The sequence below is a fragment of the Diabrotica virgifera genome, chromosome 4 (genome assembly GCF_917563875.1).
Source record: "Diabrotica virgifera virgifera chromosome 4, PGI_DIABVI_V3a".
NCBI classification, from domain to species: domain Eukaryota; kingdom Metazoa; phylum Arthropoda; class Insecta; order Coleoptera; family Chrysomelidae; genus Diabrotica; species Diabrotica virgifera.
Genome location: NC_065446.1, coordinates 139,887,358 through 140,955,489, shown reverse-complemented (window position 1 = coordinate 140,955,489; position 1,068,132 = coordinate 139,887,358). Strand labels below are relative to the sequence as shown.

At 33.2% G+C, this 1,068,132-nt stretch overlaps 6 protein-coding genes and 1 long non-coding RNA gene across 10 annotated transcripts; 4 read left to right on the top strand and 3 right to left on the bottom strand.

The window, feature by feature from the left end:
- Positions 1-117,928: 117,928 nt before the first annotated feature.
- Positions 117,929-173,196, bottom strand: LOC114344638 (actin-binding Rho-activating protein). Its single transcript, XM_028295465.2, has 5 exons — positions 172,978-173,196; positions 131,482-131,624; positions 130,808-130,979; positions 121,769-121,861; positions 117,929-119,491 (listed from the first exon to the last, which is right to left on the bottom strand). The coding sequence occupies exons 1-5, from the start codon at positions 173,008-173,010 to the stop codon at positions 119,375-119,377; spliced, it is 558 nt and encodes a 185-aa protein (XP_028151266.1). The 5' UTR covers positions 173,011-173,196; the 3' UTR covers positions 117,929-119,374.
- On the top strand, positions 121,596-632,605 carry LOC114335268 (uncharacterized). 3 transcript variants are annotated; one of them, XM_050648408.1, is made up of 3 exons: positions 121,596-121,728; positions 566,568-567,138; positions 629,797-632,605. In XM_050648408.1, the coding sequence occupies exons 1-3, from the start codon at positions 121,664-121,666 to the stop codon at positions 630,316-630,318; spliced, it is 1,158 nt and encodes a 385-aa protein (XP_050504365.1). In that variant the 5' UTR covers positions 121,596-121,663; the 3' UTR covers positions 630,319-632,605. The 3 variants fall into 3 exon arrangements, with proteins under 3 accessions (XP_050504365.1, XP_028141287.1, XP_050504366.1); XM_028285486.2 differs by lacking the exon at positions 121,596-121,728 and adding an exon at positions 558,691-558,892; XM_050648409.1 differs by lacking the exon at positions 121,596-121,728 and adding an exon at positions 561,730-562,370.
- On the top strand, positions 596,492-603,505 carry LOC126883161 (uncharacterized). Its single transcript, XM_050648410.1, has 2 exons — positions 596,492-596,763; positions 602,949-603,505. The coding sequence occupies exons 1-2, from the start codon at positions 596,732-596,734 to the stop codon at positions 603,367-603,369; spliced, it is 453 nt and encodes a 150-aa protein (XP_050504367.1). The 5' UTR covers positions 596,492-596,731; the 3' UTR covers positions 603,370-603,505.
- Positions 596,770-598,763, top strand: LOC126883160 (uncharacterized). The gene has a single exon (XM_050648407.1). It carries the CDS (start codon positions 596,839-596,841, stop codon positions 598,312-598,314), a length of 1,476 nt encoding a protein of 491 aa, XP_050504364.1. The 5' UTR covers positions 596,770-596,838; the 3' UTR covers positions 598,315-598,763.
- A 37,935-nt stretch (positions 632,606-670,540) lies between the features above and the next one.
- LOC114335267 (transmembrane protein 26) lies at positions 670,541-932,411 on the bottom strand. 2 transcript variants are annotated; one of them, XM_050648406.1, is made up of 7 exons: positions 932,336-932,411; positions 784,683-784,845; positions 765,668-765,824; positions 759,493-759,676; positions 738,898-739,108; positions 720,092-720,321; positions 670,541-672,401 (listed from the first exon to the last, which is right to left on the bottom strand). In XM_050648406.1, exons 2-7 carry the CDS (start codon positions 784,737-784,739, stop codon positions 672,080-672,082), a joined length of 1,161 nt encoding a protein of 386 aa, XP_050504363.1. In that variant the 5' UTR covers positions 784,740-784,845; positions 932,336-932,411; the 3' UTR covers positions 670,541-672,079. The 2 variants fall into 2 exon arrangements, with proteins under 2 accessions (XP_050504363.1, XP_028141285.1); XM_028285484.2 differs by lacking the exon at positions 932,336-932,411 and adding an exon at positions 902,089-902,407.
- On the top strand, positions 924,811-928,008 carry LOC126883159 (uncharacterized). The gene is made up of 3 exons (XR_007697533.1): positions 924,811-925,814; positions 925,873-926,067; positions 927,827-928,008. It is a non-coding gene; the product is annotated as an uncharacterized LOC126883159 (long non-coding RNA).
- Positions 932,412-1,000,270: 67,859 nt separating the features above from the next.
- LOC126883158 (ankyrin repeat and MYND domain-containing protein 2) lies at positions 1,000,271-1,059,529 on the bottom strand. The gene is made up of 2 exons (XM_050648404.1): positions 1,059,217-1,059,529; positions 1,000,271-1,001,350 (listed from the first exon to the last, which is right to left on the bottom strand). The coding sequence occupies exons 1-2, from the start codon at positions 1,059,415-1,059,417 to the stop codon at positions 1,000,367-1,000,369; spliced, it is 1,185 nt and encodes a 394-aa protein (XP_050504361.1). The 5' UTR covers positions 1,059,418-1,059,529; the 3' UTR covers positions 1,000,271-1,000,366.
- Between the last annotated feature and the right edge of the window lie 8,603 nt (positions 1,059,530-1,068,132).

Genomic DNA, 1,068,132 nt, shown 5'->3' with positions numbered 1-1,068,132 from the left:
AGCAGGCCTGACATGGAACTAAATGGACAATGGTATGTAGATGGAACATCGTGGGACAATGGACAATGCCAGGGAACGTGGATCGAGAACTTTTGGTGATACGAACACAAACGTTTAAAAGTGGTGAGTCTATATTTTGTTCTTATGGTATTTCCACGATATTTCATAACAAATGAATAGTATAGCAGTAATGTAAGGTATATTTCTAGTATTTTTATCTATTTATTTTTAATTATCTTTATGGGTATTATTGGAATTTTTTTTAACACATTAAAGTTATTCACATGGCATATTACCATTATTATTTGAGGTATATATTATTTATTACGAGGGTACATTTTTGCAATTTTTTTTATGATTTTAATATTTGCTATCGTAAATATACACTATCAATATAAATATACGATATAAATATATAACAAATATACGCTATATGCATAATACATTTACATTATTATTCTAACTACTTATTTACAAGGGTTAATATAACGTTATTTATTTTTGAACTATTATTTATTATTATTGCAATTTTTTTTTACATATTTTTACCATATATTGACGTATTATTTTATCTCGTTATTTTTTACTATATATCTATATACTACATATCTATATACACCGTAAGACTATCGAATTTATATTTTCGCTAAGAAGTGCAGGAACTGAGGATAGAAAATTATGTATAAATGAGTAGCAACAAAGTTACTTGGGAAGATTTTGTCAAAATAGTTGAGGAACTTGCACAAGAAGTAGGAAGACAGAGCAGAAGGGTCTTAAAGAAAAAAGTACCGAAATCTAAGGACATACAGGAAGAAGTAACGACACAGCTAATTAAATCCTATAACAAGTTCACGCACTTAACTAAGAAAAACTGGGAAGCACTTTCGGACAAACAGAGGGAAGCGTGCAACAAATATTTTGGAAAAATCAGAGACAAAGTTATACGCTCATTTCAAGCAGTAAATGTAAGAACAGTGGTTCCAAATTCAATACATCAACCAATCGACGAGGAAGTTGAAGAGGAACAAAGCGACGAGGAAGTAGAAGAAGGAAAAAGCGACGAGGAGGTAGAAGAAGAAATAATTAACGACGAAATAAAAGAGGAAAAAGGTGACATAAAACAAGATATAACAATATTAAACATGGCTCTGACAATCAATGAATTTTTGAATATCGCAAGCAAGATATTGCCCAACGAGTTCGATGGAAGCGCAGGGAAATTACAACCATTTTTGGACGCATTAGAACTACTTGGAAAATTGGCAGAAGGTCATGAAGACACAGCTGTAACGCTAATAAAAACACGACTTACCAATAAGGCTAGGAACTTAATAACCACGGAAGATACGATTCCACGGATAGCTGAAGCACTGAAGAAAGACTAAGAGGTGATAATCCGAAGAATTTAATAGCCAAATTAGCCAAGAAAAGGCAAGGGCATAGAGATGCAGCAGTGTACGCATCTGAAGTGGAAGAGTTAGCAGAACAATTAAAAGTAGCATACATAGCGGAAGGAATGCCACTGGAGTTAGCGAAGAAATATACGACGGAAACAGTAGTAACAACAATGAAACGAAACGTTAATGCAGAGAAAGCTAAGCTAATACTGGAAGCAGGTAACTTTACATCACCGCAGGAAGTAGTATCTAAATTTTTATCGATCGATACGACTGAAGAAAATGCACAAGGAAGAGTCTTAAATTATAGGACAAACTACGAGAATAGGAGAGGACAGCAGCAATACAGAAGAGGATACCATAACAAATATGACAGAAGAAGACGGAATCATTGGGAGAGACTTTATTTCTAACTTTCAATGTATACTGGACTACGCAAACCTTAAAATGCACATTAAAGAGGACAACGATTGTTACATTAGTACGAAAATTCTGGATAATATAGATAATGACACCATAATAATACCACCCCGATGTGAAATTTACAGAATAGTCAAAATTTTTCAAACGCTAAGAAACGACAGGATAGTGGAGCAACAAGAAATACAACCAGGAATATTCATAGCAAGAGCAATTATTTCAAGTAATAATCCATACATCAAAATTTTGAACACAACATACGAAACAGTAAATGTAGAGGCAAGCACAATCAGGACGTTGGACATTAAACTATTCAATATATATAGACTAGTCAACGACAGCAAGGATAGGAAAAAATAATTACGAGAATCACTGAAATTAGACATACCAGAATATATACGAGATAACTTAGTATCGTTATGCGAAGAATATGCAGACATATTCGCCCTAAGGCATGATATGTTAAACTGTAACAATTTCTACGAACAGAAACTAAGAGTTAAAGACCAAACTCCGGTATATATCAAGAATTATAGGACACCTCATGCGCAAACAGAGGAATTAAATCGACAAGTACAAAAACTAAGAGACCAAGGAATCATAGAACCATCTACATCCGAGTACAACAGCCCAGTAGTACTGGTACCGAAAAAAGCTATAGATGGAGGAAAAGCATGGAGATTATGCATAGATTTTAGACAATTGAACAAGAAGATAGTTACAGACAAATTCCCATTACCAAGAATATATTCGATATTAGATCAACTAGGAAGAGCAAAATGGTTTTCAGTTATAGACTTAATGTCAGGTTTTCATCAAATACCATTAGAAAAGTCATCGAGAAAATACACATCGTTTAGCACGGAAAACGGAGCATTTCAATTTACCAGATTACCTTTTGGATTAAATGTAAGCCCGAATAGCTTTTCAAGAATGATGTCAATAGCATTTTCAGGATTAACACCAGACAAAGCATTTCTTTACATGGACGATATCGTAGTAATTGGAATATCCGAAAAACATCACCTAGACAACCTGAAAAAGACATTTGAGACATGTCGAAAATTCAATTTGAAACTTAACCCAGGAAAATGTCAATTTTTTAGAAGGGAAGTAACATATTTAGGACATGATCTTTCTCAAGAGGGAGTATCACCCGACAATGCGAAGTATGCAGCAATTGAACAATATCCGACACCTAAGACAGCGGAAGAAACAAAGAGATTTGTAGCATTTTGTAACTATTATAGACGTTTTATTAAAAATTTTGCGGAAATATGCAGACCACTCAACAGATTATCGAGGAAAGGAGTAGAATTTTTTTGGTCTGAGGAGTGTGAAAAAGCATTCAAAAAGCTTAAAGCATCTCTGACGAAACCACCAATTTTAAAATATCCTGATTTCAACAAACAGTTTATCCTAACAACAGACGCATCCAATGAGAGTTGTTCAGCAATCCTAAGTCAAGATTACAACGGAATAGACCTACCTATAGCATATGCATCAAGAAGTTTTAGTAAAGGAGAATGTAATAAACCTATAATCGTTAAGGAATTACTAGCGATTCATTGGGGAATTAATTATTTTAAATGTTATCTATATGGAGCACCAACATTCAAAGTAAAAACAGACCATAAACCTTTGACACACCTATTTGCAATGAAAGAACCAACCTCAAAACTCACGAGGATCAGATTAGACCTAGAAGAATATGACTTCGAAATAGAGTATATAACAGGGAAAAGTAACTACGCAGACAGCCTTTCAAGAATAACATTGCATCAACTAAAGAACCTATACATAGACAACACCCATATACTAGCTATAACAAGAGCTCAAGCAAGAGAAAAGGAGAAGGAAGCAGGACAAACAAAGGCTGAAAGTGAACTCGCACTACAGCCAGAAGACACCAAACGGACAGTAAGGAAGGTACTAAATAATTTAGAGGCGCATAGACTACCAATTTTGTCCTTTGGAGCAGAACTAATCTCACCAAGACTGAGCATTAGGGCCAAAAACAAAATAAAATGCAGCAAAAGCATAGCCACAGGATTGGATCATTTCGATTTAAACCAAGCGTTGGCACAGCTTGATAAGCTGGCGGTAGAGAATGCAGTACGTAAAGTAAAGATATACGTAAATGATATTATTTTTAAATTGTGCACAATTGATGAATTTATTAAAGAAGGAAATAAAAAATTGAAGAATATAGAAATATACATATGTGAAGTACCAGAAACAATAAAAGATGACAAAGAAAAACACAGATTAATAGAAGAATACCATAATCACCCGATGTTCGGAGGACACGTAGGGAATAATAGACTAATAAAGAAGCTAAAGGCAAGATTCCGATGGAAAAATTTGGAAAAAGACGTAAGAAAATACGTTAAACAATGCCACAAATGTCAAATTAACAAACCGAAAAGAACACATGTCGAAGAGTTCGTGATATCGGACACATCTTCCAAACCATGGGACATAGTATACATAGATACAATAGGTCCATTCACTAGAAGTAATGAAGGTAATAGATACTGTATCACAATGTTGTGTGAACTGACAAAATACGCGGTCAGCATACCAGTGTGCAATAAAGAATCAGAGACAATAGCAAGAGGAATCTTTGATCATTTCATACCAACATACGGACTCATGAAGCAAATAAGAACAGACCAAGGCACAGAGTATAAGAACGAAGTAATGCAGGAATTAACAAAACTATTAAAAATAGAGCACAACTTTTCAACGGCATACCACCCACAGTCCATTGGAAGTTGCGAAAAACTACACAGAACGTTTACGAGTACGTAAGAGCATTCATAGACGAAGACAGAGAAAATTGGGATGTGTGTTGCAGAATGTTCACATACTGCTACAATACAACCCCTAACGCGTATCATGGATACACACCGTTCGAACTGCTATATGGCAGGAAGGTTAACCTACCGGAAGACCTTACACAGGAGATTCAACCATGTTACAATATAGATGCCTACTACAATGAGTTACGATACAAACTACAAAGCGCACACGAGAGAGCCAGAACCTTCTTATTAAAACACAAAAAAGAGCGGCAAGAAAAGAATAAGCTCAAAGCAACACCTCAAAACTTTAAAATAGGAGACCTAGTCCTGGTAAAAAGGGAAGAGAATGGTAAGTTTGATAGTCTTTATGTAGGTCCTTTCACAATAACAGAAGTAAATAACGTTAATTGTAAAATCAGAATAGAAAACAATAAAATCAAGGAAATACATAAGAATAGATTATATGCTTACAATCCGAAAACACAGTGAGTGACAAGTGTGATGAAACAATGTTGTTAAACGAACATTTTTATTTTTATTTATGTATTTACGTAGTTTTAGGAAGTTTGTATATAAAATAAATTTTTTGTATTGATTACAACACAGTATGGGTTGGTAGCACTACTTGCAAAATTTTCTGCCCGTAGTCAGAAAATTCTTAGGAGGGAAAGGTGTACAAGAATTCATCTGTACTCATTAGATATCTTTTAAAAACACCCTTTAATTATCTACGCTAATTTCTTTCGGTTATTTAAATGTTATCATAAACAATTCCAACCTTCTTTCGTTACATAAACATTGTTGACCTAGATCGTGAGGTGTAATTATACATACAGCCACTATAAACACTTTTCAGGGTCGACGCTGACTTTGCACTTTTAAATATATTTATACAACCAAAACATAATAAGGGAATCCTCATTACACATTCCACATTCGTCATTCTATTTTATTAGATGTAAGATTATTCACATTAAAAGATAGTGTCATCTACACTCCGCGAGACGACGTTACGTAGGTTGCTACCAGCTTGTACTCATGCGAGTATAATAAAACAACTTCAACAGTGAAACGACTATTAATCATTCCACCCCTCGTATAAGGGTTAACCACCCTTACCGGGAGAAGATAGCCCTAGTAATCCTGGACTAAGATTCCCCCAGTCATAAGTTCCCCCAGTCCGTCATAAGATTGCCCCAGTTTGCCCTACCAATTTATTTTTGATATCAAAAAATTTTAAAAAATTCTTTAACACATCAAAAATATATTCTGCCTTATTGCTTTTACTCACGTTTCTAAAACCTAAAAACCTCTCATAAATATTACCACGTAACGACGTAACGCGTATCGAACAACAATAATTGATAATTGTGAATGACATGATAATCAGAAGTTTCATCTACTTCCAGCGAAAAGCAAATGGTTTTCTAAATCTCAGATTCAATAACGTTATTCAAAATGTAACTATTTGATTATATGTATTAGTTCATTCTGTATTACGAATACACTTCGAATCAGAAAGTAAATATTTCTAAAACAATTTTATTGTTTTCTCTATAATTACTTTGATTTTTAACAAATGCTTCGATCCATCATGTCCACTAAATGATAATTCCTGACAACTTAAAAAAATTACAATATCAATTAAACGACGTAAAACGGTGTGATTTTTGACAATTTCTGCCGATGCGATCTGGCGATGCACTACCGACCGGCAGATTTAAATATGCCGTACCTGCCCACGGAGAGAATGTATGTTCGCTTGCTCATCGATTTGTTATTTCGTTGAGTTTTACGTGTAAATCGTCAGCTACGGATGCGTTGGGTACGGCTAGCCGAAAAGTCAGATGAATGGCTCGGATCTTTCATTTTTTGAGAAGTCTGTTATGCGCAGGGATCACTTAACGCTCGGATTGATCAAATCCTTTTAAAAACCATGAATAAAATTTAGTCTGTATTATCTGACAGTTTTTTTTTACTTCACAGATACAAATATTAATAAATCTATCTATATAAATGTGTGGGTCGGCACTGCCGACCCTGCCGACCCTGACCGCCCGCCACTGCGCAGACGTTCGGATACAATTAGCGTCTCTTTGCAAAGACAATGACGTCGACTTTGCAAAGTAACAAGACACTTACTCAACATACACCACAAGGTACTAGTTCTAAACCAAGGCCAGAATCAGAGAAAAAAAAAACTTTTTTTATAAAAACAGAAATAAAGCTCTTTTAAAACACTTTAAAAAGGTTCTAATGAGTATTCCCCAAAAAGTGCTTAGTTATTTTGATATTTCACATTGAAATATTCCATTTGGCGAACATGAACCTATTTTTCATTACATATCTATAACTCTGGTTCTACTAGGTGTAGAGACCTCATGCGTACACCATTTTTTGTACTTTTTTACAGGCTATATTTTTGCTAAGAATGTTTTTTTTTCGATAAAGTACTCACTTTTTGAATTATTTGCGAAAATCTGTCTAAAAACGTGGTTGTGTGGGTGTGTGTGTGCGTGTACGTGTGCGTGTGCGAGTGCGTGTGCGTGTGCGTGTGCGTGTGCGTGTGCGTGTGCGTGTGCGTGTGCGGGTTTGTGCGTTTGTGCGTTTGTGCGTTTGTGCGTTTGTGCGTTTGTGCGTTTGTGCGTTTGTGCGTTTGTGCGTTTGTGCGTGTGTGCGTTTGTGCGTTTGTGCGTGTGTGCGTTTGTGCGTTTGTGCGTTTGTGCGTTTGTGCGTGTGTGCGTGTGTGCGTGTGTGCGTGTGTGCGTGTGTGCGTGTGTGCGTTTGTGCGTGTGTGCGTGTGTGCCTGTGTGCGTGAGTGCGTGTGTGCGTGTGTGCGTGTGTGCGTGTGTGCGTTTGTGCGTGTGTGCGTGTGTGCGTGTGTGTGTGTGTGGGTGTGCGGGTGTGCGTGTGTGCGTGTGTGTGTGGGTGTGGGTGTGGGTGTGGGTGTGTGAGTGTGTGGGTGTGGGTGTGAATACACCCTGTGGGTGTGGGTGTATGGTGGTAACGTGTTTTTGCTACCCTAACGATGGGGTGATTAACTGGAAGACACTATATTTCCCATTAATACTTTATTATTATAGGTACATTTACTACTCGTTAATAGTACCCAGTTGACGATGGAATGAACGTCCCTAGTCGAGGTGGCACTCTCTACAGTAACCCCAATATTAGACTGCTAGACTGCCCTAAATATTTCTGTGTATGAATACTTATTGATTACCTATGTTTGTAATACTTTCGTATATGTATGTCAAGATTATTATTTCAATAATAATATACAGAAATGCAATCTTGCACTAATACCTACATGTGTAAGTTTTGTTTACAAGACTACTTAAACATTCGGCATGCTTGATTGTTTACTAATATATTTAAATATATTACAGTGGAATAATTTTAAGATATTTGAAATTATCTGAAATATTGTTAAAATCTAAGACACCACCGTTCCTAAAGAAAAAAAATTACTCTGCAATTTACTGTGCCTTTTCTCTCTCCCTTTTGAAAGAGAGGAATTTTTTTCGTGTCATCATCATCAACTGAATTTACAGAAAAATACAAATTTATACAAAATATACAAATATACAACTTATTACACAATTAAAAAAATAGTCATCAAACATCGTCTATTCTTATTTATTACTTCCTTATATCTCGCGAAAGTACACTGAGAAATTATATTTTATATTTTACTTTAACTCAAAGGTTTAAAAAGAAATTTACAACTTAAACTCTTAAAATTTAAATTACTCTGTTACTAGACATTTACAAGACAAATATTTTGCTGTTCTCAAATTTTTACATATTCTTCTATTAGAAATTCTCTCTTTTTTTTTATTCTTCTTGTCTGGTACTTCACAATAATTACATATTTCTTCATTTTCTTTATACTTAGTACTTTCTTCATAGTGTACTATTAAACATAAATCTTCTTCTTCTTCATATTTCTTCATTATTTCATTTTTCATTTACTTTATATTTCATATACATCTTTTTTCATATATATTCATAATTTTTCATAATTCTTCATTTATATATCATTTACTTCATAAATTCTTCTTCTCTTACCCTTACCTACTCGGTGGGTAGTTTTTCCGCAGCTTTAAACCCTTGAATTTGCTTCCGGTCCTTTTGCACGTCCTTAGTCGTGAGAAGGTTTGTTCCAAAAAGACAAAATGGATAGTTGTGCGCTTAAAAATCTTCTTCTACGTCTCGCATCCCTAAATTCCTATTTGAACCTACTGCTCACCCTTAGTTGAGAATAGGATTACTTCAAAACAAAAATTGGGTATGCTAAAATCTTCTGATCTTCATTTTGTACCAGTTTTCTTGACAAGAGTGTGTTTTTTTTTGTTTTGCCTAGATTGTCTCATATTAATTATGCTTTTGATATATTAAAAAAATCAGTTATCTCATTAATTAATCATCATAAAACATTTAAAAATCATATTTATATTAGAATTCGACCGATATTAAAAAAAAGTTAAAATCAACGATCTTAATCGTATCAAACGATCTTTATCGGTATCAAAAAACTTCAAGCATTCAATTATGAGAAAAAAAAATCCGAAAGAAAGTGTTAGTAAAAATAGACTATATTCTGTTAAAAAAAAATCGATTAAAATCTCCTGACCATAAGGAAAAATTTAAATCCTAATTCTAAATCTGTTTCTGGGCACGGGTACCCACAAAATATTTACATAAAAATTACGAACGAGAAAAACTTACAATAGCTAAAAATAGTTTATCTTTTTTTTGACACTAATTAAATATAAGTTCAGTTTCTTCGCACGAATAGTCACTTTTACGTCATAAAAAATAGTCTCTATTTCTCTAATTGAGATACAGTCTTACATGACTTGTCTTATGTTTTCAATCAAAATATATTTATATTTTAAGAATTTAAAGTTATATTATATTATATTATAGAAATTTAAAAGTATATTTATATCATACTCAATATATACTGTTTGTAGCAGTATAAAATATTCTCTTTAAATATTCTATTTTTCAGATAACTTATTCTTCATTGTCACTTCATTTTCATTATGACTTGTTTTGTCTTTATTCTTGTATCAGATTAGTTTCCAGGACATATTTCCTTAGCCTGTATCCTCTTTTCGTATAAAAAAATTCTTCATCGTTAGTCCCTATATATGGGATAGTCCTTGTATATAAAAAAAATCAGACTTCTCTTCCATATTCATTTTTTATTTTCCCTTTTTAGGATTCATTTCTTTGTAATTATCATATTTATCATAAAAGTTCTTTAAAAATGTTGAGTGCATTATTTTCAACAAAAATTTCCATATTAATTATTTAGACATTTCCGTCTCGTAAGTCCTGTATTTTGTTCCAACGTCTCAAAGTATTTCTTTTCTTATCTTATATTATATAATTCAAATAATAATATTTCTTCCATTATATTCTCAAAAATATTCTAATTCATCGTAATTCCATAAAATCTTCCTATTACATAATTTCTTAGTGTACATATAGTACTATAAATAGTCCATTTAAATCGTATATTATGACGTCTCAGCACATTCTTTTGTTTCTGTTCACGGTCAATATCAACATTTGAGAATAGGTAAATATACCTTACCTTACGCAAAATAAAAGTGTTTAAATAGCAAAAAATTGATAATCATAGTTAAAAATATAATCTATTAAGAATTGCAAAAATTCCTATCTTTCCTTAAAAATAAAACTTAATATCGATACTATAGTCAAAAATAGATATCAACTAACTTATTGAATATATTAGATTCTTTATATTATATACTTAAAAATTAATAAAAATTATGAAAACTTCACCTAGTAGTTTGATAATATTATTGTATTCAATTAAAAAGTTAATACCTCTCAAAAAGATTACCTATATTTTTACGTTTTATTTACTTAATCAAAAAAAAAATTATTCTTATCTGTGAGATTAATCTGTGAGACTGTATGCAATATAAAAAATAGCTTATTAAAAGTTACTCACGAATTCACACACAATTATTGTCCACTATGGTCCATTTTCCTTGACGCTGGGCGTGGTCCCATGTCTCCAAAGCTGTTCCTGCCGACGTCTACCATTTCTCGTATGGTTGGCCTCTCCAACTCCATATTGCAGCTAATAATGCTATTTTATAAGAGGATTTGTACTTTACCCCAAATTTTCTGTCTTTTCTTCCAGTTTTTTGTTGCCATCTTTCTTGTTGCTGTTGCTGGTTCAGAAGTCCAGTTCGTCTCTCAGGTCGCCATATGGTGGTAACGCGTTTTTGCTACCCTAACGATGGGGTGATTAACTGGAAGACACTATATTTCCCATTAATACTTTATTATTATAGGTACATTTACTACTCGTTAATAGTACCCAGTTGACGATGGAATGAACGTCCCTAGTCGAGGTGGCACTCTTTACAGTAACCCCAATATTAGCTAATTATAGAGGATGTAGCACTGCAAAAGCTCTGCAAACACTAAGAAATAAAAATATAAATAACAAGGCTCCTGAGAGCAGATTAAATATAGAAAATATGGAAGATAGACACCAAACTTTAAGAAGAGCTGGAGTATCTTATGCTCAAGTAGCACAACCAGAAACTGAAAATAATACAGACACAGTAACTGAAATGCTGCAAAAAATAATGGAGAAAATGAGCAAACAAGAAGAATTTAACAAAAAAGTACTTGAAAGGCTGGACAGACTTGAAAATATCAGAAGCCGATCATAATAAGACTATAATGCCCCCGGACCTTAGGATACTCCAATGGAATACAAATGGACTCTTACAACACCAGCAAGAGTTATTAGTAACCCTACAAACACAAAAAATAGACATATGCCTAATTGCAGAAACACATCTAACTAGACAATCATTTATTAAGCTGCAAGGTTATCAAATCTATCATGCCATACATCCACAAAATTCAGCCAGAGGCGGAGCTGCTGTCGCTGTTAAAAATAGTATTCTCCACTGGGAACGTGAAAAAATTGAAACCGAAGAAATACAATGTGCCTCTATCAGTGTTAAAACTAAGAAATACACACTTAACATTGCAGCTGCATATTTCCCTCCTAGACATAACCTCAAAAGAGAAGACTATGCTAACTTCTTGTCAACCTTGGGTGAAAAATACATAATTGGCGCAGACTTTAATGCAAAAAATACCTGTTGGGGCTCCAGACTCTCAACCCCTAAAACTCTCAACCCCTAAAGGTAAAGAATTGCAGCATGTTGTGACCGGACACAATTGTAGATGGCACTCTACTGGGAAACCCACTTACTGGCCAAGTGATGCAAACAGAATCCCAGACCTCCTAGATTTTTTCATATCCAGAGGTGTAGCAACAAATTTTATAAAAGTAGAGGATGTAGAGGAGCTTATATCTGACCACTCTCCAATTCTACTAACAATTAGTGAGCAAATTGTTACCACTGAAATGAAACCCGCGTTGACCAATAAGTTTACGGACTGGGTAAACTTCCAATCAGAAATTAATGAGAAAATTGAGTTCAGTGGATTTATTCAAACGACAGAACAATTGGAACAAGAAACCGATCTATTTATGATAAACATCCAGCAGGCAGCGTGGAACAACACACCTATAATCCAAAGAAAAACAGTAGGAAACAATTACCCCAAAGAAATTAGAGACTTGATACAGGAAAAAAGAAAGGCTCGGAAGATATGGCAAAGAACTCGAATTAAAGAAAATAAAAATAAGCTTAATAGGCTCACACAACAGCTGCAAAGGGAAATCTCGAAAATTAAAAACGAATCAATCAATAAGTACCTGAGAGAACTAACTGATGATGAATGCACCGATTACTCCCTTTGGAAGGCAGCCAAAAAGATAAATAAGCCAGTTCAGCATGTACCTCCTCTACGAAAAGAAAACAGAACATGGGCAAGAAATCCCAAAGAGAAAGTGGATGCGTTCGCTGATTATTTAGAAAACATATTTCAGCCAAACCCTGGGGAAACTCATGTAGACGATGAACCAGTAGCTTTTGATTCTGTTAACATACAACTGACTACTACAAAAGAAGTTCAAAAATTAATCAAAAACATCAATACAAAAAAAGCGCCTGGGTTTGACCTGATCAATGGTGAGATACTAAAAAAATTACCTAGAAAAGCCATAGTAAAGCTTACTACACTAATAAATGCATCCTTTAGGCTTAGATATGTTCCCATCCTTTGGAAAACTGCAGAGGTTATAATGATACCAAAAGTAGGACAAGATAACCATGAATTAACATCATACAGGCCAATCTCCTTACTATCCATAATCTCAAAGGTGTTTGAAAAATTACTACTACGAAGAATGAACCATATAATTGAACAAAAAAATATTATTCCAACTCATCAATTTGGATTTCGTGATAAACACTCCACAATTGACCAGATCCATCGAATAGTAACTGAAATAGAAAAAGCACTGGAAGGGGACAAAATTTGTTCGGCAGTATTCCTGGATATCGCAAAAGCATTTGACAAAGTATGGCACGACGGTCTGTTAATGAAGCTAAAGAAAATATTTCCTATGCAACTCGTTGAAATATTGAAGTCATACCTACACCAGCGAACATTTAGAGTTAAAATGGAAAACGAGTACTCTGAGTTAAAGCAAATAAATGCAGGGGTTCCACAAGGTAGCGTTCTTGGACCAATACTATACCTTTTGTACACATCTGACATTCCGGAGAGGGAAAACATCCAACTGGCCACATTTGCTGATGATACAGCAGTCATGACAATAGGAACAACTATAGAGGAATCTACGATTAACTTACAAAATGCAATTAATGGTATAGAAGGCTGGTCCAAAAAATGGCGTATAAAGTTTAATGAACAGAAGTCAGTTCATATTAACTTCACTAACAAGAAAATCAATAATCTTCCAATTATCCTAAACAACAACGTTGTTCCTAATAAAAAAACAGCGAAATACCTGGGTTTAAATCTCGACGTCAAACTAAAATGGAAGGAGCACGTTAAAAAGAAAACTGAACAGATGAAGATAAAGTACAAAAATATGTATTGGCTAATAGGTAGGTACTCTCAACTTTCCATCCAGAACAAGGTACTAATTTACAAACAGATATTGAAACCGGTGTGGACCTATGGCCTACAATTATGGGGCTGTACCAAAAAAAGTAATTACCGAAATTTAGAAACGCTCCAGAACCGAATATTAAGGAATATTGTATGTGCTCCTTGGTATGTTCGGAACGACGATTTGCGTAGAGATCTTAAAATCGAATCTATTCCAAATGAAATCAAGAAAGTCGCCAGGAGACATGAAGACAGGCTCCATAAGCATCCCAATCATGAAGCACTTCAGCTTCTTGTCAACGAACCCCAGATGCGAAGGCTCAAGAGGACTAAACCGTTCGAGCTCGTGTAATGTGTGAAGTTGTGCCGGGCTTAGTTAGTGTTGTGCATTGTATTGTAGCCACCACAAATACGTGAGCAATTAGTGAAAAGCAGAGTCAGTGCTGTGCTGTGTAGCCACAACAAAGAAGTGGACATTTCATGTAAAAAAAGCTAGGATGGACCAGGTGACATCTAGTTTACAAACATTTTTTAGGGAAATTAGGTTAAAGAAAAAATACTGATTAATCTTGTAGATTAGGTGTATTTATATTGTTTAAATAAAAAAAAAAAAAAATTAGACTGCTAGACTGCCCTAAATATTTCTGTGTATGAATACTTATTGATTACCTATGTTTGTAATACTTTCGTATATGTATGTCAAGATTATTATTTCAATAATAATATACAGAAATGCAATCTTGCACTAATACCTACATGTGTAAGTTTTGTTTACAAGACTACTTAAACATTCGGCATGCTTGATTGTTTACTAATATATTTAAATATATTACAGTGGAATAATTTTAAGATATTTGAAATTATCTGAAATATTGTTAAAATCTAAGACACCACCGTTCCTAAAGAAAAAAAATTACTCTGCAATTTACTGTGCCTTTTCTCTCTCCCTTTTGAAAGAGAGGAATTTTTTTCGTGTCATCATCATCAACTGAATTTACAGAAAAATACAAATTTATACAAAATATACAAATATACAACTTATTACACAATTAAAAAAATAGTCATCAAACATCGTCTATTCTTATTTATTACTTCCTTATATCTCGCGAAAGTACACTGAGAAATTATATTTTATATTTTACTTTAACTCAAAGGTTTAAAAAGAAATTTACAACTTAAACTCTTAAAATTTAAATTACTCTGTTACTAGACATTTACAAGACAAATATTTTGCTGTTCTCAAATTTTTACATATTCTTCTATTAGAAATTCTCTCTTTTTTTTTATTCTTCTTGTCTGGTACTTCACAATAATTACATATTTCTTCATTTTCTTTATACTTAGTACTTTCTTCATAGTGTACTATTAAACATAAATCTTCTTCTTCTTCATATTTCTTCATTATTTCATTTTTCATTTACTTTATATTTCATATACATCTTTTTTCATATATATTCATAATTTTTCATAATTCTTCATTTATATATCATTTACTTCATAAATTCTTCTTCTCTTACCCTTACCTACTCGGTGGGTAGTTTTTCCGCAGCTTTAAACCCTTGAATTTGCTTCCGGTCCTTTTGCACGTCCTTAGTCGTGAGAAGGTTTGTTCCAAAAAGACAAAATGGATAGTTGTGCGCTTAAAAATCTTCTTCTACGTCTCGCATCCCTAAATTCCTATTTGAACCTACTGCTCACCCTTAGTTGAGAATAGGATTACTTCAAAACAAAAATTGGGTATGCTAAAATCTTCTGATCTTCATTTTGTACCAGTTTTCTTGACAAGAGTGTGTTTTTTTTTGTTTTGCCTAGATTGTCTCATATTAATTATGCTTTTGATATATTAAAAAAATCAGTTATCTCATTAATTAATCATCATAAAACATTTAAAAATCATATTTATATTAGAATTCGACCGATATTAAAAAAAAGTTAAAATCAACGATCTTAATCGTATCAAACGATCTTTATCGGTATCAAAAAACTTCAAGCATTCAATTATGAGAAAAAAAAATCCGAAAGAAAGTGTTAGTAAAAATAGACTATATTCTGTTAAAAAAAAATCGATTAAAATCTCCTGACCATAAGGAAAAATTTAAATCCTAATTCTAAATCTGTTTCTGGGCACGGGTACCCACAAAATATTTACATAAAAATTACGAACGAGAAAAACTTACAATAGCTAAAAATAGTTTATCTTTTTTTTGACACTAATTAAATATAAGTTCAGTTTCTTCGCACGAATAGTCACTTTTACGTCATAAAAAATAGTCTCTATTTCTCTAATTGAGATACAGTCTTACATGACTTGTCTTATGTTTTCAATCAAAATATATTTATATTTTAAGAATTTAAAGTTATATTATATTATATTATAGAAATTTAAAAGTATATTTATATCATACTCAATATATACTGTTTGTAGCAGTATAAAATATTCTCTTTAAATATTCTATTTTTCAGATAACTTATTCTTCATTGTCACTTCATTTTCATTATGACTTGTTTTGTCTTTATTCTTGTATCAGATTAGTTTCCAGGACATATTTCCTTAGCCTGTATCCTCTTTTCGTATAAAAAAATTCTTCATCGTTAGTCCCTATATATGGGATAGTCCTTGTATATAAAAAAAATCAGACTTCTCTTCCATATTCATTTTTTATTTTCCCTTTTTAGGATTCATTTCTTTGTAATTATCATATTTATCATAAAAGTTCTTTAAAAATGTTGAGTGCATTATTTTCAACAAAAATTTCCATATTAATTATTTAGACATTTCCGTCTCGTAAGTCCTGTATTTTGTTCCAACGTCTCAAAGTATTTCTTTTCTTATCTTATATTATATAATTCAAATAATAATATTTCTTCCATTATATTCTCAAAAATATTCTAATTCATCGTAATTCCATAAAATCTTCCTATTACATAATTTCTTAGTGTACATATAGTACTATAAATAGTCCATTTAAATCGTATATTATGACGTCTCAGCACATTCTTTTGTTTCTGTTCACGGTCAATATCAACATTTGAGAATAGGTAAATATACCTTACCTTACGCAAAATAAAAGTGTTTAAATAGCAAAAAATTGATAATCATAGTTAAAAATATAATCTATTAAGAATTGCAAAAATTCCTATCTTTCCTTAAAAATAAAACTTAATATCGATACTATAGTCAAAAATAGATATCAACTAACTTATTGAATATATTAGATTCTTTATATTATATACTTAAAAATTAATAAAAATTATGAAAACTTCACCTAGTAGTTTGATAATATTATTGTATTCAATTAAAAAGTTAATACCTCTCAAAAAGATTACCTATATTTTTACGTTTTATTTACTTAATCAAAAAAAAAATTATTCTTATCTGTGAGATTAATCTGTGAGACTGTATGCAATATAAAAAATAGCTTATTAAAAGTTACTCACGAATTCACACACAATTATTGTCCACTATGGTCCATTTTCCTTGACGCTGGGCGTGGTCCCATGTCTCCAAAGCTGTTCCTGCCGACGTCTACCATTTCTCGTATGGTTGGCCTCTCCAACTCCATATTGCAGCTAATAATGCTATTTTATAAGAGGATTTGTACTTTACCCCAAATTTTCTGTCTTTTCTTCCAGTTTTTTGTTGCCATCTTTCTTGTTGCTGTTGCTGGTTCAGAAGTCCAGTTCGTCTCTCAGGTCGCCATATGGTGGTAACGCGTTTTTGCTACCCTAACGATGGGGTGATTAACTGGAAGACACTATATTTCCCATTAATACTTTATTATTATAGGTACATTTACTACTCGTTAATAGTACCCAGTTGACGATGGAATGAACGTCCCTAGTCGAGGTGGCACTCTTTACAGTAACCCCAATATTAGCTAATTATAGAGGATGTAGCACTGCAAAAGCTCTGCAAACACTAAGAAATAAAAATATAAATAACAAGGCTCCTGAGAGCAGATTAAATATAGAAAATATGGAAGATAGACACCAAACTTTAAGAAGAGCTGGAGTATCTTATGCTCAAGTAGCACAACCAGAAACTGAAAATAATACAGACACAGTAACTGAAATGCTGCAAAAAATAATGGAGAAAATGAGCAAACAAGAAGAATTTAACAAAAAAGTACTTGAAAGGCTGGACAGACTTGAAAATATCAGAAGCCGATCATAATAAGACTATAATGCCCCCGGACCTTAGGATACTCCAATGGAATACAAATGGACTCTTACAACACCAGCAAGAGTTATTAGTAACCCTACAAACACAAAAAATAGACATATGCCTAATTGCAGAAACACATCTAACTAGACAATCATTTATTAAGCTGCAAGGTTATCAAATCTATCATGCCATACATCCACAAAATTCAGCCAGAGGCGGAGCTGCTGTCGCTGTTAAAAATAGTATTCTCCACTGGGAACGTGAAAAAATTGAAACCGAAGAAATACAATGTGCCTCTATCAGTGTTAAAACTAAGAAATACACACTTAACATTGCAGCTGCATATTTCCCTCCTAGACATAACCTCAAAAGAGAAGACTATGCTAACTTCTTGTCAACCTTGGGTGAAAAATACATAATTGGCGCAGACTTTAATGCAAAAAATACCTGTTGGGGCTCCAGACTCTCAACCCCTAAAGGTAAAGAATTGCAGCATGTTGTGACCGGACACAATTGTAGATGGCACTCTACTGGGAAACCCACTTACTGGCCAAGTGATGCAAACAGAATCCCAGACCTCCTAGATTTTTTCATATCCAGAGGTGTAGCAACAAATTTTATAAAAGTAGAGGATGTAGAGGAGCTTATATCTGACCACTCTCCAATTCTACTAACAATTAGTGAGCAAATTGTTACCACTGAAATGAAACCCGCGTTGACCAATAAGTTTACGGACTGGGTAAACTTCCAATCAGAAATTAATGAGAAAATTGAGTTCAGTGGATTTATTCAAACGACAGAACAATTGGAACAAGAAACCGATCTATTTATGATAAACATCCAGCAGGCAGCGTGGAACAACACACCTATAATCCAAAGAAAAACAGTAGGAAACAATTACCCCAAAGAAATTAGAGACTTGATACAGGAAAAAAGAAAGGCTCGGAAGATATGGCAAAGAACTCGAATTAAAGAAAATAAAAATAAGCTTAATAGGCTCACACAACAGCTGCAAAGGGAAATCTCGAAAATTAAAAACGAATCAATCAATAAGTACCTGAGAGAACTAACTGATGATGAATGCACCGATTACTCCCTTTGGAAGGCAGCCAAAAAGATAAATAAGCCAGTTCAGCATGTACCTCCTCTACGAAAAGAAAACAGAACATGGGCAAGAAATCCCAAAGAGAAAGTGGATGCGTTCGCTGATTATTTAGAAAACATATTTCAGCCAAACCCTGGGGAAACTCATGTAGACGATGAACCAGTAGCTTTTGATTCTGTTAACATACAACTGACTACTACAAAAGAAGTTCAAAAATTAATCAAAAACATCAATACAAAAAAAGCGCCTGGGTTTGACCTGATCAATGGTGAGATACTAAAAAAATTACCTAGAAAAGCCATAGTAAAGCTTACTACACTAATAAATGCATCCTTTAGGCTTAGATATGTTCCCATCCTTTGGAAAACTGCAGAGGTTATAATGATACCAAAAGTAGGACAAGATAACCATGAATTAACATCATACAGGCCAATCTCCTTACTATCCATAATCTCAAAGGTGTTTGAAAAATTACTACTACGAAGAATGAACCATATAATTGAACAAAAAAATATTATTCCAACTCATCAATTTGGATTTCGTGATAAACACTCCACAATTGACCAGATCCATCGAATAGTAACTGAAATAGAAAAAGCACTGGAAGGGGACAAAATTTGTTCGGCAGTATTCCTGGATATCGCAAAAGCATTTGACAAAGTATGGCACGACGGTCTGTTAATGAAGCTAAAGAAAATATTTCCTATGCAACTCGTTGAAATATTGAAGTCATACCTACACCAGCGAACATTTAGAGTTAAAATGGAAAACGAGTACTCTGAGTTAAAGCAAATAAATGCAGGGGTTCCACAAGGTAGCGTTCTTGGACCAATACTATACCTTTTGTACACATCTGACATTCCGGAGAGGGAAAACATCCAACTGGCCACATTTGCTGATGATACAGCAGTCATGACAATAGGAACAACTATAGAGGAATCTACGATTAACTTACAAAATGCAATTAATGGTATAGAAGGCTGGTCCAAAAAATGGCGTATAAAGTTTAATGAACAGAAGTCAGTTCATATTAACTTCACTAACAAGAAAATCAATAATCTTCCAATTATCCTAAACAACAACGTTGTTCCTAATAAAAAAACAGCGAAATACCTGGGTTTAAATCTCGACGTCAAACTAAAATGGAAGGAGCACGTTAAAAAGAAAACTGAACAGATGAAGATAAAGTACAAAAATATGTATTGGCTAATAGGTAGGTACTCTCAACTTTCCATCCAGAACAAGGTACTAATTTACAAACAGATATTGAAACCGGTGTGGACCTATGGCCTACAATTATGGGGCTGTACCAAAAAAAGTAATTACCGAAATTTAGAAACGCTCCAGAACCGAATATTAAGGAATATTGTATGTGCTCCTTGGTATGTTCGGAACGACGATTTGCGTAGAGATCTTAAAATCGAATCTATTCCAAATGAAATCAAGAAAGTCGCCAGGAGACATGAAGACAGGCTCCATAAGCATCCCAATCATGAAGCACTTCAGCTTCTTGTCAACGAACCCCAGATGCGAAGGCTCAAGAGGACTAAACCGTTCGAGCTCGTGTAATGTGTGAAGTTGTGCCGGGCTTAGTTAGTGTTGTGCATTGTATTGTAGCCACCACAAATACGTGAGCAATTAGTGAAAAGCAGAGTCAGTGCTGTGCTGTGTAGCCACAACAAAGAAGTGGACATTTCATGTAAAAAAAGCTAGGATGGACCAGGTGACATCTAGTTTACAAACATTTTTTAGGGAAATTAGGTTAAAGAAAAAATACTGATTAATCTTGTAGATTAGGTGTATTTATATTGTTTAAATAAAAAAAAAAAAAAAATTAGACTGCTAGACTGCCCTAAATATTTCTGTGTATGAATACTTATTGATTACCTATGTTTGTAATACTTTCGTATATGTATGTCAAGATTATTATTTCAATAATAATATACAGAAATGCAATCTTGCACTAATACCTACATGTGTAAGTTTTGTTTACAAGACTACTTAAACATTCGGCATGCTTGATTGTTTACTATTAATTATTTTTGTGTATGTGTGTGTGTGTGTGTGTGTGTGTGTGTGTGTGTGTGTGTGTGTGTGTGTGTGTGTGTGTGTGTGTGTGTGTGTGTGTGTGTGTGTGTGTGTGTGTGTGTGTGTGTGTGTGTGTGTGTGTGTGTGTGTGTGTGTGTGTGTGTGTGTGTGTGTGTGTGTGTGTGTGTGTGTGTGTGTGTGTGTGTGTGTGTGTGTGTGTGTGTGTGTGTGTGTGTGTGTGTGTGTGTGTGTGTGTGTGTGTGTGTGTGTGTGTGTGTGTGTGTGTGTGTGTGTGTGTGTGTGTGTGTGTGTGTGTGTGTGTGTGTGTGTGTGTGTGTGTGTGTGTGTGTGTGTGTGTGTGTGTGTGTGTGTGTGTGTGTGTGTGTGTGTGTGTGTGTGTGTGTGTGTGTGTGTGTGTGTGTGTGTGTGTGTGTGTGTGTGTGTGTGTGTGTGTGTGTGTGTGTGTGTGTGTGTGTGTGTGTGTGTGTGTGTGTGTGTGTGTGTGTGTGTGTGTGTGTGTGTGTGTGTGTGTGTGTGTGTGTGTGTGTGTGTGTGTGTGTGTGTGTGTGTGTGTGTGTGTGTGTGTGTGTGTGTGTGTGTGTGTGTGTGTGTGTGTGTGTGTGTGTGTGTGTGTGTGTGTGTGTGTGTGTGTGTGTGTGTGTGTGTGTGTGTGTGTGTGTGTGTGTGTGTGTGTGTGTGTGTGTGTGTGTGTGTGTGTGTGTGTGTGTGTGTGTGTGTGTGTGTGTGTGTGTGTGTGTGTGTGTGTGTGTGTGTGTGTGTGTGTGTGTGTGTGTGTGTGTGTGTGTGTGTGTGTGTGTGTGTGTGTGTGTGTGTGTGTGTGTGTGTGTGTGTGTGTGTGTGTGTGTGTGTGTGTGTGTGTGTGTGTGTGTGTGTGTGTGTGTGTGTGTGTGTGTGTGTGTGTGTGTGTGTGTGTGTGTGTGTGTGTGTGTGTGTGTGTGTGTGTGTGTGTGTGTGTGTGTGTGTGTGTGTGTGTGTGTGTGTGTGTGTGTGTGTGTGTGTGTGTGTGTGTGTGTGTGTGTGTGTGTGTGTGTGTGTGTGTGTGTGTGTGTGTGTGTGTGTGTGTGTGTGTGTGTGTGTGTGTGTGTGTGTGTGTGTGTGTGTGTGTGTGTGTGTGTGTGTGTGTGTGTGTGTGTGTGTGTGTGTGTGTGTGTGTGTGTGTGTGTGTGTGTGTGTGTGTGTGTGTGTGTGTGTGTGTGTGTGTGTGTGTGTGTGTGTGTGTGTGTGTGTGTGTGTGTGTGTGTGTGTGTGTGTGTGTGTGTGTGTGTGTGTGTGTGTGTGTGTGTGTGTGTGTGTGTGTGTGTGTGTGTGTGTGTGTGTGTGTGTGTGTGTGTGTGTGTGTGTGTGTGTGTGTGTGTGTGTGTGTGTGTGTGTGTGTGTGTGTGTGTGTGTGTGTGTGTGTGTGTGTGTGTGTGTGTGTGTGTGTGTGTGTGTGTGTGTGTGTGTGTGTGTGTGTGTGTGTGTGTGTGTGTGTGTGTGTGTGTGTGTGTGTGTGTGTGTGTGTGTGTGTGTGTGTGTGTGTGTGTGTGTGTGTGTGTGTGTGTGTGTGTGTGTGTGTGTGTGTGTGTGTGTGTGTGTGTGTGTGTGTGTGTGTGTGTGTGTGTGTGTGTGTGTGTGTTAAATTTACTATTTCATTTAAAGTTGCTGAATTCTTTACCATTTCATCCACTATCTCATTTTCTTTGATTCCGGCATGCCCTTTTACCCAGATAAAGACCAAATCACTGCTATTATTTTTAAATCGAGCTATTGTTTTTTAATATGGCATAACAACTCATTGTTGTGTTTCTTTTGGTTATTGGTTGTGATATTGCTATAAGAGCAGATAAAGAATCTGATAGTATAACTGTGTCTCCAAAGTTCTGTTCAACCACGTAAGTTAGAGCTCTTTCAATAGCATAAAGTTCGGCAGTGAAGATAGATGTAAATTTAGGTATTCTAAAAGAATTACCACTATATTAGAAACATAATAAGCGCTACCTACACTATTACATGTTTTTGAACCATCTGTATAGATGTATTTATAATTAGAAAATTCAGATAAAATTAATTTTATCATTTTATTGTTTTGGCATGGTAAGTTTCTGTATGTAGGTTTTATGTTCTTTGGAAAGATTGCGATTTCCTCAATAGAAAGGTTCTATATGGGTAATATTTGTATAGTGTTAATGCTAAAGTTGTTAGTTTCTAGATAAGCATCTGTAAGTGGGGGAGAACTTTTAATTCTCCAATAAGAATTTGTTAAGTTATATTCAGTGTGACTGTTAATTTTACTTAATAATTTATGTGAGTCGAAAGTCCTGGTCTTTAATAGAAACTTATTAGACAAGAATTCTCTTCTAAGGTTTAGAGGAGGTTCCTGCACTTCTGCTAGAATTGCAGCACATGGTGTTGACTCAAACGCACTAATACATATACGTATTGCATTACACTGAATATGATCGATTTTTGATAAATTAGATTTTGACGATGAACCATATAAAATGCATCCATAATCAATGATTGACCAGATATGCGATTTATAGAACATTAATGCTATCTTAGGCGGTAGCGGGTAGGAACTCTTTAAATTCTTGAAGATAGTCCTATCAGGGAAATTGAATCAATCCTTGCCCTCCGCAGATTCCGGGGGTTTCCTGACCCGGGAAACTAGTACCTGTTTAAGGTCCCTTGTCCAGGGTTACGGATGAAGTCCACAACGGCAGCCACGGCGGAGAAGCAGAGCTTCGGTACGGTACGGATGGCGGAAGTGGCAACCCTCGATTTTAGGCTTACTATAGAATCAAACCAAACCTGCAGCGTCTGATCCAGAATGGGCGGCTGCAAACAGCGTCTGACCCAGAGTGGGCGGCTGATTTAGAAACTCACCAACACGCAAGGCAAGCGTGGTGTTTTAATTGCCAAATTTACCCCCGTCATGGCGAATTTCAAACAGGTCGTGAATAGTGAACCCCAGGTGGGTAGATCAGTAATGGTTAATCCCACACCTCATAAGGTCTGCCTCAAGGATTCTGGGGGAGGCAAAAATTCGCAAACGACAAAATCCAAAAAACACATATTGATGCATATTGCTACCTACAATGCGAGAAGTCTGTTGTCAGAAGAAAGACTTACAGAGGTGGAAAGAGAAATGTCAAATATCAAATGGGACATAATAGGAGTCAGCGAAGTGAGAAGGAAAGGAGAAAGTTCTGAAAACCCGAAGTACAGGGCATCTCTTCTACAGTATGGGTAATGAAGAAACATCAGAGGGAGGCATTGGGTTTTTTATACATAGAAAGCATAGCGATAAAATTACATCTATTAAAGGAATATCGAACAGAGTTGCCTACTTAACATTACAACTCAATAAAAGATACAGTATTAAAATAATTCAAGTCTATACACCAACAACCACCCATTCAGATGAAGAAGTCGAAGAGTTATACGACGATATCTCAATAGCCCTAAACGACGTACCCACACAATACGTGATAATATGTGGTGATTTCAATGCGAAAATAGGAATCAAAACATGTCCAGAAAAAACATCACTTGGACAATTTGGACTAAATGGAAGGAATGAAAGAGGAGAGACCTTAATTGGTTTTCTCCTTCAGAATAATCTAGTCCACATAGAAGATGGACCTGGGCAAGCCCAGATAATAAAACAAAAAACGAAATTGACTTCATAATTACAAACAAAAAAGAAATCATCCGAGACGTAACGGTCCTAAATGCATTCAACACTGGTGGTGACCATAGAATGGTAGGAGCAGAAGTTAAAATAAGCACAAAACAAGAGAGACGCAAATTAGTAAATACGAAACCAATACCAATATGGACCCAACCCGAGAGACATTAAAGAATATCAAAACGACATCGAAACCAAACTGAGAAACAACACAGACATAACTCTCAACGAAAACATAGATGCACTAAACCAACATTTTACGCAAGCTATTGGAGAAAGCATGAGAAAACACTGTCCAAGAAGTAAGAATGAAGAAAAACTTAGTACTGACACCAGGAATTTAATGAAACAAAGAAATCTTATTACAGAAAGAAATGATCCAAATGGAGAGAAAAAGAGAGAGATAAACAGAGAAGTCAAGAAAGCAATAAGAAAAGACTTAAGAAAGTATAATATACTTAAAATTGAACAAGCCATAGAAAATAATAAAGGCCTAAAAAGTCTGCGAAGAAAACTAAATAATGGAAAAAGTCAGATCATTAAATTAAAAAACAAAAAGGGCGAAATAACAACAAATAGATAGGAGCTTTTAACAATAGTAGAAGACTTCTATGGAGAACTTAATAAAAGCAGACGGATGAACCAAACACAGCTAAAAGATGCAATAAGCAAAACAATATTAAATCAAGGCTCTGAACTCATGCCAGAAATAACTCTCAGTGAAATTAGACAAGCGATGAATAAAATGAAATCCAATAAATCACCAGGAGATGATGGAATAGTGATCGAGGCTGTTAAGAATAGCGGTGAACCTCTAATGAGAAAAATAAAAGATCTCTTTAATCTATGTTTGACAAAGAAATCCATACCATCTGAATGGAATAGAGCCAAAACAATTCTTCTGCACAAAAAGGAGAAAAAACTGATCTGGAAAATTACCGACCAATCAGTCTGTTAAACCATCTTTATAAACTTTTCACGAGAGTAATCACCACAAGATTAGACAAGAAATTAGACCTGTATCAAAGTAGAGAACAAGCTGGATTCAGAGCAAACTTTGGAGCCAACAATCACCTCCAAACAATAAAACAACTCATCGAAAAATCCATAGAATATAACAAGCCTTTAGTTTTAGCATTCGTAGGTTTCCACAAAGCACTCGACTCAGTAGAACTCGACAGTGTTATAGAAGCACTAAACGAGAGCCGCATTGATAGCCGATATTCGAGGCTAATATGTAATATATATATAAAAATGCGACAAGCTCGATACAACTACACGCTAACAGCAAACAAATAAAAATCCAAAGAGGTATCCGTCAAGGGGATACGTTGTCACCTAAACTTTTCATATCGGCTCTAGAAAAAGCGATCAAAACCCTCGAATGGGGTGATAAAGGAATAAATGTGGACGGAGAGATGCTACACCACCTAAGCTACGCAGACGATATAGTCCTGATTGCAGACGATTTGGGACAAATAAAGAAAATGTTGGAAGAACTTGGTACGGCATGTCATAAAATATGCTTAAAAATGAATATAACAAAAACAAAATATATGACGAACTTAGTACCAAGTAAACACCTTGAAATACAAAATGAACAAATAGAACTGGTAGACAAATCGCCATCCGGCAACAATACCGGGACAACTCAAAATTGGTCGTTTTTGAGATGTCTACACTAAAATATAGAGGATTTTAAGCTCTATAATCCACGATGACTGGGACATTTTTAAGTGCAATACTCTCCGAGTGAGGGCGCTAGATCCACTATTACATTCAGACTGGTAGGAGGTAAACGCGGCGCGAGTAGTGGGCTAACGCTAAAATCTGTAGTAAACCTTTTGAATTTTCTCAGTGTGCATGCCACAATGATCACAAAAATATTCATAATAATGAAATGATTCTTCCAACAATACTGGGACAACTCAATTTTTTTTCAATTAATTGCTAATTATTAAATCGAGTGATAGCACAAGATTTCTAAAATGAACTGAAAAGCAATCTTTGACATCAACGGAAACAAAGAACATAGTTTTAGTCAAAAACGGATATAACTCAAAGCATAAAATGGCTGTGCAAAATTCCAAAAACTTTAAACTCGATTTTCTCGAAACACGTTTTTTTGAGTTGTCCCGGAATCGTTGCCGGAAGGCGAAATATATATATCTGGGTCACGAAATTAAGATAGGTAAGGACAATCAAACAACAGAAGTATCCAGAAGAATAATACAAGGATGGGCAGCATACGGAGCTCTTAGGGACATTTTTAAGAGTGACATTCCAACTAACATGAAGAAAAAAGTTTTCGACCAATGCGTGCTACCGGTGATGACCTATGGTACAGAAACATTATCGCTCACAAAGAAAAACGCACGAAAACTAAGAGTAGCGCAGAGAAGGATGGATAGCGATCAATGATAGGGGCCACTCTGCGAGACAGGATTAGAAACGAAGATCTACGAATCTTAAAGTCATAGACGTCATTGAAAGAAGCTGTAATTTAAAATGGAAATGGGCTAGACACGTTGCCAGAATGAAGGACGGAAGATGGACTCGCAAACTAGTTGAATGGAGACCAAAGGCCGATAAACGTAGCAGAGAAAGACCACCAATACGATGGCAAGACGACTTACGAATTACAACAAAAAACTGGATACAGAAAGCACAAGGTAGAACACTTTGGAGACAAACAGGGGAGGCCTATGTCCAGCAGTGGATTGAGAGAGGCTGATGATGATGAATGCTATCTTTGGGTCGGCACCCCATCTAGCTTTACATATGCAACGAAGCATGTTTAAACCTTTTTCGCATTTGTTGATAATGTGATTCACATGGAGTGTCCATGTTAGTTTTTATGTTCAAAACCACGCCCAGATACTTATGGTGAGAGGATACATTAATATAAACATAACCTAAATTTATACTGGTAGGGGAACTTAACCTATGTCTAGTGAAAAAGGTGATACTAGATTTCTCAGGGAATAAGGTGAAATTCATAGACCATCTTTTTACACATTGCATTATCACTCATTATATAATTTACGGCTGCTATATATACAGAAATCGCCTGCATATTGAATGATTTTAATTGTATTATTTGTTTCATTTAACATGCCACATGCCATGCAATTCTGCCGTGTAGATATTAAAAAGTACTGGACTTCGGACTGAACCTTGCGGAATTCCGACTGATAATAATCGAGGGCCGTAAATGTGATTTTCTGAATCTCGAATGAAAACTTCTCTGTCCCTATACAAATCTGTGATTCTTTGTGCGAATTTATAATTTAGACCGTATTTTATGAGCTGTACAGTTAGAATATCAATATCCAGAGTATCATAAGCCCCTTTAATATCTAAAAACAAGCATGCCGTTATAATATTAACGGAAAGTGCATTCTGAATGTCGGAAACTAATTGAGCTAACGCTTCAGAGGTGGCTTTGCCCTCTGCGATATCCAAACTGATTAATAGGTAATAAACAATTACTTTCAAAATGCAATTCCATTCTTAATTTGATAATTCTCTCAAATGTTTTTGTAATGCATGATATTAATGAAATGGGTCTGTAAGAGTTAGGTAGACTTAAATTTTTGTTGGGTTTAGCAAGTAAGCAAATTACAGTTTTTTTTAAACTTTGGTCATATAAACCTTGCAACCACCAACTATTAAAAATATTTAAAAGAATTTCTTTAGCAATTGCAGGCAAGTATTCAATCATTTTATATGTAATGCTATCAAAACCCGGTGCTGTACTTTTAGATTGTTTGATTGCTAATCGTAATTCCTCCAAACTGATAGGCATATAAAATGATTCATTGCATGCTACATTATTATTGAATTTACTGAAGTCGATTTTATTTGATGCAAATTTGGGAATAAAAAACTCAAAAAAATCGTCCACCATATCAGCTGATATACTGCCCGATCCCGTTGAGTCTTTGTTTGATATTTTTTTTATAAATTGCCAAATTTTAGTAGGATGTGTGTTTTTATTAATACTGCTTATGAAAGATATCCAGCTATCTCGAGCTTTTTTAGAAAATAGTATTTAGTTTGACTAGCTACATTTTGGTATTGACAATAGTTTGTATAGTTTGAGACACGTTTATACTGGTTCAGGGCTTCTTTTCTGCGACGAAACATATCATAGCATTCGGTATCCCACCATATTGGACTTTGAGTTACTTGTTGTCTTGCTCTTTTTAGGGGAATAGTTGCGGATGCTGCCTCTGAGACCTTTTCCATAAAAATAGAGAAGCTTAGTAGATTGGAGTTTAGATTTTGGTTTGTACTAATTAACGAATTTTCCAGTATAGTGGAGTATGCAGACCAATCAGCTAATTTATCATTCCATTTAGATGCTGGATTTTTATTTATTATAACTCTATCCCTAATAATTTCAAATTTGATTAAAATGATCTGAACCTAACGCATCTGGTACGACATCCCATACACAACAATCACTAGCCAAACTAGCAGAGCAAAATGTAATGTCTACGGCCGAAGGTAGCTCTTCTGGACGAGAAATTCTAGTTGGTTTACCATTATTGAGAACAACATAGTTATTATCATCTAAGGCTTCTACTAATTGATTACCACAAGCTTTATTAATATGAGATCCCCAAAGTGTATGATGGCTGTTAAAATCGCCACAGAAAATAACAGGAGAATTAAATTGCCGAAAGATATTTGACCAATCTGATTTAGAAACATTTAATTTAGGTGGTTTATACACCGATAATAGTATGATATTTAAGGACGGAAATTTAACTGCGCAAAGTTCTAAATCTTTTTTATGTGCAAAAGTAATAGGAAAATTTATAAATTTAATGTCTTGGCGAACTGCAATGGCAACACCGCCAAAGCCATTTGCACGATCCTGTCGGATAATCTTATACTCTTTTAGTTTAAAAGAATGGTTTGGTTTTTTGAAGGTTTCTGATAAAGCTATAATATCTACAGGATTATTGTGTAAAAAATTTAATAAACTTGGATGGTTTTTAGAGAAAGAACGAATATTCCATTGGATAACTTTAATGTTTTTACTATTGAGTGTACTTATCTTATTAGTGCATTGAATCATCAGAACAAGATTCAATATCGATTTCTGGAATTAGATTTGAAGGACTTAATATAGAGGAGATCATATTTCTAATATTTTCTTCTAAATTGTAATTTGTTTCGGATGAATCTGAATTAACTACTTGTTTAACTACGGTTATTATCTGACTTGTTAGTTTTTCCTTATATTGGAGAAAGTCATATCTGTGAGGATTTGGTATGATGGGATTACGTGAAGATTTGGTTTTTTTTTTTATTGAAAATGGGAAGAAGTAGGCAGAGACTGAGAAATAGGTGGAGACTCCGGAGCAGATGGTTTACGTTTTTTCACTTGTCTTTTGGGTGAAGTATTTCGAACAATGGGTTTACGTAGCAAAAAGCTAGAATTTGGAGTTTGGGACGTACTAGGGAGTGGCAGAGAGGGAAAATTAGTGGAATTATTAAGAACTGAAAATCTATTATTTGTAGAAATCTTGGCATAAGATGGATTATCATGCAATCTTTCAGCTTCTTCAAATGTAATATTTTCCCTGGCCATGAGTTGTTTGATATTTTTTTGTTTCTTATATACTGGACAATCTCTGGATGTAGAGCAGTGTTCATTATTTTGGCAATAAATGCAGAATTTTTCGCAAGAAGAGTCTGACGTATGATTTAGGCTAGAACAGTTTCGACAGTGAGAAGATTTGGTTTTACATTGCTTGGCAGAATGTCCATATCTCAAGCAATTAAAACATTGAGCAACGGGGAATATATATGGTTCTACAGAGAAATTGCATAAATTAATTTGTATATTTTGAGGAAGTTCATTTCCTACAAATTGAACAATAACTATTTGTCTGTTTACATATGAAATATTACCGTCTTTATCTGCTACCTTTCGTTTCATGCGTTGAACTTGAACCACCTCTTTATTCGATATTATGGCATTTTTTAAATATTCATCAGAAAAGTATGTGTCAATATTCCTCAACACACCCTTCTTGTGTGTAAAAATTTGGGATATACGCTACTAAGTTATTATTAGACATAATTTTATTATTAACTAGATAATTAGCTTTTTCATACGACTTAAAAATAACTTTAACGAGATTAAGACCAACCGATTTGATATCAAGGACATCGGATTTTATATAATTGTCAGTCAACAAAACGTGACCAATCCGGATTGGGAAAATTCTTTCCAAATGCTTATCAGTACTCTCAATATATACAAAATATGGACCTTTATCCTCATTTCTATATCTATTATTTAAATCTATAAAATTATTTACATACCTATCCTCCTCTGCGTCCTTATTTTCGGGTGGCGAAGTACCACCCGAGGTCTCATCCATTATATATTTTTTTAATCACTTACCTAACCTACCTATTATAAACAATAAAGAAAATTAACAAAAGGAACACTAATTAACACAATAACACACAAGACACGGAGAACTGCTCGTTTGTATAGTTAAAATCAAACTATTAAAATGCGGAGAATAAAAATTCGTGTCCACACTTTGACAGTTATTTGCATAATGTGAAATGTCTTGTGTAGTATCTAAAATGAGAGAAAAAAAATGGAGACTGTTGAACATCGGTCAATATTTCACTCAAAATCTGATGAGATGTCAATTGAATAAGTTCGTTTTGAATTGAAGGGCTTTAAGGGGATGGGTAGGTATTTTCGGCTGCAATGCTATTCAAATGGGGATTTATTTTTTTTGAATCCTGAAAAAACTAGTAAGTATTTTTGAAAAATTTAAACGCAAAATGAAAGATTACGTTCTTACCGAGGACCAAAAGTCCCTGAAAACTGCTATACTGTTTATTTTAATAAATTACAGGGGTGAAAAACTAAGAGAAAATGTAGTGTGATTTTTAATTTCAAATATCTCATTCAAAAGAAACTTTTTATTCATTCTAAGGGACTTTCGGCCCTCGGTAATAAAGTAATCTTTCATTCTGCGTTTAAATTTTTCAAAAATACTTATTAGTTTTCTCTAGTCTATAGGATTCCCATACACAACAATCATTAGCCAAACTGGCAGAGCAAACTTTAATGTCTACCGCCGAAGGTAGCTCTTCTGGACGAGAAATTCTAGTTAGTTTACTATTATTGAGAACAACATAGATATTATAATCTAAGGCTTCTACTAATTGATTACCACAAGCTTTATTAATATGAGATCCCCAAAGTGTATGATGGCTGTTAAAATCGCCACAGAAAATAACTGGAGAATTAAATTGCCGAAAGATATTTGACCAATCTGATTTAGAAACATTTAATTTAGGTGGTTTATACACCGATGCTAGTATGATATTTAAGGATGGAAATTTAACTGCGCAAAGTTCTAAATCTTTTTTTTTTGCAAAAGTAATAGGAAAATTTATAAATTTAATGTCTTGGTGAACTGCAATGGCAACTCCGCCAAATCCATTTGAACGATCCTGTCGGATAATCTTATACCCTTTAAGTTTAAAAGAATGGTTTGGTTTTTTAAAGGTTTCTGATAAAGCTAGAATATCTACAGGATTATTGTGTAAAAAAATTAGTAAACTTGGATGGTTTTTAGAGAAAGAACGAATTATCCATTGGATAACTTTAATGTTTTTACTATTAAGTGTATTTATTTTATTAGTGGTCTGAATCATCAGAACAAGTTTTAATATCGATTTCTGGAATTAGATTTCTTCTTCTTCTTCCTCTTTATAAGCAATTCTGCTTGTTCATTGGCGGATTGATACCTCTATGGAAGGTTGTCGCTCCATCTTTTGCGCGGTCGGCCGATACTTCTTCTGCCGATTGGTGATTTATCTCGTGCTATTTTGACCACACGTGTCTCCCCCATTCTGATTATATGGTTGTTCCATTCTTTTTTTCTATTTAGTGTCCATTCGTTTATACACTGTACGTTACATTGTCTTCTAATATCTTCGTTCCTCTTTCGATCTCTCAGTGTATTTCCTGTAATTCTTCTCAGTACTCTCATCTCTGCCGTTTCCAGTAGTCTTTGTGTTGTGGCTGTATCGGGTCTTGTTTCTGATGCATATGTCATTATTGGTCTTACACTGGCTTTATAAATTCTTGACTTCATCTCAGTGTTAATATGTCGGTTTCGCCATATAGTGTTATTAAGGCATCCTGCCAATCTATTTGCTTTTTGTACTTGATTTCTCACTTCTTTGTCTAGGTCTCCGTAACTTGACAATGTAATTCCAAGGTATTTTACTTCCATTACTTGTTCAATACTGATACCATCAATTTCTATTTTGCATCTGATTGGTTCTTTACTGATTACTAAAGTTTTAGTTTTTTGAGATGAAATTGTCATATTGAATTCTTTTGCTCTTATGTTAAATCTGTGGACTAATCTTTGCAGACTATCTTCATCTTGGGCTATCAATATTGCGTCGTCTGCGTAGCAGAGTATTTTTACTTCTTTGTTTCCCATTCTATATCCTCTTCCTTTGTTGACGTTTTTGATGATTTCATCCATGATTAAATTGAAAAGCAGAGGACTCAATGAGTCTCCCTGTCTTATTCCGCTGCCTATATCTACAGGTTCTGTAAGTTGTCCATCTATTCTGACTTCCATCTTGTTATTTTGGTAGATGTTCTCAATAGTTTTTATGATATCTAGAGGGATTTCTCTATTATACAGAAGGTGGATTACATCCCTGAGTCTTACTCTGTCAAATGCTTTCTTTTAGTCAATCAGACATAGAAATGCTGGTCTATTATACTCTAGTGATTTCTCAGTAATTTGCTTTATGACTAATATTGCATCTGTACACGACCTTCCAGTACGAAAACCCTGTTGTTCATCTGCTAAACTTATCCTCTGATTCATTACGTCTTGTAAGATTTTAGTTGTAAGTTTTAGGGTAGTATTTAACAAGTTGATACCTCTGTAGTTCTCTGGCTGCTTTTTATCTCCTTTTTTGAATAGTAGGATTAGTTCGCTCGTTCTCCATTCTTCCGGTATTTTACCGTGTTTTATGATTTTGTTAATTAATGTTGTTAATTGTTCTGTCATTGCTGCTCCACAATATTTCAGTAGTTCGTTTGGTATTCCATCCTTACCTGCAGCTTTTCTGTTCTTCAGCTTTTCGAGTGTTTTTCGTACTTCCTGTGCACTTATATTAACATCTTCATCTGTGGTAATTTCTGGTGTTTCCGGTTCTAGCATTATTTGTTCTTCCTCTGCATGAAGCTTTTTTAGATAGTCAATCCATGTATCCTTTTCTATGTGTTTTGGTTCTATTAGTTCCTTTACCTCCATTCTTTGACCTCTTATAAAGCGCCATATTTCCTTTTGGAGACCATAAAAATCATGTTCCATTTCTTTCGAAAAACGTTCCCAGTGATCGTTTTTTATTCTTCTTACTACTGAATGTGTTTCGTTTCTTATGGTCTTATAATTATCGTATGCCTCTTGTGTTTTAGTTGACATGTATTTTAGGTAGGCTTTTATCTTCTCTTTACATTTTTCCTTCACTTCTGTACAAATCCTTGGAGTTCTTCGTCTTGGAAGCGATTTATTTTTATTAATGTTTCTTTCACCAAGAACTTCCTTGGCTGAGGCTAAGATATTAGACTTAATTTTTGCCCAGCTTTCTTCGACTCCGTCACTTTCTGTGATATACATGTTGCTGCTTTTTTCCGTTAGTCTTTTTTGGAATTAGATTTGAAGGACTTAATAGAGAGGAGATCATATTTCTAATATTTTCTTCTATATTGTAATGTGATTCGTATTATTCTGAATTAACTACTTGTTTAACTACGGATATTACCTGACTTGTAAGTGTTTCCTTATATTGGATAAAGTAATATCTGTGAGAATGATGGGATTATGTGTAGATTTCGTTTCTTTTTATTGAAAATGAGAAGAAGTAGGCAAAGACTGAGAAATAGGTGGAGAATCCGGAGCAGACGGTTTACGTTTTTTCACTTGTCTTTTGGGTGAAGCATTTCGAACAATGGGTTAACGTAGCAAAAAGTTAGAATTTGGAGTTTGGGACGTACTAGGGAGAGATGTAAAATTAGTGGAATTATTAAGAACTGAAAATCTATTATATGTAGAAATGTACAAGAATTCATCTGTACTCAGTAGATATATCTTAAAAACACCCTATAATTATCTACGATAATTACTTTCAGTTATTTATGTCATCAAAACAACATTACAACCTTCATTCGATTATATAAATATTGTTAGCCAAGATCACGATTCACTAATAATTGCAGAGTCAATTATAAACACTTTTCATGGTCGATGCTGAATAGGCATTTCTAAATATATAAACAGTTAAACTATAACAAGGGAATTCTTTATTATTATATTAGACATTCGTCATTCTATTTTGGTGATCAGACGTAATATTTCCACATTAAAGATAGTGTCTCTTTCTACACGAGATGTTCTTTGGGTGCGGTGCTACCAGCTTATACTAATGCGAGTGTAAATAAAACAACTCAACAAGTAAAAGCGTATCAATTATTCCACCCCTCGGATAAGGGATAACCACCCTCACCGGGAGAAGATAGCCTTAGTGCCCAGGGCTGTCATATGGCGATCCAGAACCAGGGAAGAACGCAGGACTGGTGAACAGGACAGGTATGGAGAAACACGTCAATGTTCAGGCACCTAGACCACCTTAGACAACAGTGTGGTATGTAAAATGGATGGAGACATCAGGCCGACGCGGAGCTGAGAATGGAATAGTATGGAGATGGAACATCGTGGGACAATGGACAATGCTATGGAACGTGCAGCGAGGACTTGTGATACGAACAAAGACGCGTAAAAGTGGTAAGTCCATATTAGCTATTTTTATGGTATTTCCTGATTAATATAAAGTATAAAGTATAAACATTATGTGCTACCTTAATTACATTAATATATGTTTCAAGTTTACCTATTCTTACTTAATTATTCTATTCTATTACCAATATTTATCAATATAAAAAGATTTTTTTACCCTCATATTAAGTTATTATAGGACGCAATGATACAATTTTATATGATTTTTTACATATTTATCAACGTATACCTTATCTTTGCTGACTTTTATTCATTTATTATTTGACTACTGATTTTCAGTACATTTTTGCAATTTTATGATCTTAATATTTGCTATCGTAAATATACCTATCAAAATAAATATACGATATAACAAATATACGCTATATGCATAATACATTTAAATTATTATTCTAACTACTTATTTACAAGGGTTAATATAACGTTATTTATTTTTGAATTTTTATTACTACTGCAATTTTTACATATTTTTACCATATATTGACGTATTATTTTATCTCTATATTTTTTACTATATATCTATATACTACATATCTATATACACCGTAAGACTATCGAATTTATATTTTCGCTAAGAAGTGCAGAAGCTGGAAAAAAGAAAAAAAATTATGTATAAATGAGTAGCAACAAAGTTACTTGGGAAGATTTTGTCAAAATAGTTGAGGAAATTGCACAAGAAATAGACAGGCAAAGCAGAAGAGTTTTAAAGAAAAAAGTTCCGAAATCTAAGGACATAAAGGAAGAAGTAACGACACAGCTAATTAAAGCTTATAACAAGTTCACACAATTGACTAGGAAAAACTGGGAAGCACTTTCGGACAAACAAAGGGAATCGTGCAACAAATATTTTGGAAAAATCAGAGACAAAGTTATACGCTCATTTCAAGCAGTAAATGTAAGAACAGTGGTTCCAAATTCAATACATCAACCAATCGACGAGGAAGTTGAAGAGGAACAAAGCGACGAGGAGGCAGAAGAAGGAAAAAGCGACGAGGAAGTAGAAGAAGAAATAATTAACGACGAAATAAAAGAGGAAAAAGGTGACATAAAACAAGATATAACAATATTAAACATGGCTTTGACAATCAATGAATTTTTGAATATCGCAAGCAAGATATTGCCCAACGAGTTCGATGGAAGCGCAGGGAAATTACAACCATTTTTAGACGCATTAGAACTACTTGGAAAACTGGCAGAAGGTCATGAAGACACAGCTGTAACGCTAATAAAAACGCGACTCACCAATAAGGCTAGGAACCTAATAACCACAGAAGATACAATTCCACGGATAGCTGAAGCACTAAAGAAAGAATTAAAAGGTGATAATCCGAAGAATTTAATAGCCAAATTAGCCAAAAAAAGGCAAGGGCATAGAGATGCAGCAGTGTACGCATCTGAAGTGGAAGAGTTAGCAGAACAATTAAAAGTAGCATACATAGCGGAAGGAATGCCACTTGACTTAGCAAAGAAATATACGACCGAAGCTGTAGTAACAACAATGAAACGAAACGCTAATGCAGAGAAAGCTAAGATAATACTGGAAGCAGGTAACTTTACATCACCGCAGGAAGTAGTATCTAAATTTTTGTCGATCGATACGACTGAAGAAAATGCACAAGGAAGAGTCTTAAATTATAGGACAAACTACGAGAATAGGAGAGGACAGCAGCAATACAGAAGAGGATACCATAACAAATATGACAGAGGAAGAAGAAATAACTTCGGACAACGGAACGAAGGAGAAGCAACGGACAATCAACGAAATTATTCGAACAGAGGATACAGACAATTTAACAATCAAACATACAGAGGAAACCAGAGAGTCGGACGTAACAGGAACGTAAGGTTACTAGAAATAGAGGACAGTCAAGAAGAGCAAGAAAACCAGCAGTTGGGGTTTTGAATGAACAAGAAGTTGGAAGCACACAGGCAGACATAAAATATAACATTTACAACTTCGACCTAAACCTAACGAACTTTGTACGAATGAAAACAGGAATTCTTGAAAACACAAGCACTTTTATCATAGACACAGGAGCTGACATTTCAATACTAAAATGTTCACAAGATTTTATGAAGGAACAGGTGAAACCAAACACAAAGGCGAAAATAAAAGGAGTCACTAAAGGAGAGTTGCAAACAATGGGAGAAGTTGAGACAACACTCGAAGTAAAAGGAACTCGATTCGAACACATCTTTCAATTGGTAGAACCTAACTTTCCAATTCCAACAGACGGAATCATTGGGAGAGACTTTATTTCTAACTTTCAATGTATACTAGATTACGAAAACCTTAAAATGCACATTAAAGAGGACAACGATTGTTACATTAGTACGAAAATTCTGGATAATATAGACAATGACACCATAATAATACCGCCTAGATGTGAAATTTACAGAATCGTAAAAATTTTTCAAACGTTAAAGAAAGACAGGATAGTGGAACAGCAAGAAATACAACCAGGAATATTCATAGCAAGAGCAATTATTTCAAGTAATAATCCATACATCAAAATTTTGAACACAACGTACGAAACAGTAAATGTAGACGCAAGCACAATCAGGACGTTGGATATTAAACTATTCAATATATATAGGCTAGTCAACGACAGCAAAGACAGAAAAAAAGAATTACGAGAATCACTGAAACTAGACATACCAGAATACATACGAGACAACTTAGTATCGTTATGCGAGGAATATTCGGACATATTCGCCCTAAGGCATGATATGTTAACCTGTAACAATTTCTACGAACAAAAACTAAGAGTTAAAGACCAAACTCCGGTATATATCAAGAATTATAGGACACCTCATGCGCAAACAGAGGAATTAAATCGACAAGTACAAAACCTAAGAGACCAAGGAATCATAGAACCATCTACATCCGAGTACAACAGTCCAGTAGTACTGGTACCGAAAAAAGCTATAGATGGAGGAAAAGCATGGAGATTATGCATAGATTTTAGACAACTGAACAAGAAGATAGTTACAGACAAATTTCCATTACCAAGAATAGATTCGATATTAGATCAACTAGGAAGAGCAAAATGGTTTTCAGTTATAGACTTAATGTCAGGCTTTCACCAGATACCATTAGAAAAATCATCGAGAAAATACACATCGTTCAGCACAGAAAATGGAGCATTTCAATTTACCAGATTACCTTTTGGATTAAATGTAAGCCCAAATAGCTTTTCAAGAATGATGTCAATAGCATTTTCAGGATTAACACCAGACAAAGCATTTCTTTACATGGACGATATCGTAGTAATTGGAATATCCGAAAAACATCACTTAGACAACCTGAAAAAGACATTTGAGACATGTCGAAAATTCAATTTGAAACTTAACCCAGGAAAATGTCAATTCTTTAGAAGGGAAGTAACATATTTAGGACATGATCTTTCTCAAGAGGGAGTATCACCAGACAAAGCGAAGTATGCAGTAATTGAACAATATCCGACACCTCAGACAGCGGAAGAAACAAAGAGATTTGTAGCATTTTGCAACTATTACATACGTTTTATTAAAAATTTTGCGGAAATATGCATACCACTCAACAAATTATCGAGGAAAGGAGTAGAATTTTCGTGGACCGAGGAGTGTGAAAAAGCATTCAAAAAGCTTAAAGCATCTCTGACGAAACCACCAATTTTAAAATATCCTGATTTCAACAAACAGTTTATCTTAACAACAGACGCATCCAATGAGAGTTGTTCAGCAATCCTAAGTCAAGATTACAACGGAATTGACCTACCTATAGCATATGCATCAAGAAGTTTTAGTAAAGGAGAATGTAATAAACCTATAATCGTTAAGGAATTACTAGCGATTCATTGGGGAATTAATTATTTTAAATGTTATCTATATGGAGCACCAACATTCAAAGTAAAAACAGACCATAAACCTTTGACACACCTATTTGCAATGAAAGAACCAACCTCAAAACTCACGAGGATCAGATTAGACCTAGAAGAATATGACTTCGAAATAGAGTATATAACAGGGAAAAGTAACTACGCAGACAGTCTTTCAAGAATAACATTGCATCAACTAAAAAACCTATACATAGACAACGCCCATATACTAGCTATAACAAGAGCTCAAGCAAAAGAAAAGGAGAAAGAAGCAAGACAAACAAAGGCTGAAAGTGAACTCGCACTACAGCCAGAAGCCACCAAACAGACAGTAAGGAAGGTACTAAATAATTTAGAGGCGCATAGACTACCAATTTTGTCCTTTGGAGCAGAACTAATCTCACCAAGACTGAGCATTAGGGCCAAAAACAAAATAAAATGCAGCAAAAGCATAGCCACAGGATTGAATCATTTCGATTTAAACCAAGCGTTGGTACAGCTTGATAAGCTGGCGGTAGAGAATGCAGTACGTAAAGTAAAAATATACGTAAATGATATTATTTTTAAAATGTGCACAATTGATGAATTTATTAAAGAAGGAAATAAAAAATTGAAGAATATAGAAATATACATATGTGAAGTACCAGAAACAATAAAAGATGACAAAGAAAAACACAGATTAATAGAAGAATACCATAATCACCCGATGTTCGGAGGACACTTAAAGAAAAATAGACTAATAAAGAAGCTAAAAGCAAGATTTAGATGGAAAAATTTAGAAAAAGACGTAAGAAAATACGTTAAACAATGCCATGAATGTCACATTAACAAACCGAATAGAACACTTGTCAAAGAAGACGTGATATCGGACACTTCTTCGAAACCAGAGGACACAGAATACATAGACACGATAGGTCAATTCACTAGAAGCAATGGAAGCAAGGAAGACAAAAAAGAGCGGCAAGAAGAAAATAAGCCCAAAGCTACACCACAACACTTTAAAAGAGGAGACCTAGTCCTTGTAAAAAGGGAAGAGAATGGTAAGTTTGATAGTCTTTATGTAGGTCCTTTCACAATAACAGAAGTAAATAACGTTAATTGTAAAATCAGAATAGAAAACAATAAAATCAAGGAAATACATAAGAATAGATTATATGCTTACAATCCGAAAACACAGTGAGTGACAAGTGTTACGAAACAATGTTGTTAAACGAACATTTTATATTATTTATGTATTTGCGTAGGCTTAGGAAGTTGTATATAAAATAAATTTTTTTGTATTGATTACAACACAGTATGGGTTGGTAGCACGACTTGCATATTTCCCTCCCCGTAGTCGGAAAATTCCTAAAAAGGGAAGGTGTACAAGAATTCATCTGTACTCAGTAGATATATCTTAAAAACACCCTGTAATTATCTACGATAATTACTTTCAGTTATTTATGTCATCAAAACAACATTACAACCTTCATTCGATTATATAAATATTGTTAGCCAAGATCACGATTCACTAATAATTGCAGAGTCAATTATAAACACTTTTCATGGTCGATGCTGAATAGGCATTTCTAAATATATAAACAGTTAAACTATAACAACGGAATTCTTTATTATTATATTAGACATTCGTCATTCTATTTTGGTGATCAGACGTAATATTTCCACATTAAAGATAGTGTCTCTTTCTACACGAGATGTTCTTTGGGTGCGGTGCTACCAGCTTATACTAATGCGAGTGTAAATAAAACAACTCAACAAGTAAAAGCGTATCAATTATTCCACCCCTCGGATAAGGGATAACCACCCTCACCGGGAGAAGATAGCCTTAGTGCCCAGGGCTGTCATAGAAATCTTGGCATAAGATGCATTATATGCAATCTTTCAGCTTCTTTAAATGTAATATTTTCCCTGGTCATGAGTTGTTTGATATTTTTTTGTTTCTTATATATTGGACAATCACTGAATGTAGAGCAGTGTTCATTATTTTGGCAATAAATGCAGAATTTTTCGCAAGAAGAGTCTGACGTACCTATGATTTAGGCTAGAACAGTTTCGACAATGAGAAGATTTGGTTTTACATTGCTTGGCAGAATGTCCATATCGCAAGCAATTAAAACATTGAACAACGGGAAATATACAGGTTGTTTGGTAAAGAATGGGCCATAGCTTAACCTCAGGTTCCTGAGGTTAAAATAGGCCGATTTAAGCTAACTTACCTTATACAAAGTTTATAATAACAGAGATACAGGGTGTCAAAGTTAAACTTTTTTTAATATATTATTGAATATTTCCTGACAAGTATGAGATAACAATAGGAAATTTGGTATGTGGGGGTTTTTTGGGTCGAAAAAACTAAATTCCCTACCAAAAATAATGTATTTCCCAGAGGGCGCCACATACGCCTTTCAGCACTCATTTATTACGTTCAATTTTTTTTATCCGTCACTCAGTATAATTTTGTAATTAAAATTTTTATTCTCCTATTAGTTTTACTTGGTGTGTGGCCGCCTGTTACAAGCAAGTCGGTTTGAAAGTGCTCTCTCGGAAAAATTGTGAATTTGGGTATGTACACTTTATATTTAAACTGAAGAACTGTCAACCATATACCAATAGATGCAAAGAAGAGTTTGAGAAGAAAGATTTCAAAAATATCATTCTATTCTTCTAATAAAAGGAAAAGTTCAAAATTAGTAAATTATTCCTTAAAATTAAAGTAAAAGTTTTTAGTATAACCAATTTTAATACATTAACTTTTTGCATTTTAAGTAACGTTTTTGTTCAAAACAGTAATTACGGTCTGCTAAAATAAAGGTGACCATACACTAAAATCCACCGAAGAAAAAATATGGAACAGAAAATTGATGCGATCCTTGAAAAACTACTAAAGTTAGACCTACTGGAAAAACAAAACATGAGAATGGAAGACAAAATCGACACAATCACTAAAGAATTGGCAGAACTAACAGAAGAAACAAAAGAATCAAGAACTTCAAACAATATTGCAAATTCAAGAAAGAAGGGTAGAAGTATTAGAAAGAGAAGTAAGAAAAAAGAATCTGATCATCCAAGGAATAGAAGAGATCGAAAATGAAGACGAAACGCAAATCAAGCATAAGATTTCAGAAATTTCAAGAAAATTGCAAGTAGAACTAAATACAGATCAGGATATTATAGAGATACGAAGACTTGGTATCAAAACTGTTAATAAGAAAAGACCGATCCTCATAGAATTCAAAAATTGGAGTAAAAAAAACGAGGTCCTTAAAGAAACAAAGAAATTAAAAGGTACAGACATATTCATAAATGAAGACTATCCAAAACACATACAAATTCAAAGAAATGAACTTCGCAAATATCAAAAAGAAGCAAGAGAGAAAGGTCAAAATGCAGGTATCCGTTATAACAAATTGCTTCTAAATGGCGAATTATTCACTTTGAGTCAATTGCAAACCTTATCACAAGAAAATGAAGCTATAGTAATAGAAGATCAGAAGAAGAATAGAGCTAGAAAATATGGTGATAGATCCCTCTCGGAGGAAGAGTTATCAATGGGCTCTACTACAGAAAGATCAACGAAAATAACGAAAACAGCGTACTCAAAAAACAAGTAACTAAAGCAAGTTGGACGGAGACAAAGAAAAAAGAAAATAGTACGAAAACAGCAATGGAAGAAGACACTACCGAAAACCGAAGAGAGAAAGAAATACTCACTGTCGGTGCGGACGCCTGCAGCGTACTTAATAGTAACAGTAATGTTAAGGTGATTAATTATTATTATGGCGACGGCGTCCGCATTGAGGGTGAAAATAGTAATAGTTATAGGTACAATAAGAGAAATGATGATTTTTTTATGAGAACATTTGATAATTTTGATTTTGTTTTTAATAGTGAAATAGACTTTAATTTTAATAATATGGGTAAAGATAACAGAATTGTAAAGGTAGGTCAGAAAAACGAGCAAACTGCAATAATAAACCAAGACATAACTCCTCATACTTGTAATGTTAGGGAAAGTCAGGGCAATAATAGAGCAAAGAGTATTGGAAAGGACCGTCATCATAGGTTGACCGCTGAGGGCACATCGGGGGATTTTCCCAGCTCTAGTCAAATTAACGCAAAAAATCAAAATACAAGTAATGCTGAAATAAAAAGTGGCCTCGATGGCGACATAGAGACTGAATGTACGGAAGAGACTAGAAAACAGGATAAAACAAACAAAAAGGTGAGTAAGTACAACAGGAAAAAGAAAAATAAGAAAAGTGGAAAAGTTTTAATTGGAACTTGGAATATAAGAACATTAGGAGAAATAGGAGAACTACAAAATCTTATTGAACAAATAAAAATCTACAAAATAGATATTTTAGCGTTGCAGGAAATGAGATGGAAGAACGAAGATATCTGGGAATATGGAAAATATCTAATATGTCATGGTAATTCAAAAGGTGGACAAGGTGGGATGGGCTTCATAATAAGTGAAAGATACAAACATGCGGTAAAAAGCTTTACTAATATAAACGAAAGGATAGCTATTCTGAAAATGAAAGGCAAGGTCTTTGATATTAATTTCATTAATGTGCACGCACCTACAGAGGACAAAGAAGCAGAAGAAAAAGAAAATTTCTATGCCAGATTAGACCAAGAAGTGTCAAATATAAACAATTATAGCGTTAAAATACTTTTAGGAGATTTAAACGCAAAAATAGGAAGAGAGGAATTATATCAGGGAACAATAGGTGCACATAGCCTGCACGAAATAAGTAATGACAACGGGCAAAGAATCATAGATTTTGCAACAGACAAAAAAATGGTGATAAGCAGTACAAAATTTCCACATAAAAATATCCACAAAGAAACATGGGTTTCTCCCGATATGAAAACAAGAAACCAGATCGACCACGTCTTAATAGGAGCAAGACATGCTTCAGACATTTCAGATGTGAGAAGTCATAGAGGGGCAAATAGCAGCTCCGATCACCACCTTGTGCTAATTAAATATAAACAAAAAATTACCGCCAAAGAAACAGAAGAAGGTGAAAAAAAGATCAAATACGCTTCAGATATATTGGCCTCCAATGAGGAAAACAGAGCAAGATATGAAACGAAAATAGAGAACATAATTGAACAGTATGATCAAGTAAATGAAAATCAGGTCAGAAATATCGAAGATAAATGGAGGGTCTTAAAAGAAGCAGTGATAACAGCTGCAAAAGAAGTAGTGGGGGAAAGCAAAGAACCTAGCCAAAAAAGATGGTATGACAAAGACTGCCAGAGACTAATGGAACAAAAAAACCAAGCTAGGCTTAAAATGCTGAACAACAGTACGGAAGAAACCAAAGAGGAATATACTACAAGAAGACGACAATTAAAAAAACATCTAAGATTTAAAAAGAGGAAACACAATAAAGATAAGATTGAAAGGCTAGAAGAACATGAACAAAAACGTGAAATAAAACTATTTTATAAGGAAATAAATCTTGAAAAAAAAGGTTTCCAACCAAGAACAAAATTATGCAAAAATAAAAATGGGGACTTAATAGCAGACGAAAAAGGAGTGCTAAAACGGTGGAGAGAACATTTTAATGAACTGTTGAATAAACCAAATCAACGTTACGAAACAGAAGAGCTCAGATTAGTAGGAGAGATTGAAGTAGACCAATATGCACCAACAGAAGCAGAAATAAAAGAGGTAATAAAAAAAATGAAAAATAACAAAGCCCCAGGATGCGACACAATAACTGTAGAAATGTTAAAATATGGAGGACATAGAATACAGAGTGAAATATCAAAGTTAATACTAGAAATATGGTCCACAGAAATAATGCCGGAACAATGGAAAATTGCAGTGATATGCCCTATACATAAGAAGGGAGATAAGTTAGATTGCAATAATCACCGAGGAATATCACTACTAAATGTTGAATACAAAATATTTAGCAAAATATTGGAATTAAGACTAAATAATATAATGGAACAAACAACAGGGGATTATCAAGGAGGTTTCAGGAAAGGCAGGTCAACTATAGACCAAATATTTACAGTAAGGCAAACGCTGGAAAAATTCTACGAGCAGAATACCGAACTACATCATCTATTTGTAGATTTCAAACAAGCGTATGACTCAATAATTAGAAAGGAATTATATAGCGCAATGCAAGAGTTAAATGTACCAAAAAAACTAATCAGATTAGTAAAACTATGCCTAACCAACACCAAAGCAAAAGTAAGGATCCAAAATCAACTGTCCGATGAATTTAACATTAATGAAGGTCTAACACAAGGGGATGCACTGTCAACAACACTTTTTAATCTTGCGTTGGAACAAGTAATCAGGAAAACTCCTATAGATAGGGATGGTACAATATTTACAAAGCTCAATCAGATCGTTGCCTACGCAGATGATATAGACATAATCAGCTGGACATTAAAAGACCTAGAAAAAATTTATACATATTTTAAAGAAGCGGCACAGACTATGGGTCTAGAAGTTAATGTCTCAAAGACAAAGTACATGATAACAACTCGGGAAAAAGTACAAACAAAAGGCAACATATCTCTGAGCGGGCAAATATTTGAAAGAGTGGACCGTTTCAAATATTTAGGATCAACAATAACAGAAGGAAATAAAAACAGTGATGAGGTAACAGCAAGAATTTCGCTTGGAAACAAATGCTTCTACAGCCTACAAAATATCATAAAGTCAAAATCAGTATCTATTAATTCAAAAGTAAAAATATGCACAACAATAATGAGACCTGTAGTAATGTATGCATCAGAAACATGGGCCTTGACTAGTGAACAAGAGGAACAACTTCTTAGATGGGAAAGAAAAATCTTAAGGAAAATATATGGACCTATACAGGAGAATGGAGAATGGCGTATAAGAATGAACCACGAAATAAACAGAGTGTTTAACAGACCGACTATCACAAAAGAAATACGAAGTAAACGACTGAGCTGGTTAGGACACGTAGAAAGGATGGATGATAAGAGAAATACAAAAAAAGTACTTAGAAAAGAATTAAGTGGGAAAAGACCGAGAGGTAGGCCTAGAAAGAGATGGATTGATGGTATTAACCAGGATTTGAAAGACCTAGGAATACGAGAATGGGAAAAACAAGCAAAGGAAAGAAAAACATGGGCAGCTATAGTCAAACAAGCAAAGCACACATAACGCCGAAAAGACCTCCTCAAAAAAAGAAACAAGAAAGTAATATTTTAGATAAATATCGTTTAGAACTTTTGAGGAGTTATGCGTGTGGCTGGCCTCCACACCATGTAAAACTTTAGAGCCTAGAAACCCCAACGGGCGACCATGGCCCTCCATGGGCTGTCAGCGGTCACCGATGATGATGATTAGTTTTACTTAAAAAAGGTATACTTCTCTCATATCCCTAAACTCAACTGTTTTCGAAACAAACGCATTTTAAATCTGCGATACACCATCATTTTTAGCATAATATCATTGTACTTTCACCCGAAAAATAACTTAAAACCATAATAATTGTGCCAGTTCTCAAATTTATGCCATTGTATCTCAAATTCCATTTGAATAAATTTGAGATACATTTTTGGATAGTTTTATGGTTTTAAGTTATTTTTCGGGTAGAACTACAATGATATTATGCTAAAAATGATGGTGTATCGCAGATTTAAAATGCGTTTATCTCGAAAACGGTTGAGTTTAGGGAGATGAAAGAAGTACACCTTTTTTAAGTAAACTAATAGGAGAATAAAAATTTTAATGTCAAAATTATACAGAGTGCGGGATAACAAAATTGAACGTAATAAATGAGTGTTGAAAGGCGTATGTGGCGCCCTCTTGGCAATACATAATTTTTGGTAAGGAATTTAGTTTTCTCGACCCAAAAACCCCCACATATCAAATTTCATGTTGTTATATCATACCAGTCAGGAAATATTCAATAATAAATAAAAAAAAGTTTAACTTTGACACCCTGTATCTCGGTTATTATAAACTTTGTACTAAGGTAAGTTAGCTTAAATCGGACTATTTTAACCTCAGGAACCTGAGGTTAAGCTATGGCCCATTCTTTACCAAACACCCTGTATATGGTTCTACAGAGAAATTGCATAAATTAATTTGTATGTTTTGAGGAAGTTTATTTCGTACAAATTGAACAATAACCATTTGCCTGTTTACATATTATGAAATATTACCGCCTTTATCTGTTATCTTTCGTTTCATACGTTGTACTTGAACCACCTCTTTATTAGATATTATGGCATTTTTTAAATATTCCTCAGAAAAGTATGTATCAATATTCCTCAACACACACTTCTTGTGTGTGAAAAATTTGGGTATATACCTACTCTACTAAGTTATTATTAGAAATAATTTTATTATTAACTAGATAATTAGCTTTTTCATATGACTTAAAAATAACTTTAACGAGATTTAGACCAACTGATTTGATATCAATGACATCGGATTTTATGTAATTGCCAGTCAACAAAACGTGACCAATCCGGATTACGAAAATTCTTCCCAAATGCTTATCAGTACTCTCAATATATACAAAATATGGACCTTTATCCTCAGTTCTATATCTATTATTTAAATCTATAAGATTATTTACATACCTATCCTCCCCTGCGTTCTTATTTTCGGGTGGCGAAGTGCCACCCGAGGTCTCATCCGTTATATTTGTTTTAATCACTTACCTAACCTACCTATTATAAACAATAAAGAAAATTAACAAAAGGAACACTAATTAACACAATAACGCACAATACACCGAGAACTGCTCGTTTGTATCGTTAAAATCAAACTATTAACATGCGGAGAATAAAAATTCGTGTCCACACTTTGACAGTTATTTGACAATGTAAAAACGTGGTTATTTTGTTAAAAAATTAACATATTCGCTCGCAAATAACTCGTTGCTTAAAATTTCTTAATTTATCCATTTCAGGATTTATTTTAGACATATATTTTTTCACCCTCAAGAGAGGGTGAAACTCACCCCAAGGGCAAAAGCATACATCGGCACAATATCACTTTTTTTCGTTACCATGTTAGCTATGGGTATACCAAATTTCATGTCAATCCAAACGGTTCTTTAAAATTTACAGCAAAAACCGTGAAAGAATGTACGATAGGGAAGTGTGGAAAGCACTAGAAGATACAGGAACAAGTTGGCTTACAGGTTTATTTATAGCCCAGTCGGGATAGCATTTGACCTTGCATTAGGAGCTGCCCCAAATTTTATTTTGTCAATCTTTAGAGGGGGTCAATAGTAGTGTAAATTTAAAATCTCGACTGAATTCCACCGTTGCGTTAGCCACCATCTTGATTTTAAACGAGAACCGTATTTGCTCAATATCTCCGCCATTTTCGATAAAAAGTGCATATACTGAAATTGTTGAAAATGCGATTTTCTATAATTTCGTTTATTATAATTTTTTTCGTGCGATCGATATTTTCCGAGTTATGGGTGGAAAATACTGACAGTTAGAGCATAATTATTGAATTATTGAATTATCTCGTTTATTATTAGTTTTACAACAAACATGTACCTATACAAAAACGAAGAGAATTAAATTTTGTACAATTTTGATCTCTTTAATTTTTATGATAAAATCAATATTTAAGGTAGTACGTACGCGGTAAATTGCGAGGGTAAGACCTGATTGATTTTATAGTAATTGTTTTTGTTCAATATCTCCGCCATTTTCAGCTTTTGGACAAAAAGTGTAAGGACTGAAATAGTTGCAATTACGATTTACTACAATTTTTTGAGAAAACCAGTGGCGGGTCTACGAGGGGGGGGGGAATGGGGAAATTCTCCCCAACCGGGTCCAAAATTTAAAAAAATTGTTGGAATATAAAAATATATATTAGCTGACATGAAACTTAAAATATCGACAGACAAATTCAACCAATAAAACTCGCTAGTTAATAAAATGAAGTGAATTTAATGCATAAGATAAGATATTATTTATGTCTTTTATGTACTTAGTTTGGTTGGTGTTTCATTGGAAGTTTCAAAAATTGTATAAAATATTATTCTCTTTATTTTTGTTTATGTACAATTATGTCGTAAAGGTAATAAGAAATGGGACAATTCAATAATTATGCTTCCCCTCCGCTTCCAATATTTTCCCCCTTAACTCGGAAAATATTGATCGGATAAAAAAATTGTGCAATAGAATATGTAGGAAATTTCATTTCCAAAAATTTTATTTCCTACCGTTTTAGCGGTAGGGTTCTCCTTTAAAATCAATATGGCGGCTAATGCAACCGCGGAATTCAGTCGAGACTTTAAATTTACACTACTATTGATATCCCCTAATGGATAGAATTATAAAATTTGGGGCAGCTCGGAAACAAGATTCAATTCAATAATTATGCTCCCCCCACCACTTTTTACTATTTTCCCACTTAACTCGGAAAATATCAACGGCATAAAAAAATTGTTAAAAAGAAATGGTAGGAAATCATATTTGGAACAATTTTAGTTGAAAATGGCGTAGATATTGAACACAAACAATTGCTATAAAATTAATCAGGTCTTACGCTCGCGCAATTACCGCATACGTACTACCTTAAATATTAATTTTAGCAAAAAAATGAAGGAGATCAAAATTGTGTAGAATTTAATTCTCCCTATTTTTGTATAGGAACATTTTTGTCGTAAAACTAATACTAAGCGAGATAATTTAATAAGTATGCTCCATATGTCACTATTTTTCGCCGTAACTCGGAAAATATCGACGGCTCGAAAAAATTGTAATAATAGAAATTATAGAAAATAACATTTTCAACAATTTTGGTTGGTATACTTTTTGTTGAAAAGTTGAAAATGGCGGAGATATTGAGCAAAAGTGGTTCTCGTTTAAAATCAAGATAACGGCTAACGCAACGGCGGAATTCAGTCGAGATTTTAAATTTACACTACTATTGACCCCCTCTACAGATCCGAAAAATAAAATTTGGGGCAGCTCCTAATGCAAGGTTAGGCCTGTTATTCGTCTAACCCGACTGGACTATTAATAGAATTACGGAAGTTGGACAAAAATGGAGTTGGACGTCAGATGAATGGAGAAGCAGTATGTTAGTTTCTGTTTACAAAAACAAAGGAGATAACTGCAGGGTTATACAATTTATTAGTCACACCATGAAAATATGGGAGAGAGTAATCGATAGACGGATACGTGAAGAATCAGATATAATTAAAAACCGGTTTGGTTTTATGCAAGGCAAATCAACAACAGATGCAATTTTATTTTAAAGATCATATATACAGGGTGAGTTTTTAGTGCGGGATCGGTCGATAATTCCAGTATGGTATAGAATATCGAAAAAAGTTATTTAGAAAAAATGTAGGCAATGATATTCTCTAGGCTTGGAAAATATGTCCATTTCTACAGGGTGATCAATAACTGCGTGGTATATCAAACATATAATTTTTTAAATGGGACACCCTATATATTTTTTCATATTTATATTCCTCTCATAATTCTTGTTCATATAATATGGGGTTTTGCATTACTATACAGAGTATTTAACAAGTTATGACCATTTTTATTTCGAAATCCCTATGAGATTAACACCATGTATATAAAGAAGTAATTCGTAAACAATAATTTGTTTTACATAATAAGATTAACAATATACTGTAGTTTTGAAGTTAAGTTAAATTGAAATTATTGACAACTATTTGTATACAGGGTGAACTACAACACCAAATTACGATTTTCTTAATTTTTTTAAATGGATCACCCTATATTTTATTTTTCTAAAATGTTGTATTTGTGATACTCTTTCATTTTTGTATAGCATTCCCTATACCTAAACTTATTACTTTCCGAGATATTTTAAGTTGTCTTCAAATTTCGGGAATACATTCATTTTTTCTAGTAGAAATAAGTTAGTATTGAGTGATAATTAAACAAAATTATTTTTATTTATTAAATAACTAACACAAAATATAAATCATAACAATATGCAGTGAATGTACCAATAAGTGTTGTTGTTTGTTTGGGTTTATATGACTGCGGACACTAAATCCATTCGCCAATTTTACTATTTTTTATTTTATTAGTCATTTTTTCGTATCTTATCCTAAAACTAATACTAATATAATAAACAATTTTACTAATAAATAATTATTTTTGTATTTTTTTTTTTAATAATTTTTTATATATATATATTTTTATTAATTTTTTTCCAAATGATGTTCTCAGAGTTCCACAGCAAAAACTGCAACATTCTTCTTTAGGCCTCTACTTCATTCGAAAGCTATTTTACTATGGACTGTCCAAGTTCGTCATTCATTTTTATCTACATATTTTTTTTATATTTTTTTAATTATTATATTTTTTTTTTCTATTTTTTTTATATATCTTTTTTTATATTTTTTCTTTCTTTTTTTTTATTATTTTTTTATTTTTTTTTATTTTTTTTTTATTTTTATTTTATTATTTTTTTTTATATTTCTTTTCTTTTTTTTTTCTTTTCTTTTCTTTTCTTTTTCTTTTAACATATAACAATTTACAAGAAATACTTACTCTATATTTTACAATTACAATTTAAGCTTAATATCTAAAATATGTTTATACAATAGTCGGTATACCAACTCATTATTTTCTAATGTTAATAAATAATTTAAATTAATGGGATGGTGGACATCAGTCAAAGAATACAGTGAATTTAAAAACATATTAACTTTATTAGAGATAAGAGAACAGGTCAAAATTTTGTGTTGTAGATTGCCCAACTGTCCACAAATACATTGCGGACTATCAGCTATATTAATTTTAAATAAATATGATGGAGTAAGACAGTGGTCAAATCTCATTCTGCATATGGTTCTTATCATATCTTTTGTCGACTCCATTTTAGAAAACCAAGGTTTATCCGTTATATAGTTTCTGATTGATCTGTAGTGGTTTCCTGTATTTACGTTTTCATCAATATACCTTTCTTTCCATTCTTTCTTAATCTCTTTGAATAAATTTGATTCAATATCTTTTGGCGTACAAAGATAATGGGTTAATACTCCTTGTGTCACCGCGTTTTTAGCCAATTCATCTACCATTTCATTTCCAGTTATTCCACAGTGGCTTTTAACCCATGCCAACTTAACAGACTTTCCTTGTTGCTGAAGTTCTTTAATTTTATTTATGATATATAATTCAATGTAGTTCACTTTTGATTTAGGATTTATAGCACTAATTTTACTAAGAGAACTTTTACTGTCACTAAAAATTATAAACTTTGAATGATTTATATTAGATAAATATTTTAGTGCTTCCATTATCGCTATTAATTCAGCTGTGTATATACTCATAATAGAATTTAGTTTAAACATTTTACTAATTTTATTACTGCTATCCCAATAGGCACATCCCACACCTTCAATATTTTTTGATGCATCTGTATATAGCATACAATAATCTTTGAACATTTGTGAACTGTCGGAGATAAACACTAATTTTCTTAAAGATATAGGCAACTTGCTATAGTCCCTTAAAAAGTATACCTGAACTTGTTCCATACTATTAAAGTCAATATTATAATTTGGGTTTATGTCATATTTATAAAGTTGTTTATCATATATTGTCATTTTTGAATATAAATCTACCATATTTAGAGTTTTCTTTTTTATCCAATATTTTTCTGTCAAGTCTGCTAAAAACAGTTGATGTATTTTGGAAATTAAACTTGCCTTTTTTTCATACAATCTAACTAAAAGGTTGATGCCAAGTTTTTTTCGTCTTATATCCATCGGCATTTCACAGCATTCAACTTGTAGATTATTTATCGGTGTACTTCTTAGGGCTCCTATACACAATCTAAGGGATTTATTAATGATTTTGTCTATTTTATTTAAATGACACTGTGATGCGTCACTGTATAATATTGATCCGTAGTCGAATATAGCTCTTATATTATTTTTAAATAACAACAAAGAAATATTTGGATCTGCTCCCCAACGTAAGTGTGATACGAATCGAAGAAGGTTTATTCCTTTTTCTGTTTTTTTAACTATATGGTCTATATGTTCTTTCCAGAGAAGCTGTCTATCCAGAGTAATACCCAAATATTTAACATAACTTTGTACAGGATAGGATATATTGTTTATTAAGATGTGATTGGGTATTTCTTTTCGTTTTCTTGTAAAAATACATAATTTGGTTTTGGAATCAGATATATTTAGTCCATGTAATTCACTCCATATTTTAATATGTTTGTCTCCTTCTTCAATGGATTTGACTGCATTTTCTATTTTAATGTTTTCTTGATAAATAACTATATCATCTGCAAATTGTAAAATTTTTGTTGAGTTTAAATTTTTTTCTATATCAGAAGTGTAAATTAAATATAACAAAGGGCTTAATATTCCTCCTTGAGGTAAACCACCCATCGCTAGTCTTGGACCAAATGTGTTATTATTTACCGATATATAAATTTTTCTACAGTCATACAATTTTATTATTTTTTGACAGAAGCATTCTGGCAGACCTATTTGTATCATTTTGTTATATAGTATATTTAAATTAACGTTGTCGTATGCTGCTTCAACATCTAATAAAAGAGCGATTACTGAAGAATTTTTCGTAAACGCTAAATTTATATCTGTTACCAAATGACTCACAGCTTCCACAGTAGAATGATTTTTTCGAAATCCAAATTGTGTTTGTGATAATTTATTGTTTTTTTCTAGCCAACTTTCGAGCCTAAGTTTTATCATTCTTTCCAGTGTTTTTGTTATGCAGGAGCTCAATGAAATACCTCTATAAGATTCTGCTGAATCAGGATTCCGATTTGTTTTGAGAATAGGAATCACCCGGTACTCTCTCCAGTTATCTGGAATATCTTCTGATAACCATATTTGATTAAAAAAATTTAATAGTGTTTCTTTCCCTTTTTGATGTAAATTGGCCAACATAATATAATGTACATTATCTATACCTGGAGAAGTATTTTTCTTATTCTTAAGGCTTATTTCTAATTCACAGAAACTAAATGGAATTGAAAGTGGATGCATAGAGTTTTTTCTTTCCATTACATTAATTTTTGAAAATATATTATCTGGACATAATTTTCTTAAAAACTCCTCAACCCATTCTCCTTCAGTCACTGGATTTACTTGTGGTTTAAAAATGTTTTGTAATCGTTTGGCTTGATTCCACATATCTTTAATTGGTGTATTTTTGTTTAAAGTTTTACAAAAATTTCTCCATGCATTACGCTTACTCTCTAATACAACTTTTTTGGTTTTCGCTACACATTTATTATAATTTATATAATTTTGTATATTAGACTGTAGTTTAAACTTGCGTAAAGCTAGTTTTTGTTCTTCTATTACCTTTTTACAATTGTCATTCCACCAAGTTTTTCTAAATCGTGGATTAGTCCCTGTTCTCTTCTCCGGTATACATATCTTACAATATTCGTTTAATTTATTTAAAAATTGTTAGTAATTTAAATTATTATCTATTTCCATGAAATTATCAGTGATAGAAGAGAAAAGAGACCAATCCGCTTTATTTATGTTCCATTGGAATTTTGTATTTACACATTCCGCTTTATTAACATTAATATTTGACTTAATAATAATAGCAAAATGATTTGATCCTAATGTCTCGTCCACAACATCCCAATCGAAAAAATGACTAATATTTGCTGAGCATATTGTAAGATCTATTGCAGATTTATTATTGCTATTCGGTCTACGCATCAAAGTTTCTTTACCATTATTTAAAATTACAAGATTACAGTCCTCAATAGCTTCTAACAGATTTTTTCCTATAGTATCTACAGTACTACAACCCCAAACATAATTGTGGCTATTAAAATCACCACCAATTATAAAAGGCTTCTCTAGACTATTAAAAAACTTTTTCCATTCATTTAGAGTGATTTTAAGATTTGGTTTTACGTATATTGAATAAATGTTTAACTTTTTTCCGGATTGAATTTTAATTGATATGCTATTGCACATTATGTCATTAATTTGGTGAAAAGTAGGACTGTTGTAAAATTTTATTAATTTTTTCAAAAGGATGGCTACTCCACCATATCCATCATCTCTATCATTCCTAAAGACATTATAACCAGTAAAGTTAATAAAATTACTTTTTTTTAACCAAGTTTCTGATATTAGTCCTATATCTATTTTATTGTCATACAAGAATTTTTCTAAATAACCCTTATTTGTTTTAATTGATCTCGCATTCCATTGAAGAAATGAAACGTTGGCCATCACGAGGTAATAATAATTGTGAAATATTGTTTTTTAATAATTCCAACGTTTTTTGATCTAAATTGTGATTAATTTGATTTAATGTTGCTGAAATAAAGTTTACTATTATTTCTCCTATATTATTTTGATTATCGTTTTGTGTTTGTGTTGTGTTAGAATAAATGGGATTATTAAAATTATAACAAGGCTGACTTTGTATTCTTGGTGTTTGCAAAATTTTTCTGCGTGCTTCCATTGTTTCTTTATCTACACTACTAGAATCAATACTACTTGATCTTTTTCGTTTAGATATTGTATATTTATTTGAAGTATTTTCTTGGTCTTTACTTACTGTTGAATAACATTTTTTATATTTATTATTAGCTTCATAATATGTTATATTTTCATTATTCATAACTTTTTTAATATATTCCTGTTTTTGTCTTTCTGTACAATCTGCTCCCTTGTCAGTAGCGCTGTGTTTTCCTTTGCACAATACACAAAGTAAATTATTCGGATTGGAACAATTAGATTTGTTGTGTTCTTCGCCACATCTTTCACACCTATCTTTTCCTCTACATTGGGCACTTATATGCCCAAATCTCAAACACTTTAAACATTGGATTATTCTGGGTGTATAATTTTCCACCTCGTATATCATTTTTTCTATTATTACATTTTTTGGTATAGACTGACCTTTAAAAGTGACAATTACGGTTCCTGTTTTTACATAATTAGTATTACCATTATCTTGAATCACTTTCCGCATAATTCTTTTTACATGTAATACTTCGAATTTAATTCCAAATCTAGGTTTAATTAATGATAATAAATCATTATCTTCTATCTCTTTATCTACCAATTTTATAACACCTTTCTTTTGAGTAAAAAACGTTGGAATATATGCCTCATACTCTTTGCTTTTAAGAATTTGAGAATCAATTAATTTATTAGCACTAGCAAAATTATTTAGTTCTACCTTGATTTTATTTCTACCAACTACTGTAATTTGTGTGATATTATTTTCAATTTCAGGTACTGCACTTAAAATCAAACGGGCCGTGCCGATCCTGTGTAATAGACCAATGTTACCGTTTTTATTTTCTATGTGTACTATATAAGGTGCATTATCTCCAAATTGATATCTATGTTTTAATCTTAAATTTATTACTTTATTTAAATTTTGCTTACCTGACTTATCTGTTTGATTTAAATTTGTCAAAGTTTCATCGTTATTGCAACTAAATTTGTTACTTACCTCAATAGTACTACTTGTTTGGTTTTGTTTGTTTGTTACCTTATTATTTACTCTATTGTTATTTTTATTTAATTCCTCATATTCCATCATCCCATCTCCTTCCATTTCTACATAAAATTTACCTTTATCTGGAGGTTCGGGTGGTATACCTTCCATATTATTTGTTTCCTGAAATTTAACTTCTAGGCGCTAAATTTCACACTTTCTTACAGATCACTGGTTTAGTACTTCTTTATACTACTCGTAATACTCAAAAAGTTAAGAAAAAACCTTAAAAATTAATAATTTTTAGGAGAACTTCTAAATAAACTGCCTTTCAATTTGACGTTTATTTGACATTGCCTACCAATAAGTGTGATATTAACAAATTATCATATTTCCCTAATATACAAGAATCGTAAAGTTCCTACAAAAAAAATGTGTCTTGTATAATAATATAACAAAATTATTTTTATTCAATAAATAACTCACATAAAACATAAATCAAAACAATATACAACTGATGTAACAGTTTTTAGATTGTTCATATCAACAATATTCTAGGCCAAGAAGCTTTTAATAAAACATTCAATGTTATAAGCACTTTTAAACTACAAAACAAAATTACGATTTTCTCAATGATCACCCTATATTTTATTTATTAGGAATGTTGTATTTATGATACTGTTTCATTTTTATAAAGCGTCTCCTATACCTAAACTTCTTAGTTTCTGAGATATTTTTAGTTTTCTTCATTTGCAGGAAATACATTCAATTTTTAATAAGTAGAAATAACTTAACAAATAAGTATTGTGTAATAATATAACAAATATTCGCATTCAATGAATTTCTGACAAAATATATAAACCATAACAATATTTAATGAATGTACCAATTAATGTGATGTTAAGAATATACCTACGTCTAAAGTAAATGTTGAAAACGTCCACGCTCAACGTCTATGCAATTTTGTAACCGATATTCAAATGACCGAGCCACATTTCTTAATATTTTTGTAAGTTAATATTATATTAAAAGCTCCTCTTATTCTATTTTTCATATCATTAGGCGTTGTTGGATGCTTCTGGTATACAAGGTTTTTTATATAGACCCACATGAAAAAATCAATTTTGGAAGAACTGGAGGACCGTCGTGTAAAAACCTCAACCGTCAATTATAGATCACCTAGTTTGACTACGAGTGTAAACAAAGTAGGGAATTCTTGATGCATATTAATGAAAATTAGTATGAAAATTATAGTATTAATAACTGCGCGTCACAATCTGCAATTAGGAATGTATTACTAAAAACTTCTTGGCTTAAAATACTGTTGATGTAACCTAAAAACTGTTACATCAGTTGTATATTGTTTTGATTTATGTTTTGTGTGAGTTGTTTATTACATAAAAATAATCTTGTTATATTACTACTCACAAGACATATTTTTTTAGGAATTTTACGATTCTGTATATTAGGAAAATATGATAATTCCTTAATATCATATTTATTGATACATTTATTGCATATTGTTATGATTTTTATTCTGTGTTAGTTATTTATTGAATTAAAATAATTTTGTTATATTATCACTCAATACTAACATGTAATTTTAGTAGAAAAATTGAATGTATTCCCGAAATTTGAAGTAAACTGAAAATATCTCGGAAACTGACGAGTTTAGGTATAGGAATGCTATATAAAAATGAAAGAGTATCACAAATACAAAATATTGAAAACATAAAATATAGGGTGATCCATTTAAAAAAATTAAGAAAATCGTAATTTGGTGTTGTAGTTCACCCTGTATACAAATAGTTGTCAATGATTTCAATTTAACTTAACTTAAAAACTACAGTATATTGTTAATCTTATTATGTAAAACAAGTTATTGTTTACGAATTACTTCTTTATATACATGGTGTTAATCTCATAGGGATTTCGAAATAAAAATGGTCATAACTTGTTAAATACTCTGTATAGTAATGCAAAACCCTAGATTATATGAACAAGAGTTATGAGAAGAATATAAATATGAAAAAATATATAGGGTGTTCCATTTAAAAAATTATATGTTTGATATACCACGCAGTTATTGATCACCCTGTAGAAATGGACATATTTTCCAAGCCTAGAGAATATCATTGCCTACATTTTTTCTAAATAACTTTTTTCGATATTCTATACCATAATGGAATTATCGACCGATCCCGCACTAAAAACTCACCCTGTATATACAGGGTGTCTACGTAACTTTGCACCATATGGGAAACTTTTTTAATATCAATTTTACGAAAAAAAGTCATTCTTTATAAAGTGCTCTGCATAGTCTAAAACCTAAGGTGCAATTATCAGATATCAAATTTTGTCAACAGTATACGAGGTATGTCAAAAAATATTAATTTCGCTCAAGAGCAAACTACCTTTATATTTCAAAATATCAAAAAAATTTATTATGAAAAGTTATTTGTAATTAAAAACCATATTCAAATATGCAATAACAGCCTTCTACGTGAAAAAAAAAATTCTGAGATTTTCCTAAATTACCGATTCCGAACATCATTTTTATTTATTAGACATGTAATAACTCTTTTATTAATAATTTTAGGAAAAAAACTTATTCTTCATAAAACTCTGTGCATGGTCTAAACCTCAAGATAAAACCATCAGTTTTCCAAGTTTGTTAATTTTATACGAGGTGTGTCAAATAATATGAATTTAGAAAGAATATAGAAAGAATTCTCTCTAAATTCATATTATTTGATACACCTCGTATAAAATTAACAAACTTGGATAACTGATGGTTGCATCTTGAGGTTTAGACCATGCACAGATTTTTATGAAGAATACCTTTTTTTCCTAAAATTATTAATAAAAGAGTTATTACAGGTCTAATAAATAAAAATGATGTTCGGAATCAGTACCTAATTTAGGAAAATCTCAGAAATTTTTTTTCTCGTAGATGGCTGTTATTGCATATTTGAATATGGTTTTTAATTACAAATAACTTTTCATAATAAATTTTTTTGATATTTTGAAATATAAAGGTAGTTTGCTCTTGAGAGAAATTAATATTTTTTGACATACCTCGTATACTGTTGACAAAATTTGATATCTGATGATTGCACCTTAGGTTTTAGACTATGCAGAGCACTTTATAAAGAATTACTTTTTTTCGTAAAATTGATATTAAAAAAGTTTCCCATATGGTGCAAAGTTACGCAGAGTTACAAGTCTATACAGGGTGCGCCAAACCTCTGGTCTTCTTTGATTACGGCTAAACTATGAGATATACAAAAAAATGTTTATAACAAAACTAATGTGTATCAAAGAGGTCTATAATTTAAAATTATTTTCAATTATACAGGGTGAGTCAGAACGACGGTATGAACCAAAGTTGTATTTTTTTAAATGGAACACCCTGTATAAAAAATCATTTTTGAATATACTATTTAAAAATATAAAAATTTGTATAAGGTCTTATAGGCCTAAAGTTAATAATTTTCAAAATATTTACATTTTTATTGAGAAAAATGGTAATATTTATAGGGTTGTGGATTATGTTTCCAAGGAAATAAAAATTTAGGTGATAGGTCAAAGTTTTTATAATATAGTGTTATTTTTAAATAATTTAATATTTTTTACTTTTAGCCATAAAATATACAGTGTGATCACTATTTGCAAATACAAAATTTTCTCATTTTTTTAAATGGGACATTTAAAAAAGTATATTAGTTTTGCGTTTGGTAGTAAATATTACAACCTTTCTTTTGGTATAAGGTTGTATGTACCTAGCATGTTTCGTTTTGTAGATATTTTAAAACAACTATAGATTTTACGTTTTTGCGGATTTTTTATTTAAAAATTTTTTTGCAAAAAAAAATAATTATAATCTGGTTTTAGAAACATACACTAAAATATAAAATATGAAAATAAAAACGTAATTAAAGATTAAAATAAATCGTATGCTAGCACAATTCAATTAAATTTAATAACTTTAAATTATTTTACAAAAAATATTTTACCTTATTAATGAATACATAAATTAGTTAATAAATTAAATAAACAACCAAATTTTAAATCAATCGTAGTAATTATTCTACCGCAGCAACTTTCCTGTACCAAATTAATTGTTAGTTATATTGTATTTACGAGTAAGATCAGTTAATAACTTTTTAATTTACCTACATCTTGAGAACGTATAAAGTATGCTTTGAAACAAATGAACGTTATGGAAGTATATTAAGAAGTAAATAGTATCTATGTACCTACTCGTGTCACAAAATCTGGTAATAATTTCTAATGGTTTCGCCCAAAACAAATGTCATATCCAAAAATTTTTCGGTTAAAAAATTAAAATTTAAAATATAAAAAACTATTACAAAAATTTCAACTACCAAAGTATTACCAGTTTTTATGACACCAGTAAATACTATTTATATTAATAAATAATTTGGATGATACATTTAACATTCATTTGTTTCAAAGCATACTTTATAATAATTTTTATATTCTCAAGATAATTCAAATATAAGTAAATTTAAAAGGTAAATTAAAAGTTTAACTAAATACAATTTAACTAACAATTAATTTGGCACAGGAAAGTTGCTGTAGTAGAAAAATTAATACGGTTGATTTAAAATTTTTTTGTTTATTTAATTTAGTAACTAATTTATGCATTCATTAATATGGTAAAATATTTTTTGTAAAATAATTTAAAGTTATTAAATTCAATTGAGTTGTACTAGCATACGATTTATTTTAATCTTTAATTACGTTTTTATTTTCATATTTTATATTTTAGTGTATGTTTCTAAAACCAGAATATAATTATTTTTTTTGCAAAAAAAATTTTAAATAAAAAATCCGCAAACACGTAATATCTATAGTTTTTTTAAAATATCTACAAAACGAAACATGCTAGGTACATACAACCTTATACCAAAAGAAAGGTTGTAATATTTAAAAAAAATGAGAAAATTTTGTATTTGCAAATAGTGATCACACTGTATATTTTATGGCTAAAAGTAAAAAATATTAAATTATTTAAAAATAACACTATATTTTAAAAGCTTTGACCTATCACCTAAATTTTTATTTCCTTGGAAACATAATCCACAACCCTATAAATATTACCATTTTTCTCAATAAAAATGTAAATATTTCGAAAATTATTAACTTTAGGCAGATAAGACCTTATACAAATTTTTCATATTTTTAAATAATATATTCAAAAATGATTTAATATACAGGGTGTTCCATTTAAAAAAAAATAAAACTTTGGTTCATACCGTCGTTCTGACTCACCCTGTATAATTGAAAATAATTTTAAATTATAGACCTCTTTGATACACATTAGTTTTATTATAAACATTTTTTTGTATATCTCATAGTTTAGCCGTAATCAAAGAAGACCAGAGGTTTGGCGCACCCTGTATATATATATATAATATATATATATATATATATATATATATATATATATATATATATATATATATATATATATATATATATATATATATATATATATATATATATATATATATATATATATATATATATATATACCTATATATATATGCTTTCTGTTGTTTTCCGGGTTTGACTCCGCGTTGAATAATTTTGGTTTTGAGAAAAACCATTATTTTGACGACGTTTCGGCAAGATCTCACTTGCCATTGTCAAGTCAGGTAGTTCCGCTTCTCGCTGTTGCTTGCGACTTAAGCAACAGCGAGAAGCGGAACTACCTGACTTGACAATGGCAAGTGAGATCTTGCCGAAACGTCGTCAAACTAATGGTTTTTCTCAAAACCAAAATTATTCAACGCGGAGTCAAACCCGGAAAACAACAGAAAGCACATATAGCTCCCGCGGAAACTTCAAGTGTAACATATATATATATATATAAATATATATATATATATATACATATATATATATATATATATATATATATATATATATTAATTAAACGAAAAGATTTCTCTGGTATACAGAAGAAATCTTTTCCGTAGCGGACGCGAAAATGTAAATTTCAAAGTCTTCATAAAAGACGATGAACGACAAAAGACACCTCTTTGTGTCACAGATTTGTCTACAAAGCCACCTACACATTCGTCAATAACAGAGAAGAACCGTGATATGAAAGGAAACGGCAATTGCATTTTATTTCACTTCGACCACCACCGATATTCTACACGACGTGTTTCGAGCTCATGTCAAGCTCTCGTCAGGAACATCTAGGTGGATGGTCGAGGTGTAAGAAAATGCTTTTGGCCTTTCTGGTAATAATAAAATAACCAGACTTCAGTACACTTGGTACGACATCTATATTAATTAAACGAAAAGATTTCTCTGGTATACAGAAGAAATCTTTTCCGTAGCGGACGCGAAAATGTAAATTTCAAAGTCTTCATAAAAGACGATGAACGACAAAAGACACCTCTTTGTGTCACAGATTTGTCTACAAAGCCACCTACACATTCGTCAATATTGACGAAATTGATTAAAAATTCTTTAATAAAATAATCGTTGCTGTAATCATATGCTTTAGTTAATATGTCTGTTATATAGTTTCCTAAGAATTCTGTTGGTGATCCTATACAAGATACAATCGGTCTTACTGATAAGGTAGGTTTGTGTACTTTTGGCAACGAGTAAAACTTTGGAATTACACCATTATAGCGAGTAAGAGACTTCTTTTTTGCCTCATCGATATAACCCTGTCTTTTAAGTAATTTTACTAAGTCATTACTTTTGCTTTGTATGGTTTCAGTAGGATCTCTGTTAATCTGTGAATATGATCCACTTTCAATTATAATTTTATTAGAATGTTCTAAATATTCTTGTTTATTCATAACAACTGTGACATTACCTTTGTCAGCAAAAGTAATGACTTAATAAAATTACTTAAAAGACAGGGTTATATCGATGAGGCAAAAAAGAAGTCTCTTACTCGCTATAATGGTGTAATTCCAAAGTTTTACTCGTTGCCAAAAGTACACAAACCTACCTTATAAGTAAGACCGATTGTATCTTGTATAGGATCACCAACAGAATTCTTAGGAAACTATATAACAGACATATTAACTAAAGCATATGATTACAGCAACGATTATTTTATTAAAGACTCTTTTGAATTTTCAAACTCTTTTAACAATAAACAACTACCACCAGGTTATATAATTGCAAGTCTTGATGTAGTATCTCTTTTTAGTAATTTTTATCTTGATGCAGCTATAAGGGCCATTTCAGTTAATTGGCAAAAAATTGGATCTTTTTGTGATATTGATATTGATACTTTCATTCTGATAATAACTTTTTTGTTTAACAGTACATATTTTAGTTTCAATAATAAATTTTATAAACAGACTTTTGGAACTCCAATGGGAGCTAGTATATCTCCAATTATTGCAGCGTATGTGATGGACAATATCCTTGATACAGTGATCCCAGTCCTACCTTTTAACTTATTTTTCCTTAAAAAATATGTCGACGACATATTTATTTCATTTCCATCAGAGGGGTTAGATGATATCTTATTTTATTTTAATAGTTATGATCCTTATATACAATTTACCATCGAAAAAGAGGACGGAGCTTACTCAGTCCCTTTCCTAGATACAAGAGTCATCAGAGACCCTATTAGTAATAGATTAAAGATAGATTGGTACAGAAAACCATGTACCTCTGGTAGATACATAAATTTTCACTCGTACCATAAATTTAGTATAAAAATAAACCTAATCAAACAAATGAAAATGAGAGTTTTGAAAATCTCAGATCCTATTTTCCACCAAAAAAACCTTAACATCCTTAAAGGACTTTTCGTACAAAATGGGTACCCAAAACAGTTAATTTCCAAAATCCTTTTTAATACTATGGATACTATCACAAAGTCAGCAATAAATGGAAATAATAATAACATCTTAGAGATTAGTAATGAAACATTAGAGATATCACAAAATATCCCAAACCAAATTAATTCTAACATATCAAGAGATGAATCATCTAACAACACTAGATATTTTTCATTACCTTATATAAGAGATATTACACCCAGTCTAACAAGGTTGCTTAAAATTAATGATAACATTAAAATCGCACATAGAAATGTACGGACTTTGGGCAACTTATATAATAAACAAAAAGACTTAACACCTCAATTATTAAAATCAAATGTGATCTACAGGATCTCTTGTGCAGATTGTGAGTTACAATACATTGGTGAGACAAGTAGAAAACTAAAAGATCGAATCACATCTCACAAGAGTGATAGCAGGTTACGTCCAGAGAGATGTGAACTTGCCACTCATGTCACAAACAAACAACATAATATGGATTGGGAATCAACCAAAATTTTGTCTAGTGAATGTAATTCTATAAAAAGAAAATTTCTAGAAATGACATACATTGCCCTAACTCCTTCTTGTATAAACAAAAGAACTGATATACAACACCTTAGTGTCATTTATTCCAATTTACTATCTAAAGATAAACCACCAACATAAAGAAACTAACAAATGATAGTATCCTTGTTTCCTTTAAATTGAGATTGACCGCTTAATATTAATATCATATTATATATAATTGTAGCTCAATAGGCCTTAAAGGCTCATACCTTGAATTTTCCACGGTTTTCCTCCATCTTCTCCTGTACATCGCATTTCTTCAATTATCTCGATTTTTTCCAGATTCCTTACATATTTTTCCTTCTAACCAATTTTTCTCTCTATCCTCTTTCCTTCCCTTCTTGTCAGCGTGTCGTATAGCCAACTAAGTCTCTTTGTTCTGTTTCGCTTCCATAAAGGACTGTGGGTTGGTTTACTTCGGTATAATCTCAATTTTGACTTTCTGAAATATTTTTGCTCTTTGGAGATTTTGCAGAGCTCCGACAGTCTTCCTTCCTCTCGAAATTATTTTCTCAGTTTCTTGGCTTTCTTCCCCCTTACTTGTTAGGGTTACTCCTAGATACTCAAACTCCGTCACCTTTAAAGCAATACTCTTTACTGGCGTTATCTTTGGTAATATCAATAGTGTTTTCTTCATATGCGGTCTGTCCCATTCATATACTTTGTTTTATTACTCGTTACCTCAGTCCATACTACCTAGCCTTTACTTCAAAGATTGAAAATACTAACAGTTCCCTTTCAGTCTACCATAAACATTACACGTCCTCAAAGGCTAGAATCTAACTGTTTTCTTAGATTATTTCGTTCTTATTCCACTCTCTCTCAATATTGTCTCCAACAAGAACTTGAAGAGCACTGTGGACAGCGGATCTCCTTGCTTTAATCCCCCTAACTTTAAATCCTTAGGCTTCCTTCTATCCTTACCCTATTATCGGTCTACATTAAGGTCATGTTTACTAAACTGATCATTTTTCCAAAATTCCAAGTATCCTTAGAGCCTGGTACAGATGCCTTCTTATCACAGAATCGTAAGCCCTATATCTTAATAATAAGGCTAACTATATATTAAGCTAAGAGTATATCTTAATAATAATAACTTAATACCAATCTCAAATGACTTTAATTACACCATTATAATTGTTCAAATCATATTGAAGTTGCCTCAATACTTATTAATAACAAGACCATGGCTGAATAGCTTAAAAAACTGATTTTTCATGATAAATCATTCTAATATTTCCTGCCAGTTATGCTTGTATAATCCGATCTGTCATAGTATATATTCTGTGATATTTTTGTTTTTTAAAAAAACTGTTTATAATATAAAAAACAATTGTAGTAATCAATGTAACAAAAATTATTTTAACCATCATTTTTACACTTCAAACCATTTTATGAATTTTATTAACTTTTTTACAACACCTTTTTGTGAACAACCACAACTTACTGTAAGTATATTTATTTATAAGGTCCTATACCAAAAAAACTACCATCGTTTTTTATTGCAGTATACCCTGATGATGTAAACAATTAATTAAAGTTTACGAAAGCTTGGATCAAGTAAAAAGTGTTTTCTTTTCACATAAAATTTGCTGAATTCCCCAATAATACAACCTTATTATCTAACATTGTCAGCAAAGGCTTCCCTTCTGGTCTCTTTTATATATATATATATATATATATATATATATATATATATATATAAACAAGGAGAGGTTAGCGCGAGTTAATAAATATCGGCATGGCTCGCAATAAGTATGAAAAACAAAATATGCACAAGATGGAATGCAACCATAGACACGTGTTTCTGACTTATTAGTCGTCATCAGTATGATATAGCTAAACAGGAGCAATGCAACCAATTTGTGGCTATAATGTTAGAAGACCCTCAGGATTCGAGAGCAACAACTAACAAATCCACGGAGGAAGCTACAGGTAAATCCTCAGGTAGCTGTAGCTTCCTCCGTGGATTTGTTAGTTGTTGCTCTCGAATCTTGAGGGTCTTCTAACATTACAGCCACAAATTGGTTGCATTGCTCCTGTTTAGCTATATCATACTGATGACGACTAATAAGTCAGAAACACGTGTCTATGGTTGCATTCCATCTTGTGCATATTTTGTTTATATATATATATATATATATATATATATATATATATATATATATATATATATATATATATATATATATATATATATATATATATATATATATATATATAATAAAGGATGTTAAGTAAGCGAGTACAACTATAAACATAGAAAAGACAAATCATTGGCAAATAACTCGCAATGTGAATGTGAATACAAAATTAACAATATAAAAAGATGGAATGCAACTGCAGACACGTGTTTCTGACTCATTAGTCGTCATCAGTTGATCTTTTTCCAAGTTAAACTATTATTCTTCTAACTTGGCTATACTGTACTGATGACGACTAATGAGTTAGAAACACGTGTCTGCAGTTGCATTCCATCTTTTTATATTGTTAATTTTGTATTCACATTCACATTGCGAGTTATTTGCCAATGATTTTTCTTTTCTATATATATATATATATATATATATATATATATATATATATATATATGAAAAAACAAAAGATGTAGATCTTTGAAATTTTTGGATCTTCGATTCTATTCAAAAAATTTTTCCCAGCCCGAAGTAGTGGATGTGTGAATTGTTCGTAAGGGGATTTTTCCGCATTCTCTATTTCATTTGTTTGTTTATATATATATATATATATATATATATATATATATAATCTGTTGTTTTCCGGGTTTGACTCCGCGTTGAATTATTTTGGTTTTGAGAAAAACCATTATTTTGACGACGTTTCGGCAAGATCTCACTTGCCATTGTCAAGTCAGGTAGTTCCGCTTCTTGCTGCTGCTGGAAGTAGACTTAATTTTTATTCACGATACCGTAACTTATATAGTTGATCCTGATGCTGCTGCTGCTGCTTGCCCTGCGCGAACTCTGGCTCTTGTTATTGGTCCGGTGTAGGTTGCAGTCGTCGGCGGGATGTTACGCGTGGATGTTGCGGCCTGATTTATTTTGGTCTTTTTCTTCAGTACCGTTTTCCATGTTGTAGGAACCCGTTGCGCATCATCTCTTTGGTTTAAGCCGTTGGGATTTCTTTCAATTTCTATCGATTCTCTGATTTCCCGTTTTCTTTTTACTTCGATGTTAGTTAACATCGTTGTTTGGTTCAGGTTTATTGTGTGTCCTGTATTTGCGACATGTTGAGCCAGGGATGATGTGGTTTCTCCCCTTTCGATAGCATTTCGGTGTTCTCGTTTTACCTGGATTCTTCGGTTGGTCTGTCCAATGTACGACTTTCCACAATCCCCACACGGAATCTCGTATACACCTTGGCTTTCTAACGATATTTTGGTCTTTGCTGTTGGTAAAATAGTTGAGATCTTTCTGTCCGTATTAAATATCGTTTCTATGTTGTGTTTTCTCAGCACTCTCCCTATTTTCTCTGTCGTACCCTTCACATATGGTAGAATGGTTTTGCCGATCGGTTTATTGTCTTCTGTAGGGTCCTTATCTCTTCTTCGAGCCTTTTGAGCTTTTTCGATGTTGTATGTTGAGAAGCCGTTTTTTCTTAACGCTGTTTTCACGTTATGCATTTCCTCATTTTGATGTTCTTGGTCTGTCAGTCTTTCGGATCTTGTAATCAAGGTTTTGATGACTGAATGCAATTGTGCAGGATGGTGGTGTGAAGCAGCATGTAGATATCTATCGGTATGTGTCGGTTTCCGATACACTGTATGGCCTATGTGTCCGTCTTGTTTCTTTATTATTAACACATCTAAGAATTGAATTTGATCGTTTTCTTCCAGTTCCATGGTAAACTGAATTTTATGGTGGATATTGTTGATGTGTTCTAAAAAAGCCTTTAGTTTTTATTCTCCGTGGGTCCCGATAACAAAAGTGTCATCCACGTATCTAAGCCACAGTTTGGGTTTGTATTCAGCTGTTTCTATTGCCCGCTGTTCTATTTCCTTCATAAACAAGTTCGCTATTACTGGTGACAGTGGGGAACCCATCGGTGCTCCCTCAACTTGTTTATATCTTTGTTCCTTATAGATGAAATAAGTGTTATTTAAACAGTGTTTGGTTAGGTTTAGTGTATCCGGTGATATTGGATACTTTTTGCTTATGATGTCCAGTGATTCATCTATAGGAACATTCGTGAAAAGTGAGACAACATCGAAGCTGACTAGCAAATGTCCCGGCTCAAGAGTCACACCTTTTATACGCTCGATGAAGTGGCTCGCGTTCTTGATGTAAGAATCCGCTTCTTCCGCGTATGGTTGCAGCTGTTGGGCCAGAAATTTCGCCAGCGGTTGTAAGGGAGATCCGATGGAGCTCACAATTGGTCGCAGTGGTAATCCTGCCTTGTGTACCTTGGGTAGGCCGTAAAATTTTGGTCATCTAGATGACTTCTCTCTAGGTATGAGATGGACCTGTTGTTCTTTATTGATATTTGAGGCTTTGATCTTGGCTTTTGTTATTTTCTCTAGATAGGTTGTCGGGTCTGACGAGATGCTTTGATATGTTGTATCATTTAAGATGTCGTTTATTTTTGTTTCGTAGTCTTGAATATTCATCACTACCGTAGCGTTGCCTTTGTCAGCTGGAAGCACGATGATTTCTTTATTGTTCTTCAAATTATGTAAGGCTTCTTTCTCTTCCCGTGTTAAATTTCTTTTTGGTGGTTTAGCTGTTCTTAATATTTTTGATACGTCTTGGCGTATGATCTCAGCTGTTTCTGCTGGGAGATTAGTAATTGTAGTCTCTACCTCAGTAATGCTGTTTTCTACGGGAATGTATGTAGGTGCAACAGCAAAATTGAAACCTTTTGCAAGAAGACTATTAGTGGCTTCATCCAGTGTCAGATTTGAAAAGTTATATATTAAATTGTTTGTTTCTATTTGTGGATTTTCTTTCTTTTTTGGCCGCTGTTGTAGTAACAAATTTTCAAACTTTCTAATTTGTTTGGTCTTAGTGAGATCAGCATCTGTTTCTGCTCGAAAGTTTGTCAGTTGTTCAAAGAAATTCCATAACGTTGGATGGATTGTGTTACTTAGTTTAAGATGCAGCTGTAATGATTCTGCATTCATTTTGTCGATCTCTCGTCTGGTATCATGGATTGCCTCTCTAATAAGCGCCAGGCTTGCTCTTCTTAAGATGTTTTTAGTTTTATAGTTGTTTTTGTGAAAAGTGAGCTTCATACAAGTCGGTATAATGCTTTCGTCACGGCAGCGTTCTAAAAACGTAAGGTTGCATAACAACGTCCTTCGTTTCGATCGTAGTTTTTCGTATCTTCTGATGTCTGGTAGAATTTCCTCCCCGTAGAGGACCAAAAATCATTGGCAAATAACTCGCAATGTGAATGTGAATACAAAATTAACAATATAAAAAGATGGAATGCAACTGCAGACACGTGTTTCTGACTCATTAGTCGTCATCAGTTGATCTTTTTCCAAGTTAAACTATTATTCTTCTAACTTGGCTATACTGTACTGATGACGACTAATGAGTCAGAAACACGTGTCTGCAGTTGCATTCCATCTTTTTATATTGTTAATTTTGTATTCACATTCACATTGCGAGTTATTTGCCAATGATTTTTCTTTATATATATATATGAAAAAACAAAAGATGTAGATCTTTGAAATTTTTGGATCTTCGATTCTATTCAAAAAATTTTTCCCAGCCCGAAGTAGTGGATGTGTGAATTGTTCGTAAGGGGATTTTTCCGCATTCTCTATTTCATTTGTTTGTTTATATATATATATATATATATATATATATATATATATATATATATATATATATATATATATATATATATATATATATATATATAAATATATATATATGCTATCTGTTGTTTTCCGGGTTTGACTCCGCGTTGAATTATTTTGGTTTTGAGAAAAACCATTATTTTGACGACGTTTCGGCAAGATCTCACTTGCCATTGTCAAGTCAGGTAGTTCCGCTTCTTGCTGCTGCTGGAAGTAGACTGAATTTTTATTCACGATACCGTAACTTATATAGTTGATCCTGATGCTGCTGCTGCTGCTTGCCCTGCGCGAACTCTGGCTCTTGTTATTGGTCCGGTGTAGGTTGCAGTCGTCGGCGGGATGTTACGCGTGGATGTTGCAGCACAAAGAAATCATCGTGCTTCCAGCTGACAAAGGCAACGCTACGGTAGTGATGAATATTCAAGACTACGAAACAAAAATAAACGACATCTTAAATGATACAACATATCAAAGCATCTCGTCAGACCCGACAACCTATCTAGAGAAAATAACAAAAGCCAAGATCAAAGCCTCAAATATCAATAAAGAACAACAGGTCCATCTCATACCTAGAGAGAAGTCATCTAGATGCCCAAAATTTTACGGCCTACCCAAGGTACACAAGGCAGGATTACCACTGCGACCAATTGTGAGCTCCATCGGATCTCCCTTACAACCGCTGGCGAAATTTCTGGCCCAACAGCTGCAACCATACGCGGAAGAAGCGGATTCTTACGTCAAGAACGCGAGCCACTTCATCGAGCGTATAAAAGGTGTGACTCTTGAGCCGGGACATTTGCTAGTCAGCTTCGATGTTGTCTCACTTTTCACGAATGTTCCTATAGATGAATCACTGGACATCATAAGCAAAAAGTATCCAATATCACCGGATACACTAAACCTAACCAACCACTGTTTAAATAACACTTATTTCATCTATAAGGAACAAAGATATAAACAAGTTGAGGGAGCACCGATGGGTTCCCTACTGTCACCAGTAATAGCGAACTTGTTTATGAAGGAAATAGAACAGCGGGCAATAGAAACAGCTGAATACAAACCCAAACTGTGGTTTAGATACGTGGATGACACTTTTATCATCTGGACCCACGGAGAAGAAAAACTAAAGGCTTTTTTAGAACACATCAACAATATCCACCATAAAATTGAGTTTACCATGGAACTGGAAGAAAACGATCAAACTCCATTCTTAGATGTGTTAATAATAAAGAAACAAGACGGGCACATAGGCCATACAGTGTATCGGAAACCGACACATACCGATATATATCTACATGCTGCTTCACACCACCATCCTGCACAATTGCATTCAGTCATCAAAACCTTGATTACAAGATCTGAAAGACTGACAGACCAAGAACATCAAAATGAGGAAATGCATAACGTGAAAACAGCGTTAAGAAAAAACGGCTTCTCAACATACAACATCGAAAAAGCTCAAAAGGCTCGAAGAAGAGATAAGGACCCTACAGAAGACAATAAACCGATCGGCAAAACCATTCTGCCATATGTGAAGGGTACGACAGAGAAAATAGGGAGAGTGCTGAGAAAACACAACATAGAAACGATATTTAATACGGACAGAAAGATCTCAACTATTTTACCAACAGCAAAGACCAAAATATCGTTAGAAAGCCAAGGTGTATACGAGATTCCGTGTGGGGATTGTGGAAAGTCGTACATTGGACAGACCAACCGAAGAATCCAGGTAAGACGAGAACACCGAAATGCTATCGAAAGGGAAGAAACCACGTCATCCCTGGCTCAACATGTCGCAAATACAGGACACACAATAAACCTGAACCAAACAACGATGTTAGCTAACATCGAAGTAAAAAGAAAATGGGAAATCAGAGAATCGATAGAAATTGAAAGAAATCCCAACGGCTTAAACCAAAGAGATGATGCGCAACGGCTTCCTACAACATGGAAAACGGTACTGAAGAAAAAGACCAAAATAAATCAGGCCGCAACATCCACGCGTAACATCCCGCCGATGACTGCAACCTACACCGGACCAATAACAAGAGCCAGAGTTCGCGCAGGGCAAGCAGTAGCAGCAGCATCAGGATCAACTATATAAGTTACGGTATCGTGAATAAAAATTCAGTCTACTTCCAGCAGCAGCGAGAAGCGGAACTACCTGACTTGACAATGGCAAGTGAGATCTTGCCGAAACGTCGTCAAAATAATGGTTTTTCTCAAAACCAAAATTATTCAACGCGGAGTCAAACCCGGAAAACAACAGATAGCACATATAGCTCCCGCGGAAACTTCAAGCGTAACATATATATATTGTTAAGATATGTAAAATTTGAATTAATATGGTTTCGATCTTAATATTTTAGAAAAGTTAAAACATATAATAAAAATATACCAAAATTCATTTCGAAGAAATGAAAGTCAATTATCTTTGGATGGCCGTAGGTAAACAAAATTTAAATAGGGATTAAGTATTTTCTTTGTACAGTTAGTATGATAAGAAAGTGGTTATGTGTTTGGACAATGAGACCGGGTTTCCCAAATGGACTTTTGCGGCGAGGGAATAATTGTATTTAGAAATTTAAATGAATGTAATCTTTGTTTAGATATTAAGAAAGGAAAAAAAAACCGATTGGCATGTAATTAGTTTTAGGAAATTTCTAATGGTAGGGAAAATTGGTGTTTGTTATCTGAAAGGTAGATGGGGATAAAATTGAGGAACTCGGATTGGTGAAGAAGGAAAAAGGAGGGGCTAGGTATGAAGAATGGGAGTTTAGCGAAATGTTAGAGGGTGGAAGAGGAGTCAGTTGTTAAATGATCGTTAAGTCGACTAGTGGTGATCTCTAAGAGTCTCCTGAAGTAGTAAGGCAGATAAGTGAATAGTTGTGAGTTTGTTGAAATAAGTGTCCTGACGGAAGCTCATCACGTAAAGCATTGTAAGTTATATTGTTCTACTTATATTCCAAGAGTCACCGTTGCATGCCGGAACGAGAAATAGATTCAGTTTATCGAGAGGAGAAAAGGCTAGCATTGTTTTTTGAAAGATACGTGCATCTGTAGGGGGTCATTAATGACAATAGGCTTGCAATAATTTGTTGCGAGATTGCTGACTACATAGGGGGCTGCTAAGAGTAAATTGTAGGCGACCAGAGACAAGAATTTGGACAACTCATCATCCGAGAGACAGTTTTATTTTTTTTGTAGAATTATTCATAACGCAAATTTCAATAAGTACTTTAGATAGTGGTAGGGTTATTTCAATAATCAGAATAGGAGATATTATTTTTAGAGGATATTTTGAGGGTGAATTTATTTCAATAGATGCTTTTGTACCATATATGTGTTTTATTCCGTTAATCTTTGACCTTATTTATCATATGTAAAGCGAAGGAGATATTGAAGCACGAGAATATAAAACCCTGAGATTAGAGCATTAAATAGTGTGATTAAATCATAAGTGCATCATTAAAATTAAATTTAATTAATTAGTTAATTATCTAATCAAGTGCTTTGAGCACACCGATCTTTGAATATCACATTAATATATATATATATATATATATATATATATATATATATATATATATATATATATATATATATATATATATATATATTTAAAGGTATTCAGCTAGTGAATTCAGAGGTTGAATCGGTCAATTTAGTTGGCAATTAAATAAAGAAGTCAACTACTTCATTGATATGTTGAAAACGTTTCGCTTTACAATTTCGAAAGCTTCATCAGTTCACTACAAATAAAGGATGAAGTCTATAAGTATAAATAACCTTAACAAAAGTGATATAATACTTACAAAGCAATTTGTAGTATGTTTAAGATGTTAAAACAAAAATTCTACAGATACTACTCATTCTATAACAACAACTTAACGATACACTACGGAAAAATACACTATGTATTAATGTTGGTGGATTTGGCATAGGGAAAAATAACATCTCATTTGCCGCTAATTCGTTTAACGGTGATCAACTACAAATGAAGGCTTCAGTGAGATTCAAATCACCGAATTAAATAACTAGCCAATGAACATTAATACCTGGTGTATTTTTCCGTAGTGTATCGTTAAGTTGTTGTTATAGAATGAGTAGTATCTGTAGAATTTTTGTTTTAACATCTTAAACATACTACAAATTGCTTTGTAAGTATTATATCACTTTTGTTAAGGTTATTTATACTTATAGACTTCATCCTTTATTTGTAGTGAACTGATGAAGCTTTCGAAATTGTAAAGCGAAACGTTTTCAATATATCAATGAAGTAGTTGACTTCTTTATTTAATTGCCAACTAAATTGACCGATTCAACCTCTGAATTCACTAGCTGAATACCTTTAAATTTAAATTAACGGTCGCATACCTTGCAATATATATATATATATATATATATATATATATATATATATATATACATATATATATATATATATATATATATATATATATATATATATATATATACATATATATATATATATATATATATATATATATATATATATATATATATAATATATATATATAAAATCAAACAGATGAAATAGAGAATGTGGAAAAATCTCCTTACGAACAATTCACACATCCACCATTTCGGGTTGGGAAAATTTTTTTGAATAGAATCAAAGATCCAAACACCAGTTCTTAGAAATGTGTTTCGCCCTCTTCAATATATATATATATATATATATATATATATATATATATATATATATATATATATATATATATATATATATATATATATATATATATATATATATATATATATGCTTTCTGTTGTTTTCCGGATTTGACTCCGCGTTGAATAATTTTGGTTTTGATAAAAACCATTATTTTGACGACGTTTCGGCAAGATCTCACTTGCCATTGTCAAGTCAGGTAGTAGATACAGCAAGATCTCAAGTGAGATCTTGCCGAAACGTCGTCAAAATAATGATTTTTATCAAAACCAAAATTATTCATTCATTCAATGAATGAATGAATGAACTTTATTCAAAAAAAAATTTACAGCTTTGTATACATACATAAATAAAATATTTGAGTAAAGTAGTACATATACCGATAAGTGTCTACACAGTTGTTTCGGTTACATAATAATATAAATAGGTATAATTTATAATCTATAAAACTATGTATAAAAATTTGAAATTCAAATGATATAGATTATTCAATTCGAGGGAAATATAAATTCAACAATATGTACAATATAAAATTTATAAAAATCAATTTAAGTTAAAAATATTAATGTCTAATAATATAATAAAAAGTAACAAAAACATTTAAATCTAACAATTCAATCTACCAATGGATCATTATAATATATCAAAGTAGTTGTGTATAATTGATCTGTCTGTATTCAAAAGAAATATTTTCAATTGGTGTTTAAAACTATGTAAATTAACAATGTACCTAATATAGTCCGGAATAGTATTATATAGTTTGGGAGCCATGTAAATATACGATTTTTGTGTACTAGTTTTATTCATAAGAGGAACAATAAAATGGTCTCTTTGACGAGTATTATATTGGTGTGTTGGTAGTGCATCTAAACTTTTATTTGAATAAAACCTGATGCCAGAACACAGATAGTATAACTGCCTTACATCCAAAATTTTCATTTCAGTATATAGACTATCAGATGCATACACTGTACTTCTGGACAAGATTAATTTAAGAAATTTTCTTTGCATAATTTCTAGGGAGGTGATATGTGTTTTAAAAGTTGAACCCCATGCTAAAATTCCATATCGCAGATGAGTTTCAACCAATGCAAAATATAAAGTTTTCAAGTGATTGGTAGGTACCAGTTGTTTTAGTTTTCTAAATTTGTACAGTATTACTCTTAATTTATTTATTAAATACTTTATATGTAGATCCCATTTCATGTGGGGTCTATAATAATCCCTAAATATTTCATTTATTTTTCAGGTGCAATGGACATTGATTGTGTAATACATAAGTGGTTAAATTGAGGAGCACCCGAAGAATAGCAACTAAATGGTAGATAATTGGTTTTACTTAGGTTGACTGTTAATAATTTATAGTCCAACCATTTTTTAATTTTTAGAAAGTCAATTTCAGCTGTATGTTTTAGTTCTTCCCAATTGGTAGCATTGTAGAATATTACGGTGTCATCTGCAAAGCCGATAATGCTTCCAGTAGATTCCAATGAAAATAAACCATTTATATATATGTTAAACAGGATAGGTCCAAGTATTGAACCTTGTGGTACTCCATAATCAATAATACGTGGACTACTCTCTACATCGCTTATTTTTACAGTTTGTTGTCTGTTAGTTAGATAACTATCAAACAGTTTTAGTGATTTATTTCGTATACCAATATCTTCCATAGATTGCAAAAGTAAATGATGACTAACTGTGTCAAAAGCTTTTGATAGATCTATAAATATGCACAAACACGGCTTACTTTCATTAAGAGATTTATTTATTTTTGAGGTTAGTGAAAGAATGGCATCTTGTGTGGATGTATTTTCCCTAAAACCAAATTGTTTTTCTGAAAGTATTTTGTACTTTCCTAGGTAAGATACTAATCTAGTTTTGATTACATTTTCAAATATTTTTGAAATGTGGGTAATGAGAGATATAGGTCGATAGTTATTCATATCAGTCGAGTTTCCTTTTTTATATACTGGAGTCACAATAGCATGCTTAAAAGCTGAAGGATAAATAGAACTGTCCACACATTTATTCAGTATGTATGTCAAAGGTTCAGTGATATAATCAGAAATACTTTTAATTGTTTCTGCTTTTATATTGTCAATACCGACTGCTTTACCATTTTTTAATCCGAATATTATATTTTTTATTTCATCACTTGCAATCGGTGCAAATACAAAAGAATTAGAGACAGTATGTCTGTTAGAAATGTATTCATGATCTTGATGTATTTTAGTTGCTAGTTTTTTACCGATTTCACTTATATGTTTATTGAATTCATTAGTAATATCCAACTTTTCGCTTAATAATTTGTTTGTGTTTGCTTGCTTTATACTGTCAATTCCTTCATCTCGTTTTTTCGTCTTGGTAATTTGTTGTACCACTTTCCATAGACTTTGACAGTTGCCTTCGTTGCTCTCAATTTGCTGTTGGTAATATCGAAATTTTGCTTTTTGTATTAGCGAAGTTAATTTATTTCTGTATATTTTGTATCTGTTTTTTAGAATAATGTTATTTGGGTCGTTATGAAGTTCAGTATACATTTTATTTTTTTTATTTACAGAAATTAGCAGTGCGCTTGTTATCCAAGGAGCGATTTTATCACGTTTCCTTCTTAGCTGTTTTTTCTCACTACACGCTTCCAGGTTATGTTTCAAGATTCTTATAAATGTATTCGTCGCAACTTCTGGGTCCTGTAAAGAATATATTGAATCCCATTTAGTATTTTGAAATGTATAAGTTAACTTTGTTGCATTAATAACATTTCTGAATTTTCGAGCGTTTTTTTGTATGCTTCCACCAGTTACTAATTGTAGAATTGTTATTATAATGATCAGTAACTGAAGATTTCAAGACTAGTGGCAAAACATAGTCCAAATTGTTAACTTCTGTTTTCAAAAAAATATGATCTAAACATCACTTGCTGCTGGCCTGAACTCTAGTAGGTTCATTTATTGTTGAGATATAGCCAAACTCACTTAAAATATTTAAGTACTCGGCAGTGTAGTTATCATCAGGTTGCAACAAGTCAATGTTTATATCTCCCACAAATACAGCATACTCATCTGAATCAGTCTCAGTCTTTTCTAGAAACTCATACAAACTGTGATTAAAATCATTTAAGTTAGTACTGGGTGATCTGTACAAAGCAGTCACTTTAATTAATTGACGATTTTCTAATTTTATCTGAATTTGCAACAAATTTATATTATTATAAAAAGGAAGTATTTCAAATTTGTACTTTAAAGATGTTTTTATGTATATAACAACACCATCGTTTTGATTGTAATGGCTCTCACTATATATGACATCATATCCCGGAACATTAAATACATTTATATCAATTATTTCCCATGTTTCACTTAAGATTATACAGTCAATATCAGAATTAATTTTATTTAATGTTATTAAAAATTCATCTAGATTTTTGTTTATACTGCGAATATTCATATGCAAAATTTTTAAATTTTGATTGTTTTTATTTATTTCTAAAATCTGTGAACATTCTTCTGGTGTGTCCAGAGTGTAAGTTGGTAATGAGTATATTTCAAACCCCCGAATATATTGATCCATTGTTATTAATATTATCACTAATTATGAGTACCGCAAATCGATAAGAATATTACTCCTATACTAACAAAATAAATAGTTTACAACACTATAAATTTACATCTAACAACTATCCTATTGATAGCAAGTACCCACTATTTTTTATTTGTGGATCCAAAACGTGTTCTGGATTTTGTTTCACTAGTCTTTGATGTCGGATTTGTTGGTTTTGGTACTTTTTCGATAATATGTGTGTTTTTATCGTACGATTCTATATCTGCAACTGATGATTTTTCGGTTATGCCTCTTTTGGGGGTGTTGGGAGCGCTGTTTGCCTGTATTTGATTCCTTGTCGCTTCAATTTCTTCAATTTCTAATATGTCTGGAGCAGTAAATATTGTGCTATCAACAAACAGTTTTTCACCTTTAATGTAGCACTTATTCGATGAATTTTTTAATCTTTTTAGATGTCTACTAAGTATTGCACATGTTTCTCGCTGAGCTGTTGTTTGATCATGTGATATTATAATGTTTGAACCCTTCAATTTAGAACAATTTCTGAGAATTTTTGTTTTATTGATGTTAGATATAAATTCTACTTTTATCGGTGCTTCTGGTGACTTTCCCAGACTATAAACGTTATTAATATGATCGACTTCCAATTGTAAATTCAACAAATTATTTAATTTATTACAAACACTATCCACTGATACATCTGGTATATTTTGTTTAATACCGAATATTACAATATTATTTTTTTTATTTTGTCTTTCTAATAGCTCTACTTTCTCTTTTAATATTAAGTTTTCTTTTTCTAATGTTTTAATTTCTTTATTTAACTTTTCTTCTATCTTTAATAATATTCGAACTTCACTTGCTTCTACCAAATTTCTTATTTTCTTAATTTCGTCTAATATTTCGGCATTGGTTGGCTGTGACATGTTTTCGTGCATGGACCGCTTTATAATATTTAATGAATATTTACGGTTCGATTGAAGTTTTTGCGGTTGTTGCCTTTAAATAACAACTATGTTAAGTATGTGTTTTGCTTTAGTTTTTCTAATAGTCCATTTTGTCCATGTCTTACAGTTTAGATGCTCATCCACTGATGCACTTGTATACATTTATTTTCCTGTTTTTACCATATTTTAAAACATTTCACTACGGAGCTCACAAAATACACGTCCGCATTCTATACTTATCCAAGAACAACTTATATATATATATATATATATATATATATATATATATATATATATATATATATATAATGAAATGATGTTGGATAATCGAGTACAAATATAAAAAATATACATTCACTTTACGAGTATTAGCCAATTATTTTGCTTATTTATATATATATATATATAATATGCATAAGATGGAATGCAACCACAGACACGTGTTTCTGACTTATTAGTCGTCATCAGTATGGTATAGCCGAACAGGAGCAACGCAAGCAATTTGTGGCTGTAATGTTAGAAGACCCTCAGGATTCGAGAGCAACAACTAACACACCCACGGAGGAAGCTACAGCTACCTGAGGAAAGTAATGCAAAACGTCTAAAACGTTTCAAAATCAAACAAGGAGAGGTTAACGCGAGTTAAAAGATATCGGCATGGCTCGCAACAATGAAAATACAAAATATGCATAAGATGGAATGCAACCACAGACACGTGTTTCTGACTTATTAGTCGTCATCAGTATGGTATAGCCGAACAGGAGCAACGCAACCAATTTGTGGCTGTAATGTTAGAAGACCCTCAGGATTCGAGAGCAACAACTAACACACCCACGGAGGAAGCTACAGCTACCTGAGGAAAGTAATGCCAAACGTCTAAAACGTTTCAAAATCAAACAAGGAGAGGTTAACGCGAGTTAAAAGATATCGGCATGGCTCGCAACAATGAAAATACAAAATATGCATAAGATGGAATGCAACCACAGACACGTGTTTCTGACTTATTAGTCGTCATCAGTATGGTATAGCCGAACAGGAGCAACGCAACCAATTTGTGGCTGTAATGTTAGAAGACCCTCAGGATTCGATATATATATATATATATATATATATATATATATATATATATATATATATATATATATAAAGCAGTTAGGTAATATTGACTGACACTATGTAAAATCTTGTTAATTTTGAGGTTGCAGTCATAAATTTCAGGGGGCAGGATAAGTAAAACTCTTATTTAAATCATAAATACAAGGAGAGGTTAACGCGAGTTAAAAGATATCGGCATGGCTCGCAACAATGAAAATACAAAATATGCATAAGATGGAATGCAAATGCCACAAATCTCAGTATTTACTAAAACTTTTTTAGCATATCTTGAAGAAGCAAATAAATTTTGCGAAAGCTTGATAATAACTAAGAGTTTTACTTATCCTGCCCCCTGAAATTTATGACTGCAACCTCAAAATTAACAAGATTTTATATATATATATATATATATATATATATATATATATATAAAATGATGTTGGATAATCGAGTACAAATATAAAAATAAATAAGCAAAATCATTGGCTAATACTCGTAAAGTGAATGTGAATTTAGTTGGAAATACATAAAATGATGAAGGGTCATCATTCCATACATTTCTGTGCAACTATATACACAGGATTACTACAGGAGCAAGGTTACCATTTTTGGTCAGATTGTTAGAAGACCCGCAGTCGCAAGGAATGATGATGATGACATGGAATGATGACCCTTCATCATTTTATGTATTTCCAACTAAATTCACATTCACTTTACGAGTATTAGCCAATGATTTTGCTTATTTATTTTTATATTTGTACTCGATTATCCAACATCATTTTATTTAATAATGTTATGGCTTTTCATTTCCTCAGGTAGCCTTACCTCCTTGGCAATGTTAGTTGTAGCCTTGCGACTGCGGGTCTTCTAACAATCTGACCAAAAATGGTAACCTTGCTCCTGTAGTAATCCTTTTACAAGTTAACAAACAACTTTTTTAACTTGCTACACTATACTGACGAAGCCCAAATAGGCCGAAACACCGGTGTATATAGTTGCACAGAAATGTATGGAATGATGACCCTTCATCATTTTATGTATTTCCAACTAAATTCACATTCACTTTACGAGTATTAGCCAATGATTTTGCTTATTTATATATATATATATATATATATATATATATATATATATATATATATATATATATATATATATATATATATATATATTTGTACAAATATTTTCGACCGTACTGTGTTATAGTGGTTTGAAGTTTCAGCAATTCGGTCATGTGAAATAAAAGTCTATTTGTTATTTCTCAATATTTCGTCACACTTTTGTGACTTCTTCAGGAGAAAACTGTAAATTTATTAAGATTAGAAATTAACAAAAGCTAAATATTTAATTACTTACAACTATAAGAGTATTAATTTAGATTTTTTTGAACATATCGTAAGGGACATTGACTTAATTTTGATTTTGACATTTATTATTTCGGAGTTATGGTAACTGCAATAAATTTTATTTTCATAGAATATTGTCTGATACTTAAAATTTTTTTTTAATAATGAATATAATATATATATGAATATAATATAAATACTAACCATTTGAGTAATATCTACTGTAACATTCTAAATAATAAATAACCTTTAAAATATTTTCAAAAAGTGTAAAAATTCAAACAAATTACTCAATTATTCATCTAATAATTAATCCATCTTAATTTTTATTTAATTTCTAAAAATATCAGCCTTATACTAACTTACTATGTACCATCACTTACATTTTATAGATCAATTTAATATATTCTAGTCCCTTTCTAAAAATTTTCTACTATTAATCATACTTTTCCACCTTAAAATTCCGTTAATATTTTCTTTGCTTTACTTTGACCTATTCATTATTAAAAAAAGAATTTCAAATATCAGACAATATTCTATGAAAATAAAATTTATTGCAGTTACCATAACTCCGAAATAATATATGTCAAAATCAAAATTAAGTCAATGTCCCTTACGATATGTTCAAAAAAATCTAAATTAATACTCTTATAGTTGTAAGTAATTAAATATTTAGCTTTTGTTAATTTCTAATCTTAATAAATTTACAGTTTTCTCCTGAAGAAGTCACAAAAGTGTGACGAAATATTGAGAAATAACAAATAGACTTTTATTTCACATGACCGAATTGTTGAAACTTCAAACCACTATATATATATATATATATATATATATATATATATATATATATATATATATATATATATATATATATATATATATATAAAAATATATATATATATTGATGTGATCTTGATTATTGATATGAGATAATATTCTTATTTGTCATTTAATTTAATCAATGCATTAATAATAATTTAATTAATTAACCAGATCACATATCAATATGTTTTCAATCTCAGGGCGAATTATAAAATTAATTACTTACTTACGTGGCTTCTCAGTATTTCTCAATGGTTCCTAATCGGGATAGGAAAGAAAAGAGTAAAATAATACACACATATGGGTTACAATTATAATCAAAATATTGTTTATTTTATTTAAATGGCAATCACTGCTTAATATGTGCTAGATCTTATTATTCTTAAACATAACATTTACAAATGGGAATCTTATTTCCTTTTGGTTTCCAATTGAAAGTTTTTATTAACATTTAACTATTAGGATTTATTAGCAACAATTCTATTTAAGTTTGATGAAGCTTTTCTGATATTATTGATTATGTTCTTCAATTTATAATGTGGTATTTAATACGAAAAACCCATACATTCATGTCCAAACAAATGAGACTGACCTTTTTCTGGTGAACTGAGAATGTCTTCACACAAGACCCGTTTCCTGCTATCCTTGGCTGCGATCAAAACCTCGTCCTGGCTTTCAGTAATGTTCTCCTTTGAAGATTAGCTCGTATAGCTCTCGTTCCTGCTTCTGTCGTGATGCTGTGTTCTACCTTTTTCGAAACTGCAATCAGCTACCGGGACACTCTTGGATCAAGGAGGTTCTTTACTCTCAACCTGGCCTACCTCTCGTTCCACGATAGATCTCCACACTCACGGAACTACACCGGCTTTCTCACTCTCCGTACACTACCGTCTACTACTGGACTTCACTTCTCGACAGCTCAAAACATTCTGATCTATCTTTTTCATTCATTCCCCTACTTTCTAAATATCCCTTCCAGATTCACAAATCAACCTTCCACCACCAACTCTCATTCGCAGTATTCCTCAAAACCAATTTTTAATCTTTCTAAATATGCTTAATGGATTTCAAAAAAAATAGTTAATTCCCATTCTAAAATTACTTTCTACTATTTACAAATTTTAATGACCTATTATCTACTTCAACTGAGTCTTATTTAGCATAGGCTAATGATCGAACCTTCCGCGAACAACGATAATGACCTATTATCGATTTCAACTGAGTCTATATTTAGCATAGGCTAATGATCGAACCTTCCGCGAACAACGATAATGGTACGCGCCATTCACTTTGTTTATTCTCGGCGCATTTTCCCGAGTTTCGTAAGCTTCTTCTAATCACTTCTTAAAATTACATATAACAATTTGTTGTATACAGGTTGTTCTAAATTTATATGCCCGTGGTTGAGAAAATTGAAAATATTTTATATTAAATTGAATTCTGCTTATAATTATCAAAATTTAATTTTCATATCAAATAGAAATATAACAATATATATATATATATATATATATATATATATATATATATATATATATATATATATATATATATATAAAACAGATGAAATAGAGAATGTGGAAAAATCCCCTTACGAACAATTCACACATCCACCATTTCGGGCTGGGAAAAATTTTTTGAATAGAATCAAAGATCCAAACACCAGTTCTTAGAAATGTGTTTCGCCCTCTTCAACCCCTCTGGGCTCATCGGTAAAGATGGAGGTTGAATATCTTTAGACACATTCCAATCAAAAAACAACAATTCGAAACCTAGACACAGAAGGTGCGTAAATCTACGGCAAATCCAACAATGACAGTCTCAAGTTTTAATTCACTAATTACTTAAAGTAAGTAAAATATATGTTTAAAACATAAGATGTAGATCTTTGCAACACACTCAGTGATCAAAAGATCCAAGGTTAATGGTTTAACGACCACTCGTACGAAATCAAACAGATGAAATAGAGAATGTGGAAATATATATATATATATATATATATATATATATATATATATATATATATATATATATATATATATATATAATACAGTCAAGAATACCATAATCTTATATATATATATATATATATATATATATATATATATATATATATATATATATATATATATATATAGTTATTTTTTTATTTCTTATCGACCGTTTAGTATGTAAAAAAGGTGTTTTTTATCAGATTTTTTCCAATATATCGAAAACTATTAGATATAATTATATATATTATTGTGTTTGCATTTTATCAATCAAAAGCAAAATAAAAATTAAATTGAATTTTTTTTAATAACGCGGGCACATAAATTTGATACACCCTGTATATTGAGCTGTTTTAAAATTTATTAGAATTTAGTTAGGATGTAAATAGATTTCTCTTTTAACGAGCTTTCCGAGGAACCATTAAAGACTTTTGTGAATAATTAAAGTGAAAAGAACTATGTATTTAGATTTAAAATGGAAAAAAATTGTTTACTGTATAGGTAATTATCAATTTCTCGAAATTGATAATTGAAAAGAAAGTTGGAATTTTAATATCTTCATTTCAATACGAGTATATGTGGGAGAGTTTCTCCGAAAGTAATTAGGATTGTCGGAACAAATTTGAGGGTGACTGTTGTTTGTCAAATGGAAAAGTCAATGTTCTGATTCTTGGAATGTGGAAGGGGAAAAGATGGATTGGATGTTGAGAGAGGTTGAAAAATTATTCATTATGTTGTTGGCAGCGAGAAGAAGCGGTTTTCGACGTGTTAAGTGGAGTAGATAGCATATATCAGTGGCTGGTTGATAGTGGAGAATAGTGTTGAAAAGTGGAACGAGCGACAGATCAAATCGAGACGAAATACCTCTTTGATTCTGTAGTATTGTGAGAAGGAGAGCAGAGAATATTTGGAGTTTTGTTTGAATCGAGAACGTGTCAAAGAAACACGGTTTGTTGGAGAATTAGTGCTGGTATGCTGACAGTTTTGAAGCTGGACAACGGAGAGAGGCTTTGATGAGTAGCCTTTAACATAATCAACGAGGGAGAGCTGTTTGGGGTCACGAGAAGACATCCGAGTGAGGGAAGCAAAAGGTCAGTCAATTTATGTGAAAGAGATTTTTATGTTCGGGAAATAAATTTTTGAGTAAAAAGCATATGAATTAAAGTTCCAATATTTCAAAATATAAATAGTAAATATAGGTAACCTTGCGAAGACATAAATATGTTTGGTTTAGTTTGTTTTACCAAAGTCATCGGGAACAAACCGATAAATTGTTTTTTTGTAAAGATAATAATTTTAAGTAGTTTAAATTTCATTCGGACATCTGTGTCCACAGGTTTTTTAGATTCGATAGTTTTCAGAGTATTAATTTGATAAATAAAAGACAATTCTGTATTTTTATTTATATAGTTTGCTTTATTTCTTTTCCCTATTTTATCCCGATTAGGATCAACTCAAAGATACTGAACCCACGAGAGAAGATAAATATAACGTAAGATAATTTGGTTTTTTTTTATATTAAAAGGCACCCTGAGATTTTTTATTCAATTTTGATATATGATTTGCGACAATTAAATGATTAATTAAATAAATAATAATCAATATAAAATTAATAAGAAGCAGATCACAACAACATGGCGAGCCAACGTTAGGGCCTTAAAGTATCTCTGGTTGTGAATTTGAAGGGGATAGGAAACGGAAAAACGGGTGAAGGAAAATTTATTTGCCCGTCGGAAAAAGTTGATATATTTAAAATTTTTGAAATATTTGTGTGACATAATTTTTTATCTAGGTACAATTTTTACATATTTATTTTATTTTTGATTGATTTGAGATTTGAGATATTTAAAAATTTGTGGGATAAATTGATTATATTTGGGGAGAGAAAAATTTTCGTCTCGACAGCATACAAGGTATTTTCGAATTTTATATTAGGCGGGGATAAATTTTAACTACATGTCGATAACAACCAGAAGCAAAAGCAAAGAAAACAAAAAACAAGAAGAACATTTGGAACAAGAAGAACTTATAGAACAAGAAGACATTTTCGAAACAACAATCATGGCATCAGAAAATCAGGAATTATCAGGAATAGATAAACTATTACAACTGATGCAACTCCAGTCACAAAAACTGGATGAAACAAAACAAGCAATGGATAAAAATCAGGAAGAAACATCAAAGAAAATGGATGAATCACAACAAAAAATGGAACAGAAAATGGATAAAGTGGATCAAAAAATGGATCAAACACAACAAAAAATGGATGACAATCAACAGGAAACAAAACAAGCAATAGAAGAGAACAATAAGAAAATAGAGGAACGCATAGAAAAGTATGAAAAGGAAATAAAAGGATGTTTGACAACAATGAAAAACGAGATAGAACAGCAAGAAATGAAAATTAAAGATCACATGCAAGAACAAGAAATTAGAATGAAGGACCACATGAAAGAACAAGAAATGAAAATTCAAAACAAAATGGAGGAGTTAACAAATTGCCAGAAAAAGGAACTAGAAAATTTGGAAAATAAGTTGGAAAACGCATTACAAGAGGACAGACGAGAAATAGAAAGACAAATGGAGGAAATCAAGAATCAACAAAATTCCGGAGAAAGAAGGGAAACGATTATCCATAGTACAGAGGATGTGAAAATAAGATTTGGCGGGGATGTAAAAAAATTACACCCAGTAATTTTCATAAACAATTTGAAAAAGAAAATACGCCACATCGGTAATTTTGAGACAGCCAAAGAAACGATAAGGAACCATCTTAAAGATGAGGCAAGTTTATGGTTCGATAGCAAAGAAGAAGAATTGGACAATTGGCATAAATTCGAACAAAAGTTCCTGAGTTATTTCTGGGGAAAAATACAACAGCTAGAAATAAACAAGGAATTGCAAAATGGGAGGTACCATGAAAGAATGGGTATTTCAGAGAAAACATATGCACTACAATTATATAATAATGCAAAACATCTACAGTACAATTATTCTTCCGAACAGCTAGTCGAACTGATAGCCAGACATTTTGAAGATACCTTAGAAGATCACATAACTTTACAAAACTACAAAGATATCGACAGTTTGTGCCAATTCTTACAAATACGAGAAGCAAAAATGAGAGAAAGAGAAATAAGAAGATCGCAAGATAATTATAGGCAACGCGAAAATCGAGACTATAGAGATAGAAGACAGAACTTTAGGAGAGATTATACAAGAAGAGAAAACGAAAATAGAGACAACGGAAGAGGAAACTATGAACAAAGAAATCGGCAATGGAACGAAGACAGATATCGAGAAAACCAGAATAGAAATAACACCCGCACAAATCAAGAGGACAGAAATGATAATAGAAGGAATCAACAGGAAAATCGTGGAAACCGATATGGGTCCGACAGACAAAGAGAAAACAGAAGAGCGGTAAACAACACGCAAATATATGAATATGAGGATGAGAGACAAAGCGACGGAAGAAGAAGCGAAGAAGAACAGCAAGCGTCTTTTCACGAAAGCGCTCACTAAAAACAAAAGAGCAAACAGGAATTTTTTGTCACCCGAAGGAATTTATTAAATTAGCAGGAAATAATGATAAAGGAAGTGGATCTAATTTAAAATTGGTAGATGGTTTTATAAATGAGAAACCGATTAAAATTATGATTGATACTGGTTCAGAAATTATTTTGATTAACAGGAAAGTAATAGAAGAGGTTGATTTGACGAATTTGATTTACAAAATTCCCAGGGTAAATTTAGTGGGCGCAAATAAACGGACTTTGGCAACAATAAATGAAGGAATACGAATAAGGGTTCGATTGGGGAAGAAATTTTATGCACTACAATGTGTTATAATGCCAAACATGATGCATGATATGATCGTAGGAGTGGATGAATTGTCAGAAAAACATGTGGTGATAGATTTCAAAAATAACACGATGAAAATCACAGATGGAAAAGAAGAAGAACCTAACATTCTGGAAATGGACAAGGAACATGAGAAACGGAAAAAGGATAATGCAGACAAAAAACAAACGGTGGAAATGAATTTGGCAATTAAGCAAGGACAGAAAAAGAAGAAAAGAAAGAAGGAGAAGATAAGTAAAAACAATGAAGCTCGGGATTCCTCGAAAAAAGAGATGAGCCCAGAAGAAGAAAAAGAAGAAAAAATATTGACAAATGAAAATGAAGCTTGGGATTCCTCAAAAGAAGAGATGAGCCCAACAGAAGAAAAAGAAGAAGAAAGATTGACACAAGAAAATGAAGATTGGGATTCCTCGAAAAAAGAGATGAGCCCAGAAGAAAAAGAGATCAGATTAGAAGAAGAGAGCGAAAAAGATACCATGGAAACTGTGGTATTTGACGAAGAAGTATGCAAAATGGAGGATGCAGAATACACAATAAACATGTGTAAAGAATCGGAGGAGAAAGAAATAAAATTGATATGTGGAGAAGAAAAGGAGAAGGAACTGCGTGAAATATTGAGGGAGTATGAAAATTTAATAAATGAAGAAAACAGAGTAGCCAAAAAGTATGAACATTCATTTGAGGTGAAAGACTTAGGAAATTTTCGATCGAAAACTTACCCCATCCCATATAAGTACCGACAGGAGGTGAAAGGAGAAATCAATGAAATGTTAGAAAATCAAATCATAGAGAGATGTGACTCTCCGTATATCAACCCAATCGTGATTGTTAAAAAAAGTAGTGGAGAATTGAGGCTATGTTTGGATGCCCGGAATATAAATCAACACACGGTATCTCAATATGAATCACCTCTCAACATCGAGGCTATTTTTGGGAGAATTACAGGATCACATATTTTTTCTAAAATTGACTTAAAACATAGTTTTTGGTTGATACTTTTAGCAGAAAAATGTAGAAACTACACCGCTTTTTCGATCGATGGTATTGTGTACCGATTTAAAGTAGTGCCTTTTGGGTTACAAAGTGCTTGTGCAGCACTGGTAAGAGCTCTGCATACAATACAATATTAAACAGGTATGAAGATTTTATAGTACACTACATTGACGACTTACTAATCTTTTCACCAGATAAATCGAGTCATTTAAAACACATAAAAATTATATTAGAAGAGCTGGACAAGGCCGGATTAAAATTGAATATTGAAAAATGTCAATTTTTTCAAAAAGAAGTGACATATTTGGGTTTTAAATTGGAAACAAAAACAGTTAGTTTAGCCGAGGACCGGATAAAACTCATAGATGAATACCCAAGGCCAACGAATTTAAAAACATTGAGAGGTTTTCTTGGTACGATCAACTATTTCAAAAAACTAATTCCTGATTTAAGCCAGAAGGAGATTCCATTGATAAAATTACTGAAAAAAGGTGTTAAATGGAATTGGAAAGAAGAACAAGAGAAAGCTTTCCAAATATTAAAAGAAGAATTCTCGAAAGGAACTAAAATATATCATCCCATGTACAATTTACCTTTCATATTACGAACTGATGCGTCCATCCAAAAATTCGCGGGAGTTTTGTCGCAGATACAGAACAATCAAGAAGTGCCAATTTGTTTTATTTCCCGGGTGACAAAAACACACGAAAGAAAATACAGTGTGACTGAATTAGAGTTTGCTAGCGTACTTTTTTGTGTAAATAAGTTAAGGTTTTATCTATTGGGAGCAAAATTTACAATTGAAACAGATCACGCAGCTTTAGTGCATATCATGAAAAATCGACTGGTTAACAATCGTATACATCGAGGAATTTTGTTGCTGCAGGAGTATGATTTTGAGTTTCGATACATAAAAGGAAAAGACAACATTATAGCCGACGCTCTCACACGTGATGAAGACACTGGAAAAAAGGAAGGAATTGTTTTTTAGGTGGGACTAAATATTTTGACACAAGAGGAAGGTTTATTTTCGTTAAACGAAATAAGAATAAATCAAGAAGAACTGGAGGAAAAAGAAAAAAGAAGAGCGGAGAGAGAAAATGACATATTCTTCAAAAGAATCGATGGAAAGGAACTATATTTGGTAACACAGACATTGGCAGAGAGGATCATACAAAAATTACACAATGACAATGGGCATATCGGTAGCAGGAAGGTATGGCTGGTTTTTCGAGAAAACTATATCTGTCGAAAGGATTACCGGATTGCCAAAGAAGTGACCCAAAAATGCGAAATATGTCAAAAATATAAAAGCAGAAATTTCAGAAATGAAAATATTGCTAAAAATATTGTATCCCGTCAAAAATTGGATATTGTGGCAATAGATATGTTAAGTGACCTGATAATGACCACGCAAAGGAACAAGCATATTTTGGTGATGGTTGATATTTTTTCAAAATACGTAAAGTTATACAGTTGCCGTACAACAAAGGGGGAAGAAATAATGAGAAAGATTGACAATTTTATAGCCACCGTAGGAACACCAAGAAGAATTCTTTTAGACAATGCGACGTATTTCCGGAGTGAGCGTTTCAAGGGACAGCTTCAAGATAGGGAAATAGGGACAAATTTCGTCAGTATCCGACATCCTCAAAGTAATCCTTCAGAGCGTTTTATACAGGAGACTACGAAATTCCTTCGCATTGCTGCAAATGGACAACATAGACGATGGGACAGGAAAGTGGCAGAAATAGAAAACTACTTAAACACGATTCCAAGTACGGTGACAAAAGAGACTCCGGAATATATCATGAAGGGTGTTATGCCATTACGGCCATGGGAAGAACCTGAGCAGAGGGAATACCAACAAGTCTTGGAAATTGTGCAAAGGAGGCTGCAGCGCAGTAATGAAAAATATCTCCAAAGACAAAATCATAATAGGAGACGACGCCCAGTGACTTTTCAGAAGGGAGAAAAGGTGCTGGTAAGGGCATTACGAGTATCAAATCTCACTGGGGACGTTTGCGCAAAACTAATGCCTATTTTCGAGGGTCCATACATCGTGCACAATGAAAATGGAATAAACAGTTATGTCCTGAGGCATGTGGATTCAGAAAAGATACGAGGAGTTTACAATATCCATGATGTGTACAAATACCACGAATAAAGACAAATGCATAAAATTTAAGGTAGGATAAGAGAATTAGGTTAGGATAATATGATAACAAGAGAAAAGTGTTGTTGTCGAGAGAAAATCAAATTTTTTTGTTGCACTTAATAATACTGATTTTATCTCAAAACAAGGCGGGGATGTTATTGTGTTTGCATTTTATCAATCAAAAGCAAAATAAAAATTAAATTAAATTTTTTTTTAATAACGCGGGCACATAAATTTGATACACCCTGTATATTGAGCTGTTTTAAAATTTATTAGAATTTAGTTAGGATGTAAATAGATTTCTCTTTTAACGAGCTTTCCGAGGAACCATTAAAGACTTTTGTGAATAATTAAAGTGAAAAGAACTATGTATTTAGATTTAAAATGGAAAAAAATTGTTTACTGTATAGGTAATTATCAATTTCTCGAAATTGATAATTGAAAAGAAAGTTGGAATTTTATTATCTTCATTTCAATACGAGTATATGTGGGAGAGTTTCTCCGAAAGTAATTAGGATTTTCGGAACAAATTTGAGGGTGACTGTTGTTTGTCAAATGGAAAAGTCAATGTTCTGATTCTTGGAATGTGGAAGGGGAAAAGATGGATTGGATGTTGAGAGAGGTTGAAAAAATATTCATTATGTTGTTGGCAGCGAGAAGAAGCGGTTTTCGACGTGTTAAGTGGAGTAGATAGTTAGCATATATCAGTGGCTGGTTGATAGTGGAGAATAGTGTTGAAAAGTGGAACGAGCGACAGATCAAATCGAGACGAAATACCTCTTTGATTCTGTAGTATTGTGAGAAGGAGAGCAGAGAATATTTGGAGTTTTGTTTGAATCGAGAACGTGTCAAAGAAACACGGTTTGTTGGAGAATTAGTGCTGGTATGCTGACAGTTTTGAAGCTGGACAACGGAGAGAGGCTTTGATGAGTAGCCTTTAACATAATCAACGAGGAAGAGCTGTTTGGGGTCACGAGAAGACATCCGAGTGAGGGAAGCAAAAGGTCAGTCAATTTATGTGAAAGAGATTTTTATGTTCGGGAAATAAATTTTTGAGTAAAAAGCATATGAATTAAAGTTTCAATATTTCAAAATATAAATAGTAAATATAGGTAACCTTGCGAAGACATAAATTTGTTTGGTTTAGTTTGTTTTACCAAAGTCATCGGGAACAAACCGATAAATTGTTTTTTTTGTAAAGATAATAATTTTAAGTAGTTTAAATTTCATTCGGACATCTGTGTCCACAGGTTTTTTAGATTCGATAGTTTTCAGAGTATTAATTTGATAAATAAAAGACAATTCTGTATTTTTATTTTAATAGTTTGCTTTATTTCTTTTCCCTATTTTATCCCGATTAGGATCAACTCAATGATACTGAACCCACGAGAGAAGATAAATATAACGTAAGATAATTTGGTTTTTTTTTTATATTAAAAGGCACCCTGAGATTTTTTATTCAATTTTGATATATGATTTGCGACAATTAAATGATTAATTAAATAAATAATAATCAATATAAAATTAATAAGAAGCAGATCACAACAATATATATATATATATATATATATATATATATATATATATATATATATATATATATATATATATATATAACAAGGTTGTATTCTTGGGGAATTCAGCAAATTTTATGTGAAAGAAAACACTTTTTACTTGATCCAAGCTTTCGTAAACTTTAATGAATCGTTTACATCATCAGGGTAGACTGTAATAAAAAACGATGGTAGTTTTTTTGGTATAGGACCTTATAAATTAATACACTCACAGTAAGTTGTGGTTGTTCACAAAAAGGTGTTGTAAAAAAGTTAATTAAAATCATAAAATGTCTCTTGAAGTTTAAAAAGTGATGGTTAAAATATTTTTTTATTACATTGATAACTACAATTGTTTTTTAAATTGTAAACAGTTTTTTAAAAAACAAAATATCACAGAATATATATACTATGACAGATCGGATTACACAAGTAAATAACAGGCAGGAAATATTAGAATGATTTATCATAAAAAATCGGTTTTTAAACTATTCAGCCATGGTCTTGTTATTAATAAGTATTAAGCCAACTCCAGTATGATTTGAAATTGTAATTTAATATAACAATAAAAATGTAATTCTACAAAGAGAAAGTTTCTAGAAATGACATACATTGGCCTAACTCCTTCTTGTATAAACAAAAGAACTGATATCCAACACCTTAGTGCCATTTATTCCAATTTACTATCTAAAGATAAACCACCTTGAAATTAACAAATTGTAATATCCTTGTCTCCTTTACATTGAGATTGACTACCTAATACTAATATTTTAATATTATATTAGAATACTTAAAAATAAAAAAAAACATAAAAAAAAACTATATCTTAACAATAATAACTTACTATCAATCTCAAATGACTGTGATTACAACATTATAACTTTTGTTCAAATCATACTGGAGTTGGCTTAATACTTATTAATAACAAGACCATGGCTGAATAGTTTAAAAACCGATTTTTTATGATAAATCATTCTAATATTTCCTGCCTGTTATTTACTTGTGTAATCCGATCTGTCATAGTATATATATTCTGTGATATTTTGTTTTTTAAAAAACTGTTTACAATTTAAAAAACAATTGTAGTTATCAATGTAATAAAAAAATATTTTAACCATCACTTTTTAAACTTCAAGAGACATTTTATGATTTTAATTAACTTTTTTACAACACCTTTTTGTGAACAACCACAACTTACTGTGAGTATATTAATTTATAAGGTCCTATACCAAAAAAACTACCATCGTTTTTTATTACAGTCTACCCTGATGATGTAAACGATTCATTAAAGTTTACGAAAGCTTGGATCAAGTAAAAAATGTTTTCTTTCACATAAAATTTGCTGAATTCCCCAAGAATACAACCTTGTTATATAACATTGTCAGCAAAGACTTCCCTTCTGGTCTTATATATATATATATATATATATATATATATATATATATATATATATATATATATATATATATATATATATATATATATATAGTTTTTGGTTATTGGGTTATGCAGCAATTGATAAGTGTACTCTTTTAAGTCTTTATTAATTATATGAAGTTGAACTAAATTATAAACCTTTATTTGAATAATTTTGTTATATCAAGACATTACATGACCATTTTAATAAGTACAAATCTCATTTTAATGACCACCTATTTGAAATATCCTCAATAAGTTGTAAGTACATATAATTTTATATACATATTTTCATATTGTCTCACATATATAATATAATTGTAGCACCCTGACGATGTTCATAATCATGAACGAAAGCTCGGAATAAAGACTTAAAAGAGTACACTTATCAATTGCTGCATAACCCAATAACCAAAAACTGTACATTTACTGTCAGCAAAGTCTCCTTGTCTTCTTAATTATATATATATATATATATATATATATATATATATATATATATATATATATATATATATATAAAGTAATTAGGTAATATTGACTGATACTATGTAGATTATAGTTTTGTTTTGGGGTTGCAGTCATTTATTTTTTAGGGCAGGATAAGTAAAACTCTGTGTTATTACCTAGCTTTCGCAAAATATATTTGCTTCTTCAGGGTAAGCTGAAATGAGTATATTATAAATACAATGAAGTTAAAATACATTGTATAAAAAATAACAAAAAAGACTTACAACTTGAGGTTATTCCTAAACATTTTCACAAAACATAGTATATATATAATTCTTATTCTAATGTTATCCAAATAGCAATGTTTTAATTTTCAAAAATTCGATTTAATAATTTAGTTTTTAATTTTGATTAATGCCAGAAAGACACTCGAATAATGTCAAAAAGACACAAAAATCTGTTTATTTTATTTTAAGTTGAAAAGTTAGTATTAGATTATTTAATTAGTAATCAAAATATCAAAAACTACTACATATTTTAAATTATAGAGGATATAACTAGATATTTATATGCATTAGTAGTTTATTTTATTTTAAGTTGAAAAGTTAGTATTAGATTATTTAGTGAGTAATTAAAAACTATTATATATTTTAAATTATAGAGGATATAACATATATTTAGTTTGCCAATTATGGTTTTGTTAATAAATTAAAGTGTTGCCAAATTTGAAGATTAAATTTATAAAATTTAGTCGAGGAATTTAATGTTCTTGATTTAAAACATCATTTATCATAAGATAAAATATAATTATAGATGTTGCTTAGTTTATTTATATCAGTTCTTTTATTCACACATTGATATTTATTTATGCATACCATTTCTAGGAATTCCCTTTTATTTAGTTGGTTTTCATGTTTTAATACCGTTGTTTCATTGAAATTGAAAGAATGATTTTTACTTATGGCATGATCCACTAATGCACATGTATTTTTGTTGTTTCTGAGATCGCTTTTATGTGATGTTAGTCTACCTATTAAATTCCTGGATGTGTGTCCGATGTATGATTTATCACAATTTTGGCATGGTATCTTGTATACTACATTTGAGTTTTCCATGATACCAATAGGTGTTTTAGTTTTTGTATATAATGTTGCTAATGATTTTATATTTTTAGTTGCAACTTTAATTTGTGGGTAGTTAGCAAATACTTTAGTTAATTTGGGTGTTAATATTGGTATGTATGGTAGTGATGTGTAAGTAAATTGGGATTGTGAAATTTGGTGATTAGGTTCTGTTGTTTTATTCATATCAATTATTCTATTATTAGGGTTGTTAAATAAAAATTTGTTTATTAGTTTAATTGGGTAAGAATTCTCCAATAAAATTTCTTTGAGTTCCATTAATCCTTTATTGATGTTGCTAGTGTGAGATAATCTGTTGATTCTGTTTTTTAGACCCAATATTAAATTTATTTTCATATGAGGTGGATGCTGTGAATGGTAGTTGATAAATTTGTTACTATCTATAGGTTTTCTATACCATTCGGTACTTAATACATTTTGCGGATTTCGTTTGATTCTCATGTCGAGATATGGGATGCTATTATCTATTTCTTCTTCACATGTAAATTTTAGATGTTCATTATAGTTGTTAAAAGTTTGTAATGTTTCATTTATTTGATCTGCAGGTAAAGTAAGTATTAAGTCATCCACGAAACGTTTAATAAATGGGATATGAAAAGGTAACTTATTTAAAGAATCCCTGATTAAATCATCCAATACATAATTACATAACATGCATGATATGCTAGAGCCCATGGGGGTGCCAAAGATTTGTTTGTAGAATTTATCATTAAAAATCAATACATTGGAATCAAAAATGAATTCCAAAATGTCTAAGAAAGTTTTTGTACATGTAGGGGTAGATTGGTAAATAAAGATATTACGTCAAAGCTTACTAATATATAGTTGTTAGGTAGTTGATAGTTATTAATAAAATTACTTAGTTCAAAAGAATCCTGTATAGAGAAACTATCATCTAAGCTATATGATTTTGTAAGAATATCATTCAAAAACTTTGCTAGTTTACTATTGGGTGAATTAATTGATGATACAATTGGTCTCATTGCTAAATTAGGTTTATGTATTTTTGGTAGTGCATAAAATCGTGGTGTGACTGAGTTATATATGGTGAGAGTTGAGGCTTCCTCTTTGGTGATCATTTTTTTATTTTTTAATTCAGTAACTATTTTGTTAGTTTTCTGTTGTAAGGTACTTGTCGGATTATTTTGTAATTTTTTATAATATTTAATGTCGTTTAAAAGTTCATAACTTTTTGTGTAATAGTCTTCTTTGTACATCGCAACAGTTACATTTCCTTTATCACTTCTCACAATGTATATCTCAGGGTGGTATTTGATAAATTTTTTATATTCATGATATAAATTATTTAAAAAATGATTATTATCTTTATTTTTGTGTAAATAGTTAGTTATGATGTTAGTGCATTGTGCCCTGACTAAGTTTTTTTCGTTTTCAGAAAATCTAGTTATAGTATATTCGATATCTGCTAATATATATATATTATATATATATATATATATATTCGGTTATATATTATATATTATATATATATAATATATAAATGATGTTATTCTATAGTTATATAATAAACGCTCATATGGTATTAATTGATCTTAAGAGAGCATATAATAGAGTTCCTGGAGAGATTCTGTAGTGGTTGCTTAATAATAGGGTGATTCGAAAAAAACTTTTTTTATTTCAGATCGCTATAGTGCACAAAAGTTGCCATTGGTATAGACGTGAAAAAGCACTAATTATTATTTTTTTATTAATTTGTCTTCCAAAATCAAAGACAATTTGTCTTTGAAGTTAGCAAAAAAATGTGAAAAACCTTAATTTTTCATATTTTTTTTTAAGCAGGCCAGATGGTTTTAATTGCATTCCTATACTATGAATTAACTACTAAAAGTATGTAAAATCAATAAATATATGAACTTATTATACAGGGTGTAACAAAAATACAGGTCATAAATTTAATTACATATTCTGGGACCAAAAATAATTCGATTAGACCTAACTTACCTTAGTACAAATATGTACATAAAAAAAGTTACAGCCCTTTGAAGTTACAAAATGAAAATCGATTTTTTCCAATATATCGAAAACTATTAGAGATATTGTATTAGAAATGGACATGTGGTATTCTTATGGCAGTAGTATCTTAAGAAAAAATTATAGTGAAATTTGGACACCCCATAAAAATTTTATGGGGGTTTTGTTCCTTTAAACCCCCCCAAACTTTTGTGTACGTTCCAATTAAATTATTTTTGTGGTACCATTAGTTTAATTAAATATTTTTAAAACTTTTGTGCCTCCTAGTATTTTTTCGATAAGGCGGTTTTTATCGATTTGCAGCTTCTTTTTTAATATGTTTACATAAAAATTTTATGGGGGTTTTGTTCCTTTAAACCCCCCAAATGTTTGTGTATGTTCCAATTAAACTATTGCTGCGATACCATTAGTTAAACACAGTATTTTTAAAACTTTTTTACCTCTTTGTATTTTATTGATAAAGCATCTTTTATCGAGATGTGGATCCTTTTTTAATATGGTTCAAAATATACCTAAAAATGTAAATCAAAAATAGATGTTCATATTATTACCAAGTTTCCATATAGTCTAGGCGCTAAATAGAGGTCACCGTGTCATTTTCAATTCTGATGGACAAACTCAACGGTTTCTTATGGATTTTGGGCTGCTGATTACGAATTTCGAGGGGGGATTTCGATCCGAGTGGTCAAAGAATTGTTATAAACAATTTAATTGTTTATAAATTGTTTATAAGGCTCTGGCTCATAAACTAAAAGAGATAAAAAAAATGTTTCAAATAAAATTTGTTCCTTAATAAAAAGCGAGGAAACAACCGTTTACTAAACTTAAATCCGACAATTAGAACTCAAGATATTGTAAAATTAGTGCACAATGCAAATTGCAAATTGCAAAATAAGTATTTTTCGAAGCTTTACCGATCGTAACTCTGCTTTTACGCATCCAAATGAGCCTTATAAGGTGTCCTTTTAAATCTTAATTAAGAGGCTTCCAAACAAAGTTTGTTAAATTATTTGATCTTCATGTGTTTTAAAGTTATACTCGTTTAAAGTTATAATTTTTTTTTAAAAATTGTACATTAATTTGTTTATAAATGTTTCAAGCAAACTTGAGCTATAAACATTTATACTTTAATTAAGAATAATGATAAAACAACTCAAAAGGAACAATTTGAACTTACGAAAATGTTCGTAAGTTATTTTTGGCTAAGATGTCCATATTTTAATGGCGCGCTATGAGGCGCAAGATTGGCTCACAGTCAAGTAAGTATGTATTCTTCGACGCTTTATCGATCGTAACTCGGCTTCTACGCATGAAAATGAGCCAATATGTGATATCCATATAAAAATGGATCGATTTCTTTTGCAGCATCATCATTGCATATAAAACGAGCATTTATGATGTGGCGGCATACACACAATTGACGGGACTTGATGATGCTGCAAAAGAACTAGATCCACTTTATATGGATATCATATAGATAATTAGACTCTGAAGCCTCAAAAAGTTTTAGTTTTACTGCCTACAAGAACAGACTTGTACCACCATGTAACTGTTAAAATTTCGCTAAGAACTTATGCAGATGTAAAAAAGCTGATATTCCCTGTATATCTCTACAAGAATAAAAAACCGCTAAACGCCGTAAAAATGAGTGGCGCATAAAATATTCCAGCTACAAAAAATCTGATATGAATATTACGTGGCGCGAAAATGGATTTTCATTTGATGCAAAACAAAATTCTAGTTTTATTTTAAAAGATTTTTCCATAATATTTGCTAAATTTGAAGTAAACGCGCCACAAAAGAGTAACTTTGATACAGTTTGAATTTTGAAACTCTTTTGTGGCGCGTTTACTTCAAATTTAGCAAATATTATGGAAAAATCTTTTAAAATAAAACTAGAGTTTTGTTTTGCATCAAATGAAAATCCATTTTCGCGCCACGTAATATTCATATCAGATCTTTTGTAGCTGGAATATTTTATGCGCCACTCATTTTTACGGCGTTTAGCGGTTTTTTATTCTTGTATCAGGAGTTTTTCAAAGTTATTTATAAACTAAATGTATGAAGTTGAATACAATGTTCCTCTATTACACGTCAAGCTTTATAAATGGTCACCTTTGCTGCATTATCTCCCAAATGATCTAGTATCCATCGAATGTACACTAGATTTTTTTTATTCGAAATAGATTGAAAAAAAATATTGAGATGGCCGGTAAATGAAGTCGGATTGCCCGTTGCCAGATCAAATTTAGCGTCGTAACCACTACAACTACATAAACCATTTCGGGAATAATCGTTAATTGGATTATACTTTTGTAGCTTAATAACTTCTAAACGGCTTAACCGATTTTGATTAGTAAACATGAGTTTGAAACGTATTGACCAGTAGTATCTGATGGATCTAAGGTCAAGTATGATAACTGAAGCTATTACAGGAAATATTAAGCTTGAGAAACCGTTTTTCCCACAGGAAATAGATTTTATCATACTTATGAAGCCTATAACCTAAAAAATTCAAATTTTCCGGGATATGAGGTATACACCGTTAAATTCATCTTGAGTCCTTCTTCAAACGCTAAGTTATTGGCGCAATTCGTAGGTTGAAATGTTGAGTAATTGTCGAAAAACCAAAATTTTCAAAGTTTAGTTTTTCAGTTTTTCGGCTATACTGAGCCTTGTGTATGTCTGATCCTGACGGCTTAGACACCATTTGAAAGCTTAAGTCAACACTATTAATTTGATGTATTTGCGGTTCTCCTAGCTCTTCTTGATCCGAATATATATACCCCCAAAACATATGCCGTTTTGTACCTACCAAGTCCTATAGCTGGCTTATGGGTGGTCAAAAGTCACAAACTACACCGGTTCTAAATCGGCCCTGACACCCTCTTCAAACACAGAGGAAAAATATCAAATCGGTTTAACTTTCAAACACACATACATATATATCCACAAACATTTTCCCTTTTTTAAATAAAAATTAAGTCACATTTCTAAGCTCTATAACTTTTGAATGGTATAACCGATTTTCAAAATTAGACATGCGTTGGAAAGGTAATGATCAGTTTTATTAGAAGCCGCAAAGGTTGGACTTAAATTTTTAAAGTTTTTGGGAGTTGTGGGGACGAGAACGAAAAACAGACCCTAAATAGGAAGGGCCGTAAAATCTACACTCTTGGACCAAAATCGATGGTTGACATATAAATGGGTGAGTCTTTTTCTGAACTTGAAGATGGGAGTTGGCACAATTTTCAATTCAGTCAGATTTAGAAAATTGAAAATTTCGTGTATATAATAGTGTCGCGTGTAGGGGGGTGTATTTCTGCGCCACTGGCGAGAACTGCCGTTCTCTGGTAATTTTTTCGATATAAAACTAACAGCTTCGATAACCAATAAATCGAAAACTATTAATTTTATCAAAAAAATGTATAATGAACATTTTTTGCTTATAATTAATATTTTTACCAGCATTTGCGGTCAAAATATAATAAAAAATTTCCACCCTCGAGATGAGGTGGCAACCACCCCATGGTAAAAGCGTCTTTCGGCATCATATAGATTTTGATCCTTGGACTATCCACTACTTGTTGTCAAATTTTCAAGCAAATCTATCCATTCTGTAAAAATTGCGAAGTGAAAAATTTCAGTTCCTGGACTAATTATACTTTTGGAGCTCTACAACTTTTGAACGGTTTACCTGATGTTGATCACTAAACATGAATTTGAAACGTATTGACAAGTATTATCTGACGCATCCAAGATCAAGTATGATAGCTGAACGTATTACAGGAATTATTGTGCTTGAAAAACTGTTTTTCCCATAAGAAATAGATTTGATTATACTTATGAAGCCTATAACTTAAAAATTCGAATTTTCCCAGATATGAGGTATACACCGTTAGACGCGTCCTGAGTCCTTCTACAAACGCTCAGTTATTGGCGCAATTCGTAGGTTGAAATTTTGAGTAATTGTCGGAAAGCCAAAATTTTCAAACTTTAATTTTTCAGTTTTTTGGCTCTGGTGAGCAGTGTGTATGTCTCAGCTTGATCGCTTACACGCTATTTGAAAGCTTAACTCAACCCTATTGATTTGGTGTATTTGCGGTTTTCCTGTCTTTCCTTGAACCTAAGATATATACGCCCAAAAAATATGCTATTTTGTATCTACCTAGTCCTCTAGCTGGCTTACGGGTAGTCAGAAGTCAAAAATTAGACCGGTTCTGAATCGGCCCTCACACCTTCTTGAAACACAGAAAAAAAAATTCAAATCGGTGTAACTTTTCCACACACATACATACATACATACATACAGTAGAAAAAATGAAAGAATACCCATGAACGAACATATAAAACACGCTGTATTTTCCTGTCACTGTGTCACACAAAACATTGACCAGCGCAAATACATGTAGTAATTATTATTACATGAACTTGCGCTGGTCAATTTTCTTTGTGACACGGTGACAGGAAAATAGAGCGTGTTTTATATGTTCGTTCATGGGTATTCTTTCATTTTTCCGACTGTACATACATACATACATATCCACAAACATTTTCCATTTTTTAAATAAAAATTGAGTCATATTTCTGAGCTCGATAACTTTTGAATGGTATAACCGATTTTCAAAATTAAACATGCGTTGGAAAGGTAATGATCTGTGCTATCAGAAGCCGCAAAGGTCGGGCTTAAATTTTTGAAATTTTTGGGAGTTTTGGGGACGAGAACGAAAAACAGGCTTTAAATGGGAAGGGCCGTAAAATCCACACCCTTGGACCAAAATGGAGAGGTAACATATGGATGGACGAGTCTTTTCCTAAACTTTAAGATGGGATTTGGCCCAATTTTCAATTCAGTCAGGTTTAGAAAATCGAAAATTTCGTGTATATATAGTGTCGCTTGTAGGGGTGTTGTGCGCCACTGGTGAGAACTGTCGTTCTCTGTGGATACAGATTTGCAGATGCATGAAAAAAGTATTTGTAAAAATAGTATTAATAAATAATATCAACTTACTTTTTAGTTATACTTCTGAAATATTAGTTTTCAATGTTTTTTTCTCATTTAGTGCAAAAAATAGAAGACAATGTAAATAGAATGAAAGGTGATACGAGGTACAGTATGATGATTTAATTATAAGAATTATATGATAAAATTTTATTAGGATCAAAAATGAATAACCATTTTCAATTTCGTTGCAAAACGAAAATACAGCCGAACAATATTCCAGTCCAATCAGAGAGTGCTGCAAGCACCTCTACCGGTTTCGAAACTTATTAGTCTCTCATCAGGAGGCACATATGCTGCTCTCCCTGATCCAACCAAAACAAACCCCAGCGTGTAGTCCCGAATTGCAACGAACGAAATGGCATAGATGCCCTAGCGGCAACTGCTAGCAAAAGACTAAGTTTTCACTCTAATGGCATATAACATATCCCACCAGAATGAAAACAATGGGAACCTTCTCTGGTAACACCTCCGAGGCTTCTACAATTTGCAAGCCATACGGATGCTGAGACTAAGGAAGATGAGGGAATTCCACAATTTACAATTCACGTCCCATCTGCTCAGCGCGGTAAAGTTCCAACGAGACTGGTTCCCTCATCTTCCTTAGTCTCAGCATCCGTATGGCTTGAAAATTGTAGAAGCCTCGGAGGTGTTACCAGAGAAGGTTCCCATTGTTTTCATTCTGGTGGGATATGTTATATGCCATTAGAGTGAAAACTTAGTCTTTTGCTAGCAGTTGCCGCTAGGGCATCTATGCCATTTCGTTCGTTGCAATTCGGGACTACACGCTGGGGTTTGTTTTGGTTGGATCAGGGAGAGCAGCATATGTGCCTCCTGATGAGAGACTAATAAGTTTCGAAACCGGTAGAGGTGCTTGCAGCACTCTCTGATTGGACTGGAATATTGTTCGGCTGTATTTTCGTTTTGCAACGAAATTGAAAATGGTTATTCATTTTTGATTTACATTTACTCTGTGTGGAGTATGAAGGGAACCAGTCTCGTTGGAACTTTACCGCGCTGAGCAGATGGGACGTGAATTGTAAATTGTGGAATTCCCTCATCTTCCTTAGTCTCAGCATCCGTATGGCTTGCAAATTGTAGAAGCCTCGGAGGTGTTACCAGAGAAGGTTCCCATTGTTTTCATTCTGGTGGGATATGTTATATGCCATTAGAGTGAAAACTTAGTCTTTTGCTAGCAGTTGCCGCTAGGGCATCTATGCCATTTCGTTCGTTGCAATTCGGGACTACACGCTGGGGTTTGTTTTGGTTGGATCAGGGAGAGCAGCATATGTGCCTCCTGATGAGAGACTAATAAGTTTCGAAACCGGTAGAGGTGCTTGCAGCACTCTCTGATTGGACTGGAATATTGTTCGGCTGTATTTTCGTTTTGCAACGAAATTGAAAATGGTTATTCATTTTTGATTTACATTTACTCTGTGTGGAGTATGAAGGGAACCAGTCTCGTTGGAACTTTACCGCGCTGAGCAGATGGGACGTGAATTGTAAATTGTGGAATTCCCTCATCTTCCTTAGTCTCAGCATCCGTATGGCTTGCAAATTGTAGAAGCCTCGGAGGTGTTACCAGAGAAGGTTCCCATTGTTTTCATTCTGGTGGGATATGTTATATGCCATTAGAGTGAAAACTTAGTCTTTTATTAGGATCTTCAAAAATGAAAAATGAAGATAACGTATGTATACATAGAAATTATAATTTGCATCGAGAAGTTAGCGCGTGAACCTTTACGCGGTGAGCCGATCTTGCGCCTCATAGCGCGCGCCATTAAAATATCGACATTTTGGCCAAAAATAAACTTATGAACATTTTTATAACCTCAAATTGTTCCCTTTGAGTTTTTCAATCATTATTGTTCATTAAAGTATAAATGTTTATAGCTCAAATTTGCTTGACACCCTTATAAACAAATGACTGTACAATATTTTTAAGAAAATTGTAACTTCAAACGGGTATAACTTTAAAACAAATGAAGATCAAGTGATTTAACAAACTTTGTTTGGAAGCCTGTTAATTAGGCTTTAAAACGACACCTTCTAGGACTTATTTGCATGCGTAGAAGCCAAGTTACGATCGATAAAGCTTCGAAAAATACTTATTTTGCAATTTGCATTGTGCACTAATTTTACAATATCTTGAGTTATAATTGTTACATTTAAGTTTAGTAAACGGTTTTTTCTTCGTTTTTAATTAAGGAACAAATTTTATTTGAAACATTTTTTTTATCTCTTTTAGTTTATGAGCCAGAGCCTTATAAACAATTTATAAACAATTAAATTATTTATAACAATTTTTTGACCACTCGCATCGAAATCTCCCCTCGAAATTCGTAATCAGCAGCCAAAAATCCATAAGAAACCGTTGAGTTTGTCCATCATAATTGAATATGACACGGTGACCCCTCTGGCGCCTAGACTAATAATTGTACTTAACCATATACAAATATGTGGTGGATTTGACAAATATTCAAAATATCTGTTTACTACAATTTAATTATACGACTTTTAGTGATGCTCCAGTTTAATTCTATTACAATAATACATTTAAAATACAAGCATATAAATACAGCAGACTACCGAGTCACGAGGCGAAAATGACGAATGCCAACGAAGCGTGTGCAGCCACAAATAGAGATACGTGTGGGAAGACCTCTACAATGGAGTATTTGTCTTCTCCATTACCACGAACTACCATTCCGCTACCTTTTCCAACTCTTAGATAGATAGAAATACAACAGAATAGATAGAAATACGACAGGTCCAATAGGATATTCCGGACCGATTGGAAAACCCTACCTGAATATGAAAAACTACCAGTTGTTGATTTTAATCCTATTGATTTTGAGACTCCAAAAGTTGATAAGCGTATTCTTAGCAAGGGCCAATTGTACTTGCTTGAGATATCAGAAGTGATCAAGTCAGGATATTGTTCAGAATACTTTGTAGTACGTGGTCCTGACCCAATGTCACATTCAAGGTGGCTTACTACTGCAAACCGAGTTTTGCGTTTCTACATCAGTGTGTCAAGGCCCTCCGAAAATCTGAGAGAGATTGTCACATTCATTTTCAAATGTTAAATGACTATGTGGTTGGCCATAAAAATAAACCACAAATTCGCAGATGGGCCTAGACATGTTTGCCAAATCATTGAATCTACAAGGTACTTACGAGAAGAGCTCCTTCAAGTTGTTGATCCCGTTTTTCAACGGAATGCTTACTTTACCGATCCCGAAAATTTACTTTTGGCTATGATAACTGATGAAAGAAACCATATCCGAGGGCTGGGCTTCAGGCGTATCATGAACGGAAAGCAAGCAATATCTGAAAATGACACTATCAGAATCTTTAAACGACCAAACCTAAACTTTGAAGCTAAAGAGTATTACGAGATTATCAAATGGAACACCAGTACACTGACTCCTCCTCCACTGTTAAGAAGATTGACTAATGAAGAGATAAAACACTATGTGAGCAATGACCTCAAGCCTGTTATGAGTATAGTAGCTTTCCCATGCCATACACAGGCAGTTGAAAGATGTGTTAAGCTAGTGACCGAAGCTTTAAGTAAAGTGTGTGGACACAGTTCCAGGACGGCTATATTAGAACCACATTTACATCACGTACTACAAAGTCTTCTGAACAATGGCATGACTTGACGACTTCTGATATCTCAAGCAAGTACAATTGGTCCTTGCTAAGAATACGCTTGTCAACTTTTGGAATCTCACAATAGATAGGATTAAAATCAACAACTTGTAGTCTTTGAAAATCAGGTAGCGCCTTTCCAATCAGTCCGGATATCCTATTGGGCCTGTTGTATTTCCATCGAAGTGTTGGAAAAGGTGGCGGAACGGCAGTTCGTTGTAATGGAGAAGACAAATACCCATTGTAGAGGTCTCTCACATGTATCATCTCTATTAAATAGAAATTTTGTGGCTCCGCTCGCTTTGCAGGCATTCGTCATTTTCGTCTCGCCTCTCGGTAGTGTGCTGTTTTTGACGAAGCTGCGCGACCGAATTTCACTTCAATATCAAAATTTATCTTTTATGCTTTAATTTTAAATATATTATTGTAATGGAATTAAACTATAGCATCTCTAAAAGTTGTACGATTAAAATGTACTAAACAGTAACACTTCGAAATTTTGCAAAAACTACTAATTTTACTCATTTTGTATTATGTTGCGCGTTGGAAGATATGAAACAAATGTATAATAAGTGCATACATATTGATTTTACATACTAGTCCATTGAAATGTTACATTTAGTGTGCATTTCTTAGAGGAGTCAATTTTATTTTTTTAATGTGTAGGGGGGTTCAGTAGAAGCTTAAGTTCAAGTTTTTGGGGTTGAGGCCCTTGTCCCCCGGCCGCCATCTTGGAAAAAGAGGTGCAAAGGGCTTTCGCGTTGTATCTCTTAAACTAGCTACATTACAGAAAATTTAGTTTCACATAAAATGAAGCAAATTAAATTTTCTACAATTCTATATCTATTACTTTTTATCGTAAAGTGACCAACAAAAAAGTTATAAACAAAAATAAGAGAAAATTTTGTAAGAAATTTCCTTTTGGAGGTTATAACTTTTTTTACGTTCATTTCACAATAAAATAACATCATAGCGATTTTGTAGAGAATTTTTCAGTAAACAATTTTCACTATAAAGTTGTTTAATTTAATTTATTATCTAGGTTTTACAGCGCTCCAAACTTGACCAGATTGTCGAATTCTCGTAGAAAAATAATGCTTTTCTATTATATCTATATATTAGACGAGCGTCATTAACCGTTATGCCAACCACGAAAATCAAATTTAAGGTGAATGATCAATTTTGGTCTATTTTTATGTTTTAGAGGTCGCTGAATCCGAATATGAAGTTTATTTTTATCTAGAGTTGGTGGAACATGTTAAAAAAATAAATTTTATACAAAAATGAAAAAAATCAATTTTGATGATTTTTCAAATTTACCTCGCTGTATCTTTGGTCGCTGTAAACATTTCCTTTTAAAAATGTTACTGTATCATCTTTGAAGTATGTAGATAGCAATGAAATTTTTCCAAAATGTTTAAACATATTAAAAAAGGAGTTGTTAATTTATTAACATTTTGTCATCATATTTCGTTAGTTTCATGTTTACTTAAAAAAGTTTAGTGACAAACTTTTTAGTTTATAATTTTAACCAACACAACAATAAAATATAGTTCATAAAGAAGTTTTTTGGAAAATTTTAAGTCAAAATATATAATAGGAAAAAGTTATGTTACTTCATATACAAGCGGCACACCCCAAAAAACGCTTATATCTCGAGATCCTGACCACGGTGTGGTGAATGGCTAATTTTTATCATACTTTATGATTTTGATATCAAAGATTGTTTTTTTGCTCTGCTTAAGAATTTTGCATTTTGCGGTTGCGTCATTCTTCTTCTGAAGCGGCGAATTTGTCCTCAAACAACTTCTTGGGCCTTTTCTATATATGCTTAGAGTTATAAGTTTTATAGTGGGAAGAAAGGTCAAAAACAGATTAATGATAGCATAGAAATGTTAAAATTATAATAAATTGTATGAATAAAAAATATATATAGATAGAAAAGTAAGCCTAACTTTTGTTTTTATTGTATCCCTATGAGCATTCGAGAATCTGGTCAAGTTTGGAGCGCTGTAAAACCTATATAAATAAATAGAATTAAACAACTTTATAGTGGAAATTGTTCGCTAAAAAACCCTCTACAAAATTGCTATAATGTTATTTTATTTTAAATGAACTGAAAAAAGTTATAACATTCAAAAGGAAACTTGTTAAAAAAAATTTACATATTTTTGGTTCTATCTTTTTTGTTGGTCACTTGACGATAAAAAGTAATAGAAACAAAATTGTGGAAAATTTAATTTTCTACATTTTATGTTTAATTAGATTTTCCATAGGGTTGGTAGTTTACGAGATATAGCGCGAAACACCTTTGCACCCCATTTCCAAGATGGCGACTGGGGGACAAGGATGGCGACCCCAAAAACTTGAACTTAAGCTTCTACTGATCCCCCCAACACATTAAAGAAATAAAATTGACTCCTCTAAGAAATGCAAGGTACGGCCTAAAAAATGTAACATTTTAATGGACTATACCTTTAGTAGTTAATTCATGCTATAGGAACGCAATTAAAAAAATCTAGCCCGCTTAAGAAAAATATGAAAAATTAAGGTTTTTCACAGTTTTTTGCTAACTTCGATGGCATTGCGCGACCGGAAGACAAATTAATAAAAAAATAATAATTAGTGCTTTTTTCACGTCTATACCAATGGCAACTTTTGTGCACTAAAGCGATCTGAAATAAAAAAAAAAGTTTTTTCGAATCACCCTACTCAAGAAGAAAGAACCGTAAGTATGTAAAGATTGCGGAAAATGTGAAACGACTACTTGCTGTCGCGGCAGCATTTGCCGTCGTATTGATTCCGAAGTCAGCGTCAAACAGTTGACATTGGTTATGACATAAAAAAATGTTTAAATAAAGACCAGTTTAATTTTGTGATCTCTGTAATTTATGAGGATCTTACTCCAAAAACAAGGGAAAATTCTCCATTTTCTTTTCTTGCCGATTGTTCTTGTAAATTCATTGAAGTAAAATCTGTAATTGGTCCTTATGTTGAATTGGTTCGATCCGAAAAACTACTAGTCGGTGATATAATATATTGAAAATAGTATACTGAGTGCAGGGCCGTCTTAAGCACACACGGCGCCGGGGTGCAATACTCATCTTTGCGCCCCCTTTGGTCAGAAGATTATATAGGTTATAGTTACGGTAAAATTAAAGCTAATTAAACTATATTAAAAAAAACGTGGTTTCTCTATTCAAACAAGATCAATTTTATAACACATATCAATGTCAATTTTTCTAGCTTTTAATTTGGCAAAAGTTTTTATTACTTCGGTGGTATCTATCTGCCTTGGGCCATTGTTGAGTGCAGATAAGTTTTGATCAATTTAAGTTTAGAAAAAGACCTTTTATCTTCAGGTACTGTTACTGGAAGTGTTAAAGATATCCTTAGACACCTAGAAAATTTGGTAAAATACAGAGTAAATTATTAGAATATACATATAACTGATAATATCGAGTGGGGATATGTTTTTATTTATAAAAAATATTGGTAAGAAATTCAAATTCATTCTCATTTCATGCGCTAGTTTTTCTTCAATTTAAACATTGCGTTGTTTTTAAGTTTTTTCTGAGTTTCTCCAACTCAATACATTTTCCAGGAAAGAAAAATTATAATTATGTTTGCTCAACACTTCAAATCTTTCACCTAATTTTGCAATGACAATGTCCAATAAATAATAATAAGTTAACTTTAAAATTTTGTTCAGAGTCTAAAAGAGGCTCGTCTGCAGCCTCGTAATTGAGATTGAGATGTATTTTTCGGTGATATGGACGAACAGTTTCAGAAAATTTAGTTTAGCAATCTAGTGTTCTTTAGCAATTGATACTGAGTCAATTAATATCTGCTCGAACGCAGTGTCAGTGTGGTTATTGACAGGGCTAGATTTACATATGGTCTAAATAGGCTATAGCCCAGGGCGGCAGAATTTCTTCTTCTTCTACGGTACTACAGCCCAAATTGAGCCTTGGCCTCCTTTATTTTTTGCCTCCACCCTTGCCTGTCTGTGGCTGCTCTTCTCCATACACGGACTCCTAAAAGGGCTTGTGCGTCGCTGTTTACTGTGTCTTCCCAGCGCTTTCGTGGCTTCCCAACCGGTCTCTTTCCTTGCATTCTAGCATTCAGTGCTCGTTTTGGTAGCCTATCCTCTCCCATTCTTATCACATGTCCGGCCCATTGCAATCTTTGTAATCTAATGAAGTCTGACAGGGGCGTTTCCTTATAAAGTTGATAAAGCTCGTTGTTGTATCGACTTCTGAAGATTCCGTTTTCCCTCACAGGTCCTAGTATTGTCCTAAGTACTTTCCTTTCGAATGTGTCGAGTTTGTTTTTGGATGTTTCTTTCAGCACCCAGACTTCACTGCCATAGCATGTTATTGGTCGAATTAAGGTTTTATAGATTCTCATCTTTGTATTTCGGTGGACACTTTTTGACCGAAATATATGGGAGAGGGCAAAATAAGCTCTGTTTGCCTGCGTTATTCTCTTCCTTATTTCTCCATCTTCTGATCCGTCGGCATATATTTCTACTCCCAGGTATGTAAACTTTTCAACCGTTTCAATGTCATCTTCATGTATAATGTTTTCTGGGACTATATTTCTTCTCGTCTGAGTCATTATTTTTGTTTTTTCTGTGTTAATTTCCAGACCTAGCATTTTTGTTTGTGTTTTTAACTCTGCATATGTTTCCTGTGCTCCTGTTGATGTTCTACTCATAATATTAATATCATCAGCATAAGCGGCCAGTTGAACCGTTCGGTTGGTCAGTAGATTTCCTCGTCCAGTTTGCATTTGCCTAACCGCATACTCCAGTGCCAGGTTAAACAATGTTGGGGCCAGCCCATCTCCCTGTTTTAGTCCCTGCGAAATGTTAAAAAAGTCTCTCCGGTGGTTTTGTATTCGTACACATGCCTGAGTTTCATCCATTGTGGCTCTAATGAGTCTTATTAACTTGTGTGGTATTGCCAATTCAGCCAATATATAGTATAGTTTGTTCCTTTTGACTGAGTCGTATGCCTGTTTGAAGTCTACAAACACGTTGTGAACATCAATATCGTGTTCCCATGCTTTGCTCAAGATCTGTTTTACTGTGAATATTTGATCCAGTGTCGATCTTCCCCGTCGAAAGCCCGTCTGATACTCTCCAATAATATTTTCTGCTAGTGGTTGGAGCCGCTGGTTTATAATATACGTGAGGACTTTATATGCTGTACATAGTAGAGAGATTCCACGGTAGTTTTTGCACTGGAGTTTGTCTCCTTTTTTATAGATCGGGCATACTACACTTTTCTTCCAGTCGTCGGGTATTTTCTCTTCTTGCCATACGTCTCTGATGAGCGCGTGGATGTGACTTGCTAGGTGGTCGCCACCTACCTTATATAGTTCTGCTGGTATTTCATCAACTCCCGGAGCTTTATTGTTTTTTTGGGCCTTAATGGCTTCGAAAACTTCCTCTATGGTTGGAGCTTCTACTCCATTCTCTTCTACGTAGATCATACCCATTTCATCTTCCATGTCTACTTGAGTTCCAAGTAGTGTCTGAAAATAATGCTTCCATGTTTCTGTGACTTTCTGTTGGTCACTGATTATTTGCCCACTTTCATCTTTACATAGACTTGTTTGAGGTTTATACCCACTTTTTATCTTTTTTAGTTATTCGTAAGCCCCTCTAATTTCGTTGTTTTTGAAATGTTCTTCCATTTTTTCTATTTGTCCATTTTCATAGGCTCTCTTTTTATTTCTACATGTCTTGTCTGCTTTCCGTCTTGCGACTTCAAATAATGTTCGTCTTTCCCGTGTTCTTCTTGTTATGTACATTTTGTGTGCTTCATTTCTTTCCTCGATTGCTTGTCTGCACTCGTCATCAAACCATGCTGCTCTTCTCTCCTTTTTCTTGTTTCCCAGGGTGGACGCTGCTGCTGTCAGTACTGCTGTTTTGATATTAGTCCATTTGCACTCTATGGAGTGCAGTTCTAGCGTCCTTAACTCATTTGCGACTTCTTGTTCGAACTTCTCTTTACATTCCTGAATCTTCAGTTTTTCCAGGTCCAGTTTGTTTGTTCTTTGTTGTCTTTCGTTTCTTTTGCTGTTAACTCTGCATCTAAATTTGGTTTGTACTAAAAGATGGTCTGATCCACAGCATGCTCCTCGTCGTGTTCTCACATCGGAGATACTACTGGCTGCCCTTTTGTCTATCAGCACATGGTCAATTTGATTGGTTGTGGTTCCATCTGGTGAAATCCATGTCATTTTGTGTATGCCTTTATGTGGGAAGCATGTGGAACTTATAACCATGTTTTTACTGGTGGCAAAATTTATCAAAAACTCCCCATTCTCGCTTGTTTCATTGTGCAGAGAGTGTTTTCCTATTGTGCCATAGAACTGGCGGCAGAATTTAGGGGACGCCAAATTTTGGTAAAAAAGGAAAAAATGCGGAGGGGAGGGCGGCAAATTGTGGATAGCCCAGGGACAGCAAATCTTCAAATCCTCCTCTGGTTATTGGCTAAATCTTTATTGACTTGATCAAGCATCTTGACAGCTTCGGAAATAATTATATCGCTCGTTTGCAAAGTTTTGTTGATAATAATATTAAACCTTTGCTAAAATATTGTACCATGTCACGACAGAGCCGATAAACGTAAAGTTCTTTAATTCATCAATTCATTCAGTTCTTTAAATCAGCTTGCTTCTTGTGTCACTGTCGTAGTTGTTGTCAACAATTGAGGATAATACATCGTAAATTTTTCCCATATTAAAACGAAGTATTTTTAATGAGTCAATTATACTCTCACCTCGCGTATTTAAAAGCGCTTTTAATGTAAAAGTGGGTAGATATATTATTCATTATGCATTCAACCGTAATGTTGATGAGGAAAAAACATAAATTTCTTGAACAATTGAAAAAACAAATTGTTATTTCCAATGAGCATTTAACAGCATAATTTAAGCACTAAATTAAGGCTGTGAGCTGCACAAGGAACATAAGAGCACCAGGATTAATCTAAGGCTAAATATTTTTTTTGAAGGCCCATATTTTTTCCTCTGATATTTATCCCATTATCATACCCTTGGCGTCGTAAATCATCTAAATAAATATTCATTAGTTTCAGACATTCTAACAAATAATTTGCTAATCATTGTTCGGTAGTATCAGTAACCGGTAAAAAATTAACTAACTTCGGCCATCATAAAAGATTCTACCGCCACCTTTAAAAAATAACGATTACATAGTATACATAACTCCGCAAAACCGCAATAATTATACTTTTGTCAGCAGAATCGGAACTTTGCTCCTAATCTAAATGGGTTTCATATTTCATTTTCATATCGTAGGTGTAGTAACCATTAATGCCTTTGTAAAAAATACCGAAAGTGCACTTATATATTTTGTTATTTGTAGTTTTTTTAAGGACAAGAAGCACAAGTTTGAGCCTAGCAAGAGTTCGGCTTGCGCCCCTTGGACGTGGCGCCCGGGTGCTTTGCACCCGTTGCACCCCCGGGTTAAGACGGCCCTGACTGAGTGTTATCAGATACATTTGTCGAGACGCTAGATGTAGAAGAAGCGTTGTTCTTTGCTGCCAGTATTTCGAATTTTTCCAGAACTTGAAAGATATGTTTTGCTTTTATTTAAAGCACTTTTGTTGGACATTTTCTTAGAACCTGTTCAGTATGGTTGGCAAACGAGTTAAATTAATCACAACTTTGCGATGCATTTTTTATTACCGAAAGGCGCGAATTCTCTTGTTCTCTCATATCTAGAATATCTTTACAATTTCAACGACGTTTCTTACTGCTGAGTTGCTGGTCAGCTTTGATAGAAGTATGTACATAACTTTCAGTACTCATGTTAGCAAACTAGCATTAGCTTGTTGGATATTATATTCAGAATGCGTGACACGAGCGCAGGAGCCTCTTCATGTGTACTATTTTGTGCTTAGTCTGGGGGCTATCATTCCAAACAATTTTTGCATATGTGAATTTTTATGATTCGCATTTTTGCAGTCGCATAAACAAGGATATACACTAGATGAATAAAATAATCAGTTTCTTCGTTTGTTAATACTTCCATGTTGTCCAACTTCACGACGGCACTAAGGCAGTACTGTGTTCGGTGAAGTGTGTCGTCTGCCTCAATTGACGTTCTGTCGGGCAGCAATTGCAGTCACATCTCGTAATCAGTCTCATACAAATTAATACTGCAAAGAAGTGTTGTCTTCCGCTGCGGCAACCGCAACTGCCTTCTGTAGTCGTTATCGGAATCGCACCTTAAGGGGAAACATTCCCTGGTGCCTAATATATGCTGATGATGTAGTGTTAGTATATGAAATAGTAAAAGCGGCTTAGAACAAAAACTGGAAGAGTGGAAACAAGTTAATGAGGAAAGGTTTAAAATTTAGTAGGACAAAAACAGAGTATTTTGAATATTCATTTTAAGATGGAGTTACTACAAATCAAGTGATATCTTTCGATGGTGAAATGATTAAGCAAGAATTACTGATATGTGGCTGTGGGGTAGACGCTTAGGCATGACAAGTTGGTAAAGGGGATTCATATTGATATGATCCAAGATATACCTAATCTTTTTTTTATTTAACCTCCCAATTTATTTACAATCTGTAAAACAAGTTACAATGAGTATATTTTGTGACCACTAGTGTAGGTGGCTTGGAGAAAATGAGTCTGTAACCATTTTCTTTAAAGATACATATTTTACATAACTATAAAATTGTTTGTCTCTGGGAATTAGGGCACATAATTAAAATCTTGACTGGGTGTATTACGTCTAAGCCAGCGTCTCACTAGCTGTCTCATCAGGTTTCTCGCTAGTACATTAAGATGTTGTGTCAGTCTGTTTTCGTATATCTGAACCAAGTTACCAATTTCTTCTTTTACTGATGCAATTTCTATGTCGTGTCTAATAACATTATTTGCAACGTACCATGGGGCATTTGTAATTATTAGAAGAACCTTTGATTGGAACCACTCAAAAATTTCAATGTTGGAGTTTGATGCAGTACCCCAAAGTTGGATTCCGTAACTCCATGTTTAGGATTGCTTTGTAGACAAGTAGTTTATTTTTAATTGAAAGTGATGATTTGTAACCAATCAACCAGTATATATTGTTTAATTTGAGACTAAGTTTTTTACGCTTCATAAAAATGTATGTTCTCCAGTTTAATTTTTGGTTTAGGTGCATCCCGAGGTATTTGACTGTTGCTTTCCGTTTTAATTAGTGGTTGTTGATATATACAGTCGTGTTGTATATTTCAACTGTATATCAATCGTATTTACGATTTGTAAGGGTAATATGAACCGACTTTGTTTGATATGTTTGAAAACGCCACCGCTTTAGCCAAGTTTGCATTTTGTTGAGGCTAGTTTGCAGAAGTTGAGAAGCTCTCCGTGGGTCCTGATGTACTGACATCACTGCTGTGTCATCTGCATATGTAACTGTCGTGGTTTGAAAGTTTGTTGGTTAAGTCCGCTGTGTACAATAGGCACTGGCCCCCAAGACACTACCATGTGGGACTCTGGATGCAAATATAGTGACTTGCGCTTATCTTTATGTTGTACAAAAAAGTAACGGTTATGCAGGTAGGATTTTAAAATTACAAACTGAGTGAGAGGAAACATTTTTTTTTTAAATTTGTATAGAAGACCTGTGTGCCAGACTTCATCGAATGCTTGCAAGATGTCTAGAAAGGCGGCAGTACAGTATCTACATATTGTCTTCCAATGCTCGATTCACAGTTGTTCTATAATTGCATATTGGGATCTGAATCCAAACTGGTGGACAGGGATTAGTTCTTCGATCTGATAGGAGTGGTTGAATTCTTGAGAGTATCAGTTTCTCTAGGATCTTTGACACTATCGACAGTAAACTTTTGGGTCGATATGGTTTGACACCTTCCAGAGGCTTATCTGGTTTGGGAGATATAATCTTAAAGAGAAATGTAATTATTACAGTTAACCCCGCATTACGATAAAGGCAAGTAGAATGATGATGATTTGAAATTCAGTATCCAGAGAACATATTTATAATTTGAAAACTCTTTAAATTTTTTTCCTGGAAATTTTTGAGTCTTCTCTAGCTTCAGACAAGGTCGTATTAGTCTAAACTTCAGAAAAAAAAAAGAATAGCCTGCATGTTTTTATTTTTTATTTGTAAAAAGAAATGTTAACAACTATAAACTGGAAATACTGAATTTTTCATTTACATTACTTTACATAAAAAATATTGACATTTTCTAACATTTTCAATTTTCTTTCTCATTATCCCTTAAAACTAAACATATGTACAAATTAATTTATTTTATAATAATGACTAGATATTATAGTGATAAAACGGTACTTTCTTTTTGTATCTAACTCTTTTTTAATTGGATAATTACTTACATGTGAAATGTTATCAGAAAGATAGATCAGATTGCATTAGTTGATAAAACAGAAATTCCGAATTTGGTAATACCAAAGCATAGACAACGATTTATTATTTAAAATTTTTATATCTGTTGACATTGACACTTTATTTGAGCTTCAAGTTATGTAGTATTAATTGCACCACAATTCAGATACAGTAAAACCTGTCAGTAACGGCCACAAAAAATGAAAGAACTATTGGCCGATAGAGAAAGGTGGCCGGTATTGCCAGTTTTTGTAGTCTACATATAATTGGTTTGGGGAATTTTGAAACTGGCCGTTAGTACAGGTCTCCGGTTTTGGGTTTTGGCAGGTGACCGTTAACACAGGTTTGACTGTATTTCATAAAGTGTAGCTTGCCTGGGAGCTAACAGGGTAGGCTTTTAGGACCACTTCACAGGTCCGCCTTGGATCCAGGAAGAACGAAATATTGATCAATATTTTAGAAATAGTAAAAGGCTCCAGTTGTATGATACCTCAGTTTCATTATGTATTACTAAACTTTCCTTCTACCAAATTATCCATTTTAATTCTTAATTATCAGACTCACTTTGTGATCATCATCTTGGAGTTGGTTCTCCATTAAGCCTGATGCTGGCACAGTTGATATAATACAGATTTAGTATCGGTATTATTAAATCATTCGGCATTTAAAATAGAATTTACCTCATCTTCTTCCAGTTCACTTACTCAAAAGCCTTACTATGTATGCATCAGTGAAGCACAGATAAAGCTTGTGGTGTTAACTCTACAATATGCATAATTGCTACCTGAATCCCTACTCCCTTAATGTAGGCCTCAGAACCGGCATGTGTTTCTCATCTGCTTTGCTAGGTTTGGGGTATGGTCATCTATTATAGAGTGAAAATCATTCTAATGGATAATCAAGTACCTATGTCAGATTCTTTCTCAAAAGTTGCGTGTTTTTGTTTTGGTAGATTGTCCATATTTTCCACTGTATTTTTCATCAAGAATAATAATGTCATATTTAAAAATAATACAATCTCCAAGATAAAAAGAAAGTAACTTTTATGAAATGCTACCGAATAAATAAATAGTATACTTATACAAATAAATGTAATGTGGAAAGATACTAGTTCTTAAAGAAATATGGTCCATTTTTTGGTTAAATGTTAGTGCTTAAGTAAATTAAAATTTTATTTATAATCTACTACATTTCTCCAGTCTCCTTCAGTGCCTTTGTCGCAGTCGCGATCCTCTCTTTTAAGAAGGTTCTGATTTCACTGATTGGTTTAACAAGTATGATTGGTACATGATCGTCTTGTCTCTGAAATAAAAATAATAATGAGCAAATACGTGACTTCGTTATGAAGGAATCTTTTGGAAAAATGTACTCTTTACAAGCGAGTGATGAGCCAAATCTTAAACAGTTAATGTTAAAATATACCTAAACATTAGCTTAAACATAGAATAACTAATCACAATGAATACTTCCAAGTACATATTTAGAATACAATTTCAAAAGCCATATTTATTTAAAAATATGAATTTTTAACTTGTTTGTTTTTCATATAATACATATGAATCGGGGAAAATGCAAAACAAAAAAGTAGAAAGTTGACAATAAAAGAAGAAATACATGGATTTATTGACTACAAGGTAAGAGCTAATGAGACATAAAATCAAGCAGCTTTGCATCTTGCTACTAATATACCTGCATCATTAGATCCTGCATGTGATATTGAAATATCACAAACAAAAGATTTGGTGTATGCAAGAAGATCACATATATAATTCAAAGCCATGGAGTTGAGAAAAGCTGGACAATTAGAACCCCAGACAAAAGAACCTATACACCAAATTTGATTGAAATCTGACATCTCGTTCAAAAGTTATCGTGCTGTTAGTCACATATGTATAGTCGCCATTTTGAATGCCCGCCATTTTTGTAAAAGAAACAAAAACTAAGATGGCCTCATATCTACATTTGAACCTTTATATGATTAGTATATGAGGTCCAAATTATATGCTTCTACCATTAAATGCACAATAATTCTTATAATATTTGCACGAATCTGCCGCACATAGGTACCTACATGTGAAGATACGTTGCGCATATATTAAATGGTTATTAACATAACTAAAAAGTTCAAAATATTTCCTAAAAAATATTTTTACGCTCTTTTTATGGCGGTATTAATTTTTGGAAAAATTAGTACATACAGGGTGAAAGAATTGAAAAAAAAAACAACATATTTTTACATAAAAACCAGAAGAAACACAACTTCTTGTACACCGATTCTTCCGGTTCAAGACCTCGATCTTATACATAAAAAAATAACCTCTATACCAAATTTGGTTGAAATCTGACGTCTCGTTCAAAAGTTATCGTGCTATTAGTCCCGTTTAGTCGCCATTTTGAGTGCCCGCCATTTTTGTAAAAGGCAAAATCTGAGACGGCCTCATATCTAAATTTGAACCTTTATATGTGTAGTATATGTGGTCCAAATTATATACTTCTATCATTAAATGAACAATTGTTTCACATATCGGCTTCACTAATACACCTTTTTAAGATGAGGTTGTGAAAGTAGCTTTTAGGAACATAAAAATATACAGGGGGTGATTCATTAAAACTAAAGATCTGTATAGCTAAATTTATTTTTGTAAAGAGCCAATGTGAATTTAAAAGTTGACGTGTTCCAGTATTTTTTTAAATTGTATAAATAAGGACACAAATAATTTTATTCCATAAGTGGATTCCATACTTTATAATTTCAAAATTTCACCCTGTATTATTCTTAATATACCCTACATGATGTAGTTCGTTGAAATCAGTTTGTTAAGTAGCTTTTAAAAATATAAAAACATACTATTAAAAATAAACCTTAGGTACTCTGCTGGACTTGCATGAATCACCCTGTACATTTAAATTTATGTTTAAAGAGTGAAAATTTCCATTTAAAAATCAACGGATCCCAGCGTTTTTTTATAATTTTTTGAAACATGGGCAGAAATAATTTTATTCCATACTTGCCTTCCACACTGTATACATATATGTACATAAGAAAACAAAAACAATAAAGCTGGAATATTATCACATTACAGCAGTTAACAATATGAGAAAAGGAAGAAGAGAAAAATTATCGAATCTTACAAATAATTTGTTGTGAGTAGTAATCATAGATATAATAACCTGTAGATTAGGCTAGCTATGGGCCGCTCTGTGCATCGAGGTGTAACGCCGATATCAAGGACGCATTGGTCAATATTCATTTTGAATGGTCTAGCCATCTGTATCCGTCATATGAGCGGTATCGCTTAGTAAAAAGAGATAGATAGATCTCCGATAGACTCCAGCACGTTACGCTGTTTTGCTCAGTATGCCTTGTCTACGGTTAACATATCTCTGGTAGTAATACACTTATTTCAAAGCCTTCTTGGTTTTCGTGTTCAGAGGTAGATTAAATTGTTTAACAAAAACAGTTTTTCATAAGAAATGAATATTGAATCTATTGTGATTAGTGACGATGAAGGTACCGCTTCAGGAGGCTTCACTGAGAGGTAATATTTATTATTATTATTTAATTACGTAGGTACTTACTTGAAACAAACATTCTCCTTCGAAGTCAACTAAGTTGTATTTACGTGCCCTAAGTAAAATACCAACTACTTTGTCGGAAATTGCTGTGTATATCTGAAAGTAAAAAAGAGTTTAATTTAACCTTTTAAAAAACTATAAAGAAATAAATTGACAGCTGGAGTAGTCTGCTTAAGAACTGCGTTTTTTATTAACGAATAATTAATATTAGGTACAAAATAAACAAATTGTTAATTCAATTAAAAAAAAGGCCAAAAATATCTTTTTTGTTCCACTATTCATTTTATTTGTCTAAAAATTTAATTTTAATTTTAAAGGGTTTTGTAGATATTATGGTTTAAGTGCTTCTATCTATTCAGATTAGTACATACTCAAAGAACCATAATCGTATTACCAAAAAAGTAGTTCAGTATGACGAACCCACAAAATCTATATTTGTTTTGACACGATTCAAGCTATACATATTTCATATTATAACATCTATATTTCGTTTTTGTTGTCTTCCTCTTCTGTGACCAATGGGTCTCAGTGGCAGATCTGAGGTGAGAGAAAATGGGCAAATTTACCCCCCTAACAAGGTAAAAAATTAAGAAAAAAATTGTTGAAACATAAAAATATATTAGATGACATGAAACTTAAACCATAGACAGACAAATTCAACCCCATAAACTATTAGGAAAATTAATGCACATAAGATATTATTTATATGTGTTTTATGTAGTTTGAGTTTATCTTTTTTATGTCTTTTGATTGGTGTTTCATTGGAAGTTCCCATCCTAATGAAATTTCCCCTCCCAGGGCAAATGTGTAGGTCTATCGAGGAACGTTTTTTGTTGTGTCAGTTTGTTCCATTCGCATGCTCTTCCAACCTCAGACGTCTATCTTAACGTAACGTATTTTACGATATCTGGTTCCAGGTATATCCTATAAAGTTTGAAGTTGTATGATCTCGATACGTCATTGTCAATTGCCATTCGCCGCTCTATATATGCGGCTTAGTACAAGTAGGTATTATACAAGTCGCAAAAACCGCCAAGGTCAGACCGATCGAAAACTTTGGTTATGCGACGTTGTCAGATCAATCAGGTTTCAAAGGTTCTTCGGATTTCTGTTGGTTACCTATTTCATAGTAAAATTTCCTTTTGCTTCATCCTGCGTAGATTTTAGAACATAATTTCACGAGATTATAAACTTAGTGCACTATTTTTCATGACACGTGAAATATCATGTTTATTAAAAACATATTAAAAGTAATCTAAATAAACAACTATTCGACGAATTTATCTGGCAATGTCGCAAAACTAATGATTGCGTGCACAATATGCATTTTAAATGGATGTTTACTCTTTGCACTAACGCGTTCAACTGAAGTCCCCTCTCCTTCATTTGCTATCTGAGTGACCTTCGCAGTTTCAGATATTTCTGTAGAATTAAGTATACTTTTCTTTCAAAATATTATTAACATATTTGCGCATTATTTTTTCTTATAGTCCATGTTTGTGAACCTTTATTGTTGTGAAGACATTTAATACTTTATGTTCCTCGACATACTTGAGGATTTAAAAGGAGATTATACACCTATTGGTCGTATAAAGTCTGCGGTTGATTTCTGCGGTGGTGTTAATTTCAGTGTGGACGAGTGCTCCCAGATATACAGTAAATTCGTTAACTGCATCGATGCCGTCGTTTTCTATAAAAAGTGGCCGTAGGATTTATGGTTGCGTACTTATTTCCATGTATTTTGTTTTATTGGTGTATACTAATTAGTCCAATAACACTAGTTTACAACCAATTTGCGTTTAGAATGCAAAATGCTGTGTTTTGTTCATTTTTGCTCTCTGAATATGATTATGATGGTAAAAAGTTCATAACACGTAAGATTTTTGAGTTATGATTAAAAAAAATGAGTTGTGATTTTATGTTATGATTATTTTACAATTTTTTTTAAAACAGTCATTTGTAATATATTGGGGCGTGATCTTATCAAATTAACGTTTTTCCTAAAAATTATGCATAATTTGACAACACTGGGATATCTAATGTCTACGAATAACACATTAACATTTAAATAAAGAATAAATCAAAGGTAGTCCTTAATCAGTAAACCAACCTATTTAAACTTTAAAGCCCGGTATTTTATGTCTCGATTAACAGCCGGTTAGTTAACCGGGGTTTAATCGGGTTTAATTTAATTATAAATAAGTATAATAATAAAATTGTAATTGCATTTATTACAACGCAAGAGACCCTAAAGAGGTCCCGATTAAACCTCGGTTAACTAACCCGCTGTTAACCGAGACATAAAGTACCGAGCCTTATAGTTCTAAACCATTTTAACGACTGTTACTCCTGTATGACAAAAGTGTCTGGGTTTTCACGGAAGAGCAAGCATAAAATTGAATACCCAGATATTAATTACCTCAGCAATAAAATCGGTTTTTCATGGAGAAGATTTACCAGTTCCAGGACCTCGGCAAATTGGGAGAAAGATTTGGAAATGTGTGGTGATAAAAGTGAACCTGATGATGTATCAGAAAAGACTGATTCTTATTTTCCCGAAAACGACGAAAAAGCACCTTATTGCATCCAACAAGCCGAATTACATGATTTAGTTCGAGACCTTCACTTGTAATGTACATATTATGTGACATATATGTTACTAGTCGAGGAAATGAAGCATTTTGGCTCGCAATTTTTTCGTCCAGCATGGATTTACTTGAAATTTTCACAGAATGTAGGGAATAGTCCAAGGATCATTTTCTATATCATGCTGCTGTACGCTAAAACCTTGGGGGTAGTTGACACCCCATCTCGGGGGTGGGAATTTTTTATTACATTTTAACTATGTAAATCGATGTAAACTATGATTTTAAGAAAAAAATGTTTTTTACATTTTCTTCGTAAAACTAATATTTTTCGAGTTATTCGTGGTTGAATGTAACAGTTTTTCGACGAAAAAATCGACTTTTTAGAGGGTTTTTTGAGAATAACTCGAAAAATATGCATCTAATCAAAAAAACTGTAGGTATCAAAATTGTATCTTTTAGTAACACAAACGAAACTGTTTTTCTATAATATTTTTACGACCAATACAAACTGAGATACGGCATGTTAAAGGTTAGCTTTTTCGTCAAATGCATAATTTGAAATATTCAAAGCCAGATAACGGGAAAACTTTGCATTTTTCCAGGAAAACTTACATGATGTTTTTTAAAGCATACAATAAGATCTTTCAAAAAAAATAATAAAAAGTTTCTAGCATAAAAATTGAGCAATTTATGGTAAAAAATAAAGTCGGTACCTATTTTTCTCTTCGAAAAAACAGTGAAAATAACCCCCTACCTACCCTTATAACTAAAAATTGGTCTTCGCCTTTCTGTAATTCCTTTATATTTATACTATAAATACACCCAAGAAGTTTGACCTATTTAAAAGGCCTAATTTTAGAATAATTGGAGTTTAAAGAAAAATTGATTTTTTGCAATTTTGAATTTTGTATCATTTTCTTCAAAATATCTCCGAAAATACTGGAGATACGAAAAAAATGATAAATTACTAAATTGTAGCATTTTTAATAGCTAAAATTTCCTAATGCATATATTTTCATTACAGTGAACAGTTAGCGAGATATAGCTGTTTACAACATCTATTTACGAGCAAACATCCCCTTATTCGAGCCCTTTAAACCCACCTCAATTAAAAATTAAGGGATCTTACGGAATTTAATTTACACAGTATTATTACTCTTCAAAAATCCTACAAGACTGTAATTGAAAAAACTTTTTATCGCCAAAAATGAAGGAGCTATGTTTATAAAACTAATTTTTTTTTTCGAAAAATTTGAATAGTCCCCTTATATGTAGAGCATTTTAAATGTACCTATATAATACCACAGAGCCGGTTTGTATACTGGATGACTATTTGTCTGTATATTTTTATATATTTTTAAATTCGTATTTTTGTGTAAATAAATGTTTTTGTAATTCTTTAATTCTACTTTTTTTCTGTATAGATCTATTAAATTGTCTACTTTTAAAAATTGCAATATTATTAAGGGTGGTTTTTAAGGGTTGAAATATTATGATATTATATCCTAAAGCATAAAACAATCATTATTTAACCAGTCAAAACCAAATTTTACCTATATTAAAGTTTACAATATTTTTATATAATTTTTGACAATAAGGGTAGTTTACACCCCTAAAAATAATCAACGCCCTTTAGCATGATATAGAATATGAAGTAAAGGGTAAGATGATCCTAACCCCAAATTTTTATGTAAATTGATGCAAGCCGAAATTAATCTTTTAGGATAAGCAAACTTTTCATATATAGCTCCAACAAGGGTGGTGTTAAGGGTTGAAATATTGTGATATTATATCTTAAAGCACAAAACAATCATGTAACTAATAAGAAGCAAATGTTGACAATATAAAAGTTTAAAATGTTATTTTATAATTTTTTACAATTAGGGGTGGTTTTCACTCTTAAAAAACCAAAAGCGTACAACGGCTCAATATAGAAAATGAACGAGAGGGTGAAATGAGCCTAATCCCAAATTTTTGTACAAATCGATGCTGGACGAAAAAATTGCGAGGTTTTGCCATTTTTCCAGCTTCATTTCCTCGACTATACAGATTATGTACATATGTACATATATGTTATAATATGTACATACGGTATATATACATACAAGCATACATATGTGGCATATGTACATATGTGTCATACATTCTGTGATATGCTTAACCCTAACGCTTTGGTCACACGGGCGATTTTTTACGGCGCGATAATTGGTGGAGTAGGTAGTCAAACCAATGGGCGCCGTAAATTATCGCGCCGTAAAAAATCGCCCGTGTGGCCAAAGCCTTAGGTTCTAGATTACAATAATGGATTTTTTAAATGGAGTTTACTAGCCAGTAAAACTTATAATATTTAGGAACAGTAACTAGGAACTATCGTCGTTTTTTACGTAGCAGGATAACATGTGTGTTTGTGTTAATCCAAATAGTGTTATGGGAAAATTGGGATATGCACAAAATTGTGTACAAAAGACTTACTATAGTTTTTGTTTCTAGTTCTGAACTTATGTGTATATAGTATATAAGAATTTTTATAATAAACAGCAATATTTGATGCATTCTAAACTCCAAATCTAACATTTCACCTGACAAGATAATGTACGGTGGACGCCTACGCAGAAATGCGCGGCAATTTAAGAAGAAGATAACTCAAAATATATATGTGGTGGAACATTTTGGTGTTTGAATTCGCATTCAGGACGCTTTAAACCCCTCGGTACAGCCATTTTAACATCAGTCGCAACTTTTTTTCATTTATTTGTTGACTAGTGTAATTATTGTTGTAGCTGCTTGTTTTACTTCTACAACCGTCTCTCATACAGCGTTTTCCATTTTCCCAACAATGTTGATGTCATCAGCATAAGCAAAGATTTGCACTATTTGTTATATATTGACCCGGTAGTTGTGATTTGTGACAGATTTGTGAATTTAATATTTATTTAGTTTAAAAATAAAAAAAGATACTGAACTAGGCAACAATAAAAAAGTAGAAGAATAGGTATGTACCTACATCTATCTGTGGACTTCTAAGTGAATGGTATCTTTTTTGTCCTATTCATATTATTGTTTTTATTTTGTGTTTTATGTAAATTATTTTCAATGTGGCTAATTCTTTATTCTATGATTCCTGATGTTTTTACTTTTAATCCATTCCTTGCAGTATTATAAACCGCTCGTTATCATAAGCTCTTCTGATCCGTCTTTCGCGGGGGATCACACCGTATTTTCTTTTTTCTTGTTTCCTGCATATTGCTTCAAATGTTGTGCGATTTGGCCCGATTGGTGATTTAGCTCCATGGCTTTATATTTTCTATTTTTCTTGAGTTAGGTATCTTGATTCTGTTGATATTTTCTCTGGCTGATCTTCCTATCTGCACTTTGGTCTTCCTCTAGGTCTTTTAATTTTATAAAATCAATGGAAAAATTCCAATAGTTGGCTGTATACCATAGTTTAAAAAAAACTCATACAGAAGTAAAAACCTCAAGTTGTATACTGGTATAAAATGGTTTATTAAAAAACTTCATACAAAGTCATGCAAAACGTTTTCGTTCTAATTCAGAACATCTTCAGTGCCTAGAATGAAGTATTTCCATGTTAGTTGCAGGTAAAAAAGTTAAAATTGTTACTCTTAATTAGAAAAAACATGTGGAGAATACTTACATTCTGCTGAGTAGTTGAAACTAGCACACCAATTAGAGTGGTAACATTATAATATATGGATTACATGATATATTTAAATAAAATATGGTGAATACCAGTCGATGTTGAAGGATTAAAATAGTACATGCTTAAAGGGCAACATGCTTCCCTGTACAACCAACCTCAGTTGGTTTGTGCCCATTGAACTGGCAAATACCTAGTTTTTCGAGCAGGGAAGCATGTTGCCCTTTACGAATGGACTATTTTAATCCTTCAACATCGACTGGTATTCACCATATTTTAGTTAAATCTATCATGTAAACCATATATTATAATGTTACCACTCTAATTGGTGTGCTAATTTCAACTACTCAGCAGAATGCACTGAAGATGTTCTGAATTAGAACGAAAACGTTTTGCACGACTTTTTATGAAGTTTTTTAAAAAACCATTTTATACCAGTATACAACTTGAAGTTTTTACTTCTGTATGAGTTTTTTTTTTAAATTTTATATTTCCACTTTTATATGCTCAATATTAATTTATCTTCTTGGATTTTTTTTGGTTCAATTATTAGCATGTCATATTATCATGTCGTCAGCGTATCTTGTAATTTGTGTAGAGCTCTGTTTTTTAATCGATTCTTCCAGTGCTATGTTAAAAAGTGTAGTAGACAGGTTGTCACCATGTCGAACTTCTATTTCTATACAGTCCATCTAATTTACTTACCGTTCCACGTCATTATCTACGCCAGAGATCTAAGTTGACATAGTTGCCAAAGTATAAAAATAATCCTGAATCCATTTTAAATCAAATAGATCACATAATTATTGTAAACGTGGATTATACAACAAAACAAATTATTATTCAATGTAAATAAGTAAAAACTTAAGAAATAGAGAACAAGAATTAAGTTATAATCTTTTAAGATTTGCAGTGCAAGCGTTTTTTCACTGCATTGTTAATAATTAAAAAACGGCTCCGAACTCTTGGCATGACGTCGGTAGGTTTCTTTTAGGTCTGGATCCAGCGTATAAAATAAAAGCTGATTAATAGCAAGCTGAAAATTTGTTAATAGCTTAAGAGTGTCTAGTAGGACAAACTTTGATATATGGGAACACTGGAACATGGGAAGTTTTAATTGTGAAACAGGTTAAAAATTTTGAACGGTCAGACCACGAAAACGGCACATGTATTTTGCCGACAGAACAGACTTAAACTCTCCGAACAGAGATTAAACTCTCATGCAAAAATCAGACTGCTATTTATCACCAAATGGGCGTTTTAATGAGTGGAACATGTAGATTGTGTCAAATGACAGGAATTATGACAGGTGATAAATAGCAGTCTGATTTTTGCATAAGAGTTTAATCTCTGTTCGGAGACTTTAAGTCTATTCTGTCGGACAAAATAAATGTGCCGTTTTCGTGGTCTGACCGTTCCAAATTTTTAACCTGTTCCACAATTAAAACTGCCCCTGTTTTAGTGTTCCCATATATCAAAGTTTATCCGACTAGACACCCTTAAGCTATTAACAAATTTTCAGCTTGCTATTAATCACCTTTTTTTTCATACGCGGGATCCAGACCTATTGTATTATATCTACAATAACAACTAAAAAAGTTGTCAGATACCTCGATTATTCAAAGTCTTGATAAAATTAGGTGAAATTTATATTTTTATTGTAGAGGATCTTTTTATAGTAAAGTAAATAATAAAAACAGTAAATATAATAAAACAGATACTTACAGTAAAGAATATAAACAAATATGAAGTGTCATCACCGCAACTGTCAAATAAATGTTGCCAATTTATTCTAAAATGTCACCTTCGTTCGATTACACTTACAGTGTGATCCGAGCAAATGTGCTTCATAAAAACGCTTTATAATCCTTTTATACAAATTAAATGAAACATAATATTGTGTATTTCTTTAGGTTAACATTAATAGAAATCTTCAAATATTATTTCTACGCGTATATATTAAAATATGTCTACTGGCTGTAATTCCAGTGTACTCGGCAAAGTGATTCTAAAAAAGAACAAACCTACCGCCTAAATATTTCGTGTTGGTATCATGCGACGTCACAGGCTATGACGCGGATGAAGTGCAACGGTTAGTAAATTAGACGAAGTATATATTGAGAGTTTCTGTATTATTTTTCTTGTCTGGTATAGCTTCTGCTACAGAGTTTTCCCTTGCCATTTTTGCTAATCTAATCAGTTTTGTGGTATATTCATGTTTTGAATTTAGAGTAAGAGTTGGTGTCTATTGAAAGGGTCAAATTCTTGCTGTAAGTCTATAAACAGTAGATGTAAATTTATAATAAGTTGTTTTAGTAGGAGTAGGTCAATGGCGTCTATATAATAGCTGCTACTTTTCATTTTATGAAGCCTTATTGGTATTGTCTTAATGTATTTTCGGTATATTTATCTATTCTCGATCTCAAGATAATTGTGAATATTTTGTATGTCAGTAACATGATTCCTCTATAATTACTGGTATCACCTTTTTTATAGACCGTTATTATGTAACCCTTATATTTGCCCCATATTTTCCGAATTCCATATATTTTTTTTATTAGTTTGTTAATCCCGTAGGTACGTCAGTTCTTCTCCTCCATTTTTTTATTAATTCATTGTTGATTTCATCCGATTCTACTGCTCTTCCTGATTTCAACTTTTTCAATGTTTATTATAAGTTCTTTATTAGAAATATTAACATCTAAACATATTAGAACGTCCATCTTAATAAAAATTACATTTTAGAGTAAAGGTTTAAAATTTAATACCAAGTATAAAGTATGTACCTATACATACCGCAAAGAGTTCTCCAAAACTGATGACTATTCTAGGATCGTTTGGTTTTTCTTCTGGACTAAAAAGACGTTCACCACATTGAGATATAACTTCACATAATTCTAACATTTCTCTACTAACATGGATAGTAGCTTTAAATGCTCTGATTTCTGAGAGCGATCCTTTTGGAGGCCTGGAAAAAGACAAAAATGACATTAGCATAATATTTTCTTTATTTCTGGAATTAAAGAAGCATTGATAAATAACTAATAAATAAATTAGTTTGATGACCTGAATCATTCATTGTTCTTTTTTTTATCATGTTTCTTTCGGTCCTATTATTTTCTTCATTTCGTCTTTTAATTCTAGCAGATTTTCTTCTGAGCTTATTGTACTAGTGTTCAACCTAACTATAAACCACTCGGTTATATTGTTTCGGTATATGTTTTGTGCCTTCTAATATTATGTGCTATCGAATTTATTTGGGGTAAATTTCAGTCCCATTCCCTCCAGAATCCACAATTTAAATTCAGTTTAAGTAAGAGATCCTAAGAATCCTCTTCTTATCTGGAATAATATGTTTTGGAAATTCAGTATTTTATAATAGTCATTCTAGCCCAAGTTTGCACGAACAATAAAAAAGGTTTTGAAAAAAGAAAGCGTATATTACTGATTAAAAACATAAAGGTTCTTACTTTCCATATTCCTCTTTCGATATCGTTGGTCGGTGCAAACCTCCTGCTTGTTGTCCGTTTGAGAAGGGATTTACAGCTTGTCCTTGAATGTGTTTATCAGCTACTTTGTTAAAAAGAGCTACTTTGGATTTAAGAGGTGAGTCCTGAAACAAAAAAAGGCCAATTAAAAATCTATTTTATTCCCGATTCAGATTAAATCAAATAATGAGTTGAATCGAAGAAACTGTACAAAGTCTCAGAAAGTATGATTGGAGTTTTTTAATTTCGTGTAGGATCTACGTTGCTCAATAAATAAATATTTTTGACGCATTATGAATCGGTTGGTCATTAGTGCATATGTTAAAGCGTACTGGCCAGAGTACTCCTCCTTGTAGTATTCCGTTTGTTTGGGCACGGCACCTACTTGTTTTCACACAATTTGTGTTAACAGTATAATATGCGGCCATTAAATCAATGAATACCACTCCGGATTTTAATCCCTTTTGATATCCTTCCTCGATGTTCTGGGCAAGATTAAGTATTACATAATCTTCCTGTTTCATAGCCCGTTTAATATCTTTGTTCCGTTCAGCTTGAGTGTTGCACACAGAAGAGAGATAGAGCAGTATATTTTTGGGTCCTCTGGATCCTTTGCTTGTTTTAATTAAGGTATCACTTTAGATTGTCGCCATAGTTTTGAGATCTTAACCTGTGCCCAACATTAATTTAGGAGATTTAACAGTCATGTTTTCGAAAAACTACTCGTACTTTTAAGGATGTTATTTCTGATGACATCCAGACCTGCTGTTTTACCTATCTTAAATTCTGCAGTGGCGATGTCCAGTTCGTTCATTGTATACCTATTCCCGGTCAAATTTATCAGGTTCCAAATACTGACTTTTATTTTCAAACTGATTTAGGTGTTTTTATCCTTTACCCACTCTACGTGGGCTACTGTAAAAGTTGTCTAGCTATCTGATTTGGAGTTACCTGGACCTGGATGGATTGCAATGTTTTGTCTCCGACCAGACTGTTGGTTAATTTCCATGCATGCCTGCTATTGTATGTCACATTAGTATTTTCAACTGTCTGTATCCATGCTTTGCGTTTAGTTTCTGATAGTACCGCGACTGTTTTCGCCCGATTCAATCGTCGCGTCGTTAAAGATAGGGGGTTACCATCTATTAACTGGTCTTTCATGACATTACACCAGTTTGATTACCTTCACAAGTAGAGTCTGGCTTTGTGGATGTTAGGTATTATTCTAGTCTCTCTGAAAATTGCTGCCAATTGGTTTTCTTAAACTTAAAACCTCTCCTGAATGGTATTATCTTTGAATAAACAGCTGCTCATGATGGGTGTGTGGGTTATGAGAATTTGAGATTAGGTCTTTTGACGCATATTCTTGACGTGCATATCCGTGACGAGTGTTGGCGATCATCATGGCAATCCTTATTTTATCTGCAACAGCGCGTATGTTTTGTTAAATCAGGTTCTGAGGTTCTTTAACCAGAATCTTCTTCTCTCCATATTTCTACTCTACCTCTACTCTTTCTAATAATTTCCCTTGCAGGATGGCTTCTGAAAGGGCATATCTGGATCTGAAAGGGCATAACATCTCCAAAGTATTGTAACTTTCGGGATGTGATGTGGTCAGTACCTCTCGGTTCTTCTTTATTTTTCTTAGGACCTCCTTATTTGTGACTCAGTCAATCCACGGGATTCTAAGTATTTTTGACGTTTAAGTTACTAATATAACTGAAGACATAAGTGGATAAAGGTCATATGTCACAAAATAATGTTTTTGAGTAATGAGCATTTTAGCGTCTTTTGTTCCAAGTTAATTATTTGTTTTATAAATTTTCATTGCAATACTGTTTTAAACAGGTATCTGAAGGTACTTTTTTATGCTTTAAATTAAATTTTAAAAAAGTTACCTAAAGCCAAATATTTCAAATTTTGTGGACATATTACCTTTATCCAAATAGTAAGTAGTAGAAAATTCTCCATATTTACACATTTGACGTGGATAAAGGTATGATGTCCAAACGCATTCTGGACATAATACCTTTATCCACCACAATTCGGAAATCATTGTGTGACATATTGCTTTAATACCTTCCTGTTATTTTTATTTTGCTAAAAATAGGTTATTTTAAAATTTAACAGGTTAAACAGCATATTACAAGACCAAAAAGCTAACAAAACAATTTTCTCAAAAAATGTGACATATGACCTTTATCAACTTATCTCTTCAACTAGCAAAGTATGATGTAATATGAGATCAATTAGGTACGTATTTAATTTGATTTGTATACCGCTTTTGTTTCTTTTGACGTGTTTACTTTTGACTATTAATATAGCTACATTACAGAGAGCTCTTCTATGCCACCACGGATCCTTCCAAATGCTCTTTTTCTGTAGCCGTTTTCCGTCTCTTACTACTTAGTAAATATGTTCCAGTTATTTTAGAGGTACAGGAAACTCACCTTTCAAAATCAAAATTTAATAAAACTCGTTTACAGCTAACATCTGCAGAAAAGCCCATAAATAATTCCTTGGTTCAAAAATCTACTACTTATTTGATATTGACCCCTGACAATGTTGTAAGTTGACATTGAAACTAAAATAATAATTGTAAAAAGATTTTGGTGGCTTTGGCGGATGTGGGTATGTTGCTGTTGGACCGTAGCCAAAACCATTTATTTGCGCGTTTTATTTAGACAGTGTCCTAGGTAATTTCTTTTTACCAAAATGAAAAGAATGGTTGATATTTAGAGAATATATTTCATCGCAACATTTGAAAAACATCTCATAAATTACGTGCCGATTTATTGATCGTGATAAGTAGATCAATATAAGTTAAAATACATTTATTTTGCCACTTTTTTAGCACTATTAATCATAACTAAGGTTTAGATAAACTTTTCAATATGTTTAACAATTGTTTGTCTTTTCATTTAGTTTTATTTGGCGTGCATTATCCAGTATTGCATTTCTAATTATAAGCAAAACGAAATCCGGAGATTTCCAAGAATCGGAGATCTAAAGATTTCGTACATTGGAAACAATTTTTGGTCACAACCCAAATCCGAGCTTTCTACAATTTACAAAGCAAACGGCGGTAAATGAATAGAAGGAATCTACAATATGCATTCCATGAAACGTTAATTATTTATCTAGGTAAAAATCCAACGAATTTGATTCCTATATTACTCAATTAATTTGTGAATAAATGAAGGTAAAGATAGTTAGTCCAGAGAAATAAGGATTTTCTCGGGACACTCAAAGATCCAGGTAGCTGACTACTTTTTTAGTTATTGTAGACCTATAGGATGATAACCTACCTGTTTCCTGCCTAGAGTTCGCGTCCGTTTTTTAATTATTAACAATTTAGTGCAAAATTCGCGATTTTTTTTCGATTTTTTGTACCCCATTCAAAAGCTAAATAGTTGAAATAAAAATACAAAATTTAATTTTTCAGAACATTGAAAAACCTTCAAAATGCCGGTTTTGAAAGTTAAAAAGTTAATTTGTAGCTACGCAATCTGAAAAATAAGTGAAAATCGTTATTTGTTAATAACTTTTACTAAAACTACCTTAGAACTTTAGTGCTTCAATCGAAGTTGGGTATTGGGGTACTTAACAAACCCTCAAAATTTGAGACCGATCCATTAATTAGTTTAAGAGTTATTCTATTTGTTTATCCCAGAGACCTTTATTTTGCATTAATATAAGACAGAAAATAATGAAGATGGGGCAATTCTGAGTATTCCAAATGAAAATAGAAGAGTGTAGTATTAAAGTGTAGTATCAAAATGTATTAAAAAAAGATAAAACAATTAATTAATATAGTCACAAATTCTGTATAGTCAAAAATTTGTAGTTTATAAACATTTAGAATAAATAATTGGACGAAGGGAACCATTCTCGTTGGAACTTTACCGCGCTAAGCAAATGGGACGTAAATTATAAATTGTAAAATTCCCTCATCTTCCTTAGTCTCAGCATCCGTATGGCTTGCAAATTGTAGAAGCCTCAGATGTGTAACCAGAGAAGGTTCCCTTTGTTTTCAATGTGGTGAGATGTAGAGTAACATTACGTTGTTTTATATGCCATTAGAGTGAAAACTTTTGTATTTAGAATAACTTTAAAAATGTTGTCCGCAGAAACAATACTTTTATATATTCGAAAAGCTAGTATTTTAAAACGAATTTTCAAATAAAAAAAATTAGCCTGGGTTCATTTGGGACAAAGTTAGCCATGTGTTTTTTTAATTCACAGCTAATTTGTTTATAATAATTGAGAAATCTCATTAATGCCATTTTAAAGAATAAGATTTGTATTTTTTCATAAAAATTTTTCAGAAATATTGTACCTTCATCGCACCCTCTACGATTTTTCAAAAATTTAGTTCAAACGATTACTAGGGAGAAGCTACAAATCCACTGAGTTAAAATACCGAAAAAGCAATTTCATACTAATACAATTTTCTGTATCTCCGGATCAACTCAATGGATTTTGATCTTTCTTTTTAATTTGTATGTAATTTCCACGCACATTTTCAATATGCGATTTATTTATAAATTTATTAATTAATAAACAGTCTAATTTGTTTCAACAATTCTTGAAAAAATATTTTTTTTACAAAAATCTATTTTTTTAATCATAGTATCATTAATGATCATAGAAAAAGTGAAAGTACACTGTAATAAATAAATTATTTTTTCGACGACCGTTTAATAACATGCTCATTATACGCTATTTTTTCGTAGATAATAGCACCCATTACTGTACCCGTGAGTAATAATTCATTACTCACGGGCTTAAGTTAGATTCAAATGGCGCATGCCACTTTTAATATTAATCGTATATAAACTGCAAATAAAATTACTTAAACCTGTTTATTTAATACAATAATTATTGTAATTTATACCAATAAGGCACTTCCAAAAATTTTTAAAGGAATTTTAACAGTAACAATGTCAGTATATTTTTTACGTTTATATCTTGTTTACTAAAAATTTTGACGTTTATCATTTAATTTAGTGACAGTGACATTAGCGCATTTTGTTTATGTTAATTGGAATTTATAACTAATATTGTGTTTGGTTTTCAAGTTATATTGTGTTAAATATGTTATAACATATTATGTATACCTAGTTTATATTATTATTTAATTTTATTATTATTAATATTATTATATTATATTATAGTTAAATGTAAATATACATTATACATTATAACTATACATAGGATATGAAATAAGTCCACCGACAATAGTTACTTTCCTAACTAGTGCGGAAAGTGATACTTTCACGCACGAGACTGCCGTTGACCCGAATGACGTGATAGCGGAGTTCGGGCACGACGACGATATTGGTTTCCATGACGACGATTCAAAACCATTGTAACTGTCTACTAATTTGACTTTTAAATATTATGTCAAAATAATTTTATTTCATCGACATATCGCGTTAATTTCATTAAAACATCAACACCCATGTGGTAAGACCGCTCCCGTCTGAAAAAAATTTCTGATTCGGTTTCTTTGTGGATTCCTATTCAAAAATGTCCCCATTAAACAAATCTGAAGGGTGCCGGGCGGAATTTTTGGGCAAAATTGTTTAATAGTATATTGTGCAACAAGTGCAGAAAGGTACTAATTTCTCACGAGTTTGAAAAGTTGCGGTACGAGCGCAAGCGAGTGCCGCAATTCAAACGAGTGAGAAATTACCTTTCTGCACGTGTTTCACACTATACTTTTTCTACAAGCACAGTTTTTCCTAAAAATAAAAATCACAATTTCCAAACGACGATTAATTATAATAGGTACCTATGTGATAAATTTTAATCATCATGTTTTCTTGCTCTGGAACATATATTTTTAGATTCTTTGGATCAGTCTAAACAAGAAATGTATCTTGTAATTTTTCTCAGAAATTGATAGTTTTGGAGTTATAGGCGATTTAAAATCTGAAAAATGCGAAAATACGCATTTTCGGGGCTTAAAAACTCATATTTAAATTAGGATTTTTGAGGTTACCAGATACTTAGATTGAAGACTGAACATTCAGCTTCAAGATTCTGAAGAGTCATCGCGTCTAACTTTAATTTATACCGTTTGTTTTTTAATTGTTAAATATGCATGTTTATCCGATTTTCTTGCCGGTGCGGCGCGCTCCATTTCAAAAATCTCCTATTTTCACCCGAAAAATATTTTTCTAGATTCTTTGGGACATTCTAAATAAAATAAGTTTCTTGACATTTTTCTCAAAAGTTAATAGTTTTTAAGTCATAAGCGATTAAAAATCCTAAAAATGACAAAAAACGCATTTTCGGATTTTAAATCGCTTATAACTTTAAAACTATTAACTTTTGAGAAAAATATCAAGAAACTTATTTTATTTAGAATGTCCCAAAAAATCTAGAAAAAATATTTTTCGGAGGAAAATAGGAGATTTTTGAAACGGAGCGCGCCGCACCGGCAAAAAAATTGGATAAACACGCATATTTAACAATTAAAAAACAACAGTATAAATTAAAGATAGACGCGATCACTCTTCAGAATCTGGAAGCTGAATATTGAGTCTTCAATTTAAGTATCTGGGAACCTCAAAAATACTAATTTGAATATGAGTTTTTAAGTCTCGAAAATGCGTGTTTTCGCATTATTCAGATTTGAAATCGCCTATAACTCGAAAACTATCAATTTTTGAGAAAATTTACAAGATACCTTTATTGTTCAGAATCACCGACAAAACTCAAATATATATGTTTCGGAGCAAAAAAAAGTGATCTTTTGTATTTGTTTAAAAAAATTGTTTAAACAATTTCTGCCCAAAAATTCCGCCCGGCACCCTTCAGATTTGTTTAAAGGGGACATTTTTGAATAGGAATCCACAAAGAGACCGAATCAGAAATTTTTCCATACGGGAGCGGTCTCACCTAGGGATGGGAAAAACCTACCGGTTTAAACCTAAAACCGGTTTTTTTACTTCGCAATAACTGGTTTTACCGGTTGTTTTTTGTCCCGGTTATAACCGGTTTTTTCTTTTTAAAGCAAAACCGGTTATTAGGTTTTTACGGTGTTTAGGATTAGGTTAGGTATTATTTTGGATCCCAATCATAATTATTATTCTCAAGTAATTATTCCAAACAAAACCATAATTCAAATTTTATTTTATTTTATAAAATACAGAAGCAAACTGAAAGTGCAATCTCACATCAGCCAGAAACAATTATTAAGTTTTATTATAATATTTCCTGGAAAAGGTATTTGTAATCATAATATTTACATAAGAAGTGATCTGGTTGAATTAGACGCAAACATCATCTATTTTTCACACTTAACCTTGACATTGAAAGTGGGTGAATGACTTTTTCTGATTACCAAAAATAATGCTCTGACTATGAATATCGAATTACTGATTACGAATACGAATCTCCAAGAATTTCGCTACGTTTTCAAAACGATACACTTCTACAGGAAGTATTAAATGAGTTAAAATGTACCTATTCTACAAATATACAAACGTGTTAAAAGTAATACATGTTCTTTCGATAGTACTAATTTTGATCATATTGATATCGAGTCGAATGGACTATCGCAAACTAAAGTGTATTGTAAATGTAACTTTGTAACCTATTGGATTAAAAAAACCGAAAACCGGTTTTTCCAAAAACCGTTTTTTTTGCCGGTTATAACCGCCAGGTTAAACCGTAAGCAAAAAAACCGGTATAACCGAAAATCGGTGTTTTGTCAAAAACCGCCATCCCTAAGTCTCACCACATGGACTATAAGATACATTTAAAATAAATTAGTAAAAATATCTAAATATTAGTTTATTGCATGTATTATAGTATATTAAAATGCCATATTAGAAGGTATTCTACTTTCCCGCACGCCGTGCGGGAAAATTTACTTTCACGCACTCCGTGCGGGAAAGTGCAACTTTCGGAAACGAAATGCGTGCGGGAAAGTGGCTATTTTAGCACGGCCTTAGAAAAAAGCCATTTCCTATTTATCAGATTCACTGACAGTAGGTACAAATTTAAGCTTATAATTTTTCGGAAACGAATAGAACTTATATTGACTATTTATTTGTTGTATTTTTACAATAAATAAGGATTTAGAAATAGTATTCAACCAATTATTCAGCCACTACTAGGGGTAAATAGCATTTAGGTACTTTGTAAATTATTATAGTTTAAATCTCGAGTAGTTGATAATTAAATTTTTTACTAATTAAAATAAAAAAGGTCGTAGAAAAAGTATAGTATTCTACTCGCATGTAATGGCTATTATTCACTCTGATGAATTACGACACTCGCCTACGGCACGTGTCGCAAACTTCATCATCGTGAGTAATAGTCATCATTACATGCTCGTTGAATAATATAATATTTATTAGATTATTTCATTCATAGGAGATTCTGACCAATAGCAAGCTACAGAAATCTAAATTAAATCGATAATTTTTGATAATTTCCCGTCGTCAAGTATATTACGTCAGATGCCCGTCGTTGCTACGAAAAAATACATTCAGTGACATTAATGACAATTAATGTTTTAAAAATTATAAAAGTGATGACTTTCAACCGTCAAATTAATATTTATAACAACTGTTTGTTTAATGTGCTAATTTGTACTTACATAAATAGATTACTATAAAATTTTGGTTTTGAACAGTTTTATTCATGAAATAATCGCAACAAATTGCACTGGATCTCTAAAATTAATATAGAATTTTTGCCCTCGTGACACTGACATAATTTCACTCGCCTTCGGCTCGTGAAATTTAAACTGTCAAAGTGTCACTCAGGAAAAATTCAATAATTTTAGAGCTCTTGTGCAATTACTACTGATAATTATTTATTGAAGATAATTTATTTTTTAAAGCATACCTTAACTTTTTATGTGATTAATAATGATAGTATGATTAAAATTATGGATTTTTGGGAAAAAATTATTTTTCCAAAAATTGTTTAAACAGATTAGACTGTTTATTAATTAATAAATGTCTAGACAAATTTCATATTTGTAATGTACAGAAAAATTACATAGATACAAATTAAAAAAGAACGATCAAAATATATTCAGTAGATCCCGAGATATAGAAAATATTAGTATTTTTAAGTAGCCTTTTTTAGTTTTTAAACTCTTGAATTTGTCGGCTCCCAGCCCCCCCCCCCCACTTACCACGACTAGTCACCAATTGAACTACATTTTTAAAAATTCGTATAAAATACCAGCTTTTCTAATATGTAAAAGGTTTTTTTTGTACGGACAATATTTTTAAAGTTATTCTAAATGTATATAAACTACAAAATTTCAAAAATATGGCATTAGGATTTTTGACTATATTAGATATTTTTTTATTTGTTTTTTACTACGTTTTGATAGCATCAGTTTTCTACTTTCATTTGGTATAGACAGAATTGCCCTTTCATTATTTTCTGTTTTATGTTATTGCAAAATAAAGGTCTCTGGGATAAACAAATTGAATAACTCTTAAAGGATCGGTCTTAATGGATCGGTCTCAAATTTTGAGGGTTTGTTAAGTATAGTATTTTTACTACAAAAACGTTATTACGTAGGTCAAAATTTTTGACGTAAGAGAACTGTCAAAACATTAGAATGTGACTTTACATTATTGCCATATTTTTATAAACATGACAATAACGAAAAGTCACATTCTAATGTTTTGACAGTTCTCTTACGTCAAAAATTTTGACCTACGTAATAACGTTTTTGTAGTAAAAATACTATACCCCAATACCCAACTTTGGGTGAAACACTAAAGTTTTAAAGTAGTTTCAGTAAATTTTATTAACAAATAATGATTTTCACTTATTTTGCAGTTAGCGTAGCAACACATTAACTCTTTAACTTTCAAAAATCGGCATTTTGAAGGTTTTTCAATATTCTAAAACATAAGGACCGGTTGTTCGAACGCTAATCAACATTGATCACTATCAAATATTTAATTACTGTCACAACTGTCAATGTCAACTTTGGTTGGGTTGCTGAAAACATATTTAATTATAATTATGAGATTAGTTAGTCAATTAACATAACAATTATTAACATAATTGATTAACTAATTTCACAATTGCCATCAATAATTATGTTTTCGGCAACCCAACCAAAGTTGACATTGACAGTTGTGACAGTAAATTAAGTATTTGATAGTGATTAATGTTGATTAGCGTTCGAACAACCGGCCCTGTTTAGTAATTTTATATAAACTATTTAGATTTTGAATGGGGTGCAACAAATCGAAAAAATCGCATTTTTTGCACTAAATTGGTAATAATTAAAAAACGGACGCTAACTCTAATCACGAAACAGGTATTTTTCCTACAGGTCTACAAAAACTAAAAAAGTAGTCAGCTACCTGGATCTTTGAGTGTCCCGAACATGGTCTATTTCTAGCTTATTTCCCTAGAGTAAGTTTAAATTTTAGTGTCGATACAGAGAATTCTAAATGATAATTGGTAATTATACAGTGCGTCCATAAAGTAACGCATAAATTCGTTATTTCGTAAACGTGTTACTTTAAGGAAAATTACCGAAACAGGTCGATTTTTATTTTTAAATTACGGTTTTTTGGCATACATATCATACTAGTGACGTCATCCATCTGGGCGTGATGACGTAATCGATGATTTTTTTAAATGAGAATGGGGTCATGTGATAGCTCATTTGAAAGGGTATTCAATTCTCTATCCAATAATATAAACGTTAACATAATTATTTATACAGTGTGTTCAAAAAATATGTTTTTAATTAAAATAAGTGGGATAAAAAGAAGAATATAATGTAATTATTTAATTCAAAATACATTTTCCTACTCTCAGTAAACAGAAAAAAAAATTATTTGAAAAATAAACATTGATTTTTGCTTAAACGAAATGTTCAAACTGCCAAGCGACAGGTGGGTGGCAGCTTTAACATTGAATTTAAGCAAAAAACAATATGTATTTCTCAAATAAACATTTTTTCATGTTTTCTGACAGCAGTAAAACGTATTTTGAATTAAATAAATTACGTACATTCTTCTTTTTGTCTCAATTATTTTAATTAAAAAAATGTTTTATTGAACACCTTGTATAAATAATTAGGTTAATGTTTATATTATTGAATAGAGAATTGAATACCCTTTCAAATGAGTTATCACATGACCCCTATTCTCATTTAAAAAAATCATCGTTTACGTCATCGCGCCCAGATGGATGACGTCACTAGTATGATACATATGCCAAAAAATCTGAATCTAAAAATAAAAATCGACCCGTTTCGGGCTTTTTCATTAGTGTCGCTGGTTTACGAAATAATGAATTTATGCTTTACTTTATGGACGCACTGTATATTATTCTCTCTTTGAGTTGTATTTAATTTTCTGTACTAAATTTGAAATCAGTTTCTATCTGATATTGGGACCGTGCAAGTTCGGCAAAGCGACACCTGGTTTCTACGCTCAGCAACATTATTCGGACTTTTAATTATTATATTGGCCAATTATATTAGTCCTGGTTACTGGATAATATTGTCAAGGCCATAGTCCAAAAAAATAATAAGTAGAAAAAATAAGATTCGGGTTATGTTATTAAAACGTAAACAGTTGTATGTAGTAAATAAAATTAGTTATTAAAATACAGTACTGCAAGCAAAATACAATTAATTAAATTTACCTTTAGATAATAATTGCATATCATATCAATATTGTGGAGCAATATACAATTTTTCTTCTTCATTGACAGTAGATATGAAATATATGTCAATTTGACAATTTCAATTGACAATGAATTATTTATAGTCTAGGCGCCATATAGAGGTCACCGTGTCCTTTTCAATTCTGATGGACAAACTCAACGGTTTCTTATGGATTTTTGGCTGCTGATTACGAATTTCGAGGGTGGAATCCGATCCGAGTGGTCAAAAAATTGTTATAAACAATTTAATTGTTTATAAATTGTTTATAAGGCTCTGGCTCATAAACTAAAAGAGATAAAAAAATAATGTTTTTACTAAAATTTGTTCGTTAATGAAAAACAAAGAAAAAAACGTTTACTAAACTTAAATCCAACAATTAGAACTAAAGATATTGTAAAATTAGTGCACAATGCAAATTGCAAATTGCAAAATAAGTATTTCTCGAAGCTTTATAGATCGTAACTCGGCTTCTACGCCTGAAAATGAGCCCCAGAAGGTCTCATTTTAAAGTTAAATGAATATGCTTCCAAACAAAGTTTTTTAAATTACATTGTCTTCATTTGTTTTAAAGTTCTATCCGTTTGAAGTTGAAATTTTCTTAAAAAAATTGTACATTAATTTGTTTATAAGGGTTTCAAGCAAATTTGAGCTATAAAGATTTATACTTTAATTAACAATAATTATAGAAAAACTCAAAAGGAACATTTTGAGCTTAAGAAAATGTTCGTATGTTTATTTTTGCCCAAGATATCGATATTTTAATAGCGCGCTCTGAGGCGCGAGATTGGCTCACCGCGTAAAGGTTCATGCGCTAACTTCTCGATGCAAATTATAATTTCTATGTATAATATGTTATCTTCATTTTTCAGTTTTGAAGATCCTAATAAAATTGTATCATATGATTCTTATAAGTAAATCATCATACTGTACCTCGTATCACCTTTCATTTTATTTACTTTGTCTTCTATTTTTTTAACTAAATGAGAAAAAAAACATTAAAAACTAATATTTCAGAAATATAACTAAAAAGTGAGTTGATATTATTTATTAATACTATTTTATCTACTCTATCTCATATTATGTATGAGTTTTTAGTTTGTGAAAACTGTCATTATAAATAGCAGTGCGCGAAGGATTTAAAGTGTGCGCGAAGTAAAGTATTTTAAATGGGATTTACTTTTTCACACTGTTTTTTGGCACACATTCATATAATCAAATATCCTTAACTTTCGCGTTGTCATGGTGATGACATGTGAGCAATAAACTACAACAAAAATTTTGACAATTTTGTGGTTTGAAAGAAGTTAGAATTTTGAAATATCAAAGTTCTAAAAGTTGTAGAATAGAAATGAATTCCAGTGACAAAGAGTTACAGTTTGTTTATTTGTTTATCGTAGATAAAATATTGTATGAAACTGTGCGTGAAGTACTTTTTGCGAACTTACGCGATGTATAGCACTCGTTCCGCTGTCGCTCGTGCTCTAAACATCGCGTGCGTTCGCAAAAAGCATACTTCATGAACTGTTTCATAAATAACTATTTACAAACATTATCTTTCATGCATCTGCATCGAGGTATATAGAGAATCTCAGCTTTTTTACATCTGCATAAGTTCTTAGAGCAATTTTTACAGTTACATGATGGTACTGTCTGTTTTTGTAGGCAGTAAAACTAAAATTTTCTTTGACTTCAGAGTCTAATTATCTATATAATATCCATATAAAGTGGATCTAGTTCTTTTGCAACATCATCAAGGCACGTTAATTGTGTGTATGCCGCCACAACATAAATGCTCTTTTTATATGCAATGATGATGCTGTAAAAGAACTCGATCCATTTTGATATGGATATCCCATATTGGCTCATTTGCATGCGTAGAAGCCGAGTTACGATCGATAAAGCGTCGAAAAATACTTACATACTTGACTGTAAACCGATTTTGCTCCTCATAGCGCGCCATTAAAATATCGATATCTTGACCAAAAATAAACTAACAAATATTTTAAAAAGCTCAAAATATTCCTTTTGAGTTCTTATATCATTATTGTTAATTAAAGTTTAAATGTTTACAGCTCATATTTACTTGAAACCCTTATAAACAAATTAATGTACAATTTTTTTAAGAAAATTATAACTTCAAACGGGTATGACCTTAAAACAAATAATAATAAAGTTATTTAAGAAACTTTGTTTGGAAGCCTATTAATAAAGATTTAAAATAAGGCCTTCCACGGCTCATTTGCATGCGTAGAAGCTAAGTTACGATCGATAAAGCTTCGAAAAATACTTATTTTGCAATTTGCAATTTGCATTGTGCACTAATTTTACAATATCTTGAGTTCTAACCGTTGGATTTAAGTTTAGTAAAAGTTTTTTTCTTCGTTTTTCATTAACGAACAAATTTTATTTGAAACATTCTTTTTCATCTCTTTTAGTTTATGAGACAGAGCCTTATAAACAATTTATAAACAATTAAATTGTTTATAACAATTTTTGACCACTCGGATCGAAATCCACCCTCGAAATTCGTAATCAGCAGCCAAAAATCCATAAGAAACCGTTGAGTTTGTCCATCAGAATTAAAAAGGACACGGTGACCCCTCTGGCGCCTAGACTATTAAGAAAGTTACAATATTTCTCCGCTATTCTCGCACGATAGTTTCTCGTATCCCGTCCAAGTACTTGCACACCGCGAATAGGTATATTGATTTCTCATATAATTTTCTTCATATTACATGAATTAAGCGCGCAATAGGAAAATGAACATTTCTAAAAACCTCAAGCCGATAAAATTGACCTTGCTGGCACAAAACGACCACGTTAATTATGTGTTCTATCCGATATAGTCGAGGCATTGAAGCACAAAAAAAGGCCTTACTGTCGATTTTTGGCGCAGTAAGACGGATTTTAATGCAGTTTGGTGCGTTGGATTCGTGAGAATGTCAGGAAATTTTGTGAACTAATGTAATGAATAGGAAATCTGAAATTACATTTGTGCATAAGAAAAATGCATTTCAAAAGTGCATTTTGAAATAGGCAATTATTATAAATGTGCAACTCGGTAAATTTTCTTACTCGGGGTGGTTTTGGGGTCGCTGAAAACGAATATGAGGTCGGCGAGAGTGTGCAAACTACCTGGTGCCTGCACCAAGTGTAATAAACGTCTTCCTATGGAGTATTGTGGTAATTTATCATATAATTTGCTTAAACTCATTACTCGGGGGGTTTTGGGGTCGCTGAAAATGAATATGAGGTCGGCGAGAGTGTGCAAACTACCTGGTACCTGCAGTAGGTGTAATAAACGTCTTTTTTTGGACTATTTTGGTAATTTGTTAAATAATTGGCCCAAACTTGTTACTCGGGGGTCTTTGGGGTCACTGAAAATAAATATCGCAACGACTAAATTCTAATTTCATAGAATATTATAAAAAAACATGATTATTTTGTTCAGGATCTCCTTTTTTTAATTTGGCGCTTAAAATTATGTTGGCAGTATTGATACATTCCTGACTAATTTCATATAGGATTTATTGCTTTTCTCTCTCACAAGTTTGTATACACTAATATAACGGTTACACTGTGAGCAAAACAGAACACGTTTTTTTTTCTTATTTTGTTTTCCTGTTATTTAAATAATTTATTATAAAGAAGTTTAAAAATTTTTTTATTTAAATTAACGTGTCTCAGCAACGCAGGCCATTGACACGGTTACAAAAGTAAGGTTTACAATATGTTTAAATTACAAGAATTAAGAAAATTAAGAATTTAAATTAAGAAACTACAATATCAGCAAAATGATAAAACACAACATTTATATAGCGTAGTATAACCGAGAGTCTTTAAGAAACATTATCACATTATTAAAGTTACTATTATCACTAAGAGTGGTGGTTTGGTCTTCATCCAGTTTATGTTGTCTTCGGGTGTTCGTGTATCGCTGGTACTCAACTAGTATGTGTTTGACAGTGACACGAGTGTTGCAGGTATGACACGAAGGAGGATTTCCCTGGCTCATCAGGTAACCATGTGTAAGACGGCAATGTCCAATTCTTAGTCTTCTCATTACAACTTTGTCCCTTCTACAAAGTGCTGGTATTTTTAAGACAGGTATTCTGGGATGAATATTATGGAGTTTTGAGTTTGTTCTATTCCAGAGGTTTTGCCAGACTCTCAAGCACATTTGGTTTACTGTATGTTGTACCCCTTAGTGAAATTATTGACCACGGCTGCCAACTTCTTATGGTTATGTACAATGCCCCGATAAGTTTCAGGAAACCGAATATTCCTGAGCAGTTTAAACTGAGTAATATCCAATTAGCTGAAACTTACCGATACAGAATGTACTTAATGACTATTCCCAAAAATAAAAAGATTGTCATTGGAAAAATTCTTTCATCTGTTGATGCATTTACCCAGCATTTAAAAAGGGTATATTTACAAACACAAATTTGGCTGCATGGAGAGGACAGTAACATGAACCCAACCGATTGGAGATGGGAATTACAAAATAATATATTAATTCCAGTTAGAATGACTCAGCCACCTGGTCCTCCAAACATTTTAAATTTAATATTCTGTAGTTGTAAGTCAGACTGCGGCAACTCATGCGGGTGCAGGAAGCATGGGCACAGTATAAAGAGGGACACTAGAACCAATCTCCAAAAAATTGGAAGTAAAATCTTTAGTCGCGCATGGCGACCGCGCAATGTTCCCAGTCGCTTTTGCCCCACTCTCGCATTGCTAGTCGCGTAGAAACGTACGGGTTTTAACAGGGAAAACCCGCATCCACTACTGGTGAATTACCAATTGCGTACTGCCGGTATTACTTCTTGAGATCAAAGTGCCAACATAAAAGAGCTTTTACTGTCCCTCTTTATACTGTGGCATGGGTTAGTTAGCCTGCAAAAATTGTGCAGGCTCTGATTGAACAAATATTCCATCGGACTCGAGAGAGGAAGGCAAAAATGAAAAAGAAGATGATAATAATGAAGAAAATGAATTTTACAGATAAATTACGATAAATTTTGTATAATGAACTTTTTTAACCATAAATATATTATACTAATAAAAATTTATGTTTATTTATAATAAAAATTCCACCCTTTTCGCTATAGTAACATCGAAGAAAATAGATTACCCCAAAAACCCCCCGAGTAACGAGTTTAAACTAATTATATGATAAATTACCATAATACTCCAGAGGAAGACGTTTATTATACACGCTGCAGGCATCAGGTACTTTGCACACTCTCGCCGACCTCATATTCATTTTCAGCGACCCCAAAAACCCCCCGAGTTACAAGTTTGGGTCAATTATTTAACAAATTACCATAATACTCCAGAGTAAGACGTTTATTACACCCACTGCAGGCACCAGGTAGTTTGCACACTCTCGCCGACATCATATTCGTTTTCAGCGACCCCAAAAACCCCCGAGTAAGAAAATTTACCGAGTTGCAAATTTATAATAATTGCCTATTTTAAAATGCACTTTTGAAATGAATTTTTCTTACGCACAAATGCAATTTGAGATTTCTTATTCATTACATAATTTCACAAAAGTTCCTGACATTCTCACGAATCCAACGCACCAATCCGCATTAAAATCCGTCTTACTGCAAAAAAATCGACACTTCAATCCTTCAATGCCTCGACTAATAATATCCGCCGGAATTTCTGGAAAACCTAAACAACAAATTAGTGCATTAGTTTCAGGAAAGCGACCTTTCAAATATCACATAAAAGCGAAAATAAAATTGATAGCCACCAAGGTCTTTCATCAATAAAATCTAATTTTGAATGATAGTAAACTGAATGTTGGAAGTTAACTGTTTATATTAGACTTCAGACTTCAATTTAATTTTTATTCGTTTTTAGGGTGTTTATTCTATATATTTGTGACTAGTGGCAAAATATGGATAAGGGCTTGCTTGTAATTATTGGTGTATAATATAAGAGATATGCAGATGCAGTATATATAAAGAGTTTTGATTAATTCCTTTTATTCTTCTTGTATATTGTGTTTTAAGTAGGGACTTGAAGCTTAAAATATTTTTTAATATTTAGACATTCCTCACTTCAGATTTTTGGTTTGGCGCCAAAAACTTAAACACTAGATTAGAAACGCAGAACACCAACAGCTTGTTTTTTAAAGCTTAGGCAAGTATTTAAAAACTTTTAATAGAATTTATCTGTGACCGAAATGTGGAATTGCGGAGAGACAAAAAGTTTATTTTAAATTCGTACGCGTCATTACTAGTAAACATGAACGAATGTACGAAAAAGGAGTTTAGACGGGAGGAAGTTTGTTTTTAATCAAATTAACGTGATTACTAATTTTTCAAAGTTTGACACGAAGAATAACAACTCCATTTATTATAGAAACCTATTATAATATACAGGGAAAATTATGGAATAAATTCATTTTTTCGAAAATGGGTGATTTTGGAAATAAGTCGCGAAAAAGGTCTAAATTATAAGTTTTTGACATATACATATGTAGGTATCATACAAAGTACTGATATTATCCATCAGGGCGTGATGGCGTAATTAATGATTTTTTTTTAAATGAGAATAGGCGTCGTGCGCTAGCTCATTTTAAATGTTATTCAATTATATTGTATTTAATTCAACATTAACATAATTATTTATACAGGGTGTCCAATTTTTTTTAATTATATTATATCTTAAGAAAAATGTATGCAGTTTATTTAATTCAAAATATATTTTATGACATATAAACATTAACATAATTATTTATACAGTGTGTCCAAATTTTTTTAAATTATAAGATATCTTAAGAAGAATGTATGTAGTTTATTTAATTCAAAATATATTTCACTGGTCTTAGAAAACAGAAAAAAAGTTTATTTAACAAAGTTTTCAACTTGTTCAATTAGTTTGTTATTTACTAATATGTTTATTATTGTTTATGCCTAGAGTGTTGTTATTCGTGATTACCATTGTTTTTGTTTTCTTTGCATTAATTTTAAGACCATGACCATATTTTTCACCCTTGTTCAGTAATTTGTTTAACAGATTTTGTAGTTCTTGTACGCTTCCGGCAATTAACACCATACCGTCGACATATTGGATATTATTAATAATTATTTCGTTCAGTTGCAGGCGTAACCATGCAGGGGGGTTTGGGGGTTATAATCCCCCCATTGGGATGTACTTCGAGCTCTATACGCTTAACACCCCCTTAATTCCATACCCCCCAGAGACCCTCCAGTAGTTCTAACTCCCCCTTAGGATCATCCTGGTTACACCGTTGAACTTGTAATACCTTCTTGTGCCTCATCCAGAGCTTGTGCAAATATCTCCTCTGAGTATAATCTTAGCTAACTCCACTTTGGATTTTTATGTTTCCCCGATCTTCGTTCTAATAAATGGATTTTGGTTCAAATAGGTATACTTCACGTATTATGTTTACATCATTGGGATCGAAGTTTTTTTTAATATTCTCTTAGTTTTTCGTGCTTTATTTTATCAAAGGCTTTTTCATAATCTATGTTATGTATACTAATCACAAATATTCACCTTTTTTGGACCTCGGCTTTTTACATGATCATGAGCACAATGAAACTAAACAAAGCCTCTCGAGTTTCCATACCTTTCCTGAAACCAAATTGTTCTGGCCCATATTATCTTCACACTTTTTGGAAATTCTGTTATGAATTATTTCATAACAGAACTCAGAACAGAATTTTATCAGAAAAAACTTTCAACATAAGACACACGATGATGCTGCATTAGAATCTAAAAATAGAGTAACTAATAAGATAGGAGTGTCTAGTGAACTTTGTGTAATCAGCAGGCCAAATATAATTGAAAACGGGAAAAGAAATCACAGAGACATTTATTAACCTAGGGAAAGATTAGGCCAAAGGCAGTTGAACTCTGTAGAAAACGAGTTTAAAAGGATGTGGTAAAGCATGGGACAACATGTGGAAAATGTAAAACATGTGTAAAACATGTGGAAAGGCAAATGGACCCGATGAGGTTCCTACTGAATTACTAAAGCTCTTGAATGATGAATCAATAGGTATAATATTGCACTTATTTAACACAGTATACAATACTGGTATTATACCTCGAGAGTGGCTACTGTCTACATTCGTTACACTGCAAAAGAAATCCAATGCAAAAGAATGTTCAGAACATCGAACAATATCTTTAATGAGCCATCTACTAAAGATATTTCTAAAAACAACCGAGTTTATCAAAAGTTGGAGTCAGATATTAGTAATACACAGATGGAGTTCAGAAAAGGACTAGGTACTCGAGAAGCTCTCTTCGGTTTGAATGTTCTTACACCAAGATACCTAGACGTTAATCAAGAAGTACATGCATGTTTTATCTATTTTGAAAAAGCGTTTGACAGAATACGCCACGATAGGCTAAGAGATTCTTGAAAGAAAAGACATAGATAATAAAGATCTGCGAATAATTCTCAACTTATATTGGAATCAGAAAGCTAACATCAAAATAGAAAATTAAATATCAAAAGCAATAGAAATACGTAGAGGAGTAAGACAGGGATGCATTTTGTCACCACTGCTATTTAATGTTTATAGTGAAATCATCTGTCAGAAAGCCCTTTTGCAAACAAATGAAGGAATCGTAATCAATGGAAAGGTTGTAAATAATATTCGATACGCGGACGACACTGTACTAGTTGCAAGAACAGTAGAAGAATTACAACGATTGCTTACAAACATAAATATTGCTTGACACAATTATGGCATAAACATTAATATCAAAAAAACCAAGTATATGGTCTTCAGTAAAATCATGACACAACCAGCACATATTAGTATAAACGGCATTCAAATTGAAAACGTATCAAATTACAAATACTTGGGAACTTTAATAAACGAAACTGGAAAATAAAACAACGAAATAAAAAGACGTATCGAAATTGCCAGGGCCACCTTCATAAAGATGAGAAAATTCTTCTGCAACAGAGATATAAGCATCCCTCTAGGATTAAGAATGCTAAGAGGCTACGTATTTAACACGCTATTATACGGTGTAGAGGCCTGGACTCTCAATTAGAACAACATAAAAAATATTGAAAGTTTAGAGATGTGGTGCTACCGTCGAATTCTGAAGATAAGTTGGGTTGAAAGAATCACAAATCTTGACATCTTGAAGTAATACGAAGGATAGGAAGAGACCCAGTAATTTTGTTAACGATAAAACGAAGAAAACTCGAGTATTTGGGTCACCTGATGAGAGGTCATAATTACGCATTACTTCAAAATATAATGCAAGGAAAAATAGGAGGAAAACGGAATCCAGGCCGTAGAAAAATGTCATGGTTGCGAAATTTGAGAGAGTGGTTTGGCTGCACCACTAATGAATTTTTAGGTCAGCTGTAGACAAGGTCAGGGTAGTCTTGATGATTTCCAATCTCCGATAGGAGTGGCACAACAAGAAAAAGAAGGTAAAACATCCACAAGTGTCCTCTAATAAAACATTTAGAGTAAATGCTTATGAAAATATTAAATTCATTTAAGCAGTTCGCAACAGAAGTTAAGGAATCCCCTTGAAAAGAGAAGTATGAGAGCAGAACAGGCAACCAAGGCGTACCAAATCTCGAACATAACCATTTCAGCTGCATATTATGTTATATATCATAAGTTTAGACATATTATACGAGATCTACATTTTAAGTTCTACTCCGGAAGAGACCAAACCTTTTTTATTTTTTTTAATGTTAGAAATGCCTAAATCCGGAATGAAGATGAACTATTTTTCTTTTAAGTAACCCAAACTAATAAAAAATAGCTGTTTTCTCTGTGAAGTTAGATATGTATTAGCATTAACTTAACTTCCATATCCTTCACTATTATTGTATCGTCTGCGTGGCAATTTGTTTATATTCCGAACCTTTTATTTTTATTGACCGCTATAAAAAAAACAAAAAGAAATGTCTCTCAGTTTAATATCGGTGGTGCTTTTTGTGTGATATATATACGTAATACTTTTTTGTTTTTGTCACCGATGACATAGCTTTTTATTTATGACGCGATCCCACCTGTAAATATCATGAAACAATATTGTATCGTCCGAGGCTATTTTAAATTGTCATTTGGCAGTGAATGAAATAATGAGAATGCAAAAAACCTATTCGAGTTCCGATATGTAAATATAGCGCCAAATAAAGGGATAAAAATACATTGATTGATAACTTTGTTTCAAATAATAGATACATGTATCTTATGCATTTTGTATGCAAATATGTAGCTACAGTTGAGTCCGCGAATCTTTACCCGTGCGTCATCATTTAAAGCATACGAAATAAGTCGATGATAAGTCGGAAATTGAAATTTACTAAATGCAACAGCAAGTCACCTACTGTTACTTGCTGTTGCGTTTAGTACATTTCAATTTCCGACTTATCATCGACTTATTTCGTATGCTTTAAAAAATGATGACGCACGGGTAAAGATTCCCGGACTCAACTATATATTCAGATTTCTTAAGTCCGCAACGAAGGCCAACAGTTTTCTTATTGGTAGTTTTAGTATCTCTTCTGGTTCAAGCCTCAGTTAATCAGTGAATTCTTGCCTCACATCACTTAGCCCATTGCAGTGGTATAGGGTGTTTCCTATGGTGTCACCTAATTCACCTAATTTGTATGCGTGGTTTCTTAAACGGTAACATCCAGTTACCATTTTTGTGATGAGAGTTTTTTTATCAATATTCTTGATTGTTTTTAGTCTAGATTTGCACTAGAATTGCTGTCCATTTATTTTGATGACTATCTATCAGCCAATTCTCGTATTTCGTATCATCTTTAGTAATGCCACAGAAAGGTTCTGGGCATACAAAGGTTTATCTCAAGTCTTGTTTTGCCAACAGATCTGCTCGTTCCTTCCAATTCCCCCTCCATGACCCTGCACCAATATTAAAGACACTTACTTTTCTTTTGCCAGGTTGTTGAGGACATCTTTGTAGTTCCTCACCAGTTTTGATTTGGTGAGTGGGTTTTTTAATGCGAGAATAGCCGCTTGGTTACCTGTATAAATGTTGATTATCTTTGCTTTGAGGTACATCTATGATTTCATCAACGCAAGCTGAAACACAGCTGTATGTTGACCTAGGCTGTAAGATGTTTTGTTTATCCAAAGACTCCTGATCCAGTACCATGTGCAGTTTTAGATCCATCAGTGAACTATGTTACTCTACACACTAATCTTCTTCTTCTTCTAATGGCGCAACAACCCTTTGTGATTCTTGGCCTGCTTAACAATGTTTTTCCATTCTGCCCTGTCGGATACTTTTCTTCGCCACTGCCTGATATTCATGGTTTTAAGATCCCTCTCTGCGTCGTCTATCCATCTTTTACGGGGCCTTCCTCTTGTTCTGTTTCCTTGGGCCTTCCATCTCTGGATTACTTTTACAGCTCGATTATCTGGAATTCTTTCTAGGTGACCGAGCCAGTTTAGTCTTTGTGACTTTACAAATCTAACAATATCTCGCTCTGCATTAGTTCATCCAGCTCGTGGTTCATTTTAATTCTCCACGAACCATCGCTGCATTGGGTTGGTCCAAACATCTTCCTTAGTATTTTGCGCTCAAATATTCTCAGTTGATTTTCATCATTGGTTTAGACGGTCCACGTTTCACATCCATATGTGACGACTGGCCTAATTACTGTTTTGTAGATTTTAAGCTTAGACTCACGGTTCAGTAATTTACTCTTCATTAAGTCTTTGTATGCATAAAAGCACTTATTACCGCTATGAATCCGTGCTTGTATTTCTTGACTGATGTTGTCATTTATTATTGAGCCTAGGTAGGGAAAAGTGGAGGCATATTCGTAGGTATGGTTGTCTACCTTCAGATTCTCATGTTGATTCGACTTTGTGCACTCCATATATTTTGTTTTGCTTTCATTTATATATAGACCAAACGTAGCAGCTTCCTGTTTCAGCTCTATAGCTTTTTCGCTTAATAGCATTTTGTTGCGGCTTATTATGGCAACATCATCCGCATATGCGCATATTTGCATAGATCTTGTATTAATACAGCCGTTTATATCCAATTTTCTAACAACAGCTTCTAAAGTTAGATTAAAAAGTGTTGTTGATAAGGCACAAAAGAAAAGGACCTACAAGAAAACTTACAAACGTGGAGTGAAATATTAGAAGAAAGTGGCATGAAACTAAACCTAACAAAAACAAAAGTGATGGTAATAGCAGAAACTAAAGAAAACGTGAGTATACAGATCAATGGTATACAAATACAAGTTGAATGCTTCGAATACCTAGGTGTAAAAATTGAAGATTCAGGTCAACAAGGTTTAGAAATTGATAAACGTATAGAGAAAGCAATAAATTCATATTATGCAATGAACACAACTTTATAGGAAAAAAGGAAATAGCGCAAAGTACAAAAATGAAAGTATTTAAGTCAATATATAGACCCATACTCACCTTCGGTTGTGAATCGTGGACATTAACAGAGAGGCAGAAGAGCAGACTACAAGCGACGGAAATGAAGTACCTAAGAAGAGCGAGAGGAATCACAAGACTTGACAGGGCAAGAAATGAGCAGATAAGGGAGGATCTGGAGGTGGAATCAATCTTAGAATTCATAGAAAAAAGACAAATCAGCTGGTGGGGACATTTACAAAGACTAGATGATAGAAGACCGGTAAAAATGATTTGGGAAGCGAAAGTAAATATCAAGAGGAAGAGAGGAAGACCAAGAGAAACATGGGACCAAGCTATTGGAAAAGTTCTACAAAAGAGAGGCAAATCCTGGAAAGAAGCAAAAGTATTGGCATTAAATAGAAGTCAGTGGCGTAAATTTGTACACAATATCTAAGTTATTATTGTAATCCCTACACCAATAGGTAGAAGGGAATTTGATTATATATGTTGTTGATAAGGCATCACCTTGTCTAACTCCATTTTCAATATCAAACGCCTCTGTCATATCTCCATTTATTTTCACCATAGCTTTGGAACCCTCCATAGTCATCCGTATAAATTTAAGTAACTTATTGGGTATCCCTAAAATAAATAGTTGCTTTAACATCTTTTGTCAATCTACTCCATCAAACGCCTGTTTGAAATCGATATACAAGTTGTAAATTGGTATATTATATTCAACACATCTTTCATGTATAGTTCTTAACATATGTATTTGGTCTATAGCTGACCTCTTTGGCCTGAAACCACATTGGTATTCACCAATCATTTCTTCCGAAAACGATTCCAGGCGACTGTATATAATTCATGATAATATTTTGTAGACGACATTTAAAACTGTTATGCCCCTGTTATTTTTGCAGAGCCGTTTGTCTCCCCCTTTGTAAATAGGAAGTATGATTCCTACTGTTCAATCTTCTGGGATAACTTCTAGTGTCGATTAGTTTATGGATACGCTTCCATAGCACCTGTCCACCATTCTTTATCAGTTCTGCAGTTATTCCATCTGTGCCAGGTGCTTTGTTATTTTTCAAATGATTTATGACGTTGATCGTTTCTTCCAATGTTGGTTGCTCAACTAGTTGTTCTGCTGTGTGGTGAATTATTTCTTCATCCTGGTTTTGTTCTTTTTCTGGGTAAAGGAGGTCTTGAAAATACTCCTTCCACCTTTTAATTATTTCCTCTTTCTCGCTGATAATTGCCCCATTTTTGTTCTTGCAAACTGCTCTTGTCATGTATCCTTGACTCTACACACTAATATTTAGGAATTTTTGTTCTCTATATAATATAATTGTGTTAATCTTCTAATTGTGCTAATCCTGATGTAAGGGCCTTTAAAGATCGTCCTTTTTTCTCTAATAGAAGAGTATCATCTCCATAACATAGTATATTCACTTTCACGTTGGCATTTTCCATTTTAAATCATTTTCCTTTGCGCACTTGCCTCATCCATAGTGATATTAATGGCAATGTGATTATAGGTCTGGATCCCGCATATGAAAAAAAAGTTGATTAATAGCAAGCTGAAAATTTGTTAATAGCTTAAGGGTGTCTAGTCGCACAAACTTTGATATATGGGAACACTGGAACAGGGGAAGTTTTAATTGTGGAACTGGTTACAAATTTGGATCGGTCAGACCACGAAACCGGCAAATGTATTTTGTCCGACAGAACAGACTTAAACTCTCCGAACAGAGATTAAACTCTCGTGCAAAAATCAGACTGCTATTTATCACCAAATGGTCGTTTTAATGAGTGGAACATGTAGAAAATGTCAAATGACAGGAATTATGACAGGTGATAAATAGCAGTCTGATTTTTGCATGAGAGTTTAATCTCTGTTCGGAGAGTTTAAGTCTGTTCTGTCGGACAAAATAAATGTGCCGTTTTCGTGGTCTGACCGTTCCAAATTTTTAACCTGTTCCACAATTAAAACTGCCACTGTTCCAGTGTTCCCATATATCAAAGTTTATCCGACAAGACACCCTTAAGCTATTAACAAATTTTCAGCTTGCTATTAATCAACTTTTTTTTCATACGCGGGATCCAGACCTATTAGTGAACCTGCCGGTTTATCGAACGTTGGCGATCGTTTTGGAAATAATAACCTTGTCTAGGGCAGCTCGAAACAAAGTAGCGGATGTCTCCTTGACGCCATTCTCGGAGATTTCGGAGCCAGAATATTCTTCTTCGGCCTGGGTCTCTGTCAATTATAACATGGTCAAATTGGTTTCTGGTGTTTCCATTTGGTGATATCCAAGTTGTTTTATGGATATTCTTGTAATTAAACAATTCATAAATATGATTATCACAGTTATTAGTTATATATGATCTTTCAAGGTCTTTGTGGAATTGATGTTTCATTTCTTTACTGATAGTTTAGCTACTTTTATTTCAGACACTTTTTGAGTTGCTACTAAAAATTTGTAAAATAAAAACATTGTGTAAAGCTTTTGGCACGGATTTGTGTATTTTTCATAATACCAAATTATTGGCCATAAATCTTTTTTTAACAAATCACTACATTCCTCGTCAAACATTATTACTGTACACTTGTTTTATAGACTAATAAAAAATTGGTTTTTGATACAAAGGAACAAGTTGAATTTTTTGTAATTTTAGCGGCAGTTTATCAGGCACGTTATTTATGTTATCTAAGATAATTATTATGGTTCATTGCAAACTGAAATATTAATGATATATTTACTGAAAAGGTTCTGAAACTGTTTTCTTATGGCATGCATGATGTTTAAATGTGCAAAAAAACCGTTTTGCTTCAGTCGGGTTAGACGAATAACAGACCTAACCTTGCATTAGGAGCTGCCCCAAATTTTATTTTTCTAATATTTAGGGGGTATCAATAGTAGTGTAAATTTAAAATCTCGACTGAATTCCCCTGTTGCGTTAGCCGCCATCTTAATTTTAAATCAGAACCGTTTTTGCTCAATAGCTCCGCCATTTTCAACTTTTCGACAAAAAGTATAACAACCAAAATTGTTGAAAATGTAATTTTTTATCATTTCTATTCTAACAAATTTTTCGTGCCGTCGATATTTTCCGAGTTATGGCGGAAAATAGTGACAGTTAGAGCATAATTATTGAATTATCTCGTTGATTACGACAAAAATGTTGCTATACAAAAATAGAGAGAATTAAATTTACATAATTTTGATTTCTTTCATTTTTTTGCTAAAGTTAATTTATGACCTGATTTATGACCTGATTTATTTTGTAGCAATTATTGTTTTTGTTCAATATCTACGCCATTTTCAACTAAAATTGTTCCAAATATGATTTCCTACAATTTCTTTTTTACAATTTTTTTCATGCGGTTGATATTTTCCGAGTTAAGTGGGAAAATAGTAAAAAGTGGTGGGGGAACATAATTACTGAATTGAAACTTGCCCCAAATTTTATAATTCTATCCTTTAGGGGAGATCAATAGTTGTGTAAATTTGAAATCTCAACTGAATTCCGCGGTTGCATTAGCCGCCATATTGATTTTAAAGGAGAACTGTTATTCTTTAATATCTCCGCCATTTTCAACTTTTGACAAAAACGCAACTAAAATTGTTGGAAACACAATTTCCTACAATTTATTTTCCATAATTTTTTTATGCGATCAACATTCTCCGAATTAAGGGGAAATAGTGGAAGGGAAGGGGAAGCATAATTATTTGATTGTCCCATTTATTATTAAATTTACAACATAATTGTAAATAAACAAAAATCAAGAGAATTATATTTTATACAATTTTTGAAATTTCCAATGAACCACCAATCAAACTAAGTACAAAAAAGACATAAATAATAACTTATATGCATTAAGTTCACTTAATTTTATTAAATAGCGGGTTTCATTGAATGAATTTGTCTGTCGATATTTAAGTTTCATGTCAGCTAACATATTTCAATATTTCAACAATTTTTTTAAATGTTGGACCCTTTTGGGGGGAATTTTTTCATCACACCCCCTCTTGTAGACCCGGCACTGGTTCTCTCAAAAAATTGTAGTAAATCGTAATTGCAACAATTTCAGTCCTTACACTTTTTGTCGAAAAGTTGAAAATGGCGGATATATTAACAAAAACAATTGCTATATTTTATAATCAATCAGGTTTTAGGCTCGCAGCTTTACCGCATAAGTACTACCTTAAATATTAATTTTATCAAAAAAATTAAAGAGATCCAAATTGTACAAAATTTAATTTTTATCATTTTTGTATAGGCTCAAATTTATTGTAAAACTAATAATAAACGAGATAAATCAATAAATCAATAATTATGCTCTAACTGTCACTATTTCCCCCAAACCTCGGAAAATACCGACCGCACGAAAAAATTATAATAAACGAAATTATAGAAAATCGTATTTTCAACAATTTCAGTGGCTACACTTTTTGCCGAAAAGTTGAACATTGCGGAGATATTGAGCTAAAACGGTTCTCGTTTAAAATCAAAATGGCGGCTAATACAACGGTCAAATTCAGTCGAGATTTTAAATTTATGCTACTATTGACCCCCCCAAAAATTAGAAAAATGAAATTTGGGGCAGCTCGTAATGCAAGGTCAAATGCTATCCCGACTGGGCTTCATGGGATTAAGTTACAATTAATTGTAATGGAAATTACATTTTTCTATGGATGCCAAAAAATCGACGGAAAAAGAGGAGTTGGTAGGAAAAAATATTCATGGCTCCGAGACCTTCGTCAATGGACTGGGTTATCAGCATATCAACTATTACATGCCGCACAAGATCGAGAACGATATCGCCAAATTGTCATGGAAGCTACCCACGCCTAAAATTTGGGCACGGTACTTAAAGAAGATGGATACCATACAATGTGCAACTTCTCTTACTACTTATATACATTCAAAACGAACAATTTCTCATGCAGTGAGAAAAGTCGGCCATTGCAGCGAGAATAGAATATTATTCAAAGAGCATGTAATGATGGCTATTACTCACGATGATGAAGTTTGCGACACGAGCCGTAGGCGAGTGTCGTAATTCATCAGAGTGAGTAATAGCCACTACATGCGAGTAGAATACTATACCTTTTCTACGACCTTTTTTTATTTTAATTAGTAAAAAATTTAATTACAAACTACTCCAGATTTAAATTATAATAATTTACAAGAATACCTAAATGCTATTTACCCCTAGTACGTGGCTGAATAATTGGTTGCCTACTATTACCAAATTATTAGAGGAAAGTATCCAAATATGGAATAGTGCCCTAATATGGAATTCCTTGATTTCTCCGAAAATATAAGTTGGAAGCGCACTACAAGACCATCCTCTATTTCAGTCGCTCTCTTTATTATCGTATTCACAGCTTTGTGTCTGATGCGCGAACGATACGTGTCTGACAGGCGCGTTTTGATTTATCGTCTTGCAGAAAATTTTAAAAGTAAATATATTCAACGAATATTATTGGTTAACATGCATGAATACAGACTTGTTATGCTATTGCATATATCAATAGGTAGTACCTTTACTTTGATATTTTATGACCTTCTGTAATTAAAACATTACGACTTGAAAAAATGTTGATACTAGTTTGAACTAATATACAAATCCAAATATGGACAGTCGTTGGTGCCTAATTATGGAATATTAGATTAAGTGTAAGCGGGCTCATTATGATTGTGCTGGTCCAGAATTTCATACATGGATCTGTGATGTCTGCAAGTGAATTAAGCTACTTCTTTCATTTTTCACAATTTTCTTATTTAAATTTATTTGATCTCAGATGTTTATGTCTATTTTTGTTATTGATACGTTGGTTTATGCCTATATTCCATATATGGGTACCTATTCCATATTTGGTTACTCATTTGAGATTTTGTTTTTTTTTGATCGATTTTTTTTTGTTAATTAAGATATTTAATAGAAGGCTTTTAATTAAACATAAAAATGTATGAGTGATGTGTCATAACATTAAATTGTTTTCATTTCTATAAAGGTATTATTTTATATCCCCAAAACAAAATGGTATTCCATAATTGGCGACTTTCCTCTATTTATTGTAAAAATACAACTGGAAATAGTCACTATAAGTTATATACGTTTCCGAAAAATTATAATCTTAAATTTGTACATACTGTCAATTGATCTAATAAATAGGAAAATATCTGTTGTCGGTGGACGTATTTCAATAGTTATAAGTAGAGATGCATCAACTCAAACTAGTTTGATTTTATTCAACAAACTTGACTTCACTTGAAAATCAAACTGTTATTGTAAAAAAGTTTGACTTGACTTGATTTCGATATCTTTAGGTTTGACTTGAAATCAAACTTCTTCAAACAGTTTTAACGTGTTTGTTTCCAATTCTAATTGAGAGCGTACGGATTTTGTTGTGACTTATTTGGATAGGTCTGAATCTGTACTCTGCTACTCCGCAAATTAGTTTGTAGTTCATATTTAGACGTCCATGTTTGGCTTGTTTAGTACGCTCGTTTTGAAGTGTGAGGCTTTGGAAGATAATATCTGAATTTTTATATTTTTCGGTTCAGAATCAGTACCAGAACAAATTGAGTCTGATATTGAAGGTATTCCCACTGCAAAAATTAAGAGAAACAATCTGTAGTCGAAGCAGTATTAATTAAGAAAAATAAATATACTGATTTATTTGATGTTGCGGCAGGTGATTTCAAAACAATGAAAATTGCAAAGTGCATACATACTTCTATTATGTAAAAATAAAGAACAGCGTTATAAAAACACAAGCAATGAACTAATTCTTTAAAAGGAGAGCATTATGCATAACTCGACCAAGCGCCGTTATATTCATAACTGCCATTCTTAACTACCATTCATAACTGCCATTCTTAACTCCCATCCATAACTGCCATATATTCATAACTGCCATTCATAACACTTTCGCAATTGTAGACTAAGCGCCGACTAACCGTCTTTGGTCTGTTTATGCTAAACTAAGCGTTTGGCCAAAATAACATTTTTGTCCCCATTAATGTACACATTAATTTTGAAGTTACGGTCAAAAAATGATGGAATTTTTTTAAAGTGAAAATGTTGTCTTTATATATAATTAAATTGAAAAATACAAATAATCTATATAAAATCTCACGTGCTATGTACTAAGAGTATAGTATGTCATAAAATGGACCTTTCGGGATTCTTCTATATTTTGAATTTTGAACGTTTATTAATCATTTCTGTACTAAGAGTATAAGTCAATAGCCTGTTTTTCATGTATAAATATTAATTTTATTCCAACAGTACAACTTTTAATTTCAAAAGTCTGCTTTGTATTAGGGATGGGAAAAACCTACCGGTTTTAACGTAAAACCGGTTTTTTTACTTCGCAGTAACCGGTTTTACCGGTTGTTTTTTGTTCCGGTTATAACCGGTTTTTTCTTAGAAAAAAAACGGTTATTAGGTTTTTACGGTGATTAGGATTAAGTTAGGTATTATTTTGGATCCCACTCATAATTATTATTCTCAAGTAATTATTCTAAACAAAACCATAATTCAAATTTTATTTTATAAATACAGAAGCAAACTGAAAGTGCAAACTCACATCAGCCAGAAACAATTAAATTTTATTATAATATTTCGTTGAAAAGGTATTTGTAATCATAATATTTACATAAGAAGTGATCTGGTTGAAGTAGACGCAAACACCATCTACTTTTCACACTTGACGCTTGACATTGAAAGTGAGTGAATGACTTTTTCTGATTACCAAAAATAATGTTCTGACTATGAATATCGAATTATGGATTTATGGAATCCAAGGATTTCCCTATGTTTTCAAAACGATACACCCATACAGGAAGTATTAAACGAGTTAAAATGTACCTATTATACAAATATAGAAAAATGTTAAAAGTAATACATGATAAACTTTTTTGATGGTAGTAGAAATAAAAGATAAATTGCATTATCCAATTTATTTTTAAGTAAAACATTTATGTTGATATTATTTTTTTTAAATCCCATTTGAAAGATGTATTTTGTAAATGTAACATATTAAAAAAACCGAAAACCGGTTTTTTGAAAAACCGGTTTTTTGGCCTGTTAGAACCCCCAGGTTAAACCGTAAGCAAAAACACCGGTATAACCGAAAACCGGTGTTTTGTCAAAAACCGCCATCCCTACTTTGTATTAAGAGTATGTACCAGTCAACTTATACTGTTAGTACCTTGCGCTTTCACTTACGCAGCTTGACTTATATACTTTTAGTACACACACCACATGTTATGAGATTCTGGGACGTTTGTATTGAAAAAATGTAGATAATCCAAATTTGACCATAAAATTTCAAGGAATTAACATGCTTAAAAAGGGGTTGGTACGAAAACAGATTTTTAGGTTCTTTGTTTTCTCCCTTTTTAACTTTCCTAAACCTTTTTTTATGACTTTCGTTCTGTCGTTGAAGACGGTGCCGGTGTTTATTGTTATCGGTTATAAAAGCAGAAAATTATTAAAATAGCTAGATCTCATTTAAACCAAAAACTGTTCATTTAGTATTTTTTTTATTTAATTTTGTTGTGCGTGCTTAAATAGTTTACATACTGTGAAAGTATCAGTGTTCTATTGTACATGATTTATAAAAATGAGTAGGGGGAAACAAATACTAAAATTATTGGAACTAAAGGATGATTTATATGGCAGTCAATGTATTATTAAATTTCTTATCTTAATTGGCAACTGACATGTCTACCTCAACAAAAAGGTATATCTACGAAATAAATTATTTTTCAAACTCTTTCAAACTAGTTGGACAAACAGTTTGAATTTTCAATCCTGTACGTTAACCAGTTTGAATTGACTTGAATTATTTGTTAGAGGGATTGACTTGAGTTTGACTTGAAATTAAGTCAAACTCAAGTCAAGTTCAAACATTCAAGTCAAACTTGTGCATCTCTAGTTATAAGGTATATTTACTTTTAACTATATATAATATAATAATATAACTATACATAATAATATGTTATAACATATTTAACACAATATAACTTGAAAAATAAACACAATATTAGTTATAAATTCCATTTAACATAAACAAATTGAGCTAATGTCACTGTCACTAAAATAAATAATAAACGTCAAAATTTTTAGTAAACAAGATATAAACGTAAAAAATATACTGACATTGTTACAGTTAAAATTCCTTAAAAAGTTTTCGAAGTTAATTATTGATATAAATTACAATAATTATTGTATTAAATAAACAACTTTAAGTAATTTTATTTGCAGTCTATATACGCTTAATATTAAAAGTAGCATGCGTCACTTGAATCTAACTTCAGCCCGTGAGTAATGACCCCTGAATAACTTCATCCCGTGAGTAATGAATTATTACTCACGGGTACAGTAATGGGTGCTATTATCTATGAAAAATAGCGAATAATGAGCTTGTTATTAAACGGTCGTAGAAAAATAATTTTTCTCACGGGTTCTCTGCAGTTTTCCACATCATCGCCGTTTTCATGGTAACATGCACAATACAAACACAATTAATGTTGTCAAACAAAATGTGTTGAAGAAAAACTTACCAGGAATTACCGTTCAAAACTATTCAAAAATAACTGTTAATTAGAATTTTAAATAAATAAAGTATATAAATTTTATAGTTATTAAGGTACCAAGGGTATTATAAGGATAATAACGCTTGAGGTCAATGGTGTATAGACCGAAGGCCTTCGGCCCGAGGTATATACGTTGACCGAAAGCGTTATTATTATAATACCCGTGGTGCCTTCAACGTTTAATGTCCGACTAAATTATTCTTGATATGCAAAAAATTTGAATGAATTTTGAATTAATTAGTTTTCAAATAAGTACATTTACCAGAAATAGTCGTAACGTAATTGTGGTAACCATAGTTTTACTTAGGGCCGGTTTTTCAGTGCTGGGTTAACCTATTTATTTTTCGGTCACCGAAATATTCATGGTTAATCGGCTTTTTAATACTAGGTTAGAGCTTAAACCCGTTTAAGTTAACCAAGATTTTAACCGATCCTCGTTAGATGGTTTAACTCCGAATTTTGTGGTTAAAGCTTGCGCGTGGGTGCAGTGAATGCATAAGGGTAAAATTATGTTTATTTTGGCTGACAGAATAGATTAGTTCGGTCAAATACTATTGACAGTCAATGGCATTTGGTTGGGATATGTTATTTTTATTTTGTTTATATCGCGGGAAGTATTATAATAGTATATTATTCAACGAGCATGTAATGACGGCTATTACTCACGATGATCGTAATTCATCAGAGTGAGTAATAGCCATTACATGCGAGTAGAATACTATACTTTTTCTACGACCTTTTTTTTTATTTTAATTAGTAAAAAATATACTCGAATAAACTACTCGATATTTAAATTATAATAATTTACAAAAATTCCTAAATGCTGTTTACCCCTAATACGTGGCTGAATAATTGGCTGCCTACTATTACCAAATTCTTATGTATTGTAAAAATACAACAAGAAATAGTCAATCCATGTTCTAGTCGTCTCAGAAAAATTATAAGCATAAATTTGTACCTACCGTCAATGAATCTAATAAATAGCAATTGGCTATTATCGGTGGACGTATTTCATTAAAGTTATAATGTATATTTACATTTACCTATATATAATATAGTAATATAACTATTATACAATATGTTATAACATATTTAACACAATATGGTTTAAAAAATAAACACAATATTAGTTAATTCCAATTAACACAAACAAAATGCGCTAATGTCACTGTCACTAAAATAAATTAATGATAAACGTCAAAATTTTTAGTAAACAAGATATAAACGTAAAAAATATACTGACATTGTTACAGTTAAAATTCCTTTAAAAATTTTTCGAAGATAATTATTGATATAAATTACAATAATTATTGTACTAAATAAACAAGTTTAAGTAATTTTATTTGCAGTTTATATACGATTAATATTAAAAGTGGAATGCGCCACTTGCATCTAACTTCAGCCCGTGAGTAATGACCCGGGAGTAACGTCAGCCCATGAGTAATGAAATATTACTCACGGGTAAAGTAATCGGTGCTATTATCTATGAAAAATAGCGAATAATGAGCATGTTATTAAACGGTCGTAGAAAAAATACTTTCTTATTATTATAAAGAAATTATTATGTATTATTATCGAAAGTATAAATTATTATCGTTAAGAAGGAATTATAAGGAAATATTATATTTAAATATATTATAACTGTAACAGGTACCTATTCATATGTTTACACATACAGTAACAGGATTTAATGCATGATTTCCAGTAATATTTTAAACAGATATATTATTTCTCTATACAGCAAAATCATTATTTAACAGTTTGACTTCTTATTTCCTGGTCAATATGTTCTAATAGTGATAACACCGTGGTCTTTGACAAACCAAATCGGCAAAAAAGTCTAAGTCGTCCCAGTAATTGTAATGGTATATTCTGTTATGAAACCGAGGTAAACGTTGGGAACTAAATAAAGATTCCTAACTTGATATTGAATTAATCATTTTTATAAATTTGGTTATGAAATTGTTTTTTATTTATTTTTCTGTCAAATTTAATCATTATTTCTCGAATTGCACATGCGCAAGTACAGTTACTGCTGTCAACAGAAGAAAAAAGTGGTTAGCTAACCGAGATTTTCTTAACTTGGTTTAAACCACCGAAAAACGCTAGGAGGGTTAAAATATTGGTTAAAATTTAAACTACGTTAGCTAACCAAAATTTTAACCTACCACTGAACAACTGGGCCTTAGAGTCTTATTTGTCAACTTGACAGTATTTAACTCGTTATTTTTTAATAGGCCTTAGGGAGTTACTTTTCACTAACACGCCCTTGGGCGTTACATCGTACTTAATAGACTTCGAAATAATCTCATTATTTGTCAAATAATAGACCAGTCGGACATTAAGAATATTAAATACCTACATGTACAGTTGAGTCCGCGAATCTTTACCCGTGCGTCATGATTTAAAGCATACGAAATAAGTCGATGATAAGTCGGAAATTGAAATTTACTAAACGCAACAGCAAGTCACTTACTCTCACTTGCTGTTGCGTTTAGTAAATTTCAATTTCCGACTTATCATAGACTTATTTCGTATGCTTTAAATGATGACGCACGGGTAAAGATACGCGGACTCAACTGTATAATATGTATTTTGTTTCAATTTATGCATATAATATACTTAAGAGCACAGAGCACCTAAATTATTTAATTTTGAAGTTTAAACTCTTGACAAAACCGCATCCATAGAAAAAGTACAGTGTGCAATACATGAGAAAATGACATATTTCTCCCTCGATTGATTTGCGAGATAACAATATACTTTACGAGACAACAATGTTGGATCTTGAAGGTCAATAAGGTCACAACCTGTTTGAAGTTTGGTATCTTAATATTGGACATCTTGTATTTATTGTCTTATATTTGCTCTTTTAAGATATACAGTCTAACCCACTTTTATTATAATTCTGGTTATAGGAATATCCCGCTTTAAGGAATGGAAATTTGAGGTCCCAAAACGTTTCTACTAGCCTCCATTGATCAGTTAGATATCTCGGATATAGAAATACTTTTTCTGGGCACGAAGGCTATTCCAATACTGTATGTTCCTGAAATTGATCTTGATTTCTTAAGCTTCTTAAATTGTACATTGTTCGGCATATTCACTCACACTTTTTTGTGAGATTTGAAAGAAATTGGTTTTTTTGCATATTTAATAGGAATCTGGCTACCCATTTTTGGCTTATTTTTTGTACTTATAGTGTAGGGGAGTGCAATTAGAACGAAAACATGCATTCTTTCGAAATAATTCAAACAAGCTTATATTTTTCTAAAACCTTTTTTGTTAGTTTATATACATGTTAAAGTAAAAATTTCTACTCGCAGATTTGGCCGCTAATTGTTTATTAATTGTTTAAACAATAATAATTGTTTTGTATAAATAATTTAAAAATATCGTTGAATTCATCATTTTACTTTGATCAAATATGTTTCTATTTTGTTTTTGGTTATGCTGAATACGAATATGGCATTACAATTTGAAAATTCTTATACAGAAGCTCTTATACAGTATGTTTGCGTAGCTAGGAAAAATATGGAAAACTTTTTTATTACCAATTTTACGAAAAAAAGTTATTCTTCATAAAATATTCTGGATAGTCAAAAATCTAAAACTCAACCACCAGATATCAAATTTTATCAATTTTATACGAGTTATGTCAAAAGTATGAATTTATTTAAAGAGTAAAGTACCTTTTTATTCCAGAATATCAAAAAATGCTATTATGAAAAGTTGTTTGAAATTAAAAACTATGTTTTAATATACAATAACATTATTCTAATAAAAAAAAATTAAATTGTTTATTAAATTGCGGATACCCATCATGATTTTATTACAATTATTGTAATTATTGTATTATCAATTTTACGAAAAAAAGTTATTCTTCATAAAATGCTCTACCTGGTCTAAAATCTATGATACAACCATCAGATATCAAACTTTTTCAGTTTTATACGAGGTATGTAAAAAATATGAATTTTTCTTGTCAAGTGCCTTTATTATTCACAATATTTTAATTAGAAGGATGTAGTTGAACATCGAAACATATTTTTTAACTCCAAACAACTTTTCTTTATAACAATTATTGATATTGTGAAATATAAAGGTACTTTACTCTTGAGTGAAATTCGTATTTTTTGACATACCTCGTATAAAATTAATAAAATCTTATATTTGATGGTTGCATCTTAGATCACATAGGATGCAGAGTATTTTATAAAGAACACCTTTTTTTCGTAAGACTGATAATAAAAAAGTTATCAATAGGTTCCAAGTTACGCAGACATACTGTATGAGCTAAAAAAAATTTTTTTTGGTTGAACATTTATTATTGTTGAAGCTTATTATTAAATGTATTTTAGATAAGTTTTACAGAAAAAAGTTTTGATCACGTTGTATAAACATTTTTTAGCTGGTAATTTTCGGTTTTTGGTATTACATTTTTGATATCTTTCTTAATTTTCTCAAAAAGAAATATTTTATTTCATTTCAAAAGTAAAATAATTTAGTGTATTTTAAAGACTACATCCTGAGCTTAAAAAAACACCTATAAAACTGTAATAGATCTGTTGAAAATTGCGTAATACCTTCTTAAATTGGTGTTAATTATGTAAAACTATGAAGCTTTCCAAAGTTACATTTTTTGAGACGTCGTCGTATCATTTGAATTAAATTTTTGAGATTTTTTTTGAATGAAACATCGTTTAGTAAGATGATTGAAAGGTAAGTTGCGAAAAATTGAGAGTTTTATAAGAAAAATTGTATTAGTTACACATTTTTAAATAATTTTTAAACAAAATTCATGTAAGTCTCACTTTCAGCCCACACTGTACTTATGCTCATATATTTTGTTTCTTTTTATTATAAATTTAAGATAGCTTAATTATTCTTCTTTCATGTTCAATTTGTAAAATTTCATTTGATCGATTAGTTCAAGAATTACATTAAAAAACTCAACCGTGCACTTCGCCGCAGGCTCGTTTACAGTGCGGCAATGTGTGAGAAAGGTGACTTTAGCGTTATAAATAAAAAATTATAGAAGCTACAGATTTAATTTTAGAAAAATCTTTATATAAGGTTTTTTTGTAAAATTTTCTGAATTTTTCATTGGCCAAGTCATTTTTTTCAAAAATTTATATTTTCGGAGTTATTTAAAAAATATCTATTTTCGCAGTTCATTTGTTTAATAAAAAATGAAGCACCCACTTCTCGAGTAGAACTTTTTGATATGTTGTTTATTAAACATTTCTTAATGAAATTACAAAAAATTCTATCTTGTTTGACTTTTTCCAAAGTGAAAATCTATATGCACTCCCCTAGTGTGTATTATTTTAACTCTAATGTTTGACGTTTCTATTTCCACTCCGGAAATAGTTTTAGAAAAAGGAAAAAATATATTTATTTGTGATTTTCCTGTTATTAACAAAGTATTTACTTAAAAAAATACTTATTTCTTTTTATAGATTGAAATTTTCTGGTTGATTATGAATTATTTTTTGTCGGACCATTGTCAAAGAACTTTGAAAAATTATTATATTAATAATTTCTTCTTGAGTTTCTTGGTAGTATTAGTATTCTTCAATTAAGCAAATGCTCATAATGTTACCCAGTGACTATTTGACAATATCTATCTAAATATTCAAAATGTCCTAAATGCTCATAATGGACAACATTATGAGCATTTGCTTAATTGAAATAATTAAATTCAATTATTTGATTAAGTACTTGTTATTCATAACTTTGTTATTTTTTATTAACTTTTAAATGGTAAGTTATAAAAATTTGATATTTTGCAATCATGTATAACTTTACACACCTTATCAAAATTGCTATCAAAATGACAGTGTTGCCATTTAAAAAAATCAACGATAACGTCATATCTCTAAATTGGGACACCCTGTATACATTATTATTGTATGTAAAAAATTTCGATTTGAAATACTTATCAGTATTTCAGTACACTTTAACAATTAGTATTTGAATTTATTCCAAATTACAGACATACTCTGTATTTTTTTGCTTCTATTCTACTGCTCCTTTCTTTCTAAGTTACTACATTCAGTATGCCGTACTTCTATCCATTAACACCTCAAATATTTATATAGTCTTTCGTCATTTCATATCTGCACTCGGATGTCGTTGTCAAAATACAAAATATTACTAATATAAATTAAACAAAAATGTTGTTGCTTAGTAAAAAATTCTTCCAATAATTTATTTAATCCGATTCATTTATATCGGCAATTCAGACATATATTATACATTTTAAAGTAGAAGACTTTAAAATGATATTATCAATAAATACGCAACTCATAAATATTGGCAATATCGTTTTAAATTCTTCTACTTTAAAGTGTATAATATATTGTCTGAATTACCGATATAAGTGAGTGAGATTAAATAAATTATTAGAAGAATTTTTTACTAAGCAACAACATTTTTGTTTAATATAGTAATATTTTGTATTTTATTATGGCTTATTTCCCAATCAAAATAGTTAAATATTATTATAAATTTTTTGTATTATTATATTTTTTCTACTCTTTGTGCATCCGTTATGGCTTTGTGCCACCTTCCGGAGGCTATCTTATGCAGTGACGCATAGTTTGTGACTTTATAATGCCAGCAGTACTAGCCTGCATGCTGCATGTATTCATTACGTCAGATTAAAGTTAAAATTAAAACTACCTAAAAAGTTTAGTTCCCGACCACCTAAAGCCTCACTAAAAGCTTAATATTTAAGTTTTGTCATCTATTTTAATAATTCCTTGAATTGAAATATCGCAGAATAATCAAACCGATGAGAGATAAATATCATTAACGACAACGTATGATGGCTTAGTTATTAAGCAAAAAGCGGTCCATTTTCAGGCGGTAAAAAAAAGTAAAAGGCTCAGGCCAAGAAGTCTAATAAGTAGATATTGTTGTATATTCACTTAAATTTTTAGGTAATTTGAGATTTTTAGGTGATGACAAAAAATGCGATTTTCGAAAAACTGGCTATTTTTAAACAGCTGTTTCTTCGAGTTTATTGGATGGATTTTAATTTGCAAATGCTCGTTTGAATGCATTTAAAACCATTTGATTTGTCAGTTTATACATTTTTTGTTCCTTGTTTAGTTAAATTTTGACAATTATTTGAAAATCATACAATTTTGTAAGGTTTCTTTTCGTTGTTCTTAACATATAAAACACAATGTACCTTTTGCAGTGTTGCAAATTATTTCATCACAAAGGTACCTAATATTAAAATAAGAAAAATGAGACCTTGTACTACGCTAAGGGCTTGATGGGTATATCTCAGGCCCAGGGTCACCTAGGGGGCTAAAAAATTGCTATAGTAGCTACTTTTTAAGGTAGGTACAATAATATACTAACATTTGGTTACAATCCTTGGACCCCCCACTACAAAAGTGGTCGACAAGTAAAATTATTGCTCATATATGCTTGATTGCGGAGAATATAATGTTTTATATAGACAAACCCAAACTAAAAGTTTCATCAATGCAATTCGAACAAGAAGTTATAATAAGAAGATCAACAAATTTGGTAAATTGCAAATATTAATGGAAAAGTACACGCAAATGTCACATTACTTAAAGCCATAAATTACCAAAAACAAGAATGGTAATTCTAAGCTAAAATCTTGTTCATTTTGTTTTAAACAAGATTCTAGAAAAACAAGAAACATCCAAAAGTTTTTAAAAATAATGCAACATTCAAAAATCTGGAGCATAAAGTTTTGAAATAAGTTTAAGATATTTTTGGAAAATTAAGTAAACTTACTACAAACACTCTTTCATTAACACAGGCAGACATCTTTAAGAACGCTTACGAACTTTTTTTGAACGAACAGAAAGTACAAAGTCACTTCACAGTCTCACTCGGTATCACTAAGTTTTCAGAATGAAAATTCCTGTTGTGATGTTTTTGTTCAGCCGGCGAAATAATGAATGTAACGATATTATGTCCAAACAACGTTTATATTCTGGCAGCGTGGAATGTGCAAAAATATAGCGAACTAAGACGTGAACGACGTTGAACGTCCAGTGACGTCAGGCGTTCGCACATATTTTCAAATTCTCTTTGCGCTCACTCATTCTTTCGGAATTTTCTGAAATTTTGGGAATATTAGCAAGTGTTTAAGTATTTGTTTGGACTTGAGTGCGAACGTTGGCGTTGTGTTTTTGCTAAATTAAACTATGCGTTATTCAGATGTCATTAGGTGTTTATGTAATTTTTATACATTTGTTGCCGTTGAGCATTATTGGTGACACTAGTTACTACATTGTTTAGAGTGTGCGTGCGTGCGTGCGTGCGTGCGTGTGTGCGTGCGTGCGTGCGTGCGTGCGTGCGTGCGTGCGTGCGTGCGTGCGTGCGTGCGTGCGTGCGTGCGTGTGTGTGTGTGTGTGTGTGTGTGTGTGTGTGTGTGTGTGTGTGTGTGTGTGTGTGTGTGTGTGTGTGTGTGTGTGTGTGTGTGTGTGTGTGTGTGTGTGTGTGTGTGTGTGTGTGTGTGTGTGTGTGTGTGTGTGTGTGTGTGTGTGTGTGTGTGTGTGTGTGTGTGTGTGTGTGTGTGTGTGTGTGTGTGTGTATTTGTGTGTTTGTGTGTGTGTGTGTGTGTGTGTGTGTGTGTGTGTGGGTGTGGGTGTGGGTGTGGGTGTGGGTGTGGGTGTGGGTGTGTGTGTGTGTGTGTGTATGTGTGTGTGTGTGTGTGTGTGTTTGTGTGTGTGTGGGTGGGTGTGTGTGTGTTGATAGAGAGATGCCATTAGACAAAGAAACGTTTTGCCACAGAACTTTGTTATAAAGACGTTTTATGCTAACCTTAGAATCATTTATAAACTTGATTATAAAGAGATTAGATATGTATATATATATATATATATATATATATATATATATATATATATAAACAAAAGATGTAGATCTTTGAAACACACTCAATGATCAAAAGATCCAAGGTTAATGGTTTAAAATGGTGGATGTGTGAATTGTTCGTAAGGGGATTTTTCCACATACTCTATTTCAGTCTGTTTTATATATATGTATATATATGTATATATATATATAAGTATGTTGGAAATATCGGGTATGTGGTCTATATTCAATAAAAATCTTTGTTTTTTCTAAAGCTCAATATTTCGCCATTTATTTTATAGCTTCATCGGGAGTTACTGTAAAAAACAAACATTTGAAAAAACTGACGTACACTTAGATTTACAATACTTACAGAAATTAAAAGATTTCACACATAAATAAAATTGACATTAAAATAACATTATTACTGATGTATATGTAAATATAACAAAATTCATGTTAATATTTAAATGTCTTTGAGCACCTTCGTTAACAATAAATAAGATGGAACAAGTAAAAGTTATCTGAAATGCAAAAAATAATAATGTAAGAAAACATTAGAGGAATACTATTTCTTTAACTAATCATTAAGGCTAGTTGGTATGATTAATCATTAAGGTGAGTGTAGTTTTAAATTTTGTTCAATATATTGCAATATATGTTGCTTAATTGCCCCGTGTCTGTTTTATAACTTAAAGTTTGTTTATTTTTGTTGATATGATACATCTCCAAAAATAATCTACTTTTGTAATTTTCAGTCTGTGCCAAAATACGAGCATTGTTGTAGTTTAGCAGATGACCGGTGTTTTCATAGTGCTCGACTACTGCACAAGTATTTTTTCCTAGGCGGCAATCACTTTTATGTTGTGTGATGCGTTGTTTTAACCATTGCGAAGTATGGCCAATGTAGCTTTTTTCACATCCTAGACACGGTATTTCATATACAGTCGAACCCGCTTATTGCAATTCTCTTCGTGCCAAGCAAAAGTATTCCTATAACAGGGATATTCTAATAACCGATCAAGTATGCATAGTAAAACCGTTTTGGGACCTCAAATTTTTATTCCTTAAACGAGGATATCCCTTTAACCGGTATTCTAATAAGCGGGTTCGACTGTACCACATTACTCCTATATAAGGCTGGTACTGGGTCTTTAATTTTCGAAAAAAGTTGTTTGCTATTCATGGTATTGTATTTAGCTATATTAATATTGGGAACATATTTAAATATGGATATGACAGAATGAGTTAGACCATTAATAAAGGGAAGTTTTTTGATTGACTCATTGTTAGAATCAAGGACAGGGCCATCATAGAAATTACTGCTGTAAATGAGTTTTTTAAAATATTTTTAGGATAGCCGTTGTTTCGAAAAATTTTGTATATGTCCAGATTTTTTTGTAACAAATTATCATCAACAATGGACATTACCCTGTTTTTCATACCTAATACTGTATTATATTTTTGACGAGTGGTATGGTTTGAAAAGTAATTCATATACCTGCCCGATGCTGTTGGCTTCTGGTACTAATCCAATGACATAATATTGTCATTTGTTCTTATTACCTTTGTGTCTAAAAATGGTATACTAAGATCTGTCTCGGTTTCAATTGTAAACTGAAGATGTTCATTGAATGAATTAAAAATGTTTAATGTGGTATTGATGTGACTAGATGGAACTGCACATATGATGTCATCGACATATTTATATAAAAATGGTAATTCAAAAGGTAATTGCGTGATCACATTATCTAAGAGATGATCAGTTACAATAGTAGCAAGGATTGGACTAATCGGGGAACCCATAGGTGTTCCAAAAATTTGGGAGTAAAATTTTTCATTGAAACTGAAATAAGTGTTGTTAAAAATGAACCTGAGAATTAGCAAAAAATTACCTTTGGATAATGTCGTGTAGTCTTTTATAAGGTTCCAATTTGATTCTATAATGTCCGTGACCATATTTAGTGGAATGTTTGTAAATAACGAAACCACATCCAAAGAAATCAAAACATAATATTTTGGCAACTGCATTCCCCTAACAGCATTGACAAAGGTAAATGTGTCTTTAGAATTATAATTATTGCGATATTCAAAGGCAGCATTTAATATATCAGGAGGCTGAGGCTATACAATAGGCCTGAGAGGAACGTCCAATTTATGGATTTTAGGCAAGCAATAAAGTTTAGGAGAACATGAGTCATAGATTGTCAACTTTTTTGCAACTTGTTCAGTAAGTTGATGTTGGTTTTTTAATGCATTAACAAAAAGAATTGCAGTATAATGTTACCCGAATAATTTGTAAATTGATAATTAACTAATCAGCTGTGATCATTTCTAGTTTATATATATATATATATATATATATATATATATATATATATATATATATATATATATATATATATACATAGAAAAGAAAAATCATTGGCAAATAACTTAATATCCTTTAATATATATATATATATATATATATATATATATATATATATATATATCAAACAAATGAAATAGAGAATGTGGAAAAATATATATACATAATATATATAATATATAGATATACGCTCCTGCTATGTCTGGGTCTCGAATGTTGTTTTTTGATGGAATGTGTCTAAAGATATTCAACCTCTCATCTTTATTGATAAGCCCAGAGAGGTTGAAGAGGGCGAAACACATTTCTAAGAACAGGTGTTTGGATCTTTGATTCTATTCAAGAAATTTTTCCCAACCTGAAATGGTGGATGTGTGAATTGTTCGTAAGGGGATTTTTCCACATTCTCTATTTCATTTGTTTGATTTAGTTACGTTTGGTCGGTAAACCAATAACTTAGATCTTTGATCACTGAGTGTGTTTCAAAGATTTACATCTTTTGTTTTTTTGTTTTTCATATATATATATATATATATATATATATATATATATATATATATATATATTGTTATATTTCTATTTGATATGAAAATTAAATTTTGATAATTATAAACAAAATTCAATTTAATATAAAATAATTTCAATTTTCTCAACCACGGGCATATAAATTTAAAACAACCTGTATACAACAAATTGTTATATGTAATTTTAAGAAGTGATTAGAATAAGCGTACGAAACTCGGAACAATGTGCTTAGATAAACAAAGTGAATGACGCGTACCATTATCGTTCTTCTCGGAAGGTCGATCATTAGCCTATGCTAAATAAAACTCAGTGAAATAGATGATAGTTCATTATCGTTTTTCGCGGAAGGTTTCGATCATTAGCCTATGCTAAATAAGACTCATTTGAAAGAGAGAATAGGTCATTAAAATTTGTAAATAGTTAGAAAGTATTTTAGAATGGGAATTAAATATTTTCTTTTGAAATCCATTAAGCATATTTAGAAAGATTAAAAATTGGTTTTGAGGAATATTACGAATGAGAGTTGGTGGTGGAAAATTGATTTGTGAATCTGGAAGGGATATTTAGAAAGTAGGGGAATGGATGACAAAGTGAGAGCAGAATGTTTTGAGCTGTCGAGAAGTGAAGTCGAGTAGTAGACGGTAGTGTACGGAGAGTGAGAAAGCCGGTGTAGTTCCGTGAGTGTGGAGTATCTATCGCGGAACGAGAGGTAGGCCAGGTTGAGAGTAAAAGAACCTCCTTGAGCCAAGATTTCCCGGTAGCTGATTGCAGTTTCGAAAAAGGTAGAACACAGCATCACGACAGAAGCAGGAAACGAGAGCTATACGAGCTAGTTTCAGAGGAGAACATTACTGGAAGCCAGGACGAGGTTTGATCGCAGCCAAGGATAGCAGGAAAGGGTCTTGTGTGAGGACATTTTCAGTTCACCAGGAAAAGGTCAGTCTCATTTGTTTGGACATGAATGTATGGGTTTTCGTATTAAATTCCACATAAAAAATTGAATAACATAATCAATAATATCAGAAAAGCTTCATCAAACTTAAATAGAGTTGTTCCTAATAACTCCTAATAGTTAAATGTTAATAAAAACTTTCAATTGAAAACCAAAAGGAAATAAGATTCCCATTTGTAAATGTTATGTTTAAGAATAATAAGAAATAGCAAATATTAAGCATTGATTGCCTTTTTAAATAAAATAAAAAATATTTTGATTATAATTGTAACCCATATGTGTATTTTTTTTACTCTTTTCTTTTCTATCCCGATTAGGAACCATTAAGAAATATTTAGAAGCCACGGAAGTAAGTAATTAATTTATAATTCGCCCTGAGATTGAAAACATATTGATATGTGATCTGGTTAATTAATTAGATTAGTATTAATCCATTGATTAAATTAAGTAACATATAAGAATATTATCTCATATCAATAATAAAGATCACATCAACTGTCGTCCAACGTGGAAAGCATTGTAAAGTATTTCTAGTGGCAAATTTGAAGGATAGAAAGAGTAAAGCCGGTATTTGAAAATTTATATGCCTGTGGTAAAAAGTGAGATACTTACATTTGATAACATAAAATTTTAGATCTCTTTAGGTACAAATTTTACATAACTGATTTAATATTTTATTTTTACGATATTTACATTTGATATATTTATTGACAATTTATAATATTTGGGTAAAAAAAAAGTCGTCTTGGTAACATACTAGTAAAATTTCATATTTGGCGGGGATAATACTTCTTGAAAACAAATGTCTGTGACAAGAAGCCAAAGCAAGGACAACAAAAAACAAAAAGAACATTCAGACCAAGAAGATATTTTAGACACGACAATCATGGCATCAGAACAGCAAGAATTATCAGGAATAGATAAACTATTACAACTGATGCAACTCCAGTTACAAAAACTGGATGACAATCAACGAAAAGTGGATCGAAAAATGGATGAAACACAACAAAAATTGGATCAGAAAATGGATAAAGTGGAGAAAAAAATGGATGACAATCAACAGGAAACAAAACAAGCGATAGAAGAGAACAATAAGAAAATAGAGGAACGCATAGAAAAGTATGAAATGAGAATTAAAGATCACATGCAAAAACAAGAAATGAGAATGAAGGACCACATGAAAGAACAAGAAATGAAAATTCAAAATAAAATGAAGGAGTTAACGAATTGCCAGAAAAAAGAAATGGAAAGTTTGGAAAACAAGTTGCAAAACGCTATTCAAGCAGACATAGAAGAAGTGGAAAGAAAGATTGCGGAAATCAATACGCAACAAAATGTCGGAGAAAGAAGAGAAATGGTTATACATAGCACAGATGACGTGAAGATAAGGTTTGGCGGGGATGTAAGAAGATTACACCCAGTGCCGTTCATTAATAGCATGAAAAAGAAAATACAACACATCGGAAATTTCGATACAGCAAAAGAAACTATCAGAAACCATCTCAAATATGAAGCAAGCCTATGGTTCGATAGTAAAGAAGAAGAATTCGGCAATTGGCAACAATTTGAACAAAAATTTTTGAATTATTTCTGGGGAAAGGTCCAACAATTGGAAATTAACAAGGAATTGCAAAATGGGAAATACAATGATAGGATGGGTGTATCAGAAAGGACATATGCTTTGCAAATTTACAATAAGGCAAAACATTTACAATATAATTACTCATCGGAACAATTAGTCGAACTGATTGCAAGACATTTCGAGGAAACGCTGGAAGACCATATCACATTGCAAAATTACAAAGACATAGATAGTTTATGCCAATTCCTACAAATAAGAGAATCACGTCTAAGAGAAAGAAAATCAAGAAGGTCGCGAGAAGATTACAGGCCCCGAGAAACACAAGATTACAGAGATAGAAATCAAAATAGGAGGGACTATACAAGACGAGATTTTAATCCCAGAAGGGAAAACGAAAATAGAGACAACGGAAGAGGAAATTATGAACAAAGAAATAGGCAATGGAATGAGGACAGAAATCGAGAATACCAGAATAGAAACACCACATGCTCAAATCAAGAAAACAGAAATAATGGTAGACAAAATGAACAGGGATATCGAGAAAACCGAAACAGATCCGACAGACCAAGAGAAAATAGAAGAGAAGTAAATAATACCCAGACAGATGAATATGACGGAGAGAGACATTATGACGAAAATATAAACAACGATGAGCAACCGGCGTCTTTTCACGACGGCGCTCACTAAAAACCAAAAATCAAACAGGAATCTTTTGTCACCCCAAGGAGTTTATTAAATTGGCAGGAAACAACGAAAAGAAAAATGGAGTTAATTTAAAATTTGTGGATGGATTTATCAACGAGAAACCAATTAAAATTATGATAGACACTGGATCTGAAATAACATTGGTCAACAGAAAACTAATAGAAGAAGTTAACTTAACAAATTTAATTTATAAAATACCTAGGGTAAATTTAGTGGGCGCAAACAAACGGACATTGGCAACTATAAATGAAGGCATACGAGTAATGGTACGACTGGGCAAGAATATGTATGCACTACAATGTGTAATAATGCCAAACATGTCACATGACATGATAGTAGGAGTGGACGAATTGGCAGAAAAACATGTAGTGATAGATTTTAAAAATAATACGATGAAACTAACAGAAGAAAAAGAAAAAGAACAGGACAAGGAACATGAGAAACAAAATACGGACGAATCAGGTAAAGAACAAACAGTGGAAATGAATTTGGCAGCGAAGCAAGGACAAAGAAGAAAAAGGAGAAAAGGTCAGAAAAAGATAAAAGAAAATGAAACCTGTGGCTCCTCAAAAGAAGAGTTGAGCCCAGAAGAAGAAAATTTGAGAGTATCAGAAACAAAGGAAACCTGGGATTCCTCAAAAGAAGAGACGGGCTCAGGAGAAGAAGAAATAAAGCTAAAAAATGAAAGTGAAAAGAATATGATTGAAACAGTGGTATTTGAAGAGGAGGTATATGCAAACGAGGATGCAGAATGCACGGTAAACATGTGTGAAGAATCTGAGAAAAAAGACAGAAAATTGATATGTGGAGAAGGGAAAGAAAAAGAATTGCGGTTGATGTTAAGAAACTACGAAAATTTGATCAATGAGGAAAACAGAGTGGCTAAAAAATACGAACATTCATTTGAGGTGAAAAACTTGGGAAATTTTCGATCAAAGACTTACCCGATTCCATACAAGTATCGACAAGAGGTGAAAGAAGAAATAAATAAAATGTTGGAAGATCAAATCATCGAAAGATGTGATTCACCGTATGTTAACCCGATTGTGATAGTAAAGAAAAGCAGTGGAGAATTGAGATTATGTTTAGATGCCAGGAATATCAACCAGCACACTGTATCACAATATGAATCACCTATAAACATCGAGGCCATTTTTGGAAGAATCACCGGGTCACACATATTTTCGAAAATTGACTTAAAACACAGTTTTTGGTTGATACCGTTAGCTGAAAAGTGTAGAAACTGTTTAGTAAGTTTTATAAAAATATATAAGTTTACTCAATACTATGATTGTTTGACTTATAACCCATTAAATAAAGTAGTTTAAACATGGCGCAGTCAAACAGCTAGTTGGGTTACAGTTTACAGTCGAAAAGCTAAATTTATAGCAACTTGTACACGAGGTACCATACATAACCTACAATGGCAGTGATGGGAATAAATGTAAAATTACCACCAGATTTTGACCTGCAGGATCAAAATGCTGCAAGCGAATGGAAGTTCTGGAAGACTAGTTTCGAAGATTATTTACTAGCAACGGGACAAGACCAGTCAGCAGATAAAATGAAAATGTCAATTTTAAGAAATATAATTGGGGCTGAGTCTGCCAAAATTATGTCCACATTCGAGATCCCAGAAGCCGAAAATAACAAGTATGACTTGATGATATCACTAATCGATAAGTATGTTAATCCAAGGATGAATGAATCATTTGAAAGATACAATTTTATCATGAGGGTCCAGAAAGAAGGAGAGTCGTTTGAGCAGTTTCTTACTAGTTGTAGACATTTGATTCGAACATGTAATTATAATGAAATTGATCCAGAACAAACAGCCGAAGATAAAGCTCTGAGAGACAAAATATTAATGGGCATCAGAGATCCAGTTACTAGAGAAGCTCTATTGAGAGTGGACAAACTTACCCTACAAAAAGCCATCGAATTTTGTAGAACTAGTGAACAAAGTAAGAACCAAAATTTGAAATTTCATACCGAAAGAAAAGATGTAGACATAGGAGAAGTTCGTAAAGATAGGTACCAGGGCCATAGAAATTATAATAACTCTAGAAGTAAAGCGAATACCAATGAAAAATTCAAGTGTAAAAGATGTCAATCAACTCATGGGGCCAGAGAATGTCCAGCGTATGGAAAGAAATGTAAGAAATGTGGGTTTTTAAACCATTTTGCAAAGTCGTGTAGAGTGAAGAATATTGATGTCATAGATGAAGATAGCAGTGATGGATCAGCTGATAGTTTTGTAGGAAATATCAATAAAGTATACCAAAATGTAAGTAGTCACAATATTTGGGATGAAATTATAGAAATTGAAAACAAGAGAATTAAAGTAAAACTTGACACAGGTGCAGATGTAAGTATAATTCCATTAAAAATTTTTAAGAAAATTGATAAACAATTTAAAATTAGGGATAATCATTATGTACTGAAAGGGTTTGAGGGTACTCAGGCTAAAACAATGGGTGTCGTAAATTTATTTTGTAAACATAAAAATAAGTATGTTTACGAGGATTTTACAATTATTAATGGGGCAACTCGAGTTCTTTTAAGTGGTAAATTATGTATTGATTTGGGGTTAGTTAAACGAATCAACAATATTGAGAGTTGTGGTACTTTAGAATTAGCAGAAAGGGATAAATTTATAAACCTTAACCCTGAAGTTTTTAGAGGTCATGGTAAATTTTGTGGTAAACATAGGATCACTACAGTAGACAATTTTGAGCCAGTAAGTTACCCACCTGTAAATGTACCTGTCGCAATTAGAGATAATTTAAAAAATGAATTAGATAGGTTGACAAAAAGAGGGGCAATTGTCAAAGTTAACGAAATTGACCCCAGGGCAAGCATAAACCGCATTGTTATTGTGGAAAAGCAAAATGGTAAGTTACGTTTATGCTTAGACCCATTAGATCTAAACAAACAAATAGTCCGCAAACCAAGAGTAGTACATAAATTGGAAGATGTTTGTGCACAAATGATAGGTAAAAAGATATTTTCTGTATTTGATCTCTCTGAAGGGTATCATCATTTAGAACTTGACGAGACATCATCATGGAAATGCTGTTTTGCAACTTCTTATGGAATTTTCAGATACAAAGTATTGCCATATGGATTATCAAATTCCCAAGATCTGTTTCAAGAAGTAGTAGAAGATAAATTTAAAGGTATAGAGAATTTATTGATTTGTCATGATGATATGATTGTTATGGGAACAACAAAAGAAGAACATGATACAACTGTTAAAAAAGTGTTAGAAAGGGCTAAAGAAGTAGGAGCAAAGTTTAATGGGGACAAATTTCAATATTGTCAAGAAGAGGTCAGATTTATGGGTCAAGTTTTTTCACATAAAGGGATGCAAATAGATCCTGACAGAGTGGAATCACTTTGTAAACTTGAAAAACCAAATAGTAAAGTAGAATTACAAAGAATTTTGGGCGCATTTAATTACGTTAGACGGTACATTCCGAACATGGCTGAACATATTCAACCTCTTTGTCAATTACTTAAAAATAATGTAGAATGGGTGTGGCTCCCGTCACATCAAAAATGTTTTGATAATTTAAAGAACATAATTTGTAAATCACCAGCGTTAGTCCCTTATGATCCTAATCAAAAAATTATTTTACAATGTGATGCATCTAAAAATGGTTTAGGTGTTTGTATGTTCCAGAAATATGATTCTATTTTAAAATTAGTAGCTTGTGCATCACGAAATATGAATGATAGTGAAATAAATTATAGTCAGACTGAGAAGGAACTATTGGCAATTTATTATGCTACTCAAAAATTTCACAATTTTATTTATAATTTTGATGTTGACGTTCAATCAGATCACAAACCTATAATCTCCATTATGAAGAAGCCAATTTCCAAAATTGGATCAGTTAGACTCCAACGTTTAAGGCTTAAACTTCTCAAGTACAGATTAAATGTATATTTTGTTCCTGGGAAAGACATACATTTTGCTGATATGCTATCTAGGTCCAGTTTAAATATAGAGACACATGACCCAGAAATGTTTGAAATGGTCCACTCAGTGAGTAAACATTTACCTATGAGCCAGGAAAAGCAATCTGAGTTAAGACTAGCTACTAGCCAGGATGAGGCATTAGCAGTAATTTTTGATTTTTATTATAATGGGTGGCCAAAAGAAAAAAATGTTCCTCAAGTGTGTAAAAAGTACTATGGTATAAGAGATTCACTGTATTTTGAAGCTGGCATCGCATTTATTGATGACAAAATAATTATTCCGAAAAAACTTAGGCTTGACATGATAAAATTGCTTCACAAAGGCCATATAGGAGTCAGTAAAACTATAAACAAAGCCAGGAGTATATATTATTGGCCAGGACTTAATGATGATGTGACAAACTATATAAAAAAATGCAGGATATGTGAGAAATACAGACCAAATAATTTTAAAGAACCAATGATGCCTCATGACATTCCCAGACTAAGATTCAATAAAGTTGGTACAGACATTTTAGAGTATGGTTCAAAAGCATATTTAGTAATTGTAGACTATTTTTCGCATTGGTTGGACATTTCAATATTAAAAGATAAAACCTCCAGTTCAGTAATCAACTCATTTCAAGATACTTTTAGTAGATTTGGATATCCAGAAATTTTAATTGCAGATAATCTACCATTTACTTCGGTAAAATGTAAAAATTATTATAGAGAAAAAGATATTACAATTATGACATGCACTCCACATTACCACCAGAGTAATGGACTTGCAGAAAAAGCAGTCAATATAAGCAAACAAATTTTAAGAAAGAGTAATGAGGAAAATGTTGATTTTAGAGATTTGGTGATGGAATATAATAATACCTGCATAATAAATCTTGATGCATCTCCAGCTCAAATTTTACAGAGCAGGATCCTGAGAGGACAATTACCAACTACAGCTAATAAATTAGAACCTACAATCCAGAAACAAGTATATAAGAATTTATGCAAAGAAAAAGAGAAATTACAAGTACGTTATGATAAGACAGCACGAAGAAAACCAGTAGAGTTTAGAAAGGGAGATAGGGTAGTAATAAGAAGTTCAAAAGATAATTATTGGCGTAAAGCAATTGTGTTAGAAAAGGCCAATGAACCTAGATCATATTGGGTGAAAAAAGAAGATAACAATAAAATTATTAGACGGAATTCACACCAAATGAAACATTCATACACCACAACACTTGAAAAAGAACTCATTTTAGAACCCGAGTTGTACCCTGATATTCAGTCACAAAGTGTTCATAAAGATACCACTCACATTAACGTAAATGATAGTGTTAATAAAACCATTAGTTGCCCAAGCCCAAATGTAAAATCAGTACCTACATTGAGTCATAAAGTCAACCCAAATATTGAGACTTCTAACAGTTATAAGACAAGAGTTGGTCGTAATATAAAGACCCCTTATAGATATCGATCTTAGGGGGAAGGTGTTTAATATATATAGCTGTGTAACAGCGTAGCAAGGGGCTGCGTGCTAGACATGACATGGCTAACTTCAAGCCAGTCAACATGGTTGGCACTTGTATGATTTATTGTATGTAAGATGTTTAGTAAGTTTTATAAAAATATATAAGTTTACTCAATACTATGATTGTTTGACTTATAACCCATTAAATAAAGTAGTTTAAACAGAAACTACACCGCTTTTTCTATTGATGGTATTGTCTACCGGTTTAAGGTAGTGCCGTTTGGATTGCAGAGTGCTTGTGCTGCACTCGTCCGAGCTCTACATACCATTTTGAATCGCCACGAAGATTTCATAGTTCATTATATCGATGATTTATTAATTTTTTCACAAGATACTCAGAGTCATCTGAAACACATAGAAATAATTCTGGAAGAATTGGACACAGCGGGATTGAAATTAAACATTGAAAAATGTCAATTTTTTCAAAAAGAAGTCATTTATTTGGGTTTTCAATTGGACACCAAAACAGTAAGATTATCCGAAGACAGAGTCAAGCTCATAGATGAATACCCAAGACCAACGAATTTGAAAACATTGAGAGGTTTTCTTGGCACGATTAATTATTTTAAAAAACTGATTCCCGATTTGAGCCAAAAGGAAATCCCTCTGATAAAGTTGCTTAAAAAAGGAATAAAATGGAATTGGAAAGAAGAACAGGAGGAAGCTTTCGAAACATTAAAACGAGAATTCGCAAAAGGAACGAAAATATACCACCCCATTTACAATTTACCTTTTATACTCCGAACTGATGCGTCCATACAAAAATTTGCAGGAGTTCTGTCTCAAATACAAAACGACCAAGAAGTGCCGATATGTTTTATATCGCGAGTGACTAAAACACATGAGAGAAAATATAGTGTTACAGAATTGGAGTTTGCCAGTGTACTATATTGCGTAAACAAATTGAGGTTTTACTTATTGGGAGCAAAATTCACAATCGAAACAGACCATGCAGCTTTAGTACATATCATGAAGAATAGATTAGTAAATAATAGAATACATAGAGGTATTCTATTATTACAGGAGTATGATTTTGAGTTCCGATATATAAAAGGAAAAGACAACATAATAGCCGACGCTCTAACACGGGATGAGGACACGGGAAAAAAGGAAACAATTACTCTACAGGTGGGACTAAATAGATTAATACAAGAAGAAGGGATATATTCGTTAAATGAGATAAGGACAAACCAAGAAGACCTAGAGGAAAGAGAGAAAAGAAGAGCGGAAGTAGAAAATGACATATATTTTAAGAGAATAGACGGAAAGGAACTATATTTAGTGACACAGACATTGGCCGAAAAGATAATAAAGAAATTACATGAGGACAATGGGCATATCGGTAGCAGAAAAGTTTGGCTCGTTTTTAGGGAAAATTACATCAGCCGACAGGATTACCGCATTGCAAAGGAAATTACCCAGAAGTGCGATGTATGTCAAAAATATAAGAGTCGGAATTTCAAAAACGAAAATGTTGCCAAAAATATTGAAGCCCGAAACAAACTAGACATTGTAGCAATAGATATGTTAAGCGATCTAATTATGACCACTAAAAGGAACAAACATATTCTGGTAATGGTGGATGTGTTTTCAAAATACGTAAAATTATATAGTTGCCGCACCACAAAGGGGGAGGAAATATTAAGAAAAATCGACAATTTTATAGCCATAGTAGGAACACCAAAAAAGATCCTACTGGACAATGCAACGTATTTCCGAAATGATCGTTTCAAGGGACAACTTCGAGAACGAGGAATAGAGACAAATTTTGTCAGCATCAGGCATCCACAGAGTAATCCTTCGGAACGATTCATACAGGAAGTGACGAAATTTCTTCGCATTGCAACAGATGGTCAACATCGCCACTGGGACAGGAAAATGGCGGAAATAGAAAGGTATCTAAATACAATTCCGAGCACAGTAACAAAAGAGACCCCAGAATACATCATGAAGGGTGTATTGCCGATAAGGCCATGGGAAGACCAAGAGCCAAAAGAATATCAACAGGTGATTGAAACCGTACAGAGAAGATTACGGCGAAGCAACGAAAAATATATCCAAAGACAGGAACAAAATAGAAAAAGAAGACCAGTGACTTTCCAAAAGGGTGAAAAAGTACTCGTGAGGGCATTACGAGTATCAAATCTTCCTGGAGGCATTTGCGCAAAGTTGATGCCTGTTTTCGAAGGCCCGTACATCGTGAATAATGAAAATGGGATAAATAGTTATGAGTTGAGGCACAGGAACTCGGAAAAGATCCGAGGAATTTATAATATTCACGATGTATACAAATATCACGAATAAAAGACAGAATTACATGAAGTAGATAGTAAGTTAGGATATAAGAAGTAGATTAAAGTAAGGAAATATACAGGGAGTTGGTTTTGCCTCGAGAAAATTTATTTAAAAATGCAGATAAATTTTATCGAATACAAGGCGGGGATTTGTTATATTTCTATTTGATATGAAAATTAAATTTTGATAATTATAAACAAAATTCAATTTAATATAAAATAATTTCAATTTTCTCAACCACGGGCATATAAATTTAAAACAACCTGTATACAACAAATTGTTATATGTAATTTTAAGAAGTGATTAGAATAAGCGTACGAAACTCGGAACAATGTGCTTAGATAAACAAAGTGAATGACGCGTACCATTATCGTTCTTCTCGGAAGGTCGATCATTAGCCTATGCTAAATAAAACTCAGTGAAATAGATGATAGTTCATTATCGTTTTTCGCGGAAGGTTTCGATCATTAGCCTATGCTAAATAAGACTCATTTGAAAGAGAGAATAGGTCATTAAAATTTGTAAATAGTTAGAAAGTATTTTAGAATGGGAATTAAATATTTTCTTTTGAAATCCATTAAGCATATTTAGAAAGATTAAAAATTGGTTTTGAGGAATATTACGAATGAGAGTTGGTGGTGGAAAATTGATTTGTGAATCTGGAAGGGATATTTAGAAAGTAGGGGAATGGATGACAAAGTGAGAGCAGAATGTTTTGAGCTGTCGAGAAGTGAAGTCGAGTAGTAGACGGTAGTGTACGGAGAGTGAGAAAGCCGGTGTAGTTCCGTGAGTGTGGAGTATCTATCGCGGAACGAGAAGTAGGCCAGGTTGAGAGTAAAAGAACCTCCTTGAGCCAAGATTTCCCGGTAGCTGATTGCAGTTTCGAAAAAGGTAGAACACAGCATCACGACAGAAGCAGGAAACGAGAGCTATACGAGCTAGTTTCAGAGGAGAACATTACTGGAAGCCAGGACGAGGTTTGATCGCAGCCAAGGATAGCAGGAAAGGGTCTTGTGTGAGGACATTTTCAGTTCACCAGGAAAAGGTCAGTCTCATTTGTTTGGACATGAATGTATGGGTTTTCGTATTAAATTCCACATAAAAAATTGAATAACATAATCAATAATATCAGAAAAGCTTCATCAAACTTAAATAGAGTTGTTCCTAATAACTCCTAATAGTTAAATGTTAATAAAAACTTTCAATTGAAAACCAAAAGGAAATAAGATTCCCATTTGTAAATGTTATGTTTAAGAATAATAAGAAATAGCAAATATTAAGCATTGATTGCCTTTTTAAATAAAATAAAAAATATTTTGATTATAATTGTAACCCATATGTGTATTTTTTTTACTCTTTTCTTTTCTATCCCGATTAGGAACCATTAAGAAATATTTAGAAGCCACGGAAGTAAGTAATTAATTTATAATTCGCCCTGAGATTGAAAACATATTGATATGTGATCTGGTTAATTAATTAGATTAGTATTAATACATTGATTAAATTAAGTAACATATAAGAATATTATCTCATATCAATAATAAAGATCACATCAATATATATATATATATATATATATATATATATATATATATATATATATATATATATATCGACGCTGTCAAGCCAAAACGGCATAAACGACATTAACTTGATTTTTCAGGAAACACAAAAAACTGATTATTTTTATTTTTACCAATTCTGCTTATCTGCATAGTGACTCAAAAAAATTTATGATTTTTTTTCAAATTTTAATATTTTGTGAACATGAATGTAGCTGAAAATACTGTCTGAAACAAATTAAAAACTAGAAAATGGCGTTTATGTCCAATCAAGATTGGAGAATATGCCAAACTTACCTCTGGCGTTTGTGTCTATCGCATCGTTGTAAGGTTAGCCAATAAGCGCTTAAAAGGGATATATGCCATTAATAAAAAAAAACGAAAATTAAAAATTGTCGTTTATGCCAACAAGAAAAATTATGAAATTACGAAGATTTTTGATAGGCTTTATTTTTTTAATCAAAAATACATTCTAAGGTAAAAACAATACCCTAAATTCTTTAAACATGTTTTTGATGCTAGGATGAAATAGTTAAAAGTAAATAATTCGCAAATAGAAGCGGATATCTAATAATAGCGGATTCAAATTCATAATCACTGTCAATATTTGGTTCAACATCATTATTGATTTGATTGCTTGTATTTTCCTTATTTTGATCCCTACTTATACCGGCACCCAAACCATTATCTGCTGCTAAGTTGAAACATGATGTGAGATCTTGACTAAATATTTCTTCTTCTACTGCAACGTCTGGTGGTCTCTCAAAGATGATAATGTCATTGCTAAAAGCTTCTGCAATGTTGGCATTATAAATATCATAAACCTCTAAGGGGAATATAGGGGAATTATTGTCAGTCTCTATATCATTTTTACTGCTTCGGTATGTTTTATTGTCATTTAGTAAGGCCATTATTTTTCTACTTCTGCTATTAATCTGCAACAAAAAAATGGCATAAACGCCAAAAATCGATCGCCATTTTTAGCTATATAGAATTGATTTGAACTATATGCTGTAATACAAAATGAATTGTTCATCACACAAAGTTATATTGTAACAAAGTTACAATAGAACCTTTTAAAATAAACCTTTTATTTGCGCAATTTTTAAATAAGAAACCTCCATAAGAATACCATTGAGGAATGGCACTTGTGTCAACCACGATGTAAATATTTGATTTTGGCATAAACGCCTCATAGTTTTTAAAGAATTTCAGTGTATTTACGCTTCAAAAATCAATAAAAATTGAAAATATTGCAGAGGTAAGTAATATCATGTTACTTATCCATAAAAATTTTAAAAATACATACCTTTACTATTATTACTGGACCGAACTGTACACAATGATAATCTTACGGGCACTGGTGATTATGTCAATCGGTGTTCACGTCGGTGTTCACGTGCGTGACAGGACTGGCGTTTATAAAAATTTTAAACCAATATTACCCCTATTCCATTTTGTCTGGGGTTATACCGCGTTGACTGTCTGGTGCGAAAATTAAAATCCTTTTTTTTGGTGCAGCTAACTAAAAAGTGGTCATTTTGGCGTTTATGCCGTTTTGGCTTGGCAGCGTCGATATATATGAAATACAAATGAAAAAGAGAATGTGGAGAAATCCCCTTACGAATAATTCACACATCCACCATTTTGGGTTGGGAAAATTTTTTGAATAGAATTAAAGATCCAAACACTAGTTCTTAGAAATGTGTTTCGCCCTCTTCAACCTCTCTGGGCTTATCAGTAAAGATGAGAGGTTGAATATCTTTAGACACATTCAACTCAAAAACAACATTCAAGACCTAGACATAGCAGAAGCGTAGATCTACGCCAAATCTGACAGTGACACTCTTATTACTCAATTCCCTAATTACTTAAAGTAAAATATATCTTTAATTCTATTCAAAAAATTTTCCCAACCCAAAATGGTGGATGTGTGAATTATTCGTAAGGGGATTTCTCCACATTCTCTATTTCATTTGATTGATTTCGTACGAGTGGTCGTTAAACCAATAACTTCTACATCTTGTGTTTTAAATATATATATATATATATATATATATATATATATATATATATATATATATATATATATATATATATATATATATGTATATGTGGTGGATGTGTGAATTATTCGTAAGGGGATTTTTCCACATTCTCTATTTCATTTGTTTGATTATTTATATATATATATATATATATATATATATATATATATATATATATATATATATATATATAATATATATAGTTTAGTTATTTCCTGACAGTAAATTATTAAATATAAACTTTTTAATTCCTGGGTTTTCGGTCTGATAAAAATAAAACACTTTGTTATGGCTTAAACGTTTCGGCTAATTGCCATTTTCAATAAGCACTTTAATGAATAATTATAAACATTACATAAAACAAAACAAAAGACTAAAATTTACATTGCACTTGTTGGCTTGGCGTTTTGTTGTGGAATGCGAGCTTGACTCTTGAAACCATATGGCAGAATTCAAAATTGACGTCCGTTAAGGACCGTATTTAAAATATTTGCCAAATTGTACATTTATAAAAATTAAATCAATTTATTAAATTATGATATACATTGGAGAGATCCTTGATGTCAGTTTTATTATTTATGCAATTTTGGTCTTTCTTTACATGAATCATCTCCAATATACATCTTTTGTTGTAGTTTTGTTCTTTTTCTAAAATTTGTACATTTTCAAAATCAAAAGCATGGTTATTTTCTATGGAATGCTTGGCTAATGCTTAAGCTTAAGCTTGAAAAATAAATTAATATCCCACAATGGCACATCCTCCTATATATACGGGCTTCCAAAAGTGCATAAAAACAACATTCCACTTCGCCCAATTGTTAGTAACATTGGAAGTCCAACATACAACCTCTCCAAATATTTTGCAGACATTCTGGGAAATGTAATCGGTAAGACCCAATATCATATACAAGACTCATGGGATTTTCACAATTTTATTTCAAAACAGTCCGTACCAATTAATCACAAACTTATATCTTTCGACGTAAAATCACTCTATACCAACATTCCAATCGAAATAGCTTTAAACTGTGTCAAATCCAGATGGAGTAACATCCAAACACATACTTCTCTTCCTCTTGAAGACTTTCTAGAAGGTGTAAAATTCTGCCTTAGCTCAACATTCTTCCAACATGAAAATGAATACTATTCTCAGATTTCTGGAGTAGCTATGGGCTCACCTATATCAGCACCAGTAGCAAACTTGGTCATGGAAATATTAGAGACAACAGTCATCTCTAAATTAAAATACAATATACACTTCTACAAACGATACGTAGATGACTGCCTGCTTTGCATACCGGATCATGAAATCGAGTATACCCTTCAAATTTTCAATAACTTCCATAATAAGATTCAATTTACTTATGAAATGGAAGAAAACAACAAAATTAATTTTCTCGATCTAAGTTTGGAGTATAACAGCAATAACCGACTTATAACTACCAACTGGTTTACAAAAGATGTCTGGTCTGGAAGATATTTAAACTACAATACCAACGCACCGGTAAGTCACAAAAGAAGTGTTATATTCAGTCTAACGGATAGAGCAATTAAGCTATCTAGCCCACAATTCCATTCCGAAAATCTGAAAAGAGTTAAAGATATTTTAGAAAAAAATAATTATCCGCCAGAATTTTACAACCCTCTAATTAAAAAAAGAAAATATATCATCAACAACCAATCAAATTCTAATACCACTCCAAATCAAATCCAAATTTCACCTAACAATGTCAATAGTAATATCACCAACCCAAATAAACGCTATATATCCTTACCATATATAAATGGATTTTCCGAACAAATGTCGAGAATATTTGCAAAATATGATATCAATGTTGGACATAAAGCGCCTAAAACATCGGGGCAATGTTTTTCAAAATTTAAACCCATTGTTACTAAGGACCAGCAGTCAGATGTTGTTTATAAAGTAAATTGTAAAGACTGTAATTCGACATACATTGGGCAAACACATCAATATATACATAGAAGAATGGTTGCACACGAACATGGTGTACAAACCAACAAAGTAAACACTACAGCATTAGCCAAGCATTCCATAGAAAATAACCATGCTTTTGATTTTGAAAATGTACAAATTTTAGAAAAAGAACAAAACTACAACAAAAGATGTATATTGGAGATGATTCATGTAAAGAAAGGCCAAAATTGCATAAATAATAAAACTGACATCAAGGATCTCTCCAATGTATATCATAATTTAATAAATTGATTTAATTTTTATAAATGTACAATTTGGCAAATATTTTAAATACGGTCCTTAACGGACGTCAATTTTGAATTCTGCCATATGGTTTCAAGAGTCAAGCTCGCATTCCACAACAAAACGCCAAGCCAACAAGTGCAATGTAAATTTTAGTCTTTTGTTTTGTTTTATGTAATGTTTATAATTATTCATTGTGCATCAATAAGTGCTTATTGAAAATGGCAATTAGCCGAAACGTTTAAGCCATAACAAAGTGTTTTATTTTTATCAGACCGAAAACCCAGGAATTAAAAAGTTTCTATTATATATATATATATATATATATATATATATATATATATATATATATATATATATATATATATATATATATATATATATATATATATATATATATAAATATATATGTTCGGAAAGGTTTCCGCGGTTAATACAATGAAACTTAAAGCTAAAATCAATATCAACAAAAGAATTAATATTAAAATTAAACTCACCAGGCTTCCGGGTTGAACCGCGTCGTTGGTTTCTAGGCCGAGCTTTCGACGTCCTCTCTGACGTCATCTTCAGGGCTTCCGGGGTCTCAGTCTCCTGAGGCTCCAGACACTACACTCACTACTCACTACTTCACTACTCACTGCAATACTGTTGTTGCTGACGCTGGGGCGGTCATTTATACCGTGGACTGATGTGACTGACGTGGCTGTCGATGACGTGGCGGAGTGGGAATTAGCGCGAAGACTATTTGGAGTGGCGCGAAGATTTTTGACGGCGGGAATTGTATTTGTAGATGGAGCGGACGATGTTTTCTTTAGGAGGGGTCTCCAAGTCGAAGGTAAACGGATGCCGTCATCTCTTTTATTGAGACAATTTGGCCGTTTTTCAATTTCTATCCGAGAATCCATAGAAATCGAAAAACGTATATATATATATATATATATATATATGGCAGCATTGCCACATTTATGGGGGTCACATTGACTGTTTTTCTGATTAAAGTGTATATTAGTTATTTAAACTCGACACTGATTTTACATGTTCATAAAATATGTATGTAAAAGTGGGTGCCACTAATTATCGTAATAAAAAAATATGCAATTTTATTCGAATGAAGAAAGACCTCAAACGCATTAAACTTTATTTTATTTTAAATTTGTGCGTATATAATATGTTTATCAAAAATAAACTATCAAAACTGCATAACAGAAAGACATACTTGCTCAACTAACAAATTATACACTAAAAACAAAATAAATATTAATAAACTACGGAATATCTTCTTCTTATACTTGTTGTAGATCTGTCGATTTCCTAATTCCGGCGTTGAAGTATTTCTTGAGAGGTAGACTACCAGCTATCACTCCATTTTTTTGGTGCTCTCCCCGGTGGACGCTTGCCTGCTGGCTTTCCTTCTAGTGCAATTCTTTGTAGTCTGTGCTCCTCCATTGACTGAATCTTCATTTTTGCCTACCCCATCTGACTACATCTTGCACACCACATTGTTCCCTGATGAAGTTGTTTCGTATTATATCTCTTCTTGTCTTCCCTGCTATTGCTCTTAGTGTCTTCATTTCGGCTGTCCATAGCATACTATATATATATATATATATATATATATATATATATATATATATATATATACAAATAGTATCTTAATTGACTTATTAGGAAATACGAATTTCACTATTTTTGGGTATAGAAGTCAAACTGGGGCCTTAAAGTACACTATTATCCAATATTCAAGCTTTCGGAAATGTTTATTTCCTTTCTCAAGAATTTCTACAATGCAATAAGATAAAATTTAGAAAACATGTATGAAAGAATAAAAAATATTAATGAGTAACTTACCAGAATTTAGATTATAAAAGAATGTTGATTACAATACATAATTAAAAATACTATTACTAAAACGGCTGTTAAACATTTAAAAAAAAACATAGAAACAATAAAAATTCTTCAGAAAACATTTTAGAAAAGATTAAAAAATTGATTAATTTTGAAGTTTTGATCTAATTTTGATTGACTTTTTAAAATTTATTTATAAATTCTAAATACATGGCTGACAAAGATTAAATGTAACTATGGTCATAGCATATCGGTGTCTACATTTACAAGGAATTGAAAACATTTTTTGATAATAAAAATAAGGAAATGTTTAAAGGCAAAAAAAAAATTAATTTTAAATGTTGGTGATATTAATTAATTTTGTTAACATTTAATGCCAAATTATAAAGTGTAGATAAAAAAAAAGTAATAATGATTTGATATAACTATGATTATTTTTCAAAAGAAAGGATGTAATTATAAATTTTGCTAAGATTGTCAATTTCAGATATTTTGTTCATTGTGTTCGAACCTTTGCTGATATGAACCATCTCAAGAAAAGTACGTTTATGTTTATTGTTTTCAATATCTAATATTTTTGGATCATGAAAATTCATAATGTGGTTATTTTGAATAACGTGCTCTGCTAAGGCACATGAGGGTTTAAGAATTTTACAATCACTTTTATGAGATGTTATGCGACTAGATAAATTTCTACCGGTTTGACCAATATAAACTAAATCACAGTTTGTACAAGATATGGAGTAGATAACATTGCATTTTTCTAGAGTGTTAAATTGTTGTTTAGTTTTAGTATATAGTGAATACAAAGTTTTTATATTTTTAGTTGCTATCTTTACTCTTTTAAATTCGTTAAAAATCCCTTTTAGTTTTGCAGTAAGATTGGGTATAAATGGAAAAGAGTAATAAAGAGTTGTTATGGGATTATTTGCAGTGTTATTATTGTTAGCTTGAGTAACAGATAAGGGGTCAATTGTATTCGAAATATGCAAAGAAGGAGTGTTAAATAAACTTATGAAAATTATGAAAATTATGAAAACTCATACCCATTGAAATTAGTAAATAACTTCTTATTTAACACTCCTTCTTTGCATATTTCGAATACAATTGACCCCTTATCTGTTACTCAAGCTAACAATAATAACACTGCAAATAATCCCATAACAACTCTTTATTACTCTTTTCCATTTATACCCAATCTTACTCCAAAACTAAAAGGGATTTTTAACGAATTTAAAAGAGTAAAGATAGCAACTAAAAATATAAAAACTTTGTATTCACTATATACTAAAACTAAACAACAATTTAACACTCTAGAAAAATGCAATGTTATCTACTCCATATCTTGTACAAACTGTGATTTAATTTATATTGGTCAAACCGGTAGAAATTTATCTAGTCGCATAACATCTCATAAAAGTGATTGTAAAATTCTTAAACCCTCATGTGCCTTAGCAGAGCACGTTATTCAAAATAACCACATTATGAATTTTCATGATCCAAAAATATTAGATATTGAAAACAATAAACATAAACGTACTTTTCTTGAGATGGTTCATATCAGCAAAGGTTCGAACACAATGAACAAAAAATCTGAAATTGACAATCTTAGCAAAATTTATAATTACATCCTTTCTTTTGAAAAATAATCATAGTTATATCAAATCATTATTACTTTTTTTTTATCTACACTTTATAATTTGGCATTAAATGTTAACAAAATTAATTAATATCACCAATATTTAAAATTAATTTTTTTTTTGCCTTTAAACATTTCCTTATTTTTATTATCAAAAAATGTTTTCAATTCCTTGTAAATGTAGACACCGATATGCTATGACCATAGTTACATTTAATCTTTGTCAGCCATGTATTTAGAATTTATAAATAAATTTTAAAAAGTCAATCAAAATTAGATCAAAACTTCAAAATTAATCAATTTTTTAATCTTTTATAAAATGTTTTCTGAAGAATTTTTATTGTTTCTATGTATTTTTTAAATATTTAACAGCCGTTTTAGTAATAGTATTTTTAATTATGTATTGTAATCAACATTCTTTTATAATCTAAATTCTGGTAAGTTACTCATTAATATTTTTTATTCTTTCATACATGTTTTCTAAATTTTATCTTATTGCATTGTAGAAATTCTTGAGAAAGGAAATAAACATTTCCGAAAGCTTGAATATTGGATAATAGTGTACTTTAAGGCCCCAGTTTGACTTCTATACCCAAAAATAGTAAAATTCGTATATATATATATATATATATATATATATATATATATTTAAAAACATAAGATGTAGATCTTTGAAACACACTCAGTGATCAAAAGATCCAAGGCTAATGGTTTAACGACTACTCGTACGAAATCAAACAGATGAAACAGAGAATGTGGAAAAATCCCCTTACGAACAATTCACACATCCACCATTTCGGTCTGGGAAAAATTTTTCGAATAGAATCAAAGATCCAAACACCAGTTCTTCGAAATGTGTTTCGCCCTCTTCAACCCTTTCAACCTCCCATCTTTACCGATGAGCCCAGAGAGGTTGAAGAGGGCGAAACACATTTCGAAGAACTGGTGTTTGGATCTTTGATTCTATTCGAAAAATTTTTCCCAGCCCGAATATATATATATATATATATATATATATATATATATATATATATATATATATATATATATATTGTTATATTTCTATTTGATATAAAAATTAAAATTTAATAATGATAAACAAAATTCAATTTAATATAAAATATTTTCAATTTTCTCAACCACGGGCATATAAATTTAAAACAACCTGTATACAACAAATTGTTATATGTAATTTTAAGAAGTGATTAGAATAAGCGTACGAAACTCGGAACAATGTGCTTAGATAAACAAAGTGAATGACGCGTACCATTATCGTTCTTCTCGGAAGGTCGATCATTAGCCTATGCTAAATAAAACTCAGTGAAATAGATGATAGTTCATTATCGTTTTTCGCGGAAGGTTTCGATCATTAGCCTATGCTAAATAAGACTCATTTGAAAGAGAGAATAGGTCATTAAAATTTGTAAATAGTTAGAAAGTATTTTAGAATGGGAATTAAATATTTTCTTTTGAAATCCATTAAGCATATTTAGAAAGATTAAAAATTGGTTTTGAGGAATATTACGAATGAGAGTTGGTGGTGGAAGATTGATTTGTGAATCTGGAAGGGATATTTAGAAAGTAGGGGAATGAATGACAAAGTGAGATCAGAATGTTTTGAGCTGTCGAGAAGTGAAGTCGAGTAGTAGACGGTAGTGTTCGAGGAGTGAGAAAGCCGGTGTGGTTCCGTGAGTGTGGAGTATCTATCGTGGAACGAGAAGTAGGCCAGGTCGAGAGTAAAAGAACCTCCTTGAGCCCAGAGTGTCCCGGTAGCTGATAGCAGTTTCGAAAAAGGTAGAACACAGCATCACGACAAAAGCAGGAACGAGAGCTATTCGAGCTAGTTTTTCAAAGGAGAACATCACTGGAAGCCAGGACGAGGTTTGATCGCAGCCAAGGATAGCAGGAAAGGGTCTTGTGTGAGGACATTTTCAGTTCACCAGGAAAAGGTCAGTCTCATTTGTTTGGACATGAATGTATGGGTTTTCGTATTAAATTCCACATAAAAAATTGAATAACATAATCAATAATATCAGAAAAGCTTCATCAAACTTAAATAGAGTTGTTCCTAATAACTCCTAATAGTTAAATGTTAATAAAAACTTTCAATTGAAAACCAAAAGGAAATAAGATTCCCATTTGTAAATGTTATGTTTAAGAATAATAAGAAATAGCAAATATTAAGCATTGATTGCCTTTTAAATAAAATAAAAAATATTTTGATTATAATTGTAACCCATATGTGTATTTTTTTTTACTCTTTTCTTTTCTATCCCGATTAGGAACCATTAAGAAATATTTAGAAGCCACGGAAGTAAGTAATTAATTTATAATTCGCCCTGAGATTGAAAACATATTGATATGTGATCTGGTTAATTAATTAGATTAGTATTAATACATTGATTAAATTAAGTGACATATAAGAATATTATCTCATATCAATAATCAAGATCACATCAACTGTCGTCCAACGTGGAAAGCATTGTAAAGTATTTCTAGTGGCAAATTTGAAGGATAGAAAGAGTAAAGCCGGTATTTGAAAATTTATATGCCTGTGGTAAAAAGTGAGATACTTACATTTGATAACATAAAATTTTAGATCTCTTTAGGTACAAATTTTACATAACTGATTTAATATTTTATTTTTACGATATTTACATTTGATATATTTATTGACAATTTATAATATTTGGGTAAAAAAAAGTCGTCTTGGTAACATACTAGTAAAATTTCATATTTGGCGGGGATAATACTTCTTGAAAACAAATGTCTGTGACAAGAAGCCGAAGCAAGGACAACAAAAAACAAAAAGAACATTCAGACCAAGAAGATATTTTAGCCACGACAATCATGGCATCAGAACAGCAAGAATTATCAGGAATAGATAAACTATTACAACTGATGCAACTCCAGTCACAAAAACTGGATGACAATCAACGTGAAACAAAACAAGCAATGGATGAAGCAAAAAAGACAATGGATAAAAATCAGGAAGAAACATCAAAGAAAATGGATAAAGTGGATCAAAAAATGGATGAAACACAAAAAAAATGGATGAAACACAACAGAAAATGGATGAAACAAAAAGAATAATGCAAGAAAATCAGAAGGAAACAAAACAAGCCATAGAAGAGAACAACAAGAAAATGGAGGAACGCATAGAAAAGTATGAAATGAAAATTAAGGATCACATGAAAGAACAAGAAATGAAAATTCAAAATAAAATAAAGGAGTTAATGAATTGCCAGAAAAAAGAAATAAAAAATTTGAAAAACAAGTTTGAAAACGCTATTAAAGCAGACAGAGAAGAAGTGGAAAGAAAGATTGCGGAAATCAATATTCAACAAAATGTCGGAGAAAGAAGAGAAATGGTTATACATAGCATAGATGACGTGAAGATAAGGTTTGGCGGGGATGTAAGAAGATTACACCCAGTGCCGTTCATAAATAGCCTGAAAAAGAAAATACAGCACATCGTAAATTTCGAAACAGCAAAAGAAACTATCAGAAACCATCTCAAAAATGAAGCAAGCCTATGGTTCGATTGCAAAGAAGAAGAATTTGACAGTTGGCAACAATTTGAACAAAAATTTTTGAATTATTTCTGGGGAAAAGTCCAACAATTGGAAATTAACAAGGAATTGCAAAATGGGAAATACAATGATAGGATGGGTATATCAGAAAGGACATATGCATTACAAATTTACTATAACGCAAAACATTTACAATATAATTACTCATCGGAACAATTAGTCGAACTGATTGCAAGACATTTCGAAGAAACGCTGGAAGACCATATCACATTGCAAAACTACAAAGACATAGATAGTTTATGCCAATTCCTACAAATAAGAGAATTACGTGTAAGAGAAACAAAATCAAGAAGGTCGCGAGAAGATTACAGGCCCCGAGAAACACAGGATTACAGAGATAGAAATCAAAATAGGAGGGACTATACAAGACGAGATTTTAATCCCAGAAGGGAAAACGAAAATAGAGACAACGGAAGAGGAAATTATGAACAAAGAAATAGGCAATGGAATGAGGACAGAAATCGAGAATACCAGAATAGAAACACCACACGCTCAAATCAAGAAAACAGAAATAATGGTAGACAAAATGAACAGGGATATCGAGAAAACCGAAACAGATTCGACAGACCAAGAGAAAATAGAAGAGAGGTAAATAATACCCAGACAGAAGAATATGCCGGAGAGAGACATTATGACGAAAATATAAACAACGATGAGCAACCGGCGTCTTTTCACGACGGCGCTCACTAAAAACAAAAAATCAAACAGGAATCTTTTGTAACCCCAAGGAGTTTATTAAATTGGCAGAAAACAACGAAAAGAAAAATGGAGTTAATTTAAAATTTGTGGATGGATTTATCAACGAGAAACCAATTAAAATTATGATAGACACTGGATCTGAAATAACATTGGTCAACAGAAAACTAATAGAAGAAGTTAACTTAACAAATTTAATTTACAAAATACCTAGGGTAAATTTAGTGGGCGCAAACAAACGGACATTGGCAACTATAAATGAAGGCATACGAGTAATGGTACGACTGGGTAAGAAGATGTATGCACTACAATGTGTAATAATGCCAAACATGTCACATGACATGATAGTAGGAGTTGACGAATTGGCAGAAAAACATGTAGTGATAGATTTTAAAAATAATACGATGAATCTAACAGAAGAAAAAGAAGAAGAACAGGACAAGGAACAGGAGAAACAAAATACGGACGAATCAGGTAAAGAACAAACAGTGGAAATGAATTTGGCAACGAAGCAAGGACAAAGAAGAAAAGGGAGAAAAAGTCAGAAAAAGACAAAAGAAAATGAAACCTGTGGCTCCTCAAAAGAAGAGTTGAGCCCAGAAGAAGAAAATTTGAGAGTATCAGAAACAAAGGAAACCTGGGATTCCTCAAAAGAAGAGACGAGCTCAGGAGAAGAAGAAATAAAGCAAAAAAAATGAAAGCAAAAAAGATATGATCGAAACAGTGGCATTTGAAGAGGAGGCATATGAAAACGAGGATGCAGAATACACGATAAAAGTATGTGAAAAATCTGAGGAAAAAGACAGAAAATTGATATGGGAAAAAGGGAAAGACAACATAATATCCGACACTCTAACACAGGATGAGGACACTGAAAATAAGGAAACAATTACTCTACAGGTGGGACTAATTAAAGTAGATAGTAAGTTAGGATATAAGACGTAGATTAAAGTAAGGAAATATACAGGGAGTTGGTTTTGCCTCGAGAAAATTTATTTAAAAATGCAGATAAATTTTATCGAATACAAGGCGGGGATTTGTTATATTTCTATTTGATATAAAAATTAAAATTTAATAATGATAAACAAAATTCAATTTAATATAAAATATTTTCAATTTTCTCAACCACGGGCATATAAATTTAAAACAACCTGTATACAACAAATTGTTATATGTAATTTTAAGAAGTGATTAGAATAAGCGTACGAAACTCGGAACAATGTGCTTAGATAAACAAAGTGAATGACGCGTACCATTATCGTTCTTCTCGGAAGGTCGATCATTAGCCTATGCTAAATGAAACTCAGTGAAATAGATGATAGTTTATTATCGTTTTTCGCGGAAGGTTTCGATCATTAGCCTATGCTAAATAAGACTCATTTGAAAGAGAGAATAGGTCATTAAAATTTGTAAATAGTTAGAAAGTATTTTAGAATGGGAATTAAATATTTTCTTTTGAAATCCATTAAGCATATTTAGAAAGATTAAAAATTGGTTTTGAGGAATATTACGAATGAGAGTTGGTGGTGGAAGATTGATTTGTGAATCTGGAAGGGATATTTAGAAAGTAGGGGAATGAATGACAAAGTGAGATCAGAATGTTTTGAGCTGTCGAGAAGTGAAGTCGAGTAGTAGACGGTAGTGTTCGAGGAGTGAGAAAGCCGGTGTGGTTCCGTGAGTGTGGAGTATCTATCGTGGAACGAGAAGTAGGCCAGGTCGAGAGTAAAAGAACCTCCTTGAGCCCAGAGTGTCCCGGTAGCTGATAGCAGTTTCGAAAAAGGTAGAACACAGCATCACGACAAAAGCAGGAACGAGAGCTATTCGAGCTAGTTTTTCAAAGGAGAACATCACTGGAAGCCAGGACGAGGTTTGATCGCAGCCAAGGATAGCAGGAAAGGGTCTTGTGTGAGGACATTTTCAGTTCACCAGGAAAAGGTCAGTCTCATTTGTTTGGACATGAATGTATGGGTTTTCGTATTAAATTCCACATAAAAAATTGAATAACATAATCAATAATATCAGAAAAGCTTCATCAAACTTAAATAGAGTTGTTCCTAATAACTCCTAATAGTTAAATGTTAATAAAAACTTTCAATTGAAAACCAAAAGGAAATAAGATTCCCATTTGTAAATGTTATGTTTAAGAATAATAAGAAATAGCAAATATTAAGCATTGATTGCCTTTTAAATAAAATAAAAAATATTTTGATTATAATTGTAACCCATATGTGTATTTTTTTTTACTCTTTTCTTTTCTATCCCGATTAGGAACCATTAAGAAATATTTAGAAGCCACGGAAGTAAGTAATTAATTTATAATTCGCCCTGAGATTGAAAACATATTGATATGTGATCTGGTTAATTAATTAGATTAGTATTAATACATTGATTAAATTAAGTGACATATAAGAATATTATCTCATATCAATAATCAAGATCACATCAATATATATATATATATATATATATATATATATATATATATATATATATATATATATGTCTTCATATCAAGGCGAGATCCGTTTGTATCATAAGCTATACAAGATGAGATCCGTTTTTCAAGGCGAGATCCGATTTTGGATCTCACCTTGTATTCACGTGTATATAGTGATATCTCGATGTAACAATGCTGGGGGTACAGGGAAATCGATTTTTGTCTGGACCTCATTTTGCACTCCTTTTGGTGATTTTTATATTGCAGTAGTTCCACTAAGTCTGCTCTAGAGGGCAGAGCGCGCGATCCGATGTGTATATGCTATATATACATTTTGTAGACAAATCGAGATCCGATAAATTTGGAAACATCGCAAATGAACTTTACGGTCAGTTCTCTCCCTCGGCTTATTTGTAGCTTGAATAAGAATATTTACATTGTTAAAGGGCTCTGTTAAGAAAGGCGATTCTCAAATATCTCGAGAACTAGACGTCGTATCGAAAAAACTTATAAGGGCTTTTTTAATGGTTTTTCAAAATCTATATACTTATGCAATAGCACGGTTCTTAATCTGCCTGCGAACGCGGTGGGTGTAGCAATTTTGAATTTTCAACTGGAACCCTTTATTTTTAATTAAATAGTTGAAATTTAGAGTTAAAAATACACAACTTTTGTTTGAATCGATAATAGCTTCTTTAATCTAGTCGGAAGAGCTTCAGAATCGTCGTTTTGATGACATTTGTAGGGATTAGATGATTTTAAGTAATTTTTTAGTAAAAATTACGTTGAACACGTTGTTGGTAAGTAGTCGAAGTCTAAAAAATTTCGGGAACATTGTTTATTTGTAGTATTATTTTTTCTCAATTTTTCTTCAGATTATCTTCTCCACTGTTCGTTTTACAAAAAATGTCAAAAACTTAATCGCTTTTAAAAGACCTACAAAATAAAGCTAACCGCGTTCAATTTGATTGAGAGTTATTAACACAAAACTATTTTGCATATCATTTACAGGGTGTAACGAAAATACAGGTCATAAATTTAATCACATATTCTAGGACCAAAAATAGTTTGATTGAACCTAACTTACCTTAGTACAAATGTGCATATAAAAAAAGTTACAACCCTTTGAAGTTACAAAATGAAAATCGATTTTTTTCAGTATATCGAAAACTATTAAAGATTTTTTATTGAAAATGGACATATGGCATTCTTATGACAGTAGCATCTTAAGAAAAAATTATAGTGAAATTTGGACACCCCATAAAAATTTTATGGGGGTTTAGTTCCTTTAATCACCCCCCAAACTTTTGTGTACGTTCTAATTAAATTATTATTGTAGTACCATTACTTAAACACAATATTTCTAAAACTTTTTTGGCTCTTAGTACTTTTTCGAAAAGTCAGTTTTTATCGAGATATTTTGAATATTTGTCAAATGCACGACATATTTGTATATGGTTAAGAACGATTATGGAGCCTCGGTAATAATATGAAAATTTATGTATGATTTACATTTTTACTTATATTTTGAACCGTAGTAACAAAGAAGCCATATCTCGATAAAAGGTGCCTTCTCGAAAAAATACAAAGAGGCAAAAAAGTTTTAAAAACATTTTGTTTAACTAATGGTATCGTAGTGATAGTTTAATTGGAGCGTACACAAACATTTGGGGGGTTTAAAGGAACAAAACCTCCATAAAATTTTTATGTAAACATATTAAAAAAAAAGCCGCAACTAGATAAAAACTGCCTTATCGAAAAAATACTAAGAGCCAAAAAAGTTTTAAGAATATTGAATTTAACTAATGGTATCACAATAATAATTTAATTGGAACGTACAGAAAAGTTTGGGGGGGGGGGGGGGTTAAGGGAACAAAACGCCCATAAAATTTTTATGGGGAGCACAAATTTCACTATAATTTTTCTTTAAGATTCACCTGTCACAAGAATGCCACATATCCATTTTCAATAAAAAATCTCTAATAGTTTTCGATATATTCGAAAAAATCGGTTTTCATTTTGTAACTTCAAAGGGCTATAACTTTTTTTCTGTGCATATTTCGTTGATTGGGAAGAATAGTATGATATTTCAAAAACATTAAGTTTACAGAAAAGAAAATTAAAGATTGAGATCGGTTACGAGATCGGATTACTTAAGCAATACAATATTAAATATCGTTTTCATCAGAATAATTAAAACTTACAGTATTAACTGACAATATGAGTTTTACATCCAATCCATATACCACCCCCAACTCATATTTTTCATCCCCATTTTGAGTTATAATGCTTTTCTTTATAAAAATTTTGTACTATTTCACAATTATAAGGTTATTAGGGACAATAAAACGGAACAGTTTAAATGTTTTATGAAAGTTTAAACAACAATGAATGAAAAAAATCGCAGTTATAGTACAATACCAATATAAAAAAACAAAAAATTTGGGCTCCCATTAAAAAAAATGAAAGTTTCTACAAGTTAGCGTAAAAATCCCTATAGTATTGTGTGGTATTGTGGTATAACCGCTACATTTTTTTTTCTTTTCAAAAAGAGAGAGCAGGCTTTTTTCACTTATTCCCACTTTCTTCTTGTAAGCTTGTTTTAGAGTAACGTCACGTGCTGATGGAAGTCGTCGTTTGCTTTGAAGAACGTTTATGGTTTTAAATTCCTGTTTTTTGTACGACATTTTATATAGCAGGTGACTAGGATTTTCTTTGGTAACTTTTAAGACGCATATTCCTGAGAGAGGGACTGGTCCACCTTCTTCTGTCTTAAAAGAATCCTTCATGCCCATATCACTTGATAGTTGTTTTAGATCAAAAAAATTCTCATGACCCATTTCATGTACGTTGAATGGAGTTCCATGCTTCTTTACTTGTCTAACCAATGTTACATATTTATCTGGTACGTAAACGTTCTATAATACTATAATATGTTCTATAAATTGAACGTTCTAATAACAGAATGAACGTGGTCTCCCTCGTTCTGAGTATGACCACTAATTAAAAATTTATGGGTGATGGACCTAATATTTTCCAGAATAGAAACTGCATAGATGCAATGTTAAATTATACACACTTAGTTTTGATACATAATAAAAAGAAGACGTGTCCCCTTGTGGACATGGCAATGCTGCCTGCATATCATAAACAGCGTCAATTTTATCCGGAGAATTTTTATCCATGTACTTCTCTTTTCTTGCCAGTTTTTTGTCTTCAATATGGTTATTGTACTGTTCCTGAAGTTCTTGTTTGTTACCTCGGAGGCATTAGTAAAACCCTGGCAAAAATCACACTTATCTTTTTTTGGAATAAAAAAAGATAAATTAAACTCTCCTTTGAATATATTGGAGTACATCAAGTAGTATACGTTAATTTCCCGAGTTCTTTACAACGCTACTCATAATTTCTGTGCAGGTCGGCAATAGTTTTTCCTCCTTCAATGTATTCTTTCTTTGATTGAGATCGGCAGTAGTGGCTCTCAATTCGAGGAATAGATCGAATATGACTACGCACTTCTTGTTTCAACTCTTCAGGAACACTGCTATGTTTTTCATGTCTACCTCGATTATCTGCCTGTATTATTCCATTTACTTCATTATTTTGTTTGCGTAAAATGGTCTCAATTACTTGAGAGTTAATGCAAAGAGTTGCCATAAAGAAGGATTTGCAAACACAAATTTTTTCTCCTGCGTATGTGAAAAAAAAATGGGTTATTTAGTATCTAGTAAGAAAAGATATTTTAAGGAATAGAATGATAAAACGAAATAATTTCTTGGATTTGAGTTAAATTATGTTGAAGACAATGTTAACTAAAAATATCACGCTATACTTAGCGCAAAATTATATTCAAAACTATGTTAACTCAAAATGAAATAAAGATAAAATTCCCACAGGTGTACTTATTTTATTCAAGAGTATCATATTATTTGTAATCATCATACTGACCAAAATTATAATAAAAATAAATGCTTACCTGTTAAAGAAGAGTATGCTATTTTGAAATATAATTCTCTTGCTCCAAAAATATTCACTAATAAGATGCAAGCAGTGTTAATATTTTGACTTATAATAGTATTGATTAAATAAAAATGACCTAAGCTTAGCACGAACTGTAGACAACTGAGTTACCCGAGTCTTCTCCACACCGGTTGCGTGGAAGTGGGAGATGCCATACTTGGTCACAGAGCTCTCTAGTGCTTATCGTTTAAACTCCACTTACAATACTTTTCTCCATAATAGATCCATTCATTATGAGTAGTTTGTTGATATAAACTAAAAATCAACCATTTTTGACTTATCATACTATTCTTCCCAATCAACGATTTGTACTAAGGTGAGTTAGGTTCATTCGAACTATTTTTGGTCCCAGAATATGTGATTTAATTTATGACCTGTATTTTTGTTAAACCCTGTATAATTAAGGGACCAACTATGTTGTTCACGTACTATACTATATTAAGATTCCAAGGGAATATTTTTTAATATATAGAGTGTCCAGAAACTCTCCCGACAAACGAATACCGGAGATCCTTCAGATAATTTTAACACAATTTAACCCAATTCTCCTAGTCCGAAAATGCCTATTAAGGGAGCTTCTCCAGAACACTTCTATTTAGAAAAACGAAAACTGGTACGCTTATTTATCTTCCAGAGATAAATCGATTACATCAATTACGAATTTCTAGTACGGGTCATAGGCGCCCGTTGTGGGTAGGGCGTCGGTTATTTTATCGCATAACTTTTTTGCATTTAACCTTTTAAGCATTTTTTACATTGGATTATTAAATTGTGAGGTTTTCTAGTACTAAAAGGTATTCTTATTTTAAGTCGGTAGGATGCACCATTTTCTAGAAAAATCGATTTGAAAATTTTTCGTTTGTTGAATTTGAAAATTTTTTTTGAAAAAAACACTATTTAGAAAAAAGAAACCGGTATGTTTATTTATCTTCCAGAAAAAAATCGATTTCCTCAGTTGTGAAATTCTAGTACCAGTCATATGCGTTCTTTTTGGGTAGGTCAACGATTATTTTATCTTTTTGTCTTTAATTTTTAAGCATTTTGACATTTGACGATTAAATTACGAGGTATTCTAGTATTAAAAGGTACTATTGCTTTAAATCGGCAAAATACCAAAATGGAATCACCATTTGTTGAACGAAAAATTGTCTCCAGTTGCTCAATACATAACAAGAAAGTGTCTGATGGTTTACATAAACCACACTCACTCAAATGATCAACCCACATGTACGTTGAAACATCATCATCATACATGGCTCGACAATCCGTTGTGGATCTTGGCCTGCTCGCAAAGAAGTCGCCACTCCTGCCGATTCCTGGCAACTTCCTTCCATCCTCTGACCCCTAAAATCTTTAGGTCTTCTTCTACATTATCAATCCATCTTTTTCGTGGTCTTCCTCTACTTCTTGTGCCCTCTGGTTTTGGAAAGGTTAATTTCTTAGTGTATTCGTGATCTGGCATTCTAGCAATGTGTCCAGCCCATCTAAGTCTCTGCACTTTCTTCTAACGAATTTCACAATATCTGGATCGGTGTATAACTGATATTGTTCAAAGTTGTATCTTCGACGCCATAGCCCATTTTCGTTTACGGCCCCAAAAATCTTTCTAAGAATTTTTCTCTCAAAAGTAGTCTTTCATCATTTTGAGATAAAGTCCACGTTTCAACCCCATATATCAAAACCGGTCTTATTAAGGATTTATATTATTATTTTTATTTTTTAAATATTTCTGGAGACCGTGTAGAGTTCTGTTTGCTATTGCTATGCGTCTTTTTATATCGTCGCTTGTCGTGTTTATTGAGTTTACTAGCGACCCAAGATATGTGAATTCCTTGACTTGCTCAAAGGTATGGTGGTTAATTTGAATTCTCTGTTCGATATTTCGGGAGTTTTTAGAAAACAACATATATTTGGGTTTTTCCTCGTTTATCACAAGTCCTAATTCATTTCCGCGTCCGCAAGTCTTGCAAAATAGTGCACCATGTCTCTCACACTTCTGCCCACTATAACTATATCGTCAGCGAAGGCGATAATTTGCGTCGATCTATTAAAAATAGTTCCATTCATTCTAATATTTAATTTTCTCACTGCCTTTTCCAAGGAATATTAAAGAGGAGACACGCCAGCGCGTCCCCCTGTCTTAGACCTTAGACCATTATTAATGTCAAAGAATGTCGAGTTTTCTCCTTGAATTCTAACGCACGAGCTTACATTTTGCATTGTTAGTTGGGTCAACTTAACCAAATTCGGTGGGATCCCAAAGTCAATCATTGCATTATATAATGCAGTTCTTTTAACACTGTCATAGGCTGCTTTGAAGTCGACGAAGAGATGGTGGGTATCTACGTTATATTCTATTGACTTTTCTAGAATCTGTCTATGTGCTTGAATTTGATGTATAGTTGACTTTCCAACAGTGAATCCGCATTGATATTGACCAACAATATCCTTTGTGAAAAGTTTCAGTCTTTCAAACAATACATTGCCGAAGATTTTATACGTAGATGCTAGTAGAGTAATGCCTCTATAGTTCTTACAATCCAGTTGATCACCTTTTTTATGCAACGGACATATTATTCCCTTTTCTGGAACCAGTTCATTCTGCCATATCAGTACTGTTAATTTATGGATTGCTGCAAAAATGATCACCACCTTTTTTATACAGTTCAGAAGAGATTCAGGGCTTTATTTATTGTCTTTAAGTTTTAGGATGGCAGTTGATACTTCTTCTCTTGTTGGGTCTTCAGTGTGTAGTTGATGATGTAGATTTTGTTGATTTTCTATGTTGTAACCTTCTTCAATATCGTTTATATTTAGATGTTCGCTGAAATGTTGTGTCCATCTATTAAGAACTGAGTTTTTGTCATGTAGAATTTCACCGTTAGTGTCTCTACACATTTTTACATTAAAATAACTTCTTTTATATTTACGTTGAAACATTTTCGGATTGAATAATGGAGTCCTTCAATTTATGGCAGATATTAGAGATGCATCAAGTTAAACTAGTTTGATTTTACTCAACAAACTTGACTTCACTTGAACACCAATCTTTTTTTGTAAAAAAGTTTGACTTGACTTGAATTTGATAATGTAGGTTTGACTTGAAATCAAACTTCTTCAAACAGTTTGAAGTTTGAATATCATATTGCACAATGTGTTTTTTCTACGAGTCTTTAAAAAATGACCAAATCTTAATCAATTAATTTAATTAATATGAAAATACATACACAAATTAATTCTTTGACAAGGTTGTCAAAACCAAAATTTCAGCATAATTGGTTAGCATGACGACGATCTTGGTTTCCATGACGACGATTCAAAACCACTGGTATTGTCTACTGATTTAACTTTCAAATATTATGTCAAAATTATTTTCATTTCATCGAATTCTCGCGTTAATTTCATTAAAACATGAACACAATAAGATATATTTGAAATAAATTAGTAAATAATATCTAAATCTTAGTTTATTGCATGTATTATAATTACTTTAAGGCCATATTAACATATCTAAATTTAGTGCGGAAAAGTAAAACTTTCTAAACTAAAACGCGTGCGCGAAAGTAGACATTTTTACACGCTCGTAGAAAAAATATTGTTCCTAACTCTTGCAGAAATTCTCTTTTCCGCACTCGACTGCTTGCCGAACTTCCGCTTCGCGTCGTTCGTCAAACTGCAGTCGCGTGCGGAAAAGTATGACTTTCTGCACTTGTTAGGAAAATAACTATATTTCCAATTCTAATTGAGATACCGCCTTTTGTAATGACTTATTTGGACAGGTCTGAACATAACATGTACTCTGCATCAGCACAAGGCACAAATTAGTTAAGTTATAGTTCATAATATTTAGAAGAAAGTACATATCGCGAAACAACACCAACGAATATAAATATAGCCTCACTATATATTCTTTGGCAACACTTTCAAAAAACATGTGTATAGAAGGATCACCTGATTTTTGAGCCAATTTCGATGATGCCGACTTTTTAATAAGTTTTTCAATCAAAACGGTTCATTCCTCTTGTCCCACTTTTAATTCGCTCATTAATGAGAAATCTCTGTTTTTAGACATTGACTTTTTTCGGTTAGGAGACTCCTTGTCAGATTAAAATTTTAGAAATTTCTTGGAAATTTCTCTTATGTGGAAGTTATTGACCATTATTTATATTTTATATTACCATTACATTGACAAAAATGGTTTCGAAGAAGAAGGACCTAGCAAGTGTATATTTCTGACTCCTCAAGCCAGGAGTAATAAATCGTCTAATACAGTGGTTCCCAACCTTTTATGTCTGGCGACCCACCTTCTAATGCTTTTTCATATTCGCGACCCATCCCACACCCATGATGATATATATGTGTACGTTATTCAGCTACTGTAAGAGCCACGCCGCGACCCACCTGAAATCCGCCAGCGACCCACCCGTTGGGAAACGTTGGTCTAATACAATAGTAATAGAAATTGTATGTTCGGTGCCTTTTTTAAGGCACTACTGAAAGGTTTATAATTCCTTTTGGTAAAGGCAACCTGCTTTTTTCTTTGAATACGTAAAGTATCGACCTGAGAACAGGTCAATAGTCAATTTACAGAGAACTATGTACATATTATTTAAAAATACGAAAACAATGAAAATTGCAAAGTGCACGTTATGTAAAGATATTATAGAACAACGTTATAAAATGACAAATAGTGGAACTAGTTCTTTAAAACGACAACTGATCAAAAGTCACAAGAAATTTTATGAAGAAGAATTTCCTGAAATAACAACTTGGTTCATAAAAATAGACAAATTTTGTTGTTCCTTCATAAATTTTTGTTGAAGTAGATTAAATTACATTTGGAATTATAAACAAAAACCATCCACCGGATTTTCTGTTGTAAGCAACACTCAAATAAACATGATAATCGTTGACATCACCGATAAAGCGAAACTTACTAGAAAGCTATTTTAAATTAATCGTAAATTAATCATTCTCTTGAATTTACGACTCTTTTAACCTAAATCACTTCTTTTATCAAGTTATTTTTTGTATTCGACTCATTGTGTTTTTAATTTTGTTATCATAATTTACATCTTAACTACATTTCTATCTCGAACAAAAAGTATATCTACTAAATATAGGTATTTTCCTAATGTGCGGAAAGTCATACTTTTCCGCACGCGATTGCAGTTTGCCGAACGACGCGAAGCGGAGTTCGGCAAGCAGTCGAGTGCAGAAAAGGGACTTTCCGCAAGAGTTAGGAACAACATTTTTCTACGAGCGTTTAAAAAATGACCAAATCTTAATCAATTAATTGGATTAATATGAAAATACATACACAAAATTATTCTTTGACAACGTTGTCAAAACCAAACTTTCAATATAATTGGTTAGCGTGACGACGATCTTGGTTTCCATGACGACGATTCAAAACGACTGTTATTGTCTACTGATTTGACTTTCGAATATTATGTCAAAATAATTTTATTTCATCGAATTGTTGCGTTAATTTCATTAAAACAGGAACACAATAAAATACATTTGAAATAAAATAGTAAATAATATCTGAATATTAGTTTATTGCATGTATTATAATTGCCATATTAAAATATCTAAATTCAGTGCGGAAAAGTAGTGCGGAAAAGTCATGCGGAAAAGTAAAACTTTCTAAACCAAAACGCGTGCGGAAAAGTAGACATTTTTGCAAGCTCGTAGAAAATAGTTATTTTCGTAACTATTGCGGAAAGTGATAATTTCCCGCACGCGACTGCCGTTGATCCGAACGACGCGATAGCGGAGTTTGGGCAAGCAGTCGAGTGCGGGAAAGACACTTTCCGCATGAGTTAGGAACAATATTTTTTCTACGGCCGTATGATTGGAAAAAAAATCACAACAAATAGAGTTATATCAATTTTTATTTACTAGTAAATGCAACATTTACTAGTAAATTTTTATTTACAATAGTATAAATGTTCTTCTTTCATAAACTGTCCGAAGTATTACTGTAACCTCATAATTTTCTGACTTATAGCGTTGCAAACAAAATGAATTTGGGATAAACAAATTAAATAACTTTTAAACTATTTGACCAATTGCTTTGAAATTTCAAATATAATTTAAGCACAAGAAGTCTTAGCATTCCGTGAAATAAGAAGGTTCTATGTTAATTTTTACATAAGTTATGAATATTTATAAAAACTCAAAATTTATGATTTATTTTGCAATTTTCTAAGCAACCAATAAGGATAGACATATCCAGCGAACGCCATATTGAAGTTTTTTATACGGATTATGAGTTTCTTACTCTCAAATTTGTTTAGAACGCTTAACTTTTTGGTAATAGACGAAAAAAGGGAAAATTTATCGTTTCTTGATCTTCATTTGTTTATATCATCAAAATCGGCTGCAGGAAACATATAGGTTATTAATATAGATGTCCATTCTACTCAAAAAATTTGGTTTCGGCCTGGAGGCGGATGTGTCACGAGAAAAATCTTATTTCTCTGGACTACTTGAGTTATTATATTTTTTAAATTTTAATCATTATAAAAATTTGTACTTTTTTGTAATGTATTTTTAAAACAAGCAACCATTTAAATTATTTTGTAAACATTTATATTATTTAAGAATATAATAATTACATTTTTGTTTCGTAGTAAGTGTTTTTTAAGAATAGTAATGTATAGTTTTAAAATATTTTATTGCAAATTATCATTATTAAATGGTTATTATTTGTGAAGTATTCTTCTTTTTTCACACCCTTATTAAGGGACTTTATGAAAGGTAAATCTATATAGTTAAAGAGGGTAGTAGATATACCTAGTTTATACCCAATAAATTCAAAATTTAAAGAAAACCACGGTAGACGTTGAAGACATGAAAGAAGCGATACTTAAAAATTACATAAAGAATTCGAGATAACTCTGTTGCTGCGGTCATTGTCTCCGCCCACTATGTACATTATCTAGCTTCTGTGTCTGTATATCGTGGGAAATATGCAATACAACACGAGCTCTGGTCGCTCGACTAATACTCTTTAGAGCTGGCATCAGTGTGTGATCTCGAGTTGATCGGTAAATATCTAAAATTCCGTATATAAGTCTTCCCCTTTCCTTTTCAGCTACGGATCTCGTTTCGCTGTAAATTTATCAGAAAAATTTAAGATTAAAAATATTTTCCCCTCTAAGTGTGCCATGACTAATATGTTAATTATAAAGATAGTTATGAACAATATACTCCAATAATTAATTTCCTATTGGTGGATCTCGGGTTGTCCTCGATTTAGTCGGATCTCGCCTTGAGATGAAGACGTATATATATATATATATATATATATATATATATTGATATATATATATATATATATATATATATATATATATATATATATCGATAAAAGGTACGTTGTCGCCTCGCGGTGAAAACTATGACGACCTCGCCTCACCCTTGTGTAGTTCTTTTTTTCAAAAAATATATGCATATATACAATGAGGGGAACTTTCTAATTAAGAATCTCTAAAGAGGGGAAACGATTTTAAATGTTTTTTTTATATATAAATTTACGATTAAATCCAATGCGCTCTCGCCTCACAACTATATATAACTAAGAATGAAAGCCGGTACGTTGTTGCCTCAGACGGCGTTGCCAAATATTCGAAAATGAATAAAGGATTGAGTGGGTCGAACTTTGGTGCACAGCGAGAAGTAATGTAGGTATTTGTTACGGATATAGGTAAAGAAATGGTGGGAATTTGTTCACATGTTCCATTGTTGTTTACATTAAAAATAAAGGATGGTTATTTTTGATATTTTAACCTTCGGATGACCAAGCGGGGGAAATTGTGACTCCAGCGTATGTTTTTCTTTAATAAATTCAAAAGTATTTTCAATTTTTAACTCATTATTTTTTTATTTGACTTTAATATCATTCTAGATATCCTCATATTTTGAAATAAAAAAAATTCCCTATATTTTACGAATAAAAAATATATTCTGAAGTTGATGTTTAGTAAAATGGCGTCTATTATGTGTAATTACAAGTAGTTTTACGCTAATGACGTCGACTTTGCAAAGTAACAAGACACTTACTCAACATACACACTACACATGACACTTATACTTATGTCGTGACTGGCTGAATGACATAAAGTCCATGCCAAAAAAAACTCAAGAAAAAAAACTTTATTTTTTTGTTAGTTGTCATTTTTGACATTTTTGATCTGGGGTCGTTTCCCCCCCCACCCTTGGTCTTCCATGTAACAGAAAAAGGTTGGTCATCGGAAGGTTAAATAAGCTTAAGATATGAACATGGTTTGTTTGGATTATATGTTTAAAAATTTTTTATTAGCAGATATTCCAAAGCTAGTATTTTGCAATAAATTAAGCTAAGTCAAATTATTTTGTGTGAATTATTGCTCTTATATAGTAAAATTATAAAGGCTCTTAACGATATAATTTATTATTTGCAGTAAACATATTATTACCTATCTTACAGAAAAAAGTGTCAACGGTTTATTTAAAAATTTTAATTAAGAACCAGTGAACCAGTGTACATAGCTGTAAAAATGTTCCAACAAAACGTATTCTTACAGAAAAGTGTACGAAAATAATCTATAAGGTGGTGAAGGTGGGGTGGTTTTAAGGGCGAAAATGGTTTTCTGAAATTTCTGGCTAAACATTGCATCGTTTAAAGAATTCAACGCAAAAGCTGTGGGCGATAAAAAAATCTACAATTTGTGTAGTGGTCTTTTTATCCTAATCTCAAAAAATTTTGAGAAAAACTCAAAGGGAGGTTTTGGGTACCTATTTAATTTTTTTCTTCTACAAAAATGATTTCATTATGTTTTGTTTAAATGTCAAACCCATTAATTGAGGCGTTGGTTAGATGTTTATTATATCTAAGAATAAAAAAAAATTATAAAAATAGCAACAAAAAGTAAAATAAAAGATTTCTATATTTTCACTTAAGCATCATATAAAAAACTTACATATGCCATAAATATTTTATTTTTATAAGATGTTGAATTTTTGATTTTATAATATTGGAATTCACCTTTTTATCTAGATGGATATACGCCATATTGAATATAATTTGAAAACTGTTGGCACACATGAATAAGGCACATAATTATGAATCTCATATGAATCTCCTTCGGAATCTTCCCTTGCTTGGTTTTTTGATGCTTTGAGTAGTTTTTTATTTGCATAGTACTTATCGTCACTGTCCGTTTTAAATTATTTACTTGTTTGAGCCAGAACGTTAACTTTTGCAACCAACGCTTTACTTTTTTTAACTTCTTGCATACCTGCAATACTTGGGAAATTAATATTCGTATTTTGAAGATTGCTTTTTTTTATTTTCTTCCGCATTTCTAAATCGTGGTGAAAATCTAGTTCTTCAAGCGATTTTCCTTTATATTCTAAATGAAGAGAATCCCTTTCCATTACTATTAAAAATTTTGACAATTTTACGGTTTGATAAATGTCAGCATGTAATTCATATCATTCATCATGCATTTTTTCGTCATGCCCCATAAACTTGACAAATTCTTTAGTTTAATTTTTGGACATACTTAAAATGTGTGCTACTGTTGCAATATTTTTGCGTAATTTGTTGCTTGATATAGCTTCAGGGTTTGTTAAATTCATTTTGCTTGTCAATTTACGGATCGAAACATCCCCTTTGTCCCATTTTAGCTTACTGCCTGGAACTGCAAACATATAGTTATTAACGTCGGACGACGTCAGTCATGTATTTATGTCTGTGTTTTATTAAAGTTTCTATGAAACCTTGCAACATTTTTGGAAGTAAAATAACAACAGCTCAAGAACCTTTACCAGAACACACTGGAATTTTTTCTCCTCTCGTAAGTGCCTTTTCTTCTTCTGTTTATCTTTCATTACTAGTGCTGAATTTTTAAATACTGAACTTACCTATTCGTCTTCTGTTAAAAATAATGGCTAATGCTAGAGCATAGTTAACTAAATTTTTATGTTTCAAAATTATCAATATTACTCTTAAAGGTCTTCTGACACTTCACACCAATTTTAATACTTCTCAGAATATTTTAATATCACTTACAAGTGGTACTAGCTTTGGCAATTTTTGTTCTTGAATATCTTTGTTAGCGAGAGAAGCAATTTCCAAACTCCAACGATTTGTCAGCAACGTTTTCAAATTATGTATTCATAGCCCTTGGCCAATTCCTGTATTTGTCTTTCTGTTGAACACGTAAAATCAGCTGATTCTTTTAGTATTAAATGGAGGTGTTCATAGTAACATAGTTTTAGATACGTACCCAAGTGCAACGCGATAATACGAGTAGGAGAACTGAAGGTCTTTTTAAAACTATTATATACATATAAAACTAAAGACTAAGTAGTTTCGTGTTGCAACGAAATTGAAAATGGTTATTCATTTTTGATTTACATGTTTACTCTGATTGGAGTACGAAGGAAACCATTCTCGTTGGAACTTTACCGCGCTTGGCAGATGAGACTGAATTATAAATTGTAAAATTCCCTCATCTTCCTTAGTCTCAGCATCCGTTATGGCTTGAAAATTTTAGAAGCCTCAAAGGTGTAACCAGAGAAGGTTCCCATTGTTTTCAATCTGGTAGGATGTGGAGCAACATTTTTGGTATTGTTTTATGTGCTATTAGGTTGAAAATTTAGTCTTTTGCTAGCAGTTGCCGCTAGGGCATCCCTGTCATTTCGTTCGTTGCAATTCGTGACTGCACGCCGGGGTTTGTCCTAGTTGGGTCAGAGAGAGCAGCATATGCGCCTCCTGATGAGAGACTAATAAGTTTCGAAACCTGTAGAGGCGCTTGCAGTGCTCTCTGATTGGACTAGAATATGATGCGCCTGTAGTTTCGCGTTGCAACGAAATTGAAAATGGTTATTCATTTTTGACATATAAAACTCTTGGAACACTTGAGATCGTCAACATTTTTGGGTCTTAAAATATGCTTTAAAGCAATCGTATTATTATTTACCATCGTTCTATACTTAATAAGAAATATAAAGAGGGTTCGCATTCTTCCACTACATGCATAGTTTATGCCCTTCCCTCTCTCTTATGGTTTTTTAAGTAAGAATTACCAAAATTAACGTAAATGTAAATGCTATACATCTTTCGTTTTGTCGAAGATTCTTGTTCCTTAACATTTTATTTGGGGACAACGTTTTTTGGATGTCTTGTCAATATATTTTTGTTAGTTTCTCATTTTATCGTCCTATATTTTTTTTGCTTGAAATATTACTGTTGTCATTTATATTCAAACATTTTAATGTCAGAATACGGGTTTTTCTTTCAGAGCAGAAGTAGTAAACTTCTGATGTTGGATAGTGTTTTGTTGTTTCATTTTTGAGATTTTTGAAACTGTTGCTATACTGTTCAATGATAAAATCCTATACGAAATTTACTTAGATTGACTCCCGTTTGCATGTCACTCACATAAAGATATTTATTTTGGTTTTAGTTTTTTTTATTTGAGTTAAGCCATTCAGGTTCATTTTTGTGTTTTTCAACTTTCTGTAATTTCGATAGTATATCAGTGTTTATCCTCTGTCATAACTGTTATTTTTTTCCTACTGCGGTTACAGAAAAAATCATTTATGTTCTTACTTTTGTAAAAAAGTCACATAATATAATGAATTTTTTATTTTTAGGATTAAATTAATGACTGGTTAGAATTTACCTATCCTTTCGTCTTCATGATCCTTTGGGGCATAGACTTGTTCAGTTCCATATTATAATAACTACTTAAGTATTACATACGCTCCATGATTACTAATATTCTGTTTGTAATTTTTATTAATTCCTATGCGACCAGGTAACATATTTTTATTCCGGCATGCTCTCTCTCTTATAGAATTTGTTTATACAGGGTGTCCAGAAACTCTACCTACAAACGAAGACAGGCGATTTCTCAGATATTTTCCTAAGACAATTTAACCCAATTCACCTAGTCCGAAAATGCTTCCTAAGGGAGCTAGAGCTCTTGGAAGATGGCATCTAGTAATTAGTTTTTCTTAAATACCTCCAGAACGCTTCTATTTAGAAAAACGAAATTTGGTATGCCTATTCATCTTCCAGAGATAAATCGATTCCATCCATTGTGAATTTTAAGTACCGGTCATACGCGTTCATTTTGGGTAGGGCAACGGTTATTTTATAGCATAACTTTTCTGTCTTTAGCGCTTAAGTATTTTTGACTCTGGATTCTTAAATTGTGAGGTATTCTAGAATTAAAAGGTACTCTTGCTTTAAGTCGGTAGTACAAATCGATATCTAGAAAAATTTATTTGAAAACTTTTCGTTTTTTCAATTTGAAAAGAATTTAATAAAACGGTGTATTTTACTAACTTGAAGCAAGAGTAACTTTTAGTACCAGAATACCTCATAATTTAATAATCTAGTGTCAAAATGCTTAAAAATTAAAGACAAAATGTTATGCGATAAAATAACCGTTGATCTACCCAAAACGGACGCATATGACCGATACTAAAAATTTGCAATTAATGAAACCGATTCATCTCTGGAATATAAAACGTACCAGTTTTTGTTTTCTAAATAGTTTTTTTTAATTCTTTCTTAATTCAAGAAACGAATACTTTTCAAATCGATTTTTCTAGAAAATGGTATATTTTATGCACTTAAAGCAAGATTACCTTTTAGTACTAGAATAATTCACAATTTAATAATCCATAGTCAAAAATGCTTAAAAAGTAAATAAAAAAAGGTATGGGATAAAATAACCGTTGCCGTACCCAAAACGGACGGCTATGACCGGTACTGGGAATTCACAATGAATGGAATCGATTTATATCTGGATGATAAATATGCGTAATAATTTTCGTTTTTCTAAATAGAAGCGTTCTGGCGGTATTTAAGAAAAACTAATTACAAGACGCCATCTTCAAAGAGCTCTAGCTCCCTTAGGAAGCATTTTCGGACTATGTGAATTGGGTTAAATTATCTTAAAATTATCTGAGGAATCTCCTTTTTTCGTTTGTCGGTAGAGTTTCTGGACACCCTGTATAAGGCAACAATTTTAAATCGTAAGCTGCAACTTATATCATAAACTTTTTAGCTGCCTTGTTACGGTACCGACGGCGCATTTTTTATATTTCACGACCTAATACCCAATGCAAACTGAAAGCGACGTTGCCAAAATCTGAGGCGATAAGGTACCGGTTGTTAACCAAAAAGTAGAATTTATATGCTGAGGCGATAACATACAGCCAGTCACTGCTGCATTGCCGATACTAGCGCCAGTGATATACTGCCGAACTAACGAACCAAAAAATAGTGAAAAGGGGTACGTTGTCACCTCAAAACTATTTTTTGCACATCGACTCATAAGGTGGTTGGAAAGCTGTCCTGAAATTTTCAGCCCAAAACGTTGTCGCCTCACCAAAGTGAGGCGACAGCGTCATATATGAGGCGACAACGTCTACCGATTCACCGTTTCTGAGGCGACAAGGTACCCCTTATCAATATATATATATATATATATATATATATATATATATATATATATATATATATATATATATATATATATATACAGGGTGTTTCTAAATTCATGCGACAAACTTCAGGAGGTGATTGCTCATATGAAATTAATATGGGTTCTTCCTATAACAAAATTTCCTCAGCCCAACCCTTAAGGGTGATATCACCCATAAAAGGTGGTAACTAAAATTGAGTTTTTATTTTTTTTTAAATTTCAGTAAAGCTAGAAACTTGAAATTCTGTAATTTTCGTGCACTCGCAAAGGACTAACCACGTGTATTTTTTCAATATTCCTGTTACATTATACGGGGGTGAAATTAGCAACCCTTACTTTATTTCATATCAAAACTTTTTTTTCGAGACGAAGTTGTATGAAATAAAATTTAACTTAAAATCCTTGTTTTATTTAAAACTTTTTTTTATTCTTAAATTTTTTTCCCAAAACCAATAGCTGCAGAGAAAAAAAAATAAACATCATAATTTATAATTTTTTTAATAAATTGAGTGGAAAAGAGTAAAGATGTAAAATGTGATACGATTCATAATAAATGCTGGAAATGACCACTTCTACCTTAATGTTTTTAATTACAAAGTTTTAGAATAGTAGGCTGCTGTCACTTCGACATTTACCGTGTTTACTTAATGTTTATTCAAATTTTAGTAGACTGATGTCAAACACTGTTGTTGGTAGTTACCAATCGAAGTTTACTTGTAAGTTTGTAGGTTGTTATTTTTGCATTATCTGTGTATTGTTTATTTTATAACATGTATACAAACGCTGAAATGGCCGACATGCATTTTGTGTATGGTATGGCAGTATGGCAAATGGTAATTGTCGACAAGCTAGAGGTCTTTATGCTGAAAAATATCCGCAACGAATAACGCCTCATCATTCCGTATTTGCACGTATTCACAACCGCTTATCAGAAACTGGAATGTTAAAAAGAAATTCAAACAGTACTGGTCGTTTCCGGACAGTTAAAAATGTAATGGTAGAACAAGCAATTTTAGATGAAATTGATGTACACCCGGAAACAAGCACTAGAATAATTGCCAACACCTTAAATATCAGCCATTCATCTGTGTGGCGAGTTTTAAAAGAGCAGCAGTTATATCCTTACCACATCCAACGGGTTCAAGCTCTTTTACCTAGAGATTTTCCTCAACGAGTTAGATTTTGTGAATGGTTAACATACGAAATGCGACAAAATCCTCAATTTTTAAATAATGTATTGTTTACGGACGAGGCATATTTTTCAAGAGTAGCTATCATAAATTTTCACAATAATCACGTATGGGCAGACGAGAATCCCCATGAGATTATAGAGCACCATTTTCAAAATGTTTTTTCAGTGAACGTATGGATTGGTATACTAGGGGATAACTTAATTGGGCCACATTTTCTGGCTCAGCCATTAAATGGAATTTCTTACACCAGTTTCCTACAAAATGATCTCCCTGAACTACTTGAAGACATCGCACTGAATATCAGACAAAACATGTGGTTCATGCACGATGGTGCTCCAGTACACTTCTGTCGGACTGCTAGGCAACATTTAGATGTAACATATCCCAACCGTTGTATTGGCCGAGGAGGGCCCCAACATTGGCCTCCTCGATCTCCAGAGTTAAATCCTTGTGATTTCTCTGTTTTTGGGGTTACCTTAAATCATTAGTCTACACGACACCCATAGTTGATATTAACGATTTGAAGAATCGTATTCAAATAGCGTGTGACACCATAAGAAATACACCTCAAATCTTTGAACGTGTACGGCAATCCATGACACGTAGGCTACGTTCATGTATTTTGGCTAGAGGTGGTCATTTCCAGCATTTATTATGAATCGTATTACATTTTACGTCTTTACTGTTTTCCACTCAATTTATTAAAAAAATTATAAATTATGATGTTTATTTTTTTTCTCTGCAGCTATTATGAAGTTTATTTTTTTTTCTCTGCAGCTATTGGTTTTGGGAAAAAAATTTAAGAATAAAAAAAAGTTTTAAATAAAACAAGGATTTTAAGTTAAATTTTATTTCATACAACTTCGTCTCGAAAAAAAAAGTTTTGATATGAAATAAAGTAAGGGTTGCTAATTTCACCCCCGTATAAGGTAACAGGAATATTGAAAAAATACACGTGATTAGTCCTTTGCGAGTGCACGAAAATTACAGAATTTCAAGTTTCTAGCTTTACTGAAATTAAAAAAAAAAAAAATAAAAACTCAATTTTAGTTACCACCTTTTATGGGTGATATCACCATTAAGGGTTGGGCTGAGGAAATTTTGTTATAGGAAGAACCCATATTAATTTCATACGAGCAATCACCTCCTGAAGTTTGTCGCATGAATTTAGAAACACCCTGTATATATATATATATATATATATATATATATATATATATATATATATATATATATATAGATTTGTCAGAATAAGATAAAATATTGCTGATGTTAACTGTAAAGAAGGGAGTTTTATAGATTCCATTCCTATCTATAAAGATGCACCGGAAAAAGGCCGTAGTTAAGTTTTAGGTGAGTTATCAAAGAGGACTGTACTTTATCGTAACTGTAGTTAAAATGAGGAATATTTTTTGCTAATTTTGATATTCATAAAAGCGCTTCTGGCTTTCTCCTGGTTTTCATTTACGTGTGTTCCTAGATAGTTATATTTGTCAACTCTTTCAATCTGCTCATTTTTGATTTAATTTTAATTAAATGACAATATTATACATTTTTGAAATATATGTGACATCCTTAGTTTACTGTAAGGTTACGCCACTGACTTTACTAATTTGATTTTTAGGCACTAATATTTATTTTGAGTTGACTTTATTTATTGTTAATAACTTATATCTAAACAAATGAAAAACACTGGTAAAAGTAAAAGATGGTTTTGATTATTTTCGATTCAGAGGGATGCACAATTGCTGTACAGCTGTTTCTGCCATTGCAGGCTTCCTCAACAGCGCTAGCGTGCACACCTCTAAATAGAAAAACAGCTAGCCCATCTATTTAAGGAAAATTTCAAAAATCATTGAAATCTCCATTGGGATGCAATCCAGCGACATCTCTTAAACAAACTGAAACGTCTCAAATGCAGAATTCACCATCATAATAAAATTAAAATGGTAAATAGTTATTTAAATCTGAAACTTTTCTTGTTGAAAGTTTTCTAAGTATTTACAATTTATAAGACAACAGACGACGAAAACAGAAAACAAAAAGGACTCTACTATATGCAGTCAAATTCCGTTTTCATTCGTCTAGGAAAAGGACAGAATTGTGAAAACCGCAGATTAAGGATGTACCAGAAAGAACTTTCAACAAGAAAAGTTTCAGATTTAAATAACTATTTATTATTTTCATTTTATTATGATGGTGAATTCTTCATCTGAGACTTTTCAGTTTGTTTAAGAGATGTCGCTGGATCGCGAACCAATGGGGATTTCAATGATCTTTAAAATTTCCCTTAAATAGATGGGCTAGCTGTTTTTAGATTTAGAGGTGTGCACACTAGCGCTGTTGAGGAAGCCTGCAATGGCAGAAACAGCTGTCCAGCGATTGTGCATCCCTCTGAATCGAAAACAAGCAAACCGTGTCTCCATAGCTGATTGTGTTACCCAAGACCTCGATATGACCAGAGGAATCTCATCAGTATTAACATCGAGTTTGGTCGTGTGTGTGAATAGAAAAACCCGCAGCCGAGAGTCGGTAAGGTACTGCGTTTAGAAGATAGCGGTCGTTATTGTACCTGGTGACTAAGAGATCCGCTTCCGAAAACGCAAATTATGAGAGCATTTGGCTCGCGCTATCATCATTAAGACACACTGTGTGCAACTATAACATCAGGAAGTTAGTCTTATCCAAATAGACCATAGATCGGAGAACCTTGATTGGAAGATCGTAAGAGGTATGATAGAAATGATTGTTCAAGAGGCGGGCGTACAAATTAACGTGTGTTGCTTTAATCCGATGAGATTGTGTTCTTAGAAAACAGTGGACTGTTAATTCTTCCTCCGAGGCTTAACCTGTCGTTGACACCAGGAAGAGATGCCGGAAATTTTTTGATTGGAACGGTCAGAGCTAAGAGGGGGCAGTGTAACGCAAATGCACGTTATTCCAGCTCTGCAGTTCTGGTCTATCTTCGGCGCGCTACGGGAACCAAGCGGTGCGGACTATAAGAGGAAACCCCAAACGAGGGCAGAGCAGTTATTACTAGAATTCCGTGTGATTATAACCGTTTGAAATAAATTGTATATTTGTAAATGAATTAGTAATATAATAAATAAATAAATATTGCAGTCAGTGAATAAAAATAAATATGGACTCAAATTGTATAATTACAAACAACATTGTAAGTAGAAGCAATTCATTCTACTATTCAGTTCCTAACATATTCCCATTTTCAAGATAATATCCCAGTAATAATATTCAAATTGCGCTTTTTATATCCAGCTGTAAATAGCATGTGTGCTACTGAGATCAGCTTACCCAACAGATTCGTAGATTTAGAATTGTGGTGGTTGGTTTGTATCGAAGGGATAACACTACATCTGCTATATCTCCAGGTTTCAGTTTAAATTAATATAAATATGGTAATTACAAACAATGAAGGCATGAAATAATTCTTGTCTCGTTGTTACAGACCTGGACCCCGCGTACCAAAAAAAGTTGATTAATAGCAAGCTGAAAATTTGTTAATAGCTTAACGTTGTCTAGTCGGACAAACTTTTATATACGGGAACACTGGAACAGGGGAAGTTTTAATTGGGAACAGTTTAAAAATTTGGAACGTCAGATTACGAAAACGTTCCATGTATTTTGTAGGACAGAACATCCAATTGATTTGTTACCCTTTCATTAAACTCTCATGCAAAAATCAGACTGCTATTACTAATCAACATGATTCCTGTCATTTCACATGTTCTTCGTGTTCCACTCATTAAAATGCCCAGTTAGTGATAAACGCCAGTCTGATTTTTGCATGATAGTTTAATGAAATGGTAACAAATCAATTGGAAGTTCTGTCCGACAAAATCCATGGAACGTTTTCGTAGTCTGACGTTCCAAATTTCTAACCTGTTCCACAATTAAAACTTACCCTGTTCCAGTGTTCCCATGCATCAAAGTTTGTCCGACTAGACTCCGTTCAACTATTAACAAATTTTCAGCTTGTTATTAATCAACTTTTTTTGGTACGCGGGATCCAGGTCTATTAGTCCTCTCATGTTCTTAATATTTTCTGTCAAAGAAATATTCATTTAGAGAATTGACGATTAATACTACAGTTTGAGGACCTTGTAAGTATAAGTTATACGAATCGTATAAGAGTATAAGTTATACGCGTCCCTAAAGTGTAGGATATACATATATATATATATATATATATATATATATATATATATATATATATATATATATATATATATATATATATCAATTTACAAATTATTGGGTTAACAGCTGAAATGGAAGACTCAGTGTACTCTTTTCTACGATTCCAATATTTCGTTAACAGTCGTTAACATCATCAGGGACGCTGAAATAATATTAAAGGTATAATAGTGAAACTGGGTATTAAAAAACAACTCACCAGTTTGAGATTTTAGTCAACGATGTTATAAATGTGTAAAAAAGCGGCATTAACAAAAAGAATTGCAGTGAATGATATTAAAAATTAAAAAATATGACAAATATAAAAAAATGGAACTATAATATAAATAACTATGCTAAAAAACCACTAATTATTAAAATCTTTTAAATTCGTCGCACAGAAAGGTATTAGAGACAATTATGTCAATATACTGTCAATTATGACAGAAAGAGGTAGTATATTATGAACTAGAATCTAAACTAAAATCTTTATTGACATTTAAGTTTTTATCTAGTTTTAGATTATCATTTTTTAGATTCTAGTTCATAATATACTACCTCTTTCTGTCATAATTGACAGTATATTGACATAATTGTCTCTAATACCTTTCTGTGCAACGAATTTAAAAGATTTTAATAATTAGTGGTTTTTTAGCATAGTTATTTATATTATAGTTCCATTTTTTTATATTTGTTATATTTTTTAATTTTTAATAACATTCACTGCAATTCTTTTTGTTAATGCCGCTTTTTTACACATTTATAACATCGTTGACTAAAATCTCAAACTGGTGAGTTGTTTTTTAATACCCAGTTTCACTATTATACCTTTAATATTATTTCAGCGTCCCTGATGATGTTAACGACTGTTAACGAAATATTGGAATCGTAGAAAAGAGTACACTGAGTCTTCCATTTCAGCTGTTAACCCAATAATTTGTAAATTGATAATTACTAATCAGCTGTGATCATTTCTAGTTTATATATATATATATATATATATATATATATATATATATATATATATATATATATATATATATATATATATATATATTATATATATATATATATATATATATATATATATATATATATATATGCCTGCATGCAGGGCTTCGGCAAAAGCTTTGCCAATGCTAGATTTTACATACCAAATAAATGGTGTAAGATCACATCGTTAAATCCTCCGTATATCAATGGGTACCAATAGAATAGATTAGTTTCGCGATGCCTCGCTCGTCAGTATTCGGCTAGGTACGAATCGAAACACCGACGGTTCAACGATGTGTCTTAATATTTCGCACCTCAGGTGCCGAGCTACAAAAGTGCCATCTACTCTGATGACCAAGAAGTAGAAACACGACTCGAAAAGAGAAGTTTTCCACAATCTTTTGAGCTGTATTAAAAGTTGCCTGCATGCAGGGCTTCGGCAAAAGCTTTGCCAATGCTAGATTTTACATACCAAATAAATGGTGTAAGATCACATCGTTAAATCCTCCGTATATCAATGGGTACCAATAGAATAGACTAGTTTCGCGATGCTTCGCTCGTCAGTATTCGGCTAGGTACGAATCGATACACCGACGGTTCAACGATGTGTCTTAATATTTCGCACCTCAGGTGCCGAGCTACAAAAGTGCCATCTACTCTGATGACCAAGAAGTAGAAACACGACTCGAAAAGAGAAGTTTTCCACAATCTTTTGAGCTGTATTAAAAGTTGCCTGCATGCAGGGCTTCGGCAAAAGCTTTGCCAATGCTAGATTTTACCAATGGCGGCTCGTGATTTTTACACTAGGGGAGGCTATACCTAACTGTAAAATATCTAGACAAATATGCACTAGCAAAAAAAATCCGCCAAAAAAATCTAATTTAAGGCCCCATTTTTTTGACCATTTTTATTAACATTTTATAATATCATCATAATTCATAATTTCATAATATCATATCATTTTAAAAATAGTTAGTCAAATTGTAAAAGTATATTACCAAAATTTGTGTCGTTTATTTGTTAACAATTCTATCTCTGTAAGTAGATATGCATATAGAAATGTAACCATTAGCTCCCAGACTATAAACCATTGTTCATTGAACTACATGGAATCGCAAGCTCAGCAATTGCAACACAACGGGACAATGTACTCATTTTCAATTTTATTTTAATTTCATTCGATTATCATTCTCTGATCAATTCGTTTCATTTTGTAATTAAGAATTTTATTATATAATTTTTGAAGTAGAAAACTTAATTGTAATATTTTAAAAATAAAATCTTTTTTAAAAGTCACATCGAGAGTGCGTAAATTTATCTGGCGCTGCGAACAGGATACAGATCGTACAAGAAACATAAGCAGTTTCCTTGGTCAACGAAGTTGTTAGACGAGAAATCCGAACCGGAAAAGAAAAGATTATGTGCAGGAAATCCCAACAGATCATCCTACTGTAAGTACATTTTCCTTTTCATTCCTATTTTTGATTTATGAGCACTTTCATTGATATTTCTGAAAACTCTGTTAATAATTTAAATACTTTGCTTGAAAATCTTACATTAAATACTGAAATTGATTCTAACGCCCGTATTAGCGCCGATACCGATTCTATTCAACAAATTCCTACTATTATTATCACAGAAGTTGAAATGCCGTTCTTAAATGCCGATATCACTAGCCTATGTGCTACGTTACCGGAATTCTCCACCGGAGACAATTTATCTACCTTTTTAAAATCGGTCGATAACTTAATTACATTCCTGGTAGGCCAACAGCTTACAGCTTCGCAAGAATTTATCTTAAACTCTAATATTATTGCTCGTATCAAAGGCGAACCGCGGGATTTTCTTAATTATTCAAACAAAACCGCTTGGGCTGAAGTCAGACCAGCTCTTTTAGCTAAATATGGAGACAGACGCTCCGAAGATATTTTAGTTACTCAACTTTCAACCACAGTTCAAAAAAATCACGAATCTTATGATCAATATCACCAGAGAATTACAAAAAATTTAAACGATTTATTACAGCATACAACTCTAAATGATAATGTTGAAACTGCTAATTTTAAGACTCCCTATTTTAAAAATATAGCTTTAAAAACATTTTGCACAGGTATTAATGAACCATATGCCGAATATTTGTCGCATTTTACAATAACTTCGCTTGAACAAGCGCTCCAAAAATGTATAGTTTATGACAACCACAAATCTCAACAGAAATATATGACCTATTTAAAGACGCAACAAAATAATAAACCATTTTCACCAAAACAGAAACCTGCTAATACAAATCAGACATTTTTTAATAATAACCCAAATCCTACAAGAAATGTTTTTCAACAAAACTCTAACTCTTATCCGAGACAACCAAACTTCAACTCTTATCAGAGACAACCAAACTTCTTCAACTCTAATCCGAGACAAAACTTTTCTCAAACCAATTCTAACTTAACATCAAGAAACAATGCCCATCAGAACACAAATTTTGCTACTAGGCCAAACGCCAATGCAACTCCTAATCCTAATTTTAATTCTTTTAGAAATAATCCACAAAATAATAACAATTTCAATAGACAAATCCGAAATCCCCAACCTGAAAGATATAACGCTACCCCAATGACCGAGGTACAAACTCTCGCCACAAGAAATGAACCCATGGATTTGGATGCGTCCACTATTAGACGTACGCATAATTTTAATATTAACGCAAACTCAGATGAAAATTTCGAATACACCCCTGACTATTTCGAAGTTAATGACGATGACTATCCCCAAGAATTAATTGAAGAAACTTCTCAGGATTTTCTCGAGGATCCTACAGACGAACATCCTCCACCAATATCGATCTAAGTAATCTCCAAACTAATCCCCGACTACCGTTCTTCTTCCTACCTGATTCAAACATTAAAGTACTAATCGACACTGGTGGCTCCCACACAGTCGTCTCACCAAAAGTTTTAAAATATTTTGACCCCTCACATATTTACGAAAAACCGTTCACACTGACATCCATGAAAACAACCCAAAGCTATTCACTAAACATAAAAACACCTTTACTACAAGTCTATAATATTTACGAACCCATAAATGCCCGAATCGCTGATTGGAGCGAAGATTTTGACATTCTTTTAGGAAACTCTGAGCTTGAACGTTTTAAAGCCGTAATTAATTATAAAACTAAAATACTAAACTTAACTACTCACAATGTCGAAATTAATTTCTATACTTTATACAATAAAATACCCGTTGACATACAACAAGGACAAGTCTTTATTCACGCCACAAAAATTGCAAATTTACAAATACCTAACTCAATCCACAATGTAAGTGACGGATTTTTAGAAAACATTACACTACAAAAACCTATGCAATTAGATACACTACACGTCGAAAATCTAGACAATTATGAAATTTCACCTCCCCCGACTGAATTTCACGAACCAGCAATAAGAACAGAACACCTAAACGAAGAAGAAAGAAGTAAAATCATAAAACTTTGTAAAAAATACAAAGATATTTTTTACGATGATTCAAAGAATTTAACTTTCACATCTGCTGTGAAACACGAAATAAAAACCAAGGACGAAACTCCCATTTACGTAAGAGGCTACAGACATCCAAAATCTATGCAAGAAGAGATCACTCGACAAGTAAACAAACTTTTGGACAACAAGATAATCCGCAACTCAATCTCGCCATTCTCAGCCCCAGTATGGATTGTTCCCAAGAAACCTGATGCCTCAGGAAAACGGAAATTCCGTATGGTGATCGATTATAGAAAACTTAATGAGAATACTATCGGAGATAAGTACCCCCTACCAAAAATTGATGAAATCCTTGACAATCTCGGAAAAGCTACATACTTCACTACCCTCGATCTCGCTCAAGGCTTCCACCAAATAGAAGTTCACCCAAACTCTATTCACAAAACAGCATTTTCAGTACCCCACGGCCACTTCGAATTTTTACGAATGCCTTTTGGACTAAAGAATAGTCCTGCCACTTTCGAAAGATTAATGGACAACATCCTAAGACCCTTCCTACACAAATTTTGCTTTGTTTATATGGATGACGTCATAGTCTTCTCCAAATCTCTACAAGATCACTTGGTCCACATCTCCACAATTTTTAATACATTTCGAGAAAACAATCTCAAGGTCCAACTAGATAAATCTGAATTTCTGACTAAAGAAGTTGCCTTCCTAGGTCACATAGTTACTCCCGAAGGTATAAAACCGAACCCCAGTAAGATCGAAGCTATCCAAAAATACCCTCTACCTAAGACTGTCAAAGAAATAAAATCCTTTTTAGGCCTTATTGGCTTCTACAGACGTTTTTGTAAAAACTTTGCAAAGATCACCTCTCCATTCACAAGATGCACACGAAAAAATGCAATCATTGATCCCACTAATCCAGAGTTCTTAGAGTGTTTTCAAAAATGTAAACAGTTACTAACCAACGCCCCGATTCTCCAATACCCTGACTTCTCTAAACCATTCGTATTAACTACAGATGCATCTAACATCGCTATTGGATCTGTTTTATCCCAGAATAATCAGCCAATCGCCTACTACTCTCGCACATTAAATACTGCAGAGCAGAACTACTCCACAATCGAAAAAGAATTGCTTGCCATGGTAGATTCTTGTAAACACTTCCGCCCATATCTTTATGGCCAAAATTTTATCATTGAAACCGATCACAACCCACTCGTTTGGATTAATAAAATCAAAGACCCTTGCTCAAGATTATCTCGCCAAAGAATTAAACTTGAGGAATTTCAATTTGAAGTCCGATACAAAAAAGGAAAAGAAAATCAAGTAGCCGACGCTCTCAGCCGAGTCCAAATAAACGCCTTAAGCACTAGTTCAAACTCTGCCGAACCACCGGATATTAATGACCAATTTGACGTCGATGAATTCTTAAACGACTTTGACAAAAACCAAAACCCAACAGACGAAAACACGCAACACACCTCTGCCGAAAATCCTATTACAGGAATAGAAATATCAGAAGAACCAATCAACTTGTCATCCAACCAAATTATATTTGAACCTAACTCTGACGAATACAAAATGACTTATAAGAAAATTTTTAACAAACACCGTCATACAGTAACTATTACCGATGATTGGAAAAACGAATTACCAGAAACCTTCCAACATTTACTTAGGCCCAACCAAAAATTTGCGATAAAAATACCGCACGAATTTCGACCTTTCATATGCAATTATTTCAAAGAAAAAATAAATTCCACAGTCAAAACAATATTTTGCAACAAACTATTACAAGACATCGAAGACGAAACACAACAGTTAGAATGTATCAAAAAATACCACACTGATAACCATAATGGAATAGTAGAAACTTACAAGCACCTGAGACATAAATTTTACTGGCCCTCTATGCAAACTACAATCTCAAACTTTATCAACTCTTGTGAAATATGCTTACAAAACAAGTACGAAAGACACCCTTACAAACCGCCACAATTAGGACCACTTTTGGGACAAAAACCGTTCCACATATTACACATAGACGTATTTCATTGTAACAAAAATCTTTATCTGACCATTATAGATTCATTCTCCAAGTACGCCCAATGTTATAAATTACCTGACAAAACGTCGATCTCTATTCTGAGTAAATTAAGACACTACTTCTCTCATCATAACTACCCCCAAAAAATAGTTTGCGACCCAGGCACAGAATTCAATTCTGCAGTCCTTAAAGAATTTTTAAACCTTCATAAAATAGAAATACATTTCACTACTGCCAACAACTCATCCTCTAATTCACCCGTAGAACGCTTCCACTCCACACTTATAGAAAAACTTCGCACCTTGCGTGCCCAAAACCCTAATGATTCACTAGATGACATTTTCACACATGCCGTTTTAATCTACAACCAATCTATTCACAGTGCTACCAACTATTCTCCTTTCTCAATCCTTTACGGTCCATACGCCGAAGAAATACATTTCGACTTCGACCTTCCAGTGTACGAAACGTACAACCAAAACCACAAAGACGAATTACAACCATTCATCCAGGAACTTTATAATAAACAAAAAGAAAAAAGACAAGACGCTTTAGACAAACATAACGAAAACGCCGAAGAGATACCCGAAGTCGATCTTTCACAACCTCTGTATGTATCTAAGAAAAAACACAAACCCAAATTACAAGCCCCTTACTCCATAATGCATCCCGACAAACAAGAAAAGACTAAAATAACCGGAAAAACAGATAAACAAAATAAAACTAGCACCCACCTTAAATTTGTAAAAAGAACTAGGAAACATGTAGACAAAAATATTTCAAACAAAATCTCCTTTCAGGATAACCCTGTCCCTGGGACATCCACTCAAAATACTGGAAGTTCCCAATAATGGATACTTCGCCGAAGATATTGGCAAATCTCACGAAATTTCTCACTACCACAGACACTTTCTTCACATTGACTTAGAAAAACTAGAAGAAATCCTAAACATTAGCCCAATGGACTATTTTAAAGACAAACTAAAAAGAGGACCACTTTCGACACTATACACTCAATACAAACATCTACAACAACAAGCACAAGATGACCTACACAAAATTACACGTAAAAGAACACAAAAAAGAGGACTTTTTAACTTTCTAGGTACAGCCATAAAATACATTACAGGAAACCCAGACGACTCAGATCTAGACATTCTAAAAACCCATATTACCGCTATAGAAATGAAACAAAACGAGATAATAAAAACGCTTAATAATCAGATCTCGTATGGGCAAGCCAGCGATACGAGATTCGAAAAACTCTTAATAAATTTAAATAAAAATAATGCCTTGCTTACATCCACTATTAACAAGCTGTCAGCTGACCTCGACGGATATGTCGCACTACAGAACGAAATATTAAACCTTCAAAACATTTATGAATTTTTGATGAAATTAATCAGGACCATCTCCTTATCTCATCTAGATATCTCCAATATTGAATTGTTTACATTAAAGGAACTTAAAACTCTCAAATCAGATCTCTTAAAAATTTATCCCAGAAATTCTTTATTAGTAAATGATGAACACCCATATGAATTAGTTGAACTTTCCAAAACATTAGTTTGTGTCACACAGCGAACCATGCTCATAATAATCAAAATTCCTATCCTCTACGAACAATCCCACAACACACTTAAAATTTATCCTATTCCAAATGCAGACCATATTATGATTCTTCCACCAGCACATTATCATTCCAATAATAAATGGTTCGAGATATGCACGAGACAAGCTGAAAACATCATATGCACAAAACCAGTAAGGTCCCAATGTACGATACCAAATGTCAAGAATTGCACCAAAAGTATAGCCAAAGAAAATTTCTTCCAAGAAACCAACAATGCGATACTATTGGGAATAGTAGAACCAATAAATATTAGAGAACAAACCATTAAATCCAGCAGCATCCTTACCACAAATGAATCCATTACCATAGATGGCATCAAATTCAACAAAAAGTCAAATCAAGAAATCCACGTTCCCGATATCATACCCATGGAACTTATTGCAAACCACGAAATAATAATCGAAAAATTGAGAATCCCAGAAACGCATGGACAAATTCAACCTATCGAGATGACCGCTAATTTACCGCAGCTTTCCACTGGAGTCAGCATCACTGCACTAATAATCATCTTATTTGTGTCATTGATTCTAACAATATTCCTACTGAAGAAAAGAAAACGTATTTCCAAAATCCTTTTCGGACCTAAGCTAGATACAGCCCAAATCCAAATTTTAGAAGAACTAGTAGCAGAAGTATCAAGAACTTCGAGGACGAAGCAAAATCCTCCCGAGGGAGAAGAAATGTAACCATTAGCTCCCAGACTATAAACCATTGTTCATTGAACTACATGGAATCGCAAGCTCAGCAATTGCAACACAACGGGACAATGTACTCATTTTCAATTTTATTTTAATTTCATTCGATTATCATTCTCTGATCAATTCGTTTCATTTTGTAATTAAGAATTTTATTATATAATTTTTGAAGTAGAAAACTTAATTGTAATATTTTAAAAATAAAATCTTTTTTAAAAGTCACATCGAGAGTGCGTAAATTTATCTATATAAAAAACATATTTTAACTTTTGCAGTCCATACAGGTTGAAGGTTCACATTTTTTAAGATACTCAACTGATTTTTTTTAATTCTAAAAGCGGCCTACTGCGAATTCAAAAACACGGTAAATTATCGATATTTTGCTTTGCATTACAGATATCGGAAAAAGTTATTTGAACAAGTTGTTTCAAATATTATTCTAACCCCACATACCAAATTTCATCACAAAATTCGCGCTTTTAGTTTTTTCATTCATAAAATTGCAGAGGAGGCTGCTGGCCGATCAGCCGCCCTTGCCCAATCTCCGGGCAGCGTGTGCGGTAAACTATTAATGCAGCTCTAAGGAGACCGGGCCTCCATAAACGCTGCTGGGCTGCGCGGAGCATAAGCAAGTGAGATTTTCCGGCCAGCCTCCGCTCCAGTTTTAGGAACCTGACTACAAATAATGAAAAAACTAAAAGTGCGAATTTTGTGATGAAATTTGGTATGTGGGGTTAGAACATTATTTGGAACAACTTGTTCAAATAACTTTTTCCGATACTTATCTCTAACGCGAAGCTAAATAGCAAAGTAAACAAACCAGTGTAGCATGTGTAAAAAATGTATGGGGAGGCTAAGCCTCCCTTGCCGCCTCTGACCAGCCGCCACTGGATTTTACATACCAAATAAATGGTGTAAGATCACATCGTTAAATGCTCCGTATATCAATGGGTACCAATAGAATAGACTAGTTTCGCGATGCCTCGCTCGTCACTTTTGTAGCCACGATGGCACTTTTGTAGCTCGGCACCTGCGGTGCGAAATATTAAGACACATCGTTGAACCTCGGTGTATCGATTCGTACCTAGCCGAATATTGACGAGCGAGGCATCGCGAAACTAGTCTATTCTATTGGTACCCATTGATATACGGAGGATTTAACGATGTGATCTTACACCATTTATTTGGTATGTAAAATCTAGCATTGGCAAAGCTTTTGCCGAAGCCCTGCATGCAGGCAACTTTTAATACAGCTCAAAAGATTGTGGAAAACTTCTCTTTTCGAGTCGTGTTTCTACTTCTTGGTCATCAGAGTAGATGGCACTTTTGTAGCTCGGCACCTGAGGTGCGAAATATTAAGACACATCGTTGAACCGTCGGTGTATCGATTCGTACCTAGCCGAATACTGACGAGCGAGGCATCGCGAAACTAGTCTATTCTATTGGTACCCATTGATATACGGAGGATTTAACGATGTGATCTTACACCATTTATTTGGTATGTAATATATATATATATATATATATATATATATATATATATATATATATATATATATATATATATATATATATATATATATATAGATTTGTCAGAATAAGATAAAATATTGCTGATGTTAACTGTAAAGAAGGGAGTTTTATAGATTCCATTCCTATCTATAAAGATGCACCGGAAAAAGGCCGTAGTTAAGTTTTAGGTGAGTTATCAAAGAGGACTGTACTTTATCGTAACTGTAGTTAAAATGAGGAATATTTTTTGCTAATAATGGATGAACAGAAAAGTAATGCTTTATTATGTCTTCTGAATCTCTGTATATTTTGACCACCATTTTTCCCTGCTGCCAATAATTCTGATAATAAGAAAACAGATCATTAATAATTATTATTTCTGGTATTTCAGATGTACATATGTTTTGTCATTCTATCCTCCATTTCATTTCCAATACTCCGCTGTTTCCTTTAACCCAGAGTAAATTCACTGTTTGTCTTTTTGTGAAGATATCAAGGATAATGGAGTTTTGGAAATTATCAAATGGATGACTAGAAATAGTTTGTAATATGTACCGCCTGAGAGTCTGGCACTATTACAATGTTTTTACACTAATTAGAAACACATCAAAAGAACTCCTCTGCTGTAAAAGTAGAACATAGAACAACAATCAAGAATTTGATATTTTTAAGCGTACCTAATTATTGTTTGAAACAACAAATGCAAATCCAGTACTTTCATCAGTTATTGATCCACCTGTATAAATTATTGTTAAACTTTCTCCTAATTTGCTTAGTATGGATTTAAATATCAGGTAAGTTAAAATTTGTTAAGATTTGTCCTTAACTAAGTGGTCCTTAGAATTTTTTATCCTCCAGTGAGAATTTGTTAAATTTTCTGTCAAAAGTAGACCTATTTTATAACCATTAAGTGATGCTTTCAGGATGCACGAAAAAGGATGATAGCTAGAAGAAACTACACAATGTACTAGGCAGGAGAAAGCAAACAGGGTCGTAATGGAATATCCTTTCTAGCTAGTAATATCTTAAGAGACAAGAAACTTAAAAGCGGTTAATGTTCCCGAAGAAGAGAAGAATAAATTATATGAGAAACTTGAAAAATTCTACGAAGAAATACCAAAGAATGACATACTAATCCTGTTAGAAGACTTCAACGCAAATATACGGAAAGAAGACATGAACACGAACAGAAAAATCGCAGGAAAAGAAACGATACATCAAAATACGAATAACGATGGCAAGAGAATATGTGATCTAGCAGCAGCAACTAATATTTTTATTATTAGCACTCAATTCCAGCACCAAAAAGAGCACAAAGTAACGTGGCTTATACCTGAAATAACAGACGGAAACCAAATAACCATATCCTAATCTCAAAAAAATGGAGAACAATTGAACAGAATGTGAGGTACTACAGGGGAGCCAATGCTCATTCGAATCACTTTTTAGTGATAGGCGACATGAAAGACGATCACCTTACATGGCAGAGTTTAGATGTCACAGAAACTCTGCCATGTAACGTGCTACCTTCAAATTTTCCAACCAATATGGTTGATGTCATGTGACGCCAGGGGTTAATCTGGAAATATTTTTAAGATCCTTTAAAAATCTGACAATATAATGTAACCTCAAATTTTTAAAACAATTCAAGGATATTTACCCGTATATTTTGGTGTCTTAAATCATGTAAACCTGTGATAACACTGATGATGGAATATTGATTCCGAAAACGTTTTGTTGTGATATAACCCTTTTTAGGAATTTTAAATATACTGTACCTAACTTAGAGTTAAAAAAACGAGCAGTTCGTACTTATATACGACTTTATTAATTTATTTATACAAGATTACTTTACAAACTCTAGCTTTTAACTAACTCTATTTACAAAATTCGTTCCTTTATATACGCCAGCCCTTATTTCTGGAAGGTTCCGCCCATCTCTAGATATTCTCGCGACATTTGGTTAATTGCACATTTTCCCCACGGCTGCATCGCGTCTTATCTAGAAACATCGATGTCGCTCTGTGTGTGTGGAGATGGGACCTGTTATACGAGGGTCAGTCAAAAGAAATCTTTTGTTACACTGCTCCCGTCTTAAGATCTGAGCGTCCCGATCAGTAACTCTAGATGAAGGCCCAGGATGTAGGAATCTACAGGACTCTCCAGCTCTGCATATACCCTTCAAGAAGAAATAACAGTCTGCTGTCTTTGAAGGGTACGACATCTTCAGGTTAATGCAACATACCGTAATTCGTACGCCAGTTTCTCTGAAGACCACTTCAAGCATGCTTCTCACAACCTTCCAATCCAGATTTTCTACTGCATGGCCTAGTTTTGGTAAAGCCAAATTCGTGATGTCATAATTACACGCGATTTTCTTCAAATTAGTTAAAGCACGCCATACGTTCTCGTAGCTTAGCGTGTCTGTATAAGACTTCCTAGTCACCATATACATCAAAGGTCGAGGACCATATACTAATCGCAATAATCTTCCAACTTTAGGCTGCTGACTTCTTAACTCGTCCAGGCGGCCGAACTTTCTATTGAATACGGATGAGATTCCTTTAGTCATCTCGAGGTCTTGGGCAACACAATGCAATGGGCTAGAGAGACGTTTACCGGAATACTAAACAGATATTGCTGAACTTCTGTGGTTACGCGTAATCTAGCACTCTCTCTCTCTCTCTCTCTCTCTCTCTCTCTCTCTCTCTCTCTGCGTAATTTGACATAAATTCCTTAAAAATTGGCTGTCCGGCATCTTTCATCTCATGTTGGAGGACTCGTGCTTCTTCTGTTTCATGTGAGCCAGCATAGCATATGGTGCAAGACAATTTATGTGAATAACTTTTGGTTTACCATTTGGCGACTTCTTAATTCTGTATATTACGTCATTTATTTTCTTCTTAACTTCATACGGCCCTTTCAATTGTCTTTGTAGTTTAGGATATAAGCCTCGACGACGTTGTGGATTATAAAGCCAGACAAAATCATCTACTTCGAAGCTTTCATTCTTGCATCGAGAATCATATTGATCCTTCATTCTGTCACTGGCTATCTGGATGTGTTGTCGGGCAAGTTCATAAATGCTGTTTATTCGTAACTTCAGGCGGCCGACATATTCTTCGCCTGCAACATGTTTCTCGGAAGGTCTGCAGCCAAACTCTAGGTCGCAGGGTAAACAAACTTCACGACCCAACATCAGACAGGTTGGTGTCTGACCTCTAGTTTCATTAACGGCCGAGTGGTAGGCCATCAGGAATAAATGAATGTGTTGGTCCCAATCTCGCTGATGTTCAGATACAAGTTTGGACAAGTGTTTACACATCGTTCGGTTCATCCTCTCGACCATTCCATATGATTGAGGATGCAGGGGTGTCATTCTGGTCTTATTGATACCAATCAATTTACAAACGTTTTGGAAAAGGGCTGACTCAAAATTTTGCCCTTGGCCGGAGTGGATCTCCAAGGGATCACCAAATCGGCTGAAAAATTCTTTAACAAGTACCTCTGGAACGGTAGCAGCATCTTGATTTTTTAATACATAGGCCTCGGTCCATTTCGTAAAATAATCCATGGCTACCAGGATCTATTTATTTTCAGCATCGGTTTCCGGAAATGGACCTGCAATGTCGATCGCTACTCTTTCCATAGGACTACCAACGTTGTACTGTCTCATCGGTGCTCTCTTTTTACCAACTGGACCATTACTGGATGAACACAGTTCACATTTCCGGCACCATCTTCTTACATAATCTTTACAGTTCACCCAATAGAACCGTTCTCGAACCTTCTGTAGAGTCTTCGTAATACCAAAGTGTCCACCTGATGCACCGTCATGCAACTGACGCAATACTTCTGACATTTTACTTTTAGGTACAATCAACTGAAGCTTATATAGTCCAGGGTAATAAGGTTTTTTCCATGACACTCGAGCAGCCAGGGTACTGAAGCGTTTTTTCGACAGGTAATACCTATGAGAACAAATTGTAACTATTTCCTGCGTAGGATCTGGCGGCCATTTTTATTTATAAACAATTTAATGTCGAAAAACGGCATTTTTTCTATTTTTTTTTCAAATCAATGGAAAACAGTGTACCTTGTGGTTACATTAGTACAAAAATCTTTGAGAGCATGAAAAAACCTTTAGAATGACGTATTACAAAGTTTGATACACTTATTTATTGTTAGTATAATTGAGAAAAAAGGTCTAAATTTCAAAAAAATTAATTTTGCAATAACTATTGTAAAAATTAGTGTACAACTTTGAAATTTTTGTCAAATGAGGGTTCACTAGTGCTTAATACGTGAGAAAAATTTCGAAACGATTCATTTAATTGTTTATATTTTATTTAAATTGATTATCCCAGAAAGCTTTTTTTTGCAATAACATAAGTCAAAAAAACAGATTGTTAGAACCACTTTGCAGGTGTCAAATGTAAGAGCATAAGCTAAACTTTCAAACCTGTTTAAAAAATGTTAATAAAGAGTGCATTTATTAGTAATAAATAATTATGGAAAAGTCTCGTCAATTTTTCCTTATAAACAATTTGAATAACTTTCTTGTTATGGACCCGTACAAACATTTTCTTTGCACATTCTATAATCTATAAGATGGCATTTTTATACGAACTTAGGAAAAAATAAGTTAGCCTAGGTCAATTAGGGCTAAAGTTAGCAACATTTTTTTTAAAATCCACAGCTAATTTGTTTATAATAAATAAGAATCGAAAATAGCGCTCTTCCACTTTCAAAGACACGAAGTATTCAGAAAAATTTTTGGATTTATTTGCTCTTTAAGGGAGTCGTCAATAAAGCTTCAAAAATGAAGTACAAACACGACCCGCTTGCTACCGACGAAATAGAAGCATAAAATCCGTGCGACCTAAAATTGAAATATCAACTTCAAAATCCTACAATTTTTTGTAACTTGGGAATCAACCAATGGATTTTAATGTTTTTTTTTAATTTGTATGTACTTTTAGCGTACTTTACAAATATGGAGTCTGTTGATTTATAAATTATTTAATAAACAATTTAATTTGTTAAAAAAAAATAAAAAAAAATTTACCGTATTTTAGGTGAACAACTACAATGTTATGTATGTAATAATTGATAAGAAATTGTAATACATATATTATTACTACACTCACCGGCACAAAATTCGGCCACCCAAAATTTTTGATTAAGTTTAATAGTTTATAACTTTGTTATTTGTGCTCCGATTTTTAAGATTCTTGCACCAATTTGTAGATACATGTATTGATATCGTTTCGTATTTTTCCAGTAACAAAAAAAATTTGCTTGCATGGCATTATACAGGGGTGAATGGAAGCGTTGTATTTTCTACTAACTTTAAAAAATTGTGTGGAAAAACAAAAGGGCTCATTTTGTGTCATAGTCCTGTCATATTATCCCAGAGACATCACATTTTGTTTTTTTAATTATTATCCGAATATCTCTTTTCTTGTAAGAGCTGTATCATTTTTTGTAAGTAAAACACTGATTGACTCATAAAATAGAGGTTGGATTGATAAGATTAGAATGGCCCGCATGCAGCCCAGATCTCAATCCTGTTAAGCATTTATGGGATGAATTAAAAAGAGCTATTCGCCGTTATCCCAGGCCTACAGAAAATTTGGTACAGTTATGGCCTTGGTAGAAGAATATCGGACTATTCCCCAGGCAATATTAACACACCTTTATTCGATGCCAAACAGATTGCGAGAAGTCGTTGCTGCAAGAGATGGACTTACTCACTATTGAATTGTTTCATTTTGTTGTTAATTTTGTTTCGTTTTATTTTTTAAATTTTAGTGCGCTTGATATTTTTAATTAAATAAACCTTCAAAGCAGTGTTTTTATTTACAGCTCTTACAAGAAAAGAAATATTCGGATACTTCAAAAATTAGCTTACAAATAGATGTTTACATGTACTTTTTACAAAAAAGTAAAAAATGTCTCCACTTAATAGTAGCTGTTGTACATACTTTCCAAATGAGTTCTTCTCACATGGAATGTTTTTTAATAGAAAATTCGTATAAATAGTTACTCTATAGGTACATTTTAAAAAATCTTCTTAAAGGACATCGCACACATCTTATGGAAAATATAATGTCACTCAAATTCAATAAAATTTATACGAATAGATTTATTTTAAATTAACGGTTAAATCTTATCATTGCGCCAACTCTTAATTATGATTAATTACGGCGCAAATTGCAATTAAAGTTTATCAAAATCATATTTTGGGAGTTCATAAAAATGTCAGTTACAATTACTATTACTCAGGGTGCTATTCAAAGCAGCTTAAACCCAGCGGGTCCTAAAAGCGGATTAGTCCCCTAAATGAAAAAATTAACAATCTTTCAAAAAATCAAATACCACAAGAGAATTTTGACGCCTTAATTCAAGTTACAAAAAAACTCACTGATAATTTGCCAATTTTCATCGAGACATATGATTTATTAACCAAAAATGACGGCAAATTAGACTATATTACGAAAAAAATGGACGAGATACATAAACTAAATAACCTGCTAAATCCTGAATATCTTTTAAAATCGATAAGGCAGATGGAACAAGATATCTTCAATATATCGTCAGTTTTTTTCGGCTGTTCCAATGACACGATTAAGGTGCAAGTCCAAGATTCAAATTCATCTGAGATAAAATTGGGACTAGATAGGCTCTCTTCAAACGTAAGTGAAATATCTAATCAAATAAGTAATCTTTCAAATAAACTACCTGCTATACCAACGAAGAAAGATGTATCGAAGAGAGACATTGTGTATGCCACTTCAAGTACTCAAACCGAAGACACTCAACATTTCGAAGCTAGTCCAGTCACAAAATCAAAAAGTGCAGAAGATAAATGCCACTTTGTCGTTATTAGCAACTTAACCCCAATTTACACTCCTATTCAAGTAGTTCACTACATTAAAGAGAAGCTAGGTATCAAGGAATATATAAGATGTTATGCCCTTCTTAAAGATGCCAACACAACAACAGGGTCCTCATTCAAAATAGGTATTAAGTCTAAAACATCTATTGACTTATTATTTAATAAGGAAATTTGGCCACCTGGTGTAAACATTAAATGGTCTACAGAATCCTCATGCTCCGAACCAACAACTTCATCTGAGGCAAATATGAAACCGAAGCACATCAGAAGCCCAGTTAGCTTGGAAAATCCAATTACCATTCCAAGTAAAAACAAAAATGAAGTTCAAAACACAAATATACTTACTGACAAGCAGGCCATCGAAATTTACAAATCTAAAGATCCGTTCCGTTCCCAAATTAATTTCATTAAGAAAGATACTTTGGAACCATCCATAAATTTGGATCCTTTAACACCACCAAGAGTTAGATTAACCAATAACTCAAACAGTCGATATCTTCTAGCAAGATTAAGGGAACCGGATATATTAAAAGCAATTAAGCTACATCTTGCTTTCCTACACGACCAACACGCCTCAGTATTTTGTGATGAATATACCAACACCAGTGTGAAACTATTTTTGGCTTCCGAAGGACTACCGACCAAGACTGAGGAACTAAGAAAAATTCTTCTAGAATTTAATGATGCCTATGGAATTGGTCCAGCTGAGGTGGAAGCTGATCTTGTTGCTTATAGGTCCTTTCTAAGTTCAGAAAGAATCATACATCTACAAAAATCAAGGGAATGTCACCGAAATTATTATTCTACTAGCTCTCCAAGACGAAATTTTTAAATAACACGACGTGTTCTGAGGAACTAGAAACCTCGAATAATTTTAGTGATGACAACTTTAGTATGGTTCTGATTAATATTCGTTCTATAAGAAATAAAACTGACCAATTATTTTTGTTTCTGGAAGAATTAGGATTTCCCCCGATAGTTGCGGTTACAGAGCACTGGCTTGAAGTCAACGAGCCTTTTTTTTGTAGAAAAATATACCACAATTGCTAGGTATGATCGTCCAAGTTCAGCTCATGGAGGCACCCTAATTCTTTCTAGAAATAATGATTTTTCTCTGATTACAAAATATGACTTTCTGTTAAATGAAGCCTTCTTTGAGTTTTCCCTAGTTTATAATAAAAATCTTAATCTTTACATTATTTGCATCTATAGATCACCTGACTCCCCTGTGGAACTATTTTTTCAGAAGCTGCTAAATTTGTTAGATGACTTGCCTCATAGAAGCAGAAAAATTCTATGCGGGGACTTCAACATTAATTATGATGCTGCTTGTGCTACCAAATGTCCTTGGTCAACATATTTGAATCATATGGTCTCTCAATGCACGTTAATTCTCCTACAAGGATTACAAAAACTTCATCTACCATAATTGACTATATTGTCTCAGATTTCTCACCCCTTGATGTCTGCTCTACAATTATTAATGCGGGATTATCAGATCATGAAGCAGTATTTACGAAGTTTAACATCTTCAGCAAACCCTCCTCGAAAACCCGACGTTTAAGTAGGATTTTTTCCGCTCGGAATTTTCATAAATTTCAGAATTTATGCTTAACTTCTGAGTGGCATTTTCCTTCTGCGGACGTGGACTATAATTTCAACGATTTTATAGAAAAGCTTGTCTCTATCTTCAATAAGGCATTTCCTTTAATTTCAATTAAGCCAAAACATCACAAACCCTGGGCTACCAAAGGTATCCGCATATCAGCCAAAAATATGCGCTCACTATTGTATATCAAGAAATTTGCTACCAACGTCTCTGTCACTCAATATATCACCAAGTACAGGGTAACCTATCTAAAACTCATCAAATCAGCTAAAAAAGCCTACTATCAAAATCGTATGGAAAGCTCTAAAAGTGTTGCAAAAGAAACTTGGTCCATAATAAACGATCTTCGAAATAGAACTCACGCAGTTCAAACATTTGCCCTTCCAGACCCGGAAAATCTAAACGAATATTTCGTTAATGTGAGTAAAAATATAACTTCTCCTATTTTGCCACAAAAAGATCCCATTTCCTATCTCCACAATTCAGGATTGTTCTCGAATTCATTCAAGACCAATCGATATATCTGAACTGATCCAAACTATCAATAGTATCAAAAGCAAATCATCCTGTAGTACTGATGGACTATCCATAAAAATCTTCTCAAATCTCACAGAAAATGTGTTGGAAATCCTCGTCTCACTAATTAATGATTCCTTTGAAAGAGGCAAATTCCCAGAGTGCCTAAAGATAGCCATTATTATTCCCCTTCATAAGGGTGGTGAAAAATCTAATGCTTGCAACTATAGACCTATTGCCTTACTACCGGTACTTTCAAAAATTATTGAGAGACTCATAAAAACCCGTCTTATGTCCTTTCTCATTGATAACAACATCTTATCCCAAAATTAGTTCGGCTTTTTAACTAATAAATGTACCACTGATGCCTTGCTTTCTGTGCTTCATAAGGTTTACCAAGCACTAAACAATAATCTTTATACTGCCACTGTTTTCTGTGACTATGCCAAAGCTTTTGATTGTGTAAATCACGACATTTTGATTAAAAAACTAAATTTCTATGGGATTCGAGGTATTTCTTTGAATTGGTTCCAATCTTACTTGAATAATAGGAAACAACTAGTTAGAGCAAATGATACTGACTCTAGTCTCAAAAACATTGTATGTGGAGTACCACAAGGTTCAGTATTGGGTCCTCTACTGTTCCTTATCTTTATAAATGACATAACTAACTTAAAAATCGATGGAAAAATTTTTCTTTTTGCTGATGATACCAGTATCACTTGGAGAAACTCAACTATTGCATCTCTTCATTCAACTATAACTTCTGATTTGCTTACGATAAAAACCTGGTCTGACTCTAATTTACTCTCTTTTAACGTGGATAAGACAGTAGCATTATCCTATAAAAGTGCTCTTCAACCCCTGCTTGTTAATAACAGCCAGATCTCTACCGTTGACTCTGTAAAATTTCTTGGTATTTTTTTAGACAGCAACCTCAAATGGTCCCTTCATATCGATTTGTTAAGTAAGAAACTCGCCTCAGCCTGCTATGCTATAAGATCTGTTTCGAAAGAACTCAATTTAGCATCTTCTAAACTAACATATTTTTCTTTGTTCGAGTCTCATCTTCGATATGGTCTTCCTTTTTGGGGTTCTAGTACAGCTGCCCAATTAGATGTTATTTTTAAATTACAAAAAAGAGCAATAAGGTATCTGTTTGGCCTCAGAAGAACAACACATTACAGAAGTTACTTCAAAGATCACGGCATTTTAACCCTTACATCTTTATATATTTTAGAAACTGTTTGCTTAATTCGTAAACACATGCATGTCTTTCCAGCAAGGCCTCGTCATGACTACTCCACCAGAAATTCAAATTTTGATGTCTATTTACCGATCCCGTCCTCTGAGTTAGTAAAGAAATCTATATTATATTCCGCAAAAAAACTATACAACCATCTTCCTTTACAACTCAAATCTGCAACATCTTTCCCCAAGTTCCGTAAAATGACAAAAGCTCATCTATCTAAAAGACCATATTATTCAGTAGAAGGTTTCTTAATGACTAACTAAGAAATTATAGTATATTACAGTAATGTACAAGTAACCAAACTTATCTATATTTGGGTGTCACATGCAGCAGCTTAAACTTATTAGTTCCTATGTCTATAAGTAGTTTACTGTGTTGTATATTCACTTTGCAATTTCTATAAATTGTTGCAATATATCGATTTTGTTTTTTTTTCTTTACTTTATTAACTTATATTTTGTATTTATGTATATTTTTTTTATATTGACGATTTATCAAATTTCAGAAAAATGTATTTGTTATTGTTATTGTTAGATATTATTTATTTATTTTTTCTGACTTTAATTAAGCTTTGTCCATAAAATTTGTATTTTCAGTGACAATAAAGCATATTTCTATTCTATTCTAGTGAAACTATTTATACTTTCCTACTTCTCACCAAATATTTAATTATTACATAGGCGTTCGTTAAAAATTATCAATGGTGAGTGGTTCGCCTGTTTAAATGTTGTGAAATACTAATCAATTTTTGATTATTTATGTATGGTAAGTATACGTAAAATCTGTAACTAATTTCGATTAAATAATGCATTCATTAGTGAGTGGTTCGTCTGTGTAAATGTTGTGCAATACTAATCATTTTTTATTATTTATGTATGGTAAGTATAAATAAAATCTGTAACTAATTTCGATTAAATAATGCATTCATTTCCCCACCACCATCGAGGTAAAATGCAAGGCGCGTTTTTTTGCATGGTTTCCCCATTAGGCCTAATCCATGTTGTCATTAATTATTAAAAATATATATAAAAAAATTAAAAACCAAGTTGTGGTATTCAAAAAGTCAACAATTACTGATTCAAATGCACGTCTCTATTAGGAGGGTCTAAGACAGAATGTAATAACTGTGTTGATGGATACCTTACATTTGCGTCATGCCTTGCATACCCTAGATACCATAATACACTTGCAACATGAACACAGCATCCAACAGTTCGTGCACCAGTTTTGCAAGTGCAGTAGTAGCCGTCGATTGGTATATTGTCACCGTCATTTTCTAGATGGAGTGGTTGAAAAGCTATCCATAATTGATGTTTAGTCGCCTGACGAAATCTAGAGTAAATACGAGCTCTAAGAAGACCCTGTTCTTCTAAAAGTGCTTGAAATGTAAAATGTTTAATGTTTTCTCTCTGTAATTTATCTTGAATGTAACTGGGTGCAAGTTTTACTTGGTAGATTCCAATAGTCAAATCTCTAATCTGTTGTAACGACAAAATGGGAAATTCTGGTAAAATAAGTTCATCTAAATTCACCCATGCATCGTCTTGAATACGTTGTAAGTCCAAACGGTCAACTTCAACACGAGCTTTTACGACATTTTCATATGCAGCCAATTCCTGCATTGTTTCTGCCAATTCTGCAGTTGCACATTTCATTTGAATAGGTGGAAAATATTTATTAATTAAACTGCACCCAATTTTTAAAAACATTCTAATGTTAGGCACATGATGGACCGGTATTAATCCACAAAACAATTTAAAAATACTTTTTAAATGTCCATTCCGAGCTTCAACTATCCATCTTGTTTTAGTAATTAATCGCGCTTTATTAGCATCTTCAGTAGACAACTGTCTTTGTCCTCTTGGTAGAAGTGGTGGCATATGACATTCTAGGCCTAAATAATTTAATAAATGAATATAATCACGATAGCCTCTATCTACAATTACAATATCATTTGATTGCAGCCAGTTACGCAAGTTAATTACTTCGTCTTGTTCCCCATCTTCAAGGTGATGTTGTAAAATTGCAGCATCGTTATTTCTTGAATCAGAAAAATAGGGGCCTTGTACGTCCAAAATATATCCGTCAGGTCCGACTATTAAAACAGGTTTGATTAAATGATAACCCTTATGTAGACAGTAAGTTTGGCGAAGACTTCGAAAATTAGACGATTTGAGAATTTTGAGATAGGTTCCATCTATGTAAATAATGGCTTGAGGATTGTCAGGATTCGGATTGTACAAAGAGTTAGCAAAATCTCTAACATGGGTTCTAATAAATTCTTGGCGACCAATTGCTTCTAAACCCAGATTTTCTCTAACAAATCGTTGACAAAGACTTGTACGTACTGCAGTTATTGTCAGACTAACGTTGGATCTGCTAGAATATGAGCACAAAATTTTTAATAAATCGTCACTTAAATTGTATTTTAATTTCATAAGAAATGTAATTAAATCCTTTTTAGTAATAAATCTAGTTCTATCATAAATTACGACCTCATCGCAATAAGTATAAATATCTTGAAAATTATTTTTGCTTAAGTTTGTCAATGCTTTGAAGTCGTCCTCATGAATACCCGTGTCTGTCTCGAAACGATTAGTAGTATTTTCAATTGCTGTCAGACGTAACGCTTGAAACCACTCTGAAACTTTTTTCGGACTTAAGTTAACATTACGCATATTACCACGCAAATTCTCTATTATATTATGATCTAACATACTGTCATCATTTATGTGATCACTGCAACATAAAGCACCCTTTCCTACAAAAATCTCTCGTTTCATGTAGATATCTACTCTAGCTTCTAATGACAAACGTTCAAGATTTCTAGCTCTGTCACATACAAAACATAAATTATTTCTTTGTAATACACACTTGAATCTACAAGCATTCACATTATCATCATTACCTTGTTCAATTTCTTCAATGATGTATCTGTAGCAGTTTATGTGAATTACAATCCCAATATCAAAATTGGCTTCCGGTAGATTGTTGTTCATGCGGCGACCCAATGCAATCTCCTGAAATCTTGGTGGAAGATTATCTAAGTTCTCAACTCGACGAAAACCTCTAGCACGAACTCGAACATCACAAATATAACACTGCATTTTCACTAATTAAAATAGTTAATAGTAGAACAACAGTTCGACAAAAACTAACCATTTGGCGGAACGTAACGACCCTTTATAATAATTACTAGTTTACAATAATTACCAGATAAAGTTGACTAGTGACAAAAACTTTTGATTCTTTCTAAAGCAAACGATTTGCCTAATTTTCTTTTAATTGATCGATAATGTTAAAACACAGTAGAATGCAATTTAAGTCGTAATTCAATAGTGTTAATTAAATAAAATTCTGTTAAATTCTCATTAGTGCGTTAAATACCCTTGTTTTACGGTGCGTCACTGGAAGTGCGTTGTCATTTATGATTTACAAGGTAAGAGGCTTAATAATCTTAAAATATTTATGAAGTCCCGATAATTTGGATATCTTAAAATATTTTTTCTCTCTCTAACTTATGTACCTACCCATTTGATTTCAGATTAATTAATATCAATTCCTGCTCTTATTACTGAAAATTCAGAGTTGGCGCAATAATAATAAGTGACCGTTACATTGAAACGAATCTATTCATGTAAGTTTTATTGAATTTGAGTGACATTATATTTTCCATAAGATGTGTGCGTAATTGAAAAAAACTTTATATTTTTTATTCATATAAATATAAAATCTAAGACATAAAAATGATTTGATAAACAATGAATCACAAAATTCAAATTAGGTACTGCAACTGTAAGCAAACTTATAGAGTAAAAGTCGCACTTTTATAGAAATTTTTCTTTTATTATTATACAGGGTGTCCAGAAACTCTACCGACAAACGAAGACAGGAGCTTCCTCAGATAATTTTGAGACAATTTAACCAAATTCACCTAGTCCGAAAATGCTTCCTAAGGGCGCTAGAGCTCTTTGAAGATGGCGTCATTTAACTAGTTTTTCTTAAATACCTCCAGAACGCTTCTAGTTAGAAAAACGAAAATTGGTACACATATTTATCTTCCAGAGTTAAATCTATTCCATCTATTGTGAATTTCTAGTACCAGTCATAGGCGTCCGTTTTGGGTGAGGCAACGGTTATTTTATCGCATAACTTTTTTGTCGTTAACTTTTAAGCATCTTTGACACTAGATTATTAAATTGTGAGGTATTCTAGTACTAAAAGGTACTCTTACTTTAAGTCGGTAGGACACACCGTTTTCTAGAAAAATCGATTTGAAAATTTTTCGTTTCCTGAATTTGATAATAAATGAAAAATCTTTTCAAAAAATAACGGTGTATTTTACCATCTTACAGCAAGAGTACCTTTTAGAGCTAGAATACCTCATAATTTAATAATTTAATGCCGAAAATTCTTAAAAATTAAAGACAAAAAAGTTATGCGATAAAATAACCGTTGACCTACCCAAAACGGACGCATATGAGCGGTATTAGAAATTCGCAATTAATGAAATCGATTCATCTCTGGAATATAAATAAACGTACCAATTTTCGTTTTTCTAAATAGTTTTTTTTGAATTTTTTTTTGATATTCAAAAGACTAAAAATTTTCAAATCGATTTTTCTAGAAAACGGTGTGCCCTACTGACTTAAAGCAAGAGTACCTTTTAGTACTAGAATACCTTAGAATTTAATAATCCAGTATCAAAAATGCTTAAAACTTAAAGACAAAAAAGTTATGCGATAAAGTAACCGTTGCCCCACCCAAAACGGACGCCTATGACTGGTACTAGAAATTCACAATAGATGGAATCGATTTAGATCTGGAAGATAAATACGTGTACCAATTTTCGTTTTTCTAACTGGAAGCGTTCTGGAGGTATTTAAGAAAAACTAGTTAAATGACGCCATCTTCAAAGAGTTCTAGCGCCCTTAGGAAGCATTTTCGGACTAGATAAATTGGGTTAAATTGTCTCAAAATTATCTGAGGAATCTCATGTCTTCGTTTGTCGGTAGAGTTTCTGGACACCCTGTATACAGAGAGGGGCTAAATTATGGAATAAATTCAATTTCTCTAAAATCGACGACTTTGAAGAAAAATCCGGAAACAGGTCGATTTTTAATTTTAAATTACAATTTTTTTGGCATATATTTTATACTAGTGTCGTCATCCAGCTGAGCGTGATGACGTAATCGATGATTTTTTTAAATGGGAATAGGGGTCATGTGGCACCTCATTTGAAAGGGTGTTCAATTGTCTATTCAGTAATATAAACAATAATATATTTATTTATACAGGGTTACTAAAATAATAATTTTTGAATTAAATTATTTGACGCAAAAAGAAGAATGTATGTAATTAATTTAACTCAAAATACATTGTACTGCTGTTAGTAAATAAAAAAAATATTTCACAAATAAACATTTCTTTTCGCTTAAATTAAATCACAAACAACCTCTTTGCAGTTTTAACATTTAATTTGAGCGAAAATCAATGTCTATTTGCCAAATAAACATTTTTTTCAATTTTCTGACAGCGATAGAAAGTATTTTGAGATAAATAAACTGTATACATTCTTCTTTTCTCGTCAATTAATTTAATTCAAAAAATATTTTTTTGGCCACCCTGTATAAATAATGATATTAATGTTTATATTACTGAATAGAGAATTGGACACCCTTTCAAATGGGGTGTCACACGACCTCTACTCATATTAAAAAAATCATCGATTACGTCATCACGCTCTGGTGGATGACGTCACTAATATGAAATATATGCCAAAACATTGTAATTTACAAATAAAAGTCGACCTGTTTCGGGATTTCTCCACAATTCTCCATTTTAGAGAAAATTAATTTTTTCCATAATTTAGCCCCTCCCTGTATATAATATATATATATATATATACAGTATGTCCCTGTAAGTTGTATCCATATGGAAAACTTTTTTATTATTAACTTTACGAAAAAAAGTTATTCTTCATAAAAAGCTCTGCATCGTCCAAAACCTAAGATTTAACCATCAAATATCAAATTTTTTGAATATTATACGAGGTATGTCAAAAAGTTTGAATTTCACTCAAGAGTAAAGTAGCTTTATTTTTCACAATATTGAAAATCCCTCTTATGAAAAGATGATTGGAATTAAAAATTATATTCTAGTATGCAATTACATCCTTCTAATTGAAAAAAAAATTTTTTTGAAAAATTATGGATTAACATTATTTTCAGTTATTTCAATTCAGATAACTCTTTTATAATTAATTTTACGAAAAAAAGTGATTCTTAATAAAAAGTTCTACATAATCTAAAACCTAAAATCTTATAACAAATTTTATCAATTTTATACGAGGTATGTCAAAAATATGAATTTCGCTCAAGAGTAAAATACGTTTATTTTTCACAATATCGAAAATTGTTATTATGAAAAGTTATTTAGAATTAAAAACTATGTTTCAGTATGTAATTACATCCTTCTAATTGAAATATTCTGAACTACAAAAATACTTTACTTTTGGTCTAAATTTATCTTTTTTGACATACCTCGTATAAATTGATAAAATTTGATATAAGATGGTTGTGTTTTAGATTTTAGACCATCCAGAACTTTTTATTAAGAATCACTTTTTTTCGTAAAATTAATAATAAAAGAGTTATCAAAATTGAAATAACTGAAAATAATATTAGTTACCTATCCATAATTTTTCAAAAAAAAATTTTTTTCAATTATAAAGATGTAATTGCATATTAGAATATAGTTTTTAATTCCAAACAACTTTTCATAATAGCAATTCTCAATATTGTGAAAAATAAAGCTACTTTACTCTTGAGTGAAATTCAAACTTTTTGACATACCTCGTATAATATTCAAAAATTTTTATATTTGATCGTTAAATCTTAGGTTTTGGACCATGCAGAGCTTTTTATGAAGAATAAGTTTTTTTCGTAAAGTTAATAATAAAAAAGTTTTCCATATGGATACAACTTACAGGGACATACTGTATATTATATATAACAATTTTTTATTAATTATTATATACATAACATTACTTGGTAGTTGTGCACCTAAAACACGGTAAAAAATTAAATAAATTGTTTTTTTTTGTTTAAATAAATTAAATTGGTTATTATAATTTATGAATCAACTGACTCCATACTTGTAAAGTACGCTAAAAGTACATACAAATTAAAAAAAGCATTAGAATCCATTGGTTGGTTCCCAAGATACAAAAAACTGTAGGATTTTGAAGTTAATATTTCAATTTTAGGTCGCATGAATTTACACACTTCATTTCTGAAGCTTTATTGACGACTCCCTTGAAAAGCAAATAGAGCCAACATTTTTTTATGAATACTTCGTGTCTTTAAAAGTGAAAAAGCGCTATTTTTGATCCTTATTTATTATAAACAAATTACCTGTAAATTTTTAAAAAAATGTTGCTAACTTTGGCCCTAATTGACCTAGGCTAAATTATTTTTTTTAAAGTTCGTGTAAAAATACCATCTTGTAGAATATGTAAAAAAATGTTTGTACCGGCCATAACAAAAAAGCTATTCATATTGTTTATAAGGAAAAATTGACGAGACTTTTGCATAATTATTTATTACTAATAAATGCACTTTTTATTAACTTTTTTTAAACTAGTTTGAAAGCCTAGCTTATGCTCCTTTATTTGACACCTGCAGAATGGTTCTGAAATTCTGTTTTTCTGACTTATTTTATTTAAAAAAAAGCTCTCTGGGATAAACAATTTGAATAAAATATAAACAATTGAATAAATCGTTTCGAAATTTTTGTCACATATTACGCACTACAGATCCCTCATTTGACAAAAATTTCAAAGCTGTACCCTAATTTTTACAATAGTTATTGCAAAATTAATATTTTTGTAATTTAGACCTTTTTTCTCAATTATACAATAAATAAGTATATCAATCTGTGTAATACGTCATTTTAAAGCTTTTTCCATGCTCACGAAGATGTTTGTACTAATGTAACCACAAGATACACTGTTTTCCATTGATTTGAGAAAAAACGGGAAAAATGCCGTTTTTCGACATTAAATTGTTTATAAATAAAAATGGCCGCCAGATCCTACGCACGATATAGTTACAATTTGTTCTCATAGGTATTACCTGTCGAAAAAACGCTTCAGTACCCTGGCTGCTTGAGTGTCACGAACAGGGTATATTTTTGCCTTATTACCCTGGCCTAATATTCTGTACCATCATCACCCTCAAAGGTTCTGTACAGAAGATCATCTTTTACTACCAGGCAATTTCATTGGCTCCAGTAGGCCTTGACTTCTGGACTACATGGACTAATGTTCTGCCAACTAGGTCTCTCACCTCGACGCATCCAATCCAATACTCTCTTTATACATGAATCATCTTCTTGGGCGTCTTGTATCTGTTGGGGTTGCCATTGCTCATTAACCACAGTGGTTCGTCTCACGGGACAAAATCGTTCCTCTAATTTGGCACAGTGTATACAATTTGCACTGCATGGTCGTCTCGAAAGGGCATCAGCATATGAATGAACTCTTCCGGCCCTGTGTTCTATCTCGTAATTTATTCTTGTAATCGTTCTAACCATCTTGCTATTTGTCCCTCTGGATTACGGAATTGTATGGGCCATTTTAGAGCAGCGTGATCTGTTCGGAGAATGAACTTTCTGCCATACAAGTATTTTTGGAAATGTTCGCAAGCCTTAACTATGCACAGGAGTTCTCTTCTGGTAACGCAATAGTTTCTTTCTGGTTTCGACAGGACTTTGCTGAAATAAGCGATGACTTTTTCCTGTCCATCCTGGATATGTGAGAGAACAGTTCCTATGGCACTGTTGCTAGCATCAGTATCCAAAACTGCCTGTTCCGGGTAGCTTAATATCGGTGCACTGATCAGAGCCCTTTGTAGTTATTCGAAACCTTTTTGTCACTCTTCACTCCATGTATATTCTTTGCCCTCCTCCGTCAACTTTGTTAGGGGCTTGGAGATATTGGCAAATCCTTTTACAAATCGTCGGTAATATGTGCATAGGCCAAGGAAACTTCTAATTTTATGTTTATCTTTTGGTACTGGCCAATTTTTAATTTCTTCAATCTTTTCAGGATCAGCTGTTACACCATTACTCGATACAATATGTCCCAAGTATTTGACATCTTGTAAAAACATGTGACATTTCTTCGGACTTAACTTGAAGTTCGCTGCCCTCAATCGTTGAATGACTTCTATTAGATTCTTGGCATGTTCATAAAGGACCTTCCAACCACAATTACATCATCCAAGTAAACCAGGCATGTTAGACCTCTTAAAACTGCCTCCATTAATCTTTCAAATGTGGCAGGAGCATTACATAAATTGTGCCGTTGGTCGCCTTTACTTGTGGGGGTGACAGTCACCCCTTCTCGGGGGTGAAAATACCCGTGCTTAAAATAAGCCCAGAAATGGATAAATTAATTGATTATAAGCAACTTTCGTTCCATAGAGTTTTTTTTATGTAAGTCAATACTTTCCGAGTTATTTGCGATTGAAAATGTTTATTTTTCGACAAAAAAACTACATTTTTAGACAGTTTTTCGCAAATAACTCAAAAAGTAAATATTTTATCGAAAAAAATATTCTTAGCAAAAGTGTAGCTTACACAGGGTGATTGATTAGTAGGGTAAAGCTCAATAGCTCCGCTAAAGTAATAGATAGCAATAAAAGTTAATAATAAAAATTTTAGCCACCTTTGAGCTTCACATTACAAAATTAGTTAGAATGTTACAGGGTGTTCGATAACACAGTGGCAGACCTAACTTATGTTTTTTTAAATGGAACACCCTATATTTTATTTTATATTCGAAATTATGTTAACTTCTCCATCACAAAAATATAAAGGTTTGCAATGTTATACAGGGTATTTACAAAGTTATAACCAATTTTGTATGAAAATCGTAACAAGTTCAACTCCCTATATAAATAAAAATAAGCACAACAGCAATGGTTTATTAATGCCCTATTTTTTATTAATTGTCAAAATTTTTAAGAATTATTGATATTGCTAATTTTCTTTATATCAAATACAGGGTGAGTCAAAACGCAAGTACATTATTTTCTCAGTAATGTTAAAAGGAACACCCTATATTTTATATCATTATTGAAAAGTAACATTAACGTACTTTAATTTTTATATAACATTCCCTATGCCCAAATTTATTAGTTTTCGAGATATCTTCATTTTTCAGAGCAAATTATTTTAGGTGTTTAAATTTATCTACATTTTAAGTAAGCCATGACTGAATTGACAATTGAAGATTACCGATTATCAATCCGGTAATAAATGTAACACTGTAGCAAATAAAAGAATAAAAATAATTTATTAGTAATACATTTTACAAACAAAAACACAACCACTACATGCAACATTTTTGAAACAATTAAAAACTATCTTTTTATGTAAATGCAACAGATAAACAAAGAAAATTAGTAATAAATTTTACAAAAAAACACACAAACTCAAAATACAATATTTTGTGAAGACAATTAAACACTACTTTTGTATGTAAATGTAACAATGTAACAAATAAAGAACGAAACACAATTTATCAGTAATACATTTTGCAAAAAAACATATTTGAAAAAATTAGAAGCTACTTTTAATAAAATATTTTTAATATTTAATTACATAAGGTGTTCAAAATTATCTCCTAACACATTTATGTGCGCCTAAAAACGATCATTGAATGAGCTACTTACTCTACGGAGCATTTGTAAATTAACACATCGAAATACACTTTGTATTCTATTTTCCATCTCATCCCTTGTTGTTGGACGTATTTTATAAACTTCATTATTAACGTAACCCAAAAAAAATCAGTCCAGTTTATTAAATTCTGGTGATTTGGTTGGCCACGCTACTGGTCCATTGAAAAATGAAAATATCTCGAAAACTAATAAATTTAGACATAGGGAATGTTATCTAAAAATTAAAGTACGGTAATGGTACTTTTCAATAGTGATATAAAATACAGGGTGTTCCACTTAAAATTACTGAGAAAATAATGTACTTGCATTTTGACTCACCCTGTATTTGATATAAAGAAAATTAGCAATATCGACCATTCTTGAAAATTTTGATAATACGTTAAAAAATATGGCATTAATAGACTATTGTTGTTTTGCTTATTTTTATTTATACAGGGAGTTGAACTTGTTACAACTTTCATACAAAATTGGTTATAACTTTGTAAATACCCTGTATAACATAACAAACCTTTATATTTTTGTGATGGAGAAGTTAACAGGATTTCGAATTTGAAATAAAATATAGGGTGTTCCATTTAAAAAAACATAAGTTTGGTCTGCCACTGTGTTATCGAACACCCTGTAACATTCTAATTAATTTTGTAATATGAAGCTGAAAGGTGGCTAAAATTTTTGTTATTAACTTTTATTGCTATCTATTACTATAGCGGAGCTATTTAGCTTTACCCTACTAATCAATCACCCTGTACATTGTTGTTGAATTGTTTTTTTTTAATTAAAAAAAATTATAGTTTATCATTTAAAAAGAAAATTAAATTTATATCAAAGACCATTAGATCATAGATTCTCATCCCAATCTAATTTAGCTATTAGACAGTGTTTCGGGAAAGTGAAAACGATTAGTGATAATGATTCGACGAAATGAATTGGTACACTAACAAATAATTTGGGATTAGAAGGTGGACATACCGGTTGGCGAGAACAATAATGTTTTTAAAATGTTTCCGGGAAGATTTGATGATGGAAACTTATTGTTTTAGTTTTTAGAAGTAAAAGTAGTATGTAGAAAGAATCTAATTATGATATTTCTTAAAATTTGACAAATTGGAAAGTTATATAGAAAAATATTTGGTTCTTCAGAAATGTGGTATGGAAGGTTTTGAGAGAGGCTTGTTTTTGATTGGGTGGAAAAGATCGGTAGAAGGGATAAGAAAGTTGGAGTCTGAATTTGCGAGAGAAGAGAGAGTCAGTGTAAAATGGATATCTGAGGAGAGCAGTCGAGTTTTAAAAAGTGAGAGACCAGTGGATAGTGTTGTGATCGGCCTTTGCGAGCAGAATCACGTTGAAACCGAATTGTTGACCGGTTGAAAAGTTAGTTTTCCTGGTCCGAGGGAGATTCCTTTATTTTGCCTAGAACGCGTAGCTGATTGATATCTATCTGCACAAGATATCGAGCAAGGAGAAAATTGAGTAAGAGAATTCGAGCAAGTTCCTGTGTGTGGTTTTGGAAGCAGTTTGGACGAGAGGGACCTTTTCGCAACATCCAGAGAGTACGTTGGGAGAAAAGAGGAAGTGAAGAAACAAAAAGGTTAGTCAAATCACTTGTCGGAAGGGAGAGAATTTGTTTATATCAGAACCATATTTGCTTATTTGTTTATTGAACATTACTATAATGCAGTTAGTCATTGCAAATTTAAGAATTCAATTCAAATGAATAAAAGTAAAATTTATTAAATTTAGTATGAGAAAATAATAATTTAATTAAATAATTTTTATTTGTTAAAACAAAGAGATATCAGAATTAAAGTTTGATTTATTAAGTAAGAAATTGTTGCAACAAAGTTAAATTTAGTATTTTTTAAATCATATGTACACGGCTTATATGGTAAATGAATAATATATTACATTTAGATGATATTGAATGTTTTTAATTGTCCTGTTCCATGCTGGAAGAAGTGAGTTACTAGAAATACTAGAAGCCACAAATCATAGGTATTGTATCAAATACAAAATTGGCCCTGAGAATAAAATTTATTGGAATAGTTAATTTAAATTTAGTTTTGTTTTACATAGGCAGTGATTAAATTAACTGATTAATTAATTGAATTAAAAATTTGCCAATCAATCTAAATAAATAATTAAAGTAGAGCCTAACAAAATGGCGGCCAACCTCTGGCATTAGAGAGTATTTCTTGTTGCAACTTTGAAAGGAAAGACAGAGGAAAAGCAGGTGATTGAAAATCTATTTATTGAGTGGTAGTCCAGAAAGCCACTGCGCACCCGCTAGGAAAAATATTCTAATTCGGATTTTTTGCACAATCTTACTCAAAAAGGACTCATTTTAACAAATTTGCATGTTGCCAGGACCAAAAGGTGGTCAAAAATTTTTTAAACGTTTTTTTTTTTGTTTTTTTCCTATAATTATTTTTTTTGCATGAAAAAAAGTTTTTTAGGTTTTTTGGATCATTCCAAACAGAAAAGGTCTTTAGTGACTTTTATCTAAAAATGATAGTTTTTGACATATAAGCGATTAAAAATTGAAAAATTGCGAAATCGGCCATTTTTAACCCTCAAAAAATATTTGAAAAACTGAAAATTTTAATGTTGCCAAGGTAGGTAGATATTCTTTAAACATCGATTGATGAAATTCAGAAGAGTTTTTTGCAATACAATATTCAAAACTCCTTTGTTTTTTAATTGCTAATCAAGCGTGCGCGACACTATTTTCCACCGACAGTATGGTGCAAATGAAAGGAATAAATTCGTTATTTCGTTAACCAGCGACTTTAAGGAAAAATCCCGAAACAGGTCGATTTTTATTTTTAAGTTATGATATTGTGGAATATATGGTATACTAGTGAAGTCATCCGTCTGGGCGTGATGACGTCATCGATGATTTTTTTAAATGACAATAGGGGTCGTGTGGTAGCTCATTTGAAAGGTATTTCAATTCTCTATGCAGTAATGTAAACATTTACATAATTATTTATACAGGGTGTCCTTCTACTTCTTTTTTTTGTCAAATAATTTAATTTAAGAAGAATTTTTTGGACACCCTGTATAAATAATTATGTAAATGTTTCTATTACTGAATAGAAAATTGAAGAACCTTTCAAATGAGCTACTACACGACCCCTATTCTTATTTAAAAAAATCATCGATTACGTCATCACGCCCAGATGGATGACGTCACTAGTATACCATATATGCCACAATATCATAACTTAAAAATAAAAATCGACCTGTTTCGGGATTTTTCCTTAAATTCGCCGGTTTACGAAATAACGAATTTATTCCTTTCATTTGCACCATACTGTCGGTGGAAAATAGTGTCGCGCACGCTTGTTTAGCAATTTAAAAACAAAGGAGTTTTGAATATTGTATTGCAAAAAACTCTTCGGGGTTTCATCAGTCGATGTTTAAAGAATATCTAACTACCTTGGCAACATTAAAGTTTTCAGTTTTTCATATAGTTTTTGAGGGTTAAAAATGGCCGATTTCGCAATTTTTCAATTTTTAATCGCTTATATGTCAAAAACTATCATTTTTAGAGAAAAGTCACTAAAGACCTTTTCTGTTTGGAATGATCCAAAAAACCTAAAAAAACTTTTTTCCACGCAAAAAAAATAATTTTAGGAAAAAAACAAAAAACGTTTAAAAAATTTGTGACCACCTTTTGGTCCTGGCAACATGCAAATTTGTTAAAAGGAGTCCTTTTTGAGTAAGATTGTGCAAAAAATCTGAATTAGAATATTTTTCCTAGCGGATGCGCAGTGGCTTTCTGGACTATGGTCAAAATTGATATATTTGAAGTACGACTTATAAATTTCCTTTAGGTACAGTTTCTAATAATTTATTTTATTTATTCGATATTTGCATTTGGTGATGTTTTAAAATATTTGACAATTATTACATTGTGTAAGGGAAAATTTTTCGTGTCTGCAACAGATAGGGTGTTTTAAAGTTTCCTATTTGGCGGGGATAGTATTCCTTGAAAAGAAATGCCAGAGACAAGAAACAAAAGCAAAGAAAACAAAAAACAAGGAGAACAGCCAGAAAAAGAAGAAAATTTGGAACAAGGAGAACATTCAGATCAAGAAGACATTTTAGACACAACAATCATGGAAACAGTAAAAAGGAGTTGTCAGATTTAGAAAAATTATTACAACTGATGCAAATACAATCACAAAAAATGGATGAAGCAAAAAGGACAATGGATAAAAATCAGGAAGAAACATCAAACAAGATGGATAAAATGGATGAAAATCAACGTGAAACAAAACGAGTAATGCAAGAAAATCAGAAGGAAACAAAACAAGCAATAGAAGAAAACAACAGAAATATAGAGAGTATCAAGAAGGAAATCGAAGAGATTGTAGAAAAGAGCGAGAAACAGGAGATAGAGATTAAAGAAATCAAAAGCAAAATGAAGGAGATAACAAATTGCCAGAAAAAGGAAATAGAAAATTTGGAAAACAAGTTGGAAAACGCTATTCAAGCAGACATAAAAGAAGTGGAAATAAAGATCAAAGAAAACGAAAGAAAAATTGCGGAAATTAATACTCAACAAAATGTCGGAGAAAGAAGAGAAATGGTTATAAATAGCACAGATGACGTGAAAATAAGGTTTGGCGGGGATGTAAGAAGATTACACCCAATGCCCTTTATAAATAGCCTGAAAAATAAAGTACAACACATCGGAAATTTTGAAACAGCCAAAGAAGCGATCAGAAACCATCAAAGTATGAGGCAAGTCTATGGTTTGAGAGCAAGGAGGAAGAATTTGACAGTTGGCAACAGTTTGAACAAAAATTTTTAAACTATTTCTGGGGAAAAGTCCAACAAATGGAAATCAACAAAGAATTACAAAATGGGAAATATAATGATCGGGTGGGTATCTCAGAAAAAACATACGCATTACAAATATACAATAATGCAAAACATTTACAATATAATTATTCGTCAGAACAATTAGTCGAACTGATTGCAAGACATTTCGAAGAAACGCTAGAAGATCATATCACGTTGCAAAATTACAAAGACATAGATAGTTTATGCTAATTCCTACAAATAAGAGAATCACGTCTAAGAGAAAGAAAATCAAGAAGATCGCAAGAAGGTTACAGACCCCGAGAAACACAGGATTACAGGTATAGAAGACAAAAAAATAGGCGGGACTATACAAGACGAGATTTTAATCCCAGGAGGAAAAACGAAAATAGAGACAACGGAAGAGGAAATTATGAACAAAGAAATAGGCAATGGAATGAGAACAGAAATCGAGATAACCAGAATAGAAACACCACACGCAGAAATCAAGAAAACAGAAATACTTGTAGACAAAATGAACAGGGATATCGAGAAAACCGAAACAGATCCGACAGACCAAGAGAAAATAGAAGAGAGGTAAATAATACACAGACAGAAGAATATGACGAAGAGAGACATTACGACGAAAATGTAAACAACGAAGAGGAACCGGCGTCTTTTCACGAAGGCGCTCACTAGAAACAAAAACCCAAACAGGAATTTTTTGTCACCCAAAGGAATTTATAAAGCTGACAGGAAACAATGAAAAAAGAAATGGAATCAATTTAAACTTTGTGAATGGTTTTATCAACGAGAAACCAATCAAAATTTTGATAGATACTGGCTCGGAAATAACACTGGTCAACAGAAAATTAATAGAAGAAGTTAATTTAACAAATTAATTTAATTTACAAAATACCTAGGGTGAACTTAGTGGGCGCAAATAAACGGACATTGGCAACAATAAATGAAGGCATACGAATAAAGGTACGATTGGGTAAGATATTTTATGCACTACAATGTGTAATAATGCCAAATATGTCGCATGACATGATCGTCGGAGTAGACGAATTGACAGAAAAACATGTAGTAACTGATTTCAAAAATAACAAAATGAAAATCATAGAGGAAAAAGAGAGAAAATTGATACGATATGTGGAGAAGGAAAAGAAAATGAATTGCGATTGATGTTAAGTAACTATGAAACTTTGATAAATGAGGAAAACAGAGTGGCTAAAAAGTACGAACATTCATTTGAGGTTACAAACCTGGGAAACTTTCGATCGAAGACTTACCTAATTCCATATAAATATCGACAAGAGGTGAAAGAAGAAATTAATAAAATTTTGGAAGATCAAATCATCGAAAGATGTGACTCACCGTACATTAACCCAATTGTGATAGTAAAGAAAAGCAATGGAGAATTGAGATTATGTTTAGATGCCAGGAATATCAACCAGCACACTGTATCTCAATATGAATCACCGCTAAACATCGAGGCCATTTTTGGAAGAATTACGGGGTCACACATTTTTTCTAAAATTGATTTAAAGCACAGTTTTTGGTTGATACCCTTAGCTGAAAAGTGTAGAAACTATACCGCTTTCTCAATTGATGGTATTGTCTACCGGTTTAAGGTAGTACCATTTGGATTGCAGAGCGCTTGTGCAGCACTCGTACGAGCGCTACATACCATTTGAAATCGCCATGAAGATTTCATAGTTCATTACATCGATGATTTATTAATTTTTTCACAAGATATACAGAGTCACTTGGAACACATAAAAATATTCTGGAAAAATTGGACACAGCGGGATTAAAATTAAACATTGAAAAAATCAATTTTTTCAAAAAGAAGTAATTTATTTAGGTTTTAAATTGGACACCAAAACAATAAGCTTAGCCGAAGACAGAGTCAAGCTAATAGATGAATACCCAAGGCCAACAAATTTAAAAACATTAAGAGGTTTTCTTGGCACGATCAATTATTTTAAAAACCTGATTCCCGATTTCACCCAAAAGGAAATTCCTCTAATAAAATTGTTAAAGAAAGGTAAAAAATGGAATTGGAAAGAAGAACAGGAGGACGCTTTCAAAATATTAAAACAAGAATTCGCAAAAGGAACGAAAATATATCACCCCATTTACAATCTACCTTTTATACTCCGAACTGATGCGTTCATACAAAAATTTGCAGGAGTTACAAATACAAAACGACCAAGAAGTGCCGATATGTTTTATCTCTCGGGTGACAAAAACACATGAACGAAAATATAGTGTGACAGAACTAGAGTTTGCCAGCGTACTATTTTGTGTAAACAAATTAAGATTTTATCTGCTAGGGGCCAAATTCACAATCGAGACGGATCATGCAGCGTTGGTCCACATAATGAAGAATCGATTGGTGAATAACTGAATACACCGAGGCATCTTGTTATTGCAGGAATACGATTTTGAGTTCCGATATATTAAGGGGAAAGATAATATTATCGCTGACGCTCTCATACGAGATGAAGACACAGTAAAAAAGGAAGCAATCACGTTACATGTACGATTAAACATCTTAACACAAGAAGAATGTGTGTTTTCTTTAAATGAAACATGAATGAATCAAGAAGAACTGGACGATAGAGAAAAACGAAGAGCAGAGAGGGAAAACGACCTGTTTTCAAGAGAATAGACGGGAAGGAACTTTATTTGTTGACGCAAACATTGGCAGAGAAAATTATAAAAAAATTACATGAGGACAATGGACATATCGGTAGCAGGAAAGTTTGGCTGGTTTTTCGAGAGAACTATATCTGCCGACAGGACTACCGTATTGCCAAGGAGGTTACGCAAAGATGCGAGACGTGTCAAAGATACAAAAGTCGGAACTTCAAGGATGAAAATATCACAAAAAATATTATATCCCATGGAAAATTCGAAATTGTAGCATTATATATGTTAAGTGATCTGATCATGACGATCCAAAGGAATAAACATGTTTTGGCGATGGTGGATATTTATTCAAAATATGTAAAATTATACAGTTGCCGCACCACAAAAGGAGAAGAAATAATGAGAAAGATCGACAATTTTATCGCTACAGTAGAAACACCAAGAAAAATTCTCTTGGACAATGCAACGTATTTCCGAAATGATCGTTTCAAAGGGCAGCTGCGAGAAAAAAGAATTGAGACAAATTTTGTTAGACACCCTCAGAGCAACCCTTCTGAACGTTTTATACAGGAAGTGACAAAATTTCTCCGTATTGCGACGAATGGACAAAATCAACGATGGGATAGGAAAATAGCGGAAATTGAAAAGTATCTAAACACCATCCCAAGTACAGTAACCAAAGAGACCCCGGAATACATAATGAAAGGTGTCATGCCGAGAAGACCATGGGAAGATCCAGAGCCAAGAATATACCAACAGGTGGTGGAAACGGTACAGAGGAGGCTGCGACGAAGTAATGAGAAATATGTTCAAAGACAAAATCAAAATAGAAGAAGAAGACCAGTTACGCTCCAGTTAAAAATATCCAGAAATAGTTAAGGTAGGAAATAGGAAATAAATTAGGATAATGAAATAGGTATACCGGAAATTTGTTTTGCCTCGAGAAAATCGGTTGCAGATGCAAAGAATTTTATCGAATTCAAAGGCGGGGATTTGTTGTAGAATTGTTTTTTTTTAATTAAAAAAAAATTATGGTTCATCATTTAAAAAGAAAATTAAATTTATATCAAACACCATTAGATCATAGATTCTCATCCCAATCTAATTTAGCTATTAGACAGTGTTTCGGGAAAGTGAAAACGATTAGTGATAATGATTCGACGAAATGAATTGGTACACTAACAAACAATTTGGGATTAGAAAGTGGTCATATCGGTTGGCGAGAACAATAATGTTTTTAAAATGTTTCCGGGAAGATCTGATGATGGTAAACTTATTGTTTTAGTTTTTAGAAGTAAAAGTAGTATGTAGAAAGAATATAATTATGATATTTCTTAAAATTTGACAAATTGGAAAGTTATATAGAAACATATTTGGCTCTTCAGAAATGTGGTATGGAAGGTTTTGAGAGAGGCTTGTTTTTGATTGGGTGGAAAAGATCGGTAGAAGGGATAAGAAAGTTGGAGTCTGAATTTGCGAGAGAAGAGAGAGTCAGTGTAAAATGGATATCTGAGGAGAGCAGTCGAGTTTCAAAAAGTGAGAGATCGGTTAATAGTGTTGTGATCGGCCTTTTCGCGCAGAATCAAGTTGAAACCGAATTGTCGACCGGTTGAAAAGTTAGTTTTCCTAGTCCGAGGGAGATTCCTTTGTTTTGTCTAGAACGAGTAGCTGATTGATATCTATCTGCACAAGATATCGAGCAAGGATAAAATTGAGTAAGAGAATTCGAGCAAGTTCCTGTGTGTGGTTTTGGAAGCAGTTTGGACGAGAGGGATCTTTTCGCAACATCCAGAGAGTACGTTGGGGGAAAAGAGGAAGTGAAGAAACAAAAAGGTTAGTCAAATCATTTGTCGGAAGGGAGAGAATTTGTTTATATCAGAACCATATTTGCTTATTTGTTTATTGAACGTTACTATAACGCAGTTAGTCATTGCAAATTTAAGAATTCAATTCAAATGAATAAAAGTAAAATTTATTAAATTTAGTATGAGAAAATAATAATTTATTTAAATAATTTTTATTTGTTAAAAGAAAGAGATATCAGAATTAAAGTTTGACTTATTAAGTAAGAAATTGTTGCAACAAAGTTAAATTTAGTATTTTTTAAATCATATGTACACGGCTTACTTGGTAAATGAATAATATATTACATTTAGATGATATTGAATGTTTTTAATTTCCCTGTTCCATCCTGGAAGAAGTAAGTAACTAGAAATACTAGAAGCCACAAATCATAGGTATTGTATCAAATACAAAATTGGCACTGAGAATAAAATTTATTGGATTAGTTAATTTAAATTTAGTTTTGTTTTACATAGGCAGTGATTATAGTAATTGATTAATTAATTGAATTAAAAATTTGCCAATCAATCTAAATAAATAATTAAAGTAGAGCATAACAATATATATAAAAAACAAGCTGAAAATGCGAGCATTATCATAACGAAAACTTTGTTTGTTTACGTATTTTAATTCCTAATATGGAAAATTGCTATTCTGAAAACTTGTTTAGAATTAATAATTATGTCTTAATGTGCAATTATATCATTCTAATTTAAATGTTATGAACTATAAAGGCACTTTACTCTTGATCGAAATTCATATCCTTTATATACCTCGAATAAAATTAATACAATTTTATATATGATGGTTGCATCATAAATCTTAGACCATGAATAGCTTTTTATAAAGAATAACTTTTCTTCGTCAAATTAAAAATAAAAGAGATATAAATGAAAATGCTGTTGGTATCCATAATTTGTGAAAAATCTTCAAATATTTTTTTTCCATAAGAAGGATGTAATTGCACATATCAGACCATAATTTTTTATTCCAAACAATATTATTTCATGTAGTCGGTTTGCTAATCTCAGACACAACTGGCTAGTGATTTTAGTCAGTAATTTATCCAATTTGACAAAAAATAATTACTAAATAGTTAATAAGTACTAAATAATTAGTAATTTTGGCAAAATTCGCAAAAAACAAAAATTACCTACTAAAATCACTAGCCAGTTGTGTCGAGTTTAACGAACCGACTATATCCCTATTCCACGAACATACGCCTGTTTTGAATTACTTCGACAACGAATATTTTACTGTGCAAAATAAGAAGAACGAAAGTAAATTGCAAATTACATTGTTGTTTATTGGAATAATTATTAGCGCCATTTACTTTCGTACTTCTTATGTTGCACAGTAAAATATTCGTTATCGAAGTAATCCAAAACCGGCGTATGTTCGTGGAATAGCCCATAATAACAATTTTCATTTCATAACGAATGGAACAGTCCATTTATCATTAAAGGGGAGGGCGTATACTCGTATAAACTTTTTTAAAGCGGTTAATAAATTATTGCTTTTAAAATATACTCAAACTGTATTTTTGTACAACTTATTTATTTTATATAATACCTAATTAAATTCGCTATCAAATGCCATTGATATTTTATTAATGCTTAATTTAAAATTTAGTTTGACATTCACGAAGTGTCAAACTCAAATAATGTAAATAACATGAAATAACCTACAGTTGAGTCCGCGAGTCTTTACCCGTGCGTCATTAATATCTGGCGAGATAAAACACATACTTTTTATTTAGCATCATTCTCTTCCACGCATGAAATTGATGAAAAACCAGCTGCCACCTGTTATTAATTAAAAACAAATGTTATTTTTATGAACGATTTAGACTCAGTGCATTGAAAAGAGATAGACACAAAGAAAGACGATTGGGGATGTCTTCACATATTTTAAGTACAATTTCTGACGTTTTGGATTGTTTACTTTTGTGGCTGTCAGTGTGTTGAATTTTTTGCTGTTATTTTGTCGAATTTTTGCATTTTGAATTTTTTTATAGTATACAAACAGTTGTTTTCACAACTAATTTTATATTGGAGTTAGAAATTTTGTGACAAGTTTATGTTATTTTACGATAAATTTTGACAACGTACAAAGCTAACCTCATCGTTGACACAGTTAAATGCTTGTGTTTAAGATGTGTGTGTTTAAATAACAAAAAAAAATATGTTATCGAATTTTTTTATAAATTTTTAATTATTTATTAATCAATGATGATAAAATAATTTATTAAGCTACTTCAAATGTAGCTGTAATTATTCACCAAAATTTTAAAGCAAAACTTAAATTTGACATTTTATTTATTTGATAACGTCAAATTGTATACTATAACCCGTGATCGGAATAATATCCACTTGCCGTTGCGTTTAGTGAATTTCCGACTTATTTCGTATGCTTTAAATGATGACGCACGGGTAAAGACTCGCGGACTCAACTGTATGCTTTGCCTAAAAAACTAGCCTACTTAATAGCAACTAGTTCAGCTGAGGTGCAGTGTGTCGGCAGAAGGTAAATGGATTGTGACGTCACATTTTAGAGTTTGAGGTCGATTATCTCGAAGACGGTTAGAGATATCGAAATGCAGTTTTCAGATTTGCATTCAGAAGAAAAAACTACATAAGAATACATCGACGAATCTGATCGGAGTATTGCAGGTGCGGCAACGCAATAACACACACATTTTTGCGAATTTATAAACGAAAAGTTTTCGTTGAAAATGGTGTATCAGTAAAGTCTACAAACCGAGCAAGAGTAAAGTTGTAGCTCATGAAAAATAAGTTTTCATTCGTCAAATTCCAAATCGAAAGTTTCTTCGACAAATAACCAAAAAATGAAGCATTTTCGGGAAAACCCATTTAAACTATTTTAAAGTTTTTAAAAAAATCTTTATTGCAATTGTTTATAAAAATTACTAGCATTAAAAATAAGCGAGTTACGCTCAAAATAAAGTTGGCCCGATTTTTGGTAAAAAAATCATGAAAATCTCCCCGTGTTTAGCTCCCCAAATGAAATTAATCATTACCGCTTTATAAACAATTTACTTTACTTACCTATTTTTTATATGATCTGTCAGTTTCACCGTCTTAAAGTGCTTATTTTTGAAAGGGTTATAGTTGAAAAAGCTTGAACGAGTCACTAATGATTAGTGACTCGTTCAAGCCTTTTTTTGTTTGCATACACTCGTGATTACCACGAGTGTATGCAAACTTTAAACAGCCATATCTTAACCAATTTTTGTCTTACAGAAAAACAAAATGAAACTAGTATATTTATAACAGCAAAACTTACATTTTTTTACTCTTTGAGATTTTTCGTATTAAGGTACACAAGATGCCGAGAAGATCGGAATCAGCAACTGGAAAATGCAAGCAAGGGACAGAACACAATGGCGTAGAAAGCTTGAGAAGGTCGAGGCCCTCTAAGGGCTGTAGCACCAAGATGATGATGATGATTTTTCGTACCACTAATAATTTTTAAGTTATTTTGAAAAAAAAAAGAAGAAATTCTGTTCAAACTTTTGGAATTTTTTTTTATTATAAAACCAAATTTTTTTATAAATAAGCACTTCAAACTGGTCAAACTTGGAGATCATATAAACAATACACATACATTTAAAGTAAATGTTAAATCAGTAATGATTAATTTTATTTAGGGTGCTAATGAGATTTTCACGATTTTCTTTACCAAAAAAGGCCAATTTTTGTTTTAGCGTAACTCGTTTATTTTTGATGCTAAAAACTTTTGTAAAAAAATGATAAAAAAATATGAAAAAAATATTTTTAAGAAACGCTTTTCTTTAGTTACGAGTGACTGAAATTAAACACAAAAAAAAAACAACTAAAAAGCAAAAATAAAAAAAAATTGAAAAAATCTAATACATTCGCCAAAGAAAAGCATGGCGCGTCTTCATCGAATAAACGGTTTTCGCACCACGCTTTTTTTTAACGAATGTGTTAGATTTTTTCAATTTTTTTTTTATTTTTGCTTTTTAGTTGTTTTTTTATGTTTAATTTTAGTCCCTCGTAACTAAAGAAAAGAGTTTCTTAAAAATATTTTTTTCTTTTTTTTTTATTTTTTACTTTTTAGTCTTACACTTTTCAAAAATTAAAATATATCGTCATGTTTATTAAAATATGTATAAAACATAATATGATGTACAAACATGAAAAGTAGTCTGAATCGGCAAAAAATTTGAAACCTTATTTTTTATTTATGAAGCATAACGTAAACAATTAACGTAAAAAGTAAAATTATGTATAGTTCATATAATTAGCTACAATCTGTAAAAGTTTTAAGTTTCTTCCTTGTAAAAAACAAGAGAATTTAAGCATTTTCCGTTAAGATCGTTTTTTATTAAACAATTAATAAACACAATTTTTTTATTGACTATTCGTGTAAGTATTGTTCCCGCGAATGCATATGTCTGCAAATTTTTAGTCATTTGCATTGAAAAAAAGACAGTCAAATTAACGTCCAAAGATTTGACCCAAACGATTGAACTAAAGAAAAGCGTTTAACTAATTAATGCGACAAAACGATTTCTAATGTTAATTGTAGCACCAAAAGTCTCTACCGGTGGTTTTTCTAAGACTACGATAAAAACACGAATTTTTTTAATTCGAGTTTTGGTTGAAGTTTTGTTTCGTATCGTGTCGATATTTGACACGAATAAACGCCGATTTATATATAAACAAATATGTGAGCGTTCAAAATTTGAAACTTTACTGTTTATTTATGAAGCATAACGTAAACAATTAACGTGAAAAGTGAAATTATGGATAGTTCATATCATTAGCTACAATCCGTAAAATTTCAAGTTTCTACATTGTAAAAAACAAGAGAATTTAAGCGATTTCCATTAAAATCGTTTGTTTATTTAAACAATTAATAAACATAATTTTTTTTTATTGACTACTCGTGTATTGTTCCCGCGAATGCATATATCTGCAAATTTTCATTCATTTGCATTGAAGAAAAGTCATTCAAATTAACGTCTAAAGATTTGACGCAAACTATTGAAGTAAAGAAAAGCGTTTAAAAAATAGAGCTGTTTTTAAACACATCAAAATATGTTAATAAGTTTTTCCATAAAATTGCTTATTTTTAGGTGATTTCTCGTTGAAATGTTCGATTTGGAATTAGACGAATAAGAACGCATTTTTCATGAGTTACAACTTTGCGTTTACTCGGTTTATATACTTTACTGATACACCTTTTTTTTTCGTTTTTTTCTAAGCTACACTTTTGCTAAGAATAAAATATTTACTTTTTGAGTTATCTCCGAAAAACCGTCTAAAAACGTAGTTTTTTTTTGTCGAAATATAAACATTTTCAATCGCAAATATCTTCCGTCGTGTTCCAAGGCTTTATATCGGTTCTTTGAGCCTTGTTTTCTTTTACAATTGGTAGGATGCTAACCTAACCTGGCCCATGTTCAAGAAAGGAGACAAAGAAGACCCCAACAATTATAGAGGTATAAATCTCCTAAACACCGCACTTAAGCTAACCACAAATGTCCTAACCAACAAAATCAATAAAATAACAACTTTATCAGATGAACAACAAGGATTCAGATTCGGAAGATCCTGCGTAGACGCCGTATTTGTACTGAGACAAATCACAGAAAAGACCATCGAGTACAATAAACCAGCATATCTATGTTTGATAGGGGTCTACCCCAAAATCCCGACAGCCAAAACCTAACATGTTGAGCCACCCAAAAATACAACGGTTAAAACCCTTTAAAATTTGACTAAATGTCTTACATATTTAAATAAATTATGATATCCAAAGGATGGATATCATCCCTATGGATAAGGCCCTGAAGTAACATATGACTCCCACGTGGAGTGACGTTAGAGGCCGTTCACATGCCAACGCGCGTTTTAATGACTTAAAACTCGCTTTTGCATGTGAAAAGCCTCAAATAAAATGAATGTAGTTGTAATCGCGCGTTATTAAAACGCGAATTAAGCTCTTTTTATGTGAACGGGGTCTAATAAAAATATGTACATAAAACAGTTACAGCTATTTGAAGTTACAAAATGAAAATCTATTTTTTCCAATATGTATATCGAAAACTATTAGAGACTGTTATTGAAAATGGACATGTGGGATTCTTATGACAGTAACATCTTAAAAAAGTAACAGTAAAGCCAGTGAAATTTGTGCATCACATAAAAATTTAATGGCGGTTTTATTCCCTTAACCCCCCCCTCCCCCCTCAAATGTTTGGGTACGATCCAATTCAATTATTATTGTGGTACCAATAATTAAGCACAATATTTTTAAAACTGTTTGACCTCTTAATATCTTATGTCAGTTTGTATTGAGATATTCTGAACATTTGTCAAATCCACCATATATTTGTAAATGGTTAAGTAAAGTTATAGAATATTATTTTCATAATAATATTATCAGGTCTCTATAATCTTTTCTAAACAGCTAAAATAATATGGTGGATTTTACAAATCTCAAAAAGACAAAAAAAATCTCAAAAAGGCTTATCGAAAGAGTACTAAGAGGCAAACAAGTTTTAAATACATGGGTTCATTGGTATCTCAATAATAATTTAATTGGAACGTACACAAAAATCTGGAGGGGTTTAAGGGAAAGATAAAATTTGTACGGGGTGTACAAATTGTACTGTTATTTTTTAAGCTGTTCCTGCCATAAGAATTCCACATGTGAATTTTCAATAAAAAATCCCTAATAGTTTTCAATATATTGGAAAAAATCAATTTTCATTTTAAAACGTGTTTATATACTTGGCTTGGCCTTTGTCACTATGTCCGGGAATCCTGTAATCCATTTTAAATCTAAATAATGTAATTACATTTAGATCTAACTTTTATGTCAAATGCTTTCAACCAGGAGGCTCGGGTTCGATTCCCGGCATCGGGAATTTTTTTTGTTTTTAAAAATAACATTTTGATTTGAAAAATAATTGTTTTTATTACCTATACTTTTTACACGAGCGGGACACCCTCAAAGAGCGCTTATTTTTCGAGATACTGACCACGTAGGGGTGAATGGCTAATTTTATTCATACTTTATATTTTCAAGGGTGCTGAAAACGAAAATGAAGTTTATTTTGAATTTTATATGGGGGAACATTGTCAAAATCGCAATTTTAACCAAAAAATGAAAAAAAAATGAAATCACGTTTTTTTGCGTTTACCTCGCTACAACTATGTTCGATTTTAATATTTTTTTTTTGAAATTTTTACGGTATATAACTCTAACATTTTTGAAGACATCGGTACCTGTTTCAAGCTTTTATTCTTATCCTGATAAAGGTTATGAATTTTTCAAAGGAAAAGGTGCGGATTTGTGTATTGCAAAGTTTAATCGCAAAAGTTGTGTGACGAAGTTTAAAATTTAGCTTCTTAATCACATTTATGTTAAAGTAGAGAGTACAAAGAAGTTTTCTGGCAAGCTTTAGATCAAAATGTTTTATGAAAAAAAAAAAATAGTGCAACTTTTAATGTCGATATTAGAAATCCCCAATATTACGTTTATTTTTCGAGATACTCACCATGGGTGGAGAATGGCTAATTTTGGTCTTAGATTATGTTTTAACCGCGATGAAAACGAAAATGAAATTTATTTTAAATTTTAGGTGGGGGAATATTGTCAAAATTGCAATTGTACCCTAAAAATAAAAAAAATTAAATCACGATTTTTGCGTTTAGCTCGCTACAACTCTGGTCCGTTTTAATATATTTTTCTAAAGTTTGTACGCTATGCTCACTTTTTTGAAGACAATGGTTTCTGCTTTAAGCTTTTAGTCTTATTATAGTAAAAGTTATGCGTCTTTTAAAGTACAAGGTGCAGATTCGTGAATTGGAAAGTTTAATCCCAAAATTTGACAGGCAAAATTTGAAATATAGATTTTAAATAAAATTCAAAAATAAAACATGAGTACAAAGAAGTTTTCTGGAAAGTTTTGGATCAAAATGTTTTATAGAAAAAAAATAGTGCAACTTATGGGTATTTTAAAATACAAGGTGCAGATTCGTGAATTGCAAAGTTTAATCGCAAAATTTGACTGGCAAAATTTGAAATATAGATTTTAAATCAAATTCAAAACTAAAATATTAGTACAAAGAAGTTTTCGGGAAAGATTTGGATCAAATTTTTTTATAGAAAACAAATGGTGCAACGTTTAACATCTACGTTATAAATCCCCAAAATAACGCTACTTTTTCGAGATATTGACCATTGGTGGTGAATGGCTAATTTTGGTCTTACTTTATGTTTTTGATGGTGCTGAAAACGAAAATCAAGTTTATTTTGAATTTTAGTTGGGAGAAAATTGTTAAAATCGCGATTTTGCCCTAAAAACAAAAAAAAGTTACACCACGTTTTTCTTAAAATTAAAAGTTGCACAATATTTTTTCTATAACACATCTAGACCTAAAACTCCCCATAAAACTTCTTTGAACTCTATGGTTTAAACATAAACGTAATCAAATAGATCAATTTTAAATATTGTCACTTAATTTTTGCGATTTAACTCTACAATTCACGAATCTGCACCTTTTATTTTTAAAAATTAATAACTTTTATAAAAAAAAAGACTGCAGTTACTTTCATAGTCTTCAAAAAGGTAAGAAATATATGACGTAGAAATTTTAGAAAAAAATATTAAAATGGAACAGGGTTGTAGCGAGTTAAACGTAAAAATTCGTGACTTCATTTTTTTTTCATTTTTAGATTAAAATTGCGATTTTGACAATGTTCCGTCACAAAAATTCAAAATAAACCTCTTTTCATTGTCGGCACCATCGGAAACATAAAATAAGACCAAAATTAGCCATTCACCTCCCATGGTCAGTATCTCAAAAAATAACCGTTTTATTGGGGATTTTTAATGTCGACATTAAAAGTTGCAATATTTTTTTTTCTATGAAACATTTTGATCTAAAATTTTCCAGAAAACTTCTTTGTACATACTCTCTATTTTAACATAATATTTTAACATTTTCTTTTGAAAAATTCATAACCTTTATGTTGTCTTCAGAAATGTTAGAGCTATATACTGTAAAAATTTCAGAAAAAAATATTAATATTGAACAGAGTTGTAGCGAGGTAAACGCAAAAAACGTGATTTCTTTATTTTTATTTTTAGGTTAAAATTGCGATTTTGACAATGTTCCCCCACATAAAATTCAATATAAACCTCATTTTCGCTTTCAGCACCTTCAAAAATATAAAGTATGAATAAAATTAGCCATCCACCTCTGCGTGATCAGTACCTGGTCAATTTAGGGGTATCTCCCGCTCGCCTATTTTATATTGTGTCCTATAAATAATAAAATCGTGGTACTACAAAATGTTTTTTTTTGTAAAAGTGTAATTATTATAACTTCAAAGGGCTGTAATTATGTTTATGTGCACATTTGGACTAATGTAAGTTAAGTTTAATCGAACTATTTTTGCTCCCAGAATATGTGATTTAATTTAAGACCTACCTTTTTGTTACACTCTGTATTTTTTACGGAAAACAATTTATTGAACTGTAAATATTTTGTAAATCTCCATCGAGAAAACTCAAGACCAATATATTAAATTAATACGAGCAAACCTTGAAGCTGATCTTGGCACTCTCGCATATAAAATAAACTTAATTCTAGGAATTCCATTGGCTTTTTTTGAACCGAAGCGCTAATTTTGTCACAGCAATTTCCGTTTCGTACTTTTCTGAAGCGATTTTTGTCCAGAGGCGTACAGCTCCCATACCTCTTCAATAAATAACTACATAAGACCTAGTAAAAAAATGTTAAATCGGTAACAATATTTTTAAAACTTTTTATTTAACACATTCGCTGTGACTTTTCGAGAAAGTTGTTATTCAGGAGCGGCAAAATTATACCGCCTTCAAAATCAGACATGGTTACTGTCAGGTTACTGTCTCCGATCGGAGTCAGCGCATCTAGTAAAGTATCCCACTGACTTCGATTGCGGTCGTGCGCACTGAAATAAACAAAATTTGTGAAAGTGCTTGAAAAAATTATTCGAACCCAAAATTTAAAAAAAACTAGCAAAAAATGTGAAAAGATAAACAAGATAATAAATAAACATAAATACAAACAATGTGTACGAATATAGTCTCTTCTTCTTCGTCAACCATTTTCCATCCAATCCTGAATGTAGATCTCTCCCAATTGATTTCATCTTTCTTGATCTTGCTCCAGTCTAATCCACTGTGTATCTGCCACTGCTCTTATGTCATCTACCCGTGTTTTTGAGATCTTTCCATGCTTCGTGTCAATTTGTAGTGGACAAATTTTGTCAAATGAATCTGGAATCTGTAGTACAGTCTGTAGATCGAAAGTGATTGAAACATAATTCCGTTGTTGATTAGAGCTTTTCTTATCATTTCGTTTTTCGAGATTCCATACTACTTTTTTTTTCTGATATTCTCTTTAACTGATTTCTAAATCTGATTTTTCAGTTGGATTAGCCCTAGCATATTTATTACAAACTAAACATTGATCGTTTTTAGGGACAATATAGCTTAAATTATAGTCGTTAGAAAATATTCTTCGGTATGTTATTTCGCTAACACCTTCCGGTTTCTTTTGCTGACAGTCATATATATATATACAGTTGATATATTTTTGAAGTGTGAAAACTTTTTTAGGGACGTTGTGCGATTTTTAGATAGGGGAAAAAGCATTGAATTCGCTACCGTCATCGTGACCGTCATTGCGACCGTCATCGCTTATGCTATATATTATTTGTATGTATATATATATATATATAAATTGTATAGAAGTATTTTAATTTAAAATAAATGTAAAACCTCAGTACCATTTAAACTTCTGTGGAGAGCGGATGTGTTTAAAATATTTCTTTCGCTAAATAATTACCTACCGTTATCAAAATCATATTAGAAAATAATTATTACTTAATGAGTATTTTAGGTGATACGAATAAATGTGATATTTTGGTTAAATTACTTTGAAACTTTTTAAACTCTATAAAACATAAAATAAGATAGATAGATAGATAGAATTTTATTGTTTATACAAACTTTACAGTTTCATAACAAGAAATTTAGTTCGCTACATGTACATAGATAACTTAGATATAAATAGCATTAAAAAAGTATAAAAATGCAAGTAAGTTCTAGAATACAAACTTATACATATATAGACATACCTATATTACATATTATATAAACATACACACCTATACCCACCTACCCGCATACACACACACACATATATATATATATATATATATATATATATATATATATACACATAGTAACTGTAGCTACAGGCACCCAGTAAACCGACGTCAATGTAGCTCCCAGTGTATATTGTATATAATAAATATTGATATTTCGGCACCCCGAAAATATCTGATAAAGAGGCATCCAAGTTGTATAAAATTTTGATAATAAATTACAAACAGGCACCACGCAGCGTTGCCACATTTATGGGGGTCACATTAACTGTTTTTCTGCTTAAAATGTATATTAGTTATTTAAACTTGACACTGAGTTTACATGTTCATCCTATGTATGTAAAGGTGGGTGCAAGTAATTATCGCAATAAAAAATATGCAATTTTATTCGAGTGAAGAAAGACCTCAAACGTTTTAAACTTTATTTTATTTTAAATGTGTGCTTATATTTTTATCAAAAATAAACTATCAAAACTGCATAAGAGAAAGACATACTTGCTGAACAAACAAAATGTATACTAAAAACAAAGTAAATAATAATAAACTACGGAATATGACAAATCGTAATTGATTTTATTTTTATTTATCTTTTACTTTATAATATTCTACGAAAAAATATATTTGTTTGCTTATTTAACAAATCTCTGATTAAAAGATTTAAACAAAGGTCTTATAAAATGAAAACTAATATTAAAAAATCCTCGTTGGGAGCACGAACAATAAAATTAACGAATATTTTTCAAAGCCTGTATTAAACACTTAATAATTACAAGTTAAAAATATACAGTATGTCTGCGTAACTTGGAACCATATGGGAAACTTTTTTTATATCAATTTTACAAAAAAAAGTTATTCTTTATAAAGTACTCTGCATAGTCTAAAACCTAAGAAGCAATCATCAGATATCAAATTTTATCAACAGTATACGAGGTATGTCAAAAAGTATGAATTTCGCACAAGAGTAAAGTGCTTTTATATTTCACAATATCGAAAGTTATCATTGAGGAAAGTTGTTTGTAATTAAAAATTATGTTATAATCTGCATTTACACTCTTCTAATTAAACAAAAATGTTTTTGAAAATTTTTCTCCAATCGCGGACACCCAGCATCATTTTTATTTAATATAGCTCCGTTATTATTAACTTTACGAAAAAAAGTTAATCTTTATAAAACGTTCTGCATAGTCTAGCAACTAAGATAAAATTATAAGATATTAAATTTTGTCAATTTTATACGAGGTATGTCAAAAAATATGAATTTCGTTGAAGAGTAAAGTACCTTTATTTTTCACAATATTGCAATCTGTTATTCTAAAAAGTTGTTCAGAATTAAAAACTATGTTTCAGTATGCAATTGCATCATTCTAGTTGAAATATTGTGAACTACAAAGGTATTTTACTCTTGAGCGAAATTCATATTTTTTGACATACCTCGTATAAAATTGAAAAAAATTGATATCTTATGATTGCATCTTAGTTTTTTGACTATTCAGAGATTTTTATAAAGAATAACTTTTTTTCGTTAAATTAATAATAACGGAGTTATCTTAAATGAAAATGATGTTGGGTATACGTAATTTTAGGAAAGTTTTCATTTTTTTTTTTTTTAATTGGAAGAGTGTAAATGCATATTATAACATAATTTTTAATTACAAACATATTTTCTTAATAACAATTTTCGATATTGTGAAATATAAAAGCACTTTACTCTTGAGCGAAATTCATATTTTTGGACATACCTCGTATATTATTGATAAAATTTTATATCTGATGATTGCATCTTAGGTTTTGGACTATGCAGAGCACTTTATAGAGAATAACTTTTTTTCGTAAAATTGATATTAAAAAAGTTTCCCATATTACGCGTTACCCAAGTTACGCAGACACACTGTATAAAAAATATAAAACAAAAATGTCTTTTTTAACAAAAGTCCATTTAATGTTGAATTTTAGATTAATTAAGAATCCTCCTTTCTCATTCTTGACTCATTGAAAATAAATGTCTTAACCTTTAAAAAAAGAAATATTTTCGAAATTAGGTTGATGTTTCTTAATAAAATCTTCGCATTCAACTTTTCTTAATGCTTTCTTCGATGCTATTTGGTTTGAAAAAAATCATCGCATAATACGTTTTTGGTTACAAGTCCATTTTAGTCTTTCACCTAAAAACAACAAATTCAATAACACATGAACACAATACTTTACAAAAAACTACCTTTTTTTTTGTGAAAAGTTGTCATCGGATTGTTGTATTTCTGGTACATTAACAATTTGGTGTATATCTACTTTATCTAAAAAAAAAAAACAAACAACAATTAGTTTCTAGTATATTTAAGAGATATAAATAATATACCAAAATATTTTTCTTTTTCGTCTTTTTGATACATTTTCTTTGATTGTATTTTCATTGATTCCTCTTGTCCTTTTTCTTTATTTTCTATATATTCTGTTTGCGACTCAAAGAATTCAGTTTCGGATTGCATAGATTCGTTTTATTAAATTCCATATGGCGTTTTATTAAATTCGTTTTATTAGATTCGTTTTCCCTATGGCGTGGTTCATTCCCTACATCTAGTTCATCCATATTAATATCTATCTCTTCCAGTGTTTTATTTTTAAATTCAGCTGCATTTCCCTTTTCCATTATCTGCAAAATCTTTAACACTTTTTTAGAAATAAAAAGAATAAATTTTTTTGATTAGACTCATAATTTACGCAAAAAAGCCGTGTATAACTTTGAAAACTGTAAAAACCGCTAATTTTTTTCAACTTTGAAACTGAGATAATTCAATTTTTATTTATAATTAATTACTGCTAGGCCAAAATGTTAATTGAAAACTTGTTTACTTTATTGTACCTAAATAGCTAAAGACAAAAATTTGATTATTAATATGATTTTCTAAAAAACTTTTGCTTTCCAAGTATATTATAGTCCAATCAACAGCCATTTTCTCGTGGAATTTTGAGAACCAAGGTCGATTTCCTTGAAAATTTGGATTTAGGTAGTAATTATAACCTTTGACAAAATCTACTCTATGCCGAAGTGTGCTTTTGCCCTGGGGGTGTAAACAACCCTATCTAGGGGATGAAATTTTTTTAATCAAAATGACTATGGAAATCGATAGAGTGACCAATTCTGAGTAAATTTTGTTTTATAAAATTTCTTTGCAAAATTGACACTTTCCAAGTTATTTGCGATTGGAACTATGCATTTTTCTCACGTAAAACTATGACAAAATCTCACGTTTTATAACCGTTTTTTAGGAATAACTTAAAAAAATTTAATTTTATAGAAAAAAAACATAAAAAACAAAATCGTAGCTAATAAAAAACAAAGAGATGCGAGCCTGAAAGACCTATATGTACACCCAATAACAACTGAGGTTGTTATTTAGTCTTTAAAGGATGGTTATTTTTTCGAAGAACATCGAAATGGAGAACCTTTAATCTCAAATAACTCGAATTTCGTGCAATTTTTTGGAAAAACTTAACAGAAATCTTTTAAAGTTCATTAAAATACCTTTGCAAATAAAAAGCTCTGACAAGTTTTTTTGCATAAGAACTGACTGACTTATGACGAAAATAAAGTCACTTTCCACCCATTAAACACTAATAACTGTACTTAATATGTATAGCCACTGTTGCTATATAATATGAATTATAAATCTGTACATTTACCTTAGCTATGCTATTTAATCAAATAAAAAATTTCAGTAAATAAAAAACCTCGTTTTTTTCTCTATTTCACTCCACAATAGAATGACTCAGTTCTTACAAGAAAAAAATTAATGCTTTCAGAGTATTCTCTAGTGCTAGTGACTCCAAATATAACTACTAAACGTTAAAGGGTTAATACTTTATAATTATTATTATTATAGTTAAATTAGGATACTTACCTTGTACATTGTCGTCTAATAATTTAAGTATTCTTTTCGTTCTGTCTCTCATGGTAATAGGTCTGGATCCCTCGTATGAAAAAAAAGTTGATTAATAACAAGCTGAAAATTTGTTAATAGCTTAAGGGTGTCTAGTCAGATAAACTTTGATATATGGAAACACTGGAACAGGGGCAGTTTTAATTGTGGAACAGGTTAAAAATTTGGAACGGTCACACCACGAAAACGGCACATTTATTTTGTCCGACAGAACAGACTTAAACTCTCCGAACAGAGATTAAACTCTCATGCAAAAATCAGACTGCTATTTATCACCTGTCATAATTCCTGTCATTTGACATATTCCACATGTTCCACTCATTAAAACGCCCATTTGGTGATAAATAGCAGTCTGATTTTTGCATGAGAGTTTAATCTCTGTTCGGAGAGTTAAGTCTGTTCTGTCGGACAAAATAAAAGTGCCGTTTTCGTGGTGTGACCGTTCCAAATTTTTAACCTGTTCCACAATTAAAACTGCCCCTGTTCCAGTGTTCCCATATATCAAAGTTTATCCGACTAGACACCCTTAAGCTATTAACAAATTTTCAGCTTGCTATTAATCAACTTTTTTTTCATACGCGGGATCCAGACCTATAATGTTAACACCCAATTTATTGTTTATTGCACACATTTTGACTTATTGCACACAAAGATCACCTTGAAAATATTTTATTATTATAGAACCGGAGATATAATCTGCATTGATCGCAGCTATTTTAACGGTATTACAAATCGGCGCTAAATAATACAAGTGAGGTTATATTAGGGAAAGGCGGTGTTGTCAGATTTATGGTGCCACTATGCCACTTTTTCTATTGGTGCCACATTGACTACAATTATATAGTTACATACAGTTGTATATAGTAGAGCGCCCTCTATCGAAAAATGCCTGAACATTTTGGAAAAAGTGTCAAACTGGCACCATTACGTTTTTTACATATTCTGCATTAGGAACACTCGTACTCTCCTAGGACGAAAATATACACGCTGTCGTACTGGCACCCAAAATCGGGTGCCACATCGTCAAATTGGGTGCGACATTGACATGTTTTGCTTAAAAATGGTGCCGGATTGACAGAATATATCTGTATATATATATATATATATATATATATATATATATATATATATATAAAATAGATGAAATAGAGAATGTGGAAAAATCCCCTTACGAACAATTCACACATGGATGTGTGAATTGTTCGTAAGGGGATTTTTCCACATTCTCTATTTCATCTATTTGATTTCGTACGAGTGGTCGTTAAACCAATAACCTTGGATCTTTGGTTCACTGAGTGTGTTTCAAAGATCTACATCTTATGTTTATATATATATATATATATACAGTCCTGTTTTTGTGACGGTACGCGCCGGTACGCCGTACCGGCACCTTTTGGGACAAAAAAATAAAAAAAAAACAACAAAATTATAAACAAACTCCCGAATTTTTCCCTTGCTCCCAAATAGCTTTAAAACGCCCTTATTGAGGGTAAATTTTAAAAGGTTTCCCCGGGCGGACCCCCCTTATGAACACTTCCTAGGCCCCCTGAACATTGCGTACCGGCACCTATATTGTTACATAAACAGCACTGTATATATATATATATATATATATATATATATATATATATATATATATATATATATATATATAATATGACGTTGTCGCCTCACTTTGGTGAGGCGACAACGTTTTGGGCTGAAAATTTCAGGACAGCTTCCCAACCACCTTATGAGTCGATGTGCAAAAAATAGTTTTGAGGTGACAACGTACCCCTTTTCACTATTTTTTAGTTCGTTAGTTCGGCAGTATATCACTGGCGCTAGTATCGGCATTGCAGCAGTGACTGGCTGTATGTTATCGCCTCAGCATATAAATTCTACTTTTTGGTTAACAACCGGTACCTTGTCGCCTCAGATTTTGGCAACGTCGCTTTCAGTTTGCATTGGGTATTATGTCGTGAAATATAAAAGTATGCGCCGTCGGTACCGTAACAAGGCAGCTAAAAAGTTTATGATATAAGTTGCAGCTTACGATTTAAAATTGTTGCCTTATACAGGGTGTCCAGAAACTCTACCGACAAACGAAAAAAGGAGATTCCTCAGATAATTTTAAGATAATTTAACCCAATTCACTTAGTCCGAAAATGCTTCCTAAGGGAGCTAGAGCTCTTTGAAGATGGCGTCTTGTAATTAGTTTTTCTTAAATACCGCCAGAACGCTTCTGTTTAGAAAAATGAAAATTATTACGCATATTTATCATCCAGATATAAATCGATTCCATTCATTGTGAATTCCCAGTACCGGTCATAGCCGCCAGTTTTGGGTACGGCAACGGTTATTTGTTATTTTATCCCATACCTTTTTTATATTTAATTTTTAAGCATTTTTGACTATGGATTATTAAATTGTGAATTATTCTAGTACTAAAAGGTACCCTTGCTTTAAGTCCAGAGAATATACCATTTTGTAGAAAAATCGATTTGAAAATTATTCGTTTCTTGAATTAAAAAAGAATTAAAAAAAAACTATATAGAAAACAAAAACTGGTACGTTTGTTTTTATTCCAGAGTTAAATCGGTTTCATTAATTGCAAATTTTTAGTACCGGTCATATGCGTCCGTTTTGGGTAGGTCAACGGTTATTTTATCGCATAACTTTTTGTCTTTAATTCTTAAGCATTTTTGACGCTAGATTATTAAATTATGAGGCATTCTGGTACTAAAAGTTACTCTTGCTTCAAGTTGGTAAAATACACCGTTTTTTTAAATTCTTTTCAAATTCAAAAAACGAAAAGTTTTCAAATAAATTTTTCTAGAAATCGATGTGTATTACCGACTTAAAGCAAGAGTACCTTTTAATTCTAGAATACCTCACAATTTAAAAATCCAGAGTCAAAAATACTTAAACGCTAAAGACAGAAAAGTTATGCTATAAAATAACCGTTGCCCTACCCAAAATAGCCGCCTATGACCGGTACTTAAAATTCACAATGGATGGAATCGATTTATCCCTGGAAGACGAATAGGCTTACCAAATTTCGTTTTTCTGAATAGAAGCGTTCTGGAGGTATTTAAGAAAAACTAATTACTAGATGCCACCTTCAAAGAGCTCTAGCTCCCTTAGGAAGCATTTTCGGACTAGGTGAATTGGGTTAAATTTTCTTAGGAAAATATCTGAGAAATCGCCTGTCTTCGTTTGTAGGTAGAGTTTCTGGACACCCTGTATAAACAAATTCTATAAGAGAGAGAGCATGCCGGAATAAAAATATTTTAGCTGGTCGCATAGGAATTAATAAAAATTACAAACAGAATATTAGTAATCACGGAGCGTATGTAATACTTAAGTAGTTATTATAATATGGAACTGAACAAGTCTATGCCCAAAGGATCATGAAGACGAAGGGATAGGAAAATTCTAACCAATTATTAATTTAATCCTAAAAATAAAAAAATCATTATATTATGTGACTTTATTACAAAAGTAAGAACATAAATGATTTTTTCTGTAACCGCAGTAGGAAAAAAAATAACAGTTATGACAGAGGATAAACACTGATATACTATCGAAATTACAGAAAGTTGAAAAACACAAAAATGAACCTGAAAGGCTTAACTCAAATAAAAATAAACTAAAACCAAAATAAATATCTTTATGTGAGTGACATGCAAAGTGCATGGGAGTGAACAGTTTCAAAAATATCAAAAATGAAACAACAAAACACTATCCAACATCAGAAGTTTACTACTTCTGCTCTGAAAGAAAAACCCGTATTCTGACATTAAAATGTTTGAATAGAAATGACAACAGTAATATTTCAAGCAAAAAAATATAGGACGATAAAATGAGAAACTAACAAAAATAAATTGACAAGACATCCAAAAAAACGCTGTCCCCAAATTAAATGTTAAGCGGCGTCCTCATTGAGTCGACGTTGTAGATCGACTGTGTTTATCGACACTCTCGACTGAGTGTGTACGCGGCAATCGACTTTGTCGATCGACAAAAGATGTCGATCGACGTGTCGACTGATTTTCCATGCTCTGTCGGTAAAATCAAAGGGTAGTCGAGTCGAATCCGAAGTGTGGACGTACATTGAACCTTCGACCTTCGACATTTAAAAATACAGTAAAAATAATTCAGCGTGCGGCGTAGTCTGCCTCATCTACAGTCTCGTGTTTTGTACTTGTCGGCAAAATGGAATGGGAAAAGAAAAAGTGATTGCATTTATTGAAGCTTACAAATTAAAAACAAATGTGTACACTAGAAGCAAATATTATATGGACCGAAACATGAGACACGATGCTTTGATGGAAATTGCCAGTGAATTTAATATAGAAAAGCAGGTGATAGAATCTTCTTTTACGCGATGATTTACGTTTTTAGTTGTGATAATAACAAATGCGGCACAAACAATAATGGCGTCATCTTCCTCACACATTTTCGTTTCGACTGTCGACAAATATTCTGCCTACCTGGTGTGAACATCGAAGCTTTTTCGATTTGTCGGTCGACAGTGTCGATAGACAGAGTCGATTGACAATGTCAACTCGATGAGGACGCCGCTTTAAGGAACAAGAGTCTTCGACAAAACGAAAGATGTATAGCATTTACATTTACGTTAATTTTGGTAATTCTTACTTAAAAGACCATAAGAGAGAGGGTATAAACTATGCATGTAGTGGAAGAATGCGAACCCTCTCTATATTTCTTATTAAGTATAGAACGATGGTAAATAATAATACGATTGCTTTAAAGCATATTTTAAGACCCAAAAATTTTGACGATCTCAAGTGTTCCAAGAGTTTTATATGTCAAAAATGAATAACCATTTTCAATTTCGTTGCAACGCGAAACTACAGGCGCATCATATTCTAGTCCAATCAGAGAGCGCTGCAAGCGCCTCTACAGGTTTCGAAACTTATTAGTCTCTCATCAGGAGGCGGATATACTGCTCTCTCTGACCCAACTAGGACAAACCCCGGCGTGCAGTCACGAATTGCAACGAACGAAATGGCAGGGATGCTCTAGCGGCAACTGCTAGCAAAAGACTAAGTTTTCAACCTAATAGCACATAAAACAACACCAAAAATGTTGCTCCACATCCTACCAGATTGAAAACAATGGGAACCTTCTCTGGTTACACCTTTGAGGCTTCTAAAATTTCCAAGCAGTAACGGATGCTGAGACTAAGGAAGATGAGGGAATTTTATAATTCAGTCTCATCTGCTCAGCGCGGTAAAGTTCCAACGAGAATGGTTTCCTTCGTACTCCAATCAGAGTAAACATGTAAATCAAAAATGAATAACCATTTTCAATTTCGTTGCAACACGAAACTACTTAGTCTTTAGTTTTATATGTATATAATAGTTTTAAAAAGACCTTCAGTTCTCCTACTCGTATTATCGCGTTGCACTTGGGTACGTATCTAAAACTATGTTGCTATGAACACCTCCATTTAATACTAAAAGGATCAGCTGATTTTACGTGTTCAACAGAAAGACAAATACAGGAATTGCCCAAGGGCTATAAATACATAATTTGAAAACGTTGCTGACAAATCGTTGGAGTTTGGAAATTGCTTCTCTCGCTAACAAAGATATTCAAGAACAAAAATTGCCAAAGCTAGTACCACTTGTACGTGATATTAAAATATTCTGAGAAGAAAGTATTAAAATTGGTGTGAGGTGTCAGAAGACGTTTGACAGCAATATTGATAATTTTGAAACATAAAAATTTAGTTAACTATGCTCTAGCATTAGCCATTATTTTTAACAGAAGACGAATAGGTAATGTTAAGTATTTAAAAATTCAGCACTAGTAACGAAAGATAAACGGACTTCAGTGATTTTGAAAATGTTTTAACTGAAGGAGAAAAGGCACTTACGAGAGGACAAAAAATTACAGTGTGTTCTGGTAAAGGTTCTTGAGCTGTTGTTATTTTACTTCCAAAAATGTTGCAAGGTTTCATAGAAACTTTAATAAAACATAGACATAAATAAATACATGTCTGACGTCGTCCGACGTTAATAACTATATGTTTGCAGTTCCAGGCAGTAAGCTAAAATGGGACAAAGGGGATGTTTCGATCCGTAAATTGACAAGCAAAATGAATTTAACAAACCCTGAAGCTATATCAAGCAACAAATTACGCAAAAATATTGCAACAGTAGCACAAATTTTAAGTATGTCCAAAAATTAAACTAAAGATTTTGTCAAGTTTATGGGGCATGACGAAAAAATGCATGATGAATGACATGAATTACATGCTGACATTTATCAAACCGTAAAATTGTCAAAATTTTTAATAGTAATGGAAAGGGATTCTCTTCCTTTAGAATATAAAGGAAAATCGCTTGAAGAACTAGATTTTCACCACGATTCAGAAATGCGGAAGAAAATAAAAAAAGCAATCTTCAAAATACGAATATTAATTTTCCAAATATTGTAATTCCAACATCTTATAAAAATAAAATATTTATATCATATGTAAGTTTTTTATATGATGCTTAAGTGAAAATATAGAAATATTTTATTTTACTTTTTGTTGCTATTTTTATAATTTTTTTTTATTCTTAGATATAATAAACATCTAACCAACGCCTCAATTAAAGGGTTTGACATTTAAGCAAAACATAATGAAATTATTTTTGTAGAAGAAAAAAATTAAATAGGTACCTAAAAACCTACCTTTGAGTTTTTCTCAAAATTTTTTGAGATTAGGATAAAAAGACCACTACACAAATTGTAGATTTTTTTATCGCCCACAGCTTTTGCGTTGAATTTTTTAAACGATGCAATGTTTAGCCAGAAATTTCAGAAAACCATTTTCGCCCTTAAAACCACCCCACCTTCACCACCTTATGGATTATTTTCGTACACTTTGCTGTAAGAATACGTTTTGTTGGAACATTTTTACAGCTATGTATACTAGTTCACTGGTTTTTAATTAAAATTTTTAAATAAACCGTTGACACTTTTTTCTGTGAGATAGGTAATAATATGTTTACTGCAAATAATAAATTATATCGTAAAGAGCCTTTATAATTTTACTGTATAAGAGCAATAATTCACACAAAATAATTTGGCTTAGCTTAATTTATTGCAAAATACTAGCTTTGGAATATCTACTAATAAAAAATTTGTAAACATATAATCCAAACAAGCCATGTTCATATCTTAAGCTTATTTAACCTTCCGATGACCAACCTTTTTCTGTTACACGGATGACCAAGGGGGGGGGGAATGACCCCAGGTCAAAAATGACAATTAACAAAAAAATAAAGTTTTTTTTTCTTCAGTTTTTTTTGGCATGGACTTTATGTCTTACAGCCAGTCACAACATGAGTATTAGTGTCATGTGTAGTGTGTATGTTGAGTAAGTGTCTTGTTACTTTGCAAAGTCGACGTCACTAGCCTAAAACTACTTGTAATTACACATAATAGACGCCATTTTACTAAACATCAACTTCAGAATATATTTTTTATTCGTAAAATATAGGGAATTTTTTTTATTTCAAAATATGAGGATATCTAGAATGATATTAAAGTCAAATAAAAAAATAATGAGTTAAAAATGGAAAATACTTTTGAATTTATTAAAGAAAAACATACGCTGGAGTCACAATTTCCCCTGCTTGGTCATCCGAAGGTTAAAATATCAAAAATAACCATCCTTTATTTTTAATGTAAACAACAATGGAACATGTGAACAAATTCCCACTATTTCTTTACCTATATCCGTAATAAATACCTATACTACCTCTCGCTGTGCACCAAAGTTCGACCCACTCAATCCTTTATTCATTTTCGAATATTTGGCAACGCCGTCTGAGGCAACAACGTACCGGCTTTCATTCTTAGTCATATATAGTTGTGAGGCGACAGCGCATTGGATTTAATCGTAAATTTATATATAAAAAAAACATTTAAAATCGTTTCCCCTCTTTAGAGATTCTTAATTAGAAAGTTCCCCTCATTGTATATATGCATATATTTTTTGAAAAATAGAACTACAAAAGGGTGAGGCGAGGTCGTCATAGTTTTCACCGCGAGGCGACAACGTACCTTTATATATATATATATATATATATATATATATATATATATATATATATATATATATATATATATATATATATATATATATATATATATATATATATATATATATATATATATATATATATCGATACATCAGTATCAGACTGCACCAACTCAAAATTTTTCAATATTGAGATAAGTATGAGGAAATGGTTAAAGTATGTTTATTTATCAGTTTCAAATTACGCCATCTCAAAATTCCAACCCCATTGTAAAAATTTTGACTTGTCTACATGCACAATCGAATATTTTTTTTACCATGTCGTAGTTTCATACCGCATCATTTTGAGTTAGTCCATAATGAAACTTGATCGGTAGAACTGTTGTCGGCTACTAACTCAAAATGGTCTGTGAAAGCTGCTTGCACTGACCGTTGCTAAATTAAATGTTTGATTGAAATAAAAAATTTAGTGATACAGAAAGAGAAGAACTGTTAAATAACTACTGGGGTCTTGGTGATTTAAATAGGCAGCGAAATTTTATAGTTAACAATGTAATGCCGTTTAAGCCAAAATATCAATATAAGAAACAAGGGAGTCATAGAAACGAAAATATAGCTTATTACTTTGAAATGAGACATGCAAAAATTATGTAAAGTTGTATGTAAAGTTTTCTTTATAAACACTTTAAACATTTTGAATAGGATAATAGTGAAAAAGCATGCACAGCAATTTAAAAAAACAGAGCTAGGGTTTGCGCAAAATGACAATCGAGGAGGAAAAAAAAATGCTGGGCGACCAAGGGTGCTAGATGATGAAAAAGAATTCGTGAGGTCCCACATCAAATCTTTTCCAGTAATTGACTTTCATTATTGCGGAGCAAGAAAAAACAAATCTCTAAACTTAGCCACCATGTACAGACTGTACCAAGAAAATGTAGAGGAGAACTGAAAATTCCCGTAAAACTCCATTATTACACCAAAATTTTCAACAGGGAATTTAATATTGCCTTTAAAAGCCAAAAAAGACCAGTGTTTTAATAGTTATTTTTCTACAACCACTACTCAAAGTGCACTTTTCTGCACGGTTTTATGTTAGCAAACTTGATATTTTCTCACAGTATAAGATATTTGACATTAGTGTGCAGAAAAGTGACGTTTCTGTGCCGCAAAGTGACGTTTCTGTACCGCAAAGTTCTTTTCTGCACAGTTGACTACCTCATTCTGAGTAACGTTATATTCTGTTTACATCCGTGGACTACCGCATTCTGAGTAACGTTATATTCTGTTTACATCCGTGGTTAAACTTTAGACAAATATATAACCTATAAGACAATTATTATATTTAACTATAGCATAGAAACTAAATTATGGATGTTACAACTGTTTTATTTTACAATTTTATTCTTATTAAACATTTTATAATTATCAAATAACCAATAAGGATTTAGCAACCTGTGCAAGAGACGTCGAATGAAGTAGGTTTTGTGTATATCCGTGACTGCATAAATATGATGTCAATAATGTGTAATAATTGTTTAAATTTAAACAAATTAAGGCAGTGCATTAATTTTTTAACTGATTTCTGTGCAATTTATTTAGGTATAAGGAATTTAAATTGATTAGTAGGTATTAATTAAATACAGTTTAAAATTTATCACATAGGTACTATTATAATTAATCGTCGTTTGGAAATTGTGATTTTTATTTTTAGAAAAAACTGTGCTTGTAGAAAAAGTATAGTGTGAAACACGTGCAGAAAGGTAATTTCTCACTCGTTTGAATTGCGGCACTCGCTTGCGCTCGTACCGCAACTTTTCAAACTCGTGAGAAATTAGTACCTTTCTGCACTTGTTGCACAATATACTATTTCCTAACAAGTGCAGAAAGTCATACTTTTCCGCACGCGACTGCAGTTTGCCGAACGACGCGAAGCGGGAGTTCGGCAAGCAGTCGAGTGCGGAAAAGAGACTTTCTGCAAGCGTTAGGAACAATATTTTTTCTACGAGTCTTTTTAAAAATGACCAAATCTTAATCAATTAATTTAATTAATATGAAAATACATACACAAATTAATTCTTTGACAAGGTTGTCAAAACCAAAGTTTCAGCATAATTGGTTAGCATGACGACGATTTTGGTTTCCATTACGACGATTCAAAACCACCGTTATTGTCTACTGATTTGGCTTTCGAATATTATGTCAAAATTATTTTATTTCATCGAATTCTCGCGTTAATTTCATTAAAACATGAACACAATAAGATATATTTGAAATAAATTAGTAAATAATATCTAAATATTAGTTTATTGCATGTATTATAATTACTTTAAGGCCATTTTAACATATCTAAATTAACACGCGTGCGGAAAAGTAAAACGCGTGCGGAAAAGTAAAACGCGTGCGGAAAAGTAAAACGCGTGCGGAAAAGTAACACGCGTGCGGAAAAGTAAAACTTTCTAAACTAAAATGCGTGCGCGAAAGTAGACATTTTTGCACGCTCGTAGAAAAAAAGTATTACAACAACTTAAGTATGATGCATATATCAGAGAAAAAAATCAGATTCGGTTAGAGATGGAGCTGGATATCAAGGATTCAAAGGAAGATGACAGTACTGTGGTTTGTTGCTTTCATCTCCAAGTTGTATTATCCCTACCAAATGGAGATCGGAGTGATTTTCTTATTACATGATACGCCTATCATGTGACAACTTCACTATATTTGATATTTCTCACAAACATTGCTATAGTTTTTTTGTGGCACGAACGTATCGCAAGCAGAGGTGTTAATGAAATAAGTACGTGTCTTTGACAGTATCTAAGGAACCATGGGACCTCAATATGAGCACATATTTTACTCCGATAACTGCTTGGGCCAAAACGAAAACAAGTTCATTGCTTGCTTGTTTTTATATTGCTGTCAAAACTTAGCAATAAAAAGCATAACCCACAAATTCTTAGTAGTTGGACATACTCAAAATGATGGTGATGCCCTCATAGAAAAAGAAAAAACAAGATACCTAAAAGGAAACCCGCTCTATATTTTATCGCAAATGGTACCGATAATTATTAGCCTGGCTAAGAAAACTTCCAATAAAAATATCGGAGAAGAAATGAAAGGCAGAATTTACAAAACAGTCATCAGAGCAAACGACCTGACACAGAGAGGAAAAAAGGACTGCTCAAAACAGCGGAGATGAAAACCCTTCGAAAAATTGATGGTAAGACTCTATGGGACAGAGCTAGAAGTACAGATATACGACGGAGATGGAAGGTGGATAACGATAATAACTGGGTAAGAAACAGAAGAATAGAATGGAATGACCACATAAGCCGAATGACAACAAATATAGTAGTCAGCACAGCGAGAGACGGTTCCCTAATAGGAAGACGATCAGTGGGAAGACCACGAAAACGATGGAAAACGACAACTTACTAGAGGCACATTGAAAAAACAGACAGAGTCATGTCTATACAAAACAAAGAAGAAAAATAGAAGACGAAAACTGGACGGCCTGGTACGCTACAGAAGAAATTGCCGAAGTGTCTGAAGTAAAAATTTACAAAAAATTGGGAAAATTTTTAATATAAATGAAGCCGGGGACAAAATAAAATGGAGCGAAATACAAATTCTAAGAGTTGAGAAAAACCAGCCACACAAAATAATGTAAAAGAAGTCTTATTTTGACGAAAATTATAATGTCATAAATACTCGATAAAACAGAACGAGCGTGGCTTATGAAGAACCATCTCTCATCCTCTCCAATAAATCTCCAGTTTTTCCAGAACTTACCAACTTCTGCCACAGCTGCCGCTGCTGAAGAAAGTGACAATTCAGAATTATTTTGACTTTATTATATTTTTTAATAACAAGGAAACAATAGTAATTGTCCTTCACATAACATTTCGAACATTTGTACTTATGGTAGTGGTCTTTTCGGGCCGCTGATCACAGTTTAAAGAAGCAGAAGAAGAAAAAGAAGATTATTAAGCTTCTTGACAAGTGACGTCCGCGCATCACTGTTTTTTTTCTGTGCGTGTACTGATCACAAGTGCTTTCCAAATAGTTCTATAAAAATTATTAGACAGTGTTTAAAATACCACAAAAGTCATCAGAGAATAATTGTGTATCCCGAAAGAGGCGGAAATATGAAAATTTGCAACAGAAACTGGTAGAGTTAAGGTATTTATATGATATTTTTGGGTTTTATCCCAAAAGACCAAGTTATTTATAAGATATTTTTGAATCATTTTATGTTAGATAAATTAAATTATGTGTGAATAGATCGAACTATAAATATTTAATATTTACGAAATGACAATTTTAACCACATTCAAACTTGGGGTCCTTTTTTGTTGTTATCAATATATTTTCTCTGTTGTCATAGTTACTATATCTCGCCTTCTTCCCTATTCGAAATACTCAAAACGTCAATAGTATTTGTCAAAACACACAGAGATGTAACAGGCGCTATGTTGCCACACTGCACTGGTTTTCCTATTAATGTTTATTTTGTAGCAAAATGTCCGACAGACATGATATTATGCACAAATTTATCTTGTTTGTGTCAATAAGGATACCTTAAGGTAGCCCAAAGTAATACAGACTACATTATTAGGGGTTTAAAAATAAAATTATAGCCCCAAGGTTTAAAATAGAACAAAATAAAGGGTTTACCAATTAAATTAGAGCAGGGGTGCTTTTAAGCAGCCCAAAAAATCTTTATGATTATTTGACCTGCCTCTATTTTTCAGAGGTACTCTACAGTAGTCCAGAAGTTTAGAATAGAACAAAATATATTAGTTTAACTGTTTTTGTAAATTTTACTTCGATTTCACGTTACAAGCAAGTTTACTTGCACTAAATTATTTGTTTGGTTTTGTGTTAAAACAATAAAACTAGAGCAGAGGTATTTTTTAGTAGCCTAGACAATCTTTATGATCATTTTATCTGCTTCTATTTCTCAGAGGTATTTTTACAGTAGCCCAGCAGTTTGGAATACAATAGAATTATATTTATTTCACTGCTTTTGTAAATTCTACTTCGATTTAAGATTACAAGCAAGTTTAATTACACCAAGCTTTTTGTTTGGTTTGTCTTCAAACAGTAAAATTACAGCAGAGGGTACTTTTTAGCAGCCCAGACAATCTTTATGATTATTTTATCTGCTTCTATTTCTCCGAGGTACTTTAATGTAGCCCAGAAGTTTAGAATACAATAAAATGTATTTATTCAACTACTTTGTGCACATTTTGCCTAGATTTCATATTACGAGGGTAGTAAGTTTACTGCTTACATTAAATGTTTGTTTGGTTTTTCCTCAAACAATAAAACTAGAAGAGGGTACTTTTTTTTAGTAGCCCAGAAAATCTTAATTTTGAGCTACTCCTATTTCGCAGAGTTATTATAGTAGCCCAGAAGTTTAGAATAGAATAAAATATATTTAACTACTTTTTGCACATTCTGCATTGATTTTTATCGTCTACCTTAATATTACAAAGTTAGTAAGTGTACTTACAATAATTTTTTGTTTGGTTTTGTCAAAAATATTAAACAAAGATACAAAATCAGCTTTATTAAGTCATCTCGAAGTCATTACGAAGCCACAAAAGACCACTGTTTATCCAAAGACTATACCACAAAGCCAAGCTGCTGTTTCCACTCAGCATCCATCAAGAGTTCTTTCAGAATCTAGCAACTTTAATCAGCAGCGTTTAAACTTCAATCCAACCTTGAGCAGACCAAGAATTGGACAAAGTCAGTACTCAAATCACCCTCTACTAGCATCGAGATGCAAACAATCGAACAGACAGCAGTACCAAAAGCAAATGAGAACAACCAGGATGTCATACTAAATGTCAATAAAAATTAATAGGGTAATATGGCTAACTGTATTAAAATATGGAAAGGGATTACTTCAGATAAGAAATTTTTAAGTTTGGTCTAAGGTTTTAATATTTTATTTAAAACAACGCCCTCTGAAGAGAGAGCACCAAAAGTTCTCATAGACCCAAACTGGTCGTATGACAAAAAAAAAATTACTTGAAAAGTAATTAAAAATTACTATTACTTCTTCACATACAAAAGGACAATTTATTTTTCGTAGTTTTTTGTGCCTAAAAAGACGGAAATCAGAGATTTTGTTTTGAATTTAAAACAATTGAATTGCTTTATAGAAGCCACATATTTTAAGCTGGAAGACTATAATAGGTCAGTCCTCAAGCTCATTTTCAAGGGTTATGGCAAAAATAGATTTAAAAGATGTCTATTTTGCTATTCCTGTTCATTAAAATTCTAAAAAATATTTAAAATTTAAGTACAGAAGTTTTTTATATTAATTAAACTATTTACCGTTTGGTTTGAATAATATCTCGGCTTTTATATTTACAAAAACTTTAAAACCAGCCCTAAATAATCTAATAACAGGAGGCTTTACTTTTGTCAATTTTTTAGAGGACCATTTACCAATTTCAAAATCATATTTAAAATGTAAAGAAAATATTGTTTAAACATTTTCTATGTTTTTTCTGCTTGGGATTTACTATAAATAAAAAAAAAGGAAAAGTATACTTTCACCCCCACAAAATATAACTTTTCTTGGTTTTACGTTTGATTCGAACCTGATATATTTTGCACCTGCTGACAAAAAAAAAAATCTAATAGTATTCAGAACATCAAAAATAAAAGTACATGTAAAATAAGATCATTTGCAGCCTTAATCGGTCAGTTTGTAACAGTTCGTCCATTTATGGAAGTTAAATATGGAAAATTATACTAAAAAAAAAACAATATATAAATAAATACAAAAGAAAAGTAGCCTCTTTCTTAAACTAATAGTTATAACACTAAAATGACCATACCTAAATACTTAAAAATGATTACAATTGGTGGTTAAATAACATACCAATTAGTGAGCAAAATATAAAATAACCCAATTATGTACTTGAAATATTTTGCGATGCATATATCTTTTAGCATGGCGGGTATGCTGCATTGATAACAAAACTCATGGTTTTTGGAGTCATGAACAACAACTACATATAAATGTACTTCAGTTACTAGCAGCATATAGTGGCTTGAAATCCTTTTTCAACGAATATAGGAATTGTAACATTTTGCTAGGAATAAATAACGCAACAGCTGTGTCTTGCATTAACAAGATGGGTAGTGTACAGTACTCAACATTTGCAGATAAGTTTAATAATTCTGTGAAAATAGGAATTTAAAAATTATTTTTGCATCTGTAACAGTAAAAAAAAATGCTTTTGCCTGACTCGGAATCAAGATCTTTAAAAATAGAAACAGAGTAGGTATTCTTTAAGTGATAATTGTGTTACTATAATTTTTGAGCAGCTTCTTATTCCAGAAATCGATATGTTTGCCACATATCCTAAAAAAAAAAAATGTGCAAGGTATGTAATTTTGAACCCTGACCCCGGATCAGAGAAAGCCAATGCTTTAACTCTAGATTGGCATGGATTTAAATTTTATGTTTTTCAGCCTTGGTACACAACCTTTGACCACCATACCTTACACAACCAAAAAGATAATTATGGACCTGATAAAAATTTAATCTAGAATTTTTTTTGGGGTTTTATATCCAGGACATCCTTTGGGTTTCCATATTCTTGTCAGGCAAGCTTTTTAAGAAAAGGCATTCCTGAGGATTCCATCCCATCTATTACAACAAATCACTAAATCTGTATGATACAGTTTTCAAGAGATGGTGACGGTTTAGTATAAAATAATAACCATTTTGCTTATGAATTATCAAATTTTAATTTTATTAAATCTATCGTAGAACCGGATTATAATTATAGCTCGTATTAACATTCACAGTGCTGCATTGGCGTTGATAGAAGATATCCTAGAATATTATAAAAACATTTTTAAATTTTTTTACAAATGTATATATTATAACCTCAAACCATAATTGCCCAAATATTAATTAACTTGGGACCCTCTACCAGTATTACTTTAATTAGAAACATTATTTCGTCTCACAAGCCTTTCCCTGAAAGATCTTACTTACAAACTTGTAATGTTGATTGCACTCACTTCAGTTCAGAGGTTGCAAACCCTGTACCTAATAAAAATTCAGAATATTTTCATGGATCAAGATAAAATTGACATTTTGATATAACATAGGATAAAGACTTCCCCAAATAATAATAATAATAATAATAATAATAAATAAACAAATATCAACCTATTTAAAACAAAAAACACAGTTGAGAGTGTTTAGAGATTTCTAAAACATTCGTCCTCAGTCGGAAGACAATTTGTTTATAACTAAAAACAAAAAAAAAGAGACGTATAAAGCAACATCTACCCAGGCGTTGAGTAGATAGATATAACATTTTTTTTTTAAATTAAAAATATAGACACTAATATTTTTAAAGTGTATAGTGTCAGACATGCATCTACCTCAGCGGGAGTTAGAACTGGATTATAGAAGATATTAGAGAGACGGCGGGATGGACAGAAAATTCTCAAGTATTCAATATTTTTTATAATAAACCTCTAGCAAAAGATTACGGACTCTTTGCAAAACCGTATTGTCTGGTGAGTCCATGTAATTGTATGTAATTGTAATTATATTACATGTGTAGGTTACTAATATTAGTAAGAACATTAATTTTCTTATTATGTTTATTTGTACCTGGTTGAAAGTACACATCTCATATAATTAAAATATAAACATGAATCTTAATTAATAATTGCTCTAATATATTAGTTAGGTATACATATGTATATATTTTGTGTAAAGTTTCTAAAAAAAAAAAAAATTGCTAAGTACTATTCATTTTTGGATTGCAATGTACTTTTGTTTATTTATCGCACAATATTGTTTAATCTTTCAACAGCCTACCATAAGTACAAATGTTCGAAATGTTATGTGAAGGACAATTAATTGATTGGTTGACTTACCTGTTAAGGAGGGACAATCATAATTGTCCTATCTTACATTTCGAACATTTGTACGCTCCCCCCCATTGATTCTTTTGAACCCACCCATGTCTTGTGCGATAAAAATAAAATAAAAAAAAAACAGTGATGCGCGGACGTCACTTGTCAAGAAGCTTAATAATCTTCTTTTTCTTCTTCTGCTTCTTTAAACTGTGATCAGCGGCCCGAAAAGACCACTACCATAAGTACAAATGTTCGAAATGTAAGATATGACAATTATGATTGTCCCTCCTTAACAGGTAAGTCAACCAATCAATTAATTTTATAAGAAAAAAATACTTTAATAATTTTATTTGATTTCCATACAAATACCCTATACAAAATGCACTAACTGTTAAAAAATCATGTGTCGACACTTTCATAGTGCACCAATTCAAAAAAAAATCTGAATTCTTAAAAAAAATAATTAAAAATTATTATCTAAAAGAACCATAAAATAAACATCTAATTCCAAAATTTTGTTGTATTTGAAAAACAAATGGACCATTTACACCAGATTAAAAATAATTTCTCCCAGAAAAAATAAGTTCAAGTTGATTTGTGAAGAACTATGTTTTTTGAGTTGGTGCACTCTGATACTGATGTATAGATATATAATGTTCTTGAACTCCTAAATGGAGCATAGAGCTTCAGTGAAAACGCGCCATCGGGTTCTATTTTGCGCTAGGGCCCTCATTCCAAGACTTTCCTTGACTTCTTATCTCGTCCATGATGGATCTTCTCCAAGTTTGTGCTGGGCGACCTCTTTTTCTTTTTCCTTGACCCGCATACACATACATATACATAATTACATATCTAGGAAGAACAAGATAAATATATAATGAGATTAAGGGAACACGTAACTGCAATATTACTTACATTATAAATTTTAAAATAAATAAATAAATAAAAAAGAAACAAACTTGTGAGTTATTCGGATACTTTTTTTGTAAGTGCTACTAATAATCTTTTAAGGTACGCTAATAATACATTGAGAAATTAGAGCTTGCGTTATTAATTTTTTTTTATTCGTTAATTACGAAAGCTCGTAGCTTCAGAATATTCCATATATGATTTGAAATTGTTTTCGCGGTAGAGGGTGTAATATTATTCAGGGTGTTTGCTTAATGTTCTGGATTTAACAGATTGGTAATATTCTGTGGTCTCATTGCTGTGTAAATAGGACATTCGAACAGAAGGTGACGCAGAGTTTCCAGCTCACGTTTGTTGCATATTGTACACAACTGTTTTGGATCAATCTTATATGTTAGTCCTTGAAAAGTAAACCGAATACCAGTGGCGGCTCGTCAGAGGAGGCAAGGGAGGCTCAGCCTCCCTATAAATTTTTTACACACTCTATAATGTTTTGTTTATCATGAATCGCGAAAACAACAATTACTCTCACTATTATGCAACGTGTAAATTCCATATTATCACTAATTTATCCATACGTACGGAGCATTACGCATTAGCATTAGAACGCATGATCGCGTCTCAGTTTTATTACATAATATTATTGTAGGCAGGACCCTGGGTTATCCCGAGATGCACGAACGGAGCCGAGAAGCTCAGCATTCTCCCTTGCTAATGCTCCGTGCAGCGCAGCAGGCGTGTAAGGAGGCCCGGTCTCCTAACAGTGGCATCTACGGCGCCATCACACGCTGCCCGGAGATATACCAAGGGAGGCAGAGTAGATTCTCAGCTCCGTTGGGTGGTTGGGTGCGTCTCGGGACAACGAATTTTAGGGTCCTGGCTAAAAATAATGAAAAATCTAAAAGTGCGAATTTTGTTATGAAATTTGGTATGTGGGGTTATAATAATATTTGGAACAACTTGCTCAAATAATTTTTTCCGATATCTCTAACTCTAAGCAAAATATCGGTAATTTATCGTGTTTTTGAATTCGCAGTAGGCCGCGTTTAGAATTAAAAAAATTCAGTTGAGTAGGTATCTTAAAAAATTTGAAGCTTCATTATGTATGGACTGCAAAACTTCAAATCTGTATTTATTTTGATATGCATAGGTATCTATTTACAAATAGATGGAATTGTTAACAAATAAACGACACAAACTTTGGTATTAAACTTTTACTATTAGACTAACTATTTTTAAAATGATATCATGAAATTATGAATTAGGATGATATTATGAATTAAATTACATTTTTTGGCGCATTTTTTTGCTAGTGCAAATTTGTCTAGATATTTTACAGTTAGGTATAGCCTCCCCTATTGTAAAAGTCACGAGCCGCCACTGCCGAATACAAAACTCATTCGACAGTCTAAGTTGTGCTATTGTTCTGGTGAATTGTAGAGGCATTCGAATATGAAGATACTGTTGTGGTTGATCGCTCAGGTTTAAAGCCCTATAAAAAGTGAGAAATGATGAGTCATTCAGTTGTCGCAAATCATTTTGGTTTACCTTTTGTTTAAATGTGTCTATTAAGTCATTTTTGTTTGCTTTTAGGAACGCTACATTGATATCTATCCATGATCTTTGACAATTTGCAAATTCTAACAGATTTTTAACTTGTGATGCCCAATTATATTTATTCTGTATCCTTGTGATTTCCAGTTGACGTAGAAAGCACATTTTGGGTAGTCGATTTTCTTCCATCTCATAAAGTTTAATGAGCCAGTTTAGCATGTGTTTAAATATCACAAGTGAAAATTTAGCTGTACTTGTTTCAAGTCGAACAGCAAAATCTGGCGTATTGATAGGAACCAAAAGGATACGTTTTAAAAATGTTAATTGCACCCGTTCTAGTATGTCGGCGTATCGTAACCCCAAATGGCAATGCAGTTAGTTACTATGCTAAGAATTAAGGAATTTAGTAGATGTATTCGGGATGTCCAACTATCCATCTTGGTTTTTGTCATGAGCGGTATTGTTGCTCCGATGGCATGTTTGGCCTTTTGAACGGTATCATATGCCATTTCTCTAAAAAGCGAAGAAGACGAAAAAGTAATGCCCAAATATGTAAATTTAGAGACAATATCGATAGGTTTGTTGTTATAACTGAAAGTACAGGCTTTTGGGATACCGCCTCCTCCAGAAAAAACAACTATTTTGGTTTTGCTAGTGTTAACTTCACGATAATTTTGGTCACTATATCTTTCCAATGCTCTTAGACTCTTACCTAATTCCACTTCAGACTCTGCTACGATGACTAAATCGTCAGCATAAAGTAATAATACGATGTCTCGTTTATTTCCGATGTTTATGCCAGTAACCCCGCTATCGAGAAAAAATGTTTCTATGTCTGCGAGAAATAATGAGAATAGAATCGGGCTTAATGATTCACCCTGTAGAACTCCGGCACTTATATCAAGTTGAGAGGTGAATCCATCTGAGGCAGCTACTTGCATTGATGCTTCATTGTATATATTTCTTAAAAGTAAAATTATGCGACCACTAACCCCTATATTGTACAGTTTTTGCCATAACAAGTTGTGGCTAACAGAATCGAAAGCCCTCTTGTAGTCCACAAATGCAACGAATACTTTGCGTTTTTTTAACCTTAATCGTGACTGTATGATCGAGTTAAGAACAAATACATTGTCAATGTAGCTTCGATGTTTTCGAAATCCAGATTGAATTTCAGGAATAATGTTGTTATTATCTGTCCACTCATTAAGTCTGTTGAGTAATACTTGTGTGAATATTTTTTCTAAGCAAGACATTAGAGCAATTCCTCTGTAGTTAGAAGGATTGTCGATAGGCCCCTTTTTGTGTATCATTTTTAATATTACTTCAGTCCAAGTTCTAGGTATTGTAGCTGTATTAAATATGTTATTGAACAAACAAGTCATGTACAATATCCAATTATTTGGTAGATATTTATAAAACCCATAGGATATTTTATCATTTCCTGGACTTTTGTTGTTTTTGTTGTTTTTGCAATTGTTTAAAACAGTGGCGGCTGGTCAGGGTCGGCAGGGTCGGCAGTGCCGACCCACACATTTATGGACACATTATAGATTTTTTTAAATATATAAGTTAATCAGAGTTGATGATATTCGTTTCTGTGAAATAAAAAATATCTGTGAGATAACACAGACTAAATTTTATTCATTGTTTTTAAAAGAATTCGAACGATCTGATACGTTAAGTGATCCCTGTGCGCTGTGCGTAAGAGACTTTTCAAATTAAGGATCCTAATAGCCAGCCATACATACACCCGACTGCGATTGTGTGAATTCATGGCCCGCTTCGGCTAGCCGTACCCAGTTGAGCATTTGCTTGTAATAAGACGCTATGGAATATTAGCCGATAGGTAACCAATTATACATTCCCCGTATTTATTTGAATGACAAGTACGGCAGAAAAACAATCTGCCGAGCACAGCGGTGATCTGCAAACGGCAACAAAACACGTACTTGGACGTTGAGATTTAATTTGGACGTTGAGAGGTGACTCATATTTGTTTGCAGAAATTGCTTGAAAATAACTCATATAATAATATTTGAGTTATCCTCCCACTCAAAAAGGTCCGGAACATTGTTTAAATAATCAAAATGTCAAAAAGTAAAGGAAAAATTCGATTTTTTTCTTGGTTTTTTGATTATAACTTTAAAAGTATTCATTTTCGAGAAAAGTTGCACTGACATAAAAGTTGTGTAATTAAATTTTCTACAATAAAGGATTAGCTAAAAATTTTAATAATTGTCACCCTTGTTGCAAAATAGCAATAAATGCGGAAAAATCATAAAAAACAAGTATTCGCATTTTACGTTTTTCAACTGTTTATGCTACACTTAAGACCTTCATAATTTTACCCAGAAAAACTATATCATATAATAAAAAAATACTTTGAATTTCATTAAGATCGGTTCAATAGATTTTGCAAGATAAATTTTGCAATCCAGCTTTCGCAAAAAAATTAATTTTTTCAAAATGTTGCAGAACTGAATATTAAGCAGACAGCAAGTTGAATTTATTTTTACGTATAAGAATACTGTACCTTTCTTCTATATGTAAAAATCAACTTGCTATCTGCTCTATTGTCAGTACTGCAACATTTTGAAAAAATTATTTTTTTTTGCAAATGCTAGATTGCAAAATTTATTTTGCAAAATGTTTTGAATCGATCTTAATGAAATTTACAGTATTGTTTTATTAAATCATAAAGGTTTTCTGGTTGAAATAATATGAAGCTCGTAAGTGTTAGCATAAATGGTTGAAAAACGTAAAATGCGAATAATTATTTTTTATGTTTTTTTCGCAATTATTGCTGTATTGCAACAAGGATGACACTTTTTAAAATTTTTAACCAATCCTATATTGTAGAAAATTTAGTTACCCAACTTTTATGTTAGTGTAACTTTTCTCAAAAGTGAATACTTTGAAAGTTAAAATCAAAAAACGAAGAAAAAAATCGAAGTTTTTCTTAATTTTTTGACATTTTGATTATTTAAACAATGTTCCGGACCTTTTTGAGCGGAAGGATAACTCAATTATTATTTACAAGGAATTTTCAAAATATCTATTAGACAAGTTCATTAAAAATCATTCATTATCCATTATTCTTTATTCAAATAAAATAAGAAAATGGATTAACATTTTTATATGCTGATCTAAATATTTTCGGAAGGTGGGATAAGTTACAAAATATGTTTAATTTTATGCAATTCATTAGGTACAACAAACTGTTCCCGAATTTAATAAATTATTGTGCTCAAATGTGGGCAAATTCTGCCTCAAATGAACGGGATTTTTCTTGTCTCAAAAAAGTCAAAACGTATTGTCGAAACACCATGAAACAAGAGAGAATGTCAAACTTGTCTCAAATGTCAATAGAAAAAAAATAGAAAAAAAAAATAGAAGAAGAAGAAGAAAAAAACTTTTAAAACCTCTCCAAAACAATAATAAATTTTACAATGACGTTATAACCCATTTTGCTACTTCGAAACAACATAGACTAGAGTTAATTTATAAACAGGTTTAAAAAAAAACAAAAAAAAAATAAAAAAAGATAAAAAAAAACAAAAATCAAAAATCTTCTATGAAATTGAAGCCTTTTAATTAGATGGCATACCTATCTGAGGAGACAAAACCTTGCCGACCCTGTCCCTAAAGCCACGAGCCGCCACTGGTTTAAAACTAATGCTGGGTTGACACGATCCAAGTGTACTTGGTCCAAGTCCACTTGGATGCAGCGCGCGCAATACTTGGATGTTACTTTGATAGTATGAGCGGGGTTGACACGTTCCAAGTGTTTTTCATCTTCATCCAAGTCCACCCTCCTACTCTACTTGGACGCTGCGCGCGCAACGCTTGAAGGCTCTTTTGACCGTGTCACCACCCTCGTCAAGTATATTTCCATCAACAGGTTCTATCCAAGTCGCATCAAAGTCTAGTAGGACGGTGGCCAACTTTCTTCCAAGTAGCATCAAAGTATAGTTACAATGGCGTGTCATCGGAAACTATAAAACGGGATATAAGTACAAATAGAAGAATATATATAGTTAAATACAGCACCTAGAGACTTGCAGTTTTTTGCATTATGTTCAGGATGACGTCAGGAAAAAAGTCTACTATTAAAAAATAAATGGAAATGCATAATTGCACTGTAAAGTGTATAAAATGCATCCAAAATTGCATAAATGTAAAAATAAAGTCAAAATCAGTATACTAAGGAACAAAATTTCTTATTTGGGGTTTTTTGGGGTCACTGAATACGATTACACCATCAGAACTGAACCCCGGATCACCTGGTGCCCAAGGTCACGGCAAGAGACGTCATCTTCTGGAATTTCGATGGTTTTCGGCATTAAATCGATGCAAACGGATTACTAACGGGTTTTAGGGGTCGCTAAATACATTGTCAGATATAAATAAAGTTTATATAAATTTGATATATACATAATAGACGAGGGCATTTAGCACAAAATAAATCACTTTTTAAATACAGCACCTAGAGACTTGCACTTTTTTGCTTTACGTTCAGGGTGACGTCAGAAAAAAAGTCTACTAATAAAAAATGGATGGAAATGCATAATTGCACTTTAAAGTGCATAAAATGGTATACTAAGGACCAAATTTTGTTATTCGGGGGTTTTTTGGGCCAGTGAACACGGGTACGCCTCAAAACCGACCCATGGATCATCTGGTGCCCAAGGTCACTGCAAGGGCGTCGTCTTCTGAAATTTCTAGGATTTTTGGCACTAAATTGATGTGAGCGGATTACTCATGGGTTTTTGAGGTCGCTAGACACGAATATGCGATCAGAATTGATCTCCGGAGTACTTGGTGCCCAGGGTCGCTACTAAGGCACGTCGCGCGTCGTCTTCTGGGGTTTCGAGAGTTTTCAGCATTTAATTGATGCTAATGGATTACTGGAAAGTTTTTGAGGTCTCTAAATACGAACATGTCATCTGAACCGACCCCCTCTGCACCTGGAGCCCAAGGTCACTGCAGGAGACGTCCTATTCTGGAGTTTTGAGGAATTTCGGCATTAAATTAGTAAAAATGAATTACTCGAGGGTTTTTGAGGTCGATAAACACGAATATGCCATCAGAACAGACCACCAGATCACCTGGTGCCCAAGGTCACTACAAGGGACATCATATTTTGGAGCTTCTAGGGCATTCGACAAATTGATGCAAACGGATTGCTTACGGGTTTTTGGGGTCGCTAAACATAAATATGCCATAAGAATTGAATTCCGAGGTACCTGGTGCCCAGGATCGCTACTAAGGCACGTCATATTCTGGATTTTTGAGTGTCTTCGGCATTCAATTGATGCAAATGGATTACTCAAGGGGTTTGAAGTCGCTAAACCTGAATATTCAATCAGAATCGACCTTCAGAGCACCTAGTGCCTAATATCATAGCAAGGGACGTCATTTTCTGGAGTTTCAAAGGTATTCGGCATTTAATTGATACAAATGAATTACTGAAAGGTTTTTGAGGTCTCTAAAGACGAATATTCTATCAGAACCGACCCCTGGTGCCAAGGATCACAACAAGGGGCGTCATCTTCTGGAGTTTCGAGTGCCTTTGGTACTACATTGATGCAAATGGACTACTCATACGTTTTTGGGGTTGCTGAATATGAATACGCCATCAAAACATACACCGGTGTACCTGGTGCCTAAGACACGTCATCTTCTGGAGCTTCTAGAGTTTTCAGTATGTACTAAATTGATGCAAACAGATACTCTTATGTTTTCTGAGTGAATACGAATATGACTTAGATGAAATACTTTGGAGTATCTAGTGACCACGAAGGATCACACTATCAAAATAAAACATAATAAATCGATTTTGAAATAAATGAAGGAAAAACGCTGTCAGATATAAATTGAGTTTATATTAATAAAGAATTAAAAAAAATGTATAGCACAACATAGTTATTTTAATAAACAGTCCAAGTAAAATAGCAAAAATGTTACCAATTTGAACGTTTTCTTTAAACAACAACTCAAAAAACTTCGGTGTACTCGGTGTGTACCAATTTAGTGTCGGAATGCCTCAAAATTCTAAAAAATGATGTGCATAGCAGCCACTCTAGCCACTAGGAACGCGGGGGGTCGGTTCTGATTTAATATTCGTGTTCAGCAAACCCAAAAACCTATGAGCAATTTGTTTGCATCAATTTAGCACCGAAATTTATCGAAATTCTATAAGATGATATACTTTAGCCACCAGGTGCTCTGGTGTCTGTTCTGATGGTGTATTTGTATTCGAAATGTGTTTTCGATCGAAAACTCTCGAAAATCCAGATGATAACGTGCCTTAGGCTTATAGGTACTCCGATGTCTCTTCTGATGGCGTACTTGTGTTCAGCAATCCCAAGAACCCATGAGTAATCCGTTTGCATCAATTTAATGCCGAAACCCTCCGAAACTCCAGAAGATGAGCTGCCTTAGGCACCAGGTGCTCCGTGGGTCAGATCTGATGGCGTATTCGCGTTCAGCCATTCCAAAAACCTTCCAGTAATCCATTTGCATCAATTTAATGCCGATGAAATCCCTCGAAACTCCAGAAGATGACGTCCCTTGCAGTGGCCATGGTCACCAGGTGCTCCGTGGGTCTGTTTTAATGGCATATTTATGTTTGGCGACCTCAAAAACCCCCGACTAATCTATTTGCATCCATTTTATGCCGAAAACCCTCGAAAATCCAGAAGATGACGTGCCTTAGTAGCGATCCTGGACAACGGGTGCTCCGAAATTAAATTCTGATGACATATTCGTGATTAGCGACCCCAAAAACCCAAGTAATCCATTTGTATCAATTTAATACCGAAAGCCCTCCAGAAGATGACGTCCCTTACAGTGACCTTGGCCACCAGGTGATCCTAAGGTCTGTCCTGATGGCATGTTCGTATTTAACCACCTCAAAAACCCCCCGAGTAATCCAGTTACATCAATTTAGTGCCGAAATCCATCAAAACTCCAGATGATGACGTGCCTTTGTAGCTACCCTGGGCACCAGGTACCCTGAGGACAATTCTGATGGCATATTCGTGTTTAGCGACCTCAAAAATCCGTAAGTAATCCGCTTGCATCAATTTTATATCGAAAGTCTTCGAAACTCCCGAAGATGACGTCCCTTGCTGTAACCTTGAGCACCAGGTGATCCAGATGTGTGTTCTGATCGCATATTCGTGTTTAACCACGTCAAAAACCCCCCGAATAGTCCAGTTAGGTCAATTTAGTGCCGAAATCCATCGAAACTCCAGACGATGACGTGCCTTTGTCGCGACCCTTGGCACCAGGTACTCCGGTGGTAAATTTTGATGGCGTAATCGTATTCAGTGACCCCAAAATCCCCCAAATAATAAATTGTGTTCCTTAGTGTACTGATTTTGACTTTATTTTTATATTTATGCAATTTTTGATGCATTTTATGCACTTTACAGTGCAATTATGCATTTCCACCCATTTTTGAATAGTAGACATTTTTTCTGAAGTGATCCTGAACATAATGCAAAAAACTGCAAGTCTCTAGGTGCTGTATTTAAAAATCTATTTATTCGGGTGTTTTTAGTGCTAAATGGCCTGGTCTATTTACACTTTGTGTATTGTTATGTATGTACAAATATCCGTTACTTGACGTTAGATTACGTGAGTTACACTACATGATAATTGAATGATTTATGCACATGTTCATACAATTTTTTTTATCTCATATTTGTATCAACTTTTTAAATTTTTGGATTGACCATTTGCAATAGTTGTTCAAATTATTCGGTAGTTATTTTTAAATAGTTTTTAAATGTATTTTAATCTTCATTTTTACTACTTCACTTAGAAAATTAGACTAAGCTCCAAACGCCTCACGTATCCAATTAAGAATCCAAATTTTCCTTTTTTTCTTTTTAATTTCTTTTTTCTGGATCTGAAGCTTATGTATTAACATATCAGCAGTACTTAACCACTTGAGTACCCTCCATAATCACTTTCCCCATCTTTGCAATGGTTATTTGTGATTTTATTTGACATCCAAGTAATTTACACGATCAAAGTAGCTTCCAAGTAGCGCGCGCAGCGTCCAAGTTGACTTGGACCAAGTACACTTGGATGCAACTTGGATCGTGTCAACCCGCCTTAAATAAATCTCATCAGGTGTTATGGATTTGTCCAGAAATTGATGTCTAACATCGTAATATGTAATAAACAAATTATTTTAGGGGTGTATATATCTCTGTAAAAAGTTTGCCATACATTCATGGGTAAATTTGATGAAGGCGAATAACTACGAAATTTTTTTAAGGTTGACCAAAAAGTTTTAGGGTTTCGGCTGTTACTTAAATCAGTTATTATGTTATTAAAATAGATTTGTTTTTTGAATTTTAGTGTTGTCTTGTATTCTTTTTTTATCTGTACATATTTTAGTTTGGTGCTTTCTGAGAAATTATTTACTTTACATATTTTTAATTTATGTTTAACCTGCTTTTTTAAACAAAGACATTCATAATCGAACCAAGGGGATGAGAATATATTGGTATGAAATGATCCTGTTTTTTTGATCATATTTAACTTTGTGGCTGTTTCTGTTATTGCAGTATATAGATTATTGTATGAATTGTGCAACTGAGAATTATATTGAATTCGGGGAGAGTTTGCCATTAATATCTTGTAGGTTAATGTTAGTTCTTCATTCCATTTATATATAGTGTGTGAAGTATTACTGGGGGAACCATTAGTACAGTTATTTCCGTCAAATATATTTAAGTTTAAAGAGAGAGCTATGGCAAAGTGATCAGATGAGCTATATTCATTTAAAACATAAAAGTCCTGAACAAGTGATAGCGATGAGTTGGATATCCAAGCAAAGTCAATTACACTTTTACCTATAGAACTAACATACGTAAACTGAGCCGGTGAGTCTGAAATTGTACGACCGTTTAATAAACAAAAAGAGTTTTCTGACATAAAATCGATAATATTACGCCCTCTGGTGTTAAGTACTTTATCATTAGATGTTCTCTGGTCAAAGACATTTGTATCCTCTAAAATCTCAGGTGGTACTAAATTAAGTTCAGCTACTCTACAGTTAAAGTCGCCCCCTATAACTACAGGCGTGTTTTGAAGATTATCTATAATATCTAATAAACATGTTTGAAAAATATCCAACACGTGTGAAAGATCTAATGAGGGTTTAAAATACACTGAGCATAGTATGATTTTTTCATGGAGAGAAAGAGTCAACTCGCAGATTATCCACCAAGGGGAGGCATCTAATAGCTTTAGTTTAAATGAATTTTTATAGAGTACATAGATACCGCCACTGGCTCTGCCGGTCGACTTTTCCTTTATAGCAGGTGAGCTTAGAATATTATAATTTTTTAAAAAAGCAGGAGTAATTTGAATTTTATCTGATAACCACGTTTCACATACACATAAAATAGAAAAATCTTTATTTTCTTCGACAAAGTCTTTTAGATGAGTGAACCCTTGACAGTTCCAAAACAACAAAAATGGTTGCTATATATTATTTCTAGTGTCTGCTTTGGAGATTTTTATTTCAGATGAAGAGCGTGGTGAACCCTCTTCTTCCCGATATCTTTTTGAAGTGGGCAACTCAACAATCTTGGGTATGTTTTTGACGTATTTTATTGTTAAGTTTTTTTCGCCGTCATTGCTACGTTGCTGAAGTTGTTGTCTTAGCTCTGTCAAGTGTTTAGATTGATTTGGAGTCAAATCTGATTTTAAGTATACGGTGGGATAGACAGTTTTTGAAATATTTGTTTTCCGTTTCATGATATCGATTGTAGTTTCACGAGAATCGACAACAATTTTAAGGGGTCGAGGTTTTCCATCTGTTCTGATTTTTCCTAATCGAGAGGTTGAAGCAATGGGAACATTTTTAGAGGGTAATATATGATTAATTAGGTTCTTGGCTTTTTCAAAATCATTAGGCGTTTCAGAGAGTCCCATAACGATGACATTCTGTTGTCGTTTAATCCTTTCCATGACCTCTATGTGCATTTCTTCATGGTCCAGAAACTTTTTTTCTAAGACTTCAACTCGTCTATTAAGTTGTTGGTTTTCTGATTGTAGTGCAGTTATATTTTTGTTGCAGGCAATAATTTCTGCATTTTGGGCTGTGACCAGCGCAGATAATCCTTTAATTTTTGTAAAGGTAGCTTGCATTGTGTTAAGCTGAGCCATAATAGCGTTAAATCTAATGGATTCAACATCTTCATGTGCGCTTGTCAATTTTGTGTTAAGACAATTTTCACATATCCAAGCTCGTAGCGTATTTGGTTCGAGATCCGTAGGTTGGGGACGAGCACAGACACCGTGCCAATGCGCTAGACATACTGAACAATTTACGGTACTGGAGTCGTTTGCTTCCTCCGGTGGTATTAATTTTTGAAACGCATGGCAATTATTTGTAGTAGGCATAATTAATATTAGAAATTCAGAATGATTCAAGACGACTTTTTGTTTTCTTCTTTTTGTTACTTTTGATATTTTGCTAATTAATTCTAGTCACTTACTTGAAATGTTTAAATTGATAAGAATGCTGATTCACTTTATTTCACTAACTATGTAATCAGTATTATTACTTATTGATTAACATTTACTTCAACAAAGCGGAGCGATGTTTACACATCGAAGGTTCGAACTAAACTCTAAAACATAAAATAATAAATGTATGTTTAATAAATAAATAAATAGTGTGGTGAATAAGGTGATATTTTGGTTAAATTACTTTAAAACTTTTTAAACTTTATAAAACATAAAATAATAATATTTACGTTTAATAAATAAATAAATAGTGAGGTGAATAAGGTGTAAAAATGGCCGATGAACCACCCCTTGACAAAAGGGGAACAGTGGATAATGGAAGAGAAAATGTAGATATGGTTATAGACAACACTACGACAACCAGCAATCAAGATGGTAAAACCGCAGCTGAAAAAGATAAGTTGACACTTTCAGATACTAAGCAAAAAAGTAAGGTTTTCAATCTACAAAAACCGAACCTATATTCAGATTTTGTCTATGTTTTTATTGAAAGCATCAATAATGATCTTGCAATAGGAAAATTGCATCCTATGGCAATTGGCCATGTGCTCCATAAAAAATTGAATGTTCAGAATATTGTACGAATTGATAGAGTAGGCAAAAACAGAATAAGGGTTCAATTAAAAACAATTAAAGATGCTAATAAACTAGTAGCTAATGAACAGTTAAAAAACGAAAATCTAATTGCTTATATACCAAATAATTTATTATCGAGGAAGGGGGTTGTTAAAAATGTTGATCCTTCTTTTGATGATCAATACCTTTTTACAAATTTTCTATCTGCCGTAACTATTACCGAAATTCGTAGAATCAAGCGAAAGGTCATTTCGGATGGAGAAACAATATTTGTCCCTCGACAAACAGTCATAGTCACCTTCGAGGGTAACATGTTACCCTCAAACATCTTCATTAATTCGGTATCTTGCCCTGTTGAACCTTATATTCACAGTGTTACCCAATGCTACCGGTGTCTTAAATATGGTCATGTAGCGAAGCAGTGTCGTAGTACAGTGGCTCTTTGCATAAACTGTGGTAAAACAAAAGATGAAACTCATTCGTGTCGGGATCCACAGGATAATTGTTGCATTTATTGTAAAACGATTTCACATAAATCAATCTCTAAATCATGTTCAACATATATAAAACAAAGTGAAATAAAGAAAAAAATGGCTGAAGAGAATTTAACTTTTACGGAAGCAAAAAATTTAAATAAAACATCATATGCTTCTACATTAAAAGTTAACAATAAATTTCAAGCTCTATCTTATTTATCAGAGGAAGAGTTTCCCCCTTTGCTTACACGAAGACATAATATCAAATATCCTAGACAACCAGTTTATTTTCAGTCAACTAATTCTGTTACCTTACAAACAGCTCGAAATCGCAATGCTTCAACTCAGATCGAAACAGTTAACAAGAAGCGAAAACCCAATTCTCCCATGCAAATATCAAATTCCCCTCCAATGTTCCCATTTAAATTTGGACCCGAAAAACCTATTAACATACCACCAAGATAAAATTTTGAATCTGATATGTCAGATGAATTTATTAAAGGATTTTTCGCGGTTTTACAGAAAGTACTAAGTGAAGCAAAATGTTTTGAAGAACTTACAGCCATTGATGCAAATTATATTAAAAATATTGCGTATAATTGTAATGAAAGTATATGTGACGATGACGACATATACTAACTTCAATCAATTAAAAATTTGTCAGTGGAACGCACGTTCCGCTGTATCCAATAAACATAGCTTAGTAAAAATATTATCAGATTATGATGTTGATATTGCTCTAATATCAGAAACATGGTTTAAACCAAAAGTAACTTATACATTTTATGGATATTCTATTGTGCGTAGAGATAGGATAGATGGTACGATGGGTGTAGCTATTCTTGTAAAAAATAATATCAAATTCAAAGAAGTATTTATTAATAATGTAGCAGATAGTATGCAGTTTGTGCAGCAGAAATTTTTGTTGCTAAAAATCTATCCATTACTTGTGCTTCTGTGTATTGTCCTCCAAATGTCTCAATTACTGTGCACAATCTTTCTAATCTTTTTAATAACATAAATGATACATTAATAATTGGAGGAGATTTTAATGCGCACCACGATCTGTGGGGCTCATATAAAATCAATCAAACTGAAAAAATATGGTAAATGCACTAAATCAAAATAATTTGGTAATTTTAAATGATGGGTCACCTACAAAAATATCTCGGTCGGGCAAAACTCTTCTGTCGATTTATCACTAGTATCTCCGGACATCGCTGATAAAACTAACTGGAGTGTGGTAACAGATACTCTTGGATCGGATCATTTTCTCATACTCATGGAAATTAATATATTGAGGGAACAGTTTAGTAACACAATACAACCAAAAACTAAATGGAACACTAGAAAAGCTAACTGGATGGAATACGAACGAACTTTCATTATATATTTCAGTAATAAACCGGAACAACTAAATGTAAATGATAAATATAAATATTTCATGGAAGGCATTGAATATGCCGCTGCATGTTCAATCCCAATCAATAAGCCTTTCAACAAAGCTAAACTGCCACCCCCGCCCTGGTGGGGTAGTGACTGTGATAAAGTCGTTTTTATAGAAAAGAAGCATTAAAAAAATATATATCAACAACAGTAATATAGAAAATTATATACATGTTAAAGAAAAAATGGCAGTAGCAAAAAAATTTTTAAAAAACAAGGCTAAGTAGTACTGGGTTAACTACTGCCCTAAACTTAACAAAAATACTCCGTCTAAGGAAATATGGCAACAGGCAAAAAATATGCAAATAATTCCTTCACCTTCCCCTAAATGTACCAACTATGAATGCATAGATACTTTTTTGCAAAATATCACCCCATGTTCAGCAGATCAGGAAGTAAAGGATTTAGTAGATAATGCAGATGTTAAGAATGATATATTTAATTATCCTTTAAAATTTACGGAACTACAATTTGCATTAAAAAATACCAAGAATACAGCTCCAGGTATGGATCAAGTTACATACGATATGATATGGAATTTACCAACTGTCGGTAAATTATTTCTTTTAGAAATTTTTAATGATATTTGGTTATACAACGCAGTCATCGAGGAATGGAAAAATGTTGTAGTTGTACCAATCCCCAAACCACAGAAAAATCCCAACCTTGCAGAATCTTATCGACCCATTTCCTTATTATCCTGTGTCATGAAAACTTTTGAACGGATTATTAAGCATCGGTTAGAATTTCATTTGACTAGCACTGCTTTTTTTCCTTTGGAACAATTTGGTTTTAAAAAAGGGTTTAGTACTATTGACGCAGTATCTTATTTAACAACAGACATTCAGTTATGTTTTTCAAATAACTACTACTTAGGTGCTGCTTTTCTCGACATAAAAGGTGCCTACGATGCAATTAATATCATTATGTTAAGAGAAAAATTGATTCAGGCAGATGTTCCTCCAAGAGTATGTAATGTCTTGTGTAATCTTCTCACACAAAGAAAAGTTTATGTAAGATCGAATAACAATTCTATAATAGGTTCTAGACGATCATCCACAGGTTTACCACAGGGTTCTGTTATCTCTCCCCTTTTGTTTAATATTTTTACAAAAGAAATACACGATGGAAATAATAATTATAATATTATAGAGTACGCTGATAATTTTGTCATTTATAACACTAATAAAAAAATAGAAGCATGCATAACTGAGCTCACGTCACATATACAGCTAAGTACTTTGAAATTTGAATCGTTAGATTTTTCCTTAACCCCTCAAAAATCTAATGTTACCATCTTTACACGACATAATCTGCCCAATATTGATAATATTAATGTAAATGGTACACTATACAGTATCAAATTAGGTAACTTATCTTGGAATTATTCTTGACAAGAAGCTTAGCTGGAAACCATTTATACAAAATATAGAAGCAAAATGTTTAAAAGGTATACATTTTTTAAAATTCATAAGAAGGACTTGGTGGGGAGCAGATCCACAATCGTGTTTAACTTTCTACAAAGCCTTTATTCGGTCCATCCTGGATTACGGATGTACGTTGTATGGATCAGCCAGTCCTTACACCCTAAAACGATTGGAAATAATTCAAAATACTTCCCTAAACTCTGTTTGGGTGCAATGTGTTCAACGCCTGTGGAACCACTTCGGATTAAAGCACTAGAACCACCATTATTTTTGCGGAGGGAATGGTTGTCAGAAAAATTTATTATTAATTAAATTTATTATATCTTTTAAAAATCCTACTCTGTTACATAAAATAGCTTTATTAAATAACCACGATTTACCAAACAAATATTGGCCAAAAAAACCTTCTCCTCCATTATGTATGGGTTTTAGAAATACCAGTCCTCACAGTAGTGCTTTAAAAAGACCTATTTCAGTCAATAAATCTGAATTCTTTGACATGTTGGAACCAATAGAAATTAATATTCCCGTACACCATGAAAATCTGTTGATAAGTAAAAATACTTTAAGCGCTTGCCTAGCAAATCTGCCAGATTTTCTGGAAATATATACCGACGCATCAAAACAAAATGACGGTAAGGGGTGTGCATTCTATATACCATCAGCAAACGTTCAAGAAAAATTCAAACTAAATAACAGTACTTCCATTTTTTCTGCAGAAGCTATTGGTATTATTAAAGCCTGCGAGTATATCGAAAAAAGCAAGTTAAAAAAAATACATCTTTTGAGTGACTCCTTATCGGTTCTTAAATTTATCGCTAACCCAATTAATGTGGTGGCTACTGATGTAAATCCATTTATTAGAGAATTAAAATTAAAAATACATAAATTAAGAAAAAGTCAATACGAATTAAAATTCACATGGGTAAAAGCTCATATAGGACTTCGTGGAAATGAAGTAGTAGATTCCTTAGCCAAAGAAAGCGTCACAATTGGCCAGTATATGGAGAACAATTTAGGAGCTCAAGAATATTTAACGATATCGAAAAGTAATTTTAAGGAAAAATGGGAATTGCACTGGAAAAAATATTGCTGTGATTGCCCCACACGATACACACTGTTACATTCAAGTAAGTATTCCGATAGTGTTGTGGCACCAAGAGTATGATTTTACAAGGAATGATATTGTGACAATTTGTAGGCTTAAATTCGGACATGCAAGCTTTCCTCAACATTTATATAAAATCGGTATAGTCAATACCGAACTTTGTGAAACCTGCAATGTGGTGAGCGACTTTGATCACATTTTTTATGCTTGCAGTAAATTTGAAAGACAAAGACAGGAATTTATTAATAGTTTATTACTGCAAAACTTATACCCCTCTTTCAATCTACTCCATTTACTATCATTAAATATGTATCAGGTATACAAAATTATTCTTAAGTTTATTAAAATGTGTAACTTAAAACTTTAGTGTAGGTATTAAGCTCGTTACCTCTGTTATATCTCCAAATATTTTACCTATTTACCTATATTTTCCGTGGTCTACCCTTTCTGTCTGTGAGTCACCTTGAATGACCCCTAGGTGCGAAAAGTAATCCTAGTTCCTCTCCCCATCGTAGTTCTTCATTTAAATTTCCAGAATAATAGTGTAGTTAGTTTAGTTAGAATAGGTTACACATTTGTTACTGGCTAAATGGGCACTTAGCCCAAAGGCAAAAAAAAAAATGTAAAACCTATTTTAGAATGAGGAAAAAGAATTTATTTCGCGACCGTCATCTCTTCGGCGAAATAAACTTTGTACGTATCTATATTATGTATATCTATACATAAATTGTATAGAAGTATTTAAATTTAAAATAAATGTAAAACCTATTTCTGGATGGGGAAAAAGGACTTATTTCGCGACCGTCATCGCGACCGTCATCTCTTCGGAGAAATAAATTTTGTATGTATATGTATTGAAGTGAAAACTTCCTTAGGGACGTTGTGGACTTTTTGGATGGAAAAAAGTTTTCAATTGGCGACCGTCATCGCTTCGAATAAATAAATTTTTTAAGTGAAAACTTCTTGAGGGACGTTGTGCACTTTTTGATGGGGAAAAAGTATTAAATTAGCGACCGTCATCACTCCGACGAAATAAATATTTGAAGTGAAAACTTCTTAAGGGGCGTTGTGCATTTTTTGGATGGGGAAAATATTAAATTAGCGACCGTCATCGCTTCGACAAAATAAATATTTGAAGTGATAACTTCTTAAGAGACGTTGTGCACTTTTTGAATTTGGAAAAATATTCAATTAGCGACCGTCATTGCGACCATCATCGCTTCGACGAAATCAATTTTAAGTGATTATTTCATTCATAGGAGATTCTGACCAATAGAAAGCTACAGAAATCTAAATTAGACTGATAATTTTTGATAATTTCACCGTCGTCAAATATATTACGTAAGATGCCCTTCGTTGCTACGAAAAAATACATTCAGTGACATACTTTTTTAAGGACGTTGTGCTTTTTTTGGATGGGATAAAGTATTAAATCAGCGACAGTCATCGCTTCGACGAAATAAATATTTGAAGTGAAAACTTCTTGAAGGGACGTTGTGCACTTTTTGAAGTGAAAACTTCTTTAGGGACGTTGTGCACTTTTTGGATGGAAGAAAATATTAAATTAGCGACCGTCATCGCGACCATCATCGCTTCGACGAAATAAATATTTGAAGTGAAAACTTCTTGAGGGACGTTGTGCACTTTTTGGATTGGGAAAAAGTATAGAATGTGCGATTGTCATCACTTCGCTGAAATAAATTTTGTACGTATATAAATTATGTGTATGTATATGTTACAGTTCAAATTGATTTTCAGTTAGAGTTGACTATTCCTAGTTCCAGTCAACTCCAACTAAAACGAGCAGTAAAAGTTGATTTGAAAAATTTAATTCAACTTTTACTAGTTGAAGTAGACTCTTCCTGGATCAATTCAGTAAATGTTTATTATAGCAGTATAATCTCACGTGCTTTTTTGATGAGTGTGCGTCTCTTTGTTTTGACCGTTTCAACTACTTATCACTATTTGAACATATACACCAGGAAATGAAGCTGGAAAAATGGCAAAACCTTGCAATTTTTTGTCCAGCATCGATTTGTACAAAAATTTGGAATTAGGCACATTTTACCCTCTACTTCATTTTCTATATTGAGCCGTTGTACGCTGTTGGTTTTTTAAGGGTGAAAACTATCCCGAATTGTAAACAATTATAAAATATCATTTTAAACTTTAATATGATCAACATTTGGTTTTTATTATAGGCGAGCGGCAGGCACCCCTAAAATGACCAGGTACTGACCACGGTGAGGTGAATGGCTAAATTTAGTCATACTTTATGTTTTTGATCATTGTCAAAATTGCAATGTTACCCTGAATATAAAAAAAAATAAAATCACGTTTGTTTTGCGTTTACCTCGCTACAACTCTGTTCAATTTTAATATTTTTTTCTGAAATTTTTACAGTATGTAGTTCTCACCTTTCTGACGACATTGGTACCTGTTTCAAGCTTTCAGTATTTTATTCTAATAAACGATATGAATTTTTTCAAACTAAAAGTGAAGATTCGTGAATTTCAAAGTTTACTCCCAAATATTGAGTGACGAAATTTAAAATTTAGCTTTTTGATCACATTTGTGTTAAAATATAGGGCACAAAGAAATTTTCTGGAAAGTTTTAGATCAAAATGTTTTATAGAAAAAAAAAAGTTAACTTTTAATATCGATATAATAAATCCCCAAAATAACGCCTATTTTTCGAGATACTGACCATGAGTAGTGAATGGCTAATTTTGGTCTTACTTTATATTTTTGATGGTGCTGAAAACGAAAATCAAATTTATTTTAAATTTTAGGCGGGAGGATATTGTCAAAATCGCAATGTTACCATAAAAATAAAAAAAAAATGAAATCACGTTTTTTCCTTTAACTCGCTACAACTCAATTCCATTTTATTATTTTTTTCTAAAGTTTGTACAGTATATTAATCAACTTTCTGAAGACAATGGTTTCTTCTCTTTAATTTCTGTGTCAAGCTTTTAATTTTGTTCTAGTAAAAGTTATATCAATATTTTAAAGTCAAAGGTGCAGATTCGTGAATTGCAAAGTTTTATCGCAAAAGTTGAGTACCGAAATTTAAAATTTAGCTTTTTAATTACGTTTATGTTAAAGAATAGAGTTTTCTAGAAAGTTTTCGATCAAATGTTTTATAGAAAAAAAAATGGTACAACTTATAATATCGACCTCCCCCTTAGAGGTGGGGTGGGGGGTAACTTTAAAATATTAAATAGCAACCTCCATTTTTTATCGCCGATTTAGATTCGCTATGAAAAATTAAGCAACATTTATTCGAAACATTTTTTAGAATTGTTGATAGATGGCGCTATAATTGGAAAAAGACAATTTAGTAGCGCCATCTATCAACTATTACAAAAAATGTTTCGAATTAATGTTGCTTAGTTTTTCATGACGAATTCAAATCTGCAATAAAACATGTAGGTTGCCATTTAAGATTTTAAAGTTACCCCCCACCCCAAGTCGTGGGGGTGAGGTGGAAGGTCATGTTTAGCGTTATTCGATAGGTTTTTGAAAAACATTAAATAATTATTTTTTGATTATTCATTTGGAAGTGTATTTTTCGAGATATTAGACCGTTTCTATAATTTACCTATGGTATCACGATAAATTGTTTTTTTCGATTACAGCGCCATCTATCCGTAATTCGCAAAAATGTCTCGAATAAAAGTTGCTTACTTTTACATAAGGAATCCAAATCTGAAATAAAAACTTGGGGTTTCCATTTAAGATTTTAAAGTTACCTCCCACCCCACCTCTAGGGAATGGAGTGGGGGATCGTATTTGATGTCATTGGATAGATTTTTAAAAGTTATTGAAAACGTATTTTTCAATTTTTCGATCCGATGTTTAGTTCGCGAAATCTTCGACTGTTCCCTTACTTGTGGGACACCCTATATATAAATGTGCGCTTTTTAAACCTAAATTTGAATGTACAGGGTAATTCACGCAAGCCTGGAACACCCTATATATTTTTATACTTTTAATTAAAAGCTGTTTAACAACCTGATTTCAACGAACCATATCATGTATGATGTATTATGAATAATACAGGGTGAAATTTTGAAATTCTAGTGTTTTGAAACGACTTATATGGAATTAAATTGTCTGTGTCCTTATTTTAGAAAATTATGAAAAACGCTACGATACGTCAACTTTTAAATTCAAATAAACACTGTTTAAACATAAATATAAATTAAAACATAATATATAATTTTAATGAAAAACCCTGTATATTTTTATGTTTTTAGAATCTACTAAACAACCTCATATCAAAAAAGTGTATTATGTAGGGCCTATTATGAATAATACCAGGTGAAATTTTAAAATTATATATAATTTTCGTCAAGATATTAAATAATTTATCATACTTTAAATAATGGTATTATTTTTTTAAATTAGCTCAATAAAAAAAGAGCTAAGAACAAAGATGTACACATGGCGTTTATAAACCTTAGGAAGGCATACGACACCGTGCCAAGGAAATAACTGTACAAAGTAATGACTAAAATAGGGATACCACCGAACCTAACACAAGCACTCAAGGACATGTAAGTACAGTGGAAATGAAGTAAATATAAAAATCGGAAACAAGGTAGTTGCCAACTTAAAAGGATTACTACAGGGATACCCAACGTCACCAACTCTGTTTAAAATATTTTTAGAACACGCACTAACAACTTGGAAGACAAAATGTAGGGGTATGGGAACACCGATAAGGGACGATTATCTCTACACATTGTGTTTCGCAGACGATCAGGTGGTGATGGCTCAAGATGAAGAGGATATCAGTTACATGGTAAGAAAACTAAAAGAGGAATACAAAAAGGATCAATCGCTATTGATCTTAGTCATTTGAAATGTGGGTCTACCTTAGAATGCTGCGCATACCATGGACTGCACATCGTATAAATAATTAAATTCTAGGAGAACTTATCATACAAACTAGACTCAGCATAACTATCAACCAAAATACACTGAGATATTTTTGACATATACTTAACTAGAAGAAGAGAAAGCATGGAACGACTGATAGTTGAAGGCAAAGTACCGAGCCAAAGATCTAGATGAAGATCTTCAGTATGGTGGTCGGGCCAAATATAAAACATGACTGGTTACTCATTCGCCGAAACAAAACAACACGCACAGGAGAGAGATAATTAGACAGAAATAGTCAAACAAATTACGTGACGCCACTATATCCTTACGAAGGAGGAAGCATAGATAGAGGAGGCGGATTGATCTTAGTCTTATGCTTAGCTCTTTTTGGTATTCGGTTCGTTTTGAATTAGGACATCGGTAGTTGGGTATGGTTCTTGTTTGATAAGCTTGTTTTGTTCTACTCTCGTATATATTTTACTATTCGCAGTAAGCAATTTGGTGTCAATTCCGGTATTAAATTTGTTTAGTACCGTTAGTGTTGCCCAAATTCAAGACCGAGAAGAGACTTAGACAGTCTTGGTCTTGGTTTTGCGCCAGTACACCTAGTCTTGTTCTTGCTCTTGGTATTGCGCTCCCGGTCTTGGTCTTGGTCTTGCAGCAAGAGTCTTGCAAGTCTCGCAGTTGCCCATTAGCCTATTGTATATCTTAGAACAACGTAACAGAATAGGTACATTTTAAGCTTGAATATCATAGCCATAAAAAAAACCAACCAAATTAATTAATATCTAAACAACTGACGCCAGGTGGGGTTTGAATCTACGATCATTTATATACATTTATAAAGCAAACTGTCATTACTTTTTCGTGCAGAATTACCCCTTTTTGCCATACTTATTTAAAAACACTCTGTATTATGAAAAACATGGCTAGTTTAAAAAGTACCTAACTTTTTTATTATTCAACATAAGCGAATGAATGAAAAGACACAATGTTAAGAAAATATGAGGCTATAGTTGGGTTTTAATTTTAGTATTTTATAAATGCTAGAATATTCCACAGTGTGATGCGAACTTTGAGAAAAAAACACAGATTGATTGGTACACCCGGTTAACAATGACAATTTACCTGTCTAGCAACAATATTATAACATTAAACATGACTGTTTAGCAACAATACTATTACAGCGATATTTATAAAGAATAAGGCTATATAGACCAGGAAGGATCTGTTTTTAGGTGGATGTGAGAGGTGGCCTTCGGATTTTTGCGGGTAAAGTTAGATGATAACTTCGTTAATAATAATAGTTGACTTATGCTCCTTCTCAAATATGCCCGGAACATTAATAAAAAAAAATAAATGTTTAAAAATTTCAAAAAATTTCCTTTTTTTCTACTTTCTTTGCTTATGACTTTAAAACGATTCATTTTGGAACAAAGACGTATAGGAATAAAACAAAGATAATTAAATTTTCTATCAGATACGATTGGTTAAAAATGTCTTAATTTAACACCCTTGCTGCAAAATAGCAATAAATATAAAATAAGGGGGCAAAACAAGCCTGTCCTTATTCAATGTTTTTCCATCACTTAGGTTACACCATTGATTAAAAATCAATGGTTACACTTGGAATCTTCCTAATTCGCTTAGAAAAATTTGTAATGTGCTAAAATCGTCCACCAAATTTCATTAAAATTGACTTACTAGATTTTGCCTAATAATTTTGCAATCTATTTTTTTTTAAATTAAAATTTTTTAAAATCTTGCACAACAAAAACTAGGACATACGAAGATTTGTCAATTGTTTTGCATATAAAGAAGCACTTCACATATCTAATGCACTTTACAGAATTGAAATCGGATTATTTAAGCAGCCTCAGCAATCTTTTAAAATTATAAACAATTTTTTGGCTTATAAACAAATTAGTGCTGTCTAGAAGGGGGTGCTACGGGCTCCTTTATTTAGATGGACTTACCCAAGTTTTTTTTATCTATTTTGACCCATAGAACACAAATTTTTTGGGTAACAGTTGATCTGGATGTCGATAAGATTGTTATAAACAAAGAACTTGAGGAATTACATAACATCGATTTTTCGCAAAATAAAACATTTTTTTGTATTTCTTGGGCAATTATAAGCAAAAAATGTTCTCATAAGTTTTTTCGTAGGATGCATAGTTTTCGAGATAAACGCGGTGGAACATTAAAAAAATCGAAAAATTGTATTTTTGAACGAGAATAACTTTGGATTAAAAAATAAAATAGCATATATTGCTAAAAAATATTTGCATTGCTAAAAATTAATTTTTTTTATTATTAAACAAAGCTATTTGTATTTTCTAAGCGAATTACTAAGGTTCTAAATGCCACCAAAGTGGTTAAGAAACATTGAAAAACAACAGGCGTATTTTGCCCCCTTATTTTGTATTTATTGCTATATTGCAGAAAAGGTAATACCTTAAGACATTTTTGATCAGTCGTATATCATACAAAATTCAATTATCTTTATTTTATTTTTGTACGACTTTGTTCCAAAACGAACCGTTTTAAAATTATAAGCAAAGAAACAGAAAAAATCGATGTTTTTCGAAATTTTTAAATATTTTAAGTTTTTTATTAATGTTCCGGGCATATTGAGAAGGAGTATAAGTCAATTATTATTACTGAAAGTTTCACCTAACTTTATCTGCAAAAATCCGAATGCCACCTCTCACATCCAAAAATACACGTTTTTTACAGGTTAGTCCTGGTCTAATAACATATTTTAAAAAATCCCTTAAATGGGACAATAGGTTTAGGAAATTCGAGACATCAAAAATGACCCGTTTTTAAGGTGGTGCGTTAATTTCTTGGACAAATGTACCTATATTATCGTTATTAAATATTTCGGTATTTTGTTTCACACGGTAGCCGGCATTATCTGGTATTAATTTGTCTAGTTATAACACTTTTTAATATTAGCGGCGCTCTACCGAAAACGCAAGAACAAGACCAAGACTGAAAGACCAAGACCGATTTTGGGCAACACTAAGTACCGTCACTTCGGTGAATATTTTCTTATTGGAGAGTATACACATATCTAGTCTATTTCGTTTTTAGTTTTCTTGTCTGAGCTGATGCATGTCCATTTACTTTGTTTAGATTTATTAAAGAAAGTATTGTGGCAAATTAAATTTTTGTTGTTTAAATAGTTGTACAACAACTGTCTAAATGTCACATCCCTTTCCTTCCTGTTGTCCAGTCCAAAGCGGTCGATATATTGTGTGTCGCCTTCTTTTTTTGTTCCGATTTTTCTTTAAAATCTCCTGTGTGATTTCTCTTGTTTTCTTGATGTTTCCAGATCTTCGTAAAATAATTCAATTCCTCCTCTGTTGAGTTTCCCGTCGGTACATGTATCAGAACAGTACAAGTTTATCAAACAAAACTACGCTACCAAATTATTTTGCGCATCAGCGAGAAATACATTTTTTTATTCGACGCTTATGCTCATTGTGCAACAATTCTATAAATAAAATGGCGACAAAAAAATGTTTTTGTAGTTTTTTCTCTTGGCTTTTGGTCTGTTTATAGTGGGCACGGCGGCTGGCGCCTCTTGATATATTATTAAAAGTTTTATTCTCAAAAATGCGCAACCTTGATGATGGTTTTTCCAAAAAATACGGATTAGTGCGTTCAAAAAATTTGTTCAAAATGTTTCGGCGATTAATTTTTATGTATAATTTTATTTTTACAATGTTTTGCGGTGCCAAATGGGACATTTTTATAATATTATGCGTATTTAAAATTCCTTTCTAGGAATTTTAATAACTATTGTCTTAAAATTGTTTAAAAAATTTCAGCAGTGGAGAATAAATCACTAGCATACATTAAAGCATGCTTGTAGATATTCCAAGTGGGTCACTTATCGATTTTTGTATGGTATAACTAGACCCAAACCCAGACATCCAACGTGAAAGTTATCCTCCAACATCAAATTGTTCTATGTGGTCCACATAATGTTCAGAAAAAAGTCACACCATTTTGAGCGTCGGGTTTGGGGGGAGAAATCGGTAAATTCGTAGTTTTTTACGTTTTTCGTCAATATTTCTAAACCTATGCGGTTTAGCATGAACAACTTTCCATACAAAAATGTTCTACATTAAATTTGAAATAAAAAAAGGCCCTACGCATAATTCTTCTAAACTTAACGGTTCCAAAGTTACGGAGGTAGTATAGTATAATAGGTCCAAAAAAAGTTATTACCCAGATATCCAAAGTAAAAGTTTTCCGCCAACACCAAATTGTTCTATATGGTCCACATATTGTTCAGTAAAGAGTTACATCATTTTGAAAGTCCGGTTTTGGGGGAGACGGGGGAAAAGTCGGTAAATTAATAGTTTTTTAAAGTTTTTCGCCAATATTTCTAAAACTATGCTTTAGACCAGGGGTCACCAATTAGTTTCCCTGAGGGTCCGTTTCGAAAACCTATGACACTTCCGGGGTCCGGATTTATGCTGCATGTGTCTGACTGTTCTGATTCGGTTTCTTTGTGGATTCTTGTTAAAAATTATCCCCTATAAACAAATCAGAAGGGTGCCGGGCGAAATTTTTGGGCAGAAATTGTTTAATATTTTTTTTAACAAATTCAAAACATCACCTTTTTTGCCCGCGAAAATATGTTTTTAGCATTTTTGGGTCATCTTGAATAAAAAAGATCTGTCATTTTATTAAAACGTAAGAGTTTTCAAGCATCGCAAATTCATATTTTCGCATTTTTCAGATTTTAAATCGCTTATAACTCGAAAACTATCAACTTTTCAGAAACATGACAAGAGAAATTTATTGTTTATAATTACCTAAAAACTAATGTACATATAGTACATTCTTTCACGGTTTTTGCTCTAAATTTTAAAGAACCGCTTGAATTGACATGATATTTGGCATACGTATAGCTTACAGGTCAAAGAAAAAAAAGTGATATTGTGCCGATGTGTGCTTTTGCCCTGGGGGTGACTTTCACCCCTTTTGGGGTGAAAAAATATATGTCCAAAATAAGTCCGGAAATGGGTAAACTGACTAATTTTAAGTAACTTTTGTTCTATAGAGATTTTTCGCTAAGTCAACACTTCGAGTTATTTGCGAGTGAATATGTTCATTTTTCAACAAAATAACCACATTTTTAGACGGATTTTCGGAAATAACTCAAAAAGTAAGTATTTTGTCGAAAAAAATGTTCTTAGCAAAAATATAGTCTATAAAAAAGTAAAAAGAATGGTGTACGCGTTAGGTCTCTGGATCTCGTAGAACCAGAGTTATAGCCAATGAAAAATAGATTCATATTCACCAAATTTCAAATAGAATATTTCGACGTGAAATATCCAAAAAATCTAGCACTTTTTGGGGAAAACCCATTTTAACTTTTTTAAAGTGTTAAAAAATATTTATTTCTGTTTTTACAAAAAGCTTCTAGCATTAAATTTAAGCAAGTTACGCTCAAAATAAAGTTAGTCCCTTTTGTTGTTGCAAAAAAAAATCGGGAAGACCACCCCCTAATTAGCAACTTAAATTAAATTTATCGTTACCGCTCCACAAATTATTTTACTTATGTTGTGTTTATGTGATCTGTAAGTTTCATCGATTCAAAGTGCTTATTTTTGAAAAAATTTGGTTTCAAAGTAAAATTTTTAAAAATTTTAATTTTGAAAAATATGCTTTTTTTCAAAATAACTTAAAAATTGTTAGAGATACCAACAATCTCTAAAAACAAAAAAAGTCAGCATTGTTTTTCTGAATATCACGTATTTTTTTGTTTTTCTGTTAGACAAAAATTGATTAAGATTTGGTGTTTCTAAATTTGCATACATTCGTGATCAGTAACTCGTTCAACCCCTTTTAACTACAGTAATAAGGACTTTGAACAGATGAAACTTACAGATCATATTAACAATACATACACGAGTCAAGAAACTTGTGAAGTCATAACGATAAAGTTCATTTAAGATACTAATTAGGGGGTGATGTTCTCGATTTTTTTACCAAAACAAAATAAGACTAACTTTATTTTGAGTGTAACTTGTTTACTTTTGATGCTAGAAATTTTTTTTATAAAACAAAAATGAAGCTTTTTTTAAACACTTTAAATAAGTTGTAATGAGTTTTCCCCGAAATGTGCTTCATTTTTGGTTATTTCACGTTAAAGTATTCCATTTGGAATTTGACGAATATGAACCTATTTTTCATTAGCTATAACTCTGCTTCTACTAGGTACAGAGACGTGCTATATACACCATTTTTTAAATTTTTTACAGGTTATATTTTTGCTACGAATGTTTTTTCGACAAAATACTTACTATTTGAGTTATTTGCGAAAAACCGTCTAAAAGCGTAGTTATTTTGTTGAAAAAAGTGAACATATTCACTGCCAAATAACTCGAAAATATTGACTTGGTGAAAAAACTCTATGGAACAAAAGTTACTTAAAATTAGCCAGTTTATCCATTTCGTGACTTACTTTGGACGAATATTTTTTTACCCCCAAGAGGGGGTGAAATCCACCCCCAGGGCAAAAGCACATATCGGCACAATATTACTTTTTTTCTTTGACTTGTTAGCTATGTGTATGCCAAATTTCATGTCAATCCAAGCGGTTCTTTAAAATTTAGAGGTTTTGCAATATTTTACCGTTAAAGAACGGAATAATATACAAATAAGGACAGTCGTTAATGCCTAATTATGGAATAGTGGATTAAGTGTAAGTGAGCTCATTATGATTGTGCTGGTCCAGAGTTTCATACATGGATCTGTGATGTCTCTAAATGAATTAAGCTACTTCTTTCATTTTTCATAATTTTCTTATTTAAATTTATTTGATGTCAGATGTTTATGTCTTTTTTTGTTATTGATATGTTGGTTTATGCCTATATTCCATATATTCCACCTATTCCATATTTGGTTACTCATTTGGAATTTTGTTTTTTTGTTCGATTTTTTTTTGATTATTAAGATATTTAATAGAAGGCTTTTAATTACTACATAAAAATGTATGACTGATGTGTCATAACATTAAATTGTTTTCATTTCTACAAAGGCAATATTTTATATCCCCAAAACAAAATGGTATTCCATAATTGGCGACTTTCCTCTACTATTTTTGTTGGGAATAAGCCGTAAAACTGATAAAATAATTCTTATTATTTTCGCGTTACATTCACTTTGTAAAGATTTTTTATTGGCACTGTAATAATACAGCTTATACATTGCATCCCTCGCTAGACCGCAAGCTGTATAGTAGAAACATTATCACATGTATAATATCTTATATTATTATGTGTTTTATAAGTTAAGTTGACCGATAGAACATTATAGTATGGTATAACTAGACCCAAACCCAGACATTCAAAATGAAAGTTTTCCTTCAACACCAAATTATTCTATATGGTCCACATAATGTTCAGAAAAAAGTCACACCATTTTGAGCGTCGGGTTGGGGGGGGGGGAGAGGGGGGGAGAAATCGGTAAATTTGTAGTTTTTTAGGTTTTTCGTAAATATTTTTAAAACTATAGGATTTAGCATAAACAACCTTCTATACAAAAATGTTCTACATTAAATTTGAAATAAAAAAGGCCCCATGCATAATCCTCCTAAAATAAACGGTTTCAAAGTTACTGAGGTAGTATAGTATAATTGGTACAAAAAAAGGCCTAACCTAAAAATCCAAAGTAAAAGTTTTCCTCCAACATCAAATTGCTCTATATGGTCCATATATTGTTCAGTAAAAAGTTACACCATTTTGAGCGTCCGGTTTGGGGGGGGGGAGATGGGGGAGAAATCGGTAAATTAGTAGTTTTTTTACGTTTTTCGTCCATATTTATGAAACTATGCTTTAGCGTAAACAATGTTCTATACAAAAATGTTCTATATAAAATTTAAAACAAAAACTGTCTGACACATAATTGTTATAAAATCAACAGTTCCAGAGTTACGGTTGGTAAAAAGTGGAGGTTTTCGATACTTTTTATATTTTTTGGGCAATTCCCTACTGATTTTATTTAACAGGATTGTGTTTTATAAATCAAATTTGCTAATTCAGTGGCCGATGGTATGTTAGTGATAAGCCCTTGAAGAAACGTCAACCTCACCACCCAAAATTATCATCAATTGCCCAAAATATATAAAAAGCATCGAAAACCTCCACTTTTCACCCTCCGTAACTCTGGAACCGTTTATTTTATAACAATTATATATGGACCTTTCTTGTTTTAAATTTTATGTAGAACATTTTTGTATGGAACATTGTTTACGCTAAAGTATAGTTTTAGAAATGTTGACGAAAAACGTAAAATAAACAACTAATTTACCGACTTCTCCCCCATCTCCCCCCCCCCCACACCGGACGCTCAAAATGGTGTAACTTTTTACTGAACAATATGTGGACCATATAGAACAATTTGATGTTGGAGGAAAACTTTTACTTTGGAGTTTTAGGTTAGGCCTTTTTCTGGACCAATTATACTATACTACCTCAGTAACTTTGAAACCGTTTATTTTAGAAGGATTATGCATAGAGCCTTTTTTATTTCAAATTTAATGTAGAACATTTTTGTATAGAAGGTTGTTTCTGCTAAATCGTATAGTTTTAAAAATATTTACGAAAAACCTAAAAAACTACAAATTTACCGATTTCTCCCCCTCTCCCCCCCCAAACCCGACGCTCAAAATGGTGTGACTTTTTTCTGAACATTATATGGACCATATAGAATAATTTGGTGTTGAAGGAAAACTTTCATTTTGAATGTCTGGGTTTGGGTCTAGTTATACCATAATATAATGTTCTATCGGTCAACTTAACTTATAAAACACATAATAATATAAGATATTATACATGTGATAATGTTTCTACTATACAGCTTGCGGTCTATCGAGGGATGCAATGTATAAGCTGTATTATTACAGTGCCAATAAAAAATCTTTACAAAGTGAATGTAACGCGAAAATAATAAGAATTATTATATCAGTTTTACGGCTTATTCCCAACAAAAATAGTAGAGGAAAGTCGTCAATTATGGAATACTGTTTTGTTTTGGGGATATAAAATAATGCCTTTATAGAAATGAAAACAATTTAATGTTATGACACATCAGTCACACATTTTTATGTAGTAATTAAAAGCCTTCTATTAAATATCTTAATTAACAAAAAAAATCGAACAAGAAAACAAAATCCCAAATGAGTAACCAAATGTGGAATAGGTACCCATATATGGAATATAGGCATAAACCAACATATCAATAACAAAAATAGACGTAAACATCTGACATCAAATAAATTTAAATAAGAAAATTGTGAAAAATAAAAGAAGTAGCTTAATTCATTTACAGACATCACAGATCCATGTATGAAACTCTGGACCAGCACAATCATAATGAGCCCACTTACACTTAATCTACTATTCCATAATTAGGCACCAACGACTGTCCATATTTGGATATTAGTCCGTTATTTAACGGTAAAATATTGCAAAACCTCTAAATTTTAAAGAACCGCTTGGATTGACATGAAATTTGGCATACACATAGCTAACAAGTCAAAGAAAAAAAGTAATATTGTGCCGATATGTGCTTTTGCCCTGGGGGTGGTTTTCACCCCCTCTTGGGGATGAAAAAATATTCGTCCAAAGTAAGTCACGAAATGGATAAACTGGCTAATTTTAAGTAACTTTTGTTCTATAGAGTTTTTACACCAAGTCAATAATTTTCGAGTTATTTGGCAGTGAATATGTTCATTTTTTTCAACAAAATAACTACGCTTTTAGACGGTTCTTTATGTAGAACATTTTTGTATGGAACATTGTTTACGCTAAAGTATAGTTTTAGAAATGTTGACGAAAAACGTAAAAAAACAACTAATTTACCGACTTCTCCCCCATCTCCCCCCCCCCACACCGGACGCTCAAAATGGTGTAACTTTTTACTGAACCATATGTGAACCATATAGAACAGTTTGGTGTAGGAGGAAAACTTTTATTTTGGATGTCTGGGTTAGGCCTTTTTTTGGACCAATTATACTATACTACCTCCGTAACTTTGGAACCGTTCATTTTAGAAGGATTATGCATAGGACCTTTTTTATTTCAAATTTAATGTAGAACATTTTTGTATAGAAGGTTATTCATGCTAAACCGCACAGTTTTAGAAATATTGACGGAAAACCTAAAAAACTACAAATTTACCGATTTCTCCCCCTCTCCCTCCCAAACCCGACGCTCAAAATGGTGTGACTTTTTTCTGAACATTATGTGGACCATATAGAACAATTTGGTGTAGGAGGATAACTTTCACTTTGGATGTCTGGGTTATGCCATCTTTTGGATCAATTCTATCATACTATTATGTTTACTTGTATTACAGCTTCAGTGATGTATATACGTGGTGTACTAATACATATTATGATGATTAGAACTCTTTCAACTGTTTGGATCGTTGTATCTTACGGTGGCTCTTAGAAAAAAAAGTATTAAGATATTTTTTATACATAATTATCTAATCTACATTTTTTGTTAGAACTAATTTTATGATAAAACTTAACGTTTCGATGAAAATCGCTAAAAACAATATTTGGTGATCTTTGACCCCTGGTAAATTTTTTAGCTCGTGTCGGTTTTATGAGGACTTTTTAGATTTCATTTATGATGACATTTTGAACAATCCTGCCAATTTTCAGCTTGATGGTAATTATTGTAACCTCACTCCTATTTTTGAGTCTAACTAGACCGGTCTAATTATTGGATTCACATTCTGAAAAGAGTAGTCTCTGTGGTTAAGTTTCTATCTTCTCGCGGATTAGCGTTTAGAAGTGATACAGAGATATTTCAGATCTTTCGTTCACAAAATAATGGGAACTACTTAGGCATTTTAGAGCTGCTTGCAGAGTACGATCCTCTTTAAACTCTCATTTAGAAGTATGGCAATAACGGTATTGAAAAGCCTTCTTACTTATCTTCAAAGATCAATTTTGGGTAACATCTTAGAACGCATCAACTCTGTCAGTAAATCATTACAGAGAGAAGAGATTGAACTTAAAACTGTAGATGGATGATGGAGATGGAGTGGCGGAAGGCGGAAGCCTTAAGGGGCCTCATAGCTTGGGTTGCCTAGGGGCCTCAAGATTCTTAATCCGGGACTGGTCTCCTGTTATTATCTCGTATTATCTCGTCACTGGAGTCGAGGGCACCCACGTGGTCTTTTTCCAGTTGGGACTTCTTCCCATACCAGCCTTTCCATACTTTTCCAGCTGCTTTCCCATACCAGAAGACCTTCTTCCCAGAATGTCTTCCGAGGTTTTCTTCGAGCTCTTTGTTAGTCATTATACTATATTGTCACAGTGCTTCATCAAGCACAGGCCCAAAAATTTTTCATTCAAAAAACGTATCTCTTCGTTTGCCTTTGTTATCGTCCGCATTTCGCTGCCATACATCACTATGGGTTGTATGATTGTTTTATATACATAGTTGTATCTTTGTACATGTACCGGGTGTCCCAATAAGAAGGGCTCTCGGACATATCTCAGGAATCGTTTATAGTACAGCTTTGAGAAAAAAATATTTATAACAAAAGTTGCCCCGAGAAAAGCCTTGAAATTATTTTCATAATTGTAGGTCCACCGCTAGAGGGCGTAATTGAATATAAAAAATTAAAAAATCAAAATTTTACAAAATTTACCTAATGAAAGGGTAATTTATTTATTTATCCATACTTCCCCAGGAATATCATCTGGTCCTATCGCTTTTCCTTTCTTTATTTTTTGAAGCGCTTGAACCACTTCCTCGTTTGTTATTTTGGTGACCATTGCTGCTACTGTCTCCGTTGACTCTGCAGGCTGTCTGTCAAATTCTTCATTTAATAAGCTGTCAATGTACTTTCTGCATCTCTTTTTGACATCATTTGATAATAAATAAATCCAGTTATCGTGTTCTTCATAAAATTCTGCGCATATTTGATTTCACAAGTTTAAGTCTACCTTTGCAAATAATAGGCGAGGGTGATTCTTCTTATGAGCCTTCTTATGAAAAAATGGCTGTAAGTCCGGTTCTGCTAAATCGAATTTTGCATACTTGGTCTTGTTGAAATCAGCTCTTTTTCGTCAATGTAAGTGTTTTATTTTCAAAATAGCTTAATTAGTAATATTCAAGCCAGGAGGTGTTATTTAATTATTTTCAGAAATCTAGTTTTCTTTGGAAAATATTAAATACAAGTATGCATTTTTAATCATGTATTACAAAATTAGACCAAATTAGCAACATAATACCGAAAACCGCATGTCGATACCTTTTTTTCTATCTAGAGATATCTTAAGAAACGTGTAAATTTTAAACAACTGTTAATGTCACCGGTAAACGAAGTTAAGGAAAAGTAGTGTGCTATGAAAAAAACAAAGAAACATTTTCCAGATGTAAACGTATATAATTAATTAAAACAACAATAAGACAAACAACACTATAAAATATAACAAACAAATAAAAGCAACTACTTACTTAGTGACGACCTAATGTTCAAATTATTGCCCATCATTTTCTATGCAAGCATTTACTCTTTCAAGAGTAGATTGAACAGCAGCCTAAATTTCTGCTTTCGCAATGCTTTGAATGGCGTTTCGTATACTCTAGATTCTAGATAATGTTTTCTCGAGTAGTGGGCCTAGCGGCAAAAACAAGGTCTTTAATCCGTTCCCATAAATAAAAGTGTAAAACAGTTAAATCTGTTGCCATTCAATCTACTCTTGAAAGAGTAAATGCTTGCATCGAAAATGATAGGCAACAATTTGAACATTTAGGCAGTCACTAAGACTAAGTAAGTAGTTGCTTTTATTTCTTTGTTATATTTTATAGTGTTGTTTTTTCTTATTGTTGTTTTAATTATTTATATACGTTTACATCTGGAAAATATTTATTTGTTTTTTCCATAGCACACTACTTTTCCTTAACCTCGTTTACCTGTGACAGTAACAGTTATGTTTAGAATTTACACAATCCTTAAGATATCTCGAGATAGAAAAAATGTATCGACATGCGGTTTTCGGTATTATGTTACTAATTTGGTCTAATCTTGTAATAGGGGATTAAAAATGCATACTTGTATTTAATATTTTCCAAAGAAAACTAGATTTCTGAAAATAATTAAATAACGCCTCCTAGCTTGCATATTACTTAGTAGGCTTTTTCGAAAATAAGACACTTACATTGACGAAAAAGAGCTGATTTGAACAAGACCAAGTATGCAAAATTCTACTTAGCAGAACTGGACTTACAGCCATTTTTTCATAAGAAGGTTCCCACTCACCCCACCTGTTATTTGCAAAAGTAGACTTAAACTTGTGAAATCAAATATGCGCAGAATTTTATGAAGAATACGATGATTGGATTTACAGTGCCCTCTCATTAGGTAAATTTTGTAACATTTTGATTTTTTAATTTTTGATATTCAATTACGCCCTCTAGCGGTGGACCTACAATTATTATGAAAATTATTTCCAGGCTTTTCCCGAGGCAACTTTTGTTATAAATATTTTTTTCTCAAAGCTCTACTATAAACGGTTCCTGATATATGGCCGAGAGCCATTCTTATTGGGACACATCTTGTTAGTTGTTTCGATTTTATAAGGTTTTGAAGGGCATACAGACATTTTGTGATATATGATGCTTTCTCTACATATAGTTTAATTCCGTAACACGTATAGATTATTGTTTATGATTATGTAAGATATTTAGGAAACTGAAAAAAAATATGGACTGATTTTAACACATAAAAGCTGAAGGACGGTACAGCGAGTATATCATTAAAAATTCTCTATACTTGTATAAACATTTTAAATAAAATAATATTTAGATAAAAAATATCGACGCCAAAGTTATGCTATAAAATAGCGATCCGTTTGCCAACTAACGCTAGTTCATTTCACCATGCATCAACCAAATGGTTTAGTAAATAATTTGCCAAGTTAGTGTCACTTAGAATACTAAGCGATTCAAATTGTTTAGTTTTATATTTATTGCACTACCACCACAATCACATATTGCTCTACCACCATCGGCGTGAATTTATATGTATTCAAAGCAAAAAAAAATAGTTTTTTTTAAATGTTTTGTAGCTGCTACCAGCCAACGAAAATACTTTTTAACTTAACTAAATTAAAAAAAGACACCTATTTTATAAATTTTTATAAAAAATTTTTACTGCAATTCACTCCTATTATATACTATAAATGATATTGAAATGGCAGAAGAAAATAGTTTCAGAACCATTTTCAGGCTGGACTATTCTTCTTCTTTTTTCTTTAAATACAATTTTGCTTGTTAATTGGCGAGTTGTTGCCTCTAGAGAAGATTGTCTATCTCTTGCGCGATAGTCCTATACTTCCTCTATCACTTGTTAATCTGCCGTTACTATTTTATCGACTTTTATATTCTCCATTAAATTTACTGATGAGATTGTCTCATTCTTTTTTTCTATTTAGGGTCCACTCGTCTAAAAGTACCCTGTACATTACATTTTGTTCTAATTTCATCACTCGTCATTCGGTCTCTCGGTGAGTTTCCTGTAATTCTTTTGAGTAGGTATTCTCATTCTTGCTGTTTCCAACACTCTCTATGTTTTGGCTAGGTCTGGTCTTGTTTGTGATGCCTAAGTTGTTATTGGTCTTATACCGGCACAATTAAGTTAACGGTTTCATCATATAGTGTTATTAAGACATTGTGTTTCGATTTCCACTTTGTACCTGATTTCTTACCTCTTTCTCAATGTTTCCATAGCTGGAAAGTCCATAGATACTTAACTTCCATTACTTGTTCAATACCAACTCCATCGACTTTCTGTTTATATCTCATTTGTTCTTTAATGATTACTATTATTCTAGTTTTCTCAGTTGAAAACGTAATGTTAAATTATTTTGCTCTTGTATTAAATCTGTCGGTCTTTGAAGCCTTTCTTGATTTTGGGTTATCAACAGCGGCGGCTCGTGATTTTTACAATAGGGGAGGCTATACCTAACTGTAAAATATCTAGAAAAATTTGCACTAAAAAAAAAATCCGCCAAAAAAATCTAATTTAAGGCCCCATTTTTTTGACCATTTTTTATTTACATTTTATAATATCATCATAATTTCATAATATCATATGATTTTAAAAATAGTTAGTATAATTGTAAAAGTGTATTACCAAAGTTTGTGTTGTTTATTTGTTAACAATTCTATTTCTGTAAGTAGATATGCATATCAAAATAAATACAGATTTGAAGTTTTGCAGTCCTACAGGTTGAATGTTCACATTTTTTAAGATACTTAACTGAAGTTTTTTAATTCAAAAAACGGCCTACTGCGAATCCAAAGACACGGTAAATTACCGATGTTTTGCTTTGCATTACAAATATCGGAAAAAGTTATTTGAACAAGTTGTTCCAAATATTATTCTAACCCCACATACCAAATTTCATCACAAAATTCGCACTTTTAGTTTTTTTCATTATTTGTAGTCAGGATCCTAAAATTGGAGCGGAGGCTGCTGGCCGATTAGCCGCCCTTGCTAAATCTCCGGGCAGCGTGTGCGTTAAGCGATAATTCAGCGCTAAGGAGACCGGGTCTCCTTAACCGCTGCTTGGCTGCGCGGAGCATTAGCAAGTGAGACTTTCCGGCCAGCAGCCTCCGGTCCAGTTTTAGGATCCTGACTACAAATAATGAAAAAACTAAAAGTGCGAATTTTGTGATGAAATTTGGTATGTGGGGTTAGAACATTATTTATAACAACTTGTTCAAATAACTTTTTCCGATATCTTTAACGCGAAGCAAAATAGCAAAGTAAACAAAACAGTGTAGCACGTGTAAAAAATTTATGATGAGGCTAAGCCTCCCTTGCCTCCTCTGACCAGCCGCCACTGGTTATCAATATTAGATCGTCTTCGTAACAGAGAAGTTCAATTTCATTGTTCTTAATTATATATCCTCCACATCTGACGCTGTTTATAATTTCATCAATGATTAGATTGAATAGCAAAGGGTTTAGTAAACTTTGTTTGATTTCATTGCCTGTACCTATAAGTTCCGTAAGTTGTCCACTTATTCTGATATTCTTCTTACCTAATGGTTTGATAGACGTTTTCAATGGTTTTTATAATATCTAGCGAGACATCTTTATTACACAAGATACCTATGTAGGTAGTCTATTTTTAGCCTAACTTTACTACTCTTACTCTGTCAGATGCGTCCTTCAAGTCAACCAAACATAGGAATGCGGATCTATTGTATTCTAATGTTTTCTCTGTAATCTGTTTTATGATCGATATTGCGTTTGTACACGATCTTCCCGTGCGGAAACCTTGTTGCTCATCTGCTTATTACACCAGGGAAATAAGGAAAAATATACCATGTTCGGCACACTTGAGCAGCCAGGTTGCAAATGGATATTTTGGGTACTATATACCTAACAAATTATAAATACAAAAATGCCCGTCACAGTTTGGACGAGAAATTTAGTTATTAACAAATAAACGTCAACAATGAGAGTTTTTTAATTTACATTGCTACAGGTAAAAATAGGGTAATTAAATGTCTTATTTATAATATTTTTCTTCTAGTAGATGAGTCAAAGTTTAAAATAGCGTTTTTTGAATTTCGGTCCGATTATTTGTTGCTTCGGATATTGCAAAATCAAACTAAAATTTCGAAAATAAAATATTTGCTATAACTTTTGCAAAAAGGAACTTAGGACTTTCATATTGCACGAAAAGTTGAGTAAAACAGTCCATACAATGCACAAAAAATTTTTAAGACGATGCTTTAATTAGTTTAAATTTTATTCAATTTGTTTTTCCCAAAGAGCTTTTTTTTCGCAATGTTATTGTTCAGAAAATAATAATGATACAGCAATTATGTGAAAACAATTTGAAAGAAGAATAGTCATGTTTTCAAAGCATTTAAAAAAATCATTAAAATGTTATTTTTATCACTCAGAAAACATTTTACTAAAATAGAGTTATTTTTGGCTTAAAAACAATTTGAATAACTTTGTTAATATTGACTGTAGGCTAAATAACAATCGAATTTGTAAAACTGGTATTTTTATACGAATTTTTAAAGAAAAACTTTTCGCCTAGATTGATTACGGTCAAAGTTAGCCACTTTTTTTATTTAATTGATGGCTACTTTGTTTATAACAATTAAGCAACCTAACTAGAGCCATTTTTAAGTTGAAGATATATAGGTTATGTGTAAAAGTTTAAGTAAACTTTGAACCTCTACAGAGTGGTTAATAAAGCTTTAAATATGGCGTCCGAACGGAATTAATTCGTGGTCGGTGGAGGGGAATTACTAAAATACGTGCACTCAAAAAATGAAACTGATTTTGCAAACATATGCTGCGATTAATATCGCTGGAACTTGTTGATGGATTTTGATCATAATTTTTTTAATTTGTATGCACTCGTAGTCTTATAGAGTACGTTATGTACACACAACCCCACCTAACATTACAAAATGTTAGAGGGAACTCCCCTTATCACTCAGGGATATGAAAAATACATTACGACCGATTATAAGACCTACCGAATATACATATATAATTTCATAAAAATCGGTCAAGCGGTCTTGAAGGAGTATGGAAACTAACACTGTGATAGGAGAATTTTATAGATGTAAATATATAGATGGCTATTAACAAATAGGGGTTGGTGATAGAAGAGTGAACATTAAGGTTTGTATGTATTTTTTAATTCTACATCATATAAAATTAAGATAGATAATTTTGTCCAAAAAAATAAAAAAAAATATCAGGGGGGCAACCCCCTTATAACTTATGGGTATAAAAAATAGATTGAAACCTCTTCAACGTCCTACAGGATAAACGTGTAAAATTTTATAAAAATCGGCCAAGCCGTTTCGGAGCAGTATGGTAACTAACACTGTTACAGGAGAATTTGATGTACATATATAGAATTAACTGCGAATTAAATAATAAAAGTGGCTAACTTTCAACCTAATTAACCTAGGCAAAAAATTTTTTTCTAAAAATTCGTATAAAAATACCAGCTTTTGAAATCCTAAAGCAGATTGACTCTATAGTCAATATTAACAAAGTTATTCAAATTAGTTAGAAGCCAAAAATGACTCTATTTTACTAAACTTTTTTCGGAATGATAAAAACGACATTTTAATTATTTTTTTCAACACTTTAAAAATATAACTTTTATTCTTGCATGTTGTTTCCACAGAATTGCTATGTCATTATTATTTTCTGAACAATAACATTGCGAAAAAAAGTTCTTTGCGAAAAACAAATTGAATAAAATTTAAACTAATTGACGAATCGTCTTAAAAATTTTTGTGCATTATTCGAAATGTTTGACTCAACTTTTCGTGCAATATGAAAGTCTTAAGGCCATTTTCGCAAAAGTTATAGCACATTTTTTATTTTTGAAATTTTAGTCTTTTTTGCACTTTCCGAAACAAAAAAGGATCGGACCAAAATTTAAAAAGTGCCTTTTTAAACCTTGGCTCATCTACAAAAAGAAGAATATTATAAATAAGATATTTAATTACCCTATTTTTACCTGTAGCGATTTAAACGAAAAAACTGCCATTTTTGACCCTTATTTGTTAATAACTAAGTTTCTCGTCCGAACTGTGACGGGCATTTTTGTATTTATAATGCATTAGGTATATAGTACCCAAAAAATCCATTTGCAACCTGGCTGCTCAAGTGTCCCGACAAAAACCTTATTTCTCTGGACTATATGGGAACTCATGCTTGCTTATATGAACATTTTCTTTTATAGTTATTGCTGATGTAGGTACATATGTGGTTTCAACGTTATTTTTTTGTTCCTCTGTATACAACTTCTATAGATTTTTGATATGTTTCAGGTCTATTAATTCCTTTATCTCCGCTGATACGAGGTGAACTCTTACAAAGCGCAATATTTCATTTTGTAATTCATAAAACTCATGCTAAATTCCTTTTGAGAAATTCTCGTACGCTTGTTATGTCTTATTTGATATGTACGGTAGATAAGCCTTTTTCGGTTCTTGCATTTTTTTACCTCTGTAGGGAATCACGGAGTTTTTGTTTTGGTAGAAGCTTGTTTTAGCTTGTTTTAGCTTGTTTTAGTAGAAGTAGATGAAGAACTAACTGACCCAATTGAAGCTGGCAATGGGATAAAACAGGGAGACTCCCTGAATCCTCTTTTGTTCAACCTGATCATGGATGAAATAATAAAAAAAGTAAGAAAAAAAGGATACCAAATGGAAGAAAAAAAACTTAAAATAATCTGCTATGCAGACGACGCAATACTAATCTCTCAAAGTGAAGATGGTTTACAACGTATGCTGCACCAATTTAATAGAACTGCTAAAAAATTTAACATATAATTTTCCCAAAAAAGAATAAATGCATGGTTAAAACAGCAAATCTAATAAGGTGTAAATTAGAGCTGAAGGGTCAGATAATAGAACAATTCATGCAGTTTAAATCTCTAGGCATCACACTATTTAGCTACGGAAACCTCGAAACAGAAGTGGAAGATAAGGTGAATAAACCAAACAGAGCCGCAGGTTGCCTGAATGAAGCAATATGGAGAAATGAAAATATCGGAAAAGAAATGAAAAACAGAATGTATAAAACAGTCATCAGACCAATAATGACACGCGACAGAAACACGACCTGATACATAAAGGACAAAAAGAATGTTAGATACAGCAGAGATGAAAAATCAATGGTAAGGCACTATGAGATAGAGCTAGAAGTGCAGATATATACGACGGAGATGCAAGGTGGACAACATTTTTCGGATCTTGCACAATAATAGCTTATGATCGCTTTCCTATTTCTGCCGATGTTAGTGCAGTTTTATCTAAAATTTGGGAAGAAAGTAGCTGTCTATTTAAAAGTATATAGTCAATCATAGATCTTTAACCTCTAGCACTGTGGTATTTTCAAAGGTATACTTGTGTTGTTTGTGAAGGAAACAAGTATTAATATATAATTAATTTGTACTTCAGAACTACGTCAGAAGATCACCGATTTCATTTATCCTCGTTTTATCGTTGATTTATCCCCGGTACTATGACATCACCACGGGCATAGTCACCCATAGGCCTATAGTGAACATATTATATTCATTCTGTGGAATTTTGTTTACTGTTGTCGAGTCATTATAAAATATGGCAGTGTCCCTGTTTACAAGATATTTCTGCTTTATACATAGGGCGAGCCATATGGTTTGTTTTTCGTTGTTTTAAGGTGAAGGGATGATGGGCTTACTAGCCAGCCCACTTGAGATTGAAACCTATGATAAGAATGTATTGCTGTTTTAAGGAATGTGTAGATATTGGATATTATGTTTTTAAGTCAGTCGAGTTTGTAACATTCTTCGGATAACATCCAAATAAAACTTTATTTTAAGCTACACTTGCGTATTTTTAATAGGGGTAATTTTCTGTAATCGAAAGTTATTTTCTATAATTTAATTTCGAATCTATACGGATATTTGCGTGAAGTAACTCGTGGATATCCCAACGTAACATTTTGGCGACCGCGATAAGGACTTAAATATATACGGGTGTGCTTAAAAGTTAGTTATTTCCGCTTATTTAGTGTAAACTTTTTTCCGGCAAATAAATTCGTTTGTCGTGAGGCTCGCCCGAAGTTGTTACCCTTGTAAGCGAGAAATATGGCATTAGAATTAGAAACAAAACGCCGAACAGTGCTTCGTACTGTTTTTACGACAGCTGCTAATGTTTTGGACAATTTGTTATCTGAAACGCTGGACACTCGACCCTGGCAACAAATTAGTGTACAGTGGGAACTTTTACAAGTTAAGTACAATGAGTTTTGTGTCGTGGAAAGTGCGGTATTTGAAGCTATGGTCGAAAAGGCTTCCGAAGCAGAATTAATCAGTGAGATGGAGGCAAAGGATAGATACAGCACACGCTACTATGAACTGAAGTACAAATGTGAAGACAGACCCAGTTTAGTAAGTTCAGAGTCATCAATAAAAGGTAAGCGCAGTTTTAAATTACCTCCAATCGAATTCAAGAAATATTCTGGGGACTTGATAGATTGGCTTCCATTTTGGTCGCAGTTCAAAGTAGTGCATGATGATCCATCGATTGATTTAAACGACAAAATAGCTTATTTGGGACAAGCCACTGTAGACGGTAGTAAGGCCAGACGTTTAGTGGAGAGTTTTCCTGCAGTAGCCGATAATTACTCAAAAATTATAAAGAGTTTGAAATCTAGGTTTGGCAGAGAGGATCTCCAGATTGAAGTATATATTAGGGAGCTCTTAAAGTTAATTTTGAGTCGAGTTTCTAGTAGTTCTTGTAATGTTTCTGCACTATATGATATGATAGAGAGTCAACTTCGTTCACTTGAGACCTTAGGCATAACTGCTGACAAATATGCGGCAATATTGTATCCCCTTATTGAGTCATGTTTACCGGAGGATATGATCAGACTATGGCATAGATCTTCACAGTTTTTAAGGCCTTCTGGTTCCGTATCCATGCACAATGTCGAAGAATCTGCAGAAGTTTCAACTTTGGAGACAAGATTAAGTAGGCTAAGGAGTTTTCTACAAAATGAAGTTCAAAATGAACAAAAAATTAATTTAGCAACGGAAGGTTTTGGTTTATCGACTGAAAATAAATGTAAATCCAATAACCTGGTTGAAAAGAAGAATATAAAATTACCAAAGCAAGGAACTGATCAGCCATCAGCGACCGCTGCTGGGTTGGTAAATTATGAGGTGACAGGTGTATTTTTTGCGAAGGACCGCATGACAGTATCAATTGTTTTAAAGCACAAAAATTGTCTATGGAACAGAAACGACGAACATTGTCAGAAAAAAAAGCCTGTTTTCGATGTTTGAAGGTGCGACATTCTTCGAAGAACTGTAGAGCACGTTTGAATTGTATTTTGTGTTGTAAATTCCATGTTGTTTTGATGTGTCCTGATTTACCTGTTAACAAAATTGATACATCGACCTCAAGTATCAGCCGCTCGGAAGAAAATAGGACTGAGGATCAGACGCTTGCGAATTTGAATAATACACAGGTTTTTTTACACACTCTGCGAGTAAACATAAGAAGTGCACATGGTACTAAACAAGTAAGGGCACTTATTGACACTGGATCGCAGAGAACATATATTTTACAGCGTACCGCACAAGAAATGGGTTTTTCTGCTAAAGAAACGGAAAATATCGTACATACGTTATTTGGCGGTAAAAGTACTTCTAAACAACGACATAAATTATACAAGGTAACTGCGAGTGAAGGAGCTTACTCTTGTTCATTTGATGCCTTAGATCAACCAAAAATTTGTGCAGATGTCTCTCCTGTTTATCACGGCCCTTAGGTTGAGGAACTTAGTGACATGAATATTTCGCTCAGCGATGTCGGACATATAGCACCAATTGAGATTTTGTTAGGAGCTGATGTTGTAGGCAAATTGTATACAGGGAGGAAATATCAGTTACAGTGTGGTCTTGTAGCAGTTAAAACTTTGTTAGGTTGGACTCTTATGGGCAAGGTGCCGGCAGTTGCTTCTAATTTCAGCACATTTATGATGTCGATTGCGTTGTTTGTTGATAGTTCTTCTGTGGCGAAACTCTGGGAGCTTGATATTATTGGGATAACCGATCCTGTAGAAAAATTGACACGAGAGGTGGCGGCCAAGGAGGCTAAGAATTTTTTCTATGAGACTATCCGATGTGACAACGAAGGTAGGTATGAGGTTATGTTACCTTGGTTGAACAAGCATCCTTTAATTTCAGATAATTTAGTTGTCGCTAGAAGAAGGTTAGATACTACTTTAAATAAGTTGAAAAAGTCCAATTTGTTTGAATCGTATAATTTAATATTCAATGAGTGGTTGAACGAGGGTGTGATCGAAATAGTAAATAATCTCGAAGAGAATAATTGTGTGCACTATTTTCCTCACAGGCCCGTTATTAAAAATACTAGCGAAACCACGAAAATTAGGCCAGTCTTTTATGCATCATCTCATGAACAGGGTCGTCCTTCTTTGAACCAGTGTTTAGAGGTAGGGCCTAATCTTATTAAACTTATTCCTTCTGTGTTATTACGGTTCAGACAACAAAAAATAGGTGTTGTGTCGGATATTCGAAAGGCTTTTCTTCAAATTTCTGTACATTCGAAGGACAGAGATTTTTTGAGGTTCCTATGGGTAAACAATGAAGGAAAGGAATTTGTATTTCGACATAGGAGAGTTGTTTTTGGAGTCAACTGTAGTCCATTTCTTCTGGGTGCTACTATAGAATTTCATTTGATAAAGGCGCTGGAGAAGTGTTGTAATGATATGCCGTACTCTAAAAATACAATTGAAAGGCTTATGATTGGGTTCTATGTAGATAATTGTGTGACTGACTAGTGTTACTGATGAGAATGAGTTGAGAAAGTTCGTGTCAGTAGCAACTGCCCTCATGGAGGAAGCTAAGATGGATTTGAGAGGGTGGGAGTTTTCTGGTAGTACAAAAACAGTTGTCCCTGTTCTTGGTCTTCTCTGGGACTCCTCAAGAGACACACTAAAAATCAATGGTGAAATTTTTCAGGGAGTGGTCGGAAAAGAACCCATAACTAAGAGACTGATGCTTTCTGTAGCTCAGAGTATATTTGACCCTATTGGTTTTACCTGTCCAGTATCTCTGTTCCCTAAACTGTTGCTGCAGAAACTTTGGGAAAAGCGCCTGGGATGGGATGCACCAGTCGAGAATGACATGGCTGAGGAATTTTGTCAATGGGTTACTCATCTTCCTGAACTGTCGAGTATTGAGATTCCACGTTGGATCCAGGCTGGGCCCATTGAAGCTGACCATTGGAGTTTGCACACCTTTTCAGATGCAAGTAAGAAAGCTTATGCAGCCGTAGTGTTTTTGAGAGTTCTTCGGAATGATGGTGTTTCGATTTTTCTTATAGCAGCTAAGAGTCGTGTGGCTCCTTTGAAGAAGATTTCTATACCTATATTGGAACTGTTGGCAGCCACTATTGGTGCTAGACTTTATCAGTCAGTCAAAAGACAATTTTCTCAGTATGTTGAGTCTTATTTTTGGAGTGATTCCACTACGGTTCTTTCTTGGATTCAACGTAAGGATGACTGGTCTGTTTTGTTTTTAATAGAGTTCAGGAGATTAGAAATTTAGCCAATGCTGAGTGTTGGAAATATGTGCCTGGTTCTCTCAACCCTGCCGATCTTCCATCAAGAGGCTGTGGTGTTCGGCAATTGTTTGAATCTCGATGGTGGGAAGGCCCGGAATGGTTGTACAGAAACGAAAATTATTGGCCCCAACAAAAAGTAGAGGTTGATGAAGAAGAAGTCGGCACTGAGAAAAAGAAAAAAGCCATTTCGTCACTACTGAATATGACGTCCGACGATTGGCACCTGCGATACTTTTCTCAGTACACAAAACTGTTAAGAATGATGGCTTGGACGCTACGATTTTGTTACAATACGAGAAATTCAAATGGAAAACTTACAGGCGACTTGGTCGCGGAGGAAATCGACAAAGCCGAAATATTTGTGTTGAAGTTAGTGCAGAACGAAGCGTTCGGTTCAGGTACGAAACGAATTTTCTCGCTGAACACGTTTGTCGATGAATTTGGACTTATACGTTTAAAAACTCGCGTTACCGAGAGAATTGACACGGAAGATTTTCGTCTGCCTATCTTACTTCCGGGTGAACATTTTATAGTGCGCAGGTTGATTTTGAGCTTACACAAAAACTCTTGTCACGTTGGTACACAGGGACTGCTTAGTTTGCTCCGCGAAAAATATTGGACTTTAGGGGGTAGACGGATTGTGCGGTCCATTTTAAAATAATGTGGTGTGTGCAAGAGACAAGATGGGAAATCGTTCGAAGTACAAACGCCTTCATTGCCGGCCGATAGAGTTCGAGATGCTGCAGTGTTCGAGATTTCCGGGGTGGACTTAGCTGGGCCTCTTTACTTGAAATCGGGCGAGAAGGCATGGATTTGTTTGTTCACTTGTGCCGTTTATCGCGCAGTTCATCTGGAACTCGTTACCTCCTTGTCAACAAATGCATTTATTCAAGCTTTCCGTCGCTTTGTTGCCAGGCGTAGACGCCCGAGAACGGTGTATAGTGACAATGGAACGAATTTTACGGGACTTGAGAACGCGCTTAAGCAATTGGACTGGAACATGATCACGGAATATAGTTCCACACAACGTATTAAGTGGCGTTTCAACCCCCCTACAGCTGCATGGTGGGGTGGATTTTGGGAGCGATTAATAGGTATTGTGAAAGGACTTTTGCGAAAAGTTTTGGGTCGAGCGTCTCTCAATTATGAAGACTTATTGACATTGTTGTGTGATTGTGAGAGTATAGTCAACTCGCGGCCGTTGACGTATATTTCGGATGATCCTACTGAGTTAGTCGCGTTGACGCCAGGTATGTTTTTACGTGAGCAAGTCAGTTACGAATTGCCGGATTGTGATTTGCTAGAGCAGAATTCTCTCACACGCAAAATACGCCGTTTGCAAGAGTTGAGAAATCATTTGCGAAAAAGATTTCGTGCTGAACATCTGGCTCAACTCAAAGCGGAAACGAGGAAGACGAAAGTGTCTAAAGTGTATATCGGGGATGTCGTTTTAGTAGGCAACGACAACATCAAGCGTCTTCAGTGGCCTTTAGGAAAAGTTATTGAACTTTTACCCGGTAGAGATAATCAGGTGCGGTTAGTTCGTCTTGCGACGGCACAAGGCCAACTTCTGAGACCGTTGCAAAGGCTTTACCCAGTGAAAGTCGTGGAGGCAGTTACTGCTGGCGAGAATATCCAGGGTATTACCCTACGGGATGCGGCTCCAAAGACAGTGCCTCAAGAGAACGGTTGTCAGCTCCAGGCTGAGGAAGAATCAAGTGAAATAAGTGCGGGAGTGACAAAAAGCAGAGCACCCGATCTAAATGAAAGATGTACGCGAAGTGGCCGGGTAGTTAAAACTCCTGTAAGATTCAAGTGACATTTTCTTGACTTGATTTTTTCATGACTCTGTTTGTTTTTGATATATTTTACTTTTTACTTTATTTGATATTTTATTGTAATTTTTCGTGACTCTGTATTTTTTGAGAAATTTTGTCAAATTCCCCAAGGTGGGAGAATGTCGAGTCATTATAAAATATGGCAGTGTCCGTGTTTACAAGATATTTCTGCTTTATACATAGGGCGAGCCATATGGTTTGTTTTTCGTTGTTTTAAGGTGAAGGGATGATGGGCTTACTAGCCAGCCCACTTGAGATTGAAACCTATGATAAGAATGTATTGCTGTTTTAAGGAATGTGTAGATATTGGATATTATGTTTTTAAGTCAGTCGAGTTTGTAACATTCTTCGGATAACATCCAAATAAAACTTTATTTTAAGCTACACTTGCGTATTTTTAATAGGGGTAATTTTCTGTAATCGAAAGTTATTTTCTATAATTTAATTTCGAACCTATAAGGATATTTGCGTGAAGTAACTCGTGGACATCCCAACGTAACAACTGTGCTCTGGAGGTGTTCATAGAAGTTTTCTCTTAAGCCGGCCACTCATATGGTAGATACTGCAGCGTCGTTCAATTTTGTCGAATTCGACTAATTGGCAAAAATTTTGATCGTGTGTGACCGTGCATCCTACGAAATCGTACAATTTGACCGCAGACAAGCTGGCCTGTCTGCTGCATTACTGCAGAAATTGATATGATTGACGATCTTCTCAAACGACACCGCAGTAGCGTGAATGACCGGCTTTTTATTTACATCTCAGGTACATAAACTGCTACCATATTTGACGTCTATTTTAATCTTTATACAGACTATTCTTTCTGAGACATATTTATGGTCTTCTACTTGGTTTGCTACTAAGTTTCTGCTGTAGTAATAGGAAGACTCCTTCTTAGTAGGGATGGGAAAAACCTACCGGTTTAAACCTAAAACCGGTTTTTTTACTTCGCAACAACCGGTTTTACCGGTTGTTTTTTGTCCCGGTTATAACCGGTTTTTTATTTTTAAAGTAAAAACCGGTTATTAGGTTTTTACGGTGATTAGGATTAGGTTAGGTATTATTTAGGATCCCAATCATAATTATTATTCTTCAGTAGTTAATCCAAACAAAACCATAATTCAAATTTTATTTTATTTTATAAAATACAGAAGCAAACTGAAAGTGCAATCTCACATCAACCAGAAAAAATTATTAAGTTTTATTAGAATATTTCGTTGAAAAGGTATTTGTAATCATAATATTTACATAAGAAGTGATCTGGTTGAATTAGACGCAAACATCATCTATTTTTCACACTTAACTCTTGACATTAAAAGTGGGTGAATAACTTTTTCTGATTACCAAAAATAATGCTCTGACTATGAATATCGAATTACTGATTACGAGTACGAATCTCCAATAATTTCGGTACGTTTTCAAAACGATACACTCATACAGGAAGTATTAAATGAGTTAAAATGTACCTATTCTACAAATATACAAACGTGTTAAAATTAATACATGTTCTTTCGATAGTACTAATTTTGATCATATTGATATCAAGTCGAATGGAGTATCGCAAACAAAAGTGTATTGTAAATGTAACTTTGTAACCTATTGGATTAAAAAAACCAAAAACCGGTTTTTTCAAAAACCGTTTTTTTGGCCGGTTATAACCGCCAGGTTAAACCGTAAGCAAAAAACCGGTATAACCGAAAACCGGTGTTTTGTCAAAAACCGCCATCCCTACTTCTTAGGCTTTTATTCTATCGCAACACCTCTGTGCAACATTAAGTAATTATTATCTAACATAATTTGGGCTTTTCCTTTTTTCTTTGTCCAAAAGTACGTATATACACTCCTGGCCAAAAAAATCGGGACACCTTAAAAATGGGTCATTTTTGATGTGTCGAATCTCCTAAACCTGTTAGTTTAGTGATTTCTTCAATATGTTATAGCATTATTCTCTAAGAATATGGATGTAGTAATAGTGTTGCTGAACAGGTAAATGTCATTGTATACCGGGTGTAACAATAATACTGTGTTTTTTCCTGAAAGTTCGTAACACCCTGTGAAATATTCTAGCATTTAAAAAATATTGAAATTAAAACTCAATTGTAGCCTTAGCCTTTCTTAACATTCTGCTTTTTGACTTATTCACTTAATAATGAAAAGTTAGGTACTTTGACAACTAGCCATGCTCTTCATCAATACAGGGTGTTTCTAAATAAGTGCAACAAACTTTAAGGGTAATTCTGCATGAAAACATAATGAAAGTTTGCTTTATCAAGATATGCCCGTAAATGCTTCGTTTCCGAGATACGGGATGTTGAATTTTTTTTACAAACTTACGATTTATTTATTGCTCTTAAATCGGTTGAGATATGCACATGAAATTTGGTAGGTTTTAAGAGGTAGTTATTTCACATTTTTTTACCTACAACTAAAAATTTTATATTCACCATTGGCGTGCATACAGGTAATATGGTCGGGTAATATGGCCCGTATGCACGCCAATGGTGAATATAAAATACATGATTGTATGTCAAAAAATGCGCAATAACTGAGTCTTACAACCCACCAAATTTCATTTGCATATCTCAACCGGTTTTAGAGCAATAAAGTGTGTAAAGAAAAAGAAATTTCATTTACTTGAAATTTTTATAGAAGGAAGGGAATAGCCCAAGGATCATTTTCTATATCATGTCGCTGTACGCTAAAACCTTTGAGGTGGTTGCCACCCCATCTCGGGGAAGAGAATTTTTCATTACATTTTAACCAGGGAAATCGATGAAAATTGTAATTCTAAAAAAAATGTTCTTTACGTTTTCTTCGCAAATCTAATATTTTTCGAGTTATTCTCGGTTGAATATAACAGTTTTTTGAGAATAACTCAAAAAATATACAGTTAATAAAAACACTGTGGGTTTAAAAATTGTATCTTTTAGAAACACAAACAAAATCCTTTTTTTATAATTTTTTTACAACCAATAAAAAACCGTGATACGGCATGTCAAAGGTTAGCTTTTTCGTCAAATGCATAATTTGAAATATTCAAAGCCAAATAACGGAAAAACTGCATTTTTTAGGAAAACTTACAGAATATTTTTTTAAGTATACAATAATTAGACCTTTCAAAAAAGTTTCTAGCAAAGAAATTGAGCGACTTATGATCAAAATAAGGTCGGTACCTATTTTTTTCTACGAAAAAATCAGTAAAAACAACCCCCTAACTACCCTCCTAATTAAAATTGATCTTCAACCTTCTGTAATTCTTTTTATATATGTACACTCGGGTGAAAAAAAAAACGATCAACTCAAAATTTGGTCATTTTTGATGTCTCGAATTTCCTAAACCTGTTGTCCGATTTATGTGATTTTTTTACCGTGTTATAGCCTTATTGCCGGTCTTGACGGTCCAGTTAGCTGAGGCGCAGTCGATCGACAAGTTTAGTGGATTTACGATTTGCGATCGCTGGTTAGAGCCTCAGCTAGGTCATGAAATTAATAAAAGGCCAACGCCTTAGTATAAAACTCAATAGAGTCAAAATAACATCAGCCTACGTAAGACCGCAAGACCCATTAATGGACGATGACCTAGGTGCCAGTGGCGGCTTGTGGCCTTAGAGACAGGGTCGGCAAGGTCGTTTTGTCTCCTCATATAGGTATACCATCTAATTAAAAGGCTTAAATCATCATAGGAGATTTTTTTGTTTGGTTTACTTGACATTCTCTCTTGTTTCTTGGTGTTTCGACAATATGTTTTGATTCTTTTGAGACAAGAGAAATCCCGTTCATTTAAAGCAGAAGTTGGTGGTAATAAGATGATCAGTTTGTTGTAATGAGTTGCAGTACTTACTATATAAAATAACACATATTTTGTAACTTATAATTAAGCGTAATTTTTAAAAAATTTGTAATAATAAATATCTTAACAATTCTTTGGCGAATTTAACTTTTAAATTTTGAATCGTCAAAGAGGTACAAAATTTGCAAATCTTCAAAATTCGAAAAACGAGTATCTATTTGCATAATACATAGTAGGTATCCAAAATTTCAAAATATACTCGTTTTTCGAGATATTTATCATGCCTGTCTCTTTTTTTGGGTGGTTCGGAAATATCAGGCGAACCCAAAACGTCACTGCGTATATATTGGAAACTACTATTATTACGAAAATCTCTGAGATTTTGCACCAGTTTTCTTATTCTATCTTTGGAATAAATAATGTCAGTTGACTGATTTTGAACAATAATGAATATCAAATCGGTTTGGGCAAAAACTTTCTTAAATATTTAAAAGAATATTAAAAGAGTAATCATTTAAGAAAGTTCTCAAACCGATTGCTTCACGGATCGAGATATTACATCACAACTTTAAAAGTCGTCGCCTTCGATAATAAATCAAAAAACTTCCAAAAGCTGCTCACGAAAATCTACTACAGTGAAAACTAACCGAGGCTTAAAATTTGATCCCGTCTGACAAACTGTTTGCATATTTTTTTTTTCGAAACAAATTGTCCTAAAACAGTAGTCCGGGCGAGCTAAACTGGCAAGAAAAGACGATATCCCTTAATTTTTTTACACGCATCCGGCAAAACTAAAGTCATTCTATTCCCATGACAGTGAGTAAATAAAGCTTGGGGTGCAATAGTTTTAAGTTTTGCCTGGAGGCCGTTCAATTCACCAGACATCACGGCAGCGCCGTCATAAGTTTGCCCTACCGATTTATTTTTGATATCAAAAAATTTTAATCTGTTATTTAAAACACCAAAAACATATTCTGCCTTATTGCTTTTACGCACGTCTGTAAAACCTAAAAACCTCTCATTATCACGTAACGCGTATTGGACAACAATTGATAATTTTTATTGTGAATGCCATGATAATCAGAAGTTTCATCTACTTCTAGCGAAAAGCAAATTGTTTTCTGAATCTCAGATCCAATAACGTTATTCAAAATGTAACTAATTGATTATATTTTTTATTAGTTCATTTTGTACTGTTTTAGACGTGCCGTAAATATCTTAGAATTAGAAAGTAGTAAATTAGAAAATTCCAAATCGTATTTCTTAAAAAATTTTATTAGTTATCTATAATTATATCATATATAGCGATTATACGATATTATATATCTATAAATAAATGATAATTCCTGACAACTTAAAAAAAATTACAATATAAATTCAACGACGTAAAACGGCGTGATTATTTTTTACAATTTCTGCCGATGCATCGAAATGAAACCTCGGCAAATCTAAATGTGCCGTACCGGCCGTTGCCTGCCGTATCTGCCTACGGACAGAAATGTATGTTTTGGTTGCTTATCGACTTGTATTTCGTTGAGTTTTACGTGTAAATCGTCACGCTAGGGATGAACTTGGGTTGGCTAGCCGGTACACTCAGATGGATGGCTCCGATCATTCATTTTTTAAAAAGTCTCTTATGCGCATGGATCACTTAACGCTCGGATTGGTAGAATCGTTTTAAAACCACGAATAAAATTTAGTCTGTATTATCTGACAGATTTTTTTATTTCACAGATACAGAAAATTACATAAACTCTGATTAAATTGAATATTAAAAAATCTATAATATCAATAAATGCGTGGGTCGGCACTGCCGATCCTGCCGACCCTGACCGGCCGCAACTGCTAGGTGCGTTCCTAAACATCGCCGAAACATCGATAATAATAGGAGACCTAAATGCGAAATCCCCCAACTGGAACGATAGAGCTACGAACAGAAACGGGCGACTACTAAATAGCTACATAGAAAATAATGACGACACAGTGGCAATGGGCCCAGAAGAACCAACCCATTTCCCAGGAAACGGACTTCCCACCCACATTGACATCGTTGTGGTTAAAAACCTAGGACTACAAGCAGAACTAATCACCCTAAACGAAGGAACAACAGACCACAACCCCATTCTACTAGAACTAGGAACATGGGAAGAAACAAACAGGCCGAAAAGAATAAAAAAGAAAATAAAGTGGACAAACTATAAAATATTAATGAGTGAAGGAATAAATATAGTGCCAGTTATAAATAACCTACAACAAATAGAAGAAAAAGTCCTAGAGCTAGAAATCATCATCCGAGAAGCAATTAGAAATAGCACAACAGAAGAAGAAGTCGAGATCCACACGGGAAGGTTCAAAGACCTACCACAAGAAGTACAAGATCTGATAAGGGAAAAAACAGAGCGAAGCAAATAGCCAGAAGAACAAGAAACCGAATAGACAAAACCTGGGCAAACACATTGAACAGAGAGGTCAAAACGGCTCTTCGACAACACCGCAGCGAAAAATGGGACAACTACGTACAAGAGATGGAAGAACTAGACTCAAATATAAAAAATGTTTGGAAGCTCCAGAAAATAAGAAGCGACAGAAAACCCATCCCCCATTACATGGAGAAAACGGCATGGTATACACCATAGAAGAAAAATCAGAGGTGATGAGGTCCACACTGGAAAGAGAATGCAGGCTAAACTACCACCCAGATGAAGATGTAGACTTCATGGAAGAAGTCGAAGAGCAAGAAGAAGGACCAGACGATCCAGAAGACATCATCCCCCAACATCACCGGAAGAAATAAACGAACACATAAAAAATAGTTCACCGAGGAAAGCGCCTAGTCTAGACGAAATAACAAATAGAGCCCTAAAATATTTTCCCATAAGAGCTATAGTGTACTTTACAAATATAGTGAATGCGATACTAAGATATAAAATATTCCCAAATAGATGGAAAGAGGCCCATGTCATCATGATTCCAAAACCTGGAAAGAACCACACGTTCCCGCAGAACTACAGGCCAATCAGCTTACTACCAGCGATTAGCAAGATAGTGGAAAGAATTATCTTCAGCAGACTGCAAGCGGAAACAAATAGACTAGAGATAATCCCTGAAGCTCAATTCGGATTTAGAGCAGAGCACTCCAGCGAGCTACAAGTACTCAGACTAACTGAGTACATAGCAGCTGGATTCAACGACAAGCAGTACACTGAAGCAGCATTCCTGGACGTAAGCAAAGCTTTCGACAGAGTATGACATAAGAGGCTCATATATAAAATGCGAGGTTATGGGTACCAGCGGGGCGATGACGAGGCTGATCTCTTCGTACTTAAGCGGCCGGTGCTTCAGAGTCCGGATAGGACAAGTCCTGTCCGAACTCGGAAGCCGGGAGGCTGGAGTGCCACAGGGAGCAGTCCTGTCACCTCTGCTGTACACCATATACACCGCAGACGTACCTAGAACACTAGGTACCCTTATGAGCCTCTACGCCGACGACACAGCGATAGCGGCCAAACACAGACAAGTAGACATAGCAGTGAACAACCTACAAACAGCGTTAGATGACATCGAGGAATGGAGTATAAAGTGGAAGATAGCCATCAACTCTGAAAAGACGCAAGCGGTACTATACAAGAAAGGTAGACAGCAGCCAAAAGAACAACTGACGTTGCAGAACAACCCCATCGAGTGGAAAGATGAAGCTAAATACCTGGGAGTCATCATGAACAAAGGATTAAACTTCCAAAAACATGTAGAAGCCACAGTCCAGAAGGCCAACATGGCGAGAGCATCATTAAGAGGACTCACAGACAAGAAAAGTAAATTAAGATTAAAAACGAGGTTAAGATTAATAAACAGCATAATATTACCGGTATTAACATATGCATCTCTCGCATGGGGGCATGTATGCAAAACACACAAAAAGAAGATTCAAGCGGCTCACAACAGCAGCCTAAGAGAAGCAGCCAAAGTCCCGAGGTACGTCGCAGAACGATTCCTGTTCAGGGAACTACAACAGGTGAGTCACTGAAATGATGACAGACACGGCAAGGGTCAAATTCGCGAAGCTGGAATACCACCCAAGCCCCATACTGTGAGAGATGCTAGGGTATGACGCTTTCCACCGATGGAAGCACAAACGTCCCAAACAACAAATAGTGGAATAAAGTAAAGAAAATAAAGGAAACATAAAGTGAAAATAAAGTGATAAAGAAGTAAAATAAAAAAATAGTAGATAGTTCGTAGTTCGAAACACCAACTGCCGAAGAAACACGAAATCACAAGCGTAGGTCCAACATCACGATCAGGTAAAGACAGCCCTTAAGAAAATAGAAGAAAAGGCGAAAGCCACCAAAAAAACATAAAAAACAAAAAAGGCGCAAGACACAAAAAAAACACAAAAAACATAAAAAACAAAAAATACTTGAGCACCAAACCATTGGACTGAGCTCAGTGGGGCTTGGTACAATAACTTGGGGCCCAAGCAAGCAATTTTAGTTCCGCGGATAAGTAAACAGAAGATAGAGCGTTTCACGCTGGCCTAGTTTTGAATTCGATTAGGACACCACATTGGTATCTTATTACCCAGGATTTCATTGTGAAGAGCATTTGGCTGATAGTTGTGCCCCCACAGCGGATCAGCGTGCTATGGGGGGAAAGGGATGGCATGGGGCATTGGAGCGAGGTGGGGTGATCCCTGTTTTTAATCGGGTCAAAACACCTCGCCCCAATGAATTGTTACACCCAAATGTACTTTTTCGATAGGGTGGACATCTCCCACAGGTCGGGTTGAATCAAATTGCTTGCTTGCTTAAAACTCAATAGAGTCTACGACTTTGGTCTGGAATAGACTGGCGTCTGATCGGCCTATGGAGGAGCGGTACGGTAAGGGATAAGGGCTTGCGGCTTGGTGATACTCCTCCATATATCCCTACCGAAGGGCGTTGACGCCTAAGAACGGTGTATATATATACATTACCAATATCGCTCTAACAATATGCTAGAAAGGTAAATTGTCATTGTATACCGGATGTACGAATCAAACTCTGTTTTATTCTCAAAGTTCGCATCACCCTGTGGACTATTCTAGTGTTTATAAAATACTGAAATTAAAAACCTCAGATATTCTATAGCCTCAGATTTTCTTAATATTCTGTTTTTAGATTCATTCGCTTATGTTGGATAATAAAAAAGTTAGGTACTTTAACAACTAGCCATGTTCTTCATCAGTACAGGGTGTTTCTAAATAAGTGCGACAAACTTTAAGGGGTAATTTTACATGAGAAAATAATGACAGTTTGCTTTTTAATCACATGTCCGCAGACGCTTCGTTTCCGAGATATGGGATGTTCAATTTTTTTAGAAACTGACGATTTATTTATTGCTTTAAAACCAGTTAAGATATGCAAATCAAATTTGATGGGTTTTAAGACGTAGTTATTGCACATTTTTTGACATACAATTAAGAATTTTATACTACTTTAATGACGTATTAAGAACTACGTCTTAAAACCCACCAAATTTGATTTGCATTTCTCAACGGGTTTTAAAGCAATAAATAAATCATCAGATTGTAAAAAAATGAAAATCCCGTATCTCGGAAACGAATCGTTTGCAGACATATGATTATAAAGCAAACTGTCAGTATTTTCATGTGTAAAATTACCCCTTAAAGTTTGCCGCACTTATTTAGAAACACCCTATACTGATGACGAACATGGCCAGTTGTTAAAGTACCTAACTTTTTTATTATCCAATATACAGTTGAGTCCGCGAGTCTTTACCCGTGCGTCATTAATACCTGGCGAGATAAAACACAAACTTTTTATCTAGCATCATTCTCTTCCACGCATGAAACTTATGACAAACCAGCTGCCGTTTGTTATTAAGTAAAAACACATGTTATTTTTATGAACCATCTAGACTCAGTGCATTGAAAAGAGATAGGTACAAAAAAAGACGATTCGGTATGATTTCATATTTTAAGCACAATTTGTTTGACGTTTCTGCTTTGTTTATTTTTGTGGCTGTCAGTCAGTTGAATTTTTTGCGGTTTTTTTCTAATTTTTGCGTTTTGAAGTTTCTTTATATTACACAAACAGTTGTTTTCACAACTAATTTTATATTGGGCTCTGAAATTTTAAGGTAAATAATTATATTTTGGCAATTAATATTTAAAACATACAAAGCTAACGGCATTCACACAGTAAAGAAATGATTGTGTTTAGATTTCCGTCAAAGTGAATAAAATAACAAAAATAAAATATGTTATTGAATTTTTTTATAAATTGTTTATTTATTTATTAATCAATAATAATAAAAGAATTTTTAAGCTACTTCAAATGTAGCTGTAATTCTGCACAAAAATTTTGAAGCAAAACTTACATTTGACATTCTATATATTTGATAACGTCAAATTTTAAAGTAAAACCCGTAATCGGAACAGTAGCCAATTTCTGACAGTTGTTGTTACGTGAAATAGATTTCCAACTTATTTCGTATGCTTTAAATGATGACGCACGGGTAAAGACTCGCGGACTCAACTGTAAGTGAATGAATCTAAAAACAGAATGTTAAGAAAACCGGAGGCTACAGTTGGATTTTAATTTCAGTATTTTATAAACGCTAGAATAGTCCACAGGGTAATGCGAACTTTGAGAAAAAAACGCTGGACGGAAGGGCCGCCCGAGAACTTTATCGTGCCGATCTATTATCGTTATGGTACTAGATATTGGCATTCTATAAAAATAACAAAGTTACTCGTTATTTTGATATTTTAGAAACACCAACTGTACTTAAAAGTATTTTATGGTTCTACGCATCATTAATTCCTGCATTTGAGAAAATGTTCGATGCCATATTTCGGGGACACACTATAGATGTGTAGATTATTGCATAAATCAATAGAATATTATAGTCATACTTTCATTTCAAATTAGTTCATTTTTCTGAGAAATTAATAGTTTACAATATTTGCATTTCATTCTATTTCGATTACGCCAGTCAATGCGCGAGATTAAGAACAAGATATTATCTCCAAATTCTATCCTACTGCATGGATTTTAATGAAATTTTGGGAGTAGCCCAATCTCCTAATTCAAAGTCTATCCTATATACTATGGCGCTTTTATCATGGGGGAAGTTCCCACCACTTCTCAGGGGTGAAATATTTTTATTTTCGAATTACATGGAGAAAAAGGAAGATTTTTAAGAAAATTTAAAAATTCATTCTATAATTTGATCACATTTTTTAAAAAAACCATTCATTTTAAACCCGTTTAACTTTTTGAAAGTAGAAATAACACTATATTAAAAGGTATTGAGAAGAAAAACAATGCATTTAAATTATGGTGGATGGGGAGTTAAATGTATATACTTTTCATTTTTCCTTAAAGTACATTAGTCATTATATTTTTTGCACCATATCTCGCTTAGTTTGTAAGTAACCGACATTTAACGGTGCTCGTTTTAAAGGCCTTTTCAAACACTACAAAAGGTGTTGGTAGCATTATACACCTAAAACCTACCGTTCCTCTGTTATTTCAAGTTGAATACACCAATTTGAGCATGCACCAAAAAACAAACTATTTTCACCTACCATATCTCTTTTTGTATTATAAATAGAACATTTACGAAGGAACGAATCTCTTTATTATTTATAATCTAAAAAATGTTTTATATAGAGTTTTTAGTTCGATGCATAGTTTTTAAGGTATTCACAAAAAATCCGTCCGAAAAGGTGTCATTTTTCAATGAAAATGGCCAATTTTCAACTACGCATAACTCAAAAAGTATTGAGTTCTCAAAAAAAAGTATAGACCAGTTTTTGCTTAGAAATAGGTTCTTCAGCCACTTCCGTGCTTATTTTGACCAACAAATTTTCCACCCCCTTGAAGAAGTGGGAACCGCCCCAAGATAAAAGCGCCATAGTATATAGGGTAGATTTTGTTTCTTGAGCTATTCCCTACTTACTGTGAAAATATCAAGTACATCAATGTAGTAGAATGGAATTCGGAGCCAAATACCCTCATTGACTGCTCTACAATAATGCTCTGCTATGAACGCGTGAGAGAGGACACACATAAGATTATAGCAAAATTTCTATTTACCGTAACTTTTCGAGTTTTTGAGCTACAGCAATAAATTTTATGTCATTGGAAAGGTAATTTTGCATTCTTTCAAAATGTGTTAAAATATACAGGGCGTATCAAAAAAATTAAGATTTTTTATTCATTTCCGGTTCAACCGGAAGCCATGTTTTTGGTAAAATTTATTGTGATAATAGATAATAAAATACCATATATGTCTGCAAAATTTCAAATTTTAGTTTCTATTAAGAAGGAAGTTACGGGCACTCGAATATTTTTTTATAAAAAATTCATAACTCCCCTCCTATGGGGAGTTAAGATATATGACTAATGTCATTCAATTTACTGATAGGATATCAAAAATATATCAAAAAATAAAAAAATTCCTTGAAGCCATTTTTGAGAAAATCTAGTTCAAATTTATGTCAAAATTTGACCCCTTAAATATAGGCAACCCGTAACTTTTTCTGAAAAACGATAACATCTTTCTTATAGCCCCACCTTTAGGCTATATAACGACTTTTTCAAATTAAACTTATCTTCAAAAACTTTTTAGATAGATAGGGAAATGTGTCGGGGGGGCGGTCGGCCATGTTGGCCGCCATTTTGAATTTGGAAATGTCAAATTGCGTACTTTTATTTACCTATCGATGAGCTTACTTTGAGTTGAATTTCATTTATTTCTGTCAAAATTTGCAAAAATGGGCCCTAAATAACCCCCCTATTTCGGCCCCCCTGTGAGAGATTTTTTTTAAAAGCTTAGTTTCTCGACAAAATTCTCTTAAACTTACTCATACCGAATTTCATCAAAATCGGTCCAGTAGTTTTTGCTGGGCGGTGGCGACATACGTACGTACATACGTACGTACATACGTACGTACGTACGTACGTACGTACGTACATACTTCCGACATGTTTTTTTATTTGCTTTTTAGACTCAGGGGACTCAAAACGTCGAAAAAAAGTGAAATCTGAAAAATTTTTTTTTACACGATCCTATAACTTTATCTATTATACTATACTACGTATATAGTACGATAAAGTAATACAGTTTGATTCGTACACCTGCTATACAATGACAGTTTGCCTGTCTAGCAACAATATTATTACATCGATATTGTTAATGAATAAGGCTATAACATATTAAAAAATCACTTAAATCGGACAAGAGGCTTAGGAAATTCGAGACATCAAAAATGACCAAGTGAATCGATTTTTTTGCACCCATCAATACACCCAAGGAGTTTGACCTATTTAAAATTTAAAAAAATTGGAGTTTAAAGATAAAACAATTTTTTGCAATTTCGTAATTTCAATCTTATCTTTTTTAATAATTAAAATTAACCTGAGTAAAGATTTGCTTTACAGTGAATATTTAGCGAGGTATAGCTGCTAAAATATTTATTTAAAAGCAAACACCTCCTTATTCGAGCCCTTTAAACTCACCCTACTTAAAAACTAAAGGATCTTACGGCATTTAATTTACATAGTCTTATAGCTATAAGATAGCCCACCAGTTATAGAAAAAGACGAAGATGATCGATCTAGATGAAGATGACTAAAAAACCATTTGGTTTTTTATCACCAAGGTGAGATTATACTCATATAATCAACATTTACTGAATCGATCCAGGAATAGTCAACTCAAACTAGTAAAAGTTTAATTAAATTTTTCAAATCAACTTTTACTGCTTCTTTTAGTTGGAGTTGACTCGAACTAGGAATAGTCAACTCTAACTGAGAATCAACTTGAACTGTAACATATACATATCATAATTCTTTTCTTTAAATTCTTTGGTTATTTCTTGTTCTCTTGTGGTAATTGATTTTGATTTTTCGTTCAACATACAGATTGGAATATTTTTCGTATTTCTTTTTTTCGCTCTTATTTTCTTTTTCTCGTCTTTATCGTTTAATCTCTCTTGTTCCGAGACATATCCCGGTCTCTACGAGCAAAGAATTTATTGTCCATCAATACGGTGCTTAATCTGCTTGAGATTTCCTTCTCCTTTATCCGGGCTTGGGACCGGCACCACTGGCACCAGCACTGTTAAATAGCTACTCGGTCCACCAAACAACACCGTAGGTGTAGTTATACTGTTACGAATTTACAATATTATTTCTTGAAACAAAATGGAAAAGAGAAAATTCTCTTTTAAGTCGGAATGCAGAATCTTTAACAATCTATTGTCTGAGCTTTTTACAATTTATAAAGCAAATAGACCGATAAATAGCGGACATGGGAGAATCTACAATGTGCAATCATTACCTGTCCGCTTATCTAAATAAAATTCCAACAGAATTCTGCATCCTTAGTACTCAAATATGAGTAATATAACAATAAAACACTGAAAACGTTTGTTTTCTATACTTCCACAAAATTTATTACAACTATGTGACTACAGCTGTTTCGACAGGGTGCCTTTCTCAAGTGATTTAGATTACTTTTTCTTCTCATTGTTTGATTTGCGTGTATAGAATAAATTGCTATGTAGAAATGCTATCAATGAGTGTCCCCGTTTAGGATTTAGTCCTCTTCAGGGTTTGTAGTGAATGTAAAAAGTGGCCGCAAAAGCAAACAGTCCGAAAAACACACTGGGGCATGTGTCGTGTCCTGGTGTTCCTGGGTTGTGTCGGACGGTGGTGTCCAGAAGGCTAAAAAGGCAACAGAGAAGAAAGTTTGATGGAGTTGTTGTTGGTTCCATAGACATTTACGTGTACTGTCCGTGCTTTGCTCTCGACCAGTCTCCCTAGAAACCCTTGTACGCCAACTGGTAGAACCAGCGGCCCTCGTCGGCGGCCAGGAGGTGGCTTTTGAGCGCAGCGTGGACAGTGAGCGTTCGAGTGATGAAAATAGTTGCGGCTATTTTCTTGGGACGAACAGGTATAATTGTGCAATGAAGTTGGGAAACCGCAAAAAACCAACTTCTCCCTGTTTGGGGTAGGGAAGAGGATGTGTTATAGGTGGGTACGGAAGGCTAACGGGGTAGCCTCGAGGATGTTTTCGTATTCTACTGGGAGTTCGTCAATGCATGTTTGCATTAGAGCAGACGGGAGATGAATCTTTTTGCGTTTGGGCTTTCGGTAGAATACGTGGCCGGAAGATGAACAGGAACATTTGAGAGATTCTTGTGTGTCGGAGGGGGGACCATTGATTACTTTGATTGTGAAGTTCCTGTTCAGAGAGTTTATTCTCTCACTGATTTTGGGGATGTTTGAGATGTTATGGATTTCGTTTGAGGGATATCTCCAGTGCTCGTAGTTGCATCTACGCAAGATTCTACGTTCCACTCGCAACAACCTCTCTTTTTTTGCTCTAGCGCAAAGAGAGTAGAGGCATGATTTGTACTCAATGACGGGTCGAATAAAGGTCTTGTAAGTGTGTATGAGAGTTTTCTTGTGTGTCTTGCCAATTCGTCCAGAGAGAGGGTTGAGAAGTCTGGCCCTGTTCCTCACCCTATCTAAAGTTGCCTTTAGATCTGCGTCCCAGTTAAGAGTCCTGGTGAACAGTACTCCCAAGTAGGTCGCAGTCGGGCTAAGAACAAGCCTTTCTCCCAACAATCTCAGTGGATATTGGTCGTCTTCATTTTTATGATCCTTTGTGACACAGAAGGGGCGCGAAACACAATTGTTGTTGTTTTGTTCGCGTTCAGCGTGACTCTCCACTTACAACACCAGTCCCCGACCACGTCCAACAGAGCCTGGGCTCTTCTGTGGATGAGTAATGGGTTGTATCGAGAGGTTGTCGCGAGTAGAGCCGTGTCGTCTGCATAGAGAAACAGCGGAGTGCCTGGGATATTTTGGTTTGTGATATCGCTGTTGTAGATGATGTACAACAGTGGTGCTAGGACTGAACCCTGGGGAACTCCAGCTTGTGGAGTGAAGGGGGTAGACTTTTGATCGCTTACTTTTACTCTGACAGTTCGGTTGTGGAGGTATGAGTGTACAATTTTGGTAAATTGTAATGGTAGCCCGATGTCCAGAAGTTTCCGAACAAGTCCGTCGTGCCAGACCTGATCGAAAGCCTTCTGCAAATCCAGGAATGTGGCTATGGCGAATGAACCATCGTTGATGGTTTGAGTAACTTTAGTTGTGAAATCTATTAATGCATGTTGAGTAGATTTACCTGACTGGAATCCGTATTGGAATTTTGGTATGATGTTGTGGTTTTCGAGAAAGTTATTGAGCCTTTCTTTTAGGATTAGCTCAAGAAATTTACCCAGAGTGTTTATTAAAGAGATTGGTCTGTAGGATTCCACGTCGGTTGGGGGTTTGCCTTTTTTCAAAAGCATGATGGTATTGGCCACTTTCCAAGGAGTAGGGAAGTGACTGTTTTTGAGACATGCATTGAATATTTTAGTTAGAAGAGGGATGATACTCTCTGGAAGTTTTTTGAGGCACCTTCGGTTGATGCCATTAGGTCCGGGAGCGCTGTTTTTACCTATTTGGGAAAAGCTCTCCGTTTCCCTGTTTGTGAGGGGGTCCATGATAGGATCATAGACTGGAACGTGGTAGTTGAGAGTAACATTTACTATGTATTCTGTGTGGAGTTTAAATAAGCGATCAAAGTTCGGGTTGTCTGGAGTTTGAAAGTTGTTTTGAAGCGAATTTTTGAATGCTTCAGCTTTCCCATCTGGGAAATTGACTATGTGATTGTTGACCAACAGATGAGATGGTTGAGATAGTTTTTGTTTCGTTAGGACTTTGAATTTGTGCCAGAATTTACTTCCGTCTCTGTAGTCCAGTTTTGAGGTAGCATCTTCCCGCCGGCGAGCCGTTAGGTCAGATATCTCTCTCTTTATCCTGGCGCAGATTCGGTTGTATTCTGTTTTGATTAGTGGATTTCTGTTGGCCTTGTATTGACGTAGAAGACGTCTTTTTTGTTGGATTTTGGCTATGATGTATTGTGGAAGTGCCGGAGATGTATGGGATATTTGTTTAAGTGGGATTGCGTGCGTGATCGCCTCGGTGATGAGGCTCTCAATTTCTGTTGCACTGGTGTCGATACTATCGTTAGTATCGAGTTCGCCTAACATAGGGAGATTTTGCGTGATGAAATTTTGGAATTCAGTCCAGTTAGCGTGACGATAGTCTCTTATAGTTTTTGGAGGGTTGGGTTGTTTTGGAATTAGTATGTCGGTATTGACAAGAATTGGTACGTGGTCTGACGTTATTGAGTCACCTATGTGGCATCTATCCCCGAACCGATCCAGAATGTTACTGGTAACTAGGATGTGGTCGACAATAGAGACCCCAGCGGCGTTCAGAAACGTGTATTCAGTGTTGGTGATTCGTGAGATAGGAAGGTTTAGTAGAAAATCCGTGAGGCGGATGCCTTCTGGGTTTTGTCGGTGATCACCAAACTGTGTATGTCTACAATTCAGATCGCCCATCAACACGGCCTTGCCGAGCGTTGAAAAATACTCTAGCAAATGCCTGTTGAGTGGTTGATCCGGGTGTTTGTAGTAAGAGACTATCGTGAGGGTTTCGTTGTTGGGGATGTGCACGTCAACTGCCAGGAAGTCCACATCAGGTGGACGAAAATTTGGTGGGTATGTATGTGCGCTGTGTGGTATTCCGTGTTTCACGCGAATACCATTCCCACGTGAAACCTGACAGCGGTTTCGATGAATGATCGAATATCCTGCGAAATGTGGATCGCTTTTCGACAGAGTATATGTGAATGCAAGGATTTGAATGTTATGTTTCGACAGGATATTCTTGATGAGGGGTCTCTTTTTGGAGAGACCCTGACAGTTAACAGTACCTAGGGTGAAATCCATAAGGGGGTGCGCTTAGTGGTTGGGGTGGAATGTCAGTTTGACATTGCTTCCATGTCCATGTACCACTGTGAAGTGGTCATAGACTTGGCTAATTAGATTAGCCGTAATGGTCGCGATGTGCTCACGGAGTTCCGGCAGCAGATTCAGCAACACAGCGGTCTGGATTGACAGGATGTTCTTAGTTTCTGTGGGTAGATCGAAGGGAGGGAATGATCTTTCGATCGAAAGTGGCTGTACCTCCTGTGGTACGGTTGGAATTGTGTGCCTCTGTGGACACTTGTTGGAGTAAGTAGGGTGTTCACCGCTGCAATTTGGGCATTTTGGTTCTTTTTGATTGGTACAGGCACTTGACTTGTGGTTGCCGCCGCAGTGAGGGCAGACGAATGCTTTTTGAGGGCATTCGTCGATGGAGTGACCGTTTGTGCAGCATTTGCTGCAATATTTGGGGGTGGGTATTGTCGGATCGGAATTGTGTGGCATTTCGACGTTATAGATTTCGCCGTCGAGGGTGATACCTCGGCTCAGAGCAGTGGTGAACTTTTCGAGTGACTTCGTCACCACCTTGGCCACCTTGGAATCCCGGCCGAGTCTGAAAGATTTTACTCTCCAGAGTTTCTCGACAGGGCATTCCTGTTCGGCGAGCAAGGTGGTGATTTCGTCTTCGGTATAGTCCACATCAATGCCAGTGATGCAGAAGAGATATGTGGGTTCTTTGTTGTTGGAGTTTGAATTTTTGTTATGGATGTGGACCGTAACCATAGTTTGGCCTGTGGCTTTGTGAATACTTTTTTCAATCTCTTCTGCTCTAATGGAAGTAAAAAGTCGCAAATGAGCGATACCATGTGGAAGGACTTTGCATGAGTGTATTTTGTTAGAAAGTAGTGTTGTGGCATTTAATTGCCGAAAGAAGGTTCTTTTGTTGCAAAGATCTTTTGGCAGATCTTTTACTAGGTATTCTGATAAAGTAGGATCGTTTATAGCATTGACGACGTTTGAGTTTTTGGGCGGGAACTCGCTGTGGCTTTTGCATATGAGCGGAGCTGTCTTCGTTGGAAGACGAATTCTGAGGATTGTTGATTATTAGTGTTGCTGACGTTTGCGGTTTGTGAAGCTGGATTTTGAGATTGATTGATTGGTAGAGAAATTGGTAGAGAAATTGGTAGAGAAGTAGGTTTAGAAGTGGTTCGTGAAACTGCTCCCTGTCTCACCTGAGGGCTTTGTTGCTGAGAACTAGTTTTAGTTTTAAGTGGCGGAAAGTCGTGAGCGTAACGCTTGAGAAGGGGGTTATTGGAGTCCTCTTGCTCCATACGGAGGTAGACCTGTTTATACTTGTCGCGGACAATTTTCATTTCAGCATTTAAGCTGGCCAGGTCTAGCTCCGTCTGGAGGCGATTGTACTCGTTGGTGGGGGGTTAATCGCCTTCCTGATTTAGGTTGGCGAATTGGTTGGTTGATTGTGATGCGACATTTGTCTGGGCCGTCCGTGAACGGAGCGACCGGGTAGAGGAGACGGACCTTACAGAGGAAGGCATTGTCTATTGGATCTGATTGCAGTCTGGCGATCGGAGGGCACCTCAGCCTCAAGGTGTTCTGGGGGGTAAACCCCAGGGATAAAGGTGGCTTGTCCTACCCCTCCGTGCTTTTCCGCTTTTTGACAGTGACTATATTTACCGATTTTTGTGCGATTTACCTCGCTGCTAAATGGTCCCTCGTTGGAAGCCTTTTAGAGTAGATATATCCCCGTACTGGCACTTGTTCTTGGAGCCGTACGTAACTCGTTAGATAGAGTACGGGGTCGAGTGTATTGCACTCGGCCCAAGGCCAGAGTATTCCTCTGAAACCCCTTACTCCGTCTACCTTTCTAGAGTTGCACGGCCAAGCGTCGTTGGTTTTCGGTGGGATATACCGTTCTCCTCCGGCTAACTGTGTACACCGTCTTCAGCGATAAACGCTCTCAAACTCCTCGCTAGTCGTCGGTATGAGTAAGGTGTGCAGGCAGTGACCTTACTACTCGACGTCTGAATCGAGAATGATTTAGATTACTATGGGTTTGCCTTTTTAATGTGTTTAACTGAAGATGTTGAGGAGTGGGGAGCTGTTTGTCTCGAGTTGGTCCTTCAGAATTATATCTGTATTTTTCAATTTATTAATTTCCATAGATTCTAATCAAGATAGCTTAAGGACTTTATTTTGAATATGCAGAATTTGAAACTGTTCATTAAAAGAATGATTATGATCTAGAAGGTGAAGTGCGTATGAAGAAGTGTCTGTTTTTCTATTCTTGAAAGCCCGTTTGTGTTCTGCTATCCGTTTGTCAAATGTTCTGCCAGTTTGACCGATGTAAGTTTTCGGACAGTCACCACAAGTTAGTTTGTAAACACCACTCTGTAGTTGTTTTCTCTTTCGGCTCTTATTGTTCGTAACTTATTTGCTTAAGTTGTTGTTAGTTCTGAAAGCTGGTATGTGCTGTATATTCTGAAAGCTTATCTTGCCAGTATTTGTGATAGAGCAGAAGGTACTGGGTTCTTTCTGTGGTGGTGGATATACTAATTTCAGGGCTTTCTTATGAAGTTTTTGGTTTTGTGGACCACCACCGAAAGAACCCAGTACCTTCTGCTCTATCACATATACTGGCAAGATAACAACAAAAATAGCCAGATACATAAAAAAGAAAGGAATAACACCAGCTTTCAGAACTAACAACAACTTAAGCAAATATATTAAGAACAATAAGAGCCGAAAGAGAAAACAACTACAGAGTGGTGTTTACAAACTAACTTGTGGTGACTGTCCGAAAACTTACATCGGTCAAGCTGGAAAAACCTTTGACAAACGGATAGCAGAAGACAAACGGGCTTTCCACAATAGAAAAACAAACACTTCTAAATACGCACTTCACCTTCTAGATCATAATCATTATTTTAATGAAGTTTCAAATTCTGCATATTCAAAAGGCCTTAAGCCTTTTTTACATATATAATTCTGAACGACCAAGTCGAGACAAACAGCTCCCCACTCCTCAACCTCTTCAGTTAAAGACTTTTAAAAAGGCAACCCAATAGTAATCTAAATCACTTGATAAAGGCACTCTGCCGAAACAGCTGTAGTCACATAGTTGTAATAAATTTTGTGGAAGTACAGAAAACAAACGTTTTCAGTGTTTTATTGTTATATAAAATGTACTTCCATGAAGTAACGGTCGAATCCATCAAATATGAGTAAAATAAAATAAGGAAATGCAGCTTCCGATTTAATTCGTTTCAGTGGTCCCCACTATCAGTTGACATATACAAAGAGCACGTAAAGGTTGAAATAAATTCATTTTCTCAAGAATGGACAACTTTGGAAAAAATCCCTTAACAGGTCGATTTTTATTTTTAAATTAAGACTTTTTGGCATATATATATATATATATATATATATATATATATATATATATATATATATATATATATATATATATATATATATTATTGTGTTTGCATTTTATCAATCAAAAGCAAAATAAAAATTTAATTAAATTTTTTTGGGCAATAACGCGGGCACATAAATTTGATACACCCTGTATATTGAGCTGTTTTAAAATTTATTAGAATTTAGTTAGGATGTAAATAGCTTTGTTTTTTAACGAGCTTTCCGAGGAACCATTAAAGACTTTTGTGAATAATTAAAGTGAAAAGAACTATGTATTTAGATTTAAAATGGAAAAAAATTGTTTACTGTACAGGTAATTATCAATTTCTCGAAATTGATAATTGAAAAGAAAGTTGGAATTTTAATATCTTCATTTCAATACGAGTATATGTGGGAGAGTTTCTCCGAAAGTAATTAGGATTGTCGGAACAAATTTGAGGGTGACTGGTGTTTGTCAAATGGAAAAGTCAATGTTCTGATTCTTGGAATGTGGAAGGGGAAAAGATGGATTGGATGATTGAGAGAGGTTAAAAAATTAATTCATTATGTTGTTGGCAGCGAGAAAGAGCGGTTTTCGACGTGTTAAATGCAGAGATAGTTAGCATATATCAGTGGCTGGTTGATAGTGGAGAATAGTGTTGAAAAGTGGAACGAGAAACAGATCAAATCGAGACGAAATACCTCTTTGATTCTGTATTATTGTGAGAAGGAGAGCAGAGAATTTTTGGAGTTTTGTTTGAATCGAGAACGTGTCAAAGAGACACGGTTTGTTGGAGAATTAGTGCTGGTATCCTGATAGTTTTGAAGCTGGACAACGGAGAGAGGCTTTGATGAGTAGCCTTTAACATAATCAACGAGTGAGAGCTGTTTGGGGTCACGAGAACACATCCGAGTGAGAGAAGCAAAAGGTCAGTCAATCTATGTGAAAGAGATTTTATGTTCGGGAAATAAATTTTTGAGTAAAAAGCATATGAATTAAAATTCCAATATTTCAAAATATAAATAGTAAATATGGGTAATCTTGCGAAGACATAAATTTGTTTGGTTTAGTTTGTTTTACCAAAATCATCGGGAACAAACCGATAAATTGTTTTTTTGTAACGATAATAAATTTAAGTGGTATAAATTTCATTCGGACATCTGTGTCCACAGGTTTTTAGATTCGATAGATTTCAGAGTAATAATTTGATAAATAAAAGACAATTCTGTATTTTTATTTTAATATTTTGCTTTATTTCTTGTCCCTATTTTATCCCGATTAGGATCAATTCAGAGATACTGAACCCACGAGAGAAGATAAGTATAACGTGAGATAATTTGGATTTTTTTTTAATAGTATAAAAAAGCACCCTGAGATTTTTTATTCAATTTTGATGTATGATTTGCGACAATTAAATAATTAATCAAATAAATAATAATTAATATAAAATAAATAAGAAGCAGATCACAACAACATGGCGAGCCAACGTTAGGGCATTAAAGTATCTCTGGTTGTGAATTTTAAGGGAATAGGAAACGGAAAAACAGGTGAAGGAAAATTTATTTGCCCGTCGGAAAAAGTTGATATATTTAAAATCTTTGAAATATTTGTGTGACATAATTTTTTATCTAGGTACAGTTTTTACATATTTATTTTATTTTTGATTGATTTGAGATTTGAAATATTTAAAAATTTGTGGGATAAATTGATTATATTTGGGGAGAGAAAAATTTTCGTCTCGACAGCATACAAGGTATTTTCGAATTTCATATTAGGCGGGGATAAATTTTAACTACATGTCGATAACAACCAGAAGCAAAAGCAAAGAAAACAAAAAACAAGAAGAACATTTGGAACAAGAAGAACTTATAGAACAAGAAGACATTTTCGAAACAACAATCATGGCATCAGAAAATCAGGAATTATCAGGAATAGATAAACTATTACAACTGATGCAACTCCAGTCACAAAAACTGGATGACAATCAAAGAGAAACAAAACAAGCAATGGATGAAGCAAAAAGGACAATGGATAAAAATCAGGAGGAAACAAAACAAGCAATGGATGAAGCAAAAAGGACAATGGATAAAAATCAGGAAGAAACATCAAAGAAAATGGATAAAGTGGATCAAAAAATGGATGAAACACAACAAAAAATGAAACAAGCAATAGAAGAGAACAACAAGAAAATGGAGGAACGCATAGGAAAGTATGAAATGAAAATTAAAGATCACATGCAAGAACAAGAGATAGAGATTAAAGAAATCAAAATCAAAATGAAGGAGATAAACAATTGCCAGAAAAAGGAACTAGAGAATTTGGAAACCAAATTTAAAAACGCCTTACAAGAAGACAGGCGAGAAATAGAAAGACAAATGGAGGAAATCAAGAATCAACAGAATTTCGGAGAAAGAAGAGAAACGATTATCCATAGTACAGAGGATGTGAAAATAAGATTTGGCGGGGATGTAAAAAAATTACACCCAGTAATTTTCATAAACAATTTGAAAAAGAAAATACGACACATCGGTAACTTCGAGACAGCCAAAGAAACGATAAGGAACCATCTTAAAGATGAGGCAAGTTTATGGTTCGATAGCAAAGAAGAAGAATTGGACAATTGGCATAAATTCGAACAAAAGTTCCTGAGTTATTTCTGGGGAAAAATACAACAGCTAGAAATAAACAAGGAATTGCAAAATGGGAGGTACCATGATAGAATGGGTATTTCAGAGAAAACATATGCACTACAATTATATAATAATGCAAAACATCTACAGTACAATTATTCGTCCGAACAGCTAGTACAACTGATAGCCAGACATTTTGAAGATACTTTAGAAGATCACATAACTTTACAAAACTACAAAGATATCGACAGTTTGTGCCAATTCTTACAAATACGAGAAGCAAAAATGAGAGAAAGAGAAATAAGAAGATCGCAAGATAATTAGACAACGCGAAAATCGAGACTATAGAGATAGAAGACAGAACTTTAGGAGAGATTATACAAGAAGAGAAAACGAAAATAGAGACAACGGAAGAGGAAACTATGAACAAAGAAATCGGCAATGGAACGAAGACAGATATCGAGAAAACCAGAATAGAAATAACACCCGCACAAATCAAGAGGACAGAAATGATAATAGAAGGAATCAACAGGAAAATCGTGGAAACCGATACGGGTCCGACAGACAAAGAGAAAACAGAAGAGCGGTAAACAACACGCAAATATATGAATATGAGGATGAGAGACAAAGCGACGGAAGAAGAAGCGAAGAAGAACAGCAAGCGTCTTTTCACGAAAGCGCTCACTAAAAACAAAAGAGCAAACAGGAATTTTTTGTCACCCGAAGGAATTTATTAAATTAGCAGGAAATAATGATAAAGGAAGTGTGATAAAGGAATTTAAAATTGGTAGATGGTTTTATAAATGAGAAACCGATTAAAATTATGATTGATACTGGTTCAGAAATTACTTTGATTAACAGGAAAGTAATAGAAGAGGTTGATTTGACGAATTTGATTTACAAAATTCCCAGGGTAAATTTAGTGGGCGCAAATAAACGGACTTTGGCAACAATAAATGAAGGAATACGAATAAGGGTTCGATTGGGGAAGAAATTTTATGCACTACAATGTGTTATAATGCCAAACATGATGCATGATATGATCGTAGGAGTGGATGAATTGTCAGAAAAACATGTGGTGATAGATTTCAAAAGTAACACGATCAAAATCACAGATGGAAAAGAAGAAGAACCTAACATTCTGGAAATGGACAAGGAACATGGGAAAGGGAAAAAGGATAATGCAGACAAAATACAAACGGTGGAAATGAATTTGGCAATTAAGCAAGGACAGAAAAAGAAGAAAAGAAAGAAGGAGAAGATAAGTAAAAACAATGAAGCTCGGGATTCCTCAAAAGAAGAGATGAGCCCAACAGAAGAAAAAGAAGAAGAAAGATTGACACAAGAAAATGAACATTGGGATTCCTCGAAAAAAGAGATGAGCCCAGAAGAAAAAGAGATCAGATTAGAAAAAGAGGGTGAAAAAATACCATGGAAACTGTGGTATTTGAAGAAGTATTCAAAATGGAGGAGGCTGAATACACAATAAACATGTGTAAAGAATCGGAGGAGAAAGAAATAAAATTGATACGTGGAGAAGAAAAGGAGAAGGAACTGCGTGAAATATTGAGGGAGTATGAAAATTTAATAAATGAAGAAAACAGAGTAGCCAAAAAGTATGAACATTCATTTGAGGTGAAAGACTTAGGAAATTTTCGATCGAAAACTTACCCCATCCCATATAAGTACCGACAGGAGGTGAAAGGAGAAATCAATGAAATGTTAGAAAATCAAATCATAGAGAGATGTGACTCTCCGTATATCAACCCAATCGTGATTGTTAAAAAAAGCAGTGGATAATTGAGACTATGTTTGGATGCCCGGAATATAAATCAACACACGGTATCTCAATATGAATCACCTCTCAACATCGAGGGTATTTTTGGGAGAATTACAGGATCACATATTTTTTCTAAAATTGACTTAAAACATAATTTTTGGTTGATACCTTTAGCAGAAAAATGTAGAAACTACACCGCTTTTTCGATCGATGGTATTGTGTACCGATTTAAAGTAGTGCCTTTTGGGTTACAAAGTGCTTGTGCAGCACTGGTAAGAGCTCTGCATACAATATTAAACAGGTATGAAGATTTTATAGTACACTACATTGACGACTTACTAATATTTTCACCAGATAAATCGAGTCATTTAAAACACATAAAAACTATATTAGAAGAGCTGGACAAGGCCGGATTAAAATTGAATATTGAAAAATGTCAATTTTTTCAAAAAGAAGTGACATATTTGGGTTTTAAATTGGAAACAAAAACAGTTAGTTTAGCCGAGGACCGGATAAAACTCATAGATGAATACCCAAGGCCAACGAATTTAAAAACATTGAGAGGTTTTCTTGGTACGATCAACTATTTCAAAAAACTAATTCCTGATTTAAGCCAGAAGGAGATTCCATTGATAAAATTACTGAAAAAAGTGTTAAATGGAATTGGAAAGAAGAACAAGAGAAAGTTTTCCAAATATTAAAAGAAGAATTCTCGAAAGGAACTAAAATATATCATCCCATGTACAATTTACCTTTCATATTACGAACTGATGCGTCCATCCAAAAATTCGCGGGAGTTTTGTCGCAGATACAGAACAATCAAGAAGTGCCAATTTGTTTTATTTCCCGGGTGACAAAAACACACGAAAGAAAGTACAGTGTGACTGAATTAGAGTTTGCTAGCGTATTTTTTTGTGTAAATAAGTTAAGGTTTTATCTATTGGGAGCAAAATTTACAATTGAAACAGATCACGCAGCTTTAGTGCATATCATGAAAAATCGACTGGTTAACAATCGTATACATCGAGGAATTTTGTTGCTGCAGGAGTATGATTTTGAGTTTCGATACATAAAAGGAAAAGACAACATTATAGCCGACGCTCTCACACGTGATGAAGACACTGGAAAAAAGGAAGGAATTGTTTTTCAGGTGGGACTAAATATCTTGACATAAGAGGAAGGTTTATTTTCGTTAAACGAAATAAGAATAAATCAAGAAGAACTGGAGGAAAAAGAAAAAAGAAGAGCGGAGAGAGAAAATGACATATTCTTCAAAAGAATCGATGGAAAGGAACTATATTTGGTAACACAGACATTGGCAGAGAGGATCATACAAAAATTACACAATGACAATGGGCATATCGGTAGCAGGAAGGTATGGCTGGTTTTTCGAGAAAACTATATCTGTCGAAAGGATTACCGGATTGCCAAAGAAGTGACCCAAAAATGCGAAATATGTCAAAAATATAAAAGCAGAAATTTCAGAAATGAAAATATGGCTAAAAATATTGTATCCCGTCAAAAATTGGATATTGTGGCAATAGATATGTTAAGTGACCTGATAATGACCACGCAAAGGAACAAGCATATTTTGGTGATGGTTGATATTTTTTCAAAATACGTAAAGTTATACAGTTGCCGTACAACAAAGGGGGAAGAAATAATGAGAAAGATTGTCAATTTTATAGCCACCGTAGGAACACCAAGAAGAATTCTTTTAGACAATGCGACGTATTTCCGGAGTGAGCGTTTCAAGGGACAGCTTCAAGACAGGGGAATAGGGACAAATTTCGTCAGTATCCGACATCCTCAAAGTAATCCTTCAGAGCGTTTTATACAGGAGACTACGAAATTCCTTCGCATTGCTGCAAATGGACAACATAGACGATGGGACAGGAAAGTGGCAGAAATAGAAAACTACTTAAACACGATTCCAAGTACGGTGACAAAAGAGACTCCGAAATATATCATGAAGGGTGTTATGCCATTACGGCCATGGGAAGAACCTGAGCAGAGGGAATACCAACGAGTTTTGGAAATTGTGCAAAGGAGGCTGCAGCGCAGTAATGAAAAATACCTCCAAAGACAAAATCATAATAGGAGACGACGCCCAGTGACTTTTCAGAAGGGAGAAAAGGTGCTGGTAAGGGCATTACGAGTATCAAATCTCACTGGGAACGTTTGCGCAAAACTAATGCCTATTTTCGAGGGTCCATACATCGTGCACAATGAAAATGGAATAAACAGTTATGACCTGAGGCATGTGGATTCAGAAAAGATACGAGGAGTTTACAATATCCATGATGTGTACAAATACCACGAATAAAGACAAATGCATAAAATTTAAGGTAGGATAAGAGAATTAGGTTAGGATAATATGATAACAAGAGAAAAGTGTTGTTGTCGAGAGAAAATCAAATTTTTTTTGTTGCACTTAATAATACTGATTTTATCTCAAAACAAGGCGGGGATGTTATTGTGTTTGCATTTTATCAATCAAAAGCAAAATAAAAATTAAATTAAATTTTTTTAATAACGCGGGCACATAAATTTGATACACCCTGTATATTGAGCTGTTTTAAAATTTATTAGAACTTAGTTAGGATGTAAATAGATTTCTTTTTTAACGAGCTTTCCGAGGAACCGTTAAAGACTTTTGTGAATAATTAAAGTGAAAAGAACTATGTATTTAGATTTAAAATGGAAAAAAATTTTTTACTGTACAGGTAATTTCTCGAAATTGATAATTGAAAAGAAAGTTGGAATTTTAATATCTTCATTTCAATACGAGTATATGTGGGAGAGTTTCTCCGAAAGTAATTAGGATTGTCGGAACAAATTTGAGGGTGACTGGTGTTTGTCAAATGAAAAAGTCAATGTTCTGATTCTTGGAATGTGGAAGGGGAAAAGATGGATTGGATGATTGAGAGAGGTTGAAAAATTAATTCATTATGTTGTTGGCAGCGAGAAAGAGCGGTTTTCGACGTGTTAAGTGCAGAGATAGTTGGCATATATCAGTGGCTGGTTGATAGTGGAGAAGAGTGTTGAAAAGTGGAACGAGAGACAGATCAAATCGAGACGAAATACCTCTTTGATTCTGTATTATTGTGAGAAGGAGAGCAGAGAATTTTTGGAGTTTTGTTTGAATCGAGAACGTGTCAAAGAGACACGGTTTGTTGGAGAATTAGTGCTGGTATGCTGATAGTTTTGAAGCTGGACAACGGAGAGAGGCTTTGATGAGTAGCCTTTAACATAATCAACGAGGGAGAGCTGTTTGGGGTCACGAGAACACATCCGAGTAAGAGAAGCAAAAGGTCAGTCAATCTATGTGAAAGAGATTTTATGTTCGGGAAATAAATCTTTGAGTAAAAAGCATATGAATTAAAATTCCAATATTTCAAAATATAAATAGTAAATATAGGTAATCTTGCGAAGACATAAATTTGTTTGGTTTAGTTTGTTTTACCAAAATCATCGGGAACAAACCGATAAATTGTTTTTTTGTAACGATAATAAATTTAAGTGGTATAAATTTCATTCGGACATCTGTGTCCACAGGTTTTTAGATTCGATAGATTTCAGAGTATTAATTTGATAAATAAAAGACAATTCTGTATTTTTATTTTAATATTTTGCTTTATTTCTTTTCCCTATTTTATCCCGATTAGGATCAATTCAGAGATACTGAACCCACGAGAGAAGATAAGTATAACGTGAGATAATTTGGATTTTTTTTTAATAGTATAAAAAAGCACCCTGAGATTTTTTATTCAATTTTGATGTATGATTTGCGACAATTAAATAATTAATCAAATAAATAATAATTAATATGAAATAAATAAGAAGCAGATCACAACAATATATATAATACTAGCGTCACCCATTTGGGCGTGATGACGTCATTGATGACTTTTTTTAATGCGAATAGGGGTCGTGTTATAGCTCATTTGAAAGGTAATTCAATTCTCTACTCAGTAATACAAACATTAACATAATTGTTTATACAGGGTGTCAAAAAAATTTTTTTTGAATTAAATTTATTGACATAAAAAGAAGAATCTGTGTAATTGATTTAATTCAAAATTCATTTTACTGCTATCAGAAAATAGGAAAAAATGTTTATTTGACAAATAAATATTGTTTTTTGCAAATTCAATATTAAAGCAGCCACCACCTGCCTCTTGACAATTTGAGCATTTAATTTAAGCGAAAAGCAATGATTTTTTTTTCAAATAAACATTTTTTTCTGTTTTCCGAGAGCAGTAAAATGTATTTTGAATTAAATAAACATATTCTTCTTTTTATGTCAATAAATTTAATTCAGAAAAATATTTTTTCGACACAATGTGTAAATAATTATGTTAATGTTTATATTACTGAATAGAGAATTGAATTACCTTTCAAATGAGCTATCACACGACCCCTATTCTCATTTAAAAAATCATAGATGACGTCATCACGCCCAATGGGTGACGTCACTAGTATGATATATATGCCAAAAAGTCGTAATTTAAAAATAAAAATTGAGTTGTTTCTGGATTGTTTTCTAAAATCGTCCATTTTCGAGAAAATGAATTTATTCCAACCTTTACGTGCTCACTGTATATTGTATATGTTTCATCATACCAAGGGCAGTTCTGATGACTCTAATAAGAAGAAACATAATGCCAACCGATGATGGTGGCCCCTAAATCGAATTAAATCTTTCTTTAATAGGTATTTTTTTTGTTTACAGTCCGAATTAGACATAATGTTTTTATGAATCATACGTAATTTTCTGTGCTATTTTTTAGTTGATGTTGGCACATATTTTACGGATAATTAGTGTTGTCTGACTAACGTCAAACTGTCTAAATTTGGAATCATCTGTCGGTCTGCACCGCCCTTGGACTTGCCAATTTTCACATGTTGGCACACTTGGGTGGATATTTACCAAAAATTATCTTAACTAGCGTTTCAACGCTGATTTGTAATATTTGTATATTATATGATTGTATTAAAGAAAACAACACATATATTTAGTGCTTTTTGCTTAATAACAAGCAATTATTGGGCCTCGTAAGTCCTAGGTTTTCATCCAACGTGACCGGAAGTAGAACTGGAAGTCGATATTTGAAATCTTAGGTAGCTTTGTGTCGATTGATATACGACTTCACTCATTTTGGATTATTTTCACCAAGCTTTTTAACCGGAAATGACATCAAAACCGGAACTAAATATTCGAGCTCAACTTTTGAATACGCGATGATTGATCTATCACTTGTATTATTTCTGCGACTATAATGTGGCACCTCCGATTACACTTTTTTAACCGGAAGTGATATAAAAACCGAAAGTAGATAATTATTCTGGGCCCGGATTACGTACACTCGATACGCATCGTATCCGCCATGTTTTACTGTAGCGCCTTATGGGAAAACATGGCGGATACGATCCGTATCGAGTGTACGTAATCCGGGCCCTGGTCTTGCTAAGGTGCGTCGAGTAATATATTGCTTATACTATTTCGAAGACTTTAAAACAGTACTTCCAGTTGCAACTCTGGAACCGGAAGTCAAAGGTTAAATTTCTCATTAACCCGGGAATAGTCGAGCTCACTTCTGTAACGTGAACAGTCGCGTGTTAGATTTCATCTCACAATACGAATTTAAATACGAATTTACCACAAATTTTTATTTTATAGTATTTTTATTTACTTGCTATGTTAGAAATATTATTTCTAACAATTATTAAAGCTAATTGGCTCTCCCCAAAGCCATAAATTCCACAAAAAAAAAGAAGAAGAAAAAAAGAAGAAGAAAAAAATACCTACGCATGACTACATCCTTCCTCGAGGCACTTACGAAATTTTTTCAAAATTGCAAAATTTTTCATAAAGTTATCGCGAAAAAGGATAAAATGTGAGATTCTATCTGCGGCGCGACTACTCGCGGGTTAATACCATTTTTGAGTTATAAGTTCTCACTCGACGCCTCATATTTGTCATTCTATCAATTTTAAAAACAATGGAGCTTTATTCGCGGACAGACAGACGGATGGACAGACAGGCATGCAACCGGAAATATGTATTTGTTTTCGATTTGCTAAGGTGCTTCGAATAATATATCGTTTTTGTACTATTTCGGCGACTTTGGAACATTACTTACGGGGACAACTCTAAAATCGGAAGTTCGAGGTCAAATTTCTCACCTTTAATACCAAGCTTTCATTCGACATCTGATTTGTCATTATATGTAATTACGTCAGTCAATGGGAGCAAGAATAGGATATTACCTCCGAATTCTATCCTACTGCATGGATTTTAATGAAATTTTGGGAATAGCCTCTACTTACCTCTTTATTCAAAATCTACCCTATGCCGATGTGTGCTTTTATCTTGGGGGTGGTTCCCATCCCTTCTCAGGGGTGGAAAATTTTTTGGTTAAAATAACCACGGAAGTCGCTAGAGAGCTTAATTCTAAGCAGAAACTGCTCTATAATATTTTTTTAAAACTTAATACTTTTTGAGTTATTCGCAGTTGAAATTAGCCATTTTCATTGAAAAATGACACCTTTGCGGACGGTTTTTTCGTCAAAGAACAGCGTGGCGCGACTACATAAATAAACGGTTTTCGCACCACGCTTTTCTTTAACGAATGTGTTAGATTTTTTCAATTTTTTTTATTTTTTGCTTTTTAGTTGATTTTTTTATAATATGTTTAATCTTAGTCACTCGTAACTAAAGAAAAGCGTTTCTTAAAAATATTTTTTCATATTTATTTATTTTTTACTTTTTAATCTTACACTTTTCAAGCATTAAAATATATCATCATGTTTATTAAAATATGTATAAAATATATGATGTACAGACATGAAAATTAGTCGGAATCGGCAAAAAATTTTAAACTTAATTGTTTATTTATGAAGCATAACGTAAAAAATTAACGTAAAAAGTGAAAAGTTAAGTATAGTTCATATAATTAACTAAAATCTGTAAAAGTTTCAAGTTTCTTCATTGTAAAAAACAAGAGAAGCCTGTTGACATAGTGCCATAGAACACCTACAGACAATAACGACACTTATCGAAAAGTGCAACGAATACAACGAACCTCTTCATTTTTGACATTTGTGGATTACAATAAGGCATTCGATTCCAAAGAACTCTGGGCAGTATTAGAAGGAATGAATAACGCAAGGATTGATTCTAGATATAGAATAATCCTAAAATACATAGGTATACGACAATGCAACTATGCAAATAAATGTATCAGGAGGTCTAACAACAAGCAAAATAAGAACGAAGAGAGAAGTCAGACCAGACAGAGGACAAAAACAAATAAAACAAAAATGATGACAAATCAATATATCACAATCGACTTAGATAGAAGTGATATCGAAAGTGTCGAAAAGTATATATACCTAGGTCACACGATCAAACTAGACAAACAGAAGCAAACGGCAGAAATAATTTAGAAGAATCCGAATGACTTGGGCAGCAGTAGTAGCAAGACTCAGTAATGTGTTGAAGAACAAAAATATACCAATAAATCTAAAGAAAAGCATATTCAACAGTTGTATTCTACCAATTATGACCTATAGAATGGAGACGATGACACTTACAAGGGTATCAGCCAATAGATTAAGAACGACACAGAGGGCGATCAAACGAGCTATGTTAGTGGTATCTCTGAGGGAACATATACAAAATTAGGAGGTGCAAAACAGGACGAAAGTGGAATATGTAATTGGAAGAATTGAAATTTAAATGAAATGGACCTGGGTAGGACACGTGGCACGACAAAACATCGAAACGTGGACAAAATAACATTGTACATTGGAGACCACGCGAGCACAGTCTTAGTGGATGCAGACCACAAAAATGATGGCTAGACGAAATCAAAGCAAAAATGGGGAGAAACTGGCAACAAATAGCACAAAACAGAGAAGAATGGAGAACTCATGGGGAGGCCTTTATCCAGGAGTGGATGCAAACAGGCTAAAGAATAAGATAATATATATACATACAAAATTTATTTCGACTAAATGACGACGGTCGCGAAATTAATTATTTATCCCCATCCAAAAATAGGTGTTATACCAATACAATATATGCGTTGCGTGCCTTCTACACTATTTTAGATATATATATATATATATATATATATATATATATATATATATATATATATATATATATAAATAAATAAGCAAAATCATTGGCTAATACTCGTAAAGTGAATGTGAATTTAGTTGGAAATATATAAAATGATGAAGGGTCATCATTCCATACATTTCTGTGCAACTATATACACCGGTGTTTCGGCCTATTTGGGCTTCGTCAGTATAGTGTAGCAAGTTAAAAAAGTTGTTTGTTAACTTGTAAAAGGATTACTACAGGAGCAAGGTTACCAATTTTGGTCAGGTTGTTAGAAGACCCGCAGTCGCAAGGCTACAACTAACATTGCCAAGGAGGTAAAGCTACCTGAGGAAATGAAAAGCCATAACATTATTAAATAAAATGATGTTGGATAATCGAGTACAAATATAAAAATAAATAAGCAAAATCATTGGCTAATACTCGTAAAGTGAATGTGAATTTAGTTGGAAATATATAAAATGATGAAGGGTCATCATTCCATATATTTCTGTGCAACTATATACACCGGTGTTTCGGCCTATTTGGGCTTCGTCAGTATAGTGTAGCAAGTTAAAAAAGTTGTTTGTTAACTTGTAAAAGGATTAGTACAGGAGCAAGGTTACCAATTTTGGTCAGGTTGTTAGAAGACCCGCAGTCGCAAGGCTACAACTAACATTGCCAAGGAGGTAAAGCTACCTGAGGAAATGAAAAGCCATAACATTATTAAATAAAATGATGTTGGATAATCGAATACAAATATAAAAATAAATAAGCAAAATCATTGGCTAATACTCGTAAAGTGAATGTGAATTTAGTTGGAAATATATAAAATGATGAAGGGTCATCATTCCATACATTTCTGTGCAACTATATACACCGGTGTTTCGGCCTATTTGGGCTTCGTCAGTATAGTGTAGCAAGTTAAAAAAGTTGTTTGTTAACTTGTAAAAGGATTACTACAGGAGCAAGGTTACCAATTTTGGTCAGGTTGTTAGAAGACCCGCAGTCTTAAAGACCCGGTGTATATAGTTGCACAGAAATGTATGGAATGATGACCCTTCATCATTTTATATATTTCCAACTAAATTCACATTCACTTTACGAGTATTAGCCAATGATTTTGCTTATTTATTTTTATATTTGTACTCGATTATCCAACATCATTTTATTTAATAATGTTATGGCTTTTCATTTCCTCAGGTAGCTTTACCTCCTTGGCAATGTTAGTTGTAGCCTTGCGACTGCGAGTCTTCTAACAACCTGACCAAAATTGGTAACCTTGCTCCTGTAGTAATCCTTTTACAAGTTAACAAACAACTTTTTTAACTTGCTACACTATACTGACGAAGCCCAAATAGGCCGAAACACCGGTATATATAGTTGCACAGAAATGTATGGAATGATGACCCTTCATCATTTTATATATTTCCAACTAAATTCACATTCACTTTACGAGTATTAGCCAATGATTTTGCTTATTTATTTTTATATTTGTACTCGATTATCCAACATCATTTTATATATATATATATATATATATATATATATATATATATATATATATATATATACAGGGTGTAACGAAAATACAGGTCATAAATTTAATCACATATTCTCGGACCAAAAATAGTTTGATTAAACCTAACTTACCTTAGTACAAATGTGCATATAAAAAAAGTTACAACCCTTTGAAGTTGTTGGAGAACTGTATTCTCCACCCAACATAAATTCTATTTCACCAACAACAGATTTCCGCGCCGCCTCTGTAACAACCATAAATAATTTTATTACGCAGTGCCTGAAGAAATCTTCCAAGAATGTTACTCTCCGCCTTCTTTTTACCCAAAGCACCCCCAAACGGGATGCAAGAGCGGGGTGCAACAGTCAGTCAACTATCGACACTTCTGAAGAACGCACTTTTTCATTACGCTTGTTCGAAGTGTATTCTTCACGCGGCAATTAGCAAAAAGCCGGTACATAAAGTGTAAAATTATGTGTGGTGGCGTCTTTCACGGATAGTTGTAACTCAATTGTTCACATGTAAAATTCTATTTCTTGCCCTTTTTCAACTTCATTACAGTCATAGCAAAATAGAAAGTGTTTTATTTACATAAACAATTCAACAGGCCAGAATTACAGCATCTTACGGTTCATTAAAAGTTCTCCTCTTAGCTATCGAAGGCTTAGCGACACATTGAACTTACTGCAAGTGCAAAACGCTGGAAAGAGACATTGGAACTACTCCAAACTCTCCATGGAGGAATGTTGAACACCGGCGTCCCTCCATTTTGTTCCTTCGAGACCGGATTTTGTTTCTAAGAGCCGAATTTGGACCTTAGAGCCACATTTGATCCATCGACCGAACTTTTCTGGCCTAAAAACACTCAATTCAAGTTTCTATCTAATTCTATTATTTTGTTAAAAAACATTTCTGGCTAATGCCAACTCTTTCTAAAAGACATTATAAGTGTCGCGTTTTTCGGATATTCTCGTCGAATAGACAATAATTCCAAGAGACAAAGTGATTGCGTTATTCATTCTACGGACAAATAAACTTTCTGTGAACAAAAACAGTGATAATAGTTTACTTCAAGAATTGTTGTTCAAGGACTAGCTGATTCCAGGAAAAGCAGCCCACATTCAAGTACCAAGAGCCCAGGGGTGACGTACAAAATAAACTTTTCTATATATTGTAAATTCAAAAAGTTAATTTTCAAAGATCTCTTGCGAAATGATACTCTAATAAAGTTAAACACTATTTAAAGAACTATTCAGGGTTGAATTTTTGGTTTAATATTGCATGCTTGTTAAAATTCAAAAATAAATAATAATTTCATTCAAAAATAAACAAATTAAAGTTATTACAATGAGCAAAAAAGGTTTAAATAAATTAGTAAACAAAAAGCATTCCATTCTAGATTCTGTTAATAGAATTCAAACATGGCTAGAAGCAAACCATGACTCGGAAAAAGATGTTTTCTCATTCAAAACAAGAGAAGGTCGCTTACAAGACCTGTTCTCTGACTACAATAACGTAGAGGATGAAATTGAATTCCTGGACGATTCTCAAAAATGTGATCGTGCCATATTTGAAGAAAATTATTTTGCGGTTCTGTCAAAAATACAAAGTTCGATTAGAGCATTGGATATTACTAATACAGTGAGCGTCGCTGCCGCTAAGCAAGTGGCCGTAAAGCTCCCGGAAATAAGCATATGCAAATATTCCGGGCAAATAGGGGACTTCGAAAGTTTTTTTGAGCTCTTTGACACACTGATAATACAAAATCAGTCCCTTTCTGACATCCAAAGGTTTCTTTATTTGAAAAGTTACCTACAGGGTGATTCTCTTAAGTTGGTGGATTCTTTGAAAGTCACAAATGAAAATTTTTCGATTGCTTTAGATATTCTAAAGAACCGCTGTCAGAATAAGGTCACAATCATAAATTCTTACTTAACTGAAATTATAGACATTCCTACACTGAGAAACAGCTCACCGCAAGCCCTCAGAAATTTTCAAGTGCAGAGCTCATTGATATAATTTTAGTTTTCCTGCTAGAAAGCAAATTAGATTTTTCAACAAGGAGACTTTTTGAAACTGAGCGAAATCATTCAGATGTACCAAAATTAGATGTTTTTCTTAAATTTCTTGAAAAAAGGTGCATTGTTCTGGAAAGCCTGGAAAATACAAATCCTAGGCAAGCCAAAAACGTAAAAGTTTCACATCGTGCATCCAGTAATAACACATCAGAGGATTCAGATAAAAATAATACCTCAAATAATTTAGTTTCTGGCTTTTATTGCATTTTCTGCAAAAAGCAAGGTCATAAAATTTACAAATGTCACTTTTTCAAAAACATTCAGCATGATAACAAAATAAAATTCGTGAATTCAAAAGGTCTCTGCGTAAACTGCCTAGGTAGGCATAATTCTAAAGATTGTTCATCAAAACATGCATGTACCGTTTGTAAAAGTCGCCACAATACAATTTTGCACATTCTGGCACCAAATAATAATTCGGGTAAACATAATACTTTTTCTACGACCCATAAAAATGAAAGTCCGTCCACTTCTACAAATTCAAACAATTACGAACGCGAACATTTGTCAAATTCAAACTTTCAAGGTCCTTCGTTTCAAGGGCAAGAACCGTTTACAAATTCCTTTTCTGCTTTGTCCGTAAAAAATTTAAACATACTTCTAGCTACGGCCAAAGTAACCATTTTCGACAAAAACGGGAAACCTTTAACGGCCCGATTGTTACTCGATACGGGAAGTCAAAATAGCTTTTGTACCCAGTGTCTCGCTGATAGGCTGGGCTACAAGCCATATGACATATCTCTAAACATTTCTGGCATAGGCCAAAGTAATTCGGTTTCGAAAAAGATGGTCAACATAAAAATGCATTCTAACTATAATAAAAAGTCTTTCAAAATTTCATGTGCCATCTTAAAATATATTACTTGCAATCTTCCACGGTTCCGCATTCTTACAAAAAAATTACCAATTCCAAGGGACGTTTTTCTCGCCGACGATTCATATTACAAACCTAGTCAGGTAGACATCTTGGTTGGGGCTGATTTGTACTACGACTTAATTCTTCCTGACATAATTCCTCTGGGCCCTAGGCTTCCAATTTTGCAGGCTTCTCATCTGGGGTACCTAATAGCCGGCGTGATTGCTCCTCACTTCTACGTGTTGCACGGACTATGTTGCTCTACTTTCTACGTGTAGCACGGACGAGCTGCTCACGAAATTCTGGAACATGGAAGAACTTTCTCAAAAACCTATTCTGTCGGAAGCTGACGAGCTGGCCGAACAAATATTTCAAACTACAACAAAGATCCTTGAAAATGGACGCTTTGAAGTAGATATTCCATTAAAAAGTGCACAAGAACACCAATTACTGGGTGATTCATTTTCTATAGCCAAACGGCGTTTTCTGTCGCTCGAAAATAAATTCCAAAAAGATAAAAAATTATTTTTCGAGTACAAAAATTTCATTGACACATATATTTCTTTAGGGCATGCTGAATATGTACCTCTTTCGTTCGTAAATAAAAATTCGGACAAAAAATATTTTATTCCACATTTATGTGTCATCAACGAACAAAATAAAAGTACAACTTTGCATGTCGTCATGGACGCTAGTTGTAAAAGCTCTACAGGAAAAAGTCTGAACGACATTTCATTAAAAGGGTATCAGGTTCAACCCGATTTATTCGACATTCTGGTTCGTTTCAGGCAATACAAATTCATATTTTCCTGTGACATTCAAAAAATGTTTCGACAGACGTGGATCAACAAAGATCAACGCTTTCTACAAAATATTCTGTGGAGGGACGATACCCACGATTCTATAAAATGTATTCAATTAAATACTATCACATACGGGACGAATAGCGCCCCGTTTCTTGCGACGAGAGTCTTGCAAGAAATTTCAAATAAAAATAAAGTTCAATTCCCATTGGCCTCGCATTTTCTCGAAAACCAATTCTAGGTAGATGATTGTTTATGTGGGTCAAATAATATTGAAGAATTGCTCGAAATACTTCAGCAATTAAATTCTGTTCTAAACCGCCATGGGTTTACTTTACATAATTTCCATTCAAAATCCAAAAAATACTACTCAGGAATATGACCTAAATTTCGATTCCACTTCCAGTAAGGTTCTAGGCCTAAAATGGGACCCTGCGGAAGACCAAATAACAATTTCCGTCCCCGAAAATAATTTCTGCCCACTGCGCAATGTTTCGACCCTCTGGGACTCATCAATCCGTTTGTTGTTAAAGGCAAAATGCTTATGCAGAAACTCTATCTGCAAAAAATTCACTGGGACACAGAAATTTCGGACAAAACTATTCTAAACGATTGGAACAACTTTCTACAGGACTTGTCACAATTAAAACAATTAAAAATTCCCCGTTTCTATTTTTCTAAAAAAATAATTCTGAAGGTTGAGCTTCATGGATTTGCAGACAGCAGCATGGCAGCTTATGGCGCATGCGTATACCTAAGAACTTTTTATTCAGATGAGACCATCTCTTGTGCATTAGTTTCTTCCAAATCAAGGATAACTCCGTTAAAGACGGTAACACTTCCTAGGCTTGAGCTGTGCGCAATGGTTCTTCTTTCAAAACTTGTTGCAAAAATAATTTCTATCTTTGAAAATCAATCTATAAAATTTCATTCAGTCAGCCTCTGGTCAGACTCCCAAGTAGCTCTGTCGTGGTGTAAAAGTCATCCAAGTCGGTGGTCGGTTTTGGTGGCTCACCGGGTAGCTCTTGTCCAAGAGTTGACTCAAAACTTTACATGGCTTCACATAAAGTCTGCGCAAAATGCCGCAGACCTTCTTTCTCGAGGAATGACTGGTTCTGAAATTCTCAATAGCGACTTCTGGTGGCAAGGTCCCAAATGCTTGCGAGATAAAAATTTCAATGTTTCCAATCTAGTAAATGACAAAGTTCTCGAAAACCTGCCCGAGGAAAGAAAAATAAGCCTCGTGGTAAATTCTAATGTGGAAAATTTCTGGATAAAAATTTTCTCACGTTTTTCAAATATTTCACGCTTAAAACGTACAGTAGCGTACGTATTTCGTTTTATTTCTAATTGTAAAAAACAAAAAATTTCTGAACCTCTTTCTGTTGCGGAGTTAAATTATGCAATGGATTTCATCATCAAGCAAATACAGGGTGATGCATTTTCAAAAGAAATTTCGGCGCTTAAAAATAACAAATTTATTTCAAATAAAAACATCATTTCACTAAAACCATTTTTAGATTCTTCTAATTTTCTCAGAGTTGGAGGCAGACTTACGAACTGTCCCGACATAGACTACTTGCAAAAACATCTGATACTGCTCCCATCCAATAATCCTATCGTCAATCTTATCATCAAAAATGAACATCTCAGATTGGGACATGCTGGTGCGCAAACAGTTCTCTCAAATCTTCGTTTGAAATTCTGGGCTCTCAATGGTCTAAAGGAAGCAAAACGAATCATTCGCAACTGCACCACATGTTTCCGATTTTCGTGTGCTCCTGCACAACAGCTTATGGGTAATTTACCTGAAGATAGGTTGTCCATTACAACAAGACCCTTTCAAAAAGTAGGTGTAGATTATGGTGGACCCTTTCTGTTAAAATCTTCTTCACTCCGAAAAGCGCCAAAAATCAAGGCATACATAGCCATTTTCGTGTGCATGGTGACCAAAGCTGTGCACATTGAGGTTGTTTCTGATCTAACAACTTCTTCCTTTCTATTAACACTTAAGAGGTTCATTTCCCGACGTGGTAACCCAACCGTCATTTACAGTGACAATGCCACATGTTTTTCTGGTGCAAGAAATCAACTCTATGACTTACACAAATTTTTTCAAAATAAGTCTAATTCTCAAACCATTATGGAATACCTTTCTGAAAATCAAACCTCATGGAAGTTTATGCCCCCTAGATCTCCTCATTGGGCTGGGCTCTGGGAAGCTTCAGTAAAAAGCGCAAAATATCATATGCGTAGGCTAATAGGCTGTTCTTCTTTCACTTTCGAACAGTTTTACACTGTCATGGTTCAAATTGAAGCTGTGATGGATTCAAGGCCTGTCTGTTCCATGTCCAGCGACCCTTCAGATTACACCTTTCTCAGTCCTGGGCATTTTATAATTGGCTCCAGCCTGTCAGCGCATCCTGAGCAAAACTTACAAAAAATTCCGGAAAATAAACTATCCATGTTTTAGCAAATTGCAAAAATACAACAAAGTTTCTGGAAAAAGTGGTCTGTTGATTACTTGAACCGGTTACAAAATTCTCCAAAATGGTCCCGACCAAGGGAAAACGTAAAAGTCAATAACTTAGTTCTTCTGAGAGAGGATAATGTACCTCCTCTAAACTGGCCTTTAGCACGGGTAGTTGATACAATGCCCGGGCAAGATGGCAAAGTCAGAGTGGTCAAGTTGAAGACCATCGATGGTCAATTCACAAGGGCAATCTCTAAAATTTCGGTTCTCCCTAATCAAGGTAAAGAAGAGTAGGTTAGACCACAAGGCTCTAACGCCGGGGGGAATGTTGGAGAACTGTATTCTCCACCCAACATAAATTCTATTTCACCAACAACAAATTTCCGCGCCGCCTCTGTAACAACCATAAATAATTTTATTACGCAGTGCCTGAAGAAATCTTCCAAGAATGTTACTCTCCGCCTTCTTTTTACCCAAAGCACACCCAAACGGGATGCAAGAGCGGGGTGCAACAGTCAGTCAACTATCGACACTTCTTAAGAACGCACTTTTTCATTACGCTTGTTCGAAGTGTATTCTTCACGCGGCAATTAGCAAAAAGCCGGTACATAAAGTGTAAAATTATGTGTGGTGGCGTCTTTCACGGATAGTTGTAACTCAATTGTTCACATGTAAAATTCTATTTCTTGCCCTTTTTCAACTTCATTACAGTCATAGCAAAATAGAAAGTGTTTTATTTACATAAACAATTCAACAGGCCAGAATTACAGCATCTTACGGTTCATTAAAAGTTCTCCTCTTAGCTATCGAAGGCTTAGCGACACATTGAACTTACTGCAAGTGCAAAACGCTGGAAAGAGACATTGGAACTACTCCAAACTCTCCATGGAGGAATGTTGAACACCGGCGTCCCTCCAGAAGTTACAAAATGAAAATCGATTTTTTCCAATATATCGAAAACTATTAAAGATTTTTTATTGAAAATGGACATATGGCATTTTTATGACAGTAGCATCTTAAGAAAAAATTATAGTGAAATTTGGACACCCTATAAAAATTTTATGGGGGTTTAGTTATTTTAAACCCCCCTAAACTTTTGTGGACGTTCCAATTAAATTGTTATTATAGTACCATTACTTAAACACAGTATTTTTAAAACTTTTTTGGCTTTAAGTACTTTTTAGAAAATTCAGTTTTTATCGAGATATTTTGAATATTTGTCAAATCCACCACATATTTGTATATGGTTAAGTACGATTATGGAGACTTAGTAAAAATATGAAAATTTATGTATGATTTACATTTTTAGGTATATTTTGAACCGTATTAAAAAAGAAGCCATATCTCGATAAAAGTTGCCTTTTCGAAAAAATACAAAGAGGCAAAAAAGTTTTGAAAACATTTTATTTAACTAATGGTATCGCAGTAATAGTTTAATTGGAGCGTACACAAACATTTGGGGGGTTTAAACGAACAAAGCCCCCATAAAATTTTTATGTAAACATATTAAAAAAGAAGCCGCAACTCGATAAAAACTGCCTTATCGAAAAAATACTAAGAGCCAAAAAAGTTTTAAAAATATTGAATTTAACTAATGGTACCACAATAATAATTTAATTGGAACGTACAGAAAAGTTTGGGGGGTTTAAGGGAACAAAACCCCCATAAAATTTTTATGGGGAGCACAAATTTTACTATAATTTTTGTTTAAGATGCTCCTGCCGTAAGAATGCCACATATCCATTTTCAATGAAAAATCTCTAATAGTTTTCGATATATTCGAAAAAATCGATTTTCATTTTGTAACTTCAAAGGGTTATAACTTTTTTTGTGTGCATATTTGTACTAAGGTAAGTTAGGTTCATTCAAACTATTTTTGGTCCCAGAATATGTGATTTAATTTATGACCTGTATTTTTGTTACACCCTGTATATAAAGAGAAAGTCAAAGACAGTAACGGGTTACTGGTAAAACAAAGACAGTTGAAGGTAACCGGGAACGACCCAATACTAAGGAAGCAATAAAAAACGGGTGCTTCTAAGTGAGTGTCTTTTATTAAAAGTCAAGCTTTCGCCACATAATTTTGGGCTTCATCAGAACTTGCTGGAATGGAAAAACATTCTTTACAATCATCATAAATTAAAGATGTTATTTTTTTAATCTTACCTAAATGTTGACACTATTTCTTAGTGCATAATAAAATCGATATGAAACCACACATTGTCACAAAAACAAACCAATCACATCTCCCAACTGGAAGAAAAATGGCAATCAAAGCCTTTATTAATTATTAAAATTCATTTTTTAAATCACCCATGTGGCCGGCATTTTTGACAAGTAATTGTTAATTAAGTCAAGTGTCGTTTCGACTGTCAATTATCGAAACGCCACCTGTCTTAATCACTTCTTCTTTTTTTCAGCATAGGACACTAACTTTATTAAGTCACATATTGGACACTTTTTAAATTTCACACAAAATACCATAGAAATATAGGTCCCGTTCTATATAAACATATCATGTTAAATAAATTATGTGGTTTGTATTTAGTGTTGGATATAGTAGTCAACACTCCGATGAGATGTACGTATTACATACCTTTTGTTAAAGAAACAAGTATATCAGTGACGTTGATAGATGCAAAAGTTAAATCTTGTTTACAAAAGTTTACAAAATGACCATCGTGTCTTATATGATGAGACTATAATTCTAGATAGAGCTGAAAAAGAATCTCACCGAAAAATCTTAGAGATGTGTTACATTAATAATTGTTCCAATTCACTAAACTACAAAAAAGATGTTGATAACTTAAGTTCCATCTATACTTACATTTTACAACAGAAATTTACTAAAAATTAAAAACTACCACCTTCTTATATTAGATCCACATAATACTGTGCTCCACGCTTCACTGAATTGTACTGTTGTTATTTTCTACTTATTGTGACTCTGGTGTTTGCCTGCACTACATGTGTACCGAATTCAATTTAATATACAAGTCAATTGTTAATAATTTTAAAACAATTTTAAAAACTTAACTTCATGTACAGACCATGTTTTTATATTTTTATGTTTTCAACCAGACAATTTTGTTTGAATTTTTAAAAAAATTTGTTAATGTCAAACCCTTCTTGGACATATTATGTTTATACCACTAACATAAAGGAATGTAAATGTAAAAAGACAACAATGAAATTACTTGTTACATTACTAACACCTATACGGATGTGTTATTTCCCTTTTGTAAACAAGATTTAACTTTTGCATCTATCAACATCACTGATATACTTGTTTCTTTAAGAAAAGGTATGTAATACGTACATCTCATCGGAGTGTTGACTACTATATCCAACACTAAATACAAACCACATAATTTATTTAACATGATATGTTTATATAGAACGGGACCTATATTTCTATGGTATTTTGTGTGAAATTTAAAAAGTGTCCAATATGTGACTTAATAAAGTTAGTGTCCTACGCTGAAAAAAAGAAGAAGTGATTAAGACAGGCAGGGCCGGCGATAACGGGCCTGCAAGGGATGCACTGCAGGCGGGCGCCCCTGCTTTGGCCGTTTGAGGGGCGCCAAATTGAGCTTTTTTCTGCTGGTGCTATACAAAATACTAATTTAAAAGAGACCGAAGGGCGCCTATGCTGGTTTTGCAGGCGGGCGTCTTATACTCTAGCGCCGGTACTGAAGACAGGTGGCGTTTCGATAATTGACAGTCGAAACGACACTTGACTTAATTAACAATTACTTGTCAAAAATGCCGGCCACATGGGTGATTAAAAAAATGAATTTTAATAATTAATAAAGGCTTTGATTGCCATTTTTCTTCCAGTTGGGAGATGTGATTGGTTTGTTTTTGTGACAATGTGTGGTTTCATATCGATTTTATTATGCACTAAGAAATAATGTCAACATTTAGGTAAGATTAAAAAAATAACATCTGTAATTTATGATGATTGTAAAGAATGTTTTTCCATTCCAGCAAGTTCTGATGAAGCCCAAAATTCAACTGTCTATATATATATATATATATATATATATATATATATATATATATATATATATATTCTATAACACTATAAAACAGTGTTGAAATTATCGGGAATTGCGGTCTGTGGCTTTGATTGAAACTACATTTAATTCTGTTGAATTCGATATTTCGATGAGTATTTATTAATTTTTCATCTTCATCAGGAACAAACTACAAAATTAACTAACAGTTAGGTACAAACATAATATTACAATGATATAACTTACGAATTGTTGTAGGTATGTTATATAAGGCAATTTAACTTAAAGCTATGCATGTCGTTTCACGAGAACGTCGAGGGCGGCACTGAGTCAGGTATCTTTTCTCACATGTGTTAAGGGTCAAAAGTTCCAATATCGAGCCATCTGTTTAATATTCTGCTATTTTTCGAATTTTAAAACATTGCAGTAAATTTCGCTTAATCTACTTGTGTCTGATTTGTAATTCATTGAACGTTTATTACTGTTTATGTGGTACATCTCGAGGAACAATCTTTTCTTATAATTGCTTTCTGAATCTAAGATCTTGATATCTGACAAATTAAATTGGTGTCCTGTTGTTATGGAATGGTGTGCTCCTGCACAAGTATTTTTGTGTGTTTTACAATCACTTTTGTGCTGCGTTATTCTTTGTTTCAGCCATTGCGATGTTTGTCCTATATACTGCCCATCACATTCGAGACAAGAAAGTTGATAGATGATATGACTCTGATTTAGAAGCGGTGTCTGGTCTTTAAGCTTCGAGAATAAGCTGTAGTTGGATATGCTATTGTATTTCGCTATTTTGATTTTAGGAATTCCCTTCAGCAGCTTGATTATATTGTTGGTTAAGCCATTTATGAAGGGCAACTTTTTGTAAATCACGGGATCTGATGGTCTGTTGTCACGTTGCCCGTCGTATAAGTCTGAGTTATATATCAGTTGCTTAAGAATTTTACTTGGATAGCCGTTGTTCAAGAATATGTTGTAGAGTGTTTTTAAATTCTTTTGTGTGAACAGGTCATTGCTGATGTGTAAAATTCTGTTTTTCATTGCCACAACAGTGTTGTGTTTTTGGCTTTTCGAGTGCTGAGAGAAATAATTTATATATCTTCCAGAGTCAGTTGGTTTCTGATACCAATCCAAAATTATCTTGTTCTCTATGGTTCTTATCACCTTAGTGTCTAAAAAGGGCACACTTTGTTCTTTCTCCTCCTCAACGGTAAATTGTAGGTGTTTGTGAAATCCATTGAAGAGGTCCAGTGTAGTTTGAATAGAGTCCTCGGGGATCGCACTTATCACATCATCCACATATTTGTATATGAACGGTAACTTGAACGGTAGTCGTGGAATTACTATATTAAATAGATCAGCGGTTCTCAATCTTTTTGTGTCATGTACCACCAAATACTTTTTATTATTTTTGGTACCACTTAACTGAAATACATATCTAACTAGGTGATCTAATTAACTATAATAGCGGTGCTGATCTTGGCTGTTTTTGCGTTTTGTGTACCACCTCAAAAAATGAAATGTACCACCAGTGGTACATGTACCACAGATTGAGAACCGCTGAAATAGATGATCTAAAACTATGGTGGCTAGAATGGGGCTGATAGGAGAGCCCATGGGAGTGCCAAAGATTTGTGAGTAAAAAGTTCCACCGAAAGAAAAGTAAACATTAGAAAAAATAAAATCGATTAGTTTGAAGAAGTTATTCTTGCTTAGTGTGGTGTTGGGTTCTATTAAGTGCCAATTTTGCTCTAAAATTTCAATAATCAAGTTGAGAGGAATATTCGTGAAAAGCGATACCGCATCTAAGGATATAAGTACATAGGTTTGAGGAATTGTAACATTCTTAATTAGTTCTACAAACGTAAATGTATCTTTCACATTATAATTAGTTTGATATTCAAAAGTGGCAGTTAGAATGTTTGCCAAGTATTTCGAGATGTTGTATGTAGTGGAGTTGATTGAGCTGATGATAGGGCGAAGAGGAACATTGCTTTTGTGAATTTTTGGTAGACAGTATAACTTTGGAAACATCGAGTTGTAGATCATTAGTTGTTTTGCAGCATTAGCGTCTATCTCACCTATGGATTTCAGGTTCTTAATAATATTGTTGTATTTGGTTTGTATTTTCACCGTTGGATCAGTGTTTAATTTGGTGTACGTGGAAGAATCCTGTAGCATTATCTCAGTTTTATCCATATATTCTGATTTATCCATGGCAACCGTACACCCACCTTTGTCTGATTGCAAAATGTATAGATCTGGATTTGATTTCAAAAACTGGCGTGTTTTTTCAAACATCCTGTTGAAGTGGTTTGGTTTGTTTGTTGTAGTGTGGTTCACATAATTAGTTATGATATTGGTTGCTCTAGCTCGTATGACATCCTTTGATTCATCTGGAATATCATCCACTATATTTTCTAAGTCTGCAAAAAACCTATCTAGTCTGACATCTTTACCAACACAGGGCACACTAAATTTAGGTCCCAATGATAAGAAATTTGCGACTTCTTCCGGTATGGCTATGCTAGAGATATTTTTAAACTATTTGCTGTTGTCTTTAAATACACGGTTGTGTTTGTGAAAAGAAAAGATTGTTCCTCGAGATGTACCACATAAACAGTAATAAACGTTCAATTAATTACAAATCAGACACAAGTAGATTAAGCGAAATTTACTGCAATGTTTTAAAATTCGAAAAATAGCAGAATATTAAACAGATGGCTCGATATTGGAACTTTTGACCCTTAACACATGTGAGAAAAGATACCTGACTCAGTGCCGCCCTCGACGTTCTCGTGAAACGACATGCATAGCTTTAAGTTAAATTGCCTTATATAACATACCTACAACAATTCGTAAGTTATATCATTGTAATATTATGTTTGTACCTAACTGTTAGTTAATTTTGTAGTTTGTTCCTGATGAAGATGAAAAATTAATAAATACTCATCGAAATATCGAATTCAACAGAATTAAATGTAGTTTCAATCAAAGCCACAGACCGCAATTCCCGATAATTTCAACACTGTTTTATAGTGTTATAGAATATACTTGCACGGTCGATAAATACATCGGATTTCGAATCCAGTTCTGTATAAATGATGGGTTTCTATCAACAAATATCAAACACCTATGGCTATATATATATATATATATATATATATATATATATATATATATATATATATATATATATATATATATATATATAGGTAGGTATATGTAGGTGTTCTATGGCACTGTGTCAACAGGCTGGTAACTATCGAATTTATTTGATAGCCTGTTAGTAAATATTTTGGTAAGCATTCTATACGAATGTGGCAACAGGCTTATTGGTTTGAAATTTTCGCGTTTGTGGTACCTGCATATTAGGTGTATGTATTAAATATTATAGGACGCACGCAATGCGTGTATAATATAGAACTTCTTTTTGGATTGAAGAAACGCATTGAATTCGCAACCGTCATCGCTACGGCTAGATATTAGTAATTTATATACTATAGGTTGAATTGCGTATGTATAAGTTCGAACGAAGTTATAATGGTCGGAGGAGGGATATAGTGTGTACCCGAAGAAACTTGCCAAGCAAGCGCATAAGGGGCCACACGGTCCCTACTCCAATCATTATAAGTGATTAGTGTTTAAAGTATTTTTGAAGTGAATACTTCTGTAGCGATTTTGTGCACTTTCTGGATGGGGAAAAAGCATTGAATTCGTGACCGTCATCGCTTCGCCGAAATAAATTCTGTACGTTTATGTATTATGTGTATGTATACATAAATGGTATAGGATACACCCAATGGGTATATAATGTAGGTATATCACTTCTCTTTGGATGGGGAAAAAGCATTGAACTCGCGATCGTTATTGACACGGCAGATAATTAGTAATTTATATACAATAGGTTGAATTGCGTATAAGTTCGACCGAAGTTGTAATGGTTGGAGTAGGGGTAGAGTGTGTACCCGAAGGGGCTTGCTTCGTAAGAAGTTTTCACTTCTGTCGGCACTCCCTAGAGTGCCCTAATTTTTTTTAAATTATAATTTTTTGGCATAAATATCATACTAGTGACATCATCCATCTGGGTGTGATGACGTAATCTAAATATTGAAATTAATTTAATTCAATTTTTTTTTTAATTCAAACCCTGTATAAATAATTATGTTAATGTTTATCCTCGATTACGTCATCACGCATAGATGGATGACGTCACTAGTATGATATATATATATATACCAAAAAACTTGAATTTAAAAAAAAATTTGAAGCACTCATGGGAGTGCCGACAGAAGTGAAAACTGCTTATAGTATATAAATTACATGCTCAATGCTTTTCCACATCCAAAAAGAAGTGCTATACCTATATTATATTAGCGTTGCGTACGTTCTATGCTATTTTTGTATACATTCACATAATATATATTATGTACGTACGAAATTTATTTCGGCAAAGTGATGACGGTCGCAAACTCAATATTTTTTCCTATCTAAAAAGTGCACAACCTCCCTACAGAAGTTTTCACTTTAAAAATTTATTTCGTCAAACAACGACGGTCGCTAATTTAAGATTTTTACCCATCTAAAAAGTGCACAACGTCCCTAAGAAGTTTTTATTTGAAAAATTTATTTCACCGAAGCGATGACGGTCGCTAATACAACACTTATTCCCCATCTAAAAAGTGTGTAACGTCCCTAAAAAAGTTTTCGCTTCAAAACTTTATTTCGTCGAAGCAATAACGGTCGCGATGACGGTCGATAATTCAATACTTTTTCTCCATCTAAAAAGAGCACAACGTACCTAAAGAAGATTTCACTTCAAAAATTTATTTCGTCGAAGCAATAACGGTCGCTAATTCAATACCTGTTTCCCATCCAAAAAGTGCACAACGTCCCCAAGGAAGTTTTCATTTGAAAAATTTATTTCGCCGGAGCGATGACGGTCGCTAATTCAACACTTTTTCTCCATCTAAAAACTGTATAACGTTGTTAAAAAAGGTTTCGCTTCAAAAATTTATTTCGTCGAAGCAATGACGGTCGCGATGGCGATCGATAATTCAATATTTTTCTCCATGTAAAAGGGGCACAACGTCCATAAAGAAGATTTCACTTCAGAAATTTATTTCGTCGAAGCAATGACGGTCGCTAATTTAATACTTTTTCCCATCGAAAAAGTGCAAAACGTCCCTCAAGAAGTTTTCACTTCAAATATTTATTTCGTCGAAGCGATGATGGTCGTGATGACGGTCGTTAATTTAATACTTTCTCCCATCCAAAAAGTGCACAAGGTCCCTAAAGAAGTATTCACTTTAAAAATTTATTTCGCCGAAGCGATGACGGCCGCTAATTCAACACTCTTTCCCCATCTTAAAAGTGCACAACGTCCCTAAAAATTTTTCACTTCAAAAATTTATTTCGTTGAACAAATACCGGTCGCTAATTTAATACTTTTCCCCCATCTAAAAAGTGCACAACGCCGTTAAAGAAGTGTTCACTTCAAAAATGTATTTCGTCGAAGCAATGACGGTCGCGATGGTGGTCGCTAATTCAATACTTTTTCCCCATTTAAAAAGACCAAAACGTCCCTAAAGACGTTTTCACTTCACAACATTAGTTCGTCGAAGCAATGACGGTCGCGATGACGGTCGATAATTCAATATTTTTGCCTATCTAAAAAGTGCACAACGTCGCTAAAGAAGTTTTCACTTCAAAAATTTATTTCGCAGAAGCAATGGCGATCGCTAATTCAACACTTTTTCCCCATCTAAAAAGTGCACAACGTCCCTAAAAAAGTTTTCACTTCAAAACTTTATTTCGCCAAGGCGATGACGGTCGCTAATTCAATACTTTTTCCCCATCTAAAAAGTGGACAACGTCCCTAAATGAGTTTTCACTTCAATAATATTAGTATTATTATACGTACATTATAATAATACACGTACAAAATTTATTTCGTCAAGCGATGACGGTCGCGATGACGGTCGTGAAATCAATATTTTTTTCCGCATCCCAAAATAGATTTTACATTTATTTTAAATTTAAATACTTTTAAAAAATTTATATATACATTCTCATAATATAGATACGTACAAAATTTATTTCGCCGAAGAGGTGACGGTCGCGAAATAAATCATTTTTCCCCATCCTAAAATAGGTTTTACATTTATTTTAAATTTAAATATTTCTATACAATTTATATATGTATATATATATATATATATATATATATATATATATATATTTCAACCTTATATATATATATATATATATATATATATATTTCAACCTTATATATATATATATATATATATATATATATATATATATATATATATATATATATATATGAAATGTTCGGAAAGGTTTCCGCGGTTAATACAATGAAACTTAAAGCTAAAATCAATATCAACAAAAGAATTAATATTAAAATTAAACTCACCAGGCTTCCGGGTTGAACCGCGTCGTTGGTTTCTAGGCTGAGCTTTCGACGTCCTCTCTGACGTCATCTTCAGGGCTTCCGGGGTCTCAGTCTCCTGAGGCTCCAGACACTACACTCACTACTCACTACTTCACTACTCACTGCAATACTGTTGTTGCTGACGCTGGGGCGGTCATTTATACCGTGGACTGATGTGACTGACGTGGCTGTCGATGACGTGGCGGAGTGGGAATTAGCGCGAAGACTATTTGGAGTGGCGCGAAGATTTTTGACGGCTGGAATTGTATTTGTAGATGGAGCGGACGATGTTTTCTTTAGGAGGGGTCTCCAAGTCGAAGGTAAACGGATGCCGTCATCTCTTTTATTGAGACAACTTGGCCGTTTTTCGATTTCTATGGCTTCTCGGATAATCCTTTGTTTATAGAAGCGGATGGGGGCTATGGTTCTGGAGTTTTCAAAGTCAATTTTGTGACCTGTATGAAGATGGTGTTGGCCTAGGGCTGAAACTGAATCGGAATTGCGAACAGATATGGAATGTTCATAAATCCTATTTTGGATTCTACGATTGGTTTGTCCTATGTAAGATCGGGGGCAGTCTGCACAAGGAATTTCATAAACTCCGTGTTGTTCATTTGGAATGTTGTCTTTGACGGATCGGACAAGAGATGAAAGTTTTTGTTGGGGGGTAAATACTGTTTTTATTCCTCGTGGTTTAAGAATTCTGTCGATTTTGTCAGTAACACCTTTGATATAGGGAAGAAAAGCTTTCGTATGATCAGGATCTAACTCTTTGGGTTGTGATTGAGCGGGAGATTGAAGTTTATGGATGCTCCTATCGATGTGATTTTCGCGGTAACCGTTTTTGATGAGGGCTTGTTTTAAAGAAGAGAGTTCAGTAGATCTACTTGCATCATCGGAAAGACGGATTGATCTGGAGACAAGAGTATTAATGACTGAATTAATTTGAGAAGGTGGGTGATGAGAGTTGCCATGCAAGTAGCGGTTGGTATGGGTGGGTTTTCGATAAACAGAGTGATGAAAACCTTGTGATTGGTTCTTCTTAATAAGAACGTCGAGAAACGGTAAGGATGAGTTAGTCTCCATCTCCATCGTGAACTGGATACTGGGATGTATACCATTCAGATGGGTCTGAAAAGACGCTAAAGCATCCCTGCCGTGGGGCCAAATGACGAATGTATCGTCAACATATCGTAGCCAACATGTGGGTTTGAGCGTAGATGTGGATAGTGCTCGGGTCTCAAAATCTTCCATAAAGATATTAGCAATTACTGGAGAGAGTGGTGAGCCCATTGGGGCACCATTTATTTGTCTGTAGAATTGATTTTGGAAGATGAAATAAGTGTTGGACATGCAATGTTTAATGAGAGATAAGTGGTCTTGCTGGATACTGTGTTTCGTTTCCATAATATTTAGGGTGTCATCTATAGGAATGTTAGTAAAAAGTGAAACGATGTCGAAACTTACTAGAATGTCTGAGGGTGAGATAGGATATTGTTTGAGAAGTTCGATGAAATGAAAAGAATTTTTGACGAAAGATGAGGCATTTTCGGCGAAAGGTTGTAGAGTTTTGGCTAGATATTTTGCCAAAGGTTGTGTCGGACAGTTGTATGCACTGACAATGGGGCGTAGAGGAAGATCGGGTTTATGAATTTTGGGTAGGCCATATATTCGAGGTGTTCTAGAAGACTTTTCACGAGGAATTAAAGTTTGTTTTACGGCAAGAGGAAGAGAAGTTTTATTGATGATGGTTTTTGTTGTCTTTTCCAAATAGGTTGTGGGATTATTAGAAATTGGCTTGTAGTCGGGGGTGTTAATGAGATTTGAGAGCTTATCGATGTAAGAAGAAGTGTTTAGGATGACAGTGGCGTTTCCTTTATCGGCAGGAAGAATGACTAGATCTGGATTTGCTTGAAGTTCTTTCAGGGCTTTTCTCTCAGATTGACTAATATTTGGAGTAGGGGGCTTTGAGTTCCTAAGAACTCTAGCGACGTCTTGTCTAACTATTTCAGCATCTTCAGAAGGTAAATGAGAGATAGCTTCCTCAGTTTGACAGATGATTGTCTCAATTGGGATGTGGTTTGGGGTAACAGGATTTATGAACATTCCATATCTGTTCGCAATTCCGATTCAGTTTCAGCCCTAGGCCAACACCATCTTCATACAGGTCACAAAATTGACTTTGAAAACTCCAGAACCATAGCCCCCATCCGCTTCTATAAACAAAGGATTATCCGAGAAGCCATAGAAATCGAAAAACGGCCAAGTTGTCTCAATAAAAGAGATGACGGCATCCGTTTACCTTCGACTTGGAGACCCCTCCTAAAGAAAACATCGTCCGCTCCATCTACAAATACAATTCCAGCCGTCAAAAATCTTCGCGCCACTCCAAATAGTCTTCGCGCTAATTCCCACTCCGCCACGTCATCGACAGCCACGTCAGTCACATCAGTCCACGGTATAAATGACCGCCCCAGCGTCAGCAACAACAGTATTGCAGTGAGTAGTGAAGTAGTGAGTAGTGAGTGTAGTGTCTGGAGCCTCAGGAGACTGAGACCCCGGAAGCCCTGAAGATGACGTCAGAGAGGACGTCGAAAGCTCGGCCTAGAAACCAACGACGCGGTTCAACCCGGAAGCCTGGTGAGTTTAATTTTAATATTAATTCTTTTGTTGATATTGATTTTAGCTTTAAGTTTCATATATATATATATATATATATATATATATATATATATATATATATATATATATATATATATATATATATGAAATAGAGAATGTGGAAAAATCCCCTTACGAACAATTCACACATCCACCATTTCGGGCTGGGAAAAATTTTATATATATATATATATATATATATATATATATATATATATATATATAATAGTTTTGTTTTGGGGTTGCAGTCACTTATTTTTTAGGGGCAGGATAAGTAAAACTCTTTGTTATTATCGAGCTTTCGCAAAATTTATTTGCTTTTTCAAGATAAGCTAAAATAAGTATATGATAAATACAATGAAATTAGAGATAAAGTACATTGTATATAAAAGCATAAAAAATTAACGTAATTAATTAACGTCACACAAAAGCGATCTAAGAAATAACAAAAATACATGTGCATTAGTAAACCATGCACTAAATAAAAATCATTCATTCAACTTCAATGAAACAACGATATTGAAACATGAGAACCAACTTAATAAAAGGGAATTTCTTGAAATGGTATGCATAAATAAAAATCAATGTGTGAATAAAAAAACTGACATAAATAAACTAAGTAACATCTACAATTACATTTTATCTTATGATAAATAATATTTTAATTAAAAAACACTAAATTCCTTAACTAAATTTCATAAATTAAATTTTCAAATTTTGGCACCACTTTAATTTTTTATTAACTAAAGAATAATTGGCAAAATTCATATATCTAGATATACCTACTCTAATTTAAAGTATACTAATATTGAATAATCTAATACTAGTTTATAACAACTTCAAATAAACAGATATTGGTATTCTTTTTGACATTACTTGAAATGTCTTTCTGGCATTAGTCAAATTTAAAACTAAATTAAATAAGATCTTTCCTCATATTTTTTTACAAATTGGAACATTGTTATTTGGATTATATAAAATAGAAATTTATATACATTATGTTTTGTAAAAATGTTTACTTTATGGAATAACCTCAAGTTGTAAGTTTTTTATGCTTTTATATACAATGTACTTTATCTCTAATTTCATTGTATTTATCATATACTTATTTTAGCTTATCTTGAAAAAGCAAATAAATTTTGTGAAAGCTCGATAATAACAAAGAGTTTTACTTATCCTGCCCCTAAAAAATAAGTGACTGCAACCCCAAAACAAAACTATTATACATAGTATCAGTCAATATTACCAAACTACTTTATATATATATATATATATATATATAAAGTTTAAATATATATATATAAAAATTATAAATTGTTTATCTAATTTTAGGCAAAATGGGCAAGTCACATCTAGTATGTGCAGCAATAAATTACGACAGCAAAGCATATAATTGCAATTTGTCTTTTTTCGGTTTTCCGAAAGACAAGGAATACTGAATATAATGCACATGGCAATTTAAGTTGAATTATCAAATAATTATTATTAGATTGAAGTTTACTGCTGTAATTCTTAAATTTGTTTTAAATATATATTTCAACTTCGAAGATCTGAATACATAAATACTATACTAAAATCACAATAAAGATCCACTAGAAATAAACCAACCAAAATACATTGAATGTTACGTTATATATATATATATATATATATATATATATATATATATATATACATCCCGCTATCATTATGTCATCTTTTCATGTTGCAGTCATTTGGCATCACTAAGAAATACTATAATTTTCGAATTTTAATTCGTGTATGTTTGTTGAACGCATTTTTTAATGCCCTGTATCGTTCTCAGTTTTCTAAAATGTTGATTTTAAAAATTTAAATTATATACAAAAATTTTTACACTTCACAGCCATTTTGACTTCCACCACATAAAAATGTGTATTTGCGGTGTATTTGCCGTCAATCGATGTTGCCACGAGTTAAAAATATCAATCGTTTGAGGCCAGGTAGAAAAGGTATATTATAAACCATATAAAAGGTGGGTTCTTTACCTGTTCGGCTAGTTCGGCTGGTAAGGGTCCAAATATTTTACGAGTTGAATTGTGTTTATTTTATTTCATCTGCTAAATTATAATTTTCTCATAACGACTTAAAATATTTGTTTGAAAAATTAATTTTGGGTCATTCCATTTCAAATCACTCAATTTTGGAGCAAAAAAAAATTGGACCTCTGATTTGTCTGAAAATTGGTATATAGCTTCTGCGGGACGTAAAAATAAGATATTTAAGGTCAAAAAATCTTCTTCTTCTTTTTTTTCAAAATGTTATTTTATTCGATTTTACAGTGATTTGGTGTTTATTTATACAAATTTCCATTTTCTCTCGTAAAGTATCAATGGAAAACATAATATTTTAATAGAAGGGACTCAAAAATGTCATTATATGGCATTATAACAAGTTACTTTGATTCAAAACAAGCTTTTGATCAAATTTTATAGTATAGAAAACGTTAAAATACCGTTTTTTTTTACATTTTTCTCCATTCCCAAAATGCATCATAATCGATTTGGCTGAAAATTTGCCCACAGATAGACAAAACATAGGACTTTAAGTGGTCATAAGGATTTGAATTATATTACAATACCCAAAAAGTTACATGCAATATTATAGTCAAAAATATAGGCGTCTACTGTAAGTAAAATTAACTCGAAAATATCGACCTCACGACAAAAATTGTTAAAAAGAAATTGTAATAATTGTAAATACGATTTATTTGGAACAATTTCAGTTCCTTCCATTTTTGTCGAAAAGTTAAAAATGGCGGAGATATTGAGCAAAACAGGTTCTCCTTTAAAATCAAGATGGCCGCTAACGCAACGGAGGAATTCATTCGCGATTTTAAATTTAGGCTACTATTGACTCCCCTAAAGATCAGAAAAATAAATTTTTGTGCAGCTTGGCATTCAAGGTCAAATGCTATCCCGACTGGACTAATATAATATATACTTTTGAGTATGATATTACTGCATGTAACTTTTTTGGTATTATAATATATTTCAAATCCTTCTAACCACTTAAAGTCATATCTTTTAGCTATCTGCGGGCAAATTTTTAGCCAAATCGATGATGATGTATTTTGGGAATGGAGGAAAATGTAAAAAACGGTATATTAACGTTTTTTACACTATATAATTTGATCAAAAACTTGTTTTCATTCAAAATAACTTGTTATAATGCCATATAATGACATTTTTGAGTCATTTCTATTAAAATATTATGTTTTTCATTGATACTTTACGACAGAAAATGCAAATTTGTTTAAATAAACACCAAATCACTGTAAAATCGCATAAAATAACATTTTGAGAAAAAAGAAGAAGAAGACCTTAAATATCTTCTTTTTACGTCCCGCAGAAGCTATATACCAATTTTCAGACAAATCGGAGATCCAAATTTTTTCGCCTAAGTGATTTGACACGGAATGTACCTTTTACATTTTCGTTTAATTTACTTACGGTTTTTGTTCAGAATTTTGAAGAAACGCTTGGTTTGACATAAAATTTGGGACACGCATAGCTAATATGTTAAAGAAAAAAAGTGATATTGTGCCGATATGTGCTTTTGATCTGGAGGTGAGTTTCGTACGATATCGGGGATGAAAACAAATACGTTCAAATAAGTCCGGAATTGGATAAACTGACTAATTCTAAACAACTTCTATTTTATAGAGTTTTTTCACTAAGTCAATAATTTTAGAGATATTTGCGAGTGAATATGTTCATTTTTCAACAAAAAAAAACACGTTTTTAGACGGTTTTTCGCAAATAACTCAAAAAGTAGGTACCTACTTTACTGAAAAAAAATTAGCAAATAGCAAATATAGCTTATAGAAAAGTGTAAAAATGGTATATGTGTCAGGTCTGTAGACCCAGTAGAAGCAGAGTTATTGCTAAGCTTTGTTTTAAAACCAAAAGGAGTAGGTAAACTAAAAAGACAGATTCACACCCAAGAAAGTCACTAGAAATATCTTCAGATACATCTTCTTTTTTGGTTGATCATATCGGCCTTTGACGGTAATATTGACTAAAAATCTAAAACTAAAAGGAATAACGCAGAAAATACAAAAATCGCTGATAAAATAAATAAACTAACCTATGAAATGCCAATAGTGTTAAAATTTTATAAATGTCATTATTGTCAAAATTTGATATGAGTAAAATTGCCTGAGGTTGTACCAATTACAAACAAGGTTTACGGCGCGGGAAATTTGAATTACTCTTAGTTTAAAAACAGACTATAATTAAAAATAACCTTTTATATGTCAAATTCCAAATCGAATATTTTAACGTGAAATAAAAAAAATTAAACACTTTTCTAGGAAAACTTATTACAACTTTTTTGAAGTGTTTAAGAAAACGTTTATTTTTATTTTTTTAAAAAGATTCTAGCAGCAAGAGTAAGCAAGTTACGCTCAAAATACAGTTGTTTCTTTTTTTTTTGGTTAAAAATATCGTAAAAATCTCCCTCTAATTAACAGCCCAAATGGAATTAATCGTTACCACTTCACAAGTAACTTTATGTATTGTTTGTGTTTGTAAGTTTCATCAGTTCAAAGTGCTTATTTGTGAAAAAATTTGGTTTTAAAGTAAATTTTAAATCTTTAATTTAAAAAAAAAGACTTTTTCAAAATAACTTAAAAATTATTAGTGATACCAAATATCTTAAAGAGTAAAAAATGTAGGTTTTGCTTTTTTAAATATTTGGGATTTTTTGATTTTCTGGAAGACAAAAATTGGTTAAGATATGGCTGTTTAAAATTTGCATATACATACTCGTGACTAGTGATTCGTTCGAGCCCTTTCAACAAACCCCCTTTCAAAAATAAGCATTTTTAACCAATGCAACTTACAGATCATATACAGGGTGTCCCCGAAAATAGTGCGTTCCTTAAAGGTATAGATAGAAAGCACAATGTAGAGCAAAAAATTCTTATAACATTTTCAGCCGTTTAAAACTTTTATAGAACAAAATTTGCTTAGAATTAGAATTAGTTAGTTTATCCACTCCCGGACTTATTTTGAACGTATGTTTTTTCACCCCCAAGAAGGGGTGAAATTCACATCCAGGACAAGAGAACATATCGGCATAATGTCACTTTTTTCTTTGGCATTTTAGCTACGTGTGTGCCAAATTTCATGTCAATCCAAGCGGTTCTTTAAAATCTGGAGGTTTTGCGATATTTTACCGTGAGTGAATGGAATAATTGCCGTTGTCACTTTTAGATAAGAAGTCATTATCACAATGACATAGTCAGGTTAACTGAATTATATAATTATTGTTTTTATCATTAAATGTGAAAACCTAGAATTATCCATGTCTGTGCGTCAATAAACACAACTCCTCTGTTAGTAAGACAGAAAGAATGACAAATAAGGTGTCAAATGAAAGCCTATAACCAAAATATGAATATATTACATGTGAGAAGTTTGACCTCGGACTGCCTGTTCCAGAGTTGCAACCGAAAGTACTGTTTTAAATTCGTCGAAATAGTACAAACTATTATTCAACGCGACTAAGAAAGACCAGAACAAATACATACTTCCGGTTTCATGCCTGTCTGTTCGTCCATGTCTGTCGGTGAACAAAATTCATCCGTCATATCAACTGACAAAAAGTTACACGAAGAGTTCAAATATCGACTGCCGGTTCAACTTCCGGTCACTTTGGGTGAAAAATTAGAACTTACGATGTCCAATTGCTTGTTACAATTTTTTTATAAGTGTTCTACTCTATCTATTCTGACTTTTTCTATAACTTACTTAGATCACATATAATTTAATACAGTTTTGATGTCAGGGTCTTCAAAATTTATGTGGTGAGTTCCAGTATGTGATGAATGAAAAACGACTCCATAAGCAGAAGAAAAAAGTGTTCTTTAAAGTGTTCTCAAAACCTAAGACAATACATCGACTCACAAGAGCGTTGTGACAGTAGCAGAAATTCGTGTTGGGGTTCGAATTACTTTCTCATACGGCTTACTCTCCTGACTTGGCCCCCTCCGATTATTAAGTGTTCCCAAATCTGAAGAAATGACTCGTAAATAAAAAAATCAGCTGAGATAATTGAAGAAAAAAATAACTATTTTTCAGAGCTTCCAGAATCGTATTATGCGCACGGCATCGACATAAAAAATTTGTAAAACCGTTAAAATCGCTGTATTGAACATATTGAATAAAATTAAGGAATTTTCATGAAAACATGTTTTTCATGAAAATATGTCTACTTTTATAGGACGCACTTCAGCAGTTCATAAAAAAAGCTTACAGACTTTCTAATGCTGTTTGCTAAATAGCAAAAATAACAAAAATTTTATTACTCATGAAGAAGATCAAGCAGCTAAATTTAAAGTAAAATCATTAGATGGCATATAAATAGATATGGAACAGAAGTTGATATCCACTTCTGAACCCACCTCAGAAGAAGTGGACGAAATAGAGTAATTGGGAGTCCTTCAAAGGTCACCTGAGCACTCAGAACCTAGTACCAGTACATGCAGCTGCGATAATATTAAAGAGAAATCCGACAAAAGAATTGAGAGGGAACTCTGGACCAAATATCAAAAACCAGTGTAACCTAACACTTCCAGCTTCATATTAATAATAGAAAATCACCGAAAGACAAATATGTAATGTAAAGAATTAATATCTCAATATTCCGGTCTACTAAACAATAACGACTGGCAAAACATTAATTTATTCAAGTCGTATATTCAAAAAATAAGATAAGTAGAGTAATAAATGGATAATTAAAAATTGCGAGAAACACTGCAAGACCCGAAGACAAAAAAAAACAAAAATTAATGTGCTAAATAAAAGTATTGATTCGTTACTGCAGAACTAGAACTGTTATATGGAGCTATACTAGTCTGGATCGGTGTAAATTAAATGAAAAAGAAAATAATATAATAAACACACTTTAAGAGCAGATAGAGAAAATATATGGATTATCAGAAGGTTCAAACGGCAGAATTATCAACGATAAACAAGAAAAAGTCAACGAGATAATGATTCTTTACCAACTGTTTTATTATAATTAGGGGTACGGAATAGATACGAATTTCGGCGAAATTTTTAACAAAAATGAGATAAATGTGAAATATGGAGTTTTTGTTTATTTCCGCGAAGTACCTGCAGGTGCTCAACTCGTCCGTAAATAAGTAGGTACTTAGTCACGTAGTAAATAAGGAATGGAAAGATTTTACGGAAGTCGGAAATTTTTCTATTGCACATAATTTTTAAAAGGTGTTTATTTTTCTAACACGTGTTGAAACAGAAGGAACTTTCATTGTTCATCATTAAATAGATAAAGATAAGATAAGGAATTGATATTTTTCAATGTTGATTCTTTGAGAAATATAAATAATCCGACTGTTGTTATCTGCATTTCGGTCTTTTGTATTGGTAAAAATCTAAGTAGGAATAAAAGTCGGCTAATTCTTATTTTCTAAACATATAAATTAGTCAAACAGGACAATCAGTGCTCATTCCGTCAATTTTTACTAAGAACATGGTCTATCAAAAAAATTTTCATAGTAACATAAAGTTACTTAAAGTATCCCCTAAAATGGGACGCCCTAAAACAATTTTGAGTGATCGAGTCAAAGAATTTTCAACAGATGACCTATATCTGTGTGACACAAGACATAATTGCTACACAGTGCAGTTTTTCGTCATTTGCTAAAGCAGCATTACAAAGCATTTGGAGTCCAACGAACAGCGTAGACGCAGAACGATTCTTCAGCACATATAATATTGTAGTGACAGTGACAGATCGAAGAACAGCTCTTAAAGAGTCGAATGTCGAAATTACAACGATGTTAGCTTTTAATTAATGTTTTCTGTTGTTTTACTCGTAGTTAAAAATAAATGCGAAATTTTGTAATTATAAAAAAAGTAAATGCGAAATTCATGTTTTTTATTTGCGAAAATTCCGTACCCCTAATTATAATTAGTTATAAAATAGCTTAAATGGGGAAAAGCTGTAAGCTTAGACCAAACACCAGTAGGGGGCATCCAATTAATTGAGTGAAAAAAATTAAATGTATAACAATATTCACTTCATTTACTGAAAAGGCATTGTCCCGCAAGAATGGTTGAAATCACAATTAATAGCCCTACAAAAAGACAAGCGCTTAAAAGTGATAAGACCATTGAACAATAAGCCTGTAAGCTACCTTTTAAACACATGCTCAAAAATAATCCATAACGCAAGGATTGTTAGGAAATTCTTTTATAGACTTCAGGCAACAAATTCTCCTGATCATGTTTAAAAAACGTACGGAATGTACTAAATAAAAAAATATATTTATCATTTAAAAATATATACCCTTATACTATAACATAATTCTAACGTTGAATATATAATGCTTTCCTGTGGAGTATACAAAGGATGGTCCTGTTTTTCCCGCACGCTGCCTTGTTTAGTCTTCTTTGTCGTTTAATTCGTTAAATTCTATCCTCTTATGTCACGGCTTCAGGAAGAAGTGGATATATGCAGTGAACGGGAGGCCTATGTCGAACAGTGAACGAAGGGGGCCTTTTCGCGTTTATCATGTAGAGAAGTCACCTGTCAAAAACTGGACGTATGTAATCGTATTCACTTTGTTAAATACTGTCACATAATATGTCATACACCTCTGTGCCTTAATCCATTTTATTTCTACAATTTTAAGGTGCTATTACATGCCGCCATTTTGATTTGTCTACAGTCGCATTCTGCCCGTTAAATCCCATCGTTTGAGGCGCTGTACGTCACGACTGGATCAATTGTAGCGAAGCTACATGACTAAGGCCCTTTTAACATGTTGCTGTATTTGATTTTTCTGTGCCATTTTATATTATTTGTCAAATACTATTATTTGAGGTGCTGTACATCACGATTGGACCAATAGGACCGTAGATACAAGACTAAGGCCCTTTTGACATGCTGCTGTACTTGATTTTTCTATGTCATTGTATTCTATTTGACAAATCCAGTTATTTGAGGTGCTGTACTCCACGATTGGACCAATAGGAGCGAAGATACGTAAATAAGGCCCTTTTTTAATGTTGCTGTATTTGATTATTCTGTGTCATTGTATCCTGTTCGTTAAACCCTATCATTTGAGGTGCTGTATGTCACGATTGGACCAATAGGACCGAAGATACATAACAAAGGCCCTTTTGACTTGTTGCTTGCTGTATTTGATTTGTTTGTGTCAAATTTGATTCTATTGGTCAAGTCCTATTACTTAAGATGCCGTACGTCACGATTGGACTAATAGGACCGAAGATACGCTACTAAGGCCCTTTTTACATGCTGTTGTATTTGATTTTTCTATGTCATTGTATTCTGTTTGTCAAATCCTATCATTTGAGGTGCTATATATCACGTTTGGTCTAACAGGACCGAAGATACATAACTAAGGCCCTTTTGACATGCTGATGTGTTTGATTTTTCTGTGTCATTGTCTTCTATGATGCCTAAGGCATGTCTATGATATGCCTTATTTTTAAATAAAACAAGTAATTGGACTTCGTAAGTCCTAGGTTTTCACCCAAAGTAATCGAAAGTAGAACTGGAAGACAATATTTGAATTTTACGTGTAACTTTGCGTGGATTGATATACGAATTTACTAGTTTTGAGTCATTTTTACTAAACTTTCACATTTGTCACCTCATTTGTAATTCTACCCGGTATAATGGCGGAGAAGTTATATTGGCGGTCGTACGGACCGACAGAAAGATTGCCTAGGTCAAATATCTCACCTTTAGTACCATCCTTGGATTATCAGCTTTCATTTGACACCTCATTTGTCATTCTACCTGGTATAATGACGGAGAAGTTATATTCGCGGTCGTACGAACCGACGGAAAGACAGCCTAGGTCAAATATCTCACCATTAGTACCATCCTTGGATCATAAGCTTTCATTTGACACCTCATTTATCATTCAAGCTGTTATAATGATGGAGGAGTTATATTCGCGGTCGTACGGACCGACGGAAAGACAGCCTAGGTCAAATATCTCACCTTTAGTACCATCCTTGGATTATAAGCTTTCATTTGACCTCATTTGTCATTCTACCTGGTATAATGATGGAGGAGTTATATTCGCGGTCGGACAGACCAACGGACAGACCGCCAAGGTCAAAGATCTCACATTTAGTACCATCCTTGGATTTTTAGCTTTCATTGGACACCTCATTTGTCATTCTACCTGGTATAATGACATAGAAGTTATATTCGCGGTCGTACGGACCGACGGAAAGACAGCCTAGGTCAAATATCTCACCTTTAGTACCATCCTTGGATCATAAGCTTTCATTTGACGCCTCATTTATCATTCTAGCTGGTATAATGATGGAGGAGTTATATTCGCGGTCGTACGGACCGACGGAAAGACAGCCTAGGTCAAATATCTCATTTTTAGTACCATCCTTTGATTATAAGCTTTCATTTGACACCTCATTTGTCATTCTACCTGGTATAATGACGGAGAAGTTATATTCGCGGTCGTACGGACCGACGGAGACAGCCTAGGTCAAAGATCTCACCTTTAGTACCATCCTTGAATCATAAGCTTTCATTTGACACCTCATTTGTCATTCTACCTGGTATAATGACGGAGAAGTTATATTCGCGGTCGTACGGACCGACGGAAAGACAGCCTAGGTCAAATATCTCACCTTTAGTACCATCCTTGGATCATAAGCTTTCATTTGACGCCTCATTTATTATTCTAGCTGGTATAATGATGGAGGAGTTATATTCGCGGTCGGACGGACCGACGGACAGACCGCCTAGGTCAAATATCTCACCTTTAGTACCATCCTTGGATCATAAGCTTTCATTTGACACCTCCTTTGTCATTCTACCTGGTATAATAACAGAGAAGTTATATTCGCGGTCGTACGGACCGACGGAAAGACAGCCTAGGTCAAATATCTCACCTTTAGTACCATCCTTGGATCATAAGCTTTCATTTGACACCTCATTTATCATTCAAGCTGGTATAATGATGGAGGAGTTATATTCGCGGTCGTACGGACCGACGGAAAGACAGCCTAGGTCAAATATCTCATTTTTAGTACCATCCTTTGATTATAAGCTTTCATTTGACACCTCATTTGTCATTCTACCTGGTATAATGACGGAGAAGTTATATTCGCGGTCGTACGGACCGACGGAGACAGCCTAGGTCAAAGATCTCACCTTTAGTACCATCCTTGAATCATAAGCTTTTATTTGACATTTCATTTGTCATTCTACCTGGTATAATGACGGAGAAGTTATATTCGCGGTCGTACGGACCGACGCGACGGAAAGACAGCCTAGGTCAAATATCTCACCTTTAGTACCATCCTTGGATCATAAGCTTTCATTTGACGCCTCATTTATTATTCTAGCTGGTATAATGATGGAGGAGTTATATTCGCAGTCGGAAGGACCGACGGAAAGACAGCCTAGGTCAAATATCTCACCTTCAGTACCATCCTTGGATTATCAGCTTTCATTTGACACCTCATTTGTCATTCTACCTGGTATAATGACGGAGAAGTTATATTCGCGGTCGTACGGACCGACGGAAAAACAACCTAGGTCAAAGATCTCACCTTTAGTACCATCCTTGAATCATAAGCTTTCATTTGACACCTCATTTGTCATTCTACCTGGTATAATGACGGAGAAGTTATACTCGCGGTCGTACGGACCGACGGAAAGACAGCCTAGGTTAAATATCTCACCTTTATTACCATCCTTGGATCATAAGCTTTCATTTGACGCCTCATTTATTATTCTAGCTGGTATAATGATGGAGGAGTTATATTCGCGGTCGGACGGACCGACGGAAAGACAGCCTAGGTCAAATATCTCACCTTCAGTACCATCCTTGGATTATAAGCTTTCATTTGACACCTCATTTGTCATTCTACCTGGTATAATGACGGAGGAGTTATATTCGCGGTCGTACGGACCGACGGAAAGACAGCCTAGGTCAAATATCTCACCTTTAGTACCATCCTTGGATTATAAGCTTTCATTTGACACCTCATTTTTCATTCTACCTGGTATAATGATCGAGGAGGTATATTCGCGGTCGGACAGACCGACGGACAGACCGCCAAGGTCAAATATCTCACCTTTAGTACCATCCTTGTAATATCAGCTTTCCGTTGACACCTCATTTGTCATTCTAGCTGGTATATTGACGGAGGAGTTGTGATTACAGACAGACGGACGGACAGACGGACGTGGATAATACAAAGTTTTCACATTTTTTCAAAATTGGGTGAAAACAACATGATGCCAGAATGATTTGTTGATGAAAATAATATATACATTCTCAAATTGCCTATTTTTCGGTGTGGATAATATTGTATTCAACAGTGATGCCAAATTTCTGATGCCAAAATGATTGATAATGAAAGTCGGATATACGTTTTCATGTATATAGCGGCAGCGACAAAACGGTAAAACACTGAACTAAATGTATATAATATTTTCACTGTACCATCATTTTGGACTCAAACATTTTATGGAATAAACTTATATAACTTAGTAAGGGATAAACAAAGAAAGCTAATATATTAAAGTAACATCAAGAAATCAAATCTCTAACTACCGAGTTGATTAGACTTCTGGTAACAAGTGCAGGAAAAAAGTTATTAAGGTAGTGTAAAGTGGCATCGATATACAGATGCCACTTTGCAAGACGATGCCAAATCGATGGTAAATGCATAATGTATCGATGCCAAATTGATAGTAGGATGTATATATATATATATATATATATATATATATATATATATATATATATATATATATATATATATATATATATATATATATATATATATCGATAAAAGGTACGTTGTCGCCTCGCGGTGAAAACTATGACGACCTCGCCTCACCCTTTTGTAGTTCTTTTTTTCAAAAAATATATGCATATATACAATGAGGGGAACTTTCTAATTAAGAATCTCTAAAGAGGGGAAACGATTTAAAATGTTTTTATTATATATAAATTTACGATTAAATCCAATGCGCTGTCGCCTCACAACTATATATGACTAAGAATGAAAGCCGGTACGTTGTTGCCTCAGACGGCGTTGCCAAATATTCGAAAATGAATAAAGGATTGAGTGGGTCGAACTTTGGTGCACAGCGAGAGGTAGTATAGGTATTTATTACGGATATAGGTAAAGAAATAGTGGGAATTTGTTCACATGTTCTGTTGTTGTTTACATTAAAAATAAAGGATGGTTATTTTTGATATTTTAAATAAGCTTAAGATATGAACATGGTTTGTTTGGATTATATGTTTAAAAATTTTTTATTAGTAGATATTCCAAAGCTAGTATTTTGCAATAAATTAAGCTAAGCCAAGTTATTTTGTGTGAATTATTGCTCTTATACAGTAAAATTATAAAGGCTCTTAACGATATAATTTATTATTTGCAGTAAACATATTACCTATCTCACAGAAAAAAGTGTCAACAATTTATTTAAAAATTTTAATTAAAAATCAGTGAACTAGTATACATAGCTGTAAAAATGTTCCAACAAAACGTATCCTTACAGCAAAGTGTACGAAAATAATCCATAAGGTGGTGAAGGTGGGGTGGTTTTAAGGGCGAAAATTGCTTTCTGAAATTTCTGGCTAAACATTGCATCGTTTAAAAAAATTCAACGCAAAAGCTGTGGGCGATAAAAAAATCTACAATTTGTGTAGTGGTCTTTTTATCCTAATCTCAAAAAATTTTGAGAAAAACTCAAAACTAGGTTTTTAGGTACCTATTTAATTTTTTTCTTCTACAAAAATGATTTCATTATGTTTTGTTTAAATGTCAAACCCTTTAATTGAGGCGTTGGTTAGATGTTTATTATATCTAAGAATAAAAAAAAATATAAAAATAGCAACAAAAAGTAAAAAAAAATATTTCTATATTTTCACTTAAGCATCATATAAAAAACTTACATATGCCATACATATTTTATTTTTATAAGATGTTGAATTTTTGATTTTATAATATTGGAATTCATCTTTTTATCTAGATGGATATACGTCATCTTGAATATAATTTGAAAAGTGTTCTCTTAAAAGGTTTGATTTTTAATATTTCTTCTTTGTGGAGGCACATATGAATCGCATTCGGAATCTTCCCTTGCTTGGTTTTTTGATGCTTTTGAGTAGTTTTTTTATTTGGATAGTACTTATCGTCACTGTCCGTTTTAAATTCTTTATTTGTTTGAGCCAGAACGTTATCTTTTGCAACCAACGCTTTACTTTTTTTAACTTTTTGCATACCTGCAATACTTGGAAAATTACTATTCGTATTTTGAAGATTGCTTTTTTTATTTTCTTCCGCATTTTTCTCAGTCGTGGTGAAAATCTAGTTCTTCAAGCGATTTTCTTTTATATTCTAAAGGAAGAGAATCCCTTTGCATTACTATTAAAAATTTTGACAATTTTACGGTTTGATAAATGTCATTCATAACATTCATCATGCATTTTTTCGTCATGATCCATAAACTTGACAAATTATTTAGGTTTAATTTTTGGACATACTTAAAATTTGTGCTACTGTTGCAATATTTTTGCGTAATTTGTTGCTTGATATAGCTTCAGAGTTTGTTAAAATCATTTTGCTTATCAATTTACGGATCGAAGCATCCCCTTTGTCCCATTTTAGCTTACTGCCTGGAACTGCAAACATATAGTTATTAACGTCGGACGACGTCAGACATGTATTTATGTCTTTGTTTTATTAAAGTTTCTATGAAACCTTGCAACATTTTTGAAAGTAAAATAACAACAGCTCAAGAACCTTTACCAGAACACACTGGAATTTTTTGTCCTCTCGTAAGTGCCTTTTCTCCTTCAGTTAAAACATTTTCAAAATCACTGAAATCCGTTTATCTTTCGTTACTAGATTGCTGAATTTTTAAATACTGAACATAACCTATTCGTCTTCTGTTAAAAATAATGGCTAATGCTAGAGCATAGTTAACTAAATTTTTATGTTTCAACATTATCAATATTGCTCTCAAACGTCTTCTGACACTTCACACCAATTTTAATAATTTCTTCTCAAAATATTTTAATATCACTTAGTGGTACTAGCTTTGGCAATTTTTGTTCTTGAAAATCTTTGTTAGCGAGAGAAGCAATTTCCAAACTCCAACGATTTGTCAGCAACGTTTTCAAATTATGTATTTATAGCCCTTGGCCAATTCCTGTATTTGTCTTTCTGTTGTACACGTAAAATCAGCTGATTCTTTTAGTATTAAATGGAGGTGTTCATAGCAACATAGTTTTAGGTACGTACCCAAGTGCAACGCGATAATACGAGTAGGAGAACTGAAGGTCTTTTTAAAATTATTGTATACATATAAAACTAAAGACTAAGTAGTTTCGTGTTGCAACGAAATTGAAAATGCTTATTAATTTTTGATTTACATGTTTACTCTGATTGGAGTACGAAGGGAACCATTCTCGTTGGAACTTTACCTCGCTGAGCAGATGAGACGTGAATTATAAATTGTAAAATTCCCTTATCTTCCTTAGTCTCAGCATCCGTTATGGCTTGCAAATTTTAGAAGCCTCAAAGGTATAACCAGAGAAGGTTCCCATTGTTTTCAATCTGGTAGGATGTGGAGCAACATTTTTTGTGTTGTTTTATGTGCTATTAGTTTGAAAACTTAGTCTTTTGCTAGCAGTTGCCGCTAGGGCATCCCAGACATTTCGTTCGTGGCAATTCGTGACTGCACGCCGAGGTTTGTCCTAGTTGGGTCAGAGAGAGCAGCATATGTGCCTCCTGATGAGAGACTAATAAGTTTCGAAACCTGTAGAGGCGCTTGCAGCGCTCTCTGATTGGACTAGAATATGATGCGCCTGTAGTTTCGCGTTGCAACGAAATTGAAAATGGTTATTCATTTTTGACATATAAAACTCTTGGAGCACTTGAGATCGTCAAAATTTTTGGGTCTTAAAATATGCTTTAAAGCAATCGTATTATTATTTACCATCGTTCTATACTTAATAATAAATATAGAGAGGGTTCGCATTCTTCCACTACATGCATAGTTTATACCCTCTCTCTTATGGTTTTTTAAGTAAGAATTATCAAAATTAACGTAAATGTAAATGCTATACATCTTTCGTTTTGTAGAAGACTCTTGTTCCTTAACATTTAATTTGGGGACAACGTTTTTTGGATCCATTACACATGCTGTAAGGGTTTGCGATTCAGAAACGTAATTATTACTGGAACCACCACGGTTTTTTGCTTGCAAATTCTGTTATGTCGTTTATAATGATACCGTCATTTGCTAATAGTCTAGCTAGAAGGCTTACAAGACATAATCAATAAAGTTACAGAAGTGAGTCAGCGTTATGGACTGAATTCTAATATTAATGAACCTAAATATATGAGGATCAGGAAAGATAACGCATCAGTTGAAGGGCTAGAAAAAATCGTAAACAAATAAGCACAAACATGCAAATTACCTATAAGGATATTAATCTGGTGAGCAATATCAATGGTAAATAAAATAAATAATAAAATAAGGGTACTTCGATGATATGTATTTCCCGTGTTTTCTTTACATCGCCATCTATCAAGATCTTATTTTCAGTTATTTTGTTCGTTTCATGTCTTGTCAATTTATTTTTGTTAGTTTCTCATTTTATCGTCCTATATTTTTTTTGCTTGGAATATTACTGTTGTCATTTCTATTCAAACATTTTAATGTCAGAATACAGATTTTTCTTTCAGAGCAGAAGTAGTAAACTTCTGATGTTGGATAGTGTTTTGTTGTTTCATTTTTGAGATTTTTGAAACTGTTGTTATTACTGCTCAATGATAAATTCCTATACGAAATTTACTTAGATTGACTCCCGTTTGCATGTCACCCACAAAAAGATATTTATTTTGGTTTTACATAGTTTTTTTTATTTGTGTTAAGCCATTCAGGTTCATTTTAGTGTTTTTCAACTTTCTGTAATTTCGATAGTAGGTATATCAGTGTTTATCCTTTGTCATAACTGTTATTTTTTTTCCTACTGCTGTTACAGAAAAAATAATTTATGTTCTTACTTTTGTAATAAAGTCACATAATATAATGAATTTTTTATTTTTTAGGATTAAATTAATGACTGGTTAGAATATTCCTATCCTTTCGTCTTCATGATCCTTTGGGGCATAGACTTGTTCAGTTCCATATTATAATAACTACTTAAGTATTACATACGCTCCATGATTACTAATATTCTGTTTGTAATTTTTATTAATTCCTATGCGACCAGCTAACATATTTTTATTCCGGCATGCTCTCTCTCTTATAGAACTTGTTTATACAGGGTGTCCAGAAACTCTACCGACGAACGAAGACAGGCGATTCCTCAGATATTTTCCTAAGACAATTTAACCCAATTCACCTAGTCCGAAAATGTTTCCGAAGGGAGCTAGAGCTCTTGGAAGATGGCATCTAGTAATTAGTTTTTCTTAAATACCTCCAAAACGCTTCTATTTAAAAAAAAACGACATTTGGTAAGCCTATTCATCTTCCAGGGATAAATCGATTCCATCCATTGTGAATTTTTAGTACCGGTCATAGGCGTCCATTTTGAGTAGGGCAACGGTTATTTTATAGCATAACTTTTTTGTCTTTAGCGTTTAAGTATTTTTGACTCTGGATTTTTAAATTGTGAGGTATTCTAGAATTAAAAGATACTCTTGCTTTAATTCGGTAGGACACATCGATTTCTAGAAAAATTTATTTGAAAATTTTTCGTTTTTTTAATTTGAAAAGAATTTAAAAAAACGGTGCCAGTCCAACATTGTTTGATTTGCTTGTCTAGATAATTGCTAAGAAGAAATGCGTTCAATGTGCGTCCCCGTTTAGGATTTTGTCCTCTTCAGGGTTTGTCGTGAATGTATTGTGTGGCAGTAAAAGCAAACAGTCCGAAAAACACACTGGGGCAAGTGTCGTGTCCTGGTGTTTTTCCTTGGTTATGCCGGACGGTGGTGTCCAGAAGGCTAAAAGTCAACAGAGAAGAAAGTTTTGATGGATTGTTGTTGGTTCCATAGACATTTACGTGTACTGTCCGTGCTTTGCTCTCGACCAGTCTCCCTAGAAACCATTGTACAACGACAGGCGAAAAAAAAAACGGTGTATTTTACCAACTTGAAGCAAGAGTAACTTTTAGTACCAGAATACCTCATAATTTAATAATCTAGTGTCAAAAATGCTTAAAAATGAAAGACAAAAAGTTATGCGATAAAATAACCGTTGACCTACCCAAAACGGACGCATATGACCGGTACTAAAAATTTGCAATTAATGAAACCGATTCATCTCTGGGATATAAACAAACGTACCAGTTTTCGTTTTCTAAATAGTTTTTTTTTTAATTATTTTTAATTCAAGAAACGAAAAATTTTCAAATCGATGTTTCTAGAAAATTGTATATTCTATGGACTTAAAGCAAGAGTACCTATTAGTACTAGAATAATTCACAATTTAATAATCCATAGTCAAAAATGCTTAAAAATTAAATAAAAAAGGTATGGGATAAAATAACCGTTGCCGTACCCAAAACGGGCGCCTATGACCGGTACTGGAAATCCACAATGAATGGAATGGATTTATATCTGGATGATAAATATGCGTAATAATTTTCGTTTTTCTAAATAGAAGCGTTCTGGCGCTATTTAAGAAAAACTAATTAAAAGACGCTCACAAAGAGCTCTAGCTCCCTTAGGAAGCATTTTCGGACTAAGTGAATTGGGTTAAATTATCTTAAAATTATCTGAGGAATCTCCTTTTTTCATTTGTCGGTAGAGTTTCTGGACACCCTGTATAAGGGCAACAATTTTAAATCGTGAGCTGCAACTTATATCATAAAGTTTTTAGCTGCCTTGTTACGGTACCGACGGCGCATATTTTTATATTTCACGACCTAATACCCAATGCAAACTGAAAGCGACGTTGCCAAAATCTGAGGCAACAAGGTACCGGTTGTTAAACAAAAAGTAGAATTTATATGCTGAGGCGACAACATACAGCTAGTCACTGCTGCAATGCCGATACTAGCGCCAGTGATATACTGCCGAACTAACGAACCAAAAAATAATGAAAAGGGGTACGTTGTCACCTCAAAACTATTTTTTGCACATCGACTCATAAGGTGGTTGGGAAGCTGTCCTGAAATTTTCAGCCCAAAACGTTGTCGCCTCACCAAAGTGAGGCGACAACGTCATATATGAGGCGACAACGTCTACCGATTCACCGTTTCTGAGGCGACAAGGTACCCCTTATCAATATATATATATATATATATATATATATATATATATATATATATATATATATATATATATATATATATCTTTTAATAGAAGACGTTTCGTGCAGTCTTCCTGCACTTCATCAGTCCTACTGATTGTGAAGTTACATATAAGATGTACACAACAATGTCATCACAATGGGTTGTGTTGTTAAAAACTTAATAGCTAAAAAATACATAAAATTTCTTAAGCTAAAAATACATAAACGCAAAAAATGTCACAAAGGTCCTTAGCGGTTAAAATCCTAAGGTTATTGAACAGTTACATAAAATTTTGTTTTGAAACATGAGGCCAGGAGAAGAAATATTCTGTTAGAATCAAAAGAAATATTTTAAATCCATTTCTTATTCTAACCAAAAAAAGCGCACAAAAAACCTAAGCAAAAAACCAACTGTTCGGTGTCTGTCATTAAATGGATTTAAAAAAAGGGGGATGTGAAAATCTTAACCAAATTAATGTAAATTATTGTAAACCTAGATTTTCATCCAAAAACCTCCCTGTGGCACACAAAAGATAAACAGAAATAAAGATATACGATCGCCGTGACAACGGCAGCAATGTATAGTGTCACAAAAAAGCTTTCAAACGAAAACCCGGTTTACAGGTTGACGATGCACCCTGAATTATATCAATTTCTCTTTAATCGAAAAAATGCCATAGATTTATTGGTTGTTAATAATAAATTTGAAATCCAGGAACCTAGAAATAGGTGTGGATTAGTTAAAAATTAATTACAAAAGACTGATTTACTTGCCTCATGATTGTTGGATAAAAGTCACTAAAGCTGGAGTGTTAAGCCATGTTATCAGACAGGAGCTGGGTGGAAATGAGATTTAAAACTTTTATGTTGCTACCAAGCATTGGTGGTTTGTAGGTTGGAAACTTTTTGGATGAAGGTAAAAACAATTGAAATTAGGCCATGTGTTGATCGGATTTGTGTGGAAAATAAATTTGAAATTTAACAACTGAATGAATTTAAGGATTGTTTATAAGCAAGGAGTGATATATGATGCTAAGATTGTCAATATCAGTACGTTTGTTCATAGAGTTTTGTTCCCTTAGAATGTGGGCCATTTCTTGGAAAGATCTTTTATAGAAATTAGGTTCTGTGACTAAGGTTTTGATGTTATCAAAATCAATCTGATGATTAAGTGTGATGGAATGTGTGCTGAAGGCACAAGAATGCTTGTTGCATCTGATATCGCTTCTGTGTGAAACTACCCTTCCTTTAAGGGTTCTTTTTGTTTGTCCAACATATTTCAAATGACAGTCTTTGCATGGAATGTTATAAACTACGTTAGATTTCTCCCAAATATCTACTGGTGTTTTAGTACAAGAAAAAAGATTTCTGACTGTTTTACAATTGAATGGTGGGCTACAACAATGTTGTAAGCGACAGAATTAAGATTATGCAGGAGATGGAAAAAACTTATTGACAAGTCATTTATGACAATACGGATACCAATATTGCGGTACGAAAAACTCGGGGAAGGTAAAATGTTTTTAGCCTGATTGAAAGGTGCTCGCATTGGTCATTGGATATACAATAATATTGCATTAAAACCTCACTTTGACCCAATCTGTCACTTACAACGTTGTTGTAGCCCACCATTCAATTCTTGATGCCTATTTTGGCGGATAACGGTTTGAACAATTTCATAAGTTTATCAGTTAAATGTGGGAAATAAGGTAAGGAACAGTATCTCTGAGGGGTCCCAGATGTGGAAACCTCTTCTCTTTGAATTCCATTATTTATTTGTGAGGAATCGTGAATTCCTCCCAAATTGGAATGGTTCTGGTCAAGTAGTACTCGAGAAGTTGAAAATAAATATCTATTAATAAGAGAAGTTGGATAAGAATTCTCACTTAAAATGGTCTTAAGTAATTGACTGGATTCACTTCTGTAAAGAGGATGCGACAACCTATGTGTCCTTATAGCTAATCCCTGTACGAGGTTGTGTTTGAATCTTTTAGGATGAAAGGAAAAATAATTTAGGAAGCGATTGCTAGCAACGCTCTTTCTGAACCATTTGGTTCTTAGGATGTTGTCAACCCCTCGTACAACTAACATGTCAAGGAAAGGGATGGTGTTATTTTCCTCCATCTCACATGTAAATTGTAAGTGGGGATTGTATTCATTAAAAGTGGAAAGAATGTTCATAATTTGATCAGTGGGTACAGCCAGGATCAAGTCGTCCACATATCTCTTAACAAAAGGAATGTTACAATTTAAATGCCTGAGTCTGTCTGCGATCAAGTCATCCAAGACAAAACCAACCAATAGAGGAGAAACAGAAGATCCCATTGGGGTACCAAAAATTTGTAGGTAGAACTTGTCATTGTAGACGAAGTAGTTTGTATCAAAAACCAATTTAAGAAGCTCCACAAAAGTTTCCCATCCAAAAGGACAATGGATTTGGATCTGATGCCAATGATTATGCAAGGAAGAAAGAACTACAGGTAAGGGTAGGTTGGTGAAAAGGGACACGACGTCAAAACTTACTACTTGAAACCCTATAGGTAGTTGGAAGTTATTGATAAATTCACTGAATTTAAATGAGTCTGAGATGTTGAATTCATTATTATGATCATATGCTGTTGAAAGTATGTTGGACAGAAATTTTGCAATATTACAATTGGGAGAATTAATTGATGACACTATGGGGCGCATGCATAGTTGGGGTTTGTGGATTTTTGGCAAACAGTAAAATCTAGGAGCAATACCATTATAATTGTTGAGGGCTTTGGCTACAACTTCTGTAATAATATTAGATCTTTTCAAATCAGAAATATGTTTGTTGATTTTAGAGGTAAAAGTGGTGGTAGGGTTTCTTGGTAATGATCGATAATATTGATCATCATTTAGGAGTGATTGGCTTAACTCCATATACTGATCTCTGTACATAAGTACTGTGGTATTACCCTTGTCACTTAAAAGAACTAATAATTCAGGATGATCTTTTAAAAAAGTTTTAGCTTCAAAGTAAGCCCGATCTATTTCTGACTGTGATTTTTTTGGTGCATTAGTATAGTTTTGTATGATATTATTAGCTGATGATCTTAATTGAGTGAGATCTGTGGGATTAGAATCTGACAAAATATTTTCGACATCTGATAACAGGTTGCAAATTGAGTAATCCTTGAGGGTTGGAGATAATCCAAATTTTGGACCAAGAGCTAACAATTTCGAAACATTGGGCGGAAGATCAATATCAGTAAGGTTTTTTAACCATTTCTGTTGAAATTTAATTTTAGAAAAAGGAGTGATACCTAGATTAGAAAGCTTATTTTGAAGTTCCTTAAGTGACTTGTTAAAAGTAAAATTAAATTGATTGTGAAGTCTATGATCAAAGTTATTGATAATATAAGAGGAAAGTGAGTTCCTGAGAACTGAAGTAAGAGAATGAATCTGTTGGGTGATGGTTTTAATGTCATGATGAACTGAGTGAATTGAAATATTAAGAAGTCGAACCCTCACCTGAGTTTCAAAATTGTCTACTCTGCGTCTAACAGAACCCCTGGTTGCTCTGAAGGTGGTGTTAACTACTCTATCTATTTGGTTTTGAATAAAGGTAGGTGTTTGTTTCCTCCTCCGGCATTCTAACAATAAAACTCTTCTAGCCTCAAGTTTCGCTAATTTACGTACTGATAATACGCTAGTAACGTACTGATATTGACAATCTTAGCATCATATATCACTCCTTGCTTATAAACAATCCTTAAATTCATTCAGTTGTTAAATTTCAAATTTATTTTCCACACAAATCCGATCAACACATGGCCTAATTTCAATTGTTTTTACCTTCATCCAAAAAGTTTCCAACCTACAAACCACCAATGCTTGGTAGCAACATAAAAGTTTTAAATCTCATTTCCACCCAGCTCCTGTCTGATAACATGGCTTAACACTCCAGCTTTAGTGACTTTTTTCCAACAATCATGAGGCAAGTAAATCAGTCTTTTGTAATTAATTTTTAACTAATCCACACCTATTTCTAGGTTCCTGGATTTCAAATTTATTATTAACAACCAATAAATCTATGGCATTTTTTCGATTAAAGAGAAATTGATATAATTCAGGGTGCATCGTCAACCTGTAAACCGGGTTTTCGTTTGAAAGCTTTTTTGTGACACTATACATTGCTGCCGTTGTCACGGCGATCGTATATCTTTATTTCTGTTTATCTTTTGTGTGCCACAGGGAGGTTTTTGGATGAAAATCTAGGTTTACAATAATTTACATTAATTTGGTTAAGATTTTCACATCCCCCTTTTTTTAAATCCATTTAATGACAGACACCGAACAGTTGGTTTTTTGCTTAGGTTTTTTGTGCGCTTTTTTTGGTTAGAATAAGAAATGGATTTAAAATAATTCTTTTGACTCTAACAGAATATTTCTTCTCCTGGCCTCATGTTTTAAAACAAAATTTTATGTAACTGTTCAATAACCTTAGGATTTTAACCACTAAGGACCTTTGTGACATTTTTTGCGTTTATGTATTTTTAGCTTAAGAAATTTTATGTATTTTTTAGCTATTAAGTTTTTAACAACACAACCCATTGTGATGACATTGTTGTGTACATCTTATATGTAACTTCACAATCAGTAGAACTGATGAAGTGCAGGAAGACTGCACGAAACGTCTTCTATTAAAAGATTGAAATAGTTTTTTCATTTTTTATTTCTCCTTGACTGATAACCTCAATTACAGTGAGACTTCTTCTCACTCACTTGATATATTGTTAATATTAAACAGTCGTACTCCTTGCTATATATATATATATATATATATATATTATATATATATATACACATAATATACCTATATATGTACAAAATTTATTTCGCTGACGCGATGACGGTCGCGATGATGGTCGCGAAATAAATATTTTCCCCATCCTAAAATAGGTTTTACATTTATTTTAAATCTAAATGCCTCTACACAATTTAAATATACATACATAAAATGTATTATATTATAATACATAGCATAAGCAATAACGGTCGCAATGACGGTCGCGATGACGGTCGCGATGACGGTCGCGATGACGGTCGTAATGACGGTCGCCAATTCAATGCTTTTTCCCCTATCCAAAAATCGCACAACGTCCCTAAAGATACTAAAGAAGTTTTCACTTCAATAAAAATCGCCCTGTTTCGGGATTTATCTCCAGAGCCGCCTATTCTCGAGAAAATGAATTTATGCCAACTCAAACGTCCTCACTGTATTTGTTTATAAGCCAAAAAATTGTTTATAACTTTAAAACAATGCTGAGGCCGCTTAAATAATCCGATTTTAATTCTGTAAAAAGTATTAGATAGGTAGAGAACCTCTTTATATGTAAAAATATTAGCAAATTTCTAAATGGTCTACTTTTTCTTCAGAAAGTTTTTAAATAATTTGAACTTTTTTAAAAAAATTTAGAGGGCATTATTATTCTGCGAATTTAATGAAATTTGGTGAACAATTTGGGTGTGTTGTAAGTATTTTCCAAGCGAATTACGAAAGTTCTAAGTGAAACCAAAGTGGTTGAAAAAGATTGAACAAAAACAGTCTTATTTTGCCCCCTTATTTTGTTTTTATTGCTATTTTGCAGAAAGGGTAATAATTTATAAGACATTTTTAACCAGTCGTTTATCATACAAAATTAAATTATCTTTATTTTATTTCTGTACGACTTTGTTTCAAAATGAATCGTTTTAAAGTTATAAGCAAAGAAAGTAGAAAAATATCGACGTTTTTCGAGTTTTTTTAGGTATTTTAATTGTTTTATTAATGTTCCGGGCAAATTTGAGAAGGAGCATAAGTCAATTATTATTGTTGAAATTGTCACCTAACTTTATCTGAAAAATTCCGAATGCCACCTCGCACATCCAAAAATAGACGTTTCTTTACAGATCCGCCCTGGTCTATTACTTATATAAAGTTATTTTTTTGTAGCATGGCTACAGATGGCTTTGTAAGCCGAAAGCGCTCAGCTGGGAAGTAAATATTTTTACACATGTTAAAATACTTTTCTTTCCCATTCATTTAATTAAATCTAAGAATCTAAGACGCTACTAAACAATCTTTAACCTATATTAGCTGTGTCAGACTAAACATTGGCACTAGAAGTTGCAAAATCCAGTTTGGGCAATCAAAATAAAATTCTCAATTTTTTAAAAGCATCCAGACATAGTTGGTTGCCAATTTTACAGTGTAGGTACATACTTTCTGCTCAACTTGACCGGATGTACACTTAAATATATAGAAATAAAAATAGATCACTACATTTGATGAATTTGTCTGCTTAGTATATAAATAATGTCTTTATGAATTTTTGTTCGAATGTATTAAAAATCAGTGAATTTTTGATATAAAATATTTGTTGGATTATTTTAATGGGGACCTTCGTTTGTAGAGGCCACGTGATTTATTACTTTAGCAACTATCTCCGGACTACTCACATTGGATTAGAACTTGTGTTATGACTTAAGCCTTGGGCTATCTTCGGGATATTTTTAACATAATTCGATGCATTATCATTGAGAAGGAGATTTGGTTTATATTTCGTTGTTCTGCTCTCATTTTAGTTATTAACTGTATTAGCTTTTAAACATGAAATTGAGAATCCGAACGGGTCAAATTCACGAATTTGCTAATAAAGGCAAAATTACTATTAACTACCCATACTATACGAAATGATAAAAACTCAGAATAAATGACGTTTTCAAAAGTAATGAAACAATTGTTTCTCCCTCTCCCTAATTTTAATAGCTGCAATTAAAATGTAGTTCTCCATGCTATGGTATGACGGACGAGCCATACAGTCTGTAGTCACTACCCCGATGTATGAGCGGGAACACAATATGCATAAATACTCATACGCTCATGAATCGCACCAGGGCGAGTCATGAGGGCCTTCACTTTTCACTCTTCTTCAACTAGTCTTAAGTGAAATACCCTTTGACGTATCCTTTTAGCCTCCCATGGCTAACTCTTGTTTCTTCCGACCCCGAATGGCTATTAGGTTTCCGAGGGCACACGGGTCACTATTTTATTCACACTATCTATTCTTTTCTCGTAAACTCGCCAACACGCATGGCAAGCGCGGCGTTTTAAATTGCCATTTTCCCTAGAAGAATGGAATGTCAGATAATAAAGGAAGGTTACCCCAGTACTCCAGAGAAATAAGGTTTTGGTCAGGACACTTGAGCAGCCAGGTTGCAAATGGGTTTTTTTGGGTACTATATACCTAATACATTATACATACAAAAATGCCCGTCACAGTTCGGACGAGAATTTTAGTCATTAACAAATAAGGGTCAAAAATGGCAGTTTTTTCGTTTAAATCGCTACAGGTAAAAATAGGATAATTAAAATATCTTATTTATAGTATTATTCTTTTAGCAGATGAGCCAGTGTTTAAAACGGCAGTTTTTGAATTTTGGTCCGATCATTTGTTGCTTCGAAAATTGCAAAATAAAACTAAAATTTCGAAAATAAAAAAATTGCTATAACTTTCGCGAAAGTAACCTTACGACTTTTATATTTCACAAAAAGTTGAGTCAAAGAGTCCATATACTGCATAAAAAATTTTAAGACGATTCGTCAATTAGTTTAAATTTTATTTAATTTGTTTATCTCAAAGAGCTTTTTTTTGTAATGTTATTGTTCAGAAAATAATAATTATATAGAAATTCTGTGAAAACCACATGAAATAACAATGGTCTTGTTTTCAAATTATTGAAGAAAATTATTAAAAAGCAATTTTTGTCACTACGAAAACATTTTACTAAAGTAGAGTCATTTTTGGCTTGTAAACAATTTGAATAGCTTTGTTAATATTGACTGTAGAGTAAATTTACCTTGGAATTTCAAAAGCTGGTATTTTTACACAAATTTTCAAAAAAGAACTTTTCGCCTAGGTTAATTACGGTCAAAGTTAGCCTCTTTTATTATTTAATTCACAGTTACTTCAATATACAGAAAATTCTCCTGTAACAGTGTTAGTTACCATACTACTCCGAAAACGCTTGGCCGATTTTTATGAAATTTTACAAGTATATCCTATGGGACTGAGAATAGGTGTTAATCTATTTTTCATACCGATAAGTTATAGGGGGGGTTGCCCCCTGACTTTTTTTTTACTTTTTTGGACAAAATTGTCTATCTTAATTTTATATGATGTAGGATTAAAAAATACATACAACCCTTAATTTACACTTTTCCATCACCAACTCCTATTTGTTAATAACCAGCTATATATTTACATCTATACAATTCTCCTGTCGCAGTGTTAGTTGTCATACTCCTCCGAGACTGCTTGACCGATTTTTATGAAATTATATATGTATATTCGGTAGGTCTTAGAATCGGTCGTAATCTATTTTTCATATCCCTGAGTGATAAGGGGAACTCCCCCTAATATTTTGAAATGTTAGGTGGGGGATTTACGTACATAACGTACTCTACAAGACTACCAGTACATACAATTTAAAAAAATTATGATCAAAATCCATCAAAAATCTCTGGAGATATTAATCGCAGCATATGTTTGAAGAATCAGTTTCATTTTTTGAGTGCACGGATTTTAATAATTCATTTCCACCGATCACAAATCGATTTCGTTAGAACGTTATTTTTAAAGCTTTATTAACAACTCTGTTGAAGTTTAAAGTTTACTCAAACTTTTACACATAAACTATATACCTTCAACTTCAGAATGGCGCTAGTTGTGTTGCTTAATTGTTATAAACAAAGCACCTGTCAATTAAAAAATATGGCTAACTTTGACTGTAATTAACCTAGGTAAAAAGTGTTTTTTGAAAATTCGTATAAAAATACCAGCTTTTCAAATCCCAAAGTAGTTTTAATTTACTGTCAATATTAAGAAAGGTATTCAAATTATTTAAGAACTAAAAATGCCCCTGCTTTAGTAAAATGTTTTCGGAATAATTAAAATGACTTTTTAATGATTTTTTTAAAACACTTTGAAAATATGACTTTTCTTCTTTCATGTGGTTTTCACAAAATTGCTATATCGTCACTATTTTCTGAACAATAATATTGCGAAAAATAGCTAATTGGTATAAACAAATTGAATAAAATTTAAACTAATTGACGAATCGTCTTAAAATTTTTTGTACATTTTATGTACTGTTTGTCTCTTTTATGTACTTTTCAGGCAATATGAAAGTCTTAAGGTCATTTTAGCAAAAGTTATAGCAATTTTTTTATTTCCGAAATTTTAGTTTTATTTTGCAATTTCTGAAGCAACAAATGATCGAACCGAAATTCAAAAACTGCCATTTTAAACCTTGGCTCATCTACTAAAAGAATAACAGTATAAATAATATATTTAATTACCCTATTTTTACCCGTAGCGATTTAAATGAAAAATCTGCCATTTTTGACACTTATTTGTTAATAACTAAATTTCTCGTCAGAACTGTGACGTATGTTTTGTATGTATAATGTATTAGGTATATAGTACCCAAAAAACCCAGTTGCAACCTGGCTGCTCAAGTCTCCCATGACATGGTATATTTTTGCCTTATTTCCCTGAAGTACAGGTGAGTAGGGTTTAAAACCTGATCTGAGACCTGGAGTTTCACACTGATATATCTGTCTATCCCACGGATTCTGGGGAGGGGACAAAGTTCTGACACAACCTGGTAAAATCAAAAAATAATAGTGAAAACACGCAACGAAAATTGTTCCGTGTCTTTGGAGAACAAAATTTTCTAACATTTAAACACCTATGTCAAACAACTGACTGGGACTTCCGCTCTGTTGATGTCGACATCGAGTTTTCTAGATTCATAAAGCTATTGTCTGGTCTGGCATACGAATCCTTTCCTCTTAGGCCCATCAAAACTAAACATCGTAAACCCTGGTCAACTAGAGGTCTACGTATATCTGCAAAGAACATGCGCTCATTATCGCACCTAAAAAAAATTCTCGGACAACATATCCTTCCATGATTACGTTAGGCTTTACAGGAAAATTTACCATAAAGCCATAAAGGCCGCCAAGGAAATTTATTATAATGCGAGGCTGGCTAAATCAGGTAATGTTGCTAAGGAAACGTGGTGTATCGTAAATGAACTGAGAGAAAAGACTTCTTCTCCCACCACAATCCCGACTTCTCCTGAGACCCTGAACAATTACTTTGTAAATATGGCAAAAAATTTAATAAATACTATACCTCCTTCTCAGGATCCGATTTCATATCTTTCGCATAAGAATGTAAATAGTTTCTTTTTTACACCCATAATATTAGGGGAACTACGCTCTACAATAAATGACATTAAAAATAAATCGTCATCTGGGACTGATGGCCTCACTCTTAAAATATTTTCTGCTCTACCTGATTGCACTTTAAACCATCTTACTACCTTAATAAACAGGTCATTCGAAACTGGAGTTTTTCCAAGCTGCCTTAAGACAGCGATAATTATTCCTATACACAAAGGAGGCGATAAAGATCTTGCTTCGAATTATCGCTCTATTGCACTCCTGCCCACGTTGTCGAAGATAATTGAAAGTCTGGTAAAAAAAAAGAATCTTATCTTTTCTGTTGAAATACAAATTGCTTACTCCACATCAATTTGGATTCCTGAGTGACAAATGCACGAATGATGCTATGTTCTTCCTTTTCGATCATGTTTACTCCAGTCTAAACAACCATCACTCTACAGCAACAATTTTCTGTGATTTCTCTAAAGCATTCCATTAGAATGTGGGGTACCTCAGGGTTCAGTTCTAGGCCCTATATTGTTTCTGATATACATAAATGATATCTCTAGTCTGAACATTAAAGGTAAAATATGTCTCTTTGCAGATGATACTAGTATTACTTGGAGTAACACGGATATTATGGATCTTCGCAATACCATAGCTACAGACCTAGTCACCATTAAATCGTGGTGCGATTCGAATCTCCTGTTATTTAACGTTTCTAAAACCAAAGTCCTACCTTACAACAGTATGATGCAACCTTTAGTACTTAATAACAACAGTCTAGAGGTAGTTGAATCGGTGAAGTTCTTAGGGCTTATTGTGGATAAGTCTCTAAAATGGAACTTGCACATTGATGCCTTACACAAAAAATTAAGTTCTGCTTGTTTTGCGCTAAGATCAGTTGCTACGGAAATAAATTTGTCAACATCTAGGGCCGTTTATTATGCCCTTTTTGAGTCTCATCTTCGGTACTCCCTTCCATTCTGGGGTACGTGTTGTGCGACTCAATTTGAGCGTATTTTTAAACTACAAAAGAGAGCTCTTCGTTACTCCCTGAGACTCAATAGCAGAGTTCATTGCCAAGAATTCTTTAAAAAATTTATAATATTAACTCTTCCTTCTTTGTTTGTTTTTGAATCCGTTTGTTTAATCCGCAAACATGCATCAGAAGGTCCAGAGAGACCCACTCACAACTATCCCCTTAGAAACGTGTAGTATAATCTTTATCTGCCAACCCCACGGTCTGAGCTGGTTAAGTGCTCTATACTATACAATTCGAGAAAAATGCACAATCACCTGCCATCTAACATCAAATCTATTATAGCATTTCCCGCTTTTCGCAAGGCCTTGAAAGCTTATTTGCTAGAGAGAGCTTTTTATACAGTGAATGACTTTTTTATAAACGATTTGAATTCAGCAAATTGACTTGCAGGATTATTACTTTCGAGTATTTTGTACATATTTGCAGCAGCATAGAACTTTTGATTTACTTTCCCTTTCCCTTTTCCTTGTTCGCCTTCTTTTTGCTCTGACGTTGTATACATATTGTTTGCAAAATTTTTAATTTTTTAATGTGTACTTAATAACTGTAAAATTATATTAAGTAGTATAACTCACGCCATTTACTTGGTGTCTGTTTCTGTTTTTGTTTTGTCTGTAGTTTTTTATTATTTTTTGTTTTTTATTGTATTTTTTTATTTTGTATAAGCTTTGTCCACAAATTGGTAAAACTTTATGACAATAAAGCATACCTTACTTACTTACTAATCACAAAGCGATTTACGATGAAAGTTGCAACGCTTAACGATAGATCCTTGATGTCGGAAGACAGATGACTGGAATTAGAGAACGAGCTACAGAACATTAAAAGGGACGTAGTAGGACTCAGTGAGATAAGAAGACGAGTAGAGTCTCTCGAAACACTAAACTCTGGTCACCTACTTTATTATATGGGAAATGAACATATCTCTGTAAGAGGAGTAGGCATCATAATACATAAGAAACACATCAATATCTGAGAGAGTAATTTATATAAATATACAGTTATATAAAAGATGTACTGTTAAGTTGATACAAATCTACAACATCAATACATTGTAACGAAGAGGTAGAACAATTTTACGAAGATATATTAGAAACCATAAGAGAGAACAATGCCCACTACACTGGCATAGGTGCTGATTTCAACGCAAAAATGGGAACACAGTTATACGCATCGGAAATATCTCTGGGAAATTTCGGAAGTCCGTGTAGAAATGAGAGAGATGAAATGCTTTTGTCATTTTTACTAGAGAATATTCTTTATCAAATGAATAGCTTTTTCTACAAAAAGCTTCACTGACGCTGGACATGGAGGAGCCCAGACAGCAATACCAGCAACGAAATAGATTACTTAATTACATATAAAAAATAGATATTTAAAGATGTGACCGTTCTTAATAGATTCTCGACAAACACTGACCATAGGATGGTTAGAGCTACAATTGAGATACCAACTCATTTAGATAGATATACTCCCATATAATACAAAAGAAAAACTTTCACTGGACACGCCCACAAGGCGAAACAGCATTTGGAGACTACATTAACAACAATCTTGATCACAGCATAGTATCAAACGATGTCGATGAGTTAAACAAACAAATAGTTGATACACTTAAACTGGCACAAGCACGTTTTTGCCCAAAGACCAAACGGGATGAAAAGATCACTTTAGAAACACAACTCAAAATAACAGAAAGAAGACAGTTACAAAGTGAAAGGGACATTGATCCACAAAACATTAGGACACTCAATAAAGATATATCGAAAGCTGTATGAAGAGATATTAGGAAATTTAAACATGAAAAAATAGTACAGACTACAGAGCAAAAATGGAGCATGAAGGTAATGAGACGAAAAATGGCGATAAGTAGAAAATAAATTTTTAAGCTTAGAGATAAAAAGGGTGAGATTACAACAGATAGACAGAAAATACCAGGAATAGTCGAAGGGTTCTCCACTGTATTATACACAAACCAAGTTAACAATGTCATAAATCCAGACAATAGACACAAGGTACAAAACCAGGGATCTGAGGATATTCCAGAAATTACTTAAGATGAGATACAATATGCACTCCAAAAAATGAAAAACAACAAGGCTCCTGGAGATGATGGAATAGTTACAGAAGCTATAAAACTTGGCGGAACTTCTCTTCTGACAAAATACAAGACAAGAATAAAATACAATCTCTGCTCGTATAGTCAAAAATTCCTATAGCTTGGAATAACTACATTACAATTCTTTTGCATAAAAAGGGTGACAACATGAACCTAGAGAATTACAGGCCAATTTCTCTACTCAACCATTTATACAAACTGTACACACGAATAATAACCAATCGATTGAAAGCAAAATTTGAGGTGTACCAGCCAAGAGAACAGGCTGGTTTTCGCCCCAACTACGGTACAAATTAACACTTACAGTGCATCAAAGTCTTGATTGAAAAATCAATTGAATACAATAAACCTCTAGTTCTAACGTTTATAGATTTCCATAAAGCGTTTAATACTATCGAACTACCCGCACTATTTAAAGCATTGGAAAAGTGTCGAATTGATCATATGTACACCAATATTATAGAAAATATATACAGAAATGCTACAACAACTATAAATCTGCACGATCCTACCAATAAGATATATATCAGGAGAGGTATTCAGGGAGATACTTTGTCGACTAAGTTGTTCATTACTCTACTTGTACATGCTTTGAAATCATTGGAATGGGAAAATAAAGGAATAAATATCGATGGCGAGATGCTTATTGATCTACGATTCGCAGATTATATTGTTCTGATTTTAGATGACCTAAAAACTGCCAATGATATGTTGAATGAACTCCGCGATGCAGCACGTAAAGTAGGTCTAAATATTAATTACTAAAAGACAAAAATTATGACGAATTTAGTTTTCAGCCATCCTTTAAAGGTAGAAGACGTCGAAAGTGAAGTTGTCGACAGCTACACATACCTTGGACATACTGTAATAATTAGCAGAGACAATCAAACTGCTGAGCTGCTAAGAAGAATAACTCTGGGATGGGCAGCAAATGGAAGACTACGTGATATTTTTAAAGTCGATATACCTATCAGCTTAAAAAGAAGAGCCTTTAAAGCATGTGTCCTGCCTGTTCTTACATATGGCGCAGAGACACTTACTCTAACAAGGACATCTGCACGAAAACTACAAGTGACGCAACGTAGAGTGGAAAGATCATTGTTGTGCATAACGTTAAGAGATAGGGTAAGAAACGAAGAAATTCGTAGAAGAAGTGGTGTGGAAGACATAATAAAACACATAGCCAAAATTAAATGAAAGTGGACAGGACACGTCGCTAGAATGAGAGATGATGGGTGGACCAAAAAAAAATCTTGGAGTGGAGACCGAGAGCGGATAGACGAAATCCGGGAAGACCACCCACAAGACGGATTGACGACATAAAGAGGATTTGTACCAACTGGATTGCAGCAGCGCAGGATAGATCTGAATGGAAGTTTTTCGAGGAGACTATGTTCAGCAGTGGACGACTATGGGCTGATGATGATGATGACTTAAAATTTAACTAGCTACGCTACTGGGGGGTTACTTGGCCCGATTTATTAAAAACATCCAAATTAATTTAAAATCATAAAAACGGAAATTTAAATACACCAAAAATAAGTATAGACCTGTAGGTATATACCTAACTATAGCACCAATAATAGATAAAATTTTTGAAATCTTTCTGAAATTAAAGACCGAATAACATATTATAATTATAATAATACTATTTGGATAGTAAATCAATTTTATCTAGGATAGAGTTTAGTTTTAGGAATAACTGTTTAAGGACTACTGTAGGTACTGTTGATACTGTTGATATAGGTACTGTTGATATAGGAAAATCTGAAATAATTGAATTTTGATTGTGTGAATATTGAAATACGATTGATAAAAGTGTAGAACTATTGAATATGCAGTAATAAACTAGGTATGACCTCTTCAAATCATATTTTACAGGAAGAACAGGAATTGTTTCAATTAATGGTCACTAATCTAGTCCACTACCAGTTTTATCAGGATTACCACAAGGATCAGTTTTGGAACCTCTGTTATTAATGATATACATAAATGCTTTAACCAAATTCGTTAGAAACAACCTGCTTGTTAAAAACGTGCGTTATTCGCTGGTCATGTGAATGCGCCCTAAAATTTGACTCATTGTATTGTACCCTCGTAGATCGCTGGGAAAATTTACACTCAAAATAACAAAATTCAGTTTGGCAACATTGTGTGAATGTTGATAGTAATATATCCCTTTTAAGATCAATAGAACTGTAATTTAGTCCAGACCAATTAATATATTTTTTGTCAACAAAAATGAGATTTTTCAACCAAATAATATTTCAAATATGATGTGCAAAATAATTTTTAATTGGATTCTGTTAATGAGCTTGCTTTTTGTCATTAAAGTAGAAAAAACTTTAAATTTCACTCATTAAATCATTATCGTCCAGTTATCGTCTTAATTATTTTAACTGTACTAATATCCGTCGAGTAATTCTGAATGATTAATGGGTTGTTAAAGCATTTTATCTGTAACGGCTTCTGGAATGTCTTAAAAATATCGAATTTCATTGATAAAATGCGCATATCCCACCGATCTTCGCTTAGATCATACAATATTAGTTCAGGGAAGTAAGATTTTTGTCAGGATTTTGAATAATCCAGGTATCTGACATTTTTTTTAGTTATTGTAGACTTATACCTAGAAAGAGAACCTACCTGTTTCCTGCCAAGATTTGGAGCAGTTTTTTTGTTTATTGACAATTTAGTGCAAAAAACGAGATTTTTTCGATTTTGTGCACCCTATTACAAAGCTAAATAGTTGACATAAAATTACAAAATTTAATTTTTTAGAACATTGAAAGTTATTCTTGAATGTTAAAAACGTTGATTTTTACAAGTTAAAAAGTCAATTTGTTGCCCCGCAAACTGCAAAATGAGGCAAAATCGTTATTTTTTATTTACTTTTATTAACAAATTAACCTACAATTTTGGTATTTCACCCAAAGTTGAGTATTGGGGTACTTAACCAATGAGATCGATTCAACAATTAGTTTAAAAGTTATTTTATTTGTTTATCCCAGAACCTTTTTTTACAATAGGTAACATAAGACAGCAAAATAATGAAGATAGGGAAATTCTGAGGCTGCTAAATGAAAATAGAAGACTTATAGTATCAATATACATATTAAAAAAGAATGTGTGTGTACTTTGTACGCACGTAAGAAGTTGTATTTCTATTATATGATTTCAACGAAATAAATATAGGTACTAAAAACAGTTTATTTGTATTAAAAAAAAAAAAGATAAACAATCGTCCGTCCGTGTCCGGATTCAAACCAGGGACCTCCGCGTTACGTGGTGGAATGCTCTACCAACAACCCATCAGGGTTTTGTTTTGACGGCTGCTCGAACGTAATTTCAAACGACGGTGACAAATAAATCCAGTCAAGTATATAAAAATGTTTAATACTTTATTATCCTATTCCCAAGGAAGAGAAATCCAAATACACACAAATAATAATAAATATATTTACTATTACACTAATATATTCTTTGTAAACCTTAGTTGCGCTGATATATTATACATAACTTGGACGATTTAGCAACTAACAACATACTGTCTGTGTGCGTATGCGCCGAGGATTATAAAATTTCACTCTTGATCGTAAAGAAGTATAACTTCAAAAAGATATATAGTCCCGAACAGAGTCTTTTTTTTTGCTTATTTCGCTGGAGTATATTCGAGACTGTGTGTCACATAGCTTAATACAGTAAAGGTCGCTGATTAGGGAGTTTTTGTGCACACAAATACGTAAACGTAAGGCATCTTTTTGACATATACGCTTGCGCATTAATGGTTGAACTCCCGTATCGCGATACGTATTACCTAAGGTTACGGGCTGGTACGTTAGGTTCATACGCATCCCTATCGAGCCGAAAGTCACCGAATGCACACGAGGATCTTGCCCGATTACCTACCAAATGAACATTTCATTAGCGTACTACCCGTTTATAAACATTTTAAGGTTATATTGGTTATTGGTTTAGTCTATTTGAGTAAAATTATTCTGTGTTTGTAATTGGAAATTGGAACTTCATAATAGATTTAAAATTTTATTGTTTTTAAGTTGTCTATTAATAAAGCAAAACAAACAAATCTTGTATTAATTTAAGAAATACAGTGATCACCACAATTAATAACTAGATAAACAAATGACCTAGTTCCAGTAAAATTTTCACTAGTAATACCACTAGAGGTCAAATTATTTCCGGAAATTTTTTTGAGATCATGAATATTTTGAAAATTTCCCGAGTCGCAGACGAGGGAAATTTTCTAAAAATATTCATGATCAAAAAAAAAATTTCCGGATATTAATTTGACTTCGCGTGGTATTCGGTAAGAAAATTCCACACCAAATTTGCATTTGAAAATCCAAAGCTGCATGAACAGATTAATAGCGCGCCATAGCTTTGTCAGCAATTATTTAGGCTTTCAAATTCGTAATTTCTACTCATTGTAGTTGCATGGGAATACCATCTCAAGATAGAAAATAGTATATTCTTCAATTTTACATAAGTTTTGAGTAACTACAAGTGATAGAAAATTATTTTTTGGCGTTTTATTTTAAATTATGTAAACAAATAAAAACCAGTCTGTCAAAAATGTTCTGTTATTGTAAACGTCAAAAAATTTCCACTATAATTCGCTGTTGGGTGCCCCACGAGCAAAAAATTTCCGATAAAATACCTCCGTTGCCATGGTGATCTGTCAAAATAACGTATTTTGATTGGTTCAAAATTACAGGTGTGGAATTTTCACTAGTAATACCACTAGAGGTCAAATTATTTCCGGAAATTTTTTTGAGATCATGAATATTTTGAAAATTTCCCGAGTCGCAGACGAGGGAAATTTTCTAAAAATATTCATGATCAAAAAAAAAAAAATTCCGGATATTAATTTGACTTCGCGTGGTATTCGGTAAGAAAATTCCACACCAAATTTGCATTTGAAAATCCAAAGCTGCATGAACAGATTAATAGCGCGCCATAGCTTTGTTAGCAATTATTTAGGCTTTCAAATTCGTAATTTCTACTCATTGTAGTTGCATGGGAATACCATTTCAAGATAGAAAATAGTATATTCTTCAATTTTACATAAGTTTTGAGTAACTACAAGTGATAGAAAATGAATCAAAACTAAATTATGTAAACAAATAAAAACCAGTCTCTCAAAAATGTTCTGTTATTGTAAACGTCAAAAAATTTCCACTATAATTCGCTGTTGGGTGCCCCACGAGCAAAAAATTTCCGATAAAATACCTCCGTTGCCATGGTGATCTGTCAAAATAACGTATTTTGATTGGTTCAAAATTACAGGTGTGGAATTTTCACTAGTAATACCACTAGAGGTCAAATTATTTCCGGAAATTTTTTTGAGATCATGAATATTTTGAAAATTTCCCGAGTCGCAGACGAGGGAAATTTTCTAAAAATATTCATGATCAAAAAAAAAAAAATTCCGGATATTAATTTGACTTCGCGTGGTATTCGGTAAGAAAATTCCACACCAAATTTGCATTTGAAAATCCAAAGCTGCATGAACAGATTAATAGCGCGCCATAGCTTTGTTAGCAATTATTTAGGCTTTCAAATTCGTAATTTCTACTCATTGTAGTTGCATGGGAATACCATTTCAAGATAGAAAATAGTATATTCTTCAATTTTACATAAGTTTTGAGTAACTACAAGTGATAGAAAATGAATCAAAACTAAATTATGTAAACAAATAAAAACCAGTCTGTCAAAAATGTTCTGTTATTGTAAACGTCAAAAAATTTCCACTATAATTCGCTGTTGGGTACCCCCCGAGCAAAAAATTTCCGATAAAATACCTCCGTTGCCATGGTGATCTGTCAAAATAACGTATTTTGATTGGTTCAAAATTACAGGTGTGGAATTTTCAAATAAATATTACCACACTATTTACATTATACCTACTGGAATTCTGATGTAGGTATACAATAATTTACAACTAAAAAGTAGGTATAAACAAAAATAAAAAAATTTTAACCTAAGGAAAAATAATATTTTTATATTTAAATAGAAGCAATTAAAACCATACAATTTCATCATTCATTTATCTTTTTTTACATTTGTATATTAATTGTATATTGTGTGAACATTGTTTTATTTTTTTAAATGTCAACGGAATTTAAAAATGACTTTACGATTTGCTTTACGTTACGTTAAGGCAGTTACAAAAACTACCTATTTTAACATTCATCCTCTACGAGACGTTAGTTGCTTTACGTATACGGAGATGCGTACGTTACGTAGCAACAAAAACTCCCTATTATCATGCACGTAGCGCTTTACCAGCACGTAGCGTTTAGTTTCAGAAAAATATTATTTAATGGTTTTAAATATGAACAATTCAAACTGTCTGGAACGTATCGTATCAGGTCGATTCTCACTATACATTCCGTTTACTTTCCATACCCATTCCATACACCTCCCATTAAAATTCGATGCTCACTATACGTTCCGTTTACTTCCCATACCCGTTCCATACACCTCCCATTATTTTAACTACCATTCTGAGTAGACGTCGCGTTTACTTTCCTTCGCCATTTAAATAGTGTATTTTGTTCCAGATTGGCAACATTTTATCCTAAGTTTTTGACAGGAATACGCGTATTTTTTTCCGGTCTGATAAAATGTGGACTGAAGAACATTTGATATTGTACTGGTTGGAAACAATGATCTTTTTCTTCTTCTTCCTCGTTATAAGCAATTCTGCTTGTTCATTGGCGGATTGATGAAGGTTGTCACTTCATCTTTTGCGCGGTAGGCCGATACTTCTACCGATTATTGATTTATTTCTTGCTATTTTGACCACACGTGTCTCCCCCATTCTGGTTAGGTGGTTATTCCATTCTTTTTTCTATTTAGTGTCCTTTCGTTTATACATTGTACGTTACATTGTCTTCTGATCTTTCGATCTCTCAGCGTATTTCCTGTAATTCTTCTCAGTACTCTTATCTATGCCGTTTCCAGTAGTTTTTGCGTTGTGGCTGTATCGGGTTTTGCTTCTGATGCATATGTCATTATTGGTCGTACACTTGCTTTATAAATTCTTGACTTCATCTCAGTGTTAATACGTCGGTTTCGCCATATAGTGTTATTAAGGCATCCTGTGACTTGACAATGTAATTCCAAGGTATCTTACTTCCATTACTTGTTCAATACTCATACCATCAATTTCTATTTTACATCTGATTGGTTCTTTACTGATTACTATTGTTTTAGTTTTCTGAGAAAACTGAAAGCATGAAAACTAAAACACTAGTACATAATCAGTAAAGAACCAATTAGTAATGAACAAGTAATGGAAATAAACTACCTTGGAATTATATTGTCAAGCTACGGAGACCTGGACAAAGAAGTGTGAAATCAAGTACAAAATTCCACTAGGCTGGTAGGATGTCCTAATAACACTATTATGGCGAAACCGACATATTAACACTGAAATGAAGTCAAGAATTTATAAAGCCAGTGTACGACCAATAATGACATACTGCATCAGAAACAAGACCCGATACAGCCACAACACAAAGACTACTTGAAACGAGACTACTAGAGATGAGAGTACTGAGAAGACTTGCAGGAAATATGCTGAGAGATCCAGGGCTACTTTATCCATTAGGCAATATAGGCAGTTGCCTAGGGCGGCAAATTGTGAGAGGGCGGCAAAAATACTGCACAAACAAATATTTGTATATAAAAATTAGAATCGAATAACAAGTATGTATGTTCATCCATCAATGAAATATAAGTGGGCATTCATTTATAGAATAAAACAAATTGCATTCATAACAAAAATAAAACAAACATAGCATTCTGTTATCTTAACCATACAATATCGTAACCATATACCAGAAAGAAATGGAAGAGACTCGAACAATAGGGGAAACAGGTACCATACTGACAGGTACAGGGGAGGAAACAGTTATTCGAGCAATGCCAGAGAAACTAATAACGGAAGGCGACAAAATACGCAAGGGAACAATGGGCACAGGAACGGCAAGACACAACAACGAGGTCAGAACTCAGTTAACTGTGCAAGCCATAAGAAGGTAAAGCACTACTTGTCACAGCAGTTGTACGCATAAGAGATGCGAAGGGAGACTCTCATATAATGAGAGCACTCATAGACAAAGGGTCACAATGCTCATGTATCACGGAACTGGCGGCGATGGAGCTATGAACAAAAAGACAGCCAATACAGGCAACCATATCAGGAATAGGCTCGTCTGGAGAAAAGACAGCCAACTGGAGCATGACGCTATTAATCGAAACACATTTCCAAAGTAATTTCAAGATGGAAATAGAGGCGTTAGTACTACAAAAAATAGCCAGATATCTACCGGAACAGGATATCATTCTACAGGAATATAACGAGAAAAACGCACTACTAGCAGACCCTAGATATTACGAAGTAGGGAAGATAGACTTACTGCTAGGAGTAAAAGAATACAGTAACATATTGATGGAGGGTATGGACCGATTAAGTAGCGGCCTACTCACTCAAAACACAAAATTAGAATGGATAGTGTCAGGAACGACATCAAGAAAAGAATCCAGTCCTCACGAAACAGATCATAAAACTATGACGATAATTAAAGCAGGAAATTTCAGCTCCTTATCAGGTGCAATTACATGGACTAAGGGTGACGAAATACTTGCCCAAAGAGAAAACGTAGAAAATTCCAGAAAATACCGAAGAAACAGTAGGTATAAAGGGAGAAGAGAAAGTATACCAAACGGACACAAATACGTAGATACAAACAAAAAACAATACAATAAAAAGCAAAACGTCGATCGAGGGAAAGAAGGAAAAAATATAACACGAAAATTACAAAAATAACTCTAAAAGAAGAGAAACATACAGAAACAAAACTGCAGTAGTACTAACGCAAATGAAAGACGTGACACGAGGACGTATCGTGATCACAGAAATATGTACAAAACAATACGAACGACAGGAGTCGAATATGTAACGTGATATAAGGTACAAAATTTCAGAAACATAAAAGGAAATGAACGTCAAGAGACGAGCATGTATCGGGATCAAACATACATTAATACAAACAAAAACAGGAACAAATATTACATACAAGAATAAAAATAAGTACGAAAGACAAAATTATACGAGGAGGTATCAATATAAAAAGGATACAAATACAAACAAACATGAAAGATATGATGCGACTTATTATAATAAAACTAGAATACAAAGAAACAGAGGAGCACAGCAAGCTCAACAAGGAAGAAGAATTAAACAATGGACTCGGGTGACATACAATCACCAAGATTTCGGTGCCTGATGCAAATTTTTTTCAAAACATGTATGCAAACTAGACAGGGATTGACCTTAATTGTTGAAAACTACGTCGTGCAGGAGGCTACTAAGAGGAATGCCTAGGGTAAATCGAATCCCGCTCGGTTGATTCCTGCGGCTCCAGCACGACAATGGATTGGCTACATGACAGATAAATAAGCAAACGGAATTATGGAATTAGGATATTTTTTTGAAGCAGCTATACCGCTGCAAATGGAGGGATTTTTTTGTCCCGTCCCAAGGAATCTACTAAACTATAGTAGATTATATTATTACACTTTTCTACGAACTCTATACAACTCGTGTATATAACTACAGGGTTTATAAACTAATACTTCAATTATGGTCATACAAGAAGATAATACAAAAAGCTGACCGCAATATAATTAATACATAAACACAATCCTATAATAATACAAATAATAAAGACATAATAATACAACCCTCCCATAATAAAAATCATTAATAACTTTATGTATTTCAAGGCTGGGTTAAATCAATATATAAATAATTGCATCAGCGTTTAGGAAACATTAGTCTACATATTATAAGATGTAATATAAAACGGGTTACAAAAACACTTCGAGATTCTGATTGAATCGCAAATTCCATTCTACGCATACGTATATAGTGATAGCCCGAGAGCTCGTCGCACGATAGATAATATTAATAATAAAATAAATAACATGGAGAACATGGAAAGAGTCCCACCAGAGCTCAATCCTTTTGATACCGTAGGTATCTGGGATGAGTCAATTTTCTTCTTAGAGGAAGTGTGAGCCGTATGGCTAAATCTGGAAATAAATACTTAATAATACTTAATAAATACTTAACACATTGAAACATCTATCCCACTCAATACCTTTTCCTTTACTTTTACCTAAACTAAACTTTAACTTGAATGTTGTTGATTTAAAATCTGAGTCAAATATTATTATTACCTAAGGTGTTGCAGTTGGAGAATTGATAAGTGGTTCAAAGGCTAGTGTATTCACATCACACCTTACATTAAACTATTATGTTGTAAATACTTTATCATTATCATTGTTAGCGTTGCTTTACTGACTCCTTGTTCGGATTTATTTGCGCCGGGCAGTATGTTCAATCTCAAATATTCATCATTTATATCCGATACTAAACACTATATCCTTATCACCCCGTAGATTACATGAAATAATTTGTTATTATATTTAAACATGTGCGGGCTATTAGTTTGTTTATTTGTTGCAAATCATAAACAATATTTTGGCAATGGACAATAATTGTGCTGACTAAATAAAAACTTTTATTATTTTGGTCGTGTGGTCTATGGCCCAGTTTATGTTGCCAACAAGAGAGAACATATATTTAGATTCATTCACTAGAGTCAAATTAACCAGGCCAGATGTGCCTTTAAATTCATCCCTTCGAGTCACCTCATACATTCAACATGTAGCATCATCATAGTAGTCTCTTTTTAACTTTCATACGAAACATATCGGTAAAGCAACGTTTCTCCCGGGGGTTTACCCTAGTGTCATTCTATATCAATAAAACATCTAAGTGCATTTGGTGTTTCACTAAAAGGCGAAAGATCACCAACTGAGCCCGAAGATTATAAAAATGGCTACAAATAGTTTTTTAAATTTTTAAATAAAACCATCTGTAACTCAGTAAGGGGTCAAATATTATTTAAATAAATTGGGTTAAACCTCAATATTTTGAGCTCAGCATTCTACAGTTAAAATATTTCCAACTATTAATGAAACACCCTATATGTTTGCCTATCTTTCTATTTTTTTATCTACCAGTGAACGAAATTTCACAAAACTAATTTAAACAGCAAAAATCCTTCACGAAAATTCCATCTTCATTGATAAAACTCTATATATACAATTTATACAGCAGAAAGTAACGTCAAAATATTGCTAAAATAAACATTCTCTGAAGGTATGTTGCTTCTCTATTTACGATCACTCATTATTTACAATTTGAAAAATTTCGCATCGCTCAAAACAATCATGACAGAAAGTGATAATGGATTTTATAAACTTTGAGATGATTAAAAATTACTCAAATCAATATCGGTCAGAATTTTAAAAAGAGTTCTAAATATATCTAGGTACATTTTTGCAAGTAAAACAAAATATAAACAGAGTCCAAAATAATACAAGCTTTATTAAGATTAAAATTAAATTTTAATTTAATTTTAATTAAATTAAAATATATACATAAATTAATATTAAAATATATTTAATGACATATTTACAAATATATAAGATATTTTACTACCCCCATTAGTTGACACATAATGGAGATTCAATACATTATCATCATATGGCACTACATCTCTTTAAGAGCTTTAGCCTGACTCAAAATATTCTTCCCTGTCAAATGCTTGTCTTCGCTATCTCCTCACTCCAATCTCTCTCAAATCTTACTCCAAATCGTCCAAATGCCTGAGCTAAACTCGACCACTTCGTTCCTTATCGTCCTATCTACTTGTTTAACATATATATTATTTTAGGAAATGATGGATTTTTACATAATTATTTGTCAAAAACTTCATATTTTTAAACGCTTTTCTTTAGTTCAATCGTTTGGGTCAAATCTTTAGACGTTAATTTGACTGCCTTTTCTTCAATGCAAATGAATGAAAACTTGCAGACATATTATTGCGGGAACAATACACGAACAGTCAATAAAAAATTTTTGTTTATTAATTGTTTAAATAAAAAAAAACAATTTTAATGGAAAATGCTTAAGTTCTCTTGTTTTTTACAATGAAGAAACTTGAAACTTTTACAGATTGTAGCTAATTATATGAACTATACATAATTTCACTGTCTACGTTAATTGTTTACGTTATGCTTCATAAATAAATAATACTGTTTCAGTATATTTAAAAAATTTCTTTGGACTAATACCAATTAGAAAATTAGTTAGTGTAGATGTCAAGTTAGATAGTTTTTCAGTCACTATCTAATTTGTAAGCAAAGTTAGTATTTTAAGTTTCTCCTATTAGGGGGGGGGGTATAACGCCCTCCTGTATTCAGAAGGACTTACCCAAGTTTTTTTTATGTATTTTGACCCGTAGAACACGAATTTTTTGGGTAACAGTTGATCCGGATGTCGATAAGATTGTTATAAACAAAGAAGTTGAGGAATTACATAACAGCGATTTCTCGCAAAACAAAACATTTTTTTGTATTTTTTGGGTCATTCTAACCAAAAAATGTCCATACAAATTTTTTCGTAGGATGCATAGTTTTCGAGATAAACGCGGTTGAACTTTCAAAAAATCGAAGAATTGTAATTTTTGAACCCGAATAACTTGATTAAAAAATAAAATAGCAATTCTGCTTACCGTATTTGAAAGTTCAAGTCAAATTATATCGGTTTTAATTATTTGCATTGCTAAAAATTTATTATTTTAAACACCTGGTGCTCGAGTGATGTTTTCAATGATTTCTCATTTAAAATCGAACGAGGTAGAGTAGGTACAGGGCAAGCGAGGCAATTCTACGTAGCATGCATTAAAGCGCATGTATTAGGCACGAGAAACACTATTAGGGCCGGTTGTTCGAACGCTAATCAACAATGATCACTATCAAATATTTAATTACTGTCACCAAAACTGTCAATGTCAACTTTTATTGGGTTGCTGAAAACATAATTGATTAAAATTATGAGATTAGTTAATCAATTAACATAACAATTATTAACATAATTGATTAAGTAATTTCATATTATGTTTTCAGCAACCCAAACAAAGTTGACATTGACAGTTGGTGAAAGTCATTAAATATTTGATAATGATCATTGTTGATTAGCTTTCGAACAACCGGCCCTTAGTCTAAGAGCTAGTGAACCCTCCGACTAACGGTCGTCCTGTAAGGCTAGAAATTTGCCTAGTCATAATTCATAGCACACCAAGGTTAAAAACCATGACCTGGCAGGCCTCAGCGGTGCACGTGTATCTACCAGGTGAATCGAAAAGTGCAAATTTAGGAGGTAAAATAAACTTTCTCCTGTAAGGTTTAAATTTAAGTATGTGTTTGAGTAAGCAATTTAGAAGAAATGTGTACAATGACAGGCGATTCTGAAGAGCATAAGACCTTGCCAGGCGAGGGGAAAAGTTAGGGGTTTTTCCTAAAATTATTCTTTTTGCATCGAACAAATTTTTTTAAGGTTTTTTGAATCATTCCAAACAAAAAAGGTCTTTAGTGATTTTTCTCTTAAGTAAATAGTTGTTGTTATATAAGCGATTGAAAATTTTGAAAATTGCGAAATCGGCCATTTTTAACCCTAAATCGGACATTTATCTAAAAATTTCAAAGTTGCCAAGGTAGGTAGATATTCTTTAAACATTGGTTGATTAAATCCCAAAAAGTTTTTTGCAATACGATATCGGAAACCCCTTTGTTTTTTAATTGCTAATCAAGCGGGCGCGACACTGTAGTATAAGTGAGGATGTTTGAGTTGGCATAAATTGATTATCTCGAGAATGAGCAAATTTCAAGAGAAATTCTCAGACAGGTCGATTTTTATTTTTAAATTAAGACTTTTTGGCATATATATAATACTAGTGACGTCATCCATCTGAGCGTGATGACGTAATAGATGATTTTTTTAAATGAGAGTAGGGGTTGTGTGGTAGCTCATTTGAAAGGGTATTTAATTCTCTATTCACTAATATAAACATTAACATAATTATTTATACAGGGTGTACAAAAAAAAAATTTTATTAAATTAAATTTGACAAATAGAAGAAATTTTTTTTTTGTACACCCTGTATAAATAATTATGTTAATGTTTATATTACTGAATAGAGAATTAAATAACCTTTCAAATGAGCTATCACACAACCCCTACTCTTATTTAAAAAAAAAATCATCGATTACGTCATCACGCCCAGATGGATGACGTCACTAGTATTATATATATGCCAAAAAGTCCTAATTTAAAAATAAAAATCGACCTGTCTGAGGATTTCTCTTGAAATTTGCCCATTCTCGAGATAATGAATTTATGCAAACTCAAACGTCCTCACTTACACTACAGTGTTGTGCCCGCTTGATTAGCAATTAAAAAAACAAAGGGGTTTTTGATATTTTATTGCAAAAAACTCTTCGGGATTTCATCAATCAATGTTTAAAGAATATCTACGTACCTTGGCAACATTGAAATTTTTAGATAAATGTCAGATTTAGGGTTAAAAATGGCCGATTTCGCAATTTTCAAAATTTTCAATCGCTTATATAACAAAAACTATTAACTTAAGAGAAAAATCACTAAAGACCTTTTTTGTTTGGAATGATTCAAAAAACCTAAAAAAAATTTGTTCGATGAAAGAAGAATAATTTTAGGAAAAACCCCTAATCTTTCCCCTCGCCTGGCAAGGTCTTATGCTCTTCAAAATCGCCTGTCATTGTACACATTTCTTCTAAATGACTTACTCAAACACATACTTCAATTTAAACCTTACAGGAGAAAGTTTATTTTACCCCCTAAATTTGCACTTTTCGATTCACCTGGTAGATACACGTGCACCGCTGATGCCTGCCAGGTCATGGTTTTTAGCCTTGGTGTGCTATTAATTATCACTAGACAAATTTCTAGCCTTACAGGACGACCGTTAGTCGGAGGGTTCACTAGCTCTTAGACTATATGTATTTATAGCTTTTTTTAACAATAAAAAATCACACTTTGACTTTTATAGACGTCAACTACAGTCATATAAAAAACAGCTCCTGAAAATTACTATTTAAATAGTGAAATAATATATTTTGGGCTTGTAAAACTCGATCTATTACATCCTTAAGAGTTTTTTATTCCCCGTGACCAAGAAAAACCTAGAAGTTAATTGTATTTGAATTTATTTTACCCCATTGGGGGTTTCCGTTTGGAGACGTCAATAATTGGAAGTGACAAAGTGTTCAGTTATTAAAAACTTTAAAATTTAATATGGACTATGCAGGGAGACCTCCAGATAAACCTCCAGATATTAACAGGATGGATCAAGATGATAATATAGAGAAAAGTAACATCAATATAAATAACACATGGGACGGTAAATCAAAAAATAAAGGAGAAACTGTAAGTAATAAATCTGATATTTCTACAGACAATTTAAGAGAACATTTCCTATATCAGAGCAGTGACGTAGGACCTTTCCATATATATATATATATATATATATATATATATATATATATATATATATATATATATATATATATATATATATATATATATATATATATATTGTATTTGCGTCCCTCGTGGCTTCTGTATAGTTTTGACTCTTCGTGACTTCCGATCAATATACAGCGTGTATATTAACAAGAATAATTTCATACAGTTAGCGCTCGCTTTGGCATCCGTTATACTGGCAACAACGTACTTATAATATCAAGTAAAATATTTAACCTTGGTCGTGTTTAAGTGCAAATTTAGTTGTAGAACCCAGACAAATTCTATTTATAACTTTTGCCAATTAGGTGGTTTTGCTCGGATATACGATAAGGATTTGCTGTAAATTGTTTGTTTTCGTTTTTTTATACTCTTAAATCAGGTTAGAAAAACTTATTTCTTGGGTGTAGTTATGAATGATGTATTTTCTAAACTTTTAGATTTTCTATTTTATTTCGATGGAAGAAGATTATGGATTTCAGAAGATTTCGATGGAATAAGTTATATTGTAATATACTTAACAATACCACTATATACCCTTGACAAATTTTTATTTTTTAAAGTTAATAATTGTTTGATGAGCCTTTCGATAAGTTAGGTTAGGTATATTATTAAATTTTATTTTGATAATAATCGGTACTGTTTCTCTCTCTCTCTCTCTCTCTCTCTCTCTCTCTCTCTCTCTCTCTCTCTCTCTCTCTCTCTTCCTGTAATCCCTTCCCAGCGCATCCTTATCTGTTTTATTCTTTCGAAATTTGCTATACAAGTATTTTCCATTGCTCTCTGTTTCTCGCTCTCTGTTTGACTTCTCTCCATCTCAGGCCAATTCTTTCATGATCTCTTATTACAGTTCTTCTCCAGCTATTATCAGGTCTTCCTCTTCTTCTTCTTTCGTCTGGTTGGTATTCGAGTGCTTGTTTGGTTATATTATTTCGATCCTTCCTCAGAGTCCGTGTAATTCATTTCCATTTCCTATTTTTAATCGTGACTGTTATTTTCTCTTGTTTTGTTCTTCTCCGTAGATCTATGTTTTTTATTTTATCTGGCCAGTATATTTTTAGGATTTTCCTCGACGATTTATTTATAAAGGTTTTTAATTTTTTGCTAGTTGTTTCTTCCTGTCTCTTCCTGTAAATATTTTGATTTTGGTTAATTCTGATATATCGCGTGTGTTCAAGATTTTCCTTAATGCATTATGAATATATAATGAGTGCATATTGTGCCTTTACTATCCTTTTTTCTACATCTGATCTACTAGCGCCTTTTTTTCCATGGTTGATCCCAGATAATATGTAAAGTTATCTACCTCCTGTATTTGTCTTCCTTGTATTTTAATTTTAGTTTCTTGGTTGCTGTTTTTTAAGTTTTGTTTTTTTTGTCTTTATCTTCAGGCCCATTACCCTGGAGTATTTTGCAAGCTTCTTTTGCTTATGGCTGCTATGTTCGGTTAGGGGAAAAATGTCATCTGGGAACTACAAATCCTCCAACTAGTCATGCAATTTCAATCTAATACCTGTTTTATTATTGCTTACTTTCTGCATGATCCAGTCAAGTTGATGTATTTTATCGGTAGTCCATATAGTTTTAGAATCTTCCACATTTGTTCTCTGTTTATACTATCGAATGCCTTTTCAAAGTCAAAGTCAAAGTCAAAGTAAACATTATGTTTATATTTTTTTGCCATTCACTAGCTTGTTCCAAGATAATTATAGAGTACAGGAGATACAGCGGTACAGGTACAAGATACAGAGATGCTGATAGAGTACAAATGTGGTCGATAGTGGAGCGTTTTGCGCGAAAGCCTTCTTGGTTGCTTCTTAGTCTTAGTTTCTTGTCTATTTCTGGCTTCAGTCTATTCAATATGATATTTGACATTATTTTGAATGTGGCACTTAGCAGTGTTATTGCTCGCCAATTCTCGCATTTATTTAAATCGCCCTTTTTTGGTGTCTTAATGGTTACACCCTCGTTCCATTTCTGTGGGAGCTCCTGGTCGGCCCATATCTTGAGTTTGTGTAACATTTCTACTAATTTGTTTGCGCCCGCCTTTATTAAATTTATCGGTAGGTTGTCGCTTTCAGCGGCTTTGCCATTTTTTTAGTTGATTCAGTGTGTTTTGTATTTCTTCTTTCGTAATTTCAATTGTTCTAATGTTTATTTCCTGTATTACGTTATCTTCGTCTATATCTGGTGTTTGGAGTATATTTCCTCGCAGTGTTGTTTTCATCTTTGTATTATTTTATGTTCTGATTTAATTATATTTCCTTGTTTATCTTTGATTTGTTTATTACTGTTTAGTGTTTTCCCTGTCAAATTTCGGATGATATTGTACTGTATCTTCAGGTCGTCTTCTTGCGCAGCTTTTTCTGACATTTTTACCATATCATATACATAGTATCTTTTGTCTTTCCTGGCTTGCTTTTTAACCGCTATATTTTTTCTTTGTATTTCCTTTCTACTGCTTTTTCCTTCTTCGGTTGCTTCTTTTTGTAACATTTTTTTTTAAGTTTCTTTCTTTCTTCTCTTAGTTGCAATAGTCCAGAAAAATAAGGTTTTTGTCGGGACACCTGACCAGCCAGGTTGCAAATGGGTTTTTTTGGAGTTATACCTATTACATTATAAATACAACAATGCCCGTCACAGTTCGGACGAGAATTTTAGTAATTAACAAATAAGGGTCAAATATGACAGTTTTTCGTTTAAATCGCTACAGGTAAAAATAAGGTAATTAAATATCTTATTTAGATTATTCACCTTTTAGTAGATAAGCAAAGGTTTAAAATTTTTTAAATTTAGATCCGATTATTTGTTACTTCGGAAATTGCAAAATAAAACTAAATTTCGAAAATAAAAAAATTGTTATAACTTATAAAAAAATTGTTATAAAAATGAAATTAAGACTTTGATATTGCATGAAATGTTGAGTCAAACAATCCATAATGCACAATAAATTTCAAGACGATTTGTCAATTAGTTTAAATTTTATTCGATTTGTTTATCACAAAGAGCTTTTTTTGCAATGTTATTGTTCAGAAAATTATAATAATACAGCAATTCTGTGGAAACCACAGGAAAGAAGAATACTTATATTTTTAACTTATTTAAAAAATCAATAAGAAGTCATTTTTAGCATTCTGAAAACATTTTACGAAAGTAGAATCATTTTTGGCTTCTAAACAATTTTAATAACCATATTAACATATTGACTAAATCTGCGTTGGGATTTGAAAAGCTGATATTTTTACACGAATTTTCAAAAAAAAACTTTTCGCCTAGGTTAATTACGAGCAAAGTTAGCCACTTTTATTACTTATTTAATTCACAGTTACTTCTATGTACATAAAATTCTCCTGTAACAGTGTTAGTTATCATATTCCTCCAAAACGGCTTGACCGATTTTTATGAAATTTTACACGTATATTCTGTAGGACTGAAAATAGGTGGTAATCTATTATTTACACCCATACGTTATAAGGGGGGTTGCCCCCTGCCACTTTTTTATTGTTTTGGAGAAAATTGTCTACCTTCATTTTATATTATGTACCATTAAAAATATATACAACCCTTAATTTTCACGTTTCTACCACCAACCCCTATTTTTTAATAGTTATCTATTTATTTACATCTATAAAATTCTCCTGTCGTAATGTTAGTTGCCATAATCCTCCGATACCGCTTGAACGATTTTTATGAAATTATATATGTATACATATACTTGTATATGTATACATAACATTTTGTATTGTTAGGTGGGTATATGTGTACATAACATACTCTACAAAACTACAGGTATATATAAATTTAAAAAATAATGATCAAAGTCCATCAACAAACTCCGGAGATATTAAGCGCAACATATCTTTGAAAAGTTAATTTCATTTTTTGAGTGCACGGATTTTAATAATTCCGCTCCACAGACCACGAGTCGATTTCGTTAGGACGTCATTTTTAAAGATATATTAACAACTCTGTTCAAGTTTACTCAAACTTTTACACATAAACTATATACATACCTTGAACTTTAAAATAGCGCTAGTTAGGTTTCTTAATTGTTATAAAGAAACTAGCTGTGAATTAAATAAAAAAAAGTGCCTATCTTTGACCGTAATTAATCAAGGTAAAAGTTTTTTTTAACATTTATGTAAAAGTACACATCGAAAACAATGTGATAACTACAGGGGTAATTTGTGTTACTAAAAGATAAATTTTTCATATCTACAGTATTTTTTGATAAAATGCATATTTTTCGAGGTATTCTCAAAAAACCCTCTAAAAAAGTCGATTTTTTCGTCGAAAAACTGTTACTTTCAAGCGCGAATAACTCGAAAAATATTAGTTTTACGAAGAAAATGTAAAAAACATTTCTTTCTTAGAATTACTTTTTACATCGATTTACATGGTTAAAATGCAATAAAAATTTCCCGTCCCCGAGATGGGGTGGCAACCACCCCAAGCTTTTAGCGTACAGCGGCATGATATAGAAAATGATCCTTGGCCTATTCCCTACGCCCTACCTTCTGTGAAAATTTCAAGTAAATCCATGCTGGACGAAAAAATTGCGAGTCAAAATGCTTCATTTACTCGACTATAGAAGGAGGAGAAACAATCAGTAAATGTAACGAATATAAATACCTGGGTATGAATATGAAAATCACGAATGATGGAACACTAGACGGAGCCGTTAAAGAACGAAACCCTCAGGGCAGGAAAGCAATTAGGCTCCTAAACTCAGTACTCTGGGACAAGCAGGTAAACAACCAAAACAAGAAAAAGATCTATATCGCCGTAGTGAAAAGCATTATAACATACAGCTGCGAAGTATGGCATATGAAGGAAAAATCAAAACGAATGTTAGAGGTCACCGAAATGGATTTCTGGAGAAGGGCTGCAGGAAGATCAAGAAGAGAACATGTCACCAATGAACGGATACGAGAAATAATGAAGGTCACACATACAATAAATGACGAAACCAACGAAATACAACTATGATGGTTTGGTCACGTATAAAGAATGCATGAAGACAGAATCCCAAAACAAGGGCAAAAATGGAAACTGCAAGATAGAAGAAGATGAGGTAGACCGAGGAAAAGTTGGCAGGCAGGAATAAACAAAGCCATGGATGAAAGAGGTCTGCAAGTAGATCAATGTACGGACAGAGAGGAATGGCGAACGGGTATCGGAAGACGAAGAACGTTATAAACCGATAATATAATAATAATGTAAAAGTACCAGCTTTTTAAATCCTAAAGTCTAGGGATGGCGCTTGTTGAACAAAAAACCGGTTTTTGGTTATACCGGTTTTTTTAACTTACGGTTTAACCTGGCGGTTATAACCGGTCAAAAAATCGGTTGTTCCAAAAACAGGTTTTCGGTTTTTTTAATTAAAAGCAAATACTCAATAAGTTATAATGTTACATTTATATTGCACTTTAGTTTGCTCAATTTTCCTCCCGAAAAATTCCCCAACCAATTCAACCTATAAAAATTTTCCCAGGCGCTTTCAAGTTACCCTAAAAATGGGCCAGAGTACCCCAATCTCTGATTCGTCGCTCGTTGTAGACGGCGTCGGCGTATATTGCGTTGTAAATAATTGGGATATTCCCAAAAGTGATGATCCTATCGATCTATCAAAATGTCCCTTGGATCTATCAAGTTTTAAAAAATGTCCAAATGACTTATAGGTATTTTACAAAATAAATTCGATAAACCAATTCAGTATTTACTTCTCTATTGCCATCAAAAAATTTCAGTAGGTAATATTTTTTAATACGTTTGTATAATACCTACCATTTATTTCGTAAGAATTATTTATTGTTTAAAAATTACATAATGGAGATTCCTAATCGTATTTCGGTATTCACATTATACAAGAGTCTCAAGTCTCAAGTACTCAAGTATAAACAATTTTTTAGCTGATGATAGTTGGAATATCGATTTCAAGCAGATCACATACTTTTATGTAAATATTATCATCACATGCACCATTTCACCAGTCTTTGAAATATTTATTAATCTAAATAACTATTCTCAAAATTGTTTCATAAAAGCTGATGTGACACTTTCGTCCAGTTCTCTATTAGTAAATAAAAGTTGAATTATGGTTGTTTGGGTTAATTACTTCGCATTTATTATTTATAATATTATATGATTAAGATCGAAAATATATAGAAATTTCTTCATTTTTCTCTAAATTAATTTTTTTCCACAGGCAACTTATTCGGTTTTTCAATGGTTATTACTTTAAAAAGAAAAAAACCGGTTATAACCGGGACAAAAAAACAACCGGTAAAACCGGTTGTTTCGAATTAAAAAAACTGGGTTTAGGTTATAACCGGTAGGTTTTTCCATCCCTCAGTCGATTAATTTAGTTTGCAGTCAATACTAACAAAGTTATTCAAATTGTTTATAAGCCAAAAATGACTCTACTTTACTAAAATATTTTCGGAATGATAAAAATTAGTTTTTATTATTTTTTTAAAAACTTTGAAAACATAAGTATTCTTCTTTCATGTAGTTTCCACAAAATTGCTGTATCATTATTATTTTATGAAGAAAAGCATGCTTTATCATTGCAAAGAAGATTTTTTATTAAACAAATTGAATAAAATGTAAACTAATTGACGAATCACCTTGAAATTTTTTGTTATATCTGGACTGAACATGGACTGTTTGACACAATTTTTCATGTAATATCAGTCTTAAGTTTATTTTTGCAAAAGTTTATTTTTGCAACTTCCGAAGCAACAAATAATCGTACCAAAATTCAAAAACTTCCATTTTAAACCTTTGTTCATCTACTAAAAATGAATACTCTATCTGATATAAGATATTTAATTACTTATTTTTACCTGTAGCGACTTAAACGAAAAGACTGTAATTTTCAGGGCCGTGCCGTTCTATGATGCGGTGAGGCAGCCGCATCAGGCGGCATCACAAGGGGGCGGCATAATCAGTAAAATCTAATATCTTCTTCTTCTTCAAGTGCCGTCTCCTAATCGGAGGTTGGATATCATCATCACTATCTTTAATCTATCCACCTCTGCTCTAAAGAGTTCTATAGAACTGCATCTAAACCAGTCCCTTAAATTCTTTAACCGTGACATTCTCCTTCTTCCAATGGACACGCGCCAACTCGTAACTCTTAATGACAAACTTTTTCAAATCAAAATGTACACCGGCCAATTCGTAACTTTTTTACTACCTGACCCTCCCAACTTGCAACTTATACAGGTGAATTCGAAACAATTGTTTAATTCTAATTCTATTTACACATAAACATTACATCTACTGGTAATGCAGCAGAGTTATGCTCCACGTAACGTAGAGCCACACCCAGAGCTTTAGTGGCATCTGCGTGTGACACTCAATATGACAGGGAAACTTCTTCCTCGCTTTCTTCATCTTCATTAGTCATTAGGGTTGCCTTGAGGTTGAACCAAGTCTACAATGTATTCATCCGTAAATTCTTCGCTCCCTTTGTCGTCAGCTTCAATCCATTCTGTAATTACACTTTCTTCTTAGTTTTCTGATCTATCTTGTATAGGGAAACGGGGAAAAATGGAGCTTATTCAAATTAGAAATCAAGCCATGGAGTTAACGACTAAGCACAAATGATGACACTGGCTCTGCATCAGTGACATCAATCAGATGGGTGGAAGAGGGAGAGAGACAGGCACAGCGACTCAAAATCAACGACAAAGTAAACTTTCAATTATTAGTTAGGCTAACTTTCGGATAATCCGACCTTTTCGGAATCCGAACAGGCTGTCCCCCCAATTAGTTAGGATTTGCGGGGTTTTACTGTATATATGTACCTACTATAATATCTGCGTTCCAATCGGCTGGTAGTCTGTTTTGTTCATATTTTTTGTTGTATTAGCTGGTTTATTTCCTTATGTAATTCTCTTCCTCTGTATTTTTTTCCACTGTTATTTCATTTTCTTCTGCTGCTTTTCCGTTTTCTATGTTTTTAATATTTGTTTTTGTACGTTTTCTTCTGTGAAAATTTCTACTTCGTTGTTATCTTGTTCTTCTTCATCTGTTTCCTTCATACCGAATAGCATTTTTTCATAATATTCTTCTCATATTCTGCTGATCTGTTTGTCTTCAAACAGGGTTTCTCTTTTTTTTTTGTTTTTTAGTACTCTTGTTTTAATGCTGGACGTATTTTTTTATCTGACTTTTTTGTAAAATTGTTATATTTGATGGTTTTCTGTCTTTTTTAATGTCCTCCAGCGAAACCCGTCATTTTTCTTCTTTTTATTTGTTGAGTTTGCTGTGTTTCTCGCTATTTTTTATTCTTCCCTGTTTTGTTTTGACGGATTGGCTGTTTATCCACGTCATTCTAGCGTAGTTTTTTAGTTTTCTGCGTTTCGCAGTCTTGATCGTACGTAAATTACACATTTAAAATTGAAAAGGATTTATAGGTTCCAAATTAGCTAAAAGACGGTGTTTCAATCCCTGTTTGTGTATTATCGCTCCAAACCCTTCTTGGCAGTAGCGCACCCAGGGGGGGTTTGGGAGTTAAACCCCCTTTCCCCCAGGGCATATGAAAAATATATAAATAATAGCAGGAAAATGTAACTTGTCTTTCACAAAATATAGAAAAAAATTTCGACGCCCAAGCCAACCCCCTTCCCCCCAGAGAAAAATTATAGGTGCGCTACTGCTGCTTGGATGTGTCCCGTTTTTTTCAAATTTATGATATGGTCACCCTACAGTAGAAACGCTTCTTAATTCACGAGAGTATTCTACACACTTGTTCTTAATCCAGGATACAGTTTTTTGTGTCAAATTAGAATTTCATAATGGTAGATAAGTTTATTTTAATTTTCTAATCTATTTCAACAGTAGGGCCCCCGCATACTGCAGACTTTTTACCTGCCGATAGTTTAGTCGGGTTGGGCAAAATTAAAGATTTTTCTTTTTAAAATATGTAAGAATGTAGTTCGTTTGGTATGGCATGAGTGCTTTAATTTTTTTTAAGTATGTATTCTATTTGTTTTTAATTTTGTAGACTAGCAGACTTAACTACTTTATGTAATGTGAAATTTAAGACTTACTACTATATTTTAAATATTTTTCAAAATATTATTTTCTATATCCTTACATAAAAAAATACATTGAGTGTATGAAATAAGTAAGCAATGTTTTAAACATTTTTATTATTTTCCAGACACCTTTGCACCTATTAGTTGAACAAATTATATTATTAAAAATTTTGTACTTACTTTACTTAAGCCGTCCTCTTGTACCCTACGCTGTCGAGGTAAAAGTTTTGTAATAAAAAATTAAGAATTCAATTTTAACACTTCTATGATATGTTACAATTGAGCAATTAGACCAGCAGATTCGGCAACTGGTTATGATAAATTCATCAATTTTAATGAACATACTTTTTAATTTTTTATTTTTGCAGTGAAAAAAAATACATTGTTAATTGTACAAAAAAATATCATTAATATATCACAACAATATTTTTTTCAACATACTACAATAATCAATTATAAAAATATCCGAAGTCTAAATTCCAACATTTGAGGTGACAACAGCGCAGTGGAAGCCATGAGGACATAAACTCAAATATACGGAGACCACTACAACCGCAAACTGAATAAATATATATTTGGATGCCATCAAAACCGTTAAAGTGATTTTAGATATACAGCAAGCGAACATGGCGCGCCTGACGGCAATTGCTCCAAGTAATGTGTATATTATTATACAGATAACGTGACTGAGGACGTCCGGCCAATATTTTGTGTAAGCATTGTAGGAAGTGGTACCTTTCATTTGCGATACATTTTAGGGAGAGTCCTCGTGGCAACCGTATATCGGAGTTCACGAAGACCTGGAAGCCACTAGAGACTACGGTTTAACATGGGGGGACGTCATAAGATGCTAAAAATAAATATATATATATATATATATATATATATATATATATATATATATATATATATATATATATATATATATATATATATATATAATGATGTTGGATAATCGAGTACAAATATAAAAATAAATATGCAAAATCATTGGCTAATACTCGTAAAGTGAATGTGAATTTAGTTGGAAATATATAAAATGATGAAGGGTCATCATTCCATACATTTCTGTGCAACTATATACACCGGTGTTTCGGCCTATTTGGGCTTCGTCAGTATAGTATAGCAAGTTAAAAAAGTTGTTTGTTAACTTGTAAAAGGATTACTACAGGAGCAAGGTTACCAATTTTGGTCAGGTTGTTAGAAGACCCGCAGTCGCAAGGCTACAACTAACATTGCCAAGGAGGTAAAGCTACCTGAGGAAATGAAAAGCCATAAGATTATTAAATAAAATGATGTTGGATAATCGAGTACAAATATAAAAATAAATATGCAAAATCATTGGCTAATACTCGTAAAGTGAATGTGAATTTAGTTGGAAATATATAAAATGATGAAGGGTCATCATTCCATACATTTCTGTGCAACTATATACACCGGTGTTTCGGCCTATTTGGGCTTCGTCAGTATAGTGTAGCAAGTTAAAAAAGTTGTTTGTTAACTTGTAAAAGGATTACTACAGGAGCAAGGTTACCAATTTTGGTCAGGTTGTTAGAAGACCCGCAGTCGCAAGGCTACAACTAATCATGAATGATGACCCTTCATCATTTTATATATTTCCAACTAAATTCACATTCACTTTACGAGTATTAGCCAATGATTTTGCATATTTATTTGTATATATATATATATATATATATATATATATATATATATATATATATATATATAGAAAATAATACTCCAAACTTTAAAGGTCAGATTAATGCTATCAAAATTGGCGACATTATAATCTCTAATTTTTCGAATTTAGATAACAAAATTACTAGTATTGATTCAATAGGCAAGAATAGAATTAGAATTAAATTTAAAGATTATCAATCAGCCAATTTTTTAATCAATCAAAAAACTTGCTCATTGTTTACAAACAACAATTTAGATGTTTACGTTCCGAAGTTTATACTCCATAGACAGGGTATAATTAGGGACATAGATATAGAATTTTCAGAAGAATATATCAAAAATAAAATTAAACAATACGATATGCACTGTAAGTTCGAAGTAGTTTCGGTTAGAAGAATAAATAGAAAGGTAGAGAAACATATCGAAGATGAAACAATAATAGACAAAGTTCCAACAAAATCATGTATTGTTAATTTTAAAGCACAAACTCTTCCTAAATATATCACAATTAATAAAGTGATCAAAGACGTTGAACCCTATGTTCAAAAAGTTCTATTATGTTTCTCTTGTCTTCGTTTTGGACACCTTTGATTTAATTGTAAAGCACGTCCCAGGTGCAACAAATGTCATGATTTCCATAACACAAAAGATTGTACAGTAAATGAATATACTCCAACTTGTTTCAGCTGTCAAGGTAATCATTTGACTACACACCTAAGTTCATGTCCTGAATTTTCTAGACAGAAACAAATTAAGAATACGATGTCATCATTAAATCTAAATTTCTTTGATGCATGTAAACAAATTCCGAAAGTTTCATATGCCAATATTGCTGCCAGAAATAGTAGTTCTTCCTTGCCAACCAATTCTAATCAGAATGAGCAATCTTATCAAGTAATTCCAAATCAATCAGCTTCATCCGCAAAGAAATTCTCCTCACAAATGTTCTTCAGTAGTAATAACCCAGAAAAAATAAATTTTAAGCGACACCGGCCAAGTTCTCCCAATACTTTGGAATCAGCTAGAAAAGAAATACTTTCTCAAGAAAATATTCCTAGACAAAAAGGTGGTATTTATAATACGTCTAAATATACAGAGCATACACATACAACAAACTTGAAAACACAAGGAGTACCATCACAATTAAATAATGTAATTTTAGAATTGGTTCTTAATATAATTAGTTCATTAAAACTCACTGAAAATTTAGACAAATCAAAAACAGAGATTATACAACAAATTAATAGATACTTAAGTACGGCAGCGATCTCACAAGAAGACTTACTATCTCAAACATCATGTCAGACACAACTAACCCTTTAAACTTTTTACAATGGAACTGTCGCTCAGCAGTTTCTAATAAACCAAATTTAGAAGCCTTACTCATTCAAAAAAATGTATATGTGGCCATGTTATCAGAAACATGGTTTAAACCAGAAAAATTTTATAACTTCTCAGGATATAATTGCTTTAGGTCTGATCGCCCTGATGGGTACGGAGGCACAGCAATTTTAATTAAAAATAAAATAATTACAGAAGAGATAAATTTATTGGATAATTATAATTTTACTTATACTTGCATGGCTGTTAAAATTTCGTGTATCAAGAAACCAATACATATAATATCCGTATATAAAGAACCAGGTATTAGAGTAACGGTTGAAGAATGGGTCAATTTTTTTCAAAACATTCCTTCTCCATTCATCATTGGAGGGGACTTCAACGCTCACAACATGGCATGGGGTTGCGAAAATAATGATACTCACGGTAAAGTTTTATTAGAGGCGATAGAACAATGTAATCTATTATACTTAAATGATGGTTCTCCAACTCTTGCACTAACTTCCAGCCCATCAGCAATCGATATAACAATATGTACCCAGGACATTTTATCTAAATTAACTTGGTCTGTTATTCAAGATCCACATGGTTCTGATCATCTACCCTTGATCATAGCCTTGGAAAACTCGGAACAAGCAATACAACCTGGTGACAATACACACAAAAGATGGAATTTACATAAAGCAGATTGGAATTTGTATTCATCGAACTTTTATTCGGGAAAACAACCACAAACTTATGAAGAATTAGTTACCGAAATAAACCGATGCGCAACTATTTCAATTCCAAAATCATACAAAAATAACAAATATCCTACAAACAAGATATCAAAACCATGGTGGGATAATAACTGCGAATCAGCTGCAAATAACCGCAAAACAGCATATAGACATTATAAAACAAATCCTAATCTTCACAATCTAATTGAATACAAAAAATTAGATGCCTTAGCAAAGAAAACTTTTAAAATTAGAAAAAAACAAACTTGGATAAATTACTGCGAAAGCTTAAACTCCAACACTCCAATCAGCGACGTCTGGAAGAAAGTAAATCGCTACAAAAACCGAAAGCAGTCCAATCAACTTCCGATAAACACCAAAGCTGCATGGATAGAAGAGTTCCATTTCAAGATTTCACCTCCTTGGGTTCCAAGTCAGATAAATGAAGCTACAGTTACCGTACCCAGAGAAAACTTCAATCTAGAGAAACCATTTGAATTATGGGAATTAAATCATGGACTCAAGCAAAATAATATTTCATCTCCAGGGATGGACTGTATATCATATTCTATGCTATATTTTCTACCTACAGAATATAAACTATTATTACTACAAATTTTTAACACTATATGGCAAAACAAAAATTTAATTCCCAAAGCATGGAAGGACTATATTGTATTACCTATAAAAAAGCCAGGAAAGCCAGATAACAAAGTTGAATCTTACAGACCTATATCTTTAAGTTCCTGTATACTAAAAACTCTAGAGAGATTAATCAAAAATCGGCTTGAATACTGGCTTGAGTCCGAAGATATCCTTCCCAAATCTCAGTACGGCTTCCGAAAATCCAGGTCTACACAAGATGCTCTCACTTCCCTAGTCTCTTCTTTACAGGTCAATTTTACAAATCAGACGTCGACGGCTGCAGCATTTATAGATGTAACTTCAGCGTTTGATAACATAAATTTAGATATTCTTTATAAAAAATTAGTAGATCTTGGAATGCCACTTAAAATTTCAAATTTCATTGTATCCTTGTACAAGAATAGATGGACTTACTTAAAAATAAACGAGAACCTTTTACTACCAAGGTTAACGAGTATAGGTATACCACAGGGTAGTATTTTAAGTCCACTTCTCTTTTCATTGTACAATATAGATTTAGAACATATAGTACCTCCACACTCTAATATTTTACAATTTGCAGATGATGTTGTGTTGTACACCTCCCATTCTTCCCTAGACATTTGTAGACGTCAACTTGAATTTACATTAGATTGTGTAAAAAATGATTACCATTCTCTAGGCTTATCCATATCAACCACAAAGACTGAAATTTGTTTTTTCTCCAAAAAACGCCAAATTCCTCAAGGCACCTTCAAATTAGGTAGAATAGAATTTCCGATAAAAAATTGTGTTAAATATCTTGGGAAGTATTTGGATCGTAAATTGTTATGGAAGGATCAAATTCATTCTATTATAAAGAAATCAGAAAATTCTATGAATATCCTTAGAGCTTTTTGTAGAACCGGTTGGGGAGCTGACCCGAATATTGCATTGCTATTCTATCGCTCAATGATTCGACCAATTTTCGACTATAGTTGTCATTTATATGGGTCTGCGTCAACAGGATATCTTAATAAAGTTGAAATCCAAAGGAATAAATGTTTGAGACTCTGTCTCGGTTACTTAAAATCTACTCCTATTACTATTATTGAGATTGAAGCTAAGGAACCACCACTTACTCTACGTAGACAGTTTTGTACAGATAAGTTTGTAGCTAGAGCTATCTCAAAAAACGTCAGCTACTTAAGGACTATTCGTAACTTGAATATATTAGATTTAAGCCATAAATATTGGTGTACTAAAAAAACCCCCATATACGTTGAAAGCTACAGGAAGTTGACAATGAATGAAAACCAAATGTACAAAAATAAAATACCTTTAATTTACACTAAACCTCCTGAAACTCTCTTTTCCAAGGTAATACAAACAAACTACATGGACTCAAACCTTCCAGGCAATATTATCAACAAAATAATTAAAGACAGGTGGCCTATGTTTCAATATATTTTTACTGACGGCTCCAAAATTCAAAATAAAACCGGATGTGCAATATATCACTGGAATTCTGAATACAAAGAATCATGCCGATTGCCTAATGAAGCTTCAATATATACTGCCGAATTATCAGCTTTATTACTTGCGTTAAAATATATAGCTTCTGTTGGTATGGACAATTATATCATTTTCACCGATTGTAGAAGTATTGTGGACAAACTCACTTCTATCCAATCGACAAAAAATCTAAACTACATTGAGATAGAAATTAAGAGTCTATATTATGATTTTACTTCCTCGGGCAGTTCAATTATTATTTGTTGGGTGAAAGGACATTCTGGAATATTAGGAAATGAAGAAGTCGACAAATTAGCTAAATCTGCAGCTTTAACCAAACAAAACATAAGCAACATACTTCTACCAGTAACCGATATAGATAATATCAGTAAAAACCATTGCAAACAAAATTGGCAACGTGTATATAACCAAAGTACAACGGGAATAAATTTTAGAAATTGCCAGCCACTAATTCCCAATGAGAGATGGTTTAAACAAGAATCAAATAGGCTATTTATAAAAACAATAAACAGAATGAGGTCAAATCACGCACTAACCCCAGCATACAAACACAGCATATGTATCAGTGATAACCCATATTGCGCCTGTGGTGGAATGGGAGATCTACAGCACCTCATATTGGAGTGTGGACTGTACAGACAAAATATTAAAGTAATGTATGAAAAGTTAATTGATCTAAATTGTCCTTTACCTGTCAATTTAAACGAAATTCTTTTTCCAAAAAATAAGCAGACGTTACAATGTCTTTACGAATATGTAACGTCCTGTAAATTTAAATTTTAAATAGGCTTAGATAATAAAATTATAAAATTGTAAAAATATCACACAAAATTGAAAAATGTATCCATTAAGATAGTATAACACTCTGTAAATTTAGATAATAAGTAGGCTTAGATATTAACTTAAAATTGTTATTGTAATACCATACAAAAAAACACAAATAGTCTGGCTAATTGGCTCTGTCAAAGCCATTAATAAAAAAAAAAACAATAAAAAAATAAATTTTTAACAATGCAAATATCCAAAACCGATATAATTTGACTTAAACTTTCAAATGCTGTAAGCAGAATTGCTATTTTATTTTTTAATCAAAAGTTATTGTCCGAGAGCTGTGATACATTTTTGAGTAGGTATTTTAGGCAACCTGAAAATTTTACAGGTGACTCTACCATGATAGCCTAATACAAAAATGCCGGTCTGGCTGGAGGGTAGCGGTTATTTTCCCCAAAATTCCCCCCAAAGTTAAAAAAAGGGTAAAAATTGTTATTACAAAAAATATCATTGACGTGACTTTGAAGTAAATTTAAATATTCAAATATAAAGAAAATAAACAGGACACGCGATTTGAGGGTGATTTTAACTCTGCAAGATACTTGCATGGGCGCCCAGGATTATTTTCAGGGGGTGCATCTGAAATTCAGAAGATTTCATCTGAATCTGTATATACTGTTAACGAGTATAAAATATGAAACATACAATATATAGACATAGAAACATAAAATAGGAACAACATAGACTAGAGTTAATTTATAAACAGGTTTAGGTTCTAAATTTAGTCGGCAAGGACAAAACCTTGCCGACTCTGTCCCTAAAGCCACGAGCCGCCACTGACCTATATTTATAATAATAAATTTGTCTTTTTCTTTTATATTTGCAAAATTAATAAAAAGTTATTTAAAAAACTATAATATATAATAATTACTCTAACCTGTCGAGGCACAACAACATGGGAATCGCCAGGTCACGTTATTTTTCTCGAGCGAACGGACTCTCTCGGCTACAATAGAGAACGCAAACAGCTATCGGTATACGCTCTTTCTCACACTGCTGCTTACCTATAGCGCTTTTCATTTACATGCACGTGTAATTTGTTTGATCAGCTGGCAGTTGGAAGATTTCACCAAAAAAATCCTGTCTTTTTTAGAATATTTATTTGTAGTATTAAAAAAATACCCTATCTAAATATAAAAATTGCACCTCCCTGTCGGGAAGGAATGTACATAGCTATGCATGTATAGTTGTATATTTTATACTCGTTAACAGTATGTACAGATTCAGATGAAATCTTCTGAAGTTCAGATGCACCCCCTGAAAATAATCCTGGGGCGCCCATGCAAGTATCTTGGAGAGTTAAAATTGCCCTCAAATCGCCTGGCCTGTTTATTTCCTTTATATTTGAATATTTAAATTTACTTAAAGTCACGTCAATGATATTTTTTGTAATAACAATTTGTACCCTTTTTTTTTAAATTTGGGGGAGATTTTTGGGGAAAATAACCGTTACCCTTCAGCCAGACCGGCATCTTTGTACTCGGCTATCATGTAAGAATCACCTGATAAATTTTCAGGTTGCCTAAAATACCTACTCCACATTGTCAAATAACTGTCAAAGTGTGGACACGAATTTTTATTCTCCGCATTTTAATAGTTTGATTATAACGATACAAACGAGCAGTTCTCGATGTATTGTGTGTTATTGTGTTAATTAGTGTTCCTTTTGTCAATTTTCTTTATTGTTTATAATAGGTAGGTTAGGTAAGTGATTAAAAAAATATATAATGGATGAGACCTCGGGTGGCACTTCGCCACCCGAAAATAAGGACGCAGAGGAGGATAGGTATGTAAATAATTTTATAGATTTAAATAATAGATATAGAACTGAGGATAAAGGTCCATATTTTGTATATATTGAGAGTACTGATAAGCATTTGGGAAGAATTTTCCCAATCCGGATTGGTCACGTTTTGTTGACTGACAATTATATAAAATCCGATGTTCTTGATATCAAATTGATTGGTCTTAATCGCGTTAAAGTTATTTTTAAGTCTTATGAAACAGCTAATTATCAAGTTAATAATAAAATTATGTCTAATAATAACTTAGTAGCGTATATACCCAAATTTTTTACACACAAGAAGGGTGTGTTGAGGAATATTGACACATACTTTTCTGAGGAATATTTAAAAAATGCCATAATATCTAATAAAGAGGTGGTTCAAGTTCAACGCATGAAACGAAAGGTAACAGATAAAGACGGTAATTTTCATATGTAAATAGACAAATGGTTATTGTTCAATTTGTAGGAAATGAACTTCCTCAAAATATAACAATTAATTTATGCAATTTCTCTGTAGAACCATATATATTCCCCGTTGTTCAATGTTTTAATTGCTTGCGATATGGGCATTCTGCCAAGCAATGTAAAACCAAATCTTCTCACTGTCGAAACTGTTCTAGCCTAAATCATACGTCAGACTCTTCTTCCGAAAAATTCTGCATTTATTGCCAAAATAATGAACACTGCTCTACATCCAGAGATTGTCGAGTATATAAGAAACAAAAAAATATCAAACAACTCATGGCCAGGGAAAATATTACATTTAAAGAAGCTGAAAGATTGCATGATAATCCATCTTATGCCAAGATTTCTACAAATAATAGATTTTCAGTTCTTAATAATCCCACTAATTTTCCCTCTCTGCCACTCCCCAGTACGTCCCAAACTCCAAATTCTAGCTTTTTGCTACGTAAACCCATTGTTCGAAATACTTCACCCAAAAGACAAGTGAAAAAACGTAAGCCATCTGCTCCGGAGTCTCCACCTATTTCTCCGTCTCTGCCTACTTCTTCCCATTTTCAATAAAAAAAAAACCAAATCTTCACATAATCCCATCATACCAAATCCTCACAGAGATGACTTTATCCAATATAAGGAAAACTAACAAGTCAGATAATAACCGTAGTTAAACAAGTAGTTAATTCAGATTCATCCGAAACAAATTACAATTTAGAAGAAAATATTAGAAATATGATCTCCTCTATATTAAGTCCTTCAAATCTAATTCCAGAAATCGATATTGAATCTTGTTCTGATGATTCAATCCACTAATAAGATAAGTACACCCAATAGTAAAAACATTAAAGTTATCCAATGGAATATTCGTTCTTTCTCTAAAAACCATCCAAGTTTATTAAATTTTTTACACAATAATACTGTAGATATTATAGCTTTATCAGAAACCTTCAAAAAACCAAACCATTCTTTTAAACTAAAAGGGTATAAGATTATCCGACAGGATCGTGCAAATGGCTTTGGCGGTGTTGCCATTGCAGTTCGCCAAGACATTAAATTTATAAATTTTCCTATTACTTTTGCATATAAAAAAGATTTAGAACTTTGCGCAGTTAAATTTCCGTCCTTAAATATCATACTAGTATCGGTGTATAAACCACCTAAATTAAATGTTTCTAAATCAGATTGGTCAAATATCTTTCGGCAATTTAATTCTTCTGTTATCTTCTGTGGCGATTTTAACAGCCATCATACACTTTGGGGATCTCATATTAATAAAGCTTGTGGTAATCAATTAATAGAAGCCTTAGATGACAATAACTATGTTGTTCTCAATAATGGTAAACCAACTAGAATTTCTCGTCCAGAAGAGCTACCTTCGGCCGTAGACATTACATTTTGCTCTGCTAGTTTGGCTAGTGATTGTTGTGTATTGGATGTCGTACCAGATGCGTTAGGTTCAGATCACTGCTTAATCAAATTTGAAATTATTAGGGATAGAGTTATAATAAATAAAAATCCAGCATCTAAATGGAATGATAAATTAGCTGATTGGTCTGCATACTCCACTATACTGGAAAATTCGTTAATTAGTACAAACCAAAATCTAAACTCCAATCTACTAAGCTTCTCTATTTTTATGGAAAAGGTCTCAGAGGCAGCATCCGCAACTATTCCCCTAAAAAGAGCAAGACAACAAGTAACTCAACGTCCAATATGGTGGGATACCGAATGCTATGATAGGTTTCGTCGCAGAAAAGAAGCCCTGAACCAGTATAAACGTGTCTCAAACTATACAAACTATTGTCAATATCAAAATGTAGCTAGTCAAACTAAATTACTATTTTCTAAAAAATCTCGAGATAGCTGGATATCTTTCATAAGCAATATTAATAAAAACACGCACCCTACTAAAATTTGGCAATTTATAAAAAAATATAGCACCGGGTTTTGATAGCATTACATATAAAATGATTGAATACTTGCCTGAAATTGCTAAAGGAATTCTTTTAAATATTTTTAATACTTGGTGGTTGCAAGGATTATATGACCAAAGTTTAAAAAAATACTGTAATTTGCTTACTTGCTAAACCCAACAAAAATTTAAGTCTACCTAAATCTTACAGACCAATTTCATTAATATCATGCATTACAAAAACATTTGAGAGAATTATCAAATTAAGAATGGAATTGCATTTTGAAAGTAATTGTTTATTACCTATTAATCAGTTTGGATATCGCAGAGGCAAAGGCACCTCTGAAGCATTAGCTCAATTAGTTTCCGACATTCAGAATGCACTTTCCGTTAATCTTATAACGGCATGCTTGTTTTTAGATATTAAAGGGGCTTATGATACTCTGGATATTGATATTTTAACTGTTCAGCTCATAAAATACGGTCTAAATTATAAATTCGCACAAAGAATCACAGATTTGTATAGGGACAGAGAAGTTTTCATTCGAGATTCAGAAAATCACATTTACGGCCCTCGATTATTATCAGTCGGAATTCCGCAAGGTTCAGTCCTAAATCCAGTACTTTTTAATATCTATACTGCAGAATTGCATGACATGTTAAATGAAACAAATAATACAATTAAAATTATTCAGTATGCAGACGATTTCTGTATATACAGCAGCCGTAAATCATATAATGAGTGTTTATGCGATTTGGAACTGATAATGCAATGTGTAAAAAGATGGTCTATGGCTTTTAATTTCACGTTATCCCCTGAAAAATCTAGCATCACCTTTTTCACTAGACATAGGTTAAGTTCCCCTACCAGTATAAATTTAAGTAATGTTGATATTAATGTATCCTCTCACCATAAGTATCTGGGCGTGGTTTTGGACAAAAAACTAACCTGGACACTCCATGTGAATCACATTATCAACAAATGCGAAAAAGGTTTAAACATGCTTCGTTGCATATGTAAAGCTAGATGGGTGCCGACCCAAAGATAGCATTAATGTTCTATAAATCGTATATTCGGTCAATCATTGATTATGGATGCTTTTTATATGGTTCATCGTCAAAATCTAATTTATCAAAAATCGATCATATTCAGTATAAGGCAATACGTATATGTATTAGTGCGTTTAAGTCAACGCCATGTGCTGCAATTCTAGCAGAAGCGCAGGAACCTCCTCTAAACCTTAGAAGAGAATTCTTGTCTAATAAGTTTCTATTAAAGACCAGGACTTTAGACTCACATAAATTATTAAGTAAAATTAACAGTCTCACTGAATATAACTTAACAAATTCTTATTGGAGAATTAAAACTTCTCCCCCTCTTACAGATGCTTATCTAGAAACTAACAACTTTAGCATTAACACTAAACAAATATTACCCATATATAACCTTTCTATTGAGGAAATCGCAATCTTTCCAAAGATCATAAAACCTACATATAGAAACTTACCATGCCAAAACAATAAAATTATAAAATTATCTGAATTTTCTAATTATAAATACATCTATACAGATGGTTCAAAAACATGTAATAGTGTAGGTAGCGCTTATTATGTTTCTAATATAAAAAGTGGTAATTCTTTTAGACTGCCTAAATGTACATCTATCTTCACTGCCGAACTTTATGCTATTGAAAGAGCCCTAACTTACGCGGTTGAACAGAACTTTGGAGACACGGTTATACTATCAGATTCTTTATCTGCTCTTGAGGCAATATCACAACCAATAACCAAAAAACACAACAATGAGTTGTTATGCCATATTAGAAAGACAATCGCTCGATTTAAAAATAATAGTAGTGACTTGGTCTTTATCTGGGTAAAAGGACATGCTGGAATCAAAGAAAATGAGATAGTGGATGAAATGGCAAAGAATTCGGCAACTTTAAATGAAATAGTAGATTTAACAATCTCCAGCGATTACATTCCAGAATTGCATAAAAAATTAAGAAAGAAATGGGAAACTATTTGGCTTAAGTTTGTACAAACTTCGAGGAATCCATACACTTACATATACCCACAACTTCCGCAAAATATCCCACATTTATTTGATTATCACGTTACTCGGTTTTATTCCACATCCCTAAATCGCTTAAGATTAAACCATGGCAATTTTCCTGCACATTTAGCTAAAATAGGAATGCGTATCAACTCTCTCTGTTCATGTGATAACTACTCTACTGCAGATTTAAATCATATAATCTTTAATTGTGAACTTAATAAAAACCACACGAAAGCACTAATTGCTAGACTTCAGGAGCGGAATGTAAGTTTACCGCTGAATATTTCATATCTACTAAGCTTCAATACCAAAACTATTAATGATATTATCATACAATTTCTTAAAGATTCTAAAATAAAAATTTAATATGACATCTTCAATCTTCAACTTTCAAATATCTGTGGCAAAAAGTTTATCTAATGCCATCCCCTCTTTGTGAACACACACAAAATACCTACTCAAAAATGTCTCACAGCTCTTATACTATTACATATTCGGGTTCAAAAATTGCAATTTTTCGATTTTTTGAAAGTTCAACCGCGTTTATCTCGAAAACTATGCATCCTACGAAAAAACTTGTAGGAACATTTTTTGGTTAGAATGGCCCAAAAAATACAAAAAAAATGTTTTGTTTTGCGAGAAATCGCTGTTATGTAATTCCTCAACTTCTTTGTTTATAACAAGCTTATCGACATCCGGATCAACTGTTATGGCGCGTCCGCATTGGTAAATTTTTCGTGCGTACCAGCTGTTCGTCGCAAATATTTGTGTGCTCGAAGTAAATTGTGCTAGTGTGGACGTGTTCGTCGCATAAAACGAACGCAAGAATTTTCGACGCACACAACGCACACGATCCATCGGTTGTCAGTATTCGAGCGAAATGAAATGATTTGCGTCGTATTCGTTTTCCAGTGTGGACGCCGTTCTTGGTACAGTGTGTGTTTTTGTTTGTTTCTTTGTTTACAACATCGATTGAGTTAATCATGTGGGCTTATTATAGACGAGGGCATTTAGCACAAAATAAATAGATTTTTAAATATAGCACCTAGAGACTTGCAGTTTTTTGCATTATGTTCAGGATGACGTCAGGAAAAAAGTCTACTATTCAAAAATGGGTGGAAATCCATAATTGCACTGTAATGTGCATAACATGCATCCAAAATTGCATAAATATAAAAATAAAAGTCAAAATCAGTATACTAAGGAACAAAACTTATTATTTGGGGGGTTTTTGGGGTCACTGAATACGATTACGCCATCAGAACTGACCCCCGGATCACCTGGTGCCCAAGATCACGGCAAGAAAAGTCATCTTCTGGAGTTTCGATGGTTTTCGGCATTAAATCGATGCAAATGGATTATTCACGGGTCTTAAGGGTCGCTAAATACGAATAGTTAATATTTAAACACGAACATGCCATCAGAACAGACCTCTGGATCACCTGGTGCCCAAGGTCATTGCAAGGGACGTCATCTTCTGGGCCTTCGGTATTAAATTGGTGCAAGCGGATTACTCGGGGGGTTTTGGAGTCCCCAAACACGAATATGTCATCAGAATAGACCACCGGATTACCTGGTGCCCAAGGTCACTGCAAGAGACGTCATCTTCTGAAGTTTTAAGGGATTTCCGCATTAAATTGATGGAAACGGATTACTCGGGCGTTTTTAAAAGTCGTTAAACAAGAACATGCGATCAAAATAGACCATCGTAGCACATGGTGCCCGCGAGGGCGTCAGTGACGTCACTGCAAGGGGCGTCATCCTCTGGGCGAGGTTTTTCTGTACTATATTGACGCAAACCGATTACTTATAGGTTTTTGAGGTAGCGGAATACGAATATGCCATCAGAACAGACCACCGGATTACCTGGTGCCCAAGGTCATTGCAAGGGACGTTATCTTCTGGACTTTCGAGGGCTTTCGGTATTAAATTGGTGCAAACGGATTGCTCGGGGGTTTTTGAGGTCGCCAAACACGAATATACCATTAGAATAGACCACTGGATTACCTGGTGCCCAAGGTCACTGCAAGGGACGTCATCTTCTGGACTTTCGAGGGCTTTCGGTATTAAATTGGTGCAAACGGATTACTCGGGGGTTTTTGAGGTCGCCAAACACGAATATGCCATCAGAATAGACCACCGCATTACCTGATGCCCAAGGTCACTCCAAGGAACGTCATCTTCTGGGGTTTCGAGTGCTTTCGGTATTAAATTGGTGCAAACGGATTACTCGGGGGTTTTTGAGGTCGCCAAACACGAATATGCCATTAGAATAGACCACTGGATTACCTGGTGCCCAAGGTCACTGCAAGGGACGTCATCTTCTGGAGTGTCGAGGTCATTCGGTATTAAATTGATGCAAACGGATTACTTACGGGTTTTTGGGGTAGCTGAACACGAATATGCCATCAGAATTGAATTCCGGAGTACCTGGTGCCCAGGACCGCTACTAAGGCACGTTATCTTCTGGAGTTTTGAGTGTCTTCGGCATTAAATTGATGCAAATGTATTACTCAAGGGCTTTAAGTCGCTAAACATGAATACGCAATCAGAACCGAGCTCCAGAGCACCTGGTGACTAAGATCACAGCAAGGGGCGTCTTTTTCTGGAGTTACGAACATATTTGGCATTTAAATAATACAAACGGATTACTGGAAGGTTTTTGAGGTCGCTAAATACGAATATGTCATCAGAACTGACCCCTGGTGCACCCTGTGCCAAGGGTCAATACAAGGGGCGTCATCTTCTGGAATTTTTGAGTGTCTTAATACTACATTAATGCAAATGGCTTACTCATAGATTTTTGGGGTTGCTGAATACGAATACTCATCACTCTCATCACAAGAGACACCGGTGTACCAGGTGCCAATGGCACGCCTTATCTGGAATTTATAGAGTTTTGGTGCTAAATTAATGCAAACGGATTACTCTTATGTTTTTGGAGTTGCTGAATACGAATATGACTTAGATGAAAGACTTTGGAGTATCTAGTGACCACGAGGGATCACACTATAAAAATAAAATATAGTAAATCGATTTTGAAATAAATGAAGGAAATATGCTGTCAGATATAAATTGAGTTTATATTTATAAACAATTAAAAAATTGTATAGCACAACGTAGTTATTTTAATAAACGGTCCAAGTAAAATAGCAAAAAAAAAGTTACCAATTTGAATTATTTCTTTGAACAGCAACTCAGAAAACCTCCGAATACTCGGTGTGTACCAATTTAGTGTCAGAATGCCTCAAAATTCTAAAACATGATGTGCATAGCAGCCACTCTGGCCACTAGGAACGCAGGGGGTCGGTTCTCATTTCATATTCGTGTTCAGCAAACCCAAAAACCTATAAGCAATTTGTTTGCATCAAAATTCTCGAAATTCTATAAGATAATATGCTTTAGCCACCAGGTGCTCTGGTGTCAGTTCTGATGGTGTATTCGTATTCAGCAACCCCAAAAACCCATGAGTAATTCGTTTGTATTAATTTAGTATCGTAAACTCTCGAAAATCCAGAAGATAACGTGCCTTAGGCTTAGGTGCTTCGATGTCTCTTCTGATGGCGTATTTGTGTTTAGCAATCCCAAGAACCCGTTAGTAACCCGTTTGCATCAACTTAGTACCAAAAACTCTCGAAACTTCAGAAGATGACCTGACCTAGGCGCCAGGCCCCTGGTGTCTGTTCTGATGGTGCATTCGTGTTTAACAACTCCAAAAACCCATGAGTAATCCATTTGCATCAATTTAATTCCGACACCCCCGAAACTCCAGAAGATGAGCCGCCTTAGACACCAGGTGCTCCGTGGGTCAGATCTGATGGCGTATTCGCGTTCAGCCATTCCAAAAACACTCCAGTAATCCATTTGCAACAATTTAATGCCGAAAACCCTCGAAACTCCAGAAGATGACGTCCCTTGCAGTGACCATGGTCACCAGGTGCTCTGTGGGTCTGCTCTAATGGTATATTCGTGTTTGGCGACCTCAAAAACTCCCCGATTAAACCATTTGTATCTATTTTTATACCGAAAACCCTCGAAACTCCAGAAGATGACGTGCCATAGTAGCGATCCTGGGCAACAAGTGCTTCGTAATTAAATTATGATGAGATATTCGTGATTAGAGATCTCAAAAACCCGTAAGTGACCCGTTTGCATCAATCTGATACCGAAAGCCCTCGAAAGTTTAGAAGATGACGTCCCTTACAGTGGCCTTGGGCACCAGGTGATCCTAAGGTCTGTATTGATGGCATATCTCCGAGTTTAACCACCTGAAAAACTCCAGAGTAGATCAATTACATCAATTTAGTGCCGAAATCCCTCGAAACTCCAGATGATGACGTGCCTTTGTAGCGACCATGGGCACCAGGTAATCCGGAGGTCAATTCTGATGGCAGATTCGTGTTTAGCGACCCCAAATACCCGTATTTAATCCGTTTGCATCAATTTAGTACCGAAAACAGTCGAAACTCCAGAAGATGACGTCTCTTAAAGTGACCTTGGGCACCAGGTGATCCAGAGGTCTATTATGATGACATATTCGTGTTTAACTCCTCAAAAACCCCCCGAATCCAGTAACATCAATTTAGTGCCGAAATCACTCGAAACTCCAGATGATGACGTGCCTTAGTAGCGACCCTGGGCACCAAGTACTCCGGAGGTCAATTCTGATGGCATATTCGTATTTAGCGACCCCTAAGACCCGTGAGTAATCCATTAGCATCGATTTAGTCTCAAAAACCATCGAAACTCCTGAAGATGACGTATCTTGCCGTGACCTTGGGCACCAGGTGATCCGGGGGTCAGTTCTGATGGCGTAATCATATTCAGTGACCCCAAAATCCCCAAAATAATAAATTTTGTTCCTTAGTTTATTTATTTTATGTAATAGTTTATTTTTATATTTATGTAATTATTGGATTCATTTTATGCACTGTACCACAGTGCAGGTATGCATTTCCACCCATTTTTGAATGGTAGACTTTTTCCTGACGTCATTCTAAACATAATGCAAAAAACTGTAAGTCTCTAGGTGCTGTATTCAAAAATCTATTTATTCGGGTGTTTTTAGTGCTAAATGCCCTGGTCTATTAATCATGAGTAACGATTTAATAATGAAAAGAAAAAGTGTGCAGTGTTTATGTGCGGCTTACTTATAGAGTAGAGGTTTGATCAGAAAAAAGGAAAATAAAAAGATACGGCTATACCGGATCAAATATTTACATCAACAAAGAACTTTGGAAGATAGTTCCCCGATACTAAATAGGTAGATGTGTTTTCGGTTGATGAAAGCACCGGTTATTTCAAGAACTTGCTAAGAATGTCTCCTCAAAACTTTAAAATTTTGTTAAATAAAATTGGACGTAACATTCAAAAATATGATACAAACTTAAGAAAAGCTATCTCTGCCAAGGAAAGGTTGGTTATCACTTTACGCTTCCTGGTAACCGGTGATTCCTATCCCAGTCTACAATATCTGTTCAAGGTATCCAAACAGAAAATATCAGAAATAATTCCAGAAGTAGCTATGCAGTGCTTTAAGACGTATCCTCAGAATTCTTCGATTCTCTAGGTCTGTCCTTGTCACTAAGAAAAGCAATGCTTTTGAATGTATACCATTCTGATTTGTACACTTCCTTAGCCCAATACAAATAAAGAATCATTAATAAGAATCCTCTTAAACTTAAGATAATATACATGAAATATTTCATGAAAACCATGTTATATATTTTATTTTCTATACAAAAATTCTTTACATCTCTCTGTTCCAACTGCTGTCTTGCCTTTGGCTTTTTCCCTTCTGTAAGAGCCTAATAAATTTAATATTTTTTTGTTTTCCTTGTACACCCTCAACATCAAAAACTCTTCCAATTTCTTCCTAAGAATCAGCTGTTTTATTTTTGTTTTAATGAAATTTATTCTTTGGATCCCATAGATTAGGATGCTTACTATATTCCTGGATTAATAGTAAAACATCTTCCCTGGATAAAACCATAATAATATTTTCTATCCGTCTACTTATTTAAACCGAAAACCAATTCTATGATTTACTCCACACAACCTTAGCAGGTACGCACAACGAACGATAAATAAATTTTCGCTGGTAGACCACCGCGTCCTCACTGGTAAAAATTTGCGACGAAAATTCTTGCGACGAAAATTCTTGCGACGAACCATTAGTTCAAAACGCACGAAAAATTTACCAATGCGGACGCGCCATTACCCAAAAAAAATTCGTGTTCTACGGGCCAAAATACATAAAAAAAACTTGGGTAAGTCCATCTGAATAAAGGAGGCCGTTGTACCCCCCTGGCGACAGGACTATCTTCTTCTTCTTCAGTGCCTTATCCGGTCCGGATATTGGCGATCATCAAGGCTATCATTGTTTTGTTGACTGCTCTGCGAAACAGCTCCGCGGAGGTTATCCCAAACCATTGTCGGAGGTTTTTCAACCACGAGATACGACGGCGTCCCGGTCCTCTCCTGCCAAATATTTTGCCCTGCATGACGAGTTGAAGAACTCGATATTTTCCTTCGTTCCGCATCACTTGGCCAAGGTACTCAAGCTTACGTTGTTTTACCAAATTAAGCACTTCTTTTTCTTTTGTCATGCGCTGTAGGACCTCAATGTTGGTGACATGGTCCACATAAGATATTTTTAGTATCCTCCTGTAGATCCACATCTCAAAGGCTTCAATCCGCTTTTCAGTGGCTTTCGTCAGTGTCCAGCCTTCAACTCCATACAGTAGCACTGGAAGAACGTAGCACCTCACTATCCGCATCTTGGTTCCCAAACTGAGTTCACCGCAGCACAGCAAGGATCTCAGCTTGATAAATGTAGACCGTGCCATTTCAATTCTGGATCTAATCTCTTGAGCGTGGTCCCATTGTGAGTTGAGGGTAGTTCCGAGGTAAGTGAATCTGTCGACTCTCTGGATCTCTTCGCTCTCTGCCATTAGTGCCCCGGGATCTAAATTTACACGGCTGACAACCATGAATTTAGTTTTCTTAATATTAAGGTTCAGTCCGTATGTTACGCTCACAGTTCTCACACGGTCTAGTAAGGCCTGTAGATCATTTAGGCTGGTTGCTAGTAATACAGTATCATCGGGGTAGCGGATATTATTGATGTATTCACCGTTCACTCGGATTCCCATCTCTAGGTTTGTGAGGGCTTCAGTAAAAATTTCCTCAGAGTATATATTGAAAAGAGTCGGCGAGAGCACACAGCCCTGCCTTACTCCTCGCATGATCTTCACTTGGTCGGTCAACTGGTCTTCGACCTTGACTTGAGCACGCTGGTTCCAGTATAAATTCATGATGATCCGAATGTCATTCTCATCTAATCCTACTCTTTGTAGGGCGGTGACCATCTTCTGGTGCTGGCAACGGTCAAATGCCTTGGCGTAGTCAATAAAACAAGCATAGACATCACAACTAACATCGCGGCATACTTGAAGTAGAACTTGTAAGGTGAAAAGTGCTTCACGTATACCCATGGAATCGCGGAATCCAAATTGCATTTCACCGACATTTTCCTCGCATTTCTTGTAAATTCTGGCATGTATGATTTTAAGAAAAATCTTAAGTGCATGACTCATAAGGCTGATAGTCCGGAAATCTTCGCACGTTTTCGCAGATCGTTTTTTTGGTATTGTTACAAACGTTGACAAGAGCCATTCCTTTGGGATATTACCTGAGTCGTATATGGCGTTGAACAGTTCAGTTAACTCCTGTATAGACAGGACTATATGAATCTATTTATATATAAAAAAAATTGAGAATTGTCATTGTCAGTAGGAAAGTAATAAAAAACGTTGGAAAATTTGTAAAAAGCCGAAGCCGTAAAGCCCAAGAGAATATTACTCAAAAACCAGCAAAAAATATACGCCAACAGCTTGCAGCTAATTTGCCTGAAACAAATCTACGATTGATGTCAGTTACATAAGAAAAAATATACGAAGTGTGATTAAAAAACAGCCAAGGGGGAAAATTTTCTCTTTATAAACTGTATCAAAAGTAAGATCATTGTGAAACGAATATAAGACTTATAGCCACATTGAATTTTATATAATATATGGATGGCACATTTTCTTACTGCACCAGATATTATTTGCAATTATTCACTATTCATGGGCTAAATAATGGGGGCAGTGCCTATCTCGGCCCAAGAAACAGGTAGGTCTTTTAAAAATGTCCCAAGTCGGCGCAAAGATTAAAACTGCCCGATATAAAATATACTCAGCTCGGCTCATGGGATATTAATTGTTACTATCAAATAATTTTACATCTCAATGGAAAAAAATACATTTATAGAATAACTTTATTAAATAGATATATAATTATACATAGTCCAATAAAAATAAAAGTTAATATCAAAAATTATAATAATTTGAAAATATTTAACATATTCAAGTTGCGATAACATAGAATATGGTTGTTGTACTCACTAACTTATTAATAATTTTTTACTACATGAGCAGTGGCGAAGCAGATACCCAAACAGTCTATTTTCCCTAATCTATAATTCCAAGATAAAATTATTATTTTCGGCGCACATGGATTCGCTCCCAACCCCTATAAAACCACTTTTATTGTACACGAGTTGGCTCCGAAACTCATACCCGAAAGTTAAGTTATGACCGAAGGGTTAGGTCTTCCTACCTGAACCCGGGAGCGAATCCATGTGCAGCCATTATTTTACCTACTAATGGGGTACCAATACAATACCTACCTGTTAATCTTCGAGCCGACCTGGGGGTTTTTAAAATGTACCTGGGGTATCATAAAGGATTAAAGGATTATAGTGAGCCGAGATGGGAATACCCCATTAATGGACATTATATTTCTTTATTATACTGTTTACTGCCAAACAAAAAAAAAAACAGAAACTTACAACAATCGTTTTTATTTGTTAAAATCAGAAATTAAGAAAGCTCTCAAAATTATTGAGTTTAATCCTAGTAAAATTTTTGTAGATTTTGAAAAAGCTATATACAGGGTGTCCAGAGACTCTACCGACAAACGAAGACAGGAGATTCTTCAGATAATTTTAAGACAATTTAGCTCAATTCACTTTGTCCGAAAATGCTTCCTAAGGGAGCTGGAGCTCTTTGAAAATGGAGTATTGTAATTATTTTTTCTTAAATACCTCCAGAACGCTTTAATTTAGAAAAACAAAAATCGGTACGAGATAAATCGATTCCATCCATTGCAAATTTCTAGTACCGATCATAGGCGTGCGTTTTGGACAGGGTTATTTTATCACATAACTTTTTTGTCTTTACCTTTTAAGCATTTTTGACGCTGGTTTATTAAATTGTGAGGTATTTTAGTACTAAAAGGTACTCTTGCTTTAAGTCGGTAGGACAAACGGATTTCTAGAAAAATCGATTAGAATAATTTTCGTTTTTAGAATTTGAAAAAAAAAATTAAAAAAATTTTCAAAAAACCGGTGTATTTTACCAACTTAAAGCAAGAGTAACTTTTAGTACCAGAATACCTCATAACTTAATAATCTACAGTCAAAAATGCTTAAAAATTAAAGACAAAAATGTTATGCGATAAAATAACCGTTAACCTACCCAAAACGGACTCATATGACTCGTACTAGAAATTTGCAATAAATGAAATCGAGTCATCTCTGAAATATAAATAAACGTACCAGTTTTCGGATGTCTAAATAGTTTTTTTTTAAATTTTTTTTGGAAATTAAAAAAAAGAAAAATTTTCAAATCGATTGTTCTAGAAAACGGTGTATCCTATCGACTTAAAACAAGAGTACCTTTTAGTTGTAAAATATCTCACAATTTAATAATCCAGAGTCAAAAATGCTTAGAAATTAGAGATAAAAAAGTTATGCGATAAAATAACTGTTGCCCTACCCAAAGCGGACGCCTATGACCATTACTAGAAATTCTCAATACATGGAATCGATTTATCTCTGGAAGATTAATATGTGTTCCAATTTTCGTTTTTCTTAATAGAAGCATTCTGGAGTTATTCAAGAAAAACTAATTACAAGACGCCACCTTCAAAGAGCTCTAGCTCTCTTAGGAAGCATTTTCGGACTAGGTGATTTGGGTTAAATTCTCTTAAGGAATAGAAAAGAAGGATAAGGGTTAAAATTATCTGAGGAACGTCCTGTCTTCGTTTGTCGGTAGAGTTTCTGGACACCCTGTATAATGCAATCATTCAAATATGTCCGAACACTGAAATACATGGTTGTAGATTTCACCTACACCAAGCTTGTAGTATGTGGTATAGAAAAATTCAGTCTCTTAACATCAGAATATACGAATGATTCTGAAGTAGGCAAGTAGCTCAAACATACTTTTGGCCTTGCATATATAAAACCAGAAGACGTACCAGATTGTCTTGTGTTTGATTTAATGTCATGCAAACCAGAAAATGAAATTTTTAGTAGAAACTTATACAGATGAAGACGAAAATGCCATATTCTCCCCATATTTGTGGGCAGAGGCAAGTTCTTCTGTTATTCCTATTACGAATGCTTGCGAATCTTTTCATTCGCATTTCAATTCCTCGTTTTGTAATACGCATCCATCCATATTATTTTCCTTAGACAAAGTTAAATAATATCAAGTAGATAACACTGGCGAAGCGTCCATGCAACCACTGTTACCATTGGTAACAGTTAAAAATCTTGCAAATAAATATTTTATGACGATGAATAATTCTATTTACCAATATTTTTACCAATAAAAATATATTATTATATTATGTGGTAATAGTACCTAACTCAGCAAATAGCCAACTACTATTAGACACGAAAATATGGGCGAGTTTATGTGACTCAGTTGCACTTTATTATACTCTGTTACCAGACTCATTTTTGGTTACAATGGTTATATACCCACGCTGGCGCTCGGGACCGGCTAATGACTGAAAATTTTGAAGAAGCAACGGCATAAGCGCGCTGTGTATCAGTAGCGCTGTTACCAGATTTAAAATTGGTGACAGTACCTATAAAAAGTGTGCGTCCAGTTAACCATGGATGAGTGTCGCTTCTTAATGAATCAACTACTTGAAAAGTAATTCTCCTTGTATAATTTTGAAGAAAAAATGAGATTAAAAATGAAAGACCTATTTTAAACAATTTAAAAAAGGAATCAACAAAAGTAGTTCGATATTTTAAATTTAGTTGGTACAGTGAAAATCCTTGGTTATATTATGGTTGCAAGAAAAATATACTGTATTGTCTTATACATATACCATGTCTTTTGGTTTCTACAGAAAAATGGGTGGACCAGGCTCACGATTTAAATAGTGTTAGATTTTTAAAAAGGAGACATGAAATTTCTCCGTTACCTACATGTAAGTTTTATACCCAATTTGATTCAGTTTGGCAAAACAAAAATCAAAAGTTCTCTTAACCAAGCTTTTAAAGCAAATATTGCTAAACATAATGAGTTTGTTAAAAAAATAGATAGGTATATCCTTAGCACACTTATAATAGATACTGTATGTTTTCGGGCCAAACAAGAACTAGCGTTTCGTGGTCATTTTGAGTGCGACGACTCTGACAATCCAGGCAATTACAGGGAATTGTTAACATTAATTGCCAAAAATGATCAAACATTTTGTCAACATCTAGAAACATCTGTTTTTTTGAGAGTTTCAAGTGATATACAAAATGATATTATTGAAGCTACACTCACCGGCACAAAATTCCGCCACCCAAAATTTTTGATTAAGTTTGACAATTTATAACTTTATTATTTGACCTCCTATTTTAAAGATTCTTGCACCAGTTTGTAGGTACATGTATTCATATTGTTTGGTATTATTCCGGTAACAAAAAAATTTGCTTGCATGTCATTGTACAGGGGTGGAAGGAAGCGTTGTATTTTCTCCTAATTTTAAAAAATTCTGTGGAAAAATGGAATACCTGATTTGGTTTCATAGTCCTGTCATATTTACCCGGAGGCATCACCAACATTTTGTTTTTTGAATTATCCGAATATCTTTTTTCTTGTAAGAGCTGTACCATTTTTTGTAAATAAAAACACTGATTGACTCATACAACTGAGGTTGGATTGATAAGATTAGAATGCAGCCCAGATCTCAATCATATTGAGCATTTATGGGATGAAAAAAAAGCTATTTGCCGTCATTCTAGGCCTCCAGAAAATTTGGTACAGTTATGGCCCTGGTAGAGGAATATCAGGCTATTCCCCAGGCAAGGAAAACACATCTTTATTAGATGCTAAACAGATTGCGAGCAGTCGTTGCTGTAAGAGGTGGACATAACCGCTATTGAATTGTTTTGTTTTGTTGTTAAATTTGTTTTGTTTTGTTAATTTTAGTGCGTTTGATATTTTTAATTAAATAAACCTTCAAAGCAGTGTTTTTAATTACAGCTCTTACAAGAAAAGAGATATTCAGATAATTCAAAAAACAAGACTTTAGTGATACATACCTGCAGGATAATACAAAAGGAGTATGAAACAAAATCAGCTCTCCAATCTTTCCACAGAATTTTTTAAAGTTAGGAGAAAAAACAACGCTTACATTCACCCCCGTATAATGCCATCTAAGCAAAAATTTTTTGTTACCGGAATAATAGCAATTGACATCAATACATGTTTGTACCTACAAACTCGTGCAAGAATCTTGAAAGTCGAAGTACAAATAATAAAGTTGTACAGTGCGTGCATAAAGTAACGCATACAATCGTTATTTCGTAAACCGGTTACTTTAAGGAAAATTCCCGAAACAGGTCGATTTTTATTTTTAAATTACGGTTTTTTGGCATATATATCATACTACTGACGTCATCCATCTGGGCGTGATGACGTAATCGATGAGTTTTTTAAATGAGAATAGGGGTCATATGATAGCTCATTTGAAAGGGTATTCAATTCTCGATCCCATAATGTAAACATTAACATAATTATTTATACATTGTGTTCAAAAAACATTTTTTAAATTAAAATAAGTGAGACAAAAAGAAGAATATAATGTAATTATTTAATTCAAAATACATTTTACTACTGTCAGTAAACAGAAAAAAATTTTATTTGACAAATAAACATCGATTTTCGCTTAACCGAAATGTTCAAACTGCCAAGCGACAGGTGGGTGGCAGCTTTAACATTGAATTTAAGCAAAAAACAATATTTATTTCTCAAATAAACATTTTTTTCCTGTTTTCTGACAACAGTAAAACGTATTTTGAATTAAATAAATTACGTACATTCTTCTTTTTGTCTCAATTATTTTAATTTAAAAAATGTTTTTTTAACACCTTGTATAAATAATTAGGTTATTGTTTATATTAGTGAATAGAGAATTGAATACCCTTTCAAATGAGGTATCACATGACCCCTATTCTCATTTAAAAAAATCATCGATTACGTCATCGCGCCCAGATGGATGACGTCACTAGTATGATATATATGCCAAAAAATCTGAATCTAAAAATAAAAATCAACCCGTTTAAGGATTTTTCATTAATGTCGCTGGTTTACGAAATAATGAATTTGTGCGTTACTTTATGGACGCACTGTAGATTGTCAAACTTATTCAAACATTTTGGGTGGCGGAAATTTGTGCTGGAGAGTACATTTAGCCATATCTTCATTTTTTTAAATAAGATTTTTTGCATCTGGTTTTGGTAACAGTTCAGAAAATGTCACGCGTCGCCACTGGTAGATAAGTATGTTAAAATTTAAAATTTGCATATTGCAAAACCTATCAAAGATAAACAAGTAAAACTGAAATTGAAAAATGTAGAAAATTTAATAATACGGTATCAATCTAATCAAATGACTAGAATGGATTTTGTAAAGTGTGTCTCTTATTATAAGTAGTAAATATTAAATAATAATTTATACGTTTTACATATTTATAATCTATATCAGCGTTTCCCAACCGGTGGGTCGCGACCCACCAGTGGGTCGCGGGCGGATTTCAGGTGGGTCGTGGCGTAGATCTTACAGTAGCTGAATAACGTACATATATATAATCATGGATGAGGGATGGGTCGCGAATATGAAAAAACATCAGAAGGTGGGTCGCCAGACATAAAAGGTTGGGAACCACTGATCTATATTATAAACTATTATTTTAATGTAAGGAAATTAATGTCTTGTATTGGGATCTCGGATGCTTTGATAATAAACATTCTTAAATTACTTACATCTATATTTTTATTTTATTATATACCTCAGTGAGTTGGTGAGAAAAATACCTACCAGATTAATCATCATCATATATCATACATCTCCAAGTGGAGCAAAGGGCACCTTGCGGTGTTTCAAGTAGCATGAGGAATGATGGTGAGGTTGCTAGTTCCACGCGTCATCTATTGAGTTCCGTCCAATTTTGTTTACTAGTTTTCTCCATTCTCTTCTGTTTTTTGCTATCTTTTTTGCATCGTTCCATGTTAAATTATTTTCTTTGAGTTCTTTCTCTATTGTTCTTTTCCACGTATAAGATGGTCTACCCATTCTTCTTTTGCCTTGAGCATTGTAATGTAGAGCTTGTCTAGCAATATTTGTTGCTGGTTTTCGTAAGGTGTGTCCTATCCACTTCCATTTCCGTTTTTTTTATTGTATGTTCTATCCTTTCTTCATTTGTTATTCTCCACAATTCGTCATTAGTAATTTTGTTTGGCCAAAATATTCTCAGTATAATACGTAGGCACCTGTTAATGAAGGATTGTATTTTCTGAAAGAATTTTTTATGGTGTTTCCATGTTTCTGCTCCATATAACAGGACAGACTTTACATTAGTTTCAAATAATCGTAACTTTGTTCTTCTGCTGATGTTTGTCGAGGCCCATATCTTGCGCAAAGAGTTGAAAGCGTTTTGTGCGAAGCTTATTCTTTGTGTTATATCCTTTTCTGTGTCTCCTGTTGTGTTTAGCAGACTGCCCAAATAACAGAAATCTTTTACTTCTTCTATTTGTTTCCCTTCCAAATATATATTGTTTCCGTTCGTTTCCCCATTTGATAGTATTTTCGTTTTTTTCGGATTTATTTTTAAGCCGGTTGTTTTTGCTATGTCGTTCAATCTGGTGATTTTGTTTTGCATGTGTTGTCTGTCTGATGTTATGAGACATATGTCGTCAGCGAACTCTAGATCCTCTAGTTTTGTAAATGGTGACCATTGTATACCTGTTTTTATCTTCAGTTTGTTTCATTATCCAATCTATGACTATTATAAACAATGTCGGTGACAAGACACAGCCCTGTCTTACTCCTTTTTTGATGCTTATTTGTTGGAATAGTTCCCCTTCATGTTCAACTCTGGCAAAATATTCGTCGTAGAAAAGCCTTATTACTCTTATATATTTGTCTGGTATTCCATAGAGTTTTAATATCCTCCACATCATATTACGATTTATTGAATCAAACGCTTTTTCGAAGTCTACAAAGTTGATATAAACTTCCTGATTCATTTCTGTTGATTGTTCCAGGATGATTCTTAGGGTATTTATATGGTCAATACAGGAACTGTTCGGTCCGAATCCTATTTGGTTAATTCTTAATTTTTCATGTATGGGATCTTTAATTCTGTCCAATATTATTCTGGCCATTATTTTGGTAGCTACAGTGAGAAGAGTAATTGGTCTCCAGTTTTCGCATAGTGTGAGATTTCCTTTCTTTGGTAGCTTTATTATAACTCCTTCACCCCAATCTTTTGGTATCTTTTCCTCGATCCAAATTTTTTTAAATAGTAAGTAGTACATATCCACTGAGAAGTTTAAGTGTGATTTTATCAGTTCTGCGGGAATTCCATCAACACCAGCCGCTTTGTCGTTTTTTAAAAGGTTTATAGCATACCTTATTTCGTCCTTCGTAAATTCGTCGTTTCTTACTATTAATGTTTCGTTTCTCTCAGTTTCTTCCATCTCTATTTGTGATTCAATTCCTTCTTCATAGAGTTCTGCGAAGAATTGTGTCCATCTTTGGGCAATTTCTTTTTGACTTGTGAGTGTTTCTCCTTCTTTCCCCATTAGTTTCGTTCTTTGCTGGCTCTTGCCCCCTTTAATTTCTTTGGTTATTGCGTAAAGTGTCCTTGTGTCATGCATTATCGCTGCTTCCTCTGCTTTTTCTGCCATTTGTTCCATACACAGCCTTTTATCTGTTCTGGCTTGTTTTTTAACTCCTTTATTTTTTTATGTGTATTTTTCCTGTATTTCTTTTTGTTTTATCGGGTTTGTTGTTTTGATCAATTCAGTTTTGATTGCTCTTCTTTCCTTGATTTTTGTTTTAGTGTCCAGCGTTATCCATGGTCGATCAGCTTTCTCCTTGCACCCTAATATCTCTTTCCCTGCTTCCATGTACGCGTTTTTATATATTTCCCATATACCTTCATTGCTAGATTTTCCTACTTGTTCCAAGTTCCCCACATGCCTCTCCAACGTTTGTTGGTATTTGTTTGTTATGCTAGAGTCTCTTAATTTATTTGTATTGAATTTTCTATGTTTTTTGTTTGATTTATAATTTGCCTTGAGGCTAATTTTTATTTTTGCTCTCACTAATTCGTGGTCTGATGCACAGTCGGCTCCTCTCATTGCTCTCACATCTTGTAAGGAATTTTTCCACTTCTTTTCAATGAGAATGTGGTCAATTTGGTTTTTAAATTTTCCTCCTGGTGACGTCCATGTTGTTTTATGGATATCTTTATGTTGGAATAATGTTCCCCCAATCATCATATCGTTTGTCGAGCAAAGTTCTATTAATCTCGTGCCATTGTCATTCCTTTCTCCCATGCCATGAATCCCCATTACATGTTCCTTTTTATTATTATTAGATCCTACTTTGGCGTTCCAATCTCCCAAAACGATTTTTATATCCCGTTTATATGTTTTTTGTATTTTTGCTAGCAACATATACATCTGGTCGTAGAACTCTTCCTTTGTTTCATCTTCTTGTTGATTTGTTGGAGCATACACATTAATTATTATTAAGTTTCTAAATTTGCTTTGAAATCTTCCCCATATAATTCTCTCAGAGACATTCTCCCACTCCACCAATGCTTGGGCCGATGCTTTATTTAACATTAATGCCACCCCTTTTTCTTTGTCTGAGTTTATATCTTTGCCAGAATAGATGACAGTAGTTCCATACTGTAATTGGATTCGTCCTGACCCATTCCATCTAGTTTCACTGATCCCTAGTATGCTTATGTTGTATCTACCCATTTCTGTTGCTATCTGATGTGCTTTATTTATTTCCGCCATTGTTCGTACATTCCAACAACCTATAAATATGTTTTCCCTTGTATCAATTTCTTCTTCTATTGATTTCAAAGTTTTGTTTCTATTTCTTTTTTTCTTGCTATTTACCCTATTTCTCCCCACCTTTTCTCTTTGCAAAACCATACTCATATCCATTTCGCGCGATCTTGTCTCCGTATGTTGTTCTGGTTTTAATCTTAGTTTTTTGCTGGATGGGTTACTTTCATCATTTTTTCTCTTTGGTTATTTTCGCTGTGTGGAGATCTATCACTCATTGTTCTGGCTCTAGTTTTATCTATGGGAGTTTCTCCAATATTTTCCTTTCTTTGTTCATCCGTTGGCCATGTTTTGACTTCTATTCCGTATTCATCTCCGTTTATTATTAGCTTGTCATATTTAATCTTCGCATTATATCCTTTTGTTCTTGCTTCTTTCATGTGCTTTAAAAGTATTTTTCTTTGTTCCAAGATGGTTTTTGGGTAATCCTCATTCACGAACCATTTTGTTCCTTTTAATTTCCTGCTTGCCTTTAGGATTTCCATTTTCTTACTTCCACTTGTTAGCTCAACAAGGACCGGTCTTTCCGAGTTGTTAGTTTTACCGCCTAATCTTCTAATTTCTGTTGTCTCTTGGTCTGCTCTGCAATGTACTTCCATTTTGTTCATGACTTCTTGCACTTTGTTTGACAACATTTGGGTATCTTCATTTTCTGTTTCTTCAAGACCGTATATAATTAAGTTTTTTCTCTTCATCTCTCTCTCGATTTTCTCCATTCTATTTCTCTGTTGATTTATTGCTTGCTTTAGTAGCATATTTTCTTTTTTGAGCTCCTGGTTTTGATTTCTTAATTCTTTAAGCTCTTCTTGGATTCCATCCAATTTTTTCTCTATTCTCGTATCCCTTGCTTCCATTCTGTCCAATTTTTCTCGCAAATCCTTTATGAATTCTTCCATGTTGTTACTATTTGACTGTGGGTTTAGGGAGAATTTCCACAAAGTTTGCGTCTCCCGCACGGTTACCGCCGAAAACCTACTGCAATTCAGCCCTCAGCCCGTACGGGAGCTAGCTTGACTTGCTTCGTTCTCTCTTTTTCTTTTATTTTTTCGTATCCTCCTAGAACCGACTCTGGGTATTCAAACGTAGTCAATTAGATACTAAAGTATATTTTTACACGCAAATAATTTGGCTGTCTGCGGTAAGTGCAAAAAAACCGAATCGACTTCGTGAAGATTTTTGCCCTTCTTATACTGGCCTATTTAAAAAGGCATTTATTTCTTCCTTCCCTATTTCTCCGTGCCTTTTCAGATTTGGCAACACCGCCAAAAATTGTTCAGCGATTACCTTCTTATGGAATTAAATAATTAATTGTTTTGTTTATTTATAGCTAACCTTGTTTTTTGACTTGCACTTGCTCTGCAGGTTTTATTCACTTAAAAATGTTTGTTTCACTCCGAAATTTTGATGTACACTGCGCTGTTGTCTTTAGATACGACTTGGTATGGTCTTTACATTTTATTTTCACTTCCGTTTTAAGAATTTTCGCGATTTGTTCACAGTGATTTTCGAACTTATTTATCTAGCCAAACCAACGTTGCCACCCCCAGATTAATACGAACCCTTAAATTTGGTGAGGAAAATACCTTGAGTTGAGATTCCAGCGGATAACATCGAATTCAAGTAAATACTATACCACCAGTTATTTTCTGTGATATACTTAACGTGTAAATAAATGTATTAACTACGAACGATATTTACTACATCAACCCTCATAGTCGGGGTAACCACCCCTAAGTATCCAGGGTGGCTCAGAAGTCAGGAGCCACCATATGGCGACCCTGCCACGTAACAGAAACGTAAGACTACTTGAGTTAGAAGACAGCCAAGAGGAGCCAGAAAACCAGCAGTTGGGGTTTTGAATGAACGAAACAAGGAAAGTACACAGTCAGAAGTGGAATATAATATTTACAACTTCGATTTAAACCTAAGGAATTTTGTACGAATGAAAACAGGAATCCTAGAAAACACAAATACCTTTATCATAGACACAGGAGCTGATATTTCAATACTGAAATGTTCACAAGATTTTATGAAGGAACATGTGAAACCAAACACAAAAGCGAAAATAAAAGGAGTAACTAAAGGAGAATTACAAACAATGGGAGAAGTTGAAACAACGCTAGAAGTAAAAGGATCTCGATTTGAGCATATCTTTCAATTAGTGGAACTTAGCTTTCCTATTCCAACCGACGGAATCATTGGGAGAGACTTTATTTCAAACTTTCAATGCATACTAGACTACGCTAACCTTAAAATGCACATTAAAGAGGACAACGATTGTTACATCAGTACAAACATTTTGGATATTATAGATAATGACACGATAATAATATCGCCTAGATGTGAAATCTACAGAGTCGTAAAAATTTTTCAAACGCTGAAGAACGACAGGATAGTGGAACAACAGGAAATACAACCAGGAATATTCATAGCGAGAGCAATTATTTCAAGTAATAATCCGTACATCAAAATTTTGAACACAACCTACGAAACAGTAAAAGTAGAGACAAACGCAATCAAAACATTAGACATTAAATTATTCAACATATATAGACTGATCAACGACAGCAAGGATAGGAAAAAGGAATTACGGGAATCATTGAAGTTAGACATTCCAGAATACATACGCGATAAGTTAGTATCCTTATGTGAAGATTATTCAGATATATTCGCCCTAAGGCATGATATGCTAACATGTAACAACTTCTATGAACAGAAACTGAGAGTTAAAGACCAAACTCCGGTATATATTAAAAACTATAGGACACCTCACGCACAAACAGAGGAATTAAACCGTCAAGCAGGGCCGCGTTTAGGTCAATTGACGCCTTAGGCAATTCTCTAGTAGCCGCCCTTCAAGCATGTATCATTTTTGCGAAAAAAAAATGGCAAGCAGATTATTTTATTTAAATAAGAATACATAAAAATGGTCATTCCAGTTCGATCACATCAGATTTCTTACTTGATTTTTCTTTGGAAAAATCATCTATAAATTATTTTCATGACTATTTTAAATTCTTGACATTTTCGAAAATGACCTTTCAGCAGACACGTTGGTTGGCAACTGGGAGGCACAAATAAATGCGCAAAGCAATATCAAAATTAGGGAAAATATCTTTCAATCCACTCTTCTTTAAATATTTAGATACATATGTCAATTATTGGTGATTAGTGATTTTATTGTTGTATCCAAATTAACCTTTAAGTGAAAGCATTCATGTTGTATGAATTATGTAGGTATCTATTAGTGCAGTCAGTGAGGGTATTTGGCTGCGAATTCCATCCTACTGCATCAATTTACTTGATATTTTCACTGCAAGTAGGGAATAGCACAAGAAACAAAGTCTACGCTATATCCTATGACGCTTTTAACTTCCCACCCGTTCTTGGGGGTGGAATTTTTTTTATCAAACTAACACCGGAAGTGGCCAGAGAACCTAATTCTAAGCAATAACTGTTTTAACTCAATACTTTTTTAAGTATATAATAATATCGTATGGCATTTTTGCCGGGGAGATCCTTTCGGATAGTTCCAGCGCCAATTACATCTTTAACCCTGTTTCAAGTAACTAGTGTCGATGTACACTAGCCCAGGGGGACCGATGGCTTAACGTACTCTCCGAGGCACGGTGAGACGGCTCGTGTCATTATTGGAAATGAAAATGCGGCCAGCGTATATGCCGTTACCCACGGCCGCTCACACTTTTTTAAGTTATTCGTGGTTAAAAATTTGCCATTTTCATTGAAAAATGACACTTTTCGGAGAATGTTTTTTTGGGAATACCATAAAAATTGTGCATCTAACGAAAAAAACTATATAAAACATTTTTGTAGTTTATGAAAAATCAGAGAGATTAATTTTTTCATAAATCTTCTAGTTTTAACAAAAAAAGAGATGGTAGGTGCGGTCGTTTTAAAGGTCTTTTCAGACAATACTTACAAAAGATATGGATAGCATTATACCCTTAAAATCGACCATTTCTCTGTTATTAAGTTGAACACACCCATTTGAGCATGCACAAAAAAAATTTCTTTTCACCTACCATATCTCTTTTTATGTTATCACTAGAAGATTATGAAGAAACGAATCTCTTTGATTTTTCATAAGCTACAAAAATGTTTTATATAGTTTTTTCATTAGTTGCATAATTTTTAAGGTATTCGCAAAAAACCGTGCGAAAAGGCGACATTTTTCAATGAAAATGGCAAATTTTCAACCACGAATAACCCAAAAGGAATCAGTTTAAAAAAATTATAGAACAGTGCGTCCGCCGCCTTTATGGTGCTGCCGACGGCCCAATAATCCCTAAATTTACGACTTCTGTCCTTTTTGAATGAATAGTGTTAAGAAAATGCAATTTGTTTTCTAAAAATGAATGCCCACTTATATTCCATTGATGGATGTACGATGTATGTACTTAAATGTTATTCGATTTTAATTTTTATATACAAATATTTTTTGTACAGTATTTTTGCCGCCCTCTCATAATTTGCCGCCCTAGGCAACTGCCTATATTGCCTAATGGATAAAGCAGCCCTGCCGTCAAGTACAAAAGCTGAGGGACCAAGGAATAATAGAACCGTCTACATCAGAATACAACAGCCCAGTAGTGCTAGTACCGAAAAAAGCGATAGATGGAGATTATGCATAGATTTTAGACAACTGAACAAGAAAATAGTCACAGACAAATTTCCTTTACCAAGGATAGACTCGATATTAGATCAACTAGGAAGAGCAAAATGGTTTTCAGTTATAGACTTAATGTCAGGTTTTCACCAGATACCATTAGAAAAATCATCGAGAAAATACACATCGTTTAGCACAGAAAATGGAGCATTTCAATTTACCAGATTACCTTTCGGATTAAATGTAAGCCCAAATAGCTTTTCAAGGATGATGTCAATAGCATTTTCGGGATTAACACCAGATAAAGCATTTCTTTAAATGGACGATATAGTAGTAATAGGAATATCCGAAAAACATCACCTAGACAACCTGAAAAAGACATCTGAGACATGTCGAAAATTCAATTTGAAACTTAACCCAGGAAAATGTCAATTTTTTAGAAGAGAAGTAACATACTTAGGACATGATCTTTCTCAGGAAGGAGTATCACCGGACAAAGCGAAATATGCAACGATTGAACAATACCCGACACCTAAGACAGCGGAAGAAACAAAAAGATTCGTAGCATTTTGTAACTATTATAGACGTTTTATTCAAAATTTTGCTAATATATGCAGACCACTCAACAGATTATCAAGAAAAGGAGTAGAATTTTTTTGGTCAGAAGAATGTGAAAAAGCATTCAATAAGCTTAAATCATCTCTGATGAAGCCACCGATCCTAAAATATCCGGATTTCAATAAACAATTCATCCTAACAACAGACGCATCCAACGAGAGTTGTTCAGCAATTTTAAGTCAAGATTATAACGGAATAGACCTACCAATAGCATACGCATCAAGAAGTATTAATAAAGGAGAATGTAATAAACCTATAATCGTTAAGGAATTACTAGCGATTCATTGGGGAATTAATCATTTCAAATGTTATTTATATGGAGCACCAACATTTTTAGTAAAAACGGATCATAAACCACTAACACATTTATTCGCAATGAAAGAACCAACTTCGAAACTTACAAGGATCAGATTAGATTTAGAGGAATACGATTTCGAAATAGAGTATATAACAGGGAAAAATAACTATGCAGATAGTATTTCAAGAATAACATTACATCAACTAAAGAACCTATACATAGACAATACCCATATATTAGCTATAACACGAGCTCAAGCAAGAGAAAGAAGAAGCAAGCAAGGCAAACGAAGGCAGAAAGTGAACTCGCACTACAGCCAGAAGCCCACAGACAAACAGTAAGAAAGGTACTAAATAATTTAGAGGCGCATAGACTACCAATTTTGTCTTTTGGAGCAGAACTAATCTCACCAAGGCTGAGCATTAGGGTCAAAAACAAAATAAAGTGCAGCAAGAGCATAGCCACAGGATTCAATCATTTCGATTTAAACCAAATGTTGGCACAGCTTGATAAGCTGGCGGTAGAGAATGCAGTACGTAAAGTAAAAATATACGTAAACGATATTATTTTCCGCAAATCGCCAGGAAATTTTGACATTCCTGTCAAAATTTCTTGAAGAAAAAGTCAGGACTTCCTTACTGTAAGGAAATGTCATTTCCTTACTGTAAGGAAATGATATTTCCGTACAGTTGTTAGTGTTCTACATAAGTGATAGAATTTTTACTCATGCGATAATCCATAAAACGTCTGTATGCATTTTCGTACTTTTCTCTTGATTTCTTTGGCAATAATTCTAATGAAGCAGTATTCACTGCCTCAACCAGCTCTGGAGGAGTCCCAGGAATGGAAATTTCATCATCACTTATCATTTTACTTTCGAGAACACCAGCAATTAAATTTATAAGCGTCAAGTTTGACAATTCAACCTCAATACGTTTCCATAATAACCCAAGTAATTTTATTAGGAATTTCAAAGCACCATTTATTTGGGAATAAAATTATCGCGTTTTTTTTTAAATCAATCAATATCTGTCGAATTTTAAACGATTTGCGGAAAAATAGTATGTTTACCTCGTAGGAAAAGCCACATTCCTGGACTCTGTGTTGCTAAGTCTCGGCTTGCGCCTCGACTTAGCAATCTTCACAGTCGTCCAGGAATGTTAAGCTTTTCCTACCCGGTAAACAATGTACTATTTTAAAGTGTGCACAATGGAGGAATTTATTAAACAAGGAAACGAAATATTAAAGAATGTTGAAATATACATATGTGAAGTACCAGAAACAATAGAAGATGACAAAGAAAAACACAGGCTAATAGAAGAATATCACAATCATCCGATGTTTGGAGGACACGTAGGAAATAACAGACTCATAAAGAAGCTAAAAGCAAGATTTAGATGGAAAAATTTGGAAAAAGACGTAAGAAAATACGTTAAACAATGTCATAAATGTCAAATTAACAAACCGAAAAAAACACATGTCGAAGAATTCGTGATATCGGACACTTCTTCCAAACCATGGGACATAGTATACATAGATACAATAGGTCCATTCACTAAAAGTAACGAAGGTAATAGATACTGTATAACAATGTTATGTGAACTTACTAAATACGCGGTCAGCATACCCGTGTGCAATAAAGAAGCAGATACAATAGCCCGAGGAATTTTTGATCATTTCATACCAACATACGGACTCATGAAGCAAATAAGAACAGACCAAGGCACGGAATATAAAAATGAAGTAATGCAGGAATTAACAAAGCTATTAAAAATAGAGCACAACTTCTCAACGGCATACCATCCACAGTCCATTGGAAGTTGCGAAAAACTGCACAGAACATTAAACGAATACGTAAGAGCATTCATAGACGAAGACAGAGAAAATTGGGATGTGTGTTGCAGGATGTTCACATACTGCTACAATACAACCCCTAACGCGTATCATGGTTACACACCGTTTGAACTGTTATATGGCAGGAAGGTTAACCTACCAGAAGACCTTACACAGGAGATTCAACCATGTTACAATATAGATGCTTACTACAATGAGTTACGTTACAAACTACAAAGCGCACACGAGAGAGCTAGAACCTTCTTACTAAAGCACAAAAAAGAGCGACAAGAAAAGAATAAGCTCAAAGCAACACCACAACACTTTAAAATAGGAGACCTAGTCCTGGTAAAAAGGGAAGAGAATGGTAAGTTTGATAGTCTTTATGTAGGCCCTTTCACAATAACAGAGGTAAATAATGTTAATTGTAAGATCAGATCGGAACACAATAAAATCAAGGAAATACATAAGAATAGATTATATGCTTACAATCTGAGAACACCGTGAGTGACAAGTGAAACGGGAACAGTGTAGATAACGAACATTTTCACTTTTATTTTTTGTATTTAATTAGTATTTATAGGAAAAATGTATATATTGTACTTCGTAAAACGCAGCAAGCAATTAGTGGTAGTATTAGAAAATTTTCTTCCTTTTCCGTAGTCAGAAAATTTTCGGGGAAGGGGAAGATGAGTTGAGATTCCAGCGGGTAACATCGAATTCAAGTAAATATTATACCACCAGTTACTTTCTGTGATATACTTAACGTGTAAATAAATGTATTAACTACGAACGATATTTACTACATCAACCCTCATAGTCGGGGTAACCACCCCTAAGTATCCAGGGTGGCTCAGAAGTCAGGAGCCACCATAACCTGTCGGATGATATAGTTTTACTTGTTGGTGAGGAATTTACCTCCGCCCTAATGAGATGCCACAGTTGAAAGTAACCACCGGATTAGTACGTGATAATTAAATTCGGAGAATTAATTTATTCAAAGGTTAATATCTTTATGAAATGTGTAACAAACATCTTATAATACATACAAAACAGCCAAACTATACTTAAGAGTGGAAAAATTAAGTACTACTAAGTACTACTGAAGATGTGTCAGTAACACTCCAGTACGCTAGTTAATTGAGAAAACAGAAGAAACTAACGTAGGTACCGTGAAACAAATAAATGAAACAATCCAATCTCTAGCGAGAACCAGGTCATATAGATTAGATGATCTACCAGCAGAAATATTTAAATCTGGTGGTCAAACGTCTTTTATATAGTACTGGCACAGATATGGCAAGCACAAACTCGCCTATAAGCATTGATTTCATTAGTAGAGTTAGCAGTCGAGTAATCTGGGTAAGTACTAGGTAACTATCAGTAGTAATTGCACAAGAGCTCTGAAATTATTGAATTTTTCCCGAGTGACACTTTGACAGTTTTAATTTCACGAGCCGAAGGCGAGTGAAATTATGTCAAAGTGTCACGAGAGCAAAATTCTATATCAATTTCAGAGGTCGAGTGCAATTTGTTGCGATTATTTCATGAATAAAACTGTTCAAAACCAAAATTTTATTGTAATTTATTTATGTAAGTACCATTAAACACACAGTTTTTATAAACATTTGACGATTGAAAGTCATCACTTTTATAATTTTTAAAATATTAATTGTCATTAATGTCACTGAATGTATTTTTTCATAGCAACGAAGGGCATCTGACGTAATATACTTAGCGACGGGATATTATCAAAAATTATCGATTTAATTCAGACTTCTGTAGCTTTCTATTGGTCAAAATCTCCTATGAATGAAATAATCAGTAGTAATTGCACAAGAGCTCTGAAATTATTGAATTTTTCCCGAGTGACACTTTGACAGTTTTAATTTCACGAGCCGAAGGCGAGTGAAATTATGTCAAAGTGTCACGAGAGCAAAAATTCTATATTAATTTCAGAGTTCGAGTGCAATTTGTTGCGATTATTTCATGAATAAAACTGTTCAAAATCAAAATTTTATTGTAATTTATTTATGTAAGTACCATTAAACACACAGTTTTTATAAATATTTGACGATTGAAAGTCATCACTTTTATAATTTTTAAAACATTAATTGTTATTAATGTCACTGAATGTATTTTTTCGTAGCAACGAAGGGCACCTGACGTAATATACTTAACGACGGGAGATTATCAAAAACTATCGATTTAATTCAGATTTCTGTAGCTTTCTATTGGTCAGAATCTCCTATGAATGAAATAATCCCTGCAATTCTACTAATGAAAACGTAATTGGTCGAGTAAAGTACTAGATTTAGTAGAGTAGAGTTAAGGGGCTACTTTATCACTTTATCAAGTAGACTAGTTCGGTTAAAAAGCATGCAAGTGTACTAGCTTTAAACAATGTACTCGACCGCTAACTCTACTAATGAAAGCAAGGCTTAAATAGAGAGAGTTAGCAGTCCACATCAACAAAAATTTCAACGCACACGAGCAAATTTGTGTTAAATACAACGTACAACATAAATTTTTATTGATGTGGATCCGGCTTTAGACGTCGTCGTCGTGCTGTGAAAAAGTGTCTGATAAATATTACTAACATATTACTAAGGGAAGTAACTGAGGAAGAACAAAAGAGAAGAAAGAAAATATGGACAAGAAATTGGCTCAAAAGAAAACATAGTCATGGAGCATTTGCTTTAAGAGAACTTGCTGAAGAGAACATGCAAGAGTAACTATAAATTATGTTTAAGAATAAGTCAGTAAATGTTTGGGACGCTACTTGAGACGATCACTCCAAAAATTCAGAATTGTGATATGCAAATGAGAGAGGCAATAACACCGCGTATAAAACTAGAAGTTACTTTGAGTTTTCTAGCTACAGGAAATAACTATAGAAGTTTTGCAGCATTTTGCTGCAGCCTGTAGACATTTGTAGTGCACACTACCACTACACTATTAAGTGAGCCTGTTTTCAATTAGTAGAGTGACGGTAAAGTAGAAATCGGCGGTGGAGGAAGGCGAGTGGGCGAGTTGCTTTACCACCGTGCAATCTTAATATACTCTAATGTAATCTAGTACTCCACTTGACAGCTAGCTAACTGTACTAAGTAAAACAAGGCTTTAAGAGCAATGAATTGTATACACTAGGGCTAGTGTATAGAATAAGCTAAGACGTGTAGCCTGGAGCAGGGCTGTTTTCTGAAGAAATTGAAAAACCAAGACCACTACCAGTGGAGTCAATGAAGGTGGATATGAGTTGTTACCTCAGATTTCGTTGAACCTCCATCGATTTTCATAAAAATTGGTGAGTGGTTAAAGGATACCTCAAGGAATAAAGGTGACATAGTTCCAACTTGCGCTTTTTGCATTTTAGGGGTGAAATACACCCCTTTTTAAAAATTATTTTTTAGATTTCTGAAAGTGCAGTCACTGTAAGTTTTCACTTCCTATTTTGTTGAACCTTCATCGATGTTCATGAAAATCGGTAAGTACTTAGAGGATACCTCAAGCAATAAAAGATATATAGCATCAACTTGCGCTTTTGCATTTTAGGGGTGTAATACACCCCTACTTTTTAAATTGTAAAAAATGCAGATTTCCGCATTATGGCGCAAGTAATCTCGTTTAATTAAAAAAAATAAATATTTTTCTTTATATTTATGTGCATGAATTACATTTTTTTTTTAATTTTTCAAACCTTATAGCAACCAAAAATCCGAAAATTAACAAGTCGAAAATCACGAAAATCTTATTCTTGTATATTTCTGAAAGTGTAGTCACTGAATGTTTTCACCCACGATTTCTTTGAACCTTCATCGATTTTCATGAAAATTGTTGATTAGTTAGAGGATACTTCAAAAAACAAAAGTGATATGGCACCAAGTTGCGCTTTCTGAATTTTAGGGGTGAAATCCACTTTTTTTTTAATGATAAAAATGCAGATTTCAGCATTCTGGCTAAAGCAATCTCGTTTAATTAAGTAAAATAAATATTTTTTCCACCTACCTCTACCGAAAGTATACTTTTCCGGACCTGATTGTAGGGTGCAAAGTTGTACTTTTCCTCCCTAGGGAGGAAAATATTTTTCCTCCCTAGGGAGGAAAAGTAAAAGTGACCTCATGGTATTTCATTCATGAAACATAACTTATTGACGCCCTGTACAATATCTATTTTCTATTACGTAAGTATCTATACATTTTAACGTTTATTTAAAAACACTCCTTATTTTGCATAATGGTAAAAAACAGTAAATTGTTATTCTGATTTAACAATGTTTACATTAATAATTTGACTTATATTTGACAGTTGACAGTTATATTGTACCTACTTGTTTTAGTTTTAGTTCTAATAAGATTTGTTGGTTAGTTACCTACATAAATAAATTAAGTAAAAATGAAAAAATGACTTGTTATTTGAGGAAGGTGGAAAAACCATATGTATAACATGGGAGTAAAGTGCCTTTTCCTCCCTTGAATGATTACTGCCCTCCGCTACGCGTCGGGCAGTAAACTTCATTCTCGGGAGGAAAAGTAGCACTTTCCTCCCTTGTTATACAAATAGCTATTTTACATTTATGTGCATGATTTATAATTTTTATTAATTTTTTAAATCTTATAGCAACCAAAAATCAGAAAATTAGCAAATCGACAATCACGAAAAAAATTAATCTTTTATATTTCCAAAAAGACAGTCACTGAAGGTTTTCACCCCTGATTTCGTGGAACCTCCATCAATTTTCATGAAAATTGGTAAGTAGTTAGAGGATACCTCAAGAAACAAAAATGATGTGGTACCAACTTGCGCTTTTATCCTGGGGGTGGATGTTACCCCTTCTCATGGGTGAACACTATTTTATTAAAAATAACCCCATAATTAGATAGAGGAGTAAATTCTAAGCAAACTTTCTTTTATCAAGTTTATAAATTTTTTATTTAAATAATATTTCATAATTTAATAAAATATTATTGGTACAGTAAAACCTGACAATAACGGTCACTAAAAATAGAAAACAATTGGCCGTTATAGAAATGTGGCCGCTAATGCTAGGTTTCCTTTTCCACAAATACATAAAATATAATTGAAAATTTATTTATTTTAGTAATTAAAGCAAATCTAATTAAATATAATTCTACAAACAAACGGAACATACTAAAACTAAATTCAATTTACTACAATATAAAACAATATCTATACGAAAAAACAACTACAAGAAAAACAGAATTCTTGTTTGTTTTACATTTTTTTAGATAAACGAAGCATACTAAAACTAATTTAATATAGGTAATACATAATATAAAACAACATACTATAGCTACTACGAAAAATACGCTTATCACTAAAGTATCGTCGTGCTTCCATGCTATATTCAACAAAACCAACTTGGTAGGGCCTTTAATTAGATATCGCAAATCACTTTGGCTGATTTTGTCTGCATATATATTATGTTTGAGGAATCCCTTTTTTTTTGTGAGACTGGATATAGGACATATCAGTAGCTTGGAGGAGTAAGGGCGTAGGTTCGCCCTTACTCCTCCAAGCGCCTGATATCTCAAGTATGAATTCACATTCATGGTATATCGTTGCTATACAGGGATAATATTCTGTGCAATGTTATGGTACAGGCTACGTTAAATATGAAGTAAATGTGGAAGATATACACTGGTTATTCATTTCAATTTAATTTGATTGTTTTTTAATCGTTTACAATATTTAAAATAATTAGAGACATAAAGTTAGGGATTTCAAAAATAAATTCAGTTCTCACTGGCAGGGTGGGAAATAATAAAGTGCCATACAATAGCATTTCATTACAATGCTCATTACAGGCATTACAGGCTGCTTCGTTTGAGAAAACTCATACTCTCAAACTTTGAGGAAACACTCATTCAGTTTCGACCAACCCTGTATTAGCTAAAATTAAACGTTTTGCTAGATTAATAATTTTTAACAATAATAGATTATATTAAAAATCACTTGAACATAAATTGATTTTCTGATGTCAAATCACTACAATTATACAGGGGGTGAATATTGCTATGAAATTTGAAAATAAAAACGTAATTATCTTTTAAACTACTTCGTATAACATCACAAAACCTGATATTTTAAGAAATAAAACATAGAGGAGAATTCAAAAATGTAAAAATATACAGGGTGTTCCATTAAACAAAAGATAATTTTGTTTCACCCTGTCAATATGGGTGGCCCTGTATATTTGGAAATGTATTTAAATTCTGATATTATCTATGCCCCAATCTCACCTAAATAAACTTTTTTCGTACCTCCTACAACAAACGACTAAATGGACTTCCCACAACCTGTATACATACAAAATCTCCGCTATAAAATTTTTTCAAAGAAAATGTTATTGGTTTTTTTTTTTTAAATAACTCCGTTAAATTTTGAAATATGAGATTTATCCAAAAACCATTACAAAGCTAAGTAAAAGTTCTATAAAACTGTATTAAACATAATTTTTCTACGACCGTTTAATAACATGCTCATTATTCGCTAATTTTTCATAGATAATAGCACCCATTACTGTACTCGCGAGTAATAATTCATTACTCACGGGCTGAAGCTACGCACGGGTCATTACTCACGGGCTGAAGTTAGATTCAAGTTGCGCATGCCACTTTTAATATTAATCGTATGTAAACTGCAAATAAAATTACTTAAACTTGTTTATTTAATCCAATAATTATTGTAATTTATATCAATAATTAACTTCAAAAAATTTTTAAAGGAATTTTTAACTGTAACAATGTCAGTATATTTGTTTACGTTTATATCTTGTTTACTAAAAATTTTGACATTTATCATTTATTTTAGTGACAGTGACATTAGCGCATTTTGTTTATGTTAATTGGAATTTATAACTAATATTGTATTTATTTTTCAAGTTATATTGTGTTAAATATGTTATAACATATTAGTATAGTTATATGATTATTATATTTATATATAGTTAAATGTAAATATACATTATAACTACATATATGAAATACGTCAACCGACAACAGCCGTTTCCTATTTATTAGATTCACTGACAGTAGGTACAAATTTAAACTTATAATTTTTCGGAAACGAATAGAACTTATATTGACTATTTCTAGTTCTATTTTTACAATAAATAAGAATTTGGTAATAGTAGGCAACTAATTATTCAGCAACGTACTAGGGGTAAATATAATTTAGGTATCTTTGTAAATTATTATAATGTAAATCTCGAGTAGTTGATAATTAAATTTTTTTAATAATTAAAATAAAAAAAGGTCGTAGAAAAAGTATAGTATTCTACTCGCATGTAATGGCTATTACTCACTCTGATGAATTACGACACTCGCCTACGGCTCGTGTCGCAAACTTCATCATCGTGAGTAATAGCCATCATTACATGCTCGTTGAATAATATACTATTTCTAAATCCTTTATTTTTTTTAAATACAAGGTGAAAGGGCCCCGGTTACATGGTTCTCGCAGTAAAATTTAGGTTTTAAATGTTTCTATCTCGGTTATTTTTTGTCGTAAAAAAATATTAAAAAAAGAAAAAGCTTAAATAAAGTTAAAACTAAAATTTTGTTCTCTACCATTTTTTAAGTATATCGAGTATTTTTGGAGTTATTATCAAAAGAAAATGAAATTCACGAAAATTTGAAAAATTCTAATTTTTTTAATCGTATTTTTTTTTCAAAAATATGCATTCTAAACCGGTCAAAATTGTTGAAGTTATTACTCATGTTAAAATAAATAAAGTTTTAAATGGGTTACTATAAATTTTAATTTTTGTGGAAATGACGTATGTTTAATTTTTCATTCTTCCCTAAAAAATCTGAAAGGGTCCTTTTATTTCCATCATAACTTGCTTAATTTTGATGCTATCGACTTCTTATATAGCTTTTTGATAGTTACCTTTAAGTACTTTATTAAAATGTTTAATATCTATATTTAACAAAGTGCATCGTTTTCCTGTTATTTAAGCTTGAATACTAAGATTTGAGTACTCGCGGAAAAAAAATATACATTCATATAACTCACTTTGTATATGTAATAAAGGATTTTTCGAATAAGGAGCTTATTTATTTTTATATTATCTTCGATTTTGGTAATGACAACTTTTTTGAAGAAACTTATGGTTTTTGAGTTATTTATGAAAAACTGCTTTAAAACATGGATTTTTTTCAGGAAAAATCAAAACTTTTGATCTTTAATAACTCAAAAACTATTGATTTATTGAAATAACTTTATAAACAAATTTTACTTATAATTCGTCCCTCTATCGATTAGTGGTATTATTTTTAATAAAATAATTTCCACCCCCGAGAAGGGGTGGCATCCCCCCACAGGGTAAAAGCGCAAGTTGGCACCATGTCACCTTTGTTTCTTGAGGTATCCTCTATATACTTACCAATTTTCATGAAAATCGATGGAGGTTCAACGAAATCGGAGGTGAAAACCTTCATTGACTCCACTATACTACGACTTTATTAACTCTGACCCGGGAGGGGTCTTATACAATAATGATAGTAACGCGGTTTATAATGTAATACTCTCATCCTTTATTCTGTACTACTTTTATAGAAAAGAGATTTGGGTCAACTTATGCCCCGGTCCACATGATCTGTCAACATATTGGCATGGATCCCGCGTACCAAAAGAAAGTTGATTAATAGCAAGCTGAAAATTTGTTAATTGCTTAAGGGTGTCTAGTCGGACAAACTTTGATGTACGGGAACACTGGAAGAGGGAAAGTTTAAATTGTGGAACAGCTTAAAAATTTGGAACGTCAGACTACGAAAACGTCCCATGTATTTTGTCGGACAGAACTTCCAATTGATTTGTTACTCTTTCATTAAACTGTCATGCAAAAATTAGACTGCTACGTATCACCAACATAATTCCTGTTATTTGATATGTTTCACGTGTCTGACTTATTAAAATGCCCAGTTGGTGATAATACCAGTCTGATTTTTGCATGAGAGTTTAATGAAAGGGTAACAAATCGATTGGGAGTGCTGTCCGACAAAATACATGGGATTTTTCGTAGTCTGACGTTCCAAATTTTTAACCTGTTCCACAATTAAAACTTCCCCTGTTCCAGTGTTCCCATACATCAAAGTTTGTCCTACCAGACACCGTTAAGCTATTAACAAATTTTCAGCTTGCTATTAATCAACTTTTTTTTGGTACGCGGGATCGGGGCCTAATAATTGTATATATCTAGTGATATGCAATATCGAGTTAAACCAAAAGATATATGTAATGTGTATGAATTCGTAAAATAGATTAAAACATTACGTTCTATTAGACGGAGAGCGAGAGCCGAAAAATCATCGTCATAAGTAATATGGAGATTGTCCTATGAAATGTTTTTTTATTAACAAAATCGCGTCAGCCAAATTGGTTATTAGCGAAACAATAGTAGCGAACAATAATTTTTATTACATTTGTATGTTTAGATATTGTATAAAATGTTAATTAAACTTAGGAAACTCTTTTTTGACATATTGCACTCTAGACCTAAAATGTCACTTAGTTTGTTTGGTATATTGTACAACATGCGCTTTGGCGTTAATGCTGCGCATTTCTCCAATAAATGTTTGATTGTTAACTTTTCTTCACAGTTGTCACATCTTGGTTCTTGTTTGTCGGAAAACACATGACTATTAGTTAATCGCGTATGACCTAATCGGAGTCGCGATAATATTACCTGGTCTCTCCGACTTGTTGGTAATGTTGGCCAGGGTTTGATCGATTTTTTAATTTCGCGAAGCTTGGCCGATAACACTTTCCACTTTTCTTCCCACATATACCGCACTTTACGTTTGACCGCCGCTTTCACATCCGCACTCGTAAATGTTTCCGTACACTCCGCACTATCACTAGTTGCAGCTTCTTTTGCAGCGTTGTCTGCCTCTTCATTTCCTTGAATTCCAATATGGGATGGTATCCACAGGAATATGATAATTTTTCCATTCAGTTGAGCGGTATGAACTTCTTGTTTTATTTTGATGGCCAAAGGATTAGATGGGTAGACATATTGGATTGACTGTACAGAACTTAGAGAGTCTGTGAGTATGACATATTTGGTATTACTGGATGCATTGACAGTAAGGGTGGCCTGGTATAGAGCGTATAATTCAGCAGAGTAAATGGAGCACTCTGAAGGGAGTTTGTATTTATTTGTTGATGTTGGGGTTATGACTGCAGCACCAGTGCCTTCATTTGATTTAGATGCATCGGTGTATACATGTGTATACTCCTTATAGTTGTGGATTATATTATTAAGGGCGGATTTGATTAACTCTGGGTTTGTTGAATGTTTATCGAAAGAAATGAGGTGTGTTAGGCACTGAGAGTTCTTCATTTGCCACGGAGGAATTGAGGACAGTTGGGAAGGAAAGCATTCTGGGAACGTGTGTAGTTTAATTGATTTAAGTAGCTTCTAATTTTTGCGTAGAAGGGTTTGGCCGTTCTTGGTTTATTTATGAAGAGATTTGGGAACTTTTCTGTAAAACAATTTTGTATAGTAGGGTTTTTTGAGTTATAAGTGATTTTTGCGGCGTATGCTACACTTAAATAAACTCTTCTGTCTTCTAAGGAGGGTTCTCCAACTTCACAATACAGACTTTCGATTGGTGTTGTGCGAAAAGCTCCAGATATACCTAAAGCGAGATTGTGAAGAATGCCAAGTTTTTTTAGCAGCGTCTTAGCCGCTGTAGAATACACAGTAGACCCATAATCTAATTTTGATCTGATTAATGTTCATAAGTGTTTGGCGATCCGCATCCCATTCTTTATTGGCCAAAGTTTTTAGAAGATTTAGTCGCTTGTGACAAGATAACATCAGATTTGTTATATGAAGTTTCCAGCTTAGGGTTTCTTCGAATGTCATGCCCAAGAAACCTTGCAAGAAACCTTCGAATGTCATGCCCTTAATTAACGTTGCACGTTTTAGGTTTTCATCACATAGTCTTAGGTTGGGAATGTTTGTGACGTTTTTCGTTGAAAACAGGATGAAACGAGTTTTTTCAGCGGAAAAACAGAAACCTGTTTTTTGTGACCAGATTTCTAAGTCTTGTATAAAGTTCTGTATATGACGAAATATATTTTGTATATTTTTACCTTTGCAAAAAACTACAAGATCATCCGCGTAGACTCGTGCCTTTACAGGCGATTTTAGGTTTTTGTCCTGTGAAATGTATATCCATTGTATATTGATAATTATGCTCCCATTCAGGCTGACACCTCAGTGGATAAAGGAAGTAGCAATAAGGGGTGAATGGGCAAAATTAGTGCAGCCACTAAATATTTTCACCTCCTATTTCGTTGAACCGCCATCGATTTGCATGAAAATTGGTGATTAGTTAGAAGATACCTCAAGAAACAAAAATTACATGATGCCAACTTGCGCTTTTACCCTGGGGGTGAATGTCACCCCTTCTCGGGGGTGAAAATTATTTTATTAAATCACCCCTCAAATCGATAGAGGGACAAATTTTAAGCAACATTTGTTATATCCGGTTATTAAAATAAATCAATACTTTTTGAGTTCTGTATTAAAGATCAAAAATTTGAATTTTTCGTGAAAAAATCCATTGTGTAAAGTGTAAAGCGGTTTTTCATAAATAATTCAAAAACTATAAGCTTCACCAAAATACCATGAAATCCTTTATAAAAGGTATATTTGTTAAAATCCCTATACAGGGCTACATCAACAAACAAACAGAACTAGTTTTCAATCGGTTGACCGATCATCATCAGTGTTTCTTGAATCGAACATGCTAACCACCAAAATAAAAATATTAGGGTAAAAACCCTTTAAACTTTATCACTTGCTTCTACACAGCCATGATGTGATCAAGTAATATTTAGCTCTATGGTACCTCGAGAGTGAAACATTGGATATTTTATACATCCATGTGTAAAATCACATCATTTTTATATGTTCCTATGACGGATTAAGTTTAAAACGTTTTTACCCTAATATTTTTACTTTGGTGGTTAGCATGTTCGATTCAAGAAACACTGATAATGATGGGTCAACCGATTGCAAACTAGTTCTATTTGTTTTATGATGTAGCCCTGTATAGAGATTTTAACAAATATACCTTTAATAAAGGATTTCATGGTTTTTTGTAATAAATGGTATACAGCCAACTACAGGAAATTTTTTCCTCGTGGATTTTTTCTTCACCAAAATGGTTATAATTGCCTAAATTGAAAACAATAAAAATTCGAATAGATTCCTTACTTAAAAAACCTTTTAGAATTAATTAAAAAGTGAGTTATAGGTGATTGAATGTATATTTTTTTCGGCTAGTACTCAAATCTAAGTATTTTAACGGGAAAACCATGCATTTTATAAAATGCATCGTTATTAAACACCTGTCAAAGTACTCAAGAATACCTATCAAGTGAGCGTCGGACGAAGTTGATAGCATTAAAGCTAAGCCAGTTATGATGAAAATAAGAGAACCCTATCGAGTGTTTAGGAAAAAGTGAAAAATAAAACATAGGTACGCTATTTCCACAAAAATTAAAATTTGTAGTAGTCCCTATAAGACTTTCTTTATTTTAGCATAAGTAATAACCTTAAACATTTTGACCGGTTTAGAAAGCGTATTTTTGAAAAAAAAAATGATTTAAAAAATCATAATTTTTAAAATTTTTATTTTCTTTTGATAATAACTCCAAAAATAATCGATAAGTATTCAAGCTTAAATAACGGGAAAACCATGCATTTTATGACATAATATGCTTACTAAACACTTGTTAAAGTATTTAGAAATATATATCAAATGAGCTCCCGGAGAAGATGATAGTATTAAAACTTATACTCCAAAAATGTTTCCAAAAAAATGTTTTTTTTAGAATGGCTCCATTAACTTTTATGATATCAAGTTTAGCTAAAAAACGTTTAAAAGATCGTTTCAGTGGCTATAAAATAGTATAAAACTTATTCTTTTATATCCTTATTATTTTTTTAAGATAAAACGTTAACGAGCCATATATGTTTCTTGCAGTAAAATTTAGGTATTTACGTATTTACGCATAAAATATTTGCTAAAGGAAAAACTAAGATTCGATTTTCTGTCACTTTTTACGTATATCGATTATTTTTGGAGTTGTCGATCGATCGATTATCAAAAGAAAACGAAATTTACGAAAATTTGGAAAGTTATGATTTTTTAAATCATTGTTTTTTCAAAAATATGCTTTCTAAACCGATCTAAATTTTTGAGATTATTACTTATGCTAAAATAAAGAAAGTCTTATAGGGACTACTACAAATTTTAATTTTTGTGGAAATAACGTACCTATGTTTTATTTTTCACTTTTTCCTAAAACATTCGAAAGGGTTCTCTTATTTTCATCATAATTTGCTTAGCTTTGATGCTATCAACTTCATCTGGAGCTTACTTGAGTACTTTGTCTTCTTGAGTACGTTGACAAAGTGTTTAATAAGTGTATTTTATAAAATGCATCGATTTCTCGTGATTTAGTCTTTTTTTTTTTTTCCTTACATTACGCATCAACCACGCAGGGTTATTAGCGTGTATGGATTGTGTTACAAAATTATAACTTAAAAATAGATTTTAAACATAACAATAGGAGATTATAAAAAGCTGTAAGTCTATACAAAGTAAAGTAAAATACTATATTTTTGGTAAGAGGTTGCAGTCTTTGAGGAATGTGAAGATGCTTTTTGTATCACTGTCTTTTCCGAGTGCACTATTTAATGTTGGTGGTATGTTGCACTTTTTTCGTTGCACTTTATACTTCGGACACTGCAATAAACAATGCTTTACGGTAAGGACACTTCTACACAAATCACACACAGGTTGATCGGCACGTTGGAGTATGTAGTCATGGGTTAATCGAGTATGGCCAATCCGGAGACGAGTGAAGATTACTTGCTCTCTTCTGTTTTTGAATTGTGGAATTTGATTGTGGTTAATGTCGACTTCGTATAGCTTGGTTGATGAGTCCCTCCATGTATCCTGCCATATTTTAAAAGTATTTACTTTGAAATATGCTTTCAGGTCGGTGTGTAGGGTTTTCATGTTCTCTTCTGCGTTTGGGTTATTAGGTGCATTCTTTGCTATTTTGTCCACAACCTCGTTACCTTCGATTCCAGTATGAGATGGTACCCAAATAAAATTAACTTTAATATCCATATTTTCTGCATATTTCAGTTCCTTTTTAATGAAAAGTAGTAGTGGATGATCAGAATAGAGTTGTTTTAATGCCAATATTGAGCTGAGAGAATCTGTGATAATGATGTTTCTCTTATTATTTTTGTTAACTATCAGAGCCAATGCCTTTAGAATAGCAAACAGTTCAGCGGAGAACGTTGTTGTATATGAAGGTAACTTATAAGCTGCTGTGTAATCTGACGAGTAGATTGCTGCGCCAGTTCCGTCTTCGTTTTTGGAGGCATCGGTGTAAACTTTGAAGCAGCTACCATATTTGCTTAATATTTTAAGAAATTCTTGATTGATTTGACTTGCAGGCGTTTCTGATTTGTTTAGTCGCAATAAGCTGGTATCAGTAGAGGGAAGGCGAATTGTCCAAGAAGGAGGGGTTTGGATTGCGGAAATATCATAGGTGTCTGGAAAATGAATACCTATTTTTGATAAGTAAGTTTGTATGCGGTAATAAAAAGGGTGATCAGTTCTATTTGAGTTTTGGAAACAACTTTTAAGGCGGTCAGCAAATACGTTGTGTATAACTGGGTTATCTTGATTAGAGGATACTGCAGCGGCATAAGAAAGACTTAGATATTGTCTTCTAAACGTGAGTGGGATCTCTCCAGTCTCCCAGTATAGAGTTTGTATTGGACTTGTGTGGTGTGCTCCTAAGGAAATTCGAAGACCTGTATTTTGAATCACATCTATTGTTTTTAAGTACGTCTTTTTTGAGGAGTTGTAAACGATTGAGCCGTAGTCAAGTTTGGAACGTACTAGGGCCTTGTAGATATGTAGTAATGTAGACGAGTCGGCGCCCCATTTTTTGTTTGCAAGTGATCGTAACAAATTTATTCCAGGCTGACATGTCTTTTTTAAATATTCTAAATGTATTTTCCAAGTTAGTTTTTGATCAAATATCATACCGAGAAATCTAACTTCGTCTACATATTTAACCTGTGCTCCATTTAAGTATAAGTTCTTCAGTTGTATTTGGTGACTTTTTGTAAAACACACTGCTTTCGTTTTAAGGGTATTAAACTGAAGTCCACTTGTGGATGACCATTCTTCAATATGATTTATGGCTTTTTGGACATGGTTATGGATGGTTCTTGGGTTCTTTCCTCTACAAAGTATAACCAAATCATCTGCATATAGCCTAGCTTTTACAGGATATTTAATCTTTGCGGTAATAGAGTTCATAGCTATAAGAAACAGAGTTGTGCTAAGGTTCGAGCCCTGTGGTATACCATTTTCTTGATTTCTTGTTGAGGAATATACGCCATCTACTCTGACTTGAAACTGTCTATTTTCTAATAAGTTTGATATATATTTGAGTATATTACCTCTAATTTTCCATTCGCTAAGAGTTTTTAATATTGATAATTTCCACACTGTATCGTAGGCTTTACGAATGTCGAAAAATATTCCGATACAATGTTGTTTAATTGCCAAAGCCTCATGTATTTCCGATTCTACGTCAATAAGATTGTCTACAGTAGAACGATGTTTTCTGAAGCCACTCTGTTCTGGTATAATTAATTTTTTTGATTCCAGATACCACATTAGTCTGTTATTTATTATTTTCTCTAGCATTTTGCCCATACTACAAGTAAGAGATATTGGCCTATATGTTTCGGGATCTGATTTTGATTTACTTTGCTTAGGAATAGGAATTATTATTGAATTTCTCCACGATTTTGGAAATAAACTTTTCGAGAAGATTAAGTTGAAAATGCTGAGTAAGTGTTCTTTAGATGGGTAGGTGAGGTTTTTTAGAAAAATAGTGGGTATATTATCTGGTCCAGGGCACGAGTTCTTACAGTTTTTTATTACCGCTTCTAATTCATCCATCGATATTGGAAAGTTTATTTCACTATTATTTTGATCTTCATAATCTATGGTATATCTTTCCTCATTTCTTTTGTTGCTTAAGAAATTTGGTGAATAGTTTGCGTCGCTTGAATTTTTTTCATAAACTAATGCCAGTATATTTGATATTTCCTTTTGGGATTTATATATTATATTATTTTGCTCTAACAGATTTATTGACTTATGTGATTTTGCACCAGATATTATTTTTACTTTTTTCCATACAGTTGTCATTGGAGTAGAACTGTCAATTGTTGAAACGTACGTTTTCCAAGATTCGCGCTTAGCTTTTTTGATAGTAAATCTGGCTATAGCTCTTAATCGTTTAAATTCTAAAGAGTTTTGTTCATTTTTCTGTCGTTTGAATTTATTAAACGCTTTTTTGGATTGTTGTATTACTTGTCGACATTCATGATTCCACCAAGGAACTGGATGGAATTTACTATTGAAGTTAATTTTTCCAATATTTTTATCTGCTGAATCTATTATTAGTTTTGTAATAAAATCTACCTCTTCGATCACATTACTATTTTCATTTATGGCATGCAAGTTGCGTTCGATATGATTTTGAAATTTCGTCCAATCCGCATTTTTTAAGTTCCATTTTGCTTCTGGTATAGCTGTAGATGCATCTTCGTTATGGATTAAAATAGGATAATGGTCGCTGTCGTATGGCTCTGGTAATACATCCCATGAAAGTGTATGCGTTATTGATGGTTCACATATAGATAGGTCGATAGCAGAACCCTCGCCCGTTCTTATGTCGAAACGGGTATGTTGTCCATCATTAAGTAAATTTAGGTTGAGTTTTTCCAGAAGTACTTCTATTTTTCTACCAAGATGTGTTAATTTTTTTGAACCCCATAAAGGATTATGTGCGTTGAAGTCCCCAACAATTAATCGTGGAGTAGGTATTTGTTCTAAAAGATCCGATATTTCGTTATGGTTAAGTTCTTGATTGGGGGGATGTATATGTTACATACGGAAAAACTAGTTACGTCTTTGATTCTGACTGCAATTGCCTCAATGTTTGTTTCTAGTGGTATTGCTGTGCTATTAATGTCGTCCTTTATGTATATGGCTACTCCTCCACTGGCGATTTTAGCATGTTGTCGATTTTTAAAGAAACAATTAAAGTTTTTTAGTTTATGTGCAGTGTTGTTTTTAAAATTAGTTTCTTGTAAACATAGAATCATTGGTCTGTATTTTGAGATTAGTATTTGCAACATTTCTAAATGGGTGTAATACCCATTCAGATTCCATTGAATTAAACTAGTGAATGATATTGATATTTTAATATGTGTCCGTAGAGGTGTCGCTTTCTGGTTCGGTATGGAAGTCCGGATCCATCTGTCGTAAAATTTTATTTCTTATTCGGGTGCATGTGCTTTTACTTTTTCGGTCAATTAGTTTAGGATAAATTTTTGTCAGTAGGTCTGTAACTTCAGAAATTTCATTGGTATACATTTTTGTAATGCTTATTGGATCGGAAGCGCCTGTACAATTTTCGAAGAAATCTATTAGTTGATCATAGTTTAAGGGATAACTGGAATTTTGGTCTCTAAATAATTCTTCTGTGGGTTTCAGCATTTCCTCTAACGTCTTTTTTGGTTTATTGCCTTGGTTTAATTTAGTCTTTTTCTCTTTGTTTTTTGGTACTTCAAAAGCGTGTTCTGATGAAGGAGTTGGAGAACGCTCAGAAACTGTGCGTTTTTGTGATATTGGATCTGTTTCTATTTGGTTAGTTTGGAGTTCTGTGCTTAGTGTTTCATTTTGTTCAACTTGATCGTTAAGTTCGGTTTTATTTTGTGGGATGCCACTCGTTAGTTCTTTAGTCGCCTGATTGTAATTATTTTCAATAGAGTTCTCACCTGATTCTGTATTTTGAGGAATTGAAGTGGTGTCACCTGATACAGATGCCTTTGTTGGACAGTCTTTTGCTGAATGCTTGGTGTTTTTGCATATATGACAAGTCTGGTTGTCTAAAGATATCCATATTCTATATGATGTCTCCTCGTGGGTTATAATAAAAGAATCGGGTAAGGTATGGTTGGTTAAAGGGGATATATAGGTTTGTCGCCTAAAGCTTAATATATGCTGGAACTCAGGACTGGAAGTCCCTATACGGAGAAATGATAAGGGTGACAAAAGGTTGACACCAAGTGCTTGCAATTCGGATTCTAAGATTGAGTGTGGAATAGATGGACATACGCCTGAGAGTACTAGTCGTTGGCTGGGTGTGATTAGTCGTCGTGCTTGTAGGAGTTGTTGATTAACTTTGATTTTTCCGTGGTTGATAATAAAGTCGTCCACTAATTTTTCATTTGCTAAGTAAATGCACATTCTGTTGTTGGATAACTTTGAACAGAAAATAATATTTATTGGTCGAATAATTTGGCTTAAACTGTGGAGGTAATCTTCAATTTTGGTGTTGTCAATTGCGTCGAACACAATTGCTTGGTTTCTTGATGGAAAAACATTAGCGGTTGGTTGTCTGGTTACGGAAGAGTAGCTTTTAGGTTCTAGAGATTGTTGGTCTGGTGTAGAAGTAGGTTTAGTTGACGTAGATGAGGATGCCATGATGTAGAAATTGATATTTTGTATGCCAAAATATCAATTATTTGGGGCCAGTAAATACTGGCCTATTTTTGAAGTCGTCTATAATATGTATTTAAATAAAGTCACCTTACCAATGTTTATCGTTAAAATAACACATTCACAAAACGCGTTTTTAACTGTTGCAAAAACTGTAAGCGAATATTAATTAGAATTTAACGTCTCTACTCGTCGGCTGGTATGATAAGACCCGTGATTTAGTCTTGAATTAAAGTAATTCGCATTTTTGTAAATCTCTCTTGTAAATCTGTTGGGACAATCTGTATTGCGTTTAAAATATTTAATTCTCTGAAAACTTGAGTGTTAGAGTTTTGTGTTTTATAAAATAGACATATGGTTGCATTTTTATCGTCTTCGGGGTAGCAGGTCGCTTTGCCAAAGAAGAGCAGGAGCGTCATTTGAAATTTTGTTTGGGGGGGGGGGGCAAGCACTATATATACAATACATTATATATGATGTTATGATGAATTTTGATGTATTTTTTGTAAATTTCAGTCATTTTTTAGGGCCAGGGGGGGGCAAATGCCCCCCCCTGGACGCCCAAATGACGCCCCTGAAGAAGAGTAACATGTGTGTGGCCCTTTTCAGGCAGAATAGTTTATGCAGTGATTTGAATAGAATTTCGGCAGTCCCTTCTCAGGGTCCAAGGTGACTAGTTCGTTTCTCGGTTGTTCTCTCGCTCGCAATAACTCCCTCGCACGCTAAATATTAAGACGGTACTTAATGTGTATAATAAAAACTCGTTCTCTCTCTTTCGCTACTAAGACAATAATTTATCGTTAATTCCGCATATTTGTGAAACTCGTTGTTTATTAATAAATGTCTTTGTCGCTTATCACTTTTATTTCTCGTGTGCACAACCCCTTCATATAGTGTTAATTAGTAACTATAAATTAAGACCAAATTAAATTCTTAGAACCAGTTCTACTAAAAGTTCACTAGTTTGTTTATATCGAAGGACGGGTCATACGGATGTGGTCCTAAAATATTCACCTATGTCCAATTAGTCAAAAGGTAATAATTGAACCATTTTTGCCACGGTGCCATATCTAGAAACTTAATCCTTTCCGGTCTCCCAAACTTTTATGGTGACGACAATAAACTATAATGCTTTGTACGTGACTATTGAAAAGATTTTTGAGAATTAATGAAAATAAAGATGAAAAATGTAAGTCGTCATAAAAAATGCATGAATACACCAATAGCTCAGTAAATGACAGTTTTGGACTGAAATTATCAGCATCACGACGGACGTATTTGCTTGACAATTTGGATTTGGGTTCAAGTTACTCTACTTCAGGTTACTCTACTTCAAAGTTCGACTTATGCCGTTGGTTGCATTTACACGTCGGGGGGGGGGTGGGGGTGGGGGGGTGAAAAACATACGTTCTTGGGGTGAAAAACATACGTTTAAAATAAGTCCGGCAATGTATAAATTGCCTAATTATATTTCTTTATCTATGTTCATATTTTCAAGTCCTTTGCGATTAAAAATTTTTATTTTTCAACAAAAAAAAAACACGTTTTCAGATGGGTTTTTCGCAAGTAACTCAAAAATAAGTATTTTATCGAATTAAATATTAGATATCGAAAAAATATTTGTAGCAAAAATGTAGCTTATAAGATACAAAAAAAATTATGTACCTACTTATTCATGAAGTCTATGACACAGTAAAAACACAATTGAAGCTCATGAAAAATTATTCTTATTCGTCTAATTCCAAATCGAATATTTCAACCTGAAATAACTAAAAAATGAAGCACTTTTCGGGAAAAACTCAATAAAACTTTTTTAAATGTTTCAGAAAAAGCTTTATTTTTAATTTTTATAAAAGTTTCTAGCACCAAAACTATACGAGTTACGCTCAAAATAAAGTTGGCCCCTTTTTGGTAAAAGAAAAATCGTGAAAATCTCCCCCTATTTCGCACCCCAAATAAAATTTATCGTTAGCGCTTTACCATTTACTTTAAATATTTATTGTTTATATCTATGATCTGTAAGTTTGACCGGTTCGAAGTCTTATTTTTGAAAAAATTTGGTTTTATAGTAAAAAAGTTTTTTTGTTTTGGAAAAATGCCTTTCTTTTTAAAATGACTTAAAAAGTATTATTGCTACGAAAAATCTCAAAGAGTAAAGAAATGTAGGTTTTGCTCTTATAAATATTTTAGCTTTATTTTGTTTCTCTGTAAGACAAAAATTGGTTAAGATCTGGTTGTTTAAAATTTGCATATAGGTACTTGTGATTAGTGACTCGTTCAAGCCCTTTCAAAAATAAGCACTTTGAACCGGTGAAACTTACAAGTCATATAAAAAAGTTAAGTATGTAATTTGTAAAGCGATAATGATTAGTTTCATTTGGGGTGCTAAATAGGGGGAGATTTTCATAATTTTTTTTACCAAAAAATGGGATTAACTGTGTTTCCCCCGAAAAGTATTTCATTGTTTGGTTATTTCACGTTGAAATATTCGATTTGGAATTTGACGAATAAGAAAAACTTTTCATGAGCTACAACTTTTCTTTTACTGAGTCGATAGACTTCATTTTTGTTTCACTTTTTATAAGCTACATTTTTGCGATCAATATTCTTTTCGATCTCTTTGAACTATTTGCGAAAAATCGCCTAAAACGTGGTTTTTTGTTGAACAACAAACATTTTTACTCATAAATAACTCGAAAATCTTGAGTTGACCACTACGGTTGTGACACTGAAAATTACACGGTATCACCATATTTTACGTTCATTTACTGGGCTGTAACACATAATATAGGTATTTGTTACACATGTCGCATTTAGTAATTTTTTAAAGGGGGCCCCATTTCCAATTCTGCAAGGTGGGGGGGGTGGGGGGCCCGACGGCGTTTGTTACGCAACTGGATAAACTCCATAATATCACTCATGACGATGATTTTTCGGCTCTAGCTCTTAGTCTATATTTGATTTATACAACAAATTATCTAGGTGTTAATCTACTGGGCGATGAATATATCTGCTTAATTCTCGGAAATGCATAATGAATGTTTGAGAGTAATGCACAAAAAAGGAAACTATTGTACTTGTCGCACATGGATCCCAATTAATATCCCTCTGAATATCTTTCTTTTAAAAGTATTGATAAGGTTTATTGTCTTTTCTGTCATTAAAAATCCACGAGGAAAATAAAATTTCTGTAGCTGGCTGTATACCATAAATCAGGGCCGCGTTTAGGTCAATTGCCGCCCTAGGCAATTCTCTAGTAGCCGCCCTTCAAACATGTACCATTTTTGCGAAAAAAAAAAATGCAAACAGAATTTTTTATTTAGGGAGCGTTCAAGTATTATGTAACGCGATTTTTGAAGATTTTTGAAGATTTTTGACCCCCCTCCCACCCCCTACGTAACGCAATTTTTGAAGATTTTTGACCCCACCTAACCTGCGTTACGTAATACTTGAACGGTCCCTTAAATAAGAATATTGTTTGGAAATGTATTAAAATGAGGAACATAGAATTTATAAAAAATAATATTTTACACAAGTGAGAAGAACAAAAATCACACTGATCACAGTATGGCATGAATTCACTTTTGACCGGTGAAAATAAACACAGAATGTTTTACATAAAACTGAAAAATTATGATTATGTATAATTTGCAATTTGCACTAGTATAAGATAGGAATGTCTTGCGATAGCAGTAGCCGTTATTTTTTAACTGTTATTTCACTGAAGCTGTTTCACACTGTTACATCATTTTCATAATAACTGAAATATTCAGGTAGCTGACTACTTTTTTAATTTTATTGTAGACCTATAGCAAGAAAACCTACCCGTGTCCTGTCTAGAGTTCACGTCCGTTTTTTTAATTATTAACAATTTAATTTGTATGTAATTTCTACATACATTACATATATGCAATTTTATTATAAATGTATTAATTAATAAAGGGTCTACTTTGTTTAAACATTTCTTGAAAAAATTATTTTTTTCCAAATATCTATTTTCTTAATCATATCATTATAGTATGGTATAACTAGATCCAAACCCAGACATCCAAAGTGAAAGTTATCCTCCAACACCAAATTGTTCTATATGGTCTACATAATGTTCAGAAAAAAGTCACACCACTTTGAGCGTCGGGTTTGGGTGGGAGAGGGGGGAGAAATCGGTAAATTCGTAGTTTTTTAAGTTTTTCGTCAATATTTCTAAAACTATGCGGTTTAGCATGAACAACCTTCTATACAAAAATGTTCTACATTAAATTTGAAACAAAAAAGGTCCTCTGCATAATCCGTCTAAAATGAACGGTTCCAAAGTTATGGAGGTAGTATAGTATAATTGGTCCAAAAAAGGCCTAACCCAGACATTAAAAGTAAAAGTTTTCCTCCAACACCAAATTGTTCTATATGGTCCAGATATTATTCAGTAAAAAGTTACACCATTTTGAGCGTCCAGTTTGGGGGGTAAATAGGGGAGAAATCGGTAAATTAGTAGTTTTTTTATGTTTTTCGTCAATATTTCTAAAAATATGCTTTAATGTTCTATACAAAAATGTTCTACATTAAATTTAAAACAAAAAAGGTCCGATACATAATTGTTATAAAATCAACGATTCCACAGTTACGGAGGGTGAAAAGTGGAGGTTTTCGATACTTTTTATATTTTTTGAGCAATTTATAATATTTTTACTGATTGAAAGAAATTTTATTTAACAGGATTTGCTATTTCAGTGGCCGATGGTATGTTAGTGATAAGCCCTTGAAGAAACGTCAACCTCACCACCCAAAATCATCTTCAATTGCCCGAGAAATATAAAAAGTATCGAAAACCTCCACATTTCACCCTCCGTAACTCTGGAACCGTTGATTTTATAACAATTAAGGATAGGGCCATTTTTGTTTTAAATTTTATGTAGAATGTTTTTGTATATAACATTGTTTACGCTTAAACATAGTTTTAGAAATATTGACGAAAAACGTAAAGAAATAACTAATTTACCGACTTCTCCCCCACCTCCCCCCAAACCAGACGCTCAAAATGGTGTAACTTTTTACTGAACAATATGTGAATCATATAGAACAATTTGGTGTTGGAGGAAAACTTTTACTTTGGATGTCTAGGTTAGGCCTTTTTTTGGACCAATTATACTATACTACCTCCGTAACTTTGGAATCGTTCATTTTAGAAGGATTATGTATAGGGACATCTTTTATTTCAAATTTATTGTAGAACATTTTTGTATAAAAGGTTGTTCATGCTAAACCTCATAGTTTTAGAAATATTGACGAAAAACTTAAAAAACTGCGAATTTACCGATTTCTCCCCCCTCTCCCGCCCCAAACCCGACGCTCAAAAAGGTGTGACTTTTTTCTGAACATTATATGGACGATATAGAACAATTTGGTGTTGGAGGATAACTTTCACTTTGGATGTCTGGGTTATGTCATTTTTTTAATCAATTCTATCATACTATTAATGATCATAGAAAAAGTACCTATATTTTAATAAATAAATTATTTTTATTAAATAATAATTTATTGAACATAATTTATTCATTAAAATATACCTTAACTTTTTCTATGATTAATAATGATAGTATCATTACAAAAAATGGATTTTTGAGAAAATATTATTTTTTCAAAAAATGTTTAAAAAATTAGACTGTTTATTAATTAATAAATGTCTAGACAAATTGCATATTTGTAATTTACACAAAAGTACATACAAATTAAAAGAAGAAATATCAAAATTCATTGAGTAGATCCCAAGATATAGAAAATGGTAGTAGTTTTAAGTTGCTTTTTTAGTTTTTGAACTCGTGCATTTTTCGGCTCCCGCCAGGTAGCTGACAACTGTTTTAATTGTTGACCTATAGGATGAAAACCTACATGTTTCCTGCCTAGTGTACGCGTTCGTTTTTTAATTATTAACCATTTAGTGCAATCAACGCAGAAGCTCCCCCTTCACTTACTATGACTAATCAACATTTGAACTACATTTTTAAAAATTCGAGTAAAATATCATCTTTCCGAATACCTATGTAAGAAGATGTTTTTTAAATGTTTATAACTAGTATTTTTTACTATATTAGATAATTTTTTCTTTTCTTAATACATTTTGATAGGATCACTTTTCTACTTTCATTTGGCATACGCAGAATTGTCCTATTTTCATTATTTTCTGTCATTTGTTATTGCAAAACAAAGGTCTCTGGGATAAACAAATAGAATACTTAACTTTTAAACTGATTAATGGATCGGTCTCAAATTTTGGGAGTTTGTTATGTACCCCAATACCCAACTTTGAGTAAAGCGAAACACTACAGTTCTAAGTTAGTTTTAGGAAAAGTTATTAATAAATAACGATTTTCAGTTATTTTGCAGTTTACGAAGCAACAAATTACCTTTTTGACTTTCAAAAATCGTCATTGTGAAGGTTTTTCAATGTTCTAAAAAAATAAATTTTGTAATTTTATGTCAACTATTTAGCTTTTTAATTGAGTGCAAAAAATGGAAAAAATCACATTGATTGCACCAAATTGTTAATAATTAAAAAACACGATCTCTAGGCAGGAAACATGAAGGTTTTCATCCTATAGGTCAAATCCACAATAACTAAAAAAGTAGTCAGCTACCTTGATATTAATTTCATTGTCCCGAACATGGTCTATTTCTTGCTTATTTCCCTGGCTGGAGTATTATATCAGTGCGACGACACGAATGTTATCTCCTTGTAATAATACAGTTTGAAAATCCCAACTCTAACTCGATTTCCTACTGGTAATCTTTAGTTTCTGCAATATGTGCAATATTGATGTTTTCAGTCAATTCACCGTGTTTGTGGAGCTTCTGGCGGCCCAATAATCACTAAATTTATGACTTCCGTTCTTTTTGGATGAATAGTGTTAGGTTTAAGATAACAGAATGCTATGTTTGTGTTATTTTTGATATGAATGCAATTTCTTTTATTTAGAAACGAACGCCCACTTCTATTTCATTGATGGATGAATGATGAATATACATAATTGTTATTCGATTTTAATTTTTAAATACAAATATTTTTTTGTACAGTATTTTTGCCGCCCCCGTGGCGTCATTTGATAGGGTTAGGGGAGGCAGTTGCCCCCTCCCCTGAAACTGAAAATGACTGAAATTTACAAAAAATACTTTCAGTTTTCATTATTACATCATATAATATAATGTATTGTATATTATATAATGCTTGCCCCCCTCCCAGTCAAAATTTCAAGCCCCTGTGCCGCCCTCTCACAATTTGCCGCCCTAGGCAGCTGCCTATATTGCCTAATGGATAAAGCAGCCCTGCCATAAATCACAAAAAATACTGAATCCTTTATAAAAGGTAGATTTAAAAGACCCCAATAATAGTTACATCACATAAACAAAACGTTTTTGGATTGACAAGTAATCCATCATTAGTGTTAAAAACCACAAAATGATAAGTATAATCTAATTAACCTTCTATGACTAACATTGGGTCTGTGAGACGGACCACTTAGACTTTTTACGATTATATCCAAATTCTTCGTTATGTATCTCCGCCTCCATCAGTAGCTGCCAGGTGCCCGTTTTTAGTGTAGAAGTTTGAATTTTTAGTGTCAAGTGATTATGCAATTATCTTCAATTTTATATAAAAATTTTTCTCAGAGACCGATGTTGGACATGACATATTCGATGAAAAAAATATTTATATTAACGAAACAACATGCGAACAAGTGCTGATAATTCAGTAACCCAATCGACAGAAGTAAAAAGTGAAGCTAGGTACAAAAAAACGGCAGTGGAAAAATTGAGCTTGTTTTTCACAAATGAGACGTTGTATAATTGTTTCTATTTTCTTTGGTATTTTGCTAATGTTTAAGAGGCTTAATAAATTAAAAATAGGTATCAACCTTGTTTAATTTCACTCCTTCAAGGAGTAAACACAGCCCTACACTCTACACTAGAAAGTGTGCCAATGGAAACATTTTTTATGTCGGTCTCTGAGACGGATGTTAGGTTTAATGTTCAGAAAACCTATGTTAGTTGCGGAAGGTTAATAAAAGACAAAGTTGTAAAAGTTGACTAAGGTTAAGAATTGACAGAGGCAATGATACTACATATTATGAATAAAATCGATGGATGTTGCAAATATTCCTGGATATTCCCAGGGCAACACAGGACTCTAACCCACGTGGATGTGGACAAAATGAAAAATAGGTACTAGGAGTTATGCAATCAACAATACATTAGGATATTAAAATGTAAAAATAGACTTAACAGTTATTTATGATATAAGTGTTAAAAGTACACGTTTAAGGCACGCATGTGAGAGTTTGCAGAATAAGCGATAGCGAGTTCTGCAATTCACATGAGTGCCTTAAAAATGTACTTTTTAACACGCATATCATACAATATTTTTTCTAAAAACGTAATTACAGGACAATATCTACAAAAACTTTTACTTGAACTTGACTGACATTCCATTTTTATATTTTTTTGACATTACATCAAAATTGCACGGTCAATACGAACTGCTGTGCCTTAAAAATATTTCAAAGCACTAGTGCCTTAAAGTAGCATTTTTAATGCTCGTATGGAGTGCTAAAAATTGCACTTTTAACACGGTTGTAGAAAAAATTATTAAAAAGGCCTTTTACGTAAAACGTCTAGGACCTAGGATATTAGAATTAGTTTAATGTGTACATAAATGTACAATTTTATGTTATTGATTAATGTGTGAGTGTTTGGATGACTGATAATTTGATCTAATTTGTTGAGTACAGATAAACCTGACAAAATTGGAGAGTGATGGTATATTTCGTTTGGATAAAGAAATTTTGTTGTTATGTGCGAATGAGAATGAGACTAAAACACTTGATGAGACTGATAAACCAAGAGACTCAACCCCAAACCGCCCGAAAATGAATGAATGAATGAATAGTGAAGAAGGGTGGTGCATCAGGGTGGTAGGATGTGGAGATAATTAATAATGTAGAGAATATAACGAATAATGTAGAAGTATGTCGAAAGTACTGTAAAAGTGAAATAATAAGAATGTGGAAAAATGAAATGTGAATAAAATATATTGAGAGTATGAAGTAGGATGTTGCTTATAGAAAATTTGTATAGAAATAAAAACGTAGATGATAGTCATAGTATGATGATACACAGAAGATGAGAAGATATAGATGATATGTGTTATGAAAAAAGTTTTCGATGTAGGGGTTGAAAATCTCAATTAAAAGAAACATGGCGATTAACACAATTAGGACTTTTATGCTTCTCTTTAATTATATATGCGGCTATATGACAAAATATGCCGTTAAAATGGGCTCTGTACTCCTTTTTATTGCCGAGATATAGGTTGGGTGCGGACCTCCGGTTGGGAGCTTTACGGCTTTACCGTAAAGCTAGCATGCAGCACCCACTGTTTCTCGGAAACCGCTATATCAATACATTTTTTTCTTTCCGTAATAAATTAGCAATAAATTAGCAATAAATTAGCAATTACTTCCTTGAGGTTTAATTTTGGAGTTTCATCCTTTTTTCGGGGGTGAGTTTTTCACTACGGGGATGATCGGGTAGTTTTTCGGGGTTGGTTAATATACCAATCAAGCGCAATTAATTAGCAATAAAATATGCCGTTAAAATGAGCTCTTTACTCCTTTTCATTGCCGAGATACAGGTTGGGTGCTGCTAGCTTTACCGTAAAGCTAGCAGCACCCACTGTTTCTCGGAAACGGCTACAGCAATAAATTTTTTCTTTCCGTAATAAATTAGCAATAAATTAGCGATAAAATATGGGTAGTCTGAATTCGGCCTTATAAAATGGTGTTGCTAACTTTACCGACATAATATTTGCGTCGTATGTTGTTAAATTCTGTAAATTTCGTTGTTTCCTGCTTTTGAAGCTATTTTCTTGTGGCATTTCTACAATTTTAACTATTTATAATGGGAAATAAGCCACAACATTATTAAAAAATGATTTTTATGAACATAAACAAAAATGTTGTTGCTTAGTAAAAAAATTCTTCTAATAATTTATTTAATTTGACTCATTTATATCGGCAATTCAGATACATATGATACATTTTAAAGTAGAAGACTTTAAAATGATATTGCCAATATTTATGAGTTGCGTTCCTGGGACGACTTTACTGAAAGATAGTTCATTCGATTACATGAAATCAACCCCAACTCAAGAATATCCGTCACAAAAAAATCATAGCATGTGATCTGTCTTTAAAAAGACAACCACATGCAACGGTGATATTAAAATTCTCGCGTTAGAGATCTTATAGTAAATCACGAGGGAAAACCAGGAAAAACCTCGTAATACTATCCGGACATCGTAAGTATTTGGTCTTACATTTAATTTACTCTCAAAATTAATACCAAATTCTGACTTTTCTATAATTTTGTTTAAATTATAAATAATATCAATAATACATAGATATATAAGTAATACTAAAATATAAAATATGTACTAACTCGACTATTGACTTACTAATTGTGGTATTTTCTTTCTATTGACTTCCTCTTTCAGTATGGGTATCCACATCCTACTGCATTCCACCGAGGAATTTGCGACACAATTGGTTTCGTTTAGCATAATTAGAGCCGCTTCTTTGATTTTTCTCTTTTTACTATCTGTTTCTTTCAGGACTATACTTGAATCTCTCCACTGAACTCTATGTTCATTATCCCATGCGTGTTGACATATTTGAGATCTATCAAATTCTCTATTTTTAATATAAGATTGATGTTCACTTATTCTAATGTTTAATGGTCTTGATGTTTCATCTATTTAAAACTGTTCGCATTCACAAGGTATTTTATAAATACAATTCTTTGTCCTTTCTTGTTCATTGTTAGGTTTACTTTTAGATAGAATAGATCTGAATGTGTTGGTTGTTTTGAATGTTGTTGAAATGTTGAATTTATTTCCTATTGTTTTAAGTTTCTCGGATAGTCCTTTTATGTATAGTATTGATATTTTCCTCGTATTATTTCTTGTGAATGTTGTAGGATCCCGTTCTATGTTGTTCTGTTCCATTCGATTTGGGCGTCGAAACGTTAATAAAAATCATTTTTTAATAATATTGTGGCTTATTTCCCATTATAAATAGCTAAAATTCCTGCTTTTATTAGCAAGATTTTAGTTTTATCTGCGTTAACGACTAACCATATTTCCCTCGCATTTTCCTTAAGCTCCACATAAAGTTCTGTGGTGTCTCGTTCGATTCGTCTCATCAAATTTACATATGCGTATACAATCTGCTTAGACCTTTTTTTAGTTTACGGACATTTTTCTTATAAAATATTCCAAATAATAAGTATTAAACAGAGTTGGAGCCAGCACATCACTGTGTTAGCCCTTCAATTATCTGGATCTGTCAATTTATTTTGAACTAGTACTTGCTCTTCTGTGCCATAGTTATTACCTACTAATTTTACCAATTTCCTTGCATAAATAAGTATACTTATTTTATCTCTGTTTAGGTTATTGTAGCCTCATGGAAAAAACAAGTATAGTAGTTTTTTGCAAGAAAATGGTCAAAAAATACTTATTTTATCTCAGTCGGCCTGTTTTTATATATCGCACTCGAGTATGTAACCAAAAATATTTCTAATAAAAACATGAAACATCTAAAATGTTCTACTCGTAGTTTGGCTCACGTAAAAACGCTTTCCAGTAAATATAAACGTCTCATCAACGCACGTGTTGACTTAGAGATAACTGCAAATTCCATAATTATCTCTAGTAGAAATCATCACCGGATAATCATAAATTAAAATTTGTCTCGCGAGCCAACTATTTCGGTATTTTTAGAAACTACTGAGTTACGCCTTTGAATGGAAAAATATAAATATATTATGTACAATATGCTTGTACATTTTGTACATACACGTATCTATTAAAAACTATAAAAAAATCTGAAAATTAATTATGCTAAAATGCATTACATGCAGAAGACCTGGAAGTAAATATCAACTCAATAAAACAAACAAGTGAATATAAAAAATACGGTGTGGCAACTTTCAATACAGTATGGGATCTGAATCTAGGTCAACCTTCACCCATTTGCTTACCGGTGAAACATTTTTTTATTAAATTTCATACATAGACAAAAATACGATTTGCATGGGTTGCCTATCAAAATATTGTCATAGCTATACTTACGAGTAAGGGACGGGGTGTAGGGTTTGAAATCAACATTTCAAGCACATTTTTGCGTTTTTTCAAATTATGGTAGAATCATTTTATTAAACGCTTTTATTTACTTCAATAGTTTGCGTCAAATCGTTAGACGTTAATTTGACTGCCTTTTCTTCAATGCAAATTAATGAAAATTTGCAGACATTTGCATTCGTGGGAACAATACACGAATAGTCAATAAAATTTTTTTATATTTATTTATAGTTTATATAAAAAAAAACGATTTTAATTGAAAATGCTTAAATTCTCTTGCTTTTTACAATATAGAAAATTGAAACTTATACGGATTGTAGCTAATGATATGAACTATACATAATTTCACTTTTTACGTTAATTGTTTACGTTATGCTTCATAAATAAACAATAAAGTTTTAAATTTTGAACGCTCATATATTTGTTTATATAAAAATCGGCGCTTATTCGTGTCAAATTTCAATACGATACGAAACAAAACTTCAGCCAAAACTCCAATTAAAAAAATTCGGGTTTTTATCGTAGTCTTAGAAAAACCACCGGTAGAGACGTTTTAGGCTACAATTAACATTAGAATTCGTTTTGGCGTATTAATTAATTAAACGCTTTTCTTTAGTTCAATCGTTTGGGTCAAATCTTTGGACGGTAATTTGACTGCCTTTTCTTCAATGTAAACGACTAAACATTTGCAGACATATGCATTCGCGGGAACAATACAAGAATAATTAATAAAAAAATTTTATGTTTATTAATTGTTTAAATAAAAAACGGTTTTAACGGAAAATGCTTAAATTCTTTTGTTTTTTACAATGAAGAAACTTGAAACTTTTACAGAGTGTAGCTAAATATATTAGGGGAGTGCAATTAGAACGAAAACATGCATTGTTTCCGAAAAATTCAGACAAGCTTATATTTTTCTAAAACTTTTTTTGTTAGTTTATATACATGCTAAAGTAAAAAGTTCTATACCCTATTCCACGAACATGCGCCTGTTTTGGATTACTTCGACAACGAATATTTTACTGTGCAAAATAAGAAGAACAAAAGTAAATTGCAAATTACATTGTTATTTATTGGAATAATTATTAGCGCCATTTACTTTCGTACTTCTTATGTTGCACAGTAAAATATTTGTTGTCGAAGTAATCCAAAACAGGTGTATGTTCGTGGAATGGCCCATACTTGCAGATTTAGCCGCTAATTATTTATTAATTGTTTAAATAATAACAATTATTTTGTATAAATAATTTTAAAAATATCGTTGAATTCATCATTCTACTTTGATGAAATATGTTTCTATTTTGTTTTTGATTACGCTGAATCCGAATATGTCATTAGAATTTAAAAATTCTTATACAGAAGCTCTTATACAGTATGTCTGCGTAGCTAGGAACCACATGCAAAACTTTTTTATTACCAATTTTACGAAAAAAAGTTATTCTTTATAAAATGCTCTGGATAGTCAAAAATTTAAAACGTAACCGTCATATATTAAATTTTATCAATTTTATACGAGTTGTGTTAAAAATATAAATTTCGTTAAAGAGTAAAATACCTTCATACATATTCCAGAATATCAAAAATTGCTATTATGAAAAGTTGTTTGAAATTACAAACTATGTTTAAATATACAATTACATTATTCTAATCGAAAAAAAAAAAATTTTTTTTTCAATTTTTTTTCTAAAATTACGGATACCCATCATCATTTTATTACAATTATGAGAACTCGTTTATTATCAATTTTACGAAAAAAGGTTATTCTTCATAAAATGCTCTACCTGGTCTAATATCTAAGATACAACTAACATATATCAAACTTTTGCAATTTTATACGAGGTATGTAAAAAATATGAATTTTACTTAAGAGAAGTCCTTCATTATTCACAATATTTTAATTAGAAGGATGTAATTGAACACTGAAACATATTTTTTAATTCCAAACAACTTTCCTTTATAACAATTTTCGATATTGTGAAATATAAAGGTACTTTACTCTTTAGTGAAATTCATATTTTTTGACATACCTCGTATAAAATTAATAAAATTTGAAATTTGATGGTTGCATCTTAGATTATATACGATGCAGAGTGTGTTATAAAGAATAACTTTTTTTCGTAAAACTGATAATAAAAAAGTTATCAATAGGTTTCCAGTTACACAGACATACTGTATATGAGTTAAAACAATTTATTGTTGAATAATTATTATTGTTGAAGCTTATTATTAAATGAAATTTAGGTAAATTTTTTAGAAAAAAGTTTTGATCACTTTGTATAAACATTTTTTTAACTGGTAATTTTCGGTTTTTGTATTACATTTTTGTTATCTTTCTTAATTTTCTCAAAAAGAAATAGTTTATTTCATTTCCAAAGGAAAATAATTTAGTGCATTTTAAAGAGTACATCCTTAGCTTTAAAAAAGTACCTATAAAACTGTAATAAATATGTTCAAACTTGAGTAATACCGTCTTAAAGTTGTGGTAATTCTGTAAAACTACGAAGTTTTCAAAAATTACATTTTGTGAGACGTCGTATTATATATCATTTGAATTAAATTTTTGAGATTTTTTTGAGAGAAACATCGTTTAGTAAGCGGTCTGAAAGGTAAATCGTGCAAAGTTGAGAGTTTTATAAGAAAAATTGTATTGGTTACACATTTTTAAATCATTTTTAAACCAAATTCATGTAAGTCTCATTTTCCGCCCACACCATACTTATGCCTATACATTTTATTTCTTTTTATTACAACCATAAGCCAGCTAAATTATTCTTCTTTCATAATCAATTTATAAAATTTCATTTGATCCATTAGTTAAAGAATTACATTAAAATAACTCAACCGTGCACTTCGCCGTACGCTAGTTTACAGTGCGCCAATGTTTGTGAGAAGGGTGACTTTAGAGTTATAAATGGTGTGACCAACTAGTCCGAAAAATCCGGGACATAGCCCGAAATACAAAATGGTGTCCCGGTGTCCCGTACAAGTCCTTCGGGCCATCCGAATTTTCAACGTTTTGGTAAAATTCTATTTTGAAATTTTGAATACGTTGTTCTAAGAATTCACATCTAATTGAATTGGTGAGACGAAAAAAGTCGAAAATTTTTAGAGTGTATTATAGACTGGGAGATATTATACAGAAGTTCAGCCACGATTTTCTAAGTCCTGCCTTTTGCAATACTGGAAGTGTAGACGATGTACTTACAATCTGTGGAAACATCCACAAATTTCCTGTGATATTTTCCTGTAAAAATTAGATTTTCCCAAAAAATAAAAATAGGGTTTTGCGATGAATTTCTAAGTCCTGCCATATCCGTAGAAAGACAGGATACTATCGATTTTATGAAGAAAATTTTTTGGGCAGGAGGGTTGCAAACGGGGTAACGGAGTATATATGTATACAAACATGTAAGGAAAATAATGAAATTTTCATGATTTTCTAGGTCCTGCCAACTAAATAAACTAAACATATTTATTTCAAAATGATCAAAAAAAATATTGGCATGACGTCTCCTAATGTTTAAATATGCTTGTCCCTTGGAAAATTCTGCGGAAAATTTTCACCCTGATTCCGTGATTTTCTTAGTCCTGCCTTTAAAAAGTTATAATACTCAAATACAATCAATACCTTTTCGGTACTCGGCAGGAAGGTTAAACGGTTCTTGTAAGACGGCAGGAGTCCTAGATTTGTAAGAAAATTCGTGAAAAAGTCAACGATTTTCTGAGTCATGCCATTTTGCACATGTTTCAAGAATCTTAATATAAGTCTATTTACAAAGAGGCAGGATGGTTTTATGGATATTTTGTATAGAGGGTGGGGCATTAGTGTGACAAAGTCCAATTACTCGTTTGTCGTAAGATATACGAAAAAGTTATTTAGGTAAAACATGGGCCACAGATAGGACTATGATTTAACAGTATTTTCTAATATACAGGGCTACCCGTTTTCACAGGGTGACACAAATTTATGTTTTTTTAAATGGAATACCCTGTATATTTTTATATTTTTGGATTCTACTCGATGTTCTCTTTAATAAAATATAGTCTTTTGAAATATAATACGAGGTAGTTTAAAATATAATTACGTCTTTTTGTTAATTTTGTAGGAACATTCACACCCTATACATATTGTTAGTGATTTGATATCCAAACTTCTATTAATTTATGTTTAAACGATTTTTAATATAGTCTACTATTGTCAGTTATTAATAGTATACCAAAATGTTTAATTTTAGTATACGGGGTTGGTTGAAACTCGGAATGAGTATTTTCTGAGTTTTCTTAAATGGGACACCCTGTATTTTAGTATTATAATAAAATGATATTTTATGGTGCCTTTTTATTTGTTAAGCATTTTCTGTACCATATTTATATATTAATTTCGGCAGTAAATTGATACAGACAGATTACTCAGGTGGTTTTTGGGGTTTCTGAACAAGAATGTCACATTAGAACAGATCTTTACCTAGTGCTCGGGGTGACTAATATACACGTCATATTCTTAAATTTCGAGGCATTCAGACACTAAATTGATGCAAGTAGATTACTCGAGGAGTTTTGTGGTTGCTGAACATGAATACGCCATCAGAATCGACCTCCAAAAACTCTCTAAATCCGAGATCAGTCACCCTGGGCACCAGGTGCTCCGAGGGTCGGTTGTAATGTCATATTCGTGTTCTGCCATCCCAAAAACCCTCGAATAATCTGTTTTCTTTAATTGATTGCCGATATCCCACGAAACTCCAGATGACGTGCCTTAGCAGCAACTCTGGGCACTAGGTGATTCCGAGGTCGGTTCTGCTTGCGTATTCGTAACTCCATAAACCTCCCAAATAACAAAATTTTGCCCTTAATACACTGATTTTGACAGGTTTATGCACTTTTGGATGCACGTTATGCACTAAAATGCAATTTCCACCCATTTTTATATTGTACACCTTTTATTTGAATTTGAAAAAAATTTAAAAAAAATAAAAAACAAACGGTGTATTTGCCGACTTAAAGCAAGAGTAACTTTTGATACTAGAATATCTCATAATTTAATACTCTACTCTCAAAAATGTCTAAAAATTTAAAGACCAATAAGTTATGAGATAAAAATATGAGTCTAAAAATATCCGTTGATCTACCCAAGACGGATGCCTATGACCAGTACTAGAAATTCACAATTGATAAAATCGATTAATTTCTGGAAGAGAAATAAACGTAGCAGTTTTCGTTTTCCTAAATAGAATTTTTCTAAATTCTTTTAAACTCAAAAAACCAAAAAACGAAAAATTTTTCAAATCGATTTTTCTAGAACATTGCGTATTCTTCTGAGTTAAAGCAAAAGTACCTTTTAGTAAAAAACTATCCCAGAATTTAATAAACCAGTGTCAGAAATGCTTAAAAGTTAGACAGAAAAGTTATTCAATAAAATATCCGTTTCCGTACCCAAAACGGACTCCTATGACCGGTACTAAAAATTGACAATTGATAATTGACATTTGACAATTGACCTCTGGAAGATAAATAAGTACCAGTTTTCGTTTTTCCAAATAAAAGCGTTCTGCAGCTATTTTAAAGAAACTAATTACAAGACTTCGATATGCTTTTTCTAGACAAAGCATCTTCTAGACAAAGGTCCGCCAACCAGATGGTCTGATGACATCAAACAGATCGACAGAAACTTGATGCAGACAGCACAGGACATAAATGCATGGAGAAGACTGAGGGAGACCTATATCCAGCATTGGATAGATCCGGGTTGAATTATGATGATGATGAATTACAAGACGCCATCTTTAAAGAGCTTTAGCTTTCCACGGAAGCATTTTTGAACTAGGTGAATTAAGTTAAATTTTCTTAAAACTATCTGAGGAATCTCGGTTTTCGTTTGTTTTGAGAGCTTCTGGACACACTGTATAATATAATGGGTAGGTAAATTCCCTACTATAGCCAATAAATTGTAAACATTGTTTATTTACTTTTATTGCGTTTACTTAGATAAAAATATGATCTAATCACTTAAAATAAAGATGTTACAATTTGCTATTAGATTCGAAAAGTGTGCAAAAATTCCGAGACATTATTCAGGAAAATAATATTTAATAGGATACGATTGTTTTAATGATATACAAATTAATTTTTTGTATTATTCATCTTTGCGGTTATCCTGCCAAGTTGTAAACGGTTTTAGATTAGTATTTTTTAAGCATACTCGACATGGTATGACTCAGAAAATTGTGGTGATATGAATATGTTTGTATAACACCCTGAAATAGTTTTACAGACACACAATTTAATATTTTTATACGAAATAACTATACAACCATCCTGCCTCTTTGAAAATATATTTATATTAACCTTCTTGAGATATGTGCGAAATGGCATGACTTTGAAAATCGTGTAATTTTCCACGAATTTTCTTACAATTTTTTTAACTATATATAGTAAAAAAGGTGTAACTAAACATCCTGCCATTTTGAATAATGTCTACTGAAATTATTTATTTTATAACAAAATTTATTTTATGACTTAGAAAATCACGGAACCAGAGTGAAAATTTTATACAGAATTTTCCAAGAAACAAGTGCAGTTAACCATTAGGTGACGTCATGCCAACATTTTTTTGGTCATTTTGAAATAAATATGATTAATTTATTAAGTTGGCAGGACTTAGAAAATTATGAAAATTTCATTAATTTCATTACATGTTTGTATATCTGTATACTCCCTTAGTCCTTTTGCAACCGTCCTGCCCAAAAAATTTTCTTCATAAAATAGAAAGTGTCCTGTTATTCTATGGATATGTCATGACTTAAAAATTCATCGCAACTCCCAATTTTTTTTTGGGAAAATCTAATTTTCACAGGAAAATGTCACAGAAAACTCGTGGATTTTTCCACAAATTGTAAGTACCTTCTCTAACCTTCCAGTATTGCAAAGGGCAGGACTTAGAAAATCGTGATTGAACTTCTGTTAATATCTCCCGGTTTATTACTAATACCACATCCAAAACGCATGAATGTTATATCGTGGTATTATAGTTCTACGAAAACTAAAACGGTGGACTTTTTTTCGTTTCTGTATTTTGATTTAATTTTAATTTTTATCGAACGACGGTAAGCTAGACGTAGAAATTGCAAATAGGACCAAGACAACTACGAGAATATATTATGCAATTAATAATACGATACTGGGAAAAGGGGAAATCAGACAGGAAACAAAAATACAATGTATATAATACAATCACAGTACCACATCTTCTACATGCAAGCGAGATATGAGTTACAAATAAAAGACATGAAAGTGTCATAAATGCAGCAGAAATTAAGCAGCTGAGAAAAATCGCTGGAAAGACGAAAATGGACAGGGAAAGGAACGAAAACATCAGAAACGTACTAAGACAGGAACCAGTAGAGAAAAAAATTGAAAAAAGAAAACTGAATTGATTTAGACATATAACTAGAATTAACGAGAACAGACTAGTAAAGAAGGTGACAGATGCGAAAAGACAGGAGTAGGTAAGGAAGAAGGGGCAGACCTAGAAAGAGGGGATGATGAAAGGAAATAGGGACCAAGAGAGGGAAACAGTCCAGCAGATGAAGGAAATGATAGGAGATCGGGGGGCGTAAGAAATGGGTAAAATATAGTTAGGTGATAGCAAAGTCCGACGATCTTATGGGGCATCAGGAAAACGAGAAGAAGAAGAAGTATTTTAATTATCGTCTCCTGACAAAAAAAAATGGCCCGATTTTCATTGAAAAGTCCCGGATTTCAGGTATTTTTTTCAGCCTTGTCCTGGATTCGACTGAATTGGAGATGGTCACACTTTATAAATAAAAAATTATAGAAGCTACGGATTTAATTTTAGAAAAATCTTTATGGAAGGTTCTTTTTGTAAAATTTTCTGAATTTTTCAACGGTCAAGTCAGCTTTTTTCTATAATTTATGTTTTCAGAGTTATTTAAAAAAAAAGGATGTGTGTGTACTTTGTACGCACATAAGAAGTTATACTTCTATTATATAATTTCAACGAAGTAAATATACTTAACAGATCATTTGTATTTTATTTAAATATTACACTAACTTTCTTATATACCACTTTCAAATTTTTTTTATTAAAACAACCAAAAATTAAAAAAAAACATGAATCGTCCAGGATTGGAACCGGGGACCTTCCGATCTCTGATCCAACGCTCTACCAACTAGGCTACCGAGCCTCTTGTAAGTGACACGTAAGTTTCGGATATAATTACACAACACGGTGACAAATAGATCGAGTGGAAAATGTTATACCTACATATTTTATTATCTTACTACAGAGGAAAACAAATCCATAGACACAAAAATTATAATAAATAATACATTTACTAAAACACTAATATATTCTTTTAATGACTTATTTGCGCTGATACAGATACATATATACCTATCTTACATATGTGCTCATGCGCTCAGTATTATGAAATTTTACTCTCAATCGCGCCTAAAGAAGTATAACTTCAAAAACATTTAATTTCGCAGTTCATTTGTTTAATAAAAAACGAAGCACCCACTTCTCGAGTAGAACTTTTTGATATTTGTTCACTTTTTTTTTGGGGAGGTGAGAATCTTTTAAAGACCGTCTGGGAAGGTGTCCTAGGTGTGTTGGATTCAATCCGCCACGCTTCACCGTGCCGGATCGCCTACCAACTAAACTCACCTCCTTTTTCTCCAGTCGACGAGTCTGGGACCACTCTTAGCGAGTATACACTGACCCGTCGACCTTACTCTTAACTCCCCCTGGCACTTTTCGCGTGCGTTCCGCAGACTAAGTGACCCCCTAGCTGCCCCACCCCACACACACCTCGCAAAAGACCGGCCAGTGAAGACGACCGTCCCGTGCAACCCATGTGTGGGTGAGGCAACCGGGGTGCCCCCCATCCAGCATGAAACTAGCAAGAAGATACCAGTCGGCAATTACGAGTAACTCCAAGCATTCATGTTTTCATTCACTCACACTCACTCTCACACTCATACCTTATAAATTATTACGTAAATAGACTTCCCTATGAGAAATAATGAAAAACGGTTATAAAAAATTTTTGTATGGAAAAAATTATGGTACGATATTAAATATATAAAATTAAAAGGTAAAATCGATAAAATATTTGTATAAATAAAATTAAATAAACAAATAAATAAAATAAAGTAAAATAACATGATAAAGCAGTCAGCGTAGGTTGGATGTAAAAGGTCTTCCCACCCTGGCTGCCCTCTACAACACAAACACGTTAAAAAAATAAATAATAAGGGTCATCCCGCTTGCAGTCGCCTCTCTTTTTCCTCTTTATGCTTCATTGTTTTGGTAACAAAGGCAATGACCAGGTCGAAGTCACTCTTGCTACTGATAGCTCTATCCATATAGGTATATGATCTGAACGATCCATGTCCCGTCAAGAACTGTGTAAAGTAGTAACTGACGCGCTTGTGCCTGCACTTGTACCACCTTACTACATCCGGAATCAGAGATCTCGTCCAGGCTGCATTTTCGACCTCGGCTGCCCATTCCCTCTGCCACATCTCCAAACTTCTGTTTCGTTCTTGAGGTCCTGAACCAATTGCCCCATTACCCCTCTGATACATTCGGACTCTTTCTCTGGCCAGAATGTGCACCGGCACAGAACCAGCCACAACCTGTAAGGCAATAGTTGATACGGTTCTGTACGCGCTGCACACCTTGATCAGAGGTTTTCTCTGTACCCTAAGAAGCATGTCTTTATATTTCTTCTTCTCCAGGGCCTCGTGCCATACTGGGGCCACGTATAATGCGATGGATAAAATTGATTGCAACATCACCGCTCTTTTATGAGATCCAGGACCTCCTATATTTGGCATTAACTTGCTTAACGTGGAGGTCCTTCCTTCCGCTTTCCGACATGCCTCTTGCACGTGTGGTCCGAATGTCCGTTTGTCGTCAAAAGTAATTCCTAGATATTTAACTGTCTTCTGGGATCTTACTTCGGAGCCTTTGTACTCAAATACTATATCTTTTCTATCTCTCGGTCCCCTCAAGATTATCGATTCTGTTTTCTCTACTTCTAGCATTAGGTCATTTCTTTCTATCCATTCCGCGGTTGTCTTGATTGATTTGTTTACTCTCTCTCTCTTATACCCCAATTCATGTCGTCTTTTACTAGTAGAGCCAGGTCGTCCGCGTATGCAATTGCTCTTACTCCTCTCATCTTATTTACTTCTAGTACCCCGTTGTATAGTATGTTCCATAGTGTGGGTCCCAGGACCGACCCTTGGGGTACTCCCGCGGTCATTTCTATCTTCTTTTTTTTATATGCATACGGTTCTCTCGGACAGATAGTCCTTTATTATGTTGGACACATAATCTGGAGCCCCAAATTCGACGATTCTGTCTACTATGGGGCCCCAGTTTGCTGAATTAAAAGCGTTTTTTATGTCCAACAGAACAAGGACCACCCATCTTTTTTTGCTTGCTCTAGCCGTGTCTCTTATCCAGGTCGCGGCATCGACCGTTGATCGACCTTTCAAAATCCGTATCGATGTTGTGATAATACTCTCTAATCTTCCAACATGCCTTCCAGCCTCTTCTTGATAAGTCCCTCGTAGAACTTATCAAGGCAGTCCAGGAGGCATATTGGCCGATAAGAGGATGCTGAATCGGGGGTTTCCCAGGCTTTAGGAGCAGAACAAGGTTCGCTTCTTTTAAGTCCCTGGGACACTCTTGCTTCTGCAGTAGGTCGTTGCACATTCTTCTGATCAAACCTGGTTTCTCCGTCGCTATTATCTTAATTGCCTCTGGTGGCAGCCCGTCGGGGCCGGGAGCTTTCCCCGTCTTCATCTCCTGACCAGCGGTTTTTATTTCCTCTTCTGTGAACTCCTCCACCATCGTTGGAAAGATTTTTGTAAAAGTTTGAATGTCCTTAGTGGGGAAGAGGAGTTCAGCCGATTTCATCCGCTGGTCCTCGTCCAGTTTATATGGGGCCATTATTCTTAATGACTTCATGGTAATTTTGTAGGCATCACCCCATATATCCTCATCCAATGCTTTTATCAGGGTCTGCCACTTTTCCCTTTTTTCTTGTTTTATTTTTTTATTCAGTGTTTTTTTTATTCATTCCCTTTTTTCTTTAGTTCTTTGTAGACTTCTTTGAGCTCGAGGTTGCCCTGGCTTCTCGTGTAATTCCTTCGAGCTCTGAGGCATCTTTCCCGTAGACCTTCTATATCATTCGTCCACCAGTAGGGGGATTTTTTGTTATTCTTTTTCTTCACGGTGGCCAACTTTGCTGCATTTTCTAATGCTCTCCTCAGTTGGCCAAGGTCAGAAATCTCTTTCTCATTGATCTTTCTGACCTCCGATAGGTATGTGGTTTTGTTAAAATAGATTTCGGTGTTTCTTATCTGCCGTCTTACTTTCCCTTTCACCTTAACCTCGTACTGGATATAGCGGTGGTAGGTAAATAACTGGTCGTCGAGGACATCCCATCCATGTATTCTTTTGGATAGCCCTTCAGTTGCGATAGTTACATCAATATGTGTCTGGCTGGCCCCTCTTACGAAAGTTGGTTTATTATTATTTAAGACTTGGAGGCCAGCCTGGGCTATCCATTCGTTCCAAAGTTCCCCCTTTTTGTCATTTATGGGGGAACCCCATAACCTCGATTTAGCATTGATATCCCCGGCGACCAAGATTTCTTTTTCGCTTGTGGTGGCGCTCATTATCTCATCTACAATAGTCTTGTATCTTAATATAGGGATGTTAGGTGATATGTATCATGCCAGGAGGCTGAAATCCCTCAGTTTGATGAGTATGTGATTTCCGCCCCTGACAATGCCCCGCACCCCTAGATCCCTATTTCTCATGAGCACCGCCACATATTTTCCTTTATCTTGTACCCATCCACCGTCCGATGTTATTTTTTTGTTTGGTTCGGGGACGATGAGCAGGTCAGTTTCCAGCTTGCAGGCTTTTAAGTGGACAAGATCGTGGGCTCTACGTGCTCTGCCCACGTTCACCTGCAATATCCGTATACCAGGTTGATCCTTGAGGTCCGTTTTGGTTCAGTTCCCTAGAGTCGTCCCTGCATCTGATTCGCCTTTTTTTGAAAAATTAAAATAATTAAAAACTAAAATAAATAAATAAATAAGTATAGATAAAATGAATAAATAAAATAAATAGGTAAAATGTGTATAAATAAAATAGTTACGTAAATAGAAATAGTTAAAATAGTAACATAAAGTTAAAATAGGTAATATAAACAATAAAATAGATCTATAAAATAATAAATTAGTAATTTTAAAATTTGTATAAATAAAATACAACCTAGGTGGGCTGTATATGAATGAGCCCACCCCATATGTTGTTTACTAAACATTTCTTAATGAAATTACAAAAAGTTCCATCTTGTTTGATTTTTTCCGAAGTGAAAATCTATATGCACTCCCCTATATGAACTAGACATAATTTGACTTAATCAAGTATATTCAAATGGGAAATAAGCCACAATTTTACCTAAAAATGATTTTATTAACGTTTCGACGCCCAAGTCGGGTGTCGTTGTCAAAATACAAAATAATACTAAATGATTTAGTATTATTTTGTATTTTGACAACGACAACCGACTTGGGCGTCGAAACGTTAATAAAATCATTTTTAGGTAAAATTGTGGCTTATTTCCCATTTGAATATACTTAATTATAAAAATGCCACAAGAAAATAGCTTCAGAACAACATAATTTGACTTTTTACGTTAATTGTTTACGTTATGCTTCATTACTTTTCATGTTTGTACATCATATGTTTTATGCATATTTTAATAAACATGCATTTTAATGTTTGAAAAGTGAAAGACTAAAAAGTAAAAAATAAAATAAATATGAAAAAAAAAATTTAAGAAACGCTTTTCTTCAGTTACGAGTGACTAACATTAAAAATATTATAAAAAATCAACTAAAAAGCCAAAAATAAAAAAAATTGAAGAAATCTAACACATTCGTTAAAGAAAAGCGTGGGGCGAAAACTGTTTATTCGATGAAGACGCGCCACGCTTTGCTTTGACAATTTTTTTTTTTTTTTTATTTAAATTTATTTTGCAATCTGTTGAGTGTCAACAATAAACAAAAGTAATTACATTGACTAAGGACAAGAAAGATTTTACCCACTGGCAAAATCAAAGTACAATTTTTATAAAGTTCTGTACAAAATAATTACATTTCATAACTACTAACTCATTAGTTTAAAAGTTTACTCTAAATGGTAAGTCCAATGGTTTGAACCTCTTTAACCTACGCTGTTCTTGGGAATTGTCTAGGAGGTTAAGTGCAAACTGGTTTTCATGATCCTCCAACTTGGCAATGTAAGCAGCGCTACGTTTTGTGATGACTTCTTGTACCGTATCAGTTTTAAGGTCTCGATGAATAATTCTATTGTTGATGTACCAAGGTGCATTAGTGATGGTTCTGAGGGTTTTTGATTGGAAGCGTTGGATGATTTCGATGTTGGAGTGACTGGCTGTTCCCCATAGTTCCAACCCATATGTCCAGATTGGCATAAGTATTGCCTTATAGAGCAGCAATTTATTATCCAGAGATAGTCTTGATGAACGGCCCATTAACCAATACATATTTCTGAATTGGAGACCTAGTTGCTTTCTCTTGGTCCAGATATGTTTCTTCCATGTGAGACTTCTGTCCAAATGAATACCAAGATATTTTACCTCGTTGGCTGATGGTAATTGGTGATTGTTTAAAGTTACAGGAGGACAAGTTCCTCTTCGTGTTGTAAATGTAACTTGAATAGATTTTCCTTCATTCACTTTAATTTTCCATTCCAAAAACCAAATTTGTACTCTGTCTAGATACGCTTGAAGGATATGCGAGGCATAAATAGGGTCTGTGTGTGAGGCTAGGATTGCAGTATCGTCGGCAAATGTTCCTAGCATCATTTCTTCTGTAAGTGGTCTCTCCTCTAGTGGTTCCTGAAGAGGTGGAGGTATATCTGCGGTAAACAAGAGATACAAGGTAGGTCCCAGCACGCTACCCTGTGGTACGCCAGCTTTGATAGAATAGAGTTTGGAAATTGCATCTTGGTATTTAATAAAGTAACACCTACCTGACAAATATGACTCAAGAAGAATGTAAAAGCTGTGCGGTAATGTCTTTTTTAGCTTGTATAGGAGGCCTTCATGCCATACCTTGTCAAATGCCTGCCTAACGTCAAGAAATGCCGCTGAACAGTACCTTTTGGCTTCAAAATCAGCATTTATATGTTTTACCACTCTGTGAACTTGTTGGATTGTTGAGTGATGGGATCGAAATCCAAACTGGTGGTCTGGAATTAGATTTTTGATCCAGGGTTCGAGTTTTTTTACTAATAGTTTTTCGAAAACTTTAGACGTGATTGGCAAGAGGCTGATTGGCCTGTACGATGTAGTTTCTTCTTGAGGTTTCCCCGGTTTTAGAATGGTTATTATCTGAGACACTTTCCATTGATCAGGAAAGTAACCTAAGTTTAATATGGCATTGAATATAAACGTTATAAGTTTTATGCATTTGATAGGTAATTCTTTCAATACTTTTTCACTGATCAAATCGTACACTGGAGATTTTTTATCGTTTAAATTATTAATAGCCAAGATGACTTCGGACGACTTAAATTTCGGAATAGGCAAACTCATTTGATATGGACTTTGAAGAAATGAGAATACGTCTACTTCCACAGGTGAATTCACTTGATTGGGAGTAAATACTTCGGAAAAATACTCTGCAAAACAACTTGCTTTCTCTTGTGCACTACGAGCCCATTCTCTGTCCGATTTTCTAATTGGAGGTGACGGTTTCTGGGGTTGTTTCAGTTTTCTCGTGGCTTTCCATAGCGAATAATCGGTATCTTTAGTGGAATCTAAATTTTCCAAGTAGTACTGAAGTGATTGGTTTTTGAGATCTTCGAAGAGCTTTTTTAATTCCCTTGATGCACTATTGAATCTACGCTTATCAGCAGGATCTCTGGTCTGTTGCCATCTTTTCCTCAGTCTTCTCTTTAGCAAAATTTTTTCTTTGACAACTTGTGGGCAGTCATTTATTATGCATTTATTTTGTATTGTTGGTGTTGCTTGCCAGGCAGCTGATTGGATATTTGTAGTTAGTTGTTCCACAGCAAGAAAAATGTCCTCTTTGGTTTTTAGTGGAATGTCTAGAGATACCTTGTTCTCCAGTATAGATCTGAATTTTGGCCAGTGTGTGCGTGTGTTATAAAGTGAGGGGGATATTTCTTTAATAAGTACCTGGGTTCCAACTGTGAATAGTATAGGCGAGTGATCAGAAGATAATTCGTAGCATGATGTAGCTTTTATATTAGACCTAGAGATGTTCTTAACTACAGCAAAATCGACCAAATCGGGGATTTTATTTCTGTCCGAGGGCCAGTATGTTGGTTCGCCGGTTGATGAATAATCCATATTATTTGACTCTATGATATTTAAGAGAACTCTACCTCTCGGAGTGATTAGTCTTGATCCCCACCTGGTATGTTTGGCATTATAGTCCCCTGCTGCTATGAAGCGGCTCCCAAGTGAATTGAAATAATCTTTAAATTGTTCGTTTGTGATAGAGTGTCGTGGGGGGCAATACAGCGCAGATACTGTAAGTGGTCCATCCCAGTCTTCAACCACAATATTGGTCGCTTGAATGTGATTTGTTTGGTACTCGCCAGCATTATGATGTTTTATTGTGTTTCTAACTATAATAGCAGAGCCTCCATGTGCTGATCCATCTGGATAATTAGTAGTATATATAGTATAGTTTGGAATTTTAAGGTAACTTTTTTGTGTAAAGTGAGTTTCGGATACTAGCAGTATATCTATTTTATGAAGGTGTAGAAAGTATTTGATTTCCTGTGTATGTTGTGATAAGCCATTGGCGTTCCATGAAGCTAGTTTTAGAAACGCCTCCATCTTAGGGTTTTTTAGCAATGAGAGCGGTTAAGAGGTTTAACATTGTGCTCATTTGTTCTACCAATTGTTTGATCATATTTTTAAGTTCGAGCATGTCAGTGGATTGTTGAAGACTGGGAGCTGTATTTGATGGTATTTGATTACCAGCGGTTGCTACCTGAGCATAGGTTACATTCGGGACTACTAAGTGTTGGTTTGATTGGACAGGCTGACTTGTTGATTTGCTTCTCAGTTGTGGAAATGCTCTTTTTTGCACCTCTTTGTGGACTAAGCACCCACGATAGTTTGCTGGGTGATTTCCTTCACACAGCACGCATTTCACCTGGTTGTTTCTTTCTTTGTAAGAGCACTGATCAGATCTGTGGTTACCCGCGCATTTAACACATCTTGGAGAAAGGTAGCAAAAATTTTTGGTGTGGCCGTAGCGTTGGCATTTTATGCACTGAGGTACTACACGCTTTTTATGTGGAGGTTCAAAAATTACTTTATAGTTCAACAATGAATCGATCTCATATATATCTTTGTTATTCTCGGCTTGTTTTAGTTCAACGTAGAACAGTGGTAATGGCTTTTTTGTACCTGATTGACAAATGTTATTGATATTTATGACTTCGTGCCCTACGCTTTGGATTTCCGCCTTAATTTCGTTGATATCTGTAGATGGATGTACATTTCTTAGTACAACTCTGAATGAGCGATCTTCTTTGAGTTGGTAGGTATGAAATTCAGTATTTTTGTCTTCTAGTGCTTTTGTTATAACAGAGTAGACTTCATTATTTTGAGGCATTATTTTTACTTGGTCATTGGTGAGAGTTTTTAATACATAAGCATCTTTTGCAATCGTTTGTAGTAGTTTGGTAAGCGGAGTAATATTTTTAACACTGTAGACAAATATTGGTGGCGTTTTAGTAGTTGTATTTGTATTTTGGCTCTGGTTTTCTTCTGTAGTTGTATCCTGATTTGCATCGTTTTGTTCTTCTGTAGCTGTATCCTGATTTGCATCGTTTTGTTCTTTTTGTAATACAGAGAATTTGTTGGAGGTCGATATTGGTGAGTTTAACCAGTAATCATCTATTTTGGATTGTTTTGTTGCTCTAATATATTTTTCCGGGCTATCAATTCGATTTCTTTTTTTGTTATGTACGTGTTTCCAATCATCTGGTGCAGATTCAGCTTGGGATTGCGATTGAACAGGTACTACAGGATAATATTGTGCTGCACTAGTAGAAGGCTGCATCGGTTGTGAAACTAAATGCGGTTGCACGTTTTGAATACTCTGAGCTGTGTTATTATATAAGGACTCTTGAATTGGTACATATTGAATTTGCGCGTACGGTCCTGCACATTGGTTTAGTGAATTTAGTGATGGATTTGTAGTAATGTCCTGTTGTGGATAATGTACATACTGAGTATTATAATTTTGACTCATGGTTTAAACTCGTTAAGCTTTTCCCGCCTGAGCACCGCCACATATTTTCCTTTATCTTGTACCCATCCACCGTCCGATGTTATTTTTTTGTTTGGTTCGGGGACGATGAGCAGGTCAGTTTCCAGCTTGCAGGCTTTTAAGTGGACAAGATCGTGGGCTCTACGTGCTCTGCCCACGTTCACCTGCAATATCCGTATACCAGGTTGATCCTTGAGGTCCGTTTTGGTTCAGTTCCCTAGAGTCGTCCCTGCATCTGATTCGCCTTTTTTTGAAAAATTAAAATAATTAAAAACTAAAATAAATAAATAAATAAGTATAGATAAAATGAATAAATAAAATAAATAGGTAAAATGTGTATAAATAAAATAGTTACGTAAATAGAAATAGTTAAAATAGTAACATAAAGTTAAAATAGGTAATATAAACAATAAAATAGATCTATAAAATAATAAATTAGTAATTTTAAAATTTGTATAAATAAAATACAACCTAGGTGGGCTGTATATGAGCCAACCCCATATGTTGTTTACTAAACATTTCTTAATGAAATTACAAAAAGTTCCATCTTGTTTGATTTTTTCCGAAGTGAAAATCTATATGCACTCCCCTATATGAACTAGACATAATTTGACTTAATCAAGTATATTCAAATGGGAAATAAGCCACAATTTTACCTAAAAATGATTTTATTAACGTTTCGACGCCCAAGTCGGGTGTCGTTGTCAAAATACAAAAATACGAAACGTTAATAAAATCATTTTTAGGTAAAATTGTGACATTTCCCATTTGAATATACTTAATTATAAAAATGCCACAAGAAAATAGCTTCAGAACAACATAATTTGACTTTTTACGTTAATTGTTTACGTTATGCTTCATTACTTTTCATGTTTGTACATCATATGTTTTATGCATATTTTAATAAACATGCATTTTAATGTTTGAAAAGTGTAAGACCAAAAAGTAAAAAATAAAATAAATATGAAAAAAAAAATTTAAGAAACGCTTTTCTTTAGTTACGAGTGACTAACATTAAAAATATTATAAAAAATCAACTAAAAAGCCAAAAATAAAAAAAATTGAAGAAATCTAACACATTCGTTAAAGAAAAGCGTGGGGCGAAAACTGTTTATTCGATGAAGACGCGCCACGCTTTGCTTTGACAAATGTGTTAGATTTCTTCATTTTTTGAAGTGAAAACTTCTTTAGGGACGTTGTGCACTTTTTGGATAGGGGAAAAAGCATTGAATTCGCGACCGTCATTGCGACCCTCATCGCGACCGTCATCGCGACCGTCTTGCGACCGTCATCGCTTATGCTATATATTATGTGTATGTGTATATAATAAATTGTGTAGAGGTATTTAAATTTAAAATAAATGTATAAATACATATATAAATTGCATAGAAGTATTTAAATTTAAAATAAATGTAAAACTTATTTTTGGATGGGGAAAAACAATTTATCTGGCGACCGTCATCGCGACCGTCATCTCTTCCGCGAAATAAATTTTGTACGTAGATATATTATATTATGTGTATGTATATATAAATTTTATAGAAGTATTTAAATTTAAAATAAATGTAAAACATATTTTAAGATGGGAAAAAAGGATTTATTTGGCGACCGTCATAGCGACCGTCATTTCTTCGGCGAAATAAATTTTGTACGTATGTATATTATGTGTATGTATATATAAATTGTATAGAAGTATTTAAATTTAAAATAAATGTAAAACCTATTTTTGGATGAGGAAAAAGGATTTTTTTGGCGACCGTCATCGCGACCTTCATCTCTTCGGCGAAATAAATTTTGTACGTATATTTATTATGTGTGTGTATATTATATAAATTGTGCAGAATTGTAAATTTAAAATAAATGTAAAATCTATTTTAGGATGGGAGAAAGGATTGATTTCGCGACTGTCATCGCGACCGTCATCGCTTCGACGAAATAAATTTTATACGTATATTATTATAATGTACGTATAATAATAGTAATATTATTGAAGTGAAAACTTCTTTAAGGACGTTGTGCACTTTTTAGATGGGAAAAAAGCATTGAATTCGCGACCGTCATTGCGACCGTCATCGCTTCGGCGAAATAAATTTTGTACATATATGTACATTATTATGTGTATGTATATATAAATAGTGTAGAAGCCAAGCAACGCGTATATAATATTGGTATAACACCGTTTTTTTGGATGGGGATAAAGAATTGATTTCGCGACCGTCATCGTTTAGTCGAAATAAATTTTGTATGTATATATTATCTTCTTCTTCAGCCTGTTTGCATCCACTCCTGGACAAAGGCCTCCCCATGAGTTCTCCATTCTTCTCTGTTTTGTGCTATTTGGTGCCAGTTTCTCCCCATTTTTGCGTTAATGTCGTCTAGCCATCGTTTTTGTGGTCTTTCTCTACTATGACTGTGCTCGCGTGGTTTCCAATGTACAATGTTTCTCGTCCACGTTTCGATGTTTTGTCGTGCCACGTGTTCTACCCAGGTTCGTTTCATTTGCATTTCAATTCTTCCAATTACATATTCCACTTTCGTCCTGCTTCGGACGTCCTCATTTTGTATATGTTCCCTCAGTGATACCCCTAACATAGCTCGTTTGATCGCCCTCTGTGTCGTTCTCAATCTATTGGCTGATACCTCTGTAAGTGTCATCGTCTCCATTCTATAGGTCATAATTGGTAGAATACAACTGTTGAATACCCCTTCCTTTAGATTTATTGGTATCTTTTTGTTCTTCAACACATCACTGAGTCTTGCTTCTGCTGCCCAAGTCATTTGGATTCTTCTAGTTATTTCTGCCGTTTGATTCTGTTTGCATAATTTGATCGTGTGACCTAGGTATATATACTTTTCGACATTATCGATATCACTTCCGTCTAAGTCGATCGTGATAAATTGATTTGTCATCACTTTTGTTTTATTTGTTTTTGTTCTCTGTCTAACTTCTCTCTCCGTTCTTATTTTGCTTGTTTTTAGACCTTCTGATACATTTATTTGCATAGTTGCATTGTCATATATGTATATAAAGGAATATTCTATATCTAGAATCAATCCTTGCGTTATTCGTTCCTTCTAATACAGCCCAGAGTTCTATGAAATCGAATGCCTTATTGTAATCCGCACAGCTGCCAAATGAAGAGGTTCATTGTATTTGTTGCACTTTTCGATAAGTTCGTTATTGTCTGTAGGTATTCTATGGTACTATGTCAACAGGCTGGTAACTATCGAATTTATTTGATAGCCTGTTAGTAATTATTTTGGTAAGCATTCTGTACGGATGTGGAAACATGCTTATTGGTTTGAAATTTTCGCGTTTGTGGTACCTATTACATATTAGGTATATTTATATATAAATAGTATAGGACGCACGCATCGCGTGTATATTATAGGTATAGAACTTCTTTTTGGATTGAGAAATTCGCAACCGTCATCGCTACGGTGGGATATTAGTAATTTATATACTATAGGTTGAATTGCGTATATTATAAAGTTTTGTTTCAACTAGCGGTCAAACTAGTCAGAAACTATCAGCGAATAGTCGACCAGCGCGAGTAGAGGGGATAGCACTGGTAACTGTATTATGTTCTCGCACTGGCCAACTGTTTGCTGACGATTTCTGATTGTTGTTTAACCTGTTGTCGACCTATAAGTTCGAACCAGTGATGTGGGAGTCACTGGTTCGAACGAAGTTATAATGGTTAAAGGAGGGATAAAGTGTGTACCCGAAAGAGTTTTGCGAAGCAAGCGCATAAGGGGCCACACGGTCCCTACTCCAATCATTATAAGTGATTAGTGTTTAAAGTATTTTTGAAGTGAAAACTTCTGTAGCGATTTTGTGCACTTTCTGGATGGGAAAAAGCATTGAATTCGTGACCGTCATAGCTTCGCCGAAATAAATTCCGTGCGTTTATGTATTATGTGAAGCTATATATAAATAGTATAGGATGCACCCAATGGGTACCTATATAATGTAGGTATATCACTTTTCTTTGGATGGGGAAAAAGCATTGAACTCGCAGATATTAGTAATTTATATACTATAGGTTGAATTGCGTATAAGTTCGACTGAAGTTATAATGGTTGGAGGAGGGATAGAGTGTGTACCCGAAGGAGCTTGTTTCGTAAGAAGTTTTCACTTCTGTCGGCTCTCCCACGAGTGCCCTATTTTTTTTTATTTTTGGCTTTTTAGTTGATTTTTTTACAATATTTTTAATGTTAGTCACTCGTAACTAAAGAAAAACGTTTCTTAATTTTTTATATATTTTTTTTATTTTTAAATTAAATAAGCATATTCAGTACAATTCAAAGAATATTTAAAAAAATCCAAGGAAAAATATTGAAAAAATAGCTTACGGTGACAAATTTTTAAATGCACCTCCAAAAACAATGAATTTTGCGATGGACATCAGAACTCATCATTGGATCATGTTAAACAAAAAATTCAAAAAGATTTTATCAGTTTATGAGTTTCTCGAGGTAAAGCGTCGAGTTTTTTAGTTTTTTGACTTTTGGTATCACTCAGAAGTCAAAACAACGAAATTAAAAAAAAACGCGTTTGAAATTTTGCCAAATTTTATTTTCAATTTCTTTTTTGCCTATCAAATCGTAAAGTGATGCACACCGGAATATGGTTTTGAATCGCGGAATAATTTACAACAGAGAATGGGAACAGCTGTTAAACGTGTCTCACTATGCTCAAGCGTTCTGGCGCGAACCTGCTGCAAAGCGAGTCGAAGATAAAGATATTCAACATGCTGTATTTCCGGTAATTTTGCTCCGATCAATATGAAATTTTCTGAGAGTACTCTAGAAGTTATGTACTTTCATTTAAAATATTAATTAAAATGTGTTAATAAAGTTTGTTTAGTTAACGTAGATTGTTACTCCGCGATTCACAAACATTTCTTGGATTTCTCTTTCGTGCAACTTGACTTGCTCATATTTTTAAAGTGTAAAGTCTGGCCATAGCATTTCATGAATAGATTATTGCGGGAATACTATATTATCGCATTTGTTATTAAAATTTAATTATTTAATAATATTTAAGATTCTTTAATAATATTATTATTTATTTTGATGTATATTTTGATTGGTAAACAGATTGGTACAGTCCCCTACATTTGGTTACCTGTTTACACTGCTTTTCCGGTAGCCATAGACGTTAACATGTAGGTAATGACCTATTTTATATGTTTTACACTTTTAATTTCAATAAAATTTGATGGCTGAAAGGAGGAAACAAATGGGTAAAACTGTTTGTTTTAATTAAGAACTTTTTAAAACTAAAAATTTCAGATTGATATTTACAAAATTACCGGAATGAATTACAGCATGTAGAATATCCCTACCTTCGACTAGCTTTGCAGCAGGTTCACGCCAGTTCACTTGAGCGTAGTGAGAAACGTTCAACAGCTGTTTGCATTCTCTTTTGTAAATTACTCCGCTATTCAAAAACTTATTGCTTGCATCACTTTATGACTTGACAGGCAAAAAATAAATTGAAAATAAAAGTTGACAAAACTTAAAACGCGTTTTTCACAAAACTGCTTTTTTCAAAGGCTGTGGACATTGTAACTCAACTATAAACCGATCCACCTAAAATTTTGTATATATTTTCTTTATACACTAAGCGCCAAAATTAACGCACCACCTTAAAAATGGTACATTTTTGAAATCTCGTATTTTCTAAACCTGTTGTCCGATTTTAGTGATTCTTTTAGTATGTTATAGCTTTGTTCTTTAAGAATATCAGTGTAATACTGTTGCTAAACATGTAAGTGTCATTGTACACTGGGTGTAACAATGATAGTGTGTTTTTTCCTCAAAGTTCGGAACACCCTGTGGAATATTCTAGCGTCTATAAAATATTGAAATTAAAACACAACTATAGCCTTAGGCTTTCTTAACACTTTTCTTTTTGATTTATTCGCTTCTGTTGCATAACAAAAAAATTTAGGTACTTTAACAACCAGCAACTTTCTTCATCAATACAGGGTGTTTCTAAATAAGTGCGACGACCTTTAAGGGGTAATTCTGCATAAAAAATAATGACCGTTTGATTTCTAAACATATATCCGCAAATGCTTTGTTTCCGAGATACGGGATGTTAAATTTTTTCTTACAAACTGACGATTTATTTAGTGCTCTAAAACGGGTTGAGATATGCAAATGAAATTTGGTAGGTTTTAAGAGGTAGTTATTACGAATTTTTTTGCTACAATTAAGAATTTTATACGAGTCATATTACCCTGTCATAATCGCCGCATGCACGCCAATGGTGAATATAAAATTCTTAATTGTAAGCCAAAAAATGCGCAATCACCACTTCTTAAAATTTGCATTTGCAAATTTGCATATCGCAACTGGTTTTAGCGCAGTAAATAAATCGCCAGTTTTTAAGTAAAAATTCAACATCCCGTATCTCGGAAACGAAGCATTTGCGGACATATGTTTATAAATCAAACGGTCATTATTTTTCATGCAGAATTACCCCTTAAAGTTTGTCGCACTTATTTAGAAACACCCTGTATTGATGAATTACGTTGCTAGTTGTTAAAGTACCTAACTTTTTTATTACGCAACATAAGCGAATGAATCAAAAAGCAAAATGTTAAAAAAGCCTAAGGATACAGTTTAGTTTTAATTTCAATATTTTATATACCCTAGAATATTCCACAGGGTGTTCTGAACTTTGAGGAAAAAACATACTATCATTTTTACACTCGGTATACAATAACGTGTTTAGCAACAATATTTTACAACGATATTCTTGAAGAATAAAGCTATAACATACTAAAAAAATCAATAAAATCAGACAACAGGTTTAGAAAATACGGGACTTCAAAAATGTCCCATTTTTAAGGTAGTGCGTTAATTTTGGCGCTTAGTGTACATTTCGGGAGGTAAATCTGTCGAGTTATTTTTTGTTTTATGCTTATTTTTTGTTTAACAATAATAAATATGTTGATTTTCGCCTTTTTTGCAAAAAAAATTTCGTTGTGTTTTAATTTTTGAGTGAAAGCAAAAAGTCAAAAATCGTTAAAACTAAAAAAAACTCGGCAGCGGTACCTCTAAAAACTCATAAGCTAATAAAATATTTTTGAGTTTTTTGTTCCACATGACAATGATGAGTTCTGATGTCCACTGCAAAATCCATTTTTTTTAAGTCTTTAAAAATTTGTCATCGTTTTTCACATGCCATCGTTTGCCACATTTTTTCAATATGTATTTTGTATTTGTTGAATTGTACTGAATATGATTATTTAATTTAAAAATAAAATAATTGTACCATACATTCAAGAAAATATTAACAAAAATGTGCTTGAAATTTGATTTAAAATTTTACGCCCTTATGGATAGCTATGACCATATTTTGATAGGCAACCCATGCAAGTTGTATTTGTGTATATAAGAAATTTAATAAAAAAATGTTTTATCCCGTAAACAGATGGGAGAAGGTCGACCTAGTTTCGGATCTTAGACTAACAGGATCAGATTAGATGGATATAATAAATAAAATAAAGAAAGGAAAGACAGTTGCATTGAAAGATATTACAAGCAAAACTAAACACCAAATCTGTCAGGCACTAATGCTAAGCTGCCCACTGCATGGATCAGAGACCTGGGTGGCAAATAAAAGAATAGAAAATATAGAAAATGGCAATGGAAATTATACAGGGTCTCCCAAAAGTAGTGGAACGGTCGAATATTTCGCGAACTAAACATCGGATCGAAAAACTGAAAAATACCTTTTCAATCATTTTCAAAAATCTATCCAAGGACACCAAACACCAACCCCCATTACACCCCCTGGAGGTGGGGTGGGGGGTAACTTTAAACTCTCAAATGGAAACCCCCAGTTTTTCTTACAGGTTTTAATTTGTTACATAAAAGTAAGCAACTTTTATTCAAGACATTTTTTCGAACTGTGGATAGATGGCGCTATAATTGGGAAAAACGATTTATCCTGATACCATAGGTAAATTATAGAAACGGTCTAATATCTCACGAAATACACTTCCAAATGAGAAACTAAAAAACATATTTTTAATCTTTTTCGAAAACCTATCGAATAACACCAAACATGACCCTCCAACCCACCCCCTGAATGTGGGGTGGGGGGTAATTTTAAAATCTTAAATAGCAACCCCCACTTTTTATTACAGATTCGGATCGGTCATGAAAAATTAAGTAACATTTATTCGAAACTTTTTTTACAATTGTTAATAGATGGCGCCTTAATTGGAAAAATTCGATTTATTAGCGCCATCTATCAGAAATTTTAAAAAATGTTTCGAATAAATGTTGCTTAATTTTTTATGACGAATCCGAATCGGCAATAAAAAGTGGGGGTTGCTATTAAAGATTTTAAAGTTACCCCCACCCTATATCCTGGGGGTGGGTTGGAGGGTCATGTTTGGTGTTATTCGATAGGTTTTCAAAAAAGATTAAAAATCTGTTTTTTGGTTTCTCATTTGGAAGTGTATTTCGTGAGATATTAGACCGTTTCTATAATTTACCTATGGTATCAGGATAAATGGTTTTTCCCAATTATAGCGCCATCTATCCACAGTTCGAAAAAACGTCTTAAATAAAAGTTGCCTACTTTTACGTAAAGAATCCAAATTTGCAAGAAAAACTGGGGATTTCCATTTGAGATTTTAAAGTTACCCCCCACCCCACCTCCAGGGGGTGTGGGGGGTAACCTCCCACCTCATTGGATAGATTTTTAAAAATGATTGAACACGTATTTTTCAGTTTTTCGATCCGATGTTTAGTTCGCGAAATATTCGACCATTCCACTACTTTTGGGACACTCTATATTTTGGAGAAGAAGCTGCAAATCGATACTAATGTACAAAGTGCGATTTGAACGAATTAAAGAACTAATGGATGCGAAGGAGACACTAAATGACGAAAAAAAAAAACAAAAATTTATCTGATATGGGCATATGCGAGGATGGGCGAGACAAGAACACTGCTGAGAAGTTGGAAATGAAAATGAAATAGAGGCAGGAAAAGAGGACATCCTAGATTACAGTGGAACAGACAAATAAAAACAGAAATGGAAAAAGAGACCTCACTGAAGAAGATATGTATACGTACTGCATTCGCTCTAGCGAGATTTTTATTGACACATTCGGAATAGGAAACATACAACACAAAAATTCCTACCTCACTCTATTAGCTGCTGAAATGAACTTAATCTTTCATTAAAAAAAAAGAAGAATTATGAGAAATAGTGGGAGTGTATACTAACTCATAAAATTTTGTGGAGTTTATTTCTACAAAATATTTTTTTTTGCACAATAAATAATTTTCTCATTTGTTATCAATACATTATAACGGTGTAAATAAATAATTATTGATTGGCGTAAGGTTTATGATATTTTTATGTCTGTTTACCATTAATAATATTGGCTATGAGCAGGTGGATTGGTTGTGTAGTAATTTCCAGTCACTTCTGACAACTGAATTTCCCAAAAAAGAAATTACTAACGTCACTGTCAAAATGAATCTCGATAGAGCGAATTCAGTATATGAGAAGAATAAATGGCAATACGGCTTTTCATTCACAGTCATTTGTTTCGAGCTTCTGTCATGTGTCACATAAAATTAATATATCTACGTCATACGTTATTGGCATCCACCATGATACAAACCGAAGACTTATGACGTAGATATATTAATATTATGTGACACATGACAGAAGCTCGAAACAAATGACAATCGATGAAAAGCCCTATTGGTGTGTGATAATCCAGATCTTCCCTAAATTATTTTTCCTTTTACCTATTTATTTTAGATTTTCCTCTTTTTCCAATGAATTCCATTCTGCTGCTATTTTTTTTTCGATTTTCTTCGTTTAATTAAAATGTAACGACTATTGTTTATTTCTAAATAAACCAACGTACGTATACAAAAATAAGTAAAAAGACAAACTCAAATTTCATTTTAATGGTATTCTTTTTCTCCTGAGCATCTTTCAGTGCGTCACAGTTTTTCGATTTCTTTCTAATGCATTAAATTGCATGTGACAGAAAAAAGGCACGTCTGTGATTAGAGACATTTATAACATTTATTCTAGTTGTCGATAGATGGCACTATAATCGAAAAAAAATTATTTACAATAATTATATTTACAAATATTTACAATCTGTACAATTTATAAGACTATACAAATCAAAGAAAATATCATTTTATAAATGCAATAAACACAATTGATTTGTTTTTATGTAAAATTGCAAATAAAATGTGACAACTTTCAGATTTAACTAAAATGTCATGTTAGAATAAATGTTATAAATGTGTATTATCACGGAATTACTATTTTTCTATCATTTGTGACGCACTGAAAAATGCTCATGAAAAGGAATTTATATTTTCTATTTGGCTGAATACAATATTGGTAACTGTCAACTGTCAGATTAGTCTAATATAGAAAGAATTACTAGAATTTAAAGATGGCCTTGGAAGGGACGGCATTTCTTACTTCTGTAGCACCTTTAAAATCGTGTTGTTCTATGTATTAATAGAGTCTGTATATGATACAGACTAAATAAAACTCAAATAATTATATGTAATAGAGTTTTATTTAGTCTGTATTATACATTGTGTGTATGGTTCGCACAGTATAAATACCGTTGCACTTCATCCGCGTCATGGCTAGTATTCTCCTTTTCATGAACATTTTTCAGTGCGTCACAAATTATAGAAAAAAAGGTAAGTCCGTGATAATACACATTTATGACATTTATTCTAACGTGACATTTTAGTTAAATCTGACAGTTGTCAAATTTTATTTTCAATTTGGAATAAAACCAAATCAATTGTGTCTATTGCATTTATAAAATGGTATTTTCTTTCATTTGTATAGTCTTATAAATTGTACAGATTATATTGATAATATTATTATTTTATTTAATAAATAATTCTTTTTTGATTATGGCGCCATCTATCGACAACTAGAATAATCACCGAACTAGAATAATTACCGAAGTATTCCCAGACGTGCCTTTTTTTCTGTCACATACAATTTAATGCGTTAGAGAGAAATCGAAAAACTGTGACGCACTGAAAGATGATCATGAGAAAAAGAATAACTTCACATTATACCAACGCAAAATATTTAAGTCGTAGGTTCCTTTTTACAATCGTCTAGCCAATACATTGGAATTACAGCCACTAGACATATTTCACTATATACGCGTAGAAATTATTTATAATTACATTTATATAAGTATATTTGAAGATTTTTATCAATGTAAACTTAAAGAAATATACCATAACTTGTTTCATTTAATTTGTATAGTCGGTTCGCTAAACTCAGACACAATAGGGCTTTTCATTCACAGTCATTTGTTTCGAGCTTCTGTCATGTGTCCCATAATATTAATATATCTACATCATAAGTTATTGATATATACCAATGATACAAACCAAAGACGTATGGCGTAGATATATTTATATTATGTGACACATGACAGAAGCTCGAAACAAATGACAGTCGATGAAAAGCCCTATTGGCTAGTGATTTTAGTAAGTAATTTTGCCAATTTGGTAAAATTGGCAATACAAATTATTACTAAATAGTTAATAATTACTAAATAGTTAGTAATTTTGCCAATTTTGGCAAAATTGGCCAAAAACAAAAAAATACCTACTAAAATCACAAGCCAGTTATGTCTGAGTTTAGCGAACCAACTATATAGTGATGAGCGTGCTAATAACTGGCAAAATAGCGCAAAAGATGGACAACGTACTAAGTTATAAGATAAAAAGAAATGAAAATAGTCGAGCTGGGACATTTAGCGATATTAACATATAAATTCACATTATATTGATTGCTTCCCACCTTTACACGCATCAGAGGAGTATGTCAACTAAAACTGTCACTGTGACAGCGACAGTTACTAAACTCGTCCGATACGTCTAAAGGTGGGAAACAATCAATATCATGAATATTTTTAGGTTAATATCGCTGGATTTCCCAGCTCGATTAGTTTCATTTCTGTTTATCTCACAACTTAATACGTTTTTCATCTTTTGTGCTATTTTACCGGTTATTAGCGCGTTCAACACTGTATAAGTATTTTTATGAAACACACTTGTCCGGATCACACTTTAATGCAATCGAACGAAGGGGGCGATTTGGCATAAATTGATAACACTTAATTGTCAATTGCTGTGTTGACACTTCACATATTTGTTTTATTATTTACTATAAGTACATAGGTATTTGTTTTATTAAGAATATTTATTGTTTTTATTATTTACTTTAACATAAGAGTATTACTTAATTTTTTTTCTATTTCTAATGATTTTATTTCTGACGCAATATTTCTGACGCAAATAATAACCTGCAACGGTATTCATATTGTACCAAATATATTTATTGCTTTATTGTTATTATACGATGTAAATACACACTACACACATGAAAACTTCTTATTCTTTTATAATATCTACAATTAATTATTTAAACATTTATATGAAAAAGTTACACAAGCATAACGTAACAACATATTGTTGACGTAATTATATTGTCATATTTAAACGTCAAGACTGTTTCTTTCGAAAACTTTTTACATTGACATTGAGAAAGTTGTTCATATTGATCATTATTATTGGTATGTTCTTTACATTCTATTTACACATCTATTTTTTTAATTAATATATAGTTCAACCTCAAAGGGTCATTGGCGTAGTACAATTTAAAGTTTTATAATAATTTATTTAGTACATTTATGGAGTATAAGTATGATTACAAATTTTTCATATCAGTTCCGTCACTTAATTTTGCGTGTAAGGTATCTTGTAATTTATATTGAAGTCTCTCCATGCAATAGAAAGGACAATCCAGTAAAATATGGCGAATAGGTACTGAGCACAATATCACATACGTAGCATTGTGGTTTTAATTCACTCTCCAGCAGATACTCCAGGAAAATAAGCTACAGATAGACAATGTTCGGGACACTCAAAGATCCAGGTAGCTGACTACATTTTTAGTTATTGTAGACCTATAGGAACAAAACCTACTTGTTTCCTGTCTAGAGTTCGCGTCCGTTTTTTAATTATTAACAATTTAGTGCAAAAATCGCGATTTTTTCAATTATTTGCACCCCATTCAAAAGCTAAATAGTTGACATAAAATTACAAAATTTAATTTTTTAGAACATTGAAAAACCTTAAAAATGCCTATTTTTTAAAATTAAAAAGTTAATTTGTTGCTACGCAAACTGAAAAATAAGTGAAAATCGTTATTTGTTAATAACTTTTACTTAAACTACCTTAGAACTTTAGTGTTTCACCCAAAGTTGAGTATTGGGGTACTTAACAAAGCCTCAAAATTTGAGACCAATTCATTAATTAGTTGAAAAGTTATTATATTTGTTTATACCAGAGACCTTTATTTTGCAATAACATAAGACAGAAAATAATGAAGATAGGGCAATTCTGCGTATGCCAAATGAAAGTAGAAAAGTGATATTATCAAAATGTATTAAAAAAAAGATAAAAAATTATCTAACATAGTCAAAAATCCTAATGCCAAATTTTTTAAATTTTGTAGTTTATAAACATTTAGAATCACTTTAAAAATATTTTCCTTATGATCATTTTACATATTCAAAATGCTGGTATTTTACACGAATTTTTAAAAATGTAATTCAATTGGTGACTAGTCGTGGTAACTGAAGGGAGAGCTGGGAGCCGACAAATGCATGAGTTTTAAAACTAAAAAAGGCAACTTAAAACTACTATCATTTTCTATATCTCGGGATCTACTGAATATATTTGGATCTTTCTTTTTTTTAATTTGTATGTAATTTTTCTGTACATTAGAAATATGCAATTTGTCTAGAAATTTATTAATTAATAAACAGTCTAATTTGTTTAAACAATTTTTGAGAAAAAGTGTTTTCCCAAAAATCTATGTTTTTAATCATACTATCATTATTATTCATAGAAAAAGTTAAGGTATACTTTTATAAATAAAGTATCTTTATTCAATAAATAATTATCTAATAAAAATAATTTATTTACTAAAGTATACTTTAACTTTTTCTATGATCGTTAATGATATTATGATTAAAAAATAAATTTTTATAAAAAATAATTATTATTCAAGAAATGTTTAAGCAAATTAGACTGTTTATTAATTAATAAATTTATAAACAAATTGCACATTTGTACTGTACGTAGAAATTACATATAGATTAAAAAAAGAAAGATCAAAATCCATTGAGTTGATCCGGAGACACAGAAAATTATATTAGCTTGAAATTGCTTTTTCGGTATTTTAACTCAGTGGATTTGTAGGTTCCACCTAGTAACCGTTTGAACACCATTTTTGAAAATTCGTAGAGGCTGCTGTGAAGGTATAATGTTCGTGCAAATTTTTTATCAAAACATACAAACACCATTATTTAAAATGGCATTAATGAGATTACTTAATTGTTATAAACAAATTAGCTGTGAATTAAAAAAAAAAACGCATGCTAGCTTTGTCCCAAATGAATCCAGGGTAAATTTATTTATTTAAAAACTCGTATTAAAATACTGGCTTTTCGAATATACAGGGTGGTTCATCTTATTCGCCTCGGTGTCTGTACGGAAAACCACTTGATATTTTAAAAAAATTTCTTCACAGAAATATACAAGGCTATTAATACTACAATCTAAAAATAACGCGAATTATACAGGGTGCTCCAAAAAAGACTGGTATATCAAAGTTATATTTTTTCTAATAGAATGCCCTATATCTGATGACATTATTGAATTGACCTTGAAAAATAAGCTGTACTTTCATAAGGGTTCCCGATACCTAAATACAGGGTGTTTTGATTTATTTCGATTTTTATAAAAATGTAAGGTTTTAGAAAAAAATAAATATCTACGAATCTAAGAATTAGTAACAAATTCTTTCTTGGATCTTAATAATTGACTATTTACTACAATACTTAAGCAGATGCTTATTGCAACACAGTTTCGTAGAGGGTGGTCAAAATATGAGATTTTTCGATTAACAAATTCAAGCTGTAATAACTTACTTATTTTAAATGGAACACCCTGTATCTTACTAGTCTATCGTGTAGAAAATATATTTAGCTTTCAATTTTAATTAGGGTTTCCTATACCTATCTTTTTACAGGGTGGTCAAAATATTAGATTGTTCTATTAACAAATTCAAGCTGTAATAACTTACTTATTAATGGAACACCCTGTATCTTACTAGTCTGTCTCGTAGAAAATTTATTTAGCTTTAAATTCTTATTAGGGTTTGCTATACCTATCTCCATTTGTTAAATATTTAAAGATTTCCTAATTTGTAAGCTTTAAAAATTAGAATTAAGTAAATATGTCGTGGTTATGTACAATACATCACCAACACCGGCAATATACTTAAATATCTTAGAGACAAGATACTGTCATTAATAAAATTTTCATTATCATGTAATCACACAGAGTGTTGTATTATTTTAGTTGATTTTGGCCTACATGTGACATTGAATAATATGTTTATATTAAACTGCATACCCTATATTAGATGCCGTATTCTGGAAGATATTTAAATTATATTTCATTCCGTATAAGTATTTTCCATATCTTAAACCAACGGTTATTAAGTAAATTTAAGAAGACCACTTTTTGTTTGAATCTTTGAATCGCAATTACAAACAATTAAATGCAATGGCTACTATGACGAAAACGAGCCTATTGTACAAAAATATATGTATAAATGGGTATTTACAGAATAACATGGGAATTTATATTTACATAATAACATGTGTATTGAGAATATCTACATGGAATTGAAGAGATTTTAAATACCTTACATTATAAAGAATAGAATATCGCGTGTGTCATTTAAAATAAGAACACTCTGTGTAATTCAATGATAAAAATGTGAATTTTATTAACGAAAGTATCTTGACTAAAATATTTAAGTATATTGCCGGTGTTGGTGATGTGTTGTACAGTACGTTGTACATAACCACGACATAGGTATCTATGGTAGGGGAGCAAAGTATGCTAAATGTGCAGTCACTCGAGCGCTTTGGAGACCTATTGGGTTGTGAAGAGTAGGTCCTAAAACCAAAAAAAGTTAAGTAACATTTTCCATTTTAGTGGGCGCTTGCCATTTTTTAATTTAATTTTTCATTTCCAACAATCGTTTTTTCCGATTATAACGCCATCTATACATAATTCGAAAAAATGTTTCGAATAAAAGTTACTTATTTTTTCGTAAGGAATCCAAATCTGCAATAAAAAATGGGGGCTCCTATTTAAGATTTTAAAGTAACCCCATACCCCACCTCCGTGGGGGGTCGTGTTTGGTGCCATTCGATAGATTTTTTAAAAATAATAAATAAGTGTATTTTACAGTTTTTCGATCTGATGTTCATTTCGCGAAATATCGCGGGATTCGTATTTAAAATATTAAATTTACCCCCCACCCCTCTCCGTGGGAAGTCGTGTTTGGTATCATTCGATAGATTTTTAAAAATGTTGAGCACATATTTTTTAGTTTTTTGATCTGGCATTCATTTCGCGAAATATTCGCTTTTTTCTTGTGAAACTTTGGGACTCACCCATTTCCTTACGACCGGCTCAAATCGTCAGATTTTTTAAATATACACTATTTTGCATGTACTTAACTTACCTTATCTTAATCTGACAATTTCGAGTTTTTTTAAGGATAGATTTTTTTTTCGGGCCCCCCTTAACGAACTCCCCTGTGTTAAGAGCCAATATATGGTAGAGGTACATCTGCAGGGTACCAGGTTTCTCCCCATATGATAATCTGACGCGCTCGAGTAACTGCAAAAATCCCCGCTTGGGCTCCCCTACCACTACTTAATTCTAATTTTTAAAGCTTACAAATTAGGAAATCTTTAAATATTAAAAAAAAAGAAGGGAGATAGGTATATGAAACTCTAATAAGAATTGAAAGCTAAGTAAATTTTCTACGCGATAGATTAGTAAGATACAAGGTGTTCCATTTAAAATAAGTAAGTTATTACAGCTTGAATTTGTTAATAGAACAATCTAATATTTTGACCACCCTTTAAAAGATAAGTATAAGAAACTCTGATATAAATTGAAAGATACGTAAATTTTCTACGCGATAGACTAGTAAGATACAGGGTGTTCTATTTAAAATAAGTAAGTTATTACAGCTTAAATTTGTTAATAGAACAATCTCATATTTTGACCACCCTGTAAGAAATTTTGTTGAAGCAAGCATCTGTTTAAGTATGCTAAATAGTTTAATATTAATATCCAAGAGAGAATTTGTAACTAATTCTTAGATTCGTAGATATTTATTTTTTTCTAAAACCTTACATTTCATAAAAATCGAAATAAATCAAAACACTCTATATTTAGGTATAGGGAACCCTTATGAAAGTATAGCTTATTTTTTAAGGTCAATTCAGTAATGCCATCAGATATAGGGCATTCTATAAGAAAAAATATAACTTTGATATACCACTCTTTTTTGGAGCACCCTGTATAATTTACATTATTTTTAGATTGTAGCATTAATGGCCCTGTATATTTCTGTGAATTTTTTTTTAAATATCAAGTGGTTTTCCGTACCGAGACCGAGGCGAATAAGATGAACCACCCTGTTTAAAAAGGTTGTTTCTACGGATAATATTTTTAAAGTTATTTTAAATGTTTATAAACTACAAAATTTCAAAAATTTGGCATTAGGATTTTTGGCTATACAACCACCCTTCTACTTTCATATGGCATACTCAGAATTGCCCTATGTTTATTATTTTCCGTCTTATGTTATTGCAAAATGAAGGTCTCTGGAATAAACAAATAGAATAACTTTTTTAACTAATTAATGTATCGGTCTCAAATTTTAAGGGTTTGTTAAATGCCAAAATACCCAACTTTGGGTGAAACCCTAAAATTCTAGGTTAAATTTAGTAAAAGTTTTAACAAAAATCGATTTTCAGTTATTTTGCAATTTGCGAAGCAACAAATTGACTTTTAACATTCAAAAATCGGTACAGTAAAACCTCGATATAACGGACTAATTGGGGGGACAAGGTGTCCATTAAAGGCGAAAGTCCGTTATATAAAAATAGGTTTAAAATAAATCAACAAACTTTTTTTTAAGTTTTGATTGCACTTTTGATGTTTGTACTGTTTTTTTTATAATTAGAAATGTGTCCGCATTATGCTGTAATACAAAGTTTATTGAAATTCTTTGTAAAATACAGAGACATTTTTAATTTTTTTCACATTTGACCGGATTTTTTTTGTCCGTTATATCCGAAGTCCGTTAAATAGAGGTCCGTTATATCGAGGTTTTACTGTATTTTGAAGTTTTTTAATGTTTTAAAAAATCAAATTTTGTAATTTTATGTCAACTATTTAGCTTTTTAATGGGGTGCAAAAAAATCGAAAAATCGCGTTTTTGCACTGAATTTTTAATAATTAAAAAACGGACGCGAAATCTAGGCAGGAAAGAAGTAGGTTTTCTTCCTATAGGTCTGCAATAGCTAAAAAAGTAGTCAGCTACCTGGATCATTGAGTGTCCTGAGAAAATCCTTATTTCTCTGGACTAAGTTGTTTATCTATGCTATGGGTGAAAACGCTTATTAAGGTATTATCGAATATTTTACTTCTCGTAATTTGGCTGTTGATTGATTCCACTTGGTCTGCCAAGCGTTGATTACTGTGTTCGTGATTATATGTTTTACATCTAGATGTGGAATGCTTCTGGTTTCTATCTACAGCTTTCGCATTCGAGACTGCTAGTTTTGCCATGGAATCTACTTCTTCATTACCAGTAATTCCGATATGTCAAGAAATTCATAAAAAGTTGACATTTATGTTCATAGTTTGCAGTAGGATTAATGCTGATTTAATAAGTAGTAGACTTGGACGGCGAGGATGTAAGTTACTTAAGGCAATTAAAGGACTTAGGAAATCCGTAATAATGACATAGACAAGGCGGAAACGGCGGGTTCGTTGGGAAAAATATTCCCATGAGATATTTTTGCATAATCACATTCGTGAGACATCCCAGAATAAGGTTCAAGAAGTCGCCCACGAGAAAAGTGGGCCAATTTTTTTTTTAACAATTTTTTTTAATCAAATTGCAAAAATCGATATTTTGGCCAGGACTAATTTTTTTTTAGGTTTTTTGGACCATTCTGAACAAAAAATGTCTCTTATAATTTGTCTCTAAAGTTGATCTTTTTTTAGTTATAAGCAAGTTAAAATTTGAAAAACGCGAAAATGGCCATTTTTAAGGCTTAATAACTCGGTCAAAAATTATTATTTGGAAAGTCAGAAAGTGACTAAATCAAAGTTTAAAGTCGCCGTTACATGATCCTGAAGAAATCTGCTTCATTAATTTACTACTAAGCTGTTATTTTTAATTAATAACAATGAGTGGTTGTATCGTATTGACGCTGCTGTAAATGTGAGTGCGAGTAAGATGCACAATTGGACTGCTGGAATAGCTTCTCTCTCGCACTCAGCATTTACAGCCCCGCACACGTGCATGGCGCTTATTATTATTACTTAAAAATAACAGCTTAGTAATAAAATAATGACAAAAATTTCTTCAGGATCTTCTAGGGGGGCTTCAAACTTTGATTTAGTCATATATTGACTTTCATAATAATAACTTTTAACCGAGTTATTAAGCCTTGAAAATCGCCATTTTTCGTTTTTTTCAATTTTTAATTGCTTATAAGTCGAAAACGATCAACTTTAGAGAAAAATGATAAGAGATCTTTTTTGTCCAGAATGGTCCAAAAAATTAAAGAAAAAATTGTTCGGGCCAAAAATATTGATTCTTGCAATTTGATTAAAAAAAATTGTTAAAAAAATTGGCCCACTTTTCACTTGGGCGACTTCTTGAACCTTATTCTGGGATGTCTCACGAATGTGATTATGCAAAAAAATCTCATGGGAATATTTTTCCCTTCGAACCCGCCGTTTTCGCCTTGTCTAACAGGATTTTGATACTGTTTTCTACCACAAAATTTATTGCGTTAAGGGTAGCGGTTAACTCTCTTGTGTAAATGGATGTTAATTTCTGTAGCTTTAGAGGCAGCGGTATATATAAGTTTATAATTACTGTATGTCTTGAATTCTTGGAATATTATTCTTAGAATGTTAATATAATGCTTTCGGACGGTAATATCCTTTTTTTATGGAGAGTTTATTATTGATAGTTGGGATGAAAACACTCCAAGGAGGAACAGTGTTTATATTTTATTAATTTATTAATTTAAATGTCTACTAAATAATATATTTATTTTTCAGCCATAGAGAAATGGACCCTCAGACTGAAGAAAAAACCTATAACGACTCAAATACGCTGGAAGACGACGATGAAATCGTTTTAATAGAAACACCTGTGTTGTATCATACCAACCAAAGTTGTAGTCAGTTCCCGATTGGCCTAAATGACTACAGTGCTCCTTTTGACCCAGATATACCTGAACTAGTATTCGAACCAGAATATTTCCATTACACTAATGGAGAATTGTGTAAAAATGAAACCGAGACCGGCAATGTAATCGATTTAAGTATAAAGACAGAGTCGCATCAAAATTGTTCTGCCTCAAACATCAATACGACGGAAACTGATCCTGACACGAAAAGTGAAAGTGATGATGATATAATTTTTATAAAAGAGTATAAAAATGAACAAACTGTAGTCAATGAACTTACTTTCCAAGAGAAATTTAAAAACAGTGATAGTAATATCAGAAGAAATCCTATACGAACCGTTAGAAATAAATCGAAAAATCTGTCACACGAACTGTTCTATGAAGAGGATTTTGTGTTTTTTGATACTACCGATGATGACACGGAGGAGAAAGAAAATAAGGTACCTACTCATAATTTACTTTAGCTCTCTATGTTCTCATTATATTATTTTAAATATCTTATTTATTATCATTATAATGTCATAGCCTTATCACACTATAAATTGAACAAGAATATCCTTTTATAGAGTTCATTTTTAACCCCTCTCTGGCTCAGTGGTAAGAAAGGCTGCCTTTGGAACCGAAGTTTGTGAGTTAGAATCTCAGCAGGATGGGATTCGAATTTTTCTTTATTAAAAATTTCTTATTCTAAAGGTGCCTATCTTCTAGACATTCTAGAGATATTGGTTACCACATTGACCCATCTTATTCTATTCACAGTAGCTTGATTCACAATAGATCATTTGACGTTAGACCAGTCCATTTCCTAAGATTGGCCAGTCAGGATATATGTACGTCTACGTCCAGTGCCTCTCTTGCCTCAATCTTGCCTTGTAGAATCAATTGTAGTGCTGCCGATATGTGAGACAATTGAGCGTTTAATGATACAAGCATATAATTTGGACCACAATCTACTACACATTTAAAGGTTCAAATTTAGATATGAGGCCATCTCAGATTTTGCCTTTTACAAAAATGGCGGTCATTCGAAATGGCGACTATACATATGTGACGAATAGTACGATAACTTTTGAACGAGACGTCCGATTTCAACCAAATTTGGAATATAGGTTCTTTTTTTGATGTATAAGATCGAGGTCTTGAACCGGAAGAATCGGTTTACCAAAAGTTGTATTTTTCCTGGTTTTTATGTAAAAATACGTTGTTTTTTTTCAATTGTTTCACCCTGTATAAATTAATTTTTCAAAAAGTTAATACGGCTATTGAAAAGAGCGTAAAAATGTTTTTCAGGAAATATTTTGAACTTTTTAGTTATCTTAATTATCATTTAATTATGCATAACGTATCTTCACATGTACCTATGTGCGGCAGATTCGTGCAAATATTATAAGAATTAATATGCATTTAATGGTAGAAGCACGGGCGCCCATATAAAAATTTTGAAGGGGTCAGACTTGAAGAATTTGCACATTAAATTTTGTATACTTTGGATAACCATATATAGTTTAAAGCACCCGAAAATCTAGGGGGTGGCCCGGCCCCCCGCCCATGGGTAGAAGCATATAATTTGGACCACATATACTACACATATAAAGCTTCAAATTTAGATATAAGGTCATCTCAGGTTTTGGCTTTTACAAAAATGGCGGGCATTCAAAATGGCGACTATACATATGTGACTAATAGCACGATAACTTTTGAACGAAAAGTCCGATTTCAGCTAAATTTGGCATCAAGGTTCTTTTTTGACGAGTAAGATCAAGGTCTTGAACCGAAAGAATCGGTTTGTCAGAAGTTGTGTTTTTACTGTTTTTTTTTTTATGTAAAAATATGTTATTATTTTTTCAATTCTTTCACCCTGTATATATATATTAATTTTTCAAAAAGGTAATACCACCATTGAAAAGAGTGTAAAAATATTTTTTAGGAAATATTTTGAACTTTTTAGTTATGTTAATTACCATTTAATAAATGCATAACGTATCATCACATGTGCCTATATGCAGCAGATTAATTTTGAATGCCCGCCATTTTTGTAAAAGACAAAATCTGAGATGGCCTTATATACAGGTTGTCCCGAAAAGATTGATCATAAATCACCACACATTCTGGGGTCAAAAATAGGTCGATTGAACCTATCTTACCTTAGTACAAATGTAAAACAAATAAGTACATACAATAACTTAGTACAAATAAAAAAAGTTACAGCCCTTTGAAGTTACAAAATGAAAATAGATTTTTTTTTCAATATATCGAAAACTATTAGAGATTTTTTATTGAAAATGGATATTGATCATTCATATGGCAGGAACATCTTAAAACAAAATTATAGTGAAGTTTGTCCACCCCATAAAAATTTTCTGGGGGTTTTGTTCCCTTAACACCCCCCAAACTTTTGTGTACATTCCAATTAATTAATTTTTGTTGTATCATTAGTTGAACACAAAGTTTTTAAAATTTTTTTGCCTCTTTTATAATATATTTACATAAAAATTTTATGAGGGTTTTGTTCCTATAAACCCCCCAAATATTTGTGCACGTTCCAATTAAACTATTATTGTGATACCATTAGTTAAACACAGTGTTTAAAACTTCTTTGCCTCTTAGTCTTTTTTTGACAAGTCACCATTTATCAAGATGTGGCTCCTTTTTCAAAATATACCTAAAAATGTAAATTATGAATAAATTTTCAGATTATTAACAGGTCTCTACATATAATCGTACTTAACCATATACAAATATGTGGTGGATTCGACAAATATTCAAAATATGTCGATAAACACTAGCTTATCGAAAAAATACTAAGAGGCAAAAAAGTTTTAAAAACGGTGTGTTTAATTAATGGTGCTACAATAATAATTTAATTGGAACGTACACAAAAGTTTGGGGTGGGGGGTTAAAGGAACAAAAACGCCCATAAAATTTGTATGGGGTGCACAAATTTCACTTTAATTTTTTTTTACGAGGTTGCTGCCATAAGAATGCCACATGGCCATTTTCAATAAAAAATCTCGTAAGAGTTTTCGATATATGAAAATCGATTTTCATTTTGTAACTTCAAAGGGCTGTAACTTGTTTTGTTTGTACTATTGTATATAGGTAAGTGAGGTTGAATCAACCTATTTTTGACCCTAGAATCTGTGGTATAATTTTTGACCAATCTTTTCGGGACACCCTGTATAAATTTGAATCTTTATATGTGTAGTCCAATTATATATGTGGTCCAAATTATATGCTTTTACCCATGGGCGCCAATAGCTTTTCAGGTGCTTTAAACTATACAGTGCTAGTCAAAAGTCGGTACCCCCCTCGTAACTTTTGAACGGTTATACCTATAGTAGTGAAATTTGGAGGGAAGAAATAAACGGACGTAGGCTTCTTAACTAGTCATGACAGGTGACGTAATAGTGACAGATGACATTACAGAGCCACTGTGACCAATAATTTTAAACGGGACCTTATGGCAAGTGATACCTCGTTTAAAAGGTATTCAAAATACCTATTCAGTCATACTAATTTTTTTGGGTTTAAGTTGATTTTGATTTTGGTGAATAAATTAAATAAATTTAATATTGTAGTTTCGCATTTAATTAATAAAAATTCAAATGTCCGCCTATGGTTTTTTTGTCAAAAAAGTTGACATTTTTCAATTCTCTAGTAGTTTTTACGTCAACGTCAACCTTTTTGATAAGGAACCACAGGCGAAATTTTGAATTTTTATTCATTAAATGCGAAACTACAATTTTATATTTATTTCATTTATTCATCAAAATGAGCTTAAAGTCAAACAAAATTAGTATAGCTGAATAGGTATTTTGAATACTTTTCAAACGAGGTATCACTTGCCATAAGGTCCCATTTAAAATTATTGGTCACAGTGGCTCTGTAATGTCATTTGTCACTATTACGCCACCTATCATGACTAGTTAAAAAGCCTACGTCCGTTTATTTCCTCCCTCCAAATTTCACTACTATAGGTATAACCGTTCAAAAGTTACGAGGGGGGGGTACGGACTTTTGACTAGCACTGTATATGGTTATCCAAAATATACAAAATTTAATGTGCAACATCTTCACGTCTGCCCCCCCCCTAAAAGTTTTTATATGCGTGTGTGGTCCAAATTATATGCTTCTACCATTAAATGCACAATAATTCTTATATTACTTATATTCTTGTATTCTTATATGATCTCTATTTTATATTACTTTACTATGTTGTAAATCACATTAAATATAAAGATTGTTTTTTATAAATAACATTAAATTTCATGTTCCAAAAACTAAGAATTAATAACAAACGACTGTTCTCAACTAATAAGACTGATTGTTCACCCATAAATAAGATGTTAGAAGAATGTAACCAACCATATGATAATTAACTGTGATATAGACTTTTTAAATTGTTCTGTGAAACAAATAAAAGTCGCTTTTGAATCAAATTTCTAGCCTATAAAAGTTGTAAAATTTTAATTAGATGTATAGTGTTTTTTGTTTTTTTTTTTACATGTTTTTACTTGTTCTTTTCTCTCTAGGTTTAGTTATTAATATAGGTATTAGTTTTTAGCAGTAGCAAGCACTCTTTTAATGCAATGACAATAATTTTGTGTATTAAAGGACGTTAAATAAATAAATAAATAAATATTATTTGCACGAATCTGCCGCACATAGGTTCATAGGTACATGTGAAGATAAGTTATGCATTTATTAATTGGTAATTAACATAACTAAAGAGTTCAAAATATTCCTAAAAAATATTTTTACGCTTTCTTCAGCGCCGGTATTACCTTTTTGAAAAATTAATATATGCATGGTGAAAAAATTAAAAAAAAACACAACTTCTGATAAACCGATTCTTCCGGTTCAAGACCTCGATCTTACACAGCAAAAAGAGGACTTATTTATTTATTTATTAAGCTCAACAGGCCGTGAAGGCCTAGGGCTGAAAGATTTAATTTTTCCTTACAATTACTATTACATATTTATATATAATGCTATATCCTATACTACTATAATATATACAATATTACATTTGTTTGTATAAAACACTTTATACTACACTTATCATTATAGTCTTTCCATACATTTCTTCACCACTTCCTTCCATTGTTTTCTGTCCAAAGCTTTTTCTTTCCAGTTTACAATATTACTTTGTTTTAAGTCTTCATATACGCTGTCCTTCCATCTCCTTCTTGGTCTTCCTATTCTTCTTTTTTGTATTGGCTTACGTAATAGAACCATTTTTGGCATTCTCGCCTTTCCCATTCTTTCTATGTGTCCTAAGTATCGGATTCTCTGTGCTTTGATTGCCGTCGTTATTTTTGGTTCATTATATAGTTCTTCAAGTTCCTTATTATTTCTTCTTCTCCATTGACCGTCTATTTTCACGCCTCCATATATTGCTCGTTGTATTTTCCTCTCCCATCTTTCTAAAAGGTCTATTTCTGATTTTTTAAGCACCCATGTTTCACATGCATATGTAGCTGTAGGTCTGATAACTGTTTTGTAGATTCTTATTTTTGTTTTTCTTGACACATCTTTGGATTTCATTAATGGACGCAATGCTCCATACTTTTTGTTTGCTTTTGCTATTCTTGCTTTTATTTCCCCTTCCCCATGTCCCTTTTCATCTACTTTTACACCCAGGTATGTAAATTCTGAAACTCTTTTAAATGCGCATACATTTTCTCCTTCTATCTCCAATGTGAAATTGTCTTCATTTTCTTTATCTGTTTCTCCCATTATCATGTATTTTGTCTTTTCCTTATTTATGAGAAGACCAAAAGGTTTGGCTTGTTTTATTATATTGCTCATTAATTTTGTTAGCTCTTTCTTACTTGTCGATAATAATGTTAGATCATCTGCGAATGCAATACATTGGTGGCCATTTTTAAAAATCGTTTCCTGTGTGCTTATTTTACTTTTCCTGATTATTCCTTCCAGTATTACATTAAAAAGAGTCGTTGATAGTGGGTCTCCTTGTCTTAATCCTTCCTTTGTTTCAAAATTATTTGATTTATGTCCCTTCCATGCTATTTCGTTTGTGGAGTTATCCATAGTCATCTTTACCCTCCTGACGATTTTACTTGGTATGCCCATTTCTTTCATTAGTGCGTACATCTGTTGCCGCTTTACCGTATCATAGGCCTGTTTAAAGTCGACGAACAGGACGTATACTGCTATTTTATGTTCGTAGCACGTAGTTTGGATTTCTTTTAACGCAAATATTTGGTCTGTCGTCGACCTATTACTTCTGAATCCTGCCTGATATTCGCCCAATATCTTTTCCGTGTATTGATTCAGCTTTTTTCTTAAGATGTTTGTCAATATTTTGTACACGACTTCTAGCAACGCGATACCTCTATAATTTTCACATCTCATTTTATCACCTTTTTTATGTATGGGGCATATCCTTGCCCTGGTCCATTCTCCTGGCATTCTTTCTGTTTCCCATATACTTTTTATCAGGCTATGTATCTCCTTGTGTAGTCTTTTTCCTCCTGCCTTTATCATTTCCGCCGATATTTCCGTTATTCCTGGGCTTTTATTGTTTTTTAGCCCTCTTATTTCATTTTCTATTTCTTCCCTCGTAGGTGTTTCTATTACTATATGGTCATCTTCAATTTCCTGGATTGTTCCCCTTTCTTCTTCGTTTTTGTTTAAAAGTTGTGTAAAATAAGTTTGCCAATTTCTCATTATTTCCCCGGGTTCATTTATTAATATTCCTTCCTCATTTTTCATATATGGGTTATGTTTCTGATATCCCCTTTCCATTTTTCTTGTTTCCTGGTAAAAGGATCTTATTTCCTTTTTTTGGAATTTTTCCTCTATCACTTTGAGTTTTTCTTCGTTGTATTTTCTTTTTTTATTTCTGCATGTTCTCTTCATAATTCTCTTCAATTCTCTATATTCTTGTGTGCTAATGTCACTATTATTTCTTAAGTTTTTTATTCTTATTTTTCTAATTTCTTCTGCTATTTTTTGACATTCCTCATCATACCATTCTTTTGCTTTTTGTTTTCTATAACCTTTAATTAATATTTCTTTACTGGTGTTTAAAACTGCTTCTTTTATGCTTTCCCACTTTTCTTCCGGGTCTAGTGTTTCTGGTTCTTCGTTTAGTCTGCTGGTTATTTGTTGTTCGTACTTCTTCTGTGTCATATTATCTTTTAGTATTGCTGTGTTGAATTGTTTTTTGATTTATTTGTCCCTTTGATTGTCTTTCTTTATATTAGCATTTATTCTATAGGCTGCTCTTACCAAAAAGTGATCTGAGTCACATTCCGCTCCTCTCATACTTTTTATATTTATTATATTATGGGCGTGCTTCTTCTCTATTAATATGTGGTCTATTTGATTTATTGTCCTTTTGTCAGGGGAAATCCACGTTCCTTTATGTATATCTTTTCTGCGTTGGTATGTGCTTTTTATTACCATTTGTCTTTCTGTGGCAAAACCTATAATTCGTTGACCATTATCATTTGATACATCGTGTTTACTGTATTTTCCTGTTATATTTTCATATATATCCTCTTTTCCCACTTTAGCATTGCAGTCTCCCATTACTATTTTGATATCAAATGCTGGTAATCTGTCATATTCTCTCTCTAGTTGCTCATAGTATGCATCTTTGTCTTCTTCGGTGGCGTCTTCTATTGGTGCATGTACATTTATTATGCTTATGTTTCGTTGATTCCCTTTTAACCTGATTGTGCACATTCTATCTGATATCGGCTTGAAATTCATCACTCTGGTTTTCCATCTTTTCTGTATGATAAAGCCTGTTCCTAGCAATCTGTTATTCCCCCCACTTTTAAAAAATACTATATCATCTATTTCTACTATTTCTGTGTCTAATTGTTTTGTTTCTTGTAAAGCTAATATATCTATTTCATATCTTTTTGTTTCTCTAATTAATTCTTTAAGTTTTCCCGTTTCATAAGTGCCTCTTACGTTCCATGTTCCCAAATTAGTTTTCATTTTCTTGTTTTTAATCCCAATCGTCTCCTTGTCCATTGCCGTTGTTGCTACCGTTTCATTTACGTCGTTTAGTTTTTTTGGTTTCTGTTTTGGTTTTCTATTTTTAAGAGTTGTTGCTGATGTTTATTCCATGTCCATACCTCCTCATTTATTTTTATTTTTTGAAATCCTACCTTGACGTTTTTTCCTTCCAATTTAGCCTCTTTTGCCTTCGTTCTGATTTTACCCTGTATCATCCGTTCATTTTTGTCCATGTCGTCATTAATATATATTTCTTTTCCCTTTATGTCTCTCAATTTGCCTTTATTTTTCATAATTTCTTCTTTGTCCGTTGCATTTTCGAGCTCAATCAAGCAGGATTTACTTCCAATTTTTCTTGCGCTTTTTATTTTTGTCTCAACTTTTAGTGCATTGCATAAAAAATCTTGGACGTTATCTTTTGTTATGTTTTGATCGTAGGTATCCATATCTACTCCCTGCAGTATTATATTATTTCGTCTTTTGTCCTTTTCCATTCTGTCTATTTTATTTTCCAATTCTTCCACTTTTTGTTGGGTTTCTCTGTTTTCCTGTTTCAGCTTTTCATTTTCTTGTCTGAGTTCCTTCATTTCCGCTCTGTACTCTTTTTGCTCTTCTCTTAGTTCCCTTATTTCCATTGTGATAATATTTAGGCTCTCCAATATTTTTTCTAGTTGCCTATCATTCCCAGGCGACCGATGTACTTTTTTACTTCTGCTATCGTCTGCCTCATCTTCCGATTCATCTCCTCTTTTTCTTGTCTTTTCGTCCACACTATACTCGTTCTCAGCCATTTTGTACGTAGCGTTAACTGGGCACACCCGTTTCAACCACGAGGAGGTATGCCCAATTATCCACGCACCAAAATTGCTTTTGTTTTTCGGCAGGTGTTTCTATTTTTTTTAAATCCGGCAACACCGCTTGAAATTTGACCAGCGTTCGCCAGTGTTTATAAGCTTATCTGTTAGCTGTTAACCTCACTTTTATTTGTCCGTTTAGTATTTTATACTATTTTTTACCGTTTTTACTTATATTATTCTTGCATTAGGTAGGGCACAGTTTATACCTTACCTTTTTCACTCACTCAGCATTCAATGTTCGCTGCACCACGCGAAAATCGGGTAAAATGCAGGCGAAAATTAAAACACTTTGTTTTCTATCTAATGCCACGTTGCCAACAAAAAAGAGGACTTATATATACCAAATTTATTTGAAATCGGACTTTTCGTTCAACAGTTATCGTGCTATTAAACACATATGTATAGTCGCCATTTTGAATCCCTGCTATTTTTGTAAAAGACAAAATGTGAGATGGCCCCATATCCAAATTTGAATCTTTGTATGTGTAGTATATGTGGTCCAAATTATATTCTTCTATCATTAAATGCACAATAATTCTTATAATATTTGCACGAATCTGCCGCACATAAGTACATGTGAAGATAAGTTATGCATTTATTTAATGGTAATTAACATAATTATAAAGTTCAAAATATTTCCTAAAAAACATTTTTACGCTCTTTTCAATGCCGGTATTACCTTTTTGAAAAATTAATATATACAGGGTGAAAGAATTGAAAAAAAGACAACATATTTTTACATAAAAAAATCAGGAAAAACACAACTTCTGGAAAACCGATTCTTCCGGTTCAAGAGCTCGATCTTATACACCAGAAAAAGAACCCATATAGTAAATTTGGTTAAAGTCGGACTTTTAGTTCAAAAGTTATCGTGCTATTGGTTACATATGTATCGTCGCCATTTTGAATGCCCGCAATTTTTGTAAAAGGTAAAATCTGAGACGGCCTCATATCTAAATTTGAAAGTTTATATGTATTGTATACGTGTACCAAATTAAGTCGAGGAAATGAAGCTGAGAAAATGGCAAATCCTCGCAAATTTTTTCGTCCAGCATCGATTTGTACAAAAATTTGGGTTTAGGCTCATTACACCCTACAGTTTATTTTCTATATTGAGCTGTTGTACGCTTTTGGTTTTTTAAGGGTGAAAACTAGCCCTAATGGTAAAAAATTATAAAATAACGTTTTAAACTTTAATATTGTCAACATTTGGTTCTTATTAGTTACATAATGATTGTTTTATGCTTTAAGATATACTACCATAATATTTCAACCCCTAAAACCACCCTTGTTGGAGCTATATATAAAAAATTTACTTATCCTAAAAGAATAATTTCGGCTTGCATCGATTTACATAAAAATTTGGGATTAGGATCATCTCAGCCTGTACTTCATATTCTATATCATGCTTAAGGGCGTTGATTATTTTTAGGGGCGTAAACTACCCCTTATTGTCAAAAATTATATAAAAACATTGTAAACTTTAATATGGGTAAAATTTGGTTTCGATTGGTTAAATAATGATTGTTTTATACTTTAGGATATAATATCATAATATTTCAACCCTTAAAAACCACCCTTAATAACATTACAGTTTTTATAAGTAGATATTTTAATAGACCTATACAGAAAAAAAAGTAGAATTAAATAATTACAAAAACATTTATTTACACAAAAATACGAATTTACAAATATATACAAATACAAATACAAATAGTTTTTAGTCATCACCCAGTATACGAACCGGTTCTGTGGTATTATACATACATTGAAAATTATCCATAAGCGGACTATCCGAATTTTTCAAAATAAAAATTCGTTTTATAAACATAGCTCCTTCATTTTTGGAGATAAAAAGTTTTTTCAAAAATGACTTTGTAGGATTTTTGAAGACTTTTAAAAATGTGTAAATTAAATTCCGTAAGATTCTTTAGTATTTAATTAGGGTGGGTTTAAAAGACTCGAATAAGGGGGTGTTTGCTTGTAAATAGAAGTTTTAAACAGCTATATATCGCTAACTGTCCACTGTAATGTAAAGTATGCACAAGAGAATTTTAGATATTAAAAAAGGTACAATTTAGTAGTCCATCATTTTTTTCGAATCTCCAGCATTTTCGGAGATATTTTGAAGTAAAATGTGAAAAATGGGTAATTCCAAAAAATTAATTATTTTTTAAACTCCAGTTTTTCTAATATTAGACCTTTTAAATAGGACAAACTTCTTGGGTGTAGTGATAATACAAATATAAAAGGAATTACAGAACGTGAAGACCAATTTTTAATTAAGAATGTAGTTAGGGGGTTGTTTTAACTGATTTTTTCATAGAAAAAAGCAGGTACCGACCTTTTTTTGATCATCAGTCGCTTAATTTTCATGCTAGAAACTTTTTGTTATTATTTTTTGAAAGGGATAACTGTATACTTGAAAAAAGATTTTTTAAGTTTTCCTCGAAAAATGCAAAGCTTTTCCGTTATTTTACTTTGAATATTTCAAATTATGCATTTGACGAAAAAAGCTAACTTTTAACATGCCGTATCTCGGTTTGTATTGGTCTTAAAGATATTACAGAAAAAGAATTTAGTTTGTGTTACTAAAAGATGATACTATTTTGATATATACAGTTGTTTTAAATAAATGCATATTTTTCGAGGTATTCTCAAAAAACCCTCTAAAAAAGTCGATTTTTTCATCGAAAAACTATTACTTCAAGCGCGAATAACTCGAAAAATATTAGTTTTATGAAGAAAATGTAAAAAACATTTTTTTCTTAGAATTACTTTTTGCATCGATTTACATGGTTAAAATGTAATAAAAAATTCCCGCCCCCGAGATGGGGTGGCAACCACCTCCAAGGTTTTAGCGTACAGCAGCGGCAAAATTTCAAGTAAATCCATGCTGGAAGAAAAAATTGCGAGCCAAAATGCTTCACTTCCTCGACTATATGGAATCGGTACTCACCTGACGAACCGTAGACGTTCGAATACAATAAGCATCTCTTTGTAAAGACACTGAAGTCGACTTTATTAAGTAACAAGACATTTACTTAACACACACACTCCCTTGAGCTAGTGATCTTCTTCTTTAAGTGCCATCTCCGCGAAGGAGGTCGGCAATCATCATAGCTATTCGGATTTTAGAGACGGCTGCTCTGAAAATTTCATTTGATGTACCGGGTGTCCCAATAAGAATAGCTCTCGGCCATATCTCAGGAACCGTTGGTAGTACAGCTTTGAGAAAAAAATATTTATAACAAAAGTTGCCTCGGGAAAAGCCTGGAAATTATTTTCATATTTGTAGGTTCACCGTTAGAGGGCGTAATTGAATATCAAAAATTAAAAAATCAAAATTTTACAAAATTTGCCAAATGAAAGGGCACTAGAAATCCGATCATCGTATTCTTCATAAAATTCTGCGCATATTTGATTTCACAAGTTTAAGTCTACCTTTGCAAATAAGAAGTGGGGGTGAGTGGGAACCTTGCTCTGAAAAAATGGCTGTAAGTCCAGTTCTGCTAAATCGAATTTTGCAAACTTCGTCTTGTTGACAACCGCTCTTTTTCGTCAATGTAAGAGTTATAATTTCGAAACAGCCTCTAAAATTACAAAATTAGATCAAATTAGCAACAGAATAGCGAAAACCGCATGTCGATACCTTTTTTCTGTGTCGAGATATCTTAAGAAACGTGTAAATTTTAAACCTAACCGTTACTGTCACCGGTAAACGGAAAAGTTGTGTGCTGTGAAAAAACAAAGAAACATTTTCCAGATCTCAACGTATATAATTAATTAGAACGACAATAAGGCAAACAGCACTATAAAATATAAAAAAGAAATAAAAACAACTACTTAGTGACGACTTAAATGTTTAAATTATTGCCCATCATTTTTGATCCAAGCATTTACCCTTTCAAGAGTAGACTGAACAGCGGTCTTAATTTCGGCTCTCGAAATGCTTTGAGGGTTTCGTATTCTCTGGATCATTTTTTCTCGAGTAGGCCTAGCTGCAAAACAAGGTCTTTAATCTGTCCCCATACCTAAATAAAAGTGAAATACCAAACCGTCCCCACAGCAAACAGTTAAATCTGGTGATAGTCAGATAACTGGACCCTTCCTTTTTGATAATGCTATTATTGCTGAACGCTATATAATCTTTTTAAGGAATGAATTGCCTCTTCTTCTAGAAGATGTACCGCTAGCAGTTTGTAGGTCCATGTTGTTTCAGCACGATAGTTGTCCCGCGCATTTTTCCAGAGTAGTAAGAGATTTTTTAGATGAGTCATTCGCTGATAGATGGATAGGACGTGGAAGCCTATTTTTTGGCTGGCCAGATCACCAGATGGAACTGTTTTAGATTTTTATTTGTGGGGGTGGATTAAAGACCTTGTTTTTGCCGCCAGGCCCACTACACGAGAAAACATTATCCAGAGAGTAGGAAACGCCATGCAAAGCATTGCGAGAGCAGAAATTGAGACTGCTGTTCAATATACTCTTAAAGAGTAAATACTTGCATCGAAAATTATGGGCCATAATTTGAACATTTAAGTCTTCACTAAGTAGTTGTTCTTATTTCTTTGTTATATTTTATAGTATTATTTGTCCTATTGTTATTTTAATTAGTACACGTTGACATCTAAAAAATGTTTCTTTGTTTTTCCACAGCACACTACCTTTCCTTAACTTTGTTTACCGGTGACAGTAACAGTAATGTTTAAAATTTACACGTTTATTAAGATAGCTCTGGATAGAAAAAAGGTATCGACATGCGGTTTTCGCTATTCTGTTGCTAATTTGATCTAAGTTTGTAATACAGGATTAAAAATGCATATTTGTATTTAATATTTTCCAAAGATAACTAAATTTCTGAAAATAATTAAATATCTCCTCCTAGCTGGCATATTACTTAATAGGCTGTTTCGAAATTATAACTCTTACATTGACGAAAAAGAGCTGTTTTCAACAAGACCAAGTTTGCAAAATTCGATTTAGCAGAACCGGACTTACAGCCACTTTTCCATAACAAGGTTCCCACTCGCCCCCACCTCTTATTTGCAAAGGTAGACTTAAACTTGCGAAATCAAATATGTGCAGATTTTTATGAGGAATACGATGATTGGATTTCCAGTGCCCTTTCGTTAGGCAAATTTTGTAAAATTTTGATTTTTTAATTTTTGATATTCAATTACGCCCTCTAGCGGTGAACCTACAATTATGAAAATAGTTTTCAGACTTTTCCCGAGGCAACTTTTGTTATAAATTTTTTTTTCTCAAAGTTGTACTATAAACGGTTCCTGAGATATGGCCGAGAGCCATTCTTATTGGGACACCCGGTACATCCGTACCATTCTCTCAGGTTGCGCAGCCACGATGTTCTGCGTCCCCCTATCCTTCTTTTTCCTTGAATCTTTCCCTGCATAATCAACTGGAGTAAGTTGTATCTCTATCTACGTGTCCGAGATATTCTAATTTTCTTGTTTTGATGGTATTTAAGATTTCCATTTTTTCTTCATCTTTCTCAGAACCTCTTTGTTTGTAACGTGTTCTGTCGAAGATATTTTCAGAATTCTTCTGTACACCCACAGCTCGAATGATTTTAATTTTTTCATTAATGCGGCATTCAAGGTCCAAGCTTCGATTACATAAAACAAAGTCGAGAAAATGTAGCACATATCCAATCTAACTCAGCTAACCTAGCTTCAACTTCAAATCTTTTGTGCAGAGCACTTTTCTCATTTTGTTAAAATTTGCTCTAACCTTTTCTATTCTGATTCTGAAGCTACTCATAACTATATCTAATTACGTCAACTGTCAAAGTCGTGTTCGTTTTTCTTGGATTTGTCCAAAAAAATATTAATTTGGGCAGTTTTTTGGTATATTCCGGGCTTATTTTAAAGTGTATTGTTTTACTAAAAGTTTCTGTTTTGTGTGTTGTACGGGTATAACACTATTTTGTTCCCCCATGGGGGAAACAAGTGTAGGAACGTCTTCGTTGACGAAAATGTCAGTAGATAATAGTGATGACTCTCTGGACAAAAATGCTTACATGAAACCAGCAAAGAAACCTTTAACCTGCTTTCAGATAAGTATACATAATATACGAAATATATAGGTTTGTATTGAGAGAATTAATAATGAAGGTAGTCTGGTCAAATTGCATCCTATGTGTGTCGCGGATATCTTATTTAAAAAACTAAAACTCACTAACATTGTAGAAATCAAAACTTTAGGAAAAAATCCCATTAAGTTTATGTTAAAGTCCTTATTGGAGGCAAATAATTTGGCGAATAATAAGTCACTAAAATTGGAAAACCTGAAGGCTTACATACCAAATCATTTGTTAGAAATTAAGGGCATAGTACGCTATGTAGACACTAAATTTAACGTAGATTATTTAATGGCAAATATAGAATGTTTTTCTAAAGTCACTAATATATACAAAACTAAACTTAAAATTATAAATGACAATAAAGTTGAATTTGTCAATAAAAAAAATAATAATAGTCACCTTTGAAGGCAAGGTTTTGCCAAATTATGTTTCCTTCAATAAGATATTTTGCCCCGTAGAACAGTATATTACAAGGGTCGTTCAGTGTTACAAATGTCTTAGATTTGGGCACGTATCCAATCAGTGTAGAAGCACACAAGAACGATGTATGCAATGTAGTGAAATTAAAGAAACAGATCCCAATTGTAGTAAAATAGTCATATTTTGTATACATTGTAAGAGTAAGGAATATATTTCAATATCAAAAAAATGTCCTCAATTTGATCAACAAAAACAAATTAAAAATATAATGGCTGAACATAAGATGTCCTTTCTAGAGGCACGTAATTACTGTGACAAATCTTTTTCAAATTTTGTAAGCAATAATTCCTTTGAATGTTTAGCAGATAATGAAAGGAATTTTCGTAGTCTGCCTTCCACTAGTAAAAATATTTCGATTTCTAAACCAGTTCCTAAAAATCAGACTTCTTTTGCTTTTACTCAACCTGAAATAAATAAAACTAATAAAAAAAATTTAATTCACCAAGTGCACAGACGACTGCTAAGAAACCGATGTTCCCTTTTGTTTTCGGGCCTGATAAGCCTTTACCGGTTAATACAACCGTACCAAATTATGGTAATATTGAAATTAATAAAAATGTAACAGAAATTCTTTCTACTTTTATATTGCAACTTCTACAAGGTATACAAAATTTTGATGATATACGATCAATCGATAAAAGATTAATAGTCAGTAGCATTGAACAGGTATTGAAGGGTACTTTAATTAATATTAAATAAATAATTGTCTTGTCAACCTAAATTAAAAATAATACAATGGAATGCTCGTTCTGTTGTCTCAAATAAAAATAGTATGATATATTACTTAGTAACTAAAAAAATAGACATAGCTCTTATTAGTGAAACATGATTTAAAAATAAAGGTGTTATATAAATTTATATGGATATAATCTGGTTCGTAATGATAGGTCAGATGGTTATGGTGGGGTTGCAATACTTATAAATAAATCAATTTGTTTTACTGAACTAAAAATAGAAAATAATAAGTATAATAATAAAATACAGTTATGTGCTGGAAATCTGGAAATACAGTTATGTGCTATCAAAATTAAATATGGAAATAGACAAATTAGTTCTATATCACTGTATAGACCACCTAAAATTAGATGCACAATAAATGATTGGATGAACATATTTTCCCAGGTACAGAAACCAATTATAATTGGAGGTGATTTTAATGCCCATCATTCTGTTTGGGGTTCAAGTACAAATGATGAAATTGGAATACAACTGATTAGAATGACAGATGATCTTGAATTTACAGTTTTAAATAATGAAAATCCAACATTATTAACTCAACCTAATCAGAATTACTCAATGATTAATGTTAATTTCTGCAGTCCTGATCTTGTTAGTAAGACTGAATGGTATGTGTCTTCAGACACTATTGGATCGAATCACTTCGTTATACATGTGGATATTTGCATTAAAGATGAAACAGAAACAATTTTACTGAAAAATAAATTAAACATCAAAAAAGCGAATTGGCCTTTATATACTTCTTTGGTACAAAATTTTTTTAATAAAAATGGTGATGTTCGTAATAATGTATCAAGCAAATATGAATATTTAATACATAGTATAAATTATGCTGCTGAGATTGCAATACCACAGTATACAACTTTATACCAAGAACTCGGAATCCGTCACCGTGGTGGAATACTGAATGTGACATGATTATTAAAAAGCGTCAATTATCACTAACGATTATAAAAGAGAACGTAATTTTGAGAACTATATAATATGTCAAATCAATTATCGCAAGTACCAAAAAACAACTAAAAAATATTGCAAAACAAAGCTGGGTCAATTGGGTTTCTTCTCTCAATAAATCAATTCCATCATCAGTACTTTTGGCTCAAGCTAGGAAGTTATACAGAAAATTACCAACAAAATTAAAATCTTTTGAAGATACTTGGATAGAAGAGTTTTTTAATAAAATAGCTCCACCAACAGCAACATCCATGCCTAATGAATCTAAGAAAATCGTTACTGACAAAAATCATTTTTTATTTCAACTGATTAGACTAACGGAACTAAGTTATACCTTAAATAATCGTCCTAGCCCAAGTCCTGGCTATGACCATATTAAGTACCTCATGATTAATATGCTTCCTGCAATTGCTAAAGATCTTTTATTGGAAATATTTAATGAAGTCCTCTATGCAGGTATGGAAGAATTTAAAGAAGTCATTGTCATTCCAATTTTAAAACCAAACAAAGATCCGGATCTGGCACAATCATACAGACCAATTTCACATATGTCTTGTATTCTCAAAGTTTTAGAAATGATACTGAAAGTAATACTTAAATGGTGGTTAAATGAGAAAAAACTACTTCCAAATTTTCAGTACGGCTACAGACAAGGATGTGGTACTATGAATGCACTCGCTACTATTGTAACTCATATTCAAAATGCATATTCTCGCAATACATATGTACCAATGTTATGTTTGGATATTGAAGGTGCATATGACAGTGTTAATTTAGATATGCTAAAAGACAAAATGATGATTCGAAATGCTGTCTCTTCTAGCTCAAAATATTGTCAATTTCTACAAAAAGAGGAAAATATATATCAGGGTTGAAAATAATAAACTCATTGGACCACGCTTTAATAGCTCAGGTCTTCCACAGGGGTCAGTTTTAAGTCCTCTTCTATTTAATATTTACACAGCTGATTTTCATAATATTAGTATCGACGATGTTTCATTTAATATAATACAATATGCTGATGACTTTTGTATTTATTATACTAAATCTAGAAAATATAATGATGGCTAAAACACATTGGAAAATATCCATGAACATTGCCGTGAGTAGTTAAAAAAATGGGTTTGAGTTAGCGAACAACAAGTCTAACATTTGTATATTCACATTAGGCACAATGTACCTCAAAGAGAACAAATACAATTAAAAATAATGATTACTTTCCTGTTTGTAAATCAGTAAAATATCTGGGTATGATTCTGGATACCAAATTGACCTGGAAACTGCACGTTGATTTTATGGTTGATAGATGCAGTAAAGCACTAAATTTTCTTAAATCAATTGCAAAAACTTGGTGGGGTGCCGATGTTGAAACATGTCTTCTATTTTATCGTTTATATATCAGATCTATTATACCGAGTGTCCACTTATATATTTCCCCCATTTTAACTGCCTATAACTTCTAAACGCCTCAAAATAGAAATATGCGGTTTTCGCTGAAATGTTTTATTTTAGTAAAAGTTTTTGTTTGAATGGATTGAATTTTTTATATCGCTTTTAAATAAAAATGGCGGATTTTTGAAAAAAATCGTTGTTGACTTTTTTTAATGAAACACCCAGTATATTTCTTTGCAAATCGAAAGACCGGTCATTCACCTATCCAGCCATATAAAGTTTTTTAAAATCGGTTTTCAAATGACTGAGCAATTAATTTTTAAAATGAGAGATGCAATGTGGAACTCACATAACAAAATATCAATAATTTACTTATACTATAGTTATTTTTCATTATGTTATTTAGTTATGTGATATCCACGTTGACCTCTCATTTTAAAAATTAATTACTCAGACACGTGACAACCGATTTTAAAAAAACTTTATACCGCTGGATAGGTGAATGATCGTTCTTTCAATTTGCAAAAGAATATACTGGGCGTTCTATTAAAAAAAGTCAACAAAGCTTTTTTCAAAAATCCGCCATTTTTTTTTCGTAATTGTAGGTATGTATAAGAAATTCAATCCATTCAGACAAAACCACTGCGAATAATAATACTGAACTTGCAGTTGCAAATAAAGTGATATATTTCTAAGATTTCTTTGAGTTACTAAATTAAGTAGATATACCTAACACAACCCAGTTATCATGAGCACTATTTATTAAACAGTCTTGTTTTAAACAACTACCTTACAAATTGGTCAAAATGTGTTTGTATTTATATAGATGCATCCAAAAGTTCAAATGATACTGGTTGTGCCTTTTATATTCCAGATAAATTTATAGAAAAAATGTTTAAACTGCCCTCAAATTTCTCCATGTTGGTGCCGAGGCTGCGGCAGTATATGAGGCTTTAATTTATTTCAAGTTAGCATCCTATAATTCTGCAGAAATTTTATCTGATTCATTATCTGTGCTTACTGCTATTCAAATACCTCAACTACCTTGTATAGTACCTACTTCTAATCCATACATTTTCTTAATAAAAAAATCTTATTTGGAATTAATAAACACACCCAAAAAATACAACTTATGTGGATCAAAGCTCATTCAGGACTTACACATAATGAACAGGTAGACCAATTAGCTAAAAACTCCGTCATCCATGGAACAGTAACCAAAAATCAGCCCTGCATTATAGATGCTTTTGCTTGTTTAAGAACTGAACAGATGAAGAACTGGAAAATACGCTGGGAAAGGTAGTAGCATATCAACAACAGAATACACTTTGATACAACCAATTATTCCGGAAAAACCTTGGTATAATAATTTCACCCTCCAATTTCCAATTTCCAATTAGATTTGGACATGTATGTTATCCTGCACATTTATTTAAATAAACATTAGATTCGAATATTTGTCAAGAATGTGAGGTTAAAAGTGAATTGTACCGCATATGTTTTGAATGCAAGAAGCATAAACACCTAACCAATCACCTAATTAAAAGAATTATAGACCAGAACATCCCACTCCCTGTAAATATTCTCTTTTGGTATCTTTCTTGTCGGATAGTAAAATATTATTGTTATATTTGTAAAGTATGTAAAAAAATATATTAAAAAAAATAAAAAAAGTAATAAAAAAATGAATGAAACAAAAAAAAATTAAAATAATTTAAAAAAAATTTAAAGAAAAAAAATCACTAAGAGGATTTAAACCTCTGAGGTGTTGAACCGGGTTGACATCTTATCGTAGTGACAAAAACAAACAAAACAAAAAAACAAAACAAAAAATAAACAAAACAAAAAAAACAAAACAAAAAAAGTACAAAAAAGAATGCAATTATTTTAAATATTAACATTAATATTTTTATTTTTAGAATGTATACACTATGACAAAAACCAAACACATTGTGTTCTTGATTAACATTAAGTATTAGTATATTATTCAACGAGCATGTAATAGCCATTACATGCGAGTAGAATACTGTACTTTTTCTACGACCTTTTTTTATTTTAATTAGTAAAAAATTTAATTATCAACTACTCGAGATTTAAATTATAATAATTTACAAAAATACCTAAATGCTATTTACCCCTAGTACGTGGCTGAATAATTAATTGCATACTATTACTAAATTCTTATTTATTGTAAAAATACAACTAGAAATAGTCAATATAAGTTCTATTCGTTTCCGAAAAATTATAAGCTTAAATTTGTACCCACTGTCAGTGGATCTAATAAATAGGAAATGGCCGATGTCGGTGGACGTATTTCATTTATATAGTTATAATATATATTTACATTTAACTACATATATATATATATATATAATAGAATAATATATAACTATACATAATATGTTATAACATATTTAACACAATATAACTTGAAAAACAAACACAATATTAGTTATAAATTCCAATTAACATACACAAAATGCGCTAATGTCATTGTCACTAAATTAATGATAAACGTCAAAATTTTTAGTAAAAAAGATATAAACGTAAAAAATATACTGACATTGTTACAGTTAAAATTCCTTTAAAAATTTTTCGAAGGTAATTATTGGTATAAATTACAATAACTATTGTATTAAATAAACAAGTTTAAGTAATTTTATTTGCAGTTTATATTCGATTAATATTAAAAGTGGCATGAGCCACTTGAATCTAACTTCAGTCCGTGAGTAATGACCCGTGAGTAACTTCAGCCCGTGGGTAATGAATTATTACTCACGGGTACAGTAATGGGTGCTATTATCTATGAAAAAATAGCGAATAATGAGCATGTTATTAAACGGTCGTAGAAAAAATATATTTATAGTATTTATTAACATAGTATTTACATTAGTTGTAATGAGTAGGTATGGTAAAATTAGAAGTAACAAATTGTAATATTATTATAATAACCATGTTTCACTAATTGGCAATATCTTAATACATTTACTTTTGATTGAGACTGGCTGAATGACTATAGTTCAAGCAAAAAAATATCTAATTACGTGGCTGAAGGTTCAAAACAAAGGCCAGAAAACTAACAGAAAAAAAAGTTAACTTTTTTTTACTGTTTATTAGTCTAGGCGCCAAATAGAGGTCATCGTGTCCTTTTTAATTCTGATGGACAAACTCAACGGTTTCTTATGGATTTTTGAGTGCTGATTACGAATTTCGAGGGTGGATTTCGATCTGAGTGGCGAAAAAATTGTTACAAACAATTTAATTGTTTATAAATTGTTTATAAGTCTCTGGCTCATAAACTAAAAGAGATAAAAACCAATGTTTCAAATAAAATTTGTTCGTTTATAAAAAAACGAAGAGAAAAAGTTTACTAAACTTAAATCCAATAATTATAACTCAAGATATTGTAAAATTAGTGCACAATGCAAATGGCAAATTAGAAAATAAGTATTTTTCGAAGCTTCATCGATCGTAACTCGGCTTCTACGCATGAAAATGTGCCCTAGAAGATCTCCTTTTAAAGCTTAATAAATAGGCTTCCAAACAAAGTTTGTCAAATTACTTTATCCTCATTTTTTTAAAGTTATACCCATTTGAAGTTATAATTTTCTTAAAAAAACTGTACATTAATTTGTTTATGAGGGTTTAAAGCAAATTTGAGCTATATACATTTATACTTTAATTAACAATAATGATAGAAGAACTTAAAAGAACATTTTGAGCTTAAGAAAATGTTCGTAAGTTTATTTTTGGCCAAGAGCTCGATATTTTAATAGCGCGCTCTGAGGCGCAAGATCGGCTCACCGCCTAAAGTTTCACGCGCTAACTTCTAGATGCAAATTATAATTTATATATACTCGTATATACCTATACGTTATCTTCATTTTTCATTTTTAAAGATCCTAATAAAATTTTATCATATAATTCGTATAATTAAATCTTCATACTGTACCTCGCATCACCTTTCATTATATTTACTTTGTCTTCTATTTTTTGTGCTAAATGAGAAAAAAAAACATTAAAACTAGTATTTCAGAAATATAACCAAAAAGAAAAAGTAAGTTGATATTATTTATTAATACTATTTTTACAAACATTTTCTTTCTTGCATCTGCATCGAGGAATCGGGAATCTCAGCTTTTTTACATCTGCATAAGTTCTTAGAGCAACTTTTACAGTTACATAGTGGTACTGTCTGTCCTTGTAGGCAGTAAAACTATAACTTTTTGGGGCTTCAGAGTCTAATTATCTATTATGATATCCAAATAAAGTGGATCTAGTTCTTTTGCAGCATCATCAAGGCACGTCAATTTTGTGTATGCCGCCACAACATAAATGCTCGATTTATGCAATGATGATGCTGCAAAAGAGCTCGATCCATTTTTATATGGATATAGTTGTTCCTTTTTATCTTTGCCCCTGCGTCATGATTCATTTTCAAACAAATTAAATCAAAACATAAAGTGAAACGTACGTCTATGTGTACAGTATATTATAGTATACTGTATACACAATGTATATACACATCGACGTACGTTTCCCATTATGTTTTGACTTAGTTTGTTTGAAAATGAATCGTGACACATAGGCAAAGATAAAATGAAACAACTGTATCACATATTGGCTCATTTGCATGCGTAGAAGCCGTATTACGATCGATAAAGCGTCGAAAAATATTTACTTGACTGTGAGCCGATCTTGCGCCTCATAGCGCGCCATTAAAATATGGATATCTTGACGAAAAATAAACTTACGAACATTTTAATAAGCTTAAATTGTTCCTTTTGAGTTCTTCTATCATTATTGTTAAATATAGTATAAAGTTTTACAGCTCAAATTTACTTTAAACAAACCCTTATAAACAAATTAATGTACAATTTTTTTAAGAAAATTATAACTTCAAACGGGTATAACTTTAAAACAAATGAAGATAAAATAATATAACAAACTTTGTTTGGAATCCTATTAACAAAGCTTAAAAATGAGGCCCTTTAAGGCTTATTCGCATGCGTAGAAGCTGAGTTACGATCGATAAAGATTCGAAAAATACTTATTTTGCAATTTGCAATTTGCAATTTGCATTGTGCACTAATTTTACAATATCTTGAGTTCTAATTATTGGATTTAACTTTAATAAACGATTTTTTGTTCGTTTCTTATTAACGAACAAATTTTATTTGAAAAATTATTTTTATTCTCTTTTAGTTTATGAGCCAGAGCATTATAAACAATTTATAAAAAATTATATTGTTTATAGCAATTTTTTGACCACTCGGATCGAAATCCACCCTCGAAATTTGTAATCATCAGCCAAAAATCCATAAGAAACCGTTGAGTTTATCCATCAGAATTTAAAAGGAAACGGTGACCCCTCTGGTGCCTAGACTATATAACTGATCTTAATATTTTACATTTTATTATAATTAAAAGATAAGAATCCATAATTCTACCGTCTCTACATCCGCTCCTACCTTTTCCTTATTTTAGCAGGATCTTTTGAAAGGTCTCTCGATACCAATATGTAAATGATTAATATATGTAACATCGTACAAAAAATCTCATCCGCAGCATCGCTGGATGGGGCGCATTCTAAATAATATTCAATTTTATAAGACTCCAGGGAATCAAACTGAATTTTACCGATAGCATAGATTATGTTGGTTTTCCACATCCTAATCGCCATTTCTTCGATTTTTTCATTGCTGTTTTTATTTGTTCATTCCTCTGCAATCTAGGATGTCCTCTTTTCCTTCTACTTAGTTTCCATTTCTAAGGTCTCAGTAGTATTCCTGTCTCGTCCATCCTTCGCATATGTTCATACCACAGTAACTAATTTTCGTTTTCTATTTCGTCATTTAGTGCCTCCTTCACCTCATCATCATCATACAACCTCTTCTGTCCACTGCTGGACATAGGTCTCTCCCATTCTTCGCCACTCTTCACGGTTCTGTGCTTCTTGTTGCCATTTCTTGGATATTCGGTTAATGTCGTCCATCCAGCGTGTTGGTGGTCGTCCTCTGCTGCGTTTGTCTTTTCCTGGGCGCCAGTCAATTAGTTTTCTGGTCCATCTTGAGTCTTTCAGTCGCGCTATGTAACCTGCCCAATTCCATTTCAGCTTGGCTATACGTTCAACGACATCAGTGATGCCTGTTCTTTTCCTTAAGTCATAATTCCTTATTTTGTCTTTTTTTGTCACGCCGAGAATCGATCTTTCCATGCGCCTTTGTGCCACTCGCAATTTTAGTGCTGTTGTTTTTGTGAGCGTGAGAGTTTCTACTCCGTATGTCATAATAGGAAGAACGCATTGGTCAAATGTCTTCCGTTTCATAGCTGTCGGGATGTTGCTCTTAAAGATGTCTCTTAGTGAACCATACGCCGCGCAAGCAAGTGTTATTCGTCGTTGAAATTCGCAAGTCTGATTGGCCTTGCCTATTCTGATTTCATGACCGACATATATGTATTTTTCTGTCAATTCTACCACTTGATTCTGGATGGTTAGGTGTTCGCTGGGAACTAAATTTATCATAAATTTGGTCTTACTGATGTTCATTTTTAGACCTATTGTTGAAGATACGTTTTCTAATTCTAGTAGCATTTGTTGTGCTTCACCCAGATCTTCGGTAATAAGTACTATATCGTCGGCAAATCGCAGATGATTGAGCATTTCTCCATCTATTTTTATTCCTCTATTTTCCCACTTTAGCATTTTAAAGGCGTATTTGAGGACCGCTATAAACAATTTTCACCTCCTTCACCTCCTTCACATTAATTAGTTATATAATTTGTTTATTTTCACTTTTTCCATCAGTGTTAACCTTCTTCTCCAAAACATCATTTTCATTGGATTTATTCTGTTTTTCATTAATAAATTTATCACCCACGTCCCTAAGTCATATTATAGTAAGCAGCTTTTCACTATTGTCTTAAAGATTTGCTTTAATTGCACTTGTAATTATCTTGTCTTTCTTTATTTTATTTGTTTTCATTTGATCTGATGCTGTGAAGCCCCCCGCTCCTCCTAAGCAATATATTCTTCTGTTTGTTTTATTTACTTGATATTTATCTCCAGGTCTTCTACGGTGTTTTCAACGATCATAAATATATTGCGTTTTATCATGATTAATTTCGAAACCCCAGCTTCCAAATTGTTCTTCTGACTTTTTATTCGTGTAGAATGTAGATGATGTCGTCTTTGTCTTCTGCTAAAATTATTTGATCAGCGGTTAGGACAAAGCTATTGATACAGTTGGTGTCAATTTTCACTCCCGCCTCTCCACATTTCTTCTTCCAGTTTTTGATTGTTTCATCTCATAAACTTTAAGTAAGGTTGGTGACAGGCATCGTCCTTGTCGAAGTTATTTATAGACTTGAATAAATGCTATTGTTTTTTTATGAGCCGTTTATAGAAAATATATTATCAGTAACTATATGAACGTTCGGGACGAAAAGAGCTTAGTTCTTCAGAAGTTCGCTATATACGGTTCTTCTATCCTTTTTTATTGATTTTCAAATACAGCCTATCCACAGAAGATGTGATGCATACTCCCCTATAACTATAATTATAGGGGGGTCCTTTTTGTTTCCCTCTTTATGTACGGAGCTCACCTAGTCCAGTTTCCATTTCATCGGTATTTTACCATCAACTAAACATTTCTTAAATATTTTGTTTTAATTATTAGCCCGATCAGAAAACACAAAACTTTACGAAAACCTCAAAAAAAAAGGAAGGATGAAAATTTGGGAAAAAAGTTTAGAATTCTACATCCCCTCAATTTTACAAAAATGGAGGGGAATCCCCCTTCTCGGGGTGAAAAATATACACTCACCGGCACAAAATTCCGCCATCCAGAATTTTTGATTAAGTTTGACAATCTATAACTTTATTATTTGGGCTCCGATTTTCAAGATTCTTGCACCAGTTTGTAACTACATGCATTGATATGGTTTGGTATTATTCCGGTAACAAAAAAATATTACTTGCATGATATTATACAGGGGTGAATGGAAGCGTTGTATTTTCTCCTAACTTTAAAAAATTCTGTGGAAAAATGGAATAGCTGATTTTGTTTCATAGTCCTGTCATATTATCCCGGAGGTATCACTAAAATTTTGTTTTTTGATTTATCCGAATATCTCTTTTTTTGTAAGAGCTGTACCATTTTTTGCAAATAAAAATACTGATTGACTCATAAGATAGAATTGATGGATTCGACCGCTACTTGATGGAAGTTCATTTTATCTCACAATAAAACGCTGAAAACTTTTGTTTTCTATACTTCCACAAAATTTATTATTTACAACTATGTGACTACAGCTGTTTCGGCAGAGTACCTTTCTCAAGTGGTATAATTTACAATGTGTTTGCCTTTTTAAGTCTCTAACTGAAGAGGTTGAGGAGTGGGGAGCTCTTTGTCCCGAGTTGGTCATTCAGAATTATATCTGTATTTTTCAGTTTATTAATTTCCATAGATTCTAAAAAAGATAGCTTAAGGCCTTTATTTTGGATATGCAGAATTTGAAACTCTTCATTGAAAGAATGATTATAATCTAGAAGGTGAAGTGCGTATGTAGAAGTGTCTGTTTTTCTATTGTTGAAAGCCCTTTTATGTTCTGCTATCCGTTTGTCAAAAGTTCTGCCAGTTTGACCGATGTACGTTTTTGGACAGTCACCACAAGTTAGTTTGTACACACCACTCTGTAGTTGCTTTCTCTTTCGGCTTTTATTGTTCTTAATATATTTGCTTAAGTCGTTGTTAGTTCTGAAAGCTGGTATTATTCCTTTCTTTTTTAGTTCTTTCTGTGGTGGTGGATACACTCTATTTTAGTCACTATTCTCACTATTTTAAATCTCTCCATAAGAAAAACTCCATAAGAAAGCCCTGAAGTTAGTGTATCCACCACCACAGGAAGAACCCAGTACCTTCTGCTCTCTCACATATACTGGCAAGATAACAACAAAAATAGCCAGATACATAAAAAAGAAAGGAATAATACCAGCTTTCAGAACTAACAACAACTTAAGCAAATATATTAAGAACAATAAAAGCCGAAAGAGAAAGCAACTACAGAGTGGTGTGTACAAACTAACTTGTGGTGACTGTCCAAAAACGTACATCGGTCAAACTGGCAGAACTTTTGACAAACGGGTAGCAGAACACAAAAGGGCTTTCAACAATAGAAAAACAGACACTTCTACATACGCACTTCACCTTCTAGATCATAATCATTCTTTCAATGAAGAGTTTCAAATTCTGCATATCCAAAATAAAGGCCTTAAGCTATCTTTTTTAGAATCTATGGAAATTAATAAACTGGAAAATACAGATATAATTCTGAATGACCAACTCAAGACAAACAGCTCCCCACTCCTCAACCTCTTCAGTTAGAGACTTAGAAAGGCAAACACATTGTAAATTATATCACTTGATAAAGGCACTCTGCCGAAACAGCTTTAGTCACATAGTTGTAAATAATAAATTTTGTGGAAGTATAGAAAACAAAAGTTTTCAGTGTTTTATCATAAGATAGAGGTTAGATTTATAAGATTAAAATGGTCCGCATACAGCCCAGATCTTAATCCTATTGAGAATTTATAAGATGAACTAAAAAAAGCTATTCGCCGTCATCCTAGCCCTCCCGAAAATTTGGTACAGTTATGGTCCTGGTAGAGGAATATCGGGCTATTCCCCAGGCAAGGATAACACATCTTTATTCGATGCTAAACAGATTGCGAGCAGTCGTTGCTGCAAGAGGTGGACATTATACCCGCTATTGATTGTTTTCTTTTGTTGTTAATTTTGTTTTGTTTTGTTAATTTTAATGCATTTGATATGTTTTATTTAATTAACCTTCAAAGCAGTGCTTTTATTTACAGCTCTTACAAGAAAAGAAATATTCGGTTAATTCAAAAAACAAAACATTAGTGATACCTCCAGGATAATACAAAAGGAATATGAAACAAAATCATCCCTCCAATTTTTCCACAGAATTTTTTAAAATTAGGAGATAAAACAACGCTTCCATTCACCCCCGTATAATTCCATCTAAACAAAAAATTTTTGTTACCGGAATAATAACAAAGGACATCAATATCTGTACCTACAAGCTGATGTATGAATCTTGAAAATCGGAGTACAGATAATAAAGTTATAGATTTTCAAACTTAATCAAATATTTTGGGTGGCGGAATTTTGTGCCAGTGAGTGTACATTCAAAATAAATGGGGAATTAGATAAACTGACTAATTCAAGGCAACTTTTGTTCTATAGAGTTTTTTCACTAAGGCAATACTTTTCGAGTTATTTGCGAGTGAATATGTTCATTTTAAAGAAAAAAAACATGTTTTTGGACGGATTTTCCCAAATAACTTAAAAAGTAAGTATTTTATCGCAAAAAATATTCCTAGCAAAAATTTAGCTTATAAAAAAGTGAAAAAAATGGTGTAACATGAAGTCTGTTGACCCAGCAGAAGCAGAGTTGTAGCTAGTGAGAAGTTGGTTCGTTTTCGTCAAATTTCAAATCGAATATTTCGACGTGAAATAACCAAAAAACGGAGCACGTTTAGGGAGAAACTCATTACACCTTTTTGGTTGTTTAAAAAAAGGTTTATTTTTGTTTTTTGAAAAAACTTCTAACATTAAAAGTAAGTCAGTTAGGCTCAAAATATTGTTGGCCCCTGCTATTTTTTGGTAAAAAAATCGCGAAAACCACCCCCTAATTAGCATCATAAAATAAAATTAATCGTTACCGCTGTAATGTACCTACCTACTCATATGTACGATATTAATATACCTACGTATTTTTATATAGTTTTTAGTCACCCGGTATATGTTATTTACAATTATGAAAAGTTTCTCATGTTTAAATCACTAATATTTGCTATTAAAAATCAGAATCAATAATATTCATAATTATTTTTCCCATTTAAAATAAATAAGTCTCTCTAGTTTATTTGTCTAATAGATACTTCGTATCTATAAGTAACAATAATATATTTCGCCAATTTCTTTGTTCGATAAACTATCCGTATTTGCTATTTTAATATTAATATTTGAGTCCAATCTCTTGTACTCAAATCCATCCAAAACCTCGTTAAATAATTGTAGATAACAGAACCTATAAATTCATAGTTTTAAGAAATAAACGGAACATTGTAATTTTCATTTTCCAGTATAATAAATTAATCCACGTCATTCTACGTAATTTTATTCTAATAAGAAGAATTAGTGCGGAGAAGAATTAGCAGCTTAGTATTCCATAACAAAAAAGTGGTGTCAGAAGTGGGATCTCAGTAACAGAGTTCCTCTGGTTGCTGAGAGAAAGAAAAGCTGAGGAAATTTCGAATTGGCTTATTTCCTTCGAGGAATCATTCGGAAGAAACTGTCAGTGTGGAAAATTCGCCACTACAACTGTTTACATTAGGGTCCAGTACAAATCCAATGCTAAGCCCAAGTTACTACTACCCTATTGTAGTAACAATCTGAAGTAGAGGTGAACCAGGAATAAGAGACTATGCGACTAACCATAAAATTATTATTCTGCATGTAAGTACATTCTTTCTTAAATTCTGTCTCATACCTATATACTAAGTCATAAAAAAAGTAAAAGATTGTAAACGTATGTCTACCATATATCCTGATATAAGCAACTTATTTGACGAACAAATACCTTCTCCCGACTCAAATTCTTTCTCAAATTCTACTACTTCTAATTCTAATAACATGTCATTATCAACTGAAATAGCTGAAAAACTTCTTATAAGATTCGATGGTATAAAATCAAAATTATACGAATTCATAGATAATTGTGATAAATCTTACAATCTAGTAAATCCACAATCCAAAGCAATTTTATTAGCCATTATAGAAACTAAATTAACTGATAAAGCTAGGGCCATAACTAGAAACCGAACATTTGATGAATGGAAAGATTTAAAAGACTTCTTATTAGATGCTTATTCTGAACGCCGAACGGAAGGTCAGTGGCAATGGGAATTACATTCCTTACGTCAGATGCCCAGTGAAAATGTAATGTCATTTTCAAATAAGGTTGAGAACTGTTATATAAAATTAATAAATACACTTGATCCAAATTTATCTCCAGATGCAAGAAATGCTTGTACTAAACTTTTAAAAAATCAAGCACTAAATGTCTTTATCCGAGGATTAAACAAATACCTCTCTATTCTTTTCAAAGCCCGAAATCCAGATTCCTTAGAAAAAGCTGTTGCTGTAGCAGTTGCCGAAGAACAGGAACAGTTGTTATCAAGGCAAGAAATTTTTAGACCATTTTGTAATATTTGTAAACGAAATAACCATTCCTCAAACAACTGTCGATATAAAAACAATTCAGATAGAAATATTAGGCATTTTCAAAATTCTAGTTTTCAAAATCCAAAATATCCTAATACAAATCTTCAAAAACCAAATTTTCAAAATCGAAATTATAAACCCTCAAATTCAAATTCAAATTCCGATTTTCCTCCAAACTTAAGAAAAGATTATATCAACACTTCCCCACGTTTTTGTAGATACTGCAAAAACCCAGGTCATGTTATAGAAGAATGTAGAAAACGCGAATTTAATAATAAAAACAAAATATCCAACAAATCCTTTAAACTTACAGAGTCCTCGACAAGCAGCGGTCGATTCTCGAGGAGTTCGTTCAGTTCAGGCCGTATCGCAACCATCAACTTCTCAGTCACTTCCTATGTAGATTTACCCATAGTAAATAATAATTGTAATCAACTCTTTTGCAAGTTTCTAATCGATACAGGTGCAGATATTTCTTTAATTAAATATTCAAAAATACTAGATCTTCCAAAAATTTATTCCGAATCTCTTACTCTACGAGGTATTGATAAAAATGTCTTAAATCCAAATAAAACTGTATGTAGTTGTAACGTAAATTTCAAGGTTAAAGATTTTGTCCAAAGTCATGTTTTCTATGTCGTAGAAGACGATTTTCCTCTTCATTTTGACGGTATACTAGGTAGCGATTGTTTTGAAATAAATAAATGTCAAATTGATTATAAAGAAAACAAACTAAACTTTGAAAATTGTTCTATTCCAATTGAATATATAAAATTTCCATAAAATAACAATGACGAAATTCTGAGAGATCAAAATATCGAGACAAATTATAATACTGATGAAATAATTACTTATGACTCTAAATCCACAGAAGATCATTCTTATTTAGAAACCTCAAATGATATCCAAATAACCTTAAGTAGTAGTAGTCCAATTCAATCTAACTCTGAAATCAGAGAAAATTCAAGTGTAAATGTGAAAAATCAAATGAGAATGAGATATGCACAAATAAAATTTCTAGCTCTTCACTAAATTATAAATCAAAATTCTATTCAGACTTTCAGTCCAAGAAGACTCATACATTCGAACAAAGCTCAAATTCTAACTCAAAAAGTAATAAAATTATTCTAGCTCCCAGAACTGAAGCAATTTGGGTGATAAAGTAGCGATCAACAGGTAGCCAAAACGCGTTCCAAGATTGCGGCTGTAATTTTGAATATTTTTTCGAGATATTTGGCACACGTATTCGTATTATAATAAAGAATGGCGGTACAGAGCCCAATTTGAAAAATATATTAATATGTGGAAATTACTCTGTAATTAAATACAGTATTAAAAAAACGAGCCTGTACCGCCATTAAGAAGAACAAAAAAAATACACTTTCTTCAAATAAACTTTTTTATCCGATGCCTAGATTTTGTGTCATTTTGGAACTACTAATGAAATAAAAAATTTTAGTAGTTCCAAAATGACACAAAATCTAGACATCGGATAAAAAAGTTTATTTGAAGAAAGTGTATTTTTTTGTTCTTCTTAATGGCGGTACAGGCTCGTTTTTTTAATATTGTATTTAATTACAGAGTAATTTCCACATATTAATATATTTTTCAAATTGGGCTCTGTACCGCCATTCTTTATTATATTACGAATACGTGTGCCAAATATCTCGAAAAAATATTCAAAATTACAGCCGCAATCTTGGAACGCGTTTTCGCTACCTGTTGATCGCTACTGTTTCCTCTTAAAGTAATAAATAACGAATTAAGCGAAGGATTATGTCCCGAACGCGAAATCCTTAAAGGTGTATTTTTATGCCCTAGTGTTGTTAAGGTAAAAAATGATTTCTTTTTAACTTCAATCGCAAACACTACCGAAACGGATGTTGAATTAAAAGATATTCAAGTAGCAATAGAAAAAATTTCAAATTTACAAAGCAATGCAAACATACGAAAAATGTCTTCTTATAAAGATAATACGAATTCTAACAGAATTGCTAAGTTAAAAAATGCCTTGAAAACAGAATATTTAAATAGTGAAGAAAAATTATCTTTAATTTCTATTTGCAAGGAGTACAATCACATATTTTATCTTGAAGGAGATCAACTTACCAGTACAAATGCCATAACCTGCAAAATTTCTTTAAATTCTAATGTACCTATTAGCACTAAATCATACAGGCATACAGGTATTCTGAAGTACACAAACATGAAGTCGAAACTCAAATAAGAGGTATGCTAGATCAAGGTATTATCGAAGAATCAACGTCGCCGTTTAATTCGCCCCTCTGGGTTGTGCCAAAAAAGGCCGATGCTTCAGCAAAGAAAAAATGGCGAATTGTTATAGACTATCGACGACTAAATGATATTACTATAGGAGATTTATTTCCACTTCCGAATACAGTCGATATATTAGACCAATTGCGTCATTCAAAATATTTTTCAACAATAGATTTAACATCAGGATTTCACCAGATCGAAATGGAACCTGAGGATTCTCCAAAGTCTGCTTTTTCAACTCCTTCTGGACATTATCAATATTCACGAATGCCATTTGGATTAAAAAATGCTCCCAGTATTTTTCAAAGGCTAATGAATACTGTCCTCTCAGGAATACAAAATTATAGGTGTTTTGTCTATCTCGACGATATAGTCATTCATGCGGATACATTAGAAAATCATAATAAAAGATTAAAAGAAGTATTCGAAAGATTGTTTACATTTAACTTAAAAATACAGCCAGATAAGTGCGAATTTTTTCGTCGCGAAGTAATGTATTTAGGACACTTAATAACTGAATTTGGTGTCAAATTGGACGAAAAGAAAATATGTGCTCTTACAGATTTTCCTATACCCAGAACACAAAAAGATATTAAGAGCTTTTTAGGTCTCACTGGTTATTATAGACGCTTTATAAAAAATTTCAGTGCTTTAACACAACCTTTAACAAAATTGCTGAGAAAAAATGTTGAATTTAATTGGACAAGCATTCAACAAGAGTCATTTGAGAACCTGAAATCAATACTTTGTTCAGAACCAATACTCCAATATCCAGATTTGATTTTACCAAACCCTTTGTCTTAACAACGGATGCTAGTAATTATGCAATAGGGTCCATACTTTCTCAGAGTAAAGTACCAGATGATTTACCTATTGCTTATGCTAGTCGTACCTTGAACAAAGCAGAATCAAACTATAGCACAACAGAAAAAGAATTGCTTGCAATTGTATGGAGTGTTAAACACTTTAGACCATATCTGTACGGAAATAATTTTTTCATTTATGCGGATCATAAACCACTCACATGGCTATTTAATGTAAAAGACCCTGGATCAAGACCTGTTAGGTGGAGATTACCATTAGAAGAATATTGAAATTATTTCTGTGCTCTGTGCGTAAAGAGAGTTTAATCCTAAAACACCGTTTTGAGATAAACGCGTTTAAAGTTTGCAACGTCCGTGGCGCACTTAATAACTCATTAGTGTACAGTGTGTTAAGTCCCAAAATTGTGGGACATAACACACTGAGTCTTCCTGTTTCTTAAATAGTCATGCGTCTAAGTTCAGGACTTAAACGCTTTACACATATTGTTTTTCATTAATATCTCAGTTTAGAAATGGAATTGGACTTGACAAATTTTACACACATGTCTGTAGATATCAAATTCTAACATACAGATAGTGCATTTTCTAATTTCGACCATTTTTGGACTTAACTCGCTTTACGCACAGAGCACAGATTTATAAACCAGGTAAATTAAATCAAAATGCTGATTGTTTAAGTCGTCCTCCTTTAACCACATCTGAAACAAATATTTGTTTAGTAAACAAAAATCCGACAACAGCCACCTTACAAATAAACCAATTGAGTAAATAAAACAATGACACTTATTCACAGTTGTTATCTAAATCCGAAACTATATTAATAACAAATGATAATATAAAAGAAATAAGTGAAAAGGTAACATCATTCTCACAAAATTTAGCATTGTTTGTTTCCGTAGATTTAAATTTTAATGAGATCGTTCAAAAGCCACTAAATAAACAATTCAATCATATAGAAAAATCAGAAGCCAAAAATCCAAGACTAAATGGCATTATATATATTTCTGATCAAAATAAAAACTTTTAATACATCTTTATAAAAAATCATTAGTGGGACAATACCTCTTACGAAGACATATTTAATTCCCTAGTAAAATTAAGAGACTGGTTATTAAACGATAAAATCTCAAAAATTTGACTACCCAGAATAACTTTAAGCTACGATAAATTAAGTTGGGGAAAATTAGATCTATGATTAGATTTATTTTTAGAAAAACCGATATATCTATTATTATTTTTTATGATATATTAACAACTCCTGAACCTGAAGAAATAACTACAATATTACAAGAAAACCACACCAGTCCTACGGTTGGACACTCTGGTTTTCATCGGACATACAATCGTATAAAAAAACATTTCAGATGGAATAATATGAAAAATGATATAAAAAAAGTTTATAAAAACATGTAAATCTTGTCAGAAAAATAAACTCGTTAGGAAAAAATTCGTAAAACCTATGGAGATAACAACAACAAGCTCAAATCCATTAGAAAAGATATTTTAGACATAGTAGGTCCTTTACCTTTAACTCAGTCAGGTAACAAGTTCATATTAACATTACAAGATGATTTTACAAAATTTTCTCAAGCCTATGCAATCCCGAATCATGAAACGAAGACTATCGCTGAAAATCTAGTTCGTGGATTTATTTGCAAGTTTGGAAAACCCGATATAATAGTTACTGATCAAGGCCGAGATTTTACTTCTAATTATTTGCTCAAATCGCCAAACTTTTTAAAATCAAACATATAAATTGTACTACTTATCATCCAGAATCAAATGCTGCATTAGAAAGGAGTCACGTTACTTTAGCAGACTATCTTAAACATTATATTAATGCTGATCAATCCGATTGGGACGAGTGGCTAGATTTTGCTATGTTTTCATATAACACAACTAATCATACTTCAACCAAGTTCACACCATATGAACTAATATTTGGATATACACCTAATCTGCCTAGCAGTATAATAAGACCAGTAGAATTTAAATATACATATGAGGATTATCTAGATAATTTAACACTTAAGCTTAGAAAACCTCATGAGTTGCCAAAAACAAATCTATTAGAATCTAAAGTAATCAGTAAAAAATATTATGACCAAAAAATTAATGACACAATTTTCTCAGAAGGACAATTAGTATATCTCCAAAATAAGCAAACAAAGAAAGGTCAAACGAAGAAATTTACACAAAATTATAATGGGCCATATAAAATTCTGGAGATAAATTCTCCTGTAAATTGTACAATTTTAGTAAATAAGAAACCAATAAAAGTTCATATGAATAGATTGAAACATGCTTTTGTTTCAGGCATGCAATAATATGGTTGACAAATGCTGAGCAAATCCACAAGCAATACACCAACACTCCTATCAACAAATCACCTGGAATCTATTACGAACACATAAAAAATGTTCAATTTATTGAAACTCATTGGAACATATTAAGTCATATTCCTTTACAACCTTTTACAGACAAATTAAATTTTGTAGATCTCACCTATCAAAAAACATTAAGACTGTGTCAAAACAAACCAGTTCTTACTGAATTACGATTATGTGATACTTCACTAAAACTTTTGGGACAAATCATACCTAGACTCTTCCAAGATGAACAAACTTTAAAAAATCTAATTCTGCATGAACATTCTAGACCAAAACGAGCTCTATTTAATGCAATTGGATATGTTTTTAGGACTTTATTCGGTACCTTAGACAGTGATGATGCGTAAAATTTCAATAATGCTATTAACAAAGCTGAAAGTAACGAAAATCATCTTCTTGATTTACTAAAACAACAAATTCATGTAGTAAAAGCCACGATTGCAAATTTTAATAACTCTATTACGAATCTAGACCGAAACAAAGTGATTTTTGATAAAAATTTCGAATCAATAACGAATTACACAGATAAAATTAATAATAAATATTTTAATTTAGACTTAAAACAAAAAATAGAAGAACATTTTACCTTACTAAATTTCTTTATAACAGAATTACAACAAGAATATTCTACTTTAATAAAAATTGTTCTATTTGCAAGAAATAATAACCTTCATCCTTCTGTTATAACACCTGACCAACTAATTCAAGAATTATCTAAAACAGTAACGCATTTGTCTAGTACATCGACTTATCCATTTCCATTGACTATCGATTATGCTCATAAATATTTCGAAATTATTTTACTTAAATATAGATATTTTGATAACAAAATTTTAATTACGGTTAGTATACCTTTGGTTAGTAATACTCATTATTCTCTCTTTAAACTAATATCTCTTCCTATAATTCATCTAACATTAAAGGAAACTTACCTTTATTCTACCATCTGTCAAATATCTTGTTCTTTCAGAAAATAGAAACATTTATGTTACTATTGATACATTAGAAGACTGTTATTCATTAGATGAGGAAAAACTTATTTGCAAAAATCCTGATACTTTCCGATTTACACACGTTAATCCAATTTGTGAAACCGAATTGTTAACTTCAATAACAAACATACCGTCTAGTTGCGATACTCGTATAATTCAAACGGAATATGAAATTTGGCATAAATTAAGTAAACCAAATTCTTGGATATACATTTTACCTAAACCAACAGATTTGACTTTAAGCTGTCAGACTAGTACGCCAATATCTATTGTTTTTTCAAACACTGGTATTTTTTCTACCTCGAATAATTGCAAAACCTACACTGGTTCAACTATTTTGATATCGGTCTCAAATCCAAAAGAAAGTAATTTTCAGTCTATCATTCCAGATTTATTTCTTCCAGAAGTCTGTTGTGATGATATTAAGATAAATAATGAATCCAAATTACACCTTGTTCCCTTACAATTAAATAATCTTGACCGAGATGCATTAAATTTAGCAAGCCATAAACTAGATAATTTAGAGAAAATCGCATCAGAAACAAATATTAATTTTTCAGACACAATAAAAAATAGTTCTTATTTCACTTATGTAATCTTAATTTTGATAAAATATCTGTTACTTTATATCTTATACAGGATAATTAAATATTTTTACCGCCGACTTCGTCGAAATTTGTCACATAGTTGTCAACAAATCACAAATTGTTTAACACTAAATATATGTCAAAGTAAACGAAAACATGTAAATGAGACAGATTTAAGTATAGAGTGTAAACATCATAAAGACAATTACAGTGAATCCAAAAAGTGCGAAGAGACTAGTTTCACAGAGACTACACCGATAAGACGAAGTGAAAGATTATCAAGACTAAAAGAAAATATTTAAATGTGTCAAAACAAAATAATAATGTACACAAATGTTTTTACCATTTGAATGAAAATTCATTTAACAATTATTTTCATTCTTACAAAAGGAGGTGTAATGTACCTACCTACTCATATGTACGATATTAATATACCTATGTATTTTTATATAGTTTTTAGTCACCCGGTATATGTTATTTACAATTATGAAAAGTTTCTCATGCTTAAATCACTAATATTTGCTATTAAAAATCAGAATCAATACTATTCATAATTATTTTTTCCCATTTAAAATAAATAAGTTTCTCTAGTTTATTTGTCTAATACTTCGTATCTATAAGTAACAATAATATATTTCGCCAATTTCTTTGTTCGATAAACTATCCGTATTTGCTATTTTAATATTAATATTTGAGTCCAATCTCTTGTACTCAAATCCATACAAAACCTCGTTAAATGATTGTAGATAACAGAACCTATAAATTCATAGTTTTAAGAAATAAACGGTACATTGTAATTTTCATTTTCCAGTATAATAAATTAATCCACGTCATTCTACGTAATTTTATTCTAAAAAGAAGAATTAATCCGAAGAAGAATTAGCAGCATAGTATTCCATAACACCGCTTTACAAATTACTTTTCTTTTGTATTCTTTATTTATATGATCTGTAAGGTTCAACGGTTCAAAGTGCCTATTTTTGAAAAAGCTGTAGTTAAAATGGCTTGAACGAGTCACTAATCACGAGTTTATTCAAATTTAGAACATCCATAGCATAACCAATTTTTGTCTACTGTCTATTAGGAAAACAAAAAATTCAAAATATTCAAAAAAGCAAAACGTACATTTTATTATTCTTTGAGATTTTTAGTACTAATAATTTTTAAGTTATTTTGAAAGAAAAATGGAATTGTTTTCAAATATATAAAAAATTTATTTTACAACCAAATTTTTTCAAAATGGAGCACTTTGAACACCAATTAAACTTATAGATCATATTTATAAAAAATACAAAAGCAAAGTAATTTGTGAAGCGGTAACGATTAATTTTATTTGGGATGGTAATTAGGGGGTGGTTTTCGCGATTTTTTTACCAAAAAATAGCAGGGGCCAACAATATGTTGAGCCTAACTGACTTACTTTTAATGTTAGAAGTTTTTTCAAAAAAAAAACAAAAATAAACTTTTTTAAACACTTTAAAAAAGTTGTAATTAGTTTTCCCCGAAAAGTTCTCAGTTTTTTTGTTATTTCACGTTGAAACATTTGATTTGAAATTTGACGAAGAAGAACCTACTTCTTACTGGCTACAACTCTGCTTCTACTGGGTCAACAGACTTCATGTGAAAGTTTGACTTTTGCGAAGTTTGACTTTTTTCACCGCAAATTATTTGCGAAAAACCGTCCAAATACAATTTTTTTTTCTTAAAAATGAACATATTCACTTGCAAATAACTCGAAAAGTATTGACTTAGTGAAAAAACTTTATTGAACAAAAGTTGCTTAGAATTAGTCATTTTATCCAATTCCGCATTTATTTTGAATGTATATTTTTCACCCCCGAGAACGGGATATTCCCCTCCATTTTACAAAAATGGAGGAGAATTTACCCCATTTTTGTAAAATGGAGGGGACGCAGAATTGTAAACTTTTCCTCATATAATAATAGACAATTTCAACTACCTATTCCCAAATTTTCTTCCTTCCTTTATTTTTTTGGGGATTAGATTGTTCTTTAATAAGGCTATATTGTATTGTATTCTTATATATTCTTTATTAGAAATAAGACACTTAATTAAAACAGGTGCTGGTGTCATATGATAATTTGAAAAGGTGAAAAAGGGGTTAAAAGTAAAATTAATCAATTAAATTGTGTGTATATGAAATGAAATATCTGCGGTACCTTTTATGATGTCTTCTTCTTCTTCTTCTTCTTCTTCTTCTTCTTCTTAGTCGATTAAAGCTGGGAGCGGTTGGCATTGGCTTTAGTTTAAAAGTATACAAAAAAAACTGTGATTTCACAAGGAATGTCTATACACATCTCGCATCTGAGGGATGCGCGTATGTGTATCGCTTCCACAGACTGTCTTAAGTGACCTTTGAGCCTGGGGGTAGTGCAGGACCGTATTGGTACGTAACATACACACACATGATTAAACAACAAAAAAATGAATAATAATAAAACTTAGAATATTAATTACTAATTACATATATAAAAGAAAAATATGTGGAGGGAGGGAACATTCCCTCCCACCAAAATGCATATTTGCATTTTAATCAATATATGGTAGAGGGCATAGCTTCACTAAAGGTCGCCTAAATTCACCCTTCGCGGTTTGTACAATAGCGACGCGAGCAACACTATCTTTGCCGCAAATTAAAGTTTTAATTCGACCCATTTCCCATTGTAAGGGAGGCTTGGTCTCATCAAAAATTAAGACGAGTGTACCTATATTAGGATTCCCTCATTTTTATGCCACTTTGTGCGTTGATGAAGAGTATGTAAATATTCTCTACTCCATCTTCGCCAAAAGTCTGCATGTAATCGTTGCAGTAATTGCCAACGATTTAATCTATTTAAATTAACATCACTGTAATCGTGATCGGGAATGATCTTTAGGGGTTTCAATGTCAAAAAATGACCAGGTGTCAACACTGAAAAATCATTTGGATCATTACTGACAGGACATAAAGGACGACTTTTTAAGACAGCCTCTATTTGAATGAGTAACGTATTAAATTCCTTATACGTTAAAACTTGTTCGCCTATGACCCTATACAAATGAGTTTTTACGCTTTTTATACCTGCTTCAAACAATCCACCAAAATGGGAAGCTGAAGGGGGATTTAAATGCCATGTAATTACGTTGTCTTTATCAAACTGTGACTTAATGTCCTCTAGATATGATTTTGCGCCTACAAAATTTGTTCCGCAATCTGAATATATAACAGAGCAACGTCCTCGACGTGCTATAAGACGCCTAAATGCGGCTAAAAATGCCTCTGTACTAAGCTCAGATACCAATTCCAAGTGCAAGGCCTTAGTGGCAAAGCATACAAAGAGACAAATATAGGCTTTGGTGCGTTTAGCATTTTTGAGTTTATTGGCCCGTATCAGAAAGGGGCCCCCAAAATCGACGCCAACGCAAGAAAATGGTTTCACCTTGGATATCCGTAGGTCGGGAAGAGCTCCCATGAGTGGCTGATAATTCGAAGGTTTTAGTCTCCAACAGGAAATACATTTTGAAATGACACTACGAATAACACGTTTGGACGAAATTATCCAAAAGTTTTGTGACAAGGCGAAGTGCGTACCTTGAATGCCTGCATGAAGATGTACAACATGAATTTCTGAGATGAGGAGTTTACAAAGTTACCTTTGGAAGGCAAAAGAGGAGGAAAGCGCTTGTCATATGCTAATTCTGATTGGCTAAGTCTTCCACCCACTCATAGAAGATCATGTGAGTCAAAGAAAGGATTCAATTTTTTCAAATATTTGAATTTGACAGCATTACCTTTAACCTGTTCTATTTCCTCCTTCAGATATCTTTGTTGCACTAATCTAATTAATTTATTAGTGGCATTACTTTGCTCTTGAATAGTAAGCATTCCCAACGGTTCGTTGATTGGCTGATTTTAGATTACCAATGAATCGGAGAACACACGAGAAGATGAGTTTTAATTTTGAAAAGGAAGAAAATCGATTACAGAGATTATCGACGAATTCATCTGTTGGAAAAGATAAAAGACAACTTTTCGGTTTTAATTCCACATCATGTTCGATAGAATCGGGCAAAGAGAATGACCAATTATCTTCAGTAGTGCGAAGGAACTCCGGACACACCCACCAAGCAGGAGTATTTGAGAAATCCTCAGGGAAAAGTCCACGGGATCCGTGATCAGCACTATTTAATGACGAAGGAATATATCGCCAGTATTTCGAAGCAGCCCTATCCTGAATATAAGAAATTCTGTTACTTACGAAAGTTTTCCATTTATACGGTTGTGAATTAATCCAATGAAGGACGACAGTCGAATCTGACCATGCATAAATTCTACTAAACGAGATAGTAAAAGTTTGCAGTAAATAAGACATTAATTTACTAAGGATCACGGCTGCATTGAGCTCGAGACGAGGAATAGTTTGAACTCTGGTAGGAGACACCTTTGTTCGAGCTAAGAGAAAATAGGTTTTGATGACTCCTGTATCATAACAAACAAGAAGGTATGTAACAGCAGAAGATCCACGTAAAGAAGCGTCGCAGAACCCATGAAGGTCACAGAAAACAATTCCATTTAACGGAATATAGCGAGGTATAGAAAACTTTGAGAGTAAAGGCAATTGAATTTTAAATTGCTCCCATTTTGAAGTAATTTCCAAAGGTGGAGTTGCGTCCCAATCTAAATTAAGTAACCAAAGACGCTGAATAATAGTTTTTACTATCAAAGCGACAGGATTAAGCATCCCATAAGGATCGAATATGCGAGCTATTTGGCTTAAGAGGTTTCGTTTTGTACAGGAAGCTTGGAGAGGTAGAATTTTGTAAAAGAAATTATCAGTTGTTGGATTCCATCCAAGCCCTATTACCTTCAACGATAATTGATCTAAGTCGAATGAAAAAGACTGCTGCAGAAGACTATCCAAAGGAATATCAGCAAGAGAGAATAATTGAGGAGCATTACTTGCCCATTTGTGTAGCTCAAATCCACCACGATTTAATAAAGATATCAATTCTTTTATAGCGACAACACTATCTTGTAAAGAATCTGTTCCTGTCACCACATCATCTATGTAAGTATCATTCAGAAGTATAGACGAGGCTACAGGTAAGTCTGATTCATCGAGTGCTAGCTGCTGTAGAGTACGAATTGCAAGATATGGTGAGCTAGACACACCGAAAGTAACGCGACTGAGTTCGTATTCAGCAATAGATTCCTGTTCCGAAAAACGCCAAAGTATCCGTTGAAACCTTTGTTGATCGGGAGCAATAAGAATCTGAGTAAACTTGGATTTAATATACGCAGTGAATACATATTTATGAAACCTGAATTTAAGTAACAACTTTACGAGATCGTTTTGTAATTTTGGACCCGGTAATAAAGCTTCGTTTAAGGACAAGAATGTGGGAGCATGTGCGGAAGCACCAAATACAACGCGCAGGGGCGTAGTACTGGACTCCTTGTAAATGCAATGATGCGGTAGATAATAAGCATTATTTATTGCCACAATTGGTTGAATTGGATTTAGAAACTTATTGTCTATGAATCCTCTTATAAAGTTTGAGTATTGAATCTTAAGTGATTCATTCTTGGCAAATCTGCGCTCTAAAGAGCTAAATCTTTGTAAGGCTAATACACCAGTTAATAGGGAAAAAAATCATCGATTTCACGTAAAAATGTTAAGCAGGGTTTTGAAGGTTTTAAGCGATAGATGAGGTATAAATGATGATAATTCCGTGAAGACGTACAGCTAATTTTTCTTCTTCTTTTTTTAAAACAGTTATAAAGAATGAAAAACTAAGTTTTTTTACTATAAAACGTTTCTTATCCATTTTAGAGAAAAATGTTTCAAATTAATATTGTAGACCTTAAAAAGTTCTTCAATTTGGTGTGACACATATTGCAATATATAAACAATTGACCGAGATAATTGTAAAAAACTCTCATTTTTGCACTAATTTTTAAATATTAATAACTGTATTTTTTGCACAACGATATTTAATTTAACTACTTTAAATTATGCCAATTAATGGGTTATTTTAGTGAGCTAAATTTCAACCAGATCGACCAAATAGTTTATAAGTTATTCAATTTGTTTATCCCAGACAGCAATTGTTTAAGCAACTGTTCTTGCCCTAACAGTGACTCTAGAGATATTTTACAAATCGCAATCGATTATTTGAGACTTTAGTTTTAAGATGTATTGAAAATGTTTTAAGATTTTATCAAAATTGTTGTTAAAAAAACCGCCTGAAAAAGACCCTACTTTTTAGGTTATAAACAATTAGAATAACTTTGACAGTTTTTACGTTACACGCTCGTATGTAGGCTCACTGAAAAGCTGGTGAAAATATACACAGTAAAATAATAAAGTGGATTTTATATGACTAATAGAAATCGAGTTAGAATTTTTTTTTTCAATAAATCATATTTCCATTTTTTATAAACATTAAGAGCTGAAAATTGAATAAGTTGTTTAAGAAAGTCTATATTTTACGATCCAGTTTATAGATTGCATATGCAGTAAAAAAAATAAAAAGTCATGACTCATTAAACTGATGGTACTCGTGAAACACCGCCAACAAACGTGAAGGTGAGAATATCTTCGTTTTATTTTTTAGAATGGAATCCCAATTTGAAACATGTTGAAAAAATTTGCAGTTTAATTGCTATTACTTGCTTTAATTTTACAATAATTTCTCGTAAGAATTACTTATATTTTACTAATTAAAGAATATTATTTATATAAATATACAATAATAATTAGCTCAGGCCCAGAAAATAAATTGGTTGAAAACACGATCTTATCCATAAAACAAAAAATATTTTTAGCAGTTAGTAAAAATAAAAAGCAATTGATTCAACTTTTATGTGCAGAGCTCAACAAATCTGGGTACCGAACTAAAGTAGCAGATGAAGATGCAGACGTATTAATAGTGCAGACAGCTCTTCACGAACATACATATGAAACTAACAAGACCATTGTAATAATTGGTAATGATACTGATATACTCATAATATTGACGCAACTCTCTGCTCCGGACAATAACATATATTTTGAAAAAAAAGGCGCAAAAGGAAAATCTATCTATTATAGTTGTAATAGTTTTAAACATTCTCATCTAAGAAAATACGTTGGGTTCTTATATATTTTTACTGAGTGTGATACAACTTCCTCTTTTTTAATCAAGGAAAATTCAAATTATTAACTGCATCGTCAGAAATTGTAGATCTGATAAATATTTTTTATGACGAGAATGCTAACAAGGAGGACATCATGAAAAACGGATGTGATATCATTGTTGCTTTGTATTCTGCTGCAATTGATGTTACATATAAAAAAATAATAACATATTGGCATTAAATTAGTTACGTTTTTTACAATTTATAAGAAATACAGGGAAAAAATCTTTTAAATTGGAAAATTTGCCCCCAACAGAAGGTGTAGGTTATCAGCATGTACTTCGCGTTTAACACTGGTTAGGTAAAAAACTGGATGCTACCCAGTATGGATGGAAAAAAACTGATACGGGTTTTGAACCTATTTACACCTTAGATTGTTTGATACCTAAAGATATATTAAAACAAATTACATGTAAATGTTCAACGGGTTGCAAAAGTACAAGATGTGGCTGTAAAAAATATGGTATAAACTGTACGGATCTTTTTACAAACTGTGCAGTGGAAGAAGAGGAGAAAAAATGTTGTAATCGTGCTGCAGTGGTTCTTGACGATGTCGAGTCAGACTTTGTAGAGGATAAACTGTATCTTGCCGAGAAGCGATTTAGAAGTTATAGACGTTCACTAGAATAATCAAATTAAAATTCATAAACAATGTTTTACTTTTTTATTTTTATAATTAATTATATGAATTTATTAAAATATATATATTACTATCAAAACAAATATATGAATTTTATTCTAATTATTGAACTTAACATACATCATTAAATAATAGTGCAAACATATTACATATTTATACTTATTAGATGCCTATCTAAACAAATATTAATATCTTCATTAAATTAAATAACATTTCATAACAATTCAAAAACAAAATAAAACAAAAATTAGTTTTTTAAAAACTATTAAGGACTTTTAAATACTTTTTAATTATTTCAAATAAAAAATAAATAAATAATGTATTGTACTAATTTATAATTATTTTATATTTATATAAAAAATATACTTTAATTAATAATTTAAATAATTTTTAAGGAATACTTGTATAGTTCAATAACTTTTATAATAAAATTCAATTAATTGATTTTCACGGGATTTTCCAATTGTGCAAGGTGAAATTTACACAATTTTTAGTATTTTCTTGAGCTACTCCAGTTAAAAAAGAAGGTTGTGCATGCTATGGAAGGTGATAATATATTGCAGTTTTTTCCCAAAAAAGGAAGCGAAGCTTGAACAATTCCCACCTTCACTTTCGTTGGAGGTGTTTCACGAGTAGGTACCATCAGTTTAACAGGTCATAAGTTTTTATTATTTCACTGCATATGCAATCTATAAACTGGATCGTAAAATATAGATGTTTATAAACAATGCAAAATTTGATTTATAAAAAAAATACTAACTTGATTCCTATTTGTCATATAAAATTATTTTTTCTTTTTTAATATGTATTTTTTCACCAGCTTTTCAGTGAGCCTACATGCAAGCGTGTGACATAAAAACTGTCAAAGTTATTCAAATTGTTTATAACCTAGAAAGTAGGGTCTTTTTCAAACGAGTTTTTTAATAACAATTTTAATAAAATGTTAATTTTTTCTTAATGCATCTTAAAAGTAGACTCTCGGATAATTGATTGCGATTTGCTAAATATCTCTAGATTCACTGTTAGGGCAAGAACAGTTGTATAAACAATTGCTCTCTGGGATAAACAAATTGAATAACTTATAAACTATTTGGTCAATCTGGTTGAAATTTAGTGCACTTAAAGAAACCATTAAATGGCATAATTTAAAGTAGTTAAATTATATATCATTATGTAAAAAGTAAAATTATTAATATTTAAAAATTAGTGCAAAAATGAGAGTTGTTTGCAATTATCTAGGTCAATTGTTTATGTATATTAATATGAGTACTATCAAATTCAAGAACTTTTTAAGATCTACAACACTTATTTAAAACATTTTTCTCTAAAATTTACAAGAAACGTTTTATAGTCAAAAAACTGAGTTTGTCATTCTTTGTACCTGTTTAGAAAAAAAGAAGAAGAAAAATTAGCTGTACGTCTTCACGGAATTATCATCATTTATCTCTTATCTACCGTTTAGCACCTTCAAAACCCTGCTTAACATTTTTTCATGTTTTTTTCCCTATTAACTGGGGTATAAACGTTTTGTGTCGCCAAAAGAAGGTATATCATTTTTAAAAGGGAGACTTACAATAAATCTGCCTTCTGAATTTCGAGAAGTGGATTCAGAATATAATTTCTCGCTTAACGTGTCGTCTGGAGAACAAGATTTAACTTCTATCACTTCCTCAACTGCCCAGAACTGTTTCAATGTTGCATCCAACTGATCTGTGTCATCAGTTGAGAAAGCAGTAAGAAAGGAATGGATGTTTGTAATGTTTGTGGGTGGAATATTTCCCATCAAAACATACCCGAAACTAGTTTCAATGGCTGAGATCTGATCATTCCGAGTTTTAATGATTTCCATGTTTCAGATGTGACAAGTTGTCCAAGGAAATGGGAGCAGTTGGCATGTTTTGGCAAATCTGAGGGAGAATTATTGCATCTAACTCGCAATGGAAGCTTATGTCATAAGACGAAGAAATGTTCAGTTTTACGCCCGATTTGGCTGGAGTATACATCCTGTCAAGACCTTGTATCGATAAAGCCGCATTAAATTTAGGGAGACTTAATTTGTCTGCACACTCTTTACTAATGAAGTTACCTTGAGACGCACTGTCTAATAAGGCTCTAACTTCCAGGGCTTTACCAAAACGATCAAGAACATGGATTGTAGCTGTAGCTAGCAAGACATTATTTGTCAAAGTATCTGATAAGGCGGAAACAGAAGGCATATGGTCGTTAGATGAACTTACAACCTCGTTATGAGTTGAAGAAGAATGATCATTGGATTCTCAAAATGGAGAGAGCTATGATGCCTTTTGGTACATCGGGCACACTTTCTGGATGAAAGACATTTGACTGTGGCATGAGTATTAGACAAGCAATTTACACAAAATTTATTCTGTTTAACAAATTCGAAACGTTTTTGAGGTGATTCAGCAAGAAATTGATTACATTTAAATATAGGATGGTCGGAATCACAAAAGAGGCATTTATTATTGACAGAACTGGTCAGAAATGTAGAAGTTTGGCGAGACGAATGTTTTACCTTATTAGAATTATCTGAACTGGGAGATTTATTTTTGCTCACTTGACTTTTATATGACTCCAATGAAGTGCAACGCTGCGATGCGAACTTATAAACTTCCTCATACGTAGGTATATTTTTTGAAGCAAAGTATATTTCGAAAGCCCTAACTGTCTCTTCGTCCAATTTATCCATGAGTAAATTCATTAGAATGAAGTCCCATTGAGCGGGAGAAAAAAGTAATTTTTCTAGAGAAGCTAAGTTTTCATTGAAAATATCTAGCAAATTTCTAAGTGAAACAGGATCATCAGTTTTAACCGCACTGGCATTATGAATATTTTTCCATAATGCTCTAGATAAGTCTCTTTTACCTTCATAGCGATCAATTAGGGTATTGTATGCAATCATATAGTTTGAATCTTGCAACTTGATGTTTTTAATTAAATTGTAAGGTGCTCCCTTAAGTGATTGCAGAAGATAACTAAACTTTTCTATATTAGAAAGATCTGAATTATTATGTACAAGAGCATTATATAAATCAATATAGGTAGGAAAATCGGTAATCTCTCCATTATATATAGTCAAATTCAGTCTGGGGAGACTTACATTAGGTTTAGATCTAATCGGTGGATCAGAAGATACATTCTGCGGTCTACTAGAAACAATGTTTAATGCTGAATGATGTTTAAAATAAAGTGAAGCTATTTTATTAATAGAATTAGTGAATTCGAACCTAATTAATTCTTCCCCATCTAAATCAGCATTTTCCTCAACAGCGATTAAATTAATTAACTCAGTATGTTGATCATAAGCTCATCTGCAAGCTTTTCAATTTGTTTAATTTTAGAAATTTCAATATTACGCAAAGCCCTTAATTTTATGACTCGATTTTGTGTTCTAGCTGCCATGATAAAATGTTTTTATTAAAATTATTTGTTAACTAAACCTTTAAAGATGATCTCAATCAGTTTAATCGTTAATATTATGTACTTTTAAAGTGAAAACTCAATAAGTATCAATAATGTTTAATATTTATTATATTTGAGTATGTGCAGCCGGAAATTAATACAGAGTTATTAGACAAACAACAATATATTTATTTATACTTCCTTGTCAACTAGAAAATCTACGCATAAAATATTTTTAAAATAAAGTATTCATTAAATATTGCGCTTTTAACTTCTTACGTTATTTAAAATATAAATAAATAAATAATAATAATGTACCAGTATATGAATTAAGAATAAAAATATTTTTAATTATTCAATATTCAAAAAATTACAACGCCACCCCGGTATATGCCTTTAAAAGAATTCATATATTTTGCATCACTTGACCTTTCCCAAAACTAGGTATAAATTGGAATAAAACAGCCCTTAATTCGGCTGAAAGTAGGCGAAAGATGACCTTTTGTGACGAGAATGCACTAATAATTTGAAATTTTATAATTTTTGCGTTATTTTAATTGAAAATTTAAATTACTAATTAATTTTTCTATTCGTAACTCGAAGGACCAATGTATTCTTATATATTCTTTATTAGAAATAACACAATTAAAACAGGTGCTGGTGTCATATGATAATTTGAAAAGGTGAAAAAGGGGTTAAAAGTAAAATTAATCAATTAAAATGTGTGTATATGAAATGAAATATCTACGGTACCTTTTATGATGTCTTCTCCTTCTTCTTCTTCTTAGTCGACTAAGGGTGGGGGCGGTTGGTACTGGTTTTTATTTAAAAGTATACAGAAAACTGTGATTTCACAAGGAATGTTTATACACATCTCACGTCTGAGGGATGCGCGTATGTGTATAGCTTCCACAGGCTGTCTTAAGTGACCTTTGAGCCTGGGGGTAGTGCAGGACCGTATTGGTACGTAACATACACACACATGATTAAACAACAAAAAAATGAATAATAATAAAATTTAGAATATTAATTACTAATTACATATAAAAAAGAAAATATGTGGAGGGACGGAACATGTATTATGGCCGAAGGGGCATATTTTAGCAGTCCTGCAGGTATGTCTCCAATACCAGTTGCTCTGTTATTTGTTATGATACTATCGTGCATTTTTCTTATATTACTTAACAATCTTTCTAACACCGATGTCCCAATATAGTGTAGTCACTGAAGGTTTTCACCTCCTATTTCGTTGAACCTCCATCGATTTTCATGAAAATTGGTGAGTAATTAGACAATACCTCAAGCAATAAAGGTGACATGATGCCAACTTGCACTTTTATCCAGGGGGTGGACGCCACCTCTTCTCGGGGGTTAAAATTATTTTATTAAAAGTAATAATATGAATCGATAGAGGGACAAATTCTAAAGTTATTAACATAAATCAATACTTTTTGAGCTATTAAAGATCAAAAATTTTATTTTTTTTTCGTAAAAAAATGCATGTTTTAAAGTAGGGATGGCGGTTTTTTAACAAAACACCGGTTTTCGGTTATACCGGTTTTTTGCTTATGGTTTAACCTGGAGGTTATAACCGGCCAAAAAACCGGTTTTTCCAAACACCGGTTTTTGGTTTTTTTAATCCAATAAGTTACAATGTTACATTTACAATGCACTTTAGTTTGCGATACTCCACTCGACTCGATACTCGATATCAATATGATCAAAATTAGTAATATCGAAAGAACTTGAATATCAATATAAATAAAACAAAATTTTTAATAAAACCATTATATTCTATTAATTATTATATTCAGATTTAGCCATACGGCTCACACTCCCTCTAAGGGGAAAATTGACTCATCCCAGATACCTACGGTATCAAAAGGATTGAGCTCTGGTGGGACTCTTTCCGTGTTATCGAGCCCTAGGTGACTTGGTATGCAGGTGTATCTCCCAAAAATTTTCGTACACATCTGGCCGTTGCGACTAGTACAGCTTTCTGCATTGTCTTGTAAAGATGTTCATTTAGACCCAGCCTTTTTATGCTTTCGAGGAGGTTCTTCGGAATGACTCCAGTAGTAGACATAACAATAGGTATCGTCTGGGTACTTTGCATTCTCCATTGCCTTCGTATTTGAATTTCTAGATCTCTGTACTTGGCGATCTTTTCAGTGAATTTACTACGTAGATTATTGTTGTTAGGTATCGCCAAATCAATTAGTGTTGTTTGTCTTGTTAATTTATTAACTAGTACGAGATCTGGTCTATTATGTGCCACTGTTTGGTCTGTGAGCACAGTGCGGTCCCAGTATAGCTTGTAGTTGCCATCCTCAAGCATACTCTCAGGGACGTATTGATAATACTGGAGATGGTCCGTTTGGAGAAGTCCCAGCTTGATAGCTATCTCTTGATGAAGGATTTTTCCCACTGCGTCATGCCGTTCCTTGTATTCAGTTGCAGCAAATGCCTGGCAGCCCCCTGTAAGATGTTGGATGGTTTCTTGGGCTTGACATCCATATCGGCATCTGTCGTTTTGAACCTGAGGGTCTTTGATGATATATTTCAGGTAGTTTCTGGTTGGTATAACCTGATCCTGAATGGCCAGTAATGAACCCTCCGTTTCAGGGAACATCTTTCCTGATGTCAACCAGTAGTTCGACGCTATATTGTCGACATAATCTTGGCTGACCTCATTGGGATGTCGCCCGTGCAAAGGTTTACCCATCCAGGCGCGCACTTTTTGGTCCTTAGTAAGGTGGTTTATGCGCAGTTCTGCTTCCCTCAGTTTGATCGGTGTTGTGTCATCTACTGCGCAGATAGCGCGATGTAGAGTAGATGTTTCAGCCTGCATCTGAAAATAAGTTCTTAAATTAGCAATTTGTTTATCTAATTGCTCACCTATATCCATAAGTCCTCTTCCTCCTAAATACCGGGGTAATGTCGTTCGTTCTACTGCACTTTTAGGGTGGTGTTTTTGTGCTTTTGTGAGGTGTGTTCGTACTTTTTGCTGAAGATTTTCTATATCCGTTTTTGTCCACTTAACAATACCAAATGAATAGCTAAGCGCGGAACAAGCGTAGGTGTTTAGTGCCTTAAACAAATTTTTACTGTTAAGCTGTGAACGAAGCAGCTGTTTTACCCTTCTTATAAACTCAGTAGTTATCTCAGTTTTCATTTGCTTATGGTCAATTTTCCGCGCCTGCTTTACTCCAAGATATTTGTACATATCGTTGTCGCCCATGGCCTCGATGTTCTGGCCATTTTGCATATCGAATCCACCGGGCTGTACCTTTCCTCTGACTATATTCAAAACACGGCACTTGTCTAGACCGAATTGCATACTAATATCATTAGAAAATGTTTCTACAGTTTTTAGCATCTCTTCTAGGTGTTCTCGAGTGGAAGCCATTAATTTAAAATCATCCATATACAACAGGTGATTGAGCTTCGCTACCACAGTATTATTGCTTTTAATGCTAAAACCTGAGTCAGTGGAGTTTAATAGCTGGGAAAGGGGGTTCAAAGCTAAACAGAACCACAATGGACTCAACGAGTCTCCTTGAAATAGGCCCCGGTTGATTGCGATATTTTCGGTTTCGATATTGTTTTCACCAGGTATTTGGAGGTGAATTTTAGTCTTCCAATCTCTCATTATATGCCTTAAAAAGGTCACTATGTTATCATCTACTTTGTATATTTTCAATATATCTATTAGCCATTCATGCGGTACTGAATCAAAGGCCTTTTTATAGTCAATAAAAGCAGTAAAAAGGTTCCTTTTTTTAGTGAATGCCTGGTTAGAAATGACTGAGTCGATGATAAGCTGTTCTTTGCAACCCATGGAACCCTTAGCGCATCCTTTCTGTTGAGGCTCTATGATATTGTTTAGAGCACAGTGTTGGTAGATACGCCGGGTTACACAGGATGTGACCAATTTATATAAAGTTGGAAGACAAGTAATTGGGCGGTACTTGGATGGATCTTGGGTGTTATTTTGATCCTTGGGTATTAAATAAGTAGTTCCCTGAGTTAGAAATGATGGTAATTCATGCGGATTAGAAATAACATGAATAATTAATGTTGATAAGCACTCATGAATACTCAAAAACTTTTTAAGCCAGAAGTTCTGAACTCCGTCTGGTCCAGGAGATTTCCAGTTATGAAGCTCTTTGATGACATTTGAGACTTCTTCAGTCGTGAATGGTTCGTAGTTAGCAGTGACGTAGTGGTGACAGTTGTGCGTCGTATCTTCTATCCAGCCAGCATTGTTGTTAAAAGTAGTTGGTGTGGAAAGTTGATTTCCCCAAAACTCATGAATTTCTTCTTGGCTTGGGTAAGACTTGTCGACACTTTCTACGGTGGAATTGAGTTTTCGGTAGAACGCCTTCTCAGAGTTCTCAAAAAGTGCATTGTCACATTTTCGGTTGTTACTAACTTTATACCTTCTTAATCGCCCTGAATAGACGGAGAGTTTTTGTTTTAATGTATCCAGACACTGTTGGGCTGTGTTATTTTCTGGATCGTATCTCGAGTGTCTTGCAGTGCTCCGCATTATTTCTTCAGCTCTTTTAATGACTTTTCTACTTGTTACACCTCTTATATATTCTGTGACTTGACCAATATCCCTACGCAGTAATTCAATTTTTCCGAGAAGTCTTTTTTCCCAGGGTGCAATTCTGTTACCAGTCCTTCCGTTATTAGTACCCCGTCGTGTTCTGATCTTAACGCCCATTACATTGGCAATTGCTGTAGCTGCACAGTAGATTAGCATATGCAGATATTCAAATGTGTGGGCTTCTACGACATAATTGGGTAGGACTTCAGTATTCACAATTTGTAACAGGGCACCTAGTTTCTTACAAGAGTTTATTCGTGGTAGCGGTGGTCTGCTAAGTGGATTTGTTCCATTAAACTCTTGTACGGCACGAGCCATTTCGGTTTCTAGACTATCGCGCAACTCGTTGTTTTCCTGCTGTGTATTGTCAGGTTGAGTTTCTGGTATGGGAATCTCAAGAATCTGCTCATCAAGGTTTTCATTAGGGACTTGATCTAAAACTAGCTCTTGGTTATTGATCTCCCGTTCGACTTCGCTTTTGATCGTATTGCGTCTAGTCTCTGGGATAAGGTTGTTTCTTATGATTACCCGGTATTGATCTGATACTCTTTGCTCCGATACTTGAATATCTGGGTACTCCCTGCAAAATTCGGCATACAGCTGTTGTCTGTAGCCGATCGTTTCTTGACCGAGGTTTGTCACCTTATAATAGAAGCGCAAAATGCTTTCGTTAATGGACACAGTCCATTTCATGCGCTGCCTCGGTTGTCCCGCTTGAGTGAGCGCCGGCTGATGTTCCGGCGCAGCACCTTCAGCGAGTGGAGCTCTTGCTGTTGTTTGGCTCGCTTGTGGTTGTTGTTCTTGTTGTTGGGCTGTAGCTGTTTGTGTGACAGGGGCCCGCCTCCTCAATACCCTGCCACTGACGTCCCGCATGCTGTCACGTCCAGCGTCGGCTCCAGACGTGCCCTGGCGATCCCCAGGAAGCGGCCTTAAACATAAACTATTAGTCTCCATTCTCATGGGTGTGCATTTTATACCTACTGCCAGGTGTCTGTTTTTGTTCCACGGCAAGTATTCCTGCTACTCTCTGGGTATTGGCGCTACGAATACCCAGAAAGCATCCCCCATTCGCAGGGGGCCGCGCCTGATAGAAGAACTGACATAAAACTCCCACAGGAAATATTTATTTATTATTTTATTATATTATATATTAAATATTATATTTATTTATTATTTTATTATTATATATTTATTGATTATTATTAAATATAATATAGCGTAATATTAAAAGATTAGTATATACATATTGTAATATTATACAATTTAACCCAACCATTTTAACTTATAAAAAATTTCCCTGACTCTTTCAAATGGGATTTAAAAAAAAATAATATCAACATAAATATTTTACTTAAAAATAAATTGCATAATGCAATTTATCTTTTAGTTCTACTACCATCAAAAAAATTATCATGTATTTCTTCTAACACATTTGTATATTTGTATAATAGGTTTTTCATTTAATACTGCCTATATAGGTGTATCGTTTTGAAAACGTAGGAAAATCCTTGGAGATTCGTGTTCGTAATCGGTAATTCGATATTCATAGTCAGAACATTATTTTTGGTAATCAGAAAAAGTCATTCACCCACTTTCAATGTCAAGAGTCAAGTGGGAAAAATAGATGATGTTTGCGTCTACTTCAACCAGATCACTTTTTATGTAAATATTATTATTGCAAATACCTTTTCAACGAAATATTATAATAAAACTTTATTGTTTCTGGCTGATGTGAGTTCGCATTTTCAGTTTGCTTCTGTATTTATAAAATAAAATTTGAATTATGGTTTTGTTTGGAATAATTACTTGATAATAATAATTATGATTGGGATCCAAAATAATACCTAACCTAATCCTAATCACCGTAAAAACCTAATAACAGGTTTTTACTTTAAAAAGAAAAAACGGTTATAACCGGGATAAAAAATAACCGGTAAAACCGGTTATTGCGAAGTAAAACACGGTTTTAGGTTAAAACCGGTAGGTTTTTCCCATCCCTGCTGGTTTTTACGTATAACCCAAAAATTAAAAGCTTTTACAAAAAAGTTATTATTACCAAAATTGAAGATAATAAAGAATTGAATAAAGTTCTTACCCAAAAAACTAAACTAACGTTAATTCAAATTGAGTTATGGGTAATTGAATGTATATTTTTTTCGGCGAGTAACTCGTATTCAAGCTTAAATAACGGGAAAACGATGTATTTTATAAACTATACCTATTTAACACTTGTCAAAGTACGTTGGAGTACCTATTAAATAAGCTCCAGAACAAGTTAGTAGTATCCAAATTAAGCAAGTTATGATGACAATAAGAGAAACCTTTCGAATTTTTCAAGAAAAAGTGAAAAATAAAACATACGCCATTTCCACAACAATTAACATTTATAGTAATCATTACAAAAGTTTCTTTATATTAGCATAAGTAATGATTTAAACAATTTTGACCGATTTAGAATGCATGTTTTTGAAAAAAATATATAATTTAAAAAATTCAGAATTTTTAAAATTATCGTAATTTTCATTTTCTTTTGATAATAACTCCAAAAATAATCAATACACGTAAAAAATTATACAACATAACAATATTTTAGTTTTTTATATATCAAATAATTTACCGTTTTTACTAGTTCTGTAGGGTAAAAAATAACCGAGATAGACACGTTTAAAGCTTAAATTTTGCTGCGAGAACCATGTAACCGAGACCATTAAACCTTTCATTTTTAAAAAAGTAAGGGGTGTAAAAGATTATCTTCAACGAAGTTTAATACCCCTTGAAATTATCTTTCAAATGGCTTTTAGGTGAACTTGATATTTTAACAATTAACGGAGTTATTAAAAAAAAACAATAACATTTTTTGGAAAAAATTTTAAAAGATCTGAAACGTTCTGAAAAACGTTCTTTAAAAGATCTGAAAATTTTAAAAGATTTGAAACGTTTTTGGAGCATAAGTTTTAATGCTCATTCTAGTTTTAGTTCTCGTGTGAGTCGGACGTGTCAATAGCCGGTGCTGACGAGTAATCTAAACGCTTTACAAATACGAATAATAAGTATCGATAATTATTCAAATAATATATAGACTAATAACTCGCGTTTTTGTTTCTATTTTTTAATTAAATGAGTGCGGACACGGGCGGTAAACCGCCCCCTGAACCTGATGGACCTCCCAATACCACCCTTAGTAGTCCAGATATTGAAATGGAATCCCCTAGCAATTTTAAAGGTTTTAGTAAGGCTGAACTCAACCAAACTGTAAGTACTTCCGATCCTATTAAATCTAACGATGACAAACAAAAAGAAATTTTTAAGTATACCATAAATGACCGTGGACCGTTCCATATATATGTTGAAAATAAAGATAGCGATCTTAAAGGTAAACTTAATGCATTAAAAATTGGTGACATTATTCTTACAAAATTCCCAGAATTAGATAATAAAATAATTAGTATCGATACAATTGGCAGAAATAAATTAAGAATTAAATTTACGGATTCTAAAAACGCTAATTACCTTATCGACAAGAAAGACGATCCGGTTTTTGTTAAAAACAATTTGGATGTTTATATACCTAAATTTATTATTATTAGACAAGGTGTTATACGGGATGTCTCAACAGAATTCTCCGATGAATATCTTAAAAATAAAATTAAAAAATTCGAAATAAATTCTAATTTTGAGGTAGTAAACGTTTCTAGAATAAATAGAAAAACGGTTACCGATGATAAAATAAATTATGTTCCTACTAAATCGTGTGTAGTAAGCTTTAAAACACAAGTAATTCCAAAATACGTTACTATAAATAAGGTGTTGAAAGAAATTGAACCATATCAACAAAAAGTCCTGCTTTGTTTCAACTGTTTGCGATTTGGCCACCAGGGGAAGCATTGTAGGAGTAACCCCCGTTGTAACAATTGCCAGAAAGACCATAATACAAAAGAGTGTCAGGAAACAACATTAACCCCAAAATGTTTTAGTTGTATGGGAGACCACTTCACAACAAATCTTAAGTCATGTCCAGAATTCAAAAGACAGAAATTAATTAAAGAATGCATGACTAATAGTAATATTAATTACCATGATGCCAACAAACAAATTCCCCGCAAATCTTATGCAGACGTAACATCAAATAACATTATTAAAGATTCTCATCAACAAAATTTGCCTTCTTCTAATTACCCTCTTGTTAACCAAAGTTTAAATAGCTCTTCTGTTACTCGTCCATTCACATTTTCGGCCAATAGTAATCATAATAAATATACAGTCGTCAAATCTTCTAAAGGCAGCAAAAGGCAGAGACCAAATAGTCCTGTCTTGACACAGTCAGATCCAGAATACACATTTAACTTTAGACAATCAGGAACTAATATTCCAATTATAAATAGTCCTTCATATAAAAATAATTTAAATTCAAATTCTCACACGCTACAAACAGAGTCAAACTCTGATATTTTAGATATAATTTTTACTATTGTTACCGAACTTTTTAAAAATTTTAGGGAAACTAATAATCCCAATGTTACTAAACAAGTCTTACAGCAAATATTAATTAGTAAACAATTATTAAACGTGCACAATATACCAACTACTTCGTCGTCTTCTCAGCTATAAACAAACTCAACATTTTACAGTGGAACTGCAGATCTGCAGTTGGCAATAAAGAAAACTTAGAATATCTCTTAAATACAACAGAAACTACCATAGCAGCTTTGTCAGAGACCTGGTTCAAACAGGAAAGGTTTTATAACTTCCAAGGTTATAATATTGTTCGGTCAGATCGTATGGATGGTTACGGTGGGGTAGCCATACTAGTAAAATCCAATAGATTATTTTCAGAAGTCGTAGTACAGAAACCAGCAAGAATGATGTGTACATGCATCGAAGTGAAACTTCTACCTAATAACAAAGCAGTGTACATATTGTCAATATACATTAAACCAAAGACTCGGATAGAAGTAAGAGAATGGATACAATTTTTCGAAAACTTACCACGACCTTTTATAATTGCTGGAGATTTCAACGCTCATCATCTTTCTTGGGGTTGTGAGTTTAATGATGTCTATGGTGTTTCTTTGCTCAATGCTATTAATCACTGCAATCTTGTGTATCTCAATGATGGTGCACCCACACTTGTTACGTCAGGTAGAAAAAGTGCCATTGATCTGTCTATTTGTACGCAAGACATAGTACATTTAATATCTTGGTCAGTCATACAGGATCCTCATGGATCCAATCACCTTCCTATATATATGAAGTTTAATAACTCTGACTCAGGCGTACAAACCTATGGTCCAGTTCACAACATATGGGTTCTTAAAAGAGCCAACTGGAATCTGTACACGACAACACTAGAGGAAATGAGCACCGCATGTAACTACAACAATTTCATAGACACGATAAACTCAGCTGCAAACATTTGTATCCCGAAAAGAAAAATAATAAGAAATAAGTACTGGAAGCACAAACCAAAACAATGGTGGAATGAGACCTGCAACAACATTGCTCATAGGAGAAAAGAAGCTTTCAGATTATGGAAAGAAAACCCAAACATACAAAATTTACTTGAATTCAAACGAGTTGATGCCATCGCAAAAAAAACATTCAAAGAAACAAAAATAATTCAGTGGAGGAAATATGTTGAGAGCCTAAATCAGACAACTCCCATCACTGAAGTATGGAAAAAGGTAAATAGTTTTAAGAATCGTAAGCAGCAGAATAAGTTACCTATTGATCTGGAAGCGAATTGGATAGAAGAATTCCATGCCACAATCTCACCAGACTGGGCAAAAGAATGCATAGAATACAATCTTTAAAAACTGTTCCCAGAAACAACTTGTACTTACTTGAACGTTTTGAGATGTGGGAATTAGAAAGATCGTTGAAACTATCTAATAATACTTCACCAGGCGAGGACAATATAACTTACTCCATGCTGTTTCACCTCCCATTTAAACATAAAAAGTCTCTATTAGAAATCTATAATAGTATCTGGACTGGTGCAAGTCCTATTCCGGATAGCTGGAAGAACTATATAATATTACCTATTAAAAAGAAAGACAAACCGCTAGACCTCTCAAGTTCGTACAGACCTATATCCCTGGCATCTTGTATTCTTAAAACTTTGGAAAGAATAATAAAGAATCGATTAGAACAATGGCTAGAATTTGAACACATCCTACCAAACTCACAATATGGTTTCCGGAAATGTAGGTCCACTCTCGAAGCTATTACTGTTCTCGTTACAGATATACTGACAGGATATACAATAAAAAAACATACAGCTGCAGTTTTTATTGACCTTTCCTCGGCTTTTGATAACGTAAATTTAAACATTTTATACCATAAGCTGACATCAATAGGAATACCTCATGAAATATGTTCATTTTTAATTTCACTATACTCCGATAGACGACTTTCACTAAAATTAAACCAAAATCTTCAAGGATCCCGAACATCGAATTTAGGACTCCCTCAAGGCAGCATACTCAGCCCGCTACTTTTTATACTATATACAATGGACTTCGAAGTAAATTTGAATAACGTGAATATGATACAGTTTGCTGATGATATAGTTATCTACACCAACGGTACTACTATTTCAAATTGTCAGAACATTTTAAACACAAACCTATGGTCAGTTAAGCACTGGTTAGATTCAAACAACTTAATTCTTTCTGAAAAAAAATCTGAAGTGTGTATTTTTACTAAAAAAAGGGACATAACTCAAGTACAGTTACAACTGGGACCATATCTTCTTCCAATCAAAAATTGTGTTAAATACCTTGGACTCTATTTGGACAGAAAATTACTGTGGAAAGATACCATCCACCATGCAATAAAAAAAACCGAGAACGCTATGAATATTTTGAGAGCATTCTGCCATACCAAATGGGGAGCAGATCCAAATACCGCTTTACTGTTCTATAAAACAATGGTTAGAAGTATATTAGACTATGGCAGTCACCTATATGGAACAGCAGCACATACTCACCGAAACAAAATAGAGACCCAGAAAAACACAAGTTTGAGAATATGTCTTGGTTATCTTAAATCTACCCCAATAAATATTATAGAAGTCGAATCTGTAGAACCTCCACTATCTTTCAGAAGGCAGCTAATTAGTCATAAATTTATGGCTAAAGCCATATCCAAAGAAGCCAGCTATCTTCGTAACATTCACGACCTCACTGTCCTAGTACTCACCCATCCATATTGGCACTCAAAAGCTACTCCACTCCTAGTAAACAGCTATACCACACTGGCACAAATCTCTAACTCCCTGTCTATCAACAAAACTATACCTATCTACACCGAACCTCCCCATGTTTTCTTTTCAAAACATATAAAAACATACTACCTGGACCCAAAAGAAAACTTTCTAGAAACCATTAATGGAAGATGGCCTGAACACCAATACATATATACTGACGGATCCAAGTTGAATGGAAAAGTAGGCTGTGCCTTTTATGACGCAAACTCTTCCCAATATTACAAGTTCAAGCTACCAGATGAGTGTTCCATATATACCGCCGAAACAATTGCCATAGCAAATGCATTTAGATACGTCCAGTCGAGAAACACACAGAATCATGTTATATTCACTGACAGTAAAAGTGCAGTTGACCGAATAACAAACTTGAAATCATCGAAAAACCTTACTAACATAGAGGCAGAAATATTAAAACTGAACTTTGAAGCAACAAAACAAAGGAAAACAATAACTGTAGTGTGGATTAAAGGGCACTCAGGAATAAAAGGTAATGATGCAGTGGATACACTAGCCAAATCAGCCACTGACACAGGCTACCATCTAACCACCAATATTGTTCCATATACAGATCTTACCTCCAAGTTTACTTCACATTTAAAACAATTGTGGCAGCAAGAATATAATTCATCAGTCACAGGGCTTAACTATGTCGGCCACCAAAATAACATACCATTGAAAAGCTGGTTTCATGAATTAACCAAACGAAACTTCATTGTTACAATAAACAGAATAAGATCTAATCATGCTATGACTCCTTTGTACAAATATAAAATAGGACTGGATGAAAACCCATATTGTCCATGCGGAGAAGTTGGTGATATGAACCATGTAATCCTAGAATGTTCAAGAAATAAGAAGAGCATAGAATCATTTTTCGAAGAAATGGTAAATCTCAAATTTTGTTTGCCAACCAGTCTAAATTGTATAATTTTTAGTAATAATATTAACTTATATCAATGTTTGTATAATCATTTAATTCGTTGCAAAATGAAATTGTAAAAAACTAACACCATTGTAAGCAATTCTGCGATACAAAATATTATTGTAAGTGTGTTCACGAAAAAATTAACAAAAAAAAAATAATTAAAAAAAAAAAGTTAAAAAAAAGTAAAATAATGATAAACAAATAAAAAAAAAACAATGAAAAAAAAAAGGAAATAAAACTAAACAAAATACTACATAAATAAAGCATTAAAAAAAACAAAAATATAATTAAAAAAAAATAAAAAAAATATACATATAAAAAAATGCACTAAACAGAAACACACATTTTACTAACACAATAACATTTATCCTAGGGTGTGAGAATTTGAAAAATCAATTTATTTATATTGGATCAAAAAAAAATGCTCCCTTTATATTTCATAAATAAAAAATAAGTCTGGCTAATTGGTTCATGCCAAAGCCAATTATAAAAAAAAAAAAAAAAAAAAAGTTTTAATGCTATCAACTTGTTCGTGGGCTCATTTGATAGATATTTCTAAGTATTTTGACAAATGTTTAATACGCTTATGTTATAAAATGCATCGTTTTCTCGTTATTCAAGCTTGAATACTTAGATTTGGGTACTCGCAGAAAAAATATACATTCAATTACCTATAACTCACTTTTAGTTAACATTAAAAGGTTTTTCTAGTGAGGGGTTTATGTCGTTTTTTATTAGCTTCAATTTTGGTAAAAATAACTTTTTTGTAAAAACTTATAGTTTTTGAGTTATTTATGGAAAAGCAGTTAAAAACATGCATTTTTCTCACGAAAAATTAAAATCTTTGATCTTTAATAACTCAAAAATTTTGATTTATTTTAGTAAATTTATATAACAAATTTTGCTTATAATTTGCCTCACTATTGAATTGTGGGGTTATTTTTAACAAAATAATTTTCACCCCCGAGAAGGGGTGGCATCCACCCCCAGGGTAAAAGCTCAAGTTGGCACCATGTCACCTTTGTTCCTTGAGAGATCCTCTAACCACTCACCAAATTTCATGCAAATCGATGGAGGTTCAACAAAATTGGAGGTAATATCTCAGATCCACCTTCAGTGACTGCACTAATATTTTTGTTTATTTTTAGGCTGTTAAAAAATCTCCTGCTGCAAAATTACCCAAAGAATGGCCTGTAAATGTACACGAAAGACCCGAATACAATCCAGAAACCAAAAAGATTGAGGCTTTTGATTACACCATACGCGAAATCCAAAATACCTCCGGCAATTCTGAACCATCTGAAATGCCCAAGAAAACGAAAAAGGATCAAGCACCTGCGCGTAACGGCGCAAGGAAGAAACCAAGAGTCAGACGATCGAGGAAACAGGCTTCTCCATGGGCTTCTCCAGTAGCAGTACGTGAAACGGTTTCTTTAGATCCGCTGAAACCTTTGATTAATAGTACGACCGATATGTTGAAGCAATATTTTATCAGTACTCGAGAGAACCAAGATATTATTAAAACGATATCTCCTCTATGTACGTTCGAAAATAAAGTGGAGATACTTAGGAACCAAGCTTTTTTGTTCGCAATAGTAAATAATCTAGATGAAAGAGAGGTGACAGATAAATTTAAACATTTAGACTTGAATAATAAACGTAAAAGTTAATATGTATGTATGATTTTTCTTCTTAGTAGGTAAGTTGTAAATTTTGAGATGTTTTGTTTGAGATCATCTTTTTTATGAATAGGTTATGTTTAGATTCATTGAAATCATTTTGCCATTAATATATATTTTAGTTGATCTTTTCAAACTAATTTAATTTTTTCTCAAAATTTTCTCCCAGATAATATTGACGAATCCTGTCTTAACTATCTAGGTTTCCAAGTTAAGTGTGAATAAACTTTAATGATTACATTGGACGGATCCTTCCTTATCACGTGGGAATATCCAAGTTCAAAAATACCTTCTTCTTCTTCTTCTTTTAGAACACCCTTCTGTATATTTGTGGTGTTGATGTACAGCCTCATACCACCTCTTCGGGGTCTACTTAGTGGTATTTGTGTATTAGGTTTATATGTCGTTACCCATTTCGCGATAATTCCTGGGTCTATTCTGTCGCTCTGATCTCTTCATTTGCGGCGTTGTGCTCGTGTCCACCTCACCATATCCTAGATTCCAGTTTTAATGTAGGCTGGTAATTAAGCTCATTAGTGATACCTTCAATTCCTGGCATTTTTTTGTTTTTCATTTTCTTAATTGTTATTTGTACTTCTTCACTAGTTTTATATCTTCGTCAATGTCAATATATTCGTCAATATCTACGTCACTTTGGTCTTGTTCTTCGATGTATATATCTGTGTAATTGTATAATTATTGAAGTATTATGTCCAGGTGTCAGGTTTTATAAAGGTTTTTTGAATTTCCTCATTTACTTCTTCTTTATTACTCTTAGCAAATTTCATATCTTTCTTTACCACTTCCGTATATGCCATGCTCCATTTCTACCGAGAATCTTTCCCAATATGTTTGCTTCAGTTTCTTTATCTCACAGATCGCTCTATTTATAACTTCTTCGTAAATTTTGTATGTCTTCAGGTTTGTGTTACCACTTATTTTATTTAGGATTTTTTTTCCTTAGCTGCTATCTTGACTTCATGTATAAACCACGGTTTATTGTCTTTTGGTCTGTTTCTGTTGATTGTTATTTTTGTCCAATTACCTTTGCGGAACTATTTGTAATATTATCTTTTAGTTTTCCCTAGGATTCTACAACGATATTTATTTCTCTTATGCAGTTCCGAGATACCTATCTATTCTTCAATTCGTCTTTGGCAGATAATGTCAGTGCTCTCGTTTTCTAGTGATTCTGAATTAAATTTTATTATATAGTTCGGTTCCCTTCTTCCCGTGGTGTGTTAGTTTTTCTCCGCTTCCAGTTGATAGTTTTTCATTCAATATCTGTATAATTCAGGGGCGTCATTTAATAGGGGGCATTCCCCCCCCCCCCGACCCTGAAAATTACTGAAATTTACAAAAAATAGATCAATTTTGTATTATGTTTGCATATAAATGTATCTATAATGCTTGCCCCCCTATCAAAAGTTCAAATGACGCTCCTGGTATAATTCATGGTAAGGTGGTACTTTTTCCATTGCTGTGTTGATATCAAGTGCATAGATACTTATAAAATGGATCTTTCTGTCTGAAAATCTGTTTTCAAATTCTTGTGAATTGTGAAGTAGTATTGCTTACTCCGGCCTGAACTCGAGCATGCTTCTCAACTTCACTGTAGAATAATATTTGATTTTGGTATCTTATGTTGCCTTATTATGACATCGTGAAATTTTAACCAAACCTGTTTTTACTTCAATAAGTTTCATTCAATTGTTAAAATGATTTCTAATATTTTAAATATAGGTTGTCCTTCTCTTTATGACTCTCTTATTTCGTCTAGGGCTCATGGATTTTTTATTTCTTCCTCTGATATTTTATATATATTTTCAGGTCCAATATTTTGTACCCTACTAGTCAGTACTTTTGTTATTTTTCCTACCGTTGGTTTTGCTTTTGACTCATATAGCGTTGTGGTATTCTTTTGGATTTATGTGATTTCTTTTTCTGATCATTATTGAATTGTGTTAATTGATTTCTTTCTTCTCTTGTAATTATAGACCTTTCTTCTCTTTATTTAACTTCGTTATTTTGTACTTCCTATTGCTTTTCTGAATTTTTTGTTGGTCGTGGATATTGATTAATTCTATTCTATTGGTTCTATTAATAACGTTTGTTTCTTAAGATTGTGACCTTATTAAAAATAGGTACACGATTTTGTATTTCTTAAATCCGGCTGAAATGAAAAGACTGATAGAACATACTACGGGAATCGTTTTTTAATAATTTTTTTAACTTTGTATTGTTAAAATATTGCTAATAAATGATATTTTTAAAATCACTTTTTTGTTTTAATTAAATAATCACTCTTTATTGACATCAATATAGCTGGTTACATCTACTGTGAGGATAAGGAGTTAGCAGCCCCTACCAAGTAGGAGCCCATGAGACAAAATGCTAACTTGGGTCCCACTTGAGATATGTCAACTACAAGGTGCTCTAAAAACTCTTAGATTTTAGACCTATCCGATGAGAGTAACACATTAAACAAATGATGGATTCGACCCTTACTTGATGAGTTGATGGAAGTTTTTTTTTTGTTTTAATGGCATGGACTTTATGTCAATCAGCCAGTCACATACTATATCAAGAAGATTAAATATTTAAAGAAGATTAAATATTTATTGATGGAAGTTCATTCTATAAAAAAATAAAACATTGAAAACATTATTTGTTTTCTGCACTTCTGAACCAGTTGTTTTGGACAGAATGCCTTTCTCAAGTGATGTAGTTTTACTATGCGTCTACACTAAATATCTATTCTTTAACTGAATAAGTTGAGGATGGGAGAGCTGTTTACCTTAAGTTTTGGTCATTCAGCATAAGGGACCGTTCAAGTATTGCGTAACGCAGGATGGGGGGGGGGTCAAAAATCTTCAAAAATTGCGTTACACAATAGTTAAACGCCCATTACAGTGCGTTACGTAGAGAGAGGGGGGGGAAAAATCTTCAAAAATCGCGTTACGTAATACTTGAACGCTCCCTAAAGGAAATAACGCCTCTCTGGTTCCTAGTGCGTTTCTGAACCCAAACTGACTATCATCTTCCAGTATAGTATTTATTTATACGACCAAGTATTATTTTCAAGAGAAAATCATTGATGTATTTTATCCATCTCTTTAATTTTTCGTTAGTATCCAAAACTAATTTTCTATTTATATTTCAGTGTTCCTGGTTTTCTTTTTCTATTGGTGTGAGTTAATTCTTTAATTTTTGTGTGTGTGTTGAAAATTTTAAAATTGTATTTGTTTATCCACTTTTTGTATATCTAATTATCTTTGTTTTTATGCTGACGTCTTTCTTCCATTAAATTCAAAATTTCCTCCATCATTCATTATTTCTTTTTGTATTTGTTTATGGTTGGTGTTAGAATTTCTTGTTTACTTTTATCTATTTCTGTCTTTAATAACCATTTTGTTTCCGTTTCATTATTTTGCAGAATTTGTTCTTTAATATTCAATAATCGGTTATCTGTCTTGATTTCATCTGCCAGGCGTTGTCTTATGAGTGGGCTGCTTAATTTACTTTTATATACCTGTATTTATGCATCTTCTTGTCTTTGTTTTATTATTTTTGTTTTGAACCTAATTTTGGTCACTGGATTATGATCTGATCTTATGTCAGCACTTGTATTATGCTTTTGTATTTTGCGTTCATGTACTATTTTTGTCTAATTAATACATAGTCTATTTGGTTTCTTACAATTTTATTTTCTATTATTGATCTGCTGGTGCCGTCCACGTGTATAGTCTTCTCTTTAGCATTTTAAACAATGTATTCTCTATAGAATTATAGCTTGGCAAAGTTCGATAAGCCTATCACTCCATTCGTTTCTGTTGTCCAAACCGTATCCTCCAGTATTCTACATTTTCTTATTTTTTCTTATTAAATATAATAGTACCTACATAAATCTGGAAAAATGATTAGGGCGAGGAATAAAGGCAAGGACTAAAGGCAAAAGATAGCAAGTAAAATACATATTGTCTATTAAATTTTCACTATAACAACCTTTATTCCTACTACTGTTATATTTTTCTTCTTAAGAGTACATAATTAAATTATTATATTCATTTAACAAATATGTGTAGAAGTCTTATACACAATTTAAATATTGTTAATAGTGAAAAGTAAATATTTAAATTTAGAAAGGGACTTTTAATCCAATCTAATTGTGTTGATATAAAAGTTTATTCATGGCAATTCAAGAAATCAGTCATCCAAAAAATCACATCAATCCAAACGTTCCGATATATTGAAAATGCCTATTTTTAGATAAAAAACACAAAAGTTTAATGGTTAATCCAGAATGAAAATATCGAAAACGTATTGTTTTCAAAATATACACTCACCGGCACAAAATTCTACTACTAAAAGTATGACAACTTATAACTTTATTAGGTACTTGTACTCCGATGTTCAAGATCATTGCATCAGTTTGTAGGTACATAGGGGAGACCGGCGCAAAAAGGACCACTTAACACTTTTTTACTTGTATCTGCCAAACTTAATAAGTAATGAAAACACCACCCTAACCATAGGTTTGAATAACATTCTTTATTATAGTGCTTAACAAAAAATGCAAATAAAGTAACACGTTTGAAAAAAATACAACTTAAAGTGAAAATGTGTGATCAATATCGAGTGATGTGTGTTAGCGAGTAGACGTGCTTTGCCCGTGCTCCCAACAATTTAACAGTGAAATCAGTTGAAGTCATATTAGTATTACAGTTTGGTCATTTGTAAATCATCGAATTTAATTTCTATATAAAATGGTTGTAACTAGAGAAATGAAAGAAGAAATTGAAAAAGCAGTTCAAGCAGCAGTAATTAGTGCTTTCAAATCTGAATCATTTTAAAAAATTATTACTACAAATGTGACCGAGGCAACCATAAAAACGATAAATGAGCTTGAAAAAACTGTAAACAGCTTAAGTGATAAGATAAAAATAATGGAAAGTGAACATCAAAATTCTATAAAGCAGGTTAACCAAGAGTTATCGGATATGATAACGGATAATCATAATTTGAAAGGAAAAATTAATATATTGGATCAAGCAAATAGAAAATTTAATCTCAGAATCTTTAATTTAAAAGAAAAATCAAATGAGAAGGTAGAAGACGAAATTATTCAGCTTTTAAAATCAAAAATAAATATCGATATAACTAATTATATTGAAGTATGCTACAGGGTTGGACAAAAACAACAGAATAAGTATAGAGGAATTTTCCTCAAGTTAACAACGTATGAAATGAAAAAGAGAATTTATGCAGGAAAAAAATTATTTAAGGGTACCGGCATCGTTGTTAGAGAAGATCTAAGTGCTACGAACATGAAATTATTAAACCAGGCAATAAATAAAGTGGGCGCAAAAAACGTTTGGACTATGGATGGAAAAATATACATACAAAAAGATAATAAAATTATTAGTTTAAAAGACTGTACTCATCTGGAAAAAGTATTTACGTAGTAATTGTTGTTGAGTTTGTTATGATAGTTCACTAGAAGTTATTTAATTTATGTTAAAGAGTAATATTTGTTTTAGGTTTTTAGTTACAATATAATATATTATGAATAATTAAGGCTTCTTGTCTAAATTCATTATAGGTTGGCCGAGCTGGAGGTAATTAAGCATGCCATCAAAACAAATTCTATGATTGAATTCCTTAATCTACTAGATAACAATTTAACAATTGATACAAATATTATTAGTAATATGGAACAGTTTGTTGGTGAGAGAGACACGGACAATCTATCAGGTATGGGTATTGTTCATTTTAATATTCGTGGGCTCAGAAAACATCTTGATGAATTTTTTTTTTAACTAAGTTAATGGCACTGGCGTAGCCAAAAGGCCAGTCATGTTTTCTTATAGTTTTATCAACCATTGCTTACTTATACTTACATTTATATACGTGGTACATTGAGTAACAATAATTTGTATACAATACAATATTGGTATGTTAGTAAATGCCTAATGATTTTGTTTGCATATTTTTATTATTTTTTTGTATTTTTTTTGTTTTTTTTTTGGTTTTTTTTTAATTTTTTTATTTCTCTTCGTTTTATTAGGATTTATGTATTTTTTTATTGTTTTGTTTTTTTATATTATTATTATTATTTTTTTATTTTTTAGTACATATTTTATTTTGTTGTTTGTCTTTTTTATTTATTTTTTTAATTATTTTTTCGGTTTAGGCTTACAATGAAAAAATTTTTTTTGTCTGTCGCAATACTGCTTACAATGTAATGTTAGTAGATTTTACATACTGATATATAATATTATAAATACTATTATCCTCTAATGTCAATAGATTTGAAACATTTATTGGAAATTTCATATTGTAAGATATTAAATTTTGATAAAGCTTGTCAATTTCTAATTTTTTTAAAGAACATTCTAAAATAATATGTTGTAAATCGGCAATTTCATCACAAAGACATTTATTATTATCTAACAAACCTATTTTACATTTATACACGGGAAATAAGGCATGATTACAGCGCATTCGACTTATAATCCGAATAATTGAACGATTAGATATATTCTCATACCATGGTTTGTCCCTTATTTTTGGTTGTATATTCTTAAAAAACTGTCCCTTCTCTCCTAATTCATATTTTAGCTGCCAATTTTCCTTTAGTTCCTTTCGAAAAATTGGAATAAAGTCAGACTCTGGTATTTTTGATCCGAGTATTCTTCCATTTTTTGCACCATTTTTTGCTAAAGAATCCACTTCTTCATTTTCTTCTATACCTGAATGGGCTTTGATCCATGAAATATAAATTTGTTTTCCCATACTTAATACATTGTGATACAATTCCAAAATATCAAGAAGTATATAATTTAAATTAGGATTTAAACAAAGGTTTTTAAGTTTTTCTACAGAACTTTTAGAGTCTGTGAATATAACAAATTTATCATCTTCTTGTTCTAAACACATACTAATTGCTAGTTTTATGGCAATAAGCTATGCACTGAAAATTGACAACATTTCTGGTAGTTTGTATATTAACTTAATATTTTTAGAAGGGTAATAAACGGCACAACCAACTCCATGTTCCGATTTCGATCCATCAGTATAAATTTTTCCATACTCCTTCCACTTAACTGTACATTCCCGATAATGTTCTTTTTGTATAATATCACTGTTTTGACACAAGTATCTAACATTAATATGAGTCTTTACTGGATATAGAAACATTTCATAGGGATAATTCCATAAAGGGATACCATTGGATTGATAAAGTTGTTCATATCTGTGTACATTGGTAATAAAACTTTCAACTAATAACGGTGTTTTTTTCTTCTCCCAATATTTAGATGTCAAAACCATACTGGCTAAACTGGATATTTTAGCCAACACCTTAGATTTCTGAGAACTTAACTTTAATACGAATTTGTCAGACAAAAATCTTCTACGCAGGTTCAGTGGTGGTTCACATGTTTCAGCTTCCATGACGTCTATAGGCGTGCTTCCCAAGTATCCAATACTGAGTCGAAGACATTTGTTTTTTATTTGATCTATTTTTTTAAGATTTGATTCCGCTGCTGAATGGTAAAATAAAGAACCATAATCTAAAATAGATCTGACAAGTGTTTTATAAAACAGTAACATTATTTTTGGATCTCCTCCCCAGGAGGAATGACTGAAAGTTTTTAATAAATTTACACTATTTTCTGTTCTTTTGATTACATAATTTATGTGTTCTTTCCAATTTAATTTACAATCTAAAATTACTCCTAAAAATTTAATAGAAGATTTGTAAGGAAATACATATTTTGATAACTTTATTTGAGAAGGACAACGAAATCTTTTTCTTGTAAAAGTAACTAATACTGATTTTTCTTCGGAAATTGATAAGCCATTATTGAAAGTCCAATTGTCTAAATTTTTTACTGCATAATTAAGTTGCTTATGGCCTATCTCAATGGATTTGTGACGAGTGTAAATAACAATATCATCGGCATATTGCAAAATAGATACATTTTGTGGGATGTCAACAATTAAATCACTTGAGTAAATTAAATATAATATAGGACTTAATATACCACCTTGTGGCAGCCCCATAGATGTTTGTCTGCATTCAGAGAATGAGTTATTTTCTCTGAAAAATAGATTTCTGTTGTTGTATAGAATATATACGTGTTTAGCTAGACTTTGAGGAATTCCCATTTGACACATTTTTAAATATAATATATCTAATTTTACGTTGTCATATGCCCCTTTTATGTCTAAAAATAAAGCTGATGTTGACTGGTCATTGGAAAGTGATAGTTGAATATCTGTAACAATATTGGCCAGGTTTTCATATGCCGATTTTTTTTTTCGAAACCCAAATTGAGAACTATGAATAAGGTTATTAGATTCTAAAAAAAATTCTAGTCGTGATTTTATCATTCTTTCATATGTTTTTAAAACACATGATGATAAAGAAATGGCCCTATATGACGATGCTTGATTTTTTGGTTTTCCTGGCTTAAGTATGGGAACTAAAATATAGTTTTTCCATTGTGAAGGTATGTCGATTTTATTTAACCAAATATCGTTTAGTAGATTTAGAAGCAAAATTTTTCCTGGTTTAGAAAGATTAAACAACATAGAATAATGCATATTATCAAAACCTGGGGCTGTATTGGCAGACTTTTTAAATGCCGTATCTAATTCTTGTTTTGAAAACTGATTGGTGAGATAATTGACACTACTATGATGTTCTGTCACCCCTGGACAGTCAAGAAAGATTGGATCAGGTGATACATATGGAGGAGTTAAAATGTTATGAAATTCCGCTCGCCATTCTTCTTGATCTGATTGAGTTTGATTAGAGATTTTGCGATTTTTAAAGTTATTTACCTTTTTCCATATAGTCTTAAGGGGTACTGATCTATTGAGAGATTTACAATAATTTATCCAGCTATCTTTTTTAGTTTGCTTAAAAGTTTTTTTTGCTATAGCATCAGTTCTTTTATATTCTAACAAATTATCTAATGTGGGATTATTCATATATTTATGAAAACTATTTTTTCGTTTCTGTACTAAATACTGGCATTTTTCATTCCACCATTGTTTATTTTTATTTGAACATTGATTGGATTTAAATTTAGGTATAGAAAGGTTTGCTGTGGTTTCTACAATTTGTATAAAATAATTGTAATCACCAACTTCTGTTTTACTAAACTGTTCATGGGACTCCATATAATATAGATCCCAGTTAGCCTTTTTAATATTCCATTTTCTACAAGATAATGATTTATTAATTTTGGGAGACATATATATTTGTGTAATGCATGGAATATGATCAGACCCGTAAAGATCCTTCAATGTTTGCCAATGTAGTAAATGTTTTATACAAGGAGAACAAATTGTCAAATCGATAGCTGACTGAGTTTGTAAATAATTTCCTATAAATGTAGCTGTTCCATCGTTTAGATAGACAAGATTATTTCGATCTAGGGCTTTCATAAGTGTTATGCCGTAGCAGTCTGTGTTTGGCCCACCCCAAGCAATATTATGCGAATTAAAATCTCCTGTAAAGATTACAGGTGGCTTAAAAGAACTGAAGAATTTATCCCAAATATGCAAAGAAATTTTAGTTTTTGGTGGAACGTATAGCGATACAATAGTAATATTTTTTTTATCATTATATTTTACAATAATGGATGTTTGATTACAATTAGGAAGGAGAACAGAGATCGGTAGTTCCGTATACAAAAGTTTCGACTTAATAAGGATGGCCGTTCCACCACCACTGCGGTCTAAACGGTCATCCCTCACAATATTGTAGCCTGGAAGATTAAAATATTTATTGGATGTAAATCTAGTTTCTGACAAGCAAGCTATATCAATGTTTTTCTCATTTAACAAATATTGTAAGTTTTCTTTATTTGAATTTGCCGATTTAAGATTCCATTGACAAAGAGTTATCTGATCCATGTTCAAAAAGGTTATTTAAACTAGCTTTAATAATATTTGTAATTTCGTTTTCTTGTATATCGAATTTATTTTTGCTCTTTATTATATTTATGGTTGATAAAACTATCTGAAAAATTAAGTTTGAAATTTCATTACCTTCGTTTTCTGAATTATTTTCTTTTTGGATATTGGAAAGATATTGTTCTGTGCTCAAAATTCCTCCTTTTTTAAACGGAAGGTTAACTGAACTAACAATGGACTGGTGCTCTGACAATGTAGGATCGGGAGATAAAGGATACGATCTTTTACTTTTTTTTGGAAAGCTATTTAATTGTGCTTGAGAATATGAATGTGGATTTGATCGTTGAGAAATGGGTTGCGTATTGGACTGGTACGATATTGGTGGAAATGACTTGGACGATGTAGACGGTACATGAACATTAACTGAATTTAATAATGAATTTTGTTCTAGATTAGAATTAACTATTTTATTATCAATTGTGGTTGTAGTTAAATGCTTAGATACTATATCAGCGTAACTTTTTTTAGGAACACTACTATTTGCATCCTTGAAGGAACAATTTGACTGTGACATAATTTGTTTAATTTTTTCTTGTCTATTGTATTCTGGGCATCTACTAAAATCGTTTGTAAAATGGTTTCCATTGCAAGAAAAACACTTTACTGTAACTTCTTCTGATGAGCAGGTTACTGTGTCATGATTCTGAGAGCATTTCAAGCATCTTATTTTAGAACGACATTGCTTACCAATATGTCCGTAACGATAACAATTATTACACATTATAACCCTTTGTTTATAAACTTCTACTTCGTAAAGAACCTTATTTATTTCTACATACTTAGGTAGAGTTTGACTTTTGAAAGAAACCAAAATGGTACTTGTGGGTATTAATTCTATTTCGTTATTTGAATTTTTTATTTTTCGATTCATTCTTTTAACAAATTCAACTTCAAATTTACGATGAAAATCATAGGCCCTAATTTTATTTTTCAAATAATCAACTGGTAAATCTTTATCAATGTGTCTAATAATTCCCAAACGAAATATTAAAAATTTAGGAATGTATGCAGACAAATTTTTATTTTTTAAAATGTGTGATTTTATTAATATATTAGCACTTAAATAATCTTTCAACAATACCCGAATACGATTTTTCCCTATAGACTGTATTTGTTTTATTTTATTATCTAATTGCGGATATGATGTTAATATTATTTCTCCAATTTTTATTGCATTTAACTGCCCTGTATAATTATCCGTATTGTTTTCAATATAAATTTGAAAAGGAGCCGTGTCCGTAGACTGATAAAAGAATGTTGTTTTATCTTTTTTATCGTTGTCATTAGAAACCGATAAACTCGGTGTTGGATTTAAACTAGAATCTACAAACTTTTCTTTCGATACAAACTGATTTTTGTTGTTTTGTTCATTTGCATGTTTATTTATTAAAGGAGAATCTATAACTAAATTTAAATTATTTGAACCACTTATCTGATTTACAGGATCTATATTTTCTCCAGGATCTGGTTGAGGAGGGGGTTTCCCCTCAGTATCCACCTCCATATAAATGCACTAGGAACTCACAATATCCTTATAACTCTAACTATATTTATTAAATAATAATTAATATTACTACTACACTATTAATAATTGTTCTATACTTTAACGATGTTCTCACCTACGCTGTTGAAGTACGACTGAGATCTTGATGAATTAACCATATATGTAGCTACTATGGAAAAATATTTTGATTTAATTGTTCTCTCTGAAACGAGAAATCTTTTTGAGGTAGGCAATTACAATATTCCTGGATATAATCTGTTTTATAATGATTCTAAAAAAAATATATGTGATGGTGTTGCCATCTACATAAAAAATTCAATTAATGCAGACGTTAAAGTAGTATCAATAAATGATAACAAATTTCTTAGAGTTACATATTTATTAAATTCTACTTATTCTAAGTATTCATTTGGTGTAACAGCTTCATACCGATCACCTTCTAGTAAAATTGATACTTATATTAATGATTTAGAATCATATTTCTCGCAAATTCAAATGATGGATATTGAAATACATCTAGGTGATATCAATATTGACTTACAAAATCAAAACTCTCCCGAAAAAGTTATATATTTAAATATGCTAAATGTGTTTGGCTATACTTCTTATATTAATAAACCTACAAGAGTAACTAAAAAATCAAGTACCACGTTAGACCATATATTTATTAGACAGAATAGTGCAATACAAAATTCGTTTAGAATTGATCCTGTAATTTTTACTACTGATATGACAGATCATTATACACCGTTTGTATATTTTAATACTGAAAATGATAAACCGCTGTCCAATTTAAACGATACCGCCCAGATAATAGATTATAAACAATTAAACGTAAAATTGTCCGGTGAATCATGGAATGACTTATATTCAAGTAATACAACGCAAATTGTTTATGATGAGTTTATAAATAAGTTAAATAATTTCATCATAAACTCAACAAAAACTATAAAAAGAAAAAATAAAGAACAATGTAAAAAAATTAAACCCTGGATTAGTTCTGGTTTAATAGTGTCTATTAAAACTAGAGACAATCTAAAGCGAAAACTATTAAAAAACTACTCTATTGAACTAGACACAGAATATAAAACTTATCGAAATCACTTAAGTAATCTAATTAAAAAGACACAAAATGATTTTTATAAAGCTAAAATTAATGAAACAAACGGTGACTATAAAAAAATGTGGTCTATTATAAATGAAATTTCAGGTTGCAAAAGTAAACAAAACAATCAACTTGAAAATATTCCGTTGATTAATACACAAGGAACTCAAATAACTAATAATATTGAGAAATCAAATATGTTTAACAATTATTTTACAAGTATTGGGCAAAAAATGGCTGATAGTATTACAAAAACTACATTACCACCGGGTTTTGAAAGAGACTTAGAATTACAATCATCAATTTTTTTGGAACCTGTAAATATAAATGAAATTATTTTACTAATATCTAATTTAAAAAATAATAGTGCGCCAGGACCAGACGGAATTACTTCGAAATTAGTTAAAAATATTCATGTGCACATTGCTTCTCCATTAGTTCATATCATTAATCTCTGTTATACAACAGGAAAAATCCCAACACAATGGAAAGAATCACTTGTAACACCTGTTTTCAAAGCCGGTAATCAAAAACAAGTCGACAATTACCGTCCTATATCAGTCATTAATAGTTTTTCGAAAATTTTTGAACAATCTCTCAAAAAGAGACTAATTACATTCTTTGATAAATATAAAATTATAACCGAAAGGCAATTTGGATTTGTGAAAAAAGCTAACACAGAGAAAACTATAATCGATCTTGTTGATCAAACAGTACAATGTCTAGAAGAATCAAATAAATGTCTAGCAATTTTTCTGGATCTCGCTAAAGCTTTTGATACTATATCACATGAGATTCTTCTAAACAAATTATATAAAAATGGAGTAAGAGGTATAGCTTTAAATCTTATTAGTAATTATTTATCTCAAACAACACAAAAAGTTAAAATAGGTAATTGTATTAGCTCAACTAAAGAGATTACTGTTGGGGTACCCCAAGAAACAGTACTAGGTCCGATTTTATTTATACTGTACATTAATAGTATAACCGAAATTCATGGGTTTTCAGGGCGAATTTTATGCTATGCTGATGACACAGTCTTAGTATTTAAAGATTCAACATGGGACCGCGTATGTAAAACAGCTGAATCTGGCATAAGTAAGATACAGTTATGGCTTAACCACAATCTGCTCAGTCTGAATATAAAAAAACTAAATTTATTACTTTTTCTCCCACTATGTCTGATCAGCCAACTAATATTAGTTTAAAAATTCATAGTTCAGATTGCAACAGCGTGCAGGCATGTCCATGTCCCTCTTTAGAAAAAACTAAATCTATTAAATATTTAGGAGTTATAATTGATCAGCATCTGAGATATCGTGAGCATGTGGCACACGTTGCAAAAAGAATTAGATTCTTAATGCCTAAATTTTACTTATTAAGAGACATTCTCTCAAAAAAAAAACCTTGAGTATCCTATATAACTCTTGGATTGAATCTATAATACGATATTGTATTGTTGTTTGGGGTGGTACATTTAGTAATACCTTACATATTTTACAGACAGCTCAAAATACACTTCTTAAAATAATATTTAAAAAAAGTAAACTTTTTTCCACATCACTTTTATATAAAGAGCTAAAACAAATGAGTGCCCGATCTATTTATATACAGCAATCATTAATTTGGGTATTTTCCAATTCAAGTAAGTTAAAAATAAATCAACATCAAAAGTATACAAGCACAACTCAACAACTTTTGGTTAAAGTACCATTTTTCAGCAAGACAATTACAAAACGATCACTATTTTATTATGGTCCAACTCTATTTAATTTATTGCCAAAAAATATAAAAACAATAATAAATTATAAACAGTTTAAAAGAACCATAAAAAATATGATATTAACTAAAACAATTGAATTCAACATTTTCTAAAAATTAATTTTCTAGCCAAACTGTCTTCTAGTAAATATAGTTGCGCCATGCCGATTAGGTCTTCTCTCCTCTCACTTTCAATTGTATTTTGTCAATCATAGAGTATGTAAATTATACCAGCCACAAGTACTTACTGTTTAAAATTGTACAATTGGATTGTACACCTTCAGGGATTAAGGTTACAATACAGGTATTAAGTTGCCTAGTGTGCTTTTTCCCTGAAGTGGGTGCATTATATTAAATATAATATTATTGTTAATTACAATGTACAAAATTCTTCTTTGGAAATAAAATTGAATTGAATTGAATTGAAATGGCGTCCGATCCTGTATACCACAGTGTGCGAGGCAAATGGGACCATCAGTTAGTATTTGCAAAATTCGCATAGAAACATATCGTCTTTTTCCACACCAGCACATGCATCATGTGCCCATTTATTGCATTGCTGACACTTTATCCAGCCCTCTTCCTTCTTGATCCGGTTATAAGCTTCATTGCAATATATATGTTACAGGCCAAACCCTATTTCAGGACAAACTAGTTTGGCCTAAGCGCGTTAGGATAAACTAGTTTGGCCTAGGCCAAACTAGTTTGTCCTATCTTGCGTAGCGCCTGACTAGGCCTGATATAAATACACACACTTCAGGCCATATATATAATAAAGACTCGCACTCCAGGATAAACTAGTACGGCCTAGTCTAAACCAATTTAGCCGAGTTGAAAGTAATTTAGCGAACATGTAAGGACTTTTCATACGGGGAATTCCCAAATTACATCCCAAAACAGGGATGGCAAAAAAATTATACATCGATATATTGGATCATATGAGGCGTCTCATATCAAAACTTGTCTTATCCACGTTATGAAGTTTCTTGTAAAATCGAAAAAACCTTTACCGAAGTTATTTTTTTACAAGCGAGAAGGCACACCAAGTGTTAATATACAATAAAATGTAAGAAAACTTAAACATTAATTTATTTAAACGTACAATATCATCATTTTGGTAAAAAAAATAAACAAAAATGGATAAGGCAAGTTCTGATCCGTCAATTTGGATTTGGCAAGTTATGCTACAAAAAAAATAACAATCCCACTGGGTTTATGGAGGAAGTTTTTTTATTATTGTTAAAGACATTATTTCAAGCAAAATATAATATATTGTAAACTAAATTCTTAAGTCTTTATCGTCTCCTGTTCTCACTGGCTCACAAAAATGGTCTTCGTCAAGAACTTCTTCAGAATTAGATTCTATCAATGGTTGCGCTATTCCCTCTAAAACATCTTTAAAGAACTTTAAATTCCCCTTTGTTTTCCATTCCCTTCCAAAATGCTTCTCCAATAAATTGTTTACATCCGTTAACTTGGCAGGTTTTACTGGTACACCCATTGGAATAACTTCTGGAGGAAGATGCTCCAACTTTTTGCCTTTTTTTTTAAATTGACTTGGGTATCCATTATCCGAGCAATAAAAAGGTTCTCCCTGAACCATAACATTTCCACTACGAGTTTTTGTTAGTATCTATTGGCATCGGAAAACTTAAAATACCCAGGAGCCCACGGGTTTTAGAAAATCACCAACAGCAGATTTCCAGTCCATAACGAGACAATCTTGCCCTAAATTTCTTACAGTGCCGTGTTCCTTAAATAGGTCCAAATATATTTTAGGATTGATGATGGTCGAATTTTTTTTTAATTCTTTTTCAATTCGCCCGAACACCTTATCAGGTGGTAAATATGAATGTCTAGGAACAGGAAAAATGATTTCTGTAGTTTTAATGTTAGGTGGTGCAACCTTAGAAAAAAAGTAAGACAACATACCTATCATTGTTGAATTGCGATTTTGTCCACCGCATCATGGGATCACGTGCTTCATGTTTCCAGCATTCTTATAGGCTGAGTGGATCAGGCGAGTTTTGACACGTAAGATGCAGTGGATAAGGCGAGTTTCGCGCTGACAGCAATATTTTGCCGTTGAATATTAATGGGATAAAGCAACATTTTTTACGGAAATATTACTGTAAGAGGAGCATATCAACCTTAAGAATACGTTACCATAGTAACCTCATTTTTCGTAAAATTTGGATAAGGCGAGTTTTGCTACGAGACGCCTCATATGATACATCGAATGAAGATATTGATACATGCTATAAATCAATATATTCTTGTATAATTAAATAATATAAAAAATAATAAATAAAAGGATGAGGTTTTCTCCAAAAATTAAAAGAAAAGATACACTTACAAATAAAATCGAGTACGAATTAATATTTTTTCACCAATTTTGAAAAAATGTGAAAACGTTGAATTATCCACGTCCGTCTGTCTGTCTTTCCGTGAACTCAACTCCTCCGTCATTATACCAGGTAGAATGACAAATGAGGTGTCAAATAAAAGCTTATAATCCAAGGATTGTACTAAAGGTGAGAAATTTGACCGAGGCTGTCTGACCGTCCGACCGCGAATATAACTCAATATTATTATTTGTTTGTTACGAATAATTATAATTTCAATAAAAATTATTATTTTTCCAAGAACAAAGTATTTTATTTAATTTATTATTTATATTAAGCCGTACTAGTTCGCTGAATTACTTTCTTCTTCTTGGCTTTTTTCCATTATGAGTTTGCCGTTTTCGTCTTCCATAGCACTCTATTCTCCCAGTCGCCATCTCTGAGGTCTTTATCTATCATAGTATTTCCTATGTTAGTTTTCCATCTCACAGTAGGTCTTCTTCTCCGTCTTTCTCCCAGTGGGTCCCAGTCCAGTAAACTTTTCGGCCACCTTTGCTCCGGCATTCTTTGTACATGCCCGTACCATTTCAGGGCTCTATTTTTACTACCACAGCTTTTTTGTAATTGTTCTACTTCTATTCTGTTTCATATTTCCTCTGTTTTTATTCTATCCTACCTGGTAATTTGTAGACACCTTATCATAAACTCCAATTCAACTCTTCGTATTTTATTTCGTATTATTATTATTGTCACTGGCCATTCGTCCGCTCTTGTAGGGTAATGTTCAGCACTATGCCCTGAAAAATCCTTTTTTGTTTTCTTTAGTTAGAGTGTTCTTCCATATCACTCCATGGAGTGCTTTCGTGGCTTGTTTTCCAGTACTATTTTCATTTTTATATCTGTCAATACAAGTGCCATCTCGGTTTATCATTTACCCTAAAGTCTTACAACTCTTAAAAGTGTCTTCTAAACTTACGTTTAAATCAGCAACCAATCTGTAATCAATTACTTTCGACTAGATTAAATTGGTTTAGACTAGGCAAAACTAGTTTATCGTGATATAAAACATACACTTCAGGATAAACTAGTTTGGCCTAAACTGTGCGTCTTTATATCAGGATAAAACAGTGTGGCCTAGGCCAAACTAGTTTGGCCTGAAGTGTGTGTATTTATATCAGGATAAACTAGTTTGGCCTAGGATAAACTAGTTTGGTATACGCGCGATAGAACAATCTAGTTTGGCCTAGGCCATACTAGTTTATCCTAACGCGCTAAGGACAAACTAGTTTGGCCTAGGCCAAACTAGTTTGTCCTGAAATCGGGTTTGGCCGGTAACATATACATTCCGAATCTAAATCTTCACTACTGTCACTGGCTGTTTTTTCTTTAGCACAAGTTTCAAAAATTTGAACGTGGTTCTGCAATTTTTTGCGTGGTTTTGGTTTTGTTATCTTGCCTCTAATTTTCCTAATTTCCTTTTGTGTCTCAAGAACATCTTTATTTTGGGTGCTTGTCAAAATTTCGATATCTCCGTTTTAGTATTGGTTTTGGGCTTTTTATTATATTGGCTGGGTTTTGGAGACAGCAGTTGAAGTATGTCTGTGAAAGAACTAGCATTGATATCTGCATCAGCCTGCTTACTGGTACCAGGTTGAGGAGAACAATTATCAGATCTGCCAGTTGCAGATTAGCAGACAATTGCTGATTTGAAATGGCAGGTCTGGGAGAGCGAATTATTTCAGATTGGTGCAATGGATTTCCGAGAATTAAGTTTGGGAAGAAGTATCAATAATAATTTTTGAAGGCAGAAAGTCAGTTTCGTCGAATATATCTCTGTTGTACGGAAATATGCCACTTTTTCCAAATCCTTTAATGCATTTTTTAACAGTTGCTACTTTTTGAAAAGCTTTGCAGCATAATTCTACCTCTTCGTATATGGATATTTTTTCTTCAGGGTGGGAAGTCAGGTAATAATCACATTCTCGTGAATACTGCTTTTTTATGGGCCCAAAAACCAAAGATCCAACAGCTGCATTCGATGACTGCAGTGCGGAGGTAGTGTTAAAAGAGTTATGTTATTTTCTCTAGTTTTAAAACAGCTTCCAGTTGTCTGTGACTAATATGGCCGTCCAAGATTAACAGGACTGGATATTCCTGAGAAGGATTTGCGAATTTGATAAAATGATCGAGTTATATGAGAAAATGGTCTTTGTCCATCCAACCAGACTCATTTGCGTAGCCTATAACACCAGCAAATGCCCCTTTCTTTAGAAGGGGTGACATTCTTTTAAGAGGCAATAAAAAAATAGGCGGAATATAATTGCCTGAAGCCGATACTGCGGATCCCACTGTTATATTGGAACCTCTTTCAGCACTTACAATTCGACCGACTTTTTTCTAATCTTTCTTAGGCCGCACCTACATTGGATCCGTCTTTCTCCGATCCGATATCGGCCGACGTTGGGAGTAGCTTCTCCTCTTTTCATCGAGAAGTGTTTGCTTTCATTCCGGTTTTTGCATATAAGTAATTTAATTTTTTTTTTCACTATTTTTATGAAATAAATCAACAATAAATAGCTTCCAAATCTTAATATTTAATTTTGGGTGCTACTTCGGTATGCGGTCTACGGCAGAGTTTCTAGTTTGTATGCGGTCTACCGTCTGATATGCGATCTACGGCAGTTTAGCTGATTCGGCATGCGGTCTACGTACAAAAACAAATTAGAGAAACTATTACAAACTTTTTATTTATTATTTATATTTATACTTTACTTTACTTGTCATACTTGTGCTTTACTTCACACTTCACGTGTTATTCTGTCTAAATCCCGAACCGAGGATTAGCGGCGTGTAATTTGGGTTGCCTATATAAACTTGAATCAACGGAATGGGCCTTGAGTGTTAATTTAAAACGCTGAAAAGACCGTTTAGTGATAATAAAAAGGGTGGGTTGTGATTGCGCGCAGCGGTCAAATACCTCCTGCCCTGCGGTTCTCTCACTCTATACCCGTAAGTTGGGTTTGGACCGAAGGGTTAGGTCTTCCTCCTTTCAGGCAAAAACCGATATTTATGCGGTTGCATGATATTTAATATTAAAATAGTATTGGATGTGGTAGAATGTAGACTCTTTGTATAATTACCAATTGAACAGTGAAGCTGTTAGTAATAATAAAATAGTAATGTTTGTAATAGTTTCTCTAATTTGTTTTTGTACGTAGACCGCATGCCGAATCAGCTAAATTGCCGTAGACCACATATTAGACGGTAGACCGCATACCGAAGTGGCACCTAATTTTGTACTATGTGTCTCTACGAAATAGATATTTTATAATGTTGTCTTGAATATAAGGTTTACAAAATCTCTTTATATGTTATGAGGTTTCTGTACTGTACTCATTCCCGATTCGTTAAAATTATATATATTTATACAGTGAGCACGTTTGAGTTGGAATAAATTCATTATCTCGAGTATGGACGAATTTGAAGAGAAATCCTGAGACAGGTCGATTTTTATTTTTAAATTATGACTTTTTGGCATATATGTCATACTAGTGACGTCATCCATCTGGGCATGATGACGTAATCAATAATTTTTTAAATGAGAGTAGGGGTTGTGTGATAGCTCATTTGAAAGGGTATTTAATTCTCTATTCCGTAAATATAAACATTAATATAATTATGAAGAGAGAATATAAGAGAGAATCAAATTATGTGCTTTCTGAAGAAACTCTAACAAGAGTTGAAACTAGTTAGAGCACTTTTGGGGCTCTCTGAAATAACTAAAGTAAAACTTCTCTTGTTTCGATTCACAACGAAATGATTATTTATTATTATTATTAACATAATTATTTATACATTCTTCTTTTATCTCAACTAATCTAATTAAAAAAAAATTTCGGACTCCCTTTATAAATAAATATATTAAAGTTTATATCACTGATACATAATTGAATAACCTTTCGAATGAGCTGCCATACGACCCCTGCTCTCATTTAAAAAATTATCTAAAAATATGGACTACGTCATCACGCCCAGATGGATGACGTCACTAGTATGACATATATGCAAAAAAGTCATAATTTAAAAATAAAAATTGACCTGTCTCAGGAATTCTCTTCAAATTCGCCCCTTCTCGAGATAATGAATTTATTCCAACTCAAACGCCCTCACTGTATATATTATCAGCTGTAAATCTGAATTTGTCCAAAACTCCACTTAAAAGATCATAGAAATGGTTAACTTAATTTCTATTAAAACCAACCGCTCTGTTGAGACTAGTAGCTTTAAGCTTTCGTACTGAAAGCTGAGGATGAAGTTTTAAGAGTCCGGCCGGCCAATCTTCTCCTGCTCGCTTCAACACTTTATTGAAGGGATATGGTATTTTAAGCCTTTCAGCTAAGTCAAAAGGAATTCTACGGGCATTAAGTGGTGTGAGTCCGTAAAATCTATTTTGCATATCGAAACATGTTTTTCTAAAATTTTCTCATCTTCTTCCCTAAAAACAGGCTTAAAACTGCCCCGAGAGAGTCCCTGAATGGAACTATTGTCAGCCCTTACTAATTTTAAGCGTCGAATCAAGCAAGTTTTTGGAATCTTGAATTTTTCAGCTGCAGCTCTCAAACTCATGCCATTCTGAACAGCGATGGTAGCCTCGTTTGCTGTAGCTTTGTTCCATTTGGGCAAAGCCTTATTTTTCTTGTAATTCCACATCTGAAAAGATATCATACATTAAGCAATATTGCTAAACGTACAGGGGTATATAGGACCACGGTACTATATGCCCCAATGTAGGTGGTCCCCATTGCCCCATGCCCCATTTCACGCGAAAAACATTATCAAGCATAACCTCTCAAAAAGAATAGTTAAATTAACGATTAAAATGCGTGAAATAAAAGTGCGAGATGTGTGCGTGCACACATTCAATAGCAGCGGGCTTTTGCATACTCTATTTTGTAGTAAAATATCATAACAGTTTAGTAAAAATTAGAAAACTTACCTTAAATTATCAAATTATCTTATAAAATTGACACATTGTATTCTATGCGTTACTGACTGTACTGTCAGTCAGTCAGTAGCCATGGCAGGAGAAGCACGTGCAAATAACACTGCCGATATCAGTAGTAATATAGTTTGCAGAAAATGTAAATCTAAAGTTGTTTCACCGGTAAAGTGTATAATATGTGATAGCTGTTATCATCCCAGTTGTGCCAAAAAACTGGAGTTACAAATTTTTGATAAAGTTTTTACTAAATGTTGTGAAAAAACCGAAGATAAAGCAAACGGCGACTGTGATGACAAATTCGATGCCATCGAAAACTTAGCTGCGTCGACAGAAAATAAGGTAGATATACACATCTTTAAATATATTATCAAACAAAAAGATCTCTTAATATCAGAACTAAAGGAAAAAATATTCCTATTAAATACACAAATTGACTCATCGAAACAATTAGAAACAAAACAAGTTCCGGAAAAAACTGACTATTCTTTATTTAAAAAATCTAAACACAAAGCTGATAACAATAAACAAGTCTTGAATTCACCAGAGTCAACAATAGGCCAGGAGAAATATAAGGAAACAATTCAATTAGCGCTAAAAATTCCAGCGAAGCCATAAACCGAGCGCAAAATATAATACCTGCATCTAGTCGAACCGAAAAGACTGGAGATGCCAACATGCAAATAAGCAGTAACATTCCTACGGATTGGCAGAAAGTGACTTACAAAAAAAGAACACCTAAAAAAAACTTATTAGTGGGTAACTATTCTGGAAATTCTAATGTAGAAGGAGTGGATCAAACAGTTGCTTTACACGTATTTAATCTGAAACCGTAAACATCTGCAGAAGACCTTCAATCATTTTTATAAAAAAAACCTGCCAGAAGCCAGCTGCTCAGCTCTTCCATCTCGTTGTCCTGATATATATTCTTCTTTCAAAGAGGAAATCTCGAAAGCAAACTACAATAAGGCGTTGGATGCCTCGATCTGGCCAAACAAAGCCTGTATACGAAATTTTTTTCAATTGAGGAAAAAGAAAGAGCAAATCGAGTAGAAGTATCTATCGACAATGAAACAAAACATACGGCAATTTTTAAAATTATACAGTTAAATACAGCGTCTATTAGAAACAAACTTGAAAGGTTGGAAATTCTGCTTGACCAAGAAAATCCCATTGTCGTCAGTATTGCGGAGCACTGGTGTAAGCAGGATGAAATATCTCTAATAGTAACTCCGGGTTACGATCTTGTAACCAGTTATTGTCGACCTATCCATGAGCATGGCGGATCGGTTCTGTATGTGAAATGTGGGTATGAATATCAGATAATCAATGTGTGCCAGTTAGCTGTGGAGATGCATTATGAGTGTAGTGCGGTAAAAATAATGTTTTGTGAAAGAAAAGTTGCAGTCATCAGTATCTACATGCATCCCAGTGGAGACTTTTATTTGTTTTTGAAGCAGTTTTCCTATACGATTGAACTCTGTAATAGGTATGTTGACGATATTTTTATTTGTGGTGGCTTAAACATTGATTATTTAGAAAATAGTTTATTTAAAATTCTTTTTAACGATTTTCTAATGAGCTACAATCTTAGCATAACCTCTATGGTTCCCACAAGGGTAGCGACAAATTGTTTAAACCAAACTTCTAGCAGTAAGATTGATTATATTATAACCAATACAGCTAATATACTTCAATGCAAGTCTAATGTTTTTGAAGCGCATTTAAGTGACCATAGAGCAATTAGTTTGGAATTTGTAGTAGATATTAATAGTAGCTGTACTAAATCCAATGACCAGCCTAATTATAAATATTTTAGAGACTTGTCTCACAACAACCTTAAACAAATTTCTTCTGTGCTATCTGTAACTGACTTTGACGATATTTATTTAACCGATAATGTTGATAAATCCTTTGAAAATTTTATAGGTAATTTAATATATATGTGTTAGATTATTGCTGTCCAGTAAAACGGTATAATATCAGTAAGCAGATGCAATAAAAAATGCATTACTCCGGAAGTTAAGCAGTCTAGTGCTCATTTAAAAAATGCTTACTGGCTTAATAAAGAACTAAAAGATGCCAAATTCTCTTGCAAATTATAACAAAATTAAGAAAGACCACGCGGAACTATTACAAAAATCTAAATTAAAATTCCATGATCAATTGATAAATAATTCAAGTAATAAAAATAAAACTGTATGGAATCTTGTTAACAAGGAAACTGGCAGAAAGTCTATCCAAAAAAACATAGCATTAAATATAGATGGTGAAAGTTGTACTGATTCTAAGCAGTTGTCTGAAGTTTTTTGTGATTATTTTGCTACAGTAACCGAAGAGAAACTGTCAAACCATTTTTGGAATTCTCGATCTAATAGTTGCACATCTTCTACTATTCTTAAAAATAGTTTTTTCTTTAGACCTGTTGTTGGTAATGAAGTAATGAATGTGATCAATAATTTAAAAAATAAAAAAAGCACTTGACTTGATTCTATCTCGATAAGAGTATTAAAGGCTATGTCATCTGATATAATAAACCACATTGCGTATTTGATAAATTTATCAATAGGTAAAGGAGTCTTTCCAAGTATTCTAAAAAAAGCAATCGTTATTCCTATTTACAAAAAAGACGATCTGGGAGACATTTCAAATTATAGACATATTTCCTTATTGTGTGTACTTTCCAAAGTATTTGAGAGAATTGTGTATAACCGTATGTCTTAGTTTTTGGGTAGATTTAAAATTGTAAGTGATTGCCAACATGGCTTCCGTACCGGTAGATCCACTCAGTCTGCTGCCTGCAGATTTTGTGAAAGGATCTACAGATCTTTGGATGCAGGTGAATATGTGGCAGGTCTCTTTTTTTATCTAACCCGTGCCTTTGATTGTCTTGATAGCCGTTTTGTTAGCAATAAACTGTATAATATTGATTTTAGAGGCATATTTTTAGATTGGCTAATCAATTATCTATCAGATAGGATAATTTGTGTTAAAATCAATGAAGCTATTTCGGAGGAACGTTTTATTAATCTGGGAGTTCCACAGGGCTCTGTATTAGGACCCCTGATTTTTTGTTGTTTATTAACGATGCATCTAACCAGTTTGATGTTTTGGACCTGACGTTATTTGCACATGATACTTCTCTTGTGGTCTCAGCACAGACCTATGAGAAATTGGCACCTACTTGCAATAGTTTTTTAGCTCGATTTAATGACTGGTGTCGATCTAATAACCTAATTTTAAATGTAGACAAAACAAAAGTAATATATTTTAATAACTTAAATTCTGTAAATCCTGTACTACACCTAAGTTTTAACAATGTACTACTGGATTCATCAAATCATACAAAATTTTTAGGTATCCATCTCGACTCAAAATTAAAATGGTCAGTTCACATAGACATGCTCAGTAAGTCCCTTAATAAGTCGTACCATGCATTATCCCCAGGGATGGGCGGTGTCGATAATGTCATGTCGACAATTCGATTGTCGACATGTCGACAATCATGTCGATGTCGAGTGATTTAAAGTTGTTGCCAATGTCGACAATGTCGAGTATGTCGACAATTAGCAAACGATCAGAATGACGTTCCGTGCGCACTAATTTGAAATTTTAGGTTAATCTGGCTGCGCTGACTTATTGAAAAAGTATGCATTAATGTTTCAACAAGTTGCAAAGAGACCAAATAATCTCAAACTTTTGAAACTTTTAACCTCACTATTAACTTGCGATTGTCAAATTCATAGGATATTCCATAATTGTTTGATTGCAGGTTTTTCAAGTGTAAATGAATTTTAAATAGATTCATATAGAGACAATTTATTATGTGCAAACCTCATGATAGAGTAATGCAATGTAATGAATCTAAAATATTACCATATAGATGCAAAACCAGAAAAAACCAGCAAAACAAATTTTCATAGATTTTTAATTTTCTATCGTTACTCGTAAACTCGTAACATTTACAGAAAGGTTTAAAAAAATTAAAAAGAAACGTAAACCTAAACGTCAGTAAACGAGGTAAGATTCAAAACCACAATCAAACATATCTCAGTACATTGAAACCTTACCTTGTTTCCTAACATTTCGTTTACTTTTTTTTAAATTTTACTAACTCTTTATTATAATAATTATAGTATAATAATTACTGAAACAGTGTTGAATCTCTTCGTGCTTTGGCAGGGACTGCATAATAAAAACATTACAACATTTTGCGGTTTTGCTAATTTTTAACCAAAGAAAACATTTAACCAATAATACATCAAATAGTTGTACTTTCCCCGTCCATATCTACAATTTCTTCCTCGTCCAGGTCATAACTATTTTTATCAGGATACTCTCCCTTTAATGAAACATAAATATGTACCAATTTCTTGGAATTAGTGAACGTTAATCTATTTCTTATCAGACTGTGAATGTGTCCCCAATTTGAAAAGAGTCTCTCGATTTGAGCTGAGGAGGCTGGCATTTTTAGAAGTCTGAGAGCCATTTTAGCAAGAATTGGGCATTCCAGTTTGACCACTCGCCAAAATACTAGAGGCTTTTCAACTCCTTTTTCCCAAAGTGTTGAGAATATTCCTGAAATTGTAAACCTAATATATTAAAAATCAAAAGAGCGATAATTTTGTCTGAAAGACTTACCCGATTTAGTGTTAAATTTGTCCCATTCTTCTATGCCCTGATTGCACAACTTTCTGAGTAAGAACTGAGTTATTATACCAGTGTGCTCTGACGTAAGCTTGGAATTTTCATATTTCGGATGCAGATAGTACGCAGTTAATGCGTACACGTTTAACGCCATTTGTTGTCTGTGTTTCAATTTTTCTTTAAGGTTATCTGGCAGATTCAAATTGAGCCACAGATGAACGGCATCTGCTACAGATGTGTCAGATTTCTGACAAACATTGATCAGATTACAAATGGGTTCATAAATTTCTATGTTCTGTTGAATCTCATCCACAAATTCATCGTTGAAGATTAATTCCTTGACTTTCGGCTTAATCTTTTTTTTCGTTACAGCGGCTACTTGTTTCATATATACCAGATTTTCTAGGAGACTTTCGAAAGAATCTCGGTAAGAGCACCATCTTGTTTCGGCCGGCAATTTGATTCTGCGCCCTCCCTTATCAACTATCATTTTTTCTAAATCTGGTTGCTTAAATTCTTTGAGGACAATGACCACATTGTCGACTAACTTTTTATCCAGCACGTCTTTGGCTAAAAGGTTGCCGGTGTGGCTACTGCACGTAGAGTGCCACATGTTGTGCTTGAGGAGGGATCCCATTTTAATCATTGCACTAGCATTATCCGAAACTATACCGTACGCATCTACATCGTATTTTTCTTTTGCAATTTTTTTAGATTCTGTTATTATTTCGGCAAGTTTTTCTCCAGTCTCAGACTCCGTGGTTAAATCCCAAGCATCAAGAAAGGCATTTTTTCCGTCTGCACTATGCAACATTGTCACAACCGTTTTAGAATTAGTAGATGAGTTTTTCCAACAGTCACACAAAATGACTGACTCGGTTTCCACTTTTTTACGTGAAATCTCAATACAGTCTTCATAGCACTTATTTAAAAGCGATGTACAAAGTTTTTTCCGGCCAGGAATTTTGTCTAAATAAGCAGGACGGATCGTTTTTATAAAATTTTTAAAGAGAGGTGATTCTACCACAGTAAATGGTAAGTTACAGCCGAATATAAATTTGGCTAGTGCAGTGCTTATCTTCTCCTCTTCATACTCTTGTAATATGTCCATATAGTCGGTGATTTTCTTTGATTTTTTGGCTGGTCTAGCTTGAGATGTAGCGAATAAATTTCTTTTATTCGTGCTTGTGTAGCTTGTGCTGGAGGAAGTTGGAGTACTTAAGTTAGTCAAATTACTACTCTCAGTATCAGTAGTTGATAACATCATATTTTCAACAATACTATGAGTGCCTTGAATTGCTACACCATTGTTTTCTTCCAATTCCAATAAGGCGGCATCGGTATCTAATGAATTTTCTATAATTCCATCTAGCATGTTTTCAGGTGAAGTTCCAGTCACAATAGCTAGCGAACCATCTTCCATAACTTCGTAACTACCGTTCGTTGTATTCTAAAATTCAAAATAAAAAGAAACTCTAAGGTGACTAAATATGAAGGGCGGATCTACGGACACCCTGTATACAGAAGTTGGCATAGATACAGCGTTTTGTACTTAATTCAATAGGCCAATCCGTTTTTTGCCGTAAAATACTAAACTTGGTGTTTTTTAAATGGGACACCCTGTATATAGAGATGCAACAACGTGAAAACCTCAGAATACAAATTCTGGGGTGAAAACTGATGCAATTTATGTCCCCTTCCGAATTCGAATTAAATAGTAATCAAGAAATCTACAATAATATATAGTGCGTTATTTTCACTTCTTGCCGTTAGATGGCTATACGGTTTTTGACGCCATGTTTTCTCCAATATACTACTACCGAAATGGTGATCCATGCGTTGTTGAGTTATGCGGCTCCGAACACATTTTACGATTCATTTTTATATTATAGATAAATGTAATTTCAAAAAGTTCCCCCCAAAATTTTTTCTAGATCCGCCCCTGCTAAATATGTAGTAGAACATACGTCCTATATACTCACTTGTGGATTAACTGTAGGTGTAAAACCTGTGTCTGAGCCAGTATTTTCGTATATCGAAACATGCGACATTTCATTATTGGATTGATTACCATTGCCACGATCTAACTTGCAGACGTTTCTTAAAATGAAAGTACGGGACGGGGTTAGTTATCAGCCGATACAAATATCAATTTCAGAGAATAAATCTCTATAGCTATCCAGCTAAAATTAATTAAAATATTTCTTCTTACCTGTGACTTTGCAATCTTGCTGCAGCTGTATTTTTTATCACATTTCCACATACACAACATTTAGCCGCGTGCTTTCCTTCTATCTTTAATACTTTGAATGATAATATATCATAGTTTTTATTCAGTTTTCTGCCACTCATTTTGATTCTGATCAGATCAGATCACATTCAAAGTTTACAACTGAATAATTTCATAACATAACCTCACTTTTTTCCATTATGGACACGTTGCTGACATTGTCGACATTGTCGACATTGTTGACACGTTCTCGACATTGTCGACACGTCTGTGTCGACAATTAAAGTCGACGTGTCGATGCCCATCTCTGATTATCCCGTATTAAAAATATTATGCCCATCTCTGCGCTGTTAAATGTATACCATAGCCTTGTTTATAGTAGACTTTGTTACAACATAGTTTTATGGGGGAATGCAGTCAACAGTGACAGAATATTTATAACACAAAACCGTATAATACGAAAAATGTTTGGAATTAGACCTCTTGAGAGCTGTAAGCCCATATTTATTAAGAATAATATTTTAAGCTTTCCATGTATTTATATCTTCAGAATGTTACTATATGATGTTGATAATATTCATACGTATGACAGAAATTCTAGTTTCCACAATTATTCGACGCGAGGTGGCGACTTGCTGAGTGTACCTGCTCATAGATCGAGTAAATTTGAAATGTCAGTAAAGTATATGAGCATTAATTAGATTGTTTAACGTTTTACCAAAAAATATAGAACAATGAATAAATATTCCTTTAAGAAATCCATTAAAAACTTATTGCTTACCAAATGTTATTATACTGTGGAAGAGTTTGTTTCGGACAGAAATATTACCTAAATGTTATCAATTCTATCTACATACCTTAAAGTGTTTGTAAAATTTATAAATGTATTAATTTTGTTGTCCTATACATTGTATGTCTTAAAGGATGAATAAATATTATTATTACTATTATACTGAAGCACGGTTTACAGTTGCCAGCCTCCAGTAACAAATTCAGCGCGAAATTAAAATTAATCATATCATATCTGTCAATGTTCCTATATATATGCCCCGGTGGTCCTGTTTGCCCCGGTGGTCCTGTATGCCCCAGTCTCCCCTACATATTGATATCGTTTGCTATTAATCCGACAACGAAAAAAATTTTGCTTGGATGGTATTATACGGGCTGAATGGAAGCGTTGTATTTTCTCCTAACTTCAAAAATTCTGTGGAAAAATTGAAGAGCTGATTTTGTTTCATAGTCCCTTCGTATTATTCCGGAGGCATCACCAGTGCCGGATTTACCACTAGGCCGACTAGGCCGCGGCCTACGGCCGCAGGCAAAAGGGAGCCGCAGCGTTTTGTAAAAAAAAAACTTTTTTGGTAAAAAAAATGTGTAAAAAAGCCGTGTCCGAATATGGACACAGCTTTGCGCATTCTACTAAAATAATCAACAGAAAATAATCAAAAATTGACGAAGATTCTAGATTTTCTAGTTTGGTTAGATTTGTTTCAAATGCTAAGCATCTTCAAGACTTAAGTTGTGCTCACAACGAGGCGCCGACCCTCGTTCCCTGGTATCCCTCGTACTTCTCGTACCATATTATCGATCGCCAGATGCATTACATATTTTAAATGCGACCGTTCACCAAAATGAAGAGTAGGATACTAAGCTCTAGGCTAGGATACGATGCGATGGTCTCCGTAGTGAACGCACCCTTAGACTTTAACGATTTGGTTAAAGATTTTGCAGCCAAAAAAAAAAATAGAAAAGTGAGTATTTAGAGTTTAGATATGAGATTTATTATGAGTATGGAGTGGAGTGAGTGTCAGTGTTAATCACTAATCCAACTTTATCCATGTTAAGAACATGACATTGACGTTTTTCCGTATAAGAGAATAATGTGACAATTTAACGAAATAATAGTTAAGGTACCAAGGGTATTATAAGGATAATAACGCTTGAAGTCAATGGTGCATATACCGAGGGCGTTTGGCCCGAGGGATATACGTTGACCGAAAGCGTTATTATCTATAATACCTGTGGTGCCTTCAACGTTTAATGTCCGACTAAATTATTCTATATATGCAAAAAATTTTAATAAATTTTGAATTAATTCGTTTTCAACGACAGTATTTAACTAGTTATTTAAATTTAATGCCCTATGGCGGTATTTTTCAAAGTGTATCATCCTTAACTGACTTCGAAATCATGTCATTATTTGTCAAATAATATACCACTCGGATATTATAGTATATCACGCAACGAGCATTTAATGATGGTCATTATGAAGCGAGTATGAGGGATGCGAAACGAGCCGCCTAGCGGCGAGTTTCGTATAGAATACGAGCTTCATAATGATAATTAAATTCAAGTTGTACACACGATTTTTTCTATGATCATTCAAAACAAAAAAATATAAGTATTTAAGTTTATTAATTTTGTAACGCAAACAAATTAAGTAGTTTGTCAGTATGACAGTTTGTTTATATATTGAGAACTGTCAAAGCGTATGTATTTGACTCGCCATTTGGTCATTGCGCGTGTGCCACCTTTATCGCGAATGCCATATCGCGATTCTATTGGTTAAAAATCTGTATCTGTATCAATGAAGTTCATTATGATACAGGTAGTGACATATCATAATTGATATATTATAGGTAGTATGAGAATAGAAAAAAGTATATTTGTGGTATTCTTAATATTTTTATTTTTCAGTACCGTAGCCTATTACTGTTAGGCATGCCGCACATCAAAGAAACATGAAACGTAAATTACGTTTCATGGAAATAAAACACTTCTTCTTCTTCTGCTTCTTCTTATAATAGACCTCTTGGCCTGTTCCTTACCGATTTTGAGCTTGTATTCCTAGCTGTGATGTTGACTGCCAGCTATCTCGACACCTTTTAAAGGGCCTTCCTATTGGTCTCTTGCCTGTTGGCTTCGAATCCCTGGCTATACGGGCTATTCTCTCGCTGTCCATTCTCGTCACATGCTGATTCCACTCTCGTCGTCTCTGTCTTCCCCCCGTACTATATCTTGTATGTTACAGAGATCTCTTATTCTGTCGTTCGGTATTCTGTCTCTGAGTGTTTTCCCAGTTATTGACCTCAGCGTTCTCATTTCTGATGTTCTCAGTATCCTCTTGGTTTCTGCTGTGTCACATCTTGTTTCTATCGTGTACGTCATGATCGGTCTTACACATGATTTGTATATGCGTACTTTCCCTTCCAGCCTCATATCTTTGTTTCTCCAGATGATATCCCTCAGACATCCTGACAAGTAATTGGCTTTATTTGCTTGTTTTCGGACGCTCTCTTTAACATCTCCATAACTACATATTTCGATTCCCAGATATTGTAATCTCGAGACTTGTTCAATTAGTTCGTTGTTAATTACTAATTTGCATCTTATGGATTCCCTTGACACTACCAGGGATTTTGTCTTGGCTGTTGATATTTTCACGTTGTAGTTCTTCGCCACTGTATTGAAAGTTTGTGCCACTGTGAAATAAAACACTGCTAAACAAATGTACGTCCGGCCATTTATGAAACTCTCCGAAAATAAAAATGTGTCATGAGCATGAATCACACTCGTTTCATTGGTAGGCGGACTTTGAGATTTGTTTAGCAGTGTTTTATTTTCATGAAACATGTTTCACGGTTCATGATTCATGTTTTTCGTTTCATGTTTCTTTGGTGTCGGCTTGCCTTACAGTTCATATTATTTTGCTTGTTCTTTTACTTATAATGTCTTTTCAACTCGGCTTTTTTTTAGTCTTTTGTTGTCACCTGTATCTGCTTTTCCCCCGGATGAAACAAATGCTATTTAATTTTAATAATTAAGGACATAGGCGCAAAATGTCGTCTGTCAAAATGATCAATGTGATTTAAATGGATTCATTTTTTTTTTCAAATCCTGAGAATATGTAATATGATGAATAAATATTTTTGAAAAATTTAAACGCAGAATGAAAGATTACGTTCTTACCGAGGGCCAAAAGTCCCTGAAAACTTCTATAATGTATATTTTAATAAGTTACAAAGGTAAAAAAAAGAACGTTTAGTGTGACTTTTAATTTCAAATATCTCAGTCAAAAGAAACTTTTTTAACAATCTTTCATTCTTTCAATCTTTAATTCTGCTTTTAAATATTTCAAAAATACTTCTTAGTTTTCTCAGGATTCGAAAAAAAAATGAATACATTTAAAACATATTGAACATTTTGACAGGCGACATTTTGCGCCTATGCCCTTAACTGCAATACTAATTTATAATATAATATTAGCCATATTAGTAATTTTATAAATAACTGTCGTTTGCTAACTTTTTGAATGATATATTTTCTATAAATACTAAATACATAGAGAAATTGTTCTTAGAGCTGTTTTGGGGATTTAGCCAAATTTGTAAACCAAGATTAGTTAATTAGCGAGTACAACATTTTAACATTTCTATTCATTTATGTTATGCTTTGTATGTTGCACCAATTTTAAAAAGTAAAATTAAAATAAACTTATGTATTAATATTATGTGCTTTATGCTTTAATTACATAATCGTGAAGTTATCGGGGGCAGCTCGGGGTAATTTGGCCTAGGGCCGCAAGTACCCTAAATCCGGCACTGGGCATCACTAAGATTTTGTTTTTGGAATTATCCAAATACCTCTTTTCTTGTAAGAGCAGCGCATTTTTTTGTAAATAAAAACACTGATTGACTCATAAACATAAATATCTTAAATATAGGTTGGATTGATAAGATTAGAATGGCCCGCATGCAGCCCAGATCTCAATTATATCTAGCATTAATGGTATGAATTGAAAATAGCTATTCGCCATCATTCTAGGCCTCTAAAAAATTTGGTTATTCCCCAGGCAAGCACATCTTATTTATTTTTATGTTTATGTCAGACTGCGAGCAGTAGTTGCTGCAAGAGGTGGACAGTGGACATACCCGCTATTAAATTGTTTTGTTGTAAATTTTGTTTGGTTCTGTTAATTTTAGTGCGTTTGATAATTTTAATTAATTAAACCAAATCAGGGTTTTTATTTACAGCTTTTACAAGAAAAGAGATACTTGGATAGTTCCAAAAATAAAATCTTAATATGATGCAAAAATTAGGAGAAGATGCAACGCTTCAGTTCACCCTCGTATAATGCCATGTAAGCAAAAAATTTTTGTTACCGGAATAATAACAAACGATATTAATACATGTACCTACAAACTGATGCAAGAATCTTGAAAATAGAACTACAAATAGTTAAATTAAAAATTAATAAAAAATTTTTAGTGGTGGAATTTTGTGCCGGTGAGTTAGTGCCGGATTTAGGGTATTTGCGGCCAAATTACCCCGAGCGGCCCCCGATAAGTTCACGATTATGTAATTAAAGCATAAAGCACATAATATGAATACATAACGTTTATTTTATTTTTACTTTTGAAAATTGGTACAACATTGGTACTACAAAAAGTACATTGGTAAATCACATTGAACATTTTGACAGGAGACATTTTGCGCCTCTGCCCTTAATTGTTAAAATTAAATAGCATTTGTTTCATCCGAGGAAAAAGTAGATACAGGTGACAGCAAAAGACTAAAAAAGCCGAGTTGAAACGACATTATAAGTAAAAGAGCAAGCAAAATAATATGAACTGTATAACAGTAATAGGCTAGGGTACTGAAAAATAAAAATATTAAAAATACCACAAATAAACTTTTAGATCGTTAAATTGTCACATTATTCTTTTATACTGAAAAACGTCAATTAGGTCTGGATCCCGCGTATGAAAAAAAGTTAATTAATAGCAAGCTGAAAATTTGTTAATAGCTTAAGGGTGTCTAGTCGGATAAACTTTGATATATGGGAACACTGTAACAGGGGCAGTTTTAATAGTGGAACAGGTTAAAAATTTGGAACGGTCAGACCACGAAAACGGCACATTTATTTTGTCCGACAGAACAGACTTAAACTCTCCGAACAGAGATTAAACTCTCATGCAAAAATCAGACTGCTATTTATCACCTGTCATAATTCCTGTCATTTGACATATTCTACATGTTCCACTCATGAAAACGCCCATTTGGTGATAAATAGCAGTCTGATTTTTGCATGAGAGTTTAATCTCTGTTCGGAGAGTTTAAGTCTGTTCTGTCGGACAAAATACATGTGCCGTTTTCGTGGTCTGACCGTTCCAAATTTTTAACCTGTTCCACAATTAAAACTTCCCCTGTTCCAGTGTTCCCATATATCAAAGTTTGTCCGACTAGACACCCTTAAGCTATTAACAAATTTACAGCTTGCTATTAATCGACTTTTTTTTCATACGCGGGATCCAGACCTAAATGTCATGTTCTTAATTTGGATAAAGTTGGATTAGTGATTAACATTGACAATCACTCCACTGCATACTCATAATAAATCTCATATCTAAACTCTAAACACTCACTTTTCTAGTTTTTTTTGCTGCAAAATCTTTCATCAAATTGTTAAGGGGATGGGTACGTAGTTTCGGCTCTAATGCTATTTAAATAGGATTCATTTTTTTCAAATCCTGAGAAAACTAATAAGTATTTTTGAAAAATTTAAACGTAGAATGAAAGATTACGTTCTTACCGAGGGCCGAAAGTCCCTGAAAACTTCTGTAGTTTATTTTAATAAGTTACAGGGGTGAAAAACTAAGAGAAAATGTGATGTGATTTTTAATTTCAAATATCTCGTTCAAAAGAAACTTTTTATTTATTTTAAGGGACTTTCAGCCCTCGGTAATAACTCAGTCTTTCATTCTGCGTTTAAATTTTTTTCAAATATTTATTAGTTTTTTCAGGATTTGAAAAAAAAAGGACACCATGTCCGTGGTGATATTTTCCAAATCGAACATACGCTATCTTTGTCATACAACGCACTGAGTCAAATAGAATATGATGACAAGAGAGTGACAATATTTGATAAATAATTGATTCAAGACGTGAACTTAATAAAAAGTGAATTGTTTGTTATTTATGGACGATCCAAGCAGAGAATTAACCGGGATATATTCTGTGATCCAAATATTTTGTTGTTAAAGCTGTTCAAAATTGTAAGACTTCCATAGTAACAATATATTATTAAAAAATCACTTGAACACTTTTTCTCTTTTCTCGATTGAGTATTAGTTTTTGTTGTACAGTATATAAATTATTACAATCACTGAATACATAATTAGTGAAAAAATAATCATATTTATTAACTGAATTAATAATTTGCAATTATACAAGTAACAGTTATCCAAGAACATTCAAAAGCCATCTCTTTAAAGTTAATGGTGACATTGTCAAGTAGTAATATTTACATATCCATACCAGTGAGAATTTTACTACACGTAATTTGCAGTGTAAAGACAGAATAGCCGTAAAAATAGGGATAGCCGTAAAATATTTGCGTATTACCGATGGCCTTAAAGTCTAAGGCTTGAACAACCTCTTAGAATTTAAAACAAAACTAACCAAACTAGACAATCTAGAATCTTCGTCAATTTTTGATTCTTTTAAACACGCTGAATGATCTTTCTCCAGAAGCATTAGATGTCATCATGCATAATAGAATGCGCAAAGCCGTGTCCATATTCCGACACGCCTTTTTTACACATTTTTTTTACCAAAAAAGTTTTTTTACAAAACGCTGCGGCTTTTGCTTGCGGCCCTAGGCCGCGGCCTAGTCGGCCTAATGGTAAATCCGGCACTGCGGTGAGTGATAGGCGAGCGGAGGCGAGCGGCACACCCCTAATTTGAAAAGCGACCATGATAGGTAAATGACAAATGTTGGTCATTCTTTATATTTTCGAGGTCGCTGAATCCGAATATGAAGTTTATTTTTATCTATTTTTATCTATAATTGGTGGAACATGTTCAAAAATCAAATTTTATGCAAAAATGCGAAAAATCAATTTGGATGATTTTTCATATTTACCTCGCTGTACCTTTGGTTGCTGTAAATATTTTCTTTTGAAAATTGTACTGTGTCATCTTTGAAGTATTTAGATAACAACCAGTTTTGTCCAAAAGGTTTAAACAAATTAAAAGAGGCGTTCTTAATTTTTAAACATTTTGTCGTCAGATTTCGTTAGTTTCATGTTTACTTAAAAAAGTTGAGTGACAAACTTTTTAGTTTATAGTTTTAACTAACACAGCAATAAAACATAATTCATGAAGACGTTTTCTGGAAAATTTCAAGTCAAAATATGCAATAGGAAAAAAGTAATGTGACTTTATATACGAGTGGCACTCCTCAAAAAAACGCTCATTTCTCGATATACTGACCACGGTGTGATAAATGACTAATTTTTGTCTTATTTTATGTTTTTGAAGGTGCTGAAAACGAAAATGAGGTTTATTTTGAATTTTAGATGAAGGAACGCTGTCAAAATCGCAATTTTACCCTAAAAATAAAAAAATGAAATCACCTTTTTGTTAAAATCAAAAGTTGCACCATTTTTTTTATAAAACATTTTAATCTTTGTACCCAATATTTTAACATCAACTTAATTAAAAAGCTAAATTTCCAATTTTGTCACTCAACTTTTGCGATTAAACTTTGCAATTCAGGAATCTACACCTTTTGCTTTAAACAATTCATAACTGTTATTATAATAAGACAGAAAGATTAAAACAGGTACCATTGTCTTCATAAAGATAACAAATAGATACTATAAAAATTAAAAAAAATATATTAAAATGGAACAGAGTTGTAGCGAGTTAAATGCAAAAAAATGTTTTGTATTTTTAATGTGCATTGTTTTAATGTGACCCTTATTTAGGGTATTTTAAATATACCTTTTGCAACAAATCTAGTATTTTTGTCATTTATGGTATACAGCCAGCTACAGGAAGTTTATTTTCCTCGTAGATTTAAAAAAAATGTGATTTAATTTTTTTATTTTTAGGGTAAAATGACGATTTAGCCAATGTTCCCCCACGTAAAATTCAAAATAAACCTAACTTTCGTTTTCATCACCATCAAAAACATAAAATGACCAAAATTAGCCATTCACCACACCGTGGTCATCACACCACACAGTATCTCGAGAAATAAGCGTTTTTGCGGTGCGCCGCTCGTTTATAAAGTCACATAACATTTTCCTATTGCACATTTTCACTTAAAATTTTCCAGAAAACTTCTTCATGAATTATGTTTTATTGCTGTAGTTAAAATTATAAACAAAAAATTTGTCACTCAACTTTTTTAAGTAAACATTAAACTAACGAGATCTGACGACAAAATATTTAAATATTAACAACTTCTCTTTTAATTTGTATAAAAAGTTTGGAGAAAGCTCGTTGTTATCTAAATAATGACACAGTAAAATTTTCAAAAGGAAATGTTTACAGTGACCAAAAATACAGCGAGGTAAATTTGAAAAATCATCAAAATCGATATTTCGTATTTTTGCATAAGATTTGATGTTCTACCAATTCTAGATAAAAATAATCTTCTTCATATTCAGATTCAACGACCTCGAAAACATAAAGAATCACCAAAATTGGTCATTCATATATTGGTCGGTATAACGTAATTTTAGGGGTTGCAGCCGCTCACCTATAATATATTGTTTTCAAACGAAATATTGAAAATGCGTAGGTGTTTTTAGATAAAAACACAAAAGTTGACTAGTTAGTCCAGAATGATTCAAATAATCGAATGTTAGTTGATAATTATGTACCTATTAACAATTTTTCAGTTTAAATTTTAAGTTCTTATACAAAAAAATCTAGAATCAATAATAGTCCAAGTAATGAAGCTTAATATAGGACAAAACCTCGCAATTTTTACAGAATGGATCGATTTGCTTGAAAATTTGAGAATAAGTAGTGGATAGTCCAAGGATCAAAATCTATATGATGCCGAAAGGCGCTTTTACCATGGCGGTGGTTGCCACCCCATCTCGGGGGTGGAAATTTTATATTATATTTTGACTGCAAAAGTTGATAAAAACATTCATTCTAAGCAAAAAGTGTTCTATAAATTTTTTTGATAAAATTAATAGTTTTCGATTTATTCGCTATCGAAAGTGTTAGTTTTATGTCGAAAAAATCAATGTTTTTTTATATAGGCTCATTTACGATTCACTCAATTTTTGCGGTAGAAAAAAATTTTTTAAATCAGCTTCTTGGAAATTAAATAACCTACAATTTCATATTTAAACATTTTTTCGTATCTCTAATGCTAATCTTTCTATTCTGAAGAAAATGTGATTTTTTACCAAACTACAAATATTCGTTATTCGCTTTTAACTCCAGTTTTATAAAAACTATCATTCTAAGCCAGTCAAACTTCTAGAATCTATTAATAATACATAAACAAAGAAGAGTAAATAAGGTCAATGACCAAAAACACCGCTAACTGACATTATTATGCTTCCAACTGGATTTCTCCTTTTTTTTTTTCAAAAAAATATATTGATTTTTTACCGTAACTTTTTTATTTTTTATCTTAGCAAGTTTTGTAAAAAATAATTATGTAGGTTTTTGCATGATCTTTAAGCCTATTGATATTAAATCTTTTTAAAATGCTCAGTCGCAAAAAGAGGTGACTTTGAGGGGGTTGGTAAAGGTGGTTTTTGCATGTTGTTATAAGATTTAATTGTCAATAGCTCACTTAATTTTTGCCGTGGAAAGAATTTTTGCAAATCATGTTCTTGGGAATTAAATAAGCTACAATTTCATATTTAAACATTTTTTTCTATCTCTGATTCTAATCTGTCTATTCTGAAGAAAAGACCATTTTTTCCAAACTACAAAAATTCGTTATTTGCTTTTAATTCCATTTTTTTAAAAACTAATCATTATAAACCGGTCAAACTTCTAGAGCCTATTAATAATACATAAATAAAGAAGACCAAATAAGGTCAATGACGAATTGTAATAAGGGTGGTGATTAGGGAGTTGCTTCCTATCACTTTTTCGCTGAAAAAAATAGGGACTGACATTCTTTTCATTATAAGTCACTTAATTTTTGAGCTAGAGACCTTTGTTTTATTTCTAGAGATAGAGATTTTTAAATACTTTAAATTAGTTTAAACAAGTTGTCCTCCAAAAATGCATAGTTTTTCCGTCTTTTGACTTTGAAACTACAATATTTAGCATTTGACGAAGAAGAGCTAACATATAATAAACTATAGCTCTATTGCTATTGGTCTTAAAGGAAATTAAGAAAAACGGTTTTATGTATTTTTTCAAAAGGTACATTTTTATTAAGTAAAGTTGTTTTGATAAAACGAAAACTTTTGGAGTTATTAGCAGAAAAACAATTAAAAACATTGATTTTTTCGATATAACACTAACACTTTCGATATAACACTTTCGATAGCGAATACATCGAAAACTATTAATTTTATCAAAAAAATGTATAGAACGTTTTTTACTTAGAATGAATGTTTTTACCAACTTTTGTGATCAAAATATAATAAAAAATTTCCACCCCCGAAATGGGGTGGCAACCACCCCCATGGTAAAAGCGCCTTTCGGTATCATATAGATTTTGATCATTGGACTATCCACTACTTATTCTCAAATTTTCAAGCAAATCGATCCATTCTGTAAAAATTGCGAGGTGAAAAGCTTCGGTTCCTGGACTATAATTCATGTGGATACAAATTTTGCTGCACTACAGAAAAAGAAATTTAAAGAAAATCAGTTTTTAATTTAACAAAACAATGGATTCTAAAAGTGTTAGAGGGATTTAAACAGATTGAAATAAACAAAAATAAATTTTTAAGGCATAGAGCAAAATCTCGCGCCAATGTGTTTTAAATACATTTATTTTTTTCCAATCATGAGAAAACTAATAATAAGAGTAGGTAATAAGTATTTTTTTAAAATTTAAACGCAGAATGAAAGATTGCATTTTTAGGTACCAAGGGCCGAAAATCTCTAAAAACTTATATAATCTTTATTTTAATAAGTTACGGGGGTAAACAAAGAGAAAATTTAGTGTGATTTTTAATTTCAAATATCGCATTCAAAAGAAACTTTTTAGTTATTCCAAGGGATTTTCGGCCCTCGGTAATAATGTAATCTTTCATTCTGAGCTTAAATTTTTCAAAAATACTTATTATTTTTTCAGGATTCGAAAAAAATGAATTAATTTAAAACACATCGTATACCAAACAGGGTACCAACCTGTATTAACATACGGGTCAGAAAACTGGGTACTTGACGAAGGACAAACAAAGCGACTGCAAGCAAGTGAAATTAAATACTTGAGGAAAGTGCTGAGTGTTAGAAGAACAGACAGAAGAAGAAACGAAGACATTAGACAAGAACTAGGAACGAAAACACTAAAGGTAAAAGCAGAAGAAAAGAAATTGAAATGGTGGGGACACATGATCAGAATGAACGAAACTAGACAGGTGAAGAAGATATGGGAGGCGAGAAGAATAGGGAAAAATTGTAGAGGACGACCAAGAAAAACATGGAACAGAAGCATAAATGAGATTCTCGAAGAAAGAGGGAAGACATGGAGTGAGGCGAAGGAACTAGCTAGAGACAGAAAAGAGTGGCGTAAATTTGTCGACAAAATTTAAGAAAGCCTGGACACCTACGGGTATAAGAGGTTTTCGATTATGTATGTATGTACATATTAAAACACATCGGTGCGAAATTTTGCTCCTACTTAAAGTAATCATACAGCTACCTAGATTTACTACATTCAAACAGCTGAGATTCGCAACAGGGTTAACTTAGGAAACAAATTACTTCTCCTCTCTTATGCTTCTCTTCAACCCTAAAAACGTTTTCAACCGTACATCGCCATCTATTATTTTTTTAGCATGCAAATCTATAAACACCGATTAAATACTAGTTCTTAATGTTGTTCTGAAGCTATTTTCTTGTGGCATTTTTGCAATGAACTATTTTTAATGTTAAATAAGCTACAGTTTTACTAAAAAATGATTTTATTAACGTTTCGACGTCCATTAATATTTTTTTTATTTTGACAACGGCGTCCGATTTGGACGTCGAAACGTAATCAAATCATTTTTTAGTAAAATTGTGGCTTATTTCCCATTAAAAATAGTTAAATACTAGTTCTGTTTCTTCTATTTACTCTTGCAATAATAAGTCCCTCAGTGTTAATACCCCAATATATAAACAATACACAGCATATAAAAATGAAAAAATACAAACAAAATATAGCCATTATGGCTAGTTGATGACGTCAGTCTGAGGACTGATCGCTTATAGTCACCGTTGAATTTTTATCATAATTTCTGTCTTTCTGTCTATTTCTTTGATGATAATTTCTCTCCCTAATTCGTTCTTCCTCTAAGTAAGTGCCGTCGCTTTCTTCAGAAACCACGTCTTCGAGTTTTCTTCTGCCGCGTGTTTCTTTGTCTGAACGTTTCAATTTTTGCTTTAGCATCCTTCGTGTTTCTGCGTCTATGTTATCGAAAGATTTCTGCTGAGGCTGATGGTGATTTTTGGCGCTAACTGTCGAACTGGCTGTAGAATAACCTGTGTCTTTTCGTGTATTCGACTTCCTACAACATAACGGATATATTTGATTAGCAAAAAATAGTGGCACGTTTTTTTAAACATAATGTATACAGGGCGTTTTACGTAATACCGTCTCTAGAATAGGTAAAAAACTGAAAAATAATTGGGGTTTGCTTAGTAAAAAATCTTTTTGAAGAAAAAAAATGTACACATTTTTTACGATTTTGTCGAAACTACTGGCAACGTTGTAATAACATTTGGTGGATTGTTGTCCATTTTGATGTTGTCCATTTTTTGGCATACAATTAAGAAATTTATATTCATTATTGGCGCGTATACGGGTAATAAATGGTCTAAATTTTTTAAGGGAAAAATTGTACGCCACTGAGTATTTCAAATTAAAAATAATTTTTGAATTTCTCGTTAAAAAAATAAGAACTTAACCCTTAAAAAGTATTTAAAATAAGTTTCTATCCATTAATTACAGAAACTTAAGAGGAAACAGTAGCGATCAACAGGTAGCGAAAACGCGTTCCAAGATTGCGGCTGTAATTTTGAATATTTTTTCGAGATATTTGGCACACGTATTCGTAATATAATAAAGAATGGCGGTACAGAGCCCAATTTGAAAAATATATTAATATGTGGAAATTACTCTGTAATTAAATACAATATTAAAAAAACGAGCCTGTACCGCCATTAAGAAGAACAAAAAATACACTTTCTTCAAATAAACTTTTTTATCCGATGCCTAGATTTGGTGTCATTTTGGAACTACTAAAATTTTTTATTTCATTAGTAGTTCCAAAATGACACAAAATCTAGGCATCGGATAAAAAAGTTTATTTGAAGAAAGTGTATTTTTTTGTTCTTCTTAATGGCGGTATAGGCTCGTTTTTTTAATATTGTATTTAATTACAGAGTAATTTGCACATATTAATATATTTTTCAAATTGGGCTCTGTACCGCCATTCTTTATTATATTACGAATAAGTGTGCCAAATATCTCGAAAAAATATTCAAAATTACAGCCCCAATCTTGGAACGCGTTTTGGCTACCTGTTGATCGCTACTGTATCACCTTAATTCGAATTCTTTGGAAGCGTTCAGCGTTCAGATATTTTATTTTTTGCATGAAAACAGCGCATCGTGTGAAAAAAATGGTAGATTTTTTGTCAACAATTGAATGAGGATTTTAAAAATTATTTTTTTATTACTCCAATTTATTTAACAATCTGTTCCGTTAGGGACAATCAGTTAAAGTTATGACTTTCTTAGGCTATGACATGTAGGTAAGAATTCCAATAAAAACTTTCCTTTCAAAATTATCAACAAATGTATAGATAGTATGTACTACTAGTAAAATAAAGTAACACTTAAAATAGTTCTAATTTATCTAAAATGTATTTGGTAAGTCAGTTGGTTTATAACGCTTCAGTCTGCGAACTTCACCCTCCGTGTTTAATAATTCACTCGTGAAATCATTTGGATGCGCACTAAGTCTTTCTTCATAGTTTTCACTGTATTTGCTGATTTCTTCTTTGGTGCTGGGAAGTTTCAGGTCTCTCTCTATTATTGCGTTGGGGACGTACCTTGGAGCGTTTACTATGGTTCTTAATGCCTTACTTTAAAAACGTTGTATGATTTCCAAGTTAGAGTTGCTGGCTGAGCCCCATAGCTGTATGCCATAGGTCCATATGGATTTAAGTATGGCTTTGTATACCACTAATTTATTTTCAATTGACAGTCTTGAATGTCTGCCCAGAATCCAGTACATTTGTTGAAGTTTGAGTCCAAGTTGCTTTCTTTTGGTGAAGATGTGTTTTCTCCATGTTAGTCTTTTATCTAGATGTATGCCCAGATATTTGGTTTTACAGTGGAACCTCGATAAGTCGGATTAATCGGGACCGCGGCTGATCCGGGTTGTCGAAAATCCGGGTTAACCGGAGAATATGGTAAAAATTAATAAAACACTATATACTTCCAGGTAAACTCCATTATGATTGCGAAAACATGAAATACATATGGAAAATTACATACAGTTGTATACAGTATTGTTGATTTCTTGGTAAAAACGCAGTCAAACTGAAAAAATGCTTGTTTTGTCTGACTTCCGGGTTATCGAAGGCCAACTTATCGGGGTTCCACTGTGTCTACTTGTACTAATTGTTTGTTGTTCATGTATACTGGTGGACAGCTCTCTCTTCGCATGGTAAACGTCATGTGGGTCGATTTTGTTTCATTAGCTTTTAGTTTCCATTTTTGGGCTTGTAAGTTATGCGAAGCTTTTTGGGGGTCTATGTGAGATGCGATAATACCTGTGTCATCTACGAATGTTGCGACTGTTGTCAATCTAGTTGTAGGTATGTCAGCAGTAAATAACAGGTATAGTAAGGGACCGAGTACACTACCTTGTGGGACACCCGATTTTATTTTAAATAGTTCTGAGCGAGCATCTTGTTGTTTTCTAATGAAAAGCAATCTGTCAGATACGATTTTATAATTAAATAATATTGATACGGAAGATTTTTCTTCAGCTTATGTAGGAGTCCTGTATGCCACACTTTGTCGAATGCTTGGCTGATATCTAGAAAAGCTGCACTACAGTACCTCTTGTTTTCTCGATCATTGCTGATTTGTTTGACTATACGATGTGTTTGTTCTATTGTTCTATTATGTGTTATGTGTTATGTGTTCTATTACTTGGATTTTTGAAAAGAACCTTGTCAGAATTCAATAATGTGGATTGTTTTAAAAGTGTGTATTGTTCTATGGTTAGATCAGTTCTGGAATATTTCAGCACTATTTAATCTCCTTTATATAAATGTCATATCGAAAGCACTGAGAGAGTTCAGAGAAAATGTCTACGCTTTGTAGGCTATAAATTAGGGATTTCTTCAGAAGATATAGTGTATTGTGACATTTTAAAATTGCTTAATATACCAACATTAGAAAATCGTCGTTTAATGCTAGATTTGGTTTTTCTTTTCAAGATTGTAAACGGAATGATAGATTCGCCTCAAATTTTGCAGAGAGTAGGTCTTAGGGTTCCTCAAAGGTGCACAAGATCTAAGGACGTTTTTCACTTAGAATTCCAACAAACAAACTATTGTCTAAATAGACCTTTTTGTCTATTTAAATTTTATTGTCTAAATAAGACGAATGTGTCAATCTGGAAATGGTTTAGATGTAGACTTTTTTTCTAGCTCTCTTAATAATTTTCGAAAAAAGCTGAAAAAATCTTTTTAAAATACAATGCAGGCTGTCACTGTAAACTGTCATTTAGGTATTTGTTGTATTCATTTGTTTTGTGTCAATTGTATGTAATTATTGTAATTGGTATAACCGTAAATAAACTATTTATTTATTTATTTATTTATTTATTGTTGCATGTTTGCTACGAAAACCAAATTGGTGTTTTGGAATTAGGTAATCTCGTTTCTTCTATTATTGGTTCTAATCGACGTAGAAACATTTTTTCAAATAGCTTAGATAATATAGGTAAGAGACTAATGGGTCTATATGAGTTCAGTTATTTGGGGTCTTTTCCTGGTTTTTGTAACATTATGATCTCTGCTATTTTCCACTGATTGGGAAAATGTGCATAGGTAAGTATTGTAATAAATAAATGTGTTATTGCCATGATTGTTTTCTTAGTTACGTTTTGCAGGATTTTTCCAGTGACGAGGTAATATCCAGGAGCCTTTTTTGTATTGATTCCATTCATGATTACCATTCGGATTTCTTTAGGTTTAAATTTTTTGATTGGGAAATCCATTTGAAAAGGTATATCAAGAAAATTTAAGGTTTCATTATTATCTTCGTCGTTTTGGTCCATGTTGTAAGGTTTAAAGACGTTGCTTAGGTGTTCAACAAAGGCCTTTGCCTTTTCATTATTATTCTGGCCCATGTTCCCGCAGAGTCTCTAAGCGGAGGTATTTGTTGTATTGGTCTTTTCATTTTCCGTGTAGCATGCCATAGAGAATAATCTGTTGCTTCCGTAGGTGTTAGTTTTTCGAGGTACTCTTGTACGTTCTGATTCCTTATTGTGTGTAGTAGTCTTTTTAATTCAGATGCTGCTCTGTTATAATTCCTTTTATTGATTTCAGTTCTATGGTTTTGCCACTTTTTACGAAGTCTTCGTTTCTATATGATTTCTTCTTTTACAATAATTGGATTATCGCCGTTGGATTTATTATCGGCAACATTGGGAGTTGCGTGCCAGGCTGCTGTTTGAATTCTTTTTGTTAGATTTGCGACGGCTTCATCAATGTTCTGTGGTGTCTTGAGTGAAACGTTTAGTTCAATATTTTCATTAAATTTTTGTCGAAATATCTCCCAGTTGGTCTTAAGGTTGCATAATTGTGGTTATTGGTATTTTCTTAGTACTTTTGCATGTAACGTCAATATTATAGAAGAATGATCTGATGAAAGGGCATAGCTGCTTTCAATATTTAGGTACTTTGGGTTAATACCTTTTACGATGAGGAAGTCGATAGCGTCTGGCATTTTCGCAGAGTCGGACGGCCAATAGGTGGGCTCTCCTGTTGCTTTGATACTTAAATTGTTACCTGCGATTGTGGTCATTAATTCTCTGCCCTTAGTATTTGTAAGTCAAGATTGTAATCACCTCCACTTATAAATTTGTTTCCGAGTGTTCTTGTGTAGTTAGTATATTGTTCTTTTTTGTTGTTGTGTTTAGGTGGGCAATATGCTGCTGATAGAACCAGAGTACCTGTGCTAGTTTCTTTTGCTACACTGGTTGCTTGTAGGTATTCTCTTTGATAACTTTCTAATTCATAATGCTTTATACTGCTACAAATTATAACTGCTGTTCCTCCATGAGCTGTATTATCTGGATGGTTTATGGTTTGTGTGGTAGATGTTATATTTAGGTATTTTGAGATAGTTTTTATTGGTAAAATGTGTTTCTGAGACTAGAAATACATCGATGTTATTGCCGATGATGTAAGCTTTAATTTCATGAGCACGTAGACTCAGACCTTTGGCATTCCACTGTACTATCTTTAACAATTGAGTATCCATTAAGAACGTTTTGAAACAAGCGTTGTGATTAGATTCATGATCGTTCCCATTTGGGTTATTTATTAGATATCTCATCTAGACCGGGCAGTATCGTCGCCCCCGCTAGCGAAATATTCCGATTCGATTTCTTTGCACAAAATTACTCAAAAAGAGGTCCTTATAACATATCCACAGGGTGCCGGGCGGTGCCGTGGTCGAAAAATTGTTTAAACAATTTTTTTTAAACAAATTCACAAAAATAATTTTTTCATTTCGAACAAATTTTTTTTTAGATAAATTGGCTTATTCTGAGCAAAAAAGTCTGTTGTCATTTTTTTCTAAAATTGATTGTTGTCGAGTTATATGCGATTAAAAATTTGAAAAATATGAAAATGGCCATTTTTAAGGCTTAATAACTCGATTAAACATTATTATTATGTAATTCAAAAAGTCACCAAGTCAACTTTCAAATCCCTTCTTCAAGGTCCTGAAGAGATTTTTGTCATTATTTTATTAGAAAGCTGTTATTTTGAATTATTAACAATTAGCGCTATAGTCCAGGATGTATCGTCGCCCCCGTTAGTGAAATTATTCCGATTCCATTTTTTTGCAGAAACTTACTCAAAACGAGGTCCTTATAACATATCCACAGGGTGCCGGGCGGTGACGTGGTCGAAAAATTGTTTAAACAATTTTTTTGACAAATTCACAAAAATAATTTTCACTTCGAACAAATTTTTTTTAGATAATTTGGGACATTCTGAGCATAAAATATCTCTTCTGATTTTTTTCTAAAATTGATTATTGTCGAATTATACGCGATTTATAATTTGAAAAATGCGAAAATGGCCATATAACTCGACAACAATCAATTTTAGAGAAAAATCACAAGAGACCTTTTTTGCTCAGAATAAGCCAAATTATCTAAAAAAAATCGTTCGCAACAAAAAAAATTTGTGAATTTGTTTAAAAAAATTGTTTAAACAATTTTTCGACTACGGCACCGCCCGGCACCCTGTGGATATGTTATAAAGACCTCGTTTTGAGTAAGTTTCTGCAAAAAAATGGAATCGGAATAATTTCACTAACGGGGGCGACGGATACATCCTGGACTATAGCGCTAATTGTTAATAATTAAAAATATCAGCTTTTTAATAAAATAATGATAAATATCTCTTCAGAACATTGAAGAACGGGTTTGAAACTTGATTTGGTCACTTTTTGAATTTCATAATAATAATGTTTACTCGAGTTATTAAGCCTTGAAAATGGCCATTTTCGAATTTTTCAAATTTTTAATCGCATCTAACTCGACAACAATCAATTTTAGAAAAAAATGACAAGAGACATTTTGTGTGAAAAAAATGAAAAAATTATTTTTGTGAATTTATTTAAAAAAATTGTTTAAACAATTTTTCGTCCACGGCACCGCCCGGCACCCTGTGGATATGTTATAAGGACCTCTTTTTGAGTAAGTTTGTGCAAAAAAATCGAATCGGAATAATTTCGCTAGCGGGGGCGACGATACTGCCCGGTCTAATCATATTTTTTAGTTCAGTGAGATCGCTTGATTGTGATTGTTGGATATTGGTTGCTCCGTTAGAGTTATTCGTTACGTTTTGCATTGTAACAACTTGTGCATTATCTGCGGTTTCTGCGCGTGCACTATTAGTTGTGGTCACTGTGTTTTTCTGCCGCAGTCTGGGGTATAATTTTTGTTGTAATTCTTTGTGTATTATGCATCCTCTATAGTTTGCTGGATGGTTTTCCAGGCAGTTTACGCATTTGACTGTGTTGTCTTTTATATTTCTAGGACATTTAGCTGTTTGGTGAGATTCTGTACCTTTGACATCGCAATGTGTATTGTTCTTCTAGATATTGGCTGTTCGAATATTACGCTTGTATTCATGAACAGTTTGGTGTTGTATATATCTTTGTTATTTTCTTTGACCTTTAAGTCGACGAAGAACATTGGTAATGGTTTTTTTGTCTTGTTTTGTTTCACATTCCATATCTGGAAAACTTCATGGCCGAGGTCTTCTACGTTGTTTTTAATATCCCCAATGTTTGTTGAATGGTGGAGGTTCTTTAATACCACTCTAAAACTTTTGCCCTGTTTTGGTTTGTATGTATGAAATTCTGTTTTCTTCTCTTGTAGTGCTTTTGTGATTTTACTGTACACTTCTCCTGTATTAGGTTGTAGCTATATTTGTTTTTCTCCCAAGGCTTTCAATGTATACTGATTGGAACATAATTTTGTTAATAGATCGGTTAATGGATTGATATCTTCTACCTTATCTATGAATATTGGATGAGGCTTGGGCTCATTTGTTTTTTCTAAATTACCTTCTGTGGGAGGGACATCATCTCCGTTTTCGAGATTATTAAATATGTTTCCACCTTTTCTATGCGAGCTCAGCCAGTAATCTTTAATAGAGGTTTGTCTTTTAACTCTTGGGTTTTCTTCAAGGCTACACAGCCTTTTTCTGTTGAGTGTTTGCCATTCGTATTGTATATGAGACTGTTGTTTGGATCCGCTTGCGGATGATGATACTTATTGAAGGATACGGATTGATCTGGGATGTAGTTTGATCCATTGGTAACACGATATTTGTTTGTTGTTGATAAGGCATTATCATTGTGTTTAGTGGAATATTTGCGGGCATAAGCTGTTGCTGTTGCGGCATCATGGCTTGATTTGTCATCATTTGTCCATTTTGGTCATAGTAAACCATTTGGTTTGGTTGTATTCCATTATCATTATTACTCATTTTGTTCCTGAGGTCACCCTGTATAATGGTTCTACTTGTATTTCCATTTTTAATGTTAGGATTAAATTAAATTATACTTATTGTTTAAATACTATTTTTATCACATACCGACCTAAATGAATAGCTAACAAAAAGAAGTTTGTGTTCAGATGTTTGATATCACTTAATGAGTACCGCACTTAAACTACAGTATTTTTGAAATTCCTCTTAAGAAGTCTCTCCACACTTTGACAGTTCGGAGGGAGACTTCTTAACAACTCTATTAATTTGTTTTTTTTTATATAATATAATTAATTAGTTTAATTTGAAATCTAATATAATTAAGTGTTTCCCATCACAAAATCAGATTTATTTTTAACACTTCAAATCCACTGATTTTATTATTAAAATTATTTTTAATTTGAAATATCTCAGTGGCATACTTTTTTTTATTCAGACCATTACCCGTATGTGTGTCAATGTTGAATATAAAATTCTTAATTGTATGTAAAAAATACATAAAAACTACCTCTTAAATCCTCCCCAAATTTGATTACAATGTTACCAGTAGTTTCGGCAAGATCGTAACAAATGTGTAATTTTTTTTTCTTCGGTGCCCTGGATCTTGACAACGGAATATCTTGACAAAAATGTTTTACTAAGCAATCCCTAATTATTTTTCACTTTCTTACCCATCCTAGAGACGATTTTACCTTTTTTTGAAACACCCTAACTTTATTTATACTAATAGATATTAGGGATGGGAAAAACCTACCGGTTTAAACCTAAAACCGGTTTTTTTACTTCGCAATAACCGGTTTTACCGGTTGTTTTTTCGTCCCGTTTATAACCGGTTTTTTCTTTTTAAAGTAAAAACCGGTTATTAGGTTTTTACGGTGATTAGGATTAGGTTAGGTATTATTTCGGATCTCAATCATAATTATTATTCTCAAGTAATTATTCCAAACAAAATTATAATTCAAATTTTATTTTAATTTATAAAACACAGAAGCAAACTGAAAGTTTCAGCCACATAACTCACATCAGCCAGAAACAATTATTAAGTTTTATTATAATATTTCCTTGAAAAGGTATTTGTTATCATAATATTTACATAAGAAGTGATCTGGTTGAATTAGACGCAAACATCATCTATTTTTCACACTTAACTCTTGACATTGAAAGTGGGTGAATGACTTCTGATTACCAAAAATAATGCTCTGCCTATGAATATCGAATTACTGATTACGAATACGGATCTCCAAGAATTTCGCTACGTTTTCAAAACGATACACTCATACAGGAAGTATTAAATGAGTTAAAATGTACCTATTCTACAAATATACAAACGTGTTAAAAGTCATACATGTTCTTTCGATAGTACTAATTTTGATCATATTGATATCGAGTCGAAAGGAGTATCGCAAATTAAAGTGTATTTTTTTTTATTTATTTATTATTTATACATATGACCTGGCCTCTAGTGACTAATCCAGGTCGTTTTTTTCTGATGGGATTACAGATATTTTTTTTTAATATTGTTACATTTTTTACTCAACTATTAAATCTATTTTTACAATTAACAATTTGCCATAATCTATTAATTACGTTTAACAATTTAAAATATTTTTGGTACTATCAACTCCCTTCTAAGTTATAAAGACAGTCCCTCTATTTTCAGAAAAGAGTTGGTAGTTTTTTTTTAATTTCATGAATTATGTATGGAATTATTATTTTTATTTATTTATTTTATATTGAATTATTATTATTATAATTGTAAATATCTATTTTTGAATTTATATTTTATTTTATTTATTTTAACTTTATCTTACTCAACTTCATCAGGGTTGGATTATTGGTTGTCTTCTTCTGTTATTATAGATTTCTTGTTGTTTTTTAGATATTATTTGTGTGAGATTGTTTAATATTTCAAAATATTTTTCATTTTGTAATATATCTCTTATTTCAATTCTTTCTAATCTTCTTCTCATTTCTCTATGTTCTTCATTTTCTATAGTATTTTCACAATGTAACACTATATGTTCTGGTGTACCTAGTTCTCCACATTCACAATATGCATCATCTTTTAAGTTAAATCTTTCCAAATATGTTGGGTACGGTCCATGTCCTGTTAAAAAGTGTATTAAACCTTGTTTTGGATTAAAATAATTTGGAATGTTTTCTAATATTGGTATAAAATTGTATAAACGACTAGATTTTGTTGAATTTTCCCATTCATTTTGTCTTTTTCTATTTATTATTTCTTTTAATTCTCTTTTATTTTTTATATCTAATCCTATTATTTGTATTATTTTTTCATATTTTTCTTTTTTTAGCCAATAATTACATGCTCTTTTTTGCGTTTCTAAATGCATTGGCATTACTCCAGTTAAAACTGTGAGTGCCTGTGTTGCAGTTGTTCCAAATGCTCCCGTCATTCTTACAAGAAATCCTCTCTGAGCTCTATTAAAGTGTATTGTAAATGTTATTTTGTAACCTATTGGATTAAAAAAACCGAAAACCGGTTTTTTCAAAAACCGGTGTTTTTTGGTCGGTTATAACCGCCAGGTTAAACCGTAAGCAAAAAAAACCGGTATAACCGAAAACCGGTGTTTTGTCAAAAACCGCCATCCCTAATAGATATATAAAAACCACAAGGAAAATAAGTTTTCCATTTCCCTGTACACCATTAATCACAAAAAAAAAATAGTAAACTCCTTTATAGAAGGTATATTTTATTTCAAAATCCCTTAAAGAAATAAATCACAGAACGTTTTCGAACTAAAAATTTCATCATCAATGCTGTTAACGGCTTGTTAACATGCTTGAGTCGCCCAAATATATGGGTGAAAACGCTTTAAATCAATTTACCAAATTTAAATATAATCGTTTCTACTGATTCATAATATTCTAGTTTTAGTTCTCGTGTGAGTCGGACGTATCAATAGCCGGTGCTGACGAGTAATCTAAGCGCTTTACTAATACGAATAATAAGTATCGATAATTATTCAAATAATATATAGACTAATAACTCGCGTTTTTGTTTCTATTTTTTAATTAAATGAGTGCGGACACGGGCGGTAAACCGCCCCCTGAACCTGATGGACCTCCCAATACCACCCTTAGTAGTCCAGATGTTGAAATGGAATCCCCTAGCAATTTTAAAGGTTTTAGTAAGGCTGAACTCAACCAAACTGTAAGTACTTCCGATCCTATTAAATCTAACGATGACAAACAAAAAGAAATTTTTAAGTATACCATAAATGACCGTGGACCGTTCCATATATATGTTAAAAATAAAGATAGCGATCTTAAAGGTAAACTTAATGCATTAAAAATTGGTGACATTATTCTTACAAAATTCCCAGAATTAGATAATAAAATAATTAGTATCGATACAATTGGCAGAAATAAATTAAGAATTAAATTTACGGATTCTAAAAACGCTAATTACCTTATCGACAAGAAAGACGATCCGGTTTTTGTTAAAAACAATTTGGATGTTTATATACCTAAATTTATTATTATTAGACAAGGTGTTATACGGGATGTCTCAACAGAATTCTCCGATGAATATCTTAAAAATAAAATTAAAAAATTCGAAATAAATTCTAATTTTGAGGTAGTAAACGTTTCTAGAATAAATAGAAAAACGGTTACCGATGATAAAATAAATGATGTTCCTACTAAATCGTGTGTAGTAAGCTTTAAAACACAAGTACTTCCAAAATACGTTACTATAAATAAGGTGTTGAAAGAAATTGAACCATATCAACAAAAAGTCCTGCTTTGTTTCAACTGTTTGCGATTTGGCCACCAGGGGAAGCATTGTAGGAGTAACCCCCGTTGTAACAATTGCCAGAAAGACCATAATACAAAAGAGTGTCAGGAAACAACATTAACCCCAAAATGTTTTAGTTGTATGGGAGACCACTTCACAACAAATCTTAAGTCATGTCCAGAATTCAAAAGACAGAAATTAATTAAAGAATGCATGACTAATAGTAATATTAATTACCATGATGCCAACAAACAAATTCCCCGCAAATCTTATGCAGACGTAACATCAAATAACATTATTAAAGATTCTCATCAACAAAATTTGCCTTCTTCTAATTACCCTCTTGTTAACCAAAGTTTAAATAGCTCTTCTGTTACTCGTCCATTCACATTTTCGGCCAATAGTAATCATAATAAATATACAGTCGTCAAATCTTCTAAAGGCAGCAAAAGGCAGAGACCAAATAGTCCTGTCTTGACACAGTCAGATCCAGAATACACATTTAACTTTAGACAATCAGGAACTAATATTCCAATTATAAATAGTCCTTCATATAAAAATAATTTAAATTCAAATTCTCACACGCTACAAACAGAGTGAAACTCTGATATTTTAGATATAATTTTTACTATTGTTACCGAACTTTTTAAAAATTTTAGGGAAACTAATAATCCCAATGTTACTAAACAAGACTTACAGCAAATATTAATTAGTAAACAATTATTAAACGTGCACAATATACCAACTACTTCGTCGTCTTCTCAGCTATAAACAAACTCAACATTTTACAGTGGAACTGCAGATCTGCAGTTGGCAATAAAGAAAACTTAGAATATCTCTTAAATACAACAGAATCTACCATAGCAGCTTTGTCAGAGACCTGGTTCAAACAGGAAAGGTTTTATAACTTCCAAGGTTATAATATTGTTCGGTCAGATCGTATGGATGGTTACGGTGGGGTAGCCATACTAGTAAAATCCAATAGATTATTTTCAGAAGTCGTAGTACAGAAACCAGCAAGAATGATGTGTACATGCATCGAAGTGAAACTTCTACCTAATAACAAAGCAGTGTACATATTGTCAATATACATTAAACCAAAGACTCGGATAGAAGTAAGAGAATGGATACAATTTTTCGAAAACTTACCACGACCTTTTATAATTGCTGGAGATTTCAACGCTCATCATCTTTCTTGGGGTTGTGAGTTTAATGATGTCTATGGTGTTTCTTTGCTCAATGCTATTAATCACTGCAATCTTGTGTATCTCAATGATGGTGCACCCACACTTGTTACGTCAGGTAGAAAAAGTGCCATTGATCTGTCTATTTGTACGCAAGACAGTACATTTAATATCTTGGTCAGTCATACAGGATCCTCATGGATCCAATCACCTTCCTATATATATGAAGTTTAATAACTCTGACTCAGGCTTACAAACCTATGGTCCAGTTCACAACATATGGGTTCTTAAAAGAGCCAACTGGAATCTGTACACGACAACACTAGAGGAAATGAGCACCGCATGTAACTACAACAATTTCATAGACACGATAAACTCAGCTGCAAACATTTGTATCCCGAAAAGAACAATAATAAGAAATAAGTACTGGAAGCACAAACCAAAACAATGGTGGAATGAGACCTGCAACAACATTGCTCATAGGAGAAAAGAAGCTTTCAGATTATGGAAAGAAAACCCAAACATACAAAATTTACTTGAATTCAAACGAGTTGATGCCATCGCAAAAAAAACATTCAAAGAAACAAAAAGAATTCAGTGGAGGAAATATGTTGAGAGCCTAAATCAGACAACTCCCATCACTGAAGTATGGAAAAAGGTAAATAGTTTTAAGAATCGTAAGCAGCAGAATAAGTTACCTATTGATCTGGAAGCGAATTGGATAGAAGAATTCCATGCCACAATCTCACCAGATTGGGCAAAAGAATGCATAGAATACAATCAGTTATCTTTAAAAACTGTTCCCAGAAACAACTTGTACTTACTTGAACGTTTTGAGATGTGGGAATTAGAAAGATCGTTGAAACTATCTAATAATACTTCACCAGGCGACGACAATATAACTTACTCCATGCTGTTTCACCTCCCATTTAAACATAAAAAGTCTCTGTTAGAAATCTATAATAGTATCTGGACTGGTGCAAGTCCTATTCCGGATAGCTGGAAGAACTATATAATATTACCTATTAAAAAGAAAGACAAACCGCTAGACCTCTCAAGTTCGTACAGACCTATATCCCTGGCATCTTGTATTCTTAAAACTCTGGAAAGAATAATAAAGAATCGATTAGAACAATGGCTAGAATTTGAACACATCTTACCAAACTCACAATATGGTTTCCGGAAATGTAGGTCCACTCTCGAAGCTATTACTGTTCTCGTTACAGATATACTGACAGGATATACAATAAATAAACATACAGCTGCAGTTTTTATTGACCTTTCCTCGGCTTTTGATAACGTAAATTTAAACATTTTGTACCATAAGCTGACATCAATAGGAATACCTCATGAAATATGTTCATTTTTAATTTCACTATACTCCGATAGACGACTTTCACTAAAATTAAACCAAAATCTTCAAGGATCCCGAACATCGAATTTAGGACTCCCTCAAGGCAGCATACTCAGCCCGCTACTTTTTATACTATATACAATGGACTTCGAAGTAAATTTGAATAACGTGAATATGATACAGTTTGCTGATGATATAGTTATCTACACCAACGGTACTACTATTTCAAATTGTCAGAACATTTTAAACACAAACCTATGGTCAGTTAAGCACTGGTTAGATTCAAACAACTTAATTCTTTCTGAAAAAAAATCTGAAGTGTGTATTTTTACTAAAAAAAGGGACATAACTCAAGTACAGTTACAACTGGGACCATATCTTCTTCCAATCAAAAATTGTGTTAAATACCTTGGACTCTATTTAGACAGAAAATTACTGTGGAAAGATACCATCCACCATGCAATAAATAAACCGAGAACGCTATGAATATTTTGAGAGCATTCTGCCATACCAAATGGGGAGCAGATCCAAATACCGCTTTACTGTTCTATAAAACAATGGTTAGAAGTATATTAGACTATGGCAGTCACCTATATGGAACAGCAGCACATACTCACCGAAACAAAATAGAGACCCAGAAAAACACAAGTTTGAGAATATGTCTTGGTTATCTTAAATCTACCCCAATAAATATTATAGAAGTCGAATCTGTAGAACCTCCACTATCTTTCAGAAGGCAGCTAATTTGTCATAAATTTATGGCTAAAGCCATATCCAAAGAAGCCAGCTATCTTCGTAACATTCACGACCTCACTGTCCTAGTACTCACCCATCCATATTGGCACTCAAAAGCTACTCCACTCCTAGTAAACAGCTATACCACACTGGCACAAATCTCTAACTCCCTGTCTATCAACAAAACTATACCTATCTACACCGAACCTCCCCATGTTTTCTTTTCAAAACATATAAAAACATACTACCTGGACCCAAAAGAAAACTTTCTAGAAACCATTAATGGAAGATGGCCTGAACACCAATACATATATACTGACGGATCCAAGATGAATGGAAAAGTAGGCTGTGCCTTTTATGACGCAAACTCTTCCCAATATTACAAGTTCAAGCTACCAGATGAGTGTTCCATATATACCGCCGAAACAATTGCCATAGCAAATGCATTTAGATACGTCCAGTCGAGAAACACACAGAATCATGTTATATTCACTGACAGTAAAAGTGCAGTTGACCGAATAACAAACTTGAAATCATCGAAAAACCTTACTAACATAGAGGCAGAAATATTAAAACTGAACTTTGAAGCAACAAAACAAAGGAAAACAATAACTGTAGTGTGGATTAAAGGGCACTCAGGAATAAAAGGTAATGATGCAGTGGATACACTAGCCAAATCAGCCACTGACACAGGCTACCATCTAACCACCAATATTGTTCCATATACAGATCTTACCTCCAAGTTTACTTCACATTTAAAACAATTGTGGCAGCAAGAATATAATTCATCAGTCACAGGGCTTAACTATGTCGGCCACCAAAATAACATACCATTGAAAAGCTGGTTTCATGAATTAACCAAACGAAACTTCATTGTTACAATAAACAGAATAAGATCTAATCATGCTATGACTCCTTTGTACAAATATAAAATAGGACTGGATGAAAACCCATATTGTCCATGCGGAGAAGTTGGTGATATGAACCATGTAATCCTAGAATGTTCAAGAAATAAGAAGAGCATAGAATCATTTTTCGAAGAAATGGTAAATCTCAAATTTTGTTTGCCAACCAGTCTAAATTGTATAATTTTTAGTAATAATATTAACTTATATCAATGTTTGTATAATCATTTAATTCGTTGCAAAATGAAATTGTAAAAAACTAACACCATTGTAAGCAATTCTGCGATACAAAATATTATTGTAAATGTGTTCACGAAAAAATTAACATAAAAAAAATAATTAAAAAAAAAAAGTTAAAAAAAAAGTAAAATAATGATAAACAAATAAAAAAAAACAACAAAAAACAATGAAAAAAAAGGAAATAAAACTAAACAAAATACTACATAAATAAAGCATTAAAAAAAAAAAACAAAAATATAATTTAAAAAAAAATAAAAAAAAAATATACATATAAAAAAATGCACTAAACAGAAACACACATTTTACTAACACAATAACATTTATCCTAGGGTGTGAGAATTTGAAAAATCAATTTATTTATATTGGATCAAAAAAAAATGCTCCCTTTATATTTCATAAATAAAAAATAAGTCTGGCTAATTGGTTCATGCCAAAGCCAATTATAAAAAAAAAAAAAAACGCTTTAAATGTTGTACAGTTATAGAAAGTTTACATTGTTATATTAAATTAAAAGTGATGTTTAAAATAATCATAGATACAGTAGGAAAAATGAAAGAATACCCATGAACGAACATATAAAACACGCTGTATTTTCCTGTCACCGTGTCAGACAAAAAATTGGCCAGCGCAAATACATGTAATAATTGTTGTTACATGTACTTGCACTGGACAATTTTCTTTGTGACACGGTGACAGGAAAATACAGCGTGTTTTATATGTTCGTTCATGAGTATTCTTTCATTTTTCCGACTGTATGTACTTTTGATCAGGCATCGATTTATTAACTGGTTTCTTAACGAGTATACAATGTTCCAATCAGCTCGTAGTTTTTATCAAAATTTAGTTGTTTTTACTTAGTAGAAAATTATCAAATTTGGTATTACACAGTGTTCAATCCAATTTTGAGATCATACTGTAAGTTAGACCTTTTATTATTACCTAACCAACAAAATAACAAACAACACCCATAAAAATATTAGTACAAAGCTAATTAATTTGCTTAATTATACTAATGAACCAGTTCAAGTTCAAGTACCAGGGCCGTAATCAGGTAACATAGACCCAATATGCAGCAAAATCCAGGGGAAGGTACTTTTGGACTTCATAATGCTCAACATTTTAATGATCCATCGAACACATCAAAATTATATTCTACTGCTGTAAACCAATCTAATAAAATATTTTCAACCAAAAAACAAGCCATTTTGTTCAATTCACTTCCAAATTCCAAAATTGAATATTATTTAAAAGCCATAGCTACTAAAATTGATCCAAATCAAATACTCGCCATTTCCAGGATTGTAAATGATCGTATTTGCATTTATTTTACTACCGAAGAAACAGTCGCAAAATTTTTAGGAACAGATAATGGAACAATATTAATCAATCAGGAACGAATCCAAGCTAGAAAGTTAATCACACCAAACGAAAGACTGATAATCTCTAATGTCTGCCCAACAATACCACACAGTATTATAGAGACTTAGCTACAAAATATTGGCATTCATCACATAACTCCATTGGATTTTCTAGGAATAGGAAGAACTAACTCTTTATTTAAGCATATCTTGAGTTTCCGTCGTTATACTTACATTGCTCATAAAAATGTAGAAAAAATTCCTTAGTCTATAGTATCTAATTAGTCATGAAGAAATCAATTACCGATTTTATTTTTCACTTGAAAAACAATCATGCTACATTTGCAAACAACAAGGTCACCTAGCCTCTCAGTGCTCAAATAATATAAACACACAAATATCTATCGAAAATTCACCGCTTACTTCTCAACCAAATTTTATCCAATATTGTCACCCCAATGTAACAGATACTGAATAAATTATTCATGCTTCACAGTGTCCACCACAATCAACTAATTCACAATCGAAAGAAACAACCAATATTTCTTCATTAGATTGAAATCCCACACAAACAATTATCCAGCCAGATAACGTTGAAATTAATAATATCAGTCAAAATCAACCTCCGTCATTGTCTGAAACTAAATTGTCCAAACGAACAGCATCAGAAATAACGACTCCTCCAGCAACAGTAGACCAGAACCCATTTAAAGAACTTCTTGTAAGTCTAAGAAACCAAAAACTATACCTAGAGAAAGAAAGCATTTAGCAGAAAGAATTAATTGATTTTTTTGGAGAATGTGTACGGTTCTGCCGACCCTCTGTACAAGAATTCATCTGTACTCAGTAGATATATCTTAAAAACACCCTGTAATTATCTACGATAATTACTTTCAGTTATTTATGTCATCATAACAATATTACAACCTTCATTCGATTATATAAATATTGTTATCCTAGATCACGATTCAACTAATAATTGCAGAGTCAATTATAAACACTTTTCATGGTCGATGCTGAATAGGCATTTCTAAATATATAAACAGCCAAACTATAACAAGGGAATTCATTATTATTATAGTAGACATTCGTCATTCTATTTTGGTGATCAGACGTAATATTTCCACATTAAAGATAGTGTCTCTTTCTACACGAGATGTTCTTTGGGTGCGGTGCTACCAGCTTATGCTAATGCGAGTGTAAATAAAACAACTCAACAAGTAAAAGCGTATCAATTATTCCACCCCTCGGATAAGGGATAACCACCCTCACCGGGAGAAGATAGCCTTAGTGCCCAGGGCTGTCATATGGCGATCCAGAACCAGGGGAGAACTCAGGACTGGTGAACAGGACAGGTATGAAGAAACACGTCAATGTTCAGGCACCTAGACCACCTTAGACAACAGTGTGGTATGTAAAATGGATGGAGACATCAGGCCGACGCGGAGCTGAAAAAGGAATAGTATGGAGATGGAACATCGTGGGACAATGGAAAATGGACAATGCTATGGAACGTGCAGCGAGGACTTGTGATACGAACAAAGACGTGTAAAAGTGGTAAGTCCATATTAGCTATTTTTATGGTATTTCCTGATTAATATAAAGTATAAATTATAAACATTATGTGCTACCTTAATTACATTAATATATGTTTCAAGTTTACCTATTTTTACTTAATTATGCTATTCTATTACCAATATTTATCAATATACAAAGATTTTTTTTACTCTCATATTAAGTTATTATAGGACGCAATGATACAATTTTATATGATTTTTACATATTTATCAACGTATACTTTATCCTTGCTGACTTTTATTCATTTATTATTTGACTACTGATTTTTAGTACATTTTTGCAATTTTTATGATCTTAATATTTGCTATCGTAAATATACCTATCAAAATAAATATACGATATAACAAATATACGCCATATGCATAATACATTTAAATTATTATTCTAACTACTTATTTACAAGGGTTAATATAACGTTATTTATTTTTGAATTTTTATTACTACTGCAATTTTTACATATTTTTACCATATATTGACGTATTATTTTATCTCTATATTTTTTACTATATATCTATATACTACATATCTATATACACAGTAAGACTATCGAATTTATATTTTCGCTAAGAAGTGCAGAAGCTGGAAAAAAGAAAAAAATTATGTATAAATGAGTAGCAACAAAGTTACTTGGGAAGATTTTGTCAAAATAGTTGAGGAAATTGCACAAGAAATAGACAGGCAAAGCAGAAGAGTCTTAAAGAAAAAAGTTCCGAAATCTAAGGACATAAAGGAAGAAGTAACGACACAGCTAATTAAAGCTTATAACAAGTTCACACAATTGACTAGGAAAAACTGGGAAGCACTTTCGGACAAACAAAGGGAATCGTGCAACAAATATTTTGGAAAAATCAGAGACAAAGTTATACGATCATTTCAAGCAGTAAATGTGAGAACAGTGGTTCCAAGTTCAATACATCAACCAATCGACAAGGAAGTTGAAGAGGAACAAAGCGATGAGGAAATAGAAGAAGGAAAAAGCGACGAGGAAGGAGAAGAAGAAATAATTAACGACGAAATAAAAGAGAAAAAAGGTGACATAAAACAAGATATAACAATATTAAACATGGCTTTGACAATCAATGAATTTTTGAATATCGCAAGCAAGATATTGCCCAACGAGTTCGATGGAAGCGCAGGGAAATTACAACCATTTTTAGACGCATTAGAACTACTTGGAAAATTGGCAGAAGGTCATGAAGACACAGCTGTAACGCTAATAAAAACGCGACTCACCAATAAGGCTAGGAACCTAATAACCACAGAAGATACGATTCCACGGATAGCTGAAGTACTAAAGAAAGAATTATAAGGTGATAATCCGAAGAATTTAATAGCCAAATTAGCCAAAAAAGGCAAGGGCATAGAGATGCAGCAGTGTACGCATCTGAAGTGGAAGAGTTAGCAGAACAATTAAAAGTAGCATACATAGCGGAAGGAATGCCACTTGACTTAGCAAAGAAATATACGACGGAAGCAGTAGTAACAACAATGAAACGAAACGCTAATGCAGAGAAAGCTAAGCTAATACTGGAAGCAGGTAACTTTACATCACCGCAGGAAGTAGTATCTAAATTTTTGTCGATCGATACGACTGAAGAAAATGCACAAGGAAGAGTCTTAAATTATAGGACAAACTACGAGAATAGGAGAGGACAGCAGCAATACAGAAGAGGATACCATAACAAATATGACAGAGGAAGAAGAAATAACTTCGGACAACGGAACGAAGGAGAAGCAACGGACAATCAACGAAATTATTCGAACAGAGGATACAGACAATTTAACAATCAAACATACAGAGGAAACCAGAGAGGCGGACGTAACAGGAACGTAAGGTTACTAGAAATAGAGGACAGTCAAGAAGAGCAAGAAAACCAGGAGTTGGGGTTTTGAATGAACAAGAAGTTGGAAGCACACAGGCAGAAATAAAATATAACATTTACAACTTCGACCTAAACCTAACGAACTTTGTACGAATGAAAACAGGAATTCTTGAAAACACAAGCACTTTTATCATAGACACAGGAGCTGACATTTCAATACTAAAATGTTCACAAGATTTTATGAAGGAACAGGTGAAACCAAACACAAAGGCAAAAATAAAAGGAGTCACTAAAGGAGAGTTGCAAACAATGGGAGAAATTGAGACAACACTCGAAGTAAAAGGAACTCGATTCGAACACATCTTTCAATTGGTAGAACCTAACTTTCCAATTCCAACAGACGGAATCATTGGGAGAGACTTTATTTCTAACTTTCAATGTATACTAGATTACGCAAACCTTAAAATGCACATTAAAGAGGACAACGATTGTTACATTAGTACGAAAATTCTGGATAATATAGACAATGACACCATAATAATACCGCCTAGATGTGAAATTTACAGAATCGTAAAAATTTTTCAAACGTTAAAGAAAGACAGGATAGTGGAACAGCAAGAAATACAACCAGGAATATTCATAGCAAGAGCAATTATTTCAAGTAATAATCCATACATCAAAATTTTGAACACAACGTACGAAACAGTAAATGTAGACGCAAGCACAATCAGGACGTTGGATATTAAACTATTCAATATATAGGCTAGTCAACGACAGCAAGGACAGAAAAAAAGAATTACGAGAATCACTGAAATTAGACATACCAGAATACATACGAGACAACTTAGTATCGTTATGCGAGGAATATTCGGACATATTCGCCCTAAGGCATGATATGTTAACCTGTAACAATTTCTACGAACAAAAACTAAGAGTTAAAGACCAAACTCCGGTATATATCAAGAATTATAAGACACCTCATGCGCAAACAGAGGAATTAAATCGACAAGTACAAAACCTAAGAGACCAAGGAATCATAGAACCATCTACATCCGAGTACAACAGTCCAGTAGTACTGGTACCGAAAAAAGCTATAGATGGAGGAAAAGCATGGAGATTATGCATAGATTTTAGACAACTGAACAAGAAGATAGTTACAGACAAATTTCCATTACCAAGAATAGATTCGATATTAGATCAACTAGGAAGAGCAAAATGGTTTTCAGTTATAGACTTAATGTCAGGCTTTCACCAGATACCATTAGAAAAATCATCGAGAAAATACGCATCGTTCAGCACAGAAAATGAAGCATTTCAATTTACCAGATTACCTTTTGGATTAAATGTAAGCCCAAATAGCTTTTCAAGAATGATGTCAATAGCATTTTCAGGATTAACACCAGACAAAGCATTTCTTTACATGGACGATATCGTAGTAATTGGAATATCCGAAAAACATCACTTAGACAACCTGAAAAAGACATTCGAGACATGTCGAAAATTCAATTTGAAACTTAACCCAGGAAAATGTCAATTCTTTAGAAGGGAAGTAACATATTTAGGACATGATCTTTCTCAAGAGGGAGTATCACCAGACAAAGCAAAGTATGCAGCAATTGAACAATATCCGACACCTAAGACAGCGGAAGAAACAAAGAGATTTGTAGCATTTTGCAACTATTACAGACGTTTTATTAAAAATTTTGCAGAAATATGCAGACCACTCAACAAATTATCGAGGAAAGGAGTAGAATTTTCGTGGACCGAGGAGTGTGAAAAAGCATTCAAAAAGCTTAAAGCATCTCTGTCGAAACCACCAATTTTAAAATATCCTGATTTCAACAAACAGTTTATCTTAACAACAGACGCATCCAATGAGAGTTGTTCAGCAATCCTAAGTCAAGATTATAACGGAATTGACCTACCTATAGCATATGCATCAAGAAGTTTTAGTAACGGAGAATGTAATAAACCTATAATCGTTAAGGAATTACTAGCGATTCATTGGGGAATTAATTATTTTAAATGTTATCTATATGGAGCACCAACATTCAAAGTAAAAACAGACCATAAACCTTTGACACACCTATTTGCAATGAAAGAACCAACCTCAAAACTCACGAGGATCAGATTAGACCTAGAAGAATATGACTTCGAAATAGAGTATATAACAGGGAAAAGTAACTACGCAGACAGTCTTTCAAGAATAACATTGCATCAACTAAAAAACCTATACATAGACAACGCCCATATACTAGCTATAACAAGAGCTCAAGCAAAAGAAAAGGAGAAAGAAGCAAGACAAACAAAGGCTGAAAGTGAACTCGCACTACAGCCAGAAGCCACCAAACAGACAGTAAGGAAGGTACTAAATAATTTAGAGGCGCATAGACTACCAATTTTGTCCTTTGGAGCAGAACTAATCTCACCAAGACTGAGCATTAGGGCCAAAAACAAAATAAAATGCAGCAAAAGTATAGCCACAGGATTGAATCGTTTCGATTTAAACCAAGCGTTGGTACAGCTTGATAAGCTGGCGGTAGAGAATGCAGTACGTAAAGTAAAAATATACGTAAATGATATTATTTTTAAAATGTGCACAATTGATGAATTTATTAAAGAAGGAAATAAAAAATTGAAGAATATAGAAATATACATATGTGAAGTACCAGAAACAATAAAAGATGACAAAGAAAAACACAGATTAATAGAAGAATACCATAATCACCCGATGTTCGGAGGACACTTAAAGAAAAATAGACTAATAAAGAAGCTAAAAGCAAGATTTAGATGGAAAAATTTAGAAAAAGACGTAAGAAAATACGTTAAACAATGCCATGAATGTCACATTAACAAAGCGAATAGAACACTTGTCAAAGAAGACGTGATATCGGACACTTCTTCGAAACCAGAGGACACAGCGTACATAGACACGATAGGTCACCTCACTAGAAGCAATGAAGACAAAAAAGAGCGGCAAGAAGAAAAGAATAAGCTCAAAGCAACACCACAACACTTTAAAAGAGGAGACCTAGTCCTGGTAAAAAGGGAAGAGAATGGTAAGTTTGATAGTCTTTATGTAGGTCCTTTCACGATAACAGAAGTAAATAACGTTAATTGTAAAATCAGAATAGAAAACAATAAAATCAAGGAAATACATAAGAATAGATTATATGCTTACAATCCGAAAACACAGTGAGTGACAAGTGTTACGAAACAATGTTGTTAAACGAACATTTTATATTATTTATGTATTTGCGTAGGCTTAGGAAGTTTGTATATAAAATAAATTTTTTGTATTGATTACAACACAGTATGGGTTGGTAGCACGACTTGCAAATTTCCCTCCCCGTAGTCGGAAAATTCCTAAAAAGGGAAGGTGTACAAGAATTCATCTGTACTCAGTAGATATATCTTAAAAACACCCTGTAATTATCTACGATAATTACTTTCAGTTATTTATGTCATCATAACAATATTACAACCTTCATTCGATTATATAAATATTGTTATCCTAGATCACGATTCAACTAATAATTGCAGAGTCAATTATAAACACTTTTCATGGTCGATGCTGAATAGGCATTTCTAAATATATAAACAGCCAAACTATAACAAGGGAATTCATTATTATTATAGTAGACATTCGTCATTCTATTTTGGTGATCAGACGTAATATTTCCACATTAAAGATAGTGTCTCCTTCTACACGAGATGTTCTTTGGGTGCGGTGCTACCAGCTTATGCTAATGCGAGTGTAAATAAAACAACTCAACAAGTAAAAGCGTATCAATTATTCCACCCCTCGGATAAGGGATAACCACCCTCACCGGGAGAAGATAGCCTTAGTGCCCAGTGCTGTCATACCTCTTAGCATTGCAAAAACGTATACAGAAGATACCGAGGGACTACTCAATTTTTTAACTGAAATTAGGATTACTGTACTAGAATAAAAACTAAAATTAGGAAACAGTATATTAACAACCCCCCTATTGACTAGAGCAGCGACACCTCTACTGACATTTAATAGAACAACAACCATGACAAATAGCAAATAAATTGAAATAATTCAAACTCTACATTGAACCATCAAACAAAATAAATTGTAGTCGAAACTTCTTACCAAGAGAAGAGACCAAGTAATCTAATTCAGCCTGCGACTTGGACAAACGAAGATAACCAATGTTTTTATAAAAGAAGAAACCCCCTCCGATGTGTGATGTGTGTGATCAGGCCCGGACTGGCCCGCCGGCCCACCGGCCATCGGGCCGGTGCGCCTTTTGCCTTGGTTACTATCTATCCATTAAAAAAATTAAACGCTGAAAAAAATTTTTTTTTGAACTGTTACACAAATATGATGCAGCTACCATTCCCCTAAAAAATGTTTCTACTTGCTTGTGATTTCGCCGTTTGGCACCAGAAACCTACATAATGAAGCCAGTGGGTAAAACAAAATACCAGATATCAGATAATCAAATAACGTAGGCTATTCGGGCGCCTTTCATGGATATCAATAACCGCTCCGAGAACGCGCAGCGCCCTCGAAGACCATTTTTACGATTCGGGCGCCTTTTGTAGGTATTAATGTCCGCTGTTTCTGTTATAATAAATTGCTTAGATGCAACGAACGGCGCCCTCGAAGACCATTTTTACGATTCGAACGCCTTTGTGTGTCAATATCTGCTCCGAGGACGCGCGCGCCCTATAAGACAATTTTTACGATTCGGGCGCCTTTCGTAGGTATCAACATCCACTGTTTCTGTTATAATAAATTGCTTGTATGCAACGCACGGCGCCCTCGAAGACTATTTCTAAGATTTGAGCGCCTTTCGTGGGTATCAATTTCCGCTGTTTCTATTATAATAAAAAGCCTAGATGCAACGCGCGGCGCCCTCGAAGACCTTTTGTTGGTATCAATATCTGCTCCGTGGACGCGCGGCGCCCTCGAAGACCATTTTTAAGATTCGGGCGACTTTCCTATCCACGGTTTTTGTTATAATAAATAGCTTAGATGAGTAGCGCGGCTATTTTACGATTCAGGAGCCTTTCGTAGGTATCAATGTCATCTGTTTATATTATATTACAATAGTGTTACATCCCACAATTGGCCTAATAAGTGCAGTTTTCTGCGCGCCATAACTAAATCATACATACAGGATTTTTGCACCCTAGAATCCTACATCATAATGAAGCCAGTGGGTACAACAAAATTCAACTCGTATCAGGTAATCAAAGGCTAAAACACATAGTTCGAAAATGGCACCCAGGATTTCTGACCTCTTTTGGTTCAGTTGTGCGGCGAGCCTTAGCTTCTCCGGTATGACTCCGTCTATGCCAGGTACCTTTCGGATCTTTATCCATCCAACGGCCTCGCCGAGTTCCAACTCAATAAAGGGTACCGCCTCTATGAAACAAGTAACACTTAAACGTCTGTTCTCCACTTGAGGAAAGCGCTCCCGTATTAAACAGTCTCTTCTCCTCGGGCAGGGGATAGTGTGTCTTTTCCCCTTCTATTAGATACACACCATCTTGAAACAGTGTCCCCAGATATCTCTTTTGAGATCCTGAAGCAGGTTACTTCACTTTTCTCTCTTCAATCATATAATCTCATTTCTGTACTGGTTCTGCATTCGCTTTAATTCATTGATTCTCTTTTTCCTGCTTGAACTTTTAATAACCTCTTCCACTCTATTACTCTCATACAATTCGTTCTCTGATATTCAAGCCCCGCATTCTACCAGTATGGTTATTTTCTTTCATACCACCCATTTGACCTAACACAAGCCAACTCCGGTGCCCCACTCAGATCCTCGATCAACTCACTCACATCCTCGCATCTCAGACCAATCAAGCTAAAAGCACCCACAAAGACTTACTCATTTAAAAATTTCTTTAGATCGATATCTTTATCTTTCCGTTTCTTCCTTTTGCTCGCTAGTTCAAAACTCACATATTTATGTAAGCTGAGTGATTCTTCTTTTAAAACAGTCCAGCTTACGACCCTGTTTAGAAGTAACGTTGAAAACAGCGAGATGTCCGGAAAGTATTTACTATTACCTACGAACGTAGGTGCATGGATACATTATCATAGGTATTTCCCTCTCCCATCTTGAACTCTTTGGTTTCATGGACGATCGTTCACATTCAGGTTACCGGCGCATCCCCTTGTCCATCCTTTATTTCAAAAGTTCTAGAATTATATTTCTCTATACTTAAGCACTCTTGTGACAGACATTGTCATTCTAGTTGGTCGGAGTTGGTCATTCTAGTTATTCTAGTATAACAAACTCATATATTGATTGGTAGAGTACTGTTCTCTTAGCATTGTCGTACGCGGCTTTGAAGTCAACAAATAGACTATGGGTTTTGCCATCGGTAACCGGAGACCGGTACACTCTCCGTCCCAGCCTCTTGGATAATCGAGTCAATATACTCTTCATATACTCAAAGCGGGACATTTGGTGAAACATAGCAACTGTACACCATCAGGTATCAAACTTGTACTTCAACATACCGATTCTTAACAGAGTGTCTGGTGATGCCAACTCCTCGGTTCATCACGTATATGGTCACGTTAGATCTCTTATCTCTAATGATTCATTCATAAGCAACCGCAACCTAAGCGTTAACCTCCGATGACGCGCCACAAAATGCTATTTACTCTCTACGCTACTTTACGGAGTAGAAGGGTGGACGTTAACAGCAGCAACTATAAAGAAGTTAGCGGCTCTAGAAATGTGGCTGTATCGACGCATACTGAGAATTCCTTGGACAGACAGAGTGACCAACACAGAGGTATTGAGACGAATGGGTAAAGAGTTGGAATTGTTAACAACTGTTAAAAGGAGGAAAGCGTCATACCTGGGCCATGTGTTCCGTAATGATAAGTACAGTCTGCTACAGCTTATCGTCGAAGGCAAGATTGAAGGTAGAAGAGGTTTGGGCAGGAAGAAGAAATCCTGGCTGAGAAACTTGAGAGAATGGTTTCAAATACCAGAAGCTGCGAACATAATACATGCGGCACAAAACAGAGAAACCTATCGTTTGATGGTCGCCAACCTTCGGTAGAAGACGGCACATAAAGAAGAAGAAGAATGATTCATTGTCGAGAGACTTAATGTGATAACATTCCCTTCGTGTGAGTACCTCTGCAACGTCGTGAGCGGCCCTCGCCCTTCCCATATTTATTTAAAGGAACTTCGAATTAGATGGTTCTTATCTCTCTAACATACCTGAGTCTGAGTTCTGGTCCTAGGTGCTTTCATTCACCCTTTCCTCATCCCTTGTGGCCAGGTGTCTCTTAAGACCCCGATTTTCGAGGATGAGTTTTTTATACTGCGGGCACTGTAAGCTGTCGGCTCTGTGACCGGATTCTTTACAAGTGAGGCAAAAAGTCGCCTTACTACTGCACTATCGTGCCTGGTGCCCCCTTTGCCACATCTGTAGTAGGAGTCCGTCATGTTTTCTCCCTTGCAGTCGGTTTTACTATGCCCGAACTGCAGGCATCTAAAGCAGCGCTGGGCATGCAGTCTCTCTAGAATCTTGAACGAGTTCCAGTCAATTGGTATATGTTTTCTTTCCAGGGGCTTCTTGGCTGTGATGCGTGTCAGTCCGACCATGACGTTTGTGTTCCCTATTTTCCCTTCCTCCGTGCGGGCCACGATATTCTTCTTCAGGCGCTTGGCCTGTTCTTTCCCTGCCACTTTGAGGGTGAAGTCCTCGTCCGTAGTATTCTTAGCGCTTGTGATGCTAATCGCCTCCTTCTTTGTGTCTAGGCTACCCTTGATTTGCTTGAGCAATTCGGCATGGGATTTTCTGCCTTCCTTCATGATCACCTTCTGCGTCTACATCCTACTTTCCCCGCATTCATACTCCACCTGTGCGAGGTGAAAGTCCATACCCATAAATGTAACTTCCAGGAGCTTCCTGAAGTTCCTACCTTTGTAGCCCCCACTACTCTTAGGGACGCCTCTCTGGTCCCCAGTATCTCCATATCTTTCCTCAATTTAGAAATAATTGCCAGCAGTCTCTTGTCCCCGTCGATTTCCGTCACCCCTTTCTCTACAGGGACCATGAAAATATTCTGACGGTTTCCCGGTAATCTTCCTTCTGACCCGTCCTTGTCATCGTGCTCATAGTACTAAGTTGGAAGTACTCCACCTTTCTTGGTCTGTATGTACCTCCTGCACATACTCCCAGTTCCTGTTTTTCCTTGTCAGGTCGCGGAACCTTTCCCCTTCACTGAATCCATGACCACTACTAAGTCGCATGTAGGTTTATTCTATCTTCCCGGTTTGGCTACCCTATAGTGAGCTTCTTCCCATTCGACTTTATGATGTCCTTTATTTTTTAAAGCCTCTTTCTCCTGAGTTCAGAACCGTTGCGATCATTTCTATCTCTTCTTCACTAAGTTTTTCGGGAAAGAACTCTTCGAAGCCGACCTGTGTGGACACTCCTGCCGTTTCCTTAGTCGTTCCTTCCTCACCGGTTTGCTCTACTATTCTATTTCGTTTCTCAATGCTGCCGAGGGCGACTTGTCTGAGATTGCTCTCCATGTCTTTGGTGACTATCTTTCAGTTTTTTACCTCATTCTTGATCTCGACCTTCGTGTTTGTATGTTCGGACATTAGTTTCACTAAATTATTTGTAACTCTGGTAAGTTTATCCATTGTTCTTACCATGACTGTTATGTCGGAGCTCTCCTCCTTCTCTCTAGGTCTTTTCTCCCCAAGTGAGGAGCTCCTTTGCAAGGTTGTCTCCCCTGGGAGATCGGTCTTGGTCAGGTCCCTACCACTGACCGGAGATCTTCGAACAGATCCCATTCTTCCGAAGATCATAATCTCTTTCTTCCTCTTTCCCTCTTCGCTTAGAATTTTTCCTTTGTTCCCTTTACTAGAATGAACACCTTATCATCTCATTCATACCTTGTTAAAGCTGCACCACCACCGGTGACACGCTCCATTCTCACTTCGTTTTGTTTTATTTTTTCCTAAGTGATTAAATACTTATCCATATAGTTCCCGCGATTGGGAGAGAATTATACTGTCCGGCGAGGCAGTGAGCCCTTGCCCACGCTAAGGCTTGAATTACAAAGGACTTTCGCCAGTTCTCCGAGGGCTCCGTTTGCGAGCGACTGACATTAGGCCATTCACTGCTCATTTACGGATCACCTGAAACAGTGTGATTCAGGGGTGTCATTTGGGCGTCCAGGGGGGCATTTGCCCCCCCCTGGCCCTGAAAATGACTGAAATTTACAAAAAATACATCAATATTCATCATAACATCATATATAATGTATTGTATATATAGTGCTTGCCCCCCCCCCCAAACAAAATTTCAAATGACGCTCCTGGTGTGATTGCGGCTTTTTTATCGATGTTTACTCTGCTATTTTAGAGCGCTCTAAGAATTTGAAATAATTTTAACAGTACCTTCTGTTGAACACCAATGATCATGATTGTTGATCAATGTTTTTGAACCAGTAGATTCTTCTGTAGAAGCAGTTGAAAAATGGTAAATTACTTTATGGTTTTAAATTAATATTAAACTTAAAAAAATTCACAAGTAATATTAATTTACTTTACATGTAGGCCTGGATCTTGCGTACTAAAAAAAGCTGTATAATAGCAAGCTGAAAATTTGTTAATAAGTTAACAGTTTCTAATCGGACAAATTTTGATGTATGTACTTGTGTTTGGGAACACTGGAACAGGGGAAGTTTTAATTGTACAACAAGTTAAAAATTTGGAACGTCAGACTACGAAAACGTCCCATGTATTTTGTCGGACAGAACTTCCAATTAATTTGTTTCCCTTTCATTCAACTCTTATGCAAAAATCAGACTGATATTTATCACCAACATAATTTCTGTCATTTAACATGTTCTACGTGTCTGACTTATTAAAATGCTCAGTTGGTAATAAATACCAGTCTGATTTTTTCATGAGAGTTTAATGAGTGAGTAACAAATCAATTGGAAGTTCTGTCCGACAAAATACATGTGACAGTTTTCGTAGTCTGACGTTTCAAATTTTTAACCTGTTACCACAATTAAAACTTCACATATTCCAGTGTTCCCATACATCCAAGTTTATCCGACTAGACATCGTTAACCTATTAACAAATTTTCAGCTTGCTATTATAGAACTTTTTTTGGTACTCGGGATCCAGGCCTAATGCACTAGGATTTCAAAAAAGTTTGATGCAAAAGCTTAGAAGGGGGTCTGGCGCCTTTGTTTAGAGATTGGGTTGGTGCCTTTTTAGAATTTGGGTTGGCGCCTTTTTTAGAATTTGGGTTGGCGCCTTTTTTAGGAGCCAGTCCGGCCCTGTGTGTGATAGTGAACTTAACAGTGTGTAAGTGGAGATAATTCATCTAAGGCTTTCGATTTTGTACGTGCCATAGGACTGCATAGGAAGCAAATTGCAAATAAAAAAACATCAGGCATCACAGGACTCCCAACAGAACACGTGGGTTGCTTGTCCGGAGGTTAGATCATCACATTACGGACAGTAAGTAGCAACTATTGTTACTTATAGACGGAGAGGCAGCGCTGAAAAATCTATTTGAATTTACTAAAGCTAGATTTTTCACAGTTGATTACTGTGAGTGTGTAGAGAAACATACTGAGGTCGGTCAAGCGAAACGTAGAACAGGGGTTACTTAGAGGGTATCAAATTTGCTTTCCTACGAAGGTAATTATTTCCATTTACTAAGGCTGAAAATCGGTACACACATTCTAAATTAAATATAAATAAAAATTATTATAGTCGGTCAGCTGTATGACGGGACAGAGCCGGTCGGTCGGTCCCAATAGTCGATTGAGGAAATGAAGCATTTTGGCTCGCAATTTTTTCGTCCAGCATGGATTTACTTGAAATTTTTACAGAAGGTAGGAAATAGTCCAAGGATCATTTTCTATATCATGCCGCTATCATACGCTAAAACCTTGGGGGTGGTTGCCAGCCCATCTCGGGGGTGGGAATTTTTTATTACATTTTAACCATGTAATTCGATGGAAAAAGTGATTCTAAGAAAAAAATGCTTTTTACATTTTCTTCGTAAAACTAATATTTTTCGAGTTATTCGCGCTTGAAAATAACAGTTTTTTGACGAAAAAATCGACTTTTTTAGAGGGTTTTTTGAGAATATCTCGAAAAATATGCATTTAATCAAAAAAACTGTAGATATCAAAATTGTATCTTTTAGTAACACAAACCAAATTCTTTTCCAATAATTTCTTTAAGACCAATACATACCGAGATACGGGATGTTAAAAGTTAACTTTTTTCGTCAAATGCATAATTTGAAATATTCAAAGCCAAATAATAGGAAAAATTTGCATTTTTCGAGGAAAATTAAAAAAAAAATTTCAAGTAGGTATACAATTACACCTTTCAAAAAAAAATAATAAAAAGTTTCTAGCATGAAAATTCAGCGACATAATAAAAAAATGTCGGTACCTGCTTTTCTCTACGAAAAAATCAGTGAAAACCACCCCCTAATTACCTTCCTAATTCAAAATTGGTCTTCACCTTTCTGTAGTTCCTTTTATATTTTTATTATCAATACACTCAAGGAGTTTGACCTATTTAAAATGCCTAATTTTGGAAAAATATTATATCTCATTGTGTACTGATTTTCAGCCTTAGTAAATGGATTTAATTACCTTCGTAGGAAAGCAACTTTGATACCCTCTCAGTAATGTGACCCCTCAAAAACGATTTTGTAGGATTTTTAAAGAGCTACAAGACTGTGTAAATTAAATTCCGTAAGATGCCTTAGTTTTTAATTGGGGCGGGTTTAAAGGGCTCGAATAAGGGGGTGTTTGTTGGTAATTAGAGGTTTTAAACAGCTATATCTGGCTAACTGTTCACTGTAATGAAAATATATGCACAGGGCAATTTTAGTTATTAAAAAAGCTACAATGTAGCACTTTATAATTTTTTTCATATCTTCAGTATTTTCGGAGATATTTTGAAGTAAAAGGTGAAAAATACCAAATTGCAAAAAAACAATTTTTCTTGAAACTCCAATTTTTCCAAAATTAGTCATAATAAATAAGTCCAACTCCTTAAGTGTATTAATAATATAAATATAAAAGGAACTACAGAACGGTGAAGACCAATTTTGAATTAGGAAGGTAGTTAGGGGGTTGTTTTCAGTGATTTTTTCGTAGAGAAAAGCAGGTACCGACATTTTTTGTAAGTCGCTTAATTTTCATGCTAGAATCGTTTTATTATTATTTTTTTAAAGGTCTAATTGTATACTTGAAAAATGATTATTTAAGTTTTCCTCGAAAAATGCAAATTTTTTCCATTATTTGGCTTTGAATATTTCAAATTGTGCATTTGACGAAAAAAGCTAACCTTTAACATGCCGTATCTCGGTTTGTATTGGTCTTAAAGATACTATAGGAAAAGAATTTGGTTTGTGTTACTAAAAGATACAATTTCGATATCTACAGTTTTTTTGATTAAAAGGATATTTTTTGAGGTATTCTCAAAAAACCCTCTAAAAAAGTCGATTTTTTCGTCGAAAAACTGTTATTTTCAAGCGGCAATAACTCGAAAAATATTAGTTTTACGAAGAAAATGTAAAAACATTTTGTTCTTAAAACCTCTTTTTACATCGAATTGCATGGTTAAAATGTAATAAAAAAATTCCCACCCCCGGGATGGGTTGGCAACCACCCCCAAGGTTTTAGCGTATGATAGCGGCATGATATAGAAAATGATCCTTGGATTATTCCCTACCTTCTGTGAAAATTTCAAGTAAATCCATGCTGGACGAAAAAATTGCGAGCCAAAATGCTTCATTTTCTCAATCGACTATTGGGGCCGACCGACCGGCTCTGTCCCGTAATACAGCTGACCGCCTATAATAACTTTTATTTATATTTAATTTAGAATGTGTGTACCGATTTTCAGCCTTAGTAAATGGAAATAATTACAAAAGACCAAGTTTTCACTCTAATGGCATACAACATATCCCACCAGAATGAAAACAATGGGAACCTTCTCTGGTTACACCTCCGAGGCTTCTACAATTTGCAAGCCATACGGATGCTGAGACTAAGGAAGATGAGGGAATTCTACAATTTACAATTCACGTCACATCTGCTCAGCGCGGTAAAGTTCCAACGAGACTGGTTTCCTTCATACTCCACACAGAGTAAATGTAAATCAAAAATAAATAACCATTTTCAATTTCGTTGCAAAACGAAAATACAGCCGAACCATATTCCAGTCCAATCAGAGAGTGCTGCAAGCACCTCTACCGGTTTCGAAACTTATTAGTCTCTCATCAGGAGGCACATATGCTGCTCTCCCTGATCCAACCAAAACAAACCCCAGCGTGCAGTCCCGAATTGCAACGAACGAAATGGCATAGATGCCCTAGCGGCAACTGCTAGCAAAAGACTAAGTTTTCACTCTAATGGCATACAACATATCCCACCAGAATGAAAACAATGGGAACCTTCTCTGGTTACACCTCCGAGGCTTCTACAATTTGCAAGCCATACGGATGCTGAGACTAAGGAATATGAGGGAATTCTACAATTTACAATTCACGTCACATCTGCTCAGCGCGGTAAAGTTCCAACGAGACTGGTTCCCTTCATACTCCACACAGAGTAAATGTAAATCAAAAATAAATAACCATTTTCAATTTCGTTGCAAAACGAAAATACAGCCGAACCATATTCCAGTCCAATCAGAGAGTGCTGCAAGCACCTCTACCGGTTTCGAAACTTATTAGTCTCTCATCAGGAGGCACATATGCTGCTCTCCCTGATCCAACCAAAACAAACCCCAGCGTGCAGTCCCGAATTGCAACGAACGAAATGGCATAGATGCCTTAGCGGCAACTGCTAGCAAAAGACTAAGTTTTCACTCTAATGGCATACAACATATCCCACCAGAATGAAAACAATGGGAACCTTCTCTGGTTACACCTCCGAGGCTTCTACAATTTGCAAGCCATACGGATGCTGAGACTAAGGAAGATGAGGGAATTCTACAATTTACAATTCACGTCACATCTGCTCAGCGCGGTAAAGTTCCAACGAGACTGGTTCCCTTCATACTCCACACAGAGTAAATGTAAATCAAAAATGAATAACCATTTTCAATTTCGTTGCAAAACGAAAATACAGCCGAACCATATTCCAGTCCAATCAGAGAGTGCTGCAAGCACCTCTACCGGTTTCGAAACTTATTAGTCTCTCATCAGGAGGCACATATGCTGCTCTCCCTGATCCAACCAAAACAAACCCCAGCGTGCAGTCCCGAATTGCAACGAACGAAATGGTATAGATGCCCTAGCGGCAACTGCTAGCAAAAGACTAAGTTTTCACTCTAATGGCATACAACATATCCCACCAGAATGAAAACAATGGGAACCTTCTCTGGTTACACCTCCGAGGCTTCTACAATTTGCAAGCCATACGGATGCTGAGACTAAGGAAGATGAGGAAATTCTACAATTTACAATTCACGTCACATCTGCTCAGCGCGGTAAAGTTCCAACGAGACTGGTTCCCTTCATACTCCACACAGAGTAAATGTAAATCAAAAATGAATAACCATTTTCAATTTCGTTGCAAAACGAAAATACAGCCGAACCATATTCCAGTCCAATCAGAGAGTGCTGCAAGCACCTCTACCGGTTTCGAAACTTATTAGTCTCTCATCAGGAGGCACATATGCTGCTCTCCCTGATCCAACCAAAACAAACCCCAGCGTGCAGTCCCGAATTGCAACGAACGAAATGGCATAGATGCCCTAGCGGCAACTGCTAGCAAAAGACTAAGTTTTCACTCTAATGGCATACAACATATCCCACCAGAATGAAAACAATGGGAACCTTCTCTGGTTACACCTCCGAGGCTTCTACAATTTGCAAGCCATACGGATGCTGAGACTAACGAAGATGACGGAATTCTACAATTTACAATTCACGTCACATCTGCTCAGCGCGGTAAAGTTCCAACGAGACTGGTTCCCTTCATACTCCACACAGAGTAAATGTAAATCAAAAATAAATAACCATTTTCAATTTCGTTGCAAAACGAAAATACAGCCGAACCATATTCCAGTCCAATCAGAGAGTGCTGCAAGCACCTCTACCGGTTTCGAAACTTATTAGTCTCTCATCAGGAGGCACATATGCTGCTCTCCCTGATCCAACCAAAACAAACCCCAGCGTGCAGTCCCGAATTGCAACGAACGAAATGGCATAGATGCCTTAGCGGCAACTGCTAGCAAAAGACTAAGTTTTCACTCTAATGGCATACAACATATCCCACCAGAATGAAAACAATGGGAACCTTCTCTGGTTACACCTCCGAGGCTTCTACAATTTGCAAGCCATACGGATGCTGAGACTAAGGAAGATGAGGGAATTCTACAATTTACAATTCACGTCACATCTGCTCAGCGCGGTAAAGTTCCAACGAGACTGGTTCCCTTCATACTCCACACAGAGTAAATGTAAATCAAAAATGAATAACCATTTTCAATTTCGTTGCAAAACGAAAATACAGCCGAACCATATTCCAGTCCAATCAGAGAGTGCTGCAAGCACCTCTACCGGTTTCGAAACTTATTAGTCTCTCATCAGGAGGCACATATGCTGCTCTCCCTGATCCAACCAAAACAAACCCCAGCGTGCAGTCCCGAATTGCAACGAACGAAATGGTATAGATGCCCTAGCGGCAACTGCTAGCAAAAGACTAAGTTTTCACTCTAATGGCATACAACATATCCCACCAGAATGAAAACAATGGGAACCTTCTCTGGTTACACCTCCGAGGCTTCTACAATTTGCAAGCCATACGGATGCTGAGACTAAGGAAGATGAGGAAATTCTACAATTTACAATTCACGTCACATCTGCTCAGCGCGGTAAAGTTCCAACGAGACTGGTTCCCTTCATACTCCACACAGAGTAAATGTAAATCAAAAATGAATAACCATTTTCAATTTCGTTGCAAAACGAAAATACAGCCGAACCATATTCCAGTCCAATCAGAGAGTGCTGCAAGCACCTCTACCGGTTTCGAAACTTATTAGTCTCTCATCAGGAGGCACATATGCTGCTCTCCCTGATCCAACCAAAACAAACCCCAGCGTACAGTCCCGAATTGCAACGAACGAAATGGCATAGATGCCCTAGCGGCAACTGCTAGCAAAAGACTAAGTTTTCACTCTAATGGTATACAACATATCCCACCAGAATGAAAACAATGGGAACCTTCTCTGGTTACACCTCCGAGGCTTCTACAATTTGCAAGCCATACGGATGCTGAGACTAACGAAGATGACGGAATTCTACAATTTACAATTCACGTCACATCTGCTCAGCGCGGTAAAGTTCCAACGAGACTGGTTCCCTTCATACTCCACACAGAGTAAATGTAAATCAAAAATGAATAACAATTTTCAATTTCGTTGCACAACGAAAATACAGCCGAACCATATTCCAGTCCAATCAGAGAGTGCTGCAAGCACCTCTACCGGTTTCGAAACTTATTAGTCTCTCATCAGGAGGCACATATGCTGTTCTCCCTGATCCAACCAAAACAAACCCCAGCGTGCAGTCCCGAATTGCAACGAACGAAATGGCATAGATGCCCTAGCGGCAACTGCTAGCAAAAGACTAAGTTTTCACTCTAATGGCATACAACATATCCCACCATAATGAAAACAATGGGAACCTTCTCTGGTTACACCTCCGAGGCTTCTACAATTTGCAAGCCATACGGATGCTGAGACTAAGGAATATGAGGGAATTCTACAATTTACAATTCACGTCACATCTGCTCAGCGCGGTAAAGTTCCAACGAGACTGGTTCCCTTCATACTCCACACAGAGTAAATGTAAATCAAAAATAAATACCCATTTTCAATTTCGTTGCAAAACGAAAATAGAGCCGAACCATATTCCAGTCCAATCAGAGAGTGCTGCAAGCACCTCTACCGGTTTCGAAACTTATTAGTCTCTCATCAGGAGGCACATATGCTGCTCTCCCTGATCCAACCAAAACAAACCCCAGCGTGCAGTCCCGAATTGCAACGAACGAAATGGCATAGATGCCTTAGCGGCAACTGCTAGCAAAAGACTAAGTTTTCACTCTAATGGCATACAACATATCCCACCAGAATGAAAACAATGGGAACCTTCTCTGGTTACACCTCCGAGGCTTCTACAATTTGCAAGCCATACGGATGCTGAGACTAAGGAAGATGAGGGAATTCTACAATTTACAATTCACGTCACATCTGCTCAGCGCGGTAAAGTTCCAACGAGACTGGTTCCCTTCATACTCCACACAGAGTAAATGTAAATCAAAAATGAATAACCATTTTCAATTTCGTTGCAAAACGAAAATACAGCCGAACCATATTCCAGTCCAATCAGAGAGTGCTGCAAGCACCTCTACCGGTTTCGAAACTTATTAGTCTCTCATCAGGAGGCACATATGCTGCTCTCCCTGATCCAACCAAAACAAACCCCAGCGTGCAGTCCCGAATTGCAACGAACGAAATGGTATAGATGCCCTAGCGGCAACTGCTAGCAAAAGACTAAGTTTTCACTCTAATGGCATACAACATATCCCACCAGAATGAAAACAATGGGAACCTTCTCTGGTTACACCTCCGAGGCTTCTACAATTTGCAAGCCATACGGATGCTGAGACTAAGGAAGATGAGGAAATTCTACAATTTACAATTCACGTCACATCTGCTCAGCGCGGTAAAGTTCCAACGAGACTGGTTCCCTTCATACTCCACACAGAGTAAATGTAAATCAAAAATGAATAACCATTTTCAATTTCGTTGCAAAACGAAAATACAGCCGAACCATATTCCAGTCCAATCAGAGAGTGCTGCAAGCACCTCTACCGGTTTCGAAACTTATTAGTCTCTCATCAGGAGGCACATATGCTGCTCTCCCTGACCCAACCAAAACAAACCCCAGCGTGCAGTCCCGAATTGCAACGAACGAAATGGCATAGATGCCCTAGCGGCAACTGCTAGCAAAAGACTAAGTTTTCACTCTAATGGCATACAACATATCCCACCAGAATGAAAACAATGGGAACCTTCTCTGGTTACACCTCCGAGGCTTCTACAATTTGCAAGCCATACGGATGCTGAGACTAAGAAATATGAGGGAATTCTACAATTTACAATTCACGTCACATCTGCTCAGCGCGGTAAAGTTCCAACGAGACTGGTTCCCTTCATACTCCACACAGAGTAAATGTAAATCAAAAATGAATAACAATTTTCAATTTCGTTGCACAACGAAAATACAGCCGAACCATATTCCAGTCCAATCAGAGAGTGCTGCAAGCACCTCTACCGGTTTCGAAACTTATTAGTCTCTCATCAGGAGGCACATATGCTGTTCTCCTGATCCAACCAAAACAAACCCCAGCGTGCAGTCCCGAATTGCAACGAACGAAATGGCATAGATGCCCTAGCGGCAACTGCTAGCAAAAGACTAAGTTTTCACTCTAATGGCATACAACATATCCCACCATAATGAAAACAATGGGAACCTTCTCTGGTTACACCTCCGAGGCTTCTACAATTTGCAAGCCATACGGATGCTGAGACTAAGGAAGATGAGGGAATTCTACAATTTACAATTCACGTCACATCTGCTCAGCGCGGTAAAGTTCCAACGAGACTGGTTCCCTTCATACTCCACACAGAGTAAATGTAAATCAAAAATGAATAACCATTTTCAATTTCGTTGCAAAACGAAAATACAGCCGAACCATATTCCAGTCCAATCATAGAGTGCTGCAAGCACCTCTACCGGTTTCGAAACTTATTAGTCTCTCATCAGGAGGCACATATGCTGCTCTCCCTGATCCAACCAAAACAAACCCCAGCGTGCAGTCCCGAATTGCAACGAACGAAATGGCATAGATGCCCTAGCGGCAACTGCTAGCAAAAGACTAAGTTTTCACTCTAATGGCATACAACATATCCCACCAGAATGAAAACAATGGGAACCTTCTCTGGTTACACCTCCGAGGCTTCTACAATTTGCAAGTCATACGGATGCTGAGACTAAGGAAGATGAGGGAATTCTACAATTTACAATTCACGTCACATCTGCTCCGCGCGGTAAAGTTCCAACGAGACTGGTTCCCTTCATACTCCACACAGAGTAAATGTAAATCAAAAGTGAATAACCATTTTCAATTTCGTTGCAAAACGAAAATACAGCCGAACCATATTCCAGTCCAATCAGAGAGTGCTGCAAGCACCTCTACCGGTTTCGAAACTTATTAGTCTCTCATCAGGAGGCACATATGCTGCTCTCCCTGATCCAACCAAAACAAACCCCAGCGTGCAGTCCCGAATTGCAACGAACGAAATGGCATAGATGCCCTAGCGGCAACTGCTAGCAAAAGACTAAGTTTTCACTCTAATGGCATACAACATATCCCACCAGAATGAAAACAATGGGAACTTTCTCTGGTTACACCTCCGAGGCTTCTACAATTTGCAAGCCATACGGATGCTGAGACTAAGGAAGATGAGGGAATTCTACGATTTACAATTCACGTCACATCTGCTCAGCGCGGTAAAGTTCCAACGAGACTGGTTCCCTTCATACTCCACACAGAGTTAATGTAAATCAAAAATGAATAACCATTTTCAATTTCGTTGCAAAACGAAAATACTGCCGAACCATATTCCAGTCCATTCAGAGAGTGCTGCAAGCACCTCTACCGGTTTCGAAACTTATTAGTCTCTCATCAGGAGGCACATATGCTGCTCTCCCTGATCCAACCAAAACAAACCCCAGCGTGCAGTCCCGAATTGCAACGAACGAAATGGCATAGATGCCCTAGCGGCAACTGCTAGCAAAAGACTAAGTTTTCACTCTAATGGCATACAACATATCCCACCAGAATGAAAACAATGGGAACCTTCTCTGGTTACACCTCCGAGGCTTCTACAATTTGCAAGCCATACGGATGCTGAGACTAAGAAATATGAGGGAATTCTACAATTTACAATTCACGTCACATCTGCTCAGCGCGGTAAAGTTCCAACGAGACTGGTTCCCTTCATACTCCACACAGAGTAAATGTAAATCAAAAATGAATAACCATTTTCAATTTCGTTGCAAAACGAAAATACAGCCGAACCATATTCCAGTCCAATGAGAGAGTGCTGCAAGCACCTCTACCGGTTTCGAAACTTATTAGTCTACAGTTACACTACTAGTTACAGGAAAACTTTTTTCATTGTGGATTTTTATTAGTCTCTCATCAGGAGGCACATATGCTGCTCTCCCTGATACAACCAAAACAACCCTGATACACCAGAATGAAAACAATGGGAACCTTCTCTGGTTACACCTCCGAGGCTTCTACAATTTGCAAGCCATACGGATGAAGGGAGTATACTGTGTGGAGTATGAAGGGAACCAGTCTCGTTGGAACTTTACCGCGCTGAACAGATGTGACGTGAATTGTAAATTGTAGAATTCCCTCATCTTCCTTAGTCTCAGCATCCGTATGGCTTGCAAATTGTAGAAGCCTCGGAGGTGTAACCAGAGAAGGTTCCCATTGTTTTCATTCTGGTGGGATATGTTGTATGCCATTAGAGTGAAAACTTAGTCTTTTGCTAGCAGTTGCCGCTAAGGCATCTATGCCATTTCGTTCGTTGCAATTCGGGACTGCACGCTGGGGTTTGTTTTGGTTGGATCAGGGAGAGCAGCATATGTGCCTCCTGATGAGAGACTAATAAGTTTCGAAACCGGTAGAGGTGCTTTCAGCACTCTCTGATTGGACTGGAATATGGTTCGGCTGTATTTTTGTTTTGCAACGAAATTGAAAATGGTTGTTCATTTTTTATTTACATTTACTCTGTGTGGAGTATGAAGGGAACCAGTCTCGTTGGAACTTTACCGCGCTGAGCAGATGTGACGTGAATTGTAAATTGTAGAATTTCCTCATCTTCCTTAGTCTCAGCATCCGTATGGCTTGCAAATTGTAGAAGCCTCGGAGGTGTAACCAGAGAAGGTTCCCATTGTTTTCATTCTGGTGGGATATGTTGTATGCCATTAGAGTGAAAACTTAGTCTTTTGCTAGCAGTTGCCGCTAGGGCATCTATGCCATTTCGTTCGTTGCAATTCGGGACTGCACGCTGGGGTTTGTTTTGGTTGGATCAGGGAGAGCAGCATATGTGCCTCCTGATGAGAGACTAATAAGTTCCGAAACCGGTAGAGGTGCTTGCAGCACTCTCTGATTGGACTGGAATATGGTTCGGCTGTATTTTCGTTTTGCAACGAAATTGAAAATGGTTATTCATTCTTGATTTACATTTACTCTGTGTGGAGTATGAAGGGAACCAGTCTCGTTGGAACTTTACCGCGCTGAGCAGATGTGATGTGAATTGTAAATTGTAGAATTCCCTCATCTTCCTTAGTCTCAGCATCCGTATGGCTTGCAAATTGTAGAAGCCTCGGAGGTGTAACCAGAGAAGGTTCCCATTGTTTTCATTCTGGTGGGATATGTTGTATGCCATTAGAGTGAAAACTTAGTCTTTTGCTAGCAGTTGCCGCTAGGGCATCTATGCCATTTCGTTCGTTGCAATTCGGGACTGCACGCTGGGGTTTGTTTTGGTTGGATCAGGGAGAGCAGCATATGTGCCTCCTGATGAGAGACTAATAAGTTTCGAAACCGGTAGAGGTGCTTGCAGCACTCTCTGATTGGACTGGATTATGGTTCGGCTGTATTTTCGTTTTGCAACGAAATTGAAAATGGTTATTCATTTTTGATTTACATTTACTCTGTGTGGAGTATGAAGGGAACCAGTCTCGTTGGAACTTTACCGCGCTGAGCAGATGTGACGTGAATTGTAAATTGTAGAATTCCCTCATCTTCCTTAGTCTCAGCATCCGTATGGCTTGCAAATTGTAGAAGCCTCGGAGGTGTAACCAGAGAAGGTTCCCATTGTTTTCATTCTGGTGGGATATGTTGTATGCCATTAGAGTGAAAACTTAGTCTTTTGCTAGCAGTTGCCGCTAGGGCATCTATGCCATTTCGTTCGTTGCAATTCGGGACTGCACGCTGGGGTTTGTTTTGGTTGGATCAGGGAGAGCAGCATATGTGCCTCCTGATGAGAGACTAATAAGTTTCGAAACCGGTAGAGGTGCTTGCAGCACTCTCTGATTGGACTGGAATATGTTTCGGCTGTATTTTCGTTTTGCAACGAAATTGAAAATGGTTGTTCATTTTTGATTTACATTTACTCTGTGTGGAGTATGAAGGGAACCAGTCTCGTTGGAACTTTACCGCGCTGAGCAGATGTGACGTGAATTGTAAATTGTAGAATTTCCTCATCTTCCTTAGTCTCAGCATCCGTATGGCTTGCAAATTGTAGAAGCCTCGGAGGTGTAACCAGAGAAGGTTCCCATTGTTTTCATTCTGGTGGGATATGTTGTATGCCATTAGAGTGAAAACTTAGTCTTTTGCTAGCAGTTGCCGCTAGGGCATCTATGCCATTTCGTTCGTTGCAATTCGGGACTGCACGCTGGGGTTTGTTTTGGTTGGATCAGGGAGAGCAGCATATGTGCCTCCTGATGAGAGACTAATAAGTTTCGAAACCGGTAGAGGTGCTTGCAGCACTCTCTGATTGGACTGGAATATGGTTCGGCTGTATTTTCGTTTTGCAACGAAATTGAAAATGGTTATTCATTTTTGATTTACATTTACTCTGTGTGGAGTATGAAGGGAACCAGTCTCGTTAGGACTTTACCGCGCTGAGCAGACGTGACGTGAATTGTAAATTGTAGAATTCTCTCATCTTCCTTAGTCTCAGCATCCGTATGGCTTGCAAATTGTAGAAGCCTCGGAGGTGTAACCAGAGAAGGTTCCCATTGTTTTCATTCTGGTGGGATATGTTGTATGCCATTAGAGTGAAAACTTAGTCTTTTGCTAGCAGTTGCCGCTAGGACATCTATGCCATTTCGTTCGTTGCAATTCGGGACTGCACGCTGGGGTTTGTTTTGGTTGGATCAGGGAGAGCAGCATATGTGCCTCCTGATGAGAGACTAATAAGTTTCGAAACCGGTAGAGGTGCTTGCAGCACTCTCTGATTGGACTGGAATATGGTTCGGCTGTATTTTCGTTTTGCAACGAAATTGAAAATGGTTATTCATTTTTGATTTACATTTACTCTGTGTGGAGTATGAAGGGAACCAGTCTCGTTGGAACTTTACCGCGCTGAGCAGATGTGATGTGAATTGTAAATTGTAGAATTCCCTCATCTTCCTTAGTCTCAGCATCCGTATGGCTTGCAAATTGTAGAAGCCTCGGAGGTGTAACCAGAGAAGGTTCCCATTGTTTTCATTCTGGTGGGATATGTTGTATGCCATTAGAGTGAAAACTTAGTCTTTTGCTAGCAGTTGCCGCTAGGGCATCTATGCCATTTCGTTCGTTGCAATTCGGGACTGCACGCTGGGGTTTGTTTTGGTTGGATCAGGGAGAGCAGCATATGTGCCTCCTCATGAGAGACTAATAAGTTTCGAAACCGGTAGAGGTGCTTGCAGCACTCTCTGATTGGACTGGATTATGGTTCGGCTGTATTTTCGTTTTGCAACGAAATTGAAAATGGTTATTCATTTTTGATTTACATTTACTCTGTGTGGAGCATGAAGGGAACCAGTCTCGTTGGAACTTTACCGCGCTGAGCAGATGTGACGTGAATTGTAAATTGTAGAATTCCCTCATCTTCCTTAGTCTCAGCATCCGTATGGCTTGCAAATTGTAGAAGCCTCGGAGGTGTAACCAGAGAAGGTTCCCATTGTTTTCATTCTGGTGGGATATGTTGTATGCCATTAGAGTGAAAACTTAGTCTTTTGCTAGCAGTTGCCGCTAGGGCATCTATGCCATTTCGTTCGTTGCAATTCGGGACTGCACGCTGGGGTTTGTTTTGGTTGGATCAGGGAGTGCAGCATATGTGCCTCCTGATGAGAGACTAATAAGTTTCGAAACCGGTAGAGGTGCTTGCAGCACTCTCTGATTGAACTGGATTATGGTTCGGCTGAATTTTCGTTTTGCAACGAAATTGAAAATGGTTATTCATTTTTGATTTACATTTACTCTGTGTGGAGTATGAAGGGAACCAGTCTCGTTGGAACTTTACCGCGCTGAGCAGATGTGACGTGAATTGTAAATTGTAGAATTCCCTCATCTTCCTTAGTCTCAGCATCCGTATGGCTTGCAAATTGTAGAAGACTCGGAGGTGTAACCAGAGAAGGTTCCCATTGTTTTCATTCTGGTGGGATATGTTGTATGCCATTAGAGTGAAAACTTAGTCTTTTGCTAGCAGTTGCCGCTAGGGCATCTATGCCATTTCGTTCGTTGCAATTTGGGACTGCACGCTGGGGTTTGTTTTGGTTGGATCAGGGAGAGCAGCATATGTGCCTCCTGATGAGAGACTAATAAGTTTCGAAACCGGTAGAGGTGCTTGCAGCACTCTCTGATTGGACTGGAATATGGTTCGGCTGTATTTTCGTTTTGCAACGAAATTGAAAATGGTTATTCATTTTTGATTTACATTTACTCTGTGTGGAGTATGAAGGGAACCAGTCTCGTTGGAACTTTACCGCGCTGAGCAGATGTGACGTGAGTTGTAAATTGTAGAATTCTCTCATCTTCCTTAGTCTCAGCATCCGTATGGCTTGCAAATTGTAGAAGCCTCGGAGGTGTAACCAGAGAAGGTTCCCATTGTTTTCATTCTGGTGGGATATGTTGTATGCCATTAGAGTGAAAACTTAGTCTTTTGCTAGCAGTTGCCGCTAGGGCATCTATGCCATTTCGTTCGTTGCAATTCGGGACTGCACGCTGGGGTTTGTTTTGGTTGGATCAGGGAGAGCAGCATATGTGCCTCCTGATGAGAGACTAATAAGTTTCGAAACCGGTAGAGGTGCTTGCAGCACTCTCTGATTGGACAGGAATATGGTTCGGCTGTATTTTCGTTTTGCAACGAAATTGAAAATGGTTATTCATTTTTGATTTACATTTACTCTGTGTGGAGTATGAAGGGAACCAGTCTCGTTGGAACTTTACCGCGCTGAGCAGATGTGACGTGAATTGTAAATTGTAGAATTCCCTCATCTTCCTTAGTCTCAGCATCCGTATGGCTTGCAAATTGTAGAAGCCTCGGAGGTGTAACCAGAGAAGGTTCCCATTGTTTTCATTCTGGTGGGATATGTTGTATGCCATTAGAGTGAAAACTTAGTCTTTTGCTAGCAGTTGCCGCTAGGGCATCTATGCCATTTCGTTCGTTGCAATTCGGGACTGCACGCTGGGGTTTGTTTTGGTTGGATCAGGGAGAGCAGCATATGTGCCTCCTGATGAGAGACTAATAAGTTTCGAAACCGGTAGAGGTGCTTGCAGCACTCTCTGATTGGACTGGATTATGGTTCGGCTGAATTTTCGTTTTGCAACGAAATTGAAAATGGTTATTCATTTTTGATTTACATTTACTCTGTGTGGAGTATGAAGGGAACCAGTCTCGTTGGAACTTTACCGCGCTGAGCAGATGTGACGTGAATTGTAAATTGTAGAATTCCCTCATCTTCCTTAGTCTCAGCATCCGTATGGCTTGCAAATTGTAGAAGCCTCGGAGGTGTAACCAGAGAAGGTTCCCATTGTTTTCATTCTGGTGGGATATGTTGTATGCCATTAGAGTGAAAACTTAGTCTTTTGCTAGCAGTTGCCGCTAGGGCATCTATGCCATTTCGTTCGTTGCAATTCGGGACTGCACGCTGGGGTTTGTTTTGGTTGGATCAGGGAGAGCAGCATATGTGCCTCCTGATGAGAGACTAATAAGTTGCGAAACCGGTAGAGGTGCTTGCAGCACTCTCTGATTGGACTGGAATATGGTTCGGCTGTATTTTCGTTTTGCAACGAAATTGAAAATGGTTATTCATTTTTGGAAATAATTACCTTCGTAGGAAAGCAACTTTGATACCCTGTCAGTAACCCCTGTTCTACGTTTCGCTTGACCGACCGCAGTATGTTTCTCTACACACTCACAGTAATCAACTGTGACAAATCTAGCTTTAGTAAATTCAAATAGATTTTTCAGCGCTGCCTCTTGGTCTATTACATTTATGTTTTATATTCATTTACAACTAGAGTTGCTACTTACTCCCCGTAATGTGAGGATCTACCTCCGAACAAGCAACCTACGTGTTGTGTGGGGAGTCCTGTGATGCCTGATATTATATGTAGTATTATTGTAGACAGCACTTTTAATTTAATATAAAAATGTAAACTTTCTATAATTGTACAACATTTAAAGGGCTTTCACCCATAATATTCTGAAGGCTCAAACATTTTAAAAACCTGTTAACAGCAGTGATGATCGATTCGAAAACTTCTGTGATGTAACTTTTTAAGAGCTTTTTAAATAAAACATACCTTTTATAATACGATTTTACTAATTTTCTTTATTAGATATACGTACGTACATAGTAGTAAAAGATAAAGCAAAAGCGTATACAAATCTATACGATCAACTTGGTGCCAAGGGAGGAGAAACAAAGGTATATTACATAGCCAAACAAAGAGCAAAGAAAGCAAAACATTTTTGCTTTCAAATTCAGAATGAAAAGAATAAAATACTGATTGACGAAAAAAATGTCAAAACTACAGGATAGCATTACTTGGTTCTTAATATATGATGATGTAGTGTTTAGTAGGAAATAGTAAAAGTTAATCGCCCTAAAGGAAGATTTGCTGATCTACGTGTTCTATAGTAGGTACCAGCCTATTGCTGAAAGGAGTAGGAGAGGAAGGACAAAGAAGGTCTGGGGGAGAGGAGATCCTTAGGCAAGATATGTCAGTAAATGGGATGGACATACATATGACCCAAATGGCCCTAGATGTAAAAATGGCTAAAAGTTAAAGGCACAGAAGAATGATCATGATATATTTAAAACATATAATACCTGCCCCCTCGATTATTTTCAAGTCTGCTCGCATCACTATCACTAGACTCTTCTGTGTCCCTACTTTTTCTACTACTGGTGCTTCGCACACTTTTATTCGTTATCGTACTCCTTGGACTTCCAGGCTGGGATCTCGGTCTTCGCCTTCGTCTCGGTTCAAATGTAAGAGCACTTTTTGGCATATTGGAGATTATGGAAATAGTGCTAGCTCTTTCTACGTCATCATCGGGCTTAAACATACAGAGGTAAATTAATTTTTAGTAAGTAATGTAAATATAGAATAGTTTATATTATGTTATACTCCGTTAATGACAGCCACCTGTCTTACCAGCTATCCTGTATTACCCGCTATCCTGTATTACCCGCTATCTTAGGGGGTTCAGTTTCAGGAATTGACTAATGATTAGTTTTTTCAGCACTGAAAAACAATTTTAACAAAGTTAAAATTGTTTTCCATTCTTCATCATTTAAGCCACTCAGTATTTTGCGCAAAACTTTCATTTCGAAGTATTTTAACATTTTCTCATAGTGTCTATGTTTATGCTACGTATGTTACGACTGGGCAGATCAGGATTTGATGTATTTCATGTCTTGTATTTTAGTGGGGAATTTACTGTATTCTAAAAGGTATGGAGACAGTTCCATGACATCTCGTAACGCGATAGGTCGTAATCCGACAAATGATAAAGGACAATTCCTAACGGCGTCACTTCGTAGCGGCGACGGTACGTAACTACATATTCGTAACGCCAATGTTAAATTTTTTTAGCAAATTTAGTATTACTGAATTTATACAAAAGTGCATCTTGTATCCATTTCTATACTAAAAGTGGTGGTAATTTGTTTTAGAAGACCACTTATTTTTAAATATATTTCACAAATATTTTTGCATATTTATATTTTTGTTAATATGATAACTAAAAGAATTTTTTTTTAATTTTTTGTCTTGAACTATCACTTTAAAGTTGTAAAACTAAGTGTGAAAAAAAATAATGAATCAAATATAACATTTAAGAGGCAACAGTATCTCGTCATCAATATAACTTCGGAAGATAGTATTATACCCTTTTTCGAAAGTTCTGCGAAACTTTGGCAACAATGGGAATATTTGACATTATCTAAGATCAATAATTGTGACAATTTACTTATGAGCGCGCTAAAAGGAAGTAATATAGTCTAAGAGCTGGGAGCGGATTTTGTGCGTGATAAGTAATATGGAAAAACTATATGGGGATATGTTGAACTAGTTGTGTACATTACTTTCCCCAACGGCCGGAAACCAGAGTGGGGGCCGAGGGTAGATATAAGGGGTCAAATTCGCCGTTTTTATTATTTTTTTATGACGTTCTTGATAGAGATAGTGCACCAAAATTTGGGAATAAGTAGGTCATGACGAAACTAATTAAAATCTCCAGGGGCGGAAACCTGCGTGGCCGACAAAGGGGTGGGGGAAAGGGTGAATATAAAAATTATACTTGGGTTTTTGTGACGTTCCTGATTGAGATAGTGCACCAAAATTTGGGAATTAGTAGACCATGACATAACTAAGTTAAATCCCCAGAGCCGGAAACCAGAGTGGGGGACGAGGGTAGTTATAATGAGTCAAAGTCGCGGATTTTACTATTTTTTTTCTGACGCTCATGATCGAGATAAGGCGCCAAAATTTGAAAATAACTAGTTCATGACGTAACTAAGTAAAATCTCTAAGGACGAACGCTGCGTGTCCGACAAAGGGGTGGGGGCAGGGGTGAATATATAAATTATAAGTGGTTTTTTGTGACGTTCTTGATCTAGATAGTGCCCCAAAATTTGGGAATAAGTAGATTATGGTATAACTAAGTAAAATCTCCAGGGGCGGAACGTGGTATGGGGGACAAATAGGTGGGGAACAAATAGGTGGGGGCAGAGGTGAATATAAAAATTATAAGGGTTTTTTTGTGACGTTCGTGATCGAGATAGTTCACCAAAATTTGGGATTAAGTAGACCATGACATAACTAAGTAAAATCCCCAGAGGCGAAAACCAGAGTGGGGGACGAGGGTAGTTATAAGGGGTCAAAGTCTCGGTTTTTATTATTTTTTTTGTGACGCTCATGATCAAGAAAGTGCACCAAAATTTGGTAATAGGTAGGTCAGGACGTAACTAAGAAAAATCTCCAGGGGCGGAACGCTGCATGGTCGACAAAGGGATAAAGGCAGGGGTGAAATTAAAAATTATAAGGGAATTTTGTGACGTTCGTGATCGAGATAGTGAACCAAAATTTGAAAGTAAGTAGATCATGACGTAACTAAGCAAAATCTCCAGGGGCGGAAACCAGAGTTGGGGATGAGGGTAGTTTTAAGGAGTCAAAGTCGCAGTTTGTATTATTATTTTGTGACGCAGCACAACATTTGTCCCCCACGCAGCGTTCCGCCTCTGGATATTTTACTTAGTAATGTCATAATCTACTTATTCTCAAATTTTGGTGCACTATGTCGATCACGAACGGCAAAAAAACCCCTTATATTTTTATAATCACCTTTGCTTAGCACACCTTTGTACCCCAAGCAGCGTTCCGCCCCTGGAGATTTTACTTAGTTACGTCATGACCTACTTACTTCCAAATTTTGGTGCACTATCTTCATCATAACCGTCCCAAAAAAAAATTAATAAAAACCGCGACTTTGACCCCTTATAACTACCCTCGTCCCCCAATCTGGTTTCCGGCTCTGGGGATTTTACTTAGCTATATCATGGTCTACTTATTCCCAAATTTTGGTGCACTATCTCGATCAGGAACGTCACAAAAAACCGAATTATAATTTTTATATTCATCCCTTCCCCCACCCCTTTGTCGGCCACGCAGCGCTCCGCCCCTGGAGATTTTAATTAGTTACGTCATGACCTACTTATTCCCAAATTTTGGTGCACTATCTCTATCAAGAGCGTCACAAAAAAAAATAAAAACCGCGACTTTGACCCCTTATATCTACCCTCGGCCCTCTCTCTGGTTTCCGGCCGTTGGGGAAAGTAATGTACACAACTAGTTCAACATATCCCCATATAGTTTTTCCATATTACTTATCACGCACAAAATCCCCTTCTATCTCTCCGACTAATAGGCAACAATTTTATTATTAATAACTAATTATTTTTAGAAATAATCCAAAATAGGTGAAAATTTTATTAAAAGCTGTATTATAATGTTGGTATTCGGAATATATCCGATACCGTATACCGTCCGGCGGATGATTAGTCACTGACTTATGTCACTCGTTTGTTTACTCATTTCTTGTGCGAGATTGTTGTTGTTCAACTATTAATAAAGAACTATAATAACTGTCTCTGGCATTATTTATAATATTATACATGGTGTCAGGTGTTCATGTGATTAAAGGTAAAGTGACCAATTAAGAAGAAAATGGAAAAATCTTGTTTTTAGACCACCTGAGCCTCTAAGTTTGGACGGCAATGTTTCGGCCAACTGGAGAAAGTTCCGGCAGAAATTTGAAATTTATTCGGAGGCCTCTGGATTAGCCGAGAAAACCGAGAAAAAGAAAGTTGCTTGTTATTTAAGTCTTGTAGGAGATGATGGATTGGAGTTGTACAATACATTTACCATTGAAGGTGTTTTGACTCTTGAAAAATTAAAGGACAAGTTTGAGGCATATTGTGCACCCAAGAAAAATGTAATATTTGAAAGATTCTTGTTCAATAGTGTTGTGCAGAAAGAGGGTCAGTCTTTTGACTCATTCGCGACGGAACTTCGTAAAGCCATAAAAACCACAGAGTACCCGGATCAAGATAACATGTTAAGAGACAGGATAGTCATGGGCATTTTTGAAAAGGGCACCCAAGAACGATTGCTTAGAGAAACGTCTCTAACTCTACAAAAAACAATAAACGTTTGTCGTGCTTCAGAAACCAGCAAAAATTTATCAAAAGAGATGCAGGAGGTAGTACAGTTGAATGTGGTTAAGAAAATTGACCGCAAACCATCTAAGCAAGCAGATAGTGGTAGTGGTAACAGTAACAGCTCAGGTAACAGAGAACCATGCAGGTTTTGTGGGTACTCTCACCCTCCAAGAAAGTGTCCGGCGTATAACAAAACGTGTGCCAAGTGCCAAGGGAGACATCATTTTGCTAATGTTTGCAAAAGTAAGGGAAAACTTGGATCGGACGAGGCAAGTGGGTCCAAACGAAGGGTACATCATGTCGAAGAACATGAACAGACTGACAGCGAAGGTGAAGAGTTTTATGTAAGCTCATTAGGCAGGCATGTTGGGGCGGTTCATGAGGGCAGCAACCGCATGTGGACAGAGGAGCTCCAGGTAAATGAGCGGAAAATCAAGTTCAAACTAGACACTGGTGCTGAGGTAAGCGTAATGCCATTAAATGTACTGAATCTGGTGTGCCCAGATGCTTGTTTGCTTAAGTCAAAAGTGACTCTAGTTTCATATGGTAGTATTGATTTTAAAACTAGATCTCTTGGTAAAGTTGCATTAAACTGTTATAATAAAAATAATGTAGGTCATGTTTTGACATTTGAAGTTGTAAAAGCCAATGATCAGATACCTCTGTTAGGCCTGGAAGCTTGTGTAACCTTGAATTTAATTAAAAGAATTAATAGTACACAGGTTTATGAAAATAAGGGTGCTAATTTTAAAACGTTTAATGATGTTATTAAGGCTTATCCAACTGTTTTTGATGGAAAGTTAGGCAAGTTTCCAGGTCAACATCATATAACTTTAAAAGAAAATGTTGTACCAGTGGTTCAACGTGTAAGGAGGGTTCCTAGAGTTTTATATGCTAGAGTTAGATCAAAATTAATAGAATTAGAAGATCAAGGTGTCATTTCGAAAGCCCACTAAATGGTTAAACCCTCTTGTCATAGTTGAAAAGAATAATGTAAATAGAGATTTAAGGTTATGCTTGGACCCGACTTATTTGAATAAAGCTATAGAGCGTGAGCATTTTTGATCCCCACAGTCGATGAAATTGCACATAAGCTAGGTGGTAAAAATATTTTTACAGTTGTTGATTTGAAAGATGGGTATTTTCATGTGCAATTGGATAAACAAAGTTCAGAATATTGCACTTTCTGAACACCTTTTGGTAGGTTTAAATTTGATAGGTTGCCTTTTGGAATATGTAGCGCCCCGGAAGTTTTTCAGAAGTACAACTATGAACTATTTGGTGATTTGGACGGAGTGGGAGTATATTTTGATGACCTCATTATTGCAGGTTCATCTGAGGCTGAGCATGACAAAAACCTTAAGATAGTACTTGAAAGAGCTAATAAGTTTAATGTTAAATTTAACATTTCAAAAGTGCAATTTAAGCAGCAGAGTGTTAGGTACATGGGTCAAATTTTTTCAGGTAAGGGAATTGAGCCTAATGATAATAATGTAAAAGCGATTCTAGATATGCCTGTGCCAAAATCAAAGGCTGATCTTCTCACAATACTAGGTATGGCTAAATATTTGAGTAAGTTTATACCCAACATGTCCAAAATCACTGCGCCATTGAGAGAATTAACAAGTTTAAAGGTCCCGTGGCATTGGTCAACAGAACACGAGCATTCTTTAAATAGACTTAAACACCTACTAACAAGCGCTCCGGTGTTATTTTTTTTTAATCCCAATCTACCTGTTGAGATAGAGACTGATGCTAGTAGGGATGGGTTGGGCGCTTGCCTGTTACAATGGACACCCAGTGTCCTTCGTGTCTAGAAGTCTAAATAAAACTGAGCAAAATTATGCGCAGATAGAAAAGGAAACTCTGACTATCGTGTTTGCCATACAAAAATTTCATTTTTGGCTCTATGGCATGAAAAATATTAAGTTTCTAGTGATCATAAGCCCATAAGCCCTTAGAGTCAGTTTTTCGTAAAAATTTACATTCTGTTACACCACGCTTGCAAAGAATGCTAATCAGGTTACTTAACTATGATTTGAATGTGACATTTAAAGCTGGTAAATATTTATACATTGCAGATACTTTATCTAGGGCCTTTTTAAATTTCAGCGGGCTAAAACCAGATCAGGAATTTGATTTTGCTATTCATTCTTTAGTAACAGAATTACCAATGTCTGATCAAAAAAAGGATAAGTTTAAAATTGAGACAGAAAATGATTCACAATTAAACAAGCTTTTATATTATGTTAAAAATGGGTGGCCCTTGATTAAAACTGATATCCCTGAAAACCTGCGTCATTATTTTAAACTTAAAGAACAAATTAACATGTCGTCAGGCTTATTGTTTTTGGATTATAAATTAATAGTACCTAGTTCTTTACATTTAGATATGCTTAAATTAATTCACGAGGGGCACTTGGGAATCGAAAAATGTAAAGCTCGTGCAAGGAAAATTTTTTACTGGCCAAATTTAAGTAATGATGTAGAATTGTTTATAAAAAAATGCAAACCATGTGAAAACATTAGTAGAAAAAATTATTGTAAAGAAAGTTTACATCCTTTTGATATTCCAGAACGTCCGTGGCAAAGGCTAGGAGTTGATATTTTTTCTTACTCAGATAAATCGTATCTAGTAGTAATGGACGCATATTCAAACTGGTTAGAGATAATTCATATTAAAGATAAGTCTGGTCCAACCATAATATCAAAACTAAAATCATTGTTTTCCAAATTTGGAGTTCCTGATACTCTTGTCGCTGATAACATCCCATTTAATAGCTCTTGTTTTCGAAGTTTTGGTCAGGAATGGAATTTTATCACTGTGACAAGAAGTCCAAATTATCCACGTGCCAATGGATTAGCGGAAAAAGCGGTATCCATTGCAAAGAATATGATAAAAAAAGTGCCTTAATGATGGCACTCACATGCATATTGCGTTACTTCAGTATAGAAACACCCCACTTAGGTATATGGACTACTCTCAATCGCAGCTCCTTATGAGCCGTGTTCGCAAAACAAAATTGCCGGTTTCCAATGTGTTGCTACGTCCAAGTTTATGTGAAAATATTAAAGAGAAATTGATCGCTAAGCAAAGAAAGAATTTAGATTATTATAATCAACATGTGAGAGACTTAAAAGAGTTAGATATTGATAATAATATTACGGTTTATAACCATGTAAAGAAATGTTGGGAACCAGGCAGGGTTGTAGCAAAGCATGATTCACCTAGGTCATTCTTGGTAGAAAATAAAGAGGGGAATTTTGTTAGAAGAAATCGTGTGGATCTTCGACCATCACCCAATACATTCAGGGTGGAGAACCCCATTTTGAATGAAGAATTTGAAAGAGATGATATTTCTTCTGATAACAATCCACCCACGACGTTACCTATAATAAATAGATCCGCAGAGCAAAACATCCTGTCTCCCACACCGTTTGCTCAACCTTTGAATGATAATGTAAACAAGGAAATAGCACTAAATCAAGCGCCTCAGCCTTCAGCTGTGGTCATAACTAGGTCTGGTAGACAGGTTAAGAAACCTAGTAGGTCTAATTTGTGAATTAAAACCAGTTTTATTTTACTCCTAATGTTAAAGACCTTTGTCATTTAAAAGGGGAGATGTATTATAATGTTGGTATTCGGAACATATCCGATACCGTATACCGTCCGGCGGATGATTAGTCACTGCCTTAAGGCGCATCCACATTATGCCATACCTTGCCGATCGGTATTGCCGATCGGCAAAACCGATTGGTGTCGCTGGTGTCCACACAATATTTGTAGTGTGTACGTAGCAGTTGTTCGGTGTTGCGTGTCAATAATGAGTTCAGAAGAGGATGATATGATTCTTGCGGCTGCAGCTGTTGTAATAATTGCCTCTACTTCATATAAACATCCCAAGAGGTTTTAGGTTCGCCCAAGCCTCAGAAGTCGTAATAGGTACAGTGCCACGGATCTTATGAAAGATTTGATTTCTGACGACGCAGATGAATTAAATTTGGAATATAGATGTGACGCAGGATTCAGAAATTTTTTTCGAATGACCAAAACAGATTTCCAAACATTATTAGATTTGATTGGACCTGTTATTTCAAGAAAAGATACGTCATTTAGAGCAGCAATTCCTGCCTCTGAACGACTTGCAGTTACGCTACGTTTTTTTACCAGTGGAGATTCCTACCATTCTCTCATGTATACCTTCAAAATATCTAAGCAAACTATTTCAAAATGTGTTGCAGAGGTATGCAAAGCGCTCATAGATGCTCTTCAAGATTACGTAAAGGTAAGAAAAAATAACTATTCATCGTAGGGCAGAGGCACCACTTATGGCCACTTTAAGAACTTTCTTTATTATTTTTCTCTTGAGAAACATGAAGGATTCGAATAAAATCTTTCCGCTCAATGCTATTTTTACTTTCGAATTAGCTCTACTAGGAAATCAAATGATCATAAGGATTCAATTTAGAATTAAAATATTATATCGTTTTATATTTTGAACAACAAAAATCCCCACTTTTGGCCATGTGTTTCTACATTTGGCCATACAGTTTCCCCACTTTTGGCCACCCAAAAAATAGGTACAAATAAAGATATAAGTTGATAATTATATGTTTAAATATTTATTGAACTACAAAAATAGGTAAAACAAAATAAATTTCTGGTAATACAAATAGGTAAAAAGTATTGAAAAATGTTGTAAATAGTGTTTATGATTTTATATTTGTTCATAAATGTTTAGTTTTCCTGGAAAAATAGTCTTAAATTTTCTTCCTTGTTCCTGAACAATGGGATCGGGTAGTTTTAATAAAATATTGTTTTTATCTATACTGCAAACATTATTTTCTATAGGACAAAACACAGTTTTCTCTTCTATCTTCTAAAGGATATCTATAATTTTGGGCAACATATTTATATGTTGTCGTCGATCTTTTACCCAGTTGCTTAAATCTTGCTAGCACAAAGTCTCCCAATTTGAGATCATCGGTATCGAACATTTCAATATTTTCTTGTTCTGGTTCCAGGAAGTCAACATCGTCTTCACTGCTACCAGTTTCCTCCCAGTCTTCATGTTCTTCCGAAGAAGAGTCTGAATATAGATCTTTAGAGACTCCTTTAAGTAGGGTACAAAAACGTTCGAAAAATACTCAAAAAAACATTCTGCTGTCATCCAGCCTCTTTGACTTTTTCCTAAACCCCAACCTTTAGGAGCTGTTTTACACATAGCAGACGGGATCCGGTCATATTTAAAAATTGTTAAAGGTGGAGCGAATTTTCCTTCTGCATTAACTGTGATAAGCGTAGTTACATTTTCCTTATCTGACGAAGTTCGTTCATCGTAGATGTGTTTTCCTCGCGGTCCAATTACAGTACCACTTTTTGGGGCTAAACAGAAATATGTTTCATCCATATTATAAATCCTTTTTGGATAATCTAATATACTGGTAGCACTCATATCACTTAAAGTCATACGAACCTCGTCGAGCCATTTACCTATTTTCTCTTCAGTTACTGCACCTCTACCACCGTGAATGTATTCTGCTTTCTTCTGGGAAAGTTGCTTGTGCCTGTTAAGGAAGCTGTAATACCATTTTTTTCCTGGTCGATCATTGGCAAAAGGAGTTTTAATATTTACCTCTCGAACAAGTTTTTGTACTGAACTCAATAACCAATCTTTATCAATTGGAAACCCCATCTTCGCAGAAATTAATGTCCATTCAACTAGGAGGTCTTCAGTCTCTTTTCCCAAGTGGGAGTCGAATTCACAGTGCACTGAATCTCTTGGAGACTTTCCGGATATTTTATTACGCAAAGTAGTTCTCGGAACTTTAAATTGACGACTGGCTGTGGCCACAGGCATTCCTTCGGATATGCCATTTAATGCTAAATTTACTTTTAAAGGTGAGTACTGGAATTTAGGTATTTTTACCTTTTCTACTCTGCTCTTATTATTCTTCAGTGCGTTTGGCATCTTCACTAAAAGAAATAAAGTAGGCATACCTATTATAAACATGCTACATTAGTAGAAAAGTAAACTGGCCATAAGTGGATTTCCTTTACCTACTTGTGGCCAGCAGGTTGGCCATAAGTAGGTAAATAGTGATTTTTCGGTTTCCACTTATGGCCTCCGCCATTTTTTCAAATTTCATACTAATAATTATAATGAAAAATAAATAATATCAAATAAAAAGGGTCTATTTACCTTATCTAGCACTTCCAGTGCAGAAAAAATATCATTTAGTATTGTATTGAAAAGGCTGATTTCAGATGTTTCTTATGAAAATTCGTTAGTTAGCTTGGCACGTGCAACACACTACCACTCAAACATCAACAATAAAATAAACTGATCAGTTTAGGTAGGTTTTTGTCACTGTTCCCACTTCCTATATAATTATTTGACGTTTTAGCTCCTTCAAGGTTATTGGTTGATGGACGCCATGCTTATTATCTTACAAATCACAGTGATATGGCCATAGGCGGGGTAGTGGCCATAAGTGGTGCCTCTGCCCTAGTTTGTTATATATTTAAAAATATAAGAAATTACAACGTCAATAAGAGAGTGTGAATGTCCTCATCTTGATTAATAGTAGAAGTTGATGTCGAACTCCGACCACTTAATGTATTGGGGTAATGTCCTGGAGATGGTATTGAATTATGGGCAACATTGAATGATTGTAGTGGATATGCTTGTGGAGTAGATGGATGAGAATGATTTATGAAATGAGGATTATCGTATTTGCCCATTTCTGCTTTAAATAGGACAGTATTATTTATATTCTGAACGGAAAATCTAGCAAATGGCGACACAATTTTTCGAAGCTTCATTGCAACTTGTTCACCAAACAATGAAAATTCATCCTTTTCAGCCCTTTTAGTAGTAATAGATCGCATAAGATTCACTGCCTCGTTTACAATTGGTAAATTAGTAGCCATACTTTTTCGACCATGGGACTTCACAATGTTAATTGAGTTTGATTTAGATTGAGACTGAGCTGTTGTTCCAACCTCATTTTCGGAACCATCAATGCTCTGTTCCAATACTTGTAGCGACTCTTCTCCATCGTCTGTTTCTACTTCTTGCGAATCTTCTTCCTTTCGTTTTCGTTTACCCTGAAACAAAATATTAATTTCTAAATTAATCCACTTTTTTGCTTTGCAATTTATAGTTCGTTCGTCTGTTTATGGTATGTAACTTTTATTTTCAGATGACTAAAACTAACGAAAGTTGGTACTTTATAGTCAAGCAGTTCATCGACAAATGGAATTTTCCAAATTGTGTCGGAGCTATGGACGGCAAACATATATCAATACAAGCTCCTATAAATTCAGGAACCGATTTTTTCAACTACAAGAGCTTCTTTAGCATTGTCTTGTTCGCTGTTGTAGACGCAAATTATAATTTTATATATGCAAACGTGGGATGTCAGGGACGAATATCGGACGGGGGCGTATTCAACGATTCATATTTCAAAGAGTGCCTTGAAGAAAATGCCCTAAACCTTCCACCTGCTTGTTCATTACTAGGACGAAGCACTGATGTTCCATTTGTTTTTGTGGCGGATGACGCATTCCCACTATCAACAAACATAATGAAGCCATTCGCAGGACATCAGGAAAAAGGTTCAAAAAATAGAATATTCAACTATCGATTGAGCCGCGCAAGAAGAGTGTCAGAAAATGCTTTTGGCATTTTAAGTGCTGTTTTCCGAGTGCTTCGTAGGCCCATGTTGTTGGAACCAGAAACTGCAACGAACGTAGTTTTGGCCTTAATTCACCTACACAATTTCTTGCGAAAAACACTTCAAGAAATCTTTACACTCCACCTGGAATGATTGATGTAGAATGTTCGGATACTGGAGCAATTAATCCTGGGCTTTGGAAACGAAATGCTTCCTCTAATGAATTGCTCAGTTTTGGCAGAAGGGCAAGAAGGAGTGGAGCTGCGGCACAAAATGTGAGAAACGAATTGGCCGAATTCTTCATTTCTCAAGAAGGAGCATTGCCTTTTCAATATGATAAATGAAATACGATATACCAATATGATTATATCAATATTTTCAAATTTATGTATAAATATGAACTCAATTATTAAGAATGAATAAAGTATCTACTACAGTGTAAATATGATATACATACCTCTGAATCTTGCGTTACAATAGGTTTATTCTTATCCTTCAGAAATTCCATTAACTTATACGCAAACCATTTACTTTTGTAAGTTTCTACGGTTCCATTACCACTTTTTTCTGAATCTTTCTCTTTTTTTACTTCCCGTGCAAAGTGACTTAAGAGATATCTAATCTCTTTTTCGATTTCCTCTTTCTCCACTCCAAAAGATACGCTTATTTCCAACAATGCATCGCTACGTTTGTTCCGGTCTTTATAATCTGCCAATCGGCTGTTCCACAGAACGGGGCGCTCATGATACATTTCAAGTAGGTTTTGTGTATTTTCTTCATTCCACTCCATTTCCCGAATAACAATAAAGCACACAATTATTGTGAATCGACAGGCCACGAGATGTCTTCGTGATCAATTGCACTGATCCCTCACTGAATGCCGACGAGGATTGCCTACAAAACGTACACACTACACTGATCGGTACGGTTCTCTTTCATCGAGACCGCCATCAATCGGGTTTGGAATCGGTTCGGCTTTCGGCCCCGAACCCAAGCCGCAATTGCGTCCGTACTACATGCGGCTTTGCCGATCGGCAAGGCATGGCATAATGTGGATGCGCCTTTATGTCACTCGTTTGTTTACTCATTTCTTGTGCGGGATTGTTGTTGTTCAATTATTAATAAAGAACTATAATAACTGTCTCTGGCATTATTTATAATATTATACAAAAGCTTTAAAGCTATTAAATTTTAAACTAGTGATGATATTTCTAGAATAACAAATCCTCCTAAGCTTTATATACCTACTCGCATTATAATTCGAAATATTTTACGTAAACTATACTAACCTACAAAACTCACAATTAATAATATTCTATTTTTTCAAATAGTCCAACTTAGTTCTGTTACACACAAATATAATAAATTACTTATAAATAAACACTACTTCCCTATGAAGCAACACTAACCAATTCGTAAAATATGTAATACACTACTGCACTGAACAGATATCGATACAGATAACAGAACAGATAAGAGAATCATGTTATTAACACACTTAGAAATCTGACGCAGATTTGTCAAAATGACAGTGACTGTACTCTATGTATCAGTTATTAGTTATAATTATGTTCGATTTCTTGTCAGTAATAAAAATTTTTAGTAGAGTTCCATTGTGACACAAAATCTAGGCATGGGATAAAAAAGTTTATTTGAAGAAAGTGTATTTTTTTGTTTTTCTTAATGGCGGTACAGGCTCGTTTTTTAATATTGTATTTAATTATAGAGTAATTTCCACATGCTAACATATTTCTCAAATTGGGCTCTATACCGCCATTCTTTACTATATTACGAATATGGGTGCCAAATATCTCGACAAAATATTCAACATTAAAGCCGCAATCTTCGAACGCGTTTTCCGTTTTGATGACGCGCTACTGTAGCCTCTTAATATACAATTTTCAGTAGTAATTGCACAAGAGCTCTGAAATTATTGAATTTTTCCCGAGTGACACTTTGACAGTTTTAATTTCACAAGCCGAAGGCGAGTGACATTATGTCAAAGTGTCACGAGAGCAAAAATTCTATATTAATTTCAGAGGTCGAGTGCAATTTGTTGCGATTATTTCATGAATAAAACTGTTCAAAACCAAAATTTTATTGTAATTTATTTATGTAAGTACCATTAAACACACAGTTTTTATAAATATTTGACGATTGAAAGTCATCACTTTTATAATTTTTAAAACATTAATTGTCATTAATGTCACTGAATGTTTTTTTTCGTAGCAACGAAGGGCATCTGACGTAATATACTTAACAACGGGAGATTATCAAAAATTATCGATTTAATTCAGATTTCTGTAGCTTTCTATTGGTCAGAATCTCATATGAATGAAATAATCAGTAGTTATTGCACAAGAGCTCTGAAATTATTGAATTTTTCCCCGAGTGACCTTTTGACAGTTTTAATTTCACGAGCCGAAGGCGAGTGAAATTATGTCAAAATGTCACGAGAGCAAAAATTCTATATTAATTTCAGAGATCGAGTGCAACTTGTTGCGATTATTTCATGAATAAAACTGTTCAAAACCAAAATTTTATTGTAATTATTTATGTAAGTACAAATTAGTACCATTAAACACACAGTTTTTATAAATATTTGACGACTGAAAGTCATCACTTTTATAATTTTTAAAACATTAATTGTCATTAATAATGCCTCGACACCGTAAGGTACAAGAGGACGGCTTAAGTAAAGTAAGTAAGTAAAGTAATTGTCATTAATATCACTGAATATATTTTTTCGTGGCAACGAAGGGCATCTGACGTAATATACTTAACGACGGGATATTATCAAAAATTATCACCTTAATTTGCATTTCTGTAGCTTTCTATTGGTCAGAATCTCCTATGAATGAAATAATCACTGGAAGCTTGTTACTTCATTAGTACGTCATATAGACCAGGGCGCATCTGTAAAAATATTAGTACATTTGGATGTTGAGAAGTGACTCATATTTTTTTGCAGAAATTGCTTGAAAATGACTTATATAATAATATTTGTTTAAATAATCAAAACCGGATTGGAATTGTATAGTTTCAAACAGAGTTTTAAGAATATTCAATGCAATGTGGTTTATATGTTTGACTGTTTGAATGTTACTCAATCTGTCCACCACGCTTTTACTGTCAGTAAATATATCATAATTACTAGTTGGATTCAGTAGTACATACTGAACAGCAAATATTAATTTTTAAATAAGTTAATCTGTTGGAATATAAAGATTTTAAAAAACGGTTGAAAAACGTAAATGCATAAATGGTTGAAAAACGTAAAATGCGAATACTTGTTTTTTTATGTTTTTTTTTCGCAATTGTTGCTATTTTGCAACAAGGGTGACAATTTTTAAAATTTTTAACCCATCCTATATTGTAGAAAATTTTATTACGCAACTTTAATGTTAGTACAACTTTTCTCGGAAGTGAATACTTTTAAAGTTATAATCAAAGAACCAATAAAAAAAATCGAATTTTTCCTTCATTTTTTGACATTTTGATTATTTACACAATGTTCCGGACCTTTTTGAGTGAGAGGATAACTTAATTATTATTATAGGAGTTAATTCCAAGCAATTTTTGCAAAAAAATATAAGTCACCTCTCAACGTCCATCTCAAAACAGATGCGCCCTGGACTAATAATAATTGATACAATTTACATTAATAGATTATATTTATTTTAAGACATAATTTTAATAATTATTTATTTCCCCACGAAATATGAAATGTGTCAAAAATGTTTATCCTGATGATGGTTCGTCAAATTGATAAATTTAAAAATAAAATAAAAATTCCATTTTTATTCAGTTGCAATGCGAAGGCAAAACAATCTTATTTTTCAATTAGAATACGGAGCGCAGTCCAGTCCTCTGAATCGACGATTTTCGACTCTTTTGGAGTCTCATCGGAGAGAACGTAGGCCTGCTACTCCATACTCTAATTGACCAACACCGAGAGTTTATCCCCCACACCGCAACTGACGTAAATGGACTAGGTGACTAGCGTCATCTGACAATTGAAAACTTATTGGTCCATTTTCTTGGTAACACCTCCAAGGCTTCTAAAATGTTTTTGGATGCTGGACTGCGCTCCGTATTCTAATTGAAAAATAAGATTGTTTTGCCTTCGCATTGCAACTGAATAAAAATGGAATTTTTATTTTATTTTTATATTGGTCGTTACTTCTTTGAGTAACTAGGTCCATTTTCTGTTGGAATTTACCAGCTGAACAGACGGGGTCGTGAATTGTAAGTTTTTGAATTCCCTCTTGTCTTCTTCGCTTCAGCATCCATCTGGCTTGCAAATTTTAGAAGCCTTGGAGGTGTTACCAAGAAAATGGACCAATAAGTTTTCAATTTAAAAATCTTTTGGTAATATTTTAATATTTTTAAATATTAATGTTGCTATTAGGATTGAAAACTACTTCATCTTTCAATTGCCAGATGACGCTAGTCACCTAGTCCATTTACGTCAGTTGCGGTGTGGGGGATAAACTCTCGGTGTTGGTCAATTGGAGTATGGAGTAGCAGGCCTACGTTCTCTCCGATAAGACTCCAAGAAGAGTCGAAAATCGTCGATTCGGAGAGCTGGACTGAGCTCCGTATTCTAATTGAAAAATAAGATTGTTTTGCCTTCGCATCGCAAATGAATAAAAATGGAATTTTTATTTTATTTTTATATTGGTCGTTACTTCTTTGAGTAACTAGGTCCATTTTCTGTTGGAATTTACCAGCTGAACAGACGGGGTCGTGAATTGTAAGTTTTTGAATTCCCTCTTGTCTTCTTCGCTTCAGCATCCATCTGGCTTGCAAATTTTAGAAGCCTTGGAGGTGTTACCAAGAAAATGGACCAATAAGTTTTCAATTTAAAAATCTTTTGGTAATATTTTAATATTTTTAAATATTAATGTTGCTATTAGGATTGAAAACTACTTCATCTTTCAATTGCCAGATGACGCTAGTCACCTAGTCCATTTACGTCAGTTGCGGTGTGGGGGATAAACTCTCGGTGTTGGTCAATTGGAGTATGGAGTAGCAGGCCTACGTTCTCTCCGATGAGACTCCAAAAAGAGTCGAAAATCGTCGATTTGGAGAGCTGGACTGAGCTCCGTATTCTAATTGAAAAATAAGATTGTTTTGCCTTCGCATCGCAAATGAATAAAAATGGAATTTTTATTTTATTTTTATATTGGTCGTTACTTCTTTGAGTAACTAGGTCCATTTTCTGTTGGAATTTACCAGCTGAACAGACGGGGTCGTGGATTGTAAGTTTTTGAATTCCCTCTTGTCTTCTTCGCTTCAGCATCCATCTGGCTTGAAAATTTTAGAAGCCTTGGAGGTGTTACCAAGAAAATGGACCAATAAGTTTTGAATTTAAAAATCTTTTGGTAATATTTTAATATTTTTAAATATTATTAATGTTGCTATTAAGATTGAAAACTACTTCATCTGATAAATTTAACTTGAATTGTAACTGTAATAAAAATTAATTTCCACGTTAACAATGATAAACAGAATAATTTAATTTTGACGTTACGAAGTGTACCGTTAAGAATATGTATAGTTTACGAACTGTCGACGTTACGAACTGCCACCGTTACGAATTGTCCGTTACCATTTGTTGGGTTTCGTACAGTCGCGTTACGAGATGTCTTGTCACGATGTAAAATACCCAAATATACATAATCTTTTCTCTTTTTACCTTTTTAGTGTAGAGGGTCCATTAAAGTTTTGATAAATCTCTTCTGTTTTGTGCTCCTATTTGAGTATTTCTTGAATGCCACTGTTCTAGGCTTTAATCGATCATTTTTTCCTATTTTAAATTATTGGTTTTGTCTCCCATGTACTATTATATATCTCTACTTCTATTGGGTCTTCTCGTTATTTCCGTTATCTTTGTTATTATTTCTTTACATTTAGATGTAAAGTGAAATCCATCCAAAAATACTGTATAGTTGACTTTTCCGCAGTTATTCCGCATTGGTAATGTCCAATAATTCGCTTTATAAAGAGTTTTAAGTCTCTCAAAAAGTGCATTGCCAAATATTTTATATGCAGTTACTTAACGTAGATTCTTTTATTTTTCAATAATATTTTTATTCTTAAGTAATTTTTGTCCACAACATTAATTCAACTTTAGACAAGACGAAAACGGCGGGTTCGTTGGAAAAAATATTCTCATGAGATTTTTTTGCACAATCACATTCGTGAAACACCCTAGAATAAGGTTGAAGAAGTCGCCCACGCGAAAAGTGGTCCAAATTTTTTTTAACAATTTTTTTTAATCAAATTGCAAAAATCAATGTTTTTGGTCCGGACAAATTTCTTTTAGGTTTTTTGGACCATTCTGGACAAAATGGTCTTTCGTAATTTTTCTGTAAAGTGGATCGTTTTCAAGTTATGAGCAATTTAAAATTTGAAAAACGCGAAAATGGCCATTTTTAAGGCTTAATAACTCTGTTAAATATTATTATTATGAAAGTTAGAAAGTGACTAGATCAAAGTTTAAAGCCCCTACATAATCCTGACCAAATTTGTGTCATTAATTTGTTACTACGCTGTTATTTTTAATTAGGCGTAACCAGGGGGTGGTTTTGGGGGTTATGACCTCCCCTTGGATGTACTTTGAGCTCTATACGCTTAACACGAGTATTATTCCATACCCCCAGAGACCTTCAAGTAGATGTAACCCCCCTTAGGATCATCCTGGTTACACCTCTGATCAATGAGCGGTAAGATCGTATTGACGCGGCTGTAAATGTAAATTGTAATTGAGTGCGAGTAAGATGCGCCATTGGACTGCCGGAATGGCATCTCCCTCGAGCTCACCATTGAAGGCCGCCTAATACGTGCATAGCGCTCATTATTATTACTTAAAAATCACAGCTTAGTAATAAAATAATGACAAAAATTTCTTCAGAAATCGCCATTTTTCGTTTTTGTTCAATTTTGAATTACTTATAACTCGAAAACAATCAACCTTAGAGAAAAATTATAAGGGACCTTTTTTATCCAGAATGGTCCAAAGAATATAAAAAAGTTTCCTGGCCAAACATATTGATTTTTGCAATTTGATTAAAAAAAAAAAAGTTAAAAAAAATTTGGACCACTTTTCATGTGGGCGACTTCTTCAACCTTTTTCTGGCTGGGATGTCTCACAAATGTGATTATGCAAAAAAATATCATGGAATATTTTTTCCAACGAACCCGCCATTTGCGCCTTGTCTACTTACCGTGCCTTTGTTGTTTTCTGTATATACGACGTAGAGTCTGTAAATTTGAAGAAGTATTACTAACGTATTCTTACAAGTAAAGAAAATATTCATATACGTAATGATCTTGTAGTGACAAATAAGAAGCAGCCTAAATACTAAATATGGTGCATCTTGAAGGGTAATGTTAAGAATAATACTGCAAACGTCGATACTGCAACAATTATCTGACCTAAAAAAGAAAAAATATAAAAAATTAAAAGGGAAAAGCCCAGTAGTTGTCTGTATACTATAGTTTAAAAAACTTACAAAGTAGTAAAATCTTCGTATGTAAAATGGTACATTTTTATTTAAAAAATACCATAAAATCATCCAAATAGCTTACAAAATCTCCAGAATGTTTTTGCTCTAAACAAACCATCACAACAAAATCACAATAAAGATAGACTAGAAATAAACAAACCAAGAGACGTTGAATTAGTTCAGAGAAATAAGGGAAAAAAATATCCTGTTGGTGACACAACCCCCTCCAGGCCGAAACCAATTTTTTTGAGTAGTATGGACATCTATATTAATAACCTATATGTTTCCTGCATCCAATTTTGATGATATACATAGTTATAAACAAATAAAGATCAAAAAACAGAAAATTTTTGCTTTTTTCGTCTATAACCAAAAAGTTAAGTATTTTAAACAAATTTGAGAGTGAGAATCTCACAACTCGTATAAAAAACTTCAATATGGCGTTCGCTGAATATGTCAATCCTTATTGGTTGCTTAGAAAATTGCAAAATAAATCATAAATTTTGAGTTTTTATAAATATTCATAACTTATGTAAAAATTAACTTAGAACGTTCTTATTACACGGAATGCTGAGACTTCTGATGCTTAAATAATACCCTAAATTTCAAAGCAATTGGTCAAATAGTTTAAAGGGTATTTAATTTGTTTATCCCAAATTAATTTTTTCTGCTACGTTATAAGTCAGAAAATGATGAAGTTACACTAATACTTTGGACAGTTTATGAAAGAAGAAGATTTATACTATTAATTTAATTAAAAAGAAATGACAAAAAATAATTCTAAATACTGCAAAATTATATTGCAAAAACATGTGAATTAAAAAAGGGGGGGCTAACTTCGTCCCTAATTGTCCTAGGACAATTGTTTTTCTTTCTAAATGTGTATAAAAATGCAGTCTTTCTAAATATGAAAAAATAATTTTTCTAGGGGTAACGGTTAAAAAGTTATTCTAATTGTTTATAACTAAGCAAAAAATCGACATGTTTTGCAACATAATTTTACACCGTTTAAAATTAATTTTTGTCATTTTTTTAATTATGTCAATAGTATAAATATTCGTCTTCCATAAACTGTCAGAAGTCTTACTGTAACCTCATAATTGTCTGACTTATAGTGTTGCAAAAAAAATGAATTTGGGATAAACAAATTAAATAACTTTTAAACTATTTGACCAATTGCTTGGAAATTTAAAATGTAATTTAATCACCAGAATTCTCAGCAATTCGTGTAATAAGAAGGTTCTAAGTTATCTTTTACATAAGTTATGAGTATTTATAAAAACTCAAAATTTATTATTTATTTTGCAATTTTCTAAGCAACCAATAAGGATAGAGATTTTCAGTGAACGCCATATTGAAATATTTTAGACGATTTATGAGTTTCTTACTCTCAACTTTGTTTAAAATGCTTAACTTTTTGGTTATAGACGAAAAAAGCGAAAATTTACCGTTTTTTGATCTTCATTTGTTTATAACTATGTATATCATCAAAATCGACTGCAGGAAACATAAAGGTTATTAATATAGATGTCCATACTACTCAAAAAATTTGTTTTTGGCCTGGAGGGGGATGTGTCACGAGAATAATCCTATTTCTCTTGACTAAATGTTACAAGGAGCACTTTACACAGTTCATACATTGTAAATCATGAATCGGGAGTTCTCCTAGTAACATTCAACCTGTGTTGGTTTGTTTATTTCTAGTGTATATGTATTGTGATTTTAGTATAGCTCACTTTATTGTTGTTAAAACCTAAGTGTTACATGATAATGATATTAAAATTATAAAATTTACACTAGGTCGATGTTATTGGATTAACTTTAAGGGAACATATTATATGTCCTTTCTCGAAAAATTGAGGGACCTTCTCGCTACTAATGATTAGGTGTCGCCAACTTCTTGAAAATTTCAAGATCTTGTCTTGATTTCAAGACAAGATCAAGACAAGAAGTAATTTTAGATTTCAAGATAAGACAAGAAATTTTATGTCAATAACAAGATTTCTTGTCAAGAAAAGAAGAAATCTTGAAATACCTTGACTAATAATGAAAGCTCTAAAACGTATTGTTACGCGATTGACTCTACTATTTTATTTATTTATATCTTTAGGCACTAAGTTTAATTTAAATAAAGGAAGACTTACTTATATTATTTTATTTACATCACTTATTTATTTTATTAATTACAAATAACACCAACTAACACATCTAATTTATTTACAAACTCAAATTTATGATTTAATTAACTAAACATAATAATTACGATAACTAATAAATACATTTCACTAAATCCGATTCGAATACAATTATATCACGGGTCGCGGCTCGTTCATTGACTGACTGGCCTGTGCTCGAATTCCTGTTCTTAAATACTCTGACAGCGGTCGTCTCGAATCGCCGTGGAAGGTCTGGCCTTTACTCGTAACGCCGAGAAGATTCAAGAATAACTAGGCCGGGTTGTGAGGCGTCACATTGCCCCCTCCTTAAAAGATGGTTCCTCCTGGAACCTTGTCGGGACTGGAACTGGATGCTGGTATCTGCAACTGGACCCTCTTTTACAACTCCCAGTTGTATAAAAGTGACAGGGGACGGTCTTCTCTCCGCACCAGTAACTATGCGGATTGCAACAGACTAACACCTGGACCTCGGTGTCTTGGAAAATTTCTTCTACCATATTTCGGATAACTCTCCAGTCTAATTGGCTGCATTCTAACTTTGGCATGGCTAACTTTTGCACGTCGGACTCCAACACGTGCTCTCTCAATTGAATTAATGCATCCCATACATCTTGGTAGGTAGGTTGGTCACGGAGAGTGTCTTTTGTTACCAGATAGAATAGGTAACGTGATGCATCTTGGAGTTTCAATGCTTTGCCAGGAGCTGGCAGTTGGCATTGAAGTTCTGCAACTCGACCAAAGTTCCTTCGGAAGGCGGATGCCAACGCTCGTGCGTCTTTGATACTGGCCGGGATGGTATGGGCCAGCGAATAGTCATCGGGAAGTGCGAGAAGATCTTGCTTTTCTTCAGTGGTAACACCATGTCTTGCTTTACCGGTACCTCCGTAGGCACCCATGAACTCTTCAAAGGTAAGGTCAGGTATTCCTCGAATTTGGTTGACTTCCACTTCTTCATCTACGTCGTGGTCTCCCTCGTACGGCGCCAACCGGTTATGGTGGACTATCATCGGCTTTCCCCTAGGAATCTTGCTTATTCGGTAGATAACGTCATTGATTTTCTTGACAATGAGGTACGGACCTTCCCAGAACTGCTGCAACTTGGTAACATTGTTCAACAAACGGTAGTCCACACAGAATCTCGTAGTTCCATCTTTCTTCTTGACCAGGACCACCGGAGAGACCCATGGGCTCGTAGAAGGTTCTATCACCCCGTCTTTCCTCATTTCTTGAACAATCCTTTCAGCTTTCTCTCTCTTCGCCTGTGGTAATCGTCGAGCGGTTTGACGAATTGGCCTAGCGGTACCAGTGTCAATTTTATGTTTGACAACTGTCGTTCTTCCTGTCTTTCCTCCTTTCGGTACGAATATGTCACGATATTGCCGAAGAAATTCCCTTAATTTCCTTTTCTCCACTTGATTTAGAGATTGGCCTGCAACTGCAACCATTTGGTCGAACTTGTCGTTGGAATTATCTGATGTTGTTGTCTGACGGATTATGGACGTCACGGGTACACAAGTTCCTACTTTTGTCTCCTTCTTGATGGTCACCGGGTAGTCATTGACATTAATCAATCTCACGGGAATTTCTTTAGCAGAAGTAACCAATTCCTTCCCAATTATGATTCCTCGGCCAACCTCCTCGTCGTGGTTCCATGGCTCCATCATAACAGGTGTTCCTTCTTCTACAATTCCCTGTAGCCGTGCTACGATGATCGTTTCACTCCTCGCAGGCACAACTGTATCTTCTTTAATGGCTGCTAGCACAGTGCTGTCATCATGTGGATGAAGAAATACCTCCTCGTTGCCAACTTTGATTACCCTGTTCTTAAAATCCAATTGAAATCCATGCAAATTCATTACGTCCATTCCTAATATAACATCTTCTTCGATGTCTGCAACTATGACAGTATGGACGAATTTTTCTGCTCCAATCCCTAATTGTATCTGGATTTCTCCGTGGGTGTTGGCATTTTCACCTGTGGCAGTCCATAGTCGCAACTTCGTTGGTAAGAGCTTCTTATGACTGTTTATAACTGACGGTCCTATAATGGTCCTGGTCGCTCCGGTATCCACCAACAATGTATACTTTTTACCATTTATTTCTCCATCTACATATACACTATCTTCACGACATTTCAAAGAAGCTATTAGTATGAGAGGGTCTTTGGAAAAGTTGCGGGTCGAAGCTGCCCCCTAAGGCCGACCCGTTCTAGTTTTCCTGCTGGTGAGTCTCTTGACTGTTGTTGTACCTAGGGTACTTACATGAACTCCGTACGTGTCCCATTTCACCACAATTCCAGCACCTTATGGTCTTCGTTTTCTTGCATGAAATACCCTTTATCATATTGACAATCTGGTCCAGTTTGTCTTCATCCTCTTCCTCTTTCACGGTCCTAACTTTACTGTACCCGCCAGAGGCCTGGGTAGCTGATTCGTATTCGAGGGCGGCAGACAAGACATCGACCAGCGTCTTGTGACGAGCTAATCGCAGTGTTCTTTGCATTTCATGATCACGAAGGCCATCAATGAATGTTTGAACAGCCAACTTTTCCATCATGTCTTCGGGAGCTGTTGGATATGCATATCGTACCAACCTGGCAATATCGACCTCGTATTCTTGAAGGGCTTCATCTTTCTTTTGTCTTCGATTTTTAAACTGCGACTGATAGACATGCTCTAAATGTTCGTGCCCGTATCGCATATTCAGTCTCTTTTTAAGCTGCTCGAAGTCATCTGTCTCCTCTACGGCTATGGTCTGGAGGACATCCAAAGCGTCGCCTCGAAGAGCAATAGTGAGGTTTACAGCTTTTTCTTTTTCGGACCATCCGTTCGCTCTGGCCGCCGATTCGAACTGTTTCATGTAGTTGTTCCATGATGACTTTCCGTCGAAATTTGGCACCTTAACACGAGCAAGACTCACACTCCCTTCAACTATCGACTGTGACTCCAATTTGTATTTGGTTTCATCATTTTTAATGTCTGTTAAGATGGGTTCCATACCTTTGTCTACTTTTTCCGTTTCCTGCATTTTATTTTCTATTTCCTTGATCTTTTCTTCAAAAGTAGATTTTATGGACGATATCTTGTCGTCAAAATCCGAAGTGAATTTAGAGATTTCGTTAGTCATCTTGTTTTCAAGGGATGAAATATCACCCGAAACTTTTGAAACTTTGTTCTCTAACGATATAATGTCTGTAGAAACTTTCAAAATATCCGAGGAAACTTGGGAGATTTTACTAGAAACTTTGTTCTCTAACGACGTAATGTCTGTCGAAACTTGGGAGATTTCACTAGAAACTTTGCTCTCTAACGATGTAATGTCTGTCGAAACCTTCGAAATCGACGAGATCACAGCAGCATGCTTGTCTTCAAACAAATAGGTTTCTGGATCTTTACCCTCTTCCTGAAGAGCGTTCTTTAGACGTTCGACCAGATCAGCCTTTTTCCCAGTAGAACTCAGATCCCTTTCTTCCAATTCAAGTCTCAGGTCTGCAATTTTTATCTTACACAAGGTAGACATGATCACACACTTTATTTATTATGATATATATTTTATTTATTTTTAAAGGTTCCACACTCTATTTAAACCGAAAATTTACGTTGAATTTATTTATTTCAAGTATCCTCACTTCTGCACCATTTTGTTACGCGATTGACTCTACTATTTTATTTATTTATATCTTTAGGCACTAATTTTAATTTAAATAAAGGAAGACTTACTTTTATTTACATCACTTATTTATTTTATTAATTACAAATAACACCAACTAACACATCTAATTTATTTACAAACTCAAATTTATGATTTAATTAACTAAACATAATAATTACGATAACTAATAAATACATTTCACTAAATCCGATTCGAATACAATTATATCACGCGTCGCGGCTCGTTCATTGACTGACTGGCCTGTGCTCGAATTCCTGTTCTTAAATACTCTGACAGCGGTCGTCTCGAATCGCCGTGGAAGGTCTGGCCTTTACTCGTAACGCCGAGAAGATTCAAGAATAACTAGGCCGGGTTGTGAGGCGTCACAGTATTTATTTGTAAAAAAATATAGACCAGTAAGGATCTGTGAAAAAACGTCTATTTTTGGATGTGAGAGGTGGCATTCGGATTTTTGCAGATAAAGTTAGGTGACACCTTCAGTAATAATAATTGACTTATGCTCCTTCTCAAATATGCCCGGAACATTAATAAAAAAATTAAAATATTTAAAAATTTCGAAAAACGTCGATTTTTTTCTGCTTTCTTTGCTTATAACTTTAAAACGATTCGTTTTGGAACAAAGTCGTAGAAAAATAAAATAAAGACAAAATAAGGGGGCAAAATACGCCTGTTGTTATTCAATGTTTTTAACCACTTTGGTGGCACTTAGAACCTTAGTAATTCACTTAGGAAATTCTTTGTAACATACTTAAACTGTGTACCAAATTTCATTAAAATCGACCTAATAGATTTTGCATAATAAATTTGCAATCTAAATGTTTTTAAAAAAGTTCAAATTTTTTTAAATCTTTCTGACCAAAAAGTAGACCATTTAGAAGTTGGCTAATTTTTTTTACATATAAAGAGGTGCTCTACCTATCTAATACACTTTACAGAATTAAAATCGGATTATTTAAGGGGCCTCAGCAATGTTTTAAACTTATAAACAGTTATTTGGCTTATAAACAAATAGCTTTGTTTAATAATAATAAAAAAATCATTTTTTGCAATGCAAATAATTAAAACCGGTATAATTTGACCTAAACTTTCAAATGCTGTCAGCAGAATTGCTATTTTATTTTTTAATCAAAAGTTATTCGCGTTCCAAAATTTAAATTTTTCGATTTTTTGAAAGTTCCACTGCGTTTATCTCGAAAACTATGCATCCTACGAAAAAATTTGTAAGAACATTTTTTGCTTAGAATTACCCAAGAAATACAAAAAAATGTTTTATTTTGCGAAAAATCGATGTTATGTAATTCCTCAAGTTCTTTGTTTATAACAATCTTATCGACATCCGGATCAACGGTTACAAAAAAAAAAATCGTGTTCTACGGGTCAAAAAATACATAAAAATCTTGGGTAAGTCCATCTAAATAAAGGAGGGCGTAGCACCCCCTCCTGGCCACAGCACTAATTTGTTTATAAGCCAAAAAATTGTTTATAACTTTAAAACATTGCTGAGGCTGCTTAAATAATCCGATTTCAATTCTGTAATGTGCATTAGACAGGTGGAGTGCTTCTTTATATGTAAAAAAATTGACAAATCTTTGTATGTTCTAGTTTTTGTTGTGCAAGATTTTAAAAAATTTTAATTTTTTAAAAAAAGTTTGATTGCAATATTATTATTCAAAATCTAGTAAGTCAATTTTAATGAAATTTGGTGTACGGTTTTAGCACATTAAAAAAATTTTCTAAGCGAATTAGGAAGATTCCAAGTGTAACCTAAGTGATGGAAAATCATTGAATAATGACAGGCTTGTTTTGCCCCCTTATTTTATATTTATTGCTATTTTGCAGCAAGGGTGACAAATTAAGACATTTTTAACCAATCGCATCTGATAGAAAATTTAATTATATTTGTTTTATTCCTATACGACTTTGTTCCAAAATGAATCGTTTTAAAGTTATAAACAAAAAAAGTAGAAAAAAATCGATGTTATTCGAAATTTTTAAATATTTGAATTTTTTTATTAATGTTCCGGGCATATTTGAGAAGGAGCATAAATCAATTATTATTAACGAAGTTATCACCTAACTTTATCCGCAAAAATCTGAATGCCACCTCTCACATCCACCTAAAAACAGATCCTTACTGGTCTAATAACATTATTTAGACATAACGTAATAGTTATTTATGATATAAGTTTTAAAAGTACAATTTTAAGGCACGCATGTGAAAGTTTCTGCAATTCACATGAGTGCCTTAAAAATGTACTTTTTAACACGTATATCATACAATATTTTTTCTACAAACGTCTTATAAATCAGCAATTATAATTTATTCATTCTCAATTACAGGACAATATCTACAAAAACTTTTACTTGAACTTGACTGACATTCCATTTTTATATTTTTCTTGACATTATATCAAAACTGCCTATACGTATGAAAAAAAAAGTTAGTTATTAATAGCAAGCTGAAAATTTGTTAATAGATTAAGGGTTTCTAGTCGGACAAACTTTGATATATGGGAACACTGAAACAGGGGAAGTTTTAATTGTGGAACAGGTTAAAAATTTGGAACGGTCAGACCACGAAAACGTCACATGTATTTTGTCCGACAGAACTTCCAATTGATTTGTTACCCTTTCATTAAACTCTCATGCAAAAATCAGACTGCTATTTATCACCTGTCATAATGTTCTACGTGTTCCACTCATTAAAATGCCCATTTGGTGATAAATAGCAATCTGATTTTTGCATTAGAGTATAATGAAAGGGTAACAAATCAATTGGAAATTCTGTCGGACAAAATACATGTGACGTTTTCGTGGTATGACCGTTCCAAATGTTTAACCTGTTCCACAATTAAAACTTCCCCTGTTCCAGTGTTTCCATATATCAAAGTTTGTCCGACTAGACACCCTTAAGCTATTAACAAATTTTCAGCTTGCTATTAATCAACTTTTTTTTGTACGCGGGATCCAGACTTAATAGAATAGCATCTTACTTTTATTGTTGTATATTCTAACAAATTTTAATAGTTTTTTTCTACAAACGTGTTAAAAATGCAATAATACAGTTCAAATTAAATTTAAAAAACCTTTTAAACCAACTTTTTCAAATTGTGCAAGTTGTACTATTAATATTAATGTTAATAAATGAAATATAAATATTTTGACGTTTCACAATTTGACAATTCACTTTTAACTGCAGTGCCTTAAAAATTTTAAAGCTAGTGCTTTAAAGTAGCATTTTTAACGCTCCTATGGAGTGCTAAAAATTGCATTTATCTACTCTATGTCATATTACGTATAAGTTTTTAGTTTGTGAAACCTGTCATTATAGATAACAGTGCGTGAAGGGTTTAAAGTGTTCGTGAAGTAACAATTTATTTTAAATAGGATTTACTTTTTCGCACACTTTCAATGGGTTTTTGGCACACTTTCATATAATCAAATATCCTTAACTGTCGCGTTGTCATGGTGATGACAATATGAGCAATGACTTACAACAAAATTTTTGACAGTTTTGTGGTTTGAAAGTAGTTAGGATTTTTAAATGTCAAAGTTCTAAAAATTGTAGAATAGAAATGAATTCCAGTGACGAAGAGTTACAGTTATTTTATTTGTTTATCGTAGATAAAATATTGTATGAAACTGTGCGTGAAGTACTTTTTGCGAACTTACGCGATGTATAGTACTCGCTCCGTTGTCGCTCGTGCTCTGAAAATCGCGTGCGTGCGCAAAAAGCATACTTCACGAACTGTTTCATAAGTAACTATTTTCTAATACAGATGTTGCTGGCGTTTCCAGAAAATCCTTGGCCATTTTCGATAATGACGGATAGTTTCGTGTCTTCTCAACCAATCAAGTATATTCTCAGAATCTTCTGACCTATTAGGCCCATTTATGTATTTTTAAATTTCATACTTCAAAGATTATAAGTTATCATCAGCTTTCTAAATAATATCTAAATCAAGTTCGTTATCCTCTTTTTCAGACTAAGTGCTGGCTCCGGTATTGGATTCTGTAAATCATTCTGGGATTTATTACAGTAGTTAGCTTTAACTATTTCTTCAAATTTTTGTACTTCCTCTGATTGTAGAAGCTTTCCCCAAGATGAAGAGGAAAATGCCTCTACTTTGTGCCGAGGATCCAAAATAAGAACTATACAGTATAATATACAATTAGTTTTATTATAGTTTTTCAGTATTTTATCTCTCGCAGCTTGAATGCAGTACCGTCCCTATCAATTTTATTATATCAAGTTCATGAGACCAATATTTCCAGTTTATCTAAAAGTAAGTTTACTCCAATGACCACCAATCGGAGTGTGCAATATTTTTCCCCTTCGAGTCTTGAAGAGTGTTTTAAAGCTTCTCAGATACTGACAAAATTTACTGACCAGATCCCATTCTTCATCTAATTTTTTCTAATCTAATTTTGCAATTATTTAGATTTTTGATGTTGTTGCAAAATATAGTTAAAACATTTTTTACACTTAAACGCCATGTTGGAATCTCGAAAGTTGAATGCCACTTTGTAGGCACATCTAATTTTGGCATAGTCATTTAGTCATCTTACAATTTATGGCCTCGCAAGCACTTAAGTTTAAGTTGCCTTTGCCCTGAGGTTTTGATATTTTTTGACAAGATGTTTAATTTGATTTACAGGAGAGTTGAAATCCAAAGCAGTATCATTTATATCATTTTCTACTTCGACGTTATCCTCCAAATAATCAAAATCCTTTTCGATGTCGACACTGTTATGATTTGGTTCAATAATTTTTCTGAAATCATGGACAGCTAATGCCCGGTTGCACCAACAGATCTTAGGCTTAAGTCGAGAATATCATAAGAATTAATATAATATAATTATAATATATTACAATAAGAATACCATAATATAATAATAGATATAATTGATAATAAGGTAAGAATCTAAAATTGTGGTGCAACGTAAGTGATACTCAACTAGGCCCTATCCATAAGTAGAGCTTAGCTAAGCTGGAGCTTAAGATCTGTTGGTGCAACCAGGCATAAGAATATGTGCGAAACATACAAAATGCTTATTTTAAGCATGCAACTACAAATCAAATTTGGCGTTCGTCAAGAAAACAAATGCAGATCGGGGACTCCCCCCAGTGGCAGTGGAGGCCGTGTTAGCACGCAACGCAATAAAAAGGTCGCCGGGGAATCACCGGACCGGGTAATCAAGAAATTTCAAGATATTGAAATTTTTTGAGTCAAGACAAAATATAAGATGTCGAGAAAACGTCAAGACAAGATTCTTTAAAATTTCTTGATTTTTTCTCAAGACAAGACAAGAAGTTGTTGTCAAGACAAGAATTCTTATCTTGTCGACCCCTACCAGTGATTTGTATAACTCGTGTATCACTAAGTTGGTCTGTATCACTCGTAGCGAGAAGGTCGCTGAACCTTTCGAGCAGGGACATAATATTATACGTTCCCTAAGGAAAGCCTGCTTCCCATCCCATGAAACATGCTTCGTGAAAATAAAACACTGCTAAACAAATAGAAGTCCGCCTACCAATGAAACGCGTGTGATTCATGCTCGTGAAACATTTTTATCTTCGGGAGGCCACTCATCAAAGAAACATAAAATGTGAAACATGAAACACGTTTCATCGAAATAAAACACCGCTAAATAAATAGACGTCCGCCCATCTATAAAACGGGTGTGATTCATGCCCATGAAACATTTTTATCTTCTTGACACGTGTTTCATACAATAGGTGGTGTTCTATTTTTCGATTTCAGTTTCATTGTTTTGGGCAATTAATTACGTGCGTAAATAAATGCCGACCAAGAATTTAATATTGCATCGGTTTCTGTAGTGGAGCAGAACCAAGAGCTGTACAATTATATCCTGGAGAGGTACTCGAATACTCAATAAAAAAAATATCGTTTTTCTTTAAACCAGGATCCACAATAAAACAATGTAAATGTTTGAATACTCATTCTATAAAATGATTGAAATTTGGCAAGATGATTATTTAATTCGTTTGTAACCAAATATGAAAGTACTATGGTTATAATTTTTTGACAGTAATAACAGAGTTGCCACAACAGCAACGACATCGCCATCATCACTTTCCATCGTTGACTATACAAATTTTATTTTTGTTTCTTTGATCAGTATAACAACATGAAACGGTTTCGTTCTTCACAATTTATTTGATTCATGTTTCACGTTTCATGTTTTATGTTTCACGTTTCTTTGATGTCCCTAGGGAAGCTGCACACCAAAGAAACATGAAACATGAAACATGGAACGTGAAACATGTTTAATGAGAATAAAACACTGCTAAACAAATAGACGTCCTCATACCAATGAAACGAGTGTGATTTATGCGCGTAAAACATTTTTATCTTCGAAGGCCACACACCAAAGCAACACAAAACGGGAAACATGAAACATGAAACGTGAAACACGTTCCATGGAAATGAAACACTGCTAAGCAAATAGACGTTCGCCCATATATGAAACGAGTGTGATTCATGCCCATGAAACATTGTTATCTTGAAACGTGTTTCATGAAATAGGTCGTGTTCTATTTTTAGGTTTCAGTTTCATTGTTTTGAATAATTAATTGGGTGCGTAAAATGAATGCCGACCAAGAATTTATAAATGCGTTGGTTTCTGTGGTGGAGCAGAATGAAGAGTTTTTCCAGTTTTCCCATTTTTCCCTGGAATCACCCCAAAAAAGGAGAATTAATAAAGAAAGTGGTTTTCTTGGAATCCTTCACACACTATGTAGTGCAGTCACTGAAGGTGGATATGAGCTATTACCTTCGATTTCGTTGAACCTTCATCGATTTGTATGAAAATTGGTGACTGGTTAGAGGATATCTCAAGGGACAAAGGTGACATGGTGCCAACTTGCGCTTTTACTTTGGGGGTGGATAAAAATAAACCCATAATTCGATAGAGGGAGAAATTCTAAGCAAACTTTGTTATATAAAGTTATTGAAATGAATCAAAACATTTTTAGTTATTAAACATCTAAGATTTTAATTTTTCGTGAGCAAAATGCATGTTTTTAACCGATTTTTCATAAATAACTCAAAAACTATAAGTTTTTACAAAAAAGTTACTATTACCAAAATTGAAGCTAATAAAAACGAAATAAACTCCCTACTAGAAAAACGATTTATTTCTAACTAAAAGTGAGTTATAGGTAATTCAATGTATATTATTTTCGGCGAGTACCCAAATCTAAGTATTCAAGCTTAAATAACGGGAAAATGATGCATTTTATAACAAACTTATTAAACATTTGTCAAAGTACATTTGTACTTAAAAATATCTATTAAATGAGTTCCCGAACACATTGAGAGCATTAAAATTTATGCTCCAAAAATGTTTCGAAATTAATCTTTTAAAATTTTTAAATGTTGTTGTTTTTTTTAACAACTCCGTTAATTTGTAAGAAATCAGGTTAACCTAAAATCTAGTTGAAAGCTAATTCCAAGGGCTATTTAACCACGTTAAATTTATCTTTTTAAACCTCTTAGTGTTTTTAAAATAAAAGGTTAAATGGCCCCGTTTACATGGTTCTCGCAGCAAAATTTAAGTTTTAAACGTTTCTATCTCGATTATTTTTTACACTCGAGAAATAGTAACAACGATATAATATTTGATACAGATAAAACTTAAATTTGGTTATATATCATTTTTTACGTGTATTGAGTATTTTTCGAGTTATTATCAAAAGAAAATGAAAATTACGATAATTTTAAAAATTCTGATTTTTTTAAATTATATCTTTTCCTCAAAAATGGGCATTCTAAAGCGGTCAAAATAGTTAGAATCATTACTTATGCTAATATAAAGAAATTCTTGTAAGGATTACTATAAATTTGAATTTTTGTGGAAATGGCGCATGTTTAATTTTTCATTTTTTCCTAAAAAATTGGAAAGAGTTCTTTTATTTTCATGATAACTTGCTTAATTTTAATGCTATTAACCTCTCCTGGAGCTCGTTTGTTAGGAAATCTGAAGAACTATGACAAGTGTAAATTAGGTATATTTTATTAAGTGCATCGTTTTCCCGTTATTTAAGCTTGAATAATTAGATTTGAGTACTCGTCGAAAAAAATATACATTCAATTACCCATAACTCACTTTCATTTAACATTAGTTTAGTTTTTCAAGTAACAATTGTATTCAATTTTTTATTATCTTTAATTTTGGTAATAATAACTTTTTTGTAAAAGCTTAGAGTTTTTGAGTTATGCGTGAAAAACCGCTTTAAAACATGCATTTTGTTTACGAAAAAATAAAATCTTTGATCTTTAATAACTCAAAAAGTATTGATTTATATTAATACCTTTATTTAACAAATTTTGCTTAGAATTTTTGTCTCTATCGATTGATGGTATTGTTTTTAATAAAATAATTTTCACCCGCGAGAAGGGGTGGCATCCACACCCAGGGTAAAAGCGCAAGTTAGCATCATGTCACCTTTGTTCCTTGAGGTATTCTCTAACTACTCACCAATTTTCATGAAAATCGATAGAGGTTCAACGAAATCAGAGGTGAAAACCTTAAGTGACTGCAATAATGCCCCTTATTAAAATGCTTCATATATCATTTTGTGCACGTTTTTATTACCCAAACATGGACACCAAAAGGGATTTCCTGGTGCAACCGCTGTAGCCAAAAAAATAAAAATAAAACGGGGGTTGAAAAAACATTTTTTTTTTGCTTTTTGACTCATATGGGCCTATACTCCATCAATAGTGTTTTTCATAAATATATATGGTTATTGAAACATCCCTGCGAAAACTACCCCTATTCCTGAAAATAAGATTGGAGAGCATGTTTTTACGATTTTCTCATTACCTATGTATTTTTTGAAGCAAAACTTATACAGAATCAAAGATCACTATTTTCTCTACAAATAAGCTCCTATGCATTTTTTTTTTCGTATAAACAACGGTTACGGCACAGTGGCGTCGTAAACCTCAAGCTAGTCGAGGCATTAAAGGATTGAAGAAGTGTCAGTGAAGGATTTTTTGCAGTAAGACGGATTTTAATGCGGATTGGTGCGTTGGATTCGTAAGAATGTCAGGAAATTTTGTGAACTAATTTAATGAATAAGAAATCTCAAATTGCATTTGTGCATAAGAAAAATGCATTTAAAAAGTGCATTTTGAAATAGGCAATTATTATAAATTTGCAACTCGGTAAATTTTCTTACTCGGGGGTTTTTGGGGTCTCTGAAAACGAATATGAGGTCGGCGAGAGTGTGAAAACTGCCTGGTGCTTGCAGCGGATGTAATAAACGTCTTCCTCTGGAGTATTATGGTAATTTATTAAAGACTTGGCCCAAACTTGTAACTCGGGGGTTTTTGGGGTAATCTATTTTCTTCGATGTAACTATAGTGATCGAAAAGGGTGGTATTTTTATTATAAATAAACATAAATTTTTATTATTATAATATATTTATGGTTAAAAAAGTTCATTATACAAAATTTATCGTAATATATCTTTAAAATTCATTTTCTTCATCATTATCATCTTCTTCTTCATTATTGCCTTCCTCTCTCTAGTCCAATGCAATATTTGTGCAATCAGAGCCTGCACAATTTTGTAGGCTAAATTACAAACTAACCCATGCTTCCTGCACCCGCATGAGTTGCCGCAGTCTGACTTACAACTACAGAATATTAAATTTAAAATGTGCGTAGGACCAGGTGGCTGAGTCATTCTAACTGGAATTAATACATTATTTTGTAATTCCCATCCCCAATCGGTTGGGTTCATGTTACTGTCCTCTCCATGTAGTCAAATTTGTGTTTGTAAATATACCCTTTTTAAATGCTGGGTAAATGCATCAACAGATGAAAGAATTTTTCCAATGACAATCTTTTTATTTTTGGCAATAGCCATTAAGTACATTCTGTATCGGTAAGTTTCAGCTAATTGGATATTACTCAGTTTAAACTGCTCAGGAATATTCGGTTTCCTGAAATTTATCGGGGCATTATACATAGCCATAAGAAGTTGGCAGCCGTGGCCAATAATTTCATTAAGGGGTACAACATACAGTAAACCAAATGTGCTTGAGAGTCTGGCAAAAACCTCTGGAATAGAACAAACTCAAAACTCCATAATATTCAACCAAGAATACCTGCCTTAAAAATACCAGCACTTTGTAGAAGGGACAAAGTTGTCATGAGAAGACTAAGAATTGGACATGGTTACCTGATGAGCCAGGGAAATCCTCCTTGGTATCATACCTGCAACACTCGTGTCACCGACAAACACATACTAGTCGAGTGCCAGCTATACACGAACACCCGAAGACAACATAAACTGGATGAAGACAAAACCACCACTCTTAGTGATAATAGTAACTTTAATAATGTGATAAATTTTCTCAAAGACTCTCGGTTATACTACGCCATATAAATGTTGTTTTTTATCATTTTGCTGATATTGTAATTTCTTAATTTAAATTCTTAATTTTCTTAATTCTTGTAATTTAAACATATTGTAAACCTTACTTTTGTAACCGTGTCAATGGCCTGCGTTGCTGAGGCACGTTAATTTAAATTAAAAAAAAATATTTTTTACACTTTTTTATAATAAATTATTTAAATAACAGGAAAACAAAATAAGAAAAAAAACGTGTTCTGTTTTGCTTACAGTGTAACCGTTATATTAGTGTATACAAACGTGTGGGAGAGAAAGGCAATAAATCCTACATGAAATTAGTTAAGAATGTATCAATACTGCCAACATAATTTTAAGCGCCAAATTAAAACAAATGGAGATCCTGAACAAAATAATCCTGTTTTTTTATAATAGGTATCCTATGAAATTAGAATTTAGTCGTTGCGATTTTTATTTTTAGTGACCCCAAAGACCCCCGAGTAACAAGTTTGGGCCAATTATTTAACAAATTACCATAATAGTCCAGAGGAAGACGTTTATTACACCTGCTGCAGGCAACAGGTAGTTTGCACAGTCTCGCCGACCTCATATTCATTTTCAGCTATCCCAAAAACCCCGAGTAATGAGTTTAAGCCAATTATATGATAAATTACCACAATACTCCAGAGGAAGACGTTTATTACAACCGCTGCAGGCACCAGGTAGTTTGCACACTCTCGCCGACCTCATATTCATTTTCAGCGACCCCAAAAACCACCCGAGTAATGAGTTTAAGCCAATTATATATTAAATTACCACAATACTCCAGAGGAAGACGTTTATTACACCCGCTGCAGGCACCAGGTAGTTTGCACACTCTCGTCGACCTCATATTCGTTTTCAGCGACCCCAAAATCCACCCGAGTAAGAAAATTTACCGAGTTGAAAATTTATAATAATTGCCTATTTCAAAATCCACTTTTGAAATGTATTTTTCTTATGCAAAAATGCAATTTCAGATCTCTTATTTATTACATTAGTTCACAAAATTTTCTGACATTCTCACGAATCCAACGCACCAAACTGCATTAAAATCCGTCTTACTGCGCCAAAAATCGACAATAAGGCCTTTTTTTGTGCTTCAATGCCTCGACCAAGCATGCTTTGGCGGGCTCCAGTTTTGGTTTTTTTTTTTTCGTCACCTATTCATTTTATTGATAACGTACTTATGGCAAATAAAAGAAGACACTATCTGCTATACATTATGACCTACACATATTTTACTTTCTTTGCACCCTAAAATCACAGTAGTGGCCCAAATTCAATTTTTGCATATTTTGTTTATCCATTTTCCTTTTCTTTGGGGTGGTTTCGGGGAAAATATGGGGGTGCATTATACAAATTTGTAAATAACACTTGTACATGGGTAACAGCTGAAAGTTTTTTATGCTATCGTAAGCGGTTCAGGTAGTATATAAAGGGTTTTTTTTAAATTTAACACCCTGTAATTAAAAAATGGGCAATTGCCCTTAAATGAAAGGCATACCAAAAAATCAGACACTTATTTGTGATTAATTGCCGCTGGGTTTCTTCTTGCTTCCCGTTACGGTTAGAGAAAAATATTTTTTTTAAAACATCTGTTTTAAAAACTCGTCAACTTTGGGGCGCCATCCCCGATAAACGGTGGGTGATAGACACATGCTGTCGCGGAATAAATTGTAGGGGATATAGTCCTCTTCATATTTCTATTAAGGAATTTTTTGCAAAAACGTACAGAAAGGGCTACGTTTCGCAAAAACCACAAACTACCCTTTAAATGGATGAAAATGGGTGTTCCGCGGCGAAATATTTTATGAAAAAGTGAGTCTCATTAAAAGCACCCCTTGATATGCCAGAAAAAAAAATAAAACCGGACTTGTGTCGAGTTTGCGAAGTTCAACCTCTGTAGTTTCTACACTATGTAACATGAAACAGTTTCGTTCTTCACAATTTATTTGTTACATGTTTTACGTATCATGTTTTTTGTTTTACGTTTCTTTGATATGCGGCCTCCCTTAGACAGTAATAAAAGAGTTACCACGACAGCAATGACCTGGTCATCACTTTCCATTGTCGACTATCTATACAAATTTTATTTTTGTTTCTTCGATTAGTATATTACATGAAACGGTTACTTTTTTCACAATTTATTTTTAACATCGACCTAGCGTTGTTTCCATTTTATATATTATAATCTTGATTTCATAATCATGTAACACTAAAATAAGGCTTTAACAACCATAAAGTGGGCTACCTTCGGTCCGACAAGAGCGAAAATGTTCTGGAAATTTTGCAATCCATTTGGATGATTTTAAAGTTTTTTTAAATAAACATTATACCATTTTGCACATGAAGTTTTTACTTCTTTGTAAAAAAATACACCCATACCTCGCTATACGGCCGCTCTGGATACGGCATTTCGCTATAACGTCCCTGTTCAATTACGGCACGGTTTTGATTTACGGCCTAAAATTTTTCGCTATAACTGCCCCATGTTGTCATTCTCGAGCAAACGCAATCTCGATGCACAGTCTTTTCTATTTCCACTTGTTTATGCATAATTAGAAAATAAAATGAGATGAGGCCGCATCTAAGGAATATCTTAACATTTTAAAGGGAATTATAGAAAAAGGTAGTTATAAACTTGAACAAGTGTTTAACGTAGACAAAATAGGACTTTATTGGAAGCAAATGCGTGATCGCACGTACATTTCAAAAACCGAAAAATCTGCGCCTGGTTATAAATGGTCTAAAAACGATTAACTTTGCTACTTGGTGCAAATGTCACTAGTCATTTTAAGCTAAAACCACTTCTAATTTGTCCAAAAATCCAGGCCTGTTACAGGACTAAATAAAAATCATTTACTGTTATATGGAGATACAACAAGAAAGCTTGGAGTTTGTAGATTATTTTTGGTTTTTGGAATCTATTATTTTATATACCAGTGTATGTGCTTTTTTATGTATTTTTGATTTAAATAAAATAAACAGATAAAATGCATTTTTAACGGCAAACCATGTAACATATTTAACAAATTTGGAACCGATCCCATTAAATTTTTATGAATTTGTATTAGAATAATTGATTCGTTATACGGCATTTCGCTTTGCGGCCATGTTTCGTGGAACGTATCTAGGCCGTAAAGCGAGGTATGGGTGTATATCTCTAGAAAAACCCATAGGTACTAGTAAAAATCAAACTCGTTATATTAGAATTAAAATAGTATCAGAAGAATTAAAGATAGTTATCTTTTTCCAGTAATTTTTATCTAATCGATGAATTTCGAATATTTTTATTTTTAAACGTACTTCAATTAGATTGTATCAAAATTCGTTTTACTTTGTAATTAAATGATTAAGAAATAATGCGAATTAATACCAATATTTTATTCGCAGTATTGAAATAATAACTGTTTTCTTTGTATTAATTACAGTGCACAACAAAAAATATATAATGTTTACATTGAATCCAAAAACGGTAAAAGCGCTCCATTTTCCTGAATATCGTTTTTCCATGTTTTCCACGTTTTGAACGTTTTTCTTGATGGAAATGTTCTTTATGTTCATCACTAACATCTCCAAGACTTTGTGTGAAAGGGTCCAAGTGGGAATCAATCATCTGAAGGTTTTCAGTAGGTTGTTCATATATTCCTTGTGGTTTTTATCGTGTTCGTATTTTATCGATGTCATCTTTATAACATTCCAGGAAGTTGGTTTTTGTGACTGCGGCTATTTCATTCCCAAAGAAAGCAACAACACTTTATATACCCAGCCTAAAAGCTAAACAATATAGCAATTATTACTTAAAGATCTCCACATAAGTAACAGCTGTATCTATTATATTGGATATTTTCTACAATCCGTTTTATATTGCTATATGTCTCTTTTATGTTTCAGAACGGACCAAAGGGACTGAAGACCATTTTCGATTGCATATTTGAATGCTACTCATCAAAATATACAAGAGATAGCGGAAATATTGTATGGAAAACATGTGTTTTACAGTTTATTGTATTGAAAAAATGGTATGCATACTTCTCAATTGTTGATGTAGTTGTTGTAAGTCTTGACTTTCTAGCTTTGGTGGCAGTTAATACTACAGTAAACTGCATTAAGCTCCAAGACCAAATTGCTAACGTCAATAGCACCAATACTGGTTCAGATGCGATCTTATCATCTTTGAAAGAATCAAAAAATTCAAGAATATCCGCAGCGGTACCTAGAAGATAAAAGCTTTATCAAGGATAATTAAAACAAAGTTACCTACATTAATATTTTAAATAGCAATCCGTAGATGCCAATCTACCAAGAAGTAAAAAATTTCCTGTAGTCGTCTGAATACCATTAATCACAAAAAATCAATTAAAATCCTTTATAAAACGTATATTCATGTTAAAAAAGACCCTTTCAGGTTACATCACAAAACGTTTTAGGAATAATAACTCCATCATCAGTATACATATATACCAGTGTTTCAAGTAGGTATACATACTTTAAGCCACCAAAATATCTAAGTGAAAATCCTTTAAATGGTATAAAGGTGTTATGCAGTTATATTTTTCTATAAAATATTATGTAATGTTTAAACTTTTGACTTGCGATGACGGACCTGTAATCCAAATTGTGGGTTGCAGGTCCTGAGGTTAGAACCTCACAATATGGAGTCTATTAGATGGCAATTGTTCATAGTCTGCACCAAGTGTGCTTTCAGCGCACACAACCTGATTAAAAAATACGCGAGTATGTGCGCCTGAGCTCTCTATTTGGAAAATACAACAATCTACATCTGAAGAAGGCCGTCCTCACTTACGCGTCAGAAACGTGGACGAAAACAAAAAGTGATGAAGAGCGGTTTGGCTTCGGTGACTAGGCCACTTAGAGAAGAGAATGAATGAGATAGAGCCGTTAAAACACATTTATAATCAAAAACCGGATGGAGTGTAGAGAAGAGATAGGCCCAGAGCACGATTTAAGGACCAGGTGGAAGACGACTTACCAGTATTACCAGTATTAAGAGTACGAAATTGGAAAACCAAGGCGAAGGATTGGAAGGAATGGAACCTGATTCTGGAACAAGCCAAGTCGCACTATGGATTGTAGAGCCAATGATGATGATTGATGATGACATCTGAAGAAGTAATCTTAACTGTTGAATAATTTTCTTCCTCTCTTAGTGACGACGATACATGGCTTTGTCAGTATGGTGATACTTAGCTTTTACTCCGATTGACGTATCTTCTTTCACAGTTGACCATGGCGGTCCATTTCCTATCTTTGAGATCAAATAAAATTTTCGCCGATCGAGATTTGGCCGAGTCTGTCAGTCGATTCCAGGATCGTCTGGACAATGCCCGAAACCGATTATTTTTATTTCGACGTTTTACTGAAAAGTTCTAGGTTTGACTAAAAATATTCAATCAAAGGTCGAAAATGAAATTTATTTCGGGATTTACCCAAACGCTTTGGTTAAACCTAGGATAATCTAGTCATATAAAGAGTCGTAGAGCCGGTATTGCCAAACGCACTTAAGCCAAAGCTTACTTTAAGCCTGAGCTTAAGCTTAGATGTCTGTATTTCCACTTCAATTTGAGGCTTAAGCGTAGGCTTAAACCAAATAATTTTAAGCTCGCGCGAGAGTTGGTTTAAGCCTTTGCTTAAAATTTGTTTTCTGATTTTTGAGGTTATTTCTATAGATTAATAATTAGAGTTATTTTGAAAACAACTTTTACGTAAAAACGTTATTATTGGATTATTAACGATTATTAAAATTCTTACTCATTTTGGAAGGTGAAGGCACCTGAAAATTATTTATTTCTACAATGCTTGGTATATTTATTTCACAAAAGTAAACTTACATTCCAATTTGACATTTTAAGGAATATATCCAATAAACAAAATTACAAAGACGGATCTATTGCTTATGCAAAATAACAATAAAAATATAACCAGAGAAAATATAGACAATAAACTAACAACACATGTACCATGTACACAAAGTTAAGTGAAGTAAATGACATTGATACAGATGACGAGATGACAAGTTAAAATTAAATGTCAACAGTAGTGGTTTTACCTCAGAACAGTTAGTTCTGGCATTTTGACGTATTCATAGGTTACCAAACCAATTAATTGTACAGTTGAGCATCAGTTTAGTTAAGGAAATGATGGAAATACGGCACCCGGCTTAAGCTTCTCCTTAACTTTTGACACAGGCTTAGCTAAGCAAAAGCTTAAGTATTTAGCTGTTGAAATACCGGCCCATAGTGTTCTATTGTCGTTATTGCTTCTCCTTATAATTAAAATGTTATAAGCAAAATCAGACAACACAATCAGACAACATAGTTCAACAGTTTTTCTTCTTTTTCTACGTCACTACAGCCCAAATTGAGCCTTGACCTCCTTTATTTTTTGCCTCCACCCTTGCTTGTCTGTGGCTGCTATTCTCCATACACGGACTCCTAAAAGCGCTTGTGCGTCGCTGCTTACTGTCTCTTCCCAGCGCTTTCTTGGCTTTCCAACTGGTCTCTTTCCCTGCATTCTAGCGTTTAGTGCTCTTTTTGGTAGCCTATTCTCTTCTATTCTTATCACATATTCGGTCCGTTGCAATCTTTGTATCCTATAATAAAGTCTGACAGGGATGTTTCCCTATAAAGTTGATAAAGCTCGTTGTTGTATCGAATTCTGAAGATTCCGTTTTCCCTCACAGGTCCTAGTATTCTCCTCAGTGCTTTCCTTTTGAATGTGTCGAGTTTGTTTTTGTATGTTTCTTTCAGGACCCATGCTTCACTGCCATAGCATTCTATTGGTCGAATTAAGGTTTTATAGATTTTCGTCTTTGTAATTCGGTAGACACTTTTAGGTCGAAATATATGGGAGAGTGCTAAATAAGCTCTGTTTGCCTGCGTTATCCTCTTCCGTATTTCTTCATCTTCTGATCCGTCGGTATATATGTCTACTCCCAGGTACGTAAACTTTCCAACCGTTTCAATGTCAATATTCATCTATAATGTTTTGTGGAACTATATATCTTCTATTTTTGTTTTTCTGTGTTAATTTATAGACCTAGCCTTTTTTGCATTTTTAACTCTGCGTATGTTTCCTATTTAAAACGTTTAAAACGTTAAAATTTAAATGTTATATTTCTTAACAAACAACGAAGTCATGAGAAGAGTCAACAAATGACTGGAAATATTGGAAACCATCAAGACACGAAAGCTGCAGTACCTGGGGCATGTTATGCGTAATGAGAGATACAACATACTTCAGTTGATTATACAGGGGAAAATCCAGGGCAAGAGAAGTGTAGGAAGGAGACGAATTTCGTGGTTGCGTAACTTGAGGGAATGGTACGGATGCACATCAACCGAACTGTTTAGAGCAGCAGCATCTAAGATCAGAATAGCCATGATGATTGCCAACCTCCGTCGCGGAGATGGCACGTGAAGAAGATGTTTCCTATGCTCCTGTTGATGTTCTACTATTTACTTGTGGCATTTTTATAATCAACTATTCTAAATGAATATTTCCCATTTAGAATAGTTGTTGATGTTCTACTCATAATATTAATATTATCGGCATAAGCGGCCAGTTGTTACGTTCTGTTGGTGAGTAGGTTTCCTTGTCCAGTTTGCATTTGCCTAACCGCATACTACAGTGCCAGGTTAAACAATGTTGTTAGCCCATCTCCCTGCTTCAGTCCCTGTGAGATTTTGAAAAAGTCTGTTCGGTGGTTTTGTATTCGTACACTTGCCTGAGATTCATCCATTGTGGCTTTAATGGGCCTAGTTAGCTCAATTCAGCCAATATATAGTATAGTATGTTCCTTTTGACTGAGTCGTATGCCTGTTTGAAGTCTACAAACACGTTGTGAACATCAATGTCGTGTTCCCATGATTTGCTCAAGACTTGCTTGACTGTAAATATTTGATCCATTGTCTACCTTCTCCATCTGAAGTCCATCTGATAATCTCCAATAATATTTTCTGCTAGTGGTTGGAGCCGCTGGGCAGCTGGTTTATAATAAGTATACAATACGTGAAGATTTTATATGCTGTAGATACGTAGTAGAGAAATTCCATGGTAGTTTTTGTAGTGGAGTTTGTCTCCTTTTTTATAGATCGGGCATACTATACTTTTCTTCTAGTCGTCGCGTCGGGTATTTTCTCTTCTTGCCATATGTCTTTGATGAGCGCGTGGATATGACTTGCTAGGTGACCGCCACGTACGATATACAATTCTGCTGGAATTTCGTCAACTCCCGGGGCTTTATTTTTTTTTCTGGGCCTTAATAGCTTCAATATACATATTGTACACATTACTTGACAATGAATAGATAATAGATATACGTAAAATAGTCCAGAATAACTTATTAGACGCTTTTATTTAGTTCAATCGTTTGAATTTTCAATTTTTAGACGTTAATTTGACTGCCTTTTCTTCAATGGAAATGAATGAAATTTTGCAGACATATGGATTCGTGGGAATAATACACGAATAGTCGATCAAAACTTTTTTTATGTTTATGAATTGTTTAATTAAAAAAAAGCGATTTTAATGGAAAATGCTTAAATTCTCTTGTTTTTTTACAATGTAGAAACTTAAAACTTTTACAGATTGTAGATAATTATATGAACTATACATAATTTCACTTTTTACGTTATTTGTTTACGTTATGCTTCATATATAAACAATAAAGTTTCAAAATCCAGTTTCTGTCCGATTTCTATCCAGTTTGCAGCGAAAAAAAGTAATGGCACCGCAGAGGGACGAATGCTGCCCTTAGTATTGTCGTGGGCTTCGACTGTCCATAAAACGCAAGGTTCGACTGTTGACTACGCTGCGCTGTCGTGAACTTGGGCCCAAAAGTGTTTGCGTAAGGGCAGGCTTAAAAGCCTGCATTGAGCCTGCAAAGCTTACGTTTCATTGAGCCGAGTGCGATCATTAAGGTACGTATCCATACAAGGGTGAACCCCGCTCGGTGTAGCTGCTCAAATGGATACAGCATGCGCTCCCTTACATATAAACCGCAAACCGGTTGAAACGAAGAGTGTACGGGCCAAGCGGCGATCACCGACGTATCCACTAAGTGGAGCTAATACACCGAGCGAGGTTTACCCTTGTATGGATACGTACCTTTAGACGGCTTGCGCATCGATGAACTGCAATGCGAGAAATTAAGAGCGTCTACACCGTGCAATAGTAAAGTATTACAAGAGATGGAAATACTGCGAAAACTGTAATAGTCGTAAATAATGATTTTGATTTAAGAAATGTATGAAGAAATTACAGAAAATGTACAATGTATGTATCAAAAGTTAAAATAAATGCAAAAAAGGTATCTGTCATATACCTACATCCTTTTTTTAAACATGACGATATATTTTAATGTTTGAAAAGTGTAAGACCAAACAGTAAAAAATAAAACAATATAACATTTTTTAAGAAACGCTTTTATTTAGTTATGAGTGACTAAAAGTTAAAATATAAAAAATCAACTAAAAAGCAAAAAATAAAAAAAAATCAAACTCGAAGGATTATTCGAAAAAACGTTCGTTAAAAAAATGAAAAAATCTAACACATTCGTTAAAGAAAAGCGTCGCGTTTTCATCGAATTAATGGTTTTCGCCCCACGCTTTTCTTTAACGAATGTGTTAGATTTTTTCATTTTTTTAACAAACGTTTTTTTCGAATAATCCTTTGAGTTTAATTTTTTTTATTTTTTGCTTTTTAGTTGATTTTTTTATATTTTAACTTTTAGTCACTCATAAAACTAAATAAAAGCGTTTCTTAAAAAAAAATTTTATATTGTTTTATTTTAGCAATAAACTGTACAAAACTTTTTAAAAGAAAAAATATACTTTAAAAAGAAGACTAAAAATAAAATATGCAATATTTTTTTCAGTGAGTGTATAATTGCAAAATATAACATAATATATAATTCTTTCCATCTCTTTTGTTTTGTAGAATGGCTTGCTTTACAATTTTCTATATTTTGTCATAAATATTAATTTCCCGAATACAAAAAATCTACTGTTATTACGTTGTACGGTTTTGTTTTATTATATTAAACGATTAACCGTCCGTGACATACAAACCACTAAATTTAAGTACATCCTTTGCTTCGATGAATGTCAATATTTATCTTGGCAATGGGACAACAACGGTGACAAAATTGCAAAGTTATTTCCTAGAAAATTAAATTACCACATACCGATATAGACGAGCAAAAGCTGGCTGAGTTGATCTCTGGTGAGATCACCTTTTGGCAACATCCATCTCCCTATTATAAGAATAAGCATGAGGAATTGTTCGATAAGAGTTATCCACGTTTCTGTGCTTAATGAAATTTCTGGAAGTTTTATTTCCACCTAGAATATAGATAAGAATAGTTATAGAAAAATAATAAATGCAAGTAAAAGACATTCAATTCAACTAATAGTTATTGATTATTAGGGGACAAAATATTGGAGGTGTCCATATGTTATAGATATAAATATGCCTAAAAGGGTACCCCGTTAAGATAACAACGGTGTCGGAAATTTTGTCGAGAACACTTCGTCGACGGAAAATAATTAGTCGACAACATTTGGTCGACAAACAGTAGTTGGTCGAATGCACAATTCATCGAATGTATAATTCGTCGACGAACATTTGATCGAATGGATTTTTTGCGCGGAAACGCGCCAATATATAAAGTTAGTTTCTTTGTAACATATCAAAAAAAATTATTTTCTAGATTGCCAGTCCTAATCCTTGGATAAAGTGTGAAGGGAAGTTTATTCTTACGATTTCTTTACTTTTTTTTATTGATATTGACTGATTATTGCAGTCGAAAACATTGTACGGAAATGCCACGATTCCCTAACAATTTATTTACCTCAGCATCTTGCATATTTCATCTTGTCCGCAAGTGCCCCATTTGACTTGTCCGGAAATGCTCCGTTCGCAAGTGCGCCGACACCAAAAAGAAAAACGGTACATCACTAATTAAAATATCGGTTTATATTTCTGTCTACTCTCCCACCGCAGCCAATTTTTTCATTTAAATAAAATAATTTAAAAATGAATAACAATTTTCAATTTCGTTGCAAAACGACAATACAGCCGAACCATATTCCAGTCCAATCAGAGAGTGCATCAAGCACCCCTACCGGTTTCGAAACTTATTAGTCTCTCATCAGGAGGCACATATGCTGCTCTCCCTGATCCAACCAAAACAAACCCCAGCGTGCAGTCCCGGATTGCAACGAACGAAATGGCATAGATGCCCTAGTGGCAACTGCTAGCAAAAAGACTAAGTTTCCACTCTTATGGCATATAAAACAATATAATGCTATTCTACATCCCACCAGAATGAAAACAATGGGAACCTTCTCTGGTTACACCTCCGAGGCTTCTACAATTTGCAAGCCATACGGATGCTGAGACTAAGGAAGATGAGGGAATTCTACAATTTACAATTCACGTCCCATCTGCTCAGCGCGGTAAAGTTCCAACGAGAATGGTTCCCTTTGTACTCTAATCAGAGTAAATGTAAATCAAAAATGAATAACCGCGCTGAGCAGATGGGACGTGAATTGTAAATTGTAGAATTCCCTTATTTTCCTTAGTCTCAGCATCCGTATGGCTTGCAAATTGTAGAAGCCTCGGAGGTGTAACCAGAGAAGGTTCCCATTGTTTTCATTCTGGTGGGATGTAGAAGAGCATTATGTTGTTTTATATGCCATTAGAGTGGAAACTTAGTCTTTTTGCTAGCAGTTGCCGCTAGGGCATCTATGCCATTTCGTTCGTTGTAATCCGGGACTGCACGCTGGGGTTTGTTTTGGTTGGATCAGGGAGAGCAGCATATGTGCCTTCTGATGAGAGACTAATAAGTTTCGAAACCGGTAGGGGTGCTTGATGCACTCTCTGATTGGACTGGAATATGGTTCGGCTGTATTTTCGTTTTGCAACGAAATTGAAAATGGTTATTCATTTTTGATTTACATTTACTCTGATTAGAGTACAAAGGGAACCATTCTCGTTGGAACTTTACCGCGCTGAGCAGATGGGACGTGAATTATAAATTGTAGAATTCTCTCATCTTCCTTAGTCTCAGCATCCGTATGGCTTGCAAATTGTAGAAGCCTCGGAGTGTAACCAGAGAAGGTTCCCATTGTTTTCATTCTGGTGGGATGTAGAATAGCATTATGTTGTTTTATATGCCATTAAAGTGAAAATAATTTAAATTTAAAAAATTTAAATTTAAAAATAATTAAGATTTAAAAAAAATTAACAAAACCCCAAAAAATAAATTTAGATATGTATAATACAATATTCCAGTTAACAAAATAAAAACCAATAATCCGTCGTTTGTCACCATTAATCCCTTTATCCTAAAGATAATTAACAGTTTGTCGACGAAAAATCCATTCGAACAAATGTTCGTCGAGGAATTCGATGAATTGTGCATTCGACCAACTGTTTGTCGACCAAATTTTGTCGACTAATTTACCGTCGACGAATTGTTCTCCACCAACTTTCCTAGACCCGATAAACAAAAGCCTCCACTCCCAGAATTCAATTTTTCCGTTCTATTTGATTAAAAATTTTTGACTCAGCGCATATAATTTAAATTTTTCGATTTTTACTTTTTTTGTGGGATACAATCAATTTAAATATTTCAAAAAACTCACAGACATAGATAGGCTTACAGGCTTTTAAAAAACATGTATATTTTTATAGGTCCTTAGGTTGAGTGCATACAGTAGGAAAAATGAAAGAATACCCATGAACGAGCATATAAAACACGCTGTATTTTCCTGTCACCGTGTAAGACAAAAAATTGGCCAGCGCAAGTACATGTAATAATTATTGTTACATGTACTTGCACTGGACAATTTTCTTTGTGACACGGTGACAGGAAAATACAGCGTGTTTTATATGTTCGTACATGGGTATTCTTTCATTTTTCCGACTGTAGATAATCTATGGTTGAGTGTACAGACATAACCTCAAAATGCATTTTACATTTTTTATTTTGTTTGAGAAGAGCGTAAAGGCCGCGTCTCACCATCAAATAATTTAATCAAACAGTTTGAGCAAACTCCGGAAGTACGTCAAAGTGACGTCACAATTGCAGTTTTTTTGAAATTCTAAAAATCTGTGCTCTCACTATCAGTCTAGTTTGATCAAATTTTTTGTATTGAGTTGTCTAACTTGTTTGTACTTTATTTAAAATTAAAATTTTTCATTATTATCCACAACGAACACTCAGGATGTGACGTCACTAACTGTCACTTTCAGTTTGCTCAAACCAGTTTGATCAAATTATTTGATGGTGGGACGCGGCATTAAGTATACCTTTTTTGGGGATGGCTGCAGATACATTTTTTTATTTTGTGTATTTTGTCAAAAACTATATTTCTAATTTTTTTCAGATTTTTCCGTAAGGTGCGCCACCTTCAAAAATTCGAAAAACTGGTTTTTTCTGTAGATTTTGGGATTTTCCCATTTTATATACTTCAAAATAGATCAAATCAAGATGTTTGTATAGGTTACATACAGTGCTGGCGGTAGCGGGTAGGTACCTCTCTGTGATCCCGATAGAGGGTAGACTTACTTCAGGAAGGTAGCGTCCCTGCCCACGCGAGCTCCTGATTTTTCCCCCACTCCCTACTTCGGAAAAACCAGGCCCAAACTCCAGTATTATCCTGTGGCGCCCAAAATCCCAAAAGCCAAAATCACGACATGCTGAAACAAATAGAAAGAAGAACATCTGTTGGAGTGAAAGTAAAGAGAAAGATATACTCCAACAGAAGTAAGGAAAAAGAGAGTAACTAGTGGGACAAAAATGAAAATAGATTAGGTGTAAGGAAGAGAGTGAAGTGGCTTCTACGTTGAGAAGCCGCAGTAGGAAAAATACTACTTTCCAGTACTATTAGTGGGGGAAAGTGAAAGAATGTAGAAGTGAAAAGAAGGGGGTATTAAAAGGGATAGTAGTAGAAATATGAAGAGACAGAGGCACACTGAATAAAGTTGGGCTAGCAGGAGATGCAAGAGAACAACTTGACACTCGAGGATGGATACAGCTCGTTTGCATTCCTGTCGAAGAACAGTAGCTCAAAGTAGATGCTGATGACTAAAAGGTGAAATAATAAGATAAGAATAATATTCTGAAAATGTATAAAAATGAATAAGTGTTAATTAAAGAAGAACCAATTAAATAAAACTAACAAATCATGGGCGCCAAGAAAATGATCTTCGATCACCCTCCCAGGTTTCTTACACTGCTGTCAAATATTAAATATATTAAATATATAGGTAAATGTAAATATAAAGGAAATAAGAATAACTGATATGCAAACTAAATAAACATTTATTAAAAATAACTACTAGATTTTTAGCAATCTCTGAGTTAGACATAGCATATACTGTGACTCTAACATGACAAAAGTTATACAAAAGTTATACATGACAAAAGTTATATCTAAGATAACAACAATACTGTTACCTGTACAAAATTTACATAAGTACCTCTTACTTACACATAGGGTACAACTCACATGAGTTCTCTTTACCAAATGGTTATAGTACGCTTGCTACGTACAACTATATTAAAACCCGAAAAATATTTAAAATATATAAATAAATAGGCACAAGCCTGACGAAGAGAAAATACAATAATGAATTAAGCAAAATGAATTAATAAATAAATACCGAACGATGACCTAAATTATCCGAACAAATGGAATAAAGCGAATAAACCAATAAATCTTTGGGAAACAAGCAAGTAATATTACAAAATAAATATTAAGCCAATAATAAAGTATAAAAACCTAATTTTCTAGGCTTATTCCTGTGCACAAAAACTTACCGTAGATCAACAGTTTGAGAACCTACTAACCTTATATGTACCTATATTAAACAGAAAATAAATTCAAGCTAAATCTTGAGAAAAATAATTAATAAACGTAATACATTAACCAAATGTCTGTGATATGAAACACCATATACAAAAAGTTATTACCACAAACACTAATTGTTCCCAAACAATCCCAACTGACTTCTCAAAAGGTTGCTACAGCATATCGGAAAATGAGCACCTTGGTGGTGCAAAAACTGAACCTCCTGCAAGTCCAGGTGTAAAAAAATGAAAATTAAGCTGAAACGCTCCAGCTTGCTCCCAGGTTGACTGACTGGAGCCGGAATAGGTTCCTCTCAGGTGGATGAGGGTCTATGACTTTCCATGTTGTAATGTATTATTTCCCCAAAAGGCAAATCTCTTAGTTCTTTATTACTGTTTTTCTCTATAAAACACTGGGTGGATTCTGGGAAAACACTGTGAACACCATGTACATCCTAGGGAACTTTATTTCCCAATAAAGGCTTAGTACTTAAGGGAAAGATTCCGCCATTTGTGTACTGTGACCTACCTATTCCGGGCTCACAAATCCAGTGGTCAGTGAACTTGACGTCTCCCACTAGGAAATGTCAAATTTATCTCAGAACGCGAAAGAATGTTGACCACCAGAGGGCCGCTGCCAATCCAACAAATCCAAAAGATAGTTTTAAATTGGTTTAATGGTGACATATTGAAAATAAATAATTTTCTTAAAATATAAGAGAAAATAATATTTCTAAATGGAGAATTACCAGAAAATTAGAGAAATTTAATTAAGCGGTCAAGAGAAAATAATTCTAAAAATAATTAAAGCGCTAAAATTGATATTATAACGGGTGGACCGTTACAATCCCCTTCTACTCGGGAAAAAAAAATTTTTATCAACAAAAATTTTTTTTTACTTCAAAATATTAACAACTAAATTTACAATAGTCTAACAATCCACGTTGATTCCCAAGATTACCACTAGGCATAAACTAAGGTTCAAGGAAAAAGAAATAAATATATGACTCAAACTCATACTAAGATGTTACTATGTTACTCTCTGCTACCAAATATTAACATAATATTGCTTAAAACCCAAACAAAACTAAATATTGCACTAAAGTTCATAATAATGCTAAGTGTCGAATTGGGCACTAAAACCAAAATTGAACTATCCATGGACATCATATTTATAAAGGGTATATCCAAGGACGGAACAACCAGGCAGAGGTGTGAACCACTTCGCACCATATCACAAGTAAATGTACCAAAGTGAATAAAAAAAATCAGTAACTAAAATAAGTAAAGAATTGAACACTTAGTCCAAAATTGAACTAACAATGGACACCAGATTCATATTAGTATATCCAGAGAAGAACAATCAGGAAGATCTATGGAACAATTCTCACCAATGCCAAATAATACAAATGCCAAATATACCAAAGGAATCCAAAACTCAATAACCAAAATAAATGTGAAATCGGACACTTAATCCAAAGTCAGACTATCAGTGGACACCAGATTCATAAAAGCATATCCAAAGCAGAACGACCAGGAAGATTTTGGACCAATTCACACCAATACTAAATCACATAAACAAATCAGGTCTACGTACACCCACATCCGGTAATACGAACCTATCCAACCAAATACACAAAATAAATGAAGAATCGGACACTTATCCAGAATCGGACTATCAATGGACACCAGATTTATATAAGAACATATCCAAAGACGAACGATCAGGCAAATTTATGGACCAATTCTTACTAATACTAAATAAACTAAATTATTGGATCCAATTTTAACTAATACTGAACAAAATAAATAAATTAGGTCTACATATACCCTCATCCGGTAATATGAACCTATCCAAACTAAGTAATCAAAATAAGTCACAAAAAAAATTACTAAAGGTGTGAGGCAGTGTTCATCACACTTCCAGACTAAGTAACAGAGAGGTAACCAAGCTAAACCAAAAGTAAGATAAATATCCAAAATCCATTAACTAAAGTATTATAGAAACTACATAAACTTAATTAGTGGCTGGTCTTCGCTAACTATAGCGTGTTGCTACAACAGGTGTATGAGAATACCCAGACACAGATAAAGTACCAACTAATTATGTAATAATAAGTAAGAACGAAAAAAAAATAGATGGTGAACTTACAAGTTCTCTGACACCATGATAAAAAATATAAAAAATATGACGAGAACAAGCAACCAATTTTAATTAAAACTGCAGATTCATGCGTTCTCACATACATAGATTTATCCAGGAAATATTCCAGAATCTAAGTAACAGAACTAATGCCTAAGGAAAGAATTGGGAAGATACTCAAGAACAACTCATTTGTACAAGCACCTCAAACACTAAATTAACGGAACTACTATTTATAGGGATGGTCTAAGCATTGATCGATAAATACGTGCACACTAGGATATTCATCCATCAATGGTCAAAGTACAAACATACTATGAAGTATGAGACATAATATAACCTAAATACTTCCCTATCAACTTGTAAAAAAACTGGAGTAATTGGACTAATTACACAAGAATGGTTAGGACATGTGGCCGACATTTCCTGACCAGAAATATTAACATGATGGAAAAACATCTGCCTACTCTGCCGTGAAGACATAGATTACGAAATCGATAGCAATGGCCAATTGCTGAATCTCGAACCCACGTATTCACTCACTAGCATTGACAGAGTAATGACAGACTAGTCCACAGGAAGAAATCAATACATAAATCATCCATACATACATACACCATCTATAAATACATACATTATCCATATATACATATATCATACATACATCCATACTTAAAGACTTAAGAATCCGTATATACGTCAAACTTCCAAACTAATTCCAGAATCATACTTTGTAGGGCATAAAGATATAAATTATTACAACGTACTTAAGATATCCGTGACAAATGTTGATAAATTCTCAAATTAAGGACCACATCTTTCCAATATGGCAAATCCAATAACAAGATATAAAAGTGATACAAAAAAAATAGTAAGTAGTCAAGTATCCAAAATATAACATATAAACTGAGATATTGTAGTGTACAATATAATAAGTTCCATAGTTCCATACAAAATATCAATATTAAACCAACGTACTTGTCTGAGTCTACATATTTAAAAGTGCACCATTAATAATGAAACAAAATGATAAGCTCATACATCAGAGTACTACATAATAGTTAAATTAATAAGTAATAAATTAAAAGTCATCAACAACAAAGCCAAAAAGATGAAGTCGATGAAATGTAGGTACCTGCACGACTTGATGATTAAAAACATTAGATTAAAATATACTAATAAAAAGGGAGCTAAACGCAAAACCGAAGAAGAGATTGGCTCAAACAACACTGTTAAGTCAATCTTCTTCTGAGTATTGTTCTAAAAACTTAACAGACAAATAAGGACTATTATCAATGTTTCTTAGCTAACAAAGAATTTATATTTAAATCTCAACCCAAAGTATTTGGTTTATATAAGCATTATATTAGGGTACCCACATTGATATAATATTATTATCAACATTAACAAATTAGAAGGTGAGAAGGATAATGGAACTGCTTTACTATACCAATAATTATAATTGTTATGTTTAACACTACCAATTAAAGAGAAAAAATTTGTGTGGATGACCATCTGTAATCATCCGAACCATGCGAATTCAACGTATCATGTGTAGAAACTAATATCTGGACTGATATTGCTTTGTGGTGTGTGCCTGTCTTAACAAATAACCCAAATATCAAAAATAACAAATATAAAATATAATCTAAAGTTTGTACGACAAATATATATTATGGATACAATATTAGCGACACACCAACAAATCAAAAATGCCAGCAAAATATATAAATAATCAAGTCAATAAAGTAAATAAAATACCCAAATACTGAAAATGATTTCTAGTTATGTATCAGATACAACCATACTAGAAAAAAAAATGTATGCATAAAGTCAACGATTAATTGTACGTGCAAACATACTACCATTGGTAGAAGGACTAAAAATCCATAATAATAAAACATAATGTCAGTTATGTATACTCATTTTAAATACATAAATAAGTTTCCAATAAAAATACAAAATTCAAAATAAAATATGAGCTGTACCACTAAAACTAAAAATGAGGTATCGAAAATAAATTAATCGAAAACAAAGAAAAGTAGTATAAGTCTACCTGTTTAGTATTAATAAAAGTTAAGGACAAAAATAAATCAGAAAGAACATATATACAAAGATCTCAAAAAGAAATAATACAGAATATTCACATAAAAGAAAAAGAAATGAACTAAAAAAACTACTGTCTTAGAACCATAAAAGGTTGGCCCCACGTTGGGCGCCAGTGAAACAAATAGAAAGAAGAACTTCTGTTGGAGTGAAAGTAAAGAGAAACTTATTCCTTACTTCTGTTGGAGTACTCCAACAGAAGTAAGGAAAAAGAGAGTAACTAGTGGGACAAAAATGAAAATAGATGAGGTGTAAGGAAGAGAGTGAAGTGGCTTCTACGTTGAGAAGCCGCAGTAGGAAAAATACTACTTTTCAGTAGTATTACTGGAGGAAAGTAGAAGGATGTAGAAGTGAAGAGAAGGGGATATTAAAAGGGATAGTAGTAGAAATATGAAGAGACAGAGGCAAACTGAATAGAGTTGGGCTAGCAAGAGATGCAAGAGAACAACTTGACACTCAAGGATGAATACGGCTCGTTTGCATTCCTGTCGAAGAACAGTAGCTCGAAGTAGATGCTGATGACTAAAAGGTGAAATAATAAGATAAGAATAATATTCTGAAAATGTATAAAAATGAATAAAGTGTTAATTAAAGAAGAACCAATTAAATAAAACTAACAAATCATGGGCGCCAAGAAAATGATCTTCGATCACTCTCCCAGGTTTCTTACACTCCTGTCAAATATTAAATATATTAAATATATAGGTAAATGTAAATATAAAGGAAATAAGAATAACTGATATGCAAACTAAATAAACATTCATTAAAAATAACTACTAGATTTTTAGCAATCTCTGAGTTAGACATAGCATATACTGTGACTCTAACATGACAAAAGTTATACAAAAGTTATACATGACAAAAGTTATATCTAAGATAACAACAATACTGTTACCTGTTACAAAATTTACATAAGTACCTTTTACTTACACATAGGGTACAACTCACATGAGTCCTCTTTACCAAATGGTTATAGTAGGCTTGCTACATACAACTATATTAAAACCCGAAAAATATTTAAAATATATAAATAAATAGGCACAAGCCTGACGAAGAGAAAATACAATAATGAATTAAGCAAAATGAATTAATAAATAAATAACGAACGATGACCTAAATTATCCGAACAAATGGAATAAAGCGAATAAACAAATAAATATTTGGGAAAAAAGCAAGTAATATTACAAAATAAATATTAAACCAATAATAAAGTATAAAAATCTAATTTTCTAGGCTTATTCCTGTGCACAAGAACTTACCGTAGATCAACAGTTTGGGAACCTACTAACCTTATATGTACCTATATTAAACAGCAAATAAATTCAAGCTAAATCTTGAGAAAAATAATTAATAAACGTAATACATACATTAACCAAATGTCTGTGATATGAAACACCATATACAAAAAGTTATCACAAACACTCATTGTTCCCAAACAATCCCAACTGACTTCTCAAAAGGTTGCTACATCATATCGGAAAATGAGCACCTTGGTGGTGCAAAAACTGAACCTCCTGTAAGTCCAGGTGTAAAAAAATGAAAATTAAGCTGAAACGCTCCAGCTTGCTCCCAGGTTGACTGACTGGAGCCGGAATAGGTTCCTCTCAGGTGGATGAGGGTCTATGACTTTCCATGTTGTAGTGTATTATTTCCCCAAAAGGCGGATCTCTCAGTTCTTCATTACTGTTTTCCTCTATAAAACACTGGGTGGATTCTGGGAAAACACTGTGAACATGTACATCCTAGGGAACTTTATTTCCCAATAAAGGCTTAGTACTTAAGGGAAAGATTCCGACATGTGAGTACTGTGACCTACCTATTCCGGGCTCACAAATCCAGTGGTCAGTGAACTTGACGTCTCCCACTAGGAAATGTCAAATTTATCTCAGAACGCGAAAAATGTTGACCACCAGAGGGCCGCTGCCAATCCAACAAATCCAAAAGATAGTTTTAAATTGGTTTAATGGTGACGTATTGAAAATAAATAATTTTCTTAAAATATAAGAGAAAATAATATTTCTAAATGGAGAATTACCAGAAAATTAGAGAAATTTAATTAAGCGGTCAAGAGAAAATAATTTTAAAAATAATTAAAGCGCTAAAAATGATATTATAACGGGTGGACCGTTACAATGCAACAATACTCGCATAAGCAAAAATCCCGACCATTTTGAATATTTATTGGTTTCTTTTCAAATGCAATACCAAATCATATTATACAGTATTGAAATTGAAAAATTAGTTACTTACTAATAAGTACGGGTACTAATTATTATGTATTTTAAAAGAAAAAATCATTAAACACTTCATTTTATATTGTAAAAGCTATACTTACTGAAATGGAAGGTATTATATGAAAGTAAACTTGAATTCAGGATTTGATTATACATATATTATTGGACTATATTTATATTGACAAAAAAAATAATTTAATTCATATACCCATGTTAAAGGACCCAATAAGTAAACAAAAGCGATATCCTAATAGTGATGGGCGAAATGAAGGCTAAAGTTGGAGAAGACAATATTAAAAAAAAACCTATACAGAAGTAAAAACTTCAAATTGTATTTTGGTATAAAATCGTTTATTTAAAAACTATCTAAAAGTCATCCACATGGATTGCAAAACGTTTTCGTTCTGAACAGAACATCTTCAGTGCATTCCGCAAAGTAGTTGTAACTAGCACACCAATGAAGGTGGTAACTTCATAATATATGGCTTACATTATAACTTTTGATAAAATATTGTGACTACAAGTCGATGTTACAAGATTAAATTATGTATGTGCCCAAAGAGCAACATGCTTCCCTGCTCGAAAAAACTAGGTACTTGCCATTTGAATTAGCACAGGCCAACTGAAGTTGGTCTGTGCTAATTCAAATGGCAAGTACCTAGTTTTTTCGAGCAGGGAAGCATGTTGCATCTAACATCGACTTGTAGTCACAATATTTTATCAAAAGTTATAATGTAAGCCATATATTATGAAGTTACCACCTTCACTGGTGTGCTAGTTACAACTACTTTGCGGAATGCACTGAAGATGTTCTGTTCAGAACGAAAACGTTTTGCAATCCATGTGGATGACTTTTAGATAGTTTTTTAATAAACGATTTTATACCAAAATACAATTTGAAGTTTTTACTTCTGTATAGGTTTTTTTTAAACTATGGTATACAGCCAACTATTGGGATTTTCCCATTAATTTTATTTTAAGACAATATTAATTTAGAAACCGTAATTAGAAAACATGATCTGGGAGTGATGAATGAAAATGGAGAGCGCTTTACAAATTTTTGCTCCAATCATCGTTTAGTTATTGGTGGAACCACCTTCCCACATAAAAATATTCACAAGGTAACATGGACTGCACCTGGTCATACAAGAGAAAATCAAATAGACCACATCGCCGTATCAAAAAGATGGAGATCATCTCTTCTTGATGTACGTAATAAAAGAGGAGCAGACATCGCAAGTGACCACCATCTCTTAATTGGTACTATTAAAATCAAGATGGCACAAAACAAAATCACAAGAAACACCAACAGACCCACATTTAATTTAAACAAATTAAAACGCTCCCAGGAAAACACATGTTTAGGGAGGAGCTTCAAGTAAAAACAAGAGAACGTGAAGTAAATAGCTGGAAAGATTTGGCAGCTGTTTTGACAGAAATAGCTGAAGACAAGCTAGGTAAAAAAGAAGAAAGATAGAAAGGAATAGATATCAGATGAAACTTGGAATCTTATCGAGAAAAGAAAACAACGAAACAAAGATATCTTGCAAGCAAGAACTGTAGAAGGAAGAACAAACCGACAACAAGAATATGAAACACTAAATAAAGCAGTTAAAAGGAATGCAAGAAGAGACAAAAGAAAGTGGCTGAAGAACTTGCAAAATAAGCAGAAACAGCTGCACAACACAACAGGACTCGAGAGCTGTACCAAATTTCAGGTTCCAGGATGTAGCCGACCAATTGGAAACACTTTCCACTGAGACCAATAAAATAGGTTTGAAAATCAATATTAGTAAAACCAAATCCACGAGAATAAATGCAAGGAATAACACGCTATTTAATATCGACAACATGCAGGTAGAAAATGTGGAAAACTTTATGTATCTTGGAAGTGTCATAACAGAAAGCGGAGGTACAGAAGACGATGTTCGTTTGAGGATACGAAAAGCTTAATAAGCATTCAGCATGCTTAACCCTGTTTGGAGGTCTGGGGAATATACTACAAATACAAAGAACCGAATATTCCAGTCAAATGTTATGTCTGTTCTACTCTGTGGATGTGAAACCTGGACAAAATCCCTTACAGACAAATTGCAGGTCTTTGTTAACAAATTTTAATGTCTACGAAGAATTGTCCGTATTTTCCGGCCAAACACGATTAGAAACGAAGATCTGGTACACTTGACCCAACAGACGAGGGTAGAAAATGAAATAAAGTCCGTAAAGTAGGGCTGGATAGGTCACACACTCCGAAAAGATAGTTCCAGTATTGCAAAAACTGTCCTAGAGTGGAATTCCCAAGGAAAAAGAAAGAGAGGTCGCCCAGCACAAAATTGGAGAAGATCCATCATGGAAGAGATAAGAAACCAAGGAAAGTCTTGGAATGAGGTGAACGTCCTAGCGCAAAATAGAACCCGATGGCGTGTTTTCACTGAAGCTCTATGCTCTACTTAGGAGTTCAAGAACATTATATTTTGTACCTATATAAATATACAGTATGGTGCAAATCAAATAAATAAATTCGTTATCTCGTAAACCGGTGACTTTAATTAAAAATTCCGAAAGAGGTCGATTTTTATTTTTAAGTTATGATATTGTGGCATATATGGTATAACTAGTGACGTCATCCATCTGGGCGTGATGACATAATCGATGATTTTTTTAAATGAGAATAGGGGTCGTGTGCTAATTCATTTGAAAGGTTCTTCAATTCTCTATTCAGTAATATAAACATTTACATAATTATTTATACATGGTGTCCAAACATTTTTTATTAAATTAAATTATTATTTGACAAAAAAAGAAGAATGTATGTAATTTATTTAATTCAAAATACATTTTACTGTTACCCGAAAACTAAAAAATGTTTATTTCACAAATAAACATTGCTTTTCGATTAAATTTAATGTTCAAGCAAGCTCCCGGCAGCCACCTGCCTCTTAGAAGTTTGAACATTTAATTTGAGCGAAAAGCAATGTTTATTTGTGAAATGAACTTTGTTTTCTGATTTGTGAAAGCAGTAAATTGTATTTTGAATTAAATAAATTACACACATTCTTCTTCTTTTGTCAAATTATTTAATTTAATAAAAATTTTTTGGACACCCTGTATAAATAATTATGTAAATGTTTATATTACTGAATAGAGAATTGAATAACCTTTCAAATGAGCTAGCACACGACCCCTATTCTCATTTAAAAAATCATCGATTACGTCATCACGCCCAGATGGATGACGTCACTAGTATACCAGATATGCCACAATATCATAACTTAAAAATAAAAATCGACCTGTTTCGGGATTTTTCCTTAAAGTCACCGGTTTACGAAATAATGAATTTATTCCTTTTATTTGCACCATACACCATACTGTATGTACAATACAGTACTAGTGAAAGTCCGGTCAGTATCCTCATCTCTTTTGAACGGTTATACTAGGTACTTATAATAGTAAAATTCGGAGGGAGGAAATAAACGGACGTAGGCTTCTCAACTAGTCATAACAGGTGACGTAATAGTGACAGATGACGTTACAGAGCCACTGTGATAGATAATTTTAAATGGGACCTTATGACAAGTGATACCTCGTTTGAAAGGTATTGAAAATACCTATTCGGTCATACTAATTATGTTTAAGTTTAAGCTTATTTTTATGAATAAATTAAATAAATATTAAATTGTAGTTTTGCATTTCATTTATAAAAATTTAAACGTCCGCCTATGGTCACTTGTCAAAAAAGTTGACGTTGACGTAAGGACAACTAGGGTCTACTTTTTTGACAAGAACGAAGTAACCAAAGGCGGACGTTAGAATTTTTATTAATTATATTAGAATATATTCATCAGATTCATATCAGCCTAAACCAAAACAAAATTAGTAGGTACTTGTATTAAAATTGTAGTTGACGTAAAAATAATTAGAGAATTGAAAAACGTCAACTTTTTGACAATTACCCAGAGGCAGACGTTTAAATATTTATTAATTAAATGCGAAACTACAATCTTAGTATTTATTTATTTTGTTCATGAAAATGAGCTTAAACTCAAATAAAATTAGTATGATTAAATAGGTATTTTTCGATATTTTTCAAAATAGGTATTTAAAGATATTTATACCTTTCAAACGAGGTATCACTTGTCATAAGGTCCCATTTAAAATTATCTATCACAGTGGCTCTGTAACATCATCTGTCACTATTAAACAGGAAACCCATTATGAACGACCGGCTCGGCACAGCCCGATACGACTCAGGACAGACCAAATTCATTCGTATACATTTAAATGCAACTTAACCCATTATGAGCGGTCAGGTCGGTTCGGCTCAGTCCAGCATGCAAACGGAACGGCCGGAATTCTCCGATGAGAATAAAATCCGTTGAAGTCGAACGGCCAGTGCGTCTTAATTGTTGGTAGTAAGCAGACATATGTTGATTTTTTAATTTAAAGCGCGTTGTTTGTTTTGAAATACGGAAATATAAAGTTTGGTTTGAGGCATTCGAAAATGTTGATGAAACTCGCCATATTATCTTCTTTTGTTTGATATTTCGTGCATCCAAAACCGATGTAATTTTGCATTTTCGTCTGTATCAATCTCAACACAAATTGCACTTATTATTATAATTCATACAGAAGTAAAAACTTCAAGTTGTATATTGGTATAAAACCGTTTATTAAAAAACTTCATAAAATGTCATCCAAAAGGATTGCAAAACGTTTTCGTTCTAAATTAGAACATCTTCAGTGCATTCTACTGAGTAATTTGAACTAGCACACTATTCGCGAGCTCAAGCGAGGGTGCTGCCGCTTATTTGGAACTAGAGGAATTGGAATGAAAATATAAACAAATCATCCGTTAACCTATGTATGAACGTCGTTTGAAAGCTTGTCGGATATATTCATTTAATTAATAATTTATTTATATTAATTAATTACATCAATAACAATATATTAATTATAACAAAATACGTGATCCCAATTACATCGGCCATTTTCATGCAACTGCACAGCCACCTATAAATAGTCGATTGAGTTCGCGAATTTAAAGTGGTAACCTCATAATATATGGTTTACATAGTATTGTTTGACAAAATATGGTGACTACAAGTCGATGTTAATGGATGAAATTATATACATGCTCAAAGGGCAACATGGTTCCCTACTCGAAGAAATGCTAGGTTCTTGCCAGTTCAATGGGCCCAGATCAACAGATGTTTTTGAACAACTTGAACTTTTTACTTTTGTATGAGTTTTAAACTATGGTATACAGCCAGCTACTGTGAATTTCCCATTGATTTTATATTATTATAACCTCTTCTTCCGACGAGCTCTCGATAGAAAATTATCATTTTTCAGATGCCGTGCCGTGCCGGCCGTTACAAATTGATTTTTGGACGTACCGGCCTGTCTTGTGCCGTACCGGGCTGTGCCGAGCCAGGCGTTCATAATGGGTTTCCTGCTTTAGGTCACCTGTTATGATTAGTTGAGAAGGCTACGTCCGTTAATTTCCCATATATATAGTAGCAGATAGATTAGGCAAGGTCCGAAAAATAGCGTAACGCGAAGCAGTTCGGGTCGGTGGTCTATCTATCTCTCTAGAGCGGTGCTTAGCTTTCTCTCTCTAGCATATGATGGCCGCTGCCTCTGCGTCTGTGTCGTTCCATTACTCCCACCCCTTGGTGATACGCTCACACTCGTACGACAGACAAAGATAGCTAGACCACCGTAATTGATATTGGCGATACACCCCGATGCATTGAGTGGCATATCCCTAGCCTGGTCTATTATTAATATGCCTATATAACTTCCTCCCTCCAAATTTCACTATTATAAGTATAACTGTTCAAAAGATACGAGGGGGACCGGAATTTTGACTAACACTGTATAATTTGAAGTAACTGAGCTCTTCAACCAACAAAATATCGAAAGAGTTGAGCAATATACATACCTGGGCACGAATTTAAATAGCCAGTGGGACCACTCAACAAAAACTAATCAGCGAATAATGAAAGCGAAAGCAGCATACGTTAGAATGAGACCCATTTTCAACAGTCGGGACATATCATTAATAAAAACAAAATACCGTCTGTTGAAATGCTACATATTCACAGTTGTGCTCTACGAAATGGAAGCGTGGACACTAACTGCTGCATCTATAAATCGACTCGAAGCTGTCGAAATGTGGTGTTATAGGCTGATCTTACGTATATCCTGTAGTGATGTTGAAAAAGTAATTATTCGTTACAAAGTACTCGTTACTTACGAATACCGAAAGTAACGATTACTATACAGAGAGGCAAATCATTACTTTGATTACTCTGATTACTTCGTTACTTCGTACCAATCGTATCAGAGCTAGTAACGACTATTGTATCTACTTTGATTACGTTGATTACTCTTATTACTTCGTACTTCGTGAAGGTCGTTATTATATCGGGATACCTATACAAAATACCTACCAACTGAGAAATACGATTCTCGATATGATTACCGGTATTCAAATACAAAAGTAACAAAAGTAATCATAGTAATCAAATCATTTTTATCCCTTAAACAAATTGGTGAAGGTCGTTGTTATATCGGAATACCTATACAAACGTACCTACTGAGAAATACGATTCTCGATATGATTACCGGTACTCAAATACAAAAGTGACAAAGGTAATCATAGTAATAAAATCATTTTTATCCCTTAAACAGATCGGTGAAGGTCGTTATTATATCGGAATACCTATACAAAATACTTACCCACTGAGAAATACGATTCTCGATATGATTACCGGTACTCAAATATAAAAGTAACAAAAGTAATCAAAGTAACGAATACTATAAATGATTACTTTATACAAAATACCTACCTACTGACAAATACGATTCTCGATATGATTACCGGTACTCAAATACAAAAGTAACAAAAGTAATCATAGTAATCAAAGTAACGAATACTGTAAATGATTACTTTATACAAAATACCTACCTACTGAGAAACACGATTCTCGATATGATTACCGGTACTCAAATACAAAAGTAATCAAAGTAACGAATACTGTAAATGATTACTTTATACAAAAGTAACGATTTGTAACGAATACTCGAAAGTAACTATAATCAAAATCACTAATATCCTGGGTTGACCGAATTACTAGTGTGGAAGTTCTGCGTAGAATGGGAAAAGAGTTTGAAATTATCATCATAACCATCAAAACAAAAAAATTAGAATATCTAGAACTGATTCTCCAAGGGAAGGTAAATGGTAAAAGAGGACCAGGAAGAAGACGCATTTCCTGGCTTCAAAATTTACGAAAGTGGTATAACACGACTACCACTGAACTGTTCCGCGCTGCGGTAAACAAAGTCAAGATAGCCATGATGATCGCCAACATCCGGAGCGGATGGGCACTTTAAGAAGAAGGGTTATTTATGATATTCAAAAATGGGAGAAAACCGTTCAAACACCCAAAAAAGACCCAAATAAGAACCTCCACGTTTTTGGGTGGTGTGGACGTGTTTCTCCCATTTCTGAATATACTAATGGACTTTAAAAAACCTTGATTTTATTTATTTTGAAGTCTATAAAATGGGGAAAATTTTCAAAAATCCCTTAGTAATCCCGTTTTTCGTATTTTTGAAAGTGGTGCTCCTACTAACTGAATAGATGAAAAACTTACGGAACCTCATGGGACGAGAAAATTCTCATTTTGTTTAACCAGAAGATACTACTGGGAAAAAGCAACATAAGAAACTGAAGTTCTTATAATTAATTTGCTGTGTCCTAATTTATTAATGTGTTCTGATATTATTTTATTCGACTGTTAGCTCTGAACTAATTTAAAAATGACAAACTTATTTATCAAGTATTTACCCCGATTCCTATGAATGTGTTCAGGTCTTTAAGTTGTCCTCCCGTGGTCAGATTCATAGGTAATTCTTCGAGAGCTTTTAACCTTCGATCTACTTTGTCCAATTCTAGGAGCCATATCGCCGGTACTACACTTCCCAAATAGAGAAACACGGATGGACAAAACCTAAAAACAAATAACAAAAAATAGTTTCTTATGATATATCTGTGGATACGATGGCCTGGTTCAGACACATGCAGATATAAAGATGGTATATTATATTATAGTGGAAATGATAACGGTGATTCACAAGATAGAAATCGAGTAGGAATTTTTATAGCTTTGGAATTAGAATATGTCCTCAACTTTGTCCTAATAAATAACAAAATACTGCCCTTCCAGCGGCGCGCCACCCATTTAATATTCCCCTAATATAGTTATATGCATCCACTGCAGAAATAGAATATGATAATGAAGAATGATTTTAATGCCAAAATTCGTAAAAGGCATAGATCAGATCGTGTAGGGAAATATGGCCTGGGAGAAATGAATGAACGAAGGGGCAGACTCTTTGATTCTGGCCAAGAACACAATATGGTACATATTATAAACTACATTCTTATACGTTCCTAAAATCGAGGGACTAATAGAGATCCTAAAACAGAAAATTTCAAAGTTATTATTGAAATATTAGTCATTTTTTATACCATTAATTAGGGGTTTTTTGATCGCATAAAAAATGTCAATTTGGCGCTTTTTAAAACTGAAAATGTTTTAGTTAATTTTAAAACAAATTTTCAATACTTCACCACTTTTCCAAATTTTAATATTTTCCAAAAATCCTAGTTGATGGTATGAGAAATAACTATAAAGCTAAAGAAAGGAGTCCGCGAAGAATATGTAAAGAGTGTGAGAGACATGTATAAGAGAGTAACAAGTATAAGAGAGTATAAGAGACATGTGTAAGAGACTAGTATTGTTCTGAAGCTATTTCTTTCTGGCATTTATGTAATTTATTATTCTAAATGGGAAATAAGTCGCAATTGAACTTAAAAATTGATTTTATTGACGTTGCGACTTCCACCTCGGACGTCGTTCTCAAAAAACAAAGTAGGTATTACTAAATTAAACAAAAATGTTGTTGCTTAGTAAAAAAATTCTTCTAATAATTTAATTTAATCTGACTCATTCATATCGGCAATTCAGACATACATTATACATTTTAAACTAGAAGACTTTTAAATGATATTGCCAATATTTTATGAGTTGAAATGCTGACAATACATGTGGTTGTCTCTTTAAAGACAAATCACGTGCTATGATTTTTTTTATGACGGATATTCTTGAGTTAAAATTGAGATTAAATTTCATGTAATCGAATGAACTATAAAAGTAAAAATGTATACGATTTTTATTCAGTTGCAATGTCGCCTGGTGAGAACAATAGTGACGAAACTTCAAAATGAACATTTAGAGATAATCGTATTTGAAGTTTTGATGAAAGTGCTAAACAGTGTAACTGACTTATAGGTAATCATTTTGCAAAATTTTTCTAATAATGTGCTTTCTAGATATGTAAACCAATTAGTTGAAGTAATTTTATTTGAAGAAAAGATGGATATTGTATTTATTTTTGATTTTTTTTTCTGTGTTACGCCATTATTGCATTATCGAAGATGTTTAATTTGATGTTTCGCCACTATACTTTAATACTACTATACTACAACAGTTTAGTTTCTGTTTTAAATAATTAAAAAATCTACTTTTAAAAATAAATTAAACGCATCAAATAAAATATTTTATTGTACACACCAGTTATGCGCAAAATGAAACTAAAGTACAATAGAAAAATAACAAAATATGATCTTAAGTAATAATTATGAAAACGATAAACATGATAAAAGATAAAAGTAAGCAAAAGAACTATGAATAGTAAAATTATATTCATCATTTCACTCACGTATGTTTCGTATTTCAAACTACTAAAGAAATGATTGTGGGTAGAAGGAATTGATTTATTTTGTAAGACTTCTTTTTAGAAATGAATATTGGTTCTCGATAGTGTGGAATTAAACAATACTGATCCAAAGTGGATAGACGCTTTCTTGATTTGCTATTTCTAAGTACCTAAGAACGATTGAAACTGAGTGTCTCCGTAAGAAGTTTTATAAAAAAAAAACACAAAAGCAAAAACGACCACACAGACAAAAGTGCTTATTCGCCACTATTGCACATTGTACCTACTACTATCTTTAATAAAATATCTAATGTTTCAAATCCATGTAGGCACGGCGTAATTACAGATTCGCCAGTATTGATATTAAGTTTGGTGTGCTTTCGTCGTTAATGCATCAAAATATTTGACAAATTAACAATACCATAAAGACTTGTAGGCGCCCTCTAGTAATAAGGAAATTAAATAATGGTTAGCCGATATTGCACATAAAAGAGGGCATATTTAGATGTCGATTGATGGACTTAACACAAAAACGTTAATTTTCGAGTTTCGCCACTATTGTTCTCACTAGGCGATGTGAAGGCCAAACTGTCTTAATTTTCACTCAGTTCAGAGAGCGCAAACTAGCACTCTAATCGACGATTTCGCCTCTTATTAGAGGCTCATCAGAGAATGCATAGATTGCTATGTCTGACCCAAGTTAAAATCTTCAGCCGGCTAGTCTCCGTATTGCAACGAACGTGATGGTAGTAGCTGCCTAGCGGCATCTGCTAAATAAAAGTTAAAGTTGTCAACCTAATAAAATATTTAAAAATATAATATCAAATTGAAAACTTATTGGACCATTTTCCTGGTAACACCTCTACGGCCTCTAAAAATTGCAAGTCAGATGGATGCTGCAAAGAAGACAAGAGGAAATTCTAAAACTTGCAATTCACAACCCCGTCTGTTCACCGTGGTAAATTTCAACGGACAATGGACCTAGTTACTCAGTAGGAGTAACACTAATATTAAATAAAAATGTATACCATTTTTATTCAGTTGCAATGCGAAGCCAAAACTGTCTTAATTTTCACTTAGTTCAAGAGCGCAAACCAGCAATCTAATCGACGATTTCGCCTCTTATTAGAGGCTCATCAGAGAATGCATAGGTTGCTTGAACTAATTGAAAATTAAGACAGTTTTTGGTATATATGGTATACATTTTTATTTCATATTAGTATTACTCCTATTGAGTAACTAGGTCCATTTTCCGTTAGATTTTACCACGGTGAACAAACGGGGTTGTGAATTGCAAGTTTTAGAATTCCCTCTTGTCTTTTTGGCAGCATCCATCTGGCTTGCAATTTTTAGAGGCCGTGGAGGTGTTACCAGGAAAATGGTCCAATAAGTTTTCAATTTGATATTATATTTTTAAATATTTTATTCAGTTGAAAACTTTGACTTTTTTCGAAGTCTTTCAATAAAGTCGTCCCAGAAACGCGACTCATAAATATTGGCAATATCGTTTTAAAGTCTTCTACTTTAAAATGTCTGAATTGCCGATATGAATGAGTCAGATTAAATTAAATTATTAGAAGAATTTTTTCACTAAGCGACAACATTTTTGTTTAATTTAGTAATATTTTGTATGAACTGAGAAGTCTCTTGAGTACTTCCTAGTACTCAAATCTGAGTAAAGATAGAAAAGTAAAAGACGGTTTTTGCTTGTTTTCGATTCAGAGGGATGCGCAATCCCTGGATAGCTGTTTCTGCCATTGCAGGCTTGCTCAGCAGAGCTAGCGTGCACACATCTGAAGCGAAAATAAGCCAGCCATCTATTTAAGTGAAATTTCCAAGATCATTTGAAATCCACATTGGGACGCAATGCAGCGAGATCTCTTAAATGAATCCACCAATACCGGGTGTCCACTTATATTTTCCCCCATTTTAACTGCCTATAACTTCTAAACGGCTCAAGATAGAAATATGCGGTTTTCGCTGAAATGTTTTATTTTAGTAAAAGTTTTGTCTAAATGGACTGAATTTTTTATATCGCTTTCAAATACGAAAAAAAAAATGGCGGATTTTTGAAAAAAACGTTGTTGACTTTTTTTAATGCAACACCCAGTATATTTTTTTGTAAATTGAAAGAAAAGTCATTCACCTATCCAACGATATAAAGTTTTTCAAAATCGGTTGTCAAATCACTGAGTAATTAATTTTTAAAATGAGAGGGGCAACGTGGATATCACTTACCTAAATAACATAATTAAGCAAATTGATATTATGTTATGTGATTTCCAAATTGCATCTCTCATTTTAAAAATTAATTGCTCAGTCATTTGACCACCGATTTTAAAAAAAAAATTATATCGTTGGATAGGGAAATGACCGTTCTTTCAAGTTTTTAGGTAAATGACCATATTTTATGTAGCTTTTAAATAAAAAATGGCGGATTTTTGGAAAAAACCGTTGTTGACTTTTTTTATTGAAACACCCAGTATATTTTTTGTAGCTTGAAAAAACGGTCATTTACTTATCCAGCGATATTAAATTTTTTAAAATCGGTTGTCAAATGACTGAGCAAATAATTTTTAAAATGACAGATGCAATGTGGAAATCACATAACATAATATCATTTTGCTTAGTAGTCCAGAAAGCCACTGCGCATCCGCTAGGAAAAATATTCTAATTCGGATTCTTTGCACAATCTTACTCAAAAAGGACTCCTTTTAACAAATTTGCATGTTGCCAGGACCAAAAAGTGGTCAAAAATTTTTTAAACTTTTTTTTTTGTTTTTTTTCCTAAAATTATTTTTTTTGCACGGAAAAAAGTTTTTTTAGGTTTTTTGGATCATTCCAAAGAGAAAAGGTCTGTAGTGACTTTTCTCTAAAAATGATAGTTTTTGACATATAAGCGATTAAAAATTGAAAAATTGCGAAATCGGCCATTTTTATCCGTCAAAAACTATGTGAAAAGCTGAAAATTTGAATGTTGCCAAGGTAGATAGATATTCTTTAAACATCTATTGATGAAATTCCGAAGAGTTCTTTGCAATACAATATTTAAAACTCCTTTGTTTTTTAATTGCTAATCAAGCGTGCACGACACTATTTTCCACCGACAGTATGGTGCAAATGAAAGGAATAAATTCGTTATTTCGTAAACCGGCGACTTTAAGGAAAAATCCCGAAACAGGTCGATTTTTATTTTTAAGTTATGATATTGTGGCATATATGGTATACTAGTGACGTCATCCATCTGGACGTGGTGACGTAATCGCTGATTTTTTTAAATGAGAATAGGGGTCGTGTGCTAGCTCATTTGAAAGGTTCTTCAATTCTCTATTCAGTAATATAAACATTTACATAATTATTTATAAAAGGGTGTCCAAAAAATTTTTATTAAATTAAATTATTTGACAAAAAAAGAAGTAGAAGGGCACCCTGTATAAAAAATGATGTAAATGTTTATATTACTTGATAGAGAATTGAAGAACCTTTCAAACGAGCTACCACACGACCCCTATTCTCGTTTAAAAAAATCATCGATTACGTCATCACGCCCAGACGAATGACGTCACTAGTATACCATATATGCCACAATATCATAACTTAAAAATAAAAAACGACCTGTTTCGGGATTTTTCCTTAAAGTCGCCGATTTTCGAAATAACGAATTTATTCCTTTCATTTGCACCATATGTCGGTGGAAAATAGTGTCGCGCACGCTTGATTCGCAATTAAAAAACAAAGGAGTTTTGAATATTGTATTGCAAAAAACTCTTCGGGGTTTCATCAATCGATGTTTAAAGAATATCTACGTACCTTGGCAACATTCAAATTTTCAGTTTTTCACATAGTCTGTGAGGGTTAAAAATGGCCGATTTCGCAATTTTTCAATTTTTAATCGCTTATATGTCAAAAACTATCATTTTTAGAAAAAAGTCACTAAAGACCTTTTCTGTTTGGAATGATCCAAAAAACCTAAAAAAACTTTTTTCCATGCAATAAAAATAATTTTACGAAAAAAACAAAAAAAAAACGTTTAAAAAATTTTTGACCACCTTTTGGTCCTGGCAACATGGAAATTTGTTAAAAGGAGTCCTTTTTGAGTAAGATTGTGCAAAAAATCCGAATTAGAATATTTTTCCTAGCGGATGCGCAGTGGCTTTCTGGACTATAGTTATGTTATTTAGGTATGTGATATCCACGTTGTACCGCTCATTTTAAAAATTAATTACTCAGTGATTTGACAACCGATTTTGAAAAACTTTATATCGCTGGATAGGTGAATGACCTTTCTTTCAATTTACAAAAAAATATACTGGGTGTTCCATTAAAAAAAGTCAACAACGTTTTTTTCAAAAATCTGCCATTTTTCTTTTCGTATTTGAAAGCGATATAAAAAATTCAATCAAAGTTATAGGCAGTTAAAATGGGGGAAAATATAAGTGGACACCCGGTATAATAAAAATTAAAATGGTAAATAATTATTTAAATCTTCTTATTGGAAATTGTTTCTGGTACATCTTTAATCTGCGACTTTTATAATTTACAAGACAGCAGACGACGAATATAGAAAACAAAAAGGACTCTACTATATGCAGTCACATTGCGTTTTTATTCGTCTAGGAAAAAGACAGAAAGAAACTTTCTAGTACTCAAATCTGAGTAAAGATACAAAACTAAAAGATGGTTTTTGCTTGTTTTCGATTCAGAGGGATACGCAATCCCTAGATAGCTGTTTCTGCATTACAGGCTTTGTTACGGGTTAAAAGTCGCTAAGCAACTAGGAACGATTTTTAATATTCAGATTGTCATAATTTTTGCTTTATTCTTACAAGTACTGGCCTAAACAATTATTAAAATCAAACTTCTATATTGTCTTGAATATTAGCTGCTATCAAGCCATTTTTAAGTCCGAAATCATATAGAAACTCAGACATGAAGTAGGCTTTAGGTATAAATTGCTACCTGTCTAGTAACTGTCATGTCTTTGTCTTTACCTGTCTAGTGTCATATTTTATTCACTTTTGATTTTCACTTCATGAGGACAAGAAGTGTTTGTCTTATGAAACTGTTTAAGGATTTTAGATCAGAAGTCATCCTGAGAATTAATCAAGAAATATTAAACTTTCTGAAGTTTTAGAGGATCTTGTTTGTCAAGGATTTATAATTCTCGGATATTTAGGTCTTCACGACCTCACTTTCTTTTGGCCACACGCAATCCTTCAGACCATTTTTCTTTCTTCCCTATTTATTCTATGTTGTGAGTTTTTTTAAGACACCCCTTCCCAGAACCGATAAATACATATGTACTTGGAGAAACTATTAAGTGCCCGTAGAAACAAATAAGGGAAACTAGAGAGTTGTGTGTTTTTTCCCGTACGACAAATGAAGCATCGACAAAAATATAAGGTAGAATCAGAACAATTTTTATCTTAAAAGAAAATGTTGTTTTACCAGTCTAAGCCGCCACCTTAAAAACTGCGAGCCACATACAGATACAGTAGTCATATAACTTTTTTGGTTTTTGTAAATAGTGACATATAACATAGTTTAAATAATTACAATATTAGTGTAAGCTAAAAAGAATATTCTTCGAGGAAAGCATAAACTTTATTTGGGCTTTTTATCTCTTTCTTTTGTTTTTATATTTTTAACTAAGATTAAAAATAATTGTAGATACTCCAGGGTAATAAGCTAGAAATAGACCATGTTCGGGACACTTAAAAATCCAGGTAGCTGACTACTTTTTTAGTTATTTTAGTCCTATAGAAAGAAAGCTACCTATTTCCTGCCTAGAGTTCGCGTCCGTTTCTTAATTATTAACAATTTAGTGCAAAAATCGCGATTTTTTCGATTTTTGGACCCCATTCAAAAGCTAAATAGTTGACATAAAATTACAAAATTTACTTTTTTAGAACATTAAAAAACCTTTAAATATGAAAATTAATACAGAGAAAACAAAAACAATGATAATTTTAAATACGAGGAAGACACATGCAATAGAATTAGACGGGAAACAACTAGAGCAAGTGGAATATTTTAAATACCTAGGAGTAATATTCGAAGCAAATGGTAATAAAGACATGGAAATAAACGAGAGAATGGGACGAACAGGAAGCTTATTTAACGCTTTGGAAACAGCATTTTTGGGGAAAAAAGAGATAGCGGAGAAAGTAAAAACGACAGTCGTTAAATCAGTAGTTAGACCAACAATCATGTATAGCAGCGAGACATGGACATTGACGGGGAGACAAAAATCCAGAGTCAATGCTATGGAAATGAGGTTCCTGAGGAAAATAGCAAACAGAAAGAGGACAGACAAAATACGAAACGAAACGATTAGACAAAACCTAAAACTGGAACCAATTAATGAAAAAATAGTGGAGGGACAACTTAGATGGTTCAGGCACGTGTGTAGAATGTCGAACGAGAGGCTTACAAAACGAGTGTTCGAAACAAGAGTGCAGGGGAAAAACAAAAGAGGAAGAGCAATAGTTATGTGGGTAGATGAAATCAGGAAAGAAGTCGAGAAGAAGGGATTGACATTGGAAAGTGCAAGAAACCTAACACAAGATCGGAAAGTATGGAGACTACAATGCCAAACTCAACTCCACCAGCCTTACACCTAAAGGTAGAAAGGCTTAGGACTAAGTAAGTAAGTAAGTAAAAAACCTTTAAACTTTTTTGAAAGTTAAAAAGTTAATTTGTTGCTACACAAACTGCAACATAAGTGAAAATCGTTATTTGTTAATAACTTTTAGTAAAACTACCTTATAACTTTAGTTTTTCACCCAAAGTTGGGTATTGGGGTACTTAACAAACCCTCAAAATTTGATACCGATCAAATTCTAATTGTTTATCCCAGAGACCTTTAATTTGCAATAACCTAAGACATAAAATTATGAAGATAGGGCAATTCTGCGTATGCCAAATGAAAGTAGAAAACTGGTGTTATCAGAATGTACTAAAAAAAGATAAAAAATTATCTAATATAGTCAAAAATTCTAACGCCAAATTTGTGAAATTTTGTAGTTTAAAAACATTTAGAATAACTTTAAAAATAGTGTCCGTAGAAAAATCATTTTACATATTAGAAAAGCTGGTATTTTACACGAATTTTTAAAAATGTAGTTCAATTGGTGACCAGTCGTGGTAAGTGAAGGGGGAGTTGGGAGCCGACAAATGCACGAGTTCAAAAACTAAAAAAGGCAACTTAAAACTATTATCATTTTCTATATCTCGGGATCTACTGAATATATTTTGATCGTTCTTTTTTAATTTGTATGTAATTTTTCTGTACATTACAAACATGTAATTTGTCTAGACATTTATTAATTAATAAACAATCTAATTTGTTTAAACAATTTTTGAAAAAATAATGTTTTCCCAAAAATCCATGATTTTAATCATGCTATTGTTATTAATCATAGAAAAAGTTAAGGTATACTTTAATAAATAAATTGTCTTCAATAAATAATTATCTAATAAAAATCATTTATTTATTAAAGTGTACTTTAACTTTTTCTATGATCATTAATGATATTATGATTAAAAAAATTGATTTTTGTAAAAAAATATTTTTTCAATAATTGTTTAAACAAATTAGACTGTTTATTGATTAATAAATTTGTAAACAAATTGCATATTTGTAATGTACGTAGAAATTACATACACATTAAAAAAAGAAAGATCAAAATCCATTGAGTTGATCCGGAGATACAGAAAATTATATTCGTTTGAAATTGCTTTTTCGGTATTTTAACTCGGTGGATTTGTAGGTTCCCCTTAGTAATCGTTTGAACTACATTTTTGAAAAATCGTAGAGGGTGCTGTGAAGGTACAATGTTTGTGCAAATTTTTTAAGAAAAAATACAAATCCCATTCTTTAAAATGGCATTAATGAGATTCCTTAATTATTATAAACAAAATAGCTGTGAATTAAAAAAAACATATGGCTTACTTTGTCCCAAATGAACCCAGGCTAAATTTCTTTATTTGAAAATTCGTATTAAAGTACTATCTTTTCGAATATATAAAAAGATTGTTTCTACGGACAACATTTTTAAAGTTATTCTAAATGTTTATAAACTACAAAATTTCAAAAATGTGGCATTAGGATTTTTGACTATATTAATTATTTTTTTATCTTTTTTAATACATTTTGATACTATCACTCTTCTACTTTCATTTGGCATACTCAGAATTGTCCTATCTTCATTATTTTCTGTCTTATCTTATTGCAAAATAAAGGTCTCTGGGAAAAACAAATAGAATAACTCTTAAACTAATTAACCCATTTAGCGCCAAAGGTGCGAAAACGCACCATTTTTTGTAGAATTTTTTTTGACAATTCGTTAATTTTTTTTAAACTTTGTATTTTTTAAGCAACCACAAGATATAAGTGTAACTAAATTTAATTTTGTTTAATTTCCAAACTCGTGCTTTCATCACAAAAATATTTTCTAAATGTCCGACATTTTCAATCCTTCGACACAACTTTATTTTTACTGTAGTAATTTTATTGGCATAACACTTTTGTGGTCAAATAAATTAAAACATTTTTTTTTTAACCTATTTGTACACCAATCACTGGCGAAGCGTCCATGTAACCACTGTTACCATTGGTAACAGTTAAAAATCTTGCAAATAAATATTTTATGACGATGAATAATTCTGATTCGATGAATAATAATATTAAATTACCAATATTTTTACCAATAGAAATATATTATTATATTATGTGGTAATAGTACCTAACTCAGTAAATAGCCAACTACTCGAAACTAGACACGAAAATATTGGCGAGTTTATGTGACTCAGTTGCACTTTTATACTCTGTTACCAGACTCGCTTCTGGTTACAATGGTTATATACCCACGCTGGCGCTCGGCACCGGCTAGTGACTGAAAATTTTGAAGAAACGACGGCATAATCGCGCTGTGTATCAGTAGCGCTCTTACCAGATTTAAAATTGGTGACAGTACCTATAAAAAGTGTGCGTGCAGTTAACCATGAATGAGTGTTTCTTCTTAATCGATCAACTACTTGAAAAGTAATTCTCCTTGTATAATTTTGAAGAAAAAAATGAGATTAAAAATGAAAGACCTCTTTTAAACAATTTAAAAAAGGAATCAACAAAAGTAGTTCGATATTTTAAATGTAGTTGGTACAGTGAAAATCCTTGCTTATATTATGGTTGCAAGAAAAATATACTGTATTGTTGGCCATGTCTTCTAGTTTCTACAGAAAAATGGGTGAACCAGGTTCACGATTTAAATAGTGTTAGATTTTTAAAAAGGAGACATGAAATTTCTCCGTTACCTACATGTAAGATGTATACCCAATTTGATTCAGTTTGGCAAAACAAAAATCAAAAGTTCTCTTAACCAAGCTAGTAATAGTACAGCAACAGTTCTGCCTATTTCCCCGTGTTAAATCCCATAAGAAATCGCTAAGGTTCATTCTGGTCATTTTTGTCTCGTTTTGCGACTGCGCATGCGCGAAGGCTCGTCTGATCGTGACGAGTTATCTCCGTTGTTATTGGTCCGCTCGTGGCGTGTGAGGTTTGGAAGGGGACACGGCATTCTCGCATACGTTGTTACTTATGTGTTCCCTCACCACTTTCGAATCTAAATTTATAACACCACGCCCGTTTATGAATATTTCTAGGCAGCATATGTCTCTCATAAATTTAATAAGGTAATGTTTTGCTATACTTCATTATATTTGTATTTGTTAAAGCGTGATGAGGAAGGATTAGTTTGTGTGAAATAAAGACATCTGCATGTCTTAATAATAACCACCAAGGTTTTTAATATCTAAAAATAACTCAACCATCTGGCAGTCTAATCAGCATCCGGTACTTCAGGGCAAATGAGGGGAGCAACGACCAACAGTGGGAGTAAACATTCGGTCTAAAAATTGCATTCAATCATTAACATATTTAAAGCATAGGCCTCTTCTTTCCATCTCTCGCAAAGTATAATATACAGGGTATAGTCAGAAAGTTAAACCATTTTTTCTTTCCGTCTGTCGAAAAGCATAATATACAGGGTGTAGTCAGAAAGTCAAACCAATTTTTCTTTCCGTCGGTCACAGAGTATAATATACAAGGTTTAGGCAGAAAGTCAAACCAATTCTTTCCGTGTATCACAGAGTATAATATACAGGGTTTAGTCAGAAGGTCAAACCAATTCAACATATACCATTCTTACGGCCAAACCAACAAACATCCACCGTCTTCTACGATTGAATACTACTATACATGAATCTCCAGCCAATCACACACCTGTTCCTAGAGACATATACCATCCTTACGGCCAAACCAACAAACACCCACCGTCTTCTATGATTGAACACTACTATTCATAAATCTCCATCCAATCGTGATTGTGAGTTGCATACTTTATTTTATCTACGGCAAGTCGGGTAATATTATGTTTTGTAGGTAGGTAACTCAGGTAAAAAAAAATGGGAATATATGTTTTATTAGAAAAATCGTTCAACAATATAGCATAGCACAAACAATTGTTGGATATATAGATATGATGCATATGTGGTCATAGAAAAGGCATTTAACATAGTGAAAATAAGCAGTAGTATTAAAATAAAAAAAAAACATTGTACTGTATTTTACCTATGCCCATAAATTAATTTAGGTTACATAGACTGAAAAAAGGTTAGCAAGGACAGTCAAGCAGTAAGTAATGGTTAAATATAATATGTAAACGTTAATAAAATAATGTTAGCATCTAAGCGATGGAATGTGAGTAAAGTGATGAATAAAAATAATGTAAGCATGAAATAAATGAAAGGTAGTCATTTCGGTCGAACATAAATTTGTTGAAAAAAACAAAAATATATTCTTAACAGCAGCCACCAACGTGAAGGTACGACTACATAGACCGCCATGTTAGTAGGGGTGATGGTTAGTAGGAATGAAATATTTTACATTATATGATAATATATTTAATAACGGCAATATACTTAACTTACTTACTAAGGTCACTCTATTACTTGGTTTAGTAGACATCTTTTTATTGATCTGTCGGACATCTTTTATGTATTCTTATTAATGTTAAAACACCGATACTTTGGTATCAATTCATTCGTTACTAAGTTCTATAGTATTCAAAAATGAATTATTAGGGGGAAAATAACTCTAGGTTATCTAATCTTAAAACTAGGGATTTTCCGACTCCTGTTTTGTGACAGGCTATCGACGACTTAAAACTAAATCGGGGCAAGAAGACCATTAAGTTATCGATTGTCTTAACTTGGAGGCTACACGAGCAACGGTTCCAGAGTTAACTAGAACGGCTCATTAATTTGCCAGTGATCCATATCAGATATCTTTTTAGTGGTCATAACTAAACATCTTTTTATATGGGTTAATCTTAATAATTATTCTTCATTTAGAGATAATATATACAAAACTACGATCTACTAGAATCATCATATGCAAAAACGATGAGTGCGGGAAAGGTTGAGGAATGTAGTAAAAAGGGTCTGTTCCTGATATCAGTATGTTAGCTGTAATAAATAAAGTTTTAAAAATTACAATATTCAATCATCTAAATAATCTTAGTGGCGTAAAAACGATTAGTGATAGGGTGATAAGAGGATTATATTATTAAAAAATGTATAATTCTGATGTACTTATCAATATTGCAGTTGTAATAGATAAAGTTTTAAGAAATGACTATATTCAATCAGCATCCATCTTAAAGTCAATCGAATCATCAATGGTAATTGTTAAAATAAGTTTATTAAAATTTTTGTCTTAAATCTAATCAACATCCATCTCAAGAGTATCAATTAAATAGTGCCCAAAGGGAAGCGTATCATAAGAACCCTGAATGTGTTGTCTTTTATCATCATTGGAGCTGAGCGCAATCTTGCTTTGAGTTATAGAATAAACTTGGTGTTTATCAGAGCGTATAAGATTTTGCGTGGCAGTCTTTGTTGTGAAGGTATCTAAACATTCTACGTAGTCCTCAAAAGTAATTTTAGTATTTACTACAGATTTCTTTACCCCCTTCGCCTTCTTTGTAACACCATAATTTCGTATAATATTATCAATTTCATCATCCTCATACTCCTGTTCTTTCAACTTCCCCCTCAGCTTTTCAATGTCATTATCTGTGGTAGCTGCTTTTGTCGTGTATAATTTCGATCGGAGTCCTATGTAATCGGTCATAATGCAGCCCTTATTCTCATCTTTCATTATGCCCAATACCTTCTTATTAACCAGAGGGATGTTGTAAATGTTATCTTTAGGATAGTCTGAGGTATCAAAATATTTATAGCAATCATGTATCATTGCTTCATACGGGTCTTTTTCCCGTATCTCCACAATCACCGAATCTGTATCTGTATAGCAGGTCGAAAAGTTTTCTCCGAACCTGCTAGCTAAGTAGCCATATTGGAAATCATATATGGTTGTTTTCGCCAAATCTAAAATACTCATTCCAACATAAATCGGTTTAACTAACCATATTTCCGCTCTATGCATCTCAACAGCAATCAAATTTTCATTAAAGATAGTGGCGTTTTTAAACAGGGGGCTACTTATTCTAGCTTCAGCTCCATAACGACCCTCCCACTCTGTCAGCAATTTAATATCAACGCGCCTGCGCACACACTCTAAAGTCTTACCGAACACTGCATTGTTCATAAGCTTAAACAGATTCTTTTCAAACTCATTTTTTGCTGCCTTCCGGAGATTTGTATTCAAGTCGATGTATGACTTTAACCAAGGAGACTGCTTAAATTTCAGGACTCGATGAATCTTTTTTAATATTAATCCATGAGCTAGCGCTTGCTTCAAGGCCCTGTAATGAATTACATATCTTTCTTTATCATGAAGGGTAGCCATTAATTTGGTCAGCTCTCGCGGACGTTTAGGAGGTTTCATAGTTTTCGGGTTCAAGGATTGGGGACAGAAAGGGATGTCTTTATGACGATCATGGAGATGTTGAGGGTACTCCAGATCGACCTCGAGAATGCACCCTTCAGAAGAATCGTCCGGAATACTAAGAACGTCGATGTTAGTATCAGTCCACTCGAAACCTCCAAATGGAAGATATTGCGACATTGCCCACCCATATTGATTATTGACATCGAAATACATCAGATAGGAGTCGGGCTTAGATGGGTCGTAAGATACCATGTACTTGTTATTAGCATGAACACGACGTTTCGAGCAAACTTGACTCAAACCACCACGAATGCCACGCTCCACAAACAAATGCATATCTGGATCAGTTAAAAGTTCAAGTTCCTGTTTTGTATACTTAAGCATTGCATCCCACGTGAATCCAGGTAGAGTAAAGTAATGAGCGGGGTCAAGATTATATGTTTCGAGACAACTGGAGCGGAACCGTTCGAAAACATCGGCAAGAAGAAGAATATCTGTTTTCATGTAGAGATCGACGTAATCTCCGAGAGAAGAACAAGAGAATGAGGACCAGACTTGGAGGGCGCGATGATAATGGCGGCGAGGACAAGGTTTATCCTCAAGTTTATTATAAAAAGACTCGATAGACGGCAGACATGTTTCAATAAAGCGATCAAAAGAATCAATATAATCATAAGGCATGATACCTTTCGCAGTAAGAAGAATGAATTGCTCCTCGGGAAGGAAAGCATATTGAGAGCGGAGATTAGGATATTCGGTCAAATAAGATGAGAGCTTATCGAGAGAAGACGCCATAAATCGAAAGCTATCGATGAAACGAAATTTAATTCGAGCACCATTAATGTGTTTAGTGAAAGATATATATTTTTCCTTAGTGATAGGAAGAAGATCTACGGGACCTTTGATGTGAGTAGCAATATCAGTAACAATGAAGTGGGCATCATATCCGCTGAGGTTATGAAATATCACAGGGATAGTGTGAGCATCTTTGTAATTAATGTTACACCCTTCATGAGCTGCAAATCGATAATTATTTTCTGGGATCAGGTGATTATGGTCTCGCATTTTCTTATCCCTGGGGGAGAAGCGCTGCTCACAAATATGACAATGAGTGGCTGCTTGAAAATCACTCTCTTGCTGAAAGGTCATATTAATATCAAATGGGCACATAAACACCGTAGAAACATCCTCAGCAAGCTGATTTAGTTCATCTGCGAACCATTTCATGCAATCTTTTCCACGATATGATTTGTAAAATGACAGAGAATCATCATAGGAACATTTAAAGTAATACCCAACGGCAGCAGGTATATGTTTTTGATAGGTAGTCTTTTCCGCACTATGTTCCAGAACGCTTTCGAGATCTGCGTATACGGCGAAGGGGGCTTTTAGTTTATTCCTGAAATTCTTAAATTTTAACATTTTTTGGCTTTCTTCAGGCATTTTAATGGCTGTTTCATTTATTCTTTCACAATCGTTGATGTGAGCTTCTAGCTGTGTAGATGATGAAAATGGTTGTAAACATCCATCACAGATAAGATCCATTCGCCCTTTGCAGCATGTCTTATGAACATTCAACTTTTCTTGTGATCGGAAGTAATGGAGGCAGCCATCACAGAAATATTTTGTCCCATCTTCTTTGCTAAGCTGCTTGGAAAGGAGGCGAGATAGATTTTTTATCCAAACGTAATGATATCTAACTTGCTCGTCATTATTATCTTGTATCAAAAGCAGATTCACATGTTTATCCTTCTTGTTTTTTGTTAGGAAGGTTGGGAGGGTCGTATAGTTCTTTTTCTCCTTTTTCAAAATGTATACATTGATCGATATATTATTCTGCTTTTCAAAATTCGGAATCTGTTTGATGGTCATTGGCCACTGAATACCTTTAAGTTTTAATATGGTCGAGTAATGTGGGTAAGATGACATTAAATCAGAGTTACTCCGACAAGGATATAATGCCGATATGACAGCCCATGCAAAGCATGCCTCATCATCATTCTTAACATTAATGCAGGCTTTCTTTCTTTTTATTTGATGGGGAAGTTCAATGTATGAGGAGCCAAGCTGTGGTGTAAATTTGTTTATATTAACCCCCAGGTTAACAACCGCTTTTAGTGCCCAGCCACTATCTCTCTCTTGGAATTCTTCCAAGTCTCTGTTGATGGGTTCCACTACTTTTTTCTCGAACCATTCATCAATATTGGTGTCTCTATAAATGGCCGAGTTTGAAGTAGTGAAGTACTTGGTTTCATTTATCATCTTATCGCCTTGAGCAATCTCGAACTCTCCTCCAAATGCTATGTTAACTTTCACTGCAGCGTTATTTTTTAAGGCATTTTGGATTCGTCGCTTGAACAGAGCTTTACAATCAACCAGGAAACTGCCCGGGTCCTTGTGTTTAAGGTTCGAAATGACTCCAGTCTGAATTCTCGAATTAAATGTAGATAAAGAGTCATCCCATTGTACCCTACGCTTTGCAGTCTCCGGTAGAGTTTTTAGTCCCGCCCCCTTCTTCTGTTCGGCGTTTAGTTGGTTTCTTAACGTTTTTACCAGTCGCATCTGGGCTTCGAGGTGGTGCTTTTCGCCAATCGTCTTTGCAAACCTCATTCTATTATGAATCATTTTAATCGCTTTTTTACACTCTACCAACCCTTTTCTTAACTTTTTTTCATTATAATTGTCAGATATTAACCCCAAGATGGATGAAATATACAGAATAAGTTTAGCCAACATGTTAAATTAAAACTAAAAAATTTAATATTAAATTATCAATAAAATTTTCTAAAATTGCCTATTTAAAGCAAAAATTATGAAAAGGTCAAAATTATCAAAAAAATTCAAAAATTAAAAAAAATCAAAATTTTCAAAATTTACCACACACCGGAGCACACGTAAATGATTTACCAAAGCACTGAAGGAAGATCTGAAACAGAATGAGAAAATACAAGTTACGTCAAGTATTTATTAAACTTTGGTCGGACGGAAAACTGAATGGTGATACGTTATGCTAAAAAGGCCCCTGAAATGAGTAGATTTGTGCTTGTTTTCTCATAAGAATCAATGTAAAAGTGCTGTATTTAACATATTTATTGAAATCATCAAATACTTCATCCAGGTCAGTGCTGATAGTTATAATTTTATTGCATGTGTTCATGGACTTGATATCTGATAGATTGGTGTCAGGTTTTAGATAAATAGCAATTATTTCAAAATTTACCTTTATGATATTGTGCTGATATAGATAGTCACTCAAAATGTTCAAAACTTTGGGTTTAACATGTTTTAAAAATCAATTATAATCCAGTTTTTTATCACTACTAAAACGATAAGATGCGATTCTGATTTAAACGCATGCGTCAATTTTAAAACACATCCATATATCACTTACAATTTAAGCGGTCTTAATCTTTTTTCGGGAATATAATAATCACAATTAGACTTATTATCACTATTTACATCTCCGTATTTACATGTTTTCCTACGTCGCGACAGCTTATCCGAGCGCGAAAACGATTTATTACACTTACTACACGTATTATAATTCACGATAAACTAATGAGGAGCTCCACTATTTTGCCTTAAATAGGATAAAGATACGAGAATATCAACCCCACCATATCATTTTTAACGATGTTGATCGTTAGCTATTTTTAGACCGAACACCGGCTAGTCTAGTCTGCATTTTGTTTGATATATATTTTCTTCGTGCGAAATGAGGAACATCTGGCAATTGTGATAAATTAAGAAAGATGATATTGTGGGAACTCATTTCTTGGTTTTTCTCATGCAAATTGGCAGCTGGCGTAAAGCGGACATTAAGACATAATTAAAAAAATTTAACTGAACCTCCACACACACTGTGAGAAACATAGTTGGTATTTTTTGCGAAGAATATAACTATGCAGAAACACAAACCGTCGTGTGAAATGAGGACATCTGCTTGTCATCTGCCGATCTAAGCACCGAGGTTTTAATATCTAAAAATAACTTAAGCATCTGGCAGTCTACTCAACATCCGGGCATGCCAGATGAGGGAGCAACGGCCCACAGTGGTAGTGATGATTCGGTATAAAAATAGCATTAAATCATTAACATATTTAAAGCAAAGGCCTCTTCTTCTCGTCTGGCGAAAAGTGTAATATACAGTGGGTAGTCAGAAAGTCAAACCAATTCTTCTTTCCGTCTATCGCAAAGTATAATATACAGGGTGTAGTCTGAAAGTCAAACCAATTTTTCTTCTTTACATGTGTCGCAAAGTATAATATACAGGGTATAGTCAAAAAATCAAACCAATTCTTCTTTCCGTCTGTCGAAAAGTGTAATATACAGGGTGTACTCATAAAGTCAAACCAATTCTTCTTTCCGTCAGTAACAAAGTATAATATACATGGTGTAGGTAGAAAGTCAAACCAAGAACCAGGAATTAAATTAAAAATATAAGAGCACACGAGTTATGAAACAACCATCTTACAAGCAAAAACGACACAGCATATAATGAAATCAGTAAAATAGCGAAAAGGCAAGACGTCATAATCAGGGTAAAACCTCCATATATATTTGTGAATGGAAGAAACAACACAAGATATAAAATTAAAGTGTTGGAAAACTCATACAAAAGTAATATGTATACGTGTGTTCAATATTTCTATAAACCTTGTTATTTAATCTAATCATGAATTAAAATTTCTAGTGTAAATCTTAAGATCCAGTTTGAGATAGGATTTCAATGTTCCTTTTTATTTTTTAAAAAATTTTAAGATACCGCTTATTTGGTTATATGTATACCTACAGTTGCAGCATCAATAATATTACTTATTTTGTAATTACCCACCATCCAGATAATTATTGATAAATAAAATATGTATGATTAGCAGCAGAGTCCCAGGTATTTGTCACATTTTCCGGGCATTTTTTGTATTTTTCAGATATTTTTCTGAACTCTCTTATTATCCATTTATTTTATGAATTTTGCAAGTATTTTTAACATTTTTCGTAATTTTTCGGGTATTTTTCATATTTTCCAGATATTTTTCTGAACTCTCTTTTAATCCATTTATTTTTTGAATTTTGCAAGTATTTTTAACATTTTTCGTAATTTTTCGGGTATTTTTCATATTTTCCAGGTATTTTTCTGAACTCTCTTATTATCCATCTATTTTTTGAATTCTGCAAGTATTTTTAACATGTTTCGTAATTTTTCGGGTATTTTTCATATTTTCCGAGGTATTTTTTAACATTTTCTCATCCACTTTCAAGAAAAAAAAAACGACAACAACGAAAACCTTCTATGTTAACCATTTTCAGTTGTACTGTTACAAATACACCACATTATTCTTAAAGATTTTGCAAGGTCGGCTGAATGTCTCCGGACCTGCGTATAATTTGTCTCCTTTTCATTACTGAGAAACTGCAACGAATTTGTCTATTTGGTGAAAAATATCTAATTGACACAATTTTATAGGAAAACTTTACCGTTGTACCGTTTTATTCACTGTTTTCATTTGTTGAGTAACATATTTAAATTATTTTGATTTTAAGTAGTTTCATAGTCTTCTCTAATTATCATTTTTTATAGCTTATTTATCCTCCGCAAGACTTCCGCATTTGTTATATGGCTCATGTAGTATATCGTCGTCATCAGTCCCAAACTTCGTATGTAAACTTTTTGACGAAATCTACTTTTGTGGTATGGCCATTCATCTAGTCGACTTTTATTGTAAGACCTCGTAATAAAATTATCGGTAGATATGAGGCTTGGATTGTCATTAAATTTCTTTCGATCTGTACAATGTCAGGTTACTCGTTTTTATACAAACTTTCTACTATATAACTAATAATTCTAGTAACTATATAACTAGTAATTTGAAAATATTAAACATACATACTTAAATAAAATGAGTAGTGTAATTATGTACTAGCAAAATGAGCAGAAATGAGCAGGGTCAACGACCTGGCCATGTGACAGTCTCGACATCCGGTCTAAAAATAGGGTGAGGGAATATATGATATTGTACTAGCAAAATGAGTTGGAACATCTGGCAGTGAACACCTGCATCCGGTTTGCTAGGACATAATTACACTACTCATTTTATTTAAGTATGTATGTTTAATATTTTCAAATTACTAGTTATATAGTTACTAGAATTATTAGTTATATAGTAGAAAGTTTGTATAAAAACGAGTAACCTGACATTGTACAGATCGAAAGAAATTTAATGACAATCCAAACCTCATATCTACCGATAATTTTATTACGAGGTCTTACAATAAAAGTCGACTAGATGAATGGCCATACCACAAAAGTAGATTTCGTCAAAAAGTTTACATACGAAGTTTGGGACTGATGACGACGATATACTACATGAGCCATATAACAAATGCGGAAGTCTTGCGGAGGATAAATAAGCTATAAAAAATGATAATTAGAGAAGACTATGAAACTACTTAAAATCAAAATAATTTAAATATGTTACTCAACAAATGAAAACAGTGAATAAAACGGTACAACGGTAAAGTTTTCCTATAAAATTGTGTCAATTAGATATTTTTCACCAAATAGACAAATTCGTTGCAGTTTCTCAGTAATGAAAAGGAGACAAATTATACGCAGGTCCGGAGACATTCAGCCGACCTTGCAAAATCTTTAAGAATAATGTGGTGTATTTGTAACAGTACAACTGAAAATGGTTAACATAGAAGGTTTTCGTTGTTGTCGTTTTTTTTTTCTTGAAAGTGGATGAGAAAATGTTAAAAAATACCTCGGAAAATATGAAAAATACCCGAAAAATTACGAAACATGTTAAAAATACTTGCAAAATTCAAAAAATAGATGGATAATAAGAGAGTTCAGAAAAATACCTGGAAAATATGAAAAATACCCGAAAAATTACGAAAAATGTTAAAAATACTTGCAAAATTCAAAAAATAAATGGATTAAAAGAGAGTTCAGAAAAATATCTGGAAAATATGAAAAATACCCGAAAAATTACGAAAAATGTTAAAAATACTTGCAAAATTCATAAAATAAATGGATAATAAGAGAGTTCAGAAAAATATCTGAAAAATACAAAAAATGCCCGGAAAATGTGACAAATACCTGGGACTCTGCTGCTAATCATACATATTTTATTTATCAATAATTATCTGGATGGTGGGTAATTACAAAATAAGTAATATTATTGATGCTGCAACTGTAGGTATACATATAACCAAATAAGCGGTATCTTAAAATTTTTTAAAAAATAAAAAGGAACATTGAAATCCTATCTCAAACTGGATCTTAAGATTTACACTAGAAATTTTAATTCATGATTAGATTAAATAACAAGGTTTATAGAAATATTGAACACACGTATACATATTACTTTTGTATGAGTTTTCCAACACTTTAATTTTATATCTTGTGTTGTTTCTTCCATTCACAAATATATATGGAGGTTTTACCCTGATTATGACGTCTTGCCTTTTCGCTATTTTACTGATTTCATTATATGCTGTGTCGTTTTTGCTTGTAAGATGGTTGTTTCATAACTCGTGTGCTCTTATATTTTTAATTTAATTCCTGGTTCTTGGTTTGACTTTCTACCTACACCATGTATATTATACTTTGTTACTGACGGAAAGAAGAATTGGTTTGACTTTATGAGTACACCCTGTATATTACACTTTTCGACAGACGGAAAGAAGAATTGGTTTGATTTTTTGACTATACCCTGTATATTATACTTTGCGACACATGTAAAGAAGAAAAATTGGTTTGACTTTCAGACTACACCCTGTATATTATACTTTGCGATAGACGGAAAGAAGAATTGGTTTGACTTTCTGACTACCCACTGTATATTACACTTTTCGCCAGACGAGAAGAAGAGGCCTTTGCTTTAAATATGTTAATGATTTAATGCTATTTTTATACCGAATCATCACTACCACTGTGGGCCGTTGCTCCCTCATCTGGCATGCCCGGATGTTGAGTAGACTGCCAGATGCTTAAGTTATTTTTAGATATTAAAACCTCGGTGCTTAGATCGGCAGATGACAAGCAGATGTCCTCATTTCACACGACGGTTTGTGTTTCTGCATAGTTATATTCTTCGCAAAAAATACCAACTGTGTTTCTCACAGTGTGTGTGGAGGTTCAGTTAAATTTTTTTAATTATGTCTTAATGTCCGCTTTACGCCAGCTGCCAATTTGCATGAGAAAAACCAAGAAATGAGTTCCCACAATATCATCTTTCTTAATTTATCACAATTGCCAGATGTTCCTCATTTCGCACGAAGAAAATATATATCAAACAAAATGCAGACTAGACTAGCCGGTGTTCGGTCTAAAAATAGCTAACGATCAACATCGTTAAAAATGATATGGTGGGGTTGATATTCTCGTATCTTTATCCTATTTAAGGCAAAATAGTGGAGCTCCTCATTAGTTTATCGTGAATTATAATACGTGTAGTAAGTGTAATAAATCGTTTTCGCGCTCGGATAAGCTGTCGCGACGTAGGAAAACATGTAAATACGGAGATGTAAATAGTGATAATAAGTCTAATTGTGATTATTATATTCCCGAAAAAAGATTAAGACCGCTTAAATTGTAAGTGATATATGGATGTGTTTTAAAATTGACGCATGCGTTTAAATCAGAATCGCATCCTATCGTTTTAGTAGTGATAAAAAACTGGATTATAATTGATTTTTAAAACATGTTAAACCCAAAGTTTTGAACATTTTGAGTGACTATCTATATCAGCACAATATCATAAAGGTAAATTTTGAAATAATTGCTATTTATCTAAAACCTGACACCAATCTATCAGATATCAAGTCCATGAACACATGCAATAAAATTATAACTATCAGCACTGACCTGGATGAAGTATTTGATGATTTCAATGAATATGTTAAATACAGCACTTTTACATTGATTCTTATGAGAAAACAAGCACAAATCTACTCATTTCAGGGGCCTTTTGAGCATAACGTATCACCATTCAGTTTTCCGTCCGACCAAAGTTTAATAAATACTTGACGTAACTTGTATTTTCTCATTCTGTTTCAGATCTTCCTTCAGTGCTTTGGTAAATCATTTACGTGTGCTCCGGTGTGTGGTAAATTTTGAAAATTTTGATTTTTTTTAATTTTTGAATTTTTTTGATAATTTTGACCTTTTCATAATTTTTGCTTTAAATAGGCAATTTTAGAAAATTTTATTGATAATTTAATATTAAATTTTTTAGTTTTAATTTAACATGTTGGCTAAACTTATTCTGTATATTTCATCCATCTTGGGGTTAATATCTGACAATTATAATGAAAAAAAGTTAAGAAAAGGGTTGGTAGAGTGTAAAAAAGCGATTAAAATGATTCATAATAGAATGAGGTTTGCAAAGACGATTGGCGAAAAGCACCACCTCGAAGCCCAGATGCGACTGGTAAAAACGTTAAGAAACCAACTAAACGCCGAACAGAAGAAGGGGGCGGGACTAAAAACTCTACCAGAGACTGCAAAGCGTAGGGTACAATGGGATGACTCTTTATCTACATTTAATTCGAGAATTCAGACTGGAGTCATTTCGAACCTTAAACACAAGGACCCGGGCAGTTTCCTGGTTGATTGTAAAGCTCTGTTCAAGCGACGAATCCAAAATGCCTTAAAAAATAACGCTGCAGTGAAAGTTAACATAGCATTTGGAGGAGAGTTCGAGATTGCTCAAGGCGATAAGATGATAAATGAAACCAAGTACTTCACTACTTCAAACTCGGCCATTTATAGAGACACCAATATTGATGAATGGTTCGAGAAAAAAGTAGTGGAACCCATCAACAGAGACTTGGAAGAATTCCAAGAGAGAGATAGTGGCTGGGCACTAAAAGCGGTTGTTAACCTGGGGGTTAATATAAACAAATTTACACCACAGCTTGGCTCCTCATACATTGAACTTCCCCATCAAATAAAAAGAAAGAAAGCCTGCATTAATGTTAAGAATGATGATGAGGCATGCTTTGCATGGGCTGTCATATCGGCATTATATCCTTGTCGGAGTAACTCTGATTTAATGTCATCTTACCCACATTACTCGACCATATTAAAACTTAAAGGTATTCAGTGGCCAATGACCATCAAACAGATTCCGAATTTTGAAAAGCAGAATAATATATCGATCAATGTATACATTTTGAAAAAGGAGAAAAAGAACTATACGACCCTCCCAACCTTCCTAACAAAAAACAAGAAGGATAAACATGTGAATCTGCTTTTGATACAAGATAATAATGACGAGCAAGTTAGATATCATTACGTTTGGATAAAAAATCTATCTCGCCTCTTTTCCAAGCAGCTTAGCAAAGAAGATGGGACAAAATATTTCTGTGATGGCTGCCTCCATTACTTCCGATCACAAGAAAAGTTGAATGTTCATAAGACATGCTGCAAAGGGCGAATGGATCTTATCTGTGATCGATGTTTACAACCATTTTCATCATCTACACAGCTAGAAGCTCACATCAACGATTGTGAAAGAATAAATGAAACAGCCATTAAAATGCCTGAAGAAAGCCAAAAAATGTTAAAATTTAAGAATTTCAGGAATAAACTAAAAGCCCCCTTCGCCGTATACGCAGATCTCGAAAGCGTTCTGGAACATAGTGCGGAAAAGACTACCTATCAAAAACATATACCTGCTGCCGTTGGGTATTACTTTAAATGTTCCTATGATGATTCTCTGTCATTTTACAAATCATATCGTGGAAAAGATTGCATGAAATGGTTCGCAGATGAACTAAATCAGCTTGCTGAGGATGTTTCTACGGTGTTTATGTGCCCATTTGATATTAATATGACCTTTCAGCAAGAGAGTGATTTTCAAGCAGCCACTCATTGTCATATTTGTGAGCAGCGCTTCTCCCCCAGGGATAAGAAAATGCGAGACCATAATCACCTGATTCCAGAAAATAATTATCGATTTGCAGCTCATGAAGGGTGTAACATTAATTACAAAGATGCTCACACTATCCCTGTGATATTTCATAACCTCAGCGGATATGATGCCCACTTCATTGTTACTGATATTGCTACTCACATCAAAGGTCCCGTAGATCTTCTTCCTATCACTAAGGAAAAATATATATCTTTCACTAAACACATTAATGGTGCTCGAATTAAATTTCGTTTCATCGATAGCTTTCGATTTATGGCGTCTTCTCTCGATAAGCTCTCATCTTATTTGACCGAATATCCTAATCTCCGCTCTCAATATGCTTTCCTTCCCGAGGAGCAATTCATTCTTCTTACTGCGAAAGGTATCATGCCTTATGATTATATTGATTCTTTTGATCGCTTTATTGAAACATGTCTGCCGTCTATCGAGTCTTTTTATAATAAACTTGAGGATAAACCTTGTCCTCGCCGCCATTATCATCGCGCCCTCCAAGTCTGGTCCTCATTCTCTTGTTCTTCTCTCGGAGATTACGTCGATCTCTACATGAAAACAGATATTCTTCTTCTTGCCGATGTTTTCGAACGGTTCCGCTCCAGTTGTCTCGAAACATATAATCTTGACCCCGCTCATTACTTTACTCTACCTGGATTCACGTGGGATGCAATGCTTAAGTATACAAAACAGGAACTTGAACTTTTAACTGATCCAGATATGCATTTGTTTGTGGAGCGTGGCATTCGTGGTGGTTTGAGTCAAGTTTGCTCGAAACGTCGTGTTCATGCTAATAACAAGTACATGGTATCTTACGACCCATCTAAGCCCGACTCCTATCTGATGTATTTCGATGTCAATAATCAATATGGGTGGGCAATGTCGCAATATCTTCCATTTGGAGGTTTCGAGTGGACTGATACTAACATCGACGTTCTTAGTATTCCGGACGATTATTCTGAAGGGTGCATTCTCGAGGTCGATCTGGAGTACCCTCAACATCTCCATGATCGTCATAAAGACATCCCTTTCTGTCCCCAATCCTTGAACCCGAAAACTATGAAACCTCCTAAACGTCCGCGAGAGCTGACCAAATTAATGGCTACCCTTCATGATAAAGAAAGATATGTAGTTCATTACAGGGCCTTGAAGCAAGCGCTAGCTCATGGATTAATACTAAAAAAGATTCATCGAGTCCTGAAATTTAAGCAGTCTCCTTGGTTAAAGTCATACATCGACTTGAATACAAATCTCCGGAAGGCAGCAAAAAATGAGTTTGAAAAGAATCTGTTTAAGCTTATGAACAATGCAGTGTTCGGTAAGACTTTAGAGTGTGTGCGCAGGCGCGTTGATATTAAATTGCTGACAGAGTGGGAGGGTCGTTATGGAGCTGAAGCTAGAATAAGTAGCCCCCTGTTTAAAAACGCCACTATCTTTAATGAAAATTTGATTGCTGTTGAGATGCATAGAGCGGAAATATGGTTAGTTAAACCGATTTATGTTGGAATGAGTATTTTAGATTTGGCGAAAACAACCATATATGATTTCCAATATGGCTACTTAGCTAGCAGGTTCGGAGAAAACTTTTCGACCTGCTATACAGATACAGATTCGGTGATTGTGGAGATACGGGAAAAAGACTCGTATGAAGCAATGATACATGATTGCTATAAATATTTTGATACCTCAGACTATCCTAAAGATAACATTTACAACATCCCTCTGGTTAATAAGAAGGTATTGGGCATAATGAAAGATGAGAATAAGGGCTGCATTATGACCGATTACATAGGACTCCGATCGAAATTATACACGACAAAAGCAGCTACCACAGATAATGACATTGAAAAGCTGAGGGGGAAGTTGAAAGAACAAGAGTATGAGGATGATGAAATTGATAATATTATACGAAATTATGGTGTTACAAAGAAGGCGAAGGGGGTAAAGAAATCTGTAGTAAATACTAAAATTACTTTTGAGGACTACGTAGAATGTTTAGATACCTTCACAACAAAGACTGCCACGCAAAATCTTATACGCTCTGATAAACACCAAGTTTATTCTATAACTCAAAGCAAGATTGCGCTCAGCTCCAATGATGATAAAAGACAACACATTCAGGGTTCTTATGATACGCTTCCCTTTGGGCACTATTTAATTGATACTCTTGAGATGGATGTTGATTAGATTTAAGACAAAAATTTTAATAAACTTATTTTAACAATTACCATTGATGATTCGATTGACTTTAAGATGGATGCTGATTGAATATAGTCATTTCTTAAAACTTTATCTATTACAACTGCAATATTGATAAGTACATCAGAATTATACATTTTTTAATAATATAATCCTCTTATCACCCTATCACTAATCGTTTTTACGCCACTAAGATTATTTAGATGATTGAATATTGTAATTTTTAAAACTTTATTTATTACAGCTAACATACTGATATCAGGAACAGACCCTTTTTACTACATTCCTCAACCTTTCCCGCACTCATCGTTTTTGCATATGATGATTCTAGTAGATCGTAGTTTTGTATATATTATCTCTAAATGAAGAATAATTATTAAGATTAACCCATATAAAAAGATGTTTAGTTATGACCACTAAAAAGATATCTGATATGGACCACTGGCAAATTAATGAGCCGTTTTAGTTAACTCTGGAACCGTTGCTCGTGTAGCCTCCAAGTTAAGACAATCGATAACTTAATGGTCTTCTTGCCCCGATTTAGTTTTAAGTCGTCGATAGCCTGTCACAAAACAGGAGTCGGAAAATCCCTAGTTTTAAGATTAGATAACCTAGAGTTATTTTCCCCCTAATAATTCATTTTTGAATACTATAGAACTTAGTAACGAATGAATTGATACCAAAGTATCGGTGTTTTAACATTAATAAGAATACATAAAAGATGTCCGACAGATCAATAAAAAGATGTCTACTAAACCAAGTAATAGAGTGACCTTAGTAAGTAAGTTAAGTATATTGCCGTTATTAAATATATTATCATATAATGTAAAATATTTCATTCCTACTAACCATCACCCCTACTAACATGGCGGTCTATGTAGTCGTACCTTCACGTTGGTGGCTGCTGTTAAGAATATATTTTTGTTTTTTTCAACAAATTTATGTTCGACCGAAATGACTACCTTTCATTTATTTCATGCTTACATTATTTTTATTCATCGCTTTACTCACATTCCATCGCTTAGATGCTAACATTATTTTATTAACGTTTACATATTATATTTAACCATTACTTACTGCTTGACTGTCCTTGCTAACCTTTTTTCAGTCTATGTAACCTAAATTAATTTATGGGCATAGGTAAAATACAGTACAATGTTTTTTTTTATTTTAATACTACTGCTTATTTTCACTATGTTAAATGCCTTTTCTATGACCACATATGCATCATATGTATATATCCAACAATTGTTTGTGCTATGCTATATTGTTGAACGATTTTTCTAATAAAACATATATTCCCATTTTTTTTTACCTGAGTTACCTACCTACAAAACATAATATTACCCGACTTGCCGTAGATAAAATAAAGTATGCAACTCACAATCACGATTGGATGGAGATTTATGAATAGTAGTGTTCAATCATAGAAGACGGTGGGTGTTTGTTGGTTTGGCCGTAAGGATGGTATATGTCTCTAGGAACAGGTGTGTGATTGGCTGGAGATTCATGTATAGTAGTATTCAATCGTAGAAGACGGTGGATGTTTGTTGGTTTGGCCGTAAGAATGGTATATGTTGAATTGGTTTGACCTTCTGACTAAACCCTGTATATTATACTCTGTGATACACGGAAAGAATTGGTTTGACTTTCTGCCTAAACCTTGTATATTATACTCTGTGACCGACGGAAAGAAAAATTGGTTTGACTTTCTGACTACACCCTGTATATTATGCTTTTCGACAGACGGAAAGAAAAAATGGTTTAACTTTCTGACTATACCCTGTATATTATACTTTGCGAGAGATGGAAAGAAGAGGCCTATGCTTTAAATATGTTAATGATTGAATGCAATTTTTAGACCGAATGTTTACTCCCACTGTTGGTCGTTGCTCCCCTCATTTGCCCTGAAGTACCGGATGCTGATTAGACTGCCAGATGGTTGAGTTATTTTTAGATATTAAAAACCTTGGTGGTTATTATTAAGACATGCAGATGTCTTTATTTCACACAAACTAATCCTTCCTCATCACGCTTTAACAAATACAAATATAATGAAGTATAGCAAAACATTACCTTATTAAATTTATGAGAGACATATGCTGCCTAGAAATATTCATAAACGGGCGTGGTGTTATAAATTTAGATTCGAAAGTGGTGAGGGAACACATAAGTAACAACGTATGCGAGAATGCCGTGTCCCCTTCCAAACCTCACACGCCACGAGCGGACCAATAACAACGGAGATAACTCGTCACGATCAGACGAGCCTTCGCGCATGCGCAGTCGCAAAACGAGACAAAAATGACCAGAATGAACCTTAGCGATTTCTTATGGGATTTAACACGGGGAAATAGGCAGAACTGTTGCTGTACTATTACTCAAGCTTTTAAAGCAAATATTGCTAAATATAATGAGTGTTAAAGAAATAGATAGGTATATATCCTTAGCACACTTATAATAGATACTGTTTTTGGGCCAAACAAGAACTAGCGTTTCGTGGTCAGTTTGAGTGCGACGACTCTGACAATCGAGGCAATTACAGGAAATTGTTAACATTAATTGCCAAAAAAGATCAAAAATTTTGTCAACATCTAGAAACATCTGTTTTTTCGAGAGTTTCAAGTGATATACAAAATGATATTATTGAAGCTACACTCACCGGCACAAAATTCCGCCACCCAAAATTTTTGATTAAGTTTGACAATTTATAACTTTATTATTTGTGCTCCGATTTTCAAGATTCTTGCACCAGTTTGTAGGTACATGTATTCATATTGTTTGGTATTATTCCGGTAAAAAAAATTTGCTTGCATGTCATTGTACAGGGGTGAAAGGAAGCGTTGCATTTTCTCCTAATTTTAAAAAATTCTATGGAAAAATGGAATAGCTGATTTTGTTTCATAGTCCTGTCATATTTTTCCTAAGGCATCACCAACATTTTGTTTTTTGAATTATCTGAATATCTTTTTTTTTGTAAGAGCTGTACCATTTTTTGTAAATAAAAACACTGATTGACTCATACAATTGAGGTTGGATGGATAAGATTAGAATGGCCCGCATGCAGCAAAGATCTCAATCATATTGAGCATTTATGGGATGAATAACAAAAGCTATTTGCCGTCATCCTAGGCCTCCAGAAAATTTGGTACAGTTATGGCCCTGGTAGAGGAATATCGGGATATCGGGATTTTCCCCAGGCAAGGAAAACACATCTTTATTAGATGCTACACAGATTGCGAGCAGTCATTGCTGCAAGAGGTGGACATAACCGCTATTGAATTGTTTTGTTGTTAAATTTGTTTTGTTTTGTTAATTTTAGTGCGTTTGATATTTTTAATTAAATAAACCTTCAGAGCAGTGTTTTTAATTACAGCTCTTACAAGATACCTCCAGCATAATACAAAAGGAGTATGAAACAAAATCAGCCCTCCAATTTTTCCACAGAATTTTTTAAAGTTGGGAGAAAAAACAACGCTTACATTCACCCCCCGTATAATGCCATCTAAGCAAAAATTTTTTGTTACCGGAATAATAGCAATTGACATCAATACATGTACCTACAAACTCGTTCAAGAATCTTGAAAATCGAAGTACAAATAATAAATTTATAGATTGCCAAACTTAATCAAAAATTTTGGGTGGCGGAATTTTGTGCCGGTGAGTGTATATATAGGGTGAGGCAGATAACTGGCCTATTAGAAATATCTCGAGAACTAAAGGCAACAGAATCATGAAAATTGGAATAAAGGGGTTTTGAAGGATGATCTATTAAATGAAAATATTTTCATCTCTTTGTAACTTCCGGTTATACCGGAAGTTGCATATAACTTCGTTTTTTTAAATGGGACACCCTGTATATTTTTACATTTCTGGATTCTCCTCAATATCTCCTTTCTTAAAATATGAGGTTTTGTAATATTATACAGGGTATTTAAAGAGATATTTACGTTTTTTTATTAATTTCGTAGCAACATTCACACCCTGTAGAATTGTAATAGTTTGACATTAAAAACTCTGCTTACGTTCAAGTGATTTTTAATATAATCTACTATTGTTAAGAATCATTAGTATTGCTAATTTTAAAATTTTAGTATACAGGGTTGGTCGAAATTCGGAATAAATATTTTCTGAGTTTTCTTAAATGGAACACCCTATATTTTAGTATTGTAATGAAATGATATTTCATGGTACTTTTTTATTTTGTAAGTATTCCCTATACTTTACTGCTTTAATTAGTGAGTTATTGGTGATTCAAGCTAAACATTAATTGCAACAAAAAATACGTAAAATTTTATTAGGTTGGCCGTGAAAATATTCAATCACAAATAATTTTTCAGAAATAAATACATATCAATCCAGACTGATCCTTAAAATTACCAATAATGGTTTAGCTATCAAAATATCTACGTAGTTAAGATTGTTGGTGCGATGAACAATTAAGCACAAATTAAAGCAGTTAGGTATAGGGAATGCTTAAGAAATAAAAAAGCACCATAAAATATCATTTCATTACAATACTAAAATACAGGGTGTTCCATTTAAGAAAACTCAGATAATACTCATTTCGAGTTTCGACCAACCCTATATATTAAAATTAAAAATTTAGCTATACTAATGATTCTTAACAATAGTAGACTATATTAAAAATCATTTGAACGTAAGTAGAGTTTTAGATGTCAAACTACTACAATTCTACAGGGTGTGAATATTGCTACGAAATTAATAAAAAAACGTAATTATCTTTTAAAATACCCTGTATAACATTACAAAACCTCATATTTTAAGAAAGAAGACTTCGAAGAGAATCCAAAAATGTAAAAATATACAGGATGTCCCATTAAAAAAAACGAAGTTATAAGCAACTTCCGGTATAACCGGAAGTAGCAAATATATGAAAATATTTTCATTAAACAAATGACTCTTCAAAACCCATTAATTCAAATTTTCATGATTCTGTTGCCTTTAGTTCTCGAGATATCTCTAATAGGCCCTTCATTTGCCTCACCCTGTATACATTTAGCCATATCTTAATTTTTTTATAAGATTTTTTGCATCTGGTTTTGGTAACACTTCAGAAAAAGTCAGGCGTCGCCACTGACACCAATTGTTATAAAAATACAAAAAAAAAATAATTTCTGAGTCATCAAATCTCGTGTTTGAAAATAATGGTTCGATAACGAACCATTGGCGGAAGTCGACATATAATCCTGTCTGATCAGGAATAAGTTCAAGGTGATGCACAGGCAGTAATTTGTTGGGATATTTCTTTATTATGTGTAAAAACACGTATCCACTGTGCTTGCGCTCCGAGCTCCTGCAACTACTCAACATAGTGGACACGTTTGGCGCTCCCGGACTGTGCAATTCTGCGCACTCTGCCTCGGCACTCCAATCTGTGGACAATTTATATGTAAGGGAGCGCATACCGTATCGATTGTTGCAGGGAGCGCGGAGCGCAAGAAGTTCGTGAACATAGTGGATGGTTGGCGCTCTCGGACCATGCAACAGTGTGCGCTCCTCCTCAACGGTCCAATAGGTGGCGGTTTATATGTAGAGGAGCGCATGCATGTAGATGGGAGCAGTTGCAGGGAGCGCGGAGCGCAAGATGTTTGTGAACATAGTGGATGGTTAGTGCTCCCGGACCGTGCAACAGTGCGCGCTCCACCTCGGCGTTCCAATTGGTGTCGGTTTATATGTAGAAGAGCGCATACCGTATCGATTGGAGCAGTTGCAGGGAGCGCGGCTTGCAAGAGGTTCGTGAACATATTGGATGGTTGGCGCTCCCGGATCGTGCAACAGTGCGCCAACGACCGTGCGGCAGTGCCTCGGTGGTCCAATATTACGAACGTAGTGGATACGTACCTTTAGAAAGACGGGTGTTCTGGTATTCAGTTTTGTTATAATCTAGGGTGGGGGAGGGTGCTACATAAGGGAGGTTGTGTAGTGTTGTAGACCCTCGATCCGGTCGTCGAAGAGTAAGGTCACTGCTAGCACACCCCACTCTTACCGACGAACAGCGAGAAGCCTGAGAGCACCAAGTGCTGAAGAAGCGGCGCACGGTTAGCCCTAAGCGATTAGTTTGGACTCAGTGTGAAAAACCAACGACGCTTGGCCGTGTAAACCAAAAAGGTAGACGGATTGCAGGGTTTCAGAGGAATACTCTGGCCCTAGGCTCGAGCGAGTTCGCTCGCCCCGAACTCTACCTAGTGTTCACATACGGCTCCAAGAACAAGTGCGAGTAAGGGGGCCAAACTAACCGCGAAAAAGGCTTACAACGAGGGACCCACCAGCAGCAGGGTAAACTGCACCCATCAGGTAGATATAGTCACTGTCTAACGCCGGAAAAGCACGGAGGGGTGGACAAGCCACCTTTATCCCTGGGGTTTACCCCCCAGAACACCTTGAGGCTGAGGTGCCCTCCGATCGCTAGACTTGCATCCTCCCAATTGTCATGCCTTCATCAGTAAGGTCCGTAAGTTCCACCCGGTCGCTTCGTCCTCGGACGACGACCTCGACAAACGTTGCCACCACCACCACCACCACTACAGCCACCACCACTACAGCCAACCAGTTTGCTTCCTTGCAACAGGAAGGCACTGTACCACCACCAAGAGGCTACAACCGTGTCACGGCGGAGCTGGACCTCGAGACGCTTAGCGCGGAGATGCAAATCGTCCGCGATAAGTATCGCGAGGCCTACCTCCGCGTCGAGCGGGACGACGCCACCAACCCCCTTCTGCAGCGATATGCACACGATTTTCCGCCTTTAACACCAGCACAGGCTGGTCCTCAGCTTCAGAGCGCTCGGAATAGGCAGGGTGCTATACCAAAAATTCCCACCCAACCGTCTAAACAAGCACCCAAACAATCTCAACAACAACCCACGCAACAGCAACCCTCTCAACAACAAGCATCCATCAGCGCTTCCAACAATCCTGAACCCAACGATTTCGTCTTCCAAAGAAGACAACTAAGACAAATGTCTTATGCCAATGCCGCAGCCAATCCTCGCCCCAAAACTCAAGCCAGAAACCAAAATGTCATAAACGCTATCAACTATCCGACTCTGTCCGAATACCTAATCAAAGATCTTCCAAAAGATCTGTGCAACAAACGCACCTTCTTTCGGAAAATAAATGCCACCACTCTCTTAGCCAACAAAATCCATTCTTGTAAAGTACTCTCTCATGGCATCGCACACCTTCGACTTTTCAATCCGATAAATGCAGGGGATATAGAAAAAGCTATCCACACAGCAACTGGCCAAACCATGGTTACGGTTCACAGCCGTAGCAGAAATGCAAACTCTTCCACTAAAGAGCCCACTTACCTCCTCTGCATTACTGGTATCGACGTGGATTATTCTGAGCAGGAGGTCACCGACTTGCTCACCGAACAACAATTCCCAGTCGAAAGATTGTGGAGAGTCAAAGCCTACAAAACGGGCAAGGACTCTAAGGTGATCAAGGTGGTGACCAAATCCTTGGAGAAATTCACGTCAGCATTGAGCCGAGGCATAACACTCGACGGCGAAATCTACAATGCCGAACTTCCACATGGCTCCGATCCGACAATCCCTACCCCAAAATACTGCAGCAAATGCTGCATAAACGGACACTCTATCGACGAATGCCCTCAAAAAGCATTCGTCTGCCCCCACTGCGGCGGCAACCACAAATCCAGCGCCTGCACCAAACAGCAGGAACCCAAATGCCCGAATTGCGGCGGCGACCACCCCGCATATTCCAACAAGTGTCCACAAAGACACACTATCCCCTCCGCCCAACACGAAATTCAGCCACTAACGATCGAAAGATCATTCCCTCCTTTCGAACTCCCAACGGAAACAAAGAACGTCCTGTCAATTTAGACTGCTCTGCTGCTGAACTTGTTGCCCGAACTTCGCGAGCATATCGCTGCAGTCACGGCTAATCTAATTAGCCAAGTCTACGACCACTCGACAGTGGTCCACGGGTACGGGAGCAATGTCACGGTGACATTCCGCTCCAACCACTAAAACCCCCCCTTTATGGATTTCACCCTAGGCACAGTCAACTGTCAGGGTCTCTCCAAAAAGAGACCCCTCATCAAGAATATCCTGTCGAAGCACAACATTCAGATCCTCGCACTCACAGATACTCTGTCGAAAAACGATCCACACTTCGCAGGATATTCGATCATCCATCGAAGCCGCTGTCAGGTTTCACGTGGGAATGGTATTCTCGTGAAACACGGAATACCGCACACCACACACACATTCCCACAAAATTTTCGTCCACCTGATGTGGACTTCCTGGCAATTGACGTGCATATCCCCAATAACGAAACCCTCACGATAGTCTCTTACTACAAACTCCCTGGTCAGCCACTCAGCAGGCACTTGCTTGAGTATTTTTCAACGCTTAGCAAGGCCGTGCTGATGGGTGACCTAAATTGTAGGCACACACAGTTTGGTGATCACCGCTCAAACCCAGAAGGCATCCGCCTCACGGATTATCTACTAGACCTTCCCATTTCAAGAATCACCAACACTGAATACACGTTTTTGAACGCCAATGGGGCCTCTATTGTCGACCACATCCTAGTTACTAGTAACATTCTGGATCGGTTCGGGGATAGATGCCACATAGGCGATTCAATAACGTCAGACCACTTACCTCTTCTTGTCGACACCGACATACTAATTCCAAAACAACCAAACCCTCCAAGATCTATAAGAGACTATCGTCACGCTAACTGGACTGAATTCCAAAACTTCATCACACAAAATCTCCCTATGTTAGGCGAACTCGACACTAACGATAGTATCGACACCAGTGCAACCGAAATCGAGAACCTCATCACTGAGGCGATCACGCACGCAATTCCACTCAAACAAATAACCTATACATCACCGGCACTTCCACAATACATCATTGCCAAAATCCAACAAAAACGACGTCTTCTACGTCAATACAAGGCCAACAGAAACCCACTAATCAAAACAGAGTACAACCGGATCTGTGCCAGGATAAAGAGGGAGATATCTGTCCTAACGGCTCGCCGATGGGAAGATACTACCTCAAAACTGGACTACAGAGACGGAGGTAAATTCTGGCAAAAATTCAAAGTTCTAACAAAACAAAAACTATCTCAACCATCCCATCTGTTGGTCAACAATCACATAGTCAATTCCCCAGAAGGGAAAGCCGAAGCATTCAGAAATTCGCTTCAAAACAATTTTCAAACTCCAGATAACCCGAACTTTGATCGCATATTTAAATTCAACACAGAATACATTGTAAATGTTACTCTCAACCACTACATTCCAGTCTATGATCCTATCATGGACCCCCTCACAAACAGGGAAACGGAGAGCTTTTGCCAAATCGGCAAAAACAGCGCTCCCGGACCTGATGGCATCAACCGAAGGTGCCTCAAAAAACTTCCAGAGAGTATCATCCCTCTTCTAACTAAAATATTCAATGCATGTCTCAAAAACAGCCACTTTCCTACTCCTTGGAAAGTGGCCAACACCATCATGCTTTTGAAAAAAGGCAAACCCCCAACCGACGTGGAATCCTATAGACCAATTTCATTAATCAATACTCTGGGTAAAGTTCTTGAGCTAATCCTAAAGGAGAGGCTCAATGACTTTCTCGAAAACCACAATATCATACCAAAATTCCAATACGGATTCCAGTCAGGTAGATCTACTAAACATGCATTAATAGATTTCACTACTAAAGTCACTCAAACCATCAACGATGGTTCATTCGCCATAGCCACATTCCTAGATGTGCAGAAGGCTTTCGACCAGGTCTGGCACGACGGGCTTGTTCGGAAACTTCTGGACATCGGGCTACCATTGCAATTTACCAAAATTGTACACTCCTACCTCCACAACCGTACTGTCAGAGTTAAAATAGGCGATCAAAAGTCCACCCCCTTCACTCCACAAGCTGGAGTTCCCCAGGGTTCAGTCCTAGCACCGCTGTTGTACATCATCTACAACAGCGACATCACTAACCAAAATATCCCAGGTACTCGGCTGTTTCTCTATGCAGACGACACGACTCTGCTCTCAACAACCTCCCGATACAACCCAAGACTCCTCTTCAGAAGAGCCCAGGCTCTGTTGGACGGCGTCGGCGAATGGTGTTGTAAGTGGAGAGTCACGCTGAACGCGAACAAAACAACAACAATTGTGTTTCGCGCCCCTTCTGTGTCAAATAGAATCATAGTCAATGAAGACGACCAATATCCACTGAGACTGTTGGGAGAAAGGCTTGTTGTTAGCCCGACTGCGAACTATTTGGGAGTACTGTTCACCAGGACTCTCAACTGGGACGCAGATCTAAAGGCAACTTTAGATAGGGTAAGGAACAGGGCCAGACTTCTCAACGCTCTCTCGGGAAAAATTGGCAAGACACACAAGAAGACTCTCATTCACACTTACAAGACCTTTATTCGACCCGTCATGGAGTACAAATCATGTATCTACACTCTTTGTTCAAGACAAAAACAAGAGAGGTTGTTGAGAGCAGAACGTAGAATCTTGCGTAGATGCAACTATGAGCACTGGCGATATCCCTCAAACGAAATCCATAACATCTCGAACACCCCCAAAATCACCGAGAGAATAAACTCTCTGAACAGGAACTTCACAATCAAAGTAATCAACGGCCCCCCTTCCGACACACAAGAATCTCTCAAATGTTCCTGTTCATCTTCCGGCCACGTACTCCACCGAAAGCCCAAACACAAAAAGATTCATGTACCGTCCGCTCTAATGCAAACATGCATTGACGAACTCCCGGTGGAGTATGAAAACATCCTTGAGGCTACCCCGTTAGCCTACCGTACCCACATGTAACACATCCTTTTCCCTACCCCGAACAGGGAGAAGTTGGTTTTTTGCGGTTTCCCAACTTCATTGCACAATTATACCTGTTCGTCCCAAGAAAATAGCCGCAACTATTTTCTCCACTCGAACGCTCACTGTCCACGCTGCGCTCAAAAGCCACCTCCTGACCGCCGACGAGGGACGCAGGCTTGCCTGTCGTTGTACAAAGGTTTCTAGGGAGATTGGTCTAGAGCAAAGCACGGACAGTACACGTAAATGTCTATGGAACCAACAACAATCCATCAAAACTTTCTTCTCTGTTGACTTTTAGCCTTCTGGACACCACCGTCCGGCATAACCAAGGAAAAACACCAGGACACGACACTTGTCCCAGTGCGGTTTTCGGACTGTTTGCTTTTGCTTTAACACAATACATTCACTTCAAACCCTGAAGAGGACAAAATCCTAAACGGGGAAGCACATTGAACGCATTTCTTCTAAGCATTTTCTAGACAAGCAAATCAAACAATGTGGCTGGCTGTGTTGTAGACAATATGTCGATTTGTCGAATTTATGCAACTGGCAAAGTGCAAGATACAGGATTGGAAAGTGTAAATTGGAAATATCTAAAATAATTTCTAAAAAAGATAGAGGGCCGTTCGACTTCGTTTTTGAGAAAGAAGCTGAAGCAGGTGTAGGCAATGTTCTAAACATACTATTTTTGTTTATCAAAACTTCCAGGTCCATTTACACTCTAAATGTTTTGAGACTTTTCACAAAAAATAAAATTGTGTATTTCAATTTTTATATCTCATTTCCGCCAAAGGTTTGAAAACGAACCATTTTGTTGTTGTGACACCTGCCATTATCAAAGTGTAAAATAATTTTTTTACGAATGTTTAAGTTTATTTTACTCTAGTTAATCAAATATATTACATATTATTGCAGTATTTCTTTGCTTGGCGGTTAATGGGTTAATGGATCGGTCTCAAATTTTGAAGGTTTGTTAAGTACGCCAATACCCAACTTTAGGTGAAACACTAATAAGTTGAAACACCTATAAAGTTCTAAGGTAGTTTTAGTAAAAGTTATTAACAAATAACGATTTTTACTTATTTTGCAGTTTGCGTAGCAACAAATTAACTTTTTAACTTTCAAAAATCGGCATTATGAAGGATTTTCAATGTTCTAAAAAACTGAATTTTATAATTTTATGTCAACTATGTATTTAGCTTTTGCATGGAGTGCAAAAAATCGAAGAAATCGCGATTTTTGCACTAAATTGTTAATAATTAAAAAACGGACGCGAACTCTAGGCAGAAAACAGGTAGGTTTTCTTCCTATAGGTCAACAATAACTAAAAAAGTAGTCAGCTACTGGATCTTTGAGTGTCTCGAGAAAATCCTTATTACTCTGCACTAAGATATATTTATATCGATTTGATAGGCTTGTAATATAGTCTAGTCGCAACATAGGGGGTCCCGTGGGCACTTTTAGCTCGCCGCGATTTGATGGTGGTATTATAGGTTTTTGGGTCGCTGAATTTAATGGAAGTGGTCTGGAAGACCAAGTGGTGCGTTTAATTGTTAACAACAAATTATGGTAAAATTAGGTGTTTTTAGGAATTATTAGAAGCCCTATAAATAAATTGATAGTGTTAAGGTCTTCTCTGGTGTATTTTTGGTCGCTGAATCGAATGCGACTAGTCGCAATACTCAAAATATGTTCTTATTTTTGTTAATAACAAAATAATTGTTTATTCGCCTAAAAGCTCGAAATGCGTTATCTACAGCAAATAGTTTGTAGTCTTTTTCATAGTATTTTTATACGCTAAATCGATTGTCACTAGTCGTGATAGCTTAAACCACGTTCCGACTTTGTTATTAATAAATTATTGCAAAAATAACCGTTTATAGTAGGTTCACTCACGGTTTTTGCTCTAAATTTTAAAAAACCACTTGGATTGACATGAAATTTGGCATACACGTAGCTAACATGTCAAACAAAACAAGTGATATTGTGCCGATGTCTGCTTTTACCCTGGGGGTGAGTTTCACCTCTTTTCGGGGTTGAAAAAAGAAACCTTTAAAATAAGTCCGGAAGTGGATAAACTGATTAATTCTACGCAACTTGTGAAAAAACTGTATATAGCAAAAGTTGCTTAGAATTAATCAGTTTATGCAATTCCAGACTTATTTTAGAGGTTTCTTTTTTCAACCCTGAAACAGGATGAAACTCACCCCCAGAGTAAAAGAACACATCAGCACAATATCACTTGTTTTGTTTGAAATGTTAGCTACGTGCATGCCAAATTAAATATCATTTCAAGTGGTTTTTTAAAATTTAGAGCAAAAACCGTGAGTAAACGTACTATAAACCGTTATTTTTGCAATAATTTATTAATAACAAATTCGGAACGTGGTTTAAAGCTATCACGACTAGCGACAATCGATTTAGCGTATAAAAATACTATGAAAAAGACTACAAACTTGCTGTAGATAACGCATTTCGAGCTTTTAGGCGAATAAACAATTATTTTGTTATTAACAAAATAAGAACACATTTTGAGTACTCGCGTCTAGTCACCGATTCAGCGACCAAAAATACACCAGAGAAGACCTTAACACTATCAATTTATTTACAGGGCTCCTAATAATTCCTGAAAAACACCTAATTTTACCATAATATGTTAATAACAATTAAACGCACCATATTTGGGCTTCCAGACCACTTTCATTGGATTCAGCGACCCAAAAACCCTATAATACCACAATCAAATCGTGGCGAGCTAAAAGTGCCCACGGGACCCCCTATGTTGCGACTAGACTAATAAGAAGAAATAGTTTGTTGTTTCCGATTTTGATTTCTTATTATATCTATTTCTTTAAGTTAGGAAATTAAAGTATTTATTTACCTTCACAAAACAGTAATATAGAGTATAAAAACTGGTAACATCGGCAAAGAGTAACATTTGGCGCTCCAACGTAAAAAATTTTTTATGAATTATTTCTTTATTCTATATTAGAGGAAAGGCTGTAAATATGGGCTGGTCTTGTAATATGGGCTAGGTGGGTTTCACAGCTATTCGTTGCAGATCTCTACATTTTGACTATTTCAAATGGTATTTGACGAAGTTAAACTATCACCGTAGCGATGGCACCACTGTGGTAGATATTTCCCAGTTTATAATAATTGTTTGTCGGTTGGTGCGAGTGTCAAAACTTTTTCGGGTAAGTTGATAAATTCCAGTATTTAAAAATAAACACGAATTTCAAAAAAAAGTCTGTGTCACGTTGAAGCTCTATTATTAGTCTTTGATATATGCTAATGAGTTTTCTTCAAATTGTCTGCTTTTAGACATAACTTCTTTTGTTGTGCAAAGCAAGCGTGTTTACAATATGGGCTATGCATCTGTTTTCATTATGGGCTATACCTTGTCTACCCAAAAGACGGAGTAATCACGTGAATACCATGTGAACTCATGAAATATTTAGGTCTTTGCCTACAAGCAGTAAAACTTCAGTCAAACAGTCAGAATTCGTGGCAAACAGTTGGTCAGTGAGAGAACAATAATACAGTCATCAGTGTTGTCCTCTTTACTCGTGCTGGTCGACTTTTCGCTGAGAGTTTCAGCCGGTTCGGCTACTTGTTGGAACAAACCCTATTATATTACCATCACTTTGTGATTTTTAAACCATTGGCGTACCAGAAAAATAAAATAAAAAGTTTTTCTACAGACAAAAATTGAAATAAACGATTAATTTATAAAAATATATTATGTACATAATAATGAAGAAAAAACGTACAATTCAAAAGGATGAATAGGGCTTTTCATTCACAGTCATTTGTTTCGAGCTTTTGTCATGTGTCATATAATTTTAATATATCTACGTCGTACGTTATTGGTATTTCCAATGATACAAACTGAAGACGTATGACGTAGATATATTAATATTATGTGACACATGACAGAAGCTCGAAACAAATGACAATCGATGAAAAGCCCTCTTGGGAGCGTTATAAAAGATTGACGAAGTACCGCTAAAATGTAAATAACCCAAGCTCTACTGTACGGGAAATATTGTATATAGTGTTAATTTTAAACAATTTCTAACATTTGGGGGAGAATACAATTTTAAAATATACCTTCTTAACCTCAATCTGATATTATGCTTAACCTAAAAATGTTTAATACAATACAGAAATTCCTTAAAAAGTATTATCAATAATAAAACATGGAAGTGGCTTTAAAAATGAGTAGAAATTATGAGAGTCAAAATACTACAAACTAACTTTAGATAATGTGGACATTATAAACATGTAAACTTAAATGTGTAAGTGATGGTAGCTTACCCCATTTGTTTGCACTAAGGCAATGTTTATTTGTCAAATAACCATGTTTTTCCTGTTTTCTGACAGCAGTAACATATTTGAAATAAATAATTTTTTTGTCCAAATTAATTTAATTTTTAATAAAAATGGACAGCCAGTATAAATATTTTAATATTAATATTACTAAATAGAGAATTAAATAACCTTTCATGAGCTATCACACGACCCCTACTCTCAGTTAAAAAAAATCATCGATTACGTCATCACGCCGAGATGGATGACTTCACTATTATGATATATGTATATACCAGTATAAAACTTGACCTGTTTCGGTATTTCTCCCCAAAATCGGCCATTCTATAGAAAATGAATTTATTCCAACCTAAACACTGTATATACTATGCTCAACTTACTTTTCAAACATCATAATAAACGATGCTTCATTAAAAAAATCTCAAATATTTAAATCAAATGACACGACGACGTCTTAAAAAAATGTATATTTTGAAAAATTAAATTGTTATCATAATTATAATAAAATGATGTTGGGTTTCCGTCATTTAAATTTGGCCTGTGGTTGGATCAATTACAAAAAAGCATTACGGCGGTAAATTTGAATTACTCCTCCTATGTAAAAAGGAGGTATTATACATATAACATATTTGTAAATCAACAAAAACGGTTTTAGAAAAATATAAGCTTCTTTGATTTTTTCCGAAAGAAGCAAGTTTTCGATCTAAATTGACTCCCCCAATATTTATACTGCGTGATTCTGTCCACAATACAAATCACAATATTTATTCGAAATACCTTAATGCACGCCCTTGTATACAATGCCGATAACTGACCGATACAACTTCTGCGAAGTAAGTACCACTTCGACTGTTATTTTTCAAGAAGCACGTGCCTGATTCCTTGATCACGCGTTTTTATTACTCTTTCTGTTGGATAGACAGACTGTAGTGGCCCATATTTAGAACAATGTAACAATGTAGGCAAAACGAAGTAGGAAAAGGCAAAAAAAAAGAAAAGGAAAAGAAATAAAAAAAGGAAAACGTAAGCAGCTTACCAAAGTCACAAAGAACCAAAAAAAGAAATCGGTTTCTAGTAGCGAGGATGAGGAGGAATATGTGCCTGCAGATGATGAAAGCGATTACAATGAGTTTCCTTCCACACAGCCTCCACAAGACGCAGCTGACGTAACGTGTATGTTTTGCGAAGTACTTTTTTCAGAGGATAATCTTGGTGAAATATGGGTCAAGTGCTTCTGTTCCATTTGTGGGCACATAACGAGTGCGCTGGGGCCGAAAAAGAAGAATATCTGTGTGACTTTTGCAAATAGTTTTAGCCTATGAGTTATTTAATGTATTTTTTGTATTTTAGATATTAAAATATATTTGTCACGCATTTATCTCATTTCACACAAATTTAAGACACATTTTTCGGGGTAGCCCATATTTAGGATCATTATTCAAACGGCGCAAAAGTACAATTTTTCATTATTTATACATTTAAAACAGTTGTATATTTTTTAATCAATTTGCACTTTGGGCAGGTTATAAGTAACTAAATGTAGGTATTCTTGCATACCTTTGGAAATAAAATAGAATTTTTATTCTTTTTTTACAAAGAAAAATAAAATGGGTAGCCCATATTTGCATCCTTTCCTCTAATATTGATTATTATTAGATATTTAACAGATATTTTGATATACACTGCTGTACATAAATATTATTAGGCATAATATTTTTGATTATTGTGATTTGTGGACACTTTCTAGATTTCTTGCAAATATATATTTAATTTTATTCCTTTATTTCCGATATACAGGGTGCCTCAATTTTTTTTACATTATAAAATATATATTGCATAGTATTTTATCGGTTTTAGTATTCAGATTTAACCGAATAGTTGTGTATTGACTTACTACTAGATTGCATAACTTAAAGTGGTAGTTGAAGTTGTTTTTTTTTTGTTTGTTATTTTTTTGTGTAACATTGGGTAAGGGTTGCGTGTTGCAATTTCACGCAAAAATATTTAAGAATAGGATACTATATACTGTTGAGATTTTTTTTGTCTTTATTTTATACTTCATCTCTTATTTTATCTTCTTCTTTATCTCTAACCGAGATACGGTTTTTATTTCATTCTTTTTCTGCTTACTTAATATGGAGCTTAATAGACTTTTGGGTGATGAACTTAGTTATATGTCATAGATAAGAAATTTACCAATTGATGCAAATGTACACATGAAAAGGGTTACGTTAAGAGAAGCTCTTAAACCAGAAAGAGAGGGACAAAGAGATTGTCCTAAGGTTGTTAATATAGACCCATCTTTTGAGTTTTCGTTGTGCTTAGGGAATCTTAGCGATCTGGAAGAAGGTATTGAACATTTTAATGAAGAGAACATAACTAATGAATTTAAAAGAATTAGCTCCCATCTAACACATGTTAAACTCAGACTCAACAGACTTCAATGCAACGAAGAAGAGGAAGCTCAAGGAAATCAACTATTAGATTGGCCCAAACGGTAACTATTAGAAGTCAACAGGATTGATGAGAGCTTTGAGAAAGATAATCAAGTAGAGCACATCTCGCTTTTGGATACCTCAGTTCCATTATTGCCTGAAATTGTTCATTCCGGGTCTCATGAATATGGTTTGGTAAACTCAGAATCCTTAGCTGAAGAGCATTCTATTGAAGCTGCACTGTTTGGAGCTACTAATAGTTCACCAAATGCAGGCAATAGAGTTTCATTCTTAAGGCAGATTTTTGAAGAAAATCAACATGATAACACGATACAACAACAAGTACATTCTCAAAGACATTCTAGTTCTGAGGTGGTTTCAAGTAGAATAGCAGATGGAAATCACGATTATATTATGTCAAGTGCTATAAATAGGTAGACCACTTCATTCAAATAGAAATGAATTCTTCTGGAAATAAGAATACGCGTATATAACAACAAACTCGTTTGTTGTTATATATGCGTCGTCGTGGTCGTCACCACACGAAACCCCTACAATTTAAAAAGTACGACAACTTTAAAAATGTCTAGCAGTACAATCAGATTAGGCACATGGAATGTTAAAAGCCTCTATGCAGCAGGCAAGCTCAGTAACTTAGTTCAAGAGGTTAAACGCTTAAAAATTGATATAATGGGCATAAGTGAGCTCCGCTGGCCTGGAGTGGGAACATGTGAACAAAATTAAGGCACACTATACTATTCTGGAAGTGTAGAAGATGACGTACATCATAGGAATGGAGTTGGCATATTTATAACATCTAAATTCAAGAAATATGTAAAAAATTTTGTACCTGTAAACGACAGACTAGCGATACTCCAATTAAATAGTAAACCATTTAATGTCAATGTTATCCAGATATGTATATATATCCCTTACTTCAGAAAAGAAATATGACAATGATGTTGAATCATTCTATAGTCAATTAAAACAGACACTTAACAATCTAAAAAGGAACGAAATCACATATATTATTGGAGATTTTAACGCGAAAATTGGTCAAGGACGAAGATCTGACCTGGTAGGTGAATATGGACTAGGGGAGAACAATCAAAGAGGCGATAGATTATACCAGTTCTGTCAAGAACATGAGATGATAATCGCAAATACATGGTTCAAATTACACAAAAGAAGATTATATACATGGAAGGACCAGGAGATAACTCACTTCATATAATTAGAAATCAGATAGATTCTTCTTCTTCTTCAGGTGCCATCTCCGCTACGGAGGTTGGCAATCATCATAGCTATTTTAATTTTTGAGGCAGTAGCTCTAAATAGTTGTTTCGAGCTGCATCCAAACCACTCTCTCAGGTTCTTCAACCATGAAATTCGTCTTCTTCCGATGCTTCTTCTGCCATCTATCTTTCCCTGCATTATGAGTCGTAGGATACCATACTTCTCGCCCCGCATCACATGTCCGAGATACTGTAGCTCAGATAGATTATATTCTAGTAAACAAGAGATTTAAGAATGGTGTCAAGAGATCAACGACATATCCTGGTGCAGATATCGGTTCAGACCATAACCCTCTAATAGCTGACATCCAAGTGAAGCTCAAAAAAGTCGAAGAAAGCCCCAAAACACCAAAATTACATATGTCAGCATCCAACAAAACGCTAATAGAAAATGACCTGAATAATCAGCTAAAGAATTCAACAAATGAAAACAATACAGAAATATGGAACACGTTTAAAGATCTTACCTGGAAAGTAATGGAAAAATATACAACAACGATGCAGAGGCACAAAAAACAACAATGAATGACTGATGAAATCCTGGAATTGATGAAGCAGAGAAGAAAACTGAAAGATAACAAAACAGAATACAAAGAAAAACAGAAACTAATTAAACAAAAAATAAAGGTAGCTAAAGAAAAATGGATGGAGGATAAATGCAAGGAATTAGAAAAGTTGAATGAAAAACATGATACGTTTAATATGTTTAAAAAAGTTAGAGAAGTAGCTGGTCTTTATTATAAGAAAACTCCACATACTATAACCGATTCGTCGGGAAAAATGATAACAGACGAACACGAAATTCGAACTACCTGGTATAATTATATAAATGAACTGTATAATGATGATAGACCCGAAGAACTGGACACTTTAGATGAAGGTGAAGGACCAGAAATATTAAAATCAGAAATACAACATGCTATAAAATTGGCAAAAAACAAGAAAGCCGTTGGTCACGACAACATACCTACAGAAATGTTAAAGCTCATAAATGAGGAAAACATTGGAATACTAGTCAAATTTTTCAATGATGTTTATTCGACTGGTGATATCCCTGAAGATTGGTTAAAGTCCGAATTCATAACCCTACCAAAAAAACAACGTCCGAAAAACTGTAGCGACTATAGAATGATAAGCCTTATGAGCCACACCTTGAAAATCTTTCTACGTATCATCCACAGTAGAATCAGAGATAAATGTGAAGAAGACCAGAATGAAACACAATTTGGCTTCAGAAATGGACTGGGAACCCGGGACGCACTCTTTGCACTAAATGTGTTATTGCAGAAATGCCGAGATCAAAGAAAAGACGTCTTTGCTGTATTTATTGACTATGAGAAGGCCTTTGATCGAGTACAACATCACAAATTAATTAAAATATTAAAGGATAAAGGAGTTGATAGTCAAGATGTGCGAATCATAGAAAAATTATACTGGCGTCAAACAGCGACAGCTTGCATAAATGGAAAATCAACAAAAATATGCAAAATACAAAGAGGTGTCAGACAGGGTTGTATACTGTCCCCACTGTTGTTCAATTTGTATTCAGATAGAATATTTAAGGTAGCGCTGCATAATTTGGAATGGGGTGTGAAGGTTAATGGAATTCTGATAAATACAATCAGATATGCAGACGATACAGTTATTTTAAGTGATGATATGAATGGATTACAACACCTTTTAAATGCCATTGACACAGTGGGAAGAGAGTTTGGCCTAAATATAAACTGTTCAAAAACAAAATACATGGTATTTAGCCGTTTGGCCCATCAAGATTCACGTTTATATGTTGATGGTCATATAATTCAAAGAGTACCCAGTTTTAAATATCTTGGTTGCCATATTACTGAACAACTAGATCCAGATAAAGAGATAAAATCTAGAATCGAGATAGCCCGCACGACATTTTTAAAAATGAGGTCATTCTTCTGTAATGATACCTTGCAACTTCAACTTCGAAAGCGCATAATTAAATGCTACATTTGGTCAGTCCTCTTGTATGGTGTCGAAGCATGGACATTAAAAATATCCACCATTAACCGTTTGGAGGCCTTTGAAATGTGGCTGCACAGACGTATTCTGAAAATACCATGGACGGCTATGCTAACAAATGTGGCAGTCCTTAAGAGAGCAAATGCTACCCGCGAGCTGCTTGATAACATCAAATATAGAAAGATGGCCTATTTTGGACATGTAGTAAGGGGAGACCGGTATAATATTCTTCAACTTATTATGATGGGTAAAATCGAAGGACCAGGAGGAATTGGTAGAAAGCAGGCCTCTTGGTTGAAGAATATCCGGAAGTGGACAGGAATAAAGAAAGCAGAACACCTATTTAGAATAGCTCGAGACAGAGACACTTTCGCCATGTTAATCGCCAACGTCAAGGGGACTTGATAGGGCACGTTAAGAAGAACAACAAACTGATACAAGATTTTCACGTCACAATTTTAATAATGAAAATAGTGCAAGAGTACCAAGAAGGGAGATTGATAATACTTTCGCTCGACATTTTAATTCATTAAGTCTGGAAACTTTAAGTTTAATTCACTAAGTCTGTTTGTTGATCTAAAAAAGGCCTACGATAGCATCCCTCAAAACAAGTTATGGAACACTCTAAGACAAACGAACATCAACTCAAATCTCATAACAGCAGTGGAAAAACTATATGATAACGCCAGCGCCAAAGTTAAAATAGGAACGAATGTTTCCAAAGGTTTTGTAGTAGACAAAGGACTGAAGCAGGGATGCTGTCTATCGCCGACACTTTTCAAAATATATCTGGAACAAGCATTAAAACTTTGGAAGCGGAAGTGCAGCGGCATGGGTATACAATTAAATAATAACAACCTGTACACTCTATGTTTTGCTGATGATCAAATTGTGATTGCCAACGAATATGAAAATCTGGAATACATGACTCGGAAATTAATCGAAGAGTACAAAAAATGGGGATTAGAAGTTAACATAGAGAAAACAATGTACATGAACATCGGTGGCAACGAACAGAATCTAGTTTTAAACGACGGACAACACATTAAGTACAACAATAAATATTCTTATTTAGGAGTAGAAATCACGGACGACGGCAAATCAGATTAGGCTATAAAAAAACGAAACACTCAAGGTAGAAGGGCCATATCTCAACTAAATAGTATTATTTGGGATCAACATATATCCAAAAAAAAAATAAACATCGAATATACAACACTATTATAAAGAGCATAGTAATGTATGGAAGTGACGTGTGGCAGTTAAAGACAACTACTGAAAGAACACTACAAGCCACGGAGATGGACTACTGGAGACGTGCCGCAGGAAAATCAAAACTCGAAAGAATTAATAACGAACGTATACGAGAGATTATGGGAGTCACACATACGATTATCGAAGATATAAGAGTACAACAACTAAAGTGGTATGGACATGTGCAGAGAATGCCAGAACACCGTCTGCCAAAACAGATTCTAGATTGGTCACCACATGGAAAGAGAAAAAGAGGCCGACCCAGAAAGAGCTGGAGAGAAGGAATAGACAGAGAGATCCGAGAGAGAGGTTTAGACGAAGACCTTTGGGAAGATAGAGATGCATGGAGATTGGGCATCGGAAGACGTCGGAGGACGTTTTAAACCGATTATGTATATAAGTCTGGAAACACCTTCATCTAACTTCAACAGTAAAATAATGGATTCGCTAGATTTCTTCAAGCATGATGTCCAGAACGTTGATATAAGTAGATGGAGACTACAATATGATGCAATCTCGAGCGTTACTAGTTTTCTAGAAAGAGTGGGGGAAGTCAGAGTTTCAAGAGGAGTATCTAAAGAGAGACTACTTCGTTCGCCTCCAGAACCTTTTACCAAAGACGTCTTACTCTGGTACAGAATGAGAAATTTTACGCCATGGGATAATCTTGTTTAGGAACTTAGGTCTGCTTTCTAGCCCCATGACTAAGAGAATTCCTTATGAGAGGAAATCCGGCGAATAACACAGGGCTCACAGGAACGAGTTATAAACTATATTTCAGTCATGGAAAATCTATTCAAGAAACTACTGATCCCTCCTAAGGAAAAAGAAAGAGTGAACATGATTCTTAGGAATATGCTTCCCTATAGGCCGTTCCAACATGCTGTCAAAATTAAATCAATATGGCTACTGGGAGTAAAAGATAAATGTTATTCTATCTGTTCTTAATGTGTTTTAGATAATTATAGTTGTATTTCTTTGTAATTTTGTATTGTACAAAGATTAATTTAACATTTTCTCTGGAAGTATTAATTTAGAAAGATAATATGCTTCATTGGTGTTGTGTTTTGAAGTGTGAAATGCAAAGTAATCCTGATAAAGTCAAGATAAAGTTCACTTTTAAACTGAACTAAATAAGGTATCAGCTGAGAGACAACAATGGTTAAATGCAATACAATGTAAGGTTTTACTAGCGAAATGAAAATTCTCCTGTCCTGTCTGCTGTAATCATTTTATATCTGGTAAAGTTACAATTACAACAGTAACGATTTTTGAAGATGTTAACATTTTAATCTTATAGGAAAACCAGCCGACTTAATCGATACTAACAATCCAGATTGGGTTCCTTCAATAAATATGGGCTATAAACACAATGAAATAAGTTCCCCAAAATCTAAAATGAAGTGGTATCAAAGGAGGATTAAAAGAAAAAATATTCATATTGAAATTATTTATAAGGCACTGGACTGTCTTAAATTCTACAAATACTAGGTGGGTAAATGATTTTAGACATTTTTCATTAATGGTTGTAGGTTACTGTTACTTCAGTAGATTTAAGACTTGTTTACACGGGTAGAGTAATGATGCAAGTACTTGATAGAGTAGAGTAATTCTACCTGTAAAAATGCTCAGCACAGTAGAATAGCTAGTAGAGTGTATAGTAGGAGTTAAAGTAGAGTGACTAGGAACATATGGCAAAGTAACTACTCTATGACCACCACCACTGCCAAAATGTCTACTCGGCTGCGCACTCTACCCATGGAACACGCTCAATTATGGCAGAGTAGAGTAGGTAGGAGAGTACATGGGGACGCTGTCATTCTGGCTGGAATTGTGTTTTGTGTAAATAGTGAAAATGAAGTTCACTGAAGATGAAACTTTAAAACTTGTAGAGCTATAATACGGCGAATACCAGTGTTTATGGAATTTAGGTAGTGTCTACTACAGAAATAAAAGTATGCAGCAAGCTGCGGAGGATGAAATCGTCGAAAGAATGGCAAAGGGGCTTTGGAGTAAACGAGCTCAAGCAAAAAATTAAGAATTTAAGGTGCACTTATAATCAAGAGTGTTTAAAAATACAAAAATCGGTTTCACTATACTAGCATCAGTACTATACTTGTACTCTCCTCATGTGAATGGTATCAAGCCATTTTTGGTAGAGTACTACTGCTATTCTACTCTCCTCAAAACTCTACCCATGTAAACAAGTCTTTATAAACAGTGGAAAATGAGGTAGCTAGTAGAGTAGTAGTAGAGTAAAATATACTGGTTTAGCAAATTACAATGTTTTAAGATGATACAGTAGCGATCAACAGGTAGCCAAAACATGTTCCAAGATTGCCGCTGTAATTTTGAATATTTTTTCGAGATATTTGGCACATGTATTCGTAATATAATAAAGAATGGCGGTACAGAGCCCAATTTGAAAAATATATGCATAAAAGCATGATGAAGAATTAGCATCCGATATTTTGGGGGTAGTGTGTGGGAATTCAACCCCACATATTCCTGTTAGCATAACCAGAATTGGCAAACCTTCACCCAATAGACCAAAATTAATGAAACTTTCATTTAACAATGCATCAATTGCAAAGGATATTCTTAAACGCAAGAACTCATTAACGGGAACCCGTTTTGATAAATTTATTATTAGAGATGATAAAACACCTAAGCAAATGGAGTATTTGGATCAGTTGAGAAAGGAGCTAAATGATCGAAAGGCTAAAGGCGAGACTGATATTACTATAAAGTTCATCAGAGGAACCCCCTCTATTGTACCATCAAAAAACTGAAACAGTCAAATTTTCTTAATTTCTCTATATCTTATACTAATATTGATTCTTTAATGGCAAAACTCAATGAATTTGTTCCTTATATGGATTTAGAGAAGCCTGCTATTATGCTTATAACAGAATCCTGGCTTAAACCACATATACCTAATTCTATCATAGATGTACAAGGTTATACTATATTCCGCAACGACCGGCTTTCGACTGGAGGTGGAGTATGCATTTATGTGTTAGATTCTGTTTTTTCTCAATTTACAGTAACTGTTTTACCTTCCAATATTCCTGGCTTCGAGGCAATATGTCTTCTCTTTCATAATAAACACTTATCTTTTACGATTTGCTGTGTTTACAGACCGCCTGATACTGCTTATAATAATTATGTTCAACTTATTAATTTTTTATCCGTTCTAGCTTCAACTTACAAAAACCTAATTATTGCCGGTGACTTCAATCATAGAGATTTAAAATGGCCACATCCTGTACCTCAAAATGCTTCATCTAGACTTCTTCTTGATTTTGTACAAGATTCACATCTCCAACAAATCGTTACTGAACCAACTCGTTTCCGTTCTGGGCAGCAACCCTCCATCTTGGATTTAATTATTACTTCTGATAATGATTTAATAAACAATCTAGAATACTATCCCCCTTTTGCTAAATCCGATCATGCAATTCTTCAGTTCCAAATGCAGTTAATTCTTGTTACTGATCCAAAAAAACTATACTCATCAAGATATTTTATTGATTATAGAGGTATTAATCATGATGTGTCACTGGTTGACTGGGCTTCCGCCCTGTCGTTACCAAATGTACAGGAAAACTGGAATATTTTTCATGAACAATGTAGCAACATCATAAAAAAGAATACAAGCTCAAGACTTATAACTACATTTCCTTCTAAACCCTGGATTAATTGGGATATTCAAAGACTGATTAAGAGAAAGAAAGCTCTTTGGCAAAAGTATCAAAGATCACGTTTGGAGAATGATTTTGTTACGCATAGGAAAGTTGCCAATCTATTGAAAACAAAAATTTGCAATGCTAGGAAAAACTATGAAAAAAATATTATAGACAGCAATAATCCAAAGAAGTTTTATAAGTATATTAGAACTTCCATAAACACAAAAGTTTCTGTTCCTCAATTAAAAACAGACTCAGGTGATATTACAAATGATGATTTGAAAGTGGCTACAACTTTTGCTAGGAGCTTTTACGGATCTTTTACTTTAGAACCTGATGGCCCGCTCCCAGACTTACATTATGAACCCGTAAATCATAGTTCTATTACCTCAGTAGAATTTTCTCCTGATGATATTTTTAAAAAACTTAAAGAACTTGACACCAACAAATCTCCAGGACCAGATAATCTTTCTCCTACTTTCTTGAAATCATGTGCAAATGCTCTTAAATATCCACTCCATTTGCTTATGGAACAATCATTCCACTCTGCTACTCTGCCACTTATTTGGAAAGAAGCACGGGTGAAACCAATCTTTAAGAAAGGAGATAAACTCGACCCCAAAAATTATAGGCCTGTTAGTCTCACTCCAGTTATATCCAAAGTTATGGAATCAATTATTGTGGATAATTTACACATATTTTTGAACCAGCATCAAATAATCCCGAACGAACAACATGGCTTTACCAGTGGAAGATCGGTTGTTACCAACTTGTTATGTTGCCTAAATGACTGGACTGCCGAAGTAGATATGGGACAGGATATTGATATTATCTACTTAGATTTTAGCAAGGCTTTCGATAAAGTTCCAAGGGAAAGGCTTTTGAAAAAATTAAACAGGATTGGAATTCGCGGGCAACTGTTAAACTGGATTTCAGCCTTCTTAAGTGAAAGAAAATTTTCAGTAAGAATACAGTCTTCAAGTAGCCCCCTATATGACGTGATAAGTGGAGTCCCCCAAGGATCTGTTTTAGGGCCACTACTGTTTAATATATTTACATCGGAGCTAAAATACATCATTTCATCAAAGTTTTCGGTTTATGCGGATGACACAAAGCTGTACAACAATCCTAAAATAAACTCTCAGTGTTTGCAAAAAGACTTGGACAGCATTTCTCGATGGTGTACTGACTGGTTGCTACCGCTTAATATAGAAAAATGTGTCGTTCTTCATCTCGGCAAGAATAACCCTCGGTTAAATTATTTTATTAACGGCACCGTTTTAAAAAAGACCGATTGTCACTCTGATCTCGGCGTGTTAATAGACTCACAATTGTCCTGGACTCCTCAAACGTTGCAACAGTGTAATAAAGCCAATCGCATGGTATATCTTATTAGTAAAGTTTTTTCGTCCTGTGACAGTCGAACCTTGGCAAAATTGTATAAAACTTATGTGAGACCTATATTAGAATTTGCTAATTCAGTGTGGTGTCCGGTTCTTCAGCGTGATGTAAATATGCTGGAAAATGTACAGCGACGAGTAACACGGATCCCGTATTCATTGGTGCGTCCCTCATATGAAGATCGTTTAAGGATCATGGATTTAGTTCCATTATCCGCCCGCAGACTTAGAGGCGACTTAATTACAACATTCAATTCATTTCATTACGAAACTTCTTCACTCAGAAATTTCTTTACAATAAATACAGATGAGCGGTTAAGAGGCCATCCCAGAAAGCTAAGAAGAGAACTCTGCAGAACCAACATCAGGTTAACTTTTTATCAAATAGGGTTGTTTATGCTTGGAATTCATTACCGGCTTATGTCGCTATGGCTCCTAGTACAAATAGTTTTAAGAATAGACTCGATAATAATTGATTGTATTTTTAATTTAATTATATGTAAATCAGCATAAGTGTAAAACAGCTAAGTACCAAAATTTGTTTAGCTTTTAGAGTATAATAGGATTCTAATCCTCTATTCTTATTGAATGTTAATAATAATAATAATAATAATATTAATATGTGGAAATTACTCTGTAATTATACAATATTTAAAAAACGAGCCTGTACCGCCATTAAGAAGAACAAAAAAATACACTTTCTTCAAATAAACTTTTTTATCCGATGCCTAGATTTTGTGTCATTTTGGAACTACTAATGAAATAAAAAATTTTAGTATTACGAATATGTGTGCCAAATATCTCGAAAAAATATTCAAAATTACAGCCGCAATCTTGGAACACGTTTCCGCTACCTGTTGATCGATACTGTTTCCTCTTAAGATAGTTTTAATAGTTATTTATGATATAAGTATTAAAAGTACAATTTTAAGACACGCATGTGAAAGTTAACTTGAAAAAATAATTTTATTAATGTTTTGACTTCCACATCAGATGTCATTGTCAAAATACAAAATATTCATTATTATTAGGTTTGTTCTAGCAAGCAGTCAAACTAGTCAAAAACCGTCAGCAAACAGTTGGTCAGTGAGAGAACATAATACAGTCACCAGTGCTATCCCCTCTACTCACGCTGGTCCACTATTCGCTGATGGTTTCAAACTGTTTGAAACTGTTGCTAGAACAAACCTATTATTATTATGCATATCATTATCTGTAACTAATATTTCTTCTGATTGTTAATTGTAAAGGATAGAAAAATTACCATTTTAATTTTTTTTTTTTAGAATCAGCTGAGAGAAGTGGTGTACAAAAAAACTAGGAAGGGAATGGAATATGTGGCTACGAAAGGCAAATGAAATGATTACAAAGCAAATGTGACACATTTTTTTAAAAATATGTAGGAATATCAGTAAACTACATTAAACATGTATGAAAAGATTTTGTGCAATAAAAATGTTTATATTTATCAAGGATGTATTATTTGGTATGGCCACATATCGTCAGTGATGTAATAATACATCCTAACTGTTTTTTCATGAGTTTTGTAAGAGAGACTAAAAACTTGTCTTAGGGTCACCTCCTGTTTTCATATGATATTTTTTGACTTGTTTTGTAGTAAATTAAACTATCTATGAACTACAAAACAAGTCAAAACTTACATACGAACACAGGAGGTGACCTTGAAACATGTTTTTCCATCTCTCCTACAAAACTCATGAAAAAACAGATAGGAGGTATTGTCACATCAGCAAGGATATACAGTGATGAGCGCCCTAATAACCGGCAAAATAGCGCAAAAGATGGGCAACATATTTAATTGTGAGATAAAAAGAAATTAAACTAGTCGAGCTGGGAAATTTAGCGAAATTAACCTTTAAATTTACGTTATATTGATTGTTTCCCACCTTTACATATATCAGAGGAGTATGTCAACTAAAACTGTCACTGTGACAGTGGTAGTTTCCAAACTCATCTGATACGTCTGAAGGTGGGACACAATCAATATAATCTAAATGTATAAGTTAATATCGCTAAATTTCCCAGCTCGACTATTTTCATGTCTTTTTATCTCACTACTTAATACATCTTTTGTGCTATTTTGCCGGTTATTAGAGCGCTCATCACTGTATTTCTGGTATATCCAGGGAATGTCTAAAAATATATTTTGAATGTCCAAAGAACATTCATGGACATTCATGGAATGTTCTAATAAGACATTCAGGTAATGTTTAAAATGCTGACACAGGATTTTCCTGGGATGTTCAGGGAACGTGTTTTTGGGGATATTCCAGGAATTTTTCAATGTCTGTGTACCTTCTATGGACATATATGGACTATTTTGGTGTTATTAGCGCCGCACTCCACTTGCGATTTGTAATCAGGAAGATTGAACACATTGTGTCAAATACAAGTCAATCCATTTGTGACTAAATAATCATGGATTGACTTCTATTTGAAAGAATGTGTTCAATCTTCACGACTACGAATCGCAAGTGGAGTCCGGCGCTTAGGGCTACTTCCTCTTCGATTATGTATTATACTACAGAAATCAGGAACTTTGCATCTTGGCCATCAAACAAATTCTTCCAAACATTTTTTTAAGGGGTTAAGTCTGTTTTAGACTATAACATAAAATGATATGAGAAAATGGTATACTAAGTTTTGTCACAATGTAAAACAGCAAACAAAATCTGTTAACAGAAAATGTTATACAAATTAGAACATGTCCTATTTGATAACAATTTTTAGTACACAGGCATGCGCAGTTAGGTTATTTTGTTATACTGTCACATTGGTTCTTTTAAGGTTAACTTTTCTTTTAAGAAATGTTGTAATGGAAGCATCTGATAATAATAGAGTTTTCTTATCCATCTTATAACATATCTTTGTAATATAAAATATCAAAGATAAAACTAGCTAGGTTAAATGTTGAGGAAAATGATGTTAAAATATTCTTAAAGAAAATAAGAAGAAGAAAATTGAGGTTAACAGTACATGTACCATCCATTGGTACCATCACAAAAATATAAAAAAGTACTTTTTAGCATGTAATGCGCAGAATCACATAACATATTCTAATAGGAAAAAGTGACAATGTAATACACAAAACTTCTTGTATTAATATTATACACAATCATTTCATGTAAGTTTTTGTTATACCATTTTCTGTTAACAAAAAAAGGTATAGTCTAAAACAGACTTTACATAGGTCTTGTGGGTAAAAAAAGTGACTTTTTAAAAAAATTATATCTCGAAAACTAAAATTTATTTTTATTTATAATTGGAACATGTAAAAGTATAGTACTTAAGGTAGTCTCAAAAAAAGTTTCATCCAAAAATATTCATTTTTGTAGTAAGTTTTTTTGCGGTGGGCAGCATAACTAAGTCCAGTCTCATCTGAAATCAAAAAGTTTCTTATAGTTTATACCTCTGGCTAGTAAATGAACGAAGGAATTAAAAAAATGAAATTTGAAGATTTTCCATAAGTTTAAACACATTTTTGACCCCAATTTTTCTCATTTTTAAAGTAGTTTTTTTTATAAGACAAAAATGACCTCATCTAATAAAAAATCCTTCGTTCATTCACTAGCCAGAGGTATAAACTACAAGAAACTATGATTTCAGATGAGACTTTACTTGTTATGCCGCTCACCGTAAAAAAGGGCTGTTGTCGAAAAATTGCAGTCAACTCTACAAAAATGAATATTTTTGGCTGAAATTTTTTTGAGAGTACTATACTTTTACATGTTCCAATTATAAATAAAAATAATTTTTAGTTTCCAAGATATAATTTTTTTAAAAAGTCACTTTTTTACCCGCAAGACCTATGTAACCCCTTAATAATTGCCTTTCCATGCTGTAGCAAACTTAACAAATTGTTGATTTCAAATTGTAACAGTTAAGTTTTGCAAAGTATGCTGCCCTCTTGTATCTTCTGCGTTATCTTCATCATACAATTACTTCATCTAAAAACTTTCTGCGATATATTCGTTTTGTTGCTAAAATTATTTCCTGATCCATGGGTTGAATAAGCGATGTTGTATTTTTTGGCAAAAACATACAACTAAAGTTGCCATGTTTTGATCATAGAATATTTTCAGAGGGATGAGCAGGAGCGTTGTTTAATCAAAAAACATTTCACCTCTTCCGGCAGATTCTCAGTTTCTTCTCTTGAAATTTTTTCACTGCAGGTACAGTCGGAAAAAGATTGACGTGACCGTTCATGGGTATTCTTTCATTTTTCCGACTGTACAAATTCTTTAAAAGGTCAATTTTTTAAGATATCTGGGGTGAACCACTATGATGAAATTATTTATTTTTATAGCTCCACAATTATATACAAATCCTACCTCAAAATATTTGTAAGAATTTAAATTCTTGAATGCCTTCATTTGTTGACCTGTGTAAAAACTATTACTAAGCTCTAAATACAAAAAAAAACTAGGTATGTCTTAGTAAGTAACTATGTCCAAGTTGTTACCCTTAAAAAACTTTTTCTACTGTAGGTTAACTCATACTCCTTGAGGGAAAATGGATCTATATACCAACAGCTTTTGAAAATATTTACTTATGTTTATTTATTCACTGCTTACAACTAAATATAGTCGTTAAAGTACTTCTACAGCTAGAAGCTATACGAAGTCAACAGCAAAATGTTCGGAAAATACAACTATAAAAAACAACGATTAAACTATTATATAAAAACAATTATATAAATCACTATTTTATAACAACAATAACTATTTTATAAAAAAAACTATTAAACGTAAAAACTCAAGACCTCAATGCGGTACCAATATAAATAATTTCAATGTTTGCCTCCCAGCTTTCAATTAGTGTCATAAACGTCAAAGTCTTGAAATGGCCTATATTCAGCAGGGCTTATCTTTAACAAAAATTAGCAATATCAGTGATCTTTGTTTACTAGCCAAGGCTATGGAAGCAACAGAAACAAGGATTCGACAATTTTGCCCTCCTCCTTCAAGCATCAGACTTTTGGTAGAACCTGCTTTAGAAAGCCGTGACCTTCTATTTTTACCAGTCCGGTTACAACGCCTGTGTCTACAGAGGAAGTTGCAAATAACGATAACTTTGAACATTTGAATGAGGGCACATGCTTTAATTATGGATCTGAAGGACACAAGTTTAAAAATTATAACCAGCCTAAAAAGTTCTTCTTTTATAAATGTGGATGAAACAATGTGACAATGAAAAACTGTCCCAGATGTTCAAAAAACGCAGCTTCTCTCCATCGGTAAGTTATACGAGTGGAGTGGACTGTAAATCAACTCTGACAACTGATAATACAGCGGTCCTTGAATACATTTTAGCTCATGCTGAAGGTGATCAACGACCATACTTGACTGTCTCAATTCTTGGAAAATATATACTAGGATTATTGGATAGTGGAGCATCACGAATCATTTTTGGAAAATCTGGTTGGGATGTGTTTAAAAACATTTGCTCTTTAAATGAAGATGACAATAAATCATGTATAGTTGCTTCAGGTGACTCATGTGAAAGTATAGGATCTATTACTGTACCAGTACGGTTAAGAAATCGGGTTCGTGTTTTGAATATTCTAGTTATCCCATGTCTTGTTTCTTCGCTTATTTTAGGTATTGACTTTTGGCCAGCCATAGGGATAGTTCCAGACCTTTTTAAGGGAGAATGGTTTTTTAACCGTCAAGAAGAGTTAAATAGTATATTAATTTCTGGAATTCAGGGCTTTGATTCATTAAATAAAGAATAATGTGATCAACTACAAAAGATTGTAGATAAAGCGTTTTTAGGAATGACATCTCAAGAGACAGGATGAATAAAAGGCGTGGAACATGTGATACATACCACTTCACCACCCATTAAACAAAGATACTACCCACTGTCACCAGCTCTACAAAAGGTAGTTAATACCGAACTTGACCAAATGTTAGAAAAAGGCATAGTAGAACCTTCCATTTCACCATGGTCGTCGCCCATAGTTATGGTACAAATGAATGACAAATGGAGGTTTTGTGTTAACTATAGAAAGTTAAATGCGGTAAGCGTTCCAGATGCATATCCAATTCCTTATGTGTCATATATTCTACATAAACTTCGAGATGCAAGATATTTAACTACCTTGGATGTCAAATCAGCATATTGGCAAATAAGTGTAGCTCTGGAATTTAGACCTTTAACGACTTTCACAGTGCCTAATAGAGGTTTATTTCAGTTTCGTCGTATGCCTTTTGGGCTACATTCAGCTGCTGCTACCTGGCAGCGTGCAATTGATAATATTTTAGGTCCCGAATTAGATAGTTATGTTTTTGTATATCTTGATAATATAATTATTTGTACATCGACGTTTGATCAGCATTTAAAAGTTTTAGAGACAGTATTTCAGCGTTTAACAGACGCTGGTCTTACTTTTAATACAGAGAAATGTTTATTATGTCGTTCAGAGTTGAAATATTTAGGCTACGTAGTAAACAAATCTGGATTACTTGTCGATCTAGAAAAGGTAGAAGCAATACTGGGAATACCGACACCGAGAACTGTTCAGGATGTTCGTCGGATTGTAGGTATTGGATCATGGTATAGGAGATTTATTCCATCATTTAGTACTGTTGTCTCACCGCTCACTCAACTTACTCGAAAAAATGTACAAATCGTTTGGAATAAGACATGCGAGGACGCCCTGAATAAGGTTAAAGAATATCTAGTTTCGGCACCCATTTTGGCGTGTCCAGATTTTTCTTTACTATTTATAGTAGAGACAGATGCAAGTGACTATGGATTGGGGGCTGTTATTTCTCAAAAACAGGGAGATGAAGAACACGTTATAGCTTACTTGAGTCGATCACTGACAAAAACCGAGAGGAAGTATTCCACCACAGAAAAAGAATGTCTCGCCGTTCTATTTACTGTAGAGAAACTAAGGCCATACCTAGAAGCTACTAAAGTAGTTATTACAGACCATTTTAGTTTAAAGTGGTTGTTTTCTATTGAAGACAGAATTGCTCGTTGGGCTCTGCGTTTGCAAGCATATGACTTTGAAGTCATACACCGGAAAGGAAAAGATTATCTAATGCCTGACGCACTATCTCGTGCAGTTCCTTGTGTAAATGCTTTGGATGTAGATTGTTCTACTTCTACATAGGTCAGTTTAGACCGATGGTACTTGGATATGATTTCCAAAGTCAACAAATTTTCTAGAAAATATTCACTTTGGAGAGTAGAGGAAGTAAAAAAATATAAAACCGCGATACCCTGAACTAGCTTCATCAGTGTGGGTAACGGTAGTTCCAAGAGAACAAAGACTAAACCTTATAAGAGATCATCATGATCCTTCAACTTATGGACACCTTGGAGTTTCAAAAACATTTGGAAGGCTTAGTCAAAAATATTATTGGCCTAAAATGTGCTCAAATATAGGACGCTATATAAAGAACTGTACAACATGTCAACGGATAAAACCAGAACAGCAGCGTCCTAGAGGTCAATTGTTATCTCAGCAGCCGACTGCCATTCATCCATGGACTCTCATCAATATAGTTGGACCTTTACCTAGGACCACTTCAGGATTTTCGTATATTTTCACCGTGTTAGACTGCTTTTCCAATTTAGCTTTCCCGATTAGAGCAGCGACATCAGCCAACATAGTTAAGTTAGATAATGGAACAGAGAGAATTTTGTTAGATAATGGAGCACAATTTCATGGCCATACATTCCAACAACTTGTCTCAAACTATGGTATTGAATTAAAGTTTACCGCACTGTACCATCCACAAGCTAATCCCGTGAAAAAAGTTCATAGAGTAATAAAAACTATGTTGACGGCCTATGTCTCTCCAAATCAAAGACAATGGGATCTTCTTTTACCAAGATTACATGTGCCTTGCGATGTTCGGTTTATGAAGTCACCGGAGTCTCACCAAACCTTATTAATTTTAGTAGGGAGATCAAGCTATATGGTAATAAAAATAGACATGACTCTGAACAAGGTCAGTATAATATCGGAATAAGGAAGGAATCTCTGAATATGCTGTTTTCGGATGTTCGGAAGAAACTGAAGTCAGCGTATGAGAAAAGTAAAGATCCATATAATCAGCGAAAAAGGACAGAAACATATAAAGTGAGAGACATGGTTTGGAGAAGAAATTTCGTTCAGTCTGATGCTACAAGATATTTCAGCGAAAAATTGGCCCAAAAGTTTGTAGGACCATTTTGTATTAAGAAAGTGGTCTCCCCATGGAGTTATGAACTTGTTAATGAAAGCGGCTCTCATGCAGGAACCTGGAATGCAAAATATTTGAAACCGGTTATTACTCAGGACAATGAGGTTAAGGATATTAAGTCTAAACCTCCTGATGTGGAAGAATAGAGTTACAATGTATTGAAAATTTCATTGTAAAGTTTTGTGTTATCTTTCCATGTTTTTGTTTTATGTTTTTGGTTTTGTTTTTTTTATTTTTGTTTTTTTGTTTTGTACTGTTAGCATTAAAAGTTTTTTTGAAACTTTTTGCAAGTAAGGGTTAAAAGTCGCTAAGCAACCAGGAACGATTTTTAATATTCAGATTGTCATAATTTTTGCTTTATTCTCACAAGTACTGGCCTAAACAATTATTAAAATCAAACTTCTATATTGTCTTGAATATTAGCTGCTATCAAGCCATTTTTAAATCCGAAATCATATAGCAAATCAGACATGAAGTAGGCTTTAGGTATAAATTGCTACCTGTCTAGTAACTGCCATGTCTTTGTCTTTACCTGTCTAGTGTCATATTTTATTCACTTTTGATTTTCACTTTATGAGGACAAGAAGTGTTGTCTTATGAAACTATTTAAGGATTTTAAATCAGAATTCATCCTGAGAATTAATCAAGAAATATTAAACTTTCTGAAGTTTTAGAGGATCTTGTTTGTCAAGGATTTATAATTCTCGGCTATTTAGGTCTTCATGACCTCACTTTCTTTTGGCCACACGCTATCTTTCAGACCATTTTCCTTTCTTCCCTATTTATTCTATGTTGTGAGTTTTTTTAAGACACCCCTTCCCAGAACCGATAAATATTATGTACTTGGAGAAACCAGTATCGTTTCGACAATCATAGAGTGAAGGTCGCTCCAATATTATTGTCTTCGGTGTTTTCAAAATAATTGCTATTGTGATATTTTGTGAATTTATTTAATTAGTGCTAATAAACTGATATATTAGAGTCATAAAGTTTTTCAACAAAAACTAGGTAAATATGGAAGCAGAGTCAATAGGTTCTGGCGAACCGCCTGACCAAAACAACTCTAAAAAAACTAATATGGATAACAACAGGTCTGTAAATAATTTAATCGATTTTGATAATAGGTATAAATCTGATGACAAGGCACCATTCTTTGTTTATATTGAACATAAAAATTCTAGTATTGGAAGATTATTTCCAATCAGGGTCGGTTCTTTTTTGTTAAATGATCCTTTAATAAAACATGATGTAGTAGACATAAAAACGGTAGGTATTAGTAGGGTAAAAGTCATATTAAAAACTTATTCTGCAGCAAATAAATTAATTAATCATGAATTGATAATTAAAAACGATCTAATAGCATATATCCCTAAATTTTACACGCACAGAAAGGGCGTAGTCAGAATGGTTGACACGTTCTTTTCGGAGGATTACCTGAAAGACGCAATCATTTCTGAAAAGCAGGTGGTGAATGTACAAAGAATGCAAAGAAAAATAACCAACAGCGACGGTACTACTCAATTAGTACCAAGACAAATAATTATTGTAGAATTTTTGGGCAATGAAGTTCCCCAAAACATAATAATTAACTTATGTAACTTCGTAGTTGATCCTTACGTGCATCCAGTGGTCCAATGCTACAAATGTCTTATGTACGGACACAGCTCTAGATTATGTAAATCCAAGGAGAGTAAATGTAAAAAATGTACAGACACTTCTCATACAGAAGAAAATTGTAGTGGAAATAATCTATGCATATATTGTAAAACTAACGAGCACACCTCGTTGTCAAGAAAGTGTCCAATATACGAGAAACAGAGAAAAATCAAGACAATAATGGCAACAGAAAATATAAATTTCAAAGAAGCAGAGCAACTACATAACAACCCGAACTACGCAAAAATAACTACTAATAATAGATTTGCTATTTTAAATAACATTACTAATTTTCCAAGCTTACCTAACCCAACTAACAATACCTCTAATTTCACATTAAATAATCCGGCAAAAAGATTTAGTAACACAACAAATACAGCTAATAAACGTAAAGCAACTTCTCCTCCAATTCTACCCCATTCCTCTGCCTCAACTAGCAAAAGACCCACCCCTAAATCTAATCCGATAATCCCTAATCCTTACAGGGACGAATTTATTGACTATAAAGAGAAACTTATATTACTTGTGACATCTCATATAAACCAACTCATAGATACTACTAATCAATCTCAACCCATATGCAATTTAGAAAATGAATTAAGAAAACTTATTTCTAATAATCTAGAAGATACAGGTACTAACACAGAAACGGATAATATAGGGACTAGTCTTAATGACAGCAGTCACTAACTTCCAAATGGATAAACACAATCAGCCTAGTCAATCATTATTAAATATTTTACAATGGAATTGTAGATCTTTAGTTAGCAATAGGGATAATCTTGTAAATTATATTAATAATTTTCATGTAGATATTATTATTTTATCCGAAACTTGGTTGAAAAGCCAAATGGATTTTAAATTAAAAGGATATAATTTTGTTTCAAAATGTCGTGACAGCGGATATGGTGGCGTAGGTATTTTCATATTAAAGAGCATTGATTATCAAATAATAAACATTAACTATAATTTTAATAGTGGAATAGAAGTGTGTGCAGTCTTACTTAATAAAATTAATATATCCTTTGTGTCTATATATACACCTCCTGACATCAGAGTAGATAAAACAGATTGGATACATTTATTCAAACAATTTGATTTTAATAAAACAGTTTTTTGTGGTGATTTTAATGCCCACCATTGCATGTGGGGCCCGATCCCGGATGACCGTAATGGTAGAACTTTAGTCGAAAGTATGGATTTTCTCGAACTAGTCTTTCAAAATGACGGAACACCTACTAGAATCGGTCCAAGTGGGAATCAGTCTGCCGTTGATTTGACTATCACATCAGCTACATTAACAAACCGTATAAACTGGTCAGTACACTCTGACACACTGGGATCCGATCATTTTCCTATTAAAATAGAACTTAAAATTAATCCTTCTTCTTTTCTTATTAATCCATCAACCAAATGGAATGAATCCCGCGCTGACTGGAAACTGTTCCATACATATTTAGAGAATCAACTTTCTACCTTTTCAACAACCGATGATCTTTCAAACGATGAGCAGACAGCTCAACTTTTTCAAACTATTTCCATTGTCGCCTCTAAATCTATGCCCATAAAGAAACCCTTTACTCCTTCAACCCCAAGGCCCTATTGGTGGGATGAGGAATGTACACATATAATAAAAAAACGATCAGAAGCTTTAAAAGCATACCGAATGCAAAGTAACTATAATAATTACATAATTTATAAAAACATTGCAGCCCAAACCAGACGGTTATTTAAAATGAAAAAAAAATGTAGCTGGATTCATTTTTTAAATAGCTTGAACAAAAGTACTCCTCTCTCAAAAATTTGGAGAACTGTAAGATCATTTTCCAACAATAATCAATACAATAAGAAACCACAACTTTCTGAAGATCTCATTAATAAATTACTAGATCAACTTGCACCTTCATCTGCCCCAGGTAATATTGCTGATAATAACATAGACATTTTTCGTTTTAATACTAACATAGATCACATGTCAAAACCTTTTACTTTTTCAGAACTAGAGTTTGCTCTTAAAAAAAGCAGAAATACAGCACCTGGTTTAGATGGTTTTACCTATAAAATATTGGACAAATTGCCATTAAATGCTAAACACATTCTCTTACAAATCTTTAATAATTGGTGGTTGAAACAAGAATATTGCGACACTTTAAAAAATATAGTCATATGTCCTATACTTAAATTCAACAAAAATCTCCTTATTATCATGTGTAACAAAATCTCTTGAAAGACTAATAAAATTGAGAGTAGAACATCTTTTAGAAAGTAAAGCAGTTTTTCCCTATTCACAGTATGGATTTCGTAGAGGTCGAGGCACAATTGATGCTCTCATACATTTAGTTTCGGATATTCAACTTTGCTTCTCAAAGAACGAATTTATGCTATGTTTGTTTATAGATTTAAAGGGTGCGTATGACGTGGTTGATTTGGATATATTATATTCAAAAATGGTGGCATGTGGTATCGATAAAAGATTATCTGTGAATATATTAAATTTGTATGTTAACAGAAAAATATATTTACGTGACCATAATAATGTATTACACGGTCCAAGAATATTATATAACGGTCTTCCACAAGGCTCAATTCTAAGCCCTTTGTTATTTAATGTTTACACTGCAGATCTGCATGACCTGATAGATGACAAATGTAAAATAATACAGTATGCCGATGATATATGTTTATATACCAGCCATAAATCCTACGATGATTGTATGTTTAATCTAAAACGTAACTTTAGGAATATAGATAGGTGGGTTAAAAACATGGGATTTAGCATATCAAAAGATAAGTCTTCGATTGTATGTTTTACAAGACGTAGACAAAAAATCAGAGGCAAATGCCATATAGGTGATTATGCTTTTCCCTTAGAAGAAGAGTATAAGTATCTGGGCATGATCCTAGATAAAAAACTCTTGTGGTCTAGCCATATAAAATATGTGAAACAAAAGTCAGAGCGTGGAATTAACCTTCTGCGTTTCGTTTCCAAAAAAAGTTGGGGTGCAGACCAATATATTTCCTTAATGTTTTATAGATCCTACATACGATCCATTCTAGATTATGGCTGTATTCTTTATGGTTCTACTTGCAAAACAAATCTTTTAACACTAGACAGAATACAATATAAATCTATAAAAATCTGTCTAGGAGCTATGATGTCCTCACCAAGTCATGCAGTTCTAGCAGAAGCTCAAGAACCACCTTTATACATACGTAGGCAAATATTAGCAAACAAATGTCTAATAAAATACAGAACGTTTAATACAACTATGGTTCACAAAATAGGTCTGCTTTCGACAGAAAATTTAACAAATTCTTACTGGAGGATAAAAAATTCGCCTCCTCTTACAGAATCTTTTATCGATACGAATCTTTACCAACCTTATATTTCACAGCTACCAAAATTTCCTATTTTCGAACATGACTTTGAAGTTCTGATAGACAAACCAACCATTATAATGCCATCTTATTCAGACTTGCCAACTTTAACAAATCTTATATTTAAATCCATACTAAACAAATTAGGGAAAAATTTAACAGTAATTTATACAGATGGATCAAAAACAGATGAAAGTACTGGTTTCGCATTTTTTGTTTCAAACAACAATTATGCAGAAAAATACCGAATTCCGGATTGCTGTTCTATTTTTACAGCCGAGGCTGCTGCCATACAGAAAGCACTAACTTGGTGTGCTTCTAATTATTGCGAGAACGTTGTAGTAGTCTCAGACTCTCAGGCAGTACTACAAGCTATTTGTAGCCATCCATTAGATAATTTCCAAAACTCCAGTATTCTTGATATCAAAAAAACATTACATAATCTAAAATCCACTAAAAAAACAGTTACTTTACTGTGGGTTAAAGGACATAGCGGAGTGGTTGGAAACGAAATAGTGGACGGAATGGCAAAAAATACATCCGACATACCAGAAATCACAAACATTTTCAACTTCAAAGACCTATTTTCTGTTATCAGAAGTGTTGGCAGGGAAAGATGGAGGTCCAAATACGAAGATGTTCAGCAGACATCAAGAAATCATTACTTTTCTATTCACCCATTATTACCCAAATGTATACCTCATTTTAACTACAATTATAACAAAGTACATTCCTCATTAATAACCCGGCTAAAACTTAACCATGGCCTTTTTCCAGAGCATCTACATAGGATTGGAATCTATGAAACTCCCTTCTGTCCGTGTAACTATGAGTCCATCGGGGATCTGAACCATGTATTCTTGGATTGTCTTAATCATAGGGATCAGACTCAAAACTTATATTTAGGTTTAATTAACCTTAACATTAGCCTTCCAGTTAGCATCAGCAATCTTTTATCTTATTCTGACAAATCTATATTTAATATCTTAATCAAGTTTATAAATGATTCTAAGATAAAAATTTAAACATATCTATAACAAAATTCTGTGGCAAAAAGACGCTTTGTCTAATGCCATCTCTTTCCACACACACACACAGACACACTTGGAGAAACTATTAAGTGCCCGTAGAAACAAATAAGGGAAACTAGAGAGTTGTGTGTTTTTCCCGTACGACAAATGAAACATCGACAAAAAGAAAACGTTGTTTTACCAGTCTAAGCCGCCACCTTAAAAACTGCGAGCCACATACAGATACAGTAGTCAGATAACTTTTTTTTTGTTTTGTAAATAGTAACATATTACAGACATAATTTAAATAATTACAATATTAGTGTAAGCTAAAAAGAATATTCTTCGAGGCAAGCATAAAGTTTATTGGGCTTTTTATCTCTTTCTTTTTTTATATATTTTTATAAATACCACCGATAATGGTGGATTCTGTATCTGAGACTTTTCAGTTCATTTAAGAGATGTCGCTGCATTGCGTCCCAATGTGAATTTCAAATGATCTTTGAAATTTCACTTAAATAGATTCTTTTCTTGTTTTCGCTTCAGAGATGTGCACGCTAGCTCTGCCGAGGAAGCCTGTAAGGCAGAAACAGCTGTCCAGGGATTGTGCATCCCTCTGAATCGAAAGCAAGTAAAAACCGTCTTGTACTTTAATATTTTGTATTTTGATAACGACGTCAAAGTTGGAAGTCGAAACGTCAATAAAATCATTTTTTTTTTAAGTTAAATTGTGGCTTATTTCCCATTTAGAATAATAAAGTAACAACTAGTGTCAGGACATGAGTGGGAGGAACTGATTAATTTCATGTGAAAGTAGAAGAAAGGCTCGGTGCATTGAATACCCGAATTCGTCTATTCAATCAACGTTTATTATCATTAGTTTTGGATCAGATAGAATGGTGTTTAGTATATGCTGATGACGTAGTGTTAGTAAAAAATAGTGGAAACTATACAGAACAAAAGCCAGAACAGCTGAGACATGCCATTAAAAAAGGTTTAAAATTTAGCAGGGCAAAAATAGAGTATTAGGAATGTTCATTTCAAATTTCAAGATGGAGTTATTACAAATAAAAATATATCTTTGGATGGCGAAATGATTGTGAAAAGTAATAGTTTCAAGTAGCTAGGATCGGTATTACCTACAGAGTAATGAGGCAATAAATGGGGATGCATCCAGTATAATTAGCGTTGGATGCACGAAGTGGAAGGAAACGAGGGGTGTGTTATGCCGCGTCCGCATTGGTATATTTTTCGTGCGTACCAGCTGTTCGTCATAAATATTTGCGTGCTCGAATAAATTGTGCTAGTGTGGACGTGTTCGTCGTATAAATCAGACGCAAAAATTTTCGACGCACACAACGCACACGCTCCATCGGTTATCGTTTTTGAGCGAAGATCAAATGATCTGAGCATCGCGTCCTCACTGGTAAAAATTTGCAACGCAAATTCTTGCGACGAACCATTAGTTCAATAAGCACGAAAAATTTACCAACGCGAACGCGTCATTATGTGAATGAAAGATTTGAATGACGCTGAAGGGAAACATTAAATTGATGTGGCGGAAATAAGAATGCTATGGTTCTCCCCGTATAGTAAAAATACTTGCTCGAAAACGTTGGTTGCTCTTAGACATCGTAAAAAAGGGTCGCGTCTAATATATGAACTTTTATGAACTATGAATATACGAAATTTTAATTACAACTTGGTTTATTACTATTGGGAACGTGTCGAAATGACATCATTCAAATTGTGGTAACTGCGTCCACGGAACAGAAATAATGAAAAATCGGTAATAAACCCTAAAACTAATTTTCGTTAATTGAGTACCAATCCAATATCGAAGAAGAGACCCCCTAAAAAAGTGTTTATTTAATCCCAGTCAGTGGGGGAAATTGGTCAGTTGTGCACAGTTCGTTGAGCGAAGAAGGTGTTATTCCTTTGGTAGCAAGGGCTACCCTGCGTTTCATGCCGGGATCCAGACATCATCGTTCCTGAGCTGCTCTGCTAGGAGGTGATGTACTTGCTATAGACTATAGCATTCCTGCTGCATTTTACATCCCTGAAAGGAGTTTTAATGTACCAAAATAAGTTTTAAAGTACATTTTACATTGCTGTGGTATAATCAGATACCCTTTTTCTTCCATTAACTTTTATCGTCGCAAAGTGCGCGAATTTGCAAAGACATTGGGTTTTTAATCGTATAGACATTCATTTTAAACATATTTCTATATTTTTCTGTGTATAATAATAATTATTGCATGTGTTTTATTTAGCATTACACTTTATTGACATATTTTATATCCATATATTGATTTTATGATTTTATTGATTTTAATAGGGTGCCTTTCTCGTAGTAAACGCTCATAATATAATTTCCTCTCATTATACTCTTCTATGTTCCATTGACCTAACCGAAGTTTAATATTGTTTTGATATATTTTTAACGTTCTTGATGCTCTAATATTTTTTGTGACCAATTAATTCTTTCTTTAAAAAAACCGTTTGCGAGGTTTATGAGATATCATATTCGCTTCGGAGATTTTATCGTCACAGCCAGCTGTTTAGAATATTATTAATTGTACTTCCTTTACGATATTTGTAACAGCTGATTTGGTTTTAGGTCAAGGGAAATATTTATGTAGTTTCGTCAAAGGGTTTTTCTGAGCTTTTCATAATTTGTATCTATTTGTCGTGATTGTCAATATATTTGTGTGAGTTTATGATTTATTCTTTGTTTCAACATTAAATGTATTTTGAGCTATTGTCTGTTTCATTTTACTTGATCTTAATTAGAATAACACAGTAAACTGGCTTCGTATAATATATTAGTATACACTTAATTCGAAGGGGAAAAACCAGCGTGTTCTAGACTGAACTTACATATCTAGCCTCCCCTTCTGGTGGCCTCAAATGTGTATTTAGAGGCCATCTCGACGCAGTAAAAATGGGCATATTAGGGAAGTCTAGTGGTGGCACCAATTCATGAAAAATGAAAGTCCATAGGTTAGGATGGTTTGGTCATATTCAATACCGAAACGGTAATCAGCCAATACAAAGAATTGCTGACCTGCTGGTTGCTGGAAGGAGTAGGAAAGGAGGACCAAAGAAGAGCTGGGAAGACGTTTAGGCAAGACGTCGATAATGGGTATTGATATTGATATGACCTAAGATAGAAACTGATGAAGAAATGTAATTATTGAAGCTGACCCCGCATAGCGATAAAAGTACAGAGAATGACGATGATTTCAGTTATTTTTCTGCAGTAGTATTTCAGCTTCTTGAATTCTTTAGAAATTAATCATATATTCTAACTCGTAAATATAATGGTACAAAACAGTACAGTAAGAATAAGCATCGAGACAAATAGCCAGTACGTAGTGTGAAAAGCATTGGACGACCTAAAAAACACACTTGTGAATATGTATTTAGAAAATACTAAAGATTTAACAGACACTTTTCCTATTAAGAAAAACGAAGAAGAAGGACACCTCATTTAGGATTTTATTTCAACGATAAGTACAGTAAAAATCAGATCTTTACTTTTTTGGGTATTTTATTGTCATAACCTAAGTCATCCAATAGGTATCTAATATATTTCTTGACAAACTCAAGGAATATTGTGCAGTCTTCTAAAAAACGACACATTCTCAAAAACTACTTAAAACAATATTAAAACTGACTTGGATGACATTTCTCAAAATAAAATATTTTTTTAAATTTAATTTTATGGCCACAATATTTTGTATGTCACATATTTTTCCTTTTAAGTTCCGAACTTTCTGCATTTTATTTTTGCATTCAAACTGATTTAAATGAATCACAGCTTGTTTGTTTCTTATGATGTTATATTTACGTCATAACGTATTCATCTTTCTAATTCGTAGTAGCTGGATAGAAATATACATAAAAACGTAGCATTCTCCTCTGCCATTCATAAGTTGAAATAAAAGCAACACGTGCGACTGATTTTATTGCTTGTTTATTTCCTTTCTATTTTCAGATTTTCTGATTTTTGGCTCCTTACGGCTGATCCCAAAATAACTGAGAGTGGGTAACAATGGGTTGGCGTTAATTGGGATCTTAGTGAAAAATAAAAAAAAATGTATCACCAGAATCCTTTACGATGAACTATTTAAAATATGGTGTGTTGACCAATTTGATAATAATAATAATCATGTAGTAAAAAATAGCGTAATAGTAATAGCTAATAACTAGGCCTTTAACAACACAAACAAATCTGATGAGATACCTGTTCTACTATACCTAGGTATGTAAGCAAATCAAGAGAGTCATTAATATTCAGCTCAGCGGGGTACTTAAATAAACAAAGGATCATTCCATAAAACAGATAGATCCCTTTTTGGTAGAATTTCACACCTTGAAGAATAGCACCCCGCTGAGCTGAATATTAATGACTATCTTAGTTTGCTTGCAGAACTTTACATACTTAAATGTTTATGTTTCCATGCGTGTTTACTTATTTCAGATTTATGAAATTCCCTATTTTTTATATAAGATTGATGTTCGCTTATTCTAACATTTAATGGTCTTGAAAATTTACCTATAAATAAAAATGTTTCACAAGGTATTCTATAAATACAGTTCTTTGTTTTTTCTTGTTCATTGTTAGGTTTAGTATTAGATAAAGTAGATCTCAATGTGTTTTGAATATTGTTGAAATGTTGAATTAAAATTAAAGTAAAATTGTGGCATATTCCTAGTAAAAATAGTTTTCCAGCGAGGCAATAATTTCAGAGCAATATTAATTATTAGTAGATATGTATAACAAATTCGTATTTGTTTGTCAAATCATTAATTTGGAAAATACAGCAACTTTTTTAAAATCTTAAATTATACAAAATTAAGTTTAAAAAATATCAAGTTTATTGTTCGAGTGGGCAAACTTTTGTGTTTTCTATCCTCACAGTGGTTACAGCTATTGTGAACTAAAGTATTGTTTATATATTGTACCTTTTCTTCTAAAAACCAAAATGTCAAATTTAGTAATTTTTGATTTATTCCCTTCTTCTTTTTTCGGTGCCAGATTTGGTCCCTCTAACGTTGTTAATTATACTGGCATATTCCCACAATTTTTAACTAATCGGAATACTTGTTCAGTTCTGTGTATTCCTGTACAATCACCAATGTTCTTAAGTCATGACATCTGCTTCCTTCCAATTCCTTTGCGGTCCTCGATTATATGTACCTTTCATGATAAGCTGAAGAATTATGTACCGTTCAACTCTAAGAACATGTCCTAGGTATGACATTTTTCTTATTTTAATACTTTTCAATAACTCGTGAACTTCGTTGATCTTTATCGCTGCCCGTGCTATTCAGAGCACTCTTCTATGTAACTATGTTTCAAACGCCTCTAGGCGATTGATCGTATCAGTCTTCGGAGTCCAGGTCTAGGTGCCATGTGACAACATTGACCAAATATGATATTAATTTGATCATTCTTAGACGTAATTTTAGGTTTAAGCTGTGGTTATAGAAGAATGATTTCATCTTTCGAAACGATTTGCGGGCGTTTGCTTCAATTCTGCATTTGATTTCTTTACTTCGGTCTAATTGGTCTGTAAGGTAGCATTCCAGATAGTTTAAAGTAATTTTCTCAATGTTTTGTTAATCTATCTGTAGGAAAGTAGGTATTGTCATGAGGTTGGCAACTAAATATGAGATAGGAAAAGTTTTCATTTTTAGACCCATTTCCGATGTAAAACTTACATTTAATACCATCCCTGTATTATAAGCTTTCATTCGACACCTCATTTTTCATTGTATCTGGTCTAATGACGAAGGAGGTATATTCGCGGACCGACGGACTGACGGAGCGGCAAGCATGAAACCGGAAGTATATATTTGTTCTCGTCTTGCAAAGGCGAGTCGAATAATATATGGCTTGTACTACTTTGGCGACTTTAAAACAGTACTTCTGGTTGCAACTCTAAAACCGGGACCCGGGGTCAAAGGACCAGGCAACACTCCTTATGGAAAAGGGGGTCCCGGTCAAATTTGATGAAAGTTTGGTCAATGATACTTCTTGATGTGTAGATTAAAAAAGTCCATAGCACCTGGGTCTGAATAACTACTATTCTCGAGTTACAGCCTTCTGAAGTTATTGGATTCGGGTGCTCGGTTTACGTTAAATGCACTAATTCACGGTCAAGTGAACGAAAATATTTATTATTAGAAGAAGAGAAACTCATGTTTGTCGTACATACTTGCGTGTTGTATATGAATTTGTGGTCAAAAATAGTTGGATCGTATTTAAGTCTTCAGAAAACCTCCGAAAAGTCTTCAGAAAACTGAAGAAGTGCGGTATAAAATGTGCTGCTAGATCGATATAAGCATTATCATGTTTTCATGAATGCTTCTCAGTTATGCAATATCAGCAAAACTGCAGTTCGGCTTTATCTTTAGAAAACTACTGAACAGTGGCGGATCTAGGGGGGATAGGGGTAATTCCACCGGTAACATGTTCCAGAATTAACGAAATAACTGTATTTAACGAAAATGAACGAGATGGAGCCATCAAAACACATTTATAACATTTATAAGAGCGGATAGTGTGACGAAAAGACGTAAGCTCAGAGCACGGGCGCCCATATAAAAATTTTTAGGGGGGTGGCAAACGTGAAGATGTTGCACATTATATTTTGTATACTTTGAATAACCATATAGAATTCAAAGCACCCGAAAAGCCAGGGGGGTCACGCCCCCCCCTGCCATGGATATGGGCGCCCATGGCCCAGAGTACGATTTAAGGATCAGAGAAGATGAGTTACGGGTGTTAAGAGTACGAAATTGGAAAACCAAGGCGGAGGATAGAATGGAATGGAAACTGATTCTCGAACAGACCGAGGTCCATCAGGGGTTCTACAGCCAATGATGATGAGCTTTTTAATACAAAATGTTATGGAGAATAATTTTGTAGGTTTATTTTTATAACAACTATAATATTCGTACTTAGGAATAATCACATAGAAGAAATGGTCAATGGAGAAGACTTCATAATCATGATTTTGATAACTTTTTTGTTTTCGACTTAGACTACCTAAAAGACCTTACGATTGGGATATATCAAATTAAACTGGCACCATCTTACATACAAGATAAAATAATAAGAGGAAATGACGAAGAGTTTCAAATGGATGAGAATATGGATAAACCGGGATTCATAAGAGTTCGAATATTTTCTAGGTTTCGGCAAGCTACAAGTATTCATTTCCTATACAATTGATGAAGATAATGATGAAGATGAGCCTGTAGAAGAACCGATTAACGGGTACTACTGTACCTGTCAATCTGGAAACTACCATTTACTTTGTTTTTTTTTTTGTATTGAAATCAAGTCCATGTTTTCTACCTGTCTTATATCTGATATCCGGGACAAGTTTCATGTCAACTAATATATTTTTTTATGTTTCAACAATTTTTTCTTTAATTATTCTGGAACATGTTACGAGTGGAATTACCCCCATCCCCCCTAGATCCGCCACTGTTCAGTAGTTTTCTAAAGATAAGGCGGAACTGTAGTTTTGCTGGTATTCCATAACTTAGAATCATTCATGAAAACATGATAATGCTTATATCGATCTAGCAGCACCTTTTATACCGCACTTCTTTAGTTTTCTGAAGACTTTTCGGAGATTTTCTAAAGACTAAAATACGATCCAACTATTTTTGACCACGAATTCATATACAACACGCAAGTATGTATGAAGAACATGAGTTTCTCTTCTTCTAATAATAAATATTTTCGTTCACTTGACCGTAAATTAGTGCAGTTAACGTAAACCGAGCACTCGAATCCAATAACTTCAGAAGGCTATAACTCGAGAATAGTAGTTATTCAGACCCAGGTGCCATGGACTTTTTTAATCTACACATCAAGAAGTATCATTGACCAAACTTTCATCAAATTTGACCGGGACCACTTTTCCATAAGGAGTGTTGCCTGGTCCTTTCTCACCTATACCTAATGCAATGACATATCCTTGGGTTATTATTATATAAGGTGTCCCAAAAGTAGCGGAACGGTCGAATATTTCGCGAAATGAACATCGGATCGAAAAACTGAAAAATGTGTGTTCAATAATTTTTAAAAATCTATTAAATGACACTAAACACGACCTCTCACTCCATACCCTGGAGGCGGGTTGGGGGTAACTTTAAAATCTTAGATAGATACCCCCAATTTCTGCTGCAGATTTGGATTTTTTACATAAAAGTACGTAACTTTTATTTGAGACATTTTTTCGAATTGTGGATAGATGGCGCTATAATCGGAAAAAACCATTTATCATGAAGGTAAATTTTAGAAAAGGTCTAATATCTCGAGAAATACACTTCCAAATGAAAAACCAAAAAAGAAGTGTTTAATATTTTTTAGAAACCTATTGAATGACATCAGATACAGCCCCCCAATCCACACCCTGATGGTGGGTTGGGGAGTAACTCTAAAATCTTAAATAAAAACTCTCATTTTTTGTTGCAGATTTAAATTCTCCATCATGAAAGAATAAGTAACATTTATTTGAAACATTTTTTAGAAGTGTCGATAGATGGCGCTAATATATCGTATTTTTCCGATTATAGCGTCATCTATCAACAATTCTAAAAAATGTTTCGAATAAATGTTACTTATTTTTCATGGGAAATAAAAATCAGCAATAAAAAATGGGGATTCCCATTTAAGATTTTAAAGTTACCCCCACCCCATCTCTAGGGGGTGGGTTGGAAGGGTATTGTTTGATGTTATTCGATAAGTTTTTGAAAAATATTAAAAACGTATTTTTTCGGTTTTCACTTGAAAGTGTATTTCTCGAGATATTAGACCGTTTCGATAATAAATTTACGTATGGCATCATCATCAATCGTTTTTTCCAGATTATAGCGCCATCTATCCACAATTCGAAAAAATGTTTTGAATAAAGGTTACTTACTTTTACTTAAGAAATCCAAATCTGTAATTGGCGAGGAACCGCAAAGTGGGCGACGTATGGTGGCAAATTTCAAAAGCATCAACTCAAGGAAAACGTTGACATTTAGCCCAGTAAATGAACGGGAAATACGGCGATACCGTGTAATTTTCAGGGGCAACTCCGAATTGCATGAATATGTAGAATAGAATAGAATAGAATAGAATAGAAATATGCTTTATTGCCATTGAAATTTTTTACAATTTTATGGACAAAGCTTGTCAAAAGGAAAACATAATATAAATAACAAATAACAACTACAATTTACTAAAATTAGATAAATCGTCAATAATGTACAGTATAAAATATAAAAGCCAAGACAAAAACAATTTATTGCAAAATTTATATAAATTGCAAATTCAACATACAACAAATAAAATAAAATAGGTACAACATAAGGAACTGACAAATTTATGCTACTGCGTATGAAACCCAATTTTCTTAGTTATTCATTGAGAAAATCTTCTATTGAATAATAATATGGTCTTTTGCATAAATAGGCTTTTGTCATTTTACGGAACTTAGGGAAAGATGTTGCAGATTTAAGTTGTAACGGAAGATGATTGTACAGTTTCTTTGCGGAATATAATATAGATTTCTCTACTAACTCAGTGGATGGAATCGGTAAATAAATATCAAAGATTGAATTTCTGGTGGAGTAAAGATGATTGGGCCTTGATGGAAAGACATGAAGGTGTTTACGAATTAAACAAACCGTTTCTAGAATATATAAAGATGGAAGTGTTAAAATTTCGTGATCTCTGAAGTAACTTCTGCAATGTGTAGATCTTCTGAGGCCAAACAGATATCTTATTGCCCTTTTTTGCAGTCTAAAAATGACATCAAATTGAGCAGCTGTACTAGAACCAGTGGCGTGCTGGCCATATAAATGAAACGGTGCAATCACCGAGAGGCTGCGGCCTCTCGAGGCCGGTAAATAAGTTTCTTTCACAAAAAATTTTAGATGTAATTTTAGATGTTTGTTGGAATAATTTTAAGTTTAGAACAGATTAACAATAACAGTGGTAATGACAACTCGTTATTTATCTGAAGCTCACTTGAAAAATATCGCAACGTTCGAAACAATCCTGATTGCTACAACATTTTTGAGGATATTTACTATCACAACTCCTCTTTCTGAAGATCTGTAAACAGATGGTTTGAATATTTTGGCTGCGTACGGAATGGTTAAAAAAAGTCTTGAAAAATTAAAATATCTTAGGAATGATTTTCAAACTAAAAAAAGCTTCCATTTCATTTATTATATGGGCGAATTCAGAATTAGAAAAGAATAACTCTACCACACTAATAAATAATATGTTAAAAGAAAATCGAAAGAACCTTTTCAACGATGAAATACATAAATCGGTTAAGAATTACTTTAACACAACATCACTTGGAAACATTTATGTCAATGGCTATAGAAAAAGAAGCTTTGTATGAGCTTAAAAATGATGAAATTATCGACGAATTTGCTCAAAAATCTACTTTAATGCGAAAATTATTGACCCAGAGTTAATTATTTTACAAAATAATTGCAAAATAATCTGTAAATTATTGCGCTGTATTAACATTTAAATATTGTTAAATTAAAGTATTTGTACTATACTTGTATTTGTACTTTCTTGTATAATTGATTTACTAAAATTCAATTGTGGCTTACTTCCCATCAAAACTAGTTAATTACAAAAATGCCACAAGAAAATAGCTTCAGAATAACACTAAAATTCAACTTAATACATAATTAAAAAATTTTCAAATATTTTATTTAACTTTTATCTTAATTACATTAAATTCATATATAACATTTATTCAAAATGGTTTTTTGCCTTTATTTTTTTTGGCAAAATTTATTATGGTTTCTGCCCTTTTTTCTTCTTTTATGGCCTTTGGGAACTGCGCCCATTTAGCCAGCAACACTTCTTAAAATCATCTCCTGACCATACACCAAGACCATTACGAATCAAATCGATCAAGGGTAGGGAACGGAAAAAAAAACTTTTCGTACCCAGGTCGTTCAGGGTGACTAACCACAGACTAAGTAGGGGTATTGAGTATTATTAATTTGCACGACAATTTTATAATCTTAAGTTTCAATTTACACGACTTAACATAATCTAGAACAATCCTAAAGATTGACGGTTTGTTCAAAGCTAGTAAGGTCATCAGATTATATGGGGGATAAACGTTTTCTGCCTTGCTGCAAACAATATTGTCATACATTTATTATTTGTAAGATTGCTTATTCTTAAATAAAAAACAGCAAATTAAAAAAAGTCATTAAATTCAAAGTTTTATGTTTAATTAAAAAATAATTTATATTTTTGTTTTATAAATAACGAATAAAAAATCCTGATAATAGAAGATAAAATGAGAATGGGAGGCCGCTTTTCTATAAAATCACAGGGCTGCTTGAAAAGTTCCAGCACGCCACTGACTAGAACCCCAAAAAGGAAGACCACATCGAAGATGAGACTCGAACAACGAAAAATATGTTATTTTAGAAGATGCTAAATTGAGTTCCCTTGAGACAGATCTTATTGCATAGCAAGCTGAGGCGAGTTTCTTACTTAACGAATCGATATGAAGGGACCATTTGAGGTTGCTGTTTAAAAAAATACCAAGAAATTTTACAGAATCAACGGTACTGATCTGGCTGTTATTAAGAGGCAAAGGTTGAAGAGCTCCTTTATAGGATAATGCTACTGTTTTATTTACGTTAAAAGAGAGTAAATTAGAGTCAGACCAGGTCTTTATCGTCAGTATTTCCGAAGTTATAGTTTCATGAAGAGATGCAATAGTTGTGTTGCTTTAAGTGATACTGGTATCATCAGCAAAAAGAAAAATGTTCCCATTAATTTTTAAATTAGTGATGTCATTTATAAAGATAAGGAACAGTAGAGGACCCAATACTGAACCTTGTGGTACTCCACATACAATGTTTTTGAGACTAGAGTCAGTATCATTTGCTCTAACTAGTTGTTTCCTATTATTCAAGTAGGATTGGAACCAATTCAAAAAAATACCACGAATTCCATAGAAATTTAGTTTTGTAATCAAGATGTCGTGATTTACACAATCAAAAGCTTTGGCATAGTCGCAGAAAACAGTGGCAGTATAAAGATTATTGTTTAGTGCTTGGTAAACCTCATGTAGTACAGAAAACATGGCATCAGTGGTACATTTATTTGTTAAAAAGCCGAACTGATTTTGTGATAAAATGTTGTTATCAACGATAAAGGACACAAGTCGAGTTTTAATGAGTCTCTCAATAATTTTGGAGAGCACCGGTGGTAAGGCAATATGTCTATAGTTGCAGGCATCAGATTTTTTGCCACCCTTATGAAGAGGAATAATAATGGCTGTCTTTAGGCACTCTGGAAATTTACCTTTTTCGAAGGAATCATTAATTAATGGGAGGAGGATTTCCAACACATTTTTTGTGAGATTAGAGAAAATTTTTATACATAGTCCATCAGTACTACAAGATGATTTGCTTTTGATACTATTGACTGTTTGGATCAGTTCAGAGTTATCGACTGGTCGTAAAAAGAATGAATTCGAGACCTTTCTTGAATTAGGAAGATAGGAAATGGGATCTTGTTGTGGCAAAATTGTTGATGTTATATTTTTACTCACATTAACGAAGTAGTCATTTAGACTTTCAGGATTTGGAAGGGAAAATGATTGAGCTGTGTGAGTTTTATTTCGAAGATCGTTTATTATAGACCAAGTTTCTTTTGCAACACTTTTAGAGCTTCCCAGATGATTTTGATAATAGGCTTTTTTAGCTGACCTGACAAGTTTTAGATATGTTGTCCTGTACTTCAAGATATATTCAGTGACAGCAACATTGGTAGTAAATTTCTTGATGTATACTTAGTAGTGAACGCATATTCTTAGCTGATATGCGAATACCTTTCGTAACCCAAGGTTTCCGATGTTTTGGCTTAATAGGAATTAAAGGAAATGCCTTATTAAAGATGTGGAGAAGCTTATCTAGAAAAACACTGAAATTATAGTCCACGTCCACAGAAGGAATTTACGAAAATTCTGGGCGGAAAAAATCCTACCTAAACGTCGGGTTTTTGAGGAGGGTTTGCTGAAGATGTTAAACTTCGTATACACTGCTTCATGATCAGACAGTCCCGCATTAATAACTGTAGAGCAGACATCAAGGGGTGAGAAATCTGAGACAATATAATCGATTATGGTAGATGTAGTTTTTGTAATCCTTGTAGGATTACAGTACTCCACTTCAAAGTTGAAATTGTGCCGTTGGTTGCTTTTACTTGGGGGGTGACAGTCACCCCTTCTCGGGGGTGAAAAAACATACCTTCAAGATAAGACCGGAAATGGATAAATTGACTGATTTTAAGCAACTTTTGTTCTATAGAGTTTTTTACGTAAGTCAATACTTTTCGAGTTATTTGCCATTGAAAATGTTGATTTTTCGACAAAAAAAAACTACGTTTTCAAACGGTTTTTCGCAAATAACTCAAAAAGTAAATATTTTATCGAAAAAATTATTCTTAGCAAAAGTGTAGCTTATAAAAAACCGAAAAAAATGGTGTATCAGTAAAGTCTATCAATCAAGTAGAAACAAAAGTTGTAGCTCATGAAAAATACGTTCTTATTCGTCTAATTCCAAATCGAATATTTCAAGGTGAAATCACCGAAAAATTAAACACTTTTCGGGAAAAACCCATTTAAACTTTTTTAAAGTGTTTATAAAAATCTTTATTTTAATTGTTAACAAAAGTTTTTAGCATTAAAAATAAGCGAGTTACGCTAAAAATAAAGTTAGCCCTCTTTTTTTTTGTAAAAAATCATGAAAATCTCCCCGTGTTTAGCTCCCGAAATGAAATTATTCGCTACCGCTTTACAAACAATTTACTTACCTATCTATTTTTTATATGATCTGTCAGTCTCACCGGTTTAAAGTGTTTATTTTTGAAAGGGACATTGATTGAATGGGTCATTTTTTTGAATGGTTCAAAATGTATGCAAATTTTGAACAGCCATATATTAACCAATTTTTGTCTTACGGAGAAACAAAATGAAACTAGCATATTTATAATAGCAAAACCTACATTTTTTTACTCTTTAAGATTTTGCTTATCTCTAATACTTTTTAAGTTACTTTGAAAAAAGGAAATTTTTCAAAAATTTTTAGAAATTTTTTTTTTTACTACAAAACCAATTTTTTTCATAAATAAGCACTTCAAACCAATCAAACTTACAGATCACATAAAAAATACAAATACAGTTAAAATAAATGGTAAAGCGGTAACAATTAATTTCATTTAGGGTGCTAAATAGAGGGAGGTTTTCACGATTTTTTTTACCAGAAAAAGGGGCCAACTTTTTTTTTTCAGTGTAACTCGTTTATTTTTGATGCTGGAAACTTACTTAAAAAACAAGTACAGTGGAACCCCGATAAGTCGGCCTCCGATAACCCGGAAGTCCGGCTAACCCGGACCGATTTTCATCAGACAAACATTTCAACAATAAAATTGTATGTAATATAATATTTGAGAGACAATGTGTATTTGTGTAATTTGAACTATTCGATAGTAACAATGACTCATGGCACACGGTGGCAGAGCCACGTTTTTAGTAATTTAGATGTCAGGTACTGTGCATATATATATTTCATGTAATTTCTATTATAACGGAGTTTATCTGTAATTATACCGTATATTATTAATTTTTACCATATTCTCCGGCTAACTCGGATTTTCGATAACCCGGATCGGCCGCGGTCCCGATTAAACCGAGTTATCGAGGTTCCACTGTAATACGCTTTTTTAGATACTTTAAAAATGATAATTCGCAAAATTAAATTCCAACAGAGGGCGCTCAAAATTTCAAAGATGGACGACAACGCTAGGAAAACAATTCATTTTGTCATTTGAATTCACAGTTCTAAAACGTTAAATTAAAATCATTTACAGGAGTGTTTTGCCAAAGTAACCACTAAGTTTTGCAACTAAGACATCTTATAAGTTAAAGACGACTAAAGATTATGTTTAATCTGTATGAATTCATTAAAATTTGATGCTAACTACTGATTTGTTTTTACTTTTTTTTTTCATAAAAAAATCTGGCCCCCGATAATCACACAGCGTTCTAAAAATTATTAATCTATCTTAGGATTTCTAATTTTGTTTTTAATTTAATTAATAGGTGCACTACAGTTTATTTTACACCGACAGATAAAATTTTTTAATTAAATAAAAACTGGAAACTAAGTAGGTGAATTTATTTTATAATAATTGTGTTCTGGAAATTACGAAGTGGTCGGGATATTTTTTATAACAATGTACATTCTATGTACAGATACATACTACATTTTATTCATTTATTTAATTTTGCAGTAGTAGTATAGTATAGTTGATCCAAAAGATGGCATAACCCAGACATCCAAAGTGAAAGTTATCCTTCAACACCAAATTGTTCTATATGGTCCACACAATGTCCAGAAAAAAGTCACACCATTTTGAGCGTCGGGTTTGGGGGGGAGAGGGGGGAGAAATAGGTAAATTCGTAGTTTTTTAAGTTTTTCGCCAATATTTCTAAAACTATGCGGTTTAGCATGAACAACCTTCTATACAAAATTGTTCTACATTAAATTTGAAATAAAAAAGGCCCTATGCATAATCTTTCGAAAATGAATGGTTCCAAAGTTACGGAGGTAGTATAGTATAACTGGTCCAAAAAAAGGCCTAACCAAAACATCCAAAGTAAAAGTTTTTCTCCAACACCAAAATATTCTATATGGTCCACATATTGTTCAGTAAAAAGTTACACCATTTTGAGCGTCCGGTTTGTGGGGGAGATGGGGGAGAAGTCGGTAAATTAGTAGTTTTTTTAAGTTTTTCGTCAATATTTCTAAAACTATACTTTATCGTAAACAATGTTATATACAAAAATGTTCTACATGAAATTTAAAACAAAATATGTTCTATACATAATTGTTATAAAATCAACGGTTCCAGAGTTACAGAGGGTGAAAAGTCGAAGTTTTCGATACTTTATATATTTTTTGGGCAATATTTATGATATAACTATACCAAAAACCCAGACATCCAAAGTGAAAGTTATCCTCCAACACCAAGTTGTTCTATATGGTCCACATAATGTTCAGAAAAAAGTCACACCATTTTGAGCGTCGGGTTTGGGGGGGAGAGGGGGGAGAAATAGGTAAATTCGTAGTTTTTTAAGTTTTTCGCCAATATTTCTAAAACTATGCGGTTTAGCATGAACAACCCTCTATACAAAATTGTTCTACATTAAATTTGAAATAAAAAAGGCCCTATGCATAATCTTTCGAAAATGAATGGTTCCAAAGTTACGGAGGTAGTATAGTATAACTGGTCCAAAAAAAGGCCTAACCAAAACATCCAAAGTAAAAGTTTTTCTCCAACACCAAAATGTTCTATATGGTCCACATATTGTTCAGTAAAAAGTTACACCATTTTGAGCGTCCGGTTTGGGGGGGAGATGGGGGAGAAGTCGGTAAATTAGTAGTTTTTTTACGTTTTTCGTCAATATTTCTAAAACTATACTTTATCGTAAACAATGTTATATACAAAAATGTTCTACATGAAATTTAAAACAAAATATGTTCTATACATAATTGTTATAAAATCAACGGTTCCAGAGTTACAGAGGGTGAAAAGTCGAGGTTTTCGATACTTTATATATTTTTTGGGCAATATTTATGATATAACTATACCAAAAACCCAGACATCCAAAGTGAAAGTTATCCTCCAACACCAAGTTGTTCTATATGGTCTACATAATGTTCAGAAAAAAGTCACACCATTTTGAGCGTCGGGTTTGGGGGGGAGAGGGGAGAGAAATCGGTGAATATAAAAAGTATCAAAAATCTCCACTTTTCACCCTCCGTAACTCTGGAACCGTTGATTTTATAACAATTATGTATAGAACCTTTTTTGTTTTAAATTTTATGTAGAATATTTTTCTATAGAACATTCCTTACGCTAAAGCATAGTTTTAGAAATATTGACGAAAAACTTTAAAAAAACTACTAATTTACCGATTTCTTTCCCATCTCCCCCCAAACCGGACGCTCAAAATGGTGTAACTTTTTACTGAACAATATGTGGACCATATAGAACAATTTGGTGTTGAAGGAAAACTTTTACTTTGGATGTCTGGGTTAGGCCTTTTTTTGGACCAATTATACTATACTACCTCCGTAACTTTGGAACCGTTCATTTTAGAAGGGTTATGCATAGGGCCTTTTTTATTTCAAATTTAATGTAGAATAATTTTGTGTAGAGGGTTGTTCATGCTAAACCGCTTAGTTTTAGAAATATTGACGAAAAACGTAAAAAAACTACGAATTTGCAGATTTCTCCCCCCCCCCCCCCAAACCCGACGCTCAAAATGATGTGACTTTTTTCTGAACATTATGTGGACCATATAGAACAATTTGGTGTTGGAGGATAACTTTCACTTTGGATGTCTGGGTTTGGATCTAACTATACCATACTATAGCTTAAACATTAAAAAATACTACGTTTAATACAAACGTTAAATTAACAAAATGTGTGATTTGGCATTGGTTAATTTAGGTCATTACGTAGAGTATAATAGGAATGAATACTGAGGAACACTGCAATAGTTTTATTAAGTCGAAATTATTGTTAATTATAACATAAACTGACCGCAAATATGTACACAAGTTAATGGCAAAGTCAATGTTTTCCTTGAGTTAATGCTTTTCAAGTTGGCCACCAGGCGTCGCCCACTTTGCGGTTCCTCGCCAATAAGGTTTTCCCGAAAATTGCTTCATTCTTCGGTGACTTCGCGTTGAATTATTCGATTTGGAATTAGACGAATAAGAACGTATTTTTCATGAGCTACAACTTTGCTACTGCTCAATTTGTAGACTTTACTTGTACACCATTTTTTTAGGTTTTTTTAGAAGCTACACTTTTGCTAAAAATAATTTTTTCGATAAAATATTTACTCTTTGAGTTATTTGCGAAAAACGGTCTGAAAACGTAGTTTTTTTGTCGAAAAATCAACATTTTAGATCGCGAATAACTCGAAAAGTATTGACTTACGTAAAAAACTTTATAAAACAAAAAGTGCTTAAAATTAGTCAATTTATCCATTTCCAGCCTTATTTTAAACACACGTTTTTCACCCACCGAGAAGGGGTAAATGACACCCCCCAAGTAAAAGCAACCAACGGCACAAATTCAACTTTGAAGTGGAGGATAAGTAGAACCTAAATCCAAATTTTCATGCAATTCGGGGTTGTCCCTGAAAAATACACTCCAAAAAGGTCATTTATTGGGCTAATTGTCATTAATTTGTGTACATATTGCGGTCAGTTTATATTATAATTAACAATGATTTCGACTTAAAAAAAAACTATTGCAGTGTTCCTCAGTATTCATTCCTATTATACTCTACGTAATGAAGTGAACTAACCAATGCCAAATTACACATTTTGTTAATTTAATGTTTGTATTAAACGTAGTATTTTTAATGTTTAAACGACTGTAAAATTAAATAAATAAATAAATAAAATGTAGTATAGGTATATTCGGTGCACACAGTGCCGCGCCAAGGGTTTCAAGCGCCGCGGGGCAAGTAATTTTAGGCGCCCCTTTCTCCTTTCCTCCTTCCTTTGTAAGTAGTTTTTTGTAGCTTAGTGAATCGTCATACGGTATACGCGCAAACTATTTTTTATGTGTTAGGAAAGTATCATCATCATTATAATCTAACCGTTATCGGCCACTGCTGAACATAAGCCTCCTCTAAGTTTCTGCATGTCTCCCTATCTTGAAGTACCAGCTATCCAGTTCCCGGCAGTTCTCTTTACATTTACATCGTCACTCCAGCGCGTTGGTGGTCAATCTCTGCTTCGTTTATCCGATTGTCCGCCCGCGGTCGCTATTCCAATAATCTTCTAGTCTAGCTGTTGTTCGGTGTTCTTGCCAGATGACCTGCACATCTCCATTACTTTTTTGCTGCATGTTCTATTATGTCTTTGATTTTTGTTCTTTGCCTGATATTATTTGGTATTATGTCTCCTTGTGGTTCTTAGCATGGTCTTCTGGGTAACCCTTATTTTCTGCTCTTAGATTTTCAGCAGTAGGAAAGTAATATACTGATAAGTTATTATGAATCCTATAAATATTTACAAAAAACAACGATTACATTATCAGAGAACAGATAAATATATAATTATTATTATAGTCCATTTGCTCACGGTTTTTGCTCCGTATTTTAAAGAACCGCTTGGATTGACATGAAATTTTTCATACGCATAGCTAATTTATAACAAAGAAAATAATTGATATTGCGTCGTTGGGGTTGAAAAATATACGTTAAAATTAAATCCGGAAGTGGATAAACTGACTAATTCTAAGCAACTTTTGTTCCATATGCAGTTTTTTCACTATTTTAAGTCAATAATATTCGAGTTATTTGCGAGTGAATATGTTCATTTTTCAACATAAAAATCACGGTTTTAGATGGTTCTTCGCAAATAACACAAAAAGTGTGTATTTTATTGAAAAAAATGTTCTTAGCAAAAATATAAAATGTTCTTTTAGAAAAAATAGAATGCTTATAACAAAAATTTAAAAAACTTGTGCACGCATGAAGTCGGTAGATCTAGTAGAGTAGAGGAAGAGTTGTAGCTCTAGAAAAGTGAGTTATTATTCGTCAAATTCCAAATCGAACAGTTCAACGTGAAATAACAATAAAATGAAGCACTTTTCGGGCAAAACTCGTTATGACTTTTTTAAAGTCTTTAGAAAAAGCTTTATTTTTGTTTTTTAAAAAAGTTTCTAGCAGCAAAAGTAAACCAGTAACGCTGAAAATAAAGTTGGTCCTTTTGTTTTTAGTAAAAAATATCATAAAAAGCTCCGCTTAATTAGCATCACAAATGAAAATAATCGTTACTATACAGATTTACAATTTACTTCACTTATGTATATTTATATGATCTGGAACTTTCACCATTTCAAAGTGCTTATTTTTGAAAAAAAAAATTGTTTTTAAATAAAAAATAATAATTTGAAATTTTGAAGGAAATGCCTTTTTTCAAATTTTTTCCCAAGAATATATTTTCGATAAAATACTTACTCTGAGTTATTTGCGAAAAATCGTCTAAAAACGTGTCTTTTTTTGTTGAAAAATGAACATATTCATTCGCAAATACCTCGAAAATTAGATACATATTGACTTATGTAGTATAAAAACTTTATAGAACAACTTAACTTTATAGTTACTTACAATTCTTCAGTTTATCCATTTCCGGACTTATTTTGAACGTATATTTTTTCACCCCCCGTGAAGGGGTGGTACTCCCCTAGGGCAAAAGCACACGTCGACACAATAACATTTTTTTCTTTGACATTATAACTGTGTGTATGCCAAATGTCATGTTAATTCAAGCTGTTCTTTAAAATTCAGAGGTTTTGCAATAGTTTACCGTGAGTGAATGGACTAATAGTTCAGTTTAATGAGAGAAATAACGGTTCGTACACTTAGGGGATCAAAGTAATAATAACTGCTATTTTTATTACCTACGATTGGTAAATTTTCAATTCTACAAGATAATAAAATATTACTAATATTTCTGGTAATTTCGGTATTGTCAAATTTTTTTTCGGCACCTACCGGCGCCTTTTTGGTTTGGCGCCGGGAGGCACCGCCCCTCTCCGCCCTTATGGACAGCATGTACGTTGTTATGTAAAATATTCCGAACACCTCATAATGTTTTCCAAAACAATTATTATAAAATAAATTCACCTACTTAGTTTACCGTTTTTATATGTAATTAATAGTTATTTATGATATAAGTGTTAAAAGTACACGTTTAAGGCACGCATGTGAAAGTTTTCAGAATGAGCGACAGCGAGTTCTGCAATTCACATGAGTGCCTTAAAAATGTACTTTTTAACACGCATATCATACAATATTTTTTCTACAAACGTAATTACAGGACAATATCTACAAAAACTTTTACTTGAACTTGACTGACATTCCATTTTTATATTTTTTTGACATTAGATACATCAAAATTGTCTATACGGTCAATACGAACTGCAGTGCCTTAAAAATATTTTAAAGCACTAGTGCCTTAAAGTAGCATTTTAACGCTTGTATGGAGTGCTAAAAATTGCATTTTTAACACGGTTGTAGAAAACATTGTTATCTACATATTAGTTTAAAATTAAAATAAATTGTAGTGTAGCTATTAACTAAATTAAAAAACAATATTAGAAATAATTGTAAGATAGATTAATAAGTTTTAAAACGCTGTGTAATTATCGGGGACCAGATTTTTTTGCTGGGCTGTGTATGTATATCGAGCAAGATAAAAAGTAATGGCGTCATTAATTTAATAAAAACTTTCTTTATAAAGAAATTGAACAAATATATCGAAAGCTTAATATGAAAGCATTGTAAGAGTTCCTTACATTAAATTATGATTATCGCAGATGCAAATATTTGAGTTATTGATAGTTTCTAGTTAATGAAAAAAAGGTAAAAACAAACCAGTAGTTAGCATCAAAGTTTAATGAATGCATACAAATGAAACATAATTTGAGTCTTCTTTAACCCATAAGATGTCTTAGTGGTAAAAATTAGCGGTTACTTTGGCAAAAAACCAGTGTAAATGATTTATATTCAACGTTTAACGACTTCGAAATCAAATGACAAATTCATTGTTTTCATTTAGCTATCGCCCATCTTTGAGATTTTGAGCGCCCTCTGTCGGAATTTAATTTTGCGAATAAAAACTGGGGGTTTCCCCAAAACATTTAAGGTTTTAAAGTTACCCCCTACCGTACATATAGGGGGTGGAGTGGGGGGTCGCGTTTGGTGTAATTCGATAGATTTTTGAAAATTATTGAATACGTATTTTTCAGTTTGTCGATCAGATGGTCATTTCGCGAAATATTCGACCGTTCCGCTAATTTTGGGACACCCTGGGTCTTTTATTATATTTATTATGCTTCTATTATACACCTGATTTGTCATTCGATCTGGTGAACTTACGGAGGAGTCGTGTTTACAAAGTCCCTGGTACAGATGGACGTAGATAATTCAACGTTGTCACCCATTCTTTCAAAATGGGTGAAAAGAATAAACTGTTAGTACTTTTTTACTACTAACAGTTTTAAGTACTTTTTTATCTCTTTTTGACATCCTTTTTGTAAACAAGTGTTTGTTATTTTTCTCTCGGATACATCTGATAACTATGATTTAAATATTTTGCTTTCTTTGCTCCTTGTTTGGCATTTTTATAGATATTTACCATTTGATTTTTTGTGGTCCTTTCCGATATTTTGAGTTTCGACTTTTACTGTAATGTCCACCAAAAGCAACTTATGTTTCTGGCTTAGGTACTATCTGACTATAACTATTATTGCCTTGCAGTCCTTAAATTCGCGTATATATTTATTTTCATTTTATGAAATAATCTAATTCAGAGTGATTTTGTCCACTTTTGTACTCTAATTCAGAGTTTCTCTCTTTTAAAGAAATGTGTTGAAAAAATGGCCATAATATTGCTAAATCAAGTATATCATCTTCCAGCTTAGTTTCTAATTCTAAAGCCTAGTCCTCCATGCATTGCTTTATATCCTGTCTTCCTGTCTTGGATTGGACCACATATGACCTTCTTCTCAGGTACAATAATATTCAATATGTGTCCTAATTGATCATAGAAAGCGTTTCTTTCGTTCTCACCCAGCCCTGTTTCAAGAGCATACATACATAATGTTCATTTCTTCTTTATAAAATACAAAATACACTAACATTCCATCACCCGGTCTTACAACTTCTACTGCGGTATCTTTCATTTCACTTTTAGCAATTATACCAACTCTATTCTCGTGTTACTTTTCCCTACATACCACATTACGTTGTATCCTTCACCTAGTGCTTTTGCCATGTTTCATGTTTTCTGTTTACCTAGTGTCTTGAATGCAAGCAATTTTGTACTATCTTTAAGGGCCTAATTTTTCTAACCTGTAATGGTTTTCTACTTAGGAGTATAGGCGCAAAATTTCGGGCCACTGTTTTTTAAATGCATTCATTTTTTCGAATCCTGAGAAAAATATTAGTTATTTTTGAAAAATTTAAACGCAGAACGCAGAATGAAAGATTGCATTATTATCGAGGGCCGAAAGTTCCTGAAAACTTCTATAATGATTATTTTAGTAAGTTACAGGGGTAAAAAGAAGAGAAAATTGAGCATGATTTTTGATTTTTAATTTCAAATATCTCATTCAAGAAACACTACTAAGTGTATGTGAATACAGAATTGAAGAGTTGCCATCGAAATGACACAAAAATACGATCAAAATATAAAACAAAGTCATTCAGGAGATGCAGATTGCCCAAGATTACCGAATAAAAATATCCTCACGCTTGTTTTTAAAATAATATTCTCGTCAAATAGCTGAAAAGAAATTTTTATACTTTGCTTGTTACCCACACCCATTTATGAATGACATGAACTCGCCCTAAATTCTGCTAAATAGCGATAAAAAATCAGGTCGATTTTGTGGAAATCTTCACACAATAATTCTGTAAATTATCCGGAAATGATAGTTGAGTGCTGTGGTAGTGGCACTTAACTCACCCAGGATTGGATTTATAAAACTTTTATAGGCTATTCAAAGGTGTAGGGGAAAGGCGGGCAAAATGGGGTACTTAAGGTTTAAATTGGGATTTAAAAAAAATCTGTAACTTTTAAGGTCTTAAAATAAGACAAATATCATTGTTATAGTAGTAACTATTTATTAATATAATTTAAGTTTAAAAAGTCAAAGTTTTTCTATTAGGTATATGAAAAAACAGAAACTAATGTAAATTGCCCCATTATGCCCGTCGTATAGGGTAAAATGGGGTACCAAATTAAAACCAAGAAAAGCCTATTGACCAAATTCGCATACAATTGTATGTAAAGTACTACTTCATCATCCTCATCTTCTACACCTGCACATGAATTTTTAGCTCATTTAAGGCAACTAGATCAGCTTATCCATCGTTCTGTGGAACTTGAATAAAAGTTTCTACAGAACCAGTCAGTGTCACTCTCTTCGCCTTCTGAATCTGACTCTGCCTTTTTAGTTTTATTCAATTGCGATTTCTTACTCGTCTGTGATTTGGTTTGATCATCGGCTATCTTACTTGGTATGGTAAAAGGGTAAAGAGTACCAATAGGTATGGTAAAAAGGGTACCCCATTTTACCCTACTTATTGGTACCCCATTTTGCCCAAAGAGCAGATTTTGAGATTATGACCTGTTTAAATTATTACAAGTTTTTATTTTTTAACGTAATGACAAACGAATACTCTAGAACACATTCACTGTTAGTTGGAAGTAATGATATTAAATAATAAGTTGTTTTAGTAATACTAACGATGGATTATTTTTCGGCCGATATTATAACTTGGTTAACTAAAAACGCACATGTACTCTTCACAACAATCGACTAACAGGTAATTATATCTGCTTTATGACAGATGGCGTAAACAGTGATAGTAGACAGGAGTGATATTGAAAAAAAAAGGGGTACCCCGTTTTAGGCAGCTACCCCGTTTTGCCCGCCTTTCCCCTATAAGCTAAATATGATGATTATAGTGGAGGAATATTCACAAATTAATATTGAATTAAAGTTTTACTATTACCCAGATCAAATCAAATAAAATCAAAATGTAATTCCGTAGCCGTACTGGTTAGAACAAATTTGATATCAAAGTTTAGGTGAAAACAAATGATATTTTCAGGAAAGTATCTGGGGATCATTGATTATATAATGAGAAATGGGTCAATTTTGCACAGAATTTACTTGTTTAACTGCTGCGATAATTCATGTTTTTATGAAGGTTTTTGGAAAAGAAAACAACGGTCGACCAAGAGATTCATTTCGTATATATTGATCTGAAAAAGGCATACGACAGTGTTCTTTTGGTAAAGGTATGGGAGGCAATGGAGAATACAAACATAGAAATAATAAAAATAATTCAAACTTTTTATACAACACGACTTACGAACATTAAAAAAAGGCAAATAAAGGGCTCAAACTAGGATGTTGCCTCTCTTTTTAAAATATAATCTGGAAATGTTGAATATTCTGAAAAATTGGGAACAAAATTGCAAGAACTCTCATTGAATGACCATATAATATATCCTTTTGTTTCGCAGAAGACCAAAGTACTAATAGCATCAGTAAAATCTAACGAATATTATACCTAGGTATTAAAATCACGAATGAGGGAACACTGGACGGAGCCATTAAATATCGAATTATTCAGGGTAGGAAAGCAATTTCGCTTCTAAACTCAGTACTCTGGGACAAGCAGATAAACAGTCAAAACATGGAAAAGATCTTTAACGCCGCAGCGAAAAGCATTATAACATACAGCTGCGAAGTATGGCCTATAAAGGAAAAAACGAAACAAATTTTAGAGGTCACCGAAATGGATTTTTGGAGAAGACCTGCAGGAAGATCAAGAAGAGAACATGTCACCAATGAACGGATACAAGAAATAATGAAGGTAACACATGACGAAATCAACGAAATTCAACTAAGATGGTTTGGTCACGTACAAAGAATGCATGAGGACAGAATTCCAAAACAAGTACAAAACTGGAAACTTCAAGGTAGAAGAAAAAGAGGTAGACCGAGGAAAAGTTGGCAGGCAGGAATAAACAAAACCGTGGATGAAAGAGGTCTGCAAGTAGATCAATGTGCGGACAGAGAGGAATGGCGAATGGGTATCGGAAGACGCAGAATGTTGTAAACCGATAGTATATAATATATGAAGGTTTTTACGATTTTTTTTTTTCAAAGTTGAAGGAAAAAGCTTTCATCTAAAATGTAAGACTTACTCAATTGAATTTGAGTCATAATTTAATTAACCCTGATCCAGAAAATGTGTGTCCATCGGACACACTTATAGATATATGTTACTGTATATTTCAAAAAGCACAGTATATTATTACCTCAAAAAACAGGACTTTGTCTCTTTTAAAGTAAACTTATTGGAGACAACAACTCAATATTTTTAACTAATCAAAATAAACTATAAAACAATAAAATTATTTTTATAGTACTAGAGTAACCGGACAGTGTGTGTCCGTCGGACACAATTTGCTATTGGATGCGGTTACGCCACTGGTCATCAATATTTATCGTTTACTTTGTTTGTTAATTTTCATATTTTCGTAATCCTGTAGTTTCGGGTAAGTTTTTCAATTTATTTTACTGGTGTTTATTCCTTACGTAGAAATATCTTCACGTTTTAGTTTTCACACATCTACTAAACTATAAAATAGTAAATATGGCCAAAAGAAAGTTAACCGTAACGGAGCTTAACGATATACCTACCTACTAATTGAGAACTTGTCTGATTTTGATGATGACGAATTCTTCGTAGGGGATATAGACGAGGAATCCGAATCAGTTGATGATTATTTTTTGTCGGGAGCTAATGAAGAGGAAGATGAACAAATGTCAGAGGAAAATCCATGTAAGTATAAAATAAAACGAAGATTTCGACTAGTATACTTTGTGATAATAAAATTTCAGCCGTTGAAGAACACATCAGAAACAGTCAACCAGACATGTATGTTGCTAAAGATAAAACTGAGTAGTTATCACAACCTTTTCCGTCTGGACACGAATTCAGAATATGGTAAAAGGACCATTACACAGAGTTCAACTTCCACCTGGAACACTCATTGAAGAACCAATAGATACATTTCGCTTATACAGAGAAGGGCTAAATTATGGAATAAATTAATTTTCTCTAAAATGGACGACTTTGGAGAAAAATCCCGAAACAGGTCGATTTTGATTTTTAAATTACAATTTTTTGGCATATATTTCATACTAGTGACGTCATTCATCTGGGTGTGATGACGTAATCGATGATTTTTTTAAATGAGAATAGGTGCCGTGTGGCACCTCATTTGAAAGGGTGTTCAATTCTCTATTCAATAATATAAACATTAATATCATTATTTATACAGGGTGGCCAAAAAATAAATTTTTGAATTAAATTAATTGACGAAAAAAGAAGAATGTATGCAATTTATTTAACTCAAAATACATTCTATCACTTTCAGAAAATAGGAAATAATGTTTATTTGTCAAATAAACATTGCTTTTCGCTTAAATTAAATGTTCAAACTGCCAAGTGGTAGGTGGGAGGCTGTTTGTGATTTAATTTAAGCGAAAAGAAATGTTTATTTGTGAAATAAGCATTTTTTTCTATTTACTGACAGCAATACAATGTATTTTTAGTTAAATAAATTACATACATTCTTCTTTTTGCGTCAATTAATTTAATTCAAAAATTATTTTTTTGGTCACCCTCTATAAATAATGATATTATTATTTATATTACTGAATAGAGAATTGAACACCGTTTCAAATGAGGTGCCACACGACCCCTATTCCCATTTAAAAAAATCATTGATTACGTCATCACGCCCAGATGGATGACGTCACTAGTATGAAATATATGCAAAAAAATTGTAATTTAAAAATAAAAATCGACCTGTTTCGCGATTTTTCTCCAAAGTGGTCCATTTTAGATAAAATTAATTTATTCCATAATTTAGCCCCTCTCTGTATTTTACTGAAAATATTGTGGATGACATTGTCCGTTACACCAATCTAGAGGCTCATTGTGTATTGCAAAATAAACCATGGAAATCCTGTGATAGAATTGAAATATATGCTTTCTTTGCTCTCCTGTTCACCGCCGGGCATCTAAAATCAAACTACATGTAAGTTATGAAGCTTTGTGGAATTCACTTTATGGACCACAGATTTTTCGAGTTACTATGGGTATAAATCGGTTCAAGGAGCTTTTGCGTTTTATTCGTTTCGACGACCAGTTTACTTGCTTGACCAGATGGTGCATCAATATATGTGCAAACGTAGAACAAACCGTTGGACTTTCGCATAATTTATGTTGGAAGTATACTGTCTAGCATCTTATGTGATTTGGACCAACCTGCATTTAAAATGGAACATAAAAAGACACGATAAAAGACGTCTATTCATAATTGAAACAGCAGAACAACTTATAAAGCCCCGTATTATCGATCAAACGTAGGACTGTCTAAATCAATCAGATCCCTTATGGCGAACTTTGCAGGAGAAGCAACTGCCAAAACTCAGTCAACACAGAAAAGAAGATGTTACTTATGTCCATAAAAAAATCAAGAGCACAAAAACAAACTTGTAATAGTTGCAGTAAGAACGTTTGTAACGAGTACAGCAGTGTAAAACGCGAGTGTACTGGTTGACTAAGAAAGTAATAAATAAATGTCATATATTATCTTATAGATACTTTAGAATTATTATAGGTTAAGATTTGTATTGTTTTTTAAATTTTTATAAAGCAAGCACTCAATAATTATTACTTTATTGGTTAAAATAAAAATTCAAAAGAATTGATACACATTTTATTAAATATAACATGAAATGGCGTAATATTGTTGCCATGTGTCCGATGGACACACTGTCCTACAACGTCAGAAAAAATAAGTGTCCTGATAAGGGTTAACCAACTATAAATAAAGACTGAAAAACAAATTTGCGGGGATAAAAAATTTTAAAATGCTGTTTCGATATTTGTGTTCCTAACAATTTTTCACACAGCAACTACTGTCCTGTCTGCGAATATAACTCCTCCGTTACTAAAACAGATAAAACGTCAAACGAAGTGTCGAATGAGGGTTTATAAGAACCAAAAGATGGTACATATTAGAAATGAGAAATTTAACCTTGCACTTTCGGTTCCAGAGTTTCAACTGGAAGTACTGTTTCAAACTCGCCGAAATAGTACACGCGAGATATTACTCGACACGCTTTAGCAAAACGATAATTTATAACAGTATGTCCCTGTAAGTTGTATCCATATGGAAAACTTTTTTATTATTAATTTTACGAAAAAAAGTTATTTTTCCTAAAAAGCTCTGCACGGTCCAAAAAGTTGTATGTCAAAAAGTTTGAATTTCACTAAAGAGTAAAGTAGCTTTATTTTTCACAATATTGAAAATTGCTACGTTGTTCGGTAGAATTCAAATCGATCGGACGTGTAAATTATCGGTGTTAATAGCTTATAAACCTTTTCCTACTTATTTTATTGTTTTGCGATAAACAAACAATTTTGGTTAAACTAGAGGTGTTTTTTTATAAAGATGAGTGATTAATTTCAGGGGGCAAAGAGCCCCCTGACATTGACCCTGATCCTGACCCTTTTCCTTATAATAAAGATGAAAATCAGGTTGGTAATATAACGGAATGTACAAATATGGATATAATTTCACAAAAACAAGAAAACCAGAATGTAAGTAATAATTTAATTTCTAATTCTCTTGGAAAAAACGGAAATGTTTCTAACAATAATGAAAAGGTAATTAGACAAGTACATTTATATACAAATAAAGATACAGGGCCGTATCATGTCTATATAGAAAATTGCTCGCAATCTTTCAACGGTAAGTTAAATGCCTTAAAAGTAGGTGACATTATTCTTTCTGCGTTTCCCGAATTGGATTCAAAAATTACTAATATTGTCTATATAGGACGCAACAGAATTATAATTAAGTTAACTGATTATAAAAATGCTAATTATTTAATAAATCAAAAAAATTCTACAGTGTTTGTCAAAAATAATTTGGAATTGTATATTCCTAAGTTCATTTTGTTTAGACAGGGGGTAATCAGGGATATTGATATAGAGTTTTCCGAAGAATATGTAAAATCAAAAATTAGACAATATGATAGTCATTATAACTTTGATATTGTAAACGTTCGGCGAATAAAACGCAAAGAGGAAATAGTTGAAAATGATTCAAAAAAAATAATTTATGTTCCCACAAAATCGTGTATTGTTTCTTTTAAATGTCAGGTATTGCCGCGTTATATATCAATAAATAAAGTCATTGAAGAGGTTGAACACTACACACAAAAAGTTTTATTATGTTTTAATTGTCTCAGATTTGGACATTTGGATGGCCAGTGTAAGGGTCGTACAAGATGCGGGAAATGTCAAGAGTCACATAATACAAAAGAATGCCAAAAAATTGACTTTATCCCAAAATGTTTCAGTTGGCAAGGAAATCACTATACAACCAATTTATCAGTATGCTCAAAGTTCAAGAGACAAAAATTAATTAAGGAAGCTATGAGTTTTTCCAACATAAGTTTTTTTGATGCCAATAAGCAGGTTCCCAAAACTTTCTATGCAGACATTTTAAATAAAAGAAATACGAGCAATCCAATTGACTCACTTGTTCAACATACCTCTTCTACCTATTTTCAACCTACTTCTTTCTCTGCTACTGTCCAGAATATTTCAAAAGTCAACTCCTCTAGACAACAATTTGCTTCCCATTTGCTATATAACAATACCTCAAACGAAATAAAAGGTAAACCTAATAAAAGGCAAAGGCCAAATACTCCTGATCCATCTGAACAGATCAGGAAAGAGATTATTTCTCAGGTTAATGTTCCCAGTACTTCGGGGGAAATATTAAGTAGCCCTTATTTTAGAAAAACAAATATCACAGATCGACAGTCAGAGGACCTAGATCCTAGTATAATTAATATAATTTTAGAATTGGTTATGAAAATTGTTAATTCTCTACAACAAACAAATAATTTAAATGTTTCTAAATCAGAAATCATCCAACTAATTAGTAAACATGTAAATCCAGATGTGTTATCAAATTCGCAGACCTAAACACAAAATTAAACGTTTTGCAATGGAACTGTCGTTCGGCAGTCTCAAAGAAAGTAAATTTAGAATTTTTACTCCATGAAAATCAAATTCACATTGCCTTATTATCAGAGACATGGTTTAAGCCTGGATTGTATTATAACTTTAAAAACTTTAATTGCTTTAGAACAGATCGTATAGATGGATATGGTGGCTCAGCTATTTTATTGAAAACAAATATTAAATGTCAAGAAATTAGATTTAACATAAATATTCCTATTACATACACATGCATTTCATTTAAACTACCTTCAACAAATAAAACTATTCATCTTGTATCCCTCTATAATGAATCGAAAAACAAAACTTCAACACAGCAATCGCTATCTTTTTTAAATTATACCAAAACCCTTTATTTTGGGAGGTGACTTTAACGCGCACAATGTCGCATGGGGCTGTGAAGTTGATGACACATCTGGTAAATCATTGTTGGATGCTATTGAGCAGTGTAACTTAGTATTTTTAAATGACGGTTCACCCACTCTTGTTCCATTAACCATCCATTCACGACCATCTGCAATAGACCTCACAATATGTACTCAAGATGTTGTGGCGCTGTTGAATTGGAATGTTCTACAAGATCCTCATGAATCGAACCATCTAATAATTGTCTTCTCAATTCAGCACCCAAGGGAAGAAGAAACCAAGAGAACACATAAAATCTGGAATTTCAACAAAGCAGATTGGAATTTGTACTCATCGCTGTTTATATCTCTAAACCCACCCAGGACGTATGATGGTCTAACTGAAAACTTCTACTTCTCAGCCAATGCAGCAATACCACAGTACACGAATACTACCAACAAACACCACATTCCAAAACCTTGGTGGGACAAAACGCGCCAGGAATCAGCCCGACGCAGAAAATTAACTTATGTTAAATATAAGCAGAATTCTACAATAAGTAACTCAATAGAGTATAAAAAGTTGGATGCATTAGCGAAGAAAACCTTTAAGGAGAAAAAAAAAGAAAAACTGGAGGGAGTATTGTGAAAGCACTCAAAACACTTCCGTTAAGGAGGTCTGGAGGAAAGTAAATTGCTTCAAAAATCGTAAACAATCCAATAATTTACCTATAGATCTGAACGAACCATGGATAACAGAGTTTTACCAAAAATTTTCACCAGATTGGGTTCCGAATGATTTTACCAACGACACGGCATTTTTTCCGTTTTTTTTTCAAATCAATGGAAAACAGTGTACTTTGTGGTTACATTAGTATAAAAATCTTCGATAGCATGGAAAAACCTTTAAAATGACGTATTACAGAGCCTGATACACTTATGTATTGTTAATATAATTGAGAAAAAAGGTATAAATTTAAAAAAAAATTCATTTTGCAATACCTATTGTAAAAATTAGTGTACAACTTTGAAACTTTTGTCAAATGAGGGTTCATTAGTGCTTAACACGTGACAAAAATTTCGAAGCGATTCATTCAATTGTTTATATTTTATTCAAATTGTTTATGCCAGAGAGCTTTTTTGCAATAACATAAGTCAGAAAAAAAGAAAGTTAGAACCACTCTGCAGGTGTCAAATATAAGAGCATAAGCTAAACTTTCAAAGCTGTTTAAAAAATGTTAATAAAGAGTGCATTTATTAGTAATAAATAATTATGCAAAAGTTTCGACAATTTTTCCTTATAAACAATTTGAATAACTTTCTTGTTATGGCCGGTAGAAACATTTTTTTTGCACATTCTAAAATATGGCATTTTTATACGAACTTAGAAAAAAATAAGTGAGCCTAGGTCAATTAAAGCAAAGTTTGCAACATTTTTTTAAAAATCCACAGCTAATTTATTTATGATAAATAAGAATCGCAAATAGCGCTCTTCCATTTTAAAAGACACGTATAGAAGTATTCAGAAAATTTTTTAAATTTATTTGCTCTTTAAGGGAGTCGTCAATAAAGCTTCAAAAATGAAGTACAAACGCGACCCGCTTGCTACCGACGAAGTAGAAGCATTAAATCCGTGCGACCTAAAATTGAAATATCAACTTCAAAATCCTACAATTTTTTGTAACTTGGGAACCAACCAATGGATTTTAATGTTTTTTTTAATTTGTTTGTACTTTTAGCGTACTTTACAAATATGAGTCTGTTGATTTATAAATTATTTAATAAACAATTTAATTTGTAAATTTTTTTTCAAAAAAAAATTTTTTTACCGTATTTTAGGTGAACAACTACAATGTTATGTATGTAATAATTGATAAGAAATTGTAATAAATATATTATTACTACACTCACCGGCACAAAATTCGGCCACCCAAAATTTTTGATTAAGTTTAATAGTTTATAACTTTATTAATTTGCTCCGATTTTTAAGATTCTTACACCAATTTGTAGATACATATATTGATATCGTTTCGTATTTTTCCGGTAACAAAAAAAATTTGTTTGCATGGCATTATACAGGGGTGAATGGAAGCGTTGTATTTTCTACTAACTTTAAAAAATTCTGTGGAAAAACGGAAGGGCTCATTTTGTGTCATAGTCCTGTCATATTATCCCAGAGACATCATTAAAATTTTGTTTTTTTAATTATCCGAATATCTCTTTTCTTGTAAGAGCTGTAACATTTTTTGTAAGTAAAACACTGATTGACTCATAAAATAGAGGTTGCATTGATAAGATTAGAATGGCCCACATGCAGCCCAGATCCCAATCCTGTTAACATTTATGGGATGAATTAAAAAGAGCTATTAGCCGTTATCCCAGGCCTCCAGAAAATTTGGTACAGTTATGGCCTTGGTAGAGGAATATAGGACTATTCCCCAGGCAACATTAACACACCTTTATTCGATGCCAAACAGATTGCGAGAAGTCGTTGCTGCAAGAGATGGACATACTCACTATTGAATTGTTTCGTTTTGTTGTTAATTTTGTTTTGTTTTTTTTTTTATTTTAGTGTTCTTGATATTTTTAATTAAATAAACCTTCAAAGCAGTGTTTTTATATGTACTTTTTACAAAAAAGTAAAAAATGTCTCCACTTAATAGTAGCTGTTGTACATACTTTCCAAATGAGTTCTTCTCACATGGAATGTTTTTTAATAGAAAATTCGTATAAATAGTTACTCTATAGGTACATTTTAAAAAATCTTCTTAAATTTGTAATTGAAAAAAATTTTATATTTTTTATTCATATAAATATAAAATCTACATAAAAATGATTTGATAAACAATGAATCACAAAATTCAAATTACTGCAACTGTAAGCAAACTTATAGAGTAAAAGTCGCACTTTTATAGAAATTTTTCTTTTATTATACAGGGTGTCCCGAAAAGATTGGTCATAAATTATACCACAGATTCTGGGGTCAAAAATAGGTTGATTGAACCTACTTACCTATATACAATAGTGCACACAAAAAAAGTTACAACCCTTTAAAGTTACAAAATGAAAATCAATTTTTTTTTATATATCGAAAACTCATAGAGATTTTTCATTGAAAATGGATATGTGGCATTTTTATGGCAGCAGCATCTTAAATAAAAATTAAAGTAAAATTTGTGTACCCCATAAAAATTTTATGGGGGTTTTGTTCCCTTACCCCCCAAACTTTTGTGTACGTTCCAATTTAATTATTATTGTGGCACCATTAGTTAAACACACTGTTTTTAAAACATTTTTGCCTCTTAGGACTTCTTTGATAAGCCAGTGTTTATCGAGATATTTTGAATATTTATCGCACCCACCACATATTTGTATATGGTTAAGTACGATTATTATAGAGACCTGTTAATTAATCTGAAAATGTATTTATATACAGAGAGAGTCTGTAAAGTGGAATAAATTCAATATCTCAAATACTAATTGTTTTTTTTGGAAAATGCTCAGACCCGTCGATTAGTATTTCAAATTGTCCTTTTTGACATTCAATAAAAATGTATACATGGTGTCCCAATTTAGAGATATGACGTCATCGTCGATTTTCTTAAATGGCAACACTGTCATTTTGATAGCTAATTTGATAGGGTTTGTAAAGTTATACATAACTGCAAAATATCAAATTTTTATTCTCTACCATTTACAAGATAATAGAAAATAACAAAGTTATATCTGTAATTTGGAATATATTCAATAATTAAAATACTAACTGTTTTTTTGAAAAATGCTCAGACCCGTCGATTAGTATATCAAATTGTCATTTTTGACATATAATAATAATGTATACAGGGTGTCCCAATTTAGAGATATGACGTCATCGTTGATTTTCTTAAATGGCAACACTATCATTTTGATAGCTATTTTGATAGCGTGTGTAAAGTTATACACATCTGAAAAATTTCAAAATTTTATTCCCTACCATTTACAAGATAATAAAAAATAACAAAGTTATGAAGAACAAGAAGTAATCAAATAATAATTGAATTTATTTATTTCAATTAAGCAAATGCTCATAACGTTGCCCATTGACAATTTGACAATAATTGAGGGCAACATTATGAGTTTTTGCTTAATTTATTGAAATAATTAAATTCAATTATTAGTTGATTACTTCTTTTTCATAACTTTGTTATTTTTTATTATCATCTAAATGGTAGAGAATACAAATTTGAAATTTTGCAGTTGTGTATAACTTTACACACCCTATCAAAATAGCTATCAAAATGACAGTGTTGCCATTTAAGAAAATCAACGATGACGTCATATCTCTAAATTGGGACACCCTGTATACATTATTATTATATGTCAAAAAGGACAATTTGATATACTAATCGACGGGTCTGAGCATTTTTCAAAAAAACAGTTAGTATTTTAATTATTGAATATATTCCAAATTACAGATATAACTTTGTTATTTTCTATTATCTTGTAAATGGTAGAGAATAAAAATTTGATATTTTGCAGTTATGTATAACTTTACAAACCCTATCAAATTAGCTATCAAAATGACAGTGTTGCCATTTAAGAAAATCGACGATGACGTCATATCTCTAAATTGGGACACCCTGTATACATTTTTATTGAATGTCAAAAAGGACAATTTGAAATACTAATCGACGGGTCTGAGCATTTTCCAAAAAAACAATTAGTATTTGAGATATTGAATTTATTCCACTTTACAGACTCTCTCTGTATATATATATATATATATATATATATATATATATATATATATATATATATATATATATATATATATAATCGATAACCCTTCTACCCTAAGGTGTTGGGTATAATGTCTAAAATAAATTCTGTTTTTATGCCTCGTACACAAACTTCCTCCAATCCTTCTTATTTCTTGCCATTTTCTTCGCTTGTTCTTTAGTGACTCCTCTCTTGTCTAGGATGGCAGCGATTTCATCGTCCCAGGTCTTCATGGGCCTGCCCCTTGGTCTTTTCAGGTTTCTTCTCGCTTCCCAAACTTGTTTTACTGGCCTTCCTTTATCCATCCTAACCATGTGGCCGTACCATCTTAACTGGGCTGCTTCAATTTTCTTCTCTATTGGTTGGACTTTAAGGCGTTCTCTTATTTCCTCATTCCGTATCCTGTCCATCCTGGTCACACCTAGTACTCTTCTTAAATACTTCATTTCCATGCTTTGCAGTTTCTTCTTTAGTCTGGTGGTGAGCGTCCAGCTTTCACATCCAAATGTTAGGATAGGTACGAAAACTGTGTTGTAGATTGTTATCTTGGCTTTTTGGGATACCTACTTCTTTTTTCGATAGAAATGTGCTCTTAATTGCATGGTATATGCGGGCTGCGCTTGCTATTCTGTTGTTTATCTCAGTATCGTGTGCACCCCTACTCTCTATTTGAACTCCCAGGTATTTGAAAGTTTCATCTTGTTCTAGGGTGTCGTTATTGATTTTAATTTTTGTACGTTTATCTGTTTTCCCACATATCATGACCTTAGTTTTACTTTCGTTAATCCTCAGATTACGTTTTTCAAGTTTATCCCTCCATATTTGGAGGTTTCTCTGTAGTGCGGCCTCATCTCTTCCAAACACAACGAGATCATCTGCAAATGCACATTCTGCTATCTGTATCATTTCGAGATTTCTATGTCCAACATATATTTTCGATGTTTCTTCTCTGGTTTCCTTCAATGTATTTATAATTTACATTTTTAGGTATATTTTGAAAAAGAAGCCACATCTCGATAAAAGGTTACTTATCAAAAAAAGACTAAGAGGCAAAAAAGTTTTAAACACACTTTGTTTATCTAATGGTACCACAATAATAGTTTAATTGGAACGTACACAAACATTTGGGGGGTTTAAAGGAACAAAACTCCCATAAAAATTTTATGTAATTATATTAAAAAAGAAGCCGCGTCTCGATAAATACTCGCTTATCGAAAAAATACTAAGAAGCAAAAAAGTTTTAAAAACGTTGTGTTTATCTAATGGTACCACAATAATGAATTAATTGGAACGTACACAAAAGTTTGGGGGGGGGGGGGTTTAATGGATCAAAACCCCCATAAAATGTTTATGGGGTAGACAAATCTCATTATAATTTTGTTTTACGATGATCCTGCCATAAGAAAAAAAAAAAACATGTCCATTTTCAATAAAAAATCTTTAATAGTTTTCAATATATTGAAAAAAATCGATTTTCATTTTGTAACTTTGTAGCAGATGGATTTCTACTACAATATTTTATAAAAAATATCCATTAATTTTAATCCTATCCCAAGAAAAATATTAATTTTTTTAATATATTTTGCGAGTTTATATATCTTTAAAATTTCCTAAGCCGCTCCTGTTCGCATTGTAAAGGTTAGGAAATTTCCTATTTATTTGTGTAGCAATAACCAACTACGTAGATTGTTATTGAAAACATCCATTATTCGAGAATGAATCCTCTAAAAGGTTCAGTGTTTTTCCTTTAAGTTTTGAGCGCTAAAAATCCCATGTTATTATTGGTCTGCATTTTGAAAGATCCTTGAGTTGTAGTTGACGATTGGTCAATAGTTTTGGCCGAACGATCGAGAAGAAATGCATCGTTTGGACGCGAGAGAGACGTGACGATGTAAAGCCAGTTCTAAAAGTACATCACTTCAGTAAACATCTTTTTGTTAGAACTCAACCAACAGACTCGTAGAAAGTCGCACTTTGCCGGCAAAATGGTTTTATTTTTATGGTAAAAGAAGTGAAAGACTGGCAGTTTGCCCAGTAAATGTCAACGAATATAATGACAATAGTTTCACGGCATTTTAATGGATATATTATTGTGAAATAGTTCTATTGTTATGCAGTTTGGTTTGCCGGTGGTAATAAAAAAGAAGTGCGTGGTTTCCTGGTTCCTGTCCTTTATGTAGCTGTTGCTATTTTTATGATGTTTTGGATTTGTTCATGTTCCAGTAAGAAATGCCCAGATGATATTATTTGGTATCGATTTTATCCAGTTTTGTAATGATTTGAATATCTTCCCCTCCCAGCCCCGTCTGAATGGAAAATTTTGAAGTTCCAAGTGTTGTGACATGGATTTTTGTTTTAAGGTATGATAATGTTTATTTTAAATAAATTCACAAGTGGATATTAATGGTAAAGGTTTTACATAATTAAATATGTTGTTTTCAACATGGATTCTCTAAAAATTTTAATGTAAAGTAAATATTAGATGGCAGTGACATTTGACAGCCATGTCAAATTTTTGTTTTGGTACACTGCTAAAAATAAGGTTAAAAATTGTAAAATCATGTATTTTGTTATTATTATTCATTTCTGGTTTGAGAATGTGTCTATTCTCAATAAAAATAAAAAGGTATTAAGGTTTAAATAAACATTATAAAATGTACACATCTTTATTTCTGTAACCTCTTTATTTAAGAAAATTATTAACAGATAACTAATACAAGCGAAATAAGTTTTAGAACAGAAGAAAATGATATGGCATAGAAGCCATATGATAATAATTTGTAGCCCACTATAACCCCAACGAGGAATCTACGAGAATGTCCCCCAGTTGCTTTCCAGTAAGTACTCGATATGAGAATTTGAGGATTTTTCAAACGGCGTCCCAATTTTTTTAAATAGTAGGAAAGTCCTCAAGTCTGTGTAAGTATCCTTTGCTTATTTGGTTATGTAGTTAGTCTTCTTTAAACCCTCCTACCCCTCCCAACGAATCTACGACCTGCCACCGCACAAAAAATGAGCTGCCGTTCGCATAAAGCTTTACGTGTCTGTTCCTTCTACTAGCCCCATTCTGACCCCCCAGTATCTCTATAGATAGTCTTTCTTTGATCCCATAGAGCAGACAGGTAAAACGCTTCAACTGGCGCCCAACGTGGGGCTCGATCCATTTTTAGCCCCCCTGACCCCATTAGCATGTGCCCACTACCATGTCCTTTTAGCCTCCTTTCGGTCTCATTTGTACTACAACTGTTAGGCAGTGCCCGTCCCCTTGGGCAGCCGATCTCAGTTTGTGGTGCAGGTGTTTCCGACAACATGGAAGCTCGACTCTTGTCATGTTTTGTATGCCCATTGTTACAAGTCTAGCTTGTAGACATGTTCAACTAGTAGTTAGCCTATCTACTAGTCCCCAATGTCTTTAGCCACCCCCCACTTAGTGTTACACTTGTAATACTTATATCGTACACCCTGAAGTTTGACCCGAGTAAATATCGCCCCAGTCTTTCCATGTAGTTTAGCCCAGATTCCTCTTGTCTTGCCCCCAGAAACTGTTTCATGTCTGTTAGTGCCCCCCGAAACTGTTTCAGTCTGTTAGTCCCCATGAAAGAGCCAATTTTTGTATTTTTTGTTGCAGAATGTTAATAATTTTTCCAAAGAGGTGTAAGTATGTACACATTTTGTTGTGGTGTTGATTTGGTCATGCTGCTGATTGTATAGGCATGTACCATTTCATACATCATAGTGTATTTAACTTATAACCCCATATTATGTAAACCGTAGTATACTGGTATTGTATTTTATGTATCGTACAACAGAATAGTATGTTAAAAATTGTGACGTACTTACTATATTGTATTGATATTGTACCCATGATGAAAGCATTGGTTAAATTTTTTGGAAAATATTTATGAAATATATAGACAAACAGTTGAGTAAAAATAAAGTAAAAAATTTTTTTTAGAAAATTTTGGTAAAAAAAGTAACGTTAAAAATTTTTTTTTAAATTTTGCTAAAAGTTACAATTAAAATGTTTAGAATATTGAATCCACTTATAGAGTATAACAATATGTTATATTTTTTTGCATGTATTCTTGTAGATCATCAGTTTTTTACAGAATAAACGTTTTTTGTGATTATTGATTTGGTCGTTTGAGTAGATGTGTGATAATAGTTGGTATGGTCCGTGTATGAGCTAATTCGGTATGGTCTGTGTGAGTAAGTTCCGTGATTTTCCAGCGAAGCCTATCTATATTGGGTATGTTATGCCACAGGTTAGTTGGAGAAGTCGTCCTTGAAGAAGTAACCCCATGAAGAAGTGAAGAGGGAAACCGTGGCGAGGCCCCTCCACTTGTTCATGAAGAAGTGAAGAGGGAAACCGTGGCGAGGCCCCTCCACTTATTAATGAAGAAGTAGACCCCTTGTTTTTTCAAGCAGCCAGGAGAAAAGCTATCACTTTTTGATTTGAAGATAGCGTACTCTGTCGACACTGTTTTAAAAAAAAACCCTTGATATATGGATTTGTTCATGTTAGAAGTGAAGAAAAAGTAACCCCATGAAAAAGTGAAGAGGGAAACCGTGGCGAGGCCCCTCCACTTATTAATTAAATGATGTGTATGTTTTCTTGTATCTGGCATATCACAAGTGTAATACTTGTGATGAGGAAGTGTTTTACAGTTGTCTGGGAATACTCCCATTAATAGTCGGAGCAAGAACGGTTTTATTTGTGTAAGCTCATATAAGAACCAAATTTCAATATTTATTTGTGTTTGTAAACCCATGTATATGGAGTATATATAAGAACCAAATTTCAATATTTATTTGTGTTTGTAAGCCCATGTATATGAAGAATGTCTAAATGTCTTATGAATCTGTTTGTTCCCTGCTTGTTTGTCTATCCCTGTTTTGTCTGGAAATTTTAGAGTCTGTTATCCCGTATTGTCTGTTAGCCCATGTCCGTGATGGAGTTTGATTTTTTTTGGCGAATAGTTCGTTGACCTCTCTTGTGTTTGTTCATTGAAAGTAGGCCAAGAGCAGAAGCTGTGACAAGGCTGGTGAGCTTAGGATCTGGCCGCGTTGAGTACAGGTGAAGCTTGCTTTCGGTGGATAAATGGAAGTGGTCGTTCGTCGGAATTGTCATTCTTTCCAATGTCCCTTTGGTCTTTCCCTTGTGTGTTTGCTTTCATCCCTGTTTTGAAAAAGTAGTCTAACCCCAGTTTGGAAGAGTGAAGTCTACTCATGTTTTGGAAAAATAAAGTCTACCCATTGTTTTGGAAAAGTAAGATCTACTCATGTTTTGGAAAAGTAAGATCATATCCCCGGTTTTGAAAAATAAAGAATATCCCAGTTTGTGATTTGAAAATGAGAAAGTTGTCTTGTGAACTTTCATGAAATTCTTTTATGTCCTAGGTAGGACTGTTGATTGAAAACGTAATGATGTAGTATTTCCTATGTCATGTGTTACGTTCATTTTTTTTGGTCTTGATTAAATGGTTTGATATCCCGTTTGAAACCAGTATACTAGTTTTTTTTTGGTCTTTTTATGTTGTCACACGCACCCCCCCCCCCTTTGTTGGTTTTGTTTGAATGAGTTGTTGAGATAAGTTATTTGTGACATTTTATCTCGACGAGGTATTTAGACTGGATTGTCTAAATCCTCCTTTTGCAGAACCGTTGCCGATAAAAGTCCCGTGAAACTCGCTAGGTGTTTAGAGTTTAAGCAGATGCCAATCTGCTGAGCCAAGAGCTCAGAAAGATTTTTTTAGTTTTTGAAAACCAATCCTGGTTAGGCAACGAGGTGATGAGGCTGTGTCTGCCCTGCTATATGGTATATATTATATGGTATATATAGTATATATGTCACTTGTGTTACTGCAGTGGATGTCAGCGAGGTCCACACAGGGCACAAGATTATTTCTTTCCCAAGGCACAGAAACTCTTGTCACCTACAGTTCTTTGTAGAGTCAAGAAACATTTAAGTCTACTCGACTTTAAAGAGTCTGGCGATTGATGGCACGCTAGCCCACTCCCTAACAATGATGTTTTTGTTTTTGTTTAATCCCCATTAGCCATTATTTAAATATTTTTGTATTGTTGTCCTGTCACACCCAAGAAGTCAATGTTGGATTTTTGTAGTTATCGAAAACTGAATTGGTAATCCAGTTTCCTCTCTTCCGAGGAGGCTATTGTAGCAGATGGATTTCTACTACAATATTTTATAAAAAATATCCATTAATTTTAATCCTATCCCAAGAAAAATATTAATTTTTTTAATATATTTTGCGAGTTTATATATCTTTAAAATTTCCTAAGCCGCTCCTGTTCGCATTGTAAAGGTTAGGAAATTTCCTATTTATTTGTGTAGCAATAACCAACTACGTAGATTGTTATTGAAAACATCCATTATTCGAGAATGAATCCTCTAAAAGGTTCAGTGTTTTTCCTTTAAGTTTTGAGCGCTAAAAATCCCATGTTATTATTGGTCTGCATTTTGAAAGATCCTTGAGTTGTAGTTGACGATTGGTCAATAGTTTTGGCCAAACGATCGAGAAGAAATGCATCGTTTGGACGCGAGAGAGACGTGACGATGTAAAGCCAGTTCTAAAAGTACATCACTTCAGTAAACATCTTTTTGTTAGAACTCAACCAACAGACTCGTAGAAAGTCGCACTTTGCCGGCAAAATGGTTTTATTTTTATGGTAAAAGAAGTGAAAGACTGGCAGTTTGCCCAGTAAATGTCAACGAATATAATGACAATAGTTTCACGGCATTTTAATGGATATATTATTGTGAAATAGTTCTATTGTTATGCAGTTTGGTTTGCCGGTGGTAATAAAAAAGAAGTGCGTGGTTTCCTGGTTCCTGTCCTTTATGTAGCTGTTGCTATTTTTATGATGTTTTGGATTTGTTCATGTTCCAGTAAGAAATGCCCAGATGATATTATTTGGTATCGATTTTATCCAGTTTTGTAATGATTTGAATATCTTCCCCTCCCAGCCCCGTCTGAATGGAAAATTTTGAAGTTCCAAGTGTTGTGACATGGATTTTTGTTTTAAGGTATGATAATGTTTATTTTAAATAAATTCACAAGTGGATATTAATGGTAAAGGTTTTACATAATTAAATATGTTGTTTTCAACATGGATTCTCTAAAAATTTTAATGTAAAGTAAATATTAGATGGCAGTGACATTTGACAGCCATGTCAAATTTTTGTTTTGGTACACTGCTAAAAATAAGGTTAAAAATTGTAAAATCATGTATTTTGTTATTATTATTCATTTCTGGTTTGAGAATGTGTCTATTCTCAATAAAAATAAAAAGGTATTAAGGTTTAAATAAACATTATAAAATGTACACATCTTTATTTCTGTAACCTCTTTATTTAAGAAAATTATTAACAGATAACTAATACAAGCGAAATAAGTTTTAGAACAGAAGAAAATGATATGGCATAGAAGCCATATGATAATAATTTGTAGCCCACTATAACCCCAACGAGGAATCTACGAGAATGTCCCCCAGTTGCTTTCCAGTAAGTACTCGATATGAGAATTTGAGGATTTTTCAAACGGCGTCCCAATTTTTTTAAATAGTAGGAAAGTCCTCAAGTCTGTGTAAGTATCCTTTGCTTATTTGGTTATGTAGTTAGTCTTCTTTAAACCCTCCTACCCCTCCCAACGAATCTACGACCTGCCACCGCACAAAAAATGAGCTGCCGTTCGCATAAAGCTTTACGTGTCTGTTCCTTCTACTAGCCCCATTCTGACCCCCCAGTATCTCTATAGATAGTCTTTCTTTGATCCCATAGAGCAGACAGGTAAAACGCTTCAACTTCAAAGGGCTATAACTTTTTTTATGAGCACATTTGTACTAAGGTAAGTTAGGGGTTCAATCGAACTATTTTTGACTCCAGAATGTGTGGTATAATTTATGACCAATCTTTTCGGGACACCCTGTCCCGAAGAGCCCTAGCCCTGGGACACAAAGAGGGGCTAAATTATGGAATAAATTCATTTTCTCCAAAATCGACGACTTTGAAGAAAAATCCCGAAACAGGTCGATTTTTATTTTTAAATTACAATTTTTTTGGTATATGTTTTATACTAGTGTCGTCATCCATCTGAGCGTGATGACGTAATCGATGATTTTTTTAAAATGGGAATAGGGGTCATGTGGCACCTCATTTGAAAGGGTGTTCAATTGTCTATTCAGTAATATAAACAATAATATATTTATTTATACAGGGTGACCAAAATAATAATTTTTGAATTAAATTAATTGACGCAAAAAAAAGAATGTATGTAATTTATTTAACTCAAAATACATTGTACTGCTGTCAGTAAATAAAAAAAAATTATTTCACAAATAAACATTTCTTTTCGCTTAAATTAAATCACAAACAACCTCTTTGCAGTTTTAACATTTAATTTGAGCGAAAATCAATGTTTATTTGCCAAAAACATATTTTTCAATTTTCTGACAGCGATAGAAAGTATTTTGAGATAAATAAGCTGTATACATTCTTCTTTTTTCGTCAATTAATTTAATTCAAAAATTATTTTTTTGGCCACCCTGTATGATTAATGATATTAATGTTTATATTACTGAATAGAGAATTGAACAACCTTTCAAATGGGGTGTCACACGACCCCTATTCATAATTTAAAAAATCATCGATTACATCATTACGCTCTGGTGGATGACGTCACTAATCTGAAATATATGCCAAAACATTGTAATTTAAAAATAAAAATCGACCTGTTTCGGGATTTCTCCACAATCCTTCATTTTAGAGAAAATTAATTTTTTCCATAACTTAGACCCTCCCTGTATATATTATATTTATTCATAACAATTTTTTATCAATTATTATATACATAACATTACTTGGTAGTTGTGCACCTAAAACACGGTAAAAAATTAAATAAATTGTTTTTTTTTTTTGTTTAAATAAATTAAATTGGTTATTATAATTTATGAATCAACTGACTCCACACTTGTAAAGTACGCTAAAAATACATACAAATTAAAAAAAAACATTAAAATCCATTGGTTGGTTCCCAAGATACAAAAAACTGTAGGATTTTGAAGTTAATATTTCAATTTTAGGTCGCATGGATTTACATACTTCATTTCTGAAGCTTTATTGACGACTCCCTTAAAAAGCAAATAGAGCCAAAATTTTTTTATGAATACTTCGTGTCTTTAAAAGTGAAAAAGCGCTATTTTCGATACTTATTTATTATAAACAAATTAGCTGTAAATTTTTAAAAAAATGTTGCTAACTTTGGGCCTAATTGACCTATGCTAAATTATTTTTTTTAAGTTCGTGTAAAAATACCATCTTGTAGAATATGTAAAGAAATGTTTGTACCGGCCATAACAAAAAAGCTATTCAAATTGTTTATAAGGAAAAATTGACGAGACTTTTGCATAATTATTTATTACTAATAAATGCACTTTTTATTAACTTTTTTTAAACAAGTTTAAAAGTTTAGCTTATGCTCTTTTATTTGACACCTGCAGAATGGTTCTAACACTCTGTTTTTCTGACTTATTTTATTGTAAAAAAAAGCTCTCTGGGATAAACAATTTGAATAAAATATAAACAATTGAATGAATTGCTTCGAAATTTTTGTCACGTATTAAGCACTAATGAAACCTCATTTGACAAAAATTTCAAAGTTGTACACTAATTTTTACAATAGGTACCTATTGCAAAATTAATTTTTTTGAAATTTTGACCTTTTTTCTCAATTATATTAACAATAAATAAGTGTACCAAACTTTGTAATACGTCATTTTAAAGGTTTTCCATGCTCTCGAAAATTTTTGTACTAATGTATCCACAAGGTACACTGTTTTCCATTGATTTGAGAAAAAACGGGAAAAATGCCGTTTTTCGACATTAAATTGTTTATAAATAAAAATGGACGCCAGATCCTACGCAGGAAATAGTTACAATTTGTTCTCATAGGTATCACCTGTCGAAAAAACGCTTCAGTACCCTGGCTGCTCGAGTGTCACGAACAGGGTATATTTTTGCCTTATTACCCTGGCCTATACTAACTCGAACTCTTGATTGTAGATCTGTGAATACAAATTCCAAAATAGTCTGGTCAATTGGCTATGCCAAGGCCATTAAACAAATTGTTATTATGAAAAGTTGTTTAGAATTAAAAACTATATTCTAATATGCAATTAAATCCTTCTAATTGAAATTTTTTTTGGAAAATGATGGATAACTAACATAATTTTCAGTTATTTCAATTCTGATAACTCTTTTATTATTAATTTTACGATAAAAAGTGATTCTTAATAAAAAGTTCTGCATGGTCTAAAACCTAAAATACAACCATATTATGTCAATTTTTATCAATTTTTTACGAGGTATGAAAAAAAAAGTTTTGACCAAAACTTTTTACCTTAGCATTGGAAAATGTATTCAAACAGCTCGACTGGGAGGAAAAAGGTCTAAACATTGATGGTGTACGTTTGAGTCATTTGAGGTTTGCGGACGACATAGTATTATTCAGTACATATATCAAGGAACTGTAACAAATGATGAAGGAACTAAACCAGCAGTCAAATAAAATAGATCTCAAAATGAATCTTCAGAAAACAAAAATAATGAGTAATGTACAAACTAATCTTGTTATTGGCAACGTCAGTCTTGAAAATGTAGACCACTATATATATCTTGGACAGACCATTAAAATCGGCAAAGAAAACCAAATAGCCGAAATAAAAAGACGCATAAAATTGTCTTGGGTAGCTTTCGGCAAGTTAAGCTTTATCTTGAAGAATAGAGATATACCAATGTGTCTAAAACGTAGAGTTTATGACAAATGTATCTTTCCTGTAACTACATATGGACTGGAGACCATGGCCTTTACAAAGAAAACCTTAGAGCAGCTCAGTTCAACTCAAAGAGCGGTGGAGAGGGTCATGCTAGGGATTAGTTTGAGAGACAAAATTCGAAATATCGACATTCGTGAAAGAACAAAGATTACTGATGTCGCAGAACGTATAGCAAGGCTCAAGTGGCAATGGGTCGGACATGTTGCCCGAGATAATCCCGAAAAATGGACACAGAGACTAACAAACTGGAGACCAAGAGAGAACAGGCGAGGAGTAGGCAGACCGCAGAAGAGGTGGGCAGATGATATCAAACAAGTCGCGGGCAAACAGTGGATGAGAATTGCCAAGAGTAGAAATCGATGGAAGCAAATGGAAGAGGCCTATGTCCAGCAGTGGACGAACACAGGCTGAAGAAGAAGATGACAAAAAATATTAATTCCGCTCAAGAGTAAAATACCTTTATTTTTCACAATATCGAAAATTGTTATTATAAAAAGTTATTTAGAATTAAAAACTATATTTCAGTATGTAATTACATTCTTCTAATTGAAATAGTCTGAACTATAAAGGTACTTTACTTTGGATCTAAATTTATCTTTTTTTACATACCTCGTATAAAATTGATAAAATTTGATATAAGGTGGTTGTATTTTAGGTTTTAGACCATGCAGAACTTTTATTAGGAATAACTTTTTTTTGTAAAATTAATATTAAAAGAGTTATCAGAATTGAAATAACAGAAATTAAGGTTATGTTATCGATAATTTTTCAAATTTTTTTTTCAATTACAAGGATGTAATTGCATATTGCACTTCGAGGTACCTAGGTACTTGAAGAACGGACAATGTGACAAATACAAGAATGAGAGATGTAATGAAAATAAGACACACAATAACTGATAAAATAAATTACAAACAATTAATCTCGTTAGGCCTTATGTAAAGATTGCCCGATACAAATAAATTATAGAATAAAAACCAGGCGGAAGCAAAAAGAACAACAGACTTCAAAGAAGTTATAATTAAAAGGGTATAATTTTTGAATAGCTGTATAAGTTAAATAAAAACAAGTTTCACTTGCAATTACATTAAAAAAGTAATGCGCACATGTTATATATTCATGTTACTAATAAAACAGCCATACCAACTCCATTCGAGGTTTCTTGTCAGGGTCAACGTCACTACAGTCTCTAGCACCATAAGAAGTAGCGGGCAACACAAATACCAATACCATCTGTCATCTTTCATATAAGCAACTTGTCCAATTGCTATCAACGAATGGATAATGAACACGATTCGAATAGTTATAGCACGACATATTCTGTGTCGTCCCATTTCACAAGAAGAAAATTAGTTATTAAAGTAAATAAATTAAAACTACACAATTACACAAACACGCGATACGGTGTTCCCTTGATTTTTCGCTTGTCACATTGTCTACGGTCTTGGAGATACTGATACTAATGATAAGAGTTTTATAATATATTTACTCAACGTTACTTATCTTTAGGTATTCGTCACTTGTACCTGTAACTAATCTTGAAACTATTTATCTGAGTAATTGAGTAATCAACTTATCAGGAAATTATAAATATGACAGATTGCCATCTAATTTTTATTGTCTAGCATCAATGCATTGTAGGTACACATATTTGAATATTATCAAAATAGTATATCTAGTACGTATTATCTTTTTCGTTTTTTTAAGACTATTAATCGCTTAAGATGATCTTGTTCCTGAGATGACTGGTTCCCATTAACAACATTAGGTATGCGGATGACACTGTCATCTTAGCCAAAAATATTGGGATCTTCAGAGACTGGCGACAAGAATAGCGCAGTTTGGACAAGAGAATACGGTCTAACGATGAACGTCAAGAAGACACAGTTTATGAGAATATGGAAAAACTCAAAGAAATAACGAGAATATCTTCATAAACGGATCCAATATCGATCGAGTCGACCAATATGCATATATTGGAACAATGATCAACTCCAGGTGATCCAGGAAATAAAAATCAGAAAATCAGAATAGAAGAAAATTTTAACAAAATGAGAAAAGTACTTTACACAAGAGATTTGAAGTTGGAGCTAAGAGTTAGGTTGGCTAGGTGCTACGTTTTCTCGACTTTGTTTTATGGAATAGAAGCTTCGAATGCCGCATCGATGAAAAAACTAGAATCATTAGAGCTGTGGGTGTACAGATGAATTCTGAAAATATCGTGGACAGAACACGTCACAAACAAAGAGGTTATTAGAAAGATGAATAAAGAAATGGAAATCTTAAATACAGGGTGTAACAAAAATGCTTATGACCTGCATTTTTGTTACAATTTAATTATTATTGTAGTACCATTAGTTAAACACAATGTTTTAAAAACTTTTTTGCCTCCTAGTACTTTTTTGAAAAGTCAGTTTTAATCGAGATATTTTACATATTTGTCAAATCCACCACATATTTGTATATGGCTTTGTACGATTATGGAGACTTGATAATAATAGGAAAATTTATTTATGATTTACATTTTTTGGTATATTTTGAACCATATTAAAAAAGAAGCCACATCTCGATAAAAGGTGCCTTATCGAAAAAATACAAAGAAGCAAAAAAGTTTTAAAAACACTATGTCTAACTAATGGTATCGCAGTAATAGTTTAATTGGAACGTACACAACCAGTTGGGGGGTTTAAAGGAACAAAACCCCCATAAAATCTTTATGTAAACATATTAGAAAAGAAGCCGCAACTCGATAAAAACTGCCTTGTCGAAAAAATACTAAGAGCCAAAAAAGTTTTAAAATATTGAATTTAACTAATGGTGTCACAATAATAATTCAATTGGAACGTACATAAAAGTTTGGGGGGGTTTAAGGGAACAAAACTCCCATAACATTTTTATGGGGTGCACAAATTTTACTATATTTTTTTTTAAGATATTCCTGCCATAAAAATGTCACATGACCATTTTCAATAAAAAATCTCTATTATTTTTCGATATATTCGAAAAAATCGATTTTCATTTTATAACTTCAAATGGCTGTAACTTTTTTTATGTGCATATTTGTACTAAGGTAAGTTAGGTTCATTCGAACTATGTATTTTTGGTCCCAGAATAGGTAATTTAATTTATGACCTGTATTTTTGTTACACCCTGTACAATCAAAACAAGAAAATTAGAATATCTCGGACATATTACACGTGGAGAGAGATACAACTTGCTCCAATTAATTATGCAGGGAAATTATTGAAAATATTATTAAAATATTATCAATTATTGAAATTGATTATTCAATGAAAAAGAAGCATAGGGAGACGCAGAATATCGTGGCTGCTCAACCTGAGAGAATGGTACGCATGTACATCAAATTAACTTTTTACAGCAGCCGTCTCTAAAATCCGAATAGCTATGATGATTGCCGTTCACTGTCGCGGAGATGGCACTTAAAGAAGAAGAATCGCTTAGGAACCGCTTGATGGCATGATGATCGCCAATGTACTTAAAGGATGAGGCATATAAAGAAGATTAATCGAATGCTTTATTAAAATATATACCAGAAATCCACAAGGAAGAATTTCCTGTAGCTGGCTGTATACCATTAATTACAAGTAAAATTTAAAAAAACATTTGTCTTGGTAAAAGGTATATTAGTTTAAAAAGCCCCTATAGGGCTACAAACATATGAACAAAACGTTTTCGCTCTGTAACAAGAGCATCATCAGTGTTACAAGAACATGGTGAGCCAGCCAAAAAATACAAAGGTCAAAGCCTTTCAAAAACAGACAAAAGTCTCATAATAATGTAAAAATAGCAAAATCCAAAGGATGGATATAATTTCTAAGGATACGGCCCTAGGGCAACATATGACTCCCACACGTGGAAGTGGGTCAAAAGGTCACAATTAGGTCATTATGTAATATAATGATATAATTCCTAAGGATACGGCCCTAGGGCAACATATGACCTTTTGACCCACTTACCACGTGTAGGAGTCGTATGTTGCCCTAGGGCCGTATCCTTAGGAATTATATCCATCCTTTGGATTTTGCTATTTTTACATTAATATGAGACTTTTGTCTGTTTTTGAAAGGCTTTGACCTTTGTATTTTTTGGTTGGCTCACCATGTTCCTGTAACACTGATGACGCTCTTGTTACAGAGCGAAAACGTTTTGTTCATATGTTTGTAGCCCTATAGGGGCTTTTTAAACTAATATGCCTACCAGAAAGTCTAAAACTACCGAAGAATACAATTATTAGAAGGACAGTTCTATTGATCATAACGGCAATATATATTTGAAACAAGATTCCAGTCTACAGAAATTTTACTTCAACAAAATCATAAACCATATTATCATAACATGAACTTCCCCCGATGGAAAAGTAAGAAATCAGATACATCGTGTCCTAATAGAAAGCAAGCATGACATACAGGGTGAGGCAGATAAAAGGCCTATTAGAAATATCTCGAGAACCAAAGGCAACAAAATCATGAAAATTGGAATGAAGGGGTTTTGAAGAGTGATCTATTTAATGAAAATATTTTTATCTATTTGCTACTTCCGGTTATACCGGAAGTTGCAGTTATACCGGAATTTTATATAATGTGGAACGTTAAGATACATTAATCACTTAGAGATTAATCACAAAGATAATTTTTCACTTTTCTATCGTCGACCATTATTTATTTTTTAATATCATAATAGCCATTTAAATATTTTACATCTATATAAACAAAAGAAAGTGGTGTTAGTTATCAACACTTATAACTCGAGAACGATTGAATAGATTTTTATGAAATTTTAATCGTATATTCGACCGTACTGAGAATAGTTTGTTATTTATTTTTCGTACGTCATAACGGGGGCTGCCCCCTAATATATTTTTTTATTTTTTGGACAAACTGATTTTTCTTAATTTTATATGATGTGAAAGGCAAAGGTAAATACAACCCTAAGTTTTCACTTTTCTATCTTTAGCTGTTATTTTTTAATATCCATCTAAATTTTTACATCTTGTATATAAAAATCAATTGCTGTTCGTTAGTCTCGCCAAAATTCAGGAATGGCTGGACCGATTTGGCTAATTTTGATGTTGAATTATTTATGAAAGTTCGAGGAAGGTTTATACGGTTTTATAATATAGTCATTTTAGTAGTCACCAAAATATTTACATCTTTAAGGCGGGTTGACATTACTAGTGAATAACGAACGTGTGGCTCATGCTTACGTATTACGTTTATTATCATTTTCAAACTCGATGTATTTATGCATTGCATAAAAACAAATGTACTGCTCGAGTTTGAACATAGATAATAAAATATCTAACAAAAGCACGGGCAAAATACGTAAGCGTGAGCCACGTTCGTTATTCACTAGTAATGTCAACCCGCCTATATGTATAAAATTCTATTTTCACAGTGTTAGTTGCCGTATTTCTCCAAAACGGTTTGACCGATTTTTATGAAATTTTCCACGTATATTCGGCAGGACTGAGAATAGGTTGCTATCTATTTTTCATATCCGTAGGTCATAAGGGGGGTAGACACCCTAATATTTTTTATTTCTTCGGATAAACTCTTTATTTTATCAAAAATGAATAACCGTTTTCAATTTCGTTGCAAAACGAAAATACAGCCGCATCATATTCTAGTCCAATCAGAGAGTGCGTCAGGACTTGTACACGTGTATTCGGCAGAATAGGTTGTTATCTATTTTTTATACCTGTAGGTCATCAGGCGGTTTGCCCATGACACCGTTGCTCTCACAATAATGACGAGAAAAGTACGAAATTAAGCAGGTATAGTCCCAGCTAATTCTGAACAGAACCGTACTAAAATTTTTTCTCTAGCGTAATCGGTTTACGAAATAACGAACCGTAAGCCGTAGAAAAATTCTGAGCACACGAGAAGAACGAGCGGCAAATTTCATAGTAGAAAAGTGTAGCAGTTTAAGTTTGGGACTCAAATTGGGCAAAATATGAATTTTTTAATTTTGAGAAGGACCCCGCAGAAACCTTATGGGAAATGGCTCCCTGTCAAATGCTCTGAAACTTTGGGTTCTGGTAGTTCTTGATGTGTAGAACAAAAGTCTCAATGGGCGCGTATCTCCAAAAAATCATAGTTTTAAGATATAAGCCTCTGAAGTTATAGGTACAGTGAGGACGTTTGAGTTGGAATAAATTCATTTTCTCGAGAGCGGGCGACTATAGAGATAAATTACGAATCAGGTCGATTTTTATTTTTAAATTATAATTTTTGGCATATATATCATACTAGTGACGTCATCCATCTGGGCGTGATGACGCAATCGATGATTTTTTAAATAAGAATAGGAGTCGTATGATAGCTCATTTGAAAGGTTATTCAATTCTCTATTCACTCATATAAACATTAACATATTTATTTATACAGGGTGCCCAAAAAAATTTTTGAATTAAATTAATTGAGACAAACAGAAAAATGTATATAATTTATTTAATTCGAAATATATTTTACTGCTGTCAGAATAAAATGTTAATTTGAAAAATAAACATTGCTTTTCGCTTAAATTAAATGGTCAAACTGTTAAGAGGCAGGTGGGTGGCAGCTTTAATATTGAATTTAGGCGAAAAACAATAAATATTTTTTGCTGTTTTCGGACACCAGTAAAATGTATTTAGAATTAAATAAATTATATAGGTACATTCTTCTTTTTCTCTCAATTAATTTAATTCAAAAAAATTTTTGGACACCCTGTATAAATAATTATGTTAATGTTAATATTATTGAATAGAGAATTGAATAACCTTTCAAATGATCTATCACACGACCCCTGTTCTTATTTAAAAAAATCATCGATTGCGTCATCACGCCCAGCTGGATGACGTCACTAGTATGATATATATGCCAAAAGTTATAATTTAAAAATAAAAATCGACTTGATTCGTAATTTATCTCCACAGTCGCCCATTCTGGAGAAAATGAATTTATTCGAACTCAAACGTCCTCACTGTACCTATAACTTCAGAGGCTTATATCTTAAAACCATGATTTTTTGGAGCTACGCGCCCAGTGAGTCTTTTGTTCTACACATCAAGGACTACCAGAACCCAAAGTTTCATTTGACAGAGAGCCCTTTCCCATAAGGTTTCTGCGGGATCCTTTCCAAAAAATTGGTATCTACAAACAGAATTTTTTCTCACGAAACATAAGCCTTATAAAAATTATGAGCACACCTGTAGGACTAGCGGTAAATTTCATGAAAGAAAAATGCAACATTTTCACTTTAAAAAAAAAAGACTAAGGTTGGATCAGGGAGAGCAGCATATGTGCCTCCTGATGAGAGACTAATAAGTTTCGAAACCGGTAGAGGTGCTTGATGCACTCTCTGATTGGACTAGAATATGGTTCGGCTGTATTTTAATTTTGCAACGAAATTGAAAATGGTTATTCATTTTTTATTTACATTTACTCTGATTAGAGTACAAAGGGAACCATTCTCGTTGGAACTTTACCGCGCTGAGCAGATGGGACGTGAATTGTAATTTGTAGAATTACCTCATCTTCCTTGGTCTCAGCATCCGTATGGCTTGCAAATTGTAGAAGCCTCGGAGGTGTAACCAGAGAAGGTTCCCATTGTTTTCATTCTGGTGGGATGTAGAATAGCATTATGTTGTTTTATATGCCATTAGAGTGAAAACTTAGTCTTCTTTTTGTTAGCAGTTGCCGCTAGGGCATATATGCCATTTCGTTCGTTGCAATCCGGGACTGCACGCTGGGGTTTGTTTTGGTTGGATCAGGAAGAGCAGCATATGTGCCTCCTGATGAGAGACTAATAAGTTTCGAAACCGGTAGAGGTGCTTGATGCACTCTCTGATTGGACTAGAATATGGTTCGGCTGTATTTTCGTTTTGCAACGAAATTGAAAATGGTTATTCATTTTTGATTTTCACTTTTATATATAGTGCGGCAGATTCGTGCAAATATTATAAGAAGTGTGCATTTAATGATAGAACCATATAATTTGGACCGCATATACTACACATATAAAGGTTCAAAATTAGATACGAGGCCATCTCAGATTTTGACTTTTACAAAAATGGCGGGCATTCAAAATGGAACTATACATATGTGACTAATAGCACGATAACTTTTGAACGAGACGTCAGATTTCAACCAAATTTGGTCTATATGTTCATTTTTTGATGTATAAGATCGAGGTCTTGAACCGGAAGAATCGGTTTACCAGAAGTTGTGTTTTCCTGGTTTTTATGTAAAAATATGTTGTTGTTTTTTTAATTCTTTCACCCTGTATCTATTAATTTTTCAAAAAGTTAATACCGCCATTGAAAAGAGCGTAAAAATATTTTTTAGGAAATGTTTTGAACTTTTTATTAGGTTAATTACCATTTAATAAATAATGCATAACGTATTTTTACATGTACCTATGTGCGGCAGATTCGTGCAAATATAAAAATTATTGTGCATTTAATGGTAGAAGCATATAATTTGGACCTCATATACTACACATACAAAGATTCAAATTTAGATATGAGACCATCTCAGATTTTGCATTTTACAAAAAAGATGGGCTTCCAAAATGGTGCCTATACATATGTGACTAATACCACGATAACTTTTGAACGAAAAGTCCGATTTTAACCAAATTTGGTATATATGTAACTTCTTTTTTTTTATGTATAAGATCGAGTCCTTCAGCCGGAAGAATCGGTTTACCAGAAGTTGTGTTTTTCCTGATTTTTTTGTAAAAGTATGTTGTTTATTTGTTCCATTTTTTCACCCTGTATATACTAATTTTTTAAAAAGGTAATACCGGCAAAGAGCGTAAAAATATTTTTTAGGAAATATATTGAACTCTTTAGTTATATTAATTACCATTTAATAAATTTATAACGTATCTTCACATGTAGGTAACTATGTGCGGCAGATTGGTGCAAATAATAATATAAGAATTATTGTGCATTTAATGGTAGAAGCATATAATTTGGACCACACATGCTACAGATACAAAGATTCAAATTTAGATATGAGGCCATCTCAGATTTTGTCTTTTACAAAAATCGCGGGCATGCAAAATGAATCTGCCGCCCATAGGTACATGTGAAAATAAGTTATGCATTTATTAAATGGTAATTAAAATAACAAAAATTTCAAAATATTTCCTAAAAAATATTTTTACACTATTTTCAATGGCGGTATTACCTTTTTGAAAAATTTATATATACAGGGTGAAAGAATTGAAAAAGGAACAACATATTTTTACATAAAAATAAACAGTAAAAACACAACTTCTGGTACACCGATTCTTCCGGTTCAACACCTCGATCTTATTCATCAAAGAAAGAAACTATATACCAAATTTGGTTGAAATCTGACGTCTCGTTCAAAAGTTACCGCTCTATTAGTCACATATTATGTATAGTCGCCATTTTGAATGCCCGCAATTTTTGTAAAAGGAACAAAAACTGAGATGGCCCCATATCTAAATTTGAACCTTTATATGTGTATTATATGTGGTTCAAATTATATGCTTCTACCATTAAACGCACAATAATTCTTATATATTTGCACGAATCTGTCGCACATAGGTACATGTGAAGATACGTTATGCATTTATTAAATGGTAATTAACATAAATAAAAAGTTCAAAACATTTCCTAAAAAATATTTTGGCGCTCTTTTCAATGGCTGTATTAACTTTTTGAAAAATTAATACATATAGGGTGAAAGAATTGAAAAAACAACAACATATTTTTACATAAAAACCAGGAAAAACACACCTTCTGGTAAACCGATTCTTCCGGTTCAAGACCTCGATCTTATACATCAAAAAATGAACCTATATACCAAATTTGGCTGAAATCTGACGTCTCGTTCAAAAGTTATCGTGCTATTAGTCACATATGCATAGTCGTAATTTTGAATGCCCGCCATTTTTGTAAAAGGAAAAATCTGAGATGGCCTTCCATCTAAATTTGAACCTTTATATGTGTAGTTTTTCTAATTGAATTGGTAAGACGTGTTTATGAGTGCTCGTAACTTTTATCAAGTTTTGTGATTATTACGGCTATAATTAAAAAGCTTTTAAAGCGCCAAAGAAACCATAAAGTGACAAAGTGAAATTGTGCAGAAAGTGAGCCAAGAAAACAAGCAGAATAATTTGTAAGTACAATTTCTTATATTTACATTTATTGAACAGAACAAAAATATCGCTTGCAAATTAAGGAACTGTAAAAACCAGAAACTAATTAGTTCTGATAAGGTGACTTGATTTTGAGCCATCGAGGCGGGCTCGCCACTTTTTCGCAAACCGAACTGTTACAAAATAACGATTGGACTATTAAGTAACGGGAGTGAATATAAGTAAGTGAAAATAATCTGTATGTGTACAATTTCTTATATTTATTGGGAAAGAACAAAAATATCGTATGCAAATTAACGAACTATAAATAACAGTAACTATTTAGGTTTGATAAGGTGAAGAGCCTCCGCGCTTTTGAGGCGGGCTCGGCACTTTTTCGCAAACCGAACAGTGACAAAATAACGATTGGACTATTAAGTAACGGGAGTGAATAATACATGCACGCTGCGCCACAAAAAATGGCTTCGAATTTGTTAACACCGGTAAAAATAATGGATAGATACAAAGTGGATTCGGACGACGACACATCAGAAGACCATAGAAAGAGGAACAGAGAAGAAGAGGAAGAATTGTTCCGAAAAAGTAAAAAAGTGTCTAGATCGCCTAACAAAACCCGTAACGAAGATAATAAGCTCGATCAAATTATTAAAATGATGCATGACTTAACCACAGAAACAAAAAATTTAACAACGGAAGTAAAAGAGATAAAGAATGAACATAGAAAGTACTGGGAGGAATTAAACGACCTGAAAACAGAATTGGAGAAAGTTAAACAAGAAAACCAAACTAAACACAAGGAGAAGGAAGAAATGAAAAAAGAACTAAACGATATGAAAATACGTGTACAAAGACTAGAAAAGGAAAGGAAAGTAAATAATGTTGTAATACAAGGCTTGCCAATAGATACAATCGATAGAAATGCACTGAAACAAACTGTAGGAAACTTCATGGAAAAAGAAATGAATATCAGTTACGTATTTTTTATGGGAAATAAGCCACAATTTTACTAAAAAATGAATTTATTAACGTTTCGAAGCCCAAATCAGGTTTCGTTGTCAAAATACAAAATACTATTAAAATAAAACAAACATGTTGTTGCTAAGTAAAAAAATTCTTCTAATAATTTATTTAATCTGACTCATTTATATTGGCAATTCAGATGTATATTATACATTTTAAAGTAGAAGAATTTAAAATGATATCACCAATATTTATGAGTTGCGTTCCTGGGACGACTTTACTAAAAGATAGTTCATTCGATTACATGAAATCAATCCCAACTCAAGAATATCAATATAAATGAGTCAGATTAAATAAATTATTAGAAGAATTTTTTTACTTAGCAACAACATGTTTGTTTTATTTTAATAGTATTTTGTATTTTGACAACGAAACCCGATTTGGGCTTCGAAACGTTAATAAATTCATTTTTTAGTAAAATTGTGGCTTATTTCCCATAAAAAATACGTAATTATAAAAATGCCACAAGGAAATAGCTTCAGAACAACATTAAGAAACCGGTATGGGCCTAGCGTTTGTCAAAATTTTAGGAGATTGGAAACCTTATACGAGAAACTGGCACACTGTCAGAATTCAATTAAATTTTTAAGAAGATGTAGAAACAACAATTTAATACCAAAGGGCTTGAGGTTACGGCCAGCATATTCAAGCAGAAGACTTCAAAATATTCTACATAGAGCCAGTTTATCGATGATTCGGGAAAGGTTACAATTTCATAGGTCAAATTTATTTTTTATCGAACAAGACATCGTAAGTACAGTAGACTCCCGTAAGTTCGGCCTCGGTTAGTTCGGTCTCCGCTTAGTCCGGCCGGCTCTCTGAGCATTAGTCAAACACTTTGCACATAAAAAATCATTAGAAAAGAAAATTCAGTAAAAAATTACTGACTTTTTTAAGTGTTTAAGAAGCCAAACCACCAATGTGCAATAATATTTTTAAATTTTATTAGGCCTAGATTTCTGTAAGTATTGTTTTCTAGTATTTTTGTAACAATCTATCTTTTCATATATTATGTTAAATGTATGTCAGAGTATTCCTCTATGTTGTCTTCTACTTAATGTACACGTGTTTTGTTTTTGCTAGATCCATACAAACAATAAATGGGCATTTTTTAGATAAGCATCGGTTAGTTCGGCCACTTTTAAGTTCGGCCCAGGGTCCGGTCCCGAGGTGACCGAACTTACGGGAGTCTACTGTATTGAAGATTTGCTTTTTGGAATGATATCAAATTCTGATTTTGATCGAATTACTTTTAGTTTACAAATAATTTATCAAAATTCATACCAAAAACAAAGAAATATACATTTAAATAAATTTAATATTCTTTTAGAACAAAATAGTTTACATGCTTTTGATAACCTAAATAGAAATAATGACATATTAGCGACAGTTGTCAATCTATCAAATAGAAATTTAAATGCAACTGAAAATTTAGTATTGTCAAAAGGTTTAAACTATGCTGTTATTCATCCATCTATTTCAAAATTAGACATAATTAGCTCAGTGGAAAAAATATCCCAGTGTTTACCAAATCATGAAAAAGAACAATATAGGGTACTATGTAAACTTGAATTGGAAAAATCTAATAAAATTGAACAGAACATCAGCAAAGAGGAAATGAAAGCTTTAAAAACTTTAAAAAATGATGACTCCATAACAATCCTACCAGCAGATAAAGGAAATGCAACTGTAATAATGGATAAAATACAATATGAGGACAAAATTACAGATCTAATTACAAATGGACCTTATACCAAATTAACGAAGGATCCAACGAAGACACTGGAAAACAAAATTTATAAAACTTTATTCAAATTTAAAAATGATCTAACGTACTATCAAAGAAAATTAATGACACCTCATTACAGTAAGACACCACATTTTTATGGAGTACCGAAAATTCATAAAGCGAATATTCCACTTAGACCCATTTGTAGTACCATCAATTCTCCTTGTAGTGAGCTCTCAAAATTTTTATTAAATATTATAAAACCATTTGCAAATAATAATGACACATTTATAAAAAATACACAACATTTTTTAAACAAATTAACAAATATTGAATTTAATCCAAATAATATTTTAGTAAGTTTTGACATAAACAGTTTATTTACAAATGTGCCATTAGATAAAACTTTAAACATAATTAAAACGAAGTTAGAAAATGATAATACATTGACAACTAGGACAAAACTAAATGTATCAGCTATAATGGAGTTATTGACATTATGTACTAATAATACCTATTTTCAACTAAATAATGAATTCTATAAACAAAATTTTGGTCTAGCAATGGGTTTTCCTTTATCTCCATTATTGGCTAATATATTTATGGAGGATTTCGAAACTAATATCATTTCTAAACAAAATTTAAAACCCACAGTATGGTGGAGATATGTAGATGATGTGTTTTCAATATGGCCTCATAGATCAGAATTGTTGGATACATTCCTGAATATTATAAACGATCAAGAAGAGACAATAAAATTTACAATGGAAAAGGAATACAATAAAACTTTGCCTTTCCTCGATGTTTTAGTCTCAAAGAAGGATACTGGATATGAGACTCAAGTGTATAGAAAACCAACACACACCAACAGATATCTCAATTACAAATCAAATCACAACATCAACGTTAAAAAGGGAATCATTAAATCCTTATATGATAGAGCCAAAATTACTTGTTCTAACGAAAATTCATTTTTAGAAGAAAAACAATTGTTAACATCTGTTTTATTAAAAAATGATTATCCTTTATCGTTTATAAATAAGGAATTGACAAGATTAGATCGAATGGAACAGAACAACTTAGAACGGGATCCTACAATATTCACAAGAAATAATACGAGGAAAATAACAATACCATATATAAAAGGACTATCCGAGAAACTTAAAACGATAGGAAATAAATTCAACATTTCAACAACATTCAAAACAACAAACACATTGAGATCTATTCTATCTAAAACTAAACCTAACAATGAACAAGAAAGAACAAAGAATTGCATTTATAGAATACCTTGTGAATGCGAACAATTTTATTTAGGTGAAACATCAAGACCATTAAACGTTAGAATAAGTGAACATCAGTCTTATATTAAAAACAGAGAATTTGATAGATCTCAGATATGTCAACACGCATGGGATAACGAACATAGAGTTCAGTGGAGAGATTCAAGTATAGTCCTGAAAGAATCAGATAGTAAAAAGAGAAAAATCAAAGAAGCGGCTCTAATTATGCTAAATGAAACCAATTGTGTCGCAAATTCCTCGGTAGAATGCAGTAGGATGTGGTTACCCATACTGAAAGAGGAAGTCAATAGAAAGAAAATACCACGATTAGTAAGTCAATAACATATCGAGTTAGTACAAATTTTATATTTTAGTATTACTTATTGTATATCTATGTAATATTAATATTATTTATAATTTAAACATATTAAAGTCAAAATTTGGTATTAGTTTTTTGAAGGTAGATTAAATGTAAGACCAAATACTTACGATGTCGGGATAGTATCACGAGGTTTTTTCCTGGTTTTCCCTCGTGATTTACTATGGAATCTCTAACGCGAGAATTTTACTGTCATCGTTGCATTTGGTTGTCTTTTTAAAGACAGATCACATGCTATGATTTTTTTGAAATGAGTCAGATTAAATAAATTATTAGAAGAATTTTTTTACTTAGCAACAACATGTTTGTTTTATTTTAATAGTATTTTGTATTTTGACAACGAAACCCGATTTGGGCTTCGAAACGTTAATAAATTCATTTTTTAGTAAAATTGTGGCTTATTTCCCATAAAAAATACGTAATTATAAAAATGCCACAAGGAAATAGCTTCAGAACAACATTATGAATATCAATGTTCAAATCGAAGAAGTTATCAAACTGGGAGAAAAAACATGTTTGGTCCAACTACAGAACAAGTTTGAAAAAGAAAAGATCATGCAAAATAAAGCTAAACTAAAGCACATAAAAGGCAATAAAGTATATATAAATAATGACATAACAAAAGAAGAACTACAAACACAGAAAAAAATAAGACAAGTCGCAAATGAAGAAATTAATAAGGGTAAAAGTGTTACAATAAAATATAATAAATGAATAATAGATGGAAAAACACACAAATGGAATCAATACAGCAACCAGCTAGAAGAAGACCAGGGAAATCCAAAAAACTAACAGAAGATGAAAATACATAAACAAAAGCACAAATCACGACAGACAAGGCACAGAAAAAGGAATTGAGCAAGGACGAAAATAGAAATAGAGCAACAACGAAAGATAAACATGAAATAGACATAAGAGAGGACATATTTATAGGTGCATGGAATGTAAGAACCCTACACGAAACCGCCAAATTGGAGCAGGTAAGCCAAGAGATTGATAAGTACAAATTAGACATTGTCGGACTAAGCGAAACAAGATGGAATGGTAGTGGATCAACCCGAGTAGGTGACCAACAGCTAATGATATATTCTGGGAACATGATATATTCAAACACGAAAAGGGAGTGGCAATACTGCTAGCCCAAAAGGGGAGAAAGGCTCTAGTAGAGTGGGAACCAGTGTCAGAAAGGATTATTTGGGCGAGACTGAAGGCAAGATATTATAACATAATAGTAATAAATGTATATGCTCCCACAAATAAAAACGACGAAAATGAGAAGGAAGAACTTTACGAGCAACTACAAACAACGTTTAATAAGATTAATAATAAATATAGAAGAGATATAAAAATAGTAATCGGAGACTTTAATGCAAAAATAGGAAATGATAATAAAGGACATGAACATGTGATGGGAAAGAAGGGAATCGGAGAGAGAAACGACAATGGAAATCGATACGACAATGGAAATCGATTAATCGAATTTTGTGAGCAAAATGAACTTTTAATAGGCGGAAGCATCTTTAAACATAAGCGGATACATAAGGAAACATGGAAATCACCGAGAGGGAGATACAAGAATCAAATAGACCACATAATAATTGAATATAAATGGAGAAGCTAGTTGCAAGATGTCAGGAGCTTAAGAGGTGCTGATGTGGGATCAGACCACATGCTAATCAAAGCGAGACTAAAAATGAAATTAGCCAGAGATAAAAACCAAAAAATCAGCAGAAGGAACAAGTACAACGTTGATGCCCTAAAACAAGAATGTATAAGAAATAAATTCAGTGAGAAACTGGCAATTAACCGAACAGTATCACAACAAACTGGAGAGTCAGTCGAAGAAACATGGAAATATTTTAAAGAAGTGATGATGAATACAGCAAAAGAAACAATCGGATTAAAAAGAAGACAAAATAAAAAATGGATTACCAAAGACACTCTACTACTGATAGAAGAAAGAAAAAAATCAAAGAAGAAATTCTACAAAAGGAAGGATCGGAAGAAGAGAGGGCACTTGAAAGGAAATACAAGGCAAAAAACGCAGAAGTAAAAAAACAAGCCAGAAAAGATAAAAGAAACTATATAAATGAAATGCTAAATATATCAGAAGAAGCAGCGAAAGAAAACGACTTACGAACACAATATACAATCATACGAAACTTAACAGGAAAGCACAACGAAATATATGAGAAGTAAAGGATAAACAAGGAAATAGAATAAAAAATGAGAAAGAAATAATACAAAGATGGAAGGAATACTTCGAAGAGATATATGCTAAGCATGAAATAACTCAAATCATAGAAGATGAAGTAGAATCACCAGAGCTAGAAGTGAATATTGGAGAAATTACAATGGAAGAAATTGGAAACACCCTAAAACTACTAAAAAATGGCAAAGCCGCAGGAATCGACAATATACCCATTGACATAATAAAAGCAGACACCGAGCAGTCAGTAGAGATGCTACATACACTTTTGAATAAAATATGGAGGGACGAAGAATTGCCAAAGGAGTGGAAAGAGGGATTGATTATAAAAATACCCAAAAAAGGAGACCTGAGCAAATGCAACAATTGGCGTGCAATAACACTACTAAGTGCCACATCCAAAGTGCTGACCAAAATCATTTTGGAAAGATTGAAGCCGGAACTAGATAAAAAACTGAGAAACAACCAAGCAGTCTTCCGTTCCAACCATTCCACTATTGATCACATTTGCACCCTTAGAATTATCTTGGAACAAACAAATGAATGGAATAAAGATATAGATGTGAGTTTTATCGACTTCGAAAACGCCTTTGACCGTGTAAATAGGGCACAGATGTGGAAAATCCTTAGATTATATGGGATACCACAAAAAATCATAAACTTTATTAAACTCTTCTACGAAGGATACAAAGCCAAACTAGAACATTCAGGTGAAGTAACAGAAGAAATATCCATAGAAAGTGGAGTCAAACAGGGTTGTGTACTATCCCCTACCCTATTTCTTATTATGATAGATTGGGTAATGAGGAAAGTAATCGACGATCGAACAGGCATCAGGTGGAACCTTTTCAAACAGCTAGAAGATCTCGAATTTGCAGATGACATCTGCCTGATAACTGAACACCGAAATCATATGCAAGCAAAAATTGACAAATTGGCACAGTACTCCGACACGATCGGACTTCGAATAAACACAGAAAAAACTAAACTTCTAAAAAATAATAACCATCCAAATAATAAAATAATGATAAACGGTAAAGAAGTAGAAGAGGTAGACAAGTTCACATATCTGGGATCTGTCATGGAAAGGGGCGGGGGGTGTAAAAAGGATATACAGATGAGAATAACAAAGGCGCAAGACGCATTCAACGCTTTAAATAAAATTTGGCAAACAAACGAAATATCGGAAACGACAAAAATTAAAATCTGTAACAGTTGCATTAAAAGTATACTGCTCTATGGAGCAGAAACATGGAAACAGGACGAAAATACAACTAAAAAACTACAAACATTTGTAAACAAATCTCTAAGAAAAATCCTGAAAATATACTGGCCAAACAAAATAACTAATACAGAACTATGGGAAAGGACAAAGCAAACTAACGTATCTACTACAGTCAAGGAAAAAAAAAATGGAAATGGATCGGCCACACTTTAAGGAAAGACCAAAGCAGCATAGCAAGACAAGCACTTGAATACCAACCAGAGGGGAAAAGAAAGAGGGGCAGACCAGACAACAGCTGGAAAAGAACAACAACGAGAGAACACGAAAAAATTGGACTAAGATGGGGCGAAGTCAAAAAGAGAGCAAAAGATAGAAGAGAGTGGAGGGAATTAGTTCACAATTTATCCAGAGAATAAAAACAAAAGAAGATGCGCTGTCCCGGCCAGACAGCAATCTTACACTTTTGGCCAAGAAACGCATAAGTGCCCAATACTCCACAAGGAGGGATGGAACGAGAGAGAGATATGTGTAGTATAGATGGTCCAAATTATATATTTCTATCATTAAATGCACAATTGTTTCACATATCGGCTGCACTAATACTCAAATGGGAAAAAATACGAATTTTTTAATTTTTCGAAATTTGCAAAAAATATTAAACGGAACTTTTCTGGCGAACCGCAAGTAGGAGAAAACTTCTAAGCACACAAAAAAAAACAAGCAGCAAATTATTAAATTTTATTTAATTTTAATTAATTTCAATTAATTTTATTTAATTAAAATAAACAAAAAAATTATTTACTTATTTCAAATATATTAAAAACAAATTTAAGATTGTAACTCTTACACTACAAACTTTATTGTGTTACTTCTAACTAAACTATATTACGTCAAACATGTGTAAATTAATTGATAATAATAATAAAACCTCATTCATATCGAGCATTTTTTGTTTATTAATTATGAATTTCTTTTTGTTTATTTTAAATTTATTGTATACCAAAGTTTAGCTTGTTTTATCTACTAAGGCTGTACGAAGTCTGCCGGGTCAGCTAGTATGTTATATAAAAAACAATAAACTGATTATAAACATAACATCATATACAGCCGCTGAACTAATAAAACAAGAGGAAATTACTGAAATAGATATAAAACCTACAAGTAGTGATCCCGGAACCCCTCGTTGTATTAAACAAACCTATCCACTTGAAGTAGAAAAAGAAAAGATCTCCCTTGATGATGATACCAATATACCTAACAGAAAACACTAACCAGGAAAATCGTAGTGACCAAACAACAAATAATCAAAACACTATACTAGAAGCAATCCAAGCGTTCAATCACACCATACGTCATCATTATTAAAAACAAAGAGTGGAAAGGCCACCCCAACCCCAAAATCAGTTGATACAGATAAATAACAACCAGCATACAAGACACGGAACAACTCTATATCAAAAAAATAAATTATTACTGTCATAGCTATTATATTATAATCTAATTGTTCGTATAATTTTGTTATTTGATTTGTTAACCTTTGTGTTTTTTTGTATATTAATATACATGGTGTTTCATTATTAATCGTCCATATAGTAACTGGAGAAACCATAGCACAAAATTCGAAGATTTAACCTAAAACACTTAAATAAAATGTGGTTCCTTACTGAGTTACATGGTGTTTTATCTAAAATATTAAAAATTATTTTTGCTCAGCATTTTAAAACTATTCGACGTATCCTTTTCATACTTGACAGAAAGTGCGAATACTAGACACCCTACTAAATTATGATAAACAAATGTTTCTAGCTACTACCAGAGGCGTACGACAGGGGATGGTGAATGGTTAACCCTTCTCAAAATCTACGCCACTGGAGGAATTACTATTTTAGTGCCATTTTTAGATTCTCCAATACTTTCTACGTAAATAATATACTTTTCATTGGTAACGATAAAGTCATTAGTTTTCGAGATATTTGAAGTTAAATTTGAAATGGCACAATTATTTTGATTAATTTATAATATGATTCATATGATTAGAATTTAAAAATTATTTTTACCCAGTACTTTAAAACTATTTGGCGTATCCTTATCATACTTGGCAGAAAGTGTATGTACTGTACACCCTACTAAATTAAGATAAATAAACGTTTCTAGCTGCTACCAGAGGCGTACGACAGGGGATAGTGGCTGGTTGATCCTTCTCATTCTACGCCACTGACGAAATTGCTATTTTAGTGTTATTTCTTGATTTTGCAATACTTTTTACGTAAATAATATACTCTTCATTCGTAACGATAAAATGATTAGTTTTCGAGATATTTGAAATTAAAAATGAAGCGACACAATATATTAATCAAAATAACCGTGTCGTTTCATTTTTAACTTCAAAAATCTCGAAAACTAATGATTTTATCGTTACGAATGAAGAGTATATTATTTTCATAGAAAGTATTGGAGAATCGAAAAATTGAACTAAAATAGCAATTTCTCCAGTGGTGTAGAATTTGGAAAGGGTCAACCATTTACTTTCCCCCGTTGTACGCCTCTGGTAATAGCCAGAAACGTTTGTTGAACGTAATTTGGTAGTTTGTACAGTACCTATACTTTCTGCCAAGTATGAAAAAATACGTAAAATAGTTTAAAAATGCTGAGCAAAAATAGTTTTTAAATTTTTAGATAAAACATCCTGTAACTCAGTAAGGAACCACATTTTATTTAAGTGTTTTAGGTTAAATCTTCGTATTTTATGCTAAGGTTTCTCCAGTTACTATATGGACAATTATTAATGAAAGTCCCTGTATATACAGGGTGTCCCAAAAGTAGTGGAACGGTCGAATATTTCGCGAACTAAACATCGGATTGAAAAACTGAAAAATACGTGTTCAATAATTTTCAAAAATCTATCCAATGACACCAAACACCAACCCCCACTACACCCCCTGGAGGTGGGGTGGAGGGTAACTTTAAAATCTCAAATGGAAACCCCTAGTTTTTCTTGCAGATTTGGATTCGTTACGTACAAGTAAGCAACTTTTATTCAAGACGTTTTTTCGAACTGTGGATAGATGGCGCTATAATTGAGAAAAACGATTTATCCTGATACCATAGGTAAATTATAGAAACGGTCTAATATCTCAAGAAATACACTTCCAAATGAGAAACCAAAAAAAAGGTTTTTAATACTTTTCGAAAACCTATCGAATAACACTAAACATGACCCTCCAACCCACCCCCTGGAGGTGGGGTGAGGGGTAACTTTAAAATCTTAAATAGCTACCCCCACTTTTTATTACAGACTAAGATTCGTCATGAAAAATTAAGCAACATTTATTCGAAACATTTTTTAGAATTGTTGATAGATGGCGCTTTAATTGGAAAAATACGATTTATTAGCGCCATCTATCAGCAATTTTAAAAAATGTTTCGAATAAATGTTGCTTAATTTTTCATGACGAATTCGAATCTGCAATAAAAAGGGGGGTTGCTATTTAAGATTTTAAATTAACCCCCCACCCCGTCTCCAGGGGGTGGGTCGGAGGGTCATTTTTGGTGTTTATCGATAGGTTTTCGAAAAATATTAAAAACCTGCTTTTTGTTTTCTTATTTGGAAGCGTATTTCTCGAGATATTAGACCGTTTCTATAATTTACCTATGGTATCAGGATAAATCGTTTTTCCCAATTATAGCGCCATCTATCCACAGTTCGAAAAAATGTCTTGAATAAAAGTTGCTTACTTTTACGTAACGAATCCAAATCTGCAAGAAAAACTAGGGGTTTCAATTTGAGATTTTAAAGTTACCCCCCACCCCACCTCCAGGGGATGTAGTGGGGGTTGGTGTTTGGTGTCATTGGATATATTTTTGAAAATGATTGAACACGTATTTTTCAGTTTTTCGATCCGATGTTTAGTTCGCGAAATATTCGACCGTTCCACTACTTTTGGGACACCCTATATATATATAAATATATATAAAACAATTTAAGTTTCAGTGGGTTCGAGTCAATAAATTACAGTAATATTACCCGTTATATTACCCGTATGCGCGCCAATGGAGAATATAAAATCCTTAATTGCATGTCAAACAATGTGCAATAACTGTATCTTAAAACCTACCAAATTTCATTTTCATATCTTAACCGGTTTTAGAGCAATAAATAGATCGTCAGTTTCTAAGAAAATAATTCAACATCCAGTATCTCGAAAACGAAGCATTTGCCGACATATGTTTTTAAAGCAAACTGTCATTAATTTTTCATGCAGAATTACCCCTTAAAGTTTGTCGTACTTATTTATAAACACCCTGTATTAATGAAGAACATGGCTAGTTGTTAAAGTACCTAACTTTTTTATTATCCAACATAAGCGAATTAATCAAAAAACAGAATGTTAAGAAAACCTTAGGCTATAGTTGGGTTTTAATTTCAATATTTTATAAATACCAGAATATTACACAGGGTGTGGTGAACTTTGAGAATAAAACACAGTTTGATTGGTACACCCGGTATACAATGATCATTTACCTGTCTAGCAATAATTTTATTACAGCGACATTGTTAAAGAATAAGGCTATAAAGTGTTAAAAAAAATCACTTAAATCGGACAACAGATTTAGAAAATTCACGACATCAAAAATTACCCATTTTTTGGGGTGGCCATTTTTTGTGCCGCTCAGTGTACATCACATAAGTAAATTATTACTGTCATAGCTATTAATATTAATCCGATTGTTCGTATAATTTTGTCCTTTGATTCATTATCTTTGTGTGTCCTTTTTTTGTAAATTTATATAATAGTATGATAAGATTGATCCAAAAGATGGCATAACCCAGACATCCAAAGTGAAAGTTCTCCTCCAACACCAAATTGTTCTATATGGTCCACATAATGTTCAGAAAAAAGTCACACCATTTTGAGCGTCGGGTTTGGGGGGGAGAGGGGGAAGAAATCGGTAAATTCGTAGTTTTTTGCGTTTTTCGTCAATATTTCTAAAACTATGCGGTTTAGCATGAACAACCTTCTATACAAAAATGTTCTACATTAAATTTGAAATAAAAAATGTCTAATGCACAATCCTTCTAAAATGAACGGTTCCAAAGTTACAGAGGTAGTATAGTATAATTGGTCCAAAAAAAGGCCTAACCCAGACATCAAAAATAAAAGTTTTCCTCCAACACCAAATTGTTCTATATGGTCCACATATGGTTCAGTAAAAGGTTACACCATTTTGGGGTTCCGGTTTTGGGGGGAGATGGGGGAGAAGTCGGTAAATTAGTAGTTTTTTTACGTTTTTCGTCAATATTTCTAAAACTATGCTTTAGCGTAAACAATATTCTATTCTTGTTCTCATGATCATTTTTCAGTGCGTCACAGTTTTTCGATTTCTCTCTAATGCATTAAGTTAGATGAGACGGAAAAAGCGGTAGCTCCGTGATTAAACACAAAAATAATGCAGCATTACAATGGTTATATACATAAGATGTCTATTCCTAACCTACGTTTGATTCGTTGATATTTAGAATGCGCGTTTTTTCTAGTCAATCAAATACACGTATTACGAACATTTGACGAAAACTTCGTTCATTTTGGCCATTTTTTAGAAGTGTCAAAGAGTCAAGTGACGGTTATTATTCAGGTCAGTATTTTGTGTACCTGTCATTTTGAAATTTCGAATTCGACTTCCCTTGTGTTTCACAACGTCTTTGTGCATTTTTTTGTGTTTTGGTTTAGAATTTAGTTCGTTAAAAGTTAGTCATTGGGTGAGGAGACTAGAGACATTTGAGATGTACCGAAGAGTGCTAAATATCTCATGAGTAGATAGAATAGCCAACGTGGAGGTAATGAGACTTACGCATAAGGAACGAGAAGAACTAATAAATAAGAAGAAAACTGAGATATATGGGACATGTGATGAGAGATGTATATCTAATACTCCAGGTCATTATGCAAGAAAAAGATCTATAGTAAGGAGACGTAACTCATGGCTGAAGAACCTTAGGAACTGGTTTGGATGTAATAACAATGAATTATTTAGAGCCGCGGTTTCAGAAATAAAGATCGCTCTGATGACTGCCAACTTTTGAAGCGGAGACAGCACCTAGAGAAGGAGATAAAAACACAATTAATGGATAGTTTTGTGTCATTTTTTAATGTTTCCATATTTATAAATTTAATTAACAATATTGTTTACTTTTTAATTTTATTCCCCTTTATAAAAAATACCTACATATATACCTACATATATTGTGTAAAAATCAAATATACTAAATTACTAATTAGTTTAATTCCACCAGCTTTTCACCTATGACTAAGTACGATTCTAGCATCTGTCAGAATCGTCAATAATTACATGAAATAAGTCTCGACACACCCAATACAGTAACAAGAATCTACAGGTCGAGCAAGTCTCGTAAATTTCACGATTGTGCGAGCCACGCTTCACGCAACCGTGTTTGCGTACTTGTGTTTCGAGTTGCGTGGTCGTGCGGAGTTATATTTACCAAATTTAAATCCCTTCCAACATGCTGTCAAAATTAAATCAATATGTCAATATGGCTACTGGGTGTAAAAGATAAATCTTATTCTATCTGTTCTTAATGAGTTTTAGATAATTTTAGTTGTATTTCTTTGTAATTTTGTGTTGTACAAAGATTAATTTAACATTTTCTCTGGAAGTGTTAATTTAGGAAGATAATATGCTTCATTGGTGTTGTGTTTTGAAGTGTGAAATGCAAAGTAATTGTGATAAAGTCAAGATAAAATTCACTTTTAAACTGAACTAAATAAGGTATCTGAGAGACAACAATGGTTAAATGCAATACAATGTACAGGTTTTACTAGCGAAACGAAAATTTTCCTGTCCTGTCTGCTGTAATCATTTTATATCTGGTAAGTTACAATTACAACAGTAACGATTTTTGAAGATGTTAACATTTTAATCTTATAGGAAAACCAGCCGACTTAATCGATAATAACAATCTCCAGATTGGGTTCCTTCAATAAATATGGGCTATAAACACAATGAAATAAGTTCCCCAAAATCTAAAATGGAGTGGTATCAAAGGAGAATTAAAGGAAAAAATATTCATATTGAAATTATTTATAAGGCACTGGACTGTCTTAAATTCTACAATAATACTAGGTGGGTAAATGATTTTAGACATTTTTCATTAAGAGTAGATTAAGATTAAGTAGATTTTCATTCAGTAGATTTAAGACTTGTTTACACAGGTAGAGTAATGATGCAAGTACTTGATAGAGTAGAGTAACTCTACCTGTAAAAATGCTCAGCACAGTAGAATAGCTGGTAGAGTGTATAGTTGGAGTTAAAGTAGAGCGACTAGCAACCTATGGCAAAGTAACTACTCTATGACCACCACTACTGCCAAAATGTCTACTCGGCTGCACACTCTACCCATGGAACACGCTCAATTATGGCAGAATAGAGTAGGTAGGAGAGTACATGGGGGCGCTGTCATTCTGGCTGGAATTGTGTTTTGTGTAAATAGTGAAAATGAAGTTCACCGAAGATGAAACTTTAAAACTTGTAGAGCTGTAATACGGCGAATACCAGTGTTTATGGAATTTAGGTAGTGTATACTACAGAAATAAAAGTTTGCAGAATGCTGCGGAGGATGAAATCTTCGAAAGAATGGCAAAGGGGGCTTTGGAGTAAACGAGCTTAAGCAAAAAATTAAGAATTTAAGGTGCACTTATAATCAAGAGTTATTAAAAATACAAAAATCGGTTTCACTATACTAGCATCAGTACTATACTTGTACTCTCCTCATGTGAATGGTATCAAGCCATTTTTGGTAGAATACTACCGCTACTCTACTCTCCTCAAAACTCTACCCATGTAAACAAGTCTTTAGAAACAGTGGAAAATGAGGTAGCTAGTAGAGTAGTAGTAGAGTAAAATATACTGGTTTAGCAAATTACAATGTTTTAAGGTAATACAGTAGCGATAAACAGGTAGCCAAAACGTGTTCCAAGATTGTCACTGTAATTTTGAATATTTTTTCGAGGCATTTGGCACACGTATTCGTAAAATAATAAAGAATGGCGGTACAGAGCCCAATTTGAAAAATATATTAATATGTGGAAATTACTCTGTAATTATACAATATTTAAAAAACGAGCCTTTACCGCCATTAAGAAGAACAAAAAAATACACTTTCTTCAAATAAACTTTTTTATCCGATGCCTAGATTTTGTGTAATTTTGGAACTACTAATGAAATAAAAAATTTTAGTAGTTCCAAAATAACACAAAATCTGATAAAAAAGTTGTATTTGAAGAAAGTGTATTTTTTTGTTCTTCTTAATGGCGGTACAAGCTCGTTTTTTTATATTGTATTTAATTACAGAGTAATTTCCACATAATAATATATTTTTCAAATTGGGCTCTGTACCGCCATTCTTTATTATATTACGAATATGTGTGCCAAATATCTTGAAAAATATTCAAAATTACAGCCGCAATCTTGGAACACATTTTCGCTACCTGTTGATCGATACTGTTTCCTCTTAAGACAGTTTTAATAGTTATTTATGATATAAGTATTAAAAGTACAATTTTAAGACGCGCATGTGAAAGTTAACTTGAAAAAATAATTTTATTAATGTTTTGACTTCCAAATATTTATTATTATTAGGTTTGTTCTAGCAAACAGTCAAACTAGTCAAAAACCATCAGCAAACAGTTGGTCAGTAAAAGAACATAATACAGTCACCAATGCGATCCCCTCTACTCGCGCTGGTCCACTATTCGCTGATGGTTTCAAACTGATGCTAGAACAAACCTATTATTATTATGCATATCATTATCTGTAAATAATATTTCTTCTGATTGTTAATTGTAAAGGATAGAAAAATTACCATTTATTTCATTTTTTTTAGAATCAGCTGAGAGAAGTGGTCTACAAAAAACCAGGAAGGAAACGGAATATGTGGCTACGAAAGGCAAAAGAAAGGTTTACAAAGCAAATGTGACACATTTTTTTGAAATATTTAGGAATATCAGTAAATTGCATTAAAAGAATGTATGAAAAGATTTTGTTCAATAAAAATGTTTATATTTATCAAGGATGTATTATTTGGTATGGCCACATATCGTCAGTGATGTAATAATACATCCTATCTGTTTTTTCATGAGTTTTGTAAGAGAGACTAAAAACTTGTCTTAGGGTCACCTCCTGTTTTCATATGATATTTTTGACTTGTTTTGTAGTAAATTAAACTATCTATGAACTACAAAACAAGTCAAAACTTACATATGAACACAGGAGGTGACCTTAAAACATGTTTTTCCATCTCTCATACAAAACTCATGAAAAAACAGATAGGAGGTATTGTCACATCAGCAAGGATGTACAGTGATAAGTGCCCTAATAACCGGCAAAATATGGCAACATATTTAGTTGTGAGATAAAAAGAAATGAAACTAGTTGAGCTGGGAAATTTAGCGAAATTAACCTTTAAATTTACGTTATATTGATCCCACCTTTACACATATCGGAGGAGTATGTCAACTAAAACTGTCACTGTGACAGTGGTAGTTTCCAAACTCGTCTGATACGTCTGAAGGTGGTACACAATCAATACAATCTAAATGTATAAGTTAATATCGCTAAATTTCCCAGCTCAACTAGTTTCATGTCTTTTTATCTCACTACTTAATACATCTTTTGTGCTATTTTTCCGGTTATTAGAGCGCTCATCACTGTATTTCTGGTATATCCAGGGAATGTCTACAAAATATATTTTGAATGTCCAGAGAACATTCGTGGACATTCATGGAATGTTCCAATAAGACATTCAGGTAATGTTTAAAATGCTGACACAGGATTTTCCTGGGATGTTCAGGGAACATGTTTTCGGGGATATTCCAGGAATTTTTCAATGTCTGTACCTTCTATGGACCTATATGGAATATTTTGGTGTTATTACCGCCGCACTCCACTTGCGATTTGTAATCAGGAAGATTGAACACATTGTTTCAAATACAAGTCAATCCATTTGTGACTAAATAATCATGGATTGACTTCTATTTGAAAGAATGTGTTCAATCTTCACAACTACAAATCGCAAGTGGAGTCCGGAGCTTAGGGCTACTTCCTCTTCGGTATTATGTATTATACTACAGAAATCAGGAACTTTCCTTCTAAATATATGTATGCATCTTGGTCATCAAACATATTCTTCCAAACATTTTTTTAAGGGGTTACATAGGTCTTGTGGGTAAAAAAAGTGACTTTTTAAAAAAATTATATCTCGAAAACTAAAATTTATTTTTATTTATAATTGGAACATGTAAAAGTATAGTACTTAAGGTAGTCTCAAAAAAAGTTTCAGCCAAAAATATTCATTTTTGTAGAGTTTAAGTTTTTTTGCGTTGGCAGCATAACTAGTCTCATCTGAAATCAAAAAGTTTCTTGTAGTTTATACCTCTGGCTAGAATATGAACGAAGGAATTAAAAAAAAATGAGATTTGAAGATTTTACATAAGTTTAAACACATTTTTGACCCCAATTTTTCTCATTTTTAAAGTAGTTTTTTTTTATAAAACAAAAATGACCTCATCTAATAAAAAATCCTTTGTTCATTCACTAGCCAGAGGTATAAACTACAAGAAACTTTGATTTCAGATGAGACTGGACTTGTTATGCTGCTCACTGCAAAAAAGGGCTGTTGTCGAAAAATTGCAGTCAACTCTACAAAAATGAATATTTTTGGCTGAAATTTTTTTGAGAGTACTATACTTTTACATGTTTCAATTATAAATAAAAATAATTTTTAGTTTCCAAGATATAATTTTTTTAAAAAGTCACTTTTTTACCTGCAAGACAACAACTTAACAAATTGTTGATTTCAAATTGTAACAATTGTTTTGCAAAGTATGCTGCCCTCTTGTATTTTCTGTGTTATCTTCATCATACAATTACTTCATCTAAAAACTTTCTGCGATATATTCGCAACAACAAAAACAAACAAAACAAAAAAAATAAAACAAAAGTTTAACCACCTTCACACCACAGAATCAAGCAATCAAGTTACACAAATTTTCAAACACCTCACCTGACACAGCGTCTCAAGTACGATTGCGCGAATTGGTAAATATAACTCCGCACGACCACGCAACTCGAAACACAAGTACGCAAACACGGTTGCGTGAAACGTGGCTCGCAATACAGTATATGACGTCATAATTAACGACGCACTGAAAAATGATCATGAGAACAAGAATATACAAAATGTTCTACATAAAATTTAAAACAAAAAAGGTCCTATACATAATTGTTATAAAATCAACGGTTCCAGGGTTACGGAGGGTGAAAAGTGGAGGTTTTCGATACTTTTTATATTTGTTGGGCAATTGATGATGATTTTGGGTGGTGAGGTTGACGTTTCTTCAAGGGCTTATCACTAACATACCATCGGCCACTGAAATAGCAAATTTGATTTATAAAACCCAATCATGTTAACGAAAATCAGTAGGGAATTGCCCAAACAATATAAAAAGTATCGAAAACCTCCACTTTTCACCCTCCGTAACTCTGGAACCGTTGATTTTATAACAATTATGTATAGAATCTTTTTTGTTTTAAATTTTATGTAGAATATTTTTGTATAGAAAATTATTTACGCTAAAGCATAGTTTTAGAAATATTGGCGAAAAACCTAAAAAACTACTAATTTGCCGACTTCTCCCCCATCTCCCCCCAAACCGGACGATCAAAATGGTGTAACTTTTTTCTGAACATTATGTGGACCATATAGAACAATTTGGTGTTGGAGGATAACTTTAACTTTGGATATTTAAGTTAGGCCTTTTTTTGGACAATTATACTATACTACCTCCGTAACTTTGAAACCGTTCATTTTAAAAGTATTATGCATCGGGCCTTTTTTTATTTAAAATGTAATGTAGAACATTTTTGTATAGAAGGTTGTTTATGCTAAATCGTATAGTTTTAGAAATATTGACGAAAAACGTAAAAAACTACGAATTTACCGATTTCATTGGATGTCTGGGTTTGGGTCTAGTTATACCATACTATAAGTACCTAAGTGTAATTCGATAATAATTATTGTCACATACATATACGTTTGTAGAACGTAGGGGAAGTGCTGGAACAGTGTTACAACTTTTTTCAATTCGTCACAAAGTTGACTGACATGAATATTTTAAGTTTATTTTTTTCATTATATGATAGCATATAGTTTACTTTCTTTTTTGATAAAGTATTATAACAATACAAGAATAAGGTACGAAATTAAGTAGAGCATGCTTTTGAAAATTTGTCATTTGTAACACTGTACCCTGCGGTAGTGTACAATGTAACATTGTGCATGAAACAGTGTTACAAGGCATTAAAACATGAGAAAGGAGAAATTAAATACCCAAATGATTAGGCAAAGACGTATTGTTAATTAAAACTATAAATATAAGACCTAAACGTTAAAATGATCAAGATATTCAACATAGAGAAACCGTTTTGACAAAACCTATTCGAGTGAGTTTTTAAATTTGCATTTCCATTTCTTCGTCTTCCAAATTGTTATTAGCATCAGTTTTAGAATAGGGAACTTCGCTTTCTGATTACTCAGAACTCTCAGCGTCTTTTTTCTCCTTAATGATTTTTTTCTTTACAGCCTTCGCTTTCTTTCTACTTCGTTGAAATTCTTTTACCAATTCGTCCTTAAGAGGAGTGCCTGTTAGCACCATGGTTTTTTCCTTCCTGTGATGTTTGTTTTCCTTGGTGGGGCTTTTGGAAAAGGTCTAATGTCTAATGAGTTCAGGTGAAATTAAAGATGTTTGTTTGACCAATACACTTGACATAGAGGGTCTCTCTTCTTGTTTGGTGCTGTATATTCCTAGGAGGGGTAGATGGAGGCATTACAATGCGAGGTGAAGGCGAAAGAGTTGAAGTGGTAGGACTAGTTAGAGACTTTGCAACTTTAGTCTCATGATTCGAATCTGTCACATGTAATGAATGAACATATGATATCTCACAAGGAACTTGCGCCGAGTTTGAAGGCTGCATAATTTGTAGTTTTTCGCTGCTCATTTAGTTTTCAAGCATCTCAAGAACCGCTTTTTTGAAAATCTTATCATCGGTTTTTAAAAGGGTTCTTACACCTTTGTTTTTACGTGACATTTTCTCACTAAAATAAATTTTTAATCAATAAATTTATAATTACTCGTTTTACTGGGGGTACAGTGTTACAAGAATTTTTGTAACACTGTACCCTGTAACACTGTTCGCTTTTGAACGCCAATGCACATAGAACCAAATTTTTAGCGCGATAAGTAATTGTAAATTACGGTTTTAAGCGTAAATCCAGTAGAAATATATTTACTTTCAATCCATAATTATAAAATTAATGAATTACCCACGTACTCACCCATACGCTAATTCACTTGAAATTTTACTTTTCACAGGTATAAAAACTGTTATGAAAATACGTGACTACAAAACACTTGTATTCAGCTACGATAACTACTGATTTATGAAAGGCATCCTACCTTTAATGAGATTACGATACATGTAGTCCGCCTATCTACCCAGAGATGGAACAGAGCAAATGTAACACTGTTCCCTTTGTAACACTGTTCCCGCACTTCCCCTATAACATGGATCAATTTATTCGGGATGTAGATTTCGAACCCTATAATACACACGAGATAAATAATATATTGCTATTAAATGATTTTATCTACTCTATGTCATATTATGTATAAGTTTTTAGTTTGTGAAAACTGTCATTATAGATAGCAGTGCGTGAAGGATTTAAAGTGTGCGTTAGGGTGGGCCGAAAAAAACTTTTTTTATTTCGTGTTGCTATACCGCGGAAAAGTTGCTACTAGGATAGAGTTTGAAATTACAAAAGAATTTTTCAAATTGGTTGATATCTTCCGGTCGCGCATTGGTCGTAAAGTTTGAAAAATTGGTTGTTTTTGAAATTTTTTTAAAAACACAAAAATATTTTATCCCGTTTTGCTATACCGCGTACATTTTTCCTTGAGGGGTCAGGATTAAAATAAAGCAAAGAAAAAAGATATATTGACATATTCCGGTCGCGCATCGTCCATAAAATATTAAAAAATATCGTTTTTTGCTATTTTCTTCTTTGAAAATACAACGCTTTTAATAATATAAAACCAACTTAACGGCCCTACTTTTCATGTGCCAGGCACAAGACTTAAATAAAAAAAAAACAACTGAATTGCAATAAAAATGCAATGAAAATTTCAAAAACCATTTTTTTAAATGTTACGACCAATGCGCGACCGGAAGATATCACCCAATTTGAAAAATTATTTTTGTAATTTAAAACTCTATCCTAGTAGCAACTTTTCCGCGGTATAGCAACACGAAATAAAATAAAAAGTTTTTTTCGGCCCACCATAGTGTGCGTGAAGTAACAATGTATTTTAAATTGGATTTACTTTTTCGCACTGTTTGTAACTTTCGCGTTGTCATGGTGACAATCCTTAACTTTCGCGTTGTCATGGTTATGACAATATGAGCAATGAATTCAGGGCCGGATTTAAGGGAGGGCAGGCTGGGCAGCTGCCCGGGGCCCCCACATTTCGGGGGCCCCCACAAAGTCCCAAACATAAGAGATTCATTTAAACAGATATTGGCAGGAGATACAGGAACAATGTATGACAAGTATAAAATGAAGGAGCGAAGGAGTGATAATATTGCATTGTTCATGGTTATGTTTTTGACCTTCCACCGGGTGGGTGTATTGCTTCGTTTGTAAATTCTTATGAAGTGATGAGAAGAGAATTTTGTGATAGGAAACATGTAGATGCAGATAGTATGCTTATGGATCACAAAATGTCTAAAGCACACGAAAGTATTGGGCGTATTGATACTGAAGTAGCAAAACAGACCGAAGAAATAAAGAATTATTGGAAAATGTTAACTCAAAGACTAATTTTAGAGTTATAAAGTTTATGTGTGAACGAGATTTAGCATTTCGCAGCGAAAAGGAGTTGTCGAGTTCATCACAAAATGAAAATTATTTGAAAATACTCCAGTTATTAGCTGAATATGATCAATTTTTGAAGCACCATATTTTAATAAATATTCAAATCCTGGAAGCGGACATGTCAACTATCTTTCATCAACCATATGTGAGGAAATTGTACATCTGATGTGTCAAAACGTATTAAATGAAGTAGTTTCAAGGATTAAGAAGTCAAAATATTATTCAGTTCATACAAATCAATTAACTGTGACCTTTCGTTACATAGAAGGTTTCACTCCTGTTGAAAGGTTTACCATATTTTTGCCAAATTGCCGTCATAAAGCAGAAGATATATTTAATTATCTAATGACATTTTTGCAAGAACATGATATCGATCTGAAAAACTGCAGGAGACCGTTCTACGTTAATGCGTCAGATATCAATGGAAAATACAATGGTGTTCAGGCTGAAATTATAGAACAAAAAGGTACATATCCATACGTGGGTGCTCCGTGCTCGGTGTAGCTGCTTAAATGGATACGGCATGCGCTCCCCTACATATAAACAGCAAACCGGTTAAATCACTGGTTGGCGATCACCAACGTATCTACTATGTGGGGCTGCTACACCGAGCACGGAGCACCCACGTATGGATACGTACCTTAACATCTTGGAGTTGTGGATTCCTTGTGTCGCGATGTCGCCCACTCTCTAAATTTAGTTTCAAAAGCTTCAACTGAGTGTTATGATGCATTAGCATAGCACCACATTCTTTAATTTCTTAGAAGAACTAGCTTATATATATTTTTCACTTCCTCTACATATAGATACAACATAACAGAATGTTTTAAAGCTGCGTCTTAAAGCGACAGCAATACAGACCATACCAAAAATATTATTGTTCCTAAAAGAGCAAATACTACTAGATGGTCATCGAGGTAATGCCGCAAAAGAACTAGTTAAAGGTTATATTCAGATTAAAGGAGCAATATCCAAAATTTCGGAAGACTATGAGCAACAATCTAAAACTCATTGCAAATGGTTTGTTGTACCTATAATCGAATGTGTTTACTGGAAACAGAGAGGATATCAGGAAGGACAAACAGCACAAGTCGTATTCTTCAAGATCCAAATATTGACCTTAATTCAGGAGTGGCAGCACTTAGATCACTTATACAAATTTTACAGTCAAGACGTGACAATTTCGAAAGATATGAGAACATCGGGGAAGTTTAGAACTCAAAATTTTATCGGTATTATAGATTACGTCTAAGTCAGAGGCTTTCTGCATAGGATTCCATCCATTCCAATTTTGGATTTTTACATCATTTTGGAAAATTGGAAAATTTAACTCTGAATGAAATTGAAGCTCACTCACTAAAGCTTACCAACATTTATAGCAATGATTTAGATGAAAACTTATGTGTCCATCTGGTACAGTTTGTAAGATTCTTTAATTCATTTAAAGAGGAAATCAGCTCATCAAATATAAGCAAAGAATTTCAAATGTATCAACTGCTAAAAAAAAAAGAATATGAATAATGCTTTTCCAAATGTTGAGGTGACACTTTGTTAATATTTAGGTCTGATGCTAACTAACTGCAGTGGTTAGAGATCATTCTTAAAATTTAAGTTAATTAAAAATCGACTTCGGTTTATGATGGGCCAAGAGTGTTGGACTCATCTCTCTACAATGAGCATTGGCCACGATGTCTAAATGCAACTTATGTCCCACATAATCAAGAAATTTTTAATTAAAATATCTCGAAAAGTTCCCGGACTTTAACCATACATCTTACTATTATTTTTAGTATTTTACTGTAACAAGTTACAGCTCTTGTACTTTTTATTATTTAAAATTATATTTATAAAAGTAGATCAATATTTTCTTAATGGTAGGAGGTAGGGCCCCCACACCAATTCTGCCCAGGGGCCCCCACATGCTTAAATCCGGCTCTGAATGAATTACAACAAAAGTTTTGACAGTTTTGTGGTTTGAAAGTAGTTATAATTTTTAAATGTCAAAATTCTAAAAATTGTTGAATAGAAATGAATTCCAGTGACGAAAAGTTACAGCTTTTTTTATTTGTTTATTGTAGATAAAATATTGTATGAAACTGTGCGTGAAGTACTTTTTGCGAACTTACGCGATTTATAGCACTCGCTCCGTTGTCGCTCGTTCTCTAAAAATCGCGTGCGTTCGCAAAAAGCATACTTCACGAACTGTTTCATAATAATAGTTATTTATGAAACAGTTCGTGAAGTATGCTTTTTGCGAACGCACGCGATTTTTAGAGCACGAACGACAACGGAGCGAGTGCTATAAATGAATTGCTATAAATGAGTGCGAAAGCTCAGAGACAAGGGAGGTATGGAAATAATTGAAGAACGTCAGCAGAATACCCTTGAAAAGGTAAATATAGAACCAATACTCCACTAGATAGACTAGAACCGATAGAAGGAGAAATTAAATGACGAAAGTAAGTAGAAGGAGGAAAAGAGGAATGGAAAAGAAGATCTTACTAAAGATGTCATATATAACAAGAACAATTGGAGATAGGAATATAAACGAATATAAACAGAATATGTTGTGTAAAACCACTAATAATTAAGTAAGTAAATATTAAAGATGCTAGAGAATGAATGCTTGCATATTCCGCAATATTCCTTAATGTAGCAAAGCGGCCATGAAATAATTCATCTATGTTTTCAATATCTGCCAAAGATGAAATAAAGAAAATAGCAGGAAAATACTAGATCACATTTGCATAATATTGTGAAAGTTTTGCAGCTCTCAGCCAAGCCGCACACCAAAGAAACATGAAACGAAAAACATGAAACATGAAACGAAAAACATGTTTCATGAAAAGAAAACACTGCTAAACAAATCTCAAAGTCCGCCTACCAATGAAACGAGTGTGATTCATGCTCATGATATATTTTTATTTTCAGAGAGTTTCATAAATGGCCGGACATATATTTGTTTAGTATTGGTTTATTTCCATGAAACGTAATTTACGTTTCATGTTTCTTTGATGTGCGGCCTGCCTAAGGCAAGCAGCACACCAAAGAAACATGAAACGAAAAACATGAAACATGAAACGAAAAACATGTTTCATGAAAAGAAAACACTGCTAAACAAATCTCAAAGTCCGCCTATCAATGAAACGAGTGTGATTCATGCTAATGACACATTTTTATTTTCGGAGAGTGTCATAAATGGCCGGACGTATATTTGTTTAGCAGTGGTTTATTTCCATGAAACGTAATTTACGTTTCATGTTTCTTTGATGTGCGGCCTGGCTAAAGGCAATCACATCAAAGAAACATGAAACGTAAAACATGAAACAAATAAATTGTAAAAAAAGTAACCGTTTTATGTGATATGCTAATCGATGAAACAAAAATAAAATTTGTATAGTCGGCAATAGATAGTGACGTGGTCGTTGCTGTCGGCGCCGCTCTTTAATTGCTTTTTAATATTAAAGAAACGTGAAACATCAATCGTGAAACATGAAACAAATAAATTGTGAAGAACGAAACCGCTTCATGTTATAATAGTGTAGGAAACAGAGGTTGAACTTCGCAAACTCGAAACAAGTCCGGTTTTATTTTTTTTTTTCTAGTATATCAAGGGGTGCTTTTAATGAGACTAACTTTTTCTTAAAAGATTTCGCCCCGGAACACCCATTTTCATCCCTTTAAAGGGGTAGTTTGTGGTTTTTGCGAAACGTAGCCCTTCCTGTACGTTATTGCAAAAAATTCGTTAATAGAAATATAAAGAGGACTATATTTCCTACAATTTATTCCGCGACAACATATATCTATCACACACCGTTTATCTATCACACACCGTTTAGCGGAGGTGGCGCCCCAAAGTTGACAAATTTTTAAAAAATATGTTTTAAAAAAATTATTTTTCCCTAACCGTAATCGGAATCAAGAAGCAACCCAGCGGCAATTAATCACAAATAAATGTCTGATTTTTTGGTATAGGTTTCATTTAAGGGCATTGTCAATTTTTTAATTACAGGGTGTTAAATTTTCAAATGTCCCTTTTTATACCATATGAACCGCTTATGCTAGCTTAAAAAAACTTTCAGCGATTGTACAAGTGTTATTTACAAATTTGTATATTCAATTCACCCCCATATTTTCCCCGAAACCACCCCCCAAAAAAAAGGAAAATGAATAAAGAAAATATGCAAAAATTGATTCTGGGCCACCACTGTAGCTTTAGGGTGCAAAGAAAGTAAAATATGTATAGGTCATAATATGTATTTTCAGGTATTAGTTAATGATTTCTCATATTCTACAGTTGTTCACTTACTAAGAAATGTTCTTTATTTTATAAATTTCATATTAAAACAAACATAATGTTAAAATTATGAGTATTAAACTAAATAATGGGGGTGAATTCTTATCAAATTAATTTTAAAATGTTTATAGACGCAAGGATATTGAGTTGCAGTACACTCAACCATAAACTCCAAAAAACACGATGGTAGGTACATCTGGAAGAATGAACTGTACATTGATAGGATAGAGTTAGAGAAACTAGCTAAAGCTAACTTGCATAAGCATTTGTGGGGTGAAGCAGTAACATGTTCAACTTATGAATTGAACAAAATTCCTACAACAGCTAATGGTGGTTAAACATCTTTTCAAATATGGTATGGTGAGAATAATATAAATAATCTTAGAGATTTTAGTTCTTAAGCATGGAGAAACACCGCAGAAAACTTACGACTCAAAAACGAACTAAAGAGCAAAAAACCCATTTTAGCCAAAAACATGTAAAGAATAGCTTAGAGGGAAGCTCAGAGACAAGAGAGGTATGGAAATAATTGAAGAACGTCAGCAGAATACCCTTGAAAAGGTAAATATAGAACCAATACTCCACTAGATAGACTAGAACCGATAGAAGGAGAAATTAAATGACGAAACTAAGTAGAAGGAGGAAATGAGGAATGGAAAAGAAGATCTTACTAAAGATGTCATGTATGACAAGAACAATTGGAGATTGGAATATAAACGAATATAAACAGAATATGTTGTGTAAAACCACTAATAATTAAGTAAGTAAATATTAAAGAAGCTAGAGAATGAATGCTTGCATGTTCCGCAATATTCCTTAATGTAGCAAAGCGGCCATGAAATAATTCATCTATGTTTTCAAGATCTGCTAAAGATGAAATAAAGAAAATAGCAGGAAAATACTAGATCACATTTGCATAATATTGTGGAAGTTTTGCAGCTCTAAGCCAAGCCGCACACCAAAGAAACATGAAGCGAAAAACATGAAACATGAAACGAAAAACATGTTTCATGAAACTAAAACACTGCTAAACAAATCTCAAAGTCCGCCTACCAATGAAACGAGTGTGATTCATGCTTATGACACATTTTTATTTTCGGAGAGTTTAATAAATGGCCGGACATATATTTGTTTAGCAGTGGTTTATTTCCATGAAACGTAATTTACGTTTCATGTTTCTTTGATGTGCGGCCTGCCTAAGCCAAGCCGCACACCACAGAAACATGAAACGAAAAACATGAAACATGAAACGAAAAACATGTTTCATGAAACTAAAACACTGCTAAACAAATCTCAAAGTCCGCTTACCAATGAAACGAGTGTGATTGATGCTCATGACAAATTTTTATTTCCGGAGAGTTTCATAAATGGCCGGACGTATATTTGTTTAGCAGTGCTTTATTTCCATGAAACGTAATTTACGTTTCATGTTTCTTTGATGTGCGGTCGGGCTTACACATCAAAGAAACATGAAACGTGAAACATTAAACGTGAAACATTAAACGTGAAACATGAAACAAATAAATTGTAAAAAATTTAACCGTTTCGTGTGATATGCTAATCGATGAAACAAAAATAAAATTTGTATAGTCGGCAATAGATAGTGACGTGGTCGTTGCTGTAGGCGCCGCTCTTTAATTGCTTTTTAATATTAAAGAAACGTGAAACATCAATCGTGAAACATGAAACAAATAAATTGTGAAGAACGAAACCGTTTCATGTTATATAGTGTAGGAAACAGAGGTTGAACTTCGCAAACTCGACACAAGTCCGGTTTTATTTTTTTTTTTCTAGTATATCAAGGGGTGCTTTTAATGAGACTAACTTTTTTTCTTAAAAGATTTTACCCTGAAACATCCATTTTCATCCCTTTAAAGGGGGTAGTTTGTGGTTTTTGCGAATCGTAGCCCTTCCTGTACGTTATTGCAAAAAATTCGTTAATAGGAATATGAAGAGGACTATATTTCCTACAATTTATTCCGCGACAGCATATATCTATCACACACCGTTTAGCGGAGGTGGCGCCCCAAAGTTGACAAGTTTTTAAAAAATATGTTTTAAAAAAGTTATTTTTCCCTAACCGTAATCGGAATCAAGAAGCAACCCAGCGGCAATTAATCACAAATAAATGTCTGATTTTTTGGTATAGGTTTCATTTAAGGGCATTGCCCATTTTTTAATTACAGGGTGTTAAATTTTAAAAAGTCCCTTTTTATACCATCTGAACCGCTTATGCTAGCTTAAAAAAACTTTCAGCGATTGTACAAGTGTTATTTACAAATTTGTATATTCAATTCACCCCCATTTTCCCCGAAACGACCCCAAAAAAAAAAGGGAAAATGAATAAAGGAAATATGCAAAAATTGATTCTGGGCCACCAATGTAGCTTTAGGGTGCAAAGAAAGTAAAATATGTATAGGTCATTATATGTAGCAGACAGTGTGTTCTTTTATTTGTCATAAGTATGTTATTAATAAAATGAATAGGTGACGAAGAAAAACAAAAACTGGAGCCCGCCAAAAGCATTTCTGAGGTTTGCGGCGCCACTGTGCCGTAACGGTTGCTTATACGAAAAAAATGCATAGGACCTTATTTGTAGAGCAAATAGTGGTCTGTATAAGCGTTGTTTCAAAAAAATATATAGGTAACGAAAAAAACGTAAAAACATGCTCGCCAAACTTATTTTCCGAGATAAGGGTAGTTTCCGCAGGGATGTTGCAATAACCATAATATGGTTCTTTTCATGAGCATTTTTCAGTGCGTCACAGTTTTTCGATTTATCTCTAACGCATTAAATTGTATGTGACAGAAAAAAACACACGTCTCTGATTACATTTCGTCGGTGACATTAATAACATTTAATCTAGTTGTCAATAGATGGCGCTAATAATATAATATTAAATAATATTATATTATTCTATATAAAAAAATTTAATCTGTACAATTTATAAGACTATACAAATCAAAGAAAATACCATTTTATAAATGCAATATACAAAATTGATTTGTTTTCATACCAAATTGCAAATAAAATGTGACAACTGTCAGATTTAACTAAAATGTCATGTTAGAATAAATGTCATAAATGTGTATTTATCACGCACTAACCTTTTTTTATATCATTTGTGACGCACTGAAAAATGCTCATGAAAAGAACCATATATATTTATAAAAAAAGCCCTACTGACGGAGTAGGATTTTTCCCTGCCCCCTTTAAAGGAATGAAAATCAGTGTTCCGGGGCAAATCTTTTAAGAAAATGTTAGTCTCATAATAAGCACCCCTTGATATACCAGAAAAAAAAAAGTAAAACCGGACTTGTGTCGACAAAGAAACAAAAATAAAATTTGTATAGTAAATAATAGAAAGTGATGATGACGAGGTCGTTGTGGAAACTCTTTTATTACTGTCCAAAAATCATAACCATAGTACATAATATTTGGTTGCAAACGAATTAACCTAATCATCTTGCTAATTTTCAATAATCTTATAGAATGGTTATTCAAACATTTACATTGTTTTATTGTGGGTCCTGGTTTAAAAAACGATATTTTCTTATTATTGTCTATTCGAGTATTGTACCCTCGGAGATCCGTAGAAAAAATTTACACCCAAAATAACAAAATTCAGTTTGGCAACACTGTGTGAAAGTTGATAGTAACATATCCTTTTTAAGATAAGCACAACTGTAATTTAGTCCAAACATATTAATATTTTTTTTGCCAACAAAAATGAGATTTTTCAACCAAATAATGTTTCAAATATGATGTGCAAAATAATTTTTAATTGGGTTCTGCTAATGGGCTTGCTTTTTGTTGTCATTAAAGTAAAAAAAACTAAATTTCACTCATTAAATCATTATTGTCCGGTTATCGTCTTAATTATTTTAACTGTACTAATATCCGTCGAGTAATTCTGAATGATTAATAGTTGTTAAAACATTTTATCTGTAGTGGCTTCTGGAATATCTTAAAAATATCGAATTTCATTAATAAAATGCACATATCCCACCGATCTTCGCTTCGACAATACCACTCCAGGTTATAATTGTACAACTCTTCGTTCTGCTCCACCACAGAAACCAATGCATTATTAAATTCTTGGTGGCATTTATTTGACGCACGTAATTAATTATTCAAAACAATGAAACTGATATCGAAAAATAGAATACGTCCTATTTCATGAAACACGTTTCAAGAAGATAAAAATGTTTCACGGGCATGAATCACACTCGTTTCATAGATATGCGGACGTCTATGCCAAGCCGCACACCAAAGAAACATGAAACGAAAAACATGAAACATGAAACGAAAAACATGTTTCATGAAAAGAAAACACTGCTAAACAAATCTCAAAGTCCGCCTACCAATGAAACGAGTGTGATTCATGCTCATGACACATTTTTATTTTCGGAGAGTTTCATAAATGGCTGGACATATATTTGTTTAGCAGTGGTTTATTTCCATGAAACGTAATTTACGTTTCATGTTTCTTTGATGTGCGGCCTGGCCTGCCTATTTGTTTAGTAGTGTTTTATTTCCATGAACCGTGTTTCACGTTTCATGTTTCTTTGGTGTGCGCCTTCGGAAGATAATAATGTTTCACACACATGAATCACACTCGTTTCATTGGTATGCGGACTTCTATTTGTTTAGCATTGTTTTATTTTCATGAAACGTGTTTCACGTTTTATGTTTCATGTTTTACGTTTCATGTTTCTTTGATGTGCGGCCTGCCATAGCATACCAAAGTCAAAGAAAAAAAAATAATAAGACTGAAGTATAAAAATGACATAGTAAATAAACCTGAGTGGACTTTAAAAATTAATAGACAATTTTAATTTAATTAAAATAAATTGGCTTTAGGTCCTAGACCTAGAAAATTAAAAATATATTATATTACAAAGCAGCATTAACTCACCATTTCCACTCCTGATTTTGTTTGATAGTTAAAGTAAAAATCCCTTCGAAAAACAGAAATAGAATTGGAGAACTCAGATACCAATAGAAATAGTTTTTTTTGAAAATTGTCACTTGCCAGATGGCGAGGAAACCATGCGAAGAAAAAACTAAACGCGTAATGATGCCCTTGATAGTGGCTATAACTTTTGCCATTTTCGTTACGGTGCGTGAAAGGGTTGTAAACCGAACGCGACACTTGCATATTTGGTTCAAATCTTGAGCGCAACTTAACAGAGGGTTGGCCGATTTTCAAACTTACATGTCCGCACAGCGCCAAGGATTATAACCGAACCGACTACAAGCACAAGCCAATTGCAGATCCTATCTAGCTTTCTACGCATACGCAGTACGAATGTATTATTATACCCCAGGCTGTGGGTGAAAAATAGGTCGATTTCAGGATATAATTCAGGAATTTTTGAAACCTATCAGGTGTTGTAAAGAACGATACCAGGACTAACTTCTACTAAAATGTAACCAAAAATATTGTGCGCTTTTTTTTATTGCGATTTTCGTTTGTTAAATTTGCAATTTTTAATGATTTTTAATTTTGCAGCTTAGGATATTAATTTTAGAGAAAAACTTTTTAATAGAAAGTTGTAGTAAATTAAAAAACCTACAATTTGAGGTACGGTAAGTTTCATTTGGTTAATTGGTTATTGCAAAACAGCCTGCGAAAGTCCAAAATGGCCGTTTTTTACAATTGCATTATTTATTGTACAAATAATTTTTTTTTATTTTTTAAAGCTTTAAAATGAAGATATTTCAATTCCAAACATAAAAAAAATTGTAAAGCCAGATTAACGAATTTGTTGCTTAGATATTATAAATTATTTATCCCAAGAGGTCAAATGTCGAAGGCTAAAACTTTTTGAAAAAAAATCGTAGAGAGTTGGTGAAACATCTAATCTCCGTCTACAGAGTTATATTTTCATATTCTGATGTAAATAAATGCGTAAAACATTTTAAACCTCTAATTTTTGGGTATGAAAATAAGGGGGCAAATTTCGTTATAAACATTTAGAGCTGAAGCGGCCCTGTACATCCTATGAGTTTTTAACTTACAGATTATTGTTGCTGAAGATGAAACAAAGATTTATAAAAAAATAAAAAATTTCTACGACCAATTGAAGCCGAGATAATTTTTGGGTTTGAAAATAAGGGGGCAAATTTCATTATAAACATTTAGAGCTGAAGCGGCCCTGTACATCCTATGAGTTTCTAACTTACAGATTATTGTTGCTGAAGACAATACGAAGATTTATAAAAAAATAAAAAATTTCTACAACCAACTGAAGCCGAGATAATTATTTTTTTTTTTTTTCTTCTTAAGTCGTAGTGCCTTTATTTATAACAATTAAGAAATTATTTTACAGTCATTGACTAAAGAAAGACTTATATTATCTTAAAATAAAAATTATTATAAAATATAATTACATTTAATTATTAAAAATTATTTTTAAAATCGGTGCTTTTGCGAGAGGCCGAATTTTGCAAATCGCCCGGCTCGCTTCAAATCCGCGCGGTCGGAAAATTTTTACGTAACTTGTATTAAATTTTGACAGAAAACAATTTAATAATATGTATTACCATTATAATATACAGTCTATTTACCACTGTATTTGTTTTTTTTTTTGATAAACTTTTATATGTGAAATTTCATTTCTGAAGAAATAATATTACAAAAATGATACATATATATGAAATGTATAATTATATTTTTAATTTTTTCATTATATAAATATAATAATAATAATGTTACTTCTTACTATAATATACAATATAAAACTTTTTCTTCTTGTAGTGACTATTCTTTTTGGATTTCACATATAAAAGTTTAACAAGAAAAACAAATACAGTGGTAAATAGACTGTATATTATAATGGTAATATTATTAAATTGTTTTCTGTCAAAATGTAATACAAGTTACGTAAAAATTTTCCGAGCGCGCGGATTTGAAGCGAGCCGGGCAATTTGCAAAATTCGGCCGCTTGCAAAAGCACCGATTTAAAAAATAATTTTTAATAATTAAATGTAATTATATTTTATAATAATTTTCATTTTAAGATAATATAAGTCTTTCTTTACTCAATGACTGTAAAATAATTTCTTAATTGTTATAAATAAAGGCACTATGATTTAAGAAAAAAAAAACAATTATCTCGACTTCAGTTGGTTGTGAAAATTTTATATTTTTTATAAATCTTCGTTTCGTTTTTAGCAACAATAATCTGTAAGTTATAAACTCATAGGATATACAGGGCCGCTTCAGCTCTAAATGTTTAGAACGAAATTTGCCCCCTTATTTTCAAACCCAAAAATTATCTCGGCTTCAGTTGGTCGTAAAAATTTTTTATTTTGTTAGAATAGAATAGAATAGAAATATGCTTTATTGTCACTGAAAATTATACAATTTTATGGACAAAGCTTAACATAGATTCACGAAAAAGATATACATAACAATAACAATAACAAATACAATTTTATAAAATTAGATAAATCGTCAATAAAAAAAATATATAAACAAGTTAAAAAAAAGTGAAGTAAAAAAACAAAAACCAATATATTGCAAAATTACTATAAATTGCAAAATTGAACCTACAACATAATATAATAAAACACAAACAAAGGAACTAATAAGTTTAAGCTGCTGTATGTGACACCCAAATATAGATAAATACACTTTAGTTACTTGTACATTACTGTGATTTGTTAGTTAGTCATTAAGAAACTCTTCTACTGAATAATATGGTCTTTTAGATAAATGAGCTTGTGTCATTTTACGGAACTTGAGAAAGGATGTTGCAGATTTAAGTTGTAAAGGGAGATGGTTGTATAGTTTTTTTGCGGAATATAGTATAGATTTCTTTACTAACTCAGAAGACGGGATCGGTAAATAGACATCAAAAGTTGAATTTCTGGTGGAGTAGTCATGATAAGGCCTTGCTGGAAAGACATGCATGTGTTTACGAATTAAGCAAACAGTTTCTAAAATATACAAAGATGGAAGGGTTAAAATTTCGTGATCTTTAAAGTAACTTCTGCAATGGGTTGTTCTTCTGAGGCCAAACAGATATCTTATTGCTCTTTTTTGTAATTTGAAAATAACATCAAATTGGGCAGCTGTACTAGACCCCCAAAAAGGAAGACCATATCGAAGATGAGACTCGAATAAAGAAAAATATGTTATTTTAGAAGATGCTAAATTGAGTTCCTTCGAAACAGATCTTATGGCATAGCAGGCCGAGGCGAGTTTCTTACTTAACAAATCGATATGAAGGGACCATTTGAGGTTGCTGTCTAAAAGAATACCAAGAAATTTTACAGAATCAACGGTAGAGATCTGGCTGCTATTCACAAGCAGGGGTTGAAGAGCACCTTTATATGATAATGCTACCGTTTTATCCACGTTAAAGGAGAGTAAATTAGAGTCAGACCAGGTTTTTATCGTAAGAAGATCAGAAGTTATAGTTGCATGAAGAGTTGCAATAGTTGAGTTGCTCCAAGTGATACTGGTATCATCAGCAAAAAGAAAAATTTTTCCATCGATTTTTAAATTAGTGATGTCATTTATAAAGATCAGGAAAAGTAGAGGACCCAATACTGAACCTTGTGGTACTCCACATATAATGTTTTTGAGACTAGAGTCAGTATCATTTGCTCTAACCAATTGTTTCCTATTATCTAAGTAAGATTTAAACCAATTCAAAGAAATACCTCGAATTCCATAGTAATTAAGTTTTTTAATCAAAATGTTGTGATTTACACAATCAAAAGCTTTGGAATAGTCACAGAAAACAGTGGCAGTATAAAGATTATTGTTTAGTGCTTGGTAAACCTCGTGAAGTACAGAAAACATGGCATCAGTTGTACATTTATTAGTTAAGAAGCCGAACTGATTTTGTGATAAAATATTGTTATCAAAGAGAAAGGACATAAGTCGGGTTTTTATGAGCCTCTCAATAATTTTGGAGAGTACCGGTAGTAGGGCAATAGGTCTATAGTTGCAGGCATTAGATTTTTCGCCACCTTTATGAAGAGGAATAATAATGGCTGTCTTTAGGCACTCTGGAAATTTACCGTTTTCAAAGGAATCATTAATTAGTGACACGAGGAGTTCTAACACATTATCTGTGAGATTTGAGAAGATTTTTATAGATAGTCCATCAGTACTACAAGATGATTTGCTTTTGATACTATTGATCGTTTGGATCAATTCAGATTTATAGATTGGTCTTATAAAGAATGAATTCGAGACAATTTCTGAATTAGGGAGATAGGAAATGGGATCTTGTTGAGACTGAATAGTGGATGTTATATTTTTACTCACGTTAATGAAGTATTCGTTTAGATTTTCAGGGTTTGGAAGGGCAAATGTTTGAGCTGCGTGGGTTTTGTTTCGAAGATCGTTTATTATGGACCAAGTTTCTTTTGCAACACTTTTGGAGCTTCCCAGACGATTTTGATAGTAGGCTTTTTTAGCTGATTTGATGAGTTTTAAGTATGTGACTCTGTAATTGGTGATATATTGAGTGACAGAGACGTTGGTAGTAAATTTCTTGATATAAAGTAGTGAACGCATATTTTTTGCTGATATGCGGATACCTTTGGTAGTCCAGGGTTTGCGACGTTTTGGCTTAATCGTAATTAAAGGAAATGCCTTATTGAAGATACAGACAAGCTTCTCCAAAAAATCACTGAAATTATAGTCCACGTCCGTAGAAGGAAAATGCCAGTCAGAAGTTAAACATAAATTTTGAAATTTATGAAAATTCCGAGCGGAAAAAATCCTACCTAAACGTCGGGTTTTCGAGGAGGGTTTGCTGAAGATGTTAAATTTCGTATATACTGCTTCATGATCCGATAGTTCCGCATTAATAACTGTAGAGCAAACATCAAGGGGTGAGAAATCGGAGACAATATAATCAATTATGGTAGATGTAGTTTTTGTAATCCTTGTAGGAGAATTAACGTGCATGGAGAGACCATATGATTCAAATATGTTGACCAAGAACATTTGGGTAGTACAAGCAGCAGCATAATTTATGTTGAAGTCTCCGCATATAATTTTTCTGCTTTTGTGAGGCAAGTCATCTAACAAATTTAGCAGGTTCTGAAAAAATAGTTCCACGGAAGAGTCAGGTGATCTATAGATGCAAATAATGTAAAGATTAAGATTTTTATTAAAAACTAAGGAAAATTCAAAGAAGGCTTCATTCAACAAAAAGTCATATTTTGTTATCAGAGAAAAATCATTGTTTGCAGAAAGAATTAGGGTGCCTCCATGAGCTGAGTTTGGACGATCATACCTAGCAATTGTGGTATAATTCTCTACAAAAAAAGGCTCGTTGACTGCAAGCCAGTGTTCTGTAACAGCAACTATCTGGGGAAATCCTAATTCCTCTAGAAACAAAAACAATTCGTCAGTTTTATTTCTTATAGAACGAATATTAATCAGAACCATACTAAAGTTGTCATCACTAAAATTATTCTTCGTTTCATCTTCAGCAACAATAATATGTAAGTTAAAAACTCATAGGATGTACAGGGCCGCTTCAGCTCTAAATGTTTATAACGAGATTTGCCCTCTTATTTTCAAATCCGAAAATAAGCGTTTAAAAATGTTTTACGCATTTATTTACATCAGAATATGAAAATATAACTCTTTATAAGGAGATTGGATGTTTCACCAACTTTCTACGATTTTTTTTTTTCAAAAAGTTATAGCCTTCGACATTTGACCTCTTGGGATACACAATTTATAATACCTAAGCAACAAATTCGTTAAACTGGCTTTAAAATTTTTTTTGTGTTTGGAATTGAAAGATCTTCATTTTAAAGCTTTAAAAAATAAAAAAAAAATTATTTGTACAATAAATAATGCAATTGCAAAAAACGGCCATTTTGGACTTTTCGCAGGCTGTTTTGCAATAACCAATTAACGAAATTAAACTTACTATAGCTCAAATTGTAGGTTTTTTAATTTACTACAACTTTCTATTAAAAAGTTTTTCTCTAAAATCAATATCCTAAGCTACAAAATTAAAAATCAATAAAAATTGCAAATTTAACAAATGAAAATCGCAATTAAAAAAAAGCGCACAATATTTTTGGTTACATTTTAGTAGAAGTTATTCCTGGCATCGTCCTTTACAACACCTGATAGGTTTCAAAAATTCCTGAATTATATCACGTTTTTTCACCCACAGCCTGGGGTATTATAAGATTATGGATATGTACCTACTTAAAAGATTTTTTGCACAATTGATCATTTTTGACTGTTTACCGTGACAGATTTTATGTCAGTAGGTGACATTTACTAGCAACTCGACGGTAAGTAATCCAACTCGACGGTAAGTACTCCAACTCGACGGTAAGTAATTCACTTACCGTCGAGTTAAAAAATCTCTTAACTTTAATTTATTTTTTGAAAGAATAAAGAAAACTAACGAATTATTTATTAATATTGAAACTTATGGTACAATGTGTTAAATTATTTAATGAAATCCCACTTGTTTGGGCTGTGGTTTCACTTCTTACAGAAACTCCTGCAGAATCGCATACATTAGTAGTATCCAACATTTTTTCTCTTCAAATGCGCGATCAAAGTTGAAAACTTGGAAATATCAATGCCATTCTGCCCCAGAAGCTTTCAACTGCATATGTCTTTGAACGAAATATGCCAATAGAGTCTTTTCTTCGATTCTTAAATTCTTGCTTTCGCACCATTTTTTAAAACTTTGGTAGGTATTTTGATAACGGATTTTGGATTTTTCGGGAATAATTGCGGAACACCCTTCTTCCCAAGCCCGTTCAATTTCTTCAAATTCACTTTCGCTCATATTTTAATTTATAATAATCAAAATTGTACTTAAAATTATTGACAACTAAATAAAAACTCAATTCTCCATTGTTGTTATGCACCCTAGTTACTACCTAACAACCAAAGTATCTATCTTGATAAAATGAATGAAACTAGTCAATATGACGAAAATGTTTAATTTTATAATTTATAATGGTATCAATCGTGCAAAAAACGTTATAAGCATGTCGAGCGTTAAGGGTAACCGATCTCAGACAATAATTTGAGTCGTCGCTCCGCTCCTCCTCCAAACAATTGTCTTCGATCGGTATAAAACCCTTACCGTTCTCCATACTTAATATACTATAATTTCACCTAAAATACATCGAAATTTTAAAAAATTTTATATAATATAGGTAGGTATAGTCCGTTCGCTATAACTTTTCCCATGCGGTACGATTCATTTTCAATAAAATTAAGTCAAAACATAAATTGAAATGAACGTCGATGTGCATATACATTTTATATACTGTATACTATATACTACACACATCGGCGTACGTTTCACTTTCTGTTTTGACTTAATTTGATTGAAAATGAATCGTACCGCATGGGAAAAGTTATAGCGGACGGACTATATATTAACTCCTTCAGTTATAATCGTCGAAGATCTTTACATAATTATATGAAACTTCGTAGTTAAAAAGTCATCTTAATCTATTGGAACCTTTACCATTTATAAAAAGAACTTATTATTTTTATGAAATATATTGATTAATACTGACAATTAACATTTATAAAAATATTCATTCATTCATTTTTGAGAAAAACTTTTAAATACAAAGTTGTAGTAAATTAAAAAAGCCACATTATTTTTACAATAAATAATGCAATTGCAAAAAATGGCCATTTTGGACCTTTCGCGGGCTGTTTTGCAACAACAAATTAACGAAATTAAACTTGCCATATAAGAGCTCAAATTGTGGCTTTTTAAATTTAGGTACTTACACAACTTTCTATTTAAAAGTTTTTCTCTAAAATTGATAAATGAATATTTTTATAAATGTTAGGTGTCAGTATTAATCAATATTTCATGTAAATAATATAAGTTATTTTTATAAATTGTAAAGATTTCAATCTATTAACATGACTTTTTACGAAGTTTCACGTATGTACCTATTTATATGTCAAGATCTACGACGGTTATGATTGAAGAAGTTAATGTACCTATGCTTCTTTTCATGAGCATTTTTCAGTGCGTCACAAATGATAGAAAAAAGCTAAGTTCGTGATAATATACATTTACAACATTTATTCTAACATGATATTTTAGTTAAATCTGACAGTTGTCACATTTTATTTGCAATTTAGCATAAAAACAAATCAATTGTGTTTATTGCATTTATAAAATGGTATTTTCTTTGATTTGTATAGTCTTATAAATTGTACAGATTATATTCGTAGATATGTATATTACATAATTCGTAAATATATTTTTTTCGATTATAGCGCCATCTATTGACAACTAGAATAAATGTTATTTTATAAATGTCACCGACGAAATGTAATCACCGACGTGCGTTTTTTTCGCGTGCGTCACATACAATTTAATGCGTTAGAAAGATATCGAAAAACTGTGACGCACTGAAACATCCTCATGAGAAAAAGCATACCTATATTATATCCAATTATTACAATTTTGATGTATTTTAGGTGAAATTATATGTTTTAAGTACATATCCATAAACTTATAATAATCCATTCGTACCGCGTATGCGTAAATAGCTAGGATCTGCAATCTGCTTGTAGTCGGTTCGGTTATAATTCTTGGCGCTGTGCGGACATTTAAGTGATTTTCAAGTGCGCACGGAGAAATGATTTCTTTAATCTTGCGTATGTATACGCTATGAGCTTGTACGTAGAGGGGATATTTATAAAATCGCGAGCGCCAGTAGTGACAAGTCTGTAAACGTTTACCAGAAATTTGACACAAATGTCAAAGTGATTAATTTAAAATTAAAATTAAAAACATTAATTATAAAAAATATTAGTTCGCCAAAGCTGTGGTATATATTTTTACCTTAAATATACTTACGTTTTAAATACTGAATTTACGTTTTTTAATGTTCCGTAATATGTAATTATAAATTAATATTAGCGCCATCTACACGATATATGTGAAAGTAGCCGAAGTAAGAAATTAATATTTCATCAATAGAACGTCAAAATGATTAGCAAAATCTTTAAAAAATCTATTACAATTTAATTACTTTTTAGCGTTGTAAATATTAAGCGATAACAATTAAATAATAAATTTAAAAATTACCGGTGAAAGTTGAATAGTAATCCACTAGGATCGACACCAGCGAAGCTCAGAGCGTATAGGCTAGTAAATCGAAAGTTGGGTGACATTTTGTATATCAGTCCATTTACTCACGGTTTTTGCATAGGATTTTAAAGAACAGCTTGGATTAACATAAAATTTGGCATACATATGTTTATGCAGCTTTTTTTATTACAGGCCTCTTAGACCCAGAGCTTTGTTGTTCTTTTCCATATCTTTCTGTTACTTGTCAACTTCTTCCAGTCTGTTATTCCCTTTTCTTTTAGGTCTTCTACTATCGCCTCTCTCCACCAGGGCTGCTTTATCCATTAGGCAATATAGGCAGTTGCCAGGGCGAAACATTGTGAGAGGGCGGCAAAAATACTGTACAAAAAAATATTTGTATATAAAAATTAAAATCGAATAACCAGTATGTATGTTCATCCATCAATGAAATAAAAGAGGGCATTCATTTCTAAATAGAATAAAACAAATTGCATTCATAACAAAAATAAACCAAACATAGCATTCTTATGCTATTAAGTTATGTTATCTTAACACTATTCATTCAAAAAGCACGGAAGTAATAAATTTAGTGATTATTAGACCGCTGGTAGCTATGGGCAAAGGCGGCGGGCCATTTAACACTTCAATATTGCATATTTTGCAGAAACTAAAGATTTGACTTGTCTACAGTAGGACATCGAATTAGAGTTTTTTTTTCGGATTTTCAAACTGTATTATTACAAGCAGATAAGGTTCGTGTCGTCGCACAGATATACTCCAGGGAAATAAGCAAGAAATAGACCATGTTCGGGACACTGAAATATCGAGGTAGCTGACTACTTTTTTAGTTATTGTTGACTGTTGACCTATAGGATGAAAACCTACATATTTCCTGCCTAGAGTTCGCGTCCGTTTTTTAATTACATATTAACAATTTAGTGCAATCAACGCGATTTTTTCCATTTTTTGCACTCATAAAATTACAAAAATTATATTTTTAGAACATTGAAAAACCTTCAAAATGACGATTTTTGAAAGTCAAAAAGTTAATTTGTTGCTTAGTAAACTGCAAAATAACTGAACATCGTTATTTATTAATAACTTTCTAAAACTAACTTAGAACTGTAGTGTTTCACTCAAAGTTGGGTATTGGGGTACATAATAAACCCTCAAAATTTGAGACCGATCTATTAGTTAGTTTAAAAGTTATTCTATTTGTTTATCCCAGAGACCTTTGTTTTGCAATAACAAATGACAGAAAATAATGAAGATAGGACAATAGGGAACTTGCATAAATCTTTAAATTCGAAAAAAATGGTATAAATCACAACAGAATATAATTTAAAACATGTATCAAAGATAAAAAAGTTTTGTAGGTCTTTCGTTTGGCCCCCAAAGGCGATTAAAAATTCAAATTAAAACAGGTGGCCTAAAACGCGTCGTGACGTCACTCCGTTGTACATTTACATTTTTCCAACAAAGTAAACAGAATTTTAAATTAGACGTTATAAACGTCAGTAGAAAATACATTTATTTGACGTATTTGACAATACATTGTTTTGATCGTTTGAACTATTCATAGAAAACTGTACTTTTACAAAATGGTTTTATTTTCCGTAGTAAACCTTCTTTCCTTTCCTTCACTAACTATATCAAACTCCAATGTCAACAAACTGGTATATATTATTACAATGACATACGATAAATGTTAATAGAATATAAATATTTTTCCTTTATTCCGCGACGAGGTATACCAAGACAGGTGGAGACCAATAAACTAAAGAAGAAGAAGAAGAATATACCTAATTATAACCATAAACGGAACCATATAGTTAAACTGAGTGACGTCACGGGCCGTTTGACCTATTTTAAGATACCGAAGACTTTAAATTTGTACTTCTAAGTTATTATGAGTTTTTGAAGCGTGAAATTTTGGAAATCTCATTTTTATACAAAGCTGAACATTATTATGTAATAAAAAAAATGTGCAAGTTCCCTATTCTGCGTATGCCAAATGAAAGTAGAAAAGTGATACTATCAAAATGTATTAATAAAAGATAAATAATTATCTAATATAGTAAAAAATCCTAGTATATAAACATTTAGAATAACTTTAAAAATATTGTACGTAGAAAACATCTTTTTACATATTCGAAAAGGTGATATTTTTCTCGAATTTTTTAAAATGTAGTTCAAATGTTGACTAGTCATGGTAAGTGAAGGGGGAGCAACTACTTTGATTGCACTAAATTGTTAATAATTAAAAAATGGACGCGAACTCTAGGCAGGAAACAGGTAGATTTTCATCCTTTAGGTCAACAATAACTAAAAAAGTTGTCAGCTACCTGGCGGGAGCCGACAAATGCATGAGTTCAAAAACTAAAAAAGCAACTTAAAACTATTATGATTTTCTATATCTTGGGATCTACTCAATGGATTTTGATCTTTCTTCTTTTAATTTGGGAATAAAGTTGGGCTGGATCTGGACTGTATATTAGGTGTGGTTTTCTTTTTTGTGTTTCCAATGGTTTGAAATAATGTTATACTGATTTACATCTACTAATTGAACATATATTATAGAAAAAGTTACAAACCAGTATATGAAACAAAAATGTATCTTACATTAAACATTAAAATTGCTAAGGCAAGAAAATACAAATCTTCTATTCTTTTTTCAAATTCTTAAAGGTGGGCTAAAAGGAAAACTGTACATACCCCCCACCTTGAAAGAAAGTCTTTCAACATTAAGTTGCAGCCAAAGGAAGAAGGCACAAATTGGCTTTTTATATTTCCTCTGGAAGTGCGTAGGGACGCCACTCGTGCTACACGACGTCCATTACATAGGACCTTGATGAGGTTCTTTAAGAAGAACAAGATCATTGATCTTTAATTTAAATTTATTTTCCTTCCATTTTTGCCTGGACTGCAATTCAGATAAATACTCCAATGACCATCTCTGCCACAAGTGCTGTCGAAGCTGTTGAAGTCTTTCGAAATGGTCCAGCCGATTAACGTTAATTTCTGTGAAGTTCTTCTCAGGTATAGAGGTAAGAGGTCTTCCAATTAAGAAATGTGAAGGTGTGAGACAGGAAAAGTCGTCAGGATCGGAAGAAAGAGGAGTAAGAGGTCGTGAATTTAAAATTGACTCAACTTGAACTAGAATTGTTTGAAAATCGTCATATACGAGAAGAGCTTCGGAGAGGACACGCTTTAAATGTCCTTTCATGGACTTTACACCAGCCTCCCAAATACCACCGAAATGAGGGGAGTAAGCAGGAATAAAATGCCAAGCAATTCCTTGGGAGGCACAAGAGGAAGATATATTTTCATTATTAATATTTAAAAAATTTCCAAGTTCCAAAAGATGATTGTTGGCACCTACAAAGGTAGTACCATTGTCTGAATACAGGGCTTGGGGTTTTCCCCGTCTGGAAATAAATCGTTTCAAAGCTGCTATGAAGGCAATACTTGTCAGGTCAGTAACGATTTCTAGGTGAACCGCCTTCGATGAGAGGCAAATAAATAGGCTAATATAAGCCTTATAAGTTTTAAATCCGCGACCGCGTCTGTCTTTTAAAACAAAAGGTCCCGCATAGTCAACTCCAGTATTAATAAAGGGAAGGTATGGAGTCACTCTTACTTCTGGGAGATTTCCTATAAGAGGAAAGTTGGAAACGGGTCGAGCCTTAAAACAAATAAAACAGCGATGAACTACCTGACGGGCCAAAGTCTTGCCGTGTATTGGCCAATAGGTTTCGCGAATTGAATAAAGCAATTGTTGAGGACCGGCATGCATTAGCCTCAGGTGCTCATGTTCAAATAATAATTTGGAAAGACGATGCTTTGGAGAAATTATGATAGGATGTTTCTTATCATACGAATAAGAAGATTGATGTAGTCTACCCCCCACCCTGAGTAATCCACTTGCGTCAAGAAAAGGATTCAAAGATAACAGATTACTGTTAGATGGGAGAGTTTTTCCATTCAACAAGCTAAAATATTCAGTATAAAATGATTCATGTTGAGAGAATTTGACTAAAATACTTAGAGCTAAATCAAGCTCTTCTACAGAAAGAGCTCCAGATTTCATCTGCTGGGCCTTAAGCACAGCAGATGAGTTATGAATGAATCTCAAACAGTAGGCAAACGAACGCTTTAAACGACCAATTCTAGAATATCTATCAAAAGGAAATTTAAAACTTTCTACAGACACCATTGAAATTATTTTTGGTTGCTTAATTTCAAGTTTAGTTTTCAATTCTAAGGGTGTAAATGGCCATTCTTCAATAGATTTCAACAGAAATTCGGGGTCATGCCACCATAAATTACAGGATATGAGATTAGAGGGATTGATTCCCCTAGAAATAAAATCTGCAGGATTCTTGTTCGTGCTTACATGTCGCCAGGAAAAATTGCTGGTGAGAGATTGAATCTCTGACACCCTGTTAGCTACGAATGTTTGTAATAAATGAGGTGACGTTTGAATCCATGAAAGGGCTACAGTTGAGTCAGACCAAAGAAAAATATTATGAATATTAATCGATAAAGATTCAAGAACTTTCTTTAATAATCTGCTCAAAATCAGGGCAGAACATAGTTCAAGACGAGGTATTGTTACCCTTTTCAAAGGTGCCACCCTAGATTTGGCGCAGAGCAATTCGATTTGAACCTTTCCAAATGCATCAATGGAACGAACGTAAATGCATGAGCCATAAGCAAGTTCAGATGCATCACAGAAACCGTGAAGTTCATTTAGGAGAGAATCATGAAATTTGACGTTACGAGGTACCTCAAGATCATTTAATTTAAGCAGTTGCTTCCGAAAGGCCATCCATTCAGTATGAATTTGTGAAGGTACTGACTCATCCCAACTTAAGTTCTCTAACCACAATTGTTGCATTAACACTTTGGCCTTGATAATGACTGGACTTAAGAGTCCTAACGGATCAAATATACTGGCAATACTTGAAAGTATCGTGCGCTTCGTTATCACACTAGAAAAAACTTCGGAAGAAATAGTATATTTAAGCGAATCGGAGCTTTGAAGCCAATGAAGACCCAAAGCTTTCGTCTCATTATTGGAACCAAAGGTATATGTAGTGTCCTGAGATTCAATAATTTGTTTGATGCCTTTTAGAACCAAGACTTCATTGGATACCCATTTACGAAGAGGAAAACAACCTTTAGCTAAAATGGCTACGATTTGGTTACAATGCAAAATAAGTTCCGAAATGGAATCGGAGCCAGTTAGCAGATCATCCACATAGAAATCATTAGCTATAATTTTAGATGCTTTAGGATACTCATTTAAGTGTTCCTTAGAAAGTTGTATTAAACATAGAGTAGCTAAAAAACTTGCCGAAGCAGTACCATAGGTCACAGTATTCAGACAAAAAGTTTGCAAAGGTTTGGAAGGATCTGATCGCCAAACTATTTGCTGAAGTTTTCTTTGAGAAGGATCGATTAAGGTTTGACGGTACATTTTTGCAATATCAGCGAATATCACATAAGAATGTTGTCTAAATCCAGAATGATTGCAATTAAATCATTTTGAACTACTGGACCTACCATTTGTAAGTCATTCAACGAAACTCTAGATGTAGTGGGTGACGAACCATTGAATACAACTCGAAGTTTTGTAGTTAGGCTATCTTCTTTTTCCATTCCATGATGAGGAAAATATAAATTAATTGGAGACTCGTTATTACATGGAGACATGTGACCCATAGATAAGTATTCGTTCATAAAATCGGAATGTTTTTCCTTTAACATAGGATTCTTTTGAAACTTACGCTCAAGAGACATAAATTTACTTTTAGCAATAGATTTTGACTCACCTAATTGATCAAGAGAGTCCTTAAAGGGAATTGTTACGATAAACCTGCCATTTGTGTTCCTCTTATGAAATGACTGAAAATGTTCCTCGCAAGAGATTTCTTCCTTCGAACGTGGGGAAGATGTAGAAATTTTCTCTATTTCCCAAAAGCGAGATAGATCGTTTACATCAGAAAAATGGGAAACATTACAGATTGTCCGGTTAGATGTAGTTTGAGCAATTGGACCAGAAACAATCCATCCTTATCTCGTTTTCTGCAAAATGGGACCAACGCGATTTAATTTTATCTGTCCCACACACAGAAAGTTATAAAATAGACCTGCTCCAATTAACAAATCTATCGATGAGTTAATATGAAAGTTAGGGTCAGATAGCTGAATATTAGAAGGAATTCGTAATGAAGATATATCAACATTACAACCAGGGAGTTGATCACATATTGAGTTAGTAATTAGACAATTGATAGAACTTTTGAACGAGGAATAGCAAGAACCAATTCGTAAATTACAATTGTATTTTAAATTCGAGGAAACTTGACCAAAGCCAGATACTGATACATTCAAACGGTTTTTTGCTATTCCCAATTTGTCAAAAAAACTAGATACAATATAATTTGATTGTGAAGCACTATCCAGGAGGGCACGACATTTGTGCGCAACTCCTGCGCTATCAAAAACATTCACTAGAACTGTCGATAACAGAACAGACTTGTATTCTGGAACATAGTTAGATAGGGTTTGAGTGTTGTGTACAGTCGAGTCAGATTGAATATTCGAAGATGACTGCACTGGATTGGAATATGAAGTTAAGTTATTTGAGTTGTCCGTATTGATATGCAAGAGAGAATGATGCTTTTTACCACATTTAGTACACTTTCCGTACTTACAATATAAATTAATGTGGCCTGAATGTAGGCAATTGAAACATAATTTAAGCCTTTTAACATTTTCGGCCCGATCAGAAATACTTAAATGATTGAAATCGGGACACAGACTTATTTTATGATTGATGGATTTGCAGAAAGCACAAGAAGTTTGGGTGGCTACTAGAGCTCTTGAGGATTTCTTATCGGAACCGAATCGTTCTTTATTATTCTGTCCAAGGTTGGCATCAATTTTTTACAAAACGTCAGCCTTACCTTTTAGAAAATTAATAAGATCCTTTAACGTTGCGTTTGAAGGTTTCTTAGATTCCCACTCCTGTGTGGTGTAGGAATCAAGTTTTTCTATTATAATAAATATAAGTAGGGTATCCCAAGTATCAACTGGTTGGTCCAATGATTTAAGTGACCTTACATTACCTTGAAGTTCATCTATTAATTGCCTGATGCTTGATGCAGATGGCTTTGTGATTTTTGGGAGAGAAAAAAGACACTTGGTGTGATTGTAAATTAATAAATCTTTGTTTGCAAATCTTTCACATAGCATTTTCCACGCGACTGAGAAATTATCCGAAGACACTGGCAAACTACTAATGACCTTTTCGGCAACACCGCTAAGAGAAGATTTCAAGTAGTGGAATTTTTGAATAGGATTTATATCTGAATTATCTAAGATTATTGACTGAAACGAATCTCTATACTCTAACCATTTCTAATAGCTCCCGCTATATTTTACAAGTTGAAGAGTAGGTAATTTGATGTTACAATTGACGTTAGGTCGACTAGACGGACCTGCTTGGGATTGAACATCGTTTTCTGAATTAATGTTATGCATAACTTCATTGGGATTGGACTTTGATAGCAGCGATCGTGTTTTAGTAATAATAGAGAAATAATCTTTTTCGAAGAGCTCTCTTTGGGACGCTTCCTCCTCTAAATCGTTCACATGACATTCAATTTCGGATTGAATTTCATCGAAATTATCTAATAAATCTACAGCTTTGTTTAATCTTAATTTGGTTTCCTCATATGGAATATTATAATCATCGTTGGAAATATTGGACTCTACATATGTGATATAATTTTTAAAAATTGTCAATTTAGATTTAAGCCCTGCTCTTTCTCTTGTACCTCTCAACGTTAGAAACTTGACTATGATCATAGAAAAAAGTGTTGTCTGATTTGGTAGAATGCGATCTTACCCTTCAAAAAATATGTCACGTATTTCAGCACCTGGGAAATTGGAAGGATACTACAAATCTGGCCTCCACATAAGTGGTCTGTAGCTTCGACATGATATGTGTGAAATTTTAAAAGTTCTTGCTGTTGATTGGATAGGAAGGGTAGCTTTATCTAGCCTCCACGCTAGGTACACCATAGCCTCCATACGGTACTTCCAATATTTAATATTATTTTATTAAAGTGGCCAATAAAGGTAAAACACAAACAACTTTTGTTTCTTAATTATTTATTTATACAATAATGTGACATTTTACATAGAAATATTAGTATTTAATTTCGATTAAATATATGTTTACTTGTTGAATTTATCGGCTGCACACAACAGCTGATCGGCCATTAGACCCAACAACAAAACGCGAAATAAAATGTGTATTTTAAAACTGTTGGATAAACAGTACCTACAATCAGAAAAACTTACCTTTAAAAAGGTACTCGATTATGAAATAACAAAAATATCAAAAAACACGACTGAATATCAGCTTTTTATGGTGAAACACAAACAAACTAAACACAAACACCAAACACATCACATCATAACCGACCATAGGACCATATAAAATAAGTGAACGTCAACGAACGAACGAACACGAACACAGATTACAGATTCACAGATAGCGCACGATTTGTCAAAAGTCATGTTCCACCAATCACAATGCCGACATCAGCGCCTCTGACTAAACGGAAGGAAAATAAATACGATTACATGTTTTTTATTAGAGTTAGCGGGGCATGACTATGATTTTCTATGATTGTGACTTATATTGAAGTAAAAAAGAAGAAAATAAAATATGACAATTCGCGGTGTGCAAGTACTTGGAAGGGAAACGAGAAACGACCGTGCGCGAGTCGAGGAGAATATTGCAACTATCTTAAATAATTCATATTGTCAATTGAAATTGTCAAATTGACGTATATTTCATAACTTCTGTCATTGAAGCAGAAAAATTATATATTGCTCCACAATATTGATATAATATGCAATTATTATATAAAGGTAAATTTAATTAATTGTATTTTGCTTGCAGTACTGCATTTTAATAACTAATTTTATTTATTACATACAATTGTTTACGTTTGCATAGCATAACCTGCATCTTATTTTTTCTTCTTATTATTTTTTTGGACTATGGCCTTGACAATTATCCAGCAACCAGGACTAATATAATTGGCCAATATAATTAAAAGTGCGAATAAAAGTACAGAGCGTAGAAATAGAGGTCGCTTTGCCGAACTTGCACGGTCCCAATAATTCTATAACGAGAAATGTCACGTAAACTCACGTAAATGTCAGATAGTTTTGAAAAACTAAATTAAATGCAGAATTGTCAAATATGAAGGATTGATATTAAAAATTTAGGTAATTAATTACAAAGTAACAACAAAAAATAATAAGCAACTGGAAACTTAGGCGTCACGAGTGAATGATTAGACACTGTGACCTTAAATATCAAATAATCGATCAATAAAATAAACCAAATAAATATGAATAAATTTTATGACACTGGCGAATGATTAGACGCCAAAATTGTCAATTAAATAGGAAAATTAAATACAATTAAATTTTTATAACACTGGCGAATGACTATACGCCGAAATTGTTAATTTAATTATATTCAAAGTACAAATTCGAAAAATAACAAGTATGAGTCAATTCTTATTCAACAAGAAAGTGGAATATAAGAAAAGTAATATAAGTTCTGACCTTTTAACTTCAACGTCTAAAAGTCGGCTTCTCGTTATTTTTCTTATATGCGGTTCGAATAGGACCAATGAATAAAGTTGGGCTGGATCTGGACTGTATATTAGGTGTGGTTTTCTTTTTTGTGTTTCCAATGGTTTTAAATAATGTTATACTGATTTACATCTACTAATTGAACATATATTATAGAAAAAGTTACAAACCAGTATATGAAACAAAAATGTATCTTACATTAAACATTAAAATTGCTAAGGCAACAAAATACAAATCTTCTTCTATTCTTCTTTCAAATTCTTGAAGGTGGGCTAAAAGGAAAACTGTACAATTTGTAATATGTACTTTTGTGTACATTACAAATATGCAATTTGTCTAGACATTTATTAATTAATAATCAGTCTAATTTTTTTAAACAATTTTTTACTACATACTATCATTAATAATAAAAAAAGTTAAGGTATATTTTAATAAATAAATTATGTTCAATAAATAATTATTTATTAAAAATAATTTATTTATTAAAATATACTTCAACTTTTTATGTGATCATTAATGATATGATGAAAAAATAGATTTTTGGAAAAAAAATATTTTTTCAGGGAATGTTTAAACAAATTGGACCCTTTATTAATTAATACATTTACAATAAAATTACATATTTGTAAAACTTTATTCAGATGGGCTTACTTAAGTTTTTCTTATGTACCTACCTATTTTGTCCCGTAGAACACGAATTTTTTGGTTAACAGTTGATCCGAATGTCGATAAGATTGTTATAAACAAAGAACTTGAGGAATTACATAACAGCGATTCTTAGCAAAACAAACCTTTTTTTCTATTTTTTTGGGTCATTCTAAGCAAAAAATGTTGTTACAAGTTGTTTCGTAGGATGCATAGTTTTCGAGATAAACGCGGTTGAACTTTCAAAATATCGAAAAATTGCAATTTTTGAACCCGAATAACTTTTAATTAAAAATAAAATAGCAATTCTGCTTACCGCATTTAAAAGTTCATGTCAAATTATACCGGTTTTGATTATTTGCATTGCTAAAAATTAATTTTTGTATCCTTAAACAAAGCTATAAATACATAGTCCTTGAGTAATGTTTTCAATGCATTTCTCATTTAAAATCGAACGAGTAGGCGCGCCTACAAACAGGCAATTTCTACGTATCATGCATTAAAACGCTGCATTGAGCACAGGTCAAAACGCTCAAACATACTTATAATAGTAATATGTAACATTACGCTTGTTGCAAAATAAAGAATATTTTTTTAACACATTTCCAAACATTATTTGAAGAACCTAACATTCTTAAGTATTTAAATAAAAAATTCTGCTTGCAGTTTTTTTTTCACAAAAATGGTGCATGTTTGAAGGGCGGCTACTAGAGAATTGCCTAGGGCGTCATTTGACCTAAACGCCGCCCTACTCTCCATCGCTTTCGTGGTCTTCCTCTCCTTCTTTTATAATTTGGTACTCTCCACGCTATTTTCTTGACCACTCTGTCATCATTTATTCTTTCTACATGGCCCAGCCACTGCAACCTTCTTGATTTTATTACGCTATCTCATACTAACCTTTCTGTTATCTCTTTCAGTATCTTTTCACTCGTCGCTACAAATGCCACATCATCTGCATATCCCGCTAATTGATGACTCTTGTATAATATGTGCCCGTTTCTATTTAAGTTGCTATTCCTCAAGATTTTTTCTAGTAGCATGTTAAATATTAGCGTTGATAGCGGGTCTCCTTGTTTAAGATCTGATCTGACTGCAAAATTTTCTGAGGTTCCCTCTTTTACTCTTACGTTGTAGGTCGTATACTCAGGCCCGCCGAGAGGGCGGTACAGCCGGTACATTTTACCGGGGCCCGGCGATGTAAGGAGCCCGGAGTCGACCAGACCAAAGACGTAATTTTTCCGTAAAATCAGAAATGCATGGTCTTCCATTGTTGAAAAATCTAAATTAGTTGCCAGCATTTATGGAATAAATCCAGAATTTACATCAAATAAAGGAAAACGGCACAGAAGCCAGCGAGGTTTTTTGATGATTTGCTTGGGCCTATTAGTGACATAATTTTGGGCCCGACGCAATAGTTGGTTGTGAAATATTTAACATTGTCATTGATTGTATAATAAGAAATTTTAACATAAGATTTAATGCAGCAATGAAATTTATTCGCTATTTAAGATTTTATGGACATTCCGAGAGGAAGATGACGACAATATTAAGAAAAAAAAATTGATATAATAATATTGCGCGGTTTTATAAAGAAGACATCAGTGAAGAATTGATAGATGAACTTTTTCATTTGAGAGCGATATACAAGGATAATATTGGCGAATCTCAAATTTCTCCAATAGATTTACATAATAAAATTGAACATCTCAAATTGAACTCATTATATCCTAAGTGTCGACGTCGTTATTGCGTTAAAAGAATATTTTGCACATAACCCGTGACAGTCGCAGAAGCAAAAAGATGCTTTTGTTGTCTTTCTCGAATAAAAAATGCTATGAAATCTACAACCTATAATGAAACAGGATCGACCATTTGAGAACGATTTGGTAAAATCATGCCATTTTTCGAAAATTATAGACATCTTTGCCAACTAGAAAACTCGAAAAGCAACTGTATTATGTAAAAATATTTTCAATATTATAATCAAAACTTAATAAAATGTATTTTTGAAATGTTTCTATTATTATTGATAATTTTATTTTTATAAAAATTAAACAATTGTTTTCGCTCTTCACTTCTTCCTGGAGGCTCGCTCTCCACTTCTTACCGGGGCCCGCTCATTCCTCTCGGCGCCGTCGGCCCTGTGTATACTTCTATATCATCGTCACTGGTTTCTTTAGCTTCGTAGGTATTTCAAATTCTTTAATATTCCGACAAAAAGTTTGTGGCAACATTGCATTACGCTCTATCCTCTATTAAGTGAATGTAAAGTGTATATACGCTGTAATAGTGGCTGGATGTATGATTTTATATACGCTAGGACGCCTTATTGACGGGTAATCTAACCCCACATAACAATTTCATGTTCTTAGTAGATTCATAGAACATACTTTTCAGAAAAAGTATATACTGAGAATATGCGTAATTACCATTACGGATGTGCAGAGCAGATGCTGAGTATATACTACATTACAGTACTTACACGTTCTATGTATATACTTAGAATGTAATCCCTATTCCACGAATATACGCCTGTTTTGGATTAATTCGACAACGAATATTTTACTGTGCAAAATAAGAAGAACGAAAGTAAATTGCAAATTACATTGTTGTTTATTGGAATAATTATTAGCGCCATTTACTTTCGTACTTCTTATGTTGCACAGTAAAATATTCGTTGTCGAAGTAATCCAAAACAGGCGTATGTTCGTGGAATGGCCCATACTACCGCACTTCTTTTCAGTATATACCAAGAATACACTTTTTAGAACATTCCAAGCAAGTGCTATAAATCTTCTATTTATATACTTAGAATATAATACCGCACATCTTTTTAGTATGTGGGAAGAATATACTTTTAAAAATATTCCAAGCAAGTGCTATATTGCTCAGAAGTATGTTTTCAGCATCACCTAATCTCGTCCTAGGTTCTACCAGGTATCATATTTACATATTCAAATTGCATACGAGAATGTAATTAGTACATTTTACAATATTACATAAAAAGTAAGTAGGTACATATAAATTTTAGTTATTTTTATAAATATTATATAGGTAAGTATATATTATATTTAGGTATTATGTGCATATCAAAAATAAAATAAACATGCTGAATATATAAATATAATACCTAGATATAAATATTATATAATATTTAGTGAAACTAAACTCTATATACAGTATGTCCCTGTAAGTTGTATCCATATCGAAAACTTTTTTATTATTAATTTTACGAAAAAAAGTCATTCTTCATAAAAAGCTCTGCATGGTCCAAAACCTAAGATTCAACCATCAGATATAAAATTTTATGAATATTATACGGGGTATGTCAAAAAGTTTGAATTTCACTCAAGAGTAAAGTAGTTTTATTTTTCACAATATTTAAAATTGCTATTATGAAAAGTTGTTTGGAGTTAAAATCTATATTCTAATATGTAATTACATCCTTCTAATTGAATTTTTTTTTTTTTGAAAAATTATGGATAAATAGCATTATTTTCAGTTATTTCAATTCTGATAACTCTTTTATTATTAATTTTACGAAAAAAGTGATTCTTAATAAAAAGTTATGCATGGTCTGAAACCTAAAATACAACCATCTTATGTCAAATTTTATCAATTTTATACAAGGTATGTCAAAAAATATGAATTTGCCTCAAGAGTAATATAACTTTATTTTTCACAATATCGAAAATTGTTGTTATGAAAAGTTATTAAGAATTAAAAACCATGTTTCAGTATGTAATTACATCCTTCTTATTGAAATATTTTGAACTATAAATGTACTTTAATTTTGATCTAATTTATCTTTTTTGACACACCTCGTATAAAATTGACATAAGATGGTTGTATTGTAGGTTATAGAGTATTTTAGACCATGCAGAACTTTTTATTACGAATCACTTTTTTCGCAAAATTGATAATAAAAGAGTTATTAGAATTAAAATTACTGAAAATATTGTTATGTTATCCATAATTTTTCAAAAAAAATTTTTCAATTAGAAGGATGTAATTGCATATCAGAATATAGTTTTTAATTGCAAACAACTTTCCATAATAGCAATTTTCAATATTGTGAAAAATAAAGCTACTTTACTCTTGAGTGAAATTCAAACTTTTTGACATACCTCGTATAATATTCATAAAATTTGATATCTGATGGTTGAATCTTAGGTTTTGGACCATGCAGAGCTTTTTATGAAGAATAACTTTTTTTCGTAAAATTAATAATAAAAAAGTTTTCCATATGGACACAACTTACAGGAACATACTGTATATATATACAGTGCTGTTTTTGTGAAGATACGCGGCGGTACGCCGTACCGGCACCTCTTGGGACAAAAAAGAAAAAAAAAACAAAATTATAGACAAATTCCTGAATTTTTCCCTTGTTCCCAAATAGCTTTAAAACGCCCTTATTGAGGCTAAATTTAAAAATTTGTTACCGCGGGTGGACCCCCTTATGAATACTCCCCAGACCCCCCGGAACATTGCGTACCGGAACCTATATTGTTACAAAAACAGCACTGTATATATATATATATATATATATATATATATATATATATATATATATAGATACAAGTTTTTATTGAGGTTGCAGTCAGTGTAAGGTTTATAAGTTTATAAGTCAATAATTTATATATATATATATATATAATTATATATATATATATATATATATATATATATATATATATATATATATATAATTTATATTATATATATATATATATATATATATATATATATATATATATATATAATATAAATTATATATATAATTTATATATATATATATATATATATATATACATCCTACTATCAATTTGGCATCGATACATTATGCATTTACCATCGATTTGGCATCGTCTTGCAAAGTGGCATCTGTATATCGATGCCACTTTACACTACCTTAATAACTTTATTCCTGTACTTGCTACCAGAAGTCTAATCAGCTCGGTAGTTAGAGATTTGATTCCTTGATGTTACTTTAATATATCAGCTGTCCTTGTTTACCTCTTACTAAGTTATATAAGTTTATTCCATAAAATGTTTGAGTCCAAAATGATCGTACAGTGAAAATATTATATACATTTAGTTCAGTGTTTTACCGTTTTGTCGCTGCCGTTATATACATGAAAACGTATATCCCACTTTCATTATCAATCATTTTGGCATCAGAAATTTGGCATCACTGTTGAATACAATATTATTCACAACGAAAAATAGACAATTTGAGAATGTATATATTATTTTCATAAAGAAATCAGTCTGGCATCATGTTTTATTGTTTTCACCCAATTTTGAAAAAATGTGAAAACTTTGTATTATCCACGTCCGTCTGTCCGTCTGTCTGTAACCACAACTCCTCCGTCAATATACCAGCTAGAATGACAAATGAGGTATCAAATGAAAGCTGATAATCCAAGGATGGTACTAAAGGTGAGATATTTGACCTTGGCGGTCTGTCCGTCGGTCTTTACGACCGCGAATATAACTCCTCCATCATTATACCAGGTAGAATGACAAATGAGGTGTCAAATGAAAGCATATAATCCAAGGATGGTACTAACGGTGAGATATTTGACCTAGGCTGTCTTTCCGTCGGTCCCTCCGACCGCAAATATAAATCCTCCGTCATTATACCAGGTAGAATGACAAATGAGGTGTCAAAAGAAAGCTTATAATACAAGGATGGTACTAAAGGTGAGATATTTGACTTAGGCGGTCTGTGACTCGGTCCCTCCGACCGCGAATATAACTTATCCGTCATTATACCAGGTAGAATGACAAATGAGGTGTCAAATGAAAGCTGATAATCCTAGGATGGTACTAAAGGTGAAATATTTGACCTAGGCTGTCTTTCCGTCGGTCCCTCCGACCGCGAATATAACTCCTCCGTCATTATACCAGGTAGAATGACAAATGAGGTGTCAAAAGAAAGCTTATAATACAAGGATGGTACTAAAGGTGAGATATTTAACTTAGGCGATCTGTGCGCCGGTCCCTCCGACCGCCAATATAACTCCTCCATCATTATACCAGGTAGAATGACAAATGAGGTGTCAAATGAAAGCTTATATTCCAAGGATGGTAATAAAGGTGAGATATTTGACCTAGGCTGTCTTTCCGACGGTCCGTACGACCGGGAATATAACTCCTCCGTCATTATACCATGTAGAATGAGAAATGAGGTGTTAAATGAAGGCTGATATACCAAGGATGGTACTAAAGGTGAGATATTTGACCTACATGGTCTGTCCGTCGGTCCGTCCGACCGCGAGTATAACTCCTCAATCATTATACCAGGTAGAATGATAAATGAGGTGTCAAATGAAAGCTTATAATCCAAGGATGGTACTAAAGGTGAGATATTTGGCCTAGGCAATCTTTCTGTCGGTCCGTACGACCGCGAATATAACTTCTCCGTCATTATACCAGGTAGAATGACAAATGAGGTGTCAAATGAAAGCTTATATTCCAAGGATGGTACTAAAGGTGAGATATTTGACCCAGGCTGTCTTTCCGTCGGTCCGTACGACCGCGCATATAACCCGTCGGTCGTTATACCAGGTAGAATGACAAATGAGGTGTCAAATGAAAGCTGATAATCCAATGATAGTACTACAGGTGAGCGATTTGACCTAGGCTGTCTTTCCGCCGGTCCGTACGACCGCGACTATAACTTCTGCGTCTTTATACCAAGTAGAATGACAAATGAGGTGTCAAATGAAAGCTGATAATCCAATGATGGTACTACAGGTGAGCGATTTGACCTAAGCTGTCTTTCCGCCGGTCCGTACGACCGCGACTATAACTTCTGCGTCTTTATACCAAGTAGAATGATAAATAAAGTGTCTAATGAAAGCTTATAATCCAAGGATGGTACTAAAAGTGAGATATTTGGCCTAGACAATCTTTCTGTCGGTCCGTACGACCGCGAATATAACTTCTCCGTCATTATACCACGTAGAATGACAAATAAGGTGTCAAATGTAAGCTGGTAATACAAGGATGGTACTAAAGGTGAGATATTTGACCTAGGCGGTCTGTCGGTGGGTCCGTCCGACCGCGAATGTAACTCCTCTATCATTATACCAGCTATAATAATAAATGAGGTGTCAAATGAAAGCTTATAATCCAAGGATGGTACTAAAGGTGAGATATTTGAGCTGGGTACTCTTTCTGTCGGTCCGTACGACCGCCAATATAACTCCTCCGCCATTATACCGGGTAGAATGACAAATGAGGTGTCAAATAAAAGCTTGTGGGTGAAAACCTAGGACTTACGAAGTCCAATTTAAAAATAGGGCATATCAGAGATATGCCTTAGACATCATAGAAGACAATGACACAGAAAAATCAAACAAGCAATATGTCAAAAGGGCCTTAGTTATGTATCTTCGGTCCTGTTGGTCCAATCGTGATGTATAGCACCTCAAATGATAGGATTTGACAAACAGAATACAATGAGAGAAAAATCAAATACAACCTCATGTCAAAAGGGCCTTAGTCGCGTATCTTCGGTCCTATAAGACCAATCGTGACGTACGGCATCTCAAATAATAGGACTTGACAAATAAAATACAATGACACAGAAAAATCAAATACAGCAACAAGTCAAAAGGGCCCTAGTTATGTATATCTAGTCCTATTGGTCCAATTGTGACGTACAGCAGCTCAAATGGTAGGGTTTAATGAACAGAATACAATGACACAGAAAAATCAAATACAGCAATATGTCAAAAGGGCCTTATTTACGTATCTTCGCTCCTATTGGTCCAATCGTGGCGTACAGCACCTAAAATAACTGGATTTGACTAATATAATACAATGACGTATGAAAATCAATTACAGCATCATGTCAAAAGTGCCTTAGTCTTGTATCTACGGTTCTATTGGTTCAATCGTGACGTACAGCGTCTGAAATGATGGGATTTAACTGGCAGAATAAGATGGTGTAGACAAATGAAAATGACGGCATGTAATAACACTTTAAAATTGTAGAAATAAAATGGATTAACACACATGGTATGACATATTAGGTGAGAGTATTTAACAAATAGAATACGATTACATACGTCCAGTTTTTGACAAGCGACTTCTCTACATATGATAAACGCGAAAGGGCCCCAACGTTCACTGCTCGACATAGGCCTCCCGTTCACTGCATATACCCACTGCTTTCTGACGCTGTGACTTGAGAGGATAGGATTTAACGAATAGAACGACAAAGAAGACTAAACAAGGCAGCTCACGGGAAAAACACAACTGTCCGTTTTATACTCTACAGGGAAGCATCAAATATTCAACGTAAGAATATATTAGAGTATAACGGTATGATAAATCTTTTTCTTCTTTTTTTCATTTAGTGCATTCCGTACGTTTTTTAAACATAATCAGGAGAAGTTGTTGAATTTCTGAAGTCTATAAAAGAATTTCTTAACAAACCTTTTTTTAATTGTGTTATGGATTATTTTTAAGAATGTGTTTAAAAGGCAGTTCGCAGGCTTATTGTTCAATGGTCTTATCACTTTCAAGCGCCTGTCTTTTTTGTAGGACTATTAATTGTTACTTGTGATTTCAACCATTCTAGCGGGGCAATGCCTTTTCTATAACTGAAATGAATATTGTTATCCATTTAATTTTTTTCCTCAATTAATTGAATGCCTCCTACTGGTGTTTGGTCTAAGCTTACCGCTTTTCCCCATTTAAGCTAAACTGCTCGTCAAAAGTTAGGGATATAGAAAATTATGCTCATTTTCATAGCTAATTTTTTCGAGAACAGATTAACGGATTCCACTATTTTTTTTTAATATTTTAGATTTTTCTTTAGTATTTACACAGTTGTGCAAAGGTTTACACAAACTTCTTTTTTGTACTTATACCGAGTGGTAGGTATAAGTACAGAAAAGAAATTTGAGTAAACCTCTTGATAGGTATTAGTTACGTATCTTCACTCCCATTGGTCCCAACGTGTCGTACGGCGGCTCAAATCATTGGAATCAGCCAACAGAATACAATGACTAGGGAGCGGATTTATATGCGATCAATTTTGATGAAATATTCGCATATATATGCGGTAAAAAATTACGAAATATGCGCAAGATATGCACAAAAATTCAAAAAATGCGCATTTCGGGAAACCACAAATTTTCTGTCTTATTTAGTAATCTTATTTATTATTTTTCAAATAAAATCATTTTTTATATATGCAATTTATTCACAGTTTTTACAAAAACTGCTACCAATAGTTACCTATTTAAAATAAAACAACAATATCACTATAAATATATCTTCGATTATAATTCACTACAATGTGTTTTTCCCAATTCTTTACGAGGAAACATATTCTTTGATCAGACAAAATATTTTTATAACTTGAAAAACTCCTTTCAACATCGATAATTGGTGCGTATTTAAAATAACTTGTTAATTTTCGTTAGAAAATCGTAAAACTTTGGCTAAAGGTGTAAATTCTCTTAACAATAGAGGATTTAAAAAATCACCAGAATTATAGGTAGGTACCTACCCTAATAGCACAAGGACGTCCAATGGACGTCCTTCACGGACTTTAGGGACGTCCATTGGACGTCCGTTTTCGTCCGAGGAACGTCCTTTATACGTCCTATTTTGGTCCAAATGTCGCGCTACCGAACGTCCATTGGACGTCCATCTAATGTCCGAGGGGACATATATTGGATCTTAATCGGACGTAAATTGGACCTTAATCGGACGTCCTAGGGGACGTAAATTGGACAATAATCGGACGTAAATTGGACCTTAATCGGACGTAAATTGAACCTTAATCGGACGTAAATTGGACCTTAATCGGACGTAAATTGAACCTTAATCGGACGTAAATTGGACTTTAATCGGACGTAAATTGGACCTTAATCGGACGTAAATGGGACCTTAATTGGACGTAAATTGGACCTTAATCGGAGTAAATTGGATCTTAATCGGACGTCTTAGGGGACGTGAATTGGACCTTAACAGGACGTCCAATTTTGGTCCAAATTCCACGTTGCCAAACGCCCAATGGAGGTCCACCTAACGTCCGAAGGGACGTTCGGTGGACGTCAATTGGGCCTTCATAGGACGTCCCAGTTTGGTCCAATGTATTGCTGCCGATCATCCATCTAACGTCCTGGGAGGACGTTCGGTGGACGTCTAGAGACGATATTTATACCTGTGGAGAATGTATTGTGGGAAATAAAAAATATATTTTTTAAGGAACTTATATTACATCTTATATTAATTTACAATTATTGGATATTAGATTATTTATATTAAATTATAATTACATTTCTCCAAGAAATTAACGCACCACCTTAAAAATGGGCCATTTTTGATGTCTCGAATTTCCTAAAGCCATTGTCCCATCTAAGTGATTTTTTTAATAATATTATAGCCTAGGCTATATGGGCTACCTCCATAAGCTTGTCATGCACGGGGAGCTATACTGTAATAATATTATATCACATCGCTGAGGGAACTCTACATTACATATACTTTTCGAATCAAAACTTTTATTCTCTTAATATTATTACTTAAAAAATATATACTACATTCGTCTCGCTAAACTCGAAAAATAACTTATAAACCATAAAAATCTCCAAAAATATAAATGACATAAATGAGAATTGGCACAATTATTATTATGGTTTTAAGTTGATTTTTCGGATTTAACTACAATATTATGCAAAAAATTATGTTATATCGCAGATTTAAAATGGGTTTATCTCGAAAACAGTTATATTAAGTTTAGCGAGATGATTGTAGTACACTTTTTTTAAGTAAAAATATTAAGAGAATAAAAGTAGACTGGTACGCAGTCTGATTTTTGCATAAGAGTTTAATGAAATGGTAACAAATCAATTGGAAGTTCTGTCCGACAAAATACATGGAACGTTTTCGGTAGTCTGATGTTCCAAGTTTTTAACCTGTTCCACAATTAAAACTTCCCCGGTTCCAGTATTCCCGTACATCAAAGTTTGTCCGACTAGACACCGTGAAGCTATTAACAAATTTTCAGCTTGCTGTTAATCAACTTTTTTTATTACGCGGGATCCAGGTCTATAAATGAATACAATAAATAAGTAGGTAGGTACATATTATACACTTATTTATACGAGTACAATTAATAGTAGAGCTGGTTTTTGGGATGTTACAAGCAGCATTTGCATTTCCACAGAGATACTTATGACAGAAATAATAAAATACCGAGACGGACTATTATTATAATAATTTACAATAGGACCCGACGGCCGACGCTATAGGGACAGGTAAAATTTATGACTGAACAATGCACCGAGCATCGATACAAGCAATATGTACCGGTCGAAGGTTATTTTTTATTGTGCCAAATGGACGTATATAGTACCTACCTTTAAAAATCGAATACACAAATTAAAAGATATTTAACAACCATAAAGATTTGTCAAACTCTATCACCGACTTCATGAAAACAAGTATTACTACATTCTTTGATGGTTTTTGCTGTAAATTTTAAAGGATTGACATGAAATTTGGCATACGCATAGCTAACATGCCAAAGAAAAAAAGTGATATTGTGCCAATGTGTGCTATTGCCCTGGGGTGAGTTTCACTCTTTCTCTGGGGTGAAAAACGTTCAAAATAAGTCCGGACTTCGATAAACTGATTAATATTAAGCAACCTTTATTCCATACTTACAAAGTATGTGTACTTACAAATTAGTATGTGAATTTGGGGGGTGAGTTTCACCCCGAGGAGGGGTGATATACAAAATATAGATAGATACACAAAAGATATACAAAAATGTTTCAAAACATCGAAAAAATGTGGTAAAATGCAAATATACATATCATATTATGATAAAATTGCGATTTTGGCGATTTGCCTTTTTGGATAGAATGATGATGATGTTGATTAGGATAAAACTGCGAAGAATTTTTTTATCGAAATATAGTAAAAAATATGAAAAATATACCAAAAAGCTTGAAAAAATATGTAAGTATGTAAGGAAAAACATAAATAATTAAATAAACTTTTGACAACAGAACACAAAAGTTTGAAACACTCAATATTTGGATTGGTTGTCCTGGCTTGTGATTTTCTTCTTTGCAGATGACGCTCACGGATCGATGTCAATGTCCAACGGACGTCCGAGCACGGACGTCCAATGGACGTCCAAAGGACGTTCATATTTATTCAACACGTAAGTACGTCCAACGTCGGACGTCCGAAGGACGTTCATTTATAGTCCATCCGCATTAGGACTAAAACTGGACCTATTTTGGGCACACGTACGCTCAACTTCAAAAAGATGCTCTCAATATTCATCTGTAGTAAGGATACATTGATAAAAATTATATTTTTGCTTATTAGAATTAACCACCAAACTTTTATCATCTTGGTAACGGGAATAATAAAACATTATAAAGTCCACTTTACATCAACAATAATTGAACAAGAAATTGACGACAAGTTATTCAAGGTCAAATTTGGCTTATACAAAACACAATTCTATTTCCAATTTTGCCGTGAATAAACAGAAAATAAAGAAATTTGACAAAATAAAACATATCCAATTGTTCTATTTCATCAAATTCCTTCATTTTCTTTTACAAATCATACATTTTGTACTCGTCAAATTTGGCCTTGAATAACTTAGTCAATTTTTATTGTTCAATTTATTGTTGATGTAGAGTGGACATAACGAATAATTTACCGATCAGATTTTCACACTTTACATAAAAACAAAAACATGTATTAGATATTAAACTACATATACAGTTTTGAATTAAATATGATTTATAATCTTTTCCATTTAAACTATTTTATTAACATAATTAAGTTAATATTTTATTAAATAATTTTGCTGTTTAATCCCCTTATTGGTAGAATATGTCCAATATGGACGATTGGAAAAGGTCCGTATTTCGTCCGAGTACGGACGTCCAAAGGACGTTCATATTTATTCCACCCGAAGGACGTCCAACACCGGACGTCCGAAGGACGTACATATTTAGTCCACCCGAAGGACGTCCAACGCCGGACGTCCAAAGGACGTACATATTTAGTCCACCTGAAGGACGTCCAACGCCGGACGTCCAAAGGACGTACATATTTAGTACACCCGAAGTACGTCCAGCGTCGGACGTCCAAAGGACGTCCGTTTATGGTCCATGGACGTTAGGACCAAAAATTGACCTATTTTGGACGTCCAAAGGACGTCGTGTGCTATTAGGGTATTAAATATAACAAAAGTATATAAAATTCGGATTTCCGGGTAAAACATCCTTCGTCATTTTAACATCCTACAATCATTTCATAACGGCGGCGTATTATCCTATAAGTACTTTGTGTAGAGATCGTTTATTTTCTAAGAAAAAATGAAAGGCGGTTAATGAGCTGTCTCTCTTGGTTCTCGAATTAATACAGACCACAGCCTGTGCGTGGAAATATTTTGTCGAATTAAAAAATTTAAATTTTGTTTTGGACTAATGAAATAAAACATTTTAGTAGTTCCAAAATGACACAAAATCTAGGCATCGGATAAAAAAGTTTATTTGAAGAAAGTGTATTTTTTTGTTCTTCTTGATGGCGGTACAGGCTCGTTTTTTTAATATTGTATTTAATTACAGAATAATTTTCAAATATTACCTAATATATTTTTCAAATTGGGCTCTGTACCGCCATTCTTTATTATATTACGGATACGTGTGCCAAATATCTTGAAAAAATATTCAAAATTACAGCCGCAATCTTGGAAAGCGTTTTGGCTACCTGTTGATCGCTACTGTATCACCTTAAACAATTTTTTAAACAAATTCACAAAAATAATTTTTTTATTACGAACGAGTTTTTAGATAAGTTGGGTTATTCTGAGCAAAAAAGGTATCTTGAGATTTTTTTCTAAAATTGATTTTTGTCGAGTTATATGGCCATTTTCGCATTTTTCAGGTTTTAAATCGCGTATAACTCGACAACAATCAATTTTAGAGAAAATTGACAAGAGACCTTTTTTGTTCAGAATGTCCAAAATTATCTAAAAAAAATTGTTCAAAGAGAAAAAATTATTTTTGTGGATTTGTTTAAAAAATTGTTTAAACAATTTTTCGACCACGGCACCTTGTGAATATGTTATAAGGACCTCTTTTTGAGTAAGTTTGTGCAAAAAAATCGAATCGGAATAATTTCACTAACAGGGGCGACGATAAATCCGGGACTATAGCGCTAATTATTAATAATTAAAAATAACAGCTTTGTAATAAAATAATGACAAAAATCTCTTAAGGACCTTGAAGCAAGGGTTTGAAACTTGATCTGCTCACTTTTTAATTTCATAATAATAACTTTTAATCGAGTTATTAAGACTTAAAAATTGCCATTTTCGCATTTTTCAAATTTTTAATCGCATATAACTCGACAACAATCAATTTTAAACAAAAATGGCAAGACACCTTTTTTGCCCAGAATGACACAAGTTATCTAAAAAAAATTGTTTGAAATGAAAAAATTGTTTTTGTTAATTTGTTTGAAAAAAAATTTTTTAAACAATTTTTCGACCAATGCACCGCCCGGCACCCTTTGGATATGTTATAAGGACCTCTTTTTGAGTAAGTTTGTGCAAAAAAATCGAATCGGAATAATTTCGCTAGCGGGGGCGACGATACTGCCCGGTCTACTTTTGATGCTGATGGTGATAGAATAGATACTTTTTATATAACAAAAATAAAACTTTTTTTAAACTCTTTAAAAAATTTGTGGCGGGTTTTCCCCGAAAAGTGCGTTATTTTTTGGACATTTTACGTTGAACTAGTCGATTTGGAATTTGACGAATAAGAACCAACTTTTGATTAGCTCCAACTCTGTTTTTATTGTGTGTCCAGACTTCATACATACATCATTTTTTTTACTGTTTTATAAGCTTTATATTTGCTAGGAATAGTTTTTCGATCAAATACTTACTTTTTGATTTATTTGCGAAAAACCATCTAAAAACAAAAGTTACAAGGAATTTAATTAGTTTATCCACTTACGGACTTATTTGGACCTATATTTTTTCACACTCGAGAAGGGGGTGGTACTCATCCCCAGAAAAAAAGCACACACTGGCACTCTGATGTTCATTTCGCGAAATATCGCAGGGTTCGTATTTAAAATTTTTAATTTACTCCTCACCCCTTTCCGTGGGGGTTCGTTTTTGGTATCATTCGATAGACTTTTGAAAAATATTGAACACGCATTTTTTAGTTTTTCGATCTGACGTTCATTTCGCGAAATATTCGCTTTTTTGTGAAACTTTGTGACTCGCCCATCATTTCTTCAGATTTGGGAACACTTAATAATCGGAGGGGGCCAAGTCAGGAGAGTAAGCCGCATGAGAAAGTAATTAGAACCCCAACTCGAATTTTTGCTACTGTCACAACGCTCTTGTGAGTCGATGTATTGTCTTAGGTCTTGAGAACACTTTTTTCTTCTGCTTATGGAGTCGTTTTTCATTCATCACATACCGGAACTCACCACATAAATTTTGAAGACCCTGACATCAAAACTGTATTAAATTATATGTGATCTAAGTAAGTTAATGAAAAGTCAGAATAGATAGAGTAGAACACTTATAAAAAAAATTGTAACAAGCAATTGGACATCGTAAGTTCTAATTTTTCACAAAAAGTGACCGGAAGTTGAACCGGCAGTCGATATTTGAACCCTTCGTGTAACTTTTTGTCAGCTGATATGACGGATGAATTTTGTTCACCTACAGATATGGACGAACAGACAGGCATGAAACCGGAAGTATGTATTCGTTCTGGTCTTTCTTAGTTGTGTTGACCAATAGTTTGTACTATTTCGACGAATTTAAAACAGTACTTTCGGTTGCAACTCTGGAACAGGCAGTCCGAGGTCAAACTTCTCACATGTAATATCATATTTTGGTTATAGGCTTTCATTTGACACCTTATTTGTCATTCTTTCTGTCCTACTAATAGACGAGTTGTGTTTATTGACGGACAGACATGGATAATTCTAGGTTTTCACATTTAATGATAAAAACAATAATTATACAATTCAGTTAACCTGACTATATCATTGTGATAATGACTTCTTATCTAAAAGTGACAACGGCAATAATTGCCTTTGTAATAATTATTATTCCATTCACTCACGATAAAATATCGCAAAACCTCCAGATTTTAAAGAACCGCTTGGATTGACATAAAATTTGGCACACACGTAGCTAAAATGCCAAAGAAAAAAGTGAGATTATGCCGATATGTTCTCTTGTCCTGGATGTGACTTTCACCCCTTCTTGGAGGTGAAAAAACATACGTGCAAAATAAGTCCGGAAGTGGATAAACTGACTAATTCTAATTCTAAGCAAATTTTGTTCTATAAAAGTTTTAGGTCAATACTTTTCGAGGTATGTGCGAGTGAATATGTTTATTTTTCATAGAAAAACACGTTTTGGACGGATTTTCGCAAATAACTCAAAAAGTAAGTATGTACATATTTTATCGAAGAAAATATTCCTAGCAATAATATAGCTTATGAAAAAGAGGTGTCAGTATAAGGTCTGTAGACCCAGTAGAAGCAGGGTTGCAGCTAATGAAAAATAGGTTCTTATTCGTCAAATACCAAATCGAATATTTCAACGTAAAATAACCAAAAAAATAAAGCACTTTTCGGGAAACACTCATCATAACTCTTTTAAAGTGTTTAAAAAAAAATTTTTTTGGTGTTTTTAAAACAGTTTCTAGCGTGAAAAGTAAGCAAGTTACGCTGAAAATAAAATTGTTCCCTTTTTTTTGGCAAAAGAAAGTCATGAAAATTAATTGTTACCGCTTCACACGTTACTTTAGATAAATGTATTGTTTATACAGGGTGTCTCCGAAAATAGTGCGTTCCTTTAAGGTGTGGATATAATACACAATTTAGAACAAAAAGGTGTTGTAACATTTTTTCCTAAAGTTAATCGTTTCAACAAAAATTACGTTGTTCTCCATAAGAGTAAATTTTTATTTTCATAAATTTATATGACCTGGCAACATGGCGTAGAAGAACCTGTGACTGTGAAATTTAATCTAATGGGACCACTTGTTTATTTACTAATTGAGTATCAATTTGCATATCAAAATGTATTTTCGTTTTTTGGTCAAACGGCTGAATTTAGAATAAAATGTTATAAGACTTTTTTGCTCTACATTGTGCTTTCTATCTATACCTTTAAGGAACGCACTATTTTCGGGGAAACCCTGTATATGATCTGTAAGTTGCATTGGTTCAAAATGCTTATTTTTGAAAGGGGTTTTGTTGAAAGGCCTCGAACGAATCACTAGTCACGAGTATGTATATGCAAATTTTGAACAGCCATATCTTAACCAATTTTTGTCTTCCAGAAAATCAAAAAATTCCAAATATTTAAAAAAGCAACACCTACATTTTTTACTCTTTAAGATATTTGGTATCACTAATAATTTTTAAGTTATTTTGACAAAAGTCTTTTTTTCAAAATTAAAGATTTAAAAAAATTTACTTTAAAACCAAATTTTTCCACAAATAAGCACTTTAAACTGATGAAACTTACAAACACAAACAATACATAAAGTTACTTGTGAAGTGGTAACGATTAATTCCATTTGGGCTGTTAATTAGAGGGAGTTTTTAGAATATTTTTAACCAAAAAAAAAGGAACAACTGTATTTTGAGCGTAACCTGCTTACTCTTGCTGCTGGAAACTTAAAAAAAAAATAAAAATAAACGTTTTCTTAAACACTTTAAGAAAGTTGTAATAAGTTTTCCCAGAAAAGTGTTTCATTTTTTTATTTCACGTTAAAATATTCGATTTGGAATTTGAGATATAAGAGCTTATTTTTCACTATAGTCTGTTTTTAAACAAGAGGAGTCATTCAAATTTCCCGCGCCGTACACCTTGTTTGTAATTGGTACAACCTCAGGCAATTTTACTCATATCAAATTTTGACACTATTGGCATTTCATAGGTTAGTTTATTTATTTTATCAGCAATTTTTGTATTTTCTGCGTTCTTCCTTTTATTTTTAGATTTTTAGTCAAGATTACCGTCAAAGGCCGATATGATCAACCAAAAAAGAAGATTTATCTGATGATATTTCTAGTGACTTTCTTGGGTGTGAATCTGCCATTTAGTTTACCTACTCCTCTTGGTTTTAAAACAAAGCTTAGCAATAACTCTGCTTCTACTGGGTCTACAGACCTGACACATATACCATTTTTTCACTTTTTTATAAGCTATATTTACTATTTGCTAATTTTTTTTCAATAAAGTACCTACTTTTTGAGTTATTTGCGAAAAACCGTATAAAAAACGTTTTTTTTTTTGTTGAAAAATGAACATATTCACTCGCAAATATCTCTAAAAGTATTGACTTAGTGAAAAACGCTATAAAATAGAAGTTGCTTAGAATTAGTCAGTTTATCCAATTCCGGACTTATTTGAACGTATTTGTTTTCATACCCTATAACCGACGAAACTCACCTCCAGATCAAAAGCACATATCGGCACAATATCACTTTTTTTCTTTAACATATTAGCTATAGGTACGTGTCCCAAATTTTATGTCAAACCAAGCGTTTCTTCAAAATTCTGACCAAAAACCCTAAGTAAATTAAACGAAAATATAAAATGAATTTTTCAAACAAATATTTTAAGTCGGTATGAGAAATTTTAATTTAACAGATGAAATCAAATAAACACAATTCAACTCGTAAAATATTTAGACCCTTGCTTGGTAATCCAGCTGAACAGGTAAAGAACCTACCTTTTATGTAGTTTATAATCTGAGAGGATGGAATATTTTACCAAAATATTCCATCCTCTAAGTTTACAATAGACCTTTTCTACCTGTCCTCAAAAGATCGGTATTTTTAACTCGTGGCAACGTCGAAAAGCGGCAAAATGATGGGAAATACACATTTTTATGTGGTGGAAGTCAAGATGGTTATGAAGTGTAAAAATTTTTGTATATAATTTAAATTTTTAAAATTAAAATTTTAGAAAACTGAGAACGATACAGGGCGTTAAAAAATGCGCTCAACAAACATACACGAATTAAAATTCGAAAATGATAGTATTTCTTGGTGATGCCAAATGACTGCAACATGAAAAGATGACATAATGATAGCGGGATGTATATATATATATATATATATATATATATATATATATATATATATATATATATATATATGCATAGAGTTGTCTGATGCAAGATCTGTTGTCCCAGTATATTTTTCATTTTTATTTCTGCCCCTGCTGTTCCGTTTTTCGACATTACAAAACCCAAATTTAAAATTCCGTTCCTTTTATTCCTACTTATCTATTGCCAAATCATTGACGTCTTCTTCCGATATTGCTAAGTAGTCCGTTTTTTCATATCTATTTCCAGGCCCACCGGTATTTTTTTTTATAACCCACATAACCCATATTCTGAGATGCAAAGATTCAAATAATTCTGCCATAATAAATCCTATCTTACACAACAAACAAATCAACACAACCCATATTCCGAGATTTAAAGCTTCAAATAATTCTGCCACATTATTCTACCCTTCGAACGAAAAATTTCTCTAACACCCCTGTATAAGTTAAGTCAATATTCTACCTCTTACTCAAGGGCTTGAGCCATAAATCTTACAAACATGCGTGTCGTCGGCTAGTGAGTGGATTTGGCATAGGGAAAAATAACATCTCATTTGCCGCTAATTCGTCTAACGGTGATCAACTACAAATGAAGGCTTCAGTGAGATTCAAATCACCGAATTAAATAACTAGCCAATGAACATTAATACATGGTGTATTTTTCCGCAGTGTATCGTTAAGTTGTTGTTATAGAATGAGTAGTATCTGTAGAATTTTTGTTTTAACATCTTAAACATACTACAAATTGCTTTGTAAGTATTATATCACTTTTGTTAAGGTTATTTATACTTATAGACTTCATCCTTTATTTGTAGTGAACTGATGAAGCTTTTGAAATTGTAAAGCGAAACGTTTTCAATATATCAATGAAGTAGTTGACTTCTTTATTTAATTGCCAACTAAATTGACCGATTCAACCTCTGAATTCACTAGCTGAATACCTTTAAATATATATATATATATATATATATATATATATATATATATATATATAAAATAGATGAAATAGAGAATGTGGAAAAATCCCCTTACGAACAATTCACACAATTCTCTATTTCATCTATTTGATTTCGTACGAGTGGTCGTTAAACCAATAACCTTGGATCTTTGGTTCACTGAGTGTGTTTCAAAGATCTACATCTTATGTTATATATATATATATATATATATATATATATATATATATATATATATATATATATATATATATATATATATATTTATGCACAGATATCAAAGTGAGGTCCTGACATTACGCGCACTTAGTGAGGACCGGTAGAAAACGTAGACATAATCCTTTCAACTCTTCATAGTGACCTTGACAAGTAAATAGCAATTAAAAAATGACGAGTATACACAAAAAAGATTACGTATATGTGCCCCGTATTGTTCAAGTATATTGCCACCCAAGTGAGGCCATTACACGCAGCTATTAAAGTGAGACTGTATATACTTTTTCGTTATGCGCACAAAGTGAGGACAACTTTACGTGTATATTTCCTACAGCTCATCAAGTGAGGACCATACAGTGTTGTCGATAAATATGAGATTAATCGTTTCTACTGCCTTTTTCTGTATAACACAGTAAGAATTATTATTGTTTCGTTGTTTCAGTCACTTGTAGTTATAAGAAGGATGTGGACTCTTTGTTCTTGCTCGTACTGTTTGTTAATTTTATAACATTTTAGTACCTCAGCATTAAATCACGGTAGCCTTATCGGAGACTAGCGTTAATAAAGAAATAGTTTTATATTTTTTAATAATTTACGTTAAAGATGGATAGGAAAGCAAGAATTTTGAAAATAGCGTTAGTTGAGAACAATAATAATCAAAATGGAGGATACAGTGATAGTTCAGTTATGTGAAATTTATATTGAACTTAACATATAAATATAAAAGCCCGACTTTTGATCTAAGGGGAACACAGTTTTTACGGTACATACATATCTGTCATTTGTCAACCCCCTCCTTTCCATTTCCCCCACCCCTTATTTTTAAATAGGGAATAGGGGCGTGTGCTAGCTCATTTGAAAGGATATTCAATTCTCTATCCATTATTATTAACATTGACATAATTATCTATACAGAGTGTATTTTAGTATAGGTACTGTTGCCCCTGTCGATTTTCATTTTGAAACGACAATTTTCCAACCTTAATTTTAGTATACAAGATGATTTACTTAATTTAATTAAACTTAATGTACCTTTTTTACTGACTTAATTTTACAGTTATTCCACTAGATGGCAAATACAGTGAATATGATCATATGTTTTATTTCGAATAATCATTTTAAAATAGTTTTAGTTTTCTATTTTCTCTGAAAATTGTTGCAAGCTTCTTGTTCTTATACTTAAAATCATGTCACTACAAATTTATACGAGACTACATATTAAGAGTATAGAAAGTATTATAATATATGACATACATGCTTTTTTCCATTTATTGAAGATATTTCACCTTATCCTGAAACAATGCAATGTGAACAAGTGTCCTCAACTAAAAAAATATATCAGACTATTTTAATACTAAGTGTATAGTTTGTACTATAAACCGTATTGAAATAGATTGCAACATGTGTGTGTGGTTGGGATATTGACTGCGAAACCTAAGGCTTCATTCGCCTAATCATATTTACCTTTGATTCTTATAACAATAAATAAAATTGATTAACATTTTATATCAATATTATTAGCGTTTTTAAACAATATCAGTATGATATATCAGTATGATAAAGTCAAGATAAACAATACTATAATAGAAAGCTTTGAGGTCAAACAATGACTGCGGCAGGGTGATCCATTATCGTCTATAATGTTTAGCATATTACTAGAAAAGGTTATACAGGAAGCAAACATTAATAGAACAGGTCTGATCTACCACAAAAAACATCAGTGCTTGGCATTCGCAGACGATTTGGTAATCTTGGCTAGGAGCAAAATAGAACTTATAGAAACAGTCATGAAACTCGAGGAGAGGGCAGCAACCAAAGGATTGTATATAAATGAAGCAAAAACAAAGTATATGGAATGAACAAATAAGCAATTCGTTCGGGGGCAATACATAACAATGACAACAGCGAAGGGAACACAGTATAAATTCGAAGAAGTTTAGAGATTTGAGTACTTAGGAACTGTCTTCACAAGAGATCCTAACTGTGAAGAAGAAATACAAAAGAGAATTATGTCGGGCAACTGCGCTATATTTGCTTTTAATGGGTTGTTAAGAAGTAAACATATATCACGAAGAGCAAAACTAAGAACTTACAAGACCGTAATAAGGCCGATAGTAACGTATGCTTCTGAAACATGGGTCACAACAAAAAAACATCAAGAGTTGTTGTTCCACCCGGTGGAAAACTGAGCTCTATCAAGATCCTAACATACTAGCAGTAATTAAGGCGCAAAGACTTAGATGGTTGGACCATGTGCAGAGGATGATTCCATCTAGAATTCCCAGAATGGTACTATCTAGTGCATTGGCAGGGAAAAGACGAAGAGGAAGACCGAGGTCAAGATGGAGTAATGGAGTTAGAGAAGATATGAGAAGAATTAACTTAAGGAACTGGGAAACAAAAGCGACTGACAAAAGGGAGTGGAAAAGAATAGTACATCAAGCCATGGGCCTACTAGGCTCGTACTGCTTACATATTATAATATCAGTTTTCTAATATTATCCAGTTCCATATCCAGTTCCGAATCCAGTGGTTATATTTCTTCCGTATTGTTTAGTTTCGCTTCCAGTGATTGTATTTTTTTTTCTTGTTTTTTTTTAAATATTTATTTATTATTTTATTACTATATTTTTTTATTGTGCTCATAATAGATTGCAACATTGTCTACAGACATGAATGCAGTAACAATAAATAAAAAAATCGGAGATCCACACCCCGGATTTGAAATCGAAACCTCTGCTTTACGAATCCGAGATCCGAGGTCTACCCACTAGGTCACTAGGCTATCGCTCTTAAGACAATATTTTTTCCTGAAACGGGGAACTTCTAAAGCCGGGTCTAGACTATGTAACAAAACATGCTAATAACAAAGTTGTACAACAAATTTGTTGTACAACTTTGTTATGTAACTTGGTATAATATAGCATGAGTATCCAGACTATATAACAAAAAACAAAACAACAACATGCGCATAAATTTTGCAGCATTTTAGATGGATAGCTGGTAGGTTAGGTAGTATATAGAATTGTATATAAGTATGGAGGATCTCTTCATAGCAACAGCAGCTTGTGTAATATTGTGGAGGCGACACCGGCGTGTTAAATTAATATTTTGGATGTGTCCTTCATTAGCAGCTCGAGCAAAATATAGGTAGTGGTACAGCTCTTTTAGCTGATCTGGAAAGAGATAACATAAACCCATCGACAGGAGACATTAAATGTGATGGCAGTTTTAAAAACTTCTTAAGAATAGAAAGTTCTGATTTTGAATTTCTTATAAATGACATCGGCCATAAAATAGGCAGGAAAGACATTTCGAGATGCAATTCCAATAAAAGAAAGATTAACAGTTATATTATTAGCAAAGTATATTTTTTAAACTTTTTACTCATTGTTTCAGAGAGGAAGTATAACATTTGTGTAAAATTTAATTCCTCAGTATTATCGTCTTCACCTGTTCATGATTAAGTGTCACTGTCTGTTTGAATTGGTGTAGCTGGAGAAGTAGCGGATGTAGGTGTAGTGGACGGAATAGAAAGGCTCAGATATATTGTATGATTGAGTGCCTGTTTGAGTAGCTGATTAAGCAGTCTGCATCTGTGTAGCGAATGAAGTGAATGTTACAGGTTTTATGTCTGAACACTCTGCTCTGTAGAGAATAGTATTTATGTCAAATTTAGAGTTGATTTGCACCGATTTGCTGTTAAGGTTCCGCGTACTGCTTTTCTTTTGTTGGCTTGAGTTATAGGCGTACGTGCATTAGTTTTAACTACAGTTTCTGTATCTATTTTCACTTCTATTTCAGTCTATTCATCGTGTTCTTTATTTGTTTTTTAAATCAATAAATGTAGCTCATCCCATAGCAATCCCATAATACTCGTTACTTACGAAATAGCTCAATTAAATGAGTAGTCAGTTCTTTCGACAATTTCATCGCGTAAATGACCCTACGTGAACAGAGCAAAGAAAAATCTAGCACAATCACTCCAGAATGAACAAGGCGATATGACTCCAACGGTTGCTGCTCGCGTAGGTACTATGCCAGAGAATGTTTCAATAACATGTTTTTAGGTGTAGATCAGTCGCGGTGCGGTTTTATAACTTTCTTTGATGTTTACCGACATCTGTTGGATAACATAAAACATGCTATATAACCAGAACAAAGTTATACAACACTGTGTTTTAAAACTTGTTTTTTTTAAATTTTGTAACAAGTTACAAAACTTTGTTATTTAACATGTTTTGTTACATAGTCTGGACCCGGCTTAACGGTAACTGCTTATAGGTAATACACTACAATTTCTGAATATTTTTTCTGAAATCTATCGAATGGTACCAAACACGACCCCCACGGAGGTGGGGGGGGGGGTTACTTTAAAATCTTAAATAGGAACTCCTTTTTTTATTTCAGATTTGGATTCTTTGCGTAAAAATAAGCAACTTTTATTCGAAACGTTTTTTCTAATTACGGATAGGTGGCGCTATAATCGGAGTAAACGGGTGTTAAAAATGGAAAATTAAATTAAAATATGGAAAGTCCCCACTAAAATGGAAAATTTTACTTAACTTTTTTGGTTTTAGAACCTAATAATCACAACCCAATAGGTCCCCAAAGCGCTCGAGTGACTGCACATTTAGCATACTTTGCTCCCCTACTATATGTATTATAAATAATATGCGAAGTAATTATTAACCCAAACAACCATAATTCAACTTTTATTTACTAATAAAGAACTGGACGAAAGTGTCACATCAGCTTTTATGAAACACATGAATATTTACATAAAAAGGTATGTGATCTGCTTGAAATCGATATTCCCAAAATCATCTAAAAATTGTTTATACATGAGTACTTTGAGACTCTTGTATGAAATGTGAATACCGAAATACGATTAGGAATCTCCATTATGTAATTTTTAAATAATACATAATTCTTAGGAAATGAAAGGTATTATACAAACGTGTTAAAAAATACTACCTACTGAAATTTTTTGATGGCAATAAATGATGAATTGGTTTATCGAATTTATTTTTAAGGTGATACAGTAGCGATCAACAGGTAGCCAAAACGCGTTCCAAGATTGAGGCTGTAATTTTGAATATTTTTTCGAGATATTTGGCACACGTATTTATAATATAATAAAGAATGGCGGTACAGAGCCCAATTTGAAAAATATATTAATATGTGGAAATTACTCTGTAAATAAATACAATATTAAAAAAACGAGTCTGTACCGCCATTAAGAAGAACAAAAAAATACACTTTCTTCAAATAAACTTTTTTATCAGATGCCTAGATTTTGTGTCATTTTGGAACTACTAATGAAATAAAAAATTTTAGTAGTTCCAAAATGACACAAAATCTAGGCATCGGATAAAAAAGTTTATTTGAAGAAAGTGTATTTTTTTGTTCTTCTTAGTGGCGGTACAGGCTCGTTTTTTTAATATCTATTGTATTTAATTACAGAGTAATTTCCACATATTAATATATTTTTTAAATTGGGCTCTGTACCGCCATTCTTTATTATATTACGAATACGTGTGCCACATATCTCGAAAAAATATTCAAAATTACAGCCGCAATCTTGGAACGCGTTTTCGCTACCTGTTGATCGCTACTGTTTCCTCTTAAGTAAAATATGTCATTTGGATATTTTTTTAAACTCGATAGATCCTAGGGACATGTCGGTAGATCGGTAGGATCATCACTTTTGGGAGTTTTGGGAATATCCCAATTGACAACGCAATATACACCGACGCCGTCTACAACGAGCGACGAATCAGAGATGCCAGATTGGGGTACTTTCGCCCATTTTTAGGGTAATTTGAAAGGACATGGGAAAATTTTTATAGGTTGAATTGGTTGGGGAATTTTTCGGGAGGAAAATTGAGCAAACTGAATTGCAATATAAATGTATGTAACATATAACATTATATTAACATTATAACCTATCGAGTATATAAGAAGGAAGAGAGACAGACCCCGAAAATCTTTTAGAGATAAAATGGACGAAGCAATATTAGAAAAGAAACCTGCAGGACTGGAAAAACAGAAAGAACTGAAAATAACGGTCAAGTGAAATAATACAGGAAAAACTATGGAAATCCAGGGTGGTCAAGAAAAAACAGGATGTTTCTAAATAAATGCGACAAACTTTAAAGGGTAATTCTATATGAAAAAATAATGACAGTTTGCTCTATAAGCATATGTCAGCAAATACTTCGTTTCCGAGATATGGGGTGTTGACAGTTTTCTTACAAACTGACGATTTCTTTATTGTTCTAAAACCGGTTCAGATATGCAAATGAAATTGGATGTGTTTTAAGAGGTAATTATTGCGCATTTTTTGACATAAAATTAATAATTTTATATCTACTGTTGAAATGGTGTGAATTTTTTTAAAGAAAAACATAGTACGCCACTGAGATATTTCAAATAACAAATCATTTTGGAATTACTCGTTCAATTTATGATATATACAAAAATCTATTATTCCTTTTTTTCATACGTCGTTCGTGCCGTTTTTATGCAAAAAGTGAAACATCTTAACGCATACAAAGTATTCGAAATAAATTTCTATATATTCATATTATGAAAAAGAACTTGCCAATTCTAATTCATATAGATATACCTGGTTTGTTTTTTTTTATTTCAAATTACACACCCACGGACACACGACAATGTTGATAAAGCAAAGTTTACAGAACAGGAAGACAAAACTATTTAACCATTGAGGCTATAATGACAAGCAGCAGTATAATAATATCACTGACTATTCATAAATTTGTTGATACTTCGTAAATCTGATCTTCGTGTATTTTAAGTATGTATGTATAACATTGTAATACCATAAAAGTGATAGGTATTACCTGACAAATGACCTTTAAAAGCCATAACAATTTTTAGGTTGCATTATTTTTATTTGAGAATTTTTGTGAGCTAGAAATAGTTTTCTTATTGTTACAATTATTTAATATTAATTGTCTTAGGAGTAATCTTAGCCCAAAGATAATCTATAAAGTCCAAAAAAATAATGAATGTAAAAAATATTATATTTTTTTTTTTTGTTTAGCTAATGCCTCGACAACTAATGGCCATTGGCATGGTAGGTACGGTAATTTTGAACAGTTAGGTACCTAGTGTCATGTGTAAGTAGTGTGTGTTGAGTAAGCGCCTTGTTACTTTGCAATGTCGACGTCATTGTCTTTGCAAAGAGACGCTAATTGTATCCGAACGTCTGCGGTCCCTCCGGTGAGAACCGATCCCACGAGGACAGAAACTATATTCATTTATTAATTTATAATAAATGAAAAATTTCCGACCCTGGTGAGATTCGAACCCACAACCTTTCGGATTTTTTAGATCCACAGGCAGGCGCTCTTACCACTGAGCCACGGAGGGGGGTAAATATTATATTTATATATCAGCGTCTCTCAAAATTTGGCGCCCCCAAATTCTGGCGCCCCGGGCGGTCGCCCGGCTCGCCCGCCCCTTTATCCGGCGCTGCTTTAAGGCACTAGTGCTTTAAAATTTTTATGGCACTGCAATTCGTATTGATCGTATAGGCAATTTTGATGTAATGTCAAAAAAATATAAAAATGGAATGTCAGTCAAGTTCAAGTAAAAGTTTTTGTAGATATTGTCCTGTAATTACGTTTGTAGAAAAAATATTGCATGATATGTCTGTTAAAAAGTGCATTTTTAAGGCACTCATGTGAATTGCAGAACTCGCTGTCGCTCATTCTGCAAACTTTCACATGCGTGCCTTAAACGTGTACTTTTAACACTTATATCATAAATAACTATTGAAATACTGATTACAAAAATTTATAGTATTTTAAGCCTTTCTGAGAGCATATGCGCAAAAATTTCGCTCGAATTATTTTTAAATGCGTTCATTTTTTTCGAATACTGAGAAAACCTTAAGTATTTTTTAAAAATTTAAACGCAGAAAGAAATATTACTGTATTATCCATGGTCGAAAGTCCTTGAGAACTTCTATAAATATTTATTTTAATAAGTCACAGGGGTGAAAAAAAATAGTCTGATTTTTAATTTTAAATATATCATTCAAAAGAAACTTTTTGTTCATTATAAGGGACTTTCTGCCCTCGGGAATAATGTAGTTTTCTATTTTGCGTTTAAATTTTTTTAAAATACCTATTAGTTATCTCAGGATTCGAAAAAAATAAATGCGTTTAAAAAGAACTCGACCGAAATTTTGCGCCTAGGCTCTCAAAAAGGATTAAAGTATTAAACATTTTTGTACTGTTTGAATTTATGCGACGATTGACGATCCACTGTTTTAAAGATTGGTTGAACAGATGTTGCCAGTTGTATGGTCCTCACTATGTGTATCGTAAGTTATTCAACAGGGCATAGAATATACATGGTTAGAAAATATACGCCAAAGTCAGCGCCTCTATGCGGAAAATCTCTGAACTAAAAATTGATGTGGACCATACAAAGTGAGGTCCCACTTTTTTTTGTAAAAAAACAGTGTTTGCTATCAGTACATGTCTACGAAAAAGTCTTACATTGATTGACTAAGTGAGGTCCGTATACTGGACCTCACTTTGTACAGGACCTCACTTCAACCGCAGTTTCTTTTGATATGTGGCTCACTTCATACGCTGGGAGTAAATATATATATATATATATATATATATATATATATATATATATATATATATATATATATATATATAAGAAGACAATGAGTCTTTGCTGACAGTAAATGTACAGTTTTTGGTTATTGGGTTATGCAGCAATTGATAAGTGTACTCTTTTAAGTCTTTATTCCGAGCTTTCGTTCATGATTATGAACATCGTCAGGGTGCTACAATTATATTATATATGTGAAACAATATGAAAATATGTATATAATTTTATGTACTTACAACTTATTGAGGATATTTCAAATAGGTGGTCATTAAAATGAGAATTGTACTTATTAAAATGGTCATGTAATGTCTCGATAAAACAAAATTATTCAAATAAAAATTTTATAATTTAGTTCAACTTCAAAATCGACGAAATATAAAATGACACTTGGACATTCATGACATGGCATTATTTGAAATATCTAACAAAAATTTTTAAAGATGATCAATTTAGTAAACGACCAATAGGGTCAATGATAATTAAGAAAGTATTTTTTAAATTTTATAAATTACTGTTGAAATTATAAATTAAGGTAAAATTTAAAAAAATTAGTAAGATTTTTTGATCAAGTTTAATTAGAAGTTTTAAATTATTTATATAAAAGTAATTTATAAAGTTGTTGACAAAAATTAATTTATACAAAAGTAATTTATAATGTTGTTGACAAGTCAGAGTATCTAGAAGAGGAGTTAGGAGATAACTCACGATTATCTAAAAATAGTAGATAAGAAAACATTTCATTTAGGTGGCCTATATCAGTACGATGATTCATCGAATTTGGATTTTTATTTATGTGAACCATTTCCAAAAAAAGCCGCTTTGAAGTATGTGACTCACGGTCCAATATTTTAGCGTTATTGTAATCAATTCGATGATTATTATTGAAAACATGTTCACCCAATGCACTTCTGTCAGGGTACAATCTGCAGTCTGACTTATGTGAAGTTATTCTGTCTTTTAATCTTCTTGATGTTTGACCAATATATATTTGATTACAATCAAAACAAGGAAGACTGTAGACTGTACCAGTTTTAGAAAGCATTGGAGTCTTGTCTTTGACGTTTGAAAAAACCTTATTGACTGTGAGAGTCGTCTTAAATGCAAGTTTGATATTTTCGAAAGACTTAAAAAGTCTAGTAAACTTCGGTGCAATATCGCTAATATATGGTAAGGTCATATAAGTTACGTTAGTAACGATATGAAAATATATACATATTTTCATATTGTTTCACATATATAATATAATTGTAGCACCCTGACGATGTTCATAATCATGAACGAAAGCTCGGAATAAAGACTTAAAAGAGTACACTTATCAATTGCTGCATAACCCAATAACCAAAAACTGTATATATATATATATATATATATATATATATATATATATATATATATATATATATATATATATATATATATATATTATTGTGTTTGCATTTTATCAATCAAAAGCAAAATAAAAATTATAATAAATTTTTTTTTAAATAACGCGGGCACATAAATTTGATACACCCTGTATATTGAGCTGTTTTAAAATTTATTAGAATTTAGTTTGGATGTAAGTAGATTTCTCTTTTAATGAGCTTTCCGATGAACCATTAAACACTTTTGTGAATAATTAAAGTGAAAATAACGATGTATTTAGATTTAAAATGGAAAAAGATTGTTTAGGGTAGAGGTAATTATCAATTTCTAGAAATTGATAATTTAAAAGAAATTTGGAATTTTAGTATCTTTGTTTCAACACAAGTAAATATTGTATAGTTCTCAGAAAGTAATTAGGATGATCGGAATAATTTTGAGGGTGACTGTTTTGGTTTGTCGAATGGAAAAGCCGATGTTTTTGATTCTTGGCAATGTGGAAGGGGAAAAATGGATTGGATGATTGAGAGAGTTTGAAAGAGAAGTCATTATGTTTTTGGCATCGCTAAGGATCGGTTCGACGTTTTCGTGGATAGATAGTTAGCAGATACCAGTGGCTGTTTGATAGTGGATAATAGTGTTGAAAAGTGGAACGAGAGACAGATCAAATTGAGACGAAATACCTCTTTGATTCTGTATTATTGTGAGAAGGAGAGCAGAGAATTTTTGGAGTTTTGTTGGAATCGAGTACGTGTCAAAAGAGGCCCGGCTTGTTGGAGAATTGGTGCTGGTATGCTGATAGTTTTGAAGCTGGAGAACGGAGAGGGCTTTGATGAGTAGCCTTTAACATAGTCAATGAGGGAGAGCTGTTTTTTGGGTCACGAGAAGACATCAGAGTGAGTGAAGCAAAAGGTCAGTCAATTTATGTGAAAGAGATTTTTATGTTCGGAAACTAAATTTTTGAGTAAAAAGCATATGAATTAAAATTCCAATATTTCAAAAAGTAAATAGTAAATATAGGTAATCTTGCGAATACATAAATTTGTTTTGTTTAGTTTGTTTTACCAAAGTCATCGGGAACAAACCGATAAATTGTTTTTTTTTTAACCATAATAAATTTAAGTGGTAAAAATTTCATTCGGACATCTGTGTCCACAGGTTTTTAGATTCGATAGATTTCAGAGTATTGAATTTGATAAATAAAAGACAATTCTGTATTTTTATTTTAATATTTTGCTTTATTTCTTTTCCCTATTTTATCCCGATTAGGATCAACTGAGAGATACTGAACCCACAAGAGAAGATAAGTATAACGTGAGATAATTTGGATTTTTTTTTAATCGTATAAAAAGGCACCCTGAGATTTTTTCTTCAATTTTTATGTACGATTTGCGACAATTAAATAATTAATCAAATAAATAATAATTAATATAAAATTAATAAGAAGCAGATCATAACAATATATATATATATATATATATATATATATATATATATATATATATATATATATATATATATATATATATTTATATATATATATATATATATATATATATATATATATATATATACGAATTTCACTATTTTTGGGTATAGAAGTCAAACTGGGGCCTTAAAGTACACTATTATCCAATATTCAAGCTTTCGGAAATGTTTATTTCCTTTCTCAAGAATTTCTACAAAGCAATAAGATAAAATTTAGAACATATGTATGAAAGAATAAAAAATATTAATGAGTAACTTACCAGAATTTAGATTATAAAAGAATGTTGATTACAATACATAATTAAAAATACTATTACTAAAACGGCTGTTTAACATTTCAAAAAACATAGAAACAATAAATATTCTTCAGAAAACATTTTAGAAAAGATTAAAAATTGATTAATTTTGAAGTTTTTGATCTAATTTTGATTGACTTTTTAAAATTTATTTATAAATTCTAAATACATGGCTGACAAAGACTAAATGTAACTATGGTCATAGCATATCGGTGTCTACATCTACAAGGAATTGAAAACATTTTTTGATAATAAAAATAAGGAAATGTTTAAAAGCAAAAAAAAATTAATTTTAAATATTGGTGATATTAATTAATTTTGTTAACATTTAATGCCAAATTATAAAGTGTAGATTAGAAAAAAAAATTATGATTTGATATAACTATGATTATTTTTCAAAAGAAAGAATGTAATTATAAATTTTGCTAAGATTGTCAATTTCAGATTTTTTGTTCATTGTGTTCGAACCTTTGCTGATATGAACCATCTCAAGAAAAGTACGTTTATGTTTATTGTTTTCAATATCTAATATTTTTGGATCATGAAAATTCATAATGTGGTTATTTTGAATAACGTGCTCTGCTAAGGCACATGAGGGTTTAAGAATTTTACAATCACTTTTATGAGATGTTATGCGACTAGATAAATTTCTACCGGTTTGACCAATATAAACTAAATCACAGTTTGTACAAGATATGGAGTAGATAACATTGCATTTTTCTAGAGTGTTAAATTGTTGTTTAGTTTTAGTATATAGTGAATACAAAGTTTTTATATTTTTAGTTGCTATCTTTACTCTTTTAAATTCGTTAAAAATCCCTTTTAGTTTTGGAGTAAGATTAGGTATAAATGGAAAAGAGTAATAAAAAGTTGTTATGGGATTATTTTCATTGTTATTATTATTAGCTTGAGCAATTATTATTATTATTATTGTAATTATTATTAAATATAAAAAATTATAAAATATAAAAAATTATTATTGTAATCAACATTCTTTTATAATCTAAATTCTGGTAAGTTACTCATTAATATTTTTTATTCTTTCATACATATGTTCTAAATTTTATCTTATTGCATTGTAGAAATTCTTGAGAAAGGAAATAAACATTTCCGAAAGCTTGAATATTGGATAATAGTGTACTTTAAGGCCCCAGTTTGACTTCTATACCCAAAAATAGTGAAATTCGTATTTCCTAATAAGTCAATTAAGATACTATTTGTATATATATATATATATATATATATATATATATATATATATATATATATATATATATATATATATATATATAATTTGTGTTTTTCTAGATAAATATCTATTTTTCTCATTTTGTATATTTAACATACACCAATTTTATTAGAAAAGTACAAGTTTCAAAGAGCTAAAGAGCGCTACCGTCGAAACTCACAGCCAATAGATCTTTCTATAACTATGGATAGCTGTTGTTTTTATCACAATGTTATCTAATATTTTTACACATTGTTACACATAATAGAATATGATAATAAAGTGCTTGATGTTACACTGGCCTTAGTTAAGTAGTCTACATAATAGATAGATTAGATGGTCTACAGTCTACATAATAGATTACTCATATATTTGACTCAAAGATAATGACTATTATTAATTATCTTTGAGTCAAATATGTGTCTTAACCCAAATAAATTTTATATTAAAGCCAGAGTTTGCTAAATGCTTTAAACCATTCACGAGCACGACTGCATATACAGACAGAAAGGGAAATTATCTGCATATGCAGTCGTGTTCCTGAGTGGGTTAACTGGCCCTTTAAGGATTACTAAAAGTTTTGGAGAAATAAGTATTTTTTATGTTCTGCAGAACGGAAAGGCAGTCTGAAAGAATTAATGTTTTTTGCTTTTTTAAGAATTTTTAACATATTTCAACACTTCGAGTACCTTTGGCCAATGATTCCGACGAAAAAATTGAAAATTCATTGGCAATTGTGTACTTGAATTCGGAACCTCCTGGGGGTAGCAGCATGTTTTTATTTATATTTATTTATTTGCTTTAGGTACAACAAAGGTGTTAATTAATCTAAAGCTCAAGCAAAGAAAATCAAAGGGTTTAGTTAGTTAAGTAATCTAAAAATAAAACTAAAAATATTTTTGTCGGCAACAAAAGTAGACTTCATAATCTTCTTTATTCTACGATAGATGGCTGAAAATAAAATTTTAACTTAAAAAAAAAACAATATGTTTAAAGTAAGTAATAGATAATTTACTTTCTGTATCTGTAAAAATGTTATGTGAAATATAATAAAAGATCATTTTTAGGTTACTACCAGTCAAGCAACCAACTAAGCGAGCAAGCATTTGGTAAGTAGTTATTCTTACTTTTGCATAATTACTTGATGGCGAGAATTCCTGACTCACAGGTCCAGCGTCTTCTCTAATATCATTATTTCGTCTCTTTGAGGGTATATCATTCTGAGAACCTGTCTTTTAAATACAATCAGGTTATTTTTTATTTTACTGCCATGAGAAACAACTGCGCAAATAATTGACTAAAGTTAAAATAAAAATAAAAATGTATACCATTTTTATTCAGTTGCAATGCGAAGGCAAAACAATCTTACTTTTCAATTAGAATACGGAGTGCAGTCCAGTCCCTTGAACCGCGATTTTCGGCTCTTATTGGAGCCTTCATCGGAAGGAACGTAGGCACTGTTCTCCATATTTTAACTGATTCGTATCGAGAGGTTTTCCCACCCATTGCAACTGAAGTGATGATAGTAGGTGGCTAGCGCCATCTGGCATTGAAAGACGAAGTAGTTTTCAATCCTAATAGTAAATTATTAATATTGAAAATATTAAAAATATTACTAAAAGATTTTTAAATTGAAAACTTATTGGTACACTTTCCTGGTGACACCTCCAAGACTTCTACAATTTGCAAGTCAAATGGATGCTGCAGTGAAGACGAGAGGGAAGGAATTCTACACTATGCAATTCACATCCCCCGTCTGCAGCTGGTAAAGTTCCAACGAAAAAATGCACCTAGTTACTCTACGGAGTAATACGACTATACCACTATAAAATAAAAATAAAAATGTATACCATTTTTATTCAGTTGCAATGCGAAGGCCAAACAATCTTACTTTTCAATTAGAATACGGAGTGCAGTCCAGTCCCTTGAACCGCGATTTTCGGCTCTTATTGGAGCCTTCATCGGAAGGAACGTAGGCACTGTTCTCCATATTTTAACTGATTCGTATCGAGAGGTTTTCCCACCCATTGCAACTGAAGTGATGAGAGTAGGTGGCTAGCGCCATCTGGCATTGAAAGACGAAGTAGTTTTCAATCCTAATAGTAAATTATTAATATTGAAAATATTAAGAATATTACTAAAAGATTTTTAAATTGAAAACTTATTGGTACACTTTCCTGGTAACACCTCCAAGACTTCTATAATTTGCAAGTCAAATGGATGCTGCAGTGAAGACGAGAGGGAAGGAATTCTACACTATGCAATTCACATCCCCCGTCTGCAGCTGGTAAAGTTCCAACGGAAAAATGCACCTAGTTACTCTACGGAGTAATACGACTATAAAATAAAAATAAAAATGTATACCATTTTTATTCAGTTGCAATGCGAAGGCAAAACAATCTTACTTTTCAATTAGAATACGGAGTGCAGTCCAGTCCCCTGAACCGCGATTTTCGGCTCTTATTGGAGCCTTCATCGGAAGGAATGTAGGCACTGTTCTCCATATTTTAACTGATTCGTATCGAGAGGTTTTCCCACCCATTGCAACTGAAGTGATGATAGTAGGTGGCTAGCGCCATCTGGCATTGAAAGACGAAGTAGTTTTCAATCCTAATAGTAAATTATTAATATTGAAAATATTAAAAATATTACTAAAAGATTTTTAAATTGAAAACTTATTGGTTCACTTTCCTGGTGACACCTCCAAGACTTCTACAATTTGCAAGTCAAATGGATGCTGCAGTGAAGACGAGAGGGAAGGAATTCTACACTATGCAATTCACATCCCCCGTCTGCAGCTGGTAAAGTTCCAACGGAAAAATGCACCTAGTTACTCTACGGAGTAATACGACTATAAAATAAAAATAAAAATGTATACCATTTTTATTCAGTTGCAATGCGAAGGCAAAACAATCTTACTTTTCAATTAGAATACGGAGTGCAGTCCAGTCCCTTGAACCGCGATTTTCGGCTCTTATTGGAGCCTTCATCGGAAGGAACGTATTTTTATTTTATTTTATAGTCGTATTACTCCGTAGAGTAACTAGGTGCATTTTTCCGCTGGAACTTTACCAGCTGCAGACGGGGGATGTGAATTGCATAGTGTAGAATTCCTTCCCTCTCGTCTTCACTGCAGCATCCATTGGACTTGCAAATTGTAGAAGTCTTGGAGGTGTCACCAAGAAAGTGTACCAATAAGTTTTCAATTTAAAAATCTTTTAGTAATATTTTTAATATTTTCAATATTAATAATTTACTATTAGGATTGAAAACTACTTCGTCTTTCAATGCCAGATGGCGCTAGCCACCTACTATCATCACTTCAGTTGCAATGGGTGGGAAAACCTCTCGATACGAATCAGTTAAAATATGGAGAACAGTGCCTACGTTCCTTCCGATGAAGGCTCCAATAAGAACCGAAAATCGCGGTTCAAGGGACTGAACTGCACTCCGTATTCTAATTGAAAAGTAACATTGTTTTGCCTTCGCATTGCAACTGAATAAAAATGGTATACATTTTTATTTTTATTTTATAGTCGTATTACTCCGTAGAGTAACTAGGTGCATTTTTCCGTTGGAACTTTACCAGCTGCAGACGGGGGATGTGAATTGCATAGTGTAGAATTCCTTCCCTCTCCTCTTCACTGCAGCATCCATTTGACTTGCAAATTGTAGAAGTCTTGGAGGTGTCACCAGGAAAGTGTACCAATAAGTTTTCAATTTAAAAATCTTTTAGTAATATTTTTAATATTTTCAATATTAATAATTTACTATTAGGATTGAAAACTACTTCGTCTGACTAAAGTTATTTTACGTTTTTTTAACAGAGTAGATCTCAATAATGTTAAAAGAGAGTATAATGCTCCATTCTCGGCAGTTATTCTTGCTGATATATATCTCTTTTTCTACTTGGTTGTCATTTGTGATTACCAGCCTCAGACGCTTACACTCCTTTCCTACTTCGAAAAATTGTGATCATTAGGAGTTATGTTTCCTCAATTCTAGATCTATTTTTGGTTACTTTTGGCAATGTAGATTACCAGGATCGGAGACCCAGATTACCTGCTTCCTGCTCGAATTGTGAAAACATGTCTCGTACGTCTCCTGTAGAATGTTTTGAACCTTGATTAGCACAACTCTGTAAGTTCCTGTTCCGACGATATATTACTTATTGCATGTTCCAAGGCAAAATTGAACAGAAAGGGTGGGTCTTAAATAAAACACATAAAAACTGCTTGAGTGTACTTAAAAGTAAATACCTTGTTTTGTTCATAAAACAGTGTCAAATAAACATTAAATAAAATTCACATTATACATTTTTTACTTCAATTGTTCACAAGAAGATTCTGCAACTCTGCTGATAACTCAGAAGCATCTGGCTTGGTTTGTAACTCTGTATCGATCATCTGACTTAACCTAGGACAAGCCTTTTTATGCCAATGCCAGTGCAGTCTCTGGCAATTCCTATCACAATATTGTACAACTTTGCACTTTGAACATTTTTTGGCAGGTTTCTCTTCACCGCATGTGTTGCAGATGGATATACAATCTTCGAAGCCTCTTTGGCCGTTTATAGCGTGATGAATTACTACGAGGGACGGTGGTGGATCATCCCCTGCTAGACTTGCAACCATTTGCCTAAATAACGTGCAATCCCTGTAAGGAAATTCTCTGATACACTCTTTTAAAAATGCATCCATGAACTCCAACTGTCCGTCTTTGCCAGGTTTTAGCAATTTCCTCGTAAAAAGTTCAGTCATATCCAACTTTTTATCGTCCTCGCCTTCATCCTTTTTCGCAGTTTGTCGCTGCCTTACTTTTAAGACTTCTCCTACAATATACCCTAAGTAATGGAACTTGAAAGACATAACCTCGTTTTTATCGGCTCCTCGTTTTATCTCCCGTTCACACATCAATTCAAGTACTTTTTTCACTTCTGGCAAATGTTCAGACAAACCTACAAAGTTCTGTACATTCAAAACTACTTTAATTGGATGTATATTAACTTGCATAACGAATTTATGGAAACTTTCTGACAAGAACGGCGGGAGATATGGACCCCTATTCGCTGTTCCTGTTGTGTAATAGTCTATGTCAGATTTTGGAATATAGCTGTTGATAACAGAGACGCAATTGTGGTGTCCTACGAAGGCTGCCATTTGTGATGGTGTGCGGCCGACTGTGTTGGTGATGTTTGATTTTGCACCGGCTAACAACAATGCCAAGCAAACGTCTGAGTTTCCAGAGAGACCGGCAAAGTGCAGAGCTGTGTATGTGTGTTGGTGTTCGCAGTAATTCACATCTGCTCCCTGAAACAAAAGAAAATATATTTAGTTTGATAAGTATTGGTCAGGTTTAAGGATAAATACCGCTTACAGTATTCGCGATGTTAAGTCACAATGACGACCTCTCGTGGATTTCGGCGGAACTAGTTTCATTGAGCTTTGTACATAATATCAAATCGCTGTCAAATGTTTAAATTAATTGTTGGATAATATAAAATTATTGACATGGAATCTTCAAGTTCGCATTTAAAAAAGTCAGTAATCCCATCGATTATGGGATGATGATTAAATGATTTGAATTGTAAAAAGCCAAATTTAGAGTTATAAATAAGTATCATTAATATAAATTACTTATTTGCGAAATGTAATCGTCCTTTTTAAAGTGGTCACTGCAAATATAAAAATTCTTGTTATATTTTAAAATATCTTCTAAAGCACAAGCTTCGATCCATAATATTAGCTCCGTTTTTTTATAATATAATAATAATAATAAACCGACTTTTATTTCCAAAAAATAATAAGTATAACAAAAATGTACATTCTCTAAAGTAGAGGGCGAAGTTTATTTTTGCTGTGTTCTAAGACACAACAAAAATATTCTTTCACTTAACCCCACTTATGTGGAAAAGAAGGATATTATTGTAGGCAGAAAGCATCTCCATCAGCAGATTTCTTTATACATTTTTTTACAACATAGACGCCAACTTTTATTGAAACGTGAAGATTCCATGTTAATAATTTTATACTACCCAACAATTAATTTAAAACATGTAAACATAAACAATGAATACTTATTTAAAAAAAAAACGCACGGCGCGAATAAAGCTCCATGAAACTAGTTCCGCCGAAATCCAAAGGAGGTCGTCATTGTGACATAACCACAGTATAGGAGGAATCAGTAAGCTCACTCCCCGAAAAATGCATTGTTTTCAATGTTCCAATTTGGTGAATCTGCGCAAAGTCGTCCAAAATTCGTTTCACCGTGCGCATCCGATGACAGCGGATACGTTTGCTGATTGGTCGTGACCGCCATCTGATTTTCATGAATTATGTGAGGTTGTATTTGGGAATTGTTGTTTTGGTTAATTTACTAATATATTATTTATTTTCATATTAATAATAGGTAGTTATGTATATTATTATGAGCTGTGAATGTGATATTATTTTCTTAAATCAGTAAAATGGAAATAAAGCAAGCAGAAAACAATTTTTACAAAGAAGAATGTAAAATTAAATCGAAAATACCGACACCTGTGATGCTGTAATTATGTTCCTATTCTGTTAAAACCGAGATAGAGAGTCTTTAAAACTGATAAAAGTAGTTATTTCTATGGTGGAAATTCTTCGGAACAAATAAATAGAATAGAAGTTAATAGTGAAGATATCAAATAAAAGGAGGATAATTCATGTCGAAAATGGTAAGTTTTTCTGATTATGTTTCCATAGGTATCTGTAGTAAAATTAAATTAATTAAACATTAACACATTAATTAACTCATGCAAAGGCCAATTGGAACTACGATTGGAGTTTCCATTATTAACATGGAGTTTATACATGTAATATGTACTCCTTCACTCCTTGTATGTATATACTTACATATTTCAAAAGATAAGAAGTACACACTTTCCAAAAAGATCCAATGTCTATGGATCTGATACCTACTGGCATTTTTGGATGATTAGACTTCTAATCACTAAATTTGTTTTAAATTATACACTTGTGTTAGTGAAAGTACATTTTAGCTGTATTGTTGTAGATCACTGTAGCCTAAAATGTACTTTAATTCAACATATGAAAGTTCACTGTAGAAAAAACCTTATATACAGGGTGTCCCGAAAAGAATGGTCATAAATTATACCACAGATTCTGGGGCCAAAAATATGTTGATTGAACCTCACTTACCTATATACAATAGTGCACACAAAAAAAGTTACAGCCCTTTGAAGTTACAAAATGAAAATCGATTTTTTTTTCATATATCGAAAACCCTTCGAGATTTTTCATTGAAAATGAACATGTGGCATTATTATGGCAGCAACATCTTAAAAAAAAATTAAAGTGAAATTTGTGCACCCCATAAAAATTTTAAGGGGGTTTTGTTCCTTTAAACCCCCCCAAACTTTTGTGTACGTTCCAATTAAATTATTATTGTGACACCATTAGTTAAACAAAATGTTTTTAAAACTTTTTTGCCCCTTAGTACTTTTTTGATAAGCCAGTGTTTATCGACCTATTTTGAATATTTGTCGAATCCACCACATATTTGTATATGGTTAAGTACGATTATAGAGACCTGTTAATAATCTGAAAATGTATTTATAATTTACATTTTTAGGTATATTTTGAAAAAGAAGCCATATCTCGATAAAAGGTGATTTATCAAAAAAAGACTAAGAGGCAAAAAAGTTTTAAAAACACTGTGTTTAACTAATGGTACCACAATAATAGTGTAATTGGACCCTACACAAACATTTGGGGGGTTTAAAGGAACAAACCCCCATAAAATTTTTATGTAAATATATTAAAAAAGAAGCCGCATCTCGATAAAAACTGGCTTATTGAAAAAATATTAAGAGTCAAAAAAGTTTTAAAAACGTTGTGTTTAACTAATGATACCACAATAATGAATTAATTGGAACGTACACAAAAGTATGGGGGGGGGGTTTAAGGGAACAAAACCCCCATAAAATTTTTATGGGGTGGACAAATTTCACTATAATTTTGTTTTAAGATGTTACTGCCATAAGAATGATACATGTCAATTTTGAATAAAAAATCTCTCATAGTTTTCGATATATTGAAAAAAATCGATTTTCATTTTGTAACTTCAAAGGGCTGTAACTTTTTTTATGAGCACATTTGTACTAAGGTAAGTTAGGTTCAATCGAACTATTTTTGACCGCAGAATGTGTGGTATAATTCATGACCAATCTTTTCGGGAGTATTTCGTCATAGTATTTGTATAAATTGTTTTAAGAGATTTAATTTAAATCAACATTATGATAGTCCACACTGAAAAATTCATGCAAAATATTAATATACTTATTTGGGAATAACCTTATCAATAAAACTATCAGAATTTCTTAAAAGTCAGTATGCTAAAGATATCAGTTTTTTCTAGATAATAAAAATGAATATAGAGCATCTACAATCGGAAAAATGAAAGAATACCCATGAACGAACATATAAAACACGTTGTATTTTCCTGTCACCGTGTCACAAAGAAAATTGCCCAGCGCAAGTACATGTAATAATAATTATTACATGTACTTGCGCTGGCCAACTTTTTGTATGACACGGTGACAGGAAAATACAGCGTGTTTTATATGTTCGTTCATGGGTATTCTTTCATTTTTCCTACTGTATGTTCCTTGTTAATAATTTATTTATTGTTTACAACTATTCTTATTTTGACCTGAGGTATGAATGATGTATATGTATAAGCAGACCTTACGATTCTCAATGAAGAATTGACGACTTCACTAGTAGCAGACCCAGGTTGACATAGGATCTTCAAGCTCATTATGATAATGATGTTGTTATGAAAGCCATAAAAAACTATTAATAGGAAGTTTTTGCAAATGTTAAAAAATAATTAAGGTAGATCAAAATCAGTATGATTGACTATCATTTGGTTATAATGATTTTGTTCACATAAATATATAATTATATTTTTTAAACTTACCTAATTTTTATTTTAGATTTTCTTCATGATAAAAGAAGAACTGACGTTATTATGAAACCAGTGTCTGGACGGTGTATTATACCGACTTAAAGCAAGAGTACCTTTTAATACTCGAATTTGTCACATTTTTTAATTTCATAATTTTATTTATGTAAGTTGTGATTGTAAACATATTGTTAAGTTGTATTCATAGTTCGCTACTTGTTCTTTTGAAATACTATTTTTATTATAATTGGTATTGTAAAGTTGAAATCCTCAAATCAAAATATAATTTATAATTCGAATGTATTATTTTTTAATCTATAGAAATAGAAATGTCCTCTTATTAGTTTTCCCATTAGCTCTTTAGACAAGGCAGTAGTTCTTCAGTTTTTGAGATTTCTAAGCCCGACCGCACATCAAAGAAACATGAAACGTAAATTACGTTTCATGGAAATAAACCACTGCTAAACAAATATACGTCCGGCCATTTATCAAACTCTCCGAAAATAAAAATGTGTCATGAGCATGAATCACACTCGTTTCATTGGTAGGCGGACTTTGAGATTTGTTTAGCAGTGTTTTAGTTTCATGAAACATGTTTTTCGTTTCATGTTTCATGTTTTTCGTTTCATGTTTCTTTGGTGTGCGGCTTGGCTTAGCAGTAACAGTAAATAAATACGGAGTGATTTTCTAATGCATACGAAAAATTAAACAAGCAATTGGACTTCAAGTCCTAGGTTTTCATCCAACATGTCCAGAAGTTGATATTAGAACTCTTCGTGAACTTTGCATCTATTGATATAGGATATCACCAATTTTGAGTCATTTTGTCAAACTTCCGGTCACAACTTTTTAACCGGAAAAAAACATCAAAACAAGACATAAAATTCGGAAGTGTATTCTGCCCAACATTTAGTACCATACATCATAGTTCACATAGTTGGTCTTAAGCCAGTCTTATAGAACTTACCTTTTAGTTTTATTGGTATAGTATTTTTACTACAAAAGCGATATTACGTAGGTCAAAATTTTTGACGTAAGAGAACTGTCAAAACATTAGAATGTGACTTTTCATTCAATGTTTCATAATAAATATGGCAATAATGAAAAGTCACATTCTAATGTTTTGACAGTTCTCTATAAACATGGCAATAATGAAAAGTCACATTCTAATGTTTTGACAGTTCTCTTACGTCAAAAATTTTGACCTACGTAATATCACTTTTGTAGTAAAAATACTATAGCTTTCTATCACACTCTACTCCGCGTACCACTTCCCACTTCATCTAATTCTCTACTTCTATTAACTTCATGTCCTTGTACTTCCCCATTGCCCAGTAATGTCGATCCCAGATACATAAAACTATTATCTTGTGTGATTTCTTGTCTATCCAAGCTAACTAATCTATGCAGATTTGGAATACTACCTTTAAAAAAATATACTGTTTTGTCCTACTTAATTTTAAACCTTTTTCTTCAAGCGTCTATCTTAACTGCTCTAGTTTTCCTACAGTTCTCTCTAATTTTTCTACCAACAAAATATCTTCTTATATTAACAACCAAGGAGCTCCCATTAAAGTTCAGCTATTATCTGATCCAGGATGAATGAAGATAAATTTAGCAGAGAACCCTAATTTCACTAAAAATTTTCCTTTTTCACATGCATTTGCTATAATGCTAATTGTTACCATATCATATTATAATATATATCTTGCACCACATATTCAGCCAGCACTCCTTTCCTACTTAGTGTACCAGTACGTTTCTGGTAGTTTTGCCATATGCTTTCTCAAGATTAATAAATACTATGTGCAAGTCTTTCTCTTTCACTCAAGTTTTCCATTAGCTGCCTTAAAATAAAAATTGCTGTTGTGGACCTGCCATGCATATATCCAAAACGACTTTTATCCATTTTTATTTCTAGAACCTTATACTAAATTTTGTTAGAGTTTACCATAAATGTACAATAAAAACATATTTTAATTGGGTGCTATGGAAAATGGTCTGAACAAAATTAAGCAAAATTTTACTGGAAATAACTATTGCAATCTAAATAAAACACTAATAGCTGTTTTCAATTTCTTTATTAAAAGGCTAGAAAATCAAAGTAGATTTCTATTCAGTCAGAGAATTTAAAAAAAGCTTTTTATTAATCAGATTTTTATTATATTGTAGAAAGTAATACAAATCTCTCTTCTTATGACACATAGAAATGGGTGGCATATATAATATATAGTAGGTAGTATCTAAGTAAATCATAGTAAATCTGTGTCATTGTAGTTGTCCAAAATGTTTAATTTGAAAGCAATTTGTTTTAGAAATTTATGTTCAACATGACACAAGGTCTCAATATGCACACCATAAAAAGGTGACCATACACAGGATGCATACTCGAGACAAGACAAGAGAGCAATAAAGAGTTTTTAAGGAAGTAATCCCAGTAAAATCCTGTGTGCTTCTTTTGATAAAGCCAAGCATCTGAAATGACTTGTTGGTTACATTATTTAAGTGATCGGAAAGTTATAGAATTGCATCCAAAGTGACACTTCGATCCTTAATGAAAGTACATTATCAAGGTAATGCTGGCCAATCTTATATTCAAATTTGATTGGGGATCTGGACCGAGAAAACGTAATAGCTTTACATTTAGATGGATTTAGACTCATCCCATTTCTTGTAAAACAATCCAACAAGTTGATTAGCTCATATTGAAGTTTATCACAGTCATTGGGAGATTTAATCACACAGCTCAACTCTAAGTCTTCAGCAAACAGTAAAAAAAAGGAAGAGGAAAAACGTTTATGAATATCATTTATAAAAATGTTAAACAGAAGAGGCCCAAGATGTGAGAGAAAACAAGAATTGTTTTGGAAAGAAAATTATCAATTTTTACTGTCTGTCTACGATTAGACAAGTATGCTTCTTTTCATGAGCATTTTTTAGTACGTCACAAATTATAGAAAAAAAGGTAAGTCCGTGATAATATACATTTTAGTGACATGACATTTTAGTTAAATCTGACAGTTGTCACATTTTATTTGCAATTTGGCAAAAAAACAAATCAATTGTGTTTATTGCATTTATAAAATGATATTTTCTTTGATTTGTAGTCTTATAAATTTTTCAGATTATATTCGTAGATATATTATATAATTCGCAAATTATTTTATTTTCGATTATGGCGCCATCTATTGACAACTAGAATAAATGTTATTAATGTCACCGACGAAATGTAATCACCGACGTGCGTTTTTTTCTGTCACATACAATTTAATGCGTTAGAAAGAAATCCAAAAACTGTGACGCACTGAAAGATCCTCATGAGAAAATAGTCCAGGGTAATAAGGTTTTTTCCATGACACTCGAGCAGCCAGGGTACTGAAGCGTTTTTTCGACAGGTAATACCTATAAGAGCAAATTGTAACTATTTCCTGCGTAGGATCTGGCGGCCATTTTTATTTATACACAATTAAGTGTCAAAAAATGGCATTTTTCCCTTTTTTTTCAAATCAATGGAAAACAGTGAAAGTTATGGTTTTTTTAGTACAAATATCTTTGAGATTATGGAAAAAGCTTTAAAATGACATATTACAAAGTTTGATATACTCATTTATTGTTAATATAATTGCGAAAAAAGGTCGGAATTGCAAAAAAAATTAATTTCGCAATATCTATTGTAAAAATTAGTGTACAGCTTTGAAATTTGTCATATAAGGGTTCTTTGGTGCTTAATATGTGATAAAAATTTCAAAGCGATTCATTCAATTGTTTAAATTTTATTCAAATTGTTTATCCCAGAGAGCATTTTTTTTTACAATAACATAAGTCAGAAAAAAATGACGTTAGAACCATTCCACAGGTGTCAAATGAAAGAGGATGAGCTATATTTTCAACTTGGTTCAAAAAAGGCGAATAAAAAATGCATTTATTAGTAATAAATAATTATGCAAAAGTATCGTAAATCTTTCCTTATAAACTTTTTATTTTGTTATATAAGAAATTATATATATTTATTACAATTTTTTATCAATTATGATATAAATAACATTACTTGGTAGTTGTGCACTTAAAACAGGGTAAAAAAGTTAATTTTTTTGGAAAAAGTTATTCAAAAAGTTTATAAGGAAAGATTTACGATACTTTTGCACAATTATTTATTACTAATAAATGCATTTTTTATTCGCTTTTTTTAAACCAAATTGAAAATATAGTTCATGCTCTTCCATTTGACACCTGTGGAATGGTTCTAATGTCATTTTTTTCTGACTTATGTTAGTGCAAAAAAAATGCTCACTGAGATAAACAATTCGAATAAAATTTAAACAATTGAATGAATCGCTTTGAAATTTTTATCACATATTAAGCACCAAAGACCCCTCATTTGACAAACATTTCAAACCTGTACACTAACTTTTACAGCAGTTATTGCGAAAATAATTTTTTTTGCAATTCCGACCTTTTTTCGCAATTATATTAACAATAAATGAGTATATCAAACTTTGTAATATGTTATTTTAAAGCTTTTTTCATAATCTCAAAGATATTTGTACTAAAAAAATCATAAGTTTCACTGTTTTCCATTGATTTGAAAAAAAAGGGAAAAATGCCATTTTTTGACAGTTAATTGTTTATAAATAAAAATGGCCGCCAGATCCTAGGCAGGAAATAGTTACAATTTGTTCCTATAGGTATTACTTGTCGAAAAAACGCTTCAGTATCCTGGCTGCTCGAGTGTCACGAACAGGGTATATTTTTGTCTTATTACCCTGGCCTAAAAAGCATAGCTGCTAAACAGGGTTGGCAAAAATCAAGGTTTAAAAAAAAAAACAGGTTTATTTGGTTTAAATCAGGTTTACTTGATGCAAAGTATCATAAGTCTAAATACTTTAAAAGTGAATAAATTATTTTTTCTACAACCGTGTTAAAAATGCAATTTTTAGCACTCCATACGAGCGTTAAAAATGCTACTTTAAGGCACTAGTGCTTTAAAAATTTTATGGCACTGTTGATGTAATGTCAAAAAAATATAAAAATGGAATGTCAGTCAAGTTCAAGTAAAAGTTTTTGTAGATATTGTCCTGTAATTACGTTTGTAGAAAAAATATTGTATGATATGCGTGTTAAAAAGTACATTTTTAAGGCACTCATGTTAATTGCAGAACTCGCTATCGCTCATTCTGCAAACTTTCACATGCGTGCCTTAAACGTGTACTTTTAACACTTATATCATAAATAACTATTATAAGATATGTAATAGTAATAAACAATGAAAAAAATTATTAAGACAGCTTTTATTTTTATTTACACACACAAAAAATTAAAATAACAAAAAAATCATCTTCAAATGTAATAATATTTAAAATAGCTAAGTTCGAAAGTAAAAAAATAGAATTTATTTATCTTAATTTTCTTCATTTGAGGCAGCTGTATTAAAAATTTTAAATAAAAACACCAGTTTGGAGGTTCAATAAAAAAAACCAGGTTTTTTTCTTAAAAAACCAGTTGGTGTAAATCAAGGTTTTAAGCATGTTGGTTTAAACCTGCCAACCCTGCTGCTAAACCAAGAAATCATTGGTTCATCAACACCAATCATTCTGAGCTTATAGACCATGAGACATCCTGTCGAACGCCTTGGAGAAATCTGTATAAATTGTATCAACTTGAAACCCTTTCTCCAGGGAGTCAAACAAAAAATCTACATAAGTTAATAGGTTCAGCTCAGTAGATCTATGGGTTATAAACCCAAATTGTTGATTGATAAGTTTAGGCTCGAGTAAAGGAGTTAAAAAGTCACAAACCAGACTCTCAAACACTTTGGGTATCACACCAATGATGCTAATAGGACGATAATTATCAACAAGAGATTTATCTCCATCTTTAAATATACGTTTAAGAAAACTTTCTTTCCAGTAATCTGGAATTTGACGGGAACAATTAAATATGTGATACAATGGCCTGGAAAGGTTAAAACTGCATTTATTTAAAAACAGAGGGGTATACTGGACCCTTATTAATATCAAGAAAAGAGAGCTGATATTAAAATTATATGTTTAGTGATATGAATATCGGATGAAGATAGTTCATGACCGGGCATATTGAGATTACTCTGAGAATAAAGTGCAAAAATAATCAGCAAATAAATTTGAAATATCTTTGCCTGAGTCCACTAGGAAAAGCACTATTTTTTCTTTCATTGTTTACAAAAGACCAGAATTTATTAATATTTGAAGATATAGCTGTTTCGGTAGACTGAATAATATGAACAATATATTATATTGTGAATAGCATTCCCGAGTCGAATCCTTCTGCAAATTGTCTCACCCAAGAAAATTCTCAATAGTCATTCAAAGAACCAATTGACTTACATTTTTTGTGTAATTTTTTCTTTAAGATAATACAATCTTTTGGAACCAGAAAAGCGTCCACTAGTTTCGTCTAAGTGGTTACTTGCCAAGAAAAAATCTAAGAGGCTGTTGTGTATTGTCACATGATGTACATTGGAAAATATTGAGGAAACTGCAAACATTTGACATAATCTGGATGCAAGCCCCTTCCTGTAATGGTATCAACCAACATCACTTTTATTTATGATAATTACTTTTACCAAAAAAGTTATATTTTATAAAAAGATCAATATGGTCTAAAAACTAAGATGCAATCATAATATATATTATCCAATTTATCAGTTTTATATGAGATATGTAAAAAAATGAATTTCGCTCATGAGTAAAGTAGGTACTATTATAGTTTACAATATTTCAATTACAAGGATGTAATTGCATATTGAAACATAGTATTTAATCTCGAACAACTTTTTATAAAAATAATTTTCAACATTGTGAAAAATAAAGGTAAACATGCTCTTGAGCGAAATTCATATTTTTTGACAAACCTGCATATTGCAGTTAAGTTTTAGACTATGCAGAGCAGTTTATGAAGAATAACTTTTTTTGGTAACATTGAAAATAAAAAAAGTTTTCCATGTGGTTCCAAGTTACGCAGACACACTGTGTGTATAATACCTAAGTGAAAATTGAAGAATGTCTAAAGAAAACAACTGAATATGATTAATATGAAAAGAAGGCAGTCATCGAGGAAATATGTACCTTCACTCTACACTCTCACTGCTTTCGATGAAGCTTAGAAGAAGACGTATCCAGATAATTTGATTAATCGTAAAATATACGAAAACATATTTTACAGCCTGATATCAGTGTAAAGAAAGCTAAGAAAAATGCATGCGGTACATGTGACAAATTAAAAATGAAAATGTGCAAGAATTAGGATGAAATAAAATATAACTAAAAGGACAGTTAAACAAAAACCATTTACAAGCTGATCAAGGGTATAAAAACAAAGAAGACAATAAACTAAGAATCATGCTGCAGTAGTAAAAAGTAAAAATAATGGACTAAATTTTATGTTTGTGGGACTTTTCTCCTCCAATGTGAACTTTTATGTGATTATTTAAATTTGTTTTTGCAGTCAATTGCTTACCACAAATGTTGCATTCATAAGGTTTTTTACCACTGTGTATTGAAATATGAACTGACATATTTCTGCTGATTTAGATTAGATTATAGAGTAAAATGCTTAACACAAATTTCACATTGATAAAGTTTTCCTCCAGTATGTGTTCTTAAATGTTTCTTCACACAGGTCTACATCAAATTTCACAATTTAATTGTTGCTTTTGCACACTGGCTACTTAATGGGTTGTTCTTTTTGTCATGAATGTCCAGCCACTGGTTTTATAATAACTTCAGTTGTTCTTGTATCATAAAGAAAATCTAAAATAAAAATTAAGTTTAAAAAATATGATTATATATTTACAAAAATCATAATCATAACCAAATGATAGTCCATCATACTTCATTATTTTTGGAAGGAAAAACCATATCACAATATCTTTTAAGGAATGTTTAAAAAATACATATATAAACATTTGCAAATACTTTTCTATTAATAGTTTTTCATATGGCTTTCATAACAACATCATTATCATAATTAGCTTGACAATCCTATGTCAACCTGGGTCTGCTACCAGTGAAGTGTGAAGTCGTCAATTCTTCGTTGAGAATCCTAAGGTCTGCTTATTCATACATCTTGATTCATACATCAGGTCAAAACAATAATAGTTGTAAACAATAAATAAATTATTATCAAGGAATATAGATGCTCTATATTCATTGTTATTATTTAGAAAAAACTGATATCTTTAGCATACTGGCTTTTAAGAAATCCTGATAGTTTTATTAGTCCATGTGGTGAGACCGCTCCCGACTGGAAAAATTTCTGATTCGTTTTTTTTGTGGATTCCTGTTCAAAAATGTCCCCTTTAAACAAATCTGAAGGGTACCGGGCGAAATTTTTGGGCAGAAATTGTTTAAACAATTTTTTTAAACAAATACAAAAGATCACGTTTGTTTGCTCTGGAACATATATTTTTAGGTTTTTTGGGTAATTTTAAACAAAAAAGGTATCTTGTAATTTTTTTTAAAATTGATAGTTTTCGAGTTATAGGCGATTTAACATCTGAAAAATGCGAAAATACGCATTTTCGAGGCCTAAAAACGCATATTTAAATTAGTATTTTTGAGGTTGCCAGATACTTAAATTGAAGTTTGAACATTCAGATTCAAGATTCTGAAGAGTGATTGCGTCTAACCTTAATAGTCTAAGAGCTAGTGAACCCTCCGACTAACGGTCGTCCTGTAAGGCTAGAAATTTTTCTAATGATAATTCATAGCACATCAAGGCTAAAAACCATGACCTGGCAGGCCTCAGCGGTGCACGTGTATCTACCAGGTGAATCGAAAAGTGCAAATTTAGGGGGTAAAATAAACTTTCTCCTGTAAGGTTTAAATTTAAGTATGTGTTTGAGTAAGTCATTTAGAAGAAATGTGTACAATGACAGGCGATTCTGAAGAGCATAAGACCTTGCAAGTTCTTATGCTCTTCAGAATCGCCTGTCATTGTACACATTTCTTCTAAATGACTTACTCAAACACATACTTAAATTTAAACCTTACAGGAGAAAGTTTATTTTACCCCTAAACTATGCACTTTTCGATTCACCTGGTAGATACACGTGCACCGCTGAGGCCTGCCAGGTCATGGTTTTTAGCCTTGGTGTGCTATGAATTATCACTAGAAAAATTTCTAGCCTTACAGGACGACCGTTAGTCGGAGGGTTCACTAGCTCTTAGACTATAACTTAAGCCGTTGATTTTGAATTGTTAAATATGCATGTCTATCCGATTTTTTTGCCGGCGCGGCGCGCTCTATTTCAAAAATCTCCAATTTTCCTCCGAAAAATATTTTTTCTAGATTCTTTGGGATATTCTAAATAAAATAAGTTTCTTGACATTTTTCTCAAAAGTTAATAGTTTTAAAGTTATAAGCGATTTAAAATCCAAAAATTCGTTTTTTGGCATTTTTCAGATTTTACATCGCTTATAACTTTAAAACTATTAACTTTTGAGAAAAATGTCAAGAAACTTATTTTATTTAGAATATCCCAAAGAATCTAGAAAAAAATATTTTTCGGAGGAAAATAGAAGATTTTTGAAATGGAGCTCGCCGCACCGGCAAAAAAATCGGGTAAACACGCATATTTAACAATTAGTAAACAACGGTATATATTAAGGTTAGACGCGATCACTCTTCAGAATTTTGAAGCTGAATGTTTAATATTTAATTTAAGTATCTGAAAACCTCAAAGATACTAATTTAAATATGAGTTTTTAAGCCTCAAAAATGCGTATTTTCGCATTTTTCAGATTTTAAATCGCCTATAACTCGAACACTATCAATTTTTAAGAAAAATTACAAGATACCTTTATTGTTTAAAATGACCCCGAAACCCTAAAAATACATGTTTCAGAGCAAAAAAACGTGATCTTTTGTATTTGTTTAAAAAAATTGTTTAAACAATTTCTGCCCAAAAATTCCGCCCGGCACCCTTCAGATTTGTTTAAAGGGGACATTTTTGAATAGGAATCCACAAAGAAACCGAATCAGAAATTTTTCCAGACGGGAGCGGTCTCACCACATGGACTATATTGATATGGTTATTCCCAAAGAAGTATATTAATATTTTACATGAATTTTTCAGTGTGAACTATCATAATGTTGATTAAAATTAAATATCTTAAAACAACTTATACAAATATATAAGGTATTTTCTACAGTGAATTGGATCTTGATCTTTTTGGAAAGTGTCTACCTAGCTTTTGAAATATGTAAGTACATACAAGGAGTGAAGGAGTACATATTACATGTATAAACTCCATGTTAATAATGGAAACTCCAATCGTAGTTCCAATTGGCCTTTGCATGAGTTAATTATTGTGTTAATGTTTAATTAATTTAATTTTACTACAGATACCTATGGAAACATAATCAGAAAAACTTACCATTTTCGACATGAATTATCCTCCTTTTATTTGATATCTTCACTATTAACTTCTCTATTTATTTGATCCAAAGAATTTTCACCATAGAAATAACTACTTTTATCAGTTTTAAAGACTCTCTATCTCAGTTTTAACAGAATAGGAACATAATTATTACAGTATCACACAGGTTGTCCAGTATTTTCGATTTTAATTTTACATTCTTCTTTGTAAAAATTGTTTTCTGCTTGCTTTATTTCCATTTTATTGATTTAAGAAAATAATATCACATTCACAGCACATAATATTATATTATTAATATGAGAATAAAGTAGTAAATTAACCAAAACAATACACACAAACACAACCTCAAAAAAATCACAAAAGAAAATCAGATGACGATCCCGACCAATCATAGCAAACGTATCCGATCCGCTTTATCGGATGCGCACGGTGAAACGAATTTTGGTCAACTTCGCGCATGGAACAAATTTTTTGACGAGTGAGCTTACTGATTCTCCTATACCGTGACATAACATCGCGAATAGTACACTTCCCGTCATAAAAAAAACTAGTACGCTTTTTTTTTCAATGTAAACCTGTGTTCAAACTGGATATAATAGTTCGTGAATCACTTCGTTGTTGCCATAACAGACATAACGGAATTGCACTAAATCTAAATCCAAAAAATGACGTTTAAAAATGTATAAAGGTTTTAGATAGGTATTATTTTTATCACTACCAATTGACTATCATTGAAGAAACCTGGGAAAGCTTGGACGAAGATGAAAATTTATAACTAAATTTATTTCTCAGTGCCCAGAAAGACACTTTTTCACTGTAAAATTTATTCATATTGTATTAATTTCAAATCAATTTTTTCAATTTTCCCGTGTGTTTATTCTAGTATCCCACATACAATAGAGTTTTGTATTTACAGTACAATTTACGAGAAACCAATCACACTTCTCGATTTTAATTTAAACATAATAATTTAAAGTTATGTCTAGATTTATTAACTATCATTATTTTTTTTTTATTTACATAAAGTTTATTATATTTATTAAGCGCAACAGGCCTTGTAGGCCTAGGGCTAAAATGTTTACATTTCTGATTACATAAATAATATAGTAAATAACTTAATATAACTTACATAACTTATAAATTTTATTTAAATACACTTCAGTCTTTTTATACACTCCTTCACAACCTCTCTCCATCTCCTTCTGTCCAATGCTAGTTCTTTCCATCTCTCAATGTTACTTTTCTTCAAGTCTTCATATACACTGTCCTTCCATCTTTTCCTTGGCCTGCCTTTCCTCCTCTTTTGTATTGGTCTTCGTGAAAGTACCATTTTTGGCATTCGTTTACTTCCCATTCTCTCTATGTGCCCCAAGTATCGTATTCTCTGTGCTTTGATCGTCATCGTAATCGTTGGCTCTGATATAGTTCTTCCAATTCTTTATTGGTTCTTCTTCTCCACTGACCTTCTATTTTCACACCTCCATATATTGCTCTTTGCATTTTTCTCTCCCATCTTTCTAACAGGTCTGTTTCTGACTTTTTGAGCACCCATGTTTCGCTTGCGTATGTTACTGTAGGTCTGATAACAGTCTTATAAATTCTTATTTTTGTTTTTCTTGATACGTATTTGGATTTCAATAATGTGCGTAATGCTCCATATTTTTTATTTCCTTTAGCTATTCTTGCCTTTATCTCCCCTTCTTCATGACCATTTTCATCTATTTTGGCTCCCAGGTAAATAATTTTTCTTTGGCTCTTTTAAACGAGTATGTTTTTTCTCCATCTATTTGTACTATGATGTTATTCTCTTTTTCTTTTTGGATCTCTCCCATTATCATATACTTTGTCTTTTCTTCATTTATTTTAAGTCCGAATTTTTTGGCTTCCGTTATTATGTTTTTCATTAACTTTTGTAGTTCTTTTTTGCTTGTTGCTAATAGCGTCAGATCATCTGCAAATGTTATGCATTGGTGGCCGTTTTTAAATATCGTTTCTTGCATGTTTATTCTGCTTTTCCTGATTATTCCTTCCAATGTTAGATTGAATGCCATTGTTGATAGTGGGTCTCCTTGTCGTAATCCTTCCTTGGTTTCAAACTTTTTGGATGTATACCCTTTCCAAGCTATTTCGTTTGTTGTGTTTTCCATCGTCATCTTTATCATCCTGACAATTTTACTTGGTATCCCCAATTCTTTCATCAGTTCGTACATCTGCTGTCTATTTACTGTGTCGTAAGCCTGCTTAAAGTCTATGAACAAAGCATATAGTACTGTTTTATGTTCGTAACAGGTAGTCTGTATTTCTTTTAAGGCAAATATTTGGTCAGTCGTTGATCTGTTGTTTCTAAAACCTGCCTGGTATTCCCCCAGTATTTTTTCCGAATAATGACTTAGCCTTTTACTTATACTTTGTGCCAAGATTTTGTAAACTATTTCTAATAGTGCGATGCCTCTGTAGTTTTCGCATAGCATTCTATCACCTTTTTTATGTATAGGGCATATTCTTGCTATGGTCCACTCTTCTGGCATTTTTTCTACTTCCCATATTCTTTTTATCAGATCATATATCTCTTTCTGTAGTCTTTTCCCTCCTGATTTTATCATTTCGGCCGATATTTCTGTTATTCCTGGGCTTTTGTTATTTTTCAAGCTCTTTATTTCGTTCTTTATTTCTTGTTCTGTGGGTATTTCTATTGCTATCTGATCATCTTCAATTTCATGGTTTGTTTCCTTTTGTACTTCGCTCTTATTTAGCAGTTCTGTGAAATAGTTTTGCCAGTTTTCCATTATTTTTTCAGGCTCATTTAGCAACATCCCTTTATCATCTCTCATATATGGGTTGTTTTTTTGATATCCTCTTTCCATTTTTTTTTGCTTCCTGGTAGAATGATCTTATTTCTTTTTTTTGAAATTTTTCTTCTATTTCTTTCAGTTTGTTCTCGTTGTATTTTCTCTTTTTGCTTCTACATTTTCTTTTCATGATTTTTCTCAATTCTCTGTATTCTTCTCTAGCGCTTTCTTCGTCATTTGTGAGATTTTTGAGTCTTACTTTTCTTATTGCTTCTGCTATTTCTTGACATTCTTCATCATACCAATCTTTTGTTTTGTGTTTTCTTTTGGTTTTCGCTAGGATTGCTTTACTTGTGTCCAAGATTGCTTCTTTGATATTTTGCCATTGTTTGTCTGGGCTTGACGTTTCTTGTTCCCTGATTAGTCTGTTGGTTATTCCCTGTTCATACTTCTTCTGTGTGTTGTTATCTTTTAGTAGTCCTATGTTAAATTGTTTTCCAATTTTTTCTGTTGTTTTATTGTTTCGCTTTATGTTATGCTCGATTTTATATTCTGCTCTCACCAGGTAGTGGTCAGAGTTACAGTCCGCTCCTCTCATGCTCTTTACATTTATTACATTGTTTGCATGCTTCTTCTCTATTAAAATATGGTCTATCTGATTTACTGTCTTCTTATCAGGGGAAATCCACGTTCCTTTATATATATCTTTTCGGCGTAATTGTGTGCTTCGTATCACCATTTGTCTTTCTGTTGCAAAGCCTATTATTCTTTGGCCATTATCGTTCGACACCTCATGCTTACTATATTTCCCTATTATGTGTTCGTATATATTCTCTCTTCCTACTTTGGCGTTGCAGTCTCCCATTATTATTTTGATGTCAAACCCTGGTAATTTATCATATTCTCTTTCCAATTGCTCGTAGAATTCATCTTTTTCTTCTTCTGTGGCATCTTCAATCGGTGCGTGTACATTTATTATACTTATGTTTCGTTTGTCCCCTTTTAATCTTATTGTGCATAGTCTATCTGATATTGGTTGGAATGCCATTACTCTTTCCTTCCATTTTCGCTGTATTATAAAACCTGTTCCTAACCTTCTGGTTTCTCCCCCGCTTTTAAAAAATACCACTTCTTCTATTTCTACTATTTCTGTTTCCAATTGTTTTGTCTCTTGTAAAGCTATTATTTCTACATTATATCTTTTAATTTCTCTAATTAATTCTTTGAGTTTTCCTGTTTCGTATGTGCCTCTTACATTCCATGTACCCAAGTTGACTTTAGTTTTCTTTTTGTTATCTTTACTTATTGCCTTGTCCATTGCCTGCGTCGTTTCCTTCTTATTTATCCCTGTTGCAAACTGTATCTTGTCATTTTTCGGCTTTTCTTTTTTATTGCTGTCTTGATTTGTTTTATTTCCATAGTTCGTAATCCTATTCTTTGCATTTTTCGTCGTCATTTGTTTCCTTTCATTGCTATTGCTTAGTTTTTTGCTTTGGTCTCTACCACCAACGTTTGGTTCATTCCATCCCATCGCCATATTTCATGATCGGCATATATTTTCTTATACCCTACTTTCACTTTTCTCCCTTCCTTTCTTAGTTCTTGCGCTTTTTGTCTGACCTGTTTCTGTACAATTCTGTCGTTCTTTGATAGGTCATCGTTGATATAAACTAGACCTTCTTCTCGATTTCTCAATTTGGTTTTGTTTCGCATGATTTTTCTTTTATCTTCTTCCTTTTCAAGCTCAACCAGACAAACTTTTTCTCCTAACTTCAGAGCCTTTTCTATTTGTACATCTACTTTTAATTCTGTCTGCATAAAATTTTTCATTGCATGTTTTAGGATATCTGGCCCATTTGTATCTACGTTCAATCCCTGTATAATTATATTTTTCCGCCTTTTTTGATTTTCTAAACTTTCAAGCCGTTCTTCTATTTGATAAACTGCCTGTTTTAGTTTCGTGTTTTCTTCTCTTAATGTTACATTCTCCTGACGTAGCTCTCTTATTTCATCTCTATATTCTTTCTGCTCTCTACGCATCTCGCTAAGTTCTCTTGATTGTTCCTCGATTTTTAGACTTACTCCTGCCATCATTTCCATAATTTTTTGTATATTCTCCTCCATTTTCTCCTTTCTGTAGGAGGGAGATCTGCTTATTTTTCGACTTTTGTTAAAAGCCCGTTCCAATTCTTCCTCTTTTCTCTTCTTGTCGTTTTCGTCTGTCGTGGTACCGTCACTTTCTGTTCGAAATAATAGCTCTTCGTATTTTTTATCTTCTCTGCTCATTACAACTGGTTCGTTTTACTGCGATAAAGGTCTCGTTCGGACTATCTCCGCGGAAACTTAACCTTTCTCAGTGTAGCGTCTTACTTTTTTTCTTTTTTTTTTTTTTTGATAAAATTATATTGAGCAGTATATACTATTTCGCTCCTCCCTACTTACAGGACTTCCCTGTCGACTTGGCAACACCGCGTTCCAATCAAACAAGAATCCACTTCGAATATCGTAATATCGATGACGTTTTATTTGTTTATGTGTTACGCTTACCTTTGATTTTTGCCAATTTGGAGCACAATTTCAATATTTAGTTTATTATTTTTCGTTCAGCGCGAAGATTACTCACTTAACTTCACACTTTAGCGTTTGCTGTAATTGATTTACTCTGCATTTCGCGAAAAACGGGTTTAATGCAGGAGCAAAATACAATTAATATTTACACACTCAGCGCAACGTTGCCAATCCATTTACATAAAGTACCTCGATATTTATCATTATTTTTGAATTGAAATATTTTCATAAATTATAATAATACACGAATCAATGTATGGGTACTTAATTGAGATGACTGGCAACGTTGCCCTAGAAATTAGAATGACACATTTGACAAGACTTACACAACTTGAAAAACGCGATTTTCGGTTATAAGAGTTGTACCAGTTTTTTTGACGCGAAGTGTACATTGCAGATCCATAGAATATTAGTTAAGGCCGTGAGGCCGCTCACGTATTAAAAGTTTTCTGATTTGGTTTCTTTGCAAATTCCTGTTCAAAAACGTGCATTTTTAAACCAATCTGAAGGGCTCGGGCGAAATTTTTGGGCAGAAATTTTTTCAACAATTTTTTTTAAACAAATCCAACAATCACCTTTTTTTGAAGTAACGCCAAATAGTCCAGAGAAATAAGATTTTTCTCGTGACACATGGCACATCCCCCTCCAGGCCGAAAACAAATTGTTTGAGTAGTATCAAATACTATGGACTGTAATACATACAACTCTTGACATCTCCCATTACATTTGAGGAAGCAAAAAAATGACGCCATCTAGGCGGTCTACGGTGATAACCAGAGCAATCTAACCTTACATTTATAAAATTGCTTTATTATTGTTTTTGTATATAAGTGTTTGAACTATTTTTATTTTAATTTAATTTAGCAAAATTAGCTTGTTATTCAAAAATTTATAAAATTAAATTTGAATGTTTAAGTCAAATTTTACGTTGTCATAACGTAGTTTCACCGCAAGCCGACAGTGGCGCTAGTGGCAACGTGCTTCCAGATTTCTGTGGGAGTTGGATGTATTACAGTCAATAGTATTTGGTAGTATGGACATCTATAATAATAACCTATATGTTTCCTGCATCCGATTTTGATGATATAGGTATAAACAAATAAAGATCAAAAAACGGTAAATTTTCACTTTTTTCGTCTATTACTAAAAAGTGAAGCATTCTAAACAAATTTGAGAATAAGAAACTCATAAATCATATAAAAAACTTCAATATGCCATTCGCTGAATATGTCTATCCTTATTGGTTGCTTAGAAAATTGCAAAATAAGTCATACATTTTGAGATTTTATAAATGGTCATACCTTATGTAAAATTTAAGTTAGAACCTTCTTATTACACGGAATGCTGAGACTTCTTGTGTTTAAATTATATTTTAAATTTCAAAGCAATTGGTCAAATAGTTTAAAAGTTATTTAATTTGTTTATCCCAAATTAATTTTTTTGCAACACTATAAGTCAGAAAATTATGAGGTTACAGTAATACTTCGGACAGTTTATGAAAGAAGAACATTTATATTATTACCTTAATTAAAAAAATGACAAAAAGTAATTTTAAACAGTGTAAAATTATTTTGCAAGAACATGTCGATTTTTTGCTTACTTATAAACAATTAGAATAACTTTTTAACCGTTACCCACAGAAAAATTATTTTGTCATATTTAGAAAGACTGAATTTTTATACACATTTAGAAAGAAAAACAATTAAAAAAAACAGGGACACTTAGGGACGAAGTTAATCCTTTTTAATTCACATGTTCTTGCAAAATAATTGTGCAATGTTTAGAATTATTTTTTGTCATTTTTTTATTAAATTAATAGTGTAAGTCTTCTTCTCTCATAAACTATCCAAAGTATTACTGTAACTTCATCATTTTCTGACTTTAGTGTTGCAAAAAAAATTAATTTGGGATAAACCAATTAAATTACTTTTAAACTATTTGACCGATTGATTTGACCAGAATTGTCAGCATTCCGTGTAATAAGAAGGTTCTAAGTTAATTAATATTTATAAATATTTATAAGAACTCAAAATTTATGATTTATTTTGCAATTTTCTAAGCAACCGATAAGGCTAGACATATTCAGCGAACGCCATGCTGAAGTTTTTTATACGATTTATGAGTTTTACTCTCAAATTTGTTTAAAATGCTTAACTTTTTGGTAATAGACGAAAAAAGCGAAAATTTACCGTTTTTTGATCTCTATTTGTTTACAACTATGTATATCATCAAAATCGGTTGCAGGAAACATATACGCTCTGAGCTTCGCCGGTGTCGCTCCTAGCGGACTACTAATCAACTTTTACCGGTAATTTTTAAATTTATTATTTAATTGTTATCGCTTAATATTTACAACGCTAAAAAGTAATTAAATTGTAATACATTTTTTTAAGATTTTGCTAATCATTTTGACGTTCTATTGATGAAATATTAATTTCTTACTTCGGATACTTTCACAATTATCGTGTAGATGGCGCTATTAATTTATAATTACATATTACGGAACATTAAAAAACGTAAATTCAGTATTTAAAACGTAAGTATATTTAAGGTAAAAATATACAGGGGGAGGCAGATAACTGGCCTATTAGAAATATCTCGAGAACTAAAGGCAACATAATCATGAAAATTGGAATCCAGGGGTTTTGAAGGATGATCAATTAAATGAAAATATTTTCATCTCTTTGCAACTTCCGGTTATGCCGGAAGTTGATTATAACTTCGTTTTTTTAAATGGGACACCATGTATATTTTTTCATTTTTGGATTCTCTTCGATGTCTTCTTTCTTAAAATATGAGGATTTGTAATGTTATACAGGGTATTTTAAAAGATAATTAAGTTTTTTTATTAATTTGGTAGCAATGTCCACACCCTGTAGAATTGTAGTAGTTTGACAACTAAAACTCTACTTACGTTCAAATGATTTTTAATATAGTCTACTATTGTTAAGAATCATTAGTATAGCTAAATTTTTAATTTTAGTATACAGGGTTGGTCGAAACTCGGAATGAGTATTTTCTGAGTTTTCTTAAATGGAACACCCTGTGTTTTAGTATTGTAATGAAATGATATTTTATGATACTTTTTTATTTCTTAAGTATTCCCTATACCTAACTGCTTTAATTTGTGCTTAATTGTTAGTCGCACCAACAATCTTAATTACGTAGGTATTTTGATAGCTAAACCATTATTGGTAATTTTAAGGATCAGTCTGGATTAATATGTATTTATTTCTGAAAAATTATTTGTAATTGAATATTTTCACGGCCAACCTAATAAAATTTTACGTATTTTTTGTTGCAATTAATGTTTAGCTTTAATCACCAATAACTCACAAATTAAAGCAGTTAGGTATAGGGAATACTTATAAAATAAAAAAGTACTATGAAATACCATTTCATTACAATACTAAAATACAGGGTGTTCTATTTAGGAAAACTCAGAAAATATTCATTCCGAGTTTCGACCAACCCTGTATACTAAAATTTCAAAATAAGCTATACTAATGATTCTTAACAATAATAGACTATATTAGAAATCAGTTGAACGTAAGCAGAGTTTTTAATGTCAAACTATTACAATTCTACAGGGTGTGAATATTGCTACGAAATTAATAAAAAAACGTAAATATCTTTTAAAATACCTAGTATAGTATTACAAAATCTCATATTTTAAGAAAGAAGATATTGAGGAGAATCCAAAAATGTAAAAATATACAGGGTGTCCCATTTAAAAAAAACCAAGTTATAACCGGTATAACCGGAAGTTGCAAAGAGATGAAAATATTTTCATTTAATAGATCATTCCTCAAAACCCCTTTATTCCAATTTTCATGATTCTGTTACCTTTAGTTCTCGAGATATTTCTAATAGGCCAGTTATCTGCCTCACCCTATACACCACAGCTTTGACCAACTAATATTTTTTATAATTAATGTTTTTAATTTTAATTTTAAATTAATCACTTTGACATTTATGTCAAATTTCCGGTAAACGTTTACAGACTTGTCACTACTGGCACTCGCGAATTTAAAAATATCCCCTCTACGTACGAGCTCACAGCGTATAGGTTATTATTATAGATGTCCATACTACTCAAAAAATTTGGTTTCGGCCTGGAAGGGGGTTGTGTCACCAACAGGATATTTTTTTTCTTATTTCTCTGAACAAAACATTTTTTGGGTTTTTTTTTGGTGATTTTAAACAAAAAAGGACTCTTGATATTTTTCTCCAACTAGTTTTCAAGTTAAACGCGATTTAAAGTCTGAAAAATGCGAAAATACGCTTTTTGCGGCTTGAAAACTCATATGTAAATTATAATTTTTGAGGTTGCCAAGTGCCTAAATTAAAGTTTAAACATTCAATTTTAATATTCTGCATAGTAATAGGGGCTTAGGCGAAAAATTCCCAACAAATGCCTGACATTTATTAAAATTTTATAATTTATTTATTTAATAAATTAATTATTGAAAAGGTGCTGATTAAATACACCACTCATCACAATATAATAAGCGTATTGGTATTTTCTCTTTTTTAAATGAAATCGCTACAAATTACTTATTTATTACATATTACATGGGTGGCCAAGCTCCTTGACAGTCCGAGCCACTTTTCACAAGTTGAAATTTTTCGCGAGCCGCCATTATATAGGTATGTATTCAAAAAGTAAAAAAGAAGGTATTTGTATGTATACAAATTTTTTTAACAGAAATTTTATTTATTGAAATTTGAAATAAAATTACGTAAGACATTTTCAAATTTTTCAAATTTTATTCAAAAATATGTGTGTACAACATTTTACATTTATTTTCCTTCTTTTGATAATTTTTTAAAATTTGGTGAATAATTTGTGGCAGCACTTCCTAGTAATTCTTTCAGGCTTTTTAGTTCAGCAGCTAAATGCTGATTAGTTGATACTAATCGGTGTTTTGATATCACGGATTTTAAAATGGAATAAAATGGTCCACACAAATGCAAGCATCCTTTTTTAATTTAGGGTACTTCGATTCTGGTACTTTCCAAAATTCGGTAATTGGCGTCGACTTATAGTTTTATTTTCGAGCTGGATCTTTTTGTGTTTCTATTAATTTTTATCCTCCATGTGTTGTTCGGGTCATACATTGGTAATAAAAAATTCGTCTTATGACCTATGTTAATTTGAAATGAATTCAGAAAAAATGAAGAGATGATTTAAAATATTTTAAGTCTTGAAATCTATTTTGGAGTTTGGTCAATATTCCTTCTGGCTTTTTTATATATGTACTCGTTAATTAAGTTTTTCTAGTTTATTATTGTAACAATTTTTTTATGTCAATAAAATGACTAAAATGTGTAATCCAAATTACAAATAATTTTGCATATATCCGTAGCAAGAGTTATACAAATCGGCCTGTAGTCGGCTGATTACTGACTTTTATGTCGCGCCAGTTTTAATGTTCGTTCGGGCAGTTTTCGATCTGTCATATCATTCTTAGCTTGAATGAAAATGGAATTTGTTACAAAGTTACATTTGGTCTTTCATATTAGTTGTCAGTAATTAATAAGACATTTTGAAACATATGCAACGATAATAAATTTTTTTAAATAATACATAAATACAAAATTGAAAAGGAACTCGAGAATACATTGATCGAGAGCCACAAGTAATCATTCAAAGAGCCGCATGTGGCTCGCGAGCCACAGTTTGGCCACCCCTGACATATTATGTCAAAATATTTGCATAAACTTTTACAAAAATTTTACAACTGTATAGTCTAAGAGCTGGGAGCGGATTTTGTGTGTGATAAGTAATATGGAAAAACTATACGTGGATATGTTGAATTAGTTGTGTACATGACTTTCACCAACGGCCGGAAACCAGAGTGGGGGCCGAGGGTAGTTATAAGGGGTCAAAGTCGCGGTTTTTATAATTTTTTTTATGAAGCTCATGATCGAGATAGTGCACCAAAATTTGGGAATAAGTAGGTCATGACGTACCTAAGTAAAACCTCTAGGAGCGCAACACTGCGTGGCCAACAAAGGGGTGGGGGTAGGGGTGAATATAAAAAATATAAGGGGCTTTTTGCGACGTTTGTGATTGAGATAGTGCACCAAAATTTGGGAATAAGTAGAACATGACATAACTAAGTAATATCCCCAGAGTGGCGGACGAGGGTAGTTATAAGGGGTAATATTTGCGGTTTTTATTATTTTTTTTTTGTGGCGCTCATGATGGAGATAGTGCACCAAAATTTGGGAGTAAGTAGGTCATGACGTAACTAAGTAAAATCTCCAGGGGCGGAACGCTGCTTGGGGTACAAAGGGGTGGTAGGCAGGGGTGAGTATAAAAATATATGGGGGTTTTTTTGCCGTTCGTGATCGAGATTGTGCACCAAAATTTGGGAATAAGTAGATCATGACATTACTAAGTAAAATCTCCAGGGGCGGAACGCTGCGTAAGGGACAAATGTTGTGTCAGGTCACAAAAAAAATAATACACACTGCGACTTTGACCCCTTAAAACTACCCTCATCCCCAACTCTGGTTTCCGGCTCTGGGGATTTTACTTAGCTAAGTCATGGTCTACTTATTCCCAAATTTTGGTGCACTATCTCAATCTAGAACGTCGCAAAAAACCCCTTATATTTTTTATACTCACACCTACCCCCACCCCTTTATCGGTCACGCAGCGGTCCACCCCTGGAGATTATACTTAGTTACCTCATGACCTACTTATTCCCAAATTTTGGTGCACTATCTCGATCATGAGAGTCACAAAAAAAATAATAAAAATGGCGACTTTGACCCCTTATTATATTTTTTTCAAACATGTTTTTTTGTAAAATTTTTTCTGATAACTTATTTTTTGTTCTTTATTTGTTACATTGTTACATTTACATAAAAAAGTGGTGTTTAATTGTCTTCACAAGATGTTGTATTTTGTGTTTGTGTGCTTTTTTGTAAAATTTATTACTAATTTTCTTTCTTTATTTGTTGCATTTACATAAAAAAGTAGTTTTTAATTGTTTCAAAAATGTTGCATGTTGTGGTTGTGTGTTTTTTTTTTGTAAAATGTATTATTAATAAATTATTTTTATTTCTTTATTTGCTACATTGTTACATTGATTACCGGATTGATACAGTAATCGTCAATTGTCAATTCAGTCATGGCTTACTTAAAATTTACATAAATTTAGACACCTAAAATAATTTGCTCTGAAAAATGAAAATATCTCGAAAACTAATAAATTTGGACATAAGGAATGTTATATAAAAATTAAAGTAGGGTAATGTTACTTTTCAATAATGATATAAAATACAGGGTGTTCCATTTAACATTACTGATAAAATAACATACTTGCGTTTTGACTCACCCTGTATTTGATATAAAGAAAATTAGCAATGCCAATAATTCTTGAAAATTTTGACAATAAATAAAAAAATATGGCATGAATAAACCATTGCTGTTGTGCTTATTTTTATTTATACAGGGAGTTGAACTTGTTAAGATTTTCATACAAAATTGGTTATAACTTTGTAAATATCCTGTATAACATAACAAACCTTTATATTTTTGTAATGGAGAAGTTAAACGGATTTCGAATATAAAATAAAATATAGGGCGTTCCATTTAAAAAAAAAAACATAAGTTTGGTCTGCCACGGTGTTATCGAACACCCTGTAACACTCTAACTAATTTTGTAATGTGAAGCTCAAAAGTGGCTAAAATTTTTGTTATTAACTTTTATTGCTATCTATTACTATAGCGGATCTATTGAGCTTTACCCCACTAATCAATCACCCTGTATTATTTTTAAAATCCACAAAATTAAAAATTAATTTTACCAATATTAATATCGATCTCAATTAAAAAATAACAATACGTTTATTATATTGTGATGACTGGCAAATTTACTTAGCAAATTGGCAATAATTAATTGAATAAATAAATAACTTGCAACAGAGACGCACTCTAACAACACTGAGAGGGGACGCGCATAACTACCAATTGAAAAACAAAGGTCTAAATTGAAATAAGCCCCGATTACTCTTCAGAATCTTGAAATTGAATATTTAAACTTCAATTTAGTCACTTTGCGGCCTCAAAAATACAATTTACATAGGAGTTTTCAAGCCTCGAAAATACGTAATTTCGCATTTTTCAGATATCGAACCGCCTTGAAAACTATCAACCTTGTGAGAAAAATGACAAGAGAACTTTTTTATTTAACATGGACCACAACATCTAAAAAATGTTTACTAGAGCAAAAAAAGATAAATTGTTTAAAAAAATTGTTTAAACAATTTCTGCCCAAAATTCAACCCGGTACCCTTCAAATTTGTTTAAAGGGGGCATTTTTGAACAAGAATCTGCAAAGAAACTGAATCAGAAACATATTTCATAAGTAGTGTGACCAACTAGCCCGAAAAATCCGGGACATGGCCCGAATTACGAAGTCGTGTCCCGGCGTCCCGGACAAGGCTTCCGGGACATCCGAATTTTCAACGGTTTGGTGAAATTATATTTTCAAATTTTGAACACGTTACTCTTTAAAGAATTCACATCAAACTGAATTAATGGGACGAAAAAAGTCAACAATTTCTAATAGTCGGCCTAAACTATCTGTCTAGTGTAAAGTGTAAAACTAATACCGCATCAAAAACGCATGCATTTTATTTCGTGGTATTATAGTTCTACGAAAACTCAAACTCTGGGTTTTTTCCGTTTCCGTATTTTAATTATCGTCTTCTGAAAAGACGATTTAAAAAAAAGACAATGTAATTATGATAATTATATTTTTATATTAACCTAAGGTTCTATTTACATTGAAGTCCAACAACAGTTAATTTACTAATTTTTACTTCTTTGAGAACGATTTCCGGATTGAAATCCGAAACGTCAAAAACTAACAAAAGTATGATTATCATTACAACCCATCCCATAAAAAAAATTTTTTCAACATAAAAATGATAAATAATCAATAAAATGATTAAAGTTCTATATCTAAAAAAAATGGCCCGATTTTCATGGGAATGTCCCGGATTTTAGATATTTTTTTTAGCCTTGTCCCGAATTCGACTGAATTGGAGTTGGTCACACTATTCATAAGGGAGCTATAAATAATTACCCAAATACAAAATGTAGATGCAGAAAAATACGAATAAGTCAAGCAGTTTAAATATTTGGGTTGTCTACAAAACGAGAGCTATGACCCTGAGACTGACAAAAAGAGCAGAATAGAACAAGCCAGAAATGCTTTTGTGAGGCTAAGTAAATTTTTGACAGATTGCAAGTTGAATTTCAATCTGAGGTACAAGATCCTGGAGTGTTACATTTAGCCTGTTCTCTTGTACAGAATGGAAGCATGGATGTTAAAGACCATCTCCATTAACAAGGTTTTTGAAATGTGGCACCGAAATGGCATTTAAAAAATCTCTTGATTAATGAGCAACATGGATTTGGGCAGGGTAAATCAATGTCTACAAATCTTGTTTTGTGTCATGACTACATAGTCAGGGCTTTTGAGACTACCAAGTGGACTCCACTTATACTGATGTACAACAATTTGTTAAATAAAGCATACCGCAATCTAGGTTTTGTCACAAAAAACTTTAAAGAACTTTCAGTAGCCACATATAGAATTTTATATTTTACTTTTTACCCATAGCATCCTCTCTTAGGTTTTTATAGTGTGGTCACTGTTCTTATAAATAACTTACAAAACATATCTTTGGTGGAACTAAGGTCAATGCTAAATATCAGTTTCTTAGAATACCACAGAATTAAATTTGATCAAGTTTTTCTCTATAAACTACTTGGCCATACCACTGACTGTTTTGATGTATTAAGTCTTATAAACTTAACCCTCTATAAGCTAACCGGTAAGTCGTCCCTGAGGATGACATTGCATTAATCCAAATAATTTAACAAAAAACATGTTGTGTCGATCAAACCGTTTAGACGTCTTTTAGAATGTTCCAAAGTAATACATTGTTGCCCGTTTGAAAATTGTACAATGACAATGCGTCATTCAAAATTTATTACCAGTAGAGTACAAACAAGCAGCGAGTAGACTGCCCGTTTGAAAATTGTACAATGACAATGCGTCATTCAAAATTTATTACCAGTAGAGTACAAACAAGCAGTGAGTAGACACATATTTATTTTTGCTCCGTATTACAAAGAAATAAAAATTTTTAAACAGTATTTCTAAGTATCGAATTGCAGTAAGAATTTTTGTGGTGAGTATAAATACATATATTTTACTAATTTATTGTTCATTATTGTGCAATATGTATTTTGTTCTCTGTATTTATTATAATGTATTGTCATCCTCAGGGATGACAAAACGGTTTACCTGAAACTTTTTTTTATTTCACTATTATTGTTATTGATAACACTTTTTTATGAATTTTGAGTGGTTTATCACCTAAATTAATTTTTGTTGGTTTGTAGAAAGATAAAAAAAGAAACAATGGAAGCAGAGCTACCACAAAGTTTCTTCATTAAAAAAAGATTGTCTGAGTACAATGCATTTGAAAGACAAAAGAAGTACAATTTTTCAGATATGTCTGAAGAAGAACAACGAGTTTATGGACTGTATTGAAAGGTCTGAGGAAGACAGTGATTTCGACGATGATGATGACATTGCAGATCCGGAATCAGACTCAAGACTAGGAATCCAATGATTCGGACGTTTTTCAGCAAGCTAAACATCCTGTTGCCGATGTCAGATACCACAACTACGGCAATTTTCCAATATGGCTAAGTAAATCACGAGGAAGAAAGAAATGTAAATATTGCAAAGACTTACAGTAACCTAATGTGTTTGCCAAAAGTGCGACCTACATTTGTGTTGCTCTAGCTCAAAGAATTGTTTGTACGATTATATCATAAATAATGTACTTTCCTCGTCTGTTATTTTGTTCCAATAAAAGTACATTTAACAAAATATCCTTTGTTTTATTTAACTTAAAGGCGCGTTTACATGTATCCAGTAACTGGCGCCAGTCGCACTGGAACGACAGTGCTGGCATCATGTAAACGCTTTTTTGTTCCAGTCCAGCGCTGTCTGCCAGCGCTGTCTCGAATAGAAGGCTGGTCTATTTTTCGTGCCAGTGGCACTCGTCCGCGTCCCCTCTAACCCCGTGCCAGTGGTTGTAGACACGTGTAAACACAGCGTTCCAGTCGCTGGCGCTGTCGTACCTGTGGTTTCAGTGGCCGTATTAGGATTTTTAATAAGAGTGCCAGTGAGATTGGCGCCAGTTACTGGATACGTGTAAACGAACCTATCCAGCGCTGTCTTAGTCAAGCACTCGCTTTCCAGTGAGACTGGCGCCAGTTACTGGATACGTGTAAACGTTACTTAAACCGTTATATCGTCCTTGAGGACGTCTTACGTTTTTTTACCTGGTGAATCGGTAAATAGAAAATTTGTTAAGGAAACATTATACTCATCATAATTATAGCAAGATTAACTAAAAACAAAAATTCCTACAAGGAAATATGCACTAGTTCAGATATTCCGGTTATAGGGTTAAGATGTAGTATGTACTAGAATTCTTAGAGACATGCCTTTGCTTTCTATAAAACACTATCACACAAAATATGGCAACTTCTCTTCTATTAACAGAATTAAGACAATCAAAAACAACTTTATTCAATCTTATGATCTTGCGGATATAAAATCTGTAAGATTTAAGAGTAAACAGTAGCGCGTCATCAATATTTTTGTTTTTCGAAAGTTCTGCGAACTTTCAACAGTGTGTCGGCAATACGACAGTGACATCATACTCTCAAAAACAATAATTTTATACTCATAGGCGCACCAAATGTTGCAAAGTCAGTCACGTTCAATTTCTGGTTAAAAAAAATCGATTTTTAGTAGATCCAATGTGACACAAAATCTAGGCACGGGATAAAAAAGTTTGTTTGCAGAAAGTGTATTTTTTTGTTCTTCTTAATGGTAGTACAGGCTCCTTTTTACAATATTTTATTTAGTTATAGAGTAATGTCCACATACTAACATATTTCTCAAATTGGGCCCTGTACCGCCATTGTTTATTCTATTACAAATATGTGTGCCAAATATTTCGACAAAATGTTCAAAATTACAGCCGCAATCTTGGACCGCATTTTCCGCGCGCTACTGTTGCCTCTTAAGCACTCTTTGACTAAGTATGTTAGAGATCGCAGGTGTATAACCTTTAACTTTAGTATTTATATCATTATAAGATTTTCTGGAAAATTTAATATACCTACTTTAATCAAATCATGTGTAGTATAACATTACTTAATAATTATTTAATCATTATTTAGTTTTCAGTATTTTTTTATGGTTAACACATTCGCTGCCACCTTCTATTCAGTCACTTTTGTATGATGCCACTATGAAAAGAACCCTATTTAATTCCACATGTTATGAATGCATAGAGGCGTTGGTGATACCTGACACACACAAAATGTCTTTTGGCGTCAGGAGGAAGCGAATGTTTTAAGATATTGTATTTTGTTAAATTTTTGTAAAAGTGGGGATATCCTGTGAATAGATAAATAAAAAAAGACTTTTTTTTCCACCTTATGGACTACACCATAGACGGAAGTTGCCAGGAGTCGACAGGAGTGGGACTTCCTTGCGAACAGGCCAAGATCCACAATGGATTGTTTAACCAATTATGATGATGATGATGATGATAGACTACACCATTCTCAATGGTGTAGTCCTATGTAGCTTACAAAGTGAAAACAGGAAAGAATCTTCCTCTCTTACGACTTCCAGAAGCAATTGATGAAGGAGCTGATTGATAAGCATAAAAGTAAGTTTCAACATTCTTCACTTTGAAGAATCTCAATTCACATTCTTAGCCCAGTAAATGAACGGCAAATACGGCGATACAGTGTAATTTTCAGGGGCAACTCCGAATTGCATGAAAATTTGGATTTAGGTTCTACTTACCCTCCACTTCAAAGTTGAATTTGTGCCGTTGGTTGCTTTTACTTGGGGAGTGATAGTCACCCCTTCTCGGGGGTGAAAAAACATACGTTCAAGATAAGCCCGGAAATGGATAAATTGGCTGATTATAAGCAACTTTCGTTCTATAGAGTTTTTTATGGAAGTCAATACTTTTAAGTTTTCTGTCTTAGCAAATAGCTAAAAAAGTAAATATTTTATCGAAAAAAATATTCTTAGTAAAAGTGTAGGTCATAAAAGAACTAAAAACATGGTGTATCAGTTAAGTCTATAAACTGAGTAAAAGCAAAGTTGTAGCTCATGAAAATACGTTGTTAGTCGTCTAGTTCCAATTCAAATATTTCAAAGTGTTTACGAAAAGCTTCATTTTAATTGTTTATAAAAATTTCTAGCATGTAAAATAAGCGAGTTATGCTCAAAATAAAGTTGGCTCCCCTTTTTTCTTGGTAAAAAAATCATGAAAATCTCCCCATGTTTATCTCCCCAAATGAAATTAATCGTTACTTATTTATTTATTTATTTTACGGGCAAGCCCAATTCTATAAAAATACATAACATTTTTTAATTGAACATAAAGTGTTACGTAAATAAATAGTGTACAGATAAAAACAATAACATAATATAATATAAAAAACAGACATACAGAAATATAAATATAATATACACACACCGGCAAAATTAGCCGAACACCTTAAAAATGGGACGGACATGTTTGATGTCTTGAATTATTTCCTAAACCACTGGTCCGATTTGAGTGATTCTTTTAGTATGTTATAGCCTTATTATTTAAGAATATTGTTGTAATAATATTGTTGCTAGACAGGTAAATATCATTTTATACCGGGTGTACCAAGCATACTGTGTTTTTTTCTTAAAGTTTGGAACACCCTGTGGAATATTCTAGCATATGTAAAATATTAAAATTAATACTCGATTGTAGACTTATTAACATTTTCCTTTTTAATTCATTTACTTATGTAAGATAATAAAAAAGTTATGTGCGTTAACAACTATCCATATTTTTCATCAATAAATCCTCATAGTAGAGGAGGAAAGTATACTAAATTTGCAGTTACTCGAGCGTTATGGGGACCTATTGGATTGTGAAGAGTATGTGCTAAAATCAGAACAAGGTTAAGTTAAGTTTTCCATAAAGTGGGGGACTTTTCATTTTTTAATTTAATTTTCCATTTGAAACAATCATTTTTCTCCGATTATAGCGCTATCTATCCATAATTCGAAAAAATGTGTCGAATAAAAGTTGCTTATTTTTACGTAATGAATCCAAATCTGAAATAAAAATTGGGGGCTTCTATTCAAGATTTTAAATTAAATCCCCCACCCCACCTCCGTGGGGGCTCGTGACAACCCACGGAGAGGGGTGGAGGGTAAATTAAAAATTTTAAATACGAACCCTGTGATATTTCACGAAATGAACATAGATCGTAAAACCGCAAAATACATCTATTCAATATTTATCAAAAATCTACCGAATGGCACCAAACACGACCCTTCACGGAGGTGGAGTGGGGGGTTACTTTAAAATCTTAAATAGGAGCTCTCAATTTTTATTGCAGATTTGGATCCTTGACGTAAAAATAAGCAACTTTTATTCGCAACATTTTTCCAATTGGTGGAAATGGAAAATTAAATTAAAAAATGGAGAGTCCCACACTTTATGGAACACTTAACTTAACTTTTTTTGGTTTTAGCACCCACTCTTCACAATCCAATAGGTCCCCATAACGCTCGAGTAACTGCAAATTTAGCATACTTTCCTCGCCTACTATGAGGGTTTATTGATAAAAAGCATGGCTAGTTGTTAAAGCACATAACTTTTTTATTTTCCAACATAAGCAAATGAACCAAAAAAGAAAATTTTAAGAAAGCCTAACTCTACAATCGAGTTTTAATTTTAATATTTTACATATACTAGAATATTCCACAGGGTGTTCCGTACTTTAAGAAAAAAACACAGTATGATTGTAACACCCGGTATAAAATGACATTTACCTGTCTAGCAACAATATTATTACACCGATATTCTTAACTAATAAGGCTATAACATACTAAAAGAATCACTCAAATCGGACAACAGGATTAGGAGATTCAAGATATCAAACATGTCCCATTTTTAAGGTGTTCGGCTAATTTTTCCGGTGTGTGTAGAAGTAAATATGTAATAGGAAATAGTATCATAAAAACAAGTTAACAAATTACAGACGTTTCACTCAAATATTGATGCCATGTAAATTTCTTTTAAAACGACTGATGGAGTTGTCGAACAGTTGTAAATTGTAAAGGGAGTTTGCTAAATTCAAGACTCTGGGTACGAACGAAAAAAGTGAATAATTAAACCTATGGAATGGTACTAAAATGTTCGCACTTGTCTAGTGGTGCGAGGTGGTACAAACAGTGCGATCTTATTAACCTTCCGATGACCAACCTTTTTTTGTTACACGGATGACCAAGGGGGGAGGGGAAATGACCCCAGGTCAAAAATGTCAAAAATGACAATTACATAACAAAAAAATGATTTTTTTTTGGCATGGACTTATGTCATTCAGCCAGTCACAACATGAGTATTAGTGTCATGTGTAGTGTGTATGTTGAGTAAGTGTCTTGTTACTTTACAAAGTCGACGTCATTAGCTTAAAACTACTTTGAATTACACATAATAGACGGTATTTTACTAAACGTTAATTTCAGAATATATTTTTTATTCGTAAAATATAGGGAATTTTTTTTATTTCAAAATATGAGGATATCTAGAATGATATTAAAGTCAAATAAAAAAATAATGAGTTAAAAATTGAAAATACTTTTGAATTTATTAAAGAAAAACATACGCTGGGGTCACAATTTCCCCCGCTTGGTCATCCAAAGGTTGAGTAGTTAGAGGTTAGAAGGTTAAGTAGTTGAGAACAACTACATATACCATTTAAGATCTTGAATAATAGCAAAAGGTCCCTTTGTTTTCTCCGGCTTGCAAGAGAGGGGACCTGCAGTTGATGCTGCCATACAGTGTAATCATGATAGGTATGAAGCTTAAAAGCAATGTAACGGAAGAAACTATTTTGGACTTGTTTAAGTTTCCTAATGTAGACCAAGTAGTGTGGGGACCACACTGAAGAACAATACTCGAGGTGAGACCTGACCAAGGAGAAGTAAAGAACTCTAATACTGGATATGTTTGTAAAATCACGAGTTGTTCTTTTTACAAAGCCCAGCATTTTCATAGATGTTTGAATGGCATTGATTATGTGAGTACTGAAACAAAGAGAATTTTCCAGTGTAATCCCCAAGTCCTTGATTTTATTTACAGTGTTGAGCAATTGGACATCAATGTAATAGTTTGATAATATTGGATGGTGAGTACGGTTAAAGTTAATTATGGTTTGTTCAACAGTAAATGGTTTGAATTCAATTAGTGCGGTCGTAAATATTATTAAATTTATCTGACCTGGCCCATTGTTAAGACCCACCCGGAGCGATAAGCCACCGAGGTAGACAGAGTTGGTCTTTTGCAATTAGCACTAACTAGACGGTACTCCCATAATAAAGCCTAAAATAAATTTTACCTGAAACCGAGCCTTTTATACTATTATCGGTTAATCCGGGCTGTTTATAGTGGTAACTAATTGAACTTAACCATTTACTGTTTAACATACCATACATGACATTTGCTGGAATTAAGGTTCATACCATTAAGTGAACACCATGAAGAGAGGTTAGTCAGTTCTAATTGCAATATGTCCATCATAATGATTTTTTATAACTTTAAAGCACTTCAAGTCATCAGCAAATAGCAAGGCGTTACAATCATGAAAACAGTTGGTAATATCATTAATAAAATATATTAAAGAGTAATGGACCCAAATGGGACCCCTGTGGTACACCTGACTTAACTGAAAAAGTTTGTGAGTAAAAGTGGTTCACTCGGACCTGTTGAAATCTTTCAGTTAAATAACTCTGTAACCACTGCAACAAAGGCCCACTTATGCCATAGGAGCTAAGCTTTCGAATCAGGAGTTCATGATTTACTCTGTCAAAGGCCTTGGAAAAGTCAGTATAAATTGAATCAACTTGAAGTCCCTCTTCCAAGGCTTCAGGCAGAAAATCAACATAGGTCCACAAACTCAGTTCAGCAGACTTACCTGTAGTAAAACCAAATTGCTGAGAGTTTAGGATCCCGGAGCTATCGAAGGTGAGGAAATCAGTTATAATATTTTCAAAAACCTTTGGTATAACACTAAGAATAGATATAGGGCGGTAATTACTAATATTAGATTTATTACCAGATTTATATATTGGTGTGACATAAGAAAGTTTCCAAAAGTCTGGAAACTGACCTACATCCAAAGATTTATTATATATATGAAAAAAGGTCGCGATAGTATAAAACTGAATTCCCTAAGAAAATTAGGTGGTATACCATCAGACCCAGGACCCTTGTTGACACTTAATTATGAAAGATTTTTGTAAATTTTGGAAATCTGGATACGATATGATGAGATATTGAGTTTAGACTGAATATGGTCAACATTGCAATTTAAAGTAATATCACTATAAACTGATGAAAAGTGATCTGCAAATAAGTTGACAATATCATTGCCACATGAAGCTACAGAGTCATTCAGGGTCATTGAGTCGGGTATACAATTGTTTTCACGCTTGCTACCTACAAATTTCCAAAAATGCCTTGCGTTATTTTGTATTTCGGTGAAACGTATGTAATTGTCATAACAGCATTTAGATAGATTTTTACAATTTGTTCTCAGATGACAAAAATCAGCATAGCTTTCAGGAGTCTTTAAGGTTTATAAATTTTATGAGTTTTTGAAGTTATACTTCTTTAGGCGCGATTGAGATTGAGGGTGAATTTATATTGATCTGCGCGCATGCGCACACCGACAGTATGGTATTAGTCGTTATACGGGCTCTGATTGGGTGTTGAAATGATCTGTCAATAATAAATAATTGTTCAATATGAAGGTAAACAAATGAATAATATATTAGTTTTATTGTTGTGAGGACAGAAACAAAAAAGTTTATAATTGTAGTGACATTTAAATAGTTTTTAAAAGCAACATGTTTAGGCAATACGTAAAGTATCCTTAACAATAGTAACCTATACTTATTGTACGGTTATAGAGTATATTCCCATAGGTAAGCTGGTTAAGAGTAGATAACGATTTTTCATATGTAATTTAAAGTATTATCTGCATAAATGGCACAAAGAATATTTGCTACGAGAGGTATATGGTTCAAAATGCATACAGTATCACGACTAATAAGTTATGTTCACATACATGTAGAGTACTTACAGTTTTATTCCTTGATGACGTGTCACATCAGAGCTCTGATTGAATTCCATAATCCATTTGGTTCATTTGTAAGGCACTCACTAATACGCTAAATAAATCATCGTCGATAATACTGAGCAGATTGAATTATCTGAGCGGTATAAAACGATAGCAAAAAAAAGCCGGTAAAATGCGGCCTTTTTACGAATAGCGGGAGCGTCGATAGGTTAGAGATGATTCTCGTTAGGAAGCTTTTGACGATCTGCCCCGGCGAGGGGTTCAAATGCGAGTCTCAACAATAACCTGGAGTTTCCAGAAAGGTTACATAAATACTACTTGAATTTTAAGTAATCAGTAGTACAGGGGCGTAACTAATTATTTTAGTGAGCCGTGTATAATATATTTATTGTACATATTGCCGGGGGCGACAGGCGAGAGAGATGGCCTATATCACCTCGAAGAGAGGGGATTGGCAAAGATGTGCACAACGATAAGAAATGTTTGAAGAAATTAGAGTTTATATACACAAGGGGTAACAACGATAAAATGGAGGAAAACGATAAGTTTTCCCCCTAGGGATAGATTTTAATCTTCCAGGGGAATCACAGCGATTTTCGTAATACCACGAAGAAAATCACCGTGAGTAGTGTGAATCTTGACAGTACGAACTAGACCATCCTTACCAGGCAATACATCTATTACCCTGGCAGTTGGCCATAAGAGTGGAGGAGTACCATCCTCCTTCAACAGAACCAAATCCCCGATCTTGACAGGGTCAGTAGGGTCGGTCCATTTATTTCTTTGCTGCAGGAGGCAAAGATAGTCTTTTTTCCACAATTTCCAAAATTGCTGTTGAATTTTACTAATACGCTGAAAAAGATTCAACCTATTTTCAGGTATCTCTGAAACACTTGGTTCAGGGGGCGCGGTTAAACTTCTTTGAACTAAGAAGTGAGCTGGAGATAGGAAAGCGAAGTCATTGGCGTCAGACGACATCCTAGTGATGGGTCTCGAATTTAGAATAGCCTCGATTTGGCATAATACTGTGTTAAACACTTCAAAGGTGAAGTGGGAATTTCCTATAATTCGATAGAGGTGATACTTCACACTCTTTATTCCTACCTCATGGAGGCCGAATTGATGGGGGTTGCGGGGAACACCCATCTTGAAAGTTATGGAGTTTTGAGTACAGAATTCCTTAATCTGTTCCGAATTATTTTGATTTAAGAAAAAATCATAGAATTCGCGCATTTCATTTTTTGCCCCATGGAAATTTGTGGCATTGTCGCTCCAAATAATACTGGGCGTGGATCTTCTGGCAATAAACCTTTTCAGAGTAAGAATATAGGCTTCTGCGCTTAATCCTGTGACGAGTTCGATATGAACACATTTAGTGCTCATGCAAATGAAATAGGCTACGTATGCTTTGTAAAGCGGTGCCTTCCTCAAATGTGAGGACTTAATTAAGAAGAACCCCCCATAGTCCACTGAGACGACTTGGAAGGGTCTAGTGGGGAGTACACGATCGGGATGCATATCTGCCATCTGTTGAACAGAATTGGGTGTCATGAATCGGAAACAGTTTACACACTTACGAATTAAGCGTTTAATCTGTCTTAATCCGTCAATTGGCCAGTACTTCATTTTGACATACGAAAGTACTGTTTGCGCGCCTGAATGTAATAACTTATGATGAGCTTGAGTCAAGATTAGTTCTACAACTCGACATTTAGAAGGAAGTAGAATGGGGTGTTTTTGATTATACGATATGGGGGCGTGTCGGAGACGTCCTCCCACACGAATCAGCCCATCATTATGTTGTAGGAAGGGGTTGAGTTTACGAATGGCTTTATTGGTCACGAGTTTAGCATTTTTCAATTCAAGAATCTCTTTTTTAAAGTAGATACTTTGGATATACCTGATGATCGCGTGATCAGCGATCTCCATTTCGGGTGGCGTCAATATATCCGTATCTCGTGGAGAGTTATTTATTTTCTTTTTAATATTACTGATGAATCTAAAAAGATAAGCGACAATTCTTTGAATTTTACGAAAAGAAGAAGATTTAGCGAATAGATTTTCAAAGGTGTCGTTGAGTTCGTGATTTGTTGCTATGTTTGAGACAACTAACTTCCTTAATTCAGGAAGATCATCCTGAAAATGAGGAATTTGATGAAGAGAAAAATCGATGGGATTGTCTCTAATAAAGCTAGGTCCGCATAACCAGTCTTCGGTGGTCTGGGGATTATCAAAGACATTTATCCCTCTGGAAGCGGGGTCAGCGATGTTTTCGTGACTTCTGACGAAATGGAAATCACAAGGAAAAGTTTCCAACAAGGAATTGACCTTTTGAATTCTGTTTTGTACAAAAATGTTCCAAATGTGTTTTTTAGAAAGTATCCAAGACAAGGCAATTGTAGAGTCAGCAAAGAGATGAGATGAAGATATACTCAAATTTTTCTTGAAGATGTGAAAAAGTCTATGAGCCAGAGTGACTCCCAACACTATTCCACAAAGTTCCAATTTGGGGATGGTGAGTTTATTTTTTAGCGGAGAAATTTTGTTTTTAGAAGCGATAAGCCGCGACGATACAGAAAAGTCTGAGTATGTCGCTTTGAGATACACACAAGTGCTGTATATTTTTTCCGATGCGTCGGTGAAAATAATTAATTGAACATCAACAACTTTCTTTTGTAAAAGTAAGCATCGAGGTACCTTGACCTCTTCTATAGTTTTGAATGTCGATAAGAGGTTTTGCCAATTTTTCATAATGATGGGTGAGTCAATGGGTTGATCCCAGTCCAATTTCTGGGACCATATTTCCTGTATCAAGAGCTTAGCGTTCACAAGGACAGGGGATAACCATCCTAGCGGGTCATACAAAGTAGCAATGTAGGAGAGAATAGTACGTTTAGTAACAACATTAGCCAATTTGAAGATAGGAGTTTTAAACGAAAAGTGGTCGCGTTCTGAATCCCAGAATATGCCTAAGACTTTATCAGATCCCGTGAAGTTAAGACTGACTTCAGAGACGGGATTTAAATTGTGTTGAGACAGAAATTCTGAAGAACTGCAGTTCCACTTGTGGAGGAGGAAACCATGGGTTTCTAGCAAAGAAGTTAATTGTTCGAAAAGACAACTTAATTCATGAAGACTGTCAGCACCGCTGATCAGGTCATCCATATAGATAGATTCTTGCAGAACACTAGTAGCAAGTTCGTGGGTATGTTTGTTGTTGTCAGCGATGTGCTTGATAACTCTTTGAGCGATAAATGGGCTACTTGGGAGCCCGAAGGGTAATCTTTGAAATTGATAGCACCGTAAAGGCTGCTGAATATTGTCCCTAAAGAGAAAATTTAACAGAAATGTTTCAGTGGGACAAATGGCGATTTGTAGGAACATAGCCTTGATGTCGCCTACTAGTGCGAATTTAAACTGACGAAACTTAGCGAGAATGTCAAAAAGTTCATGTTGGACGACATAACCTTTGTCTATGACGTCACTGAGGGAGATTCCCGTAGACGATTTATTGTTTGGATCGAAAACTATACGAGTGGAAGTAGTAGAGTTGGATTTGAAAACGGGAAAGTGAGGGAGAAAGTAATTAGGTTTACCTGAGTCATTTAGCATTTTTAACGGCACTTGAATTATTTGTCCGTTATTGAGATATTCCGATATAATGTCCTGATATTTTTCCAATAAATCAGGGTTGAGTTGAAAACGTTTCTCGAGACTGAGAAAACGTCTTTTTGCCGAGAGAAACGAATTTCCCATGTCTATATCTTCGATAGGGAGTTTGAGATTGAGTGTGGACTCATATCGTCCATTGGGGAGAACATTAACATGTTTTACAAAATTAATTTCAGCGGGGTGATCATTAATGAGATCGGTGTTCTGAGGAGCGGCTTCTTCCAGCTCCCAGAATTTTTGTAAATGATCGGATAGTTCCTCGTTGGACACTACCGGCTCATTTACGGCGGAAGGAGTGTTATGAGAACAACAAGTAACGAGAGAGTTTGAATAAAATTCCAAAGCCTTTTTAGTATTTTTCGACTTAAGAGCAAAGTCTGGAACTGACCCTGATATCGTGTACCCGAGTAGAGTGCGTTGAAGAACGGGAAGACCTTTTCCCAAACGAATTATTTCAGGTTGAATGATATCGTTATACAGGTCTGCACCGAGCAGGATACCAATTGGGGATGTTACATGGAACATCGGATCACCTAATGGTATCTCTGAGGGTATGTTTAGTTTGCTCGCCGAAATAGAAATTTGAGGAAGCGGATTTGTTATCTTTGGGAGTACAGAGCACGAGATGTCAAAAGGAACGTCGTTAGCGACAGCGAAAATTGTTGTATCTACAATAGATTGAGACGAGGATGAGGTGGAGTTAATTCCATTGATCCGTAATTTTCCATCTCTAGTGGTGAGTGACAGTTCCTTTACGAGGTCAGCACTAATAAATGAAACCTGTGAGGCCGAGTCTAAGAGTGCCTTTGCGAAGACCCTCTTGCCGCTAGGAGCGACAAGATAGACCTGGAGTGTGCTTAATAACACCAAATGATTATCAAGCGAGGCTGCAGATAGAGCCATTGAATGTGGAGTCGAATTTTGAAGATTAACTTCCGTTTCAGGAGCTCTAACATGTGAGGGCCCCTGTTGTGAATTACCCTGTGTATGGGAGTTATTTGAGATAGCGGTTTTATTATGATTATTTGAGTTGTGTTGGCCAACAGCCGCGGAAGGGTTACTATGACCCGTTTTGTCGAAATGGAGCAACGTGTGATGACGAGATTTACAAACTATGCAAGAGAATTTGGATTTACACTGATCGAGCATGTGAGACCCAAGACAATTAATACAAAATTTATTTTGTTTGACAAAACTAAAACGTTCTTTAGAATTCAACTGCTTGAACTGAGGACAAGAGTAGATCGAGTGAGAGTCGTTGCAATAGGAACATTTCTTAGGACCTAAGCGAGGCGAAAGGTTACTGGTAGAAGTGTCTGAGGCTAGGTGTAAAGAGTGTCTGGAAGTAGTAGTCGATTTTGGTTTTGATTGAGATTGAATATTCTCAAGATGAACAACGCGTGTCTCGATTTCCCCTAGAAAATGGACAAAATCAGGGGTAGCTTGGCTACCACCGGATTGGAACTCAAGAGCCCTAATGGTAGGTGCGTCGAGTTTCTGAGTAGCGATATGTATGAGAAGTAAATGCAAGAGATCTGAAGGGGGCCTATTCAAGTTCAATAGGGCCTTGAAATTATTTGACATGACCGTATGAAAATTTCTTAATTGTGAGTGATTTGCGTTTCCAGAAATAGGAGGCGCATCAAGAATTTGAGAGATGAGAGTTTTGATAAGCGATTTAGAGTTGGCGTACCTTTGTGTCAGGTTATCCCGGGCTATTTTGTAATTGTCACCTGTGAGTGGGATATGCTCGAGAAGCGTCAAAGGCTCGGAAGTTAGAAAACTTTTGAGGTAAATGAGTTTTTCCAGATCACTTAATGTAGTATCAGATCCTATTATTGTATCAAAGGTCTCAATGAATGAATTGTATTCAGTAACTAAGCCACTAAATGGTTTTAACTGAATACGAGGGAGGTTTACTGTTCGTTGCCTAGCCATAGACTGTGAGGTTAGAGAAGAATTAGGGTCAAATTGGAGGGAGGGGGTAGCAGTCACATTAGAACTTTCAATGACCTCTAACCTTTCTTCCAATAGAGAAATTGTATCCAAATATTTATCAAAAACCACAGAGGAATCAGTAGAGGGGGTAGGTTCCTCGGGGATCGTCTCCAGCACATTTTGAGCATCGCGGAAAAGTCCGTAAGAATGTTTGAGTTGTGAAATTATTTCACGAATTTTATATTTGTTTAGAGAATTAAGAGTTGTGGGAACCGAATCAGCCAACTTGGTTATATCAAGTTTTGCGGTGAGCCTCTGTCGGTTATATTTTGATCGGTCAGCCATGTTGCGAGAATGTGAGATTAGATAGATTATTTGCAAATGTCTAAACCTATAAATCGATGCGAAAATGAGAGAATATGTACAATATATTATATATTACACGTTTAATAGTGTGAGATTGGCTTAATAGTATCACCCTGTATGAGCGCAGATTAGTATATGAAATGCAAAACTATAAAATTTCAAAATATATGCAATTTTCCAAAATGGGTATTTTTCAGCAAGTGTGAGACACCCTTAACAAGTATTTAAATTAATTAAATTGAAGGAAAAAACAATTATTTATTTTCTATAGTTTTCTAGAAGTGTAAAATGAGCTTAAGCGAAGCTAAATGTAGCAAAAACTTACAATTTATGCAAGAAAACAAAATTATTTTTAATAATTTTTGTAACCTGTGAACCAGGCTTAATCGGATTCAAAATTATAAATTTAATTTAAATCAAAAGGTTGAACAAACAATGTTAAAATTATAACACCCGTACTATCAGCCAAGAAATGAGTACACTTTTTGTATACTATAAACAGAAAAATATATTTACGAAAATAAAATAATGTAATATATGCAAATATTTTTTCATACAAACAAAACGACTCCTTTATTTGAACAAAGCAAGTAGTTTCTGAAATTGCACGTGTAGACCGGGCTTAACAACCTACCAGCTATTGTAGAGACGTGCTGGGTTAAATACTGAGAATTTGAGTGCAGAAAGAGAGGAATATTTTATTTTTGTGCCGGGGCGGCGTGGCTTGGAAATTTCCAAATGCAACAGAAAGACACTATAAATGAAAAACCGTTATTCTCAGAATAGAGATTATCAAAATATGCAAATACGAAGGACCTTGAGGATTTAATTAATAAATAATTAATATGATACGGCTCGATGGAACAGAAATGTTTAGGCAATACGTAAAGTATCCTTAACAATAGTAACCTATACTTATTGTACGGTTATAGAGTATATTCCCATAGGTAAGCTGGTTAAGAGTAGATAACGATTTTTCATATGTAATTTAAAGTATTATCTGCATAAATGGCACAAAGAATATTTGCTACGAGAGGTATATGGTTCAAAATGCATACAGTATCACGACTAATAAGTTATGTTCACATACATGTAGAGTACTTACAGTTTTATTCCTTGATGACGTGTCACATCAGAGCTCTGATTGAATTCCATAATCCATTTGGTTCATTTGTAAGGCACTCACTAATACGCTAAATAAATCATCGTCGATAATACTGAGCAGATTGAATTATCTGAGCGGTATAAAACGATAGCAAAAAAAAGCCGGTAAAATGCGGCCTTTTTACGAATAGCGGGAGCGTCGATAGGTTAGAGATGATTCTCGTTAGGAAGCTTTTGACGATCTGCCCCGGCGAGGGGTTCAAATGCGAGTCTCAACAATAACCTGGAGTTTCCAGAAAGGTTACATAAATACTACTTGAATTTTAAGTAATCAGTAGTACAGGGGCGTAACTAATTATTTTAGTGAGCCGTGTATAATATATTTATTGTACACAACAGGTACGTAATAATTGTAAATGTATCATAGGTACCTACCTATTTGAACCTACCAAAATACATAGTATGTAATACTTTTATTTACATAATTTGATTACCATCAAAATTTCTATCAATGTTCACCTAATATATTGTTTTCTTACTCTGTTTTGTTGTATTTTTTCAATTCTAAATCATTTCAATTCAAAATCAAAATAATTTAATTTAATTCAAAAATGTCAAGCTTAATCCGTTTAGTTAGTCGATCTTCGCACATAATGACACATTGCCTCCGTGGCGAAGCGTTTAAGGCGAATGAACCCCAATATACCAACCGCGCTGATAGCTGGTTCAAATCCCAATAAAAACTTTTATTTTTTTATTTTTTTTTATACATTTTATGATTGTAAGTATATTTATTATATAATTTTATTTTCAGAAAATACGTATTTAGTTAAAAAAATTTCCGACAATTAATGTTCAGAAATCATCTGTGGCATTTTTAATGTGTTTGTGTGTGTTTTATTCTTTTATTATTTTAATTATTTTTGGCACTGTTTTAATAAAAATGTTTGAGAAGTAGTAAGTATAAATTAGTTTAATATTTAAATAAAATATAAATAAAAAGTATATTAATTTCGTTTAAATCATATAATAGATGTATAACTTCTTACGTGCGTACAAAGTACACACACATTCTTTTTTTTTTTTTTGTTTCGTTTAACAATTGCTTAAGCTCAGAAGAATACCAACAAGGAAATTTCTTAGTACTAAAATATTTACCTGGAGTGAAATGTTCAATAAGGGAGTAAATAATGTCATAAAACATAGCAATCATGTCTGAAAGATCTCTACCACGAAACAGGTTATCCCATTCTATACAGTGCGTCCATAAAGTAACGCATAAATTCATTATTTCGTAAAACGGCGACTTTAAAGAAAAATCCCAAAACAGGTCGATTTTTATTTTTAATTTCTCTTTTTTTTTGGCATATATATCATAGTAGTGACGTTATCCATCTGGGCGTGATGACGTAATCGATGATTTTTTTAAATAAGAATATGGGTCATGTGATAGCTCATTTGAAAGGGTATTCAATTCTCTATTCACTAATTTAAACAATAACATAATTATTTATACAGGGTGTTCAAAAAATATTTTTTTAATTAAAATAATTGAGACAAAAAGAAGAATGTATGTAATTTATTTAATTCAAAATGCGCTTTCCTACTGTCAGTAAACAGAAAAAAAAATTATTTGACAAATAAACATTGATTTTCGCTTGAACGAAATGTTCAAACTGGCAAGAGGCAGGTGGGTGGCAGCTTTAACATTGAATTTAAGCGAAAAACAATATTTATTTGTCAAATAAACATTTTTTTCCTGTTTTCTGGCAACATTAAAACGTATTTTGAATTAGATAAATTACATACATTCTTCTTTTTGTTTCAATTATTTTAATTAAAAAAATGTTTTTTTGAACACCTTGTATAAATAATTATGTTAATGTTTATATTAGGGAATAGAGAATTGAATACCCTTTCAAATAAGCTATCACATGACTCCTATTCTCATTTAAAAAAATCAACTATTACGTCATCACGCCCAGATGGATGACGTCACTAGTATGATGTATATGCCAAAAAATCGGAAATTAAAAATAAAAATCGACTTGTTTCGGAATTTTTCTTTAAAGTCGCCGGTTTACGAAATAACGAATTTATGAGTATTATTGTGTTAGTTAAAAGAGTTGTGTTAGTAAAAGAAATAATTAGCGAGGATGAAAAGACCTTTTCGAGATTATTATATCTATTGAAATATAATTATGGACGCACTGTACAGTGCTAGTCAAAAGTCTGTACCCCCCCTCGTATCTTTTGAACGGTTATACCTGTAATAGTGAAATTTGGAGGGAGGAAATAAACGGAAGTAAGCTTCTTAACTAGTCATGACAGGTGACGTAATAGTGAGAGATGACGTTACAGAGCCACTGTGACCGATAATTTTAAATGAGAACTTATGGCAAGTGATACCTCGTTTGAAAGGTATTACCTATTCAGTCATACTAATTTTTTTGGGTTTAAGTTGATTTTGATTTTGGTGAATAAATTAAATAAATTAATATAATATTGTAGTTTCGCATTTAATTAATAAAAATTCAAATGTACGCCTATGGTTTTTTTGTCAAAAAGTTGACGTTTTTAAATTTTCTAGTAGTTTTTACGTCAACGTCAACCTTTTTGATAAGTAATCATAGGCGGAATTTTGAATTTTTATTAATTAAATGCGAAACAACAATTTGATATTTATTTCATTTATTCATCAAAATGAGCTTAAACTCAAATAAAAATTAGTATGACTGAATAGGTATTTTCAATACCTTTCAGACGAGGTATTACTTGCCATAAGGGCGCATTTAAAATTATCTGTCACAGTGGCGCTGTAAAGTCATCTGTCACTATTACGTCACCTGTCATGACTAGTTAAGAAGCTTACATCCGTTTATTTCCTCCCTACAAATTTCACTATTATAGGTATAACCGTTCAAAAGATACAATGGAGGGGTACGGACTTTTGACTAGCACTGTATATTCTAGACATTGGTGAATTGCTGGAAAGTTTGCGTTACGGAAATCATAATAATATTCGTTACCAGAAATTGACCTATCAAAAACATTAAGCTGCAATGATGTTAACAGAGGAGGATGATGAGAGTATGAGAGTCAGGTGAAACCAGAGCATCGCCAGCTTCAGAAATGACAAGCTCTTCTGGGGCCAGGATAAGATCCAGAATAACACCCTTGCTATTAAATATAAAATTACACTGAAAAAGATTATGATAAGCACACATATATGAAACAACCTCAATGGCATCAACTACAGCTAGCGGTGATGGAGTTTGTGAGGTTGCAGAAGAGCAATAATCTTCAACTCTCCACCTAGCTGAAGGGAGATTATAGTCATCTGTCACTATTACGTCACCTGTCATGACTAGTTAAGAAGCTTACATCCGTTTATTTCCTCCCTACAAATTTCACTATTATAGGTATAACCGTTCAAAAGATACAATGGAGGGGTACGGACTTTTGACTAGCACTGTATATTCTAGACATTGGTGAATTGCTGGAAAGTTTGCGTTACGGAAATCATTACGGAAATTTCAGGGATGAAAATTGTTCACTTAGAAGCATCAGTTGGTCAGCATGAACTTGATAGGTGTAGGCTGGAGATTGAGGTGGAATGTATAGAGCTCCCAGAATAAGTTTTCCATGGAACCGCACAACCAGCTGTTCAATAGAGGGATCAGATTGGATTCGTAATGATGAATATTTCTTTAAAATAGCTATCAATACTCCACCTCCTCTAAGAGATGAACTAGAGGCAGGTGTACGATCCTGTCTATAGATATTGTAATTGACAACACCAATTTCAGCATCAGCAATGACACCATTGAGCCAAGTTTCTGTTAGAATGATAATATCATAGGTACAATTTAAAACACTGAGGCTTAATTCAGTAAGTTTTGCTCTGAGACCCCGGACATTTTGGTAATAGACTGTAAACTTGCCCAAGTCAGTAGAGTTTAAAGGTTTTTTTGAATGATTTTAGGTATGTTATTAAAATACTTAATCGTGAGATTAACTTCTCCAGCGTTTTGTCTCTCTGAAAGCTCGGACCTAAGACTATCTAACAGCTTTCTTTGGTTAGGGGTTTGATCTAAAATAAAATATATCTTTTTTTCGCGACTAACTGTTTGTTTGTTTTTAATAACATGAAGAGCATCACTTTCTGAAGAAAAGATTACTTTAATGGGACGATGACCATTGTTGTTCACATTTCCAAAGCGTAAGATCAAAACCGCTTTACCGCTTTACAAACAATTTACTTTACTTTTCTATTTCTTATATTATCTGTCAGTTTCACCGGTTTGAAGTGCTTATTTTTTAAGGTGTTATAGTTGAAAAGGCTTGAAGGAGTCATTATACACGCGTGTATGCAAACTTTGAATAGCCATATCCTAACCAATTTTTGTCTACGGAAAATCAAAATGACACTATCATATTTATAATTCAAAACCTACATTTTTTTACTCTTTGAGATTTTTTGTATCACTAATACTTTTTAAGTCATTTCGAAAAAAATGAAATTTTTCCAAAATTTTTAGAAAAATTTTTTTTACTACACAACCTAATTTTTTCAAAAATAAGCACTTCAAACCGGTTAAACTTAGAGATCACATCGTCGGTATACTGCGAAAACCAGGTAAATGCCGAAATACCGAAACCGAGAAAAAACGTTTTTAAAGTTTAGTGTTTTATTTTGAATTAAGAGGACAACTTGTGTTTGATATTCGGTATTCCAGTGAAACATGCACATATCAGAAATGATATTCTATCATTAGTTTGAAAAAGTTAAGACACCTAGCTGATTAAACCTAAATTTAAGATGGAGATGTGGTCACTTACCTGGTTTTACCTGTAAATCTAAGTTATTCAGTTACCCTTAAAATAACACATTTATAACAAATATAATAAACCAAATATAATATTTTGTAGTTTTGTGATCGGAATATGAGGCTTTAACTAGTTAATAGCAATGTTTTTAAGGGATTAGTCGATAATTATAACATTTAACTGGTTTTCCCTGAACATTTTATTCAGAGCTGTTTGTAGTTATATGGATATTATTTAAATAAATGATAGGCGGTTTTATAGAAAAAACAAATTTATTTTGAACGTGTTATAGATACAAGAAGATAATATTACTATGCGTATTACTTGTCATATTAGTCACTGAAAGCAGGATCTGACAAGATGCCATTGGGATCGTAAAATACGATACCACCTGTTATATTCCTCTGGTATCAATCCCTTACCGAATAGCTGTAACAAATCTCTGTTTTTGCTATGCTAGTTGGCAAGTTTTTATCGACTAACATAAGCGTGCTTATGTTAGTTGATAACCCAGCTTGCTTTTTTCTTGTTGACTGCCGTGCAGTATCAATAAAGAAATTGACGCGTCATAATTGAAATGGATTCTGTTTGTCCCTTCTTTCACGAATCTCATCTTTTTATTTTTAACCACATTATTTTTTCGCCGTTTTGGTCTTTTGTTCGGTTTTTAATTAGAGTGTGTGACAATTTTTTTAAATTATAAAAGTCGTAGTACCTATTTAAAATTACACTTGTATGGTTCTATACATACTTTTTTATCACTGACCTTGACATTTTTAGTTTCCCTTGCATTTTGAAAAAACACAAGTAATCTGGCATACCATAGAGAGACCTGATTTCTAGCAGTTTAGATGGTGCTATGTATAGAGTCAACTTCCATACAAGAATGTCCCGACTCTAAAAATTGATGTTACGATACTGTCCTCCGCAGGTATAAGAAAATACACTTATTTCACTTGCTTACATATTCTGGGACACATTTTGATAAGTAGTTGAGTATAATGCTTTCTATTTCAGAACTTCCTCGTCTACCGTTAATTTCTGACCAGGCAAAACGGTAAAGTCGACTTTACATTACATGATTTATCATGTGATTTGTCATATGATTTGGTCATGGAGTGAAATTTACATGTTTACACTGTATGATTTGTCATATGATTTTGTCATTTAGCATTGCGTTTTATCATAAGCATTGTCATGCGCCTCGTCATGGGCAAAATCATATGATAAATCACGTGATAAATCATGTAATGTAAAGTCGACTTAAGCTACATTTAGTAATGTGGCTTCATTTACACACAAATTGTAGACCCATAATTTTCGGGAAGAATATATTATGAATTGTCCAGTTAATGTCTGTAGATTGTCTGTAGATCGAAGGTGATTGAAACCAAATTTCGTTGTTGATTAGAGCTTTACTTATCATTTCGTTTTTTGAGATTCCATACTTCTTTCTTTTCTGATGTTGTCTGTAATTGTTATCTAAATCCGGTTTCTTAATTGGATTAGCCATATCATAATATGATAGGGCTTAAATACAGATAATAAAATAAGCTTAAATTATAGTCGTTACAAAATATTCTTCGGTATGTAATTTCACTAATACCTTCCGGTTTCTTCAGCTGACAATCATTTATATAAAGAAGGTTGATACATTTTCCTTATACTCAAATTTTTGTCCAAATATCTACGCTTCGAACTTTGGCGTATATAATGTGGGACTATGGTTGGAAAAGACTCAATATGAGCCTTCACAATTTTTCGGTTTTCTTTGCTTGTTTTATTTGGCAGTATATGCTTGCCTCTTTTGCCCGTATCTGCATAACAACATAGAATATCAATTTTTCTTACAAAATCTTGCATTAACGATGCTGATATACAAAGTGTCTTACAAAAAAACTTCTCACATACCTGTACCTCTTGACCATTTAAAGAAACATAGTCGATACTATCGATTTTACCAGTCGATATGAATGAGAAATTTTAATAAAATATACATGTAAAATGTATTTAAGACATTTATCACCTTTTTACTGAATATGGTATACAGCAGTAGAAATATATCGTTGTCCGACAAAATAATATATGTGCGCTTACTTGGTTTTACATGCAACAGAACTTTAATTTTGTGGAAGTAAGTAGCGATATATTGTTTTACTTGAAAATGAAAAGTTGGTTATGTGTAACTTATTTGTTTATCACAAAAATTATCTGCTGAATGGTAAGTCGTATCATTTACTGGGTTTTACCTGTATGTAGAGCGTAAAAAGCTGAGAATTTTGGTATACTTAACTAAATATTTTAAAATTTGTCATTTACCTGGTTTTCGCAGTATACCGACGACATAAACAATATACATACATTTAAAGTAAATGGTACAGCGGTAACGATTAATTTTATTTAGGGTGCTAAATAGAGGGAGATTTTCATGATTTTTTTTACCCAAAAAAAGGGTCCAACTTTTTTTTCAGCATAACTCGTTTATTTTTGAAGCTAGAAACTTTTGTAAAAAATAGAAATAAAGATTTTTTTAAACACTTTAAAAAATGTTATTCAGTTTTTCTCGAGAATTGTTTAATTTTTCGGTGATTTCACGTTGAAATATTCAATTTGGAATTAGACAAATAAGAACGTATTTTTCATGATCTACAACTATGCTTTTACTCGGTTTATAGACTTTGCTGATACACCATTTTTTAGTTTTTGTATAAGCTACACAAAGGGAAGAATTCGGAAAAGAATTGGAAGCAAATTACAAAACAGATAACAGAAAATTCTGGAACCGTATAAAGGGTTTAAGAGGGAAAAAAGGTAGGGAACAGTATGGAATCAAAGATAAAAATAACAAATTAAAAATAGAGACTACAGAAATAGTAGAAGTATGGAAACAATACTACGAAGATAAATTCAAACACGAAGAAGTAGAAATATATGAAGCAGGAAGAAATAGACCAGAACTGGAGGAGGAAGAGGAACCAGAGAGTATAAGGAAGGAAGAACTGGAAGAAGCTATAAACAATATTAAACTTGGAAAAGCGGCAGGAGAGGATCAAATAGATCCAGAAATGATAAAATGGATGGGTGAAAAAGGAGAGGACTGGCTATTACAGATATGCAAGGAAGCATGGAGTACAGAGAAAATCCCCAGATGACTGGAAGAAGAACATAGTTCTACCAATATACAAAAAAGGACAACATAATGAATGCGAGAATTATAGAGCAATATGCTTGTCATCGGTCGCCTTCAAGGTATACACGAGAATTATAGAGAAGCGTCTAAGATCAGTGATAGAGAAAGAATTGGAAGACGAACAGGCTGCATTCAGATCAAACCGTCAAACAAACGATAACGTCTACATCATAAGAAATATAATAGAGAGACAATGCCGTAAAGGGAATGAACTATTTCTCATGTTCGTCGATCTGAAGGCAGCATTTGATACAATAAACAGAGAAATATTGTGGAAAATATTGAAGAGCTATAATATACCAAAAAAGATGATAAAACTCATAAAATCTATATATATATATATATATATATATATATATATATATATATATATATATATATATATATATATATATGAGCAATATTTCTACTTTTCGGTGAATTTTGTGGGGAGGGTCCTCGCATTTTCTTCAAATTTTAGTATGTTATTGGACCTATTGAAAAAACGTTATCCTGAGAGTTACAGACTCCTAGGGGCCTTAGAGCCCTAGATAGGGCCCGTCAAAGACCCAAAAAAGGTCGTTTTTGTCGTATATTTGACAGGCTGTATATCGGCTCCCAGTTAACCGATTTTTAAATTACCAAACGTGATTGTCTTTGTAATTTTAAGTAGTTTTTTTAGTGACAATTTCAAGTCTCTAGTCAATAACCCTGATTTTTGGGACCATTTAAGTAACACTAAAAATTTCAAAAAATTACTATTTTCAAAAATTTGTCAAAAATCTAATTTTAATCCGATTTTCATTTTCTAGACGACAGTTTAAAGGTACTAAAAAGGGCTTTAAAATGATATTTTGTGAGTTAAAATCCGTTCAGTAGAAGTGTAGATAAAATAGATTGAAAATAGACATTTTTGTAAAAATCGCGTTTTTACGCATTTTCAAAGTGCTGGCACCTTTTGGGGTATATATTAAATTGTACAAAAATTTTTTTACAGGTAGTTTTTTTATATAAATAATAACGTTTCATTAGAGATTTTCTTGGCCCGAGCCTCTATCTACGTTATATAACCCTCTAAAAATGAGTATTTTGTTACTCAAATGAGGCAACTTAACAAACAACTTACGGCTTATTTCTATCAAACAGATAGCCTGAAGAATTTATCTATCACAGATTATAAAAGTAGAGATTAAAACCTTTTATTTAAGGGGTCACACAAACTTGTAGGTAGCCTAGAAGTACAGTTATGATATTTCAAAATCTTAACTAAAATCAAACTATCAATTCTGTGAACGCTACTTTTATAGACTAAGAGCCGTTATAGATGAAATTTGCTAATTATTTTAAGCACGATAAGAGCCTAAAACTTAAATAGTAGAACATAAAAGAAAAGCTATAAACACTGTGCCGTCACTTTTTAGAGGCACATACCTCGACAGTGGCGCATCAAACTTTCCACTTATGGAGGGGATAAATAAATTAAAAGGTACCCTCCCTCACTCCCAGAATTATTTTTTTTATTTTTTAAAGTTATACGTCATTCAAAAATAAGACTCAGTGTAATTTCAACCCGCCTCCCCTGTTCCCCTACCCCCACCATCAAAAACTTCATTTCTCGTTTTTAATTTTTTTTTGGTAGGATATAATCAATTTTAAAATTTCAAAAAATTCACACGCATAGTTGTGGCTTTTACAAAATATACCTATTTTTTATAGACACGTAGGTTAACTGACATAACCTAAAAAAAAATTATTTTTTTATTTTTATAAACTTTTAAACGAACAACTTTTTTTTGGGGATGGCTGTTGGACTATTTTGTTTTAATCTTGTGTATTTTATCAAATGTTATATTTCTAATTTATTTCAGAAGTTTCGGTAAGGTTCTCCATCTTCAAAAATCCAAAAAATTGTTTTTCGATAGGGTTTTTGGGGGTTTCAACGTATTTCTCCAATTTTTGAATATTCTACATGACACAGTTACTTCAATTTACATATACCCTATAAAAAACATTAATTTAATCTATTTTTAAGTCTATAAAATAGGGAAAATCACCAAAAATCCTCTAAAAAACAGTTTTTTGGATTTTTTGGTGGTGGGGGAAGGGGGATGGGGGTGGCGGGTTTAATTTTTTTATAACGTAGAACTTTAAAAAATTAACAAAATTGAATTCTGGGAGTAAGGAAGGGTACCTTTTAATTTATTTATCCCGTTCATAAGTGGAAAGTTTGATGCGCCACTGTCGAGGTATATGCCTCTAAAAAGTGACGGTATAGTGTTCATACGTTTCCTTTTAGGTTCTATTGTTTAAGTTATGGCCTCTTATCGTGCCTAAAATAATTAGCAAATTTCACCCATAGCGGCTCAGTCTATAAAAGTAGCGTTTACAGAATTGATACTTTGATTTTAGTTAGGACTTTGAAATATCATAACTGTACTTCTGGCTACCTAGAAGTTTGTGTGAGCCCTCAAATAAAAGGTTTTGATCTCTACTTTTATAATCCGTAGTAGATAAAGTCTTCAGGCTCTCTGATTGATAGAAATAAGCCGTAAGTTGATTGTTAAGTGGCCTCATTTGAGTAACAAAATACTCATTTTTAGAGGGTCACATAAGGTAGATAGAGGCCCGGGCCAAGAAAATCCCCAATGTGAAGTTAATATTTATATAAAAAGCTACTTCTAAAAAATTTTTTGTACAATTTAATATATACCCCAAAAGGTGTCAGCACTTTGAAAATGCGTAAAAACGCGATTTTTACAAAAATGTCCATTTTCAATCTGTTGTATCTCCGCTTCTACTGAACGGATTTTAACTCTTGAAATATTGTTTTGAAGACTTTTTTATTACTTTTAAACTGTCGACCAGAAAAAGAAAATCTAATTAAAATTAGATTTTTAACAAATTTTTGAAAATAGCAATTTTTTTAAATTTTTAGCGTTACTTAAAATGGTCCCAAAAATTAGGGTTACTAATGGACTTGGAATTGTCACTGAGAAAACCTCTTAAAATTACAAAGAAAATGACGTTTCGTGAGTTAAAATCGGTTGACTGGGAGTCGATATAAAGCCTGTCAAATATAGGATAAAAACGACCATTTTTGGGTCTTTGACGGGCCCTATCTAGGGCTCTAAGGCCCCTAGGGGGCTGTAACTCTCAGGATAACGTTTTTTCAATAGGTCCAATAACATACTAAAATTTGAAGAAAATCCGAGGACCCTCCCCACAAGATTCACCGAAAAGTAGAAATATTGCTCATATATATATATATATATATATATATATATATATATATATATATATATATATATATATATATATTTATGGAAGTAGAAGGCCAAGTACAACTAAATGGAGAAAGATCAGGCACTTTTAAATGGGATAAGGGAATTAAACAAGGAGATGGACTAAGCCACCTCTTGTTTATAATAGTCATGGATACTTTAATCAAAAATACCAAAGATTAAACAAGAAACCTTCAATACATAGTAGGATATAAAAACTTAAATGCAATAAAGATCAACTCCCTTCTATACGCTGATGATATAGTTTTAATCACAGACACAGTAGAGAAAATGCAGAAACTAATAGATATTTGGCAAAAAGAGATACATAAATTAAAAATGGAAATGAACCTCAACAAAACAAAACTTATGATAATAAATGAAGATGAGAAAAGAGAAAGGAATACTAATATAATAGTAAGGGAAAAAGTAATAGAACATGTATCTACTTTTGAATATCTGGGAAATATAATAACAGATGATGGGAAAACAGACTTGGCAATAAGTAATAAACTGAAGAAGGCAACTAGCGTGTATTACTCTTTAAATAATACAATTTTTGGAAAGTCAGAAATAAGCAACAAAACTAAACTCAGAGTATATAACAGCATAGTAAATCCGATAATGACATATGGGGCGGAAACATATTGTCCAAAAGAAACATGAATCAATGATAAACGCGACTGAGATGAAATACATGAGAAGAATAGCCGGAGTTATGAAGTTTGACAGATTCAGAAATGAAGATATAAGAAGAGAGCTGGAACAAGAACCGATAATTAGGAAGATCGAAAACAAACAATTAAGCTGGTTTGGACACATACAACGAATGGAGCAAAATAGACTTACAAAGAAGGTACATGAAGCCAAAATGGGAAACAAAAGAAAAAAGGGAAGGCCGAGGAAGACATGGATGGACCAGATCCAAGATATAGGTGAAAGGAGACACATCAGTATGAGGGATATGAAGAACCTGGCCACCAATAGAAGCAATTGGAAGAAGTGGATAAAAGGCGGGACCTGACATCCGACGCCCTGAAGGGCACTAAAGATTATGAGAAAGAAGAAGTATAAGCTACACTTTTTCTAAGAATATTTTTTTCAATAAAATATTTACGTTTTGAGTTATTTGAGGAAAACCGTCTGAAAACATAATTTTTTTTTCTGAAAATTTTCAATAGCAAATATCTCGAAAAGTATCGACTTACATAAAAACTCTATAGCACGAAAGTTGGTTCTAATTAGTCAGTTTATCCATTTCCGGTCTTAACTTGAATGTATGTTTTTTCACCACGGAGAAGGGGTGACTGTCAACCCTAAGTAAAAGCAACCAACGGCAAAAATTCAACTTTGAAGTGTAGGGTAAATAGAACCAAAATCCAAATTTTTATGCAATTCGGAGTTGCCCCTGATAATTACACTCCAAGACGGTCATTTATTGGACTATCTTCACTATCAAGTTGATAAACACAGACAATTTAAGTTAAGTTATGTTTTTGTACCTTTGCATCTGCTAACCATCATACATGTTGTTTATATTCATAAATTTAATAAAAAATAATTTTAAGGTTTAATTCAATCTAGGTACTTCAACAAAAAATGTAGGTATGAGCAACAAAAAAATGTAATATATTTTTTAACAGAGTAGATTCAACATTTCAGGACAGGAAACAACCATAGTGGAAAGTGCTGTTCAACCGGCTAGATTCTATTAAAGCCATACAGTATCCAAGTGTTAAGGGGTACAAAAAATGCAGACACTTAGTATTTTTTTAAATAAATTAATTTTCCATATTAATTTAAGTACGTACCTGATCCAGAAGAACCTGAACAAGATCTTTATTTCCCTTATAAGCAGCATGTTGAAGGGGAGTCATAGAATTCTCGTCGAGAATATTCACGTTTTTTGTTTCTGCAAGAAGTGTTTTTAAAAGAACTACGTCATTATTCTCGATTGCCTTAAAAATTTGCTGGTCTGTTTCAGACAATGCCGGTTCTTTATTATCAGACATTCTAACTTTTCTGTTGTCCCTTTAAATTTTTTTTTTTTTAATCATTCACTTTCTTAAATGTAAAACACCTATTTCCACTTTTCAAGTTTCAACTACTGTCAATGTCATAATGAAATGTCAATGTCAACGAAAGTTTATTCTTCTGTTTTAGAAAGGAGGAATTTAATCTTTGATTGGTTCTAGTTTCCTTTATGGGTAGACGGAGTACGTATATGAAATTTATACCAATGAATTCTGTTGCACTTACTGATAATTGTACAATAATTTTTTATTGACGGCGAGCGTTATTTTTCATGTAATTGCAATTTAAAATATGTCTTATTTTTAAAAACCACCGCCATTTTATCCCATGAAACAACAAGAAACGACAGGAATGACAACCGTTTTATAAACTCAAGCATAGCCACCTTTACTTTACAAGCCATCAGTGGCGGTTATCCCTTTAGGTCAATTGGTCAATGACCTCCCTGTAATAATTGTACAATCAAACGATTATAATGTAATTATTTCCTTAAAAAAAGAAAATTTTCTGTATTAAAAATGTTCGGAATACAATAGTATCGTTCAAAGTTAGATTTTGCTTTTATTGTATTGACTTTTCAGTCATTTTGTTGTTGTAAAATATAGCGACAAAGATGCCGCCAAAAGATTACCGATAAATAAACATGAAATACGAGCTGTTTGACGGTACCGAAAAGCCAAATTTATCTTTGACTGAAACTACCGCAATCTCTTAAACAGCTAAATACGAATATTCACGATGGTCAAGAAATTTATTTGACCTCACTGTGAGAATACAGCACTGGGAATCCGAACGTTCACGAAAATTCGCATTTATATGCAAGTTGGTACCAAATCGTGGTCATTGACCGTAGACCGTAGGTATCGTTTTCGTTGTTGAGACTAAAATCTCTCAGATTCTATCTTATCTACGGTTGAGACGTGACTATCTACGAAGGGAGTAAGATTAAAATAATGAATGTGTTGCATGTGTGAGTCCATACTAGTGTAGTAAAGAAAAGAGAGACGTTCTCACAAACAATTTATTTTACTACTGACGACCGGTTTCGCTGTTTACAATTTATACAGCATCATCAGGTCCGGTTAAAGTAAAATCAAATGCTACAAAACAAAAAACCAGAGTTAGTTAAGTGGTCTGGTTTGAATAAATTTTTAATGATACAGCCAATATCAAAGTACATCTGTCAAAGCATGCACATGAATACCCACATGTACGCGCGCATGGTGTACAATCCTCATACTCACAAACATGCACGCATCCATGTGCAGCGGCAAACTATAGTATATCAAGTATAAGATATATACTTACTTTCCGGTATAAGGGAAAAAAGTAGTAGTATTCAATATCATACTTTTCATGCACCTTGCTAGAGGGATGGTTGGTGAAGGGAAAGATTTCAATGTAATATATTAACTAAACATCGATGGGGTCTTGAAGGGTTTAGTAGGAAAATACGACATTAAACCGATAATCCAATTTGTTAGTTATATATAGTAATGTTATTTTAATTATATCTATGGTGATATTATCTTATTTATAAATGTAGCTTTTATTATTTGATAGTTAGATGTTGTGTTTGGGTGTGCGACTTTAAGAAAAATTGTTCGTTTGTGTAATAAATATGATCTGTTTGTGAATATTGATTTTCTCTGTTTAAAAAATTGTAGTTGAATATAAAATTTGAACAGTAGTAATTTGTTAAAACTTTTTTATATTTAAAAAATATTAAAATTGTCAAAATTAATCAAAATTTAAAATCATTCATAACTGACTCAGAGTTGAAGCTGTGTTAAGGTAATGCAGTAAGTAAATTAAATTAAATTAAACCAATTGTAATGTGAAGTTATAATTATCTATATTATAATGAAAAACTATGGAATATCACTAAGAAGTTTAAAAAAAAAAAGTGAAAATGTAGAAAAAATGTAGAAAAAATTTTAATAATAAATGAATGATGAAAAAACTATGTAAAAACTTTTTTCTATTGTATAGAAATATTTGTTTAGTTTAATGAATAGTTGTGTAGATCAAAATTTACTTTAATTTAAAAATTTTATGGTGAAACATTACCTTTATTGTTGCATTGATGGTTTCTTTATTGGTAAAAAAGTTTCTTTTGTTTTTTTTATGAAGTCAGTTGAGTCAGTTATGAATGATTTTAAATTTTGATTAATTTTGACAATTTTAATATTTTTTAAATATAAAAAAGTTTTAACAAATTACTACTGTTCAAATTTTATATTCAACTACAATTTTTTAAACAGAGAAAATAAATATTCACAAACAGATCATATTTATTACACAAACGAACAATTTTTCTTAAAGTCGCACACCCAAACACAACATCTAACTATCAAATAATAAAAGCTACATTTATAAATAAGATAACATCACCATAGATATAATTAAAATAACATTACTATATATAACTAACAAATTGGATTATCGGTTTAATGTCGTATTTTCCTACTAAACCCTTCAAGACCCCATCGATGTTTAGTTAATATATTACATTGAAATCTTTCCCTTCACCAACCATCCCTCTAGCAAGGTGCATGAAAAGTATGATATTGAATACTACTACTTTTTTCCCTTATACCGGAAAGTAAGCAGTGCTGTTTTTGTGACGGTACGCGCCGGTACGCCGTACCGCCACCTTTTGGGACAAGAAAGCAAAAAAAAATCAACAAATATTTTGTAACTTTAGGTGAGCCATTATGCGATTGAAGCGATGTAGAACTTACAACTTTGTATTTAACGCGAGACAGGTGGGATCACGATCGGTAGAATTCTATTTTGCTGACGTCACAAAACGAATTTTACAATGCGAGAATCGACGGTTGCTAGGCAACATAGCAAAATAGAATTCTACTCATCGTGATCCCACCACTGTACTTTCTTCTACCCTCTCCGCCCCCGCGGCCGGCAATATTGCACTATCCAAGGTCGTGTGTTGTTTTGTTTTCCATATTTTACTCAGTTCAGGACCGCGGTCAAAGTGACAGGTACTTGCCACTGCTCTATTTGTGCGCCCTAATCTGCTACCCTCTTCCGCTCATTTAGTATGAAAGTGTTGTGTTGCTTCAAAAATGCAAAAGATTACTAATTATTTTAACCATCCCAAAAAAACGAAAACTAGATGAACAATTTCAAAAATGCTTAACATCGCCAGTGATATTGGACCAAACGCCTTCACTAGTGTCTAGTCCAAAGAAGGTGATAAACATTGGCCAGACTGTTGGACTTTTGAACAAAAGAGTGAACATTGTAGGAAAAACGATTGGCTTATTGTACAAAACAAAAAGTTAGGCCACAGTATAAAGAGGGATAGTAGAACCACTCCCCGAAAAATTGGAAGTAAAATCTGTAGTCGCTCATGGCGATCGCGCAATGTTCTTAGTCGCCTTTGCCCCACTCTCCCATTGCCAGTCGCATAGAAATGTACGGATTTTAACAGGGAAAAACCGCATCCACCACTGGTGAACTACCAATTGCGTACTGCCGGTATTACTTCTTGAGATCAAAGCGCCGACAGAGGAGTAGTTTTACTGTGGAACCTCTATATACTGTGGTTAGGCTGTGACGTTTGTAGAAAAGTTGGATCTCTGGGTGTAGAAAAAAAAATGGTATAAAAATGGTCAAGCAGTGGACTGAATGTGATGTCTGTAGAGAGTCGAGCTCAGCAACAAACTTCACTAAGAAAAAAGATATTTGATCACAAAGTTAGTGCTGCTCATGAAGCTGCTGTTATGATATGGGCAGAATTTTACATTCACGGAACGCTTGTGCTAATGTAATTACTCACATAAGTTCAGAAATGAAGAAACAAGTTGTACAGGAAATTGTAGAAGGGACTGATAAATTTGCGGTTATTATTGTTGAGTCAACAACATTAAGTAAAAAATCAACATTTATTTTGTACCTTAGAGTGTGCCTAAAAAAGTTAAATATGGAGTCACCTGTAAACTTGTTTTTAGACCTTGTGGAACTGGAAAATGTGTCGTCTCGTGGAATTTTTAATGCTGTTATGAAATACTCTGAAGGGCACAAAATAGATGAAAACGTTTTAAAAAGTAGATTTTTTTGTTGCTTGGGCATGCGATGGAGCAGCAGTGATGCTTGAAGGGAAGTCTGGGGTTGGTGTACTGTTGAAAGAGAAGTTTCCATCTATTGTTATTTGGCATTGCCGTAATCATAGACTTGAGTTTTGTGTGAGTGACGTGGTAAAGAAAATGGCAAGTATAAACCGGATCAAGGGATTTATAGACAAACTATACGTACTGTAATAAATAGTGTGATGTTACTGCCTTCTGGTCCCAATTAATTAAAACTCTATTGTTTGGATAACTTTATATTTACATCGTATAAACGGTGATTCAACCATAATTGTTTACAAATACAAATCATTACCTATACCACACATTTGTACATATCAAGTATCTAATTATAACAACTCTTGAATTTACCTATGCTGCATTTTTATACACTACCTAATATGTAAACCTCACGTATTAATTCACGGTCAGGAGTCATTGTCTTCGAGCATGGCTAATACACTACATTATATTTTGATAAAGATATTTACAACTTAATTTATATAGGTTGTCCCAACTATATTACATCTCCCTGTTTTAAAATGAGATATATTTCTCTTTCCCTTTTACAAAATGTTTATGGTTACCTAATACTATTTTGAAAAATTAAATTTCCTAACTATGCTAACTAACTGTAACATGGTACATTTCAGATCAATCAATTTTTCCCTAAACATGTATATTCTTTTTCCTATTTTACACAAAAGTTCATATTTTCCCTATACTAAAACTGGTATTTTATAACCTATTACTAGTTCACGTACTTTCACGTCGTGTCTTTTCGTCCCTTTTTTTTCCGTTCACTAATTCACTTCATCAAAACAGTGTCCACAGTGAATGAAATTGATCCTAACTTTTAAATAGTCTTTTAGTGCCTATAAGTCGTAACTAATCTAATTGTAATAAAATCTCGACTTTAATACTTCCTAAGCTAAGCTAAATATTACCTAAACTTCTATTAAATGGTATATAAAAAAAGAATTTAACGTTACTTTACTATTTCATCTTATTATTTCAGTCTTATTTTGATTTATTTATATACGCCTTACTAACTTTAAAATATTGTAGCTATAATAAAAATGTAATCTCTCTAAAAAACTTCTATGTCTCTAAAAAAACTTCTAATAACTCTCTTGTACCTATAATAAAGATTTAATCTCTCTAAGAACTTCACTTTTTGTGTCCCTTTGCTTACTATCTACTAACACTATTGTAAGATATTGTCTATCCTTAATTCAAACACTTCCATTTTCCGCGAAAATTTAACATGAATTCATTATCTACATTTAAAAATAAGTTATTTATAATTAACATTACTTTAGAGAAAAAAAATTTACAACTTTAATTCTTAGACAAATTTCAATGATTAGCTACTTATTTGATATTATTTTTAATTCTGCTTTATTTTGACATTTCTGACAAATTTTATGTTCCTTCTTTCATTTTTCCCACATATTTTAATAAAATTATTTTTTTCTCTCTCTCTTCTTCTTGTCTGGTACTATAACTATATTTCTTTATTTTTCTCCACATAATAACACTTATACAGTGTACATAATTCATCTTCATATACATATTTCATATAACAATCATATATCATTTATCTCATGTATCATTTCATATAACATCATAATCATCACTTCATATACTAGCTCCGATACCTTCGTTTTACCTTAATAAAAGAGGTTTCACTCGGATGTCTTAGTTCTCCGCCAATATTAACCCGAATTTTCGCCCTGATCTGTACGCACAATTAAGGTGGTATAGTTAACTCAAAACACGAAATAGGTATTTTATGCGGTTCAAATTCTTCTAAAAATATCACAACCTCAATCCCTTGCTTTGAGGCCGTTGTTTATTCACGAATAATCATGAATAAAATAGGTACTCTCAAAACACAGAGTGGGTCTCTAATAAGCTTTCAAGCTTCTATAAATCACTTAGTACCTTCCTAATTTGACAAGAGCAGTGGGTTTCTTATTGTCTCTAGTTGCCTCATAATATTTAGCTTATAATATTGTTAGTTCTTCTTCTAATCTATATAGTTCTTCTCCAAATTTCTTAGCTCGACTCATCAGGTCGGTTCGTTAAAAATATATCTCTTGCTTATAGCAATGTTTATCAACGTATGTCATCACTAATCATTATTCATTAAAAAAATATCATTTACCACTCAAAAAATATTAATTCAGGTTCATATCATACAAAATTTAACACAAAATCGATTAAAATGTATCTATAGAATCAATAAATATCAATAATAAAAACAACTGGCTAATAAAAATTCAATAATAGTATACATATTCGACAAAAATTCAATAAAATTCAAAAATAGCATATGCAAAAGTTAGATAAAAATATTCAAAATCAGTTCATATCTCAAAATTCGATAGAAATTTTTGGAAAAAAATTCGATATTCCATAAAATATTCAAAAATAACCGTACTAAAAATCGAAATCGGATAGATTTTTCAAATAAATTCAATAAAAATTCAAAATTCAATAAAAATTCAAGAATAGCATATATAATAAACTTCTATAAAAATATTCAATTCAAAAATCACTTCATATTTCAAAATTTATAGATATTCTTAAAAAAAAATCGATACTTCATAAATTATTCAAAAATCAGCAAAGATAAATATTCAATGTTCAATAATAATATAAAAACGAGGGAAGCATTTTTAATAAAGATAGACATTCTTACTTACATTTAATTTTTTGTCTTTGTTCCCTGGGTTCTCTGCATCTTCGTCCTGGTCCATCTTCGCCGTCTCCGTTTCCAATTTGTCGCCCATTGTCAGAAGATTCTCCCAATTAATTTACAGGGTCGCCATGTAATAAATAGTGTGATGTTACTGCCTTCTGGTCCCAATTAATTAAAACTCTATTGTTTGGATAACTTTATATTTACATCGTATAAACGGTGATTCAACCATAATTGTTTACAAATACAAATCATTACCTATACCACACATTTGTACATATCAAGTATCTAATTATAACAACTCTTGAATTTACCTATGCTGCATTTTTATACACTACCTAATATGTAAACCTCACGTATTAATTCACGGTCAGGAGTCATTGTCTTCGAGCATGGCTAATACACTACATTATATTTTGATAAAGATATTTACAACTTAATTTATATAGGTTGTCCCAACTATATTACAGTACTGTATTACGCCTCGCCCAAGAACAGTCGGAAGCTGCACGATGAGCTTGGTGTACAACTGTTAAAAATCGGTAGAGTGTTGAACACGCGGTGGGTCGCATCAAGTTTTCGCACAGTTTCGGCCGTTTGGTAAAATTATGAGGTCTTAACCAACCATTTTGCAGCAGCCAAAGTAGACCAGACGCGTGATCCTTTGGAAAGATCCAAATACGAAGGCCTATACAGAAAGCTGACATTAAGGTGTTTCTTTTTTAATTAGGGACTGATGTGCGACGCACTGCAAAAACTATCTGATGTTAGTGAGGAGTTACAACATCGAGACCTTGACCTATTTCGAGCTAACAAGAAACTTCAGATTTTGATGAACACGTTTGTTTCTCGAAAAGGCAGTCCTGGAATGTTTTATGCGCAAGCTGAGACAGCTGTCAACAACGGAAATTTTATGGGAATCGAACTGTATGTGAAATCTAAAGAAGACCCCATCATGCTGTTTTATGACCACCTTGCTCAATCAATCGAAAAGAGGATGCTCAATGGAGACGATGCAGTGTTGGCCAATTGTGCCCGCATAGTTGACAAAAGCGCTTGGCCCAAAAACATTAAAGACAATACTTTTGGGGAAAGAGACATTGAAGCGCTCGCAGTTCGTCTACAAGTGAACAAACGAGAGGCAATTAAATCCTTCAGAGAATATGTTTTTGACAATTGTAGAAATTTGGGAAAAAATTGTGAGAACAATAGCTACCCAGAAAATTTGCTACGTTTGACAACAGCTTTAAAGAAAATACCAATATCCTCCAGTGAGTGTGAAAGGGGATTTTCCCAAATGAACCTGATAAAAACTGATGGCAGAGCTTCCCTACTCACAAAAACTGTTTCTTCATTAATGTTTGTGAAGTTAAACGGCCCACCTCTTACTCGATTTGAACCCTCGAAGTACGTGAATTCGTGGTTGTTTCGGGGACGGCACTCAGCAATGGACACAAACAGCAAGGAAAGAGGCAGAGAAGAGACTTACGACAAAAACTTCTCCAAACTTTGGACAGTTCTATAAACTGTAAGTTATCAAATTTATTGCTTTCTTTCTTGTACAATGTAGCTATGATCTAAAAACTTACACTGATTAATTTGTTACTGAATACTAACTAATTTGTTACTTTTGAACTGTTATTTGGAATATTATGCAATAAAACATTTAAACTAAGATTTTGTGCGTTTTTTATAATATGCCCTTGATATGTTTACAAGACTGAATTTCTACAGTAGGCCAGTTAATTAGCAAATACAGTTTTTTCCAGTAAAAGCAGACATACCTGTTAAGAAACCACAAGTTTAATAGGAGTAAAAAATTTCAAGTTTTCTGAGAAAAATAATCTTTGTACTGTTATTTTATCAATGATGTAGCCAAGTAGAGATGGTCT

Coding starts and splice junctions, on each gene's coding strand:
- LOC114335268 (XM_050648408.1), top strand. CDS start 121,664: ATGAATATTGAATCTATTGTGATTAGTGACGATGAAGGTACCGCTTCA. Junction 121,729..566,567: donor TCAGGAGGCTTCACTGAGAG/GTAATATTTATT, acceptor TTTATTTTTCAG/CCATAGAGAAATGGACCCTC. Junction 567,139..629,796: donor CGGAGGAGAAAGAAAATAAG/GTACCTACTCAT, acceptor GTTTATTTTTAG/GCTGTTAAAAAATCTCCTGC.
- LOC114344638 (XM_028295465.2), bottom strand. CDS start 173,010: ATGTCTGCCTGTGTTAATGAAAGAGTGTTTGTA. Junction 130,980..131,481: donor TCGAAAGAGGAATATGGAAA/GTAAGAACCTTT, acceptor GTCTTTTTCCAG/GCCTCCAAAAGGATCGCTCT. Junction 121,862..130,807: donor GTTTTGGAGAACTCTTTGCG/GTATGTATAGGT, acceptor TTTTACTTTCAG/ATATACACAGCAATTTCCGA.
- LOC126883161 (XM_050648410.1), top strand. CDS start 596,732: ATGCGACTAACCATAAAATTATTATTCTGCAT. Junction 596,764..602,948: donor ATAAAATTATTATTCTGCAT/GTAAGTACATTC, acceptor CTTTTGTTTCAG/GCATGCAATAATATGGTTGA.
- LOC126883160 (XM_050648407.1), top strand. CDS start 596,839: ATGTCTACCATATATCCTGATATAAGCAACTTATTTGACGAACAAATA.
- LOC114335267 (XM_028285484.2), bottom strand. CDS start 902,279: ATGGGACGACACAGAATATGTCGTGCTATAACTATTCGAATCGTGTTC. Junction 759,677..765,667: donor GCTTTTGCTCGTCTATATCG/GTATGTGGTAAT, acceptor TTTATCTTCTAG/GTACCGCTGCGGATATTCTT. Junction 720,322..738,897: donor CAGAAAACAACAAAGGCACG/GTAAGTAGACAA, acceptor TGTATGTTTAAG/CCCGATGATGACGTAGAAAG.
- LOC126883158 (XM_050648404.1), bottom strand. CDS start 1,059,417: ATGTCTGATAATAAAGAACCGGCATTGTCTGAAACAGACCAGCAAATT. Junction 1,001,351..1,059,216: donor TTCAGGTTCTTCTGGATCAG/GTACGTACTTAA, acceptor CTTTTGTTTCAG/GGAGCAGATGTGAATTACTG.